General features: G+C 42.3%; 6 protein-coding genes, 2 non-coding genes and 1 pseudogene across 11 annotated transcripts; 2 read left to right on the top strand and 7 right to left on the bottom strand.

The window, feature by feature from the left end:
* Window positions 1-219354: 219354 nt before the first annotated feature.
* Window positions 219355-234861, bottom strand: C9H6orf118 (chromosome 9 C6orf118 homolog). The gene is given in 8 exon segments (XM_068551713.1): window positions 219355-219405; window positions 221369-221422; window positions 223639-223820; window positions 226950-227008; window positions 229873-229997; window positions 232362-232421; window positions 233283-233405; window positions 234208-234861. Coding segments are annotated over 8 exon segments (1083 nt in total). The 5' UTR covers window positions 234637-234861.
* A 26489-nt stretch (window positions 234862-261350) lies between these two features.
* Window positions 261351-848770, bottom strand: PDE10A (phosphodiesterase 10A). Its single transcript, XM_068550956.1, is given in 24 exon segments — window positions 261351-261468; window positions 263716-263804; window positions 266918-266998; window positions 270076-270187; window positions 294424-294596; window positions 303859-304014; window positions 307510-307660; window positions 309230-309313; window positions 311552-311694; window positions 323519-323705; window positions 325366-325458; window positions 327891-328033; window positions 334618-334669; window positions 336615-336673; window positions 337485-337535; window positions 338897-339052; window positions 341055-341195; window positions 351310-351359; window positions 351855-351975; window positions 371187-371215; window positions 433356-433484; window positions 603262-603396; window positions 848552-848626; window positions 848629-848770. Coding segments are annotated over 24 exon segments (2670 nt in total).
* Window positions 610905-611011, bottom strand: LOC137769748 (U6 spliceosomal RNA). Its single transcript, XR_011075064.1, has one exon. It is a non-coding gene; the product is annotated as a U6 spliceosomal RNA (small nuclear RNA).
* Window positions 848771-849185: 415 nt separating the features above from the next.
* On the top strand, window positions 849186-850547 carry LOC137769710 (collagen alpha-1(I) chain-like; annotated as a pseudogene).
* A 96493-nt stretch (window positions 850548-947040) lies between these two features.
* On the bottom strand, window positions 947041-955348 carry TBXT (T-box transcription factor T). 3 transcript variants are annotated; one of them, XM_068551267.1, is made up of 8 exons: window positions 955143-955348; window positions 954396-954660; window positions 953501-953635; window positions 952600-952661; window positions 952422-952483; window positions 950416-950592; window positions 949216-949345; window positions 947041-947314 (listed from the first exon to the last, which is right to left on the bottom strand). In XM_068551267.1, the coding sequence occupies exons 1-8, from the start codon at window positions 955346-955348 to the stop codon at window positions 947041-947043; spliced, it is 1311 nt and encodes a 436-aa protein (XP_068407368.1). The 3 variants fall into 3 exon arrangements, with proteins under 3 accessions (XP_068407368.1, XP_068407369.1, XP_068407370.1); XM_068551268.1 differs by having other exon boundaries at window positions 950416-950589; XM_068551269.1 differs by lacking the exon at window positions 950416-950592.
* Window positions 955349-980836: 25488 nt separating this feature from the next.
* Window positions 980837-980941, top strand: LOC137769751 (U6 spliceosomal RNA). Its single transcript, XR_011075067.1, has one exon. It is a non-coding gene; the product is annotated as a U6 spliceosomal RNA (small nuclear RNA).
* Window positions 980942-1077774: 96833 nt separating this feature from the next.
* PRR18 (proline rich 18) lies at window positions 1077775-1081495 on the bottom strand. The gene is made up of 2 exons (XM_068551086.1): window positions 1081235-1081495; window positions 1077775-1081137 (listed from the first exon to the last, which is right to left on the bottom strand). Exon 2 carries the CDS (start codon window positions 1081104-1081106, stop codon window positions 1080282-1080284), a length of 825 nt encoding a protein of 274 aa, XP_068407187.1. The 5' UTR covers window positions 1081107-1081137; window positions 1081235-1081495; the 3' UTR covers window positions 1077775-1080281.
* A 7670-nt stretch (window positions 1081496-1089165) lies between these two features.
* SFT2D1 (SFT2 domain containing 1) lies at window positions 1089166-1104153 on the bottom strand. Its single transcript, XM_068551377.1, has 8 exons — window positions 1104037-1104153; window positions 1096683-1096769; window positions 1096028-1096110; window positions 1094812-1094893; window positions 1093847-1093882; window positions 1092347-1092405; window positions 1090984-1091013; window positions 1089166-1089563 (listed from the first exon to the last, which is right to left on the bottom strand). The coding sequence occupies exons 1-8, from the start codon at window positions 1104097-1104099 to the stop codon at window positions 1089524-1089526; spliced, it is 480 nt and encodes a 159-aa protein (XP_068407478.1). The 5' UTR covers window positions 1104100-1104153; the 3' UTR covers window positions 1089166-1089523.
* Window positions 1104154-1126588: 22435 nt separating this feature from the next.
* Window positions 1126589-1138341, bottom strand: MPC1 (mitochondrial pyruvate carrier 1). 2 transcript variants are annotated; one of them, XM_068551202.1, is made up of 5 exons: window positions 1138178-1138341; window positions 1136901-1136904; window positions 1128204-1128300; window positions 1127444-1127576; window positions 1126589-1127130 (listed from the first exon to the last, which is right to left on the bottom strand). In XM_068551202.1, exons 1-5 carry the CDS (start codon window positions 1138246-1138248, stop codon window positions 1127106-1127108), a joined length of 330 nt encoding a protein of 109 aa, XP_068407303.1. In that variant the 5' UTR covers window positions 1138249-1138341; the 3' UTR covers window positions 1126589-1127105. The 2 variants fall into 2 exon arrangements, with proteins under 2 accessions (XP_068407303.1, XP_068407302.1); XM_068551201.1 differs by lacking the exons at window positions 1136901-1136904; window positions 1138178-1138341 and adding an exon at window positions 1130568-1130677.
* Window positions 1138342-1153433: the final 15092 nt, after the last annotated feature.

Genomic DNA, 1153433 nt, shown 5'->3' with positions numbered 1-1153433 from the left:
CAATTATACTCCAACAAAGATTTAAAAAAAAAAAAGTACTTCCCCCAAATATTTGGTTGGCAAGTTAAGAAGAAAAAGAGCTTCTCAGCTCTTAAATTTTTCTTTCTAGTAATGCTTCTATATAATATATATGTGTGTGTGTATATATATATATATATATACACATATATACATATATATATGTGTATATATATATATATGTATGTATGTATATATATATATATATATATGTATGTATATATATATATATATATATATATATATATATATATGTATATATATATCTCCCCAGTTTTCGGAAAAGCTAGTTTAAAATATAAGAAACATGTACACTTCAGTTGGAAAATATTTACACTAAATCAGTGAGCAAAATTTCACTGATCAGTTTGTGTTATATGTCCATGAAGTGGAGGAGGGAAGATAGCTGACCTCCACATCTCTTTAAACATCTCTTGCCTTTGCCACTGTGAAATTTTAATAACCACACCAAGGAGGAAACAAACAGGTCACTAATGTCCTCTGTGTGTGTGTTTGTTCCTTGGCAAAGGATTCCTTGGCAGACAAGTGAAGGTGGTGGTTTACTGTCCATTAAAATGTGCTACTAAGCAGAAAGAAAAAAGCTTCTGCCCAGCGCCTGCCCTGGTCCCTGGGCCCTGGCTCTCTGAATGGTGTAGGTGCGGGAAGCTAATGAACCTTTTATATTGACAGTCATAAAAAGGGCCAATGGCTCTCCGTGCAGTAATGGACTCTACAGTGAAACCTGCCTAACAAGCTTCATAAGGAACTATGAGAAAATCAATTGCCTCATTGAGGTTAGTCTCACATAGCTTTGCAGCAAAATAATCTAGTGGAGGTCAATCCACTGCTATTTCATGAAAATTAAAAAATGGCTTTTGAACCGTGTTTCCCTCAATTTTAAAAGAACAAATAGATTTTCCACTCACTCAGCCACAGTTGTCTTTATCACAAGTCAAAAACAACCAGAAAAAAAAAAAGACAACAAAAATGAATGAGGAACATAATCATTGTTTTGTTCCTAACAGTATAAAACAATAACAACATATATTTGCATGGAACTTTCAGGTTCAATGATTATTTTTTAACAGCCTTGTGAGGTAGGCATCACTATCTCTGCTTTACACATTAAGCTCCAAACCTAGATTTAAACTCATCTCTTTTACTTCCAACTGCAGGGAGTTGTGTGTGTGTTTTCTCCCTATTTTACTTCCCTGCATTTCAAGCAGATGGTCAGACAATATGCTTCTTTCTCAGGGAATATTTATGGCAAGAAGGAAAGACAATGTAGTTGGAAGCAAGGCTTTCTTCCTCCCTTCCTTCCTTGCATCCTTCCTTCCTTCTTTCCTTATTCTTTCTTTTCTTTCTGTAAAACCCAAGTCCCTTAAAGAGATGATTCTGTGTATCCCTGAGAGAAGAGCTCAGGGACTCCTTAGAAAGCAGGTAGAGGAGAAAAATAGAGATTTTCCTGAGACCGGGAGGATGGGATGTAAGAGAAACCTAGCAGTTTTTGGATGCCAATACTTTGGGTTTAAAGATACGGATGAACAGAGAAGCATTAGCAAAATGTGCCATAGAAGTAGAGGAAAAATAACAAACAAGACCTAAGAGGAGCGACTATTCAAAGTAGTGATGTTGAGGCTGAATAACCGTCCCTCAAAAGGTAGCTGTGTCCAAATCCCCAGAACCTGAGAATGTGACCCTCCATGGCAGACAAGACTCACAGACGTGAGTAAACTAAAGATCCTGAGATGGAGTCATGACCCTGGATTATCTGGCTATGCCCTAAATGTAATCACACATGTCCTTACAAGAAGGAAGCAGAGGAGGTCTGGGTATAGAGCAGTAGGTGTGATGATGAAAGCAAGAGGTTGGAGTTAGGTGGAGAAGGAGCCACACGCCAAGGAATGAAGCTGGAAAAGCCCCGAAGTCTCCAGAGAGAACACAGTACTTCTAGCACCTTGATTTTAGATTCTGCCCTCCAGAACTGTAAGAGAATAAGTCTGTGTATGTGTGTGTGTGTCTGTGTTTGAAGCCACTATGTTTGCCGTTATGTGTTACAGCAGCAATAGGATACTAGTACAAATGATAAATGAGAAAGTTTATCAAACCCCAATGAAAGAGAGATGAAAGTCCACAGATTACAGGAGGGCACAGAGAGCTGTATAGGAGATACAGATTTTAAAAATCCACATTAGACCTATGAGAATGAAATTTTAAAACATCAAAGACGAGAATGTCAAGGCTTTCAAGGTTTCAACAACTGAACACCTGAAAAGGAAGTCTTATTAGCCTTCTTGATAGAAATAGTAATTAAAGGAAGACAACTAAATGGTACTTTCAAAGAGATGAAGGAAACATATTGTGTGAAGCAAACTAGAATTTTATGTCCAGTTAAATATCATTTAGATGTTAGCATGAAATAAAAACACCCTCTCTAGAAACACTCAGAACAAAATACCCCAGGAAGAAATGGAAGATATTGTGGGATATTTGAGAATTAACCATGAATAAATAACTAAAGAAATTTGTAGCTTATAAATTAATAAAGTTGAAAACATTTCCATAACAGTTTGATGTAGATAACAGCAACGTGGTTGTGACAGTGATAGAGACACTGAGGAACAGAGATGAGAGAATGCTTGAGTTGAGTGCAGCATGTGCACTGAAACATGTGTGCTCTATGCAAGCATTACATAAAAATGCTGTCTAAATTACCAATATATGTATTTGTTATATAATTGTTATGGCATCTTGGATAGTTGGCCTCTTTCTCATTATAAAATGTATGTCTTTACCCCTGAAAATATTACTCATTCTGTAAACAATTTCACTGGAAATTAATATAGCTACTTTAGCTTTTCTATTGTTTAGTTTTGGGTTTTGGTTTTGGTTTATTTTTAACTTTTGTTTGGTTTGGTTTTTTTTGTTTGTGTGGTATTTTTCCAGCTGGTGTTCTTGTCTATCTGGTTTTGTGTCTGTAAACAATTTTGAAAGTCCTTGTCTCTTATTTCTTCTAATATTTGTTTATGCCTATTCTCTCTTCTGGGATTCCAATTATACATATATTAGGCCTCCTGAAAATTTTCAGTAGATTTAGAACTCTCTCCTCTGTTCTTTTATTCTTTTTTTCTCTGTATGTTTTAGTTTGGGTAATTTCTATTGACCTATGTATAAGATCGTTGTTTTTTATTTAGATTTGTAGAGTCTGCATTGAGACTGACAAAAGGATTCTTCATCTCTGTTGCTTTTTTTTTTCATTTATAACATTTCCATGTGATTATTTTTTACAGTTGCCAGTCACCTGAAATTATCTGTCCCTTCTTGTACACTGTCTACCTTTTCCATTAATGGCTGTAACATATTAATAATAGTTATCTTAAATTCCACATTTGGTTCTGATAATCCAAGGACTGCTTTGTCTCTTCAGAGTGAGTATTTTCTTGACTTCTGTCATACCTCATGATATTCTGTTGTGAGATGGATATGTTGTATAGGACAGCAGCTACGAAAGCATTTTTGTTTAGTTCTTGGACATGAGCACATCTTTCCTTACGCCAGGCTTTTAGAGTTGGGGGTGAGGGGTCTGTGCAAACATAGTAAAGGGCTGGTTGGATGGAAGTTTGCCCTCCACGTGGTTTGGGTCTCCCTGCTCAGCCAGGGTAAAAGGTGGGGCTAACACATATTCTCCCATCATCAGAATATATCTTCATTGGAGAAATGTCTATTTAGGTTTTCTGCCCATTTTGGGATTGGGTTGTTTGTTTTTTGGATATTGAGCTGCATGGGCTGCTAGTATATTTTGGAGATTAATCCTTTGTCAGTTGCTTTGTTTGCAAATATTTTCTCCCATTCTGAGGGTTGTCTTTTCGTCTTGTTTATGGTTTCCTTTGCTACGCAAAAGCTTTTAAGTTTCATTAGGTCCCATTGTTTATTTTTGTTTTTATTTCCATTTCTCTAGGAGGTGGGTCAAAAAGGATCTTGCTGTGATTTATGTCATAGAGTGTTCTGCCTATGTTTTCCTCTAAGAGTTTGATAGTGTCTGGCCTTACATTTAGGTCTTTAATCCATTTTGAGTTTATTTTTGTGTATGGTGTTAGGGAGTGTTCTAATTTCGTTCTTTTACATGTAGCTGTCCAGTTTTCCCAGCACCACTTATTGAAGAGGCTGTCTTTTCTCCGTTGTATATTCTTGCCTCTTTTATCAAAGATAAGATGACCATAGGTACATGGGTTTATCTCTGGGCTTTCTATCCTGTTCCATTGATCTACATTTCTGTTTTTGTGCCAGTACCATACTATGTTGATTACTGTAGCTCTGTAGTATAGTCTGAAGTCAGGGAGCCTGATTCCCCCAGCTCTGTTTTTCTTTCTCAAGATTGTTTTGGCTATTTGGGGTCTTTTGTGTTTCCATACAAATTGTGATTTTTTTGGTTCTAGTTCTGTGAAAACTGCCATTGGTAGTTTGATAGTGATTGCATTGAATCTGTAGATTGCTTTGGGTAGTGATAGTCATTTTCACAATGTTGATTCTTCCAATCCAAGAACATGGTATATCTCTCCATCTATTTGTATCATCTTTAATTTCTTTCATCAGTGTCTTATACTTTTCTGCATACAGGTCTTTTGTCTACATAGGTAGGTTTATTCCTTGGTATTTTATTCTTTTTGTTGCATTGGTAAATGGGAGTGTTTCCTTAATTTCTCTTTCAGATTTTTCATCATTAGTGTATAGGAATGCAAGAGATTTCTGTGCATTAATGTTGTATCCTGCTACTTTACCAAATTCATTGATTAGCGCTAGTAGTTTTCTGGTAGCATCTTTAGGACTCTCTATGTATAGAATCATGTCATCTGCAAACAGTGACAGTTTTACTTCTTTTCCAATTTATATTCCTTTTATGTCTTTTTAGTCTCTAATTGCTGTGGCCAAAACTTCCAAAACTATGTTGAATAATAGTGGTGAGAGTGGGCAACCTTGTCTTGTTCCTGAACTTAGTGGAAATGGTTTCAGTTTTTCACCATTGAGAATGATGTTGGCTGTGGGTTTGTCATATATGTCCTTTATTATGTTGAGGTAAGTTCCCTCTATGCCTACTTTCTGGAGGGTTTTTATCATAAATGGGTATTGAATTTTGTTGAAAGCTTTTTCTGAATCTATTGAGATTGTCATATGGTTTTTATCCTTCAATTTGTTAATATGGTTTATCACATTGATTGATTTGCATATATTGAAGAATCCTTGCATTCCTGGGATAAACCCCACTTGATCATTGTGTATGATCCTTTTAATGTGCTGTTGGATTCTGTTTGCTAGTATTTTGTTGAGGACTTTTGCATCTATGTTCATCAGTGATATTGGCAAGTAGTTTTCTTTCTCTGTGACATCTTCGTCTGGTTTTGGTATCAGGGTGATGGTGGTCTCGTAGAATGAATTTGGGAGTGTTCCTCCCTCTGCTATATTTTGGAAGACTTTGAGACGGATAGGTATTAGCTATCTCTAAATGTTTGGTAGAATCTGCCTGTGAAGCCATCTGGTCCTGGGCTTTTGTTTGTTGGAAGATTTTTAATCACAGTCTCAATTTCAGTGCTTGTGATTGCTCTGTTTATATTTTCTATTTCTTCCTGGTTGAGTCTTGGAAAGTTGTGCTTTTCAAAGAATTTGTCCACTTCTTCTAAGTTGTCCATTTTATTGACATATAGTTGCTTATAGTAATCTCTCATGATCCTTTGTATGTCTGCAGTGTCAGTTGTTACCTCTCCTTTTTCCTTTCTAATTCTGTTGATTTGAGTCTTTTCCCTTATTTTCCTCATGGGTCTGGCTAAAGGTTTATCAATTTTGTTTATCCTCTCAAAGAACCAGCTTTTAGTTTTATTGATCTTTTTGCTATTGTTTCCTTCATTCCTTTTTCATTTATTTCTGGTCTGATTTTTATTTCTTTCCTTCTGCTAACTTTGAGGTTTTTTGTTCTTTCTCTAATTGTTTTAGGTGTAAGTTTAGGTTGTTTATTTGAGATTTTTCTAGTTTCTTAAGGTAGGATTTTATTGCTATAAAATTCCCTCTTAGAACTGCTTTTGCTGCATCCCATAGGTTTTGGGTCATCATGTTTTCACTGTCATTTGTTTCTAGGTATTTTTTGATTTCCTCTTTGATTTCTTAAGTGATCTCTTGGTTATTTAGTAGTGTATTGTTTAGCGTCCATGTGTTTGTATTTTTTACAGTTTTTTTTTCTTTTTCCTGTAATTGATATCTAGTGTCTTAGTGTTGTGGTCGGAAAAGATACTTGATACAATTTCAATTTTCTTAAATTTTCCGAGGCTTGATTTGTAACACAGGATATGATCTATCTTGGAGAATGTTCCATGAGCAGTTGAGAAGAAAGTGTTTTCTGTTGTTTTTGGATGGAATGTCCTATAAATATCAATTAAGTCCATCTGGTCTAATGTGTCATTTAAAGCTTGTGTTTCCTTATTTATTTTCATTTCGGATGATCTGTGCATTGGTGAAAGTGGGGTTTTAAAGTCCCCTAGTATTACTGTGTTACTTTCTATTTCCCCGTTTATGACTGTTAGCATTTGCCTTACGTATTGAGGTGCTCCTATGTTGGGTGCATAAATATTTACAATTGTTATATCTTCTTCTTGGATTGATCCCTTGATCATTATGTAGTGTCTTTCTTTGTCTCTTGTAGTAGTCTTTATTTTAAAGTCTATTTTGTCTGATATGAGAATTGCTACTCCAGCTTTCTTTTGATTTCCATTTGCATGGAATATCTTTTTCCATCCTTCCATTTTCAGTCTGTATGTGTCCCTAGGTCGGAAGTGGCTCTCTTGTAGACAGCATATATTTGGGTCTTGTATTTGTATCCATTCAGCTAGTCTATATCTTTTGAAGCATTTAATCCATTTACATTTAAGGTAGTTATCAATATGTATGTTCCTATTACCATTTTCTTAATTGTTTTGGGTTTGTTATTGTAGGTCTTTTCCTTCTCTTGTGTTTCCCACCTAGAGAAGTTCCTTTAGCATTTCTTGTAAAGCTGGTTTGGTGCTGCTGAATTCTCTTAATTTTTGCTTATCTGTAAAGGTTTTAATTTCTCTGTCAAATCTGAATGAGATCCTTGCTGGATAGAGTAATCTTGGTTGTAGGTTTTTCCCTTTCATCACTTTAAATATGTCCTTCCACTCCCTTCTAGCTTGCAGAGTTTCTGCTGAAAGATCAGCTGTTAACCTTATGGGGATTCCCTTGTATGTTATTTGTTGCTTTTCCCTTGCTGTTTTTAATATTTTTTCTTGTATTTAATTTTTGATAGTTTGATTAATATGTGTCTTGGCATGTTTCTCCTTAGATTAATCCTGTATGGGACTCTCTGCACTTCCTGGACTTGATTGACTATTTCCTTTCCCATGTTAGGGTATTTTTCAACTTTAATCTCTTCAAATATTTTCCCAGACCCTTTCTTTTTCTCTTCTTCTTCTGGGACCCCTATAATTCGAATCTTGGTGCGTTTAATATTGTCCCAGAGCTCTCTGAGAGTGTCCTCAGTTCTTTTAATTCTTTTTTCTTTATTCTGCTCTGTGGCAGTTATTTCCACTATTTTATCTTCCAGGTCGCTTATCCATTCTTCTGCCTCAGTTATTCTGCTATTAATTCCTTCTAGAGAATTTTTGATTTCAGTTATTGTATTGTTTCTCTGATGTTTCTCTCAACACCAGACTGGGCTTATGGGTTTGGAGGAGTAAGATCACAAAGATAAAAGTCATGCTCACCATATCATATCAAGGGTACATGCTATCATCACTGTTAATGTTGACCTTGACCACCTGGCTGAGGTAGTATTTGTTAGGTTACTCCACTGTAAGGTTGCTCTTTTCCTCCTTTTCATACTGTCCTTTTTGGAAGGAAATCACTGCATAGCCTGCTTTAAGGAGTGAAGAGTTATGCTTACCTCCTGAGGGTGGATTCTCAAAGTCTAAATTCCAGGAACAATGGCACTTTTCAGTGAGATGATTACCACATTATCTGTCCTCTACAATCAGTGTCATTTTCTACTGCTAAGAGTAAAGTATCTCATTTCATCCAGTAAAATAAACCTGGTTTTCATGTTTTATTACCTTTTCAAGATGCAATATAAAATCTGTGGATGTTTTAAAGGAGAAGCAAGTATCTTGTGGTATAGAATTGTACTGCCATTGTGAGAGGCTTCGTGAGAGAAGGAACCCGTTATTATACTCCAACCCTAAGGAGGAAAATGTGGTCTGCTAATAATGATAAAGACAGGGGCAATTTCAATCTCCAAAAGCAAAAACACTGAAACTACCTCTTCTCTGTTTCCAGAGTTGTTTCATTGAGCTTTCTGATGTCAGTGACAGTTTATTTTCTGAAATGTAACAACCGTATATACAGTCAGGACAACTCAATATTAATCTGACCTGGGACTGGTCATGACCCACCAAATGGGACTCCTTACCTGTATATTTAGAATGTGGTCCAGATGTTTGGTAAAAGCTAAATCAAGTAAACTCAATTTATAGATCCTAGGGGCTCACTGTATTGGAGGAGAGGGGGAAATTAATCCAAATAAATGTTTTGAGACAAAAAAAAGAGGATGCATCACATAGCAAATTGGTCATAAAAGGGCAAACCTCAATGGATATAGCAACGTATTTTTAAAGTTATTCTGCATTTCCTAGACTGGTCAATTAATTCAAAGCGCACTTAAAAGATACAATATGCAGCATTTTATTCTTGAATTACTAGCTAGTTTCTTTATTTCTAAAATGCTATAAATTATAAAATGCATTGATTTTTTTACATTTCATTTATTTTCAAGAAAAAATTGTGAAATTTGAGAAAATACGAAAAATATTTTAGATTGTCACAATATTGTCACAATTTTTTTTATTCCTGCATATGTCCTAATAGGAGCATTGATTGTTTAATGATGAATACGTAACTTCTAGGGAATAGTCAATATTGTTATTATTAAATTGTTGTTTTAAAATTTACACCATTTCCTCATACACTTAGGCAAGTATACACAAATCATGATCGTGAATAAATGATACCCAAAATAAAATAAAATTATATTTTAATGATTAAAAATACTTTTTGAAATTTTTGATATAATTTTGATATGTTTTATAGCTTCTGAAATAATATTTTTACCTATTCTACATTTTTAAGTGAGTGTTAATGTAGTATATTTTATACTTAGTAAAATATTCCCCTTTAAAGTGTTACGGTTTAAAACGTACACAATTGACAAGTGTACACATTTGTGTGACACTATATTTAAGATAAAGAACTTCTCAATCACACTGAACATTCATGTACAAGCCTTGTGTGGATATAAGTTTTCATTTCTCCTGGGTAAATACTTAGAAGTAAAATTGAGAGATCAGTTAAATCTAATGTAATCATTAACATGGTTGGAATCTAACACACCGTTTTGCTATTTCTATTTCCCCATCTATTCTTTGTTACTTTTTCCTCGTTACTTAACTTCTTTTTGGTTAACAAATATTTTTATGATTTTCCTTTATCTCTACTGGCTGATATAGGGCTTAAAAGATACCTCTTAATTTATCATAATCTAACTTCAAATAATACTACACCACTTCACATATAGTCATAAGAACTTTATACCGTTTTACGTCCATATTTCCCCTCTCATGCTTTATGCTATTGCTTTAATCATTTTACTTCTATGCTTGTCATGAACTGTGCAATACATTGTTACTCTTTTTCTTTAAAAAATTTTCTTTTGAAGCAATTAAAAATGACACAAACTATATTTTATCTTTATCCTCATTTTCACTGTTTCCAGTGATTTTCATTTCTGTTTGGATCCAAATTTCCATCCACTATCATGATCCTCTACCTGAGGAATCTTCTTAATGTTTCTTGTAGTGCAAGTCTGCTTGTTTATCCACAGTTTCCCATTAGAAAACTTCTGTAAGTTTTCCTTGTTCTTCTGTGGGTGAAGTTCCTCAGTGCTTTGTCTTTTTATCTTTGGTTTCCTGGAGTTTTCCTACATTGTGGCTAGTTGTGGAGGGTTTTTTTTTTGGAGGGGATGGGGGATGTTTCTGAGCTTCTTTGATCTGTGGTTTAGTTTCTTCATTAACTTTTCACTATCTCTTCACTTCTCTTTTTCCTCTCTTTTCCTCTCCTTCTAAAATTCCAATTCCAATTATGTTAGACAATCTGATGTCCCACAGCCTTTGAATGCTCTATTTTTTCATATTATTTTTTTCCTATAATCCAGTGTGAAAATTTCTGTTACTAATTCAAATTCACTAATTCCTTTTTTGTGCCCAACCTGCTGATAAGTACATGGAATAAGTTCTTCTTCTCTGATACTGTTTATTTTTTAATTTATAGTATTTCTATTTAATTATTTTTTAGTCTCCAACTTTTCACTGAAATTCCCTATCTAGTCATACATGTTGAACTATATACTTCCACTCTGTCTTTTAACATAATAAGCAGAGTTATTTTAAAGTCCCTGTTGGATGGCTCCAACATTTTGGATTTCTCTAAATTTTGTTCTGTTGATTTCTTTAACTCACACTTTATTTTTTAACTTTGCTTTTATTGTGTTTCTCACTTTTTAATTGAATATAGGACATTGTATAGAATAAAATGGTAGAGACTGTGGCAAATTTTGTTTATACTCCCAAAGTGGCCCATCTCTTCTCCTCTAAGACCATTCGTGTGGAAGGTTGATTCAGCCTGGTTGGTTGAGCTGAGCTTGGTTCTGTGGTTACTTTCCTCACTGGCAGTGCACCCAGGCTTCAAGTTCCTGCAGCAGGGCTTGGTGTTGAGCTCAGGTGACAGAGGGATTTTCTCAGTGTTTCCGCTCCATCATCAGCTTTCAGAAGCCACTTCTGATCCGCCCTCTTTCTCAGAAAGCCCTGTGCACTCAGGGAGCAGGAACCAAGCATTCTTAGATGTCTTTTGCTTACACGCCTCCTCCAGAAGCAGTAGTCTTTGCATGTGCTGGAAGCTGGAGGGTCATCTCCCTTTACCATAGGCTTTGACTTCACATAGAGAAGGGTCTGAGGAGGTGGGTGATATTTCTTAGCTGCCCCCAGCAGCCACTGATCATCACTGGGATGCCCGTGCCATCCAGGGAGGAGTCTCCCCAGCCCCCTGCCCTGTCCTCCTCCAGAGCACCTGGTGGAAGCATGAGAAAGAGTGAAAGTGAGTTTAGACTCCTCTCACATCCCAGCTCCCAGTTATTCTAGGCTGTTGTTGGGCCAACACATGGCTTTTAAGACTTTGTTAAAACTTTTTAGCTGCTTTCTTCTTACCCTCTTTTACAAGGGCCACCCATTTCTCACACACTCCGCTAAAGGCAAAACAGTTTGTGTGCCCTTAATTTCCTTGGACAGTCTGAGCAGCCTTCATCATTCGGAACACTTGGCTGCTCTCTGATGGGTTCAAGGAAGGTTATCTTCTAGAGATTTTCTGACCCTTTCTCATTGTTAGGATTGAAGTGGCATTCCCTTGAAGCTTTTGACATACAGGGTGGAAACACAACCCCTCATCTGTTTTGTCCTCATTCTAGCTATTTTCAGTGATGAAACACAGAAGCCTTAGTCCCCATATGGATATTACTATTTTAAGGTTTCTTCTAATTTTAAGGTTCTTAAACCACAGACTCCTAGAGAAATGGTTGTTTTGAAACTTCAGAGGAGAGCTACAGGGAGTATTTATTTCATAGTAACTAGGGAGAAGAGTAGTCCTCTGATATATAAAATGATATTTAATCATGTCATTTCTAAGTCACAAAAATACCACACTACTTTGACTCAATTGCCATGGGAAAGTATCATCAAGTTGTAACCAGTTTAAAAAGATGCATTTAATATATAAAAATATGAACTATACTTATTTTTCACTTACTGTACTCACTATACACCCTTTGACAGTTTCCTCCTTTCTAGCCCCTGAAGAAATTCTGTCAGGTCTCTTAGTCTTTGAGGATCCCTCCTAGTTTTCATTAAGTTCACTAGCCAACAATCAGTCTATGCCTCCAAGTTCATTGATTGTTCAGTTTCTCTGCTTTCCCCAACTTGGGTCTACTTTGGGCTTGAAAGTCGTGTGTGGAGAATCCCTCCTTTTCCCTTTCCTCCTCCACCTTGTGGTTTTTTTGGGACCCCCTTCACGGCCAGGGTGAAGGAAAGAGGAGGTTAAAGCAGCGGTGCTGATAAATGTTCAACAGCCAGTTCTCCAAAGAATAAGAGAGATCTTGATCCGTAGTGCTTGCTGATGTCCTTGGTAGAAAGGCTCCTGTGATAGCTGATTTGATGCTACCAGCATACGCATCTCTGAGCACAAAGATGAGAAGAGATGCACACGGGCAGCTTTTCTGGGTGCCATCACTCTCCTGGGCTGGAGGGAAGGCAATGTGCTCCTTGTCTAGGGCAGATGTAGTCTGCTGCTGGTGCACTGAGCATGGAAGTAACCTGGTTTTCAAGCTTGTGTGGTTCACCTGAGGTTCCTTCCTTCTGCAGCTTCAGTGACGGCTCTTTCCTGCTGAAGACTCTCCTGTCCCAGGCTTCAATTTTTGCACCCTCTTGCCCCTCAGGTGGTACAAACAAGCAGGATTTTTCCATAGGGTCTATATATAAGCCCTGAAAAACATGTCTCTTTGGTGGAAGGACAGCTCTCTCACAGCGATACCCTCCTTATTCAACCTTCCCACTACAGCTGGCCAGTCGCAGTGTCTCATATTTAGTCTTTTCAGGCAAGAGTCAAATACCAGTCCTTAAATAAAAATAAAATAAACAGCCAGCAGTCTTCACATTGCCTTTCCATGTTGGTGGCTTCGTACACACCAAGACAGAAAGGGTCATAATTTAACGATTAAAGTCCTATCATTCTACGATATTTCAGTTTAAATGTATAGAGAATAAGAGATAACTGAAATATCTATAAATAAGAAAATATAAGCAGTTTGTGTAGAGATATAATCCAGAAAATAGTTTGAAAGCAATAGCTTTGGAATGCGAAGCCCACATACTGTGCTATCCCTTGCTAACAAAGTGGTTCTGCAGACATTAAATGAGCAATAATTGCCTTAAATTGTGAAGTTTTTATTTTTTACTTCAGTCAAAGACAGAGTGGTAAAATGTGGAGCTCAGTGGGGCGGCCTGAGAAATCTCAAGGTCTGCATATTAATGGAAACTCCGCCATAAATGGTTTTGCAGTGTTGCCCTAAGCAAGATGCTGTCTCTCATTTGTTTCATTTTTCTCATTTATAAAATGAAGATAATAGAAGAGAATTCATCACAGGATCACCTTAGATATTAAACAGGAAAATGAAAATTTGTTATTTCCTCCACATTCATTCTCTGTGTCTGGCTCTCATTTTTCTCTCTCCTTCATTTCTCTACTAAGCTGGTCTTCACCCAGTTTGTTTCTACACCGTTACTTTCCGTCGGTGTTTCAGTCCCATCGCCGCCTGCCTTTCCTTCCCAACCCCTATGGGACTCCCTGTCTCAGCACACAGCCCGGTATCCTCTCTGCCTTCATCCTGCACCTGTCAAGGCACTTGACACATGATGTTTTCCTGATGCTTCCTCCTTTGCTTCTGCATGATCTTCTCCTATTTCACTCCTCAGTGAAAAATCACTCATTTAGTGATTTCCCCTCTTCTGCCTTATTTACTGGATTTTTCTGTCTCACTTTCTTCATCTCTCAAATAAAAATAATAGTAGTATTTTATTCAGAGGATGTTGCTTGAAAACTCAGTGTATTGCTCTTTGGAGAGATCTGAGAACATGTCTTTTATAGAGCAGGAGCAATGTACCTGTTACTTATTAATGTATTTACCGTGATGAGTGAAAAAAAAGTTATGTAATAATAGATAACATTAATTGTTTGTTTATTATGTTCCAGGCACAGTTGCAGGGTCTTCAAAGAAAATGACTCAGAAACAATATAAGCTATATATTGTTATATATACAGGGTCAGAAAAATGCCCAGTTATCCCAATTTCATAGAAGAGTGAAGAGGTAAGTGACTCACCCAATGATGAGAAAGCTTGTGTTTGCACCTAAATTTGCCTGCCTTCAAATCCCGTGCTCTTTCACGAGCTCAGCTTTCACAGTGTAATGTCCATGGCTATGTCTTTTTTCTGCCTGTAAATATTTTACATTCCCTTCTGTGTTCACTGCCTCGTTGTGACATCATCAGATGCACAGTTACCATATCTAGAAATATCCATGAATTTTCAATCTCCCTCTACACTCCACATTCATTTAATCAGTGGCTCTTATTCATCTTATCTCTGTATTTTCCCTTTATTCCATCCTCTCCCCTCCAGATCTCTGCTGCTCTGCCACTCAGACCCTCATCATCTCCTGCACATTAAATGAGCAACTCTGTCCTTCCAACCCATCCTCCCAAACTACCATCAGAATATCTTTTATAAAATACAGGTCTGTTCATATAATTCTCCCTCATTCTGTATAAAAATCTGAAATTGTTCCCTACCATTTTCAGAATGAGCTCACAAACAGCCTAATATGTACAGATAATTCATAAACTGGTAAATGATAGACAGATAAGGTTATGGACTGAACATCGTGTCCCTTTAAAATTTGTATGTTAAAGCCCTATTCCCCAGCGGTAGTAATTGGAGGTGGTGATTTTAGGATATAATTAGGATTAGGTGAGGTCATGAGGGTGGTGCCCCCATGATGGATTCATGCCCTTTTAAGAAGAGGAAGAGAGACCAGAGTGCTCTCTCTCTCTCTCTCTTTTTCCATGTGAAGACAGTGAGAAGGGGGCTGTCTGCACACCAGGAAGAGAGCTCTTATCAGTTTCCAGAACTGTGAGAAATAAATTTCTGTTGGTTAAGCCACCCAGCCCATGATACTTTGTTATGGCGGCTCAAGCAGTCTAAGACAGAGAGGAAGAAAGAGAGAGAGAAAGAAAGAAAGAGACATTTCTTGATGACACATATGTACAAAAAAATAAGCAAATTCTTCCAAAACAAGCAAATTATCTTTTGCCACTATAAACTACCTTATGATCTTTCTTATCTTAAATTCCTCTTTAGCTTTCTTTCCCTTCCAAGAAAAATTCCAATTGCGTCTCAACATTTAACTTTAAACTGCCTTAACTTTTTCTGCAGGACTTTGTCCAGATCAGTAGCAGCAGTTATCATATTGCATGTTTTATTTATGGACCCTCATGCCATAGAGCAGTTCAGCCTTTTTCATCACTGGGACTCCGGTCCTTAGCATACCGACTGGTGTACAGTAGACAATAAATATGGGCTGAGTTCATTCCAAGTGTCCCTTGTGTGCTGGTTTTTGTATTAGGTGCCAAAGGAGGAAAAAACAGAGAAGAAAAGACATGTAAAGGAAGGGTCCTTGCTTTCACACAGCTTACCAGCTACCTAGCACTGTACAATTAATAAGTGCTCTTCAGATGCAAGACCATCGGAAAAGCAGCATTATGTGACTAATAGCACTGTTCATAATCAAAGAGGTCTATGTGCCCTCTTTTACAATGACCCGTTCTGTTCCATCCCAATTCCTAGAGATGATAGAGCACTGTATCAAAGGAAGGAAATGCTCCCTCACAGAGAAGTTCCTGTCAGCGAACTCTCTTGTCATTTTCTCCACATGTGCTTTTACAAAGCATTCAGTTTTAATACACAAGGATTGCTCCCTCTGAAGAAGTCTATAACACTACGCATGCACACGCTCACACATGCGTGTGCACGCACAGATCTGCACACACTCACACGTGTGTACACACACATTGATGCACCCTCTTACACTACACACTCACATGTGTGCATGCAGGCAACCACAAAAAGGTGCCCTCTCTCTCGCTCACACACACACACACACACACACATACACATTCACACCTGGGTACTGAATTCTTGTGGAAATGAATCTCCTGTCCCTGGACACACTGTGAACTTAGCATTAATTCGTCCTTCAACTGGAAGAAGGCAAGCCTCAGTTTATAAAGTAGATTGAAGAAATGTGTGGTAAATTTTCTTGATTTTCTAACATTTCTCTCTCAAAGAGGTGAAATATTTCCATTCCCATGCAAACTGTTATTTTCAGGAGAAATTTCTGTTTTCACACAGAGACACTGACTCATCTCCTTCAGGTGGGAGTTTATGTTTAGCAAGACGCTTTCCAGGGGCAGATGGGCTCCATGAAGCTGTTTCTCAGTAATATTATCGGCAAGAAAATGTTAGCATTAAAATGACCTGAATAGTAAACACTATGTGGTTAAGTGCTAGTTGTCCAAATATTTTAAAGCAGTCTCAGTAAGAACCACTAAGGAAGAGAACTTCCCTACGTGCAGGCCTAAATAAGATCTCCTTTATCCCTGTTACTGCCTGTCATGGAAGTGCTCAAAGGGCCTACGCATCGGAGGATACTCCGAACTACTGATGTACAGTTAAAAATTGTTAGAGCTGTGCTACACGACCTTCAGACTATTTATGAAGTTGGCAGTACCAGACCCAGAGGCCCACTGCTGGTCCATATAGAACTTTAGGCAAATTAGGGAAAGGCTCATTTTCCTCTGGATCAGGGCTTCTCACCTCAGCCCTTCGGACACTGCAGATCAGATATGTCTTCGTTGTAAGGGACGGTTTGCAGTGGGCTGTCCTATATGCATTGTAGGCTGTTATCAGCACCCCTGGCCTCTACCTACTAAATGCTAGTAGTAGCCCTCTCCAATTATAAAAACCACAAATTGTCTCCAGACACCACTGTTCTTAAATAAATTGATTTATTTATTTATTTTTCTCAGTGTAAGCAATTGAAACAAATACATTTTCAGAAAGAGACATAAGTGTTGTGACCACAGATAGGACTCTTGTATGAATCTAGACTAAACATCAACATCATTTCTTTTTTTTTTTTTTTTGCCTCACTCCCAGTACTTTTTCATAATGATTTTATAATTATTTTCTTATTTTCTCTTTACTGCAAACTGTATATCTATTTTTTTAGCCTCAAGGGACTAAATTGGTAAACATGATAGTAAAAAGCAGTGCTGTGTCTTTTTGCCTACAATCTTAGACCAAACCTAAATTTCTTACTCAAATGATATAAAAATGTAAAGTCTTAATATATAAAATAAGTCTTACCAACCAGATCCAATTCTTTTCAATAAAATACATATTTCTAACAATAAATTCTCGTGTACTTTCCAGAGTCAGAGGCCACCAGCTACTGCCTTTAAACATGATTTGTTTTTGCTAGGAATTGACCAACAAATGATTATTTCCAAATTCCCTCATTAGATCTCTAAAAAATTCTTACCTCTTCCATAATAAAGAGTCTCTAGCTGAAGCTCTGACAACAGTTCTATTTGTGGAAATCCATTCACACAAACGTGGTTAAGTAAATTACAGTACATTCACTAGATTTGAACCACTGAAAACAATGTTTATGAGTCAATGACATTGGAAGATGTAAAAGAAAACACACAATATTATTTAGTTATCTCTATCTCTCTACATCAGTGTCATCTCTACCTCTATTTATATTATTTATATTACATTTAAGGAAACCCTGGATATAAATGAAACCAAGCATCAGCCTTGGCACTCAAGAGCTCTCCTAACACACCTCTTCTTACTTCATTTCACTTTCCAACATCTCACTGGTCACTGGTTCACCATACTCTCTTTGTGGCCTTGAAGAGTGACAGTGGTCCAGCCGATGTTTTCATGATCCTTCTCCCCTCCCTTCTCATCCCCCAATCCCTCCCTGTCAAGTGCAATCTCAGAAGTACAGAGCTATTTATAGGTCACTGCTATGGAAATTTTAAAATGTAAAAGCAAAATCACAAAGAACATTTTTATATTTGCATGTCTCGTGACAACACAGAGTTTATATCATTAGCTATAATTTTCTATGCATATATGATTCAACCCCATATTTCAGAAACAAAATGTATAATATCAACAGTGAGGTAGACATTATTTAGAGATACTGGTGAAGTCTTGTTTTGCCATAGTATCTAACACTATTTAGACATACACAGAGAAGGTCAATAAGAGTCTGTGAGAGATTTCTTTTTAATTAATTTTGATTAAATATTCAGTGAAACCCAGTTATATTTCCCAGTACACAACTTTTTTTTTTTTTTTTAAAGAAATTCACGTTCTTTTATTTATTTATTTATTTATTTATTTATGGCTGTGCTGGGTCTTCGTTTCTGTGCAAGGGCTTTCTCCAGTTGCGGCAAGTGGGGACCACTCTTCATCGCGGTGCGCGGGCCTCTCACCATCGCGGCCTCTCTTGTTGCGGAGCACAGGCTCCAGACGCGCAGGCTCAGTAATTGTGGCGCACGGGTTTAGTTGCTCCGTGGCATGTGGGATCCTCCCAGACCAGGGCTCGAACCCGTGTCCCCTGCATTGGCAGGCAGACTCTCAACCACTGCGCCACCAGGGAAGACCCCAGTACACAACTTTTAATGACTCTGTCTAATGCTCATATGATTTCCTCTGTTAAATTGTTTCCCTGTAGCACTTTCTTTTCTCAGTATGTTAGAAAAAAGTTATAGAGAAGAAGCATTTATTGTATTTTAAATTTATGCTCACTGCTGAGTGGATACCCAAAGCGCATTTGATAAATGCCCTTTCATAAATCAAAAAATAAATCAGGGGACAAAGATTGCTCAACAGCCTATCAGACTCATGTGGACCTCATTGCTCCATGCCCCATAATCTGCACAGCTCTGACACTGTAAATTGGAACTTAAGAACCATCTAGTGCTTATTATACAGTATCTCCTTCATTAATTATTTATCCATGTCAGAGGACTTTTACTGGGAATATTTAAAGATGAGAGCCATGGAGGAATGTTGATATTTGCTTCGGTGGATTTGTGGATTTACAGCTGGTTGAATATCATGCATTAGTTTGTGGGATAGGAGGTCTTTGTGTTTTCTCAACTTTTATCAGTGATATAGAAGACAACAAATATGCGTGTTGTGCAGGCAACTTATAAAATGGTTATTAAACAAATCACAAGTTCAGTGATTTTAGAACCATTCATAATGGTTCTAAAGCAAAATGGCCTTGAAATCAGAAAGATCTCCCAACCCTAGCTCAGAAATTTAATAATCATGTGACTTGGTCATTTTACTTAATCTCTCCCTTCCAGAGCATATTCGCATAGAAAACTGAACTATCTCTTCTTACACAGAAGGGCTCCTGGATGGGGAAAACAAAGTTGTAAAGTTTCCGAGGTAGAGGTAGAACCACTCTGGGAAAACCCAAACAGCATTTCTATTCCCAATACACAAACATACCACTTTTGGATAATCTTGATCGTGAATATATAGAGATTGGAAAGGAAAAAGTAAAATGGTCTTTATTCACAGATAATGTGTATGTATAAGTACAATATCCAAAGGAATTTACAAAAAAACAAAAACAAAACTAGTAAGTGAATTTTTCAAGGTAACGAAATATGAGATCACATACAAATGTCAGTTTATACAAAAGTCAGTTGTAATTTTACGTGTAAGCAGTGAACAATTGGAAAATAAAATTTAAAAGCAATACTATCTGTAATAATACCAAACACTTAAAATGAATAAGAATAAATCCATCAAAAGATATTCAAGATCTCTTCGAAAAACTTACAGAATTTTGTTGAGCAAAATTAAAGAAATCCTAAATCAAGAGAGATATGTACTATGATTATAGGTTAGAGAAGTCAATATAGGGAATGATTTGCACTAACTGATCAGTGACAGGTACCAAGACAGTGTGGGATTTGAATGAGGATAGACAAATATATTATGAAACAGAATCAACAGTCCACAACTATACTAACATTTAAATGGAAAACTGATTTTCAATTAAAAAAATCAAACAATTAATAGGGAAAGAAAGGTTTCTTCAACAAAAGGCGGTGAAACAACTTTATGTCCAAATTGCGGGAGCATGCCTCAAATTCTAATTTACACTATTTTTTCTCTCAGTGTAAATAATCAAAATAAGTACATTTGCAGAAAGGGACAAAGTGTCGTGACCACAGGCAAGACTCTTGTGTGATTATAGACCACACATCAACAATTCCTATTTTTTTGCACCACTTACAGTATTTTTCACTATGGCTTCATAGACATTTTCTTATTCTATCTGTAAACTGTATATCCTTTCATTTTTAGTCTCAGGGACTAATTTGATAAACATATGTGGAGAGCAGTGATATGTCTTTTTTATGTACAATTAGGTTGTATTCTCTACAGTTGTACAACAAACTAAATTTTCTATTAAAAGGATGTAAAAATATGAAGCCTTAAAATACAAAGTAAATCTTATTTCATCAACCTGATTCACGTCTTTCAAGTAAAATATGTATTTCTAACAATGAATTCTCCCATACTTTTCAAAGTCAGAGACCACAGTCACTGCCTTTAAATGTGATTTTTTTTGGGGGTGGGGGGGGTTAGGAATTTACCAGTAAATAATAATTTTTGATATATGAGAAAAATTGAGCTTGATCATAGATTTAAGGGTAAAAGCTAAAACTATACACGTAAAAGCTAACTAAGTTTATCTCTGTTGAATATGAATTTACCCATATTACCCCTCTGAACATTTACAGAATGTGTTAACACTACAAATATATATACACTGAAGTGTTTTCCTATGTCTATTTTTAACTGCTTAAACTTAAGTATTATTAAAATTATTTAAAATTGCACTAAATACTACTCAGCAATTAAAAATGAATAAAACGTTGATACCTGCTACAACATAGATGAACCTCAATGTAAGTGAAAGAAGCCAGACACAAAGGACTATATATGTGAATGCGTTCTCTGTTCTTACATGACAAGTGACCATACACTTAGCAGCTGACACAGCACTCCTCCTCCACTTGTGGGCTAGGGGTCTGGACACAGCTAGCTGGATCTTCTGCTAAGAAGTCAAGGTGTCAGCCAGACTGAGCACTAATCTGGAGACTCTGGGGAAGAGTCTGGTTTCAAGCTCATTCAAGTTGCTGGCAGGACCCAGCTCCTTGCTGCTGTGACACAGAGCTCCTCATTTCCTTGCTGGCTGTCAGCTCCCAGGGGCTGCTGGCTGTCAGCTCCCAGAGGCTGCTGTCCTGTCCCCGCATGGGGCCTCCTCCATTTCCAAAGCCAGCAAAGGCTCATCAGATTCTCTTAGGGCTTCGAATCTCTTCTCTGTCTTTCCCTCTGCTCCAACAGAGAAAACTCTCTGTGTTTAAAGCACTAATATGATTAGGCCCCCATGAATAATCTCTCTTTTGTCATATAAAGTACCAGTGTCCATCATTATAGTACAAGGGAAAAGAGGTCATGAAGAGCGCTTTAAATTCTGCTTATCACAATATTGTATGATTCTATTTATATGAATGTCCAAAAACGCAAATCCACAGATATAGAAAGCAGATTAGTAGTTACACGGTGCTGGAAGTAGGAATGGGAATGACTGCAAAATGGCCTGAGAGATGGTCTTGGGGTGATGGAAATGTTCTAGAACTGGATTGTGGTGATGGATGCACTAAAAATAACTAAATACATTTAAAACGAGTAAATCTATGGTACATAAATTGCACACCAACAGAGTTCTTTAAAATACTTAATATATTAACTGTTAAGTGTAATATATACAAATATGTAAATAAGCATGTACATTATGCATATTGTTAGCTCAGCTAGTTAGGTAGGTAGTAGGTAGGTACCTTGGGATAAAGACTTCTTAGAAAACACAGAAAAAGAAATAGCCATAAAACAAAATTTGTAAATTGGACTTCAACAACATTAAAAAGAAAAAAGAGAATTAAAACACATCTGCTCAATAAAAGCCACTGGTAAATAATTAACAGGAAGGCCATCCGCTGTAAGAAAATAGTTTTATTCCATGTATCTGACAAATGACCTACATCTAGAATATTAAAAACTTCCATAACTCAACAATAAAAAGACATAAAAACTCAATTAAAAGTTGGCAAATGATCTGAACAAATACTTAACAAAAGAAGAAATATGAGTTGCCAGTAAGCAAATAAAAGGGTACACAGCATCATTAGTCATCAAAGAAATGCAAACCATGCCCACTGTATAAAAACTATGCCTAGAATAATGTCAAACCCACTAGAATGGCTAAAATTAAAAAAACAAAAAAAAACAAGAAAAAAACTACTGACAATAGTTAGTTGACACGGATGTATAGAAGCAGAAACTTTCGTACGTTGCTAGCAGGAATTGAAAACACCACTGCAATTTCGAAGTTAAACGTACACCTACTGACTTATCAGTAACATCATTCTCCGGTATCTACACAAGAAATTTTATTTATACCCTCAAAACTTTGTCCAATATCATTCATCATAATTTTATTCATAATAATTAAACCCCGGAAACAACCTAAATGTACAACAGAAAAATGGGAAGCATTCTGTGCTACATTAATGCAATGAAATGCAACAATGAAAATAAATGAATTACCACTATCCATCAAAAATAAATAAAGCTCATAAGTATACCCTTGAATCGAAGAAGCCAGACACAGAAAGAACCCATTTCTATGAAGTTTTAAAAGAGGCAAAAAATAATTTATGGTAACAGAACCCAGCATAGAGTTTATCTAGAGAGTGTTGCTTGGGCAGGGCACCATGAGAACTCCTGAGGTGTTGGCTACAAGACTGCATTCACCACGTGATCATTTATTTAGCTGTATTTTTATGATCTGTGCACTTTCCTTAGTGTATGTTAACCTGCCAAAAAAAACTTTGAGAAAAGTGTGAGTAAAAATGAATGAGAAGATAAAACCAAAAACTGGGAAAAATATTTGCAAAAGACACATTTGATAAAGGACTGTTGTCCAAAATGTACAAAAAAATTTTAAACTCATCAATAAAAAATACAACAACTGGATTGAAAAATGAGTGAAACACCTAAACGACACCTCACCATCAGGGAAATGCAAATTGAAACAATAATGAGATAATACAACACACCTATTAGAAGGGCCAAAATCTGGAACACTGACAACACCAAGAGTTGAAGATGATGTGGAGTGACAAAAACTATCATTCATTGATGGTAGGAGTGTGCAGCCGCTTCGGAAGATGGTCTATCAGTTCTTACAAAACCAAGCATACTTTCCCCATACGATCAACAATCATGCTCCTTGGTATTTACTCATGAACTGAAAACTTGTGTCCACCCAAAAACCTGCGCACAAATGCTTAGAACAACTTTATTCATAATTGCCCAAACCTGGAGCAACCAAAACATCTTTCAGTGTGTAAATGGATAAACAAATTATGGTTCATCCAGACACTGGAATATTCTTCAACACTAAGAAGAAATGAGACTCGGGGCAAGATGGCGGAAGAGTAAGACACGGAGATCACCTTCCTTCCCACAGATACAGTAGAAATACATCTACACGTGGAACTGCTCCTACAGAACACCCGCTGAACGCTGGCAGAAGACCTCAGACCTCCCAAAAGGCAAGAAACTCCCCACGTACTTGGGTAGGGCAAAAGAAAAAAGAAATCACAGAGACAAAGAATAGGGACGGGACGGGCACCAGTGGGAGGGAGCCGTGAAGGAGGAAAGGTTTCCACACTAGGAGCCCCTTCGCGGGCAGACACTGCGGGTGGCAGAGGGGGGAAGCTTCAGAGCCGCGGAGGAGAGCGCAGCCACAGGGGTGCGGAGGGCAGAGCAGAGAGATTCCCACACGGAGGCTCGGCGCCGAGCAGCACTCACCAGCCCGAGAGGCTTGTCTGCTCCCCCGCCGGGGCGGGCGGGGCTGGGAGCTGAGGCTCGGGCTGTGGTCGGATCGCAGGGAGAGGACTGCGGTTGGCGGCGTGAACACAGCCTGAAGGGGTTAGCGCACCACAGCTAGCCGGGAGGGAGTCCAGGAAAAGGTCTGCAGCTGCCGAAGAGGCAAGAGACTTCTTCTTACCTCTTTCTTTCCTGGCGCGCGAGGAGAGGGGATTCAGAGCGCCGCCTAAACGAGCTCCAGAGATGGGCGCGAGCCGCGGCTACCAGCGCGGATCCCAGAGACGGGCGTGAGACGCTAAGGCTGCTGCTGCCGCCACCAAGAAGCCTGTGCGAGCACAGGTCACTCTCCACACCGCCCCTCCCGGGAGCCAGTGCAACCCGCCACGGCCAGGCTCCCGTGATCCAGGGACAACTTCCCCAGGAGAACGCACGGCGCGCCTCGGGCTGGTGCAACGTCACGACGCCTCTGACGCCACAGGCTCGCCCCGCCTCCTCCGTACCCCTCCCTCCCCCCGGCCTGAGTGAGCCAGAGCCCCCGCAGCAGCTGCTCCTTTAACCCCGTCCTGTGTGAGCGAAGAACAGACGCCCTCAGGCGACCTACACGCAGAGGCTGGTCCAAATCCAAAGCTGAACCCTGGGAGCTGTGCGAACAGAGAAGAGAAGGGGAAATCTCTCGCAGCAGCCTCAGAAGCAGCGGATTAAATCTCCACAAACAACTTGATGTGCCTGCATCTGTTGAATGCCTGAATAGACAACGAATCATCCCAAATTCAGGAGGTGGACTTTGGGAGCAGGATATATTAATTTTTCCCCTGTTCCTTTTTTTGTGAGTGTATATTTATATGCTTCGGGGTGAGATTTTGTCTGTATAGCTTTGCTTTATAATAGCTTTATTTTACTTCACTATATTATATCCTCTTTCTTTCTTTCTCTCTATTTTTTATCCCTTTTACTCTGAGCCGTGTGGATGAAAGGCTCTTGGTGCTCCAGCCAGGCATCAGGGCCATGCCTCTGAGGTGGGAGAGCCAACTTCAGGACACTGGTCCACAAGAGACCTCCCAGCTCCACGTAATACCAAACGGCGAAAATCTCTCAGAGATCTCCATCTCAACATCAAGACCCAGCTTCACTCAATGACCAGCAAGCTACAATGCTGGACACCCTATGCCAAACAACTAACAAGACAGGAACACAGCCCCATCCATTATCAGAGAGGCTGCCTAAAATAATAATAAGGCCACAGACACCCCAAAATACACCACCAGACGTGGACGTGCCCACCAGAAAGGCAAGATCCAGCCTCATCCACCAGAACACAGGCACTAGTTCCCTCCACCAGGAAGCCTACACGACCCACTGAACCAACCTTAGCCACTGGGGACAGATACCAAAAACAACGGGAACTACGAACCTGCAGCCTGTGAAAAGGAGACCCCAAACACAGTAAGATAAGCAAAATGAGAAGATAGAAAAACACACAGCAGATGAAGGAGCAGGGTCAAAACACACCAGGCCTAACAAATGAAGAGGAAATAGGTAGTCTACCTGAAAAAGAATTCAGAATAATGATAGTAACGATGATCCAAAATCTTGGAAATAGACAAAATGCAAGAAACATTTAACAAGGACGTAGAAGAACTAAAGAGGAACCAAGCAACGATGAAAAACACAATAAATGAAATTAAAAATACTCTAGATGGGATCAATAGCAGAATAACTGAGGCAGAAGAACGGATAAGTGACCTGGAAGATAAAATGGTGGAAATAACTACTGCAGAGCAGGATAAAGAAAAAAGAATGAAAAGAACTGAGGACAGTCGCAGAGACCTCTGGGACAACATTAAACGCACCAACATTCGAATTATAGGGGCCCCAGAAGAAGAAGAGAAAAAGAAAGGGACTGAGAAAATATTTGAAGAGATTATAGTTGAAAACTTCCCTAATATGGGAAAGGAAATAGTTAATCAAGTCCTGGAAGCACAGAGGGTCCCATACAGGATAAATCCAAGGAGAAACACACCAAGACACATATTAATCAAACTGTCAAAAATTAAATATAAAGAAAACATATTAAAAGCAGCAAGGGAAAAACAACAAATAACACATAAGGGAATCCCCATAAGGTTAACAGCTGATCTTTCAGCAGAAACTCTGCAAGCCAGAAGGGAGTGGCAGGATATACTTAAAGTCATGAAAGAGAAAAACCTACAACCAAGACTAATCTACCCAGCAAGGATCTCATTCAGATGTGATGGAGAAATTAAAATCTTTACAGACAAGCAAAAGCTGAGAGAGTTCAGCACCACCAAACCAGCTTTACAACAAACGCTAAAGGAACTTCTCTAGGCAAGAAACACAAGAGAAGGAAAACACCTACAATAACGAACCCAAAACATTTAAGAAAATGGGAATAGGAACATATATATCGATAATTACCTTAAATGTAAATGGATTAAATGCTCCCACCAAGAGACACAGACTGGCTGAATGGATACAAAAACAAGACCCATATATATGCTCTCTACAAGAGACCCACTTCAGACCTAGAGAAACATACAGACTGAAAGTGAGGGGATGGAAAAAGATATTCCATGCAAATGGAAATCAAAAGAAAGCTGGAGTAGCAATTCTCATATCAGACAAAATAGACTTTAAAATAAAGACTATTACAAGAGACAAAGAAGGACACTATATAATGGTCAAGGGATCGATCCAAGAGAAAGGTATAACAATTGTAAATATTTATGCACCCAATATAGGAGCACCTCAATACAGAAGGCAAATACTAACAGCCATAAAAGGGGAAATCGACAGCAACACAATCATAGTAGGGGACTTTAACACCCCACTTTCACCAATGGACAGATCATCCAAAATGAAAATAAATAAGGAAACACAAGCTTTAAATGATACATTAAACAAGATGGACTTAATTGATATTTGTAGGACATTCCACCCAAAAACAACAGAATACACATTTTTCTCAAGTGCTCATGGAACATTCTCCAGGATAGATCATATCTTGGGTCACAAATCAAGCCTTGGTAAATTTAAGAAAATTGAAATCGTATCAAGTATCTTTTCCGACCACAACACTATGAGACTAGACATCAATTACAGGAAAAGATCGGTAAAAAATACAAACACATGGAGGCCACACAATACACTACTTAATAACGAAGTGATCACTGAAGAAATCAAAGGGGAAATCAAAAAATACCTAGAAACAAATGACAATGGAGACACGACGACCCAAAACCTATGGGATGCAGCAAAAGCAGTGCTAAAAGGGAAGTTTGTAGCAATACAAGCCTACCTCAAGAAACAGGAAACATCTCGAATAAACAACCTAACCTTGCACCTGCAGCAATTAGAGAAAGAAGAACAAAAAAAAACCCAAAGCTAGCAGAAGGAAAGAAATTATAAAGATCAGGTTGGAAATAAATGAAAAAGAAATGAAGGAGACAATAGCGAAGATCAATAAAACTAAAAGCTGGTTCTTTGAGAAGATAAACAAAATTGATAAACCATTAGCCAGACTCATCAAGAGAAAAAGGGAGAAGACTCAAATCAATAGAATTAGAAATGAAAAAGGAGAAGTAACCACTGACACTGCAGAAATACAAACGATCATGAGAGATTACTACAAGCAACTCTATGCCAATAAAATGGACAACCTGGAAGAAATGGACAGATTCTTAGAAATGCACAACCTGCCGAGACTGAACCAGGAAGAAATAGAAAATATGAACAGACCAATCACAAGCACTGAAATTGAAACTGTAATTAAAAATCTTCCAACAAACAAAAACCCAGGACCAGATGGCTTCACAGGCGAATTCTATCAAACATTTAGAGAAGAGTTAACACCTATCCTTCTCAAACTCTTCCAAAATATTGCAGAGGGAGGAACACTCCCAAACTCATTCTACGAGTCCACCATCACCCTGATACCAAAACCAGACAAAGATGTCACAAAGAAAGAAAACTACAGGCCAATATCACTGATGAACATAGATGGAAAAATCCTCAACAAAATACTAGCAAACAGAATCCAACACCACATTCAAAGGATCATACACCATGATCAAGTGGGGTTTATGCCAGGAATGCAAGGATTCTTCAATATACGCAAATCAATCAACATGATACATCATATTAACAAATTGAAGGAGAAAAACCATATGATCATCTCAATAGATGCAGAGAAAGCTTTCGACAAAATTCAACAGCCATTTATGATAAAAGCCCCCAGAAAGTAGGCATAGAGGGAACTTTCCTCAACATAATAAAGGCCATATATGACAAAATCACAGCCAACATTGTCCTCAATGGTGAAAAACTGAAAACATTTCCACTAAGATCAGGAACAAGACAAAGTTGCCCACTCTCACCACTATTATTCAACATAGTTTTGGAAGTGTTAGCCACAGCAATCAGAGAAGAAAAAGAAATAAAAGGAATCCAAATCGGAAAAGAAGAAGTAAAGCTGTCACTGTTTGCAGATGACATGATACTATACATAGAGAATCCTAAAGATGCCACCAGAAAACTCCTAGAGCTAATCAATGAATTTGGTAAAGTAGCAGGATACAAAATTAATGCACAGAAATGTCTGGCATTTCTATACACTAATGATGAAAAATATGAAAGTGAAATTAAGAAAACACTCCCATTTACCATTGCAACAAAAAGAATAAAATATCTAGGAATAAACCTACCTAAGGAGACAAAAGACCTGTATGCAGAAAATTATAAGACACTGATGAAAGAAATTAAAGATGATACAAATAGATGGAGAGATATACCATGTTCTTGGATTGGAAGAATCAACATTGTGAAATGACTCTACTACCCAAAGCAATCTACAGATTCAATGCAATCCCTATCAAACTACCACTGGCATTTTTCACAGAACTAGAACAAAAAATTTCACAATTTGTATGGAAACACAAAAGACCCCGAATAGCCAAAGCAATCTTGAGAACGAAAAATGGAGCTGGAGGAATCAGGTTCCCTGACTTCAGACTGTATTACAAAGCTACAGTAATCAAGACAGTTTGGTACTGGCACAAAAACAGAAATATAGATCAATGGAACAGGATAGAAAGCCCAGAGATAAACCCACGCACATATGGTCACCTTATCTTTGATAAAGGAGGCAAGCATATACAGTGGAGAAAAGACAGCCTCTTCAATAAGTGGTGCTGGGAAAATTGGACAGCTACATGTAAAAGTATGAAATTAGAACACTCCCTGACACCATACACAAAAATAAACTCAAAATGGATTAAAGACCTAAGTGTAAGGCCAGACACTATCAAACTCTTAGAGGAAAACATAGGCAGAACACTCTATGACATAAATCACAGCAAGATCCTTTTTGACCCAGCTCCTAGAGAAATGGAAATAAAAACACAAATAAACAAATGGGACCTAATGAAACTTAAAAGCTTTTGCACAGCAAAGGAAAACATAAACAAGACCAAAAGACAACCCTCAGAATGGGAGAAAATATTTGCAAATGAAGCAACTGACCAAGGATTAATCTCCAAGATTTACAAGCAGCTCATGCAGCTCAATAACAAAAAAACGAACAACCCAATCCAAAAATGGGCAGAAGACCTAAATAGACATTTCTCCAAAGAAGATATACAGATTACCAACAGACACATGAAAGAATGCTCAGCATCATTAATCACTAGAGAAATGCAAATCAAAACTACAATGAGATATCATCTCACACCGGTCAGAATGGCCATCATCAAAAAATCTAGAAACAATAAATCCTGGAGAGGGTGTGGAGAAAAGGGAACACTCTTGCACTGTTGGTGGGAATGTAAATTGATACAGCCACTATGGAGAACAGTATGGAGGTTCCTTAAGAAACTAAAAATAGAACTACCATACGACCCAGCAATCCCACTACTGGGCATATACCCTGAGAAAACCATAGTTCAAAAAGAGTCATGTACCAAAATGTTCACTGCAGCTCTATTTACAATAGCCAGGGCATAGAAGCAACCTAAGTGTCCATCATCAGATGAATGGATAAAGAAGATGTGGCACATATATACAATGGAATATTACTCAGCCATAAAAAGAAATGAAATGGAGGTATTTGTAGTGAGGTGGATGGAGTTAGAGTCTGTCATACAGAGTGAAGTAAGTCAGAAAGAGAAAAACAAATACAGTATGCTAACACATATATATGGAATCTAAGGGAAAATAAAGGTCATGAAGAACCTATTGGCAAGACGGGAATAAAGACACAGACCTACTAGAGAGTGGACTTGAGGATATGGGGAGGGGGAGGGGTAAGATGTGACAGGGTGAGAGAGTGGCATAGACATATATACACTACCAAATGTAAAATAGATAGCTAGTGGGAAGCAGCCGCATAGCACAGGGAGATCAGCTCGGTGCTTTGTGACCACCTAGAGGGGTGGGATGGGGAGGGTGGGAGGGAGGGAGATGCAAGAGGCAAGAGATATGGGAACATATGTATATGTATAACTGATTCACTTTGTTATAAAGCAGAAACTAACACACCATTGTAAAGCAATTATACTCCAATAAAGATGTTTAAAAAAAAAAAAAGAAGAAATGAGCCATGAAACCATGAAAAGATGTGGAGGAGACTTAAATGTATATGACTAAGTGAAAGAAGCTAGTCTGAAAAAGTTAGCTACTATATGATTCCAACTACATGATGTTCCGAAAAAGACAAAACTATGGAGAGAGTAAAAAGATCAGTGGTTGTCAGGGGCTAAGAGGGAGGCAATAAATAGGTAGAGCACAGAGGATTTTTAAGGCAGTGAAACTATTCTGTATGATACTATCATGGTAAATACATGTTGTTATACCTTTGTCCAAGCCCACAGAATGTACAAAACAAAGAATGCGCTCTAACGTAAAGCAGAGACTTTGGGTGCTAACTATGTGTGAATGCTGAGTCATCTTTTGTGACCAACATACCATTTGGGGATGGCAGGGGAGGTTGTGTGTTGCCTGGGGTGGGACAGGGAACTCCCTGTACTTTCCACTCAAGTTTGCTATGAACCTAAAATTTCTATAGAAAATAAAATCTTAAAAAAAAAAAAAAGAAGTGCAAGGAAGGGACTAAAGACATAACATGGGAAAGGCTGCCAATGACTGAAAATGTGACAATTTGAGTATTTTAAAAATGACTGTAAAACACTGAAACACAAAGAATATATAAAATCCATAAATGGAATGTTATTACTTAAAGGGGAGTAAGAGAGAAAAAGCTAGAGAGAAGAAAAAAGAAAAACAGTGGAGGAAGCACCAAAGGCACTGTTTGCCGTTGACAGAAACTAGGACATCATTCTAGTTTGGGTCTTGCACAAAAGAGACCCTGGAACAAGGATTTGTGTGTATGCAGTTTATTTGGAAAATAATCCTGGAAACACCAGCAAAAGAGTGGGGAGGTCAGATGGAGAAAGGAGGAAAGCTTGAGAAAATGTGTAGAGTGCTTGCTATTAGCTAACTGTCACAGTGCTGAACTGGGGCTTGATCCTCATGGAAGATTCTGGAAGCCAGTGTAGAACGAACATGTCAGAGATATCTCAGCTGGGAGAGAAGGATCTTGGGTCTTTTTTCACCTATTCCTGTCAGGTATTGGTTAAAGCAGAAAGGAGGAAGGGGGTTGGCAGCATTAATTCCCTCTGGTCTGCTATGGTTACAGGCAAAGTGAGGTCTGGTCACCAGAGAAAGTTGTCAGGCAAAGAGCTGCAGTTTCTGTTGGTAGGAGGTAAGAGGAGTTTGTGCTGAAATGCTAAACCTACGGGAATGGGGGCAGGGAATCACAGCGCTGCTATAGGCACCAACTTCTCACTCTGAAAGTTGCCAGATAAAGGAAACGAATTAAACATATTTCTGTCATTCTTGTATGAAATGTACTTCAACGTAATCAGAGAATTCTAGCTCATGAGAGATATTTTTAGAGAAAAATTCCAACTAATAACTATAGAAATGAGAGAATAAAGAAATAACCATTTTGTTGGATAACCAACAAGGACCTAATCTATAGCACAGGGAACTCTGCTCAATGTTATGTGGCAGCCTGGATGGGAGGGGAGTTTGGGAGAGAATGGATACATCTATATGTATGGCTGAGTCACTTTGCTGTGCTGTGCCGAAACTATCACAACATTGTTAATCAACTATACTCCAGTATAAAATAAAAAGTTAAAAAAATTAACCATTTTGCAACATTTAAATAAAATAATTAATTCAGGCAAAGATCATCACCTGATAAAAGAAGGCAAACTTTTCAACGGAAGGTTTAGGCTGCCACCACTGAACACAATGGTCCATCTTGGCATCAGTAGGAGTGGGACACCAGGCAGGCTGTGATGCTATCAAAGTACACAGCCCCACCCAAGAGGGGTTCTGTCCTCTGATAAGTTAACTTTTAATCTAACAAATCCCTTAGAGCTTGCTTTAAGTTTGCAGGCAATCCAGAAGATGGAGAATCAAGTTAAATGACTACATGAAGTTATCAATAAATCAAGAAACTGTTACTTTCTACAAGGTAATTGACCCAGTTACTTCAAGTCAATGGTGTGAAAACAAACATGATGGGGTGATTGTGTTGTATTTAAAAAGACCTAAGAGATTGAACAAACACATGTAAGGAATGAACTTTCTGAATTCTGCTTCAAATAAACCAGTTGTAAAATCCTATTTCAGAGATAATCAGAGAAACTCAAGTGTGAAATGAATACTAAATGTTACCAGGAATTATTGTTATTTTTGATAAGTGTGATAAAAGCATTATGGCTCAGTAAGAAAAGGTTCATATTTTTAAGATGTACGTACTAATCATATAGCAGCAAAATCACAAATAATCTGGAAATTTGCTTTAAAATATTTCAGTAATGCATGTGTGTGTGTGTGTGTGTGTGTATGTGTGTATGTGTGTATGTGTGAGAGAGACAGAGAGACACCAGGCATGGCTAAATCTGGGACGGGTCCTCTATAAGGGATGCAGCTTTAGAAGAGGAACCAAAAGACAAAGTAACGTTATAATTATACCAAGTTAGTGTTCATCTACAAGGTGTTCCTTGCATCATCAAGGCATATCTGGATGAAACATCCCCTAAATGCGCTGGACTCTATCCTGGGCCTTCGTCTTCAAACAAAGGAGGAATTCTGCAGACAAGCAGCTGGCTTCTCTCTTAAGGGCATCTGTAATACAGCTAAACCATAGGTTCAGTTTGTTGCTCTCAGACACTCAGTAAGTACTGGTTACTATTAGATATTCTTTTTTCTTTCTTTTTTTTTTTTTTTTGGATTATCCATTATCCATTTATTGGCTCCATTTCCTTGACTCCATTTCCTTGACTAACCACTCCCTTTTCTTTTCATTAGCCATAATTTTTTTTTTTTTTACACAGAGCCAAGGTACAACCTGATATAAGACCTCAGATTTAGAAAGAGGACCAACTCATAGAACTGGCACCTGTAAGTGTCTGGCCAGTGTTACCATTTGTCTATTTCCAATCACATGTAGTAATACTGGATAAGTACAAGCTTTTATGACTATCTATTACCCTGGGTAAGAAAGAGGCAGAAATGATTAGTTGCCCACCCCTGTTGCTTGAGCGGAAGTATCTCTTGGTCTCATCTCCCTGCATCTATACAATTGATTGGTTATATAAACAAGGATCACCTTCTGATCCAAAGAAATATGTATCCAACTACCTTTTTGTGTCATGTCCCTCATTTCCTGCCTAGTGGACCTGGCAGACTAGGGCCTTTACTCAGTTACTTCATTTTTGCCAGAGTAGCAGAAAAGAAGCCAAAGTACTGAATTCTTGGCTGACTTCCCATCTGTCTGACCAGGGATATTGCCCTGTCTCTGGATCTGTTACCCTCGAGCTCCTTTGATAAATGGTATTAAGCAATATGCATGTTAATTAATTTGAAAAGCAGTATGCCAGGACAGTTTTTATTTCAAAAATGATCAAAATAGATTATAAATTTTAAAAGAAAATTTATCTCAATTAAGTGATCAAGGTCAACACCAATAGTGATGGCATGCTACTACGTTGTGATGAGAACGAGGCTTTAGCTCTGGGGTCTTCCTCCTAAAGACACAAAACTCCAGTCTAATCATGAGAAAAACATGAGACAAAGCACAATCGGAGGACATTCTACAAAATATTTGACCAGTACTATTCAAAACTGTTAAGGTAATCGAAAACAGCATCATAAGAAACAGTCACAGTCAAGGGGATAAGTATAAGAGTGTATAAATTATATATGTTTAGCATTAATATTTTTAGTGTAAGTATTATAACCGAGCAGGACCCTGTGAGGCCTTCCCAGAATAGACCTCCACCCATGTCGTCCACCTGCCTTTTGTCTATAGAAAAACTTTAGTCGAAGAATAAATTTAATCAGAAAATGCAGAAAGAAAGGAAACCAATCAAGCAAGACAAAATAATAATGCTTTAGCCATTAAACGAAGTCAAGGACCTTTAATTCCTCCTCAAGGGCTATAAATAATATTCTGAGCCATGACCTTTGAGGTGTTTTGCAGGTACTGAAACCCGCACCAGGTGGAGGAAATTAACTATGTGCTGCCCACAAGCAGGTAGACCCCAGACTGGTTGGAACTAGAAGGTTGATGATGCCGACTCGCAATTACCTCACCTCCAACCAATCAGAAGAATGTTCACGAGCTGGTCACGCCCCGCTCCTTGAACACTGTAAGACTCCTCACTACCCCGCTCCAGGACAGCACACAGAATTTTGAGGGCATTAGCCTGCTGTGGCCCCCTTTGCCTGGCAAAGCAATAAAGCTATTTCTCTCTACTTCACCCAAAACTCTGTCTCCGAGATTTAATCCAGCCCTGGGGCACAGAGGCTGAATTTTAGTAACACTATTCCAAATACTAAATTGGATAACTTGGACTCAACAACTATTTGTTGTTTGTCTGAAATTCAAATTTACCTAGGTATCCTGTATTTTTATTTGCTAAATATAGCAACGCTAATAACAATGCCACTCAACAAGTCTCTGTAATCTAGACTCTGTTACCTCTCTGATTTATACAGAACTCCATGCCCAGTCAAATTGCAGCTGTGACCTGTTGATAAATTTAGTGTTCTCAGGTGATTAATTACCAGACATAGGCCTTGGTTCTAATTTTTTTGGACATGACACCTAAAGAACAAGCAACAAAATCAAAAATAAACAAGTGGGACAATATCAAACTAGAAAGCTTCTGCACAACAAAAGAATACATCAGTAAAGTGAAAAGACAACCTACAGCTTGGGAAAAAAATATTTTCAAACTATATATCTGATAAGAGGTTTATATCCAAAATATATTTGTAAAACCCCATACAACTCAATAGCAAACAAAACCACCAAATAACCTAATTAAACATGGGCAAAGGACCTGAACAGGTATTTCTTCAAAGATATAGGAAGGGCCAAAGGTACATAAACGATGCTCAACATCAATAGTCATTAGGGAAATGCAAAGTAAAGCCAAAATGAGATATCATCTCACACCTGTTAGAATGGCCATTATCAAAGAGATGAGAGATAATAAATGTTGGCTTGGATGTGGAGAAAAGGGAACCCTTCTACACTGTTGGTGGGATTGTATATTGGTACAGCCACTATGGAGATCAGTATTGAGAATGTTCAAAAAATCAAAACTAGAACTACCAAAAATTCCATTTCTGGGAAAATACCCAAAAGAAACAAAAACACTAACTTGAAAAGATATCTGCACCCCCAGGATTATTTACAATAGCCAAGACATGGAATCAATCTAAGTACCCATCAACAGATGAATGAAGAAGTTGTGGTACATAGGTACAATGGAATGTTATTCAGCCATAAAAAAATGAGGAATTCTTAGCATTGTGACAGATGGACGGACCTTGAAGGCATTAGGCGAAGTGAAAGAAGTCAGAGAAAGACAAATAGTGCATGATCTCATTTATATGTGGAATCTAAAACAAACAGAAAAAAATTAAGAAAACAAACTCATAGAAAAAGAGCTGAGACTTGTGGGTACCAGTGGCACAGGGTGGAGGGAGGGGAAATTAGAGAAAGGTGGTCAAAAGGTACAAAGTTCCAGTTATAAGATAAATAAGTACTAGGGATGTCATGTACAACATGATGACAATAGCTAACACTGCTCTGTGATCTTTAGCAAAGTTGTGAAGAGAGTAAATCCTATGAGTTCTCATCACAAGGAGAGTTTTTTTCCTTTTTTCTTTCTTTTCTTTTTATTGTATCTATATGAGAATATGGATATTAGCTGGGCCTACTGTGGTAATCATTTCATAATATATGTAAATCAAACCATCATGCTGTAAATGTTAAATTTATACTGTAATGTATGTCAATTATTTCTCAATGAAACTGGAAAAATACTATATACTTTAAGTCAAAATCTGAAAAAAAAGGAATAAAGATGTAAAGTATTGTAACAGTGAGTCAGAGGGAAATGGAATAAACTTATACAGCAAAAGGGGGTCTGAGGATAGGAATGTGAGTTGGGTGTGTTTGGACAGGATTACATATAATGCTATATGAATGGTTCCCCATCTTTACATTGAATTATAGTTTTTATTGTCCACATAAACTGGTGAAATAATTCAGCTGACAACGACCTTTCTCTAGAAACTTTTAACCAATCCAATATAGCTTCTATGTCATCTTAGAAAAAGAACATGATTGTTGGACTTCACGTTGCACTCTGCTTTTCTCTGTGGCAGAATTATGCTTAGACTGAAGGGGAAACTTTGTAGAAATGAACATGAAGACAAGATGAAATCAGAAAAGAACCATTTTTCTCTGCAACTGCCTGAGGCTACTCACTTACATCTTTAAAATATGCATCAGCTGTTAATGAAAATGTAGGGTCCTGGTGAAGAAAAATCAGAATTCAAGGGCACGAGAAGCTGTCGGTTCCATGGCCCAAGAGCCCTATAATATTAACCTCTATGCAAGTTTAAATTGTACTTCTGATATTGAGATTACAGAAAAATGTCTCACGGCATTAAGCATCAGAGAGAGGCTGAGAGTTTCTGCATTCGGAACACTTCTCAAATGGGTTGCTATATTAGAAACTGAAAAATTTAGTCTTGCAAAAAATATTAAGTGCCATATAATATTTAGGGTATTACAAATTTAGAAATAGGTATTGTATGTGACCAGATTTTCAATAAAATTTACCATAAAAAGTTTGAGAAATCAAATTGGATGAAAATAAACACAAAGAGATATTTGTGCATATTCTAACTGTGCTATATTGTACTGATCAAATAATGCGTGCTTACTAAAAAAGGATAAATTAAAATAACCTCTAGTAAGAACCTTTTTATGAGAGATTTCTATTTGTAGAACTCTAGAGACCTTGTCCTGGAGGGAAGGAGGAGGAGAAAACCTCTCCCTAAAAGTAAATTGAAAATGATGATATATATTCAATGAACAAAAGTTCCCACTGCCCATTTAAGATTTAGAAACACGAAATTTTATTTATCGAAAACCCTCCCATTCCCAGCACTCTTAAACTAAACTTTAAACTTTATAAACTTCTGATGAAGTCATATTCAAATATTCAAGAATAAGATTATGCATGCATATGATCTGGGTAAGTATTATATGGCTTTAAAATCAAAGTCAATTTTACTGAGTCAGAATAAACCAGAATATCACTAGAATATTACCTGTACTAGTATCTCTCTCTTTTTCTCAATCTCTTCCCCTTTCTTTCTCTCTCTCGCACACATCCACACTCACATATACATATTTGTATGCATGTGTGTATCTATTTCTATATCTATACATACACAACTGAGTGTACACACTCATGTATATCATATAACAATTAACATACAGGAACTTAAGCACTTGACTCAAAAGGTAACATTCTCAGTAGAACTGCAGCATACACTTGGAGTCATCCAACTTTGTTACTCAGAGTACCGAACTTACTATCTTTGTTTACAAATTTTTTACTGCTCCTCTGCTAAGTGAAGGCTCTACGCAGAGTGAAAACTACAAAATCTGGTCCCTGGCTACCCGAAGAGCAGTTTAGGAGTGTGTGTAAGACAAGCACCTGTTTAGAGCACAATGCAGTGCACGATGTAAATCCACAGAGTGGTTTTAGCCATGATGTTGAGGAGGAGGAGGAAGAGGGGGAAAAAGACTGAAAAGCACTGGTGGAAATTAAATATTAGGCTTCCAGTTTAAAATAATGGATGGAACACACATATTTGCCCCCCTCCCTCCTAAACTTTACAAATATTTCAGTGACAAAGTAAAAGAGGTGTGAACCCAAGCAACAAAGAAAACTAGAGCAGAAACAAAGAGAGTGGTTACTGGATTTGCACAAGGCGGTCAGCAGGTGAGGGGCTGGAGACCAGCAGCTGGCTGAGACTTCCAGAGACTTCCAGGATGTCTCAGAGAAAGCGCAAGGCACTGGAGTGAGGGAGCTGGGGGTGGGCTGAAGCCCAGAGGAGGGCAAAGGTGTCCACACAGAGGTGATGGACCCTGGCTCCTTCTCCTACACACACCAGCACCACCAACCTCCAATCCACGAGACTGAAAGTTTATTTCCTGTAAAAACTCGACCTGGGGGGAACATGGATTTGAGAAATGAGATACGGCAGAGACCTGGGATGAGATGAGAGGTTGAAAACAGGGAGATTAAATTCTGTAATTGGACTGTGGAGACTTAGAAACCTTTCCCTGACAAACTCCCAGAAGGCTAGCTGCCTGTTTCATGTCACCCACTGACAGGATACTGTAGGATCCTCTTTGGAGAAACTTAATAGCCACAGACAAATCCCTCCCACATACTGCGTGCTTTCCACACCCTGCCCACCCAGCAAGACAGCCGCTTTGCCACTTGATTACTCTAAATGGCTCTAAAAGCCATCCCCTCAACAAGGCTTGCCTGGCACAACGAGCTTTCAGTGGGCTTTTTAGGGATTTACTCTTGAATATGAACAGAGAAAGAAAGACACCAAAAACAAATAAAAAGCACCATAAATGGAATTTTTAAAGCACCACTGTGTTTCTTCATATCTTCAGAAAGGTAGGGGGATAACAATTATTAATTGATGCAACTATGCTGCATAGCAAATGTCAGTTCCTGGTGAATTTAAGGTTCTTTCTTCATCGCGAAAGAATTCGGAGACGAAGCAGAGAGGTTAGGAAAGCAAAGTGAGAGTTTATTTAAGCAAGGATACGCTCTCAGAGGGAGAACAGGCAGAACGGGTGAGGAGCTGCCGCCCTGGGTTTCTTGGGCAAGACCTTGGAAGTCTCACATTCCTTTGACATTACCCTGACCTGTTGAGGGAAAAGTTACTCTGATTTTAAAGGAGATGATGAGCTTTCAGAAGAATAGAGGCCAACAGGTATCACCTAAATGCCAGAAATAAGACAGGTCATTTGTCATAAGACACCAGGGCTGGTAAAACAACAGAAGGCTTCGATCAGAGATCCTCAACAGTGGAAAATTGCTCATGGTATCCCTAGTGATGAAATATATTGTCACCATTTAAAAACATATCTTGATCGAGATAATCAGAAAAAATCTAGGACTGCAGAGCCAACATCTGGCTTGAGTACGACAGGAAGAATCAAAGCCTCTTGCACGCTTCACAACCCAATGTCCCTTGAATTAAGAGGATATTAGCTTCCCTTAAGGAAAATCTTGCCAAACCACAAGTATACTCCGTAAATCTTCCTTCATGGCTTCCCATCTCCCAAGGTGAAATAACCTTGTAAAAAAGGGAAAGGGAAATAACTAAACGTTTCTGAAGATTATTAGATGCAGGCTCTAAGGTGGTGCTGGGAGTTTACCCAAGTTCCTGGTAATCCAAAATATCACTATATTTCATCTATCAGCCTGGGAGTTTAAGGAAGTCAGAAAACAATTGGGTTTGGCCCAAGTTCTTCTCCTAGTAGGCCCAGTGAGTACATAGACCCACTGTGATTAAATGACTATTCTTGAGGCAGAGCTGAAATAGATATACTTAGTAGCTGGAAGAATTCCCAGCTGGGATCCCTGACCTGTGAAATGAAGATTATTATGGTAAAAAGAGCAAGTAGAAGCCCCTGGGATTAACTCCACTGACCAAAATAGTAAAGCAAAAGCAATGGTACATCCCTGGGATATTTGTAGATAGGAGTGTCCCGTTGAAATACTTGAAAAGTGCAGGGTCATGCTTTCTATCACATAACTGTCTAATTCATCCATTAGATATTTGCAGAAAGTAACAAAATTCTGGAAAATCATTGTGGATTGTTGGCAACCAGGAAATAGCACTACTGTGCACCTCAGTAAGACAAAGGAGTGCCCAAGAGCACATTGCAGGGGATCCTGAAGTTGCAGGAAGAGGTAGCTCATCCTTCGATGGCACCCCTCTTACTCAGTGCCCATAATATGAGCTTAATAAATTTTAACCTGCTTTTTCTCAAAAGATTGGGATTTACTGTCTTTTTAGGAAATAAGTTTCTTCATATTTCACACACATGTTCCCATGTGGATATGTAACAACCGTTAGTATAGAAGACCACTGAATTCTACTAAAAATGCATATAGGTTCTTCAAGTCACATTCAGAGTCACACCAAACACCTATCCCAGCATAGATCTTTATGTTACATTGGAATTTTTAAATTACTGTAAAAGGACCAAAACTGGAACCCAAGAGCATAAAGGAAATAGAATGCAACAAAAAGAGAATTGAACACCTGGAAACAAAATTACCTGGCAGGTTCCTTATATTTCTCATCAAAAGACAGAACTAATGCTAGATGTTTTTGTGTATATTCTATATACGTCCCTTTATATTTCTATAGTCTTCTTAATTAATTGATTTGGGGTATTCTTCCACAAATTACACACAGGTAATTTTTTCCAACATAGGACATATTCCCAGCTGTGTTGAGTGGGGCATGCCTACCTTAGAAGAACCCCTAAACAGTAACATGGCATCCATGGCAGTACTAGCTGTCATGAAGCTTTCATAATCATATATCATGCATTCTATTCAGGGCATTTATTTATACTAGGAAGAAAGATTGACAAACAACTGAAGATGCCGTCAGGGAATGAACTTTGTTCTCATGCTATTTCATTAAGAGTAGTATGTTTCTGGGCCTCCCTGGTGGCACAGTGGTTGAGAATCTGCCTACTAATGCAGGGGACACGGGTTCGAGCCCTGGTCTGGGAAGATCCCACATGCCGCGGAGCAACTGGGCCCGTGAGCCACAACTACTGAGCCTGCGCGTCTGGAGCCTGTGCTCTGCAACAAGAGAGGCCGCGATAGTGAGAGGCCCGCGCACCGCGATGAAGAGTGGCCCGCGCTCGCTGCAACTAGAGAAAGCCCTCACACAGAAACGAAGACCCAACACAGCCAAAAATAAAATAAATTAATTAATTAATTAAAAAAATTTTTTTAAAAGGGCATTTATTTATACTAGGAAGAAAGATTGACAAATAACCTGAAACCAGTTCTTCAGAACTCAGTCTGAAACCAGTTCAGAAATCCAAAATTAATGGATTTCATGCCACTGTTCATGGTGTCTTAAATATTGCAGTTTTTATTTAAATAAAATACATTTTTCCTTAAAAAGTATTAGCTTAGAAACTGATATACCGTATCACTCTGGGAGCAAACAAAAATAACTGGCGATTGGTAACAGAGTTAAACCAGTAGACTGCTGCCTTAGGTGGATTAAGTGATGGTCTTACATTCTGTTATGATAGTGTCACCTCAGATAGAGATTACTGTTCTCCTGCTCCATTGCAAGGCACTAACTTTCACACAAGAAAAACAAATACCCCAAGGTCAGCAAAGGATTTCCCTTTTCTTGGTTCTTCTCTGCCAGGAATGTCATGTCATAATTAAGAAAGTATCACATTTTCAGACCATCTCAAAAACAATAAACTCAGCCTTGAAGAGTGAGTTGGAGCCAAAACGGGGCAAATAAAGTGATGTAGGTCATGTTAAATTAGCCCAAGAAACAAGAAAATAGAAGAGCTTGATGTTACAGCCAGGGCTTTCTAAGCCTCCAGTTAAGTGTTTTTCCCTGCCCTGAAAATTCTATTCACATCTTCTCCAGGCTTTCCTTATATGACACATCAAAGAAACAACGTTTCCTCTCACATATATGTTGTCTCCTGATGTGGGCTCTACCCAACAGATACCCAAAGGCAACATTTGGGATCAGAAATAAGCCACTGTATCAACCACGAAGCCTGAGCCAATGGCAAGTACAGGAATTGTGCCTTCATCTTGAAATGACTATTACTTTCCTAGACTAAATCACAGTTTTGTGAGGTAAATCCGTGTTTGCATTATCTTCTCAAGGGACACTTATTTCAAACAAAACAATTGTGTTTTTCCTGAAGAGATTTAAATTTGTGATAAAAATCCCAAATCTCTCCTTATATATTTAGGAGTTTCCCAAGTTATTAAAAATGACCAACACCAGCACAGAACCTCTACTCGACCCCTCCATGCCTCTCAGAATATCTGTACACTGACTGCGCTTTCTTTTTTGTACTAGCTCCTAAGGTGGTCCCTGAAGTCGTTGTGGACCTGCAGGCTTATACACCAACCAACCGAAGTGTTCAAGTCTGCCAGTTGGACCACCAAAGCCTGCTGGCATGTAGGCAGTTTTAAAATGGCTAAACATTCTTCCAGGGCTTAGAGGAGTTCAGACCACCAGTGCTCCATAAATTAAAGACTGATAACACTCATTCTAGTTGGGTCTTCTCCAGCACAGCATTTTGTTCTGCCCCATCTCCAGTTGGTTTGACTTGGTACATTTCCTAAAAACAAGGGCCAGGTGTCCAGCACTGCCAAGCCAGAAGTCATTTCCGTTTTGGATGCAAATTAGCAATTCTAATTTAATTCTACTTTGAATCTTTCAGAATCATTTGTAAAGATAACCTGATTTTCAGCAAAGCTAGAGGATTCTGACAATAGTTCCCTGCTTTTTGTAGAAAGTTAATATATGTTGTTTGATTTTTTTTTAAATTCATCAATTCTTTCTACTAATGATGGTTGGATGATCAATTTTAAATCTAACTGGAGAATATACTAATTTTATTAGGCTGAGTAAAATATTATCAAGATGATTCAAGTGAAGGAGTCAATCACTGCAAGGTACAATTTCCCAAGATCCAAATTATAACAAGCTAGACATACTCGTATCATAGACTTGATGTCAATAAAGCCTCTATATATGTGTTTAGTAATCACATGCACAGATTGATCTCCTAACATTGTCTTCTAAACTTCATGAAGGGAAGGATCAGGGTTTTTGTTAAATTACTTAGCTACTGTAGTCTTTAATTCAAAAGCAGAACCTCAATGTCTACTATCGCTACAAATTTTTGAATCTAAATGAACTAAAGTACTACCAAACCAGTGTATTGACCATTCTTGTTCCAAGACTTGGAATCAACAAACTCTCTAAATCTAATAGTTTCATCAATAGAGCTGTTCAATCATTCACTCACAGAAATAAGGATGCATATAGTTATAGTCTAGAGCAGCTTAAAAGATAATTAAATCAACACCATTTATCTTCCCGGGGATTGCCTGAAAAATATGAAAGAAATAAATAAAAGGTTGAAGACAAACTCCAAACTTATTTAGTGAAACATTCTTTTTGTAGGATTCCAATGCACACAAATGGAACACAATCCACAATGATTTTCCAACACTTGCCCTTCCTTTTTACCCTCACAATACTGCCCATAGTTCAGGGGAAGATAGAGTTAATTGAACACCTTGTCAATATATACACACATTTTACTTCTCAAACAAGGCCACCACACGGCATACGTCCCAGAGGTGCCATGCACCTTGAAGTCTCTTTGAAGGGCACCTCCACTTACTATTTTAATATAGGAAGTCAAAGAGAAGGAAATTATGCTAAAATCAACTTCTCTTAGTTCAATTGGTAGCATGGTAAAATTTACCTGAATGCTCTGAATATTAGGAAAACAAATGGGTATTCTAAGAATTTTTAATAAATTAAAACATTCCAGTTAATTTCAAGGTAAAACATCAATGGGCCTCTATTCACACTTACCAATGCCTTGTAGCCAAGATTATGTAACAAGAGAATTTTCAAAATCAAGACAGTAATTTTCAGCCTAGTGAAAAAATCACTATCAAATTAAAATCCACGATCCAGGCCTTTTAGTCTGAAAGTAAATATTTAGGGATAAAATAAGGGCTTATAGACAATTTATAATTCTCCTATTTGTTATCTTTTTATTGTAAGTAAACTGAATATAGATAACTTTAAAGCAATTACATAAAATTAACAACAATGATACAACTCTGTGCCCACACATTTGATAACCTAGATGGAATGGACCAATTACTTGAGATAAAACCTGCTAAAACTCACACAGAAAGAAACAGACTATTTGAATAAGCTTATATCTATTTTAAGAATTGAAACATTAAGCCCATGTGGGTTCACTGGTGAATTCTACCAAACATTCAAGGAAGAAACTATACCAATTCTCTGCAATCTCTTAGAGAAAATAGAGACAGATGGAATGCTTCCTCACTCGTTCTATGATGTTGGTATTATTTTATTATGAAAACCAGACAAAGACATTACTGGAAAAGAAAACTACAGATTAGTATCTCCCACGAACACAGAAGCAAAATCTTCCAAATATTAGAAAATCAAATCCAACAAGGTGGTTACCAAAAGGGAAAGGGGGGGATAAATTAGGAGCTTGGGATTAACACACTACTATATAAAAAGTACATAACAAACAAGGACCTACTATACAGCACAGGGAACTATACTCAATATTTTGTAATAACCTACAAGGGAAAGGAATCTGAAAAAGAAGATAGATAGTTAGATAGATAGATACCTGAAGAACTTTGTTGTACACCTGAAACTAACAACACTGAAAATCAACTATACTGCAATATAAAGAAAAGAAAAGAAAAATAAATAAACTCAAAAATAAATATACACCACAACAAAATGGGATTTATTCCAGGTATGCAAGGCTGGTTCAACATTTAAAAATCAATTAATGTAATCCACATCATCAATAAGCTAAAGAAGAACAGTCACATGATCATATTTATAGATGCAGAAAAAGTATTTGACAAAATCCAACATCCATCCATTAAAAAAAATTTTATCAAACTAGAAATAGAGGGGACCTTTCTCAGATGTATAAAGAACCTCTACCAAAAAAAGCTATAGCTAGCAACACACTTAATGGTGAGAAACTCGGAGCTTTCCCACTAAGATAGGCTACAGCACTAGGATATCCCCTCTCACCACTGCTTTACAACATCATACTGGAAGTCCTAGCTAAGCCAAGGAGACAAGAAAGGAATTAAACTGTATAGAGATTGAGAAGGAATAAATAAAATTGTTTTTGTTCAGAGATGATATGATAGCCCATATAAAATATCCAAAAGAATCAACCAAAAAAAAAAAAAAAAACTTCTAGAACAAATAAGCCATTATAACGAAGTTACAGGATACAAGGTTAAGGTACAAAAGCTTATGAAGAGATGCTCAAGTCATATGTCACTAGGGAATCGCAAGTTTAAAACAGCAATGAGATTCACACTTATTAGAATGAACAAAATCCAAAACGCTGACAGCACCAAATGCTGGTGAGAATGTGGAGCAACAGGAGCTTTCATTCCTTGTTAGTGGGAATGCAAAATAGTACAACTATTTTGGAAAACAGTCTTCCCATTTCTTTAAAAAAATTAAGCATATTCTTACCACATGATCCAGTAATCATGCTCTTGACATTTACCCAAATGGGTTGAAAACATATAGCCACCCAAAAACCTGCACATGGATGTTTATACCAGATTTATTCATAATTGCCAAAACGTGGAAGCAACCAAGATGTCTTTCAGGAGGTGAATGGATAAACTGTAGTACATCCAGACAATGGAATATTACTCAGCACTAAAAAGAAATGAGCTATAAAGCCATGCAAAGACATGGAAGAACCTTAAGTGCCTATTACTAAGTGAGAAAAGCCAATCTGAAAAGGATACATACTATAAGTGATTCCAACTATACGGCATTCTGGAAAACGCAAAACTATGGAGGTGACAAAAAGATAGTGGTTGTCAGGGGCTGGGGGAGAGGTAAAGGGATGAATAGGCAGAGAACAGAGGAGTTTTAGGGAAGTGAAACTACTCTGTATGATACCATAATGGTGGATACATGTCATTATACATTGGTCCAAACCCACAGAATGTACAATACCAAGAGTGAACCCTAATGTAAACTATGAACTTCGGAAGATAATGATGTGCGGTGTAGGTGTACGGACGGTAACAAATGAACCACTCTAGTGGGGGACGCTGACAGTGGAGGAGCTTGAGCATGCATGGGGGGCAGGGAGGTATGGGAATTCTCTATACCCTCCACCCAATTTTGCTGTGAACTCAAAACTGATCTAATAAGGTCTGTTTTTAAAAGCACACAAATCTGTGGAACTTGAAACTGAAGTTTAATCTAATCAAAAACTTATAAACAGAAAAGAAAAACAGATAAACCCACAAGTTAAATACAATCTTACTCCATTACATGACATGCTGGCAAAGGCAAACTATTGGGACAGAAAACAGATCAACAGTTGAAAATGGCTATGGGTGGAGGAAAGTTTGACTACAAGGGCACAGAAGAGAATTCTGTAGGGTGACTGAACTGTTCAAAATCTTTATCGCAGTGGTAGTTAGATACATACATGTCGGTCAAAGCTCACCGAACCCTGTACTAAAAGGGTGAATTTTACTGTATGTAAATTATATCTTAATTTTTAAAATTTGGAAAAATAAAGAAACATAATAAAGTGACAAAGAAATGTTCCTTGCAAGCTATATCTACAGCTATATCTTCTTACTTCCAGCAAGTCGATTAACTTTTCTTTTTTATGTGTAACAGGAAAACTTAGTTCTAAGGTGAGCACTCACACTTCGTAGCTAACTAACTGTGTCAAAATTGAAACTACCCTGGGGTCCAAATTTCTCCTGTTAAAAACAAAATGAGTACACTCAATAAACTAAGTGTATTTCGTTGATTCAATGCACACCTGTGCACCTACTAAGCATTTTAGTCTCTTCTTTGCTAAACATCTTCATAAACCAGTCTGCAAATAGAAATAAAAAGTAGTGTGAATAGATGTACACGCAGAGATGTGGTTAACCATCGAAATTTAGAAGTGGAAGATAGTGTATTGATCAAGCATTCTGAATCCTTACAATTATAAAGCACTCTGGGTCCAGAGGGGTTGATGCCCAGGACAGCATGTTGGTGACCACTGTGGACCACGACAGGATCCCCTCAGCTGCTCTCCTTGCTTCTGCCTTCTGTTCCAATCCAGCAACTACTGTAAGTCCCTTACATATGAACAGGTTCCGTTCCAAGAGCGTATTCGTAAGTCCAATTTGTTTGTAAGTCCAACAAAGTTAGCCTAGGTACGCAACTAACACAATGGGCTATATAGTACTGTACTGTAATAGGTTCATAATACTTTTCACAGAAATAATACATAAAAACAAACATGAAAAATGAAGAAAACATTTTTAATCTTACAGCACAGTACCTGGAAGAGTACAGTAGTGCAGTACAACAGCTGGCATGCAGGGACACTTTCACATCTTTGTAAGTTTGCAACCTGAAGGTTCATATGTAGGGGACGTACCATTGGGCTACAACAAGTGTGATTATGTTGTTCTTTTAATCCAAACTTCCCAATGCATTCCCATCTCACTCAGAGTAAAATCTGAAGTCCATACAACAGAAAAAAGTAGGCGTTACATGTTATTCCCTCTTCTTGCTTCCAGGATTTCTATTCCTATGACTCTTACCCCACTCATGCCACTCCAAGGACACAGGACTTACTAACACACCTCAACCAAAGTAACACTAGCTCCTCTCAATAATGTGCTTCCCCGGGCATCACTATTGCTCTCTGGTTCTGTCTTAGTTCCTCCAAGTCTTCTATCAAATGCTACGTTGAAAGTCAGGCCATCCTACCTAAAAATGCAACCCTGCACCCAATTATCAGTATCTACATACCATAGGTTTTAAATAATATTTGCTATGGTCAGTGTCCCCCACCAGAATAGAAGCTCTGTGAGGTCAGGTACAATAGATAAGAGAATTTCTCCCAGGGAGCAGAATTAGGATTTAACTGAAGCAATATCTCATTGCCAGTGGTAGGTTCTCCACAAGGCCTGCAGCATCAGTTCTTAAACACTATGGACCAATGAGTGCTATTTTTCCCCCATCATTCAATTCTTCTCTGCCCTGGAGGTTGTGTCACATCCTTGCTGTTACACGAGAGGCACATGACTTGTCTATTGGGTCACAGCTCTCTAGATGCTGAGAAACCACATTTGGGTCTCTGGACAGTAAGGAAATCATGTCTTTGCACTGCATGTACTAACTAGGTGGGACACTGGATTGTCTCCCTAGGGGATGTACAAGAATATCCTGCTTGCGAAGAAAAGAGGAAACAGATATCCAAAGCTACAGGATAGGTAAAGGAACACCAAAATTCACACACCTCTCCTTATAGCAGAGAGTTGTCATGGAAAGAAAGCACTGGTGGCAGCCAGGGTGACAGTTCCCAGCCTTTCCTTCACCTGGTAGGGGGTGGGCGGTGGCCAAGGACATAGTTTTTGCCCTAGAATGTGACCTGAAGTATAGTTGTCACTAACAAGTCAAGGCAGGAAAACCGTCAAGATGTGTGCTTCACCCTGTCTTTCCCCTCTGTTGAGGGCTAGGCCATAGGTGAGAAGGAGCTGTCAGACTAAATCATCGTGGTCTGACCAGGACCATCGACCTTGAACTTTTTGTGAGCAAGCCACAAACTCCTATTGTGTTAAACCACTGAAAGTTTGGGTTCTGTCAACTAAAAAAAAAAAACACTCACAACCTAAAAGTTGAGAATTATGTTTTATTTGGCAGACAAACTGAGGATTTGAAGCTCAGGACTCAGCCTTTCAGATCGCTCTGAGGGACGGCTGCGAAGAGGGAAGGGGGGGAGCCGGGATATGTAGGAGTTTTGCAACAAACATCAGGTAGTGGAAGCATCAAAAGGGTACCGTTAAGTAAAGAAAATCAGACATCTCAAGGTAAGGAATTTAGTGCTTTTCTGTGTATGGGAAGATGCAAGAGTCTGGGCTTCTTGAGATCATTCCTTTGACACGCACCTTAGCTCTCTAGGGCCGGCATCCTGTGCTCTCCCATCCCGTTCCCCTCAGGGTGCACCCTTGGGGGCGGCTGCGGGCAGATGGTTTGTCTCCACCCTGAGCTCCCGCAGGGCTCACCTTGGGCTGCCGCAGTGGCTGAGGGCTTGATGGCCTCCGCATCCTTTGTGGATACGCAGGCAGTCTTTCTCATTCACAGTTTGTTGGAGCTGCTCTTATTACTCTAACGCATGTTTTTAGGTGCTTTCCTGCTGATCATCCTCAATTCTTTTTAAAACTTGTTTTTACCCTCTCCCAGAGTTAGAAAGAAGGATAGAGACTAAGCTCCCAAATACTATCCCAATACACATGGGGCAGTGCACCCATACACACACACACATATACACACACACACAATTCCATTTGCCTGGAAAGGACTCTCAGGTGACTGTTAACAAAGAAAATCTGCTCTAAGTTGATTTTCTCTGCCTGCATAATGCATCTTGATCACAGATGACAATGATAATGATGATAATTAAAAAAAAAAAAAAACAACGGTAATGTCTGGCACCCTATTGAATGATAATACAGAATTATTAGTACTAAATAGAGCTTCTATAAAGTGCTCTGTGAAGAGACAAAAGAAAACCTGAAAACTTGAGAGTCATTGACGAGAAGTCTGGAAGAGAGGCAGGAATTGGATGGTGAAGACCCCCATTTGCCTAAATAAAAAGTTTGGATTTGACATTAAGTAAATATGCACTTAAGTGTTTAAGATTCTCTCTACTTCAAGGTCAACTGCTTGGAGAATTCTTCCCTGACCACCCAGCTGACTGGCAGCTCTCTATCCCTGAAGCATGCTTATTTCTCTCCATCACACCATCACTCCCCTGTCTACCTGTCTTCCTCACTAGAAAGTAAACTTGTTAAGTCAGGGGTTTTTGTTTTACCCGTTCACCACTCATTCACTGAGCAGATTATTCAGCCCAGGATGGGCGTGAAGCAAGTAACTGTTGAAAGAATACAATGTGGGTGTGACAGGTGTGTGTCTCCCTGCGCCTAGACTGGCCTGTGTCTAGAAGCATCATTCCAAATAGGAAATAATCCCGTCAACCTTGAAGCTGGAAATTTATACATAAACACTTAGTAGGGTCACTCTATGATTGCCCTGTTCCTCCAAGTTCACTGGTTTTCTCTACAAATAAAAACAATTACGTAGAGTAAGTGCCAGGTTGTCTTGCTAGAATAAGCAGATATTAACTAACCTTCACTCAAACCTGGAGGGTGTGGTAAATATCATTAGCATAAGGACACATCTTCAAACCTTTCCAGAGTTGTAAAGCTCATTACTGAACACACGAATTAACAAGTTTTTTTTAAATTCCATGTGCCTACCCTCATTAGGTTCACTTACCACCTTCCAAGCGGTTCCACCCAGATAACACAGATTTGCAGCAAAAATTCCTATTTTGGAACGAAAAAAAGTCCTTCTGTTTTCATAATGTCATTCAGACATGATATGAACATATTAACCTAAAAATTTGTATTATTTTCTGAATCTCTTTTCTAAGCCAAGGTGCATATTTAGTAAACAGTGAATTGCTTAAGAAATTAAAGGAGAACAAATCCCAGACATCGGTAAGAAACAAGGCCAAACAAAATAATAGGTCTTTTTCTCAAGAGTATTTTGTTGACTGTGTTAAACCTGTATCTCTTATTCCAGGTGAGATTTATAATATCTAGTTCTTATTAATGTAAATAAAGCCCTTCAAGGGACAACCTGAAATATGTGAGGCTCAGGAGTGTCTCTAGTGAAAGAAACTCCCGTAGACCTCTGCTACTAAAAACCTTGCAAGACTATGGAGAAGGCCACCCCACCAAGACCTCAGCAGCAGCAAATCCAACAGAGAATTTAATTGATTATTCTTTTAGTGGAGATTTCGCTCCCAGAAGCTCTTGTTTTTTGGTTCAGTACAGCAGTATTACCAGGTTATAACTCTGTTCTTTATCTGCTTCATCAGAGGTGATCAAGTTCAGGCAAAATGATTCATCTCCTGAGAGACTGATTTATAAACCAGAATGCCAATATTATCAGTTGATAATGTGAGCTGTAGCTGAAGAAATAGTGGATATCTTGTGTACAATCAACGGGAGTCTTTCCTAGAAGTCACGTCCTCTCCAAATTTATTTTCAGGCCACATTCTTTATTGTACTTAGGTTGTCTATTATAAGAGGCTCTTAGGTAATTTTCCCAGGAATTAATTTTAATTATCTGGCATATTTCTGTGCTATGAAGCAACTATTAGCAAGTTCAAAGACAGTGTTTATTAAGCATAGGGTTTACTAATCCCCATAAAGTTACTAGACCACTAGTTGAAACTGCAGGCTAATATGGACCAAAGAGTAAAAACAAATAAAAATCAGTTTATAGTTGATATAAGTTCACAAAAAATGCTGTGATCAATGGAAATGTTTATTCTTCCCCATGAAAAATTTTCCCTTTGTCTGATTCATGAATATAATTTTACAATAATGGTTTCTTTTTTAATAAATTATGTTCTTCATGAATTATGGATCACATTGTCTTTCAAACCCAGTACATGCAATTCTGCTAGCCATGTCCCATGTATTAAGAAATTACTCAAGAAAATGGTACACATTTATTTGAAAAGCTGAGAGTCATTAACTTCAGATGCCACTATCAATTAAAAGTGTAATGATGATAAGTATGGATTTCCTGATCTTAGCACTAAATTGTTCTACCTTGTGATAAGAAACCTGGTTTTGCTTAACACTGAGCATGTTAGTATTGATTTTTCTTCCTGAGTTATGTTTGCACTGAAGTCTAAAGTTGAATTTTTAATGCAGAACAAATTAAGATGTTGTAAGCACCAAGTAGATTTGATATGTCTGAAAACATAAAAAAAGATTATTTTAACATTGGTTCAGTGAACATCTGTAAATGATATATCTGAGTACTTTCTCCCTGCACCTCTCACAGAGAGGTGAGATTTTTCAAACTACGTGGAGATTTTTCAAAAGACAGAATGTTTGAGTTGTAATAGAATAAAAATACTGATAGTAATAAATATTTATTGCAATGGTTAATGTTAGTTATCATTATATGCCACTGATGTGTATTAAGTGTTTATATGTAATATTTTAGTTTGGTATAGACATTATTAGACAGTAGTAGATATCAGCGAGTGCATATTTTTATTGTTCCACTTCATACATGAGGAAACTGAGGATTAGGGGGTTACACAACTTGCTCAGTTCACAACATGGGTAAGAGGCAGAGTCAGAATTTGCTTTAATCCCTTTCATATTAACTGAAGACACACTGCTCTTTTCAGTTCCAATACCCTCTGACCCTTTTCAAAATGCACTGAAAGAAGGAAGTTAATAAAATTGGTTACACCAAGTGAGATATAAATTACTATGAAGGATGGGAGTAGACATCCAGTTTGGGATGATACAAAACCTTCACAGGCAAGATGGGGGAAGTGACTGACTTCTGAGTGACCAGGTTGATTTCTAGTCATTTAAGTGGACCAATTCCATGAGATGTCACAATCATGAAGTGGGGATATCCATAAATAATTATACATGTTACTTCAACTTCACTAGGAATAGTTGAGACAATTTTGCATTATATTCATATAGATCAATGGAAAACAAAGAATCCAGAAATAGACCCACACATCTACGGATAATGATTTTTCACAAAACTTAACACAAATTAAACTACAGACATAAGTGTAAAGGCTAAACTTATAAAACACATAGAAGAAAACATGAGGCAACCTACTCAATTTTGAATACATGAAGTTTTCTTAGCTATGATGCTGATAACAAAAACTATGCAACAAAAATTAATAAACTGGACTTAAATATAAAACCTCGGTTCCTCAAAGTAGTGATAAGAAAATAAAAATGAAAGTACAGAGAGAAAAGGTTCACAATACATCTATCAGAAAATATAATGTAATCCAGAATATATATATATACCTATGTACATAATCTTTATGACATAACAATAACAAAACAACAATCCAATGAAAATTGGCAAAATATTTGAAACCACATAAGAACATGTAAAAATGCTTAATAAGCATATGAAAAATTCTTGACATCTTTACTCATCCAGGAAATACAAATTAAACCCTCAATGATATAACACAACATACACACTAGAATGACTAAAATTAAGAAGACTGACAATACAAAGTGTTGATGAGGACGCAGGGCAATTGAACATTTACCTATTATGGATGGGGGTATAAAATGGTACAATCATCATAGAAAACAACTTAATAATATCAATACCCCTTACGATCCAATCATAACATTCCTAAGTATTTAACCAAGAGAAATAAAAATATATGTTCACACAAAAGCTTTTAAACAAATGTTCATAACAGATTTATTCACATATCCAAAACTTGAAAACAACCCAAAAACTCCATAATCAAGTGAATGAACAGACAATTTGTGGTATATCCATACATATGATACTTCTTAGCAATGAAAAGGAATAAACTATTTATATACTCAATATCATAAGAATAAAGTACACTGATACTATTTTCTCCCAGCAGATTGTCAAAAATTAAAAAGTATGACAAGACATTTTTCACTAAGGTTTTGGGGAAACAGGCATTTTCATATACTGCTGGTTGAAATGCAAACTTGTTCATGCAATATTTAGCAAACATAGTTAGGACTTATTTTTTGAGTTAGCAATTCTACGTCTAGTAATTTACCCTAAAGATATATCTAAACAATACAAATATGCATATGCACAAGGTTGTTCACTGCAACATTGTTTATGAACGCCAAATATTAGAGACAACAAAATCCCCATATACAGGCGTTTAAAAAAAAACTGATACATCCACACAAGGGCATACTATGCAGTTTTAAAGAAGGATGAGGAACATCTCTATGAACTGGTATGAAGTGATTTCCAGGATATACTGCTAATTGAAAGTAAAGTACAAATACCTATAGTTTGTGACCTTTTATTTTAGAAGGAAAACTAAGAAAATAAATGTATATCTACTCACTAGTGCACAAAGAAGCACAGGATGTATAAACGAAAAACAAATAGATGGTAGGGTCAGAAAAGTGTGGAAACATGAACCGTGCCATCTATCTGACTATACTATTGTGCATAACCTGTCTTTTGCAGTGATGTCCATGTAACATATATACCAAAAATATACAACAAAGTCAACAAGAATCCTAAAATAAAACAAACAGAAATAAACCTATATTTCAAGGGAGAGACATGACCACACTGAAAAGGGGAATAGGAGCTGACCTAAGAAAGTTTTAGTCACCTTATTTTTATTATATATCCTCAGGCTGAACAGGAAAATAAATTTAAACAAACATTAAACTCTATTTATTAGGAATGTCTTACCTTTTTCAGTGGGTTTGATTTAGCTATTCTAATACTACTTTCTCTGAATTTTAGTATAGAGCAAATAAGTAAATATACTGCAGACAGATGAAGCCAGAATTTTCAATGTGAGGTATAAAAGGATGAAGTGAGAATAAACCTTTTTTATTGAATTGGAATTGGAGTTATCAGTATGAACCCATAATTTGATAGATGGATGTAGATACAGATATACATATTGATATATATGTATCCAAATGGTATATTGATAGCTAAACAGGTACAAGTGTGTGTGTGTGTGTGTGTGTATGTATGTGTGTGTGTGTTTCCTGGCTCTGTCTATTAAAAGTAGCTAAAAGCAATAATATCCAGTAGCAATGAGCATATCTAGTGCTCAAATCTTGGTTTCCAAATACCATTCTCCACTAAAAGAAATCAGGGCTTCTTGGAGAAAATACTGATTCCAGATCCTGCACCAGGAAAGTACAAGATGAGACTAAAGCACATTGTTACACCGAAAATTAAGATAATGTTGAAAAAGTGATGGGGACATACCAAAGGAATCAAACCAGTTTTAAAGGGTTGTCACTGGCTAAAATGCATTTATTAAATCAAAAATGCATAATTCCTATTCCTTATGAAATGAATAAATTCATAGTTGAAAAGTAAAAGCTCTTCCTTATACTAGAACCCCAAAGAACACATGAAGAAGGAATGATCAAATTAGAAAAACACTGTTTGATAATCATCATAGCAATCATTTATTTAGATAAGAATCATTAATGGATACTAAAAATAGTGAATGAAAGATTTCAGGAGAAACAGGATATTGAACTAGTCTCAAAGAATCCCCCCATAAGACATTTATTTATCACAAAGATAAAGGAGTAACTTAATAGCAAGTAAACTTGGAAGACATAACTTTATAATAAAATGATCAAAATTAGCATCATTGCATCATTGGTAAAGGGACAAATCAGTAGCAATTACCTCCTAATATAATGTACTAAAAACATCAATCCATGTTGCTCCAGTTGCAAATGCACACCTTAAATCTGTTCATTAGAAATCATCCAGCAATCTCAAATTAAAAGATGTTGAACACGATAACCAGCTTGCGCTTGTCAAAATGTCAATGACTGATGAACTGTTCCAGATGAAAGAAGACCAAAAAGAAGTGAAAACTAAATGCAGTGAGTATTCCTGGGTTGCATCCTGTATCAAAACTTTTTATCTTCTGCTATAAAAGACATTATTATGATAATTGATTAAATTTGAATAAGGACTGGTGACTAGCAAACAGCATTATACAACTGATAATTGCACTGTAAATAGGTAAAAGAATTTCCTCAGTTTCAGGAAACACACACTGAATTATCTACCTGTATGGAAGAACACATCTGCAACTTTACTTTAAAAGGTTCAGGAAAAAAATGTATATAGTGTATAATTGTGTTAGTATATTAGTATATATTATATATAAAATAAATAAGGTATTAACATTTGAGGAGTCTAAGACTTATGGAAATTATACTATTCTTGCAAGTTCTCTGTGAGTCTGAAATTATTTCAAAATAAAAAGCTTTAAAAATTACTGTAATTAAGCACATCATAGTCAAACAAATGAAAACAAAAGATAAGAAGGTAATATTGAAAGAAGCCCAAAAAAGTAATATTAAAGACAGGAAAACAATGATATGAATAACAGCTAAAAAGAAGGGCTAGAGACAAATGTGAAAAGAAATTAAAAAGAAGAAATGTCATCTCCAAATCTATATCCAGTGATAATAATACATTAAAAAAATTAGAAGATAAAAAGGCATTTAAAAAATTAAAACTCAGGAAATTTATCACTAGCAGACATGCACCACAAGGAAAGGAAGTTCAGACTGAAAAGTTATCATAGGGAAACTTCAATCTATAGGAATAGATAAGGACCTTCAAAATATACATATGTATGGAAATGTAAAAGGAGATTTTTTAACTCTTACTTCTCTTTTCTTTACAATATATGTGATTAATGTGGGGTTAGTAATCCATGTAAAAGTAAATTAGCAGACTATGTATAACAAAACACTTCAATAAGAAGCTGAAATTATTACAGTGCATAAAAATATAAAATCCAACTAGATGCTATTTACAAGAAACACCCTTTAGAGATAGCTGGGAAGCAAAATGATAAAAAAAAGTTATACTATGCAAACAGGGGGCATAAAGAAACTGGAATGCTTCTATTAATATCAGACAAACTAGACTTGAAGGCAACACCTAGATAAGTATTAATTAAATAACTGGAACTATAGGCTAACCAAGTTGGCATATAAAACTGAATATCACACTAAGCATAGAACTTCAAAATACACAAAGAAAAACATGACAGACATTCAGGAAGATATACACAAACCCACAGTAATGGCTGGAGATTTTCATACCTCTCTCTCAGTAATAGAAAAAAGGACAAGATGAATTAATAAGGAAAAGGAATATCTGAACAGCATTAACTATCTTAAGTCACATTTAAAGATAAAATACTGTAATGTAGGGCAAACACGTGCATGCTACGTAACATATTACCACAAATTTAGTGGCTTAAAACAACACACTTTTATCATCTTGTGGCTTCTGTGGGTCAGGATCCTGTGCATGGTTTAGCTGGGTCCTTGGCTTCAGGGTCCCATCAGGCTGCAGTGCAGGTGTTGACAGGGCTGCAGTCTCATCAGAGGCTAGCCTGGGGAAGTACCAACCTCAAAACTCCCTCCAGTTATTGGCAAAATTCTTTCCATGACAGCTAAAAAATTCATGACAGCTTGCTTTACTAAATCCAGCAAGGGGAGAGATATACAGAGACCGAGAGAGACAGAGACAGAGACAGAGAGAGAATGACTCTAAGATGAGTCTGAAAGCAAGACAGAGTCTTATATAACATAATCACATAATCACAAGAGTAACAACCCTCTCCTTTGTCATATTCTATTGGTTAAAAGCAAGTCACAGGTCCCACCCAACCTCAAGGATAAGGAATTACATGAAAGCATAAATACCAGTAGGCAAAAGCTTGGAGGTAAGCTTAAGTCTTTCTGTAACAATCCCTAAACCAAACAACTGAAGCAATTTCTTTTTTCAAATTTGCATGAAAGGGTCACCAAGATAGAATATATATTTAGCTAGGAAAAAAGAGTCTCAATAAAATTCATATGATTGAAACCATACAGAGTATATTTTCTGATAACAGTGAAATTAAACTAGGGATCCATTAATGAAAATACCTAAAAAATTGCCAAACATTTGAAAATTTAGCACCATACTTCTAAATTATCTGTGGATCAACAAAGAAATCATGATGGAAATTAGAAAATGTTTTGAACTAAACAATAATAACAAATACAACATGTCATATTTGTGAAATGCCTCTAGAGCAATGTTTAGAGGGAAAGTCATAGCTCTAAATATTTGTATTAGAAAACAAATAAAGTCATGCCATTTGTGAAATGCCTCTAGAGCAATGTTTAGAGGGAAAGTCATAGCTCTAAATATTTGTATTAGAAAACAAACAGTTAGAATCAAGAATTCAAGTTTTCACTTTAATAAGCTAGAGAAAGATGCACACATTAAATCCAAAGTAAATAGTAGAAAAGAAGCTATAAAAATAAGATCAGAAAGAATGAAATGGAATATAGACAACTGGAAAATATAACAAATCACAGTGCTAGAGAGATTAGAAATAAAAAGTTTTTTTAAGCCCATAAACTACTAAAATCATAATGAAAAATGAGATATCATTACAAACCTTACAAGCATTAAAAGGTAAATGTGGGAACAAAATGAAAAGCTTTCTGCCAATAAATTTAATGACATAGTCAAACAGTCACGCTTTTTGAAAAATACAACTTTTAAAAAATTGACTGAAGATGAACAGAAAATCTTAATAGCCTTTTACATATTAAAAAATTGAACTCATTATTGAGAACTTTTCCACAATGAAAATTCTAGGCTTAGCTGGTTTCACCAGTAATTAATTCAAAGACTAAAAAATAAATACTGCCATCATTTCAGAAATTAGATGAGGGAAAAAAAACAGCAATTCATTTTTTATAACCAAAGCAAACCAGATAAAGGCATTATAAGAAACGAAAACTATGGACTAATATCCCTCATGAACTTTCACAAAAATAAGCTTAACAAGTATGAACAAATCAAATCCACAAATATATAAAAACGACAATACATCATGACAAAGTGTGTTTTATCTCATAAATGTAAGGCTGATTGAATAATTAAACATTAGTGTAATTCACCATATAAACAAAATAATATTAACTATATTATATTGTCAATTAACATGTATAAAAATGTTTGACAATATCCAACACTTATTTTGATAAAAGTTCTCTGCAAACAAAGGAATAAAAGGAAGCTTATGCAAATCAATAAAAATCACTTTAAAAAAATATAGGCAACATTATACATAATGGCAAAAGTACTGCTTTTTCCCTAAAATGGGGAACAAGGAAAGAATGTCTTCTCTCACCATCACTATTCAACCTGCTCTGGAGGTCCTAACCAATGAAGGAGAACAATAACAATAAAAATATATGTCCACAAAAAATGTATATATATATGAATGTCCATAGCAACTGTATTCATTATAGCAAAGTCTGGCTGCAATCCAAATATCCATCACCAGCAGAATGGATTCAACAACAGGGACTTAAAGCAGAGTAAACTACTGACACATATGAATGAATTTCAAAGTATTGTATAGATCAGAGAAGCTGGGCACTAAGAAGTACATGTTATAGGGTGCCATGTATATGAAGTTCTTGAACAGGAAAAGTTAACTATGGTGGTAAAAATCAGAACACTGATTGCCACCTGGGGAGGAACTGAAGGAAAATGGCCACAGATGACCTTTGTGGAATAATGGAAATATTCTCTACTTTGGTAAGGGTGTTAGTTACTCTAGTGAATATATTTATCAAAACTCATCTAACTTTACACTTAAAGTCTGTGCATTTCATTTTGTTGAAATTTTTCTCAAAATTTTTTAAGACTGTAGGCAAAAACTAAAATCTCAGTATGAGTTACGAGTATGGGTTCTGAGACAATTTTTTAAGTATTACAATATATAAGGCTTGGACAATGAGTAATTATTTTGAGGCTTAAAAGAAGGAAAACACAGAATCACAATGAGACCCCAACACTGTACACTTAAGAGGAATATATTAGCCTCTCACCAGATGATGACCCTGGTTGTCCAGCTGCCTGTGGTTTCTAGCAATGGACAGAGAAAGCCGTGCCCATTCAACACTGCCTGACCTCCAACAGAAATGTTCCATCTTGTGAAACACTCTCTGAAAAGATCTCATGCTACATGAATGCCTCTCCTTTCCAGACCATTCGCTCTCTGGTTGACCATCATGATAAGAGAGAACCTAGAAAGGGATAAAGGCATATTTTTATGGGTTCAACTGCCACCCAAAGGTACAGATGTATTAAAGTATTTATAGTGAGGATTTCCCCAAAACCTTCAGGTCCTGTCACAGCTGGATTCTGATGAGGTGGGGTCAGGGAGAGTAGAGATAAAATCAATGAGCTTTATCACTAAACTGAAGAGAAGCCGTAAGGAATCTGAGTGGAGGAAAATGGTGAGATTATTGGAGTCATGGTTGGTATTAAACCATCTTGAGCTGGTTTATTCCAATGTAACAAATACATCAGGGGAAATGAAATGCACCAATCTGATAAAACTTGGATAAGATGCAGATGGAAGCACAGTTTAAGGGCTTATTTTGGCAAGAAATTGGAATCTATGGGAACTGAGACTTTGTTTTGGCTTCATCAATGTACTTTTTAATTTCTGTCACTTGACCTTTTTTCTCTTAATTTCCCCAGTTGAAAAATGAAGTGATAAATTCTCTTTCAACCTTTTCAATAATATAGATAAACTGTGGGGATAAATTTAATCAATACAAAATTACCTGAGTTTAGTTCTTTGTAAGAAAAACACTAATTCACACATATATATATATATATATATATATATATATATATATAACCCTCAATTTGCTTTTTATTACATGAGAAATGAATCAACGAATGAAGGTTTATTTTCAGGGAAAAATATCAAGAGTTAGACAGAAATGTATTTATAATACACACTTAAAAACAGAGGAGACGCAATGAGAAGCCTGCACACCTCAACCAAGAGTTGCTGCAACTAGAGAAAGCCCTGCTTGCTGCAACTAGAGAAAGCCCGTGCACAGCGACGAGGACCAAACGCAGCCAAAATAAATAAATAAAAGAAAAATTAAAAAACAAAAAAAAACAGAGGAGAGAAAAAAGTCCTCTCATCTCAGGTATTTACTTGAAATAGTTATTTACTAAAAATAATTAAATGGAGTTTAATGTCAACAGTCATTATGTCAACTGAATGCTTTACTTTAGAATGAATTCATGCTATTCCATTAAGAGCATCTGAAAGTAGAAATAATGACAAAAATGTGTCCTTTCCTCTGATTTTTTCCTTCGTATCTCACTGGTCCTCATTACCTTCATGGATAGGTTGTTTTATCCCTGGTTCTTCCTTTTTTTTTCCTTCCCTGCCTCACAAACATATGAGAATATTTTCTGGTTCTGTTCTCAAGAAAGAAAGTAGATCTGAACTAGATAATGAAATAGGCTCACCAGTTTTCAAAGTGCTGAGTTCTTGGCATGATCCTGGACTCAGGAGTATGAAAATGTTAATATTCTGAGAATTTCTGGTAACAATTCTTAAAAGTACAGTTATCAAATGCAGAGCATTGATTGGAAATCAATGCAGTATATGTTTTCCAAATTGCATTTTATAAAATTATACAGATTATTATATTGGTAACCTCACTGTCTAATTCTCTAGTAGTGAATTCCTTCACACAAAGTTAGCTATGTTAAAAGCATCAATTCTACATATTCAGACACCTACCTGAGCTCCCCATGGTATAGCAGCATAGCATAATGAAAAGCATATTTGGTTCTCTTACACTTTTCCTAACTCATCAATAACATACAGTTCACTTCTTTTCTATTGTACAGGTAGCACTAATTTATGTGGGGAATTGAGTCCTTTCATAATCCCTAAGCCCCAGGCATCCATAGCACCGCTCATCAACTGCTGAATACTAAGTCATTAAACACTGCTCACTCTGAACTATCAAGACTCAGATGAAAAATAACCAGAATCCTACAAAATTGACAGTACAGAATTTGTCACAGATGAAAACTGTGTTAACTAGTGGGCTATAACCTTTGACACAGGTGAAGCGATTACTGAGTGGTCAAGAAAATGACGCAATGTGCAGAAGTAAGAGGAGGGTGGTAGAGAGGGGTCAGAAACAAAAGGAAAGTAGTGATTTTATCTTACAGCCTTTCTAAAGCGTGTTTTCTGAGCTGCGTAGTGTGTCCCTTGAATTATCTTAAGCAGAAGGGGCAGGGGCAGGAAAAGAATTCATGCAACTCCTTCCTATAACTGAAGACATAAAGAAGCAAAAGGACTTAAATCATTGATTTCATAATTCCCTGCCTTTGGTTTTCTTTCTGCTCATGTCTTGGCTGGGAAAATGGACCACAGCGATGAAAAATGGACAACAGTAAAGGAGAAGTAGAAACCACTCAAGTGGCTATTACAATATTCTAATAGCTCTGCATTTTGGTGATGATATCATTACACCAATACAGTATCTCATATGTTTATTATCATGTCAAAATTACATTGTCTTAGGTCAAGTATGTTGAGCAGGGCTAATGCTACTAATTAAAGTAACTATCAGTTGTCCCATAGGTATTACCTGCCTACATGATGTGATGCCAAGGGCCTTGGGGAGGTCCCACAGCCCCCAAATAGCCAACCCTCTAAGCTGGCTAATATCTAACAATCAGAATGGTAAATTAATTCCTTTACTTTATATGCTTGGCCCCTGTTAAAACACCCCAGAGCAGACCTATGCTATATTTTAGGCATCAGCTCTATTGTGTGAATAAAGGAGCTGAGGACAGTTTTTCCAGAGGCTGTTGGATTCTGCCAATATCTACCTGCCCCATCCTCCTTGGTAAAAGGACTACATTTCCCAGACTCTTTTACCAGCACTGCAACCTCTGAGATCTAAGCTGAAATTGCTCTTCACAGGTTCTGGAAGTAGGGAGACAGCACTTTGTGAATGGCTGGGAGGACAGACAGAAGTGGCTGGGTTCTCGGTGACACTACGGAGCCACGGTTCCAGCCTGGATAGTTTCTTGATATGCGGGAAAGAACGTTTTTAAATTTATCCTTTTTAGCTACTGTTATGGAGATTTTTATTATTTTCAAATGAACACAATGTCTAACTAAAGCAGCAGGAAATACAACTATGAGAAAGGCTTCCCAAAATTGAAATCAGGACAGATATTGTGACATAATTTGACAGGTGGATTGAGTATCTGACGTTAAGACTCAGAGGTAATCCAAACTGGATGATTCACACAGATAAGATGAGGGGGGTGGGCAGGGGAAGGCTGGGGACTGGGCGGCTGAGGGGCAGGAGAGGAGGAGCCATGGGTGCAGGGAAAGCAGCTCAGAACACAGAAGCTGAGGTTCCAAAGGCAAATGAACCCACTTCCCAAACAAGTTCTCTCTCTAAGAAAGTGCACGGTGACATCTGGGGCTTCCCCATTTTCCTAACACACACACACACAAGCGTCTCCACGTCTGGGAGCCTGAGGGTGTCAATGTAAATCACCCCTTCTCCTTGCCTGCATCGCAGAACCACTTGAGAAACAGAGTAGTGGGTCTGACTGAGGTCAGCACGTGGCCTGTGTTATCCATGAAGCTGGTGAGAATGTGGGTCGTGTGAGGGCAGGTGGGCTTCCTTGATCCTTGGCCAAGGGGTTGACCATGAGCCTCCACCCCCAGCTCCACACACGGCTGAGAGCAGGTGAAAATGACAGGCTTCATAGAGACAAGAGATCCCAGGAGAAAGACTGGGGCCCCAACCTGGGAGGAATGAGTGAGTGTGTGAGTGAGTGAGACAAGATTCAGGGACTTCTCCATGTGAAAGCGTGAGGCAAGGGGAGAGTGGACACACGCCCCATATACACACACACCCCATACACACATCACAGGCACATATACACACCCCCTCCACATACCCTACACACCCCACATACACACACTACAGGCACATACACACACCACATACACCACATAAACACACATACACACATGCACACACCCTACACACACCACATACACATGTCACAGGCACATATCCACCACAGGCACACACTCACACCGCATACACACACCACATACACACACACACACACCACATACACACACACACACACACACCACAGGCATGCGCCCAGGTGCACACAAACACTCAGGAATGCACGTGCTCTGTGGTGGGGTCTCTATCGGCACAGAGCACACTCATATAAAATGCTCAGATGCATCTCATTGGGCACAGCTCTAACTCCATGTCAGCGATGAAGTAACTGTTTTAATGATGACTGACTCAGTTCATTTTTCTACCACAGAATTTTTCCATGTCTATTTGGGCTAATATTGGACTTCATTCTGAATCTCAGGATCTGAAAGATTAACTTTATGTCCTAATAGGACTCCAGTTTCTCTAGAAAAAAAGTAAAAAGACATTCAAAAAAGAAGTATCCAAATATTTTTTTCAATCTTGATATAAAATTTCTGGATTTCAAGTACTATTAGTGCTAAAATGGACGTTTGCAGTGATCAGATCCAACCTTTTATTTTACGGGTGAACAATCTGCATCACTAAGTAGTGAAGTGGGTTTCTCAGCATCATGCCTGGTTAGTAGCAAAATGAGGATTTTAACTCAGGACTTAGGACTCTTGCAGGACTCATCCACTGCCTTCATGTTATTACGGATCCTGCTTTCTTCTCTGCATTATAACCAGTGCCACAAAGAACCCAAACTTGGAGCAGACTCAATGCATTTTGACCAAACCCAGTTACAGCTACTGAAGGCCTCCTTGTAGCTACATATGTCCTGAAGTCTTAGGAAATATGGGCAAAGAAATTTATCCCCAAAAGCCAGGTCACAGATCTAAAACTTCTAAAAATTAGCAGAGACTATCAATTGCCATGATGGTAAGAGATAGCAAGACACATTCTGCTAAATATGAATTGTCTTCAAAAGCAGATTGTTCTCACTCTCATTTAATGGATTTCTTTCTGCTGAATGATTTTGATCCTCTAAAGTCATTCTAACTCTACAGGTTATTTGAGGACTTGATTTTTATGCCCTTTCTTAGAACTTTATATTCTGTAATACCCATCATTTACTTAAGAGCTAGAAAATCGAGATGACATAACTTTCTCCCTCAAAGGAACAAAATGGTCAAATTACCACAAAAAAGTACAAGAATAAAAAAGACATCAACTTGCACTTGGTTGTCTATCAACTGAGAGGGACAATAAGAGGGCGCATTATCCATAGAGAATTTAAAAATGCAAAGGGTCTGCTTTTAATTGTCACCGTGCCTCTGTAACTCTAAACAATGTCAGTAATAACATATCCCTCTCCACCATGATGGACCACTCCCTCCATCCACCCACCTGCCTTGGTCCATCTCTGCCTATACTGTTGATTCTCAGGTTTGTACATAGAGAGTCAACATTAGGTGAATCTAATGGTAATTAGTCGTTGTAGAGTCCAAGGCTTGTGCACATGGCCTGAGCGGGGTAAACTATAGTCCCCTTCTAGTGATCGATAAACATGCTGTGGGCAAAACTGTCTCTGTCTTAGGTCCCATGGTACTGGAACTCTGTAAGTCAGGAGCTGTTAAGAAATGTCTCACAGTCGGACAAGAAGGTGCCTGGAGATGAAGCGACTGCACAGGTAAGTAGAGCCAAGACATGGAGACACAGACTCTTGATGACGTATCTGAAGCCAGAGATGTGACCATTTCTGATATTGAGCCAAAATCATTTATAAATTAATCTGAACTTTTGAATTCTGTCATCTGCCACTGAAAGTATCCTAACTAATAAACCATCAAGTATGTATATTCTGCATTTCTCATTATATTATAAAATGCCAAACTCCTTCATGCTGCTAGCCTTTGATTTCAGCTCAGTTTCACATGCCCTGTGAGGTCTCCTCAATGTCCTCCAATAGGCTTAACTGGCCATTTTCTGAGCTTCCATTGAACTGTGTCCATGTGCTTTATTCACAATATCACAATCTGGTTTCTATCATCAACTCCTGCTTAATCTTCTCTAGAAGAAAACAGAAATTGAGGGTTAAAATATCTGTAAAACACATTTACATCTAAGCAGATAGTCCGTAGTCATACAATTGCTTGGTTGTAAATACAGCAAATATTTAATGCTTATCTTACATCCGAGTAAAGTCTACTTTTCCTTGAAATTCTCTCCTCCCTCCACGATGCCTCTTATTCTTCTCAAACTAAAATATGATCCATCTTTCTCTCTCTAAAATGTCTCCGTTGCTCCCCAATGAGCCTCCAAGGATAGAATGAAAACCTCCTTTGTAGCTCAGGTCAAACTGTGTAATCACAGTTGTTTATGGATTGTTGTCCTGAATTTCACTTTCTTCACCACAACTAGAGTGTAAGCTAGCATGTATTTGCATAATTAGTTTACATAAAATATTTCAAATTAATACAAGCAATTATTTGAGACTCATCCACTTCGGGACATACCTTTGATCTGAATGAGACTTAAACATAGAGGTATGAGGAAGAGGACCAGTGAAGGAAGAAATGATATTCAATGAAATGGTAATACAATTGTTACACAAGCTCAGAAGGAAAAACAGAAAAAGAAAGAAAGACAGATTTTTATTTTCCTCGGAGTCAAAGGAAAACAGGAAATAAATAATTATTCTCACTTCATAGTGACTTCAGAAAAAGTAAAAGGATGAGGGGCGTACTGGAAGAGAATAAGGTGTATACCACAGTTTTTTTCAAGTCATCAACAGGAACTTCACAGGGTGATGTGAAGGAGAGACAAGAACAAAAGATGTTTCTCCTGCGTAATGTAACACCAGTGCTTACACATGGCAAAACAATCTGGAAAACTATCCTCAATCATCCTTTCAATCTCTAGGTCCATCTGAAAGGAAAGTGGCCCTACCCTTCTTCGAGGGCATCATTGCATTAGCACTGAGCTAGGGTTGTGCTCTAATTAATTTTGAGTGAAAAATCCATGCTTGAGACTCATAAAATGCAGGAAATGACTCGCTTTATATTAAGGAAAGACAGAGTAATAAACAGTCAGGCAGAGGGAGAGATAAAAGTCATAAAAGGGCAGCAGACAATGCCAAAGTGCATAATTGAAGAGAATCTCTCCCAGGGGAGGCATGTTCCAAGGAGAGGATGAGCTAGTGCCACACAGCCTTGTGGTTTAAATGCAAAGACTTATCAGACAATCAAATCAATGCGACAGTCCTGAAATGCTGTACAGTGCTTTGCTCCAGGACCTCCTTCAAGCAGGAAGAGCACGTTGGAATCATAACACTACAGTCTGACTTACATAGAACCAAAGCACAGAGGAGACTGGGCAGAGCAAGTCAGGAGCCTGCCTGTGCACTGGGTATGCCTGTGTGTTCTTCTGCACCTGCATGTGACCAAGAAGCTACGCCCATACATATATAGCATATTTTATATACATAGTGTATAGTATAAATATAAATGGGTGAGAATTTCATATCTTGGACTACTTCTGGTCATGTTTATGTAGCCTGGATATGGTCTGGAATAGCCTCCTTTCAGCAAGAGTTTAAGGTAACTCATTTGACAGCCTTTTTAAAAAAACAGTTGTTTAATTAATTCTGTGAACAAACTATTTGTTAAATCCTCCTAAGTGACAGGCACTGTGCTAGGTCCAAGACATACAATGATGAATAAAAGCAAATAAGGTCTCTGCTCTTATGTAGCCTCCTGCCTAGTGGGGAAACAGACAATTAACAAACAATCACAAAAGCAGATGAATAATTTCCACAGATACAAGTGCTAAAATAAAAAAGGTGCCATAACATGCATAGCAGAAGTATTTGACCTAATCGGGGAGCTCAACAAAGACCACCCTAAAGAAATTACCTTTGAAATAAAAAATCTGTAGGATGAGAAGAAACTACCTTCATGAAACTGGATAGGGGTGGGAGGAGAAAGGGCTGGGCCATGAGGAACCTGTGGTGAGGGATAGGGTGGGGTTTTCAAGGTCGTTGAAGAAGGTCACTGCAGCTCAACACAGAGCACAAAGCAGAGGGAAATGCAGGATGCGAACACAGAAGTGGGGAGGGGCCAGGCCAGCCAAGGCTTATGAAAAATTCTGGATGGTAGTCAATGAAAACTTCAAGCAGAAGCTAACTTAAACAGATTTGTCTTTTGAAAAGAATTCAGGTGCAATGCTGGGAACAAAGCCAGTGCCAGGAGAACAATTAGAGAATGCTGTAGTAATGCAGGTGAGAGACAAACATAGCTTGTACTAGTGAAGAGGTAAAGGAGGTGGAAAGAAGTAAACAGATTTGAATTTAGAACTTATTGTAGTAAGTTTCTTCCTCGTGTTTATTTTTTCCTTGCACGCTGGATCAATGGACAAAGTATCCAAACACTGAGGATCTGTAATGTGCTTTGGATGCTTAATCATCAGTAATAGGTTTTATGCTACTGTCTTTATTGGTGTGGATTCAGAGGCACTGACTATTCCGGCAATGACGAAATTCATATATTAATATCCTACCCCCAGGACTTCCCTGGCAGTCCAGTTGTTAAGACTCCACGTTCCCAACGCACGGGGCACGGGCCACGGGCCCCATTCCTGGTCTGATCGGGGAACTAAGATCCTGCATGCCGCATGGTGTGGCCAAAAAAAATTTTTTTAATAAATAAAATAAAAATAAAATCCTACCCCCTAGTGCTATGGTGTTATGAGGTGGAGACTTTGGGAGGTAATTAGGAGTAGAGGAGATCATGAGGGTGAAGGCCCCATCACGGGATTATATGAGTCAAGTGGGGGGGGGTTATAAGTCACTCAGAGTCACGAGAGAGCTTGCGTCCTTTCTCTGCTCTTTGCCATGTGAGGACACAGAGAAGTCAGCAGTCTACAACCTGGAAGAGACCTCTCACCAGAATCCAACCATGCTGGCACTCTGATCTTGGACTTCCAGCTCCAAACTATGAGAAATAAACTTCTGTTGTCTATAAGCCACACCTTACCTTTACAATAGGTACTTCTGATCAGTAACATTTGCTTTCTTACTGAACTCAGCACTTGGTAAGCTAATTGTTGTGAGCTAACCTACCCCACAGTGAATATTCCACTAACTATATCATTAAGAAGCCAAATTTAGTCCACCCTAACTGACATCAACTTTTTAAACCATATAAAAAATTACTGAGAAGGAATAAGAAAACTTCAAAACAAAGTGAAACAATACAACTTTAAAAAAATTTTTTCTCATCTTCTTAAAAAGGAGAAAATTAAATTAAATTAAATTTTAAAAAATGATTTTAGGGGCTTCCCTAGTGGCGCAGTGGTTGAGAATCTGCCTGCCAATGCAGGGGACACGGGTTCGAGCCCTGGTCTGGGAAGATCCCACAAGCCGCGGAGCAACTGGGCCCGTGAGCCACAACAACTGAGCCTGAGCGTCTGGAGCCTCTGCTCCGCAACAAGAGAGGCCACGATAGTGAGAGACCCACGCACCGCGATGAAGAGTGGCCCCCACTTGCCGCAACTGGAGAAAGCCCTCACACAGAAACGAACACCCAACACAGCCAAAAATAAAAATAATAAATAAATAAAAAATTTAAAAAAAAAATGATTTTAAGCAGTTTCTTCCAGGCAACACAAATAGACCCACAGACATTATCTCTTTAATTTCACAGGCCTCCACTGGAAAAGAGACACAGCCCCCCACCAGGGGAGACACACGTATGCAGAGTTCTTTCTAAAATGTGGTTTTTAAAAATGTTTATAAAAAAGCCATTATTGTTTCTTCAAGCAGTGTTATCTATTGACTATTTTTCTTTGCAAACAGAATTATTTTCTTCTTTACATTTCAGAAAGAACTAGCAGCAACCACTGTGCCCTGAGAATCTTCTATGTTATGTGTTTCACAACATTGTCTCATTTCATCTTTGCTACTGAGATTTAAACTAGGTAGTTTTTATTATCTCCATATGTTAGTCCACTCAGGCTGCTATAACAAAAATACCATAGACTGGGTGTCTCATTAACAACAGAAATACTTCTCACAGTTCTGTAGGCTGGAAGTCCAAGATCAAGGAGCTGGTAGATTCAGTGTCATGCAAGGACCCACTTCCTGGTTCCTAGAGTCTGTCTTCTCTCTGTGTCCTCACATTGGAGGGGAGAGGGAGGTCTCTGGGGTCTGTTTTATAAGGGCACTAATCCCATTCATTAGGGCTCCACTCTCATGAGCTAATCGCCTCCCAAAGGTCCCACCTCCCAATCTCATCACATTGGAAGGTAGGTTTCAACGTATGAATTTCTGAGTGACACAGTCAGCTGACAGCACTTCACTTCACAGATGCGAAAACTTAGACTAAGACAAAATCCAATATAATTTCTAGGTCACATAGCTAAAAAGCACCATCAAGATTATAACCCAGATCTGCCTGTCCCAAAAGCTCTCCTCATGCCACCACCATCCTTCCTCAACACTGATCAAGGGTTGATAAACACCCAAAAGTGTGTTCGTATAAATTTATGTCTTGGGTTTTTTTGGTTTATTTATTTATTTATGCTCAGTAGTCTTGTGATCACATCACCAGACTTCTTAGAAAATGATTTTTACTAATTTTATATTATTTAAACTATTTTTAGTACTGTTTTAATTTCCAGTGTATTCAGCATGTCTATTCCTGACATTCTTAAGACTCTTTTGCAGAACCTTAAAATATTTTCTACATAATGATAAATTCAACTATTGCCCCAGGTCTTCTCTTTCTCAAAGAAGATATTTAATGAAATACATTCAAAAATAAAGGCTTGCAGTGATGCAAGTAATCACAACATAATGGGAAGAAAATAATAATTAATTAATTCAACAAATATTTAACAAGTATCCATTCTGTCCAGGCAATGTGCTGGGGACTGCACATAAAACAGAAAGCAAGGCATGCTTTTTGGCCTTGGGGAACTTGCAATATAATAGGAGACACAGGCAAGAAAGAGAATTTATAATATGAAAAGCACTACCATAGGGGTAAGTACAGGTGCTCTGGAATTAACAACCGTTTTGGAGGTTCTGGACTAGCTTCTTAAAGGAAGTGATGTCTCAGCTAATAAATGAGTAGAACTGAACCGAATTAAGAGAACAGTGTGTGGTTAGATAGAGAGATAGATAGATAGATAGATATTCCATATATAGGCTTATATGGACAAGAAACAAGTATAGTCTGAACGCAGAGTATGAATATGGAAACTCAGCAAGAGTTTATAGAGTTATAGGAAATCATTTTTTAAGAAAGACAGTGGTATAACCTGATTTATATAGAACAGTCACTCTGTTTGCAGGGTGGAGAATAAATTGGAGATAATGAAATCCGAGGCTGGAGTTTTGGAGTTTGAGCTAAAGGCTGTCACTGAAAGAGGCGAAGTGCAGGTGCCGAGAGTTGATGCAGTGGCTTCTCTAATCCACGATCTGTGTGTCATCCAAGTGGGCAAACTCAGTAAACCCGTAACCAAACAGGTCCGGAAAATCAGTATGAGCGAGAAATAGAGATGTGAGAGAAATCAGCCCAGAAACAGTTACTTAGCATGATGATATGGAAGAGACTGACAAGGAACGTGTGTCTAGAGAAGAGAGAAGGGAGCCTAGAACAGAGAGAAAGTGATTGCTCTCAGGAAGACTTGTAAGGATGGGAAAGAGAAAACGGAAAACCAGGACAGTATACCATAAAAGTCAGGGTAGAGGGCATTTCAAGATGAGAGCAGGGAGGGATTACTGTCAAATTCTGCCAAAGGAAGGTAAGCATAAAAATTGACATTGGATGTGGTTTGAGTTGGAATAGGATGTGGAAGCCAGGATTTGCTGGAATGAGGAAACAGTAGGGAGTTTTGGAGAGCATAAAACACATATCGACAACTCTATAAAGGACTGACTAAAAGGGAAAGAAGTGGAGCAGCCAATAACTGAGATCCAGAGTTGAGAGTTTTTTAAATGATGGAAATATGTTAATGAATATGAATAACATGTTTATGTTAGTTCATCTCTGATAAGAGTTATTCAATATCTAGGAAGAGACTGGATAATACAGAGAGAAGAGTGGGGAACGCTGAGTGAGTGATGTGGGCACAGGTGGGTGGGCATTTAGATGCAGAGACAAATAGCAGGTGGGCTTTAGACAGGAGAAGGAATGCCTCTTCTATTGTAACATAAGGGAAGAAAAACATGGGGGAAGATAAAAGCAAATTTTCAATTTGATGGCAAGAAATTAAAGGATTTATAATATTAATAGGTTGCTGCATTTTCCCTGTGTAATGTGAGGCAAGTGGAGGAGCCTGAGGAGAGTATAACAATTTCAAAATATATTCTATGGAGAATAGGAGTAAAAGTTTACAAGGAAAAAAAAAATTACACTTGCTGCAGCCCTGTGCCCAGTTGAAAGTGGAGATCAGGTGATCAGATGCAACAAAAGCAGTATAGGGCAGGGCACTGGAGAAGAATGGCTTTAGTATCGGGCCTAAAGTCCCATTTGGCAAAGGAAATAAAGATGAATATAAGATGAACAGATCTGAAGAACTAATGAGGGGACAAGGGACTGGAGGTCCTGAAAATTTACATGAGCAACTTTACTGGGAAAGACTGTGTGAGAGATCTGAAAACACAAGTGGAAGTCAAATGCAAAAGACATGTGTGAGGGAGTCTAGAAACCCAGAAGTTAGAATTGACTATATTAGGTCATCGGTATGAACGTGGAGCCACTCAGATGGTAGGAGGACTCAGCTGGAAAAGTTTTTATTTTCCATTATCGTTTCTTACAGGATATTGAATACAGTTCCCTGTGCTATACAGTAGGTCCTTGTTATTTATTTTATATCTAGTGTGTGTATAGTATATATGTATATGTGTATATGTTAATCCCAAACTCCTAATTTTTCTCCTCCCCCCTCCCTGCTACCCCCTTTGGTAACCGTAAGTTTGTTTTCTATGTCTGTGAGTCTATTTCTGTTTTGTAAATAAGTTCATTTATATCATTTTTTTAGATTCCAAATATAAGTGATATCATATGATATTTGTCTTTCTCTGTCTGACTTACTTCACTTAATATGACAATCTCTAGGTCCATCCAGGTTGCTGCAAATGACATTATCTCATTCCTTTTATGGCTGAGTAGTATTCCATTGTATATATGTACACATCTTCTTTCTCCATTCCTGTGTCGATGGACATTTAGGTTTCTTCCAAGTCTTGGCTATGGTGAATAGTGCTGTTGTGAACATTAAGATATATTATCTTTTCAAATTAGGGTTTTCTCTGGATATATGCCCAGGAGTGGAATTGCTGGATCATATGGCAACTCTATTTTTAGCTTCTTGAGGAACCTCCATACTGTTCTCTCCAGTGGCTGCACCAATTTGCATTCTCACCAACAGTGTAGGAGAGTTTCCTTTTCTCCACACCCTCTCCAGCATTTGTTTATCTGTAGACTTTTTAATGACAGCCATTCTGACTGATGTGAGGTGGTACCTCATTGTAGCTTTGATTTGCATTTCTCTAATAATTAGTGATGTTGAGCATCTTTTCATGTGCCTATTGGCCATCTGTATGTCTCCTTTGGAGAAATGTCTATGTAGGTCTTTTGCCCATTTTCTGATGGATTGTTTACTTTTTTGTTACTGAGTTGTATGAGCTGTTTGTTTATTTTGGAAATTAAGCCCTTATCGCTCACATGGTTTGCAAATATTTTCTCCCAGTCCATAGGTTGTCTTTTCATTCTGTATATGGTTTCTTTTGCTGTGCGAAAGCTTATGAGTTTGATTAGGTTCCATTTGGGTTTTTTTTGCTTTTATTTCTATTGTCCTGGGAGACTGACCTAAGAAAACATTTCTACGATTTATGTCAGAGAATGTTTTGCCTCTGTTCTCTTCTAAGAGTTTTATGGTGTCATGCCCTATATTTACGTCTTTAAGCCATTTTGAGCTTATTTTTGTGTATGGTGTGAGAGAGTGTTCTAACTTCATTGATTTACATGCAGCTGTCCAGCTTCCCAACACCACTTGCTGAAGAGACTCTCTTTTCTCCATTGTATATTCTTGCCTCCTTTGTTGAAGATTAATTGACCATAGTTGTGTGGGGAAAAGAAGTTTTTAAGATTGCTTCCAAAACCTGCAATGAATAATGAGGTGGGGATTTCTGGAGATCTATGAGGAGGAAGGATAGAAAGTGTATGGCACATGATTTGGAAAAGTTGGGTTTTCTTAATGTGTGCTTTTGGTGGCAGTTTTTTTGATTTCTTTGTTTTCTTTTCTTTTCTTTTCATCTCATTGTTTGTCTAATGCAAGGTGGAAGAGTGGTAGTCTGGAAGTAGAAATTGAGCTGAAGAAAAATGTCAACCTCTCCTTCTGAACTTGACAGAGTTAAAAGTGAGGAATAATGAGCATCAGCTATCAAAGTGGCAGGGCCACCATGGAACAGCTGAGGTCAGTGGTTAAAGGAAACATCAAGTGAAGAAGTCAAGATACAGTTTGTTCAGCAGGTAGCCGGATTTGTTTGAGCATAAGTGATTATCTGGAAATGAGCTGGGCAATAGCACATTGAAGAAGGAGTAAGGACGAGAAAGTACAGGAGTGGAAATAAAGGAGATGGTAGAGGGCTGCCATAGTGACTGATGATAATACTGGTGTAAGCAAGGTGGCATTAGCAGACAGCAGGGTTTCCAATATTGTTCCAACAGCCTCTGAGTCCATTTGTGAGAGTGGGGAAAGGGATGTTCAAGACCCTAAGAGAAGTTAACTAAAGTCTGGATTGATTGGTCCTCTTCAAACGTCCTAGTACAAGTAAGCAAGCCTGAAATGAAGTATTTGGTTTTCAGGACTCGTACTTGTGGCTATGGCAGTACAGGGAGATGCACAGGTGGATACTTCTTTTGATTTCTTGCTTCCCAAAAGTCAAACATCCCTTCTGCTGTGGATAGGCTGTTAGTAATACCCCGTGCAAATACAAATTAAAACATCACAGAAGTATGTGAACAAAGAGAAATAAGAAAGTCACGATGGCCAAATGTGAAATAATCTGCTGCATGGTGAGCTAGCTATGAGCTGAACAGGACAGGAAAATAAAATAGTATCTTTTAAAAAGAGTGGTTGGTTCAGGGGCTTAGATTATTAGTTCAACAGTGGTAAAAACAAAGGACTGGGAGTGAGGAGGACAGAAAATGAATTCAAAAGCCCTTGAGAACTGACTGAGGATGGAGAACTAAAAAGTAATCATAGTGTTCCATTTTCTTGTTTTCATTTTCCAACCGCCACTGTTAGCATTCAATTGCCTTCTTTCCATCTGTCATTTATCTATTCTCTATTAATTCCTTTTAAAAACAAGAGATTTTTATCACAGATTTAAAAACTGGAAGATTTCAGAGATCATCTAACAGAACTTCACATTTTATAGATGAGAAAACTGACTTCAGGAAAAGTTACATAAACTACAGATGTCGCACAGCTAAGACGCAGTCAAAATTAAAACCCATGTGTGCTAACTTCCAAAGCAGTTCTTCTTCCAAATGCAGTATAAATACTCTGTCAACTAAAAATGTTGACATTTTTCAGCTGATCGTTCAAAAGTCCCATTTAACCATAACTTATAAAAATAAAATGTTAAGTCCATTTTCTGCAAAGAAACACTGTCAATTAGTCTTTCCAAAATCTTTGGTCACTAATCAAGTCTTGAGAAATCATTTTCTACACACGAGGTGCAGTGTGCATGTGCGTGTGTGTGCATGCGTGCTTGTGCTCACATGTTGGGGAGAAGTGGAAGAAGAAAATATGTTTGGAAAAGGAAACATGGGTTATAAATACAAAAAAAAATAAATAAATAAATAGAGGACAAAGTCCCTAACCTCATAGAACTTAAAATATTTTCAGGGAGATGTAACATGAAATGACAGAACAATTACAGAACAATTTATCAAAATTACGTAAAGCATAATGAATACATACGCTTGAAGATGATGAAAGGTCAAGAAGCGATTCTAAATAATATTGTTCCAAAAAGCAAAATAAAAATCATAGCTGGGAAACCATGCATCCAGCTAGTGGCAGTCACATATAAATTCCTCATAGAAAAACTTCAGTGAGATTCACTCAGTCCTACTCACTCTGGCATTACACATCATTCCCTTAGGCTTTGGGTTGAATCTGGACAGGAAAACAATATAGATCCTTTACTGTTTTCAAAGTCACGCAGTCTCTGTCCTTAGATTTCATGGTCTTAATGTTATTAATATTATTTTACCCATCATTCTCTGTGCACTGTGATTTGTCATGCTTCCAGGTAAAGTGTTTGTTTAGTGTGAGTTCCCCCATCTAAACTTTATTTCCTATTTATGTATGTCATTCCTCCTGGATTGTTCTAAAGTTTCATCCATTCTTATAAATTTTCTTTGACTTTTTACTGACGTCATGGGCTTTATGAAGCCATCGTGTTTCTGCTTCCTACATTTCCAAATCTGCCCTTACCCCTTTTATTTATGTTCATTAATTCCATTTTCCCCTCAGGCTTCTTTGTTACTCCTCTGCTACAACCTCATTTACCTGCGCTATTGTAATTTCACTCTTCTGACCTTATTTTGCCTCCCCCTTTCCCTCTCCCATAGTCAGACCTCAATTTTTAAGGAATAATGTTTTATATATGAGTATAACTCCCAAAAAGTCTAGAATACACTCTACTTGTATTTTTACTCTGGAAAGTTGAAATACGTATATTTCTTAACCATGTTTACTTGAGAAAAGATATCATTGTTGTTAGAGACATGTCCATGCCTAAAGCACTTCATTATAAGAAGTTCACTACTCAAGTGTTTCATTACATGTGTATGCATATTTCTGTATCTGTATCTGTATCTATATATCTTGGCTATTGTGAAACATATATATACACACACAATGATTTAATATATAACTAAATCGTAGAGTGTAGGACTTACTACCAACAGTGTGCAAAATCCCCAAGTTCATGTTTACGTACTTGCTTGCTCCCTAATGAATCATATCCTTTTATGCTCCCCAAACCTCATTCATCAGATAAACCATGAGAGCTGACATCCCACACAGTTAAGGTAAAACATTTATCCAGAGATGTTGTAGTGACCTTTGACTACCCTGCCCCGATGGTGTATGGTGTTTTTCTCTCCTCAGTGCTACCATTTATTTTCCCCCCTTGTGCACCGGGCTTATAGCACATATTACAGTATCAGCGTTGCCATGATCATTTCTGACCTTCCCTAATTCCTTCATCTACGCACTTTCCTTAGTTCTTCACTCCTTTTAATTCTATGCCTTCTGCATCAGGCTTTCTTTTCTTTTCTCTTTTCTTTTCTTTCTTTCTTTCTTTTTTTTTAACACATCCATCACCTCACATATTTGTTTTTGTTGATGTTGTTTTGGTGAGACATTTAAATTCTACTCCCTTAGCAAATTTCAATTATACAATGCAGTGTTATGACTATAGTTACCATGTTTTACATTTGATCATCAAACCTTATTCATTTTACGGCTAAAAGTTTGTAGCCTTTTACCAACCTCTCCCTATTTCTCCCACCCACCACCCAGACGCTGGCAACCACTTTTCTACTCTCTATTTCTGCACATTTGACTTTTTGTTCACGTGTTTATTTCCTAGATTCCACATATCAATGATACTGTGCAGTATGTGTCTTTCTGGTCTGGCTTATTTCACACAGAAAGATGCCCTCAGGGTCTAGCCATGTTGTAGCAAATGGCAGGATATTCTTGTTTCATATGGCAGAATAATATTCCATATTCCAATATGGCTGAATATATATATAACTTCTTCTTTATCCATTCATCCATTGACAGACATTTAGGGTGTTTCCATACCTTGGCTATTGTGAATAATGTAGCAATGAACATGGGAGTGCAGATATCTCTGCAATATCCTGTTTTCATTTCCTTTGGATATATGCCCAGAAGTGAAATTGCTGGATCATAGTTCTATCTTAAACTTTCTGAAGGACCTCCATACTGTTCTGCATGGTTGCTGCACCAATTTACAGTCCCACCAACAGGGCACAAGGGTTCCCTTTTCTCCATTCTTGCCAATAGAATGTCTATTCTTCTGTCTTGTCTTTTTTATCGTAGCCACTCTAACAGGTGTGAGGTGAGGTGATACCTCATTGTGGTTTTGATGTGCATTTTTCTGATGATTAGTGATGTTGAGCACCAAGCTTTCTTCATCCTCTGCTTTCCCTTTTGTTGCTTGTACCAATATCTTAATTTTCCTTCTAATCACTGGACATTATTACCTTAATATATTCCATAATTTCTCTTTTCTTCTCAGTTACTTCTTGCAGCTTTTGCAGAAACTGCCTCAGTCTTTCCTTTTTAAAAGAACTAGGCCTTTATACAACGACCTGTGAGGGGTCGCAACATTCCCATTCTATAGGAAATGATATCTTGGTTGTGTGGGTAACATAATTAACCAATACAATGTTGATCCTCACCAGAGTTCCTGAGAGTCCGTATGTCTTCACTGAAACCACACCGTTATACAGGAGAATTGCCTCTTAACTTTCTCAGCTTTCTCAGTTCACTTTGGAACATTTCCCAAAGTGTTAGAGTGAAAAGTGATGTGGGCTTTAGTGGAAAACATTCAGGTACAGTTCCCAAGTCCCCATGACCTTCACATCACTTCACTTCTGGAAGGCTCAGTGTTATAATCTGTAAAACAGTAAGTTTTGGCTGACTCAACCCTGTTCAGTGTGAACACTGAGAAGGACAGCATTAATTCCTTGAACACTAATTATCCAGCCTTTTCCAGATTAAATTCAGAATAGAATGGTCAGGTCAGGCAATCTCCTTAAACTTCAATTGAAGTTAATTATTCATTGATTAAACTCATTTACACCTAATTAAAGTTTTCCTGCAGTAGAAAATACAAGGTAACATGAGTTATATTTCTCTCCTTGGGGGGTGTATCTGATGTAGAAACAAATGAAAAAATTGTGACATTTGTGTTACAAGAATTCACATGTGACAACTGAATTGTCAACCTAAGGCATAATTCTTTCAGGTGACTTCCTAGGTGAATGTAGTTTTGACTATAGTTCCAAATTTGGGTAATTTTTGTAGCAGGAAGAATAAAGCCTTACTACAGACCAGCAATGTTTATGTATCAGCAATGGTTAAACAAAATCACAGAGACTGAATTTTATGTAGGTAACTATTACTGTTTTATGAAGCATAATCAATTGTGCTTCATCATAAATACTTATAACAAAAAACTAAAGACTTGAGGCTTAGAATGGAACTGCCATTTTATAATCGATTTTTATGAGATCCTCTCCCAAAGCCTCTGAAATGACAGAATTGTCTGCGAAGCAGTAAAGATTGGATGATTTGCCCTGGAAAAATAACATACGTTTATCCTAAAAAAAATTTTTCCTGTGCATTTCAGTTTTAACAGTCATCAGTTACAATATGCTGCTTGAAATATGTTGCTTTCTTTTATAGCGTGTTTTCTAAGATTGAACATATTTCACAGTTGCAGATTTTTGCTTTAGGGATATAATTTCTTTCCTAATGGCATATCTTTGAACGTCTTGTTCTTTTATGATGGCAAGATTGACAGTTTTGTTTCGTAAAACCATGCATCTTCAATTTAAACCACTGTCTGAAAATGTCAATTACCATGAGTAAGCCATTACAAGTAAATTTTGTACAAGGTCTGAGTTTATAAGGCTAAATTTTAAATCTCTTTCTAAATCCATAAAGTGCTTTACAACTTAGTTAGTATTTTCATTTATGATAATAGTAGTGACCTAAAATTTGATTTGAAGCCCTCAAGTCGCTGCAGTCTTCATGTTTGGTGTACACAAAATGTCCCCTACCCCTGGATCTATAATCACAGAAGTGGGTGTGTCCTAAACAGATACTTAATACTTTTGGAGGGGGACAAAAGATCATTTCTTCTAGTCATTTTTCGGAAAGGACTAGGGGGAGAGTAAGGTCTTCTCAAGATCATATGTTGCTGATTTGGTCACTTCCCATCATTTTCTAGAATTAAACTGCATTATACTTGTTTGTTTGTATGTTTGTCTTCCCACAACACTATGAGTAAAACATGTACTTTATTTTTCTTTGCACCCAGAAACTAACAAAAAAAATACGTGCTTAGAAATCTCTCAATAAATATTTGTGGAATATGTAAAATAAGAAACGGATGGATGGATGGAAGACTGCATGAAATCACTACAGTATGCTGCCTGATGCAATTGGCATGCTTGGTTGTCACAGATATTGGGCCATCCAAACCTATTCCCTTTTTGAAGGTATGTAATGGCCTAAAATAAATTTCTGATCTATGCAGCTATACGTGCTAATTTAAAGATTTTAAGAGATCTTAGAAATCTTTATTGAGCCATGCAAAACATTTTTTTCCTAATGAACTTTCATAAATCTTCAAAATATTTAAATCCCTTGTATAGGAGCACAAATTTCAATGCCAGAAGTTCATCAATGTCATGTTTATTTTAAATCTCTTTTTACCAGGAAACTCAGAAAACAGCACAATTTAGAACCCAGTCTAAGATGTTCCCTGGACAAGCCAAGCAGAAACAATGTATTCTTCTCGTTGGGAAAGATAATAAACTGATTTTGAAATAGCTGTAGCTTTATGTAGGCGGCATTAGGGATCATATTTCATTTTCAGACTTTTAAAAAAATAATAATAGTATTAAGTCTTACTGATCTGGTAAAGAAAAGAAAAAGGGTTTTCTTTACTAGGAAAGGATAAGATATATTAGGTTTTAAGGAAAAGACACAACTGGCTAATGGCACTATGTTGATATAAGGCAATCAGCACCCCATTTTGAAAGAAGTAAAGGCACAAAAATTGGCAGCTATTGCAGATATCTGAAGATATTTTTCTTTGCCAGCCCACATCTCCTATATCTTTTGTTAACTGGATTAAAGCCAGCTGCTGTACAACCAGAAACAGAACTTTTTCACACATGGGAGCATAGTGGTAGTAGTGAGGTTTACCCAGTATGCAGAGGAGTGCACGCAAACATTTAAGAAATGGCATTTTCTTGTTATTTAAATCAACTGAGAGTCACCTTTAACAATTTCCAAATTATGAAAATATAAGCCGATACGCTCTAACATGGGATCCCACTTTTTGACACCAGTGGGAGTTGCCAAGAGTTGCATCAAATTGTGTGCAGGGGGGCAGAGGCGCTGGGTACACCTCCCGTGGGTCCATAGGCTGCATCGGAGCAGAGGATGAGGGGCTCTCTCCTAAGCATCTCTGAAGGCATTTCTGGCTCTTGCAGGACATCCCAGTTATCCCTAAATACATGAACGTCTCCACTTTAGAAGCCATGAGAGTCTAGATTATATTTTCACTAATCCTGAAAACTTCTTCCAAGATTTCTTTTAAAATAAATTCTCTTATTTTTTAGCTTGTTTCCTGGTTTTGAGTAGAAATACTGTGTATATTCTCTATGAATTTCCCACACCCTCCGCTGCTATCCTAACCCTAGAATGTCCTCATTGTGATATTCTCTGCTGAGGAATCCTTGAAACAGGTGGACGTTTTTGAAATAGTTTTTTAAGGAGAGGATTTCACTGACATCACAGATGCCACGGAGCAATGGTCCCCAATCCCAGGGCTGCAGACCAGTAAGGGCTGCAGACCAGTAAGGTCCGCAGCCTGTTAGGAACCCAGCCCCACAGCAGGAGGTGAGTGGCGGGCAAGTGAGCAAAGCTTCATCTGCAGCTCCCCATAGCTGGCATTCCTGCATGAACCATCACCCCCCCTCCCCATCCGTGGAAAAATAGTCTTCTACGAAACTGGTCCCCTGGTCCCAAAAATGTTGGGGACCACTGCCGTGGAGGGAGCTGAGGCGAAACCACTAAGTGTTCCCCTGGCACAGGTCAGAGAGCCATTTGAACAGCAAGAAATCATCATCACTGAATTTATCTGCTTAGTCTCTCATTTCAGGTCATCTCATACCATAGAGGGAAAAAAAGAACCAAAGAGGAAAATGACCCCCTTTTGTCGTAAATGTGTCTTTTAAAAACGCAGTACAGTTTGCAGCAACTACTTCACGTCAGGAGACCCCGAAGCTATCTGAAATGTCATCGAGGAAATAATATCATAGGCTCAACTGTTACTGTTAATTAGATAAAATAATACTGTTGCTTTCTGATACAAACCAAAACTGGTGTAAATGATTATTGATTCTCACCTTATCCTCTCACAACTCAGGCTCCCACTCACCCTGCCTTGCTCCCTCAGTGCCCCTCACCCGAGTAGAGGAATCTCCATCCACCCAGGTGCTTATGGCAGAAGCCAGGCAGCCACTGCCAACTGTCTGCCTCGCATCATAACCAATAGAATTTCCCTCAAACCTGCCCCACTCTGTCAGCTTCCCATCATCCCCTTGCACAGCTCTGTTACACCTCCTACTCATCTCTCTTGGACACCTGCAATGGTCCCCAAACAGTTTCCTGCAGCCACTCCTGCACTCCTGATTCTCTTCCCCATTTGGCAGCCAGAGGGATCCTTTAAGGCAAATCTGACATCATTCCCAGACATCCTGTCATCTTGTCTGTATCAAAGTCCTGAACGTCCTGGTCCCTGACTACCTTCACCTTCATTTCATCCATGATGTTTTTAATCCCCTGACACAGTTGCCTTCCTTTCGTCCCCTAAATGTGCCAAGGTCCTCTGTAACCACTACCGTCTCTATCTAAAATATTCTCCATCACTTTTTCATTTGGCCAAGCCCTGCTCTTCATTCAAGTACTGGCATCAGTGGTGCTTCCTCACGAAGGCTTTCTTTAAACCTCCAGAACTAGAGAAGACCCTCCCCACCTCACACTATCAAAACACCTTGCACTAGGGAACCACATTCAATATCCTATGAGAAACCATAACGGAAAAGAATATAAAAAAGAATGTGTGTGTGTACATATATTTATGTATGATATAGAGCAGAAATTAGCATATTGTAAATCAATTATACTTCCATAAAAAAAAATTTTTTTTTAAAACACCTTGCACTTTTCTTCTCTTATGCCTGCCACCACTTACTTATTTGTAAAATGGTTAGCTACTACATGCAAGCAGAGCCCATGTCTCCCTTTTCCTTCTTTATTTCTCTAGTACCCTCACACATAATAAGCTCTGACCTTGAAACCCGAGCAGGACCCTGTGGGGCTCCTGGGAACAAAAGCCTTTCTGTGTCCCCCATTTCTTGATTACAGGAAATAGGCTTCATTCAGCCTCCATGACCTTCCCTGGGTTCCCAGAGCAGGTTCAAACAGTTGCCAATTAGGGAAGGGAGCAGATATGGAAACAAGGGAATAGAAACAATAGTGCAGCCTTGGGGCAGGGTCCTGGCTCCCCCTCAAGGGATACACATAACACCCCTTCCAGGTGGAGACACACAGTCTTGAGGACATTAGCCAGCTGTGGCCCCCCCTTGCCTGTAAAAGCAATAAAGCTATTCTTTTCTACTTCACCCAAAACTCTGTCTCCGAGACTTAATTCGGTTTCCGGGTGCAGAGGCCAGATTTGGCTTCAACATAAGGAATAAATTAATTAATTAATAAGAAAATAAGCACACTTCCTGAGACAAGAATTGAGGAATAAGCAGTTATGCCTAGTGTTCTGCTATTGTGACAATTAAAGGAAGACATAATTGAAATGCACAAATGTTGAATAGCCTGGAGAAACAAATAGCAGTGTGAGTTGTGAGGTTCTTATATGTTATAAACTTAAGTGCATTACTCAAAACTACAGTTTTTAAAGTTTAGTATAGAATATATAGATAGTAAAAGTAACCTATCATTTGCTCCTAAAATATATGTAAAGAAGTTGTCTAGGGTCTATTTTTCACATAGATGAAAACGTATAAAGTCATGTTAATTAAAATGAAGAACTAATAACTTTAGATCTTACCTTTTTTCTGTTTGGACTGCATTATAAACACACTGAGTGAGACAAAAATATTTCAAAGATTATTCCACTTCAAAGGAGCATTTTTACCATTTTGACTACATAGCTGAAACACTCATGTGTTATTTATGAGGGAAAAATGTATAAAGAATGCAGGATGATGTTGTAAACAATAACCCCCTTGTTTTAGGAATTCATGGTACTAATTCTATTTAAGAGGAAGTTCTGCTTTTGCTAGCACACATTCAGTAGTAGAAAGCCTCACAAAATGCAGTCCAGTATGACTCTTTACTTCAGTGGTTGTCATTTGGGTCAACCCAAGAGTCTACACAGCCTACTGGTCTGTCTGGAAGTGGGGCATGTGCCAGTCTTCTGAAGGCAGGGTCCGTGGCAGGAAGCAGTGGATGCACCTTGAACATCTTAACTTAACCTTAGTAATGAATCCACAATGATTGTCTCTCTTTAGGTACACCGCTCCTAGCCCTCCCCTTCACAAACGAGTTCTTCAAAAGAAAAGACTCTGCACTTGCTGTCTCCCCTTGTTTTCTGTGCCCATTCACACCTCAAGTCACTGCAGTCTGGGTCTTATCTCAGCCCCACCCACACCAATAACACAACTTTTAGTAACTAACCACGACCAATGACCTCCACTTGTCAGGCCCAGGAGACTGTGTAGTTCTCAACTTCTTGGTCTCTTTGAGGCATTTTTAAAAGATCACCCATTCTTCTCAAAATTATCTTTCTTTAAGTAGTGAGGCAGGAGATAGATGGGCTCCAGACTAGGCATTTACAACTGGCCTCCTGTTTACAATTCTTGGGGAGAGAAAAAGATGGGCTTCAGGCCGGACACTTACAACCAGCCTCCTGTTTGCATTTCCCGAGACAGGAGATAGGTGGGCTCCAGGCTAGATATTTACAACCAGCCTCCTGTTTGCACGTTGAAATAGAAACTACAACAGAAACAGTGTAAATAGCTGGACTTTTGTCTCCTGAGGACACTTTAAGATAACAGTCGTGGCAGGAACAGAGAGGAGCTAACCCTTGTTTGAGTAATAGATACACAGGTCATGTATCTCCCATCCTTGGGGCAAGGGAGACATTGTGTGGGTGCAGAAAGGCTCCTTAGGGGGCACCACCCCATAATATGTGATGCTAAGCCCCCCCCCCCCATAGGCCTCTGGGCTGGAATCCATCTTCCAGGTAAACAAAGACCTGGAAGAACTGCCCTGTAAATGACTTAACCTCCTCTTCACTGCACTCGCCCACACCCTTTCTCTCCAGGGGTGCATCTCTGCCCTGCTTCTGTCTTAACTAAACAAACTGCTTCTCTGTGTGCTCTCCCACTTGTTGCTGTGCTGTGTCTCTAATAATACACTTGTACCTGTTTTTACAGTTTTTGCCTCCTTGAGAAATGCATTTTTCAATGGGGGCAAGAGCCAGGGAAATATACCTTCTAGCCTCTAGCCCCTGGTGATCTAGTGGCTAGGATTCCCGGTTTTCATCCAGGCTACCCAGTTTCAATTCCTGGGCAGGGAATTAAGATCTTGCTTCATGTCACTGCTCACTGCTGCCTCTCGGAGATCAGTAGCATGGATTACTGATTATCTGCCCAATTCTCAGTATATTTTAAGGAACTCTCTTATGTTCCTCAAGATTCTATCCTTTGTTCACTTCTCTTTTCTCTCGGTACCCTTCCCAGACTTCCTTATTTATTTCTGATGTTTGAATACCACCTATTAACTGATTATTTCAGACAAAATAGTCCTCCTAGCTTACACCCTGTGCTTTTAGCTACATTAATAGTAGTATCTATTAGGTTTCAACATTTCCTCAACTGATGTCATCTTTCCCCTCCAAACTTCACTTTCGTTTCTGTTTCCTATGTCAGGTAACGACTCCATTGTGGAACAGTCTACCCCAGGCTCATTTCAGCTAGTTTTCCTAAACCAGGGGTTCTTAACAGAGATGACATTTAAATGAACCTCAGGGATGGAGTAAGGCCGTGTTGAGAGGGATGTATTGTAGATCATTGAAATCCTTCCCCAAATCTCTCAGCAAAAATGTGTGTTTGTGTGCTGATAACATTTTCCAAGTCAACATTTAATCTAATTCTCAAAAGCCCATGAACTCTAAAAAGGCAAGAATTATTATCTCAGACACTCACCTCTCCTTCAAACTCCATACCCAATAGATTACAAAGCCACTTTAAGATCTATTCAAGTTGTTCGTTCTATTGCTATTACCAATGTCCTATATTAAGTTCTTATAACTTTGCTTCACAAAAGGATTATTGATCTCCAATGTAACCCATCCTCCACATTACTAAAACACTCATCTTTCTAAATAACAAAACTAATAGTATTTCTTCCTACTCCAAACCCTCCAAAGGCCCTCCATCACTTTCAGAGAAATTTTGGCAGGTAAACTATGTCTTGGTGATTGCACTCTGCCTGACCCTTCCTCAGGGACCACTCCCCTCCCTCTCTTCGGTCTCCAGGTAACCCCTTTCTCAGGCTGTCTTCCACCTCCTGCCCATCCCCCATGCTTCCCACATCCCACCCATGCAAAACCTCTTGCCATTGCTTCTAATCAACCAACACGATAATATTCCAAACCTCAAGGAATGATCATATCTAAGTAATTTCACTGGGTTCAACTTCACTCCTTAGTCCCTGGCAAAATCCTCTTCATCCCCCAAAACTCACTTCTATAAAAACTGTCAGACCATCAGCCTCTAGAGAACTCACATTTTTGAATAACCTTTTCCTACATTTCTTATTTAGTTCCTGTCACACAGACTGGCTCATTTATATTTTCAACAAATAATTATTTACTGTGTTAGTTTCTCTACTACCCTTTGTTCCCTTACGTCTTTACATTCATATTTTATGGAGCATTTATTTTTCTGAAATATTTTGACCTGATAGAAACTGCATCCATTCATTCATTAAGAAATTGTTGAACCAGCATGAGCAATCTAACAAGCTAGAGCTAAGGAAATGACCATACAGGGGAGAGACACAGTTTGGCTCTCACATAGTTTGTAGTCTGGTAGAGCAATAGACTGTAGACCAATAATTACATCAATAATTATTCAATTATAATTGTCATCGGTAATAGGAAGAGAAACAACAAACCACTTTTACGGTCTATCATTTTTTGTCTTTAGTCAAGAAAGTCAGACATATTTTATTTTTGCCTTGTTCAGTTTTCCAGGTAAAGAATGTGTGCGTGTATAATATATATATGTATATATACATATTCCTCAGGATCAATAAACTGCTTGTAGCCTCATTTACTTATCTCCAAGATTTAAAAATATGCACTCTTCAGCTAACATCTTCCCCACACAGACATACACATCCCCTTCCTGACTATTGTTTCTCTCTTTACAACTTCCTCATACGTCTTCCCCTTCCATTATTTTCAACTTTCTGTTGACTTCTGTATTAATTCATTCACTGCATATATTTAACCTAATCTTTTTTTTAAGTGACAATGAGAGTAGGACCCTGAAAGACTCAGCTGCATGGTATCCCTCTCCTTTCTCGCTTGCCTGGGTATCTTACTCATTAGTGTGATCCACATTAGAGTGAGGTTTTCCAGAAATCAGAAATCAGGTTCTACTCATTGTGGTGTGAGTAGCACATGTCAGGTGCATCCCTCCAGCATATCCCCCCCAGTCCCTGGTTTACTCACGTTGATCTTGATGAGCTGACTGAACTTTTCCCGGCATCCTTATCAATGTGTGCTGTGCAACTCAACATTTTCGCTACCACTCTTAAAGTTATTGAATAATAATTCTCAATAATAAATCATTACATAAAACAAACGTTAAGTCAGTGGAATGCATTTGGGGCTGAAAACTTCATAAGCCACCCAGATATTACTGCTTTCCATGTATTTTACTTCATTCATGATGGATAAAGAAGTAGGAGGCTTCAGACTGCATCTTCCCAGTGGTTTTTCAGGCACCTCTGGTTTGTGGCTCCAAAACCTTGTTTTACTCCTGGAGATTGTTTTCTGTCTTTGCTTTTTGGCTGATTGCTTTTGTTTTAGTGTGAAGGTGTTGTATCATTTTTACTGGCAATGTTTTTCCTTTTTCCTGGTATAAATAATAATGATGCATCTTACAATAGTTGGAGTATCAGATACAATGAAATACTGTAAATGCCAGACTTTTAAAATTATTATTATCCTGCTACCCTGTATATGCCAGCATGCTCTCTTAAGAATAAGAATATTCTCCCATAGAAAATATTTGCAAACGAAGCAACTGACAGAGGATTAATCTCCAAAATATACAAGCAGCTCATGCAGCTCAATACCAAAAAAAACACAAACAACCCAATCCAAAAAAGGGCAGAAGACCTAAACAGACATTCCTCCAAAGAAGATATACAGATTGACAACAAACACATGAAAAGATGCTCAACATAACTAATCATTAGAGAAATGCAAATCAAAACTGCAATGAGGTATCACCTCACAAGTGTCAGAATGGTCATCATCAAAAAATCTACAAAAAATAAATGCTGGAGAGGGTGTGGAGAAAAGGGAACCCTCTTGCACTGTTGGTAAGAATGTAAATTGATACAGCCACTATGGAGAACAGTATGGAGGTGCCTTAAAAAACTAAAAATAAAACTAGCATACAACCCAGTAATCCCACTACTGGGCATATACCCTGAGAAAACCATAATTCAAAAAGAGACATGTACCACAATGTTCCTTAGAGCACTATTTACAATAGCCAGGGCATGGAAGCAACCTAAGTGTCCATCAACAGACGAATAGATAAAGAAGATGTGGCACATATATACAATGGAATATTACTCAACCATAAAAAGAAATGAAATTGAGTTATTTGTAGTGAGGTCGATGGACCTAGAGTCTATCATACAGAGTGAAGTAAGTCAGAAAGAGAAAAACAAATACCATATGCTAACACATATATATGGAATCTAAAAAAAAAAAAAGGTTCTGAAGAACCTAGGGCCAGGACAGGAATAAAGACACAGACGTAGAGAATGGACTTGAAGACAAGGGGAAGGGGAAGGGGAAGCTGGGACGAAGTGAGAGAATAACATTGACATATATACACTACCAAATGTAAAATAGATAGCTAGTGGAAAGCAGCTGTATAGCACAGGGAGATCAACTCGGTGCTTTGTGACCACCTAGAGGGGTGGGATAGGGACGGTGGGAGGCAGACGCAAGAGGGAGGGGATATGGAGATATACGTATGCATATAGCTGATTCACTTTGTTATACAGCAGAAACTAACACAACATTGTAAAGCAATTACTCCAATAAAGATGCTAAAAAAAAAAAAGAATATTCTCCCATGAAATTAGGGTATAAGGATCACATCTCAGAAAATTAAAAATACTTCTAGGGCATTCCCTGGTGGCTTAGTGGTTGGGATTCTGGGCTTTTACTGCTGTGGCCCAGGTTCAATCCCTGGTCCGGGAACTGAGATCCCGAGAGCTGCACAGTGCAGCCCCCCAAAAATAAATAAATAAATAAATACTTCCATAATGCTATCATATCCAATCCATACTTAAATGTCTCCAATTGTCCCAAGAATGTCTTGTATAATTGTTTTTCTTTCTTCACCAGATTCGACCAAGCTATATATATTGCATTTGGCTGTAAGTGATATTATCAACACCATGTACCAACTCAGCAGGAACAATATTTTTAAATAAAACTCTGTTTTAAGCATTGCTATTTATCTCACTTTCATCTTAGTTTTATCTTTTGCGCCTCTTTATTTTTTTTAATTTATTTTTTTATTTTTTTAAAAATTTATTTATTTATTTATTTTTGGCTGTGTTGGGTCTTCGTTTCTGTGCGAGGGCTTTCTCTAGTTGTGGCAAGCGGGGGCCCCTCTTCATCGCGGTGCGTGGGCCTCTCACTATCACGGCCTCTCGTTGTGGAGCACAGGCTCCAGACGCGCAGGCTCAGTAGTTGTGGCTCACGGGCCTAGTTGCTCCGTGGCATGTGGGATCTTCCCAGACCAGGGCTCGAACCTGTGTCCCTTGCATTGGCAGGCAGACTCTCAACCACTGCGCCACCAGGGAAGCCCGCCTCTTTATTTTTTAACAACTGTATTGAAGTATATTTTACATATCATAAAATTCACCCATTTCAAATGATTTTTATTAACTTTACTGAGTGATACAACCATCACCACTAAACAGTTTTAGAACATTTCCATCTCCCCAGTAAAATCTCTTATGGCCATTTCCAGCTAATTCCCATTCCCTTTTCCGACAGCAGGCAATCACTGGTCCACCCTCTGTCTCTATAAATTTGCCTTTTCAGGACAAATCATACAAATGGAATCCTACAATATGTGGTCACTCTGTCACTTAGTAGAATGCTTTTGAGGAGGGCTTTGTTTTAAAAATCTTACTTCAAGGCCTTTTGAATTCAACTGGCAACCTCACCATGTCTGTCACATTCTCAGAGAGGAGCCCAACGCCCCAGTTCCTATGCACCAGCGATTCCCATGTCAATTGTTTTGCATCAGGGAAGGCAAATAAGCATTTGGCTCTAAGTGATTTTCTCTCTGCCTTGACATCATTTTTCCTCTGCCAGATAGTGACTTTTTGACTGTTTTCTACAGCTTTCATTGTCATGATTTTGGAAGATTCTTTCTTCAGTGCACTATCCACTCCCTGCTTGAGAACACACTGTGTTCACTGGGATGCTTTATTTGGGAGAGACCAAAACACAACTTAAAGTGGGGTCTAAGTTTGCAGGGAGGCCCAGTACAGCTAGATTCCAGGCAACAAGCCATGTTACCTGAATTTGGTCAATAGATAGATAGATGATAGATAGACATGTATACATACAGATATAATTCACTGTAATTTTATTTCTGTCCCCATCTTTTCCTCTTCCGTGCTGGACCAGCTGTACTTTGGTTAACCTCATTCTGAGGCAGGCTCTCTCAACATGGAAATTGAGTTATCTCCCATAAATTTAGCAAATTTTTAGGAATAAAAAAGCCCTCTTGCCCACCAGAAAATACCTTTATCAAAGGTTCTGAGTTGGCCCAAAGCACATAAAGCACCCTTCCGTGAACTGATCACCCTGACTTTGGTTGGCCAAGGATGGGCCAGGTGCCCCTTCCTGGAGTTGGAGCAGGATTGGGCCCATCAAAGAATAAGGATCGAGAGTAGAGGAGATCAGTTCCCCAAAGGGAAATCATGAGCTGCTACCAGAAAAGGGAAACTTGGGTACCGGACAGGGGAAAACAGTAAATTTCTACCACAACTTCTCTATGTCAGAGAAGCAAACTTTCTGTTAAGGGCCAGAGAGTAAAAGGTTTTTGGGCCGTGAGACATCTGTCACAATGACTCAATTCTGCCACTACAGCGCAAAAGCCGTCATAGACAATGTGTAAACAGGTGAGCATGGCTGTGTTCCAAAACACCTTTATTTACAAAAATCGGCAGCAGGCCCAACTGGTCTGCAGGTTGCAGTTTGCTAACCCCTCTTCTACATCATCAGCAGGAACCACACCCAGGGACAATGGGCATGGCTGTCACTGTCTGCTACACAGACTGCCAAATGCTTTTTAGTAATATATCATTCATATGTTGTTTTCAAAGCCAATTCAAAGTTCTCCTGCAAACATTATCAGTAAACAGGATGCCCACTAATGAACTACTATAGAAAATAGTGATAAACCCCAAACTGAAAGGGCTATCAAACTGAGGAAAATTCCCTTTCAATGCAATTTTATGTTCACAATGATTTCAATAAAGATAGCAAAAATATGAAGATATTAAAAGAACCTAAAACTTTTCTTCATATGTGTGAACTTCCTTGTATCTATTTAAAATCTTGATCCTTGCTGGAATTTTTAAGCATTAATATCCCTTTTACCCAGGAAAACTACATTATTTCTGCACTACTAATTGAGAAAGCTAATAATTTTTAGAAAGTAAAGACAATTTCATACCCCCCACCTAAAATTTAAAAATATAATTTTATAAGTATTATTCATAAAACTTTCAAATCAAAATATAAAAGTGGATGAAAGTTATTAAAGTTTATAAAACTCTATAATTCAAAATACCTATTCTTACCTCCATAAATACAAAATTTTTCATAGTCTGTTACTTGCTTTTCACAGCCTTAATCCATTTGTAAATATAATCCTTTCTTTTTCTTGAATTTATGTACTGTCCCTATTTAATTATAATATTTCTATATTAATTTTGCCACCTCCTCCCATATGTTTGGATTTATTTTTATTGTATTTTTATCATCATTTGCCAAATGTGAATTATGAGTACCACTCCCAATCCACATTCTTCAGTTCACGCCCCTCCAATACCTGTGTATAATTTCATCAACATTTCTGATTTCTTTCTAGGACAGAAAACTTGATTCTTCTTAAAAATAAGGGACATTCCTTATTTGGGTGCCTTTAAAAAGTGCAAGTGGTGATTCAGGTAAGTGTGGTCGTGTTTTCATGGCAATAGAGACAAAATAAACGCCTTGATTTGCATACAGGGTACTGGGTTCTACCTGGTGCCTGAAGGTCCCAGTAAAGATGGCAACTTGTCCCCAAATCACACAAGTTATAGTTGGCAAAGTTCTGTTTGTCTAATTGCTCATCACACCACATCGAACTTGTTAGTTGTGCAAAGTTACGCAAAGTTGTGTGAAGTTTTTTGCAAGCCTTTTGCCCTCTATGATCTACCCTCCAGCAAACACCAACATTGCAGTTATTAGGGTTATGTGTGTTTGGGGTAACTTCCTGATCCCCTACAGTGAACACTCTTGCAGGGTTCCCCTAATGCTGTGGACAGCTTCCTGCATGCAAAGCAGAGGCACTGGCACCCAGGGCTGCTCTGGTCCTTAATGAAGAATCACTCCAGTTGGTGAACTTTTCTGGAACTCAGTTTACTCACTAAGTGGGAAGAGTAACACTTATCCAACATCATGGGATTGTTGAAAAGCTCAAGTAAAACACTTCCTTTAAAAGTACAAGGTAAATTCTAAAGCGTCAAACAAGCAAAATGTTAATTATTAAAGCAAGAAAGTGCAAGATGAGTCATAGCTTCATAGTCTCCATGATGCACTGCCCAGGCCTTGCAGATGATAAATTCTTGATTAGCAGTAGTTTGTTTTTTGTTTGAAGTTGTCCCTCGTGTAAAGCAGACAAGCCACAGTGTGCCACGTTTTGTGAGGTACAAAGAAGCACAAAGCACTGTCTTCAAAAATTTGAAACTGTCAATTGAATTGAAGAAATGGACTTATAAACTTAATATAAACAAATGTTTTAAAGTATGGTGAATGGATGATATAAGGTTTTTTTCCAAGGTGTGTTTTGTGGAACACGAGTCCCGTTTGTCGTTCCATGAAATCAGGTCTGTACTCAAATATAAAAGTCAACTGTACACACCGTGTGACCCCTACTTGAGGATTCCAAATGCAGATTAGGATATTAAAAGCTCTGAGAAATACTGTGGCAAAGAAACCCGATTAACCTCATTTAAATCAGCAACTCGCAAAGGTGTTTGACCACATAACCCTGTCTTAATGAAAAAAAAAAAAAAATAAAGATCAGAGGTCCAAAGAAATAGTGTTTTTCAGGCCATGTTCAGGAAATGCTGCTCTGGAGGCTCAAGGTAAAGAAAAGGTCCTGTGATGAGGCGCCTGGAGGGTTCCTGAGGTGGAGTGATGGTGGAAGATCAGAGAAGAGGAGAAAAGGGGCTTCCCAAGTTTGGGGTCAGGAGTAGGTAGAGTGTTGAAGCAGACTATGGACTCTGGGAAGGAGGAAGTAAGCCAAGCAGGTGCCCTCAGGTTAATCACATCCCATCCTCGTGTCTTCACTAGAGCAGATGCTCGATGTATGTTTGGTTCATTTAATTCACAGAATTAGGAAACTGGAATTCATAATCAGAGGGTAGTGAGTAGACACAGTAAGTACCGCAGAGAAGTAGAATGTGAGGCTGGGAAGGGAAGGGAAGATGCTGAGAGGCAGGAGAGTGAATGCACAATGGAGCGTCATGGGCGGCTACCCCACACCCGGTCTCACTTAACCCTGACAGTGTCCTATGGCAGGGGAGTGAATGATCTCACATAAGGCGCAAGACAGAGGTCAATAAGAGAGGGAAAAAGCCCTGAGCCACCAAGATTCAAAGGAACAGAAATTGTGAAGCAGGAAGTGGGAATGGAAAGGTAGTCCAATGTGGGCAAAAGAGCACAACCCAACGAGAAAGGGAAACAGAACTTCCTCCAAAGGAATTATCATCAACCTTTCCAAACTGATGCATCTTATTTTTGATAGCGCCATTAGAGTCCGGATTTCTGAGCTATTTTATCTTACTATTTCCTATAAAATTAACAAGAATTATACATTTAGGATAATTACCACACTTATTCTTTCTCTTTTTTAAAAGACGCACCCTACTTCCTATCTTCTGATCTTCTGATACCTTCCCGGGTCTCTATTTTTGTACTCTAAAAATACTCTTTAGTAGTTGAATATGTTTCTTAGTTAGTTCAGCTGCAGCACTGCATTCAATGCCATCTGGCACCACTAATTTTATTTTGTTTAAATTATCCAAGTGTGCCCTTACCTGAATTTCAACAGCAGCTATTTTTACAAAGTCTTCATTATTTTCTAATTTTCCAGAAAATGTTTCTTCTTTTTCCAGTATTTTAAAAGGAATGATTAATGATATTAAAAGAATTGCAGGTCTCTGAAATGTGCTACTTTGAGATGTCTCGTTTTAACAACAAACACCAGTAAGATTTGGTTGAAACACTAGATTTTCACTTGTTTGGTCTCTACTACATGCTTAATTAAAAACCTCTTCAAAGATTATTTTAAAAACCTTCATTTTCAAATCAGCAGGATACTGACTCAATCTGCTTTGAAAAGTATTTAATAAAACTGAGTCACAAACCATTATTTCAATAACTACTGGAGTACAGGTGAGATTTTAAGACTGGAAAGGGAAATAACAAATGACTTCATTGGTAAAGGAGTAGGTGCTTTCATGAAACATCTATACTTGTCAACATAACCTGATGCTCTCAGGCGCTGCCCACTCCCTGCTCTATCAGACTCCAGGCATTGGTCCTGCATAGAAGGATCAAGACAGCTCAGTCTCTACACCACCCCTGACTCAGAGAAATTTAAGGAGCTTAACAGTCCAGCATCAGCACCAAATCATGCTCACCTCTAAATCCTGCTCAGATCTGGTAGCACTTGAGCTACCTGAGCTTCTGCCTTTTTCCTTACACCTAAATGCTTATTCAGTACTCCAGCTTCCCAGTACATGTGGTCCTCTGGGACTAGGATTCTACCTTGCTTTGAGCATCTACACCCACAGCTCTCCTTGCATCTAGCTGGTATCCACCTGTCCGTGGCCCCTGCCCTGAGATAGAGCTCCAGTGTTTGAGGACAGACATTGCTAGGCCATCTGTCTACACACCTAAACTTCTACTTATCACTCAACTGAGATTCCTCACTGCCTCATGCTGCCTGCAGGTAGCACCTCCCCTTACCTCACATTAGACCACCACACTAGCTTTCTGGCTGAATTTTCCTTCATCACTTGTCAGATTCTTTGATTTACATGCCTTTGTTTGGGAATGGACCTCAATAGTCCCTTCAGATGGCCATAGTAGGGATCAAATTTCTCTTGCTATGAATCTTTCTCAGTCTAATTTATTTTAATAACAACCAGACCAGGTTCAATGTAACATCAGCTTTAAAAAAAATTTTAATGTCTGAATACAAATTCAACTGGCAAACAGCAGCAAATTACAGCAAGTAATTACTCAGATTGCAATTGTGTTTTTAAAATTAATATAATAAGCAATTGCGTGTGAAGAGAAGTTTCTACAAGACAGTAAAGAGGACATTCCAGGACAAAATAATTACAGACTCAAGGGCCCAGAGGCATAAAGCTCAGAGCAGATGTGGTGGATGGAGATGAATTTGGCCAAGCACAGAAACTTGGTCAAGGGCTTTTCTACCGTGATAGAGAGAATGCATTTTCTACTGAGAAATGTTCTCTATGAAAAACACTGAGGGAAGGAGTAAAAGAATCAGATTTGTACGTCATGGAGACCATTCTGTCAGTGGTGTGGAAGGGATGAGGCTGGAATCAGGGAGACCAATGGGAGCTCTGCTCTTACCAAAGAAAATGGACATGAGCATAGAAGTTAAGAATATGGCTTAGACCATAGCATAGAAATGAAAAATACTTCAGACAGATCATGGAGAATAGGGAGTGACTGACTATTTGGGGAAGAAATGAGACAGAAGAATGACTGTCCAGGTTTCTGAGTTGGGTAGGTTTGTGGAGAAGCCGATGAGCCCATGATACAAGAAGAAATACATTCATTCATTCATCCATTCTTTTGCCAAACACTTGGTAATTCCTATGGGTCTACATGACGAAAGCCACATTTGGAAAATGCAGGTAGAGATATGTCTCTGGAAATCAGGAGAGATGTATTGACTGGGAACTCATTGCCACAAAGGCAGAAGCTGAATGCTATGAAAATCAACAGGAAAAGCAAAAGAGAGTTCATAAAGTTGGAGGGGAAAAGAGCCAGAGAAGGCAAATTTTAAAAATTAAACCTTTGAGGACTTCCCTGGTGGCACAGTGGTTAAGAATCCGCCTGCCAATGCAGGGGACACGGGTTCGAGCACCGGTCTGGGAAGATCCCACATGCCGCAGAGCAACTAAGCCTGTGTGCCACAACTACTGAGCCTGCCTTCTAGAGCCTGCGAACCACAACTACTGAGCCCACGTGCCTAGAGCCCGTGCTCCGCAACAAGAGAAGCCACCGCAATGAGAAGCTCATGCACCACAACGAAGAGTAGCCCCCGTTCGCGGCAACTAGAGAAAGCCCGTGTGCAGCAACGAAGACCCAACGCAGCCAAAAATAAATAAATAAATTAAATTAAATTAAATAATTAAACCTTTTAAGAATGCCTTGTTTATATTCCTTGAAAAATTCCTCAAGGAATAAAACTTGAAGACATATTGGGACAACTGACAAAACTGCAATCTAGCCCATGAATTATATAGTAGTATTACATCAATATTAAGTATCCTGATTATAATAATTGTACTATGGTTATTTAAGAGAATGTCCTTTTCCTTAGGAGATACATTCTAAAGTAGTTAAAGGGGATACATTCTAAAGTAGTTAAAGGGGCATTAAGTTTGCCATTTACTCTCTAATGGTTCAGAAAAATAAGATAAAGATATAAATATATATATATAATATATTTAACATATAATTATAACTTTATTATTATATATATAATTTCTCTCTCCCTCTCTTGCTCCCTCTCTTTGAAGGAGAGAGAGTGGACACTGAAGCAAATGGGGCAAAATGTAAACAATTAGTAAATCAGGATAAAGGATAAAGAATATACAGGCTTTATTTACCTATTCTTACAACTTTTCTGTAGATTTTGAATTATTTTACAGTGCGAATTCATATCGAAATAAAATGTTTATATTAAAACTTGAGGAAAAGGGGTCATGTTGGAAAAATTAAAAGGAAAGGAGAAATTTTTGTGGAATAAAAATTTTAAGGACTATAATATGAATAAAGTTAAAAAAAATATTTTAATATAAGACTTATGGAGTCTGAATCACTGTTTAATGACCACTCCTCAGTCAAAAAGAAAACCTGTATAATCAAAAGGATAGAAATGGGTTATAAAAAATCTGGACAAAATCAGCAGGTGGAGGGGTTGCCTGGGAATCAAGGATTTCTGGCAACTCCACATCAAATGTCTGTGACAAGTGCCAGCTCTGATCAAGGTATGTCCACCATCAGTAAGAGTCTAGGAGCCCCTGTCTGAGAGCATAGGGATTAGTTTGCTCAGAGGGAGTCTCCATGGCCTCATAAGAGCATTTCTAGCCTTAACATTGTTGGCATATTATGTTTTGGCCATTCTTCCTTTCTAATATTCATGTAATTGTATATAAATATCTCCCCAAGGTAGGATTAAATACAGTAATTCCCCCATAGTTATCTTTTCATCTTTTCATTTTTCTTGGGTACAATGAAAGAATTGATTCTTATTGATTAGACTCATTAATTCTACATAAAAGGACATCTTGTTAGTTGCAAGGTAAGTGGAACCTATGATAAGGATAGATATGTGACCAGGAAGCCCAGGGCAGGAACAGCATTGTACCTCAGGGAGAGACTGGGAGCAGAAACTGGTGAGAGACAGGTACCCTGCATCTCTTACATCTCTTTCTTTTGTATTTTTGTCTCAATCTCCTCTCACACCAGACCAGCTTCCTCCTCATGCTGTACAATTAGGATATTGTTTACTCAGAGCCCCTGGGTTTAATGTAAAAGATAAATAGATTTTAATCACACCCTGAGTGTATCAAAAATATACAATTTTCCTGCCAATTGATTTTACACAAGGTGTCAAGACTATTCAACTGGGGAAGAATAGTCTTTTCTTTAAGTGATGTCAGAACAAATGAATTTCCACATTCGAAAGAATGAGGTTGGACACTTCATACCATATACAATAATTAACATAAAATGGATCGACAACCTAAATATTATAACTGAAACCATTAAATTCTTAGAGGAAAACATAGGAGTGAATCAGTAATGGATTCTTTGATATGACACCAAAAGCACGAGCAACAGAAGGAAAAATAGATAAGCTGAACTTCACTGGTCAAAAACTTTCATGTATCAAAGGACATTATCAATAAAACAAAAGACCACCTACAGAATGGGAAAAAATATTTGCAAATCTTCTACTTGATAAGGGTCTCATGTCCAGAATATATAAAGAACTCTTACAACTAAAGTACAAAAGGACAAACAACTCAATTTAAACATGAGCAAAGGACTTGAATAGACATCCCATCAAAGAAAAGATACAAATGGCTAACACACACATGAAAAGATGTTCAAAATCATTAGGCATTAAGGTAAGGTAAATCAAAAATACAAAGAAGTATCATTTCACACCCACGATAATGGCTATAATTTAGAAAATGGAAAATAACAAATGTTGGTGAGGATGTGGAGAAAGCAGAACCCTCATATATTGCTGCTGACAATGGAAAATGGTTCAGCAATGTGGAAAACAGTTTGGTGGTTCCTCAAAAGATTAAACATAGACTTACCGTATGACCTAGAAATTCTACTACTCCATGGGAAGTATCCCTCAAAATTGAAAACAGGTACTTAAACAAATCTATGTATATGCATGTTCATAGCAGCACTATTACCATGACCAAAAGATGGAAAAACCCAAATACCCATCAATGGATGAATAAATAAACAAATAGTGCTAAATATATACCATGAAATATTAGCCATAAAAAGGAAAGAAGTTTGATACAGGGTACAACGCGGATGAAATTTCAAAGTATTATTTTAAGGACAAGTAACACAGAATGTCACATATTGTATGAATAGGTTTATGTGAAATATCCAGAAGAGATAAATCCACAGACAGAATGCAGATGGAAGGTGAGCAGGGCTAGGGGAAGGGAGAAATGAGGAGCAACTGATCCATGGCTACAGGGTTTCCTTTTGAGGTGATGAAAATCAAGTCAGTTTTGGAACTAGATAGAGGTGGTGGTTGTATAACATTGTAAATGTACTAAGTGCCACTGAACCATTCACTTTAAAATGGTTAGTTTTAGGTTATGTCATTTCATGCCAAGAAAGAAAGAAAATAACATACAATTTTCCTCATTTCTACTACTGATCTGAGTCTCCATTTCCACTTGACAGTGAAAATATTAGATACACTCAACAGCCATTTCTGATTTAAAACTCAGTGTAGTTTGGCAAATAAGCTCTTCAAGATTTCAAGTTACTCTTCATCTAAACCATAATCCTTCAGCGAGCGACCCCCTTTCGCCTTCTTTGGAGTAATCCTCATGATACAATATGGAAGGCAGGGGGCTGGGAAGACAGTGGGGATAGGTTTGCTTCCCCCCCAGGGAATCTCCCGATATTGTGCGTTGTTGAAATCATGAGTTACATGTTCCCCCAGCTTGGACAATGTTTGGATATTCCTTTGGACGGTGGTGATGGGCCAGGTTTGCATTTTCATTACCCATCTCTGTGAGGTTCCAGAGAACGTGTACCTCCATTTTTATGCTGGGAGGAGCCCCTTACTTCACAGACCGTGAGGAACACCTGGCTATTGCATGTGCCACTCTCCAGCTGGGACAAAGGGTCACCAGCATAGCTGTGCCCCTCTCAACCTCGGAGGCACCATTCCGTTACCATATGTCTGCCCTCATCCCCAGCGGTGCAGGAGAGGTTTTCACATCGGCTGCTCTCAATAGTGGATTAACATCTAAGGAATTGGCTCATGCCATTGTGGGGTTGGCAAGTCCAACATCCACAGTGCAAGTTGGCAGTCTGGAGAATCGGGTAAGTGTTGGTGGTGCAGTCTTGAGTCTGAAGGCTGGAAATTCAGGCAGAATTTCTATGTTGCAGTCTGGAAACAGAATTCCTTCTTCTTTGGCAAACCTCAGTCTTTGCTCCTAAGGCCTTCATCTGACAGGATGAATCGTAATCACATTATGGAGGGTGATAATTGACTTACAGTTTACTTAAAGTCAACTGATTGTAAACATCAATCACACCTAAAAAAATACCTTCACAGCAACATCTAACTGGTGTTTGACCAAACAACTGGTCCCCATAGCCCAGCCAAGTTGACAAATGAAATTAACCATCACAGCCACATAGAGGGAGCCTGGATTCTGACACTATAAACCTGCCCAACCAGCAGCCCCAGGCAGTCTACCTCCAGACTTTTTATATGAAAGAAAATAAAGTTCTGCTCAATTTAATTCACTATTATCTTTTCCTGTTACTTTTTGCCAAACCTAATCCTGACTGATATGCCTCCTCTCTTATTCTCACTAAATTAATGGATGTTGTATCTTGTCTCCTTTTCTCTGGGAAATCTAAGGGACTTAGGTCGGTGGAGTGATTCCCAATTCTCCTTTCTTCTCCAAACTCTGTCCTCCAAAGCTGTTTTCTTTCCACAGCCTGGAGTTTATTTGCTACTCAGGGTGTAGAGGGAAAATCCTCTTCTCCTTTGTACACAGTCTCCACAACAACTCTCCACCCACACCCCCCCCCGTCTCCTGCTTTCAAGAATGTGCCATTTCTCCTTGGCTGATGTGAGAGCCAGTGGTTGTGGGGAAGGAGGACAAAACACTGCATTTGGTGGCTCTTAGGGGACCACGATTTAATGCTCTGGCAGAAAGAGTCAGAGGCAGGCCTGTGACCCCCTCAACCCTGGAAGCACCATGCCATCACCTTTCAGCCACACTCCTTTCAATTTCAGCCACACTCAGAGACAGAGCAACTGGTCCTGGGTCACAGTTCCAAATCCCCAGAGAGCAAAGTTATGATCCCAGATGGAGTTCTTGGCCACACCTGGTCCACGCAGCTGGGACAAGGGAGGAGAGTCATGTAGGGACCGCCCTCCGTCGTAGGGGATGCAATTCTAGATACCTATGCAACAGGCAGATGCCTTAGCAGTGCTTTATTACATTTCCTTTCTAAAGTTAGACACAGGTGTGCGTGTGAGAGGAAAGGTACAAACGTGTACATAACAATATCCAGACAAGTTCTTGAAAGTTTCTGAAGATGAAAAAATGACTTATTGAGAAGAGTTGAAAACGAAATTAGAAATGTGAGCTGCCGGGGGCTTCCCTGGTGGCGCAGTGGTTAAGAATCCTCCTGCCAATGCAGGGGACACAGGTTCGACTCCTGGTCTGGGAAGATCCCACATGCCGCGGAGCAACTAAGCCTCTGAGCCACAAGTATTCAGCTCACGCGCCACAACTACTGAGCCTGTGCTCTAGAGCCCACGAGCCACAACTACTAAAGCCCGCGCGCCTAGAGCCCGTGCTCCACAGCAAGAGAAGCCACCGCAATGAGAAGCCCGCGCATCACAACGAAGAGTACTCCCCGCTTGCCGCAACTAGAGAAAGCCCAAACGCAGCAACAAAGACCCAACGCAGCCAAAAATAAATTAAAAAAAAAAAAAGAAAGAAATGTGAACTGCAGTCTTGTACTCATGTAAAATCGTATACTATACAGGGATTTCTTGTGATCATTTTCACTAATCCTTGACCAGTCTTCCAAGAGAACAGAGATGTGAACGACTCTTCTTTCCTTGCTAGGATATTCACTCTATGCACTCTTTACACTGGCATGTCTGTTCCTTACTTAAGGGCTCTTATTACTTATTGCTCCAAACTGTTAACCTCACTTTATCTATGTACTCAAAGAACAGTTGTTAAAGACTCTGCTTCCCATCAAGATTTGGAGAGTTCTGGCTGCCTGCTTTGCTTAACAGAAATGATTGTGTGCGGATGTAGTTCTCTGCCTTGTGCCAGTGTTTTCTGCCAAACCAGCAGCTTTTCTCTGCCAGTATCAGTCTTCTGTACTCCACAGTGATGGGAGAAGCACTTTAAACCTCTTTTTTATAGAACGACTTACTTCCTATTGCAGAGGTAATAGAAGAAAATTGGCCTGGACACACCCATTTGAACTGTTACATCATCCTTTCAAATTTCATTGAACATAGAAAAGTTAATTTCAAACTGAACATAGAATAGTGGACTTCTGGGTTTTTCTAACAGTCTAACAGTTAGATTTTTAACCCTTGATTTATCAGAGGGTCTTCAATAGGCTTCATAGAGAGTCAACATCAAGGGCTCTCTCTAGTTGCAAAAACTTTATTAACACGATTTTTCTCCTAATTTAAAATTTAGTGGATTATCAATTATATATCACCTTTTCCTAATGAATGCAGACATGAGACCAACTAACATACATACAATGGAATACTATCCAGCCATAAAAAAAGAATGAAATTTTGCCATTTGCAGCAATGTGGACGGGTTTGAAAGGTATTATGCTAAGTGAAGTAAGTCAGACAGAGAAAGTCAAGTACCGTATGATATCACTTGTATGTGGAATCTGAAAAATACAGCACACTAGTGAATATAACAAAAAAGAAGCAGACTCACAGATATAGAGAACAAATTAGTGGTTGCCAGTGAGGGGGAGGGGCAATATAAAGGTGGGAGAGTGGGACATACAAACTATTAGCCTCAAGGATACATTGCATACCACAGGGAATGTAGCCAATATTTTGTAATAAGTGCAAATGGAGAGTAACCTTTAAAAACTGTATGAAAATTTAAACATTTTTTTAAAAAGGACCTTTCCAACCCAATTATTAGAATGAAAGAAAGAAGAAAAGAAAAAGAAATGCAACCAACTAGAGCCTGCATCCAAACTCCGCCCCAAGCCTCGGCCTCTGTAATGCCCTGGAGACTACACAGGACCCCTCATTAGCCAGTGCCACACTGGGTGTGTCTCATCACTCTTGGTTTGCTGCTGGTACAGCGGCTGAATCTGCCATTATGTATCAGTCGGGGCCAGGTAGGAGACAGAGGGTCTATCCAAGCAGGACAACTGAGAAAAGTTCCAGAATGGGACAATTTATAAAACTGTGTGGAGTTTTAAGAAATCAACAAGAGATGGTGAGGCATCCTGGGGCTGATGCAGCTGGACCTGAAGGGAGGAAGTGGCTACCAAAACCTGGAGAGAGCCAGTGCGGCTGTGCGACACAGCTCTCCAGACAGAAGCGATGCAGGCACCAGCGGGGGAGCCCAGAGTCTGAGCTCCAGTCTCCTCCTGGTGGGTCTCAACAGCCAGAGGGCCCAGCCAGGGCGCCACTGACTCAGCCCATGCAGGGCCGCCTCCTGAGGCTCAAGCAGGGTAGAGAAAGAGCAGCAGTGCCTGACAGGAGCAAACGGAAATTGTGCCAGGGCAGCCATTGTATGAAAGGCTCGGAGTCTTCCTGCCCTGCTCTGCCAAGCCGGAAGGTTCACTGGCTCACTTACAACCTTTCACAGTGGACCCTGGCTTCCATACCAAACGACCATGCTCAGGTGTCCTCCTCAGATGGAAGAACCAGTGGGGACAAAAGGTCCAGGTCAGCAGGGTCTCCTGATTCTCATTTCTCCTTTAAGAGTCACTGTGAGCTTCTAGAGACTGGTTCTTGCTCATGGCTTCATCCCCAACTCCTTTTATTGGTGTTTGGTGACTATTAAATGGCATAAAATGCTTCTTTTTTTAAAAATTTTATTTAATTTATTTTTTTATACTGCAGGTTCTTATTAGTTATCCATTTTATACATATTAGTGTATATACATCAATCCCAATCTCCCAATTCATCAGACCACCACCACCCAGCTGCCAATTTCCCCCCTTGGTGTCCATATGTTTGTCCTCTACATCTGTGTCTCTATTTCTGCCCTGCAAACTGGTTCATCTGTACCATTTTTCTAGGTTCCACATATACGCGTTAATATACGATATTTGTGTTTCTCTTTCTGACTTGCTTCACTCTGCATGACAGTCTCTAGATCCATCCACGTCTCTACAAATGACCCAATTTCGTTCCTTTTTATGGCTGAGTAATATTCCATTGTATATATGTACCACATCTTCTTTATCCATTCGTCTGTCGATGGGCATTTAGGTTGCTTCCATGGCCTGGCTATTGTAAACAGTGCTGCAGTGAACATTGTGCTACATGGCTCTTTTTGAATTATGGTTTTCTCTGAGTATATGCCCACTAGTGGGATTGCTGGGTGAAAATGCTTCTTGAGTTAATAAACAAGTGAGTGAATGAACACATGTTTTTTTCTCCTTAAAACAGGCTTTAGCTAGAGTAACTCTATGTCCTAGAACTTCTGGGGCATCTGTATTTCAAATATTCTTGCTCATTGTTCCCATGTAAGTACACTGACATTTGACAGACCCAGTGCCCTGATCTTCAGCTCTGAACTCAGGCGTCCCAGCTGCTGAGACCTAGTTTTAGTATGCTAAGTTTAAGCACCGAGGGCAAAAATGGCAATGGATAGCTTGCCGAGTTCATAGACTATAGTTATCAATATTCTTGCTCACTGGCACATGGTAACATGCCAGCGCTGAAACCAATTTTGTGCTTTCAAAAGAAAGTACAGCAATCAATTACCAAAGAAGGATTATTTTTGTATTGAAACCTCTTGCCTTCCAGAATAATTCAAAAATCATTACAGACCACCACATTCACAGAAGAACACCCTTCTGCCCTTTCCCAATAGATTTTGCCTTACAAAAAAAGAACTTGACAACCTGTTTATTGAAATGTAAGAAACGTCTTTGTTTTACTGTTACTTCATTTTGAATCCACGGTGCTCCTCTATTTTGATCTTTACAAACTAAGTTGTCAAATTTAGTCAGTCTAGAAGTTAAGGAGAAGCTAGGATCCTCACATGGCCTGTTATAAAACCACTTTTCTATTTTATTAGCCACATTAGCATTCTATTGCCCTTTAAATGTCACATGTTCAAGAGTACCACTGTATGCATCCTGGAAATATTTCTTCTCATTGTAATAAAACTTTAGGATACAATTTCCTAGAACATAGATAAGATGACAGAGAAACAACAAAATTAGAATCAAATGTGTTGCGTACTGTTAAACAGATAAGAAACTAGGTTATTTTTCAGTCAAAGCTTTGTCATTGTTCTAACACTGAGCCAGTCAAGAAAGTGTTTCATTTGTTCGTTGGTACATGCTATTGTTTTTTCTTTTATCATCTAAGCCATGATTAGAAAAATGAAATTTGTTCATTCTGAGATGTGCAGAAATATGAGGTGCTACCTCTTTCTAAATAGAGGAAGGAAAATCACATCATGAGGAACAGTATTATTTCAGAAGTGCTTGCAACCCGCTAACAATCTGAGTATCCATTGTAGTTACAGATAAGCTTGGGGCTATAACATTCCTCATATCTCAAAACCTATAGTGAAATAAAGCAATACAGTAGACTGATCAAAAAATGAGAATGGGGAGAGAGTAAAGAATAAATGAATTCTGATTTTTCTGATGTCTTAAGTCCATATTTAGATCTTGTAAAAATGGGGTGAAATGTGATTTTCACCAATATTTTCAATGACTGATCCCCAAGAAAACACATGCAAAAGGTTTCTTCCTTTATCTTACTCTTCCTATCATAATTCTTAGCATTTTCTAAAATTTTGAATTCTTCTTCTATTTTTCTGTTTTCATCTGTATCCAGGCCCTTTCAGCTCTCTTTCCAAAATACTTCTTTAACCAGTGTTCTTTCATTTTCCGTATCTTTAGCAATTTCCATGGTTTGTTATTCCTTTAATTTACCTTGAGCTTTTCAATTCCTTTTGCTGACTTCTGACTCTTCCTTATTTCACCTACTGAAGTGTGATCAAATTCAGCTCCCTGAGACATAAATCCAGGAATGTGTTTCTTTTGATAAAGGCTACTCTATTTCTCCCTAACGCCTATATTGACGATTCCCAAACTGTGGGAAGAAAAGCAACATTCATATAAATTTCCTAAATCACTGTGTAAAAGAAGCACAAAAATCACCATGTGGTCCACAGATCAAATGGCTCATTTCTTAGGGCAGAAAAAAAAAAAATGAACTAGCTTCAGCAATACGATAAATGTACTGGTTTAACTACACAGGAAAGAGTGTAACTAGTGAAGATTAAGAACCAGAGATTTCTGTGATTCTTTCTTTCACGGTTTACCTTCTCTGTACAGCAACTCCACCTTTTCCTTTTACAAGATTCCTTTCCCCAAAGGCTGGAACTGTTCCCTCTGGGACTCATGCTTTCAAAGAGTTGCACAGGAGAGGAAAATATTCTTCTCTCTAGTTACAGGGCGTCCAACTTGGGAAAGATTCTGATTGGCTGGCCTGGGGAGTGGAGTGCTCTGATTGGCAGCTCCCACTCAAGTCACCTGGTTGGAGTCGAGGTCCAAGTAGTCCCTGAAGCATACATTCCTCTAGGCAGAGGGAGTCCATGCTATTCCCGTGTCAAAACAAAGGGCATCTACTACAGGGAGTCTTGCAATTCTCTATGCTAAAATCAGTCATTATAGGGGGATATTCACTTCTCATCATAGAGCATCAGTTTGTTACTATCTCTCCTGCTGGAAAAAAGAAACATAAAATCTGGAAAATTGGAGAAAAAAACACTTCAAACAACTGTGAAGGGTAGCCAACACAGGCAAGAATTGAGAGGCTCTGATCCTCTACGAAGGGAAACACAACGAGGGGTGCTTCACATTCATCTTGGCGCTTCTAGTGACAACATTTGCCATTTTTGACGTAGAGGAATAGAATGCCAATAAGAAGGCTAACAGAGGTTGGTGTTCAGGCCAAGGTACAGGAGTCCTAATAAACACCAGAAGGGCCACCTTCTCAGAATAAGGGCAAAACTGAAATCGACCAGCAAATTTGAGATAAGCAAAGCTAAAAACAAACCTCATCAGAATTTAAGTGATTACTTACACTCCATATATGTTATCAAAAAGAAAGGAAGGAAGACAGCATAATCCAAAGGCTCTACTTTTTTTCATTTTAGCAGGTTTATTGAGATATAGTTTATATATCACAAAATGCACCCATTTAAATTATAGAGCTTAGTGGGTTTTCAGTACATTCACAAAGTTGCACAATCATCACCATGACTAATTTTAGAGCATTTTCATCACCTCAAAAACCTCTGTCCCCATTACCAGTAACTCTGCAATTCTTCTCCTCCCCCAGTCCCTGGAAACCACCAATTTATTTTCTCTCTCTTTGTATTTGCCTTTTCTAGACATTTCACATAAGTGGAATCATGAGATATGCTGTCTTTTGTGACTGGGTTTCTTTCACAACACCTACTAATGGAATTTCAGGGTCATATGGTAACTCTACGTGTATCCTTTTGAAAAGTTGCTTTCCAAAGTGCTACACTGTTTTACATTCCCACCAGCAATGTATGAGGGTTTGAATTTCTTTCCATCCTAGCCAACAGGTGTTATTGTTTAACTTTTTTTACTGTAGCCATCCTAGTGTGTATGAAGTGGTAACAATCACATCGTGATTTTAACTTGCATTCTCCCATTGACTAATGGTATAGTCTAATGATCTGTTCATTTCTTTATTAATAATTTGCATATCTCCTTTGAAGAAATATTTATTGAAATCATTTTTAATTGCTTTGCATATTGCTGAATTCATTAGTTCTAATAATTTTATTGTGGAATCCTTAGAATTTTCCATATACAAGATTATATAATCAGCAAATAGAGATAGTCATACATCTTCCTTTCCAAACTTGATGCCTCCTATTTCTTTTTCTTGCCTAATTGCACCAGATAGAACCTTCAATGCCATGTTGAATAGAAGTGATGATAGCAGGCATACTTGTCTTGTTCCTGATCGTAGGGGGAAAGCATTCAGTTTTTCTCAATTGAGTATATTAACTTTGGGACTTGCCCCGATGTCCTTTACCAGGTTAAGGAAGTTTTCTCTATTCCTAGTTCGTTGAGTGCTTTTATCATAAAAATAGATTAGGTTCTTGTCAAATGATTTTCTTGTATCTACTGAGATGTTCATGTGGTTTTGTCCATTGTTCTATTAATATGGTGTATTACATTGATTTTCAGATGTTGAAACAACCTTCTTCTTATCCAACGATAAGTCCCACTTGGTCATGATGTATAATCATTTTATATGCTGCTTGATTTTGTTTGCATTATATTGTTCAGGAATGTTGTATCTATATTTATAGGTGATATTGATCTGTTGTTTTCTTTTATTGTATTATCTGTCTGGATTTGACACCAGAATAATACTAGCCTCACAGAATGAGATGAGAAGTGTTCTCTCTTTGTTTACTTTTTTGGTAAAGTTTGTGAAAGTTTGGCATTAAGTCTTTAAATGTTTGGTGAAATCACCAATGAAGTCGTCTGGGCTTGGTTTTTTTGTTGTTGTTGTAGATTTTTACTTACTAACTCAATCTCTTTGTTTGTAATCAGTCTCTTTCAATTATCTCTTTCTTTTGACAAGTTTCAGTAATCTTTGTCTTTCTAAGAATCTATACATTTCACCTAAGTTACCTAATTTGTCAGCATGCTTTGTTCATACTATTTTCTCATAATCCTTTTTATTTCTGTGAGGTCAGTGGTGATGTCCCATCTTTTATTCGTGATTTTAATCATTTGAATTTTCTCTCTTATTTTCTTGATAAGTCTAGCTCAATGTTGTCAGTCTTACTAGAGAATAAATATTTTAAAAGAAGAAAATCATGTATACAGTCTTTTATGTATATACCTTTGTATATACCTATGTATGTGTATGTACCTTTACTGGTGTTCTTTATCACTTCATGTGGATTTGAGTTATTGTCTAGTGTCCTGTAATTTTAGCCTAAAGAACTCACTTTAGCATTTCTTATAGGGAAACCTTGCTAGTAATAAATTTTCTCAGTTTTTGTTTATCTGAAATTGTCTTAATTTCTTATTGTTTCACTGGATATAGAATTCTTGACTGACAATATTTTTTCTTTCAGCATGCTGAATGCCTCATCCCACTCCTCAAGAAGGTTATACAGACTTCATGAAATCCTAACAAAATCCCTAGAAAATTAACGATTTGGTAGAAATTCAGAAGACATTTCTAAAATTTGTACAGAAGGGAAGAGCCAAGATTATTTCAAGACAAGCTACTGGATGTTGAGAATTACATAAAGCCATGGTAATTAAAGGAGTGTGTTATTGACATAAGGATCCATAAATAGAAATAAAATAGTAAGAGTCTACCAACAGAACCTCCCATAAGTGGACACTTTGTTATGACAAAGTTTGTACCACAGAGCAGTGGAGAAAGAACTGTCTTTTCAAAAAAATTGTACTGGGTCAATTGGATACCAATATGGCAAAAAAGTAAAATGAAATCTACCTCATACCACAGTGAAAAAATTATACCTTATGGATTGGAGTTCTAAATGTGAAAGGTAAAACAACAGCACTCCCTGAAGTGTGTCATCCAATAGAACTTTCTGTGCTGATGGACATGCTTTACTATCTGCACTGTTCAACACGGTAGCCACTAGCCACTTTTGAGCACCTGAAATGTGACTCTTGTAACTGGATCACTTAATTTTTATTTTTACTTTATTTTACTTAATTTAAATTTAAATATGGAGTAGGCAGCTACTTCTTAATAGAACACAGAAAGTTCCCCATAATGAAAAAGACTGATAAGTGAGACTACATTTTAATTAAGAACTTATATTCGTCAAACAACATCATCCAGAGGGTAAAACGGTAAGCTGGAAAATTGGAGAAACTGTTGTAGCCCACATAGTAACAAGTCTCCAGAATCTGAAAACACCTCCCATAAATCAATGAGAAAATTACCCCCCCAAAATAGACATGATGGACAAATCACTTGAACAAGCACTTCCCAAAAGAGATATGCAAAGAAATCATACTTATGTCATGAGTCATTAAGGAATTTTGGTTAAAATCACAATGGGATTTTTCTATACACTCGCCGGAATAGCTAAAATTTAAAAGACTAACAGGACAAGAGGCAACAATTTGCAGCAACAGGAACATTCACACTCTGCAAGTGGTAAATTGGAACCCACTTTGGAAAACAGTTAAGGCATTATCTTCTAAATTTAAATGCATATGTACTGTAGAAAGAGCAACTCCACTCTAATGGGTATGCCCAACATAAATGCATGTAGATGTGCACCAAAAGTCTTGGAAAAGACATGTGGAATGTTCTTCAATTTGGGTTTATGTGGTATTTTCTCATGGTAAATAAATTGTGAGGTGTGGTAAGAAATTGTGGAATACAATGGAGTATTACAAAGCAATGAAAATGAACAAACTACCTGGACACACAACAACCAGACTGAAACCTATAAGTATCATAGTAAGGGAAAGAGATACAAAGAGATACAAAGAATACATGTACGTGACTCCTTTTGTGTCAGATTAAACAAAAAGGAGTATTAGTCCATCATGTTAGAAGTCAACGTCATGGTTGTCATGGTTACCCATGGGGAAGAAAAGAATGGGAGGTGGTGAGTACTATACAGCGTGAAGGGGTCTGAGTCACGTAAAATGTTCAGTTTCAAGCCCTGGATAATGGGCACCTAGGTTTGTTCCCATGTGGTCAGACATTCTGTATGTTTATGATTTGTCACTATTTTGGGGTTTGGTTATCTGGCAGTGAAAAATTGTAACATTATTACTTTAAGTTCATAGTCTTAGAAATTTATCCCATTAACTCTTTGTGTAATTTCTTCCCACAGGCCAGCAGTTCCAAGCCTGAGCATGGTTTTATGACATTGCTACTCTTGCCAGGTGTTTCAAGAACATGTTAGTGTATTTCAAAGATCCTCAAAATTAAATTAAATTAATTTCTTTGAAGTTCAAAAAATAAACAATATTATAGTTTGAAGAGACAATGAGAATATCACAAAAGTCCACAAAGAATTTGACTTCCATCTCCTAAAACAGTGGAATGACCTGCTTTAAATGAATGGAATTCTTGTTCTAGCAAATATTGATGGAGTCTAACTTTCCAAGGTGAATTTTATGGTGCTAACAACTTTTGGAAATGATTTCTGGGCTACAATATTGAATTAGTATTACTATCCTTTGGTGTGTCATTAGATGTTTAATGAATGTTTTTTTTACACAGATAACAATGGACATTGTTATCCTGGTAGACACATAAAAGAAACCATTATCTCACCACTTTTATATCCTTCTTTGCTTTAGTTCTCTTAAAATCCTTCCAGAAGAAAACTGTGTACACCTCTTTTCATTCTTTATGCCTCTCCAGGGCTTACATTAGTTGCTAATTGCAGTATCCTGTTTTATCTACTTTGGTCCACAGAGATCAAAGACTTTTTGTGACTTCCTTTCCATAATACCAGACATAAATTGCTATTTATTAGCAACATATATAATGAGACAGCATTGTCAAGGGGAAATTTCTCTTAGATGAGAAAATTTGCATAAAAATAGATGTTTACATTTTAATTCTAGGGGATATGGCTACTCTTATCTATGCCAGAGTTAAAATACAAAAACAGCAAAATAATAATGTGTTGGGAAAAGGCTAACCCGTAAGCTAATACACAATCTACCCTGGTCTAACCCTCAATAAACTACAACAGCATCAGATATTAGTAGTGAGTTAGATAAAAGTAACACTGTTCTAACGTCAACAGGTCAGAGTAGCCTTCTTGTAGAATCCAAAGACTTGAGGGTTTTCTGAATTATCATATTCTGGAAAACATTGCCTTAAATTTCATTTTGAGGCATTTTGAAATATACTCCAATGAAACTTGTGAAGACATATTTTCCACATGTGTTTATGCCTCACTCCCTCTCACTCTACAACTCCCCTTTCCATTGTAAAATGGAATACTTCCTGAAAAATTGAGGTCTCTCTGGTCTGTCAGGATAACTGACAAAAAAGCTGAAAAGGTATTTCCACTAAACAGTGTATGACAAGCTAGTCTAATGAAGTATAGCGATTTTCGTCATACATCAGTGACCCTGCAAAAGAATTAACCATTCCTCTTATAGAAACAAATTACATTCCGCTTGATATACTTTCTACTTTCTGAAATAGCAACAAAAACACAAATCACTCACTGGCAGAGTTGTTCCCACATTGCGCCATCTGGTACAATCCATTATTGCCATTTGAGAGCTGTTGCAACCAGCACTCGTTTGGTGATCTGTGTGTGTGCTTATGTGTATGTGCATGCATACACGTGTACTCATGTGGATGTGTGTGCATGTATGTACGCGTCTCTGATGTTATGTGCATGTGTGTGTGTGCTTAATTATATTTTAGAGGAAGAGGAGAAAATGAATCTTTCCTCTTTTAATCTGGAAAAAACAAACTATATACATACTTTTTTTTTTAATATTCTTAATACCTTGTTCTACCTTTGGAACCGAAGAGAAAGAAGAAATGTAGGCTATTTCTTGTAGCATTTTCTGATGGGCACACCAGAATCATTGTGATTTCTATAGCCCACTGATCCATGGCTGTTTGCTCACCACCTTCCATAGAAACTTTATATTTTTTGCCTTTCTTCTCCGTTACGTCTTTACTTCTGTGAATTTTCATACTTGGTAAAGTTATAAAAGGAAAGAAAAATTGCACCTGAAAATAGTTTACCTCTTTGTTGAATTTATTTAGTTATTATTTCAGCTATCTGTGCTTTAAATAGGAGTCTCCCACCCACGTGAAATGGCTTCTCCATCTGCTTGATCTTCTGTACATAAAAAGTGAATGCCCTGCCATAGATTTAATATCAGAACTTCAGTGTGGGGTCCATATGGCTCACGTGTTTCCTAGGTTGGGAAATAATGAAGCTGCTTTTGTTTTATTTTGTTTTTGTTGTTGCTGTTTTAGCATAATTGGATCCAAATAGAAACTAGGGGGCAAAAAAGGAAAGGCAAGTCAAAGGTAACTGTAAGTTCGTTTTATGTGATGACATTTTTAAGCCCTTTTTCCAAGCTGGCATTATTGTTGGTTTGTTTGTCTGTTTCATTAAAAGGAAAAAAATAGCTGAAATAATAAGAATAAGGTGGCATTGATATAAATCCTGGGCTCTTCAGCTGAAACTTCAGAAACAATCCCCAGGATTCTTTCTTTACTAAGGATTCTTAAAATTCCAATAGGTTGCCTATCAATACAAGTTATTTTATGAATTAATCTTTCTAGAATATGACACTTCTTAGCCATGCTAGATTTTCCAGGCTACCACCAAGGAAATAAAACAAGGGTAAAAACAGAGTAAGCACAGAAAACATGAAAAGAAGAAAACCTGCGTCACAATAAGGAATCCCCAAAAGCCAAAGGGTCTGTCTTCCAGCTGGGACTTAGTATTGTAACCTGAATTTTATCAGAAAGCTCAGCAAAAGTCAGGCTGCCAACAGAGAGATTCTGGAAGCAGAAGAAAACCAAATCTGCAGGGGAAGAAACCCAAACTCCAAAGTGAAATTGTAAACTACATCAAGACATTTAGCCTCTAGGTTTGCTCCTTTCTTTTGTGTGCGAGAAGGGTGAAACAAGCAGGACCACGCATTCTGTCCTTAAGTGAATGAAGTATTCCATTGCTGACTTCGGTGAGTGGCTGCTGTGAGCCTCTTGCCCTATGGCTGCAGGTGCCAGGCACTTGTAGGCAAGGCAGTTTGTTGTCATCTGGCAGATGATAGGGATGAAAAGAACATTTCTGAATTAAAAGCCAGACCAATGCGCCAACATTTGAGCAATTGTCACCAGCATCTGCTTCTGAGGTTCCAAGCCTCCTGCCTGTGACTAGATTTAAAGAGAGAGAGGGAAAGACAGAGATAGGGAGACAAAGAGAGACAGAGAGAGACCCAAGCATTTCACTGGCTTTCAGTCTGTAGGAAATTTAAAGCTTTGGATTGTTACCTTCTATAGAGTCAACTAGGGGGACTAGTTAATACTTCGCCTTCCAATGCAGGGGGTGCGGGTTTGATCCCTGATCAGGGAGCTAAGAGACTACATGCCTCGGGGCCAAAAAACCAAAAACATAAAAAAAAAAAAAGAAAAAAGAAGCAATATTGTAACAAATTCTATAAAGACTTTAAAAATGATCCACATCAAAAAAAAAAAAAGAAAGGTCAAGTGGGGAAGGCCTTTTTTGAAGTACAGACCTTGAGTAGATGTTAATTCAACCTGTAAATATTTATGAGCCCTTCACATACTGGCCATCAACCAGTGTGGAGATCACAACTCTTTATAATAATAGAGTTTTTTAGAGTATTCAGAAGGAATTTCTATTGTCACTTGTGCCATCTTTTTTCCTATGCCTATTAAATTTGTATGATAGCTATATCTAAATCTATTTAATATCTATATTGACAAATATAATATGAGAAATTCAGAAGTCAAAATTATTCAGAAAAAAAAATCCTGGGGAAAGTATCAAAATTAAGTGAGACAAAAAACATTACATGCAAAAAAAATATTTTAATGTATAACATTTAACAGGAATTAAACTAATAAGAAGAAGAAGCAGAAGAAGAACCTAACATTCTAATTTGTAGCTAATTCACATATTTATTGAGCATTTACTTTATGCAAGATCCTGTGAAAAATATTGTAGATATAAAAGATAAACAAAACATGCTCCCTGCCCTCAGAGAACCCCCTTTTTAATAGGGAAGATAAAGCAATTATATTAATAACCTTAACACGTGGGAGAATATAGTGAGAGAAAGGAGTATGGTGAGTATGTGGTGAGTGCAAGTGGGAAGCTGAGTTAGAAGCAGAGTCTGAAGAATATTTAAAATCAAGACTTGGAAGGCCATGGGCAGGCCTGATACAGGTTCAATACTGCCAAAAATAAAACCCAAGTGTATACAACTGCTGCCCTGAAGGAGTGTCCTGACAGCATAGATGGGTAAGGATCCTGTTTAGCAGAGTAACAGAAAACCTTACTGACCTAAACGTGCAAGGAATAGGTCTCCTTCATGGAACAATTTGAACATGATTTTTAATTTATTTTTAATTAACATTTTAATGAACATTTTTAAATGCAAAAAAAAATAGAAAAAATGATATAATGAACCCTTAATCACCCAGTTTCAAAAATGTCTAAATGTTTACCTTTATTCTCTCATTAATAAACCTTCAGCTTTTCTTTTCGGGTGGGAGCACATCCATACTATTTTAAAGCAAATCCCAGACAGCGTATCATTTCACCCACATATGCTCAGTACTTGTTTTCATATAAGAACGTTTTTATAAAAACAAAACCACCGTTCGTGCACTTAACAAAATTAAAAATTATTTATTGATATCTTTTAATACCCAGACTGAATATGATTTTCCCTAATCCACTCAAAAGTGTCTTTTTATTGTTGATTTATTTGAATTAGATTCTAGGAAAACCCATATCCTACACTTTGCTGATGTCTTTTAATCTATAACAAGTTCCCTTCCCCCTTTCTTTTTTGGACTATTTGAGGAGATTAGGTTATTTGTCCTGATGAATTTTCCACTGTTTGGACTGAATTGTGTTCCCCCAAAGTTCATATATTGAAGCTCTAATCCCTTATACCTCAGAAAGTCACTGTAGTTAGAGATAAAGCCTTTAAAGAGGTAGTTAAGTTGAAAGGAGGTCCTTGGGGGAAGCGGGGGTCCTAAACCAATCTGACTGGTGTCTTTATAAGAAGAGGAGATTGGGACACAGGTGCACAGAAGGAAGATCACATGAGGACACAGGAAGAAGACAGCCATCTACAACCTAGGAGAAAGGCCACGGAAGAAGCCAAGTTGGCTGATACTTCACCTTGATCTCGGACTTTCAGGCTCCAAAACGGTGAGGAAATAAAATTCTGTGGTTTAAGCTGCCCTGGGGTATTTGTGATGTAGCCCTGGCAAATTAATACACCCACATTCTGGATTTAACACATTTCTCTCTCTGTCCCATACTTTTGGTTACCTGGTTGTGGGTGATGCTGTGCTGGCCTGCCCTGGTCACCGCGACTGGTCCAGCAAACATCCCCCAGGAACTGTGGGTGAAGGATGCTGAAGGCTTATAGCTGTTCCCCTTCTCTGGACAACTACCTGCAACTGACAGAGCCACCTTGCCTGGGAAATTGCTCCCACCATCTCACACCTGATGGCCTAAAGCCAATGACTGAGCGACATGGGGACGTGAAAGCCTGGCTCACTAGCCTGAGGTGGGCAGAGGGAAGCAACTCCCTGGTGTGGATTATGCTCCCTTTGTGGGTCAGGCCAACACTAGGCTTGACCTGAGACCAGCTTGCTCAGCTCTTCCCCCTGCTCTTTCTTGCTTCACAAGCTACAGATTTTTCCCAAAGAGCATTCACTCAGTGCTGTAAATCACATGCCCTGAACACTGGATTGGGCACTGCTTTTAGAGAACTCAGTTTAAGTTGGTTGGTGACAGTCAGGTTCTCTAGAAACAGACTCTTGGGATGGGGTTCTGGAATCGGATCCCTGGCAGACCTGAAGGCAATGGAGTTTTTATGATTGGTGACGGGTGGAGTATTGCTAGAACCTAGCAAGTAGATGTGTGATTGCTAAGGCATCTACCTCTGATAAACGGGATCCAGATAAACATAGAAGGAAACACACTAGCTCTTGCAATACCTCTGTCATTTGAAAAACATGGGGAACTTGGTAATTTTAAGGTCTATAGACTTGGATGAACATGGCTAAGGGCTATAGGTTCCTTGAAGAGAGAAAATGGCAGCCACAGATCTATTAAGCACAATTTAGAGCATAATGTGAAGGTCAGTGAACTCCTTTGAAAACATTTGAATGAATTTTCATATTTTGCAGTCCAAAGGCAAATGGAGCTAAAGATCAAGCACAGAGCCTAATTCTAACAATGGAAAAACTTCACAGAAGACTCCTCTAGTCGTCTTTGATGATTTACTTGCTTTCTGAAACGACAAAATGTCCAAAATTTATACTGCCCCCCAGACCCAGAAGCAGCCATTTATTTAAGTGGTCCTTCTTCTTTTCAGTGTGGAATGGTATTTAAGTTCCTGAATCTGGAGGTAAGGGTGCTCTGAATATAGATGGAAGTGTCAAACCCAATAAAGTCATATTAAAATCTGTCATTTTTTAAATTTTATGCATGTCAATGTAGAATTAAATCTACAGATCATTTGAAGATTTGCACTTTCAGTATTTCAATTTTTCCAAAACACAATTTTCAGAGTCAAGTAGTTTAATATGATGTCAAATGACTTTCAGTAACTACATAAATTTTAAAACATAATTAAATTGGAAAACCCTAAGAAATCTATCCCTGATTAATTTATAAAATACTCAAAACTCTGTGTACCCATGGAAAATGAATTTCAAGAATGGAATAATAAAAGGTGTAAGAGAGCAGTGATATAAACTAAAGTAACAGTAAAAACAGAGACAATCCTACTTACAGTTGAAATGTGGTAAAATAAAGTTCTTAATTCAATCTTTCTTCACTAATCAAGTACAACTTCTAGTTTATTTGTTTAGAAATTTGTGCATAAAAACCATGGTGTTCAATACACTAAGATCTAACCTCCCTAGGGAAGAGGGAGATTAAACATGAATCGTTAAAATATCCAAGTTAACAGAAAGCTTAAAATCAACTATCACCATTAGTGTGATGTCCATGGTCCTGATTATATATGGGGGATAGAATGAGGGAAACACCGAGGACACAATATTATCCCCAATCCCCAACTTTCCACCATAACAAGTTAAAATCCCAATACATGAGGAAAAATTATGAGCACATATTAAAAATATGACAGAACATAAAATATGACATTATATATTAATAAACTCAGTTCTGTAAGTTGTGAGATGCATTTGCTCTATAAAAGCATAAAATTTGCAAATATCATCAAGATAGAAAACATCAATAAAGTAAATTGACAGTGTGAACCTATGGACTAATGTCTCACTCTCAGGTCAGATTGTGTTCCCAATGCCAATTCCTTATAAACCCACTCTCCAGTCAAAGCACATTCCGTATAACAAAGTATTTATAGTTTATCTCCCAATGGTCACCCAACCTTTGCTTCGATATTTGTGGAATGGTTTATTTTTCAGCTCATTTTGTGCTTTCTTCTATTTACCTTCTTCAGCGCAGCCCACAAAACCTCCCGGTCCTCACCACATTCCCGCCACCACCAACTTAATACTGTGGATTTAACAAAGTACCATTTTAAGGCATAGGAATTGTTTTCCTTAACAAAATGGATTTCTAGTCAAACACTCAAATTTTACTCAGGATTTAATTTGTCCCTTTTCATAAGAAAATAAATGTATTAAATTATTTTAATTGTTGGTAATAAATGGATCATTTCTTTGGTATAGCTCTACTCAGCACTATCTTTTTTCTTGTTTCTTTTAACTATAAGTTACATCACTCAATACACTCTTGGGCCGTGGGAAGTCTAATTCTTAGATGTCTTAACTAACGCTTAAATCTAAAAGACTGACAACAAAATCCTAGTCCTAGATTAAAGTCCAGTAACATAAAACATGAGGAAAGCCTGGAGAAACTAACTCCAGTTAAAGTTTTTGTAAATAAAAACCCTAAATATCTTAAAAGAAAAGTAATGACACTCAACATAAAGACACAACATAAATACATTTGGGTGAATTGTCTGTGTGTGTGTGCATGTGTGAGTGTGCATACACATGTAGCTATAAGACCAAAATACTCTAAATGTACAAAGATATGTATGCAACCGAATTTATGTTACAGACAATAACCAAATATTGTGTAGGAAAGACCTATTAAGAAATTTTGATTTATATGTCGTTTGTGGGTTTACTTCAAGGTGAATTTCCTTAAGATTTTATTTCCTAATAAGAGGCATTAGCACATTTAAACAGTAGTTGAGTTTTATACGTAATAAGAAATGTAGTATGTGTAAAATGTGTAAAGAAATATATTCTTTCTACTGATAGATGCGAATGAGAGGAGGATCAAGATGACACCCGTTGTTTAAGCAAACTATATACATTAGGAAATGGACAACTTTGAACCATCTACACGAAGTAGGTGAGAGTACAGTAACAGGAAAATTCACATAATTTTTGTTACTCTTGGTTCATCACTCTATTCTGAAATCTTGATGCTTTGTTTATCCTATCTTAAGCCTACTCATCAAAGATTTGACAAAGATCTGCTACATGCTTTACTGTACTAAGAGCTTCAAGGAAAATCCATATAAAAATTAGATCCCTTCTCTCAGGGAGATTTTTACAAATTACTATAGTATACAGCAAATGTAATGTGTGCGATAGTGGAAGTACATGAAAATTCTAAGAGTACAAAGGCAGAGAGAATTATATCCTAGGCATTCTGTAAGGGTTAATCCAGGCAGATTCGCTGTGACAAGGAAATTAAAAAAGGTTTCCTGGAGGATTTTACAAGTGAGCTAGATCTTCAAGCTCAGGTAGAAAGAAGAAATGGAACTTACAGATAAAGGCCAGAAAGAGCAAAACTTCAGGTCATGTTTTATCTACTCTCTATAATTTTTGCCGTGAAATATTCCATCTTCTGAAAGTGTTCAGAAACTAGGGTCTGTGAATGAGGGTTTTAATAAGGAATGAAACAGCAGATGCCAGATTGTAAAAGACAGTGAAAGAAATCCAGATAAGAGAATTATATTTTATCATGTAAGAAGACAGCATGGAAGATTTTAGAGCTGGGAATAATAAAATCAAGTCTGTTCAGAGGCAGGGAGCAGAGATTGGAGCCATGGAAGCTGTTTAGATACCATCACAGGAAAACAAAATTGCTAAAATAGTTTGAACACTTAACCTGGTACCAGGCACTAGGCTAAGCCCTTAGCATGAACCACCCTTTTAATCCTCAAAATAGTCCTATTATGTCAGTACTGCTATGACCTTCGACCTGGCTTTACAGCCGAGGAAGCAAGTTGAGATGATACTGAAACATAGAGAGAACAGGTAACCTGTCCATCCTGTAGCTAATAACACAGTTCACGGTTATGAACACAGTTCATGGAAGCAGTTCATGCTTCCGGGGGGAGCAAAATGAATCGGGCCCAAACACATCATTAACATTACGATCTATTCAAGGCTTTGGCCTTATTATAATATCTTGGATTCGTCTAACTTCCCTTAGAGTACAATTCCATTAGCAGTTTCACCAACCTCCAGTTAGCCCTCATTACAATAATAATTATCTCAACCCCTTGGGAGTATATTGTTCTCCCTGCAAACTTCCCAGTGGGAGGTGGTGTCCATCACCCCACTGTTGGTGTCACAGATCCTCACCCGTCAGTCTTTTCCCATGCCACCAGTCAAATCCATTTCCATCAATCTCTCTGAACATGAGCCTCCCACTCTCTATAAAAGTCTACAACAATCAACAATCGTCAATGTCTTCCACTTATCAATCAACAGTTATTTACTCAGTACAACTGAATGCTCAAAGCTATGTTTAAATGGTAAAAAAGAGAAAAATGGGTTAAGACCCAGGGCCCGAACTGCTAATAGTTTTGATCTAGCTAGAAAGATAAGATTGATATGCTTGTAAAACAAAAGCAAGATAAGAGGCAAATCAATTTCAGAATGTGTGCCTTCTTCCACATCTAAGTTTTAAAGTGCCCATCACTTTCTCTTCATTCATGAATGTGTAAACATTAATGGGATGGATGTGGTAGGCAAATGTATATTGTGTATCCCTGAATAAAAGATTGTCAATGGGTAAAATAAATTCCAGATAGTAGATTCTACCTAAACCCTAGGGCCAAAATTACTAGGTGTTGTGAAACTTTAAAGTGAGAATAGGGGACTCTAGATTTGAATTGTCTGGGTAAGAGATGAAACGTGGAATAATCTAAGAGCTGGAGAAACCAAGAGACAGGTGCTTCATGGTGTTTTCTGACAGCAAAGAAGGAATTAAGAGCTGTATGATGTATGTGTCCTCTGCAAAAACCATCATAATTTCCTGCCTGTTTTTAACTAGTTAATTTTAGCCTAAAATTTCATCTCTCCCTAAAGAATTACTGTTTTTTTCTAAAGTAAAAATGAAATTAAGGATGTGAAAAAAATCTAAAGATTATTTTTCTAAGCTTTTATGTGGGTTTAACTAGCTTCAAACCCACTGCAGAGGGCAGACACCAGATTTCCTCTGATTCACAAGGGGGTATCTCATCTCTTACATTTGGTAGAACTGAACAGTGACTCATGAGGATCACTCAGCAGGGAAGTAAGCCACTTGACTAAGGACAATCAAAAGACTGCCTTGCTGCTGAATAAGCAACTCTAAAATTGTGTAGTGTGGATAAAAGAAAATTCCTTTCCTATAACCAGCTTTATCATTAAGCATCTCTAATATCTCGAGAGTTATATACTGTCATAAGGACTTTTCAAAAAACCAAAATGAATACTTTTTTCAGAGCAAAATTTTATAATTAAGTTAGATGGAAAGTGTACCTCCTAGTCATCATTCTTAGTTGCACACAGCATAATTTACCTAGCTGATTTTAGGATGAGCTTTTACACGATACAGAGGTGGCCATGCAAGCTAACAACACAGAATAGAGAGTCCAGAAACAGGTCATACATGTACAGTCAATAAATATTTTACAATGTTGCCAAGGTAATTCAATGGGGTAAAAGAACTTTTCAACAACTGGTGTTGAAACATCTAGATACATAGATGCAAAAATAGAAAAAGGAAGGAAGGAGAGAAGGAAGGGAGGGAAGGAGAGAGGGAGGAAGGGAAAGGGGAAGATATAAACTTAAATTCTCACCTTATACTGCAAACAAAAGTAAATTTCAAACAGAGCATAGCACTAAATGTCAGAGCTAAATCTATAATATTCTGAGAAGTAAACAGATGAAAATAATTTATTACTGTGGGTTAAAAATACATTTCTAAAGCACAGGGAAATATATTCAATATCTTGCAATAACCTATAATGGAAAAGAATCTGAAAAAGAATACATACATATAACTGAATCACTTTGCTATACACCTGAAACTAACACAACATTGTAAATTAACTATACTTCAATTTAAAGAAATGGTTAAAACCATAAAAAAATTTTTTTAAGTTATAAACCTTTATAAGTTTACTTGGAAGTTCTCTTGTTTAATGAATACAGATTTATGATTACTATAAATCTTTGTCAATTTCTCCATATTTAATGTGTATATTTAATAAAACTTTAAATAAAAAAATTTTTAAAAGATTTCTAAGATAATACACAAATTCACAAACCACAAAACAAAAATTAAAAATTGAACTTCCTCAAAATTAAATTTTTTTCTCTTTCTGAGGCGGTTAAAAATTTATAAGTCAATCCACTTACTGGAGGCAAATATTTTTTAAAAGTATATCCAAATTTTAAAAATCCAGAATATATAGAGAACTCTTATCACTTAATGATGAGAAGACAAAAAACCCAGCTGAAAAAAATGGGGAGAGATTCAAACAGGCATTTTACCAAAGAAGAAATACCAATGACTAATAAGTTCAAGAAAAAATACTCCGCATCAAGAAAAAATACACCGAAAAAATAGTTATCAGGTAAATGCAGACTAAAACCACAATGAGATACCACTACACATGCACTAGAATGGTTAAAAAAAAAAACTGACTATACCACACATTGGCAAAGATACGGAAAAATCAGAAAGTTCATACACTGCCAGTGGGAACGCAAAATGGTATCACCACTTGGTAAACCAGTTGGCAGTTTCTTATAATATTAAACATGCATTTACCATACAACCCAGACGTTCCCCTGTAACCTACCCAAAACAAATTTTTAAAATTATTTGCACACTGACTTTATTCATAATATCAAAACAATGTAAACAATCCAAATGACCACCAATGGGTGAAAGGACAGAGAAAATGTGGCAAATCCATACAATGGAGTGTCATTCACAGGAAAACAACAAATTACTGAGACAGACAACAGCATGGATAAATCTCAAAGACATTACAATGAGATGCAGTCAGACAACAAAGAACAGCAAAGGCATGATGATAGGAAGGCTGTCATTGTTGCCGCGGACCAGGGGGTAAGGGCCATGGATGACTGCCAAGGTGTACAAGGAAAGGTTTTGGAGTGCTGGAAATGTTCCATACCATGTTTGTGATGGTGGTGGTTCACAACTGTAAATATTTATCTGAATTCATTGAATTGTAACTAAAAAGTGATGTATTTTATTATACATAAATTGGGCTTTACTAAAGCTTAGTTTAAAAAGCAAAACACAAAGACACACACACACACAAAGCCAATTTCATAATTTGACAGCAATTTACCTAGACATTCTTCCTGGAGATCTTTACCTGAAGCTCGAAAAGAAGTATATATTCAGACATAAATTAAATTATGTTTTTCTTAGCACTCTAAGAACAGTTATTGTGATTTGATCTACACGCTGAGTTTATTGAGTATCACACTACCCTGGACAGAGCCACTAGTTCCTTGGGTCTATTTAAATTTAAATTATTTAACATTAAAAAGTAAGAATTCCTCAGTTGCACTAACAACATGTCAAGTGTTCAATGGTCACTGCAGATAGTTCTATTGGACAGCACTATCTAAAATTACTCACAAGGAAAACACTATTTTTCAGATTTAAATGGAAAAAAGGTATTAATTCTTCATTCTTTCCAGACCTCTTTTGAATACAGTAGAAGTACTCAGAAGCAGCATGTGTGGAGGATAGGGGACGGAAACTTAGAGCTTTCAAGATTTTATTTTTTAGTGAGAGAAATGATTATTTCAGAAGGTTCTTGGTTAGAACACAAGGCAGATTATCATGGGAAATAAGTGTTTCTGTCATGCAATCAAACTAGAGCTTGCAAATGAAGGTCTGTGAAGTTGTGAGCTGATTAAATATTGAAGAAGACATGTGAAAGCTGATATAAAAGCAAGTTTTGAAGGAACCGCAAACATCAACATTTACTGTCCACATAAGCAAAAGATTAATTCCTCCCAACCATTTTTTTCTTTTTTTTAAATATATAACAAAGAGGTTTGGTATGCTCCCACCAGAAAGAATGTGTCTTGACTGATTCTCAATTTCATTAAGTTTACAGATAGGAATGTGAATAACATAAAAATAATATTTCGGGGGGGAGAAGAAGATGGCGGAAGAGTAAGACGCGGAGATCACCTTCCTTCCCACAGATACAGTAGAAATACATCTACACGTGGAACTGCTCCTACAGAACACCCGCTGAACGCTGGCAGAAGACCTCAGACCTCCCAAAAGGCAAGAATCTCCCCCACGTACTTGGGTAGGGCAAAAGAAAAAAGAAATAACAGAGACAAAGAATCGGGATGGGACCTGCCCCAGTGGGAGGGAGCCGTGAAGGAGGAAAGGTGTCCACACACTAGGAGCCCCTTCGTGGGCGGAGACGGCGGGTGGCGGAGGGGGGAGATTCAGAGTCACAGAGGAGAGCGCAGCCACAGGGGTGCGGAGGGCAAAGCGGAGAGATTCCCTCACGGAGGCTCGGCGCCAAGCAGCACTCACCAGCCCGAGTGGCTTGTCTGCTCCCCCGCCGGGGCGGGCGGGGCTGGGAGCTGAGGCTCGGGCTGTGGTCGGATCGCAGGGAGAGGACTGCGGTTGGCGGCGTGAACACAGCCTGAAGGGGTTAGCGCACCACAGCTAGCCGGGAGGGAGCCCGGGAAAAAGTCTGCAGCTGCCGAAGAGGAAAGAGACTTTTTCTTACCTCTTTGTTTCCTGGTGCACGAGGAGAGGGGATTCAGAGCGCCGCCTAAACGAGCTCCAGAGACGGGCGCGAGCCGCGGCCATCAGTGCGGACCCCAGAGACGGGCGTGAGATGCTACGGCTGCTGCTGCCACCACCAAGAAGCCTGTGTGCGAGCACAGGTCACTCTCAACACCGCCCCTCCCGGGAGCCGGTGCAGCACACCACGGCCAGGGTCCCATGATCCGGGGACAACTTCTCCGGGAGAACGCACGGCGCGCCTCGGGCTGGTGCAACGTCATGACGCCTCTGCCGCCGCAGGCTCGCCCCGCCTCCTCCGTACCCCTCCCTCCCCCCCGCCTGAGTGAGCCAGAGCCCCCGAAGCAGCTGCTCCTTTAACCCCGTCCTGTCTGGGCGGGAACAGACGCCCTCAGGTGACCTACACGCAGAGGCGGGTCCAAACCCAAAGCTGAACCCCGGGAGCTGTAAGAACAAAGAAGAGAAAGGGAAATCTCTCCCAGCAGCCTCAGAAGCAGCGGTTTAAAACTCCACAAACAACTTGATGTGCCTGCATCTGTTGAATACCTGAATAGACAACGAATCATCCCAAATTCAGGAGGTGGGCTTTGGGAGCAGGATATATTAATTTTTCCCCTTTTCCTTTTTTTGTGAGTGTATATGTATATGCCTCTGGGTGAGATTTTGTATAGCTTTGCTTTATAATAGCTTTATTTTACTTCACTATATTTTATCCTCTTTCTTTCTTTCTTTCTTTCTATTTTTTCTCCCTTTTACTCTGAGCCGTGTGGATGAAAGGCTCTTGGTGCTCCAGCCAGGCATCAGGGCTGTGCCTCTGAGGTGGGAGAGCCAACTTCAGGACACTGGTCCACAAGAGACCTCCCAGCTCCACGTAATACCAAACAGTGAAAATCTCTCAGAGATCTCCATCTCAACATCAAGACCCAGCTTCACTCAACGACCAGCAAGCTACAGTGCTGGACACCCTATCCCAAACAACTGGCAAGACAGGAACACAGCCCCATCCATTAGCAGAGAGGCTGCCTAAAATCATAATAAGGTCACAGACACCCCAAAACACACCACTGGAGGCGGTCCTGCCCACCAGAAAGACAAGATCCAGCCTCATCCACCAGAACACAGGCACCAGTCCCCTCCACCAGGAAGCCTACACAAGCCACTGAACCAACCTTAGCCACTGAGGGCAGACACCAAAAACAACGGGAACTACGAACCTGCAACCTGTGAAAAGGAGACCCTAAACACAGTAAGATAAGCAAAATGAGATGACAGAAAAACACACAGCAGATGAAGGAGCAGGGTCAAAACACACCAGACCTAACAAATGAAGAGGAAATAGGTAGTCTACCTGAAAAAGAATTCAGAATAATGATCGTAAGGATGATCCAAAATCTTGGAAATAGAATAGACAAGATGCAAGAAACATTTAACAAGGACGTAGAAGAACTAAAGAGGAACCAAGCAAAGATGAAAAACACAATAAATGAAATTAAAAATATCTAGATAGGATCAATAGCAGAATAACTGAGGCAGAAGAATGGATAAGTGACCTGGAAGATAAAATGGTGGCAATAACTACTGCAGAGCAGGATAAAGAAAAAAGAATGAAAAGAACTGAGGACAGTCTCAGAGTCCTCTGGGACAACATTAAACGCACCAACATTCGAATTATAGGGGTCCCAGAAGAAGAAGAGAAAAAGAAAGGGACTGAGAAAATATTTGAGGGGATTATAGTTGAAAACTTCCCTAATATGGGAAAGGAAATAGTTAATCAAGTCCTGGAAGCACAGAGGGTCCCATACAGGATAAATCCAAGGAGAAAAACGCCAAGACACATATTAATCAAACTGTCAGAAATTAAATATAAAGAAAATATATTAAAAGCAGCAAGGGAAAAACAACAAATAAAACACAAGGGAATCCCCATAAGGTTAACAGCTGATCTTTCAGCAGAAACTCTGCAAGCCAGAAGGGAGTGGCAGGATATACTTAAAGTGATGAAGGAGAAAAACCTACAACCAAGATTACTCTACCCAGCAAGGGTCTCATTCAGATTTGATGGAGAAATTAAAATCTTTACAGACAAGCAAAAGCTGAGAGAGTTCAGCACCACCAAACCAGCTTTACAACAAATGCTAAAGGAACTTCTCTAGGCAAGAAACACAAGAGAAGGAAAACACCTACAATAACAAACCCAAAACATTTAAGAAAATGGGAATAGGAACATACATATCAATAATTACCTTAAATGTAAATGGATTAAATGCTCCCACCAAAAGACACAGACTGGCTGAATGGATACAAAAACAAGACCCATATATATGCTGCCTACAAGAGACCCATTTCAGACCTAGAGACACATACAGACTGAAAGTGAGGGGATGGAAAAAGATATTCCATGCAAATGGAAATCAAAAGAAAGCTGGAGTAGCAATTCTCATATCACACAAAATGGACTTTAAAATAAAGACTATTACAAGAGACAAAGAAGGGCACTATATAATGATCAAGGGATCGATCCAAGAGGAAGATATAACAATAGTAAATATTTATGCACGCAACATAGGAGCACCTCAATACAGAAGGCAAATACTAACAGCCATAAAAGGGGAAATCGACAGCAACACAATCATAGTAGGGGACTTTAACACCCCACTTTCACCAATGGACAGATCATCCAAAATGAAAATAAATAAGGAAACACAAGCTTTAAATGATACATTAAACAAGATGGACTTAATTGATATTTCTAGGACATTCCACCCAAAAACAACAGAATACACATTTTTCTCAAGTGCTCATGGAACATTCTCCAGGATAGATCATATCTTGGGTCACAAATCAAGCCTTGGTAAATTTAAGAAAATTGAAATCGTATCAAGTATCTTTTCCGACCACAACGCTATGAGACTAGATATCAATTACAGGAAAAGATCAGTAAAAAATACAAACACATGGAGGCTACACAATACACTACTTAATAACGAAGTGATCACTGAAGAAATCAAAGGGGAAATCAAAAAATACCTAGAAACAAATGACAATGGAGACACGACGACCCAAAACCTATGGGATGCAGCAAAAGCAGTGCTAAGAGGGAAGTTTATAGCAATACAAGCCTACCTCAAGAAACAGGAAACATCTCGAATAAACAACCTAACCTTGCACCTGAAGCAATTAGAGAAAGAAGAACAAAAAAACCCCAAAGCTAGCAGAAGGAAAGAAATCATAAAGATCAGATCAGAAATAAATGAAAAAGAAATGAAGGAGACAATAGTGAAGATCAATAAAACTAAAAGCTGGTTCTTTGAGAAGATAAACAAAATTGATAAACCATTAGCCAGACTCATCAAGAGAAAAAGGGAGAAGACTCAAATCAATAGAATTAGAAATGAAAAAGGAGAAGTAACCACTGACAATGCAGAAATACAAACAATCATGAGAGATTACTACAAGCAACTCTATGCCAATAAAATGGACAACCTGGAAGAAATGGACAGATTCTTAGAAATGCACAACCTGCCGAGACTGAACCAGGAAGAAATAGAAAATATGAACAGACCAATCACAAGCACTGAAATTGAAACTGTGATTAAAAATCTTCCAACAAACAAAAGTCCAGGACCAGATGGCTTCACAGGCGAATTCTATCAAACATTTAGAGAAGAGCTAACATCTATCCTTCTCAAACGCTTCCAAAATATTGCAGAGGGAGGAACACTCCCCAACTCATTCTACGAGGCCACCATCACCCTGATACCAAAACCAGACAAAGATGTCACAAAGAAAGAAAACTACAGGCCAATATCACTGATGAACATAGATGCAAAAATCCTCAACAAAATACTAGCAAACAGAATCCAACAGCACATTAAAAGGATCATACACCATGATCAAGTGGGGTTTATTCCAGGAATGCAAGGATTCTTCAATATACACAAATCAATCAATGTGATACACCATATTAACTAATTGAAGGATAAAAACCATATGATCATCTCAATAGATGCAGAGAAAGCTTTTGACAAAATTCAACACCCATTTATGATAAAAGCCCTGCAGAAAGTAGGCATAGAGGGAACTTTCCTCAACATAATAAAGGCCATATATGACAAACCCACAGCCAACATTGTCCTCAATGGTGAAAAACTGAAACCATTTCCACTAAGATCAGGAACAAGACAAGGTTGCCCACTCTCACCACTGTTATTCAACATAGTTTTGGAAGTGTTAGCCACAGCAATCAGAGAAGAAAAAGAAATAAAAGGAATCCAAATCGGAAAAGAAGAAGTAAAGCTGTCACTGTTTGCAGATGACATGATACTATACATAGAGAATCCTAAAGATGCTACCAGAAAACTACTAGAGCTAATCAATGAATTTGGTAAAGTAGCAGGATACAAAATTAATGCACAGAAATCTCTTGCATTTCTATACACTAATGACGAAAAATGTAAAAGTGAAATTAAGAAAACACTCCCGTTTACCATTGCAACAAAACGAATAAATTATCTAGGAATAAACCTACCTAAGGAGACAAAAGACCTGTATGCAGAAAATTATAAGACACTGATGAAAGAAATTAAAGACGATACAAATAGATGGAGAGATATACCATGTTCTTGGATTGGAAGAGTCAACATTGTGAAAATGACTCTACTACCCAAAGCAATCTACAGATTCAATGCAATCCCTATCGAACTACCACTGGCATTTTTCACAGAACTAGAACAAAAAATTTCACAATTTGTATGGAGACACAAAAGACCCCGAATAGCCAAAGCAATCTTGAGAACGAAAAATGGAGCTGGAGGAATCAGGCTCCCTGACTTCAGACTATATTACAAAGCTACAGTAATCAAGACAGTTTGGTACTGGCACAAAAACAGAAATATAGATCAATGGAACAGGATAGAAAGCCCAGAGATAAACCCACGCACATATGGTCACCTTATCTTTGATAAAGGAGGCAAACATATACAGTGGAGAAAAGACAGCCTCTTCAATAAGTGGTGCTGGGAAAATTGGACAGATACATGTAAAAGTATGAAATTAGAACACTCCCTGACACCATACACAAAAATAAACTCAAAATGGATTAAAGACCTAAGTGTAAGGCCAGATACTATCAAACTCTTAGAGGAAAACATAGGCAGAACACTCTATGACATAAATCGCAGCAAGATTCTTTTTGACCCAGCTCCTAGAGAAATGGAAATAAAAACACAAATAAACAAATGGGACCTAATGAAACTTAAAAGCTTTTGCACAGCAAAGGAAACCATAAACAAGACCAAAAGACAACCCTCAGAATGGGAGAAAATATTTGCAAATGAAGCAACTGACAAAGGATTATCTCCAAGATTTACAAGCAGCTCATGCAGCTCAATAACAAAAAAAACGAACAACCCAATCCAAAAATGGGCAGAAGACCTAAAGAGACATTTCTCCAAAGAAGTTATACAGATTGCCAACAGACACATGAAAGAATGCTCAACATCATTAATCATTAGAGAAATGCAAATCAAAACTACAATGAGATATCATCTCACACCGGTCAGAATGGCCATCATCAAAAAATCTAGAAACAATAAATCCTGGAGAGGGTGTGGAGAAAAGGGAACACTCTTGCACTGTTGGTGGGAATGTAAATTGATACAGCCACTATGGAGAACAGTATGGAGGTTCCTTAAGAAACTACAAATAGAACTACCATACCACCCAGCAATCCCACTACTGGGCATATACCCTGAGAAATCCATAGTTCAAAAAGAGTCATGTACCACAATGTTCTTTGCAGCTCTATTTACAGTAGCCAGGACATGGAAGCAACCTAAGTGTCCATCATCGGATGAATGGATAAAGAAGATGTGGCACACATATACACAGTGGAATATTACTCAGCCATAAAAAGAAATGAAATGGAGGTATTTGTAGTGAGGTGGGTGGAGTTAGAGTCTGTCATACAGAGTGAAGTAAGTCAGAAAAAGAAAAACAAATACAGTATGCTAACACATATATATGGAATCTAAGGGGGAAAAAAAAGGCCATGAAGAACCTAGTGGCAAGACGGGAATAAAGACACAGACCTACTAGAGAGTGGACTTGAGGATATGGGGAGGGGGAGGGGTGAGATGTGACAGGGTGAGAGAGTGTCATGGACATATATACACTACCAAACGTAAAATAGCTAGCTAGTGGGAGGCAGCCGCATAGCACAGGGAGATTAGCTCGGTGCTTTGTGACCACCTAGAGGGGTGGGATGGGGAGGGTGGGAGGGAGGGAGATGCAAGAGGGAAGAGATATGGGAACATATGTATATGTATAACTGATTCACTTTGTTATAAAGCAGAAACTAACACCCCATTGTAAAGCAATTATACTTCAATAAAGATATTTAGAAAAATAAAAAAATAAATAATAATAATATTTCATAAGGACCTTCCATGGCTTAAACATAAAATCAGGCTTAGTTAATTGATATTTATCTCTGTTTTGGGGTCTTCTACTAGCTACTGCCATATATATCATAAGCAAACTTAATATGCAGTGATATTTTCATGTTAATGTCATTTTTTTAAAAGATCTGTTTTCCAAAGTTATGACCAAAACACTAGCCAAGCCCATATTTTCCATTTCTATATGTTAGAGCTTTTACTGAAAATTGTTAAACAGTTTTAATGCAGTTGCTTTGCTTCCAAGTGACACGGAAGATTATTATTGTGGAGAAATTCTGTGAAACAATAATATGTTATTGAGAAGAATTTAAATTAAATATTTTATGCATTTTCTTTCTCCTCAATTTGCACTTATGGAGTGGTCCTTATCATTAGGCTTCCCATCATTTATGAGATGAAGCTGCCCCTAGGAAGACTGGCATTTCTTAACAGGTATTTATCGAGCTGTGGGATGAGTTTTCCATGTTTACTGTTGATCACGCTCTAATGTGTTTATAGAAGAGAGAGTGACATTGAAATTGGACTGGTCCTATCTCTCCATGCCCGCTGAGACCTGGCAGGCAGGAGACTATGGTGTGTAGCTCTCATTCTTTTAAAGCAAAGACTGAAGATATCTGTAAGGAAATGTTTCTTAACGTCTGGGAAAAGACAGACTCCACCACCAATTTGCATATGTGAGACGGACCAAACCACCTTCTTAACACACCATTGAAGACCTTCTGACACCTGACTTCAGCATAACTTTCTTAATTCAGCTCCCACCATGGAACCTGCATTTCCCCAACATCCCCTTTTGTATCTCCCACTTCTCTGCCTCGATGCCATTCTTCATGCCATGCCATTCTTCATGCTTTGACACTTTCCTCCTCCAGGTCTGCTCTGCCCACTGACTTCCTTCAAGGAATATCTCTAATAGATTTATATCTAATGAATCTATTCAATAAATTATCATAAACTGCCATCAAGGTAGCACTCCCTAGTGAATCTATACTTAGTCACATACAATAGAGATTATCAACCAACTAATGCTTTTCAAAAGTGATTCATTAAACAAGTGTTCTATGCCATACACCAGGCTGCACTTGCATTCAGTTATTAGTAATGGCAACAAAAATAACAAACATCAAACAATGATTTTAAAATAAGGGATTTTTTTTCTCTTCCACAAATGGAATCCCTGTGCAGGATTGATTCAATGGTTCAACAACATGAAAGACTTAGACTCCATTTATCTTCCTGCTCTGCTATCCTTCCTGTGGGAGAGTTGTGTTCATAATAACAAGATTCTGTTCACCCCCAGACATGTCTTCCATGTTCCTGGTGAGAAGAATAAGGAGAGGGGTATACAACACCCAGAATAATAGAGTAAGGACCACTTATAATAGTAAGGACCACTTTATGAAAATGTGTTCCTCCACAACGTCAACAACAGCACTAGGAAAAATGGCAAATCAACTTTTTCAGAACTCTGGAAATTAAACAAAGGCTTGCAACAATCCAGTTTATTCAAGGAAAATGACAGAACTTCAGTAAAAACAGTGAGGTTTTTGGTGTTTTAGCTTGCCCTGTTGCCATCTTCCTCACCCCATCTTCATGGGGCCTTGAGAACCAACAGTCTCACGACTGCAGGAGATCTGAAGACCAGCAGCCTAGCCACCTCTGGATGGGAGAGAACTGGGTTGGAACTCCCAAAGCTCCATCCTCAGTGAATTGTCACTATCTGACCTGTCTGGAAGCTCCCCGGAAGCCCCCCACTTTCAGGACTTCTCTTTATTGAGCCTCACTCAAAAGTCACATGCTCTGAACTCTTTTCCTCCAGACATATTTTGAAAATAACCAGTGGTGACTGTTTAACTTCATAGCTGCCTGAGGAAGGGATAATATCTGGATAAAATAAGAGGCTCACAAAAAAATTAAAAAGGAAATCTGAGGGATGAAATATCCATAGAGGCTGTGAAAAACGCCAACATATTCCTGGAAATCTAGAAGTCAACATGCATATGCAAGGCTGTATGCATTCCCAGCAAAGACCTTAGAAGATCATAAACACTTACCTCGGTGAACCTTGAAACTTTGTGCAAGTATGAAGTGAAGACAGAGGCAGAGTTGTAAACTCTAGACCCATTGAAGACAGATCCCCAACACAAACACAGAGCTCATTAGCGAACACTGGAGTATTATGTCTAAGTATTTAAATAAATCTCTGTACAACCATTACCTGACCACTAAGATAAGCAGGTCAGAAGCTTCAGTGGCTGTACATGAGAAAGAATACAGACTTTACAGAATTAGTTCAAGAAAGTAATTAAAGAAAAAAAGTAAAGAAAAAAAAAGCAACAAACAGGAAAAGAAAATCAACAATAACTCTGAAAAATGCAGGTGGAGAATATGATTTCCAGAGTTGCCACATTGTGTTATTTAAAATTCCAGTTTTCAATAACAACAACAAAAAAATTACAAGACATTTAAAGAAGCTGTAAAGTATGGCCCCTGTGCAGGAAAAAATAAGTCAATAAAAACTCTCAGGTAGCCCACATGTTGGACTTACTAGACAAAGATGTTAAATGAACTATTATAAATATATTCAAAAATGAAAGAAGCCATGTCTAAAGAATTAGAGGAAATATGAAAACAAATAGAAAATATCAAAAAAGAGATACAAATTAGAAAAAGCTACCAAATCTAAATAGGAGTTGAAAAATGAAATAACTGAAAAGTTCACTGGAGGGGATTAACAGTAGATTTGAGTAGGCAGAAGAAATAGTCAGTACACTTTAAGATAAGTCAATGAATACAGTCCAATCCAAATCACAGAAATTAAAAATGAATTAAAAAGATGAACAGGGTCTCAGAGACTTATGGGACTTTGATGGTACCAACATACACATAATGAGAATCCCAGAAAGAGAAGAGAGAAAGAAAGGGGCAGATAGAATATTTTTTAGAAGTCTGAAAACTTCCCAAACTTGATTTTTAAAATATTAATCTACACTTCAAAATAAATTCTGTTGTTGATTTTTTAATTTAAAAATATTGTAAATTTGTAAATTACCACATTTTAAACATATAATTTTTAAAAATATTCACTCAAAATATTTGCCTATTTTTTACTATTAAATGAGTAGACAGAAATGTTGTACAAACTTAAGTTCTCTATGAAACTTTTGAATCTATATCTTGCTCAAAATCTTGCATCACAGGTTCAGAATATCAATTCTTTTTCTTTTTAAAATATGGAAGCCATTTTAAAATTGTATTTTTATAACTTTTATTTTATCAATAAAATAATTGTTTTCTTCCAAATTAAAAATTCAGGACAACTAAGTGAATTTGAAGCACACAGTACAGAAGAAAAGAAGGAACGCCTCTAGGGCTTTAAATAGATAATTACTTCTAATATTTCCTTCCAGCATTTTTGCCAGGAATGCTTGTTTAAATATATTTAGAATGATAGCATTGCTGTATGCACAGGTTATAGACAGAAAAGGAACAGAAGACAACTTGGAAACAAATAATATCTATTAATAAGTAGTTTATTTGTATTTCCTAACTTTAACATATGCAGTGTATAAGTCAATCAAAAGGAGGTTTAAAAAAAATAAAATTACTATTCAAATTCTTTTATAAATGGCCATTTTGTTGCCTTTCACAACATTGTTTGAATAGGAGTTAAGATTAGATTTTTTTAAATAAGTAATTTTCCAATCTCAGAGTTCAAATTAGAGAAATATTTTACCAAAATTGGTAAGTAGTGAAAGGTAAAAAAGAGTAATCATAGGAAGTGGACACAAAGTTGAGTGTTAGATTCTGTTTCCATGTACGAGGGGAAGAACATGGCTGAGAAAAGGGATCCTTGTGAGAAGAGTAGTCAGGTGTGTAACCAATGAGGAAAATCCAGCTTGGGTCCACCTGCAGTACCTGTCAGAATACACAGCTCAGCTAAATTCCAGAGTCTCTGGTGAAATCCAGGAAGGGAAGACTTGCAAGCCCTTTTGAGCCATGAATATGTTACTTTTAAAGTCATAGATTCAATGCATCTTGGTATGTTTCCAAGGTTTCTTTTTACCATAAAAATAACAAATTTACAGCGTATTTTCCTAGTTCTTGTACATCTGTAACTGTCTTTAATGCCTTTCTGCATAAAAAACAACTTCTTTGGTCATGTGCTTCTTGGGTAGCAGGCATTTATCTCATAAATGTTGATTACGGCACAGTTTTCTTCTGAAACTAGGTGCAGAGGAAAAGAAGGAAGCCAACTTAAGCTTTTGCACCTTTGAATGTAAAATATTCATACTTCTTCAATACTTCCAGAATCTTTCTAAGTTCTCATAACTAAAAAGAAAAACACCATAGAGGGAAGGCTGTGCATGTGTGGTGGAAGGGAGCATATGGGACCTCTCCGTACTTTCTGTTCAATTTTTTATGAACCTAAAACTGGTCTAAGAACTAAAGTCTATTTTTTTAAAAAAAGGAAAAGAAAAATACCTAGTGGACTTAGGAATGAATCTCTTCTCAAAGACATTGAGAAGAGATTACTCCAAAATACAGTTATCATTTTGTAAATGAATCCTTCATATTGACTTAAAGGTACTATTACATTTTTAAAAGTTTCACTGCAGTCCTTTCCTAACTCAAGCATCTCCATGTTTATTCACCCCTGTTCAATTTTATCCTCTTTCTTCTCTTCCAATGTATAGCAGCCCCTGTGTCTTAAGAGTTCATTCTATCTTACAACCTATTAAGAATGTTTAGCAGTTTTCTACATTTTTCTTCTTATTCATGTAATAAAACAATTGAAAGGAATGCTAAGTTCCCTCTATGACTCAAGATGTTATTCACTTGCCCCTTTGGTCTTCCATAGAACCCTTGTTTATTTGTGTTAAAGTAAGGCAGGCTCTCAACAGAACCATTCTTTACCAACAGGAGGGGTATGTGCGTTGCTTTTGACTCATTCCCCATCCACTTGGATGACAATCAAAATTCCTCGTAGGATATTCAGGTGCAGAATAAGTTGATGGACATAGTTTCTTTCCCTCTATCCTCATGTTCAGTAGACATTCATCCAGGTGGGTTCTGTTGGACCAGAGTGGGACCTCTCAATACTCCCAACCAATGAAACACAAAGCCCACCATGAATCCCAGCATGCACTGCTCCAGAGCTCTCCCCCTCACCCCACTCCTTGTGGCCCCTGACTTGTGACCAATGTTCTGCAGACAGTCCCCCCCTTCACCCCACCTACTTTTTACTTTTTGTTTTCTATGAGTTTGATATTTCAAAAGAGATGATAGAGAAGAAAACACAATAGGGAAGGGAGGAAGGGCACTCTAATTGTGCCAATAATCAACACATGAAAATAATGGAACCATCCTGTTTTCCTGATGCTATTAATCTAATCTCTCTGAGATCCATAATATGCAGTGGGCAAAGGCCAAGTAAAGACAGTTCATGAAAGAAATACAAATGCCTGATAAAAATATGGGGAAAAAAAAAATATGGGGAAAATTCCATCTTATTAGTAATTACAGAAATACAAGTTGAAACACTGATGCATTATATTCACCTCTAATCTTAGTAAATACTTAGTATAAAGAGTTATTTTGTGAATATGTATTATTGGTGAGAGTGCAAGACAGTGCAGACTTTTTTTTAAAGGTTGCACCCTTTAAATCAGTAATGTTACTTCCTAGCATTTATTATAAAGAAACTATAATAATAAATATCATTCACAGCACTATTTATAACAGAAAACCAAAGCACCAATAACAGGAAAATGATTGAAATGCAACTCTAAAGTGTAATTCTATTAGAAGATGTTTTTTAATTACTTAATAACATTTGAGAATACTCATTATGTCATGTTAAGTCAGAAAAAGATTCATGACCCTATTATGAACAATACATCATGTACAGAGTTATTCCAATTTTACCCTCCACATATACATTTGTATAAGCAAATTTTTTCACCATATAAGCATAAGTTTATAGATGTGTATTTACATGGAAGAAAACAACTAGAAATATAAAATGTATTAATAATTGTTTTATGTAACAATTTACAAATTTTTCCTTATTTGTTCTATTTCTAATAGACACTACTATGAAATCAATCTTCTTTTAAAATTAGAATAGAAACAAGTAACATCATGAAAATATTACTGAGAAAGAAACTAATGAATTAATGCCCTGATATAAAATTGGTATTTTGGGCTCACTTTTAATTGTGACTTAGACCTCAAAACATTATTGAGTGCATAGCACAGAATTAGACATAACCATATTACCCGTTAACATAAGGGCAGCCCGAATAATGATAGGAAAGGGGTACAACAATTGCTTTACTCCAACAGTGAATCATATTTAGAAACTGCCCTAAGCAAATGTACTCAATATGATATGAATAAATGTACAGAACACATTCTGGGACCATTTATAGTACTGAAAGAAGTACTTTATCAAGCAATCTCCAATGTATGGGTTAGAAATGATTAATGTTTCCCAACAGTTACTAAAATAAAAGATACATAGATGGTGAATAAATGATGATGATGATAGATCGATAGATAGATAGATAGTAGATAGATAGATAGATAGGATGTAGACATTTTTAAAATAGCACAAGAAAGAGAACAAAACACAGTTCAAGGTGGAAGCCTTATTTACTGACTTTATTTGTTCACTTATCACTATTATTCGCTCTCTTCTGTGAAGAGAACCAGGAATCAGAACTTCTGAAAATTCATTCTCTGCTAGTCTTCTATGGCCACATATCACAAAAGGCACTCCATAAAAACTCACACATTGGTGATTAGTAGAAATTCAACCACATATCTCTATAAATTCTCCTCATGTGGTAACATGAGTCAGATTAAGAAATCTTGATTTTCCCTCCAGGTTAAAGCCCAGACAAAATGTGACCTTAAGAGGCCTCTCTCATGCTTATTGTCTCCTGGGTCCCACTGGGTTGCAACTACCTGGCTTTATAACTCAGTTATTAGAAAAGAGGGATGAGAGAAGTATTTTCTCCCAGGATGGAGGAAATCCTGGATCACATTTCATCACTACCCCCATGGAAGAGGAATACAATAAAAGATGAAAATCTAAATGGTAAAGAAATCAAAAAGGGACATGGAAAAGATCTCTTCTAACTGCTTGGATTTTCCACTCAAAAGCTCTACCTACTTTACTTATGAAAGTACAAAAGTCCTAGTCATCGTAGGGTTAACTTTTCCACCATATTCCTTTACACGCCACTTCCTTATGGGAGAAGGAAGGTGGGAAATTTTGCAACCCCTAGAGGTTATGCTCCAGCTACAATCACCCACTGCTTGGACCCTTTCTTTAAAAATGAATAAAGTGACCATTCTTGTATATTTTGTTTTGTTCTAGGAACTATGCTTATTGATTTCTGTTTATTATTTTAACCAATCCTACCAAAGCCTGTACAAAATAAGCACTATGGTTGCTACTCCCGTTTTAAAGATGGGGAGGCTGAGACTCCCAGGGGGCCTCACAGGTGGAGAGAGGTAGAGCTGGAATTCTAGCCCAAATCTGTCTGAATCCAGAGCCTTCGTTCTTCACATCTCCACCACATAGCCTGGTGAACTGGTCAATTTAACTAAATCAACTTGTTTTGAAACCAGTGTGGACATAATTTTAATATGAGTATGCTTTATTTCACCCGATATTTCCAATGTTGTTTTAAGATCAAAGATGGTCTAGGTATGTGTAACTAGCAATCTGATCTATAATTTACTGCATAAACTCAACATTTAATCTCAACTCATTTCTAAATATACATACATACACATATGTAAAGTGCATAGTGTATTTTTCTGAAGATATAAGTGGTGACAAGGGAGATTTACAGACTTAAACACAAAACCTGACCCTCAGTCCTTAGAATTATCACTTTCCTTGTTTCTTTTTATTTTGTTTATGTATGTATGTATGTATTTATTTCTTTGTCACTGGATTGTGCTGTGTCTCATCCCACTCTAAGAGCTTCATTTTCAATTTCATCTTTTCTTTCTTCTGATAATTATTCCTTAAGTGAGAGTATTTTACAAGATTCAGTATCTGTGTCAGAGACTGCTAGCTGACCATCAATTCTATTTTCTTGTATTTTAAGCCACAGTCAGGCTACATTTCCCAGCTTCACATACAGCCAGTGAGAATGACCTATATATGTCCCAAGTCAGACCCATAAAAATATTCTCTGCATAATCCCCCATCTTCTTTACATGTGTGCTGGCTGAACATTGGGGGGCAATGCCAAGACGGCAACGCTTTGGCAGCCTGAGTCCCTGGATAAAATATAAGGAACAAAATCCCCTACATCTAGAAACTGTGAAGTTGACCCATATGCTCTGGTTAGATAAGCAGGAAATAAATAAAGCAGAGTCAGAGCATCATGTGTTGGGCTGCTTTGGGCTGCCCTTAGCAACATATGAAATAAGCTTGGGCAAAACATCGATGGTTTTCAAGCTGAAATTAAAGGAAATACAGAACTTCTGAAAATAAGGAAAAGCCAAGTGCTTCTGGCCCCAAATAGAAGAGAATTAGACTCATTAGAGCTTTGGGCAACAAAGGGTAATAAGACTCCTCAGTTGGACAGAGTGACCTGGAGCTGCGTTAAATACCAGGCTCCACCCCCCCAAGCCTGTTATTTAAGATGCTTATATGGTGAAAGAAGCATGGAAGGAGGAAGAAAAGATGAAAGGCACGTCCGGGAATGAACTTGGGTACGGTTCTCCCACACACGACCGACCAGAAACAGGCCAGAAGCATGATGGTGTCTAAGGGGAAGGTGTTGCCCAGGAAACCATGACTCTGGTATGAAAAAAATCCCACGATTGTTAGGTGAGCCTTGAAAAAGGCTTGAGGAGCTAAACGTTGCACAAGCCCGAAGCAAACTGCATGTTCAGTCATTAAGGAGAGGATGTTCCCCATAACCTGCCTTAGGTGTAGCCATGGAGAAGGGAAAAGAAAAACCCTTCCAAATGAGAATCCATTCTGTTTCAGTGTGTAAAAGTCATTTTGCAAAGTTAGCAGCTCAAAAAACAACATTTATAAGCTTGCACAATTTCCGTGGGTCAGGAATCTGCAGTCAGCTTCGCCAGGTGCTCTGTCTCAGGCCCCCTTGGGAGGCCGCGGGCAAGATGTTGGCTGGGCTGCAATCGTCGGAAGGCTTGACCGGGCTGGGGCATCTCTTCCAGTGTGGCCCGACATCTGACCCAGCAAGGCAGTGCAGGTGGCTGGCCGAGGCTGCGGTTCCTCACCCCAAGACCTCTGCACTGGGCTGCTTATGTGTCCTCAGACACAGCGGCCGGCTCCCCCCAGAGGGCGCTCCAAGAGAGAGCAAGGTGGAAGCCACACGTTGTCATGCCAGCAATATCCCATGGGTCAGGCAGCCCAGCCCTGTCCAATGCGAGAGAGGACAGCACAGGACCTTGTATTAGTTCCTGGGGCTGCTGTAGCAAAGTACCACCAATCAGGTGGCTTAAACTAGCCTTCTCTCACAGCTCTGGAGGCAAGAAGTCCAAAATCGAGGGGTCATCAGAGCTGCTTCTTTCTGGAAGGGAGACTGTCTTCCTTGCCTCTCTCTTAGCTTCTGGTGGGTGCTGCCAATCCTTGGCTGTCATTGGCTTATAGATATATCATCCAGTCTCTGCGTGCAGCTTCCCATGGGGTTCTACACTCTGTGTCTACAGATCTCCCTTTTCTTATAGGGACACCAGTCATGGATTTATAGACCCACCCAATCCAGTATGACCTCACCTTAGCCTGATTACATCTGCAAAAAACCTTATTTCTAGAAAAGATCACATTCTGAGGTTCCAGGGGGACAGGATTTTGCGGGAGACATTATTTGACCAAAACAGACATGACACCAGGAGCTGAGAATCATTCAGGGCCGTCTGGGAAGTTCACTGCCACAGCCGTCGACGTAGGGATTTAGTTGCTGCTATGGCTGTCATCATTGTTATAGCTGTTACCTACCTTAATATTCATTCTCTTTCCTTATCATTCCACAGATTCTCCTTTGGCAAGATGTTCTACTCTGACGGCTTCCACTAGCAATACTAAGCTGATGGAATACAAACCCCTGTCTGCAGCTTTGATCTATCTTACGAGCTCCAAAACCACATTTTCATTTTCCTGATGAACATCTTGATAGAAGATTCCCAAACCTTTGAAACAACATTTTCTAAACAGAATTTACCACATAATCCCCACAGACACATGGCAAACTACTCCTACTCAGATAGATCATCAATGCCTCTCTAACTCCACTCTGAACAATCATTAAATCCACTTCCTCGCATCCACCTTTATCTTATTGCGGCCACTGCCCAGGTTCCTAACTGGAATTGACAACCCTCCTCCTACCATCTTGCTTCTTCCAAATCTGTGCTCTTTACCGCTACCATCATCACCTTTGTTTCCGTAAATACAGAGCAGAGAATGCCGCTCCTTTGTTATAAAATAGTCAGTTGCTTTCTATTTCAAACTTTTCATTCTGGTTTTTAAAAGCCCCCTAAATTGATGAAGTTCTATTCCCCCTAATATAATCAGTCCTTTGTCTTTCTTCAAGTTGTTTCCTCTGCATGAATTGCCCTTCTGAATTCCAGGCATCTTTTAAATGACCTCTCCAGTTCTAGATTCTTTAAGAAGCTATTCCACAGATTTTTTTTAAAGTATTCATAGAAAAAACTGACCTCTCCCTTCCTTTACCCTGAGTATTATATTGTCTCTTACTTATTGTATATCTGCATTGGAATAAAATCGTTTACAGACACACCTGGCTCCCTGATTGGATGTTAAGATTCTAAAGAAAAAGGACAGATTCTTGGTCATCTTATTAACCTCTAGGGCCTGACAGAGGACACCTCCCCCATGGTAAGAATTTGATAAGCACTGACTGAATATGTGTTGAATAAATTATTACTGAGTTATTTTCGATCCTCAAGTTACACGTATTGAAAGCAAACATTCAATTACACACAGTTTTGCCTTCAAAATCCAGCTATGGCATATTTGTCTATCTCTTCCATCATAAGGAATCTGAATCATCACCACCTAAGTTTAAAATGTCAACAGTCAATTCCATGATGTTAGAGAGAGAAAAATAGAAAGGGATGGGGAGACAAAGGGGTACACTACTTATTGTCCTGTAATCAGAAGAAGATTTTGATTCCGAATTTTTTAATTGCTTCTGAAAAGAAGTTCAGAACAAATGAGCATGCATTTAATCTTCTTTGGTCTAGTTACTTTTCTTCCCCAAATAATAGTTGATGGAAGATATTCTGGCCAGGATGGGCACTGGAAGTATTTTCATTGGGTCTCTCGGAGATTTCCCCGCTTTCAGACAGTCCTCCCTGTATTTCACACTGTAAGACGTGGCCTTTAGTTCAGCCCACAAGGGCATTGTGGGCAACCCAGCTTGAATGTGTGTCAGACACTTGCCCAGAGTGGAATCGGACAGGTTTGATCCAGCTTCCCTGTTACATTTTTCCAGAAGAATACATTTTCGCCAGAGCCAGAAACCATCGGACTAGATTTGGACCGTGGGTTAGAAAGGTCCGTATTTGTAATCCACCTAATACCTTATGCTCTGAAATATTATATACACACTTTATATTTGCTGAAGCCGTAAGAAACATTATCAGTTCACTAATTCACCCTCTTTTTTGGAGTAGAGAGCTCATAAAGTACAAAGTGACTCTAAGCAACAAGGGAAAAGAAAGCTCCAGGCACTGGAGAAGGGCTTCCGACAGACACCGAGAGGCTCCTCTGGAGGTCTGTTCACACAGCTCTGGAGAAAGGCTCATGGTTTCCTCGTCCACACTTGACTTCTGGCCTCACCCTCCTGTGAGGGATTCTGGTCTTTACTCCTGGTTCATCTGACACCAGAGAAGCCCTGGGCAAGATGGGCAGCCCGGCAGGAAGGCCGGCTGTAGTCCCCCTCTAGCCACAGCACTGACCGCCCCTGCTCTCCACCAGGACATCCTGGTCCCTCGCCCCTTTCCTTCCTTTGATTTCTCACCCAAATCAGCTTCTCCAGACTCTGCTCCGCACATGGGATGTTTTGGTCCCACTTTAATATGAACCTCCATCATGGTGGGGATCACTGTCTATTTCTTCACTGATGAATCACCCCAAGACTTTGAGGGGTTTCTAGGCATAGCAGGTGCATAAATAAATACTTGCTTCATGAATGAATGACAGGTCAGGAGCCCCAAACACCAGGGTGTGACACAAATTCAGGGGAAGAGGTTCCCTTGCGGCCTTGCCTCGTATAACAAGAGGTGGCAGCAGCTCCTGTAGAAGGAGGTGGGAGTCCCCAGTGCCAGGTGCAGAAACCCCGCATCACTGGCCTTAGCAGGTCCTACGGCACAGGGAGGCCGGCCAGCAGACACCACTCTGACTGGCATCCTCTGTGTTGCTTCATGGCTACTGGTAGCCTCTGCAGTCCGTGGAAGGCATTCAGGACCAGAGAAAATATAGAAACTCTTATCTATGTGCTTCTCTAAAATAGAAAGGACCAAAGAGCCTATCTGTATGAAAAGCACTTAGTCGTTCTTTAAAGGAAGGCCAGCTCATTTTTATCAATAACGAGTCCAGAAGATTCACTGTGAATGAATGAAAACATGCTGTAATCTGCCAAGGTATAGCCTTTCCTCTTATGAAAGTTGTCACGTGATAGTGGCATTTTAGATACTGAAAACTCAGGGATCCATCTATAAGAGAAAAGCTCAAACAGCTTTCTGACGACTGTCTTCCGCCCCTCAGCATTTCAAGAGAGGCCTTTCTTTGCTCTGGGAGATTTTCATTCTCCCTCTTAAAAAAATGTGGAGAATATTTTTCTTCTTACAACAACAAAAGCATTGAGACCGATATCATAAGTAAAGAGAACACACCACAGAGTGGCATTTTAGTGCTCGGATGCCATCAGAAGGTACTTAGTGAAGTACATTTAGCCACATGACATCAGCATTAGAGCGACTGCCATGGTGAAATTACAACATACCGGACAGAAGTCCCAATGTCTCCAGTGTGTGCCATGAGATGGGAGGCCAAGCACTGGTAAGAGAGCACAAGGAGAAATTCTAAAGGGCTCGCCCTTGATACCTGGAATTCAAGCTATGATGGAGACCTGGGAGATAAGTGCTTAAGAATGTCAATGAACTTCTCAGCACTTCTGAAAAGTTATCTACTGAAGATCATCCAAGAAAAATCCGTATGTGCTGGATAAGCTCAGTGGTGAACTCATTCAGGATGCATAGAAATCAAGGCCTTTTCCAAGAACTGTGTGATTTCTCATCTTCAGATATGCCAGCATGTAAATCAACAGTGGAAAATATTTTCTGAAGAATCGCTGGATCACGTGCTCCTTGAGGGCATAACCTGCCACATATCCAGAGCAATCGCCATACCTAGTACGGCAGTTGGCTTATTTGATTGCTTATTTATTGAATTAAATAGATTTCAAGTTGATTTGGAAATTTGAAATCTAAACCACTGGGTTGTGAATTAAGTAGATGATTTTTTATAAACTATCTCTTTTAAATAAAATTTTGAAATATACTGGATTAGATTCCACTAGACCCTAACTGCTATCTAATCCCATTTCTCAGCTGATAGAAGAATATCTGTTACAGCCAGGGCCAGCCGCTTTTGGAGTAGAAGCTCCAGGAAAAAATACTCTGGACTCTGGGCTGTCAGTTGCCTGCCGGTTAGACAACAAAACTTCCTGCTAAATCAAAAAGCTGCATTTCAGATCTGGTCAAATATTCCAGTAGAGATGTATGATACATTTCTATAAAGCAGGGCTGAGGTGTTTCTTCTTATTTCACCCTCCTCCCCACCTCCTTTTTGCCTCCTAATTGCTGATGCTGACCTAAAAAAAAATGCAAGGTGTAAAAGCTTCACTTTTTCTTTTTCTTTATTATCCTAAATGTGAACCTTACACAGTGAACTTGGGATGTCAACCAAAGAAAATACAAATATAATTTGAGTTTGAAAATATGCCATAGCTGCCTAGCTACAGAAAAGCCTGAACAGCTGTAACTGTTAGTCAGCTGTGCCAGATCTGCCCACACTAGGCTGCAATTACATTCTTTGCTTTGGAATCTCTTGTACTCTTTTATGTAATCTTCTTTGCTAAAATACGAGGGGAACTATCAAGCGACAATATGAGAAAACTCGTGGAGCGGCAATTCAGTCAATCCATCAGTCCTTCCTGAGTGCGCGTCTCTCGTGAGGCACTGTGCTCTGTATGATGCGGGAATGTGCGGATGGTACTGCTTATCTCAAGAAAAAAATCATCTGTAAAGGAGACAGGAGAAAACACTTGAAAGCATTGTTTACAACACAGGACATGGAGAAAAGAAGAAAAATTCAGAGCAGGGAATAAAAACAATGTCCCCTGCACTGTCCCTGAGGTGTCTTACCCCACTGTGGGTCCAGCCAGGAGTTTAGTTTCAGATTGCCTCTGGCAGCCTCCAAATCCATCCCAAGGCCGGCTGTGCTTTCAGCTCCTTGGGGACCATTATCAGGCTTGATTACCCGTGGGGATAATTTCAAGTCTTGTGGTTGGCTGGGACTTGAAGGCAGGGTGGAAATTCCAGAAACCTCCCCATGATGAGGTGCCTACTTTCTTGGCCAATCTGGGGAACTCAGAGCAGGAGAATGCCAAGAATGTGAGCCCCCTGAGCCACCCTGCATTCTAGGGGAGTGTCCCCAGCTGCGTCTCTGAGCCTCTTCAAAAAGAAGCTGGGCGTGGGACAGAGAAAGACAAATATCATACGATACCACTTATATGTGGAATCTAATAAAAAATGATACGGTTGAACTTGTTTACAAAACAGAAACCGACTTACAGATCTCAAAATCAGACTTACGGTTACCAAGGGGGAAATGTGGGTGGGAAGTGATGAATTGGGAGATTGGGATGGACATATACACACGACTACATATAAAATGGATAACTAATAAGGACCTACTGTGTAGCACAGGGAACCCTACTCAATATTCTGTAATAACCTCTATGGGAAAAGAATCTGAAAAAGAATGGATATATGTATGTGTATGACTGATTCACGTTGCTGTACACCTGAAACTAACACAACATTATAAGTCAACTATACACCAATAAAAAGAGTTTTAAATATGAGTTGGGCTACAGATGGGAGCCCACAGCAAAAGTTACGCGTGATTTTAGAACAATGCTGGCACATCACAAGAACTCAATGATTGTGTGTCATTATCTTCATATAAGTGTTTGAAGTAGAATTATAGTCATATGTGAACTTTTTAAAAATGTTTGATACAAACTTTTCAGAGAGATTATACATAGTAAAATTCCAACCAACAATGAACGAGAATAAACTTCTCACACAACCTGGCCACCACTGAGTATTAACCATTGTTAAATGGCTTCCAACCTGATATTCGAAAATGCTGTTTTAATTTTTCATGTTTTGGAATACCAGTGGGGGTGACCTTTACTTTTATCAAATGTTTACTAGTCAAATGTAGTTCTTGTCGTGAGTTAATTGTGCCTGTCTTCTGGCAATTCTTTTCTTGAGTTGTCCGCTGAATCTTTCTAAAGCTGGGGAAGACAAATTAGAGTGATATGTAAGAAATGAACCAGGGAATGAAGAGACAGCCCCTTCTTCAGGAGCCTCTTCAGGAGGGAAAGCTGGATTAGATGGCAGTGAGAGAGGCTGAGACCGCTGCGAGTTACCATTTATTGAGACCCACTATGTACCAGGCACCATGCACCATTCATTTATTTTACAGATGGTAAACTGAGAACCTAAGTACAGTAATGCAAGTAAGGTAACTTAAGGTCACAGCTAATTGGTGAGGTCCCCCCATCTGCCTTCAGAGCGTGAACACACAGGCTCTGGGGCTAGATCATTAAATTTTGATTCCTGGGTCTACCACTTACTGGCTGTGTGTCCCTGAGCAAGGTACTTAACCACTCCGTGCTCCCAGTTCCCTCAACTGGGGATAATAATTGTCTCTACCTCATAAGACTATCATGAAGAGTGAATGAGGCATAATATACAAATGACAATGATCTGTTGATTTCTTCTCTCAGTTTATTAAAATCTCTGCTATGAGAGTAAATTTGTCAGTGAGTTTTATAATCTAACCCTTTTCTATTGATTTAAATATTTTGAGGCCATGGGGTTAGGTGAATAAGGGACATGATTTTTATATTTTCTGAGGAAATATTGCTTTTATTATTAAGAAATCTCCTTCTTTATTCTCCTTAATTCTTTTCCCCATAACTTTTTTTCTCATATAGCTAATCTAGCTTTCTTTAAGATAATAACTCCATGGTTTATCTTTTTCCCTTTCTACATTTTCGACCCTTCTATATCCTTGTATTTTAGGTACATAGATAACTCTTCTAAACAGCATGTACCTAGACTTTCTTTAATCCATTCTGAGAATATTTGTCTTTTAATAGATGGATTTAATCCATTTAAATTATTAAATTTATTCCTAAGTATGTTATCTTGTTTGTTGCTGTTATAAATGGGGTTTTCTCCTCCATTATACTCTAATTGGTTATTTTTTTTCTGTATATGGAGACTATTGATTTTTGTGTGCAAAGTTTATGTTCTACTACCCTGATAAATCCTTTTATGGTCTGAGTTAGTTTTGTAATTGTTTCTCTAGGGCTCTCCAAGCATGCTTTCATATCAGCTATTAATAGTGGTTTTACTCTTCTTCCAAGTCTTGTGTCCCAATTGTTCTCTCTTTCTTAATTGCATTGGCTTCCCACGACCTGCTAAATATTCTTGCTTTGTTCCTGACCACGTAGGGAATGCCTCTTTCCACCCCATTAATAGTCTGATGTTAAGACTGAGGTATTTATATCTTATGATGTTAAGAAAGTACCTATCCGTACTTATTTTCTTGAAAGTCTTTAATAGGACAGGTGTTGAATTTTGCCAAATTCAAAGCTTTTTAAACCACGTTTGGAGATAATTATATGATTTTTCCTCTTAGACTCATTAGTATGGGGAGTTATATTAATAGATTTCCTGGGCTTCCCTGGTGGGGCAGCGGTTAGGAATCTGCTTGTCAATGCAGGGGACACGGGTTTGAGCCCTGGTCCAGGAAGATCCCACATGCCAAGGAGCAGCTAGGCCCGTGTGCCACAACTACTGAGCCTGCGCCCTAGAGCCCGTGAGCCACAACTACTGAAGCCCATGTGCCTAGAGCCCATGCTCCACAAGAGAAGCCATCGCAACGAGAAGCCCGCACACTGCATTGAAGAGTAACCCCCGCTTGCCGCAACTAGAGAAGACCCGCGCACAGCAACAAAGACCCAACAAAGCCAAAAATAAAATTAAAAAAAAAAAAAAGATTTCCTAATACTAAATCAGATTTGCATTCATAGTATACATTTCACTTAGTCATGGTGTACTTACTTTTAATGTGGTTTTCAACCTGTTTACTAATATTGTAACTAGTATTTTTGCACTATATTCATAAGCAACATTGATTTATATTTTATTTTTGGCACATCTGTGTCAATGTTAATCTTGTTTCATAAAATGAATTTAGACGTTTTCATTCATTTTCTACAATTTTTTTTAACTTTGAGATTATCTGGTCATGTAATGATTTGGTGGACGTCCCCTGTGATAGCATCTGGGCCTGGTACTTTTTGTGGCCTTGATAACTTTCCTATTTCTTCTATAGGAATGAATAGAAGCTTTTTGTCTCTACTGGGATTAACTTGGATAAATTTTATTTTCCTAAGAAACTGCTCATTTCACTGAGATTTTCAAATATATTTCCATAGAGGTGTAAAAATGTTTTATGTTGTTTCAAATTCCTCTGTATCAATAAATATTTTGTATATATGTGCTTTCTCCCATTTTCCTTGATGAACTTGGTCAGTGGATTTTCTTCTTTTCTTTCTTTTTTTTTTTGATATCCTCAAAGAACCAACATTTTGAATTATTAGATTCATCCAATATTTTTCTGTTCCAAACCTCATTAATTTTTCTTTATTATTTTCTTATTGTGCTTTTGTGCTTTTGTTCTGTTTACCTTGTACTTTGAATAACTTTTTAAATTGTAAATACATTTATTTCACTCTTGCTTTCATTGCTAGAGCTATTTGAGGCTATATATTTTCCTCTAGTCACTGCTTTAAATGTATCCCATTGATTCTGATATGTAATATAAGTTCCTATTATTTTTTCCAGAAATTCTGAAATTTCAATTCATATTTCCCTTCTTCCCATAGTTGTTTAATAGAAAGCTTTAAATTTCCAAATAGAAGGAATTTGAGGAGTTTTTAATTCCTTTTCAAATTTCTAGGATTTTGGAGGGTTTTTTTTTTTTTTTTGATTAAAGAGTTTTGTTTGAAATATATTTACTACATAGAATTTACGAATGCTTTCTTGATGATCTGATATATGATCAAAATTACATACTTTTTGTACATGATCTATGTGCAGTTGTGAAGAAGGTATAGTCTCTATTTTCAGGATATATTATTATATATAGTGATACATAGATATAGATATAGATAGACAGATATAGGTATATATATATATATATATACGTAAGAGCTACTTTATTCCAGATGTTTTTAAGATCCTTTATATTCTTACTTACCTGTGCACTTGACCTGTCTTTCACCATGTGGTATGTTAAAATTTTCTACTATTAGTGTGTTTATGTGTATCTCCCCTTGCATCTCCTGTAGTTTCTGCTTTGTGCAGGTAGTGGCTGTTTGGGGCATAGATAATCATTTCTTGGTTATGAGTTTTTACTCTTAGCGTTATAAAGTAACCTCATCTGATGCTCTTTTGCCTGAATTCTCCTTCATCCCAAATCAGAATTGTAGCACCAATCTTCTTCTTGTTTCCATGCCTGGTATATGGTCCCTCATCCCTTTATTCTTAGCTTTTTGAATCAATGTGCCTTGGGTGTGTCTTTATTTACAGCATAGAGCGGGATTTTATTTTATGTGCCGCTGTGAAGATGGTTTTGCTTTTTTGGGGGGACACGGGGTGCATCACATGGCTTGCGGAACTTCCCTCATCAGGGATTGAACCCATGCCTCCTGCATTGGTTGTGTGGAGTCTTAACCACTGGACCAGACTGCCAGGGAAGTCCCGCTTTAGCTTTAATAGATGAGTCAAACCCGTGCACCTTTTATTGATATGACTGATATATTGGTCTCAGACCTGTCACATAATTTTTTGTTATAATACCTGTATGTATTATGTCATATTTATTGTTTCTTTATATGGGGAGTCACCTCTGTTATTATTTTTTAAATTCCTTTGGTATTTTTCAAAGGCTTAAACTTGTTCTAGTTGTTAAATGTGTGTTTATACCTTTTACAATGCAGAGTCCTCTTTTTGTTTTCTCACACAACCACCGCTATTAGGTCTGTGAGGCTTAAATTGTATTGTTTGACTCACACCAATTTTCTGTGATTTTCTATTTTCAATGATTTTACTCTAATTTCCCTTTGTCTCTTCCTCTAATTGCCATTATTTACGTGTTTCTTTCTACATTGTCAGAACATATTCTTGTTTTAATCTTAGCTCGTCAGTTAACAGGATTAAGTTATCAGCATCGATTCTTTGCTAAGGCTTCCCCACTTGATGACGGTCATCCTTTCGGTGATGTTTCATGCAGCCCATGTGTCCACGCTGTCCCCTGAGTTCCCGCCCCTTCAGTGCTGTTGTCCCAAAGCCTATACTTGGAGGACTACTTGGTCTCAAGTTTGCCTAATTCATTTAACCACATCAGTAACTTTTTTTTTTTTTTCAGGAGGTCCAATGAATACTTTTAATAGACTTTGTCTCAGGTTTAGTGATTTCAGTTCAATTTCCTGGGAAAACAATGGCCATTTTCAAGAAATAAACTTCAGTCTTTCCTCACTTTCCGAGAAAATTTACCTGGATTGTTATTTTAAATATTGGTTCTCTTCCTTTATTTTGTTTTACTTCTTCAGTAACTCCAATTGTAGCTACTTGGGACCATTTTTCCTGCATTCAATTACAAACTCTTTCCCTCTGAACCTTTCACTTTTATTACATTTTCATCTTCTTCATCGTTTTTCTGCCTTTCTTCAAAGTTTCTTAGTATATTTCAATTGATTCACTCTAAGCCACCCAATAATTTTTTTTTTTCACTTCTGATGTGTTTTTTGTCTTTTTCTTCATAGTTCTCCTGATTTCTATTCAGGTCATTTCCATTATCCCCCAACACTATAGATTCCCCAGTTTATTTTCCTGCGATGTTCATTTCTCCTGAAGAGTAGACTTTTCAATGGTCATTTTTGGCAGACATTCTGTCTTTTCTCTTTGATAGCTGTTTAGATATTTATTTTCATACTTGATGGCCCATAGTTTTCCTACAATGTGCCTATGAATAAACGTGTTTTTATTTGTCGTTATTGAGACATTGTGCTTTTTCATACTGAAGTTTCATGTCTTTTTTTTTTCAATTCCAGAAAACTTCCTTCCCTATTACTTTATTATGTCTTTCTGGAACCTTACTTGATATATGTTGGGACTTCAATTTCTTTCCCAGTGTCTATTTTCCTTTCTCGTTAGTAATAAAATCTTTTTTTTTTTTCACTTTAAAACCACAAAATTTATTTTGTCTCAAGAATCCACTGTATCCGTGATCAGTGGATGGGAAGACATCCCTAGTCTAGTTCCCCGCATAAAACTTCCATTTCCCTTTTCTACGGCCTGTTGCTCATCTCTGAACCCATCTATTAGTTATACTGGGATCGTGGCCATGTCAGTAAATACTGACCAGTGAGTGAGGAACTTGGAACACCATTTTATTTCTGTTATCAGTTATACTAATGTATTGTGAGAAGTTAATAATGCAGGCAGATTTAGGCATATTTAAATGAAACATGTTTCCAAAATAATCATTCTATAAAAGATCATCTCAATGATCAGTGTCAGTCATTCCATCAGCATTTCTTCAAATTGTACTACACATCACTTTCTATTTTACGTGTAAAAAACATCAGCGTAATGTTAATTAATGTTGTCATAACCTAGATATAAATATTATGCCAAGTCAGAGATTTAGGGAAACAGCTTTGTACTCAGAGACAGCAGATCAGGTCATATCCCAACTCTGCCTGCCCTTCACTGCGTGTGTGACCTTAACAAACTCAATTAAATTCTCTTAGTTTCTTCAGCTGTTAAATGGAGAGTTATCTTAGGAGAATAACTAATGAAAGTGCCTAGCACAGTTCCTGAAGCAGACTACAATTTAATCTGCGGTATGGCACCAGGCAAAATTAAACAATGGTTCTGTGTGATTCTTCACCTTTAGTTCATCAAGCTTTTAAAACCCCTATACTTTAGTGACAACACGAGGAAGTGAAAATATCAGGTAATGTTTGAACTCTGAGAGTTTTGACATCATCAGACCTAATAACCCAACACGGTCATTTTCCCAATGCAGAAAATGAGACAGTTAAAAAATTGTCAGAAAAAAAAAATCACAATAAGCCCAGGTCTCCTGACTTCCTTCCCAGTGTTTTTCCGTTACCCTACACTACCTCTGATCAGGCTGGCTCAGAACAATAACGCATCTTAAAGTCTCAATATTCTTAAGTGTTTCTTCCATGTTTGTTATATTTTAAATATCACATGACTTTCCTTCTCTAGTTATCCTGTTTTGCTTTGTGAAATTAACATAGAAAACATCTATAAAACTCAATTAATATAATTAAATATACATCGATAATACTTTACATATACATGCAGAATTAAAGAGTTTTATTCATATTAGCAAGAGGTGCTTATAAGTTAGCATCAAGAAAAGAAGGAAGCCAACAGATCTTTCCATTAACATTTAAGACTGAATAGCTTCATTCTTTTATTTTATTATATCAAGTTCAGTGTTGCTGCCGAACTTGAACTTGACTTTGAAACATCAGCCATATTGTGTTAATATCCCAGCTGTTGCAAGAGTCTCCAGGACAGACTGTGATGTAGATAAGAAGATGGTGTGGAAATGAAATGAGAGTGGCTTTATTCTTGTTTGGCAGAACATTTGAAGTTTTTATCATTATCCTTCTTATTTGAGAATCCCTTGTGCCATTCTTCTCTCATTCCAAAATGGACACGTTACAAATGGAAAATTAGTGGCAACAGATAAGGACTTGGTAATTATGTGACTGCTAGGTGGTAAGATTAGGAGCCTATAATTTAAAGGAAATCACTGACGAAGCTTTCTAATTCATAAAGAGCAGAAAGAGAGCACATTTGTGCTGACGACATCTTTTCCAGTCTTCATTTGCCTTTATCCAACAAAAAAACCCACTTTTTCTGTTGCAGATGTATCTTGACTGTTGAAATATGCAAGTGTACTTGGCTGAGAATTGGTCATTAGAATAAAACTAATAAACAGAGATATAATGATAACATTAGAAACAAAGTTATTGTGGAATCTTAGAGTTTTCTGACCAAGGAAGTAAAAAGCTGTTCATTGTAACCTTCATATGCACTGTACCCTATTCACCGTGTCGTAAGATCTTGTCTCTGACATCTGCTGTAAAATGCTCCTTTTATTCTCAATTCTGGAGGACGAAGAGCATTTAACTAAAGCCCTAAGGAACTGATTAAAAGAACCTGGCTCCCAGAGGCCAGAGCAGCAGATTGCAACACAGAATGCCAATGTATTATTTTATAATAATGAGAAAATAGACAATTTTCCAATGACCAGCATATCTATGCTCAGTCTCCAAGGAACCTCCTGTCCTAGAAACAAGCTTGGAAGACAAAATTGAGTGCCTTACTCAACAAGCACAAGTAATAGTAACAAACGTTTTGAAGATGATAAATACATTTAAATGTATACCTTTAAAGGACATTTTTAAGTATGCCTATCAAAACTTTGCTGTATACAAAAAGAAACTGGAAGAATACTGGTGTTAAAGTTCATGATAAGATAGACATCTGCCTTGTATTAAAATAGAAAATATCTAAAAATGAAATGAAAAGAGATTCTTTAGTAAACTTCATAGACTTCCAGTAAAAATTAGGATAAAACAGAAAATATGGTGTTTTTCTCTCTCTCATTTTTTTGGTCTTACTTCTGCAATACCTATGGCACCGAAGTCATGTAGGACAGCATAGTTTTGAAAATTTGACAGAGAACTGTAATGATATATTTTCCCTGAAATTTATGTATTCTTGGTATCTTACTGCAATATGACCATCAGAAGAGTCCCTGGGCTACCAGGAAGTAAAATTAAAGGTCACTTATATCATAAAATAGAAATGATGGCTCCAGAAAAACAACAAATGCCTAGAACACACCGTTATAATTTATTGACTAATTTACCCTTTCCTCACTGATTTCCTCTGATGTTGAGCTATATTTCTCAGTAGTTCATAAAGTACACCCCATGAAAGTGAGAAGGGACCAGGGGGATGGAGGGAAAGTAGCTGCACCTGGACATTTGGAACCCCTCTGTGACCGTGACCTTCAGCAGTTTCTCCTGTTTGCTGAATCCTTTGTCTTCACTTACGTGTCCTGTGTACCCTGTGGAGTCTGTGAGTCCTTTCAATTCCCCACCCTGGGTCATCAATGCAATGTCTCACCTGTATGGCAAGCAGCCCTCTTATTAATTTACAAAAATATCTTTATTTTCATGCACTTCTTCATTAGGAACTTCAGAAAAAGTGCCCTCTAGTTATAAAAGGAAAGGCATTACGATTTGGGTTGGAAATTTGCTAAACATGTAGATCTACTTATTAGTCCAAATTAACATCATTTCCAATTTCCTTTCATGCCCTTCAGATAGGGATGAACACATACACAACAGTTAAAGATAAAAGCAACACAGCAGGGCATGTATGCAAGTAAGAAAATGGAGAAGGAAAAACTTGGCTGTTATGAAATGGGTGATGTTAAGGGTGCCACTAGACAATTTTAAAAGCTAACATTTATTAAATATTTCCTATGGGCCAGGCACTGTTTGAATCACTTTGCATAAAGCAACTTGTTTAATCCTGACAACAACCTGTGAGGTATGGATAGACGTGGATAATAGATAGAAGACTGATAGATTGATGACGGATAGATAGATGACAGATAGATACAGAGATAGGAGAGAGACAGAGGATTGATAGATGTAGTGATAGATAGGCAATAGAGATACACAGATATGAGAGAGACAGACAGAGAGAGAAAGATGATAGACAGAGGATACATTAGATAGATAGACAGATAGATATCTGACGTTGAGGAAACTGACATTCAGAGAAGTTAAGTAATTCACTCGAGGTCAAACATTGAGGAGGGTCAAGCTTCAGACACCAGGAGCTGAAGTGAGACCCCAGAGCTGGAGTCCTTAACCACTACTCTACACTTCTAAGCAAATAAGCTAATAGTAGTCTAAGACACAACAAAGTCGGATATAGTTAACCCTGCATCTACAGTGTGTGTGCCCACGGTGCAGACATTTGCTTGCACTAGTTGGAGGAGGGATCGGGGTTTCTGGAGGGAAGTATTTAATGGGGTTACCTAGGCAGCGTCATAGTGCTTCAAAGCAAAGGCCCAGTTTCCAGTCCATATTCCCAATCAGGACAAGCACCGTGTCCACACCTTAGCCGCAGAGAACTCAGTGCGGAGAGGGGCCTTCGGACACACATGCCTACAGGAGCTATTCTTGGGGTGATATGCAGCTCTCCTTTCTAGCACATATTCCAATACACAGAGACCAGAAACAGTTACTAAGGCTGCATATCAGAGGGATTTTGAACATGTACCTAAGCAAAGGCTGAGGACATTTTGCAAGCCTGTGAGGGCCTGAAACACGCATCTCTTCAGCACATTGGGCAAAACCACGGGAAGGCAGAAAGCTCAGCAGAACCCGAAAGCGACTGAACTCGATGAGAAGAGACGATTGCCTGATGTTACGTAAGTATCACCCTCAAGGCAGGTAGAACCTGAAGAAAAGCAGGACCTCTCCACTTGTTATGGAGAGCCGTGGTTTTTAGGCAAATCTAACACCTGGAAAGAAACACCTCTGCCATTCTTAATCCAGAAAGCAGGTTGCATCATGTTTAATAAATGCTCTTCTTTCTTCAATGTTCTAAGAGAAAGTGGGGCTTCTCGCCTTTTTTACATGGTCTGGATGCGGCGGACTCCCTCTGAACAATTATAGTCCAACAATCAAAATCTTAGAGACCCCACAGGATAAATCCAAGGTTTTTGTAGACAGCTGCTCTGTTCAGGCCATACTGAATATCCTCAGCTAAAGCCTTTACTACTTGAGGATTTAAACAAGCACAGGCCACAGGCAAATGGTAAGCTGCTTTGTAATTCAGTAAAGTGATCCAAGTGTTCTCATCTCTGCTTCTGGAATCCAGATTTCTCAGGTTTAGAAGGGTCCTAATTAGTTGAAGTTAATCACATTTATGCAGATCTCCACCACTGTGTAAGCCTCTTACAGCCTCAGGATGGAATATAATCTTATGTAATCACTAATCTTATCCTACAATGGGCCTCCATCTCATTAGATGCAATTGCCCTATATTGGCGACATGACAGAACCTTGCACCATGCCCGGATGCCAGCTGGGGCTGGAATTATTTAAACAGGTGAAAAGGTGCTTTGGGAAAACAACAGAAAGAACAACTCCCATGATATTCACCCAGACTCATCCACACAAGTCAAAGTCAGTTTTCTGAGGAGCATGATTTAGACCCACTTGCTCCTTGACTCACTTGTAAATCTCTGTCCAAGTTTCTTTCTGTCCTCACCTGCTTGGACTTCCCACTTGCTTTGCCCACTGTCTCTACTGTCCGGGACTCAGCACCACCCAGTGTCTAGTTGTTACTAGGGTTCTGATCTCCCATAGCCTCTCTGCACAGGTGTTTGGTCCTAGCCTCCAGCTTAGAGGAATACCTCTAGTTCTACCAAGCTCCAGCATATTCAGTGGGCTATAAGGGCCATAGACAAAGAGACCAAAATTTACAAAAGTATGTTCTATTTCATTAGGAGTATTATAAGGCATTTTTGGCATCCACCATTTATGGCAAAGGAGAAGTGTATTAGAAGCTTTCTTACTTTCATTTAATGGGGCCAAATAGAAAAGAGTCTCATCCTCTAAATAAATTCAAAGATCAGATAGTCAGAGGACTAGAGGGATCTTCTCTTCAATCCTGTTCAGTCCATTCCCCGTCATGGGAGCTCTAAGATGGCCCCAGACCCCACATCTCCCATTGTGCTAGGGTTGGTCCATTCGACCAATAGAAATGGCAGAAGTAATGGTGAGTCACCTCTGGGATGACAGTGTAAAAGATGCTGTGCTTCCATCTTCCACTTCCTCTCTCTCCCTCTCTCTTTTGCTCTCAGATTGCTCACTCTACAGGAAGCCAGTCGCCACGTCCTGAGCAGCCCCACAAAGAGACCACATGGTAACAACCGAGGCCTCCTGCCAACAGCCATGCCGGTGATCTCCCAGCCCCATCAGGTCTTCAGATGACTGAAGCCCCAGCCAACAGACTGGCTGCAACCTCACAAGAAACTACGAGCCAGAAGCACCCAGCTAACCCATTCCCAGAACGCTAACCCATTCCCAGAATGCTGACCCTCAGAAATTGTGTGAGGTAGTGACCTAGACAGCATACAGGAGTGTCCCATTTGGGAAGGGGGGTGTTGGGTGGGGGGAGCCATCATTTTTTCACAAGTTCTGGAGCTGTTAAATTTGAAAAACAAACCCTACGAGGTAAATCCCCATGGTGTGATGGAAGAAAATACATTTTCTGCATATTATGACATTATCTAAATGTTTAAACACATGGAGTGGAGAAAGTAACAAGAGGTCTACACCTCTTATTCTGATCTTAGGTGTAGAACCCATTCGTACCTTATTCACTTTCACAGTCCTCGTAGCTCCTGACAGAGCTCCTTGTAATGGCAGGTGTGCAAGAAACGTGATGAATGGGTTAATGAGCCCATGCATTTTAGGGTGAGGGAACATTTTTCTTGTTGAAGTCCTGCCCTGTTATTCTCAAAATTATAATACTGACGATTTAATGCATGATTCAACAGGTAAATACAAAAGGTCTATGAAGGAAAAAATACTTTCCCTCTGAAAATGTCACGAAAAAGTCATCATCCCACTTGCTACCTGGAGAGGTAACTGTGCTACATTCTACCTCATCTCAGATGCAGCACCAACGTCTACCTGCTCTGACACTGAGATATATAAACATCCCCTTTCCCGCCAATTTGTAACCAAGGGCTAACACTGAATGTTTAAGGATCACAAGTTTTATTCAAATTCTGTCCCAAACCAATATCCTATTTCTTCCTCCATGAATGAAAACATGAAATGTGAATTGTAAGATGGTAACATGATCTGTTTCACTGTGGCCAATTTCAACCCATTTAACCTCCTTAAGAGAAAAAAAGAGTAACAAGAACATGTATTTCTGGGCACTATTGTTTTCTGTAATGACTACTAATTTGAACTCTAGAGCCTCCATCTTTAATTAGCAATGTCTAAATAATATGTTGGAACCTCAGCATGTATTACCTATTGTGAAACAACTAAATATTGTGCTACTTGTTGCACAAAGCAAGTGTTCCAGACTCAATCTCAGTCAGCATTTCACAGTCTTTTTTTCCCTAATGTTCTCTGTTTAAAAGTGGATAATCCCAGTTTCCTTCCAGAAATGCGTATTTGAATGATCTATGGGCTACTCCTTAATATTATGACGTTTCTTATCTTTGAGTCCCTTGCAGTTACATGTCACCAATCTTTGCTCTGTCTCTGAAACCCACTGAGTCAATGGCATGGGTATCACTTTTGATAAGTTGCTGGGGAAATGATTTACAAGAAGGTAATGCATTTGTTGCTTAAATTAGGAAACCATCAGATAATATATACTTCTGATATGACAGCTGAGAAATGAAAAAATAGTACATCCACAGAGAGAGTCGGAAATTGACAGGAAGAATACATCTCGTTACTATTTTCACAAGGTAAATGATCCTATACTTTTGGATCTATTATCAACTAGCTGTGTTATTTTGGAAAAATCACTTCACATTTCTAAAGACCATATTCCTCATTTTTGCAGTGAAGAGATTTGACTAGATAAACTGTCCAATCCATTTCCTCTCTAAATCATGTGTGATTCAAACAGTACCATGTGGAGGGGTCTGAAAGCTGACAACAAACAACTAATAATCTATCTCTTGTCCTTTTATGGACAAAAATAACCAGTGAACCCCTTTTCTTCTATCTTTGTAGTGCTCCCCACCTTGTACCCTGCCATTTCCATAAGATCTGCCTCATTGGTTTAGAAATAAGCTTGGCCCACTGCGACATTATTAATATCCTAACAGTTCTCTGTGGATTAGCACAGCACACTGACAAAGCGTATGTGGGGCTGCTCCAAGTCATCACATCAAAAATCCTATTTATGCAAATTTGCAAACTGCAGATTGACAAGATAGTTTGTCTAAAAGATTCCTTATTCATGTCTAGGAGCACCCAGCTGACAGGATGCGTTGTTGGAGTTCCACTGGGTGGCCCCAGGCTCCGAGCTGAGGGCAGCATTTGTTCCTTCATGAAGCACCAGGCACAGATGAGTAATGAGTGATCTGAAGAGAACCAAGTGGGGCCCCGTTCACAGCAACCAGGACCTGTCAACTAGCCACTAAAACCGTGGGTTGTGCGTCACTCCCAGCACCACTCAAAATGGACGAGTCTCCCGGCCCTGCTTCCTCTGGAGTCTTCAGATTCGGGGTGATTGTAAGAACACGATGCCACACTCCGCTGTATGCAACCTGCTACAGGTACCATATCCCCACTCAACTGAGAATATATTTTACATAAAAACGTGCATGTGAAGATGTTGGTGTTGGGAATGGTGTGATTGGTGACATACTAAGGATGAGACAGAAAATGTCATCCATCAGTTGGAAGGTTCAGGGAATCAGGGATTCTCAGACTGGGAAAAACCTCTCTTCCTGAGCTGCTGATCAAATCCAGATTCAAGTAGTGCACACAAGAATTTCTGGCCCAGAATCTTCGGGCCACCACACAGGATAAGCTCTCAAGAAAGTGTGATGAACGGCAGGTTGGGGAAGCAGAGCCTTAGAGAGTCAGAAGCATGAGTTCCCAAGATGTCACTTGACTTGCCAAGACCGTTCATCGAGAAGCAGAGGTAAAACTGCAATAAAGGTCTCCTGATTCCCAAACAAGTGGCTCTTCTGACTATTTTCCAGCCAACAAAGCAAACTCAAGGTCATGCAGACCATCTACTGTTTTCTAGATATTCTACAATACATTTCTAGATCTAGAAAATCCAGCAAAATACGGTACCAATGTCAAATTTGTGCACTTGTAGAATCACTTACTAACTTGCATTTTCTTTTTATGATGTCAGCTTACATTGATTATCTTTAAAATAAATAACTGTGAAAATTATTGCATTTCTAAGGGTTTCAGTAAGTAAACAAACATCTCTTCCCCGTGTGAGAGCTGAGCCAATTGAGAAATAGAAAATAAGCAAATAGGTGGAAATCCAACATACTATTTTTTGACTGATAAACGAATATTAAAGAATTTTCAGTCAGTGGGATTACTCGGAGTTATTCACAGATCCAGTCATAGGCAGTAGCGGGCTGGCATCATTTCCCATTATTTTTGATGGCTGTAGGGGTTCCCCTGTAATAGGTAATAACTCAGAGTAGAGGGAAGTCTGTATCCCAGCAGACACCTTACTCCCAAGGAGAGGGAGAAGCCGCTGTACTCTTCATGCCAAGGTTTGATTTGCACCAACTCACAAAGGGGATGAGAGGATGGAGAGAGGCCAGACGTGCTTCTATAATGAAGCATCTTCCACTTGGAGGGAAACATCATGAGTGGGGGACAAGCATCCCCCAGTAATAAAACTCAATATCTACTGTAAAGACATTACTGAGGACTTTGTATGTTGTGTTACATAGAGTGTAATTCTTTACCAGACTCTCTGAATTCTCACCTGACATTAGCCCCAGAGAAGTTCCAATTCTAAGTATAGAATACATACAAAGAGTCTTTGCCACATGCACTACCAGAATGCCTTAGGACTCGGTCAGAGAATACATGCAGCCTTAGTAACACATGTTTAACGTGATCCTTGTCTGCAGTTTGCTCACATCATCCTTCCCTCCCTCCTCCTCCTCCTTCCTCTTCATGCTGTCATTGAGTCACTTAATATTGTCACATATTATCCACCCTTGAAAGCCACTTGAAATGCCTTTAGTAACAAGGCAAGGTACAAAATAAATAAATATTGGATTTGCCTCAAAAAGCAGCTCTACCCTGACAAATGATTCATCAAAGGAGCATTTTCTACATACCATAAGATGAATTTCACCTTAGGAGTGCTGAATTTCTGTCAAAATCAAAACAAAACACTGAACTTTTCTTTCCTTATTGGACTCATCATTCCACAAAAGCAATCACTCTCTCTCTCTATTCCCAAGGTGCATAAGTTTTAAATATATTTCTCCAGCTCAGGTATCTATTGGGGTACCAAATACCTACAAGGCTTTTGCACCAGGGCATCTAAAAGACAGCACCTCCTCAACTGAAGTGACAGCCTTTCTTACAAGCATCTCCCTGTAAAATTCCCTTTTCAATGATCATGGAAGTACCCTGCCATGCACCATCCAAAAAATGTGGGCATCATTCCAGAATCTTCATGATCCCCACCTCTAAATGCCATAAATAAGCATAAGTAAATATGGTTTTATCAATATAACCTGGGACTATAGAATGCTTCCCCAGCCCCAAACCTCAACACCACATTACTAAAGGCCTATTTACCCTGTACATCATATCCAGCTATGAAGGAAAAATTACAAGACAGAAAATACAGTTGGAAGAGACAGAGAAAGTATCAGAACCAGGCATGGCAAAGATAAAGGAATTATCAGATAGGGAATTCCAAACAACTGTAATCAACATGCCAAGGACTCTAATGGAATATAAACACAGAGATGGAAACCCTAAGACAGAGCCCAAAAGAAATGCTAGAGATGAAAACACTGTCACAGAAATAAAAAATGCCTTTCATGGGCTTATTAGCAGACTGGACACAGCGGAGGAAAGAATCTCTATGCTAGATGATATATCAATAGAATCCTCGAAAACTGAAGAGTGAAGATAAAAAAGACTGAAAAAAATAAAACAGAATATCCAATGACTGCGGGATGACCACAAAATATGCAACATATGCATAATGGGAATAGCATGAGAAAAAAGAGAGAAAGGAACAGAAAAAAATATTTGAAACAATAGTGACTGAGAATTTCCCCAAAATTAATGTCAGATACCACACCACAGAGCCAGGAAGCTCAGAGAACACCAAGCAGAACAAATGTCCCAAAAAATTCTACCTAGGCGTATTACATTCAAAGTACAGAAAATCAAAGGTAAAGAAAAAAAAATCCTGAAAGAAGCAAGAGGGGAAAAAAACCAATTTACCTAAAGGGGAAAAAAGATAAGAATTATATCAACTTTTCACAGAAACCATGCAAGCTAGAAGAGAGTGGAGTGAAATATTTAAAGTGCTGAGAGAAAAAATCACCAGCCCAGAATTCTGTACCCTTCAAAATTATCCTTCAAAAGTGAAGGAGAGGGACTTCCCTGGTGGTGCAGTGGTTAAGAAACCACCTGCCTATGCAGGGGATAGGGGTTCAATACCTGCTCCAGGAAGATCCCACATGCCATGGAGCAACTAAGCCCACGTGCCACAACTACCAAGCCTCTGTACCTAAAGCCCATGCTCTGCAACAAGAGAAGCCACCACAATGAGAAGCCCACACACCACAATGAAAAGTAGCCCCCGCTCGCCACAACTAGAGAAAGCCCACGCGCAGCAACGAAGACCCAATGCAGCCAAAAATAAATAAATAAATAAATAAATAAATAAATAAATAAGTAAGTAAGTAAATAAATAAATAAATAAATACAATTTTTTAAAAAGTGAAGGAGAAATGAAGACTTTCTCAGACAAACAGACTGAAAGGATGTTAAAATAAGTTCTTTAAAGAGAGGGAATATAATACAGCTTAGAAACTCTGATCTACATAAAGAGAGGAAGAATATCAATGAAGGAGTAAATGGGGGTAAAATAAAATTTTTATTTTTCTTATTAATTGATCTAACCAATAACAATTTGTTCAAAATAATAACACTGTATTCAATTATGTGTGCTTATGTATATATCTTATGTATAATTGAAATGAATGAAAGCAATGATACAAGGGACAGAACAGAGAAATTACAATTATTTTGTTGTTATAAGATACTCACATTACCTGTAAGGCCATATAGTTTTATTTGGAGGTGAACTTGAATTAGTTGTAAATGTATTTTACCAACACTAGAGTAACCACTAAAAATAAATAAATAAATAAAAGTTTAACTGACATGCTAAGAAAGGAGAGAAAATGGAACCATATATAAAATGTTTATTAAAACCTCAAAAGGCATAAAAAGTGGAAAACAAAAATAGGAACAAATAACAAGACAACAAATAGAAAACAGTAACAAGTATGGTAGGTATTAATTCAACTATATCAGTAATCAATTTAACATCAAATATCTAAATGTACCAATTAAAAGATTATCTGAATGAATCAAAAAATAAAACCCAAATATATGTTGCCTATGAAAATAATATAATTAAATATTAGACATATATAGATTAAAAGTAAATGGTTGAAAAAAATTATACCATGATAACACTGATCCAAAGGAAGTAGGAGTAGCTATATTAATTTCAGACAGAGCAGACTTCAAAACAAGGAAAGTTATCAGGAGCAAGGAAGCACATTGCACAATGATAAAGGGATCAATTTTCCCAGAAGACATAACAATAAACACTTTTAAGAAAATAAACAGAGAAGCTGGGAGAAAATATTTCCAGAGCATGTATCCAATAAAGAACTTATAACCAAAATATTTTTGTCTTTCAATTCTATAATAAAAAAATTTTAAAACCCAGTTAAAAAGATAAGCTAAAGATTTGAACAGACACTTCACCAAAGAAGAGCTATATAAAGACAGCGGATAGCACATGAAAAGATGCTCAACATCATTAGCTATTATGTAAATCTAACTTAAAACTACAATTTAACACTACTATAAACTTGCAAGAATGACTCAAATTTTTAAAACAATACAGAGAGTTAGGATGTGGAGCAATAGGAAAATTGATCCACTCCTTCCAAGAATGCAATATGGTACAGTCACTTTGGAAAACAATGTCACTCTTGGGTATTTAACATGTGTCTGCACAAAGAATGTTCATAAGAGCTTTATTTGAATTAACCAAAAATCAAAACAACTCAAATGTCCATCAAGTGAATGTATAAACAAATTGTGGCACGTTGCTACCATGGAATACAATTTAGGAATAAAAAGGAATGAACTGTTAATACAAGGTATATCATGAATAAACCTGAAATTTATAGTGATGAGACATGAGACAAGAATGCAGACATAAAAGTGTACATACTGTATAACTCCATGTACTTAAAACTCTAGAAAAGAAAAACCTGTAGAGACAGAAAACAGATGAGTGGCTGCCTGGGGTCACTGCTGGGGAGTTGCCTGGGAAGAGGTACAGGGACTATTTTGTTGTGACAGAAATGCTCTACCTACTGATTGCATTGGTAGATACACAGGTGTATCAATTTGTCAACCTCATCAAAAGATGCACTGAAAATGGGTGCTTTTATTGTAAGAAAATTATACATTAATAATTTTAAAAACCATACATGAGGATGACTTCTGGTTTGGTAGCATAAGCAAGGACCCACTCTCTTGTGAAATGAGCATGATTGGTGAAACTTTTCTTTAAAAAAAGAAATTTTAAGTCTCTAGAAATTGTCCTAAGTGTATATAGCAAACAAATAAACATTCAGTCAAGAAAATCTGTGAAATCTAAATAAGAATAGAAACAGTCTGTAGTATTTGAGCCATGCTCCCCTCCTTCCCTCCTCCTTCCTTCACCCATAGTAACAGAAGCACCACATGTATGGGGACAGAAGAGGACACACAGCTTCCTCTCCCCCCAGCTCCCAGTGGATGGCTATGGTATCTCCCCAGGAGGGGAAAGCTACCAGTGTTTTTTCACCAAAGCCCCAGGTCCATGTTGTAGAGGCTTTTCTTCCAGACAATGGCAACAGAGGGATCTGAGACTCTTTCATCTACCCAATTCTCATTCATAAAGCAGAAGCTCGGCCTTAAGCACGGCAGATGGAGAATATCAGGGCCCCAGTTGCTCTCCCCCGAGCCCAGTGCCATGCTTGTGAAGCAGGGTGTTTCAGAGAAGTGTGGTACTGTGCTTGGCCCAGCTCCAGAGCAGTCGTACAGAGATTGTTGCCCAGAGGAAGAGGAAAGGCATAATTACAGATAGTGCCAAAGCTCTCCCCAATTGAACTAACTTTATTTGGAACAAAACATGGGGAAATTCAATCCTAAAGGTGTTCTTGAAAACAATGGAGATTGTGGTGGTAAGCAAACAAGATATGAAGGTACTGAGTCAAAATTATTATGTGCAGTAAGAACAGTTCAGGGTGAGGAGAGCTTTGTAGCTGGTGAAAGTTGCAGCTGCTTGAGTCAGCACACGTGATAGAAAATTCTTTTGGAGAGCTCCTAAAACATTTTCATAAGATAGGGAGCATTTGTCCTCATGATCAGGTCAATTTTCAGTTCAAGTAATTCTATTCTGTGGCCCTAATATTCTTGATGCCATTTCAATTTTAGCATTCACCCTTGGCATCTTCCGCTTGAGGAAAAATCTTGACAGCTGTGTCACACCACCGACATCAACTGGCTTTCACACGCCTTACTTTGACATGGCGACCTTTGTAACTGCAGCTGGCAAACAATGACAGTTTAGTCAAGACACATCGGCTGCTTTTTCTGCAAGTCATACACATGAGAAATATTCATAATTGCCCCATAAAGTTCATTTCTGTCTTATTCCTAAACCTAAACAATTTCCTGTGCCTTTATCTTTCAGTGTTACTGTATTAGTGTGCATTTAACGTTTACGTCATTATAGCAGATGAGACAATGGTGTGGAAAAAAATTAATGAATAGAGATTTCAGCTTGGCTTCAAGTATCCTTAAATCTTAACTCATACAGGCATTTCATTTTTCTAAACTGGACATTCTGCAGAGATAAATGAAGACTGATCGCATTACCCAGAAGCTGGTAATCTTGATGAAAGATCTCAGGGAATCACAGCTGTAAGCAAATGTGACCCTTTGACATCTTACATGTAGACAGGTTTTGGAAGAGAGGGGCGGCAGTGTGTTAGCACAGCTGCTTCTCCGATAGGAACACTGGCAGTGCTGCTGTGATTATCTTTTGTTTAAATTCTGCATCCCATTAGTTCGGATACGAAAGGCTGATCGCTTGATTCTAATATATTCACATTTCTCCCATCAGGAAAAGTCTCAGTCTGGTTCAGCAGTGCTAGAATCCAACACCACTCAGTCAAAATTATCTGAAACCTAAACCCTTATCATGTCTTGCTATATATTTTAAGAACACAGTCAAGTTTGTTATGTCAAGTGATATATGATCAACAAACAGTAAATGTAATAAAAACGAGGATATCGTTCAAAATAAAAGCTATTTGGCCACCTGTGTCTGGCAGGCTATTAAAGTAGAAAATAGATGCTTGGGTTGTTTTCCTGACACTGGATAAACATTCCAATGGGCAATGATAAATTGGAAGGTGAGAAAAAAGTGTCTTATCTCTTACATAGACACAAAAGGACTTGACAACTATTTTTACATTCTCTGTATGTGTCCAGATAAAGAGTGCATGACTAGTTTCCCTTGGAATCTTACACTGGGTGTTTTTGCCTCAGTCTGAATGAATATTTGTTCAGAGTCTAGATACCACAGATTAATATCATAGAAATAGATGAATACAGAAGATAGTAGAGTTGGCAAGAGTGGGGTCATTTTAGAAGAACCTGGGGGAGGATTGGGACAAAAAGAGAGCATATTCGGATGTTCCTATGCATTCTTATTTTAAATGGCCCAGACTGGTAAAATTTTTAACTATATCAGCATGGGAATTAACTCGAGCGCTCAATTCCTGTCAATACTGAAAACCTTTATCTGTCACCTGGTAGATGAGAATTCAATGTGAGATGAAACATGAAAGTTAAAGTAAGCAACGTATGGAACATTGAAGTTAACGATCATTTTACTCATTAGAGTGCAGATAATGAACAAAGCAGTGTAATTAAAATTATTTATCAAACTGAACACAGAAAGCAAAATACCTATTTACTGGGTGATAATATTTTCATCAGTTACCATTCTAAATATTTGTCCTCTCCTTTGTCTAGAAAACAGTAAAAAATAATATAAGTAGCGTAAGTTTCTTCATCTGTAAAATGAGAATAACGATACCACAGGTCATTGTCGTGAAGGCTAGACTAATGATCTTTATTCTGGGCACACACTTGGTGCCCTGTTAGAAACTTTCTTTGCCTAGCCTCCACCAGCAGACAGTCTTCTTCCCACATACTGGGAACTTCATCTTACTGGGAACATACTGGGAACTTCATCTTAGGACTCTGCCTAACCCTGCCATGTTCAGCCCATTCTGTCAAACTCTCCTAACACTGATTTGCTCAGTGATCAGATCTAAGCTACCTTTTAAGGAACTAAGTTATTAAACATGTTAAATTAGGCTTTTCCAGTCAGAGTTGCTGCTAAGGACGCTAGGTTTCAAGTATCCCCATGTTCGAAAGAGATACACCAGCCAGTACAAACAAGTCACGCACAAGACGATGAAAGCTCTTTGGAGCTCTCCCCCAGGCCAGGTACTTACAGGAGACTGATGAGTAAGGGAGAAGACTGACCCTGAGAATTTTCTTGGAAAGTGTTTTAAGAGTGCTGTGTGTCCTTCACCCCCATCCTGGAAAGGGTATATTTCCTCTAATTCAAGTCAGGTAAAAGGAAGCATTATATTCACCATATAAAGTTTGAGGCATAGAGACTGAGTAATTGACCTTTATCTAGAAAAATCCAAAAGCAAGAGTTTGGCTGTAGGTATCTGCGATAGATGAGTGAGAAGTGGTAGCTACATGGAGAGTGGCCTGCCAAGTGCTTTCCAAGGGCCAGAGTAGTCACCATGGAAAGCAGCCCATGAACTTCCATGAAAGAGTCCGTCCCAAAAATGGCTTGTCAGGGAGAAGTGACACCAATGGAAAGAAGCTCTGTGAGCTTTACCCCAAGACTGAAGTGCCTGCATTTTCACGGCAGAAACATGAGTACTATACCAGATTGCAATGACACCAGTCAAGCAAGACCTTCACATTCCTACAACTCCTCTCGCTGCTCAACCTGGAGGCGCCAGAAGAACCAGGGCTAAGAGAAGAAAAGGAGCAAAGAGGAAAAAGCAAACCACACCTTCTTCCTACATAAGCTTCTGGGTTAGGCCAGAAGACCTGTGGAAAAGAGAGTTTAAATTGAATGAGAAACCGAAGCTTCCATTTAGGTCTTTTCTGTGCATGAAACTTTATCAGTATCTGCAATTGACTGAGCGTTTGCCAGAGTCTTTGTTCTTAGGGAGAGGGCCATCTGACATGAGTCAGAAAAAGTTGCTTGTGGGGAGTTCCCTGGTGGCCTAGTGGTTAGGATTCCAGGCTTTCACTGCTACAGCCAGGGTTCAATCCCTGGTCGGGGTACTGAGATCCTGCAAGCTGTGCGGTGCAGCCAAAAAAGAAGTTCCTTCTTTATTCACTACTCAGAGCTCAGATCATTCAATAAACCTGTTATAATCATTAATGTTCAATGTTTCCTTAATATATTCTCCCTCCCTTTATGTTTGAATACTAAAAATGTATGCTTGGAAAAGTCCTTAAGAAACATTTTGTCCCCCAGCACAGTCTCCAAAAGAAGGTTGCTACTCTTGTGTTTCTGCCACACATTTGCCTTATGCATTCACTTACACATTTTTTTTCATTTAACAAATATTTATTAGTGTCTTACTGTGTATACATAAAGAGAGAAGAAATGGCATGGGCTCTTGGAATCATATTTTTCCTGGCTTGAGTCCAAGTTCCCCAACTGGTTCACTGAGAAAACTAACAGGCTACTTGTGGTACTTCAGTCTTCTTATTGGGAAACATGTAAATAATAATGTCATTAGCATTAAATAAGATAGCCCATGCAAAATTTTTAAATAGTTTCTTCCTGATCACAAAGACTCAGAAGCAACTATGACTAAAAAGAGCTAAGAGAAGAGTATTCCAGGCAGAAGGAACAGCAAGTGCAGAGCCATCCAGATGAGGGGACCGGTTTTTGTGGTTAGAGGAACAGAATGAAAGCTGGTGTTGCTCTATATCGAATTACCCAGAAAAACGTTAATGCTTTAAAACTGCAACTATTAATGTGGCTCACTTTTCCATGAGTCAGCAATTTGGGCAAGTTGAGATAGACTGTGTTTCTGGTCTCAGTGGGGCTCACTCAGGCTGGATCTGTGGTCCGCTGTTGGGTCTGTTGGGGGCTTCTTGATCTTGGACTGCCTCAAATGTGATAGCAAGTCTCTGTTCCACGTGGTCTCTCATCCTCCAGCAGTTCCTCAATGATAAGAAAACTAGGAGCATCTTTTGTACTAATGGGGTGACCCTGGGTGGGCTCCTAGATGGCGGCTGGTCACCAGAAAGCCCAAGCCAGAATTAGAAGCTTGGAATTTTCAGCTCCAACCCCACCTCCATCCTCCATAGAGGGAAAAGGGGCTGGAAATGAAGACAATAATTCACCATGCCTGCATGAGAAAGCCTCTGTAACACCCCAATAGCATGGGCTTGGGTGATCCTCCAGGCTGGCAAATACATCCACGCATTGGGAGGTGATGTACCCCAACTCCATGAGGACAGAAGTTCTTGTGCTCAGGGCCCTCCCAGACCTCACCCTATTTACTTCTTCATCTGGCAGTTCATTTGTATCCTTTATTATATCCTTTAATAAATGGGTAAATGTAAATAAGTGTTTCCCTGAGTGCTGTGAGCTGCTCTAGCAAATTAATCAAACCCAAGGAGGAGAATCATTGGAACCTCTGATCTATAGCCAATTGGTCAGAACCACAGGTGATAACCTAGGCTTGCAACAAGCATCTGAAGCGGGGTGGGGGAGGGTTGTGGAGGAGGGAAGGCAGTCTTGTGGGACTGAGCCCTTAACCTGGGGGATCTGATGCTCTGTCCAAGTCAGTAGTGTCAGAATTGAGTTAAATTATAGGACACAGAGCTGGTGTTGCAGAGAATTGCTTGGCGTGGGGAAAACCTCCATACATTTTGTAACCAGAAGTTTCAGAAGTGAAGTGTTTTCTGGAGACACACGGTAGGGAAGAACTGGGTTATTGTCTACCTGGGAAGGAAAAAACTGAGTTTTTTTTTTTTTTTTCCATTATACAGTTCAAGTCTAAAGGCAAGGAAAAAACAATGTTCCAGCTTGAAGACAGTCAGGCAGGAGGAATTCCGTCTTACTGGCTGGACAGTTAGTGCTTTGCTCTATTCAGGTATTCAGCTAATTGGATGAAGCTGCCCACATAAGGGACGGTGATTTGCTTTGCTCAGTCTACAGATTCAAATGTTAATCTCATCCAGAAAGGTCCTCACAGACACCACCGGAATAATGTTTGACAAAATATCCTAGCACTTCATGGCCCAGTCAAGTTTAACTCATAAGATTAGCCATCACAGGTGTCATGGGAGAAAAAGAGAAAACTGGAAAAGAACAAGCCCAGGAGCCTTGCCTTGTAGAATAATCTCTCTCTCTCGTACTTAGCCTTTCATACAGCTGGCTGAGAGCTCCACCATGTAGGATCCAGGGACAGGACAATGTCAGAGCAAAGTCACTGCTTAGGACCCATCCAACCTCCATTCCTGATTACTGCTCCATCCCAAATATTGAGGTCGTATTATAATTACACAAGCCTCTTCGCCTACACGTAACATCAGAAACAAATGCTTCTACTCAGGTAAATGTGCCAGTTCATAGCTATTACATGGATAACGATACAGGCATCTAAAAATACACCATCCAGAATAAATCAGAGAAGGCTATAGACTCCCCTTCGGGTCTACTCTACCTGAAGCTTTTACAATTATACCATCATAATCTGAGCATGCACTCTGTCTTTGAGGTCAACAAGGTTTCCCTTCTGTCCGCCTGTTTCTCTTGCTCTCGTCACACCTGTGAGAGTTCTTGGCTTTCTACCCTCTGGTTTCACTCCTGAGGCTCAGACTCAGCTTGCTTGACAATCCATTTGGAAATGGGCCCCCAAGTGATTCATGTCAGCAAACATTAAGCTTAACCCAAATTAAACGTCCCTCAGGTCATAAATATAAGGCTGAGAGTCAAAGGTGTTTCCTCCTACCCATCCAGGTCCCCTGGGACATATAACCACCAGGCCAACTTTGCCAGGCTTCCCACCAGGGAGAGGAACTTGGAGAATCAATAATATACTTATTTCCATCTGAAGATGGTGTTTGCCACTTAATCCATACTCCTTGCTCACTTTGTTTTGTACTCAACTAGATGGATTGATCCATCTGGATGGATCCATCCTAGATGGATTTAGGCTATAGAGTTTTTTTCTCCATATTAGATGCCCATATTAGTTGCAGAATGATAATCATGCTCACGTTAGCCCATGTTCCATGCCAAACGAGTTGACACCCTGAAAAGGAAACACAGTGAGAAAAATACATTAGTTTCACATGCACATTTTGCTGAGTTGTTCATAACAAAAACACTCATCCCCTGACTCCTCTCTCATTTCCCACGTCCAATCCACCCGACCCTACTTTGTATGTATTTTTTCTTTTTTAAAACTGTTTATTAATTTATTTATTTATTTATTTATTTATTTATTTATTTATTTATTTATTTATTTATTTATTTATTTATTTATTTATTTATTGGTGGCACCCTGAGGCATGAGGGATCTCAATTCCCTCACCAGGGATCGAACCTGCGCCCCCTGCAGTGGAAGCACAAAGTCTTAACCTCTTTACCACCAGGGAAGCCCCCATATGTGTCTTCTCTCATAGCACTCATCTTCTAACAAGTTACAAATTAATATTCAAATATGCCTTTGCTACTTTCTGTCTTCACATCAACACCACCTCCATTAGAATATAAACTCCAGAAGGACAATAATCTTTTTTTTGTTCACTGATGAATCTCAACCACCAGGAACTTTGCCTGGAACCCAGCTGGTGCTCAAGACAGTCTCTCGCTCTCAAGTGAATGAATTGGATTTCTCCCAAGAGGCAAACAGTTTTGTCAGAGAGGAACAAAACAGTCCAATCCAATCTCCTATATTCTCTTTTCTCTTAGAGAGAAGCAAATGGCCCATGAACTTCTCCTACATCCTTCCTTGCCTTGTTCTTTCTTCTGACTTCTTTTTTTTTTAACATCTTTATTGGAGTATAACTGCTTTACAATGGTGTGTTAGTTTCTGCTGTATAACAAAGTGAATCAGCTATACATACACATATACGTATATCCCCATATCTCCTCCCTCTTGCATCTCCCTCCCACCCTCCCTATACCTCCCCTCTAGGTGGACACAAAGCACCGAGCTGATCACCCTGTGCTATGCAGCTGTTTCCCACCATCTATCTATTTTACATTTGGTAGTGTATATATGTCCATGCCACTCTCTCACTTCATCCCAGCTTACCCTTCCCCTTCCCCGTGTCCTCAAGTCCATTCTCTACGTCTGTGTCTTTATTCCTGTCCTGCCCCTAGGTTCTTCAGAACCTTTTTTTTTTTTTTTTTTAGTTTCCATACATATGTGTTAGCATACAGTATTTGTTTTTCTCTTTCTGACTTACTTCACTCTGTATGACAGTCTCTAGGTCCATCTACCTCACTACAAATAACTCAATTTCATTTCTTTTTATGGCTGAGTAATACTCCATTGTATATATGTGCCACATCTTCTTTATCCATTCATCTGTCGATGGACACTTAGGTGGCTTCCATGTCCTGGCTATTGTAAATAGAGCTGCAATGAACATTGTGGTACATGACTCTTTTTGAGTTATGGTTTTCTCAGGGTATATGCCCAGTAGTGGGGTTACTGGGTCATATGGTAGTTCTATTTTTAGTTTTTTAAGGAACCTCCATACTGTTCTCCACAGTGGCTGTATCAAATTACATTCCCACCAACAGTGCAAGAGGATTCCCTTTTCTCCACACCCTCTCCAGCATTTATTGTTTGTAGATTTTTTGATGATGGCTATTCTGACCGCTGTGAGGTGATACCTCATTGTAGTTTTGATTTGCATTTCTCTAATGATTAGTGATGTTGAGCATCCTTTCATGTGTTTGTTGGCAATCTGTATATCTTCTTTGGATAAATGTCTATTTAGAGCTTCTGCCCATTTGTGGATTGGGTTGTTTGTTTTTTGGATATTGTGCTGCATGAGCTTCTTGTATATTTTGGAGATTAATCCTTTGTCAGTTACTTCATTTGCAAATATTTTCTCCCATTCTGAGGGTTGTCTTTTGGTCTTGTTTATGGTTTACTTTGCTGTGCAAAAGCTTTTAAGTTTCATTAGACCCCATTTGTTTATTATTGGTTTTATTTCTATTTCTCTAGGGTCAAAAAGGATCTTGCTGTGATTTATGTCATAGAGTGTTCTGCTTATGTTTTCCTCTAAGAGTTTTATAGTGTCTGGTGTTACAGTTAGATCTTTAATCCATTTTGAGTTTATTTTTGTGTATGGTGTCAGGGAGTGTTCTAATTTCATTCTTTTACATGTAGCTGTCCAGTTTTCCCAGCACCATTTATTGAAGAGGCTGTCTTTTCTCCATTGTATATTCTTGCCTCCTTTATCAAAGATAAGGTGACTATATGTATGTGGGTTTTTCTCTGGGCTTTCTATCCTGTTCCATTGATCTATATTTCTGTTTTTGTGCCAGTACCATACTCTCTTGATTACTGTAGCTTTGTAGCATAGTCTGAAGTCAGGGAGCCTGATTCCTCCAGCTCTGTTTTGCTTTCTCAAGATTGCTTTGGCTCTTTGGGGTCTTTTGTGTCTCCATACAAATTGTGAAATTTTTTGTTCTAGTTCTGTGAAAAATGCCAGTGGTAGTTTGATAGTGATTGCATTGCATCTGTAGATTGCTTTGGGTAGTAGAGTCATTTTCACAATGTTGATTCTTCCAATCCAAGAACATGGTATATCTCTCCTTCTGTTTGTATCATCTTTAATTTCTTTCATAGTTTCTTATAGTTTTCTGCATACAGGTCTTCTGTCTCCTTAGGTCGGTTTATTCCTAGGTATTTTATTCTTTTTGTTGCAGTGGTAAATGGGAGTGTTTCCTTAATTTCTCTTTCAGATTTTCATCATTAGTGTATAGGAACGCAAGAGATTTCTGTGCATTAATTTTGTATCCTGCTACTTTACCAAATTCATTGATTAGCTCTAGTAATTTTCTGGTAGCATCTTTATGACTCTCTACATATAGTATCATGTCATCTGCAAATAGTGACAGTTTTATTTCTTCTTTTCCGATTTGAATTCCTTTTATTTCTTTTTCTTCTCTGATTGCTGTGGCTAAAACTTCCAAAACAATGTTGAATAATAGTGGTGAGAGCAGGCAACCTTGTCTTCTTCTTGATCTTAGTGGAAATGGTTTCAGTTTTTCACCATTGAGAATGATGTTGGCTGTGGGTTTGTCATATATGGCCTTTATTATGTTGAGGTAAGTTCCTTCTACGCCTACTTTCTGGAGGGTTTTTATCATAAATGGGTGTTGAATTTTGTTGAAAGATTTTTCTGCATCTATTGAAATGATCATGTGGTTTTTCTCCTTCAATTTGTTAATATGGTTTATCACATTGATTGACTTGCATATATTGAAGAATCCTTGCATTCCTGGGATAAACCCCACTTGATCACGGTGTATGATCCTTTTAACGTGCTGTTGGATTCTGTCTCCTAGTATTTTGTTGAGGATTTTTGCATCTATGTTCATCAGGGATATTGGCCTGTAGTTTTCTTTTTTTGTGACATCTTTGTCTGGTTTTGGTATCAGGGTAATGGTGGCCTTGTAGAATGAGTTTGGGAGTGTTCCTCCCTCTGCTATATTTTGGAAGAGTTTGAGAAGGATAGGTGTTAGCTCTTCTCTAAATGTTTGATAGAATTCGTCTGTGAATCCATCTGGTCCTGGGCTTTGGTTTGTTGGAAGATTTTTAATCAGAGTTTCAATTTCAGTATTTGTGATTGGTCTGTTCATATTTTCTACTTCTTCCTGGTTCAGTCTCGGAAGGTCATGCTTTTCTAAGACTATGTCCATTTCTTACAGGTTTTCCATTTTATTGACATATAGTTGCTTGTAGTAATCTCTCATGATCTTTTGTATTTCTGCAGTGTCGGTTGTTACTTCTCCTTTTTCATTTCTAATTCTATTGATTTGAGTCTTCTCCCTTTTATTCTTCATGAGTCTGTCTAATGGTTTATCAATTTTGTTTATCTTCTCAAAGAACAAGTTTTAGTTTTATTGATCTTTGCTATCATTTCCTTCATTTCTTTTTCATTTATTTCTGATCTGACCTTTATGATTTCTTTCTTTTTGCTAACTTTGGGGGGGGGTTTGTTTGTTTTTCTTCTTCTTCTTTCTCTAATTGCTTTAGGTGTAAGGTTAGGTTGTTTATTTGAGATGTTTCTTGTTTCCTGAGGTAGGATTGTATTGCTATAAACTTCCCTCTTAGAACTGCTTTTGCTGCATCCCATAGGTTTAGGGTCATCATGTTTTCATTGTCATTTGTTTCTAGGTATTTTTTGATTTCCTCTTTGATTTCTTCAGTGATCTCTTGGTTATTTAGTAGTGTATTGTTTAGCCTCCATGTGTTTGTATTTTTTACAGATTTTTTTTCCTGTAATTGATATCTAGTCTCATAGCATTGTGGTCAGAAAAGATACTTGGTATGATTTCAATTTTCTTAAATTTACCAAGGCTTGATTTGTGACCCAAGATATGATCTATCCTGGAGAATGTTCCATGAGCACTTGAGACTTTCCTCTGATTTCTGATTTAATCTATGCTTCCAACTCTAATTTGATTAATTGGCTTTAACCCAACTCTTTCCCGGGAATCTGTTTGCTATTTTTTTATACCCGAGTGACAATCAATCATGTTGTATTTTTCAAGTAGGGTTTCTATACTTATCCTTCAATTTCTAACCTGTCCCAAATGTCTCCTTCTGTATTACCTTTTAATCCTCAATTTATGACACTGGCCTTTGATACCTTGTTCAAGTACATATTGTTTAGAAGACATTGTATAGCCTCCTGGGTACTAGAGTGGGAACAAGTGGTTTAGATCACTCTACCCCATTGAATCAGAGCCAAACCACAAAGCTGTTTGAATCAATTTCAGAATTTTTTTTCTCCAACAGTGGGTGACACTGAACTGATTTTAAGCACGTTTCACTAAATGCACATCATGACATGAGTGCAATATGATGAACTCATTTTGCAGCAGCATTGCTATGTCCACACAAACAAGCACCCCAGCCACCGTGTGTAGACCATGCTCTACCCTGCTGTCTGAAAACACTTGAAAACCTCTTCTGATCCAAAACTGGCAACAGTCTGGCTCCCAAACTGACTTCCCTCCATTGATTTTCTTGGGTAAGTAGTTTCCAACCCTACCTGAGAGATTAAAAGAAAAGGAGAAGAATTTCTCCTCATAAGATAAGGCACAAGGATTGCTGACACTTCATCTTCATCTGCTACATTGAGCCATATTTGTCATATCCACTGAAGTATATTACATATTATTTAGTATTTTTTAAATATTCTATTTTTTTTCATCACAGTGGAAGGAAATCTCGGAGCAAAGTATATAAAGATTAGGAAAGTCACTCTTATATGACTTATTCCATCTTGATGAAAGTTTAAACATTCAGTAAGTGTCTTTCATCATCCTCTTTTTCAAGTCTAGCAGTCAGTCATTATAGTGCTAAAGAACTCTAGGAAATTGAAAAGATATTAAACACGTTTTTTGTTGTCAAGGCCCATAATCCAGTTAAAAGAACAAAGCATGTTTTCATGAAAAAATTAGTTTTTTGTAAATAGTACAAGGTAATATACTATGACTCAGAGAAAAGGGAGAGATGAACTTAGGCTAAGCTGATTAGGAGTGGAGTAATTTGAGTAGGTGAGATGGGGTCTGCATCTTCAAAATTAGCTCTCATTAAATCAATGGCGTAGAGAAGCATGAGTATTCATAGAACAGCAGCAGAGGTAACAGGGCTCAGTGGACAAACGTCCACATGGCAGATGGCTGGTTGAGGTCACAGGGTTAATTACTTCATCCATCCCTTTGTTAATTCACTAGATCAATAAATTGTTTACTAAGTGTGTTTAATATACCAGAGACCCTGCTGAGTGGGTGCAGGGAACACAAGAGTGAACCAAACAGAAATAATCCCTGCCCTCATGGGACTTACATTTACTAGAAGAGACAGAAGCTAAACAAGTTCACTAATTAAGTATTACGTTAAGTGCCAGAAAAGAAAGAAGCAGGTTTCTATAAGATTGAGGAGAAGCACCACAAGAAGAGTTAGGGGGAGAACATTCCAGGAGAGGGAACAGCAAATGCGAAGCCTCTGCGGTGTGAAGAACTCAATGCGTTGTGACAGTAGAAGCAGACTGGAGTGACCGCGGGGGCACAAACAAGATGAAGCAACACAAAGTGAGGTCACAGTGCTTGTCACAACCCAGGCCTTCCATGGCAAATGGGTCCAGGGCAACACGGTAAGGAGCTTGGTCTTTATTCTAAGAGTAACTGGAACACTCTGGAATATTTTAAGCCATTAATTGGCATAATGAATTTATGTTTAAAAGAAATCACGCGTGCTGATGTGTGGAATAGAATGGAGGGGACGTAAGCAGAAATCAGGAAAACAGTTATGTGACTCCAGAGGTAGGATGCTGACTTCTGGCGGTGGTTTCCAGAGAAAAGGCCATGATTTTGGTATGAGAGGGGATCCTTGACAGTATTCCAGGGAAATGTTTACCCATTTTTATTCTTGTGGGAAATACCCATGTCCGCAGGCACAGAAGAGGAGCAGTGGGGAGGGAGGACATTGAGATAAAAGAGGGACAAAAGGGAAAATTAAAAGAATACAATCCTGAAGGACACAGAGATGCCAACTGGAAGGGTTAGCCTTGGAAATGAGATCCTTCTTACTCTAAGATGGTTGGAAAGGAAGACGGATATCTGGCTGTGGAGAGAAAGTATGAGTTTGTGGTACGTCCACAAGCAGAACGTCACAACTGCCGTGTTCCAGGACATCCACCCATTTTTTAACCAACACTCGACTGGCCCTGTGACTAAAACTGGTAGAATGCATCTCGGTACTTAGTAGAGCATAGGTTCTCCTGTCTCGATGCAGAAAGAATTCAGTAAGAGGCAGAGTGACAGGTAAGGAAAGAGTTTATTAGAATAGGAGGCGTGTGAGAAATACAAGCTGGTGGGCAAGAGAGTGCCACATTGAGAACTCAGTGGGCTACAGTTTTATATTCAAAGGGAAAGTGGGGAGGGGGAGAAGACCACCTTCTTCCTCATTCTTGAGTAAACGTGGAGCTTCCATCATCAGCCCCTCCTCCTCCTCCACATTGGGCGGGGGAGTTTTCTCGTCCCTACATGGTCAAACTGGGACTGTCATGGTGCCGTGGAAACGAGCAAAAAGTTGGTAACATATGCTAAAATATGGTAAATCTTCTCAAGTTTCAGGATAAAGTCACCTTTTCCTTATATTTTTGTTTTTAGTGTGCCCAGAAGAGCATGTCCTAGGAATCATTAGCTTACTGAGCTCACTGGGCAGGATGTGGGTCTCAGACCACCACTGTTTTATTGTTTGGGGGCATGTCTCATGCTTCTGTTGCATGGTTTTGTTGCTAAACAAGCCTGATTGGTTTTGTGGTTAAGCAAACCTGCTTTCTTGAGTGATCATCAAGTTACAGGGGTCTCCCCTACTGTTTCTTTTACTTAGGATCCGTTAGTGGGATAAACTATTTAATCGCCTACTTTGTCCCTTTACTCTGTCCCTACCATGACAAGGTAGAGAGACTCCCTGTGGCTCCGAAGAAGGTGTCCGGATAGGCTAAAGGTCAGTGGACCAGGACCAACAAGGGCTTGAAAAGGACAATGTAATCAGATGGTGACGATCGAACAAAGGAAGCATTTGTTAAGGAATCATGCTAGGATAACCCTCTAGAAGCACAGAGGAGAGCAGAGAGCCTGACAACCCCCTCCTTCCCAGTGTGGCCAGAAATATGGGAAGAATGCTCCTGAAGTGAGTGATCATGGCCTGGCCAGGTCTGGATCAGGAGCGGAGCCCGAACTAGCAAATTATAGACCTGGAATGAAGTCAGAGATTCTAACTCCAAATCCAGACTCTTTTCACAAGGAGAACGCTAGGGTAAAAGATTTGCCTGGAGCAGTAATTGTATGCATTGGGATTGAGTGAATTTGGAGATTTGCAATAAAGCAGCATTAATTTGAGAGGCCAAATGAGTAATAATGAAGAATTTAGCTACTGGAGTTTATGAAATTGACCAAGCCTAAATTCCATTTGGAAAATTGCCATAGTTGCCTCTGCAGGACTCTGACTTGGTTAGTATCAACAGTTGTTCACTCTGGCAAGAAAAATATAAGCCAAACAAAATATGGGGCTCCCGAAATCGGGCTGCCCAGTGCAGAACTGTTTATCTTGACCACACTTGGATTCTTCCGAGCTCTCTCTCCCACCAATTTTTCAGCCCTATTTCTTACATTTCTGCCCATAACTTTACTGTTCCCTAATAAAATGGCACTAACACATGTCTCTGGAAGGAAGCCAGATCCCCAAGTCCTCATGGCTGGACCACTGTTTTAGAAAATAGCACAGCTCTGACTTGATTACATTTCATTGCCCAGAAACTATAGCGATTTGGTAGGAAAGGGGTTTTACTACAGCTTTAGCTGATGATCGCTTTCAGTAAGGGGGAAATAAGTTGGCTCAATAAAGATTTTTGAGCAAAACAAAACAAAAAATCTCGCTAGGACAGTCCGGTGTCAACACTAAGGAAACAGCAGCTTAGGATGACAGTTCACCAATCGGGACATCACCTCACCGCCCTCAGGTAAGGTTTGATAGGGTCAGAGTACCATTTCAGGCTAGTTTATACTGTGTTTAAATCTTCTGCAGTCTCTTTGGAACTTAGTTATTCTTGTAATATTCCTATTTCACGTTCATTCAATCTAAAAATGTGGCTTTTCTGAAATGTTACAAGATAGGCACAAATCAGAATGCTACACAGCAGTGGCCGTGTGTGGTTCTATTAAGTTGAGTCAATTTAGTGCTGGATAAAGAGAAAGACTAAATTAGAATTTTGGATGGCAGAAATAGTCTCCCATCTGGCACTGTAATTACATCCTACCTTGACCTTGCTGTTCTAGCACTAGGGTTCCTGAGGGGCACACACAAGATTTAGGAGATATATATAATTTAGAATACCTTCTTTATCTTTCTGAAAAATAAGCCGTATAAAAATTATTTTAATATGCCTCTCTCTTTTAAAATGAAATAACTTCCAGCCGCCTAAGAAATGTGACCACTTTATGGTCGAAATAAACAGCCAAGATCTGTCTATTTTCACCCATGACATCAGACATTATTTCAACTAGGACACTGTTTCAGTACACTCTTCGGTGACCTGGTCCCTGGGCTTTTCTTTCAAAGGGTCAGTCTTGGTTGCTGCTGACACGCGGCATTTTCAAAGACTCAAAGTGGTCTTTATTACAACCCTTGACTTCACCTTCTATGCTAACGGGAAATTTTATACAGCTCTATAATCTCCCTGTTGCAGCCGTGCAGGAAGCTATGCTCTGTCTGGTTCGATACTGCCACCTACTGGCAAAATATATTCTGCCCCCCCTTCTCATTTTATTGATTTTTTTCTGGGCTAACACTTAGTGTTTCCTGGAATCCATGTGGAATTAGCTTTTAACTTTCTACCTAAAGCCACAGGCTGGACTTATAACCAAATAAAACCACCATCTGAATCTCTGCTAGTCAAAATCTGTAAGATCTTGCCAAATAGGGGTGAAATCACCCAGGCAAGGTGTAAGCCCATCTTTACTGTCAAATGCGAGCGTGTGTCACCATCCTGCGTTTTCTCAGGCCCTGCCTGCAGGGTGACCCAAAGCAGCCAATAGCCAGGGCCTTCTCTCTGCCCTCTGGTCTCTCCTCCCCATTGTCCTACTGTGTCTAAGTCTCTAAGTCCCTCCAAAGGGCTACTGCGCTCACAGGCGACCAAATAAATGGATTGCTTTTAAACAGAAAATGGCCCTGATTGTCACTAAATATAACTAGTGCCTTATATACATTTCACTGGAACCACCAGCTCGAATTAGCCTGTCAGAATTTCACTACGCCTGGTGCCAGTGTGCCAAGGGACACAATTAGCTCAAGAGAGTAAAGAAAGGGCTTGTCACAGCCTTTACAGCATCTTCTTCTCTGAGTTCCATCCCTTTGCGTGGTGCCTGATTTATTTCAAATTCTTTTCATGTCTGAAGTGCACGTGTGTGTGTGTGCACGCGTGCGCGTGTTAGCCTTCAAACTTCAAAACCATCGCACGGTAAAACCTTACTTGTTATAAGGGTCCAAATGCTTTTTTCCTCCTTTTACTTCCCTTCTGCAAATGAGAATTTATCAAAGGCTGAATCCTAGCCCTTTGTGAGAAAAACAAAGTATGCTGAAAAGAGGATGTAAAATTCACATTGAAACTGGAAAGATCAAAGTTTGAGGAATATTGACCCAGCATGACTAAATACCACCAAATCTGAAGGCTTCAGGGCTACCAAGAGTAGCTCTTTCCAGGCGGTGAGAAAACAGAAATAAGTCTGTATTTAATGTGGAATCAGAAGAAGGGTCCCTTTGGTGCCATGTCCTGCCTCCAGCAAAAGTCAGTATGATATTGGATCCTTTCGAGAAAAGGTTCAACACACACGCCTCCAAAACAAACGCTTGGAACAGACCCCGCCAACCGACGGGGGAAATGTTTCCCAAAAGATGCAAATCCACTCCTGCAGTGAGAGCCGGGATTGCTGCAGATTCTAATCCCAAGGATTGTGAGGAAAGCTCTTTAGATATTGGAGGAATGTGCCCCAAAGACACGTGTGTTGCAGAATCACGTGCCACGGTTCACCAGCCTTGGGGCCACGACAGGTGAGTGCACGAGTTCCAGAAAAACAGGCAATCCCACATAAGCCGCTCAGAGGCTGGCAAGAGGGGCGGTGGAGACCCAACCTGGGTCTCTTCCCCAGGAGTCAGCATAAAGGATGTACGTGTCTTCATGCTCAAAAAGCCAATTTTCTACCAGCAAATTATGAAAACGTCCTCTTTTGTCTTCAAACCCTTTTTCTCCCATGCCGTATCAGTCAGGTATCTCTAGAGAAACAGAACCAATGAGAGAGAGAGAGAGGGAGAGAGACTCATTTTAAGGAATTGGCTTGGGAGATTGTGGAGGCTGGCAGGTCCAGAATCTACAGGGCAGGAGGGCAGGCTTGACATGCAGGCAGAGCTGACGTTGGGATCCTGAGGCCAAATTCCTTCTTCTCCAGGAAACCTCTTCAGGCCTTCACTGATTGGATGAGGCCCACCCACATGATGCAGGGTAATGGGCTTTACCTAAACCAAACGCAGAGTGACTGCAAATGCTCATCGCATCTGCAGAGTAACCTCAGAGCACCCACTAGATGGTATGTGATGTCACAACCAGTAACACAGCCCAGCCAAGCTGACATAAAAGTCCCCACCACATCCACGCCCTCTCCGTCCAGGTACCCAAGAGGCTACACGCTGAATATAAATCTATGCCACTTTCATATCACTTAAGATTCTGAAATATTTAGAGCCCGGTTTAAAAGATAACTGGATCCATCCTGTCACTTTCTCTCCTCCACCTTTCAACCTTTCTGCTCCTTCTGCCTTGCTTGCCTAAAATCTGGCTTGGGGAGAGCTGGTCTCCTTCCGAGGGCTCAGCTGGCCTTCTAGTGAGGCCACAGGCTGGAGTGCCTGCCCCCTGGAAGCCGCTGGAAGGGCACAGTGTGGAGGGTCTCCCATGAGCTCTGCCTTGGTCAGGTACTCCCAGGTGTTCACGGCCTGTCTGTCGCAGGGCCTGGCTCTCCTCCACAGGTACGAACAGGCCAGCCAGGGGGGCAAGTTAACTACTAGTGTCTGAATGTAGAATCTGAATAGAAGTCAGCAAGTATAACAGGATCTGCTTGGTTATTCTGTTTTAATTCCCAAGAGAAAATAAATGTGTTCATTCCCCCTAGGTATCTCCCACCAGCACTGCAGACAGAGCCCCTGCGTGTCCGGGACCCCAGGCTCTGCGAAGGCAGGCGGCCCAGGTGGCAGCCTCGTGGGGCCCCGAGGCAGAGGTCAGGAGCCCCCTGTGCTTCAGGGATCGTGTCTTGCCCTCCACGCGATTTCAGCCCGACTCGGTGCGTAGACCACAGGCAGAGGCTCCACTGCGGACCCCTGGCCTCCCCGGGCTGCCACGACCCCCGCCCCCTGCAGGGGAGCACAGAGCGACAGAGGAGCCCACGGTGGCACAAGGATTCAGAGCCCAGGGCAGCCCCGGCCCTAGAGGGACAGGCAGTGCGGCCCACGCCGCTCACACCTGACAGGTGCCAGCAGCGGACCTCATCCCCGAGGCTTCTCGGAGCCCACGGGACACAGACCCAGACACGCGTCGCCATCAGACCTGCTCCAGGGGACTGGCCGCCGAGACAGGACGCCGCTCCCTCACCCCCAGCGGGACAGACTGCAGAGCGGTCACTCCCGTACCCGATATCCCTGCCTACACAGCAAGAGCTGCTTTTTATTTTTGAGATTAACTATTTTTTTAAATTGAAGTAGAGTTGATTTACAATGTTGTGTTAGTTTTAGGTGCACAGTAAAGTGAATCAGTTATATATATTATATATATATATGTAACTGAATCATATAATATTTGTCTTTCTCTGTCTGGCTTACTTAGTGTGATCATCTCCAGGTCCATCCAGGTTGCTGCGAATGGCATTATTTCATTCTCCTTTATGGCCAAGTAATATTCCATTATATATGTAAGGATTTACAGGGGGTGGCACCATGAGACCAGAACCTAAGAGACGTGGTTAGTGCTGGTCTGGAATCACACAGCAGGTTAGATGCTGTCATCCTCTGGCTCAAGAGACTGCAGTCGGCCTGCTGGCTGCTCTGGACACGGTGTGGCAGAGGAAAAACATTGCCCTGAGTGACCAACGCTGCTCAGAGCATTAATACAATGCATAATCACTGAGATTAACTATAAAGAAAATTAGTTGTGTGTACTGGATAAAGAAAATAGAAGAACCATGAAGGTCACGTGCACACACAGTGAGGAACAAAGAATTCGGAATTACTGACTTGGTTCTAAGAACAAAGTAATACACGCAGTCAACCAGGACATACAGTGTCTATGAACAATCGCTGGTCAGGAGAACAATGCATCACAAACAACAGGCAGGCAACAGAGCCATTGGAGCCTAAGACTGGACAGGCTGTGGATCTAACTTCGAGGAAGCAAATCACTCTGGATTAACAAAATCAGGCATCATGCCATAAAATTTCTAAAGTAATTGCTATTTTATTTGGGGGTGGTTAGAACATATTCTCTAGTAGATTACTTCTTTATCATTTTTATTTTATTTTATTTATTTATTTTTTTTAATTAATTAATTTATTTATTTTTGGCTGTGTTGGGTCTTCGTTTCTGCGCGAGGGCTTTCTCCAGTTGCGGCAAGTGGGGGCCACTCTTCATCGCGGTGCGCGGGCCTCTCACTATCACGGCCTCTCTTGTTGCGGAGCACAGGCTCCAGGCGCGCAGGCTCAGTAGTTGTGGCTCGCAGGCCCAGTTGCTCCCCGGCATGTGGGATCTTCCTAGACCAGGGCTCGAACCCGTGTCCCCTGCATTGGCAGGCAGACTCTCAACCACTGCGCCACCAGGGAAGCCCTGTTTTTATTTGTATTTCTAACAGCTTTGTTGATATGTATCTAATATAGAGTACACTGTGCATATTTAGAGGGTACAATTTAAGAATTTTGACAAGTTTATATCCTGTAATCAATGTTATGAAATAAAAACCATGTGCAAAGTTTCTTTCTGCCCCTTTGAAATCCTTCCCTCCTGCGCCTTTCATTTCACCTCCATCCCCAAGAACCAGTAACCCACTTTCAGTCATGATAGGTGAGTCTGCATCGCACAGAATCTTATATAAGTGAAGCCATGCAATATATCCTTTCTGCTTCTTTCATTCAGCATCGTGTTTTGGGATTCATCCATTTGTGGCCCATATCAATAGTGTATTCCTTTTTATTGTTGGATAATATTCCATCGTATGGATATATCTATCCATCCATCTATGAATAGACATTTAGGTTTTTTTTCAGTTTGAGGCTCTTGCAAATAAAGCTGCTACGAACATGTGTACAAATATTTGCAAGGACGTGTTCTTTCATTTCTCTGAATACCTAAGAGTAGGACGCTTGGGTTATGTGGGAGGTGTATGTTCAAGTTTTTGAGAAACTGCTGAATTCTTTTCCAAAGTGAATGTACCATTTTACAGTCACACCAGTGGTGTATGAGAGTTTCAGGTCCTCCACAACCTTGTCAACACTTGCATGGTCATTCATTTTAATGTAAGATAGTGTATAAGGTACGTCTCACAGTAGTTTTAATTTTCAGTTCCCTGAAATCTAGCAGTATTAATCATCTCTTCATGTGCATCTTTCCTATGGTTTCATTGACTTCTCTCATCGATTGATCTTATAGTCAACCACTAATAACTTTTTGGCTTTACTATCACAATTTGTCATTTATTTTGCATAGATGCTCAAGGTGTAGTTTTCTTCCAATCTCTGTTATTTACTGTGGAACACACAGCATAATATCAATTGTCAATCAGTTGCAAGACAACTCTTCCAGGTAAAAATGAACCAAAATAAAATTTTAGAGTTTTATATTCAAATTCATTTGAGAAATAAACTTTCCATATATTGCTTTATCAGAGAGAAAAATGTGCTTTCACTTAAGAAATATATTTTCTCATTAAAGTCAATCTGAATGCAATAAGCATTAGTTTTAAATCATTTGGAAGAAGGCTTGAACAACTCTTACACTGCACCTAAATTTATACCTAATTGTCTTGGGTATAATTTCTAAGTTCAAAGGTTTTTCATAAAGATTTTTAAAATACTTTTCTGCCAATATTTATGCTTTGTCTCACCATAGTTCCCACTTTTACAACATTTAAATGCTCCATTCTTACTATTCTTAGTCATTTCTAAGTTTTCCAAGGCTGATTTTATCAGTGTGAGAAGGATAAATAAGTTCCATTGGCTAAATAATTGAATACGTATCCCCCACGTAAACATGTGTTTGAATACGTGAGAGAAAGAGAAATAAAGGACAAGCTATATTTCCTTTCAAAAATATTATTGTAAACATGTAAGTCCAGTAAATGAGACTTTACACATTTGGTATCCTCTACTAGTAAAGTACATCAAAATAATAATAATAATAATAAAATATATATTTTCCCAGCCATATAAAAGGTCAAATAAACATTCATAATTGCAAAACATCCCAGTTACAACAATAATATAACAAGCAATAAATATTCACATTTCTGCAATATGCCTTTCGTACGCTCATCAATCAGCAGTTATTTCTCTTATCTGATGATACTGCTTAAATATATGAGTGTATTGTGACGTTCTTAAGATCCTTCATTGACTATAGCTAAATACTTTCATTGTAGTAATGTAAAGTTTTACGGCAAAGTAGAGAAATGAATTGTTCAAAAATGAAAAAAAAAAAAGAAGTCTTTACAGGAAAGCACTGAGGCAGTGAACACAAGGGAAAGAGTGAGGAGGAGAATCAGAGAAAGTGATGAAAAGTAAATAAGGCGTCAGAAAGCGAAGAGAGCGTTTAATTAGGTGGAGATGAAGAGTCTATGGGAGGATAAAAGAAGAAAAGTGTCCAACTATATTTTGAAAATTAGTCCAAAGATTTAAAAGTTAGGCTGAAGATTAAAGAGAACTTCTCTCAGCCAGGTCTTAAGTTAGAGGCCATCCCTGCCCACAGCCTGCCCAGCACCTGGACAGCGGGAGCCAACAGAAGACAGAGTCTGCACGGACATAGAGAGCAGACTGGTGGTTGCCAAGGGGGAGGGGGTGGGGAAGAGATGGATTGGGAGCTTGGGGTCAGCAGATGTAAACTATTATATGTAGAATGGATAAACAACAAGGTCCTACTGTAGAGCACAGGGAACTCTATTCAATATCCAGTGATAAACCATAATGGAAAAGAATATGCCAAAGAATATATATATATATATATATATATATATATATATATATATATATATATATATATATATATGTATAACTGAATCACTTTGCTGTACAGCAGAAATTACCACAACCTTGTAAATCAGCCGTACTTCGATAAAATTAAAAAAGAAGAAGAAGAAGAAGACAGGGTCTGTCTCTGTGCCCACCAAGGAATAATGTGCTCCTGTGGTCATCCTCCCTCCCTCCCCTGCCCCTCCTCCTCCTCCACGGTGGCAGCAGGTGTGAAAGAAAGTGCTCTGGGCACAGCAAGCCAGTGGCCGAAGCATTCCAAGACAGAGTTTCAGTAATAATGCAGCCTCTTGACCCGGCTACTGAAGACCTTGTAATAACAGTGTGTATTGAATCAAATTATTATTACATGCATCTCAAAACCTCTGACGTCACAAACAAGCAGAAGGGCCTGCTAAGTGGTGCATGGCCATGATAAGGTTTGCCTGTCTCTACACTGGCGCTTCCTGAGCATTTGAGGGGAATAGAAATGTAAGGGTAACGGAAGCTCTCTGTGCACGGCTCTGCAAATGCACCAGGTATGCCTGGGAGTCCCTGGTTGAAAGGATAGCCCTCTCTCTCAGCCTCGGAGGGACGTTTGCCATCCGAAATGCCAAATAATCATTGTTAGGACCATAACAATAAGCCAAACATAACTGAATTTAGATGGAGCATTTTAAAATGTTGTAAAGCAGGCTGCCCTGCCATCTTGTGGTTGATATTATACAAAGACAATCTCCTTTTCAAAACTGACCCACAAAACTTGATCTTTATTTCTTGAGAGGATGGTGTCTGTATTTCAAGATGGAATGTTCTGGAGAACTGAACTAAGAAGAGGGGGTGGCAGGGGTCTTCAGCTTAGCCCAACTTCAACCATCCCCATGCCGCTCTTGAACACTTACTTGGGACTCTCAATAAAAATTCATGAGAAATATGTTACTAATCAAATTTATTGATTCACTTATTTTGAGAGTACAGTTCAATGGATTTTGACAAATGCAAACAAAACTGTTGCTACCACCACCACAAATAAAATTTTCCATCACCCCCCAAATTTCCCTCATGCCTGTTTGCCACACTGCCCCACCCCCATACCAGCCCTAACCACGGATCTGCTTTCTTTTATGTTGTGCCAGGTTTAGAATTTTTGATAAATTGAATCATACAATATATTTGCTTTGCTTCCCGACTTCTTTCACTCACCATAATGATTTGGAGATTTACCCATGTTGTATGTACCATTAACGTATTTTTTTTTCTTGCTGAGTAGTATTCCATTGTATGGATATACTATATTTTGTTTATTCATTCATTACCTGGTGGATGTCTAGGTAGTTTCAGTTTGGGGTAATTATAAATAAGTCAGTCAACATTTGTACACAAGTCTTTTCATTTCTCTTGAAATGCCTTGGAGTATATTCACAAGGTCATATCGTGAGTGTATAATAACTTTATAAGAAGCTGCCTGAACTTGTTCACAAGGTGGTTATATCGTTTTATTTTCCAACCAGCAGTGTATGACCGTACCTATTGCACCACATCCATGCCGACAGTGGACACCTCACTTTAGCTGACGGAGCAAGTATGCTGGAATATCTTACTACGGTTTCAGGATGCGTTGTCCTGTTTACTAATGATAAGCGTCACACCTGTGAAATAAGATTCATATTTTATGGCAAGACAAGAAAAATTTAAACATAAAAATTCTTCTCTGTCCTTTGGCCCCCCCTCTCCCTCCACTGCACATCGTGTATCTGCATTATGCATCAACCAAACCTCCCCCATCAGCAGGAATACCTGCTCAGCCATAAAGAGCGGCATTCTCCCAACATCAACAAGACAGCTCCTTAAAGGTAACATTCCTTCTTGATCTCGTAAGGGGCCATGTGGCGCTTAGCTCTGGATTGCGTTAACTGTCAATAATACGTACATCAGTTGATGCACAGCCCTCTGTCTCAAAAAACTTATATAAACTGTGTCTTGACTTCTAATGGGTGAAACAGTTCTGAGCTTTCTGAGATGCTTTTCCCAGATTATAATCCTCAAATTTGGTTTGAATAAAATTTTCCAATTGTTTCTATGATCAACTGATTAATTTTTCATCAACACACTACAAATGTACAGTACACATGAGCAGGTACAGATGTACGGATAAGTACTTAACAAAGGTTCAAAGAGTCACATAAGCAGACTTCTGGAATTTGTTCTCTGCACAGCTCACAACTCTTCTGTCCACTGTCCTGCAAATTCCAGCCTCTTTGTCTCTCCAACTACCAACACTCGCTGGTGACCTCCCTCCTGCTCGAAGGCCCCCTCATTTGTTCTCTTCTCTCAGGGAACACAGTACTACATCGCCTGTTGCCCAATGTCCGTAAGCAGTTCTTTCATTATTTTACCCAGTTTCTAGATTTTTAGAGTAGGAAGGCAAATCTAATCCCAGATAATCCATCAAGTGATAAAAGTGAAAATTCCCAGGAAGTTATCTTTTGATATTCGGTGAAAACTGAATGTGTGTATTAGCTCCCTGTGGCTTCCATAACAAATTACCACAGACTTGGTAGTTTAAAATGACAGAAAGTTATGCTCTCACAGTTCTGGAAGCCAGCATCTGAAATCAAGGTATTGGTAGGGCTATATTCCCCACAGAGGCTTTAGGAGAAAATCCATTCTTTGTCTCTTCTAGGGGCTGTCGGCATTCCTTGACTGGTGCCTGCATCCCATGGGAAAGGTCTTAAAAACCACATTTCAGTCTAATCTCCTGATTTAAAACTCTGGAAAATGAGGTCCCCCAAAATGAAGGAGACATTTTCACTCAAGAAGCAGATGAAATATACAGATTCCCAGACCTCACCCTTAGAGACTCTGAGTTGGATTAGGAGCAGGGAATCCAAATTTTCCAAAATCTAAGAAGATTCTGATGCAGGTGGCCATTAGACCACAGAGAAAGAGCATTCAAAGGGCCCTCACCTGGCCAGGAAATCAGGTATATAAGAATGTCCACAAGCCAAAGGAAGAGGATACACCATCAGAGTGGACAGAGGATTAACCCTGCAGTTTCAGCATCAGTTCTTCTAGAGTCTGCTACTTTTTTTAGACTCAAAGAGCCACGGACCCTTGTAACATTATCACCTGTTTTTTTTTGCTGAGATGGATCCTTTTCTTCTCTAAATCTTGACCTCTAGCAAGCTGATCATAATAGAAAGCCACTGGCCATGTCTGAGGGTTTTTGAACTTATGAATTCACCAGGGAATGAGGCAGCACCAGATTCAAAGTTCTCTTGGACTCTCCTGGTGCAAAGTTCCATCTTTAGGCTACAGGTGTTCCCTAAAAGTGAACATGGTCCTACTTTCCCTACTGATGAAACTCTAAAGTTGCCCCTCAAACATATCCTGATCAGAGACTTCACAGCAAATATTTTCAGATTTTTCTAATGGCTTTAAAAAGAGGACACAAATGAAATGCACAATATACTTAATTTAGTAAATTGCCCTTGAAACTATTTCAGTAACCCATGGATCAATAGGAAATAGGGGGAAGAAAATTTAAGTGGTCTGTAATGATATTTTAAAAGGCTAGAGAATAATAAGTACATGAAAGTTTACATGACTGACATTTTTAGCTAAAGATCAGCTAGAAAATGATTTTTGTCTATGTGTTCTCAGAGCCAAAACCACCAGTCAATTCAATCAATCCAAATGAATTCAAAAGTCAAACTGGTTAGAAGAAAAACCCTAGTGACTCCTAAAGTTTCCATTTGAACAGGTAAAATATTATAAAAACACAAAGACATTTATAAGACTTAATACACAGTGCCATAAGAACTCTTTCTTTTATCCACTGAAGGAAATGAAAAATGTGTGTAAATCTAGCTTGGACCCTTGTCAGTTACATGAGAAATGTAAACCACTTGATGACATGGGCTAAGCTTTATTCATTACAGTGTGTAACATATAGAAGGGGCTGAATAAATATTTGAACAACTCCATAGGAATAGACTTATGTTTTTTCTGGAACAGAATAGAAAGCTTTTCATAAAAGTGTTTTATTATTATTACAAAATAAATAATGTAAAGAACCCATGAATTTTGAAATGAGCTGCTGAGTGAAATTTATTATTTCTTTCTGCTGAATTCTCTAACTCCTAACCTGACAAAATTAAATTATAGTAAATTTCCTTATTCCTTCATATGTCTACATACTACATTTCATTTACCCATGAGACTCAAGCCAATTTAGATAAAATAGCATTGCTTTTCAAAAGTAAGCAATTACTTCAGGGAAAACTTTGATAAAATATTTCATGTAGCTCGAAACGTTTCAATAACACCTCCAGATACTCGATTTTTTAGAAATCCTCTATTCTATTCCCTCCTGCATAGTTACTCCTATTACCCATTCATTCCACTGGTGGCACTCCAGTTGGCAATCACAAATGTATCCCATACACTCCTGAACAGAAAGTGAGATCTGAAATGAATATTTCACCCTTTCACTATAAAGGTTTCTTTATGTTTTCAAGTGTCTCCATAGAAAGTCTTGGGTAAAAATGATCAGTGTAAATGGAATGCAAAATGGAAAATACTTTTAACTATTTTAAATGACTTGGTTTGAGAGTAAAAATATCAAACTGGAAGTAGGGAGTAGGCAGCGTGGGGCAGGGAGTGGGTGGGATGGGTATGATAATGACCCAGTAACAGGCAAATAAGCCCCAAAACGCCACTGCAGCAGCAACTCCAAGCTACAGTTCTCAACAGTGATGATTTTCAGGAGCAGATCAGTGCAATCTATTACCTGGGACCCCTTGCCTGACTGCTTCCATGGGTAACATCTCCCTCCCTCTCAATTCCCAAGGGCTGTGACACAAAGCTGAGAAGTGGGTCTGGAGTCTTGATGTTCATTGAGGCTACATCCTGCAAGTACAACTAAGTTTCAACAAATTAGATCTCTAAGTAAATAGGATCCCAAAGCAGTGCTAGATAATCATTAGACTCTCACATGACTCAAAAGGCCTGTCAAGATTTTCTAACACCTGAGGATTATGTTTGTAAAAACGAATTACTCTATTGACAAAATATGTCCGAAGCTATTAGTAGAGATTTACAACTGGAAACACAACTGAAGGAAGGTGTTCTCCTTGTGCCTGGGAATCAGAAAGCTGGGAAGAACATTCCTCCTACTCCAGCCACGAGAAAAAGTTGGATAATTTCAAAAACATAATAATAGTATCCCAACAGAGAGCTAAGGTCACAGAGCAAATAACCTAAAATCTGCAGAAAGGCATAACCATCCAAGGAAAGAGGTGATGGACCCTGGCTCACTTGTAGCAGAGCACGGGAAGAAACAGTAGACACCAAGAATTGATCCAAAAATTGTAGAAATTCCTAAAGGCTTGTGTGGGCAAGCCTGAGAATACAGAACTTCTGGAAGCCAGAGACACAAGAGGAGGTCACACCCTCTCACTGGATCCTTACATACTTCTGCTGGTGCTCCCAGAAAGGCAGGGCAGAGAAAGCTATGGGCTCTGGTGCAGCCTGGGGGAGGCGGTGGTTTACTAGTGCAGAAAAGGCCCAAGATAAAAGGACTCCTCCCCCCTGAAAATTAAGCTTTAAGCCACTATTAGAACCCAGCCAACCCCAGTGCTCACATGATGACCCATTGCAGCTTGGGAAAGAGTAAAAGGAAAAAAAGCCTTCTGTCCTGGGGAAGGTGAAGGAAAACTCCTGGACCCAGGATCCTAAATCAGTTCAGTGAGGTCTTTTACCACTGGGGGAAGAAAAGAAAGACCTCCCAGAATCACTGAAAAAAAAAAAAAAAAATCATGACTCAGGTACGTAGAGCCGAAGACTGAGGCCACACTGGGAAAACAGAGAAATGCCCCCTCCCAGTGGCCCCCACCAGGCTAGCAAGCACCGAGGAACAAGTGACAGCAATCTACCACTGGGAGGGGGGTGAGAGCATTGGGTTGAATTGTGTCCCCCCAAACTATATGTCAGTCCAAGCACCTAGTACCTGTGAATGTGACCTCATTTGGAAAGGGAATCTTTGGATTTGTTATCAAGTTAAAATGAGATTATTGGATCAGGTTGGCTCTAATCCAATGACTGGTGTCTCTATAAAAGGAATTTGAACACAGACATGCAGAGTGGAAAAGACCTTGTGAGGCAGAGACATTCACAGACAGAAGATGGCCGTACGAAGACAGAGGTGTAACAGGGAAGAACAAATCTGGCTCCATATTGGATCTGTTTCTTTTACTTTAACCTTCGTATTCTATTGATTTTGCTACAAGTTAATCACTAAAGGGATGTTGCCTATAACTTAAATTACACATAACGACCCATCACCAGGAACCCTGCCTCCCATGCCTGAAGTTAAGCTAAAATACCTTTGTTTAGTGCAGGAAACATCCTGGCCAGGCCTACCTGTGCATGGCTGCAAGAAGGAAGAAATTAACCCATCCCCTCCAGAGTCTGGCCGGAACCAGGAAATATCTGTAACAACTTAATCACCTCTATTACTTTACCTCCTCACCTACCCCTCTTTGTTCTATATAAGAAACGAACACCCAAACCCAGGCAAGATGGTTCTTCAGGACACGAGTCCACCCTCTTCTCAGTCTGCTGGACTTCTGAATAAAGTCGCTATTCCTTGCCCCAGCAACTCGTCTCTCAATTTATTGGCCCGTCATGCGGTGAGCTGTATGAGCTTGAACTCGGTAACAGAGGCAGCGATTGGAGAGACGCTGCCACAAGCCAATGAACACCTGGGGCCACCAGAAGCTGCAAGAGGCAAGGAAGGCTCCTCCCCTGGAAGACTGCAAGGAACATGGCCCTGCTGGCACCTTGATTTCAGCCCTCTGGCCTCAAGAACTGTGAGAGAATACATTCCTGTTGCTGAAAGCCATCAAGTTTGTGGTAGTTTGTTACAGCAGGCCTGGGAAACTAATACCCAGCCCCCCAGGCATAGGAGCAGAGCAAAGATTAAGAGCTGAAGATGGAAGATGGAAGCTGAGAAAAGCCCTCAGGATACCAGCCACAGCCTTCAACACAAGGCAATGCCAGCGGAGTTTGAAGCTAGGGGTGCCGTGCGTGGAACCAGGGCAACAATAAAACCTATATCCAGCTCAGGTATTGACTGGACTGACTTCACGTGCCATACTCAAAGCGTTATAGATGAAACGGGGACCCATATACGAGAGCTCAGTCTCTACGAGTCTACAATAGTCAGCACTCAAAAATTATTAGACACGCACAAACTCTGACACATCATCTTCAAACTGCTAAAAGTCAAAAGTAAAAATAAATTCTTGAAGGCTACCAGAGATAAAAATATATGACACACAGAGTAACAATACAGGAGATTACAGAAGATCTCGTCAGAAAATATGCAACGTTAAATACGATAGAGGGATTTTTTGCCATATTACCCTTATTTCAATTACCTGTAATTGTCATTGTTGCTCCCAGATTATCTTCCAAGTATCTGTACATTTCTTAAACCATTGAATATTGAGAATTGAATTTATGCTCTTTCTCTCTTGACCCTTTCAAATGAGATGCGTTTGCCACTTCAACCCACAAGATTCAAGCAGCCGAAAGAAAAGACTATCTCGTTCTGCCTTATGTTCTCTATAGGCACTAAAACAGTGCTTCTCACACAGGAGGCATCAATCAATCAGTTTGCAAGTGAAATTGAAATTGTTCTTGTATTATATTTATTGTCTTGTATTTCATATCACACTTTTCCCTTCTTTATTCAATCTTTTCATAGCTATCTAATCCTATCCTATATGTGTTCATCTTCACTTGCAAAAAGAAGTAATCTAAAAAATTCTGCAATGAGTTTGCAAATATTATACAATTTTTTAATCAGTAAAAACTTTTGCTTTGATTGATAGCTTTACTAGGAAAAATCAGGTTCCACATTTCAGTATATTTTATTCAATTATGGTGTTTTGCAAGAAGAGTTTATAATTAAGTTATGCTAGGTTAAAAAAAAGTAGTAACAAGCCCTTTCGGAAAATCTTATGTGAAGCTTCTGTATTTTGGCAGAGTCTTGAGTCCATGTGTTAGAGGAACATTTGTTGATAAGTCAGAGTCTATATCTTTTCGGTTTGGTCAAGGTTAAGAAAGGACTTTAATTTAAATGGAAATGTTATGATAAATAAAGATCAAGCACCCTTTAACAACGAATTCAATCATTCATCAAATGTTTATTAATTTCTTACTGCATGCCAGGTACTCTTCAAGGCATTTAAGATACACTGGTGAACAAAACAAAACAAGACAAAAATACCCATGCCTTCAAGGAGCTTAAATTTTGGCAAAGGAGGATGAAAGATAAGTAAGTAAATAATATAGCATGTTGGAAGGTGATAAATACTCTGGGGGGAGAAAGTGAAGCAGGAACAAAGGAAGGTAGCAGAAGTGGGTCCCATTGTATGAGGCACATGGAAGAGTAAGGTAGAGAAAAATTGTGGAATTTGTTGGAGAAACACAACAGATCAAATGAATAATCCATAGTTAGAAATCTTCCTATGAAAATATGACTATTTCATCTATTTGATGTTTTCTAATGATTATCCACTGTACTCATAACGTATGCTTACCTTATGCGTCAACTATCATATTCAATATCTATCCACAACCAAATATTTGCACTTATGCAAAATTCTAGTATGCATGCATTTATTTATGAATATCTTCCCGACAGCGGCAAGGATTACAACTCTAGGATGTATGGCATTCCACTGTCTCCCCGTGGGGATAATTAGAAAAAGAGAAAACTGGGATTTGGGTACAGAAATGGGGCAAAAAGCAGATGGCAAAGCAGGAGTCAAGTTTCCTTACAATGAAGTCTTCTGAGAAGTAAAGGACATGAAGAGGATACAAGAGCAGGACTTAGAGCTTCTTAGAGCCTCCTGTTTTAAGAAGGGAGTTAAGAAATGTGTAGGTAAAATAAATCTTATTTTAAATATCTCTAAATATCTGTGTGTCTGGAGCCAACCAACCACTGCCCACCAATGGAGATGCCAAAACACACCCGAAGCAATGAACTAAGCCCAGGCCAGGGCCCCAGCTCTGAAGGGAAAACACTCAACTTGAGAGGAGGTGTGGACCGCCCTGCCTCCTGAGTGGTGATAAAAGACTTAAGAACATGTATATGTATAACAGAATCACTTTGCTGTACACCTGAAACTAAAACAACATTGTTAATCAACTAGACTCCAATATAAGATAAAAGGTTAAAAAAAATTTAAAAAAGAACGCCTACTCTGGAGCCAGGGCACGTCCCCTGCTTACAAACCCCACGATCTCGGTCAGTTGTTAGGCCCTGCAGGGCTTGCTTCAGCTTTCTCTTTATGAAGTGAGGATAATAAGAGGGTACCTACTCTTACGGGTGGAAGGAGGGTTAGATGAACTGATGAACACAAGACACGTAAAGCATCAGAAAAAGTGTCACAAAGTCGTTGTGCCCATCACCGTTTTAGGCTCGGAGGACAGAGTGGGCAAAACCAACTTCAATCTACAACTTCTGGAGCTGACATTCAAGCTGGGAGGAAGCAGGCAATAAACAGAATCAATAAGTAAATTAATTGGGATGTTACATAATATATATGTCTGGGGGAAGAATTAAGCAGGTATGAAGGATGGGAGACGGAGGGCTGTAATTTTGAGTACGGTAGTCATGGAAGGCCCCACCAGGGCACGCATGAGCAGAGACTCAGTCCACAGGGAGAGGCCAGAGTGTTCCGGTTGGAACCAACTGGGAGGAGGGGTCGCAGAACAATGGTGGGCGGAGCCATGAGAGCCAGACAGGCACCTAAGAACTTGGGAATTTACTCTTCAGGACTGGGTGCCCGGGAGCCTGTGAGCAGAGTTAAGTGCTTGCCTCACGTTTCAGAAACATCCCTCTGGGTGTTGAGCTGGGGCCACCAAGGAGAGAAGCAAGGGGACCAGTAGGAGGCGATCACTATAATCCCAGAAAAATATAACCCGGGCCAAGTGCAAGGTGGTGCCCAGGTGGTATTGGCAGGTGAGAGCAGTGTGACTCTGCATCTACTCTGAGGGTAAAACAAGCGGAGCTATTTTCAACAGGGCCCGTGACGTTCAGTGTCTGTCACTTGATGAGTTCTTGTCACAGCAGACGAGAAAAGGTGGTGGGACACAGACAGCTAGAAACGGAAATGTTTGTTATCCCTGTCTTTACAATATTTTGCCAACCCAGATGTTCGATCTCTGATTCTGCAGAGGTGGACGATCTGCATGTCTGCGCCCCATAACATTACAACATCTACAATATATAAGTAAAGTTCAGTCAAAGTTTAATTAGCATATTTACATAGATTACAAAGTATTCCTATTTTCTGAGAGTAGAGGGGCTTAGGAATGTGCACCAAGTCTGACGATAAAAGTTCTTCTTGGACTTGCAGGCTGAAAACATCAGCAGACGTGAGCTGAGTCTGTAAGGGTCAGCCCTGAATCCTTGTCAGCAATGCAACCATAACTAAAGCAAAATCTACCCAGAAACTGCAATATGTGATTTGTAGGACTGTGTCATTAGTCACAAAGTTTCATTTTGTTTCCATTTCAGGGCTTCATAGTTTCTGTGAAATGTACAGAAACGGGAGCGGCTTCAAAGTTAGCAATAGTATCAAAATTGCTAACTCTCCCTGCTGCCTGCATCAAAAATTCACTTAAACTGCAGTAAGTATGCTTTAGGTTAGACATGTGGAACAATGTTTCTGTAGAGAGGTAATCATATCTGCAAAAAAGAGTCATCTTTCTTGGAGAAATTTAAGAATTTCTGGAGGTGTCTGAGGGGGGGATAAAAATTCCAAAAGCAGAAGAATCCTCTTGCATAGTTTCAAGGCTGACCCCCCCAGGATACAGAAAGATAACTTTGCTTTGCTGACAGAGGGAGGAGGACATGACACCAAGAAGCCTCCATAGAGGGTGACCGAGGCAGTGCAGGACCTCCAGCCCGTGACAAGCAGGTGACAAGGCCAGGCCGCGCCACACACTTTTCTCTAGCGGTGCTCCTTTCCAAGGACGCTAATATATAAACCTGGATTCCAAACATATGTTAAAACATGTCTTTGCATATTAACATCTCCTCGTCCTTTTTTCAGGAATCATAACTGGTTTTAGTTTAAACAGCTCTACACAATGGAAGCGATTCCAGACAATTCCCGTATTTCATGAATATTTGTTTCCGCAGAGGGGGCCACATAGCACTCAATCAAGTTGTATGAATCAATGCTTGAATTTGTGAAATCATGAAGGTGCTCTGATCAGGCTCTTGGGTGCAAGGGACAGAAATCTATTCGAACTGCCAAAGGAGAGGTTTTATGAGGACCCTACAGGCCAGAACTCAGACACACAAGGCTGGCGTCGAAGCGTCTCTCAGTCCCCAGGGGCTACCCGGCATGTCTCACCTCAGCGTGTCTGCAGATACACACCGTGTCCTCTCTGTCCGGCTTCCCCTGGCCTTTCTCCCGTCCCTGTAGCATCACATACGGTCCCTGCCCTCCCAGAGTCCCTCACCCCGCCCTGGGTGTCACCTGCAGCTTGGCGGGAAGTTCCCACGCACCCCTGGGCCCCTCTCCTGAGATCTCTCTCTGGCCACAGAGGCCCGCTGGCTCCTTCAGGGGCACCAGGGTCATGATGCACCCCCAGAAGCAACCCTCAACCCACGCAAGATGGAAGTTGGCGATAACTACCCCAGCTTCCATCCTGCTGGGTGGGATCATTCAGGGCTGGGTCCAGGCTCCCTGAGCGCCCCAGCTGCCCACAGCAGACATGCAATATGCTTTCAGTTAGGCATTCCCTGGGCTCAGGTGTCCATCCTGTGACACTGAGGGCTGCTGCCCACTCAGGGGCGGGTGTGGGATTCCCTCTGAAGGAGATCACCGCAATTACTGATATTGCCAAAGCAAGTATCTGGGACTTGACCTTCACAATAGTTATCGTGAGTTATTATTATCACCTCCCGTTTTGAAAGAGGGAAACTGGAAGACATTAAGGCACTAACACAAGGGTAACCTTCCACCTGGCCTCCCTGGCCCTGCCAGGGCAGAGACGGAAAGGTCACCTGTATTAGCCTCTGGTCAGGGATAGGAAGGTCCCATCAAATACTTGGGGTGCCTCTTTGTAATATTCTGGGTAACATGCCAATGAGAGTTAACTTAGCTCCAAAAGCCATTGTTCTGCACAAGCCAAGGAAACTTGAAAGTATGTGATTTAGACTAGGGGAAATGAAAAGTCATGCCCTAAACCTTACAGGTGAAAAGGAAATACAGTAGCCAAATAGGCTTATTATTGTACAAATGTGAAGAGTAATGTTCTCAGAAAGAATAAGCTAATAGTTACATTTCTGAAACAACTAGATAATAACTGTTCAGCCATCTTACAAGAATGTAAACCAATTTATTTGTGTGTAAATTCCTTGAGATTTGAAAAATCAAATAGGTCAGTTTCACTTTACTACCTGAAGAGAAGTTCACCACTAGTTTCTCATTTCTGCCAAGGACTCTGAGTTCAGTATGTTTGGAAAGTGTAGGAAAATGTCTAGCAAGGCATTGTCTGGAGAGAGGGAAAACCTGAATTACTTTCAATGAACCGAGAGAATTTGAAATGGAAGATACAGTGAAGCAAATAATTACCTGGAAATAAATTTTAAATATACAATTGCTTATACGATGCTTGCATTTCAGAAAAGTCTAACATAAATTCTTAAAAGACCAGAGAATAAGAAATCTAGACAAAACTTAGGTTAAAAGATAATTTTCTTAACTAAAAATGAGGAGTGTGAGTTCACAAGTAAAAAGTCACATCCAATATTTACACCATTTTGAGCAGGGCTGGTCTAGGTTTGAGCCCCAGAACATAGTCCTGCACTAAGCATGCCTCCCCCACCCTTTGGCTCTGTAATAGGGAAGAACAAATCTGACTCCATATTAGATCTGTCTTTTACTTTAACCTTTGTATTCTATTGCTTTCGCTTTGCTTTAAGAATGTTGCCTATAGCCTGAAATATACAGGATAGCTCATTCTCAAGGCTCTGACCTTTAAGGATAACACAATTTTCACTCATACAGAGATAAAAAGTTGCAGAACAGAGAAGAACATTTGTCTTCTTGGAGGTTTACAGGAACACGTGACCTGACCTACATGAACAGCTGCAAGAACAAAGGATTCCTGCACAAGAAGTTTGCAACTACCAACCACTCCCCTCCCTCACCTGGTCTTTAAAGATGCTTTACTGAAACCAGTTGGAGAGTTAGGGGTTTGGGGGGGGATGAGCCCCCCGTTCTCCTTGCATGGTCCTGCAATAAACCTTTCTCTGCTCCAAACTCCACACTTCGGTTTGTTTGGCCTCACTGTGCGTCAGGCATAAGAACTTGCGTTCAGTAAAAGCTCTACCTGCGTTGTGGGTCAGAGCTTCGCTCCTGTGGTCAAGGTTAGCTTCCCTATTCACTCGTTCACACAGTCACCCAGCAGACATGCAGGGATTCCTCTCTGTCTTTGCTTCCTGTGGCTGCTGTCACAAAGTACCACAGACTGAGTGGCTTAAACAACAGAAACGTATGCTCTCACAGTTCTGGAGGCCAGAAGCCAAAATCAGGGTGTCGGCAGAGCCAGGTTCTGTCCCAGGCCGCTCTCCTAGCTCCTGGCGGTTTCTTGGCTTGTTCTCCCTGTGTGTGGGTCTGTGTCCAAAATTCCCCTTTGCATAAGGACACAGTCATACTGCATTAGGGCCCACCCTATGACCTCATCTAAACTTAATAACCTGCAAAGACCCTAGTTCCAAATAAGTTCACATTCTGAGGGACAGGGGATTAAGAACTCAACATCTTTTGGGAGAACACAGTTCAACCCATAACGTCACCAAAATGCATTACGTGCTATGAAGATACTGAAGGCAACAGGTATGCTTATGGCTCCTCTCCTCAAGGAGCAACCCCTCTTGTGGGGGGACACTGACCCATAAACAGAAAATCACTGCATCTGTGACAATGTGTACACAGGGGGGGCTTTGTGCCCCTAGGACGTTTTCCTAGACAAGGTGAACACCTGATTCTTAAAGACGGATCCTACTTACTGTAGCAGGAAGGATGGGCAGGCTGTTCTAGGCTGAGAAACCTTCCCTGTGACATCAAAGCAGAGATGGCGTGATGCTCTGCGGGGCCAGGAATGGGTGCTTGTGACGGAGAGCGTGAAACGGGATGAACAGGGGACCAACGCAAAGGACCAAGAGCAGTGTCAGGTGTCCTGGACCAACGCCTGATGCCAGCCCTTCAGCTGGATGCGAGGAGGTCAGAAGACAGTGGCTCTAAACACTTTGGAGAGGAAAGCGATGAAGTGAAGAAGGCCCCAAGCAGTACAGCCTGAGTCAATGTGGCTCAAATAAGAAAACACACTGAGAAGGCAGAGGTGGGTGGCCTTCGGGAGACTGTGGTCAGGTCAGTTCACCGTCCGCGTGCCCTCCTCCTCCCTGTGCCCTATGTGCCTCTGTGTGTCTATGCTGCTCTCTCGTTGTCCTTCTTCATCATTGCCAGAAAGTGGTCAGCAGCAACTGAGCAACTTGCCTCCCTGTTGACCTTCGGGGGCCAGAGGACACTGCTCCCAACCACACAGTAGCATCCTTGGCTTTCATCTGATTGGTCCACTGTGGGTCTTGTTCCCACCCCTAGACAGTAAGAGTCCCCTATACCAGGCTTCAGCCTGAGTTCCTGACCAAATACTGGGGAGGGATGAAGTCAAGAGCACCAGCTCAGCCATCAGAAGAACTAGGGGAACTTATACAAATTTCTAATACCCAAGTCTCACCAATCTCTCAATTTAAGTAGTCCAGGTTGAAGCTCAGGCACCTATTTTTTCTTAATTTCCCTCAGAGGAGTCTAACATTCATATAAAATTGAGACCCGTTGGCACGGTCGAATTTGGGATCCACTCTTGAATGTAGAAGGACGGTCTGGTCTGCCACATTACAAGGGCTATGGCGGAGGAGGGGTGGGTACTGTGGAAAAAAATTAAAAATCAAAAGTATAAAACAATTGCAAAACACGGATTCTTTTAGGAAGGCAGAGTGGGTAACAGATGCTGGGTAGGCAGCCCACACTACAGCAGAGTAAAATCAAGGGAAGTTTGTTCTCTTTCCTTGCTGTATGTTTGTTTGCAACATGGATAACTTGGCCATGTTTACAAGTTAAGGGAAAAGACCCAGGAAAGGAGCGATTACAGATAAAGGATAGAGAGTCTGATTGATGGGGCAAGGTTATTGAAGAGTCAGCAATGGGTATCTCCAGAGGCTTAGAGCGCACACAAATTAAATGCTCAGAGAAGCGCTGTTAACGCACCGTTGAGTCCCTTGTAAATAAGAGTAGATTCTGAGATCCAAAAAGAGCTGCTGCTTAGCAACTGGAAGTTATAAGTAAAGAGGCAGTGAGTCTTGGAGAGTGCTCGATGAGGACACTCTTAAAATCAATAGTTATTTCCTCCTTTCCTGGAAGGCAGTGCTCTTGCACTTTCTGTTTGCAGCTCAGAACAGTTTTGCATCCTTAGGACATTGGAAAACCCTTCAGAGTGCCCTGACTCTTACTATTCCAGGCAAGAAAGGTACAAGAATAAATCTACAACACACACTGATAGCAGAATTTAAAAACTCATCTTGGAATTAAAATGCTGTTAAGTGTTTCAAGAAGAAAACATGGGAGAAATGGCACATCCAGAGACCAAATTAAATAGTTCTTAAGGTCATAAATTTTGAATGAATTAGATCCAAGGGATTTTGTATATATTTGAACATAAAACATAATATCCATTTAAATATTATAACTAGAAGGCTGAGCTGAGAGCCAAAGCTAAGCGAATTCGGATGATGAAGTAATAATTTTAGATCAAGTCTCCATGATAACAATCAATGGAGACTGAAAAATCATAGTTTACTCTTGCAAAAATGTTCCTCTTTACAATTTATTTTTACATTTATGAAGGGACCTAGAGCAAATTAGAATATGGGACCAAATTCAAGTTAAGATGTTCAGCATTCTGAACAGAATGCTTTATTCAACATTATAAAGATGAAGACATATTATAAATCAGTTTTAAATGAGCTCACTAACTGCAAGTGCAAATTAATGAAGTTTATAAAAATAGTTCACAAAAAAAAGACTATGGTGTTTGATTAAAGTTATTGCTAGTTCACTCATTCTGCTAATTTGGTCAATGTTTTTAATTCAAGTTTTAAGACTGTTATTCAAAATATGCAAAGAACTTTTAAAACTAAACAATAAGAAGATAAACAATCCAAATAAAAAATGGGCAAAAGATCTTAATAGATACCTCATCAAAGAAGATATAGAGATGGGAAATAGCATATGAACAGATGCTCTACATCATTTGTCATCAGGGAAATGCAGATTAAAACAACAATGAGGTACCACTACACACCTGTGAGAATGGCCAAAATCCAGAACACTGACAACACCAAATGCTGATGAGGATGTGGAGCAACAGGAACTCTCATTTCTTGCTGGTGGGAATACACAATTGTGCAACAACTTTGGAAGGAGTCTTGCAGTTTCTGACAAAACTAAATATACTCTTCCCAAATGACCCAAATGTGCATATGACTGTTTGTAACAACTTGATTCATAATTTCCAAAAGTTGGAAGCAACCAAGATTTCCTTCACTAGGTGATGGATAAATAATCTGTGATACCTCCAGACAACGGAATATTATTCAGCATTAAAAAGACATGAGCTGAACTTCCCTGGTGGCGCAGTGGTTAAGAATCCGCCTACCACTGCAGGGGGCATGGGTTCGATCCCTGGTCTGGGAAGGTCCCACACGCTGCGAAGCAACTAAGCCCGTGCGCCACAACTACTGAGCCTGCACTCTAGAGCCCGTGAGCCATAACTACTGAGCCCACACGCCACAACTACTGAAGCCCGTGTGTCCTAGAGCCCGTGCTCTGCAACAAGATAAGCCACCGCAATGAGAAGCCTGTGCACTACAACAAAGAGCAACCCTTGCTCGCTGCAACTAGAGAAAGCCTGCGTGCAGCAAAGAAGACCCAACACAGCCAAAAAATAAATAAATACAAGTAAATAAAAAATTAAAATTAAAATTAAAAAAAATAAGAGCCAGAAGAAAAAAATGCACTACATAAAACATTTTCTACAAAGAAAGAAAGAAAGAAATGAGCTATCAAGCCATGAAAAGACATGGAGGAAATGTAAATGCATACAACTAAGTGAAACAAGCCAATCTGAAAAAGCTACATACTGTATGATTCCCGCTATATGACATTTTGGAAAAGGCAAAACTATGGCGCAGTAAAAAGATGAGTGGTTGCCAGGGGTTAGGAAATGAATGAATAGGCAGAGCACAGAGGATTTGGGGGACAGTGGGTGAAACTTCTCTGTATGATACTATAATGGTAGATGCATGTCATTATACCCGTGGAATGAACAACACCAAGAGTGAACCCCTAAGGTGATGATGTGTCAACATAGGTCCATCGATTATCCTAAGTACACCACTCTGTTGGGGGATGTTGATAATGGGGGAGGGTGTGCCCGTGGGGGGGGCAGGGGGGATACAGGAAATCTCTGTACCTTCCGCTCAATTGTGCTGTGAACCTAAAACTTCTCCAACAAATCAAGTCTATTAAAAAAGTGAATAACTATATTCATAAATATAGATAAAATATCCCTACCCTTGGGACTTTAAATCATTGGTTTTAATGCAAGAAATACCATGGAGACAGAGGAGTCTGGAGAATAATCTTGAGGACCGGTAAAGAGAGCATTGCTGGAGCCCTTGGATCCCAACCAGCCTCAAGTCCCCACCCACCCCTACCCCTGCCACCAGCCTGAGGCCAAACACACCCCTGGACTTACCTATAAAACAAGCCAATAAAAGATCCTTTTTTTATGATACTCATTTAGGTTGCTTGCTACCCCTTGAAAAAAGTTCTATACTTTCAAGTGTCGTAATTGATAATTCTCACCAACACAAATACTCATAAAATCGAAGTAAAGTAGCAATGGAACAAAGATCACTGGTGGACACACATTTACTTCTTGTATCAGCTTAGTGTTTGCTTCAGGTCTACCACTATGGTTGAGAGGCGAAAGGGCTTCAGCTGTGCATAAAAACATAAGCAGCACTGCTTTATCAAGTATAAAATGCCTACAAAACAGGTCCTTGCAATACTTAAAATATTTATACCTGCATTTATAATTAGAGTTTGCATTTGATGTCACTGGATCTGTAAGCCTTGCTCTAATGTAAATAGAAAATAAACTTAATTCCTTAGAAAATCCATTCTCACCCGTTTTTTTCCTCTAGCACACACAAGGTAGTTTTATGCACACAGACTATCTTATGGTGGGGTGGAGGGCGGGGAAGAGCAGATTTAATACTCTGACCTCAGCCCTACTCCCTCACTTTCCGTATCAAAAAACAAAGCCAATTGCGAGTGAGAGCGATGCGCTAATGGGGTAAGTTTTCACACGCCTGAGTACAACATGGTCATTCTCCAGCTTCGTACCTTATCGCTGGTGTACCACTCTTCTCAGACTTCTCCATCCACCCCGTGTCGGTGTTGGGACAACAGACCAGCTCGCGGAGCCAACATACCTCACCCCCTCACACTTCAGTCCCAGGAACTCCAGGACTTGGAAGGATCACCTCTCCCCGAGCAGCGTCAGGGCGCCCAGGGATTCTTGACAATGTTCTGAGTCAGTTCTCAACACAGCGACCCCTTCACCGCGCACCAGGGGAGATGAACGCAGGAGCTGAGCCAGCTGCTAAACGTCAGAGCCCACCTGCCCCAGCGCCACCCCTGCCTGATCTACACACCAGCCCTTGGAGAGCCCCCCGGGGCTGCTTGAACCACAGCTGCGCCCCCCCGCCCCCGCCAGAGTCTCTATTCCAACAGGTCTCAACAATTAGGTCTGAGAATTTGCACTCCTAACACGTTCCCAGAGGTGCTGAGCCGCTGGTCAAGGACCAGACTTGGAAAACGACGTCCAGCCATACAGCTTGCTAGCACGTCACAAGGCAATGAGGATTCCAAGCTGAGCATAAGAAAGGGAGATCTGGTTAGGAAACAGACAAGTCACGCTAATACTAACATTTACTGAGCATTTACTGTAGTCCAAGTCGTATGTTAGCGCTTAACCTTTATTTTTCAACTTAATCCCGAAATATGTGAAGGAAGGATTCTCACTGTTGCCATTTCACAGATGGAGAAACTGAGAGATGTGGAGCCACTGGTCCCGGCCACGTCGGGGAGCGTGGCAGCCACCACCGACTGCCCGCAGAGCTCGGCTGCTCTCTGGCACTCCCTACCCCCCACCATCCGGGCTGGAAATGCCAGATCCTTTCCTTGGAGATCACCCTGGGCTCAGTGTCCCTGCTCCTTTCACCATGGTCTCCCTACAAGATGCCCCACTTTTGGGGTCCAGTGATGTCTCCCTCCCCTCATCCCTTTGGCCAAGGTATGCAAACATTTCAAAAGTCCCAGCCCTGGGAGACTGCCCCAGCCTAGCAGGTCCCCGACCCCAGCACCTCTGTTAGTAAACTGTCCTCAGAATATCCTGTTCTGAATGGGCCTCCTTCCTGTAGCACCAGCCTCTCTTGCAGCTAGAGTTCGAGCACCTACCCGATTCCGTCCTGTGATTTCTGGTGGGAAGTCTGCCGATTGCTCCTCGGAAGGATTTTCCTCCTGATACAAAAGCGAGGGGTAACATGAAATGCCTCTCTTCTTTGGCCAATTTACCATGAGGGAAGAAATCTAAATATGAAACCAAAATACTAGGACAGCAGAACCATGGACAGAACCTGGGTACCGAGGACACTGGAGCCACTGGATCAGCTCTAAACTGCCCGCTTCTGGGCTTCCTGATATTTAAAATAATACATTCTTAGATTTACTTAAAAGGTATAAAAAAGTGCAGAGAGTTCCTAAGAACCTTCACCCAGATTCCCCTAATGTTAATACCTTATGTGACTACAGTGCATTTGTGAAAACTATGAAATTAACACTGGTCCACAACTGGTATCTAAACTACCAGCTTTGATTGGGTTTCACCAGTTTTTCCACTACTGTCTTTGTCCTATTCCGGGATCCAATCCAGAATTCCACATTGCCTTTTACTTTTTTTTTCCCCACGCTTTCTGTGCCCTCACTTAAAAAAAGATGTCTTTGCTGTCCAAGCTCATGAAAATATTCTCTTGTGTTCCCTCTGGTGGCTTATTGTTTAGCATTTATGCCAAGTGTAGACCCATCTCTAATTGATTTTCCTGGACGGTGTGAAGTAGAACTTGAGAAAGCACTTTCCCCTTACATATACTCAGCTATTCTAACACCATTGGTTGAAGATATTTTTCCTTCGCCATGGGATTGCTTTAGCATCCTTTTCAAAAACACTGACCATATATGAGCGAGTCTATTTCTGGTCTCTACTTTTTGTCATTTTACCAATACCATACTCTCTTGATCAACTTTATAGTAAGTTTTGATGTCAGGTAAAGTATGTCCTTGATTCTTGGTCCTTCACTTTTCCAAATAAATTTTTAAATTGTCTTTTCAATGTTTAGAAAAAAAATTATCCCCAAAATTTTTATACCCACCAAAGAGGAGCTGGAGAGAGGAACTCTAATAATTGATATGAGCTATCTTTCTACCAGATGGATAAGGGCTTCAGAGCCAAATTTAATTTGACTTAGAAATAAAGCAACTTGGCATTCCATGTGTGTGATGGAGCAAATTACACGTTCGTGCTCACCTGCCACGTTGTCGTGCCACGCAGACCCTCAGGCTCCATGGGCTCAGGCAGTGACCCTCTGTTTGGCTCATGTGTGTGCAGCCAACCACAGTCCCTGGCACACAGGGCAGGATGTCTGCTCACACACCCACAAAGTGCAAGCAAACTGTCCGTTAAGAAGCTCGACTCTGAAACAAAGATTTGCCCCTAAGAAGACTATCAGGTAAAGAAGTTCTGTTTCTTTTTGGTTTGTTTTTTTTTTTTAAATGAGGGCTTTTTTTTTTTTTTTAATTTATTTATTTATTTATTTATTTTATTTATTTATGGCTGTGTTGGGTCTTCGTTTCTGCGCGAGGGCTTTCTCTAGTTGCGGCGAGCGGGGGCCACTCTTCATCGCGGTGCACAGGCCTCTCACTATCGCGGCCTCTCTTGTTGCGGAGCACAGGCTCCAGACGCGCAGGCTCAGTAGTTGTGGCTCATGGGCCCAGTTGCTCCGCGGCATGTGGGATCTTCCCAGACGAGGGCTCGAACCCGTGTCCCCTGCATTAGCAGGCAGATTCCCAACCACTGCGCCACCAGGGAAGCCCCTCTTTTTGTTTTTAATAGGAGAGATTTAGACATTTTTACCCTGATATGAAGGAACTGATGGAAAAGGGCTATCTGACAATATACGGAAATAAGACACCGCTGAGTTGAGGGGCCAGGGAAGGAAAGAGCAGGATGAGGATGTGGGCAGAAAAGTCTCCCACATGGAACGAGCTTGGACTCCGGAGGCTACACAGGAGCACTTGGGAGCAGGGCCCCGGAGCCAGACAGCACGGCTTGGCCGCAAGGTTCTGTGAACTTGGGCGAGTCCTTCACCTCCTGTGCCTCGGTTTCCTCATCTGCGGGGCTGGGATCGTAACAGCCTCTTCCTCTGTTTAGAACAGCGAGCCTGGCACTGGGCTCTTAGTGTGATCATGACACTTGCTAAATTCGAGGAAGGTGGTAACGATGGATGCGAAAATGGATGATTTTGTCATCACAGAGCAGGACATAAAGATGGCTCTGATCAGATGGCTTCCGATCTTGGTTGTTTTCTTTTGTTTTTTTAAATTTTATTGGCGTATAGTTGATTTACAATGTTCTTTCAGTTTCAGGAGTACAGCAAAGTGATTCAGTTAGACATATATTTACATATATCCATTCTTTTTCAGATGATTTTCCCATATAGGTTATTACAAGATATTGAGTAGAGTTTCCTGTGCTCTACAGTAGGTCCTTGTTGGTTATCTATTTTATATATAGTAGTGTGTATATGTTAATCCCAAACTCCTGATATATCCACCCCCCCTACTTTTCCCCTTTGGTAACTGTAAGTCTGTTTTCAATATCTCTAAGTCTGCTTTTGTTTTGTAAATAAGTTCATTTGTATCATTTTTTAAAATTGTTTCCTGCCAAGTGGGAATGAAGGTCAGTAGCAGAAACTGAAGCTGCATGGAAGAAGTGGGGGCTCTGGAGGTGTCCTGTGGCTCAGGACAAAGGGAAGGGTCTCTGAGTCACTGGCCCAAGCCGAGGTCTGTTGTCCACGAAAGGCACAGTGTGGACCTCCACGGTGATACATCTGACCTGATTTCCACAAGCAGGTAAGGACGTGGATTCACCTAGATGGACCATCTTGGTGCCTGGGCCCCCAGCCACCTACAGCTGAGACTCAGTATTCTCATCTGTAAAATGGGAACAAAATGTGATTTTCCTGAAAGAAGGGCTCTCCAGATGCTTTCGAGAGGTTCTAATCAGCTCTGAGAACCATGAGAAGTTTGCACGTTGCCTCCTCCTCCTTCAGAATGCTGTTACCTATTTACAAGTTGGCCCCCAAAAATTTCAGATGGAGCTGGCTGTGCTCCAGCCAACCATGTGGGACAACCAGCCTGATCCCTTACAGTGAAAACATACACATCCACGCACTTCAGAACCCCACTCAAGCAGGCACACACCTTAAAAAATAATTTCAACTTTCTTGCTGTTTTAATTAAATAAAGTAGTACTAATAGTATACACTCTGTGTACAATTGACAGGTGAATAAATTCATGATTACTTAAAAACTGAAGTCTAATTGTCTCAATTGCTGTTATTCCAAACAGAAATCAATGCTTTGTACTTGCTGAATGCTACACAAGATCCATGTGCCAAGTCACACAGAATTCAGATGAAAAACCCATAAAACAAATGGGCACGACATAAATGGGTAGCCAATAAGCAATTAAAAATAGTTATTGAGTATCTACCACATGCGAAAAATATAGAGAAGGGGGGAAAAGAATAGCTAACATGCATATTTTAAGATGCTTGATCTTGTTAATAAGAAGACATTAAATGGCCAGATAAAATTTATTTTTAAAAGCTCAAGTAAGAATCTTAAATTAACTAAAAACTCATAATTCCCTCCCACTCCACTCTCTCCATTTCCCCAAAACCCATGCTTCCCACAGTCAGCTCCTGTCTGTTGCTCAGACAAAAAGCCTTAAAGTCGCCTTAGATTCCTTGCTCCCCCTCCAGCGTTAGATCCAAACCATCAGCAAATCCTGCCATTTCCCCTTCAAATCTGCTTTCCTCTACCGCCAGTTTCTAGCACATCTGACCACTTCTCGCCGCTCCCAAGTTTCCTGGCTGGCTCGGCAACACCTCCTGCCTGTATTCCTGGAAAACTCTCCTCGTGGGGTCCCTGTGTAGAAGGTTTCTGCCCTGGGGCCTGTATCAGCCATGGTTCTCCAGGGAAAGGTACCCGTAGGATATACATGTTAAAATGAATCTTTAAAGGAATTGGCTCATGCCGTGTGGAGGCTGGCAAGCCTGAAATCTATAGGACAGGCCAGCAGATTGGAAACAGGTGGGAGTAGATGCTGCCATCTTGAGGCAGAACTTTTTTACAGAGAATCCTCAGTTTTTGCCCTTAAGGCCTTCAACTGATTGGGTGAGGCCCACCGGCATTAGGGAAGGTGATCACCTTTACTTAAAGCCAACTGATGGTAGATGTTAACCCCACCTACCACATACCTTTATACCAACACCGTAGCAGTATTTGATTAAATCCCTGGGCACTGTGGCCCGGACAGATGGACCCATAAAACTCACCATCCAAGCCCCCTACGCAGGAGACAGACTGGTCTTCTCTCCTCTGCTCTCACCCCCAGTGACTGCCTGTCGCCCTCACAGTAGAAGCCCTGCCCTAACTCCGGGCATCTCTCCCTGCTCCTTCTCCCTTGCTTCCTCCTTTCTGCTGCGTTTCCCTCCTTGCTGAGCCTATTCTTGGGATGATAGCATGAGCAGTACTGGATGTACACCCCTGCTGTGTCTTGAAGTCCCACGTCCTTCTGTTTCCAGGGCCTTTGCACGTGCTCTCTTTCTGCCTGGAATGCTTCCACCACCCCCTTGTATGATTTCACCTCTCTTCTTTAGGGTGTCTGCTCCAATATAATGATAGGAGGGAGAACTTCCCTCACCGCTCTATGTGAAATGGCATCGTCCTGACCATCCTCCACACACCCTGTCTCCTTTCCTCTGCTTTACTTTCACTCATAGCACTAATTGCCATCTGACATATTCACCAATTTACTGGTGAGGAACGGGTCAGGAACTGGTCAAGAACTGGGGTTCCTGAGCCCAGGACTCCTGGGGCTTTGTATTTGGCATCTACAGCTGTGTCTCCATCATGTAGGATAACGCCCAGCACACAGTATGTCCTCAATAAATAATTGTGAGTAATGATTGAATTAGAAATAATAACTCCAATAGCTGCTAGTTACAAAGAGGTGAAATGGGTATTTTATGGTTGATAAGGGTTTAATTTTGGTACAACCAAATTGCAGTTTCATGATTTGGGCCAATTTTAACAAATCCAGAAAAAAATTAATGCATGTACCATTTTACATAGAAATCCTACTTTGAATAGTTTATCTTAAAAAACTACCGTCTCAAATAAAGGTTGTTCATGGCAGTTGCAAACGTCCATTTCATTGCAAAAAGATTTTGAGAACAAGCTAAGAGTCAGTAATCCATGAGAGAATAGTTAAATCAATTAAAATATAGCCACACCATAGAATACGATGTAGCCATTCAAAAAAAAAGCAGATTTTCATGTTCTTATTTAAAAAGATGACGCTAGTATAATGTCAAATAAGGACAAGTTTCAAAGCTATTATAAGTTGATCCAGTTTTGTTAAAATATGTATGCACTTATTAATTTATAGTTATAATTAATTTATCATTAATTATTAATATAAGTGCACAAGCCTATTATATGGATATATATATGCACCAAACACAAGTATACATAGAAAGACATCCAGAAGGCCATCCCTTGAGTCAATATTATGAGTATCTTTGGGAGATAGATCCCTGGGATGATAGCATGTGTAGTATTATCTCTACAATCAAGATAAAGGTTTAACACTACACAGACAAGATTAAAAGCCAAGATTCATGTCAATTCCAATATGCAAGTTAGACCCATGAGCAGACTGTGGTCTAGAATTTTGCCTTCCATGGAAATGTACATAGTGAATATGTTTTGCCTAGATGGTTTTACCACCTCACGTGGTGAAGGTACAAAAGTAATCCTCTGCAGATGTTTCTATTGCACAGAGCATAAAGCAGGCTGGAGATGTGCTTCCTAGCTCCCTTCGGCCATGCAAACTCACGCAAACTCACGTTGCATGAGGGCTGTGGTGTGCTGGCTGCAGGGGAAAGGAGAACTCAGTGGGAGACACAGCGCCTGGTAAAGTGCCTACCAGGAGGGAACCCTCTCAGAAACACATGTGAGACACCTTCTCCTGCTCCCAGAAACACGTGGGGAGTGTCACCGGCTGAGATGCCCTGTCTATAAGCAGAAGCAACACGCAGGAATTTGAAGCTTGCCTGTTAGGTGACCTGTAGGAGAGAGAGGACTGGGGAACGTGGCTTTCGTGTGTAGAAGAGAAAGCGTGACCCATGGTCTCTAGTCACGGATGCCAGCACGCCCTGCTCACGCTTGGGATACCCCGCATCCACTTCCTTGGACTCCAGTGGCCACTTTCATCACAGAAAGCAATTGATTCTCCTGTTCCTTCCTCACTTCAAACTTAATGCTTAAGACATCTGTGTTATGACTCCGACTTCTCTCTACTATGATTCTCATTCCCTTTCAAAGCCAAGTATTCCTGCAGCATCTCTGATGGACCCTCCTGGCACCACCAAGCCCCTGGAGACCTTGCACTTGCTTCCTGTAACCTAACAGATGGGACTTGGACAGTTAAAGGTTTATCTAAATAAATCTATGTCATAAATACACTACCGTGTGTAAAACAGATAGCTAGTGGGAACCTGCTGTATAGCACAGGGAGCTCAGCTCGGTGCTCTGTGATGGCCTAGAGGGGTGGGATGGGGGATGGAGGAGGTCCAAGAGGGAGGGGATGTGTGTATGTGCATGGCTGATTCACTTTGCTGTGCAGCAGAAACTAACACAACATTGTAAAGAAATTATACGCCAATAAAAAATAAAAATATAAATAAATCTATGTCACCCAATAGACTCTTTCTGAAATGCTGTGAGATTTGCAATACAACCCAGTCTTCAGGGAGTGATGTCACCATCATTGTTGAATATTATGTCCCTCATTCTTCCCCCGTGACTCCACAACAACAATTCATGGTCCATCCACAGACAAAGGTGTCTCTGTGGAAGCTGTGGTATCCAGCACCATATGTCAAGGGACCCAGGAACAGCCTCGCCCATGCATGCATCTGGTGATGGGCAGGCAGACCTTGGTCCCAGGTGTGCACCCCGTTGGGGCCCATGAACCAGCGCCAGCCCCTCTCAGCCATGGGAGCCCTTGAAAAACACTGTCTTAGACAATCACCTACAGTCAAGGGAGTCTTGTGAAGTCCAGGTTTCCAGAGGAGAAGGTCCTGCACAACTTTGGAGCAAAAAATGTAAGTTTGGATGCACTTGCGTGGGTAAGAGGAGAAGTTTGACTTTCCCACATCATCCTTCTCCCAGGGCAGCCCAGCTGAGGGCCAAGACAGCTCACGATCTTCCACGGGGGAAGGTGTGAGCCAGTGAGGGCCACTTCTCTCTCACTCCATCCCGAGTACCAGATCGTGGCTGCAGGACTGGGGGCAGGAAGAGGCTGGGAGAGCGGTACTGTTCCTGGTAACTTCATGGTAACAAAGGACTCGAACAGGCCATCAGGCCTTTCTGACTCCTCTCTCCCACGGATAATGCTCATGAATCCTTTGGGTCCATCTTTTTCTCTCCTTAGACCATTTACAAATACTTACACCAGAGCCCCATAACGGGGCTATTCCACTCGTCACTTTATAAAATACATTTAAATTGTGAAACATTTTAAATAAGCAATTATTTATAAAATAATCTATATTTTGATCTATAAAATGAGAATGATAACTGTAATCTACCACATGGGGTCACGTGAGAATTAAATGAACACACGTAAAGCGCATAGACTAGCGTCTAGTATACGGTGAGTGTTGAATACGTGTTAGGTGCTAGCATAATAGCTGTACAGCAACGTATAGAAAATAATATAACCAATACTTGTGAATTCACTATCAGTATTAAACATACATTAGGAATGTATCTAGGAATATCTGCTTCAAATTTTTCTTTTTTAAAAGAAATGAAACATTACAGATATACTAAACCATTAAAGCCAGCTATGCCTTCTCTTTTCTTCCCTACAGCTAATCAGCATCTTAGAATTAGTGAGCTTCATACCAATGTGTGTTTAATTATATGTTTGTTTAATTTTATTGTTTATTTGTTTAATTTTATACTTAATTAATGATACCATGACGTATGTATCCTCTTGAAACTTGCTTTTTTCACCTAACATTATATTTTTGATATTTAGCAATGTTAACATATGTAGCTCTATTTCTTTTAACTGCTTTATAGTGTTCCATTGAAAGATTTCATCACCAGGACCATTACTACCCTACTCAGGAACCATTAAGTTGCTTCCATTTTCCACTATCACAGTTATACAGTGACCATTGATAGATAGGTATTCAGATGATTGATAGATGGATAGATAGAGATAGATGATAGACAGATAGATAGATGATAGATAGATAGATAGATAGATAGATAGATAGATAGATGATAGATAGATAGATAGATAGATAGATAGATAGATAGATAGATAGATAGATAATAGACAGACCAAACGAGAGAGAGAGAGAGAGAGAGAAATCTCCTTGGGTACCTGTACATGAGTTTCTTCTTTAGGGTCAGACTTTTTTTTTTTTTGGCCAGCCACGCAGATAATGGGATCTTAGCGCCCTGACCAGGGATCGAACTCGGGCTCTCTGCAGTGAAAGTGTGGAGTACTAACCACTGGACCACCAGGGAATTCCCTAGGGTCAACCTTTACGGTAGATCAGGATAGACTAGGTTATGCTGCAGTAACAAGTTAATCCTAACACCTGTTGGCATGTATAATATATATAGCCGTAATAAAGCTTACATCTTACTGATGTTGCAACAGGGAAATATTTATGTCACAATCCACACGCTGAGTAACAGCATCTCTGGGCTCACTTCCTTCCTGCCATGGAGCCACTCCCAAACTCTCTAAGGGAGACAACTTCCCATCCAGTCCCTGCATCCAGCTCAAAGTCCATGGTCACTGGGGGATACCCTGTAGTCTCTCCATCTGCTGATAACCAGAATAATTGCAATAAATGTACAAATGTGTTTTCATACAGAAAAGGTGAGAATAGGGCTTCCCTGGTGGCGCAGTGGTTACGAATCTGCCTGCCAATGCAGGCGACACAGGTTCGAGCCCTGGTCACGGAAGATCCCACATGCCCCGGAGTAACTAAGCCCGTGTGCCACAACTACTGAGCCTGCGAGCCACAGCTACTGAAGCCCGCGCGCCTAGAGCCCGTGCCCCACAACAAGAGAAGCCACCACAATGAGAAGCCTGCGCACCGCAACAAAGAGTAGCCCCCACTCATCGCAACCAGAGAAAGCCCGAGTGCAGCAACAAAGACAAAATGCAGCCAAAAATAAATAAATAAAATACCTAATTTAAAAAAATAAAGGTGCGCATAGAACATACACATAGCGGCCCTTGCTCTGCAGTGTCTTGAAGGCCTGCAGAGAGACACTGTAAGGGTCCCTAGCAAGCATCAGGGTGAAGTGCTCGGTTTAAGAACTGATTCTGCATCTGAATGGGGCCCTCTTGTTCATTGTCCTTGTCACTGGCTTGGCCCTCCTTCGTTCCCCACTTGGACACGTTTGAAGTGGGCTTCCCGGAACATGCTTCCTTGGGGGATACACGTTTTCTCAGCTTCCTTCCTGCACTTCTTCATGGAAGTTCAGGGGTCCAAGGATGGTTCAAGGTTTTGAACAGCAATGGACTTCCTTGCCTTAGGTTTCCAATTTCCTTGGCAGTAAAACTCCCCTCAAAACTCATTAGATGTCCACTGCATTTGCTTCCAGTCACGTCCAGGTGCCCACTGTTTGCTTAGAGATGCTCTCAGATCTTTTTCTTTGCTTTCTCATTCCCACTGCCCAGCTCTAATCCTCAATTCAAGGACAGCTTCCTGGAGGCGATGGGGCTTTGGTGGAAAGGCCACACCTGTAATTTACTCTTCATTTCCACACGGTCAATCAAGTTACAGAGTTTTCATAATCTCATCTCTTACATCTCTGGACTCAAAGCAGTCATTTCTTTTCATAGTGAGAAGTCCAAATTGCTGATTCTTTTGTATTATTCCTTTTTATTTCTTTTTACAAATAAGTTGATCTTTCCGGTGCTTGCCTTTCTTGTAATATGTTATCACAACACTCCCACATTGGCCCAAACATGTTACCTGGTCTTCCTGCAAGGGGGGTTGGGACACATTAGGAACACAGATATCCGGTGACCAGCACAACTTGTGACCTAATTACATTCTAACCTGTTCGTATCAATTTACACTCACTTCAGCAGTTGGTAAGACTTAGCTTATCCGTGTCCTTGCGTGCACTTAGGTTTAGCAGACTTTCTTTTTTGTTGTTGTTATTCTGTTCAGAAATCTGTGCAGCAAACGGTAAACTCCCTAAGGATTGGGACTGTGTCTTCTTTCCCATACTTCCAGCAACTAGCATATTGTTTGAAATGTACCTGAATGTTGATGTAATGAATGTTGCTTGAATAAATGAATGAATAATAGGATGACAAGCAATGAATGTTGTTTGAATAAATGAATGAATAGTAGGATGATTTTTTTTAACGAAAAGTTAACCAGTCCCAAGGATATACATACCAAAGTGACTGCTACAAGACTTTGATCTTAACAAAGATTTATTATAGTTTATCTCATATCTCTTCAAAAACAGTGTTTTTGTGGCATTAGCCAGAATAATGGCCAATTGAAAGAAGGATTTTCCTGCCCCTCCACTCCTCCCCCACAAATCCATTTGGTCCCTAAAGCCAGAAGCCCTCATACCATGGAATAACACATCCCTTTGCCTCTGCATCCAGCTTTTCCGCCTCCAAAGTAGATCCTCCCTGACCCCGTTTCTTGAGTGAATAGCTCTCCCTTTCCTGACAAGCAAATAAATGCAGCTTTGTGTGTTGGTCTGTTTTTAGTTCTAGTGGTCTTTATGTCGCTCTTTGACATTGCAGAAATTCATTTCCCTATATCTTGACTGATGATGTGTCAAAATGACATGGAACTGAGCAAGCCACATCTGGGTTTGGATCCCAGTTCTATTATTTAAGTGAACTTTAAGGGAATCAACTCACCATTTTACATTTTCATTCTCTCCCCTGTGTAATGGGATACAAGGTGCCTACTCAATAAGATTCCAAAGAACATAAATAACCCATAGAAAGCAACTTGAACATAGAGAACTCAACAAACATTAGTAAAGTCTAATCTATTTTTATACATGGTAAAATGTTTCTGTTTCAGTTGCCACCCGTGTGTCTCTGAAAGCAGAGTGGATCATGTCCTAGGAAGAGCTGAACATCTTAAGGAGACCTGTGATGAACACACCTTCTGGTCCATAGAAAGTAAACCTTGCTTATCTCTTTCTCTCTCTCTAACCTCAAACCCTACTGTTCCAAGTTAGGGCTAAAACCCTCACGTTTATACCTACTACTGACATTTGATCTTCACTGCAGCCCTATATATGGTTGTCCAAAGTAACCGGACTTGCATTTACTCTGAGTGTTCAAGCCATGTTATAGGCAAAGTGTGGATACAAAGGTTGTCATGAAGATCACAATCAGCTAAGACATGTGCAGTGCAAAGCACCATGCTAGTTTTGTAACGGCGGTAGGGCACTGTATCATTTAATTATATGGATATTTATTCAACAACTACTACATTTTTTAAACGCTTATACATAAACTTGCATTGGCAAATAAGAAATAAGTTTAATCTGTATTGCAGCAGTGCTGAATTTCCTAGTCCTATCAAATAATTGAAAGTTTTTCTTCCTGGAGAAAGTTATTGAATGGAAGCAGAAAATACTCTAAGAACTACTATTTTTATGAATATGTATACAAAGTAAAACTAATCACATGAATACATGTACTTATTTCAATATCCTGAGTAGGATACATATACCACATTAATTTTATTGGAGATTAAAACTGACAAAATGAAATGTATCTTCGTTAATCTATACCTCTGCAAACATCCACACTATGTAGATGGTGGCTGTGAGTTTTCCTAGGTCATTCTTCCAGTCACTTAAGAGTTATCTGTCTGTTTTAATTTTACAAATTCTTTAATAAATTCCCAAAGGTTCCTTAAAATACAAAACAAATGAGTACAATGGGTTAGAAAAAAGTACATTAAGCATAAAAGAAAATTTCAAAATAAACATCTATTTAGGACACATTTACTTAAAAACTTAGAGTAAGACTTTGCAACCCTCCACTTTCTTTCACAGGATATTTGTAGTAGACTTTTGGCGTTGAATGTAGCAAAGTTTCTCTCTCTACATATGGGCACAGTCCCCTGCAACATTTTCCAGGCTAAGCAGGGTGTGGCAGCAGAGGTAGATTTACCTTGACGATAATGATGTTTAAACATCAGATCAGTTCATTCTCACTGCCAAGACTATGGAAGGAATCTTCCCTCTTTTGTATTTGTACTTCTATATTCTTTTCCTCTGAGGATAATACAAGGCCTCACAGAACCTGGATCTACCTGTGTGGCTCAGTCAACACCCATCCTAACACCTTTTCTCCTCTCTCTACCATGTAAACTGGCAAGTGGAATGGTTCTATTTTCTGACTCCTTTGCAGCTAAGGGTGGCCTTGGGATGTGGTGCTGGCCAGTGAGATACAGTGGAAGTCCCTGGGAAGGGCTTTCCTTCCTAAATACAACAGAATAAGCTCATAATGAGAAGCTCTTTGCCACCTGTCCTGCACTTTCCCTTTTCTTCCCACGTGGGACGTGGACCCAGTGCCTGAACACAGCCATGCTGAGGCCCTGAGGAGGAAAACCATCCTCAAGGAAAGCAGGGAAGGAAGAGAGAAGAACCCTGGTTCCTTGATGATTTCATTGAACCTACGCCACCAACAATTAAACGTCTTTTTACTTGTTGATACAATAAGCTCTTTCCATATTTAAATCATCAATGGTTTTCCCAGCCTTTCCAAATCCTGAGATTTAAAATATGATACCAACTCAAAAGAAAATTAACTCTATAAAATCTAAACGTATGTAACAGATAATACAAATCAGCATTTTATTTTTAAATTAAAATTTTCAGAATCATACATGTATAGGTTGTTTCAAAGATTTAGTATCACTAAAAGCCATATAATTTGAGAAAAGAAAGCCACTCAGAGCCACACACCTCCCCACCTTCCTGATCCCTGCCCATGAGGATTCACCCTCAACTCTTCAGCTTTTTCCAAAGAATTTATTTCTAGATTGCTGAATAATATATACAGTGGAGCTTGAAATCTTGGACTAAGCATTCTTAAGCACTGGAAAGGATGTGTGGCATGCATGTGTGAAGTTAACACTCAGGAATGCAAACACTTCAAAAGTACTGTCCAGTGTAGTCTAGTTGTAAATGGACGGTCTTGATAGTTTCAACATCAGATTATTATGACAGTTCCTTTACCAGGGCATCGATACTCACTGTTTCTCCCCCTCACTCAGCTTGCTCTTCCCCATGATCTGCTTCACGTGGTTTTCAATAAACTACCAAGAATCAGAAATCATTTGGTCATGTGTAATGCATGATACTGCTCATTGGTAATGGCAGTAATGTTGTCGATTACATCCAAATGCATTACCACTTGTAGAATCAGGCATAGCATACTACTTCATACTGTATATAATACATATGTAATCAAGGCAGCACTACCATCTATGAAACAACAAATTGTTACCGTACATTTTGGAGGGCTATCCTGGAAAGTCATTAAGGGAGCCAGTTCATTACATTACATTCCTTGTCACCAAATAAACTTATTACAATTAATTTTTATGTGCAGAAGGGTTAGAGGAATGGTCAATTCTGATTGACACATTCAACTATTAAAAAAAGAATGCTCTTCTTTTCATTAATACATTAGCTTACACCTATCCAGTTTTAAGCTAATGTCTGCATAGCGAGATACTCCTGGCATGAGAGAATGTTATCATTTAGAAAGATTATGCATATACTTTCATATTTGGTTTATGACATAGTACGAGAAGGCACTAGGGGAAATATTTTTATTGAAAAACATAGATTCACACAAACTTACTTGTATTTTCTTCTTTAAAATTTTATTTGCTGTTTCCAACTTTATAGTTTCAGTCTGAAGGAAAAATGGTTTGAAAAGAAAGATACTTGGTTAAGAATATTTGTTAAATATTTTTCCCCACTTATGGAACAAAAAGTATTATGTGAATGCTGTTATGCTAATTTCAAAAGTATTCAACAGCGCACCACTTAAAAACAATGAAAAAACAAAGCATGACTTGCAGGACATTTATTGAGACAGAAAGATCCTGGCCCTCTGGGTAAAAAACTAGAGAAGGTGGTAGCTGATGTTGCAAAAAACTGGAGAAGCTTAGGGAAGTTCCAGAGTAGAAGAGTTCCTCATTTTTCAGAGCTGATAATGGAATTTTTAAGATAGCCAGATACAATATAAAAATACAAACATCAGTAAGTCATATAATATCAGTGATAACTGATTATAAACTGTAATGTTAAGAAAAAAATTTTGAGTTGCCATTCACAATAGTAACAGATACTGAAAAGTCACAAGAACAAAAGTAACAAAAAATATTTAAGACCAATGCATTAAAATAAACAAATACAAAATGATCCTAGATAGAGTGCTCATATTGTAAAGCTGTCACTTCTTCCCAAATGAATTTCTAATTCATTAGAAACACAATAAAAATACCAAGAGTATTATTACTGAAACTGAAAAATTAGTTAATACTGTAAATGACAATATCCAAGATAATTGTGAACAAAATAATGATGAAGAGAGGATATCTGCTCTTCCAGATATCCACCATATTGAAAAGGATTCGTAATTGCATCATGAGGCTGGATAATGTATAATTAAGAAGTTGGGCTGACTTTAAATCCTAATTCTACTACTTGATGCTGTGAGCTTAATCAAGTTACTTAGTATACCGGTGTCTTGGTTTCCCTATCTGAAAAAGAGGGTTAATAACAGCATCTATCTCTTAGGGTTGTTGGGAATTAAATGAAATAGTATTTTTGTATTGTTTACAGAAATATCTGTGCATCATAAATCCGTGATATATTTAGTTATTTTGTCGTCTGGTTAGAAATAACATTTTGAATCCAGATCCAGATATCAGTTACTTAATAGGATAATAAATGCAATTCTATTGTACCCTCCAGTATTTGAATTAAGGAGCCAAATATAAATAATAAATATTTAAAGTATTATAAATTACTGATATGGAATCATTATAGGGAATCTTCTATTTCCTAGGTTCAATCCATTTAAAAGAGGTCTTAATTATGAAAGAAAAGTTTACATGATTTTGCATTATAACATGCTCATAATACATAAAGCTACAACTTGTTTTCACTGTTTAAAAATTCAACTATAAATTAGTGTTTCTTCTCAAGACAGTTTTAGTTTAAAAAGGAAAGGGCAGACTCTAAATGAAAACACAGAAGGAAATCTGAACAGATTATTTTAAAATAGAGAGAGAGAAATCAAAACAAGTTTAGACCACCACCACCTTCCTATACACTTTATAATTTGACTTAAAAAAAAATGGTAGTACTGGGAAAATATATGTAACTCTATAACCAGGAGAAAAAGAATATTCAAATATCACTTTTAAATTCTTTAAGTAGAAGTTGTATTGAGTCAGATTCTGCGCAAATAAAAATTAGATCATAACATTAAAAATTTGGGCATCATAGCATTTCAAAACATAGATCATAATTTATATTTTATTGTTTATCAAGGAAATGGTTAGCAACAATTGATAAAGTCTAATATAGTAGACCCTCAATGGCAGTAACTAATCCTATCTTCCAGCGTAATTGTACAACTTGTATGGAGTCTATGTGGCTCAATAGTAAATATAAGGACTTTGGGGCCCAAAAGAATTAAACTGAATCCCAGCTTTGCCACCTGTATTCTGTGTCAAGTTGAGCAGGTCACTTAGCCTCTCTGGGCTTCAGATTAAACTACATAGTATATATTAGACACTGAATGATGGGAGTAATTTTTATGATAACCATTTTCTATACAAAATTGTTAAGTTTTAAGAGATGTCAACTGACCTGAAAGAGATCCAATTTGACCCTTAACAGAGCTCTACAGAATTTTTATCACCTTCATTTTTGTTGTTTTAGCTGTATCTCTTAACTCTTCTAATCATTTGCTATAAATGTTTTGAATTGAAAATATGTTTGGACCAAATGTTATGTTATTTTTTTTCCCTATTGCAAAATCAAAATGCTTCACGTGTTTGTCAAGGTCTTCCAGCAAAAGAACAATGTAAACATTCAAATAAACAATTTGCATACCTCTAAGCTTTTAATCTTATTCTCGGTGATATGCAAAATTCCAGTATGAACCAAAGTTGTTTTAATTTCTCTTTCAAGAGCTTGAATTTCATCCCATTTATTAAGCACTTCACACCTCTTTTTTTCAACCTTCTCAATAAGAGTAAGGCGCTCCTCCTTCATTACATTTTTCTCAGGTGATTCTGGAATATTTTTTAAAAGCAAAGTATTCTATGTTTAATACCTTAGTCCTTATTAATAACATTATGTATTAAGAATATTATGTATGTTGTATATAGTTATAAACTATAATGTAACTCAAACTTCAAGCACATCAATAAAAATTATCTGATCCAAGTTAAGTGTATGTATTTCATCGCCTTGGTATCTATATATTTTTCTATATTGTGAATCTTTTCCTATTAAAAATGTAAACAGTAAAGGCATAGCAACGGAGATAAAAGGAAAAAATTATCTGATCCAAGAATGGGGGGATTCCTCCTTTAATTCATTTAATATAATTGATGAGTATTTATTGAGTGCCTAACACAGCGTGGGGAAGATGCCTGGATGGATGACTTTGCCAGAGACGTGTGACTAAGTTGAGACCAGGAGGAGGAACAGGAGTCAGACAAGCGGGAGGGTGTGGGCAGGAGGCAGAAGAGAAGAATTTGGCACATTCAGTAAAAGGAAAGTTACACAGTAGGATGCGGGCACTGAGGGACTGGTGAGAGACAGGAAGAAATGACACTAGAAAGGAACAGGGGACAGATCTGAAAAGGTCTTCTAACCTACGTGAAGAAATCAGTCAAAGCTGACTTGAAGGCTTTTAGGCTGGGAAGAAACACTATCAACCATGGTCACTCTGTCTATGGTATCAAAAGTGAGAAAGGCAAGACTCCAATCTGGACGGCCATTTAGGAAGCTACTGCAGTCATTCAAACTATCAGATCACGATAGAACCTGGGGCATAGAGAGAAGTGGAGAGGAACGATTTAGGAAATAGAACTGGTAGCTGCCATGATCTGGATGTAGAGGAGTAGATATCAAAATAACCCTTAGGTTTCAGCTTGGCCATAGCTAAGAACAGATGTGGTAGGAAGGGAATAATAAGCTCAGTGCAGCAGAGAGGTAAGAAAGAGCTGGGTTTGAACCCAACTTGGCCACGGCCACTTACTACAAGCCCTGCTGACATGGTTGCAGGGAGGAGAGTGAAGACACCTGCCAGTGGTGTTCTGACTTGAGCGCCACGCGTTTGGAGATGCCATTCATTAAAATTTCCAAGGACATGTAAATTCAGAGAGAGAGAGCGAAACCAATCTTGGACTTGTTGAGTTGACACTCACGTGCCATGTCCAGTAGGCAGTGGCATATACAGATCTTAAGCCTAAAAATGTATTTTAGCAGGGAAGAGATTTAGAATCAAAGACATGTGGAGTGAACCAAAAACATGCTGGGCTCCAATAAATATCAGTATTTAAGGAGTACAGAGAGGCGGTGGAGACAGAGAGTAACTCACTGCTAAGGCTGCTTTGTTTTCAAGCAGCACAGCTAGATTCTGATGAGTGGGGGGGGGGGTTAATTTTTTGAGAAAGAACGACTACTCCTTTTTGACAGGAAAAAAGGCAGAAAGAGTGATCATACCTATTTATACATAGGTGAGCAGGACCCAAGTCATTGCCGTCACTCAAACTTGCCAGATTTGGAAGAAGGGAAAAGTGGGAAGGTAAGTTTTGATACATGATGAGCTAACAGAGCAGAAACAGTCATTAAGCTTCTACACGAACTCTGAGAGATGCTACAAAATAAAGTCTTTGATCCCCACCTTGATCTAAACTGAGGGTTTCACCTGAAGCAATTAACTGTCAGCAAAGAAGTCAAAAGGAGTGTGACCCAACTGTTCCTCTTTTTTACCTAAAGAGGAAGACTGTGGTATCAAAATGGGGGCAATTCCACAGAAAATGTGTATGGTTGGAGAAGGCTTGCGAATGAGAAAACTTTAGAAAACGAATAAAGGAGGAAGAATAGAGAACACCAGATTTCTTCTCAAAACCGGTTAGACTTGTGAGAACAACCTCAAAGATGCTGAGAGGAGAAAAGTGATTCCAGGGTGAGTTAGTGTGGAACAAGCCTGGAGGAAAAATGACATTTGAGTGAATCATAAGTGTAAACAGTAAAGATTAATGAGCAGCATACTTAATTGAACTTATTTTGGTTATTTAATCAAACTCTAAGTTGCGTATCTGACTTTGAGATAATTTTTAATATTGTTACTCTGCATAAATGTTCACAAAATGTAATTAATTTCCCACGAACTGTGTGCTCCTGCCCACATGTAATAACGATACGAGCCGACAGGCAGAGCAACTCCGCTGTGCCAGGCCCTGTGGTCCTGCCACACACAGGTCATCACTCTGAACCCTCCTAACGACTAAGGGAAGCACTGTCACTGCCCCCAATGACCAGGCAGCAGCTGAGATGAAACCAGTTCAGATAACAGCCATGTGAGTGGGTCGCTGAGACGGGCGGGTTGAGGACCGTCTGCAAGAGAGGGCATCCCAGACCTGGGCAGAAACTCATTGTTGCCTGGAAAAGCTGCCTCCTCTGATGCAGGAATAAAGATGTAAAGGTTGTGAAAACCAGGCTGGGCTGTCTTCCTTGCTGTTACCCTGGAAACCACAGGCCACGACCCCGCTTCGTCTATTTCCATCTCACTTGGTTGCGCTGAAGTGTTCACTGTCACCAGCCCCCCCCACGCCCCCACAATCTATTATATATTTCAAGACACTTTCTCTAAAATCAACAGTGTTTAGTCCTTCAGCACTTCCTCGGGGGAGCTGACTCTCATATTTATACCATTTGGTCAATTTTCTTAGAATCTATTCCAAATATCTTGGTCAAAGCTTGACTTAATTCTTGCTACATAAGGTCCTGAATTCATTCAATGTTCCACTAAAACCCACAAAGATCCTGGAGGAAAATGAAATGCATACAAGTCGTCTCCTGTTACAGAGAAACTCAGTAACCAAAAGTGCCCAAAGCAGCAGAAACTGGGATAATGATCTTGGCCCTGACAGAAACTCTTAAAGAAATCAACTGCTTCCTTGTGTCTTTAAAGTATTTCATTTAAAGCATTTCAGATAAAATGAAAACTTACTGAATTTCTAAAGAACTTGATGGGGAGAAAAAGGAATAAAATGTAATAACCTCTCTGAAAAACCCTTTCAAACAACTAACAGAAGACGCCATGAACAGTGGACCAGGTGTGAAGATTCCTCACCCGAAGGTCACAGCAAAAGTCATGTCAGAAGATCAATCACACGGTCACTCACCTGATCTCTTCTTAGTGGATTGCAGCAACGTGCGTTCCAGCTCCAATTCACTTCTGAGCCTACGGTTTGGTGATAAAACATAGTGATGTGTTAGAACCCTGTTTGTACCTTTTTCCTTTTGTCTCTTTTATACTACAGTCCTAAAATTGAGAAATAAGAACAGATCTTCTTAGTTTCTAACAAAAAAAGGTGATTTGAAGATGTATGAGAGCCTGGATCAGTCAAGTTCAATAAACAAAAGAATACTTTCTTACCAAGGTTGCCTAAGCCACTGGTAAAGGAGCTGGTCTTACAGCATTTATTGATATTACTTTGTGACTTGAATTTTTAAGAAGCAAGGAGGCAAAGAAACTAGTATTTTACACTCTGAAGCCAATAATGAAATAATGAGGCCAATAATGGAAAAATCCTGCCGATATTGGAATACATGTTGCATTTTCCCTGTTAATTATGATTGCATCCCATAGATACAATTTACAAATTCCACTATATTTAAACTAAAAATAAAACACAAGAAATTTTAAAAGGAGGAAATAAAACCTTTGTTATCTCTTTGTATCTTCTTCCTCATTCAAAATAAACTACACTGACTATCTCTAATACATTTAGAGAGAAAAAGAATCAAATAAGTCTTGCATATACTGAGGGAAACCCTGTGATTTGGTTAAAAACATAAGCACCACAAATGACTTAACACTGGCTTGCCTACAAGGGGCTTGATGGTTTAAGATTTTCGTACACATTAATTCATTTTATGACAGACTAAAAGAAATAGAAAAGTATTATGACTCCAAGTTTAAGAAATTAAGGTTAAGTGGGTTAATAATAATGGTGAAAACCTTTTCAATATGTATTTCAGAGGGTTTAGTCTCCACAAACTTTTGATGTGTTGTGTTATATGAGACTTCCCTGGTGATGCAGTGTTTAAGAATCTGCCTGCCAATGCAGGGGACACAGGTTCGATCCCTGGTCCAGGAAGATCCCACATGCTGCAGAGCAACTAAGCTCATGCGCCACAACTACTGAGCCTGCGCTCTAGAGCCCATGCGACACAACTACTGAGCCCATGTGCTCTAGGGCCCACGTGTTGCAACTACTGAGCCTGCATGCCACAACTACTGAAACCCACGTGCCTAGACCCCATGCTCCACAACAAGAGAAACCACCGCAATGAGAAGCCCATGCACTGCAACAAAGAGTAGCCCCCGCTCACCACAAATAGAGAAAGCCTGCACACAGCAACGAAGACACAATGCAGCCAAAAATAAATTTAAAAAAAAAACTTTCAATGTGTTACAGTTCTAAATGTTACTTATGTTTCTATTTCACTGTTTTGTTTTTCTTCCTGGGGACTTCCATTACATATAAGTTGGATCTTCTTTGCCTGTCTTTTATTTCAACCACTTTTTCTCTGACTCGTTTTCTTTATTTATCACGTTTTAATTCTCTTGATTGTTTCTTGCTTTTTTCTAATGCCCCTTGTTACATTTTCATTCCAAACTATTCCTCCCTGGACATGTCCTAGTTTAGTCTTGATCTATAATATAATTTTGACTTTTTCACTATCTTTCCTCAGCTGTCAAATCTTGTTTCATGGCCTCCTCTTTTCCTGCTGTTGATTTCTGTGCTTAGGTTTTAAATTTATGACTTAAGGTTGTTTCTATACCCTGAAATGCTCTTTTGAGAATATTTGGTTTAGTTTGCAGGGCTGTGGCACAGTTTTCTTCTCCAGCTGTTTGTTGTTGTTGCCAGATGTTAGGGATTTTCATCAGCTAAATTATAAGGGTCCTTATTTTCTGTTTTCTTTTTAGAGTCAGCTGTGTGGACACAGACTCTGCATTTTTACGGTTAGGGCTCCTAGTTTGTGAGATTCTTAATTCAAGAAGACACTTTTCTGTCAGAGCAAATTATACTTTTGTTTTTGTTGTTTGGGTTTTATTTTGTTTTGTTTTGTTTCCTTTTTTTGTTTTTTTTTTTGAAGAGATGGAAAAACAGTAGTGGGAGGGGTTGTATGCCCTTTGATTTTCTTCTCTTAAGGGGTTCTAAATTTCTCTCCCTTGCTAATTTTTCTCTTCCAAGTATGCTGATCACTTCCTTTTCACCCTCTTCTCACCCATATCATCATCTCAGAATTGTTTCCTTGCTTCCACACTCACTTTTATGTCCCCTTCTTTTGAGTCAGTGCTCTGGTGGACCCCCCAGTAACCTGTGCAGTATTCTCACTTTGGGTGGTTCACTCCCTCTCACACAGTGCTTTTAAGACAATTTTAGGATTTCTACTAACTCCATTCTTCTCTCTGCCCCAGACTGACCTTGCTCTCACCAAATTTTGCTGAAAGAGAGTAGATAATGTTTCACTGGCACAGAATGTTTATTTTCTATTTTCAGGTATTTTGAATTTAGGGCACTTTCTGTCTTTTAGTTACACTGAAGGCAGAGTTTTGATTTTTGGTTTTTGTTTCTTGTTTTGTTTGCTTGAGCATATTTTGAGTGTGTCAGATTTACTTTCATCTTTTTTTTAATTCTTTAAAAAATTTATACCCTATCAGGTTGTGGTTTCACCCTGAAAGACTAATCACAGAGGTTAAAAGATTTTCTAAGTTAAAAAAATAACTAGGGCATTCTTAAAAGCTATCTTGACTTTGCAGCCTACTCAGCCAACAATAAATCCTGAGGGGACAACCGAAGATGACCTGAGATTCCTTCAGAAACCTCCCCAAACTCCCCTCATAGAAACACCAGATTTAGTAGAACATCCTCGTCACGTGTGTGACGGTTTGTGCAAGAGACCCGGCGAACAGCTTGGTGTTGATAAAGGCAGGGTGCCACACCCAACAAGGCAGGAAAAAGTGTAAAATATGCTTGTCACATGGTGTTAAGACATTGTAAAATAAGTGTAATCCCAGCATAGATCAACCCTCACTTGTCATTACGGTCCAGGGCTGCTTTGATGGCCATCACGAGTGCCCTCAGCTCCTCCCTGGCCTGGTCAAGGTCTGCGGTCCTCACCCTCCTCGTCTCCAGCCCCTGGATGTGAGTCAGCAAAGTCTGGGCAGAATGAGGCCGTAACAGGTGAGACAAACACAAAGCAAGGGTGAGGATTTTCCTTTTTCTGTTAATACAGTGTATTCACGATGTTCTGAGCCAAAATGCAAATTCTAGTCAAAATAGGTAAATAGGGAGGACAGAAGGGAGGGAGGAATATCAGAGGAGGGATAAATCGCCACGTGAAGATCTGGGTAAGGTATATATTTTTTAATTTTAAGTTTTTATTTTCCTAAGACATTTAGAGTGGTGTGGTTTCACTGTTGGTTTGTGTGGGGGAAGGAAAGTGCCGAATAAAGTGCTTCTAGCACATTATTATCAGCACCATAATTGTTTCTCCCTAATTAGTGAGAAACGATATTAACTCGATGGCTATATATGGATATAAAGTAAATGTGGTGAAACAAAGGTCTCTGCCTTCTTAAGTGATGGGCTGCCAAGTTTCCAGAAGCAGAAAGAAGGATCTAGTGCCCTGATGGCCTGGGGATTTTTTCATTCTGGTGTTTGATTGGGATATGGGCATATATGTTCCTTTATGACTTAACCTCAAAAAGTAAAGAACAAGGTAGACACCCAGCTGGAGCCATGGCTTATTCCTGCCAAACAAAAGCTTTTTTCTGAAGCACAAAAAGCTCAAGACGAAGAACACCATGCAAACATGTGATTTTCGATTAAGAGCTAAGTTAGAACGGACTTCCTTGTCAGGCTGTGATTTTTTTTTTCATAGACAAAGTAAGACATTCTTTTTCCCAATTTATAAGATAGGATTTTTAAACTTTATTGAAAATGTCAGAAGTCATCCTAGCTACACTGCTACATTCTCTTAGTTTTGTAAGTGATAACGTCATTCCTGTAGCCCATCTTCCTTACTAAGCATCCACAGGTGTGGCTTAAGCCTGGAGGGAACCGCTGGAAGTTGGCACAGTGAGAGGAGGTAGCCACAGTTTACGTGGGCTGCTCAGTCTCCCCTGAGGGTAACAACTGTACATGCTTTCCAGTAATTACTAACGTAGCACCCTCTATATTCCCAAACCACTTACATCTATAGCTACTCCAGGGTTTGGGACTCCAGAGAGTCCCATCTCTGCTTCCGTGCTGCGTCTGTGTCCAAACTTCCCTCTTCCTCTAAGAACATCAGTCATTGGATTAAGACCCACCTTAATGACCGCATCTGAGCTTGATTACATCTGCACAAACCTTATTTGCCAAGAGGTCACCCAGCTTCCAGGTGGACACTATTTCACCTCATTGGGAAAATGCAGAATGTGCAGTTTGGAAGGAGCTGGTGAGGCATCAAGAGACAAGGACCACACACGAACTATGGCAGCAAATGTTCAATAAAGAGCAGCTTAACAACAGTGTTGGAAACTGGAGATGTTTGTGGGACATTTTCTTACTTTTATTTTACTGTCATAACGAATTACCACAAACTTAGTGTCATAACACAAATTTATTATCTCTGTTCTGTAGGGCAGAAATCTGAGTGGCTTTTGGACTCTGCTCAGGGTCTCACTGGGCTGAAATCAAGGTGCAGGCTGCACTGCCTTCCTTTCTGGAGCTCCAGAGCACAAACTCCTTCCATGATCATTCAGGTCGTTGGCAGAATCCGGTTCCTCGAGGTTGTAGGACTGAAGTCCCATTCCCTTGCCTGCTGTCAGCAGGGTCCACTCTCAGCTCCTAGGGGCCTCTCTCTAGTCCCTGCGTCTGGACCCTCCACCTCACAGCTCCCAATGGTCCTGACTTCTTCTCAGGCTTAGAATCACAGAACTCTGACTTCCCCTTCTGCCACCTCTCCCTTCTGACTTCAGCCAGGGAAAGTTCTCTGCTTTTAAGGGCTCGTGTGATTAGATTGGGCCCACCCAGTTAATTCAAGATAATCTCCCTATTTTAAGGTCTGTAACCTGCCGACTCAGACACCTAAGTGTCAGCCTCCAGGGGGACACCGGCTGGATACACTGTAATCCGGAACTCACAGGAAAGATTGGGGTGATGCATACAAAGCCAGGAGCCATCAGTGTAAGGGATCTCATCTACCAGCAGAGAGTGAGGAGAGAGAGAGAGCCGATTCTGAGCGAAGCAGGCACGCGAGGACTGGGTTACAGAAGGACAGGCCTGCAGAGATCACGGAGAACTGGTGGCCAGAGATACTGCAAAAAACAAGAAACGTGCGTGCCTCCCCCGCCCACCCCTCACTGTTGCCTTTACCTGGAGTGTTCCCCATGAGTATAAAGCCCATTCCTATTAAAAGTGTCAGCTGTTCTACATTATGGAGGCACAAATGGGGTTTCTTTGATTCAGACAGTTTTCCAGTGCTCCGGAAATATGAAGAAATAGGTTCTACTTAAGACTTGCATGATTGATTGTTACCTTATACTGTTCTGTGGGCTGGGTCTTCAGAAGTAATAACATGTAGAGTTCATATTCGTCCTACAGAAAGAAAAAAAGAGAGAAAAAAAGAAAGAAGGAAGAAAGGAAGCAAGGGAGAAAGGAGAGAAGAAAGAAAGACCCATTGGAAATGTGTTATGAGTTACAGTACAATGTAATATTCTTTGCATATGTAAATAAAATGGAGGCTAAGGACGTCAGTTCAGATCATTTAAAAAAATGTAAGAATGCTCCTGCAATATATTAAATAGTATACACACTAAAATGTACAAAATCTCACCATCTTTAAAGCATATTTGAATATTAACTATTGATGACTCAGGATAAAATCACAAAATACCTTGACACACGTACAACATATGACCTCCTGCCACTAGGACGCTCCGTGGATTTGGGTCCTACTGACCTTCCAGGGATGGAGATGTTCTCCGAAGGGCAGACCACCACTCCCTGCTTTTAAGCCTTGCCTGTTCTGGGGACTTGGACAATAGCAGACTCCACAAGCAACCTAATTCCAACTCAGCTATGATATGATGGTCACTTTCACCATGAAATCACAACACACTTATAACTCCTTAAAGATTCATATAAAATTATATATGCATAACCATAGACGTTTCTGTGTCACATATGTGCAGTTTATAAGAGTTTATCTACAATTAGGAAGCTTTAGTATAAATATATGGGCTTCAGGAGTGAGCTAGCTGGGTGTTTACCTCACGTGGCCCATTTACGACTCACGTGGCTGTAGGCACATTCCTTCAAGTCTCCGTGAATGATTTTCCTCATGTGTAGAACGGACACCATGATACTCGGCAGAATTTCTGTGAGGCTTGAGCTCATGTGTGCAAAAAATCATGCATGGCTCTCAATTGTTATCTGGGAAAAGCATGTTTCTCTTACCTTAATTTCTTTCAAGATATCCCCAAATATCAAAGAACTATTGCAAATATCTTCAAAGACTTCTCCAAAGACCTGTAGTCTGTTGAACTCTTCAGGGTCACAGACACATATTTTCTGGAGCTTCTGGAGGAAAAAGAGAAGCAGCCCGTTTCAGGATGACTTCATTTTCCTTTCTGATTAGTTTCTCAGGTTGAGGAATCAGACACCCCATGGGGCTTTCTCTCAGGGGGCACAGGTCCCGCCCCCCAGCGTTGGGTCTCAGCAGAGCTGAGGGCCAAACCGCCTGGGGCTGGGAACCTATGTTTGCCTGATTTTTCTTTATTTATTCCCTTGCATCCTGTGAATCAGGAATTCACTCTCTGCCTCTACAGTGTCCTCAGGGTCCTTCTCTTTCTATCAGTCCTCTCAGCCAAAAATCTCATCGCTGTTTGGTTATTTCATATGTAGACTGTTCCCTGCAGCCTCACCCTTCCCATCACTAAGTACCACTCTCAGCCCTCGGTTGCTCGCGGTAACATGTCCCATGACGCCAAACTACCTTCTACAGACCGCTTGGCTCCAACTCGGATTTCACCTGCACCCTCAACTCTCTCCTCGCCCTCTCTTCACATTCTTCCGTAGCGAGTCAGGCAAACCTCTTCCTCAGGTGCGTCCGCTGTCCCAGGGGCACTTGCTTGACTGTAGCTACCCTGCAGCATCCGTTGCTATCCATTATGAAATCACCTCCAAGGCACCACTTTCCAAACTTAACCTTCTTTGATTTCACCCTAACTGTTACCATCTACATCACGTGGGATATTCCCAGCCCTTTTCCATCCTACCTGGGAAAGTAAGTGAGGCGTCAGAGAGCCAGCCTCCGCCCACAATCTTTAGACTCCCAGGACTGGCACGGGTACCGATAGTATCGCAGAACTGCCCCCCTTACCTGCTCCAACTTCTTTTCATGGCACATCGCTACCTTGCTCCCAGTGAAGTCACTCTTCCAGACATCTTGCTTTGCAAGAACTTGTTTCTGGAAACTCAAGAACTTCCTGTACTTGTCTGCTTTTGTTATGCCAGCCAAGTGTGAGCTGAGGTACTGGAACTCGTCCCTGCCTGGGGGGCACGTCGCACACTCACGGCTGGACTTCACTTCTTTGTACTTCAGAACCTTCATCTTGGGCCATCTTAGCTCTTCTCTCTTTGGCCGTTCAGGAGAACCTTCCTCTCTCAAACCCTTCTTTGGAATCAAATCCTCCTCCGAAGTGTGGGAACCATGTGTCAGAGGGTTCAAATACCTCAAGAGTGGTGGGTTCTCGGCATCGTTTGGGCCCACAGCTGTGTTGATGGTAAAATAAGCTAAAGCATCTTTCATCTTTTTAATCTTCTTATCAGATGGCTTTTCTACTCCAAAGACGTTTGCCTCCTTGGGCCTGTTGGCATTGGGCCAGTGGTACAGGATTGTCTCCAGAGGCCTGTACAGCTTGCTGGGGTTCAGGTGTCCGGAGGTGTACGTGTAGACATCATCTCTGTGGTCTTTCTGGAGTTTGTTCAGAAGTGTCCTTAGATTGCACGGAGTCTTAATACGTGGTGTCTCACAGTGTTTCCACCTTAGGTAAACTGGTCAGGAAAGGCAAGAAGAGTATTAAATACCACTCTGGCTCCACAGAGAGGCTGTAAGAGGGCTGTGTGCATTTGCTGCGCCAGCATATACCTCTCCCAGAGCAGGAGCCCACACATACAGAGAGGAGAGAGTACAGGCCAGCCTGGCTGCAGACGAGGGGTGAACCAGGGCACGTGACGGGCAATTCCCATCAGAAAGCCTAGGACCCGCAAAGCCAGGAAGAAGGAAAAGGGGATTCTGATCCAACAGGGAATTTCTTACTCTCTTAGCAAAGGCTCTAGAAGAAAAATCTGAAGGCGTGATCATAATTCTTAATGACGCTTAAAGACAGCCATGCTAGGGAATAAATAAAGGTGTTTTTCTATCTCCCTTAAAACTAAACATCTCAGGAGTCCCTGAGCAAAGCAAACCGGTCCATGGCTGATGAGGCGTTCACACATCCCCCGCCCCGTGTAGGAAGATAATGAGCCACAGAGTGAAACCCATGGCTGTGTTGACAGGGGCCCCAGCTCCCTCCGCAAAGGGTCCCGGAGGTAGGAGTCCGTTTGGGCACTGGGAAACGCCGGCCTTCTGAATCAGTTCCCTAACTGTGTGAGCTCAGAGATCTTACATAACCTCTCTGAAGCAGTCCCTTCTTCTGCACAATCAGGAGAACTGTCCTACTCTGAAGGGCCGACGGCCAACCAAATAGAACTGCTTTTGGCAAAAAAGCACATGGATGCAGTAGACACTCCGTAAAGGCCACCTATTTTTATCAAAGGACTGCAGTCCAGGGAACACCTTCTCAACGCTTCTGGTAGGACAGGAGTAGGCCCAGACTCCAACATGACACGGGGGAGGGGCTTTCTTCCTGGGCTGTCGCTGAGATGCTCATGGAGAGGCAGGCCTGATGCACGACCTTCCCAGCGAATCCTGGAGGAATCAGCCAGCAGACGTTGTATCACTGCCTTGTTACCCGAGCTGGGGGGGGGGCCCTGGGAACAAGGCAGTGAACCAGCCCCTTTGGGGCCCTCGAGGGCCTGGCCTGAGCTCTCAGAGGCCCAGGATTCACCTACATCCACACCTGCCACACCCCTCAATCCACACGACAGGCCCACCTGTAACTAGGCCCCTTTGGTGACAGGGAAGCCGAGGGGAGTTTTGTGATCAACTCAAGTCCCGGCACCTGACAAGTGGCAGCGTTGATTTCTGAATGCAGCATTTTTACCCTAACTGTTGGGTTCTTCCCTCATTCCACAAGGGCTCGAGCAAAGGGGGCCAGGACAGGGCTTTCTGGGGCCCACACCAAACCCCTTCCTCTGGCCAATCCACGTCTGAAAGCAGAACCATAAATCAGGACATGTCATTGTCTCCATTGCCACGTGAGAGAAGAAATGAGGGCACAGAGGGTATGAGGAGGGGTAACAGCGTCTCGTGCTGTGTGACGAACCCCCCTACATCCAGCAGCTTCACACCCCCAGACTAGCTCACTACCCCATGGTCGGCACTTCAGCCTGCAGGCTGAGCTCTCCACTCCAGGATCACATCACGGATATCAGGGTGTGGGCCCAGCTGGGTCCTTGGAGGCTTTGAGGGGAAATCTGATCCTGGGCTCAGTCCTGTTGTGACAGAAGCCAGTTTCTTGCAGGTGTTGGACGGAGGTCCCCACCTCCTAGTTGGCCTTTGGCGGGGGTGACTCTTGGCTCCTGGGGCCACCAACCTTCCTGGCCTTACGGGCCACCTTCGTCCCTGAGCCAGCAAGGGCACTCTGCATACTTCCCGTGCCCTCGACCTCTGACTCCTCCCCTGTGACTGACCTCATGTGATTAGGCCAGGCCCACCCAGCACTCTCCCTGCCGTGAGGTCACTGGTGCCATGGGACACGGTGCAACCACAGGGTGCTTGCCTCATGTTCAGTCCTGGGATATGTGCTGGGCACGTACAGCAGGGGGCAGGGAACTCGGGCCACCCCAGGGCTCTGCCCACCCCAAGCCAAGCCTGAGCTCTGGGCTTGGGCTCTTGCTCTCTGCCCAAGCCCAGAGCCCAGGCTCCCTTTGCACTGTCCCAGGGGGAAAGGAATCATCCTTTCCCTCCTGTGCAGTTGGATCCTGGAGCAAACACTTCTAGCAATGGGATCCTTGAGAATTTCCCTGCTGAGTAGTTTAGTACTTCAAAGAAACCAGTTAAGAAATGTTAAAAAAATCTTTTTCAGCCAGAATTCCTTTTTTCTTTTTTTTTTTAACCTTTTATTTTATATTGGAATATAGTTGATTAACAATGTTGTGATAGTTTCAGGTGTACAGCAAAGTGATTCAGTTATACATACACATGTATCTATTCTTTTTCAAATTCTTTTCCCATTTAGGTTACATAATATTGAGTTGAGTTCCCTGAGCTATACAGTAGGTCCTTGTTGGTTATACATTTTAAATATAGCAGTGCGTACATGTCAATCCAAGCCTGTTTCTGTTTTGTAAATAAGTTCATTTGTATCAAGGAAATGTTAAAATATTAATAGAACAAGTTTTCAAGACAGATAATCATAATTCATCAAACGCACCAACACGTAAAGAAAGCACTAAAAAAACATTGCATCAGTTGGGCTTCTCCAGAGAAAAAGAACCAGAAGGATGAATATATAGAGACAGAGATTTATTGTAAGGAATTGGCTCACACAGTTATGCAGTCTGGAGAGTCCAAAATCTGCAGGGTAGGTAGCAGGCTAGAGACAGAGTTCACGTCCAAATACCTTCTGCTGGAGGATTTTCTCTTGCTTGCGGGAGGTCAGTTTTTGGTCTATTAAGATCTTCAACTGATTAGATGAGGCCCACCCACACTATGGAGGGGAATTTGTTTTGTTCAAAGGCTCCTTACTTAAACGTTCATCTCATCCAAAAACACCCTCAACAGAAACATCCAGCATGTTTGACCAAATATCCAGCACTGTAGCCCACCTAGGTTGACACATAAAATTCACCATCACACACATTAGACCCACTCTTTTTGGAAAATGGGAGGAGGTGACTTAATTGTTGTGTTTTCCTTTGTTTATTCTATTTCCAAAAATGATTTAGAGCCACCAGCAAATCAATTAGTAAAATCACTTTCCTACTTAGAATTTGTTTTCCTTAGTTTGCAGGAAGACTTGTTTCACTAGACTTGGAGAATCTAGATTCCGTTTCTCTCTGCCAAGATCTTATGATAAGTACCAGGGGTCCCATCTCAGCAATGAATATTTTAATGATTTTTCTAATTGTAAACATTGTGATTTGCATATCCTGCCATCTCAAGCTGACATGCAGGAAGAAAAAGTTGAAAGGGTTCATGGAAAATGTGATTCTTTACAAAATGATCAGGGAATAAATTTGCTTTAAGTAAAAGCAAACCAACTTTTTGAATAGATACTGATAAGGCAGATATAGTAATAGGTTTTGGGGACTAGATTTGAATTAACAGATATTTCAACGATTGTTAGCGTTTGATATTTTTAAACACAGGGTGTTGTTTTTTAGTAATTCACCTTTTTCAGAATAGAAGCAACAGGTCTTTAACATCAAAATTATTAGAAATCACTGCCCTGTGTTATCTGAACTCTGGGAACCCTGGCATCACATGGAAATCTCGTTGGTCTCTTTCCAGAACATTCTACACCACCTGTGTTTTCTCTGCTCTGTCTCCCCCACTTCCATCCTGAAGTCAGCAAATATCCTGGAATGTGTTAGTAGCAAGAATTCAGAGAACAAGCCAGGCCAGGTGGGGTGCCAGGCTTCAGACAACCCGGTCCCTCCCTGTGTTCTGTGGTCCCCTACCAACTCCTAACAGAGCCTACATGGGGCATCTTTCCATCCATGTGGACCCTCTCCTTCTGGCTATTTTGCTCTGTCCCAACTTATCCACCTGGAGGATATTTAAAAACTCCTCTCAAGATTGTCATCTTTCTTTCCTGAACCCAGCAGATGGCATTGGGACTGTTCCCATACACTTCTGCTACGACTCTTAAATTTCCTCAAGGGAAAGGACTATGTTGTATTCACACTAGCACCTTTGGGAAAAGATCAGGGGTAATTGTTTAGTTTAATGAATAAATGTGGAAAAGAAGTAATGTTTTCAGAATTTTAAATAATAATTTAAAATTTTATTCTGTACCACACACTGTGCTCTCTCTCTTAGAGGATAAAGCAAATGTCCCACCAGGAATCTTAAAGTCCGATAAGGAAGAAGATATGAACACCTGTGATAAGGGAGAATACAGGTGCTGTGGGAGAAGCACACATTACAGTGTTGACTGAGAAAGGAAGAAGAGATCTTATGTCAGTTATCTTTCTTAGGTTGGTTGAGAGTGGAAGGCAGAGTAATGGTGCCTCAAAGATGTCCACCTCCTAAGCCATGCTCTTGACAAAAGGACTTTGCAGATTTAATTAAAGTTATAACCTTAAAATAAAGAGATTTTTTCTGAATTATCTGGGTCCAGTCTAATAAATCCTTAAAAGCAGAGAACTTTCCCTGGCTGAAGTCAGAAAAGAGAGGTGACAGAAGGGGAGGTCAGAGTTCTGTGATTCTAAGTCTGAGAAGGATTCAGGACCATTGGGAGCTGTGAAGTGGAGGGTCCAGATGCAGGAAGTAGAGGGAGGGCTCTAGGAGCTGGAAGTGGACCCAGCTGACAGCCGGCAAGGGAATGGGACTTCAGTCCTACAACCTCAAGGAACAGGATTCTGCCAACGACCTGATGATCCTGGAAGGAGTTTGTGCCCTGGAGCCTCCAGAAAGGAAGGCAGCCCAGCCTGCACCTTGATTTCAGCCAAGTGAGACCCTGAACAGAGGCCACCTGAGCTCACCCAGATTTCTGCCCTACAGAACGGAGATAATAAATTTGTGTTGCTTTAAGCTGTGGCAATCCGTTCTAGGAGCAGCAGAAAACTAATACATTGGGACAATGAGTGGAATGTAGGTTTAGTTGATCTGTGATAGGAAGGGTGGCACGGTGATGACAGGGTGGCGGGAGCTAGTGGCCAGCAGAAGGGGCGGCAAAAGCCCTAGACAGAAGTGGCATTTCAAGGACAGCAGGCATTGCAAGGAGAGGTGACGGGTGACCACCCAGAGCCCACCATCTCCCTCCCCCAGGGACCCCAAACGGAAGAAAGCAGTGACACCTCCCAACCTTATGGAGTAGAGCGACTTCAGTTTCTTTACTTGCCTATTAAAGAAAGGATGACCTCCAGGGCTGACCGACTGTAGAATTGCCACCGCTGCCCCATGCACTTCCCACGGCTGGAATGCGGGCATCTCAGCCTCGCTGGCACCGAACACCGACTCTGGCCTTCTACCCACTTTACTTGGTAGGGATTTGCCTGGCAACTAATTTTTCTTCCTACTTTTAATTTACAGATTATGTACTTATTAAGAAATACAAAAATAAGGTGAGATGCTTTTCTACGTGCAACCACCGAGTTGTACTTTTTACACGTGAAATGAAGTTACTTTATGAATGTAATTCTGTAGGGCAGTTCCTGAGAGGCAGGGACATTGACACGGATGTCCCGGCAAAGCGGGCTTGGATGTTCTGTCTCAGCCTCATGAGCTCTACTCTGGGTGCCCACCTCCTTCCCTCCCAGCCCTCACGGGAACAACACTGACACCCCCACGGGACACAAAGAAACAGGTGTTTTGTGCAAAACTGTCTGAACGGTCGGTACGACGGAGGCAACACACCTGAAGCAGACAGGAGCTTGACAAGAGCTAAAGTAGCACAATTAGAAATTCTTCTCACTCCTAGTGTTGAGAACAATTGCCCAGGGAGGGGACTGACACGATCATTTATATTCTTTATAAAGAAGAGGGTTTTTCTTAAACACAATTAGTATGTCGAGTCATTGCACGCAGAAGAAATAGTCAAAGAACTTAACAAAATCACGTTTTAAGCAGCGAACATTTCCAAGACTCTTTTGCACTCACACCTGCTGCTGTTCGCCTTTATTTGTTAAGTTGGGCAATTCCTGCAGTGCGTTGACTGGGCCATATCCCTGAGACCAATCCCAGTGTGCACGTGAGGGGAGCTCTCGGTCTGGTTGAAAGTCTCCATGAGGCATTTGAGGACATTCAGAAATATGGCCCACTTCTGAAGAACCTAGGGGCAGGACAGGAATAAAGACGCAGACGTAGAGAATGGACTTGAGGACACGGGGAGGAGGAAGGGTAAGCTGGGACAAAGTGAGAGAGTGGCATGGACATATGCACACTACCAAATGTAAACCAGATAGCTAGTGGGAAGCAGCCGCATAGCACAGGGAGATCAGCTGGGTGCTTTGTGACCACCTAGAGGGGTGGGATAGGGAGGGTGGGAGGGAGACGCAAGAGGAAGGGAATATGGGGATATATGTATATGTATAGCTGATTCACTTGGTTATAAAGCAGAAACTGGCGCACCATTGTAAAGCAATTATACTCCAATAAAGATGTTAAAAAAATTAAAAAATAAATAAATAAATAATTTTTAAAAAAGAAATATGGTCCAGCCACCCTTGAACTAGACTCATTACCTTGTTGAAGAAACAGTAATAGTAATAGCAAATGGAACGAGTACTTACATTTGGTATCCTAAGCGCTTTACATGCACTAGCTCATTTAGTCCTCACCACGGCCCCAGGAGATGGGTGCTCTTACCATCCCCTTTTGCATATGTGGACACTGAGACACAGGTGGTTAATCAGGTGTGCACGGCTCCTGGAAAGCTGCTTCCACAGCCCATGGTCTCACCTGCCCACTAACCAATGCACAGAGGCCAGTACAAATGCACTTGGAAGTAATAAAATCCCATTAAAATGTTTTATAATTCAGACTGCTTCAATCCAACAAGTTTTCTCTCCGTCCCAAATTCACCTGAATCATCAGCCTTTTCATGCATGCTGTGTGATGAGAAAGCAAGGGCTTCAGAGTCCGAAGACCCAGGGCGAAGTCTGCCCCCCATTTGTAAAATCACAATAACCCAGCCTCCAGAGAGATGAGACTAAATCAGAGATGGGGAAGCACTTTGTACGCAGCGGTGTGGAGCTCCTGTGGTTTGTGGTTGTTTAGCGAGACTGTGGAAGGGCCATGTGCTAAAAAAAAGCCTGAAATGTGGTTTTTTAAAAAAGAACACACGAACAGCGTCTAGAAATGTCCACCATCCTCCCTCCTCCCAGAAGACACTCACACACACACACACACACACACACATCCGACCTCTTTCTCTGTCTTTTATTATTGGGTTTTCTGAGAAGTTTCCAATCCCCAAATCCAATCCTAAACCCTGGTGATCCGGGAGCTGAGTTGCAGCCACAAGAAAGGTTTTGATTCTCCACACTGGGTTAGAGACGCTGGGTTCCTAGGCAATCAAACATCAAACACCAAACACAAAACGCTCAATGCCCACTTACACTCAGCCGCCGAATCCTCAGCCATCACCACCTCCCCACTGCAGCTGCTGAGGCTGGGAGTTGCCCTGGAGACAGACAAACATTCCAAGTCCCTCCCCCAGGGCTCCTCTGTTGCCGGGCAACCAGGGTACACAGCCCCCTGCCAAGGGATCTCTCCTCTGACCTCCTCATATGCCTCTGGCCTTCTTGAACAGGGTGTACTAGGTTTGCTTGCCTGTTTTCCTTTTTAAAATAAAACCCTTTTTGTGATTTGAAAAACATCAAAATGCCCTCGCACTCTTTAATTCATTTCCAAAGCCCAGGAAGCCAAAGGTAAGTGGCCTTTCGTTGGGCATCTTCTATGGAGATGTACAGATTGTACAGTGCATGACCCATCCAACTGTACCTAGAGTTCGAGTGCATAGTAGGTGCCAGTCTCTAAATGATCATTTAGTCATTTTAGTGTTATTATCCACGAAGTTCCTAGTAGGGAATTGAGATCATGTGAGGTAAAGCAACCTGCCGGAGATCAGTTAGCAGGAAACAAAAGCATGTAAATTCACGTTTGGCTGCAAAGTTGGTGCTTTTTCCTCAGGCTACCCCATATGTCAAGGGAGGAAACTCTAAAACCCTCTAAGATTCTTATCTTTGAAAACTGTATTCGATTTAAATTTCTTCCAGGCAGAGAGAATTCAGTGCGGTGGAATGCTGGCTCCTCTGCTCTCAGGAGAGGTCACTCTGAGCAGCCCTCACTACTCACCAGCTCCAGATGACAAAGGTGACAAATCTGACCTTCCAGAATTGTGAGGATGAAGTCAGTGCCTGTGAAAGATTCAGGGCACATCGTATTTTTCTTTTCTTTCCACTGATGCTGGCCGGACACTTTAAATGTGAGCCTTTCTGAAACCATGAAGTTGTCGTGACCCTGGCAGGCTCAGACGGCTCCCTAATCAGGTGTATTTGAATTTAACCTGGAAAAAGATAACGAAAGTGTTTACTGATCTTCTCTCTCCAGCGTTCACAGTACTTAGGCATCCGACCATAACGAGAAATGCTGGCAGGAAATGCCCACATTACACGAGGCTAGCTAAGCATTGACCCAGGAGAGGAAAGTTCCCGCCTTCAGTTAATTATAAATTAAGGGCAAACGTGTGGCAATCCAGGTTGCCATGTTACCAGCTACTGGAGATGAAACAGTGCTTAGTGGTTTAGTAAAATGGCGGATTATTTTTGTAGACAGAGCACTGCACCTTTTCCACCCTGTAGGGGCAGGCAGTCAGGTGGCAGAGGTGTTCCCCCTCCGCCCCACAGGCAGGCTGAAGCGACAGGGCTCCGAGGCCGTGGGTAGAGACAGCTGGTGGGGGGGGGGGGTCAGCCCCGGCTGGTGGGCGGTCTCCAGGTTCAGCCAGGGCTCATTCTTCGTGGACATGCACAGTCTTGGTTTAGATCAGAAAGAAAATGATCCATTTGTCCCCAAGACCTAAGTTTCTCCCAAGTCAAGTCTTATGGACACACATACAGTAAATTAACCTACCCCTTACACACTACAGTTCAGGGAGTCGTTGGTCAAATCAATAGCAAGCCTTAAAAGCCCACCTGCGGCTCTCCGATTGCTAAATATTTCAACGAAGTGTCTGAAGCAGAAATGTATTTAAGTAATACGTTATGGGCGCCACGAACGGATCTGCCAGAACCACAGGGGTCTTCCCGGAGGCCAGACGTCTGTGTAGGACTCAACAGTGGCTCACCTTGCAGTTATTTCTACCGGGATGGATGGTGCTATTTTGCGTTTCAGCTCTAGGTGGCGCTGGAGCACATCTTAAAACACGACGGAGCGCAGGTGCGACGCAGCCGTCCCAGCTCGTGTCCGCGCGTCCTCCAACCTACTCCGCGTCCAGAAAGAAAAAGAATATCGTCCGCTCTTGTCACTTTGCCAGGACTGCAGAGATGCACGATTTATTCCCTGAAGATGCAGAGTGGAGAAGAGACGGACAACCTAGGGGTCAGACGCGGTGATCTGAGCGTTGCGGAGACCAGAGGAAACGGCGCAGAGGAGGGGGTGGTCGGAGGACCCCAGGCTGAAGTGCCGGGGGCGGGAGGAGAGCCTCGGGGGGGTCAGAACAGCCAACGGCTTGGAAAGGCAAGTGGTCAAAAATAAACATTTTCCGTTACTAGAATTCATTGAGCAGAAATGGGCAAAGTTGAACCGACTTGTTAACCATCTTTGTGGCCTCTCAGCTCTGGGGGCGTGAAACAGGGATGCGTAGAGGGAATTTGAGGTTAGACGGAAATTACACGCCAGCCCGAGGGGGGAAGATGCGGAAACGTAGGGACGCTGAGAGCGGCCGGGTGCACAGGGCAGCGTCAAGAGGGAAATTCAGTTTGGTCCCCAAGATGGCAAGGAGTTGTTGCAAGAGTTTACACAGTAGACAGGTGCGCACAGGTTTCCGTTGGAGAAGGATAACCCTGGTGCTGTATTGGAGACGGTGACGGGGCAGTAGTAAGAGTCAAGACGGGCGTTTCCAGGTCCACACACTGAAAGGAGGGCTGGCTGCAAGTCCGCCCCCATCCCACCCCCTCCTGACGTGGTGGAAGGAAAGTCTCACCCATCAAAGGCCCACAGCGCGCGGTTTTGCGCTGCCTTGCCTGCTGGCCATTTTGGGGTCCGCACCCCACTTGTGGGTCTTCCCCTCTGCCCCTGCCCTTCCCTCCTTCTCCCTCCCTCCCTCCGCCTGATGGAACATTTCCATAGGGAAAACAAATGTGCTCTTGTTTTCTCCAATCTTAAAAATATATAAAAGCAAACCTTTGCTGTGACTCCACTTCTTTCTAAGGCAAAGGCGCCCTCGCATTTATTATTACTTTTTTTACCTCTTTATTGGAGTATAATTGCTTTACAACAGTGTGTTAGTTTCTGCTTTATAACAAAATGAATCAGCTATATGTATACATATATCCCCATATCCCATCCCTCTTGCGTCTCCCTCCCCCCCTCCCTATCCCACCCCTCTAGGTGGTCACAAAGCACCCAGCTGATCTCCCTGTGCTATGCGGCTGCTTCCCACTAGCTATCTATTTTACGTTTGGTAGTGTATATATGTCCATGCCACTCTCTCACTTCGTTCCAGCTTCCCCTTCCCCCTCCCCATCTCCTCAAGTCCATTCTCTACGTCTGAGTCTTTATTCCTGTCCTGCCCCTAGGTTCTTTAGAACCTTTTTTTTTAGATTGTGTATATATGTGGTAGCATGTGGTATTTTTATCTTTCTGACTTACTTCGCTCTGTATGACAGACTCTAGGTCCATCCACCTCACTACAGATAACTCAGTTGCGCTTCCTTTTATGACTATTGTTGACGGGACAGGTGGTAGTGAGAGAACACCGCAGGCAGGGCAGTGGGGTCCCTGCTGGGCTGGGACGATGCAGCCGGGCAGCCTCCCGGGTGACCCACACAGTCCTGTCTCCACGCAGCTCACACCTTCTCACGTGCAGCCTTGACTCTGCCCTGACGGTGCTTTTCTGCAGCATCACTTTATTTTTAAGTAGTATTTGAGGGCAAAGTCACTACAAGACCCCAAAAGGTTGGAAATGTGCTGTACGCCTTAAACGTACACAGTGCTAAATGCCCATTATATCCCAGTATAACTGAAGGAAAATTATTTTTAAAAGTGCCTGATGGTCAAAGGCTGGTCGAGTCTTCCTCACATCACATCACAGATCCCTGCCTCCCCCTCCCCCTTAGAAGGACCGCTGTGATCCTGGGCTCAGGGGACAGCGCAGGCCGTGCCCTCTGGCTAAGGTCAGCTGCCCAGCCGTCTTCCTTCCAACTGCAACCTCACTTCCTCTTGGCCGAGGAATCTGCCCCCGGAGGAGGTGACGCTTGGCCTGAGATCCCGGGTGCCACACCCAGAGCCAGAGGAAGAGGCTTCTGGCGTCGGGAGCGGAACGGGAGGTGAGGTTCCATCCAGGTAGAGGTGAAACCCAGGCTCCCAACCCAAGTCTCTGTCGGGCAGCAGAGGGAGGGTGGGAGCCAGAGCAGGCGCTGCAGATGGTGCTGCCCTGGGCTGTGATGGGCTTTGTTTGTTTGATGTTGTACGACTGGAGAGATGTGAGCATGGCTAAGGAAAGGGCCGTGGAGAAGGGAAGGTTGAGAACCTACTGACGGAGGGCATTCAATTCCACAATCCGGTGCACATCTGAAAGGTACAAGGACCCTCCCAAGGGACGCAGGCAGACTCGGGGGAAGACAGTCTCTGTCGCTACAGGAAACAAAGCATCCGGATGTTTCCCTACACGGCCTGTTTCTTACTCTTCCTTTGCATCACTGGTTTTTCATCGGGATAAAGAGTTGCTCACCTTTGAAAATAATCATGGCGGCCTGTGGGTTCCCCCAAACAAACCCAGAGACGGTGGTGATTGCACCGCTGGGAACCGGCTGCTTTTGCCCGCTTGACAAGCCTTAGGAATCTGGCAGAGTCCCCTGGGTTTTGAGAGCGAGTGAGAAGGCCTCCTGGGGAAGGCAGATCGGGTGCAGAAGAGGAGGGCTTTTCCTTCTGTTCGTCCAATGGGCATTTTCCCAGCAATGTGGCAGAGAAAAGTGGGGGAACACTGTTACTCTCATAAGAAATCAAGCCAGAGTTTACATCAATATAAGAAAAATATGTCTAAGTGATATTTTAGAGTTGAGATGGAGTCTGGCTCCAGGTGCAGCTCTGCAGCCAGGAGCCCAGGCTGTCACCAGCCCGCCTGGCAGGGCGCAGAGCTCCTGGCTCCTGGCCAAGTGATGGGGCCCTGGACCACCCCATGCCTGTTTGCCACCTTCTCCATCCTGCGCAAGACGCACCTGACGGATAGTCTGAGCCAGTGCTGAGAAGCGTTTACGCTCAGCATCTGGGGGAGTGGGAGTGTCTGCACCCATTCTATCCTTCCAGCAGCCCCCAAAGTTATTTCATCACAGACCTTTTTTTCTTCAAGGTTCCGCTCTGACTATGCAACATGCTTTGAGAAATGCTAAATGAACTTCCTTCGTAAAGCATCTTTTTCCTTAAACAGAGTGGCACCCACAGCTGTTTCTCTGGTTTTGGTGGTGGGATTGGGGGCCTTGCAGGGTAATTTACAGCCATAGAATCTGTGCTCTGTCCTCCAGGTTTCTCAGTTATTGGGGAGGTTTGTGATGCAGGCAGAGAGCTGACCTTGTATGGAGTGACTCTCCTTTCTTGTTCTCAGTGTGTGTTTTGGAAACCTCATTTCATTGGAGGAAGTGTGCTCAGGGGAGAAGAAAAGAAAAGCGCCTTTGTGGGGTGGGGATGGAGTGGGTAGTGGAACAGAAAGAGGAGGGTCCAAGGCCTCGAGAGGAGAAGTAGGTGGGGCTCCTCCAGTGGCACCTCGTCTCTCATAGCGTCCGAAGAGCAGGACATCAGAGTGGACCCCCAGATATCCAGGGTGGACCCCATCTCAGAAGGACCTTGCACCAATCCTGCTCTCCAGCTGCCCTGGACAAGGGCATGTCCTCAGGACCCAGTGTGGAGCCCAACAGAGAGGCCGCCCTGCACCCAGACCTGGGGGCTCCCACACGACTTTGAGGAGGTCACCCGTGATAAATGGGGTGATGTTCCCACCAGCTGGCGGGAAGGGGAATGATAAGTCAGATCTGAGTTTTGAAAATTATCACTTTTATACACCTATACTGTAGAGTAAAACTCATGCCCACTAAATGTGCCATGTATTATTCTTTCAAAAAAACAACAGTAGACTAAACAACCCCCCAGATTCAAATATTAACATTTTGACTTATTCACTTTATCTCTCTCGCCATCATTTTTGCTGACATTTTTGAGAATCGGTAGTAGACATCACAAGTCTTTAGCCCTAAATACTACAGCGCCCGCCTTCTCCTCCATAACCACAGGACACTATCACACTGAAGAAAAGTAAGTCTTTGCTTTCTGTCTGCTGATACCTAGCCCGATATTCAGGTTTTCCTTAACCATCCACAAAATATCATTCATAGCTGTATTTTCAAACAAGAATCTATACATTTAGTTGCTACCTCTTTCTTTAAACAGCTTTGATATATAATTTACATAGTGTACAATTCACCCATTTAATGTTTACAATTTGATGGTTTCTAGTATAGTCACAGAGTTGTGCTTTTTTCACCTAAAACAGTCACACTTTTCCATTTTTTTAATGACAGTGGCCCTTTGAGAAGACCAGACCAGTTGTCTCATACACTGCCTACTTTGAGGTGTGCCTGGTTATTTCTTTTGTGCTGCGGTTGTTTTGTGCTGCCTGTCTTATATCACCTACAAAGTGGAGGTGAGTCTAAGGCCCAAGTATATTTAAGTCAAAACATCTTGGTACGTAAGATTCCTTCTCGGGTGGTGAGCTGTACTTTCCACTATTAGTAATGTAAAATTTGATCACTGCATGGAGGGGGCGACCACAGTATCTTGTTATTGTGGTGATGGGTTTTCCCTTTGTGATCAGCAAGGATGCTGCAAGGTAATGCTTTGAGGTCATGAAGCTGCCCAGTTTCCAAGAATCTTTCGCATCTGTGGATACTCCTTGCCCAAATCAATTAGCTCTGAGGGGTTGCAAATGGTTATTTCCACTGTCATGTCATCCACACTGATGAGATGCAATTCTGTAAAAAGGGCTTTCCTTCATCAATTTGGAATCTCATCTCCTAAAGAGGGAAGTATTTTACTCTTACCTTTGATTGCCTCTTTTCAAGAAAGGAGTTGGTGTAGTGGTCACCTCCAAAACTGCCTATTGGAATTATTCCTTCTTTTTGTTTTGAGGAGCTTTCTGGACTTGTAGGTTTTTCTTTATCCAATGTAACGTAATCAATTACACATTCTTTTTCATAAGTTTTATTGAAATATAATTAACATACCATAAGATTCACTCTTTTGAAGTGTCTATTCAGTGGTTAGTGCTACATTCACATTTCAGTGGTTCACAGTATGTTCACAAAATCGTGCAGCCATCACCACTGTCTATTTTGAGGACAGTTTTCTTCGTCATCACAGAGAGGAACCCTCTACACACTAGCATCATGCCTCATCTTCATGCCCCCCAGCCCCTGGTAACCACTGATCTAGTTTTCTGTCTCTATGAATTCACCTCCTCTGAACATTTTATATAAATGAAGTCATACTGTGTGTGGTCTTTTATGACTGCCTTCTTTCACTTAACATAATGTTTTCAAGGTTTCACCCATGTTGTAGCAGGTGTCAGTGCTTCATTCCTTTTCATGACTCAATAATTTTCCATTGGGTGGATGGACCACCTTTGAGTATACACTCACCAGTTAACAGACATTGGGTTTGTTTCCACTTTTTGAATATTATGAGTAATGCTGCTGTGAACATTTGTGTACAAGGTATTGTATGAGTAAGTTTTTATTTTTCTTGAATATGTAACTAGGGGAGGCATAGCTGGGTTATATGGAAACTCTAAGTTGAACATGTTGAGGAATGGCCAAACTGTTTTCCAAAGTGGTCACACCATTTTACAATCCCACAAGCAACGTGTGATAGCTGTAGTTTCTCTGCATCTTTGCCAAAAACTTGGTATTGTCTGTCTTTTTTGTTTTAGCCATTGCAGTAGCAGTGACATGGTATGCTATTGTGCTTTTGGTTTGTATTTCCCGAATAACGAATGATGTAGAACAACTTTGCATGTGCTTATCGGCCATTTGTATATCTTCTATGGAGAAGCGTCTATTCAAATCCTTTGTCTATTTTGAAATTGGATTGTTGTTTTATTGTTGAAAGAGTTTTTATATATTTTGGACACAAGTCCCTTATCACATCTATGATTTGCAAATATTTTCTTCCATTTTAGGGGGTTGTCTTTTCACTTTTGTCACTTTTTGTCCTTTGAAGCACAAATATTTTTAATGTTATCGAAGTCTGGTTGATCTATTTGTTTTACCGCTGACAGTTTTGGTGTCATATCTAAGCAACTGTCAGCTACCCCAGGGTCACTTGATCAGGAATCTGCTAAAATGCCATCTCATTAGAGACATCCACCGCGGTCCCTCACCTCCTGCCCTGCTTTTCTCCATCACAGCTGTCCCCATTTGACACGTTATGTACCGGCTGGCTTGCTCGCTTCTCATCCGTCGTTCCACACTTGCATGGACACTCCTTGAAAGCAGTGTTTCTCTTGTTTTCCTTCATGGCTGGATGCTCAGTGCCTGGGGCAGAGCCAGACTCGCGGTCGGAATTCAGCACCGCCGGGGAAATGACAGCAAAGCTGGCCGAGCGCCCGAGTGGCAGCACCGCTGGCCAAAGCCTCCGGAGCAGGGGCACGGGAAGCTGGATTCTGCAGAGCGTGTTGGAGGGATGCAAAAGGGCCAAAGCAAAAGGCAGCACACACATAAAGGGCAGAGATCCAAGGAGGACTTTGTGAGCTGGAGAGCTATTTACAAATAGCAGTAAGCGCCCTGATAGAAGAAAGCACCGTCTTGCTGTGAGGGTCCGTGTTACGTGGCAATGCCTGAGCTGTGGGGACCAGATATTTGGCTGAACAGAAGTCTCGGTGCATCTGGGAGGCTGTTGCTGGATCAGATGAGCATTGGAATCAGTATAGCCTCAAGCGGATCGCCCTCCCTAGTGGGGGTGGCCCCATCCAAGCTGCTGGGGGCCGGAACAGACAGAAGGCAGGGGTGGTGGGGTTGTTCGCTCTGCCTGACCCTGAGCCCGGACGCTGGTCTTCTCCTGCCCCTGGAATGAGACTCACACCATCGCTGCTCCTGGCTCTGAGGTCGTAGGACTCAGACTAGAATGTAGAAGCTAAGCCACCAGCTCCCCTGGGTCCCCAGCTTGCAGGCGGCAGATGGTGGGGCTTGTCAGCCTCCGTAATTGCGTGAGCCAATCCCTCGTAATAAATGCCTGTGTGTGTGTGTGTGTGTGTGTGTGTGTGTGTGTGTGTGTGTGTGTGTGTTAGGGTCCTACGCAGAAACAGAGCCAGCGGGATATATATAGACACTCGTACGTACGTAGAGACACGTGTAGGCATATAGCCCATTGGCTCTGCTTATCTGGGGAGCCCTGACTCATACTCCTGGGTTGACTCAGTTGGACCGTGAATGTTAATAGGATATTGAATAAAAGTAGCACTTTTATTCTGAAAGAGAAGCAACGTTTACAAAGGGAATTTTAACACTTCCCTTAGTGAGGAAACGCCGCCTTGGTGATAGCGCCGCATTGTGATTCGTCAACACTGTGATGCACAGACGGACGTGTTCACTCTAGTAAGTTCCATGTCACTCTCAGGCCGGTGCTGGCAAAGTAGAAGTTAAATAAATCTCTAAACTATTGGAACGAAGAATTTGAAACCCAGAATAAGCTATATCAATACAGCAAAGACACATTTCACTGGCCCTGAATTCAGCGAAAAAAAAATTAACTATTTTTTTAGAACTGTATTTAACTTGCCTTGATTTCCTAATGTGTCCAAGGTGGAAACTGAATTCAGGCATGATCGGGTCAGTTGTACTAAACTTACTGTGTCCTCAAGTCCCTTGGGTTTTAAATCAGTCAAATTAAAAGCCTGTCTCCCTGCCCCATTCCACCTGATTCTGGGTGTGGCCGCAGGGAGACCGCGGTAGCGGGGCGGGTGCTGTCGTGCCGGCTCAGGAGCGGCTGTGCTGGGTTGTTACCTGGTGGGGGGCGAGGGGGCGGCTCTGGCGCTCTGTCCTGCCTGATCCTTGCCCATCTGTCCTCAGTGATGTCCCCTGAGCCAGTCTGTGCTCCTCCGGCTGGTTTCTCGGAGGCAGTGTCCCTCCCCCTTACCCCCCAACCACTCAGCACGTGCTGCCGTCACAGGCAGGAGGTCCGCGGGGCTGTGACCCCCAGAGCGGGGCTGTGACCCTCCCCCCAGAGCAAAGCTGTGACCCCCAGTGCGGGGCTGTGACCCTCCCCCCAGAGCAAAGCTGTGACCCCCAGAGTGGGGCTGTGGCCCTCCCCCCAGAGCGGGGCTGTGACCCCCAGAGCGGGGCTGTGACCCCCAGAGCAGGGCTTCAGCTGCAACCTGCACCCACTCTCCGAGCTCTAGGAGAAAAGTGGGCACCAGGATCCTGTTGACCAGATTCCACAGGACAGGTCTGGGGTGAATCCCCCCCGCACGGCTCTCACCTGGTGGAGACGGCATGCTGACACCTCGACAGCTTTCTTCTCCACGGTCCGTCCTCCCCGGGGCCGTGCGACCCTCAGTACCGGGGCAGAACGGTCTGGAGACAGCTCTTTGCAGCCGGATTGTCAGCTTATAAACACCCATAGAAGCGTTTCTCTTAAGACTTCATCTGAGTTTCCCCATGTGATTTTGCAACTCAGCAGCTGAGCGCGGTTTCTCCCCTTTGAGTCCCCGTTCAGGTCCTCACCGAGGAAGGGCAGGGAGGGAGGCTTGCTTATAAAGCACCAGGTGCTCTGGGGCCGGTCTTCACTGGCGCCTCCAAGGTTCCATGTGTCTACATTAGTCAAGAGGCGCCCTTTACCGGCAGGCAGTGAGGCCAGGCTCACCGAGGACGGCAGGGTGCTTGCGTGTGGGTCTCTGGACCTGGACTAAGCTAGCCTGCTTTCTCTTTCATCAGCTATTTAACTTCCTTGGGTTTCATTTTCCTCACCTTTAAATGGGGGCAATAGCATGCATAATTTTATAGAATTGTTGAACACTGAGTTGATACAAGTAGTACCTAGAGGGCCAGGCGCATAGTAAGTGCTCAATGTATGTTAACCTCTGTTACTTCCGTCCAGGCGTGGGGTGCAGCCCTGTCCCGAGCGAGCACAGTCAGGAGGGAGCAGATCACTGAGCGGAACAGAGATTCCTGAACAGACGAGGGAACCCTCGTGCCGCTAAGGATGCGCTCAGCAGAAGCCAGAGGGAGGTTGTTCCAAGAGAGAGTCCATTACGGGGCGTGTTCGTGAAAGGACATGTGGGAGGAGCCAAGAACAGGTGCGCCTCGGTATGACAGAGCCACAGAGATGGGAGGTGTAGGAGATGCACCCAGAGTGCCAGCTGATGAACCCCGACAGCTGGTTCTCTAGTAAGTACAGGCCCAGCAGAAGGCCACTGGCAAATTTCTACGGGGAGGATGTCGAGAATTGCACAGGCTCCTGAGCCAAGTTATACTGTTTTAAATGAGACTAGGTTAAGCACAAGGAGGCCAGAGAGCGACCAGATAGGTAATTGAAAGGTGGTCCGATAAAAGAGGAAGTAGAGGTATCGGTGTGGCTGCAAGTACAGAACTAGCGTCTCGGAAGAAAAATCATAAGGCTACAGATTTCAGGACAACTTTCGCAAAAGCTCTCTGGCAGCCGGAGCTGTCAGGCAATGGTCTGGTTTGCATTATGGGAACGTGTCCTCCACCCCTGGAGCGGTGTCCACTTGGAGGACCATCTACCAGAGGTGGCGAGTAAGTGACCTCGAGTTGCTGGTGGAAGGTCAAACCAGTGACCCTCAAGTCCGAACTCTGACAGTCATAGTTTCACACGGACAGAATTCAGTTACCAGGAAGGCTTAGGAAACAGGTGTTTTGATGCCTGGCCTCTTTAGTTACTGCCAAGTTAAGCAGGTAAATGTTATTTTCTTAACATATATTAATATAATAATGTATCTTAGTCATTCTGTGTGTTAAGATGTTTGACTTTTTTGTTGATGACTGAGCATTTACCATATTCTAAGAATATCATTCTGAGCAAGAATTCTCCCTAATTAATGACACGGACATCAACAAGGCCGACATTATCGAAATGTATACCGTTACCAAATAAACATTTGGAAGTTGGTGTTTCAAATAAATGCCTGGTTTTATCTTCTAGTCGCTTTCCTTTCTCCCCTCACCATCATTCGAGGAAAAATCTCAACCGGCTCCCTTTTACGTGACGGTGGGAGAGGGGCACGGGGAGGGCGGAGAGGGATGCAGGAACAGCTTATGGAGGCTTCTGTTGCATCAGGCTCCGTGTCCTCTTGCCAACCGCATCATTTGTGTATTATTTGGAAGATTTAAAAAACTGTCTTGTTAAATACATGAGATTCTCAGGTCAAAAAATATGTAGTTTCCCTTTTGTCTCTCCCAGAACTGGGCCTCTGAAAACAGTCATCACAGGAGGGGACAAGGGCACAGCAAGTCACAGCAAGGTGACAGAAGGCCTCGGGGAAGGAAGACTTGTGTCCTGCCCTTGACTCCCAGCCGCCCCTCCCTGCACTTCCCGGAACATCAGGCGCCCGACACACTTGCTGAATAAATGTTTGCTTAATAGTGTTGTGTTTTTAGGGTTCCTTTGGTGTGGAAATAGCTCTTGGTTATGGTAAGTCTGATGGAAAAGTCAAACCTGTGCAATAAAGATAAGGGCTCAAATTCAGATCAGCTTTACAGAGAACCAACCTGCAAGCTCAATGACCAAATAAGTTTCTGGAGATATTAGCTCATGAAATTTATTTTTAACACAGTAAACATTTGACACAGTTTCACAGGAAATGAATATTTAACAAAAATCCTGTCCACAACATGCACAGTGCTGTGTGCTCAGAGAGCCGTCCGTTAATAAGAGTTCGGTGTGCAGAATTCCATTTTAAGGTCTTTCTACGTTCGTCGAATTAACAAGGCCGTGGACACCCGTGTTTAACAATGCTACAAGTCTTTATTCCAGGAAACATTTATTTCATTGACTCCCAAATGTAGCTCTAATATGTTTTTGGTGAGAGAGGGTCTTGGGATGCGATTCAGCTTCAACTTTCTGGTCTTAAATATTTATCTTTTCCCTGCCCACCTGATGGCAAGCAGAGAGAGTCAAATAAACACCATTACTTTAAGCGGAGTTTTAAAGATGAAGCCATAAGGATACTGCTCACGGTTTAAAGATTATGTGAGTTTAGCTGAGAACATTTTTTTTTTCCTAGCAGAGAGAATCCCAGCACTTAGTGTAAACACGCACGCCCCGTGGAGTCCTTCCCACTCTTAAGCCATGTGGGCTTGGACTGGTCCTGGGAGCCCTGCCAGTGGGGAAGCTGTTTCAGGAAGCAGCCTTGGCACTGTGGCTCATGAGTTTTGTAACATGAAGCAGTCTTTCTAAAAGACCACACTTTTCCCAAAGAGTCTTTTCACTTTTAAAATTACACAGTGGAGTTAATACAAATCATCGTGTAAAATTTAACGTTTTATGTTGTCTCATCCTTTCTGCCAGGAAATGGCTGAAGCAAACATACCACATTGCTCCAATGTGAACTTGGTCTCTCCTCTGCAGACAAGGCCTGGAGAGTTTGCACATGAACTTTTATGAAGCTGCAAATATCTCTTACCTTCCCCACACGTGAGAACAAATGATAAACGTGAAAGGTGATATTTTAAAAACTCTTGTATTCAATTATTCACACCGAAGTTTAGCCATTAAAATTATGAACATCTCTACATATATTTCATGTATCATACATATATATATACTTTAAATGTATAATTACATATCAACAAAGGTTTCTTGCTGCTCTAAGCATGTAAGTAAAACAAAGATTTTGCAAAGTAACACCCATATATGCATATATACTGGCTGTTTGAATTTTGAATTTATTTACAACTTGCCTAGGTTATAATCAATGATTATTGTTATATTATACAAACATGACAGTAAAGGTTTCTTTTAAATACAAAGACTGCAAATGAATACATGAAAAAATTACACACATGTACAATATTTATAAGTTATAAATGCAAAGTTAAGACCTCTTTAAATTATTGCACTTGTGCATTTTACAAAGTTTTTATATGTCATACATATAAAATATTTTTAAAGTTATAACTTATTAACTGTAATGAAGTTGGATATTGTTAACTCAAAATTCCTTCTCCTTCCGAAAGTGAGCCCATTAAAACTTTGGATACAGATCCATCGACTGTACAAATCAGCTTACTCTGAGCATTGTATTTTTGACAGCTTGTAACCTGTATTCCACTCCAGCAGCTTCTGGTCAGCAAGGAGATTATCACCAGCAAACTCTTAGTTGCCTTGGCTAGGCAGGGATAGAGGATCTCCTTTGTTCATAAGGACTTGTTAAAAAAAAAAAAAGTCACCTCTTCTTTTCAGAAAGAGTCAAGATGCTGCATTTCTACAAATTTTGGTAACTGTTTCACAGTGTTCTGGGCACGCACACTTTTTCCAGTGGGTCACTGGGTGGGTTCTGGTGAATAGGCGGGGGTCGTGGTATAGAAACACCTTCTACAACTACATCTACTCTCAGTGTGCACACTAAGTGAATATAAAGGGCATACACCATACAACAGGTCATATGGAAAAGATTGTTCCCATATGTCGCTTGCACAGTATATTTGAGATACGGCACAAGACTGGGAACTAAAGAAAAAACAAAAGCTGCAATGCCCAGGATAGGATGATATTTTAGGTGGGCTAGGGTACTGGATAACACACTTGTAAAACTTATCCTGCAATAGGAATAAAACCTTTCCACTTAAGCTTCAGTGAATGTACGGTTCCTCAAAAATAGTAGCTGAAACTTGATGTGTGAAAACCGACTACCCTAACTGGCAAGCGTGATCTGGCTGGAAGTTTCGGCCTGGGTCCTGGGGTAACGCTCACCCGTGCCCAGCAGGGGTACACGCAGGTCTGCACCCTCTCAGGGCGGTCAGCTCTGCAGGACCTTCCACTGTCAGTCAGAGAAGGGAAAAGCTTAGAGTTCGGATGAAGGTGGTAATGCTTCTTTGGATTTCAAACGTGTTCCTTGTCTTTCACTTTGTCCCATCTTTTCAATTTAGAACCAGAACAGCATCAAAACTGTTTTGTTCCTTTTTTTCTATTCTTATCATCACATAAATGTATCTAGTGCTTCAGACAACCAAAATATCCAGTAAAAAAAAAAAAAAAAAAGACAAAAAACAAAAAGTGTAAGCACTGCATTGGGTATCACTAATTTAAACTTAAGTGTTTAAAGAAATTGGCAAAATGTGTATCAGGATAAATACTTAATGCAAAGGTAAAAATATACTAGCCATGCTCTACAGACAAGCCTGGGGAAACCATCACTGACAGCATACTAGGCTAATTTACATTTTACAGTGATTTTAAAATCAGATTAATACTTGCAATAGAAGGGATACACTAAGGTGACTAAATGAGTATGTTTTTAAAGAATTAAATCCCGAATAAAATCAGCAAAGTGTAGAAAGCAAATACATTTGAAATATACAAAGATAGAAGTGATTTTCAAAATCTAAATCATGCATATGTACCTGAAAAACCCAACAAAATCACATCATAATCAGTGTCACAGCTCTTGGAAGTTCTTCCGAAAAAGACTGAATCTGAACAGTTCATCGGTTATGGTCACAAGGGTGACTGTGAATGAAATAAAATAAGGGATAGAAATCTGATAAGGAGAGAATGATCCTAACTCATTCCACTTGATAAAATTAACCATGGATGTGTCCCTTGAAATGTTTTTAATTATAGTTAAGCAAGAAAGCAAAACAATGAATATATTAATGAAGAAGTAAAATTACAGAATTTAAAATAAAGGCACAGGCCAAGGCATGGTGAATCACTTAGTCCTATTAAAACTCAGACCTTACTCTGGGTTAAAAGACCAGCAACATAATACTCAAAACTAAATCTATTAAGCAATCCAGGAAGCTAAGGATTTATGCATCTATGTGTATCGTGTACAAACATAGCTACTGTGCTTGAATATACCAAGAAAGCAAAATTCACTGAGGTTGATTGCATAAAATAAAGAAAGCATAATATCTGAAAAGCATGCTGAAAAGAGGAAACCTACACTGAACAAATCTAGTTCTGAATTAGCTCTGTTTTTGCTGCTGTGAGAACAAGTCACCCCGAGCAGCACCGTGATTGTCTGCACAGATGCTTTTCCATTGAGAGAAGAGTCAGGATGGAGGACAACCACGTGTGACTAATTCAAAACCTGGTCTCTCTTCCAACATTGGTTTCTCACGTGCTTCTTAGAAATAACTAAAGCTGGGAAATGGATCACAATTCCTGCCCTAGCAAAAGGGTCATTTTTGAGAATTCCTTTCCACATTAATTGCATTTAAGATTTTCTATTTAATTAAACCACAACTAGTAATTAATCAGATACTTGCCTTTTTTAGAATTTTATTCCGCTGCCCGAGTTCAATAGTTCACGTTGTTAGCATGCATTTCCAAGAAAATTTCTAGTTAAAAAATATATTCGCTATCTCTGAATGGAATAATTGCATTTGATGATAAAACTGTATCTATTATAAATCAGCACAACCAATAAAAAACTTTGCAAATCAAATATTCTACATATACTCACAGCTGGTTACCAAATTTATACTGAACAGGGAAACTTTGACCCAATATAAAATACCACTTTAAGGAGAAACTCATCAAAACTTTTGGCGATAAAAACCATCTGCCCTTTAAAGAAAAAATCTGGGGAAAAGACGAAACAGAACTCAAAAGCGTGTCTGCTAAATAAATCTGCCGAGATACAAAATACTCCTAACTGTGTGTTTTCCAAAACAGATTGTTAACTAAATATCACTGCATCTGAGGCCCTTTCATTTTAGGTAAATCTATGATTCCTAAGTCAATCTTACACATGGTAAAAGTAATAGTAACAGTTTACATTAGAATACAGTCCTTTGTTCAAACTTTGTTTCTATTATGACTATTTCACAAGAAATCAACCAACCGATAACTCCATACACGTTTCTTTGGGAAACTACTGTTCAAAGTACAGGTCACATAATGCAATACACCTGGGTATGCCAAAATAAGATACTTTTCTCTAATAATCATGTCAGAACAGCAACCTTAAAAATGCAAAAATAGCCATAGCATTCCCTCCCCCATGACTGTTGTCTATTTCAAGAAGCAGAATTCATGCACTCTTTTAAAATCCTTTAAATTAAACAATAGTCTTCAATGATATTTCCTGCCCCCTTGCAATTCAGTCTCCAGGTTCAGTTAGATGACCTAAGTAACTTTTGTGAGTAAAGTTGAATCTCATGGGTCCAGTTTCATACACTTGGCTGTAGAAAGTTTGGATGTACGCAACTTTGTAGAATTCAGTTCTGTGAATACATTAACATGAGAGAGGACTCTTCCTGGTCAGCTCTATATCAAACCATATACATTTTCCAACACGAAAAATCACTTTTTGAAGAATGGGGCTGATTTTTACTTTTCAAAGATGTGTTTGCATCTCTCTCCCTTTCTCTCTCTCACACATATATGTGTGTGTATCTACATACATGTGTGTACCTACATGAATGTCTATGTGTGCACAGCTAAACACATCCGTGTGTGTATCTAGCCACAGTGGTATTCTCTCTCTTTTGTTATTTCATTTTACCTCATATTGTATAATTATAATTGCAAACGGAGCTCCATGTAAGGAAGATGGCAACTTTCAGAAGCCCATAAGGAAACTGAACACACAGGGTTAATTTTAAAATAAGAACTATGTTCATGTATAGCTAACTCTGCTGCAACACAAATAAACCATATTATAGAAACACCTGATTTCATCATTTTTGCAAAAACCAAGCTCATATGAACAACAATGTGTATAGTATTGGATGTGTAGAAGAATATTTTTAAAAATTTATTTTATTGAAAGTAATATTCCAGTTTCCTGCTTCGAGAATCGTGGATAAGCCATTTGTTACGGATCAGCCTAGCACTTCTGAGACTCTAATTCCTTCAGGTCAGGACTAGCACAGCTTCGGAGGTTACCAAGTCATTGTGCTAAAAATCTTTAAAGCATTAATATGCACCAGAAGTGACTGGTTTATAATCTTTGTAGGAGGGGGTCCAGACTATTACTTTTGTATATTTTTTCAAAACATTTACATTGTAGAGTAATATGAGCCTACCAGAACTGATACAGGAGAGACTCTGCAGACGCAGGTGTCTCTGTAGATATTTGATCTTGAGCAGAGCAAAGAGAACAGAGGTGGGCCCGGATGCAGCTGCCGAGGGCAGAGAGCTTACGAAAGACCATCCAGAGCACGAGCACGAGGGGAGGACAAACAGGAGATGGATGAGCGGCTCACAGTGAAGACTCCAGGAGGCTGAAATGTTATGGTTTAATTGATTTTAAGAGAAATGTATGGTCTTGTAATTAAATAATTTGTAGAACAAACCTTCCACTTTGAATGTGAGTTTAAGATTTTGCAACGACATCAAGTGAAAACATAAAAGAATCATTGTTAAAGATTCACATTTTACATCCGTAAGACTTGTCCGTTGGAAAAAAATTGTATGCCTTGCTTTTATTTTGTTCTTTATGTAAAGGGTTTAGGAAATTTGCCAAGACTACAATAAAGAAAAAAAGTAAAGAAAACAATACTCTCTGACATTTTTTGAATTGATACTTGGATTTCTGAGATTTATTATGACGTATACCTGCACCTCTTTTCAAGAGGATAGAAAATCTGCTTCCTTTAGTGTTAAATTTATTCATCTAAGCCCTTTAGTATAAGCTTAAAGAATACGCTTTAAGTCCACCTAACTTTTAATTCATGAGGCTCTGAAGAAGAATCGATTTTCCATCACTGATTGCAGAAGGGCGCTTCTTACTCTGTAACCTCGATGCCACGTGTCTGAGGCTGTCTGCTATGATTCACGCTAATTACAAGTAGGTCACACATGAACATCCACAAGAGTAACATGTAAAAGTTCCTATTTATAACCAACAACATCAAAGCAACACTGGTGTTAAAGCCAAAGTACAATATCATAGTAGTACCGTTTTAACCCTCACTGGAAAGATACAGGGAAAAGTACCCCCTTCCGAATAATTGTCCGTTTCCATTAAGGCCTCAGCTATGTTAGCCCATTAGAAAAGGCCAGTTCACAAGGAGTCACTGGGGCTGCGGATTTCTGGTCCTGGCTGATCACCGTCGGCGACGCCGTACAGAGGAGGCTGGCGGGGTGCCGTCTGCTGGATGTGTTTACTTGATGGTACCTTCTTGAAGAGGTCTGCATCCCAGTTGCCAGGTGTAGGTTCCCCCCACAAAAATAAAAGGAAGAAAAGTCAAAGAAGCAAGATGAACACCTTCAGGTGGGAGGGCTCAGGGGCGCCATCAGTCATCGATCTTCACAGGCAGCCTCTCCGAGGTCCCCTGGGCCGCCGGTGGGTTCGAGATCCACACGGCACTCTCCTCCCCTCGAATCACCTTCTCCCACTGGCTCAGGTTATTCCTGGAATAAGAGATGCAGCGACAGGGGCCGTTTCAGAAAGGACTTCTGGACTCTGTCCCAACAATCATCCGCACCGTCCTGTGGCATAACTCAGCCTGATGGCTTTTGGGTGTTGTTTTGACTCTGGTGACCTTGATTCTAACCAGTTTGCAGGCTCCCAGCCTGTCCCCCGACTCCTCAGAGGAGCCTCGGCCACCAAAGCCCCGTCCCACCAGCTCGTTTCTTAGCTGGGATTCACTGGAAAGGGGACTGAGCCAACGGGTGACCACCGAGGACACGCGGGATGGGAGGAAAGGGTGGAAGGGGGGCCGGAGCCGCAAGTTCATCCACCAACGACAGCTCCAGCCAGACCTTCCCATCCCATGGGGGGAAGCGTGTGTCCCCCCAGGGCATCTCCATCCCCTTCACCCCACATGCGACACCGGGGAGAAGCCTTATTTTGAACACCGTGTCATGTATTAGAAAGGCACCATAAGTTACACCTGCTACGAACTTTTGAAATTTCCTCGTTACGAGGTTGTATTTGTGCTCCGGTGGCCTCTAGTCTCAAACGCAGCCACACTCCCCCGCCTCCTAGTCTTCCCCTCTCAGTATCTGCAGGTCAAGGGTTCCAGCATCTTCCTCTCCTCCGAGGGTGTGAGGACTCCCGCTGCCTGACCGCCACCCTGCTGGCCCCGCTAACCTCGCAGAGGCCTCACCAACATTCCCCACCTTGCACCTTGCTTTCTCACACGCAAAGTCAAAATCAGAAGGGAACCTTAGCATTAGCAAACACAAAATTCATGCAGAGCACACCTGCTAAGATACCTTTGGACAAAAGAAACCCCTAAAAAATAACCTGGAAAATGTAACACTTTAGCTTTTGTCCTATGTCATCAGGTATCATTTTCCCAGAACCTGAAGAGATTTTTTGATATATTGGAAAAATAACACCCACTAGCTTTGTTGTGTTTCCTTGGATACAATGATACGTGATGAATTTTTCAAGTTTTAATCATATTGAAATGGCCTTTAAGGGATTATGGGGTTTAGCCAAGTCCACAGTAGCAAGAAGGCATCAAAACTGCTGAGACAGCTGAATAACAATCCCAGAGCTTCATAATAATAGCAAGTGTTCATCCTGCTGGTTCTAAATATTTAGTGCAAATATAGAGAATTTTTGGACAAAAAGAACTTCTGAGTAATGCCTGCATCGATTTTTTTTTTTTTTTTTTTTTTACAACATGTTGCTTGGATTTCGATTGATATTCTCTTTTCGCTTTGGTGGAACATTCATTTTTCCAACCTGACTCCATCAAGAATGAATCTTCACTCACACTCCAAACCATCCACATGGCTGAGCCCTTAGGGAATAAGATAATATTTTCAGAAACTAGCTACTGATTAAGGTCAGTGATGGTGCAACAAAATACACTGGGATGTTCTGTTCATCTCCACAGGAGCAGAGAAGAAAGAGAATCACTTAAATAGGAAAAAGCAGGATCTTTTAAAAACCTTCTTGCTTGTTAGTTGGTTTTCCTTAAAGAATGAGCTCATCAGATAAGTTTCCACCGCAGAGAATGGGAGCATGCTAAATCCTCAGATTTTGTTTACAAATATCTCGTCACATGTCTGTTCTCCTCCCCTCGACGGTGCACCCACTCCAGCCCCTCAGCGTGGTTCTGGCTGAGTGGTTAGAAAAATCGTGTCGAAACCAATTTCCCTGCAGAGAATCAACTCACACAGCTGTTGCTCAGCACCATTCGCCTTCCCCAAAGGAATTTCCTTTCAAAGTAAGATGAAAATCTTAAAAAATTTCCAACGGTCTTAGCTGAGTTTAGCCCTCCAAAAAGATGATGAGAGGACACAGAGAAATCTGAACTAGAACAGATCAACTGTTGATGGTTTGCATTTCTTTTGGGAAGAAACTGAAACTTAAAGAAGATACCATTCAAGATTCCATCTCGTCCAATAAAACGATAAACTGTGTGATTTAAACTGAGTCCCTTCCCAAACCAGCAGCCCAGAAAAGACATTATTGTCTTCTTAAAAACAGCATTGGGCAGGGACCTCTGAGTCACAAAAACGAACAAACAAAACTTCAAAACTTTATGAATAAATACTCTTGATGTATACTTGTTACATAGGCAAACACACAGCCCATTTATTGTAAACTGTAGTGAAGACACGTATACTTAGATGGAGATAAAATCCTATACATTCTTATTTTTTAAAAAATAGCATCACAGGTTGAACTACTGTACATACCTGCAGGCTTTCAGGAGAGGCTCTGTGGGCGGGAAGATCTGGGTGAGGGTGGTGTAGCAGGGAATGGCCACGGCATTGTAGAATCCAAGCTGCCTCAGTGCAAAAACCACGGACAAGAAACACAACTGCACATTAGCAATTCTAGTAGCACTATATTCCTCAAGTGAATTTTCTACTTCTCAAGCCTACCTAAAAAACTAAATGTTCTGGTTTTGCTAAGTAATCTTTGGCTCAAGGAACACTACTGCAGATTACAGTTAAAAATTCATTAAAATACATTCACAAAATAAAACATAAAAATTTAAAACATGAAAAGAGGGCTTCCCTGGTGGCGCAGTGGTTGAGAATCTGCCTGCTAATGCCGGGGACACGGGTTCGAGCCCTGGTCTGGGAAGACCCCACATGCCGCGGAGTAACTAGGCCCGTGAGCCACAACTACTGAGCCTGCGCGTCCGGAGCCTGTGCTCCGCAACAAGAGAGGCCGCGATAGTGAGAGGCCCGCGCACCGCGATGAAGAGTGGCCCTCGCTTGCCGCAACTAGAGAAAGCCCTCGCACAGAAACGAAGACCCAACACAGCCAAAAATAAATAAATTAATTAATTTTTTAAAAAACATAAAAAGAAGTTAATCTAAAACCCAAGTACAATATTCAATGGGATTCTATTTATAGATCAGTTATAATTCAGGTCCTATTTTTGTCTCTGGTCAAATTCAGTACTTTAAGTGTTAAGCATTTCAAAGTCAAATCTGCTACTTTTCTACATGGGTGACTCTTCGCCAACTTAATATTCAGGAATCACCCACTGTTGGGTGTCTTGTTTGTTACTCTTAGCTTTGGTACTTCATTTGGTTTACTGAAATTTTCTTCATCTCCTCCCTCCTTTTTTTGGACCTACGACAAATCTCACTGACTTTATCATAGCCCTCTGAGGTAACAGCTCTCTCAACATGTCGGAATTTAAAGTTTTTAATCTGTGATACTTTTAAAAATATATTAAAGAAGATCTTATTAGGAATTATTCTGGGCCACTGTGCACATAAGTGATGCTGGCCCCGACTGGCCTTTGAAGGCCACATGGAAAAGAGCTGCTGGATGATTAACCAGAGAAGACAGACTGTCTGGCTACAAATAACTGCCCTAATGGTTGACAACATGTATAAGATAAAACTGGCTCCTTAGATAAAGTGACCGGCAAACCATGGCTTAGCAGTTTCTTAACTGAATTTTGGTGAGACACACCAAGGAATATAGAAGAGTCAAATCTACTTGGTTCCTTTCTGCTTTCTCCTGTTGTAAAGTCTATCGTCATAGTCATCTTGCTAGAATAAATGCATTTCCCTTTTTCACTTTACAGTTCACGCACAGACTTTCTTATGTCAATATTTAGCAGATGCCATGGAGCAGAAGGTCTCGAGAGAGACTAATTACTGGGAAGTAGAGTCCTTTATTTTTATGGCAAAGAATAATTTCAGGGTAATCTCAAGTGAGAAGCAATATTTTTGGTAAAATACTAGCTGATCACAGAAATATTTTATTTAAAATTCTCTAAGACTATAAATGGATCTGGAATTTTGGCAGAAACATACTACTCTTTTATTTTTTTAAATTTATTTATTTTTATATTTATTTTAGGCTGCGTTGGGTCTTCGTTTCTGTGCGAGGGCTTTCTCTAGTTGCGGCAAGCGGGGGCCACTCTTCATCGCGGTGCGCGGGCCTCTTCACTATCGCGGCCTCTCTTGTTGCGGAGCACAAGCTCCAGACACGCAGGCTCAGTAGTTGTGGCACACAGGCTCAGTAGTTGTGGCTCACGGGCCTAGTTGCTCCGCGGCATGTGGGATCTTCCCGGACCAGGGCTCGAACCTGTGCCCCCTGCACCGGCAGGCAGATTCTCAACCACTGCGCCACCAGGGAAGCCCAGAAACATACTACTCTTAATGAAATAACATGAGAACAAAGTTCATTTCCTGACGGCATCTTCAGTTCTCTTATGTACCCTATTGGGATGACTGCTCAACTATTTACAAGGAAAAGCTAATATCATCAGCTCCTTATCTTACCAATATAATAAGATAAATTCCAAACGAATTAACAAATTAAATATAAAGTGATGAAATAAAAAAAATAACTGAAGAAAATATAGGCAAATGTTTATATAATCTCAGGCTGGGACAGAACTTTTACAATGTGACATGAAAAGCAGGCACAAGACATGAAAGGATAATCACTGTGATTACCTATACGGGAAAGTTCCACAAACAATGTTAAAATAAAACTAAACTGCAAAATCCACCTGCAACATGCTTGGTAGGCATGTCAGTACACAGTCAGCAGAGAAGGAAAGTGAGTCTCCTGCTAGAAGAACTGGTTAAGGATACGAACGAGTAAACTGCTCCCCAGAGGCAACAATGGTGAGAAAATCACGCCACCTCTTGTTGGGCTGTGCCCTCCAAGAGCTGTGGACAAACTTAAACCTTTGCATTAAGAGTTAATAACTTAACTTTAAATAAAGTAGGAAAGTTTGAGAACTTATCCAAAACCATCATCTTGTGAATTTTCTGAAATGTTTTCTAAACTGAATTTTATATTATATTTATTTGTCCATAACTAACATCCTTATTATGATGTTAGAAGATTGAGAGTTTAAAAAGACCATGATAAAAGGAATATATCACACCACACACGCACACATGCAAAACTAACAAGGCACAAGAGCTCTCGAAACATCAAAAATTAACATAAATTATGTAGTAAGACCTGAAAAGAGAAAAATTAGTGCCAGTTTGTGGTAAGACAAAACTCAAAATGTACTAAAATATATGCATTATTTGTTAGGAAAAGTGGACCTAATCAAAATCTATCATGTTATTCTCCAAAAAATATCTTTGTACATTTGATGACAAAATATTTTCTGCTTGTTAAAAATATCAACAATTCAAATTCATCCATCCCCTCTGTTTCAAGTAAGAAAAGAAAGCCTGCGATTGGCTGCAATTTCATCCGTAGAAGAGGTGATGATGGCAAGCCTAGCTGTGAACCCTTTAACTCCAGCTGGGGTTTCCCATTCATGGTCCTACTATTCTCCAAGTCCGTCTAAATGGAGATTTCGGGTGGTTCCAGGTCCTGTAAGACTGCATGTGCTTTTCATTCATATCCGCTGTTATGGCCGCTGTAAACGGTTGGACTTTGCAACACAATTCATACCTGGCCTTGTGGGACTTCGTCCTTCTTGTCTCTATCCATCATGGGAATAGGCTGAATTCCCAGCTTCTTCATTTCATCACCCTGGGAGAAACAGGAGAAAACGAGGCTCTCTCAATTGTATAAACTGTTATAAAACTTTGGTATTAACGAGTTGTTCCCTTTTTTCGTTAATTTGCTTCAAAATGAATAACGTTGTTGCTTAATGACCCAAACAAATGTCAGAATAATAAAAAATGCAATGTATTATTGCAGGTTTTTATCCTGATAGTCCTCTCCTGTACTGAATTACCAGAAACCTAGCCATCTCTTCTGGTTTCATTTTGTAGAAGTTAGCGAAAGTTAGTAATAAGAGGAGATAAATGTGTGAGGAGGAACACAAGAAGAAAATGTGAAATAACCTCAAGGGCTTTATCTCACTTCTTCAGATGATTTTTCACATGCAATGCACCAGGTGAAGCTAGGCTTTAAAGAGGAATATTGATACATCAATAATAAACAATAGTCTACTAAAACATGTCAGTAGAGATAAAGTATAACTGGCTAGACATCAGCATAATGGTTAAAAATTATAGATGTATATTAAAGATGTATGATATTGCAGGCTCTGGGCTAGGTAACTTGTAATATTATTTCACTTAATCTTCATGAAATACTGAGTTCGATATTATTATCCCCGTTTTATAGATTTTAAAAATTATCTTACTGTTTTTATTTATTTTTTAAGGTTAAAGATTGTTAAAATTTTTCCTGAATACCTCACACTCTTCCCTCACATTTCTTAATTATTTTATTATTTTATTTTAATTATGCTTGTTTTCAGAAATCCAAAGCACAGAACAACTAAAACGACCCTGAATTTGCTAAGATAAGGTCTAGAGACAAATTACTATAACCCTTGTTAAGAATGTTTGTGTACAGGACAAAGACACTTGCCTTGACTACGTAAAGGCACTTGAAGCACAGAGTTTGCTCTGGTGTTGTTGCTTTAAATATGAACAGCAGTAGTTCTCAAGCTTTTTTTCTTTTCTGTCCTAAGTGAATGAAAATAACTAGGCCCCTTGCTCAAGGATTTCACAAGTCCAATATATAAAAAGATTTTAAATAAGCAGTGATTTGAATATGTACCCGGATAAGGATTGATACTGACGAGGAAAACAACGGGACACCATGGACCGTGTGTGCAGGAGCACAGGGGTGTCTGGGGCTCCGGGGGGAGGCGCTGCAGGGGTGAGGGAAGGAGCCCCAGGCAGATGAAACTGCACAGCACGGTCAGGGACCCAGAGGACAGAGGGGCTGAGAGGTGGGAGAGCCTGGAGAGGCAGGGGGCTTGCTCCATCAAGCGCGCGATTTTCATCTTTATCATATCAGCGTGGAGAGACAGAAGATGGGAGGTGGGGTACTGACATAAACAGAATTAAAGTCGTCCTGAACCAGCAAGCGTGGCCACCGAAGCACAGAGATGAGTCAGAGAACTGGTCTGAGGGCTCAGTCTCAGTACTAAGGCAAGGATTTCATCTCAAGCAACATGACACCAGAGACTATATACTCTTAATCACGGTTACACTGATTCTAAAAGATAAAGGCAAGGAAGCCAGTTAGATGTTGCAGTAACCCAGGCGGGATCTGGTGAGGCTCTGAAGGGGTGGGTGGGACAGAGTGTGGGGCTGAGGTGGGCAGCGTGGACTGTATGAACGTCTAGGAGATCAACTGGGAAGACTTGGTGATTACACTTCTGTTTCCACCCCCGGCCTGTGAGCCCCCTGCAGACGTCATCTATGGGCATACTGGCAGCTAATTGCTCCCTGTGGACTGTTTAACCAATGGGCAACAGAAAGGGAAAAAATCTACACGTCTCCCACATTTCGATTCGTATTTTCGAATCCAAATATAGTTGTTATGGTATGAAGTATGTCATAGTTAACTAAATAAAATTATTTGCAAAACAATAAGCTAGCTTCAGACAAGTTTTCTTATGTGGTATTTATAGAATTAATTCTAGGTTACTCCTTTTAGACACACATGCAAATTAAGTTGACTGTGATAATAAAGTCAAACATTACAGCTCAGACATGTACATCTAAAAACCATCTTCCTGAGTCTGATAGTAACCAGATTTTGACACACACACAATAAAATAAAGAAAAAAAAAAACCATGCAAGAGGCTGCCTACACAATGTATGCATTGTGTATTTGAGAAATAACACCCTGAGTATATCCAACTCAAGGCCTGTGGTCCTCACCCAATAAAAATTCTTCAGCTTTACAATTATAAGACAGATCAACATTATAGACTATTTCTACTAATCGTTAGCTGAATGATTTACTGTTTTTTGCTTTTTACATCCATTCTTCTACATGGATGAGATTTATGGTTTGAACCATCGACTACCGAACTTTTTGTCCTCCAAATTTACTTTTATTTCTTCAGAACAAATGAGGTGCACAAACACTTTACAGTTTTTTTTTCCATAATCTTTGAATATGCAGGGATCTAAGTATTTGTGGATTCATTTGAATAAGAGAATTATATTCTACTTACTCATAGCAAATCAAGGAGTAAACACATGTTTCTGATAATTTGGATAATTCAGTCTAGAAAAGGTATTCATGAAAGTAATTCACATGGTTGTTTCACATGTCAGGAATTCATGGCTTAACATCTCACATATTCCACAGAAGTCATAATTTGCAGCTGAATTGACCATTTGGTATATTTACATAATCTCAGTTTCTACGGTACAATGTGATTAGTCTCTCGAATTTCTAGCTGCAGGCACATAAAGCCCGTGATATTGTGGGTCCCTCTTAGTACGTTTTCCAGTGGCTGCCATAAAAGAGATGGCCTAATGCGGTTTATTGGATGGATGACAAAAGATTGGCTATTAAATAAGGAAAACTGTTGCACTACTGTTCAGGGAATCAGTTCCTGAACTATTTCAGTGGAGATCAGAGAATTTACACACATATTCAAGTCAGATGTTACAGAATGACTGTTCTTACTTCATACCTGTATAAATGCTAAACAATAGTTTTTTTAAGTAACTAGCAACATGAGCAACTAAGATACTGTTACTAAATTATCCATATATTTAATTTCTTCCCAATTATTTCCCATTTCTTGATATTATCTATGTTCATATAAAAATCAAGGACATACCTCAGCCCAGAATTCTGCATATATATCGTTCGCCGTCAATTTTGTTACTGGCCACAGTTTTGTCACAGAACAAAGATCACAGGCAGTCATCATTAAACCAATGACACGGTCTCTAGAACACAATAATATAAAACTGGTCACTGCAGCATTTGCAAATTTATAAGAACAACTGGAAAGACTTCTGTATTTTCAGGAGTGAGAGAGGCCTAAAGGGGGCATCGCTTCATGATGGGGGAACGATAGTGTTACAGAGCAGATACAACTAACAGGCAAGAAAATAAAGGATTAAAGAACAGTGTAGCTTTAATTGTAAGAACATCAGTCACTTCTGTCCCTAGTTCCACGAAGAGTATATCCTGTGTTCCTGCTGCCTGATTGTTACTGTTGAAATAAAATATTATGTGGGCATGGCCCTGATGCCATCTAAATCCCCTGCTATATTTTACTGCCACAAACCAGATTTTGACTTTCATGGAATTTTGGAAATTTAGAGTGAGAAGAAACCTTGAAGAAAAAAGTCCCAATCCTTTTGTTTTATATAAGGAAACCCTGAGGTGCAAATGAAATGATTTCTTCAAGGTATAACTGGCTCAAGACAAGGCCAGAGTAGATGTAGATTTCCAGAATTCTCTCCCATCTCCCCACCTGCAGAGAAAGGTGATGTCTCCAAACACTTTACAAGCTCCAACTTCCCAACTGAAAGGAGTTTTCTTTTCAATTGCTTTGCACTCACAGCTATATGTTCTAGGTCTGATTTTTTTATTCTAAATATGGTTTGGTTTAATATTTCCTCTTGGAGAAAGATAAAAATTGCTTAGAAGAATTCAAACAGACATATCCCCTATAATTTTGATGCATCTGGTCTAGTGACATGCGGTTACCCTAAATGAAGTCTACACTTAATGGTGGCACTAAGTACTAGTTATTAAGAGCTTTTAATATTACTGACATTAACTTTTACAAAGCAAATTACATAATAATAAAAGGCAAATTATCGAGAAAGACACAAAACCACATAACAAGTGAGAAGATGTCATAAGTCCAGCTCCTACCTAAATTCTAATGTGTCTGAGGACTCCACGGCTGCTCAAGGCCACCTTATTTCCTGGAGGTGCACAGACAATCCCCATCTGTGGACACAGTACTCCCTGGGTCCTGAGCCTGCCCACCAGGCCCACAGCATAGTAAGAGCATCTGTCTGTCGCGTGGGCAGAGTCTCTGATTTAGTGGTGTTCCCTAAGGCAGGTTCCTTTGATGCCAATCACTCATAAGGTTCTTTCATTTCCCACCAGCCAATTCCATTTAGCCCATTAGCCTAATTAAATGGTATCTTCTACAACTTTACTTTTCGTTAAGGACACATGCCAAAAGGGTATCATGTCTCTAACAGGGAAGACTAGATAACTTTAAAAACGTCAATGAGACTTACGTGTACCCATCCTGTGACCCCAAAACAGATGCCATGTGAAGATGCAAATCCCTTAAAATGATCAGGAAACCCCATGGTTTCTTGATGAGGTAGTTTCCTAAGCACTTTGTGGTTTAAAAGAAGAATATTTATTTCTGGATTTGGGCTTCTAAAGCAACAAGTATATTATCTGTTTGCTCAACAGATAAATTCATTTAAACAGAAATAGAACATGAAAAAAAATGATTATTTTATTAACAAATAATTATTTCATGAGATAGAAATAATTCAATCTCATTCAATCTACATTCACACAAAAAAATCAGCATTTATTTCTTTTGGCTAAATATTGTAATAAGCTTTATCTCATAAAACATTTCTTATCTCATAAATCTATGAAAAAACGTTAATAGAACTGGGCACTGGAAAGCATGTGGAGCCAGTTTTCTCACTGGATATGATTCCATAGGTAGCATTGCTACTACTAGGGTTGAAAAGTTTACGACCTGGTTATCATTTAGATTTCACTATCAAAATTACTTAGACAAAACAATTTAAGAGTATTTTACTGTTAACCAAACCAGTAAAAAATAATACAGATAAGAAAATTTGTACTAAGTGCCTTTAATAGAACTGGAATTGTTTTATTTCTTTCTAGGAGTGGAATATAGACCTAACGGTATAGAGACCTAATTCGTAACGTATTCCAATAACCAACTGTGAAAGGGACGGAGTTTATGCCAACTGTGCTCTTGGTATGATCTTGCATAGCCTGCTCACTAAGAGCACCGCAGTAAGAGGCCAACACAACGCCTCTATCACAGATGGTTCTTACGGGGGTAATTTCTTGGGGGGGGGGTTGACTACATTCATTTATTCCAAAAAGTTTTGAATGCCTGTATGTATCAGGCACGGCGAAAATAATAAACAAAATACGCACTGCTCTTGTAGAACTAATGTTCCAACGGGGAGAAGTAGAAAATAAGGTAGAGATTTTCACTCAACAAGTCTATATAAAAAATATTTTAGGGGACTTCCCTGGTGGTGCAGGGAAGATAAGACTCCACGCTCCCAAGGCAGGGGGCCCGGGTTTGATCCCTGGTCAGGGAACTAGATCCCACACGCATGCCGCAACTAAGAGTTCACATGCCACAACTGAGGAGCCCACGTGCCGCAACTAAGGCCCAGTGCAAACAGACAAACAAATAAATAAATAAATATTTTAAGAGAGGCAAAAATATGAAGATGAGAGAGAGAGTCCAGTAGAGACGGCAGTGTGCGTACAAGTCCTGACATGGGAATAGGTGAGGTGTGCCGGAGGAACAGCGAGAGAGCCAGTCTGGCAGAAGCGCAGGAGCGAGGTGGTGCCAGGCCACTGCTAAGTCTCCAGACACGACAGGACCAAGTCTGACGGTGAGATGCTGGCAGCTGTGGGTAGAAGAGCGACATGACACACTTTTAAAGAGATCCCTCAGCTCTGCCCAGAGGAGGATGAACTGTAGCATTGTAGGGGGAGGGAGGTTGCTGAGAGGCCGTTTAGGAGAACGCACGGCAGTCCAGATGCGCGCGGACGGCAGCTTGAATTAAGGTGACAGTAGTGGAGACAAAGAAAGTAGGAGGGTTACAGTCGTTAGAGGCAGAGCCAAGTTGAAATACGTTAACATCCACAGGAGTTACGATAAGAGACATCTCTCTCCCTGTCTTTCCCTCCTCCCTTCTCCCCACCCCCCAGCATCATCCCAGACCGGGTAGAGCAGCTTAAAACACAGGACCTGTCGCAGGTGAGCAGAGGTTCCGACCTGAAAGCGAGCGCCCCTCGCCAGCGTGTACGTCTGCCTTCCCAGTGCCAGCCTATTTTAAAATTCTCTTCCCACATCCCACGATCATGGAATCACAGAACTTTACAAGAGGGAGAGAAAAGAAACCACACAGCCTGCAGGATTTCAGGTGAGTTACTGGTGGCCAAAAAGGAAGCCCCAGCTCTCCCCCCACTGCCCCCTCCCCTGCTCCCCTCATCCCATGCCACAGACTCTGTAAAGTTAGTTAGCCAAGGATACGATGTCCTATTGGAAGAGAAGGAGGACCACGCAGATGAAACATATAAGCAACTTTACAAAAGATTTCAGGTAGCACTGTGAAGATAAATAAAGAATGAATTCTCATATGATTATTATTACAATTTCTCACTTGTGTGAATAACTGGAATTCCAAAAGACTGAAAGGCTGGCTGGATTTCCACAGTGAGCTGGAAATGTAATACTCAGTACCTCTGATTCTCTACCCTCACTGTTTACTAGGCTCTGACCTCACTGCAACCTCCCACATACCAACTAAGTCTTTAAGTGGGAGAAAAATTAAGAAACATAGCCCAGTTGTAAAACACAGTAACTTTAATACCTACTTCAATACAAGGTTATATCAGCCAGGATCCTGACGTGAAACAGATGACACACCCAGGAGAATTGGAGGATTGACTGAAGGGACTATTCACATGGCCTGGAGGGAAACCAAGGAATAGTAAGGCACTGAGGGCCAGTGATAGTGGGCAGGTCCCCACCCTGGGCCTGGAGGGACGAAGGACAGCTAGCAAGGGCCTGAGGTCTTGCCCCCAGAAGCGCTATTAAACCGGGGACCCACAAGGAAGAAGCGAGGGAAACGAACACACCAACTCTTCTCTCCTCCTGCCCTCTGATCTCTTGTCAGCGCCACCCGTGGCTGAATCCAGATGGAAGTTGGAGGGAGGGCGAGGGAGCTGAGTGAATTGCCCCTGAGGGTCAAAGTGGAAGACGAGCTTAGTGGATCTGGGGGCCAAAAGCAGGCCGCCCAGCACATGGGAGTAGCCCAGAGTGGGCGCTAAAAAGCTGTTGTTCACACAGAAAAATACATTTGAAATTTGAACCATTTAAATGTTAAATTGCACAGAAATAGAAAAATGAATTTAAAGCCAACATTTCTACTAATCTAAGAAAATCTATGCCATTAGGCTTTGGGGACCCGGCACAAGATTGTCACCAAAACAACAGAAAAAAAAGAAAACAAATGCACGTCCTGCTTATCTTAGAGTGTGCATATAGAAAGAGCTGATCAAAGACCAGACTTCTATCAGGAGGCGTCTTAATTGTAACTGTTAGAGCAGGTCAGTAAAGTGGCGTCAAGTGGTTAAATAAAAAGCAAGCGCTTGGGGGTATACAAGTGGATGTTTTCCTTAGAAACTGTCATCTAGCCTTATTTTAATACCTTTGTTTTATTTTAAAATTAGGTCATACATAGCATGTGAAAAGAGACTAGGTTAAATCCGTTTTCCCTTAAATTATCATTTTAATGATATTTTTTTCTTGTTTTAAAACCTATCTTCAAGGAATTTTAAATCACTGTACTGAGTAACTTAAATCATGTCTATAAAAACTACTGTACTTCTCTCATAATATGACCTATTTTGGTTAATTTATTAAACATGAAACTGCACTAAGGATGCTGTAGATTCTGAGAATATTATTTGAACAGGTGCAGAACCAAAATCATAGATAAGATTTTAGAATCTTGCTGTTTCCAAAGACACAAATAATAACTCTTTAATATAAACATCAGCATGATATAGTGATGATCTCACTCAATAAGCTTTAAGTTCTCAATTCTTGTTTTTGTGGAACCCTGTGTTGCTTTTTGAAAAACACCATTAAGAAGAGAGAAAACGAAATTATATGTCAATGCAGAACCAGTCTTGAGCAAATGTGTCTCAGAGGGATTTGCTGTTATTAAAAACATATTCTAACTTAAAATTTCTTTGCCTAACAGAATCCTTGTGTTACTCCCAGAGTTGATGACTCTGACCTCCTAACACGGGCAACTCTGTATTACTTTAAATCAAGTGAAGACATCAGTGATTTCACGCTAGAAATTAGTTTCCCTACATTTCAAGTTCTTCGGCTGAAACATAAAACACACCTAGCAGAACGAGGCCCTCGTACATTTACTACTGCAGGTAAAGACAGATCACTGGTATCACGTTGACAAAATGCTACAGGAAACTGCATCACGGTCTAAGAATAAAGGAAACCACACGAACAAAGTACAGAGCAGTAGCCGTGTGAAAGTGTACATCTTTCCTAGCTCTGTTTCTGAATTGTTTAAAGAATTGGTCAAGCGTTTGACGTACCCTTTCTTTGATGTGCACCTAAATCTACATTAATTAAAGACTTCGGAAGAATGGTGGCAAAGGAATGTCTTTGAAGGGTACAAATATTCCCTGAGATTAAGAGAATAAACATTTTCATTCATATATTTCCGAAAGCTTTTAAGGATAAAATTCTGCACTTAGTTGATTTTTAAAATACATGTTTGAGGAAGGCAATTCCAACATGAAATACATGGAAATAAAAATTATAAAAGCTACTACTAACTCATATATTTGCCATTTTAACATTTAAAAGGATACTTTAACTTGATTTCATAACAAAAAACATTTGATCTTTTATAATGTTTGCTAAAGTGGTCCTTAGGCAAGACTATATGTTTTCCTCCACTAAGAAAGATGCTGTTATTCAAGAACAGTGCTCTGATTTCTATGGATGCTCTGTTCAGTTTTTGTCAAAAGGAGACAATAATCACTAGCTGTTTCAGTGAAAAACTAAGCTACCCTTTGCCTACCCTTGCTTTGAGTCCAGAGCTGGTTTCCATATGTGACATTCATTTTAGTTGTGGTTAACTGTGGTTTAACTGTGGTTAGGGAAAGAGTATTGAAGGACATTTTCAGTGAAGGAATAAATTAGTTTACAATTTCTTTTTCTCTTTTTGGTGCACTTTATTTCTCCTCCTCTCCATCTTTTATGTCACTAGCAAGTCCCCTTTTATAAATTAGATTTAAACTTATCTAATAATTCATTTCTGGGGCCCTAAAATCACTTGGCAGGCTCTGTTATTTAAAAAGTTTAAAGAATATACTCATTACTAAATGTGAGATATTTGTAAAAATAAAACTGTATGTATGTCTAATATAAAAGTGAGCCACTCATCTGATTTTGAAAGACACATGGCAATGACTTTCATACATATCTAGTCTCTGGTTGCTTCATTTTCAAAATAAAAAATAATAAAATTACCTAATATTTTTAAGCACAGTTGTGGCTACAATGTCAAGTTCATACAAGACATAATAGTCAATGTTAAGGGCATGTCAAGTTAAGGGGGAGAGGGATAAATTAGGAGTTTGGGGTTAACATATATACATTACTATATATAAAATAATCAACAAGGACTTACTGTATAGGACAGGGAGCTACACTCAATATAATACTCTGTAATAACCTATATGGGAAAAAAATCTGAAAAAGAATGGGTATGTGTATATGTATAACTGAATCACTTTGCTGTACACCTGAAACTAGCACAACATTGTAAATCAACTATACTCCAATATAAAATAAAAATTAAATTTAAAAAAGACATAATAGGGCTTCCCTGGTGGCACAGTGGTTGAGAATCTGCCTGCTAATGCAGGGACACGGGTTCGAGCCCTGGTCTGGGAAGATCCCACATGCCGCGGAGCAACTAGGCCCATGAGCCACAACTACCGAGCCTGCGCGTCTGGAGCCTGTGCTCCGCAAAAAGAGAGGCTGCGATAGTGAGAGGCCCGCGCACCGCAATGAAGAGTGGCCCCCGCTTGCCACAACTAGAGAAAGCCCTCGCACAGAAACGAAGACCTAACAAGCCAAAAATAAAAAAAATAAAAAAAATAAAAAAGACATAATAGTAAATGTCAAGGGCAGGTGGCAACGACCAGTGGTAAGGACAAAAGGTAGGGAAGAAGTGTCAGAATATTAGGACTCCCAGCAATGACGAAGAGATTACGTGACATTCAGCTCCAGACCGAGTGGAACAAAGACTGAGAGAGCCATAAAATGAGAGAATGAGGGCTTCCCTGGTGGCGCAGTGGTTGAGAGTCTGCCTGCCAATGCAGGGGACGCGGGTTCGGGCCCTGGTCTGGGAAGATCCCACATGCCGCGGAGCAGCTGGGCCCGTGAGCCACAACTACTGAGCCTGCGCGTCTGGAGCCTGTGCTCCCAACAAGAGAGGCCGCGACAGTGAGAGGCCCGCGCACCGCGGTGAGGAGTGGCCCCCGCTTGCCACAGCTAGAGAAAGCCCTCACACAGAAACGAAGACCCAACACAGCCAAAACTAGATAAGTGGATTTATAAAAAAAAAGAAAATTACTGGAGGTTGAGAATGGAGAGTCTATGCAAAAGAAGGAAGGGGGGGAGGGACAAATTAGCGGTATCGGATTAACGGGTACAAACTACTATGTGTGAAATAGACAAGCAACAATGATATACTGTATAGCACAGGGAATTATAGCCATTATCTTATAACAACCTATAATAAAGTATAACCTGCAAAAATGCTGAATGACTATACTGTACACCTAAAAAAAAAAAAAAAATGAGAGAATGATCTGGGTAAAATCCAGCTGATCCAAGAGTAAGAGACCAATAAGAGGCCAACACGCCAAGGATGATGGAGCAGAAAAACACAAAGAGCCTGGTGTCCTGAAAGCATCACTGGGCAGCTGAACTTAAGCCAGCAACTACCTATCTTCAGGATAAAAAATAAAACCCTATATTTTAAGACACTAGTCATTAGGATTTATCTTTTGTAAACTAAACGCTTTCCTAACTGATAAAACACTTAATGCACATGTGGCCGTCTGGCTTCATTCAGAATACACTATATCTTTTGATATAAAATGATTATCTGTCATGCTCTAGAGAATACTTGTGAAAAAAAAACCCAGAGAGTTGAGATATCTGACATGATACTGTCCTTTTTTAGAAAGGATTGGATGCCAGGAAGGGCAGATTTCCAGCTTCATAAGTACATGTAAAATACTGGCAAATTACCAGGACACAAAATGCCAACGAAGATATAATAAGAATATAAGATCACATTATGAAACCTACACTCTTTATTTGTTGTCGTTTTGGATTATTTGTTTGCTTGACAAATACTGAACCCTCCTACATGCTCAGCAGCGTCACAGTTACCCGTAACTCTGGGCCCAACAAGTGGACAAAAGCCTGGAATGCAATTACTTCCATCGCGTGGCATTCTGTCCTCTGATAGGCTCAACAGGACATTATACCGTTATAATTTATGTCTAAGACAAAAGAGTTTTGAGAGTGAAAGTGAGCACTAATATTAATTATACCAGGACAACAGGTATTAATTAAGAATGATCCAGACCAGCTAGGGAGTCTGGTCACCCTGATTTTAACACAAAAATATCACAAAATAAATAAAGATAATATCAATACTTTGAGAATTGTTATGAAAAATATTAATCTTAAATATTAATTTTTTACCAAATAATTGGTAGGGAAGAAAAAATAATCCATCTAAACATTTTTAGGCTTAACATGGGTATGCACATGTAACTAAATAAAATGCTCTTGTAAGTACTACGTTAATCTCTTTGCTTACGGTTTAGAAATACAGCGATTCTGAATTTAAATAAAGGCTGCGCTTCTCTAGATATTAGGTAACGTCATTCTTGGCCAAAGTCTGCCATTGATGTCCTCAGAAGAATGGTAGCATCTTTTGTGTTTTAGTATTAATTCCAGGTATAAAGGGAGAGGCCATGTCTGTCATTTATTAACTATCTATCGGAGCAATTACAATTACTATCCCTAACAATTATCTTCTAAGAAATATAATCATATATTTAACTACGAAAATTCAAATAGCAGATAAATAATTTATTAAAGGTATAAAACAAACTAAACTAAATTGGATATTTACATAAGAGGAGAAAAACATTAGTGCTTGGGCTGAAGTAAATGCTTGCACCAGAAACTGCTGCTGGAACAGAGTCCCAAAAGAGAACAAGAATTCACAATCAAAGAACGATACCACGCTGTCAAGCAAAGATAAACAGTAAAATAACAGAATAAACTTTATTCAAAAGTATATTCCCAGCTTATAGACTGCACATTAACTAATAGATAGAAAACAGCTTTGGAGAAGCATCCTTTTTAAACCACATGCAGAGGACCCCCGGCTACCGTGAATGCAGACCAGCCAGCCCTGGAGGCACCTGCCCCGTGAATGCGCCAGCAGAGTCAGGAAAGAGAGCCCTTGCCATGTTTCTTCCGAGCAGAAATTGCTAGGGCAAGAAATCAAGGAGCTAGATGTAAAAACTAGCCAGATTTGGAGATGATATCTGTCCCCTTGGTACAGTGCTCAATGGAGCTATTTCCGCAAACTGCAGCTCTCACTGGAGAAACAGCTGTTAAGTTATAGATGATGCCATGTACGGAACATTTGGAGCGAACCTGTGTCTATGACAGAGGTGGTGGAATATGTATCCTAGTCACAGGGGAAATGATGTCTGTGTTAACTCAAGTGTAGTAAAGGTTCTAGAGAATGGAAAGGAGAAGGTAAACATTTCCCACAGCGAGGGCAGCCCTGAGCCTTTGTAAAATCCCCCTGTGGCTGAACTCCATGCCTTCCATTTCCTAGGACAACGCAGAATGGCTCAAATTATGCAATTTCTTACATACATCACTATGGAATCCTCACGAGAAAATCTATGAAAGGCCAACAAAGCCGTGTCAAATGCATGAATATTGAATTCACTAATAATCCTAAAATAGACTAAAAGCTGGCTCAGTACCATGCAGAATTCTGTGAACTGCTTCTATGAGCTCATCAACACCTAATCACCTCACAGAAATGAGATTTGATCTCATTTGGTGAATTAAGGACCATTCTATTTAATTATTTTTAAAGATTTCACTTAAAGGCCTACTGATATAATTGACATACTCTACCTTGTTTAAGAACAAAACACTTGAAACAGAAGTATATCATATCTTATCACAGAATCATACTTCTAGATTGTATATTTTTGTTGCTCATACTTTAACTTAGGTGTAACTTACATGGAATTAAATGCATGAATTTGAAAGATACAGTTCAATGAGTGTGAAAATGTATACAGTCCAACCACCAGACCAGTGATGACAGGGAACGTTTTCATGACCCAGACGCTCCTTCTGTCCTTTCCCGTTCAGTATCCTGTATCCAACACCAACAACTGCCAGCCTGAATTCTACCGCAATCACTAACACTACTGATTTGTTTGGCCTATTCTAGAATTTGGCAAAAATGTTTTCATATAGTATGCACTGTTTTGTTCAACATAATGACTGTGTGATTTATTCATGATGTTGCATGAATCTGTAGTTTCTAATTTTTTTATTGCTTAGTAGTACAGTATTCCACTGAATAAGTGCCAGAAACTGTCTATCCATTCACTGTTGTTGGACCTTTGGGCTGCTTCTAGTTTAGATACATTATGAATAATGCTGCTGTGAATATTTGCGTCCAAGCCTTTGTGCGAAAGGCAGAAAAAAAGTGGAAGACAAAATTGGGAACAAAGAACAAGTGCGAAGAAGAGAAAACAGTAACAAGTATGGCAGATATTAATGCAACTATATCAAAAATCACTTTACATGTCAATGATCTAAATACACCAATTAAAAGAGGTTATCAGAGTGGATCAAAAAATAAGGCCTGAATATTTGTTGTTTATAAGAAACACACTTTAAATATAAACACACATACAGACTAAAAGTAAATGGGTGGAGAATGATACACCATGCTAACATTATTCACAAGAAAATGGGAGTAGCTAGATTAATTTCAGACGGAACAGACTTCAGAGCAAGGAAAGGTATCAGCAATAAAGAGGAACACTTCGTAAGAATAAAGGGATCAATTCTCCAGGGAGGTATAATTGTCCTCAACCTGTATTCCCCTAGCAACAAAGCATCAAAATATGTGAGGCAAAAACTGATCAAAGCGCAAGGAAAAGTATATCAGCTCCACTACTATAGCTGCAGACTTCAACACACCTCTATCAGAATTGGATAGGTCCAGCAGGCAGAAAATCAGGACATATCTGAATCCAATAATTTCATCAAACAATGATACAACTGACATCTGTAGATTGCTTCATCCAGCAACAGCAGAAGACACATTCTTTTCAAGCTCAAATGGAACATTCACCAAGATAGACCATGTTCCAGACCATAAAATACACTTTTTAGCAAACTTAAAAGGACAGAAATCATACAATGTATGCTCTTAGATAACAATGAAATTAACTAGATATCAATAACAGAAAAATAGCTGGAAAACCCTCAGATATTTAGAGATTAAAAAACACTTCTGAATAACACACAGGTCATAGAAGAAACCAAGAGAAATTTTAAAATATTTATCACTAAACATAAATGAGGACACAGCTTAACAAAATTTGCGGGATGCAGTGAAAGCAGTGTTTAGAAGGAAATTTACAGCGTTAAATGCATATAAGAGAAAAGAAGAAAGATGTAAAACTAAAAATCTAAGTTTCCACTTCAGGAAATTAGAAAAAGAAGAACACGTTAAATCCAAATATGCAGACGAAAAGAAATAGTAAGAATTAGAGCAGAAATCAATGAAATTGAAAACAGTAAATCAACAGAGAAAATAAACCAAACTAAAAGCTGGCTCTTTGAAAAGATCAATAAAAGCAATAAGCCTGTTGCCAGTCTAACTAAGGAAAAAAGAGAATATAAATTACTAATATCAGAAATGAAAAAGGGGACGTCACTACAGATCTCATGGACATTCAAAGGATAATTAAGGAGTACTATAAACAACTCTAAGCCCACAAATTTGGTAACCTAGATAATATGAATCAATTTCTTGAAGGATGCAATCTTCCAAAACTTACACAAGAAGAGATAGACAATTCAAACAGGTCTGTATCTATTTAAGAAATTTAGTCAATAACTAATAACCTTCCAAAACAGAAATCACCAGGTCCAGATGGGTTCAGACAGTATATCCTACCGAACAAACTGAGCTCACCCTGCTCCGATGGCTTGGGTGTTAGTCCACGGCAGCTGCGACTGAACACAGGATCAAATCGTGCAGGTTTTGATTCCGGGGAATGCTGCAGTGGACGTGCGCGCCCAACTGCTCTTCAGGATGGTCATTATGATGCTCTCAACTTCCCTCCTCCATGAAACCTCGCATTAGTCAGGGCTGGAGAATCTCACTCCACCCGTTTATCCCCAGAAGCAGAAAGTGGGATCCCTGGAGTTTCTCTTCCTGGCGGTGAACCCAGCCCTTCCCGCAGGACTGTTACAGCTGATCAGGGTTAGAACATCAGGGAGACCATGACCGGGCAGGGGGGAGGCGGGAGTCTCCTCACCCACTTACTCCCCACCCAGGAGGGGAGATGAGTGTCTGGGGTTGGAGGGATTGTGGGCCGGGGTGAGGAAGCAGTGGGGATGGGGCGCACAGTGAAGCCAAACAGACACACGGCGGGGGGCTCCCCCACCCCCGGGAAGCCCCATGAAGTCTCTAGGCCTGGCCAGGCTCTTGCCTTCCCAAACTCACGACTATTTGCTCCCAGGGTCAGCTGGGCTCTTTTGATTGCAGAAGACAAAAACTCACTTAAGCTTCTGTATTAGTTTGCTAGGGTTGCCGTAACAAAGTACCACAAACTGGGTGGCTTAAATGACAGGAATTTATTGTCTCACGGTTTTAGAGGCCAGAAGTCCAAATCAAGGTGTTGGCAGGGTTGGTTCCTTCTGAGGGCCATGAGGGAAGGATCTTTTCCAGGCTCCTCTTGTTGGCTGGCAGATGGCCATCTTCTCCCTGTGTCTTCACATGGTCTCCCCACTGACACATCTCTGTCCAAATTTCTTCCAAGGGTATCAGTCATGTTGGGTTAGGGCCCACCCACATGGCCTCATTTTACCTTAATCACCTCTATAAAGGCCCTATCTCCAAATACTGTCGCATTCTGGGAATCTGGACTTCAACATACGAATCCGTGGGGCGACACAATTCATCCCATAAGAGTTTTCTAGAACACAAGTTTATTTTAATGTGTTGTAGAGTCATTTAGTTGACGCATCCATCTCCCTGTTAGACTGGAAGGACCAGGACAGCAGGGTCAGGGGCTTCTGGCTCTTTGCTGCACACCCAGCACTCGCCCCAGGCTTGGCACTGAAAGGTACCGAATCTGTAGCTGTGGAATTCGATGTCTCCCTTGGTGTCTCTGCTCCCTTCTCCCACTCCTTACTGGCCGATCCCTCAAGAGCATCTGATACAACACACTCACATGTCAGACAGTACACTCCACATACTGTATTTCACTTGATAGCATCTGTACTAACATACTTAATCTCCTTTAAAGTAAGTCACATTTTTTCTTAAATAAATTTAAAAGGAAATTTTTTCATGTCATTTCTACTTTGACTATTTGTCTTACTATTGAGTTGTAAGAGTTATATAAGACTGCTATTAAACATAAATATTGAGAATATTTTCTCACATTCTGTGGCTTGTCTTTTCATTTCCTTAAAAGCTGTTTTGAAAATCATAAGTTTTTAATATGATGAAGACGATCTATCATTTGTTTCTTTGAAGGTTAGTGCTTTTCTGTTTTGCTTTTTCCAGCTTTATTGAGGCAAGACTGACCAAAAAAAGTTGTATATATTTATGTTGTACCCATGATTATTTGATATATGTATACATTGTTAAATGATTACCACAATTAAGTTAATTAACACATCCATTACCTTACACAGTTACCTTTTGTGTGTGTGTGTGTGTGTGTGTGTGTGTGTGGTGAGAACACCTAAGATCCACTCACTTAGCAAATTTCAAGTGTACAGTACAGTGTTACTAAGTGTAATCACCATGCTGTACCTTAGATCCCCAGAACTTATTAATCTCATAACTGAGAGTTTGTACCCTTTGACGGACATCTCTGAAGGTTAATGCTTTTTGTGTGCTAAGGAATCTTTGCCTATGCAAGGTCATGAAGACTTTCTCCTATGTTTTGTTCTAAAAATTTTATAATTTTAGCTTCTACATTTAAGTCTATCATCCAACTGAAACCTCAGTAATTAAAAAGCAATGTTGAAATGACTATCCTTTCCCTAGAATTATCTTGGCCCCTTGGCTGAAAATCAACAGGCTACATAGAATGGGTCTTTTGTAATCGGTCCCAATTTGTCTGCCCTAACACCAATACACCCAGTCTTGATTACTGTTATTTTATAGTAAGTCTTGAAATCAGATAGTATAAGTCCTCCAATTTGTCTTTGCTTTGCCAAAATTGCTTTGACTATTCTAGGTCTTTTGTATTTCTATATAAATTTGAGGTCGGTTTGTCACTTTCTACAAAAAGTAGCCTGTGGATATTTTGACTAGAATTGCAGTTTTGGAGGAATGTTTGTAGAGAATCGATAGCAATATTGAGTGTTGCAATTCATAATCATGATATATCTCTCCAGTCATTTAGTATTCTTTATTTCTCTCAGGAAATGTTATGTATTTTATCATTTGTTAAATTTATTTTTAAATGATTTTATATCATTTGTTAAATTTATTTTTTAAGAGACTTTATATCATTTGTTAAATTTATTTCTTAAATGACATTGCAAATGGAATTGCTTTAATTTGAATTTCCAATTAATATTCATATATAAACCAAATTAATTTTTAAATGTATCCTGTGAACTTGCTAAAGTCACTTATTAATTCTAGTAGATTTTTTTGGAGATTCCTGAGGAATTTTTTAGTAGATGGCATGTGATTTAAAAATAAAGACAGACTTACTTTTTCCTTTCTAATTTTGTTTATTTATTTACTTATTTTCAGTATAATGCACTGGCTATGATCATATGGTATTTCTTTGTTCCATTACTGTGAATTATATTATTTAGCAAATGTTAAACCACTTTTCTATTCCTGAGATAGAATCCATTTGTCATATTGTCTTTTGAATATGTGACTGAATTTGTTATACTTTGTTATGAATTTTGGATCTATGTCCATGAGGAATATAGATTTTTTTTCATGGAAAGGCATTTTCTTTTAAATATAGCAGTGCATACGTGTCAATCAATATAGATCTTTAATTTACTGTTTTTGTAATGTGTTCGTCAGCTTTTGGTATCAGTATTATTCAGGCTTCATAAAATAAAGTGGTAAGTAGTCGTCTTCATTTTCAGAAACATTTTGTGTAAGATTGATATTATTTCTTCCATAAATGTCTGATAGAATTCACAAGTGAAACCATGAGGTCCTGGAGAATTTTCTGTTTAAGAACAGAATTTCTTTAATGGGATATTCAGATTTTCTGTTTCATCTTGGTTCATGTACAGTAAGTTGTAATTTTCCAGGAATTATTCCATTTTTAACTGTTTCAAATTAGCATAAAATTATTTATAATAATCTCTTACTGCCTCTTTTTGCCCATATTCTGTAACAATATCCTCTCTGTTACTGTTAGTATTGGTGATCGGTATTTTCTCCTTTTTCCTTACTTAGTCTTGCTGGGGGTTTATACATTTTAATCATCTTTTCAAGGCACTGACTATTGGCATCACTGGTTTTCTCTGTTGTTTGCTGCACTGTTTTATTGTTCTGCTCCTCTCTTGATTATTCATTTCAAGTTAGGGTTTAATTTACTCTTGTCTTCCTAGCTGCTTAAGGTGTCATCTTAAAACACTGACTAACACAGGCATTTAAAAATAAATTTCTAGCTGAATCCTACAAATTATGATAGTTTGTTTTCCCTATCATTCAGTTTGAAAGATTCTCTTATTTCTTCTTTGATACATGAGTTATTTAGAGGTGTGTTGTTTAATTTCCACATACGTAGGGCTTTTCTACATAGGTTATTGTGATTTTTATTTCCATCACAATAAAAAATATTCTATGAATCCGATCTTTTGAAATTTATTGCGATTTATTTTAGGTACCAGCACACAGTCTATCTTATAAATATTCCATGTGCAGTTGAAAAGAATGTGTAGTCATTTTTTAGTGTTCAGTGTATATAAAATAGGTTATGTTGACAGTGTTGATTTTTCCTTTGCCTTAGATTTTTATGTACTTGCTCTATAAAGTACTTAAAGAAAAATGTAAAACTCTCTAACTATGGTTTTGTTTAGTTTCCTTTTCTGTTCTGTGAGATTTTCCTTCATGTGTTTTGCAGCTCTGTTAATTAGGTGCATGTGCACATTTTGCAGTGTTATTTCTCTCTATGAGTTGACCCTTCTGTCATGGTGAATTATCCCTCTTACTGGCTCACAGTATTCTGCCTTCAGAACGACTTTGTTTGATACTACTACAGCCACGCAGCTTTTTAAAGGTGTCTGCATGGTATATCTTCTCCCATCATTTTACTTTCAACCTATCTGAGTCTTCCTATTTAGAGTGTATATTTCTTACATAACATATAATTAAGTCTTGTTATTTTATCAAGTCTGATAATTTTTGGCTTTCAATTGAGGTATTAATCCATTTACGTTTAATTGCTACTTTGGTTGGGTTCAAGTCTACTGTCTTCATATTTGCTTTCCGTTTGCTGCATTGTGGACTAATAAAATGTACTTTTTAGTATTCATTTTTCCTCTTTTTTTAAAAAAAAACTATACTTTCATTTTTTTCATGGTTTCTATACATTACAATATACATACCTATAACACATACATAAATTTAATATTGTTCCACTTAGCACTTCACTCTCACCCTTCACAAACATAAGAACCTTACAACACTATAATTCTATGTACCCCTCATTCTTTGTGCTATTGTTTTCATATATTTCATCTCTACATATGATATAAACCTCACCTTAGTACAATTATTATTTTTGCTTTAATCACTCGTTTATCGTATAAAAAAATTAGAAGATATATATATGAAAATTCATACGTCATATTCTCTTTTGGATCCTTTTCTAAGGATCCAAAGTAGCATCCTTAGAAACAAAACAAAAAGTAAGCAAATACCCAAAGTATTTGGAAATTAGAAAATTCTTTTAAATTAACCTCTACATCAATGAGGAAATGGAAACAGAAATGAAAATTATCTAAAAACTCAGAAAAAGAAGAATGCTTCATCAAAAACTTGCAGGGGACAGTTCAATTAGTAGTCAGATAATAATACATATATATGTTTTGTTACACAATTTGAGAAATAAGAAAAGGAACAACTAAACTACGAAGAAGGCATAAAAATAAAAGTTAAAATTAATGAAAGCGCAAACACATAAGAAAGAAATGATAAATTTTTAAAAAGTAAGTTTGTAAAAAAGGAATAATTAAAATGAAAGGGCAAACTTGATTAAGAAACAAAGGGAGAAATAAAAATATAAAATATTGAAAATGAGATAGCTACAGATATAGTAAGATAAGTAAATTTTAAGTGAGAATAATTTGTGTAAATATTTTATATGAATTTGAAAGGCTAAAGGAAAAATGATTTTCTAGCAAAATAAGCTGACCAAGAGGTGAAATAAAATGGAAAAGCCAAAACAAAACAATTACCTCAAACCACAAAAGACATTAAAAAGTTTGTTAAAGATCTTCCATTAAAAAAATGTGCCAGACTGTAATGGTTTTACAAATAAATATTATTTAAGCTTCCCCAAATGGATATCTTTAGTTATTTAAACCCTTCTAGATCAGAGAGAAATTTAATTTCATAACTATCATAATCTTAATAGCAAATTATGATAGGATACAGAAAAACAACTACATGTCAATTAATGGATTCGACACAAACTTGCTAAAAAAAAAAAAAAGCAAAAATTGATTTCCTTAGCATATTAAAAAAGTAATTCCATGGGAGACTAGAGTACAAGGAATTCAGTGGTAGCACAAAATTAGCAAATTAAAAAAATCTATTAATAAAATAAGAAATCAATAACACAGAAATTAGGAAAATCATATTATCACTGAAATCTGAATATGAATTTGATATAATTCCTAATAAAAAGTAATATAAACAAGAAACGAAGAAAAAAACTCATACATGATGAAAATGATTTACCAAAAAATATCACATATCACATAAAAAATTAAAATCAAACACATACTGGATATACTTGCTTTTTCACCATAATCCAATATTGTTTTATAGGTTCTAATTATACAGTCAGATGAGAAAGCAAAATAGGTATCAATATCAGAAAAGTGGAATGAATGATATTTAACTGTAGATGATGTGAAAGTATGCCTAGAAAATCCAAGAGACTAATATTTTCAACTGACACAGAAAACATAATAAAATGGTTAGAAAACACATTTTTAGAATTCCAGTAATGACGGAATAAATTCTGAACAAAATTTAAAAACAACTCATTGAAGGCAATTGAGTACCTAAAAGCAGGCAGAAACTGGAAGGGGTTCAAAACCTTTGGGCATAATCCACATTTATTAGCTTTTCTGCTAAGATTATGGCTCAGTTGGGGTATGAGACATTTAGAGGCCCCCAAAAAGTCACAGTACGGTGGAGAGGTTAGCATCTGGGGCTGTCAGAGCACATGGAATTTGAGGAGAAAGATCCTGGAAAGGAGAGAGCCACAAAGGCGATAGTCCCCAAATATGCATTCATATTTCCCTCAAATCCTTGGCTGGACCCAAGGACCAAGGCCAAAACAGAAACAGAACCGCACAAAAAATGCTTAAGGCACATATCCATAAATTTAGGATAATCCGTGAGAAATTTAACTGGCCACTAGAATAAAAGTCAATTATCTTCAGAGAAGGATAACAGGATCCAGAAAGATAACAGAGAATACATATTATCCACAACGTAGTATATAAATTAAAAAATTACTAGACATCTAAGGAAAAAGGAAAATGTGTTCCATGACTCAGAAAAAAAAAAAAAAAAAAAGTCAACAAGAAAAGACCCATAGAGGACTCAGTTGGTGGAAATGAAGACAAGGATTGTTAAGTAACTGATAGATATACTAAAGAATCTCCAGGAAAATATATACTTGGATACAATGGGTGAAGAGACAGGAATCTTAAAAGAGGCATAGAAGCTATAAAAATGAACCCCAAATAAATCTCAGAACTGACAAATACAATATATAAAATAAATCACTGGATGGAATTGACAACAGATTGGAGAGAACATTAGAAAGGATCATTGAAATTAAAGGCAAATCATACCAAATTACCCAAACTGAGGCACAGGGAGGAAAAATGACTGAAAAAACAGTTCAGAGCCCTAATAACCTGTAAGACAGCATTAAGTGATCTATCATATGTGTAATTAGAGTTGCAGAAGAAAAATGACGGGTTGACAGAAAAAAATATTTGAAGAAAAGTGGTTAAAACTTTACTAGGTTTTACTGTAATCAGCAGCCCAGAGACCCAGAAACTTCAGAGGAACTCAAGAAGGACAAATACAAGGAGGACACTGAGGCACATTATAAACAAAGTGCTGAAAGACCAAGGATACAGAGAACATCTTAAGAGCAGCCAGAATAAAAAGACACGCTACATATAGGAGAATAACAATAAGAATGACTGCTGACCTCTCATCAGGGAAAAAAGAAAAAGATGGAGGCCAGAAGACAACTGAATAACATTTTAAAAATGCTGAAAGAAAGCCTGTCAACTTAAAATCCTAAATCCAGCAAAAATATCTTGGAAAAGTGAAGCCAAAATAAAGGCGATAAGCTAAGGCTGAAAGAATCTGCTGTCTGGACTGAGGTAAGATAATTACCAGACGGAAATCTGGATCTACACAAATGAATGCAAAGCATTGGAAATGGTATATATATGAGAAAATATGACAGATTATCTTTTTCTTTTTAAAAATTCTTTAATAATCAATTAACTATTTAATAAGTATTAGCAACCTGTGTGGTGTATACAACATATGTAGCAGTATAATATTTAACAACAGTAGCATAAAAGACAAAACTGGGCATAACTGGATTCTGTCTTTTTAAGGTTGTTACATTGTATAGAAATGGAGTGATATTAATTCAAGGTGGACTGAAAAATGCAGATTCATGTAAACTCAAGAGCAACCACTTGAAAACATACAAGCGTAACAATAAAAGCCAATAGAAGATATAGAACACAACAACAAAGGACACATTTCATTAACTCCAATGAAGACAGGAAAGGAAGGACAAAGAACAAAGGTTTAAAGAGAAAACAAACAAGATAATGAGACAAACATAAATATAATTACACTAAAAGCAAACGAACTGACAGTCCTAAAGGAAGCAGCGACTGGAAGTCTCAATTACTGCTGATTACAAGACACATTTAAAATATAAGGATGCAGATAGGGTAACAGTAAAGGATTGGACAAGAATATGACATGCCAATAAGTAAGCATAAGAAAGCTGGTGTGGCTATTAGACACAGAAAACTTTAAGGCAAGAAGTATTACCAGAATAAAAAGAGAATTTCATAGTGGCAAGAGGATAAATCATAGAGAAGACATAACAAATACACAAATGTATAAGCACCTAATAACAAAGTTTCTAAACACATGAAGCAAAATTGAGAAATATATAAAAATTCATAACTTTTTTTACACTGGAAATTGTATTTCCATTAGAAACTGGAAAAAATACATTCACAAGTGATAAAATTTATAACATGACCAGTATAATTTAACTAAAAAAGTGATAGGATCTGTGTAAATAAACTATATAAAATGTTATTCAAGACTAAAAAGTCATGCCAATGCTTTTGGATGAGAAGCCAATATACTCTCATTTACAAGTGAAGAAATAAATGCAATATAACTGCAATCAAAATCCCAATGTGGATATTTTTAATTGAAAACAAACACGATAAAATATTCTTTTTCTTTTTTAAGTATTCACTATGAAGGAAATGAAGGGTCATGATGTCTATAATCTACAAGGAAGTGGCACAGTCAAAAAATAAAGGCAAAAAATACGTTAAAGTGTTAATAATTCTTGAATGTGGGTATGAGTATACATTGTAGTATAATTTCTACTTTTCTTAAGTTTGAAATTTTTCTTATAAAAATATAAAAAATGCATTTACTAAGTAACAATTTCCATGAAATTTTCGGAAAGTAAATGAAAGATGAAGATTATTTTACCAGGCATGTATGATAAATTTCAACATAGTTATAATAATCAAAACAGTATGATCACAGTCAAGGATTAGATAATTAACAATTACATGGCTTAAGGAGTCCAAAGAAGTATTCGAGTTTATATGAAACTTCAATTCAATTCAGTGGAAGAAAATAGATTGTTAATTAAATGGTATTGATTCAACCCATCAGGAAGAAATAAAGTTATGTTCATAAAAAGTATAACTCCAGAAGCATTAATATGCAAAGAAAATTTTAACTACAATTTATATTACTTTGAGGATAGGGGAGGCCTTCATAAGCAAGACAGGAAACCAGAGTTGATAAAAACAAATGAAAGATTTGGCTTCATGAAATTAAATTTCTTTGTATTTAAAATAAAGTCTAAATAAAACTTTTGAAAAGCACCTAAGAAAATGTTTGTAACATATAACAGAGAAAATGTTAACATCCTTAACAAAAATTTGGAATGCAAACTGATCTATAAAAAAAGTAAAGAATTCAACAAAAATTACACAAAAGTTGTGAACAAACAGAAGTAGGAACAAAGTCAACAAACATGAAAAGATCTTTAATGCAGGGAGTTGTCAGAGAATGGCATACTTAAAGAGAAACAGTTTTCACCCTATGTGAGGAGAAGTGTGAATTTCTACAGTCCTTTTAGGGAATTCAACATGCATCTACATTTCTAGCACCATATGCGATGTGATATATATATTTAAAGGACAGTAGATGACTTTATAAGAGTTTATTGCAGAATTATTTATGGTGCAAAATTCTAGAAACATCTGATCAATAGGAGGAAGGTTTAATGAGCCTTTAGCTAGTCCTCCATACTACGTGATGTCACATAACTCTTAAAAATAGGCAAGCATCTAGTATACCGTCGGCCCTGCTCATCTGCGGGTCCTGCATCCGCAGATTCAACCGACCTCGGATCCTGTAGTGTGTTGCTTGAATCTGTACAGGCGGAACCTGCGGATACGACGGCCGAGGGCCGACAAAGGGATTTAGGCACTTGAACATCCACTGATTTTGTTATGCGGGTGGTGTCCTGGAACACATCCCCTGTGGATACCGAGGAAGGCCTGTAATCATGTTTTTGTTTAAAGACGTATGTTTGTGCATATAAACAGCTTAGAGTAAACAGAGGAGAATGCATGGTTCTGTTGGTTCTGCAGAACAGGACCCAGCGGACTCCCGGGTCTCTCGACCGCGCTGTGCGGATGGGAGAGTGACCCTATTCATCGTCCAGGGCCATTTTATACAAGGGACGTATTACCAGTATTCTGGTACCTGCAGGGGCTCCAGGAACGAACACCCACGGACGACTCTATTATTGTTTTCTTGTATATACCTGCACTCTTTGAATTCTTAAAACAAATATGCATCACCTTTAAAATTATTTAATCATCATAACTATGCAGTATACACCACTAACATGTATAAATGCATTAAGCACCAAGTATAATATTACTTGCAATTAGATTTTTAAATTTTCTATTTTATAAGAATATTATTATTGTAATCATTTTGCTAAAATCATATGCAAGAAACTTGTTACTACTTACATGACTCTTATTTGTAACTTAAAAACAACGTATACACATAGTTTTCAGCAAGCCAAAGGATACTTTAACCCAGCGCCTATTTCTCCAGTCTTATAATTGCCATAAGAAAGAGAACTGTGGACAAACACTCGTTTCTACAGACACATGAAGACTGTAAGTCACACGCATCCCTTGGGCTGCAGGCGGAAGAGGGTGTGTTGTCCTGCATGACACTGACCCTTCTGCCAACCTGGGAGGGTGCTGGCAATGTGTCCAGACTGCCCTCTGTAAAATTAAGATGTATATTTTTTTCCTCAAAGAAGGTTCCCCATAAACACTCTGATGATCATATTCTTGAAGAGGTCAACTTTATTTATTATGCTTCTGTCTATAGTCATTTGTAGACCTAATGTTTTGTGTTTGGGGTACCTGAGTGAACTGCTTCTAAGAACTGAAAGCAGATTTCTCTAGAAAGAAATGTTATGATCAGTACCTTAATGGATCACAGAGGAGGTACACAAAGCACCTGAGCAAAAAAGAATAGATTCAAGTTCAGCAAGACTAGAATGAACCAATAAACAAGTGTTCCCAAATCTAAAGATAAAGATGGCATCACTTAAGATGGACTTAGTCAGACACGGAAACAGCAAAAGGAAAGTCCTACAAAGAAAAGCTGGTGGTAACCACCTACACACCGGCAAGGCCAAGAGGGGTTTTAGCCAGTGGACTGAAATCTAATGGACAGATGGGTGGACAGGTGCACAATGAAAACACCTGACACATTTCTGAATCCAGCGGGCAAGTCACGCCTTCTCAGAAAAAAAGGAATCAAACTACCTTAGCCTGATGCATTAGAACATTTAAGGAATCTCATTCTCTCTGTTCCGACCCCACGTTCAAACCAACTTTGGATTGCCACTGGGCTTCCCAAACGATTGTGACCACGCTGAATGCCAATATTCTGATGCTCATAACTAGAGTGTATGTTTGCAGATCAATAAAATGGAATTCAGGTTTTATATATCAATCACATTGGCTAGGTTAATAAGATCTGGATTCTGATGAATCCATTTTCATTGGCTTTTGAGTCTGTAAGGTCAATGACCAAACGCTGGACTGTGGTAAATTCAAAGAGAGGTCTCTTGGAAAATGACTTCCCTTGAAAAGTACCCATTCCTATGTGATCAGCTGAAATTCTAATTCATATTTTAGTTACCTTCACAATACATTATCAGCAATCTTGTCAAATAACGAAATACCCAAAGTAAATATTAAAGCGTACATAAAACAAACAAACAAAAAACACATAAATTCTTTTTACATTTCTTTTTTCAAACATAAATTTATGCCACATTACATTTTTGTTTTTAAATATAAATTTATTCCAAATAACACTTCCTGGGTTACTAAACTTTCAAAAATTATTTTTACCTATGTGATTGATTATTAAGGTTTAGCGATCCGGTCTGGTACATCTCTTCCAACTGTTTCCTGTTTCCAAAGTATAATGCAAGGTCTGTGGCAATGATGGCTTTGCGGATGATCTCAAGCACCTGTTCATATTCACTGGAGCTCAGGGTGGAGAAGATATTGTGCCCCTCCAACTAGGGAAAAAATACAAATAAACACCACCAATAACAAGCACAAGCTCCAAACTAATGACATTTTCAGTCACTTGAAACAACAGTCAGTCAATGGCATTTGGTCAGGACGGGTTTTGGGGGAAGAAAAGGATAGTTTGAAATGACTAATGAAATTAACGTTTTGGTTTCTCTTCACAATACAACAATGAAGCTACCACTTAAATGAACTATTTAAACTACGTAACATTTCCCAACATAAAATCCCAGTGATTTAAATATACACCTAGTTTGGGGATACTTCTAGTAAGGAATTAAAAGACTGGAATATGTAAAATATTTAAGTAAAAGACTTTTCCTTTTAAACTAATTAAGAACTTCGGTAATTTTCACATTATACTGGAAATTAATGGGCTTAAAAAGTCATCTATATCTTTGTTCACTTCTGCAAGCCTAATGATTAATAAACTGTTTTCTCTGTATCATAGAAGAAAATGTCCCAGGACCTGAAAATAAAATTTAGGCATATTAAAAACTCTCCCTACAGGCAAGAATGATTTTACATAAAGCACAAATCCCTGAGGTGCAAAAACTGTAAGGCCATCCTGTCTTCTGTCCTCATGGGAGATGGACCCAGCAGATCATCACCCTAAACAAGACCAAACACTGGTCATTTGGATTCTGTTTTCTCACAATTATTCTTCTGTATATGAATCTTTTAAAAACTTTTTACAATAATTTCTTCCTCAGGATTTTAAGTTTTATTTGTAGTTGAGGTTAAAACGGGTCATTTTTGTTCAAACAAAAAAAGGTAGAGATTCAATTTGTGGGTTCATCAATTATTTTTTAATGATTGATTAGTCAACACAGTTGTACTATAAACTGATTTTTAACTGTTTCCGCTTGTCTTAAGCTACATATATTGACTGATAAATTACATGACAAACTTGAAATTATTAAAGTATATTTCTTTACAAAATCAGACATCTCACTAAGATACTGTCTGCTTCCTATTACTTTGAAATAAGGTTGTATGTGCCACATTTACTTTCGGTTATCAGAATCTTCCTGTATTATTTACTTTTAAGGTATTGTATTTATATTTAAATTATCCTATGATAAATGGAGTTAGTTCTAGTTGGTTCTTTTTCAGACAGTGATAATAGCAAGGACATATTTGTAGAATGCTCTAAGGTTATAAAGCACTTTCAAACACATGATTGCACTTTCAAATTATAAAATTTAAATAAATCTTTGATATCTAATTGAAATGAAGTATTTGCTGAAGCATTAACAACGTTTTTATTTGACTAAAGAAAAACTGCAGTACTTGTATAAACTGGTTATTTCAGTAATTTTTAGTAATGTAATCTCATTTTGAAGCAGCCTTCATAAATACAATAGGGCCAAAGAGGTGGACACGATAAGGACAGGACTTCAGCTCAACACAAGGAAGAACCATCTAAATGTTGAGAGTTACCAGGTGAACTATGCATGGGATGCTGTTTGTGGAGACGTGCAAAACACAGGCTAGTTAGTAACTGATGGGGACCAGGGGCGGGGATTTAATCACTGGGAAGGTAATTAACTTCCAAGCCCCTTTCAACCTCAACTCTAAACTTGTACAAAGTTACAAGAAAGAAATCTTGACTCTGACTTGTGCTAAGAAACCTGCTTTGCTATGATCATAACTCAAGTAAAGCAGCTGGCCTCTGCTTCAGCACTTAATGCCTTGTGACCTGGGCTCCCACCTCATAAACATGTTTCACATCGGATGTGTTTGGCTGGTACTCATGCACACATCTGCTCTTGGCAGGTCGTCTGAAGAGGAATTACGTGTGATATATATTTATATGATTTATTCTATCACCAACAAACTATTAAATTACAGCACATAAAATATTCTCACGTACTGTTGGATTTTACGTTTTAACCTCTCTAAAATAGGGACTTCTTAGCCTGGGTTCTATAAATTCTCTTGGGGACCACAGAGCAATGAACTCATTACAACTGTATATAGTATGTTGAGTGTGTCATCCATAAACACATGTTTTCATCAGATTCTCAAAAGTGTCCATGATCTAAGACAAAGTAAGACCCATTTAAAGGATCTGTATATTCTGCTATTTCAGATTCATTATTTCTTTTTTTTACTTTACTTTTCGATATTAAAGGGAAACTAGGTGGAAAAGTTCAGCAGTGAACCTTTATAATGAACAGATGGACTACTTCCTTCAACATTTTACAAGAGTAAAAGGAATAAATGATAAACAAACAATAAATGGCCCCTTCCTTTCAAGAGAATATAGTATATATTTATCAACACTTTGTTCCTACCAAAACAAAAGGGAGATACAGCAACCAAGAATAGCAGATAAACGGCTGAAAACGTTTTGAAAGCTCCAATTTCACATTAGTTAACAACCTAATAAAACCTCATAAAATAACAAGATGCTTTTATATACCAACTGGTACGTTTATTATAACTAATATTCCAGGTTACGTTGTTTAAAGTTTATACTAATTCAAGGCAGTTGATCCCATGTTGTATCAATCAAGCATAAAATAACAAGCATTTTATACCCAGAAATGTTTCTAAAGCCCCAAAATAGGGAAGGAGCATATAATTCTTACGTCTGTGAAAGGTTACGAGTGGGCTCTGTTTGTAAAGGCTCAGCTACTTAAGTAGCCGAGATTTGTGAGATATGTACGAGAGAATATAAACAACGCTAAAACGGTCCTGATGCTGAGAGACTTCTCGGGGACACACTTTAAGGTCTTTAAGGTGGATGGTCTTTAAGGGCCCGCCTAACTCTCAAACATGATGGGTCTGAGGATTCTCAGCATTCTGACTCACTGTTGGAGCACTGCTTTCTTGCCATAGCTGTATCTTTCCCACCACAAAATGAGGAATGTTATGTCTCATTGAGCAGATATTCAGTCTGTAGTGTTTCACTTTGGGTAAGGATATTAGTAGCTTAGTGCCTACTATATCCAAGGTCCTAAACACCGTAAGTTCATTTTTTTAAGGCGTTCACTGTTCAGTGGTACACAAAACATAGAGTGGCATGGTCCCCGCGAATGAGGTAAGTGAAGACCATGGGAGCACGTGGGACGCTCTTCTTGGTGCCGATGTGAATTCTGAAGGACCAGTCGGAGGAAAGGCAGGAGCAGCGTGGGACCCTGCGTGCTTGGTGGAAGCACAAACACTTCCGTACGGCTGAGGCAAACTTAATACAGAAATGGTAAGAACTAAAGTAAAAGTTCTTTCAAAAGGCCTGGATGCAGAACTGAAATATTATATGGAAAGTAATAAGGAGCCACTGAGGATTAAGGAGGTGGGTTTTAGAGCAGTCCCTCCGGCAACAGCGTGGGTTGAGGTGGGTCAGAACAGAGGCAGAAGGGCGGATGATCAATCCTTCCTCAGCACGCTTTTAAAATATTACCATTAATCATACGTAGTTCTCCCCAAAGCCCTACTGTGCTGAGCTCTACGAAAGAGATTCTCCTGGAAGGGCTTTGGAGCTGAGATTTCAGTATCTGCATGCCAGCCGGTCCAGACCTCACTCACCAGCAACCCTGCCCCTACTGGGTTGTGAATCACTATCACAGGGGCAACAGGCAGAGGCTGAATCATTCTGGGGCTTCAGGATGAAAAAAGTCAATGACACAACTAATCGCTTCAAGCATTCACAACCATGATGCCTTTAAAAGATACATAATACTTATTTTGACATTTAATTGTCCACTGCATCAAACCATATACTAGAAAACATGAGAGTACTGTAATTAAGAACACAAGTTTTGGAGTCAAACAACTCTGGTTTTTAATATCCTCTGCCCCCTACTAGCTGCGTGACAATGAACCAGTTACTTAACCTCTTTGATGCACATTACTCTTATTTGTAAAATGGAAATGAATAATAATACTTGTCTCATAGGATACCATAAAAATCAAATGTACTGATACGTGCAAAATTCTTAAGTTTCTGGTATATAGGAAGTACCTAATAAATGATGAAATGATTACCACGATGATGGTGGTGATGATGATAAAACCTACCAGTAGAACTTCTGCAGTCAGAGTTGAAACAGGGAGAGAGAGAAGGAGAAACAAGCAAACAAACCGATACGCCCAGAATTGAGTTGGACCGCCAGAGAACACTTCTATCTATTTAGAATACATCTGTAGAAAAGGATAGATTTAGGCTAACCTCTGTAATAAACTAATACATTTTAGTCTAGAAGTAGGGACAGTGCTGAGTGTAAGTACAACAATTTTGCTATAATTGCAACAGACAACAGTAAATTCTACCCACTGCAGATGGATTTGGCTGTGTCACAGAAATGCTACTGCTATAAAAAGTAATGAAAATGTCATGGGATCCCAAAATGTTGGGATAAAGATAACTTTTTAAAAATGTAAACATATTTCAGAAGCACTAGATGATTTAAGATGCATGGAATGATGAGAAATTTTTCTTAATAATGAGAATAACCATTCCTAATTGGTCCGTTTTCTACAATTTTGACTTCTGCGTACCTAACGTGGGGTATTCACAGAAGGCAAAAGACAGAAAAAGGGTAGCTTCAATATTCAAAGTAATCATTAACATCTTATTATGAAATATAATTTGACTATTAAAATGAACATTAATTACGAGTATTAAATAAAGGAATGTTCAATGAACATTAAAATGGATTTAATATTCTAACGCTAATGGTTCTATCACCGTTGCTAAATAAAAACACAGGGGTAAGTTTTAGGTCGGAACACAAAGCTTACCCACTATCTTGTCACACTGTCCACAGAGAACAGTCTACTTACCTGAAGTGATTCCACGTACGCTCCACCACTGAGCCACCTACACGCTTTGTCCTAAGGAGACATATCTACTCAGTGTCCCCTAAATAGAACCTGGCAGTTACCAGTGGCCAAACGTTGCACACATTGTTTTGCCTTCTCTGACTCTTAGGTCCACATGCTTATCTTCACGTGACCACCACCACCCATGTCCACAGACCCGGCAGCAGGCCTGCGGGATGGAGATGAACAAGGGGCGGCGACTGTCCTCACCGGGCTTACAATTCAGAGGAGAGGGAGGCTAAACTCACAAACAGAGAAGTTCAACACCACGTGAGAACTCTAGAATACGTGTATGTTTAAGGGACTCGGGGGCCATGTGGAAAAGGCACACAACTGTGCCCCAGTTATGTGGAGACGTCATAAAATACTTTCCCTGGAGGAGGTACTGCCTGAGCTGAGCCTTAAAGATAAGGAGAAGCTGGCCACCAAGATAGAAAACGCTAGACAATGCAGAGTTAAGAAATGGTCTGGAACTGCAAAAATACGGTAGATACAGTAGTCCTGGAACAGGCAGAGGCCATTCATAAAAGACTTGTACATCAATTAAGAAACAAAATTTATTCTTGAGGCCATGGGACCCACTGGTGACTTTTAAAAAGGAGAATAACATGTTCAGACATATATTTGGAAGATAAATTTGAGAACCACAAGTTTGGGGAAATGGTGATCAATATGGGGGAAAAGGCAGTCAAACAGACAGTGTCTAATGAAGGCGGAATTTGGGATGTCACTCGGGAAAGGTCCTTGATGGACATGTAGGAGACTGTATGCTCAGAGGGGCCAGTTCAGCATCTACCACAGGCGCCAGATGGGAACTCCCTCTCCCCTGAATGCTCCTCACGACCTGTACACAGCCCCGGGCCCCAGTCACCGGGAAAACAGTCCTGAGGCCCAACGCTGAGACAAGGAGCAGCTCAGCAAAAGTTAAGAATCTGAACCTATCTTTCCTCTAGATGCTTTCACACTTCTCCTTACTTCATTCCTGACTTAATCTCCTCCCACTGCCCACTCGGGGCGGGGGGTGGGGTGGGAACTGCCCACTGCATCTTTCTCACTGTGACGCAAGTGAAGGCAAGTGTGAACGAACATACACCCTTCCTGCCGTGCTGTACCGTGAATAGTCCTGTGCTAGCGTGTGAAGGACTGAGGTTAGCTTTTAAGTATACTTCCCCTTTCTGTTTGCTGAGGTTGCTGTGGTCACGCAGGGGGCCTCTTTGCCACACTTCCCCAGTCGCCCAGATTATCCCATAAATAATTGTGGCAACAACACTGAAAGTCAGCATTCGGGTTAACAAGACTGTGGTCTGTAGACACACACACAGAGCCACACACACACACAGCTTTGAGGAGGCCTCATGGGGAGCCATCTCTAACCATCATGGTGAATTTTTTAATCTCCTCTTTGGCCACGTTGCCAAAGGATGAATAGTTCTGGGACTGCGCTCCTCTGTGTGGCCAGAGCGCTGGAGACCGCCTGCGGAGATGAGGACAGCCGAAGGAGAAGCCTTTCACTACCGTGACCACCGGGCGGACAGACCTATCAGAGGGGTCTGTGTGATGTAACGACATATTGTTCTGTCTGATAATTCAGTGACTGGATGTTGCAATTAAATTTTACTCTCAGCCAAGGATATCACCTTAACTGGTCAAGTCTGGAGGTGTCCTGACAAAACTTCAAACTGGCAGGACTTGGTGACTGGAGCTGGGGGCAGGGTGAGGGGGAAGGGCTCTAACAGGGTCACTGACCCGTGGGGTGAGTGAGGAGCCGTCACGGGAGCCGTAAAATAACTCAGCACGATTTTGGCCACACTGAATGCCAAACGCAGTTCAAGCGTCTGGAAACAGAACCTCACCGTACCCCAGGCTGACACACAGGCGTGAGAGCCACAGCCTGTTAGGATGGCTGGGGCCCCAGGAGGCCGGCCAGGTGGAGCGGCAGGAAGACCAGCTTGAGGGCGGGGCTGTGGACACAGCAGGCACTTGTGCTTTTGTCACCTCTGTCCCCCGGGCCTGAAACGTGTGCTGGCAGCTGCGAGGCAGTGAATAAATATGTTCGCTATTGAAATGAATTTCAAAAGGCAGTTAGATGGATCTGAGAAGCAAAACTCAGAGGAGTTATCATGAGCATGTACCATCAGCAGATTCTAGAGATTTCCAGAAAATGAAGGAGCCCTCCGCCATTCTCCTGCACGTGAAGATGGGGCCATGAGTTTATGCCCCCTATGTTTCTCCCTGTCACAGCTCACACAGGAGGTGTTGGTCAAGCCAGGATACAGATTCAGATTTTAACTGGTGGGCTGGACCTGCGGCCATGACGGTTCTTCTAGCCGGCTTCCCACCCCAGCCGTCTGTTGAGAACCTCACCTCTCTAAAGACACAAGAACAAAGGTGCCCTTATGTTCCCCCCACCAGTGACTGAAATGCCTTCTCTACCACTCGGGATCTAACTACCCTCCAACGACTCTGTGGATGCCGACAGCGTGCTTGAACTTCATTCACTGCCTGAGTGCCAGTGGCGACGCTCTGATCACTCTAGGAACGCCGCATCATGTAACACGGAACCCCCCCCCGCCCCCGTGGCTGGGGGTTTCCTGAAAATGAGACAAACCGCTCTGAGCCACCTCCACTGTCAACGGCGGCAAACGGAGCAAGTCTTCCTGCCGGAAGTCTTCCTTGGCTGGGTCAGACCCTCTCCATCCCTTCTGCTTTGTATCACTGCTGTATCATACAGTTTATGTCTTATTCCATCCAGCAGCAATGTACTTTGCAATCCTGGCCTTTGTAAAAACGAATTCTCTTATATTTAAAATAGGTTTTCTGAGGGAACTTTATGAAGGCTATTAAAATTCATTTGCAGATTAAATTGCCAGAAATGCTGTCATAGTCATATGTATGAATTCATTTAGGACACAGGATGCACATGGGACCCAGGGAGTCCTAATGATTTCTAAATGAAGGCATCCTGATGTCATTTCTGGCATATACCCTTCTTCCTGGGCAAATAAGTAGCCTAAGGGGAAAGTAGATATAAACTGTCATAAAGTTTTATAAATGTCTATTTACAAAAAGCATGTTTTAATGCATGTGTGTGTTAATATAAATGTGTGTGTGTACATACACCTATTATATACAGACATATATAGGTACACACATATCTATATCATGCACACATATACAAACACACACACATCTTTTATCCTGCTTAAATTTCTAGGTATGTATGTATGTATCTATCTATCCAGCCAAACATACATAACATAGATCATTTAAAAAGTAAAGTATTGGTGCCAAGGGAACATCGGGAACGGTGACTACCTATTGCTTTGGATAGAACCATCGCAAGGTTCTATTGCAAGGGACAGAACCAGCCCGGGAGCAAGGGGGACATTCAGCCACCTGCCGGATATGACTCCGTATCTGACAGACCTCTCTACTCTACCCCGAAGGTCATCAGAAGAGCACCTGCACTTCAGTAAGCTCACCATTTGCCTTCTCAGTCCTGAGGAAAGGGGGCCTGACCACGTAAATGTTGCTGGGTTTTGAAAAGATCTGAGTGTGCGCTACTACCAATCACTGAGAGAGCTGCGACAATGAAGAGGCACTAGGAGAAGCTGCGGAGAGGAAGACAGCCCTGGGTGGTCAGGGGAGGCCTGGGCTACACAAGAGAGGAAAACTGCACCAAGTGGCAAACACCCTTCTGCTTCGCAAGACGCCCACAGCCAGGCGCTGCTGGGGTCCTGCCGGGGCTTGGCGTCACAACCTTGAAAATTCCAAATCCTTCCCGTAGACTCGTAATCAGGAGATCTAATGAGATTTCTCTTCCTATCTTGAGGTGCTGACAGTGAGAGTAAGAAACGGGGTCCACTATTCTTAAGTCAAACACGGATCATATTTTAAAAATTGTCTGTGAGAGGAGTCAAAGCATTACGAGGCGATAGTTACGCAGTTAAGACGCCTTTGCGAAAAAGCTTTGAAGGGAAGAAGGAGCGTACGTATCTCACAGGGAAGGGAGGCCTGTCAGCATCCGGATCAGTCACTAAGGACATCTTAAAAGCAAGAAAATTCCATTTCAAAACACACAAGAGAAAAAATAAAAGAACGTCAATGCACTTAAAATCCTGTTTGCCTAACGTTCAAGATTCGCTGTTCAACACGTTCTGGTTCAAGAACATGATGAGCCACGTAGATTAAATTAACAACGTGAAACAAACTTTGCCTTAGGGCATAACGTGCTTAAAAATCAAATGTGATTGCAAAATATATATAAACTTTTTTAAAAAGGTTTTACGATAAAAGGTAGCTGCTGTTTCTAAAGAAAGCCGGAAGAATATCCCTCTTTTACGTATAAACCGTGGGTCTCTCTGACAAGACGACACACACACGGGGCAGCGGGCAGGCGCGTGGCCCTGGGCGCCTCACCTGAAGGATGGAAACTGTCTGGGAGAAGTGGTGCTGTTCCATGGTCGACGTGGAATATAGCGCTGCGAGGGGGTGGTCGAATTTCTGCAGGTAGGTGTTACTGAAGCCCCTGTGGTCCAGGTCATGGCACAGGCACGCAATTAGCAGTCCCTTGCGCTTAAGGAGAAACCACAGTGCACAGATGTTCAAAACAAAGAAATGGGACACGAGGAAAGTTATGGTTAGTATTCTTATCACACTGACTTCTGTCACTGATGCAGCCAACATGCTCACGAACGCCTGAAATAACAGATAATCTAACTTCGTTTTTAACCAGTTTCTTTGTCTTTCTGCTTATGAACTTAACAGTCAAATTATTCTTGCGTTTTCCTGATCGACTCTGGTAAAAAGTGTAGGTGGTATCAAATTAAGGCAAATGTTCCAAAGAATCACAGATAAAGCAAGTCTGCAAAAGGAGAGGACAGTATCAGTTCTTCACTCAAAAATCTATTCAATATTAAATTCTAACGATGTTACTGCTATCATAAATGAGGAAGGCGGCAAGTAAATCATGAAGCATGTGAAAAACGGCAAATTGTATAGAAAAAGATAAAAGGAAGAGCAGGCTGAAGGGGACAGGTGAGAGGCGGGTGGCTGTGATGTACAGCAGTTCGGATGGGCCTCAGACAGGCAGAGGTGAGCGCAGAGGTGAGCGCAGAGGCACAGGTGAAGGGGAGGAGCAGGCGGCTCCCGGGGGCGGGGGCGGGGTCGGGGGCGGGGTCGGGGCTTCAGCCAGCGCACATCCTGGCAGGGGTGCCTGCCCGCGAGTCACAGGACCAGAGTCACAGGACCAGAGTCACATGACCAGGACTGACCACTGCGGGGGCTGCGGGGAGAGGAGGGCAGAGAGGAACGGCAGGGCAGGGCAGGGCAGGGCAGGGCAGGGCAGGGCAGGGGAGGGGAGGGTAAAGGTCTTGTATCATTTGTGATCCAGGGACCGATGGCGGGGGTTTTGGCAGCGCAGTGACATCGTCTAGCTGACGTTCTTTAAAGATCCCCGCGCTGGCCACTGTACTGAGAACAGACTTGAGGAGGGTGGGAGAGACCTGGGAGGGGCGGGGGGGGGCTTTCGTCGGGACTCAGGCAAAACACAACAGAAGCTTAGACCAGGACGCTAGCAACGCAGGCTTAGGAGACATGACTAAAGTCTGGAAGATTCTGCAGGCAGAGTCAACAGAGCTTTCTGGCAGGCCGGGCATGAGAAGAGAGGAGGGCAGGACGGCGAGCGGGGGAGGTCCAGGCCATCAGCCTTGGACGCTGGTGGACGGGGTCGTCACTGAGAAGGGAAAGTTGAAGGGGGAGCGGGCTGCAGGAGCGCTGGGGAGCCGAGGGTGCTGGGGGTCCTGGGAGCCGCGTGAGAACAGCGACGCAAAGAGGAAAGCTGAGCCCTGACCCTCGGACCCGCACGGCCCCTGGACCAGAGCATTTTCTGGGGTGTGATGGAGCTGGTTTCAGAGAAAGGGGGAGGGGAGGGATTGCAGGCGGCCAGCACAGCGACTCCACCAGGGGCCGGCGGCAGAGAAGAGCCTAGAAATCCAGAGGGAGCCGAGCGGAGAGGCAGAGGCAGAGGGTGCGGTGAGGTGGAGGTCACAGCCTGCGACCTGCACGGGCTGCAGAGCCTGCGGAGGACCCAGCGCGGAGGGAGCGAGTTAACGGGGGCGGGAGCGGAGGGGAGAACCGCGAGGGCAGGGACCTCTGAGACCAGGGCAGCTGGCAGGGCGGCGCCGGACAGGAGCCCGGGCAGCATCGGAGGAGGGCGCGGAGCCACCTGCCGCGGGGCCGGCGCCTGCAGAAAGCCCCCGCACATGCACTGCGCCTGCGCCCTGCTGCGGCCTTACTCTGGCCGGGCCGCGCTGGTTTCTCCTGCCACCTGATGGGCAGGGAGGTCGCCCCGGGCACCCGCCCCCCCTAAACTATGCGGTAGGCAGGGGACCAACCCTAAGTGTTCGGAGGTCTTAAGACACTGAACTCTGTATGTTCTGGGGGTCGTTTTGTTTGGGGGCTGTTCCCATATTTTATGCTGCAACGTCAGCCATAATGAATCTGGTAAGAAATGTCAAGGTTGTAAAATCTGGCACAATAGATAAAAGCTTTCTAATTCCTTTTAACCTATTTTATTTGCGTTGATGTTCAATGGTTTTGTCAAGCGTATGCCAGAATCAAGCATCTGAAAATAACTTACAAAGTAAAGAACTACCTTTGTTAACTTTTCCTTTAAAAACATCAAATGATCATTTCTAAAGCTCTACTAGAGATTACATATGCATCTTATAAAATATATTTTAAATGCTTATGTATGTTATTTTGGGATTATTTTTAGCCAAAAGACCTGAAGTTTCTGGAGAAACAGAATGATATAATTCTAGAAACTTAAATGAAAGTCAATATGTAGTAACAAAACTTATCTCACTTGTCTTAAAAAATTTCCATTTTTGAATATAAATTTTAATATAATCCAAAAGAATAATTCCTATAATTCTCAAGCTTACAGGCTAACCTTTGGCAGAAAAGATAATAAAATTGCTTTCTTAAAAAGAAGTGAATGGAGAAATACTGAAATTTTCAAAACTATGGGGTTCAATGAGATGGAAAATTGTTTAGAAAAATTTATATTAAAAAAGAAAAAATTTCATCGTGTGTGTGTGTGATAAATAATAAATTATCTATTAGGCTAAGCCCCATCTAAAGATTATTAATAAAAAAGGAACGTTCTGACTCTTTCTTTACAATAGCTTTTTTTTTTCTAAAACGCATCTTTCAAGTTTCCCACCCAAATTGTGAATTTGGTCTGACAGGATGGAAAGGACAGGACTGGACCTCAGGGTTCTAGTGTTGGTGGACGTGACCTTGGGAGAAGCACAATTTCTTTATCACAGAGATGGCAGCTCCCTTTCTTCACGTGTCCTGAAGCAGGAGGAGAGAAGGGTGGATTCGAGTTAGGGCTTTCATAGGGCTGCTGGGGCCTTGTGGAGAGAGGGCAGCGAGGCCATCAGGAAGGTCCCGCCTGGGAGGAGCACAGCTGGGGCCAAGGCGCCCCATCACCAAATGCGGGCCGGGCATTCAAGGAAGGGGCTCGACAGCGGTGCATGAATGGACTACGCATCCCCAAATCTTCTCTGAGTGTGTCACCAACTCCAAGTCCGTAAAGTCCGGTGCATCAGTGGAACATCGCCGAGCCCCTGTTCCCTTATGCTAGAGAAGGTCAAATAAGCATTTATGTTTTAATTGTGCTTAACGCTCTGGGTTCTCAGATGGGTAGGATATGTCTCCATTATCCAGGGCATAAGGGCAAAGAGAACAGTTCACTTTGTTTACATCCTTTCAGAAGAATTCAGCTTTAATAGGGAAGAAGGACTACAAAAATGAGTGTTTCCTTGAGGGATATTTTGATGAAGTTGGAATTTCTGTATCTACCTTCCTTATACAAAATAATAGGGAAAATGCTTGGGTACAACAATTTACAAAGTGTGCTTCTGTGAATTTACGGAACCAAAATTTGTCCCGGAATGACATAGGGTCGCCTAACTATATCATAGATGTACTCCAGACGTAGAGTACTTCAACCCACTCAGGTTATTTGAGGCAGGAGAAAGACAGCGTGCGCACACCCACCTCGAGTTCGGTGAAGAGCCCGTGGTTGTTCTGGAGTATGGCGTACATGCAGTGTGCCACCGTGACCGCGTGCTTCCAGTTGTGGTAAGGGACCCGGCGATAGTTCTTCTTCACAGACATGATAAAACGACACAACTTTTCAAGCTCAAAGCTGTGTGGAGAAGAAATCGTCATGACAGAAACTGGTAAAGAACCAGGACGTTCCAGGAGACAACCAGATGTGCACGTCTGTCCCGCGCGCACTTGCACGGGTGAACACTTCCGCGGGGACTGGATGTGAGGGCACGGCGGCGTCACTCACCACCTCCCCACTGCTTCTCCAGCCAGGTGACAGAGGAAGACTCTTTGGCGGCTTGTGCTCTGCCACGGTAACGGGCCCAGCGGGGAGCAAATCCCAGAATCAGCTTGCCGTTACCCATCATGAATGCCCGCCACCTCTTCCTTAGCTTTCGAGCAACTCCTGCATCCCACAGTGCTTAACAGACAACAGCGTATCATCACCCTGTTCAAGGGTATTTTTAGCTAAGTTTTTCCAGAAAGCACATTCAGATTCACAAACTGCAAACATGCATGCTATAAGAATTTCCCAGGTGAGTGATTATCCTTTCAAGAGGAATCCAAATTACCATGGGACACTCAAATTATTAAGCGGTGGTAGCAGATGGCTATATCCAAATCTCGACGCTGTCCATGAAAGAATATGACGTATTTTATCATACAATATGGTTATAAATTTTTATATGTATCATGTGTTTACACGTATTTAAAGCCCCACCAACTCTCTCAGTGGATTTAAGGCAGCTTAAGACAAAGGCATATCACTATGTAACAGGGCTCCCCGCAATACCAAAGAGATGAGAGTGCATAAAACCTCTAAATACATATAACCTTTATCTTTCTCCACTGAAAATTTTCAAATGTCCCTGAAGTGTGAGGTATGTGATTTTAAGAGTTTCAACTGGTCAAGCTCTCAATTGCTATCTAAGAAATAAGTGGCATTAGTTACCCTGTGTGCATCCTTTTGAGACCATAATTTATATAAGTCGCTGATGGAAATAAGAGAGAACACAGAATTCAATAGGAAACAAGCGACAATTTAGTTCTAGAGAAGCTAAGAGCCTCTATAAGCCACTTAATGACTAAATTAGTAAAAAAAAAAAAAAAAAAGAGAAAAAGAAAATCATTCCTTGCATTTTAAGTATGTGTTTAAGCTGTAAAAAAAAAAAAAACATCAGATACAAAGTCATGAAAGGCCTCTAGGACAGGCCACGAGGAGAGGAGAGAGATTTGCAAGGACAGGGCAACATAACTTCATTACTAACAAAGGACTAGATTTTGAATTAGGAGACCTGTTTCTTTCACACTTGTTTTAAACTGATGTATCAAAGTTAAAGGTGAAAGTCGATCTTAAATGTGTATGTACATTCCAAAACACACCGAAAAACAGTATGCAATTATGTTGAGATGTAACCCCTATCTCTTTTAGCTCCACCTATATTCTTCGGATCACCTGGTTAGACCTGGTCGTTAACCAAGGGGCAGCCTCTGAAGGAATCTAAAAAGGCTGCACATTTGTCCAATAACCTCAGCCTTTTTTAATTTAAGTATCTAGAAAAACAATTTCTATATGGCATAGTTAAGGTAATTATCAACCAAGAAAGTGGCGAGGCACTTAGACAGGGGAGGAGGGTTTTAAAGCAAGTGTGTAGGTCACACCTACCAGGCTGTCCCACAGGACCGGTGGACCATGTAGACGAAAATTCCAGGCCACATGTTTTCAAAGGGACCAATGTCAAAGTGGAACCTGAAAGAAACAGAAAGCACAGGTCATGAGTAAATGTAATTAATTAGGATAAACATAATAACAAGTAAAGGGAGTAATTTAACTTTTTGCCTATCAAGAGACTAAAAAAATACTGGGAGTTCGGCTCCCTCTTCCTGCCTTTCTAAGTCACATCTCTGTGGTATTCAAAGGTTTCCAGGAGGAAATTCCACACATTCCCTCAGGAACTTAGTCCAAGATTTAAGCCATTGCTTAATTCTTTATTAAGCAATCTGTAAAAAAGGAATGTTGTGTTTGTTATCAGAGCAATGACAAAGTCCAAAATAATTATATTATGTGCCCTACACATACACTACACAACTCATAGATACGGGGGAGGAGCTCATCTGAAATTTTCTGAGATGAAAATTAGTCTATTTCCTATTTTAATCCAGAGAAAAGTTTCATAAATATTAACATCCAAAGTTATTACCTATTTTTCATGTGCTAATTTGGTTACAAACATTTAACCCAAATAAGCAGAACGGGAAAGTATTAAAAGAGACCATTTTCCTCTCGTTACAGCACTTCTGACACCAAATGTGTGAGTTTTCCACACCAAGCAATTCTCCGGTTCTCCGCAGACGCCAGCTGATTTCCTGCAATTCAGTTCAATTCTGTCACTACCTGGAGTTGATGCGGACCCCAGAGGTTAGGGGCGCAGGCCCACAGGCTGCCCCCACTTGAAACGTCAATCACAAGCCCAGGCCACCCACACTTCTAATCCATCGGCTGTTCCCACAACCCGTCCTCAGGTCAGATGATGCACTAGGACAGCTCCAGAACTCAGGGAGACACTTCGTTTACTATTTCCGGTTTATTATGAGGGATACACGCAGGGAGAGCCAAGCGAAAGAGATGCACAGGGTAAGGTAGGGGGGAGGGTTGTGGAGCTCCCATGCCTCTCTGGGGGCACCCCCTTTATAGCACCTGATGCCTTCACCAACCTGGAAACTCACCGAACCCCTTGGTTAGGGTTTTTTGGAGGTTCCAGTACATGGGTACTGTTGACTAAATCACGGATCACTGGTGATTAGCTTGATCCCCAGTTCTCCCTGGAAAGGAGTCCAAGAGTAAGGCTGACTTCCAACCCTCTAATCATATGCTGGTTTCTCTGGCAACTGGCCCTCACCCTCCGAGAGCCACTCAGAAACTCAGGGTGGCTGAAAGAGGTTTAATATGAGTAACAAAAGATGCCTCTCTCACCCAGATCACTCAGGGAATTACAAGAGTAAAAGGAGCTCTGTGCCAAGAACTAGCTACAAAGACTATAGTCATATATTTCTTATTATATCACAACATATACTATATATATATATATACATATATATATATACACGCGCACACACACTATATAATACATATACTGTTAAAAGATAAACTGAGGCATATTAAAAATCTTAAGAGTTTATTTGAGCAAAAACCCATTTGAATAGGGCAGCACCAATTTAAAGCAGTTAGGAGTGCTTTGGTGACAGGAGCCATGGAAACACATCTAAAGAGAAGATGCAAAGAAAAGAAATTATTGGATTGGCTACAGCTTAAAGCCTAGTTAGCTGTTCAGAACTGGCTGTCCTTAGCATTTCCATCTCGTTACCTTGAGGCATTTACAGGTTTCGATTTACAGGTTTGTTTACTAGGCCACCAGGGCATTAAAGTCACATCAGTCTAACGGCCTCCTTGTTTAATTAATTTAAGAATACTATATTTCCAAGTATAAACAAATATCAGCTCTGGATCACTTCTGAAGATTTTTTTATCTAGTTATATAGTGTTGGCTTGTACTTCTAATGGGCAGGTCCTACCACCAGTAACAAATACATTAGCATAGGATTAGAAACAAAGTGTGAAAGTTGAACTATGTATTACTAAATTCTCAGATTTAATTTGTAAATTTAAAATTATATGGAAATGAAAACTTTCATCTATCTGATATTAAATGTCATTTTGAATATTAAATATTACATAGCATAAAGTGTGCAAAAGACTAAAGAGAAAAGCTAACATTTAGGTTAAATCATTTCAAAATGGTGTTCAGACTTCTTTTGTTTTAAAGATAAAGAGATCTGGCCTTTCCTTCCTTCCAGGGGGAAAATGGTAACACAAGAAGCCACACATGTAATATGATATTTATGATTCGAATTCTAGAACCCATTTCACTTTAAATTCAATCAAATTAAAAATCTGTTCCTGAAGAAACTGACAAGACAAAACTCTCACAATTCAATTTCTTTGCAAAGACGGGCGGGAAGGTTGAAATGCATGAGGCCTTGCCATTCCTCTGCAGTACAAATGCTATGATAGGACAGCTTCTCCATGGTGACCCGGTAAATGCACTCCGAATGACGTATTCTATGATACATCTGGAAAGCAAATCCAACAGAGAAAAAAATAAAGAATGTTTAAAGTAGTTTTGTCATTAAAGTTCAGAATTTGGTATAAAAAAAGCAGAACTATAATTGGATTCACTATTACTTTCCATTAACTACTATTGCTATATATATATTTCCATATACACTGAAGATATCCATGACGCATGTGACTTTGAAGATACAAATAATTTTTTTAAAAATTATATCTCCTTTTTAAAAGACTTATGAAATTCTGTAACAAATGTCTTTTTGCCGGACATTATCTCTGGGTAGAGAGATTACCTGGTACCTTATTCTCAGACTCCCAGCCTCCAGAATGTGAGAAATAAATGTCTGCTGTTTATAAGCTACCTGGTCCGTGTATTTTGTTATAGCAGCACAAATGGACCGAGACAGAGACTAAATGAGACAAGAGTTAAGATATTTTTTTCTCTGTCTCCTTTTAAAAATATTTAGCTTAATTCTTGGTGATCTCAAAGTCCTCTAGTCCGGGGAGTTTGAAAAATGTTCGACTGTAAAGTTCTTTACTGGTAAGATAAATTTAAAGATGCACGCATAATAAACGTATACTCCTTCAGCAATTATATGCACATGCACTGTGCTAATATATTGTTCATATTATGAAACAAACTAAACTAGAAATTTTAAAAGATAAAAATAAAAAGTACATATTTCTTAAATACTTAATTTTATTTACTTAGTAAACAAGACTCTTTTTGTTCATACTAAACAATGATATATTTTGAAATGAAGCACTGTAATTGTATGTTATCAACTGTCAAGTTTTTTTCTTTACTACTTTGTGGGATGGTGGCCTCAAGTTTAATACTTAGAAACAGTTGTACTATTGGAGAAGAATATGCCAAAAAGTGTGCGGATCCAGATGGAATAAAGGGAGTATTGACTGTTCTTAAATATCACACTTACAGTTTTGCTCCCTAATGACTAACATTTTTGACTGAAATTCAGATAAATTTCCACTCTCCCTGATGTTAATCAGTTAATCTTGCAAACTAATCAGTTGCATCTTTATATATTATCAATCAGGTTCAAAACCAATGACACTCAATGAAATTATTCATGGGGAAGATTTTAATAAATTAAAAGCTGTTTCATAAAATAAAATTTTTTAAAAATTCAACTTTTGAAGACAGAGAGGGAAAAGGAAATAAAAAACAGATGGAACAAACAAAACAAATAACAAGTTGATGGACTTATACCTAAACATAAAATGTGCCTGGTCTCAATATCCCCATTAAAAAGAAAAGGTTATCTGATTGAACAGAACAGCAAAACCCCAACTCATGCTGTTTACAGGAATCCTACTTTAAATATAAAGACTCAACTAGGGTAAAAGTAAAAGGCTGAAAAAGATATTTAACATTTAACACCAGTCTAGAGAAAGTGGGAATGGCTGTACTTGTATCAAACAAAGTAGATTTCAGAGCAAAGACTATTACCAGGGATAAAGAAGATCATTTCAAATGATAAAGGGGTCAGTTCATCAGGAGAACATCATACTCCTAAATGTATATGGTCGGTTGGTTTTCAACAAGGGTGCAGAGGCAAGTTAGTGGAGAAAGAAGAGTCTACACAACAAAGGGAGCTGGATCAACTGGGCACCGGTAGGCCAAATAAACAAATGTTGATCCTTACCTTGTACCGTATACAAAAGTTTACTCAAAATGTAAAACTATAAAACTTCCAGAAGACAACATAGGAGAAAATCTTTGTGGTCTTAGGTTAGGCAAATATTTCTTTGATACAATGCTGAAACCATGATCATAAAAAGAACAAATCATAAATTAGACTTCTTCAAAATAAGAACTGCTCTTAGAAAGAAACTGTTAGGAGAATGACAAGCCAAACACTGGGAGCAAATATTTGCAAATAAACAATCTGATAGATGAGTTGTATCTAGAATATATAAAAGAACTATTAAAACTCAAACATCAAATCTTTAACAGTGGTCATTTTTAAGTCTTTTGTCATTTACAGACAGTTCTGGGTGTACTCTGATGCTTTTGCAAATATGTTCCTATAAAAGGCTTTCATCTTCAAGAAATTCATGGAAAAATCTCTGACAAGTACAGGTTTCTGGTAACTAACTGTACTGCTGAACTGAATGAATAAGCATTTTCAGAACTCTAATGAAAAACAGATGAACTCATAAAAGTGCTAACAAAAGATCAAGATGAAAAAAAAAATCAATTACATGGGACTGAGTGAACTGATGAGGATGAGTATAATTTTTGTGACTTTCTGTCTGAATTAAAAAAAAAAAAAATCCCACAAGGACTCAGAGGCAAAGAATATACAAATCAATTTTCACTGCAAAGTAAAGGAGCTGTTACAGTGGAGGATTGCTGGACTGAATGTCAATATTATGACATAGTATGAGTGTGTTTCATGTTTGGTAATTGCAATTATTGTTGCTTTTGTTGTGGTCATCCATGTACAATGCTTGGTGTCAGTCTATTTATCTCTTGTAAAAATAAAATACAGTGTGTGTGTGTGAAAAAAAAAAAAAAAGAGGAAGCCTAGAAAATAGGGAGAAATTACACATTGTACAGAAGACTGCTTATTAGATGATATTAAGAATGTATTACCTTTTAGATACAATTATATGATTATGTTTAAAATAAACCTGTATCTTGAAGAGAAAAAAAATTAAAAATAAATAAATAAATAAATAAAACATCTAAAAGTGAAAAAAAAAAAAAAAAAAAAAACTCAATAAAATAAACCAGACAATCACACACAAAAAATAGGCAAACGATTTGAGAAGACACTTCACCAAAGAAGACATGGAGATGGCAAATGTGGAGAAACTGGAACACACACAATGATATTGGGAATGTACAACCACTTTGGAAAACGGTTGGGCAGTTTCTTAAACATCCCCTCACCGGATGACCCCACCATTCTAGGGATTTACTCAAGGGAAATTAAAGCGTATGCCCACGCAAAGACGTGTGCAGCTTTATTTGTAACAGCCAGAAATGAAATAGCTCAAATGTCCATCAACAGGTGACTAAATAAACAGCTCATACCCATTCAATGGAATACTCAGTAATAAAAAAGAATGAACTATGTACACACGCAATGTCATGGATGAATCTCAAAATAAGTGTGCTAAGTGAAAGAAGCCAGGTAAAAAGGAACACAGATTTTATGATTCCAATTATAAAAAATAGTTCTAGAAAATGCAAAGTAAGTTATAGAAAGTAGGTCAGTGGTTACTTGAAACTGGGGGATGAAGATGGGGAGGGTCCCATGGAAGGGATCACAAAGGGGCCACAGAAACTTGAGGGGGTGATGGGTACATCCGTCATCTTGATGTGATGCTTGCACTGGGCTGTGTGCATATACACCTGTCAAACTGTATGCTCTAAACGCACGCAGTTCACTGGATATTTATAAACCCCAGTAAAGATTTTTTAAAAAGTTTGCTCCCAGTCTTTGTAAAGGTATGTGATAATTTGAATACGTGACACATAAATTTCAGCAAAAAAAGTCACATGAGGGTGATGAAAACATCCGTTTTCAAAGTACTCTCTTTATGGCATGAGTTTATTTGGAAAAGCAATTATCTTCTTTTTCAGTGTTAATGTTACTTGCAATTTGAAAGTTCAGATTAAATGCTTATTTCTTTGAATATGTCTTCTAAGTAACAAGACATTGTCATTTGTCATCAGAAAAGATCAGCAATTTGGAGTTACCTTTTTGTGAAAGAAATATGTGTAAATAATCAGTGAATTTAATAACTATTCCAAGTGCTTTGCCTCATAGCAGCAAATCCTTGGTAGTACAATGGAAATGAATGTACACTGCAAAGCTGTCCTCCGGATACGGTTGAGGAAAAGCCAGGATGGGGCTTAAAAGTGCAGGCTGGACACCACTGTCACCTCCTCCTCCTTGTAGAAGGCCCACTCTGTCACAGGGGGACTCCACACCCTGGACAAGACACAACGACCTGACGCATGAACTGGATGAAAGCTCCATCCGTGTATGACCAATCAAGAAACTGTAGTTTCTTTAATATCATTTACCTAAAAGAAGTTCTCACAATTTCCTCCTACCCCTCAATGGACTGTCACTTGCCTTCCACTCGAGATGATACTGTAGGTTCTTGTAGGAGGGTGAACAGTCAACAGGATTTACTCAGTATTTACCGTGATTCGGTATTACCTGTTATTCAGTGTAATTGTATGGGGGGGGGGGTGCTAGTAAAAGTAGCTATTATACGTTAGGCAGCAAAATAATACTGCTATTACAGTCATTAATACTAGTGAGCACTAACTCTGTGGCAGGCAGCGTTCTAAGTGCTTTGCATGCACTGCTTCACGTAACTCTCACAAAAATCCTGTCATTTATCATTTTACAAGCTTATGACCTCCAATTAGAATAAGCTATATTTTTATTTATTTTTATTTATAAACTTATATTTATAGTTTCAATAAATTTATAATGTTTACAAATATATAAATTATTCAATTTAAATTTATTTATTTATGTTATTTTTATTCTATTTTGTAGTCAGTGTAGGGAAGTAACATGCATTTTAACTTTACGGCAAAAAATAGTTAGTTTTGGCAAATTTTACAGCTACTTTGGTCCCCGTTTTCTAAATGCCCTTCAATATGAACAGTAGAAAATAATATAATGTAATATTATTAGTAAATGATTTAACGTATCCATCCTACTGCAAATTATTAATGAAGGAGAAAACCACGCTGTCTAAGCTGATTTTGCATGAATTGCCTATGACAGCTGAGGAATTAATCTTGGGCTCACTGTCTAGCCGGAAGAGACTGCAAGCAGAGGTGGCTGCCATTTATTCTGATGATGTTTCAATCTTAGGCTCTAGGATATGGAAAAGTCACAAAAGATAGAAGAAAGAGGACCTGGAAACGGGAATATAACCTAGCATATTTCTACCACATGGTAAAAATACCACCACTTATAATTTTATAAAATGGCATCCCTAATTACTGGCATCCAAGAATACTTAGTGATGCTTCAGAATGTTTTTCTTGTGCCTATTTCTACAACAATCATCACTGCGAGTAGACACGGTGATGTCTGGAGGATGCCCTAATATTATTCACATCATGACAGGCCTGGAATCACTTAAAGGTAAAGCAACTAAGAACCAGACTCCGCATCACCTGCCTGGGTTGAATCTCCTCTCCGACGTTCACTAACGGTACACCTTTAAGTAAGTTACCTAATTCTCCGTGCCTCAGTCTCCCAGGTACAGACTGTGGACACTGCAGTACCCAAGCCAGAAAGAATACGCGGGTTCAGCGCAGTAACGCGCTTAAGGAACTGAGAACAAACTCGGGCAAAGGCCGTTAAGCTCTCAGTGCTGTTGGCAGCTACAATCTGCTCATCTTGGACGACACCGGCACAAGGATTCTTGAGTGGCAGGGGCGTCTGTGCTGTCTTGCAAGTGCCGACTATGCACATCGCCTCGCAAGTCTGCGCTCAGTACGTCATGTGGGAGCTTGAGAGAGTCCGTAGTGGGAGCCCGCACTCCACAGAAACTGGGAAACGCTACAAATAAGGCCTCTTCTTGGGTAGAGAGCAGGCTTTACCAGCATGCCACTGGGTATGGGCAATCCACAAGATAAAAGTAACTTAACTTCTGCCCTTATAAACTGTGTGCTCTTTTCCCCTTTCTACGCAATTCACGTTTCCAACCTAATTGACAAAATATTTGCTAGAGTACAAATTTTCAATATGATGTTTGCCAACAGCATTAAGTGATATCGTTAATAAAATTAATTTGGTCCCCTAAATAAACCTAAAATGAAAGACACACTACACAGGGGTGTGAGCAAGGAACCCTGGGCTATGTATTTAGCGGCATAAAACAGTGCTGCAGTGGGCGAGAGAAACACCAGACCCAGCAGAGGCTGTGCTTCGTGGTCTGGGACTTGAAGGCCTGTGTGGGACGAGGGACCTCGCTGTGGCTACTGAGACCAGTTACTGAACTGAGGACTCTGTGAAGGTCACGTAGGTCTCCCGCAGGGCAGGTAATTCCGGATCAATTTGAGTAAATAAGTAAAGATCAAGTAAATAAGTAAATGAATGCATGGATGAATAAATCCAAGAAAGAAGAGACCAACACAAGGGAACATCAACAGATTTACGCCCCCTAAGAACTGAGTTGATAAAAAAAGAATTGAGTGATTAAAGGTATACTGTTGAAAAAATACACCATGTGATGTGTGACTTCCTTTGCCTGCACGGTTATTCTAGTTTATGGACACCACAGCACCAAATGCAAAGCAATGATACTTTTTCCCTGACCAAATCCTAGGTAGTGTTTACAATGCTGTCGTTCTCAAAGACAAGTGAAGGACAGCATAGCCAGGGCTCCAGAGCCAGGCGTACACACATGCAGAGCCTGGCTCTGTCACACACTTGCTGTGAGACCTTCCGCAAATCACTTAAACGCTACGTGTCCAGTTTTCCTCCTGTCAAGTGGAGCTAATGATACTCACTCAGGATTGTTGTGGGACTAATGAAACGAGTTTTTATACGTAAAGTGTCCAGAATAGTGCCTGTCCCAGAGTCAGTGTTACATCGATTGAGAGGACTTCTTATATTATAGTCACCTTAATAGTCACCTTCTTGTAGAGAAAAGACACGCAGTACTTGGTGGTTGAATTCAGGAATGAATAAAGTTTGGACCATTTATTAAATCTGTTCCTAGCCAATTGGTTTCATTTTAATAATGATTTTTTCCACCTTCCTTTAATGTTAAATGTCTCTCGATTCAAAATGTACATAGCTAATCTGCTTTTAAAGGACTCCTTTTTTCTAGGCAAAGGACATAACAGGTATTTACTATCCTGTTAGCTTTTTTGCATCATATCAAATTGTTTCTTTAAAATCACAAGTATGAGTAAATTAATTGACTCTTTTAGTTTTAAAAATCTCTTTCACTCTTTTTAAAGGGTTACCATTCCATTGACAGTACTATCAATTATCTGTCAAAAATAAAATGGAGATGTCGCCAGTCAGAGACGTGCCCCTTTAATCCAATAAAACGTGTGTAACCTAAGAGATCTACAGATGAACTAAAGAAGAATAAAGACATATGCCTCCCGGACAGGCCTTTCACTCAAACAAGACCACTGAGCTGAACAATAAGAGATGCTCTTACCTTATCACATTCAGTATTAGAAGCCTTTTACATGTGGTAAAATGCTCCTGTTAAGGATATAATAATCTGTTCGGGAGCAGAAATATTTGAATTTCCCAGGACCAACCTGTTTAATCTGACTTAGTAGCCAATGATTACAAGGCACTTCACACTGCACAACGCTTCTTCATATTTGCGATCTAAACAAATATTCATGTATATTCTCTAGAAACAAGTAGAACATTGAGGTAAAGCAGGGAGCCATGGATATGATTAATTGCTTGGGAAAATGCTAATACAAGTTTTTGTTTTTAACTAATCTTCATAAGATGCTTGGGGAAAAAAATGTTCAAAACTGCGAAGCAGACTTGCTCAAAGAAACATCATGTAAGCGCCCGAGTGAGGACTGGAATCCAGGTCTTGGTCTTTACCCTAGAGGTCTATGATCTGACATCCTCAGCTGAAGAAAGCGCTGAGAAACTCTCTTGTAAAGAAACCAACTGCTGGCTTATTGAAACTGACATAAATTGGGCGTTGTCTGCTTTTTCTTTTTTCTTTAGAAGGATGCTTGCTTCAACAAAGCAAGTATTACTTTAAAGAAGGTATGTGAATTGGTCTTTTTTCTGAATTGGAACAGAAATAACCCCAGACTGGAAGGCCAGGGGAAGGGAAGCGGAGAAGAGGAGGTACCCTGAAGCTGCAGCGTCAGAGGCTGTTACTCTTTTTGAGTTGGAGAAACTGTCAAAAACTATATAATTTTTTAAAGCTTTCATGAGGAGAAGAAATATTGCAGTTAAAAAAAGGGGTAATTAACTCCACAGAGAGCTGAAGCTGCATTACTTGGATTTCAACATGCACCTTCAAGGCAACCAGCCCTGGGTCTGCTCAACCTGGGAGGGTTTTACATCCGGAGCCTGTCTGCGGGTGATGACTTACTACAACCGTGGCACATACACTACCGGTCATTGCTGGAGAGCAGGAATAGTTTTGGTGAGTTTCAAAGCGTTTATAAAAATTACAAGTTTGTTTCACTACAAACGAACTCCACTAACTTTACCCTAAATAATCAACGAAAAAATAGAATGCCTGTTAACTTATTCATGACTTTTCAGAAGGAGTGTTATTTTTCTTGTTTCAGTTTGGTATTCAGCTTGGTGTAATCACTTAATCGTGACTGAGTCCAGGTTTCATGATGCAACAATCAGTGTTCAGAAGAACTTTGAACCCACTGGGCTAGCTCACCTCACAGCACAGCTGAATCAACACCATAGTGCTGAAACTGACATTTATGTATTCTGGGAAGTACACAGTAATTCTTCAAGGGATACATGAAGACATGGATAGATTATAAGAGGACCAATTTCCACCGCCTTAACTTTCACACGTATATTTACCTAAAAATGACCTTTTCCCACATCCCATTTCAAATCACCCCTTTCTCAAATTGCACTAATACAAAAACCTCTTAAAGCAAAGAGATAATTTAAAATTTTAAATATTGGTGTTAATAAGGTCTAAAAGTGGTTTCTAAAGCTTTCATAAGACACTGAAGGTGGACCTAAATAAATTTTCAGCTGATAAATCATTAAAAATAATTTTTGATGACAGAATTGTCAGTACTCTTCGGCCTCTTAGCTCAGGTGGCGTTCAGATTAAGAGTAATTGCCATAATAAAACGCTTCCTGTTCCCATCTACCCAAAATGAACACAATTCTTATGGCTTCCCTAAAAATAAAAGTGACAAGTACAAACAAAACTGACGCTGAGTAGTAGGGGCCACATTTCTCAAGGTCAAAGAACAAAGTTCCAAAGATGGAAATGAAATGGCTGGAAGGAATTCTGTGGCGTTACAAGTAGGTATTGGTATGCAGAGAGAGAGAGAGAGAGAGAGAGAGAGCACAAAGGATATCGAGGCTTATGTGTAAACTCTCTTCTAAAATAGTGAAAAGAGGGGCAAGGACGTTTCAGTGGAGAAACTAGGCAGATGCCTCCGTAACAGAGTGGTAAAGGTCAACATCACCAGCAATGGGCCACGAGCCTTCCCACAGTGGGTGCCACGAGAACACAGCATCTGTGATAGTCCTGTCAAATGATAACCTTGATGCAGTCATGAGGAAATGCCAGACAAAACCCCAATAAGAAACACTCTGCAAAACACCAGCCCATACACTTCAAAAATGCCCAGCTCATGAAAGACAGAGTAAGGAAGGGTTCCAGATTAGAGATTAAAGGGGTCTGTAGATTAGACAACAGTACAGTACCTGTGAGGGGCTGAATTGTGTCCCCCCCAAATTCATATGCTGCAACCCTACTCCCCAGTACCTTAGATGTGACTGTGCTTGGAGATGGGGACTTTCAAGCAGTGATTAAGGTAAAATGTGGTCGCTAGGGTGGGCCCTAACCCAACATGACTTGTGTTCTTGTAAGAAGAGGAAAGTGGAACAGAGACTTGCCCAGAGAAAAGACCACGTGAAGACACAGGGAGGAGGAAGGCGTCCATAAGCCACGGAGAGAGGCCTCCGAAGACACCAAACCTGCCAGCACCCTCACCTTTAACTTCCAGTCACCTGAACTGTGGACAAATAATGTTCTGTCCTTTGACCCACCCAGTCTGTGGTATTTGTTATGGCGGTCCTAACAAACTAATACAGTACCGAGGTGAATTTCTTTATTTTTAATTATGCAGTAGAAAAAGAAGACGTCCTTGTTTGTAAAAAATACAAACTGAAGTATTTAGGGGTTATGAGACATACTGTCTGAAACATACTCTCAAATGTATCAGAGAAAAATGATACCTATGAATGAAAGAGAGGGAAGGAGAAAGAAAGAATATCAAAGCAAAAATGCTAATATATTCACATTTAATATATTAACATTTGGGGGAGCATGGGTAAAGGTATAAGGGAATCCTTTGTATTATTTTTGCGACTTTGCTTTCTGCCTGAGATTATTTCAAAATAAAAAGTGTAAAAAATTTATGGCAAGCCTAGTTTCATTCTAATGATAGGTAAAATTTAAGAATGGGTACATTAACTATTTTTGTTCTAAGCCACAGCCATCTCGTTAAGAAACAACAGTTTCCAATAATGTGTACTTTTCATTTTTGATAATTATCAAAATTTAATAACATGGTTGCTTTGATCACATATATAGTAATAATGACATAATACTATAGGTCAAAATTAATTTGTAATCCTTCTTATACATGTTTGTTTTAGACTATTATCCTAGGGTAATTAACAAAATAAAGCATAAAATATATTAGAATAAACTTTTGTGGCATAATAGAAGCACATGCTCAAAGAGAGAAAAGAATGATGCTAAATTTTTCAGTCGTAAGAGCTAGTCATTGTGTTTTTTAACTGGACTATAGTAAATGTCAAGTTGTTCTAATACACAGATTCCATCGAATACATTTTAAAATGATGAAAATCAATATTTAGAATATACTGGAAATTACATTCTCTGAAACTTTTAAACTAAACAAAACAAATGTAGGGAATTCCCTGGCGGTCCAGTGGTTAGGACTCCACGTATTCACTGCCAAGGGCCCGGGTTCAATCTCTGGTCAGGAAACTAACATCCCATAAGTTGAGTGGTGTAGCAAAAAAAAAAAAAAGTATACTGTCATTATTTTTATTTATGAGGAGATACATAGGTACAGAAAGTGTTTGAAGTAAGAAGTATCTGACAACTGCACTAGTTTATTTCGCATGGGCCGAGTAACAATAAATATCCCCATGAGAGGGCCCAGGTGGTGCAGAGAGGGGACGGGAGCTCTTACTAAACAGCACTAATCGCATTGTAAACGGTTATCCCTAGTCACCAGAGTATTATTTTTTTTTGCCATTTTTGTTTCTCTTTTAACTGTTTCCATTAGTGATATGCTTTCTCCTATGGAACTCCGTTCTATTTCCAAAAAGACAGTTTCTCTAAACTACTAAGGTGATAATTCCCATTTATGTTGATTTGGCTTTATAAAAGGTTACTAAAATTTTCCTTAACTTCAAAATTCCAGTGATGTCATTAGAGGATTACTAGAGTTTCTAGAATACTAAATGTTTAATTCATTTAAAATATAAAAACTTAAAAGACAGATGATACGTTCAACTGTTTTAAAGTGAGACTTCATAAAATAAACAGAGCCTCATCTTATTATTCAGTAAACAGGGTTGGGCTGTTGTGAGGATTAAATGAGTTAACATCTACAAGGCATCTGACAAAGGTGCTGAGTGGCTGCCTCACTTTTCCTCACAAAGGAAACTTTCCTGGCGGGTGTTAAGACATGAGTCATTACTCTCTTTTTGTGTACAAGAGTCTCAAGTGCGGTACAAGTGACAAACGCTAAGGGTTTGGATAACCCCCTCCTGCACATCAGTAGATTATCAGGAAATGTAAACCTTACATTCGAACATTTTACCCTTAGGTTAACTTCATTTTTCTTTTTAACAAATTCACACACTGAGATAAATGTAACAATTAGGAGATTTTTTTTCTTCCAAGGCATTTTAAGGTATTTCCTAAAACATGCACAACCAGGAATCGCTGTTTGGGGTTTCTAAAAGAAGTGGGAAAAAAAAAACCAAAAAAACTTTTATTTAAAAGGTTATAAAATTTAATATTGAGTAGTAAGAAAGGTGTTTAAAAAGTATTACTTACATTGGCACAGTGTAAGGCTAAAGCACAAAAGACAGCAAACATTTTGAAGTTGTTTTCGTCCGTCTTAGAGAAGGCACTGCCGCTGATTTTGTTCACCATCTGCACCACGCCGATCACGCTGCCCCGACTCACGATGGGCATGCACAGGATGTTCCGGGTCGTGTAGCCTGTGTACAGGTCCACCTCTCTGCGCGAGAGTCAAGGAGCAAGACGACAGAAGAAAGAACAGGCAGAAGAAAATAAACCACACGTTCTATCGTAAATCTCAACTCAGTTTTGCTTCTCCTACAATTGACTGTTATGGAACTGCTAGCGTCTAAATTCAAAGACAACGTGACATTTGCAAGTGTTTTATTAAAACCTTCTCAAAACTATTCTAACGAATTTGTTCCGTTTTCAAGAGAGTTTTTCACAACAGTCGTGTATATTTTGCAAATATTTTCTCACAATCTGTCGCTTGCCTTTTCAGGTTCTTAATAGTTGATCCATACATTTTTGTATAAAGGCTTTATATAAGGATACGTAAATATTTTCAATATTTAAGTACTTTAATAGCAAGTTTGTTCCTTTAAGAAAAAACCTGAGGGGCTTCCCTGGTGGTGCAGTGGTTGAGAATCTGCCTGCCAATGCAGGGGATGCGGGTTCGAGCCCTGGTCTGGGAAGATCCCACATGCCGCGGAGCAACTAGGCCCGTGAGCCACAACTACTGAGCCTGCGCGTCTGGAGCCTGTGCTCTGCAACAAGAGAGGCCGCGGCATTGAAAGGCCCGCGCATCGCGATGAAGAGTGGCCCCCGCTTGCCACAACTAGAGAAAGCCCTCGCACAGAGACGAAGACCCAACACAGCCAAAAATAAATAAATAAAAAATTTAAAAAAAAAAAGAAAAAACCTGAGATTTTCAGCATACTCTTCACGTATTGATAAAATCTATTACGAGGATACAGCTGTGTTTATATGCGAGTCATGAATATCTGACATTAATCAATCAGACGCCTGAAAAGCCTCCTGTTGCCTATGGTATTTAATTGTCTCTTGAAGGAAGCCCAGTGTCTGAATGCACTGAGCACTGCTGCCAAGACATGTGAGCCATTACTTTCTGTGGCCAGAGCGTCAACCTTGGGATTTCAATTTTGAGACATTTATTAAAATCGAATGATATAAACTGGTTTCTAGTTCTCCAAAGACACTCAAAACAAAATAAAAAATCTTTATAAGCAATCCTAATATCCACTTCAATAATATCCAATAAAGGCTGCAACTTATTGAGTTCCTACTTTGTGTCATATAAAGTTGCCAGACCTTTTATGAATATTTTAAAAATCCTAAAATCTTAATCTGAAAAAAGAACCCTACAAAATAGGTATTACTGTGCCCATTTTAAAGATGAGAAAACAACTGAGGCTCCAGATTAAGTAACTTACTCCAGGTCATTCTAGAGCCAATAAAGGACAGAACCAGGACTCAGAACAAGTACTTTTATCACTATGTGTTACAGCCTTTGAAGGTATTGTTTGATAAAGAATGTGCTCAGGACAAAATGATGACACTATAATGAAGAAAAGTAACTTTATACATTTAAACTCTTGCTTTTTAGTTATTTTTATAACATTTCAAACCCCTGCAGCTGGAGATGATGAATGGTTTAGACTCCATCATTTTATACTGATAAGTACCTGAAAACACTGACTACTGATAATAAGCTGGTTCAAAGACAGTATAACAGCACCAAGTGGGGAAAAAAAAAAAAAATTGAGTTGGGACACGAAGAACTAGGGCTCTACCTCAGCGGCTTCGGCCAAGCGGGACCGGAAAGGAGAAACCGACGGAGGACACAAACTCCTCCTTACCTGTTAAAGCGTGGGTCAGCATAGGCATCTGGAATGTTCAGGACTTCCCCTGTTCTTGCCACTTGACCAGCAATTCCTTTCTCAATTGAGAATCTGTACATATAAAAAAGAGGAACGTGGTAATTAAAATACAGATGTTGTAAAGTAATTTGAGACATTTCAGCACCACCAAATACTGAATAAAACAGATTGTTTTACTTTAAAGGCTTGTATTAATTTTACATTTACATACTCTAAATCATGTTATTATAAAATACATAAAGGTAAAGCATAAAAACACTGCATAGTAACCACTTGAGAACCTTGTTTTAAGATATAATTCACGATGTATTAAATTATACCGAATCACAAGCTGAAATTGAAAAATTAACTAGCATTCTCCTGCACTGACCAATAATAATCTTTTATACTTGCAAAATACCTTGTAATTTACAAGATGCTTCAACATAAATTGTCTTAATTAATTCTCACTGTGAACTGAGACCCATATGGGTTCAATAACTTGCCAACACTCTTAAAATATGAGTGGCACAATAAAAACAAGAATGCAGGTCAACGCCAGGGTACGTTCCAGCACACATATAACCAAAACCACAGGTTATCTGTGATCTTTGAGATACAGGACTTGCATTTTAAGGCATTTGCAATACAACTACCGTACCAAAATAACACAGTTTACAACCTGTAGTATTTTTACTCCTCTAATTTGTTAAATTTAAAAACAGCCAAAATACAGGCATTATCTCATTACACTTAAATATGTTTTGATATCTAATATCAGCATTTTTATACATAAATATATTCTAACACAACACTGTAAAGCAATTATACTCCAATAAAGATGTTAACAAAATATTCTTATATTTATAAATAGTTTTCTCATTACGATATTATAATCAAACATGGATTCATTCAAAACTTAGTTAAGATGATTACAATCACAATATCTACATATTTCAATAGCTCAAAAATTACTTTCATAATATTACGTTTTCAGCATTATAGAAAATAATCATTATTGAAATAAAGCTCCACCCTAAGGATTTCCCTAAGGAAAATTCAAAAGAGAATTGACACCAAAGAGAACTAACTTTCTTAAAACACCAAAAAGTGAACCCAACCTTGTGCTGCATAAAATGCAAGGTTGTTTTCGCCCCGCTTTTCTTGTGCTTTGAACAACATGACCACAACAAATTAGAGTGCCTTGAGCAGAGAATCAGAATCCACTTCATGGTTTATGCTTATTTTCTTGGTCTAGGAGTAGCTCGGTGTGGTTTGCTACCTCCGGTCAGTGGAAGCCGTAACTGAGGGGCCAGTCCTCACATAAATGGCTGGCATCGCTCGGTCAGCCGAGAGAGCTACAGCCAACCGTATCCCCCTCACTGTTTTTCCCACACTTGTAAATACAGGCTCCCAAGTTAACATCTTCAAAATGAGATCAATGCCAGCACTGTGAGGGAACACTCAAACCTTCAGCAAGAGAAATGACTTTACCTAAATGACTATATCCAGACTGATCTACTGAACTCTAAACAAACGAACAAGAAGGAAAACAACTTTTTAAAAAACCTAAATGGTGCCTGTAAGTCAGAGTTATGTTGAGTACGGAATATAGGTTCTATTACCCCGGGATGATAGAATGGGAAGCACCCAGTGGTGGGCAGTAGTGAGGTCCAGTGCAGACCACATCCTATGTTTCCTTGTATGACAGACGGCCCAAGTGAATAGCAATTCTTATTAATAAGGAACAGCATTTTACTAGCAAGTTGTAACTACCAAGGTACTTTAGAGTACTAGGCGGAAAAGTAGTTAAACAATATATATCAATATAAAGCAAAAGTAATGCAAATATCTAAAAAAATACAATATCTGCATGTTACGCTTGATTCTTCGCAGTTCTGTGACAGTACCCCTTGTAGGTGCCCAGACTGTCATAGGACTGAGCCACCGCACCTCTACCAGCCAAACGCCATTCTGTTCACCTAAGTGACAACAGCTGCCACTTAAAGAACGAAGAAGGCTGCAGGTTCAAGATGCAACAAAAGTGTGCTCTGTGATCGATTAAGCCAACTGTTGGGGATAGAATAATGTGCTGAGTTATCCAGTATACCTGGTCAATTTCCACTGTGGTCTGGACTCTGAGACAGCGCTATACGCTGGGAAGGGTGGGGTCCGGATTGTTTAAGCACACCTGCTCCTAGACACAGGAAACCTTGCAGACTCCAGGTGGGGTGCACCTTTACCTACCTGGCAGCACTAGTAAGTTTTTCCAACATGATTTCCAAAAGGACCGCCTCCGGAAGACGGCATTTCCAGGAGTGACGCTAAAGCTTCCTAGGCGCGGTTTCGCTGGCACTGCAAGGTCATTCCCAGAAGCACTACCTTCAGGAGGCGGGTCCTGGTGGGAATGATATCACAGTATGACAAGTGCTGTCAGCACACCTGTGAATAGGCACAGACAAGTGGGTCACCGAGCAGCTGCACAGCTGCCGTCACAGCAACCGACACGCTACTTCCAGCTGTACCTTATTTCTTTGGTCTTCTTGAAGACAGGTTTTCCTTCCTTTTCCTCTCCGATATCAAAAAGGTCTGAATACAACTCCTTGTTCTTATGGTCTACCTGGAAAAGGGCGCAACGATCGGCATTCACCAGGTTTTTTGCATATATCTAAAGGGAAACGGGAAAACAAGAGTAAGCCAATGAGAGATTCACAGAGTTTACAGGTGAACTTTATCAGAAATAAATATCAATTTCAGCTAGTCTATACTGTAACTGGGTAGGAAATTAGCATTATAATTAAATAAACATAGGCATATAAATACAAAAAATAATACTCTCTGTCACTGTCAAGGTGCTGACACCAGCAGGTGCTCTCCGTCCATGCTGTGGGGGCAGATGTTGGAATATTACAACACTCCTGGGTGGGCTGGAAAGCAGCTACTGGCCTTTCTCCCTGAGAGCCTGTCTGCCACCCTGGCTACTCTTCCAGAGCTTCTCAGGGCTCCCTGATGCCCTAGTCTGAGCCTCTGTCAGCTCTCAGGCCAGCATCCGTTCTGACTGGCTGGTGTTTACAACATACCAGTTGTAAAAAATATGAAATGTGTGTCCAATAAGACACACAGTGTTCATATTTACATCAGCTGCATTTTATTTGCTGCACTAATAATAATGTGTAACAATTAGTAAGTGTTTACTGTGTGCCAGATAGTTTTTATAGACTTATGTGCATTAATTCACTTAATCCTCACAATAACAATATTAATTCAGGGGAAACTTAACCCCCATTTTACACATTAGAAAAACTGAGGCACAGAGAGGTAACTTAACTTGTCCACTATCATGTGGCTAGTAAACGGATCTGGTATTTGAACTCATATTAGCTGTTTCCATGGCCTATGCTCTTATATCAAACAAGCCTTACCATTTCTGAATGGAAAATTGTGGATTCACATTGTCACGCATTTGTTCATCAATTCCCTTCAACAAGTACGTCTTTAATGCCTAACATTTCTCACTGTCCCCAGTGGGCTGGGATTACAGTTATGCCACAAAAAATTGTATTTACCCATATTCAGAATTCTGGCAGCTTCAAGATGACAGACATGAAATTACTGCTCAGAGAAAAAGAATTACTTCTCAGAGAAAAAGAGCCATCACACAGTCTATGCAAAAGGGACATAGGCCACCTTGTGGCCAGAGGAAAACATATAATCTCATGTAAAAATACCCTATAGATTAAATAAAAAGAAATCAGAGTGGGTTAGGTACCCTGGTTCATTCTCATATTGTATCTTTGTCTTTCCTGCAATTATAAGCTGTACTCATTCATTCAGCAAACACTGGCTGTGCCTTATACGCCGTGGACCAAGTACTGGGCATTATGAGTGTCAGAATTTCCAGGTGACCTGTCTCCGCCACAAGCCGACTGATGAGTTCCTCGGCAGTGGAAACTGCTTCCTTTTCCCCACAGTATCCCAAACGCCCAGAACCAGGCCTAGAGCAGAGGTCGGCTAAAGTCCACAGGCCATTTAAATCCACCCCATTGCCTGTGTTTGTAAATAAAGTTTCACTGGGACGGAGCCACGCGCATTCCTTTATGCGTGGTTCACAGTTGCTACAACAGCAGCGCTGAGTAGTTGCAACATAGTACGGCCCACGAAGCATAACACTTTACTACTGGCCCTTAAAAAGAATTTGCCAGCCCTTAGGTTAGAACATATAAGAACTCTCAGTAAATACTTGAGGAGGAGGAACAACGTGAAGGTGGGAAGGGAGCTATGGGTGGCACTGCTGGCAAACCCAGAAACATCGCCCGTCTATTCTGCACACTCACGAGATCTAGAATTATTAAGTCATAATAAATTATCTACAGTGACATCTGCATCCTTAGTGGTCATGCTGGCTGCTTGATACTTGGGCACATACTTATGTCAATAGTTATAAAAATCTGGATGAAATGGACAATTTTCTAGAAAAAGGAAATGAATTCAGAAGGAGTTGAAAAATCTGAATGGAATCAGAATCATAAAGACAATTGAAATACTGTAAAAGTAATTTATTCCCATAAAAGGCAGCAGGCCCAAATGATTTCAAATACGAATTACTTAAGAGTCTTCACAAATAAAGTCCCATCTAATTTAAATTGTTGTAAGTTCAGACAGAACAAAACTTCTTCAGTTATTTTTACAACCCCTGCAATGTCACTGATACTAAAAATTGACAAAGATACTATAAAAAAGAAAATCACAGACCAATTTACCTTGGAAACAGAAGAAAAATTATAAATACAAATATTAGCAAGTCAAACTTGGGAATAAATTTTTTAAAAGTTCAATATTTTAAAATTACACTCTATTCATAACTGTCCAGTATTGTAAAGTCTATTGTTATAGGTCATAAAGCAATAAAACAAAGGAGAAAAATCATATGATTGTCTTTATGGCTGTCAAAAAACATATGTAATGAAATCCAGTAATTATTCATGATAAAATTTTAGTGGAATGGGAATAGAAGAAAAAATATATATGTACATGTGTATATATCGGTATGCATACACATCCTGATAATATGTGAAAATATCAGTCTTCATAATACAAAATGATAAAATATCAGAATTAACCAATTAAGGTTAAGACATTAAAGTTATGAACAAGACAAAGACATGTTATCATAATTATTAACACACAATTAGGTAAAAAAAAGCATGAGTATACAAATTTGAAGAGACAAAAGTTTTCCTGTTAGGTGACAATGTTACTGAGTATGTTGAAAAGTCAAGAAAATAGACTGAAAACAATTACATGCAATAAGAAAGACTTCTGTTTTAAGATGAGTGACTCTAAACACGTTTACTTTCTCATTCTCCCCGAATATTAAACTTTCAGTTTGAAATGACATTCACATACTGGAAAAGAGTTAATAAAGAAATCCTAGGCATATTTTGGTAATATTTATGAACTCCAAGCCTCAGAAGGTCATTCTAAAAGCCATCCCCGCTCCTACACACATTCTCTCTCACACACGCACAGACACACACACACACACATGCACACACACACACACACGCGCACACAGGTTTACTTACAAGCGGAAGATAATTTTTGATAGCAACAGAGGATTTAAAATTCAGTGGAAATATATCTTCAAATTTCTGAGGAAAACTTATTTTAAACTTAAAATTCTTTACCAAGTCAAACTAGCATTCAGTCATAAGGAAAAATAAAGACATTTCTCAAGCACACAGATGAGCTTGAGCAAAAATAAACAAATAGATAAATTCAAGAAAGCATGGGAAGACTTGGGGTACAAGAAAAGGTGATGAGCAAAGAAACCACTAAAACTATAATGAAGCTGTAAAATTCATTAGGAAATGATATGTAAGGAGTTACAGGTGTAATATAGAAAAGCTAATTAAAAAAAGACTTACAATATCTGGTTGTGCCCCCAAAATATATAAGATTAAAATACAAAAAAGGGAGAAGTAAAATTATGCTGTGTTTTATCATGGACCACACATATGTGAGCTGGACAGACAGAAAAGGACATATTCCTGAAAACATAATTTGAGGCCCCAGGTCTGGCAATTGTAGAAGTCTGAAATGTCAAGGTTTTCAGTGGTAAGAGCCAAGAAATCCCTCCTTTTATTCTCTCAAACTAGTCTGAGTTAGGTAGTTGACGTCTTTTGGCTTACACCAAAGAGTCCAAATTAAAAAACAAGCTCAAGGCAAGTCTGATTTGAGAGAGAGAGAGGGAGGGTGGGAGAAAGTATTCATTAATTGAATTACAGATGAGGAAGGGAACTTAAGTACAGATCAGAAGAATATTTAAAGTGCCCTGAATAATCCACTAGGAAACTATTGGAAGTAATGACTTCATCAAGGTTGCAGGATACAGGATCAAAATATAAAAACCAATATTCATTTTACCAAGGCAATTCATTTTATTTTACCAAGGCAATTACCAAGGCAATTCATTTTATTTCTATATATTTTCAATGAAAAATGTGAAAATAAAATTAAGAACACAATTTCATTTCTAATAGCACTAAAAGATAAAATACCTAGGAATAACTTTACCAAAATAAGAGCAATACTTGTACTCTGAAAATTACAGAACAGTGTTGAAAAAAATTAAGAAGAGCTAAATAAATGGAAAACATCTCATGTTGATGTATTGGAAGTCTGAATATTATTAAGATGGCAATATTCCTCAAATTGATCTACAGAGTCAACAAAATCCCTACCAGAATCCCATCTGAATTATTTGTAGAAATTGACAAGCTGGTTTCTAAAATTTATATGGAATTGCAAGGGGCCCAAAACAGCCAAAAAAATAATTGAACATGGAGAACAAATTTGGAGGACTCACGCTTCCTGATTTCAAAACTTTTTATAAAGCAACAGTAATCAAGACATGGTGATACTGTCATTAAGCTAGACATATAGATCAACTGAATAGAACTGAGACCCTAAAAAGAAACCCATGTGTCTACGCTCACCTGATTCTAACAAGACCACATTTAAAGGGGAAATAATAGTCTTTTCAACAAATGGTACTGGTAAAACTGGATAGCTACATGCAAAAAAAATGAAGTTGGACCCATACCCCATAAACAAAAATTAACTAACATAAGTCAAAACCCTAAATGTAAAAGCTAAAGCTATAAAACTCTTAGAAGAAAATATTGGAGTAAATTTTCATAATATCTGATATGGCAATGGATCCTTAGATATGACACCACAAGCATGAGCAACAAAAGAAAACAAAAGATAAATTAGACCTCATCAAAATTAAAACCTTTTGTGCTTCAAAAGATACTATCAAGAAAGTGAAAAGATAATACACAGATGGGAGAAAATATCTGCCAATCATACGTCACATAAGGGAGTGGTATCTATAATACATGATGAAATCTTAGAACATAATATTAAAAATTTAAGTAAAATGCAGCCAATGAATCTGAATCTTTCATCACATGACAAGATGTTCAACATCATTAGTCACCAGGGAAATGCTAGTCAAAACCGCATTGAGATAGCACTTCACATCTACTATGATGGCAATAATCAAAAAGTAAGATAATAACCAGTGCTAGTGAGAACGTGGAGGAACTGGAACCCGTGTGCTGGTAGGAATGTAAAATGATACAAGTGCCATGGAAACAGTCTGGCTGTTCCTCAAAAAGTTAACCATAGAGTAACCGTATGACCTAGCAAATCCACTCTTACCTAAAACAACTGAAAACAGGTTATTAGAACTGAAAATTGTACCCAAATGTTCAAAAGAGCACTATTTGCATTAGCCAAAATGTGGTGATAAAGAGGTGGTAGCTAAAATGGTATGAAGTTTCCTTCTGAAGTAATGAAAATGTCCTAAAATTGACTGGTGACAGTTGCAAATGTCTGTGAATATACTAAAAACCACCGATTTAAACACTTTAAATGGATTAATTGTATCATACAGGAATTATATCTCAATAAAACTGTTTCTTAAAGTATAATATTAATAATACAAGAACCGGTCAATAGTGTTTCTTGTACTCCTTGTACAAGCTCTATGTTGATCCATATTATATCTACATATTTTCATATTCTTCTTAATACTTTTCATTGCTTTACAAATTCCTTAAATTGTGTCACAACCAAAGAGTTATTTTTTTTTTTACTGTGCAATCAATTATTCTCTTTTTTTGTCCAAATACAGCTGAACCTTGAACACGGCAGGGGTTGGGGCACCGACCCTCTACACAGTCAAAAACCCCTGTATCACATACATCACCCTCCACATACGCGGTTCCTCCGTATCCACGGTTTCACATCTGCAAATTCCACAACTGCAGATCGTGTAGTACTATAGTATTTAGTCCTGACAAAAGTCCACGCATAAGTGGACCCATTCAAACCCATGCAGTTCAAGGGTCAACTGTAAAATCATCAATGTAATTAATTACAGAAAGAATGTGTGAAAGTAATAACCCCTAATATTACCCTCAGTAAACTGCCTGTTTCTACAAGACACTGAGCATATCACACTCCATACCTGGCCTGCCATGGTATCAAAGAGAAATTGATCAGTGCACATCAGAAACCTGGAGAAGAAAAAACCCTTGTTGCACAGGATTACTATATTTTGAGAAAGACCAGGAAAATGGGAAGGAGAAAGAACATTTATCAAAATAGACAACAGGGCATGAACAGCACCAAGCAAGCCAGCCTGGCACCCACGGGGTACACTACACATGCACAGCACTTCGACTACTAGAAGCCACTTCCTCAGTGGAGTCTCTCCAGAGCACTAAAGCAGCAACGCTACATGTGGCGGAAAAAAATTCTATTTCATATGGCTTTCAGCCACAGTTGCCTGTGAGTCTTCTAGAAGAGAGAAATAATTAAGACTAAAACTAAGTAGAATGAACCTCAAGATCAGGAAGAATCCACTGGAAATTCCTAATATAACCTATATGCAAAAGGTATTCTGAAGAAATCATAAAAAGAAACTAAATATTTTTCCAAATTAGCTCTCCACTAAATAATCAAAAACTCTGAGGTATTTTTCAAAACACTGTTCAAAACCCCTCCAAAATTAACAGAAGTGACAAATAAATCAAGGCAACGCCTCCAGATCACTAAGCACCACCCTTTCATCATATTTAAAACAGCATGTATGTCTCGTACATTAAAATGTTCCACCACATATTAGGACATGAATCTGAGGATTAAATAAAATCATTTTCCAAACAGAAGGCAACCTACCATTATGTGTTCAAGTAGAGAATCTATTGCAACTATGTTATCAAAATACGTTCTGAAAAAAAGGAAGATAAAACCTTTAAGTAATGTTATTAGAACAAAGAACATGTTAAACTTTGAATACATTTTCCAATTTTGTCTACATTTAAATAAAAAACTTAAAGGTATATGTTGTTTGATTTTTGTCCTTTTGTGGAAACAACCAATAATATTATTTTAAAGAGAGAAATGAAAGTTTGTCATTGACTTTAGTATAAGGACTCTAATTCCGGAGGCTGCATTAAGTAATTATTTTATCAGTAAGTATTCAAGGTAGAGAGAAAGTTTGGAGCATTTAACTAAAACTATGAAGAAATAAAATTGGTTTCATCAAATTTAATATCTCATAAATAATTTTGATCTAAAATAAAAATATTTAAATTTGCTAAATCTCATTAATATGCTAAAAATGTAAATTATCACTGAAAAACTCAAAAGTTAAAATGTAGTTTAACTGTACTAAGAAAGCAAGGCAATTCATTTCAGAAGAGATATCAGAATACAAATAATGACAAGGACCTGACAACTTTACACAAGTAAAATATATATTCATCATTTTGAACTGCAAGTAAATATTTTGGAGGCATATGGTACAGACATTAAAATGTAGTCCAGAGAAACAGATGAATCAACAGGCATGTGTTATAGGGAATATATAAAGGAATATTCTTAACATAGACTCGATTGGCAAGGTACTGCTTTCAGTTTAGTTTTGTGAGAATTTAGTAATGTATTCAGGATTAAGATAACTTATAGCAATAAACAGTGCCTTTTTTTTTAGAAGAGAAATCATCTGGCTTGAAGCTACTAATATGCTTAGTTACACCATCCACTGAGGAATATCCTGCAAGGAACAGGGTGAAGCAAATGGGTTTCCCACTGGGGAACAGATTTCAGGTGTCACATGAGGGTTTTAATTGGACTTTGGGAGACCTGCAAAGTATTCAAATACGTTAGTACGAGAACGTGCACAGCTTCCCTTCCTAGGTGTTTCTGAAGTAGTAATACCATGTGTCCCAGAGATACTAATTCCCTCTCAAAGAAGATAGTTGGCCTAGGGTATCAAAAGAGCACTCCCTCAGTCCCACACCTCTCTAATTTTATATTCCGAAGCACAAAGCAGCAACTTCAGAATCATTAGCGCTGAGGATTACAAGACTTGGTGATGAGTTAGTTATGAAGTGTGCCAGGGTGACGTGTGAGCGAGAACACAGTCGGAGTTGTGTTGGAGGCCTTGGAGGCACAGGTACATCACACCTTGAGTTAACTTGTCAGAGGACGGGACCTTAAGTTACCATGTCCTGGGGCGCTTTAGATTTCAACAATTAAGCAGATGGGTCAGATAGATACGAGATCTTCCCTGTAGCAAGCAAACCCAATATGAACCTGAAATTTAATAAATATCTGTAATTGCTTCCACTGCCAGCCCAAGGGAGTTTTTCTAGGTCAAACTTCAGGGAAATGGAGCATTTTCTGGAGAATGATATCTGAGCTACTCTACATGGGATAATTAAAACGATAATATTGAGTCTGTTTTAATGTACTGACATTTGTTGAAAAGGCCAGAGAGGACTTTTTGGAAAATAATAAACTAGGACATTTCCTCTCCTTCTACTGCTGTCAGTTTTCTCCTATGAAAATAGAAATATCAATACTTAGGGCATCTCTCTATATAGTCTCTAACACCTTCTAGTGAGTCTGCTTAGAAAATATATACCAACTTGCAAATTAAGATCATCACATATACATCTGCGATCCTTCACTTGTAAAGTGAACGTGGATGAGAATGTAACTCTATGATCCAAAACAGGACCGACCATACTTACCAGACCACTTGCCTAATAAAGATTGGTCTTCTGTTACTGACTGCACTAGACAGTAATCTATCACTGTCAGAGCCTGCACTTAACCTAAACTGTTGATCAATAAGAGCTACCACATCCCTAGAAATGAACACTTACTTTGATACGTCGAGTAGAAAGTCATTCAATTCCGTCTGTTTGGCAAGACCTCTGCATACCTGCCATACAAAATAATGGCTATTAATTTTAAGGGAGTTCTGCTTATTTAAGAATAAAAATTCCAGAATACTATTTACCTTATTTATTTAAAAAGGCATAACACAATCACTACTTCAATGCTTTTAAAATTGTACTTGGTTGCATATCCTACCTACATTCAATACTGTCAGGTCCAGGAAGCCCTTGCTTCTCACACCATTATCCTAAAATATATATACATTTTCTCCCTATCAGACAGTTCCTCATCAACCTGAGTTTGCTGAAATGGACTTAAAGGAACAAAACGAGAAAAAGTGGAAGATACAAAATAGAATTCTATTGCTGCCATGTTCCTGAACTTAAAAGTCTAGTTATCGGGGAAACTCCATGCAGTTTGTGATCTTTTAAATTAGATCACATTTTCAAGAGAATCAGGTATCTTAAATAACAATTAATGTTTAAGATTAATGTTTTCATATACCACTTAGTTTAGTGGATGTTTTAATTTAGGAAATGGAGTCATAAAAATATCAGTGTTACTGCCAGGAGGAGGCCATTCCTGGGCTTTCAGTGGAAAACAAAAACCAGGATAGGGAACATAAATAATTTAACATTGTATGTAAATATATAAGAATAATTAATTGGAAAATATTGAAGGCAGGGAGTAAGTAAATATAAGCAAATAGATCAAACATTTTAGAAACAACAAAATACCTAATACCCAAAAACAAAGCCCTGGGTTACTCGTTAACCTCCATTCCGTTCCCCAGCGCTGCACTCCAAACACCCCTTCTCCTAGGAAGCCCCTGTGAAAACAGCCCAAAGACACACCTGAACCTGATGTATGGCTACTGAAGCCCAGGCAAGATTTGCTGTTGCAACCTAAAAAAAAAAAAAAAAAAAGAGTATGAAGCAAGTTTTTATCAGTCACACGCAGACATCCCAGCGAAGGACTCTAGCATAAATATATATGAACAATTTTGTAAGATCGTTGCATTTTTGAATATTTTGCCAAATGGGAATTGTCAAATATGTATAAAGTTTCTCTTTTATATTTCCCACTTCTTTATTACTGAGTTTAATGCTCTCTTGTTCCTCCTACTTTGGGTTACAAAGGAAGATAAATTGATTAAGAGAGCTGTCATCCAATGATTTTAACATAAAATAATTATTTTTCAGTTCCACCAAAATTCTATTAAAAAGGCCTCTAATGACCACTTTAAAATGAGGAAGTATTTCCCAGACTTCGCTGACAAGTGCTCAAACTTCCAGCTATTCTATTTCTTTGATTTTTCATCCATCTAACAAATATTTACTGGGTGCCTACTAGGTACCAGGCGCTGTTCTAGATGCTGGAGATACAGCATCAACGACAGACCAGCTCACAGCTGGTGCGGGCAGAGGGAAGGGCAAGAAAGAAAATAAAGCGAAGCGCACGTTATACTGGCTGGTGACGGGGCGATAGCGGAACAGAGGCACGACAGAGGGACGGGAGCCGCTCACGTCCGTGTGCGGTGTTCAGAGAAGGCCGATCAGAGAGGGTGACCTTAGAGCACATTCCCGAAGGAGGCAGCTGGGGCTGCGTACAGGACAAGCGCAGCGCAAGCAAGCGGAGGGAGAACAGAGGCGCAGGCTGTGCGTAGGGCAGGGCCCAGCATGGCTGCAGGGAGGGAAGGGGCTGGAGCAGTAGAAGACGGGTCATCTTGGTCAGTGCACACGGCGCAGGCCACGGAGGAACCTGGGCGAGCACCACGTCTGACAGATAGATCGTGTGCTGTTTGGTTTTACTAGGATTGGGCCGTTCCGGTGCAGGGAACAGTGAACGGAAGTTATTGTTTCCCAAATGGATTTGATGCTGGAACTTCTATTCAGGACATACTCTAGGAAGAGGACATTTTTAAGGGGTCAACTAGAATGTGAAAACTCTCCAAAGCCATCCTACTACTTCACTTGATTCACAATATGGTATTTTATTTTTATTGTTAAAATGGATCCTTACTAAAATAACTTACTATAAATTTCTATATCGCTACATTGAGTGAGTTTCCTCTCTAAATAGCTGCAAAACAAAAAAAATGTTTTAAAAAATCGTTAGTATTAGTATCAAAATATTATTAAGCAAATTACGGTTTTAAATATTCACTCATTAAATATTCATCATGTATTAACTGAACACTATTAATAAGCGCCTTCAGTGAACCAGGTACAACTAAAAGCCCTCACAGGGAGTGTCCAGGCCTCACCTCCTGATGACTCAGACAGAAGGCTTCTTTGCCCCAGTGCCGGTACAGCTCAAGGATGCCGATCAAATCACCGATCGCCGTGACAATTGGCAAACAAAGAACAGACTGGATACGCGTCCCTGATTCCAGTCCGGTACCTCTTGGAAATCGTTCATCCTAAAAAAATAGAAGGGTAAAAGATATAAATTCAGTGAAAGTAATGCAATCATCAAGTTATGATTCTATCAGAAAATTCCTGATACTCGTCATCAGTAATAAGCAGTCCTTTTCAAAGGAAAACCAAATGATCATGGCCACTATAAACATTGCTTAAGAAAATGCTTATCTTTAGCAACGTGGAACTTATACCCAAATATGGATTTAATGTTTCTTTATCATCGTACAGTAGAATTTAATTAGTGAATGAATATACATAACTTCATGCAATAATAAAAGTAATTATGATGGTTAACATTTATTTATTTCTCACCTGGTATGTGCCAGAACTAAGGGATTTACAGGTATAATGTCACAAGTGAAAATTACTCCAAATATAAATGCCATAGGAAGGAAATTACATGTATAAAATTTTTTCTCTTCTATTTTTAAGGTTAGAATAACACAAAAGCATATGTTAATGAAAGTCATTGTAAGTGAACCTCAAAGGCCCATATTAGATATTCAAATCATCCAATAATTACCAATTACCTATCATAAGAAATGAATCGGTTCTTTGACTTAATTTTCTAGCTTAGCAAAATCACTCAAAGGAACACAAGAAACTCAGATGAATTAATATCAAAACATCAATTCTATTTATTCAGTTTCTGTGGTCTACAGGAAGCTTTTCATGAATAGACTGGTATAAATCTATACTTTGTAATTTACAGATATTTTGAAAGCTTGCATATACATACAATAGAACATTTTCAAATGACAACTTACACAGTATCTACTTTTTACGTTTACTTCTTAGAAATGAAATATATTTGGCATATAACATTGTGGAAGTTTAAGGTATACAACATGTTGATACGTTTATATATTGTAATATGGTTGCCACTGTAGCATTGTTAATACCTCTATCAAGCCACATAATTATCTTTTCTTTTTTGTGGTGAGAATAATTAAGATCTAGTCTTTTAGCACGTTTGATGATTATAATACAATATTGTTGTCTATATACATTATACTGTGAAACATTTATTTTTAGCACTTTTTCTTTTCTTATTTTTGATAAAGTAACTAGTAACCTGATTTGTTCAAGGCTATACAGATAACTAGTGGCAAAAACAACATTAATATCTAGATTTTGTTACTCCAATTTAGTACTTTTTCAGAGCAAATTCATGACACCTATATACTTGTTTGCATGCTTGTCAGTTTCAAAGTCTGAGCTCATGCAGTGACATTTCATCACAGTGTGCACATGCACTGTGGGAGACTGCTCTGAGGGCTCTGTTTTGTCCTGTTCTCTGTACCCATGGCCTTGGTCAGACCCTCCTACTCTCAGTCTGGGCCTCCCATGGGATTTGCTTGGCTAACTTGAGGGCAGTGAATTTGATGTAAGCAGAGGCTTGTAAAGTCACTTGCATGTGTTCACTTCTTCTCTCTGACACCTGCCACCATCATAAGAACATGAGGCTAGCCTTACTGGAGGGGGTGGTGAGACACACACAGAGAACGAAGGCCACCTAAGACTGGCCAGCTCCTAAGTGACGGCCAGTTGATCTCAGACACATAAGCAAGCCCAGTCAAAGATAGCCCAGATCAGCAGAATGGCCCAATCCAGAGACAGTGAGTGGTGGCTCTATGACCCCACTAAAATCTGGGGTGGTTTGTCACACAGCAATAGCTGACTCATTCATATATATCCTGCTAGGATATGAAACATAAAACAGTAATCATCTAGTCTATATGACTATGAGTATACATTTTTATGCTTAACTATACGGGCAAATGTTGAAAGAACAACTACTCAAATCTACATCTTGGGGGTACGTGAGATATAATTCTTGGAGTACAAAGAATTAGTTTACATACAAATGCATTTATTGATCTGTATCTTGCTTTAAAGCTTTTATAAAATGGCTTAAATTATAACATCAAGAGTATATGTTATCTTTCTTAATTAAATACTTCAGGTTACGAATGTCACAAAGGGTAAAAAGCCACTTACCCCAAGGATGTCTTCTACTAGCAACGTTTTTCTGGACTTGGCCACATAGGCAGAGGTGGTGGTGCCCTGGGCGATGGGCCCAGCAGGGATGAGCCTGGGTTTTCCTTCCTTGATTCCAGGTGGGGTAAACACACAAAGGCTCTAGGAAGAAGAAAGGAATATGTTTTATAGACTTAGGAAAGTCTTTGGCACAGGACGAAAAGATTACTTAACAATCGCGAGAAATCTGTGAGCCAAGGAAAAGTAGAGACATAAGATGAGGAAAGGTGTTTTGCAATGACCAAACTGAGCATCTGAGGTGAAATTCTCTTTCATATGTTCTACGCACACAACACACAGGCTAGATACAATACTCACACAAATGTCTAGGTGCAGAAAATCTCTTAAAATAGCCTCCGATTTTTATCCACAGAAAATAATAAAATGAAAAAAAAAAGTAAGCTGTCCTTGGGCTCAAGAAACTATCACACAAGAAACAGATACACTGCACCCCACCGCCCTACAGACTTGCCACATGGCTCTGTAACTACAGGTCAACATGATTTGGTTATATTTTTTCATTTTCATTAAAAATCTTTCTCAGAACATTATTTCTATTTTTAATACTCAACCACTCCATTCCTGAAACTGACCTGCCCATAAAATTACAGATTCAGAATACTATTGGTAAGATCTTTGCTCTTCTCTGCACACACACACCAAAAAAAAAAAAAAGGACAAAGCTGGGTGTATCTTTACGTCTCAAAAGACTAGGTGGGAGGATAACATTTGAAACTATTTTAAAAGAAATGTTTTTTAAAATATGATCAGTTATTTTGACTAAACCAAATCATATTTAAAAATAAATTTCTACTAAATAAGAATTGCTCATCAAAACAAGTCATCTGGGCATGGGGAGAAATATTTTGACATAACTGTATTATGATTACCTACTCAATTTGAAAAATATTGAAGTTCTGGTAAATTCTCCCAACACTATACTTTTATCTTAAATTGGAGTGCTATGACTTACGGATGATGCCCTTTTGAAGCAGTGAGTACTAGGCAATCCTCTGAAGCTAAAGATGTTCCTATTAATGCTTGCTAGCACTAAGCTAGGTCTAGGTGAAGACAATGAGTTGGATGTGGTTATTACTTTTTAGATAACGTGGTTTTCAAGCTTTGTAATGTTGAAGAGCCCTTTCTTCAAGTAAAATCTTAACAATCACAAGAGAGTGAACCCTATAAACTTGAGCTACTTCCATCACTGGGAGCAGAGAGGAGGAAAACAGCTTTGGCTCACCGCATCTGCTTTAAGTAAGTCATCATTATCTAAAGATGACAAGTTAAGTTCAAAATATTTTTATTCCTTAATATATCTACATTATTTAGGATTGTGTTTAAGCAGTAATTTGTTATTATGCCTGTGAAAAATGTTTTTTGAATGCTTCTTTTAAAAAGGATTAAGCTTAAAATGTTTAAATACAAGTTACACACTTTAAAAAGATTTTTACAATTCAACTACACGTAAGATGATAAATGACAAATGCACTTTCTTTTTAAAGAGGCTAGAAATAAGTCACTGTTTTTATAGTTACTATAATGCACCAATATACATATGACATAAACGAAGTAAGACTTTCATTAGATTTACTATCTATGTGGCAATACAATTCAGTGTGTCACCCCTTCTTAAGACTGAGAGAAGAGTAGCGAAATGATCCAAGAACAGGAAGAGAGATGATTGCAAGAAAAAAATGTAAAGGACATGGTATATTTAGCCTGAATAAAAGTCAGAATTGACAATGATTTTTCCAAACTATGAGAAAGTTAATCGTAAGAAGGATGCTGAGTAATGTTTCTTTACTCAACCAGAGTCAGAACTGCAGGAAATGAACTTAAATTGACCTGAATCGTTTAGATAAGTCTTAAAGAACTTCCCATGACAGCAATAGAAAGTAAACTCTAAAGCAAGCTCCCAACAGAAGGTTTGGATTTTTTTAAAAATAGTTGTTGACTTTATTTGTTTGTTGTTTGAAGATATACAACAGATATCTCTTTTGGATGACTTTGCTATATGCCCTTTAAGCCTGGATTTAATAGTATCTTCATAATATCTTCATAATAATATCTTCATAATAATATCTTCATTTAGCTTCATAACTCAATATGACAAAATAGCTTACACATACACATTCCTAGGTTATTAGGTCATTTATTTAATATAAAACATTTATTGCCTCTGTGTAGGCTTTCTATATGATGCACAAGAAACAGACAAGCAAATACTGCACCTTGGGTATATGGAAAGCTATTTTACATACTAGATTTGCTGAAAATAAATGATTTAGAAATCTTTCAATTACTTGATTGAATGTGGAAAACTCCTTGTGGAAAATAATTATCAAAAAAATAAATAATTCTTTACAGTGGGAACTTTATACTTGTTTTACTAATTAGGTTATGATTTTTGTTCATACTTACCAAGTAGAAATGTTTACAAATGAGAGCTGAGGGCAAGTGCTAACAAAATTTTGAATAAGTTGTCATATGAAGGCCAAAAGCTCAGATAGGAAGGGAAAATGAGGACCAACCTAGACAGACACCTGTTTTTTGATGTTTTTACAGCTTCAATTTCTCTCCTCTGTGCACTTAGTAGTTTCCTACTCTTTTTGGGTGGCATTTTTTTTTTAACTCCATACGATTCACCTGTGCAACAGCTCCGTCCATGACCTCCATTTCTGATTAAAGATCAATCACTGGTTTGAATTGTGTGTTCTGCAATAGCATATTCTGTATGATCTTTGTAGTGGAACAGGCTGATAGGCAGCTATTACTGCAAACAGACAATGTCGATAACGAACCTCCAAATTAGAGGCTAAATTTTACATGTATTCAGGAATGGAGAAAAGTTTATTAAATATACCTTTATTTACTCCACAGAAATAATCGAACAGATAGTTGTGCATCGAATAGTCTTCTTTTTCCCACTGGCTGAACTGACACTTTCATCATATACTAAATCCCCAAGTACACTTGGGTCTGCTTCTGAACTCTCAATTCTGTACCACTTGGTTTATTTGCCTAGCACACTCTTTTAATTACCGTAAGTTTATAGTACATGTTGTGATCTGGCAAGGCGACTCTTGCTTGGGTTCTTCATGTTTCAAAATAATCATAATTTATAAGACATATTTTGCATTTTTCATTGGTGAAGGGCCTGCATTAATGCATTAACAACTGATGGGTGTAAATAAGTTCTAAAGAAACTTAAAAATGAAGTAAGGGCTTTATTTTTCAAAATCAATCATGATGAATTCTTAAAGACGTATTTAAAAAATTTTTTAATACAATGCTTAAAGGTTACTTTCCATTTAAAGTTATTACAAAATATTGGCTATATTTCCCGTATTGTACAATACACCCTCGGAAGCCTATCTTACACCCAATGGTTTGTACCTCCCACTCCTCCATGCCAATCATTATGAATTTTGACATAAGAACTTGACTGGGATGTTCAGATTAATAAGATGAAAAAGATTATACTCACTATTTATTTTCATAGGTGGATGAATGAAAACTTTCATCAAACATCACTACATAACATTTTAAACGTATTAAGACTATTCTGCATACATTTACAATCTATAACATCCAGTGTTGAAATGAGCCTCTAAAATTAATTTCTGCTTTAATGTTGTATGAATCTATGAAAACTTTTATTAACACAAACATTTTTTAGAGGTTAGAGATGAAAACTACACGAAAACTAAAAACAAGGAAAAGGTTCAAAGTTTCAAACCTCAACCACCTCTACCCTTTCCAGAGAAGAGCGTCACTGCACTCAGGGCGTGCACCTGCCCACTGATGCTCTACGCCTTCACTCCCACCTGACAGCTCTGCAGGTGGCTTGACTGTTGTTAGGCCCTTCCCCTCCCAACACCAGCAAGGAGACTGGCCAAAGAGTTAGAAATCAATCCAGAGGCGAGGCCATGCAGTAGTAGGGGATGAATTAGCTCTTTCAAAGAAACTCATTATGAACTATCCAATATTTTTGTGATAACAGTACATTTTCATAAATATTTCTAAAGTTAAATAATTTAAACTAGAGAAGATTGGTAACGGTAGTCATAATGTATAAGTTGGCTCAATGAAGGAATAAAAAGCATTCAAATTAGTTAAAAAATCAAATTTTGAGAAATAGATTGGGTGGGAAAAGAACCATAGAATAGCCTATCACACATTATTTCTTAAAAATCAGGATTTTTGGATGAATTGGGAAACTCTGATTCATTGACATCAACTAAAGAGAGAAGTCTACTTCACTTGGTAAACAGTTGCTCTCATCTTTCTTTCCATGAACGATTCAAAGATCACTTGATTCATGAAACTTCACTTTCATGTTAAGGTCTCAACTCACAACCAGTTAAATTTTGGAAACACTTTTTAAGAAGAAAAAACATTATTTAGGCTTACCATTAAGTTATTTTTCTTATAGACACTAGATGGCACTGGAGAGTAGATGAATGTAGATCCGGGCAGAGGGCATGAGCCAGGAACCCCAGGTACACTGGACCTTGAACCACATGCCTAACTTTGTTAGCATAATTCTTAGAAATAAACCTACTAAAGTCATTGTGCATTGAAAAAAGTCACACAGTTACTCTAAACTACTGTCTGTAAACTGGTTTCTAAGCTAATACACAAAGGCTATCTATGAACTTACTTTATGAATTACAAAGTGACGTATAATTAGAGATCACTAGGTTTCCAGCTTTCACAAACCCCAATTACAGGCAACACAAGAAAAACTATAGTAATGACATTATAAAACATGTTACATAGTAAGTGGAGTATGTGACTAGGTATGAAAGAGAAGACCTGTAGAAACATTAAACGGTGAATTAAGCAAAATCTTAATCATGGAAAAATCAGTTTTGCCCAACAAACATTTCAAGAGCGTCTTGTATATGTTATGTGTCAGACACTGGTATTGGTCAGAACACAAAAGCCTTCCTTTCCCAGCTCCAGATTTCTCACAAATTGCTTCTTCCTTTACTGTCCCTTCTTGTCTGTTAAGGGAGAGGCCTCCTAAGCCCTGCTCCACCACAGAGCTCATCGTCCAAGCTCTTTTCAGTGTCACCAACCCCAGCACCCCTGCCAGCCCCATCAAATGCAGGATCCCAGAGCACCTTGGCTCCTCTCTGTTCGCACGTAAGGTCCTGTGCTGTAATTAACTGCGGATTTCTTGATTTCTCCTACTGGTTGTACATTCTTTGAGGACGGGAATGATTTTTATTTATCCTTGTATGCTCAGCAATTTAGCACAGTTTTTGGTACATGGCAGGTGTCTGAAGTGGTTTGTTAAATAACACGCATGATGTAACATTTAACCAATGGAGGTTAAATTCAGACTTAGAAAGTTTAAGACTCTTGTCAAAGTCCCAAAGTGGTGAATTGGAACTCACATAATCCAACTCCAGAATCAAAATTCTTTGGAAAACTAAGCCGCTAACTGGGAAGCTTGCCTTCTCTTGCCAAGCTCTGAGACAGTGTAGACAGGAATTCTCTCTCCTGAAGGGCTGTCCCCAGTGGAGTGTAAGCACAGAAGTACAGAAAACGATTCTGGTTCATCAATGTGCCCCACAGCTAGCAACTGCCTGAACGAGGCTGGTGCTCAAAAAACAGTGTTCAGTAAATGTCCTACCAGCTTTTTAAAAAACATCATTTCAACACTGCTTTCCATTTCTTCCATTTACCGGTCTATTAGTTTTCTATCATCCTTTGCATTAAATGGAGCAATTTATATTGTCCTCAAACACTGTCCATTTTATCTAGATTTTCACATTTATTAATATAAGTATCCTCTCATAATTTGTCATTTTCACGCTATTGTTTTACTATCTTTTAAATTATCTTCAAAATGAGTGTGATAATCACATTTTATGCTTTATTTTTAGTGCTTTAATACCATTTAGGTTGTTTTCTATCATCTCCTAAACTTTCTATGTTTTCTTTAAATTTTTCTTCTCTGGTAATATGAATGTGGGTTTTAAATTCTACTAGTATAACTTTTGATGTGTTTAAATATTACTTAAATTATATTTCTCAATGCATCAATTTCAGAAATTAAATTTTTTCTACTGATTCTCACTTACGAAAAAAGAAATTAATACTTTTATACATATAAGGATGTCATAGTCCCTGCCATGTCTGTCTTAATCCTTGGTATTTATTGATATAGACTAAAAATTTTATCTCAGTCCATTTGGGTTGCATTATTATAATTTTGTCACTAAAGTATATATATTTTGTTTTGAAAGTGAGTTATTAAGAAACACTTTCTAACTATGATTCAAAATCCAGAGACAGCTTTTAAAAACATTGATAAATATCTATAATATGCTACCTTTCATGTACAAAGGAAGAAATATAAGAAAATATACATGTATCTGCTCATTGTTCAACAAAATGTTTTATTTTATTTAATATGGTTAGCTTACATTTTAGAAGTATGTCAACATCTGTTGCAAGCAATATGGCAGATTATAATTTGACACTCCTGAAAAAAACAATTTTAAAATTATTTAAAAGCTGGATAAAGTATATTTCACAAATATTTTATAACGCATTGCTGGGCTGACAAGAATGGAGGAATCCACAGAAATCTAAAAGGAAGTAGATAAAGGAACCCTGAGAGGTTAGCAAATCCCAAACTGTTTTTTTCTTGAGAGCATCAACTAAAGCCTAGATATAGAGTTGACGCTTGAACAACATGGGTTTGAACTGTGTAGATCCACTAATTTATTTCAATAAATGCCGTGGCAGTACTACACATCTGCGGCTGATTGAGTCTGCAGATGTGGACCCGTGGATACTGAGGGCCGACTGTAAAGTTATATGTGGATTTTCAACTGCATGGATGGGGCCAGGACCAGCAAAGGGCTATGGGCTCATCTTAGTTTGAAGGGTGAATATACTTACAGCTGCAAGGGGATTACAAGGAAACCAGATTATCTTGGATTTATTGCTGGAGGGAAAATAAAAATCTCCTCTGAAAAATAATAACTGCACATCATGTGGATTTGGGGCTTGAATCCATACCACTCAGTAGTCTGAAAAAAAATCTCAACTAGATAATTTAATTAAAATAGTCCTGAATTGATACTGCCTTAGGTGACTGACAAAAACAAGTACATATCCAATCTCTAGAAATATAACAGGAAAGGAACTTCAACAGCCTCAAGAATATCCATTTAAAAGGACCAAAGGAATATGGTTTATGGTTAATAAATAAAAGGCATAGGCATGTAAGTCACCATCGATGAAAGGCAGATGAAACAAAAGCCAAGAAACTAATTTCAGAAAGAATATGAAACAACACAAGAGAGGTATAGTTAGTATATTTCAAGAAATAAAAGATAAACTTGAAAATAGGTCCAGGGAACAAAAAAAAAAAAATGAAGGACTGAGACAAATCCAAAAACCACCAAAATGTAACTAATTATAGTCAATATATGGAGAGATAATATTTATCAACCTGAATCCTCCATCCAGCAAAAATATCTTTCAAGAAAGCAGGGAAAGAAAGATATATCCAGACACACAAAAATGAGAGAGTTTCACATCAGCAGATTCTCACTCAGGGAAGTTCTCTGAGACAGAAAAAAACTGATTCCAAATGTCAGACCTGAGATACAAGAAGAAATGAGAAGCAAAGGAACTGGTAATTATGCAGATACATCTAAAGAAACACCTCCATGAACTTCAGACTTCAGACAGTAGGTCTTCTTCCTAATCCAGAGAGATCACTGGGTTAAGGAAGCAACAAGGGCCCCAATACCTATGCGGAATGCATAAAAGGAAAAATACAGTGAACAGAACAGTCATTATCCCCTAAAATTATCCTCCCAGGGAGACAAGGTCTTTGCCTTCGTGAGGCTTATAGTCTAGTGAGAAAGCCAGATAAGCAAATAATCGAACAAATCACAGATAAATATGTAATTACAGGTTCAGCTAAATTCTATGCAGGAGAAGTATATGACATTAAGAAAGCATAGCAGAGTGGAATCTGACTTAGGAAGGTCAGAAAAAGCTACAGTTTTGCTATGTACCCTGCTGCTCCTAGGGTTATACTGTTAAACAGGATACACTTGGCCCCTGAGATGTGGGAGAGAAAGGAGTAATGACCCTAGAGAGAACCACATAGAGTATATTAACTGACCTGAGGGGTTTAGAATAAGGAGCCAACTAAAGCCTGAAAAGACATGGTATCCCCCCTCAATTAAGCTACAGAAGTGAACGATAAGTAAAAGTGAAAGAATTAGAATTGATACACAGAGAATTGCATTTTTGATTTTATAGATACAAAAGCGTTTTCTAAATCATCATCACGCAGAAGTATGCAAACAACGACGTGAGAAGTACAGCCAAGTGAGTAAGAGCATGGGGTTTGGGAATCTCAATCCAGGCTCCAAGAGTCAAGCACCATTGGAGGTGCCCACACTGCAGACCCAGGCCTCGAGGCGCCCGCCGCTTTTCGACCTCTGCAAACAAGGTCTCCCCGTCTCCCCATTCTCCTTCACGTGGAGAAGAAGAGGGCCAACCCACCGTGGCAGCCTCGGTTTAGGGTTCATATCATTTCTTTTCAGGTAAACAGCTAGAATGCTGAGTCCGCGATCCAGGTTTCAGTAGAGAATCTCATTGGTCCCCGTTTGGGTCCCAAACAGCTGTGGTTGAAGGTCAAGGGTCACATGAAACAAACACGGCTGCCATGGCCAACCCCTGTGGGTTGTCTGGAGATGTCGGGGAAGGAGTGATGAGATGTGAACTATCACAGTTACATGCTGATAAACATACCAGAAACCATAAAAACTATTGCAAATTATATAATAATATTCTGAAAGTAAGTCTTGATTTTCAAATAAAAATCTCAAATTTTAGAAACAAATTTTTGGAATGAAGAGGAAAGAGATCTATTTGTTATTTTAGTAGCTTAGCCATTCTAAAATACTACCAGTATGTAAAACAGAAAGTATTTACAAGTAGGAATAATATCTGAATAATTCAATTTATTAAACCCTCCTGTTAACTGTTTATGTGAAAGGCACAAGGAGAGATGCTAGGTGAATACAGAAATGAATAAGGAAAGGTCCTTGTCCTAAAGAGCTTTTAATCTTGTAACGTAGATTATCACAACGCAAGGGGAAACGAGGGCAGTGCAAATGAAGAGGATCAGTTACGAGCTAAGTCGTTCAGCCAATAAATACTTTTTGTGCAACTACTGTTGTGCTTTGCACTACTCGACTATTCGTGAATACTATTAAAAATCTCAGACTACTGTGTCTCTATTCCTATTAACGTTTTGTATAATATAAATATTATATAAATATTATAATATTATATAAATATATTATATATTTTGTGAGTTTTGATTACTCACAAAAACAAGTATCACATTGCAAAAATACATCCCAAATCTCAAATAACAATACCAAACGCACAAGAAATACACAGTAAAAGTTTGCAAAATAACGTTATAACGGAGTCTTATATATTTCAGCTATGAATATAGGTGTTACTGGTTCAGAACATTTTTCTAAAATGTTACATATGTGTTAATACCATAATAAAACTCAAATGCCAGTAATGGAATGTCTCGAAATACTTTTGCAAGTGCCTATGCAAGCTGCACTTGACAGTGGGCTGTGCTTGCAGTGAGTCAAACCAGAAACACAGGGTCTGCCTGGCCCACCAAAGACTGGACCAGGCACCCCTGGGCAGCCCCATGCCACCAAACAGTCTGAGCCATGGCCACCACAGCTCAGGAATCTATACCTAGCAACTCCATCCCTGCACTTTTAGAGTCATCTTAAAAAATACCTAAAAAATTCACATAAAACTTCTGTTCTCATTTTCTTCTACTGCAGATTGTGTGTGAAAAAAAGGGCATAGAGTGTCCCTGACATCCCAGCCCACAGTGATGAAATAACTTCTATACCAAACAGTAAGTCTAGAAATGCCATTCAGAAAATAGGATACCACAAACCAAAACCAAAACAATAAAAAATTATAAGATTTTATGCCTAAATGTCACCATGTTGGTAAAATTCCCAGCTGGTAATAACCACATATAGAAACAAAATACAAAATGAGCTTTAAGGTACTTAATTATGATACATCTATTAAGTTGTTTGTAATATAATAGTTTATCTTTTTTAAAAAGCTTATAACATTCTCTTATCTAGAGCACCTATATCTAAATTTAGATACTTACATTATTACACTCTCCAAGGAAATACAGTGCAAATCCATCAGCTTTTGTGGCTGCCAAAGTAATAAAAAAGGAAGAAACTAATCTCAATGGAAGAATATAACATGCATGAATTCTCTAAGGTGAGACCTCAAATATGAGTCTTTTGAATGGATTTGTTAGCAAAATTAACGGTCATGCAGTAAACTGAACAAAATAATTTATGGCTTTACTGAATCACATAATTAGAATATTTTCATTAGCTATTGCAATTTTTAAGATGTGACATCCTCAAATGCATACAGCAATGTACTATGTAATAATACATTTGTCAAAATGTGAATATCAGAACTATTAGAAAATATTTTTTAAATTTGAGACTTACATTTAATTTTTTAAGTATTTAAAAATAGACAAAGTGATATTCATAATACTGAATAACCAATAATATAAGCGTCAACCAGAAAGAACGATGTATATATGCTTACATATCATCAGTGAAGAGAACATAATTTAACTTGATCTTCGGTTTAATTTTTCTACTAGGAGGACTATAAAACGTTTCTTACCAATTTTAATGATGCTACTCAATTCATAGAGGAGTAGTTGGTTGTCTCCTCCTGTATCCAACCGTTGTTCTATATAGCTGTTCAGTTCGTATACGACTCCCTGCATATTTGTATCTTGATACTTTGAATAAAAAAAAAGACATAATTAAATATAATAAAATAAAAATTCCTTAGTTTGTAAAACATATTAATATTTATGGCTTTATGTTATATAATAGCTATTCATTATGCTTTTATAGAGCATGATTTAAATATTATGATCTATTATAAACACAGATTGAAAATTAAAATTGCTACAACTTACTTAGAATTATCTATAGACTCCATGCATGCCTATTTATATTAAGACATCGAATGTTACAAATTACAATTTTGTTTCTGAAGTTTTATATTGATATATGATGTATCAGGCAACTAGATCAGTAAAAACAGTTTGAAAGTTTGCTAACTGAATGAAACATCCTAATATGCTAGAAGAGCCCCCCCCCCCCATGCATCGCACCGAGTGAAACAAAGTTTATTACTCGCCACTCACTTGGGTGCACGTGGCGACCACTCTAGTCTGGCCTCAACTCTGCCACTAGAACGAGAGCAGGAGGCGCCACCGGAGCAGCGGCAGCCCCACAGCAAGCCCATGGCACGAGGCTGCACCGCGGGGCGGGGACAACAGCAGGTGGACAAAGGTCTGGGAAGAAGGTGGAAGCGAAACCGTGGCTGTGCCCGGCACTGTGTCTTCTTCAAAGGACTGAAAACAGTCTTCTAATGAGCTTCCCTGCTACAGAGCTTGCCTTCCTAAGCCTCTTCTCCAAACATCAACCATGGCGAACTTAATAAAATAAAATTCTGTGACTCTGTGGCTCAAAACAAAACATGCGCAGCCAATCCTGACAACCTACTACACGTAGGAACACTTCTAGAAACAAAAAATGCTAGACCATGAACAAAATAAAATTCCAGTCCTCAAGGAACGTACATTCCCGCTGGAAGGGAATAAGTAATCTACACGGTGTGAAGGAAGGCAGCGGTCACGATGCAGAAAGGAGAGCTGGGACGGCTGACAGTAAACGCCTTTGGAGGGAGAGGGCTACCTTTTAAATAGGATGGTCAGGGAAGGGAAGGTTCAGTGACATGAGATATAGGGACAGACTCCGATGAAACTTAGAACCCGTGAGGGCTGAAGTCTGCCCATCATCCACCACTTCTCTTGGCTTCTGACCTATTAACAGACTCAAGTTCCAGGCAGGCCCCAGAAAATGCAGTATCAAGGATGACTTGTCAAGAGATGACTATACACCAAAAGGAATGGATTAGATTTCACTAATGTATAGAAACCTCGGAAACAAAGGAGAATGGATCTCACAGGTGCTGGAATAGGCTAGGATAAAGATAATGGTGGACCAGGCAAATTTTTTATATGGGTGCACTAAGCAGAAGTACTGGCTTCTGTGTGCTAGTGCTTGCTTGGCTAAAACCTATGCCCCAACATGGCTGACATTAAATGAAGCTGAAAACCAGAACTTCCCTGGTATATATTCTAACCTTGGCAAGACTGGAATGCTAGAGTGGATTTGTCCTATACGACCCGTCTACCCAGCCCCTAGCTATATCCCACGGACACTCCCTTCATCAAGGCCATGAAAAGGACATCCCGAGGCTACACCCGCCTGGCCTGTGTGAAGAGGTCTGCGGTGTCGGCCTCGGATGACTAGGGGCACCACCGCCCTCCAACAGGGTCCCCTGCTTCACTGAGAAGATGGGATCTTGGCGTCGAGGGGACAAGAGGCAACACATAATCTCCAGAGATAAGGTGTTGTTAGCAAAATGAACAACACTGAAGCTGCTATCAGAATGACCTGGCCAGCAGAGCTCTTCGACACTGGATCAAGCACTCGATCAGTGTCCCTGGAACTGAAATAGATAGGGCGACCTACTATTTTTTCATTTGTCTGAAGAGAGAAGTTCTGGGTTAAGCGAACAAAAATCTGACTTAATTACCACAGCAGAAAGCCAGGTACCTCAATGAATTCTAGACTTGAGCCACTTCACAGAACTTCTTGAATAATGCCAGGGGAGACCAGGTCCCCTTGAGGAAGGATTTTGATTCACGGCCCAAAATTTACATTCCCCAAAGAGGTCTGCCGTCATTAAGCTGGGTAACTGTGCGCTGGGTGAAGGGGAAATTACCAGCGTGATAGTGAAAATGTGCATAAGAATCAAGAACACTTGAAATTCTGATGCCTACAAAACGTGACAGCATCGTATGGGGTCGCAAAAGCTTTTGTTGTTTCTTATCATCTGTAAAAAGATCCTATTTGAGCTATTCCAAGTTTTGAAGAACTCCAGAGAAAATATTCTACTCTAATATACCCTTTCTTCCTTACTGCTCATCAGAACCACTCATTCTATAACCGCCCCCCACCCCAAAGTCCTGGGAAAGAGCTTATCTGAGACTGAAGCCAAGAGATAGAGACTGAGTCATAATGACAGACTTTGAACCCCTAGACCCAGCCATGCAAAAGCCTTCGAGCCTAAAATTCTATCCCTAGGCATTTCTTTTTCATGAATCAATCTATTCTTCGAATACACCCTCTTTTTTGTGGGGAAGGGATACTTTAGCTAGTTTTAAGGTGGGTGTTTAGTCATTCAATAGAGGAGTCCCTATAAAAATGATATACAGACTGACCCTTTTCGCTGACAATGTAATTCTGAGAACAGGCCCTTTAAAATGACCAGAATGCAGTGCTGACATTAATGACCAGCTGTTCTCCATCTCTTCTGGACAGGAAATGGGTTGTCACACACAAGGGAGAACAAGAAGACATTTGGGGTTAGGGACAGTTTATCATGAGATTTCCTTTCAAGTCTCTGGGCTTCATTTTCTTCATTTGTGTAACACGAAGATTGAAATATATTGTCTTTAGAATACCTTTCAACAGTAACCTTCTGTGATGATCTATGACCTCAATTTTGTTGTTGTTTATATTAAGCTTCAAATTCTAATCCTGAACCTAATAGATGGGTTAGTACACCCTGTTTGCTTTGATTAGCAATGACAGTTGCATAAATCTCATAAGAGAAAAATGTTTAATTATGATTACTAAACTATACAAATGTAATATTACCTCTAAAATATGAAAGACCTACATTCATAGTTAGTGGATCATTCAAACCATAATATATTGAAAATTTTAAATTATATATAAATGTGAACACTAGGAATAATTATTATTTGGTTCTTAGCCTTATGGCCATTTTGCTGCTCATGAGCACTAACACGAGAGGGAAGGAAGAGGCAACAAGTGGAGATGAACGTCAAAAAACGCACTTCTCTTATGGAAACATGATGAAGAAAGTTTACTAAGGGATCAATTCCATTCAGTTGAATAAACTTTCAATTCTATGTCTTGACTAATAGAAAATTACAATAGTATATTAATGAAGTTGTTAAGAACTTGTATTTGCACAGCATTTTTAACTTCACAAAGTCCTTTCACGACTGGCTTTATTAAAAGAACCCATATAAAGTATATACTGAGTATCACTGAGACATTCCTCAATCAAGATGAGTTAGAACTCTAAGGTACAATGAGTTGGGCGGTATAAACCTTAGAATCAAACTGGACATGGCCAACCTCATTTTCTGTTCTACGCTGGTTTTCATGCAGTACTTGCTTTTCATTAGAGCAACCACTAAAAAAATGGATTTGCAGAGATATGACTTCATTGACAGGACTGTAGTGACCTAACATTAAAACTGGGAACTATGTCAGGTTACTATTGAAACTGTGAGCTCCAGCAAGCTCTGACAGACGGTGTTGTTTCCCATGAAACTGTAGTATGTCCTAAATCATCCCTGTGGGTTTGTTGTGGTGCCTAACGGCATTTGGAACACAATTTGGGAAGCAGGGGAACAGCCACTCTTTCACCCAGAGGGAAATAGTATTTTATGAGACACAGTGGTAATGAATGGAGAAGTATTAACCCTTGGTTCAGAAAGACAGCTGAGACCTGGTCTCACCAGAAGAGTAAATGTCCTCAGACTTGCTAAAGTGAATTAGGTGTTTAAACACAGATTGGAAGACCACTTCACTGCAAGAGTTTAGAGGCAGTTCAAGAATGAAATGGGAGAGAGAACAAGATGAAGTCTGTGATGCCTGCTGGACCCAAGAGCCCATGACTCCGTGAAGGGTCACTGACATATCTTGAAGCACTGTTAACAAACACACTAGAAAACAGAGTGAGATGGGTGTTAAGTTGGATAAATACTTAAAAGCATGCAAAATAAGCTCTTAGTTTCCAGTATAAAGCTCAATGTTTGAATAATATCTTCTCATCATCATTCTTTAGATTTTTCCTGTTTCTTTTTTAAATTCACCTTTTTTAAAAAAATAACTTTTTGTTTTGACATAATTTCAAACCTACAGAAAACTCTAAGACTAGTACAAGAAACTCCTGCATACCAACAATTATTTACATTTTGTCATATTTGCCTTATCCTCTTGGTAAATTCTTTCCCTCGCTTCCTCCCTCCCTCCTTCTTTTCCTTCCTTCCTTTCCTCCCTCCCTCCTTCCTTCTTCTTCTTCTTCTCCTTCTCCTTCTCCTCCTTCTTTTTCTCCTTCTCCTTCTTCTTTCTCTCTCTCGCTCCGTCTTTTCTATCTGTCTGTCTATACACACACACATATATACACACAACAGTAATGAATATTTTTTTCTGAATATTTGAGAACAAGTTGGTATGCTCCTTTTACCCAAACCTTCAGTATATACTCCGTAAGAAAAAGAATATTAAGAGAATACACTGAATTTGTACACTGAATGTGAGAGACATAGTTACAATGCAGTTATCATAATCAGAAAAATTAACATCGCTACAACAATATTAGCTAATTAAAAATTCACATTCACAGAGAATAAACATGTGGACACCAAGGGGGGAAATTGGGGGGGTGGTGGTGGGATGAACTGGGAGATTGGGATTGACATGTATACACTAATATGTATAAAATAGATGACCAATAAGAACCTGCTGTATAAAAAATAAATTAAATTAAAATTTAAAAAATTCACATTCAAATTTCATACCTTGTCCCAATAATGTCTTTATAATTATCCCCTGCTCAGTGGTCCAGGTTTGAACTCCAGATCATATATGGCATCTGGTTGTCGTGTCTTTTTGGTATACTTTAATGTGGAACAATTCCACAGCCTTTCTGTGTTCAAGCCTTTCTTGAACTTGATGTTTTTGAAGAATATGGGCCAATTTTGATTTGTCTGATATTTTCTCAAGATTAGATTCAGGTTCTGTGTTTTTGGCAACAATACAATGAGGTGATGAAGCTAGAATACTATCAACCATCCTACATTTGCTATTTGGCGTTCTACTGGGAAGAAGAGCTTTCTGTTTTCCCTCATTCATTCATTTACATGAGCCTGGACTCACAGATGCTTATTTTATTCAACATGTGTAATTAATATTAATTAATACTGTTATACATGCATTTTAATGCTCAAATTGTCCCAGATTTGACCAATGGGAAGCCCTTTAAGATATCTCTTATGCCCTTTTGAAAAATTTTCATGATGCTTTCAAGACTTTCTTACTTTCTCATCAAATATTTTGCTAGCGCTTGAAACAGCCATTTCTGTTTCTCAAAAGAAGTCCTAGATCCTTTTAGTGGCAAATGATATTTAAAATCTAAGAGCTGGAGCTATATGTGCCCACTGCTGTCACTGCTTCTAGGCTTCTCAACAACACAAATATAATGTATATATATGAGAGGGCCTTATGTAAATATATATATATACATATATACAAATATGTAATTCTTTACTTATTTATTTATAAATACATGTAGAGTAAAAGATTAAAAACTATGAGTTCTTACTGATACTTTCAATTTCAACCAAACACCACAGTGTACACATTCTAATATTCCCCATTTCTATATCTGTACTTCCTCACCCAACAATGAAATATCTTACTGCCAATGACTATAACATATTTACATATTTTCTCAAGCCTAGAACATAACGGAAGTAGTTTCAGAATTGTTAAGCCATGTCATTGAAAATAGCAAACCTACTAACTAGTTGTCAATATATTTTAGATTTTTAGGTAAATGTAAGAAATACTAAAATATACAAAAATGAAATGTACAATTCATTAAGTTTTGACAAACGGATACATTCTTGTAACATATACACTAATTAAGACACACAAAATCACCATACAGTAATTAGTTGCATTTCTATTCACAGACTATCTGAAAAAGAAATCAAAATAACAATCTCATTTACAATAGTATGAAAAAGAATAAAATAATTAAGAATAAATTTAACCAAGGTGGTAAAAGATCTGTATGCTAAAAATTATAAAACATTGATGAATGAAATACAAGAAAGCACAAATAAATGAAAAGATACCCCCATACTCATGAATTTGAAGAATTAATATTGTTAAAATGTCAGTGGTATCCAAAGTGATCTACAGATTCAATGCAATCCTTATCAAAATTCCAGTGGCATTTTTCCTAGAAATAGAACAAACAATCCTAAGATTGTATGGAACCACAAGAGGCCCTGAATAGCAAAAGCAATCTTGAGAAAGAAGAAAAAAGGTGGAAGCATCACACGTCCTGATTTCAAACTATATTATAAAGCTATAGTAATCAGAACAGTATAGTACTGACATAAAAACAGACACTTACCAAATGGAACAGAATAGAGAGCCCAGAAATAAATCCATGCATATAAGGTCAACTACTCTTTAACAAGGGCAACAAGAATACACAGCATTGAAAGGATAGTCACTTCAATAAATGTTGATGGGAAAACTGGATATTCACATACAAGAGAATGAAATTGGACCCTTATCGTATGCCATACACAAAAATCAACTAGAAATAAAGACTTAAATGTAAGACCTGAATACTGTATTGCATACCTGAAATATGCTAAGAGTAGATCTTCAGCATTCTCACCACACACAAGAAAAGAAAAAAGTAACTATGTGAGTGATGACTGTATTAATTAACTTGATTGTGGTAATCATGTTACAACATATATCAAATCATCACCCTGTATACTTTAGACATATACAATTATTATTTGTCAAAAAAAGAAAAAGAAAATAATTTTTTAAATAAATGTAATTTAAAAAATAAATAATAAACATCTCAGCAATAATAATAAAGGTATAGAACATTTCATCTTTCTATAAAGTCCCTCCCATGGTCCTTCTTAATTAACCATTTTCCCACTAGAGTGGTGCCTGTTTTAAGAATTTTATGTAAATGGAATCACACAACATGAACTGTTTTGAACCTTGCTTTATTTGTTCAACATAGTATTACTGATATTCATCCATGGTGGTGTGTGTTCCAGTAGCTTGTTCCTTTCTATTTCTGGTAGCATCTGTTGTATAAATATACCACCAATTGTTTATCTGTTCTACTATTGTTGGATATCTGGGATGTTTCTGTTTCCAGCTTTGGAATATTGGGAATAAAGCTGTTATGAACATTCTTGTAGAAGTCATTTTGTGAACACCGGTTTTCAATTATATTAAAATAAAGGCCATATATGACAAACCAACAGCTAACATCATACTCAGTGATGAAAAGATGAAAGCATTTCCTCTAAGATCAGGAACAAGACAAGGATGTCCACTCTCGCCACTTTTATTTAACATGTTTTTGGAAGTCCTAACCACAGCAGTCAGAGAAGAAAAAGAAATAAAAGGAATACAAATTGGAAAGGAAGAAGTAAAAATGTCACTGTTTGCAGATGACATGATACTATACGTAGAAAATCCTAAAGACACCATCAGAAAAGTACTAGAGCTCATCGATGAATTTGGTAAAGTTGCAGGATACAAAATTAACATACAGAAATCCGTTACATTTCTATACACTAACAATGAACTATCAGAAAGAGAAATTAAGGAAACAATCTCATTTATCACCACATCAAAAAGAATAAAATACCTAGGAATAAACCTATCTAAGAAGGCAAAAGACCTGTACTCGGAAAACTATAAGACACTGATGAAAGAAATTTAAGAAGACACAAACAGTTGGAAAGATAAACAGTGTTCTTGGATTGGAAAAATCAATAATGTTAAAATGACCATACGTCCCAAGGCAATCTACAGATTCAGTGCAATCCCTATCAAAATACCAATGGCATTTTTCACAGAACTAGAACAAATAGTTTAAAAATTTGTATGGAAACACAAAAGACCTCGAATAGCCAAAACAATCTTGAGAAAAAGAACAGGGCTGGAGGAGTAATGCTTCCCCACTTCAGACTACACTACAAAGCCACAGTAATCAAAACAGTATGATACTGGCACAAAAACAGACACATAGATCAATGAAACAGAATAGAGAGCCCAGAAATGAGCCCACACTTATATGGGTAATTAATCTATGACAAAGGAGGCCAGAATATACAATGGAGCTAAGACAGTCTCTTCAGTAAGTGGTGTTGGGAAAACTGGACAGCTACATGTAAAAGAATGAAATCAGAACATTCTCTGACACTATACACAAAAATAAGCTCAAAATGGATTAAAGACCTAAATGTAAGACCAGATACCAGAAAACTCCTAGAGGAAAACATAGGCAGAACACTCTGACATAAATCACAGCAATATTTTTTGGATCTCTTAGAGCAAAGGAAACAAAAGCAAAAATAAACAAATGGGACCTAATTAAACTTAAAAGCTTTTGCACAGCAAAGGATATCATTGACAAAACAAAAAGACAACTTACTGAATGGGAGAAGATATTTTCAAATGATATGATTGATATGGGGTTAACATCCAACATACATAAACAGCTCATGCAACTCAACATGAAAAAAAAAAACTGATTAAAAATTGGGCAGAAGAAGTGAATAGTCACTTTTCTAAAGAGGAAATGCAGATGGCCAAGAGGCACATGAAAAGATGCTCAACATCACTAATCATCAGGGAAATGCAAATCAAAACCACAGTGAGATATTACCTCACACTTGTCAGAATGGCTATCATCAAAAAACACAAATAACAAATGTTGGTGAAAAGCGAACTCTTGTGCACTGCTGGTGGGAATGTAAATTGGTGTAGCCACTGTGGAAAACAGTATGGAGGTTTCTCAAAAAACTAAAAATAAAACCACCTTATGACCCAGCAATGCCATTCCTGGGTATATATCCAAAAAACCCCAAAAACACTAATTCAAAAAGATACATGTACCCCAATGTTCATAGCAGCATTATTTACAATTGCCAAGATATGGAAGCAACCTAAGTGTCCATCAACAGAAGAATGGATAAAGAAGATGTGTTATATATATACAATGGAGTACTACTCAGCCATAAAAAAGAAGTAAATTTTGCCATTTGCAGCAACATGGATGGACTTGGAGAGCATTATGTTAAGTGAAATAAGAAATAGAAAGACAAATACTGTATGATATCATATGTGGAATCTAAAAGATACAACTAGTGAATAAAATGAAAAAGAAGCAGACTCACAGATATAGAGAACAAATTAATGGTCACCAGTGGGGAGAGGGAAATGGGGAAGGGCAATACAGGGGTAGAGGATTAAGAGGTACAAGCTATTATATTACATATAAAATAAGCTACAAGAATATGTTGTACAACATGGAGAATATAGCCAATATTTTATAACAACTATAAATGAAGTATCACCTTTAAAAATTGTTAATCACTAAACTGTATACCTGTAACTTATATAATATTGTATAGCAACTATACTTCAATAAAAAATAAATTTTTTAAAAAGTAATACTTAATTCTCAGAAAAAAATAGAAACAAAATTATACTAGGCAAATACATGACAGGGATATTCCTGGGTCAAAAAGTAAATGCATGTTTACCTTGACAGGAAAGTGGCAAACATTTTTCAATGTTATATATTAAAGATCAAGTTATCAAAATGATTTGAGTATTTTAGAGGAAAATAAATTACAAATATAGGTCATTTATTTCACACAAACACCACAGGCAGAAGAATTCTAACTATTCTAAGGATAAGCAATCGCAATGAACAGTTAAGGAAAACTGTGGCCTCAAGGGCATCGTGGGAGAAAAAGAGGACAGGGCTAGGAAAGAGGGTGCTACTGACCCTTTTGCAAATGCTTATTTTAAAAGTTTAAAAGTCCTCAACAGCAAGCAAGGGATTAATAGATATTCATCCTGAGCCTATCCTAACACTAAGGAGAAGCTGCCTCGCTTGTCCCGCCACATAACTGAGCGCAGAGGGAAGGCTACGCGTGGCGCTGGTTCAAAGTGCTGTGCAGGGGGAAGATGTGGTTTGTGAGCAGCAGACTTCACAGGTTCAGAGGAAGCGTCTTACGAAGAGCTACGAAGGATGGAGAAAACTGGAGGAAGGCAGAAGAGCAACAAGTAGGACATGAGGACAGAATGATCACAGCTTACACTCAGGAAAGATAGTGAATTCACGTTAAAAGTGGTGAAAGCAAGCAGGCTGAGAGTCTATAAATGAGTGAGGCATTCTTTTGAAAACACATTATCAGCTCAAGCCAAGGACAGAAATAATAAACACTAATATTCCTAAAGAACACTTAAGTTTTCAAAGGACTATTATTAACTAATTTAACTTAGGGCAAAAAGGTCCATGAGATGAAAGGGCTTTTCATAATAAAAATTTAATTTAGGAAGAATGACTCCAGGAGCTAAAATAGTTTCAAATCACTCAAGTAGTAAACATTTCTGATACGTTTAAGACTGCTAATAGAAAACAAATTAAGTTATCAGGAGAAGATGAACAAAGAGAAGGTTAGAGAAACAAAAGATGTATCTAAGGGCTTTACCCAGTAGGTATATTTCTGAATGTCGCAAGTAAATAAGTCTTTTTAAACAAATATTTATTCACCAACGTGTCAAGCACTATTATAAGTATCAGATAAGGCTCTAACACTCACGGAATTTAAATCCCAGTGAGGAGAAAGTGATAAACAAGAAAATATCAGCTTGTGATAACATCTATGGCAAAAATCAAACATTATTTATGACTTTGTTGCCACCTTTAATGTAATAAAATGCGATCTAGGAGAAACTGGATTTTATGCACAACTACTCTTTGGCTGGATCATTACTATTTTCGTTTTTCATTCAATAAGGAAATGTGCACAAAACAATGGCCTTTAATTAGCCTTTGGTTCTGTGGCCAAGACCAAACTCTACTAAGACCAAACAGCTTAATACAGTTTCTCCATTGTTAATACTTTTCAACATCTATATTCTAAAATAAAGTTGTGGTTGCCAAGAATGGTCTTAAAAAACAGGTAATAATTTAAAATCTTGTGAAAGAAGAACGTGTTCAGTTCCCATTTTTTAAAAGAATTATCATAGTGGTTTGATACTGTTTTTAATCACCACCATCATGATTAATAGGATCTGTATTCTTCTATACATCACTCATATCATTTTATTATCATTGATCAGGAACAAACTTTAATAGATGATTGGTATGTTTAATTTATTGTTAAGATTATGGGTTTCATCCTTAGTACAAGCAAACAAAAATCACTATCTTTGGCCACCGTTTTCCAGTATGTAAATAGAATGAAATATTTTCGTATAGCAGATTGATGCATTCAGTTACATAGGGAAATATTTTGCAACTAATTCTCTCAGGAAACCGAGGTGCTTAGAACTGATACTCCACACAGGTTTCTATGGCTATACTTAATAACTAGCGGCAAAGCCTGTGAAATGAAATTTAGCTAAAACGAACAATGCCATGCTTTATAAGAAATTTTCTTTTGGGTTTCCACAAAACTCAAGTTGGAGTGCCTGAAGCTATTTTGACCTGTGTGATATGGAAAACACAGACTCTGCTTGCAGGCTTCCAGCCAGTATTCCTCGGGAAAGTGGGTGATTTTCCATCAGGGTGAGAAATACTTGTTGGGCTCTTTGATATTTAAAATTCAAAATGCCAGAATTTCACTTTACCTGATAGGAACGTTACACATCTCTGCCCGCTCTGGCTTCTCCGTCCCACAGATATGCTGATAATCAATGGGACGGTGACCTGCCTGTCCTCTAGGGCCTTGTTTCTAAGTATCATATTCAACTGTCCAAACCCCACCTCTTAGCCAAAGCCTGATTAAAGTAAATTATATATAGGGAGATTTTAGAAGACATGCTTTCTGTCTGCTTCTCCACACATTCTAACTTCTATCCTTGTGCCACAGCACATGAGCCCCGTGATTATCAACTGGAGGCGGGGTATAGGTAACATGAAAAATTACTCCAGATAATTCTACCATGTGTCTACCTACTCTCGCTGTTTGTATATCACCTTCACTTACTGAACAGTGAACCACATTTTAACAGTATGTCTTTGAAACTTACTAAAGATGGATGTAAGATTATATAAACAGATTTGCGCTTTTATGAAATTTAGTAATGATAATAAAAACTTTGTCCTTAAGAATAATTGATTGGTATCCTTCCCTAAGAGATGCAAAAATAAATAAAGGATACCTTATTTAAATTGGAGTCAGTTAAGGGCAGAAGGGGGGAACTCTCATGCAGACCCCAAACAGGAAGAGACTACCTTGCATCTCCAACTGGGAGAAGGCTGCTTACTGCCTAACTACCCAGTAGAAGAAAAGAAAATCTTCACCCCGCCCAGGCACAGCCCCGCCAACAAGAGACTGTCACAACTCAGCCAATGAAAAGACACTACACTCTGAACTCCCAGTTTCCTCCAGTGGACTCCTTGCTTATTAAGAGCCCCACCAAACTGCCCCTTTTCCTCTGTAAAAGACCATTCCTCTTCTTTGTCTGGACTTGCTTATAGTCTTTGCTATAACATTCTTATCCCAAATTGCAATTCTTTGCCACTCCTGAAAAAAAACATACCTTGCTGGTAAAATAACTGTCTTTTATTTTTAAGGTCAACTTCACATAAGTGAAGCAACCTACTTTGGTTCAGTTTCACATAACTGGAAGTTAACAGCCTGCTTATTCATAGAAAAGTACTGACTATTCCAATTTTTATTTCTCCTCTTCTGTTTCTTCCTCTATTTTGTTTCTTTGGTTATATTTGTTTTCTGATAACCAATTAAAAATTCTTTTTAAGACTGATATGGTATAAAAAGAAATTGAAAGTGAGTAAATGGGAATTAGTTGCGAAGGAAAAGACTTGATGGGTACTGGGGAGGCTGCCGAAGGTGGGTGAGGCCCCTTGAGCACCCAAGGATTGTGCAGCAACCAACTTGCCCCACTGTCCCAAATCATCACGTTTTCTCTCTCTACTGGATTATTTCCATTAGTACATTTCTGTTGTCATTTATCCCATTTTAAAAAAGATAAACCAAACATTTTAAAAAGAAAATATCTCAGGGGTGGAGAGTGGAAAGTGGTCAAAAGATACAAACTTTCAGTTATAAAATAAATAAGCTCTGGGGATATAATGCACAGCATCGTGACCATAATTAATAAGACTGTATTGGATATTTGAAACTTGCTAAAGGGAGTAAATCTTACAGTTCTCACCACAAGGAAAAAGACATTTATAACTATGTGTGGTGATGGACGTTAACTAGACCTATTGTGATGATAATTTCACACTATGCACATATATTGAATCATTATGTTGTACACCTGAAACTAACGAAAGATTATGTGTCAATTATATCTCAAGAAAAATATCTCAACTCCCTATTTAGCTACCACCCTATTTCTCTTCTCTCTTTTAAGGCAAGACTCCGTAAAACAACTGTGTATATTTGCTGCCTACAATTTCTCTTCTTCCTCTCCATCTCCCTCCCTCTCCCTCTCCCTCCCTCCCTCTCTCTCTCTCTCTCAAACTCAACCTAATCTCTCCAGTGAAACAGCTCTTACTGAAGTCACCAATGACTCCACATTGCCAAATCCAGTTGTCAACTCTCAGGCTTCATGACCTTTGAAATACAGGCAGCATTTAACACACCAGTGATTATTCTCTCTGTCTTGACATAATTTCTCCTCCTTGCCAGGATGCATACACTCCTGGTCCTCCTCTTGCCCCTTGGACACCTCTTTTCAGTCTCTGTAGGTCTTCCCATCTCAGACTTCTAAATGTTCTGTGTCAGGGCTGGCCTTTGGCTTTTATCCTCTCTTCTCAAACCACACGCACTTCCTAGGTGATCTCGTCCAGCCTCACCACTTTACATACCACCCTACATGCTGATGATTCTTAACTCATCCATATTATTAAGCCTTCTCAGATTTACATCTCTAATTCAGATCATTTCCCTATACTCCAGACTCAAATATCCAGCCAACTACTTAACACCTCTATTTAGAAATCTACTCGGTATCTCAGACTTAGCACATCTGAGACTAAGCACCCAGTAGTGACCTCTGTTTCCCCCTCCTCCACACACACCTTGACCTGCCCCTCTGGCAAACACTCCCATCTAAGTAATAGCAACTCACCCTTCCATCTGCTCAGGCAAAACCTCGACGCAATCATTTCTCTTTTTTGTCTTTTTTTATACCAGACATCTGATTAATCGGCAGTTCTTGTTCACTCTACCTTCCAAAGATACGTAGAATTCAGTCTACCAAATCCAAACACTTCTCCCCACCTCCATCATCGTCAGCCGGGTCCAAGCCATCTTCATCTCTTACCAGGATTACTGCACTAGCCTTCTACCTGCCACCACCCTTGGCAATGAAAGTGCTGCTGAATTTATCAAGATTTCTGCACTTATGTTTGCACTAGTAAAACTGGTCAATACTTTTTCTATTTTGTATAATGCTCTAATTTTTGTTTCAGGAATAAAATTCTGTCTTGAGTGAGATAAGTAATTTTCTTAGCTTTGGAAATACATACTTCATATTATGTAGGAATTTTCTCCTTTTTTATGTTTGGTGGAATTATCCAGTAAAAGCTTTTGGGTATCATGCCATTTTAGGGGGTCTTTTACTAACTTTTCAGTTTTTTTCATTGGTTAACAATATATTTAGGTCTCTTAACTCTTTTTCAGTCAATTTTAATAATTTATAATTTCCTTAAAATTTCCCATTACATCTAATTTTTCAAATGCATTAGTATCTACTATTCCTTATTAAATTATTAATATTCGCCCTGTTGCCTGTACTTAGTTATCTTTCCTTTCGCATTCCTTAATATTTGTTATTTTCTTACTTCTTGAATAGATTGCCAAACACAGCCTATTTTATTGATCTATTTAAGAAAATATCTTTTTCACTATTAATCAAGCCTGTATTTTAAATTGTGGGCCATTAATTTCTTTTCATTAATTCCCTCTGCTTTTAAAAAGTTTATCTTTGGTGTTCTAAAAATGAATATAAGAATATAAATTTTCATCCTATTATGGCTGCATACCTTAGGTTTGGTAGATTTTGTCCCCATTTTACATTTGAGCCTTTTAAAAGTTATTTTTTTAAAAGGTCACCCAGATGAAGAGTGGCAAAGTAGAAATTCAAATCTAAGTGTGATTTACACTATACCAGAGAAGTTCTTTTGAATGTATCACACAAAGACATAGAGATGCAATTCACACAAAAAGAAACATAGTTAACATATGGCAATATGTTTATTTGCTTTAAATAAAAATATTAAAATAACGGCATGCCATTTACACAAGACGAGATATAATTGCTGATTAAATTGGGTTAAAATGAAACCTTAAATTGGAACAATAATTTGATAAACCAACTTAACAATGTATATTAATTGTCATAAAATATTTGTGTCCTTTGACCAAGTAGCCTCGAATCAGTGTTTTTCCTCAGGACATATTTCATCAGACTAAAACTGCTATATAAAAATTAGAATATAATGAAACATATCTACAGCATTTTGAGGGACAAAGACGGTACCCAAGAATTCTGGACCTGGCTAAATTTGTCATATTCTAGCACTCAGCACCCAAATACTCTTCTTATCTTGTTTTCTCTCTCTTTTCCTGTCAGAAGCTGGAACCACTTAACAACAACAACAACAATAATAGTAAAATAAACGATTAACTTTGCTGACTAGATGAAAACAAATGACACAGATAATGACAGACACCACATCCCTCTAGATCCCCTCCTGCCTCAACCTCTCTGACCAGGGCTCTTTCCTGCACTCGTTCAGTTCTGGCCCAGATGACCTCCTTCTGTAACGTGAACCTTCCTGCCTCTGGGCCCTTGCACTTGCCGTGCCATCTGCCTGAAGTGTTCTTCCCGCAGTTCTCAGCATGGTTCCCTCCTTCATCTCCCATAATATTTCCTCAATTACCCTGGTAAGCCATCCCTGGCTGCACACTCACACCCCTAGCACCACATCCTCTGTCCTGGCTTTGTCTCTACAGTAAGTCCACTCCTAATCCACCATCACTCTCTATCAGCTCATTCTGCTTTATTCTTCTATGTACTTATCATAATATTTATCACTGCCTGATATGTATAAATTTAAAAAAACTTTCAACTGTCTCCACCACCACCTTCCATACTATGATAACTGGAATACTGCTTTGCACTGTATCCCTAAAACCTAGAACAGTGCCTGGCATATAAGTGCCCAAGAAATATTTGTCTATGGAATGGCAGGGAAGGAGGAGGACATGGAGAGAGGGAGGGATGGAAGGAGAAAGAGAGGAAGAAAGAGGGGACGGAGAAAGGGCTCAGGACTTATAGATCTGACTTGACTTCATGGAAAAAATATCTTCCATTTCTGGATCAATAACCAGAAATGTCCTATAGTGTCTTGGAAAAGCTAATTCTCCCTAAACTCTATTACAGATACATAGTTTCCGAGGGCTACCTGGCCTACCTCGTCTTATCAGGGTCAAGCCACAATTGGTCTATAATGTCATGGCATTGCCTCCATCTTCTAAAAAATAGATTAATAATGCATACTTTGTCCAGAGAATGTCAACCCAGACCCTAAGGAGGCCCACGGGGAAAAAAATTATTTTAAGTGAGCGTGTCTCACTGGGAAAGACAGAACACAATCCCTCTAATTAAAGAGCTCTCATATGGAGTAGGGGGTATAGCCTTTTTTGAGGTGCTACAAAAAAGTCAGAACAATACTAGTAGACGGCAATTAAAGAGAGGTTGTTTGGTGCTAAGTGAGAAAGTATGTCACGATAATCAGAACTGCCTGGAGGGGTAAGAATCTGCATCACTAAAGAGCGTGCTTTTGACAATGGATGTGGCCCGTCACCATCTACCAAAAGTTTGCACTAGTATTTCTAAATCTTAATTTTAACTTAAGACATTGGTATACTATTTTATAATGCAAATTCTATGTATCAGAACTGACCAAGATCTGGGGTATATTCAGAAAAAAAACAACTTTTAAAGATCCTGGAAACTGATACTATTCTAGGTTATCAGTTCATGTATTTAGCATTTCTCACCTGGAATTACATTTTCTCCAAATTTGGCATAAAGTAAAAGAATTTTATAAAATAATAGCAAAGAAAAAATGACTATGTATAGTTTATCATCATTTCTAATGGGCTTAAAGATAGTGTGTGGTATTATCTGCATCTCTTCTCTCTTCACCCGGAAGAAGGCACTGGCATAGTAAGAAGTAGGTGGCAATCTGAATCCAAGATGTCTTGTGGCGATATTTTGCATAACTAAAATATATAGAAACGCATTCAATTAAAAAGTCTACTCCTTGTCTATATAGCCGTTCTCCCCAAATAGAACCTGGCTTATAATTGAAAGAGTGAGCTGCAATAACAAAATCATTTATGACAGACACTATGGTACAAAATCTTTAAATTGGGGGACCCTGGAGGCGAAGGGAGAGTTCCACCAAACAGGTGAATAGAGTTAATATATTGAAATAAGCAAGGTATCAGAAGGACAGCTCTGATCTTTGCTGTCAACAGAACAGGGTGTAAGGAAAACACATGGGTGGGTGGAAATCACCTCTTTGGGCATCTCTTTTCCCACTTCCCTCAAAAACAACAACAATGTCTAAAATCCTCTGAGGGCTATAAAGGTTAAATTGAGGTCAGGGATTCCCTATAAACTAAAGTTATTCTAAAACAAGAATACTGATGAGTAAGTTGTAGTTTTTTTCCCTACTGTCCTGGATTTATAAACACCTGGTACTATCTCAGAGACCTGAGATAGTAGCTTTGCCAATATCGACACCCCAGTATCTTATGACTGCCTAGGTCCACGTGTGAGAATCTTCTTTTATCCTCAAACATGGCTTTTCAGCCATTTCTGCTGCTCTCAGTAGCTGTAAAAATTCCAGGCTGATCTCTCTGCCCCCTGATATACCTTGAAGCACTCAGTCTTGGGAACTTTCCAGCTGCGAACCCTGTATATGTGAAGTTAATAGTGCATGTACCCAGGAAAACCCTGAGACTTATAGAAACCTTAAGAGTCTGTTAGGTTGCTAGGGACAGAGGGAATTCTGCCCAGTCTCCAGCAGTGGCCCTGGTCATTTTAAAGATTCCTTTCTACAGATAATCAAAAATAAACGAATATATCTATATATGTGATCCTGATAACAGTACTTCAGTTTATATCTTATGATAAAGAGTGATCTCTTACATAAGGTTGCATCAGATACAATTCTGATTACTTTCAACATTGAATCCACATTTTAAGATCTTTATCTGTAAACAGGATATATAGTTAAGATTCTTTCTCATATGTAATTACAGAATTATAATTTTGTAGCATTAAACATGGCATGCTAAAATGCTCTCGATACTCATACCCCATAAGCTTTTAATTTTGTTAAGTCTCATAACTTTAACGCTAAGTATTTCTCTTGAATGTGAGAACGGAGCATTTAGTATTTCTAAAAGTACTGAAGAATATCACGTCTTCAATTCACGAGTAGTCACCTTTTGTTCTCCCAGAAAGAAGGTGCATGAACTTGAAGGCAGTGTCAGCCCTGTAGCACACGTGCAAAGCCACTGAGCAGGGGACGGTGAGGAAGCGGCCTGAGCAGACCGTCGCCACATGGGAACTTGGTGTCAGTGCTGCTTTATCTTATGGTTTTTCAAGAGAAGCCAGAAATCCAATCTTAATATGCACTCTCTCAATATCTAAATGTTGGCAACAAATTCAGAAAACTCCATAAGCATGTGCAGGCCAAACGGAACGCATCTGTTAGCTGTATTCAGTTTGAGGCCTCCAATTTCACACCTCTCTCCTCACTGGCTTTACTCCATACTGATGAGTGATACTTTGGAGAGGGCACTCAGTTTTTGTAATTATTTTTCTAACACTGAAACACGCTAGAGCACTGAAAATATACAAAAGAATTTATTTCCTATATTGTGGTAACAAAAATGATATTCACATTACTTACCCTGCTGACTTCCTTAGGAGGTGATTCATCTGGGGGATGGAGAAGGAAGGGAGAAAAAATACAATTAGAAAGTCTGAGTAGTTTCTGAAATACAGAACATGTCATTCACGCTCAATAAACTAGAAGGCTATTTGCAATGCCTCCGCTTGTGAAATCTAGGAATTTGGTTTTAAAACTCCGTAAAATAAAAGTTAAACAGTAAGTTTAGAGCTAGATGTATGTGTTAATTTTGGAGGGAAATGAAATAACACAACAGTTTGCCAGTCATTTTCAAGATTACCTTTTTAGAGATTCTAAAATGGTAGTGCCTGCAAAACATGGCTACACTGTGGTTTATCAAATACACATACCTAGAAAAGGGTTTGTAATATTTGCAATATTCTAAATGACACAACCCACGTGAATATCTCAAATGGTCATTGACACTTGTGCTGTGAGGGTTATTTCCAGCATTTCTAATTTGCTGAAATAAGACATGGGCCTGCATGGCACCCCGGTTAAGGCATGAAACACACCTATTAATAGTGCTGCTTTGTACCATGGATCCCAGGAGTTAGCGGGGTGGTTTGTACCAGCATGTCAGCATTCTTTACTAGTAAAATCAGACTGATGGACTGACCTGGTCTAGTTGAGGCCCTCTGAAGGGCTCTCCCCACGAATCTGGCTACATGGCAAGACTATGCCTGTGTCCACCAGCAGGGTACAAGAAACAAACTGTCCAAGACTCCGCTTTAGGTCCACTGGTTAAGAGTATCCCATGCCTGGTAACTGGTTCTGACCCGGAGAAAAGGTGTTGATATGGCCCTTCCAGAGGAAGGGTGACTGGAGCTGGGCCTGTCCAGACCGCTCACTGGGAGGCAGCCTTTAATTCCATGCTGTTGCTATCTTGTGTCTTGCTTAGCAACCAAACCCTCTCTAACTACCACCACCAGCACACACTTAACACACCAAATTTCTAACGTATTCTACATTATCAAAAAGCACAGCCTAACCTATCTTAACACTGACAAAGTTCACAAGTCCAGACAGGGCTGTGATTCTTCTTTCTCCTTCAATATTTGTATTAACTAAACCACTGAGTCTTTTTGTTTCCTCTTTTTTCTGATCTTTCTCAGATTTACTGCTTACCATCCATTTCCACAAATAACATTAAGTCTAGTTCCAAATCACCTATCAACCAGTAACCTCTAAGCTGATCCCTGAATCCAATATCTGCCCTGGCAATCATGCCTACACACACACACACACACACACACACACACACACACACACTCACCCACCCAGTTTATCTTTCAAAAATATCCCATCTATCATGCCCCTTGGATGCTTCATAATTTAAAGTAAATTAGACTTCAAAACTTGCGGCATGTTGCCTTTACCTGGGAACCTTTTCAAAATTAGCAAGCTTGGGACTATCAGATAGTAAGCGTTCAATAAGCAGTTCCTATTTTTTTGTATTACTGCATTAATACATACTTGCTTATATATTTTTCTTCTAATTGTTCCATAATGGTTTGAGTATCGCATCTGATTTCCCTAAGAATGTAACCATGTTATAGGAAAAACATTTATTTTACCTTATACACTGAAGTCACATCATAGAAACATTTCATTTATTCTTTAACTCCTAACCTCTTATTCTTTTCTAAACCTCTCTGAAGATGGGACTCTTTGATTTAATCATCACAACAAATTTATTAACAGATTATAAAGTTGTTAGAGGCATATATGTTTTTAATATTTTTAAATTTTTATCTAAGAAATTCAATGAGCAGGGTTGAAAATTCAAGGTTGATTAAAACATGCAAAGGAAAGCAGCAGCTGTGTGAACAAGTTTACTGTGGGACTGAATGGAGTTTTCAAGCTGTGACCCTTTGGAACCTTCCACTCTCCAGTCATCAGTACGATCTGAAAGTTAGTTCAAAGGAAGAAGAGCTCGAATGTCCAGACATCTGTACACAAATGTCCCCTTTGCTTTCTCCTTTAGTTTTGCTTAGTGCTTCTCAAACTTGAGTGTGCATAAGATACTCTACTGATAAGTATTTATAAAAACCAACTTTTTTCTTGCTTTATGGACAAAGTATTTGAAAGAAAAATGCTACCTATAACTTATTTCTGGATTTTTCACCTTATGTACAGATTTAGAAATATATCATCTATCTCTTCCTCCAACTCAGAAGCCAAACAATTTTTGTTAAATGAATGTCAAGTCCATTACATTTAGGGAACGTGGTCTTTTAGCTGAGGAAATGAATGGGTCCAGTGAATTTGTTAGGCTAAGGGAAGCTTCCTTCCTACTTCCTATACTTGGAATTTTCATTTTGTTGAACTCTCTTGCCGAGGCAAGTTTCAGCATGTTGCAGACAATGCATTCACTTTCTCGTCCACAATGGAGAGGACACGAGGACCGCATAGCGGAGGTGGCACGGCCAGTGGCTCAGAGCGTGCACTGTGGCCAGAAGCCCACATGGCCAGTCACTTGCTGTCTTACTTTTCGGCAAGGTGTCTGACTTCTTTTGCCACCTCGTAAGCCTGAAGTGAGACAACATCCTATCAATATAATTTGATACTGAAAAACAATTTTTTCCACAAAACCATTTTCAATGGAAGGTTAAGAGACCACAACTTAGAATGACTCCTAAGAACCCACAACTCTGGAACGTCTCTGTACACTTCCAACACGTACTCCCAGCTAAACTGTCGGAGCGGCATTTCACATGGTCCAGGAATGAAGCTCACTTAAAAATGAAAGGACAGGCAATCAAGGAAAAGAAGGAAATTGCCACGGATGGCAGATTTTGAGTCCTTCATGAGCATCAGATTAGCAACAAAAATGTTAGCAACAGCAGACACTAACTTTTATGTGGCATTAGGGTTCTGTAAACATTTGTTTATTCAAGAAACGTGTACTATGGATCCATTATGTGCCAGGCATTTATCCCTGTTCTCAAGGAGCTGAAATTCTAGTGGGAAGAATAAGCAAGAAAAAATTTTAAATAATTTCAGAAAGGGAATATTGATGCTTGTTAAAGAGAAATTTATTTTTTTTTAAAAAAAGAAACCATCTTCAATGTAAACATCATTTAAATAATTTCTTAAAGCCTTAGGAAGAATAGCTCATGCAACAAAAAATCCCCTGGAGGATTTCTTAGTAAATACACTTTTCAGCAAGTACTTAATTTTGAATATTTTATAAATCCTTATAACTGCGCACATATTTGTACTTTGTTTTTTGTGGTCAATTTTGATATTTCTTATATGAAATGGGATTTCAGGAATGAATCCAAATTTATAAGTAGAACTTAAAGGAATTCACATTATGATGACTGATTTAAAGTTCTGTGTCTGCTTCTAATATTCATCTTTACTCTGGGGTTTAGATTTGAAGTAAGAGCTCCAGAAATACAGAGTAGACAATTCCACTAAAACTCATATTCTTTAGGATCAATAAGAAATTATTAAATTTTCTTACTATTTGAGCCATAAAAACTATAGGCAAAAGTGAATACCATTAAAGAAAAACAAAATGTGATAAAGAAAAATAACAAATAGAATAACAAAATAAGTGTAATAAATTATTATAGATCTAAAAAATAGCCATTTAAAACCAAGCATTAAAGAGTTTTGATTGATTCTTATGATACTTAAGTATTTTTATTCTTTGTTGATCTTTTAAAATCTTCCTACTAAAAGAGAATAATTTTTTTTACAATAAAGAAAACAGATTCAACATGATCCAAGACTGCAGCTGCTAAAAATGATGATGAATGTTTATGTTTATTTATTGACATGAAAAGTTGTCCATGATTTGGTTAAGTTAAAATATATGTATATGTATTTAATCTATAAGTGTTATGTAAACACATACACATTTTATAAATTATATACATAGACACACAAATTGGTTTCAATTACAAATTATTTTTTCTTCAGTATATCATGTTACAAGTCTGAAATGAAAACAATTATGGTTGTGTATAATTTATACATGCATAAATGTGTGTTAATATTGTTAAAAAGAAAACTTTTTAGATTGATTACCATTTCCTTGAAGTACAATATACAGTTATTTTGACTAAATCTTCCACGGTTAAGTTCTCGGCTTTCAGTGCTCATCCTGTAGTATAAGAAAAGAAGTCTAAGAAGTCACGCATTGATACTATGTATCCAGAGAGGAGAAACAGTGACCAGAAGATAGAGGACTTGGGGATCACTGCAAAGATGTCACTGCACCTCAGTCCTTCAAGATTATCCATCTCACTTTGCCTTGCAGTTTCTGCAGATAACGTAAATGGAGCACACTTGTCTTCTCCTTGTGGGAAATACGTATTTCCTGTGAAAATTAATAAACCAGCCATCTTTTATACACACTTCCATCTCTTAGGAGCTGGTGTGGCTCCATTCAGCCTCCTCCAGCCATTTCTGGCACAGCTATGGAGCTTGTCTAAAGACAGCTATGTGTCTTCTAACAATGCAATCTTACCGACTCAATCCACAAATATCTATCAAATGTCTAATATGTGCCAGATACAGAATAAATGTCTCAGTTGGCCCAATCATACCAAAGGGGAGGACTTAAATTCCACGGCTTTGAGAGGAAACAAAAAGGCAGCCTTTGGCCCTAGTTGGTGGCAGGAGCCACCTTGTAGCCATGAGAGGAGTCAACCCCAAACAATAAGCCAGCAAGGGCAACAGAGGAGAAGGGGAGGCGGGCACAGAGCATTGGGCAGAAGGGGACGGCGGCTGGGGGAGAGGAAAGAGAGAAAAGCTGGATCTCTGGAGACATTTCAAACCAATTCAATCAGCCAACCTTGAAGACTGCCTTACCTAAAGGCTTCTTAATATGTGAGACAGTTTATTTCCCTATTGATTAAGCCAATTTTACCAGATGAAACAGAAAGCCCTCAAAAGGAAATGAGGAAAGGAAATGAAGGAAATGTAATAAAATGTTAATAGGATATTACTTTTATATCATTAAATCAATACATCGTTATTTAAAATAAAATCTTCAGAAAGCTCTCCGATTCCTACCAAAAATAAACTAATCCCTTTGCTTGGGATTCAAATCCTCACAATTTGGTTCTATTTTTCCAACTGGAATCTGTAACAACAGGACTCAACTGGTCTTACTAGAGCCCCAAATATGCTTTGCTCACTCTTAACTCAAAATCTTCATACCTTCCAACAACAAGTATTTTTTGAGCACCTACTCAATAACTAAGTTCCTGGCACTATTCTCGGTGCCTACAATATATCTGAGAATAAAAAAAGACAGTAATCCCTGTCCTCATGAAGCTTTATTCTAAAGGCAGGAGACGGTCCATAAACATGATAGAAAACTACATTATACAGCAAGCTGGAAGTGGTAACAAAGCAGTCCAGGTTAAGAAGGACCAGAAAGCAGTGGGGGAGTGGCTGGGGGCAGGCTGCAGATTAAAGTGTGGTTAGAGAAGACCTCCTCCAGGGGGTGAGCCATAAAAGCAGCTACCTAAGGGAAAAGCATTCCAGGCAGAGGGACAGGCCTGAGCAAAGACACTGAGACATGAGCGTGTCTGCTGTTTCCTCAAAGTTGATTCCTCCCTCTTCCCACACATCGAAGTCTTTCAAGACTCAGCTCAATTTGTATTTTGTCTCTGAGGCCCTCTCAAGAGCACACAGGCCCACTATATGTCTTCCCTCAGAATTCTTACACGCTCCTTTCCTGTGAGGAGAGCAGAATGCTACATTAAAAAAGAAGATAGGCTTAGAGTCCAAAGAGATCTGTCTTCAACTCTCAGCTTCACTTACAAACCATACATGGGCTCCTTGACTTTCCAAACTCGGTAATCTCATATTTATAAAATGAGGTCACTTCGGAAGGTGCTAGGATCAAGTGAGATAACGTACATAAAGTTTTTGCACAGAGCGGGCTCTCAATAAATTGCAGTTTTCTTTCTCCGTATTCAACCTGGCATTGACTATATTCTGCTTTGTGTGGATAACTATATACATATGAATGACTTAACTTCTTCACTGGATACAAGTTCTTGGAGACAAGAGACCACATCTAATACTTCTTTTACATTACTGGGGCGGGGGGAGGCATTTCAAAAAATGATTCTTAAATGATTAAGATATAATGATTCTTTTGCACACAAACAGCAACATTGTGGTAAAACATTAGGAGATTGTTACCTTTGCCAACGGTTTAAAATCTCGTGGCCTAACTATTAAAGATAGTGCTCAAATCAGTTCACTTTTGTTATCTGTCTTACTTCAATTTTCTAACGCTAAAAACCAGGAATTTATGGAAGAATATGAGCCACGTAATCAAGACCTGAAGTACCAGATTAATTGATTTGTGCCAATAACCCCTCTATTTTGCAGTTACTGATGAGGAAACATGAAATAATCTACAAATCACTAAATAATTGGAAAGTATAAAGAACTATATACTTATTGTAGTCTTGGTCAAAAAGGCGGGGGGGAGGAAATAATAAGTTTACAAGCTATACCACAAAACAGGAAAAATTATTATTTTTTTTCCCTGAAGGACTGTAATGATTTTCAGTAACTTACAGAATCACATTTTCTAGCACACCCCCTCGTAGTCTGTTCTTTGCATTTATTTCTATATAAACAGAAGGAGACCATTCCTAGTGAGAGTTAGTCCATGAAGCTTTCCAATTCTATAAATAAAAAGGGATGGCTTAAAAAGGCATTGTGTGAATTGCAGGTGGTCTTCTATATATAATGTAATAACTTACAAAGTACCTTCCTTATACATATATATATATTTATATATATATATATATTTTTATATATATATATATATATATATAAGCAAAGTTATCATTAAACAATCACTTAATATGTTTCTCTCCATTTCTATATATTGCGTTATGGAACTTAGCTATCTCTAAATGTCCTGGAGCTGTGTGGGGTCTGTGTCTTTGAACTCTGGTTTGGTATCATGTTCGTGAGCAACTGTAACTCACTGTAAGCTTCACCATTAGCAACCTGAGCAACATCTCTCCCAGAGGCTAATGGCAGAGCTGATCTTAGTTTCTCAATTGATAACGTGTGAGCTGTTGAAATAGAGAAGCAATTCTATCATTCTGACAGAAGAAACCAAAGTAATTAAATGTAAACTCTGTTAACATTTGGAGAATTATTCACCTTTTAACATGGGAAGTTCTATATTCAATAATGTCTTCCAAAATTCATAGTTTCAAGTAACTAGAAACAGCTAATGAACTTAAAAATTTATTATAATAGATAGATGGATAAAAATTATAAATAAAAAATTATTGAGCCTTCCTTAAACTCTTACAATATTTTGTGCCTTTTAAAAAATATCTTTATAATGATGTTTCAATACTGAGGATGTGGGGATATGAGAAATCCAAAGCCTTCCTATCATATTTATAAAAATAATCAACAGAAAAGGGCTTAGCATTAAAGTCTACATGGTCTAGGAGTTTTCTGAGGACGGGATAAAATCCCAGAATGTATTGATCACCTCTAGATTTCCCAAATTCTCTGGCGCATACAAGATTCCATGAAATTTGGACATCACACACTGCTATGTCAACAGAGATCTTTTTTCCTTTTAACATCTTTATTGGAGTATAATTGCTTTACAATGGTGTGTTAGTTTCTGCTGTATAACAAAGTGAATCAGCTATACATATACATATATCCCCATATCTCCTCCTTCTTGTGTCTCCCTCCCGCCCTCCCTATCCCACCACTCTCGGTGGTCACAAAGCACCGAGCTGATCTCCCTGTGCTATGTGGCTGCTTCCCACTAGCTATCTATTTTACATTTGGTAGTGTATATATGTCCATGTCACTCTCTCACTTCGTCCCAGCTTACCCTTCCCCCTCCCTGTGTCCTCAAGCCCATTCTCTACGTATGCGTCTTTATTCCTGTCCTGCCCGTAGGTTCTTCAAAACCAGTTCGTTTGTTTTTTTTTTTTTGGTTCCATATATATGTGTTAGCATATGGTATTTGTTTTTCTCTTTCTGACTTACTTCATTCTGTATGACAGTCTCTAGGTCCATCCGCCTCACTACAAAGAACTCAATTTAGTTCCTTTTTATGGCTGAGTAATATTCCATTGTATATATGTGCCACATCTTCTTTATCCATTCATCCGATGATGGACACTTAGGTTGCTTCCATGTCCTGGCTATTGTAAATAGAGCTGCAATGAACATTGTGGTACATGATCCTTTTTGAATTATGGTTTTCTCAGGGTATATGCCCAGTAGTGGGATTACTGGGTCATATGGTATTTCTATTTTTAGTTTTTTAAGGAACCTCCATCCTGTTCTCCATAGTGGTTGTATCAATTTACATTCCCACCAATGGTGCAAGAGTGTTCCCTTTTCTCCACACCCTCTACAGCATTTATTGTTTGTAGATTTTTTGATGATGGCCATTCTGACTGGTGTGAGGTGACACCTCATTGTAGTTTTGATTTGCATTTCTCTAATGATTAGTGATGTTGAGCATCCTTTCATGTGTTTGTTGGCAATCTGTATATCTTCTTTGGAGAAATGTATATTTAGGTTTTTGGCCCATTTTTGGATTCGGTTGTTTGTTTTTTTGATATTGAGCTGCATGAGCTGCTTGTAAATTTTGGAGATTAATCCTTTGTCACTTGCTTCGTTTGCAAATATTTTCCCGCATTCGGAGAGTTGACTTTTCGTCTTGTTTATGGTTTCCTTTGCTGTGCAAAAGCTTTTAAGTTTCATTAGGTCCCATTTGTTTATTTTTGTTTTTATTTCCATTTCTCTAGGAGGTGGGTCAAAAAGGATCTTGCTGTGATGGATGCCATAGAGTGTTCTGCCTATGTTTTCCTCTAAGAGTTCTACAGTGTCTGGCCTTACATTTAAGTCTTTAATCCATTTCGAGTTTATTTTTGTGTATGGCGTTAGGGAGTATCCTAATTTCATTCTTTTACATGTAGCTGTCCAGTTTTCCCAGAACCACTTATTGAAGAGGCTGTCTTTTCTCCATCGCATATTCTTGCCTCCTTTATCAAAGATAAGGTGACCATATGTGCGTGGTTTATCTCTGAGTTTTCTATCCTGTTCCACTGATCTGTATTTCTGTTTTTGTGCCAGTACCATACTCTCTTGATTACTGTAGCTTTGTAGTATAGTCTGAAGACCGGGAGCCTGATTCCTCCAGCTCCATTTTTCTTTCTCAAGATTGCTTTGGCTATTTGGGGCCTTTTGTGTTTCCATACAGATAGTGAAATTTTTTGTTCTAGTTCTGTGAAAAATGCCATTGGTAGTTTGATAGGAATTGCATTGAATCTGTAGATTGCTTTGGGTAGTAGAGTCATTTTCACAATGTTGATTCTTCCAATCCAAGAACATGGTATATCTCTCCATCTGTTCGTATCATCTTTAATTTCTTTCATCAGTGTCTTATAGTTTTCTGCATACAGGTCTTTTGTCTCCTTAGGTAGGTTTATTCCTAGGTATTTTATTCTTTTTGTTGCAATGGTAAATGAGAGTGTTTCCTTAATTTCTCTTTCAGATTTTTCATCCTTAGTGTATAGGAATGCAAGAGATTTCTGTGCATTAACTTTGTATCCTGCTACTTTACCAAATTCATTTATTAGCTCTAGTAGTTTTTTGGTAGCATCTTTAGGATTCTCAATGTATAGTATCATGTCATCTTCAAACAGTGACAGTTTTACTTCTTCTTTTCTGATTTGGATTCCTTTTATTTCTTTGTCTTCTCTGATTGCTGTGGCTAACACTTCCAAAACTATGTTGAATAATAGTGGTGAGAGTGGGCAACCTTGTCTTGCTCCTGATCTTAGTGGAAATGGTTTCAGTTTTTCACCATTGAGAATAACGTGGGCTGCGGGTTTGTCATATACGGCCTTTATTATGTTGAGGTAAGTTCCCTCTATGCCTACTTTCTGGAGGGTTTTTATCATAAATGGGTGTTGAATTTTGTCAAAAGGTTTTTCTTCATCTATTGAGATGATCATATGGTTTTTGTCCTTCAATTTGTTAATATGGTTTATCACATTGATTGATTTGCGTATATTGAAGAATTCTTGCATTCCTGGGATAATCCCCACTATCATGATTTATGATCCTTTTAATGTGCTGTTGGATCTTGTTTGCTAGTATTTTGTTGAGGATTTTTGCATCTATGTTCATCACTGATATTGGCCTGTAGTTTTCTGTTTTCTGTGACATCTTTGTCTGGTTTTGGTATCAGGGTGATGGCGGCCTCATAGAATGAGTTTGGGAGTGCTCCTCCCTCTGCTATATTTTGGAAGAGTTTGAGAAGGAAAGGTGTTAGCTCTTCTCTAAATGTTTGATATAATTCGCCTGTGAAGCCACCTGGTCCAGGGCTTTTCTTTCATGGAAGATTTTTAATCACAGCTTCAATTTCATTGCTTGTGATTGGTCTGTTTACATTTTCTATTTCTTCCTGGTTCAGTCTCAGAAGGTTGTGCTTTTCTAAGAATTTGTCCATTTCTTCCAGGTTGTCGATTTTACTGGCATATAGTTGCTTGTAGTAATCTCTCATGATCCTTTGTATTTCTGCAGGGTCAGTTGTTACTTCTCCGTTTTCGTTTCTAATTCTATTGATTTGAGTCTTCTCCCTTTTTTTCTTGATGAATCTGGCTAATGGTTTATCAATTTTGTTTATCTTCTCAAAGAACCAGCTTTTAGTTTTATTGATCTTTGCTATCTTTTCCTTCATTTCTTTTTCGTTTATTTCTGATCTGATCTTTATGATTTCTTTCCTTCAGCTAACCCTGGGGTTTTTTTGTTCTTCTTTCTCTAATTGCTTTAGGTGTAAGGTTAGGTTGTTTATTTGAGATTTTTCTTGTTTCTCGAGGTAGGACTGTATTGCTATAAACTTCCCTCTTAGAACTGCTTTTGCTGCACCCCATAGGTTTTGGGCCATCGTGTTTTCATTGTCATTTGTTTCTAGGTATTTTTTGATTTCCTCTTTGATATCTTCAGTGATCTCTTGGTTATTTAGTAGTGAATTGTTTAGCCTCCATGTGTTTGTATTTCTTACAGGTTTTTCCCTGTAATTGATGTCTAGTCTCATAGCGTTGTGGTCGGAAAAGATACTTGATATGATTTCAATTTTCTTAAATTTACCAAGGTTTGATTTGTGACCCAAGTTACGATCTATCATGTTCCATGAGCACTTGAGAAGAAAGTGTATTCTATTGTTTTTGGATGGAATGTCCTATAAATATCAATTAAGTCCATCTTGTTTAACGTATCGTTTACAGCTTGTGTTTCCTTATTTATTTTCATTTTGGACGATCTGTTCATTGGTGAAAGTGGGGTGTTAAAGTCCCCTACTATGATTGTGTTACTGTCGATTTCCCCTTGTACGGCTGTTAGCATTTGCCTTATGTATTGAGGTGCTCCTATGTTGGTGCATAAATATTTACAATTGTTATATCTTCTTCTTAGATTGATTCCTTGATCATTATGTAGTGTCCTTCTTTGTCTCTTGTAATACTCTTTATTTTAAAGTCCATTTTGTCTGATATGAGAATTGCTACTCCAGCTTTCTTTTGATTTCCATTTGCATGGAATATCTTTTTCCATCCCCTCACTTTCAGTCTGTGTGTGTCCCTAGGTCTGAAGTGGGTCTCTTGTAGACAGCATATATACGGGTCTTGTTTTTGTATCCATTCAGCCAGTCTATGTCTTTTGGTTAGAGCATTTAATCCATTTACATTTAAGGTAGTTATCAATATGTGTGCTCCTATTACCATTTTCTTAATTGTTTTGGGTTTGTTATTGTAGGTTTTTTCCTTCTCTTGTGTTTCCTGCCTAGAGAAGTTCCTTTAGCATTTGTTGTAGAGCTCGTTTGGTGGTGCTGAATTCTCTTAGCTTTTGCTTGTCTGTAAAGGTTTTAATTTCTCCATTGAATTTGAATGAGATCCTTGCTGGGTAGAGTAATCTTGGTTGTAGGTTTTTCCCTTTCATCACTTTAAATATGTCCTGCCACTCCTTTCTGGCTTGTAGAGTTTCTACTGAAAGATCAGCTGTTAACCTTACGGGGATTCCCATGTATGTTATTTGTTGCTTTTCGCTTGCTGCGTTTAATATTTTTTCTTTGTATTTAATTTCTGATAGTTTGATTAATATGTGTCTTGGTGTGTTTCTCCTTGGATTTATCCTGTATGGGGCTCTCTGTGCTTCCTGGACTTGACTGACTATTTCCTTTCCCATATTAGGGAAGTTTTCATCTATAATCTCTTCAAATATTTTCTCAGTCCCTTTCTTTTTCTCTTCTTCTTCTGGGACCCCTGTAATTGGAATGTTGGTGAGTTTAATGTTGTCCCAGAGGTCTCTGAGACTGTCCTCAATTCTTTTCATTCTTTTTTCTTTATTCTTCTCTGTGGTACTTATTTCCACTATTTTATCTTCCAGGTCACTTATCCGTTCTTCTGCCTCAGTTATTCTGCTATTGATTCCTTCTAGAGAGTATCTAATTTCATTTATTGTGTTGTTCATCATTATTTGTTTGTTCTTTAGTTCTTCTGGGTCCTTGTTAAACATTTCTTATATTTTCTCCTTTCTATTTCCAAGATTTTGGATCATCTTTACTATCAGTACTCTGAATTCTTTTTCAGGTAGACTGCCTATTTCCTCTTCATTTGTTTGGTCTGGTGGGTTTTTACCTTGCTCCTTCATCTGCTGTGTGTTTCTCTGTCTTCTCATTTTGCTTAACTTACTGTGTTTGGGGTCTCCTTTTCGCAGGCTGCTGGTTCATAGTTCCCATTGTTTTTGGTGTCTGCCCCCAGTGGCTAAGGTTGGTTCAGTGCGTTGTGTAGGCTTCCTGGTGGAGGAGACTAGTGCCTGTGTTCTGGTGGATGAGGCTGGATCTTGTCTTTCTGGTGGGCAAGACCGCATCCAGTGGTGTGTTTTGGCGTGTCTGTGAACGTATTATGATTTTAGGCAGCCTCTCTGCTAACAGGTGGGGTTGTGTTCCTGTCTTGCTAGTTGTTTGGTATGGGGTGTCTAGCACTATAGCTTGCTGGTCGTTGGTTGGAGCTGTGTCTTAGCGTTGAGATGGAGATGTCTAGGAGAGCTTTCACCATTTGATATTATGTGGGGCCGGGAGGTCTCTGGTGGACCAATGTCCTGAACTCGGCTCTCCCACCTCAGAGGCTCAGGCCTGACACCCAGGCGGAGCACCGAAATCCTGTCAGCAACACAGCTGCTAGTGCTGGAGGGTCTCCTGTAGAGGCGGGGGGTGGCTGTGGCTCACCGCGGGGACAAGGACACTGGGAGCAAAAGCTCTGGGACGTACTCCTTGGCGCGAGCCCTCCCAGAGTTTGCCATTAGCCCCACTGAAGAGCCTTTAGCAGAGATCTTAATTGATATGAAAATAGGAGAAGATCCTGGGACTAAATAGATGATAAACATTAAGAACTCAGAAAAAGGTTTAAATTTTACTGACTCAGTCATATCATTTTGAACTGTAATAACATTAATAATGATAAATAAAATAAATTGGAAAATGTGATACAAAAGTCTTTAGTTCTGTGCAAATCTTTTACTTTACTTTTGATTGAAGATGTTCTTGTTACTATCGTCTGTTATAGCCTGATTACTGCTAACTTAATCTGTACATCGTGGAAGTTCTAATCTAAAACTGTTCAAAGGAAAAATTAAAGTAGGGGCTTTATTATTTTTCTCTGAAGTTACTTTATATTCACTCTATTTATTCTGCAGTATATTTCAAGTGTGCAGGAGATAAAGTTCAGAACACTGGCTCTCTTTTTTGTTTCTGTGACACTGAAAATGGTAAAACTTTTAAAGAGTCTCATTTTGCTAAAAAAAAAAGAAATCATCTGCAGAAAGCTGACGTTTGTGAGTGGTTCTCTTTCTGCTTCAGACCAGCTGACAGGCCAAGAAGGGAAACACCCTCAGGGACAGAGTCTGCTCATGCCAGTGGGAGCAAAGGGGTCTTAGCAGGGGAGTGGGCAGCTGAACCATGGGGGTGAGGATGGCCCTACACGAAGTACAGTTCTGTCCGAAAATTGCTTATTCTCTAGGAATATGTACATTTATATTGGACATACATTTTATTTATTATTCATACCAACCAAAGGAATAAAACAAAGAAACCAGGCAAATACTTCATGTTTTTGAGACACTAACAAAAAAATACTAGAACTGAACAAAGAATTTAATTGTCTACAATTTTTAGCATATTGACTCTTTCTTGTTACCACAACCCTACTTCTTCAACATTTCTGGTATCAGTTAAGAAGTAATGACTTGTCGATAATTTCGTATTAAGACTTTTTACTTAATTTAAAAGTAACAGCAGTTTATAGCAATGAATCACTGAACATTCATTTTCACTTTGTCTGAAGTTTGATATGGGTGACATTAGTTATAGTATTAAAATAATATTCCACTTTTGCTCATGAAGGATTAACTGAAACAGAAATGGCCTTCCAATCATCAACAACTAGAAAACCAGACAAAATGCATGAAACGAAGGTTTTTAGACAGTGGCCACCAGGCAGCGAAAAGACTGTGATCTCAGAGATAAAATATTTGAAAAAAAGTCAGTGCTCTTTCAGGATAAAAGCTCACTGCAAATTAGGAATTTAAGCAGATTTCTTTAACCTGATAAAGAGCATCTATGAAAAATCTACAGGTATCATCATACCTAATGGTGAAAGATTAAATGCTTCCTCCTTAAGATGGGGAGCAAGGCAAGAATATCTTCTCTCACCACTGCTATTAAGCATTATACTGAAGGTTCTAGCCAGAAAAATAAGACAAAAAAGTGTGTGTTATATAATTTATATTACATATAATATAAATATTATATATGGTATACAGATCTGAAAGGAAAAAAAAGTCTTTATTCACAGATGACATGATAACCTAGGTAGACAGTCCTAAGGAATCTGCAAAACAAAACAAAACACACACAAAAAAATACTACTAGAATAAATAAGTGAATTCAGTAAGGTCACGAGACGCAAGATCAGAGAAATTTAACTCCTAAATAGAGGAAGATACCCTGTTACATGATAAGGCAAATGAACCAGAGAAGCCAAGTCAATTTTGAAAAATGAGGAAGTTGTAGAAGCTACACTGCATTCTAAGGCTTCCCATAAAGCTGTATTAATCCCAACTGCATGGTAATTTTCTCCACATCCTCACCGGCATTTATCTCGTCTTTCTGATAACGGATGCCCTAACAGGTGTGAGCAGATATATTTCATTGTGGCTTCTATTTGTACTTCCATGATGATGAGTGATGTTGATGTTGTGCCCTTTCATACATACAATTGTGTCAATTATACCTCAATAAAGCTGGAAACCAAAATAAAATAGTGTGACGGAAACAACCTAATGACAGATATGTAGATAATGAACCAAAATAGAGAATCCAGAAATAAACATATGGATATATGCGATTTTTCAACAAAAGTTCCAAAGTTTTATTCACCAGAGAAAAAATAATCTTTTTTAACAAACGTTGCTGTAATAAATGGATATTCATATAGAAAAACAAAACAAAATAAAAAATCTTGACCCTTATCTCACACCACATAGGAAAATTAACTTGAAATGAATGAATTTGAAATGACATATACAAAAGAGTGAAAACTATAAAACATGAGAGGAAATCTTGAGTTAATTTATTTCTTGGATTAGGGAAAAAAATCATAAAAGAAAAAATGGATAAAACAGACTTTATCAGAATTAAACACATTGGCTCTTCAAGAGACACTACTGGGAAAAAAATAAAAAACAGCCACAGCCTGGGAGATACATAATATTATATATCTAATAAAGGACTTGTGTCCAGAGTATACAAAGTAATATTACAACTCAATATTAAGATGACAAATATCCCCAATTTTAAAATGGGCAAGGGCTTCCCTGGTGGTGCAGTGGTTGAGAATCTGCCTGCCAATGCAGGGGACACGGGTTCGAGCCCTGGTCTGGGAAGATCCCACATGCCGCGGGGCGGCTGGGCCCGTGAGCCACAATTACTGAGCCTGCGCGTCTGGAGCCTGTGCTCCGCTACAAGAGAGGCCGCCGTGATAGTGAGAGGCCCGCGCACCATGATAAGGAGTGGCCCCCGCTTGCCACAACCAGAGAAAGCCCTCGCACAGAAACGAAGACCCAACACAGCCATAAATAAAATTAAAAAATAATAATAATAAAAAAATAAAATAAAATAAAATAAAATGGGCAAAATATTTGAATAGATGCTTCACAAAAGACATAGAAATGGCAAATAAGCTCATTGGAAAAAAAAAATGCTCACCATCTTTAGTTGTTTGGGAAATGCAAACGATAACTACAACGAGATACCATCACATACCCATTAGGATGGTAAAGTTAAAAGGAAAGAATGTGAAGCAACTGGAAATTTATAAATTGCTAAAAGTGTCATGCATCCAAATAAAGGAATATTACTGAGCAGCAGAAATGAACAGAGCACTGATACACACCACAACAGACACGAGTCTGAAAAGCATTACGCCAAGTGAAAGAAACCAGATGCAAATACCGCATATTGTATGATTCCATTCATATGAAATTCCGTAAACAGGACAAAGGCAGCTGAGAGGTTGCCAGAGACTAGAGAGGGATGAGGTAGGGGAGCTCAGCTGCAAAGAGGCACATGGGACTTTCTGGGGTGACAGCAATGCTGATGTGGTGATGGTTACATGACACAATACATTCACGAAAACTCACTGACCTGCATACTTAAAAGTGGTCAGATTTATTGTATGTAATCGTGCCTTAATAAAGCTGATTGAACAGGAAAGTATGACTCGCCCTAGGCTTTGGCTCCTCGTGCAGCGCGCGCCAGGACCATTCAGGATACCGTCTTGTCTAGAACATTCTCCGGCCCTACACTTCAGCGCTGGCTGGGGGCGCTGGGGGCGGGGAGGGAATGTTAACGTGTCCTGCACCGTCCCCAGCCTCCAAGTTATTCCTCCATATTGACTGCGACCTCGCAACCTGACCCACATCACTCCTCTCCCTCAATCCCGCCTCAAAGCACCCTACAGGCGTTCAGCAGCCACCCTGGAGAACGAGGGCACAGGCAGCAAACCGAGGGACTCTCACAGGGAGGGACAAAGCTGCTCCAGCCATGGGTCGCTGGGAACTCAGGGTGGGTTTCGGGGGCTGACAGCTGCAGCAGCGAGGGGTCCACGTGGAGAGCCGGCAGGCAGGAGAAGCCCTGTCCCGCTTCACCGCGAAGTAACAGGCCCTGCAGCGTGTTAGCCGGACAAGCCTGAGCAGTGAGCTCAACAGAACCCAGGAGGACGGTGTTAAAGGGTCCAAGGCTGCTCACCATCACTGCCTTGTTTCCGAGTTTCCCTATGTGCCCAACTGTCAGAGAGAAGAGAGAAAATTTAGGAAGAAGCTGTCCCAAACTGGAACTCTCACACAGCCTCTTTGGAAAACAGTTTGGCACCTTCTTATAATGCTAGTGCTAGGTATTTATCTAAGACTAAGTATGGAGAATACCAAGTTCCAAAAGAGACCAAGTTAATGCAAAAAAGTAGGCTTTAAAGCAGAAGTAACTGAGACCTTCAGTTGCTGAGATTATATGTTTTCTATCAGTAGGAAATGTAATCCATGAGCCGCATAAAATCAGATAAAGAAAACAAAATTATACTTTCTTCTGCATATCCAAAGCAATCTTGCTGCTGTACTTCTACAAAGAAGGCTAAAATATTGTTATGAAATTCATTATTCTTCAGCATCCATTACTTATAATCAATTATAAAAGTGAATTAAGCATATATTTGCAGAAAAGACTGTTGAATTAAAAAATGCTGTGTCTGTAGTTCTCTGGAAATTGATAAAAGAACTGATAACAGAATAATTCCAGAATCCTATGCAGTAGAGATCAGTAGAACAAGTATAGCCCAGGGAGAAATAATTTTTTAGAATATTATTTTGGAAGTTCGAGAAGATAACCACTTAGCAGAGACAAGAGGTCACATTCCTAAATTAAAATGCATTAGAGGTAGAAACTATTAGGTATAAAATAAGCTACAAGGATATACTGTGCAACACGGGGAATATAGCCAATATTTTATAACAACTATAAATGGAGTATATAACCTTTAAAAATTGTGAATCACTATATTGAACACCTGCAACTGATACCATATTGTACAGCAACTATACTTCAATAAAAAAACCACAAAATAGAAAAATGCATTAGAGACCAACACTATGTCTTTTTTTTTTATAAATTTATTTATTATTTTATTTATTTTTATTTTTGGCTGCGTTGGGTCTTCGTTGCTGCGCGGGGGCTTTCTCTAGTTGCGGCGAGCAGGGGCTACTCTTTGATGCGGTGTGCGGCCTTCTTATCGCGGTGGCTTCTCCTGTTGTGAAGCGTGGGCTCTAGGCGCGTGGGTTTCAGGAGTTGTGGCACACGGGTTCAGTAGTTGTGGCTTGCGGGCCCTAGAGTGCAGGCTTAGTAGTTGTGGCGCACGGGCTTAGCCGCGGCATGCGGGATCTTCCCGGACCAGGGCTCGAACCCGTGTATCCTGCGTTGGCAGGCAGATTCTTAACCACTGCACCATTAGGGAAGCCCAACGACTTTCTATTAACACTATAAAAAATAACCAAACATAGCTATAGTATTAAATACCTAGAATTTGAAAACAAATTACAGCATTATTTGAGATAAAATGATTGAATATTCTTCATCTCTACTATGATTCCAATAAACTTGAGGTCTCTAAACACACTGGCTACGGTTCTGGAGCACAGGTGCAGCCATGACAGCAGATTCTAGCGGCTTCAAATCAACGTGCTTACTGACAGGCAGAGCCATCCACCTGTTATCAGAAGATCTACAGTGTTTGGTACTGAATATCACAATCTAAATTTTGGTGCTTGTATCACTAGTTTCCAAACTTTTTCTAACAGAGCAGGTTTTTATTTCCAAATAAAATCTTATATGGAATAACCCAATACATTAAATAGATTAAAAGAAATATAGTGGCAGATATACTTCCAACCTCCATTGAAACCTCCTTCCTGTTTTGCACAGGCTGGAAACTGAAAAAGCACATTGTCAGATTTCCTTGCATCTAATCAGATGTACTGCTGATGGGAGACTGAGTTCAGAATGGGGTGAAGTGGGAGCATGAAAGCAGGGACAGCGTAGATCCACAGCCACCAGATTCCTGCCTCTCTGGGCTTCCTGGAGCCAAGGGAGCAATTTTTCCTGTCCCAGCTGAGGAAGTGAAATTCTGGGGCCTGGCAGTCTTGGTCACTCCACCTAGAGTTGACGCCTCCTGCCCTTCCAATGCTTTTTAACTTGCCTAATACATTTCTTTCTCTTTAAGCTAAATTAGATTGGTTTCTATTATCTATAACCAAACCTTAATTGACATGTGTTTTATTAGTAAAAATTTATTGTCAGAGTTAAAAGTTATTATATATCACATTATAAGGTCAACAAATGAGAACAAAGAAGCTATTTGATTAACATAAAATTTTGAAACAGATGTTGATGAAGGACATCTGTAGTCTTTTTGTGTGTTTGTTTTTGCTCCAAATTTATTCTACTCTAATTTTTAAAACAACCACATTCAATTATTTAAGCACATAAAAACAATAAGCATTCATTCTATTCATGAGTCCCATGGTTTCTGAATTCTTACTGTAAACAAGACCAAATAAGTTCACGTACTTATTTCAACATTCCCTAGCACTGTTTATGACTGCATGCCGATAAAGGTAAAAACAGTGTTCAGCAAAATGCCTGGAGCAGCAGAAACTAACCATAGTACAGTGTCAAGGGCATCTACTTATTTCCCAGGGACTCACTACTGCATGTAAAAATGAAAGTTACCGAATTTTTTCAGAGTCTTGTGCACCTCATGTTTTGATGTTTGATGGGCGATATCATAACCCTGAAAAATCCCTTGACTGCAACAAATCTTTTTAATCTGGCCCTTGGGTAACTAGGAAATTAACAAGTATATGTTATTTCTCATGTTAAAAGTATTTTAGAATGATTCTGCCAATTTTCCCAGGAGACACTCATTTAAACGAATTTCACTCTTGTAGCAGGTTTATAGGGCTGCTGGCCTTACTGGTTGGTGCCCTGGAATCATTATTTCTTCTCATGGTAGTATTAAAATTATTATTTCCCATTCCTGGGGAAAATCTTAGTTCAATTGCTTTCGAACACTTATGGAGAAACATGTTAAAACCAGTTGAGAAAAAAAGGACATCTGTAGTCTTACATCAGCCTGAAGATCAGATTTATTTCTGAATTTTTTTTGGAGACCCATAACAGTTCACAGAAGTAACAAGATATAAAAGATATTGCTTTGGGGCGTTTGTTGTTTGCTTGTTTGCTTTATAGACTGCCTTACAAATTCAAAGGTCTCTTGATTAAAATGACTCAGAAGTTTAAAAGAGATATATTTACAAATTTTTCTTTCAATGTTGAATCACTAAATATATAACAAACACAAATACAAATTTCTTATAACAAGAAACACCCAAACACACAATAAGCCAACTCCTGTATATGTTCCTGTGATTAAATATGCACGGAACTATTTTTTTTAAAAAAAGCTGAGAGCACAGAGCCAAAACTTGACTAATACGACACATTTATAAGAAGTTCAAACAAATATACAGATAGGTTGCTATAAGTTTTATCTGAGTTCTTCTTAAAAATAAGTTGAACCAACAACACAAAGTTATTCTCCTGGTGGTCTCCAATAGACTAAAACTTGGTACATTTAAACATCCCTATTATTTTATTATAGTTTTAAATATTAAAATAAATTTGAATCAAACATTTCTGAAGCCTCTGAAGCACTTCTGTAGAAGTACATAATTCTAAGGAACACAGCATGAAAACCACTATTTATGTGATTCTCTTTCCTGTTATTTCCTTTTTGTTCTATGCCACAAGTAAAAAGAAAAAAGAAGATTCCTAATCATAGGTCTGAGAATGATCTATAAAAAGAAATATATTCAGATAAAATAAGCATAGGGGGTTCAGGTATGAGGCACTTGGCCTAGATAATCATGTTTTAAATCTAATTTCAGGTACACAAGATTTACATAATTCTGGGTACACAAGCTTCAACTCCCCAAATATTTCCCTTGGGTTGAAATTTTAGCATTTTGTCTCTTTCATTTCTTATTGCATACACTTAAATGTGTTTCTATTTTAGTTCTAAAATAATGTTCATTGGGATTTCCCATTATACAGAAGTCCCACGTGCCTAGGCATTTCCACCTTAGTCAACAAAGTGAGCTCTATCATCGGGTCCGTGAATACCCGATAAGGATTACAGCCTCTCATCTGTCCCTTACCCTGGCTTTTGTTTTCTTCATACCTCAAACATAATATAAAAAGTGCTAATTTATTATTTTATTGTCTGTCTTCCCTCTACTCACACTACAGTGAAAGTTTAATGAGGGCAAAAATACCTCTTACTGTAGAATTCTATATTTTCAGTGCCTAGAACTATTTCTGACGTGAAGTAGACAATTCAGTAAATATCTGTTAAATGAATGATTGGATATATAACTACTTGATCATATTTATCCATGAGTATACAGTAAATACATTTATTAGTGATGATTATGAATAAATATTTATTCAATGCCCACTATGTTCTCAGTCTGAAAATATCAAAAGATATAATATCTTCAGTGAATGAACAGATTTAATTCAATAATTTCATATCTACCACAGCACCAAAAGTATATATAAAATCAATACCTTGTATAATAGACCTGAAGCCACTATTATACTGAATATAAAATTTAAACAACTATCTGATATAGGTCAAAGAATTCATCCATATGTGACATCATGACCTCTTCTAATTTACCAGAAACTATTTTCATAAAATGTTGATAATAGTTTAAAATGAGTAAACAAATCAAATGAACATTTCAAAATATAAACCCACCTAACCATACATTTCAGAAGGTTCAAGGCTGTGGAAATGGGAACACAGATATTAATATAAAAATAACCTGGAGGTTTGAGGCCAAAATGGCAACTAATATTATGATAATTTTCTTCTTACCACCTTAGAAAGAAAATATGATGTTCACTAACGTTATACGAAGAAGAAAAAAATGACAAAAGGTTTTGATAGGTGGTTTTATTTTAACACTGTGAGATAGTAAAATACTAAACCCTGACATTTGTAGACAAGTATATCAAATACATATAAAACAACATCCCCCCAGGATCTTATGAGGAAACGAAAAGTTTTTTTTTCCTGTTAGGTTATTATTCTTTTTTATTCCATTGTTATCCTCCATGAGTGAATTAATGGCTAGCAGCACAATCATTTCTTTAAATCTTCTAGTTGTCTTCAATCATTAAATCCTTAGACAAAGGAGGAGAAACTAAATACACATCGGTAGACTAAACTATGCTTTTAACAAAACTATCTCATATTTCTAAATTTATTTGTGGTGACAGTTTAGACTGTTTCAGTCTACCTTATTTTACTTTAGAGTGATCTATTAGCACCTAAAACTTCTTAAAAGATAATGTGGGACTTGACCATCCCTGGCGGGAGGGTCACCCCATCTCCCAGATAATGGTAGATACTGAAAAATGGCTACTGAATGAATGCAGAAAAATAACTGTGTGGCCTGCAGTGGCTTGGAGGACAAAGGGGCAATGGGAGAAATAACAGACAATGGAAGCACAAACACAAACTCTTCTTAAAAAAGACCACCATCATAATGGCAAAGGCAGTGAGAAACCCATAGACAATCGTCAGCAAGGCCAGCCGCACCTTTTAAACACACTTAAGATAAGAAACCAGGAATTCTCACAGCATATTGTTCCTTCTCTCATATACCCCAGTTTTTCATGTGATCTCTAGAGAAACAAATGTCCTCCTCCCCAGAAATACCCTTTCTTTTATCATTTCTAACTTGCCTACCTAATACATGTTGGGTAAAATTTTTCAAAAATTGTTTCAATTATTTTTACTTTTATGATCCTTGTAAAAATAAATTATATCTCCTTATTGATCTGTCATTATAATGCTAAGAGATCCAGTAACCTGAATGTTCACAGCAAAAATGTCTAAATACATAAATTATTTCTGAAAATAAGAAATACAACAAAAGAAAAGATTATAAATTAAACAAAGTAAAAGAAAAAGTTAATGGGTAAAAAGGAGAAAAAAATGAAAAAAGAAAAAAAGAAAAAAAGACAACAAAAAAAGAAAAAAAAACAAAATAAAAAAGTCAATGGGTAAAATTAGGTTTCTGTAGTCCAATAGTTCAACAGCTATTTGGAATGGTTCAAACAACTTTTCCTAGGCATATATATTATTTTTATGTCTGTAAGATTGTGATGAGTACATTGCAAATATCTGAAGAAATCAAATCATAATATTACAATGCCTTCCAGTCATGTTCATAAATGTAAATTTTATTATTTCATTTTTATTATATAAATATGTCAAGGGCAGAGAAAGACTACAAAATGTGAATAAATGAAAACAATATTTAAATCACTTAATACCATACAAAAATCAGAATTAAACATCATTAAATTTTTAGGTGTCTCCTGTATTTTTTCTATGCCTAAATACACTGTAAATATAGTTCACATTTCATAAAATAGTGTCATTCTACATAGACTACATTTAAAATGCTTTTATAAACTATAATATATATTATTAACATTTTATATGTAAGTAACTATAGGTATAACCATCATGTTATGACTACGCTACATAGCTATGCTCCACAGCATATGCTACATTGTATATAACTAAGTAGAAGTCAATTGGCCAAATTATATTATTTGATTGAACTAATCATACACACAAACACACACACACACACTTGGAAAGGTTCCCAGTATCATATACAGTACTAAAGGAAACAGTCTCGCTTGCACCCCTGTGTGTATATGTGTATATTTTTCGTGCTAATAAATTTAAGTCCTAAATCTTTGGTTTCAAATGACATCATTGCTCTTTTTTTAAGTGTTTTAAAAGCAAAGCCTTTCCTCAGTAGGATGTTTGGTTTAAATCAACAGTATTTGAATACCTAGCTAGAAAGTTTCCTTTTAAAAATTCACAAAATGTAAAATTTTACGGCTGAACAGTACCTTGGAGAGCATGTAGCCCCATCTGATGAAACCAGAGCCTCCCTGCCTGCTGAAAGACTGCCCTGACCCCAGTGCCCATCCAGAGATGCCCATCGTGACCCTCCTCACTCCCCATTGCTCCATCTGTCTGCATGTTAAATCATCCCTTTCCTTGCTAAAACAAACTAAGTTCCATGACACAAGCAGCTGTCTCCACTCTGTTCAGGGCTGTACCTCCTGTGCCTAGTTTCCTGCCTGCACCTGGACTCGTTGTTCCTTAACTATCTGTGGAATGAAATCAATCAATACTAGAGTCTCTCCTATCACTGCCGGTCCAGACTCTCACCTGGGTCACCAGACGCCGTAGCTTCGTGTTCCAACTGCCAAAAAGAGGCCATCTCTTGGCAAGTGATTAGGATATTCCAGACACCTGCATTTATGTCTGGGTATGTGTGAACAAAGTGGAGAGGAGTGGGACAGTCTAATTGTAAAAATTCTAGATTCAGTCCAGTTCACAGACAGTATTCAGGAATCAAAAGAGGATCAGATCCAGGGAAACTCTGGAGTGGACTCACATTTCAAAGGGGAAAGACGGTGAGAGTTCCCAGTAAAAGGCAATGTCATTTCAAGGATTTGAACAAGCAAGGGATGCAGAGTAGTGACAAGCCCTGAAGAAACGGGGTTCTGGCAGGGCTGCAACCACAGGCGGTTTAGTCGGGAAGTACAAGGCTGGAGAGCCAAGGATCTAACGTCTTTGAAGGAGTCAAGGAAGCCAGCAGTTTGAATGAGGCAGGATATGACCACCTGTGCAAGAAGATAAACCGCTGAGGCTGCTGCCATCAGAGAGAGCCTCCGAATGGACCCAAACTTCTGCTCTCCCCATAGGACAAGCACAGGTGTTTAACCCCACACTGAATCTATTCACATGGACTGGGGGACAGGGTACAGACACACTGAGAGAACTAGGTGGATCTTCTGGAAAACCAAGGATGGAGCTGAGTGGGAGCCAGGCTGCCGGAGCTGGTAAGACTCTGACGCAGGCGTGGCACAGCTGACCTCACCTTTCCTCCCAACACGCCTAAAGTGGTCATGCTGTAAAGCTACATCTTAAAATGTAGATTTGTGAGAGAATTTAGCCCACATTTTCTCTAAGAAATGTTCGTAACAATACGGTCGGTGTGTTTAATTGTAGCCACTCTTAAGAAGTGTGCGTTGATATTGCTTTTTCATTAGCAGTTTTATTGAAGTCGAATTTACATACCATAAAATTCACCCAATGTAAGTACACAATTCAGTGACTCCAGTCGATTTAGAGAGGCGTGAAACCCTCTCAACAATCCAGGTTAGAACACTCCCTCCCCCAGAAAGTTCCCTTCTGCCCATTTACAGTTAATCTCTGCTCCCATCCATAGTCCAGCCGCATTCGTGATGTGCTTTCTGTCTTCACAGATTTGCCTTTTCTGGATATTTCATATAAATGGAATCACATAAAATGGAGCTAGTTGCATCTGGCTTCTTTCACTTAGCACGATATTTTGAGGTTCATCGATGTTAGAATATGCATCAGTACTTCATTTCTCTTTATCGTCAAATAGTATTCCGTTATATGGATATATCACATTTGTTTTTATCCATTTACCAGCTGATGGACATTTTAATTGTTTTCAGTTTGGAGCTACTCTGAACAATGCTCCTATGAGCAACTGTATATGTATCTTTTGTATGGACACACTTTCCTTTCTCTTGGATAGACACTTAGGAGTGGATTTGATGAGTAATGAGGTAAATTAAACCTTTTAAGAAACTGACCAACTGTTTTCAAAAGCGCTATTACCATTGTATTTTTCCAAAAGTGAATCGTACAGATTCCAGTTTATCCACGTGCTCGTCAATACTGGACATTGTCTGTCTGTTTTAATGTATTTAGTGAGCGTAAAACAGTATCTCATTGCATTTCCCTAATAATTAATGATGTTGAGCAGCCTTTATTGGTCATTTGCATATCTTCTCTGGGATAATGCATATTCAAATTTGTTGTCTATTTTTAAATTGGGTTATTTATTTTCTTATTGAGTTTAAGAATTCTTTATATATTCTAGATACAAGTCTTTAATGAAGTCTATGTTTCCAAAAATTTTTTTTTGTTTTACAGATCATGCTTTAGGTATTGTATAAAATAACTCTTTGCCTCACCCAACATCATGAATATCTTTTCCTAGAAATTTCAGAATTTTAGCTCTTACAATTACATACAATATCCATATTAAATTAATTGTAGTTTACAATATGAGGAAAGGGTATTTTTTTTATTTTGCATGTGGATACCCAATTGTTCTATAACAACTATCCTTTCTCCCAATGAATTGTTTTGCCACCTTTGTCGAAAATCATTTGACCATGTAGGGATTTTTTTCTGGACTCTGAATTCTGTTGCACTGATCTATATGCCTATCTTTATGGCAGTAACAAAGGGTCTGAAATATCATTTGTATAGTAAGTTTTGAAATCAAGTAATGTGACTCCTCAATACTAAACTACACTTTCAAAATGACTATGGCTCTTCTTAGGTCCTTTACATTTTATAATCAGCTGCTCAATTTGTACAAAAAAGACCTCCTGGATTTTGATAGGTATTACATTGAATTTATAGATCAATTTGGAGAGAATTGTCATCTTAACAATATTGAATCTTCCAACCTATGAACATAAAATCTGTCTCCATTTATTTAGATTTTTCTTTCATTTCTCTCAGCATGATTTATAGATTTTAGTATATGAATTCTGCATTTCTTTTGCTAAATTTATTCCTAAGCTTTTAATTTTTTGATTCTATTATGAATGAAATTATTTTCTTAATTTATCTACAATTGTTCCTTTCTAGTAGATAGAAATGGAATTGATTTTTGTATATTGACTTTTTTTTTGTATATTGGCCCTTGAATCCCGAGACCTTGCTCACTCATTCATTAGTTTTAGTAGTTTTCTATGGAATATTTAAAATTTTCTACATCCAGGACCATGTATCTGTGGAAAAAAGACAGACTTAGTTTTTCCACTTAAATCTGGATACTTTTTGTTTCTCATTGCTCAAGTTAACAGTTCCCTTCTCCTACTTCTCTGAGAGTTTTTATCATGAATAGATGTTGGATTCTGTCAAATGCTTTTTCTGTATTAAGATGAACATTTTTTTAACTTTAATAAATTTAAATAATTGATTTATTGATATTAAACCAACTGGTATTTGTACTGGGTCAAACTATACCATCTTTTTTATATCTTACTGGATTTGGTTTCCTAATTTTATTTAGAGATTATTGCATCTATGTTCAGGAGGGACTTGATTTATACTTTTCTTGTGTTGTTTTAGTCTGGTTTTCATATCAGGTTAATACATTACTCATAGAATGAGTTGGGAAGCTTTTCCCCCCTCCTCCGTTTTCTGAAAGAGTTTGTGAAGGATTGGTATTATTCCATTTAAAATATTTGATACAGTTCATCGGTACAGTGATCTGGAGACAAGCTTTTGGTTGTGGGAATATGTTTAATCACTGAAGACCTGTTCCGATTTTCTATTTGTTGTTGCATCAGTTTTGGTGATTTGATTTTCCCAGGAATCTGTTTCATTCAAGTCGTCTAATTTCTGACGTGAGGTTTTTCATCCTCCATCAGCTGTGATGGGTCTGTCCATCAGAAGGGGAGCAAATCCAAAATTCAAACCATTTTCAGGTCTGCTTGAGTTTTACGTCATTTGGGCCCTTTGCAAGGGTGACCAGCAGAAGCTGTGAAGAGACAAGGGGCTCCTCCAGGAACGTGTGCATGTCCTCAGCCAGCAGCATGTTGGCCTCAATCTTGACTTAAGTCTCAGGCTGGCGCAGCTCGGCTGTTTGCCAACCCTTCCCCACTCACTGGCCCCCAAAATTCCAGTAAGTGGGGGAGAGGGGATGGCCTCCAAGTTGAGTGAGCGCTTTCACCTGTGGCAGAGAAGTTGTCAGAACCTCTGCTCCAACCAAGGGGACAGGGAGTAATGGAAGACGCTCCAGGCCATAACATGACGAATACCCACAGTTCTTACCTGAAGGTCACAGTTTACAAATCATAAATGCCTCTCGAATTGTTGTATGCCTTTGATTGATATCCAGAGACTAAAATGTCTGGTTTTGTCCATGACTGTCCATTTTATAATTGCTTTTTGAGAAGAGAATTTGCTGCTTTCTTCACTCAGTCATAGCTGGAAGTCTAGCTTTGCATTCAAATTCATCATTTTCACTGAGTAGCAGCAATTATCAACATGTACTTCAGAGACCTCTGGCCTCCCAGAGAAAATTCAGAGGACTCACAGGTAAAAACTATCGCTATTTCCATAATCACACTAAAAATGTTATTCACCTTTTTCTCACAAGTGTGCATTGTATTTTTCAGAGGCTACATGTCCTCTCATGATTCATGGAATGCATCCTTTGTATCCTAATATTTTCTACAATGTTTTAAGGTCATAGCTTTAGGATATCAGTATTCAGAGGCTAATTCATGTTCTCAATACTTTCACAGTGCTTTTATTTGCTACCTTTGGTCACACCTGCTACAGTCTCTGCAACTTCATTAACATCCAATAAGCAGTAATTTGAATTCCTAAGTTTTCTTTGTATCTACATAGACACAGAAAAAGTACACTTCATCCAAAACTATTATTATTTAGAATTTAACATTTTAATTATTTTATCTTAAAAATAAAATTCATATATAGTATATTTTCTTATATTTAAGGATAGATCATTGGCTTTAAAAAGGGGCGCTTAGTAAACTCATTTTCTCAACCTACAGCTGCACTATTTGTCTAAAGATACTGAAGAAGATGAAACTGACCTATCAGAAGATTCTCTGACTCATGGAAGGGAGGAATCTACCCCAAAGAAACAGGGTGAAACCGTAAATAAGAAACAAAAATATGATAAAAGATCACTCTCTTGGCTTTAAAAATTTACCTTATCCTGTCTTATGCAACAGAACATTTTCAAATAGTACTGCGGTACCAGTTAAGTTGCAAGGTTATTTTGAGACCAATCATTCAGTGTATAAAGAAAAAAGAAATGAACATTTTAAATGTAGACATGATGCACTCTTTAAAAGCCCAAAATTGTTTGGAATAGCTTTTCAAACTAGAAATGTCAAAGCCACTGGCTTCAGGGTAAGTTACTGTTATTGTATTGACCAGAGAGGCACACACAAATGTACAGCTGACACTGCTGAATGCCTGCTGCAGGAAAAGTCAGCAAAAGAATCCACAGTGTTGTCATGTTTCCAGTGATAAGGTAACTCATTAAAGACTTAGTTGCAAACATAAAGATTGAATTAGTATCTTCGAAGCTGTAATTTTGGCTTACAATGAATGAACCTATAGATGTGGCTGGTGTCATTGTTTTCCTTACATTTGTCTAAAATCAGAATATAAGAATCATCAAAGGCCTTTTATATGAATATTGGATAACAAATACAAGTGGTGCTGAAATATTCAAAGAGCTGAGTGACTTTTTCAAGTATCACAGTTTATCCTGGAACAACCGTGTTGACATTTGTTCTGCTATAGCAGCCTGTGGCTAGCACAAATCATGGCAATGACCCCAAATTGTGCTAGTAGCCACTGTAATTTTTTTCTATGCCATACACTAGCAAAAAATATAAATATTTTGTGTAATATTAGGCAATAAGCACAAATGGTAACAAAATATGCTAAGTGTTGAATAACTTTTTTAAAGCTCTCCCACACTCGTAGAAAAAACAACGTCAGTTTAATTTAAGGATGTTCTTAATGAAGCAGGCCACTGCTGTGGAACTTACCCGTTTCACATCACTAGAAGGCAAGTGTCACAAATAGGCTCCCAAGTGAATGACCTCAGGACCAAGCATAACCTCCATACCCCTTTGTGTAACCCAGTCCTTCTCGCCACTGATACATCTTACATCACAGGATACGTCGGGTCACGTGGCACCAGAAGCAGAGTCATTTGCATCATGGCCTGGATCTGTTACAGGCAGACTGAGCTTGTTCTGGGTCCCAGTCAAAGCCCAGCCTTTTGTGCTATCCAGCATATAGGGCCAAGAGTGTTCTCAGGTATGGAATATGCTTCTTCCAGACCTGAACAGACTTCCAGGAGTAAGCTGTTTTGTAATGGGAGGTGCAAGATGCAGTAATTTCCATATTACTTTGCAGGCATTGACCCAGGATCACCGAACCCCTAAAAATGTTTGCTGATTTTAGGCGGACCTCGAATCACTGTAGGGTTTATCTCCAGTGGCGAGCTGGTAAGTGTTTAACAAATCACTCCTTGGGGAAAGCATGCTTTGATTTGTGGCATTTTCCAGTCTCTGTGGTATAAATATTCCCATCATGTGCTGAAACCAGCTTGCACGGGCTCGAAAGAACCAATTATTAAATTTTCAAGAATTTTGCAAGATGGTCGTTAAAATAGCCATTATTAAAAACTTAATTATATAAACTTAAACAGAATATATTTTAAAGGTAATAAATATTGAAAACTCATCATTCTCTAATTATTTTATGACATTTTACTGTTATCTATACCCTTGAGATTATTTATATCTACTGTATCTGTATGATAGAAATACTATATAATGTTGTGCTACCGCTTATCTCTTCTTAATTCCCTGTTTGGTGGCCTCACATTGGTAGCTTGACATGGACTACAATGGGAGGAATTCATTGCTCTGTAAGTAAATGTTTACCAGCTCTATCAAAGGAAAAGAAGCAAAACTCTGATTTGTATTGATAGCATTTGTTGATTGCTGTGGTGTGAATACTTCCACCATGGCTGATTTCAAGCTACCAACTTTGATATCATCTGGATCATAAAATTCCTGAAAATGTATCAACTGGCTGAGCCAACACAAGCCACTCCAACATACTGCTGGTTCTTTCATTTATATTTGTCATTAATTCTGTTGTCATGTAAAACTTTGATTTTTCAACACATTATGTAAAAGCTCAATAAGTTATTTCTGTAATTTGTATGGACCTAAAGCTACATGTATGAAACACTTCACAATTATTTTCTAAAAAATCTGTTTCACAGATTTACCTTGAAGAGGTTTGGGAAATGGTGGTACAGTTCATAAGGGTCCAAACATCAGAACTTTAATTGAGGGAAACAGCTCACTTAAACGAAAAGTAAGCACTACTTACTTATATATATAAAATCAGATTAGGTAGCAAAGTATTAAAGATCTAGTTTTGTTGTAAACTGTCTTTCAAAGCAATAAAAATTAGCACTATGGATAAAATTTTTAAATTTAGAATATACAATACAACTGATGCTACTTATTTTATTGTGTCAAAGGATTTTTAATGAATGAGGACTTGGGGTAAAAATTACATCTTAAAAACAAGGAAATACAAACTAATGGGAAAAATACATCATATTACAAGATTTGCATGAAGGGAGAGAGAGAATTCTGAAAATTAGTCTCCCGCTCTAGACAACAACTGCACTGGCACAGTCTGTTGGATGTAATTATTTTGAAAGTCTGGAGTCTATTGAAGGTTTGCAACTTCCAGCGAAAGCTTGGATAGTAAATTACAGTTAATTTTGGTCGATTTTGGCTCTTAGCACAGTACCAGCTACCTTCCCCCCTACTCCCATGGCAGGCAGCTGTGCAGTGTTCCTGTAGCAGTTTGCACACAGCTTGTGGGAGTCAGGGTGAGCAAAAAGGACCTTCTCCTCCAGATATCAAGGGCCTACAATCTGGTCATTGATTGTTGTTTCTGATTTCAGCGGTGCTGGCAAAACAGAGGGCATCCACTGTTGTTACACTTCCCCCAACTGTTGCAAGGCCCTCTCTTCTGGCTAAAGAGACTATCAGGGGACTTAAAAGGCCAGTTCTCTTTTTACCCATCCTCCATTTTTCTCTTTTTCCCCTCTGGGAGCGAAGCATTAAAGACATTAAAAACATTCAAAAACAACTGCACATACCATGCATGCTCAGGTAAAGACACAGGCTCAGAAAAGACCCAAGAACATTTTGAGCTTACACCTTAGGCTGATCCTCAGAACAGAGATAGCTTGCAGCAACTGAAAAACAAACTAACAAAAATCACAAATCCTGGAGAAGGGGGAGAATCTGGCTTCCAGAGTTACGTATTTCATTCAAATATACAATTTTAAACAAAAAAAAAAAAATTAGGCACACAAAGAAACAGTAAAATATGGCCCATTCAAAGGAAAAAACAGATCAACACAAACTCTCCCTAAAAAAGAACTAATGGCAGATCAACAGACAAAGACTTTAAAAGACTGTTTAAACATACTCAAAGTAAACAGAGCCTAAGGGACCTGTGGAACACCACTAAGCCAACAAACACATGCAGTGCGGGAGTCCTGGAAGAGGAAAACAAGGTGTAGAGAATATTTAAAGAAATCTCTGAAAACTTCCCAAAGTTAATGAAAGACATGAATATAAACACCCAAGAAGGTTAACAAATTCCAAGTAAGGCGTACTCAAAGAGACACATACAAGATGTATTATAATCAAACTTTTAAAAAACAAAGAAACTTGAAAGCAGCCAAAGGGAAGCAATTCTTCACACACAAGGGATCTTCAGTAAGATTATCCACAGATATCTCATCAGAAAATTTGGAGGCCAGAAGGCAGTGGGCCAACATATTTAAAGTTCTGAAAGAAAAAAATTATCAACCAAGAATCCTGTATCAGTAAAATTATACTTCAAAAATGAAAGAGAGATTAAGACATTCTCAGATACAAAAGGGAATTTATGACCATTAGCCCTGCTCTTCAAGAAAGGGAGTTCTGCAAGTTGAAATAAAAGACAGCATATAGTAACTCAAAGTCACATGAAAAAAATGAATATCTCAGTAAAAGTAAAACAGGCATGCAACTATAAAAGCTGGTATTATTTTAACAACTGTTTGAAACTTTACTTTTTGTTTTCTACATGATTTGAGGCTAAAATATTTTTTTAAAACTAGTTTACAAGTTAGTATTAGTGTAACTTTTGTTTGTAACTCCACATTTTGTTTTTTACATAATTTGAGAGACTAATGTATTTAAAATAATTATTAGCATATGTTTTGGGGTACACAATGTATAAAGAAGTAATTTTATGACAAGCAACTAAAAGGGGTGGAGGGCTTCCCTGGTGGTGCAGTGGTTGAGAGTCTGCCTGCCAGTGCAGCGGACACGGGTTTGAGCCCTGGTCTGGGAAGATCCCACATGCCACGGAGCGGCTGGGCCCGTGAGCCACAACTACTGAGCCTGCACGTCTGGGGCTTGTGCTCTGCAGCAAGAGAGGCCGCGGCGGCGAGAGGCCCGCGCACGGCGATGAGGAGTGGCCCCCACTCGCCGCACCTAGAGAAAGCCCTCGCACAGAAACGAAGACCCAACACAGCCAAATAAATAAATAAATAAATTTATTAAAAATAAATAAATAAAAATAAAAATAAAAAAAATAAAAGGGGTGGAGATAGAGCTTAATGGAGTAAAGTTTGTGTATGTTATTTAAGTTTAGCTGGTATAAATTCAAGTGTTATAACTCTAGAATGTTAAATGTAATCTGCATAGTAATAGCTACAAAGAAAATAGCTAAAGAATATACACAAAAGGAAATGAGAAGGGGATTTAAATGGGTCACAAAAAAAAAAACACAAAAGATGACAATAAAGCAGGAGATAAGGGAAAAATATATATGACATGTGGAAAAACAAATAGCAAAATAGAAGTAAGTTCCTCCTTATCAGTTATTATTTTACATGTAAATGATTTTAAATCTCTAATCAAAAGACAGAGATTTAAAGGATAGGTTAAAAAAAAACATGATACAAATACATGCTATATATAAGAAACTCACTTTAGATCCAAAGACACATAAATTGAAAGTAAAAGGTTAGAAAGATATATTCCATGCAAATAACCAAAAGAAAGCAGGGGTGCTTATACTAATATCAGATAAAATAGACTTTAAGTCAAAAAAGTTTATAAAAAACAAAGAAGAGCATTATATGTTAATAAAATGTTTAATACAGCAACAAGACATAACAACTACAAACATTTACACACCTAAGAAAAGGCCATGAAAACATATGAAGCAAAAACTAACAGAATCAAAGAGGGAAATAGGCAGTTCCACAATAATAGTTCAAAACTTTAATACCAGTATGCTAACACATATATATGGAATCTAAGGAAAAAAAAAAAAAAAAAAGGTCATGAAGAACCTAGTGGCAAGACGGGAATAAAGACACAGACCTATTAGAGAATGGACTTGAGGATATGGGGAGGGGGAGGGGTGAGATGTGACAGGGTGAGAGAGTGTCATGGACATATATACACTACCAAATGTAAAATAGATAGCTAGTGGGAAGCAGCCGCATAGCACAGGGAGATCAGCTCGGTGCTTTGTGACCACCTAGAGGGGTGGGATGGGGAGGGTGGGAGGGAGGGAGATGCAAGAGGGAAGAGATATGGGAACATATGTATATGTATAACTGATTCACTTTGTTATAAAGCAGAAGCTAACACACCATTGTAAGGCAATTATACTTCAATAAAGATGTTTAAAAAAAAAAAAAAACTTTAATACCCCACTCCCAATAGTGGACAAACCAATCAGACAGAAGATAAGCAAGGAAATAGGGGATTTGAATAACATAATAAACCAACTAAATGTAACAGATATATACAGAACACTCTACCCAACAATAACAGTATACACATTGTTCTCAAGTGCACATGGGACATTTCACAGGACAGACCATACGATGGCCCACAGATTAAGTCTCAATATACCAAAAAGATAGATACAAAGCAACTTCTCCAACCACAATGAGATGAAGTTAGAAATCAATAACAAAAGAGAAGCTGGATAGTTCACAAATTTATGGAAATTAAACAACACATCCTTAATCACCAATGGCTCATAAAAGACATCACAATAGAAATTAGAAAACACTTAAAGATGCATCAAAAAAAAAAACCCCGCAACATACCAAAACTTATGTATGGGACACAGTGAAAGTACTGCTAAGGAGAAAATTTATAACTATAAATGCTTATTTAAAAAATAAGGAATATCTCAGAACAACAACTTAACTTTAGAACTAAAGCAACTAGAAAAAGAATAAGCCCCAAGCCAGCAGAAGGCAGGATATAAAAAAAGATTAGAGCAGAGCTAAATGAAATAAAGAATAGAAAACAATATAGAAAATCAGTGAAATCAGAACTTGATTCTTTGAAAGGGTCAACAAAATTGACAAACCCTAGATAGATGGACTAAGGAAAAAAAAAAGAAGACTGTAATTACTAAAATAAAAAATAAAAGCAGGGATATTACTACTGATTCTACAGAAATAAAAAGGATTATAAGAGAGTACTATGAACAACTGCACACCAACGAACTGAATGAACTGGATGAAATGGAAAATTTCTAGAAACACAAAACACACCAAGACTAAATTGTGAAGAAAAAGAAAATCTGAAGAGACCTGTAACTAGTAGGAGATTGAATAATAATAATTAAAAAAAACCCCTGACCAAGAAAAGCCCTGGACCTGACGGCTTCACTAGTGAATTCTACCAAACATTTAAAGAAGAGCTAACACCAATCCTTTTCAAACTTTTCCAAAAAGCTGAAGAGGAGAAAGCATGTCCTAGCTTTCTGTTTGAGGCCAGCATTACCCTGATACCAAAGCCAGACAAAGAAGCTACAAGAAAAGAAAACTGCAGAACAATATCTCCTATGAATATTGATGCAAAAATCCTCAAAAAAATACCAGCAAACTCAATTTAGTATCATATTAAAAGGATTATACACTATGATCAAGTGAGATTTATTCCTGGAATGCAAGAATGGATCAACATACAAAAATCTATCAGTGTAATATGCCAAATTAATAGAAAGAAGGAAAAAAAACACACGATCATGTCAATTGAATCAAAAAAATGCATTTAACGAAATTCAACACCCTTTCATGATAAAAACACTCAACAAACTAGAACAGAAAGAAACTACCTCAACAAAATGAAACCCCATATATGAAAAACCCACAGCAAACATTATGCTCAATAATAAAAAAGAGACGCCTTTCCTTTAAGAATATCAACTTTCAACACTTTTATTCAACACAGTACAGGAAGTTCTAGCCAGCATAATTCGGCAAGAAAAAGAAATAAAAGGCATCCAAGTTGGAAAGAAGTAGTAAAAAGATCTCTGTTTGTACATGATCTCATATGCAAAGAACCCTAAAGATTACACACACACACACACACACACACACACTATTAGAATTAATAAATGCAAAGTAGTAGGATACAAAGTCAACACACAAAAATCAACTGAATTTCTATGCACTAACAATGAACAATCCAAAAATGAAACTAAGAAAACAATTCCATTTACACTAGCATCAAAAAGAATGAAATACTTAGGAAGTAATTTAACAAAGGAAGTGAAAGACTTGTACAATAAAAACTACACAACATTGATGAAATAAATGAAAGCAGACATAAATGGAAACACATTTCACTTTCATGGATTGGAAGACTTAAAATTGCTACAATGTCAATACTACCCAAAGCAATCTACAGATTCAATACAATCCATATCAAAATCCCAAAGATGACTGGTGAACAAATAGGAAAACCTATCCTAAAGTTCGTATGAAATTTCAAGGGACCCTGAAAATCCAAAACAATCTTCAAAAAGAACAAAGCTGGAGGATTCACACTTTCTGCTTTTAAAACTACAATAATTAAACCATTGTGATGCTGGCATAAAGACAGACATGTAGGTCAGTGGAATAAAATAGAGAACTCAGAAATAAACTTTTACATATATGGTCAAATAATTTGACAAGGGTGCTAAGACCATTCAATGATGCAAGGACAGCCTTTTCAACAAATGGTGCTGGGAAAACTGAATATCCACATGCAAAAAAATGAAGTTGGAGCCTTACATACCATCATATAGAAAAATTAACTCAATATGGATCAAAGACCTTAATGTAAGAGCTAAAACTATGAAACTCTTAAAAGAAAATAAGGGGCAAAATCTTCATGATATTAGATTTATCAGTGATTTCTTGGACACAACACCAAAGGCATAGACAACAGAAGAAAAAATTGAAATATTGCACTGCATAAAAATTTGTTCATCTAAAGACATTATCAACAGATTAAAAAGGCAACCTACAGAACTGAAGAAAATATTTTTGAATAACATATCTGATAAGGGATTAACATCCAGAATATACAAAGAACTCCTAAAACTCAAAAACAAATAAGCAACCAGATTTTAAAATGAGCAAAGGACTTGAATAGACACTTCTCCAAAGAAGATAGGAAACTGGCGAATGAACACATGAAAAGATGCTCAACATCACTAATTATTAGGGAAATGCAAATCAAAATTACAAGATACCACCTCACACCCATTAGGATGGTTATTATCAAAAAAATTTTAAAAAGTGTTAGTGAGGATGTGGAAACTGGCACCTTGTGCACTGCTGGTGAAAATGTAAAATGGTTCTGTTACTATGAAAAACTATATGGTAGTTCCTCAATTAAAAATAGAATTGCTATATGATACAGCAATTCCACTTCTGAGTATATTCCCAAAAGAATCGAAAGCAGGAGATTGAAGAGATATCTGTATAACCATGTTCATAGCAGCCTTATTCACAATAGCTAAACATGGAAGCAATCCAAGTGTTCATCAACATATGAACGCATAAGCAAAATGTAGTGTATACGTACAATGGAACATTTTTCAACTTTAATAAGGGAGGAAATTCTGATATATGTTAAAACATGGATGAACCTTCAGAAGATTATGCTAAATCAAATAAGCCAGTCACAAATAAAATACTGTATGATTCCACTTATATGAGATACTTAGTCAAAATGATAGAAAGTAGAATGGTGATTTCTGGGAGCAACAGGGAAGCGGGGAATGGGAGTTACTGTTTAATGGGTATAGAAAAGAGTTCTGGAGATGGATGGTGGTGATGGTAGCATAAAATTATGAATGCATTTAATATCAATGATCTGTATACTTAAAAATGGTTCAGATGGTAAATTTTATATGTATTTTACCACTATTTTAAAAATTGGAAAAAAAGATTACATGAGAGGCAGGTCATTTATTTGCACAAGACTTTTAAGAAGCATATTAAGAAGTATTTTATAGACTAGAATATTTTCATTAAAAGGCAGTAAGTATACAACACTTCCAGTTACATGATTGATACTAATTGTATAGTGATTGCATAGTGATTTTTTTTTATGTTTTATGAAAACAAATGTTAGAACTTATATGCTTTTAAGTACAATACTTGTCCCAAAAGTTCCTTCTCCCTTTACTTACACACTCTAGATTTGCTTCTAATATGTAAAATCTAAATATGCTAGTTAAGATGGGAATGCTAATAAATTTGAGCAAATAAAAAATGTCACAACGTACTGAATTGGCTTTTAATTAACAAAAAGCCCTAGCTATTGGTAAGACAAATACATCATATTTTATATGCTCAACAATATCAGAAAATAATATGCTAATATATTATAGAATTGAAGAAATTAAATGAATGTGTACATTATGAACAACTCTGCTGCATAAAGTACTTACACAGAGTATTTAGAATTCTTTTTTTAGACCATAATTTCTTAAAGGATTTTAGTCTTCCATGAAAAGCCAGCCATGGGAAATCTGGGAGATTCTTACATTGAAGTGGTTCTCAGTTTTTTAATCTTACATTCCTTTACACTCAAAAATTAATGAGGAGCCCAGAGAGCTTTTAATTTATGTCTTTTATAAGTACTGATATTTGCTGTAATAGAAATAAAAACTGAGGCATTTTAAATGTGTATTTATTACTTTTAAAATAATAATAATAATCCCATTACACATAACACGCATACAAATTTTTACAAAGAAACTACTATTTTCCAAAACAAAGAAAATTTTACTGGGAAGAGGGGTATATTTTTACATTTTTATAAATCCTTGTAAAGTCTGCCTAATTTAAAAGGCTAGATTCTTTTTTAAACGGCTCTTGAACCTAATTTTTTGTGGCATGTTATTATGGTTGAAGTAATCAAAGAAAATCTGAACTCATAAAGATACGTATGTAGTTAGAGAAGGGAGGAGTATTTCATAGACTTTTCAGATAACTGTACATATTCTGCTTTGAAATGAGACCACCACTTGGCATATAATAGTTTCTTACAGATGGGTTGAAATGTGAATTCTAAACCATTCTGACCTTCTTGCACTTGGTTTCTGTGGTAGATACTGCGATGTATCTTACCCAGAGGGTAATGAACTTACCCGCCCTGGGAATACTGTCAGTACAAAACCCATGCACCCATGTTAAAAAAAAAAAGAAAGGCCCTCACCCTCCAGATACCATGCCCTCTCTCTTCTCCTTCACAACAAGCCTTAAGACTTGTATATACACAGGGTGGGCCTTCAAGACGGCGGGGGAGTAAAACGTGGAGATCACCTTCCTCCCCACAGATACATCAAAAATACATCTACAGGGCTTCCCTGGTGGCACAGTGGTTGAGAATCCACCTGCCAATGCAGGGGACACGGGTTTGAGCCCTGGTCCGGGAAGATCCCACACGCCACGGAGCAACTAAGCCCGTGTGCCACAACTACTGAGCCTGCGCGTCTGGAGCCTGTGCTCCGCAACAAGAGAGGCCGCGACAGTGAGAGGCCCGCGCACCGCGATGAAGAGTGGCCCCCACTCGCCGCAACTAGAGAAAGCCCTCGCACAGAAACGAAGACCCAACACAGCCAAAAATAAATAAATAAATTAATTAATTACAAAAAAATACATCTACATGTGGAACAACTCCTATAGAACAGCTACTGAATGCTGGCAGAAGACCTCAGACTTCCCAAAGGGCAAGAAACTCCCCACATACCTGGGTAGGGCAAAAGAAAAGAGAAAAAACAGAGACAAAAGAATAGGGATGGGACCTGCACCTCTGGAAGAGAGCTGTGAAGGAGGAAAAGTTTCCGCATACTAGGAAACCCCTTCACTGGAGGAGATAGGGGGATGGGCGGGGGGGAAGCTTCGGAGCCGTGGAGGAGAGCGCAGCCACAGGGGTGCAGAGGGCAAAGTGGAGAGATTCCTGCCCAGAGGATTGGTGCCGACTAGCACTCACCAGCCTGAGAGCCTTGTCTGCTCACCCACCGGGGCGGGTGGGGGCTGGAAGCTGAGGCTCAGGCTTCGGAGGTCAGACCCCAGGGAGAGGACTGGGGTTGGCTGCATGAACACAGACTGTAGGGGGCTAGTGCACCACAGCTAGCTGGGAGGGAGTCTGGAAAAAAGTCTGAACCTGCCTAAGAGGCAAGAGACCATTGTTTTAGGGTGCACGAGGAGAGGGGATTCAGAGCACCGCCTAAATGAGCTCCAGAGACGGGCACGAGCTGCGGCTATCAGCGCGGACCCCAGAGACGGGCATGAAACGCTAATGCAGCTGTTGCAGCCACCAAGAATCCTGTATGCAAGCACAGATCACTATCCACACCTCCACAGGAACCTGTGCAGCCTGCCACTGCCAGGGTCCCGTAAATCACGGACAAGTTCCCCGGGAGAACACACGGCACACCTCAGCCTGTTGCAATGTCATGCTGGCCTCTGCCACTGCAGGCTCGCCCTGCATTCCAATTATGACTACTGTACCCCTCCCTCCCCCCGGCCTGAATGAGCTAAGCTCCCTAATCAGCTGCTGCTTTTACCCCATCCTGTCTTGGCGAAGAACAGATGTCCTCAGGCGACCTACACGCAGAGGCAGGCCCAAATCCAAAACTGAACCCTAGGAGCTGTGCGAACAAAGAAGAGAAAGGGAAATTTCTCCATTCAGCATCAGGAGCAGTGGATTAAATCCCCACAATCAATTTGAGGAACACTGCATCTGTGGAATACCTGAATAGATAACGAATCAATGCAAAATTGAGGCAGTGGATGTTGAGAGCAACTGTAGACTTGAGGTTTGCTGTCTGTGACTGACTTGTTTCTGATTTTTATGTATATCTTAGTATAGTTTTAGCACTTGTTATCATTGGTGGATTTCTTTATTGGTTTGCTTGCTCTCTTTTTTTATTATTTTTTTATTTTAATAATATTTTATATGAATTATTTAATTAATTTATTTATTTGTTTGTTTTTCTTTCTTTTTTCTCTCTTTTCTTCTGAGCCGTGTGGCTGACAGGGTCTCGGTGCTCTGGCCTGGTGTCAGGCCTGAGCCTCAGAGGTGGGAGGGCCAACTCCAGACACTGGACCACCAGAGACCTCCCAGCCCCATGTAATATCAATCGGCAACAGCTATCCCAGAGATCTCCATCTAAATGCCTCCTGTAGGAACTTCTCTAGGCAGGAAACACAAGAGAAGGAAAAGACTGACAACAACAAACCCAAAATAATTCAGAAGATGGTAATAGAAACATACATATCGATAACTCCTTAAATGTAAAAGGATTAAATGCTCCAACCAAAAGACATAGACTGGCTGAATGGTTACAAAAACAAGACCAGTATATATGCGGTCTGCAAGAGACCCACTTCAGACCTAGGGACACATACGGACTGAAAGTGAGGGGATGGAAAAAGATATTCCATGCAAATGGAAATCAAAAGAAAGCTGGAGTAGCAATTCTCATATCAGACAAAAAAGACTTTAAAATAAAGACTATTACAAGAGACAAAGAAGGACACTACATAATGATCAAGGGATCAATCCAAGAAGAAGATATAACAACTGAAAATATTTATGCACCCAACATAGGAGCACCTCAAGATATAAGGCAAATGCTAACAGCCATAAAGGGAAATCAACAGCAACACAATAATAGTAGGGGACTTTAACACCCGACTTTCACCAATGGACAGGTCTTCCAAAATGAAAATAAATAAGAAAACAAAAGCTGTAAACAATATGTTAAACAAGCTGGATTTAATTGATATTTATAGGACATTCCATCCAAAAACAACAGAATACACTTTCTTCTCAAGTGCTCACGGAACATTCTCCAGGATAAATCATATCTTGGGTCACAAATCAAGCCTAGGTAAATTTAAGAAAATTGAAATCGTATCAAGTATCTTTTCTGACCACAACACTATGAGACTAGATAGCAATTACAGGAAAAAATCTGTTAGAAATACAAACACATGGAGGCTAAATAACCAAGACATCACTGAAGAAATCAAAGGGGAAATCAAAAAATAGCTAGAAACACATGACAATGAAAACACGATGACACAAAAGCTATGGGATGCAGCAAAAGCAGTTCTAAGAAGGAAGATTATAGCAATGCAATCCTACTTCAAGAAACAAGAAACATCTCAAATAAACAACCTAACCTTAAACCTAAAGCAATTAGAGAAAGAAGAACAAAAAACCCCAAAGGTAGCAGAAGGCAAGAAATCATAAAGATCACATCAGAAATAAATGAAAAAGAAATGAAGGAAAAGATAGCAAAGATCAATAAAACTAAATCTGGTTCATTGACAAGATAAAACAAAATTGATAAACCACTAGCCAGACTCATCAAGAAAAAAAGGGAGAAGACTCAAATCAATAGAATTAGAAACGAAAACGGAGAAGGAACAACTGACAATGTAGAAATACAAAGCATCATGAGGGATTACTACAAGCAACTATATGCCAATAAAATGGACAACCTGGAAGAAATGGACAGATTCTTAGAAATGCACAACCTGCCGAGACTGAACCAGGAAGAAATAGAAAATATGAACAGACCAATCACAAGCACTGAAATTGAAACTGTGATGAAAAATCTTCCAACAAACAAAAGTCCAGGACCAGATGGCTTCACAGGCTAATTCTATCAAACATTTAGAGAAGAGCTAACACCTATCCTTCTCAAACTCTTCCAAAATATAGCAGAGGGAGGAATACTCCCAAACTCATTCTACGAGGCCACCATCACCCTGATACCAAAACCAGACAAAGATGTCACAAAAGAAGAAAATTACAGGCCAAGATCACTGATGAACATAGATGCAAAAATCCTCAACAAAATACTAGCAAACAGAATCCAACAGCACATTAAAAGGATCATACACCTTGATTAAGTGGGATTTATCCCAGGAATACAAGGATTCTTCAATATACACAAATCAATCAATTAGATACATCATATTAACAATCTGAAAGATAAAACCAAATGATAATCTCAATAGATGCAGAAAAAGCTTTCGACGAAATTCAGCACCCATTTATGATAAAAACTCTCCAGAAAGTAGGCATAGAGGGAACTTATCTCAACATAATAAAGGCCATATATGACAAACCCACAGCCAACAACATTCTCAATGGTGAAAAACTGAAACCATTTCCACTAAGATCATGAACAAGACAAGGTTGCCCACTCTCACCACTACTATTCAACATAGTTTTGGAAATTTTAGCCACAGCAATCAGAGAAGAAAAAGAAATAAAAGGAATTCAAATTGGAAAAGAAGAAGTAAAACTGTCACTGTTTGCAGATGACATGATACTATATAGAGAGAATCCTAAAGATGCTACCAGAAAACTACTAGAGCTAATCAATGAATTGGTAAAGTAGCAGGATACAAAGTTAATACACAGAAATCTCTTGCATTCCTATACACTAAGGATGACAAATCTGAAAGAGAAATTAAGGAAACACTCTCATTTACCATTGCAACAAAAAGAATAAAATACCTAGGAATAAACGTAAGGAGACAAAAGACCTGTATGCAGAAAACTATAAGACACTGATGAAAGAAATTAAAGATGATACGAACAGATGGAGAAATATACCATGTTCTTGGATTGGAAGAATCAACATTGTGAAAATGACTCTACTACCCAAAGCAATCTACAGATTCAATGCAATCCCTATCAAACTAGCAATGGCATTTTTCACAGAATTAGAACAAAAAATTTCACTATTTGTTTGGAAACACAAAAGACCACGAATAGCCTAAGCAATCTTGAGAAAGAAAAACGGAGCTGGAGGAATCAATCAGGCTCCCTGACTTCAGACTATGCTACAAAGCTATAGTAATCAAGACAGTATGGTACTGGCACAAAAACAGAAAACTAGATCAATGAAACAGGATAGAAAGCCCAGAGATAAACCCACGCACATATGGTCACCTTATCTTTGATAAAGGAGGCAAGAATATACAATGGAGAAAAGACAGCCTCTTCAATAAGTGATGCTCAGAAAATTGGACAGCTACATGTAAAAGAATGAAATTAGAACACTCCCCAACACCATACACAAAAATAAACTCAAAATGGATTAAAGACCTAAATGTAAAGCCAGACACTATAAAACTCTTAGAGGAAAACATAGGAAGAACACTCTTTGACACAAATCACAGCAAGATCCTTTTTGACCCACCTCCTGGAGAAATGGAAATAAAAACACAAATAAACAAATGGGACCTAATGAAACTTAAAAGCTTTTGCACAGCAAAGGAAACCATAAACAAGACAAAAAGACAACCCTCAGAATGGGAGAAAATATTTGCAAACGAAGCAACTGACAAAGGATTAATCTCCAAAATTTACAAGCAGCTCATGCAGCTCAATAACAAAAAAACAAACAACCCAACCCAAAAAATGGGCAGAAGATCTAAATAGACATTTCTCCAAAGGAGATATACAGATTGCCAACAACTACATGAAAGGATGCTCAACATCACTAATAAATAGAGAAATGCAAATCAAAACTACAATAAGGTATCACCTCACACCAGTCAGAATGGCCATCATCAAAAAAATCTACAAACAATAAATGTGGAGAGGGTGTGGAGAAAAGGGAACCCTCCTGCACTGTTGGTGGGAATGTAAATTGATACAGCCAATATGGAGAAAAGTATGGAAGTTCCTTAAAAAACTAAAAATAGAACTACTATACGACCCAGCATTCCCATTACTGGGCATATACGCTGAGAAAACCATAATTCAAAAAGAGCCATGTACCACAATGTTCACTGAAGCTGTATTTACAATAGCCAGGACATGGAAGCAACCTAAGTGTCCATCGACAGGTGAATGGATAAAGAAGATGTGGCACATATATACAACGGAATATTACTCAGCCATGAAAAGAAACGAAATTCAGTTATTTGTAGTGAGGTGGATGGACCTAGAGACTGTCATACAGAGTGAAGTAAGTCAGAAAGAGAAAAACAAATACCATATGCTAACACATATATATGGAATCTTAAAAAAAAAGAAATGGTTCTGATGAACCTAGGGGCAGGACAGGAATAAAGACGCAGATGTAGAGAATGGACCTGAGGACTCGGGGAGGGGGAATGGTAAGCTGGGACGAAGTGAGAGAGTAACATTGACATATATACACTACCAAATGTAAAATAGATAGCTAGTGGGAAGCAGCCGCATAGCACAGGGAGATCAGCTCGGTGCTTTGTGACCATCTAGAGGGTTGGAATAGGGAGGGTGGGAGGGAGATGCAAGAGGGAGGGGATATGGGGATATACATATGCATATAGCTGATTCACTTTGTTATACAGCTGAAACTGACACAACACTGCAAAGCAATTATACTCCAATAAAGATGTTAAAAAAAAAAAAGACTTGTATATACACTTCACCTCCAAGCCCTCTCCTCCCACTCTCTCTTAATCCCACCCCAATCAACTGTACCACTCCACCAAAACCATGCTTAGCCAAATCACTAATACTTCCACATTGCTAAAGTAAACGATCAGTTCTTCATCCTCATCTCACTTGATTCACCAGCAGCGTCTGACACGGCTGTTCACTCCATCCCACAGGTTTTCTGCCCTTGGCTCCCAGCACACTCTCTCAGTTATCTTCCTAGCTCACTGAACACTTCCCTTCTGTTTCTCTTGCTAGATCCTTTTCCCCAAACTCCTATGCTGAAATTCTCCAGGGCGCCTAGTCCTTGAACCTCTGTCTACACTTACTCACATAGTCTCGTGGCTCTAAATGCTGTCTGTATGCTCATGATTTCAAATTCATTTCTTCAGCCCTAAGCATACTCTGGATTTCAGACTCAAATATCCAACTGCCTATCTGACCCTATATTTTTATGTCTAATAAACACCTCAAACTTAATATGCCCATAACTGAACTCCCGATATCCACTGCCCCCCAAAAATTGTGCTCTACGCATATTCCTCTCATCTTCAAAATTCTCCCTATTTCTAAAATTAGGATTAAATAGATGCTTTCAAGTTAAAAATTCCTGTTAAAATAGGCCCAGCACATCTGCTGCTATAAAGTAATTATATGTCCATTAAGTTTGCTATGAAGGAATTACATGTTCACTAAGTCATGAAGTACTTGTGTGCATAAATTCAAACACGGTGAAATGGGAATCCTCAACATCAGTTTAAGCCACCCTTCTAAATTTATGGAAACTATTCTGTTTCCAGTTTTTTTAATTATCTGGTAGTAGATATCAGGTTCTTCTTGGGCAAAGCTAATTTAACCTATGTTAAATAAATATATCCCAGGATTTAAATCTTATTTGATAATTAAATGTAATAGAACCGCAACTGCATCTATCAAAAAGAGAGGAAAATATTATGAAATTAATTTCAGCACTTGACTTTAAAAGTGAATAGGTTGTACACAAATTTAATTTCATTAACAAATATGCATTTCCAAAATTTGGTTGCAGTAGAACATCTACCATAATTAGAATGAGGTGAACCTGCCTGTGTATTTTTTTTTTTTTTTGCTAAAAAAATAAGGAAAGAATAAATATATTTTAAATGACGATAAATTACAAAAGGTAATACTCTCCAACTTTTCATCCAACACTGTTGGGCTGGCAGACCAGACGGCCTAACCATACATCGAATCACTTGATTTAGTTAGAACTGCTTTGACTAGCATGTAGTAAATATATGAGTGAACAAATGAATGAGTGGATCACAAATACAATAATCACGTGACTGTATAAATTGATAGCTAACCTAAGCTACACCCCCTGCAGATGTTGCGACGAGTACTTATTGAATCCCACCGTGCTGGGGTGGAAGTCAGGAAGTAACAGCCTAGTATTTTTGTATGTGAAACTGAGTCTACCTGTGTGCTGTTACCAAGAAATAAGAGTATAATTACAGTGTGATTACAATAATATTGAAATTAAGTTAATTCTCGAACTTCTCCAGAAATAAGTTACAGAGTTAACAACCAAATGATGGTATCCCTATTAGGTTTTCTTTTTAAAATATACTCCCAACAGCATCACAGACGTATAAGTTCAGTCAAATTAACTTTTTACAACTCAATTTACTATCTCAGGAAGCATGAAAGCATAGTAAGAATCAGAAGGTAAATATAGGATCATTCTAATGTTACAAACAGTCCAGAGAAACAGCAGAATTACAGCAAACTGTCTGAATACTGCAATTTTAATTATATTTTCTGACCGTAATTACCTATAACCACCATACTGCTTCCCTATTCTAACCCTGATATTCAAAAATATAAAACTCCTAAACTGTCCAATTAATGATTGCTTTATTGAGTTACATTATTCCCAAAGATCTACACACATCAAAAACAGGCTGTCCCTCACCCGTTTTTATTGATCCAGATCAAAGAACCTTCTACTACCACATCACACATGAAACCTTACTTGCTGGCACTATTTCTGATGACAGTATAAAAGCACTTAGTAGTCTGACACCACTTTGCATGCTAAGAATGCAAGAACAAATTATAAGCAACTTTTACATTTCCAAAAGTAATTTTTCATTAACGAATGGAAAAGTGAGGTTAACATGAGACCTATGAGAGCTTCTGGGGCTTTAGAATAAATTGGTCACACGCTTCCCCTCTATCATGTATCCAAATTAAATCATTAAAGGAAAACAGCAATATTTAAAATAATCATAAATATCATATTTCACTTTGAATTACATATATAATTATTCCCTTTACCACGTTCGACAACTACAAGGACATAGTAGAATAAAATAACAGCTACTTTTAGACAGTGTGTCCTTGGGCACTTGTACAAGTGACTCATTTTCTGTGGTAAGCAATATATAAATTACTCTAAAGATTCCAGTTCAAAGTAATATAAAAAGCTGTATTTTTAATATAATGAGCTAAGAAAATAACCTTATATCACTATCTTACCATGAATCAAAACTAATTTCATTGTATACATTAGAGTGCTTGTGAATTATTCATTCACTTATTCAATCTTTTATTCATTAAGTGAGCATTTAATATTGCCCATTATGTCAAACACTGCATAAGAGATTAGAGGCTTAGCCAATCCTGGAAAGCTCTGCCACCAAATGATTCCTTCTTACAATTAGAAACCTAGTAAATAAAATAAATCTCTAAGAAATCGAAGCTAAGTAGGATAAGTATGAAACAGATGATACTTTTTACACATCTAAACACATCTTATGATGTCTTAAATGGATTCAGAAGACTCAAAGATCCTTATCCAAGAGATAAGATTAAAATCTTGTCAAAAAGACCAAAACATAAGTCAACACATAAAAATACTCCAATAAAAGCAACATGACCCAGCATTTCCCATGAAACTGCTCTTCTAGGGAGTTATTTAAAATTGGATTAATATTATTCACAATTCCTCAAAAGTGGAAATAACTAAAGTTAATACAGTATTATGTTAATTTTCTGGATTTGTGTAATGTTCGTAGATTTTTCAGCTTTTAAAAATTCTTAATTTAAGGTCATTTATTTTCCCAATCCAAAGAAATATTCACCTTTGGATGAACCTAGAGATTATCACAGTAAGTGAAGTAAGTCAGACAAAGAAAAATATCATATGAATATGTGGAATCTAATTTTTTTTTAAAAGGTTTTTTTTTTAAATTATTAGCACCTTTAATTATTATTTATTTTATTTTATTTTGGCTGTGTTGGGTCTTCGTTTCTGTGCGAGGGCTTCCTCCAGTTGCGGCAAGCGGGGGCCACTCTTCATCGCAGTGCGCGGGCCTCTCACTATCGTGGCCTCTCTTGTTGCGGAGCACAGGCTCCAGACGCGCAGGCTCAGTAGTTGTGGCTCACGGGGCTAGTTGCTCCGCGACATGTGGGATCTTCCCAGACCAGGGCTCGAACCCGTGTCCCCTGCGTTAGCAGGCAGACTCTCAACCACTGCACCACCAGGGAAGCCCCTGGAATCTAATTTTTTTTTAAATGATACAAATAAACTTATTTACAAAACAGAAACAGATTTACAGATGTCAGAAACAAACTAATGGTTACCAAAGGGGAAACATGGAATGGGGAGGGATAAATCAGGAGTTTGGGATTAACATATACACATTACTATATTTAAAGTAGATAACCAACAAGGACCTACTGTATAGCATAGGGAATTCTACTCAACATTCTGTGATAACCTATATGAGAAAAGAATCTAAATAAGAATGAATATATGTATATGCATAACTGAATCACTTTGATGTACACCTGAAACTAACACCACATTGTAAATCAACTATACTCCAATAAAATTAAAATTAAAAAAAGAAAAGAAATACTCGCTTTTATAGCAAATTTTCTTCAAGAGGGTCTCTCTCTCGAGCCTCACAAACCATGGACTTACTCCTATGCACAGTATCCCAGAGCCAGGAGAGCAAGCCAGGGTGCCATGGGAAGCAATTGGCCCATCTAAATCAACCTGGGGGTGTCCCCCAAAGACTTCCTAAATGATGTGATAGTTGATTGGATTTTTTTTTAATTTTTAAGTAAAAAATTTTTGATAAAATACACAACATAAAATTTACCATTTTAACCACTTCTAAGCATGCAGTTCAGTGGTGTTTACTATATTTACATTATTGTGCAATCAATCTCCAGAACTTTTTCATCTTGCAAAACTGAAACTCTGGACCCATTAAACACCGATTCCCCATTCCTCCCTCCCCAAGCCCCTGGCAACCACCGTTCTACTTTCTGTCTCTAAGAATTTGTCTACTGTGGGTGCCTCGTATTAGCAGAAACACACAGTATTTGTCCTTCTGTGATGGGATCATGTCCTCAAAGTTCATCCATGTTGTAGCATGGGTCAGAATTCCCTTCCTTTTTAAGGCTCAATGATATTCCACTGTATGGATAGACCACATTTTGCTTATCCAGTCATCCATCAATGGACACTAGGGCTGCTTCCACCATTGGCCATTGCAAATCATGTTATGATGCACATAGGTGTATAAATATATCTCCCAGGCCCTGCTTTCTTTTTTTTTTTTTAATATATTTATGTATTTATTTATGGCTGCATTGCTGCACGCAGGCTTTCTCTAGTCTCAGTGAGCGGGGGCTACTCTTCTTTGCTTTGCGTGGGCTTCTCACTGCTGTGGCTTCTCTAGTTGCGGAGCACGGGCTCTACGTGCGTGAACTTCAGTAGTTGTGACACGCAGGCTTCAGTAGTTGTGGCACGCAGGCTTCAGTAGTTGGGGCTCGCAGGCTCAGTAGTTGTGGCGCACGGGCTCAGTTGCTCCGTGGCAGGTGGGATCTTCCCAGACCGGGGATTGAACCCATGTCCCCTGCACTGGCAGGTGGATTCTTAACCACTGTGCCACCAGGGAAGCCCCAGGCCCTACTTTCAATACTTGTGTTCATATCCCAGCTCTGATGCTTTACAGATCTATTTCAGTTTCCTCATCTGTAAGTTGGGGATGGTGATAATATCCTTCTCATAATATTGTTGTGAGGATTAGCTGAATTAATATATGTAAAGCACTTAAAATGGTAGTTGGCAAGTAAGTACCACATTATTATTTGCCATTATCATTTGAAAAATTCATTTATTACACAATTTATAACTTTACTGAGATCTCTGCTTGTTTTTACTATTTGAGTAAGTTAATATATATATTTTTTTACCCATAGGAGCATCTCCTATACCTGCTTTTTCCTGTTAGAGTACTGTTATTGTTGTTTTTCCTTAATAGCATAAAAACTAGTTTTTAAAATTTTCTTTTTACAAAACAGTATGGGAATTTTCTGTAATCTTATGGGTTTCACTATATTCACTTATTCATTCTTTCTATAAATGTTTACTAGCCAGGCATTAATTTCATTTCATAAAGCTTTGATTGATTTATATTAGTAATCCCCAGTTTTACTGAAACTTTGCATGTCCATATTTAACTTAAGTGTATTCCTTCCTTCAATGAATATTTAGAGCAAGAATTCTGCATAACAGGATACTGCTCTAAGAAATGGATTTGCAATTCTTAAAACAAAAATAATTTAAATATATGCTACATGTTACATTTTTAAATGTGTATGGGGAATGCATAAGTCTTTTTATGTGAAAAAGTATCAGAAAAAATATTTTGCTTCTAAAGTCACTTCTAATTTCCTCCTTAGAATATCAAACACAAAAAAAGAACTGAAGTCACATATCTTAGAAATTGCCAATAAATTAACACATTTTAAGTTTCCATTCTTTGTATTATACTTTCATATAAAAAATTTATGAAGAAAGTTCTAATAGGACTTAGTCTAGAACTTAATTTTCTTAACCCCACAGTAAAAGAATGTATAGAAAACTGAATAGGCACCACAGTATAAGGACAATTACAAGCCAAACTGAAATCTGAGTGCCTCCATTGATGTCTAAAAAAAAATTTCAAGGCTGTGAGAAATATTATGAATAAGTCCATCTCAAATAAATCTCATACATATATAATTAGGAAAATAAATATGCTTGTTTATATATATTTTAGGTAAACTCTTTAAGTGAAAAACATCACATAAATTCCAAAATAAGGAGTTTCAACTCTGATTAATCTAAGGACCCTTGACTTTTAAAATCCTTAGTCTGAGATTAATTTCTAAAACATCCCTAGTGTTAATGGTTCATTTGTTGATTACAAGTTCTTCATGTTTATAAAATTATTCCAAGATAAATCATTCCTTTCATCATTTTTATCATTTCCTGTTCAATTGTTTTGGAAGTTTGAGGACCATTCTTGTTTTGTTGTGTCTCTTCTCAATGTTCTGTGCTTTATGAGTCATTCTTGATAACGTTTCGTGATTTATACAGATTAAAGAAATGAGCGCTTTCTCTCTTCCTGAATCTTGTTCACTCAATGTTCACTTTTCCCCAAATACAGTTAATGTTTCACCATTAGGTTTTAAATTGTGCTAAAACCAACATGAACATTTATTTACTCCACTTGAAAATATTAGTCATACAGGTTCTATAAAAAGTTCCCAGCAAAACTTTATTCCTTGATATTTCATAAACGTTAGAGATACACACTTTTGGCTTCCATTTCAAAATACTGAGCTACTGCATTAAGATATCTGCAAGTAAGTTATCAACTGATACTGACACAACAAACCATCGAACAAATGTGCTGATGAGCTCTGGGAAGATGACAACTGACCAGAGACGGAAACTTCACTGCATTGATTTTTTTTTTCATACCAAACAAGATATAGATTGTGAAAATCCATTCAAAATATGTCTTATCAGACCTCCTTCAAACCTTTCGATACCTTCATGTTACTCTCAAGATAAAATCCAAAGCCCTTAAATATGACCTGAACAGTCTGGTAGGATCGTTCTCTGCTCCCATCCGCATCCTCCTCTTCCACGATTCTCCAACAAAACCCCTTCCACCTTTGGAGTCCTCAAACTCGTTCTCCCTCTCCTCTAATAGAATTGCAAATTCGGGACTTCCCTGGTGGCACAGTGGTTAAGAATCCGCCTGTCAATGCAGGGGACACGGGTTCGAGCCCTGGTCCGGGAAGATTCCCACATGCCGCGGAGCAACTAAGCCCCTGTGCCGCAACTACTAAGCCTGTGCTCTAGAGACCGTGAGCCACAACTACTGAAGCCCACGTGCCACAACTACTGAAGTCCACGTGCCTAGAGCCCGTGCTCCGCAACAAGAGAAGCCACCGCAATGAGAAGCCCGCGCACTGCAACGAAGAGTAGCCCCCGCTCGCTGCAACTAGAGAAAGCCCGCGTGCAGCAACGAAGACCCAGTGCAGCCAAAAAAAAAAAAAAAAAAAAAAAGCAAATTCATCCTTCAGGCCTGAGCTTAAACACCAATCTTCCTTTTTAGCACCTTTTTAAAAGATTTTTTTTCTAGTTTTACCGAGATATAATTGACATACAGCACTATACAAGTTCAGGGTATACAACATAAAGATTTGACTTACATATATTGTGAAACGGTTACCACAGTAAGTTTAGTTTATATCCATCATCTTATATAGATACAAATTTAAAAAAAGAAAAAAAGAAAAAAAATTTTTTCCTTGTGATGAGAACTCTTACGGTCTACTCTCTTAACAGCTGGTGTATCACATACCCGGGTTAACTATAGTCATCATGTTTTACATTACATTCCTAGTATTAATTATCTTATAATTGGAAATGTGTGCCTTTTAACCACCTTCATCCAAATTTCCCCTCCCATCACCCCACCCCCGACCTCTAGTAACCACAAATCTGGTCTCCTTTTCAGTTTTTTTTTTTTTTTTTGATTCAACATTAAAAACAAGTGAGATCTTACAGCATTTGTCTTTCTCTGACTTAGCAAAATGCCCTCAAAGTCCATCCATGTTGTCACAAGTGGCAGGATTTCCCCTTTTTTTAAATAACTGAATAATATTCCATTGTATATATATACCACAACTTCTTTATTTGTTCATCAGTGGACACTTAGGTTGCTTCCATGTCTTGGCTATTGTAAATAACGCTGCAGGAAAACATTGGGGTGCAGGTATCTCTTTGACAGAGTGTTTTCATTTACTTCAGATATATTCCCAGGAGTGCAATTGCTGGATCCTATGATAATAGTATTTTTATTTTTTTAAGGAACTCCATACTGTTTTCCACAGTGACTGCACCAGTTTAGACTCCTACCAACAGTGCACTAGGATACCCTTTTCTCCACATCCTTGCCAGCATTTGTTAGCTCTTGGCCTTTTTTTTTTTTCAGCCGCACCATGTGGCATGCAGGATCTTAGTTCCCTGGCCAGGGATCGAACCCATGCCCCTGCAGTGGAAGCATGGAGTCTTAATCACTGGACCACCAGGGAAGTCCCAAAGCTCTTGTCTTTTTGATGATGGCCATTCTAACAGGTTCACGTGAAGTGGTTTTGATTTGCATTTCCCTAATGATTCCAGAAGTTGAACATCTTTTCATGTACCTGTTGGCTATTCCCATATCTCTTTTGGAAAAATGTCTATTCAGGTCCTTTGCCCATTTTTAAATTGGATTATTTTTTTTTCTTTTACTGTTGTTGCTATTGAATTGAATGAGTTCCTTACTTATTTTGATGTATTAATTTCTTATCATATTGTTTGCAAATTTTTTCCCCATTCTATAGGATGGCTTTTCATTTTATTCATTGTTTCTTTTGTTGTGCAGAAGCTTTTAGCTCGATATAGTCTCACTTGCTTAGTTTTGTTTTTGTTGCTTGTGTTTGGAGATGTCATATCTAAAACATCATTGCCAACACCAATGTCAAGGAGCTATTTTTCCTTTGTTTTTGTCTAGGAGTTTCATGGTTTCAGGTCTTACATTTAAGTCTTTGATCCGTTTTATGTTAATCTTCGTGAATGGTATAAGATAGGGATTTAAGTTTCATTCTTTTACATGTGAAAATTCAATCTTCCCAGCACCATTTACTGAAGACTGTCTTTTCTCCTTTTAGTATTCTTGGCTCCATGGTCAAATATTAGTTGACGTATGTTTGGGTGTATTTCTGGGCTCTTGATTCTATTCCATTGATCTATTTGTCTTTTTTCATATAGTGCCATACTGCTTTAAGTACTATACCTTGAAATCAGAAAGTGTGATACCTACCACTTTGTTCTTTCTCAGTATTCTTTGGCTATTTAGGGTCTTTTATGGTTTCATGTAAATTTTAGGATTTTTTTTTCTACTTCTATAAAAAATTGCCGCTGGAATCTTGACAGGGATTGCGTTAAATCTACAGATGGTTTTGGGTAGTATGGACATTTTAACAATATTAATTCTTCCAATCCATGAACGCAATATACCTTTCAATTTATTTGTGTCTTCTTCGATTTCTTTCATGAGTGTCTTGTAGTTTTCAGAGTAGAGGTATTTCACTTCCTTGGTGAAATTTATTCCTAAGAATTCTATTGTTTTTGATGCTATTGTAAATGAGATTGTTTTATTTCTTTTTCAAATAATACATTGTTAGTGTATAGAAACACTACTGATTTTTGTATTCTTCAATTTTCCTGAATTAGCTGATTAGATCTAACAACTTTTTGGCAGTGTCTTTAGTATTTTCTATATATAAAATCATGTAATCTGCAAAAAGAGACCCTTTTACATTCTCCTTTCCAATTCTGATGCTTTTTATGTCTTTTTCTTGCCTTATTGTTCTGTCCAGGACTTCCAGTACCATGTTGAATAGAAGTGGTGAGAGTGGGCAAGCTTGTCTTGTTCCTGACCTTCAGGAAAAAGGTTTCAACCTTAACAGTTTGTAAACTGATTTAGGATGAGGAGATTGAGTGAAAGTGGTCAAAAGGTACAAACTTCAAGTTATGTGATAAGTAAATACTGAGGATTCAACGTACAGCATGATGACTAGAGTTACCACGGCTGCATGGTATTTGAAAGCTGCTAAGAGAATAGATCCTAAAAGTTCTCATCACAAGGAAAAAACTTATATAACTGATTTAAATAACTATGGTCAAATTACGTAATATTTTTTGCCCCCTTTAGACAGCAAATTCCATTACAACTGAATTCATGTCTGACGCTTATTAGCAAATGCTAAACATATAGAAGATATTTGGTAAATTTGAGTAAAATAATTTGTAAACCCAAAATGATGACTCCGGGAAAAAACTGAGCTGTGTGCTTTGCTAGACCCCATTTCAGCCACCAACTTCCTACGTGATAATCTATGTCACTGAAGATAACATATGGGGGAGGGGGAGGAAAAGCCAATAATAAAGGGATTAGTAAATATAGAATAAATGTTTATTATCCCTTGCAACAGAAAAGTAGCCAAACAAGCAGAGAATAATTGGTTTAAACTGAATTAGAAGTACTGAAATTTGGGGCAAAACCCTCCATATAAGAAAAACTCTAAAAACTTTCTTTTAATATTTCTTCTAATTATTTCTTATTATAACAGCAACACATATAAGGATATAAACACACCTATAAATCCCCAAAATCCAAAAACAACCACAATGACATATATTTTACTAGCTCTTTGTCTATGCATTTATATGTGATTATTATCTTGCAAAAAGGTGATAATGTAAGTAGCTCTGCAACTCACCATACTTTAGCAAAGCTATCAATTAAACACCTACTTTGGATTTTTACATTGTTTCTGCTTTTCCTATTACAGTCAATGCAGAACATGAATAAATAGTTAAAATAAAATGAAAGTAGAAAGACAAAAATTTTAACAGCAACTTCTCCCATTCTTAAAATAAGAAAAAATAGTTTCAAGATGTAAAATCTATACCAAATGACTCCACAGCATATCAAAACTGCCGGCACTACAAAAGCAAACAAACAAACAAAAATCCAGAAACTTTTTTAAAAAGAAGAGTGACTGAACATATTCTCTTTAACCAAACTCCTATTTGAGCTGTTATAGCCAACTTGCTTTCGACCACCCTACTGCTTTCTGTCAGCTTGCTTCTACCCAGAATTTTGTGACAAATCCTCCCTCTTCAGCCTCTCCCAGAAGGAAATCACAGCAAGTCCTGCAGCCCTGCCTTTTCTCCTGTAGCTCCCCCCAGCTCCTCCACAGGCCCCCACCCCAGTGCCCAAGGCTGTGGTTCTCAAGTGTTAGCTTGCATCAGAATTACCGGCAGCCGGGGGCCAGGCCAGGGCCGGGGCTGGGGCCCACGCGGTGGGCGCTTGTTACAACACAGATTGCTGGTCCAACCACAGGACTTTCTGATTCAGGAGGTCTGGGCTAAGACCCAACCTATGGCATTCCTAACTAGTTCCCAAGTGATGTTGGCGGTGATCTGGGGAACCAGTTGCCTAAATCAAAAACCAATTCCTACAAAAAGCCTTCTCAATTTTCATACCTCTTAATGACCCCAATTCTCACAAGTGTTGTCTTGATAAACTATACCACACAATTTAACACTTGCTTATACACCCTCAGTTGCTGTACTTTCATAGTTTCATATCTTCTTTCCACACCACAAGATTATGAGTTCCTTAAGGGCAGTAAACACGAGAAATAGTGTTCCTGTGACTTACAAAGAGCCCAGGACAGGGCAGATGGACAGGCACACATGCTCAATATAAAACATAGGCTCTGTCTGACTATCCAAAAGCAAACAATGTGGATTTTAAAATCTCAAGCAAATCTAATTCTCCTAAAAATTTCTATTTGCTAGACCTTATGCTAGATGTTTTCAAATATACACAGTCAACAAATACTGAAATAAATCTTATTCTTAGCTTATGTGTTTATTATCTGTCTTCCTCTATCAGAAAGTGACCTTGAGGGAATCAAATTTATATTCCTTGTTGTCCAACTATACTCCCATAGTAGGTACTACACAGATCTTTGTCAACTGGCATGCTGAATAAGTAGCTAGAGAAATGAGTAGTACCTGGTCACATTCCAGCTACAACTCACCACTCAAATGAATGTTTCTAGAAATGATTATTCAACCTTTGGTCAAATAATCCAGATCAATGTTAAATCTTCAGGAAGCTTTTAAGGGGTAGATTAAAACAAAGACACACACACACACACACGCACACACACACATGCAGACACAGAAATGGTTATTTCACTTATCTTTCACAGGCTTTTTATTTTATTTTTAAAAATCTGCGTTACATGAAACAAAATTTTAAATGCCGAAAAAAATTATATTAAATAGATGCAATGATTTCTATTACACATCTTTTTCTATAATATGTGCAATTAACAAATACAATATTTATAAAAAGAAACACCAACAAAAACAAAGTATTTTCAAAACTCCGTTAGCTCATAACATTTTCATTAGTTAGAATGCCTTGCAAACAAAATTTTCATTTAGGAAATGTAGTAACAATGTTGAATGAAAAAATAATAGCTACCACCGATAGGAACTTTACAGATAATATAAAAACTGCTTCAGAGATCAATCTAGTCTATAACAAAGCTATTAAATTTCTTTGAATTAGTTTCATAATCACTAACAATATTTGTGATGATCTGACTTAATCTTTTGAAATTATCAAAATCCCAATCAACTTGATTGGATTGCTAAGGAGCCCAAACACTCTCAAAAAGAATATATTAAAGATACACCTTTAACAGTAATATGTACAATTAACAGAATTAACGAAATACATCAAGTAACTCTTTACAAATGAATTAATATCAACTTTATCCCCCTTCTGGTTACCAGATGGTGAATTCAGGTTTACTTATAATTTAGATTAAGGCATGCAACACTCAACACATTTTCTGTTTTCCATTATGAAAAAGAATATGAAAGTTCTATGTGAAAATGTAATTTCAACATTTGAGACAACGTAATTTCAAGGAAAAGAGAGAAAGTGCCCAAAATGAAGTTCCAAGTAAACTATTTCAATTATGTGCTTTTTCTTATTCATGGTATGTCCTAATAGTTAACACATCACTGACTAGTGTCTTAGTAACTGAAGTCTTCTCACATTGTGTGCTTTGGCAAATTCATGCTTTGTTAACTTAATATCCTGCTACATTATATACACTAGCATAGAAACAGTATGTTATATACCAAGTAGGGCAAGTGCTACTTAATCCACATTTTAGGTTGTATATAATAGGTTTGGGGGGCATTAAATTAAATCCCACTAATTCTAAGTATGAAATATCTAACGGTTTTATTTGAATGAAAATTAAATCCCATCTCTAGAATCATGGAGAGGTGAAAAAATGTAACTATACTCTTTGTGTAAAAAAAGAAACCATTCTTGTAAACATTAAAGGCAGCTGACAGCACTAACATTTTCATTGTTAATTACTTGACATTTACAGGTACACACGATAGACTGGGCAATGCTTTTTCCATGCCACTCACACAAGTTTAGTGCTAACCCTTGCCTTTAAACAGTCTGCAGGGGCCATGCTACAGAATTTCACTGAATATAAAGCAGATGTAATGAGACACATTCTTGTGATAAACGCTGGACCCTTAGTGACCCTTTAGCTTCCCTTGCACATTTCCAACATCTGCCAAACGAACATGAGCTTACTTAACCTTCATTAATTCAACCAGATGTAAAGGGTCAATATATGCGAGCTGTCTTGAAAATTACAACTGCTCTATGGTCACACGATATTAGTCCATTATAAATATTACCATAGTTTAAATAAAATGTCATGCGTTCTCTATTTTTTAAGCATTTTGCCTTCTGAGCACCAAGCAAACAGTAGGTGCTGAATAAAACGCTAAATGATTGAAGAAAAACTAGCTTTTTGGATAGCACAGTCATCATTAAGAAACACGTGCAAGCAGTATGAAAGCTGACCATTTTAAAGGCAAATATAACTTTGTAATTTAAATAACCACCCCTTTATTCATTTGTTTAAAAATTTGAATTTTCATATAGGATCTTTCTGTAAGCAGAATATGCCTTGACACGATTTTCTGTCCCCATAATATAGATCATTTCCATACAAGGCTGGTTTATTGGTGTTTAAAAAAATAAATAAAATAAATATTTATTGAGTGTTTATAGTGTACAAAGTGTTGTGCAAATTATTTATTCCAGCACAGTTTTCCTTACTTCATTTTCTTTTACTATATTGACACAAAATGAAATAACTTGGATAGGTTTTTCTCATTTTCAACAAAATATTCTCCAAGACCTTCTAGCTATCACACTTTCTGCTCCTGGGTCCACACATGGAAATAGAAACACTCCTTAAAAATCTCCTGACAAAAATTTTCTTCCTCAAGACATTTTCAATGAAGGGATAATAATGGGGGGGGGGTGAGGGAAAAGAAAGGAGATGGTTCAGAGAACCACTACTTTAATCCGTGACAATATAAATGAAATAAAGATATTTAACTGGCTTTCTACATCTCAAAGAAGACTGGGCAATGCTTTTTCCATGCTACTCACACAAGTTTAGTGCTAAACCTTGCCTTTAAACAGTCTGCAGGGGCCACGCTACAGAATCTCACTGGATATAAAGCAGATGTATGAGATACATTCTTGTGATAAATTCCTTGGAAGAGGAGGTAAAAAGCGTCTTACTGGACTGCAGCAGTAGAATTAAAGGTTCCTTTTAATGCCCTTCCACTGCAAACTGCTTGCATCCTTGTTTACTGCTGATGCATTCTGTGCTGTGGTTACTTCTATGCCTTTCCCCACCACTAGACGGTGAGCCCCGAGTGGACGATTCATTCACATTCTCGGTGGCATCAACAGTCTCTAGCCCGGCACAGGGTCACTGTCAAAATCATCTCCTTATAAGGACAAGTTTTTCTTCCAGCATAACTGAGTATTGTTTCAGTTACACATTGCTATTCTTAATAATCATTTAACTCTTGAGTATATGTATTAAGAGGTTTAAAGTATTATTTGGTTAACTAATATAGAAAACAGATTCGGGAGATGTGGAATGACATTCAAATATTTATAAAACTTTAAAAGTTAACTATCACTGTAACACTAAAACAGCATGCAATTCTTTTCATTTTCTAAGACCTACGCTCAATTTCATATCTCAGAGACATCATATATATTTTTAACTTTTCATTTTATATGGGAGTGTAGTTGATTAACAATGTTGGCAGCATATATGTTTGCATTATATTACTGTCCACCATTATACAGCAGGTTGCCTTAAGTACAACTCAGTTACACTTCTGAAAGTTTCAGACATCTCGAACTGTTTGGAAATGTGTAAGGTTTGTAATAGATGAAATATGCCATGTCAAGCTTTGTTCTTACTATTAATGCCATGATCCTTTTGAAAAGAATATGCCTGTCTCTGATTTAGGTATATTTCTTTCTCTCTCTCTCTCTCTCTCTCTCCCTTTTTCCCTCCCTCTCAATCCACACATACATGCATACACGTTCACACACACCCATGGACATTTTAAAAACAATTTTGTGTTTCAATACCAAAAACTCTTTTTTAAAAAATATCCACCTCTTTTTTATTATAAAAATTATGTAAGAAAATTATAGAAACTTTCATGTGTAGAGTGAGGAAAATCAGCTCCAGGCAGCACACTATTAGCATAGGTCTAACAGCATAATATTTTAGTAATGGTCATTTTTGAACTTTAAATGTAGCATTTTTTTACACAAGAAAAATTTCCAGAAAAATAGTATATATTTTGGTTTTTTTAATATAAAAGTTCTCCATAGAGTTAGAATCATATATAAATTTTAATTTCCACTATAAAAGCAACATTCATAGAAATGAGAAGTCATAATTGGCCAAATATAAATTCATTTAAATCCAAAATTAAAATTATACCAGAATAACCAAATCCAATATATTAACATAGATTCAATTTTGGGGGAAATTTATTTGACTTCACATTCCTTTTGAGTCCACCTTTCTTTTTTCCATAAATATAACCACATCTTAAGTTTATGAGTGTAAATAAAATGTCTAATGTAAGTCAAGACTTCTTTTCCTACTGTGCACATACAAAAATTGTTTGAATAATTCATTTTGCAAAATATAATATAAATCTATTTTTGAAATCTATAAAGAATATTTTTATAATCAATAATAATCATTAAATAAAATCAAGTCTAATATTGACGTCTGCATTTTTCAATGTGGTCATATTAAATAAATTTTCAATTCTTTGCCAGGCATTTTTTTAGTTAAAGATCATCCTTTTGTATTTGTTTCCCCTCCTTCTAACTTATTTTAAGCTATCTTTTTAAACAGAATAAAATTCTTACAGAATTAAACTACTAATATTTTACTTTCTAGAATGTATTAAATACCTTTTTCGTCACTGTAAAATAGAAAATAATCCACACTCAATCTGAATGAGATCTTACCTTCTGGTTTGTTGTTTTTCCTCTTCAGCCATTTTTCTACAGTCTCTGCACTAACACTTTCAGATACAAATTCATCTAATACCTGGGGGTGAAGAGAAAGATATGCCTTCACTTTTTCATCTGTCAAACCTGTAAAAGAATTGAAAAGAATAAAATTAACCAATACGACATCTTCATTTACATCAAAGATATAGAAAAATGACATTTATGCCGATTGATTTAACATAGAAATATTTTTAAAAGATGTATATACATACAATGGACTATTATTCATCCATAAGAAGGAATGAAGTCCTGTTACAACATGGAGGAACCTTAAGAATGATATGGTAAATAAAATAAGCTAGACACAAAGGGCAAACATTATATGATTCCACTTATATGAAATATCTAGAACAGGTAAATTCATAGAGACAAAGTAGACTAGGGGCGTCCAGGGGCCAAGGGAGAGGAGAATGAGGAATTATTTGCTTAATGGGTACAGAGTTTCTGTTTTGGATAAAGACAAAGTTTTAGAAGTAGACAGGGGTGATGGTTGCACACATTGTGAGTGTAATTAATGCCACTGGATTATATCCTTGATATGGTTAAAATGGCAAACTGTGTGTTATTTATATTTTACCACTATGAAAAAGTAGGGGAAAAAAAGTAGTTAGAACTTTAGCAATTTTAAACTATAGATATTACGTCATGTCATACAGCTGTTTTGCAACAGTAAATTTCAGTGTCTTATTTGAACCAATGTTGTATTCCAGTGCTGTTCAGTTAAGCCTTGCAAAGTGCTTCCACTTTTTTGTAAGTAATTATCATAGATTTAAGACTTGAGGTAAGTGAAACTCTAGCAACAGTATCAAATGGGAGAATAAAGCACTGGTACATTTTAGGTGCTAAAAAACATGCTTAATGAATAAGTTCTTATCTTTTACTGTTTACAACACAAATTCTCCTTTTCTCAGGGTCACTAAATCCAATGATAAAACTAATGTTCAGTTCAAAATACTCGACATTTTTTCATTGATATTCAACCTACGTAGTCAGTTTCACTGAAATAATTTTCATAGTCTAATAACTGTTGAATATACACAGAATTTTCAAGCAAAAAACTTTTACATATCTTCACTTAAAAAGATATAAAATTACATGTTTTCAAATTGATGCTTCATGTTGGTATGCCATTTCACTAAACAACTCAAAATCACAAATAGGCTATCAATAATTATTACTCAATGATTGTAATTATTTGTACTATTGTACACTCTCTGTGAATTATTCAATAAATTACCATCCTTAGGGATGGTTAGGTGAAAAAGACAATGGAAAATTGTACTTTTAGATGCAGAAAAGAGAAAAAGCAAGTATATCTTTATGACTTCAGGGAACAGGCTGCATGTTTCTAGCACAGACAAGGCACAGAATTTATACATATTAAATAATTCTGCTGGGGACTAAAGTCACAACTGTATGATTCTACAACAGACTGGTATTATTGAGAAGGCAACTGATTTATTTCAATGAATTCAGTATTTAAAAAATCAATTTAAACCATATAGATATATAGATCTCTCATATATATATATATATATATATAAAATATATATAATTATGTAGTTGTATTAGGTAAAAAAAAAAAAACAAAAAAACAAGATCCAGCCCATGTTCACCCTGCAAAAGAGCCTCAGTGATGTAAAATTCAATTAGAGAAATCCTACAAGGTGCTAAAGATAAGAGATTCATTCAAGTAAGAGAGAGAGCTTTCTTGACAGAGCAAGTTAGGGTCCCCAGATACAAAAGGCACAGAATATAGAAGTAAGCTGACAGCTGATTTGACCTCAAGAAGACAAAGTAATTTTCATACTTTCATTATGTCCGTCACAGTGGTACATATTCAACGTTTGATTCCTTCTTAAAACTTCCTTCTATCACTTTTGTGACACAATATGGTTCGTATCCTAACTTTCTATTTGCTCTTTACTTCTGCTTTCTCTACAATAATCTATGATGACGATAGCAAAATCTTATTATATTTTTAATCTCTAGTTTGGAAATTCTTCCATCACCTCAAGCTCCATCTTGCCTCAAAACTACACGCGTCATCTCCTTTCCACTTATTCCCAAAGTGATTTTAACTCTCAACTTTCTATTTGCCAAATTACATACCAGATAAAGGAACTGTATCTAAAATATACAAAGAATGCTTAAAACTCAACAAGAAAAAAACCCAATTAAAAATGAGTCAAAGAGCTGAACAGACACTTGGCAAAAGAAGATATAGATATGGCAAATAAGAATATGCAAAGATGATCATTTGTGAGTTGAAGTTAAACAAAAATGAGATTCCACTACATACCTATTTAAAATGGTTAAAATCCAAAAATCCGACTATCAATTTTAGCAAGGATGAGGAGCAACAAAAATTCTCATTCAGTGCTGGTAAGAATGCAAAATGGCAGTCACTTTGGAAGACTGGCAGTCTCTTATAAAGCTAAATATAATCTTACCATATGATCCAGCAGTCACACTACCAAGTATTTACCCAACTGATTTACCCACACAAAACCTGCATGTGAATGTTTACAGCAGCTTTACTCATAATCAACCAAAACTGGAAATACCTAAGATGTCCTGCAAAAGTGGTTACCGGGGGGGAAAGGGGGGAGGGATAAATTGAGAGATTGGGATTGACATATATACACACTACTATATATAAAATAGATAACTAATAAGAACCTGCTGTATAGCACAGGGAACTCTCTACTCAATACTCTGTAATGACCTATATGGGAAAAGAATCTAAAAAGGAGTGGATATATGTATATGTATAACTGATTCACTTTGATGTACAACAGAAACTAGCACAACATTGTAAATCAACTATACCCCAATAAAATTTTTTAAATAAATAAAATTTAAAAAAATAAAAAAAGTTTAAAAAAGGCAAGCTGGATACATCAGTTGTGCCATAACCATATAATTAAATATTATTTAGCAATGAGGAGAAATGAGCTAGCAAGCCATGAAAAGGCATGGATTAGTCTTAAATGCATATTGCCATGTATAAAAAGCTAGTCTGGGGGGAGGAGAGAAGATGGCGGAAGAGTAAGACGCGGAGAACACCTTCCTTCCCACAGATACAGTAGAAATACATCTACACGTGGAACTGCTCCTACAGAACACCCACTGAACGCTGGCAGAAGACCTCAGACCTCCAAAAAGGCAAGAAACTCCCCACGTACTTGGGTAGGGCAAAAGAAAAAAGAAATAACAGAGACGAAAGAATAGGGACGGCACCTGCACCAGTGGGAGGGAGCTGTGAAGGAGGAAAGATTTCCACGCACTAGGAAGCCCCTTTGCGGGCAGAAACTGTGGGTGGCAGAGGGGGGAAGCTTCGGAGCCACGGAGGAGAGCGCAGCCACAGGGGTGCGGAGGGCAAAGCGGAGAGGCTCCCGCACGGAGGAGCGGTGCCGACCAGCACTCACCAGCCCGAGAGGCTTGTCTGCTCCCCCGCCGGGGCACGCGGGGCTGGGAGCTGAGGCTCGGGCTTCGGTCGGATCGCAGGGAGAGGACAGGGATTGGCGGCGTGAACACAGCCTGAAGGGGTTAGCGCACCACGGCTAGTCGGGAGGGAGTCCGAGAAAAAGTCTGCAGCTGCCGAAGAGGCAAGAGACTTTTTCTTCCCTCTTTGTTTCCTGGTGCGCGAGGAGAGGGGATTCAGAGCGCCGCCTAAACGAACTTCAGAGACGGGCGCAAGCCGCAGCTAACAGCGCAGATCCCACAGCAACAGGGGCGCAGAGGAAAAAGCGGAGAGACTCCCGCACAGAGGCTCGGCGCCGAGCAGCGCTCACCAGCCCGAGAGGCTTGTCTGCTCCCCCGCCGGGGCAGGCGGGGCTGGGAGCTGAGGCTCGGCTTCGGTTGGATCGCAGGGAGAGGACTGCGGCTGGCGGCGTGAACACAGCCTGAAGGGGTTAGCGCACCACAGCTGGCTGGGAGGGAGACCGGGAAAAGGTCTGCAGCTGCCGAAGAGGCAAGAGACTTTTTCTTGCCTCTTTGTTTCGCTGCGCGCAAGGAGAGGGGATTCAGAGCGCCGCCTAAACGAACTCCAGAGAAGGGCGCGAGCCGCGGCGATCAGCGCGGACCCCAGAGACGGGCGTGAGACGCTGGGGCTGCTGCTGCCGCCTCCAAAAAGCCTGTGTGTGAGCACAGGTCACTCTCCACACCGCCCCTCCCGGGAGCCGGTGCAGCCCGCCACTGCCAGGGTCCCGTGATCCCCGGACAAATTCCCCGGGAGAACGCACTGCGCGCCTCAGGCTGGTGCAACGTCACGCCGGCCTCTGCTGCCGCAGGCTCGCCCCGCCTCCTCCGTACCCCTCCCTCCCCGCGGCCTGAGTGAGCCAGCGCCCCCGAAGCGGCTGCTCCTTTAACCCCGTTCTGTCTGGGCGGGGAATAGACGCCCTCAGGTGACCTACACGCAGAGGCGGGTCCAAATCCAAAGCTGAACCCCAGGAGCTGTGTGAACAGGGAAGAGAAGGGGAAATCTCTCCCAGCAGCCTCAGAAGCAGCGGATTAAAACTCCACAAACAACTTGATGTGCCTGCATCTGTTGAATACCTGAATAGACAACGAATCATCCCAAATTCAGGAGGTGGACTTTGGGAGCAGGATATATTAATTTTTCCCCTGTTCCTTTTTTTTTGTGAGTGTATATGTATATGCCTCTGGGTGAGACTTTGTCTGTATAGCTTTGCTTTACAATAGCTTTATTTTACTTCACTATATTATAGCCTCTTTCTTTCTTTCTTTCTTTCTATTTTTTCTCCCTTTTACTCTGAGCCGTGTGGACGAAAGGCTCTTGGTGCTCCAGCCAGGCATCAGGGCCGTGCCTCTGAGGTGGGAGAGCCAACTTCAGGACACTGGTCCACAAGAGACCTCCCAGCTCCACGTAATACCAAACGGTAAAAATCTCTCAGAGATCTCCATCTCAACATCAAGACCCAGCATCACTCAATGACCAGCAAGCTACAGTGCTGAACACCCTATGCCAAACAACTAGCAAGACAGGAACACAGCCCCATCCATTAGCAGAGAGGCTGCCTAAAATCATAATAAGGCCACAGACACCCCAAAATACACCACCAGACGTGGATGTGCCCACCAGAAAGACAAGATCCAGCCTCATCCACCAGAGCTCAGGCACTAGTTCCCTACACCAGGAAGCCTACACAACCCACTGAACCAACCTTAGCCACTGGGGACAGATACCAAAAACAACGGGAACTACAAACCTGCAGCCTGTGAAAAGGAGACTCCAAACACAGTAAGATAAGCAAAATGAGACGACAGAAAAACACACAGCAGATGAAGGAGCAGGGTCAAAACACTCCAGATTTAACAAATGAAGAGGAAATAGGTAGTCTACCTGAAAAAGAATTCAGAATAATGATAGTAAGGATGATCCAAAATCTTGGAAATAGAATAGACAAAATGCAAGAAACATTTAACAAGGTCGTAGAAGAACTAAAGGGGAACCAAGCAATGATGAAAAACACAATAAATGAAATTAAAAATACTCTAGATGGGATCAATAGCAGAATAACTGAGGCAGAAGAAAGGATAAGTGACCTGGAAGATAAAATGGTGGAAATAACTACTGCAGAGCAGGATAAAGAAAAAAGAATGAAAAGAACTGAGGACAGTCTCAGAGACCTCTGGGACAACATTAAACGCACCAACATTCGAATTATAGGGGTCCCAGAAGAAGAAGAGAAAAAGAAAGGGACTGAGGAAATATTTGAAGAGATTATAGTTGAAAACTTCCCTAATATGGGAAAGGAAATAGTTAATCAAGTCCTGGAAGCACAGAGAGTCCCATACAGGATAAACCCAAGGAGAAACACGCCAAGACACATATTAATCAAACTGTCAAAAATTAAATATAAGGAAAACATATTAAAGGCAGCAACGGAAAAAAAACAAATAACACACAAGGGAATCCCCATAAGGTTAACATCTGATCTTTCAGCAGAAACTCTGCAAGCCAGAAGGGAGTGGCAGGATATACTTAAAGTGATGAAGGAGAAAAACCTACAACCAAGATTACTCTACCCAGCAAGGATCTCATTCAGATTCGATGGAGAAATTAAAACCTTTACAGACAAGCAAAAGCTGAGAGAGTTCAGCACCACCAAACCAGCTTTACAACAAATGCTAAAGGAACTTCTCTAGGCAAGAAACACAAGAGAAGGAAAACACCTACAATAACAAACCCAAAACATTTAAGAAAATGGGAATAGGAACATACATATCGATAATTACCTTGAATGTAAATGGATTAAATGCTCCCACCAAAAGACACAGGCTGGCTGAATGGATACAAAAACAAGACCCATATATATGCTGTCTACAAGAGACCCACTTCAGACCTAGAGACACATACAGACTGAAAGTGAGGGGATGGAAAAAGATATTCCATGCAAATGGAAATCAAAAGAAAGCTGGAGTAGCAATTCTCATATCAGACAAAATAGACTTTAAAATAAAGACTATTACAAGAGACAAAGAAGGACACTATATAATGATCAAGGGATCGATCCAAGAGGAAGCTATAACAATTGTAAATATTTATGCACCCAACATAGGAGCACCTCAATACATAAGGCAAATACTAACAGCCATAAAAGGGGAAATCGACAGCAACACAATCATAGTAGGGGACTTTAACACCCCACTTTCACCAATGGACAGATCATCCAAAATGAAAATAAATAAGGAAACAAGCTTTAAATGATACATTAAACAAGATGGACTTAATTGATATTTATAGGACATTCTACCCCAAAAAAACAGAATACACATTTTTCTCAAGTGCTCATGGAACATTCTCCAGGATAGATCATATCTTGGGTCATAAATCAAGCCTTGGTAAATTTAAGAAAATTGAAATCGTATCAAGTATCTTTTCTGACCACAACGCTATGAGACTAGATATCAATTACAGGAAAAGATCTGTAAAAAATACAAACACATGGAGGCTACACAATACACTACTTAATAACGAAGTGATTACTGAAGAAATCAAAGGGGAAATCAAAAAATACCTAGAAACAAATGACAATGGAGATACGACGACCCAAAACCTATGGGACGCAGCAAAAGCAGTGCTAAGAGGGAAGTTTATAGCAATACAAGCCTACCTCAAGAAACAGGAAACATCTCGAATAAACAACCTAACCTTGCACCTGAAGCAATTAGAGAAAGAAGAACAAAAAAACCCCAAAGCCAGCAGAAGGAAAGAAATTATAAAGATCAGGTCAGAAATAAATGAAAAAGAAATGAAGGAAACAATAGCAAAAATCAATGAAACTAAAAGCTGGTTCTTTGAGAAGATAAACAAAATTGATAAACCATTAGCCAGACTCATCAAGAGAAAAAGGGAGAAGACTCAGATCAATAGAATTAGAAATGAAAAAGGAGAAGTAACCACTGACACTGCAGAAATACAAAAGATCATGAGAGATTACTACAAGCAACTCTATGCCAATAAAATGGACAACCTGGAAGAAATGGACAGATTCTTAGAAATGCACAAACTGCCGAGACTGAACCAGGAAGAAATAGAAAATATGAACAGACCAATCACAAGCAATGAAATTGAAACTGTGATTAAAAACCTTCCAACAAACAAAAGCCCAGGACCAGATGGCTTCACAGGTGAATTCTATCAAACATTTAGAGAAGAGCTAACACCTATCCTTCTCAAACTCTTCCAAAATATTGCAGAGGGAGGAACACTCCCCAACTCATTCTACGAGGCCACCATCACCCTGATACCAAAACCAGACAAAGATGTCACAAAGAAAGAAAACTACAGGCCAATATCACTGATGAACATAGATGCAAAAATCCTCAACAAAATACTAGCAAACAGAATCCAACAGCACATTAAAAGGATCATACACCATGATCAAGTGGGGTTTATCCCAGGAAGGCAAGGATTCTTCAACATACGCAAATCAATCAATGTGATACACCATATTAATAAATTGAAGGATAAAAACCTTATGATCATCTCAATAGATGCAGAGAAAGCTTTCGACAAAATTCAACACCCATTGATGATAAAAACCCTCCAGAAAGTAGGCATAGAGGGAACTTACCTCAACCTAATAAAGTGCATATATGACAAACCCACAGCCAACATTGTCCTCAATGGTGAAAAACTGAAACCATTTCCACTAAGATCAGGAACAAGACAAGGTTGCCCACTCTCACCACTATTATTCAACATAGTTTTGGAAGTGTTAGCCACAGCAATCAGAGAAGACAAAGAAATAAAAGGAATCCAAATCGGAAAAGAAGAAGTAAAGCTGTCACTATTTGCAGATGACATGATACTATACATAGAGAATCCTAAAGATGCTACCAGAAAACTCCTAGAGCTAATCAATGAATTTGGTAAAGTAGCAGGATACAAAATTAATGCACAGAAATCTCTTGCATTTCTATACACTAATGACGAAAAATCTGAAAGTGAAATTAAGAAAACACTCCCATTTACCATTGCAACAAAAAGAATAAAATATCTAGGAATAAACCTACCTAAGGAGACAAAAGACCTGTATGCAGAAAATTATAAGACACTGATGAAAGAAATTAAAGATGATACAAATAGATGGAGAGATATACCATGTTCCTGGATTGGAAGAATCAACATTGTGAAAATGACTCTACTACCCAAAGCAATCTACAGATTCAATGCAATCCCTATCAAACTACCACTGGCATTTTTCACAGAACTAGAACAAAAAATTTCACAATTTGTATGGAAACACAAAAGACCCCGAATAGCCAAAGCAATCTTGAGAACGAAAAATGGAGCTGGGGGAATCAGGCTTCCTGACTTCAGACTATATTACAAAGCTTCAGTAATCAAGACAGTTTGGTACTGGCACAAAAACAGAAATATAGATCAATGGAACAGGATAGAAAGCCCAGAGATAAACCCACACACATATGGTCACCTTATCTTTGATAAAGGAGGCAAGAATATACAGTGGAGAAAAGACAGCCTCTTCAATAAGTGGTGCTGGGAAAATTGGACAGGTACATGTAAAAGTATGAAATTAGAACACTCCCTTACACCATGCACAAAAATAAACTCAAAATGGATTAAAGACCTAAGTGTAAGGGCAGACACTATCAAACTCTTAGAAGAAAACATAGGCAGAACACTCTATGACATACATCACAGCAAGATTCTTTTTGACCCAGCTCCCAGAGAAATGGAAATAAGAACACAAATAAACAAATGGGACCTAATGAAACTTAAAAGCTTTTGCACAGCAAAGGAAACCATAAACAAGACCAAAAGACAACCATCAGAATGGGAGAAAATATTTGCAAATGAAGCAACTGACAAAGGATTAATCTCCAAGATTTACAAGCAGCTCATGCAGCTCAATAACAAAAAAACCAACAACCCAATCCAAAAATGGGCAGAAGACCTAAATAGACATTTCTCCAAAGAAGATATACAGATGGCCTACAGACACATGAAAGAATGCTCAACATCATTAATCATTAGAGAAATGCAAATCAAAACTACAATGAGATATCATCTCACACCGGTCAGAATGGCCATCATCAAAAAAATCTAGAAACAATAAATGCTGGAGAGGGTGTGGAGGAAAGGGAACACTCTTGCACTGTTGGTGGGAATGTAAATTGATACAGCCACTATGGAGAACAGTATGGAGGTTCCTGAAAAAACTACAAATAGAACTACCATACGACCCAGCAATCCCGCTACTGGGCATATACCCTGAGAAAACCATAGGTCAAAAAGAGTCATGTACCAAAATGTTCATAGCAGCTCTATTTACAATAGCCAGGACATGGAAGCAACCTAAATGTCCATCGACAAGATGAATGGATAAAGAAAATGTGGCACATATATACAATGGAATATTACTCAGCCATAAAAAGAAATGAAATGGAGGTATTTGTAATGAGGTGGATGGAGTTAGAGTCTGTCATACAGAGTGAAGTAAGTCAGAAAGAGAAAAACAAATACAGTATGCTAACACATATATACGGAATCTAAGGAAAAAAAAAAAAAAAAAAGGCCATGAAGAACCTAGTGGCAAGACGGGAATAAAGACACAGACCTACTAGAGAATGGACTTGAGGATATGGGGAGGTGGTGGGGTGAGATGTGACAGGGTAAGAGAGTGTCATGGACATATATACACTACCAAATGTAAAATAGATAACTAGTGGGAAGCAGCCGCATAGCACAGGGAGATCAGCTCGGTGCTTTGTGACCACCTAGAGGGGTGGGATGGGGAGGGTCGGAGGGAGGGAGATGCAAGAGGGAAGAGAAATGGGAACATATTGTATATGTATAACTGATTCACTTTGTTATAAAGCAGAAGCTAACACACTATTGTAAGGCAATTATACTTCAATAAAGATGTTTAAAAAAAAAAAAAAAAAAAGCTAGTCTGAAAAGGCTGCATGCTGTATAATTCTAATTATGCAACATTCTGGAAAAGGCAAAATTATAGAAAAAGATAGTAAAAAGATCACTGGTTGCCAGGTGTTACAGGCAAAGGGTGGAACCCTCATGAATGGCATTAGTGTGTTATAAAAGTGGATCCGAAGAGATCCCAAGCCCCTTTCCACCATGTGAGAACACAGAAACTCTGTGATTCAGAAGAGGGTCCTCACCCAACCAAGCTGCACCATGGCCTTGGACTTCCCAGCGTCCAGAACTGTGAAAAATACATTTCTGTTGTTTATAGGTCACCCAGTCTGTGGTATTTTGTTACAGCAGCCTGAATGGACTAAGACAACCCATGAGTTCATGCTGATATAAATAAATGACTGAACAAATAAATGAACAAACAGAGAAGAGTAGACAAATCTTCCATACAGAAGAATTCCAAATCATTTATGCAGATACTCTGCCCTCAAGAAGTAGGGAGCATAACTCCCCACTCCTTGACACTTATTTTGTATAAATTACTCAAAATATTTTTTAAAGATCAATTGAGTCATAAATGAGCTGTGATGTCTAAGTAAACTTCTAAAGAAATTAATCAAATCCTGGATTTAAGTATGTAGAAGAGAATGGGATGGAAAATAGACCATTTTGGTTGTAAACTCCTTTTAGAGTTCCAAATGTTATTACATAGCTTTATATCTCAAATGTCTCAAATGACCTAATTATAATTTTTCTCCCCAAGTTACCATTCACATTTCATGAAAATAACTACCGCCTTCAACATGAGAATGGCAGGGGGAGTCATTATGTCTTGGTGATTAAAAGTGATAAAAAGCAAAAGTTAGTTTCCTCATTTCACCTATTCACCTGGGCCTGAGCCTGGACAAAGCACCTAAACTCTCTCAGCCTGGCTTCTTATCTGTACGGGAATGGGATTTGAATAGGAATGAGAACAATAATACCTATCTCACAGTGTCATAATAATTCAATGAGCTAATCCATATACAGCATTTTTGCTGAGTACATTTACTAGCATTGATAGTACCAAAAAGTCATTTTTCACCTGTATGAAAGCCAATTCTTGGATTGTCCACAGAATCAAATCACAGGTTTGTAACTTCTCATTTCTTTAGCGTTAAAACTCCAAACTTTCTAAAATGTCCATTTTTGTTTTATCGTTTAAAGTATGCTCAACTTTCTTAGCCAACAAAATCACTTATTTCTAATATTTTATCCATTTTTACTTCCTATTAACATGCAATTTTGCAAAGGACCTTTGGGCCAACACAGGACCAACCCAGAATATAAGACACTGAAATAATTATCCACACTCCTGGAAAATGGCAGATGTACGGATGATGAAATCATTCTTCTTTTGTTTTTGTCTGACTTTGGTTTAATGTTTCCATAGCTTCCCATGGCCGGTACATTTTGTTTATGTCAATAAAAGACTTGGTTAGTGTTTCTTTGAAACAAACCCAATGAGAGTAATAGGATCAGACCACAGCTGTCATTAGCACACACTAGCATCCAGTGATTAAAAATTTGCCACCAATAATCCACACAATGAATCACACAGATAGATACTAATGTCTATTCCAAGGTGACATGAACATTTGAACCAATATATTTAAAAATACTTCATTTCCACTAATAAACTACATTCTCTCATCTATGCAATCTTCTGTCTGCATACAGATTATAAGATGCTATTATCACATATAAAGACAAATTGATAATCATTTTTAAAACCATCAAATATCCAAGTGTTTGAGTTTCTAATGCTCAATATATATTTTTAATTGGGGTATAGTTGCTTTACAATGTTGTGTTAGTTTCTGCTGCATAACGAAGTGAATCAGGTGTATGTATACATACATCCCCTCCCTCTTGTAGGTCCCTCTCACCCCTCCCCCCCATCCCACCCATCTAGGTCACCACAGAGCATCGAGCTGAGCTCCCTGTGCTATACAGCAGGTTCCCGCTAGCTATCTGTTTTATACATGGCAGTGCACATATGTCAATCCCAATCTCCCAGTTCATCCCACCCTCTCTCCCCCGCCCCATATCCACACATCCATTCTCTATGCCTGCCTCTCTATTCCTGCCCTGCAAATAGGTTCACCTGTACCATTTTTCTAGATATTTTTTGACCAGGTTGTTTGCATAAACCTCGACCCAGGGAGGTCTACATGCTGCAGTTATAGTTGTTCGGTATTTTCATAGGTCTCTTTATCCTATAGATTCCCCCTCCATCTTTTTTGTTTTCCCCACATATTTATTACTGAAGAAAACAGAACTTTGGTTCTATGGTTTTCTAGAGTTTGGATTTTTCTGACTGTATCCCTGTTGTGCTGTTCAGCATGTTCATCTTTCCTCTGCATTTCCGGAAAACTGAAATTAGATCTAGAGACCTCAACAGATTGAGGTTCAACATCGAGGTGAGTAGTCAATTTTTATAAGCGGCATTGTATTCTTCTGCCAAAAGGTTCACACCATCTGGCTGTCTCTGTTTGTGACATTAGCAGCATTGATGATCTATGAGCTATTGATTCATTATGCCTTGAAAATGGTGGTTTCCTAATTCTATAATGCCTTTTTCATGTACTAGCTGAAATAATACAAAGAGAAACTTCACCTCATCTAGTATTTGGTTAGTTCATTGAGATAAGACAGGATAAATGCTTAATTTGTTCCCCTTTATTTACCAGTTTTCACAATGACTTGGTTCAGTAGCATTCTCCTGTAGGTGAGGAACTAAAAATATTACTACTATGAACCCATAGATTTGAACAAATTTGATCTGTTTCTTCCATTGTAATTATTTTCCTTGCTGGTACTCAAACTGTCCCATCTTTTGGCCAGTGGAAGGAGCCTCTTCAAGCTGGTTCCCAAGTCACTGTGACAAGAATCTAGTAGTTCTTGACGGCTTCCTTACAATCTGCGAGGATAGGGTGTTTCAGGTTCAGCTTGTACGTTTTCTGCCCCAGATCTGGATGCAGACAATTTTCCTTAGGATCTCTGGTTCCTTTCGGTGGGCAGTGGTATTTCAGTTCCAGGAATGACGGACTAGATTACATAACTACTCATTTGTTTTATCATACGATACACATGTAACAGTATGAGTGCTTCAAACAGATAAGGTGTTTTTTTTTTTTTCTCCTTTAGTATATATCTCACTAGAAATGTACAAATTACTATATTTTAAAGTCACTTGGAATATTCTTCTCTCTGATTTTGTCACCAACTGGATACACATTTAGGTTCACTTCAGATATACCTGTAAATCTGTCTTTATAACAAATTATTATTCTAAAAGTGGGTATCTACATGCTGAAGAACTTTTTATTTCTGAAATCTTACCATCTTAATATTCATAAAAAATTAGAAAATCACTTTCAAATCAGAGGCTAAAGAACTATTGTTTTTCTCACTCAGAGGGATACTTTTAAATTAATTATAAGTACTAAAGGATCTATTGTTAGAAATAAGAAAAAGCACAATTTTTCAAGTATTAATTCTGCTATCTTAATTTGTGGAGAAAAATCCCAATACATGTCTGTATTCTTTTTTTAAAAAGCAGTCAAAAACATATGGCAGGAGCCCAGCACCCTCCCACCGCCCACCCCTGTTCCTGAGCTGTGGTTCCTGAGCCCCATTCCACAGTGCCCTTATGTTACCCTAACTCAGGTCTTCTCAATCTTAAAAGAATTCTTTCCTCTCAAATTAGGGGTCTTATCATCAAGTCTTCTCCTGCCCCATTATCTCACTGTAGCTAATCTCAGCTAGATTAGAAGAAACCGTATACTTTAAAATTCTAAGGTATACATTACTAATAGTGCTTTCTCTGATTCATCACAATAATTGCCTCAATTTTCTAATTTCCCTATGTTTACTCCAGGTGTGAAGAATAAGTAAATAATTTTCAGCTTCTTAAAGTCTTAATTCAACCGTAAGATAGCATTTGATTAAAAATAAACAACCAAAACCAAACCAAACCAAACCAAACCTCTCATGCTATTAAATATTGTACTATATTAGCTCAATTGTCAAAGAATAACCTGAACTGTGAGGGGGTTGAAATGCATGTCACGTGAGGAGTCAGGGAATGACTACAAATGTTTAGTTGGGAGAACACAAGATTCCTGGTGGACACTATTACTGCTTAATCTGAATGCCGTTAAGTAAAAAAGGTTAAGAAATTTGGATTGGTTTTTCTTTTCTGGTTTTTTTTTTTTTTTTTTTCCATGTATGAACCCAGGGGACAAAACTAGAATTAACATTTTAGGAAACCAAATTGTACTTCAATGTCAGGCAGAAATTTTTAGGAAATCAAAGCTTCTGTAACTGGATCTGGAGGTTCAGGAGAGGGGAATCCAGTGGACCCCCACCTCACTGTCTGAGGTGTCATCACCTTCTCAAACTACCCAGGAGAGAGGCGTATATAACAATTTACTGCAGAAATAATTCTCATTAGCTTCAAAAGACAATTCCAAAATACATGTCTTAAAGAGTAAATATTCTAAGTGTACAGTAATCATTTTAGTGCCTTAATAACAAAATCTGTCGAGTTAAAACAAGATATCTCACGTCATACTAAGCAGTGGCGGACCGTCATGGTGCTCAATGGCAACGCTTTGCGAAGTTGTCTGTGCGTGTGTGTGTGTGTGTCCACACAAGTTGCAGGTAATCGTTCTCCTGGGTTGCATGTGTATGCTTCTTCTAAGCATGACCTTCTGTATTTATCCAAAATCAAGTGCAGGTTAGCAGTGGAATAAGCTTAAAATCAGTTAAGTTTGCCTTTAGAATCCCCAACACTCAAACTTTGTACACCTTCTCCCTACTGGGTATTGATCTCGCTTCACCTCTGCTCCAACCACTTAATCTCCTTCCCTCACAAAAGGATAAACCAGCTAAGAGCCTTCGTTAATCACTGCTGGCCTCACTTCAACGCTCTCTCTGCATATGATTCTATGCTACAACGGTGACATGTATTAGTTCACTGAAGCCCCAGAGCATCATGTACCTGCCACATAGTAAATGATCAATAAATATTGGTTGAAAAATAAATCCTAATCCTCAAAGTATAAAAAAGGAAAATGAGCACAGAGAAGTAATTGAATTAGTTTTTTCTTCACCACAAAAGCAATAATTAAGGTTGGAACAAAGCTACAAGCCCAAGAGCTTACCTCTTAAAGGCAAATTGCCTCTTGTTTTTGACACTTTCCCCATCTGAGCTTATCATACTTTAATGGGATTGCTACTGATCAGTGCTACCTCCCAATCTGGAGTTATATTGCACATTTTACTTCAAATTATAAACTGAGAAATCTGACTGCCAAACCTCAGACTTTGATAAGAAGGCAGGAAGAAATCTTTGGAGCAGAAACCACCTGGAACCACAGGCTAGCCCTGAAAATAAGTCTAATTTGAGATCCTACTTTCCCCCATGCTTCCTCTGTTTCCTCAAATGCGCCAAGCCCTTGCCCATCCGTGGTCTCTGCTGACGTCTGCCCACTCTTCACCCGGCTAAGCGAGACATCTCACCAATTTCAAAGCAACTTCCTCAGAGGCAACTTCTCTGACCACACACTCTACAGTCACTGCCCTGTTCCGTGATTCTCTCATACTCCACATCACTCACCCCAAGCTGAAGTCCCTATTTATTTATTGTTCTCTTATTAAACGTCAGCCTCTCCTGGTAGACTGTAAGCTCCATGAGGACAGCTGATCTGTCTCATTCTCCACTGTCCACGGAGCACAGTTCCTGGGTCCGTGCAGAAGAGACTTGACGGCGGGCCTGAGACTGTTCTGAGAGGCTGCTTGCAAGGCTGGCACCCGGGAACGTGGCCCTGAGAGTGTTTCCAGTGGCCGCTGGGCCTAGCCGGCTTGTGCAAACAGTATGATTTATGCCAAACACCTGCTCTCCTTCTGGGGGTCTGCAATTCTGGACGGTGACGGGCAGAGGGTGCCTGTGTGACGAGCCCCCAGCAGGAACTCTGGGTACTGAGCCTCTGATGAGTTTCCCGAGTAGACAGCACGCCATACGTGTTGTCACAGTCGTTGCTGGAAGAATTATCCGAGTCCTGTGTGGCTCCCCTGGGAGAGGATTCTTGAAAGCTCGTGCCCGATCCCCCCCACGCCTTCACCCTGTGTACCGTTCCCCTTTGCTGATTTGGCACTTTTGCTGTAAGAAATCTTAACCATAAGCATGACTATGTGTTCTGGAGTCCTCCTAGCAAATCACCAAACTCAGAAGTAGTCTTGGCAATCTCCAACACAGGGCATCATCAATTAGTGAATTAATCCATGAGTCACCATTTTTCTTACGTGATTTCACAGATGTGCAGATGTGCTGCTGCAAACTGTGCCCAGCCCTGCAAGATCACAGATGCACCCAGGTCGGAAAGCAAGTGTCCAAGCAACGGACCCCGCCTCTCAGTAGACCACAGCTCCCACTCAAGTTCCCAATCCTCCCTGAGACCAGATGAGATTTGTTTCTTTCTTTTACACTACTTTCACGTTTCTTTTTCCATCCAAACGGTTTGAATGTCTATATTAAGTTTCCTGAAAAACAAGAATTTCTTTACTTCTTGAATATGCTTTTCTAATTCTGACATCCTTCAATCCACCTATAATGTAGCTCCAATTCTGGAAACAGATCCCTGTGTACACTGTAATATGAAATCTTTACGTCAAAGTTCTACCCCACAATGCACTGGTGTACATGAGTTTATAAACATAAGGATTTATATAGCAGTTCCTTCTTGCCATTTATCAAATAAAGGAAGGGATTAATGGGCTCTAAAGGTAATTTCCATTTTGGCTTCTTTATTTAGAAAGGCAAAGTCCTTTATATGCAATGAATAGAGGTTAAAATGTGAGAGCTGTAAATGGTTTTCAATATCATTAAAATAGCTCCAAAGTTATAATAAAAACGAATAGATGAGATGCTTTTTTGGATTTCTGTCAAACCCCATAGCCAGTGATATCATTCTTTTTTAACCAAGGAGGAAAAACAAGGAGCAAAGTAAAAGCAAATGCCATGTCATTTTTCACAGAAATAAAAGAAAACTCTAAAATTCATGGGACCCACTCCCAATGAGCCAAAGCAATCCTGAGAAAGAACAGCAAAGCTGGAGACACCACTATCCCTGATTTCAAACTTTATTACAAAGTTATACTAATCAAAACAGTATGGTACTGACATAAAAACAGATTCACGGACCAATGGAACAGAACTGACAGCCCAGATATAAACCTTCAAATATACAGTCAACTAATATTTGACAAGGGAGTCTAGAAGACTCAGTGGGGAAAAGACAGTCTCTTCAATAAACAGGGTTGGGAAAACTGGATGACCACACACAGAAGAATGAAAGTGGACCCCTAACTTACACCACCCACAAAAATTAACTCAAAATGCATTAAAGACTTAAACATAAGACCTGAAACCATAAAACATCTAGAAGAACACATAGGGAAAAGCTTCTTGACATTGATGTTGACAAAGTTGTTCTGGATATGATACCAAAAGCACAAGCAATAAAGGCAAAAATAAAATAGTGGGACTACATCCAACTGAAAAGCTTCTGCACAGCAGAAACAATCAGCAAAACAAAAAGGCAACCCACAGAATTGGAGAAAATATTTGCAAACTCTCTGATAAATGGTTAATATCCAAAATATATAAGAAACTCATACAACTCAATAGCAAAAACAAATCCAATTAAAAAATGAGCAAAGGACTGGAATAGACATTTTTCCAAGGGAAACATACAAATGGTCAGTAGATGAGTACATAAAAAGGTACTAAATATCACTAATCATCAGGGAAATGAAAATGAAAACTACAGTGAAGTATCACCTCACACCTGTTAGTATAGCTATCATCAAAATGACAAGAGATGAAAGGTGTTAGCGAAAAGGGAACACTTGTGCACTGTTGGTGGGAATGTAAATTGGTGCAGCCATTATGGAAAACAGTGTGAAGTTTCCTCAAAAAATTAAAAATAGAACTAACATATGATCCAGCAGTCCTACTTCTGGGTATATATCTGAAGGAAATAAATGCTATCTTGAAGAGAGCTATCTGTACCACCATCTTCTTTGCAGCACTATTCATAATAGCCAAGTCATGGAAACGACCTTAAGTGTCCATCAACAGATGAATGGATAAAGAAGATGTGATACATACACACACACACACACACACACACACACACACACACACACAGAGAGAGGAATATTATTCAGCCATAAAAAGGAAAGAAATCCTGCCTTTTGTGATAACATGGATGGACCTTGAAGGCATTATGCTAAGTTAAATAAGACAGAGAAAGACAAATACTCTATGATTTCATTTGTACATGGAATCTAAAAAAGCCAAACTCAAAGAGAGAGTATTGGTGGTTGCTAAGAGCTCACAGGTCGGGGATATGGGAGATATTGGTCAACGGGGTACAAACTTCCAACTATGAGTTAGTGAATAAATTCTGGGGATCTAATATACAGTGTTGTGACTGTAATTAACAATACTGTATTATATACTTAAAAGTTGTTGAGAGTAGATCTTAAAAGTTATCCCCCCCCCACACACACACACAAAGGAAATTATGTGAGGGGATGGAAGTGTTAACTAACCTTATCGTGGTAATCATTTCTCAATAAATACGTATCTGAAATCATCACATTGTATACCTTACAAATACATATAAGTCAATAATACCTCAATAAAGCTAAAAAAAGATTTAAATGCCTTGTAATCATTATTCTTGCCTTCTATCTATCTATCTATATAACCTAAATAATTCCTTCCTACCCAAGTACCTTCTTACTGAAAGAAGATTTGCCTATGCCCTAAAAAGGAGTCAATTAATGAACCTTAATTGAACATGCTGCTGGGATTTTGACCTACCTAATTGATTGCTCATTCCAAGTGAATTAACAGCCTGAAGGGTGCCTTGGCTGCAGAGAAGACATCGTTTTCATTGTTTGTAATTTGCATTTATCAGAAGGCAAATCCCACACTGCTGTATTTCTAAACCAAAATGAAATTATGTGTTTTCCCTTGGCTGAGGATATCGATGAAAGTTTCTTTAACTGAGAAAGCCAAATAAAAACTTATGCTGCTCAAAGTGATAAGACATAGAAGAAAACAATGATTTTGGAGTAGAACCACAAGGAAAGCTTACGACGCCAACCTTTACCCTTCTCCTGACTCAGAAAACAACACCAGCAAAGAGAAGCCTACAACAGAGGCAGCCGTTCAGGCTCACGCCTTGCAGCACAAAGGGTTGAAGACTCTCACCCTTTTAACTCAAGTTCACCTGTAAATGTACAGTAACCTGTGGGAGACAGCATCCCTTGGTCCTCCAGGTTCTGAGTCACCAGATGTACGCTCAAGCACAGGCTTATGTTCCTTAAGCAAGCCACTTAAACTGCTAAGCCTTGTTGGCCTCACAAACAAAAGATGAGGCCAATAATAGTACCTACTCCACAAGAACACAGTACATGCAAAGATCTGAACACATAATAAGTGATTAATGAATAATTATCCACCTTCATCAAAACAGTGGGCACCTTTATATCAAGAAATATTATGAGATTTAAGATTTTTGCAGATACCTAATCATGCTACTGTTTAAATGTAATTTGACTTGACAAAACCTTTATTTACCTATATTTAAAGACCATTTCATCTAGGTGTGTTTCAGAATAGTAACACATTTTATACATACCCATGAGTGCTTAAACTGAGAACTATCAAATCCATAAATTGTCTAGCTAACCACCGTATTAACCAGAATGTGTATTTGAACACTAAACTCAAAGGGACCAAGGCAGGTCTAATTCGAGAGCTTCCAGGAAGGCAGGACCACACAGGGATGGATGCCAAAGCCCGGGTTAAGCCAATTAGATACTGGAGAGAGCCAGAGGGGTATGGACGCCATGGGCAAGTCTATAAGCACAGCTCATGGCGTGCGGAGGGGGTAAAGTCAGCTGAAGACAAATCTGTAAGCGAACTCTGAGGGACCTCGAAAAGGAGTAGAAAGAGGAGTAGTCAGACACATAACCACGCTGCAAGGCTGGTAAAGTACATTAACTGAATACAGAGTTTGGCTGACATGATTAGTTCTAAACACTGAGATTCATTTATTCACTCACTAAGTGTTCATTGAGAGCCTATTATGAGCCAACATATCTATGTGGTTGATATACAATAAACAAACAATATCCTTACCCTTATAAAGTTTTAAAATTCTCTTTAATCCTGGGTAAGGCCAGCCAACACGAACTAGTGACAAATTAAAAAGACAATGAAGCAGTAGGATACATCAAAGGTGACTCCACCATTTCTAGCTTAGGTAACGGACAGTCATAGGAAATACAGGAGTTAGTGAAAGATGCATGGAAAAGAAAATGGTTTTGGTTTGAGATCTGCTGAAATGCAGTTGCCTATCAGATTACCTATATGGTGATTTCCAGTAAGCAGTAGGAAATATAAATCTGCAGCTCAGAAGAAGGAAGTAGAAGCTAAGAGGTGTACACTTTGGAAGTCATTCACATTGATGACAGATTTACAAATGAACTAGATTTCTCAGGAATACTGCACTGCATCATACATAGCAAAAGAAAATGCTCATTCCCATCCCTATACTATTTTTTAAATCATGGAGGGAAATTGTATTATACACTGTCTCATTAGAAAGATTAAGTCATTCTAGAAAAACATAAAACACGTATGTATAGGTTTTTGTCAGTTGGACTGCATAGTAAATACTTTGATCAATCCCTCTTCATTCAAATCATCAAGATTCAAAATCACAGACATATTCACTTACAGAAAACCCTTTTGTGACAGGCATAATTCTAAGATGCCCGTAAGATTTTCCTCTGGTGTACACACCCTGCATAATTTGCAGGACTGAAAATGATGGATTTTACTCTCATGATTAGGTTATGTTACATCATAGATTGGCCTTAAAACAGGAAGATTATCCAGTTGGGTCTGACCTAATCACACGAACCCTTGAAGAATAAATAATTTTCTCTGCTGGTGGCAGAAAGGGAACTTCAAGATTCAAGCACAAGAAAGATTCAGAGCTCCACTGCCGCCTTGAAGATGGAGGGCCATGCATCAAGGAATGCAGTCAAACTCTGGGGGCCCAGCAAGGAAAGAGGGGGCCTTGGTCCTACTGCCACAAGGAACTGCCTTCTGCCAATGACGAGATCGAGTTTAGGAAGCTGAACTTTCCCCAGAGCCTCCAGATGAGAACTCAGTAAGGTGAACACCTTAATTTTAGCCTTGTGATACCCTAAGCAAAAAAAAAAAAGTCACACAACACCAGACTGTTGGTCCACAGAACTGTGAGCTAATAAACGGGCATTGTTTTAAATCACTAAATTTGTGGCATTTGTTATGCAAAAATAGTAAATACTCTTTTGAAAGTTGGATTATTTTTAACATTAATCCACTTAAAAGTAAAAAGGAATATAATACACTTCCCAAACTATGTGACCCGTTTACAGTTTAACAAAAAGTATAACTGCCAACTGTTGTTAAAGTTGTAAAAATTTTTTGTTTAACGGAAGTTCAAACACGGAAAAGTAAATCTCTACTTTCCCAAGCTCACGTTAGCACTGAAAGACACTGACAGTTCTGAGGAATATGTACATGATTCTGAGGGAACACACCAACGGTGGTGGAACACTCCTGACAGGTTATAGTTTGTGAAAACTAGCATTCATTTAAGTAGCTACTGTAACACTCCCAGCAGACCGTAACAAGCACCCAATCCAGGATGCCCTGAAAAGCCCATGCAGAAGACCCTATCAGGTATTCAGTTACATGACAGCACAATTAGGAAAACACATTCCAAAAGCAACAGCATAAAGGAGATGTATTAGTCAGCTTGGGCTGTCATAACAAAATATCACAGACTGGGCAGCTTAAATACAGAAGTTTATTTTCTCACAGTTCTAGAGACTGCGGAGCCCAAGGTCAAGGTTCCATCAGGGTTTGGTTTCTGCAGAGGCCTCCCTTTTGGCCGCCCTCACATGGTAGAGAGAGAACACTAGTTCTCTGGTATCTCCTCTTATAGGGACACTAATCCCATGCGATTAGGGGCCCACTCTTATAACCTCATTTAACCTGAATTATGTCCTTACTGTAAATACAGTCCCAGTAAAGATTAGGGCTTCAACATATGAATTTTGGGGAAACATAATTCAGTCCACAGCAGCAGAGATTCCCAATCCAAGTATCTTAAATTAGTTCAATTTGTGGTATAATATTATTCAAAAAGGTTTCTTAAATTTTCTTGAATTTTAAAATAACCATGAATGCAAAAAGTGGGCAAATATCATAAATTTAAGTTTGAAAGGGGGTTAAATACCTGAGTGAGGATAAGTGGTTAAAAGGTGTTAATATCAAAGTCTCAATTAGCAGACACAGTGGGTGCATAAGGAATAGCCCACTGGAGGATAACCCTCTGAAAGGTTAAACAGTCAGCAACATCACTGAGAATAAATTTCTTTAAAAAGCATACGGTTCCACTGGTGAATTATCTAAAATATTTAAGAAGAAAATAATACCAATCCCACACAAAGCCAAGAGGGAAGATTTCCCAACTCCTGTTATGAGGCATTTTACCCTGATACCAAACATAAATATGCCTCATGAATGTAGAGCAAAGATCCTTAATAAAATATTAGCAAATTAGGGCTTCCCTGATGGCGCAGTGGTTAAGAATCCACCTGCCAATGCAGGAGACACGGGTTCGAGCCCTGGTCCAGGAAGATCCCACATGCCGCGGAGCAACTAAGCCCGTGTGCCACAACTACTGATCCTGCGCTCTAGAGACCACGAGCCACAATTACCGAGCCCGCGTGCCACAACTACTGAAGCCCGCACGCCTAGAGCCCGTGCTCCACTACAAGGGAAGCCACAGCAATGAGGAGCCCACGCACCGCAATGAAGAGTAGCCCCCGCTCACCGCAACTAGAGAAAGCCTGCGTGCAGCAACGAAGACCCAACGCAGCCAAAATAAATAATTAAAAAAATAAATAAATTTAAAAAGACATATATTAGCAAATTAAACCCAACAATATATATAAAGGAATATGCACCACAATCAAGAGGGTCTTATCCTAGGAATGTAAGGTTTGTATAACATCCAAAAATAAATTAACATAACATAGCAAGTTAATAATCATAACAATAAAGTTATGATACAAAAATCATACAATCACCTAAATCGATGCAGGTAAAGTTACATGACAAAATCCAACATCCACTGATGATATAGAAACAGAGGAGATTTCCTCAACCAGATAAAAGGCGTCTATAAAAAACCTATAGCAAAACCCATAGTTCATAGGTAAAAAACTGAATGCTTTCCTAAGACAAGGAACAAGGCAAAGATGTCTGCTCTCACCACTTCTATTCAACATTGTACTGAAGGCTCTAGTCAGTATACTAAAGCAAGAAAAAAAATGTAATAACTCAAGAAAAAAAGTAAAAGCATACAGACTAGAAGGGAAGAGGGAAAGCTGTCTTTATTCACAAACAACACACATAACCTTGTAGGTAGAAAATCCTAAAGTATCTACAAGAAACTACTAGAACAAATAAGCATATTTAGCAGGGTCACAGGATACAAATAAATATCTAAAAATCAATTATTTTTCTAAACACTAGTAGGAAATAATTGAAAAATGAACTAAAACAATAGCATCATAAAGAATAAAACATGTAGAAACAACTTTAACAAAATAAATTTAAGATCCATACATTGAAAACTAGAAACACAGCAAATACGAATTACAGAACACTTAAATAGAGAGATATACTATATACACTGATTACAAGACTCGGTATCATTAAGGTATTTATTCTCTCCAAACTGATCTACAGCTTTTTATAAGAAATTGCTATGGATTCAAAAGACCTAGAATAACCAGAACAATCTTGAAAATGAAAAAAAGAAAGAAAAGACATATACCTGAGCTTGACACTGACTATAAAGTTACAGTAGTATGTCTTAAAAACAAATTAATAATACACTCATGTTACAACATTCTACCTAAAATTGTTTAATCCACATATTTCCAAAATAAGACTTTTCCAAAACCTTCTTCTTAACAGTTTCCATCATCTCTGTAAATGAAAACTCCATTCTCTGACTTGCTCAGGCCAAAATCTCTCTAGTCAGCCTTAACTCCCCTCTCTGTCGCTAAGTCCAGTGGGCTCTAAATCTAGAATCCAACCACTCAATACCTTTACTCTTGCTGTCCAGGTTCTAGCCACAACCTCACTCACCTACGCATTTCAGTAGTTTCCTAAATCCTAAATGGTTTCCCTGCTACTACCCTTGCCTTCCTTCTTTCTATTCTGTACACAGCAACAAAGCAATGCTGTGAAAATTCTGATATAAGTCAGATCACATCACTTGGCTCAAATAGCTTCCCGTATCTTCAAAATAATAGTCCCTCCCCCAAATGACCCCCTTGATCCCTCACTTCTCTATTTTCCCTCTTGTTCACTTCACTCCAGGAACTTGGTCAGAGGTACCAAGAACGCTGCCTCAGGGCATTTGCATGTTGGTGTCCTTGCCTGGGAAGCTCTTTTTTTTTTTCTTTTTAAACATCTTTATTGGAGTATAATTGCTTTTAAATGGTGTGTTAGTTTCTGCTGTATAACAAAGTGAATCAGCTATACATATACATATACATATATCCCCATATCTCCTCCCTCTTGAGTCTCCCTCCCACCCTCCCTATCCCACCCCTCTAGGTGGTCACAAAGCACAGAGCTGATCTCCATAGCAGTGCTATGCAGCTGCTTCCCAATAGCTATCTATATTTTACATTTGATAGTGTATATATGTCCATGTCACTCTCTCACTTCATCCCAGCTTACCCTTCCCCCTCCCTGTGTCCTCAAGTCCATTCTCTACGTCTGCGTCTTTATTCCCGTCCTGCCCCTAGGTTCTTCAGAACCATTTTTATCTTTTTTTTTTTTTTTTTTTTTAGATTCTATATATATATGTGTTAGCATACGGTATTTGTCTTTCTCTTTCTGACTTACTTCACACTGTATGACAGACTCTAGGTCCATCCACCTGACTACAGATAACTCAACTTCATTTCTTTTTATGGCTGAGTAATATTCCATTGTATATATGTGCCACAGCTTCTTTATCCATTCATCTGTCGATGGACACTTAGGTGGCTTCCATGTCCTGGCTATAGTAAATACAGCTGCAATGAACATTGTGGTACATGATTCTCTTTGAATTATGGTTTTCTCAGGGTATATGCCCAGTAGTAGGATTGCTGGCTCATATGGTAGTTCTATTTTTAGTTTTTTAAGGAACTTCCATACTGTTCTCCATAGTGGCTGTATCAATGTACATTCCCACCAACAGTGAAAGAGGGTTCCCTTTTCTCCACACCCTCTCCAGCATTTATTGTTTGTAGATATTTTGATGATGGCCATTCTGACTGGTGTGAGGTGATACCTCACTGTAGTTTTGACTTGCATTTCTCTAATGATTAGTGATGTTGAGCATCCTTTCATGTATTTGTTGGCAATATGTATATCTTCTTTGGAGAAATGTCTATTTAGGTCTTCTGCCCATTCTTGGATTGGGTTGTTTGTTTTTTTGACATTGAGCTGCATGACCTGCTTATAAATTTGGAGATGAATCCTTTGTCTGTTGATTTGTTTGCAACTACTTTCTCCCATTCTAAGGGTTGTCTTTTCGTCTTGTTTATGGTTTCCTTTGCTGTGCAAAAGCTTTTAAGTTTCATTAGGTCCCATTTGTTTATTTTTGTTTTTATTTCCACTTCTCTAGGAGGTGGGTCAAAAAGGATCTTGCTGTGATGGATGCCATAGAGTGTTCTTCCTATGTTTTCCTCTAAGAGTTTTATAGTGTCTGGCCTTACATTTAGGTCTTTAATCCATTTTGAGTTTATTTTTGTGTATGGTGTTAGGGAGTGTTCTAATTTCATTCTTTTACATGTAGCTGTCCAGTTTTCCCAGCACCAGTTATTGAAGAGGCTGTCTTTTCTCCATTGTATATTCTTGCCTCCTTTATCAAAGATAAGGTGACCATATGTGCCTGGGTTAAACTCTGGGCTTTCTATCCTGTTCCATTGATCTATTTTTCTGTTTTTGTGCCAGTACCATACTGTCTTGATTACAGTAGCTTTGTAGTATAGTCTGAAGTCCGGGAGCCTGATTCCTCCAGCTCCATTTTGCTTTCTCAAGATTGCTTTGGCTATTCGGGGACTTTTGTGTTTCCATACAGACTGTGAAATTTTTTGTTCTAATTCTGTGAAAAATGCCATTGGTAGTTTGATAGGGATTGCACTGAATCTGTAGATTGCTTTGGGTAGTAGAGTCATTTTCACAATGTTGAGTCTTCCAATCCAAGAACATGGTATATCTCTCCATCTGTTTATACCATCCTTAATTTCTTTCATCAGTGTCTTATAGTTTTCTGCATACAGGTCTTTTGTCTCCTTAGGTAGGTTTATTCCTAGGTATTTTATTCTTCTTGTTGCAGTGGTAAATGGGATTGTTTCCTTAATTTCTCTTTCAGATTTTTCATCATTAGTGTATAGGAATGCAAGAGATTTCTGTGCATTAATTTTGTATCCTGCTACTTTACCAAATTCATTGATTAGCTCTAGTAGTTTTCTGGTAGCATCTTTAGGACTCTCTATGTACAGTATCATGTCGTCTGCAAACAGTGACAGCTTTACTTCTTCTTTCCCGATTTGGATTCCTTTTATTTCCTTTTCTTCTCTAATTGCTGTGGCTAAAACTTCCAAAACTATGTTGAATAATAGTGGTGAGAGTGGACAACCTTGTCTTGTTCCTGATCTTGGAGGAAATGGTTTCAGTTTTTCACCATTGAGAATGATGTTGGATGTGGGTTTGTCATACATGGCCTATATTATGTTGAGGTAGGTTCCCTCTATGCCTACTTTCTGGAGGGTTTTTATCATAAATGGGTGTTGAATTTTGTCAAAAGCTTTTTCTGCATCTACTGAGATGATCATATGGTTTTTCTCCTTCAATTTGTTAATATGGTTTATCACATTGACTGATTTGTGTATATTGAAGAATCCTTGCATTCCTGGGATAAACCCCACTTGATGACGGTATATGATCCTTTTAACGTGCTGTTGGATCCTGTTTGCTAGTATTTTGTTCTGTATTTTTGCATCTTTGTTCATCAGTGATATTGGCCTGTAGTTTTCTTTCTCTGTGACATCTTTGTCTGGTTTTGGTATCAGGGCAAGGGTGGCCTCGTAGAATGAGTTTGGGAGTGTTCCTCCCTCTGCTATATTTTGGAAGAGTTTGAGAAGGATAGGCTTTAGCTCTTCTCTAAATGTTTGATAGAATTTGCCTGTGAGGCCATCTGGTCCTGGGCTTTTGTTTGCTGGGAGATTTTTAATCACAGTCTCAATTTCAGTGCTTGCGATTGGTCTGTTTATATTTTGTTTCTTCCTGGTTCAGTCTCAGATGGTTGTGCTTTTCTAAGAATGTGTCCATTTCTTCCAGGTCGTCCATTTTATTGGCATATAGTTGCTTGTAGTCATCTCTCATGATCCTTTGTATTTCTGCAGGGTCAGTTGTTACTTCTCCTTTTTCATTTCCAATTCTTTTGATTTGAGTCTTCTCCCCTTTTTTCTTGATGAGTCTGGCTAATGGTTTACCAATTTTGTTTATTTTCTCAATGAACCACCTTTTAGTCTGATATGAGAATTGCTACTCCAGCTTTCTTTTTTTTTTTTTTTTTGATCAAAGCAACATCTTATTTTCAACTTTATTTCCAACTTAAAACTTCATTATAAAACTTGTCAAATAAACACGTCAAAAACAAAATTAAAAACAAATTGCAGCTGATATCCAGAAACTGCAGCACTGTGTTGGAAACAGCTCTTTTCTCATTACCAAGGAAAGAATTAAAGGTCCTTCTTCCTCCCCTAAAGCTTCATTGGTGAATCTAGTATAGAATAGGCTGGGAGGCCATTTTTTGATGCCAGGAGACAAGCATAAAAAAACTGCAGCTTTCTTTTGATTTCCATTTGCATGAAATATCTTTTTTCATCCCCTCACTTTCAGTCTGTATGTGTCCCTAGGTCTGAAGCGGGTCTCTGGCAGACAGCATATATAAGGGTCTAGTTTTCGTATCCATTCAGCCAGTCTATGTCTTTTGTTTGGAGCATTTAATCCATTTACATTTAAGGTAGTTATCGATATGTGTGTTCCTATTAACATTTTCTTAATTGTTTTGGGTTTGTGATTGTAGGTCTTTTCCTTCTCTTGTGTTTCCTGCCTAGAGAAGTTCCTTTAGCATTTGTTGTAGAGCTGGTTTGGTGGTGTTGAATTCTCTTAGCTTTTGCTTGTCTGTAAAGGTTTTAATTTCTCTGTCAAAACTGAATGGGATTCTTGCTGGGTAGAGTAATCTTTGTTGTAGGTTTTTCCCTTTCATCACTTTAAATACGTCCTGCCATTCCCTTCTGGCTTGCAGAGTTTCTCTTGAAAGATCAGCTGTTAACCTTATGGGGATTCCCATGTATGTTATTTGTTGTTTTCCTCTTGATGCTTTTAATATTTTTTATTTGTATTTAATTTTTCATAGTTTGATTAATATGTGTCTTGGTGTGTTTCTCTTTGGATTTATCCTGTATGGGACTCTCTGCGCTTCCTGGACTTGACTGACTATTTCCTTTCTCATATTAGGGAAGTTTTCAACTATAATCTCTTCAAATATTTTCTCAGTCCCTTTCTTTTTCTCTTCTTCTTCTGGGACCCCTATAACTTGAATGCTGGTGCCTTTAATGCTGTCCCAGAGGTCTCTGGGACTGTCCTCAATTCTTTTCATTCTTTTTTCTTTATTCTGCTCTGCGGTACCTATTTCCACTATTTTATCTTCCAGGTCACTTATCCGTTCTTCTGCCTCAGTTATTCTGCTTCTGATTCCTTCTAGAGAATATCTAATTTCATTTATTGTGTTGTTCATCATTATTTGTTTGTTCTTTAGTTCTTCTGGGTCCTTGTTAAACATTTCTTGTATTTTCTCCTTTCTCTTTACAAGATTTTGGATCATCTTTACTATCATTACTCTGAATTCTTTTTCAGGTAGACTGCCTATTTCCTCTTCATTTGTTTGGTCTGGTGGGTTTTTACCTTGCTCCTTCATCTGCAGTGTGTTTCTCTCTGTCTTCTCATTTTGCTTTCCTTACTGTGTTTGGGGGTCTCCTTTTCACAGTCTGCAGGTTCATAGTTCCCATTGTTTTTGGTGTCTGCCCCCAGTGGCTAAGGTTGGTTCAGTGTGTTGCGTAGGGCTCCTGGTGGAGGGGACTGGTGCCTGTGTTCTGGTGGATGAGGCTGGATCTTGTCTTTCTGGTGGGCAGGACCGTGTCCAGGGGTGTGTTTTGGGGTGCCTGTGACCTTATTATGATTTTAGGCAGTCTCTCTGCTAACGGGTGGGGTTGTGTTCCTGTCTTGCTAGTTGTTTGGTATGGGGTGTCCAGCACTATAGCTTGCTGGTCGTTGGTTGGAGCTGTGTCTTAGCGTTGAGATGGAGATGTCTAGGAGAGCTTTCACCATTTGATATTATGTGGGGCCGGGAGGTCTCTGGTGGACCAACGTCCTGAACTCGGCTCTCCCACCTCAGAGGCTCAGGCCTGACACCTGGCCGGAGCACCAAGACCTTGTCAGCCACACGGCCAGGTACGTGGGGAGTTTCTTGCCTTTTGGGAAGTCTGAGGTCTTCTGCCAGCGTTCAGTAGGTGTTCTGTAGGAGTTGTTCCACATGTAGATGTATTTCTGATGTATTTGTAGGGAGGAAGGTGATCTCCACGTCTTACTTCTCCACCGTCTTGAAGGTCTGTGATCCCTGGGAAGCTCTTAATCCAGTTTTCCCAAGGACCGCTCCCTCACCTCCTCCAGGCTTTAACCCACTCATGCTGTCATTTTCTCAGCGAGGGCTCCCTGGTATCTTTTCTGCAACTGCCAATGCTGCCATTCGAAACAAACACATAAAGAGTCTCTTCTCCACTTTATTTTTCCCTTTGGTATATATAGTCTATAGACCAATTTTCTTTTCTTCACTACTTTATTCCTAGCCTAGAATAGTGCCAGGCATATAATAAATACCCAACAAATTATCTGTTGAAAGAATGAATGTGTATGTATTTTGACAACTCCTCATTAAAAAAACCCAGTAAGCTGATTTTTATATAAATAAGTATACAGTTCAAAATAAGACTTGTTTAAAATCCCAAAGGACTCTGGAATTTGGGCAGAAGAGTCTGAAAGAAAACATCTGAAAAAGAAAATGATGACAAAAGCATACCATTTATTGCTGTAAAAGAGTGGCACTATGCTTTTTTCTGGCATACTAAATTAATGTGTTTCAGGTGTTTTAGAAGTAAATCTCTGAGAAGAAGAATTATGACACATACCTTTAACTATAAATTGAAATAACTGCAATTGCTGCAGATGATCAAATTTCATTTAACTTATGTATTTTATTCAAAAGAAAACTACATATTTTTGCATAATCTAAAGAACTATGGAGTTACAGAATTTTAGCATTATTTTTTAATAGTTACCAAATTATAACCATTATTTACCAAATTCTGTCAGAGAGATAAACAAAACATTTTTTTTTTTAAGTCAGTGCATTTTTATTTGAGAAATAAATTTGACCTCCAAACAACGAATATTTCTGGGGATAAAAATGAAATCTAAAAAAGTTGACAAGTTAGAGAAATGCATTTGGAGGAAAGAAATACTAAAAATACACCTTACACTACTGCACGATATGGTCTTTATGATATCTCTTAAAATAGAAAAAAGATTCATATCCTTCATGGAGGGAGAAACCATGAGCAAATTTTCTTCCAGGAAGTTAAAAGAAAAACAAAAACAAAAACAAAAACTCTGTAAGAAATAAAAGCTCTCAGTTTTTGTCTTCCAGAAGGACCATTTTTTAAAAATCTAAGAGGCATCATACAACAAAGGAGTTCACCCAAGACTACAGTTTTGAAGAGATTATTTCTTTATCCTCTGTCTCCAAATCCTGGCTTCGTTGCTCAACCAGACTTATTCCAAATAACAAAATTTTGAGCCCATCTACAAACACGTATGACACCATGCCCCTCTGTTCTGTAGGATGCTTATATAAATATTTTGATACTTTCCCTATTTTCAAGAACAGAGCAAGCAAAAATTGGTAGGTCCATTTAGGGCAATTAAGGTCAAAATGCCTCTGACTTGCAATGCTGAAAGAGCTTTTAATACCTTCGAATAGTAAGGTCTTGATTCCCCTAAAACTTCATGTTGACCACTGATAAATGAAATTAGGCCAGTAATCACCAACATGAACTCGTAAAAGATTAATCATATTAACTTCAATTCTATATTTAAATCCAGAAAATCCCTCCCTCAACATACGAAATTTTATGAAGTATTAAAATTAGTTTTCATGAATCATGTATGAAGTCATTTTTGTCACTTTTTAGTGCCACTGTGTATTGTTTCAAAATTCCATTGGAAATTTAAATGATTTAAATATTATAATGCAATTTAATAATATCAGATAAAACGATTTCCAAAATTAAAATCGATTTCCTAATGTCATTGCACTAAAAAATACAACAAAACAACGGTGACATGACCTCCCTCTTTGGATTGTCAGGAAAAGCAACTGTACTCTCTCAAAGCTGTTCCTTGGCTGTAGAAATGACTCAGTCAGCATGGCCATCATTATTTCACTAAACTCACTATAGCTGTTTATGATTTTAATAATCAAAACAATTATAATGTTTAAAATATTTCAAAAGCTAGAAACAAAATGTACATTTACATTCAAATGCAGGGTGTACTATCATGAAGAAATATAGTCAGTTATTAAATTTGTATCTATGAAGAAAAGGAATGAATTTGATCTTCTTAAATCAATGAAAAGTCTCAATTCTCCAACTATTTTACATTAAAGCACAGGCACTGGTATTAGCTCTTCTTCAACATAGCTTTCAGATAAATATTTTTTAAAGTGCAATTTAAGACAAAAGATGGAAAAAAGTCTAGAGAATATCAAAGATAATTCCTAACGATTAGAAACAACAGCTAAGATTTCTTCAAGATACGTGTGAAAAAGCTGCTGCTTTTTAAATTTAGCTTCTAGATTCCCGGATTGTTCTACTCCCTTCTCACCCCTGGCACAATCTGACTATGAGTTTCCTTGATATGCTGTTCTCTGCTGCCCTGCACGGCCTACGTGTGTAACCAGGGTCAGTGACCGGAGTCACTTGAGGACGGGAGTTGTCAGGGTCAAATCTTCGGATTCCCCCGTGCCTGGCCTGGCACATAGTAAAGTGTAAATCAGTGGTTCTCAGCAGGAGGCAACCTTGTCCCCAGGAGGACAATTAGCAATGTGTCTGGAGACGTTTTGTCACAGTGGTGGGGGGGGGAGGGTGAAGAAAGAGGAGTTGTACTGGCATCTAGTCGGTAGAGGCCAGAGATTCTGTTAAACAGCCTGCAGTGCCCAGGATAGCCCCATAACAAAGAACCACCCGCACAAAGTATCAATAGTGTTGAGGTTGAGAAATCCTGGTTTCAATAAGTGTCTCCTGAATTGATACTATAAGCTTTCCCACATGTGGAAGTTTAAGAAGAATGTAAGCAAAAGAAAGAAAGGAAGGGAGGGAAAAAAAATTAAGACGATGGAGAACACTGAGATTCTGAAAAGTACAGCCTGGATACCTGATGGAGATGTGCTAAGTGTAGCTGAAGATGTTGATATAACACTGATTTAAATGTCTTGGCATCTGGACTTCTGGACTTCTAGTAACCATCTGAAACAGAAGGACTTTGAAATTATGGCAATTAAAAATCACTTAGGGAACGTTATATGTTGAATTGTAGTCCCCAAAATTCACATATTCATATATTCAGATACCTCCCTGAGGTATCTGTGGCATTTTGCATTCCTGGACATATGTACATTTTTCTGGGGAAAGCGCAACATGCTTTCATCAGATTCTCAAGGAGTTCTGTGGTCCCATCATCTAAACTAGAATCTAATCCTTTTGCTTCAATAACGTCCTAAAGTTCATACACCATATTTGGTTGATCCACTGAGCTGAGATTTTTAGATTGACTTTTTTAACCAAGGAAACCATTTTCTGTGCAATGCAGTCACCAAACCAGAAAAAGTAAATTAAAGCACATTCTCACAGAAGACTGATTTGTTTTTTTAATTTTTTTAAACATTTGAACATTGTATTAGCTGAAAGTTCTTTGAAAGACGTCTATTTTCTTTCATTGTATGATAATGGTATGATGTTATCTCCATCTCTCTGCATCTGTAAACCACACACTGGGGAAAAAAGTAAATTTGAAATGCATGTTAAGGTACATTTCAGAAATCCAGGACTTTACTTTTAATTCATCAAAATACGGTGTCTCTCCTCATATAATTTGGACTTTATAAAGACAAGTGTATAAAATACTCCAATCAGGATCATTTCAGTACTTAAAAGCATGGTGTACGGAAATTAAATATCCCAAAACAAAATAAAAGGGAAGCCTACTAATAAGATATATGTGTATTTAGTAATGAAATCTAGACGCTAATTTCCTGTGGCACTGTAGATAAACAAACACAAGCAATGTGCTTTTATTTCCCAAGTATGTTAGGGAACAAGGGGCACCAAACAGTATCCATGTCAGCATGAACAAGGAGAAATGAGTACAGATGTCCACTTTCATCTCCTGCGCGGTAAACAGCTGCTCTGACCACTGCCAGGATTTGCTCCCCCTCGGCAAAACCCTCACATTCCCTGGAAGCATCAACTCACCCCCCGAGTGGGCGCCCCCCTCCAGATGAGAGGGGATGCCCAATAACCACAGCAAAGAGAAAATGAATGAGAGAAAACGTGCCCCTGCCACCCCAGCTCTAATTCAGAACGTACTGCCGACTAGAAAAAAGCTGCACCGAGTTGCAGTGTAAACGTAGATTATTAGGACCCCAAGCTGAACAACACTGAACCAAGTTTATTTAATCCCTAATGAAGTTTTAACAAATAGCAAAGAGGAGGGGCAGGGAAGAAACAAAATTAAAAGGGAGATAGATAAGGAGCAGGATAAAAATCTAAGAGTAGGAGAGAGTAATAAGCAAGCCAACTTACAGCCTCTGTGTAAATTATTTTAGTGTCAACTATATCCCATCCTAAAATTACAATTAAAACTTTTGTTGACTGTTCCAATGTGACAGGCATGGTACTCTGCACTTTATGCAATCATTACAGGCATAACTATTTCTACTTATTCCCATTCTATAGATGGGAAAACTGAGGCAGAGAGAGGTTCAGTCACATAGCTACTAGGTGGTTTACCCTGATCTCAGTGTTCACTTCTCAATCACTATGCTATAATACTGTAGATCCTTGTGTGTTGCCTAGGAAACTAAAAAACTATACTTTCTATAGGAAAGGTTTGGTACTTAACTGTATGCAGAACTCTCTTGGGAGGAAATTAAATAGGATCTCTGTACCAAAGAACCAATAATATATTCATGTACGAGTTCTTATCCTCCAGACGGTTTTGAAATTATAAAGTTTATTTATGATCACTACATTCATCAAACATTTCCTTTAAAATCTGAAGAGGCTAAAAAGTGCATAAGAACGTATTTTCTTATTACATATTTATTCATTCTGGTGTATTCATACGAGCTCTGTTAAACTGGTCTGCTTACCTACCCCTCCCCCTGCTCTTCAGGTACCCAAGCCCAGGCAGGCAGTTCCCACCTGAGGGCCTGTGAGCTTTCTGCTGTCTTTTCCTTCCACTCTCTTTCTCTAGATTTAACAACTTCCTTTCCAATTCTCAGGTCTCAGCTCAAGTGTGGCTTCTCAGAGCAGTCTGACCTGCCTACACACTGAGGCAGGTCCCACCACACTCCACAGTCATTCTCGATCCTCTAGCTGGTTTTACATCCTTTCTAGCCCTTGATGCTGCTGGAAACTGTCTGAATTATTTACGCGATTATCTTATCTGTTCTCCGTCAACCCCAACTGTAACATCCGCTTCAGGAGAACAGACATTTTGTGGGTTTGACTCACTTCTATATATAACACCTGGAACAGTATGTGGTGTGTAAAAAGAGAGGTGATCAAATGTTTGCTGAATGAATGGATTTTCCCATGTTTCAGCTAAAATACCTTACAAACTGATTATATGTCATTTCTTTTAACTAATAATAAGGAGCAGCCTTAAGGCTAAAGAATCCAACCCAACCTTTAACAGGCAAATTGGTTTTGTTTCACATTTAGAAACTGGAGAAGTCTGTGGTTCTCAAAATAGGATACAAGAATCTCCGGGGGGCAGAAGAAGGTGTTCTGGGTGGGGATACAAAAGGTAAAGATTAGGAATTCGGAGTGCCAACATCTATTTGGGGTTGGGAGTTGGGGAAGTAAGGAAGTAATCAAACTACAGACACAGAGCCCAAGCAGGTATGCTTTTACCTTTCCTCTGACATTAGGAGCGCTTGGGTAGAAACCTCGTAAGAAACCACAACAATTCAGACCACATTAAAGATATAAGAATAAAATAATGAAACTACTGTCCTCTATGTCTTGAGTAAATTATACCATTATGATGTAGTTCTCATTTCTCAGCTGTACCACTGTACAATAGACCAAGGTCTCTTCCCCAGTTGGGCCAGTTTATCTTCAATCTAACCCAAGATCGAGGAGATATTCTACATTTGCAAACCACCTTGCAAATGAATGCTATTATTTACAAATCAGTGCAAGTCCACTATCACAGGAAATATAATACTAAATATGCAGCTCATTGCCAATAAGTCAAAATACATCAGTTAAAATGTGATACTGATTTTTACAAAAAGTAATACGCCTTACTTTGGGGGATGGGGGAGAATAAAAGGGGGCTTGCCAGAAGGTGCTTTTCTTATTCCAACAAGTTCAAATGGGTATGCCAGTAGTGTATACTAATTTTATATCTAATATACTAATTTTATATGTGTATATATATAAATATACACGTAAATACATAAATGTCTTTAAAAGGTATATATGTGCATGTTTATCAGACAAAAATCATTTCAAACTTTTGGTTCTGCCACTAATAGGCAGAATGACTTAGCAAGTTAGGGAGGCTTTCTGACCTGTTTTCTGATCTATGAGTAATAATTACACATCCATCTCATGGCTCAGATGAGAATTAAAATTAACGTATGGAAAAGACATAAAACTTGGCTCAAAGAAACGGTAGTTATGATGATGAGACAGATGAAGGCATATGCACATATATACCTTCCCCTCCTCCTCTCCCCTCTCTTCTCCCTCCCCCTCAACCACATAGGCCAGCCTTCTCTCCAGAAATGCACAGCATTCAAAGGGAAGGGACTATTCTTTATGATTCTGCAGAAGAAATTTAAAAATCTCTTAGCCACAAAACCCTCGGTCTGAAATTTTTCTCCCCCAAAACGCTGGAACAAAAAATCCTCAACTCAAACCCCCATACTTCAGAACAAGTATTTACAGGGAAGACTGTTAAATAGTGGATTTTCGAGCAAAGGTTTCCTGAGAAGTCCAAGATTGTTCTCCAAAGCAGGGCTGTTGAGAGAAGCAAGAAACACAGGGCTGGTGTTTGTGCCTGACCACACAAAGAGTTGGCAGTTGAGTGAAGCAAGGCAGCCAAGGCTCTCTCGTCTTGCGTCTCATCCTTAAGCCCACATAAACGCAAGAGGGCGAACAAGGACGGACAAGACCCCTCGACACTCCTGACTAAACAACAATAAAATGTTTTGACTAGGAACATCTTCCTGAAAAACAGAGATCACTCAAATAAATTTATTTTAAAAATCTTTCCTCAAACTCATTCAGACTTAATCGTAGAAAACACCACCGGTGGCCACCTGCCCTGGCATATTCCACACCCATGTGGGCTAGACAGACCTACTATAGACAGATTTTTCTCCTTGCCTAGTCCAACAAATTAGTGAGTGTGATACTTCAATTTATAGAAAAAATATATACTTGGTCTTCATCCACAGTTCCTGGCTCATAGCTCCCAAAACCCTTGGAATTTCCTGAGTGATAAGAGCAATAGAATAATATTCAGTCTCTTGTCCTCAGTTCCTGAGAAGGCTTCAGGGAAGGTGGCCTTTGGGTCCCACCCAAGGGTGAGGGCTGGTTCCCAGCAGAACCAACCATGTGATAAGAGGGTTGGAACTTTCAGTCCCACCATCTGATTTCTGGGGAAGGGAGAAGCGCTGGAGGTTGAATCAACTGCCGTTGGCCAATGATTCAGTCATGTAATGAGGCCTCCATAAAAATCCAGAAGAGGTGGCTTTTGTGCCCTTTCTGAGAGCTTCATGATGGCGAACCGTACCACCGGCCGGGTCCCATGCCCTACAAGGACATAAGCTCCTTTGTTCAGGGCCTTGCCCTATACATCTCTTCATCTGGCCATTGACTTGTATGCTTTTATAATAAATCAGTAATCTAGTGAGTAAAATGGTCTTCCTGAGTTCGATGAGCCCTTCTAGCAAATTAATCAAACCAGAGGAGGGGGTTCCGGGAACCTCTGATTTATAGCCAGTCAGTCAGAAGTACAGGTTAACAACCTGGACATGTGACTGTCATTCTGAGTAGGAGAAGGTCCTCGAAACGTCCAGTTTGTACCCGGTAGGTCAAAGCAGAGGTAACCACCCGGGCTTGGGACTGGTGTCTGAAGTGGAGGGGAGGTCTTGTGGCACTAAGTCCTTTACCTGTGGAATCTGATTCTATTTCTGGGTAGATAAGTGTCAAAATTGAGCTGAATTCTCAGACACACTGCTGGTGTCGGAGAATTGCTTGTTGGTGTTGGGAAGCCTACACACACACACCAAGCTGGAACTGGATCCAGGAACTCTTTGCAATGAGCCATTGCCCCCCCAAGAAGCATTCGACCCTTCACCTTCACAGCATATTGCATACTTCCAATTTGTTAGGTCATCATTTCTAATTATTTACTTAATGAATGTAAGATTAAGTTCCATAAAGAGTCTCTCTCGTTTTCTGATATATACTCATCAGTAACTATTAAGTAACTGACAGACTAGGAGTGTATTTGACACCTAATATACCTTACTTTAATATAAACATTTTATCCCACACTTATCAAATAGAAACTCAATAGATAAATCAGAGCTTCTTCATGGGAGAGAAAAATTAACTATTCCTCTCCAACAACTTTAACTTAAAAAGGGAAGCAAAAGACTGGGTAGAGACAGCTACATTTAGGCTTATAACAAAAATTTTCCCAAAGTATGTCAAAAATTATAACATTATCATCATAGCATATTAAAACAAGAGGAGAGTTTACACCGTGGTATACATTGAGAAGACAGGAATTTCCTTCAAGAAATGAAATTTATAACAATATTCCAGGGGAAATATGCAAAGCATGTAATAAAGACATACAAGAATACAGATAAAAATCTTTAGTGACAAGAATCATTTTATTGAATCAATTCTATTTCCAAGTTTTAAAAAGCAAAATATATTTTAAAAATTCTGAGAATATTTTATTAGCATAATTCCACTTCTCAATAAGACGTAAAAGTATTACTGCTAAGAATCAACATGGAATATAAAACTGAAGTCTTAGAACTGGAAGGAATTTGGGAGATCACCAAATAAGGGGAAGGCCAAGCTACATGACCAAATAGGTGCACTAGAATAGTAAAAGCCGAATGTCCCACATCTTACTGTAATACTGGGTTGGCCAAAAAGTGCCTTCGGTTTTTAAGTAAAAATAAAAGACACATTTTTCATTTTCACCAAGAACTTTCTTGAACAACATCTTCACCCTTTTGTTCCACTACCTTCTGCCATTTTTCAGGCAACTTCATAATTCCATCTTCCCGATTTTTTTTATCTTTTTGAGCAAAGAACTGATCCAGGTGCCTTTTACAGTCTTCCAGGGAACTCAGTTTTTTCTGTTAAGAGAAGTTTGTAAAGACCTAAATAAATGGAAATCTGAAGGTGCAATATGTCTGGTGAATACAGCGGGTGAATCAGGACTTCCGAGACAAGCTGTTACAGTGTTTGCCTGGTCATCAAAGAAACACGCAGTCTTGAGTTATCCTGATGGAAGATTATGCATTTTCTGTTGACTAATTCTGGATGCTTTTCATCAAGTGCTGCTTTCAGTTGGTCTAATTGGGAGCAGTACTTGTTGGAATGAATTGTTTGTTTGGTTTTCTGTAAGGAGCTCATGATAGAGGACTCCCTTCCAATCCCACCATATACACAACACCACCTTCTCTGGATGAAGACTGGCCTTTGGTGTGGTTGGTGGTGGTTCATCTCGCTTGCCCCACGATCTCTTCCGTTCCACGTTATTGTACAGTATCCACTTTTCATCGCCCGTCACAAGGTGTTTTACAAACGGAATGTTTTCATTACGTTTAAGTAGAGAATCACATGTGGAAATACGGTCAAGGTTTGTTTCGCTTAACTGAGGTGGAACCCAGACATCAAAGCATCATAACCAAGCTGGTGCGAATGATTTCCAACGCTTGATTTGGGTATTTTGAGTATGTCGGCTACCTCCCGTGTGGTAGTTATCCCACAATCACCGTTAGTTGATTGCTCTCAGTTAATGTCTCGATTTGATCGCCGTCAACGTCAACTGGTCTACCCGACCGTGCAGCATCGTCCAGCGAGAAATTTCCAGCACGAAACTTCGCAAACCACTTCTGACATGTTTGATCAATCACAGCACCTTCTCCATACGCTGCACAAAGCTTTTTTTGCGTTTTGGTTGCATTTTTACCGTTCTTGGAATGATAAAGCATAATATGCCAAAAATGTTGCTTTTTTTTCTTCCACCTTCAATATTAAGATGGCTACACAAAAATTCACCAATTTTGGTAAGTCTTTTGTTAAATGCATGCTGATGTGACAGCTGTCACATACAATCTAACAAAACTGTTTCAAATGAAGTTAAAGACATTTAAGTGCTGCTAGAGCCGTCTTATGGAAAAAACCGAAAGAACCTTTTGGCCAACCCAATACCATCTCTCCCAAAGAATTCTAAGTCTCTGCTTTTTTTCATTAAAAAGAAAAAAAAAAAAAAAATCCCCCTGGCCCTTTTAAAATCTTTCAGTGGCTTTCAAATGGCATGCTGAATTCCAAACTGTTATTGGTGATAAAAGACGTTTCCTGTCTCTGACACTGTAACACGCTGCTAGGTTCTTACAAATTTTTAGTCCAAAAAATTGCAGAGGAGATATTTTTAACAGGGTCAAGGGTGTCTTTAAAAATAGTACATTTTCACATCCCTTGGCTAATATGAGTGCTTAGGGGAAAATAATTACGTGATGCTTATTGCAATATATTCAAGTCTAAGAGAATAAGCTCAAAACACTCAACGCAATTTTTAAAGACAACTTCTTAGAACAGCTTTAGGTTTCACGGCAAAATTGAGAGGAACGTACAAGGATTTCCTATATGTCACCTGCCCCCCACGTGCGTGTGACCTCCGCCACTACCAACATCCCCACCAGAGTGGTTCATTTGTTACAGTCTATAAACCTACACTGACACATCGGAATCACCCAGAGTCCACAGTTGACATTAGGCTTCACTCAGTGTACTTTCCGTGGGTTTGGACAAATGTGCAATGACATGTGTCCACCATTACTGTACCATACACAGTACTTCCACTGCCCTAACAATCCCCTCCCTGTGCTCAGCCTGTTCATCCCTCCCCCACCTCAACCCCTGGCAACCTCTGATTTTTTTTACTGTCTCCATAGTTTTGCCTTTTCCAGAACGTCATGTAGTTAAAAATCATACAGTATCTAACCTTTTCAGACGGGCTTCTTTTACTTAGTAAGATACTTTTTTTTTTTAATTAATTAATTTATTTATTTATTTATTTTTGGCTGTGTTGGGTCTTCATTTCTGTGCGAGGGCTTTCTCTAGTTGTGGCAAGCGGGGGCCACTCTTCATGGCGGTGCGCAGGGCTCTCACTGTCGCAGCCTCTCTTGTTGCGGAGCACAGGCTCCAGACGCGCAGGCTCAGTAGTTGTGGCTCATGGGCCTAGTTGCTCCACGGCATGTGGGATCTTCCCGGACCAGGGCTCGAACCCGTGTCCCCTGCATTAGCAGGCAGATTCTCAACCACTGCGCCACCAGGGAAGCCCTAGTAAGATACATTTAACGCTCCTCCATGTCTTATCATGGCTTGGTAGTTCATTTCTTCCCGGTAATGGATAATACTCCACTATGTGGATTTACCACAGTTTATTTATCCATTCACCTATCGAAGGACATCTTGGTTGCTTCCAGTATTGAAAATTATACATAAACCTGCTATAAACATACGTGTGTAAGTTTTGGGGTGGACATAAGTTTTCAACTCATTTGGGTAAAAGAACACAACTGCTGGGCTGTGTGGTAAGATGCTTCATTTTGTAAAAAATCACCAAACCATCTTCCAAAGTAGCTGTACCATTTTGCATTCCCAACAGCAGTGAATAAGAGTTCCCGTTGCTCCACATCCTCGCCAGCAGTTGGTATTGTTAGTGTCTTAGATTTTGGTTATTCTAATAGGTGGGTAGTGGTAACTCACTGTTGTTTTCATATGTATTTTCCTGATGACAAATGATTTGGAACATCTTTTCATACGTTTATTTGCCACCAATATATATATATATATATATATATATATATATATATATATATATATATGGCTCTTCTCTGGTGAGGTGTTTGTTAAGGTTGCTGGCCATCAGGTTATTTGTTTTCTTACTGTTGAGGTTTAAAAGCTTTTTGTATATTATGGATAATAGTGCTGCATCAGATGTGTGTTTTGCAAATATTTTCTACCAGTCTGTAGCTTGCCTTCTCATTATCCTGACATTGTCTTTCACAGAACAAAAATTTTTAGTTTTAATGAAGCCCACCTTCTCAATTTTTCTGTGATGGATTGTGCCTTTGAGGCTGTATCTAGAAAATTATCGCCCACACCCAAGGTCATCCAGGCTTTTTCTATGTTATCTTCTAGGAGTTTTATAGTTTTGCATTTTACATTTAGGTCTACTATTCAGTTTCAGTTACTTTTTGGTGAAAGGTTTATGGTCTGTGAATAGATTTCTTTTTCTGCTTGTGGATGTCCAATTGTTCAAGCACCCTCTATTGAAGAGACTATCTTTGCTCCACTGTATTGCCTTTGCTCCTTTGTCAAATATGAGTTGATTATATTTATGTGAGTCTATTTCTGGGCTCTGTATTTTTCCATGGATCCATTTGTCTATTTTTTTCACCAGTACCTCACTCTCTTGATTACGGTACTTTTGTAGTTAAGTCAAGGTGTCAGTTAATGACAATCCTCCAACTCTGTTCTTCTCCTTCAATTTTGTGTTGGCTATTCCAGGTCTTTTGCCACACCATGTAAACTTTAAAATCAGTTTGTCGATAACCACAAAGTAACTTGCTGAAATTTTGATTAGGACTGCATTGAACCTATAGATAAAGTTGGAAAGAAATGACATCTTGCCAATATTGAGTCTTCCTATGTATGAACATGGAATATCCTGTTTATTTAGTTCTCCTTTGGTTTCACTCAGTTTTGCAGTTTTCCTCAGATATATTTTGTGTACATCTTCTTAGGTTGATATCTAAGTATTCCATTTTTGGAGGTGCTAATGTAAATGGTATTGTGTTTTTAATTTCAAATTCCACTTGTTCATGGCTGGTACATAGGAAAGCAACTAACTTTTGCATAGTAACTTTATATCCTGAAGCCTTGCTAGAATCGCCTATTAGTTCCAGGAGTTTTTTTGTTGTTGATTCTTTCAGATTTTCTACACTGACAATCACAACATCTGTAAAAAAAGACTTTTATTTTTTTCCCTCCCAGTCTGGATACCTTGTTTTCCTTTTCTTGTCTTATTGCATTAACTAGATCTTTCAGTACAAGGTTGAAAAGGAGTGGTGATCAAACAGGAGGGAAGGGGGCAGGGCACAACCTTTGAAAGAATGACACAGCCAGAGAACATGACATAAACTGATTAGAACCAAATGGGTCCAAGATGGCAGACAAGTTGAGTTCCACTAAACCTTGAGCCCCAGTATACGCTCACTGTAACACATCAGCAAGCTAAATGACACGGCCACAGGCTCCATGACAGTTCCAAGGCCGACCATAAGCATCAAAAAGTGGGTGGTGGCCCAAGTCTTGGAAATCCCTGCCCCTTTCCAAAACAGCTAGAATACTCCTCCCACTCATTAGCCTGTGAAATTGCCCACCCCTATATAAACTGACAACCCCGTACCCTGGTGCCTTTCTCACCTTCTGAGATGGCCCACACTCTGCAGAGTGTGTTTCTCTCTAAACAAATCCACTTCTTACCTATCAATCACCTTGACTCTCACTGAATTCTTTCTGCGATGAGACATCAAGAACCTGAGCTTCATGAAGTCCTGAGACCAGGTGTGTGATCTCAGTTGGAAGACCGTGGGTTTTGGCCAGGTTCGAGTCCCGGCTGTGTGGGTTCAAGTCCCAATGTGGGTGTAGGCTGGGTTCAAGTCCCAACACATGGGTTCAAGTCCCAATCTGAGGTGAATGTTTTCAGCAAAGCAGGACATCCTTGCCTTGTACCTCATCTTAGTTGTAAAATATCAACCTTCTCATCATAAAGTATAATATTAGCTGTAAGTTTTTTATAGATAGAGTGACCTTGACAAAAATGGCAAAGTAGGGAGCTCAAATGACCTGACCCTCCATAGAGCAAAAACTGTCAGAATCAACTTTGTCAGAATTTTGGAAAACAGTCATCAGGTGTTTACAGCAACCAAAATACGTTAAATCCAGAAAAATGCAACTTAAAAACAGAAGAGCTTTGTGCATTTCTACTTGCCATTGTCCCATCCACTCCCTTGCTGGGCAGTGGTATTGAAGACAGCAGCCACATTCCCAGTGTTGGAACCTGGTCCCTAGCTCCAGAGGAAGCAGAGCAGATCATGATCTCAAAAAATAAATCGTACGGTCTGGAACTGCCTGTATTAGCAAGTAAAAGTGCAAAAGCACTTCAGTGTTAGCAAATTATAATAGTTAACATGTACATAGCACTTACAAGGTGCCAGGTTCTAAGTGCTCTTCCACACCTCAATCTTCCCAACACCTAAACCTCGTCCTCCCCTCTGTCCTCCCTCTCTCCCATCTTCCCCACTCTGTCCTCTTTCCCCTTCCTCTTCCCCCTCTTTCTCCTCCATTTCACACATCAGAAAACTGAGAGTCAGAATAAAAGATTTGTCCAAGGTCTAATTAGTAAAGGGCAAAGGCAGAATTAAAACCCAGCGGGTCTGTCTTGAAATAAAACAATAGTACAGTCTCCTTTTTTTTTTTTTTGCTGTTTTGTTTCTGTTTTTGCTTTTTTTCGCTCATGATTTCCAAATTTAGTGAGGGAGTCAGTCACAAACATCTATATGAAAAGTCTGTTGACAGGGAGACCAGAGGTGATATCTAAATTGGGCACTGAAGGACTAATGAGGGTTAGCCAAGGAGGAGAGGGAAGGCCTTCTGGCAAAGGGAACAGCATGGGTCAAAGTCCGGAAATGAGTGCATGTGTTTGGGGGTGGCTGTTGGGGGGTGGGGGGGGGTGGATACTGCAACTAACTCCATTCGGCTGAGAAGTACAATGCCAAGAGAAGATTCTAGAGATAAATGTGTAGAGCAAAGCCAGGGTCAGATAACAACAGGCCTGGTAAGCCATAAACTGTTTTGTCCTGAAGGCAAAGACAGCTACTAAAGGGCTTTCCTAAAGCATGGGAGTGACAGGATCCTAATCACACTTGTAAAAAACAATCCCAGGTTTAGTGAGTAAGCTCTGGCAAAACGAGCAAGTCAAAATTCCACCCTCATTCCCATATACTGCTGGCGGGAGGATAAATCGGCGTGATCACACTGGAAAAGCGTTGGGCAACATCTAGTGAAACTGAACATACGTGGGTCCTATGACCCAGCAATCCCACCTGACAGCACTGCATACTTCTGACCATCAAAGCCACACACAGTACTAGAACATTCAAGGAAGCACTCTTTCTGAGAGCCAAAACCTGGAAAGACCAAAACGTTCATCAACGGAATAGAGAAGAAAGTTGTATATTCACACAACGGAATACCATATAACAATAAGAACTTGTTACAACTGCGCGCAACAATATGGGTGAAGTGCAGAGACAGAATGCTGAACAAAAGCAGCAAAAGACAAAAGCGTAAATACTGCATGATGCCATTTATAAACTTTTTTTTTTAATTACCATCTGTAAGAAGTCGGAAAAGTGGTTTTTCTAAGGAGTAGTACCTGGAAGGGGGCACAGTAAGGGCTTTGGTATGATTATCCTCATTTTTCAGTCAAGGAAGCCAACATTCAGAGAGGTTAAATTACTGAGAACTAGTAAGTGGTAGAAATGAGATTCGAACCCGGGTTTACAAAACTATGAAAAATATACAGCCCGGGGTTAAAAGCTACTCAGAGAAACTGTCATGTTTTTAGCCAGTGTCTGTTCTCCTCGGGGTTCAGGTGCGCCGACTGCACCGCGAGCACTGCCTTTGCGTCTCCACACGAGCACCCGCGCCTCTCCTAAGTGAAGCCTCCCCCAGTCTCTCCCTACACCCTCAACAGATCAGGAAACTAGCTGGTTTGAAAGTTACTTTTAAAATACTTTTTAAAAAAATTATCATTTATTAAGGGCTTACTAATAAGTGCCTGGCATTTATCAGCCTTTTCTCAATAAGAATAGAGGGGGTTCAAGAGATAAATCATCTGGGGTCACAAGGTTAAAAAGTACCAAAACTAAGATCCAAATCCAAGTCTGGCTGAATCCAAATCCAAAGTTCTACCTACTACATCAGTTTCCATCTTTCACTTTACCTTGTTAATGATCGATTTATCTGTTTTGACCTCAAGATTCTAATCTCTTTGAAAGTCAAGACACTCTAACTTACTTACCTTTGTATCCTCTGCTCTAAGTAGAATGCCTACCACATAACAGGAGCTCATTAAAGGTTTTTAAAAGAATTAAGTAATTAATAGGTATAATTTCCTCTGAAGATAAAAAATAAAGGCTCTATTAGAATACACAGGTGCTTATTAGATCACTCAACAAACATTCACCAAGTGCCTCCTATACCCCCAGAAACTTGACATTTTCTGGGGTAAGAACTAGAAATACACTCTTCTGTCACGAAGTCTATAGGGCGGTGCTTGTCCAACACAGTAGCTATTAGCCACGTGTGGCTATTGAGCACTTGAAAAGCTGCTTCTCCAAAAGGGAGATGTGCTGTAAGTATAAAATATATATGGATTTCAAAGACAACAGTGTGAATGTAACAGTGTAAAATATTAAATAATTGGATGACTTATTGGGTTAAATTAGATGTATTATTAAAATTAATTTCAGCTGTTTACTTTTTTAAAGGGGTCACTAGGAAATTTTTTTAAATTAATTTTTGTTGGAGTATTGTTGCTTTACAATGTTGTGTTAGCCTCCACTGCAGAACAAAATGAATCAGCCATACACATAGAGATATCCCCTCCCTTTTGGACTTCCCTCCCATTTAGGCTACCACAGTGCACCGGGTGAGCTCCCTGTGCTATACAGTGCGTTCCCATCAGCTGTCCATTTTATACAGAGTATCAGTGGTGTATATGTGTCCATCCCAGTCTCCCACTTCCTCCCACCCCACCCCTTTCCCCTCGGTGTCCATACATTTTTGTTCTCTACGTCTGTGTCTCTATTTCTGCTTTGCAACTAAGATCACCTCTACCATTTTTCTAGATTCCACATATATATGCGTTATTATACGACATTTGCTTTTCTCTGTCTGACTTACTTCCCTCTGTCTGACACTCGCTAGGTCCATCCATGTCTCTACAAATGACCCGATTTCATTCCTTTTTATGGCTGAGTAATATTCCACTGCATACATGTACCAAATCTTTACCCATTCCTCTGCTGATAGACATTGAGGTTGCTTCCATGTCCTGGCTATTGTAAATGGTGCTGCGATGAACACTGGGGTGCATGTGTTTTAAGGGGCCACCAGGAAATTTTAACTTACATATGTGGTTTGCATTACATTTCTATTGGACAGCACTGCTCTGAGGACTTTTTTTTTTTTTTTTCCTGCTTATTCAAGATCTCTTTCCCTTAATTTAGGCTATTAAAATGCACAGCAGAAACTAACTGACAGCCCATTCAGTTGCCATCCTCTGTCCTGGGTTCCACATAGAGAAGTAAATTTATTGTGTTTTCTTCTCTTGCAAGAGTGTTCTTAGACTGTATTAGTATTCAAAAGACATGCTCCAACTTTGCCAACCTACTTAAAAATTGATTTTGACATTACTATTTTAAAGTGATTAACATGTAAAACAACGTTTTTGATTTCTATAAAGTGATGTACATCAACATAATTTCTTTAAACCTTTACAGGTCACCTAGTACATTGTCTCGTGATTCTAACAAAAGGCTTGAGGGAGCTAGGGCTATTATTCTCATCCCCTTTTATGATGCAAAACCTGAAACAAGGATAAGTGATCTGCCCAAGAATATACGACTGGACTGACTGACCATTAGCAGAGTGGAGACTCAAGCCAGGCTTTCAGACCCATCTCAGGGGTGTTTCAGAATAAGAGATTACTCTTTGTATTAGTTTTCTGTGGCTACTATAACAAATCGCCACAAACCGGCGACTTAAAGCAACAGAAATTCATTTTCTCACAGTTCTAGGGGGCAGGGCGTTCGGACCTCACCCTGGCCAAGGGGCCTTGACTCTCTGCTGCCGCAGCACCTATGCCCTGAGGCCTCCTGGACAGGCTCCCTCCTCCTCTTTGGCTGTGTGATCTCCCTCCCCGTCTCTCCTGTAAAGACACTTGTCATTGGATTCAGTGCCCATCCAAGTAATCCAGGATGAACTCATCTCAAGATCCTTAGTTTAGTTACACCTGCAAGACTCTTTTTCCAAATAAGGTAACATTCACAGGTTCTGTGTTTAGTATGGGGACATATGGGGGTTGGGGGGAGGGACCATTCAACCCACCACGCTCTCCTGCAGCCCCCCAGAGCCACTGCTCTGTACAGTAGCTTGGCTCTATGTTCCAGTTCACATGTCCTGGCTTTTGCTCCCAGGATCAGTAAAAATAAAACACCGATGATTGATTAGGAAAAAAGTAAGGATTTGGAGTCAGGCAGACATGGACTCCAAAAGTGGCTCTAACATTGGTTAACTGTGTGACTTTGGATAAATTATTTAATCTCTCTGGGCCTCAGTGTTATCTTCTGTTTGATAGAAGTAATAACACCTGCCTTATGCGGTTTTATGATCATTGCATTTTCTTAAAAAAAGTAAACCATCAGCACTGTGCAACATCACCTAGGCTCCCTTGCCCCACCTTCTTTTTCAGATTTATGCCTTCAGTCAAAACAATATCTGGGTTTACCTTACAGAGTGAAGGATCTTTAGAAAACCTAGCACGCACCTATCATGAACAACCTTAAGTAAATCCAGGGTGTAAAACATCTAAATTTCCTAAAAGGATGAGTTATTATGTGCTTCACAAAAGCTTCCTTTGCTTTACAAAAGAATTCAACGTCTACGTTTACCTTAAATACCAAATCAAATCTGCAAATCTCTGTTAAAGGCTGGCTCGTTCTGCATATGGTTTATGCTTAATAACTGTTTTGTGGAAAAGAACACATCTGCATAAAGGGAGGCAAATTTGCAGTCTCTTAGCAAAACCCTGTTTCCTACTATAGTGGTGCCCCATGAAAGAAAGAGTACAGTTAGACTTGCCAAGCTGGAAGCATAAACTTGAAACACAGGTGCTAAGTAGTTTTCTTCTAAGAGCTGAACTAAACTGCACTCATCTGTGGGCAATCTTTATTGCTGATGCTGACGAGTCCTTGGAGATACTATTGGTCTTTTTTTTTTTTAATTAATTTTTATTGGAGTACAGTTGATTTACAATGTTGTGTTAGTTTCTGCTGTACAGCAAAGAGAATCAGTTATACATACACATATATCCACTCTTTCTTAGATTCTTTTCCCATATAGGTCATTACAGAGTATTGAGTAGAGTTCCCTGTGCTATACAGTAGGTCCTTGTTGGTTATCTTTTTTTTTTTTAACATCTTTATTGGGAGTATAATTGCTTTACTATTGGTTTCATATTTTTTGGCCCACATTTCCTTAAAGAATTAATGTTAAATAGAGCAGAGAGAAGTGCCATCGGGAGAATATTCTCAGAGGCAGTTTGGTTCAAAAAATAAAATGGACAGTCACTAACTCAGAACTGCATTTTACATGCTGAAAAACAATGGAAAGTAATAAAATGTAGAAGGACAGATGGATAATCCAACGTGACTGATGTCCTTATGACAGCCCTTGCAAACCAATACATTCTCCTTTCCAACAATCTTACTTCTAAAACTGTTTTTAAAGGCAGAATGAATCTTTTTAATAAATGCACAAATACTGTGTCCAATAATAAACATGCAAAAAAAGACTATTAATCTGATCTGATATCTGAGCCATGCAAATGTATAACTACAGTCTTCCTAATGCTTAAATTTAGTTGCATTCACTAGAACAATCAAGATAAATGGGAGAGTTCTGACTAAGAACTAACACAATGCATATAATAATGTGATTTACTATACACTTTCAAAAAATACATATTTGAAATCACAGCAATTCATTATTTTACTTTATTAATTCATTATTTATTTTAATATCAAAAATTATATTTTAAGATAAATGTTTTCCAAGTCAAAACCAACATGCTCAAGTACTACTTAATTTTAAAACAGGAATAACTCAATTCCCTTTAATAAAGGTAATAAACTGGCATCCCATCCCCCAAAAGTCTTCAAAGTCTTTGTTGAAAAGACCTATGCTATATGAGATCTTCGGTACATCAGTTTTCTAAACTTTAACTTAGGACTCTCTCCACCATTAGCATGATCTTTGAAGACAGAAACTATAACTTATTTATCTTCTTATTCCCAGAGCCTGTAACTACTGTTGACTCTTGTTAGTAGCAGTAGTTATGTTCTATAAAGCCAAAGCAAAGACTAAATTAGTGAATACTGAGACACTGCCCTTGGAGAAATAAATAGAGGGTTTGGTTCCGATAAACTGCTGTCACGACATTTTCACCAACCGACCAATATATAGCCTTGTTTTATGTGTCTTTCTATTTAAAGATATCTTAAATATACAATAAGTGTACCTCATTTAGCGTATACTGTTGATTAGTTAACATTGAACTTACAGCCGACAGCACTGTAACTCATTCCTGAATGAAGCTTATCTGACACCTGTATTTTCTCCATAATAAGGCCCATCACAGCCTGCTTGTGCCTAAGAAGCCTAAACAGCACGTCAGTGCTCTACTTGGAAGTCGTTTTTAACAGTGAGGTCACCGATAAAAAGCACAAAAATGGGGAAGACGTGGCACTAAATATACCACGGAAAGGGCTTTTGTTTACAGGGTGAGAGCTGAAACAGTAAGGTAGAGTATGGCATTGTTTGACCTCAGCTGGGAACGTGTGTGTAGGACAACTCATAGTTTCCACTGCTCTATGTATACACATGCCCATGAGTAACATGAAAGCACTGTGAGTACTGATTTTGGAGTTACAAATAGATTTTAGTGAGTAGGCAAATCTGCAAATGCAGAATCCACAAATAAAGAGATTCAACTCATTTTCACCTAGTAGTCATCTGATAAATGTCTTAGAATTGAAGGAATAAATGAATGAAATCACTATCATAATGAGATGTTCCCTTTACTTCTAGTAATTTCATTATTTTGATCCCACCTAAAACATGCCCATATGACACTGAATCCACCAGGGCAGGAAAAGCTGTGCATGTCATGACCCAGGCTGTTTGTTAGCCGTCAAGCTAACAACCTGAGTCTGTGGGGACGAAGCCTTCTGCCTTGCCCACCTAGCAAGCAGGTTACCTTCTTTGTTCATTCTACTAGCTTTTTGCTGATAAATATGAATATACTGAAACAGCACATGCCATGAAATTATGTTGGGAAACCTAAGGAATCAAGTCCTGCCAATAGAATGGAACAAGAAATCACACACTATTTATAATTGGCACTGAGATATTAAAAATTTCCTATGTTTAAGAGTCAATATCGCTGCTGTGGATAATGTTATCTCTGAGGGAAAGTAAGGCCAGAACAAAGTTGAAGGAATCATGCTCCCTGACTTCAGACTACACTAAAAGCTACAGTAATCAAAACGGTATGGTACTGGCACGAATACAGACTTATAGATCAGTGTAATGGGATAGACAGCCCAGAAATAAACCCACACACCTATGGTCAATTAATCCACAACAAAGGAGGCAAGAATATACAATGGAGAAAAACAGCCTCTTCAATAAGTGGTGCTGGGAAAACTGGACAGCTGCATGTAAAATAAAGAAAGTAGAACATTCTCTAACACCATATCTAAAAGTTAACTCAAAAAGGGTTAAAAACCTAAATGTAAGACTGGATACTGTAAAACTCCTAGAGGAAAACATAGGCAGAACACCCTTTGACATAAATCATGGCAATATTTTTTTGGATTTGTCTCCTAGCGTAATGGAAATAAAAAGAAAAATAAACAAATGGGACCTAATGCAACATAAAAGCTTTTGCACAGCAAAGGAAACCATAAACAAAATGAAAAGACAACCTACAGACTAGGAGAAACTATTTGCAAATGATGCTACTGACAAGGGATTAATTTCCAAAATATACAAACGGCTCATACAGCTTAATATATATAAACAAACAACCCAATCAAAAAATGGGCAGAAGATCTAAACAGACATTTCTCCAAAGAAGACATGCAGATGGCCAACACGCACATGGAAAGATGCTTAATATTGCCAGTAATTAGAGAAATGCAAATCAAAAGTACAATGAGCTATCACCTCACACCAGTAAGAATGGCTATCATTAAAAAGTCTACAAATAATAAATGCTGGAGAGGATGTGGAGAAAAAGGAACCCTCCTGCACTGTTGGTGGGAATGTAAATTGAGACAGCCACTATGGAGAACAGTACGGAGGTTCCTTCAAAACTAAAAACAGAGCTACCATGTGATCCTGCAATCCCACTCCTGGGCATGTACCCTGAGAAAACTTTAATTAGAAAAGATATATGCACCCCAATGTTCATAGAAGCACTATTTACAACAGCTTAAGTGTCCATCAACAGATGAACAGATAAAGAAGATGTGGTATGTATGTGTGCGTGCGCACGCACACACACACAAACAGACACACACACACACAGACACACACACACACACACACACACACACACACAAAATGGAATATTACTCAGCCATAAAAAAAGAAAGAAAGAATGTCATTTGCAGCAACATGGATGGACCTAAACATTATCACACTAAGTGAAGTAAGTCACAATCTTTTATGGGAAAAGAATCTAAAAAAGAGTGGATACATGTATATGTATAACTGAAACACTCTGCTGTACACCTGAAACTAACACAACATTGTAAATTAACTATACTTCAATTTAAAAAATGATTAAAAAATAATTTAAGAAATTAAAAAGTAATAATAATAATTAATGACCCAGTTTCTCCCTGGTGACTAAGAAATGCCACAATTAGGAATATAAACATCTAAACTCTGCACACTAATTTAAACATGCTGCACAGAAGGAACAGAACTGTGTTCACTTATATTAGAGAAAAACTTAAATAGTGGGTTGGCCCAAAGTTCGTTCGGGTTTTTCTGTAACATCTTGCGGAAAAACCTGAATGAATTTTTTGGCCAACCCAATGCAAACATATCTGTTTTCTTGAAAGTTTCATAAATGTCACCTGTTATCTCTAAAGCTCCAGTTCCCTTCCTCAATACTTAATCACTTATAATGATAGTTAAGTTGGCAGCCAAAGAAAAGGTGCTTTATTTTTCTGGTCACTGTGGCACCATTTAATCTGTGTGTTAAAGAAAGACTGCCAGGGTCCTTCTCTGAGCTCTCCCACTTACTGACTTACTGAACAAGTTATTTAGCCTTTTTGTGCCTCAATTTCCTCATCTGTAAAATGGAGACAAAAATAGTATCTATACCTCATAGGATTGTTTTAAGGATTAAGTGAGGATATGAGACGAAAATGTTTTAAAATTGTGCTCAGAAATCGTTAGCTATTGCTAGCACATACATATAAAACATTAGTTTATGTATTAATTAGCAGAAGACACAATACTATGTCATCAGAAAAGTGGCCGCAGTAGAACATCACAGCTTCAAAATAAAACTTTAGGAATTCAGTGGCATTTATACATTCCCAAAACACTTTTTTTCAATTTCCTGAGTGACAAAAACATAGACATTAAACAGTCATTCTTCACAGCTTTTTCATTTTCAACATATTTTACCCTTCTCCATTATTCCAATTGGATGTACATGCTTACCACTGTAATCTACAGTTCTCATGCTAACTTTATTCAAAAGCGTGTAATCTGAAACAGAAAATCTAGACGATAATGAAAAATCTGAATTTCACTAACCTGAGCTGATCTCTGAATTAATAATTAATAATTTTGATATAAAATGTGCTAGGATGTTTAGGTTTGCAGACCATTCGTTCAATTTGCTGTAGGCACCTTGGGCTCCCTTTTTTAACAAGGCAGTCATAAAGTTACAGATTTGAAGCTCTCTTTATTCTCAAGGATTTCATAATGAGCCATTAATATAGTCAAGCAGACATTTTACCGGATGATATAAAGCTCAGACCTTATCACTGTAATGATAATTTGGCTCGAGAGTGTGGTCTGATATCTGGATGCTTTTAATCAGGAGAGAGAATATGTTTGGTGTACACACCAGTAGATTATCACCAGTTTTAACAGTTTAATCCCATGAAACTAATATTTCTCATATTTCAGTATAAACACCAATAAGTGTGTTGAGATGAATGACCTGTCAGATGTTAAGGGTTGCTGAACTGATCCTAGTCGATACTTCTTTTTTTTCCCCCTCCTCATAGATTTATTAAGATACTTGGGGTGATACCCAGGTATCGTCTAATTTGCCACACTTATTTTTTCACAAAAAAATACAAAAACAAATGCGACGTCTTGTAAGTGGTAACAAATATATCACAGAAATCATGCATAATGAGTTAAACATATTTTTGCTGACCAACATTTCTGCCAAACAACTCAGAAATAATACTAAATGGTTTAAACAGACAGGAATCTGGCCTACAGTCAAGCAAAGCAATAATATGTTAAAAAAAAAAAACTTCAGTAGAGCTGATTTTTCAGACAAAGAGCCTTTTCTCCCTCTGGCACAAAATGTGGGAAAGGAGCCAAGGCGCTACTTATCAGCTGTCTGACATCAGGGGAGGGCTGTGTGCGTCAGCCAGCCCAGCAGGGACCCCTGGCTCATGGCAGTGGACCATGTGCTGCTTATCTTATCAGTTTACAGTGTCTGGCACTTCCACCATTACTGTGCGAACCTGGGGGGAAGGAAGGTGTATAACTGTGAGGGTGTAGGTTACAGTTGTGAGTTAAGCAGGTTTTAGCCACTTATTAACAAAAAAAAAAAAATAGTCCAACGTGTTACGTTAGATATAATGAAAGTTTCTGCCCTCAAACTCAACCTTAAGAGAAAGAGAGGAGTTTTTTTAAAAAGGCTCTCTAGCTATATGACGACCACCTCTCCTCCTACTTACGCAAATGTATGTCAAAGTTACAGTTCCAGAAGAATGATTCTGTTATATTCCACTTAGAAGAGTTAAAGAAAAAGCAATTTGTTAGAAAATGTGCATGTAACTCTTACATTAGCTCCATTAAAACAGTCGTTTGGGGGTTGGGAATGAGATTTAAACTGTTTTCAAGTGTTCGCCAATGTTCGCAACTCTTAAACACAAGATCTGAAAGGCAGAGAGATACACTCAACCACCCTGGTGCAGCTCAGTCACGTCACTCAAACCAGGACTGAGAGTCTCCTGCAGAGATAAACTGCCTTATAAAAACTACCTAAAAATTAATTTTTTTAAAAACTGTAATTTACTTTAAAATCACTTTAAAACAAATTTTAAATATTTGGGAAAGATCATACTTGCTAAGTAAAAATTAATTCTGCCAATGTAATAAACACTTATATTTTGAATGTCCAAAACAAATTTTTATTTACTGTTCTCAACTCGGCTTATATGTTAAATGGTTCTCTATGAAAAAATGATAGTACCTTTATACCATGATTTATATCTCAAAATACTACACGTCACAAACTACGTTGTCATCCGGGTTATACAGCTAATAAAACTATAGACATAAAATTACAGTAAACCCACTGCTTATTATTCCTTCAAGCTTACCTGTTAAATTAGAATAAATATAATTAATTTGCACCCAAATACTCCTCTATATGGGTTGGAGGTCATAAATGATGGATTGAAAAATTGTTCTCGCTCCCCCATGACAAAATTCCCGTCTGACCACACCTTCTATTACAGACTGAATTGTAACCCTGCAAAATTCTACATTGAAGTTTAAACCCCCAGTGTGACAGTATTTGGAGATGGGGCCTTTGGGAAGTAATTAGGTTATGGGAGTGGGGCCCTCCTGACGGGATTAGTGTCCTTAAGAGATGCCAAGTCTCTCTTGCTGTGAGGATGCAGCAAGAAGAGGGCCATCTGCACGCCAGGAAAAGAGCTCTCACCAGGAACTGAACCAGCCAGCACCTTGATCTTGGACTTCTCAGCCTCCAGAACAGTGAGAAATCAATGTCTGTGGTTTAAGCCACACAGTCTATAGTAATCTGTTATAGCAGCCCTAGCAGACTGATCCACCTTTTCCTATCCTTATGTCTTGTTCTTTCATTCCTGTTGAGCCTGGTCTTTGCCCTCAACTGTACACTTTGGCTCCTGTTCACCTGGTTTCTCTGCCATTAGAATTAATTTTGTCTCACTGTAGAGTCTGGAAACCTTTGCCAATTACTGCAATGATGCCTTAGCTACCACCACAGAATCCCTTGCATATCCCCAACACTAGGCAAATTCACCATCCAATTCCTTTCACTGGTATTTCTAATTGTTTAGAGAAGAATGCACAGTCATGCCAATACTTTATATTTCCCCCGAGATGACTCCCTGTCTTGATCCCAAAGCAGCTGAACCAAGACGGCTACATTACTCTTAACATCCAGACACATAATTATCTCCCTGACATGTGACTTGACCTTTTTTTCTTCCTCCTGAGAGCATCCTTCACTTTTCCTCTTCAACATTTCTCTCTACCTTCTGTTCTTAACTCAGCTAGCTATCCCTCTCGGTTCTTCATTACTTCTTTGCCTTGCTCACTCAAGTATCTCCCTTCTACATCTCATGTCTTCAAACTCGCTTTATCCCCTTCTATCAGATTTCTAATATGCTTAGGCTTCCACTAACCCTGAAACAACAAAGACTTCCCACCACCACAAAGCAATCTTGAGAGAGAAAAACGGAGCTGAAGGAATCAGGCTCCCTGACTTCAGAATATACTACAAAGCTACAGTAATCAAGACAGTACGGTACTGGCATAAAAACAGAAATATAGATCAACAGAACAGGATAGAAATCCCAGAGATAAACCCACGCACCTATGGTCACCCAATCTATGAAAAAGGAGGCAAGAATATACAATGGAGAAAAGACAGCCTCTTCAATAAGTGGTGCTTAGAAAACTGGACAGCTACATGCAAAAGAATAAATTAGAACATTCCCTAACACCATACACAAAAATAAATTCAAAATGAATTAAAGTCCTGAATGTAAGGCCAGACACTATCAAATTCTTAGAGGAAAACATAGGCAGAACACTGTTTGACATAAATTGCAGCAAGATCTTTTTTGATACACCTCCTAGAGTAATGAGAATAAAAACACAAAAATAAACAAATGGGACCTAATGAAACTTAAAAGCTTTTGCATAGCAAAGGAAACCATAAACAAGACAATAAGACAACCCTCAGAATGGGAGAAAATATTTGCAAATGAAGCAACTGACAAAGGATTAATGTCTAAAATATACAAACAGTTCATGCAGCCCAATATCAGAAAAACAAACAACCCAACCAAAAAATAGGTGGAAGACCTAAATAGACATTTCTCCAAAGAAGACATACAGATGGCCAACAAACACATGAAAAAATGATCAATGTCACTAATTATTAGAGAAATTCAAATCAAAACTACAATGAGGTATCACCTCACACCCATCAGAATGGTCATCATTAAAAAATCTACAACCAATAAATGCTGGATAGGGTGTGGAGAAAAGGGAACCCTCTCGCACTGTTGGTGGGAATGTAAATTGATACAGCCACTATGGAGAACAGTATGGAGGTTCCTCAAAAAACTAAAAATAGAACTACTATATGACCCAGCAATCCCATTACAGGGCATATACCCTGAGAAAAACATAATTCAAAAAGACACATGCACCCCAGTGTTCACTGCAGCACTATTTACAATAGCCCGGACATGGAAGCAACCTAAGTGTCCATCAACAGCGGAATGGATAAAGAAGATGTGGTATATATGCATATATATACAATGGAATATTACTCAGCCATAAAAAGGAACAAAACTGGGTCATTTGTAGAGACATGGATGGACCTAGAGACTCATACAGCATGAAGTAAGTCAGAAAGAGAAAACCAAATATCGTAGATTAACGTATATATGTGGAATCTAGAAAAATGGTATAGGTGATCTTATTTGCAAAGCAGAAATAGAGACAGACACAGAGAACAAATGTATGGACACCAAGGGGGAAGGGGGATGGGAGGAACTGGGAGATTGGGATTGTATATCAATATATACACTATTGATACTATGTATAAAATAGATAACTAATGAGAACCTACTGTACAGCTCAGGGGACTTTACTCAGTGCTCTCTGGTGACCTAAATGGGAAGGATATCAAAAAAAGACGGGATATATGTATACATATAGCTGATTCACTTTGCTGTACAGTAGAAAGTAACATAACATTGTAAAGCAACTATACTCCAAGAAAAATTAATTAAAAATTGTATAAAAATAATTTGTTTAGAAAAAGAAAAAACTATAAAAGTATAAAACTATAAATAAATTAATTAAATACACTGGTTTAAAATTAAGAAAAATGTTTTATTTCCTTATCTTAGGTGTAAGTAAAACAGACAATCAAAAACTGTAAAAAGTGAACATTACCACCTTTTAACTTTAAAAATCGAGTATTTCTTACAGTGGTTTGTTATTGCATGGGTGTTCATTTTACTCTCATGTTCTAAACTGATTACATTTATCCCCAGACACACAAAAGTGCCGAGCACAGAAAATTTTTGTTACTGGATGGATGGAGAATGGATGGATGGATGGATGAATGGACCGATGGAAAGCCAAGTGGATGGATGAGAAAAACTGTGAATTTGGGGGAAAAAAAGTCTTAGACTATATGCTCAGGCTAACTAACTTATCTGCAATGTGGTATGACTTGAAAGTTCAATAACAAACTAGAAATTGAGGGAATAGGTTTTCAAAACGTCCACCCATATAGTATATTAAAAATTTTGAGTTTTATTTAAAATTTAAAAGTGTAAGTTTAATTTAAAGAAAATTTAAAGAGTGTTAAGTTAAAGAAAAACACTTCAAGAGGCAAAATATTAAGCTTAAATATGCATACTGTATTATTTCTTTTTTTTTAAGACAAAAATAAAAATGTATAAAGTTTCTTCTGAAAGTTAATTGAAGAATTTGGATTTTCAGTTGTATATATCTGAGGATGAGATAAATTTTTGGATTATTAGTGAATATGTTTCAGGGATGTTTATAAAGACTAGAAGAGGTTCAGATAGAAGAATAATGACTAAATAATCTTTAATAATTGGTTTTCATATAAAATAACACCAGCATTTATTTCAAGAAAATCTTGGATTGGGCTTTTTTTCCCACAAGTTTACTAATTAAGAGTCAGGTAATAGTGATTTACAGGAAAGTAGTCATAATAATGATAATGGCTGACATTTATTAAGTATTAACCATGGACTAAGCGCTGTATTGTTTTACACATATTAACTCATTTATTCTTCACAAAAATTCTTTCAGATGAGAATTGCTATTCCCTCCATTTTATAGACGAGGAAACAGAAGTGGAGGAAACGGAAGCAGAGGAAGGCTGAAGAGCTGGTCACAGAGCGAGTCAGTGGCAAAGCTGGGGTTAAAATCCAGGTGTCTGCCTCCAGAGTAACACTCTTAATTCCAAGGGCAGAAATACTTCTTGAATTAAACTGAACTATAAAGCAAACATATGTCAAACATATAGAGTTTTCTATGCTTTTAATATTTACCCAAACACTTTTTGAGTGCTTACGATGCACCAGTTGCAATACCGCAGCCTTCTTTTTTCTTCTTTTAATGCATACATTTCAGTGTTTGGACAGATGCTGAAAAATGACTTAAGTTAAAGAAATATCATTTTAAATAGTGTAGGCATTTAACTCCAAATTACAATCATGATGAAATTATAAATTTGTAGAGTTATTTCCCTTCAAGTAACAAATCGTTTAGACCAAAATAAGTAAGAAGATGAGACAGAGTTGTTTTTCCTGGATACTTTCCCATTGAATCTTATTAGTCATCTGGATTACAAAAGCAGTAAAGCAAAAAAAGAGGTATTTTCATTGGTAAGAGAAGTAAGAGCAGAGGGTGGAGTGAAAGGGGAAAGTTTTTAACTGTGCATAATTCACTGAAAATTAGATAGCATGGTCAAAAAGGGAATCACATTGCAACCTTCCTGTCTGTGAGTCCTAACAGCCAACAAAAAGGAGGCTTTTCTTTCATAGCCCAAAAAACAGCTGAATAGATTTCAAGCATTTTCCCTGACAAGTATTTCCAGTCAACCTTTGTTTGTTATTCTTTGAAGGCAGAACCTGGGATGAAGTTTAAGTTTTGCACTTGAAATACAACTGGAGCAGGGCCTTCCCTGGTGGTCCAAAGGTAAAGAATCCGCCTTCCAAAGCAGAGGACGTGGGTTTGATCCCTGGTCAGGGAACTAAGATCCCATATGCCGCGGGGCAACTAAGCCCGTGCACCACAACTACTGAACTCGCACACCTCAACAAGAGAGCCTGCATGCCGCAAACTACAGAGCCCACGTGCCCTGGAGCCCGCGCACCACAACTAGAGAGAGAAAACCTGCATGCCACAACTAGAGAGAAGCCCGCACACCACAACGAGGAGCCTGTGTGCCACAGTGAAAGATCCTGCATGCCGCAACAAAGATCCCACATGCCACAACTAAGACCCAACGCAGCCAAAAAAATAAAGAAAATAAATAAATAAAACATTAAAAAAAAAAAAAAAGAAATACAACTGGTGCAACTGTAGTTGGTGTCAATATAGAAGTTATTTGTTTATTGTTTTATTTTTCTTTGCTCTACTCTACCATAGTAAACCTGTCAGTTCTGGCTGCTGTCTCTCATTCAAAGGCCAGGTTTTCCAATAGCAAGAACCGCAGCAGTATGGAATGGGTTCCCAGAAATTTGAACCGTTATAAGTATTACTCACCTAGTCCTGCCCTGCTCCTCAATCCTGGTCAAAATGCAATGTCAAGTTCACCTCACACTTGGGACATGCAAACAAAGAGCTTAAATAGCTCTTCGAAAGATCAAAAATCGTTAAGTGGCAGCTGAATATATATTAGCATGACGTAAATTAACAATATAACCTACCTGAGATTGCCTTCAATGGATTTTATGCCATTTGCCAGAAGAAAGAAAAGAACTTAATCCACAAAGCTGACCCAGTCATTCAGCAATGTTTTTTATTTAAAAGACTGTATTATGTGTTCATAACAAAAATATCAAATATTTCAAAATATAAGTAGACAAAAATGCCATACTAGCATAATAAACACTCATTGCAGCATAATCAGTTTTAATTCAAATCGTTTCATATTCATATATATATAGTTTAAAATGTTCTTTTATGTATATGTGTGTATATATATATATATATATATATATATATATAGTTTAAAATGTTCTAATTAGCAAAAGTGATACTAAGAGGGAAATTTATAGCAATACAAGCCTATTTCAAGAAACAAGAAAAATCTCAAATAAACAATCTAACCTTACACCTAAAGGAACCAGAAAAAGAAGTGAAGCCCAAAGTCAGTAGAAGGAAGGAAATAATAAATATCAGAATGTAAATAAGTGAAATAGAGACTATAAAGACAACAGGGAAAACCAATAAAAAAAACTAAGAGCTGGGTTCTTTGAAAAGATAAAATTAACAAAGTTTTAGCTAGGCTCACTAAGTGAGACGGGGAGAGCTAACAACAGATACTACAGAAATACAAAGGATTATAAGAAAATATTATGAACCACCATACACCAACAAATTGCACAACCCAGAAGAAATGGGCAAATTCTTAGAATCATACAACCTCCCATGACTGAATTATGAAGACAGAGAAACTCTAAATAGACTAATCATTAGTACAGAGATTGAAACAGTAATCAAAAAGCTCCCCCAAAACAAAAGTCCACGACCAGATGGCTTCACAGGTGAATTCTACCAAACATTAAATCAAAGAAGATTTAATACTTGTCCTTCTCAAACTCTTCCAAAAAATTAAAGAGGAGGGAACGTTTCCTAACTCATTTTACAAGGCCAACATCACCCTGACACCAAAATCAGACAAGGACAATGCAAAAAAAGAAAATTAAAGATCAATATCTCTGATGAATATAGACGCAAAAATCCTCAACAAAATAGTAACCAATCAGATAGATCAATACTTTAAAGTGATCATACGCCAAGATCAGCAGGATTTATGCCAGGGATGCAAGGATGGTTCGACATCCACAAGCCAATCAACATGATACATCACATTAACGAAATGAAGGCTAAGAACTATACAATCATCTCAATAGATGCAGAAAACGCATTTGACAAGATTCAACACCCATTTATGATTTTTTTAAAAAAACTATCAATAAAGTGGGTATAGAAGGAATGTACAAAGGTCATATGTGATAGACCCGCAGCTAACATCATACTCAATGATGAAAAACTGAAAGCTGTTCCTCTAAAGTCAGGAACAAGACAAGGAGGCCCACTTGCCACTGTTATTAAGCACAGTATTAGAAGTCCTAACCAGAGCAATTAGGCAAGAAAAAGAAATAAAAGTTATCCAAATTAGAAGGGAAGAAGTAAAACTGTCACTATTTGCAGATGACATGTTTATATATAGACAACCCTAAAGACTCCACCAAAAAAACTATTAGAGGTAATAAATTAATGCAGTAAAGTTTCAAGGTACAAAATCAACATACAAAAATCTGTTGGATTTCTATATGCGAACAATGAGCTAGCAATTAAGAAAACAATCCCGTTTACAAACAAAATAAAAAGAATACCTAGGAATAAATTTAACCAAAGAGGTAAACGGTCTGTATACTGAAAACTATAAGACATTGTTGACAGAAATTGAAGAAGTCACAAATAAATGTATGGATCTGTCCTCAGAGATTGGAAGAATTAGCATTGTTAAAATGTCCATATTACCTAAAGCGATCTACAGATTCAATGCAGCTCTGATCAAAATCTCAAGGACATTTTTTATAGAAATAGAACAAAAAATTCTAAAATTTATATGGAACCACAAAGGACACTGAATAGTCAAAGCAATCCTGAGAAAAAAGTTTAACAAAGCTGGAGATATCACACTTCCTGACTTCAAACGATATTACAAATCAAAAGAGCATGGTACTAGCAGAAAAAGATACATAAATCAATGGAACAGAATTGAGAGTACAGAAATAAACCCACACATATGTGGACAATTACAAGTCAACAAAGGAGCAAAGTACCTATAATGGGTAAAGGATAGTTTGTTCAATAAATGGTGTTCAGAACAGTGGATAGCCACGTGCAAAAAAATGAAGCTAGACCACCATCTCACACTATACACAAAAGTCAACCCAAAATTGATTAAACACTTGAATGGAAAACCTGAAACCTTAAAACTCCTAGAAGAACACATAAGACATGCACTCTTTGACTTCAGTCTTAGCAATATCTTTCTAGATATGACTCCTCAGGCAAGGGAAACAAAAGCAAAAATAAACAAATGGGACTACATCGAACTAAAAAGCTTCTGTACAGCAAAGGAAACCATCAACAAAATGAAAAGACAACCAAGAATGGGAGAAGATAGTTGCAAATGATATATCTGATAAGGGATTCATATCCAAAATATATAAAGAACTCATACAGCTCAACAACAAAATAACAAACAATCCAATTTAAAATGGGCAGAGGAGCTGAAGAGACATTTTCCCAAAGAAGACATGCAGATGGCCAACAGGCACATGAAAAGATGTTCAACGTCACTAATTATTAAGGAAATGCAAATCAAAACCATAATGAGATAGCACTTCACAACTGTTAGAATGGCTATTATTAAAAAGGCAAGAAATATCAAGTGTTGGCAAGAATATGGTGAAAAGGGAACCCTTATATGCTGTTGGTGGGAATGTAAACTTGTATAGCCACTATGGAAACAGCATGGAGATTCCCCAAAAAATTAATAATAAAACTATCATATGATCCAGCAACCCTACTTTTTGGGTATTTATCCAAAGAATATCCAAACCAGAAAAAGAATATGAAGACACTCATTTAAAAAGATATACACACACCTATGTTCATCTCAGCATTATTTACAATAGCCAAGTATGGAAACAACCTAAGTGCCTATCAATGAATAAATGGATTAAAAAGTTATGATACATATATATAAATACACTAGAATACTAGTCTGCCATTAAAAAGATGAAACCTTGCCATTTGCAACAACATGGATGACCTTGAGGGTATTATGCTAAGTGAAATAAGTCAGATGGAGAAAGACAAATATTGTATGATTTCACTCATGTGGAATATAAAAAACAAACAAAATAAATGAACAAATCAAACAAAAACAAACACATACAGAGAATAGAGTAGTGGTTACCAGAGGGAAAGGGGCAGGGAGGAGGGTGAAACAGATAATGGGGGTCAACTGTATGTGATGGATGGAAACTAACCTTGTGGTGGTGAGCATGCTGTAGGGTATACGGAAGTATAAATATAATGTTGCACACATGAAATTTACATAATGTTATAAACCAACATTACCTCTATTTTTTTAATTAATTAATTTTTTAAAATATTCTAATTACGAGAGTTGATGGTATGGGGTATGAAACTTTAAAAGTCAAAATTCATATGTTGACTATCACATCAACAAAATCTACAGCTAATATTAAGACATTACATTAGTCACATTTCAATTTCTTCAAAGTCTTATTAGTAAACATTTATGTTTTAATAAATATATTTGTGTTATAATTTAAGAAATGGTAAAATGGTAAATGTACTCCTAAACTATCCAACTTGTAAAGACACTAATATTATGAATCATGTAGTCATTCTGAATAAGTTAGGGATGCAAAGAGTTATCAAGTCAAGATTCCAAAGATAACAAAAATTTTCCTCAGATTTCTTGTTCTATCATAGCCCACAAAAGATATTATTCTAAGTGAGCTAAATCATCAATATTAATACTTGTACCATAAGATGAGATTCTTATTGAGTCACACTAGCCTGTAATACATCGACTTTCTAATAATTGCTTTCTATGCTGATTACTTGATATAATAATTTTTTTAACTGCCTTTCCTAGTGAGGAAGAACCCTATGGTATTGGATTTGAACTGGAGCTAGGATTATAAACTTCTAGCTTTATCCACCGACAGGGCCTAGAATGAATAACAGCCAAGTTGCAGCGAGCACACTTGGTGCTCAGATATTGGCTACTAACTACCATTCCCCATTAAACAGGACTGGGGCTCCTTGGAGAAAGGGCTAATTCCAGGTCTGAGATAGGAAAGTATAAAATAATTATGGAAAATTTTGTGCTAGAAGGGCAAGTAAGTGTCTAAGGCTAATGGAGACATGTTAAATGGGCTGAGGAAAAGTTTTGAAAGAATTGATACTGCCCAAAGACGGGGCAGTTTAAGGATCAGAAATAATAAATACAGCAATGTATTGCAACATATTAAATATAAAAAGAAAAAGAATAAATGTTGGAACGTATTATCATAACACTGAATATAAAAGGAATCCATGAGTCCATAACGATACACAAAGCAAAGCAAAACAACAACAACAACAACAAAAAAGAGAGAGAGCAGGGGATTGGGGGGTGGTGGTGAGGGGAGCTCACCTAGCCTATAAGGATAATTCAAGGTTTAAATGTACAACAAATAGAATTTTTCAAAATCATCATTCTGTAAGCCCCAAAGTAATAATGCAAGCAAAGATAATCAATGAATGCTAAAACCACTGAATGAAAGGGTGTTAGAAACATGATATTCACACCATCTCAAAGTATCATTCCACAGATTACTCATTACAAAGGAGAAAAGATACCTTTATAGTAGAGACATCTGGCGGACGCCATCTGAACCTAGTGAGCAAATTTAGGATCACCAAAAATAGAACTGACATTATGGGATGCAATAAGAATTTGTGCTAAGCCAGAGAACCATATACTCTCCTGCATAATTTGAAAGAGAAGTAACACATACAGGGGTGGCAGGAGATAAAGCTGGTATGGTAAACAAGATCCAGATCACGAAATTAGGGTTATCTCCAATCCGCTGATAAAGAAACCGTAATTCAGAGAAGTTAGATAACTTTCTCGAAGTCAAGTATCTAGTGATTGCCAAAGCCGAAATTTAAACCAAGTGCAGCTGATTCTCAGACCCAGATTATTCTGAGTACAGGAGCCAGGCAACCTCAACCACCACTGGTTCTAAAGTCTACGTCCAGCCAATTGTAGACTGCTCCCTTAAATAGCGGCCCACTCCCTCAGGGCCAGCCCTGAAGCCTACCTGCCCCAGCCTCAGTCCTCCCTCTTCCTAACCTACTTGACTCTACGTTAGTCCTTATGAAATTCAAGCTAGAATACCCCACCACCACCAAAGCTGTGCCACAGCATGGTTACTGTAAAGATGGCTAGATGCCTTTCGCTGTATTATAGTGAAGAAAAATAGCTCAATTATTACAGGGATGGATGCCTGCAAAGTTAATAAAGATGAGCCCATAGAACCGCCAAAATTAAAAGATTATTATTATTTTATTGTTCTAGTCAATTTAAATTACTGAATAAAATTAACCATGAGACATATCCATGAAATGCTTGCCTGTGGTCCATTACAACGGCCTCAAATGAAAATCAATGCCCATTTTAATCAAGTTTTAACACCCAGACTTCTGTCATAACTTAGCCAAAAGCCTACTCAATAGCTCTACTTAACATGTCCGAAACCAAACACCTGATTTTCCCACCAACCTGATCCCCCATTCTTCCAAAACTTTGGCCAAGAAACTTGGCCAAAACTTTGACACCATCACTCATGCCTTTCCCTCCCACCCCACGTCCAAATCCACTGGGAAATCCTGTTAGCTGTACCTTTAAAATATATCCACAACCCGCGATTTTTCATCCAGTCGACTGCCTCTGCTGTGGCCCGGCCACCATCATCCTTTGCCTGGATTGGTCACTGGCTTCCTGACCTGCCTCCCTGGCTCCACCCTTCTTCTCCTTAGAGTCTGTTCCCAAACCAGCAACCAGGGTGATTTTAGTAAGTCAGATCACTCCTCTGCTTAAAACCCTTTAATGGCTCCCTATCTTATGCAGAGAACAGACAAAACCCTTAATGGGGGCCTGAGCACCCTCCACAATCTTTGCTTTTCTCCCCTACTCACACTGGCCTCCCTGCAAAGCCTTTAAATATGCCAGCCATGCTCTCAGATCAGGTTTTTGCCTTGCTGTTTGTTCCCTCTGCATGAAAACCTTGTCACCAGCGATCTGCCTGGCTCACCTGCTTGAAATCTTTGCTGAGATTTTACCTTCTTGGTGCAGCCTTCCCTGCTTATAGCAACTAAAATTATAACTACACACTATATCCCCCCTCACTGCTGTATTTTTCACTGTAGCACTTATCACCAACCTGACACCCTATATATTTCACTTGTTTATTTCTGTCTTCCCGCACACGCCCATCATGGAGGTATCCAGGAGCACAGAGGTTTTTTTTTTTAATCTATTCACTGCTGTATTCCCAATTCCTAAAACAGTAGGCTCCTAATATCTGTTGTGTAAATGAATATCAAATAGATAAATATATGACAAACCCATACATACAATCATGGATTAAGAAAATTATCCTTGAGAGCAACAGTCAGCTCTACCCACCACCAGTCCCTCCCATCAACCCTCTTAGATAGCCTCATTCACCAGAGGGCAGACAGCAGAAGCAAGAAGAACTACAATCCTGCAGCCTGTGGAACAAAAACCACATTCACAGAAAGACAGACAAGATGAAAAGGCAGAGGGCTATATACCAGATGAAGGAACAAGATAAAACCCCAGAAAAACAACTAAATGAAGTGGAGATAGGCAACCTTCCAGAAAAAGAATTCAGAATAATGATAGTGACGATGATCCAGGACCTCGGAAGAAGAATGGAGGCAAAGATCAAGAAGATGCAAGAAATGTTTAACAAAGACCTAGAAGAATTAAAGAACAAACAAACAGAGATGAACAATACAATAACTGAAATGAAAACTACACTAGAAGGAAACAATAGCAGAATAACTGAGGCAGAAGAATGGATAAGTGACCTGGAAGACAGAATGGTGGAATGCACTGCTGCAGAACAGAATAAAGAAAAAATGAAAAGAAATGAAGACAGCCTAAGAGACCTCTGGGACAACATTAAACGCAGTAACATTCGCATTATAGGGGTCCCAGAAGGAGAAGAGACAGAGAAAGGACCCGAGAAAATATTTGAAGAGATTATAGTCGAAAAATTCCCTAACATGGGAAAGGAAATAGCCACCCAAGTCGAGGAAGCGCAGCAAGTCCCATACAGGATAAACCCAAGGACAAACACGCCGAGACACATAGTAATCAAACTGGCAAAAATTAAAGACAAAGAAAAATTCTTGAAAGCAGCAAGGGAAAAATGACGAATAACATACAAGGGAACTCCCATAAGGTTAACAGCTGATTTCTCAGCAGAAGCTCTACAAGCCAGAAGGGAGTGGCATGATATACTTAAAGTGATGAAAGGGAAGAACCTATAACCAAGATTACTCTACCCAGCAAGGATCTCATTCAGATTCGATGGAGAAATCAAAAGCTTTACAGACAAGCAAAAGCTAAGAGAACTCAGCACCACCAAACCAGCTCTACAACAAATGCTAAAGGAACTTCTCTAAGTGGGAAACAGAAGAGAAGAAAAGGACCTACAAAAACAAACCCAAAACAATTAAGAAAATGGTCATAGGAACATACATATCGATAATTACTTTAAATGTGAATGGATTAAATGCTCCAACCAAAAGACACAGGCTTGCTGAATGGATACAAAAACAAGACCCATATATATGCTGTCTACAAGTGAACCACTTCAGACCAAGGGACACATACAGACTGAAAGTGAGGGGATGGAAAAAGATAGTCCATGCAAATGGAAATCAAAAGAAAGCTGGAGTAGCTATACTCATATCAGATAAAATAGACTTTAAAATAAAGAATGTTACAAGAGACAAGGAAGGACACTACATAATGATCAAGGGATCAATCCAAGAAGAAGATATAACAATTATAAATATACATGCATGCAACATAGGAGCACATCAATACATGAGGCAACTGCTAACAGCTATAACAGAGGAAATCGACAGTAACACAATAATAGTGGGGGACTTTAACACCTCACTTACATCAATGGACAGATCATCCAAAATGAAAATAAATAAGGAAACAGAAGCTTTAAATGACACAATAGACCAGATAGATTTAATTGATATTTATAGGACATTCCATCCCAAAACAGCAGATTACACGTTCTTCTCAAGTGTGCACGGAACATTCTCCAGGATAGATCACATCTTGGGTCACAAATCAAGCCTCAGTAAATTTAAGAAAATTGAAACCATATCAAGCATCTTTTCTGACCACAACGCTATGAGATTAGAAATCAATTACAGGGAAAAAAAGTAAAAAACACAAACACATGGAGGCTAAATAATACGTTACTAAATAACCAAGAGATCACCGAAGAAATCAAAGAGGAAATCAAAAAATACCTAGAGACAAATGACAATGAAAACACGACAATCCAAAACCTATGGGATGCAGCAGAAGCAGTTCTAAGAGGGAAGTTTATAGCTATACAAGCCTACTTCAAGAAACAAGAAAAATCTCAAGTAAACAATCTAACCTTGCACCTAAAGGAACTAGAGAAAGAAGAACAAACAAAACCCAAAGTTAGCAGAAGGAAAGAAATCATGAAGATCAGAGCAGAAATAAATGAAATAGAAACAAAGAAAACAATAGCAAAGATCAATAAAACTAAAAGCTGGTTCTTTGAGAAGATAATCAAAATTGAGAACCATTAGCCAGACTCATCAAGAAAAAGAGGGAGAGGACTCAAATCAATAAAATCAGAAATGAAAAAGGAGAAGTTACAACGGACACCGCAGAAATACAAAGCATCCTAAGAGACTACTACAAGCAACTCTATGCCAATAAAATGCACAACCTGGAAGAAATGGACAAATTCTTAGAAAGGTATAACCTTCCAAGACTGAACCAGGAAGAAACAGAAAATATGAACAGACCAATCACAAGTAATGAAATTGAAACTGTGATTAAAAATCTTCCAACAAACAAAAGTCCAGGACCAGAGGGCTTCACAGGCGAATTCTATCAAACATTTAGAGAAGAGCTAACACCCATCCTTCTCAAACTCTTCCAAAAAACTGCAGAGGAAGGAACACTCCCAAACTCATTCTATGAGGCCACCATCACCCTGATACCAAACCCAAACAAAGATACTACAAAAAAAGAAAACTAAAGACCAATATCACTGATGAATATAGATGCAAATATCCTCAACAAAATACTAGCAAACAGAATCGAACAACACATTAAAAGGATCATACACCACGATCAAGTGGGATTTATCCCAGGGATGCAAGGATTCTTCAATATAGGCAAATCAATCAATGTGATACACCATATTAATAAATTGAAGAATAAAAACCATATGATCATCTCAATAGATGCAGAAAAAGCTTATGACAAAATTCAACTCCCATTTCTGATAAAAACTCTCCAGAAAGTGGGCATAGAGGGAACCTACCTCAACATAATAAAGGCCATATACGACAAACCCAGAGCAAACATCATTCTCAATGGTGAAAAACTGAAAGCATTTCCTCTAAGATCAGGAACGGGACAAGGCTGCCCCCTCTCACCACTATTATTCAACATCGTTTTGGAAATTTTAGCCACGGCAATCGGAGAAGAAAAAGAAATAAAGGGAATTCAAATCAGAAAAGCAGAAGTAAAACTGTCACTGTTTGCAGATGACATGATGCTATACGTAGAGAATCCTAAAGATGCTACCAGAAGACTACTAGAGCTAATCAATGAATTTGGTAAAGTAGCAGGATACAAAATTAATGCACAGAAATCTCTTGCATTCCTATACACTAATGATGAAAAATCTGAAAGAGAAATTATGGAAACACTCCCATTTACCATTGCAACAAAAAGAATAAAATACCTAGGAATAAACCTACCTAGGGAGACAAAAGACCTGTATGCAGAAAACTATAAGACACTGATGAAAGAAATTAAAGATGATACCAACAGATGGAGAGATATACCATGTTCTTGGATTGGAAGAATCAACATTGTGAAAATGACTATACTACCCAAAGCAATCTACAGATTCATTGCAATCCCTATCAAATTACCAATGTTATTTTTTACAGAACTAGAACAAATCATCTTAAAATTTGTATGGAGACACAAAAGACCCCGAATAGCCAAAGCAGTCTTGAGGGGAAAAAATGGAGCTGGAGGAATCAGACTCCCTGACTTCAGACTATACTACAAAGCTACAGTAATCAAGACAATACGGTACTGGCACAAAAACAGAAACACAGATCAATGGAACAGGATAGAAAGGCCAGAGATAAACCCACCCACCTATGGTCAACTAATCTATGACAAAGGAGGCAAAGATATACAATGGAGAAAAGACAGTCTCTTCAATAAGTGGTGCTGGGAAAACTGGACAGCTACATGTAAAAGAATGAAATTAGAACACTCCCTAACACCATACACAAAAATAAACTCAAAGTGGATTAGAGACCTAAATGTAAGATCGGACACTATAAAACTCTTAGATGAAAACATAGGAAGAACACTCTTTGACATAAATCACAGCAAGATCTTTTTTGATCCACCTCCTACAGTAATGGAAATAAAAACAAAAATAAACAAATGGGACCGAATGAAACTTCAAAGCTTTTGCACAGCAAAGGAAACCATAAACAAGACGAAAAGACAACCCTCAGAATGGGAGAAAATATTTGCAAACGAATCAACGGACAAAGGATTAATCTCCAAAATATATAAATAGCTCACGCAGCTCGATATTAAAGAAACAAACAACCCAATCCAAAAATGGGCAGAAGACCTAAATAGACATTTCTCCAAAGAAGACATACAGATGGCCACGAAGCACATGAAAAGCTGCTCAACATCACTAATTATTAGAGAAATGCAAATCAAAACTACAATGAGGTATCACCTCACACCAGTTAGAATGGGCATCATCAGAAAATCTACAAACAACAAATGCTGGAGAGGGTGTGGAGAAAAGGGGAACCCTCTTGCACTGTTGGTGGGAATGTAAATTGATACAGCCACTATGGAGAACAGTATGGAGGTTCCTTAAAAAACTAAAAATAGAATTACCATATGATCCAGCCATCCCACTACTGGGCATGTACCCAGGGAAAACCATAATTCAAAAAGACACATGCACCCCAATGTTCATTGCAGCACTATTTACAATCGCCAGGTCATGGAAGGAACCTAAATGCCCATCGACAGACAAATGCATAAAGAAGTTGTGGTACGTATATACAATGGAATACTACTCAGCCATAAAAAGGAACGAAATTGAGTCATTTGTTGAGACGTGGATGGATCTAGAGACTGTCATACAGAGTGAAGTAAGTCAGAAAGAGAAAAACAAATATCGTATATTAACGCATGAATGTGGAACCTAGAAAAATGGTACAGATGAACCAGTTTGCAGGGCAGAAGTTGAGACACACATGTAGAGAACAAACATATGGACACCAAGCGGGGGAAACCGCGGTGGGGTGGGGTTGGTGGTGTGCTGAATTGGGCGATTGGAATTGACATGTATACCCTGATGTGTATAAAATTGATGACTAATAAGAACCTGCAGTATAAAAAAACAAACAAGCAAACAAAACAACTAATACTAAACTTTCTTTGGGTTATTCGTATGGAAATATGTTAATATAAATGTTTGACATTACATGAAATTGTTAAAAATCTTATATGTTCTGGTATGATGTTATAAGTCGTAATTCTAGTTATTACTTTAAAATGTGTATCTCAGAATTAATGGAAAAAAAGAAAAAAGAAAATTATCCTTGTGGGTTGTGTTTTTTTAAGCCACTTTCTTCTAATCAGGTTTTAATGTTGAACTAATCATGAAGTTATCTTAATTCTTAAAACAAACTGTATGTAGAAAAGTAAGCCAATGAGTTTTTGGTTGTATTTGTATTTTCCTACACAGAACTCAAGTTTTAGCCACAAAAATGTCTTCTCCCTTAGGTTATCTGTGTTGACTACAGAATAGTATATGATATTTAATGTGACTACTGTAATTAATAGGAAGAAGAAGTCCCTCAAGTCCAAATGTAGCGCATAAACAAAGACTTGGGAAATTTTTGTAGGACAGAAACAAATCCACTTTAGAAACAGAATGTCTGTATTACATGTTCCAGTTAATTCTTTTCCAGATCGCTTAGTAGCTGTGGACGGATCTTAGCAATGTCAAACTAAAGTAGACAAGGAAAAACATAAATGACATTAGGTTTACTTACAGTCTAGTTGTGTCCCTCATATGCCTTGAAATCCTATTTTTATATATAATGGAATGTAATTAGAAGCTAACAGAAAAAAGACTGCAAGGCTAGTATAAAGGAAAAGAAGAGAAAGGGCAACTAAGATCTGCTGTGTGCAACCCACATGGAAGAGTGAAATAGATGTCTTCTATGAACCAAACACTTATGACAACAAGAACTTCACCAGCATAAGTAACATTTTGGTCCCTGGCCTCCTGGCTTACTCAAGGCCATGAATCAGACCAACAAACCACTCATAGTCTAATTTAACAAGACTCTTTTCCCACTTATTTTTTGTTGAGGAAAACCTCCAAATCTGTCAGTTTGCTGGTTCGATCTTAAAATACCAACATACATTTTGGCAATTATTTCACTGCATCTGAGAATGGTAAAATTAGTTGTTGTAACAGTTTGAAAGTAAACTTCACTACTGATATTTAATTTCTGTTCTCCTTATTTCCAGATCTTGGAGAGAGCCCCAGAAGACTAACGATATGAAAGAGACCTTAAAAATGTAACTTTTCAGAGGTACATGCAAATGCAGTGGCAACTTATTGTCAAATTATCTTTTGAAACAGAAAAAATTAATGAAAAAATACTTTTTGGCAAAACTGCTTACAATCTTCCACACTTAAGTCGTTGGTACAAAAGCTGCTCCACATCACGAAAAAGGAAGTCCTTCCCTTCATTTATAATCAGGGTACAAGTGGTATGGTCCCTACTGTGTGATGTAGGGCAATGGACTTATCCTAAGGTTCACATCTGTAAAATGGTGATAATAATAGTACCAGTCTTATAAGAATTACTGTAAAGACTAATAAAAATAATGCAGGTAAAATTCTCAATATACCGTCTAGAACACGATAACTGCTCAATAAATGGTTCCTGAGGTTCTTCTATTTTCTACTAAGCTCATACAGTGGGTAGAATCGCAAATCAATTTTCAAAGAAAAAAAAAATCCTTATCCCTATCGTTTTTCAAATAAATTAGGAGAACTTAAAACTACTTACCCTGGCCTAGGAGCTAGAAACTTGCTTTTGCTCTCAGCTAGGGAGTGTGGCTTTGGACCTTAATTTATGTAAAATAAAGTGACCAGATCAGTGCATCACAACAACCTTTGCATCACCCCATCCCCTCTTGTCTCTGGAAGAGATCTCCAGCTGTCCCTTACGGAATGTTTTCCTTCCCATTTTCTACCCTACCCAAATGTAGCCTCTCCAACACTTCAAAAGAGGTGAGAAACGGCCCTCCCAGAAAGTACTTCCAGATTAACCCCGAACTCTAATCCAGACATTCTAATCTCTATTTCACTCTGGTAATCTTAGAAATGCCATATTACAGGACAATTATGGATGAATTGTAAAGAATACAAATCATCATAGTGAATTTTATGCCAACTCCTCCCTTCCTGCCGGCGTTTCTGGCGAGTAATAAATGCTCTGCTGAAAACAAAAGCATACTAAAACAAGCAAACAAAAAGAAGCAGTTGCAAAATGTCAGCCCTCATCTTCATAAGGCAAACAAATCTTTATGTGCAGCCTTTGCTCAGTTTAACTCACTCCCTTGCAGTGGGGTTGAATTTCTCTCTGTTCCACAAATGCACAGGGCATCTGCAGTTTTCCCTTTTTTTCGCCTCTACCTCTTTCCAAGCTTCTCTCTGATAAACTGTGTTAATATCAGTTTTTGGTTTTGTTTTCTCATCCGTCTCTCCTCCTGGCCTTTTAGAATAATGAAAAGTCAGAGGAACCCTTGAAGCCACTGCTTCTATCACTTAACCTACATTAATTAGGAAAATACTAGGTGTCCCCGTTACATTATGACACCATAAAACAGCTACTTAAGAGAACCCAGGGGTTTTTAAACAGGCTGGGCACACTGGTACACAGTAAGGGCTGAGTGAGCCTGCACGGCTCTACGGTCTGAACAAGCCTCCTCCTCACCATATAATCTTGCCATCCCACAGTTAGCCATTAGCCACGGGGGGCCGGGGGCAGGGGCAGGAGCGCTTCTCCGGCCAGCAGCACAGAGCTGCTAAGCTGGCCTCTCCGGCCTCTGGGGCAGCCTGACTCCTGGGGCTGGCATCAGGCTTGCGGGACGTCCTGGGAAGGGGGACTTGCACGAGCCCTCACGTTACTTCCTCTCCAGCTGGAGTGAAAGCTGATGCACCGGTGGGGTCTCCTACTGCCCCACTCTCTCAGGCCAAGGATTGGCCAACCGCCCTCCAACAGATTCCAACTGCCGTGGGCTGAGTACACGCTTCTTCCCTCCGGGGCCGCTGACATCACAGTGCAAGCCTGGAACCTTCACCTCACCACACCTCACTCCCCCCTCCCCAGCCAGAGGCTTGAGTCTCTCTCCACCAACACTTCCCCCCCCCAACCCCAGGGAGAATCCGGCACCTTACAATCAATCATCTTCACTTCTCAGGGGGTTCCAGGGAAGCCTCCCGGGTCTTTAAGCGCTCCAGCCTGGGGACGAACGGCCAAGAGGCCCTGAGCTTTTCCGAGGTGCTCACCGCTTGGTAGGGAGCACGAGGCCAGCCAGCGCACAGTTCTAAAGGCCGATTGGTAGGAAATGGCAGGGAATGAGTTCTCGGGAAAGTTGGCTTTGAGACAGGGTGGGACCTGGGACCTGGTCCCCTTTGCTGCAGTGCCTGCACCCGGACAAATGTCTCCTCCAGCAACAAAATACAAAAAAAAAAAAAAAAAAAACAAACAAACAAACTATAAGGGACTAAGAACAACTGCGTCCCTGCGCAGTCGGGGCAAATTATGGACCACAAGATACAGAGAGACCAAAAAGCCCAACTGCCACTTCTGAAGAGCTGGAAGCAGAAGCAGGGCACTGCACACCTGCCCTGCACTCAACACCACCAAAGGGGTGGGCGAAGCACCTAAGCCACCCCTCCTGCCAAGCCCTGGACACCCCCCCCCACCCCCAGCTCACTGCCCCCTACCCTCGGCAAGTGAGCAAGCAAGGGAACGTGTTGTTCGTTCTCACTGCCCCCTGCTGCAGCAGGGGCCCCAGTAGCGCCTTGCCTGGATTTCTTGTCTGGCCTCTGATTGATTTCTATTGATTAAGGAGGCCAAGAGCCCTGGTCGTTAACAGTTTTCAGATCAGGGTAAAACTTACTCTGATGGGAAAGTGGGTTGGTTGCCTTCTGAGGGTCTGTGCTTCTGTTCAAGGAACCAAACTGTGCGAGTGCGTGTGTGTGTGGACACACGGGCACAGGTAGACTGCTCTACTGTGCCCTTCCGTGGACAGTGTAGCAAGTCCCGCTTCCTGGGCTCCTGTCACGGAGCCCCCTCCCTCCCCTCTGCCTTGCACACCAGCTCAGCTGGTGCACCTCCCCTCGTATTAGCTTTTTCCTCACTGGGTTTTCTAGCTCTTGCTGGCAGATTTACATCCATATCTTCCCTCACCACACCTTTCACTCCCACAGGGTGTAACTCCATCAAGGTCTTGCGGCTATTTAAGCAAGGACACAGAAAGCATTTGCCCACAGACATTCCCACAGGGCCTATTAACTGCCTTTAACTTCTCTGCCAGGATTATAGCAAGCGCGATCACAAATTGGTACTTGCAAATATTGTTCCTACTCTATCCGCTCCAGTCTTGCCTCACAAATAAGGAATTAATTCTTAAAACATACCTGCTGCCCAAAGCAATATTAGCCGAATCTAGTGCTCAAAGATTTAGATTAAGTATGACTTCAGTATTTTTTCTCTACCTACTCAAATGCGATAATATGAGCATTGTTTTTTTCTTAATTTTTTATGGGCGTATAGTTGATTTACAATATTGTGTTACTTTCAGGTGTACAGCAAAGTGAATCAGTCATACATATACACATATCCACTCGTTTTTAGATTCTTTTCCCATGTAGGTCATTACAAGGTATTGAGTAGAGTTCCCTGTGCTATACAGTAGGCTCTTATTAGTTACCTATTTTATATATAGTAGTGTGTGTGTGTTAAGCCCAATCTCCCAATTTATCCCTCCCCCTAGCATTCTGCTTCGCAAGCAGTTCTTATCACACATAATTTATTACACACGATTTGCTAACATTTATTGAGTGCCTGCTACATACTATGTAATGTTTCATGTGACTAGAGGCATTACAACATGTCATGGTTACAATTTCTCTAGGAGGTAGAGATGAAGACACCAACACACAAAAGTTGATAGACTCCAATACTTAAATCCAGTTGCCCCATCCTTCAAATTCACTTCACAAGAGTAACTGCTCTCAAGACTTCCTAGTCTCTGGATGCCTCATCCCCTGACATTTTTACATTAAGAACTTGCTAACAGGGGCTTCCCTGGAGGCGCAGTGGTTAGGAATCCGCTTGCCAATGCAGGGGACACGGGTTCGAGCCCGGGTCCAGGATGATCCCACATGCCGCGGAGCAACTAAGCCCGTGCGCCACAGCTACTGAGCCTGAGTGCCACAACTACTGAGACCATGCGCCACAACTACTGAAGCCCGCGCGCCTAGAGCCCATGTTCCGCAATAGGAGAAGCCACCGCAGTGAAGAGTAGTCCCCGCTCACCGCAACTAGAGAAAGCCCGTGCGCAACGAAGACCCAATGCAGCCAAAAATAAATAAATAATAAATAAATAAATATTAAAAAGAAAAAGGAACTTGCTAACAGACAACTTCTTAGTCCTTCTAAAATTTTTCAGAGAGTAGTCAGGCAGGCTGTTTTCTGATATTTTCACTTATTTGCTCTTAGTTGAGTTAAGTAATAGGTAGGGTCTCTCACATCTGTCTAATTTATTGAGAGTTTATGATTATACTGTCTCTTCTCAAAGTCTTCAAATATAAAGGGTCCCATACCTACTACTACAGCACTTAACCCAACTCTATCCTGGTTGCAATAATGATTGTTATATGATAGATGTCAGAAACAAAGGAGAAAATTGTTTTTCTAATCACTATTTTTAAAACCGAAAACAGATCAGGATCTACCGAGCTAAACAGGTTGATAAAACAAGTTTGTCTCTGGGTCTGAGTTTTCACTTTTCATCCAGCCCTTTTGTTCCAGATCCACTGCCCTCTTCCTTCTTCACTACTCTCTAGGCCCCAGCATTCTCCATAGGCTTTTATGAGGACAGGGAAAAGTAATATCATAAATCCATAAAGTAACTCATGCTAAGGTGTGAGGCAATGGTAACAAACTGCAGGGACAGAAAACAAGTCCTCCTGACCCACCCCGGGTCTCCCTCCCCCTCCCCCCATCCTACAGACAACTCCCCCTCCCCCTCCCGCCACCCCAATCTATATCACACCCTTCCTCAACAAAACACTCCAGGATTTGGCTATGGCCCACGGGAGTCGGGCCTGGAGAATAAACCTACTGGTCTCTGTGGCTTAACTGTTTCAGTCTCTCTCAGAAGTTTCAATATTACTGGGAGAATTCCAGAAAAAGCAATGTACCACTGGAGTGCCCCTCCAGACATGCAACTTCAGCCATGGTGGAAACTGACCGGGAACAAATTTTGGGGTAGAGGATGATTTACCAAAAAGCTATGTTTCAAGGCCTAGCGCTTGGACAGGCCCCTCCAGGGTCCTGGGGAAGACCCTACTAATGAGGTTTTGTGACATCTGCAAAATTTCACATGATCACATATTTTTGTGAAATTTGCAAAAGTGAGACATTTGTGTTCTTCTTCATAAATAGGCACCCATATGGTATAAAGCTCAACCTCACAAAAATCCAGTGCTCCTAAATTATGTCCTATACAGGTGTAAGGCTCTAATTAAAAGATAGATAATATGAAGTCTAAACTAGTTTGTATTATATCTATTTATGTGGCATTGCAAGTCATTATTTCTCCAACATGAAAACAAAACGAGGTTAACTTTCAAAAGAAGGGAAATAAGTTAAAAACAAATTTTACGTTAGAAAGAAAAAATATTTATATAATATGGTAGTTACTAACGATATACCTCCTTTTCAGATCTCCCGTGAACCAGCTTTGGTAACCCATGAGCATCTTTTTAAAAGCTGTGTTGTCTGAAGAGTCTGCATGAGTAAGTCTAAGACAGGAACCTTGACTCTCCCACAGGATTCTGCTGTGCAATCACACTGAGGGAAAATTAATGCACCAAAAGGTTTATGGGATTATATTCCATGGCAACTCTTTAAAAACTCACTGACATTTACGATAATTTAGAATTGTGCTTTACTGACATAAGGGCCAAGGCAATTGTAACCCACGTGCTGTTAGCAGGAAACAGTTAAAACAGAATCAGAGGAAGTAACACTTAGGAGCAAAAATGACACTTCTAATACCCCATGTTGTGTCCACAGCAGGAAGGCTTTCGGGTAAGAGAGAGAGGTCTTCCTGCCAGCACACAGTCCTGAAGACATAGTGTCCTCTCCTAATGCATTCGGACGCTAAGCCCCTCCTACACTGTTCAGAGGAAAGGCCTTTGCAGAGGGTCCGGGAGGACAGTGTACCAGTGAGGATGGGGTCAGGTGGCAAGCACACCTCCAAGCAAGGAGAAGTCATTGGCACACTGAACTAGTACTAGTACACAGAACTAGTACTAAACTAACGTAGAGAGAGAAACAGGGCAAGTTCAATGCTGGATGTGGTGTTCCCGAAATAGCTTTCTTCAAAAATAAATAAATAAATAACAAAGAGTTGGTAATAACCTAAATGTTTATCCACTGTGGAATGAAAAAAATAAAAGGCGGTATAAGCAAACAATGGAATACTATCCCCCAATTAGCTAAAGCAGGTAATAAAACCACACAAATTATCATCCAAACTGAGAATACTTCTACTTGTTTAAGCCAAGTTTTACACAGTGTGCTCCTTCTAGGACACATGGAAAGTACAACAATCAAGACATGTACATAAAGAAAATATTATTGAGATTAGCAAAAAAGAAAAATATATGACAAACAGGGAGGGTTTTCCCTACCACAGAATTTAACAATTTGAGTCCCTCCTACCAGCCGTTTCTTCTTTTTTGTAAACTTTATCACAATTTTTAGATAGATACACGAGTATCCTTTACAGCATTACTTGTAAAAGCAAATATAAAGAAGTAAACAGAAACATTATAAATGGAATGAAATACAACTTATCCTTTCACACTAGTAAATAAAATAGATCCATCTCTATGTACTTAAGTGGAAAGCTGCTCATACCATGCTATCAAATGACAAAAGAAACCTGCAAAAGGTACTATTTTTGTTTAAGATGATCATTACACAGACATGTGGTTTTAAACAAATGGGGAAAAACTAATAGGGTCATCACGTATGGGGTGTAGAATTCCTCCTTCACTTTGAACATTTTTCACATTGTTTTATTTTTTAAAGTGAATAATCCCTATACAAAAAAGAAAATTTGATAGTTAAAAAACAGAACTCTTTCTGCACTCCCAATATTTATTACACACATCTAAGTCACCAAATCCGAAACTCGGGAGCTCTCCTGGGCTCCTCTCTTGCCCTCACTCCTGAAATTGTATAAAGGAATATGTCTCTCAACTTTCATTCCTTAGTGTTGCTTTATATCTAATCTGTCCATTCCATCCCCTCTGCCTTAATTTAAGACTTCATCATCTCTCCCTCTCCAGCAGTCTACTAATTGGCTTCCTTTCCTTCGTCTGTGACCCCCTCCAATCCATCTTTGACGTTGCTTCCACACTTCCTGAAACCACACTTTAAAAAAAAAGAAGCCACATCACAGATTTATCCCTCCCAATGGTTCCTTAAGGCCTGAGCCACAAAGCTGAAGCAACTCAGTCGGCCCAGGACACCTGCCAGAAGGTCATCTCTCGCCATTTCCTCCACTGTGCGCTGTATTTTTCTAATACTACATTTCTTGTAGTTCCCTAAATGTTTCATAACTTAGTCCACGCTATTCCACTTAGCCTGGAACGTGCTTCCCTCTCCCACCTCCTGTGAGTAACGTACACTTCTGTTCCAGAGCTCAAGCCCAGCGTCACCTCCTCCGTGAAACTCTCCGGCTCCTCTTCCCTCCGATGGATGGCTCCTTTTCCCTCGGATGGAGGGCCCCTTCCTCAAGTTCTCACTGAATCTTCTACTGAAACAACAAGATCAACTGGGAACTCCCAGGTATCGTAGGCTACCAAGTGCCAGGGACTTTAAATATTTGACCTATTCCATGCTAATGCTATTTTTGAGGTAGATGGGCTTCTGAATTTTATAGCTTATACAATTTTGAAACTTCCCCCATTTTAGGAATGACAGAATAGAAGTCAGGAAGTGGGGGTGGGTTTGAGGACTTGCCCAAGACCATACAGCAGGGGACAGGTTTTGATTCCAAACCTCTGAGTAGCCACTATGCTGCATTACTTTTTCTTTTTTTTTTTTTTTAGAAATTTCATGTTCTGTCTGAAACATTTATATTAACATATTTCCATACATATGCATTACTTTTAAGACTTCATGGTGGTACTTACAGGTCCCTCTCTCCCTGTACGACCCGAATCTTCTCATGGACAGAGACTATTTCTGATTCACATTTTCATCCTCAGACCTAGTGCAGAGCTGGGTCCACGACAGGAGCTCAGGGATATTTGCAGGATACTGCGGCCCAGGGGGTCAGGGAGAGCAGTCATTGGAAGCACAGGCTCCAGAGACACACGGCATGACCCTGAACAAATTATATTACATCTCCAAGCCTCAGTTTCCCTAAAAGTGCAACCGTGATAAAAAGAAATTCCTATAGGGCTACTGAGAAGATTCAATGAGATAACACAAATGAAGCACCTTGCACAGAGCCTGAGACACAGTAAATTCTCAAAAATGCCATCAGTAGTTACAATAACCTTGAGGAAAGGGAAGCTCATTATAGGGGGCATGCATCAGTCAATAAGAGCTAAATTTCACTGAAGTAACAAACTCTTCCAGAATCTTAGTAACTGAAAACACCAAGGATTTCTTTTCACTCACTCTACTTGCCCACTGAAGTTCTGGGGATTCACCCCTACTTTGTTCTCACTCAGCCACTCAAAATGAGAGTCTAGAACATCACTACCTACCCTGGCGGGGGAAGGCAACACGGTAAACTGTGCACTGGCTATCGAAGACGTCCACTGTTAAGTAACACACCTCGCTTCCTTCCACATTTTATTGGCCATGGCAAGTCACATGATTATAAGCTTGAAGGGGATGGGGAAATGCAATCTTACCTCATACCCAGGGGAAAAACCAGAAACACCACATCACCAGTGACTACAGTGGGAACAGAAGAGCATTTCTTGGAGCAGTAAGTGTACCAGGTACAGCAAGTGGGAGAAAGGCTCAGGGGAGGCACCAGGGGAAGAATGCACAAAGGTCGGCAGAGAGCAAACAGTAAGTCAGGTTGGAAGACAAGCATCTGCAGCGTGGTGTGGCTGGAACGCGGAGCGTGTGGAGACCCTGCAGGAGCTTGGGCTGAGGAAGGCGGGTTGAGTCAGATCGCAAAGGGCTTCTACGCTATGTCAGTGGTCACCCGAGTGGTGGGAGCCCAGGAGACCGGCGTGATAATATTTGCAATTGAATACGATCAACCTAGGGCTCTTCATCTCCCAAGAGGAAGTATATTTATTCTGCTGTTACCTTGTCATAATTATACTCATGTTTTATCTATTTTCTTGCTTCACAACTTGGAAACAGAAGAACAACTTTTTCAAAGTATTTTTCCCACTTAGATGGAGAAAGAAAGTTAAATTCGGAAACTCATGAACCATAGGACCTGAAAGACCTGAAGTGCACACGCATCTCCACAAGAAGCGGCTTCTCCTCCCTGGAAGAACGAGGCCAAGTTGGCACCGCCCGTCCCAGTGCCTGATGGAGTGTGGACCGCAAAGCTTTAATGTAATTATTCAAACGCCTACTCAGACTGGAGCTGGGCGGGCGCGGAAGGAAGGGAGTTTCAGGCATGTGGAACTCATCCCCAGTTGAGTTCCAGGGTCTCTGGTGTCAGCTGAGTTTACAGAGCACAGACCCCAACATGACCTCCGTGTTAGGAGATGATGCCAAAACGCTTGTCCCGGCAAAGAGTCATCCTCTGTTATTCTAGAAAAAGTTCTTCCAATTCAAGTGGTGCTTCTGCTGCCATCAATGATAACTTACAGGATTTTTAAATACAATTCCCAACTTGTGGGCAACGCGCCTACTGTGTGTGCTAACCTCATATACACTTGCCTTTTCTTTAGATACTTTATGAGCCAGGCCCTCGAAACTTTTCTACCTTTATTTGTGAGAGACAGATTGTAAGGCATCGACAAATCACTGCATGTGGAGTCAGAAATCCTTTTTTCTGGTTTAAGTCCCAGTCTTTAAATTCCTATTTGACCTTTAACAGGAGGCCCAAGTCACCTCACCTCAGCTTTCCCTTCATAAAATAAGGAAAACTATTAGTCTAACTTGAAGTTTTAGCTTAAGAGTCTTCCAGTGGAAGCAGCTGAGGGCCCGTACCCATGTTACAGTGAATCCTAATGCCGTTCCTAACCATTGGCTCTGCTTGTATCTCTCTCCTAAGGTGGTGTTCCTTTCCACTGGATAAAATTCCAGTATGTTTCTCAAAAGACCCTTTCAACTGCAAGAGACAAAATCCCAATTCATACTAGCTCAGCAAACAAACAAACAAGCAAGCAAAAAGCACGAAGCTATGAAGCTATCATCTGGGCCTGTGGAAAACTGTGTGTGAAAAAGAAATACATTACCATTCTATGGAGCCACTGAGATTTCCAGGGCACTTGTTACTGCGTTTTAACCTAGCCCATCCTGACTGAAGCACAAGCTTCCTTCACACGAGTGCAAGCAAATCCACCCCTGCTTACCAGCCTCAGCAGAATAAGAGAACCCCTCCTCCGGCGGCCCCTCCCAGTCCTGAGGAAGGGCTCTGATGAGCCTTGCCGTGGTCGAGTCCCTGCCCCGGATGACGGGACACTGTGAGGTCCAACCCTGAGACACACGCCTTCTAACCCAGCAGGCGTGCAGGGGCTGTGACCAAAAGCTGACAGATGAGCCACAATTACTACTGTCCATGGAACACTCTCTCTAAAATTTACCTAATCTCTGAGCAATTATCCGCAAGCCTATCTCTTTATTAGTGCAGCCATTACACATTTTCATTCCCTTGAAAGCAACATGCAGAAAATTCTCCATAAATATTAATATAATTTTCTCTAAGAAAGCCTGCCACAATGTTTGGATTAAACAAGTTGTGTTTGTTTTATGCAACCATAAGTAAAACAAAGATCATGTACTGTTTAGGTTATTTTGTCTCCTTCATTCAAAAATCAGCTCTCTTTCCCAGCCTATGAAGACTTGCCAAATTCCGTTTGAAAATTACACTGTCATCAGTAACTACTGCAGACAACTTCTGCTGGTCGCCAAGATGGGATACAATCTTCCCCCACTTCTTTCACGCACCCATGTATCCTCTTCTCCCTGGTACTGAAAACATACGCTGTCCACACGCAGAAGACAATGCATCTCATTTAGGGTTTCAAAACATCATATACTGAACAACATCATTCCGAAAAAATATCAACACAAGAATATCCTTGCTAAATTACCTATTATAAATCTAAAGGTAGACCAAATGAGATTTATATTGCTCAGAGAACAGAAAGTAATTTTCTGATGGGAAGCATTTGTTATTCTTGTATTCCTCTAAACTAGGGCAACCCTAGGGAAGGGTCTTTTCGTTCCTCTCCCCAGCCCAGCACGTGTGAGCAAACATCAGGTACACTGTCCTTATCTGCATACACTTTTGAAACAGTCTTCACATTAGAAAATGGCGTGAGAAACAAACCTATATGGTTTTCTCTAATGCCAAGAATGCAAACTGAAGTAGACTATGAGAAACGGTACTAAAATAGCCCAGAAAAATTCTTTTCCAGCAAGAGACTCTCACCTCACTACATTTCTTTCATGAATAACTATAAAAATATCTAGGCTTCCACACATCAAAAACCATTGTAATCAACAGGGCATAAATTCAAACAGAATGATGTGACACTATCAGCAAAACCCTTTATTACACCTGTAATCAGAAGCGATGTGTAAAGACGAAAATGCATTCAAACTTGACACACAAAACATTTTAAAACTCCAACAGAAAAGAATATTTTTATTTAGGAGATAGCTCCTCTTTTATATTTACTCGAGTTCTTTCATACGTTCATACCTTAAATTGAAAACCAAATGTCTCGCTTTGTTTCTGTTCCTTGCATCATGTGGTGTAATAGACGGTAATGTTATTTTCCCAATAGACGCTGCCTTTTGAAGAGTGATGTTATACCTTCTTTGTGTGTGTTTGGATATTTTTCTTAACATGTCTCACTCCATAACCCAGCAGACGATGAACCAAATACTTATTTGATTACAGTTAATAAATTGCCTATTCGTGGATACTGAGGAAGCCCACAGAACTGTAAAGCAGAGGTCGTGGAACTTATTAGTCACAACTAAGTGTGAAATTACCTGAGTCAATCTGTTGCAGAGCTCCTCTTCCAAAGGCAGCATAAAAGTTAAAGATACAGCAATATTCTCATTAACAACTTACTGCTCTCTCTTCAGCCTCAGACCCACGTGCTCGAACTGCTAACACCAGCCCGCGCTCGCCACTTGTCCAGTCAACATGTACCTGAGACTCAGCTGGCCCAAGCCAAGCCCTTCATCTCACTCGCCAAGCCGGCCCTCCTCCTGGGACCCCTTCCTCGCCACCCAGACCTGACACCAGGAGGTCCTCCGGGGGCCCCGCCATCCTCCTCCCCTCTCTGCCACAGGACACCACAGCTCCAAGCTGTGCTGACACCATCAGACATCTCTCAGATATTTCCATTATTTTCACTCCTTCCGTCAGTGACTGGGTCTTAAAACCTCTGCTGCCTACGCTCTGCTTTAACTCGTGCCCCTCCAAACCAGGGTCCAAAATTGCCAAAGTCGCCCTTGTCGGTGTTCATTCGACCTTATTCCCCACACTCCCTCCTTAGGAGTCTTCAGCCGGTCCTCGTGCCTTGAAGATAAAATCAGAACTGTGGTTGTGGCTCAGAAAGCCTCCCCAAATCCCATCGCAAACCGCCTCTTCCGCTTCCCCTCCTCCACCCATCTCCCTACTGTAAGCGCAGGGTCAGCGACCCCAGGACACTGGGACAGACCACGGGAGCCTGACCTGTGCCCCGGCCGTACACTGGCTCCCCCCAACCTACGAGCGCACCCCCTACCCCCACCCCCATCTGCCTAAGGCCCACGTATCTTTTAAGCCCACGTATCAGGATGTGCCTGGTTCCAGCGAAGCTCCCCAGTGAGCCCAGCCTGCCGTAGCTGTTCTCCCCTGGGCCTTTTTCGAAACGGGGACTACTTTTTATTTTGTTCACTGATGTATTTCCAGCACCTAGCAGAGTTCTTGGTGCACAAGAGGCATCCAGTAAACACCTGAATAACCGATTAAGTGAATTAAAACAGAGAAAATATGTTAAAATCGCTCTGCAGGTGCAGTGACTGATCAAACAGAAATAAGGACTGGATGAGGGGAACTGTTCACTGGAAGGAATGTGATGAAAGAAGAATCTAAGCAAAGTGGTGTAAACTCATCCCACCGAACTTACAAAAATGCATATAAAATAAATAAACTCCCTTCATTATGTTAAGATAAAACAAATTTGATAAGGCAGCGAATTAAAGTCATAATAATTACGTAAAACCTATCATTTTAAATGTCAGGCTTCCGAAAAAGCTTTTTATTCAGATACTCTCAACAAACTCTGGAATGTTTCTGATACCAAAGGGATAAAGATAAGTCTGGATTTCTTCCACGAGTGACAAACAGAAGCAAAAGGCAAAGATTATTAGGCCATGATGAAAGCAATGAGATATTATTGTTTTGTTGCTTTTTTAAAAGAAATATTTAAAACAAAACAATGATAAAGCATTAGGTGTGTGAGTCTGAGGTTCATTTAAATATGATAGGTATCAAAAGTTTTATCTTAAAACTCCTTTTTGCAAAGAAATACTTTATGCATAATAACACTTATTCATTCAGCTTTGATTCATTTTATTAAGTTACTACTCAGTTGACTTTAATAAAATTCAAATGTCTTTTCACATTTATGCTACTTTCTCTCAGCGCCTCATTCAGGACCTGCTTACACACCATTTCCCCGTTTATGGTCACTTTCATTTTCCGGTTCCTGTGATCTAACCCTGCGTCCTTGTTGTGTTTGCAGCATTGCAGAGGAATGCATGAATCACACCCTGAAGACCAAAACAGAGGGAAATAAAGCAAAATCTATTTTCATTGATTCACATTAGATATTTTAAAACCCTGATTTTTGCCCACAAACTTGAGTTTTCTTCCTTTCATTTTACACCTGACTTGCAGTTTGAAAATACTGGCTTTCTAGTAAGTTACTTAAATTAATTTCCTCTGTTATTCTTTCCAACTGAAGAGAAGACATTTTCCAGGTCAGATGTGTTTTAGTCCCCCGTTTGGCCTTACCCACATGACAGGAACGCAAGTTACCAGAACTCAAGGTAAGCAGTGGCTGCGATATTTTCTACTTTCCTCACCCAGAAACCTCTCAGGAACCAATTTATAAAATTATTCGGAAAATAAGCGCTCTCTTTAGCACAAAGCCTAGTTTGAAGGGGCAAACATCCCGAACCATATTTAGCAAGGCAACAGCATAAGGTCCCGGGGAGCAACCTTCAGCACATATCCCATGAGTTCATGAAGTAACTGCTCCTTGGCAGCCGTAGTAAACACTCTTTAAAGAATAATTCCAGTTTTTCCCCAAGTAGCTTTCAGTCTTTTAGGGAAACGTTTTCTTTAGGCAGACAGCCTAAAGGGGATAGATGTTTTGTGGCCTTTTCTAAAGTTTCTTTGTGATGTTATCATGATGTGTATGTGTATATGTATATATATGTAATGAGATACATAACAAGATATTATAACAAGATATTACCATATACAGGCAAAGCCAATATCATTATTACGTGCACTTGGCTTGGATGCCAAATTAATATCCTACCAGCAAAGTATTACACAGCCACTGAATTTCAAAAAGACTAGCTTCCTTCTAGCACAATGAATTATTTTGTTAATAGACAACTTATTACAATCAGTTTCTCCTGAATCCAACAAGTTAACGTGCACCACAGTTTCCAACACAAATAAAAGAGTTGATTTCTAAACGGCAAAGAGAAAGGCACACATATTGTATACCTCCAGCATCTTCACACACACACACACAAATTGAAAGCAATACAAATATGCAACAGACCATTTTTTCAATAAATTTTATTTAAAATAAATATTTTATTTTAATTATACTGGCAGACATCTCCTGAATCTTTGCAGAATTAGTCAATACTATTCCTGTGTTAGATGCCTAGAATCAAAACTAAGAGCACAACTTCAAGAAAATATATCTTGGTATGAGAGATACTCGTAAGGACATATGACTGACATTTTCTCAAGTGCAAGATGCTTTCTCAAGTGTGGTTATGTTTACATCCCTAAGCCCTGAAATGCCAGGAGAGCCTCTGGGAAAACAAGCAGAGCAAGCCTAAAAGGGTGAAGCCCATTTCTAAAGGTGGCAGGGTTCCTTCCCATCCTCCGACTCCAATATAGGCAAGTTGACCCCTTGCAAAGGCAAAATACCCAACGAAGCAGTGCCTAGAAATCAGGAAGGGGTCAGCTTTAGGGGTTACAATATCTACAGCAGTGCCACACCTTTCAACTCTGCATGAACAACTTAAAATGAGCTGCTACAGGTGATCAGCTACCAACTGTCAGTACTAAGGTAGGGCCAGGAGGTGGCCAGGTGTTTGCAGCAACGCGCTCCTCGGAAAGTCTGGCACTAGGGTAAGCAACCCTCTCGGCTTGCCTGGGACTGAGGGGGTTTCCCAGGACACAAGACATTTTGTGCTGAAACCGGGAAACTCCCAGGCCAACCAGGACCAGGCAGTAGATCCGCCTAACAGGCACAGTCGCAACTGCAGCATGAGATTTAGCCAAAATAAAGGTCAACCAAACACAAAATCAATCTCATGAGCAGAATAAACCCCACTGGCCTTCAGCTTTAAGGATCCACGCTTATTCACACAATTCTCAGTAGTGAAGCACAGTGGAATAATCACACAGCAATTAAGGCTGTTTTTTCTCCAAAATAAATTGCATGCATTAAAGATTAGAAAACTGACCAATGAAATACTCCGAGAAGAACATAGTGACCCTACTTTTTTGATAGCAAAAGTAATTGTGTATAGGTACAGATATATAATATGTATTGTTTAAATGTGTATTTGCTACTGTTTTACTTGGTAAAACTGGTGCATGAGAAAATCACTTTGACTAATATAATTGTCTAGTAATTGGGTTTTTTTTTTTTACTTTATGTTAGTATAACAGACCTTTAACTTGCAGATTGCACAAGCAAAAAAGAAACAGGAGCAAAACTCACTCTGATAGCAATTCTTGGATCTGAAACCTGGACACTACATCACACATGAAATCCACCCATTCTGCAAACATAGAAAAGGCATGTGAGGATTATCCAGAGGTGTCTGTGCTGGCCGTCTATGTCAGGCCTGGTCTCCTCACACCACAGCGGGCCCATCTCGACATCAAGCACACAACCGGTTGCAATTCGCATGCACGTGGTTCACATCCTTGAGGAGAAAGTGGTCTATGTGAAGAAAGAACCAAAGACACAGAGGGAGAAAACAGTCACTTGAACTAGAGAATCCAAGAATTACACGGTCCTTTTCCACACAGTCACAAAGAGGGGGTTCTGGTGCCCCCTCCAATTTTTTTCAGGCCTCCAGCAAGGGCAGTTTGTACTAATATACAAAAATGTCAGCTCTGCCCCTCACCGATCACCCGACGCCCCCTGGGCCAGACAGTGATGACCTGTACCGGCTTCCCCTCCTCCTGTCATAGCCACGTTCACATGAGAGCTCACAGCAAAAAGCACAAAACCCTCCCACATGACGCGGTTGCAGTATCTGTAATCCCTGGATGACGTGTAGGGCAGCAGTGAAGATTACACGAGACGATATATTTCATAAGCGCCCAGACACTCTGAGCTTGTCATAACTTACTCTTAGCTACCCTTGCGCTAACTTTCAAGGTCTCAACCAACAGTAAGCCAGAATTCTAATAATGTCTAAAATGAAGAATCTGTTTCAGAGAAGCTGAGAATACATTTTAATCTTTCCCTACTCATATCCCTTTACTCTCCTCCATTAATTGTATTATTTTCCTACCAATTCCTACCCTCCATCTAATAAAAAAAATCGACAGGCCACTCAATACGCTGGGCCATGATACTTTTTTTTATACCAAGGACCAATCTCTGTGCTCACAGAATAAAGACACCAAGGAAAGCAGGGTTTTTTGTTTTCTTTCATGTCTCCACTCCTGCCGCCACCCCATCCCAGCAGTGCCTAAACGTGGGGAGGTGACGAAGGGCAGTAGAAATGGAAGAGCGGCTGCGTCTCGTCAGTGTCCAAATGAAATGCCTTGTGACATGTCGAGGCTAGAGCAGCTGCCTACCAGCTTTGTGCTTCCTGATGCCACAGAGCATACCTGAGGGTCTGTAACCAGGTAGCTGTGGAAAACCTGACTGTTCCCTAGGCTAGCAGCAGCCCAGGACCTGGCGAAACGCTGAGCAGAGCTACTTAAGGCCAAAGGAAGAGAGCAAATGTCCAAGTAAAGGAACGGATAAGGTGTGAAGCGGGGTGGCCAAAGGCAAAGGATGAGGAAGGAAGGACGCTACCTCACATGGTGGCGAGTTTCATGGAAGAGCCCAGACCTCTCGGACTCAAGTTTTGGCTCCAGAGCAGACGCTATATCAGGACAAGAAGGGCAGAGAAAGGTACAACTGCTCACACTTTGATTCTTACCTCCAATTCTTATTCCATATATTGTCCTGAAACAATTTGAGAAAAAAAAAATTTGAAGACCCTGATCAAATGTAACTGTTGTGATGAAAACGACACGGTGAAGCAAACTGCATATTTTAAAGATATCATTCATAACATTTAGAGAACTAAAAAATTTAAAAACTGGAACGGACGTTCAGGGAAGCATCACATACCAAATTTAAGCTTAAAAATGACAACGCTTCTTACAGTATGACTTGCCTACGACGCTCACAATATAAAATTTGCATAGTCAAAACTGACTCTTTCTGGAACTGAAAAGGTCTTTTACCTCTCAGATCAGGATCTCTAACAGGTTGCATAAGATCTACATTGTCAGTAAAGGATTATAAGAGACTGATACAGAAGACAAAATCCCTGATACCAAGAGGTTTCTCCCCTCATTTTCTATCATACCTAAGGCTTCTAACACATAGATAATTGTCTTAAACTGTTTCCTTTCTTCCTGTGATGGTTCATTTTACATGTTAACTTGGCTAGGCCATGGTACCCAGGTGTTTGGTCAAACCAGACTCGATGTTGCTATGAAAGTATTTTTTAGATGTGATTAAATCTGTCCCCTATGAGTAAAGCAGACCACCCTCCATAACGTGGTGGGCCTCACCCAATCAGTCGGAGGCCTTAAGAGCAAAGACTGAGGTTTCTCCCAAGAAGAAGGAATTCTCCTCAAGACTGCAACACAGAAACCCACCCTGAGTTTCCAGCCTGCTGCCCTGAAGAATTCAGACTCAAGACTGCAACACCAACTCTTACCTGAACTTCCAGCCTGCCATACAGATTTCAGATTTGCAGCCTCCATAATTATGTGAGCCAGCTCCTTAAAATCAATCAATAAATCAATCTCTCTCTCTCCACATTCACACACACACACACACACACACACACACACACACAAACACACACACACAATTGGTTCTTTTTTGTTTGCTTGTTTCAGGCACCATTTATCTGATTTGGTGGGTGGATATTTTTGTTTGTTTTGTTTTGTTTTTTTGTTTTAGACTATTCAGAAGAATAAGAGCCTCTAAGATTGCTCATAGTTTTAAGTGGAATTTTCTATCACAAGTGAGAGGTCATGAATAGCGTTCGTTTTAGGTCAGCTGCGACTGGTTCTAATTGGGATTGGTTCTGTTTTCCTGGAAAACCATGACTAATACACTTTCTCTTCACCCTAAAATACCTAATAAAATCCTTATGGCAAAACATGCACATGTGCGTGCACGCGCACGCACACACGCACACACGCACACACACACACACACACAGCGGAGCTATCAGAAAACACCTTCAGTTGAAAAGTTCATGTGAGAAAGAAACCCGGTAAAAGGAAGAAATTTGGGGAAGTCCCTGGTGGTCCAGTGGTTAGGACTCTGCACTTTCACTGCCGAACAAGACGCAGGGCACGGCGGAAAAAAAAAAAAAAAATTTCTTTACAATCAACTTAGATGCCAAGGGACTCTATCACGTCCTATGCCTTTTAACCTATGAAACAAGAAGTGCAGGGAGACCAAGAGGGAGGGAAGAAAGCAGGGAAACGGGGAGAGGGAGAGAAAAGAAACCAGAGAAACCTAGACACCCTCAAAAAGGAGCTGCCAGAAATGTCATCAAGGGAAGCACGTTTGAAACAGAAACTTTTTTAATGGTACAAAAGTCTTAATATATTTTAAAGTTACTTAAAGGAAAAAGGAATGGTAGCTTGGGAAGACATCACAGAAGACAAATTCTCCAGATTTCAATGACTGCAATTTACTAATAAGGTTTCCTCTCAATCTTTTACTTGAAAGTGGTTTATTCTTGCCTTATACATAATTTTAGACCTTGCTTATGTGGATTATAAACCAGTGCCACGGTACATCAGCGTAACGAACACAAACAGCTGTAAATGATAAAAATCTTAAACCATCGGAATTTAAGAGACTAGTGTGAAGTGACAGTCTTCAAGCATAAAAAAATTAAGAGAACAGCGCCACTCTGGGATCAGCTTGCCTGGGTTTTGAAACTCTCTGTGCTCACAGGCCAAGTTACCTAATCCCTCTGACATTTATTTTCCTTATATATTCAGTGAGGATAATCACCACTACCTCACAGGGACGGACTGAGGTGCCAATAAAACAATCCAGGCAAAACGCTAAGCACAGTGCCTGACACAGAGTAAGGACGCACTGATTTCTCTTATTTCTATCAAGAAAAGGCTCAGTGATATCAGTTTGCTCTGATTTGGAAGTCAGAATAGCACACAGAAATTTTAAGCAGAATTTAAAACATTTCCATCCAAAATGGTAAGTTTTTCAAGTGTGGTGCTTCAAGGGGTGGTGAAATTCACTAATTCACTAAGCTGGTCTAAACCTCCAGAATGATCGATAACCAGGATTTCACTATTGCATGTTTCCCTCACAGTAAAAAGCACTGTAATGCTCTGAATAATCCAAGTGCTGGATTGAAAAAAAAAAAAATCTAGATAGTGAAAAGACCCCTTACTTAACTGAGGGCAGCGGACGTATGTGTTGAAAAAGCCCAGACTTTCATCACAGTTTTCAGAATCCCTGATACCCAGATTTTCACGGTGCTGGTTGTTTTTTTAATACAGAGATGAATGGCTTGACACTATTTCAGTATTTTTGATGTGCAGGTGGGCAGACGGTGTGGGAGGATGTGATGACTAAGCGTTGAAAAAAAACTTCTGAAGGGTTCCTAAGAGTTGGAGAAGTTAAGCTGTGCAGTGAGTGCGTGAGCAGGTAAGACGGAGCTGTAGGCTAAGAGGCAGCAAACTCAAAGGCAGGGCACCGAGTCTACCGGACTTGCAGCAAGCAGTTACAGAATGGATCCTACATTCTCCTTAGATGCCTCCAGAAAGGAGAATTCCAGAAGGCTGTGTGCCAGAGTGAGGTGTGATCCCAACAGCATACAGCTAAGGTTCCAAAGAAAACCGTTTCCCCTGACCTGGAGTCTTTAAATATCATCATACTGAATTCAGAAAGCCAGAAAACAAGTCACTTGAATGACATTTTCAAATCCAAACTTTTTATTTTCTTAATTAGATATAAATTCGTTTATAAACTTTCCAAGTAAAGCATGAATAATTTTTTTTTTTTATTGACGTATAGTGGATTTACACTGTTGGGTTAATTTCAGGTGTACAGCAAAGTGATTCAGTTATATTTATATATCTATTTTTTCAGATTCTTTTCCCTTACGCGTTATTACAAAATATTGAGTATAGTTCCCTGTGCTATATAGTAGGTTTTTGTTGGTTATTTTTTTATATATAGTAGTGTGTATATGTTAATATTAAAAACTACTTTCAAGTTGCCTAGTTTGAGTTACGAGATATTTTAAAATTAAAACTCACCAGAGAATTTTAACCAGCTCAGGATTAGCAACTGCTTTCAACTTAAAAACGAACAAGAATAAATTGTTATCATATTAAACCATTTTCACTGTACTGATTTCATTTTGGTTCCAATTAAACACCATTGTCAATATAAAGAACTCATCCACAATTAGGAAAAATCAAACGTGAAACCCTCATCAAACAACCCTTCAAGTTCCTTGAAATCTTCTTAACTTCAGTACAAAACCAGAGAATCCAAGCAGGGCTACTTCGACACTGATTTAAATGTATGTAAGGACTGTAGTTATGCGGAAAATGGACTGTAATTATTCCATGCAATTTAATGTATAGTGACATGAAGGAATTACACAGACTCGTTCTCTCTCTCTCTCTTTTACCCTCCCTCTCTCCCGCTCTCTCTTAAATAAACCATTAAGGGAGGCATGTTTGAATGGAATTGAAATTTCTCCAGGTAGACGTTTGCGGCCCTTTATGTGTCCGCATGAACATTTAGCAAAAGCTTCCCTCCACTTGTACGGCCCAGGAAGCAGGGCTGAGTGTGGAAGAAGAGAAGTAGGATCAATGGGGGTCAAGCTTTCCATGACAGACATCAGGATACGGAGAATTTTCCTTCACCGTTAAATGTCACAAAGTCAACTAGGTCCCTTGAAATATTAATATTATTTGGGGTTTTTTTAACAGCTATCTTGAGATATAATTCACATAACACACAATTAACCCATTTAAAGTGTTCAGTGGTTTTGGTACGTAACATTTTTTAAATTGTGGTAAAAAAATATGCGAACGTATTCTTTATCCATTCATCTGTCACTGGGCACTTGGGTAGCTTCTATGTCTTAAATAAAGGATAAAGAAGATGTGGTATATATACACAACGGAATATTACTCAGCCATAAAAAATGAAATAATGCCATTTGCAGCAACATGAATGGACCTAGAGATTATCACATTAAGTGAAGTAAGTCAGACAGAGAAAGACAACTATCATATGAGACATGGAAAACAAACTTATGGTTACCAGAGGGGATGACGGGGGGACGGGGTGGGGAAGATAAATTAGGATATACACACACTACTATTAAATAGACATACTACTATTAAATATGCAGCATAAAATTTGCCACTTTAACCTTTTTTAAGAGTACAATTCAATGGCAGTTATGACATTCACAATGTTACACAACCATCACCATTATCTAGTTCCAAAAATTTTTAACACCCCAAACAGAAACTCTGTAGCCATTAAGCAATAAATCCCCATTCTCTGCCCCGCCGAGTCCCTGGTAAACTCCATTTTACTTTCTGTCTTGATAAGTCTGCCTATGCTAGATAGTTCATGTAAGTGGAACCACACAATATTTATCCTTTTGTATCTGACATAATGTCTTCAAGATTTATCCATGTTGCAAAAAAAATAAAAAGTAAAATAAATAAATAGTTATCGATGTTGCAGCATGTGTCAGACTTTCCTTCCTTTTGAAGGCTGAATAATATTCCATTGTATGTATATACCACATTTCGTTTATCCATTCATCTGTCGATGGACGTTTGGGATGTTTCCATCCTTTGGCTGTTGTGAACAGTGCTGCAATGAACATTATCATACAAGTATTTGTTTGCGTCCCTGATTACAGTTCCTTTGGACATATACCTAAGAGCAGACTTGCTGGGTCATATGGTAATTCTATGTTTAGCTTTTCGAGGAACCACCAGACTGTTTTCCCTCATGGCTGCACCATTTTACATTCCCATCAGCAGTGCAGGAGGGTCCAAATGTCTCCACATGCTCACCAACAATAATTCTCCATTTTTAAATTATACCTATTGTACAATATTAGGTGTGAAATGGTATTTCATTGCATTTTTTAAACGTCTTTATTGGAGCATAATCGCTTTACAGTGTTGTGTTAGTTGCTGCTGTATAACAAAGTGAGTGAATCAGCCATATGCATACGTATATCTCCACATCTCCTCCCTCTTGCGTCTCCCTCCCACCCTCCTTATCCCACCCCTATTTGCATATCCCTAATGGCTAATGATGTTCAACATCTTTTCATATGCTTATTGGCCATCTGTATATCTTCTTTGGAGAAATATCTATTCAAGTCCTTTGGCCATCTTTTTTTTTTTTAATTTTATTTATTTTTGGCTGCGTTGGGTCTTCGTTGCTGAGCGCGGGCTTTCTCTAGTTGTGGCGAGCGGGGGCTACTCTTCGTTGTGGTGTGCGGGCTTCTCATCGCGGTGGCTTCTCTTGTTGCAGAGCACAAGCCCTAGGGCACGGGCTTCAGTAGTTGTGGCACGTGGGCTCAGTAATTGTGGTGCATGGGCTTAGTTCCTCTGCAGCATGTGGGATCCTCCCCATCAGGGATCGAACCTGTGTCCCCTGCATTGGCAGGTGGATTCTTAACCACTGTGCCACCAGGGAAGTCCCTTGACCATCTTTTAGCTGGGTTATCTTTTATCCTTCAGTTGTAGGAGTTCTTTATATATTCTGGCTATTAAACCTTTATCGAACATATGATTTCCAAATATTTTCTCTCACTCCATCAACTGTCTTTTCACTTTCTTGACAGTGTCCCCTGATACCCCAAAGTTCTGAATTTTCATGAAGTCCAATTTATCTATTTTTTATTGTGTTGCTTGTGCTTTTGGTGTCATATCTAGAATCCATTTCCCATATAGATTGTTTTTGAAGGAAGTTTTTCCTTTTCATTCTTTGTTCTGTTTCTTACTCTCCATTACACACTAGAACATTTGGATTCCGACCACCACAATTAACACTGGTAGGACACATTTCAGAGCATATTTGGAAATGAAGACTATTTCTACTGCAAATTATTAGAGAAATGTACACTTGACAACCCTGACGTTTTACCTACAGATGGGGAAAAGCTGAAGCAACCCCACAGAAAGTATGATGCTGACAGCCTAGCAAAAGACCTAAGTCTGAGACTCTGTACACACATTAAGTCTTCCGAGTAGAAAATGTGAAGAATGAAGGAAATCTTGGAGAGACAGAACCCAACGGACAGCTCCTCCAGAATCAGCTGGGTGGAGTTCCCACGGATCCAAGCCTAAAGCTCCATCTAGCTCTCCTGCAAACTGCCCCAGTGCAATGAATTTTGTCTAAACAATAAAATAAACATAAGTGTCAAAATAACTGGAATCACTGTTTTCCTGTGCAGTGTGTATGAGGCCACCTAACTATTCTCTTTGGATCGAGTAAAGGAGGGTTTAATTTCAACGTAACCATGTGACATGTCATAAATGTACACATCATCCTCAGCACCCACCTGGGGGCAGGGGTGGGGAAGAAAAAGTCAATCCCCTCAGGATTGTTTGAGTGAGACAATTTGGACAAAAGTAACCTGTCATCAATAATTTCCTTCCAAAAATGAATGCTGTGCTACCTGTATCACTACAGATTTATTAATTACAGTATGCCATTAATTATGTGTCTTAAATACCTTTCTCCATGTTTTTTATTACAAGATTAAACTTACTGTTACAAAACCGTGGATAAACAAAACATTCTACGTAGAAATAAGAACTGTTAGTAATTACCAAGAGTAAAGAGGGGAGAAAGGAACACCATCCCCCAAACCAGTATGTATAGCCTATGGAGGTTGCAAATGTCTTACAAATGTCATTCAGAAATTATATCTTACATAAAACCTACCCTTATACCCTTAGACTATAAACAGCCACCACCAAAAGACAGTACCTAATACTCAAGGGGATAGTGACATAACTAAAGATTTTTAAAAATAAAAAAGGATATTAAGAGGCTGAGATTACAGAGGCCTGGGGGGTGAATGCCATCCCTCGCTAAGCAGGAAGCCACAGAAGCTATGCTGCTTTAGAATCAAACGAAATGGAATTCCAGTTTGAGTTTAAAGCTCATAAGAAAGCTCAGATAGGAGACTGTGATGGCAACGTCAGATAACAGCTACACAGAAGGCCCTTGAGGACAGAGAACAGTGGGATCCCTCTCTCTCCTTAGAAATTTCTTACACTGTAATTTGAACGAACTTCTAACACTTCAGAGAACCATCATGAAATGCACTGTTTTGATAATGAGACTCCTAAAGAAAACTGAACTCTGCTCTGATTCTTATCAGCTCCAAGAAGCTGTGAGATAAGGGTTCATCACAATCGCCGTATCTTGTGCTTTCAAATTAAGAACAAAAAAAGATGGACTTCCTATGACTTGGATCCCAGTATCCCGGTAAATCTCAGGGGGAGAATTTCTGCCCAGATTCTACAGCCCTTGGGGATGAAGTGGCGTGGGGAAGGCTGTCCTTGCACATGTCAGACACACCGGAGCCTAAAAGGCTGGCTGCATGCAATAACTTTAGTCACAAAGATGGGAATGAGGGTTCCTTCAGGCACATAAACTCCAACTAGAAAGAGACCTGGAGGGCTTACAGGACACCAGCTCCAGGACATCTCGACTGACACGCTTCTATAACATCTGTTTTGCTCTTTAGTGCTACACACCCAGGAATCACTCAGATTTGCCAAGATGGGCTCCCAGCTCTAGCTTGAAGGCACAGGGCTTCCTTCCATCCGAGATCCGGGGGCTGCATGATTAAAACATCCCCATCACCTTGTGTGTTTTTCAGTCAATGAATGCGGAAGAGATTATTTCACAATTTCTGTAAAGAGGGTACCATGCTCACTTCGGAGAATAAAGGAAGTCATTGTATAGAAAAACACAGCTTTTTATCTTGGTCTGATGTTAACACTGCACACTGAAGTCAATGCCCGTGGTTTATGCACTTGTGAGACGCAGGGTTACTTCTCTACATCCAAACAAAGCACCAGGGAGAAATTAATAATAAGGCCCATAATAATGAATAATAAGGCACCCTCCATTAAGTTAATGTCCCTGAAATCGAGCTCAGAAGCTGCCTCTCCATGATGAGGGCACCACACACTCACAGGAGCAGAGACTCTTCAGGAACACGGGGGCCCGGTTTCCTTTGTGCAGAAGGGGATCAGAGGGATGGGCAAGAAAATTAAAGCTGCGGGGCTCCTCGCGGCGGGGGAAGGAGAGAGCCCACAAGGGCACGTACTGATGTCAGTGAGCACTGCAGCCAAAGGGCTGAGTGCAAAGGATTCTCCTCAATATCTTCAGGCGGGATGTCCTTTGTAAACATATTATACAATCTCTACTGATAAGTTAGCTTTTTCTCTATAGTTACAGACTCGCAGGCTGGAAAAAAAACGGAAAAACTCCCCTTGGAAGAGAGAAAGGATGGAATCCTTAAGAAAAGAAACCAACACGTAAACATTTTAAAACCCTGCATTCACGTCTCCAAAGGAAACAGGGGCCAGTAGTTTGGAGAAGTATTGAGAACAGGAATAGTACAGATCATTTTTATTTCTAAAACTTACTCTTTTCACCCAACAGATAAGTTATGGAAGCGATGTCTAAAAACTGAATCCTTAAAAATTGAATTCAAATGTACACGGACTTGAAGCACCCGTTACTTAAGGAAACAATTTTTTTTTCTCTAAAAAAAATACTGAGTGGTTTCCAAAGTAAAGAGTGCATCAGCTGGTGCTGGGCCCCCTGCCCTGAGCTTCCGATGCAGGAGGTGTGGGGTAGGGCCCATGCGCTTTGAGAACCCTGCGGGGTCAGCCTGGACAATCTGCATGTGTTTGGCTTGGGGTGTGGATGTGTTTGCAGCTCCCCAGGCAAAGTTCATTTGTGTTTGTGGAGTGTCATGAGTTGTCACATTGTAGTTGTTGGTTTTCCTGAGAGAGAACATGGCATGGTTGGTGGAACGAGCTTGGCTTTTCCAGGAAAGGGACCTACAGCTGAACCTGAATCCTGCCACTCACGTTATTAGCTGTGGGACCTTAAAAATGCTGGTTCCTCTTATGTAAAACAAAGATAATACACCCTACCGTCTCAAGACCGTACTAAATAATGAATAAATGAAGATTATTTACCTTGCCTTGTTCCAGAGTATGTATTGCAAGTATACATCAAGAGGAGTGAAAAAACAAGATAACAAACATTAAACAAAAATGAAAAAGAAAGCAAAAAATAGGGAAATAAAATAGCACAAATGTGGATAAGACAAAACACATCCCACAGAAAGTGACACACACACTACAGATAAGCCACAAATTTGCCTGCAAACTTTCAGCAGTCAAGGTGAAAATGCAAATTGCTCATTTACACAACTCGGCATCCACAGGATAAAAGCAGACCACTTGTTCTGGAAAAACAGAGCAGTATTCCTGGTACTAAAAGACTGAACACGCCCCCCAGCTGCTGGTCTTTCACAGCAAACTTTCTGCAGACACAACCTCATTATAACGTCCCCCCTACAGAGCCGTGTTCACACGGACGGGTCCAATGGGACACGGTCCAGGGTCCACGTGCAGCACAGGCCTCTGGCCTGTCCTAGCTCAAGCTTTTAGGCGGTAATCACTGACCTACGATGTTTCCCGAGAAGTGGCTGGACTACAGCTTCTCCAGGTTGTCCGTTCAACAAAGACTCATGCCACCTCATTAAGGGCTGAGGGGGCAGAGGGGATATTGTTACTGAAACTGAGCAGCCCCGCTGCACTCCTCACAGAGGCCACCTCACAGTTACCGGGAAGCAGCCGTGGGCCCCCCCTAGTCGGTGGCGGTATCACAGGGACAAACAGGCAAGGAAGACCCCAGAAGAAACGAGTGTTGTGGGCACGTGCCGAGCCCAGGGAACGGGTTTATAAAAGGCATCGGAACAGGCCGTATCCGCAAAGGGATCTTACTTATTATTATCATTTGTGAGGAGCAGGGGTTATTATTTATCATGTTACAAGACTGAACGTAGGCGCCAATTTAGTCCTGGCATAAGCATCCCATCACAGATCGGTACGAAGTCAAACGGTGCATGTGTGTGTGTGTGTTCGTGGTCTTTGGGAAGCCGGGGAGTTCAATAATATACAGCTTCTCTCTGAGTGTACAATCGTAGTCAGTCCATTAAATCAGTTAGTGGGTAAACAAGCTTGCAAAACTTCTTAGGTCTGTATTTATAGACAGTTAACTTAGGAAACCGCTGTCCGTGGCAAGTATCATACCAAATTCAGAATTATGCCATACAATGAAACAAGTGGATGCTTTACTTAGAGTACATTTATATCTATTTAAACTTACTTTAAAAGGGATTTGTGACAAGTCTAAACATTTTCCTACGTATGCATTTTGTAAAATTTTTTCAGAGATTTGGAAATACTTCTCAGAGCGAACAGTTTAAATTACGTTCAAATAAATGCATAGGTCTGTTCAAATAAAAAATGTTAAAGACCATAGTCTTTGCTGAGATACATAATTTGAGGCATTCAATAAAGAAGATAACTTTAATAACCATCTGAGGAGTAATTAGGAACAAAAAATAAAGAGACAGGAATATTATACTTTAATTTAATAAAAACCAAAGATTCTACTTTCTTAACAGAAAAATATTAAATGCTATATAATTACAGTAATCTGCCTGGCTGCAATGTTTCAAACAGAAACATTCACAGTAACTGCAAATATCACAAGCTAAGGCTTATCACTATTGTTAAGTGTCTCGATGTAATGCAAGCTGTTCCCATGCCCTCTAGGAAGTCCCTTAGCGTTTGCCCTTTATTTTTTCTACAAATTTCAAATGCATAATTCTATCTATAGGTAGACATTTACATTCATGTGGTAAATAAAAATCTCTTGTTCACCTGGGGCATGTGATGCACATTATCAAAAGAATCCCATATTTCTATCCGTGGGTTAGAATAAATCCTGGGAAACAAATCCCATATGCTTGCCCCCATACATTTTGTCATATTAGCAAACATACAAGCCAGTTCATTGGCTCCGTACAAAGAAAATTTTGACACAATACACAAACACACACACACACCTCAAAACAAAGTTCTAACAATTATTTTGAGGGTGAAAATATGGGAATATAATTTGATAAGTTACATTTATGTATCTATAGTCTTTCCATTGATATATAACTTTGAGGATTAAACATCCATCGTCGAACGTTGAAAACAATCATACTCCAGTAAAGATGTTAAAAAAAAAAAAAAAAAAAATCCATCATCTAAGAGGAGCACCCTAATCTGATTACAATTTACAGCTTTTTGGTAAATCTTCACAGGAAGAATGCAGGCAAAAGCAGCCCTGACAGGAAACCTCACATTCCAGACGTACCGTGGGCTCAAGTGAATCCCAGGAACAGCAGCTGTCTGTTCCCGTCTACTTCCCACAGTAAATGCAACACTCACTATTCAAACAGAGAAATTTGCTACACAAGCAATTATTCTACAAAAACTGGATAGGCTGTTAATGCACCCACATGAAAATAGATGTGAAAAATTAATTGGAGGTATAGAAATCAGCTTCCTTCTGATGCCACGCATTCGCTTGCTTTAATCAGGCATGATTCCATCTAGTGTACAAAAGCCCTGCTTCCCAAACCAGCCCCCGGCCCAGACACCCTTCACCCCGGAAGGAAGGCAGGGCGGGCTACCGGGAGGGTATGGCAATGTCAAAACCTCCACTCAGGCTGAGAGACTGTCACCAAGCCACTTGACACCTCAAAACCAATTTTATGATCTCAAAACAATAGCTTGCCTCTCTAGCAAGATGGCTATGATCACACTTGAGATAATTAACCTGAAAATCCTCAATAAAGGAAATAATAGCTGGTATGTATTCAGTGCATTGCCCTGACTCCTATTATTTAACTAGTTCAATCTAAGAACAAGGTACTTCTTTCCATTTGATATTATAGATGAGATAAGTGGGGCAAAAAAGAAGTTATACAACTAACTGCTCACCGACAGTAAGTGACAGGTCAGGGCTGAGGCACTTCCCCACCTGAACCAAAGTGCCGAGTACGAACGCCAAGGGCAGGAACACAGCTGACACAGAAAGAAACGGCAAAAGAGGGGCCACCTGCTTCCCCCAGGCTTCCATTGCTCCAGCCACTGCCCACATCTTCCACCCACCCCGTCCTGCCCGGGCTTCGAGGTGTGTTTATGACCAGATAAACCTATCTCTGACATGCACCGACTGTACTTGACCATGAAAGACTGGGTGCAATCTGTTCCGTCCCCAAAACTAAGCTTTATGGTGGATGGCAGTGACGTGCACACACAGGCTTTGGAAAATGACCCATATCTGCCATGAGGAAACAGATGCTATATCCAGTCAATATTCAGTAAATACTCTTTGGAGCACCTGCTATGTGTCAAGCAGCGTCATAGGATCACAAAGACAAAGGCCTCATTTTTAATGGTGTGTAACAGGCCCTGCCCCAGTACTACAAACTTCTTCTTATTTCTTCTTATCCAAACATGCGGAAAAGAAGAGCAAGGGCCAGGCGCCCCCAGATCTGAGTGTGCGGTTCCCGGGCACAGGCGGGAGATCCTCCCAGATTTGCAGCAAAGCCTTTCCAGAGTTCTCACTGAATTCCCTGGGCAATGATATTTACAATAAAGGCAGGGTGCCAGAGCAGAAGGCAAAATCTGGCTTGAATTTCCCTACAGCCAAAAAATAATTTCTAAAAATGTGCCTTGCCTACCTCTTGAAGTAAGAAAATGCTTTTTAGCAAGTATTCTCCATAATCCCACTTTCCCATAGGTCCTCATTTCCTCCATCCAGTACTCGCTGCTAGTAAATGCTGTCAATAACTTCTCTTCTAAAAATAGGTCAAGATTTCTTTATGCTGCGTGAAAAGGTCCAACTCAAAATGGATATCTAATCAGATTCGAAGATTATGCCTTTTGTGAAATGCCTCAGAGTAAAGCCTCCTACTTTTTTGCCGAAAGAAAGAAAGAAAGAAGAAAGAAAGAAAGGAAGGAAGGAAGGGAGGAAGAAATTATTTTAACCTTTTCCATTTGGAAATGATTCTAATATGCAGCACATCCACCCTTCCCTTTTATTTCCACTTTACAATTCAGATTAAGCACAGCAGGAGTCAAAACTAAATGCAAAGAAATGCAAAGAAATTTTAACAAAGAGGAAGGAAGGGAGGGGGGGAAGGAGGGAGGGTAGAAGGAAGGAAGGAAGGGCTCAGTTATTTTTATATCAAAGAAAATCTATCATTAAAAGAAAAATAATTTAATTTTCGTATACCAATTACTGCACTGTTGTGTTGCATTCTGAAACAATGCACATAATCCTATTCCTCTGCTCAGATCACCTCATCTGCACTGGCGTTTGGGATAGAACACTTACACTGTATATTCTATGCTGTTAACATAACCACACAGATAAATGCAAAGAGAATAAGATTTTTAAAGAGCATATACTATAAAATCTTAAGACTTGATCATTTAAATATTTACTAGTCATACTGGTAAAAGTTAAGTTCATCATCCCAAGGTTAAATCACCCACACTGTATAACAAGGTATGTATTTAGTTGCCCACCTAGCAATCTAAAATAGAGCCTGTGAACAACAATGGCAAATTAACTACTGTACTGAGGGGGAGCTGGTCTCTGAGGGCCTAGAGCACAAAACTGCCACTCAAACACCATATAACAATGAGAACTATTAACTATATATTCTCTGTCCCCCCCCCCCCCCGGTTTTGTAACAATACCCTAATGATGCATCACATTTGTGGTGAATTTTACAGTTTACAAAGCACTTTCACGTTCATTATTTCACCTTTATCCTGACCAAAAAGGGAGGAAGCAGGAGACGGAGGGGCGGATAGTAAGAGTGCCACCATTTTACAGACTGGGGAAAACACTCAGAAATGAAGTGGTGTGCCCAGCCATCCATAACCAGTAGATGGAGGAACCAGTGTTTAAACTATTCCATATTCAAATTCCGGTCATTTGATTTCAAGGCTTACATTCTTTACATTACACTCTGATACCTATATTTTATTGACTTGCTGCTATTATGACTTTTCATTCATTACCTTAGTTTGTACAACTGAAAACTGAGAAACTAATTTTATTTCTTATAGGAAGTCATACCTATTATAATTCTCAACTGCAACTAATAAAAGATAAACAATGAAGGGAGACAAAAAGTAATCTATGTAACATCAAATGAAGCAGAGTTCTTTAAATTGCAGGCATGTCACTCTTTTCCATTAGGATATAAGAAATGCAGACAATGTGAAATTTCTAGATGTTGAAAATGCTTTTAAACTGCTAAGACATTTCAAAGCATAAAAGTTCTGATGGCTTTTATATACCATTTTCTTTTAAATCTTTTAAAAGTCACATGCCTTTCTGTTTCTGTATTATTTTATATGTAATATTAAGATTTTACACCTTTTTCAAATCACCAACCATAATACATCATTTACTCAGTGAGCACATATTAGACAAGTACAACTATACTATTCTTGGTTTGTAAAGGTTTAAAAGTAAAAATTTCATGTTACTTATCAACAAATTGTACTGTGAAATTTAAACAAGCTTACGCACGTGATTCCAAAATGGTGAGAAAAGCAGTTAATTACTTTAGCACAAAGAAAATGTAAAGAACATGAAAACTAGTAAAAATTAAGGAGAACTTTCATGTAATAACCTATACATTACTATTAACTATTAGTAACTGCTGTGAGGCTCTCCCTCTTCCTCTCTTCCAAAACTTCTTGTTACAAAGGACTGAAACTACACCAGATTCTCATCTGGATGTCAGATGTACAAAATAAAGTTTTGATAAACTATGCAATGTTGTTTCTGTAAGATGCAAATTTAGATCAAACCTGGATTGTGTAAATAACGGTCTATACGTTTTTAATAAAAATTACTTATTAAAAATAATTTATAAGTTTGGCAGAGAACAACATAATTCACCCAATAAGTACAGTAACTTTATCCTGATTGTTACTTTGCCCAGCAGGCTATCGGGAAATACTGAAAATGCACACAAAGTCAGTGTCACTCATCCAAGGCCACTTCTCCAGTAACCATTCTCCACGCAGTCAGGAGTGACTTCACCAAGGAGTGGGTGCCCTCCATCCACGGGCAGGCCTGCAGATCCCATATTTAGGGCTAGTAACCTACACACAAATGTGGTGTCTGCTTTTCCTGACCAGAGGAGATGGAAAGCAAGCTGCCTAGGGACGGGAGGACAGGAGAGCCTCTGTGGCTGATGCCCATGGATCCACAGAGAAAAAAAAGGGGAAACAAAAACCTTAAAAGTTGCAAGAAAGATAAACAAAAATGCACAATTGTCTGAGATTATTAAAGCAGCCTATAGAACCATAAACCTTAAGAGTTCTTTCAGGCACTCCTATATTATAAAAGAACAATAATTGATGCTCATAAGGATAAAAGGGAAAATATTAGATTAACAATATACATCTAATAAGATAAGAAAGGCATCACACATTTTTGGAAGATTTCTGTGTAAAATAAATTATTAAAAGTAGATGCTTTAAAAGTTACACATGAGTAATCTGAAAAAGGTTCCCCTCCCAGAAAGGCTGGATCATGGAGGTAGAGGCAGTCCATTTCAGGGTGATAACGCACAAGGAGGTCACCATGTAAGCACATCCAGGTACAGAAGCCAGCATGGACCAAGGCTCACTGTGTCTACAGCACTGGGGCCCAGGTCTGCACCTCTGAGCCTCTCTTTGCTTACACTTTGTCCTCTTGGGACTATTTTAAGAACCAAAAGAGCAAACTTCCAGTTATAAAATAAGTAAGTCACCGGGACAAAACGTACAGCATAGGGAATATAGTCAATAATACTGTAATGACGCTGTATGGTGACAGATGGTCACTAGACTTACTGAGTTGATCATTTCATAATGTATAAAAATATCGAATCACTGTTATACACCTGAAACTAACATAATATTGTAAGTCAATTATACTTCAAAAAAATAACAAAAAAAACCATGTGAGATCATGAATATAAAACGATTTAACAAACTGAAAACGCTTCCAGGTCTGTAAAGCGCTGTTATCCCTGGAACTACCCAGGTCACTGGAGGCCTCCACAGGCGGCTGTGGCAGCTCTGGCCGCATCTGCCCTCTGGCCGTCAACCCCCATTTTAAGGGCGTGGCCTCCCGTGAATTTGGTTTCCTCATCCATCGGGGAGGATCTCGTGCACAAACGCGCATGAGATCCATCTGTTCACTCTGTGGGGACCGCAGCGTGTCGCCTTGACGGTGACGAGGCCGCCCCAAGACACCAGATCCAGACACGGGCACCTGGGCGACAAGCGCCCTCTCCCCAGGCCTCTGCACCCACTGCTCCTCCACCAGGGCACCTTCCCTCCCCTCCCCCCTCTCCAGAGCATCCACAGCGGCTCATCAGCCTCTTCCTTCTCTCTGTCTCTTCCTCAGGGGGTCAAAGGCGCAGCCTAGCTCAGCCCCTGGGCACACGGGTCCAGCATGCTGGTGTAGGTCTGCCTGGACTGCTGGACCACGGGCCACGGGGCTGCGGACGCTGCCAGCTTTGCTCACCTCTGTATCGACAACATGCGGTCCTCAAAAAACACTCACTGGATTGAAGTGCATCAACGTGGAATTTAAAATGAACATAGGCCACCACAGAGATATCCAGAGGGCGAGCTCTGCAAAGCAGGGAGGTGTGTGCAATCCCAAACAGTCATCCTGGTCACGACATAAGGGGTATGAGCTGATTGATAGTAGGAAGACAATTCTGGGGTCCTCTCTGGTCTTGAGGACATCTGTCAGCCAAACCTCAAGCATAATCCCCATCTGTCATCTTTACCCTTTTGGCTTCCCCTCCACCTTTTAGGGCTTTCAGGTACTCTTAGGTGGGGGACGCCAGGGCCCAGGTAATTCACCCACGTGCAGCACATCAGTTCAGGTCAAGAGCACCTTTCACATCTACTCACTCTTCTGCAGCGTATTTTACTTCCAGAAGAAATTGTACCCTCTCACACATTCTTAGGTTGACACATAAGAATTTTTATCACAGGTTTAAATAGATGTGAATGATATATGTTTCTTTTTTTTTTTTTTTTACAACAAATATGTCTTACGTGCACTTCTGTCAAAACCTTGGAGCTGAGGAATAGTTCATTCAGTCTATGGGGTCTGTCCACCACACAGCTTTACTGGAAAGCCGTGCCAACAAATAACTAAGTCAGGCCTAATTTCGGTCTGAAAGGATTATTTTATAATTTAGATACACATTCTAACTTGCATCTCACTTCTGTGTTAGAATTCGAAGATGGAGGATGGATGGAGCACGGATGGAGACACACAAGGAGCTCGGTAATGATCTGTTAATGTGAGAAGCAGAGTCTCCACGTCCCCAGGAGCTCTGCTCCCTTCGCTCTCCCCGGACCCTCCCTCAGAGCAGAGCCTTCTCAGATGGTGCCCCGGTTCAGGACCCACGTCTACACCCCGGGGCAACAAGCCACGGTGAGACTCTGGATAGGAAAGTGGGAAGCCTTTCTTCTTTTGTAAGTGGGAGAAGCGCAATTGTACAAGGGAAGCAAATTCATTTTTCAAGAGTCTATATGAACACTGAGGACATAGCAATTGATTTCTTTAAATCCTTTTCTTAAATTCTTAAAACCTTTGCCCAAGTCCCCTCTTGGAAGTGGGTACACCAGTTTGAAGACAGCTGATGAGGAATTCCCACCATTTCGAGAGAGCCCTGGGGTCCTCCTGTCATCCCCCCTGAGTGAGGGCATTTCCAGCATCCCTACAGGCTGCCTTTACCCCTGGGCATCACAGGTGTGAAGACAGGCCCAGTGGTTTCCCCTCAGGCTTCTCCTTTAATGTGGCCATTACATTATTCATTCATCACTATTACACATGCATTGTAATAATAATAACAGTTTATCACATGTAATGTATATATATTATTATACAAATGTATTTAGCATGCATTCAGTATGTAAACCTTGGAAAAATTTCCCTAACATATCTAAATAATAAGTCAGGCTGCATTATCCAAATCTTCCCTAGGATCCGTAATCAATATATTAAGAAAAAAAGAAAGACAGGCATGTATGTATGTATGAGACAACAGGGGTTTCTTGACAAATTGGCCATTCTGAGTACTAGGTCATTGGCCTCTGTGTAAATTAATCTAGTTATCCCCAAAAAAGGATATATCGATATCATCTCTCCAAGCCAGTTCAACTGTACAAAAAATTTAAAGCAGTCTGCCAAAAGAAATTACACATACATCATATGGGTCCCAGAGATAAGTGCATATTTATACATGTCTCCTGATTTCTGTCTTACTCTTTGTGAAGTGATTTAGGACTACAAGATGCTAGAAAAATAAAAATCAGTGATGCAAATTCTACAAGGAAAACCCAACAATTCCTGTTTCATGAAATTGCTGCCCTTTTGACTCCCCACAGAAGCTGAATTACTGGAGCAGGGCACCCTGTCTTAAACAAACTGGGCCACTAGAGCAAAGAGCCAGCCTGCCACACTGCTTTGGGATGGATGTCCACATTCCCAAACTACGACTATGACCTCAGACACTCTTTCTAGTGAAAGAGTGCTTAGTGCTTTCTAAACACCCAAAGGGAGAAATTTGTGTTCATCAAAAATAATATATTCTTCTAACATGAGGGGTCAGCAAACTACGGTCCACTGCCAGTTTCTGTAAATAAGCTCATTCACTTACGTGCTGCCTGTGCTTTCCTGCTACAACGGCAGAGCTGAGGAGTGGCAACAGAAACTGTGTCCCACAAAGTCTAAAACAGGCACCTAGCCCTTTACAGAAAAAGTTTGCCCCTGTTCTAAGACCATCATTTCATATAGATGTTTTCATAGAATATGCTAGCGTTAGTATTTATTTTAAAATAGTCTCTTTATTATTAGTCTTAGGCAATCACCATACTGATTGAATTAATCAATTACTTTATACAATCTTCTGATTCAGAAACGCGCAACAGTAAAGATATTTTTTTACTAACCTAAATTCCATCTGTGCCAAATTTATAACTAAAGCTACATTCTCTGTGCTTATAATTATTATCCCTATGGATAATAATTCCACATTATCTAGGAGAATCACTTTTAAAAGCTGAGGACTAGGAACAACAAAATGGGGGAAATTTGATTATTCAGAGAGCATGCGAAACTTCTGGTTTCTGGCCCAGCAGTGGGGGCCTGTTCCCAGCGAGGTGAGACTCCGCTGAGGCGGTCCACACCCTAAGAGGTGCACACCCTGAGCCTTACTGCTTTCAGGAGAGACACACGGCCCTCCAGCAAGCGCAGAAGAGGCTGGAAGTGCAGAGCCAGTGCTGCCAAGAACTGCCCTCCCCAGTGGGGGGGGGAGCAGGTGGGTAAATGCTGCTGGCCCCTACCCCCCCCCACCCAAGCCCTGCGGGAGGGAGGCCCGTCCGGCTGGAGGCCCCTCTCCTCCGGGAGGGAAGGCCAGCGAGTGGGGCCCTTACTGCCCACAGGGCCGAGTGAATAACTCGCCCTCTACTGGCTTCACTCCTTGCCCATGACCCACACTTCCACTCCCTTGCTCCCACCTGCTGGAATCACCTCCCAGATCAACTACCGGTCTTTTATCGTGGGCTCTGCTTCCAGGGAAAACCCAACTAAGAAACTAGAGCTCTTCGAAATCTTTCTTCAAGGGAAACGGAGTAATTAAGAGAACCACTGGAGTCAGAGGTGTGAGCGCAGGGTGATTTCACAGCAACGCAACCACGCTCGACTCTGGAAAACCTACAGGAGGGGCCAGCTGGGAGCCCCTCAACTTCTCACTGGCTTCAGCCAATCACTCGACTCCACCCGAAGCCGCTACCAAACCAACCACAAATGGTTTCACAGACTCTTCCACTTGAGGACAGTTAGCCTTATATAAGGTAAGAAAGGAGAATAAAAGAGGCAAAATCACCCAGCAATGGAAACCACTGGGTTTTCAGGTCAAATCCTGAACCCTGCGTCAGTCTTCTCAGAGAGAGGCCACACGGGCCCCCCAGGACCAGCCCTTCGGCAGGTGGGGGCCCTGCAGCCCCAGCCCTGGCGCTTCCTTACAGACCTTCCCACGAAGTCACAGACTCTTTTAAGAATCAGAGGCACTATTTTAAGGAATTCTGAAAACTGCTCTGCATTTTCTTGTCTCTTTTAATGCAAGAGAACTAAGCTGAGCCTCTCATACTTAACATACAATCAAAATGAAAACATTACAAATCTAAAATTGTTACAATTCAAGAAAATTCCAAAGTGTTACGGCTTAGATCTGCTCTTTCTTCTTTGGGGAAAAGTACTGAAGGGAAGCTAACACGTACTGAGCACCCATTTTACAGATAAGCAGAGCTTAGCTCAGAAATTAAGCAGAGCTGAGATCTGAACCCAACTTTTTTTCCAAAGTACAGGTTTCCAGTGCACCTTCCTGCTTCTTGGAAATCCTTCACTCATTCAATACACACTTAGGGAATGATGCCTACTGAAGACTCTGCTGGTCATCTGAGATATAAAGACAGCAAACCTCGAGCTCACAGTGTCAAGGAAAGACAGATGAACAGGTGAGCAATTTTGGCATCATGACAGAGCGATCACCCAGGTCTCTGTCCAAAGAGAAGGATGGGGAAGGAGCCTTCGCCATGGCTGCACCGCTGAATGCCCATCTGGAATTTCTTTTAATTTTTATGAACTATTCTCTGCGGTAAAGCAGAAGCCAATTCAGTATTTTTTTAAATATACATGTCTACTACATAGTATTAAAGAATTCCAAAAGATCGTAACAGATAAAAGTGTAATTCCTCAAATTATTTGTAAAGTTTTACATGAAAATGAGATAACTCGTTGGTAGTTTTGTTTCAGATAAATGTAAACCAGATGGAGAATGTTTTTTTAAAATGGTTTCAAGTGTAGCCTCAAAATTCACCCTTAAGGAGGTAATTGTTCATGGGCACATTCCCACCTTTCTCCAAGTTAGAGTCTATTAAATTACAGAAGAAAAATGTAACACATACATAGGACTAAGACCATTCACGTAGTTAACTAAGCATATAGACCAAAACTCTACCAAAGTCTGAAGTGAATAAAGAGCCAGTTGCAAAGTAAACAGTATACATACAAACCAAATCTAATCTATCCTGTCCTCTGGATAAAGGCCCAGACGTGGGAGCTGCGTCCTGGGCCGGCACACGCCTCACGTGAGGCCTGTCCCTGCGTCCAGGGCTGCTGCACTTTCCCACTCAACTGAAGCAGCAGGGAGGCCCCATAGAAACGTCCCTCTTTAGTCAGGCCAAGTGAGAGTGAACAGTTCAGGGACACGAGAAAATGGAGGTCAAAGATGTTGCAACTGCAGAGGCTCCACAAACGGGGGAAATGACTATATTAGCCGTTCAAAAAATAGATTCCCCTAAATGCAAGAATTCTAATGACAATCACTGCTTTTCAGTTCTTTCTCTTTCCAAAAATTCTTCCCTTTTATTTTCAACACACTTTCCTTTAACTCCTTGCCAAGAAACCGGAATTGCTCTAAGGCTCCAGCCATTTCCTGGTATCAGTGTTTCCAGAAGCTGTACTTCCTGCAACGACAAAGAAACACCTTTCCCAGCCAATCGGATGCTCGAGGCAGCCTTTCTCTTCGTTTCCCTTTGCCACTCGACCATCTCCCTGCCAGATGATGCCCTCGCAGGGCTGCCGTGCTTCCCTCCCAGCAAAGCCTGTCTCACGGGGTTCGCTCAGAGCCCAGGGGCGTGAGGACGGGCGACTGTGCTCTGGCACTAACTCTGTTCAAGGCGCCGTTGCCAACACTGCATACACGTCATCTCGTCTCATCTTCGCTCCAACGTGGGCTCGCCTAACTCCACGAGCACCGGGTTATGCTGTGTCCTCGGCATCTGCTTAACAAACAGCGACACAGACCCATTTCTTAACACCTCAGACTCTCTGCTTCTCCTTACCGAGAAGTCGCCAGTCCCAACGCGCTAGGAAATACTGACCAGGGCCAGCAGTGTATCAACAAAGAAAGAAAAAATGAACAAGAGTATGAACTGTTTGTATCTCTCTCCACACACACCCCCTCCCCAGGGCAGATCTCTGTCTCATAATGACATCTGCAAAAAGCCTGGGTCGTCCCACACCCTGGTACCTTGCCATAAGAGCAATATGGGGTACTTCTCACCAGACCATAACCCAGATACAAGAAGCCGTAATAATCTGGAATCTTGAAAATCTGGCCAGGATCCATTAAAAAATGTACCAACACAAAACAAAAAGAGTTCAAAAATCACTTAGAAGAAAAAAAAATGACAAATTTCCTAACGATGGCCCATTTGACAAAAAGAACAGAACACTTACAAGACACATAGGTGCCAAAGCTCTACAGCTATGGTAGGATCTTAGGAGAAATGCAATTAAACTAGAGCATTAACGTTAATAAAGAATAACCTTTAAGATAAAGGCATTCCCAGCGACCTGAAAATCCTCTGAAAGTATCTGCAGTCCTCAGCAGAGTGAAAGAACTAGGATTCCACCCCCCCACACACACACCTGATCCACATGCCTCACTCCAGGAAAAAAGAGCAATAATCCTCAGGGCTCTCCCTGAAAACCTGGCTACTATGGGAAAACCGTGCCTTCAAGAAAGAGGCTTAAGTATGTGCAAGCTGGCAATGTCTGCATCCCCAAGGCTAGGGTGTGTAGCATGGATTAACTGTGTCAAGACCCCAGAAGCATGAATATGTGGGTCAGAGAACTTGGTTAGGGTAGTGGAAGGCTGACATTTAAGGTTAGAAAAGGGTTTGCACAAACTCCAGTAACTAGGAAGGAAGTAGCAGCTAAAATAAAACCAATGGGTGGACTAGGAGGAAATAATACTAAGCGATAAGACAAAGAAAAATGTCAACATTATAAGCAGAACACAGGAAAATCAGCAGGGTTGATAACTAAGGAGGTTAGAAAGAAACCCACTTAGATACCGAGAGAAATGGTGAATATTAACTTTAAACCCAAAATAAAATCAGAGAATAGATCAAATGTGAGCATCTAAAGAATGTTTCCACCACAAAGGCACAGCCAGAAGGAGGGCAGTATCCTTGCTGGACAGCAAGGTCTCTGAGGTCAGGGGCAGGCTTTCATCGGGTCCAGCCAGACGGCTCCCACAGCGGCTCAGCACATGTCTGCTGAGGAATGAATGCATGAGTCCACACTGTCCCTGCTCAAAAGGAAAAAATCCAATCACTGTAACGAGAATAAATTATAATGAACTGCTGTGGCCCCTGCTGAGGGGTATTATTAAGTTGCAAGACAACTGGAGGCTACATTTCCACTCACTTAAGAAGCGCTAAAATGTAAAGCCCACGTTTTCACAGGGAAGACGTTCAGTTTCTTGCCAAAATGTAGTGATTTCTACCAGATGAAGCTGGCTGGGCAGCTCTCCAACAGTGTAAACAATAGTTCATATCTTAAATGTGAATCCATAGACTCTATCAGAGTCAGAAATTACATTAAAATAGAAGTGACTTTTTTTTTTCCATTTTCAAATCTGTGCATGGCGTAGAAAAGGAGTTGGTAAGTATGAGAGGTATTGATGCATGTGACTTTTTTCTTTAATATTCATGGTTTGACATTTTGAGATCTTGTGTAGGAGAAGTAAGTGGGAGGCTAGAGAAAGTCAGAAATCAAGTGAACAAACTTCAGGGGCTGAAAAATCAACTATGATCTCAATAGGAGGACAATAAAAAAAAAAGATAACGTGAACCACAAAGTAGGACGACTACAATTAGTTAAACGGCATTTCAGTAAAATCTTACTTATTTTTAAATTTAATTTTTGAATGGGTAATAAATTGTTATTCAAAAATCAAAAAATATAAAAGGTATACACTGAAGTCTCCCTACAACTCGTTCCCAGGCCCCCCATCTCCACCAGTCCTGCAGAGAAAGTGCTGTGGGCGCTTCCCTGAGTTTCTGCCCCGTTTCTTTATGCAACACAGACACACACAGGTATACACTTTTATTGTCCTTTCTAACACAGAAGTGTGTGTGTACATGTGTGCATTGCTTTACATTTTGCTTTCTTCACATAGCGACGTATCTGGAAGAGCTTTAGTACCTTTGTTTCACTGCTACAGATTTTATTTAGCCAGGCCCCTACAGGTAGGCCTTCAGGTGGTTTCTTCCAACGTTCTCTTCAACCAGTGCTGCAATATATTAATACCTTGTTAAGTCATCTTGCCCAAGTGTGAGTCTATCTGAATGATAAATTCCCAGAAGCGGAATTATTGATTCAATGGGTACATGCACCTTTAATACTGATCGATACTGCCAAATTGCCCTCTTCCGGGGCTGTACCAGTGGATGCTCCCACCAGGAATGCATGCCAGTACCTGCTTCCTCATAAAATTGCCAATAGCGTGTTATAAAATTTATTAATTTCTGCAAACCCGACAGGAGAAAACGGTACCTCAGTGTGACTTTAAATGGCATTTATCTTATCATGAATGAGGTTGAGCATCTTTGTGTTCATATCCTTCGACTAATTTTTAATTGGGTTGTTCTTTTTCTTAACCATTTCTAGGAGCTCTTCGTGTGTTAGGAAGGTTGGCCCTATGCTGTGATGTGGGCTATTAGTGTTTTTTTCTAGGGCTGACGTTTAAGAACAGTTTGGTGCTGCTGGAGCCCTAACTGTCCTGTAGGAAGCAGGATAGAGACAGCACAGGAAGGCAGAGGGCGTCACCGCACGGGAGATGCGCAGGAATATATTGTGATTTTTGCTTATGGTATTTAGGGCCATCAAACGGTGTTTTGGCTAATGTAGACTCACTTCTCCATCTCTTCTTTGATTACTCCCAGATTTTGAGTCACATTTAAAGGCTCTTCCTACTCCAAGGCTAGAAAGGAATTTCCTCATTTTTCTTCTTTCTATGGTACATTTTTTATTATTTTTTTAAACATCTTTATTGGAGTATAATTGCTTTACAATGGTGTGTTAGTTTCTGCTTTATAACAAAGTGAATCAGTTATACATATACGTATGTTCCCATATCTCTTCCCTCTTGCATCTCCCTCCCTCCCACCCTCCCTATCCCACCCCTCTAGGTGGTCACAAAGCACAGAGCTGATCTCCCTGTGCTATGCGGCTGCTTCCCACTAGCTATCTATTTTACGTTTGGTAGTGTATATATGTCCATGCCACTCTCTCACTTTGTCCCAGCTTACCCTTCCCCTCCCCGTATCCTCAAGTCCTTTCTCTAGTAGGTCTGCATCTTTATTCCCGTCTTGCCCCTAGGTTCTTCTGACCTTTTTTTTTTTTTCCCTTAGATTCCATATATATGTGTTAGCATACGGTATTTGTTTTTCTCTTTCTGACTTACTTCACTCTGTATGACAGACTCTAGGTCCATCCACCTCACTACAAATAACTCAATTTCGTTTCTTTTTATGGCTGGGTAATATTCCATTGTATATATGTGCCACATCTTCTTTATCCATTCATCTGTTGATGGACACTTAGGTTGCTTCCATGTCCTGGCTATTGTAAATAGAGCTGCAATGAACATTGTGGTACATGGCTCTTTTTGAACTATGGTTTTCTCAGGGTATATATGCCCAGTAGTGGGATTGCTGGGTCGTATGGTAGTTCTATTTTTAGTTTTTTAAGGAACCTCCATACTGTTCCCCATAGTGGCTGTATCAATTTACATTCCCACCAACAGTGCAAGAGGGTTCCCTTTTCTCCACACCCTCTCCAGCATTTGTTTGTAGATTTTTTGATGATGGCTATTCTGACTGGTGTGAGATGGTATCTCATTGTAGTTTTGATTTGCATTTCTCTAATGATTAATGATGTTGAGCATTCTTTCATGTGTTTGTTGGCAATCTGTATATCTTCTTTGGAGAAATGTCTATTTAGGTCTTCTGCCCATTTTTGGATTGGGTTGTTTGTTTTTTGGATATTGAGCTGCATGAGCTGCTTGTAAATTTTGGAGATTAATCCTTTGTCAGCTGCTTCATCTGCAAATATTTTCTCCCATTCTGAGGGTTGTCTTTTCATCTTGTTTATGGTTTCCTTTGCTGTGCAAAAGCTTTTAAGTTTCATTAGGTCCCATTTGTTTATTTTTGTTTTTACTTCCATTTCTCTAGGAGGTGGGTCAAAAAGGATCTTGCTGTGATTTACGTCATAGAGTGTTCTGCCTATGTTTTCCTCTAAGAGTTTGATAGTGTCTGGCCTTACATTTAGGTCTTTAATCCATTTTGAGTTTATTTTTGTGTACGGTGTTAGGGAGTGTTCTAATTTCATACTTTCACATGTACCTGTCCAGTTTTCCCAGCACCACTTATTGAAGAGGCTGTCTTTTCTCCACTGTATATTCTTGCCTCCTTTATCAAAGATAAGGTGACCATATGTGCGTGGGTTTATCTCTGGGCTTTCTATCCTGTTCCATTGATCTATATTTCTGTTTTTGTGCCAGCATCTATGGTATATTTTTAAATATATATTTAAACATATGATCCATATGGAATTTATCCTGGAGGTATAGTAAAAGGTATGCTCTAATTTTATTTTTTTTCCAGATGACTACCTAGTTGTCCCCAAATCATTTATTCAGTAGTCTATCTCTACTCCTCCTATATGAGGTGACACTTTTAAAATACACTAAATTCCTTTATGAGTCTGGCTCTGTTCTAAGGCCTTTCTATTCTGTTGTACTGGTCTGTCTGTTCACACGCCAGTACCACATTGTTTTAATCACTGCAGTTTTATAAAAAAAATAATTAGATGACATATTTAATCATGAGGCACAAAGAGTATTATCCTAAAAAGGCGTGATGACTGAGGACACAAGAATGTTTTTCAAAGTAAACTTCTGGTCCTGGGAGAAAAAGAAAATGTGAAAATGTATGTAATCCTAATAGCAAAGATAAATATATAATTACCAAATCTAGAAAACCATAGTAATCAAGCCCTTCTGGATATCATTTAAGATGTTTATTTTGGAAGCTGCTAAAACTCCAAAACAGAAGCACACAATTACGTCACGCACAGAGAAGTACAACTTGAATACCATACACCCATGATGCTTTGCTCCAGCAGTGACCTGCTCTTCATGCAAAATTGCTTCTTACAGAGTAGTTACCAACTTACAAGTCCAAATATGCTTATTCTTTTAAATAATTCATCACATCCAAACACATGGCATTGTTGCAGCACTTCATAAGCAACACTTTCTCTTTCCTCGTGTAGAAAATGTTTTTGTCAAAGTAAAAAGCTCTTTATCACCGCCTCAGGAACTAAAGCTGAGGCGTCCAAAATGCTGTACACACTTATGCCCCACTCCTCCTATCGTCTCCTGGTGCCGCCCCTGGAGCTCCCCATCCAGCAGCTCAGGCGGACAAATATGCTGTGCTCTCCGTAACTCAGAAGCCCTGGTCATTGGTGCCAAACAGTGTATTTGGATCACATGAAAAAGAAAAAAGAATCAAGTGGAATTTCAAGTTATGCTAGCAAGATTTATCAACCACATTACTTATTTTATTATTCCCTTCCTTTGCAAAAACTAACATCTTTAAAGGACCACTTTGATCGTTTTCTCCCGTTTAAACACCTTCACTTACTTATGCATTAGACTTGCTGTGCTTTGCACTGTGCTAGGCACTGAGGTTAAGAAAAAGAATAAAACATGCTGCCTGCCCTCACGGAGCACACGCAAGCGTGGGCGCCTACAAGCGCCAGGCATTAGGGAGACACAGACGGGGCCGGTGAGCAAGCTGGGGGGCAGGGCGGGATTCCAGGGGTCCCCGCAGCTGGCATCGGGGAGGAAGCCCTGTCGCAGGAGACGGCGTGACCTGGGCCAGAAGCTCAGGATGTCAAGCAAATGGCCCTGTGGACAGTGGGCAATGGATGCCATTAAAGAGTGTTCTTCACGCCTATGCACGCCTCCATCAGTTGTCCGAGACGGCCTTTTATCTTGTCCGCATCCCTCCTTGAAGGCAAGGATGGGTCTGGACATAGCCATTACTGGTGATTACGACCGCAACTGGTACACGGCAGACCCTCGATAAACATCTGCGTGCTACGTCATCTGGTAACACTGCGCACCTCGGCACCTCCCACGCCTTCCCCAGTGAGACATTCGAATGGCCTCCAGGGGAGGACCTGACAGTCTTTCCTTGCTCCATCCTACCAGCTCCACCTTTCCGTCTCTTCTGCGTGAAGCCCTCACCACCATCCAATCATCCCACTTCCCGTTTCCTGGATTCCGACTGTACGTTCCTACCCTCCTGCCTCTGTCCAGGGCCTTGCTCAGCTCCACATACCAAACACTCTTTCTCCCTCAAGACGCCTCTCAAATTTCATCCCACTGGGCCCTTTTCACCAAGATGTGTACGGAGAGCTTACAAATGTTCCGCGTACTCTTTAAACGCAGAAGTGTGTGTGCACAGGCTGTGCCGCTCGCTCTCACGCAAGCCTCTCTACACACCACGGATGGGCAAGTCTTCCTCAACTGTCCCTTCAATCATATAAGTTCCCTTCTAAAAAGTTCTCCGTCATTCCCATCCCTCAGCTAACCATCCAGTCACGAGTCCGTCCTCTCCAGCCGGGGCAGGACCTGCGACCGTGCTCTTGACTCCTGCGTGGCCCCGGGCAGCTCATCGTCCTCGGGGCTGGCCCTCCTACTCCGCTCACCCCCACATGCCCGCAAGGTTGTCCAGTCAGGGAAATGGGAAGAGAGGATCTTGTGAAGGTGCTGTTAATTCTTCCCGTTCCCTCTCTCCACCCAAACCCTTCTCAGCACCCACAACCGCTCTTCCCACCGTTCTCTCCGAGGACAAGGTCCCCTTGCTGTCCCAAGCCCTCTCGTGCCCACTACGTTCCATTGCTCCCAGCTTCTCTAAGGTTCTGCTCTGTTCTCTTTTTTCCTACTCTTCAAACTCCTTTTCCTCAACAAATAAACACTCTCCAGCCAGTCTTATGTGGGGAAAAGCCAGCTCTTCTCTCCCTGTAGACACGGGACGACGTCTCCCCTTTCCTTCTCTGAGGACTAAAGCGACTGAGTTAGTCCCCACCGACTCCTCAGCCCCTGAAGGTGGCTCTCCGCCTCCGCCACTCCACTCGGAAGCCCTGGACAGAGGTCGCTGGTGGCGCCCCGGCTGCCTCTGCCTCGAGGTTCTTCTTCCGAACTCCACAGCGCGTCCGTTCCGGCCCGTTTCACCTCCTCGCTCTCGCACCACCCCTTCTCAGGGCTTCCACGGCGCCTTCCCTTCTGTCAGCTCTGACTCCTGCCCTTTCCTCACTCCCACTGTTTATTTCAGGTTCCCATTCAGCGCCATGGCTTCAACGCCCACCTGGAGAGTCACACACCTAATCAGTTCCCTCCGCAGGGTTCCAGAGCCCTCCTGTCACTCAGCAGACTGGGGGAGCACCTACACCGCACCACACGCCCGCTCCTTAGCCGACTCCATCAAAGCCCTCCCGGTCACGCAAAGCATCTGCCCACTCTCGGCGGGGGGCACACGGCCCCAGGGTTTTAGACACCATGACTATAGTCTTTATTCTCCGGTCTTGGTCCATCAACCCTCTGATTTCCAGACTTACTTACCCACCTGCCTTCTTACCATCTCCAGTAAACTGCGCAGCAGGCATCTCAGACTCAACACAGCCCAACAGGACGCCTGGTCCCTAGCCGCCCCCTTGCCAGCTCCCCCCGCTGGGCACAGTTCCACCTTGCGGCCTGTGCTCCAGCTAAAGCCCTGGGCCCTATTCTTGGCCCTCAGTCCCCCTTATTCCAAGTAGCCGACCCGCCCGCTCGTCTGACGTGTTCTAACACCTCCCGAAGGTACGGGGTTCGACGGATTCCACTTCTGTCGCCATTGCCCTAGTCCAAGCCACCCGTGTCTCTTGTGCTGGCCACCGTGGTGGCCTTCGGGTCCTCTGTTTCCCCCGCAGACCCTAGATTCACTCACCAAACTGCAGCCAGAATGAACTTCTGAGATCACAACTGCTTAGAACCTTCCAGGACCTGCCCCTTGCACGGGGAGTAAGATGCAAATTTTCCAAAGCCCTAACCTGGCCCGTGTGCCTCGTGGTCTTCGTTCCACCGGCACGGTGTTCCCCTGGGCTCAGAGCCCCAGCATCGAGGCCCTCGCTCGTTCCGGGGGTCTCCCTCGGCCTGGGGCACTCTTTCTCTAACATCTGCAGTTTAACCTCCTCTACCCAGAGAGACCCTCACAGACCGCTCAAACCTGCCAACTCTTAACGGCACTTGATCTTCCTGACGGTTGACACTTTTGGTTTCTATGCCTGATTGCTCAGCGTCTCCACCATGGCACGTAGGCACCGACGACGCTCGGCCCACAGTAGGGGCTCAGTGCCAGCCCCTCTTTTCTCAGGACACCACACGCAGCCCAAGCCTCCCGTCAGGACCCGAGCGGCCCTCTGCCCTCACCTCACCAGGCCACCCGCTCTGTTAGCGATGGCTGCCATCCTCCCTGCCTCGGGCTGCCTTTCACGTGCTGGCTGCCTGGCTCAGGCCCGCCTCTTCTCACCGGGCGTGCCCGCCACAGACCCGAGCCCTCTGTCTGCATCGCCCACGAGCCCAGCTCCACCACGGAAGGTGGGCTTCCTGCCTTCCTACCTTACCTCTTCTGTAGGGTCCCTCAAAGGGTGACTGTGAGGCCCTCGGCGCTGGTCCAGAAGAATCCTCTCAGCCTCGCCAGCCTCCCTCCCCAGGCCTCGCCCCACCTGCCTCCTGACAGCAGCCTCCCATGTGCCTCTCCTGGCCAGAAAGGCTTTCCCCAGAACCCGGCCCCACCCAGCCCTGGCTGGAAGCACCCTCCACCGCAAGCCCCAGCCCAGCTCCTCTGGAACCTTTCTGGGGCCCCCGGAGGAGACGGGGCTCAGCTCTGGGTCCCAGAGTGTCCGCACGGCCTCCCCCGGGAACCTGCTTGTCAGCTGGCTTGTCTCTGTGCTCAGCCGTGCGCTCTGATCACAGTGGCTCTTTCTCACCCACGGTGGAATCCTGGCTCCTCAGGACAAGGGCCAAGGCCAAGGACGCTTTCGATGAGTGGCCTTCAACTTCTGAGTTCCTTGAAGGCAGACACCACGTTGTTGTTCGTTTCCGTTCATCTCTGAATTTTCAACACAAATATCTGAGCTCCTTCCATATATGTGTCCGCCACCTTTACAGGCTCAGGGATGTAACCAAGTAAGACAAGCCCCTGCCCTCAGGCTGGCACCAAGCTTGCCTTCTGCACAGGGAAGACAGGCAGTAAACAAGTAGGCCAGTAAATGAGCACGAGAATTCCAGAAAGTGGTAAATGCTACAAATAAAATCAGAGTGCTAGGCGTCCTCTGCTTCCTTTGTAAGATTTGAGCGATTCTATCGCTGTGGAGTTTTCCCTTAGACAGACTTAGATCAGCTGAAGGAGACTGATTTACATTTTAAAAGGAAATTAAAATATTTTGAATTAAAACTAAGAGTTCTCCTTTTAAGACAGAAATATTCCTTTCTCATGAAAATTATAGTTTCTTTCCTTCTCGGACCTCATGAGCTGTTTTTAAACAAACAAAAACTAACAATGTATTAACTGGTAAAATGTTCACCACACCAAGTTTAACCTGCTTTATAGTAAACGAAATCTCGTAACCATCTAGCACACTGCATTTTGTGTGTGTGTGTGTGTGTGTGTGTGTGTGTGTGTGTGTGTGTGTGATGAGGACTGTTAAGATCTACTCTCCTAGCCACTTTCAAATATGCAGTACAGTCTTAATAACTACAGTCACCATGCTACGTTACCATCACTTATTTTTCTATCGTACCGCATTCATTTTTCTTAATGGGGTAGAAAAAGTTTTAGATGCAGAAATTACCTTCAGTTAATATATCAGGTTGACACTGTAGAAGACACCATCTTCTACTGTCTCCACCATTGGTCATTTAAATTTTTAGGGATTATCTTTGTTCATGGAAGCTTTTTGAAATTAAAAGAGGAATTTCATGAAATTAAAATTAATGAATCTAAATAGTTCCACCCAGTTTAAACAGTTTGCCCTTTGGATTTAAGCCCTGATTACTCCAGCCAAAACAGACCTAGGCACCTCCACTACGCCTGGTCGTTTCATGACCTGCACCCTGGCCTGGCAGGAAGAGTTCCCAGCCTTCCTTTGCTGGTTATCTTGGTAGGTATCCTATCTATATTTCAGGTCCTTTGAGGGACTAGTTCTTATCATTTGCATCTCCCTAAAATGATTTGCACTGAATAGGTCCTCAATAATTACCTGTTAGTTGGCTATTAATTGAGTTATACCCAGTTTGGTTGCTGTGTTGTTGGCCTTGCACCCCTCTGCAGTCCCAGTCTCAACAGGTCCATAAAAACAGGTTCAACGTGAAGTCCAGTGTAGCTTCTATGTGGTAGACACATTTGCTCTTAAAAGGGATCATATTTATCTCAGTTTGCTCAAGTGTTGGCCACACAGTATCTTAAGTCTCAAGAAACAGAGCAAGAGTGGTCAGTGATGGATGCGGAGTATATTTAAAGTCTAGGATTCCTAGACACATACACATTTCCTGTTTGGAATATTTGAGAAATATACAAATTGTGTGAAGAAGTATTGAATATTTGCCACCTGCACTAACAAATCTTTCCCAGCTCATTTTTCTTGCTGTCTCTGATCTCTCATTGACCAACAGTTTTCTTTTCTACAGCACTCTGCATCATTCAGAGCAGCCAACTGGTGAAACATACAGTAGCAGAGCGGTGGGAGCATTCGTGAGAGGGAGAGAAAGACAATGACCTTCCTTTAACTTCTGGATGTCTTTAAGGCAGGGTTCCCGACTCGACTGGTAAAGTCCTTGCCCCCCAGGTATATTTCCTGCACTTCCCCCCACGGCACAAAGTGTACTCAAGGTAAGCTCTTTCCTCCGGAAGACTGAATGCAACTCCTACAGGCCTATCGAAGCACGACTTCTTGGCTTTCCTTTCCTTTGTGTATGTGCATGTGTGCACACACACACACACACACACACACACACAAACACCCCACTGCCAAGTGGACTTCTCAGTTCGCTCTGGGAGGATTTGGGCTCTCCCTGCACGGGGACTGCTTTCTATTCCAACCAGCATCAACTCTCCGAGCAGTAAAGTGCTCGAGCCCAGTGCCTGAGGACAAGCTCAGAGGTCAGCAATGAAAGGTGAAGTCAGCAACACCCTGATAGGGATGTAGAGTGACCACTGACCCTTCTAGCACTGGGCGTCAATGCTGCACCTGCTTTTAGGAGCTCTCTTCTCCTGGTGGGTGACATCCTCTTGGACCGCAGCCCGGCTAGGGCAGCGCCTGGCAAGTGGCAGTAGCTCTTAGTAAGTGTTTGCTCCGTGCGTTACTGAGCGAACCAGTGAATCTGTGTGAGCCAAAATGCAGAGCCAAAGTGGACAGGAATGGAACTAGGATATTATACTTTTAAAACACAATTTGCTTTTTGATGATGATAAAAAGCAGGCATTCCTACAAACAACAGTTGGACACAGCAGCCTTTACATGACAACTTGCTTGTTAGACCTAGAGGAGATCAAACTGAACGGAAAAAAAGGGAATAAACATGCACCAATCACGACACATCTGTATACACTTGGGGCGTTCTTCCATTCTTATAGAATTCCAAAGTTTTCTCAAAAAGACTCACTTTTATTGACAAATATCAAAAAAGTCCTCCAAGCTTCAGGTACTTCAGCCACTCACACAAATGTGGCTTGTCACGCAGCAACAGACAGAAACAGTCCCCCAACGTGAAGGATACAGTGTCAGAGCAGAAACTGGCAATGGTCCTTAAAGTCGCCATCTAGCCTTTTTCCACTTTTGCAGTGACGTGGGTATATATAATAATAGATTTTGCTTAAAAGAACCTTAGTATTTACTACCTTAGTAACGTCCCAAAGAAGATTCTGGTTCCTATTCAAACCCCAAGCTACCTCTCACTGACTTGGTTAGAGAAAAAGACACAGAAAAACCCAACAACTCCTGAGTCTATTGTCACTGGGCTTCTCCCTGTGGGAACTTCCCACAGGGGTGAGGGGGGGTGGGAAGTGGGGTCAGATGGCCCTCTTCTCCGGGTCCTCTCTCTTTCCAAAAGGAAAGCCTGCTAGGGATTCCCCTAGAACATCTCCATCCCACCTGAGCTGTTCATCTTCATTCTTCTCCCCAGTATCCCTCACAACCTGCCCCACCCGAGACAAACAGCAGTAACAACACACAAACAGAAACTTCAGTTTAGGAAAACCCCTGCACAGCTGGTCTCCCCAGCACAGCCTTCTTCCCAAAAGGTTCATATGCGAGATGTGGCAGCCTCTGACCCGCACCCTCACTCCTCCCACCCCACCAGCTGCCGACTGTAAAGAGTAGATGTTTATTTTTTACAGAAGGAAATCACTAGTGCAGGAGGAGGCGGGCAGACAGGAGCCCCAATTCTAGGCCCCAGACTAACCCAACACAAGTCAGAGCTGGTCGGGAGCTCCGTCCTCTCCCGCAACCTTCATTCAGTTCACGGCCACCAGGCTCTGTTTCAGCAAGTAAAAATGTCCATTCCTAACACATCCAAGGGCAGCTGGCGAGGCCACTCCTGCCCAGACCATGTCCTTCCTGAACCGCAACATTCTGAATTAATCAACACCCGCAGGTGGGGCCCGAGGGAAGCAGACTCCTGGGAGTTGCTGTACGGGTCAGACTACGGGAGGCTACGGGATGGAGGGGTCAGCTGCGAGCCCAGGGCCCACGCCCCGATGTCCTATCAGGTCCACCGGCAAATATGAGCAGAGACCGCCGCCAGCGGCTCCAGGCAGCCAGCAAGCAAGCGAGAGGCCGCTGGACCACGCGGCCCCCTCGGACTGAACCTCGCCAGGGAGGCGGGATCTCGGGGCGGGGCGGGGCTGGGCGGGGAGGGGGTGGGGGGTTGCCGGGCCGCACCGTACACGCTCGCACGCCCAGGGGCTGCACCCCAAAGGCGCCCTGCGGGCGGTGAGCCCAGACAAGTTCCGGCCGCGAGGAGGGGTTAGACCCCGGGTACCCAGGAGGCGCGGGCCGGCCGGGACTGCGGAGTGAGCGGCAGATGGGAGACGGAAGCCGCAACAGCAACCCTGGAAGAGTCTGCCCGGAGAAGGCGCCGCGGAAACGCGGTTCCCCGGCGAGAAGCAGACAAAGGCTCGGGTGCGCACGCGGTGGACGGTGGCGCCGGAGCCCCGCGCCCAGGGCCTCGAGGGGCCGCGCCCGCCCCGGCTGGCGCCGGAGTCGCCCGGTGTTCCGCGGGCGCGACCTCCCTCCCCGCCCCGCCCCGCCCCGCCCCAGGTCTCCGGTCCTCACCTCGCTCGCCCTCCATCCAAGACAACGGAGACCCCCTCTGTGCACCCGGCGCCTCTTCCCTTAACATCTCCCGCCTCCTGCCTTCTAGCAAATACCTGCCTTGACGATTCTGCTCAGTCCCGTCCCCCTCCCCCGTGACACGCCTTCTGCCACCCCTGCTCCCGCGCGCTCTCAGCCCCGATCCCGGGGCTGGGGAGGCGGAGTGGCCGTGATCCCGGGGCGGGGGGGCGGGGGGTCCGAACCGGCGGCACCTTTCTCCTCCACCCTAACGCCCCATTGTCCTTCCCCTGGCCAACCCGACCACCAGCTAACCCCCAGGATCTAGAGAAAGTGGACTCTCGGCGGAGGCGCACCCACTTCCACGCGGCTAGTCCACGCTCTGGAACAGGGTCACTGCGGGGTCCGGGGGTACAGCGGCCAGGCGCCGACACCCAGCCGGGGAACCGCGAGCGCCTTCACGCTTGGGAGCGCGGGGTCCCGGGGCCCTGGCCTGCCCTCCCCTAGCCTGGGGACGCAGCGGGCGGGACCCCACGCGGAAAGAAGCGCCTCGACTCCAGCCTAGTGGCCGCAGGCTAAAGAGACGAGCCTGGCGTCAGTGATCACAGAGTTGAGAGTATAAAGACGTGCAGGGCAAGTGTGGCCAGAAACAGCACCGGGACCCCGAGGCGGGCAGCAGGTCCTGTTTTAACGCTGGCCTCCCGCCGCTCTCCCGCTCACCCTTCCCCCGCACGCACGCGGAGCCTGGGAAACGCCGGTGTCCCGCCGCTGGCCGAGCCCCCCGCCCCTCCAGAGAAGCCCGCTGGCCGCCAAACTCCCTGGGCACACGCACCCTGCCGGCCGCCCACCGCGGGGAAGGTGGAGCCAGGCACTTACTGGGGCTCAGGAAACACTCCGTCAGCCTTCGGAAGCAGCTCGCATTATTAGAAGGTCCATCTTCCATGTCGGCACCGAAAAGCAGCGAGGACGCGGCGACGAGGGCGGCGCCGGCGCCTCGCGGCCACCGCGGAGTTCGGCCGCCGCCGCCGAGGCTGGGAACGGGGCCGGGGCCGGGGCAGCCCCCGCCGGCGCCCGGGAAGCCGTGGGAGCCCGCGCGGAGGACCGCCGGGCCGAGCGGGAGCCGGGGCGGCGGCGGCGGCGGCCGGGGCCCGGCGCGAGCTGGCAGCAGCAAGCCCTGGAGCGCAGGGGAGAGGAAGAGCCGCCGCCGCCCGCCGCCGCGGTGACTACTGCTGGGGGGGACGCTCAAGGGAGCTGCCTCTTGTCCTCCTCCTCCTCCTCCGCCAGCATCGCCGCCGCCGCCGCCGCCGCCGCCGCCGCGCCCTCCCTTCCTGGGAGACGCACGGGGAAGTGAAAGGCAGATGAGGAGGGGAGAGGAGAAGGAGGGGGCGGAGGGGGCGGCGGCCAGAAGTAAAAGGAAGATGGAGTGGAGGAGCGGACAGGGGAGGAGAAGGCGAGCGCGGAGGGAGCGCGGGCTGCGACCCAGCCGCCGCGCGCAGGCAGGGCGCCGGGGCCCCCCGCGGGGCTGGCGCGGCCTGCGGACGAGGGGGGAGGGCGCGGGGGCACGGCGAGCTCGGCCCGGCTGCCACCAGGCTCCTCGGGGGCCGGGCCCTGGACCGCCGCGCTCCCCCCGCCGGCTGCGCTGCCCCCGGGCTCCGGGCGGAGTTTGCCGGGGCCGGGCTCGTCCCCGGCCGCGGGCAGGGGGGCCTGGGGGCGGGGAACGAGCGGCTCCACGGGGTCGACCATGGCCCTCCTCCTCGGGCCGCCGGTGGGGGCCGGCCGCGGGCAGGAGGGGCGCGCGGCGGGCCGGGACTCGGCGGGCTCCGCCCCCTCAGAACCAGCCCTCCGGGGCCACTCGGCCCGACCGTCAATCTAGCCCTTCTCTCCCTCTCGGCCCGGTCTTCACGTCGTGTTCCGCGCTGGGTGTGGGAGGGCCTGGGGCGTGCTCCCGGCCGGGGCGAGGGGCTGCGGAGCAAGCGTGGCGTGGTGTGCGCGCGCTCCGCTGGCGGAGCCTCCGCGACTGCTCGAAAGCAGCGGAGAAGCGCCGCAGTGCCGCTGCCCGTGGAGGCGGCAGCGGCTGCAGAAGACGCCCACTGGCGGAGCCGGCGCTCCCCACGCCGCCACCGCCCGCGCCCCCGTAGCGCGCCCCGCAGCTTCTCGGCCTCACCGCGCCAGGCCCCGCACCCCGGCGGCCCTGTGTTAACAGGGCGCCCCAGGCCCGGGAGGGAGGACCGAGAAACGCTGCGTCTCTGCGAGGCGTTCTCACATCCTAGTGTTCCGCATTCGGTACCCGCCGCCCTGCAGCCGCTCCAGCTGTGCACTGCTGGGCGAGCCACGTCGGCCTGCTCCGTGCCCGAGCCCGGGAGCCCTACTGATGGCGGGCCAGCAGCTCCAGCTGAGCTGTGCTCAGAGCTCCCAGGAGAGTGCAAACTCAGACATTTGGTTGGAGTTCCCTTCAAGGCATACTGTTTCCAATAAGCTAAGGTTTAGAAACCTGGTTCGTCCCCAGTACTCCCTTTCCAGTACTCACTTTATAACGAACTTTGTGTGCACAACCCAGTTTGCCCCGGCCACGTTAGAGAATGGAAAGGGCAAACTATGGCTGCCCTTAGTTAAAAACTAGGAGACCATCACTCCAAAGCCTTGAGGACCGCGTCCTCACCTTTGGCTTTCTTGGACAACGGCCCGTCTCTCCTTCCCCAGCCCCAATCCATACGGTTGCTGCTGAAGAGAACTGTGCCGCCCAATGGGCGCTCAGAACCAGGAGCGGCCGCCAGGAGTTAGGAAAGTTGGAGCGCTGCGCGCACGGATGCGCTGGTGTCGGTGTCCGGCAGGCGCGCGCAGCGGGGCCACCGCAGCGCTCCGGGTCTGAGCCGGGGCGGCGGGCCTGCTGACCCACGGTGGGACGGGCTGTCCAGACTCCCTGGACTAGGTCACCTTCCCAAGACTGCAGCACGCGCGCCGATGCCCAGCTTCCGCGAAGGTCAAGGCGGTCACTTGAGCGCTAGGCGTGCGCGGCGGTGCAGCCGCTCCGGTGACGCAGGGCCCGGGGCCCCCACTGTGCGCTTGGCCTGGGGGGTCTTTTCTCGCCCTCAACTGTTTCTTCCCTCCGTCCAGTTCTCTGGTGTTTTTATTTTGAAACGTACTCCAGATTCTTCCCTAGTCTGCTTTTCCTCACTCCCATCCAGACACCCACAGTGGAAAAGGGCATACTGGTATTTGCACCAAACTGGGCCGGTGGGGCGCCTGGGAGGCTGTGCGGCTCCCCTCCCTCTCCAAAGTACCCGGGCGTTTCCGCGACTGCGGGGCGGACTCGGACCGTCGCTTGTTAACGCGCGCCGACCCTGGCACTCACTGGATCGGAATTCTTAACTTTGCGGAAGAAGCAGAAGATTCTGGTGGTTCTTACCTTACTGAGGGGGGATTTTGTCCGTTGCATTTGCATTTTTTTTTTTCCGGCGAAGAAAAAACGACAACGACCGAGCCGTGCTGCCTGGTCTGCTGCTGCAGCCTCCAGGCTGACGTTTCTGGGCCGCGCAGCTCTGACACCTGTTACTTTCCTGAGAGTCGGCAATTCGCGCGGGCTGAGCGCTCGGCCCCGAGGGGAGGGTGTCCTGGGCTGCCCGCAGGTTTGGGGAGGACGCGTTTCTCCTTGGAGTGTTTACTGTTCGTTCTTTTACAGGCAAAATGTTTCTACTTGTCGTTTAAGTTTCTTTAGTTGCCTTTCTGGAGTCATTGAAGTGACTTCCCTGTTACAAGAAAATTTGCCTTTAACTTGAATTAAGCCGTAGGAGCGCGGGGTGCAGGGCGCGGGATGGAAAACATCAAATATTTGTTCTCCGGGTCTTTGTTAAACCAGGACGCAAACTTTAGAATTTTCGGTAACCCTTTTCTGGAATCAACCTCTTTCTGTTTTTCTTCCTTCTTTTCTCCAAATGATTGCTGGAAGGCACACATTTCCTGGACAAATTAAAAACGAGAAAGCCTGACAACGGAAAAGAAACACGATGAGGAGTTTACTGATTATCGGTTACATCTATCTGTTAAGTGTTCTCCCTACTTAATGCTGGAGTCCACTTCTGTTAATATAAGTCTAACAGGCGCCCAGCCACAGTTCCTTTCTTCATGAAATATTGTGTAGTCCAGATGTAAATTACAAACACATAGACATAAAGGCGCTGTCACTCACCCCTGTGTTCAGGTGTGGCAACACCTGTAGAATGTGTTTCTTGCGGATTCTTTTCCTTCGCTTTGAGCTTCCTTAGTGATGATATATCAGGAGAAGGAGAAGACTGTCACTAAACATTTGTTACTCCAAGCCTTTTAGGAATAAACACGCTGGCTCACAGTTAAGTGCACTCTGCATTCTGATAGCCCCCATAAAATTAGCAATTTAGCTATATGTCAGAATGTTATCAGATTACAACACAGCTTAAGCACAACTGAAATTATTAGCTGTAACTCCAGCAAAAGAAGAGCAATGGCAGGTCACACCACGACTGTGCACCCTCTGCGAAATGAACAATCTTCCTCATTCTCGGTTGAAGAAATGCCAGCCCGCACTGCAAAGCATAAAAACTAAAAGAATACTAACAGGGCGACTAACACCAGGAAAGGTGCCAAAATTATGATGATCATTACTAGTAGTTCAGCATTTTAAAAGAATGTAAAGCATCTGTCTCTGCCCTTTACCAAGGAAAATGATCAAGGAAGAAACTGATATCGGTAATGAAACCTTATATTAGTGGACCTATGCAACCATAAGTATATTTAAATTCTCCAAGTATTCTTCCATATGCTGTTAGTTTTCAATTACCTTAATTCTACATTAATTTTAGTATTTTATGCATAATAATTCATATATAGAGGAAACAACATCTGCCTGATTATATCTAACTTGAAAGATATGTTCTTAAAAACATTTTAAAATATGGGTCAAGGAAGAGAATAAGAAATGTTAAAATGTTGGTTTTCTCATAAAATTATAAAATTTCTTTTATGATAATTGAACCACAAACCCCTTTTAATAGCCTAAGAGTTAGGTTTACAATAAATATGATTAATATTTTATGAACTCTTTGGTCAACATGTGGGCCTGCATCTTAATTGATTTTATTTTACAACTTTTAACATTAGTGCTTACAGCTGTAAATTTAACATTGCTAACTGATTTTTGAATAATCTGTTTTCTCTTTGAAAATGCTAGTAACCTTTATAAAGATATAAGACAAAGACTGATTAAACTCCTCTATTTATATAGATAAGGTCTATAAAAAGACACATTGTTTTTACTTTGATTTTAATTTTTGTGACTTATTTAAAATACAAAGTTATCGGAGCAAAATAATTCATAAGCAAGTGTCTTTTGCTCCCAAGCTCAATAGAAACATGTGGGTTTCACATGTCAGACTTTTCCATTTAATTGCTAGTAAATTATCAACATGTATCATATCACACAAACTCTCTGCATTCTATTAAGATAACTTATTCCTTGTCTGGCATGTTAAAAGTGGAGTTCAGCCGCCAGGCACTAATTCATGCCCTCCCCAGTGCACCAAATCCCTCACTACTAGTTCTAAGTTTTTCTTTCTCAAAAGCCTCCTTTAATTTTTCTCATCCGCAATCCATCACAGCTTTGCTGTCCAGACTCCTAGAACTAATGCATTTTATCTGCATATATGAATGTGTTGCACTAAACCTCTTAAGAAATTTAATGCACGTATAATCTGCACTGACAATTTTATTTTAAACAGCCTGATATTGGAAGTCATGCTTCTCTTACCACTCATAACCTTTAATAAAGGCCAGCACACAAGAGGCACTCAATGTTTGCTCCCCTACCTGTCACGTGTATGCCAACTGATTACAAATTTCTATTAGCATCGTTGTTAACAAATCTTGACTGAAGTGACAGATCCATTCTTACAGTACCGTTGTAGTCAGGCCTATTTTTTAAAAAGGGCATTATAATTTTAGTAAGAAAAATATTATTATAAAGTCAATACACTGAATGGGACTGCCTTGAAAATAGACCAGAGTTGATGAAAACAACTTCTTCAGCCCTAATATTCCTAAATCTGCAGTTTTGATTGAATTATTTTTATGAATTCAAACAAATTAACTAGAAAACAAGCTACAATTTTAGTACTGCTTTATGTTATAAAACAACTAACACTATATTATTTTTCATTAAAAAACACCAAAATAGTGTTTAATTTTCAATGAGGGAATGTTTTTGATAACAGGCCAATTGTTAAAACATTAATATTCCAAATAAATCTCCTTAGGTATCCATACCTTCTGAAAAGAGGGATAAGTGTGTCTCTTGATGAATAATAAGATCAAGTAGAAATTTTCATTAATCAAGAGCAAAACACTTAATTCCCTCATGAAAATAAGCTCTGCTTAATGGCTGTGAACATCTAGACCCTAGGAGACTGCAGTTAAAAGGCCTGCTTAAGTTATATAATCAATACAAAGTCCCTGTGAGCATTTACTTTCTCATATAACACTACTGTGTTATGACACAGAACTAAATTTTGAAGATGTTGCCATTTAAAAAAATATCGAGTCACTTTAGAAACCCACTGAGATTTGTAGAATGCTGAAGCAGTTTTCACTTCTCAAAAACACACAAAGTAGAATACAACAGTGAGTTCTGGTTAAATAATCAACACTATCACCAAACTTTCACAAGTCAGATATATCAATTTCCTTTGAGGCTGTCTTAAGAGTCACATAGAAGCTGAATGAGAGATTACATATATTTATATATAATTATATACAAAAAAGGCCTAAACGAAAGAAATATTTCTTTAAGAGAGCCAAGTCAATTTAAAGCACTTAAGTAGAACGTGACCATGGGGGCATCAGGGATAAAAAGGATAAGCTAGGGAATGGCTTAGATTCCCTGACCCCTACGACCACCTGACATACAACGAGCAGAGAGTTTCGTAAAAGGCTGTCAGAATTCCTACTAAGTCTGTCCCCCCATGATGAGTACCTTAGCGCCCACACAAATTATCATGTGATATTTGAACTGTGTACTGTTAAAGTCATTTGAAATAAGCAGGTCTTCATCTGTGGTTTGGGAATCCTTTCCTTGCAAACATTATTTTAATAGCCATATTCTTACAATGTGCCTTGCCATTTATACAAGGGGGGGTATGATGCAGTTATGGAAAAAGCAAAACTGTTGACTCTTACCGATTTGTCTCAAAAATTAGGATCAAAATGGCTCACTTAATCCAGAGAATGTGATTCCTTTCTGTTCACCTCAAAACAAAAAACAAAACAAGAAAAACCATGGCATGGCCTGGGGCACAAGTGTTCTGATCTGGACCAGTATTGGATGGGCATTTAAGGGCATGCGGCAGAGGCCACGTTCATTCACACGGGTGAGTTGTTCTGACGTCAGGCCTTGACTTACAAAGACAGGTTTTTCCCGGAGCTCCTCTTACAAAAGTGCCCAAAGGAAAAAGGAGATGGCGAGAGAGGTTCATGCAGCCGTCCAGCACCCTGGGCTGCTGACGTGCACTACACACGTTAGACACGCAGCGCCCAGACAGTTCTCAGGATTTGGGTTTTATGATACAGACGGTCCTTGCCCAGACTAAGTCATCCCTCCTTGTTGACACACACACCATCCGGCGTCTGGAAAAGCAACATGTTGTGAACTATCACTAGAACTTTGTGTATTAAATCTTTTGAAAGGACTCTCATCACAGAAAAAAAACAAACCGAAGCCAAAAGGTAAGCAGCCTTGGTTTTTCGGCCACACTTGTTGTCTGTGTGACTTGACCCAAAGCTGGGGGCCTGTGGTTGAGGAAAGGGGAAGCTGAGACAATGTATATTCCATAACCTCTGGACACATTCGTTTTGTTTGGTTGAGAATGGGGGGTGAGTAACTTTGTTTTATCTTCTGCACTAATTCATACTGCAGTCATCAACAAAAGCAATGTCCAGAAGTGGGCTTTCCTCCCCAGGGAGCTCATCTGCATCCACATTATGCTCCTGACCTGTAAGCAATGATGTGGTAGGATTTCCTTGTTTCAGACAGAGGATAGGAGAGTGCTAGCCAAGCACCTGGAGGTCCCCTGAGTTCAAATCTGCCCCTTCACTGATCCCAGGTCTCCAGTTAGATTTCTGCAACGGTGTGTGTGAAAATCCCCTTTCTCTTTCTCCCTCCAGGAGAGGGAGAAATTTCCACAGGAAGAGATTTCCACAGGAAATTTCCAGAAATCTCCACCCAGGAGTCTTGTGCTCCTGGCACGTTAATCCATACTCTGCCTACTGGTGTTCAAAATAGTCCTACGGGGGACTTCCCTGGCGGTCCAGTGGCTAAGACTTCGTGCTCCCAATGCGGGGGTCTGGGTTCGATCCCTGGTCAGGGAATTAGATCTCACATGCCACAACTAAAGACCCTGCATGCCACAACAAAGATTCTGCGTGCCGCAACTAGGACCTGGCTCGGCCATATAAATAAATAGTTTAAAAAATAGTCCTTTGTAAGGACGCTTGCCCTATTCAAATAACCCAACATCATTGCTATCAGCAACAAAACCCAACTATTTAGCGTATCAACCCTAGCTGAAAAAATATACTAAAAAGCCATGTATCCTCCTGACTGGAAATCTCCATAATAAATCTCCATTTTACTTTTCTTCAGTTTGCTGTGCCCTGAGAGCTTCCAGCTGAGCGACATGACTATGGCCAACAAGGCAAATGCCATCTTTACAGAAGAACACGCCAAGGTTAAGTGGCGTTAAATAATTTGTTAGCTTTGCTTCCCATGTTACACTGGTCCTTTTTTTAAAGGACCCAGCTGTCCCAAGCCCAGGTCTGTACACTTGTGGTTGAACAGGGCAGGAAGGGAACATCTGGAGGCTGCATTTGCTAAAGCTGCACCACCTGGCAGGGGCCAGGAAAAAAATCCTGCCACACACGGATGGTTAGGGTGGCTCATGGGGAATCAGACACAGAGAGCTTCAGAGGGGCAAGTAATGTGGCACGTTCTGTGTAGACTTTGTCCATCTTCTCCTTCCAAAGGGTGTGAGGGTGGACCTCTGGTCCTGACATGAGCATCGTGAGCCAAGGACGGTGTACAGACTGACATATACGGCGTGCAGACCTAATACACTTCTTAATATGAGTCACCAAAAAATGCATTTGAGTGAAATACAGAAAACAAAGCGTGGCTTTAATGCATTTATATCATAGTTACCATTTAGCTGCTGTTTTCCCATCCATAGTGTAAAGTCCTTACCACAGGTGCAGTGAGAAAGATAACGGAACATCATTAACCCAGATTCAACTCATTTGATAACAAACGTTTAGAAATGTTAACGCGCATTCTGAAAAATTCTACTTGGTTAAAAAAATGAAACTGAACAATTAAAACCAAGTTTAAAATGATTGTGACTTTTACCTGATAATCTTATATAATTGACAAATAAATCGTGATATAGTCACCTTAATTTAAATATGAGTGTTTCCTATGACTGCCTTATTCCTTGTTTCTGGAGTTACCTAAAAGCAGTGGCAACATTTCTGGGGAAGCTGCCCAGGTTACAGGTGGTAGAGAGGGCTTACAATCCCTGGGGTCTTCGCATACCCCAAACTGCCGACATTATACACGCTTTAGGTGAGGAACGAGAACGGAGATAAATGTATGCAAACAAACAGAGAAGTTTCACGCGGCAGGGCCCCTTTAGATGAATTACGGTAGGGTCCCACCATGAAGGAGACCTTGATCATATTATCTGATAGCTGCGTGGTGTCTCTGTTGACCATGTTCCCCTGCCTTCTTGCTAACTGCTGGAGTATTAACACATGGACACTGTATACCCATAGCCTACCTTTCACATTATGCTACAATAGTAAAGAGATGGATTTCATAGGTTTTCAATGTATCAATGTTAAATCACCCTTTTTGGCAAAAAGAAGTTCACTATTTTTAAAGAATAAAGAGTAGATGATCTTTGCTATAAATTCCCAAAGTCTATTTGTTTTCGTGAACATCATCCAATGATAGGCTACAGTGAAACCCTCTTCTGGCTTTTGTTTTGTTTTGTTTTGTTTTGTTTTGCTTTGTTTTTTAACTATGTTGATTAAATTTCCCTAACCCTCTTTTCCCAAGACTGGCAAACTTGGTAATTTATTTTTTTCGGGAGACAATGAGCATGATACCCCAGGAGTGATCACAGAGTATGGCTAACCCTGAAGAGCGTAGATTCAGCCCAGGTACCCCTGCCCACTTAACGCGAGAACTGATCATGCGCCATTCACACAGCACTTGTGAGTTAAGTCAGCCCAGGAGAGAAGAGATGGCTCATTCTGCCCCCTTCACGTGACTATTTTCTGTGTCTCTCCCTGAGTGTGTTCACCGTGACTGCCCTCAAAGACAGTTAATTTACCTCCCATAAGACTGTTAACTGCCATAACAGTCCTCAGAGGTGGCTTTTACGGGCTAGGATTTAGGTCCATTTGTAGATTTTGCACACGAATTATAAACCTGACGAAAAGCAGCTACAGAAAGCAAATTAGGCCTTTTGGATTTCCCCTTTAGGTATGTAATGTGTGCTTTATTCTCCAAGGCAGGATGTCCGCATTCAGTATTTCCAAATTTTTGTATATACTAAGGTGAGATCACTTTCAAGAGGGCTCAATTAAAATGCTCTTCTGATATAAAAGCAAGCTTAAGCATTAAATAGGCTGATTTTATAGCTGGGTTAGTATACATGCTATGAAAAAAAGTCTATCCATCTGTTTGCAGTCAAATCTTATTTCTTAAGTAACCATAAAATACAGGTGAAGTCTAATTTTGTGTTTTGAACTCTGATTTAAACAAATCCAATATAAATAAGTTTTCAGAAGAGAGATCAATACAAAGTGATAGATCTATGATTCAAAGTACCCCCTTTGAATCGTGCATTTAGAACCTGATTCTAATTATAAAAAAGAATATTTCCAAGCTGATCTCCCTGTGCTATGCGGCTGCTTCCCACTAGCTTTCGGTTTTACATTTGGTAGTGATCAGCTCGATGCTTTGTGTCCACCTAGAGGGGTGGGATAGGGAGGGTGGGAGGGAGGGAGACGCAAGAGGGAAGAGATATGGGGATATATGTATATGTATAGCTGATTCACTTTGTTATAAAGCAGAAACTAACACACCATTGTAAAGCAATTATACTCCAATAAAGATGTTAAATAAATTTTTTTAAAAAGAGTACTTCCACAAAGTTTATCAGAAACTCATTAACTGCATACAAGTATGCATTACTCACATGTATCTCCTGGGTCAATGGTCCTACAAAGCAATGGCTTTTAGCTTGACCAAAGCCTTTTATCATAACTCTAGCACTTCACTGTGGCTACTGGAGTTGCCAGTCTTTGTTGGGTATAAAAGAGCCCTTCCCCCCTTCCCTCTACAACAGATTAAAATAAGGTAACAGCAGTGGGCCCATACTGCTCACGGCAATTGAATCTGGAACCAAACACTTAACATGTCCCAGAACTGTCATTTCTAGGTGAATTCATCCAGAATACAGTTACTGAACACAGTATAACTCTGAAGAAAGTGTAATTAGTGAAAAAAATTTAATTTTCAAATCTTTCATTTGGTTTATAATAGTCACATCTTATTTTAAAACATTATAGGGTAGAAGAATTACCATCACAACTCCTGGGCACTGTGACATTGTTACTGTGGTAGTACAGGCTAGATGGGGGAATGGTTTGTGAAGTCTATTTGGTAGGGCAAATCTTAACTGGAAAGTAAAAGTGTAGATTCACAATCACAAAATACAAATAGAAAGTTTGTAATAACAGAAAAATCCAAAAGCTTGCCTCCAAAAAGCCCAAATCAATGGTGATACATGAGCTTTGAGTGGCAAAGAATTTAAAGAGGGTCTATAAATCATGGTCTATCTGTTGAATAAGCAGTCAGCAAGCACAGCACAACTCTGAAGAAAATATAACTTTATCAGTAGATAAAGGAGACTGAGGGAAGGGAAGAGGCCATGCACCATTACAGGTGAATGGAACGCAGATTCCCTGTTGTGTGCAAACTTCCCAAGTGCATTTAAGTGGAATTTGGTTTACAAAAGCCAGCATCACCATGTCAGGAATCTGTAACCCCACTGTGAGGCACACTATTCCAAAATAAGAAAAGCAGAGCAGTTAAATACTTTTAATTGTCTTCTTTCATGCCATAGCAGGTTTGGCTTTATTAGACCAATGTAGCTTCTTTGTCAGTTTTGGAAAGACAGGGGCTAAGGTCCTCAAAGAGCTGGCGTTCCCATACTATGGCGGCAAGAGGGCCCCTCAGAGATCCTGAGACGCCACCCACAACTCAGACCACCTCGGCCACTTCCAGTTTCAAAGACTCAGTTTCCGTATTTACTTGTACTTTCTCTTATATGTTATTAGTTTCAGCTGTTCTGAATTCTCTCTTTGCACTTTCATTTTTTGTCTGTTTTCCACTTTTTTATGATGTGTTCTCAGCTCCTTTTAGTCTTTCTTCTCTCATATTGAAGGCATTTCCTTCCATACATTGAGCTTTGGGGGATCCCACAGTCTTCAAAATAAAATATCCCCCCTTTCATATGTTTCTAGATTCCTAATTTCAGTTTTAACATCCTCTTTGATAGACGGATTATATAGAAGTATGCTTATCAATTTCCAAGTAGTGAAGAATATGTTCAGCCACATTACTATCATTTTTAAATTGTTTTGGCTATAGTGAAAGTATGTGGCCCGTAAAATCTCTAATTTTACATTTAAATTAAAGTGTTCTTTGTGTCCATGTATATACTCAACCTTTATAAAGGTCTGGTGGGGAAGGAGAATCTGAGCTTTGCAGACTCGTATCTTTGTTGAGGAGACAAACTGCCCAGGTTCAAAACTTGCTTATACCGCCTTCCAGGTGTGTGTCTCTGGACAAAATACAGAACTTCTCTGAGCTTCGTTTTCCATCCTCAAAGTGGGAACAATAATAGCATTCACCTCCTAATGTTGCTGTGAGAATTATGGAAGACTATGTGTGTGAAATGCCTCACATGGTGCCTGGCATGTCGTAAGCACTCAATAGACAGAAATACTACTAAGAAAAAAGAAGGAAAAAAAGAAATGGGTCTCTGAAGTCAGAGCAGCGTGGTTCTGAATCCTGGGTCTGCCACACCCTGGCAGCTCTTTCAGGTCATTTTAGATGTAACTGTGAGGATTCAGAGAGAAAGCACGTGGAGGCTGTTAGACGGATGCCTGACACAGAGCCAAGGCCCCACGCCTGCGACCTGCTACTTAGGGCCATAAAATGAGACAACTCAGACTGAACTGTGTTTTCAGCTAACGAGCTAGCCTAACTGATGATTCTTGAGGGCCTGACCAGGCCAAAGAAAACCACCGACCCTCTCACAAAAGAAAGGCAGAAGCCACCGGGACTCAAAGTGCCCAGAGATTGCTCTTCCAAACAAGACCCCGGAGCAGAGTGCAGCCAACAGCCTGTGAACATTGTAACACTAACTTTCAACACCAGCTTCCACGTACGGATTTTTCATGTGTTTTGGGGGCATCTCCCATCCCCAATTCTCGAAGCTCGGAGAAAGGTGGTTCCATTCCAAGTGCCTTTTCCTTACCCACTCAGACCTCAGCCTCCTCTCTGAGCTCCAGCATTCTCCATTCAGATGCCCACAGCACACAGCAACCCACTGCAACCAGGGCCTTTTCTTCTGGAAAAAGGGAGCAAAGTTTTCAAGCTGGAGTTTTTAGAATAAGCCATCTTGGTGAAAAGAAGAGAGGTGAAGACATCAAGATAATCTGATATTAGAAAATCAAGGGTTTTCTCTGCATCTCTGTCTGCTGTAAAAATATGGCTATATTTTTCATATGAATTTGCTATTCTGCAAATAGGCAATTTTTTATATGCTTCTGAAAGCCTGAGATTTAAGTATCCGCTTTGTTTGCTTTTGTTTTGGAAGACACTTCTTAAGCAAAAAGACCAAACCACAGAACTTCACATTTAGTCACTGGAAAGTGTAAATAAAATTAGACTGCATGCTGGCAAGTCATTACCAGTGCTTATCTATGCCTGGGTCTAAAGTAAGGATTTATTTTTATTTGATAAGAGTAAAGTACATCATTCTCTAAGTATTTTCTGTGTACTGAGAAGGGGAGAGAAGCCTTTAATATATTTAATTCAAATTTTTCTTGGATGATTTGCATTCTATATTTAGCTGAAATAAGATCATTTAAAATCAGATGTACAAATACTCTTGGCGTGCCCATGTGCATGGATGCCCCCAGAGGATATTCGCAAACTGGAAAGGACTCCCATCTCTTCCCAAGATTGCCTCAATCAGGCCAGTGAGGAAAACCCAGAAATGCCGAGTGAGGGATTTAGCGGCAGCTGACCACCAACTGTTGCGGCACACTAGGAAATCACTCGTGTTCAGTCGACAAAAGTTAACTGGGTGTCTTCTGCTACGTGCCAGGCCTTATTCCAGGCACTTGGGATACATGAGTGGACCAAACAGATACAAACCGCTGCCCTTATGAAGCCTGTACTCCAGAATGGAGAATACAAAGCCACAAATAACATGAATAAGTCGGCTGTATCATGTGGTAGATGTGGTGGGGTACAGCAAGGTGGGTCGAGGCGCTGGCAGGTTTTCAACCGTGCTCGGGCGGGGCTCACTAAGAAGCTGGTGTGTGAGCCAAGACCTGACGGAGGTGAGGGTGAGCCAAGGCCTGACGGAGGTGAGGGTGAGCCAAGGCCTGACGGAGGTGAGGGAGAGCCAAGGCCTGACGGAGGTGAGGGTGAGCCAAGGCCTGACGGAGGTGAGGGTGAGCCAAGGCCTGACGGAGGTGAGGGTGAGCCAAGGCCTGACGGAGGTGAGGGTGAGCCTGCGGCGTGTGGGAGGAAGAATGCCCCAGGGGACAGTCTGTGTGAAGAGGCCCCACAAGGACCCACGTGCGGCTTCTCAGAAAGGAGCCTGGAGCAGATCTGAGCGGGCAGGGGCGGCCGTGGCCAGGATGCAGAAAGGGAATGGCGACCAGCTCGTGCCAGCTGTTCAGGCCACTGACCTTGGTTTTCCTCCTTCATGAAATGGGGGAACTGGTGGACTCACATGATCTGACTTTTGTTTTTAAAAAAATCATCGACATTTCATGTATTTTTTTTTTCCTGAATTGCTCTGGAAGGATGGAGGTGCTAGGAGCCCGGCCAAGTGGCAATCCACACTTGTGCTTCCTTTCCTGTGCGTCAGGATGGGCCTGTAGCCTCAGGAGTGGGCGAAAGCAGAACTTCGAAGAGCGCTGAAGGTGACTGGGGGCCCCAAGGGCCATCTCCTCCCACAGGACGGGCACTAACTTATCCCCAAGAAATGGAACTGTTCTGATAACAACTTTCAGAGAAAAAGTACAAAATCTTCCTTAAATTATCGACGTCCTTCCTTCCTGCAGTGGTTCACTTTATACATCAATTCGCCTCGCCATAGTGCCCATGTTTGGTCTGCATGTTGCAGGGAAGGCACCTTTTAGATGAGATTAACATTTACACGGATAGACTTTGGCTCTCCTCACTGTCTGTCTGTCTGTCTCTGTCTCTCCCCTCGCCCCCATCCAACGCTTTTGGTTCTGTTTCTCCGGAGAACACTTCCCCATGATTCCTTCCCTGTTGTTAAGCCTGTATTCAGACCTTGGTCTTCCGTATTTCTGGAAAATGCATCTGTATTATCTCTTACGTAGCAATAACCTTTTGGGATTTCTTTTTTAAATTTAAACTGGAAGTGTGAAAGCGCAAATCCTCATAACCATTTTATTTGGATTCCAAAATAAAGTTAGTAAAAATTGTCTCCCTTTCCTATTCTGCTTGCCTCGCGGCAACAGTTTCTCATGCTACGTGTTCGGTGCCAAACCCCAGCCCCCAGCCCCCGCCAGCGTCCTTCGCTGCTTTAATCTCAAACCCTTTCGCTGTCAACGCACTAGATCACAACCCTCCTCCGCCCACACTCAGCTTCTCTGTCTCTCTTTCTCCCTTTGTACTAACAGGTTTTGCACATTAGCGCTTACCAAAAAAGAAAAAATTCTCTTTGAATGATAAATTAGCATCACATTCTTATTTACACGTGGCAGAAATTCTACCCTAGCAACAGCCACCAAATCAACTGTCATCCCCAAGGATCTGGTCTGTTTTCTCCTAGAAAGAGATTTAAAGCAGTCAGCCAGACTTTTCCAGATTCTTTTATGTTAAGGAGTACATTAGAAGATGAAAGAAGATGGGAGGTTGTCCAGGAAAAAATCCCATTGAAAGGATCAGTTTGGAACTTCTGAATTTTCCCAAGGGTATTTTGATAGTATTTTTTAAGTGTGTGGCATGTGGTCACTTCAGGTAACCGTGGCCTGGGGTGTTCAGAATAAGGGGCTGTCCTGTCAATCATCTCAGTTGAACTCTGGAACAACCTCACCAGGTCGGGAGACCAAAATGCATGCCAGGTGAAGGGAGAAGAGAAGAGGGGTGAGGTATTTTAGCTCTATTTAAAAGCCGATTTAGGCAGATAAATCTCAGTGTAAGCCCAAATAACCTGATCCTTACCTGAATGCTCTTTATGCTTCGGTAGCCTCAGGTACCAGCAAAAAACAAAACAAACAAACAAAAAAAAAAATAGGGCTTCAAAGTTGAAACAGGAAAGTTATGAAGAACCTTCTCTCAGCCTTCCTAACAATCCTGGGGAAGGGTACGGGATCAGAAAGGCCACTTGGAAAGGGAAAGTCTGGAATTTGATGCGGCTCTTACCTCTTCCAGCCCTTGAGGGGCTGCCACCTTCCCCTGACAAAAACCCTCTAGAGATGCTATCAACAAAGCAAAGCTGGGCTCCCAAAGCTGTCAAAGTGTGTGAAGGCCAAGGAAATACTTCACAGTCTCCTTAGGTTTAAGGCTATCCTATTTCACAGTTGGGAAATATATATACAATAAAGTTGGACCTATGAAATTGCTGATATTCAACTGGTTCTGACCTATAGGAATGGTATTTTACATGGTTTAGCCTCAAACATAGCTATGCCCTCTTTCAAAGACACGAGGCCACAAAATTTCATGTGTCCAGTTTAGGGATGCAGAGAGAAAAGTTTGGGAAGTGGCACTTCTGGAATAGTCTTAACCTTACGGTCACCATGGGTACTGTTGGGTACCCATGGTGAGTACTCTTGGTTATGATTGGGCACCCATTGTGGATACTGTTGAGCACTATTGAGTACCTATGGTGGGTACTAGTGGGTATTGTTGGGTGTTATTGGGTACTGGGATGGAAACAAAAATAATTATGGATATTGTTCTTTGGCTTATCTCTTAAGGAGTATAACATCTTACTGGGAGAAATGAAAAAACTCCACCATGAAATTTCTTCTCAGAAATAGGGGGTAATATGGTAAGTAAAGAGAGATTTAAGGCCTAATATATTTTTCAAATTCTAACGTTTAAGTCATTTGCTGCCAAAAAAGCAAAAATGATCAAAGTTCAGCTGTAGCAACCTCCACTGAGCAAACAAGGTGAAAAATTATACTTTCTCCATTTTACCAGAAGGAAGACTTCCAATTACAATTAATTTAAGGTGCCTTTCAATTGGAGATAGATAGATACTCCATGAGTACAATAAGAAAAAAAAAAAGAAAATGGAGTCTTGTTTATATAAATTGACCTTGAACTTGAGTCATAATCTGCAGACAATTTTTAGATAAAGCTAAAGGTACCTCGAAAATCTCTACCACTGTGTTACACCCCAAAACACTTCCTTTCAAAGATACTCATTACCTTCTGCCTAATACATCCGTTTCCTCCTATATATTTTAGGGTGGCCAACTTGAAGAAAATGCTTTTCAGTGCTAGTATCTTTACATTACTATGGAACCTGTAAATCTGAAGACTCAAATTACTTTGTAAACTGCCTATGAAAGCTTCTAGAGAGAATACATATGGGACTTTCCATATAAGTGTAGTACTGAACAGCTTCCGACTCTCCCTTTACTATAACAATGCCTGTATTTACAGAGCACTACAGTTTACCTCATCCAACATGCCCATATGACAGACACTGGAGTCTAGAAGATTAAATCAGTTTCCAAATGGAGAACAGTAACATTTGCTAAAGGAATAAAAAGCCAGCCCTAATATAATACTTAGGTCCATGTGGCTATAGGAAAAGAGACAATTTTTAAACATATTCCATATTCTCTTCCATTATAGACTATTACAAGATATTGAATATAGTTCCCTGTGCTATATAGTAGGTCCTTGTTGTTTATTTTATATATAATAGTTTGTATCTGCTAATCCCAAACTGAGACAATTTTTTAAACTTCAAAATTATATATTTTATGCATCAATAGTAACATCAATAATTGTTTTGGAAATGTGTGTGTATGTGTGTGTATGTGTGTGTGTTTTCCCTTATGGCAGAGATTGAGAATCATGTGGAGGATCTCTGCAAAACAGACTGCCCTGCCCCAGAGCTTCTGATTCAGATCTGGCATGGGGCTGAGGATATGCATTTCTAATAAGTCCCCCGGTGATACTGAGGAAGTTGGGCCAGCATACCACTACTACTTCCTTAAAACTATAAAGGAATCTATGGTGATTACATATACTTCTCTCCTTCTTCTAAAAAGAGCAAACTGTGGACAGGATATAGTCAACATCTATGAGTGTTTTGAAATACATTTGTTGTTTACTCAGAATCAACTCTGAGCTGCATCAGCTTAGAAAAGGTGTGACCTTTGCAGAGTCAACAGCAGCTGTAGACCAAATGGATGGGTTTTACAAAGGCACTGGCCGCCACTACGTGCTCTGCCCTAACAGAGCTACTGGAGGGGGGTGAGAAGCGTAGAGAAGTACAGTGACCGCCTAAACCAACTTGATGACCCGTCCATTTGTATTAATGATAAGGAGTTTAATTTTTCTGAAATCATTTATTGTCATCAAAGGAGTGTATAATCACTCACAGAACAGTGGGTGTCATTCTGGAAAATCTGTTTCCAATGGCCATGATGAAATCGTGCTAAGTTGTCCTTGATCTAGTATTTGACTGGCTGATTTTCCACCAATCTATTAAAATAGCCAAGTTTATGTAAACACCGTATTTACCATCACCTGGGAACATGAAGATCAACAGCTACAGTCCAGAATCTGGCTAATGTCAGCTTCTGGCGAGCTGCACCTGCACCTTCAGGTCTGGGCTGGGTGCCCTCTGATCTGGGTCTCTCCTCACCCCTCACCTACCTCCCGCTAGAATGTAAAAGTTGGGCAGGGACCAGGTCTGTGTGTATCACTGTATCTGACACTTAGCACAGCTCCTGGCACATAGCACATATTCACTAAAACATTTGCTGAATGAATGGATGACAGGAAGATGTATAGACAGTAACTCGGGATGAGGGGGGTAGTTTTCTGAAAGGGACTGATTCCCAGAGTAGTGATGCAGATCTCAGGTGACAGGTGGAAGGACGCAGCATGAACAAAACAGAATGTGATTCAGGACACACTGAAGACCTTCGGGTGGCGCATCACCAACACAGACTTCTAGGAAACAGCCCAGACAGCAGGCATCCCAAAGGAAAAGTCAGGTAAAGACTTAAACAACAACAAAAAGTGCACACACACACACACACACACACACACACACTCCCACGTTACCTACTAAGACCCCTATGAACTAGCTTTGCCTCTGGGGTCCTGACGTGTGATGTGTTCAGAGTCTCAAGCTGCAAACTCTTGGGTCTTTCGTGTTGGGCACAGTGCCTGGTGAACGATGACAGCAACATTCCCGGATGTGATTTCCCTGTGAGTCTGGCTCTCCTTGAATGTCTGCTCTTTCCCATCTTGGCCGCCATGCTTGCTACATGAGGCCTCTTCTCCCTTCGGGTGAGCCCCTCATTTTGTTGCTGTTCAGGGAAGAGCCGTGGCCACACTCTACTCCCAAAGTCTGGCTTATTGGCTCTATTTTAAACATTAGGGTGAGTACTGAATTCTTGCAGCGTCAGCATTTAGAATGACACATAAAGAGGGCAGAGTACAACAACGTCTAACACGAAGGTCTGTAATATCATATGCATGTGGTAGGAAGAACAACAGCCTTTTTTCCAGTCAAATCGTAAGTTGTATTTCTATCTGTCCTTTTGTTTCCAACACGTTTCTGTAAGTGCTTTTTGGAAAACCCTTAGAGATGCAGTGGACGCTTGCCATTCAGACCAGGGCACACATATGAGCATGGGCATCACCCACTCGTTTGCTGGTTCTCGTGGGCATTAGCATTCTCACGGGGCAGGACCTCCGCAGCCCAGCCGGACGTGAGCTCTTCCCTAAACGCGCTGCAGAGCCACCTTCTCCACTGAACGCTATTATGCGTGCTTCAGGAACGTTTTGGAAAATGTACAACAGTTTGATGTTAAGGAGAGTGACATAAATAACACTAGAACAAAAACAATAGTTCTTTAAATGACTTTCAAAATTCTCTCTATTCAAAGTTCTAGCAAAAACAAGTCAGAGCACGGCTGTTCCCCACCACCTGCCTTCCTTTCTGTCCACCCCGCAGTGCGCCTACACTCTACCCCGTCCTCCAGCCACTTTAAAGCACCTATCCCACCCTGCAAGCTCCCAGACGATGCCCATGGGCAGGCTTCTGCCCCGGTCAAGGCATGCTCTTTGTGAGGAAGCTGTATTTCCACATCACTTATGAAGATGTCTTAACTATGGAATCAAAGTTGCCAAACTGAGGGAACCTAAAGCGGTTCTTTAAGATAAAGATGAACATCACTACCTTGTATTTCACTCTCACAAGAAGAGAAGAACCGCAAAATCGAGAAGTTCATGAAATGAAAGTTTTCACTTAGTGAGACTACTTTAAATATCATCGACCAGTTTAACTTTCCCACTAGTTCCATTAGCAGGATGCGGTTTTCCATGATGTTCATTAGTTTGGTAGTGATACCGAGGGGCCGACGTTAAAATGATTCTGTCTCCAAGTATAAACTGCAGAGACGCACTAACATTTGCATAACGTATCAGGCTTTGTCTTTTCTAAGTCGTTTCTTTATACTTTATCTCACAATGCTTCCATGAAATATTGTTGCTGGCTCCACATTCAGATGGGCAGCCTTAGATACAGAGGTTGAGGTTCCCTGAGAGGTTTTTATTTATTTATTTATTTTATTTATTTATTTTTTAATTAATTAACTAATTAATTAATTTATTTATTTATGGCTGTGTTGGGTCTTCGTTTCTGTGCGAGGGCCCTCTCTAGTTGCGGCAAGTGGGGGGGCCACTCTTCATCGCGGTGCGCGGGCCTCTCACTATCGCGGCCTCTCTTGTTGCAGAGCACAGGCTCCAGACGCGCAGGCTCAGCAATCGTGGCTCACAGGCCTAGTTGCTCCGCGGCATGTGGGATCTTCCCAGACCAGGGCTCGAACCCGTGTCCCCTGCATTGGCAGGCAGATTCTCAACCACTGCGCCACCAGGGAAGCCCGAGGTTTTTATTTTTTAAGCAAATGCTATAGGCACTATTCACTCTTTGCCAGACATTAAGTGTTTCCCAAATAGTCACTCTTTTCATAATTCAACAGCCTCATGCAGTGAAGACGAGCAGGCTGAGGTGGACAGAGGGGAGGGGCTCACCTCAGTCACAGCCGGTAAGTGGCAGAGCGGAGATGTCAGCTGGGACTGACCGAGTCCACAGCTCCCGCCCTGAGCCACCAGCCCGGGCCAGCTAGTGGGCCCTACAAACGTAGACTGCTGGTGTGGTTTCACCTGAGACTCTGAAAACACACAGTAGGTACCATGTATGGATACACATCTTCTCACCAGAGTGGGACTTATGTCTAGCTTCTGCATCTCTCCCCTAGTGATGCGCTTGAAAAACCTAAACAGAATAGGTTTACATGCCTCTGAAGAAATGTCAAGGGAAAGAAAATGCAAACTGAGGATTTAATTTGAGCATAATTCCAATGGATCTCAAATCCACAGGTTTATCTCAGCCCCCTCTAATATGGACCAGTATTGAGTGGTTTAATGGCATAATTGACGAAGCCTCAGAATAGGTAGCTGGCAACTAGCGGGATTTCCCTCAACTAGAAATTAAGGCAGGAAGCCCAGCTAAGAGCAGCCTCTGTGGGCCGGCAGGGCATCATTTGAATGCTCTTAAGTAGTAATATTCTAATCAAATGACCACTGGTGCAGCCAAGCAGGGGAATGGAATATACACTGATCTAGAAAGATCTCCAGGACACATTAAATGAAGAAAACATGACGAAGGTCTGTGAATACGGAATCCTACCTTTTGTATAACAAGAGAGAAAAATAATATATAATCATATTTGCATGTATTGTTTAAAGAAACTCTGGAAAGCTATTGCAGAAATGAATAGAAGTGGAATGAATAGAAGTGGTTCTCTCCTCTCCTTCTCCCTCTCTCGCTCTCTCCTCTCCCCCTTCACACTGTGCATGTGCACACATGTGCACACGCATGGGTTTAGGAACAGATGGGAGTGGTGAAAGGGAGCAGGGTTAAGAGTGAGACTTCCCAAAATACCCCTTTTTATGGTTTTTATTTAAAATCATAAAATTAATTTTTTAAAAATCTGTCATGCGTTAAACAAAAGACCAGAAACAAAGACCAAAACAACATCCCCTACTGGCACTGTTTATGCAGGATATGTATGGGATGTACGCAGAAGTACAGAAAACTTATGCATGGGATTCATGTAGAATTAATCTAAGCATTAGAATCTCTCAGACCTGGGTTTAAGTGTGGACAAAACCCACACAGCCTGTGGGACAGTTCAGCTCGAGTGCCTTCAAGACGGACGGAGCAACAGGAACCCCAGTGCTGTTGCGAAGGTTAAACGAGGCCCTGTCTCTAGAGAGCCCGCCACTAGTGTGTCCCCGACAAATGGTGACTGTATCAGAGAACGCCGCTCTCTGGTGCAAGTTCGGGCTCCGCCAACATGTGGGTAAACGCAGGTCTTCGGCAGGCATCACGGGCAGCTGTGTCTTTCCCTAGTAAGTAATAGAGCTTATTTTGCTTTTTTTATTTTAAATTTTTTATTTATTTATTTATTTATTTATGGCTGTGTTGGGTCTTCGTTTCTGTGCGAGGGCCCTCTCTAGTTGCGGCAAGTGGGGGGGCCACTCTTCATCGCGGTGCGCGGGCCTCTCACTATCGCGGCCTCTCTTGCTGCGGAGCACAGGCTCCAGACGCGCAGGCTCAGCAATCGTGGCTCACGGGCCTAGTTGCTCCGCGGCATGTGGGATCTTCCCAGACCAGGGCTCGAACCCGTGTCCCCTGCATTGGCAGGCAGATTCTCAACCACTGCGCCACCAGGGAAGCCCCCTTATTTTGCTTTTTTTTGCCAACCAGGTACTTTATGCACCGCGCATGGTCTTATTTGCTGAGCACGTTAACTATGGAATGTTGAGTGCCTGCACTTGGGAGACCCTGTGGCTCTCTGTTGGTCTCACAGCAGAATTGCCAGAGTTCAGATGTGAATCCAGTTCTGTCTCAAGCCAAAGCTCACGCTTCTTCCTCCACAGGCCACCTCCTATTTCAATTCAGTGTCAAACAGTCTCAGCCCAAGACCCCCGGATGCTCTGCAGGGACCACTACGAATTTCCCAGCTGGTTTAAACCTCATCCTAAGGCTTTGTTAATGAAAACTGTTGCCTGCGTATCCACAAAGGATGCGGAGGCCATCGAGCCCTCAGCCACTGCCGCAGCCCAAGGTGAGCCCTGCGGGAGCTCAGGGTGGAGACAAACCATCTGCCCTCTGCCAAGCCCTCAGCCACGGCAGCCGCCCCCAAGGGTGCACCCTGAGGGGAAGGGGATGGGAGAGCACAGGACGCCGGCCCTAGAGAGCTAAGGTGCGTGTCAAAGGAATGATCTCAAGAAGCCCAGACTCTTGCATCTTCCCACACACAGAAAAGCGCTACATTCCTTACCTTGAGATGTCTGATTTTCTTCACTTAACAGTACTCTCTTGATGTTCTGACTCCCTGGTCTTTGTTGCAAAGCTCCTCTATATCCAGGCTCCCCCCAGAGCTCTTGGGAGCCGTCCCTCAGAGCTATCGGAGAGGCTGTCTTCCGGGCTTAAATCCTCAGTTTTGTTTGCCAAATAAAAGATGATTCTCAACTTTTAGGCTGTGCATTTTTTTTTCAGTCGACAGTTTCCAATCTTGTACCTGGTCTCATCCCAATAGAAAATGAACAGTCTCTGGCTTTGGGCTGCTCAGCCGCTGTTCTTCTGGCATGGTTCTCCACAAGTTCTCACATCAAATGTTTGTGCAGATCACCATCGCTCCAGCCCGCCTGGTTTCTGGTCTCCCTGGCTCTGCCCTCCTCAATTCATTTCCTTATAAAGCCAGCGTGAGCTCCAGAAACGGCGAATCTGATCTGGCCACCCCCTTGGTTCTTGGGGACGAGCCCAGACTTGCTGGCGTGCCCGTAGGGTCTTCACGGGGCTCTCTGGCCCCGTCCCCCACCACCTACAGAAGCTTGAAAGTACAGAACTGCCTCCAGCTCCCGGGGTGCTCTTTCTCAAGTCTCCTCCTTTCCTGCACGTGCATTCTTAGCTGCCAGCTCCTGCTCATGCCTCAGCCCGGCTGTCCTCAGGAGGCCTCCCGGAGCCTCCAAGCGCCCATCAGGAGGCCCAGCAGGGGCCGTCTCCCCACCCTGAACTGCCCAGCTCAACTCCCCAAGGAGCCCAAGCTCCCGGCTCTTCATCCTGCCACCCACTGGGCTCTAAACTCTGAGTTGGTCCTGTTTATTATCATTTTATCTTACACTTTTAAAATAAGCACTCATTAAGTGCTTACTGAATTAATGGATTTTGATTATATCCCTTACACTTTTTGACTGTACACTGAACGAACTGACAAGCAGGCAGCTTACATCATCCCTTTATTTAAGTCCTTACAATGAACCATCCCTTGAATAGGTGCCCTTTGCTCGGTAATTTTAAAAGATGTAATTGTTAAAAGTACCTAATTAGTGGCAGGACTAATCCTCAAATATAGCCCAGTACAGTCTAGAGCAGTATAGCGCTGTGTTCACCAGGCTCCACTCATGCAAAAGTGCAGGGAGGTGATGAGTTGGGACAGCGAGGGGGATTTCGACGCAGGAAGACGCAGGTTCATACCCAGCTCCAACCCCAGATCTGCCTGCCTTCACGGAGAGATGATCTTGAATCCCAGCCTCATAGAGTGTTGTGAGATTGTAAAGGCGCTGGATGCTGGGAGAGCACCTGCCAAGTTCTCCTTATATTCAGATCCACAGTTATGCTGAAAGCGGGTGGGACAAAGAGTTTATCCTGTATTTTAGGGCAGAGCTTTGTAGCAGACCATTGTGCTTTGAAGAGGAAAAGGCATTCCCACCTCTTGTGGGCATGTGTGAATGAGGACAGTATTATGACTGGGCCTTTGGCACGCCCTGTATCATGATAATTTCGCATTACAAAGACTACTGCTCCCTCGGGCAGTGATGGGCTCAGGCTTCTGGGTCGCTGGCCCGGGAATCCTGTCTGTCCCCAGGGGGCACACTTCACGACCACTATCAACAGGATCCCACTGCCCTCTCTCTTCTGCTTGTCCTTCCATCTGCCTTTTGGCTAAAACTTCCAGGAGTTAAGCGTATCTAGAGAAGTGTTTTTCTTTAAACCCTTAGTCCAGAAAGCATTTTCTTCGCAGTAACACATACAGCACACAAACAAATCCTGCAAATCTTAAACAGATTTTGCATTTGGGAGAAAATTCGTATTTAGAAATTACCAGAGCACTTCTGATCACATACTTTCAATCTTTCCTTTTCTAACAGAATAAAAAGTGTTGTCTAATACAACCAGAAGTAGTGGAGTACCACGTTTTATTTCTAGGTTCCAAATAAATCCATAGTGGCTGTGCTGCAGAGATATGCCTGCAGTATATTTATAGTTTGCAGGAAACTGGTTCCTCTCTTATCTTGTTAACGTCACAGAGAGGATGGAATAGGTCTAGATAACCATCAATAGCCTAAAAGATGTACCAGTTCTAGGTGTCACATTTTAATAAAAAAAAAATCATTACGTCCCCTAATTTGTTTTAAGTGTTGAATCTATGAATCGGGGATTTAGAAACACTGGCTTTAGTGAGCTGGGTTTCACTCTGGGTACCTACGCAACAGTTAGTTCAGATTCTCATTCTGGAGAATATTGTGTGAAATCATGAGTTAAGTGAAACATTTAAAATTACAGTGACGTTTTTAGAATATGAATAGCAGCCAAGTATAATACTCCACATCACCATCATGGTTTCTCTTTTTACTATTATTTAAAAACCTGTAAGTACTCTAAGTCACGTAGTATTGGTTTTAAGAACCTGATTTGTTTGAATAATTCTCACCAATCTGAAAGGACAGCCTTGTATTCCCCACATCTTGGCACCAACAAAATTGATCTCAGGAATTAATTTTTTTGTGGAGCCAATTAACTTCGGGCAAGAAGGCAAAATAATACATTCACAGGGCCTTGTTGAGCAATTTTCGGGTTTCAAATAATCCTTGCTGTTCCCATAATGCTCATAAAAGTTTTTTAAAGTTTTTTTTCCTGCTAGCTAATACAGTTATATGAAATCAACTTATTATTTTTCTGAAATGTATTCTGAATTTCATAAATCCAGTTTGAAGTAAATATTTTACTTTTAATGGATTCACGTTGAAACATCTCACAAAACCACACAACATCTGTGCACAACAATATTAGATAATGTGTACATAATTCAAGGCACTGTAAATGTAACATAAACCAGAAGGAAAGGTGGCTCATTATATAACAGGCTTCCTGCCTTTGTGGGCAGTGCACAGGTATATCTCATTGCAAGTTAATTAAATACAGAGACAAACTTACAAAATCAGGGAAGTAGGAAATTCTTTAATTTTTTGACATTACCCTCAGCCTTATAACTAATGAATTTTCAGGTCACTGTGCACCATGTTTCACTGTAGCAGCTACAAGGCAATGTGATGGAGCCCCCGCCCCGCCCTCCATCAGCATGTTGGGAATGAAGGGGTCAGAGTGGCAGTGGGAAGAAGTCAGGAGTGATCTGCCATCGCATGGAGTGGAGGTCAGATCTATAAACAAAACTGATGAGTCACGTAATGCTGGAGGGTGGGATTCACCGCCCTCCGACTCTACCCCCAAAGTGTCCTGTAACAGCAGCAGGTGGGGCAGCGAGCAGCAGGGGGGCCGGGAGACCAGGGCTCCGTAGGCGGGATGTTGCATGTGAGGAGCTTCTCACCCCTGAGGACTGTGCTTCCTCACTTACGAGAAAAGAGGAGAGTGCAGTCCATGGTCTGTAAGTGCCTGCTGAGCTAGACGCTTCTCTGAGTCAAAATATCACCCAGTAAGGTTTTGTTTGGTTGCTTTTTAACTATCTGGGACACAGAGTGGATGAGAAGGGAGCACTGACAGTAAAGACAAGAGACAAAATCAGAACAAAATCAGGCTCCAAAATGAAACAAAAACCTACTCGTGGAGAATGTTAACTCCCTAAAAACACAATTTTAACCAGTTGGCAGCTTTCCCCTGTATTTGCCATATACTTTCATTCAATTAATTATGGGACTTTTTTCTCCCTAAGAATAAATCTCTTATTTGAAAATGAAGTCCATGGAAAGTGATGTTTATTTTTCAGCCCCATTTCTGTAACACATTTTCCCCTGAAGTGGACAATGTTTCTATATAGAGATACAAATGAGGGTTTTTTCCCCTAAGAAAAACAGTGTGCATAATACTAAGGGTGTATCATCTAGAGACCAACTTTCAGCTTGGCAGTGTGAAGAGCTCTGTGGGCTCCTTCCCCAAAGAAACTGGGGAAAACTGTGAAAAAAAACCCCCAAAAACATATACTTAAAGCCTCTACAAATGATCCTAAGAGCATACAACAAATGGAGAAACATCTATTCAAGAAAATCTACAGACATTTGTTAAGAACTGAGAGGGTCTGTGATATTTGAACTGCGGTTGCATCTTCACTCCCTCCTTCCAGCTGAGGGAGGTGGAGACTCCATTGCAGACAGCTGCAGTCAAGATGGCAGGGCTCCCTCTTCCCCAGCTCCCAGGGCCCCAGGGGTGGAGGGGAGGTGACTTCAGTGTTTCCTCTCCTGCCCCAGCTCCCTGTGGCTAAGGCAAAGTCCCGGTGAGTGCAGTGGAGAGGTGAGGCTTCCTTCTGCAGCCCAGACCCCATTCATGGAATGGAGGCTCTCCCTCGGACATGGCACGCTCAGAATACTGGCCCTCAGTCACCCTTCCTCCAGCTGCGAGGTGGAGGTTCCAGGCCAGGAGAGGTGAGCTAAGAAGACCCCAGGCTGCTGTCTACCTCTCCTCCCCTACAAGCACTCAGCCCCTAGAGCAGAAGTGTCACACAGAGAGAAGTTAGCCCATGTCCCCACTCTCAGCCCCAGAGCCCTGGTTCAGAGATTTGGCCTGGGGGCAGAAGCAGGCTGTAAAACAGATAGCTCCTATCTCTTGGGAAGAGGAAGGAACTGATTTCACTTGCAATAGAGCCTGGAGAAGTTTAAGATTGAGGGCACTCTCAAGAACAATGGAGGTGTGGTGAAAGGCAACTGGGAGGAGATTTGTGGTTTTAAGGAAGAGACATTCTAGGCTGTAGGCTGGCTAGCCTGCTTTAGAGAACTGGGGAATAAGATCGCTGGTGGGAGCCCTCCTAGGGTTAGAATATCAAACATGACCTCAGAAACTTTTCCTTCAAAGGAGCCAGAATTTGATTTGATCAGTTTGTAAATCAATCTATCCCTAGGCATTGTTGAAAGCAACTAAGCAATCAGCCAGCAACGCAATTAGCGGAGTCAAACAACTGTTTAGTCAAGGAAAGCAGGAAGAGAGCCCCACCAGTACCATTGTCACCCAGGGTGACTGTGGGCACACCAGAAGCTGTGCCTCCAGTGGAGGAGCAATGTCAGAGGGTTATGCTGTGTGTGTGCATGTGTGCGTGTGTTGTGTGTGTGTGCGTGTGTGTGTGTGCTGAGGAGCAATGTCAGAGGGTTATGCTGCATGTGTGCATGTGTGCGTGTGTGTGCATGTGTGCGTGTGTGTGCGTGTGTGTGTGTGCACGTGCGTGTGTACTGAGGAGCAATGTCAGAGGGTTATGCTGTGTGTGTGTGCGCCTGTGTGTGTGTGCGTGTTGTGTGTGTTGAGGAGCAGTGTCAGAGGGTTATGCTGCGTGTGTGTGCGTGTGTGTGTGTGTTGAGGAGCAATGTCAGGGGGTTATGCTGCATGTGTGCGTGTGTGCATGTGTGTGTGTGTGTGTGTGAGAGAGAGAGAGAATAGGCTTCACTAAAATAATCCAGCAATAACTAAACAAATAAGCAAACAAATACAACAGCAAGCCCTGGGCAGAGGGAGGACCAGTAGCCAGAGTGGCTACAATATATTATCTGAAATGTCCAGTTTCCAACAAAAAATTATGAGACATGTAAAGAAACAGGAAGGTATGACCCACACACTGGGGAAGTGGGTGGGGGAGAAAGGGAAAGTAAAAAATAAACAGATAATAGAAACTGCCTGTGAGAGCAACCAGATGTCAGATTTAATAGGAGATATCAAAGTAGTCATTATAAATATGCTCACAGAACTAAAGAAAACCATGATTAAAGACGTAAAGGAAGGCATAATGACAATGTCACATCAAATACACAATGTCAGGAAAGAGAGAGAAATTTATGAAAAAGAACCAGGTAGAAATTGTGGAGTCAAAAAGTACAATAAAAAATCAACTAGAGGAGCTCAACAGTAGATATAAACTGGCAGAAGAAAGAATTAGCAAACTTGAAGATAGTTTGAATAGAGATTATGCAAGCTGAAGAACAGAGAGAAAAAAGAAAAGGAAAAATGAACAGAGCCTCATAGAAAAGTGGGGTACCATTAAGCATACCAACCCACATATAATGTAAGTACCAAAGGATGGAGAGAAAAGAGAAGAAAAAATATTCAAATAAATAATGGCCAAAATGTCTCCAATTTACCGAAAAACTATAACCAATAACCTACACACCTAGGAAGCTCGATGAACTTCAAATCTGATAAACTCAAAAAGACCCACAAATAGACACATCACAGTAAAAATACTGAATGTCAAAGTCAGGAGAAAACCTTGAAAAAAGCAAGAGAAAAATGAAGTGCATAAAAGGGAACCCCAAAAGGTTAAAAGCTGACTTCTCAGAAGGAACAATGGAGTCCAGAAGGCAGCCAAATAACACATTCAAAGTGCTCAAAGGGGGAAAAGCCTGTCAATAAAGAATTCTATACCCAGCAAAAATATACTTCAAAAATAAAGGGAAAATAAAGAATTTTCCCAAAGCAAAAACTGAGGTAATTTGTTGCTAGCAGACCTGCTTTATGAGAAACACTAAAGGAATTCTTCAGCCTAAAGACTATAATTCTAATCCACGTGAGTAAGGACGACCAGTAGAAATAATTATAAAAGACACTATAAATGCATACTTTTTCTGATTCTTAACTCACTAAAATAGCAACTATATAAAATAATTATATAAAATAATAGATATATATTTTTGGTCCTATAACATAAAAAATGTGACAGAACTATAATGTACTTGCCAATACAGCACAAAGGAAGTGGGTGGGGGCAAAGCTGTAATTGCTAAGGAAATGATAACAGATTGTAAATTAATAATTATAAGAATATATTGTTGGGCTTGTATTATAATAAATATAATATGTATAACAATAATACCATCAAAAGGGGGGAAAGGAATAGAGCTATATAGGAGTAACATGTCTCTATATCACTGGACTTAAGCTAGTATAAATTTGAAGCTGCTTCTAATAAGTTAAGATGTATATGGTAAGCCTTAGAGCAACCACTAAAAAGTAACTCAAAAATACAGTGACCAATTTACACACCCACTAGGATGGCTATTATCAAAAAACTAAAGTAAAAAACAACAACAACAAAAAGAAAATAACAAATGTTGACAAGGATGTGGAGAAACTAGAACCTTTGTTAATGGCTGATGGAAATGTAAAATGATACAGCTACTATGGAAAATGGCATGGCAACTTCTCAAAACTTTAAGCAGTTCTACCTCTGTGTTTATACCCAAAAGAAGTGAAAGCAGCGACTGAAACATACTTGTGCTCTCATATTCCTAGCAGTTATTATTCACAATAGCCAAAAGGTGGAAGCAACCAAGTGTTTCCTGGTGGATGAATGGATCAACAAATTGTGGTATATACATAAAATGGAATAATATTCAGATGACTAAAATGGTAACTTTTATGTTATGGATATTTTACCATAATAAAAAAATTAATTGTGACTACAGGGTAAAGAGAAAAAGAAAACATTCCAGTCTTACTCAGTTACCATTCCTGCTGAGAGTAGTGAGTATTGGTTCCTATCAACCTTCATAATAATAAGCACCTCAGAGAATTATTTTATTCCTCAGGCTTGGCTTTGTAGAATTAAACTCATGAAGTGAATCCTTCCTTTTCCTTAAACATCCCAACTTCCTATTATTTAAAAAAAAAAATCCAATATTTCCTTAGTACCTAACTAAATTTTAACCTTTTTTTTTTTTTTTTTTTCTGGCCACACCACACAGTTTGAGGGATCTTAGTTCACTGATCAGGGATCAAACCTGTGCCCCCTGCAGTGGAATGTGGAGTCCTAACCACTGGACTGCCAGGGAATTCCCCCTAACTGAATTTTAGGTGCTATGAATGCCTCACCTAAACACCAGGGAGATCATTCAGTAACAATTACTAGTTGCTTAAGGCACCTTTGGTTGAACAGTCACAGCAGGAGGCCCCTTGGCTCTAGCTAGCAATCTCTTGTCTCGACTGAAACACTTAGGTTAAGCCTTAAATTCTAGTCCTTTCCCCAGTGTTATAAAAAATGAAAACTGGGATAAATAACCCTAGTAAGGGCTACTACCTAAGGAGAAGGCAGGCAACCTGAACTGGGGCCATATGGAGGGAACACTACTTGTAACCGTAAATGTGAGAAGTGGCTTGATATAGTAGAAAGAGTGAGGGGTTTGAAATCAGAAAAAAAAAATAGAATGAAAAAAATTATTAATGAAATTAAAATGCTACTTCAGAAAATACTATGCAATGTCAAAGAAAGAAGTCAAGGAAAAATAGAGAAACAAAAGAGACATGAGATACATAGAAACAAAAGTAAAATGGCAGAATTAAATCCAACTATAATTAACACAACATTGTTAATCAACTATACTCCAATATAAAATAAAAATTTTTTTAAATCCAACTATATTAATAATAACATTAAATGTAAATGGCTCAAACAATCCAATTAAAAGGCAGAGACTGTCAGAATGCATTAAGAAAACTATTTGTTGTCTACTGAAGATACACTTTAAATTCAAAGATATGAATAGGTTTAAAGTAAAAGGATGAAAAAGATATATAAGGCAAAAAGCACCCACAGGAAAGCTAGAGTGACTAGACTAATATCCAAACAAAATAAGCTTTAAAACAAAAAAAAAGAATGTTACTAGAGATAAATAGGGATATTTCATAATGATAAAAAGGTTAATCCATCAGGAAGATATAATAATTACAAAGATATACGCACCTAATAACATAGCACCAAAATATATGGAGCAAAAACTGACGGAACTGAAGAGAGAAAAGGACAATTCAACAAAAATAATTAGAGACTTCAATACCCCAATTTCAATAATGGATATAATGAGACAGAATATCAACAAGGAAATATAAGACATGAATAACACCATAAACCAACTCAATCTACAGAACACTCCACCTAACAGCAGAACACATTCCTCTCAAGAGCACATAGAACATTCTCCAGGATAGACCATATGCTAGACCATAAAACAACAAATTTAAAAAGATAAAAATAATAGAAAGTATGTTCTCTGGCCACAATAGAGTAAAATTAAATATCAACAACATGGAGAAATTTGGAGAACTCACAAATAGATGAAAATTAAACAACACTCTTAAACAACCAAGGGGTCAAAGAAGAACTAAAAAGGACATCAGAAAATACTCTGAGATGAATGAAATGAAGACAACATATCAAAACTTATGGGATGCAGCTAAAGCAGTGCTTAGGTGGAAATGTGTAGCTGTAAACGCCTACAATCAATAAAGCAGAAAGACTGCGAATCAGTAACCTACCCTTCCAATCTTGAGACACTGGAAAGAGCAAACTAAACATAAAGCAAGCAGAAGGAAGGAAATTATAAAGATTAGAGTGGAAATTAATGAAACGAAGAACAGAAAAACAATAGAGAAAATCAACAAAGCTCAAATGTTTATAACAGCATTATTTACAATAGCCAAAAGGTAAAAATAACCCAAATGTCCATCAATTGATGAGTGGAGAGATAAAACGTGGTATATCCATCAAACAGAATATTATCTGTCCATAAAAAGGAGTGAAGCACTGACACATGCTACAACATGGATAAACCTTGAAAACATTATGCTGAGTGAAAGAAGACAGTTGCAAAAGACCATATATTATGTGATTCCTTTCCTTTGAAAGTCCAGAACAGGATGATCTATAGAGACAGACAGTAGATCTGCGGCTGCTTCTGGACGTGGGAGGGTGATGGGGCTAGGGTTAGGGAGTGAGAGTTAAAGGGCATGCGGTTTCCTTCTGAAGTAATGAAGATGTTCCAAAATTGACTGTGGTGACGGTCGCACATATCTATGAATATGCCCCAAACCATCTAACTGCACGCTTCAAATGGGCAAATTATACCTCAAGAAAGCTTTTTTATTTTTAAATATCACCTCTCTTAGTGTCTCCCAACATTAGCACATACACAGCACGTCCTTTTCCTTTACTTTTTGCAGGTAACATCATACAGATGTTAGAGAATTAGTGGGGGGGGGGGAATTAAAATGTCATTCATTACCCAATATATTGTGTAGATTGGGGACTGACGAGAATTAGAAAGTCAGACTTGAATTTAAATTAACTTTTGGTGCAGATTACATGGTTTATCCTAGGCAGTTTTATACCTACTTTATTTATAAAGATAATGCTCAGAGTTTACCATGATTGGAATGAAATCTCATCTTCTAAGTGCCAGTGGTAAGAGTATTTGCCAAGTATACCGTCACTGGAAGCATATCACCATCAGCTTATCTCTGATGTCAAAACAACACATACATTATGCAACTTACTAGGTTTCTTGTATCCTTAGGAGAACCTCTGAAGAAAAAGGTACAATTTAATGTTCACACGATTTTTTTCTCTTAGAGGATAAAGCTATCATGCAGATGGTTTTATAGGTAGTACCAATGAGAAAAAGTGAGACATTCGAAGGGTTTATCTATGCAGGTTCGTTGGCAGCACTGGCTGGGAAATTGTAGGCTATTCAGCTTATGTCTGATACCTGCATTCTGTCAGTATGATAATTAGGAGAACAAAGCCAGAGGTCCTATTTGTAATATCAGATTCTTTTGTGCCTCATAGGTAATAGTACCTCAGTTAAATGCCTTCCATATTTAGAATAAACAGATCAGTTACAAAGCACACCCTGGCTCTACTGATAGACAGAAGGAGAGATATCTTGTTCAAACAAAAGGCCCTGACTTCAGATACCTGGGCATGAATTCCTGGGAAAAAGGAAAGCTTACAGAAGGGCCACCTGTCCAGCACTGCTGAGGCAAACGACCCAACTTGGTCTCCAGTGACTCCATGCCTTCCACAGGTGCGTTTCCTTTGTCCTCTGGTTGTGTTCAGAACCGAAAAACCACAAACAGAATGGGCCACTGTTGCTGTCCTTTGTACTTTTTCAGGAGGGTTCTGACCACTTGGCAGCTCTGTGCCAATCCCAGCTTGGATTATGCCGCTTTCTTTGATTCCACAAAAATTGTTTTGCTGAATTTCTAACATGTTCCAACACAGCAGTAGGTGCTGGGGATACAGAAGTAAATAAGATGGTCTCTGCCATCAGGAAAGTCAGTCTGGAGAGGAGGCTGATGGAAGTATTTGCACAATACCAAGAGATGTAAGAAGAAGATATGCTGGTAGCTGGAGGGGAGGACGATCAGCTTTCCTGGAGAATGTGTGTGTTTGGAGTGGGGTGAGGGGAGACTTCATAGGCTTGAGATGAGTCCTGACGAATGACTGTTTGATAAACTGAGGGAGGAGAAATTGGACATGTGGAGGGACCCTCACGTGCTACAAAGGAGATGTGCAAGGGAACCCTCGGGCAGTCTGGGCCTGGGTGCTGCAGCCTCGGGTGTCAGAGGGGAGGTCAGGAGGTAGGCAGGGCCACTCCAGCTATGTTAGAGTATGTCTATCCTTCCTTCAAGAGGCAAACAATGTTTGAGCCCCTGATGGATGGAGCTACCTCAAAGTCAGGGTCAGGGTTGTGTGAGTTCAGAACATGCCCTGAGACAGAGAGTCTGCTTAAGGATAAACTCTGTGTGCAGTAAATTGCAAAGGAAAAACCACGCACAGCAGAGAACAGGTTCATTTTTTAAACCTAATTTTCTAAAAACACCCTGCCCTTTCTCTGTTTCCTTCTGACGGTGAACACTTTTAACTTATAATGAAACCAGACCACGTTCCCCGGTTGCTGACGTCAATGGGCTTTTTGCCTGAGTAAGGACCTCACAGCCGACCCTAAGGGCTTGATTCTAATCTCGGGCACAGCATCCCTCCACAACCTGGAGAGCAGCAATCACACACTGAAATGGGACAACGCTGCCATCTGGGGCACACACTCACATACAAGAAACGTTCAGTAACACTTCAGAAACCTATTTGAGTGTCAAGAAGTAGACCGTTAAGATCAACCAACTCCCCGCGGGAGAGTGACAGCACGTGGCACACTCACAGATGTGCTAAGCTGACAAGCGTTACACAATTCAAAGGAGCTAGAAGCAGAAGAGGACAAAGGCAGGCTCGGTTCTGCGCTGAGTAAGCCGAGCTGGCAGCCGGCCTTTGGCCCGCGAGGTCGCTGGACTTCCCACGTCATCTGAGGAGTGAGCGCGGCTCATTACAATACTGCGCTCTCACTATCTAATCTGCTGGAACCAAATGCACACAGGGGCTCTGATATTCTTATTACACAAGATGAAACCTCTCAGAACCAGGGCTTGCTCTGGGAAAGGTCACGTACTGAAAATGAGCGGACTGATGAGAGCCCACTGCAGCGATCTCTGGCAACCAGAATGCTCCTCAACTTGCTATGCAACCTGAAATACGTCTGAACAAAAACTAGATAGCGTCTCTGAGAGGTGAAGTGCACACATCTCACTAACTCAGGAACAACTCACTTTGGAGAAGGGAACACCGTGTTGTGTTGCAAAGGTCAGATCCTGGAGTTGTCTGTAAACTTGCAAATAATTATTTTGAATAAGACAAAACTGCAGTCACTCCCTACCTCTGTTCGAGTGGCCCAGACCCTGCAGTCACGTTGCCTTACACCCGGTGTGCGGTCCAAGCCTCTCGTAAGAAGTGACGTCTCCAAGGAGTTCTGTGGTTGGGACGCTGAGCTGATGCAGCTGTTGCTTTAGCCTCATCCAGGGATGGCAGGTGGGACAAAAACACGGGTGTCACTTTGCCAAGTTTTAGAGCCGTAAGAGGGTTTTGTGGGCAAAGCCATACAAAGAACACAAGGATAAGACACAACTGGGTTCCTTTTGTGCTCACTCCTGCTGTTAATTCACGTTCCCCCTCCGTGAGTTCCAAAGAAACACAAAGCAGAGCAGAGACTATCAGCTCAAGGCTTTCAAAAGTAAGTTCAAAAGTTGTTGTAGATGTGAAGTTAAAGGAACGTGGAGATTGATCTGACGCTCTCTTTTGAGAACAAAGATAAGAAACATTACGCATTTGAAAGCTCAGAAACTCTGTCCAATTTGCTGAATTACTCCAACGATCATGTACCTTGCTCTTCAGCTCTGTAAATCTTGGGCTTAGGCCAAAAGCAAGAAAATGTGACCTGACCTTCTCTGGGACCTCCCACCTCCCCGTCTCCATCCTGCCTCTTCGGCACCTCCTAACCATCACTCCTTCCCAACAGCAGGTGCCCCTCGCCTCTGACCCTCACCAATGGCTATGGGATGGTGCGGGGCTGAGAAGCCAACCAGGGACCAGCCAGCCTGTCTCTCCTGTTTTCACATCCCCTGAGATTCTCTAAGAAGGAGTGGAGGTAGCTAGTCCCTCGGCAGTAAGGATGTGACTTCGCAAGTCACAAAGTCAGATCACCAGGAAGAATGGGTGGAACAATTGGCTACCAGAGTAGTCAAGTCGTGGAAAACACAGCTTCTAGCATTTTCTTTCCCCACACATTTTTCAAGGCTGCTGCACACACACCCAAACATATTCACACATGTTCACCAAGGAGGGAGTAAACTCAGCTGCAGCAGTGTCACACACAATATGTTGTCCCTAACAGAGAAATTCTATATACGTTTGGGAACGGGCTCGAGTTCTCAGGCTCTGGGCCAGCAAACGCTGTGGGTGTTGAACAAAACCCACCGCCAGACGAACAGATGCGCACAATGCCAACAGCTTTGGAGGGACCTGCGGGCGCTCCTTCAAGGAAAGGGAGAGTAGCGTGGGGATCAGGAAAGAAAGGGAGGAGAGACCCAGGAGTACCCACTTAAATTATGAGTCAACCAGCACCACCACTGCCTGTCTGCCAGGGGCCGGGGTGTGGCTGAGATAACTTCAAGGAGAGCTGACAGCAGGAACGCTAGGGATGCTACAACTTCCCTGCAACCTTGGCTTTCTTTGCACAGTGTCCTTTCCAAGAAGAGTTCACACAGAGTTTACATACGTCATCCTATCTGTCACCACTAACACTCCTCAGAGGCACTTCTGTCCTTACCGTCACACCTGCAAATTCACCAATGTATTGACCATTAAGAGGGGGGAAAAAATCAATGGGATTTGATCAAGAGCAAAAAGCCCTGATGATTAGATTTTGTGAACAGGTTTCACTGAACAGAAAATATCCCTTTTTGTAGATCTGGAGAACAGTGAGAGATTAAAATAAACACACGAAGAGATGTAAAACCAAACAGATAAACCATCTTTCCTGTTATACATTTGATCATCTCATGCTTTTGGTCAAGGGGAAAAAAAAGCCGTAGTATAGAAAGATATAACAAATGAATTCCATCATCAATTGATAATAGCCCGTAACCAAATATACAATTATAGCATACATCCGTGACTTCCCCTCATTCTCCTCTTTTCTGTCTCTGCCCTTTACATCATCTCCTTTCAGCGGTCATCCCCTTTTCACTGCAGACTCTACTGTCCTCATGGGCAAAGCACAACAAACCTTGATGCTATAGCAGGTGGCTTCTCCTGCATCACCAGCGCCCAGAACTCCAGTTCTCAATGCTCCACGTACCTGTCAACCACCCAGATTCCCCGGAACGCCCACAGCTCCTAAGATAGTTCCATGAGGACGGGACTCAGGAATTCTTGTAAGGATTTGTAATATAAAACCTTTTAAAGTACAGAGATTGTTTGAGGCTATGTTCCCCATAGCACCTAGCATGGTGCCAAAGCCAGAATAGTCTTTAAAAAATACTTCTTGGGGTGGCAAGGAAGATGCCAGGAATTCAAGAATTTGTTCAAATAGTCTGTTGTTACAGAATCGTGTGGCATCAAATACAACTGACAATAAGTAGACCTTCAGGTGGAAAATTATTCATACACAGCTTTTGGTTACCGATTTTTGATATATAAGATGGCTATTATAATTTAGGTACTAGATAATTTTGATAGAAGGTGAAATACGGAGTCTGTTTTTTAAAAAGATGCCGTAACGTTAAAAATATTACAAGTGCCTATGGATTATTAAGACAATAACTAAAGCAATCATTTGCTAATGATCAACTCTTCATTTAAATATTGAAAATTTTATTTATTTGCATGTAAAATGTGAATTCTCCCCCCACAAAAAAGAGTTCTGATTGATTACAATAACGACACAGGCACTGCCAGAGAGAAGGAAGCGTGGACAGGGCCACGCTCCTCCAGGAACGTGGAGGTATTGGGAATGATCGTCTTCCCAGTGGGACAGCCATCCTCCTAGTACAGCACTCTAACAACACTGGCGATAGAAACGCATCTGAAAAATGTGGAGGGACGGCTGACATGGTGTAGTGGTGTCAGAAAAGCACATTTTAGTAGTGCTTAGCTTTGTAGAGAAGGGAAAAGATAAAGTCTGAGAGGCAAAAGCATCCCTGCCACCAGAAAAATGTTCTCAACTGGGCAGCAACAGTATTGCAATGATATTACTATGGTTTGGATGAAACATCCCTCAAGATGTTATTTCCCTTTGCCTTAATCCTAAGCAAATTGCTAATTAGTATTTTGGCTTCCTAGATATCTCAATATCAGGAAAGAGGTTTCCATGGATTACAAACAGGAACATTCTGGTTACCACAAAGAGATCATTGCCATTATAAGTCAATAAATTAGTGTTCTGGGCTTCCCGGGTGGCGCAGCGGTTAAGAATCCGCCTGCCAATGCAGGGGACACAGGTTCGGTCCCTGGTCCAGGAAGATCCCACATGCCGTGGAGCAACTAAGCCCGTGTGCCACAACTACCAGGCCTGTGCTCTAGAGCCCACGAGCCACAAATACTGAGCCCACGTGCTAGAACTACTGAAGCCCGCACGCCTTGAGCCCGTGCTCCACAACAAGAGAAGCCACCGCAACGAGAAGCCCACGCACCACAAAGAAGAGTAGTCCAGGCTCACCGCAACTAGAGAAAGCCCACATGCAGCAACAAAGACCCAGTGCAGCCAAAAATAAATAAATAAAATAAATTAGTGTTCTGATAAATACTTATGATAATAGTCAATTACCCAACAGAAATACTTATTTACGTAGGGTAACTGATAAAGTCGAGTTTCTGGTCCTTCTTAGCTACGGACAGAGCTTGAACCAGAGTCAGATTCCAGAGTCACTGTTCCTTCCCCCCATCCTGTTCTCTCACTCAATTCCAATAACTCTCTTTGGCCTCAGTGTTGAAGCTTCCTCATGAAAACTTCAAAGACTGTGATTAAATCAATTCGTTTTTCTAGGAGCTTCCTGGTAGCCAAGACAAAAAAGGGCATGAAACTTTGCAGATAATTAGTTCTCATTACCCAATAAAAGGATCCTTTGGAAACCAATATTAGGAGTTATTAAAATCCTATTTTCATTTACCATTTAGACTGTAGGGAGAAAAAGACTTACGAATAGCAGTTTATTACATGATTTCATTCAAGGAAAGCAGATTTTTCAAAAGATGAAACACTATTCTTAGCCTCAACCCCAGCACTATCCCTATCAAGTAAGTAGTTCAGAATTTGCTTAAGTCTTTGAAAAATGCTAATGCTGTATTCCTAACTAGGAATGTTAACGTATAAAAGTTGAGATCCAGAAGTTTATTTCAAGTCAGTTGTTTAAAACAGAAAATATTTCTCCATGAAAATAGTAGTCTTAAAATTATGGGAATTACTAGGGGGAAGCCCAGGAAATCCTATTTGACCCCAAATGTAGCTGAAATGGTACTAATAGCAATCATGATCAGATGCCATGTTTTGGTCCCTGGACCTTGAGCCAGGTTGCTCCAGGCTGCACAGGGGCTCCCCTAGCCCTGCCCTGATTCTGCTCCAAAACGGGGCTGGCATGGACCCCTGCTCTCTGCTCAGAACCAAGTCTCAGGGTGCCCAGACTCTAGTCAGGGCCCCTGCCCACCGAGATCCCAGAAAGAGCGCTGAGCCAGGACTCAGAGGTCCACCTTCCACATGCCCTTCCATCTTTTAGGAAACCAGCCTCTCTAAGCCTCAGAAGTCACACCTGAATGTGCTAAGAAGCCCAGCGTTCAAGGACACCGTGGGGTGGGGGGCAGAAAGCTCCTCTGTGAATTATTCAACAATCTCAGTTTCAAGGGAATCCTGTTCTGAGTTGCAAAAAATTGAATTACAAATAAAAAACTGAAATATAATTGTTGGAGCTGCCTTTACTATATTTTTACTGATTTTTTTGCATTCGATTTCCTTCTCTTACAATAAACTCCGGTTAGTAGCTGTCGATTTGGTGCTGACCTCTTCAGTTCTCATGAGCAACCTATGATTCCATGTCTCCTAATTCTTCAAATGCCTGGCCTTGCCTTCATCATGTTTCTCTTACATTTTATTCAGGATTGACAAATCCCTTCTCAGTTTGCTTTGCTCCCTTCTCCAACAAATAGTTCCTCTTCTTGTAGGCCAATCTTTCTTTAAGAATATTCTTCCCCTTAGGATTCGCAGCAGCCGATCCAACAGAATGTGACTGTGGAAACAGTCCACTTCTATGCTCTTCCCTAAGTAGCCACTCACCACACATGGCTACTGAGCACTTGACATGTGGTGGTTTGACTGAGAAACTGAGTTTTTAATTTCACTGAATTTTGACGAATTTAAATTACAGTAGCCACAGAGGGCAAGTGGCTACCCAAAAATGTAAAGACGCTGTATTTGGTTTCCCCACTGGCACTGAATTTGACACTGGAATTGAATTTGCACGTGTGTGTGTGTGTGTGTGTGTGTGTGTGTGTGTGTGTGTGTGTATCTGTCTATCTACAGCTTCCTGGCATTGTTTTTGCTTTAAGGTCTCTTGACTGGAGTGATAAGCAGCCTTCTTCCTACAATAAGGCTGAAAAGGTACTGCTTTTGCTTTGGAGACTTCCACAGATAGGAGAGAGTCTCCACCTGGCTGTAGGATGATCACATTTGCCACTGATAGGGTTCAATCAATCTGCCCTGCCCCATGTTTTAAAAAAATATATATATACAAACTAAACAAACCCTTTTGATCCCTACCTCCCCTGCCAGCTTATCGTCCTACTTCCTTGTTCTATAAAACAAAACCCATTGTAAGAGCTCCGCACACTTGCTGCCTCCCGCCCCCTCCCCCGGCCCTGCCCTGGGACCTCAGGCCTTCCTCCTGTCCCTGCCCGGAACAGCTCTCCCCAAGGTCCACCCAGAATCCACACTGCCAAGTCCACCATTAACGTCCTGGGGACTTTGTCTCCGTTGCTTGCTTTCTCCTTGAAATGTTTCCTCCTCTTGGCCTCTGGGCCACCCTATGCCTGGCCTCCCTCCTCCTCTCAGCCATTGTTGGGGGCATCTCCACTTCCCGTATTGCAGAGGCTGCAGGGCTCATTTCTCAGCTATTTATTGGCCTCTCTCTCTCTAGGAGACCTCAACTAGTGCAGTAAGTTCACATACCATACGTCTTCCCATGACTCCTGTTGGTCCCCTCAGCACCAGAATCAGACATCTCACTGTCTACTCAATCAAGAAGATGCCTGATCCGACTTACAAAAAAGAGAGATAAAGAGCAAGTATATTGGTCAAATAAATCCTCCAACATAGGAGAAAGAAGTGAAAGAGAAAAAAGCCATACAGGTGTTTTAGAAAACTCATGCAAGACTGCCTCTGTGTTCCTGGGAACTATTCTAACCTCGAGAATCCCCGTATCTTTCCCGATCACGGACAGTTTTCTTGGCCACTGTCCACAAAGCCCCTGCTCAGATGAGGCGGGATTATCAGGGAAGGTGGAGACAGTCTTAAGGGGGGGACGTCACAGCGGGGCTTTCCTTGTACCTGTTGCACTGCAAGAGTCCAGGCTGCCTTCTGCTGGGTCATTGCTCATCTGCTCCTGGGTGTCTGGCCTGCTTCTCAGTGTCAGCAAAGCGGGTCCTTTGCTCCCACTTTTAAGTGTGAAGGGGAGGCAGCTGGCTGGAGAGAACAACAGGGTATGGTGTTAATGTCAACTACTAGTGAAATGTACTGTCACAGTCAGGAGTGGGGCTCTCCCAGGAAGTCTCCAACCCCAGGAAGGTCATTTACACAGTGTGACCAGGGCTGCAACTGCCCCTCAATATGGGAGCGCGCACACGCACACACACACACACACACACACACAGCGCCAAACTGTGGATTCAGAGCTGTCATGGTCAGAAACTTACACTGGCTACAACATCCGGCTTCTGGTCAGGTACAGTGGACTCCGAGAGTTAGCTATTTGCAGGTGGCTTTAAGAGTCAGACTCGATTTGGCAGGTTTTCCTAAGGGGATGTCAGGTCAGCCTGCACTGTCTAGCACCTCCGACGGGACCCGAAATGTAGGGAACGTGAGTGTATGTGTGTCTTGGTGCGTCAGGAGATGAGACGAGGGCGAGAGGGAAGGTGGAGGGTGAGGAGCTAGACTCACATGCTTGCTCAGTACAATGCTGGCCTATGTTCAGCTTAGCTACAAACCTCTTTAAGAACCCAGGAATTGTGCTGTGCCTTCATCAGGCCTGGGTCTCAGACGCATTCCCGCGACACAGTGATGTTGGTGTTATATTACCTGTCATTCACCTTAACAGCCTTTAGTATAGACAGCGTGATGCTGAGTCGTTAGGCAGTTTTAATCTACATCCTTGGGGTAGGTAGTTAGCACCTGAGCCCCCTGATCAATGACGCACTTCAGAAGTGTTTAATATGTGAAAGAAGCATCGAAATCTCATACTCCGCAGGTGGCCGCTAGAGATTCTTCAACTGTCTTTATTGCTGGTCATACTGAAGGGTTTGTCATCAGAATAATGGGTATAATAATATATGGGTATATATATATAATATATATTATATATAATATATATAATATATATAATATATATAATATATATAATATAATATATAATATATAATATATTATATATAATATAATATATAATATATTATTATATATATTATATATAATATATATTATATATTATATAATATATATTATATATAATATATATATAAATTATATATATTATATATATAATATATATAATATATAATAATGGGTATATATATATGGCATTTCAGTGGTGAAATGAGGGGAATTCAAGAAGGATGAACTGGTTAGAAGATTTGGGCTTCTGCACGGTGATATGAAGAAGGTAAAAGACTCCAGCAATTCTTTCCAGTTCTGGGAGCTGCAAGTGGAGGGATCTAACATCTGGTGGGACTCAAAGGTTAGCTGAATGCTGCTGCTAGAACAGTACTGACCTTCCCTGAGTGAACATCTCATGAGAGGCCAGCAGCAGGATGCCCAGAATGACAGTGAACAGAGCACTCACCACCAGGAGTGGGGCTCTCCCGGGAAGCCTCCAATCACAGGTAAACGATTTGTCTTTGTGTGTCCCTGTGCCCATTCCCTGACAAAGGTTCGTCTCAGTTGCAGGATTTGGTCTGAGATTTACCTCATCCACAAGATACCTGGGGAGTGGGGAGATAGGAAAGGCACCCTGTACCCTTCACCCAGCTCTAACTACTGGGGCCCATGGGCATCTTCCATTAAGAACCTGGTTTCGAAAATACCGAAGTGGCTTGGGTCAGTTTGCAACTTCAGCTCTTCTGCTATTGAAAGTAACTTGTAACAGTAAATGTGATTTTTAATAATAAAGGTTTCATTTTTTCTTGAAAATAAATTAGAATGCATAGATTCATCTCTCTCATGTGCAATCTGAAAAGCTTTCTAGAGAGGAAGGGATGGGGACAGAGTTCCCATGATGCAGTGGGAATTGCCCAGGGCCTTGGATACTTCCAAAGGACAGAGCGGTGCCAGTGAACGCCATCGTGGGTCAACAAGGCCGGAGACCACTTTTCTAGAGCCTCGCCCTCAAGGGCCCAGGGCTGCAGTAAAACCAGAAGGAGCAAATGAAGAGCCCCCTCTGTGTCCAGATTCCGGGGAACCATACCTTCCTAGCACACCTCCTACGCCTGAAGCACCCAGATGCTGGTTCACACCAGCAGGGCTGATCTGGCCAGCTGAGGGGGAATGGCTGGGAGAATCTTCCCAGTTACTGAACACACGTGGAGAGTGTGGTGTACTTGTTCTCACTGGGAGAATGGCAGTGTGCTGGGGTGTTATAGAGACAGGGGGTTCGATTCAGAAGTGTGTGTGTCATGGGGCGATGTCGGGCTCAGCCTGGTCTCTTTCCACAGGGTCATGAGGTTTGCTGTCATTAAGGAAGATTCTTGGGGTGGCGACCACCGAACATCATGGGCAGAAGAGCTGGGCACTGTGTGTCGGGAAAAAAGGCAAGAACTGAGGAAAGGAGCAGAGGTGGCTGAAGACAAAGGTCATCAGAGCAAATAAGACCAGAACCATGCCAAACATCAGTCCTTTGACAAGTTTAATCCAGCCCTCTCCATGCCAGTAACAGCAGGGTCGGGCAGTGGGGTAGAACCAAGACTGCCAGGTACATCTGTGTGCATGCAACAATTAACTAGTGTTCATGGGTCTCTGTGTTGCTATTCTTACCTTTGATGTGTAAATAACTAACAAGAAAGCTGAGGTCACATGTCTGAAGTGAAAAATCATACAACAACCGATTACAAATAATTTCTAAGTCCTATGTACAGATTCTAGGATGCTTTATTGGTGAGAGGATGACTTTTGATATGTAATAAGTATTTCGGATTAAAATGTCCCATAACATATGAATTATTTTAAGACAGCTTAATGAAGGTATAATTGACACCTAAACTGCCCATATTTAAACAGAGCACTCGGATAAATTGTGATATACGTATGCACCCGTGAAACCATCGGCATAACATTTTGAGTAATTAGAGTTGTGTGGAAACAAAAACACAAAACGGAGCGAATGCTGGAGTTGGATGGCTAGTATTCTAGTCTCAGTTTCGATATTTCCCGTGCAGTATCGGACCAGTCACATGACATGCCTCATATCAAAGTCGAGCTATGGGCTTGATGGAGGGCCATGGATATTGCCTATTTCAGGCCACCCCCAATCTGCCAAGAGCGCTTGAGGCAGGAGTGCCAGGAACCACCAGGCCGGGCGGGGCTGGAGGTGGAGGCATCCACAGGTTTGCTTTTCCTGACCCCTCTAGCCTCCAGCCCTGTGTGGCAGATCACATATTCCTTTAAAATTTTAGGACATTCTAATGATAACTGTGTCTAAAAGACCAGAGCCAAAGTTTCTTTCTAAAATAAGAGGAATAGATAGGGATTGAAACTCAACCACGAAGACTGCAGAAGAAGGACAGACGTTAAAGGTCGGTAGGAGGGTCGCTCCCCCGGAAAAGCCGGGGCAGGTGGGGCAGGCGACACCTCGCTGCATTGACCAGGCCTCTCCCTGCGTGGAACTGAGATCCTGTCCAGCACTGCGTTACAGGCACAAACAGGCTGGTGTCACACCAGGAAAAACAGGAATTGAATCACAAAGGGGACCTTTGGGGGCCTTGAGAGAACTCCATTACTTCACACGTTAATGCAACAGGAGTCTGCTGTGACTGCTGGACTGAGCCCAGGATCCAAGGCTGCAGGGAGTCACTGTTCTGCATACAAAGTGATGGGCAAAGAAGAAGGTGCGTGTGTAAACACACAGGGTGCCGCTCTGGGGCTCCAGGGACTCCCCGGCCCAGCAAGTAGGCCAGCAGGACACCAGGGGCGACTGCTCTTCCCCGCACAGCTCAGACGAGCAGAGACCTGTGTGAACTGGGAGCTCCGGGGCCGGACCAGCAGGATGATCGGCCCTTGGCAGGAGCCCAGGCCCACACGTGCAGCAGAGGCTGGCAGCCCTGAGGATGGCGGGCATCAGGGAGAGAATGAGATGGAGTAAAACGGCACCTCGGCAAGCGCTGGGGCTGGGAGCTGGTGACACCCGTGTGCACTAACGAGCCGAAACAGGTACTGTGCCCTTATTCACACTCAAAACTGGTGAGGCTTGGGGACATACAGATTACAAACGTTTCTGACATAAGCAGCCACATTTTTATACAGATGAAAACCAGGATTTAAAGATTTTTAATAATAAAGTGAAAAGCATTAATCCTAGACAATAGGCTGCACACAGACTCGAAATTGAGCCAGCAGGAGCTGCACATGCACCAATAAACATCACCTAAATTTGAGCCAATCTCGAATTTAGACATTTTCTCCCCAGATAAACCATTCAGCAGATTCCAGGAATGCTGTGTTTTGGGGCCACCAAGAAGACCACGTTTTCCTGAAGGAGAAGGGACCTGTAGGGGAGTAACAGATACCAAGGGAAGGAAGGAAAGAAGGAGAGGGAGAGGAGAAAAGAGGGGACACACACACACACAGACACACATGCACAGGCACACACGTGCACACGTAGGCACACTCCCGTACACACACTACGCCTCTTTCAGAGTGTGAAGGGTTGGCGGTATAGAGGACCAATCAGATGGATCAAGGTCCAGGAAAGAAGACGAGATGAAGCTGCCTGACAGAAAACAGAGGACGATCAAATAGCTCTGACTGCGTTCCGACACGTGTGAGGCTCAAACCTCACTTCCCAGCATCCGTGTCCCCCGCTACGGATCCACTCAGGTTACCACGGCACACCGCTTTCTCCCAGCCTTATTCTGTTCCACCAGAGCAGTCGGGACTCCCTTCCTTCTATAAACCATTCCTGGGAGTCAGTGTAACATGAAATGCAGGCTCCTTGACCACAGAAGGCCTCCCGCTTAGGCCCTAGGCCACAGAGTAACTTCACCCACTGAGGACAAACCGTGGGAACAGCAGAGTTCTAAGAGAAAGACCACAGAAAGAGAACACTATGTGTTCTCTTGTCCAGACTGATGAAACCCCAGGCGCCCCGGTGCCAGCCCCTGCGCCCTGCACTCACCAAGGGTCAGGGAGTCCTTCTGACAGCGGGGCACCAAGGCCTGGGTTGTAAATTTCCACAACTGTAAAATTCACAAATTATTTACAATTGATTCGGTTTGTGAAATTCACAGGATGGCTGCTTTATAGCAGCTCCTTTGTTTTCTTTTATTTTCTGAATGAGCTCAGGCACACTGCAGGGCAAGGCAGAGAGAGAGGGTGCTTCAGGATAGAGCGCGAGCCGTGGGGACCGCCGAGGGGCAGTTCTCACGCGCAGGATCTGATACCGAGGGAGCACCTGACCTTCTAGGAGGATCGTGGAAGCAATGCTATCATTTGCTGTAAGCAGGTTTCAGAGCATTAGGCCTGAGAAAACCATCTCAGTGGTGCTCAGGACAGGGAGTGCAGGTGTGCTGGAGAACCATCTTGAGAAGCGTGAACACTTGGAGGTGTGGCGCAGAGGGCACAGGGCAGTGGCCGGCATGGAGAGCGTGTGGGAGGAGGAGATTCTCCTCAGGCTAATGGAGCTCGGAGCTCAGCTTTAATTAGGGAATAAGAAGCTGACGGTGACAGGGTCTCACGTGTATGGACAAGCGACCAGGGTTCAGAGCCTGGCCACTGTGTGAGGGAACTGGACGAAGGAGTAAGATGTGATGCCTCAGGGAAGGAGGGAAGACAGCTCTTTTCCTTGCATTTAGGAAAAAGGAGGCAATGGGTGAAGACAGAGAGAATTCTGTCATGAAGAAAAGTAAGAGAGAGGAAGCACTAAGATGGTTTTGGGGGCGTCCCTGGTGGCGCAGTGGTTAAGAATCCGCCTGCCAACGCAGGGGACACGGGTTCGAGCCCTGGTCCGGGAAGATCCCACATGCCACGGAGCAACTAAGCCCGTGCACTACAACTTCTGAGCCCGCGTGCTGCAACTACTGAAGCCCGCACGCTGCAACTACTGAAGCCCGCACGCCTAGAGCCCGTGCTCCACAACAAGAGAAGCCACCGCAATGAGAAGCCGGCACACCTGATTCCCACTAGTTATCTATTTTACATTTGGTAGTATACAGAAGTCCATGCCACTCTCTCACTTTGTCCCAGCTTACCCTTTCCCCTCCCCGTGTCCTCAAGTCCATTCTCTACGTCTGAAACTAACACACCATTGTAAAGCAATTATACACCAATAAAGATGTTTAAAAAATAATAATAAAGTTTAAAAAGAAGCCTGTGCACCACCATGAAGAGCAGCCCCCACTCACCGCAACTAGAGAAAGCCCGTGCGCAACAATGAAGACCCAACGCAGCCAAAAGAAAAAAAAAAAAAGATGGTTTTGAACATTTGAGTGAGATGAAATATCTGTGAACACAAATCTTTTCTTTTTAATGGCTATTCCTGATTTAAAATTTTTTTAAATCGTGGTACATATGCATAACATTTTGCCATAAAATTTTACCATTTCAACCTTTTTAAAGTGTTTGGTTCTGTGGCGTTAAGTACAGTCGCACTGTTGTGCAGACATTACCACAATCCATCTTCAAGTCTTTTCACTTCCCAAACTAAAACTCTGTGCCCCTTAAAAACTACTTCCCCATTCTTTCCAACCCGAGCCCTGGAAACCCCCATTCCACTTTCCATCTCTGTGAATCTGACTACTTCAGGAACTTTACATAAGTGGAATCATGCAGTATTTGTCTTTTTGCAACTTGTTTATTTCACTTAACATAATGCCCGGGTTTCATCCATGTTGCAGTTATGTGTCAGAATTCCCTACCTCCTTAAGGCTGAATGATATTCCACTATGTGGATGTACCACATTCTGTTATCCATTCTTCTCTGGATGGACACTTGGGCTGCTTCCACCTTTTGGCAACTGTGAATAATGCTACTGTGAATATGGATGTACAACTGTCTTTTTGAACTCCTGCTTTCATGTCTTTTGGGTATATTTCCAGAAGTGAAATTGCTGGATCATATGATAATTATATATTTAATTTTTTGAGGAATCACTATACTATTTTCCACAGCTGCTGCATCATTTTTACATTCCCATCAACAATGCACAAGGGTCCAATATTTCCATATCCTCACCAGCACTTGTTATTTTGTTTCCCTCCCCACCTTTTTTTTTTATAATAGCCATCCTAAGGGATGTGAAGTGGTATCTCATTGTGGTCTTGATTTGTATTTCTCTAATGCTTAGTGATGTTAAGCATCTTCTCATGTGCTTACTGGACATCTGTATATCTTCTCTGGAGAAATGTCTACTCAAGTCTTTTGCCCATTTTTTAATCAGGTTGTTTTTTGTTGTTGTTGTTGAGTTGTAGGAGTGCTTTTCACAATGTGGCTATCAACCCGTTATCAGATATATGATTTGCAAATATTTTGTCCCATTCTGTGGGCTGCCTTTTCACTCTGTTTATTGTGCCCAAAATTAAAAGTTTTAAATTTTGATGAAGTCCAACTTATCCCTTTCTTTTTGTCATTGTTGTCCATGCTTTTGGTGTCATGCCCAGGAAATCACTGTAAATCCAATGTCATAAAGCTTTTCTCCTGTATTTTTTCCTAAGAGTTTTATAGTTTTAGATCATATGTTTAGGTCTTTGGTCAATTTTGAGTTAATTTCTTTGAAAATGTAAAATATGGCACAAATTTACTTGTCATCCTTGCACACGGGCCATGCTAATCTTCTCTGTATAGTTCCAATTTTAGTATATGTCCTGCCAAACCAAGCACTGAAAGTAAATCCTTGGAGGAAATTCCTTAACACAAATGGATGAAAGTAAACCTGTCTGTGTTACACTTACAGTAATAAGTGTTCTCACTCTCTGTCTTGGGGATTCAGCGTATTTATCCCAGGTCCGCCAGATGCTTTAACTGCCACTGTTCAGGCCCATCTCTGCCTCCCGCATGCTCAGTGAAGCTCTTCCTTAAGGTTCTCACCCTGACTCTCACACATTCTATAATCACTCTCCATGTGTGGCCAGCATCTTTCCCACTCTCAATGCCAAGCCAGTGGGGACACAGCAAGATTTTTAGGTCCTGTTGTGAATTTTCCATAATTTTCAGATGGAAGCTGTGATAAGGACATATTTCAAAGAATTGAGACATTGATTTAAACAAGGGGGGGGTGGACTGAAAGCCTTACATTGAGAGTCTAGACCCTCAGGTACTTTCCCCCATCCCTAGAAGAAAGAGAGGATTTATTCTTGGGACAAACTAAACCAGAGAGACTCTAAACGCAGACATACTGACTGGATAGAGGACTCAGAACACTGTACATACAGGAGGGCAGAGCTGAAGCTCTAGACCGACAGGAACACAGTGAGAATCAGCGTTTCAGCATTTCAGACTGTAAGGTACCCACCACTGCCCCAACTGCCTCCCCCCATCCTGCTGCTGGAGTGTACGCTTCCAGGGGTATCCTCCTGCCCGCAACCCCTGCCCTGACAAGACACAGGAGAGCTTTTCCCTGAAGAAACCGAACGGTACCAAAGATAAGACCTACACGTTCTGACGTTTGTGAGGGTCTCCCTAGGCAGTCACTCTACAGCAAGCTCACCAGACCACAATCGCTGACTCTCCTCCCCACTTCGCTGGAGCTTCCTATTGGCTTTTAGTGCCTCACTCTTTAGTAGGAAAGGATGATGAAGGATAATACAATAGTCAAGGAAAGCTTCCAACACGGAAGACTGAGGTTAAAATAATAAACAGTTAAAAGAACCTTGGAAAGAGATCACACAGGGAGGAAAAATGTTCTTAACACTGTAATATTCTCAGAGAGAGAAGAAAATATATTACATTCATGGTAAAAAGAACGCTATAAAAGGAACGACTAGAGAAGAGAGTTTTTAGAAATTAAAAATAGAATATTAAAAACGGTACAAATCAGTGGAGAATTTCAGGGATAAAACTGAAGAACTCTCTCAGAAAGTAGAGCAAAAATACAAAAATAGCAAAAGAAGAGAAAAGATAAGAAAATATAAGGATTAATTCAACATAGAAACAACAACAACAGAAGAAATTATCAAAGAAATAATACAGGAAAATAACCAAGGGCTGAAGCATACAAGTCTCTGTACTGTATGGCACATCACATGCCTGGGACAATAAATTTAAAGAGACCAAGACACATCATTGTGAAATTTATTATCAGTGGAGATCCAGACCAGAGCCCAAGAGCTCCCAGAGAAGGAAAGGGGCCACAAACAAAGGAAAGGGAAGGAGAATGGTGTTCTCTTCCTCAAGAACATTACTGGACACTAGAAGACAGTGAAGTGAAGTGTCCAGAACTCAGATGAAAAAGGATTTTCAACCTGGAATTCTGTATCCATTGAAAATATCATGGAGGGAGGAAAAAAGGTATCTTTAGGCATACACAGTCTCAAAATGTTTATCTCCCAGGTACCCTTGGTCAGAAAGTCACTAGACGATGGGCTCTGAAAAGTGAGGGAGCAAACCAAGGAAAAGAGAAACACGAGACAGTGGGAGCTCCCAAGGGCTGTCCCAGGTTGACGATGATAGGGGCTCCCAGGGTAGCAGGCGTGCAACAGATGTAGCCCTTCCGGTGGGCCAGAGCTAAAGGTGGTGGGGGAGTGCTCCAAGGGAAAAGACCACCGTGCTAGTAGCGTGCTTTAAACATGTTTGGAATAAATTTGGAACTGTATTGTTAGCTGTGACAAATGTGTTAGAGCATCTGGAAGAAAAAAAAAATCCAAACTAAGATATAGCTAAAAAACAAAGCACCCATAAAACAAGGTTAATACTAATTGAAGGGAAAATAAAAGTTATGCAAGAGAAAAATGGAATCCAGGTACCCTATTTGGCTCAGGCATGAGGGATATTTACATGGACCAAATAATGCAAATGCCACCACTTTAGCCAATAATTGTGATCTCAACACACTGAGCTCATGAGGGTGCATGGAGGGAGTGAGTGCCAGCAGAGTTAGTCCTCAGTTCCAACACAGAAAATCAGTAGATGATGTGATGGGACTGGTTAGAGGTAGGGAGTTGTAATACAATTTTAGGATGAATAAATGCAAGTCCAGTCTCAAGAAATGGAAGACTGTCACAACCAATCTTCTGCTCTGGCCAGGCCACTTATGCAGTATCGTTCTCAGTTCCAAGGTCTAAGGAGGTCACTGGCTGTGTTTATGCAGAGTCTTGAAATTGGCAAAGAGCAATCACATGGAGAGTATGGGTATCTGTAACTACAGACCTTCCTTAACTTACGAAGGGGCCACGTCCTGATAAGCCCATCATCATTTGACAATACCATTAAGTCGAAAATATATTTAATACACCTAACCTACTGAACATCATGGCTTAGCCAGGCCTGCCTTAAATGTACTCAGAACACCTACATTAGCCTACAGTTGGACAAAATCACCTAACACAAAGCCTGTCTTATAATAAGTGTTGAATATCGCATGTAATTTATTGAATACTGTACTGAAAGTGAAAAACAGAATGGTTGTTAAGTGTACTGGTTGTTTACCCTCATGATCTCGGGGCTGACTGGCAGCTGCAGCTCACTGACACTGCCCAGCATCACGAGAGAGGATGATACCACGTGCCGCTAGCCTGGAAAAGATCAAAATTCAAAACTCGGAGTACTGTTTCTATTGAATGCGTATTGCTTTCACATGACTGTAAAGTTGAAAAATGGCAAGCCAAACCATCATAAATCGGGGACTGTCTGTAGTCTTAAAAATTTAGAACATCATACAGAACAGCAACAGATTAGACATTTTTAAAGGTAGAGGATTAAAAAAAGTTAAATGGAGAGAGAGACTGACTCATTATAAAGGACTTTCTAATTCAGATTGAGATATTCAAGAATAAAATGGGTTGCCTTGCAGTGCTGGGATTAGAACTGGGCCCCTGTTGGGCGGAACAGGAGGGCAAAGTTAGAACGGCTTTTTTGCCCTGGCTGAGACTAATTTCTAGCATGAAGGGTTTATGATTTAATGCATTTTATCGCTTCCTCTGAACCTTGAGCTAGAAAGCACACTTCAAAAATATTTGATTTAAGTGGTTGGTAAGAAATGATTTCATCCCCAATCCAATTCATTACTTCTTAACTTGAAAACACTGTATTGCTTTTTATTTGCTTCCAGGTAAATGATACTTTGGGGTGTGAATGAAAACCCAAGAGAATTTTCTAAGGATGGTAGATCTGAACTTCTCAACTGCTCTGGAGAGGCTTTTTTGTCACCCTTCATTCCTGTCCATACTCTAAATGCCACTTACACACTGACATCATAAGTGGTTCCAGACGCCATCAGTGGTCCACAGTGAATTAACAAGCCATAGAATCCAGATGCTTTTTCCGGTAAACAGCTTCTTTGCAGGAAAAATAAACAGAACAAGAAGGACATTCACTGACCTCCTCTACCACATTCATTCACACACTTCACACCCAGTAAGCATGAGAGCCCCATTTGTAGATTCACTGGTCCACAAATATCACCCATCTCATACATTTTTGCACTCCTTCTTTTAATTAATTCATTGTTTTAAATAACATAAAGCGAGTAGAGTCTATACAAAAAGATACTAATATATAAATTAAGAAAAGCTGAGACTCTAATAAAATTACTAAAGCCGTTAAAAATTTCCTCTGAGGACTATTGAGTACAATCTTGTCACATCAAGCTACAAATTGTTGGTGCTTAAATTACAGTTCTCGTGGCATTACACTCCTTCTAAACCTAGGGATTCCAAGGTGATTTCTTATATGGGCGTTAAACCACAAATTTATATATTTCATCAAATATATTTCCCCACAATTTTTTGAGTGGTAAGGAATTATTTACATGATTATGTCAGGTAATTCTACCAGATTAACCTCATCTTGAGATTGGATGAACTTTATGGAAATCTATGTCCAGTGCTGTGATATAAAGCAAATATGATGGGTTTCTTGCTACATTTACCCATTTACCATTATCTGTGAAAAATAGAAGGTGGCTCCCTTCGACCTAATCCTGCTCCACTGGTTTATAACTATGACACAAGTGTTAGAGGGTTCATTTTTACTCATATTCATGCCAGAACAATACCAGGTAAGGTAAGACACTTGCAAAGTCTGGTATATACAAAGTTCAGGGTCTTTACTTCTGCTGAGCATGCTGATAAATCAGTTCACATCATGTCACACCTTCGCAGGTAAAACAATATGGCCCATTGATCTTATGAATCCTTTCATGAAATTTGTTCCAAAATAAACAAATCTATATTTTCCACCCAGAAGCTTAATTTGCACAGCATTTTTGCTTGAATTCGACACAATAATTCCTCTCAATCCAATATAAACGAAACGTGAACACAGCCCCATCACCCTCTGCTTTAGACAATAACGTGAATGCTTAGCCCTCCGCCTCTTATCTGCGGTTACATACAATCCAGTCGGGGCAGGGGATAAATACACAGCTATGACTTCAAAGCAGACGTGGCCAGAGCCACCATCACACGGGCTGTGGCGGTTCAGCGGAGGTGAGTGTCCCCAGCAAGCGAGGCTGTGGAACTCTGACCTGGACGTCAATCACAATTCTTGAGATTCACTCTAGACAAACCCCAATTTCTCCTTTGTCCATCTCTCCCCTTGCTTTCTCTCTCCTTTGCTTTCTCAGGAGATGGGGGTGAGTGCTTACTATCTAGTATGTAAAGATCTGAGTCCTTTCATTTATAACGTGACATATCCGCAAAAAGAGTGAGCATTCATTGTCCTCTTCCACGTGAAATTCCGCTTGCTCACACTCAGCGGAGGGATTTGCTCACAAGGGCACAGGTGGAAACAGTGCAGCTGGAAGTCCAAGTCGTGTCCCTCACCCTCCAAAGCCCCCGGTGGGCTGTGCAGATTCTGAATCTCCCAGTGATCAAGATACAGCATATTTTGCTACAGTTGTTAACAATTCCATACGTTAAATTCTATATTTTAGAAACAGCAGGGAAATGAGTAAATGACTTCTAGCCTCTTCCAGAGAAGTAAGGTAGGATGTGAATTTTCACTATCTTATTTTGAGCTTTGTTTACAACACAAATGCTGTTTCTGATTAGCTGCCTCAAATTGATTACTTAAACATTTTTAAGCCAGTTTTGAAGGTGTATGAACAAACAAGGAATAAAATAAGGGTCTGATTATTTTTTTATTTTCCCTTGGAGGTCAGTCTGTGAATTTTATTCAGATAATAAAATTCCTCTGAGAGATGCTGAAAAAAAAGGAACTTAATTTCACTGAGAAATGCATGCCGTGAATTCTGTAAGCTATTCCAGAATCAGGACTATTCAGGTTTCTCCGTGTATGCTACAGGCTTAAAGTTTGTAGCATGTAGTTAGTTCATCAAAAATAAAAGTTTGAAGATTCGTCAGCAAACCACTACATATAAAATGACCTTTATTTGTGTGCATACACAGGGTCACACTAGGAAGACACTGGCAGACTTCCCCCTATACTCATTATGCAAAATTGGAGTTTTATTTAAACTCATAGCATTATGATGTTGCAATTGAAAAAGACACTAGAAGTCTCTAAGTCTAATATCCCAGAGGCTCAGATTTTTCATCTATAAAATGAGCTAATGAAATCTTTCCTGCTCTCCTCAGGGCCATTTTGAGACCAAGAGCGTCACAGATGTGAAAGTATGGCGAGAAAATTAGAAGAGCTATACAGATGCAAAATTAAATTATTATTCCTATTACCATCATTCTGATAGACAAATAGGTAAACAACTAGACTGTTAGAAAAAGACTAGCTAAAAATCAGGCTTGTAATCTTGTCTTTACAAACCTGATATAGTAGTGTTTCTTTCTGATATCTTCATGAGATCCATCTAGTCATTTAGCCTTTGAATATGCCAAGTGTAATTTCAAAGTTTCTTTTATCACGCCTACCAGGTCCTTATAATTCCTCTAAGCTATACTTACAAGGGAAATTAACGGAAGTTTGTTCAAATTTCCACATTTACTGGGAAATGGCTATAATCAAATGAGGTTTACTTGTATTACCAATAATTAGGCAGAAGGAAATGCAGAGTGAGAATAACAGGGCGCAGTCAAGCAGGTTAAACACTTGGCAGTCAGGAGACTGTTGATCATTCACGGAGACAACATCAGATTCCAGCGTCATCTTTCTCACCACAGCAGGTGCAGGTTTCCTCTTCAGGGACGGAAAAGACCAAGACGTTGTAGGTTGTTCATTTAAGATCATTTCCTGTGGTATCCACGAGACTCGTGCAGTCAGGTGTGGCGTGAGGAACTGGTTACAGTTTACCCTAAAGCGTGCGGCTGCTTCTCCACGCTCATTCTTCTTAACGTTGCCATTGCTTTTCAGTAGTTACTGGAAAAACCAACCATGTTTATTTATCCCTCCCTCTTAGTGTTTGACTGAAGGCATCCCCTGCCACCACCTTTCTGCCTCCACGCTCTTCTTCCGTTGCTTCCCATACAGACCCACTCTTTCTGCCACGACTGACCATCAACATGTGTCTGATGTGCCATCTGCAGCTCCATGCCATCGTCTGCAAAGTTCAATGCAGCAGTTTCTCTATCTGTCCGGTGAAGGGCCTGGCTGTGAGCGCGATGGTTTTGAAGGATCCTGTCTACCTGGTACAAGCTACAGAAGTTGAGTTACGTCAGCACAGTCTCTCCTCTTCAGAGGCTCACGCTCCCTGCTAAGAGAATACGGTCTTACGAACAACAGCTCTATTTCTACTTGATTTAATATAGACAAGTATATAATATATATATATTTTTTTTTAAGAGAATTTTTTTAAATTTATTTATTTTATTTATTTTTATTTTTGGCTGCGTTGGGTCTTTGTTGCTGCGCACAGGCTTTCTCTAGTTGAGGCGAGTGGGAGCTGCTCTTCCTTGCGGTGCAAGGGCTTCTCATTGCAGTGGCTTCTCTTGTTGCGGAGCACGGGCTCTAAGTGCGCGGGCTTCAGTAGTTGTGGCACGTGGGCTCGATAGTTGTGGCTTGCAGGCTCTAGAGCGCAGGCTCAGTAGTTGTGGCACACGGGCTTAGCTGCTCCACAGCATGTGGGATCTTCCCAGACCAGGGCTTGAACCCGTGTCCCCTGCACTGGCAGGCGGATTCTTGACCTCTGCGCCACCAGGGAAGTCCCAAGTATATACTATACTGTGTTTCAGTACACGTGCAAGGCAGGGGAAGGAAGAACCAAGGAGTCACATTGTTTACAGGATAAATTTCCAGGGTTTCAATGAACAAAGGCAACTCATCCCACGAGAATGTTCACGCCCTGCAACGTTCCAGCCCTTGGAGGGAAAGAGGGAGTAAGATAAAGGAAGTCCAGCAGTCCTCTATTCCCTGAAGCAATCAAATATATAAATTGAGAAATATTTTACAGAACTGGAAAACACTATAATGTTGGGAAAAATATAATGAGGAAACAAAAAATTTTTTTCCTGGGGAAAAGAATTATCCTCAACAGTTAGATGAAAATATTCAAAATTTTACATTGGTGATAAGCAAGATAAATGAGTACCCAGATAATATAAGTTAAGCATTGTCAGCAAAAACTTGAAGCGATGACCACGGAGCTAGGCATGGGGAGAGAGGTGGCAGGCGGAGGGTTGCAAAAGCCCAGTGGTTGCCAAGTTAGAAGGACGCTGGGCCAGTAATCTTTGCTGGTTTGCTTGTAAGAGCGGGGCTGGGGGCATCCGGTGGTTAGATCCCACACAGCCTGAGAATCAGCTTCCCTGGGCAAACCGGGCCCTCCCGACATCAGGGCACAGGCTAACACAGGACGTCCCCTGCTGAGCTGAACACACAGCACAGTATTTTATAAGCACAGTTGCCTATTAAAGGAAAACGAGCTGAAATTCCCCTTTGGGAAAAGTGCTCCACTTCATTCGTGACCAAACTGGAGATTACAGAGAAGCCCAAACGTGTTCCAAACCAACAAAACAGAAAGCACCCCAAGGACAGATGGGCAAGGCTAGTGAGAATACAATGCGATACACCACTGTGTCAGTAGATAGCCCGCGGGAAAGGGTTCTTCTGAGGGCACAGGAGGAGAGGGCGTGCTGAGGCATTTCTGCCCTTCCATCCACCCTGCCTCGGGGCCAGAGTCTGCGCTGTGGGTCCTGCGCTGGACAGGAAACGCTTCCCCAGCTGTGGTGACGACACACTGGACCCCACCATGCGTGAGCTGAGGGCTGACCTCAGACACAAGCACCGACCGCAGGAGACCAGTGACTAATACAGAGGAGAGTTCTTGAGAATTGACACTAGTTTCCTCCTCCGAACCACATACTAACGGCGCAGCCAAATTTTACTTACCTTTGTGTCATGATTCCTCCTCGGGAGCTCACATCAGAGGTCAGCACGCAGAGCTTGTCAGAGAGCCCAGACCACCCCCAGTGAATCGTGTGCAACCCATGCCTGCTGAAGACAAGGGGCCTTTCCAGGGGCCCAGGGATGTTTTAAAAAAGACAATTCTCGATGCCTATTCCTCTTCCTTCCTCTCCCTGAACCGAGTTCAGGGTCCAGGAAGGAATCGCTACAAGACAGCCGGCCCCAAACTGACAGATAGCCCTGGGAGTGTCTCCTGAGCGGGCCAGCTCACTGATTATTTTCCTAAGGCTGAAGCCACAGTGGTACACTCAAGAATTCAAAATGTTTATGGAAATTTGAAGGGAACAGATAGGAGGAAGAGGGCCAGGAGATCGAAAATTATAAAAGAAATGAATAAATCATTTGCTTTCTTGTCCAATCACTTGATCACTGCAAGGAAAAATCTTAGTCTGTTTGTTTATTTAATGAAACATAACCTGAATAATCCATGTTTCCAAAGAAAAATGAAGACATTTTATTTTGTCCAGCTGCTTTTCATCTTATGCTGCTGAAAAGACCAAAATTCAAAGCTGCTTTGTACGTTTGCAAAAATGAGATGAGGGGGGAGAAAAAACCAAAAGGGATTTACATTTTTTCCTTCTCAGACAACTAGGCCTTAGCCTTCAGCAGAAAACTAGGCAAAAATCCAACAGTTCAAGGAATCCCCACCGACCCCTAACACGTACATTTTTCAGGGGGTAAGACAGTGATGAGATAGGGCAGTTCCCAGGAGCACTGCTTGGGCAGGGTTTCTTCTGATGCCCAGCACCCAGAAATAAAGGTTATCCCCTCACGGAGCCTCCGAAAGCCCATCAGAGCAGCTGGCACTTTTTCGTGCTTGCCTCCCAACAGAGTCCACACCACCACTTTCACTTTATCCAGCTATTCTTCTAAGCACCTTTGGAACAGCTTCTGCGGCACAAGAAGAAACTCACGGATCTACACATGTGCCGGGAGAAGAGGGCACAAACGTAAGCCAGTTCATAGCTGGGTTCACCCCTCCCTTCAGAGGTGACGTGTGGGTGCGTGGCACTGACCCAGCACAAAGATTAGCTTTCCTGCTTCCACTTGGAGTTTGCCAGAAACAATACACATTTTGAGAAATGTGATGGTTTGAAGACAAAGAATCCATTCACAATTCCAACATACCAGTTTTCACCACGCAAAATAACTGCCCCCAAGATGGTAATATGTTAATGACTATGAGAACACTGGAAAAGTTGGAACGGTAAAAAAAAAAAGAGGGATGTTGCAATGATAACATATTTAGGCAAAAATGCATTTTAAGCCATCCAAAGTGAAGGTAAGATACATAAAATTGTAAAATACCCTGGAATAAAAACAGAGAACAGTGGCCTTGACCTGGGAGAGACTGTGTGCAACATCCAAAGGCAATGACATCCCCAAAGGAGACTCAGACCACTTCTTGGACCAAACAGATCAACATCTATTGGGCATGACCACTTCTTGGACCAAACAGATCAACATCTATTGGGCATGATTGGTCTCTGATTCCTTAGTTTTTGAGACTCTGCTTTCTTTAGTGCCTAATTTATATTATGTAAGAGTTATAAACATTTATCATAAAAGATGAAGACCTGTCATTTGGAATGAAGCTAATTAAAGAGAGATCAGGAAAAAATGGATGTATTTAAAGCTTTCCAGTGAAAATTTAATTTCAGTAAAACTGAATATCAACCTTCTTCAGGTGGAAAATACCCAAAATATAACAGATGTTTTTCATCCTGATTTTACCTTATAATTTATAGACATGAAGAGATAAAACATTATAATATTTGGATAAATTACTTAAAGCAGTCTTTTCAAATATGGAGAGTTGGAAATCTATTTTAAAAAAGGATTGTGTTAGGAGACACTTAAAGATAATAATAAAATAATAAATAATCACCACCTGCTCCTACCACTGGGGGGCAGTAACCCAATACTCACCTAATTGGGGTACTCAATGGCTAACCTTGGGGCCCAGCCACATGGGTCCAAAGTTCCTGGGGACCATTGTATTAACGGAATCAGAGTCTTAATAAACCTCTGATTTAAGTAGTTCAAAATCATATGCTCAGCAAGGTCTACAGTGGTGAGTACCTCAGAGGTGGGCCTTTTGAAGAAATTGTAAAGGGGAGAGCAAATATTGAAAGTGTTCTTATCTGTTCTCAGATAACCATACTGCAGTGGATTATTAGGCAGAAAAAAGTCTAAGGTTATTTTAAGGGCAAACCAGAGTAGCTTCAGGCTTCTAGATAACATCACAAGCTGGAGACGGTGGGGTAATTTCTGTTGTTTGTGATAGAATGATCTATACAGTCAAGCTGTGTTTTGAAGGCAACTGATAGACATATATATATATCTTATTATGTGTGTATATTTTCAATAAATATGACGCCTGTATACGTTTTTTGAAAAAATTATTAGAAGATGCACTCCAATTAAAAGATGACACCCCCCCCAAAAAAAAAACCCAAGCCCACTCAAAACTCAAGACTGGGTTAAAAAAAAAAAAAAGGTAGGGAATCCTGAGACCAAGCAAAGATAAAGCTGAATGGAAATCACTCCTTCTTAGCACTTCCACAGCCCTCCTCTATTTCTACCAGAGTGTTCCACTTAGTCTACAAGGCTAAACCCAAAAACCACATTTGCTCTGAAGTTCTTCTGTATTCTCAGGTCCCCTTGTCAAATACATCACTTCCTCTGACCCCAGAGTGTTTTCTGCATTATCCGAACTATAGCATGCATACAAAAATGTGAGCAAATAATTCAGAACTCATGTACCCAAGCCAGCGACACAATACCACCACACTCCAGAAGCTGTTGGGGTCCCCTCCTTATGTCCCCGCATCCCCAGAGGGAACCATCATCCTGTGGATCCTGGAGACGTGACAGAGAACGTGACAGGCAAAACTCAGCCCCTGGGAGAGACAGACAGTAAAGGAAGAGAGCCAAGCAGGCAGGATGTGATACGGTGGCAGGTGCTATGGAGGAGAGCCATGCCAGGAAGGGGCTTGCAGCGTTAGGGGAGGGGTCTGGACCCTCCTTCGCCAAGTGGGCATTTGAGCAGAGATGAAGGGATTGAAGGAGGGAGCCTTGTGAATATGTGGGGAAGAGGGTACAGGGCAGAAGTATCAGGTGTAAGGTCCTGAGGTCAGAGTTTGCCTGGGGTGTTGGAGGAATAGCAAAGACCAGCTTGGCTGGAGGAGAATTAGCAGAGAGAAGAATGACTCCAGGGTTTGCATTAGTAACTGGAAGAGTGGAAAAATGAACTGCTCCCATCGATAAGTATTAATTTTATAAAGAGAAAACCTAATAGTTACTTTAAAACAGTAACAGCCAACCAATAAAAATGTCATGTGGGATCAAAGTTTGAGTGTGTCTCAGGGATAATTCTCTAAGCTCTATGCAAGCTTTACTGATCCAGGAAACACTGCAGAGCACTAAAATGCCCACCCTCTAAAGCCAAGACTTCGGGCTGAACCCTAACTCGCCACTTTCAACAGTGTGGCAATGGGTGAGTTATTTAACCTTCCGGTGCCTCAGTTTCTTTATCTGCAAGATGGACACACTACACTGTGTTATTGTGAGGACTGTGTGAGTTCAGGCATTAAAACACTTAGCACTATGCCTAGTATGTAGTAAGTGCTCAAAAAGAGTTATCATCTTTATAAGAAATTAGATCTGCAGAAAACTCAGTATTTTGTTTTCACCTGGTATCAGGAGTCAAGGTAAGAAGTAGACAATAAAGGTATCCCTATACATTTGGTAAAACTGCTACTGAAGACATGCCCATGGTTTTCAGATCCCTTTATGTGAAACTCACAAAATTAACTTTTCTGGCAGGGAAATTAGTGTTCTTTTATTAGCAAGTTACAGCTGCACCAGCCCTACTGCAGGATGGACCACATAGTGAGTACTCTCTCATTTTGAATGAATTAACTCATCCTGTTCTCTTTTTGCTGTAGCTTTCAGGAAACATGAAGATAAGAGTTTACTCAGTTGAAGCAACAAGACCAGCTTTCTGACAGCAACAGCCTTAGCCCTTCTATTATTTCGTGCCCCCAACCCCTGCTTTACTCCATAGGTTTTTCACAGTTTTAAGCCAACTCCAAATGATATCCTGGCAGCCTTTCATCTTTTGACAACTGTCTTATAGGAGTCCATTGGTATTTTAGTTCTTAGGTCCCTGGTTCCCAATGACAGTTCTCTGGGATGCCAGTTGCCTGTCTGGATGACTGACTACCACCTGCTCCAAGTTCCATAGGTTCTTATTGCCAATGAAGGCTGCACTGTTCCAGAAATGGCACGCCCTCTGTGCCCTTCACCTTGTCACTCAGCACTACAGATGTGCTGTTTTCTTTCCTGCTACAATTATCCTAGTAAGCCCTGCTCTCGTCTTGCTGAAAACCTCCCCAGGCATGCCCCATAAAGACCTGAGATATAAAACATAAGCGAGCAAGAAGCTATCATATTAAACCTCTTCTCTGAAGAATATCCAGGATGGTGATTTATTTTCTTGTACATTGTTTTATGTTAATAACAGCTTCCTTGAGCTGGGAAAGTGGGGGAAGACTCTTCCTATGTTTCTGGTTGCACCTGTGTGAACTTATTCATGGGATAATCTGATATTTTGTTTTCAATGTTGTCACACTTGAGCTACCTGGTCCTCATTTTCCACTAAACAGACTTTTCTACTAACAAACTAGCTTCCACAGCGTGCAAAGGTGTTGTCAGGATAAATGGCAACGTCTATAAAGTGCTTGGAATTCTCTGAATAAAAAGCACAGTAGAAGAATAGAGCGTTAGCACATTATCATGCTCATAAGGTGTGGGTGGAATTGCAAAGAGAAATCATGTCAAAGATGTAAGGAAACTTAAAAGTCTGAGACTTTAAAAGGCTGGGATTATTAAAACACCCAGTTGTTTGACAGGAGAAAATTAAACTGTTCTCCTGTCTCAAAAGATAGAATGCCACTTTCTCATTACTTTCTGTACTTCACAATCTCTTCTTCCTGCACAGAGCTTTCGGTGAAGTCAAGAAAGCTCCGTATATGAAAAATTCTTGTACAGATGCACTGTAAACTGACAATCTGGTCAGGAGGGGAACGAAACGATGCCTTTTTGTCAATCACAGCACCTACAGTCATGGGTTACATGTAGGATCCAAAATGCAACACCCAAGTGCACAGGCAATTTTCACTTCTTGCTCATGGATACGGCATGAGGCTTGGGGTCCATGCAAGTTGGGGAAATGAAGCTGAGACATCAGCTTAGAAGTGGGACTCTTCAGAGGCTACGTCGCCATGGAAAAAGGAAACAAGAAAGATCTATTCACTGGAAGGGAGAGGCTGCAAGGAGCACATATCTCCCTGGTCTCTTGGTGAAAAGAAAGGTCTCTGAGGAGTAAAAACGTGGTAGCTGCATGGAGTCGGAATCTAAACTTATTCTGTGTCTGCATGTATGTGGGAACCCACCCAGTGGGGTAAAAAAAGCCTAAGGATGGTTCACAGGGGAGTGATACTCCTTGGCCACCTGCCAAAAGCACAATAAAATCCATCTGGAGGGACATGGCTACCACCTAAGCCACACATGCTTCCCACAGAAAAAGATGTCGAAACGGGAGGGAAAATACACACAGGAGAGGTTTTGCACATACAGCAAACCCAAAGACGAGCATTCCCCAAATTTCAGAAACTAGAACAAGAAAAAAATTATAGGTCTACTTGAAATTCTTAGACAGAAAAGGATTGAGAACTACAAAGAAAAATGCGTTATGAAGAAAGAGGCTGGCAGATTTGAAAAAGAACCAAACCGTAGCTTCTGGAAATAAAAATATAGTCACTGAAAACAAAAAAAAAGAAATAAGCAGCATATTGGATGAAGTCAATGAGAGAGAACTGGTGAACCAGAAGGTGAAACTGAGGGTTACCTAGAACACAGCTGGACTAAAGAGCTAGAGACATGAAAGGAGCCGTAAGAAACCAGCACATAGAAGGAAAACTTCCAGCACATTCCTAGTCGGAGCACCAGAAGGAGAAAATAAAGAAGGTGACAGAGAAGATGTTCTCAGAGATAACGGCAGAGAATTCCCAAGATTGTTGAAAGTCAAGAACCCTCAGACTGGAGAAGTACGACAGTTCTGGGCAGGATCCGTATTCACGTGCTTGATATTTAACTTAATTCTGTATTAGCAACGAATCTCCAGAGAAACAGAACCAATAATACATATAAAGAGATTTATTATATGGACTTGGCTCATGTAATTATAGTCCGTCCCAGTTTGAGTGTGAGGTCTGGAAGCTGCTGTAGAAGCAGGAGTTGCTGACGTTCCAGCTCCAAGGCCACCCGGCAGAATTCTCTCTTACTGAGGAAGGGTCAGTCTTTCGTTCAAGTCAGGGCTTCAGCCAACTGCGTGATAAGCCCCAGCCGTATTATGAAGGGCAATCTGATTTACTCCGTCTACCAAGTTAAAGGCTAATCCCATCCAAAAATACCCTGACAGAAACACTCACAATCATCTTTGACCAAATAGCTGGGCATCCCAAGGTCCAGTCAAGTTGACACATAAAATTAACCATCACGTATTTCTTATTAGTGAAATTACACAACACCGAAAGACAATGGAAAAAAATTAAAATAGCCAGAGAAGAAAGTTATTTGACTTGTGAAGGAATGAAATGGGGCTACAGGGACTTCTTCACAGATCAGAAAATATTTAAATAGTATCTTCAAAGTGCTGATGAAAAATAAACATTAACAGAGAATTTTTTACTCAATCTATTAGAGTATGGGCAAAAAAAAGACTACTCCAGGAATACAAGGACTAAGGGAGTTTGCAGCTTCGAGCTCAGAAGGTCTCTCAGGAGGTGGAAACTGCACTCAGAAGGAAGTGGTGGCCAGAGTGACAGCAGCAACCGTGTGAGCAAATCCGAGGGAGACGGCAGACACACGGGCGCGTCTGAGAAAGAGCACTGTGACCCAGCTTCATTATTGTCATCGGCATTATTATTATTATTGCTGGTGGTGATTAAAACAAAACCATTCTACGCTGATGTAGCATTCTACATTTCCTAGATGGGTAACAACTAAAAAATGCTACAAGTCCAGATGTTGACAGAGATCTAGATCATCCAAAACTGTTGATGGAAGTTTAATACTGACACAGTTAATTTCAAGCGGGATTTGACAGTAAATAGTAAAGTTGAGTATAGGCGTATCTTACTACCTAGCAACTTTACCCCATGGACAATAAATTTTTTTTAAAAAGGATGTCATTTTATAACATTAAAAGTAAGCACAGCAATACTATGTATTATATAGGAAATTTACTTACATACAGTAGAAGTTTTAAAATGTGCATGTGAACAAAAGTTGCTAAATTTAGGTGAGTGGATTCTTACGGAGAGGGTAGGAAGGAAATGGGATTGATTATGGGTACACGGGAAGATTTATTTATATCTTTCATGATTTACTTTTAAAAGAAACTCTGCAGAGCATGATTTCTAAATTTACAAGACCACAAACTATAGGCAAAAGGGTTTTCTCTAGAGATTTTACTTCCCTTTTTCTGATATTTCATTTGCAAAGATGACATATTGAGACCATAAAATGCATACCACAATTAAATGTTGGCAGCGAGGTGTGAAAGGGCAGAGGGATTTAAACTAAGCCACGTGTGTTCGGTACAGGTCAGGACAATCATCTCAGCAGGGAGCATCTACTGATGCCTAAGGACCCGTTACGCATTATCTTATTTAATTACCACACTGACCCTGTAAATATCATTTCCTTCAGTTTTAGCGAAGATAAAACAAAGGCTCAGAGAAATGACAAAACCTAACTTCAGACCAGCCTGCATGCCTTCAACATCTGTGCTGACTTCTACCTGCTACTGCGCCTCCCCTCGGTCTCCCCATCAGAACTGAAGGCGGTCCCCCTAATGACAGATGATATCAAGTGCCTCTCCGTTCCAGTCCTTTCCATCTCCGAAGTCTCTTAATCATTACGACAGCAATCACTCAGATAGGGCACTAGCATTTACCCGCCGTCACTGGTGAAGAATGAAGTGCAAAATTAAGCAATTTGCCCATGAGAGAGGCATCCCGAGCCAAACCCAGCCCATCGGACTCCAGAACACACCCTCCATGACCACATCCGTAGGGCCACATCAAGGGGCCCTCACACAGCAACAAGACCACTGCACCTTGCCTCTGGCTGCGGACTATGATTTTCAGACACACTTATGAGAAAATGAGATTGGTGTGTATCTAACAATGATGACCACAGCAGACCAGACTTAGATCTCTGGCCACTGGCCTGCAATCAGGTCCGCAAGACAGTGCCCTGGACGGGAACCCTTGTGCGATGACTGGCTCCTAGATATCCTGTTTCCAGCACTGTCTGTCCCTCTTCTCTGTGCTGTCCCACCTCCTGACACACATACCATGACCCACCATGGAAGTATAGGCTTACCTTCCTAGTTCACGGACAGAAAACTGAAACTCAGCCACTGCCTGCTTGGGTTAACCAAGAATAAACTAGATAATTTACCCTGTAACCAACACTTGCAAGGAGGTGTTCAATGAATGCCTGCCCTGATGTCCCCTTATCTTTTTATAGAGGAAAAAAAAGTTGCCAGTAAGCTGTTTCAGAGCCTAATGATGAACCTGTATCTTAGCTGTCCTTCATTATTACTGGAACGAGTGAGTCATTCGTTCTTTTAATAGTAACTGTGTACCTGTGATGTGCTAATTACTACCTAGGCACTAGGACTAAAGTCCATGATATTCTAGTGGACCTATTTCATAAATGTTCCTGGATATGTCACTTTTTAAAACTTTTTTCATTTTGCAGTAATTCTAGGCATACAGAAGAACTGCAGAAATAGCGCCCAGTGTTACCTATGCTGTCACCTGTAGCCTCTGCTGTTAACACCTCACGTCACCACGGCACCTTTATCAAAATTAAGAAGTTAGCATTGGCACGATCGTACTAACTAGACCACATTTCTCAAGTTCTACTTTGAGGACTACTTTGAAAGTGCCTCTCCTGCTCGTCTTTAATTTTCATACGAGGCTGTCCATACTTCTACCCTCTGCCTGCAGCGTCAAGGAAGGAGTTCTAGGAGAGATCTGAGTTATTTCAGTCGGTGTTCATGAGTCTCGAGTTCTTACTTCATAAACCGGATCAATGTGCTCCTGCAGGTAGTGTAGACATTGTCATACTGCAGACCCTCCAGTTTACTGTATTGTTTCAATACAATAAACAGCACAACATAGGCCACTTACTAAATCAGCATCCATCACAGAGCTAAGCAAGTGAAAAGCCAGGATCCTAAGGGAGATGTTCTGGCTCCCTATTTAATCTTCAACAAGAGCATTAGTAAGTGGTATTATCCTCATTTTATTGATGAGAAAATAGAGGTTCCATGTGATCAGGCCAACTTTATTTTTATTTTAATGAACATTCCATCTAGGACATGGACAAATTGAATAGGCGGTATCACCTATGTTTATCCACGCACAGGAAAATGGAATGCACAGGGAATATGCAACCAGAGAGTTGATTGTGACTTTTGGATGGCAATTTATCGCCTCCCAATATTGCCTTTAGGGTAAAATGGAGGGTTCAGGCTAATCTACTTGAAACGCATATTTTTAAAAAGTGGTTTTACAGTCCCTCTAGGAAAATAGCAGAAATAATGTAAGACCCTAGATTCTTTACACATTTCTGACATAATCCATGTTTATAAGTAGTGATGTCTACAGGAAAAAGAATTCCAAATTCATCCAATCCTTATGGAGCAAACACATTGGAACAGATGACGCAGGCAAGCTTGCATTTTCATGTCTACAATAATTAAAGATCTCATAGTAAAGACGGAGCCAATTTTTAAACATTTTTAAACCAGTTTTGCATATTGGTACATAGTTACCTTAATTTTAATTTTAGTCTTCCTAGTATTTCACTGAGTTACACCACCAACATTTGCTTAAGACTTTCCATAATATTCATTTTAAATTGTTTCGTAGTTTGTTTATATTATTTGTGACAGAAATAATACTGGTATTAATATCTTTTCGAGATGAGGTCTTACACATATTTATGAAATAAAAAAGCACTAAAACCTAAATTTTTTTAACAAGTTTGAAAGCAAAATTTATTATTTTCCCTTAAGTTTAAACTCAAAATTCATTGCGAGTCATTATCTTGCTTACACGTTCCACAGGAGAGATATCAGTGTGTTTCAATGTAAGGTGTCACCTCAGACCCTTGCGGTGTCATGACAGTAGATGCATCATATCATCTTTAAAAAAAAAAAAAATTAGCCTGAATTGTGAAACACATCCGGCCCAGGGTTTGGATAAGGGATTGTGGACCAGTATTGCCTTTTTAATAGTTCAAGTTATTTATTTTTGATAAGTTTCTAGTAGTGAGATTCCTGGCCTAAAGTGTACAAATGTTTTTACTTAAAAGTATTATTCTGATCTACAATATTATTGGTAATTTTTCAGGATACCTATTTCCTTGCAGACTCTCCCACATTCAATTTCATTTTTAGAATAGCTTTTGCTAGTTTTACAGGATTAAAATTGTAGCTCATTGGTATTTTAATTCCCTTTTATTTAATACAAGCTAACTTAATCATTTTTCCCAGTGAGTTCAATGAAAATAATCTCTTGACATCAGGCACTTAGAGTTGTGGGAAAGTTCATGTCACAGTTTCTTTACATAAAGTGTCTTTGAATTTTCTTTACACATTTACACACATTCTTTACTTTTAGCCACTTGTATAATGTGCTGTATATATTGACCCTTGAACTTCACATTTATTACAGATGTTTCTCCATGATTTTTTCTTCACTTTTAGTTGTACTTTAGTTGTATTGGTTTTCATGGTACAAAATTCAGGTCTTTGAGTTTTTAATTTGTAATCCCTTAAAGTGCTTCCATTAGTAGAAGATTAACAGTTTTGAAGAGTTAATGCATATCCTTTTAAAACTAATCAAAATAATATTTTTACAATCTTCTTGACTTAAAAATAAACTCCTGACCCAAATATGATTAGAAAACTTAGTTCATTCCCAGTAAACCATTACTTCACCATAAATGTGTTTAATGCATCACATAAAATTTAGTCAAGGGCTTCCCTGGTGGCGCAGTGGTTGAGAATCTGCCTGCCAATGCAGGGGACACGGGTTCGAGCCCTGGTCTGGGAAGATCCCACATGCCGCGGAGCAACTAGGCCCGTGAGCCACAACTACTGAGCCTGCGCATCTAGAGCCTGTGCTCCGCAACAAGAGACGCCGCGATAATGAGAGGCCCGCGCACCGCCATGAAGAGTGGCCCCCACTTGCCGCAACTAGAGAAAGCCCTCGCACAGAAACGAAGACCCAACACAGCCAAAAATAAATAAATAAATAAATAAAGGAATTCCTTTAAAAAAAAATAGTAAAATAAATATCCTTTCAAAAAAAAAAAAAATTTAGTCAAATAATGTTAAAACTCAGGCTTGGCTTATTGATTACAACCAACATTGACCTTACCTTTCTCTAATTCCTAATAAACACTTTTATAACTTTGAAGTTATTGTCTAATTACACGTAAACCTCTTTGTAATCGCTTCTGCACAGTCTAGCACAAGATCAGGGGCATGCACTCATACGCTTCTAACTCAGTGCCTGGTGCATGCCTCTTGGCTCCAAGGGGTGGGAAAGACATATTAGAACTGATCCTTGCACTCAAGTATTTTGCAATTTGTTTAGGAGGCCAGGAAACATTGAAAGTCAAGGCAGTAAGTCATAAGCACAAAAGGAGTGATCCAGACACTAAACATCTGGTTGAGAGAAGGACAAGAACAGGGTGAACGTACTAATTAGGTGACTTGCCTCAGATTTATTCTCTAAATGTTGTTTTATAAACACGCCTTTTAAAAAATACCCGGTAAAAGAGGTCAGGATAAATTAACAGAGAAGAAACTGAGACCTTAGGAAGTAAATTTAAGAACATTAAATAAAAGCCAGGGCCCACAATATCAAATTATTTGCTCTACTTTCTAAGAAAGTGGCTATAGGACCAGCATATGTTTGAGCTCCCAGGCAAATGAGGTCATGAGGAAAATGTACACCAAGCTCACAGCGTGCACATGATTGAAAAAAGACCATTTGCTAGAAGAAAATGGATAGGCCTGGACAGTTGTGTTCAAAACTCAAACTTACACTCAGTAACATCTCTAAAGCACACAGGATGACAAGCATCCTCCCAAAGCAAAGCAATCGTACAACTCAAGAGTGCAATCCATAAAAGAAACAAAGTTACATGGGGGTCAGAAAGCCAAGTTTCTGACCATTTAGCTTGATTTCAGGACAATATTTAGAATAGTTAATATGTTGAAAATAACTATGCATAAGAACTAAGGCATGATCATGACTGCTTGAAGTGGTTGTGAAAAATTAGATTTTCTACGGATTTTTTTTTTAATAAGCAGTGAATAAAATTTACTGAATACTTTCTTGCAGCCATTAAGATGATCACAGGGCTTTTCTCCTTCACTCGATGGGTGTGATAGATTACATCAACATTCGTCAGCTTAACAATGTTAAACTGTCCATGCAACTTGGTCATAATTTTTTAAAAATTCAGTCAGGTTCAATATGCTATTTTTTTTTAAGAATTATTGCTTATATATTCACAGGAGGGATTGGTTTACAATTTTTTTCCTATGTCCTTTTCTGGCATTTCATTTAATCTCAGAAACACCATACAGATGTCCACTAGCACTGTCAATACTCAATATAGTAATGGATAGAAGCAAAAGAAGTCATTTGAATTACTGGAAAGAAAGATATAAAATTGTCATATTTACAGATCATACTGCTAACTATATAGAGCCTAAGGAAACATAAAGACAAATTGTTAGGATGGACTCAAGTGTCTTGAATAAAAGACCAAATGCTTCCCTATAGCTAGTAACAACTATTTAGAAAATGTAATTTAAATAACATGCTGTTTTGATAGCAACTACAGCTACAGAGTAACTGTACTAAATCTAATAAAAGGTGTTAATTATCTTTAAGCTGAAAACTATGATCACATTATTCAAAAACATTTCTGAAAGACCTAAATATATGGAGTGAGAGCATAGTCATGCAACGGGAAAGCTCATTATTATAAAGACATCAGTTCTTCCCAAACTAATCTGAAAGTTCCATGCAATTCCAACCTGATTCTCAACTGGGCTTTTCTGATAAGATGTTCTGAAATTACTGCGGAAGAACAAACGGTCAAAAACAGCCAAGATCATTTTGAGGAAGGAAAAGTTGGGGCGCTTGCCATACCAGACATCAAGATTTATATTAATCTATGGTGAATCAGACAATAAGATAATTGTGCAGAAATGACAAACAGACCAAGGAATAAGAGACAGAACCTAGAAAGAGACTCATACATCAATGAAAATTAAAATATGACAAATGTACAATACATTTTAAAATAAACAGTGCTTGGACAACTGGTTTTTCATATTGAATAAAATCAGCTTCCTACCTTGTACCACATACAAAAAACAGTTCAGATGGGAAAAAGCCCTTAATATAAAAAGACAACTTCAAAACGCTTAGAAGAAAATTTGGGAGAGTACCTCTAGGTTCTATAAGAACAAATCATTAAAAAAATGGTTACAAAAGTGACAACTTTAAAATTAAAAACTACTGTTCATCAAAAGGAACAATAAATAATTAAAACAAAATAGACATAAACAGCAAGAAGATACTTATGAATATAAATATAAATAGGAAAGGACAAGTATCCAGCATATTAAAGAACCAGAAATCTGTTAGGGAAGACATCAAAAACCCAATGGAAAATGAGCAAAAGAAATGCCAGACACCCAGGGAAAATACTCTAGGCCCTCGTTCTTAAACATGGATCTTTTGGCTCCAAAAAGGCCCACTAGCATTTAATTGTCAATTCCACTTTTACTATTTATAGTGGTTAGGTACTTGGAACATAGAAGTGTTGCGATGGCTCTTGCCCTGAAAATGGATACACAAACCATTAGAAAATATTAAGTGCTAAGCTACCTAAGGCTTTAGAGAAAAAGGAGAGTGTAGTTTGGGTTCTGTACTCTTACTTTGTCATGTGGTTTCTAACTTCGTAGCATGAATGCATACTCTCTCCCTGCTGGAACTGCAAGGATTGTATTTTTTCCCCTTTCAAATATTTTCCTTCCAGTGTATTTCAGTCTCTGGTTCTGCTAATACCACTGCTGTTATTTCAAAGTCAAGGACATGACAGAAACATTTATGTTTTCTTGCTTGTGCCAAAGGAAGTAGTTAAATATGTGGGTTGTAGGAGCAAACTGTTCACAGTAACAACTACCGACAGTTCTACAAAGGCAAAGATGAGGGGCAGTTATCTGGAAAGAGGCAAACCTCACAGCAGAAAACAGATGTGCAGAAGTGCCACAGTGCACAGAGGTTCAAATGGAGATGACTTTTTTTTTTGGCAGTGCAGCACGCAGGATCTTAGTTCCCAGTGGAAGCACAGGGTCTTAACCACTGGACCGCCACGGAAGTCTGCACAGAGGTTCAAGAAGCCCAGTGTTGAAATCTGAGTGCCCACTTCACTTCTGGGAAGGGTGTGTGTGTGTGTGTGTGAGAGACTTGATCCACCTGTGAAGAGGCACTATGATTAGGAAACAGAATTACATTATCCTGAGGGACCCGCTGGAGAGGCAGCAGAGTGTAGCTCAATTCATAGACTTCAGGTTAGGACTTCTAATATATGCCATTACCACTGTGTGCTTTGGGCAAGTTACTTAGCCCCTCTCTGCCTCAGTTTCCTCACAGGTAAAGTAAGGATAATACTAGTACCAATCTTGTAAAGCTGCTATGAGAACTGAGTTAACGAACATTAGAGTTAATGCACATGAGAACTGAATCTGGCACATACCAAGTGCTCAGTTTAGACACAGCTATCATCATCACCATCACCAAACACCATCACTACCATCTTCACCATCACCACCATCACTACCATCTTCACCATCACCACCATCACTATCATCTTCACCATCACCACCATCACTACCATCTTCACCATCACCACCATCACTATCATCTTCACCATCACCACCATCACTACCATCTTCACCATCACCACCATCACTACCATCTTCACCATCACCACCATCACTACCATCTTCACCATCACCACCATCACTACCATCCATCTTCACCATCACCACCATCACTACCACCCTCATAATCAGCAACATCATCACTATCTTCATCACCATCATCATCACTGTAATCATGATCACCACCATCACCACCACCCTCATCATCATCATCACCATCATCTTTATCAACGGTATCACCATCATCATCATCCATGGACTATTTCTTCCAGTAAAGAAATTATTAAATTATTAAGTTATTAAAAAACAACAAATCCAAAATAGGCAACTAAGAGCTCCTAAAATATTGGTCAGACCTCAAATCTTTCCAGCTGGATGCACCTTTTTACCCACTTCCCTACTGGTACACTTATAAACTAATTCTGGCCACCTATCAAATTTAGTTTCTTTACACTTTTATCGGGGTATGAAAAACAGCTGTTCTTCAGATTTCTGCTTTTTAGTATTTATCTTTTCTGTTACTAAGTGAGCAGAGAGAAATGCCACCTATTGAATCCGAAATGTCTCACGCTTCCTACTCAAACCCTGACTTACTCTTTCCTTGGCATTTATTAGCCACTCACATTTCCTGAAGTTTCCTGGAATCTCATGGACCGTGTTTAGGGGGAGAACCTGAGACGTGGGGTTGCTGGCGTGCCGCTTCCTGGTCCTCACTGACTGACAGGTTTCTCCAGCTGCCATCTGAAGGGAGAGAAGACTTGACACGACGAAAGCCCAGGGTGGCCGGGGGATTGCATGGGGACCGTGCAGAGGAGGAAGGGGACGGAACCGGCTCTTGTTCAGTGGAGAGAAAGATGCTGACGTAGGGAGGTGGAGGATGAGAGCCGCAGGTCACAGACAGACGGATGAGCGGTGAGCACAGTGGAACGATTAGTGGGAATGATCTGAATTCAGTTCCCGAAATCAAGGTGGTCAAACACTGTCAAGTGAAAAGCAAGAAAAGACTGGAGTACCGAGGAACTTTCCTGGACTCCTAGGAGCCACAGTTGAGGGAGGAGGAGGCCGGCTGGAGGAGAGGGTGCAAGGAGCTCGGAGGGGCTGCGGGCGGCCTCGTGAGGCTCCGTGTCCGCCCCCAGGCCCGAGGTGGCCGCCGGCGGTTCCTTCTCTGTACACGGGGGCCCAGGTGGCCGATTCAGCCCTCGGCCCGGCCGTGACCGCGAGCGCTTGGGGCTCGGCCGACAGGCAGACAGAGCGGAGGGACGGGGGGCACCTCGCCTTCCGCTTCTGGTCGGGGCTGCCCGGCGTGGGCGAGGGCTTCCGGCTTCCTTCGGTTCCGTTTCAGACGCCGTCTTTCGGCTCCTGTCTCAGGCGCAGACGTTCGCTTTACTTCGCAAATGTGTCCCCGTACACAAACTCTCTGGAGCACGCAGACATCCTGCTCTGTCCAGCTGCTGCTGGGAACCGAACCGGGGCTCTGAGCTGACCCCCTTCAGGTGTCACATGGCTGGTGGCGCCTCCCCCCGGGGGACGGGCCGCTGCCCAGGGGGAGCCTGGTGGGCGCCGTCTCTGTCCACAGGGCACTGGGTGCTCGCCCACAGGAGGCCACTCTTCCCTGGCTCCCTGCCCGGGAAGGCGGTGTTGCTTTCAGGACCAGATACCATGAGGGGCCCTCCATCTGCTTAACACATTCCCAAGGTGGCTCCAGTGGTGCCCGCCTCCTGGGGGTCACACTTGTGTTGCCCCTCCCCTCGAGGGTGGGCTGGACCTGTGACTCGCTTCTGATGGCTGGAACACAGCAGAGGGATGGATGCCCACTGTGGGCTGAGTTCAGCCTGTCCTCCCCTCTCCTTGTGGCTCTGAACGAGCTTCCGCACTGGGAGCTGCCCTGGGGAGAGGGCAGCCTGGCAGTGCATGGTGGGATGAGGGGTGCAAGAGGCCCGGAGCCAGAGGGCCCCACTGAGCTACACCCCAACTCCTCCCCCACAGGAGCCCAGAGACAGGAAGTGTGTGCCCCTTAAACTACCAGGACTTGGGCTCTTTTGTTACACAGCAACGGATAACCAGTGTGACCGGCTCCATCGTTTGTACCCAAAAGAGTCATAATTAACACATCAACCCGGCAGGAGTACTTAAAATTCTCAAATACTCGTCCCTTCAGGTTAGAACACTGAAGGGCCTGTGAGCATATCATTTCTAATGTCAATATCTGTAAGGAAATGGCCTTTGAAGAGATGCTACTTAAAATATGAAGTACATTACCTAGAGTTATGTATCCTCTGATGCTATTTTTTTTTTTTTTTTTTTTGGCTGTGTTGGTCTTCGTTTCTGTGCGAGGGCTTTCTCTAGTTGCGGCAAGCGGGGGCCACTCTTCATCGCGGTGCGCGGGCCTCTCACTGTCCTGGCCTCTCTTGTTGCGGAGCGCAGGCTCAGTAGTTGCGGCTCACGGGCCCAGTTGCTCCACGGCATGTGGGATCTTCCTAGACCAGGGCTCGAAACCACGTCCCCTGCATTGGCAGGCAGATTCTCAACCACTGCGCCACCAGGGAAGCCCTTTTCTTTCATTCTTGCGGGAAAGTCAATACCAAAATTATATCACATTAGGAAATGCCTGTTCATTTCCTATATAATACATATGCACATTAAATGTATGTATCCATGTATAACTAAGAACTATTTTAAACATGTAACTCATATTTTACTAAAATAGGTCAGCATTATTACATTATATTGTTAGCATTTGAGAGAAATTTTCATAGCCTTTAAATTGATTATCAATGAAATGTTTTTGTGAGCAATGCACGAAACTAGATTACCTGAATTTTAGGTAACCAAAACAAATCAGAGTTGTCAGAAATGTATTCAGTAAGTCAGTGCTATCTTATATTGCATCTTTAACAAGTCAAATAATGTACTTTAGGCATCAATTCCCTGGGAGTCGGTAGGTTAAGTTGAAGGAACGCACTTCACCACAGTCTAGGGTAGGTAGATGGGCAGTGTCCACCTTTGGACTCTATTCAGGTAGTTTGGCCACTAACAAGGTGAGAGAGCCAAACTCCTGATGGGAGGGGCCCCTGACGGTGTCTCATCAGACAAATTCTAAAAGAGGAATTTTATTTCACATACAGAAGGCTCACATGAACAGCTTTCCTTTACCTAGGCCAAGTGTACAACTTTGTTTTCGTTTTAAATAACAGTGTCAGAACTCACAGGTTTTGTTTCTTAAAGGATAGTCATAATTTTAATCTTAGTGTTTAGTTTTTTTCCCCACCACAGATGCACATTTGCTTAAATTTAAACTAAATGAATTTCAGTAATTTATTATAAGCTTATTAAAGTTTTGGATAACTTCCTTTCAGTGACAGAATCTCATCTAATTCACAGTAGTAAAGAATTCCTCAGTGTTTACAATGCTGCGGTACTTTGAAATGCAGAAATGTTAATGGTTACACAGTTTTCTCCATGTTGAGATAAGTAAGCATAGTTACAATTAACTAGAAATAAGAAAACATAGACAATAATTCTTCTACAATCATTTGCTTCATTTTCATAATTTAGTAAAGTTCAAACACGTCCAACTAGTGAGATACATAATTAAGGTACATGCCAGGCTGCCAAAGGCACTAGAGCTTGCTCACTTGTAACGCAGTGCCAGGAACATAGCGCTTGATAAGTGACTGTGCAACTGAACCTCCAATGTTTTTGAAAAACAGATTGGAGACATCTCCCAAGAGAACAAACTAGAACAAATCATTTTCCTGGTATGGAGGAATGAAGACCTAGTACTCCGTATACTAATACTACTAATACTAAACAGTGTGCTATTGGAGACAAACACTGATTTAGAGTAGTTTTTGGAAAAAAAAATATTTAAATATTAACATAACAGTTCTTATAGGTATGGACAACCAAAACATACTTTATATACATATGTTGTGTGTGTGTTTTTATTATTATTTTTGGTGGCTAAGCACATGGGTTTTGGATTCAGAGAGCTGCAACTCCACACCACTTACAAAGTGGACTTGCACAAGTCACTTAACCTCCTAAAGCTTCAGTTTCTTCATCTGCAGAATGGCAGTAACAATGAGACCTTCTTCACTGTGTTGTTTTAAGAATTAGATAAAACATGGAAAGCACTTAGCTAGTCACCCTTTTGGGGTCAAAAATAGAAATATGTCACTCCCATCTGAACTCCTATCTTACATCAAATCGTTTAATCAATCTAGAATTAGGATTTCTGGGGCACAACAAACAAGCTTCTCTCAGATGGCCTGTATCTTGAATTTTATCTAGAAATATTACAAAAAGTCAATTTTTGTTTCAGTAATGAATGTTCATGTTTAAAATTGAACAAAAACCCCAAGTAGTAAAAGAGTTCATATAGACAGACATGCTTAGTTCTTTGAATATGTGAACAATATTTGAAGTTCCATAAAGACTAACCATGTCCAAACAAAACTATTGGGCAGTTTGTGACAAGTATTATAGGCAATTGAAATTCACAGCCATATTAGAAGGCTTGTTTCCTTAGAGCCATTAATGAGAACCAGTTTCAGGAGAGAAAAAAAGGTTTTGAAAGCGACGTAAATTATACATCCAAGCTGCGCTATGGCAGAAAGCCATGAGTGTCAGTGTCTTTGGTCTTTGAGAACAGTGGGCATCTGACAATCAGTGTTGGTATTTCTATTTCTAAGTCAGTGAGGGATGTGGGAGCTGTACTATGCGTTTCAATAAAACAGTATGTATCAATAGCCACTTAGTTAAAAAAAAATTCTCCTTATTTTTTCTTACAAATCATTTTCTAATATGTGTACCATGATGTACACTTGAAATATTTTACAATTTTGCTTATCAGTTGTATTACAATAAAGCTAAAAATTGAAAAAATAAAGACCCCACACACACACACACACACACACAAAAATCTCACTGAAAATACTTGTGTGGTTTTTGTCAGTTTTAATGTTAATCCATAAGTTAGGAGTGTTGGAAGAAAAAGTCCAAATCTATGTCTTGGAAATGTTCTGCGTCTATCTTAGATATTAAACAGCAAGCAAAAAGACACAGCCATCCCCTGACCCCTCCACCCTCCACTCTGGATGTGATTCCATTGAGGATAGGGCAAAGCAGAAATAAATTCCTAAAAATACTTTTCTTTTTCTATTGAACTTCTCTGAAGAGGCACTTGTGTCCTCCATTCACAGGAAACCAAATGGCATTGATGTGATATGGACCTGTGATTGGCAGGAGAGTCAAGAGTCAAGAATCCTGAATCCTTCCGTGCTTTCCTAAAAGCGGCCTGCATTCTCCTGGGAAACAGCACTCTTAAGGAAATCACTTAGTAGCAATTATTATTTCATGGTAACAGGGTCCTGACTCTCACCATGTTGCAAAATAATAATTACAAGTTATCAACTTCAAAGTGCTTAATTAAACTTACTTATAAGACTTCTAAAATAAACAGTTGCCCTGGGGAAGTAAGGCCTTGGAAATGATCACACAGCCAGGCATCTGAAGAAAAAGCTCTATGTGTTTAAACAAGTCTTTCTCAGCAGACTTCTCTCTATAAATGTCACTCTACCATCACTCAAAGACATTGCTATTAGAATCACTCTTTTCCTTAAAATACAGCACAAAAAGCAGGGTGTCTAGTCTTCATTATCAAATAAGCTTCAAAGCTGTTCTTCACCTAGTAATTTGGAAGAATGGCTGATAAACAGTGATTTAAACCAAGGAACGATAGGGTTTAACATTTCAAAAGACAGTAAAGGGAAAGAATTGGGGTGAGGGAGGTTTGTGGAAGAAGACACAGGAAAGAGGAAAGCACACCGCATTTGGAAGAGGCAGGACAGCAGACCTCTGTCGCATGCCAGGTGCAGCTCCCTGGGGTCACGGCAGAGTCCAGTGATCACCTCACCTGGTCACACGACTCACAGTGAGACTGCTCACTCAGTGTCTCTGAACAAGCCCAGTGCGGTAGCAGAAACGTGGGCGCTGAGGTGCCTGGAGCACGTCCACAACAACTGTCCTTCTGCCATTTACTCTCTGGACCCGAGCACATAAGGCTGATTCCCGTAGTATTCGAGTTCCTGTCCAGACACAGGATCGGTAAAGCCAGGACCTGCCCGTTTTGGGATCCAAATCATCACTCCGTGGCGCCTAGGACGTGGAGCTTTGCTTTTCTCTCAAGGAAAAAGAGAAAAAGCTTTGCTTTTCTCTCTTAGCCACACAAGATATAATTATTTTATAATTTACATCTCAGTTTCCCTTGAAAGTTCTATCACCTGGTCATCTGCAGTCTCTCTGCTGGATCCATCACAATTTTGCAGAGACCTTTTAAATCGCCCCTCAGTTTTGCTCAATATATGAGCATGGCTTTTTCTTTAAATGTAAGATGATCTACATGAGGTTAAGACATCAGGTCTCCAACAGATGCTTAAAAACAGCAGATTAGAAAAAGCAGTCTAGGTTATTAGAAATACAAAACGCTTAGTGTTTTGATGCAAATAATTAAAATATATTACAATCTTTTAAATGAGTATTTATTATATCTGCTATAATTAATATATAGTAGTTAAAGAAATATCCCTTTCAAGGGAAACTGAGATGTAAATTATAAAATAAATAGTTTAAAGTACATCCTATTGTGTGGCTAGAACTACCTTCTACAATAAGAAGTAACTGTATGCCTAGTAAATGATCCTCTCTCTAGTTATTTTTAATGGAAATCCACTGAATGGTCTTTTTAAGTAATGCCTTTTTAAAGGTTCATTACAACTTACTCTGTCAGTGGTCACCAGATCTTTAGATTTCAGAAACATAAAAAAAAAAAATGATGGTGAGAGTGGGGAAGAGAAAAGGGGGGTAATTTCTAATTTTGTAGACTTATTCTGTAATTATGTCTTACACTCATACAGCAGATCTTCACAAATTAAGTGAATTAGAACACAAATACATAATGATTACAAATCAAATAAGTATACCTCCACAAAAATTTTGCTACACTCTTTTTTCTTAGGTCACCATAAATACTGCTGCCTTTCCCCCACCTAACTCACTCCACTTCCACTGTCCTCTGGGCAACTGTCTCCACAATAATACTGAGAGCAATGTAAAGAGATGTGTGCTCATGAAAGCGGTGAGTAAGTAGCAGTCCTTGACAGGCTACTATGACAGGACCCAGGAGAAAGGGGTGTATTTCTGGCTGCTTTTGCACATCCCATGTGTGGTAGGACAGTCACCAATACTTACTTGAAATAAAACCTTTAGCCTACAAAGAGCCAGCTTTTTTTAATTTGGAAAGATTCATTCTTACATATGATTATATTATTTAGTTACACATTGCTTATAAGGCCTTAGCAAGAATTTTAAAGTTCAATTCGTCTTGTCCTCACAATTTGGCATGGAGACCATGGTTCAGTGCCCAGTTGAAAAACTCTGTATAAAGTTTAGAGAATGAACTGGAAACCTTAGCAGATAGTCTGAAGTCTTTTGCAGATTGAGGTCAATTCTCCATGCAATCATTTTGTTCTGCAAACTAGCTGAATTTTTAAATTTTATATGCCCTTACTTTTATTGTTTATTTGTCATGTGGCAAACACTTCCTGCAGGCAGTTTGTCCCGGCTGGGATTTTATATAACCCAGGAAATAGAGCCACCAGACCTGTACCTCTGCAATGATTCTGCTCCCCCTTCCTGAGAGAAGCAGGCACTTCAGAGATTTAAATATAAATGCAAAGACAGTGACAAATAAGTGGAAATAAATGTGTTTAATAGTTTGCCAGTGCACTCAGAATCATTCCATTTATTTAAAACTTTAGAGATGTGTGAAAATCCTATGTGGTTCAGAGCTCTTTTTATATAGCCGTTGAAAGATTATATAACATGCAATTTTGACTAAAAAAGATGTTAACTACTTGAGTCTTTCAAACTCTTCATTGTTTTATAATTAAATTTTCTGGCTCACAAATAACACACTCCACTTATAATTTATACTTTTAGCTAAAGTGAAAAGTGCTGCTTTCCTGTTTCTACATAAAAACATGGACTTGATTTTGCTATTATCATTCACTCTGACACTTGCTCTTATCGAGTTTTTCCCCCCACTCACGTTCCCTGAAAGACTGGGTCAGATGGCACTGAAAAAACTTACATATTATTAGACTAAGTGTTAAAAAGAGAAACCAAGAATTGCACACTTATTTTAAAATATTTTATTGAGATATAATACATACACCATAAAATTTATCCTTTAAAAGTGCACAGTTCGGGAATTCCCTGGTGGTCCAGTGGTTAGGACGCCACGCTTTCACTGCCAGGGGCCCGGGTTTGATCCCTGGTAGGGGAAATAAGATCCCACAAGCCAAGTGGCGTGGCAAAAAAAGAAATGCACAATCAATGGTTTGTAGAGTATTAACAAGCCTCCACAACCATCACCACCATCTAATTAAAGAACATTTCATAACCCCCAAGGGAAACTTCATCCCCATTAGAAGTCACCCCCATTCCTTCCATTCCCCAGCTCCTGGCAACCACTAGCCTTCTTTCCATCTCTGTGGATTTGCTTACTCTGGATATTTCATATACATGGAATCATACAATATGTGTTCCTCTGCGATTGTGTATTAGTACTTCATTCTTTTTATGGCTGAATAATATTTCATGGTAGAGATATGCCTTATTTTGTTTTTCTATCCATCAGTTGATGGACATTTGGGTTGTTTCCACTTTGGGACTATTATTATATTGCTCCTGTGAACATTCAAATACAAGTTTTTGTGTGACTATACACTTTCAATTATCTTGGGTATATACTTAGTAGTAGAATTGCTGGGTTGTATAATATCTCTATGTTTCACTTTTCAAGGAGCTGCCAAACTCTTTTCCACAGTGGCTGCACCATTTTAAGATTCCCGCCAGCAACGTACAGGGTTCTAATTCCCCCTGTCTTTGTCTATAGTTGATGTTTTTGTTTTTTATTTTAGTTATCGTAGTGGTTGTGAAGGGGTATCTCATTGTGATTTTGATTTGCATTTCCCTGTGACGAATGATGTTGAGCATATTTTCATGTGCTATCTGACCATTTGTATATCTTCTTTAGAGACATATCTATTCAAATCCTTTACCCATTTTAAAATTGGGTTATTTGTTGAGTTGCAAAAGTTCTTTATATACTCTAAACACTAGGTCCTTACCAGGTACAAGATTTGCAAACATGTTCACCCATCCTGTGGGTTGGTCTGTTCACTTTCTTGATAGTGTTCTCTGAAGCACAAAAGTTTTTCATTTTGATGAAGTACAATTTATTTTTTTCTTTTGTTGCTTGTGTTTTAAGTGTCGTATGTAAGAAACCATTGCCTATCTAAGATCATAACGATTAACATTTATGTTTTCTTCTAAGAGTTTTACAGTTTTAGCTTTTACATATAGGCCTTTGATCTCTTTTGAGTTAATTTTTGTATATAGTGTAAGGTAGTAATTTACTTTAAATGTCCTTCACTTTGCTCTTAAACTTTTCCATATCTACAGGGAAACAGAAAATTATCCAACATCATTAATAGCATTAGAACACCTATAGAAAGAATCCTATCCTGTAACATTTCTAAGCGCTTTGGAAGCTCAACATATCATAGAGAGAGAGAAGGAGTTGACCCTTGAACAACTCTGGTGATAGGGGTACTGACCCTCTACATAGTTGAAAGTCTGAGTATAACTTATCATCGGCCCTCTCAATATGTGGTTCCTCCGTATCCACAGCTCCGCATCCGTGGATTCAACCAACAGCAGATCACATAGTACCGTAGTGTTTACTACTGAAAACAATCCACACATAAGTGGAACCATCCAGTTCAAACTTGTGTCGTTCAAGGGTCAAATACATATATACATATATTTGATACATATAAATATTATGATAACCTAGGGTTAGAAATCCGAAGAATACTAGGAAGAAAAGGTAGGAAATCAAGATTGGCCTCTTAAATTATTTTTCCTTCGATGTCAGTTAAGGTCAGTTAATGTCCTAACTCCACCCAAAGCAGCGCTGTGTCTGAACTTGAATCAGATCTTGCTGTATTAAACCAGAGAAACACTGTGACCGTCATAAATCTTAGTATTCTCATACTTTCCTCCCTTTGTCTAAAAAGGCAAATAAAACACACCTAGCATGGAGCTCCACAAACTCAAACGTGTTACACGCTAAGTGAAAACAGGACACAGTAAACTGTGAAGTACTGATGTGCACTTTATATTCCGTTCTGTAAAGGATATACATGAAGGACTTCCCTGGTGGTGCAGTGGTTAAGAATCTGCCTGCCAACGCAGGGGACACGGGTTTGAGCCCTGGTCCAGGAAGATCCCACGTGCCGCGGAGCAATTAAGCCCATGCGCCACAATTACTGAGCCTGTGCTCTAGAGCCCGCGAGCCACAACTACTGAGCCCGTGTGCTGCAACTACTGAACCTGCACACCTAGAGCCCATGCTCTGCAACAAAAGAAGCCACCGCGATGAGAAGCCCGCGCCCCGCAACGAAGAGTAGCCCCTACTCGCGGCAACTAGAGAAAGCCCGCACGCAGCAACAAAAGACCCAATGCAGCCAAAAATAAAATTTTAAAAATTAAAAAAAAAAAAGAATATACATGAAACTGCATCTTTTCCTTCGTTACACAAATTATTACAGAAACTTTTCCATTTTTAACTCTGTTTATGACATATGTTTACTCTAGATTAGTGCTATCCAATAGAACTTTCTGAGATGCTGGAATAGTCTATATCTGTGCTGTCCCAGACAGTGGCCGTCTGTGGCTATTCAGTGCTTGAAGTGTGGCTAGGCTGGCTGAGGAATTAAATGTTTAATGTGATCTAATTTTAGTTAAGTTATATTTAAATAACCACAGGTAGTTGGTGCCGATGCCACACCTTTATCATCTGGTAGCTATAATCTGCTTAAAAAACAAATACATTTTAGAGTACATGAGACTGTCTACTGAAATTGTAACCTATTTCAGAAAAAGGAAAAAGTTGAGATCTAGCTCCTGCGGTAATCTGTATTGGTTAATTTAAATAGTGATGCATCCCTCGAGACTCACTTCCTCTCTCTCTCTGCCAAAGAAAAGAATATATGCAGACTTCTGGCTGAATATATCCTATACGCTGCCAAGCATGTAACTAAAATTAAGCAAAAGTTTAATTGCTAATAGTTTTTTTTTTTATACCCTGTGAAAATCTTGGAAAGCACATAATCACATTCAGATAGAAATGTAGAGCATTAGCAAGTTTGTCTGTGAGCAAAGAAACAGTACAGTGTCTGATATCCAGACAAAGAGTATAAAGCATTTTATAACATGGACCAGAGAAGAGAAAGGGGCCTCAGGGCTCTGTTCTAAAAACTATCTTGCTCACTTACCTAACACTTCAGTCTTCATGAGTTTGTGTGTATAATACAAACATAATAAATTATTTATGCAACATGCTATCTTGAGAATTGGAAGGAACTCAATAGACATAATTCCTTGTAGATAAAGAGATCATCCTTAATCTACTATGTGATTTTGATATTTTCTTATAATATAATTTCAGAAAATACTGACAGATATATTAACATCTAGAGAAAACAATTTCTTTACTCAAAAAGGAGTCCTGGCTATTGAACCATTATGTTATGTTGTGCACCTGAAACTAATATGTTATATGTCAAGTTTTTAAAAGAGTCCTCGTAAGATCCTAGTCTCCATCTCTATTCCTGAGTAACACACAGAGGAGTGAACATTGCAATAGAAATATTACCAAATGAAAACAAACAAACAAAGGCAACCTAATGCAGAAGCATTAAAAAAAAAAAAGGTAGGTCCTTTCTTCTCAGGACTAGAACAGAGTCCGGTGAGGGTCCACAGGCAGTGCTCAGGGACTTAAGAACTGCCAAATAATATGCTCTGAAATGTAGAAAGCAAACATGCAGAAAGGTGTTAAATGGGAAATGCCAGTCTCCCTGCCAACCCCCAATCTCCATATCCACTGCCTAGATAAAACAATATTTCCCCCTTTATCCTTCCAGAATGTTCTCTCTGCAGATAGTCATATATAATAGGCAGTCTTTTATCTCAAGAAGTTAGGCAAGTTTCACAAGCTTGAAGATGTGCTCTGAATTTCCACCCTAGAAACAATGGAGTCACTTTGGACTCCTACTTCCCCTCCTGTTCATACAACACACAGCCCATGCTCCCGGGAGTGGGCAAGAGGGGTGTCATCTCAGGCTTGGGTTTCATCACCTCTGCTCTAAAAATATTTATTAGCCTTCAAGCTGGACTCTACACCATCCTCCATGTCCCCGCACAGTGAGGGCTCTAAAACACAGGTGTGTCACTTCGTTCTCTAACCCTGTGATGTCATGACATCACCTACAGGAGGAAATGCAAAGTTCAGGAGTGGAGCACGGGGACCCCTGGCTGATCCTTCCCAGCTGCACCCATCGCTGCTGCTGTGTGCAGCCCATGCCTCTGCCTAGAATTTCCTCCCCGTTCACCCTGCTGTCGGTCCCCATTCCCTGCCAGGCACACCCTCATTCTTTGCCCAAAGACCATGCTCCTAACGTGACTCACGGCAGTTGGCAGAATTTGATTGATAGATTGAGTTTTCCAGGGCAGGGCTCCTGTTTTGTTAATATTTTTACCTGTCGTGCCCAGTACAATCTGTGGCTGAATGACAGGGCCCCAAATATTTGCAGCCTCTGTATTAAATGGTGAGGAGAGCCCGAGAGCCTATAGGGGGCCGCTATGGAATAAGAGAGTATAAAAATCCGTGGGAGCTGAACCAGCTTCATTCTGTTGTGTCTGCAGAGCCCCGGGGGCCCCGGAACCAGTTCTGGCAGGGCTGCATCTAATCACACAGGACACCGACTGCTAAACCACACTGCAAAGCCTCTCACAGCTGTTAGTGTTCACACAGCTCCATTTTCCTATTAGCCCCACAGGCTTGTGAGTGGCTCCAGTATAACCCGCACTTTTAATGCTTCCAGGCTCATCAGCATAACCCTGATTTCACACATCCAACAACCAGATTCTGATACGGGTGAAGTGACCTGAAAGAGATTTCTGTTCACTCCCATGAAATAAACAGGAAATAAGACTTATTCCCTCAAAGCTTATGTTCCTCAAGAATTCTGTAAATAAAACAAGTAATACATTTGTGACAATGGCAAATAATATAATTTCAAGATCCTGAGCTCACCTCTATCAAATCTCCAGTTAAACAAAAAAAAAAGAAAGGAAGGAAGGAAGGAAGAAAAAGAAAGAAAGAAAGAAAGAAAGAAAGAAAGAAAGAAAGAAAGAAAGAAAGAAAGAAAGAAAGAAAGAAAGAAAAGAAAGAAAGAAAGGAAAGAAAGAAAGAAAGGAAAAAAAGAAAGAAAGGAAGGAAGGAAGAAAAAAGAAAGAAAGAAAGGAAAGAAAGAAAGAAAGGAAAAAAAGAAAGAAAGGAAGGAAGGAAGAAAAAAGAAAGATAAAGAAAGAAGGGAAGAAAGAAAGAAAGGAAGGAAGGAAGGAATGAACGAAGGAAGGAAGGAAAGAAGAAAAGAAAGAAAGAGAGAGAAAGAAAGAAAAGAAAGTAAAGAAAGAAAGAAAGAGAAAGAAAGAAAGAAGGAAAGAAAGAAAGAAGGAAAGAAAGAAAGAAGGAAAGAAAGAAAGAAAGAAAGAAAGAAAGAAAGAAAGAAAGAAAGAAAGAAAGAAAGAAAGAAAGAAAGAGAAAGAAAGAGAGACAGAAAGAGAAAGAGAGAAAGAAAGAAAAGAAAGAAGCAAACAAAGCAAAAGGAAAAATTTTCAAGCCCTGCTTCTCTCTACCTCATTAGGCCCTAGGTTGTAAGCTGGTGGCAGTTCTGGGAAGTTCGTGGCCTGTGTGACCTTGCCTGCACTAGAACAGCACGAGGGGCCTAACGACAGCCACACTTGGTCAGTTCTAGCGGAACTGGACTGTGGGCTGCGTCCACCTGACTGGCCGAGAGACTGGGGCTGGAGCGCCCGCTGGGAACGCGCGGCTGGTGGGTTCTGACTGACGTCAGGGGAGGGCTGCTGGGTTCATTTTCAGAAGTCGCCTTGCTCCCCCACCAGAAGTTTCACATTCACGCCACCATATATATTCTGTTGTGTTTGAAAATACTTCTTTAAAAGATCCACCTTAAATATTCATATTTCTGGGAAACTGAAATGATGTTTAACTCTGATAATATCTTATTTAAACAAATACAAACTGCTTTTAGTCCCATTGGCAAGACAAAGAATAAAGCATTGTGTGATTTGAAAAAGTCTGACAAGGAAACCACCAACTTTTTTATAGGGATTATTTTTCATGTTCAAATAGGATGCACTTTGGTTATTATGCAGCATAATTAGACTAAATGCTCCTTTAATGTTCCTCAACATTTTCATATCCATCTTTCTCCTGTAGTAAAGCCCTAAGAAAGAGAAGGAAGAAACCCAACCCTTTAACCTTTAACTCCTCTTTCAAAACCCTGCTGCTTCCTAGTATCTATTTTAACATCGCATCGCATCACACCCAAAGTTCTCACCGCGGCATCCGGGACCCTCCTCTGCCGGCTCCCATTCAGTCTTCTGAAACGCTGGTCCTTGCCTGACGGGGACCCGCTTTGCGTGGCGACCAGCTGGACCTCGCAGGGCTGCCTTCCTTCACCGGGTCTCATCACCTCATCTATAAACATGGGAGGCTGGGTGACCTCTAGGGTCCCTTTCTAACTCTATGATCTAGTGATTATGACCACTTCTTATTGCAATATTAATTAGTACTTTACTCTCCAAATGAAACTAGTTGGGAAAACAAATCGGGGGTGTGGGGGTGGGAGGAGAGGGGCGCAAGGGCTCTGACCCCTTTTTTTTCCTATAATAACTGAGGAAAGATTGTGCTTGTTGATTTTGACGGGGAGCAAAGACTTGGACAGAGTGAGAAGTCTGAAGGACAGACTATTTCAGAAGCAGCAATGCTGGGACATTCGGAGGCATGCACTGCGACACGGACGCACAGCCCCCAGCCCTGCAAAGCACACACGTTCCCGGACTTGCCTGTGAACCAACCATCATCTTCACAGAAATCAGCAAAGCGAGTTCTTCATCCCTAGAAACCTGATTCTTTCAACAAACTCATTTTTATCATTTCCCTGGGCCAAATCACTTTTTAATAGGCAAAATGATCTGTGAAAGCACGCATCCCTCTGAATTTTCGGTTTTTATTACTTCAGGTTCAAGTTAATGAGCTTTTACTTATTTCTACTCAAATAGCACAAATTATTATTTTTAAAATATGCACATGCATAACTGGTCTCTTCCATCCTTGGCAGAAGAAATAATCTTTTTTTTTTCTTGAAAATATTTCTTTTTTATTTACTTGAGAAATGCATGTTGACATTACGAGTCCTCTTAGAAGTTTCCACATCGAAATAATGTTCAGCATAAAGTTTGCCTCGTGTTGCTAGGAGAGACAATATTTGAAAAGCTGTTCTTATATTTTGCAATGACAACTTGTTCCCTATTGCTTCATTACTTTTTTCATATTCTCAAATAGAAGTATTAGCTTAAAAAACAGAGAACACTTCTAATTTTCAAATATTTATTTTTTCTTCCTACAAAGAAAAGTTCAGATCTTCAACTTTAGTCATTTTGACCAGGACACAGCCAAGAACCAAAACTAAGAAAGAAAAGAGGCCCCTGACTCAAATTTAGGCACTAAATGAGTTCCCCACTGATAGAAGGCTAGTTTGGGTTTAATAGTTTATGGTCAAAATTTCCAAGTAATGGCCTATTAAATAGAAGCAGGAAAGAGAAGGAAGGAGAGGGTTTCCAGAATCTTAACTAAAGATGAGAGCAAAAAATGACTTTGTCAGTGTGACAATAAGTAAACGGACAGAAACACCATAAAATCTAGATATAAGAAAAAAATCACATGGGGCCATTAGCGCAACAGGGAAAAACAGCCCTCAACCCTGGAAAATCTTAACTCATATGATTCAGCAAGCATGCTCAACATGTTTCGGGGGTTTTATGTTTGTTTTTTGTTTTTATTTTTAAGGCTGAGATTGTTTAAGACATTATTTCAGAAAGACTACCATCAACAAATATCTGGCATTTCAATTGTCTGAGAAATTCACTTACATGTAACCAATCTCTTCAAGAACCCCCAATAAATGGAGACCTTTTAAATTTAAACACTCTCTCCCTCTGAAAGCCAGATAGAAAGAAAAAAGTAGAGTAAAAAGTCAATGTAAAGTGAAAGAACTTCAAGTGTGAAGGTAGATGGATGTGACATGGACGAGATTATCTTTAATTTTGTGCTTTCTTTTCATCTCAATTTCACTCTAAAAATAACTATTAAATAGCAAGGTTCTTAGGAATAGATTTGCAGCAAGAGAAATTAGAAATAGCTCCATTAAGAGAATGCTGAGGGGAGAAAGCAAATTGCAGGGACATATAGAAATAAATATGCATTTTTAGGTGTATTTTTAAAACACACGTAGAACGACTGACTGCATAATATATGTTCTTGAATATGTATGTAACAGTTTAATAGAATGGCCTGGAAAATAATACACCAAATTCCTAATAGTCATGGCTCTGGAGAGTCAGGAGAGGGCTGGGCCTCAGGATCAGAAAGAAATTCCGGGCTTCCCTGGTGGCACAGTGGTTAAGAAGGCGCCTGCCAATGCAGGGGACACGGGTTCGAGCCGTGGTCTGGGAAGATCCCACATGCCACGGAGCAACTAAGCCCGTGAGCCACAACTACTGAGCCCGCGTACCACAACTACTGAAGCCTGAGCACCTAGAGCCCGTGCCCCGCAACAAGAGAAGCCACCGCAATGAGAAGCCCGCACACCACAACGAAGAGTAGCCCCCGCTCGCTGCAACCAGAGACAAGCCCGCGCGCAGCAACGAAGACCCAACGCAGCCAAAAATAAAATAAATAAATTTTAGAAAAAGAAAGAAATTCCAATGTTTCTGATAATCTTTCCTTTACTTGAAAGAAAAAGATTGTTTCTTTTTTCTTTATTTGAAAGGAAAAGATCATTACTTGGAACTAATGTGACAAAACTATAACTCACAATTCTGGATGGCTGAAATACAGTTCTGTTTTATTACTTTCTTTAATTTTCTTTTTTTAGTTTTTTGTTGCTTTAATTGTTCTAAAAAAAATAAGCATGAAAGAACCCTCTTTGGGCATGACACAGAATGGCCATGATTTTGAGGACACTCAGGGGCTAGGAACTTTACTTTTGGCACCTTTCCGTATCATTATTTAGAACAGAAAAATTAAGACAAACCACAAGCAGCCTGTGAAATGGTGTTAGGCTGAGTGACATGCAAACTGATGTTGCTTATTGGTGGCCTTTGGAAACAATCCACATTCTACTAAACACAAATGTGAATCCTTCCAGCAGGCCAAGTGGAAAGTTTTTTCTAGTTTATCTCAGTAATATTATCAACAACACAGTCAATGGGGAAAACAAAAGCAAACCATTCAAAACCATTTCAGAATTGGCTTGTTGCTACAACAAGAATGGTAATCACTGCCGTGGAGCGGATGCCAGGTAGAACTCCAACCTCTGCACAACAGCTGACGTTTTCCTAACATGTAGAGTGGCCATAACAACCACTTTGGCGGCACAATACCATCCATCGTAACACTTCCTTAGCAACCATTTAACACCCTGACTTTTAAATCATCCATTATTTTGGCAACAGGAAGAATATTTGCTGTTTATGAACTTTTAAAAGATCATCAGCTGAAAACAAGCCTGCTTCCTGTGACTCACCACCTCCCCTATTCATGAAACGTACCCACTACTCTGAAGACGTGAAACCTAATTCCTTGAGGAAAAAATAACATACTGTTTGCACCTTTAATGGGAAAATAAAATCTTACTTTGGGGATATCAGAAAAAAGTCCTAATGTTGACTGCCCATATTTTATTACTCTGCTACTGATTAATAGAAAGAATGAAACTGATTGAAAACAAATCATTTTGTTGAAGCGATTTTAAGCATTTTGGCTTATCTTTTAAGGTTAGTTATTAAAGTATGCCTGTAAAGCTCGTAGTTAGCAAAAATACAAAATTAATTCATATTCAACTTTCAACTAGTATTAGATTTTAAGACTTATACTTAATTTTCAGCAAGAAAAAAATGGCCAATATTAGTATTACTTCCAGAAAGGGATGGTTTCATATTCTTACAAAATTCACTTAATAAATTTAATCAGCTTTCACACTGCCAATGTCTTCAAATAATTTTACCACATTGGTATATTTGAGAAGAAATCAGAGAGATTTGCCAATAGTACTGAGGTGCTTTTATTTATTAACTATGTTCAAAACATTCTACTTGATGAGAAGAAAATACTCAAACTGTTTCTCATCAAAGTTTTGTAGCTGTGAAATCCACACTAATTAAAATAAACTCATTTTTAGAATGATTCCTGTTAATTTTATAAACCAAGTAGCTTTTTCTTACTAATTATGCATATGTATCACACATTTAAATTTTTCTAAAGTATAAAATGGCTAAAAAGTAAGAAAATTTGAGAACATCCATACGAAGTCTCTCTGCTTCCCTCTTCTCCTGGTGAATTATAGTGATGTCCAAATAGATCCAACAAGTTCAGAAGTTGGTACAGTCAATGGCCATTTTTGCTCATTTCTATGAATTCAAACTACTGCAGTAAAATATACAAGGCAAATGAATGCTTATAAATATAAAAGAATTGCTTTCACTCTAACTCCTTACAAAACAGGGAATTTTTTATATACATATAATAATTATTAGCAGTAATTGACCTTAACAATGGCATTACTTACTTTAAATTAACTTTTGTGAACTCTCAAGTTCACAAAGCCTTTCCACACACTGTTCTTCACGGTTTGTGGCTGAACTGCCCTCCTCCCTCCTTCCCCTTCCCTCTCCTTCCCTCCCTCCTTCCTTTCCTTCCCACGAGGGCCTTGTATTCAGCTCTGAAAACATTTAGGAGGCCGTGTCCCTGATCCCGGAGAAACTCACAGGCAAGTCAGCAGAGTGGAGGGGGGTTAGCAAGGCAGGTATCATGCCATTTAGAGACAGGGAAACTGAGGTTCAGAGAGGGTGAACAACTACCTAAGGTTTGTTCAAATCAGCAGCAGCAGGACTTAAGTCTCCTGGATGTTTTTCCAGTAAGATTTTTCCCTCCACGTAAGGCTGCATATAACAAAATTAATCATATGTATGTGTGGATTTTTTCCCTCATTCTCGTCACTTTAAAAATAAGGAATGGTACTGAGTGAACTGATGAGGATGATTATAATTTTTGTGATTTTCTGTTTAAATTAAAAAAAAAAAATCCCACAAGGACTCAGAGGCAAAAAATATACAAATCAATTTTCACTGCAAAGTAAAGGAGCTGTTACAGTGGAGGATTACCGGACTGAATGTCAATATTATGACATAGTATGAGTGTGTTTCGCGTTTGGTAATTGCAATCATTGTTGCTTTTGTTGTGGTCATCCATTTACAATGCTTGGTGTCAGCTGATTTATCTGTTGTAAAAATAAAATACAACACCCATTTATGATAAAAACTCTCCAGAAAGTGGGCATAGAGGGAACCTACCTCAACATAATAAAGGCCATATATGACAAACCCACAGCAAACATCATTCTCAATGGTGAAAAACTGAAAGCATTTCCTCTAAGATCAGGAACGAGACAAGGATGTCCACTCTCACCACTATTATTCAACATAGTTCTGGAAGCCTTAGCCACGGCAATCAGAGAAGAAAAAGAAATAAAAAGGAATACAAATTGGAAAAGAAGAAGTAAAACTGTCACTGTTTGCGGATGACATGATATTATACATATAGAATCCTAAAACTGCCACCAGAAAACTGCTAGAGCTAATTAATGAATATGGTAAAGTTGCAGGATACAAAATTAATGCACAGAAATCTCTTGCATTCCTATACACTAATGATGAAAAATCTGAAAGAGAAATTATGGAAACACTCCCATTTACCATTGCAACAAAAAGAATAAAATACCTAGGAATAAACCTACCTAGGGAGACAAAAGACCTGTATGCAGAAAACTATAAGACACTGATGAAAGAAATTAAAGGTGATACCAACAGATGGAGAGATATACCATGTTCTTGGATTGGAAGAATCAACATTGTGAAAATGACTATACTACCCAAAGCAAGCTACAGATTCAATGCGATCCCTATCAAATTACCAATGGCATTTTTTACGGAACTAGAACAAATCATCTTAAAATTTGTATGGAGACACAAAAGACCCCGAATAGCCAAAGCAGTCTTGAGGGAAAAAAACGGAGCTGGAGGAATCAGACTCCCTGACTTCAGACTATACTACAAAGCTACAGTAACCAAGACAATATGGTACTGGCACAAAAACAGAAACATAGATCAATGGAACAAGATAGAAAGCCCAGAGATAAACCCACGCACCTATGGTCAACTAATCTATGACAAAGGAGGCAAAGATATACAATGGAGAAAAGACAGTCTCTTCAGTAAGTGGTGCTGGGAAAACTGGACAGCTACATGTAAAAGAATGAAATTAGAATACTCCCTAACACCATACACAAAAATAAACTCAAAATGGATTAGAGATCTAAATATAAGACTGGACACTATAAAACTCTTAGATGAAAACATAGGAAGAACACTCTTTGACATAAATCACAGCAAGATCTTTTTTGATCCACCTCCTACAGTAATGGAAATAAAAACAAAAATAAACAAATGGGACCTAATGAAACTTCAAAGCTTTTGCACAGCAAAGGAAACCATAAACAAGACGAAAAGACAACCCTCAGAATGGGAGAAAATATTTGCAAACGAATCAACGGACAAAGGATTAATCTCCAAAATATATAAACAGCTCATTCAGCTCAATATTAAAGAAACAAACACCCCAATCCAAAAATGGGCAGAAGACCTAAATAGACATTTCTCCAAAGAAGACATACAGACGGCCACGAAGCACATGAAAAGATGCTCAACATCACTAATTATTAGAGAAATGCAAATCAAAACTACAATGAGGTATCACCTCACACCAGTTAGAATGGGCATCATCAGAAAATCTACAAACAACAAATGCTGGAGAGGGTGTGGAGAAAAGGGAACCCTCTTGCACTGTTGGTGGGAATGTAAATTGATACAGCCACTATGGAGAACAATATGGAGGTTCCTTAAAAAACTAAAAATAGAATTACCATATGACCCAGCAATCCCACTACTGGGCACATACCCAGAGAAAACCGTAATTGAAAAAGACACATGCACCCGAATGTTCACTGCAGCACTATTTACAATAGCCAGGTCATGGAAGCAACCTAAATGCCCATCAACAGACGAATGGATAAAGAAGATGTGGTACATATATACAATGGAATATTACTCAGCCATAAAAAGGAACGAAATTGAGTCATTTGTTGAGACGTGGATGGATCTAGAGACTGTCATACAGAGTGAAGTAAGTCAGAAAGAGAAAAACAAATATCGTATATTAACGCATGTATGTGGAACCTAGAAAAATGGTACAGACGAGCCGGTTTGCAGGGCAGAGGTTGAGACACAGATGTAGAGAACGGACATATGGACACGAAGGGGGGAAAACTGCGGTGGGGTGGGGATGGTGGTGTGCTGAATTGGGCGATTGGGATTGACATGTATACACTGATGTGTATAAAATTGATGCCTAATAAGAACCTGCAGTATAAAAAAACAAACAATCAAAACAACTAATACTAAACTTTCATTGGGTTATTTGTATGGAAATATGTTAATATAAATGTTTCAGACATTACATGAAATTTCTAAAAATCTTATATGTTCTGGTATAATGTTATAAGTCATAATCCTAGTTATTACCTTAAAATGTATATCTCAGAAATAACTAATTTTCTTGTCAACTGCATTGTTATGAACTTTCATCAAATTTTTAACTGTGGTCATTTTTAAGTCTTTTGTCATTTACAGACAGTTCTGTGTGTACTCTGATGCTTTTGCAAATATGTTCCTATAAAAGGGTTTCATCTTTAAGAAATTCATGGAAAAGACTCTGACAAGTACAGGTTTCTGGTAACTGACTGTACTGCTGAACTGAATGAATAAGCATTTTCAGAACTCTAATGAAAAACTGATGAACTCATAAAAGTGCTAACAAAAGATCAAGATGAAAAAAAAAAAATTAATTACATGGGACTGAGTGAACTGATGAGGATGAGTATAATTTTTGTGACTTTCTGTCTGAATTAAAAAAAAAAAAAAAATCCCACAAGGACTCAGAGGCAAAGAATATACAAATCAATTTTCACTGCAAAGTAAAGGAGCTGTTACAGTGGAGGATTGCTGGACTGAATGTCAATATTATGACATAGTATGAGTGTGTTTCGTGTTTGGTAATTGCAATCATTGTTGCTTTTGTTGTGGTCATCCATGTACAATGCTTGGTGTCAGTCTATTTATCTCTTGTAAAAATAAAATACAGTGTGTGTGTGTGTGTGTGTGTGTGTGTGTGTGTGTGTGTGTGTGAAACAAATAAATAAATAAATAAAAACCCGTAAAACAAAACAATAAAATAAAATAAGATAAAATACAGTGTGTGTGTGTGAGAAAAAGAAAAAAGAGCTACTTCTTTTGCAAGCGCCTATATGCATACAAACAAATTTTTTCTCCTGTTAAAAATAAAAATAAAAACTAAAAATGAGGAGCAGTGGGTATGAAGTAGGGAGGTAAGGGAAAGAATCTGGATCCTGCTCCCCTGTTATCTTCAAAACACGCATCAATGTTAGAATCTGGTGTTCTCCAGTTTCCTGAAGAGCAGTGTTGGGTCCAGTGTTAGATGCAGCTGAACTTCGGCTTCCCTCCCTAGGACTGGCGTGTGCGAGTGGGATGGAGGCGGGCTGGCACTGTGGATGGGGCGGCCACCGGGTCGGAGAGTGGACTCAAGGCTGCGTTGGAGTAGCAGGAAAGCCGCTTTCCTAGAATGTAACTTATTTGAGGAGGCATAGAGGGAGAAGGGACAAGCATCATGGGGATTCAAGGGATGCAATGGACTGATTTTTCTCCTGAGTAATGAGTTGAGCGGTTTCTCTCTGCTCTTACCATAGTTTTCACATATGACCCTTTTCTAAGGAATGGTTGTGACCAGGGCACTGATCATTTAACCCAGTGGTCCCCAACCTTTTTTGGCACCAGGGACCCGCTTCGTGGAAAACAATTTTCCACGGATTGGGGGCGATGGTTCAGGCGGTGATGCGAGCCATGGGGGGCGGCAGATGAAGCTTCGCTCCCTCGCCCGCCGCTCACCTCCTGCCGGGCGGCCCGGTCCCTAACAGGGGTTGGGAACCCCTGATTTAACCCATGACAATACAGCCAGAGCCTCATCTTTGCGATCGACGGCAGTGTACCTCTAGGAAGGATAAACTATGATTCTGAGTCATTCTAAGCAAGAAGGTAAATCTGGTGAACTTTCTGTTAAATACAGGTATGTGCTCTCCTGTTACCATCCCTAGTCTAGGGAAAGTGCCAGATGTGCAAAACCACTCAGAAGATGGATAAGATGGAAAGGGTCTCTTCCCCCGGGGCATTTGCATTTATTATTATTTAATATTTAATGCACACAAAAGAATATCTGTATAAAGCACAGCGGTAAGTTATGAAGCATGAGAATAAACAGACCACTGTGAGTCAGTCATCAAACACAGAATGGGAACAAGGTTTCTCACTGCAGCGCTAGCCTACTTCTCCCTGCTCCATCTCCAACTTCTCCCCAGAGGGCCGCATTTTCTGAAATTTGGGTTCATCATTACCTCCTTTTAAAGAAAGCATTTTGGGACTCCCCTGGTGGTCCAGTAGGTAAGACCCCACACTCCCAATGCAGGGGGCCTGGGTTCGATCCCTAGTCGGGGAACTAGATCCCACATGCCACAACTAAGACCTGGCACAGCCAAAATAAGTAAATTTAAAAAAAAACAAAAAACATTTTTATCACATATGTATGTATTTCTTGAATGATCCGTTGTTTAGCTTTGCTTGGTTTGGGGTTTCAACAAACAATGTCACCATATTCACAATACGCCAGTTTTCACTTAGCATTCTGTTTCTAAGATTCATCCACTTTATAGAGTGTAGATGACATAGCCATTTTCACTTCTGTCTAATGTTCCACTTTGCGAATAAAACAATTTTTATTCCTCCATCCTCCTGTTGATGGACTTTCCGGCTGCCTCTAAGGCCACTGGGCACATCCCTGGGCCCCTAGCAGATCTGAATTCACTTCCAACTGTCATGATGCAGTATGGGTTCCTGTCTTGCAGGCGCCTTTCACCTCCTACCTTCCCACGTGGCCACAGCAAGCTGCTTCTCCCACTTTCCCCTCCTTCTCTGATTTGCTGAGAAAGGACCATTTGCCACCTTCCAATTCACTGCTGCCTATGCCCTGCACCAGTCCACACACAGTCACAGAGCATACATCATGCCCTGCTGGTCTGTTAAAGGATGAAGAGCTTAACAAGGCCGTTCCACACCACCCTCACTCCACATAACCTCTCATATAGCATTCTGATCTTTCCTTCTCACCACACCTCTTCCATTCTCTTCATCATCTGTGACGCTCCCCACAGTGTCCTGCCATGTTCCCACCGACCTCCAGGATGAGCTCAGGGCCCTCCTTGCACTTTTCCACTCCACCCTTTTTGCTGACATCTTTCTGGCCCTCAGCATCATTTCACTTACCCATTAATGAATCATCAAATGCTCTAACTCTGAATAAATGATTTTTAAGAACTCATGTGACCTTCATCTTGATCCTCCAATATCCTGCCTTGGAAGACCTTATAAGCACTTGAGGAAACATCAACCCCAGTATTCAGAACTCACCACATTCTCAATTCACCACAACCATCTCACCTGCTACTTCATATAGTCTCACACCTACAAAATCTGCTCTTGTATTCAGTCAACAAACATATATATATGTGAACTTGAGAGAGTTCACAAAAGTTAATTTAAAGTGAGTAATGCCATTGTTAAGGTTAATTACTGCTAATAATTATTATATGTACATTAAAAAATTCCCTGTTTTGTAAGGAGTTAGAGTGAAAGCAATTCTATTATATTTATAAACGTTCATTTGCCTTGTATATTTTACTGCAGTAGCTTGACTTCACAGAAATGAGCAAAAATGGCCAATGACTGTACCAACTTCTGAACTTGTTGGATCTATTGGGACGTCACTGTAATTCACCAGGAGAAGAGGGAAGCAGAGAGACTTCGTATGGATGTTCTCAAATTTTCCTAATTTTTAGCCTTTTTATACTTTGGAAAAATTTAAATGTGTGCTCTACATATGCATATATATATATATGGAGAGAGAGAGAGTGATGTTGACATTCAACTGAATAAGACATGATTCTTGCCCACAGGGGCTCACAGGTAAGTGGAGCATACAGGAACACAGACAGACAACTATAAACTGCTCTGGTGAGTTCAAAGACAGAGAAGCATTCTATTAAAGGGCACACCTGGGAAGGACACCTAACCTCTTCAGGGCTGGGGGGGGGAGGTGTTCAGTGACAACTTCCTGGAGGTGAGTGGGATCTGGCAGAGCAAAGAGGAAGAGTCTATTATATAGAGAAGGTAAAACATGAGTCAAGGAAATAAGGAAATAAGAGAAACATATCATGGTGAATGTGTGGAACTTCAAATTATTCCAGAACTTCTCTACCACCTCCTCTGAAACTGCTCCTTCCATAATCCTCTCCCTCTCATGTCAACACCTCTCTTCCTCTGGCTCATTCTTTTCAGTCTACAAGACTTTCTAGGTCTCCATTCTTCTAAATGATCCTCCCTCAACCCTGCCGTCAGGTCAGGGGAAAGTCCTCTACCCACCATTGGAGCTGTGATCCGAGAGTGGGGCAGACTACCACTGCCCTTTTCTCTTTCTATCCTCCCATTGGCCCAAGATATGGGAAGCAATATGCAGGATACAATCCAAAATTACTTGGCACTCAAAAACCAGGAAAATCTCAGTTTTTGCATGGGGAAAGATAATCAACCAATGCCAAAGCAAAGATAACACAGATGTTGCTATTCAAATACATCAAAGCAGCTATTACACAGAAAGGATTTGGAATTTTTAATTTATCTTGTATAAGAGAGTCCATGCTACTTGGAATAAGTTCCCTTTCTCAGGACAGATGCCTGTCTTGCCTCAAGTCTGAATGTTTTATTGCCTTTTACGTCCTCTCCTTATATTCAATTTTTCCCTTCTCAGATTATTCACATTTGTATCTCCAAGTGGTACAAGTTTGAATTCAATTGCAAAGTGCCTTGAGTTTGTCTAAGGAAACTGAGATTTGACAAATAATAAAAATACAAAAACAAAAAAACAATCTTATTCCAAGCATTCCAGTTTTAATGCTCTCAGATGACCAAACCAGCCTTCAGAGCGTTCTCTGTCCTACTTCTCACTTTACTTGTGGTGTGACCATGTTCATTATAATCTCAAAGGAGAAAAAAAAAGCCTTGTAAAAAAAGCAAAAACAACGACAAATAATAAAAATAATAATGTCTAGTAAATTTTTTTTGCCTCAACATTCAGGGTGAAAATGCAATAAAATAGTCTTTAATATTCAGAAAGGCCAGTCATTTTCTTTCAAAACGTAATTGAAGTTTCATGCTTAATGAATCCCAATATGGAAAATAATAGAGATGCTGAATCTAGTAAAGTGACAAAAATGAGTTTGTAACGATTATCTTCATACCAAACCAAAAGGGGTATATCATAAAAGAACAGTTAATACCCCCCTAATGTGATTAATTTGAAATGCTGCATTTTCCAGATAATACATTAGAGCCTGTGTTACAGAAAAAAAAAAAAAAAAAGAAAGCCTGTGAAAGTTATAAATGGAAAATGGTAAAGTAAAATAGCACAGTTCTGCAGATGCCCAACAAATGCCATCCGACACTGGGTTCTCAGGAGGATGGAGAGCAAATTGACAAGCCCAGGAAGGCAGATCCCTGGTGTTTAACAAAGTCCACGCCAGAGGAGAGCATCATCTATGAGAATTTATTCGGACCATCTCTGCGCTCTTCATAGTCACCAAATCCTCATAATAAATAACTACTGAGATTACGTGCACAGGGCACAGTACCGAGCTTCACCTTCCTGCACTGGTGTTGTCTGTTGGTCTGAATTTGCCAGAGGTCTCTGACTCTCAACTCTTCTGCTGTATTTAATATAATGTCTGACACTGACTGTGCTCTACTTAGCATTTGCTTGTCGTTTAACTTTCTGTATTTGTTTGGTGTCTGACCATGGGCAGGTTCAACTCTGGGCGATGCTTTGTTGTTCCTTATTTGGTGCATTCAGCCCCAAGACTGGGTATCAGTGCAGAAGGAACCAAAAAGAATTAAAAGAGATGCAAAGACAATAATATTATTATCCTTTCAGGGGTCTATGTAGTGGAGAAAATGAAGTACACACACACTAACCGTCACATTAAGGTGAGAGCTTATGGTCAGCAGAATAAGGACCCCTCCCAAATGAAGTCCATGTCCTAATTTCTGGAAACTGTGAATGTTACCTTATGTTGCAAAAGGGCCTCTGAAGATGTAATTAAGTTACAGATCTTGAGATGGGGACATCATCCTGGATTTATCAGGTGGGCGCAACGTAATCACAGGGGACCTTAAAAGTGGAAGGCAAAGATAGAAGGAGAGACAGTGGGAGACTTGACTATGGAAGAGGAGGTCAGGGTGATACTCCATGAGAAAAACTCGACCAGATGTTGCTGGCTTTGAAGATGGAGGAAGAGGCCTACTAACACCTTGATTTAGCCCAGTGGGACCTGAACTTGTAACAAGTGTTGAACTTGTTAATTCACAGAACTGTAAGATAATAAGTTCGCGTCGTCTTAGTCCACTACATTTTTGGTTGTTACATCAGCCATAGAAAATAATACATTGTCCCAAATTAAGAGCAAAAAAGTCCACAGAAGGGAGAAATATGCAAGAATATGGGAATAAAGGTAGTTGATCTGCTGTCTAAACTAAGTGTAATCTGAAAGTTCTAATTAAAGTATGTTCACCTTGAAGTCCTTAAATCAAAAGTTTCTTAGTAATTCAAAATTTAATCACGAAGTTAGCATATAGCTCAGTAAAAGGACTAAGTCATGTGAATCACTGACAAGTTAATTGTCCTCTGGGATTTTACTGTCATCCTCCCCATGAATTTGATTTATTGCTTCAGAGAAATCATATTACTAATTTAAGTCTGCCTCACAGACATTGCCATAGACACACCATCTTATCTCAAGTCACAGAAATTTATTTGGTCCCCCTAACTGAAAATCACTCTATAACCTAGTCAGAGGGTCCAGAGTGGGGACAAGGTGTGGGAAATCTGATTAAGTGTATTACAAACTGCCCAAAAACTAGATTGAGCCCAGTGGCAGCTCTGATGTGTACAAGCGTTGCACTCAAAGTTAAAGATCAATATGGTTTCACTGTGTTTCATTTGACCTTTCAGAGATGAGCATTGGACTCAATTACCCAACCCTCCCCTGTCATTTCCTGTGGAACTTGGAACTCTGCTAACTCAATCCATCATATTTCCCCTGGGCCCACATATAACGTAGTATCCACCATAACCTAATTCTGAAACTAAGACGCCTATGCAGAAGGACATCAAGAACCACATCTTGGGCTTCCCTGGTGGCACAGTGGTTAGGAATCCGCCTGCCAATGCAGGGGACAAGGGTTTGTGCCCCGGTCCGGGAAGATCCCACATGCCGCAGAGCAACTGGGCCCGTGAGCCACAACTACTGAGCCTGCGCGTCTGGAGCCTGTGCTCCGCAACAAGAGAGGCCGCGGTAGTGAGAGGCCCGCGCACCGCAGTGAAGAGTAGCCCCCGCTCGCCGCAACTAGAGAAAGCCCTCGCACAGAAACGAAGACCCAACACAGCCAAAAATAAATAAATAAATAAATAAAATTTAAAAAAAAAAAAAAGAACCACATCTTACTGTGTGCCCAGTGACATACTTACTGCTTCTACAGATGCCTCATGACCTAATTGATACCCTTGTGTGGAGCAGTAAATCATGTAGTCAAATTTCCAAAGTAAATTATGTGCAGTTTTAAAATGCTGCTGAATACAAAGAAAAGAACAAAATGATCTACATAAATATAGGTTTTAGCATGTTATTTTCATATTACTGCAGGTTTTTAACACCTACTTTGTAATACTCTCTGATGTTTCACACACACTTTCTTGCCTTATAAATTGATGAGTAAATGACTTACATACTCTATAAAATTATGTAGTCCTTGAAGGCAGTAACCATTTTATGTCTACCTGGCAATCTGAAATAATGTATTCAGTTAGCAAGGGCTTGGTGAGTATCTGCTTAACTGGAGATAAGAAAACTCTACAGGAGAGCATCTTATCATAACCGTCCAGCTGCACAGACCCAGGGGGCTGTTACAGAATATAATGTAAGTTACTATCACAGTCATAACTTTACTACGATTTTTAATGTGTGTCCTATCAGTCCTACTAGGGTATATTCTTTTTAAAGGTCAGGAACAGATAGTTTAGATTTTTATCCTCTACCATAGCATGTAATGTGGCACAGTTTTACTCATTCATACCATTTCTACAGAATGAATGAATAATATTAAGAAACAGCTATGTGTACAATAAAAAAGAGGTCACCTCTTCAGACTGAGGCTTTTTAGTAGTTTGATAATTCTGTTTTAAGCCTGGTTTCTAGAGGAGTGATGGGCATTGATCATAGAAGAGAAGAAGATTCTTTTCAAGAAGGAAGATTTCTTTCCCAGAAGCACAGAAGGAAAGCATCAGGCACGGCAAGACTATTGGTTTAGAGAAATCTCACACTCAGTACTAAAGTATCATAGAACCGGTGCTCTACAAACCTTTAACTGGCTGTTGATAGGTCAGTTTAAAGAGTCTGAAAAAACACCGTTTGAGAACCAGGAGTGATGGAAGAGTCCATCTAATTACACCCCATTCATTTTAGAGAAGAGGGAATTAGAACAGAAGAGTTAAGTGACTTGTCAAGTTCCAACTGCTAGTTAACTTGAAAGCCAGGAGCAACCCAGGTTGACGATATGAAATGAATGAACTGGTGTCAGGAGAAAGTGAGAGAAGGCAATGCAAGTACGAAAGTGTGTCTTTAGTTCATCTGACTAGTAATGCTCCTACTTCAGTGTGGTGTAAAACTAACTTTATTGGCCCTCAGGACTGTTTATCAAACAACCCACTCCCATGTCCACCTTGTCGATGTTTGCTCTCTCTTTTCTACTTTTCTACATTAACTTCCTGCTTGTGTGCTTACTCCACTGGTCTTTCTATTTGACAATTAAATCCTTTCTTTTCTTTTCAATTTTTAGCCCTTTCTACAAAGGTAAGGAAATTAAGAATTGATATAAATTGAATAAAATTAAAGAATTCAAACTTTCAGCTTCCAATATGGAATAATATAGAACAAAAAATGAAACGAAAGGTATTGTTTCTATTTTTAATAGGAGTTAAATGTAAAAAATAGCAAGTGATGCTAAATCTCTTATTTAAATGTGCACTTGAAAATCACCGTCCAAATAGCAACCTTCTAGTGAAGTTCCAATGTCCCCAGTAATTTTCTTTTTATTTTGTTTTTTTCTCACACAGACCAAGTTAGCTGGTCAGAGGGTGGGAAAATGATGGATATTGGGATAGACAAGGTAGACTGGGTTTGAGTGGCGATGGCTGTAAACAGGATTTAGGTGGAAACTGTACAGACAAGATGGGATGAAGACAAGTAAAGGTGACTATTGGGACAGAATTGCTTTAGTCCCATTTGGACAAGCTCAAACAAGGTCAGGTGGAGTTGGGGCTGGGACTTTTCAGTACCAGGGAGAATTCCTGGTGGATTCGTACCTGTGGGAAGACCTGAAGCAAATGCTGCCCTTTAACCTCTGAAAGTCTCACAGGTCTTCTATTATAATAAGCCCTAATGCCAAAAGAAGGAGGATGGATTACCATCCATTTAAAATCCAAGACTTAAAACTTAGTGGGAAAAAAAAAAAAAAAAACCTTATTGGGAGAATTCAACCTCCTTGTAAACTTCAAAGAGACTCTGCTTTGCTTTTTACAAGTTATGTGGCACTAAACACCTTGTGCAGTTGTCACAAGCCCAGTCTCCCCATCTGTTAAATGGTCATATGATACTTACCTTGTGAGAGCAGAGGGAGGCTGTTTACATTAAATGCACCCACGGGGGCTGTGATGTCACAAGTTCCCCACACCACTAACTTCTAACTGAGGATGACCAGTTCTACAGCTCCGCAGGCCTGCATTCCTCCCAGCTTTGCTGCAGTTCACGCCGCCATCCTGAGGGTCTCTGACTGTGACATGATAGTGTTTTCTTCCCAGTCCACACTCACAGTTTAGGAAAGATATCCTTTCTTCTCTCCCTTGCAGGGACATGGTGAGCAAATCTCTTCAACCACACTCCAGTGAAATATGTGTTTTCAGAGACTTCCTACTTTGGAGCTCATCTAACTCTCACTCTCCCACCTGCGCTGGGGTCTGCAGCCAGCTCTGCAGGGCACAGGTCTAATGCTCCCATCATGGGGTACAAACCCTCAATGATTTCCTGCTATTACAGGTGGAATATGAGCATCCTGGCCTGACACCAGAGCCCTCACCATCTAGCCCTGCCTGTCTGCTGAAGGTGGGCTCCTCTCCTGCCCTCCAACACCTCCGTAGGTGCCATAGAAGAGCCGCCTTCCTCCATGTGCCCAGACCTGGCATGCGGTGTTTCTCAGGCCTGGAACGCTGTCCCCTCCCCACGTGCCCTAATCCACTGAAGACAAATGTGACCACTTTTAGGAATCAGCGACCATTCAGAGCAGGGTTTCAACCTCTAATATGAATTCCTCAGTCAGACAGAAAGACGCCACTAAAGTTGCCCCTTGTGTTCTGCCTCTTGCTGGGATCAAGAGGAGAGAGGGCATCTCCTAGAAGGGTGCAGAGAGGAGCAAACGTGCATCGGCACTGCCCCCACCCCAGTGAAACACCCTTGTCCGGGTCACCCTTGTAGCCACTTCCAATAGCAAGTCATCAGCGCTCATCCTGCCCCACTCAGGAGCCCTTGGTAGCGGCATACTCTCTCCCTGAGATGTTTGTTTGCTTCCAGGATGCCACTCTCCCTGGCTCTTCTTAGAAACTGGCACCTTTCCCCCCAGTCTCCACTGCTGGATTCCTTTCATTGCCCCAAATTCCACAGGGTTCAGTCCTGGGGCCACTGCTCTTCTCTACTTGATTCTCCATCTCAGGGACCCCGCTGGCATTCGGCCTTAAATGCTGTCTCCGTGCTGACCACACCCAAGTTTACATCTCCAGCCCAGACTTCTCCTTGAACTGCAGGCTCAAGTGTCCAACCTCTCATGCCTCTTCCACTTTGATGAAACATTCATATGAGATTAACACCATCCAAAATGACCTCTTGACAATCCCAGGCAAACCTCCTCCTCTGCTCCATTTCAGTAGATGGAAACTCCGTCCTTCCAGTGGCTCAGGCCAGAACCTTCAAGTCAGCCTTGACTCTTCTCCCCACATTCACCCTTCTGATCTAGCAACAGATCTGATTGGCTCTGCCTGCAGAATGGATTAAGAATGCATCCTCTCTCACCTGAATCTTTATAATAACCTCCTTAGAGGTCTCCCAGCTTTTTCCTTGCCTTCCTATGTTCTATTATCTAAACAATATCTTTAATAATATTTTAAAAATACAGGTTTTATCATGTCACCCCTCTGCGCTAACCCTGCAATGGCTTTTCTCCAACACCCAGAATACAGTCCGAGCCTTGGTTCTGGTCGACAGGGCCCTGCACCGTCTGGCTCCCTGTGGCCCCCTCCACACTTCTCTTGCTCGCTCCACTCCAGCCACTCTGCCCTCCATGCTCGCCTCTGGGTACACACAGCACGTTCCCATCCCTGAGCTCTTGTACTTGCTGCTCCTTCTGCCTGAAGCACTTGCCCCCAGATGTCCACTGGGCTTATTTCCTCGTTGATTTGAGTGTCTCTTCAAATGGTGCTTTCCCTGACTACTCTCTGTACAGTAGCATAGTCCTTCCATGGTAATTTTGCTTCCTGTTACTTACTACCGCCAGATGCATGTTGTTAGTTTTTTGTTTACTGACTCCAATCCCTAACTAGAATGTTGGTTCCTTAAGCTCAGGGACCTTGCTTGTTCATAGGCACAGACAGAGAAGTAAAATCAATGAAAATGTGTTTCCTTTTAGACAATGGAGACCCACCTATATGCAAAGGCATCCATAGAGTAGGGGGCTTGATATGACCGAAAAAAGACACTGGTGTCAAAACAACATCCTTCCAGAACTGGAAGAGAAATACTCAGGCACTTAGGGGAAGGGATTGGCTTTGGACAGGAAGTGGGGTATCCCTTATTAATTAGGGCTTGGATTAAGGCTAAACCAAACAGACAGAGGCGGAACTAACTAAGAATCCAGGGAGACAAGAGCTGCGTAAGAGTGATGAGCCTAAGCACCAATACAATATTGATGAAGAAGAACAAAGAACAGTGACTAGCCAACTTCAAGACCCACTATACAGATCCAGTAATCAAGACGGTGTGGTATTGGCAAAAGAACAGACAAATATAGATCAATGGAGCAGAATAGAGAGCCCAGAAATAGACCCACACAAATAGAGTTGATTGATCTTTGACAAAGGAATAAAGGCAGTTCAACGGGAAAAGGACAGTCTTTTCAAAAATGGGGCTGGAATAAGTGGATTCCCACATGCAAAAATATGAATCTAGATGTTATCTTATACCCTTCACAAAAATTAACTCAAAACGGATCACAGACCTAAAGTTAAAATGCAAAACTAGAAAACTTCTAGAAGATGACATTGGAGAAAATCTAGGTGGCCTTTGGTTTGAGGATGATTTTTTAGATACAATACCAAAGACAAGATCCATGAAAGAAGTAACTAATAGGCTGAACTTCATTAAAATTAAAAACTGCTCTGTGAAAGACAATGTAAAGACAAGGAGAAGACAAGTCACAGACTGAGAAAAAATATTAACATACATATCTGATAAAGGACTTTTTCCAAAATATACAGAGAACACCTAAAATTCAACAATAAGAAAACAGACAACACAGTTTAAAAATAGGCAGAAGGACTGAACAGACAACTCACCAGACAAGGTGTACAGACTGAGTTGTGGGTGCTCCCAAAATGGCAGAGTAGGAAGACTCTGAGCTCATCTCCTCTCATGGCCACACCAAAATTACAGCTATTTACAGAAAACTATCCATGAAAAAAACAGAATCTCCCAGAAAAGATCTTCTACAACAGAAGATACAAAGAAGGAACCACAACAAGACAGGTAGGAGGGGTGGAGTCACAGTATAGTCAAGGCCCATAACCCCAGGTGGGTGACCCATAAAAGGGAGAATAATTATAATTGCAGAGGTTCTCCCCAAGGAGTGAGGGGTCTGAACCCCACATCAGGCTCCCCAGCCTGGGAGTACTGCCCTGGGAAGACAAGCCCCCAGAACATTTGTATTTGAAGGTCAGGGAGGCTTACTTTTGGGAGTCCCAGAGGGCTGGAGGAAACAGAGACTCCACTCCTAAAGGGTACACACAAAATCTCACATGCTCTGGAACCCAGGGCAGAATCAGTAATTTGAAAGAATCTTTGGTCAGACCTATCTGCTGACTTTGGAGAGTTTCCCAGAGAAGCAAGAGACAACTGCAGCTCACCCGGGGGACACAGACACTAGTGGCAGCCATTTGGGGAGCTCCTTCTACCACATGGACACTGGTGCTGGTGGGCACCATTGTGGAATCCTCCTTCCAGCTTATGAGCTTCAGGACCCAGCCCCGCCCTGGCCCAACAGCCTATAGGCACCATACTGAAATTCCTCAGGCCAAGCAACTAACTAGCAACTAACTAACTAACACAGCCCCACCCACCAGGAAATCAGAAAATACCTTGAGACAAATGAAAACAAAAACATAATAATCTAAAATCTATGGGACACAGCAAAAGCAGTTCTAAGAGCGAAATTTATAGCAATACAAGCTTACATCAGGAAACAAGAAAAACCTCAAATAAACAACCTAAACTTACACGTAAAGGAACTATAAAAATAAGAACAAACAAAACCCAAAGGCAGTTGAAGGAAAGAAATCATAAAGATCAGAGCAGAAATAAAATAAAGACTAAAAAAATGGAAAAATATCAATGAAACTAAGAGCTGGTTCTTTGGAAAGATAAACAAACTTGATAAACCTTTAGCCAGACTCATCAAGAAAAAAAGAGAGAGGGCCAAAATCCATAAAGTCAGAAATGAGAAAAAGAGAAGTGCAACAGATGCCACAGAAATGCAAAGGATCATAAGAGATTACTATGAACAACTTTATGCCAGTAAAACGGACAACCTAGAAGAAATGGACAAATCCCTAGAAATGTACAACCTCCCAAGACTGAACCAGTGAGAAATAAAAAAATATGAATAGTCATATTATCAGTGATAAAACTGAATAAGTAATAAAAAAGAACTCCCAACAAGCAAAAGTCCAGGACCAGATGGCTTCACAGGTGAATTCTACTGAACATTTAGAGAAGAGTTAACACCTGTCCTTTTCAAACTATTCCAAAATATTGCAGAGGAAGGAATGCTTCTGAACTCATTCTATGAGGCAAAACCAGATGAAGATATCACAAATAAAGAAAATTACAGGTCAATATCACTGATGAACATAGATGCAAAAATCCTCAACAAAATATTAGCAAACCAAATCTAACAATATATTAAAAGGATTACACACCATGATCAAGTGAGATTTATCCCAGGGATGCCAGGATAGTTCAGTAACTGCAAATCAACCAATGTGATACACCACAGTAACAAACTGCAGAATATAAAACATATGACCATCTCCAAAGATGCAAAAAAAAGCTTTTGACAAAATTCAACATCCATTTGTGATAAAAACTCTCCAGAAAGTGGGTATAGAGGGATACCTCAACATAACAAAGACCATATATGATAAGCCCACAAATATCATATTCAGTGGTGAAAAACTGAAAGCTTCTCCTCTAAGATCAGGAGCAAGATAACAATGTCCACTCTCACCACTTTTATTCATCATAATATTGTAAGTCCTAACCACAGCAACAAGACAAGAAAAAGAAATAAAAGGAGTTCAAATTGGAAAGAAAGAAATAAAACTGTCACTGTTTGCAGATGACATGATACTACATATAGAAAATCCTAAAGATGCCAGCAAAAGACTGCTAGAGCTCATGCATGAATTCGGTAACATTGCAGCATACAAAATTAATATACATAAATCTGTTGCATTTCTATACCCTAACAATGAACTATCAGAAAGACAAATTAAGGAAACAATCCCATTTACAATCACACTGAAAAGAATAACATAGCTAGGAATAAACCTACCTAAGGAGATAAAAGACCTGTACTCAGGAAACTATAAGCCACTAATGAAAGAAATTGAATATGACACAAACAGATGGAAAGATAAACTGTGTTCATGGATTAGAGAAATTAATATTGTTAAAATAACCATACTACCCAAGGCAGATTCAATTCAATCTTTATCAAAATACCAAAGGTATCCTTCACAGAACTAAAACAAATAATTCTAAAATTTATATGGAAATACAAAAGACCCTGAATAGCCAAAACAATCTTGAGAAAGAAAAACGGAGCTGAAAGAAACAGGCTCCCTGACTTCAGACTATACTACAAAGCTACAGTCATCAAAACAGTATGGTACTGACACAAAAACACATAGATCAATGGAACAGGATAGAGAGTCCAGAAATAAACCCACACACTAATGATCAATTAATCTACAGCAAAGGAGGCAAAAATATACAATGGAAAAAAGACAGTTTCTTCAATAAGTGGTGCTGGGAAAACTGAACAGCTACATGTAAAAGAATGAAATTAGAACATTTTCTCACACCATATACCAAAATAAACCTAAAATGGACTAACGACCTAAATATAAGACCAGATACTATAAAACTCCTAGAGGGAAACATAGGCAGAACACTCTTTGACATAAATGGAAGCAATACTTTTTTGATCCATCTCCTAAAGTAAAGGAAATAAAAGCAACAATCAATAAATGGGACCTAATTAAACTCAAAAACTTTTGCACAGAAAAGGGAACCATCAACAAAATGAAAATACAACCTACTGAATGGGAGACAATATTTGGAAATGACATGACTGATAAGGGGTTAATATCCAAAATATATAAATTGCTCATACAAGTCAATATCTAAAAAACATACAAGCTGATTGAAAAATGGGCAGAAAACTTGAATAGACATTTTTCCAAAGAAGACATACAGATGGTCAACAGGTCCAGGAAAAGATGCTCAACGTTGCTAATCACCAGAGAACTGCAAATCAAAACTACAATGAGATATCAGCTCACACCAGTCAGAATGGTTATTGTCAAAAAGACCAAAAATAATAAATGTTGGCGAGAATGTGGAGAAAAGGGAACCCTCATACACTGTTGGTGGGAATGTAAATTGGTACAGCCACTGTGGAAAACAGTATGGAGGTTCCTCAAAAAACTATTAAAAAAAACAAAACTATAAATAGAACTACCATATGATCCAGTAATTCCACTCCTGGGTGTATATTCAAAGAAAATGAGAACACCAGTTTGAAAGGATACATGTACCTCATGTTCATAGCAACATTATTTACAATAGTCAAGATATGGAAGCAATCTAAGTGTCTGCTAACAGATGAATGGATAAAGAAGATGTGGTATAGATATACAATGGACTACTACTCAGCCATAAAATGAATGAAAATTTGGTATTTGTAACAACATGGATGGACCTGGAGGTTATTATGACTAGTGAAATAAGTCAGAGAGAGAAAGACAAATACTCTATGTTATCACTTAAATGTGGAATCTAAAAAATAAAACAAACTACCGAATATAACAAAAAAGAAACAGAACTCACAGATATAGAGAACAAACTAGTGGTTACCAGTGGGGAGAGGGAAAAGGGGAGGGTAAAGTAAGAGAATTAAGAGGTACAAACTACTATGTATCAAATAAATAAGCTACAAGGATATATTATACAGCATAGTAAATACAGCCAATATTTTATAATAACTGTTAATGGAGTATAATCTATAAAATTTTTGAATTGCTATGTTATACACCTGAAACTAATATAATATGGTAAATCAAATATACCTCAATAAAAAATATATACAGATTGAAAATAAACATGTGAAACATGTTCAATATCATATGTCATTAGGGAAAAGCAAATTAAAACAATGAGATGATAATTGTGTCACTACACATCTATTAGAATAACCAAAATCCAGAACACTGACAATACCAAATGCTGGCAAGGATGTGGAGCAACAGGAACTCTCATTCATCACATTGGGAACGCAAAATGGTACAGCTATTTTGGTAGACAGTTTGACAGCTTCTTACAAAATTAAACATAATCTTACTATAAGATCTAGCAATCATACTCTTTGGTATTTACCCAAATGAGCTGAAAACTTAGGTTCACACAAAAACCTGTATATGGATATTTATAGCAGCTTTATTAATAATTGCCAAAATCGTGAACCAACCAAGATGTAAACTAGTACATGCAGACAATGGAATATTATTCAGCGCTAAAAAGAAATGAGCTATCAAACTATAAAACGACAGGGAGAAACTTTAAGTGCATATTACTGAGTGAAAGAAGCCAACCTATAAAGGCTACATACTGTATGATTCCAACTACAAGACATTCTGGAAAAGGCAAAACTGTGGAGACAATGCGAAGATCATGGTTGCCAGGGAGGAGGAAGGGGTGAGTAGGTGGGCCACAGAGGATTTTTAGGGCAGTAAAACCATGCTCTTTTATATCGTAATGGTAGGTACATGGCATTACCTACCATTTGCATTTGGCAAAACCCATAGAATGTACAACATCAAGAGTGACCCCCCTAACGTAAACTATAGACTTCAATTAGTAATAATGTATCAATATTGGCTCATCAATTGTAACTCATATGCCCCACTAAAGCAAGATGTTAGTAATAAGGGAAACCTTTGCAGGGAAGGAGTAGAAGAGAAGAAGAGGGGATATAAGGAATGCTCTGTTCTTTCTGCTCAACTTTTCTGTAAACCTATTAACTACCCTAAAAAATAAAATCTGTACAAAAAGTAGGGGCACCAACAGGAATAATCTATTTTAGGGCTGGGCCCACATGGCTGATAGTTCAAAAAATCAATGTCATCTTTTTACAATAATTTAATGACTAAGAACTATCACAATACTTACCTCTACCCATTCTCATTCTCTTTTTCTCTGTATCTTAATTGTAAGAAGGCACAGGCCTTATAAGAAAAGGAATCATTCACTATGAAGAAGATAAAATTCCATTTTACAGACTCAAAAATCCTGTCATCAGAAATAAAAATGTAATGCAAGGTCTTTTGACAAGAGGACAGTTTTTTCCCCTTGCTATTCCTCTCAGCTACAGCACACTATAGCATGGGGCTAAGATCAGCCATGGTGCCCTGGAGTTCACCCAGCACCAGGCACTGCTCTCCATCAGCTGAGTGGATCCCACCATCCTACCTGATGAGCTTTACCAATGAGAAGACTGAGACTCACAGCAGTTTAAGCAACTACAAATCATTAGTACCACGTGAAAGCTGCTCTCATCAGGCCTGCTGCTGGAGCTCCTCCTTGGGTGTCCCTGCCTACCCACCCCATCAGGGATACACACCCCATTACTCATGATTTTAAGGAAAGTGGGCAGTTACTTCTGAGCTAGCCAATGGCTCCACCAACTTGCAAACAGGGCTAAGGATAGGCATTTAGATACGTGGGCCAAAGGCTGGCATTTTGCATTTTAACTTCTGTTTATAGCTCTCCAATGTTAAAAGAGAATAAAAGACCTGTTTGAAAGATTTCTACATCAAAATACATCTAATGAAAAGGAAATATGCACAAAATAACAGTAATTTGAATTTATTAAGTGTTTATTATGGGCCAGGTACTGGAATTGACATCTTACTCATATCACCCCATTTTACCTTCAAAAACTCGTGTGTAAAATAGGTATAATTTTTGTTTTACAGATCCAAAAACAGAGCCTCACAAAAATTAAAACCTGCCCAATGACTCAAAGCTAGTAAGTGGCAGAGTCAGGATCCCAAACCTGAGCTGCCTCCACAACCCAGTGTCTCGTTTATGATAATGCAATTCCACTCTCCACACTCACACCCACAATTCACCCTCACCTTCACACACACACACGCGCACCCACACTTACAGTCACACTCGTGCACATTCACACTTGCTCACACACACACTCAAACACTCACAAGAATGAATTTCTCATTTAGCCAAAAGGCAACCTAATACTGAAACAATAAGATCCTCTGAGAATTGATCTCTGCCAGACATCATTGTACTTTAAAGGGCAAGTCTAAAGTGAAGTAATGATTTTATCATTGAATTGCATAAGTAATTGGGAGTCAGTGAAACTTTCTGGAATAAGGAACTTACAGTGCTAATGAAAACGGTCTACAAAATTATTAATGAATAAACATGAATTTGCCTATTGTTTTGAGCTGCACCACAATCCTATAATAGAAAAAATTAAAATTATATAGATACTCTATTATAAAAGAAAACCTTATGTGACACGGGCTTATTTTAGAGCTCTGTCAAAACAGAACTGTCATTTCGATGTCAAAAAGGGAGTTAATTTTTCTGCATCTCCATACCCCACTCTCCCAGCTATTGTTCCTGTCATCTCGAGGTGCCTGAACTGACTTTCCTGGAGGTGGTTCTGAAGAGCCTGACGCAAGGCACCCCCTCTGGAGGGTGGTTGCCAACGCCCTCATCTCTCCATTTGCTCCTCTCCACTTTTCTTTTGTTCTTCTTTCTGGAAATTCTCTAACACTTCTGTCCTTTGCACAGTCACTTGGCCATTAGGCTGTCTAAAGAAATGCATTTCCAGCAGTGATTTTACTGCTCATGACCCTCATCGGCTGCCTTACTGAGGTGCCCAGTATGGGCTGTGCTGGCCACTCAGGGGTCTTCATGGAACATCGCAGGGGGCGGGGGGCTTCCAGGGGTGAAAATGGACCAATGCAGTCAGCTGAGTTCAGCAGCTGAATTCATTCCTCTCCTGTGCGGGAAATGTCCTTACTTATAGTGACCTGGGTACACAAATGAGGTCAAAAACAATACTGTCTTGTCGTCCTCCACTCCCCACACTCATTCACATTGCCCTTTGGATCAGCCCTGCAGCTACACTATGTATGTCGTTTTTTGGGTTTTGGTGTTCCTTAACTTTTATATTCTCAACGTTCATCTGAAGCCTTTGCTCATAAAAAGTTGGTGAATTCAACACAGTCAAAAGTGAACTCTTAACCAGGAAGATTCTACAACTAGATTGCATTTAAACACGTCTCAACTCATCCAAAAATTGGAGAAGAGATTTTGTCAGTCTCGTTAGCCATTTGCTTACCCATCTGGGCCAATAGAGTTTTCCCCAGAATGGTAGAGCCAAGTAGTAGTATGTCCAGCAGTCCTGAGTATACAACCATATGGTTATGTGTGAGAATCAACCAGTAAGTTTCCAACATAGTAGTCAATAGGATCTCCCTTTCACATAAATTTCACAAAATAAAATTATTATTCTCTAATATCTAAAATCAAATCTCCCCAATTATTCCTTAATGTCTTCTATAACAACTTTTATTTTTTGTTATTCCAAACCAAGATCCAATCAAGGTTCATGCATTGCATTTTGGTTGTTATGAGTCCTGAGTGCCTTTAATCAATAAAGCCTCGTGCCCTGGTTCCCTACACTCCCCTCATTTTCACAACATTGAAGCTGTGAAGAAACCAGGCCAGTTCTTTTGTAGAATGTTCCACTTTCTGGATTTTACTGATTGTTTCCTCATAGTGTCATTTAACTGCTTCTTCTTTAACTTGTATTTCCTGTTTACTAGAAGTTAGATTTAAACAGGGTAACCATATAATTTATCATCCTAACTGGAATACCTATGAGAGTAAAAAGGGCCCTTATTAATAATTGTACCTGGATACCAGGCGGGAAGTAGTAAATAGGTGCAAATAGGTGAGCGGCGACCTTGGTCTGAAGGCTTGATCGAGTGAACTGTTCAGGCGAGGGCACCCCCTAGGTGATACTGCCCACTTCACACTGTCACGATGCTCTGTCTCATGACTTGGTTAAGTAGTGATCATGGGATCCCCCACTGTATGGGTTTGGTTTTACTATTTGCAATTAATAAGTAATTTGTGGACTGATTATTTTATGGGGTACCTAGAGAATATCTTGTTCTTCAGCAGCTTTCATCTAATTGTTTTGAACCCATTTTTGATCCTTATTAGATTTATTATTTCCTTGGGGGTTGCGAAATAGTTATTTTCTAAATCTATCATTTATCCTACATTTATAAGAGCTTGCATTTTTTCATAATAGAGAGCTTTTCCTCATTATCCAGGGTAAACTACAGTCCCTCCTATAAAGACAGGGTAAATTCTTTCCCTGTAATTTACAATGGTCAGAATGACGGCTTGGGGGTGACAGTCACATCCAAAGGGGGAGCAGTGTATATTCTCTCTTTAAGTATTACCATTGTTTGAAGATGTTTTATTTACTCAATATTTTACAATCATTTATAGTAATTATTCATTTTTATGGTAAGCAAATTTTAATATGATCATAAGTTCAGGAGTATTACAGTCTGAAAATTTAGCAAATGACTAAAGCATTGCAGTCAGTTTTAAAATGAAAATATGTATATTTGGAAGATATTCTTAATCTTTGACCTTGAAAGACAAACATAACATTTACACACCAAATGCTTTTTGTTTCGAGCAGAGCAGAGCAGTTTGCTCATTCGTTATGGTTTTCTGTGTATTTTGTTTTCTCTACTTTATGTGATACTATATAATCTAATTATTCTGAGAATACAGCAGACTAGGTAGGTGAGGGTGTCAGTAAATTCAGGTCGGATTCCATTATTGGGCAAAGCTTGAAGTGAGATGCTTATAGAGTTAGTATTTTTGTCTTTGGCGTCCATCCAGTTGAAGAAATAGTTCTTGAAGCCCTGCAGTGGGGCAGACATCCCGCGACTCTTTCATACATACTCAAAAATATATAATTTTAAAATGTCCGTGCTAAGCTGGAAATTTTAAAAGTGTCCGTGCTTAGGTAGCTTTAAAGTTTCAGATTTTATTAACATTCCATTTCTCAAAAATATAATCTTCGTGAACAATCGTAAACACACAGTAAAGTTCCTGATTGTGTTCTGCCTATTTGCTAATGAAAAGTGAATAAGGTAGATTTTGTGAAATCAGGTCCTTGTAACAGAAAAATCAGGATAAAAACGATAACAGAGAAATTATGGGGAAACAAGGTACAAAGTCAGCAGAGACTTTTGAATGTTTGATATTTGATCCAGTGGGTCCCAGAGTTAAGGCATTCCGTCCCATGTGTGTCAGAACTTGGCCATTTTGGCCGCTCCCTGACCTCACAAGAAGACAGATTCCACTCATGTGTTTGCAGAACCCACAGCACTGTCCAGAGTCTGCAAATAGCAGTCATCTCTTTAAGTGGTGGCTCAGAGCGGGCCTGTGGCTGGGAAAGGAGAGTCTGGATCCACCACCACATGTGAGGCTGCCTCATCATTCATGGGAAAAGTTGAAAATCTTCACATGGAAATACAATATTTTAATGACATTAATCATCAAAGTTATATTTAAACCAGTAGCATTTAAGAGGTGCTGAATTAATTTCAGTGAGGATATGATTATTAATGATAAAAATTAGTGACAACAGGCTCCATGGGAACATTAACCGGTCCAATTTAAATTTTGGCCAAAAAAAAAAAAGACCGCAAAACTGGAATTCCCTTGGCAGCCTGCAAAGCCTGCCTCCGATTTAGAGCTCTAATCTAGCTTCTGTAGTGAATGAGAATCTGTGAAAGAGAAGCTGCCGTGAACAGAAAATCAGAGAAAGAGGGTAGATCTGTGCTCTCACCAGTCACCCCACCTTCTGCCAGCTGCCAGGGCTTTTTGTTTGTATGTTTTGGTGGGTTTAAAATCTTACAAAACTAATGACTACCTGGGTAGGATTTCTAACCTACACAGAAGAGCAGAGGTTAGACATAACTGTTCCTTTTCAAAACTTTTTTTAACCATTTTAAAAAATTGAAGTATAGTTAGTTTACAGTGTTGTTAGTTTCAGGTATAAAGCAAAGTGATTCCGTTTTTTTGTTTTAGTTTTTGTTTTCTTTTGGCCTTGCCGTGTGGCATATGGGATCTTTGTTCCCTGACCAGCGATTGAACCCATGCCCCCTGCAGTGGAAGCACAGCAGTCCTAACCACTGGACCGCCAGGGAATTCCCGGACTCAGTTTTATATATTTATAAATATATATTATATATATATATTCTTTTTCAGATTCCTTACTATTATAGGTTATTACAAGATATTGAACGTAGTTCCCTGTCCTTGTCGTTTACCTATTTTATATACAATAGTGTGTATATGTTAATCCCGAACTCCTAATTCTCTCTCCCCCTTTTACTTTAAAACTTTTAAAATATATATATATATTTTTTTTAATTTTTATTTATTTATTTATGGCTGTGTTGGGTCTTTGTTTCTGTGCGAGGGCTTTCTCTAGTTGTGGCAAGCGGGGGCCACTCTTCATCGCGGTGCGCGGGGCCGCTCACTATCGCGGCCTCTCGTGTTGCGGAGCACGGGCTCCAGACGCGCAGGCTCAGCAATCGTGGCTCACGGGCCTAGTTGCTCCGCGGCATGTGGGATCTTCCCAGACCAGGGCTCGAACCCGTGTTCGGCAAATCTTCTGTCCTGCTTCTTGGTGACAGCTTACTTCGCCTCATTTTCCTCTTCGCACTGAAAAGGCAGATCACAGCTGTTCTCTCACTGCAGAGGAGCCTCCCTAGGAGCGGCCTGGAAAAACGCTTTCCGTTTTGCACCTCGGTCCACAGAGCAGTGTTGCGTCCTCTGTTAATTAGTTCATCCATTCAGTACGTGTGCGTTGAGCATCAGTGTGCACAGCTCACACCAGATTTTACTTTTCCCCTACGGTCTTCTTAACTAGATTTTTCCACTTAATCTTTAACGATCTTCAGAAATTGACGGTGATTTTCTTTTTAGACTTGCGTCAGTTGAGGTTAGCACTGGCCTAACCCTGAGGTCTCTCTCCCTCTTCCACGGATATTACTGTCCTTACTAAACAGGTCCTGACCTGGGAGCATCGGCACTGAACCCTCAAGTGTGGACCCTCCGAAGCGCCGGCGTTTGTTCCTGGTCTGCAGCCCATGCTGCCTTTCGTTAACCAGGTCGCCCTGTTGGTGGCGTGGCCTGCAGCTCCCCTGGGCCGTCTGTCGGGCTACTGCCGTTAGTTCTTGTGGGCACGTATTAAAGACAAAGGCGGAGGTCTTGGAATGTATGCTTTTCCAGGAGCAGATTTCAGCCGTTCCTTGTTTGAGAGTGAGATCCCCGGGGCTTTCTTTCTGAGCAGATGTACTCAGAATCCAGGATTAATAGCTCTGTAAAACTAGGCTAAGGAACATTTTTAAAAGCAAGTTACTCACGCGATTCCCCAGGCAGGATGGTATCATCCCGGGAGCCATGAACGAGAGCAGGAGAAAAGAAAGCTTAGATTGTCTTTTCTGCTACTTGTCAGGGGCTGAGAGCTGCATAAGCCAGGCTCCATCTTCTCATAATGGACTGCGTTATGTCACAGGATCCTAGAGACCGTCTGCTGGTAAAGGTGTAAGGAAACTGGGGAATTGCATCCTGTGGGTTGGAAACCCTGCCATGGGAGGTGGACACAGACAGGCAGGGGCCAAAAATCTGGGGGCACCTACAGGAAGCAGCCACACTGCCCGCAGGATTCTGGGGTGAAAGCCCCTCTGGCCACAAAGGAAACCCCGCACAGTGTGGCCAGCAGGGCCTCGGAGCCTCTGCCAGAATCCCGGCAGCGGGGAGTGACCTGTGTGCTGCAGCCCCACCTGCCACTTAAGGTGTGGGTTATGGTCTGGGTACCTGGCGGTAGCTTGATGTGCTTCAGGGAAGCACAGGGACTTGTCCCTGGTCAAACTGTCAATTAGTGATCAAGGTACAGCTGAAACGCATGTCCCGTCTGGTAGCCCCAGAGCAATGAGCGTAGTGGTTAGTAATGAGGACCCTCCACATCTGTAGATTGCAGCACCAAGTTAAATCCACTTGTACGGCAGCAGCGGCCTGAGAGGACACAGAGAGGGGAGTCACTACTGCTCTCACGGCAATGATGAGTCAACCGGCTACTGAGAGGTGAAATGGCTCTCGTGACGGACCTGGGATAAGTCTCCCTGTCCTGGATCCTGGTCTAGAACTACAGCCATCACACCAGATCAGGGGCTCACTGTAAAGGCAGGAGTTTTTAGCAGTCAGCTGGTCAGCTTAGATCTCTGCATCATCACTGCTTCCTGAACTGTTCTCTGGAATCCTTAAACCCGCTGTCTCTTTCTGCAGAGACCTCCCTCGTGCAGGGGGCTAGAGTGGAGCCTGGGCACATCAGCATCATCAAAGCGAACGGCATTTCAAAAGCATCCCCTCCCCTCTTTTTACATTCACCGTTTCACTTTGACTTGGCTGAGGAACTCTAAGGTGATATTTTGTTTGGATATAAAGAAATTGCTAAATTACTAAGACATATTAATTGCCCTGATTCAAAGATTCAAGCAGTCACAAGTTTAAACTCATTTTCAAGCCAAGTCAACACTATGTTTCTACTAGTTAATTCTTGATATATATTTTGTCATAGAGCTATGGGAAAAATGTTTCTAGGGTTGAATCTTTAAGCCTTTCATGTTCCCCCATTAAAGATCAAAATGGAAGCCTGTCTAAAAGACAGTTATTTCTGGTGTCGGCATTCTATCAATGGTCTTTTAGGGTCTTGAATAAGACGGCCTCTCCCACAGGTGACCCAACAGGCACTCAAGTGGGCGGTTACGGTACCAACAGTGGAAAAGGGCATGCAGAGAAGGGACGGATGAAGGTGATTCTCATGGTCACTGATAATTACGTTGAACAAAAAGATCTGTACTACCAGAGTCCAAAAGTTACGAACAGTGACAGACACCCCGGGACCATCACTGCCAGCACTCAGGTTGAGCCTCCCCTCCCCTGCCCTTGATTCTCGCATCGCCCTGCCATCTGCATCCTGCTGTGGGGTTCATTTTCTTCCCACACGACTTCCACTCCACACCCAGCAATTCGAAATGGTTCCCCTCTGCCTACTCCATCAGCTCTGACCCCCAAGCTGAGGAAGTACTAATGTAGCCATCATCGCTTTCAACACTTCACAACTGGGACCTGGCTCTAGGGTCATCTGGACTGAAATACCTATTAAGTATTTACCAGGCCCCTACAGTGATACTCAGATGATGAAGTGAAAAGCTTTCCTGCCAGGAGAGGCTGGCATGCAAACACATGAAGGACAATCTGAATTGGGAGCCTTGGGAAGGGCTCCCACAAAGGTGTGACCAGGGATCTATCCAGGTTGGTCGGGCCTGGAGCTTACAAAATCATGGGGCTCATCCTTAAGAAAAACATGACAGAATTATGACTTCAAAATTAGGTAACAAGCCTTAGAAGGGGCCTGCGTGGATGAGGCCTATGCCCTGAAGCTTAGCTTCAAAGACACCTGCTTTCAGGTGTGTTTCACGTGTGTGAGACTGCAAGGCAGGTGTCTTTACCCTCCACCATCATCCTTGTGCTTTGGCTCAAGAGTTTAATCCACACTGTGGAGACGCCTCGAAAATTTAAGACTAGAGCTACCATATGATCCAGGTACCCCACTTTTGGGTATTTATTCAAAGAATACAAAAAGACTAATCTGAAGAGATACGCGCACCCCCATGTTCATCGAGGTACTATTTACAACAGCCAAGGTAGGGAAACAACCTAAGTGCCCAACAACAGATGAATGGATAAAGAAGATGTGGTACATACACACAGTGGAATACTACTCAGAAAAGATGAAATCTTGCCACGTGTGACAACATGGATGGACCTTGAGGGTACTACGCTAAGTTATTTAAGTCAGATGGAGAAAGACAAATACCGTACACGCGTACGTGGAATATAAAAACTAATAAACAAACAGAAACAAAATAAATGAACAAACCAAAGCAAACCAACAGAGACACGCAGATACAGAGAACAGAGTAGTGGTTACCAGAGGGGCAGAAGTGGAGGGGAGGGTGAAACAGGTAAAGGGGATTAACTGTATGGTGATGGTGGAAACTGGCAGTGAGCACGCTGTTGTATACAGAAGTAGAAATATAATGCTATACACATGGAACTTACATAATGTTATAAATCAATGTTACCTCAATGAAATTTAAAAAGGGATTTGATCCAGCATGTGCTACCTGGAATCCCCTCTCCCTGTCCAAGTTCTGCCTACTTGACCTGACCCCGTTCATCCCAATTTCTCTGTAAAGCCATTCCTGATTTCACGGTTTTCAGTTAATTCTGTTCAGGGTATTGTCCAACTGCTTATGGTGATCCTCATTACGGCATCCCATAGAATTTTTCAGTTGTTTCAGGTTAGATTTATTTTGGAAAATAAATTATAAATCTCAAGAGGCCAGGGCTTGGTTTTATGGTGGAGATAACCATTGTGCCTGGCATAACGTTGAAGATATGACGGATGCTTACCACTTGCTTGAGTTACAGATGGAAGGAATGATTGAACTTGATAATTCCACCTTCTGAAACCAACATTTAGTGGCACCAAGGGGCATATTTCTTATAGTGCAGCCCGTCTTACCAGATGAGTCATCTCTGAATATAAACGGGTATCCTCCCAAAATTCATCATTCAGGCACTTAACATCTCTGAAATTACACCCTTGCTCTGTTCTCTTGTCATTACACATATTCTCGCTGGGTCATCTCAACTCCTCCCATGATTTCAACTTTTTCTTATGTGTAAGGGCCTTCAGACATACATTTCTGGCCCAGCTCCAAAGTCATATATCTAACTTCACCATCATGTCTCTGTGTCCCTACGGAACCTGTGCTAATCACATCCACAACTAAATATAGGAGGGCGGCTGTGGGAAAGAAAACAATTAAAAATATCTTTAAAACTATTTTCATGTCTATGTCCCTGTACTAGACAAGCAGCTTTATGAAGGTAGAAATGAGTCTTGTTCACCTTTAAATGCTCAGCATGCAACCTATGCTGGAACAAAGTAGGAATTTAATAAATCTTTGAATGAACAAATAATGTGCAAAATTATGAGAGAGTTCATGCGGTGAATCGCTAAAAATGGACATTGTATATAAAATGTTCACGGACGTCTTCATGGGCTGCATGTGCTGCACGGTCCATCCACAAGGTGCCTGTGGACGGGGTGTTTATCATCTCCCTGCCTCCACACGCTGCTCCACGCGGTGCAGGTGCAGTTATTAGCCTGAGGGGACTCCCCTTCCTACCCAGCCTAGGCAGGAGGAGGCAACTTGAACTTCCTCCCCTACACCCCCTACACTGGCCCAGGAACAAGCTGGGCCGTCTAAGCGCACCCCATCTGCCTCACGTGTGACACCCGTGGCCTCTACTTTTCTCTCCTTTTCTAAATGAAAGAACCATTGTTTTTGACACCAAGAATGCAACGGTAGACGATTTTGAAGAAGAACTTAAAAAATGAAATAGGAGGGACTTCCCTGGTGGTCCAGTGGTTAAGAATCCGCCTTCCAATGCAAGGGACGTGGGTTCGATTCCTGCTCGGGGAACTAGGATCCCACATGCCGCAGGGCAACTAAGCCCACGTGCCACAATTAGAGAGAAGCCCGTGCGCCGTAACGAAAGATCCCGCATGCTGCAACGAGAATCCCACAAGCCACATCTAGGACCCGACACAGCCAAATAAATAAATAAATGAAATGAAATAGGGAACAAACTTACGGTTACCAATGAGGAAAGGCGGGAGGCGGGAGGCGGGAGGCGGGAGGCGGGAGGCGGGGGGCGGGGGGCATAGGAGGGATAAATTACGAGTTCAGGGTTAACAAACACACCACTATATATAAGATAGATAACCAACAAGGACCTACAGTATAGCACAGGGAAATATACTCAATATTTTGTGATAACCTATAAGGGAAAAGAATTTGAAAAAGAATACATATATATGCATATATATATACACATATATATATAACTGAATCACTTTGCTGTACACCTGAAATTAACACATTGTAAGTCAACTGTACTTCAATTAAAAAAATGAAATACAGACAACAAACCTATGTTTAACCAACTGAAGTATTCTTCAACTGAATTTTACTTTATGAGTAAAAACATTGGTTTAAAAACCGAAATACTAAAAAATCAGGAAATAGGTGTGTTTAGAGGATGAGTTGATAGGGCAGATTGATAGCGAATATTAAATGGAAAATATTTTCTCAAAACAATGACTCATTCTATATTCAAACGTCCTCACACTGTAATATTTTCTTCTAAATCCATGTTAAAATGTTGACAGCTGCTACAGGAATGTGCTTCAAATTCATCCTGATATTATAATTTTCCCACTTTCAGTCATTCATTTGCTTTCAGTTATTTTGTTTTGGTTTGGTTTTTGGTCCCTGTGCTGACAAAGAAGACAGGAATGTTCACGTCGTTTTATCAAAGGCTGGGTGGTGGTGAGGGCTGACGCACCCTCCAGAAGAGGAATCAAATGACGGAGCCCAGCACAAGGAAGCGTGCCGGGGAAGATGGGGTCCTTGGCCATGCGGCCAAGGTCGGTTTCCTCTGAACGGCCAAGAAGCTACTGAGAACTTGGGGTGCGCAGCTGGGGGTGTGGGGCGGGGTGCCTAAGTGAGGGGCAGGAGGGTGAGGGAGGAGGGAGCCCTGAGCACTGCGGGGCGCTCGTGGGAGGGACGTCCGGTGAGATCCGAGCAGTCCCCGCGCAGCGGCGTTAGGGGGACGGCCCTGCGCGGAGGGTGCTGGACGAGGGCAGGGCGTGCAGCCAAGGGCTGGGGGCTCCGGCTGCAGAGACAGCTGAGGGCCAGGTGCGGAAACCCGTCTTGCCTTTTAAAGCGGGAGAGAGCTTCGAACCGCAGAGCAACTCCAGTGCGCCCAGGTCCCAGGGCGAGGAAGACCCATCTGTCCCGGAGGAGAAAGTTCCAAGGGGAAGCGCGTGGCGCAGCGACTGTGATGGCCTGGGCCACCTTCACCTGCTGCAGGGCCCCAGGGGCGAGACTCAGCCCGAGCCACCCTCCGCGCGGGCATTACCTCCGCCCGCGCTCCGGAGCTTTAGCAGACTCGCCTCTCCTCCCCCGGGGCACCAGAAGGAAGTGGAGAGGGTCGAGGTGCCAGGGACAAAAGGACAAATGAAAGTAAATGAATGTTTGCAAGCGGGAAGGCCCCCAGTGGGGGGTGAGAGAGGCACTCCCCCACCCCATGGAAGGTATCAGAGGGGGTAGGTCCTGTCCGCGGGTACCTGGGTCACCCCTTTCCTAAGGGTTCGCTCCCCATTTCCAAACCGGGTCCCTTCCTCCCCAGTCCTCACACCAACCACCTCCCCAGCCCTGAATCTCTTTTAACTCTATTTACAAGTACATTTAGCTATTTTTTAAGGTGACAGGAGGGAAGAGAAGGGGTCCTAGATGGTCTGAAACAGAAATCGCATCAGGGCCCTCACCTTCTGGCTGTCTCCTCTCAGGGCAAGTGACCAATATGTCTTTATATTATTCCTATTGAGTTAGGTGGTATTTGGCAAAGTTAATTTTGTCCTTTTTGGAATGTGCCACCTTTATCATCATTAAACGTTTAAAGAATTGACTGAAACTTGGGAGAGTCTGCAAAGCAACACACGGGAAGTAAGGAACTGGGACCCAGCTTTCTGTAGGGACCAGACAGCGGAGAGGTTGGGCTCACAGTCACCACTCTGGGTCAGAACGCTGGCCCCAGTTCCTGAGCTCTGCACAGAATGCTCCATGATTTAATCTCTCTTAGCCTAGCCCCTTATCCAAAGAAAAATAATAATCTTGTATAGCTTAGGCTTCTTGTAAGGGTCAAGTGGAAAAGCAGATCTCCAGTAATACGTATTATGATCAGCAGTGTTAACTCTTCCTCTGCTCCCTTCAACCCCAAGGCATTCTGTGGGGTCCTGGTTGACAGCCTGACAAAGATGTCCCTTAAACAGCAGGATATCTCAAACATCCACGTTCCTTGAGTTCTTCTGGAATCCACGCAACAACTGGCCCCACACATTTACCGTCGGGAAAATGAATGAAATTGTTTCCAACTTAAGGGGTGTCAGCCTACTTCCAGAATGCTGGGATGTGATGAAAAAGAAAACCCGCGATCCACCTCTTACAGCCCGGGCTGCTTTACGATCTTGCTATTTCCCCCCTGTCCGCTTGTCCTCTCTCCGGAGCAAAGCACCGACTGCTTTAGTCTGTCCAGCGTGGGAGCCCTGACCCCTCTTCAGTCATTTCAGTTGTTTTTGTTCATCTGATGGGGCCACTGCATTAACACATCCAAAGGTCTGTGAAAGGATAAGCCAGTCTGCCCGTTCCACTGTCAAGGTGTCTCCTGGGGTTGTCTGATCCCTTCCTAGGGTCACGGGGACAGAAAGGGGACAGCAATGTATAAGGAGAGGTATGTTTCATCTCCCCAGGGGCCTGCTCTTCCGGATGCCCACACGGAGGCTCTTCTGTTGCTCCGTGCCCACCCTTAATCTCGGAGGCCACCCTTCATTGTAGGCACATACTGGGAGATGAGCATGTGCTGATGTCAGCGCGTCCACCGTCAATCCAGCAGCCTAGTGACCCTTCTCATCCAGTGCCGCTGGATTTGGGAACCATGTTTAGTAAACTTGGAAATTCGAGCAGCATGTTTGTGTTCATTCTTTTGACCTGAAAATAAATTTTAGGATTTTTTTAGGTCTTCAAATCTCTTCAGTGGTCAGCAAATATTACTAAAATAAACATTTTTAGTTTTAGAATATAAACGTCAGTGTGGGCCTAGTTAATTAGTCAATTTCTGCCAGATTGCAGATGTTGCACATCATCTACAGATGGCCATCCTTCGCCACCCCCAGGGGTTACTTTTTGAAATGTTCCACGGCCAGCAAAACCCAGGCCACTCGACACAGAGGGTCATAAGAAATAATGGGTCAGAGATAAATAATAAAAATAGCGTCGAGGATATTTTTATGAAAAGCAAATCAGATTTCCAGAGGCACCTATTTCCAAATAAAACAGATTTTTCAATGACTAAAAACTGACCACAGTAAGTAACCTCTCTCCTGAAACATGGTTGAGGTGTTCTGATTGAGGCTGATTTTCCTCCCAAAATGGTTTATTAAGCAGACTGCATTTGATTCAGCCACTGTTGGATTGAAATTTAATGTCTTGAGCATTTTCATGATCCCCTGTTAAAGAGTTAAAGGCTTGTCAAAATGATTGTGTAACTGCTTGGCCTCTTAAAAAAGGATCAAATGAATAAGAACATCTTTTTCTGGGCTTGACTTCTATCTGTGTATTCCAGCGCCAGAGTTTAAACAGGCAATTCTCTAAACGACCTCACAGACATACCCATAAGTCTACTGGAGTCGGGAGCAGTAAATATTGTGTTCTTTTGTATAAGACGAGTTTCTAGTCTTGGGTGCATAACTATGGCAAAACCACAAATGATGACGGATTCCTACATAGGATCTGGGTGTCACTTTATGTTAATGGAGCTCCTGTGTCCAAGGGCGCCGCCCTCCTTGCCCACGCTGCACATGAATGTGGGTCTCAGCACCCAGTACCCGCTCGTCCCTACCTGTTTCACACTCTGCCACCCAGCCTGCTCCAGGTCTTCCTGAAACTTGGGGTCTTCATTACCCTATGGCTCATTTCCTATTTACAAACTTGTCTGCATCCTGAGATGTACTCTTCTAGGTGCTTCCCGACACAACCCAGACTCTGCTGTTTACGTAGTGGGGATTCTCCTCAGTGGGGCTCCCTGTCCCCAGGGCTTTCCTCTAGAAACTGGGAGCCGCAGCCTGCTAGGACCTCATGCACTGACGGCAAATGCACCTTCAGGACCAGAATCAACTGCTTTACGTATTGGGTTTTATTTAGTAAATGTAAAAGGCGTGTTGATTATAAAACAACAGAAATCCTTATAACTGAAGTGCTTAAACTGTCCCCTTACAATCTTATTTCTTTGCACTTAATAAGTACACCTGCATGGTCTACCATATACCACTGTGAGGCCCATTTTCCAATATATTTTGCAAGTTTCCAGTCTTTCCATCACAAAGAGTTCTTCAGAACCAGAGTATACTCTTGCAGCTTAAGTCGTACGCCTGTCCAAATGTAAGAGAAAACTTGAGATGAGGAATGGGAAAGACAGTCCTTCAGTCAGCTATTAATGTGTGTGTTTGATCCTCTCTCTCAAAAAGAAAAAAATTCCACATTATTCATAAGTTAAATATACAGATGTGGGACATGCATGCATATTGCCCTTTTTTGATACTAGTAGGATGTGTGTTGACAGTACAAGAAGTTGATTCATCTGTTGGGATCTTCACTTAGTAAACAGAGGCAATCACTTTCTGTCTCTCCCTGAGCCTCTCCCCATTTGTACAAAATTAGTGTTAAGTCCTGAGTTCCACACATCACTCCTTGTTTTACTCCCATCAGCTGCCTTCCTGCCCCGCGCACAGCACAGCAGGCCTGGATTACAACCTGTTCTCTTGGCAGGAAAGCAGTGACAACAGCAGATCGATCGGGCGAACAGTAGAAAGGGAAGTTTGCAGAGCAGACCTGGGGCCAAGACTTGAGGGAGACTGGGGACCACGACGGCATGAGGTCAAATGAGTGGTATGGTCATGGAAATGTTGACCATAAGTTGGAAAGAAGAAAAGGCAAGTTCAACGTCAACCTCTAGTTATTCAGAGCTTTTAGAAATTTGAAAAGATCATGCGTTAAGTTCGCAAAATCCTCTTAGAAATTCAGATTCAAGCTGAAGATACAAAAGCTATTGCACCGCTGGAGGATGGTTCGTCGCACAGGAGGTCTTCTCACTGGTCAGTGGGAGTCGGTGATGGTCACATTTTCAGTGTGGCTTGAGCTTGACTGTTTTTGGAGTTAGGTGTGCCTGGTGCCAGTTTCCATGTGTGTCTGTAAAACCACATTCACATTTTTTCCTGCCACTAACTCCAATGTGCCAGTATGTAGAGAACTGAGAATTTCTTCAGGACTAAGAGAGGAAGAAGGTCACAACATAAAGAAAAGGATTCATATTTTTGAAAGCCATTTGTGAAGCCCTTCAATGAAGGCAGAGGGAGCCTCTGTGCAGAGCCAAATTTCGATTGCCTCAGCTTCACTGCCTTTGTTTACTTTTTCATCTCTTGCTCTGTAGTTGTGTTGCCGAATCATTCCAGGTTCCCTTTCTAGCTCACTCTCAGGAAGCATTCATCTCTGTTACTTCTCATAGCTTACCTTGTTTCTTGTTCTTGCTGTTATGTACGAGTCTAGACAAATACAGGTACTCAAATTTCCTGGCAAAGATCCCTTTCATATTTACTTGCCGAGGGCAATCAAAACATGAAGCCATCAGTATGTCAATTGATTTATACTATGGCCTTTGCACGTGTCAACGTGGAAAGTATCCTTTAAATCCAGTTGAGTTGAAAGCACTCTTCTCCATTTAACATGATGGAGGCTGTGTATTAAAATGACAGGCTGTGATTTTCTTTCATGTGAAGTAAAAGGCATCATTGCTTGCTAATATTCTCTGACATAATACTGGCAATGTGGACATTAAATATAATTAGAGCATTCTACATCAAACATTTTGCCAACATTGGGCACAGTTAAGGAGGTAAATAACTCCTGTCAGCAAATCATCCTCAGTTTTAGCACACTACAGACTTTTGAAACAAATTATTTCACCCTAAGTATTATTTGCCACGGGACTAAAGTGTAAGTGTATACAGTTCATGTAGCAGAGAACCACATGCTCTGAACCAGGAGGCTCTAAAATGTGCCATTCCACTGAGAAAGCGAAGCTTTGCTCCTCCCGGAAGAGGCAATCTGAAATGCCAGGGACTCTATCCCCTGCAGCCCTGGGCTTACGGGGCAGCCCTAAATGCCTCAGCTGTGCCCTAGCCCCACCCCATCCAACCCACCCCCAACCTGCTGCTCTCCCACTTAGCCCCCTTTTGTAATTGCCTGTAGCTTTCAGGGTCAAGTTCAACTGCCCTCCTTTAGGAAGCAAGGCTCTTCCTTTGCTGGCCCTTGACCTTCTCCATCTCCTACTGACTTCACAGCCCATGCCCCTGAGCTCTGAGCTGCTGCCGGGCCCCCTGCAGGAGCATCTCCGTAGCAACACCCACCACCCCCACCCCCCAGACCACTTGCCTGCTCTCCCCTTAGCGATTCTCCCAAAGGCCCCTCACACTCACACTGCAGGAGGAATTCAGTCACTCAGTCTTCACAGACCAGCAAGCACTCTTGAGTTTTCCGACTGGCCCAACACCACATCTGGCTCCCAGCAAGCGTGTTGGGTGCTTAGTGGACAAACCTAACAAACAAACAATGATGCCTAGGGTCTACTTTTTAATATTTGTAGAAGACAAGGCTGAACCACTTGGTTTCTACAGGGCTCTATCAGCAGGTGAAATGCTGCATGCATGCTGGGATCAAGCCTGTAACGGGGTGCAGGCGGGGAGCAGGGGACTCCACAGAAAGAACTACTGATGCAACCTGTGAAATGAATTCCCCAAGTCAGCCGAAAACACAAAAATACCTCCCCGCAGAAAACAGATTTGATTTTCCCCCCTAGATGATAAATAAATTCATTGTCTGTGCAACATGATGGAATCTGCTGGCGGGACCTGGAAGAGGCTTGGCAGGCAGCCTTCCCTTGTCTCTCTGAAGACTCCTCTCTGGACCAAAGGCGCAGCCAGCAGCCTGCCTCGAGGATGAGGATTTCTACATCCACACTTTCTGGCCTCAGACTTGGCAGGGCAGGTGGTTCAGGAGAGGTGAACAGGAGTTACTCCCTCTTGACCTATCTGTTTTGAAAACATTAAATTCTGACAGACTAGCAGAGAGCACAGGCTTGCTCTGGAACCAGTGTCTGACTGTTCACTGACATTCCTTCTTTCAACTTTGTACAAGAAAAATGCCCAAAGTTTATTCAGATCTGATTAAGTATTCTGAGGTGTGATAACTCATTGACTATTTTATGAACATTACCTTTCTTTTACTGGGGGACGTGGGAATGAGGCTTCCCCCTTCCCTTATGGGCATCTTCTCCTGGTGGTCTTGATGGCTACATGTGCCCCAAAGTCTTGCGTTTGCCCTTTTATTCACTCCAGAGTTACTTCTTCGGAATGCTTAACTGTCATTGACCAACTATCATGTCCACGTGGATAATTCCTAAACTATACCATCCATCGCTGTGCATGGGCCTGAACATCTGCGTTCTGCCTCCATCTGCTGGAGGGCTGACCACCATCCTTTCAAAGTCAACCTCTTTAAAACAAAACTCTTTCCCTTCCTCAAAAAACTTGTTTGGCATAAGTACAGCCTGCTGCGTGCCCCTCACCTTTCTGGCTTCTTCTGCCCCGTAACTGTCCCCCCATGGCTTCTTTCCTCTGAAATGTCTCTCACGGCTCACCTCCTTCTCTCTGTCCGACCATAGCCAGGCTGTCTGGCCCAGTGCCTTTCCTAACACCATCTTGGAACTACTCCTAGATTAATCTTTTAAAGATATTTTCTTCATTTAACAGTTTTCTGGTTAAAAGGGAAAAAAAGCCAACACAGAATGGCCCAGAAGCTGTAGTCCAAGCTGCTTAGACTGGACTCAGAGGTCACTGACAATTGCACTCAAATTGTCTTTTCAACCCTTCCTTTCACTTCGTCACTAATCTCCACTGAGGCCAAGCTGGCCTGTCTAGAATCCCAGGAAGTACGTTTTCTGTCCCCAGGCCTTCACCTAAATAAACAAGTCATTCTAGAAGGGCTGCTTAATGAATTCTCCCAACCCGGTTCATTTCCTGGGCTCCATCTCTGTGGTCTCCCTCTCCTTGGCCGTTTCCGTCTCCCGTCTGGGTCCGGTGTACGCAGTAGGCCGGGGTCTGACTCCCCAGGGCATGAAGTGTCTCCTGCCTACTCACAGGCCGTCTGCTGACAACAGCAGGGAGTTGACGTTCACTGCACTTAGCTCTCTGCTCAGCTGCCGGGACCTTCGGGTCAGAGTGTGCGCTCAGCGGCAACATCCGTTCCGAATTGAAATGTGTTGACAAACTGCTCCCTTTACCACGTCCATGGAGTCGTTCATTTAATTTTGTCTTACGCTCATGGTCTTCGATCTTTTTTTTCTTTTTTTCTTTTTTTTGGCTGCGTCGGGTCTTAGTCGCAGCGCCCGGGATCTTCGTTGTGGCATGCGGGATCTTTTTTTGTTGTGGTGCACAGGCTCTTCTTGTGGCACGCGGGCTCCTTTCTAGTTGCGGCCCGCGGGTTTTGTCTTCTCTAGTTGTGGTGCGCGGGCTCCAGAGAGCGTGGGCTCTGTAGTTTGCGGCTGCGGGCTCTCTAGGTGAGGCAACTGGGCTCAATAGTTGTGGCGTGCAGGCTTAGCTGCCCCTCGGCATCTGGGATCTTAGTTCCCGACCAGGGATCACCTCCTCGCCTGCATTGGAAGGCAGATTCTTTCCCACTGGATCACCAGGGAACTCCCCGGTCTTTGATCTTAATGAGACAACGTTTTTATTGTAAACAACCTCAAGTTGTTTTGGGAGACAGGAAAGCTGCAAACACATTTTCTGTCATCTACTTACTTTCTATCCACTTAGATATTGTATTATGTATGCGGTACGTAGCAGACAAATATTTTTCAGATGATAATAATATATTATGCACACAAAGTATGCTATTTCTAATTTCCACGTTCAGTGTTTTAAAGAAAAAAATATTTTTAATAACTTCAGCAAAATTGATTAGTGGTCAAGCAAGAAACAATGAGGATCCTGAAGAAAACAAAAAAAGAAAGTGTCCTCCTACAGCTCTAGGTGAAATAAGAAAACTGGCTTTTTTTCACACCACCAGTACTGTTCATGGAGTGCAAGATTGTAGTTGACTGATCAGCCGAGCTATTTTTAATGTGAATAGGGGCTTTTTCAAAAGTTTCAAGTTGCTTTAATAAAGTTTAAGATAACAATATCATAATTAATGATTAGTGAAATATAAGTTGGAGATCAAAAGTTAAAAAGAGGAATGTTTGAAACTATATATTTTCTCCAAATATTACTACCTATTATGGTACAATGTATTGATTGATCACTTAGAGAGTCTTTATATTCATTTCCACTCTGTACATAACAACCTGCAAAGACAGCACGATGATTTTTGCCCTGCAAAGAAGAAACTGAATCTGATAGAGGTTAAATAAGTTTTTACTAAGATTAGTTCACAGATACGCTACAAGGATAAGCTTGCTCTAAGCTTATCCTATATAAATGTAATTTTAAATTGATGCCCACATGAAGTACTTAGGTATATCTGACAAAATATGTACAAGATCTATATGAGGAAAGCTACAAAACTGATGAATGAAATCAAAGAAAAAATAAATGGAGAGATTTTCGATGTTCATGAATAAGAAGACTCAATATTGTCAAGATGTCAATTTTTCCCAAATTGATCTACAGATTCCATACAATCCCAATAAAAATTCCAGCAAGTTATTTTATGGATACCAGCAAACTGACTCTATAATAGAGAGGCAAAAGACCCAACATAATACTGAAGAAGAACAAAGTTGGAGAACTGACACAACCTGACTTCAAGACATGATAAACCTACAGTAATTAAGACAGTGAGGTATTGGTGAAATAATAGACAAATTAATTAATGGAACAGAATTGAGAGCCCAGAAACAGACTCACATAACTACAGTCAACTGATCTTTGACAAAGAAGTAAAGGCAGCACAATGGAGCAAAAATATTCTTTTCAATAAATGGTGGTAGAACACCTGGAAATTCACATACAAAAAAAAAAAAAAAAAAAAGAAAACAAACTTAGAGACCTTACACCCTTCACAAAAATTAACTCAAAATGGGTGACAGACCTAAAGGTAAAATGCAAAACTGTAAAAATTCTAGAAGATAAACATAGGAGAAAACCTACGTGACCTACAGTTTGAGGATGACTTTTTAGATGCAACACCAAAGACACGATCCATGAGATAAATAACTGAAAGGCTGGATTTCATTAAAATTAAAAACTTCTGCTCTGTGAAAGACAATGTCAAGAGAATGAGAAGACAAGTCACGGAATGGGAGAAAATATTCACAAAACACATATCTGATAAAGGACTTTTCCCAAAATATACAAAGAGCACTTAAAACTCAGCAATAAGAAAACAAAGAACCCAATTTAAAAATAGACAAAAGAATTGAACAGACAACTCGCCAGGGAAGATATACAGATTGAAAATAAGCATATAAAAACTTGTTCAATATTACATGTCATTAGGAAAACGCAAATTAATGCAATGAGATGATAAGTATGTCACCACACATCTACTAGAATAAGCAAAATCAAGAACACCAAATGCCGGCGAGGACGTGGAGCAACAGGAACTCTCATTCACTGCTGGTGGGGAGGCAAAATGGTATAGCTACTTTGGAAAACAGTTTGACAGTTTCTTAGAAAACTAAACATAAGCTTACTATACACTGTGGCAATCACACTCCTTGGTATTCACCCAAATGAGTTGAAAATTTATGTTCACACAAAAACCTGCACTTTTATAGCAGCTTTATTCATAATTGACAAAATTTGGAAGCAACCAAGATGTCCTTCAGTAGGTAAATGGATAAATAAACTGTGATACATCCAGACAAAGGAATATTATTTAGCACTAAAAGGAAATAAGCTATCAAGCCAAGAAAGGACATGGAGGAACCTCAAATGCCTATTTGTAAGTGAAAGAAGCCAATCTGAAACAACCACATGCTCTCTGAGGTGGGTGGCTCTAGCAAATTGACCTGAATTGATACGAGGGTGCCAAGGGTGTTACGAAATATGTGGTATATTTATTGCCTTTTAAAAATCTAAAAAATTCTGAATTTGGAACTACATTGGACCCTGAGGGTTTTGGGTATGGGATTGTGGGCTTGCAGCAGTGGGAACCTGATCCAGTGTTGGAAAGGACACCACATGGGTGGTCAGGCTACCTGGGTTCTCACTGTACTGCTTGCTACCCACCCGGCTTCTCAGGCCACCCAGCAGCTTCAAACCTCCCTCCACTGACCATGTAATGGGATGAAATGACCCCAGCCTTGCCTCCCATGCAGGATTATTACGAATATCAAATGAAATAATAGATAAAAGCCTATAAAATGATTCATACAGTTTTGAAAAGATTTCATCCTAACGTTAAATTATTGGACCAATGGAGAAAAACAGGGAGTCATATTTACTTTTGATAAAGTATTTTACAACAGTTTCCTCCATGATTTCCATATTCTTTAAATTCTGATTCACTTAATATGCTTTTAAAATGCCTACTTCCTTATATACGTAGGAATACAATACAGTAGAAATCAAAATATAGAATTTCTAGAAAACTGTTCATATAGTCATATTCCTCAGCTTGGTGTTCTTTTGCTATAACCAAAAAACAAAAACAAAAAGACCCTAAGAAAAGCACCAAACCCATGTGGAAAATGATTATAGCTGGGCAAACAATAAGCCGGCCCATGACGAACAGAAAGTATACAAGGATCTTTAATTCCTTCTGCTGCACGTGCAAGGCTAGGTAGGCATCAGTTGTGCGCCTCTGCTGTGCCCAGTAAGTCTGGTATTACAGGGCAACTGACAAATCAAATATTGAGGTTCATTGCGCTATTTCTGCAGATGATCCTTGGCACCAGAAAGATGAAAGAATCATACAGCGAAAATGGACTCTCTGTGTGCATCTATGATTCTGAAAGGAGATTGAGAGTTTTAAAAAAATGCTTATGATTTTATCTCCAGTTGCCTGTTCAAACAAAAGAATAAACACAGTCAGGGTCAACGTTACACGCAGAAACAGGTAAAACAAGGGAATGAATCTTTCTTGTCATTGTACACGCCAGTGCCCAGCTCCTTCAACACTCAATGTGCTCCATAAATATCAGTGGCTGAGTGAATCCGTCACTTGACAACAGCAAAAGAATCCCTTCCCTGCCGTTCTGCCCCAAGTCATGGAGGGCAGGGTGTCTTTATTCTTAAGGGGGTAGGCATTTTAGCTGGGTTTTGAACTCTTGTTAGGAAAGTCTAGGCCTCACATTTGGCAGAGGTCAAGGAGAATAGTTTAGCAATCAATTAACTCATCAGTGACACTGCTGTTAGGGAAACTGCCCAGAGAGGAAAGAATACAAGATCAATCATGTCTGATGGGAGAGGGATCGGTGGGAGGAAGAAGTCAGGAGCTGAGTCACCCAGCTTGGGGCATGGATATCATGACAGTGTCGAACTTGAGTGAAGAGGCAGATGTGCATAGGGTTGGGGAGGGGTACCGGGAAGAGGGCAAAGCTCAAAAAAGGTGCTGAGGTCCTGGCTGTGTGATGTCATCCAGAGACTGGTCGTCTTTGAGGACTATATTTGGCTTTCCAACTTCAGGTTTTATTTCCTTTGCTCACAGAACGATAGAAATATTGTACTTTAAAAAGTGTATATATATATAGTTGTTCCTACTAGCCCATTCTGTTCCCTTTCACCGTGGACTTGGTGGGGGGGGGGGCGGGTAGCTCTGGTCCACAGGGTATGAAGGATGGTCCAGCTGGGGCATCAGACACCCCATCCGTTGCTCATTCAGCTGAGTTGCCTCATACACCACACTCCCCTCCCTGCCTCGCCCCTCCGGGTTCGGCCCTCCCAAAGCTGCCTGTTCCCAGAGGAGAGTCAGCCCCTGATAAAGAAACATGAGGAAGGCTTCAGTTTAATATTTATCGATCAGTCATTTACTACATCCTCCCTCTGCTAGTTCCCATAGGGGATTTTATTAAAGGAGCTGATACAGTCACTAAGCTTATGAAGCCTTCCAGCTGTTGAGAGAGAAGCAGCTCAGCAAGTAGTTAGGAGCATGTGCTCTGGAGTGAGCCTGCTTGGGCTTGATATGCATGACTTCCACTTACTGGCCATGGGAACTTGGGCTCTGCTTCAGTGTTTTCTCTGTACAATGGGGACAGTAGTAGGAATGTTATGAGGGTTAAATGAATTAATGTTTGTAAAGTTCTTAGAACACTGCCTGGTAAGTATTAGGTACTATGTAAGTGTTTATTAAATAGATACACATAAAACAGTCAAATAATTGCAAGCAGCACAAAATCTATTGATAAGGCTTTGACTAGAAGCCAACACCAAACTATGGTGCAGAGTGCCGTGGGTGTTCTGCAAGTAGAGAGAGAGAAAGAGAGGGAAGCACAGCCCCGGGGAAGAACTCACGGAGGAAATGGGACTGCAAGCTTTCTTCCTGGTGGAGATGCACTCGGCGTGGGGCATAGGAAGCAGAGTGCAGATAGGAGGAAGCCCCTAAGAAGGAATGATGGATATGGGGTATTACAGGGTGGTGAGGAGCTGGAGAGAAGCGATGCTGGAGCAGTTAAGATCGCTCTGGTTGCAAATGGTAGGAACACAGCATAAGCCAGTGTCACAGAAAAAAAAAAGACAAGAAACCTAGAGGGAAAACTCGATACCCAAGCTACAGGAAGGGCAAATACCTGGAAATCAGAACTCAAAAACTCTCAATGTGCTCTTCCCATCTCTTGCTTCTTCTTTGCTCTGCTCAGTGGCTGCATCCTGCTTCCCACAGCAGACCAGAGTGTTTCATATGGAAGAGAACAGGGCTACTGGCAGCTATAGAGTTCAGATCTCACTGCTCCAGCCACTGAAGAGGTTATTCACTGGCCCAGTGGGTCAGGGCCTCACCCCTGGACTGAGGCACGGGGAATGACAGGGTCATGTGTGGACTTCAGCCTGCTGCTTTGCAGTGAGGGAAAGGCAGTGGGATTGGGGGGGGGGGATGCTCCCCAGAAGAAGAGACAACTGGAGGGGGCAGCCAGTCCAGAGATACTGCCCCCCACCCACGGATGTGATAAGCTAGAGATATGCTTATGATATGCTGAATATTAAGGTCAGATTGAAGATGGTCTTGAATGTCAGGTCGAGCAGCAGACACGCAGTCTGATGTATGGGGGCCATAGGTGTAAAGTGAATCAAGCAAGCAAGAGCTACTGTTCTACAGAACCCTCCCCAGTCCCTGCCATCTCACAGGAACGGAGAGAGGAGAGAGAGATCAGAGCAAGAAACACTGGATTTGGAAATAGGATAACTGGGTTCAAGTTTTGACTTTGCCAGTGAGTTTAGAAGAAAACAGCTTAAACTCAGTTTTAATTTCCTGATCTGTAAAATAATATATGCTCTGCTGTTTATCTCACAGGGATTTGGTGGCAAATGAGACTGTACACATGAAATGAAAAAGCGCCATAGAATTCTAACATTTGCAAGATGAAGGGTAGAGCAAGCCTATCCAATCCTATTTGTTCCACTTCCTAGGATAATGCTTCCCTGCTGTTGATCATTCGCCAGGTACTGACATGAACACATCACACATAAACGGCATTCATTTCTCACACCTGCTCTCGGAGGTAGGCATTCTTAGCCCATTTTACAGACGGGAAACTCAGTTGCAAAAAGGCCATCACTGGCTAATAGAGGGATGAGACTCTGCCTTTTGTGGTCTCTTTCACTCTTTTGTAAGCTTTTGTCGGCTCACTCAGCTGTCACTTCTTCCCCATCCCCACCCTCATTCCATTGCCTCCTCCCATATACAACCACCTTTTCTCCCAGAGTCCTCTCTAAATAAGAACCAAAAGGGGGAAATGATGAAGAAGGAGAAAGAGCAAAAGAAACTTAAAATAACGTTACGCATTTGCTAGTCTAGGCTGCCTAGGTTTGTTTCCTTTGTGCTCCTTGGATGTAATGGCAATGAAAAACATATGCATGTCTTTGGGGAATTGTAAAGAAAGTCAGTTAAAGTCTTTAAGTTCAAGTATTTTTCAATCCCTGGGTAAGGGTGGCCAAACACAATACTAAAAGCAGGATGTAAGCTGACTTATGAAGAAAAAATGTATAAATTTGTTAACTATGGTTAGCCTTTAGTTTAGAGGTGTGAGGTGGTCCTATCAAATCAGTTTGCCTATGGGAAATGTAAAAATGAGATTCAAAGACTTTAAAGAAAGAATCATTATTTCATGAATGATTGTTTCAGGCTCAGAGCAGATTTCATATGAACCTGTTCTCTTAATAACGAGCAGCAAAATCTGAAGGGCTTCCAAAGATGTTTGCTAAATGTTCTCAATAATTTATTTGGATACTAACTAATGGTGAAAACGTCTTTCAAAGTGATAAACAGAAGACAAACTCCTGTTTTTACGTCAGTTCTGTTGGACAGTATTAACTTATGTTTAGCAGATGCTGAGTTTCAAATCAATCTAAACTCTTGAAACTTTTCATGATTTCTTTACTTCTAGGTTTTAAAATGTCAATTAAATATATATGAAATGTAAGGGGCTGAACAAGAAGCTTAATGTGTAGCTGAAAAATATATGCATTTCCCTATGTACATTTATGAAGCTTCCATCTAAGCTTGAGTTCTGCCTTCCCACTGGCTGTGTGATGTCCTGCAGGCATCTCGAACTCAACATTTCCAAAGCCAAGTTCATCTTCTTTCCTAAACCTGCTCCATCACCTGTACTCCTTTTCACCCTGCGTGCACCCCATCAGCACACCTTGCTGCGATTTTTCGACTCCTCCTCTCACTGCCCACATTTTGTCAGTTGCCGATCTCAGTTTTTCTATCCTAAGCACTTCTTGCTTCTTTAAAAATGCCACTTCTGCTGTGAAATTCAGCTCCTCATCAGTGGCACCATCCGTGTTTCTCTTGCCTCTCGTTTCCATCGCCTGCATCCACCCTCAACACTGCCACAAGCAGAGCTCCTCTCAGAGACATTCCTACCTCTTGTGCACATCCCCATCTGACTGTAGGTTGCAGTTATTCTCCTTAGTTCTCCAAAGAGTGGTCATCCACTCATCCTCCAGGCCTCATCCAGTGCCTTGATCCCCATCCCAGTTTGTCCTGAACCCCATCAGGCAGATCCAGCTGCTCCTCTTCTGGTTTTCATAGTATTTGGCCCAAACCTTTACTGACACTCTTACTATATTGCATTTCAGTGGCTTTGCAATATAGGCTTTTTGCCCTGGCTGAGGGCTCATCCAGGTAAGCCTCTCAAAGTGCCCTTCCCACATCCCCAGTACCCGACACACATTCTGCCACACAGGTGGAGTTCAAGAAAGGTTTCTTTTAATATACTGTGTTCTTGGATTGGAATAATCATTATTGTTAAATAACCATACTACCAAAGGTAATCCACAGATTCAATGCAATCCCCATCAAATTACCAATGGCATTTTTCACAGAATGAGAACAAATAATTTTAAAATTTGTATGGAAACACGAAAGACCCTGAACAGCCAAAACAATCTTGAGAAAGAAGAATGGAGCTGAAGGAATCACGCTCCCTGGCTCCAGACTATACTACAAAGCTACAGTAATCAAAACAGTATGGTACTGGCATAAAAACAGACACAAAGATCAATGTAACAGGATAGAGAGCCCAGAAATAAATCCACCCACTTACAGTGAATCAATCTACAACAAAGGAGGCAAGAATATACAATGGAGAAAGGCCAGTCTCTTCAATAAGTAGTGCTGGGAAAACTGGACAGCTACATGTAAAAGAATGAAATTAGAACATTCTCTAAACACCACACACAAAACTAAACTCAAAATGGATTAAAGACCTAAATGTAAGACTGGATACTATAAAACTCCTAGAGGAAAATGTAGGCAGAACACTCTGATATAAATCACAGCAATACATTTTTGCATCTGTCTCCCAGAGTAATTGAAATAAAAGCAAAAATAAACAAATGGGACCTAATTAAACTCCAAAGCTTTTGCACAGCAAAGGAAACCATGAACAAAACGAGAAGACAACCTATGGAATGGGAGAAAATATTTGCAAACAATACTACCAACAAGGGATTAATTTCCAAAATATACAAAAAAGCTCATACAGCTTAATATAAAAAAAAAGCAACCTAATCAAAAAATAGGCAAAAGACCTAGATAGACATTTCTCCAAAGAAGACATACAGATGCCAAGAGGCACATGAAAAGATGCTCAACATCTCTAATTTTTAGAGAAATGCAAATCAAAACCACAATGAGATATCACCTCACATCAGTCAGAATGGCCATCATCAAAAAGTCTACAAACAGTAAACACTGGAGGCAGTGTGGAGAAAAGGGAACCCTCCTACACTGCTGGTGGGTATGTAAATTAGGTACAGCCACTATGGAGAACAGCAAGGAGGTTCCTTAAAGAACTAAAAATAGAGTTACCATATGATCCAGCAATCCCACTCCTGGGCATATATCCAGAAAAAGATGAAAACGGTAATTCAAAAAGATACATGCACCCCAATGTTCATTGCAGCACTATTTACAATAGCAAAAACATGGAAGCAACCTAAGTGTCCATCGACAGAGGAATGAATAAAGAAGACGCGGTATATATATATCCAATGCAATATTACTCAGCCATAAAAAAGAATGAAATAATGCCATTTGCAGCAACATTGATGGACTTAGAGATGATCACACTAAGTGAAGTAAGTCAGACAGAGAAAAACAAGTGTCATATGACATCACTTATATGTGGAATCTAACAAAATGATAAAAATGAATTTATTTACAAAACAGAAATTGACTCACAGACATAGAAAACAAACTTATGGTTATACCAAAGAAGAAAGGATGGGGAGAGGGATAAATTAGGAGTTTGGGATTAAGAGATACATACTACTATATATAAAATAGACAAACAACAAGGACCTACTGTATAGCACAGGGAACTATATTCAATATCTTGTAATAACCTGTAATGGAAAAGAACCTGAAAAAGAATATATATATATATATATATATATATATATATATATATATATATATATGAATCACTTTGCTGTACACCTGAAATGAACACATTGTAAATCAACTATACCTCAATTTAAAAAAAAAAAGAAAGAAAAGTTTCTTTAAGTGAATAGATAGACAGATGATAGGCTGGAATAATTTCAGAGATGTTTACTAGGCTGTCTCAGTGTTATTCACCCTATTTGGTTAATACTTTATTCAGTAACCCAAGGCACTATTTTAAAAAATCTTTTTTGTAACTCCCCAAACACAAGTTAATAATATAAAATTCAGGAGGGAATTTTTTAAATAAAGTATCTTTTGAATCTTACAAATTATATTTGGCAAAATATATGTCTATTATTACAAATATAACCATTAAAAATGGTGTAGAAGAATGTTTGCTATATTAAATAAAAAACAGATTATAAGGGCATGTATGATTTGTATTCATTATTGTTTTATATATATATATACCACAAAAATCTATAGCAAAAGGTTCTAACAGGATTATTATCACTGATGTAGGATTAAGAATTTTTATTTTAATTTTTACTTATTTTTACTTCAAAAATCTCCTACAGTGCATATTAATTATTATAGGAAATCTTTTGTAAGCTTTTGCCACAAATCACCAGGATCACTTCAAAAGTTCATCATAAATAATCATTTGTTTCCTCTCCTCTCTCCCCATACTTTCTGAGGTCTATATTTCTCTAACAAGTGAGTGTTACCAGCTCTATAATTAAATGTGAACCTTGATCTCTAGTTTATTTAAATAAGTATAAAAAACAGTCCTGTGGCTCAGAGCATCCTGAAGGGAAGACACCACCCAACATGGGCCCCATCAGAACCACAGGGCTCCCAGGACACTTCCCTCCTGCAGGCTGAAATTCATGGAATGTTGCATTTGCTCAAGAGCTTACTTCAGTAAAAGCAAAATGTAAATTACTATTTAACATAAAGGAAGCAAAATGACATATTAATGAACCTCAGTTCTTTCACTAATCAGTCACAGTTTCAGATGAACTCTCCCTGAAAACATACTTTCATAACTACACTGCATATTGTCCAAAGCAATCTCTTTACTAGTCATAACATACTGCATATTCATTGCAGTAACATTCAATGGCTTTAAAATTGGGGAAAATACTATGATTTGGTGAGTGGAGAAAATAAATTTGACAGGCTATTCCATAATTTGGAATCAATACACATTAGAATATTATTCCATTAGACGTAAATCAAATTAATGGCACTGTCAACATTTTAACTTCGATGATGGCTAAAAGCTATTTATTAAGTGCTAATCAACTCAACCAATTAAAACCAAATATTAATCACATATGGCATGACAAATCTATTCATGCTTTTGATAACTGAAAAGTAGCTAAGACTACATAATGCCTGAAGATAGCATTATGCTCAAAACTTATAGCTCGAGAAAATATCGTATAAGTGGATTTCATATAGAACAGAATCTTAGAACCAGCTTTTTAAAGGGGAAAGAATACTTTAGTATTGAAGAGAAAATTAATTTATAACTATGCATATTAGAAACCTACACCCAGAAAATAAATCTCAGTCTTACAGTAATTCCTAAATCTTTCGCTCAACTTCCAGGAGGCTTATTAAATTATTAGTTTCTGCAACAAAGCCAGCTGCCCCAAGATGACTGTAAACATACTCATACGAAACACAAGTATTTGACCACATTTCACAAAACTACAGTGAGATAATTTGAAACGGAACTTCTTGTTCCACTGATTCTATTGAACTTTAATTAGTAACCAAGGTGGTACCAGGGATGGTGCCCTGTAATATTCTTCCTCTGGATTAGTGCTTCTTTTCTATTTGTCCAACCCTCACCCCCAAATGTAAGCCCCCTCAGGAAGGGGGTCTTACTTGACAGCATAGCAGGAACAACTTGCAAAGTGCAAGGCACAGAGTAGACGATCAATAAATTGTTGAATAAATAAATGTAGCATTGAAAAGTATTTTTTTTTTTTTTTTAGAGATCCAATGTCTCATTCCGCCTTCACCAACTGGTGAATATGTAAACCACCCAGAATGACTTTTTGTTCATCGGCTTTCCCATCACTCCACCACAGAGCAGGATTTTTTCCTTTTAATGAGTTTGCAGTAAGTCTGTTCTAGCAGAGAAGCAGATGTATACCTGGAATGAAGGCAAGCACGCCTTTTCCATCGCAGAAACCAAAAACAAAATGAAAAGCCCAAGGAAGGCTAATGTCATGCTTCCCAATTTGTTCTCAAAAAAATAAATCAGGAGCTCAGTTTTACACATTCTAAGTGCAGTATTTATAGCATGGCACAAACCACTTATAAGCTCAGTGGAAAGACCTAGAAGAGAGCCTGGCAGATAGTAAGTGCTCAATAAATACTTGGTGAAAGAGTGAGTGGTTAGTGTGGATTTAGACAGCTTGATCTATGATCTGTCTTCCAAACTCACAAAAAACTTCCCAATCCTCTCTCTTCCTCAAACATGTAAATTACTAGTGGACAGAGAAAATGAAACAAGTCGGGAGTCAGCTGTGATGGGGCAGGTGGTCGCTCATAGTTAATGCTATTCAGCAAATAAAAGATTGAGTGGCTGCTCCCTGCTCGATCCATTCCCAGAATTGAAAGGAAGGACACAGAGCAGAAGCAACTAATTTCAGACGCATAAGCTTTAGATTCTAACAGCAGATCCTGAGCCGGATTCTTGACCCAAGCTAACGGTGCTTCAGTGATGTTGAAGTAGCCTCTCAGAGCTCCGCCCTCACATTCAATTTCCCTACCTGCTTCTCCTCAACAAGCCCTTTCCTTCCCTGTGCCCCTTTCAGAACAAAAGTGAAAAATCATTATCTTGACAGCCTGGAGAAAAAATGGAAACCACTTTGATGATGAAGCATTTAACATTTTAATTACTGATAATTATGATACTGCAGAAGAACCTAGGAGATGGCATTATTTAAATGTAGAAGACAAGTTTAAGTTATGCTAATGTGTTCCAGCTTGTCTTATTATTCTTTCTTTTTTTTTTTTTGACAGAATAGAAAGATCGGAGTCAGCTACCTGACTTGAGTGAGCTACTGGACTGTCTCTTCACCTTGCGGTTAGAAGTGATGACATTCTAGCCCTGAAGGATGGGAGGTAGGGTCAGGAAATCACTGTTCACGCAGAGAGATGACCTCAGAAAGGTCAACTTTAAGCCTGAGCAAGTCCGACGGTGTTCTGAGTTTGAAGCGTCTGAACTTGGCGAAAACTTTCCCTTTTAATCTCACATCCTCAAACTTAAATATATATGCTTAAATGACATGTACACGTTCCAATATGCCCTGATTCACTGATGGCGATCCTTTTTACTGCTGCCTAAAAGTTTTTTGCTGTTTAAGAGTCCTGTGGGTTTTGAATTTAGAAATGCCTGGGTTAAATCTATGTTTCTGCTGTTTAAGTGCCTTGCGATCCTTAGAAAGTTATTTAATCTCCTGGTGACTCAAGTGCTTCCTTATAGGATTGCTGGGAGGCTACTTGAGAAGACAGAGAGAGCCTGGCACACAGCGGGTATTTGGAAATCATAGCCCTCCTCTCCTATGACTAGTTATTTTCAGTAAAATTTAATTTTTGATAGCTATTTAATTTTCAAAAAGTCTGAGTCTTTCCCCAGGGGGGTGACAGATGAAACCAAAAGAAAAAAATTGCTTGCAAAAAATATCAATCTCAAAATAACAGATAGCATGACCAAATTATTAATGAGCTTTTGATGGGGGTAATATGGATTTGAGAAGCTTTTGCTTTGGGCAAAATTACATAATTGTTATGTAATTCATATGGACAACCATTGAAAATGAACTTTCCTCACAATCTATGTTTATCTCATCACAATCTTCTTGTCCGGATCTTCCAAGGGCTTATTCATCTTATTTACCAAATACCTAGGATCCGGACTTCATGCAAGTCACTTTACCTCAATCCTCACATCAGAACAAAGATAACGTACTGTTATTTGTATTTGCAGATAATAACCTGGTTCAAAGACCTTTTTTAACACGTCGGCATCACAAAGTATTTGATGCCTTCTTGATGTTTCTTGGAAGGAGTTTTTCAGCAGTTTTGTGTCTTGATTTTTTTTTCAGGACAATCTATTATCTTTTATTTCTTGCAAAAAAATTGATTTCCATTTCATTCTCACCCACTGAATTTTTTGAACAGTTGCATTCATTTGTCTTAAACTATTTATCTTAAATCTACTGAATCACAGAGTTGTTTACTGCGTTATTTAGACATTTCTTTAAGTTCACCCCTTGATGGATGCTCTCAGAACAATGACATATCTGGGTTCATCTGTCAGGCTCATGGAAATGAGAGAGCCTTGAACGAGGAGGGAAAACCACGGAGACCTGGGCAGATCACGTTTTTATGCGACAGCTTCACTCTTTACAAAGGAAAAGTAATACCATTCCAGCTCTCAGCTGTTCACGTCACTGCCAGCAGGTGCAGGTCGATGCCTGGAGACGGTGTCTATGTGCTGAGTAACATGCACGCTCCTGTGACAAACTAAAACCACTTTAAAAACACGGCTCCAGTCTGAGCAACTCTCATCGCGTCCTCCCAGCCTGGGCCAGGCCCACCTCCTCCAGCCCAGACCGCTGCAGGGCCTCCTCCCTGCTCTCCCCGCCTCACCGGTAGCCAGGCCTCCCGACCCCGCGACACTCGGACACAATGGCCTCCTTGCCTCCGGCTCAGAGCCTTTGTGTTTGCTGTTCCTTCTGCCCCGACACTCTGCCTCCAGGCGGTGCCAGGACTGTGCAGATCTCTGTTCCAGGGTCCCCTACCGAAAACACTCCTCACAGACAACCCCAGCACACACACACCCCCCCATCCCTCCCCGGCCCTTCACTCCTGGTTTCTGTCAACACCGATTAGCACTGACAGTACATCACGTAGTTACTTGTTCTGAGTTCTACTGCTTGTGCCCCTCGCTGTGAGCTCTGGAGAGCAGGGGCCTTGTCTCCCGTGTTTATCGCCGCACCCCTAAAACCCCACGTGTTCACAGAGCAGGGCTCAGGGCCTGTGTGCGGGCAGCTGGGACAGCCAATCAGATGCGGAAGCTTCTCCTTCAGTTTCTGCTGTCTTAGGAAGGCAGCTGGGCCAGATGGAGAAACGTTCCTCTTGACCGTACTGAGTGAAACAGTATCGGAGAGGACGCTCCAGCAGCCTTCGTATCCACGCCTGCTCTCGTCAATTCACAGAGCTCCGGATTCGCGCCCACCCACACCGGAGGCCAGGCCCGTTTGGGGGCGACTCAGGGCAGCTCCGGTTGCCCGCCATCGCCCCAGGGCCGCACAGCAGATAGCTGGTCCGTGTCCTGATGCCCGTCTGCCCCAGTGGCGTGGCTACTGGGCGTAGGAGGAAGAAGGCACCCAGCACAGGCCCTGTGCGCCAGCAGGTGTCAGATGCCTACTTGTTCGCCTGAAACCAGGGTCAGCCTGGAGTCGCTAGCCCGAGGTGGCTCCACCAGGTGGTGGGAGACGTGCGACCCCACCCCAGGTAGAACTGCCGGCATAGCGTGTGAACCGACCTCCCGGTCACTGCCGTGGCGGGCATGGATGGCCAGCACAGAGACGGGTCCCTGGCGACCTAGGAGCTCTTTCCCCTGTCTCAGGTGAAGTGGTTCTTAGCAACACAAGAAGGACGAGTGATTTGAGGGCATGGGCCACCGCCCATCATGCCATGGGCCTCAAGCTGTGTGGTCCCCAAACCCCAACTGAGGTCAACTGAGAACAGTCCAGCCGCACTGCGGCTCCCTGACACTTGAGGAAGGAAAACCTGAAGCCGGGGACTCTGGAGCCCATCCCTTACGTGCAGTCTAAAGAAGACTCCAGCTGGGTTCCTCAGGCCATCTGGGCGGCCACAGAGTCAGGAGAGACAAACGCAAACTGCCGGAAAGCCGGCCGAGGCCCACAGGGAAAACAGCAAGACCAGGGATCTGCCCTGGTCGACCTGCCGCTGGTTAGCTGGCCTCCAGCTAGTATCTTTGGCCCGTGGCCCCCGTGCCTGGGAGGCCCCCTTGACGGTGTCTGCTCTCTCAGGACCCCGCAGGAGTCTGAGGCTGCCCCTGAGTCTGGGGTTGGGGGGCAGGCCCTCCACCCACCGCACGGAAGAATCGCCTTCCAATCACCCGAGTTAAACCTCAAACCCCGAGAGACGGCAGCCCTGGCCACTCCAACCCTCTTTTTATCACTCCTCACCGTCTTCACGATTTTCTCATGAGGACCAGGCCTTAAAAATTGGTATCAAGAAACTCCCTTTTTTCCTCAGAAATTCTAAAATATTACAGCCATAATTTTGATCAAAATGCAGTTTTAAAAGAAAAAGAATTCTCAGTCTTCTTAGAAATGAACCCCACACACCTAAGTTCCAAGTCCCTATTATCACAGAAGAATGGTTTTCCTTTGTGTCAGCCTTTGAAGTTTCCTGTCTCGCTCCCAGTGTTGTTCCCGAAATTGGATTTTATTCACAGAGCTGATGAAAGGTCCTGGCCTTCTGTTTTCCTCCAAAACAAAACACGCTGCTGTAGACCCTCAGGTACCGAGCCCAGAACTGCCCGCAGGCGCAGGACGGACGGTGTTCCTCGGTCCAGCGCACCGGCCTGCGGGGTGAGCGCGGGCGCGAGGTCAGGGGCGCACCTGATGCTCAACCCCGAGAAGCCAGCCCTGCACGTGCTGAGTGGGCTCCGCAGGTTGCCAAAGTCGCGAGTAAGCCCTGTCGGGGAGGCGGGGGTCGGGGGCACCGAGGGGGCGCGCAGGGGGAAGTGACTGGGAGAGGAACGGCAGGCAGCGCGGACAGAGGGGACACAGAGCGGGGATGGATGGGGGGAGTCTGGGCGTCGGAGGAGCCGGGAGGGGACCGGCTCTTGCTCACAGCCCTGGGGCCGCCCGTCCGGCCTGGGGCGGCGCCACCTGCCTCCGGGTCGTCTGCCTGCCCAGGAGGTGGCCCGACGGCCGGGGCCAGAGCCGGACAGAGCCCGAGGCGGCCCGGCCCGGGAGGGCGCAGGGGCTGCGTGCGTCCAGACCAGACCGGCGCGTCCCACAGGCGCAGGGCAGCCTGGGCGCGCACGTCCCACCGCGGCCAAGGTCACCGCGTCCCCGCGCCAGGCCGCCCCGGCCAGGACAAACGCAGGAATGACGGCAATGGCCGCGCCCACGTCTCAGCCCCGCACTCGTCAGGCAGTCAAAACACACAGAGCGGCGGCGGGGGCTTTGCTAGTGACCTCGGACCTGCACCCCACGCTCCACGCGAACGGTGAACATTTCTCTCCAACCCACGGAAACGCTCGGCCGCGCTTCCCCTGCCACCTCCCCCAAGACGCAAGGACCACTAAAGCCAACAACCCACAGAAACATTTAAATTTAGGAACGGATTTTCCGTCACTAAGTGGATCCAAGTTACAATAGTATTTCAGTGGTTGCTAAAAACTGAGATGATATTATTAAACACACATTACTTATTTTGATACATGGCTTTAAGTCTATTTTTCTTTCTAATGCATTTTAAAGGTTAATCAGAAAAAATGATTGCCCATTAACTCCCAAAAGTAAGGAATCTGGTCCAGACTAACACAGGAAGATACAGATCTGATTTCAATGCCATAAAACTCCCCCAGTGACTCAGAGCCTGCTGGAACCACCCGTCTGCAGAAGAGAAAAGATCAAAATCAGGCTTAAGAAGTGGAACCCTAACAAGAAAGAAACAGTTCTATCTAGAGAAAATGGTTTGTTCTAAGGCATACTCCTTCCTTAGAAACGTAATTAGAAGCAGCATCATTATTTAATTTATTGAATACCTACTATTATGGGCTGGACTCTGCAGTAGGTATGGAATATAAAGAGGTAAACTCCTTGCGGGGAAGAATTTCAAAGCCTAGGTCATGAAAATCATTCCATACCAACCTGAGAGCAAGTTAGGTCTGAAAAATAAGTATGCTATCTGGGGACTATTAAGGAAGGTTTTAAAAAATGTGAAACAGGTAAATAAATAAATACATATCTGACATTTATTAAGTATGTGCACACATAATTGCATATATAATTACAATTATATATAATGTTAATACTCCCATTTTATAAAGAGATTGAAGTTCTGAGGTAAAATGCACAAGGTTGAACGGCCAGAAATACTGCAGTTTGAGAATCTGAATGCAGTTTTGTCTGTTCCTTAGAGCTGCATCTTTTAACCAGACTTGTCAAAGCTGGAACTAACCCTTCAGCAGCAATAACCAATGTCCCAAGGGAAGGAGGCTGGTGGGGGGGGGGAGGCGGGGGGGGGGGGGGGGGCGGTGTTGGAGGGCAGGGAGTGCCCACAGCCTTAACGCTGGGTCAGTTTCCTATTCAGGGCTGGGTAAGGAGTCCAGCTCCCTCCCACAAGCGTCTCCTTACTTAGTAATACCTGACATTTCTCTAACAAAGAAAAATGCTTTCACTCTTAAGGAGACAAAGGCTTATTTAAGGCAACGCATCAATGTTAATGAGTTCAAGTTAGCCAATCTAGGAGGTATTGTAAAAACTGCAGATACTGGAGACCCTGCCTCTGATGGATTTTAACTGGGTTAGTGCTGGTCAGGGCGGGGGCCAGGGATGAGGAGGGAAGGAAGATGAAGTGGGGAGGTCCCCACCTGAAGAGAAAAGGCAAGAAGGAGAAACAGGACAGGAAAAGCGTCCTGTCGTTCCCAGGATGCTGAGGCACGCCCACCGTCCTCGTGGCTGGGACAGGCCCGTGGAAGCTCTGCGGTGCCGTCAAGAGCCCGCTCACAGGGCACACCCACTCACAGGCCCCCTGATATCACTGCTCTCCCAGTCAAGCCCCCTCGAGGGGCTGGTGGTTTGGTCAGACAGGCAGTCCCACTGTAAAAGCAAGAAGTATGCTCCAGCATGCAAAGTTAGGAACTCATATGCTGTATTTAGTCTCTAAGTGAAATGACATCCTCAAGTTGGCGTTAATTGGTTCCAACCTTGGCTGCCAGTCTTGTCCTTCCTGCTTGAAACACTCACAGGCTCCCTTCTGTGATGATTTCCTAAGACGAAGTCCTACTGTCCCAGGCAGGGGCGTGTTTTCACTGTTGGAAACACGGAGTGTGAAATTTGATACCTGCCATCAGCTGCAGAACTCACAAAGCAGCCCAGCTTGCTTACTCTGTGACAGCATAATATTCATTTTTTTCCCCCAGTTAGAACTGTGATCAAAATCAAGCTAAACGATGAGTTTCATCTGACGGAGAGATGAAGAGAGATGGAGAGATCCTACTGTAAGGCTTCGGAACATTTTTTTTTCCCAAATGCTGCCTTAGTTGGCAGACCTGATCCCTTTTTATGTTGCTATCTACCATGTAGGAGGTGTTTCCTTGTTCTCCAGCAAAAGAAAGGTCACCCTCATTTGGCATTTGTGGGTGCGCCAACCTCTCAGCCAGAGTGAGCAGAAACCCTCACTCTTCATTCCAGGGCTCAGGGCAACAGCGTCAAAAAAAAGAGAAAAGCCATCCTGGCTCCATTAACAGGTAACTACACTCTTGGAAGACATTCTGCAGAGGTGAAGGGAAACACAGACATTTAAATGTAGGGTCTGCTTCCCTGGCAGACCTGATAGTAAGCTGAAACTCCAGACCCCACCCCTGCAAATATTCTGGAAATCTTACTTAACAGCTAAGTTGATGAGACATGGAGATTCAGTATCTTGCATATAGCTGGAAAACTGGTGAGCGTTTTGTGGGTCAGAAATGCTCTTTCAAACTGGAGGTGTAGAAGTAAAATTTACTGACAAGTTATAATGAAAACAGAATCATCACTTTGTTGCCTCGGTTGTACTGTTTACGGTAGGAAATGCCTTGGGAACTCCTCTGCGAAGCCTCCTCCGGCTCTAACTTGGTCTCCAGACAGAATCTCACCCTGCCACCCACCCCTCTCCCTGGAAGGGGAGCCATGCTACCTAAACACTGGAGAAACAAGCAAAAATAGGAACAGCCCTCCACAGTAAATAATGAGTAATGCTCTCATCTAGAATACATTCCAAAGCCAGCTTTCTGGTCCTTTCCAAAAATAATTCAGGTGGACGTCAGCACGGATCCCTCCACACACCACGTTACGAAGCCACGGTAAGCCGAGTAACCATCACGTGTGGCTTCTCCACATGCTCAGGAGTGGAAGGGGGCCTCCCTCTGTGCAGCCCATGAATTGTCCATGTGACACTGGAACTCAGTGTCTTAGGGAGTTGGACCAGCTTCCTGGTTGCCTCTAACGACCCATCCTTCTGTGCGGACGATAAAACAGAGACGTCCAGCCCCTCTGTGAAGCATGGTCTGAGCAGCTGAGACCATTAAAGCAAATCAAGAGCTGATCAAACTTCAGTTCTCCGTTCCTTGTGCCAATAATATGCCTATTCCTACAGGGTCAAACTGATATAAATGGATGATTCTCACGAAATTCAGACGCTAATTTTAAAGTGTTCATTCTTAGCAGGTTGAACCTGTCAGATCTTTAACATCCACTTTTCTATTCAAACCTAAATAACCAACTCTAAACTTCGAGAAGGAGTCATAGAAAAGCACCTTTCCTTTTCTCTGAGAATGTCCAGTCACTGATCCTAACTGGCAACCAGGTGACATTTTATCTACATAAATAGCCTACATAACTTTTTAAAAACAGATTCATATCTCTCAAGCGAGAAGTCAGTCCCTTCTGGTAAGAAACAATTGCCCAGGATAGGAATTCTAACTTAAATTTACCTTTACTATTTTATAAGTTTCTGTGTATTTAAAAATTGCAGGAATCTTTTTTTTTTTACTAAAAATCTTTTCTTTTTTACTGGTTTCTAGGATACTTATTGGCACTTTGTACTCTGGGCTTCTTTTGTACCTCGCAAATTTCTCTATCTCTTCCACTTGTCAAGATACCACATCGTTTTGTTCTGTTTTTTTTGTTTGTTTGTTTAAAGAAAAAAGCTAGGAAACAATTAAAAAACACACAAAGACATCTAATGCCAGGCCAACGGGACATCAGAAGACGCATCATAGAACCATGCTTGTTTTGTTTTATGATGGAAAACCATGGAACTTTAAGAAAGTGAAGGTGTTTTCAAGGACCTTCAACTTCCACACTAGGAAAGTGTACGATTTTCTTTTAAAAGAGATATACATGTATTTCTTAAGCCACATGGGAAATCCTTGGTTCCTGTCACAGATAATCACACGTTCCTTCCCTTGGACAGAGAGGAGGGGGTGGGAGCCAGGAGGAGGGGCTGCAGGAAGGGCGGGAGCTGCTCCACTGCTACTTCCGACTGGGACCTGAGGCGCTTTCACTTGTTGAGGTTTGCCCAAGACAAGCAGAGCTGCCCAACGCCGGGGACCCCTCGGCTAGAGGGCAGGCAGCACCCTGCCCCACGTGTCGACTTGGTCACCTGGCATGTGGGGGGCAGAGGTGCCGAAGGAACAGCTGCCCTGGCTGCTGACCTGAGCCGGCCCGAGTCCTAGAAGCGTTCTTCATCTCCTTTCATCACACAGGTATCAACTGGCAATGGACAAAAAGGCCAGCCCTGTGAAGGTTCTGATTTCCATTCCAGGTAAGAGCCGGTGAAGGTCAGGTGTCAGATCCCAAGGAGCCAAGCTAACAGTTCATTATCCCAGGAAAGATGCAGACACAGGCGGGGCCCCCAACTGGGAGCTGAGGGCTCACAGATGGGTGCGCACTTAGCCCAAGGGCTTAAACTGGACGTAAGATGCTGAGGTTGTCCTGCCAAGATCAGGCTGTTTAGTGCAACCTAAGGGGCAGACGACCTGTAGAGACACACGTCCTGCAAGCACCGGGGCCCAGTCTGGAGAGGGACCAGAGCGGGCAGTTTCGCCCCGGAGTGGCTGGAGAGAGAGCAGGAAACACACCACTGGGTGCAGAGCACCGTAGGCAGTGGGCCCACTTTCCAGGGGCTCCGGGGGCCCGTGTGAGCCCCCGTGTGACTCCACAGAGCACCTGACCCGCGGGGCCGCAGCAGCAACCTGGGCCAGGCACGCAGGTGAAACCCAGGCCCTGTCGCCGGTGGGGTGGGAACTCCTGCCCAGACACGGGGAGAAGCTCAACAAACGCGCAGCTCTCGGTTCACCGCCAGGGCAGAGGCCAGACCTCCTAACCAAGGGTCACGGCTCCTCCTTTGCGCAGCTCCCAGCGGCCCCAGGCGCTGCAGCTCTGGAAGCCCCACTGCCCTGGTGGTCGAGTGCCTGAGCGGGTCGGGTGCCTCGTCATCCTTCCAGGCTGCGGCTGCGGTCAGAGCCCCCTCTGGCCAGTTCAGGGAACAAACACCGAGAACGGTGGAGAGGGAGCCTCTCGGTGGGCAGGGACCTCGCCGTCGCACATCCCGAGTCCAGCTCTGCTACTTTCCACAAACCACGCCGCCATGGGCAGGTGGCTCCCCGCTCAGCCTCAGAACGGCTCCTGAGAGCACAGCACCGCTTACTCCCTGCATGCCGCCTGGACTGACCCCGGCCCTGCCCTGGAGGCTGCAGGGGAGAGAAATCCAGCTGCTGCCCCCCCAGGACTTGTGTGCAGAGAGGGTGGGCGTGGCGAGGTCCACGGAGTGTGGAGAGGAGCCCTGCCAGCCAGGCTCCCTCCCGGCAGGGAAGCGTCACCGGGAGTGGGGTCTGACCCTGACCAGTGCAAACTCCAACCCAGTGCCCAGAGGCAGGAAGCACTAATACTTCGGTCCCTTTTGAACCCACGTGCAAGGTCAGGGCTATGACAGTGGATCCAGGGCTCAAAGCACACAAATCAAGAGGGCAGACGGGTGCCGGACAAGGCTGTGCCAGAACCACAGGTATGGGCTGCAGACAGAATGCCAGGGGGCAGGGCTGGGTGGGCAGGAAATGGAGTGAGCCCCGAGGTCGGGGAGGAATGTCCTCAGCCTCAAAGATTCTAGCATGTGTCAGCAGTTAAGCAGGTTGTTTCAATGTAATGGGCTGGTAGATGACTCCACCACCATCCCGAGACCTCAAGCTATATTTTAGCAATCATGAGGCTGAAACTATTTTTTGACTCTCATTTTTCTCTGCGCTTCCTCTCCCGGATGCCCCAGGATATCCCTTTATAAGAACAGAACCTTGCAGATGTGCCTAGTCTAGGATGCCCGGGTCCCACTCCACTGGTCACCATCCGGCAATTTCCCTTTGTATCCTGATCTCCTTTCTCTCTAAGACATTGTGCCTCAAAGGCACATCCGCTCCTGCAGCAAAGGCAAGGACGGGGTAGCTGGGATTCCACTGAGATCACCTTTCTTCTTCCCCTGCTGGTCTAAGTGCTTGGACACCACAGAGCCTTGGAGAAGCCTTACTAGGTAAGGAATCTGGGGCTGGCCTCCCACCAGGCTTCCAGTGAGGGCTTCTTTGCTCTTTCCAGTGCGAGAGGTCTCTGCAAGACTGCAGCCACCTGGGTGCATCAGCCCATGCACCTGGAGCAGAGAGCACCTGGGGAGACAGCCATCTGCGCAGGAGGAGAGTGGCAGCAGGCAGGTGTATACAGGAGGGGGAGGGGGAAGAGAAGGAGGAGGGGAGTGTCCGCAGGTAAGAGCAGGAATGAACAGGAAGAAGGAAGGGTAGACCAGGTAGAGAGAGATTTTCCTAAGGTAACTTCCCAAGGACAAAAACTCCTTGATGACTCCAAAGAATGAAAACCTTCAATAGCTCCCCCGAAAGAAAATAAATAAATAAATAAAACCCAACTCTTTGGCCCGTTTGACATACTCATTTGAACTGAATATGAAATTGCCATTTTTGTAGGTCAAAAAATAGTCAAATATTAGTGATTCCATGCGGTTCAGCCTAAGGCAGTGCCATCCCCATGGTCTGGACAAGTGACTCTCTCACCCCCAAATTTTTCTCTCCTGAAACGTGATTTTGTCCCTGTCAGGGAAAGCATCAGGTCTGTGACATCGCTCAAACCATTTGCCCAGTCTAAATGTCTTCCCCTCTTTGCTGCCTGCCCAGGCCTTCCTATTCTGAGCCGGGGGTCATACTGCAGTGGATTAACCAGGATCCCACTACACCATACCCCCACTCTAGGTCTCACTAGTTTCCGAGGAACTTTAGAGCACTGTCTTCCAAATGTCAAGAATCTCACACCCACTGTATTCATTTCATAAAGTTCTGACCAGTCGTGAGGTTGGTTTATCGCCTCTCCAGGGTCTTTCATAGCTGCTGGAAATACACGATCAGCCCTTTGATCTCTATGACTGCGGACAGATGCTCACGCTACGCTGTCGCGCTTCTGCAACGGTGTCTTTCTGCTGCTGGTTATTCTTTGTATCAGTTTAAAGTGGATCCCGTGCAGACAGCACCCTTCGGACTAGGTTATTTTCCAGATGGGTCATTGAGAGAATCATGCCACAGGATGGTGACTGTCTACCATCATCCATATCCCAGGCCTAAGAGGAGAAGCCGGGTTTTCAGAGTTGCTGTATCCTTAGGAACCCACTGCCTCCTGGGAGCATCTAGAGATTGGGGCTTGGGAAGGCCGGAGAGGAGCATGGAAACTCATCCTCCCAGAGCTTCAGAGTAATGAAAACTCCAAACAAGGAAACTGAAGGCCTGGAGAAATGAAATACTAGACGGACGGACGAGATTTTAATGCTTACTAAGAATATAACCAACACATTTCACACTGCAATTCTGAGACGCTGTTATCTGTAGAGTCATGCACGGCCACAGAGTTAAAGTGGTGGTCTATTTTCTTACTTGGTAATCTCTTCCCTTTTTATTATTTTCCCTACTTGCTACTATGTGGGTTCCATGTTTCATCTTTTGCCCAAGTTTTTCCTTTGAAAATGTAAGTAAACATTTGCTGCCAGAGGTTATTTTAGAAAACAGATCCACCAGTTACCTCACCGGTCGTGAATAATGTTTAACTCAAGGAGTCCTGAGGCTCCCCTGAGAAATCTGCTGATTTAGGCATGGCTTACACCTCTTCATTTTTAAAAGCTGAGCAGAGCTAGTAGCTCAGAGTGGAAGCTGAGGATAGTGTGCCTTCCTCTGCCCGAGGACTGCAGGAGTGAGTGGATGACCTCAACCTCCTGTAATCGAGGGGTTCAAGTAACACCATAAAACCATTCTGTTCCCTTCCCATGATTTATAACCTCGCTGAAACCCTTTGGGGGAATAACTTTAAAACCATACCTTCCCATTCATCATTTTCTATAGATACTAAAAAGCCCACATTAATGGAATGCCTATTGGATGAAGCGAAGCGAAGCCATGAAATGATGGATATAAACAAGGGTTTTCTAAGATTTTTTTTGACCTTTGGTATTCTTTATGTAAGATAATTTTTGACATAGTACTTTTCCACTTTTTTATTGAGATATAATTCACACACCAAAAAATTCACCACTTTAAAGTGTACAATTTCGTGGTTTTAGGATATTCACGAGATTGTGCAACTATCACCACTGATTGCAGCACGTTTCCATTAGCCCCAAAGAGACCCCGAGCCCAGCTGCCGTCACTCCCCAGTTCCTCCTCCCCCAGCCCTGGGCAGTTGGTTTTAATCCAGTAAGTGTTTCTCAGGAATCTGTGGCTGCTTTGGGTGACATGTGGCACCAAGAGTGTGCACTCGGTGGCTTGAGAAGAGCTGAGTCCTGATTCCAGCGATGTTTCTGCCACCTGTGTGAGGTCAGGCAAGTCTCCTGACTCTGTCCTCTGTCTCCTCATCTGCACGTCAGGGATCATAATGCTAGTCAAGTAGGCCACAATGCCAGCTGTGCCAAAGGCCCCGGCGCACAGTAGATACTCACAACATGCCCCTGTCCCGTGAGATAGGACCCCCGCGGGGCTGTACATGCTGGTGGGGGGCTGCTTCCTGGGGGGCGGCTGGATTAGGGGGAGGAACATGACAGCGTCCTGGGCTCTGGACTTGGTTTGATGATGGGCACCGGACTCTGCCTAGTGGCTCTGAGGGCTGGAGCTTCTGCAGCCATTTGGGCAGCAAAGCCCAGGACAGGTCTGCTCAGAAGAACTGAGGTAGCTGTGGAGAAGTGTTGCTTGAGCTCTGTCATCAGGGGTTGGTCAGCTAAGACTCTGGCCCCAACACCAGCCCCTGTGCAGTGTCATCTCCCCAGGAACCATGGGAGTTGGTCTATTTTCTCGCTTTGTCATACTCCATAGACCCTCCCTCTTCCTTACTTTCCTTCTTACTCAGGTTGGATCCATGACAGGGACCTTCAACTCCACCCCTTCCCATTTCTGCACATCATCTGGAAAAACCTCTACTCAAAAAAAAAGCCCAGGGGGCTTCCCTGGTGGCGCAGTGCTTGAGAATCTGCCTGCCAATGCAGGGGACACGGGTTCGAGCCCTGGTCTGGGAAGATCCCACATGCCGCGGAGCAACTGGGCCCGTGAGCCACAACTACTGAGCCTGCGCGTCTGGAGCCTGTGCTCTGCAACGAGAGAGGCCGCGATAACGAGAGGCCTGCGCACCGCGATGAAGAGTGGCCCCCGCTCGCCGCAGCTAGAGAAAGCCCTCGCACAGAAACGAAGACCCAACACGGCCATAAATAAATAAACAAATAAATAAAAATTTTTAAAAAAATCAATTGACCATAATTTAAAAAAAAAAAAAAAAGCCCAATATCTTCTTGCTCTGGATCAGCATGGGGGGCTGCTTGGGGCTGATTTAAAGACACACAATGGGACCCTGGTGTCAGCCTTTACTTACGATCACGACTTAAAACAGGCCCACAAACCACCTGGCATTTAACTGCAGTTTCTGGCCTGCTGGTTCACTGTCTGCAAATCCAACTTTCTCCATCCTTCTCACATCGTCCCTCTCGGTCTACTAGGTCATGCCACCTTGCATGTCTATCCCCATCTTCTTTCCTCCCTTCTATTAAATCAGAGGATAGAGCGTTTGCCCTATTTCAGGCTAGCCCCTGTGGCCTGGCCCTCCTGCTTCTCACCTGCGCCGAACCCGACCGCAGCAGCTGCCCTGCCTCTGAGCGACAGGCGGCGCCTTCTGCAGTGGCTCTGCCTGCCCAGAGCTCTCGATCCTCTCAGGCTCTTTCGCACACGCCAGCGGGAGCCTCCTGGAACCCGGCTGTCCCTCCAGCCTGCCCCCTAGTCCCTCTTCCCCGTCACCCTGAGTCCACAGAGCTGTGTCCCAGCCGCCGGCCGCTCCCCCACTTTGCATGCACGATCTGACCCACAGCCGTCTGGCTCTGCCCCCTCCCTCCACGGACTCAGCTCTTGTTCCTAAATGTAAGGGACATGTCAAGTCCTCCTCTCACCGGGCCTCTCAGGTGACCCCCCCCGCGGCCTCGTGAACACCCCCAGGTTGCCTGCTCCCCATCCTCTTCCCAGGGTCGCTGGGTCACCACTGTGCTCAGTCCCAGCCCCTCCCAGCCTCATTCCAGCGGAGTCCAGACCCCTCCTCTGAAGGCCATCCCTCACCCCATGTGCACCTGGTGTCTCCCCAGGACGTCTCAAAGGCGCCTCGGGTTCAAGGAGACCAAGCCCAGCGCCCACAGTGCACCCTCCAACATCCCCTCTCCCGCGGGCCACCGTCCACTTGGACAAGCTGGACCTTCTCTGTGTCACCCGGCCCCCCACGCTGACTTCTGTTGGTTCCACCCCCTAAATGTCTCAGGTCCTTCTGACCTCCGGCAGCAGCCTTGTCCAATCACTGTCACCTCTTTTCCAGACATCTCCAGGGCCACTTATTCCCTCCAAGCTGCTCTCTGAGCTGCAGCTGGAAGGGAGACCTGACCCTGTCACGGCCACCCGGGCTGAAAATGATGTCCAGGGCTCCCCTTGGCTTTTCTGCTCAGGTTTAATGTCCTAAGTGAGGCCTAAATGCACAGCACGAGGCCTGAGGTCTCGTCCCACCGTCCCCCACCTGTGCCCCGGCCGGCCCAGCCCCATCAGCTGCCGCATGAGCCAGCCCACCGCCACCGCCAGGGCTCACTCGGTGCCCCTCCTCAGGGAAGCCTTCCCTGACCTCGCTTCAGCCCCCTCTGCACACTCACTGGTGAGATGCTTATTCGCACCCCTCCCCCTGCCCCGCAGCAAGCTCCTGCATGGGTGGGACATGGCACAGGAGTGCTCCATAATGGTCTGTCCAAGGAATGAGTAAATGAATATAAGTGATTTAACACTGCCCTATCATGAGTGACAGAAAAATGCTCATGAAAGATATTTCCAAATGACTTATGCTTTGCAACATTCAGTGAGTGGAGCGAAGCTCAAAATTCGATCTGAATAAAGGGATACACTGTATTTATTTATAGAGAATCAGCGTCTCCCTGACTCCACTAAATAAATGCTGTGTAAATCCATCAGAGATACCAAACTACTAGCTGCCCAGATTGGGGTTGGAGCATTAGCATATAACAAAGACCTCCGTCCAGCATTGGGTAGAACAGTGCTAGACCCAGGCCAAGCGTTCCAGGCGGTGAAATTCCAAGGCAGGAGGAGAATGGGGGAGGGGAGATGCTGAGGACCAGCTCTGGGCCGGCAGACTTGGTTCCAGACCAAATGGCGCCAGTGCGTGAATCTGGGCCTTTCACACAAGCGCTCTGGCCTCTGCTCTCTTCTCTGTGAACTGCAGAGCGGATTCAATGCTCTTCAAAGGAGGAGGAGATGAATTTGGAGGAGAGAAGAAGGCCAGGCTCTGCGGAGGAGGTGCAGCTTGAGAGGAAGTCAAAGGGTTTAGTTCAGCAGGGATGAGAGAGGAGAGACTTCTGTGAGAGGAGACCGGCAGACGACAGGGACGAGCTTTATGGAGTCACGAAGAGCCGTGAACTTATTCTTTCTCTCGGTGAATCAACAAACACCTGCGAAGCATTTACTTAGTGCCTGGGACTGTGTGAGGCTCAGGGGACAGAAAAGTGACAAAACCTATTTGTTGCCTTCGAGGACCTAACACCTCTGTGTCCCATTAGTCACTGACAAGCGATCGTTAAGATCGTAACTTAGTCGGTGTAAGGATCTGGGCGAGCCCAGACTGCTATGGGCAGCTGAGGCTTGGAGTCCTGGGAAGTTTAAAACAAGGGTTTGCATTTGGGAAGGAGCCACGTGGCTGCAGCGTGGGGGGCAGGGCAGCAGAGGCCGGGAGGTTGTGCACTCCCCACCCCATCCCTAGGGCCAGCATCCCACCACCGTGCAGATGTCAGCCCTGGGGAGGGGATAAGACTGCAGGCAAAGTATCCTGCAGGGAACAGTTGTAATAATCCAAGTGAACCAGATCACGGGGAGGAGAATGGAGAGAGGGGATGGAACTGAGAAGCATTTAGGAGGTAAAACAACACAATGAGATAACACTTCACACCCATTAGGAGGGCCATTATTTTTTTTTAAAAAGAAAAGAAAAACGTGTTGGTGAGGACGTGGAGAAATTGGAACCTCTGTGCATTGCTGGTGGGAATGTAAAATGGTGCAGCCACAGTGGAAAATAGTATGGTGGTTCCTTAAGAAATTAAACATAAAATTACCACATGAACCAGTAATCTCACTTCTGGTTATGTACCCCAAAGCAGTGAAAGCAGGGAATGCAAAGTCACTGCAGGGCTGAATATTTAGTTGACAAAACACTTGAGATTTAACATTGATATTTTGCTCAAGTCAAGGTTAAAGAAAGAGCCCCCGGCATTCAAAATTCAGTTATTAAGTTGAGTAAGAGACTGTGAATTTGTTCTTAAAATGATGGTTCTCCTCTTTTTTTCAACTTCATATTGTGGGACTATTCATTCCTTCATTTGAAGAACGTTCATTAAGTTTGTGCTAGTAGCTCAGCATTATACTGTGCAGAAAGAAGATGTACATTCTTGTCCACAATTAGCTTCCAAACTCATGGCTTGATGTCTAGCCATAAGGCTGCTCTATCCCCTCCCCTCCTGCAGAGCAGATGTAGAGAAGCCAGGCACAATGAGGGAAGGGTGTCTCAGCAGGAAGTAACAGCACATGCAAAGGCTCAAAACCCAGCCAGAACATGATGAACTTGAAGAAGCAGTGGTCGACCAGTACCCCAGGCTTCCCCATGTGGTCCTCGGGAGACCTTAAGAAATGCCATCAAATTCTTACTGCCATACTCCCTTAATTCCCAGGAAAAGTCCAAGATCTCCAGCACAGCTCACCTCTTCCACCTTCTCCTGCCACCTATTCTATGAATCACAAATCAGTCACAAAGCAAAGCTCACCTGTTCCCCTTTATATCTGTGCCATTGACCTTGCCATTTCTTGGGCCTGAAGGAATTCCTTCAGCATCTCCCTCCTCTCCTGCATGGTAAATGGTCACTTGTCCTTCAAGATCCATGTAAGATCTCACCTCCTCCAGGAAGCCCACCTTGACCCCTCCCAACCCAGCATTCTGTCTCTCACTCCTGTTATGGACCTTGTAACCACAGGCTCTGATCTTCTCCCAGTCGACCTCCTTCCTGTGTGTTTGAGCCCCTGGGGAACACAACCTGTATCTTTCCCACTGTGGCACACCTGCTACTCAGAGCCCAGCACATGGGGGGGTGGTTAACCCTTTTCAAATACCTTTTGTTGCTTTGCTTTTTTGTTATCCAGAACCCAGTATTATGTAAACTCAGTCAATTGGATGTTTCTTCTGGGACTTTGGATGACTGATGCGGAAAAGCCAAGGGTCTAGGATTTACTGCACACCATCCAAGGTGCCCATGGTCCAGACTGGTCCTGCCTCTGTCCATTACCTGGGCCTGGTTCCTTAGATGCCTCATGATACTCCGAGCAAGGGGATGTCCTTCCAATAAGTTCCTTCCCTGATTCTGAGCTGGTTTGTATTGTTTGCAAACGAGAACCCTGACTGGTATGCAGATTGAATGAAAATATGTAACATCCGTGGCTGTCCGCAGGTTTCCCACCTGCTAACTCCTTCCTAGTTGACAGGACTAATTTGGCGAAAAAAAGCCCTTCTAAAAAGTCTAGAAACTCTTCTTCCACATGCCAGACTCTACCACTGACTTAACTAATGTGGCCCTGAATGAGTCATTTTGCCACCTACCTCCCCCACAAGGGTGTCGTTAGGATTAATGAGTTAATATTCAAAAGTACTTTATGCTTTAAACAGTGCCTTTCAGCAGAGGATCTCAAAGAATTATAATCACCATAGCTGTGCAATAAATTATAAAGAGGTTTTTTAAGAACTATCATATTTATCTCAAACTTTTAATGAGAAATTGACTACAATTGCAAATTTTCCCTTCAAGAAGTGGTCAAGACTTTGAGTATAAGAAACTGAAAAGAAAAAAAAAAAAGAGAAACTTACATAAAAATGTAAATTAGATTTCTTTTATTCCAACCCTGTTCTCAATAGGTTGACTAACAACACAAGATCTCTATGACTCCGGGGTACTGCCAGTCTCCAATTCATAGGGTTGAACGATTCTGCAAAGTTGAGAAGGTCCTCCCTGCTAAGTCCACAGTGTAGATCCATATGGGCTCTCAGCCTCTGCTTCTCCAAGCTTCTCCCTTTTCCTCTTCATCCTCCTCTCCACCCTCCTCTCCATTCTCTGCATCTTCACCTTCATCCTTCTCTCCGTTCTCTCCATCTTCACCTTCATCCTCCTCTCCATCCTCCTCTCCATTCTCTCCATCCTCCTCTCCATCCTCCTCTCCATTCTCTCCATCCTCCTCTCCATTCCCTCCATCCTCCTCTCCATTCTCTCCATCCTCCTCTCCATTCTCTTCTTCCTCACCTTCATCCTTCTCGCCATCCTCCTCTCCATTCTTTCCTTTCTCACCTTCATCCTCCTCTCTCTCCTTATCTCCACCCCCATCTCCATCCTCATCTCCCAGCAACCTCTCACGGATGCCTCCAGTCAGACTGGGCATCCTTGGTTGCGTTGTCTGTAGCCTAAGAACCACCTTTCAGCAACAAAGGAGCATTGAAAGGCATGGGTTTTTTATCTTACTTGGCAGGAATTTCCTTTGGCACCATTCTAGAGCTGATCCTTCTTTCCCTGAAATACTATTTGCTTACCCTTCCCTCAACAATGACTTGTAGTCATTAACATATCACAAAAGCAGATGTCCACAGAAGTACAGCAGTTGAGCACGACTGAGCCAGCTGAAGGTGCTGGCTCACTTCATTAATTACACATTCTCACAAGTTACTGAAACTGCAGGAGAGGGATGTGGGAAGACACAAAGGAGGGTCTGTGAGTCTTAGGGGTGCCCATTTGTGTTTCTAGTATATTCTAATGCAGAGTACTCTAAATGACTTTGATTGCCCATTCCTATCAGCAAAAGAAGTTTAATACACTCCTATTTCTGGTCTACTTTTTAACAAATTATACACAGAGGAAAGGATCAATACACTAACATATCATGTGCATTATAAAGTATACACTAAAATACAAAATTCAACAAGAGCACCCTATTTTAGAGACCATCTTTCTAGAACTTAATTTGGATAATCTCTGTCTATACTCTTCCTTACCAGGGGATTCAAAATTCAGTTATATTTGACTGTATTTAAAACCACCAGGTTTTATTTGCATTTGTAGACTTAGCATCTCAGCTCGGTATTTTGCAAACAGTAGGTGTTCATCAATTAATTTACGGATTTCGAATAGCCGTTTCTCTCATTTACTTTTGGATCTCAATTTCCTTTTAGCTTGTCACCATTGCAAGACCCAGTCTCACTTTGTTTTCTGGCTCTCTAGTGAAAACCTCTACATTGACTAAGTGCAGAGCAGGGAACAAGGCAGACCCTCCAAAGAGCCCCTGGTGCTCACCCCTCCTCACGCACTGCCCCAGAGAGCTCGGACAATGCTGGCCAGCGCTGGTTATTGTTACTGCTGACTTCTGAGAGTCTTTGGTGGACCTCAGCCCAGCCTGAGTGTGTGGACATCTCTTTGCTGCTTCCGAGCAGAATGTACTAGAGTATTCACTGCAGAAGGTGACCCCAGCTACCTGCCCTTTGAACCACACGACAGTGCGGTGAGGAGGCCTACCCCTCCTCTCTGGGCACCCGGTGATCTGACCTGTCCCTGTGGGTGCTGGGCACCTGCTGGGGTCCTCCTCCCTCTGGTGCGGAGGGAGAACGGCCCAGAGGGAGAGAGACATCTGCAGAGTGCCTTGCATGGGACGGAGCGGTAAACAGTAAACAGCTGTGAGTAAATGAGTGACTCAGCTCCCACAGGCTGGTAACGAGCCGCTTCATCTTAGTGTTTCAGTGGCCACAGCAGAGCAGGGCTTCAGTTCATGTCTGTCGAAGGAAGAGGTAACTACATCCTTGCTTACTTTAATGTGAAAGTAACTGGAATGGAAAACAAAAAATATTTTAATTATGAGTATGATATAAGTTATGCCCAGAGTCCTGCATCTTTGCTGTGACTTTTGCTCAACCTCAATTGCTACACGATTCTGTTGCAGCTTCACAGTATTTCTCACTTTCGTGTAGTTACATTAGAAAAAGTGATAGGACAGGGGGAAAGAAAGAACAAATATATGAACAATTTGCAAAAGATTTTATAGATGTGCTTTAAAAAGTAAGATGTTACCAAAAAAACCCAAACGAACTTTTTGGCCACCGCAGTATAACAATGGCCCTATTCCTCTTGAAATGATACGCACTTGATAACTTAATCTAACCAAAATCTTAATGTGCTTGCCTTTGACATATTAAAAACTTGAAAGATAATATTACACACTTTAAAAAATGTTAAGATTGTCACAATCAATCAACCAGACAAAGCCGGGTAATTCAGAGGCAGAGATGACAACGTTGATCTCTCTATTTTCACCCAGCCTGGTGATGTAACTGCATGACTTCCATTAAATGAGCCACTTAGTGCCACAAATGTACCCATTAGAATCCCTCCACAGTTCTGTAATTACTATTATGAGGAGCTTGGTGGTTAAATCTTTGCATATGCTAAAGAAACGTAGGCATTCATATTTAAATCCAACTCCCTTGCCTGCAGCTCAAGAAACATCCACCTACTTTAACTCTCCAAGTGAGTTAAAATGAATAACAGAGTGAATGCAAGTTTACTTTGGAAATTCATCAAGGCCTTCTCCTGGTAGACGATATGGGACAGTTGATGCTTTTGATTTTAACTTTACTGAGGGTAACTCAACTGTATCCATCATGTACTGTGCACCAAGAACAACACAAAGCACCCCGCAGGATCATTTCTTTTTATCCTCATCACTCTCTCACACAGCACAGAGAGGTGAAGTAAGCAGGGTCGCACAGCAAGCTAGCGGTGGAAGAGGCAAGATTCAGCCGCCGAGGTCGGACATGATATCACGCAGTTAGAATGTCCACCTTCTCTCGTTCTCACTGTGACATTTATTGGCCCCTGGCTAACCTCCCACAGTTCATTCCACTTCTCTGAAGCTGGGCTGCTTCCCCAATGAAGCTGGGTCACGTCTGCTTGTCTACCTGAAAGGTTGCTGTGAAGATGGGTGAGATCTTTGAAAGCAGAGACGTGTTCGTCTTCCCTCGACAAACATGAACTGAAGCCCTGCTCTGCTGTGGCCATTGAAACACTAAGATGAAGCAGCTGGTTATCAGTCTGTGAGAGCTGAGTCACTCATTTACTCACAGCTGTTTACTGTTTATTGCTCCGTCCGATACAAGGCACTCTGCAGTGCCTTTAACATGTGGATATATGGCGTGGGATAAGGCGTGGCGCATGTACACACACACACACACACACACAAGTCCCCACTGCACCTGACCCGTGTGGGAGACAAGATGGGTCAGGGCCCACCCCGTAGAAGCACCCCTTTGAGTTCGGGTGAAAAGACAGGCTCCTGCGCAGACTTTAAAAAAACCCCGGTGCTAAATGAGGCAGGCGGACAGGATAAGCTACAGGAATTTGTGGCACGAAGAGACCACTGTGGGCACGAGAGGGGCCCCGGGAAGATGCAGAGGATCCGGGGCAGGATGGAAGCCCAGCCCAGGGCACCATCGACCGAGGTGTAAGAGCCAGGACTGGCATCCAGAGAAGGCAAAGCGACGCACGGAGAGGAGGAGAGGACTTCTCTTCAGGAATGGGGATGTCAGTGTGGCGGGCATGGGGAGTGCGGGGGGGGGGGGGGGGGCGGAATAAACTCCTGAGCTTTATCCCTGCAGGGCAGGGTGGTCACCGACAGTCTTAGGAGGAGAGTGGACGGTCAAACCGGTGCTTAAAGAGACCTGTCCTGGCAGCACTGAGCTAAATCCATAGACACCAAAGAGAGAGATAGGAGAGATGGGGGCCTGCCCCACCCTCGGAGGGCAGAGGATGTGGGTCAGAGGCAGCTCTGAACACCACAAGGGGAGGTCCCCAGGCCTCCAGGGCGAGCTGCCTAGAAGGTCCTGAAACGGGAGCGTCCGGTCAGAAGCAGAGGGGAAGCTTGCGGGGGTCACAGCACAGGAGGGGACAAGAGCAGAGCTTCGTTTTAGTGTGACTTTGATTTTCACCAACTAGGTCATTCCTGCGGAAAAAAGTCATATGTACTGGGGCCTGGAACGTGGGAGGGGCCGAGTTTGAGCTGTGGAGTTGAAGGTCATTCATACCAAGGTCAAAGGGCCTCAGAACACAGACAGCACAGTGAGCAGAATAGAGGATGGAGGAAAGCTGGCCCGTCCTGGGTCCAGACTGAGGTTCTGTGAGCAGCTCTCGGTGCAGCCTCTCCTGTGAAAGCCCGTCGCGAAGACTCTCGGAGAAGCGTGTTGCATAATATGCAAATTGCTCACCAGTGAGATTTAACAGGGAGCAACTAAGGTGCTCCAAGTCACTCCGTTATCCATTTTCTAAAATGAACCTGTGATATCTAACACCCTCAAATTGAACCTGAGCTTGGAAATGTCTTATGAGTTATCATAAGGCTAGAATTGGAAGTTCTTTACATAAAAGTTAACTTAAAAGTTCAATATGTTTAAAAACCATAAGGCAGGATAGAGATAGCTTTTAAAGCCTATTTATTTGACCTAATAAATTTCATTCTATCTTCCAGGAATATCCCCAATTCTTGTTTTTCCTCTTTAATCATAATTTAAGGAGGTTGAAAGAATTATATTAAAGCAATAAAATTATAATAGGACCAGCGTCATTGGGTAGAGTAGGGAGCCTGAAATGACAGTATGAAAACTGCCTAGGATCTTGTTAAAATGAGGACTCGTGGGTCCCACTCCCCAGGGGATGCGCCTGGATTGTGGCCAACACACTTCTTTTTCAAAACAAAAAAAAACACAAGAGGTGATTCTCATCATTTCACCCTGGATGCACTTTTTGGACAGCCTGCTGTATTTTCTTACCTTTACATTTATGGAAGTATTAGCTGTTATGTTTTTTTATATCAGAACAGCTTATTAAGAGTTAATGAAACATGAACAGACAATATCATTCTGAACCTAACAACTTCTGCCGATTTAAAGCATTCTTGTAATTTACTTGGTGGGCTGTACTGAGAGTCACCGTGTGATGCTGTAAACAAACCTTCTGAGATAAAGCATGTGACGAGAAATGGTTTAAATATCACAGGGTCTCATTCAATGGTTCCACTGAACTTGAGATACAAAAGCTGGAGGTACAAACTTAAATACCTGATGTGATGTAGACTTAGCAACAATTTTTTTATATTTGAAATTTATCACAGAAGGCAGTCCAGTCTAAACTGACAGAAAAGAAAAAATAGCATTTTATATGTTTTTCTACCATTTATACCAAAATGACAAAGGTCAAGGTTATGATGGCTATATTAATGGAATTCTAAAAGAGGGCACCTTATGGGAGGGACCTTGGCAAACCACAGTCTCATGGAAAAAAAAAAAGATAAAATTTGAGTGACTATGAGAAAGGATTGAGAAGAAATAAAGTTGAGATACTGAAAAACAAGGGCGATGAAATGTGGGAAGTCGGTGTTTAACACCAGGCATCAGAACCATTCCACCACACCCAAGTGGTTGATCATACCCATAATGAAAGCAGAGAAACGTATCAGAAACGACGTATCTCTTACCGGGCTCATGCACATCATTGCTGGGGCAAAACATTTAACCCACTTATTTGGAAAAATAGTGCTAGAGCTGATCAGAACGGTCAGAATCCAATAAATAGGTTCAGACAGCTATGGTCAGTTCAACAAGGGGTGTGTTTCTCTCTTAAACTTACAGGCTGCTGGTGGTCATTATTTATGTGCTGTTAAACCTCATAAGGGAAATTTTAAAGCTCTCTGGAATCAACCGAACATACGAAACAAGATTAAATTGTACCGTTTGACATACAACTTCCGAAGGTGCATAAATCTGCCAACATCTGCTAAATATGTAAGTGATTTATTATATTCTCTTTGGTGCGTTTGATAAGAAGACAGTAAATCTGACCAAACACTAGGTATGAGAACGCCAGACTTTCATTAATTAGTTAAACAGGAATATCTCAATGCAAAAAAAAAAAAAAAAATTCCCTACTATGGCTGTCGGTAGAATGCAGTGATTCTAGCAGTGAGTAAAGAAACACAAAGAGGTGTCTGAATTGGGAAACTAAATCTGGGGGAGGGTAGATCCTTTAGGGCAATTTCCAGAATTTCCAGAACACATGCTAGCTCGTAGTCAATCTTTGTCAGCTTTCGGCATCTAACAGAGAATGGGCACTTTGTGCCTTTTTGGCCATGAGCCGTTGGTGCCCCGAGCAGATGGGACTTACAGTAAATGCTGTCATCGCTGCAGAAGCTCAGGGAGAGCCGTGCCCTGCGGAACTAGGGTCCAGAGCCACGCCCCACGGTTTGTAGATTAGGAAGCGCGGCCAAATTTTGACAGGAGCCCAGAATTATCATTCCACCCGCCTCCGTCAGAAGCACTGAGGACTGATGCAGTTACAAATCCTCCCGAGTGGCAAATCACTGTTCACAAACACGTAAACCCAGACGGCTCTGGCAAATTACTGTTCACAAACACGCAAACCCAGACGGCTCTGACAACCCACCTCCTGGCGTCAGGGCAGATGCGAAGCAGCCCAGGGGACAAGGTGGACGTCGGGTCAGTAACTGCGTCGTTCCTTCAGGCGCCAGGGGCTCCTCCTTCCTGGTGCCCCCTCCCCCGCGCCTCTCACCACCACTGTCAATCCGCGGGCTGAGTCTAGTTTCAGTTCAAACCCTAGGGACAGACAGTTCTCTGAGGAACTCCAAAAAAGAGAGCTGTTTCTCCTTTAAGCAGTTTGTGGAAGGAGGAAACATGAGCAATCGAGATGGACAATTTGGAAACCAAATAAAAGCAAAACTGGATGAGAAGTGAATGCCACAAGCCCTGCGGGAGCAAAGCAAAACTATGCATTCCTTCCTTTCTCCCTGTCCCTGGGAAGAAAATCCTGCAGCCTGAACACTCTGTCCTGTTAAAAACTAGTACTCAGGCTTCGTGAGAGGGCCTGCAGCTCCTCCAGCTAATACTGCAGTACGTGGTGTTGCTCCTTCTGAATGATTTTCCCAACCAGGTACGGGCTGGAAACACCATGGCCTCTGGAATAGGTGCATCCAATGGCAGTACTCCTTGTTTCGACAGCATCTTCCCAAATAAGTAATTATTTTCTTATTCTACCATATAAATCTAATCACTGCAGGTAAAGCCAGATATGCTAACATTCAACTTCCTGCCCTTTAGGATTTACACACACACAACGGCAACGCGCGAGCAAGGAACTCGAGAAACGCTGCACCCCACTGCTGGAGCCCTCAGCACGTGCATGATAGCTGGGGTCACCGTATGAGAGCACAGCTGTTCTTCACGCTGACACAGTCGGTGTAATTAAGCCGACGCAAGTGGCTATAAATTATCAGAGGTCGATGGCTTCTGATTTATTAGCTACATTTTAATCATCATTAAGAATGTTTCTCTGGCATTGTTACAATACACAATACAAGCAACACTTAGGACAGCAGAAAAGTATGGCAAAGTCCCTGCCTTATATAAAAACTATCTGATGGAAGATCATGAACAAGTTAGTAAGGCATATGAAAAATAAGTAGGAAGATAAATTTGTGACCAAACAGTAATCTTAAAAGGGGCAGTAATCTTAAAAGTTTGAGAACACTCAAATGCAAATTAGCCGACTTCTTCAGAAACACAGACCTGCCTTGACATCACTTCTGATAGAGAGAATCTTGCTTTGAAGCAAGCTGACTCCCATATAGTAAGCCCGTGGGTTTTTGGTTGTCTATTTTGGGCGGGGGGCCGGGGGGGGGGGGCAGTTGGCAGCAGTTAAGGGACAAAAGATGATTTTTTTCATTTATCGAGAGAACAAAGTTAACTTAAACCTGAAGCACTGAGGTGTGAATTGTCATATTTCTTTGAACCTAAACAAACTTGCCTGAATCTCAATCTTCATTTCATTTCCCTGGGTCTTCTGGTGACAAATTATATTCAATCCGAATTTGTTTTTCAGGGGTGTAGGTCAAGTTTGTTGAAGTCTTGTGGACCTTTCAGAAGAGATGCAGTACCAATTAGTGAAGCATTTCTCTTTATTTTTGTTTATTCCACCAGTCAACAACACATTGCCTCTTGAGTGTCATCCAGAACTGCTGATTAAATGTCCGTATGGCATTTTATTCCTTTTCTCTCAAGTTGAAGTTTGGGACATAAATGCACCACAGAGAGAAAGCAACCTGCAGGACAGCTCACTCCTGCCCAGACTGAATCGTCTGACGCGTATTTACTGCGCACCTCCTACCTGCCGGAACGGTTCGCGCTTTGGGACTATGACAGCCAACAACTTGGGCCACATGCCTGTTCCTGAGCAGCTTCAGGAACACCAGCTTACGTGGGATAACTGGGAGGGTGTCCCCTGGGGGGTTAGGACATCAGGCCTGTCTGTGGGCCGAGGAGGAGAACGTTGAATTGGGTCATGGGGGAAGGTCTTCTAGAGAAGGTGACCTCTGAACAGCGACCCTAAGGACTCGGGGTGGGGTTGCCGAGAAGCAGGCGGCGTGCCCAGGGACGGCAAGCAGGCTGGGCGCTGGAGGGGGCAGGAGGCGAGCCCAGAGGGATGCAGGGGGAGTGGGACCCACCTCGAGGACCTCTGTAGGACCTTGGCTTTTCCTCTGAGGACGCGGGGAGCAGGTCGGCGGCCACCCCGAGGGTAACAGTTCCTTCACAGAGACCTGTTCTTTCCCTGTTCTTGAACTCGTGCTCCTCCTGGCCCAGCATTTTCCAATTTTGACACAAACATGCCCCATCCATCCCCGCCCGACCCAACCCCAGGTCTTTCACATTCCACTGTGGGAGAAGCCACCTCACATGACTTTGGAGCCAGAGAACCAAGAGGAAGGGGGGCTGTGAGAGTTAGGGGCCCCCAACCTCTGGATGAGTCAAGCTAGCTGCAGCCAGAGCTCCCGATTTTTCAGTCAGGAAGTCTAGATACTTACATAAAACCTCTTGGCTTGGAACTACTGACAACTAATTAAAATACAGTTGACCCTTGAACAAGCCGTGTTTGAACTTCTCCAGTCCACTTATACACGGGTTTTTTCAGCGTAAATGCTGCAGTCCTACATGGGCCCGGTTGTTGCATCCGCGGATGCAGAACCGCGCATACGGTGGCGGGGGCCACGTAAGTTATGCCTGGATTTTCAGTTGCGAAGAAGGTGGGCGCCCCTAACCCCTCCCTGTTCAAGAGTCACCTGGGTTTTAAAAGTGCTCAGCCCCGAGTGATTGGGCCAGATGTGCCCAGGTGTGGCGGTGGTCTGATGGGAACATCACTCCCCACTACTTCAGCGGCGGGACTTTTCTCCGACGAGGAAAGAAAACCAGCGGCAGCGTCCACCTGCGTCCGCCGGGTTCTCCCAGCTCCCACGCAGCTACGCCCTCTGTTCAGACCTGCCGAACGCACTTCTAGGTGAAGGTCGTGGACGGTCCAGCGCATCGTGTGAGGGCGGGAGCCGTGGACGAAGGGGTGAGACGCCTCTGCCGCGTGCTGTGTGGAGACCTCGGAAGTGATTCCTTCCTCGTTTTTGGTCCGGTTAAGTCTCTCCGACTGCTCCTTGCACATCCACACCAATGGCCAAGCACACGGAATTAGGCAACAACTCGGGTCAGAAGACTCCTTCAGGCCTTGTGGTGCGGTGAACTGTGTTCCCACATCCATACACTTAAGTTCTAAGTCCCAGCTCCTAGAATGTGGCCTTATTTGGAAAAGGGGTCATTGCAGGTGTAATTAGTTAAGATGAGGTCTAACTCGAGGTGAGTGGACCCTAATCCAATGTCACTTCTGTCCTTATAAAAAAGGGAAATTTGGACACAGCGCACACACACACAAAGAATGCCATGTGAAGATGAAGGCAAAGATGGTGGTGATGTTTCTAGGAGCCAACAACACCCAGTATTACCAGCAGCCACCAGAGGCTGGGAGAGCACCTGGGAAAGGTTCTCACAGCCCCAGAAGGAACCACCTGGGCTGGCACCTGGCTCTCGAACTTCCAGCCTCCAGACTGTGACAGAATGAATCCGTGCTGTTTAAGCCCCGTCAGTAGTATTTTGTCATGACCCCAGCAAAGTACTGCAGGCCTTGGTTCCCTGTTTGTGGTTGACCCCTGTGGCCCCTACCTGCTCAGCTTCCTAGCTAGGCTTGTTCTTCTCCTGGCCCCTGTGGGGTTTGGGGGTCTGGATCTCCATCGTTTGTTTCAGTTCTGACTCGGGATTCCCATCCACTCCCTTTGGTGCCAACACCCAGTAGCAAACTCACATCACCTCTCGAGCCCCGGCTTTCCTGCGTGTTCAGGTAGAGCGGGCCATCCTCTCCTTCCGCTCCACCCCCTTACTGTGGTCCACGCCAGCTGTGCTCAGGCTTTCCGGTCTTGGGACCTCTTTCATATATACTTCAATCCAAGCAGCATCTCAGCAGACGGAATGCAGAGGCATTTTTGAAGATCCACTGTCTTCTATTAAGCCAGCCATTAAAGAGATTTGCAAAATCTAAACCAATGCCGCTCTAATTTTTTTCTGTTTTTGAAAACAGTTGTTTTTCATGGCAATGTGTTGTTGTTTATACTACATATAATGGGTTTATTACTGTTCTTTTAAATAAGTTCATATATGGTTTTCACAGCGTTAATTTCGACTATGGTTATACATTAGTATCAACAGATAAAATTCACACAAAAGTTCTCTGGAGTCCTCAGTAAGCATCAAAGTTTAACAAAACTAATTATTTTTTCTGCTTCTTCAAGGGCATTCTTAAGTGAAGCTTTCGGTTTTCTATTCTTTACAATGAGCGCAGAGTGGTGAAGACCCTGATTCATGCCAGGGCACCAGCAGCTCCATCCACCTATCAGTGCAAATGCCAACCTACTAAAAGATCAAATAATGTCTTAGCATTGCCAGGAGAAGACTTTGACCTCCCAAGCCCCCTGAAAGTGTGTTGGGACCCCCGGGGTTGGAGGGGTCCATGGGTCACATCTGCAGAGCAGAATATGCCTCCTAGACCCCAGGAATTAGTCAGTTTCTTATCGTTAATAGCTGAGAAGTCTGTTATACGCCTCACATACTGTAAAACCATAGTAAAATCAATTAACTTTAGTGGTATTCTTCCTGTAAATACGATGTGTTCTCAAAATAAAACTGACTCATAGTGGAATCAGTTCTACTCTTCGTTGGGTTTGGTGGAGCCTGGAAACACCGGCGCTTGGGGGGTGGGTGCCCTCTGCTGGTCAGCCTGGGAAATGACTGACCTAGCAGTTCTCTAATGGTCCAGCTCCTTCTGTCAAGTATCCCCTTAAGCAGCAGGTTCAAGGTATTCAAGTTTTATCAACTACATAATTTACTTTTAATAATTTACTTTTCAATAATTAAAATGTTTTTTAGATCAAGATTATGATGTCAGAATTCAACATGATTAAAAATATTTGGTGACATCCAGGTACCTCATTAGGTAACCTTAAGCATAAACCAAAAGTCGTCTACTTGTTTATCTTCGTGAGCCATTGTGATTTGGATTAAGCAAATATTTTGATTAGTCAGTCCTACTGCTCTTGGGAGCTGTGTGTGTGTGTGTGTCTGTGTGTGTGTAAAGGGAGAGAAAGAAAGTGAACAGGTAGATTCAAGTAAGAGAAAACAGACTATGGAAAGAAAACTTTCAATTTACACATGAGACAATTTTCTACCTATATCTTTACCCTAATCATTACCATTATCACACATTCAAGGGGGGTTATGATCATGCCTTGCGAGTATGAAAACTCTTCTAAGCGTTATTCAGGTTTGGGATAAATTTACATTGACAATCCGTCACAAAACAGAGAAAAGCAACTGAACTATTCCGTATTTAGCAAGAATCAGCTTGGTTCCGTCAGATGTATGGTTTTGAATGTCCCCCAGTGGTTCTGCCCACTTGAGAAAGGCACGCTGGCCATTCCTGATCAGTTACCCACCATATACTCTTATAAACAGACGTATGTCATGCGTTAACTGAGCACTTGCGATGTGCTGGACACTGTGCCAGGCTCTGGGAAAGGTCAAAGGTTAATAAGGTGCATTTCCAGCCCTGCTGGAACTTTACAGTCCAGTAATGCCCAGCAGTGCCAGCATTAGGTGGGCCGTTGTAGACCCTCTGAGTGGGCTGCTCTGGGTGCTGAGGGTCGGGGGGCTCATCAGTCAGGAGGTAGAATTTGAGTTGGTTTCATGGAATTGTTTTGATTCTATCAGGCACAAATGGGAGGCTGGTGTATTCCAGTTTGACAATCACATGAGCAAAAGCCTTAAATCAGAGATGTTCTGATTGTATCCTGGAAACAAGAATAATAAAGCCTCACGTTTAAAATACATCTATAACCCCACTTGAGGAATAGTGGTTTCCTATTGATAAAAGTAATGATGATACCACAACATTTCCCCAGAGCATCCACAGGCAGCCCAGCGATGGGTGGCGCCAGCCGCAGACCAGTTCTCACCATGACCCTTTTTCTCGTCCCCGACTTCTACTGAAATGGAAAGTCAGGCCTCACTGGTAGTGTTCTGGTAGTGGCAGCAGTGCTGGAAAGTGCTCTAGGATGGTTGCAGACGGCGAGCTTGGACCAGGACCACGCCTCCTCTTGTGCTAAAGGAGCAGATCATGACTGAGAACTGGAAGTTGGGTGATTCAGCTCGGAAACTGGCCAAGTGATTCCTCATCTGACTTTGCAGAGTGTACCTGAAGCTTATTACACCATGTGGATATGGTTTAAAAAGATACTCACTTTGCCCTCTGTTTTGATGAGGAAGGAAATCACCTCCTCTCTGTGGCCGGCCTTCTTAAAAAGCTCTGATGCCTGGGCCCCAACGTGAAAAGTCATGTTGTTTCATCCTTAGCAGGTTTAAGCCACTCAAGATACTGAATATATTACTGAGATAAACCACTTGTAATCACAGAAATGCACATTCCCTGTGTCATGAAAACAATATTTAAACCTTCCCATGTAAAATGCTCCTAGGATCTGCCTCCCACTGATGGTCTGCACACATCAGTGTGGGGAGCCTGGCCTCCCTTCCTCACGGACAGTGCTGAAGAGGTGCCCTCTCCGAGCTATTACCTGACCGTGTCTGACATCTGTGCTGTTCCCTGTGCAGGCTGGCCAGGCAGGGAATCACCTGGATGAGCTCCAGCTATTCTCCCTGCCCCCCAACCCTGCTCTGTGCGAAGCGGGCGGGGGGATGCAGGTGCAGCTGCTGATTCTGTGGCAATTACCCTCTGCACCAGAGCTGGGCCTTGGTCATACACTTTTTCCACGTTACAGCATAGCTCGCGGCTCATGAATTAACTTCAAAACCTTTTTTCCTGAGACGCAGGCATGCAACTACAAAAGAACAGGGGTGGTGGCGCACACTGCCCTTAAGTGTGAGCTGGTTTATTCTCTGCACATCAGTGACTTCACCAGACGCCCCATGACGGCACCTCCTTTTCCACTTTCCCTGCCCTTGAGGTTGTGCGACACCCACAGTGCCGTCTGACAAAGATTTCTTCCAGTAGCTCGTTTTGCTTCTCCTCTGAATATAGCTCTGTCATTACGGTGGCGGCTGCTGTTACTAACTCGTCTGCAGTACTGCCACCTGTAGCCCCTGCCTAGTATGACTCTGACACCTCCGTAGTTCTAGCAACTTCTTTTCCTCTAGTGTAAAAATGATCATTTCACAAAGCATCGTTCTCTGAGTGTTCATTTGCTTTATCTGAAGAGGCACCATGTTTGGATGAAAATGACATAAAGGGTTTGATGGTGTCACAGAGCTGATAAAACTTCATGATAGAAATATATTAAGGACTAGGAATTAATGAGTCATAAAGAAAGCCCAAGTTCGAAAATTTACTATTATATTTGCTCTCCAAACATGTCTGTTTTTACCTACTTGTCCAAAACCATCCTATGCGCAGATTCCGTTCATTTTCACATTGGATAGATATTTCACATAGATATTTCTTAAGACTGCTTACATTGTGGCAAGATATCAAGTTTGCGCCATAATTCATTTTTTGTGAATTAGCAATGTATACAGAAAGAGCAATGTCAATGACATAATAAGTGATAGAACATAACAAAGAAATGATGTAAAAAACTTCCCTTTGTCAACCATGTTTTATCAAACCAATGAATGTAATTCTTGTTGCACTCCTGTAACTTTAGGAATGCAACAATAATTCAGAATGTAACTGGATTCCTGTGAATAAGATAATCAGCCTTACATTTCAAATTGTAAAACGTCTGTGACCCCAGAAGCTTTACTACCTGTGTTCTGAAACCACCGAGCCACTTGGAAGAAGGCCAGAGACCGCAAATGACTCACAGCCCACACTCAGGAAACACTAATTTGGAAACACGCTCTCAGGACAAGCTGGGGCCCGAGGCGAGTCTAGGTCTCGAGGCTGAGGAAGCAGAAGCCGTGAATAAGGAGAGAGACTGTGTGGGGGACAGACGTGCAGACGGATGTGCAGAGGTCCGAATGCCCTCAGAGCTGTGAGGTCCTTCCCAGGCCTGAGAACTGCAGCATTTCGCTCTGCGTGCCGTGGAGTCAGGGTCACCCGGGCAACCGGTGAGTGGGTGGCAGGGACGCAGGGAGGGAGGCTGGGCTGAGAACCTGCCACCTGCCTAGAGGTCCAGCTGAAGTCGTGCGGAGGACTGTCTCGGTTTGGGCTCAGATGACAGGAGTGCCCGACCCGGGGACTTGGTGCTGCTCGTTTACCTGGAAAGTGAGCCCAGGGAGCAGGAGGGAGGGGCAGGACGTGCGGGAAAGGGAAGGAGGAGAAGCCATGAAGAGGGGGCATCGCGGAAGTCACTGCGGGAAGCCCCTGCGAAGCACCACTGGGCGCCCCTCTGCTGGCCCCTTGCCCTCGGGTGCAGGTTCCTCTGGGGGCTTGTGCGTGCCGGCAGGGGGCAGCCCGTCTGCGGGACGCGGACTTGCAGGCAAGCGCACGGCGACGCGGCGTCAGGCGTGCATCTCAGGGTGCGGCGCCTGTCGTGTGCGACCCGCGCGCCAGGCTTCCTGCAGCCACTTCAGGAGCTGCGGGTCCCTCCATCAAACACCTTCTGCAGGTGTCTCGTGGGAGGCCGCGTGCACCGGGGGAAACGAAGGTAAGGGGACAGGCCCACTGGCCGCCAGGGCTCCGCCACCAGTGGGCGGGGCAGGTCGAGTATAAAACAACGAGCTACAAGAAAGAGGGGCCAAGGAGACACTGTGGGTGGCTGGGAGCCCCCCGCCTCACTGGAGGATCAGGAGAGCTTTCGGGAGGTGGTAGCGTTTGATCTGGGCCTTGAAGGGGAGGTAAGATTGTGGTGAGAAAGAGGGTAGGAAGGCAGGTGCCTTCAAGGCCCTGAGACCCCCCCAGCATTCAATGGAAGTCAGGCCAACAGAGAGACTGAGGTGGGCTTAGACCAGCAGGGCCGCGGGGGGTCCCGGCTGCTGAAGGGGCCTGGGGAGCCCACAGCACGCCCGGGACTCATCCGGAGCCCGAGCTGGGCCTGGGTGGACAGCCAGCCGGGGCCCTCGGTCCCACCCTGGGGTGGAGGCTTCCTCTGCCGCCAAGGGTCTTGCTGACCCTCCAGAGCTGCTCCAACCACAGCGAAGCTAAGGCTTGAAACTTCGGCGGCTTGTGCTACATTAGCAATTTTCAAAATATTCACCATTTTAAAGATAAAATTAAATTAATACATTTGTAACCTTGGATGAATAAATAATACCTTTGAGTACCTAGCGGGATAATCATATGTCTGAGTCTAATTGTATACAATGCACTTTTATGTTCCTAATTACCCAGGTGCCTCCAGACCTGTACACGACTGAGAGGCATGGTGCCCAGGTCAACCTCACCCCTAAATTCCAAGCTGACATCATATGAGCTTCCTACTGCTGCTGTAACAGATTACTGGTAGCTTAAAACAACACACATTTATTATCTTCACAATTCTGGAGGTGAGAAATTCAAACTGTGTAGTAGGGGGGCTAAAATCAAGGTGTTGCCGGCCTGCATTCCCTCTGGAGTCTCTAGGGGAGAACCTGTTTCCAGGCCTTTTCCACCTTCTGGAGGCGCCCTCATTCCTTGGCTCATGGCCCCTTCCTCCATCTTCGAAGCACATGACTCCAACCTCTGTCTCTGTCATCACATTGCCTTCTCCGACTCTGGCCCTCCTGCCTCCCTCTTACAAGGTCCCTTGTGACTACACTGGACCCACGTGGATAATCCAGGACCACGTCTGCAACGTCCCTGTTGCCGTGTAAAGTACCACACCCACAGGTTCAGGGGATTAGGACGAGGATGTCTTTGGGAGGCCATTACTCTGCCTACCACAACACGTTTTTAAACTAGGAAAAAACAAGTCTCACAATTTATTCAAGATTTCTGAATATGTTACATCTGCGTTCCTTGTCCTTACCCTGGAAGCACCTCAGTATTTTAGGAATGTCATCCTGAGCGATGGGGACGACCAACTGGGTAATAGGAAGTGGCTGCTGCTCCTGAACCGGCCTTGCTTATTTGCTGACCCCACCGATAGCAGCTTCCCCCAAAAAACCCCTCGGCAATAGCTTGCTTTCGGATGATTTGACTCTTCCTTTGAACGTGGCTTGATGACCACGGATGACTCCTGAAGTCCGGTGATCACAGCAGGAAAATCTCACCAAAGACAGACATTAGGCTATGGATTCCTGCTGTACATGTCTGAATGGGGGCATCTCTGGCTTGGTTTCTACTCTCATTCTAAAACATTTAGCAGATTTATTGTGCAGTAAACAGGGAAACGGTAACTGATGGAATCTTCCCGGTATCAACCAGGTTCCCTCTGTGCAAGAGAAGGTGCAGCAGAACCTTTTCTATGGAAAGAGTTCTGAAGCCTGGCTCTACCACTTACTAAGTGTGTGCTTTCAGGCAAATTATTTGGTTTCTCTGAGCTTTAGTTGCCCTGCTTCCATGAAATAGGAATGATAACCCTGCCTTCCTCAGAAGGTTGCTCTGTGAAGACCAAACGCGATCCTGCATGAAGATTTAGCTCAGTGCCTGGCAAACGGAAAACTCTCGGAGAATGTGAAATATCATTTTTTTATTGTTAAGTTGATTTACAATGTTGTGTGAAATATTATTATAGTTAACTTTATTAATCTTAGTGTGAAAAGACAGGGTGGATAGAATTTTCAATCCTTTATTGAAAGGATTCTTAAATGCAAAAGTGATTTTTTTTAAAGAATCACATTAGGATATTTGGAGGTGAGGAGGGGACTGCAGGGGCAACTGATGGCGAAGTAGCCTCTGGGCCTGGTCACTAATCTGCAAGAGTGACCGCACCAGTAGGGCGTGGTGCACCAAGGCCTGGAGGAGGCCGGCTGGGAGAACATGTGACCGCAGCCGCCGTGCTCAGAGGGACTGGGGAGTGAGGGAAGGCTGGGGCCCCCTCAGTGAACAGGTCCTAGAATTCACAGTGAGGGCAAAAGCAGGTCAGGCAGAAACGCATCGTTTCTGAAAGGAGACTAAACAACGTGGCTTGTCAACCAGTCCTAGATTTTGAGAGCCACACGTAGGTCAGAATGGTTATTCATTTTGAAAGCAGAAAGTGCCTTGAGGAAGAAACAAAAGTAATCATTTAAAAATTATTTTCCTTGAACTGAAAACATCAGGCGTGCTTGGTACAGAATCCAGGCCACCCTCATTCTAAATGCTGGTACTTCAACTCTAAATGTCAAATCGGCAGGATTAGATTCTATACACCAAATTGACGTTCAGTGTGCACTGGTCAGAGATTGCGTGGATGGGGATTTTTAGAATTCTCTCCTTTCTTACAACTGTGCCCCCCTTGGCCCTCTTCCTGGCCTGGGACTGCAGCCGAACCTCACAGCAAAGCAAACTCAAACTGAATTCTGAAAGGCCGGCAGAGAGATCGCAGCTCTGAGTTTAGTCTCCGAACTCTTCTCCCTGGGATGTTATGATCATTCGCAGCCTTTCTGCTCCATGACGCACAGAGGTTTGGCAGCCGCTCTTAGAACTGGGAGGCTGTTGGTTCTTAACCATTGAGGATCCCAAATAAGTAGCATCTCGTGCAGAGGTGGCTGTAACTTTGAGGAGAGAAAAAATCTAATAGGAAATATTTGGGAACGACAGCTTCATTTACTTTGCTATCCCAATTTCTGTGTTTTTCAGTTTTCAGATAGGATTAGTCAGAATGAAAAGACATTCCAAAGAATCTTTCTCCCATTTTTGTTCGTTTTCTCAAGTGCCTAAGAGTTGGCCCGTTTGAAGTTTAAGTGCTTAATTCATTACATTAGGTTTTCTTTTAATAAACAGAGATGAACTAGTCTTCAAATGAGAATGACATGCTCGCTTACTTTAAACATACCAGCATCTGAAATAAGTAATGTTTAGATATTCCTTTCCTTCCTCATTTGACAATATCTACGATGAGCTAGTGGGTTCATCACAGGTTGTTTTTGCCTTTTTATTGAACATACATATTTATTCCTAGGCAGACCCCCTCCCTGCCCCTCTGTGTGCTGGTCTCCTGACCCTGGGGGAGGCGCTGTGTTTAGTTTGCCCAGAAGCCCCAGTGCATCTCCTAGTGCTCAGCATGTATCAGACACATAATAAATGTTTGTGGTATTAATTACCTCAAGAGTTCCTCAACACCTTTCAAATATATGAGAGTCATTTAAAATTCTGATTGTGGCTGCCAAACCCAAAGGGCCATCTCACGTTATCCATAAAAGCTTCTTCAAAGAGCCACTTTATGCAAGTATGTTGTTGTAGAAAGAGTCCTGGGCTAGTTATCAGGAATATCCTGTTCCAATTCCCGCCCTGCCCTTTATAGCTATTTGACCGTAAACCAGTCACTTAATTTCTCCGAAGTCCAAACCCTGCTCTTAAAAGCCAATAAAGGAAGCAGTCAGAGCAGTTATAAAACATTTGGTAGGCTTAAATATCTCTGGGTTAAAACAAAAGAAAACAGCAAAAGAAAACAGATCAGAAATCAACCCCCTGCCAAATCACAGGGAATTATCTTGGTTCTAGTGATGACAGAAGAAAAGAACAAAATGTATATTCTGAGGAAGGACTGAAAATTAGGGTTTGTGCCAGTTTCTAGGATTTGAGTGTTTTCCTGAGTAAACTTCTAATGTTAATGGCTTCAGCCTGTGTTGATCAATGGGTATTTACGATTTTAATTCTTTGGAGGCTAGTAAGGTGAAGTACTTAAATCACCCCCATGAGTACTTAAATCAGCCCTGTGAAGTACTTAGATCACCCCTAATGGCTATCAAATATCCCTGCATGAAGCTGAGCAATAATATAAACTACTGGACACCTACTGTATACCAGGCATTAAGTCTACCACCCAATAGAACTGGTCGTGACAGATGACAGAGAAATGTAACCAATGTGGTATTCTCAGTTATTACAGGCGTTAAACAAGCTGGTTGCTTGTACTGTAGTCCAATTGTTGTAACCCTGCCATTGACCCAGGGAGAAAAGACAGAGGGTAACTACCTCTTCTCCTAACGTTACCCTCATAATACTGAGATCCGTACACGAGGATGTCAGACACCAATCATTTTGGAAGAATTAGAGAAGATACTGATTTATTTACTAAATGAAGTGTGAGGTCTGGACCCATGGCAGCCGATCCCAACCTACACCAACTGTGGGTCCCCTAAGCATTTCTTAATGATTGTATCACTCATCTTTTTGTATTACTCTTAAAAACTGTGCACAGTTCTTTGTTTCAAATACTTTTACTTCCTGTTCCTCTCTAGGAAACTGATTACCAGTTTGATAATAACCAATGTCCCTACTGACCCTGACCAGTGTCCTTTCTTGGGCTAAATTACTTATCTACTTTTGAGCTCTGGGGAGGTGAGGAAGCAAACAGGGTTATAAGTTGCCTTTGGGAATTTGGGGTCTGCTACTGGGAGGAAGTTTGAACGTCCCAGTGGGGACGAAGTGCGTCATACTGACCCACAGATACACCGCTGAGAATCTGATGGAATTTTTTTAGTGGATTGGAGATATGTTTTAAGTTTTCCCTCTACTTCTTAATTTCAATTGCTAATACTGTGGACTGTGCAGACTTTTGCAAAATAATATTAGGAGAACACATAAATACACATACTTTTAAACATTCAGCACCATAATTTACATAAAGTACATTGATTTTAAAATTATTCTGTAGTCAGCAAATGACCGTAGATAACATTAATTTGAACCTAGTAATAACATCTTCCTTATCTTGCACAAAAGAAGAAATGAATTCACAGAACAAATTCACGCCATAGTTAAGAGTGTCTCAGGAATTGAACTTCAGATATGAGAACCAAGGTAAGGCACCCTGCTCACTTTTTCTAATGCAAAATAAATTCTTTCACTATGTGGGTAAGTTTGCTAGCAAGGAAAAGACTGTGCATTTTCCCCAGAAGCAAGTAGGTTCATTAGCTATAGCTCCCAACTTTGAATCTCATTCTCCACATTTGTAACTCAGGGTTGGGATGAAGACAAAATGAGAAAATGCAACACTATGTGAGCTGTAAAATCTGAAGTCTTATATGTGAGGTATGATTATTGCTGCAATTTTTATCAATCTTTTAGTAATCCTCCCCACTGTCCCCTGCCCAGTGGGCAGCTCTGGCTGTTTTTATTTTCTGACCAGCTTGCTGTTGCAATGATACCATTTATGCTTTATTTTCTCACAAAATGCTGTTTGCTGGGGCTCAGAGAACAAAGCTTCAGCCTCAGTCCCTTGGGGAAGGCTGGTAATAACAGGAACCTATATTTGTATTATGTTTTCCATTTATGGAAGCAGAATTTTCATCATAATACTTAACAGTCAAAACACGCACACACTTTGAATTCTTAAATGATCATTTTTAAAAAGAAAAATCCAGTAGTGAAGAATACTGGATTATTTTTAGGTATTTACCCTTTCGCTTCATCGTATGTGTTTCAGTGGATTGATGAGCAAAATAAAAAGAGGAAAGCCCACCTTATTTTCATCATCCAAATTAAGGGGGACAGTTATTTTTGCATCTAAGTTTTAAAACACATCCTTCACATCTCCTCTAAACATACATCTATCAAGATGATCTCTGGATAGCAAGAATATTCATTAGTTGCATCCCAAATTGGTGGGGTTTTTTCTAAGTTAAGGAAAGTTCTTTGAAAACCTAAAGTAAACGCTAGCTGTTAAAACAAATGTGTTTTTAAAATGAGATCAGCAGATGTTTGCTCTCTCTTGAGGGGAGGGATGAATTTAAGAAAACTACTGCCTTTCAAGCTCTGAATTTATAATATGAAGCGATAAATTATCACCATTTTGCAGATGTTCAACAGAACAGAGACAGAGGTTACCTGACCCTCCCTGAAGAGCAAGTGACGGTGGGAGCCAGAAACCAAGCTGACCCAAGCCCCCTCGCTGCTGTCAGGGCTTCTTCTCAGTCCCAGAAGTACTCCAGGAATATTGTTCTTGTTTGGGGATGTGTTGAGAACTCACCACTTAAGGAGTTCAAAGAATTGGTGGTTGAAGAGATTTTAAGCAAAGGAGATCACTTTGATGTCATCTTTCCTGAGCATGCAATTCAAACTGAGGCCTTAATCTGAAGGCAGAAACCCCCCGCAGGCATCCCTGGAGGACACTCCCCCTCCCCCAAGGGCCTCTGCTTCCCCCTCAGGCAGGCCGGAGGCCAAGGAGCAACCTTGCCCAATAACGGTGGAAAACTCTCCATTTTCCAGCCTACGAAGGATTTGACCTCATTTGCTTCCTCCACTGGGAGTTTCCCTCAGCAAACACAATTTCTCCTTTGGTGCTGAGACCCAGACCCGGGGCAGAGGTCTGGCTCCTGCCCTGTCTCGACTGAATGCCTGGGGTCTGGGTTCCAGCTCTGTGAGCAGTGGTGCTGATGGTCCTTGGTCCCCTTGGCTGTGTGGTCTGAGGACAGCCTTTGTCCCACTGGAGGCCACTACTGAACCTGCGTGGGGTTTAAATGCATTCCTCTTATCCTAGTGACGTCTCCCACATCACCTGAAGTACCCCCGCTTGTCGTGAAGGGAAACGCAGTCCCTCCCATCTCGGTGACTCTCCCGCCCACCTGAGCCAATCGCTGTGGTCAAGGAAATGCAGGGCACTGGTGGGCTTTAGATAAGGGGGGAGGGGCTCACTCCTGGAGCCCAGGTGAGAGCAGTGTCAGCCCCCGCTGCACGGGCAGGAAAGGCGGGTCCTATCTAGGAGGGAGGCGGGGATCACGCAGAAGAGGCAGGCAGCGCAGGTCCCTGGCCCTTACTATATGCTCAGTGAGGCTTGCGGCACCGATACCCTGCAAAACCCCACGGTGACACATCAATCCAGGTCCAAACCCTTCCAGCACATAAATGAGAGGGGTCTCCTTGCTGCAAAGTTAATGAAAGCAGGACTTCTCAATAGGTTTTCCAGTTACTAGTTTTGAAAACAGAAAAAGATGTTTTATTTGCTTTCATTCATTAGACATAAATGAAAATAGACTATTACAAATGTACATGTTTCAGGTATAATAAGACTGATAAACCTAAGGGAATAATAGCACGAGCAGAAGAATGCACTAAGTCACTTCATAAGGGCGTCATCTAGCCTGCTTTGTGGCTGCCCTCTGTCGAGACTTTGCAAGGGCAGGAGTGCACGGCACTCAACAGAGCTCCTAATGAGTGCCAGGCAGTCAGTCACTGCTGATATTCGAGCCCTCTGAAATCTTGGCCCAGGTGAATTTTCCGTATTTTCTACTCTCTGAGACCTTCACCCGACTTTGATATTTTGTTGGAAACACCTTGATTTCCTCCTTCGACTATGTCCCTCATTCCTCCCTAGAAGGCTCCCCTTTCTCCAGCCTGCAACCAGGATCAAATCCCACTCCCTCCAGGCAGCCTTCTCTAGGGGCTGCAGCCCTGGGTTCTCGTCACCCCACGCCTCTGCGTTCTCTTCCAGGTGTGTGTCGTACCTGGGAGATGCGTTCACACCTGCCACCACCTGCCCGTGCCTCACTGGGGGCCTCAAATCCAGCATTTCCCAAACTGATCTTACTCTATTCAGTCCCCTCAAGACATCTGCTGAATTGTTGTTTCTCTGGGTTGTTGATGTCACCCAATCAGCTACGTGAGGAGCTTGAGTTTCTCTCCACCTGACACCGACCCTCTCATCTCCCTATGTTCACGTGACCAGGTAATGTCAGTTCTGCTACCTCAGCACCACTCAGGGCACTCCTATCTACATCCCCACAGCATCCCTTTACGTTCAAAATATTTGCAGCTTTTACTGATTTTTATTCCAGTTTAAAAAGCAAAGCACACATGTTAAAGAACACTAAAAACATACCAAAATATAGTTTAAAAGTAAAATGATGAATCTATGTCACAACTGCTAGATAATCCCCATTAACGGGTTTACTTGGACCATGCTGTACAGATGGTGGTGTGGGCTGAGTTTTTTTCTTCCACACAACATTCTTTTATGAACATTTTTCTATGTTACTGAGATTCCTTTATTTGGCAATTTATGGTCACATAATATTCTATCATACTTTATTTCCCAGTTTTTGGACGTTTAATTTTTTGCTATTATAAAATACTACGGCATGAACAAATTTAGACTTAAATATTTGTCCACATTTCTATTTTTTGGCTAGATTCCCAGAAATAGAATTAGTGGATTGAAATGAATAAATATCCTTAAGGCTCTCGATACTTGCCAAGGAAGGTGAAAGTTTTATCCCCACCAGCAGCATGAGAAAGTTCACATCTCAGTCTGAATCACTAATTTGCTGGGTGGGAAAGCTGGTTCTTTCACGTTTCAGTCCTTGACTGATGATGTTGAACCGTTATTGGTTGTTTTAGTCAATATTTCATCTCCTGGCTCTGGTCCTATCCTTTGTCCATTCCAGCGGGGGGTGGAGGGGGGTGGTGGGGGGTGGAGAGATCATAGTTTAAGAGCTCTTCCACATAAACCCTTTGTTCTGTTTATAGTGAACACATTTCCCCAGTTGGTTCTTCGCCTTTTAATTTTGTTGAGGATTTTCTGTTGTATAATACAATAGCATGTAATTCTGTCAAAGTCTTTCGCAACTTCTGATGACAAACCTTAAGGGCAAGAGGAAGTCTCTGAAGTCTTTGAAGCAGGTGCCCAAGATTAGGTTTTCTTCTGCAAAGGGTCACTCCGGCTGCTGTGCAGGGGATGGTTTGCAGAAGTGAAGGTGTAGCTTGGGGTCCACAGTGAGAGGCCACTTAGTGACAACAGAGTGGGCACCCAGCCCTCTGCCCGCCCACAGCCCACCCCCCGGTGGTCACGCTTCCCTTCAGACACGCAGCATCCTCGCTTCATGACCCTCTGTAGCCTCACACAACCACACGTCCTGTCCGCTCACGTCCTGACCTCTTGGTTGGGGTCCTTAGGTCACCTCTTCATTCACACTTCAAGTGTATCTTCAGTAACTGCATTCACAAAGGTTCCCTTTATTTCTGGACTCTGGAAGTACCTTGCCCTAAACTCCTGCATATTTATAGCGTGTTGGTATCCGTATTTTGTTTTTAAAGCAGGTTTTTTTTTTTGGCTGCGTTGGGTCTTCATAGCTGCATGCAGGCTTTCTCTAGCTGTGGTGAGCAGGGGCTACTCTTCGTTGTGGTGCACGGGCTTCTCATCACGGTGGCTTCTCTTGCTGCGGAGCGCGGGCTCTAGGCGTGTGGACTTCAGTAGTTGTGGCTCGCAGGCTCAGTAGTTGTGGCCCGCAGGCTCTAGAGCGCAGGCTCAGTAGTTGTGGCACACAGGGTTAGTTGCTCCGCGGCATGGGGGATCTTCCCGGACCAGGGCTCAAACCTGTGTCCCCTGCATTGGCAGGCGGATTCTTACCCACTGCGCCACCAGGGAAGTCCCTGTATTTTGTTTTAAGAGCTACTGTAGTATATATGTGTTCATTTTGTTTATTGATGGTGGTGAGGTGATTTATGACTAACTCCCATACGATGAAGTAATTGTGAAATATAAATATTTAAAAATTTAAATATTTAAAAATTTAAAAGTCAGCGGCAGAGGAACTATAAATAAGAAAATGCCAAGACAAGAAGAGGAAGGAAATAAATGTGCTAAATTGTGTCACATCAGGCAGCTGATGTATTTCACCTCAGATTAAGCTCTGAGCTTCGTGCCAATGTTAACAGGTAGATGGAGGCGTTTATCTGGTTTATATTGTCCAAGGGGACTCGGTGCCCCTTCCTCCCAGGGACCTAAAGCCTGTTTTCTAGTGATTTGCCCCAAAAGTAAATTTTCACTTGGGCTTCATGGAGCCATTAGGCTTCCTGAGCAATAAAGCGTGTGCTCCACTGCTGTGAGCAGACTCAGGGTGAGCTTCTGAGCGCTGTCCTTTGATGAAAGCTGAATCATCAAAAACCAAAAGACAACAGATGCAGCAAAGACCCTGGACCCCCGGAGTAAGACTCCTCAAAGTGAGGCCTGCAGCTCCTCTGCAGGGGACACAAGCGGCTCCCAAACTCAGTCTGTTATGGGCCCATGGCACGCAATTCATGGGGTTTCAATTTGCATGCTGCTAAAAGCATTTTAGCGATTATTAAGGGGTTATGAAAATGTGGGATTTGTGAATTAAAGTTGTGTGTGCGACTGAGTTTGCTGAGGTTGATTCGGGATTCCTGGAGCCGGCGCTCTGTGCACACGGGAAGCAGCACTTGCTGGTTTTCTGGCGGGACGCTTTGTCATCAGCGCATGCCTTGCTGTTGTCCTGAGTTCAGCAGGCTTTTTTGCTCACCATACTCCTGGCTTCCTCATTATAAACTGCTGTGGCTTAAACTTCATCATCACCCTTTGGTTTGTTAGGGGCGGTGGAGCGGCCATCCGTGTTTATCTGGTAATGCACGGGGGCATCCACAGATCCCTAACCTGTAAGCCAGTCCTCAGTTTGGACTGCAGATCCAGTAAGAACCAGCCTTAACAAGTCTGCTAAAGCCTTCCTCTCTCCACCTTGAATGGGCACATCCAGGGGTCCTTCCCCGGTTTATGCTGTCTGTGAATTTGAGCTGTTTAAACACTTCAAACTTACAAGGGAAGTGGAGGGAAATCGAGGGACCGTTTTTAAATGCTCTAAGCCAGGGGTCCCCGACCCCCACGCCGAGGACGAGCATCGGTCCATGGCCTTTTAGGAACCGCGCCACACGGCAGGAGGTGAGCGGCAGTTGGGCGGGCGAGCGAGCAAAGCTTCACCTGCTGCTTCCCATCGCTCGTATTACCGCCTGAACTATGCACCCCAACCCTGCCCGTGGAAAAACTGTCTTCCATGAAACCCGTCCCTGGTGCCGAAAAGGCTGGGGACTGCTGCAGTGCAGGCAATTTTTTACTAATGTGAAATCATGTGTCTAAGCTCATAAAAAAAACATGTTTATTTGGTAACTCTCTCTCTCTATTCTGTTATCACAAATGCCTCCTTTCACAAGAACTCGAGAATCGGAGCAGTAACCACCAGGCCTTTTGCTTTCACCGCAGTGGCTGCCACCAGGAGACCTGGCCCCACAGACCTAGGGGCATCACGGCAAACTTCAGGAGCCTCCTGGGAAAGCGAAGGTGTGACCTCCACTAAGAAGGGCAGGAATCACAGGTGGAAGGAAGGCCGCTGCCAGCAACTGAGCTTCCCTTTCAGTCCTTTTATACGTGAATTCTTCTCTCACCTGTCTATGGAATATCCACCCAGAGAGAATGCACTCGGAGTTCCTATTGCTGGAAGCTCTGGAACCTCTACCATCAAAGTCTAGGCCAAATCCAGTCCTGGAGATGGACGGTGGTGATGGCTGCACAATGATGTGAGTGTTGTTAATGGTAAATTTTTATTATGTATAATTTACCAAAATGTTTAAAGGCCCCCAAGTCTAGCATCCTGAGCACGAGAAGGCTGCATTGTGCCTTACTAATTTCAAAGCCACAGCACCTACAATTACACAACAGTATTCACAGACATTTTAAAAATATTGAGCAAGATGCTTAAGACAAAGATGCCTTCCATTCTATTTTCTTTCTCCATCCCTGCTTCCAGAAAACAGTACAAATAGGTGTGTGTGTATACAGGAGAAATGCAGCACGAAAAAGCAGCATCTGTGGAAGTTGTGGGGCTGCCGGCCCCGCCCACCTTACAGACCTGCCATGCGCTTGTCTTTTCAGGCACAAAGCAGGCGGCACCTCAGACCCCACTCCAGTGACACAGACTGACCCTCTCCGACTTGGCAAGAGGTCCAGAGAACGGACTGTCCTAATCTGGTTTTGTTGCCCTGGGAAACACGATCATTCTTTACACACACACACACACGTGCAAAGCTGCTGAAACCACACTGCACAGGCAAGAATGGGGCTGCAAATAAGCAATTTCCTCTCAGGGTTCCTTGTCGTCAGTGGCCCTTTGATCACTTCCCTTCCCCTAGGGTCCCCTCCGCAGCCTCCATGGGATGCAGCTTTCACGGTGGGGACCAGTTACTAGAAATGGACTCACCTTTCCCTGCACTTGGCATGCACTCGGGGAGACAAGACTGGAACGAAAGGCTGTGCAATAGTGAAGAGCCTCACAAGAGGTATTCTTCTCCTCCCTGCCCCCTTAGGAGAGTCCGGGGATTGTGGGAGGAACGGAAACCTTAATGAAATGTTGGCTGGCTGGGCAGGTGGCTGAAAGGTCATGTTTGCTGTAAGGAGTGTTGGTCCTTCTGGGGTTCAAGTCCTGGTCAAAACTCCGGCCAAGATGCACAGTAGCTCACTGGGATGGAGCCCCATAGTCAGCTCCAGTATTTCAGATACCGAGGGTAAGTGGGTAAGTTTCTGCTGAACCCTGGAAGGCTTGGAATTAAATAACAGGGTGATGAAGCTCATCCATCCTTCATCCTAATCCTTTTGTTCACTTTAGGAACCATCTCTGCCTATCTTTGTCAGATTATTTGATAACTTAGAGACTGAGAGATGAACCTTGGGTCTATTTGGGTTGAGCAATTTATTTTTAATTATGAATGTGATTTTTAGGTGGAAGGTCTAAAAAGTGTTCAAGCGTTAACAGGACTTGGGATTCACAAATCCCTGAGTCATATTTGTTGATTCACTGGAGTTGTTTCAAGTCCCACACAGCTCACAGCATCCATGCCTGCAGGGGGCACATCACCCCTGGCAGCAAAAGTCCTGGGCCATCCTCCTCCCACGAGGAAAAGGAAGGAAATGCTCCTACGGAAACTTCTAGAAATCATTCCTAATTCTGGAGCTTTTCTTTTTTAGAAAAACTGCTTTACTGAGGTGTAACTGATATGCCAAGAACTACACATTTTTAATAGGTACAATTTGGACAAATGCAAACACCTGTGATACCATCCTTACAATCAAGGTAACAGAACCAGTACCTCCCAGAGTTTCCTTGTGTCTCTGTTGTTGTTGTTGTTGTTGTTGTTGTATGTGTGTGTGTGTGTGTGGGTGTGTGTGGTAGGAACACATTAGATCTACCCCCTTAACACATTCTGAAGTGTACAGCACAGTACTTTAACTATAGGCACTTTGTTGCACAGCAGATCTCTAGAAATTTTCCATCTGGCGTAACTGAAATTTATACCCACTGGACCATAACTCGCCACATCCCCTCCCCCAGCCACTGGCACCCACCATTCTACTCTCTGCTTCCATGAGTTTGACTGTTTTAGATACTTTATGTAAGTGGAATCATGCAGTATTTGTCTTTAGTCACTTATTTCACTTTGTGCTTATTCACTTAACGTAACGTCCTCCAGGTCCATACGTGTTGCTGCAAATGGCAGAATTCCCTTCTTGTTTAGGGCTGAATAATATCCCACTGTATGTATATACCACACTTTATCCATTCATCTGTCAATGGACACTTGTGTTCTTTCCTTCACTGTTGTGGATGAGGCTGCAGTGAACATAGGAGTGCAGATACCTCTTTGAGATACTGATTTTAATTCTTTTGGATAAATACCCAGAAGTGGGACTGTTGGATCATATAGTGGAACTATTTTCAGTTTTCCAGGAGGTAACACTTTCTTTCTCCATCTGTTGATACTTATGGGCTTCGTGGATCATAACAGAGATAATCGTGCTGTGAGGTATTTCCCAACTGGACTGGGCTGGGTAGTGTCCCCTCAAAATTCACGTCCACCCGGAACCTGTGAATGGGACCTTATTTGGAAATAGAGACTTTGCATATATAATTAAACTGAGGTCATATTGGATTAGAGTGAGTCCTAAATCCCACATAACTGGTGTCCTTACAGGAAGGCCACGTAAAGACAGAGGCAGAGATTGGAGTGATGCAGCTGCAAGCTAAAGGCCTGCCAGCAACCCCAGAAGGTAGAAGGACGAGAAAAGACCCTCCCCTTCAGAGGGAGCATGGCCCTGCCCACACTTTGATTTCAGACTTCCAGCCTCCAGAACTTGGGGAGAACAGGTTTCTGTTGTTTTACGCCACCCAATGAGTGGTCCTTGGTTATGGCAGGTGTAGGAAACATAGACCAATATTTTCCCCACACTATGGAGGCTGTAAGTATCAAACCAGGTGAGAATCAGGAGGCCTTAGGGGCTGAGGGGAGCAGCTGCATGGACACTGCAGCAGGAGGCCACTTGGCCACATGCTGGACCCTCAGTGTGTGTTTCTGAAACGTCAAGCAAACCTCCCAGACGCCTCTCAGAGGCAGAGCAGACCCAGTGCAACGTCAGAGCTGCTGTTTTCAGCTGTCCCTGAGAAGGCAGGGGACGCAGCCCCGCCCAGTGTATGCGCGGGTCTCAGCCTGTTGGCATCGTCGTCTCCTAGACAGCTTTTGGCACACACTGTGGGTTCCTGTGAGGCCTGACCACAGGAAGGAACAGATCTTTACTAGAAACAGCTGGATCAAGAGTCATCTTTGGAGAAATCCCTCAGGCAAAGAGGATACTAGTATTTCTACTGTTATCTATGGTGTTTTGAGTTATGTGCTGAATACGTGGCACATAGCATATTGTTTAATCCTAACAATAAACTTATGAGGTAGAAATGTGTCCCCCATTTACAGATGAGAAAATTTAGAGTCAGACAAGTTAAGTAATTCAGGCTTAAGTAACCCAGGCCCAGGCTTAGAGGTTGTAGGAGGTGAAGCCAGAGTTTGAATAAATGTCTATCCGTTTTTCTTTAAGTCATGTGACACTCTGCATGGTTTCCTTCTCCCTTCCCTGGGGAAAAGGATGGGAAGAAATCATGTTTGAAAATATTCACTGCACTGCTTATCCTTGGTTTACATTAACTGATGTGATCTGATACCATAACTAGTTTTACTTGCAAACTTATGGATTATGTGTATATGAGGTGAAGACAGTTTGGTTCACAAGGGTTCCAACATGCAAGACTGGGTGGGGAGGAGGGGCCGGTGGGGTTGCTTTACACCAAGGAGGGGAGAGGGCTGGACTGACCTCCTGAGGGGCCATGTGGATGGAGCTGTGGTTGCCCTTCCAGCAGGTGGAAGGTGATCTATTTGGAGATGCACATGTGTGACTGGATTTCTACAGAAAGTGGCAGGTGAGAGCCCGGTGTGCATGTGGCTGCAGCATTACCAGCCCCGTTTGTGCAAAGACCCAAGAATGGGGGTTGGGAGCGATCATTGCGGGGAGGGTGAAGGAAACGTGAGGGTAGGTCAGGAACTTCACTTGGGTTCTGAACTCAATAAGCAGAGAAATCTAAGTAATACCTGAATTATATATAATGAATCCTACATAGAAGGGAAGAATTATTTAAAACCCCAAAAACCTCAGGCAAAGAAACTCCATGTGTTCCATGTAAATGTGCCTCAGTTATACAGGAAATCTGTCATGATCAGTAATTTCCCAAACCAAGTTCAATGTTCAAATCTGAGGCTGCTTCCAGCTTGGTGTCCAGGGTGAGGTCTTCTCTGGGCCCTTCGCAGGTCAGCTTGGGCACCATATTGATTCATTCAGACTCATGCCCATGTGAACAGGCAGTAAGGACAAAACCCAGGTCACGTCCTTTGCTGTAGATACTTGGTTTTTTTTTTTTTTCAATTGTCCTTTTGAAAATAACAATAGTGCTGAATCTTTGGAATTCTTTACCTTTCCTAGTGATATTATTTGAGGAAACAAAGTAAAATGCTGACATACTCTGTGTGCCTTCTCCACTCAAACAGCTGGACAATGTTATCATCGTTTGAGTGGCTTTCCCAGAGCCAATCCTTAACAAAATTGCGAATTAATATTACTACTCGTGCGTATCCTCCATACCTGTCTTTATAAGCCCCCTCCTCCACCACCACCCTCTCCACACAGATGTCTGAGCCCATGTTTTGCTTCACAATGCAGTGGAAGGCTTTCAAACATAATAATCCACACCGAGGAATAAGTGTGGAACAAGTAACTCGAGGTGTGCTCCCCAGAAGGGTGTTTGCGTTTTATTTTCATTTTAAAGAATAAAATCATTTCTATTTTTAAAATATTTTTAGTATTTGCCTCTGAAAAACACAGTGAAAAAGGCAAGACTTAGAAGTAAAGAGTAAAGAAACTTTAATGGTGGGCAGGTCATATAACCTGTCATCGCAGGTTATATAAGGCGGGAAGCAGGGACCCTGTGTGCAGATAAAGTCAGCCCTGGCTGGTCCCGTCCTCAAGGAGGCAGGTTCCTGGTTCAGTCAGGAACATGCTAGAAACTGAGAAAAAGTAGTAGTAGTGACATTTAATAAGCAGTTACGGTACCAGGCACTTTTCTGAGCACTTCAAATAGACTGTCACAACACTGCAGTCAAGCGGGTATGATCATTAGTCCCATTTTACACTCAGACAGAAGGGAGGTAACATCCAAAGGGTCTTATTCTAGTGACTGATGACTGTGGGGTCAGCCCCTAAGCACCATACGCCATACGGCATCCTTGGGCCACTAAACCCCTGGCACTCCTCCTTTGGAGGTAGGTGTAGAATCAATACAATGTATTTTCTTCACAGTTCCGGCTCAACAATGAACTGAATTAGATCTTTGAAAGTGCTGCTCTGGCCTATATTTCCCCTGTTCAATTCACTGTGTGGTTTCTCTTGCCTGATTAGACCCAGACTGATACAGAATTGGTACCAGAAGTGGGGTTTGAGTCTATGTGGACATATGCCCCTGCTCCTGGCAGGATGTATCTGTTTTTTAGAGTTCAAAATGAGAAGGTGTTGGGGTCCCTGCTGGATGCAGAGAACTGTCTTCTCAGCTCGTCCTGGACACCTCCATTTTCAATGAGATTCCTAACGTTTTCCTGACCACGCATATTTCTGCCCATTGAGTCCTCTGACATTTCTGAAAGTCTGGGTTCCTCTACTCCTACTCCAAGCTTCTCTGCCCCAGCTGGGCCAAGGCCTGTGGATGGGTAGCAATGCCATCTTTCTCTGGTATTAAGTGTTTCAGTTTCCAATCATAAAATCCTACCACGTGAAGACTTTGCATCGGGAGCAGGCTCAGCTAGCAGGTGGGTAGGTTCAGCAAAGTACTACAAGTCATTTATCGAACTTTCCGGGCCAAGCACTTTTTGCCAGGAACTTTTTCCTTCTAATTCTTAAATCCACGTGCATCTCAAGGGAAATTTAATCCGTGTGTTTCTCATCCATTCACACTTAACTCATCATTTTGTCATTTCATAAGAGCTTTTGAGGTTCAAGAAGCCTTCTGTGTAGTTTCATAAGCCTTTCCTTTTGTTCTTTAAACCATGTAAGCCACATTTTTTTAAACAAAAAAGAAAAGGAGCAAACAACCAGAGTTTTATAAGACTCAAAATCGGCTGTACATTAAGAAAATGCCAAGATGCCTGGATGGCTTCTAGGCTTCTCCAGGGCACTGTACCTTCTTTACTTCTCAACCAGAATGTTGAGCAATGCTCTGGCTACTGGGAATGGAAAAATCGCAACTAATTTCAAAAAAATCAACACTTCCAAACCAGAAATGTTTAAATAAATAACATCTAAACCCCATCCGGCAAGACAGTAAAACACTCTCTAAATACAAACAAACCACACCTTTTAGAAATAGCTTCCTAGCTGAGGACAGTGCAACAAGCAATTTCCAGGTTTGGGGAAATGCATTCGACTAAATATACATCGTGGGGGAAATAACGATCATACTAGTCCAAACAGCCGTAAGTGATTTATTCTTTTTTCTCTCCCTGACTATTCAACTGCCCCTGACTCCATCACACATCTTCACAATTTTCCTCACTGTTGCAAAAATACAAGTCATGTGGAAAAATGCTGCCCAGTGATATTATCTGTACCACATGCAAAATACAGCTCCCGGGCAGAAGGGCTGCCGCGTGGCTTGCGGTGGATCTGAAGCAGGGCTGCGCCCCCAGCACCCGCTCTCACACTCACCTCTTGGCTCCATCTCATCCCCTGATTCCTGAGACCCCTCAGGTAGGAACCAGCTCTTCGGCCAAAACACCACTGATCTTGGAGACACGATTCCAGCACTGAATAAACTGGCATATGTGGCCAACTTCTGCTCCTGCTATCGCTGACCGTGTCAGAGAAGGAACCCTGATTCCAAGGGTCCCCTGAGAGATCTCTCACGGAGCGTCTCCGGTTTTATTATGCGTATGTGCGGACGTGTCTGACTCGTCCGCTAGACTACGGCTGTGCTGAGGGGCATCCGTGCCCCTCACCCCGACCCGGTGCCCCCACCATATCCAGCATATAACGGCACAACATTAGCCTTGGTTGAACGAGCCCGTGACATCAATCATGAATGCCAGGTGAACTGCAGAACCAAGCATCCAGGTAGCTACTAGTAGGTCGAAGTGAAGAGCATTCAGGCCTGGGACAGGCACATGTCAAGTGCTCCTGCCTAGCAAGTCCCACTGCTGAGTCCACCCGCGAGTCCATTTAGGTTTGGGGAGCAGCGGCGAGCAACGCAGGGCCAGGCGGCTTGGGAGGGGCGGCTGGGAGCCTCCACCTCCCTCACCCAGAGGTCAACTGGCCAAGAGGAAGGAAAGGTGGGTGGGATCCAGAGCCGCGGGGCTGTGGTTTGGAACGTTCCGTGTTGCCATCGACCCTCTGGGGGCCCTGGTGGAACGTGGGGCAGGTGGGAGTGCAGTGCTCGGTGCGTTCAGCACGTGGCAAGGGTTAATCTAGGTGGGAAGTTAAATAGCAGACCTGGCGCTTCATCCCCGATCCACACTCAGGATGTGTGACGCGGATTGAACGGTCCAGGCCCCAAAGAGAGGCCGCGCCCACTGAGTTGCCGGACCCGCTCCAATCCCGGGTCTCCCTGACTGGACTTCTTAGTCCCGAGGGGAGACTGCAAGATAAACCAGCAGTACAGACCGCAGAGACAAAGGCAACCAGAACCCAGAGCATCTGTGTGCCTGAACGAATCCCTCCTTCCCCCCAAACACAGTGGTCCCTACAGGTGAGAGGAGGCGAGGGGAGCAGTGTGCAAACACGACCTGCAGACCTGGCGTCGGCGCTGAGGCTGCTGGAGATTGTGGAGGCGCCCACGCAAAGCCAGTGCTTTCCCCAGAACAGGCAACTGTGCTGCACGTCACCAGGGCATCCGTCTTCTGGGGGAGGGGGGGCGGGGGGAGAAGGCCTTGGGGGTGTGCATTTAAAAATTGTGTTTCTTCCCCAAAGTTTCAAAAAACTTTGATTGAAAAAAGCCTCTTTCGTCAAATTTTTGACTCCCAAATTTGACTCCCACTTAGTCACCACTCGGGGGACCACAGGAATGAGGTCTGGGGTCTGGGGACCATTCAGTCACAACCCGTTTGAGAGACCCCGCAGTCTAAGTGGTCTGCTCAGCACAGAGTTGGCGGGCGGCAGAGTGAGAGCCCAGAGCCAGGCATCCTTCATTTTCCACCTTTCACATGATGTCTCTGAAATTTTCAACTATACTATTTTTTGAAAATACACCACACACCTAACTCAATCAATTTGAGTCACATGGGTTTGTCTGAATCGCAAAAAGAAACCTGAAGTTGACATAAACTACTTAATGTTACTGGAATGGATTTTATGTAAAATGCCCTTTCACACAGTTGAGAGGAACAGAGGAATTAACCCGCATCACGCGTAACTGGTCTCCTTCTGATCACAACCACATTAACGGATCAGATTAATTGAACAAGACAACGTGCCAGGCTTTGTTTAAGAAAATTACTGCAAACGTGTTCAGCGGTGGGGTCTCTGGGGATAACTGGAAAGAACACAGCAAAGAACACAGGGGAAGGATACACACACAGAGGGAGGGAAGACGGTGCCAGATACGGCGTCGCAATTACAAGGTTTATACATGCTGTTGTGTGGGGTATAATCACACAGCTCTGCGGGGACTACCCAGCAGGGGCTGTAAGCTGCACGTCTATGCAGCGGCTCACCACTAGATGGAAGTGTATACCAAATAAAGAAGCCACGCCAGCCCGAGAACTGGAAGTTTTAGGTGTGTATGTTGTGATTTTCCAGACTTACTAAGATTCCAAACTGCATGTTAATATCTCTTTTAAAAATCCATAGGTGAACGTAGGTGAACATAAGGTGGGAGCTGCAGCAAAGAAAGGTAAAGATCACAGCCTGGTTATTAAGAACCGGGGCCCACAAATAACAGGTGCAAACCTGTGTGTGTGGTGGTTTTGACGGTGGGCTTCAGGGGAGGGTGGCCTCTCGGAATCGCCTGGAAGCCCCTTGGAGGGACCGGAGACTAGCTTCGAATTGTGGAGGTAGGATCCGTGGGTCGCATGGGGTGGTTGGTGACAGTCACCGTTTTACAAGCCTCCTTGGGTCGTTCCAATTCGCCCTTCTCTCACGTCGTGTGCCTGCAGCCCAGGGAAATGCCAGGTGAGTGGCTGTGTTCTGCTGAGCTCTTAGACCTGGCGTGTGCTGTATATGCAGATATACCGATGCGTGTGTGTGCTGAGAGGGAGGACAGAAGGACTAAACAAACTAACCTATCATGTCCTCTGGTCTGATATCTGTTTCTACGTCTACGTCTACATCTATACAGATACGTTCCAAGACCCCAGTGGATCCTTGAAACCCAAGGTAGTACCGGACCCCATATATACGATGTCTTTTCCTGTACATACACACCTATTTAATTTATAAATTAGGCACAGTAAGAGATTAATAACAACTAATAATAAAATAGAACAACTATTACAATATGCTGTAATGAAAGTTATGTGAATGTGGTCTCTCTCTCAGAGTATCTTGTTATACAAACTTAATGCCTTTTTCACCTTAACTAAGCACTTATCATGGACTGTGGCCATAACTTTTGCAGTTTGAGGTGTGACAGCAAAACTGGTACAGATTTCTTTTTCCTTCTTCACAATTTCACAGATAGAAGATTCATTTTTACCATAGATCTTAGCAACCTCCTCATATGATTTTTTGTCTTTCCTTATAAAGTCAAGAACTTTTACCTTTACGCTTAAAGGAAGCACTTTACTTCCAAATTGCCAGCATCACTCCTCTGGCACTTTGGGGCCATTATTAAGTAAACAGGGTCACCTGAACACCAGCACTGTGATATCTCAACAGTCCACCTGATGACTGAGGGCTGCTGAGTGACGAACAGGCGGGACGCGCCAGACGAAGGGATGAGTCTCGTCCCGAGCGAGATGGAGAGAAAACGTTTCATCAGGCTCCTCAGAACAGACGATTCAAAACTTATGAATCGTTTATTTCTGGAATTTTCCATTTAATATGTCTGCATCAAGGTTGACCGTGGGTAACTGAAACCTCAAAAAGTGAAACCACGGATAAGGGGGCACAAATGTATCTGTATCTATATAGAGGAATGATAGAAATTACTAAGTTTAACTACGAGAGTTTACGTATTTCATGTAACTTTGTGTGTTTATTCATCTCCTCAAATATTTATTGGAAGCCTATGATGAGCTATATACACTGTGCCGAGGAAACTGTAAAGACAATAAAATCGCATTCATCTCTGTCAGTAATTATAGTGTAGACAGCCTGAAAACGCTCTTGTCACAAACTAAAAGTGTTAGATACAATGTTTTCAAAATCCTTGTATGTGCATAGCTGAGTTCACGAGTGAAATCCTAGGTGGGAGTGTGGACCGCAGCTGCCCCTGGAGCCCCGGAGCTGGAGCAGCCCTAACGGTGTTTGCTACTGCTGAGGGTTTAGTGACCACCCAGGAAGTCCGGAGACAGGCCTTGGGCTCACCCACGTGAAGTGAGTGGAGGTACGAGGCCCCCACATAAACCCAGAGCCCAGAAGATGCTCAGTGAGGCTGAACAAGAAGAAAATCAGACCCGCAAATGAACACAAATGGGAACACTTCATAGTGGCCTCGGTTCCTTGAGGGGAAAATACGCATCCAGTGAAACTCTGTAATCACGGGCTGGCCTGGTTTGGGGTTCAAATTTATGCTATGAGCACAAGCTGGACAAGAAAATTGTTTTACAAATATTGTGTATTAATGCATGTATGTGGAATCTAGAAAAATGGTACAGATGAACCTAGTTTCAGAGCAAGAAGAGAGACGTAGACATAGAGCATGGACGTGTGGACACAGCGCGGTAAGGGGAGGGTGGGATGAATTGGGAAATTAGGTTTGACATAAATACACTACCACGTGTAAAATAGATAGCGAGGGGGAACCTGTGGCATAGCACAGGGAACTCAGCTCGGTGCTCCGTGATGACCTAGATGGGTGAGATGGGGGGGGGGGTGGGAGGGAGACACAAGAGCGAGGGGATATATGTATACATATAACTGATTCACTTCGTTGTACAGCAGAAACTAACACAACATTGTAAAGCAACTATACTCCAATAAAAAAGAAAATTGGTTTAAAGCATTGCCAGACTGGTAGCACCAACTATCAGCTGAAGACCATTACAAGGCAACTTAAAAGTTATGGAGGGGGACCTGAGTGTCAGACACACAGGAAAGAGGGCTGTGTGAGGACGGAGGCAGAGAGTGGAGGGATGCAGCCACAAGCCCAGGAACACCCGGCGCCACCAGGAGCTGGAAGAGGCAGGAAGGATCATCCCCTGCAGCCTCGGAGGGAGTGTGGCCCTATGACACCTTGATTTTGGACTTTTGGCCTCCAGGGCTGTGAGTGCATAAACGTCTGATTTGTAAGTTACCAAGTTGTGGTGCTTTGTTACAGATGCCCCAGGACACCCATACATCAAGAAAGAGTTAGCAGTTCCTGACTTTCAACCCCGCCCAACCTCCAAGCCAGTCAGAAGAAGACTAGAGTCTGTAGCTCCCACGTGGGCATGACCACAGTTAATCTCACAGGAATGGGAGGCTGTTGTGTCTCCTTCATGGCTGTTATCAATCCTCTCTCTAACCACATCACAATTTCCTCTCTTAGAAGTAGTGTCAGGATAAAGGCCCCTCTGGCTCACCTTTTATGGCACCAAACACAACACAAGTGAATGAATGATTAGGAAAGCCCATGACTGTACCAATGAGAAGAATAGTAATACTTATGAAATCAAAATTTGTAGAACTATCTTATTTGCCCAAATTAAACACAGGAGAACCTGTAAAGAAGTACATTGGCGATTCAAATGGTGACGAGTTGTGATTGTTAATGTCCCTGGTGGGGCAACTCAAGACGCTACAAGACTGCCGAATCCTGCCAAAAGGCAGTTTCAAAACCTAAATATCCATGGCGGGATCTGACTGCAAGAAACCAGAAGGTTTTAACTGAGGAATGTGGTTTTCTGCCCCCATCATAGCCCTTTTGAGATGACTGTATGAGAACTCTGTGAATGCCTTTATGACAAGCTTCCACTGGAATTTTAAAAAATCAGTATGATGTGTTGCTGATGATTATAATATAATTCGGTGATACAAATTAGATGAGCCTCTGATGTCTCTGAAATGCAGTGTGTTAATGGTACATACAGGTTAAAAGATACAGATATGGAACACCAGGATTTACATGAAATTATCACAAGACTTCGATGCAGTCCTGGACCAATTCAAAAGAGCAAGTTTCATATGAAGCTGTCTCCTTCTCTTTGAAGGTGCCTTGATCTCTGCACAGTCACCTATGAATTATATTACAGATAAGGTAATTAAAAGCACTGCAGTATGGAAAAAAAGAGTTGTGGAGGATAGAAAGAAAGCTCTAACATACATTTAATTGGAGTTCCCGAAGGAGAGGAACACTATTTAAAGACAAACTAGTTGAGTACTTGAAAGGCATCAATCCTCAGGTTTAGGAAATATAAAAAACCTCAGGTAGAATATATGAATAATTACATCATCCACACTTATAAACATGGCAGAGATCAAGCAATAAAGCAAAAGTCCTCCCATCACGGACAACTCTTTACCACAGTTTCAGAGCCCTGACCGTACGTTTTATGTATCTTCCATGAATTCAGGGTCAATGCTGCCTGTGTGATACCCAAGAAAACCCAACAAGACAGGTGAAATAGTAAGGAAAGAGATTTTGTGGGGAAGGGTTCCACAAGCCATGGTAACATCTAGTAGCTCTTGTCCCTTTGGGATTGACATCACCCCTGCAGAGAACGCATGATCCATGATGCATGTCACTGGGCAACACTGCTTACTGAGAAGTAAGGGTTACAGGGACCAGAGAGAAGTCCCAGATAATTAACTGTTTGCACAAATTGCTATTTATCCAAAAGCACACTCTTGGTAGTTGTCTCCTAATGTGTTCGGTCGTGTGCAGCACATCCCTGAGCAGGGACATTCCCATTTCTTGGTAAAATGTCAATACACTGGTCGCCACAGAAGAAAAACGAAAGGTTCTGGATACCCTGGTTTGCCTCTTCCGTGGGCACTGGGGGGCCACCAAGCCTGGAGGCAGAGCCCTGGTTCACGAGGTACCTTTTGAGCTGCTAACCCATCAAGGCGCACACTAGGTGACCCGGATAAAACCGGCACTTCCCTGGGCTTCTCCTGTTCTCAGTGCAGGAGAGGATCTCAGAAATTCTCTTCCTTTCCCCACCCAGCGTCCTCCAATCAGAACACTATCTGGTATCGAGAAACTCTAAGGACCACCTAGACCAATGGCCCAGGAACCTTTCCTCACAGGGAACCCAAGAGGCTTATGATTTCTTTCACTCATTTAATCCTTCTCTCCCTCCCCACAAGCACTCCCAAGCACTGGCTCTGTGCTGGGTGCTGAGGATCCAAGAACACCCTAAGAGATGGGCCCCTACAAGCATTTCCTGAGCACTTGCTCTGTGCTGATGAGGCAGGAGATAGATGGGCCCTTGGGCTGGACAGCTGGTATTTGTCAAGTGGACTAAAATTGAAGCTTCGTTCTCACTCAGACACTCCAAAGACAAAGCTAGTGGCAGAAGCTGAGCTGTGCTGAAGTAGAGAGATAAGATGACCACTCCTGAGGTCAAGGAAAACTTCCCCATCTGCACATGTGCAGGAAGGCTCCTTGGGGGTCAAAAAGGGAGGGGGCGCCACCCCATAATCAGTGTGCACATGCACCCCAAACACCTCTGCAGTGGGACCCATCTTAGCAAACAGTTGCACACGCATCTTGGGGAGGGTCCTAGGACCAATCAGGTGTGAAAAATGAAACAAGAGAATTGGCCAAAGGTAAACAAAGCCCGGAAGGACTGTCCTACATAAGTGATTTCAACCACCTCTTTACTGTGCTCCTCCCATTAGAGAGGACGCCCACACCCTTTCTCTCTGGGTGTGTATTTCTGCCTAGCTTCTGACTTAAATCGATAAACTGCTTCTCTGTGTGCTCTCCCATACATTGTGCTGTGTCTCTAATAATAAACTTTGTACCTGTTTTTACAGTTTTTGCCTCCTTGAAACATTCTTCCTTTCAAACGGAGCGAGAGCCAGGGAAACTTTGCCTCTCGCCTCTAGCCCCTGGTGGTCTAGCAGCTAGGATTCCTGGTTTTCATCCAGGCTACCCAGGTCCAATTCCTGGGCAGGGAACTGAGATCTTTCTTCAGGACCGCTCACTGCTGTCTCTCTGAGATCACTGGCTGCTGGGGATCCATGGATACCCTAAGAGATGGTGGCCAGCACAACGCAGGGTGATGACTCCTTCAGACAGCAAGTTCAAACCACGGTCTCCCAGTGACCTTAGCTAAATGTAATTTAAGGAATCATTTACAAGGAAACAAGAGGGGCTCTGTGTTATTCTGCAAATAAAAAAATCATCTCATGGACTTTTAACCCAGCAGAGTACAGAGACTGCTGTTTCTTGTTTTCCAGTGGATGGCAGCAAACCCTGGAAACATGACCCCTTAGGAGAGTTAAGACAGGAAGGTGGCCTGGCTGTTTGTCGATGACACTTTTTAGGCAGGAGAACTGTAGATAGATAGATGGGGGAGGGAGCGAGAGATGACCAATAACAGATCAATGGCCTCGGGATGATGGCTTCAGCTATTTAAGTCATGTTTTAAATCCTCAATTTTTGACTGTACTATGTTTAGACCTCATGAGAAGTTAATGAGTTTTGTCAGGAACCACTTTTCTTCACTCTCCTTATACAAAAACATTAAAACCAACATTAATGACGTGTCATGCACGTTCACTGACTATACCAAATACAACAGGCAGTGGAGGCGGCTGTGTGTGTGTGGCTTCAACGGGAACCCTCTACCTTCTGCTCAGTTTTGCTGTGAACCTGAAACCGCTCTCAAAAACAAGCTTATTAATTGCTTTAAGAACAAGCACAATTACAGGTTACTCCTTTTCCTCTATATATACTGCCATGGTCTCCAGGGTGTCCCTGGGTGTAGAGGGAACCTTCCTGCTATGCCCTGAGAAGCAGCTAGAAAGGCAGAGGATGAGATAGCACCCCTCCCCCCACAGTTAAAAGGATACCTGGGATGTGAGTCATGACGTAATGACATTAGATCCCTGTTATTTTAGAAATAACTCCATCTAAAGCTTAAGAGCTGGGCTTCCCTGGTGGTGCAGTGATTAAGAATCCACCTGCCAATGCAGGGGATACGGGTTCGAGCCCTGGTCCAGGAAGATCCCACATGCTGTGGAGCAACTAAGCCCGTGTGCCACAACTACTGAGCCTGTGCTCTAGAGCCTGCGAGCCACAACTACTGAGCCCGCGTGCCGCAACTACTGAAGCCCGCGCACCTAGAGCCCGTGCTCCACAACAAGAGGAAGCCACCGCAATGAGAAGCCCGCACACCGCAACAAAGAGTAGCCCCCACTCGCTGCAACTAGAGAAAGCCCGCACACAGCAACGAAGACCTAACACAGCCAAAAAGAAATAAATAAAATAAATTTATTAAAAAAAAAAAAAGCTGAAGAGCTGTCCTAATTTTCAAATTGAGAAAGAAACAAGGGAACTAATTTGTACATTTCTGAAGGGATCTGCATCTGGTACCAGCAGGCAGGTCTAAACAACGTTTCAGTTTTATTCACCATCCCCTGGCCCAGACTATCTTAACCCCTTTTGAATTTTAGAAGAAAACAGGAAACTCTCCTCCCCTCCACCACCATTTTCTTTCTAATAGATTGTTTTTTTATAGTAGCAAACCTTGAACATGTTGTAAGACTAGCGGCTGACAGCCATGGATAGTATTTTCAGCCCCTTTTAATGTTCTGAAAATGTGTCATCCATTGTGTTCCCTAAAGGGTTTTGATTTTCTGTCTCATTTTAAGAATGTTTGGAAGGACTCTTGCAAACAATATGAGAGTAGCATTACATTACGGCAGTTCAACATTTAAAGTAGTTTTCTTTTTTTTATGTTCTGTCTTTGTACCTCTTTTGAGATGTACTGGCTCATGTCAATAAGTTCACATCAGAGCTTCAGGTGTGGATGGATCTGGGGCTCAAAGGCATCAAAGGATGCAGGTGCTTGTTGTCACCCAGCTCTGTGTCCCCCTGATGGTGTCAGGAGGTGAGGCCTTTGAGAGGTGATTAGGTCGTGAGGGGGGATCCAAAGACCTGCTGCATAAAACCTCACCAGGGCTGCTTTCCCCACACCTTACGAGGTAAAAAGGGCCCCAGCAAACAGCACAGACTGCCCACGTGAGCCCTTGGCAGCCCTGGTTGAGAAGATGCTGGCACAGCTGGCGATCAGCCTTGCCAGCTCCTCCGCAAGGCCCAGCGCTCGTTCCTGTCTGTAAGGTTTAGAGTTTGTGTCCCTGTCTCCAGCCTCCTCTGTCCCCTACAGGCAGCTGTATCTGCAGCCCTGCCCGGCACCTCTAGCTGCTCACAGAGCACCCTCTTGTGAGTGTCCAGCCTCACCCCTCCCAGAAATAATCCAGGGAAATTGCACTGCGTCTCCATCATGTCCAAACTGAAGACCTGTCCCCACTGCGGGGCAATGATTCTGTCCAAGGGAAGGCTGACCGTGAACTTGGGAAGAATCTCCAGACACACAACACAGGGCTCTTGCTTGTGAGTTATACTCTCTTTTTTACCTGCACTGAATCATCTGTAACAACCATGTGTTGTTCTATAATGGTCACATTTTATACCAGTCTCCCCACTTAGGTAGAAGACGCTTATAGAGTAGAGGAGACACACATGTTAAAAGGGTTGACGTTTACATTTCTTTAACTTCATTTTGAAATAACCACTCACTTGCAAAGGGTTGCAGAAAGAATATAAAGTCCTTCCACCTCCCCAAATGTTACACAGCTGCAGTACAATAATCAAGATCAGGAAATCAACACTGATACAACTACCTTAACTCCTGAGTCACTATTCAAAATTTGCCAATTCTCCCACTAACGTCCTTTTTCTGGCTCAGGATCACATATCACCTTTACTTGTCAAACCTTCATAGAAGTCGACGTTTTTGACCACTAAGTGCTGGCCCTGCTCCTAAGTCAGACTCTTTCCACACATCTCATTTCATCTTCACAATCTTGTTAGTCTGGCTTCCGTTATGGTCAACACTTAACTGATGGCCAGAATGAGGCTCAGAGAAGTTAATGATCTTGACAGAGGTCACACAGCAATCAAGTGCGGTGCTAGTGTTTGAACCAGATCCATCCTTCTCAGGAGCCTGAACTCCTCACTTTATGTGTCCATACAGCTGGGTAGCCAGATCACGGATAACGGCCCCATCCCGCCTTCCTTCATGTCTTTCTCTTGTCCCAGGAAGCCACATGTTAATATACTCCAGAGCATGCAGCACCGTGACAAATGTACAGTAGGAGTTCAGTAAAGGATCTCCACGTGCAGTTGAACATTCCAGGTATTTTTTTTTTTAACTTAAATAGGGTTTGGAATTGCAGCAACCTGAATACCATGCTCTAGCTTCTAGCTTCAAAAATTGTGCTATGTGGACTCTGAATTGGTTTCTCAGCATATAGTCACTTGGTGCTTGGTTGACTCATTGATTGCTTTCGGTTCAAAGTTGACAATAAAAATTCTTTGTTGGTGGCTTGAGTTTTCTCGGTGGAGCCCAACTGATGTATGCATGGCCCTGGTCAACCTTGCCTGCCACTCTTTTGTCTTCTTGACTTGTACTTCAGGGACTAATTATACGTTTGCAGCACCTCCTGGACGACAGAAGTTTCAAAGAATTCTCTGAGAATAAAATATGGCTTGACTAAGAGTTGGTTCAATACGACAGCTGATTTAGGAACTATGTACCGAAAGAGTATTTGCCAGTGGAGGTCCGTCTCTGGAGGAATATCATATGTCTCTCTCTCTGTGACATGTTTAACCTGTTCTGTTGCAATTTGGGCGAGGCCAGAAAAGACATGTTTATCAAATCTGCAGATGACAGACTTACGAGATGTGGCTCACATGATAAATGACAGACTCGAACTACAAAGGCCCCAACAGGCTAGAGCACTTGACTGAAACCACAAGATGAAATTAAACAGAGATAACATGTCAAGGCCTGCATCTAGGATCCAAAAATCAATTGCACAAGTACTGGATAGGGAAAACCTAGATTTATAGCTGTTCATGTGGAAAAGACATGGGAAGAGTCTCAAAAGACCATAAACTCTACAAGGAGCCAAGTGCAGATCGGTCTACTGTGAAAGGGACCACCATCGGTACCACATCCATAGAGGAAGAATAAACAGAACAAAATAAGTAATGGTTCCACTGTGCTCGGGCTGGCCACACAACATCGGGAGGATTATGTTCAATTTGGAGGGCCACATTTTAGGATGGAAACACTAGAAAACATTTATACATGGCTGTTCCAGACTTTGAAGTGTCCTAAAACCGACATCATAAGAAGGAAAAACCCTTCAACTGGTCCTCATCAGCCAGATGAGTGGCCCTAAGCCTGGTTAAGTATCAAAAACACCCAGGGAGCTTTAAAAGTGTCATATCTAGGGGGATTCTGACGCAGAATCTAGACATCTGCATGTTAAAAAGATTTCCAGCTGTTTCTGATGAATAGCTAGGACTTAGAGTCACTGACCTAAGGAATAAAGTCTGAATTCCTTAGCTTGGATTTCAGAGGAGTATCGGTGCGACACCACCCTCCTACCTAACTTCCACTCACCACTTGTTGTGGGTTGAATTGTGTCCTCCTAAAAGACATGTTGGAGTCCTATCCTACCCCTCAGTTCCCGTGGATGAATGCGACTTCATTTGGAAATAGGGTCTTTGCAGATGCAATCAAGTTAAAATGAGGTCATACTCCACTAGGGCGGGCCCAATCCAACATGACTGGTGTCCTTAGAAGAGGAGAAAACAGAGACACACAAGCACAGCGGGAAGGTGGCCGTGTGAAGACAGAGGCAGGGATCAGAGTGATGCTGCCAGGAGCCCAGGGACGCCTGGAACCACTGGAAGCCGCAAGAGGTGAGGAAGGATCCTCCCTGAGAGCCTTCAGAGGGAGCAGGGCTCTGCCCACACCTGAATCTTAGACTTCTGGCCTCCAGGGCTGTGAGACAATAAAATTCTGTTGTTTAAGCTGCCCGGTTTGTGACACTTCATTACAGTGGCAGGGAACTAAGACACCCCTCTGCATGGGGTCCTCACCCCACGAAAGCGAGCTCCTCCTGGCCCCTGCACAGGTCCTGCCAGTCCCTCCTGGCTGTGCCCACACGGTCTCTCAGCCGCCCCAGCCCCACGCGTCTGAGTCCTGCTGACCTTCCACACTCCTGCTCCCACGTGCTTCCTCCATGAAGCCACACGGACACCACCGCCCAGACCCCCCAAAAGCAGCACCTCATCAGATCGGAGCCCTTGCATTTGGGGTCTCTGCTGCAGCACACTCGCCGTGTCCCAGCTGATACAGGACACACCCGGTTGTCCCTATAGAGCTGTGAGATGCAGAGGACGGACTCCATGACCATCGTCTCAGTAACCAAAGCACCCGGTACCATGCTTTACACATAACACACATGTAGCAAATATTCATTAAAAGCCTGGAAACATATGAGAATGCGTACAGAGGAGACGACGAAAAAGACACATAATAGCTACCCTGAGATGTTTAACCATCAGTTGGGCAAGAATGTGGGCATTTTTTGATTTTTTGTGGTTCCAGAACTGAAAGGAACTCAGAAGCAAAATGAACCTCCTCACAACTCCGAGTGTCCAAGAATTAAACAAATTGCCTAGAGAAAGGATGAGCCCTCTGGGTTTGGAAGCATAAGGCAGAAAGAGTTGATGTTTGGTCAGGGCTTCTGGCAGTTGAATTTATAAGCCAAAGTTCTGAGGAGAGTTCCAGAGGATAATATACATTTGGGAGATATTTGTGTGTGGATCAGATTTAAAAACTTGAGCCTGGGTGAAACCACCTGGAGAGACAGGTATGTGTAGAGAAGAGGAGAGAGAAAAGATCCACGAGAGGACAGGGCTGGGAGGGGGCCTTGCAGCATTTGGTGGTGGGAAAGGCGAGGAGTAGGTGAAGGAGAAGGAGACCCAGGAGGCGAGCGTGGCTGGCTGTGTCTGCCACACCCAGCACTCCATCACTTCTTAGGTCTCCTCTCTGAAGTCATCTGATCCAGAGGGCTCCCTGGCCCACACTGCTACTCCCCCCCCCCCAGTGGTGGGCACCCCTGGGCCGTCACTGCCCTGCTGTTCTGTGCAGGCAGCCTGCAGGCACGTAGCACGGTCACGTAGCACGGTGACCCACAGATCTGTGCCATGAGTGCAAGCATGCTGGCTAACTTAGGGGACAGCACTCAGCTGCCAGAATTTAGGTATTTTATTGCTGAAAAATACTTCTGTTAGCAACTTGAAAAAAAACCTCTGAGGTCATGATCCTCTCCCACATTTTGACTAGAGATGACATTTAATGGTGATCAGATCCAATACGCTAGTATCAGCTTAATTTTCACTTGTTCATTAATTCATTCTACAAAGATTGAGACCTGCTGTGAACCAGCCGATGTAGTATGTGCTGGGGATAAACAGGGTGAAACAGAAGCAGGCCCTGCACCTGCCCTTGGCCAGCTTCCAGTCCAGTGCATAGAGAGAGATTTTATAAAAACAGAAAAATACATTTGTTGTTACAAGTTTCGACACGTGCCATGCAGAAAAGGCACAGGGCACTCTGAGGGATATAATTAACGTGGAGTCCATTCTGAAGAGGCCCCACTTCAACAGAGACCTACAGGAGGACACCAGTGCATGTTTGCCAGGCTGTGCGGCTCATTCCGAGGTCTTCAGGTCAATCCACTGGCTGAGTCCAGGAGCTTGCTACAAAATCAACTGCAGCCACCTTCTTGGTGTAAAAATAGAATCTCCCTCTGCTTGCGGAGTCGGGTTGCTCAGCAACCTGGTTTTTTCCTGTTTGTTTTTTCCTATTTCTTTTTGAATCTCCCTGTACACTAATTTTTCATTGGCCCCTTGGGTAATTAATCTGGACGGGCTGATTGGTCAGAACAAGCTGATGAGTCATGCTGGCGAGAGCGAAGGGGACTGTGATGCCTCGAGGGAGGGAAGCAGGCCTCCTACAGGCCTTGCTGCAGATGCCCACCACCTGGGCCAAACCCGGGGGGCCTGCCGCCCCAGCCTCAGGCTGGAGGGAGCCACAGGGAGGCTTTCAGAGACACATGGGGGTCTTTCCAGGTAGCACTCAAGAGTAAAGACATCCAACCACGGGGCATGAAGTCACCTCTCTCTCCTGCACACACACCTAATAGGAAAGGATGAGGGACTGAAGCTGAAGACCTTTCTTACAAGCCCAGTGAGTACTGATTAGTAACAGAAAAAAGAGTACAGGACAAATCAGTGATAAAGTTTAATCCTCCTTCCAAACTCCATTCTCAAGGCCGAATTCAATCACTGATCTGCAAAGCAAAACTGCAAACTTCACATTTCTTCAGCACTTTTCATACACACAGTTGGTTACCAGATAGCACAGCAAATATTACATGGAATAAATATTCGATATTCCCTGGACTAACCAGAATATTGGCAACACAGTCTGGTTAAAGTTCTGAGCAAGCTAATGATTAAACCCAGGCACAGGCCCTCTCTTACTTGGCAGAGAGGTCGTGTTTCAGATCACTGTCATTGGGCGTGGCTGACAACACAGTGGGAAGCCCAGAGTGGGAGTGCGAGATCTAGAGGGTTAAAGCCCCAGTGTGGTCCACACCTGCACACATACTGAACTGTCAATCTAATTCTTGATGGACAGGTTTTGGTGATTCCACAAGGGAAACATTCACCCAGTTGGAAGCACCTTCTCCATAGGGATGAGGCCCTGTTATCATTTTCTGTCACATCTCCAGCACCTAGCCAGGTGCCCAGCATGACACTGATGTTCCCTAAATACTAGTTGGATGAACTGATGCATGCACGAACGAACTGACCTCCACACCAAGCAGCAAAGGACGGGCTTTCTTTCCTGTTATTCCTGACTCCAAACCAGGTATCTCTTCAAATTCACTTTGCAGAGCAATTCATCTAAAATATAACAAATGACCATATCCTCCTCTGTTGTAAGACATCCAGTGGCTCCCATGCACACAGAGTAGAAGCCCAAGGTCCTCAGCAGAACTACGGGCCTGCACAGCCTACTTCCACCCCCCTCACCCCTCCCCACACCACACCCTTTGCTGTCCACCCTCCACCAATGCAGAATGGCCCTGCACACTGATTTGTGCATCTGTGTCCTGATTTGGGCTCTCTTCTCTGCTTGGAACGGCCTCCTGACTCTCTCAGCTGTTCCTTTAAGACTCAACCCAGAAACCCCCTCTGCCAGGGGTCCTCCCCTTTCTGCGCTGTGGTGCCCTGCTTGGGCTTTCCTACTCAGCCTTAGAAATCATCAGAGGGCATTAAGATAATCAACTTTTCTTCCTACCTCTCTGCCATATGGTGTGACTCCCCAGAGGGGACGTGTTTCTCTTGTTTCTTGGTTCCCAAGGCCAAGCACAGTCCTGTCACATAAAATTGTGCAAAGGTATTAGCTGATCTGATGTTCATTGCTGAAGTGTGAGTATTTACAGATACTTGTACATTCTGTAGTCAAAGTTGCTTTCCAAACAGTCTCAGTCTGTTATTAACAATCGGTCATCCTTCTTCTTACGTCATTTGTGTGAGCTGTAGAAAACAGTGGTCAATATTTATTTCCAAATTGAATAAAACAAAGATGTCTTTTTTTTTCAGTAAGTGCATTGGCCACATATGCAGATTACACTTCTGTCTCATAAGCTCATGGTCTTTCCAGAATCTTTGTTCAGGGAAACCCACCCCATCTCATCAGAGATCCACAAAATGTACATCATGATTTGAATCTGGGCTTCAGTGGCTGAACGTATGTGATGCTGAAATATGTAAGAAGTAAAACAGCTTCTGGGAAATGAATATTTTCCTTTGATTTGTGTTTCTGCCTTCAAAGTCTCAAACTATCAGTTGACTAATTGATTTTTATCCAAACTGATTGGTGGGTTTTGGCATCATATGCATAGATAGCTCACCTTGAAGTACGTTCTTTTTCTTGTAGTTTGCTTGATATCATGTGAACGCGTGATGCTCCCTCACAGAACTTGCTCTCTGCAGTGGTCTGTGTTCCCTGTCAGAGACAGTCATCTGTGGCGGAGTTGGCTACATGACCACTGGAATTTGTGTCCTCCATCCACAGAAGAGAATTCTAGAAAGTGGCTTCCCACCAGGGGTACTTCCCAGTCTTACTCTGCATCCAGAGGTGGCCTCACGGGTGGCCCTTGCCAATGGAATGTGAGTGGAAGCACCAAGTGTCCTTTCTGGACCAAAACGTACAAACAGATGTGCTTTCTCCACACTTTTTCTCCTTCCACAGTCTGAGTGCAGATATATGGGTTCCTGGGGGTGGCAGGCTGGGATGAAAGGGGCCTAGGTCCCTGAATCTCTGAGTGGCGGAAATCTGCCTGGATCAGGAACACACTGTCAATGTGAACCAGAAATAAAATTCTATTGTATCTGAGCCTTTTTTTGGTGGCCTGTTTCTTACAGCAACAAGCGTCAAGGTCACTAGTACCCTATCGAATTCAGCAAGGCAGAAACATAGGTCATTTTGACACTTTCCTCATGTCCTATATTTAATTCATTACCAAGTCCTGTTGCTTTACTTCCTAAGTAAAATTGAGGTAGGGTGAAGGAGAGTCATAGGATGTTGATGAACTAGATGAGGTCTAGTTTTTATAGAATTTTATAGTAAGTAGTAAAGAGTTTGAATATTCATTCTTGTGCATTGGGATCCCATTGGAGAATATTAATCAATTGAGTTTTATATGGTTTCCGTTTCCCAAAATTGACTGCTCTGACTACACTGTGGTAGGACAAGAAAAAAGGACAGAAACCAGAAGGAAGGCTCCTTCAGACAGAAGCTGGACGAGGCTTTTAGTAGTGGAGATGGGGAGAAGTGGGTGGATTTAGGATTGATTCTGGCAGTAAAGACATTAGGATTTCTTTAAGGTTTGAATGTCATAGGTAAAGGAAGGAGAGAGATCAAAGATGGCTACTAGTTTTGGTTGGAGGTTCCTGCCATTTATTGAGATGTATAAGCCTGGAAGAGAAAAAAAGCAATTGGAGTACAAAGCAAGAATTCTCCTTTGGACATGTTAAGTGTGAGATTTCAATTAGACATCCACGTGGAGAGGCCCAGAAAACTCTGCATGTTATAATCTGATACTCACTGAAAAGATGAAAGGTGCAGGTAAAATTTTGGAAATTACTTTCACAAAGATAATATTTAAAACCGTCGTTTTGGATGAGATCACTTAGGGAGAAAGTGTAGATACAGATAAAGGCTGGGTACTCCAACACTTGGCAAAGAGAGAAGACTGAGAACAAGAGCTAGAAAATAGGAGGTGAGATGTCACAGGAGCCAAGAGCAGAGCACACTTCAAAGAAGAGGAAGTGGTCAACGATGTTGAAATGCTGTTGAGGAGTCAAGAAGAGGACAGAGATGTGAGCCCTGGACTTGGAAGATGCAGTCAGTAGGGAGCTTCATAAGGACAGCCTCCTCGGAGTCCAGAGATGAAAGCTGATGCAACAGGCTAGGAGATAATCCAGGCTGAGGAAGTGGGGACGGAAACGTCTGCTTCCAAGGGGAGCAGAGAAGGAGGAAGTAAGTAGCTGGAGGTGATTATGGGATTCAGGAGGGTTGTTTTATTAAAGATGAAAGATACAAGAGCATGTTCTATGCTGAAGGGAATGATCAAGTCCAGGGAATCACTGGTGGTAAAGAGGAGAGGAATTGCAAGACAAAGTCTTGAGAAGAGAGAGGGGGTGGGGTCCTGAACACCAGAGGAGGGGCAAGGGGATCTCACCTGTCTTAACAGAAGGGAACAAAGGGACCTCTACGGGTGTGGATGTGCGCAAGTCAGGAAAAAGATAAGTACGTCTCTGTGATGGATTCTATTTTTGCAGTAAACTATGAAGGGAGGTCACTGGCCAAGAGTAAGGAAAACTAAGAAGTAACTCATAATTGAAATTAATACCTAATGATGTAAGATATAATGACTTGCTTTAATTTTTCAAAATATAATCCCACTCAATATTTTTACCTATTTATGACATCATTTTGGTCCCTGATTTTGGAGAATCTCTCTAAGGGGACTTTCTCAGGTTCCAAGTTTCCCTGGATGGCAAGGACCTCCTATACTCTAGATTATTAAACAAACAAATGTAAATGTAAGTAAAAGAGGTGTTATTTTTTTACTTTACCTTTTCTCTAAACGAGAGTGTTTAAATTTCCATTAATTTCACTTATCTTTTTCACTTAGTACTTCATTTGTGCATAACCATGGAATCTCACCCCAGAAGAATTTAACCCCCCGAGTCATGTACTATCTTTTTCCCCTTTTCCATCAGCACGAAATCTGTCCCATTCAAAGACTTCCACGCAATGAGGATTACCATAGAATAATTTATGTCACTAATTAATTAACAGGTTTGGGGTTTTGTATGCTATTTTAGCTCTTCTTTCACATATGTGGCTAAATTCTTTCATCCTCTTTAGATACAAATGTTTCACATCTTTCATTATTTTATTCACCACCCTTATGAGCTTTTGTGTAATAGAATGTGTCTACTTACTGTATAAAAGGAAATGCCACCACCACCCAATTTCCAAACTACCATGATGTTGATGTTTGTGAGGAATGTTATGCCTTTTACCCAAAGCTGAATGTTTTCGCTACAAAATTCTTTTACTTTTCGAGAGTAATAATAATTTCATAATAAAACCTTACTAATTTCAACCAATAGAGGAGAATCATTTGAAATGTTGAAAAGACTAAATTTTAGAATATTTGTAAAGAAATGGTATTACTTTGTACTCATGTCTATAAAATCTATGCAGAGAGGCTGTTTTAAGTACTAGACAGAATTAAATTGTTATTCCCAAGCAACTCAGTCCTTAACAGTTATATGTGTTAATCTCTCTTTAAGAAACGTAAGAATTTTGCCAATACATATTAATTTTATTAACACATTTTATCAATTGTCAATGTCATGGCTATACGTGTAAGAAGTCTGAAACATAAACGTGTATATCATATCCCGAGTTTGCTATTTTTCCGTACCACCCCCTCCCTCCCTCAGTAAGTCTGACAGTGCCGTGAGGTGGTCAGTGGTGACAGAGACACCTTCCTTGTGCTGCCCTGAAGAGGCCTGTTCTGGACCCCTCAGCCTCCTCTCCCACCCCTCCCCCTTCTGTAGTGAGCTGTCCCAGGCCCCACTGGACTGCTGCCGACATACTGTATGTGGGTGAAACATTTCAGTAGATTATGTGACGGTGGGTAATCCAGTTGAGTTGTATGAACCAGGACCAGGAGGACTCAGACACTTGGCCAAGCTCAGGCCGCACGCACCCAGAACAATCCCCACTGTCTGCAACCCTTAGACCCAGGCACATACCGCGCTGGCAATGACTTCCAAATGAGATTCTTACCCAAGTCCCAGAGGATAATGAAGAGATGGGTTCTAGCTGCGCAAACATTTCATAAGAAAGGAGTTGTGATCTCAGAATAAATCCAGTCACACATTTTTTTAATTCATCAACCAATAAATGAATCATTTTGGGGACATCTAAAGTACAAATACTTTCATCTCAGTCTTTTTGAGATCTCTTAAAATATTTCTGGAATTTATTTAATCTTGGGGAGGGGTTGGTCAGGGGGTTCAAAAAGAGCCCATCACACATTTCCCATCAGACAACAAGGTCCTGAAAGGCAGCAACACTGTCTTGCAGCCCCTGCAAACATGCTCCGTGATTGGTAAAGAAGAGTATTTACGCTCCACAAATATTAGATTTCCTCCCTCAGGACCAGGATGCTCCAGGAACCACTCGGGTAGCCCCATCCTCTCAGTTTACAGTGAAGAAACTATGGCTGGAAGAGGTGAAGTGATTTGACCAAGTCACACAGTAGCTCAGAGTGCAAGTAAACACATTTACTTTATTTACCAAAGAAGGGTCTGGAAACTAGTGCTGGTAAAGTCCTGATGCACCAGAGGTACTTTATGATTCCTCAGCCAACCATCCAAACATTTGTTCTACTAAACTTCCACCACACAGCTTTGAAGTTCTGGCTTATGGATTGTCAGTGAGACTCGGTTCCTTACCTCCGCTTCTTTCCTTCTTCTTCGTCCCATTTCTGAACCAGTAAGACAGGTTTGCTATTAAGACTGGAGAGTAAGCATGGACATGGGCCCAGGATGGAGGCTCCAGCCCAGGAAAACAGTGGTGCTACCAGCGAGGCGCAGACGTCCTCATCCATGGCTGAGGCTCATCTTCTGGCGGAGGTGAAGGAAAAGCCTGGTGAAGGGTTCTAAATCAAGAGGCTAGTGAACTAACAGGCTGTGCCTGGAAATCTCTGACTCCAGAATGAAGCTCGCTCAGAGGCAGAGGGAAAACCAGTCGGCTGGTTAGAGGAAAGTCTTCAGTTCTGCCACTTAAACTAACAAACTAACACAAGTACCTGTCAGCCTTGGGGCAGCACGAGGAACCCTCAGAAGACTAGGGTCAACTTTCCCACAAGTTTTGTTCTAACAAGAGGAGGAAGTCTCTTATTTCAGCAAATACCTGGGAGAGGAGGAACAAGAACCAGGTGAGAAGTAAGATGAGGTTTTCAGGCCCAGGCAATCTTCATGAAAATTAATGGGAGAAGACAAGGCGGACGGACTGAAGCTGCTGACGGGAGGTTCTGTCTCCTGTGGGAGCTATTCTGCCGCCGGACTTGAAAAACTGGGTAAAGCCATGGTGTCTGGTTTGGTTTGGTCTTTCTCAGGTGGAGCATTTAACAGGCACCTGCAGGGCTCTCCCTGGACCCCAGAGAGCACAGACTAACAAATCACTGTTAGCGAGAGCTTCACAGCTCAGGTTAAGAAATGGGAGGGGAAAAGGTAGATTCTCCATTTGCAGCAGAGGAGGAAACCAGGAGGCACTGTTTTCTGAGCAGAAGTCAAAGACAGCAGCCACATGGCAGACTTAAAATGTCTTGGGCCATTTTGAAGAAATACAGGGAAAAGAGCAATGATCATAAGGAAAGCAGAGCACTTAATTTTGCTTGGGAGTTGCTTATTACAAATGTGGATTCCATTGCCAGCTGGGGTCCAGGAACCCTTGCAAACAGGCAAAGGGAATTAGGAAGTTTTAATGCACAGCCTGCACACGATAAACAGATGAGAAATTCCAGTGAAACTTGGAGGTGCTGCCAATGCACGTTACACACTTGTTAGCTGACAGTGGGGTTTAAGATGCCATTTTTCACGGTGAAAGGCAGTCTGCCTAAAGGTAGACAGAAGATGTTATCCGAGAACCGGGAAACTCCAGTGTCACAATCTACTGACGGGAGATGGCTTTGAATTGAGCAGGGATTTTCCAAGGTAGAGTCTTGATAAACTGTATGCTTTTAACAGCAGCTCGGAGAAACTGAACCAGAATGCTGCTTTTCTCTCTTCTGATTCCCCCTCTACCACCTTCCTCTACATACCACAGGCCATCTGCTGTAATCTGTAACTGGTGACAACAGAGCAGGTGTAAACTGTAGGAGAGTTACCAGGTCCTGCAAACTCCGCATTTCCTTAGGACAATAGCTGTTTGGATTGTAAGCTGACCAAATAGATGCATTTGGGATTTGGGGTCGTGGTTCCCATGGGGAAATGAGGGGCTGGAGAAAGCTGGCTTCTCTATCTTGATACAAAGCTTTATCTCGATAATTCATTGGAGTGTCGAGAAAATGGAACACAAAAGTCTCGGAGTTGTGTTGGAATTTGGAAGCAGCAGAAGGATCCACATCTGTTCCAGGGAAAACGAATTTTGTTGCAGGTTCTGAAAAAGAGCCTGACTTTACCAGAAGACACTCTCACTAAGGCCCTCTGGTCAGGACCAGCCAGAAAGAGAAAAAGAGGACAGGAGGAAAGATGCTTTTCAGTTATTGTAGGATTTTAATTACTCCGTGAACAGGTCTTGAGTTGACGACGGGAGGCAGTTGGATGAGAAATTTTACAAAGTTATCATAAATTTTTACGATTGCTCACCTTGTCTGCTGCTGTCTGCTGGGCAAGGATACCATCCCTTTGGGCAAATAGGAAATAAAACAGAAAATGGCTTCAAGATAAAATTAACTGAAGCGGTGGCTCGATGCTTTACAGAGGTGTCGGGAGCAGCACTGAAAAGGCATCTATAACTGGCCACCTCCTTGGTTCCAGGTGGAAGCTGGTGCAGGCTGAGCCGAGAAGCCCACCAATTGCTCCTCTGGGCCTGCACGAGTCTCCCGAGGCGGGGCCTTGGTCCCGAAGGATGGAATCCACCCGGGAGCTTGTGGTGGAACTCTCCTGCCATTCCAAGACCTCACCTGAGAAGGCCAGCCAAGCCCACCCCTGGCCACAGGCTGGCCAACAAGCCCCCCAAGGTTAATGGGAAGAGGCCAAAGGAAGACGCCGATGCTTTGCCCCCCACCAGCATTCTCCAAGACGGAGGTCCCACCAGCTCGATGAAGTGCAAGTGGGTGCAGGTGGTGGTGATCCGGGCAGAGGGGACCCTCCAGCGGGCACAGCCCCGAGTGCCTCCTCTCAGAGGCCTCCCTGTGTCTCCTCTCTCTCCTCTGCTGCTGGACCTTGGGATGAAACTCCCATCCGGGGGGCCCCACCATCCACCTGGGGTTCCGCCCCGCCCCGGGGGAGTCAGGAAGGCGCGGCTGCCCCAGCTCCTCTCACGCCAGGGCTTTTGGGGGAGTCGGTCCCCCTGTGGCTGCTCTTGGCATCCCAGGGCTGAGACCCTGGGGACCCCGCGCGGGGAGACTCCCGGTTGGAGCGAGTCACAGCCTCTCGAATCCGCGCTCCGTAGCGTCGACCAGTCACCTCGGGGTGGAGGGTCAGATGCATTCAGGTCAGCGACAGGAGTAAAGCAGAGCCCAGCGCACAGGGAGCTGGAAGTCGGCGACTGTCACCCAGCACGGTAAATGTAAGCATCGCTCTGCTCCCGTCCTCCCCCGAATAACTTTTTTAAAATTGGACTCTAGTTAATCTGCCATGCTGCGTTAGTTTCAGGTGTACCGCCAAGGGACTCCGTGATACACATACATATTCTTCTTCAGATTCTCCCCCGTTACAGGTCCCTACAGCACACTGAGCTCCCCGTGCCACACAGCAGGTCCTTGCTGTTGACCTATTTTATGTACAGCAGTGCCGACCCCCTTCTTCAAGCCAACGCTGGGTCGCTCCGAACGACCCCCAGGTAGTCCCCCCTCGTTCCTGAAGGGTTTCCTCCTTCAAACACGACCCCTGTCCGGATCCCTGCGCTGCGACGACGGCCCTCTCAGCGCTGGCTCCTCAGTCCGTGTCTCCTCCTCCCGCCGCCCTGCGGCCCTCGCTACCATCCCCCCCCCGGCCCCCCGCCGTCCACACCGCCTCACCGCCGGTTCCCCCGCCCCGATTCCCGCCGGCGCCAGCCCCTGCCCGCGCGGCTCTCCCGACACCAGGGTCGCCTCTGTCCACCTCGGGCTGCATTCCTCTCCTCAGCCGCCCAACCGTCACTGGCGAAGCCCATTAACACGTCCCGGGAAATAAAACCAGAATCTGGATAATAAAATAGAATCTAACCTTTTTTTTTTTTTCCTTTGTGCTTAGTCTTCTGTCACTTGCTCACAAGTCACCGCACACTGTGAGAGGCCTCTCGCCGGGCCCTTCAGACGTGACCTGCTCCCGGGAAGCCGCGCCTCAGCTCCGGAGCGTGCGCAGAGGCGGCCGACGCCGCGACTCAAGATGGCGGCGGGCAGGGCGCAGAGAGGCTGCGCACTGGATCTGGGGGCGAGCGGCGGCCCCGCCCCTCGAGAGCCCCGCCCCTCCCCTCCCAGCTGACTGGGTCCCTATAAAGGGGCCCTGCCCCGGGCTTGTCGGGGAGGGTGTGCTCTAGAGCTGGCGCATCTCTGGTGTTTGATCAAAGGCTAAAGCTCTCCTTTCCTTCTGAACCGAACTCCGTCTCCCATTGGCGCAAGCGACACCAGGCAGGAGGACCCCGGTTGGGGCCCGACAGGAAAGTGTCAGGTAACGCGACACTTCCACCCGGGCCCTGTGACTGACCATGGCTGGCAGCCGCCCGTGTCCAGCTCCCCGGGCCCATCCCTGGCTCTGATCTCAGTGGTCACGGCTTCTGTGTGGTGCTGCTGGACGGGTCTCACTGTGGGTCACCAGCCCCGGGGGGAGGGGGGCTCCCGCCACCCACAGTCCCCCCACACTTCTGCCCTCCTCCAGACCTTCTCCATCCCGTCCTCTCCCCCCTCCAACCCGCGTGGCCTCCCCCCCTGGTCGCCGGGCTTCCTGGGCCTCGGGGCCTCGGCCTCTCAGGCGTCCTCTCTTCCCTCTAGTCCCTCCCACGTCCCCACACTGCCAGGTCCACCATGGACACCCGGTGCCCATCCTACCAGGGTCCAGCAGCAGTGGGCACAGCTCAGCACACGCGGTTGAAGGGCTTTGCTCACTCGAAGTCCAGGACAGGTGCTCTCCTGTTATCCCTCCTCCCCTGCGTTCACCCCTGTCCCAATCCCTTCCTGCTGCCGCCCTATCATCAGAGCTCGTAAACTCAGGGCCCTGACCCTGCAACCACTTCTCTTTCCTGTCTTGACCCCTCCCTGTCCCGTGGCTTCAAATAGCATCGGTGCCGGTGACTCCATATTTAATTTTCCACCTGAGCCTCAACCCTGAACCCCAGACCCAGACATCCCACTGCAAGCCCAGCTGTGCTCAAACCTGCACCCCTGACGCACTTCCTCCAGGCTTCCCATGTTGTCAATGGGAGATCCTTTCTCCTCGTTGCCCAGGACTTCAATCCCGGAGTCCTCCTGACCTGCACCCTCTCACCACCACACGAGCCCCCTGCAATCCTGGTGCCTGATGGCTTCACGGTGTGCCCAGCGCCCCAGAGCCCCCTCCCACCACGGCCGTTGCTGCTCTGAGGGAGGCACCACCTCCACAGTCAGGAGCCTCACAGCAGCCTTCCAGGCGCCCCCAGCTCATCGCTGATGACTCTCCCCTCGCTGGCTGCTCCCCTCTGCAGCATTCCTCGGCTAGGGGTCCACACAGCTTGCTCCCGCCAGACCCAATTTTGAACACTTGCTCCCCCGTACTCCCCCAAACACATGCACTTAATAGCTCCTTTCCCTGCTTTATTTTTTTCTTGGTACTGATGATCACTGTTTTAAAAATGTACTTGTCTTGTTTATTTTCTCTTTTCTCCACTAGAATGTAAGCCTCAGGCAGGGATTTTACTCTAGTTTTCTCTTTACTGTGTCCCCAGTGTCTTGAATAGTGTCTGGCATGGGCTAGATGCTCCACAAACACATGTTGAGTGAAAGATGTGATGTGATGTGAAGTGATGCAGTGTGATGTGATGTGGAGTGAAGTGATATGATGTGATAGGAGGTGATGTGATGTGATAGGATGTGATGTGATATGAAGTGATGTGATGTGACATGATAGGACAATCCCATCTTGGATTGAGACCCAATCCAAGGTGACCAAGAGTGGGCATTACTCAAGGATGTGCTGAACCTTTAATGAGTGGGGTGTTGGTGACAAGGTAATCTACTTGGGCAGAAGACTCAGGAAGTCAGAGACAGTGCCCGGGAGCTGAAGGGGTGACATGTTTACATTCAGACTCTCCCGGACGAACAGATGGGAATACTTTGATTGCTCATCAGATAGTCAGATGGCATCTAAATAAATTGCTGACAAATTTGCTAAGTACAGTGCTTTCTATTTGGAAGATTCACAAAGCAACTGACGTATGTAGTGTCTACCAGCTTAAAACAATACTGCCAGAATAAAAACTGTATTTGAAAATTTCTTTTAATAACATCTTGGGTTTTTTAAAAAGTCTAATTTGGTTCTTCAAAAGAGATGAAGCTTTAAGTTCCTAGTAAAATGAATTTACTTCCTCAATTTCTTTATTCCCATATACTAGAAGATCCTATAACTACACGGCAGTTAAAAATTGCAAAAAATAATTTCCAAATTTTGCAAATAAAACCTAACATGCATTTACAGTGTGACACTTTGCAAAGCCAAAGAAAAAGAATGTAGATTTTGGGATAAGGACACTTGGATTTGAATTGCTGATAAGACATCCTAGGTATTCAGAGCCTTGGTTTCATCATCTGAAAAATGGGAATCCTGATGTGCACCTTGCAGGGCTACTGTAAGGACTAGAACCGGTATACTTACAGTGACTATCAGAGAGCCCTGCATGCAGCACATGCTCCAGAGTGGTGCTAACAGCCAATTACTAAAAAACAAAACAGAACAGCCTATCTAATCTTGATGCTATTAAAGGATTTTTAAGAATTGTGATGCTATTACAACTCAAAAATTCTCATAACTCTAGAAACCCAAAACATCAACAAAAGCCATCAACAAATCCTTCTTTTTTATTCAAATGAGTCAACTTACTCATGGAAAACATAAAAGGTACATGTTGCATTATTCCCTGAGCACTTTCACAAAGAACAGGGCTTCTAAAATGGCATGCAAGGACCTTGTTACAGAACTCCATCTGAGTTTCTCAAAATTACATAATTTAAGTTTTATTTTCCCCAAAAAGGACTTTGGAGTCATAGACTTTCCCTAAACAAATGATCTTGTTCTACAGATGAGGACTTGAAGACCAGCTCCCATCTGGTTGTACAGGCAAGACCTGGCATAGTCTCCGGACTAAGTCATGACTCTGTCATCGGCACTGTGACCGGGGCAGCCAGTAAAGAGATGAATAAACAGTGGAAAGGAGAGTCCAGGCCTATAACATCCCTTCAAATGAGGCCTCGCCCACCACTGGTGCCCTGGCACCAGCGTTCCTGTATTGCAAACGTTCTCCATATGTGGCTCACCCACCAGGAGCAGAGAACTGCATGGGACATGGGACCCTGGCTCACCCTCCAAATCTGCACAGCCTAGAAGGGATGGCAGGTCACACACCTGGAGAAAGCATCACACCAACGTGCATGGTCAGTGCCACGTGAGGAGGGTAAAAACCAGTGTTTGAAGAGCCCGGAGGGGAGCGGGGATCATTTCCAGGTGCTTAGAGGAAGCTCTCAAGGGACAGGAAGTGAGCAGTATCTTCTCTCTGGGAGAGGTCTGCCCTTGCTTCCACATGGTTCACCACTGGATCTTCCAGCGGGTGTGAAGACTTTGTTCACACACCGTCCGGTCCTCATCAGTCACGGATTCCATATCTGCGAGAGAATTCACCTACTCGCTAAAATTAATCTGTTGCCCCAAGTCAGCACTTGTGGTGCTTTTGCTCATTAGTGGACACATGCAGAGAGGAGAGAAATTGAGTCTCCTGATTGATGCATGCTTTCCCAGCTGAGGTTGAACAAGGCCACACTCTGCCTTCTTGTTTCAGCTCGTACTGTAAATAAGTACCCCTTCTGGAGTCTGTTTAGTGCCACGTTTTCCACATTTTTGTGTTTTGTGTGTGTGTGTGTGCGATTTCACTGTTTACAGTGGCTCCCAAGTCCAATGCTGAAGTGCTGTGTAGTGATTTATGGGGAAAATACATTTGTTAGATAAACTGTTCAGGCATGGGCTACAGTGCATTTGGCTATGAGTTCAATGTCAACGGAACAACAGTGTATATTAAATAAGGTGTCTTTAAACAGAAACACACATGAAATAAGGTTTTGTATTTATAAGTGAACATAAATGTGTGACCAGAGGCTGGCAGGAACCTAACCCTGTATTTCCCCTGGGAGCAGTGGTTCAGTGTTCACTGTTTCCATGTTTGTGGTGACTACAGAAGAGAACTACCATGACAAGGAGAACTGACTATATGTACGTACATATACAGGCACTCATACAGAGATATGCACATATGCATGTACATGTGACTGCATAAACATGCATGGGAAGATATGGCATGTAGCTCGGGTCATGGTTTCATGAAAGGAGACTGTCATGATTCAATAAACTATATTGTGAAACCTGGAAATCTCAGGAGATGGGAAGTGAAATCTAAAAGAAATGCATCAGGAGTCTGTGCATAAATCACTCATCGGTGGCCCAAATCCAGGATAAGACATGAGTGAGAAGTGCCATGTTTGTGTTTCTCTTAGCTTTGCAGGGAGATTTTATATCTTCCTTATAACAACTCTGACTTCATCAAGCCTGTGAGAGTTCCAGCACACAAGAGCTTCTTTTAATGCAGCTAGATGATAATACTTTTCTCAAATTTTCAATATTCTAAATATTTTAACTGTCACAAATTATTTGTCTCCAAATAGTTTATATTAACAAACTTTAAATGTTAATGTTTTAAACAAAACACCCCCCCCGATACATGCATCTCTATTGACGTGAGCATAGAAAAAAAAGGAGGCTTTTCCAACTGTCAACATTTTAAAGCAGTGTTATCAGTTTTGAGGTTCCCATAGCAACATGTTCCATTGCCTAGGTGACAGTGATCTTATGATGTCACCAGTGAGCTAAACTAACTTGGAAAACAAACAGACATTTCCTCCTGAGTGTCCCCACATCTCGAAGTTGCCTCCAAGCCTTAGACGGTCAACGCACCAAGTGCAGCTTCGTGAAGAGTTATGAGGACATTTCATAAACATGATTCCAGGATTTGACCTGTTAAAGCATCTTTCATCTTCAAGGGGTTTACAACACTAAACAAGTTGCCCTTCATGTTATCCCATGGAGATTTCTCCCAGCTGCAGAACAGATGTCAGAACGAAGGCACAGCATCTTGGGGGAATATGCTGCAGCTGCACAAAGGCATAAGGGAGAGGGTGAAATGGGAGATGTCCAGTGATACTGTCACCAACTCAGGCAGTAGGAGCCACTCTGGAAAAAGTTGATGAGATGCATGAACCACCCGAGGCCAGTTTCTCTTTTCTCAAACCAAGTGATAGCCAAAATGGAGGAAGATACGCCCATCTTGGTTTCACTCTATTAATAGTTCCATGAGTATGTAATCTCATACAGGAAGTTATCCTACACGCACATGTGTGGAAGAGATACTTATACAAGTGGGGAGTATTTTAAAGTGCATTTAGGACCAGAAACCTAGACTTGGAAAAGGATTCCATGTTCTTTTCCAATTCATCTCACAACTGGTTTGTTTGAATGACAGATGTGGCCAGGATGCTTCTAGAGAAAAAGTGAAATTTAGAGAACGGAATGTCAGTCCTGATTTCAAGGCACAGAAACACTGTCCTGTTGCATATTTTTCTTCCAAAATAATCAAATATAATTTAAGCACTTTATAATTCACCCGAAGAGGGCTTTTAACAAACAGCATGGAGCTCTAAGTTGAAAATGTACAATTGCAGAGTACGTCCAAAGCCAACTTTCTTTTGCAAAAGGAAAATGTGTGCTCTAACTGCTCATGTTCAACCAGAAGTGTGAGAACCAGGCTTAGAGGATGAGGCCCAGCCTCTCAGGCCAGCCAAACATTAGGTTGGACAAGTGTAAGGCTGAGGTTGAGAGAGAAGACGGGGTCTCTTCCCTCAAATTGTAATGATTAGAAAAAAAAAACAAACAACAGTGAATTTTAAGAAAATTATAAAATAGAATGAGAAATAATTTGAGAATAAGACAAGAAAATATAATGAAATCCTAAAACCTGATATAGACCATATATTCCATGTGAAGGTTAGAATGAAGAGTTACAAATCACAGCAGGCTAAAGAAGGAGGGTAGGCCTTCCCACCCCTGCTGGAGCTTGTCACACTTCAGGCCATGTTTTCTCTACAGCAAAGAAGCATCAAGACTACAGAACCGAGGAAGGTATAAGACACTTCCCCTGCCTACTATAGAGCACTGCTACCTCTTTGGCAATTCCTGTTTCCAGTGACCTAGCCAGCCCTCAAAGGCTCCTGCACAGTGAGGCCCCAGGGCATTGCACATAAAATCAGATAGCACAACACTGCATCATTGGACCCCATGGTCCAATGTGCTCTACTTTTGCTTTCCTAAAAGCCAAGATTATTGCTACAAGCCTAGGTCATGGCCACGCACATACTTCAAAGCTTCTCCAGCTTGTTTCTTCAATACATCACTCAGTCTGCTCAAACACCCGGGCTCAAAGATCGGAGCACCTTTGACATGTTGATGACCATTGTTTTTAGTTCCTATTTTTTTTATTGTACTTCTGAAACAATCCAAAGTCTGAGACAATCCTGGAATTAAAATGTATGAGTCCACAAGAAAAAGACATTTTGGTGTGAAGGTAATGCTTAGTCCAGCCGTGCCGTTAGGTCTGAACACTAAGTCTTTAAGATGTAAACTATAACAATCGATGCGTAATGACTTTTGCACAATGTGGCATTGCTATGGGAACATTAATTTGGGAATGTATAATGATTCTGCTTTAAATATTCTTTAAAAATATATTGTCAGCAATTGTGGGAATTAATGCCAGTTTCTAATTTGCAATCTGTTGATCTAAACATGTTTCTGCAAAATCTGCCAGTAACAAAAACGTAAAATATCTCTCAAGCATCATGAGGCTCCATGACCTAATTCCAAGTTTGATTTCCACATGTTTTTTTTGCTATAACTGGGTCAGTAAGTACTCAGATTCAAAACTGGAATTTAAGGCCAAGACTTCTTGTTGGCTTCATCTTACAGGACAGCAGAGCAGCCAAAGCTAATGACAAAGAGAAAAGAAAACAAGACACCAGTGCTTTCCTTCTGCTGCCTCTTTCTCCTGCTTTGTGCCAGATCTGTATGTGCACTAAACTCATCTATATTGAGAGTGATGTTGTGTGGCTCTGGGTTAAAGGATTGTAGAAACAAGAAAACAAGACAAAAAATGGATTCCTTTTGGTCTTCAGCAATTACTAACAATTCTGTCTCTTCTGAGTGGTTGTCAGATAAATTAAATATTAACTTGCTCTGTGGGATGTGGACCAACCGTACTGTCATTATAATAAATTAAAACAATGTCCTCTATTAACTGACACCACCACCTCTGTCTTTACCATATGGGGATCTTCAAAGAGTCATCTCTCTTGTCCAAGTTTGGTGTTGATAAGATATTCTCAGTTACAGGCAGCAGAATATTCCATGAAAAATAGTTTAAATGGTTGGAATTTAGTATTTCACATAAGTCTCAGGGTTGGGTGGTTCCGAGGTTGGCTAACTCAGCAGCTCAAAGTCAAAGCTTTGTTGGAATCTGTTTGGATTTCCTTCCACTGCAGCAAGATGGCGGCAGTAACTCCCATCCCTGCACTCATCCCAGGGAAGAAGAGGGTCATGGCTCCCACCCCAAACTTCATTTTATTCTAGGAAAAAACTATTTTCCCAGCAACCATCTCCTGCCACAGAGGCTAGGACTGGGTTACGTGGCCCATGCTAAACTACCACTAACAGGGGGAACTGAATTACCATGATTGTCTTAAGTCAATTACGATTCAGCCCTGGACTAGGAGGCGGCCACAATCCCAGGACACTCGGGAGGTAAAAACAGGGACAAAGTGAGATTCTGCCAGCAACAAAGAAGTAGGGAGAGAGAATGGCTGCAAAGAGTGTCTGCTACACATCCTGGCACAGTCTCCGTACCTGGGAGATGCTGAAATCTAATGCTTAGTTCTAAGGCAGAATTGGAGCAAATTTAGGAATAAGATTTTGGCCTCCACTATTATAAATCTATGTGTACATTTAATTTCCACCTGAAGGGGAAATTACATGGTCTGAAGTCTGTGATCTGTATCTTAGTATGCTGTGTCTTCCAGCTTGTGTTTTCTCACTGAGGCACCCAACCATCTGCTTCCGAGTGAGGGACCCGGCTCCCTATCCCTCTGGGGGTTGTGCCTCATTTTCACCGTCCCCCAATAAATGCTCAGTAAATACAGAAAGCCCACTGAAATTAATTCACTTCATGCTCCAAAAAGGAAAATAACTTGGTAATCCAACAATCCCAGGGTGGTGTAAGAAAATATAGACTGAATAAAGTAAATTTGAATTCCGCATATTAGAAGCTGTAGGGATTTTTAACCACGATGGTCTCATCGTATACAGAACTCTTTGGAAGGTGGGATCAAACATGTATGTAGTTTTTCTTCAGTAAACTTTTTTAAATGAGAGATTTAAGTTCACAAAAAAACTTGAGCAGGAAGTACAGAGATCCCACACATGCCCTGCCCCGCCCATGGGTTGTATACTCTCAAGTTACCAATAGTGTTGGAAAACATGGATAATTAAAATGCAATATGCATTTCCAAGTTTAAAACAAGTGAATAGAATGCTTTGGCTTATTTTCATTCAGAAATATACCTCAGACCACAGTCAATCTCTACTGAATTGAGATTTAATGTCACTGATACTTAAATAATTATAAACCCCATTATCTGACTCCAGAAGGAAGGCCAGAAATTCTTCTTTCCAAACAATAACTATTTTACTTGCCAACAGTTCATCTGAGATTTACAACTTTTTTTCATAGAATTGCTTGAATGACAAACTGATTTTTGCACTTAAACTACCTGCATTTGAAAATGGATTTAAATATTCCATTTGAATATATTACCTACAATAAAACATAAAGCATGTTAGTTTACATTTTTTAAACCTAGTTGGCTACGCTCTTGTTTCCTAGAAGCCCTCCTGAGCAAGACCACGTCTCCTCCCAGGCTTTCCCAAGCGAAGCCTCCCACAGGGGTGGCAGTGCGGGCACCTGGGAAGTAATAATACAAGTGACACAGACTCAAATTCTCTCCAGGGATGTGTTTGCAACCTCGTGATAAGTTACAGAGAGCTGTTTTCGATGACAGATGACGGAAAATCTGCTCCTACCCAACAGCAGAAGCATGAATGTAAATCACGTTCTTCTGGGAAGTGCTTTGTACCCACAGACATGGCAAATTGTCAAGGTTTAAAAACCTGACTCTATTCTTGAATAAACATGGGAAGATAAGGGAGTTCCTTCCCTAGAAGCCCATCTTAATGTTGAAAACTTTCTCTTCCTTATGCTCTGTCAGGAAGCACAGAGGACTGACGCCTGCCTTCTCTGATTGACCAAGCTCTTTAGAGAGGAAATCAGAGCCAGAGTTTTGTCCCTGTGCCCGTTCCCATTCCAACAGTGACGTCTGTCCACCCAGCATGTGAACACGCACCATCCCTCGGGCAGGGCAGCCGTGCAGCCGCGCTGGGTGCTATACGCGGGCGTGGGGAGTGCGGGCATCTCGGGGGCACGTGCTCCGATAGGGGTGCAGCTGCTCAGAACCCCGCCCCCCCAGGCACCCCTTGGCATTTCCTGTTAACAGATGGTGCTTGATCCTTCCACGGACCAAGTGTCTTCTGCCAACATGGTCTTCCTGCTCTCTGGTCAGAGGGCGGCCAGCTTCCTCTGCAAGGGCCAAAGAGCAAGTTTAGGCTTCCAGGGACACAGAGAGTCTCTCACACTCAGTGTCTCCTCCTCCTTCTTGCTGTTGTTCCGGTTCTTCTTATCTCCTCCTCCTCCTCTTATTCCTCCTCCTCCCCCACCCCTTCCTCCTCTTTCTCTTTCTCCTCCTATTTACAACCCTTTGAGAATGTAGAAGCCATTCTTAGTTTGGGGGCTCGACAGAAACAGGCCACCGGCTGGATTGGCTGACCTCCGACTGCAGTTTGCCAGCCCAGGCCACCCATCCAAAGCTATCTTTACGATACTATTTTTAGAACTATAATCACTCAGTAGCTCTTCAATCTGACCTTTCCAACATTCCTTGCACTTTATTGTGCAGATGAAAGCAAATCTAATGCTCCAATCAAAGTCTGACCAAGGCAGAAATCTAGCTATTGATAACGTTCAGAAGGCTCATGGTAAAAAGGATACTTCCCTGGACCCATTCTCTGCATGCCTTGGAGTCTCTGAGTCTCTATAGGTCTGGCTTCTAACATCACGCATCATTAGATACGCTTTAATCACCCTAGAAGACGGCAGGAATCTAGACACACTGCTGCTTGCACTCTGCCTGTTCGGTGAACAGTTCTTCAGGGGTGCAGCCACGCTCACAGGTCACATGTTGTCTGCGGCGGCTTTCATGCTACAACGGCAGAGTTGAGTAGTTGCAATGGAGACCATATGGCCCACAAAACCTAAAATATTTACTGCTGACCTTTTACAGAGAAAGTTTCCAGATCTAGACTAAAGCAGCATCAAGCACATTCAAATATCTACTTTCTGCTTCGCAGCAAATGCTTTGTTACCTACCTGCCCCCGTGCATTTTTGCACCTATTCCTTCCTTCAAAATTCTTACTGACAACCTTCTATGCGCACGGCACTCTGTTGATCTGGAGGGGGATTGTACAAGGACTCTGATCTTTAAGAACGAGGCCACTGGTCTTCTAACCCTAGTGTAATTATACTGATTGACTATCAAATGCTTATCTTCTAAGTTTAGGCTCTCTCTCTCTCTCTCTCTCTCTCTCTCTCACACACACACACACACACACGCACACACACTCTCCTATACCTGCTTACTATAAATCCCAGGACAAAAATCAAAGTCAGCAATGGGCATGATCAGCCTTTGTTATATTTTGAAACTGATTAAAAAATTGTTTTTGGTGTTTCCACCCTTTCTTTCTGTGCCCATAACCCCTGGGTATTCCCTCACCTCCCTTTTTCTATCATTATCTAAAAGGTTATTATTTGTGTTTGTTAACTTACTTGTTTCACATGGCATAACCCACTAGAATGTTCCATTCCATGGGTCAGGGGTTTTATCGTACACTACCGCATCCCCATCATTTGCGGAGTGCCTGGACCAGTCAGTGCTCAACCAATATTAGTAAAATAAATTCATTTTCAAGACACCATAGCATCTTCTCCAACCTCTAAGTGATCCAAGTCTGCTTGGAGGAAGAACCCATATATATATGCTCACAGAATAACCCGAAGGCTCATTTTGTCACCACCCTTGGCCTTGAGCGAAGGCCTGTACCTTCTGACGTGGGCTGTCAGGCACTGGAAACCAGCTCCCGCGGGCAGGGGGCAAGTGTGGGCCTGCTGGTGCTAGGGGGTGCTGCCTGGGCAGCCATCTCTCCACGAGAACGGAGCTCGCATTCTCTGGCTCCTGGGTCCCCAGGTAGGCTTCCCCAGCTCCTGCTTGCACACCTCGCTACCATTCTGGAACATCACCAACAGCTGAGAGGGAAGAGCCAAGGTAAACAGGTCTCAGCTGCCAACGGGCTGTGCATGAAAACAGACTTAAAGCTGGAGGCATGTTGCTCTTTAAATGGTCCATTTAGAGAGTAGAGAGAGAGCTACCAGCTCCTGGTGGTGGTTCATTTACTAAGCACATAGGGACAGACCAGGGAACAAATATGACATGATCCCTGCCCTCAGGGAACTTACATTCTAGAAGCTGAGGGTGAGGTCAGATGATAGGAATAACACAGTACATTTAAAACTCACCGGGTGTGTTAGAAGGTGACAGTGCCGTGGATGCAAGAGCGGGTGAGGAAGATGAGGAGGCTGCGGCCCAGCTGAAATGTGAACAGTGCGGTTGGCCTGAGTCTCATAAAGAAAGGGAACGTTTGAGCACAGGTCTGAAGGGGGCGAGGGAATGATACTTGGGATTCCTGGGGAAAGAATGCTCCAGGCAGAAGGAATACCCAGCGCAATGGCCCTAAGACAAGAGAAGGCTCGGTGTGTCCAAAGGCCAGCTTGCAGACCAGTTGGCCGTAGCAGAGTGAGCCGGGGGTGAGTTCAGAGAGGCGGGGCCAGGCCAGGCCAAGGCCGGCCTTGCTGGTCTTTCCGAGGACTTGAGCTTTTACTTTGAGTGCAATGGGGAGGATTGGCAAGCTTGGAGCTGAGGCCTGAGACAGACCTAGGTTGGCACAGGCTTGAGATTAAACAGTAGAGAAGCAAGGTGGAAGCAGAGAGACAGGCTTAGGGGCAGCAGGTCAGGTACCAGAAGGCAGTGGGGGGGCAGGGAGCAACAGTGGGTGGGGAGAAGGAGCAGCATTCCAGATGTTTCTGAAGGCTGAGTCCACAGGATTTTCTGGGGGATCAGGTATGGGATGTGAGACAAAGAAAGGAATCCAAGATGATGTCAAGGGTTTCGGCCTGAGCAAGAGAAAGCACGGAATTGCTGAGGTGAGAGAGGCAGAAGGGTAAGGGAGTTTGGGGAGTGGGATCGGGCCTCGGATTTAGGTCTGAGGTCTCTGCTGGGCATCCAGGTGGAGACATCGAGCAGGCAGACGGTCTGGACATTGGGACGGAGAAGTCTGGACTAGAGACATGATTCTGGCCATTGTTGGCAGCAGATATAACTGAATGCCAGGAGTCTGGGTAAGATCCCCATGCCCCCGGACCATCTATTCTCTTCTTATGCAAACTCCTTTGATGACTTGTCTGTGCCCGAGTCTCTCCCCATCGCTTCCCGCTCGGGCTCCGCTCCAATCAGACGCTCACCCCACCTCCTCATGGACCGGCTCTGCCAAAGGCAGCACCGACCCCGTGTTGCTGGACCTGGTGGTTAATTCCCGGTCCTCAGCCTCCCTGGTCCACCAGCACGTGTGACAGCTGACCAGCCCTCGCTCCTCCTTCCTGTCGCAGGACACTTTCTTCACTTGGTCCCAGGACACCACACTCCGCTGGGTTTTCTGCAAACTCAGTGGTCTCCTCAGGCTCCTTGCTGGTTCCTCCTCTGCCCCAGGAGTTGTGTGCATGATGTGCTCGTGTGATTGTATGTTGTGTGTGTGTTATGTGTGTGGTGTGATTGTGTGTTGGGTGTGTGTATAGTGTGGGTGTGTGTTGTGTGTGTATTGTGTGTGGTGTGTGTGTTATGTGTGTGGTGTGATTGTGTGTTGGGTGTGTGTAGAGTGCAGGTGTGTGTTGTGTGTGTAGTGTGCTTGTGTGTGTGTTGTGTGTTGGGTGTGTGTGTGGCTGTGTGTTGTGTGTGGTGTGTGTAGTTGTGTGGTGCATGTGTGTGTGTTTTCTCCAGCCACCTTCAGCTGTTCGGGTGGAGACGGAGAGATGGACTTCAACACGCTCAAGGTCCTGCTAAAGTGAGGCAGGAGGGGGGCAGGGGGGGTCAAGGGTGTGAGTGAGGGAGTGACACAGCGAGGGACACAGGGATCTGAGCTGGTGAGCAGCGGAGAAAACTCAGAGGCGGGTGAGGAGCCGTGTGGGGTTAGCACAAGCGACAGTGGTGCCAGGAACTGGGCTGTTGGAGTTGGGGCAGCTAGAAAGAGGGAGCCAGGGTGAGAAAAGTTGTTGTTAAAAGAATTTCTTTCAAAATGGTGGAGAACTTTGCTTAATTGTGCTAAGCGTTTGATGCCATGAATTTGGAACAACTATATTATTTTCCATTTGTCCATTTACATGTATAATTAAACCTTGGAGTGTTTTTGCCCCCAATTTGTCTGAGATGAGAGTCACATCATCTACACAGAAAAATATCAGCGATATTTACTTTCTGCCCTTGGAATATATAAACCCATGAAGATACAGATAATGAAACCATCATTTCTCAATTTTCTATGACATCACCGTTGTGACAGTGAAAGGAAGTGCTATGTTCTAATCCTACTCTTGTGAGGGCAAAAGCCTGATTGCCAACCAGAAAAAACATACAGATGGAAGATGAAATCAGTGTTATCACAGAAACAGACTTTCTACTGTTAGGAAAGTTCCATCCTGATTCCAAGGCAGCGGGAACAATGTGATCAAGCCTCCTGATGGCTGATGAGTGGTCAGACCTTCCCCTGTCACCAGCCCCTCTTAAACCACGTGGTGCAAACACAGGTGAGGGGCACAGTACATGAGTCCTGCCAGGGCTACTCAGCTGAGTTTGTGTGTCTTAAAATTAAAAAGTAAAACAATAAAGGAAGGGTGTCTTCAATATTTGATAGTTAGATATCCAGATTGGGAGTGACCCATTTTTCTCTCTTTTTTTTAAACTAGGACAACATACGTGCTCTCCAACTGATCAAGCAATGACACCAATTTTCAAGAATAGCCAAACCCCCTCGGGTGGCCTTGTGAAAGAGCACGGGAGGGATTATGAGAATGTGAGGGTTAAGCTGAACCGACTCTGACCCCTCCCGTGAGCCCCACATTGATTCAGAGTCAGGAAGATACGTGTGCCGACGCGGCATTGCCAAGGGGTAGGTAGATGGGCCCACAGAAGTGTTCTCCATCTTGGAAACATTGGGTCCAGACTTGTGAATGGGTAGCAAAATGTTGCGTCACTGGTTCTGTGCCAAGAGTGGAGGCCATCGCCTGGAGGACATCAGAACCAACCTCCCTCCCCCACGAGTCACGCCACACAGGCCCAGACGTGAAACCAGGATCCCAGAGGCCTGTAGTCCAAACACTGGGACCGGACTTTATGTATAAGCCCTCATGTCTACACAGGTAAAGCAGACAATTCACAGGGAGCAAAATGTGAAAATACCCTAACCCACTGAAACAGGGAAAATCTCCCCAGGAAGGAGAAAAGAAACCAGGATGTTACCTCAAGGCTTGGGGAGGTGGTGGCAGACATGAATTACACGAGCAAAAACTGCTTCTACCCTAATTATGAAACCACAAACAAGCTGCTTCTTTTTATATTGCTGGGAAAGAAGCATTGCACAAAAGTGTAATGTGTGCAGATAATGGAGTTTATAATCCCATGAAAAGATCGTCAACCTCATTAACGATGAGGGAAATGCAAATTAAAACCACCACGAGCTATCATTACACACCTATCAGATGGGTAAGGTTTTAGAAACTAGTGATAACACCAAATGCTGGCACGGATGCAGAGAAACTAGGTCATTGTTACATCGCTGGTGGGCATGCAAAACGGTACAGCCACTCTAGAAAATAGTTCGGCAGTTTCTTTCAAAGCTAAACATTCATTTACCATATGAGCCAGCAATGTTACTCCTGAATATTTATCCCAACAAAACAAAGACTTACTGTCATACAAAAAACCTGTGCTCAGATGTCCAACGAAAATACTGGAAAGAACTCAGATGTCCTCCAGTGGGTGAGACAAACTGTGGTCCATCCCTGCCACGAACACTGCTCAGCAACAAACACACGTGGATGAGTCTCCAGATATTGTGCTGAGTGAAAAGAGCTGGTTTCAGAAGACTGTGTAGGATAAGATTCCATTTACGTAACGCTCTCGAAATGACAAAACTATAGAGACAGAGAACAGATTAGCAGTTGTCAGAGGATGATGAGCGAGAAAGGGAGGGAGCTGTCACTATAAAAGGGGGAGATCCTTGTGATGGAGCTGCTATGCACACTGACTATGATGCTGGTCAAACAATTCTACTCATAGGATAAAATCGCATGGAACTAAATTTGCAAAGAGTGAAAGTAAAACCTGTGAAAGCTGAGTAAGATGGATTGTTTATATAATGTTGATTTCCTGCTGTCATACTGTTCCACAGTTACACAAATTGCTACCATTGGAAAGACTGGATAAGGGGTATAGGGGACCTCTCTGTATTATTTTTCACAAATGCATGAAAATCCACATTTATCTCGAAATAAAAGGTTTGAAAAATCTGATTTCTTGGCCAGTGCGCAGAGACAATCCCGGGACATTAGTTTCCCAGATGCATTCTGCCCGATGTTTCCACCTGAAGCGCCCCCTGGCAGAGTGAGGTGAGTGAAGGATCAGCGGCACTTGCTGATGTGTGGTCCTTGATTTCACATGCAGGTGAGGCTGGAGGGCAAGGCAAGACCAGAGGTTTTTAGGTAAACTCTTTTTTTTTTTTTTAACATCTTTATTGGAGTATAATTGCTTTACAATGGTGTGTTAGTTTCTGACCAGAGGTTTTGACAGAGCCAGTTATGCTTAGAAGTCATGTAGCTCTTGCTTGGCACTAAATCCATCCCTTCTAATCTAGCAAAAGACACCCTTTAACCACATTCACCTAGAATTAAATGAGCTTGTGTCCTTTAGTATTGAGAAAGCACTGCTATTTTGATTTCTTTCATAGTGTTTGTATCAATGTCTAAATTCTTCTCCAATGCAAATGTTCCAGTTTAAATGGAAAAGTCAAAAACATTCAGTTGACATTTAAAAATCCCAGTTTCCAGTTAATTGAGCAATCCTGATTGTGAGATTAGACACACCTGTGTCCACACTCTCCCTGCAGGTCCCTGCACTGGACAACAGGAGAGACGAAACAAGCCAGGCTTCCAGCCCTGGATCATTAGAGCACAGTGTCCCACCCCAGGAGGATCAGACGTTACACGTCAGCCCACCTAGCGCCAAACATCCAGGACCCTCAGACAGACTCGGCTCTCCTTATCCTCAGATGACTTCACGGGTCACTGCAAACTCTTTAAACCTCAGAGCTACTGCAAATCATTGTTTTTCCAATAAGGATATTCTACTTCACATCAAAAAGGATTTAATTTTCTAATAGAAATAGGTTGCACTTCTACAGATTTTGCAGTTGCACACCAAGGCCTGCTCAGGGCAGGAGAAAGGTTGCTGGATTTTCCTCCAGCTACCATAGCTATAGAACAAACTTATTGGAAGGATACTAAGATCCTTCAAAAAGTTTAGGCCAGCTCTTAAACTACCAGGAATTCAGCCAAAGAAAGTAATTAAGGATGCAGTTAAAGATTGGACTCTAACAATTATTGTTACAAATGGCCTATAAGAGCCAACAACAGAAGATTGGTTAAATTATTTACATGTATATATTAAAATGATAACATAGAAGTATGTTAGTGATATGGAAAGATAATTATAATACAGTAAGTTTTTTAAAGGCAGTTTATAAATAGTAACCACAATAAAACATTATTTTTGGAAAAAATATAAATATATAAATGACTATACACAGAAAGTTTGAAGAACGTACACAGTTATTCTATGTGTTGGTCTGTGGGTGGAATTCAAGAGGCCTTGCATTTTCTCTTAGATGTCTGTATTTTCTCACTTTTCTTTCATTCATATTATTAAGGAGAACAATATAAATTAATTATATTTTAAGTATAAAATTATATTTTAAAATATAAATTAATTATATATATAAATATATATATACACAAATTATATGTAATATTTAAAAGGTACATTATATAGTTAATATTTATATATAATATTAATACATAATTATATATATTGTATACAGTATATATCGAAAGTAAGTATATTAAGGCTCAGACTTAGGTAGAAAAGGGGAAGAGCACTGGACATTTGTGGGCATTCTCACAGACATGCGTTCAAGGGTCTTCATTTGAGTCAGAAGTGAGATCTCAAAGTACTCTGCAGGAGAATCATTTTTATTTGCCCTATGAGCAGATTTATTGAAGGATGAGACTAAAATAAGGTTCAAGGAACCCAACAGAGCCCAAGAGAAGAGTGGGCTTGTATGTGGTTGCCACAGAACCTTCTGGAAGCCTCTGCAGAATTAGCGAGCAGTCAGGCCAGCAAGTGCTCGGACACCCTCCATCTAACTGCAGCGCACAGGGCCGTGGACTGCTCAACCCCTCACTCTTGACCTAGAGGGGCCCTGAAGCCTTGCTAGAACTAAAGGAGAGAAGTGTTTTAAGAGTGACAATGATGGAGCCAAGGGGGGAATCTCTTGCTGGGCACTCACTCTGCAGGGAAAGGAGGCGAGCTGTCTTCATCTTTGAAAGCTAGTGGTGCCAGCACCCAGGGTTGGCCTCGAGGTCCCGGTGTCGCTGGCTCCCCTACATTCGCTGTAACAGACATTGGTCGGGCATCTTCTTCTAAGTGTTAGGGACTATGGTAGATGCTGTGACTTAAAAGAGGAATGCGTACGTGTGTATATGTTAACCCCAACATCCTAATTTATCCCACCCCCCTTTCCCCTTTGGGAACCATAACTTTGTTTTCTAACCAACAATGACCTACTATACAGCACAGAGAACTAGAGTCAATGTTTTGTAATAACCTATAAGGGAAAAGAATTTGAAAAAAAAAAATATATATATATGCACATATAACTGAATCACTGTGCTGTACACCTGAAACTAATGTGACATTGTAAATCAACTACACTTCAATTTTGTTTTTTAAAAAAAAAAGAGGAATAAGCAATTACTCAGACGCTGAACACCGAATGCCCAAAAGTGGCACTGGAGGATGGAAAAGTGAGAGCTTTGGACCTTGTGACTGAAAAGCTTCCCTGCTGTCTGCTGCGACGACAGAAGAGGAATTAAACAGTGGGAAGAGGGCACGGGAAGCCACAGAGCTCTACGTGCTGACAAACTGCTCCCATGAGAGTTGTGTCCTTCCGCAAGGGACTGCCTCTTTGAGCTCCTGATTTCTTGCCTACCAGGGAAATAATCCCTCCCTCCTTTGGGCTGTGGGGAGGACGGCCTTAAACCCTGTGCATTAAGTCCATGCACACAATAGTTGCTCACCAAGAAATTAATTCCAGCCACAGCCTTGCTGTTTGTAGGCATCCAATAACTGACTATTAGTAAAGTGATTGGTGTAGGAAACAAAATGAAAGAAAATGAGACGTTTGTAAAGCTTCCTTATCTGTAGATTAGATTGCATGGTGGCCGGGAAGTGTGTGGAAACCAGGAAGGATGAAGGATGGGGCAAATGCCTCCTCCCACCTCACATTTGCTTGTTTCTGGGAAGGGCAGAGTTGGTATTGATCCAGGGAATACTATTGTTCTTGCCCTGGTATTCGGGATAAGTTCCACATTTTTTGTGGAATTATGCCGACATTCCTGTGAGGTGCCATCAGAAGCATTCCAATAGGAGTGACCTTGACACACCCTCAATGTAGCAGCCCTCCTGTAAGCAGGGAGGTGAGTGCATGCCTTGAGTTTGCTATTAGAAAATCATGATGGATAAACAAGGTCCTACTGTACAGCACAGGGAACTGTATTCAATATCCTGAGATAAACCATAATGGAAAAAAAACATGAGAAAAGAATATTTATATATATATATATATATAACTGAATCACTTTGCTGTACAGCAGAAATTAACACATTGTAAATAAACTATACTTCAATAAAAAATAAAATAAAATAGAAAATTTTTTAAAGAAAATCATGAAAAAATATTGAAAGGAGCAGAACCTTATGGTACTTCTCCCCCCATGTCCTCTGCCTGCCTTTTGTCTGTAGAAAAACTTTAGTCAAAGAATAAGTTTAATCAGAGAAGTGAGAAAATACAGAAGCAAAGTAAAGCAGTCAAAGAGCACAAAATAATAATAGTTGAGTCATTAAGCAAAGTCAAGGACCTTGAGCTCCTCCTCAAGGGCTATAGATAATATTCTGAGCCACATCCTGTGGGCTGTCTTGTAGATACTGAAACCCCCGTCAGGTGGAAGAAGTTAACTACATGATGAGCGACTGTAGCCACGACAAAAACTGCCACAATTCTGAGAACCGGCCTCAAAGAAATGGGAACAAACCAACCCTGGAACTGAAGACTAACTTAAAACAATCAAGATGAGCACGAGCAATTTCAAAATGACTGTCAGAGCTGCCTGTGCCGTTTCTGCACGTAGCCCCCTCCCTCCTCCTAGACACCCCTGAAACTCCCCTTTTAAAGCTCTTGCCCACTGATGGCCAGTGGGGAGTCAGCCTTTGGGCACAAGTCCACCCTCTGCCCCAGTTGCCAGCCTCTGGAATAAAGCAAGCTTTCCTTTCCACCAATCTTGCCTCTCAAGTATTGGTTTTCGAGTGGCCAGCAGCTGGACCTGACTTTCAGTAACAAAACCATAAGTAGGATAAAACAACAACAACAGCAATAATAAAAATATCTTACTTTTGGATAAAAACTTCAGTTTGAGCAACATTTTTATACAAATTATCCCATTTATCACGTTTCATATAACCCCATGTGCTATATAACAGGCAGTATACCTCCACTACATTAAAGGGGAAAACATGTAACCAAGTGACTTCCCCAACGTAAAGCATGCAAGAAGGTGGCAAATTCAGGGCTCAGAAAGAGTCCTATCTGTCAGGCACTGCTTCCATGAAGCTACAGACATGGATAAGATGTCGCTCCTTCCCTGAAGAAGTACACCATCTGGTGGTGGATGCAGAGGTGTAAACCAACACGTGAAAAGGGCCCCAGAGATATGGAGGTGGTCGCTCCAGAAAGGAGAAGCCCACCACCAGCAAGAGAGGACAAGGAAGACTTGGCCAGTGAGGCCACGTTTGGGTTGCTTCCTTGAGGAATGAGAAGATTATAGGTAGAGCAGGGAAGAGGGGAAGGATGGGAGGAAGTGGTTCCAAAGGAAGAAGAAGTGTGGGCAAAGGTCCAGAGACACCAAAGCCCTGAAGGTATGCATGCGTGTGAAGGATGTAGAAGATTTCTGGGAAACAGGCGGGGCTCGGCGACAAAGGGCATCGCGTGCACCCAGAGGAGATTTGACTTTATCTTACAGCCAATGGGCAGCCGCTGTTGGTTTTAACCAGGAGAAAGACAGGATCAAATTTGAATTTGGAACTATTTTGACAGTAGAGAGGAGATGAACTTCTTTTTTTTTTAATATTTACTTATTTTCCTTATTTTTTTGGCTGTGTCGGGTCTTAGTTGTGGCACAGGGGATCTTTCATTATGGCACGCAGTCTCTTCATTGCAGCGCTCGGGCTTCCCTGTAGTTGTGGTGTGCGGGTTTTCTCTCTCTAGTTGTGACACATGGGCTCCAGGACACGTGGGCTCTGTAGTTGTGGCGCGTGGGCTCTGTAGTTGTGGCACGCGGGCTCTGTAGTTGTGGCACGCAGGCTTAGTTGCTCCTCAGCATGTAGGATCTTAGTTTCCCAACCAGGGGTCAAACCCGTGTCCCCTGCATTGGAAGGCAGATTCTTTACCACTGGACCACCAGGGAAGTCCCAAGAGGAGATGGACTTTTAAGGGAGGAGATTTTTGGCAAGAAAGCCCAGGCAGGATATGATTCTGGTCTAAACAAAGGCAAGGACCATGGAACTTGAGGAGAAGGGATATATTTTTTTTAATTTTTAGGAAGATTTTTAAATTTTTACTGTAGGGGATATTTTTGAGAGATCTTTCTAGGGCGGAAAAATAGAGGGTCTGGTAATTATTTGGATATAGGTAGTGAGTGAGAGAAAGAAATCCGGAAAGATTCGAGGTTTTCAGCTCATAAATGTTGGAGGATGGTAATAATTTTAATATAAGAAGGAAAAAGAAAAGCAGATGGGCCAAGGAGTGAGGAGGAGGAATTGGGAAGAGAAGGTATTACATTTGGTTTTGAGCAATTCTTTACAACTTATGAAAGAAATATTTATTGGAATTTATTTATCTATTGGAAGAGTTTACTTATTGGAAGAGTACATGTTAAGACGTTGTTACAGGTTCTACAGTGCTTGGCACATAGTAGGATTCGATAAATATTTGTTGAATGAACGGAGAGTCAACAGTAATTATTCAATGAAAGAATGGTGAATAGTCATTTTGACAAACAGATAAAAACCAGCTGAGAATGAGCTGCTGTCAGTTACACAAAGCTTGTTGTCAAGAGCAGCAATTCACAATTTAAAAATAAAATTACCCAAGTTGTCTAAACAAGATAGAACTAATAATTTACTTACTCTAAGCCAAACTGGCCTTTTCATAAGTGCTAATAATAATAGTCTTGCCAATTTCAGAGATTCTTACCTGTCAAGTCTTAAATTCAGGACACTGTAAACCAGCTTCTGCTGTTTGAAGTCAGATAATAAATGTTTAAAAATCCAGACATATGCACAGATCCTATGCCATAGATGGATCATAAGTCATTCTTTCCCTCTTAGTCTCTCTCCATAAAGACTTTAGAAGTCAAAAACTGGTCTATAAATATCAAAAGTCTAAATATACTGCATTCTCGCCTCCCCAGTAAGTCAAGAAGATTTGCAAACTGAGTCAAGAGCTTTGGCACCCTTGAAGCACAACCAGGAACACGTCGGTAACTCAAGGTAAAACACCCAGATGAAACCAGCTCAAAATCAGAACAACCTGATGACATGACCAGAACAGCTGTGTCATCAAAAGCTAACACGGTTTCATAAAACTATAGTATAGAATTTATTGGCAGTTATGGGCATCCCTGAATAAATTGTAGAAATATGGTTAAGTCTTCAACTCCAATAGAGAGGACATCAACTCATATCTCTTGCTGTTTTCATTAAAATAGCTATTCTGTATATAAGTTACCTATTTTATTGAAATGCTGTATATTTTTGAATGAAACCATGCCAGAAAGATGACTTTAGGCTAAAATGTTACTAAGCTTGGAAGAGTTTGAGGTGAGGACACCCTGGGCCCTAGTGCTCATTGGATGATGGAGCCCTCCTCCCTGGGCTACTATTTCAGGTCCCCAGCGAACCTGCCCGGGGCTTTCTTCAGGGGGGGAGCCCTGATGTTTTCCAAACCACTTGTCTCTGAATCCCTTGAAAGCATGTACTCAAGAAATAGATATAAAGTCCGGAAGTAATCAGGGTATAACAATAACAGGTTAACTGATCTGCATGTGTGTGGAAGGGCAAATTGGATAAAATGGGAGAGAAAATTCTGTTTAGAGATTGGAAATGAAATTTTATTTGGAGAAGTAAAATCTTCAGCACATTGGATGTATACACAAGAATATTTATTGCAGCATTGTATACAGCCTCAGATAACTGGAAGCAAAGTAAATGACCATTGATAGGAAAATGAATAGAATATAGTACATCTACAGAATATTATGCAGCCAGTATGAAGAATTAATTAGAGTATATCAGTTGACTTAGTGATATTTCTAGGAAGTACTGTCACTTGAGCCAAGGTATAAAAAACATGTATAACCTAAAAGCTGTGTGTACTGTATACAAATATCCCTTTCTCTCCAAATCCTCTTCTTCTTGAGTTCAGATAACAAGTTCAGATAATGAGATTTCATATAGTGAAGGTTACCTGTATATGTATATGTGTATATATTTACATCTATAAATCAACAAACAGCGTTATGAGATCCCACATTTTTGCATTTATAAAAATATCTGTGTAAATACATATAATAAATTTCTATATTCAATTTTTAAAAAGAAGAAATGAAACAGATGAATTGTTTACATTTTATCATTTGTCTTCTTCTGGTATTTTCATTCCTGTAAAATAAATTCTATCTACACTTTGTGTAGATAATGTTTGAAATATTACATGTATTGTCTTGTCCTCATAATTATCTTCAGAGGGAGACTAGGTGAGAAGAATGGTCCTTCTTGAGGTTAAGTCACTTGCTTAAGCTTACGTAACTCAGGACCGGATGGTAGCCCAAGTCTGCCTAGCTCCAAAACCCTCTTTACTCCTCACGGGAGCCATAAGACCTCCATGGAGAATCAGACAGAATCAGCTCCAACAATGGAAGCATCCTTTGCCACTGAACATGTTGATTACTCCAAGTACCAACCACCTCCAGTTCTTGGGCCCTGGGACTGAGGCCCCGGGAGTGAGGAGATCATAGGATCCTCAGCTCTCAACAATCCCACATCTGCGCAGTGGAGGCAACTGGTAAACCTCACAGCGATGACAACCCACCTTTAAGCTGGAGACACCTGAAGCTGAGCACGTGGGCGCCAGTTGTTTTTTCATTCAAGAGGATTTACCAGGTGCCTCCTTCACATTCAGAATAAAGGCTCTTTCAGCCATACATTGTGGCATCTTTAGCACATTTCCAGTCTGTAGCACCCAGACTCAAGCTTTTATTAGACTGAGTCTTTGCAGACAGGGTTGGCCTGAAACAATGTGGAAAAAGGAAGACTGTATTAAAACACATGCAGTGGAAACTAATCCAGGGAGCACACAGATGTACTGGCAGCTACTTGCCTACAACCAGGCCAAGGATAAAGCATAATCAGGGAAAAGTGACCAAATCCATTTCATATTGGAAGGTGGAATCAACTGGAAAGAGCAGCCCTGCCTCTTATACATTTGCTCTTGGAAAGTTCATGTGAGGCTCTGGTGCAGTTTTCCATCGTGATGAATCTGCAGGACTGGTGCTCCCACTGTCACTTACAGCACTGATACATCTGGGTGTACGGTTCCAGCATTCACTTCGTCACTTTCTGCAGACATGGCCCACAGAGCAGTCCTTTCCAGGCTCTGATCCTCTTTCTTGAGGACCCTTCTCTGGCCTGTGCCTCCCTGTGGGTTCTCCCTAGAGCTCCGAGCCATTCCACCCTCAGCCCATAGCTTCCATTTTTTAAAAGGTCTTGAATGAAGTGAAATGTGATTAGTTACTGGGAATGAGCTAACGATGTGCACAATTCAATAACCTTTGTCATTGATGAAATAAAGGAATAAAGCTAATTTTCTCCAAATTTTGATGCAATAATAGCTCATTTTTTTCTATGAAAAACACAGAACTTAAATTGCTTCATCTTCACAGTGTCTTTTCAAGAAACATCATCCACCATCAACTTGAGGACTGCCTGCAGGCAGTAGAGGCAATCCCCGACTGGGATTTGCACCCAAATCTGAAACTCAGTAGCCGTGTGATTTCCGGCAAGTTACCTAAACTCTTCCTGCCTCAGTTTCCTCATCTAAAAGAGGGATAGTAATATTACCGACTTCATAGGGTTGTTGTAAAGACTGAGTGAGAAAATGATCACTCAGAATGATGATTGGTAAATGAGAGCTATTAATAATTCATTAACAGTAAACCTGTAATAAGGAAAGTGTGACAAGTCTGCCAGAAACCAACAGACGTCTCCCCATTTCTACAGCCATAAAGGTACTGTCTTGCAAGAGGTACAGAGATACCCCTTCATCAACTGTCTACCCAAACCAAACTTGTTCCAGTCCTTTGAAAACGCTCCAGGCTTTGCTGCCCTTCCACACAGAGTCTGTCTTCCACCTGCAATTTCCCCTCTTCTCGAGGCCAGACTCAAATTCCGCACCATATGTGATGACTTCTTGGAGACGCCAGGCAGAGGGGTTCTCTTCCAACTCACATGGTCTTTGGTCTCTTCTGCATCCATGTAGCATTCATCTTGCCATGCTGTTTGCACAATGATTTATGAGTTAGATTTTACTGCTCAGCCTCGATGGCAAGCACCCTAAAAACACGTACATTTTGTTTTTCCTCATAAAATCTTGTTCGATAAATGTATGCTGCTGCGTCATTTATTAAATATCCCATTCGGGCTTGCCAACAAGCAAGCGTAGTAAACCATGTATGCACTGGGAGTTGGCAGGAGAGTTTAAAATGCCAATTTATGATAAAAAAGATAAAGTCTCACTGGAGCTTATTATCATTCCCTGTTTTGTTTCCACCTTGAAAATAATTACAAAAGATGCTAAAAATTTGTGACACATTTTCTTTAGTGTCTCTTTGCATCTGCAGGGGATGGTAGAGTAGACGTGTTCTGGAAGTTACTATTTTCCTCTCTGTCTGCAGTGGGACCCCACATATCTGTGCTGGCTACCCTACTCCAGTTCTGGGGCACCTGCTTTGCCTTGTCTACTTTCTAGTTTCAGTTTGTTTCGTGAATCCTACTTGATTTCCGCCTGGGGAAAAGTACATTAATTCTGACCATTTATTAGGCACTTAGTACATACCAACTACTCCATTCAGTGTTCTACAACCAGCAGTGTGCTGGTAAGGATTTAACAGGTGCACGGGGCGGGGCGGGGGTGGGGTGGGGCAGCCCTGACTTGAAGGATTTGCCAATTTCCAGGGTGTAAATGCAGCCAGTTCTGCTCGGATGCTTGCTCTGACGCTTGAGGATTTGCCCCAGCATGATTGATATATTAGGGAACAACTTGAGCGTAACGTGAATTTCAGTTTGCTCACGTGTGTTTCATCCTTGAGAACCCAGGTGACAGAAGCAGGAGCGCACAAATGGCACACGCGCTCGGGTCACCAGGACGACAAGCCACACCCACTGCAGCTGGTGGTATCCTTTCTGTCTGGTTTCAGAAGACCCTCCTGCCAGCACTTCTGTATAACATCATCTGCACTCCTTCCCTCTCGGAGCTCTGGGCCCTCCCTGTCCTCAATTTCCCCTGTACTCTCCCTTATTTTGTATTTTTCCCTCTGTTTCCTGTTCTTTTGCTCTTGGGGTCTTTTTTCTCTCTCCCCCTCTCTTTTTCTCTTCCCCTTGCAGACAGGGTGCTGGGCATGGCGAGCCCCCAGCAATGTAAGCACTCACTTCCACAAGCAAGCTTCAGACTTTATCAAGGTGACCTTTCCGAAGTGACACATTTATCACAGTATCCACACATTTCTTAACCAGTTAACATGGACAAACTGTGCTGCCATTTTTATTGAGTTACTATCTTTCTATTATGTGTCACTAAAAATTGTTGAGTGTTGTGGCCCTAACTGCGTTTTACTCGAAGTCCCGTGGTTTTTAATGCACAATTTTGCCAACAGGTTGAATTTGAGGAATGCAGACATCACGTGATAGCAGAAGTAACTGCCCACTCCCTTTGGAAGAGCTGGTTGTGTGTGTATATCTGTCCCCAACCCTGCATTAGTGACGTCACAGTGGTAACTGAAACCCACCAGTGGGAGTGTACTTGGGGAGTGGGACTCAAGAATTTACGTCTCTATCATTCCCAGGCGACACTGATGCTGTTGGTGCAGACTTCGAGGACCACTGCCTGAGGGTCAGACCCCCCTGTGCCTCTCCTTTGCGGGAGCCGGAAGCCACCCCACCCCTGCCTTCCTCCTACCCTCACAGGGTGAGAGGAATTGAGGAAGGCCCAGTGGAAGCCCCATTTGTGGTGTCTATACTGACGGATTCACTGCCTGGGAAGAGTGGGCTGCACTCCTCTGCTTCCAGAGTAAGGAGCAGTGACCCTCCCCTTCTCCCTGGCCTTGGCGAGCTGGCCTTGGAGTCATCTCTGTTTGGATTTACATCCACGCTCCACAGGCCACCAGCTTATGAGCTGCGGGACCTTGTGCAGATCAATGAACTTTCCCAGCTTCAAGTTTTTTCATCTGTAGAGTGGGGATAATAATACCTTGCTTGAAGTATTGTTGTGAAAATAAATTGGTATCTGATCCCCTAGTTACAAGGCTGGGTAGGAAAACAGAAGTCCTTTAACACATTTTCCCGAAGGAATTGAATACCTAAGGAATTGAGTCCTCACTCAAGCCTGCCCCACTCCACAGGAACGTGTATCCCAGACCATCGCATCAATACCTTTGTTTGTCAGTCTTTGCTACTTTTGCTAATGGATACGTTAAGACAGAATTCAATGCCAATGGATTGCAAAACGAAACTGCAATTCTTTCAAGAGCTGGAAGATTTCAGGAAGCCTGTGAGTCACGTGAGAGATGTGCCCTAATCATATGCTCCATGGACACGGTGGAAGCTGACGGTCAGACCAGATGGGGGAAGAGAGAATCAACAAGGACGACGATAGGGTAGGCGCCTCAAACAACATGATTTGAATATCAAAGTATGATGAACAGTCCTTAAGAAAATTGATAAAAAACTATTTTTACCAAACTGACCCTATATGAATGCTGAGAAAGTCGGATGTCATAAAATTTTTATTTTTTGTAGTTATCTGTTGAGTTCCAACATCATTCTGGCTGTTTTTGTTGTCGATGGGAAGTAAAAATGACTCAGGGGAAAAAAATGGGAAAATAAAAATATAAAATGTTATATAATTATAGAATAATAATAAGGGCTAAAATATGAGGAAGAACAAGAATGTTGATGTAAGAGATTTCTTTAAAACATATTATTTTGCATGAATCTAGTCCAGTCTCTTGTTTTCCCTTTATCGTTAAGCTGGACTTCCTTATTGTTATATTATCTCCCTTAAAAAGTGAACTTAGACTGACTTAGAAAATATGGCCAATTTCCAGAATTTAATACATGCTCTATGATCTGAGTAGGAGAACCCAGAGAATGCTTCAATAGTTATCCTTACATACACAAAAGTACAATCTTTGCTAACTGTTTTAACAGGCTTCTGTGGTTTGATATTAAGTTTTTAATCCGACATAATTCACTCACAGTAACATGGTTTGTAGTCTTTTTTGCCATTTTCAGTTTGCACACCGAGCGCTTCTGCAGTCTTTATCTTACGCTTTCTGTCGAGAGGATGAGAGATGAGCTTGCTTTCCTGCAATTTTGTCTTAAGGTGGGAGCATTGTCTACCTGTTTTGCATTTGTTAGTGCCCTAGAAAGGACATCCTGGCAAAAGCTGTGGTTCTTCAAAGCCTTCCCATGGGTGGTTCCTTCTGCTAGAACCTTCTTCTTTTGCACGCAGAGAGAGCTCTTTCTGCAAGTGGGCATTCACGAAGACTCCCAATACCTAGGAAGAGCAGATCCATCTGGAACGCAAAAAGGGGCCTTTTGAGTCAGGAAGACAGCAGCCAGCCTGGCAGTGGTCATGAGAACAAATTTAAACTGCACCAGTCTTCAGCTGAACCAGGGAAGTCCAAAGCACTGAAAAATGGGAAATCCGTATTAAAGGATGATTCACAGCCTGATCTAGTTAAATACTCAGACGTGAAGCAGACCACACAGTAAACGAAACCAATGGCAAAAAGTCAACGAAATAATGTAAAACTGGAGTACAAGTTGGGAGATCTGGTCTCTTATCCAGATTTGATCAAGTATTTGTGTCCTTTTTGGAACGTTACTGATTTCTTTGTACATTATTTGCTCATATAAGTTCAAATGATGTAAAATGTGGGTTATCTTTGGCTCGAACATGTCATGTCATTGTATATGCCTTCAAGCTCTAAAGGTCAGTTTATGGGAGGGACCAAAGCCCTACAGGCCTTTCTCGAGACCGACATAAGCAACACTCACTGTTTCGTGGTGTCCCATAAGCTGGTGAAGGATCTGAAAAACCACTTCTGAACTGACACAGAATCACACTAGACTCACCAGCTCTGTAAAGTAACAAATTAGATCACAAGCAACAGAACGAGTGTCAATATGCTGACTCTGTTTCTGAATTTATTTTATGTCTTCTAGTAGGGTATTACCTTTATACTCTTTTTCCCTTTTAGGCTTTGCAGAACTTCAATTTAGGATGAATAGCTAGATCAAACTTGGTCCTGTCCAAACTGAGATCCCCTCCTCGGGACACTCTCTGAGCTATTGGCTGTCACTCTGGTTCACATCTTCAGTATCTCACCGCTGAAGTGCCTCTGCTTGCTTGGTTCCCACCAGCAGTTGGCTGCCCTTCCAATTGATTCCATGAGCGATGCTAGATTACTCTTCCTGGAACCTCACCCACATGTGCATGATGTGAAATTCCAACCCCTGACTCTCAGGTTCAAGGTCCTCTTCAATGGCTCCGATCCTCCTTTTTAGTTTGGTCTCCTCCCAACACCACTTCTTCCATTTACAGAGGTCTGATCACCCCCTTCAGCTGTGCCCTCCACCTGCTGTTTCTTCTGGTTTAACTTCCAATTCTCCACAACTCTGAGTCTTTCAGATCCAGGTCAAGTCATTGCCTTCTCCATGCAATGGAGATCTTGCTTTCCTTTAATAAAGGATGGTTGATCCATTTACTCATTCAACAAACTTTTATCACCTGTGCCAGGCACTGTTCTAGCTAGAGAGTCAAAACTCCTCAATTGGCATTTTATCACACACTTGCTCTAATAATTTATAATAAAGAGTTAACCTTCATCAACAATGTACTGCTCCCAGCAGTGTGTTAAGTACTTCCCGACGTGTATTATTTCCTTTTCCCAGTAACCTTCTGAAGTGGGAACTGGTATCCTCCATTTCTTAGACGAAGCAGTGAGGCACAGAGAAATGGAATGATTTTCCCAGCCGGCATTCAAAGTTGGCTTTCCGGCTCCGGAACCCCCACTCTCAGCCACTATCCCGCTTGGTCTCTCCCCACGTGGCCATCACTGCCCCTGACGTGGGCTTCCTGGCACCATTTTTAGTGTTTCGCTTGTGCATATCCTGTCTCCCCAACTTTAATAAATTGCGTGTCTCTCAGTGAGCGTAACAGCACAGCATCTAGGGCAGCCGGGTTCACCCGATCGTGATGAGATTTTGCCGGAATTCCATGTTGGAATCATGGTAATAAGTGTATGACATGAACTGCTTATGTGTTATAGGATGTGGGGAAAACCCTGGGAAATCATACAGCGCCTCAGTTTCACCTACACTTCCCACCTCCCCTGAAACTTGCCACCTCTATCGGGCTTGTCCTTCAATCTTACTATTACAATAAAACCTGTGACATTTTTGCCTTAGATTTCCATTCTGTCTTCTTAAAGAAATAGGGAAAAGTCACCAGAAGCCTAAGAGCTTTGGGAGCGGCAGGAAACCACACCCCTCTAACCCCGCCCCAGCAGGACAGCCTGGTGTGGACTTGGGTCTGCGGCTGCCTTTAATTATCTCACCCGTGTCCCCCAAGGCCTCGAGGCCCGAAAACGCGGCTCCACTCACTTTGCTAAGGAAAACTTTTCTGTGTGTTTCCTTGGCCACTTTTTATTTTTATAAGAGCAGAAAGTGGCCACAGCACATTCCTAACCCAGAGTTGTGGGCTTCCCAACACCTCTCCTAACTGTGAAACAGCTGAGAAGCCTCTCTCCTGGCCGCCTCAATATTACATTTCAAATCCAGCATTAGGGAAAATTATGAACCGAAACAGAGAGACCTGAAAAATGAAAACTCTGTTTTTTTGAAGTTGCTGCTGAGCTACCATTTTGGCGTTCACTGAAACTTTCTAACTGAACTTTATATGCTAGGCTTGGCTGCATGGCTTGCTCTGCGACTTTGAGCCTTTTTTCTCTCTGTTCTCACAGAAGTGTTTTTAAACCACTTACTTAATAGCCCTCCCAACTTATCCCTTACAACATTCAATGATGAAATATTAATTTCTAAAATACTTCTTCAAGAGGTAGGAAAAGGAAATTTGTTTCTTTGTTAGTAGTTTATTATTTTTTTAAATTAATACACTTTTTTTGGAGCAGTTTTAGGTTTATAGAAAATTGAGCAGGAAGTACAGAGAGTTCCCATACATCCCCTCCTGCCCTGGACTTGGGTTCCCTATTATTAACACTTTGCATTGATGTGGCACATGTGTTACAGTTGATGAACCAATATTAATACATTATTATTAACTTAGGTCCATTGGGGGTCCCTCTTGGCGTTGTACGTTCTATGGGTTTTATCAAATGCGTATGTCACATATCCACCATCACTGTATCATATATAGTAAAACCAGGTACAGAGTGGTTTTACTGACCTCAAAATCCTATGTTCCCTCTGTCCATCCCTCCCTCCCTCTTAACCCCTGGCAACCACTGATCTTTGTGCTGCCTCCATAGTTTTGCCTTTTCCACAGTGTCATACGGTTGATGCCATACAGTATGTAGTCTTTTCAGGTTGGCTTCTTTCACTTAGTCATATGCATTTAAGGTTCCTCCATGTCTTTTCCTGACTTGATGGCTCATTTATTTTTAGTGCTGAATAATATTCTACTGTCTGGATGCACCACAGTTTATTTATCCGTCACCTACCAAAGGACATCCTGGTTGCTTCCATTAGTGTTTTTGGCTGTTGTAAATAAAACCACTAAAAACATCCATGTGCAGGTTTTTGTATGGAGAGAAGGAAATTTTTGAGTGAAAAATAAAAGTATTACAGCAGATGCCACGTCCGACGTTATTACTATGGTGATTACTGATGTTATTAAGATTGTGTTAGCAAACCTGGAGCCAAAAGCAGTGGTACTTTGACAGCTGAAGCATATTTTATAGAATGTCCACATCCACAGGGACGCTTGATTTGCTTCTAGATATTCAGGGCTTAACATCTACCTGTTAGGAAGCCTTTGGCTCCCAAGGAAGGAGAAAAGCCACTGTGCATCAGGTAGGAGCACACTCTGAAGCAAGAGAAAACCCAGCCCTCAGAGCCTGCACAACGGGGCTGTGTTTCTCTGAGATAAGAGGAGGGGAGGGCGGCAGCCGCCGGTGTGGTCCTCAGACCCTGGTCTCCCCATCCTCCCTCCCACCGTCAGTGTTGACACCACCTCTGCCACCTTCATCCCTGTCAGCTCATGGTTGCCGGGTGGGTGTGGCAGCATTCAAGCCGGGCAGACAGGAAGGGGCAGTGCCAGCATGGCCTTTACAAGGAAGCACCCGGTGTCCCTGCAGCTTCTACGTGGGTTTCTTTGGTTTGTATCTCACTGGCCAGGCAGTGTCCCATGGCCACTTTTGGACCCAACGGAGGCTCCGAGGCAAGCATTTAGTTCTTCACAGATCTGTGGTGGAGGAAATCAAGGGGAAGGACAATGGGACTGGTTGTCAGATTGGCTAACCCCACAGGTGAATAAATAGCCAACAACAGCAGCAAACAAACTCGACACAGCTCCAGCTGGGCTCCGTCTAAGCACCTTACAGCCCCCAAGGATCTCCTCGCTGCTCGTGGGGAGGCCTGGTTGGAAAGAGACGCCCAGACGGGCTGCCGTGCTCCACGACATCTCCTGGCGGCTACCAGAGTCCCGTTTTCCATCACTGCTCAGCAATACGCGCACTGAACGTGCCTGGACAAACCAGCCTCCTGTTTGACTAGTCACTTGGCGTGTACAAGACCCAAGCTTCCCACCTTCTGATGTTGAAGATCAGGCTCTGAATGTAGGGGTGGAAGCACAGAGAGCATAGAAGAGGCAAGAAGTTCACTTTCATGGCATTTCTCATTTATTTGCCACTTCCATTGCTTTGACTTAGGCCTCGCTATCCCTCACTTAGATCTTTGCAATGACTTCAGAATTGTGTCCCTCTGCCAGTCCTCCCACATTCAATTCCTCTCTCCCAGGGTTTCGAGCTGAGCTTTCCTGAAACGCAAAACAGATCGGTCCCTCACCTGCTCACACACCTTTGCTGCCTCCCCACCGCCTGCCAGGTGCAGCCCTGATGCCCTGGCCTGACGTCCAGCATCTTTACAATCTGTCTCCATCTCTCCATCCCCAGTCTGGCTACGCGCCCTGCCCCTGAGCCTCCACTCATGCTGTTCCTTCTGCCTGTACTGTGTTCTTCTCATCAAAATCCAGGATTTCAATGCACAAGGCATAGAAAACCAAACACTAATCCACATTAGAAAACTCTACTGTAAGACACATATTAAAGCATTTTAAATGTGAGTACAAGAGTCATTTCTCAGTATAGACGTGTTTTTAAAATATGGACAAGGAAAAAGAACTACAGAAGACCAGAGAATTTAAAGATGCTGTATCCTAAAAAAACGTCAATAACCTGGTAGAGTAATAACGTGTAGTGCAAACAAGGTACTACAACAAATAAAAATGGAAAAGCAGCCAATTCCTGCAGCTATATGTTGACAGGTTACATAACAGTATACACTTTCATTGATATGAAAAATTTTAAAGCTACATAGAGAAGTGCAGATTGTTTATAGTCCTTTGTTACAATTTCTGAGCATATTCCTTAAACTTTTGGGCCTCAACTGTCACATTTATAAAACGGGCATATTCATAAACTGAACAGAAGATAGGGAGAGAGACTAAAAAAATTGTTGGAGGTCTTTCCAGCTTTCACATGTCCAATACTATTACGTATTTAAAAGCAAAATAAAATAATGTCTCAAAAATTATTAAATTATTTCATAATAGTAGCCTCTTATTTTCAGCAGTCTCTCCTTAACTTGTGCACGCACAGGACTAATACAGGCAAATAATACAGGCAGATCTCGTCTGGAGGGAGCAATACTGCATTAGCATGAGAAATACCTAAATTGCTATTATTTCTCCACATTTATTTTTTATTTTTATTTTTTTTTAATTATTAGCACCTTTAATTATTATTTATTTATTTTTTGGCTGTGTTGGGTCTTCGTTTCTGTGCGAGGGCTTTCTCTAGTTGCGGCGAGCGGGGGCCACTCTTCATCGCGGTGCGCGGGCCTCTCACTATCGCGGCCTCTCTTGTTGCAGAGAACAGGCTCCAGACGCGCAGGCTCAGTAGTTGTGGCTCACGGGCCCAGTCGCTCCGCGGCATGTGGGATCTTCCCAGACCAGGGCTCGAACCCGTGTCCCCTGCATTGGCAGGCAGATTCTCAACCACTGTGCCACCAGGGAAGACCTCCACATTTATTTTTAAGAGTTCAAGAGAAGGACTCAGTACCCCTGGCAACTTCTCTCCATTTCACTTAGTCCTTTTCTAAAACCTCTGTTTGGGTGACTTGATTCTATGGTTTCCTGTGATTTAATTCTTTCAAGTGGTTCTACCCAGCTCCAAATTTTACTGATGTCTCTACAAACCTAACAAGAATGATGAAAGTCGTACAAGAAAAGCAATTTTTGTGGAATTTCAGCATGTTCAGAACTGCAAATCCTATGATACTCACTTGCAGGATCCTTTTTGTTTCTGTGAGTGAAGAAACTAACCCTTCCTCCACATGTGAGGAATATTTTAAAACTTTCTATTTAAACTGTGGCCTAGTTCACCAGATTCTACGTCTTCTTGTGGTTCTCACTTGATTTTCAAAACATAACTGTTCGTACAAGAAAGCAGTGAGTTATAGGATTTTCTCTTTACATCGTTCTCTGTCCACTGAGCACGTGAGAAGTCATGTCTGCTGTGGTTCAGAATTCAACCGTGTCATAGAATCAAAGGGTGAGTGGGATCTTAAGATTCTGCCGCAGACATAGGGTGGTGCGTTTTCAAATATATCTTTTCCTAAAGAGGGATTAACTGCCTACGTCATGATTCAACCTCCGCCCTGTCGGAGCATTTGATGGAGTGATGGGAGGCCCGGAGGCTGATGACAAGTCACCATCAGCCATGCAGCTGGACCAGGAGCAAGTCCAACAGCTGCCCAGCCCTGCCTTCCAGGAGGGGAGCATTTGCCAAAACAGCTCAAGGTGCAGGCACCGTGCAGCGGGCAGGATGCACTCGGGAGGCTGTCAGATGTTGGGGGTGGGGGCATTATCTCTAACACCTTTCCCTGAAAAACTGCTTAAGGACTCATTCAAGGAACATCCATCCCTACTGATAATCGAAACTAACATTTTCCAGGTGCCCCCTCTGGCCGTCACTGCGCTAAGCTCTTCACACGAATGACTTTCAGGCAGTTGGACTCCAGAGCCCAGTGGGGTCTAAGCCCACACCACTTCGCTCTAGGACTCCCTATTAGTTAAGGGTTTCCAGTGCCCAGGGCGCTGTGCTTGGGCTTTGGGAGGATAAAATGAGGAACGTGCGCAAGATACAGCCCCCCAGCCAAGAGCTTAAAAGCTTTTGAAGGAGGTAAACATGTTCAGAGACAGATAATAACACAAAAGCAGCAACCGTCTTTTAAACAGATTTGTTCTCTCTTGGTTTGAAATAGTTTTGTTTGAAGGAGTCCAGGCCCACATCACCCTGGAGACACTGCAGTGCTCAGGGCCAGGCAGGGGACCGGAGTCCAAATCTGGCACCACAGGCCTGACTCAGCTCACATTAGCCTAGCGCCAGCTTTGGGGCAGCTCAGTAGAAAAGCATTGAAACTTGTATTTCTGATCCTTCCCAGATCAGAACTCACATGGAGAGTTTCTCACTTGCAAGAGAAGCAAAAAGGAGGATTCGCTGGTTTAATGAACAGAGACCCGGCACCTCCAGGATCGTAGGCTGCATGTGCATCTTCAAACCAGGATCTCCCAGCATCTCATCCCTCGGCCTCACATCACCAAAGACAGCAGGACCTGCCCAGAGCGGGAGGGCTGGACATTCATGTGCACACAAGCGAAGGACAAAGTGGCCCAGAGTGAACGGGAAAAGCCAAAAGAAACTTTTGTTCTACGGAAAGAAGTATTGACCAATAATTATCCCTTTGGCCTATGATTGGAAAATGTTTCAGCTCCCTGCACATATTAATAGAGCTTTGTTTCCTGATCCTTCTCTCGTCACTCTTTCTGGGGAAATGAGAGGTGATCGCATTCATGGGATGGCTGAAAGGAAAAGGTAGAAACGCAGTGTTCAGCCACAGGCACTCTTGGACCAGGCTCAGAGAGTTAGACCAGCGGCCAGGTCGGGCCACATGCGGAGTGGTGACGTGTCACAGTTACTTCTGAAGACATCACAGAGCTTCAGGCTCAACACCTCGCCGCAGGCTGTTCTTGGCAGGCATCGCCCGTAGAGAACAGAGTGAAAATTTGCAATATGCTCAGTGGAGTGGGAAGCCAAGGTGAGGACATTCCTAAAAAATGTTCCTCCAACCAATGGTTTCCATATTGCCGAGCAAGAAACCGTCTTCTCTCGAGCTGGGAGGAGTGCGGATGGGAGGATGGGAGAGGGGCCATTTCAAAGTTCTTGGCTTTTCCCTCTGTCTCTAATAATTTTGTGAAGAAAAAACAGTGTTTTGCCATAAAAATATAATGAGCCATTTATCCACTGCCCTCCCTATGAAAAATATTACATACCATTCTAAAAAGAAACACGATAATTTATGTCTAGTTTTTGCATTCACATTGAGAGACTTGCTATCTTTGGATGATTTGTGGCAATCAGCCTAGAAAATTGATTCCCTGGGTAATATTTCATCCAGATCCTCTATTTTTTAGAGAAAAGAACACGAAGAGGGTAATGAAAGCTGTGAGAGAAGAGGACTCCCTGGAAGTAATTCGTGCTGCTCTGGGGGCCCCTTCTCCCCAACTCACTTCCTCCCCAGCTGTCGGCCTCCTGGCAGACAGGCCAGGCCCAGGGATGGACAACCAAGGGGACAACCAGAAGCAGTGACCCAAAAAGTTTGGCAGCCAAGGTTCCCTACAAGGCAGCACAGCCCCTGAAATCAGTAAGGGCACATGTTCGTGAGGTCACTCCTGCTACCTCACCCCACCCCCCAGCGGTCAGCCTGCATGTACAGAAGCAATGAACAGTCTAGCAAGAAAGCACAGCCCTTGAGATGAGAGAGCGGCAACAAGCCCAACACACAGGGTTAAAACCGGGCTGCTCTGTAAGAATGAATGCTTAGAGGGCAAGGACTGAACCTCCCAAGCCACGAAAGGGGGTGATCAAACAAGAACAGGTGAAAGAAACAAGAATTCACGAAGACTATGGGAAAGGAAAATAGAATTCTTCAAATGAAAAAAGTTAATAAGGGCTGAATAGCATACAAAGTCCAAAATAATGTGGTGAGAATTATTGCAAAGTAGCTCTCCCAGAGCACTGTGCAATGTGTTCAAAAAACACACCATAAAGAAATGGAAATTATAAATACACGTGAGGGATGCAGAGGACCAGCAGGAGTTCTAGGAGGAGAAAACAGAGAATGGAAGAGACACAGCGTGTAAACAAATAGCAAGACATCGTGTAGAGCTGAGAAAGAAAAGCCCTCGAATTCGAAGGTCATTTTCCACTGAATTCCATCCCGGATAAAATGTTAAGCCCACACCGAGACATGCCGTCACTCAATTTCAGAACATTAAGGACCAAGAGAAGCTAGTTGTCATGAAAGGAGAGGTGGGGAATAGCTGGAAGTCCAGTGAAGCTGTTCAGATCAAGGTGACAATCCAGCAGATTTCTACACAAGGGGGAGTGAGTCAGCTGATGAGGTGAAAATGAAGATCTGAGCGAAAAGGAGCAACCAGTGGCCCCTGGATGCTGGGAAGGCAGAGGTGTGTGCAGAGGACAGGTGGAGCCCAGGCAGGGAGGGAAGGAGGAGGACACAGTGACAATGGAATACGAGACAGAAGCTCATGTCTGATGCCCCAGGAGAGGAAGGCTCAGCGTGAAGACGGGCAGGCAGGCCACGAGGCATGAGTCTTTGGAATTTGCCCCCTTGCTTTCAATGTGTCTGTGGGGTAGAAGGAGGAAGACAGAAGAGGCACTGCCAGCGGGTGGCATCGGAAGACCTGGGCTGGGCCAGAGCCAGGGCCAGCCGGGGGCCAGTGTCTGGGGACGGGGGGGTCCAGGCTAGGGGCGGCAGGGATCCGGGTGGATGCATTTGCTGAGAGCCACCAAAGTTTATTCATTTAAAAGTTATCACTGGGAATTCCCTGGCAGTCCTGTGGTTAGGACTCCAAGCTTTCACTGCTGAGGGCCCGGGTTCGATCCCTGACGGGGGAACTAAGATCCTACAAGCCTTGCAGCTCAGCCAAAAAAAAAAAAAGTGCTCATTCAAACGTTGACACCCACGGAACGTGAGTGCCCAGAGAGAGCGCTAAGCTGGGCATGAAGGCGGCCCCGCCCTGGGTCCTCAGCCCCAGGTCACAAGCCGGGTGACTGCAGGCCGGCCTGCCGCCTTCCTTCTTTGTAAGATGGGCCCAGGTTGACAAGGGGCGAGGCCCACCTTGCAGAGGCAGGTGAAGGCTGTGCACACCCCAACGGGCTACACGAATATGAGAGGGCACCTCATCACAACGAACGAACGGGGCAAGGCGGGCAGGACCTGGCTGGCTTCCCACGGTATCAGAGCCTTACCTGCGGGCTGGGCGGAGGCCAGGGCCCGGTCAACAGCCCTCCACTCCCCCGGGTCTGGTTGGAGAGGCCCCTGGGCCAGCCTGGGAACCGCTAGACGGCGGTCTGCCCAGCAGAGCCCTCACTCCAGCGGGCTTCCCGGGCTCTGCCCAAGCTCCTCGGCCTGGATGGCAAGGCTTGGGCTCAGGTCCCACCAGACCCAAGGTTTCAGTAGGTCCTCAAGCAAGACGTGCCCTCCTGCAGAGCACAGAGCCCCACGAAGTCCTTTCCAGAAACCCCCCTGCGCCTTCTCTATCTGTGGTGAAAAGGTGGTTTGTGGGCAGCGAAGGAAGGACGTTGGCCCAAGACGTCAGCCAACATTCATGCCTGGACCCTTGGACATCACCGTGCTGTCACTTTATGTCATCTGACTGCCGCTACCAAGCCCTACCCGAGGCATTTCACACGTGTGATGGCAAATCCTTACAAGGACCCCGTGCTCCAGGATCGTTCCCACAACAGCCCTGGAGATACGGAAACATGAGGAAACCGAGGCTCAGAACTTATGCTGCCCGAGGTTTCACAGTGGATGGGATGCACCGGAGATTTGAACCCAGTTCCTTCGCCCCCAGCCTGTCCACTGGGCAAGACCACCGGTGCCAATGGCAACCATCACAAGGAAAACTGATCAGGAGTTGGGGAAGACCTTTAACCTGCGATGAAAGATGTCAGGAGCCACACCACCAGCCAGCTTGGCGTCTGCTCGGACAGGGGCCACCCACAGGCGACAGGCTCCTGGGCATCGGGCTGCATTCCCGATTGGTTCCACATCCTCAGGCGGGAACGTGGACGCCCACCCCTGACTCATTCTTCATTGCTTGGCTACGTTCAGCTTTGCTGCGCCACAATTCAGGTGGGAAGGAACAGTCCAACAAAATCATGAAGAAAGATGTTTTCCATTGGGCCCTAAAAGACGATGCGATGAGGTCCAAGTTGTTCCAGACTCTGGTCACCTGCTACGGGATGTCAGCCGCAAGCGGTTTGTAAAGTGTCTGGAAGACAGCGGTCAGAGTGTGGGCTCCCAGATGGGCGGCGGGTGCTGTCACATCTAGTCCTACACTAGCCAGGAAAGGCAAAAGATCAACTGTCTTCTTTATCATCAGTATGAATTCAGGGTCATGAGACTAGCAAGGTGCCCCAGTCACTGACTATCAGCACCACGATCACCCTCCCTGGGGGAACAAAATCCATCTGCTTGTGGACAAGCCTTTGCACATGCACCAGAGGCACATTTGTGACCAGCAAATTAGCTGTCCACTGAGCCCCATAGCGTTGCTGGTTCTGTACATTGAACCTGATTATTTCGTGAGTTAAAATATAAAATAAGCACATGTGGCCCCATGCACACACATACACACACACACACAACCAAGCTGTGATTGCTATTCTAGCCACCCGATCTTAGAAATACAGAGAAGTGCCAGGAATGGAAATTTTTCAGTTGCTGGCAAGAATGCAACCAACCTTTCCACCCTTTAAATGAACGTTCTGAAGTAATTAATCAAGATTTGTGTGGTTTCCTCCTCCCCCTCCCTCTCTCTCTTACACACACACACACACACACGAACTCACACACATGCTGATATACACACTTACACAAGGAAAGAGGGAAAGTATTCTTAATAGTAGTCCAGGGCAGCTCAAAATCTCTGGCTGTAAAGTAAATCTGCCTCCGTTCCTAAGACCTTACATTTGAAAAGTGCTTCACAGTTTTCCAGATACTTCCCCAGACATCCTCTCCTTGGTACACACGCAGGCCTACTGTGTATGGTCATCTTCATTTTCACGGAAGACGAGTCGGTGCTTTAAAAAATAGCAAGAGCCAAACGGTTCCGGGTTCAAAGCCCAGCTCTATGTCCTCCTTGCTGTGTGACCTCTCACAAGTGATCTAACATCTCTGGGTCACAGTTTCCTCGTCTAAAATGGGAGGATAAAGCCAGCCCCAGGGACTGTGGTGAACGTTTTATTGAAAGCATCCAGCATGAAAATGGACTAGTGGTTTTACCGAGAAAGAAAGCGGCCCAGGGAGCACCGATGACAGAGCCAGAGCCCTGGGTGACAAGCGCAGAGATGCCCCTCGGCCTCGCTGGAAGGCGCCTCCATCCTGCTCTCCTGCTTCCAGGCTTCCCTCTCGGTCTAGATGTCCCTTCCTCATTTTCCAAACGTGGTGACTCCCCTGCACTTCCTCACCCAGTCCAGACATCACCTCGCCCACCGGGGCCACAGTAAAGCCCCTCTGCCCTCTGCACTCTCTCAGCAAGGGCCATGCGGGCACCTCACAGGCCGCACTCTGAGGGCAGGTGCTGTGCATTTAACTCTGGATTCGAACCCCTGGGTCACAGCAGGTCACCAAAGGAAGGCAGAGCAGGGACAGCCAAGGTGTCGGCCACACCGTAGTTACTTGGGTTCCCAGCAGGTGAAAACCCAAGCAATCCAAGGCAGTCACCTCTTTGAAATCTACAGGCAAAGCTATCTCATTATTTTCTCTCTGTTATTGCCAAGAAATTCTTCCTTTTATCTATAAACCCTCCCTATAAATGTAACCCACTTCCGCATCATCAGACCTGCAGCAACAGGGAGCAATATGTCCAAGTTTACCCACAGTAACTCCTGCGTCCTGTCCTCCTGAAGCCGCCGGCTGCACTTCGAATCAGGGTCCCTCCGACCTGGGAGTGGCCCAGACAGCACACAACTCCTTGTTTCAGAGAGAAAAGAGGTAAAATCCAGGAGGGCAAGGAACACACAACTGAGCTACTTCTTTCTTTTCTCGTGGGACCAAAATTCTCTATCCTCTAATCACTGGTTTTTCTATTCTTTTTGTATCGTTACCAGTTTACCACTTTCCTTTTTTAAAGGTAGAGAGAAGATGTGGACATAATACCTCTGAAATATTCGTAATTTTTAAAAACACCCAACCAATTTCAGTTGAGTGAGTGACGCTAATGGAACTTACCACGAGACTAGGTGATTCCTCTCTCGTCAGCATCAGAAATGTACAGAGCACTGGCGACACGCCAGCTACGGCACAAGGCCCACGGGATATAAAACTTTATAAGGCCCAGTGCCTATTACCAAGCAGTGCCCAAACTTGAAGGGGACAGCCATGGAAACAAGTAATTACTAGGTAGATGTGTAAACGCAGTAACAGCTGAAGTACTTCTTAAACAAACACTTTGTTCTGGGCACACAAGTCAGCTCAGGCAATCATTAGAAGAGTGTGTCAGGTAGAGTGATGATGGTGAAAAGGTTGCAGGACCTCTGCTCAAGAAAATCAAGGAGCACTTCACAAGGAGAAGAAGCCACCGTGGTCACTAAGGAGAGAAGTTCACCAGGCAGATGAGGAGATGGAAAGCGCAGAGGAGGGTGGTGCCAGGGCCCAGAGGTGGGAAGCACGTGTGGGTCCAAGAGGGTGGAGTGGCGGGGGTGCAAATGAAGGACCCCTTTGCCAAACTTGACCCTGAAGACCACCCGCTAGTGTTTAGCAGGGCATCTTGTGGACGTGTTCTGTTTTAGAAAGCTCTCTAGCAGAAGTGCGGAGATGGTATGGGAAGCACGTGAACCTGAGCTGGGAAACCAGCCTTCCGAGTGACACGGTGAGGGACCGAGCTGGGGCCCGGGGAACAGGGAAGATGTCAGCACCCAGAGGAGAGAGATGATACGGGGGCAGGACTCACACAACTGTCAAGGAAAGGGACGGCCCAGGTTTTTGGCGGGTGACACGGTGAAGGGTGTGGCCGTGCCCTCGTGGAGAGCTCGGTAGGAGAAGCTGATCTGAGCACACACAAGATAAACCGGACTTCGCCTGAGTCTGGAGTGTAAACCCAGGTATGGACGCAGCATGGCATTGAACTTGGGACTCTGGGGCCCGAGGAGCTCTGGAGGCATAACCCACAGCCCTGTCCGAAAAGGACAGCAGGGTTTTGTGGTCTAGACCCTAACCTTTCCCCGGGGTGTGACCACTGGGGTGCTGCGCTCCCGCCCAGGACTTCGCTAGCAAGCCCTCACCTGCCTCTTTCTCTGTCACTTAACACACGGCTGCACGTCGCGCTGCTCAGAAAATAGAACCTGGTGCTGACTGGGGTTTGCGCTCCTGACTCCCAGGTGTGCGTCTCCATAGAGAAGTGTCTGGGCCAGGGCCAGTCTGAGTTTGGCCTTGGACTCCAATCTGGAGCCCCGGGCTGACTCTGTGATGTGGTCCACAGCCCAGCGTGCAGCTGGGGCTCCGTCGGAAGGTGGTGGTCAGTGTCGGGGCCGAGCCCCTGGCTAAGCCGCTCAGGACGGGCCGAGGAATAGGGTGCTGCCGTGGCCGCTGAGTCCCTGGGGCTTGGCCTTAACTACACCAAGTGTTCAGGAAACCATGTTATCTGTTACGACTCACCAACCCTGCTTCGGGCCATCGGATATGTGAGTTTAGGGAGACAGAGGTCCTCCGAAAACATGGTTGAACACCGACATCACGTCTTAGTCCACCAGACCAGAGAACCACAAAGATGGGTCTTTATCTTCCAAGAGATCTAAGACATTTGAACTTCAACGACACCTCACTTCTCAGAACCAAATGAGCGCCGGGCAGGGAAGAGGTAGGGGATGGGGAAGTACACCATCTGCAGGAAGAGCAGAACAGTTACCTCTTCCGTGTACTTCAGCGTGGAGGCTTGAGAGACCAGCATCGCTGTGGGTTATTTTCACTCAGCTGTGGACCCTGGTTTCCTGTGTGTTCCACAGAGACGGCATTCAGACGGAGGCGGGAGACCCGTGGGAGTCAACATCACCCGCCCCCGCCCCGGCCATCCTCTCCTTTGCATTTTGTGCCCTCGCTGTGTTTCCCGTTGCCGTCTGCATACTTCCCTGTGTCTGGGACACCACGGGGCCTTGGGCCCCCGGGGGCTGGCGCAGTGCTCCCCCCACCACACACAGGCCAACACACTGAAGATGCTCAAACATAACTGGTATTGGAATCCCACTCACTTTTTCTGCCGTCACACGGAAGAAAGTCCCCTGCTTTGCCACATGGACTCAGAAACAATTCTCTACAATTCACCAGACATTTATTAAGTCTTTGGTACGATTTTGCAAGGCATTGTAGCCAGGGGAAGATGGGAGGATAAAAAACAGTCATGTCCCTGGCCTCACGGTGCAGGAATTAGGTAAAGTGTGTTCCAGGTGCTACATAATAATGTATCTATTTGTTTCATTAGAGTTACTCATGTTCTCCTGATTTTATGCCAAAAGGGATTTCACACAGCTTACAAATATACACCCAACCAACAGAGCAAAAGAAAATAAAATAAATAGATGAGAAAGACTAAATGGCGGAGAATGAGGAGGAAGGAGAAGAGGAGAAAGGCATGAGGCCCGTGCACGAAAGAGTCGCCGTAAAAGCCTCTATAGTCTTCAGAGGAGATACCGAAATGGGCCCCATGGTTTCCAGAACTGAACGAGCAGAGGGACCCAGTCAGGACCATAAAGTGCTCACTATTCACCGAGGGCCCGGCTGACACTCACAGATGCTCTGGACTTCGACTTTCCCTCCGACGGCTGTGTCACAAGCTGCGGGATTTGAGAGAAAAGGAATCTTGACTCAAACAAAGGAAAAGAAATTATTTTGCTGCCATAAGTTTTGAACTCCATCACTACTAATCTTCTTTCCTAAACGATTGAAAAAAAGTTTAAAACAAATATGAGGAAAAAGGTCATTTAAATTAAGAAATGACATCTGTACGTGAGACGGAGGGCAGAAGAAAGAAATGTCTGGGGCATTTTCCTGGATGTAATATGTCTATCTTTTTTTTTTAATTAATTAATTTAATTTATTTATTTTTGGCTGTGTTGGGTCTTCGTTGCTGTGCGTGGGCTTCCTCTAGTTGCGGCGAGCAGGGGTTACTCTTCGTTGTGCTGCGTGGGCTTCTCATTGCGGTGGCTTCTCTTGCTGCAGAGCATGGGCTGTAGGCGCACGGGCTCAGTAGTTGTGGCGTGCAGGCTTCAGGAGTTGTGGCTCGCAGGCTCTGGAGCACAGGCTCAGTAGTTGTGGAGCACGGGCTTAGTTGCTCCGCGGCATGTGGGATCTTCCCGGACCAGGGCTCGAACCCGTGTCCCCTGCATTGGCAAGCGAGTTCTTTACCACTGCGCCACCAGGGAAGTCCCCTACATGTCTATCTTTAATTCTCGGAATGGATTGCAACTTTGCCTGAGAGACAGCCCAGCGATTGCTCAGGAATTATCTTCCCAGGCTCTAATCGTTTTTTTATGCGTTTGTACAGAGATCGTGTGATTCCCCTGCTTCATTAAATGTGTGAGTAGGTGGGTAGCTGTTTTCCCCGCAAACTCTGTCTCCTCCTAGGTTTCACAACAGCGTTCCTCAAAATTATACTCTTGCTAACCTTTCTCAAACACGGAATGTAGATGTCAATATTAAATATACATACAGGAATGCTGGTGCAGGTGGTTAGCAGTTACAGCATCCAACAGAGAAATCCAAGATTAGGAGACAATGCAGGTAAAAGATGTTGATAGTCATTCAAAAATTATAGGAAAGTGACACAAAAGGTTGAAATCAAGGGAGTTGATCTGCGGCAATGTCCTTGTCCCAGTGGAAACGATGGAGGAGGGACAGTGGGTGTCAGCTCTGAGGAAGGTATCGGAGAAGCAGGCAAGCGAAGATGACTCGCCAAGAAGCTCGATATTAGTGAGGGGTACAGGGTGCACCTGCATAAAGTCAGGTTTCAATACAACAAATGCACAGCCATGGTTGTATTTTGTACGGCATCCGGATCCAAACCTATTGGGCTGTGCGGGGTGGGGTCATCCACACTGGTGAAGCATAAGCAGAAAGCCTTATCAACATGCCAAACCGCTCAGTAAGGCCCATCACGGTGACCCACTGTCACAGTGGGAGTCCCGGACCCAAATGCATTTCTAGAAAATGGGCCAAAGACATAAGACACTGATTATGTTTTAGTCAAGGAGGAGCAGAATCGGGCATGCACCTCTAAGATGTTAACCATGGTGAGTTGTCATGACTGAGAGAGACAGAGAGAGAGAGAGAAGGGAGGAGAAGGAAATATACTCAGTTCCATGGCATTCTTTGTCACCTATCCTGACCAAATGACATGGGAAACCTCAGTTGTATCTAATCGGGAGCTTCCTTGTGAATGAGGAGTTTAAAATGTTCTGAAAATAATTAATAGATCAAAAGTGAAAAATCATACGATTATATCTATAGGAGCTAGAAAGTAGTTTGATAAAAAAATTCTGTATTCAATGTCCACTCTTTTAAAAAGAAAGCTACTAAAAAGAAAGCTATTGATGAAAGACGGGGGATTTCCCTAGTGGGCCAGTGGTTAAGAATCCACCTTCCAATGCAGGGGACACGGGTTTGATCCCCGGTCGGGAACCCGCGCACCACAACAAAAGATCCCGCGTGCAACAAGTAAGACCCGACACAGCCATAAATAAATAAATATCTTAAAATAAAAATAAAAAATAAAAGACCAGAGGCAAGGCTGGAGACGCAGCGCATCTGACCTCATTGGGAGTTTTAAGATCAATGGGAAACTGTCTAAATGGTTTTTTGTTTGTTTTTTAAAATTTTTATTGAAATATAGTTGAATAACAATGTTGTGTTAGTTTCAGGTGTACATCAAAATGATTCATATATATATATTCTTCTTTAGATTCTTTTCCCTTATAGGTTATTACAAGATATTGAGTATAGTTCCCTGTGCTATACAGTAGGACCTTGTTGTTTATCTATTTTATATATATTAGAATGTATATGTTAATCCCAAACTCCTAATTTATCCCTCCCCCTTCCCCTTTGGTAACCATAAGTTTGTTTTCTACATCTGTGAGTCTATTTCTGCTTTGTAAATAAGTTCATTTGTATCATTTTTTTTTACATTCCACATACAAGTGATGTCATATGACATTTTTCTTTCTCTGTCTGACTTATTTCACTTAGTATAATGTCCAGGTCCATCCATATTGCTGCAAATAGCATTATTTCATTCTTTTTTATGGCTGAGCAATATTCCATTGTATATATGTACCACATCTTCTTTATTCATCTGTCAATGTGTCTAAAGGTTTGATACAGGGGTGTGATGTGATCAGGTTTGCATTTAAGAAAGATCACCCTGATGGATTTACCTGTCTCTACCCAAGAGCCAGTAAGTACTATGATAAGTGGGGAAATGAAAGAAGCGTTCCCATAGCGTCTTTATCATTGTTCATGTTAATGACTTCCTGGAAGTGTTAAGCTGTACAATCAGATGAGAAGGAGGTATACAGTTTGGAAAGGGGAAGTAAAATTACCATTTCTTGTAACTGACCACCTGAGGTACTTGGAAAACTAATCTGAAGGACGAATATAAAGGACATAAGAGTCAGTAAGGTAGATGAGTACAAAGACAGCATTCAAATGTCCTTCGCCCCTCCTCCTCTTTCTCTTCTGCTTCCTCTACACTTTCCTTTCCTGAACAATTCAGTCCCAAAGCTATGAGACGGGGGCGACAAGACAAGCAGCCTCGCCAAGGCCAAGGGTGGGGGGAAGTTGTGGTGCCAAGATCTGGGAGTCAGGGCTGGATGGATGAGGAGAGCGCCACACAGGGGAGGGGCAGCCGCAGTTATGGGGCACTGGCTACACAAGGAGAAGTTGACCAAATAACACACAGGTGCAGATATAGCCAGGTTCCTTCCCTTTATCAGAGAAGAAAGATGCAAATATGGAAAAGGAACAAACTTAGAATGAACCTTGTGACACTGGATTGGAATGAAGATGTTGGCATGAACTCCATATTTTGAATATAGACAGGTATAGAAAAAATACAGATGTAAGTGCGTTTATATATGTGTGCATCCCTTGGTCTCTCTGCGTAGACAGATATAGAGATCAAGACTGAGGTAGAGATAAATATGTCAAAAGATACAGAAGCCACCTTGAAGGGGCTCCCACCAGCCAAATCTGGGACTACTTGAGCTTCAAAATGAACAGTGGTAGTAATGTATTGTAACCCACTGAATAAAATAGGAAAGCAAGAGTCCAAACTCATGTAAATCCACAAATTGTACCTGTTTTCTTAGGTCAGTCTCCCAAGGGAATAGAAATAAAAGCAAAAATAAACAAATGGGACCTAATCAAACTTACAAGCTTTTGTGCAGCAAAGGAAACCATCAACAAAACGAAAAGACAACCTACGGACTGTGAGAAAATATTTGCAAATGATGCGACCGACAAGGGCTTAATTTCCAAAATATACAAACAGCTCATACAACTTATTAGTAAAAAAACAAACTTATGTAAATCAGCAAATTAATAACTGAAAGTTTGAAAAGGAAAAGAACATTTACATGGATCAAAGTACCTTCCCACAAATTCCTTACTAACTCACAAGGGGGGAAAATGTAACTTACAATGGAGAAAATTGGAGGACACTCCTGTAATCAGTTGATTGAGTGGTCAAAGTGGACATCTTCACTAATGGGACAAATTCAATTCGTGGGCCACCTGTTAAGGTGCATAAGAAGAGCACAGCATCATTTCTATGACATTCTTCCCCCCCCCCAAGAGAGTTGCTACGAAATAACTTGCTCATAATTTTCAAAACCACAAAGGTCATGAAAGTCCATGAAAGACTGAGAAATTGCTCCAGACTGAAGGAGACCAAAGTGACAAATGCCATGTGTGGCTCTGGACCCGATCCTTTCATTATTAAGGACGTTATTAGAACAACTGACAAAACATGAAGAAGTGGAAGATTAGAAGGTAGAGATGTATCAGTGTTCATGTAAGAGAATGTCCTAGTTTGTAGAACTTGCCCAGGTAATGGTTCAGGGAATAAAAGATCTTCCTATTGGGCTTGAAACTTTTCTGTAAGTTTAAGATTATTTCAAAATTAAAAAATCAGTTTATAAAAATATCCATAGCATTCACCATACATAAGGAACTACTCCAAAATATTTAGTGCAAGAAATGATTACATTTATAAGGGCAATTCAGAAAAAAGGATAAACATACCTAAGAATGAACTTAGAGGAACTGGCAATATCTATATGAAGAAAACTTTGAAGCAGTATTAAGTAACACAAAAAAGACATTTTTCATTATATGGCTTTTGTATCTTTTGAATTTTTACCAATGCATTCGTTTTTATTCAAGAATAAGTGAATGAAATTTACAGCAAAGACAATGCATTGAGGAAAACACTATCAGAACATGCATTGGACCCCTTATTGAATCTACTGAAAGTTGTTAAAAAAGAAATCTCTTTTAAATAAATAAAGAAATTGCACAGGAATAGACTCTGGTTGTAAGATCCAATGTGCTTAAACACGAGGAATGGTTCCTCACTACCCAGTGAGCACATCAAGGCCATCCATGATTCAACTCACCCAGGGCTGGGAGAAATGGACCATGCCCTCTCAGAAACCTCTGTAACCCTTCGAATGACTTCCATGAAGTCGCTCACTTAATGGCTCCTGTAACACAGGCTTGTCTTCCATAAAGATTGAAAATTCCTTAGGGCTGAGAAAATAAACTCTGGTCCATCACTCATTGCAATTCTCTGCTGCTTTGCACATAGTAAACATGTGATTGTGTGATTGTGAAGTTTTCCTTTTCTTTTCTCTCTCCCTTGACCCCAACTCAGACCCAAATTGTAAATGGTGTTTCACCAATTAAGAACCAAGTTATACATATATTTTACTGATGATGGGAGGAAGGGGAGTAAAACTATAGTCAGTTATTGTCTCTAATTTTTACAAAGAGAAATGGAAAATTTAAATCATCAGACCTGGGGGGGGGTGAAGCAATACTAACAGCCACAGCTGTTCCAGATGTTTCCAGAGATAATTTGGCATGAATTTTTGCAAATTGGCATGTAGGCAGACACAAAGCTTTTATTTATTTATCTCATTATTTTACCTCTTTACCTATCAAATCTAGAGTAGTAAGATTTCACACTGAAAGGAGAAAACTAAAGAACTATATGTACCCATCACGTTGACTCTGATTTAACTTTAAACATTTTAAAGTATAAACTAACACGTGAGACTTGACAAAGTAGCCATCAAGGCATAAATAACAGAGGCTAAGTCCACCCCCTGTGAGGGGGTGAGGAGAAAAGGTACATTCTATCACACAAGCCTAGAAGAACCTAACTTAAAAAAGCACACACAGATAATTACTCCCCAAGCACATCAAGATGGCGAATTAGGCATGAAAAGTTTTCAAGAACGGAAAAATGATTTTAGAAAGGAGAGCGTGCCTTTCATTCTATCGTGGAAGGTGGAGCACATTCTGTTCTACTCACTAGGTGGAGTCACTGGGAAACAAGGATTCGAGTTACTGGTGGGGATTGTCACCCCGTAAAGCAAAGACCCGGAGGGGTTAGCATTGTTTCCTCCAAGCTGGCCCCAGGCTCCCTGCACTGCCTTCTGATCTGCCCTGACAGGAGCACCCAAATATGGACCTTCTCCCCTGTCCTCCTGTTCTCCTTCCCTCTCACCTTCCGCCTCTTCGTGGGGACCCACTTCTCAGGTGTGTTCCTGGTTCTCAGTCATTAACATAAAATCATTTGTTGAACAGCTACTCCGTGCTCATTGCTGGAAGAATAGCTGGAATGAAGACTTGATCATGACTTGACAATGTCTCCAGTCTAGCTGGGGAGGCAAGGCTCACACAGGAGTGTGAGCTGACAGCAAAGCACAGAGACGACTGCAGCCACCAGAGCAGGGATGTGATAAACCTCCTGGGACCGAGGCCCCGTAGGTGCCACTATGATAATGGGTTTCACTTCCAGTTAACACAGGCAGTTCAGAGCCCTCTTCAGATGGTCCTGAACCCAAAGAAATTTGCATGAATTCATTTAAATTATTTATTTATTATTTTTCACTAAGGGGCCATAAAAATTCTGGTGTTGTGGGCTATCCGTTGTCATGAAGATATCTATAAAATGTGGTCTAGACCAGGGTTTTGTTACTTTTTCAACTCACAATATGAAATTTATTTTTACAATAGGACCAAATGAGCACACACACAAGTCACTAAATAATAATCGCCACTTGCGGGACTCACCCTCACGCTCTCCACCCCTTGCCTTTCCCCTTATCCCCTTCCCTCCCCCCCTCCCTTTTCCTCCCCTCTCTTCCCCCATCCTTTCCCCTCTGAGCTCCTCCCATCCTCTCCCCCCTTCCCCCCATTCCATTCAGTTTTTAGAAATACAGTTTGGGTTTACTAAAAATAGATTTCATGACTCACAAATAGGTTGCTACCCACAATCCAAAAAACACTGGTTGAGACCATTCCAAAATGTTACGGAATTGAGGGCTCTGAGGATCCCCGCGTATGTTTTGTGAGTGAAAGATACAAGAGAGGTTTGTTGAGGTTAGTTGAAGTTGACTAAATAGGGCATTATGTTAACAAAATCTTGAAGTCTCTTTTTTTTTTTTTTTTTCTGGCTGTATTGGGTCTTCGTTGCTGCGCGCGGGCTTTCTCTAGTTGCGGCGAGCAGGGACTATTCATTGCGGTGTGCGGGCTTCTCATTGCAGTGGCTTCTCTTGTTGTGGAGCACGGGCTCTAGAGCACAGGCTCAGTAGTTGTGGCGCACGGGCTTAGTTGCTCTGCGGCATGTGGGATCTTCCTGGACCAGAGCTCGAACCCGTGTCCCCTGCATTGGCAGGCGGATTCTTAACCACTGAGCCACCAGGGAAGCCCTGAAGTCTTCTTAAAAAACAAACATACTGAAGAAACATCCAACAGTCCTTGGCAGTCTAAAGATGTATGTGGTACGGTAAGGTGCCCCTGGAAGATAAAGATGGACTAACAACATCATTAGCTTGTCAAGACCACCATCCAAGGATGGGTGAAGACAGGACCCTTACAGAAATATCCAAAGAAATGTGGAATGACTGGGCATTACTAGTCTTAATTTATAAATAGAGGAACAGTTCTCCAGGTAAGTTTCTTATTTTTTTCTTTATCACAATTCAGCTTCTTGGATATCTGGGCAATTTCCTTCTTCAATAACATGACAGAATTTCTCAGCAAAACTTAAGCATTTTTGCTTATGAATTAGCCACCCTGTAAACCAGTCATTGAAGTTTTACCCTTATACTTTCTACTGTCTGAAAAATACCACTTGAATCAGTCTACTACATTATTGAATAATGCTACAAAAGTTTGTAGTAATTTTATATCTTCTTTGGAGAAATGTCTATTTAGGTCTTCTGCCCATTTTTGGATTGGGTTGTTTGCTTTTCTGATATTGAGCTGCATGAGCTGCGTGTATACTTTGGAGATTAATTCTTTGTCAGTTGCTTCATTTGCAAATATTTTCTCCCATTCTGAGGGTTGTCTTTTCGTCTTGTTTATGGTTTCCTTTGCTGTGCAAAAGCTTTTAAGTTTCATTAGGTCCCATTTGTTTATTTTTGTTTTTATTTCCATATCTCTAGGAGGTGGGTCAAAAAGGATCTTGCTGTGACTGATGTCATAGAGTGTTCTGCCTATGTTTTCCTCTAAGAGTTCTACAGTGTCTGGCCTTACATTTAGGTCTTTAATCCATTTTGAGGTTTTTTTTGTGTATGGTGTTAGGGAGTGTTCTAATTTCATTCTTTTACATGTAGCTGTCCAGTTTTCCCAGCACCACTTATTGAAGAGGCTGTCTTTTCTCCACTGTATATTCTTGCCTCCTTTATCAAAGATAAGGTGACTATATGTGCATGTCTGTCATACAGAGTGAAGTAAGTTGGAAAGAGAAAAACAAATACCATATGCTAACACATATATGTGGAATCTAAAAAAAATGGTTCTGAAGAACCTAGGGGCAGGATAGGAATAAAGATGCAGACGTAGAGAATGGACTTGAGGACACGGGGAGGGGGAAGGGTAAGCTGGGACAAAGTGAGAGAGTGGCCTGGACATATATACACTACCAAATGTAAAATAGATAGCTAGTGGGAAGCAGCCGCATAGCACAGGGAGATCAGCTCGGTGCTTTGTGACCACCTAGAGGGGTGGGATAGGGAGGGTGGGAGGGAGACACAAGAGGGAGGGGATATGGGGATATATGTACACGTATAGCTGATTCACTTTGTTATACAGCAGAAACTAACACACCATTGTAAAGCAATTATACTCCAATAAAGATGTTAAAAAAAAGTTTGTAGTAATTTTAAAATTGCTTTCCCACACCATATATAGACTATCACTAGTAATTAATGCAGAGCTTCTTATCAAGGCAAATATGTGTGGTTTTCTCTCTTCATCTCTTTCCTCTACTTTTACGCATGGAGTAATAACTTTTATTGGAATAACTACACGAATGCATATGAAACAGCCCCTTTTCTCTAGAATCTTCCAGGCCAATGAGGATCCCAGAACTATGGAAATAACCCTCTTGCCACACAGAATGTGGTGAGCGCCTAAGGCCACCCAGAGCCCCAGACCCAGGAGGAAGGACACCCCACTCTTCTGGTGGAGATGGCCACGGCTTCATGGAGAGGGTAGACGTTCCAAGGGGCCTCCAAGGATGCAGAAGGGTTCTACGAAGAGAGACTGAGTGGTGAGCAGAGTCCTGGGAAGAGGAAACTTCATAAGCGCTCCTAGAAAGTAAGTATCAGTTTAGCTGAATGGGAGGGTCCTGTAAGGGGAGGGGTGGGAGAAGCACACAGGATGTTAAGGCTTTCACTTTGCGTGGCTACCTTTAGTTGACCACACATTGGCACATCCATTATCTCAGTGCCATCTCTTCAGGACTACAGTGTGACAGACCCTCACGCCCAAGGAGAGCGTTAGTACTTTACAAGAGAATGAAAGGAGAGCTGGCGACTTCCCTGTAGGAGAAGCGTCGGTGATAGGCTGCCTGCACTTGTTGGAGGGGTAGGGTTGCTGTGTCTGACGCACATACTTTCTTCTAGAAGTGGACTCTGCCCCGTCTGTCAGAACGAGAAATTCTGTCTTTGGGGTACTTGGGCCAGGCCAGCAGGGTCAAGGTTTTCTTTTCCTCTCTGCTCTGGGGTCCTAAGGTCTGACCTGGAGCTGCCATTCACCTTGTTACCTTGGGGATGGGCTTGCAGGCAAAGGAGCCCTGTCCAAGGCTGGAGGCCCCACTGCTCCATCTTTGACTGTCCCCCAGGGACTCCCTGAAAACCGGCTTCCACTGAGATCTGTTCTCTTTGGATTTTGCCACTTGTAATTGACAGGGACCTCGGCACAGATGGGCTGAAGCAGGAGAGCTGGGGGCACAGAGTCCATCTAGGGGGCTCTTCTAAAAGTCCCCCTTAGCCCTTTTCTACACTACCTTCTGGGCATCCTAAGTCTACAGAAAAGTTCTACTAAAAAGGGAATTCCATTGTTCATTCATACATTTATTCAACAAATATTTACAGAGCACTTAATATTTGCCGGGCTTTACTCTAACTGGAAAAATGGCCAAAGAGGTTTCTGTCTTTATGGAGAACACATTCTCACAGGGAGAGGCAGACTATAAACAAGTAAGCACAATAAGAAAATCTCAGGTAGCATTTTTGTCCTACGAGTGAAACATCACATCCCCACAGTGACCCAAGGTTCCAGGACCCTGTGTGGCCAGCAGAGAGCACAGGTCAAGCGCTTACTCAGAAGATGTTTGACAAAAGAAAACAGAATGGGATAGAAATATATCGTAGTGGGGACACTGAGTAATCCTTGCTGGTTTTCTTTCTTCAGATGAAAGTCTAACTCATGTTCAATGACTTAGCACAGAAATGGAGCTGTTCCCAACATCACTCTCACGGATTTCATGAAATCCTGTCACTGCAACATTTCAGTTCCACTTTGCGATTCTTTTGCACTTGAGACCATCAAATAACAATGACCTCAAGTCTGACAATCAGAGAGACTGAACAGCAAAAACTAAAGGAAATGGGCAGGAAAAGAGCTTAATATTAAGCAGAGAGAGGGATGGATTAAATTAACATGCTATCAGTTGATAATGGATTTTTCTTGTAGGTTACAACAAATTATTTTTCCCTATATACTTTGGACATTCATAATGAAGTTAAAGGAAACTCCTCCTGCTCTACAAGTTATTGTTATTTATATGTGTTAGTTATCATTTTAATCACTTACAATAGGCAGCTGGTTTTTATCCAATCCCAGTGATTTTAAACTGGGTCATCGAAATCCACTGGGTCTAAGTGAAACCAGGGTTTTAACAATGCCTTGCAATCTTTTGCTGGATGTCAAGCCAGAGGTGATGCTGTATTAAGAACAGGAGACTAAGCTGTAACAACAACCAAAATGTTCCAATTAACTTCAAGTTAGAGGGAACATGTGGCCAAATACAGCTCAAAGTCAGGGCTCGAGATTGAGAGATTTGCCCTGAATAGCGTATTATAGCCTGGAGATACTCAAAGCCCTACCAACAGCCCTAAAAATATTCTAGGACTTAAGACCCCATGGGCTCACCTGTGTCTGGCTGCTACTTCCACACACTCAGGTCTGCTCCATGTCAACCCAGACATGAGACTCAGGCCCTGCACTGGTTTCCATTTACAAATGAGGTGTTGAAGAAGTTGGTAGGCTTATCAAAGAATTCAGGACACACAGAGGAGCGCAGCCGGCACCACCTACCAAATTAACCTGCAGTCACCATCAGTCACTCCTGGGTTCTGATTCCCTGTCAACCGCACCACTAGTAGGGGTCCTCCTCTGAGTTGGCCCCCACAGCCTCCTCTTTTCTGTTCTCTCTCACATTCTCGTTTTCTTTACACTCAGGGACTCTCCCTTTTGCTGGAGCAACCAAAGCCCTTGCCCCTGAGGCCCCAGGGTCTCACCTTCTACTGTTGGTGTGCACCAAAGCATTTTTCCAAACCAAGATCGTTCCCTTCCTGAGAGATATTCTGGAGCTAAATGTTAGGATGATTGCAAGTCCTCCTCCAGCTACAGCACCTGTTATGTAAACATGGGTTTTATTATTGCAGGTCAGGGGGTGGCATAAAGTCACATCTGTCCCTTTTTCCTTCTCCTTCACAGTTAGCCCAGGGAAGCCCCAGATAAGACAGGCAAGTGACTGTCTTGATGCAGAAAAATGGAAAGAGGCAAAAATCAACATCATGACAGCGCTCAAGGACAGCCTGGGAAAGAAAACTGAGCCTCCTGATTATACTTTCCTTCTTGAAATGAAGTTATGGACCTTCCTAGGCAGAGATTCCTAAGTTGGGTAAGATTTCCCCAAACAGAAGTAAAAGGATCTTCCTTATGAGCAACTTCACCTCAAGACTCTATACCTGGTGGGTATTTCATCTTCCTTCTCAATACCTCCTCCTTCAGAGCCAGCAAAGCAAGCACAATATATTTCTTAAATGAATAAGAATCAGGGCTTCCCTGGTGGCACAGTGGTTAAGAATCTGCCTGCCTATGCAAGGGACACGGGTTCGAGCCCTGGTCCAGGAAGATCCCACATGCCGCGGAGCAACTAAGCCCGTGCGCCACAACTCCTGAGCCTGCCTGCTGCAACTACTGAGCCCGCGTGCCTGGAGACAATGCTCTGCAACAAGAGAAGCCACTGCCATGAGAAGCCCGCACACCACAACAAAGAGTAGCCCCCGCTTGCCGCAACTAGAGAAAGCCTGTGCACAGCAATGAAGACCCAACGCAACCAAAGATAAATAAATAAATATTTTAAAATATATTAAAAAATGAATAAGAATCAAAGTCAACATCCATGGTAGAGAAGAATAACAAATATTTGTGAATCAAAATTATGTATAGACTTTTACTTTTAAGAACAAGATCTAGTTCATTTATCAAGATCCTACATCTGGATTGCAAATGTTGCCAAGTTAAAGGGCTTGGAATGCATCAGGGATTTTTCTCATGAATATAAGGTTTATAATATTCAGACATGTTTATAGAAAACCATACATCTTCATTGATGGGCTCCAATGACTGATAAAGCACATTCCACAAATGATTACAAAAACGAGTGTGTAGGATATATATTTAAAACAAATGAGTTTTATGTCCACCAAAAGGCATGTACACAAGTTGTTTCATATCAGTTTTATTTGTAATGACCCCTAAACTGAAATAACCCAAATACCCATCAGTAGTACAAAGGACAAGTAAATTGTAGACTATTAATACAATATTACTTAGCACTCAAAAAGAACAAACAACTGTAACAACGTAGGTGAATCCCACAGACATAATGTTGAAGAAAAGAACCCAGACACAAGGCTATGTGCTGTCTGATTCCATATATGTGATCCCCAAAGCAAGGAAAACCAATTAATGGCAATAGAGTTCAGAATAGTGAGTAGGGGTTTTATTGGGACAGAGCACAAGGAGCTTTCTAGAATGCAGGAAATGTCCTGTATCTTCATCTGGGTATGGATATATGTTAACATTAATTAAGCTGTTCACCTAAGAAAGTGAACTTTCTGAAAATGTTAGAGTTCATTTTATATATATATATATAGGTATGTAAGCAAAATCCAAGTTTATAGAGTTACAAATTGACTTGTACTGCAGATTTGAGTGTTCAACATTTTATACTTTCAGAAAGAGCTTTTTGCCATGGCATAAGTAGTGAATTATCAGAATATGTTTTTACCTCTCTTTACAATATAGAAAGAACTCTGGCAGACACAACCTTAACCAAGTGATCAAGCTTAACATCACTAATGACAGGACCAGCTGACATCATGTGTCCTCTGATGTGACCCAATGTCACCTGGATAGTATCCTTGTCCAAAATGTTTAACCTGAATCTGATCATTCGGGAACATCAGATGAATCCAAACAGGGAATTTCTAAAAGATTATTGACCTGGACCCTTCAAAAATGTCAACATCAGGGAGCATTTCTAGATTAAAGGAAATGTGAAAACTAAATGCCACGTGTGGTTCCTGATTGGATCCTAGATTGAGGGAAAAAAACGGGCTATTATTGGGGAAATTTGAACATGTGCTCCCACTAGATAATATTATATCAACATTAAGTGTTCTTGGTGTGGTTGTTGGATTGCGGTCATTTAGGAGAATGTCTTGCTCTTAGAAAATAAATCTGAATTCTCTAGATCATCATAATGTCTACAAATAACTCTCAAGTGGTTCAGCCAAAAATAATAATCATTGTGAGAGAAAGAAGAAGAGGAGGAGGGGAAGGAAGAGGAGAAAACATAGCCAAACGTTTGTCCCAGTCACTTGGGAATGAGATGGACCCACCTCAACCCAAAATTTGGTTCGAATGTCGAGACTGGTGATCCCACACATGCACCAAGAGGGTGTGGAAAAGTTTATTGCTCTCATAACGAGGCTCTGCTAGGGGAGCAGTGCAGACTCCCAAGCATGTCTGAAAATGGCTTGAGAGCCAATAGGTGCAGGTTTCACTGTGGTTACAGGTGGTTCTGGGAGATTCTCATGTAGGAGTCAGGGCTCTTGTGGACTGAGTTCCCACAGGCACCAATGGAAGGACCACGTGGGCTGTCGCATCAGCCTGCCCAGGTTTGGAGCAGACAGGAAGCTGGGTGGTGGGATCTGAAAGCTGTCAGCAGCCAACCATCAGAAATGGAGTCAGATTCTGTATCACATTGTCACATTGGTGATTTAGGTGAAGAGGACCTCAGCACGCACTGTACACATCCTGCAGCTTTTCTGTAGATGGAAAACTTTTCAAAATAAAAAGTGGGAGAAGGGAAGATGAGCCTACTGTCCTCTCACATGAGTACCAGGCACTAATACCTTAAAATCAATTTAGTCCTAAGGAAAACTATTTTTGTAAATACGTGATGCTATGTTTTAATCATCTGTGCATGCTTAATCTCAAAGCCAGTGTTCTTTCACAAATGAAAGATTTTTACATCTCAATATAAATATTCCTTCTTATCTCTATCCAGTTACAAGTAGAGTTATCATGGTCACTATTAAATGGAATATTCAATACTTTAAGATGTCTTAGTTACAGAAACATTGGTCATTTCACTCAAGAAGAAATTATTGAGTGCGGAATATGTACCAGGCATTGTATTAGGGGCAGGCATTAAACAGTGACCAAGACAGGAATTATCAGTTCTAGATGAAGCTCAATGTCTTAACATACCAGTTAAGACATTCCCCTCTGCCCTTTGTGAGTTTATATTCCGTCAATATTTAAGAATCTAAGTATATAAAATGTATAAAAGTCATGAAACCCAGACATATCATTACAGTTACGTGAGAATTTAAGAGTAATACTTATACCAATCATAATTTTCATGGGCTCCCCAGAAGGTGTATTCGTATCCTATTTTATAATAATGCATATTTTAAATAACATAATTCTTTCTCTGTTATTACATAAATTTATAGCAAAATCACAAACCTGTGCCTATTTATAGTAACTGACATGGACAGAACACAGTATCGTATCCACATCTGCTCTAAGCAGAGAGTTGGAGAAGAAAAACTGTCCCATAAATCCTAAAGTGCATGGTGCTACGGTTGCCCTACATCTAGTACTGCTCAGACTTCAAATATTCTATCCCACTGATTTGAGGAGCTTGCTTATATTTGCTAATCACTCCATTTTTAGGTCCCCAAAGTGTAGTGTCCATAGTGATAGTAGATCACTGCAAAAGAAAATTGGGGCAGGTGTGGGCAAATAGGCCTTTGGTGGAGTTTCAATTGTTGTCACCTTTTTGATTCAACTTCTGTATCTGGAAATTCACCAACAGATAGATTTGTACACGTGCTCAAAAAAATACTGCATGGTTGCTTATTACAGCATTATGTATAAAAACATTAATTCCATAAGAATTACCAGTTATGTTACATTGTGCCATGGAATACTATACAGACAATAAAAATCAAGCAGATCTATATATGCTGGTAAATTTCCAATACATAAGTAAGTGAATAAAGAAAGGTACAGGAGAAAAGTATGTGGAGGATGTTTGTGTCTGTGTAAGAAGGGGATATCACGTATGCACTCCTGCACAGTCGACCCTTGAGCAACTGCACAAGTTCACTGCTACACAGGTTTTTTTTCAATAAATACATATAGTGCTACACGATCCACAGTTGGGTGAATCTGCATATGCAGAACCAAAGATGGGGAGGGCTGACCATGGGACTTGAGCATCCTTGGGTTTTTGTATATCCACAGTGGGTCCTGGAACCAATCCCTTGAGGATTCTGAGGGACGACTGTATACACACACAACATTTGTGGTTGGTGTCATAAGAACCTTGTAACGTTGGTGACCTTTGGGAAAGGTGAATGGGGTTGGAGGGGGACATACTTTGCATCTTTTCTGTAAGTCCTGCTCTGATATTTACACTTTTTACCATGTGCATGTGTGTATATGTGCGTGTGTGTATAATATATGTGTGTGTGTGTATATATATATATAATATGATGATGTTGATCATTGTGATTGCCACATTGTATTCATCAAGGAAGAGAACAGAAAGTTAAAGAGCTTTCAACAAGAATCTCATATCACAGTTGAGCAGTTCTTATATTAACAATGCTCCTCCAACCAACAAAGTGAAGATAACTTCAGCTTACCTAAGAAGCCAAGATTCCATTTGCACGGTTAAGTCCAGTCATGGAAGCACTTGAAGGAAACATCTCCACAGAGCTCTCACCTCTGTTTATTTGCAATCCTGTCTCTGCACTGGTGGGAAGGGGGAAGGTGGGTGTTTGTCGGGGGCAGGGAAGGGGCTAGCAAATCAGAGTATAAACAAAACTGCTTTCAACATAAAGAGTTGCTTCTAAACCATAGATCAGAAGGTACCCTCAGTTAACACCCCACCACGCTCAGAGTGTCTGGTAGTTCTGGAAAGAATGGAGAGAAAGCATTGCCCCGGCCACCAGCCTGTCCAAATTGTGCAGATGTTAAGTGACTTCCCCAGCCTTTCACATCAGCAAGAACTGCTGTTTATCTACTTCCTTTGCGAGTTACCATTTAGTTTGGAGCCGGTTATGGTTTACCTGCTTCTTCACACAATCCTATTCAAAGTCTTAAAAATTTCACCATCCAGATCTTCTGATTCAACCTTCTGATGTTACAGATGAGGAAACTGGCAACAGGCGTGTCTTTTTAGACTAATGGGACTTCCTTTCTGGTCCATGTGTGAGGACTCACCCCTGAATGCTACTCTGTATTCTGGTCCTTCTTTTCCCCCAAACTCTCCTCTCCCCGCCAACCATCTTTGGTGCCCTGGAGAGCAAAATGGCCTTTCTGGTGGGGGCCAGAGAAACTAAGGTGAGAACTGAAAAATCTCTGAACTGTAATGCTCTTCGCCATCAAGCTTCTGTGGAATGTGCGCTTGTGAGATTTTCTTTAGGGGTCAAGATTTTCTTCCAGGGGTCAAGCCCACTCTTTCATATTAATGATTATAAATAACCCTTTGAGAGATCTTTTATAATAATTAAAAATCTGATCAACTATTCTAAAACAATTAATCTGTTAGGAAAAAATCATTTCAACTGGTTTTAGGGGGTCATGTAGACCTAGGGCAGTTAACAATCTAGATGTTCAGCTTTAACTGGTTTTAGAGGTACAGAGTTGCTAATACTTCCCCTGCCCCTGTTTCCAGATGCCCCCAAAGCCAATGGCCTGTGAATAATACAGGGAAGCCACAAAACCCAGAAGCCAGTGTGATGTCAAAGAGGAACACGATTTTAAGAAACCAATGTTTACTTCAGTCATTAACTCGTCAGATGAAGCAATAGCTACCCATAGACAGTTTCCCTGTGGCTCAAGAAATCTGAGGAGTGTAAAACATGAGTAGGTCAAGGGTCCTGTTCAAACCTCCCCTAAACTCCTTCACTGCAGAGGCCCCTTTTGGGTGACTTCACACCCCAGAGTGACAGGAAACCAGAAAAACTGGGCTGGATAGGATCTTAACCAAGCTCATCAAAGATAGAAACTACTTATTTTTAAAACACTCATGAGATTAACTGAATGTAATAATAAACATTTGACATCATTTTATATCCAAAAATCATCTTGAAAGAAATGAGAATTAAAACCAGAAGACAAAACAATACAGAACAGTTAGGGTGTGGGTGAGAAGGGGGAGAACAGTAATGGGTTTCCGAGAGCCTACTAAGAGCCCACAGGGGCTGAGAGAACAGGTTTCTAACTAGAGGGTAAGTGTTGGAAAATAGGCTTTAATGTTATATTTCAGTGTAGAGGAGCTAATGCAACATCATGTGATTAGACCAAAGTATCTAAGTAAATAACAATTCCTTGAAAAGGGACCCATATGAAGGCAATGTGAAGAGAATGAAAAAATAGAAGTATCTTCTTATGGGATAAGATCAATAATTATAATTATTCAGTGTTTCCATCAGAGCCTCTTCCCACATGGTCTTCGACATACGTACCCATCACCTTCACAGCCAGATGAATGCTGTAACATACTCTCACGTCTAAGTTCAAAGCCATGAAAGACAGTAGATGCAAAGCCAAGCAAAAATTGTGGCCGGCATTGTCCATTTGCACACCAGATCTCTCTAAGTTGTAAAGACAAAATCTTTCTATGTTTAACATTTTATGCAAATATCTCCCATCAGCAGAGTCTGAACCCACGTTGGACACAGAGCCAACTGGGGCCCACAAGAGGACCACACCCTGATTCTGATCGTGATTTTACACATACGCACACACGTCAGATAACTTCAACGGACTTCCAAATAAACGTTCAGCCAAACTAGGACAGGGCACTTCACTTTCCCCTTGCCCTAGCTGAACAAATAAGTCAGGGAGAAAAAGGAAACCATCCACGTGTGTTCACAACAACCCGTTCACCATCCTACCTTCATCTCATAAGGAATCTCCTGAAGAGAAACGATTAACAAAACAGGAGCCGTTACAGGAAAGAGCCACCTAGGGCCTGAGTGGATACCTAGCCTCGTGAATGGGGCGCAGATTGGTGGTAGGTGAGGGCATGCATAGGAGCAATGGTTTCTGTTCTTCACTCCACTCTCTCCAGGCAGCCTGCATGCTTGTTGGCTGTTTAAAACTTTAGACCAAGCCAACCTGCTGACAGACGGTCTTAAAATCAATGACTCCCAATGAAACTTAATTTCCAATTGCCTTGATCTAATAGATGCTATAATGTGCTTTCAGTGGTTGAAATGAACAAACACATCGGCCTTCCAAGTTGCTGGAACTCAAAAGAAACCCCTTCTGCTACACAAGGTCAGCGAGACTGACGTAAATGCTTTTCTCTTCAGCGTGCGCATATTGTCAAGTTTGGCTGAGAGACTCAAAGGAAAGACACAGCCTTGAGTTGGAGAGATGATAAGATCCAGGTCCTTAAGCATGTGTAAGTGTCCTTGTATATTTTGTTGCAGGTGCATAACCACCCGTCACTCAAACACTGGTTTACACCTGGCCTCCCCATCTTCCATGGTCAAAGTACCCACAGCCATACAGCCTCCCATATATGTAGAGATGTGTTTCCATCACGTTTGGTGAGTGCCATGACTACCATTTCCCAAGGAAATGCATTCACAATCCTATGATACTTGAGTATTCACACACTTAATGGTTTCTACAGTTACATATTCATAGGCAATTATCTAGTAGCATTTTTATTTGCCAAATGCAAAGGATACAGTAAAATCAGTAGACATTTTTAAGCTCTAACAAAACCAATCTGTACAATAAGTCACTTCAAAATTATGATAATCTCTGAATAACATAGATACAGGTACTTACTATTGCCTGTTATGACTTACAAAATATTCTCGGCCGGGTCCTATCACACTAGGGAATGTGGGAATTTTGTTACTACTGTTAGTACAGGACCTCCAGAACATAGCTTTTTAAATTCTAACACCACACATTTCCACCAAAAGGACGATAAATGTTTGTTAAAATACAATTCTTATTGCTTTTTGTAAATGGCAGCCATGCATCCACTAATTATTAGAAAATGGCATAAAATGTATCCAGGTTGTTATTTACCATGCTAATCATGTCAGTTCCCATAGACTTCACTAGTTGCTTAACCAAAAGAACATAGTATGCACCTTTGAGAGTAAACTCGGGTCAAAACTGAATGCTGAGTATAGAGCCGATGAATTTGTCAGACACCCATGGTGATACCGAATTATTCTCCCCAAAGATGGAAAAATACCAAAATACCATTCAGATAGAATCATTGCCATATTTGAATTTCTTACCAAATGCCTTTTTTTTTCAGTAAAATTAATTGAAGAGCTATACTAACTTTTGCTCTAAGATCACAACTGAGCAAAGAAAGTCAGAACATGGGCAGATGCTGAAATACAACCTCTTCTGTGGTGAGCGGTCGACATTGCTCTCACCTGCTTCTATTAAACCCCACTGCCCAGGGAGAGCCAAAAGCAAACCCTGTGCTTTAAAACGCACACAAGCCATGCAAAGGGTTGCAAGGGGACACAGAGATTCATGTTTTATGAGCAGGAAGGACTTTGGTGACTTTGTATTTCTTATGACGTCAAAGGAGAAAAGCCATGGACTCCATTTTGGAGGTACACACCCAGTCCCCCGGTGTTCCGACCTGCCCCTGCCACCGACCAGGCCACAGGGCTCCCCTCTGAAAAGAAGAGCAACCCCAAAACACAGCTCCTCTCCCTGCCTGGGTTCAGACCATTCCCCCACAGGCCCTTTCACCTCCCCTTCCACAGCTTAACCGATAACAAAACATTTGCATCTGGTTCATATTTCCTTTGTGTTTAAACTACAGTCCAGAAAAAAACTTGACTGGTTCATTTGGGCCTACTTGGAACCCAACTCAGAATACTGTAAGTGAAATAAAAGGTGTCTGGCTGGGTTTCTTTTATGTGGCAATCAGATATCCAAGTATTACTTTTGCTTCCATAGGAAATTTCCCATCTTCACTTTTTCGTTGGTATGATTCTAGGCAAAGGAGTCCCCAGACGCTTGTAGCACAGCATCTCCCCTTGAGATCACCGTCCACCATTAGATCTGCCTCAAACCTCACCTCCAACTTCGGGAGGATGCAGAGGGCTGCCTGAGCAGAAGAGGATTCAACATGACGCAACCCTGAGCATCCCTGGACTGGAGAAGCCTGGGAGAAGCAGCAGCCCTCCTGATGCCCCCTTGCCAGCAACACACATGAGGGGGACAGCACCAGCACCCCACCCTCCGGACTCAGGCGTCCTGCACAGACGTCAGTACAGGCCACAAAACCATAGGACAGCTCGACACCCCCACGTATGTGACAGCAAGGCAGTCAGAGGACGGGAAACGGCCAGCAATCCCCAATCCATACCCAGCCTCTTCCAGCCTCCTCTCCCACCCCACCCCACCCCACCCTCCCCTTCTCCCCACAGAGTTTCAAGTTCACCCAAATTTGGGTCTTCAATGTCAGCCTAATCAGCACATTCCCACTCCCCCACCCCCCAATTTCCTGGAGGCACATGTAAAATCCCATTTGTGGGGAAAAAAGTCTACTCAAGTTGCCTTGACATAGGGAGCTGCCGAGGGCTGGCTGGAGCATTCCTGCAGAGCATGTCAACTCCCAGACCTTCCCTGCAGGCTCCTTTCCTTTCCTCCACCCCTCCTCTCCCTACCTTCCTCCTCGCTGCCGCCCTCAAAGCAGGCAGTGGGTTCCTCCTCTGGGAGCCCGGACTCTCCTCCACCTCCTCCACCCTCCAGGGCTTTGCGTTTCTTCGACATCTCTGCTGGGGCTGGGGCTTTGGGGTGTTCTTTCCGCACCCCCAGCCTCCCCCCTCGGAGAGGAGAGTGAAGGTGGGGTTAGGTGGAGGGGAGAGAGACGGGCGAAAGGGGTGGGGAGGAGAGGCCAGGGAGGGAGATGGATAGAGAGGAATTGCTGCTGAAGGAGGGAAGGCACTTTGGGGAAGCAGGAGCCAGGCGGGCAGGCGGCGCAGAGAGCCTACAATCAGCTCAGCAGCAGCCCTCCGTCTAGGGGGCTCTCTGCTCTCTCTCTCTCCCTCTCTCTCCCTCTCCCTCTCTCCCTCTCTCCTTCCTCCTTCCTCTTTTTCCTTCCACTAGAAGGGTAAGCAAGCCCAGAGGGAAAAAGAGCCCACAAAACCAGGGAGGAGAGGCTCTTTGGGCACTCAGCTGATTTCTTTCTAATTTAGGAGGGGGATAGGGTGGGTGCTGTGTATCAGGACTTCTGGCCCTATCTATAAAGGACTGATGTCCTGGGAAGGGATGTGTTGGGAGGGGGGAGGGTGTTCGTGGTGTTTGGGAGGGAATATTTTCAATGGATTGCAAGGAAAACTGGGTAGAATGAAGAAAACAAAATGCTGCAGGATGCAATATAGTGATGCCTTCAGGTGCTAGGGGCACAGGACCCCCTCCTCCTCTGTGACATCCTTTGAGCTTTTGCAAAAGGGGCTGGGGGAGGTGGAGGGAGGCCCAAGGAGAGAGGCAACAGAGGCCAGAGGCAGAAAGGGGAGGGGGAGGGGTCTCATCCCCATTCAGAACTGAGGAAGGAGGCCCAGAAAGGAGGCAGGAGGGTGGGGGCCTCCTCCCTAGGCCCCTTTGGGTCTAGCCTTGCAGAGGCGGCCGTTTGCAGCTGGAGGGCAGCCTTGCAGGGAACTTGGAGCTGGGAAACTCGGTCCAAGAAGCAGTAGCCGGAGGCAATCGCTCAGGCGCTGGACTTGGCTGCCCTCCCTCTCACCTCCTCTGCCACCCCTGAGTCTTCTGGTTTTATCCACTCAGGTCTCTTTTTTTCTCACCTCCACTCATCACCCCTCTTCCAAAACAGTCATGTCCCCAAACAACACACACACACACACACACTCACTTTCTTATTGCCAAAAATGATGGAGGGAAACGATGGTAACTTTTTTTAAAGGTAGGAAAAGGGTTGGATTTGAGTTTTTCTGGACTCTCAAGGGTTAAACAATAGGTAAAAGGAACAGTCCACTTACCACCAAAGTATGCGAAGCGCCTATCTGCTTTCCGCTTCAAGTTCACACACTGAAAAAAGAGAGAAAAAGCAAAGCAAAAAGGAAAAAGCGGGCGGGCCCGGAGCCCCGTGGGTCCAGGGCTCCATTGAGAACTGCGCACAACAAGTTGCCCGCGAGCCCAGGTGGCCCAAGTTCACGACCTCTCCGAGAACACTCGCTTCTGCTGCACTGGGCAGGCATATTCCAGAGGCGTGGGGCAGGCTGCCGTTCGCGCTGCTGTCCCCTGAAAAGGAGCCGACAACTCTGAGCGGCGCGTGGCATTCCTCTTCCCCCCGTGTCCATCTGGGGGTCTCCGGGAAAGCCGCGCTGAGCGCTCTAGGCGCCAAGGAAGACCGGTCCATTTCAGCTCATCGTCCCGCGGCCGCAACTTTGGACCCACACACCTACAGAGCACCTAAGTGCGAGTGTGCGTGTGTGTTTGAGTGTGTGCGCGTGAGTGTGCCAGCCTGTGTGCCCGCGCGCACCGGGCTTTGGGGCGCATGTGCTCTCGGGGACGACTCTCCCTGGCTGCCTGGAACTTGGAGAGTTTTCCTTTAAGCCGGAGCTGCTGCTCGGACACCCCCCCTCCCCCCCCCCCCGCGTCCAACAGGAGGCGATGACGTCTGTAGCCTCGTTGCCAGACAGTCCCCAGGCTGCCGCTGCCGTTCATTGACAGGAGCGGGCGCTCCGACGTCAGCAGCCGGACCTTTGGCAAAGCTGCTCGGGCGGAGACGGCTGCCACCCCCGCACCTGCCAGCCCGCCCGGGGGTGGGGGGGGGGAGGGGGAGTCATGAAATCAAAGTCGCTGGGGAGGGGCGCGGCGAGGCTCCGGGGCTCGAGGAGGAGGGGACTCCGCTCTGCCCTCTTTATCCTGGAGCTCCAGAGTTTATAAATAGCGCTGTCTCCAGCCAGACTCGACCCCTCCGCCGCAGCCGCCGCGGTGCCCCCGCCCCTGCCCCTGTCACTTCGCGCCGGACTCGCTCGGCCGGGAGGGAGGCGCGGAGGGGGCGGGGAAGCAGGGAGTGGAAACAGACGTTGCTTCTCTTCCCTCTTCCCATTCATAGATTCGGCTTGAGTCTTGGGGCCGCCGCTCGGCTCCAGGAGTGAATGGGGCCGCAGTGAATGGATGGACGCCCGCGCGCGGGGACCACTGGGTGGGCAGGGTGTCGCCCACGCGGGAACATGCCCCCTCGCCTAGGGGCGGGTGGGAGGACCCCAAAAGACCATCCTTAAGAGACCCAGGGCCTGCCCTCTCTTGCTCCTCCAACCCCGGGGTTCTTTTCTGCCTCCGCTGGAACGCGAAACGCAGAATCGAGCTGCGCTCGGCCCCAGCACCATGGAGAGCCGGGACGCGGACGCAGCCTGGGCCACTGCGCGGCGGCCGGGACCGTAGCCACAGGGAGGGGAGCGGCCACGTGGCGCAGGGCAGTGGCTGGGGCCGAGGGGGTCACCTCCCTGTGCGCACCCTTGGCTGCACAAGCCGGCGCGCTCTCCGCTCCCGAACCCCAGGTCTCGGCGTGGGGTTACGGAGGACCGCAGGGCGGGTGCCCCAGCGGGTGCCCCACCCGAGCCCCGCTCGCAGGGGTCGTGGGTGCGCGTCTCCCGCGTGCTACTGCCGGGAGCTGAGGGATGGCGAGGCCCGCGCCGGCCCGGAGCGGGTCGCGGCGCCCCCGTTTGGGCGCTGCCCCGGCTTCTCGCCCAGGATCCCGCAGGATGGAGTTCTGAGGCGCCCTGCTCCCCGCTGGAGCTTGATGGACGCGCGCGAAAGCTTCCATGGGACCCAGAGCACAGTGTGGCCGAGGGGATCCTGAGCGCCTTTGCTACGCCAGGACCCGCGCGCGCGGTCTGGGTGACAGCAGAAGCCCAGGAGTGTGGAGACCGACCCGCAGATCCCTTCAGAGCCCGGTTTGGCCCAGCCTGTTTGAGAAGCTGCCGCTCAGGGGGCCTTCTCCCTGTGCGCCTGCCCCCTCCCCCGTAAAGGCCACCCCTCCACCTGGGCCCTGGCCCCAGCCCCTCTCGCTACTAGAGGAAACGCCTTCCCAATTCCCTTCGCATCCACTCCTAAGTGCTCTGCTGGGTCCGTCCCACCACAAGCATACTGTCCTTTCTCCCATGGGGGAAAAACAAGTCTTGACCACATCTTCTCTGCTGTTCCCACCCGCTTTCTCTCCCCTTTACAACAAACAGCTCCCAGAAGTTGCCCTAGACTCTTGTCTCTGGTTTCTCTCCTCTCATTGGCTCTTGAACCTAGGCCTACAAGACCATCTTAGATGTTCTAGCTCAGCGACTCAGCAAAAGCCCGCTCTCCCCCAGGTCAGCGGTCACCCCCAGCTGCTCAGTGCAAAGGTCAGTTCTTAGCCCTCCCCTCGCCTGACTTCCCCTGACTTCTCTGTGGGGCAGAATCCACGGTTCCCTCCTCCAGTGGACACACCCTTCACTTGGCTTTCAAGACAGCACACTCCCTGGTTTCCATCCTACCTTTCTGGCCATTCCCTCTGGGTCACCTTTGATGAATCTGCATCCCCCCAACTTCTTGATGTTGGAGTGACCCACGGCCCCCTTATCTTCTCTCACCGCCTGCCCCCTTGGTGGTCTCACTCGGCCTCCTGGTTTTAAGTCCTGTCTCAGCGCTGAAGACTTTGCATTTATATATTCAGCTCAGACCTCTCCCCTAAATGTTAGACTCATGTCTCACTAGCACCTCCACCTGGGTGTTTAGAAAGCATCGGAAACTTAGGAGGACTAACTGGGTCCTTGATTTTACCCTCACCCCAAACTTGCTCTGCCCACAGTTTTTCCCACCTCTGTAAACAGACATTTCATCCCCACTCCCTGGTCCCCAGCCCCACTGGCCGTTTATAGAACCCATTCAGAATTCTGCGTCCACAGATCCTCTCCAGACCCTTCTTCTGCTAAAGATGCACGGGACTAGCTCTCTTCCTCCTTCTCACATTTACTCTGGGGCCTCCTCGGAGAAGCCTCCAGAGGGCACCTCACTTAAAACTTCAACTCACCTCCTGTCCCCCATCCTTGCTTTACTTTCCTCTTGGTGTTCCTTCTGGTTTACTTATTTGCCTTGTTTATTCTATCTCCCCACTAAAATGCTAGCTTCACGAGGACAGGGATTTTTGCTTTGGCTTATAATTGCATTAAAAACTAGACTTAGCCTCACGAAGTTCCTCACCTCACCACACATTCAGGAGATGCTGGATTTGTTTGGTGACAAATAGAAGAAGGTGAGCTTAGAGACTGTCCGGGGGCATTTCTCCACTACAATGGTCCCCAAATAAACTCTCCATCTGAGAGTGTGGGAGCCCTGCCCGAGGCCACTGTTAGGCCTCTGGGTGACTCTATTCTCTCCCCACTCACTTTCTTATTCCATTGCTTCTTTCTCTTTTTTTTCTCCCTGTTGGCCTTTTCTTTCCTGCCCAAGCCTTAAGCCTGCCGTGGGCCACAAGGAGGTAAAGGGGAGCCGAGCTGCTCTGGGTCCTCAGAGACCACAAACCTTCCCTTCAGCCCTGTTTTAGTGTTCACACCCCTTCTCATCCAGCAAGTAAATATCCTGAAACTGTACAATGTCCACTCTATGTGCCAAACATCATATTCATTCAGCAGCCACTGAGCTCTAGGGGCCAAAGCTTGAAGGCCCAGATCTTCCCCCAGGCTCTCTGATGAGGGAGGGGAAGGGGCACAGAAGGGGCCCCTGGCTGTGTGCTGTGCAGGAGGTGGCCTTGCAGGCTGGCAGGAGCCCCACCCAGGAGGCCGGCCGGGGCCAGAGGCAGGAGAGAGCGAGGGTTTGGAAGGCCCAGTGCTCCAGGGTCAGGCCACGCTAAGGAGCTGGAGGTGTATTCTGAAAGCCTGGATGGGTTTTCAGAAAGGAATGAAATAAAGTCCTATGTGTGTCAGGAAGACAACTGGGGAGCGGTGGAGAGGGGGTGAGACCAGAGACAGGGCGAGCAGCTGAGAGGCTGTTTCACGGATACGGAGTTGAAGGAGGGGGCAGAGCTGGCAGTGTGTGTGAGAGGATGTAGGAGGTGAGGAAGACGGAAGTAGTTCTAGAATGCACGCATGGTGGCCCATCTTCTGAAGTAGGATCTGAAAATTAAGCCAAACTGTGCTGAGGATTCCAGGGAGATTGACGTCAAGGAGCAGACAGGTTGGCTCCACTGGATGCTACAAATAAGTTCTGTTTAAGATCTGTCACCCACCTTGCACATCTGGAAACTCCACGTTACCTGCCAGCCTGAGCAGATGGGGGTTGGAGGGGCTCAGGTGAAGACTCACGGGAGACTGGTGTATAAGCCAGGCCACCTCGTTCATCCCAGGGAGGTGAGTCTGTGAGGCCTGGGCTTCCCTCTTCCTTTCTCCTGGCCACCCCTTCCCACGAACACATCGGATTACAGGACACTATATGGGCTTCAAGACCACTTCGTCTAAGCTGTGGAAAGGGGTAATGAACCGGTGGTGCCGGCCAGCGAAAGTCACATGGGCTCTTAGGGGGACTCCCTCAGAGACTGCAGTCAGGACGTCCCGACTGTGACCTGGCTTCCTCGGGGCGCCCTCCACATTTCTGCTTCCAAAATGACTGTTCTCCTCCGGAGACCTTGAGGAGAGCCATCAGAATAAAAGGCTCTGAGGGAGCCTGGGGCTTCCCCTGACACCTGTGACGCTCAGCTTGCGAGTGGAGCTGCGTCCCACGGAGACTTTCCATCCCCCCGGTTCTTGGAAGAGCATTTCCAGGTTCTTCTCATTCCGAGAAGAAGTGAGATCTTTGGATAATGGAGTGTTAATTCTCACCTCCTCCAAGAACGGTCTGGGGAAAACAAGCAAAATCAGAGTAGGCTTCCTGACAAAGTGGCCTGCTTGGCGAGCACGGGTGGGATCTCTGGTCCAACCAGCTGAGCACAAGCATTTCTGTGCCTGGAAGAATTTCTAAGTTGTGGGAAATGATTTTCAAATGGATATTGCAGATGTAGAAAGTCTGAAAGTAGCTTATTTAACACTGTGAATGGGTTAAATAGAGTCTAATCACTGATTTGCAGAGCTGGAAGGAACATTCAATTAACTAATGAGACGAATCCCCTAGCCCCGAAATGCTGTGCTATAAATGAGGAAAATGAGGGTAAATAATGTAACACAGCCAGATAGTAGTGGAGCTCTGAGTAGGCTCTTTTTTTAAAGGAAGGACAATATAGCTGTGGATTGTGTTCAGATTTTTAAACCGAGCATTTAAATGCAGAAACTTTAGTTACGTCATATCTGTTCCATAAGTAGCGTGGCTTAATTATCCTAAATATTTCATCCATTTAAATTTCATCATTCATGTTTTTTAGACTTTTACTTGGAAATAACTTCAAATTTACAGAAAACTTGCAAGAATAAAAATGGTACAAGGCACCTCCATGCACCTATTACTCAGACTCTCCTCTTGTGAACTCTTACCCCCATGTTCCGTGTCACTTGCATGCTCTCTACTTTTCTAATCAGTTAAGAGTGACTTGTACCTCTTGGTCCTTTACCACCCAAATACTTCAGTGTGTATTTCCTAAAAATAAGAATATTTTCTTATATAAACACAGCACTGTAGTCAACTTCAGTCAATGAACATTACTGATAGAGTACTTTTATCTCAACTCCATCCATATTCCAGTTTTTTCCATTGATCCAATGTCTTTTAGACACGTCCTCCCCTCCAGAGCAGAATGCCGTCTAGGGGCAAGGATTTCATTTAATTGCTCTGTTCTCAGATCCTCTCAATCTGAACCCTTTCCTGAACCGTTCTTTGTCTTTTATGACACAGACATTTTGGAAGACTATAGATATCCCCTCCCCCCATTTCTGAATAAACCATTTCTCAGTGTGGGTTAGTTAGATGTTCCATCGGGACTGGATTCAGGTTATGCGTTCTCAGCCGGAACGCTACAGAGAGGAGGCTGTGTCTTTCTCAGAAAAGCATGTCGGAGGCTCTGACGTCCACCCGGTTCTCACTGGGGGTCTGAATCCTGATGGGGTTCTTGTTTGATGTCTCCACTGTGTAATCATTCTTTTTGTTTCACTTGCAACTAATAAGCAGTCTGTGCAGAGACACGTGAAGATCTGGCTAATATTCTGCCCCAAATCGGCTTCAACTGAGGGTTCCAACTTGGTCCACTCCTGCTTCTTTAGCGTTGGAACTCAGCACACCCTCTACTTTCACTCATCAGCCATGGGGTGGGAAAGAACCCTCCCTCTTCCCTCATTCACTACTTTATGTATCTACTTATTAGTGATGTTGCGAGTATTAAAATGTTCAGGACTCACAAATTCCTAGGTCTAATGATTTATAATTCATCTTTGCATGCAATTATTTTGCCATATTTGGTCCATAAAAGGACCAGTGAGAGTCCTGTAAGCTGGCTCCTGCCCACACAAAATGCCCTATCATTTTCTGAGCTTTTCCCTGCTTTTGGCACAGTAAAATGTTACAGACCCATCTTGTACCTTCCTTGCCCCAGCCTGGAATCAGCCATTCCTCCAAGGAACGCTGGTCCTTGTAGTGGTATTAGAGACCAAGATCTGGGTACCAAGGTTGCTCACTGCTGGTGGGGTGTCCTTTCTTCTTGGCCCTTGCAGCAGACAGATCTAGGCAATTAGTGAGCGCACACACACACACACACACACACAAATATATGCACATGCACACATACATAGACAAACATATGTGTGCACATATACATGTATTTACATATTTCAGGAGTCTTTCTTGCCTTCTCAGGGCATCTGTGTATGTCCCTTTATCACAGTGAGGGCCCTCCTGCCCCCACGCTAACCACATCAACGTGTTTTGTTATTTGCTCAATGCCATAATGTGTCTGAAAGTTTCATAATTGCTTTGCCCTCACCCCTGCAACAAAAACAACTAAAGGAGGTCAAGATTCGTTTTCCATTCTCCCCCCAGCACCTCTCACTACATGGTACAAAATCCAGATGATCTAGAAATTACACTTTGTTCGGAAGTTGTCAGTTTGTTCTGTCTTCTGTATTTACTTTCCGTTTCCTTTCCTTTGAAGGATGACAGGATTCCTTTGTTGCATTGCCCTTTCACGTTCAGGGGTTTCCCCTTTCTGTTCTTATCGATTTAATTTTATTCTCTGAGCATGTATTTTTGAATATGCTTCCGAAAGTCAAAACTCTACTTTAAATGCACAGAGAGAAGGCCCCTCCATCTAAATTCTTTCCATTCCATCTCCCACCACCACCCCCAGGCCTGGCTAGAAACCAATTTCACTGTTTTCTGGTTTATCTAAACTCTGTTTCCTTTTGTAAAGGTGGCAGATATGTTTGTTTTCTCATTTTCTCCACAAAACTTACACTCTATATGCTCTTTTGCAATTTCCTGTTGGTGATTAGTAACATCTCCTGGAAATCACTCCCTATTGTTTTTCAGTATCTTCCTCAGTTTTTAACAGCAGCTCTACTGTGCGCATGTCCTATGCTTGGACAATTAGGCAATCTCCAATACTTTACAATTACAAATAAGTGCAATAAATTACTTTCTGTTTTTACATTTTCATACTACGGAAGGTATAACTTCAGGGTAAATTCCTTGAAGTGGAATTGCTGGGCTGCAAAGTAAATTTAAACATAGTCTTGTCAGGGGCTTCCCTGGTGGTGCAGTGGTTAAGAATCCGCCTGCCAACGCAGGGGACACGGGTTTGAGCCATGGTCCGGGAAGATCCCACGTGCTGCAAAGCAGCTAAGCCCGTGCACCACAACTACTGAGCCTGCGCTGTAGAGCCCGCGAGCCACAACTACTGAGCCTGCGCGCCTAGAGCCCGTGCTCCGCAACAAGAGAAACCACGGCAATGAGAAGCCCGCGCGCAGCAACGAAGACCCAATGCAGCCAAAAAATAAAATAAATAAATTTTTTAAAAAAAGAAGTCCCTCATCTGGCAGGAGGAAAGTAAAGAGAAGCTGGAAAGGAGAGAGTACTCAGAATTAGGCTTATCCTAAGGCAACAGGCGGGCATCAAGTGTCTTCAGTAAGGTGACAGGCTCAGATGAGCTTTCTTTTCTCCAAGGTCCAGCTGTTTCCCCTCCCTCTTAACCATCCAAGATGATCTCTGCAAAGTTCTTAGAGAGCAAACGAAATGCATTATAGTCTCCCTGCCTTGCACCAAAAGCTAGAAGATGAATTTTTTTAAAAAATAATTTAATTATGGCTGTACTCAGAGGCAGAGACTGTCAGCATCCTCCGAGAGGCAAAGCCAACAGGGGAGATGGGAAACACAGGGCAGGACCGACCGTGGGGGACGGTCCAGAAGTGCCGGCCCAGAGCAGCAGTGGGGGACCAACTGGGAAGCAGAGGGCGTAGCTGAGACCACCCGCAAACCCCACCCCCCCCTGCTGCCCCAGGAACAGAAGTACAGCCCAACACGGGGTGACATATTTCCCGGTCCTCGCCTGCCCTTCGATGTGGCCGCCGCGCTGAGTTCTGTTGAGTAGCTGTAGCAGAAGCCGAGGTGCCGCCCATCCAAGCAGAAGCCCAGGAGGGACCCGGTGGGCGTGTCTGCTCTGGGCTTTCCTTTCCTTGTGGCCCGAATATCTGTGCAACCTTGGAGGCCACGAGCTGCCAGCCTCAGGACCGTGACCCGTGTCTTAGCCTCGGGTGGCTTCATGGTCAGGTCACCCGTTACAGCAGCAGAGCGCTTCTCCTGACCACTAAGTGCCGGAGGGCAGCAGGCCTGCACCATCCTGGCCCCCACGCAGCACCCATGGCAGGAACCGAACAGCCAGCCTCGTCCGTATCCAGGCACGACTGCGCTCAGGGCAGAAAGGGCAGCGCAATGCTCAGGGTGGTGAGCGGGGCTCAGATCGAAGGACCAGCTGGGTGACTCCCAGCCGGGGAGCATGTCCCATCCACCCACTGCTGGCTACACAATTTGCTGGGCCCCATGCAGAATGAAAATTCAGGGATTCTTGTTCAAAAACATTCAGAATTTTAAGAAGGTGACAGGCCAGTAATAAACAAGCCTGAGCCCCACCGATGCAAGACCCCCGGTGACTTGAGACACAAGTCACCGGTGGTGCCCTGCATCCACCTTCCCTCTCCACGGAGTCCGTGCCTAGGGACCTGTGTTGCCCAACCCCCCAGCAAGCTGCACACAGGGTGGGTGACTGTCCCCTGGGGTCTCAGCTGCAAAGATGAGCTCCCAGTCAACACCCGCCACTCATTCCAGGGTGCCACGATTGTGCCAGGAGGACTCCCAGGGCTCTAAAACAGAAACAAAGCCACTGAAAAAACAAGCACACAGGAGAACTTCACTTAATTTCTCTCCGGGGTATTGAGTTGTGAGCCAACTGCTTGGTGCCGCTGAGTTCACCTAGAGCAATATTCCTTCATATAGAATCAGGAACCGTCACAGGAGCCTTGGTGTGTCGGGCAGAATCACGGCCCCAAAGACATCCATAGCCTAGACCCCAGAGCCTGTGACTGTGGTCCCTGACATGGCAAAGAGGACTCTGCAGTGTGATTGGGGCGTGGACCTTGAGATGGGGAGAATAGCAAATCACCCAGGTGGTCCCAGCTCAATTTAATCACCTTTCCCGGCCGTGGGCAGAAGGAGGTGGAGCAAAGGGAGCGTTGCTGCCGGTGAAGACAGTGGAAGGGGCCAGGAGCAGAGGAATGCGGGAAAGGCAAGGACCGGATTCTGCCCTGGAAGCTCCAGAAAGAACGCAGCCCTGCCCACACCTTGCTTTTAGCCCAGTGAGACTGGGTTGGATTTCTGACCTCCAGAACCGGAAGATGATCAATTCATGTTGCTTTAAGCCACCAAATTTGAGTTCATCTTACAGTAGCTGTATGATACTAATACACTTAGGTTAGCAGTGACCGAAAAAGTTGAAATTATTTTTCTTTCCCCGGATCCATTCTGTTAATGTGTGTCTGTAGTAGCCTTGGGGGGCAGGGCACTATCAAAGGGAAGATCCAGAGGGTGTAAGGATTTAGTCCACTCTGGAACATTCTCAGATCGATATAAAAGGCCTAGAAAGCCCTTAGTGACTTTTAGTATCTTATCTCATGTGGGTTCTAAGGCAACAGCAGGTACATTTAAAGCTGGTGTCTGCAACTCGGGTGCCCTGCCTGAGGGGTGCCGTCCTTAGAATCGGCATTTTGAGGAGGAAACCCGGGGAAAGTAGCATCTCTAGAAGACGCTCATGTTTGCTTGTTTGTTTATTATGGTGAAATATATACATAACATAGCAGTCTGTAAGTGCACAGTTGAGTGACATTGGTCACTTCCACATTGTTGTGCAACCATCACCATTATCCCAACTTTTTCATCCTCCCAAGCAGCAGCTCTGTCCTCATTGAACAATAAGTCCCCATCCCCCCCTCCCAGCCCCTGGCACCCACCCTTCTACTTTCTGTCTCCATGAATCTGCCTCCTCTTGGGACCTCATATAAGTGGACTTACACAGTATTTGTCCTTTTATGACTGGCTTATTTCACTTACCATATTGTCCTCAAGTTCATCCATGCTGTAGCATGTGTTGGAAATTCGTTCCTTTTTATGGCTGAATGATATTCCACTGCACGGATAGGCCACATTTTGTTTTTCAATTCATCAACAGATGAACATTTAAGTTGTTTCCACCCTTTGGCTGTTGTGTTTAACACTGCTTTGAATATTGGTGTACAAGTATCAGACTTTCGTGTGCTCAATTCTAAGGTATACTTAGGATTTGCTGGGGATGAGAGGGAAATTCTAACAAGAGAGCTTCTCAAAATCTCTCTCCACCAGCGAGGCTGCTGCCTGCTACAGTTGAGTTGGAAAGTTCCATGCCACGAGGACATCACGAGCAATATATCTACCACACCAAGTGGATATGAGAGTAGAGATGTCAGAATTTAAGGCTGAGGCTAAATTGTAGCTGTCAAGGTCAGTCCTCTATGATGGATTTTCCAGCACACTGTGAGAAGGGTAAATCTGGCCAGCTATTCTGTTCTGGAGAGTGTATGGAAACCCATTGATTTGGAAATTTAGATGTTTCCCTTCAGTCAGAACTTTGCTCCTTGTAATAGAGAAGCAGCGTTTACCTTCAGGCCACAACGGCTGCATCTGACCCTCCCCCGACCAACACCCCTCTGCTGGGCTGTCCCCACGCGGCCCCGGCACAGGAGGCTCAGCCCCAGAGCTTTGCACGAGAAACACGCCCGGATGGTGGCAGGGCCCTGGATCCGACAGGCACACTCAGAGCACAGCATCACTCTTCTTTTTTCTTATCCTGAAGAATTTTTTTAACATAAAAATAACCCTGACTCATAGCACAGGGAGATCAGCTCCGTGCTTTGTGTCCACCTAGAGGGGTGGGATAGGGAGGGTGGGAGGGAGACGCAGGAGGGAGGGGATATGGAGATATATGTATATGTATAGCTGATTCACTTTGTTATAAAGCAGAAATTAACACACCATTGTAAAGCAATTATACTCCAATAAAGATGTTAAAAAACAAAAATAACCCCGACTCCAGTAGGTTTCAGGCCATGCCCAATGGGCTTGCCGGAGAGGGGCTGGAGGCGATGTCTGGGGGAGTGCGGGTCTGCAGGGGCTTCCGGCGGCAGGAACCCCCGGGCTTAGGCATCCTGTTGGATCTCATGGGAAATGCGGTGCCTCCCTCTCTCCAGCCTTAGCTCCCTTCCCCTGGGGGCTGCGACCTGCGGCCTCCAGGCCCGTACCCCTCCCTCTCCATCCAGCACTCTCCCAGGCAAGGCGGGACGGCGCTGGGGAGGCTCGGGGGTCGGCAGGGTGGCCCAGGGGTGGCTAGGGGGGCTGCAGAGCAGGTGCGGGTATGGGGCGGTTGGCAGATCTCGGGGTGGTGCGGCAGAGGCGGGCGCGGGGTCACAGAGGGGAAGGGCCCGCGGGAGACGCAGGTCCACAGAGCGGGAGGCGCAGCAGAAAGGACGGGGGCGAGCTGCAGAGGACGCGGGGGCGACGGAGGGGGAGCGGCGGCGCACGGGGGCGCGCCAGGGGGGGTCGGCAGAGGACCCGGGGCAGCCGGGCCGCGGCGCCCAGGAAGCCGGCCCTCGCGCGCCCCTCGCGGGCCCCCTGCGCCCCCATCCCCGCGTCCCCCGCTCGTGGCTGCTGCCGTCAAAGCTGCCTGCGTCAATGCTGCTTGGTGACACACACAGCTTTTTTTCTCCAGCTCCTTTTTCTCAATGAGAGAAGCCTAATGGGATTTTTATTATCAGACTCATAAATCAAACCGCTGGGGCCATCACGCCTTGCACGTGCTTAGCACCCCTCCTCCGCCCCCCGCGCAAAGGGGGGCGGAGCTGCCTTTCCTCCTCTATAGAAAAAGCTTTAAATATTTCATCCGTGCGCGGTGAGGACCGCAGCTCTGCACCCAGCACGGCTGGGGTGCCGGGGACCGCGGTGGAGCGGGCCCTCGCCATCAGTGGAAGCGTCTTTGCAGGGCTGTGGGTCCTGCGTGTACCACACACACAAGAACAGAGTAAAAATAGGATTTGCAGGCAACTGGGGGGCTCAGACCCACCGACCACTAGTCCAAGCTGCTGCTAAACGTCGTGTCGGTGGGAGCTGTTGGTGCAGAGTCGGTAGCTTCTCCTGCCCGGCTTCTTTTGTGTGGGTGTGTTATTGACACAAAACAGAACACCAGCTATGAATGCAAATCAAGGAGCAAAGACGTCAGCAGCAGAAGCAGTCAGGAGCGGCAGGAATGCTGCATGCTAATGCCCGGTGCGCGCAGATTTCTAATAAGATAAATAGGCACTGGTGTATCTAATCAAGGCCTGGAGGCACACAAGACAATTGGGGAGCCCCTGTGAGCGCTGGAAGGTGGGAGGCCAGGTTAATCCCCAGGGGGATAGTCCCAGGAGCCCCTTTGGTATTTCCATTGTAGGTTCGACCGACCACAGGCAGAAGCCCAGCAACTTCACTGGCAGGCCCAGGGACCAAGCTAGTGGGATAGGGACCCTCAGGGGGGATAACCCGGCTGGCTTTCAGACGTGGGCCAGATGCAGAACTGAGCTCCACGTCTGGAAGCCACCCTTAGCAAGAGCTCCATGTATTCAGGCCTGTCATCCACAAAGAACCCAAGAGGCTCTGCAAGCAGGTGATCTGGGCACTCCTTAACCAGGTCTCCAGGAGCTTCCCTGATAGAACCGCTCTGTCTCCTGGGTCTTCCCTGGGCCACATCTACCCTCTCAGAACGAAGAGCAAACTGCCTTCAACTAAAAGTGAGCATTCAGAGCACAGCGGCCTTGGAATAAAATAGCTATAAAGAGTGTGGCCTAATTTGTTGTAAATTTCATAATAATTTTAACTCTCTTTCCCCCAACCTGTGGCCTCCATTCCTCCAAATTCCTTCAATGGCCATAAATACCAACCAGGAGCAGAGTCGTTGTGTCTGTTCTTTCCAATTCCAGACCTTTCGCATCTTAAAACTGCAGCGGTCCCAGCCGGAGACCCCGGCTGCACACTGCAACGAGGGAGAGGCTTGTCTGCTTGCCTCTGGTCACCGCTGTGCCCAGGTGGATGGCTTCAGCCAGGCCTTCTCTTTCTCCCTGCATTTTTACAGCAGGACAAGCTCTCTGCATGTGTGTGAACTTCCTTCATAGGAGTCAATAAGTCAACTATTGCCAGCTAAGGGAGGCAGGTTTTGAAAGAGGGATCACAGCAACTCCTTGATTCCCCACAGTCTTTCACTGCAGCGAGCGGAGAGGGAAACAAAAACACTGAGGAGAGAGCCATCTACAGAGGACTCAGGAGCAGCTGAAAGAGGGACACCAGGAAAAGAAAAAGGAGTACTTACAGCTTCGTTCGCGTTATTCGGATGTAACCCACAGATGCCCAGGATGACATCTTTTACGCCGAATGTGGTACCCAGAAATTTGGGGTGCACAACAGAAAAAGAAATTGGCATGAAGACATTGTAGCCTTAGGACACTGTTTCAAATATAACCTCCATCATTTCAGTGTTTAAGCCCATATTCTGATGTGAATAATATCTATGCACTGCAAAAGTAGGTTAGGTGCAATAAATATAAAACCTATCTTAACTTGTGGATGGATGGACTTCAGTAGAGGATACCAATTGGCAGCTTTCATATTGCACAAAATAAGTTAAATTTGGTCCTATTGCAAAACGATTTCGATACACAATTCGAGCAGCAGACATAACGAATGCCGCCAGAAAATTATTCGCTTACTTTTTGCATCCAAAGGAGAGAAATGATACATTCTGCAAATATGTGAAGATACAGACGTAAATGGATGCCAGAGAGGAGAAAGGGGAGTAGGATCTGTTTTGAGGGGAGGAAACGCGCCTGGTCAGGGCGGAGGAGCGGGTCCTGCCACTGACATTCACCAAGGACCGGATGGGGTGGGAGGCGCCTGCTAGCGGCTGGCTCCGCCCATGCGGTTCCCGAGAGCGTCCCGTGCGCAGCTCAGATCCCAGCCCCGGAGACTCGGACACGCCCTGCTCTAAGGGGCCGGGCAGAAGCGGCCACCGGGTGGAGAGACCCACCGAATGGGCGCCGAGCTGCAAGGCCTCCTCACGCTGTAGCAGAGACTGAGAAATGGAGGGCGAGTGGGCAGGGCGCCTTGGTGCGGTTTGCGCCACGGCATCCGGGGGACGCACAGTAAACAGACATCGTTTGCAGCACTGCCCTTAGGGGAGGGAAAGCCAAGAGGAGGACTGCGCTCTGTACGTTCTACAGCGAGATGTTAAATGCGCCATCTCCCATCCTGCCTTTTCTGGAGGGCTGTGCAGTGTGCGCGTGTGTGTGCGCGCACGCGTTTGTAAGCACATCCTTTGCGCGTACACACTCACAAAAGCAAACAGTAGTCCTGTATAGAAAACATGTACTGCCTATAATTTATTTTTCAATGCATACGTATCCTTTAGATATTTCAGTACACACTCTACATCTTCATTTTTATCACACTCCTCCGTGTGTGGAGGGAGGGAACACAGGAACAAGAGATGTAATTTGTGCGTTAGGAAGTGGGCTGTAGCTCCGCTGACGTCCGCACCTCGTGCTTTGTTCCGCTGCCATCAAAGTGACTGCAGGTCCCAGCCACTGCAGTAATACACATGCGCCGCTGGCTACGAAATCCTCCACGTTACCGTGGCTTTAGCTCCGTACTCTTGGTATATTTTAATTTTATTAGTTGAAAGGAGGAGGAAAGTAAAAAGGAAATATTAAAGGACTTTAGGATTGTGTTTTAAACATGCTTTTTCCTGTGTGAAAGATTGACACGGTAAGATTAGAGAGAGATTTCACGCCTGAAAATGTTCTTGCTAAATGGCGTGTCAAATTGAGTTCTGTGGAATTGTATCAGTATTTCTTCCCGAGAAGAAATAAATCTCTTAATGAATGGTACTGCTTCTCTTTTCTTTGTATATCAGTGTTTAAAACTATGCAGAAAAAACATTTTTAATGTGTTGTCAATCCTTACGTGTTATTCTTCTCAATTATTTTTGAGGGTCTTCACCACTTAAGATTAAGTGTGATTACATTTGCTTTCTAATGTATTTCATTGTGTAAAGGTAATGGGAGATATGAATTAAGCACAAATGGTCACAAATGAACCATAATTAATATCTGCATAGTTCTTACAGGTTGTAAGGTAACAGCAGTGGGAACGCTGTCTATGCGGGCGCACGGGGGACTTTCTAGAAGGATCACAGCGACTACTATGAGAACTGGTCATTGGGCCTGGGTACGCACGGATTAATTACAGGGTTAATGCTCTTGAATAAGTAGGGGCAGCAGATGCTTCCTGGAACCTTGAGGAAGTTTCCAGAGGTGGAGACAGGAAGGTGGGGAAATCACTCTGCAGAAGGAAAGCCAAGGTGTTTGGTGTCTATCTTGGGAACCATTAACAGATGACAGTGAATGAGCATTGATCAGCTTCCCAGGGCTGCTGTAAGAGAGGGCCACAGTTGGGAGGAAACAAATGTGTTGTCTCACAGTTCTGGAGGCTGGAAGTCCGAGATCAAGGTGTGGGCAGGGCCGTGTTCCCTCTGAGCCCGGGCAGATCCTTGCCGGCCCCTTCCAGCTTCTAATCCCTGTCTCTGTGGTCACATGGCCCGCGCTCTGTGCGTCCCCTGCTATTCTTATAAGGACACCAGTCATATTGGATTGGGCCTCACCCAAGTGACTTCATCTTAACTTGACTACAGCTGCAAAGACACTATTTCCATATAAAGTCACAGTCACAAGTACGGGGGTTAGGACTTCAGCATAACTTTTCAGAGGACATAATTCAACACACAACTGATGTTTTGGGGGTTGCGCCATTCGGATGGCAACTAACTCAGTCCATGAGGAACTAGCCCTGAGTTTCTCAAAAGACGAAACTAAGAGAAACAGAGGGAATAAGTCGGGAGTTCTCACACTGTCTGGGTTACAGTGCTTCAAGCCTGATGGCGTTAGCAGCCTCAATGAAAACCAGGTCAGCACTAGCGGCTACAGGGGTACCTGATCCTGGGGCAGGTACTGATGGGGCGACGAAGGGGCAGACCCGCCGGCCGTGAGGCTGGCTTCTCAGACACCGGGGAGGACTTGGGCACAGCAGAGCCCACGCCAGGGGAAGAGAGGAAGAGAGGGGACCTGTGGGTCTTTGGGTCCTAGTGACTCTGGATGCAGGCTCAGCACCACCAGCTTAACCCGTCTCCGCCCTTTCCCCTCCAGTCCTTCTCCAGTTGGTGAGGTCTGGGGAAGCAGGAATGACCGTCCGTGTGCTGAGCACAAATTAACCAGATGAGTGGCTGGATCTTTTATTTCATCCTGATGTGTGCCATGTCGTGTAAAGACTCATGCGTGACTACGTTGTGTGTTAGTCTATAGGAATAACTCACAGGTGAAGTCCAGCCAGGCCAGTGATTTCCAGCTGTCTTCCACAGAATCCTAGAGCTGGGAAGAGGTACCCTAAGGAACACTGCAGGGATAAATTTACTTCTCTAATTTAGATAATAATGTTAAACTGTAAATTTTAAAATTAAGTTTAAGAATTAAAGTGATCCTAAAAATAAAAGTTATAAGAGAAAATAAAAGCTTATTTTTAGATTTTTATAAACTTTTTGGTTACAGTCAATAGATTAACCTTATCACATATAGTAAGTGCTCCAAGTGCCAGATTAAAAAAGAATTTAGGGCTTCCCTGGTGGCGCAGTGGTTGGGGGTCTGCCTGCCAATGCAGGGGACACGGGTTCGAGCCCTGGTCTGGGAGGATCCCACATGCTGCGGAGCAACTCGGCCCGTGAGCCATAATTACTGAGCCTGCGCGTCTGGAGCCTGTGCTCCGCAACAAGAGAGGCCGCGATGGTGAGAGGCCCGCGCACCGCGATGAAGAGTGGTCCCCACTTGCCGCAACTGGAGAGAGCCCTCGCACAGAAACGAAGACTCAACACAGTCATAAAATAAATAAATAAATAAATAAATAAAAGAACGTGAATTTCTTAAAAAAAAAAAAAAAAAAAGAATTTATCTGAGATATCAGCGGATGCACAGGGCAAAAACGACATTTCAGTTCAATTCCAGGTTAGCTAATTATCAACAAACAAACAAAACAACCTTCCAAAGAACAAAATACAGTAGACGGTTGATTTTTTTAAATGTACGGCTAAAATCATACTTATTCGTGAGAAACTTGAAGCTCTCCTACTAAGATTAGAAATAAGGAAAGGATGTCCCCTCTCATCATTGTTTCAACATTGTCTTGGAATTGACTTTTGTCCATTTGTTTTCTTCCAGTTTTGTTGAGACATAATTGACACACATCACTGTAAAAGTTTAAGGCGTATGACATAATGACTCGACTTACATATATTGTGAACTGATTACCAAAGTAAGTTTAGTTAATATCCATCATCTCTTATAAATAGAAAAAAAGGAGGAAAAATGCTTTTTTCATTGTGATGAGAACTCTTAGGACCTACTCTCTTAACAATTCTCCTGTGTAACATGCAGCAATGTTATCTACAGTCATCATGTTATATTAATACATTACATCCCAGTACATATTTATCTGTTAAATAGAGACTTTTGTCCATTTATCTGAAATTTTAGAGAGGAGAAGTCCAACTACTGCAGGCCGATCAGGGCTTGCCTGGAAGTGGAGGACTGGTTTATTGCAGAGAGAACTTTTGGGGGTAATGGAAATATTCTATAACTAGATTATGGTGGCAGTTACACTGTTGTATACCTTTATCAAAACTAATTAAACTGCACACTTATATGGGGTGTGTTTCAGTGTGTGCAAATTATACTTTAACAAAGTTAAAGTCCACTTAATAAACCAATTCCTAAAAAAGAAGAAATGTGAAGCTCAAGACACCAAGCCAAGCTCTAAAAATCTTGCCAAGTGACAAGTGGTTCCCCCGTGGCCGTAATGGTCCTTCCCCCAGCCAGGGAGTGCTGGCGGGGATGGTGGGAGCTCTGCAGAAACCATCCCAAACTCAGATTACATTAAAATTCCTGTTTAATGGAAGATAAGGTAGGTGCTGGTCGGTGGGCAGCGTGCTCAAATCAACAGAAAAAGCCAGAAACCAGACACAGAGAACCCTGGTCCTCATCCCCAGCCTTATCCTGGTTCTCCGCCTTACACTGGGCTCCAGAGGTCAGGAGACAAGTAGGAGGCACTGAACAGCCCAGAGCCCACCTCCACGTGGGGCCTCTTTCTGGCCGTGCCTCCGCTGGGCCTCCAAGTCCTGGAATCTGAGCCCAGAGGCAGTGGGAGGAGGGCGGTCCACGGGTGCGTGCGGGGAGAGCTGAGTCAGCCCACCGCCCCTCCAGGGAAAGCTGCCCGCGGCTCCTCTTTTCAGAGTCATTTTTTATGTTTCTTTTATACCTTTTCTACCTTCGGGCATCCTTCGTTGCAGGGGCCCCAAGCCACTACAGAGCAAACATATGAAAAATTCACATCCAACATTAAATATATATGGGTTTAGCTACATTGCAGGAAACCAGCTGGTATAATGTTATATTCTGTGGACATTTAGTTAAACATTTACTTCAAATTTTCTGTGTTTTTCCCACCACAAATTGCAGACAACTTTTTTCCCTCTGTAGTTCTTAAAAATTTCAAAAACTCTAGTACAGTAGGGCCTCTGTGCCCACCACGCCTAACATATAAAATGGTCTTTCCCTTCACATACCTGCTTCTGGCGGTCTGTTTAGACTATTTTTTTCTTTAAAGTTTCCTTTTCCATCAAGGAGAGCTCACCCAGAGAACTGGGTGCGTGGGCAGGGCAGGTGAGCTTGTCGCCTGCCCCTCCAGGATGGATCAGGCCAGTCATGTCGGGCACCCATCCTGTTCATGTGTGGAGTCGGCCCGACAGGTCTGGGCTGGCCCGGAGCTTCTGCCTCTCTCACCAGCTCCGGCTGATGCCCCTTGTCTTCCGCTGGGTTCCTGTCTAAGTAGTGATTGAGTTCCCAGAGCAGCTGTCAGGAGGAGGAAAGCAGGAGAGGGCCGGGAAGAGTGAGTCCAAGGTGTGCCCTCAGGGGGAGGCCAGCTTCTACCGGACCCCAGCGGGCTCTGGAGCAAGCATGTCACTGCCCTCGGCAGGGGGTGAGCTCCCCAAGCTTGCAGGGCAGTTCTCCCGAGGGGGCAGCTTCCGGCCACTCTCAGTGTACTTTCACAGCGGCAGAGCCCCGGAGAGCGGGCTGGGATGCCCCCAGCTCCTGCGCCCCTGGCTGCCGGCCTCGGGACCACGCTGCACGCAGAGCTCTGGTTCCCAGCGCGTCAGCCACGGGGATCTTCCCACCACCACGGATTTCCAGGATCCACCCCCCAGACAGAGGTCATTTCCAGAAACTTCCCAGGGACTCCAGTTGCGGCCAAGATGGGGACGCACTGAATTTTAACTGAAGTGTCATTGGCTCTGTCGCGCAGTAACAAGCATCTGCGGACGCTTCCTCGCATCCTCTGTGCTCAAGGATCTCAGGGCGTTTTCCCCCCTCACCTACGCACCCACCCACCCAGCACTGGTGCTCAGGGCGGCTCACACTGGAAACCACAGCCGCAGAGCCTGGCCTGCGACCTCAGCGGGCAGGAGACACGCTTTCCTTCCGTCACAAACTTTGCAAAGCGGGGCTCTTTGCCACAGCGGTCACGCAGAGTTTTTAGTGAAATAGCTGTTCTGGTTTTTCCGTCATCCCCAGCCTATTGGCAGATGACATCCTGGTGGTGGGGGAAATGGGCCACATTTATCCAAGTGACAATGTTCTCAGAATCTCCCCTGTTCCCACACCTCCTATGGCTGGTAAGGACTAAGGACCAAGGCCGTCTCTCTGGGGAGACTCCTCAATCTCTCCTGCAAGTAAAGTCCTGGCAGCCTTTGGGCCGGTTCCTCAGACGGAGGCAGCTACTCAAGCCAACAATGAGAAAGTCCGAGGACTTCCCTGATGGCGCAGTGGTTAAGAATCCGCCTGCCAATGCAGAGGACATGGGTTCGAGTCCTGGTCTGGGAAGATCCCACGTGCCGCGGAGCAACTACGCCCATGTGCCACAACTACTGAGCCCGTGAGCCACAACTACTGAAGCCCATGCACCTAGAGCCCAAACTCTGCAACAAGAGGAGCCACCGCAGTGAGAAGCCCACGCACCGCAAGGAAGAGTAGCCCCCGCTCGCTGCAACCAGAGAAAGTCCGTGCGCAGCAACGAAGCCAAAATAAATAAATAAAAAGAAAAGTAAAAAGAAAAGAAAGCCCATTCGATTGGATTCCTTGCTCTGGTTCGGGAAGTGACATGATTAGGTCCCCTCCTCTTTCTCCCTCTCATGCTTTTCACCAGAAAGAACAATTCATCTAACACATCCAGTGTTAATTGTCGGTGCTTTGGGGTAAGAAGATCGTGTGTGTGATGGGCATGTGTGTCCTTTTCACTTTACACAGTTCTGCACCCGTCAGATTGCCTACAGGGCAGACAGTGAGCACGTGACAGAGATGGTCTCTAAACACAAAGGCTAAGTTGAGAAAGAGTGGGTGTTAGGCATTTATTGATGTCTGTATGGAGGTGTATATGAGTCAAGTTTCATGAATGACCTGGTTCTAAATTTTTCCACGTGTGAGGGGAAAAATAATAGATCTTGTAAACATTTTCTTCTATATTTAGCCTGTTCCATTAGCTACAAAAATCATAGTAGATGAAAACCTGAGAGCCTCTAATGAACAGTTAGGACATTTTAGTTTACAGTTATCACCTAAAATGAAGTCTTGTGTGATAGGAATTATTTGTGTATCAAACTACTGAATATATTGTAGGCTACATGTGGTTTCTCCAGACACTCTCAGAGAAAGACCAAGAAAAGCAAAGAGGGTATTGGTCTCATGTATTTTCCAAATTATAGTAAAATGCTAGGGCTGTATTCAATGCTGATTATTTCATATATAGTAACTCAAAATGCAGGTCTGTTTTTTACAGATAATACAAGCATGTCTGAGTAACAAGATGAAACGTGAAGATTCACCTCTTATATTAATCTCATTGATGTCGACATCAAGTTGTATATTTAAGGTTAGAAAAATCTAGAATTTATACTTCAGCTGTCTTTACTCATCTGATATCTGATGATTACTAACACTGTACCCCGCTTTGGTGAAGATAATAAGCCCAGTGACTGTTGCTCTCAGATAGCAACAAATTATCTTCTGTTGACACGCCTGAGATTGGCAGGGGAGTGCAAGGGTAAGAGCGCTGGGCTGACGTGAGTGGCCTGGAGTTTCATCTCACCTCTATCACTCACAGTTGGGTGTCCCATGTAATCACATCGTTGTTGAAGTTTAGGTCCAGGCCAACTGTGAGTCCACTTTCTAAAATCCCATGGCATTCTTGTCTTGAGAATGTAGCTTACTGAAGGCTAATTCAAAATAAATTTCAACTCAAAAGGACAGAGTTTTATAGAAGCAAGTAACTGTAACTAATCTAGAAATAAAACATAACATCCAACCCATATGGATGCTTTCCTTAACCATTCAGACCATAAGACGGATGCCTACAAGATTTAAACGATCCAGCGTTTACACAGAGAAAATGGCCCTGAGGCTAGAATAATGAAAAAAATTTAATGCCTGAGATCCCTTAAATTTTTTAAGAGCTGGATGTTGGTAGACAGTTCTCCGTGGGTCTTTTGTGTCTCTGAATGTCTTGCACGGGAGGCACTGACTGCATTTGTTTTGGACAGCTTTTCAAGGATGTTTGTATGTGAACAGCCTTGGGAAACAAAGCTAGAATCTTCGTCCCCGGCAAAGAGACGGCGTGCTTAGCATCCAGTGTAAAAAAGATAATGTCCCCTTCCTGGCGAACGGCACACTTGCCCATTACATACCCTTTACATTTCCCAAGCCAGGGTTCTTCTCCTCGACTGCAAGCAACCGCAAATTAAAACGTCCTCTTTGGGTTGCCTAATGGGAGCTGGGGTTTGGGGGTCGGAGCTACTGGCTGTAGCTAAAGCTGAGAATGAGAAACCACCTTCATGTTGACCAACACCCGTGGTCTTTGCAGGCTGACGTGTTAGCTTGTAAGTAGGGAAAAACTCAGAACCCACATTTCTCAACTGAAGGTTGAATTTTCAAAGCATACCTCGAAGAATCACTAAAATTGACAGTGATAATGATTAATAGGTTTCTTCTTCCTGGTAAGTTTTCAAACATCCGTGCCTTTCTGAGATTGATGTTGCTGCTAAAGGAGACTCACTTGACTTGGAGTGGAGTGCAAAATACAAGCAAACAACAACCCTACCCCCAGTGGTATTGTCAGTAACAGTGGAGATCTTAGCAGCAAACACATTGGGACAAGCAATGGTCACCTAGCCTGCGGTTGTAGTCCTGACAGGGACAAGCAACAGAGCAGCAGACTAGCCAGGAAATTAGCAGAGTGACCCCGGAAATGAGGCAGTTCCATGGGGGAGCCTGGAGAGAGCCCAAGCTATCTAGCAGCTGACCGTGACCCTACACAGACACACAGAGGAGACGCAAAGGGGCCCACTGAAGGTTAGAGCCAGGACAGACCTGAATGTGCTTTCCACATCACACACCCATCTACTGGCAGATAGTGGAAGCCCTGCTGGCTCGGCTGTCGGAGGTCAGTGGTCATCGGCTGACCACTGAGCTCCACGTTGATGACCCCTGGGGCACCACACTTAAAAATGAAAACAAGAATAAAAAACTCAGCCAAGACACCATGGGGGAAACTGATTCCACAGATTTAGTTTAGACAAGTTACAAAAAGAAACACCAGCAACAGCACCTTCAAGAAGGAAAAATCAGAATCCATAGTTGGTGTTCAACCATTGTCATTATACTTTAGTTTGTCAAATTTCCTTTCATAATTTAAACTTCCCCTTTAGTATTTTGAACATATTTATTTAGAGTGCTGCTTTGAAGGCCTGTCTGCTAAGTTCAACATCTGACCACACTCGATTCCATCAGTTGGCAACAGGTCCCCAGTTCTGGGTCAGCTCTGATTCTCTCTCGTGTGGATCTGTAGATCAGGCTTACCCTGCCTGAAGCCACCTTGGTGCAGGACTCACTCCAAGAAGCAACAACCACACAGCCATAATGATGAAAAGCGTGTTAAAGTTTTCTAACATCTCTCAAACAGTGACAAAGAAGAGCCTGTAAAAAGGCAAATTGAGGCACGTTAAAGTTTTAAGGGTTTACTTGAGCAAACATCAATCCACATGGGCAGCACCAAATGGAAAGGGGTTAGGAGCCTCTACTGACAGGAGCCGGGGGGAGGTTTTTGTAGAGAAGTTGCAGAAGCAAAGCAAGGAAACCATTGATTGGCTACAGCCCAAGTGGTTGCCTTATCTGGGAAAGCCCATTGGCTGCTTGTGACCCATTGTTCTCCAGTTCAAGTGCATGGAACTTACTCTGGTTTACTAGGCTAGGAGGCCTGTGGGCCGCCTGTCTACCGGCCTCCTTGTCTAGTGACAAGGTCTCATTCATGATGTGTGGGAAAACTTCTTAAGACACACTTTCCAAATTCTCCATCAATATCTAAAACTATCTGTCTTCCTTCTCTTCGAGCAACCAAAGCACTTTTGTCAAACTTAGATCTTTAAGATCATTCCAAAAGTATTGAAATTTTGCAAGATTCCCAAAGGACAAAACCTTACAACACTTCAGAAAATAATAACGATAACAACTAAAATAATAACAATAATACCTTGCAATAGGAACTTGCTTTTCTCCAAGTAAAGTGTCACACAATTTTGAATCTTACTTCAAGTTTGTTAATATCATTATTCTGAATGTTCCACAGGAAATCAGACAACCGAAAGCCCAGAAGGTATATATTTTCTAAATTATACCAAATTAGAGATCTAAACTTCAGGAAGTTTTCAGTGCATATGCCAGATTTATCCCAGGGGAAAATGAAACAAGAAATTCCTGGCAATTAGAAAACATGTGTGAAATTGCTGGGGTAGGCAAATTGTTTTCCAAATGCACACTCTCATGAGCAAGATATAAGTGTCCATTGAACTGATCATCTGATTAATTCTGTCAATCACGTGGATATAAAAAGGTCTCTTACTATGACCTTGATTTGCATTTCCCTGGTTACTAGTGACACGGAGCAGCTCTTCCCATAACGATTAGCCTTTGTGGGTCTGCTTCTGTATTTTTGCCCATTTACCTGTGGATTTTTGCATTTTTTTATTGATTAGTATGAGTTGTTAAATACTCTTTATATCAATTCTCTGTTGGTTACACTTTACAAATATACTCTCCCAGTTTTTAGCTCACTTTCACTTTCTTTAAGGTCTCATTTGGTAAACAAAAGTCCTGTTTTAACATCATAGAATGAAGATAGTCTCTTATTTTTTCTTTTTAGAGTTTGTGTCAGTCAACCAGGTGGAGTCAGTATAAAGGAGTGCCTGTCAGGTAGCTCAAGAGAGGGCATGTTAAGTGGGGAACTCCTTACAAAGATGTTGAAAGAGTTGAAAAGATAATTAGGAGCATAAGACAGCCCAGAGATCAACCGCATCAAAAGTTCGCAAACATCCCTCGGCCTCGAGGAACAAAAAAGAAGAACTTGGAAGGAGGAAGGAACTGATCTGAGGAAAAGCAGGCAAATGACAGGGACAGTTTTAAAGTTTTGCTTTTGACGTTTAAGTTCTTAATCCATCTGGATTAGGTTTTTGTTTATGGTGTGAGGTATGGATCAAATATTATTTTTTTCCAGATCAATAACTCATTTTCACAGTTAAATCCTCTGAAAGATAACATGTAGATACAGACCCTTCTTGACTTTTAATCAAATGATTCATTAAATATGAAACAATGGTTTATTAAAAATAAATTTAGAATTAATAAATGTATCTCAAAATGCTTTACATTTTTGGTTGAAAACAGAATTTTAAGAATTTAAACTTTTTGAAATTTAGCAACTCTTGACTTCCAAAATCTCTTGGTTTTCCTACTAGACATAGAAAAAAATATTCAGAGCAGGAAATCATCAATATTTTTGAAAACAAAGGAAGTCGTATTTTATATTCCTATTCTCCTTCACAGAATTGTGCAAATATACACATTCAATTTTGTAAGAAGAGATGAGAAAGAAACAAACATACTACATCCACTGGGTAAGTTTTGCTCAAAGGAAGGTCTGTTCAGTCTGAGTTTCTTGGCTTCATGACATTGTCCCTTCTGGGGATGTTTCAGGGTCTTTGGAGAACTTAGAATCTTAAGGATTTGCTCTGATTGACACAGCTTCCTTCTGTTTCTTTAGATTAGTGGGTTCTTTTAAATTCAGTGTTTAGACCAGTTTTTAAGAACCAGCTATTGCAGAATAAGGCCCGAGAGAAACAGGGCGCAGTGGCCGTGAGGTGTGGACCGTGGGTGCCGGCTACGGGGGTCTGCTTGGCAGGTGGGGTCCTGGCTTCACTGCTGGATCCAGTACCTGTGGACATTCTGGTTTCAGTATTTCAAAGTCCTTTTTCTAGAGAATTGTCTTGAGTTCCCTAAGGTTGTTATATGAGTCAATCAAATACACCAGCAGAGCTATCGCTGTGTATATTTCTGTCCTTGACTGAAGTAGACATTACACCCATTCGTCCCTCTTTTTCAGGCCTTTATAGTCTGAGAGAAAGGAACATATTCACTAACAATTAGATCAGAAAGTAGTACTAGAAAGTTGAAAAGCACCACAGTATCCTCAAGAGATAAAAACATCTCACGCTTACATTTGAAAGTCATATGGAATTGCCTGTACAACGTAAGAACTTTATGTCAAAGACTCCCTGTGGCACAGGCTTCAGAAATTGCCTCTGAATGTGGGAGAACACCTAGCTATTTACCTAGTTTATTGCAGATCTACTAGGTGCTTGATACTTGGCCACATGCATTCGGTTCCTAGGGTTGCCCCTTATCCAGGAGTAGAAAATGTCTCTTCTCCCTTCCCTGGCTGTCACAGATCTTCGCTTGTGTCCTGAAGGTGACAGCGTTTTCTGCTTCTCTTCCTGCGACTTGAGACTTTTGTTTTTAAGAAAAAAGGATCCGGGAAGTAGGCAGAGCTGTGTGCCTCTCCCTCAGCACCTGCTTCTCTCCCCCTGCCTGCCTGGCAGAAGGGGAGGCCCTGCCAAAGGGCTGCCCAATGAGCACAGGCACCTTTGCGCCTGGAGACCCCCAGCTGTTCCACGCTGCCCACTGGCCACACTTGGCCTTTAGCACTTTGGTGACATCTAGGTGATTTCTCCTCCCCCTTGTCTCGAAACCATCCTTCTCCCCTGCTCTCCTAAAGCAAAGCCATTCATGTGCCCATCGTTCCTTGGAAGTGTTTGTCTGTGGAATTCAGGTGATATGGTTGCCTTGCAAACTCAGCGTGATGAACAGTTATGATTTGTAGATTATCTAGTTTACTCTTATTAATAAGATGAGATTGATCTTAGCAACTTTCTATATCCTGCACGGAAGGTACCTCTAGAGTAGACATCTAAGAGTGGAATATCTGGGCTACATGCTGTATATGGCGTGAGCTGTGTTTACTCACAACCCTCTGACCCCAAATGTATAGGGTTTTTTTTTTTTATACCAAGAGATTCTCTCTGCACACTAACTGGGTGTCCTACAATTCACATCAATTCTGACACTAACCACCTGGAGTTACTGCAGAGCTCCTAAGTTAATGGCTCAGTCCCACAAGACTGGTCCCCACCCCCTGACCATCAGGCCGTAAATCAGGAGGCTCCCATGGTTCCGGCCTCAGGTTCGGTTATTTACTGGAATGGCTCACAGAACTCAGGAAGACGGTTACTTACTACCATTGGTTTGTTATAAGGGATACAGAGGAATGGCCAGATGAAGAGCTACATAGGACAAGGTGCAGAAGGGTCCCATCACAGGAGCTTTTGTGGAGATGCATGCACCACACTCCCAGCACAAGAATATGTTCAGAATCTCTCCAAACCCCGTTGTTTAGGGTTTTTTTCAGTGGAGGTTTCACTATGTAGGTGTGGTTGATTAAATCACTGCCCACTGGTGATTAACTCAATCTCCAGCCGCTCTCCCCTCCCTGGAGGTGAGGGGGGTGTGGGTCTGAAGCTTCCAGCCCTCTAACTGTGGTCTTTCTGGCAACCAGCTCCATCCTGAAGCTACCTAAGGGCCGAGACACAGCTCACTGGCACACATGAGGCACTCAGCACTCGGGGAATCCAAAGCCTTATTGGAGCTGTGTGCCAGGGACCAAAAGATCAAATATATTTATTTTGTATTATAGCACACATAGCTGTCATAGATAAAAGCAAACTCATGATTTGGATGTTCGCATATATTCTGTCCCCAGGAATAATATCCTTACCAAAAACTAATCCATCTTATTTTCCTCCTTCCTTCACTCCCACGTTTAGGGGTGCTTGGTTTCTGGTGCACGCGGAGGACACGTTCCCCATTGAGTCTACGGAGCTGACTCTTCAGCCAGGGGAGCTTAGCATCGAAGGCAGAGAGCATCCTGGAAAACCTGCTGACAGTAAACGTCTAGCAGAGGACTTTTTGGTGAAAGGTGCAGAGAATTTTTTTTTCTGAGCGCCGTGTAAGTGTGGTCCTGGAATTTCCACCTATGGTGAAACGGCCGAAGTGGAGGTAGTCCCTTTCAAATTGTTTCTGATCAGACTACTTCAGGAAGACTGATGACTGTACAGGTCGTCTTCCTAAAGCAACTAAACACGTGAGGGACCCTTGTGTTGTCTTAGAAGTATCAATAAGTGGAAATTAAGCAATGGTTCGAGGTGCCATGATCTTTGTCTAATGCGTGATGGACAACGGGGTAGCAATTTTCCACCCACTTAGGTCAGTGGCGTTCCTCAGAGGGCAAACCAGGGACCAGCCAGGGAGTCAAAGCTCTGTCACTTGTTTTGGTGCATTGAGAAAAAAAAGACCAGGGAAGCTAATTTGATAAATGAGGAGACTGGTTTAGGACACTGCATTAGCAACAAGGCTAACGCCAGCTACTGAAAAGAGGACACAGAGTAAACCCCAAACCCATGCACGTTTTGCACAGGATGCTTCCTCTGGTGCAACCGGCCCCACCTGAGGGGAAGGAGATGTGAATGAGAGGCAGCAGAAATCAGAACCAGGAGGTGATGGGGCTCAAGCGGAGGAGGAGAGGAGAGCGGCCTCGGCTGTTACTTGGGGACTGGTCGGGGGGTTTGCTTCTTATCTTTGGGCTTTGTGTTCACCACCTGTAAAGTGAAGCAGCTGGGCCAGATCATATTTAAAGTTCTTTCCTCCTTTAAGATTGTATTTCTTCCTCGTCTTAGATAAAGTAAAACCACGTGGCTTTGTCCTGGGGATCAGGTCTCAGATGCTGGGCAGAGTCCTGGCTGGTGACACCTGGAGTGATATTAGCTATATTTCTGTTGGAATTCAGTTAAATGCTGAAGTGTAAACTGGAAACTACCTTTGAAGATCTTATTTTTCTCAGGAGAGTAAATAACCTATAACATACTTCCTCCTCAGTTTCCCAAAAGCAAAGGGCTTTAAATAAAACTATCTTTTAAAGATTTACTGTAAAATGGCAAGGCATTTTGTGTGTGTGTGTCCATTGAATTTTGTTTAGAGAGGAAAGAAACGTTTCCTTCAGCCTTAGCCAGAGAACTAGGAATGAGTAATTTGAGGTTAGGACAAAAATGTCAATCTTTATTATCATAACTGTACATTGTTATTTTTAACATTAGTAACAATGATAATCATATGCAACCTAGAATAACTTTCATTTGAGAACTTTTGAGCAACTATCTGTTTATGATCTTATTTTTCTTTGCTAAATCTCTAGGAGGAAGTGGGCTGCATTACTGCATTCTCCAGCTGTGCAAAGTAAGGAAGCAGCACCCTGTGCTCATGTGTACGCCAGGCTCCTCCAGAGGTGATTCTGGGCCCAGAGCTTTGTTTCCCAGACCAGATGTCATCAGCTAATGAGGCTGCTGCCCGGGGTGGACGTCACCAGAATCCATTCAGGTGCTACAGACCTCTCCCAGATGTGTCACGGGTCACCATTCCCACCAGTTCTTTGTCTTTCTTTCCTTTTCTTCTTTTTCTTCTTTCTTCTTTGCTTTGCTTCCCATTGACTTGTCTGCATGCTCAGCGACTAGCACGGGGCGTCACACATAGAAGACATCTGTAAATATTTACTGAATGACTGTATTGATTGCGTAAATGGACACATGGAAAATGGAATGTTTACTGTGGCTCTGAAGGTAAACAGCCTCAGCCATGCCATTTTGTCCCATTTGTATAATTAAAAGTGAGACAGTACATGCAGGGCTATCCTCTTTGCTCACTTGGTGTCTGGGAGGGATTTCTAGGCAGAGCAGCCTGTGGATGACACAGAAGCGAACACGTATTGAGCATTTATCCGACACCAGGTTACAGAGCTCCTGGCATGATCGTGTAGTGCAATCCTCACAAGTCTCATGTGGTCAGGGTTCCTGGCAGTTACTCATAAAAATCAAGCGCCTAACGTACAGAAAGGGAATATTTTGGATGCATATTATGTATTTTATGAAATCTATGAGAAGATTGGGAAAAAAGGCTCAATGAGCAGAAACCAGTCGAGGTTAGGGGATGGGGCAAATGTCACCTCCAAGAAGTAGGTCCGCTTAAGACCCCCTTCTGCTGTCCATCCTGACACACCTTCCATCTTTGTGACCCTCCCTCGGGATTCAGAAGCTTGGGTGAGAGCATCAGATTGGTGGGCTTAGGTTATGTGCTCTTGTGTTTGCTGCCAGGGTTGTGGGCTTTTCTAGGGAGAGGCGGTTTGCCTCCACCAAGACTCATAATATAAGCCATTACTATCCAAAAGGATGTGTGTTCATATCCTGGGCAGGGAAAAAAAGCCAGTTAGAGGTAGGTATTACTATTATTCCCATCTTACAGAAGAGGAAACCTAGGCTCAGAGAGGTTATATAACTCATCCAAAGCCACACGGCTGCTAAGTTGTATTGCAACGCTAAGTGATGAACAGAGGCACAAGGGAATGAGTATGTCCTGCCTTTTCATTAATCAGCTAAATTATTCAACAAAATACAGGTTGAGCAATTACTGTGTGCCAGGGAGTGTTCTTGGTGACGAAAATACCATGGTGAGCTATTTTCTGCTGTGGTGGTCCCTATCCTCTTGGTCTTTACAAGCTAGTGTGGATATAGACATTAAACATGTCACCATGAAGTGAAATAAACAATGGCCAATGTGTTGAGATTACGAAGAAAAAATACCATAGGAGAACTTAAAGTGAATGTGGGCTTATTTAAGTTGTCTAAGACAGAAGGTTTTATCTGAGTAGGGGTTAGTGGCAGGAAGAATGGGGGAAACAGTGTCACGGGGATTTCAGGATCCACAAACCCCTGGGATTGGAAAGAGCTTGTTGTAACCAACAGGACACACGCTCCTCTGTCTCCTCAAAGATGATCTTAACTAGAGTCCGTCAAGCTCATCATTTTTATGAGGCCAGAGTAAACATGTATAATCATTAAATGCACGAGAAGACTTGAATGATCGGTTATTGATTATTTTATGTCATGATGCATTCCTGAATTTTGAATTCTTTATTTAAAATTTAAAATCACTCAAAATAAGTAACAAAAGCTCTTCTGTGGGACTTCCCTGGTGGCGCAGTGGTTGAGAATCTGCCTGCTAATGCAGGGGACACGGGTTCAAGCCCTGGTCTGGGAAGATCCCACATGCCGCGGAGCAACTGGGCCCGTGAGCCACAACTACTGAGCCTGCGCGTCTGGAGCCTGTGCTCCGCAACAAGAGAGGCCGCGACAGTGAGAGGCCCGCGCACCGCGATGAAGAGTGGCCCCCGCTCGCCGCAACTGGAGAAAGCCCTCGGACAGAAACGAAGACCCAACACAGCCAAAAATAAATTAATTAATTAATTAATTAATTTTTTTAAAAAAAGCTCTTCTATGGTAAAAAACAAAAATCAAACAACAACAAAGAAACAAGCCTGCAATGTGCCAAGGGAAGGCCTCTCTGGCCTCAGGGACATCCGTTACCCCGAGAAGGTGTCCTCGGTCCTCGGTGGTACAGTTTCTTGATGCCAGTGTGGAGGCCAGAAATGTAGAGAGGGAGACAAACCTCCAGGAGGTGGGAATTCCACTCTTCCATCAAGGACACCTCACCAAACCCTGTGCCGATTTCTGCAGCCCAGTCCAAACATACTAACGCTCTGGGCAGGAGCAGCCCTCGGGAAAGGTCAGGTGCAGCCTGACTGTGTGCGGCCAGTGGTCTTGGTTATGCTGCGGTGACAAACAGCTCCTGTTTCTAAGAGGCTTGGAACAGTAATATGTATTTCCTGCTCATGCTTCATGTTCAGTGTGTGTAGGTGGCAGGTCTTTACTCACTGTGGTCACTTAGGAACTAGCTCAGCGGGGACCGAACTTAGCACATGCTTGCACCGTAGCCGGGCGAGGAAAAGGGCCGTGGAGGATCTGCAGTGACTCATCAGGCTTCTTCCTTGAAGTGACACATGGCTCTTGTCAAAGCAAGTGTCATGGTAACTGCTAACTTCAAAGTGCGTGGGAAAGTGCCTGGGAGCGGAAGAGAACTGAGATCTTCACGGGTAAACCTAATGAAAACCACGGGGACAAACGAAAGGACCCATGGAGCCCTGGACTTTGTAGGGTCTCATGAGTATCACCAAGGTTTGCAGCCAAACCTTTATTCTTTTATCCTTTAAATCTGCATATCAGCCAGGATCCATTCGAGACAACAGAAGCTACTGTAGGTATTTCAAGCCTAGAGGAATTTAGTTCTACAGCGCTGGAAATGCTGAGAGAGGAAAAGGGAGGAGAGGGAAGGAAGATCAAAAGTGAAGTGATTGATCCCAGGGTCAGGGAGCTAATGGCCCTGAGCTGGGGTCCCCAAGCCTGCACCACAGCTGCATCATTGGCTCTGAATCTGCCACTAAAATGCCACCTCACGAGGGCTGCAACTGTCACCAACAAGCTTGCCTTGGTGGAACTTGACTGAGGTCTGCAGATCGGGTAGAAGGCGTGTGTCACTTTTTTTATTTACGAGATGGAAACAGACCCACAGACGTAGAAAACAAACTTATGGTTCCCAAAGGGGAAGGGGGGGGGATAAATTAGGAGTTTGGAATTAGCAGATACAACTACTATATGTAAAATATTGATAGATAAACAATAAGGACTTTCTGTCTAGCACAGGGAACTCTACTCAATATCTTGTAATAACCTATAATGGAAAAGAATATGAAAAAGAATATATGTAGGTATGTATAACTGAATCACTTTGCTGCACACCAGAAACTAACACAACATTATAAATCAACTATACTTTAATTTTTAAAAATGGCTGTATTGTGGGTATGTGGGAAAATACCCTTATATTTAGGAAATACACACTAAAGTATTAGGGGGTGACAGGGCATCAGTTTGGCAAATTACTCTCAATAGATGCAGGTAAAAAACCATCCTGTGTATTTTCTGAATTGCAACTTTTTTGTAAGTTTGAGATTAATTTTTTTTCAATTTAAAAGCTGAGCATAGGAGCACGAGTGGCTCGTCTGAGCAACAAATACACTCTTTCCCTCCCCACGTGAAGCCACAACCTCTCTCTTCCCGAAGATCTGTCAATTCCCAGGCCAGCTCGGCTCCTCTTTCCTTGCCTGCTGCTTTCTTGGTACCAGGACCCTGAAACACCTGGGTGACAGCCACAGCTTGAATTTTAATAGGACTCTCATTGTGTCCCCAGATGGGAATTCAGAAATGTCTGCCCTCTGGGAACCAGGGCTTGTAGAACGTTGCAAACACGTTCCACTGAGAGATTGGGATCGCTCACTGGATCAAGATGGTGGCAGGACCACTCTCCTTCCTGCCCTGTCCCCAGCCCCATAGAGCATAGCTGCTGGGGACATAGCACCACTTAGAGGTCACTGATTAGGGTAGAGACTTTCAGTAGCACTGGTGCTCCTCTTACGAGGGCATTCCTTATTTTTTAAATCAACTCCATTGGGGTGTAATTTACACACAATGAAATTCAACAGTTTCAAGTGTAGAATTCATGGATTTTTATCATGATTAGAATTTTTTACTACCTCAAAAAGTTCCCATACCCCTATGCCAACTCCCCCAAACCACCAGTGTGGTCTCCGATACCACAGTTCAGCTTTTTCCAGGACTTCATAGAGATGACTCAAACAGTATGTGGCCTTTCATGGTTGGTTTCCTTGGCTTAATTTCATGATTTTGGGATTCAGCCATGTTCGGGTGGAGTGATTTGCTCCTTTATGCTGCCTGATAGAATTCTATTACATACGTATACCACAATTTGTTTGTAATTATCCTGAAATCAGTAGTGTAAGTCCTCCAACTTTGTCATAATTTTTAAAAACTGTCTTGGATTTTTCAGGTCCTTTGCATTTGCAAATAAAGTTTAGCGTCAGCTTGTTGATTTCTACCAAAATGCCTGCTGGGTTTTGATTGGGATTGCATTGAAAACATAGGTCAGTTTTGGGAAAGGAAGCGTCGTAGCGATATTGATTCCTCTGTTCCGTGAATACGGAATCTCTCTACACTTGTTTGGTCTTTAATTTTTTTCAACTTTTTTTTTTTTTTTTTAGTTTACAGTATAGAGGTTTTGGACACATTTTGTTAAATTTATCCCTAAGTATTTCACCTTTTGATGCTCATGTAAATGCTCACACTTAAATTTTAATTTCCAATCAGTCATTGCTAGCATACAGAAATATAGTTAATTTCTGTGTATTGCTCATGTAACCTGCAACCTTGCTAAAATAATTAGTTCTAGTAGTTTTTTCATAGTTTCGTGGGGATTTTTCTGTGTAGACAATCATGTAGTCTGAAGAAAGCCAGTTTTAATTTTTCCTTTCCAATCTATATTCTTCCCTTTTTCTTTTCCTTGCCTGTGTAGGACCTCAACAATCATGTTGAATAGAAGTGGCTAGAGTGAGTCTTCTTGCCTTGTTTCAGATCTTAGGGGGAAAGCATTCAGTTTTTCACCATCACGTACAATGTTGGCTACTGTAGGTTTTTTATCGCTGTGCTTTATCATGTGATAAAATTAATGTATATGCCTAGTTTTCCAAGAATTTTATTTACTAAAAATGAATATTAAATTTTGTAAATGTCTTTTTTGAATTTATTAAGATGATCATATGGTGGGTTTTTTAGTCCTTTGATACTGTGAATTATATTAATTAGTTTTCAAACGTTAAATCAACCTTACTTTCATGAAATCATACCCACCCATTTATGATGTATTATATTTTTTAACAGGCAGCATTCATTTTGTTAAGGTCTCTGATCGTGAGGTATATTGATCTGCTTTCGGTGTCAGGGTCATATTGGCCTCCTAAGTGGAGTTAGGAAGTGTCTCAACTCCTACCATGTTCGGGAAGAATTTGTGTACAACTGGTACTATTTCTTCCTTAAGTATATGATAGAATTCACCAGTGAAGCTACCTGAGCCTGGAGGGTTTTCTTGTTTGGGGTGTTTCTGTGGGAATATTTTTAACTAGAATTTAATTACTTTATAGTTATAGAGCTATTCAGGTTATCAATTTCTTCTTGAGTGACTTTGGTAGTTCCTGTCTGTAAGAAATCTATTTCATGTAAGTTGACATATTAGTTCCTATGAAATAAAGTAGTTCCCTTATTATCCCCTCAATGCCTGTAGGCTCTGTAGTGATGACCTTCTCTCATATCTGATTTTGGTAAACTTTGTCTTCTTTATTTTATTCTAATCAGTCTGATTATACTGTAGTTTAGTAATTTTATCAACCTTTTCAAATAACACAGTTCTGGCTTCACTGGTTTTCTTTACTGGTTTTCTATTTCACTGATCTATTCTCTTTAACATTTTCTTCATTCTTCTTGCTTAGGTTTAACTTGTCTTCTTTCCTAATTTCTTAGAGTTGAAGCTTAAGATTGATTTGAGACCTTTCTTCTTTGCTAATATAAGCATTTAATGCCAAAAAATTACTCTGTAAGCATAGCTTTATGTGGATGCCACAAATGTTGGCATGTTGTACTTTCATTTTTATACAATTTAAAGTATTTTCAAATTTTCTTTGTGATTTCTTCTTTTATCCATGGTTATTTAGAATGTATTGTTCTGTCTCCAAATATTTGGATATTTTCAGTATAATTTGTTATTAATTTCTGGTATTTTGCTGTTGTGAAAGGAGAATATGTTTTTACGCTCTCAGTTCTCTTAAATCTATTTAAACTTGCCTTATGGCCCAGAATATAGTCTTTTTTTTTTTTAAACTTTGGGTTTATTTATTTATTTATTTATGGCTGTGTTGGGTCTTCGTTTCTGTGCGAGGGCTTTCTCTAGTTGCGGCAAATGGGGGCCACTCTTCATCGCGGTGCGCGGGCCTCTCATTATCCCGGCCTCTCTTGTTGCGGAGCACAGGCTCCAGACGCGCAGGCTCAGTAATTGTGTCTCACGGGCCCAGTTGCTCCACGGCATGTGGGATCTTCCCAGACCAGGGCTCGAACCCGTGTCCCCTGCATTGGCAGGCAGATTCTCCACCACTGTGCCACCAGGGAAGCCCTATAGTCTTTTTTGATAAATGTTTTATTTGTACTTGAAAAACTGCTGTTGTTGGATTGAGTCTACTACAAAAGCCAATGCTCTCAAGCTGGATGGTCGTTGTAAGCTGAATAATGGCCCCCAAAGAAATCCAAGTCCTGCAACCTGTGAATGTTACCTTATAAGGTGATAGGAACTTTGCATATGGGAGTAAGTTAAGGATCTTATCCTGGATTATCTTGATGGGTCTAAAATGTAATCACAAGAACCCTGTGAAGGGGAGGCAGAGGTTGATTTGAAGGTGATACACTGCTGGTCTTGCCAATGTAGGAAGAGGTCATGAGTCAAGTAATGCAAAGAATGTGGCTTTAGAAGATGGAAGGAGCAAGGAAATCAATTCCCTCTGGAGACTCATTTGTCTCCTTTCCCCAGGGCTCTCATTCCTGGGCTGCCTACTGTCCAATATCTGTAAACCTTGTTTTACAGTTTATCTGGTTTTATAGTTGTTTTAGTTGAGAAGGTAAATCCAGTTCCTATTACTCCATCTGAGCTAGAACTGGAAGTTCCCAGGACTTCCTGTGTTTACATAGTGAATGGGTGTCCTCCGGACATTGCACAAAACATGATCAGCTTGTGGGTGCTCTGGACTTCAGCTGGATAGCCACTCGTGACCATTTTTCTGAGATCCCTCCCTCCATCATCTACCATGGCAGTTCTGGCACTCCTGCTTCACTTAATAGAAAAATCCATCACTTTTCAAAAATTCCAGGTCCGTCTAGCTGTATGTTTCCACTATCCTCTGGGGTCCTTGCCAGGGTGTTACACCTTATGTCACTGCAAAGCGCTCCAGGTACAGAAGGCAATTAGCAGGGAGACACTAAAAGAAAAGGAAAAAGTTAGGTGAGCCAGTCTGATCTCTTTTTGAACACACTGATAACTAGACCTCATGACAAATGGCATTTTCTAGAGGAGTCATTAACTATTGAATGTTTTTAGCTGAATGTAAACCTGTGGTAAACAAACCTAAAATCTGTGGGTTTATGGCACATAGTTCCCTGGAAAATGTCACATAGGCAATACAATCCTCTGGGCATAAAATGGGGATGTTTCATAGCCTATGACGTGCCCCGCTGTGTGAGGTGACCTACACTTTACCTGGAGACCTCAGCTACTGCCCTGGGTCAGCATCTTGTATGTCCTGTGGAAAGGAAAGCCCCAGAGAGCCTCCTTGGTGGTTCCAGACCTCTCCCTGCTCTGCCTAGGCCCCAGGACCTTGCCAGCAGAGACCTTCTAGATCCTAGTGCCCTACCCCATCCACCCACACCCACTCTGTGCTCCTGGCGAGCCCTGCGTATCCTCAGTTGGACTTCACTAGGCTTTGACCCTTGATATCCATCTAGTTCGCAGAATAGAAGATGGAGCTCTTCTTTCCCAGGGCCTCGGCCGATCCTGTGGGGAGCCCTGGCATGAGGTGGATCCTTCCTGCTTACCCAACTGAAGTCAAGAGCTCAGACTCTGTGCCCCCATCAACCAGGCCCTGGCCACGTGCTCCTCCTTAAGCAAGGTGGTCCCTGTGGTCACAGGTACCACCCAGTGAGGAAGGCAGCTCTGAGCTGAGGGCAGCTGAAGCTCCCAGCACCCCCAGGTATGTCATGGGGCATCAGAGCACCCACAACAGCATTCAATCTGAAATTTTAAAATTCTAGTTGAGAATCACTGAATTGTAATTGGTCATGTCCTGAGATGGAAAAATACTGACCTAGCTCCTGCTTCAGTTGGCATCTGGCACCATGCTTGATGCATAGCAGGTGACAGAATCACACTGCAATCCCAGCTCTGCTGATGGAAACGCCTTCTCTCCAGGAGCTGAGGCAGAAAACGTTTAGTTAGTCTTGACTCATCTTTTCCTCTCGCTTCCCACACCCATCCCTCCACCTCTTCCGGTTTGCTCCCCCTCCAAAATGCAGTGTATCCAGAATCTGAACTCTTCTTCCCCTTTCACTGCCGCTGCCCTGGTGTGAGCCCAGACTTCCGCCAAAGTGATGCTTCAAAAATGTAAATGAAATAATATCACTCCTCGGCTCAAAACTCCCTGTGGAGCTCCATTCCATTGAGTCAAGGGCTGAGACTTTACAATGGCGAAGCCCCTTATGTCCCCTGACCCCTCCGTGGACACATCTCCCAGAGCTACTGCGTGTGGTCCGACCTAGGGACCTTTACCTGGAACACCTTCCCCAGATACCTGTGTGGCTCACTCTGTCACCCTCTCCAAACTGCTGCCCAAATAACTGTCCAGCAGTGAGGCCCACACTCTATCATTCTGTTAGGAATCACAGCCCTCACCAACACCTCTTCCAAACCCCCCGACTCGGCTCTGTTGTTTGTAGTATTTCCATCTTACAGCATACGAAGCAGTTCACCTATTTATGTTATTCTTTTCCGTTATTCTTTTCCTCCACTAGGGCTCTCCATCCCATGAGGGGCAGGAGTTCTGCTTGCTGCTCACGGATGTACCCTGGGTGCCTTCAACACAGGCGGTGCTCAGTAATTATTTGTTCACTCCGTCAGCGGCTGACATGGAGACCCGGGCTCACTGAGCTTGACTAGCTTTCTCTCCAAATGCTACCCACATTTTTAAAAACATTCTCATGCACGTAATGGAAGGTCACATAGTTGAGCCCTAAAACAAGAACTTCCAAACTGATTTGTTTTCAAAAGGTTTTAACTCCTAGGCCTTATTCCTAAATTCAAATCTGATTGGAAATTAAGAATTGTTTGATTTATGTAACTGACAAAAATGAATTCAGGAGAACATCCTTTCTCCTAGGAATTGCATCTCCAGGGCTTCTGCTAAAAACAGTCTGTGATTTTAAGAGTCTGTTCACACTCCTCGGCCGTATCCAAATATTTTAACGCCAACCCCGCGGCCTGCACAGTTGGGCGGCCCAGCTGGTCGAGGTGTCTGGGGGAGGCTCACGGCTGCTGACGTCATTGGCAGAGCCCAGCCTGGAAGAAGCTCCCACTCCACCTCCTCCCATGCGCTTCTCTTTCTGCCCAGTCCTATCAGCTAACTTTTGCTTCTCAGTGTTCAAATTCATCTCCTACAATTTCCTCAACAAGGAAATCTGTGACCTTTCTAGACTCTTCAGTCTTACTCTCAACCTGTGAATAAGTCAGTGAAAAAGATAGGAATGAAGTGTGAATGGTAACAATTCACGACACTTTTAGTTAGCCATATATTTCTCAAGGTAGTAATGTTAATTTTTAAAGAATATTGGAACCCATTCTTTTAAGGTTTTACGTTTTCTATCCGAAAGGAGGACGAAGAGTTTTGCAGAGAAGAGCTGTTAAGCAGTGCAAAGCAGAGGATTATGACAACTGATGCATCAGTTCTCGTCACTTGCTTGCTAAGGTCTATGAATTTATCTTTTCTCACTTAGTGTGTGAAGACCAATAGTTGCCTTGGTTAGGCTTATTGAACCAATAGTTTCCTTGGTTAGGCTTATTGAACAGTATACCTCTTTGTCGCTATAGTGTGCAAATAAATCAAATAGAAAAATCACACAGCAAAATGCATGATAGTTTAGTGTATAATTGAGTGGGGGGGAAACCCCAAACTAACACAGTTCATGATATAAATAGGAAATGTTTTCTTAAAGAATCTCATTTATTCTAGCATTTGCTTTAATCTGACATTTCTCCCGCTATGTTGGCTATCTAGTTTAATTAGAGGACATGAGTGCCTAAGATCCAAAAACAGAAACAGGAACAGGAAGAGTGAAGGAGTCCAGTGGAAAGCTACATGGCTGACCGGCGAGCCCAGGGTCCCTGGACCCTCAGCGTCCCTGCTGCAGAGCAGGGAACATGGGACCATCCTCCCTGGGAATTCTCTCGCCCATATTCTCAGGGACAATTCGACAGCGTGCATTCTCTCCCTCCATGTTCCTCACGCCTCCCACTCACCCTATTCTGGGAAACTTCCAGGCATGTCCTGATCAGTTTTTAAGACGGACGGTACAATTGCTAGATTCCCTGGTTTCCTCTGTCTCCGTCTCATCCCTGTTTAATTATGAGCTCACCCTTAGTCTCACCTCTTCTAAGATTTCAGCCCATTTTGTTCTCAACTTCTGAGGACTGTCACCCCAAACCTTTATTTCTTTAAAATCTGTGACTTTAATCAGCCCTTCTTTTTCCTCCTGTTGTTCCTTTAAATAAAGTAGCAACCTCAATCCTCTCACAATTGTCCATTCCCACCTAGAGCATTAATTTGAACAATGTTTATCAGGCTGAACAGGTTAGGAATAGTAAACCAGCTTCCCTGTTACTCACTTCAAACCTGCCTGAATGTATTGATACCTCCTGTTTCTAGTTCCTTCTACTCATTCTTGGGCTCTTTGAATCTGACTTTCATTGAAATCTTTTTGAAGAAGCAGCTCTACGGCATCTAGCAGCTCTACTCATCCACATCTAGTCTGTACATCTTTATATGGCTTTTCCAGAAAGTGTCAGGGAAAGCTAATACACTGAGTCACATTTCTCATTAATTTCCATTACAATTTCAGACATACTCTCCTACAGAAAGAAAATTACTTTCAGGTATAATAAAAATCACATTAACAATCATGAAATTCACCTTTCAGTACATTTGGTATTTTTGAATGCATTGTCCTTGTTCATTAATGGAAACCATCTCTATAAAGGTTGGACGACTGTAGAGATTGGTGGATACATAGCAAGTTCGGTGCACTGGTTAATGGAATAGTGCCATATGGAAGGAGGTTTCCAGTGGAATGCCACAAAGCTTTTAATATGGTCTACAGCCTTAGAAACCAGTCTTGGAATAAAATGATCTGCGTGTAGCATTTATTCAATATGGAAAGCTCTCATGGGTAGTAAAATGTGTAGGTTGGCTTCAAAACCAAATAAAACAAAAAGTAGAAACCTTGGCAGTCTGACATATTGGTCTAAATCCCAAAAAATGAAACTTAATAAGTACCATATCAAATCTTGCATTTGAATTCTGCACCAGGATAGCACAACTTAACAGCAGTTTATAATTAAGAAATTTGGGGATTAAGAAACTCTAGAATTCCAGGGGCAACTTTGGCATAATCCACTGACCAAAAACCCAAGTTTGACTGTGCTCTTGGGCTACATTAAAAGTATTTCGAGAAGGAAAGGAGATGTTAGTCCTGCCGTGGCTGTTCCGCCCATATCTGCAGTGGGGTCTGCGGGCACCCTTCTCAGGGGATGTTGGCAAACTTGCATAAACCCCATTATGAGCAGCCTGAATCCTGGGGTGAGGGCAGGGAGTAACAAAATAGTTGTTGATTGGGCAAGGCTCAAGTAACTGGTAGCGTTCAGCTTAGAAAGAAATCATAGCTGTCCTCAAATTTTTTAAGATTTCAATGCAGTAAAAAGAGTAGACTTTGATCTGTAGTTTGCAGCACACGGGCTCTCTCGTTGAGGCGCACAAGCTCAGTAGTTGTGGCGCACGGGCTTAGTTGCCCTGCGGCATGTGGGATCTTAGTTGCCTGACCAGGGATCCAACCCATGTCCCCTGCATTGGAAGGCGGATTCTTTACTACTGGCCTACCAGGGAAGTCCCATATTTTTTAGGATCTTAACACTGTAGTATATCTTAATATCTGGTGAGGCAGGTCTCCCTTATTTGTAATTTTTTTTTAAATGTAAGTGTCTTATTTATTTATTATTTTTTTAATAGTAATCTTTTATTTATTTAGTTATTTTTTTTTTTTATATTTTTATTTTTGGCTGTGTTGGGTCTTCGTTTCTGTGCGAGGGCTTTCTCCAGTTGCAGCAAGCGGGGGCCACTCTTCATCGCAGTGCGCGGGCCTCTTCACTATCGTGGCCTCTCTTGTTGCGGAGCACAGGCTCCAGACGCGCAGGTTCAGTAGTTGTGGCTCACGGGCCTAGTTGCTCCGCGGCATGTGGGATCTTCCCAGAACCAGGGCTCGAACCCGTGTCCCCTGCATTAGCAGGCAGATTCTCAACCACTGCGCCACCAGGGAAGCCCTATTTGTAATTTTTTTTCAGATTTTACTTACCTTTATGGACCTTTATTCTTTCATACAAATTTCACAGTAAGGGTTTTGCATCCCTTGAAAAAATTTGACTGGAATTTTTTGGTGGAATTGTCTTGGATTCGTACTTTAACTTGGGGAAAACTAGCATCTTTATAACATTGATATGTCTTTTCCAAGAGTGTGGATTGTCTCCCCATTTCTCCATTTCATGTTATGTCATTCATTAACATTTAATATTTTTTCTATAAAGTTTCTATGCATTAATGATTAATTCCTATATACTCTAGAGTTCTAACTACTATTTGGAATAGTATTTTTATTATATTTTTCAGTTAGTATTGTCATTGCAGAGAGATGCTACGATTTCACAAGTCTTGTAACTGAAAATGTTGGTGAATTCTTTTCCTAGTTTTAATAGTTGGATTTGGGGGGGATAAATGATTACATCATCTTCAAATAACAACAGTTTTATCTCTTCCAATCCTTATTTCTTTTTCTTTCCTTATAACATTGGTCAGGAGCTTAAGTACAAATGTTAAATAATAGGAGTAGTGATGGACATCTTTGCCTTGCTCACAATTTTAGAGGAAATATTAAAATGACCTTCATAAGTATAAAGTATGCTGTAACTTTCAAGGCATATAACTTTAACAAGTTGAAGAAGTTTCCTTCTATTTCTAGTTTGTTAACAGTTTTCACTACAAATGTGTGTCAAATTTGTAAAGAACGTTTTCTACATCAACTCAGATAATCATGTGTTTTACACTTGAGTCTTAGTTAGTGTGGTGAGTTCCATTGACATGTTCCCTGATGGTGAACCATCTTGCATTCGTGAAAATGTCATTTAATTATTGTGTCTTTTTTAATATGCTGTTGGATTTTCTTAGCTGTATCTTATTTAAGATATTTACAACTGTGTTCAAAATAAACTATACTTATAATTTTCTTCTCTTGAATTGTCCTCTTCTAGCTATAGAATGAAAAGTGCAATTTTTGGTCAGTTTAAATTTGGCAGGAAATAACATTATAAAGTAGGAATTAATTGTTCATTGAAGGTTTATAGAACTTATCAATAAAGCCATCTGGGATTTAGCGTTTTGGTGAGGAGGCACATTTTTTTAAGTGTTATATGTATGTGTGTGAATTGGGTGCCAGTTGAAAGTATGATTAAAACAATTTCAGAGGCCCTGGTCAAGGGAGTCAGTGGAGCACTTATCTCTCGTATAATCTGTCTGTAGGGTTCTATCCCTCTCCCCCCACACACCACCCTCTTCTTTATATTCCTCTATGAGTCACACTGCCTGGTGCAGAGCTTGAACTGAACTGATCAAATTTAGGCAGCTGTCATCGATTGCCTCTTTTCTGGCCAAAAGCCCTAGTGAAATCTACCTGCCTTCTCTCATTCTAAGCAAATTGCCATTTAGAGACTCACCAGTGTCTCATGATTACCTGTACCTTTTGAATCACTAGTAAAGCTTAATAATGAGTGCAATTACTTTTTTTAAAAATGTATTTATTTTATTTATTTATTTTTGGCTGCATTGGGTCTTCATTGCTGCGCGTGGGCTTTCTCTAGTTGCAGTGAGCGGGGGCTACTCTTCGTTGCGGTGCGCGGGCTTCTCATTGCGGTGGCTTCTCTTGTTGCGGACCACGGGCTCTAGGCGTGTGGGCTTCAGTAGTTGTGGCATGTGGGCTCAGTAGTTGTGGCTCGCGGGCTCTAGAGCGCAGGCTCAGTAGTTGCGGCGCATGGGCTTTGTTGCTCCGCATCATGTGGGATCTTCCCAGACCAGGGATCGAACCCATGTCCCCTACGTTGGCAGGCGGATTCTTAACCACTGCACCACCAGGGAAGTCCATGAATGCAATTTCTGATTCTTGAGAATTTGACTTGATATTCTGACTGAATTTCCCAGTTTATTATTATAGAATTGTGCAGAGTGTATGTATGTTTATAATGTTCTTGATCTCTTCTTTACGTATGATTGTATAGCAACCCTCAATCGTAACATCATGCATTTGCATCTTTTCTCTTATTTTCTTGGTGGTCCTTATCTTTAGAACTCCACCTGCCACCGTCACAAACACAGTGCCACAGACATAATGCCACCTTTACCCATAAATACTCCAGTGTGCATTTCTTAAAAACAAGTGCTTGCTCTGTCTAATCAAAGTGCAATGATTAAAAGCAGGAGCCAAACCTGATACAGACTAACATCTAATCTACAGACCTTTTTCAAATTTTTCCAAGTGTCCCACTAATGCTGCTGATGGAGAAACAAACAAGGAGACAAAGTCCTGGTTTGGGCTCCAATCCCGGATCACGTGCCACATCTGGTTGTCTCGTCTATTTAGCCTCCTTTAATCTGGAACATCTCCTTGATTTTCTTTGTCTTTCATGGACTTGATTTTTTAAAGAATGTGTGGCCTGTACAATTTTTCAACAAGATGCTTGACTTGAAGGAGAATTTATTCAGTATCAGTTTTGTTAGAATAATTTAGTCCTATTGAAAGACAGAGAATGCCCTACAATTGACAGGAATATATTAAAAAATTAAAAGCAAAATCTATCAGGGAATGTATAAAGGGTTTTTATTTGTGTTTATCATTAAACACTGAGATGAAAATAACTTACTGACATAAAAACATTAAAAATTTGAATAAGCATGTCACTATTGAAGAAAAGAGCGTATTTTCTGAGAACCAATTTTTCCCCTCACCTCATTTATAGTAGCTGTTGATCAAAACATACAGTTGACAATTTAAGGGATAAAAAGAGAGCTTTATGCTTGAGCACATACACACCAATTATTTTATGTAGAGTCAAATCATGGGGTAGGTGTTGGAGACAATCAAAGACTAAGAAAAACTGTCACAGTGAGAATATAGTACAACCAACTTGTGGTGTCCCAGTAGGCCATATACTATGGTCCAGGCTTTCCCAGCTCTGGATAAAATAACAAGGTTTCTGTTTGTCTGGGCTTCGGGGGCTTCTTGTTAGTTAGTTTATTTACCTTTGTCTGGTGTGAAACACAGGGCATCCTCTATTTTTCTTTGCTTGGCTGGTCTGATCCAACTGGAATTTGCTCTTAGTTGACTCTCCTTCAGGCTTTCATTGGTTCGCTTCGTGCACGTGGCTCTTTATAGTCAATTGCACCATCTGACCATCTCGCCCACCACCTTCAGGTCAGTACAATCATTGCTTTCCAGCTGCCTTCTGTCTTTAGGGTTAGACTCAGCCCCACTGATCAGGAATTTCTCCAGGGGCAACTTCACCAAAGCAACACCCCACGTGTAGCAGCACCCACAGAATCCACTCCAGGGGGACAGAAAACTGGGCAGTGGCTCCTGTACACAGCCAGCCCCTCAAGAGACCATCAAGTAACTGCTCAGAGGGCTGGGCTCTGTGCCCCCTGAGGCAGAAGCAGTGGGCTGGGGTGATGGTCAGGCACTGGGGGGCGCTCCCGCCGCCCCCGCCCCCCCATCCCCCCACCCCATCCAGCTGAAGCACAGTCAGCAAGCAAACCGACTTTCTGGACAAAGGCAGACTTCTCACCAGAATTTTGCCAATAGTACACGTTTTCTTCCCTTGTTGCATTGCGTATAAGTTATTGTCTCAGGGAGAACACTCAGATCTTGGTCTAACTGCCTTAATGGATATAGTTTTTAAATTCCATTTTAGTCCCTCAAGAAAGGGAAACAAAACCATCAATTACAAGGTTCATAAGTCCCCGGAAAAGAATTTGACCAAAAATCTTCCAGTCAGAGGTCTTTTGAGTTTTCTGCTTTTTCCCTGTCTTGGTCTAGAAATTGAGAGATATCTACTGTCATCCAGGTGGCATTTTAAACCCCGAACACGTTTCAGCACACACTGGTGCAGTTTCCTTTCCCTCAGGTGAGAATTGGCTTGTCAAGCTGGTATCTGACGGGCGGCTCTAACAGATGCAAGGTCACCAGGTCCTGGAACTTCGCTCTAGGGGCACGTCTCTGTGACCCCTTGACTGAAGGGCCTGAGTGGCCAGGGCTGCAGGTGGCGATGCCCACAGACCCACGGGCTGCCCCTCCTCGATTTGCACCTTTCTTTGTTAAGCAAGAACCATTGGTACCAGCACCTGAAGCTGAGGAAATGTCCACTCAACTCTCTAAATTAAAAATGAACTCAAGGAGTCACTTCTGCTGATGGAATCAACCGATCGTCAGAGAAGGGAGTGTCTGGAGCCCATTTTGTCACATCTCAAAGGGCAGTGGTCAACGTCGGGTTAAACCCATGTCCCCAACTGCCCACGCAGTCCTCTTTCTACCAAATAATAAAACTCCTCTGCAATTTTCCCACATTATTCATGATAAAATAGTGGCTGTCTACATGGCTGTTTAATATACTCTTCAAGAGCTATAGAAAACTCACAATTTTCAGCATCTAGACACAAACTAAACATTCCAAAAATTACTACTATTCAAAAAATAAGCCATTTCTTTGGGGTTTCCCCCCTTTTTATAGAAAGTTATCTCAGACCATATATTCTAAAGCAATTTCTAATAAGCATCCATATGGCACTACGAAGTAAGTATGGTGAAACTGAGGATATTGCTTAAAATCATGAATGCATAAATATGTGAATGCTAAAGATTTCAACCATCAAACATTTTTTTCCACAGATTTCTCCTGAACGAAACTTCTGTAGTTAAAATAACCAGAATCATATGTACCTCCGAATTTTGTAAATATTTCCGATTTCATGGATTTCTTTTCCTCCTATATTTGAAAACCAGTTCTTTATGGGAACACAAGAAAATGCTAAATGTGGGAGGTGTGAATGGTCTCAGCTCACAGCCTGTAGCCTGGCTATGATATATTTCAGTATCATGTAGAAATAACTAGTTTAAAAATATCACGCATTCTACAATTCCGGCATTACACATGAGAAGGGATAAAGAACCAACTGTTGAAGCTCTCAGGAAACTCATGGTTATCAAATTATTACTGCACTGAAAGCCTGCACACAGCCGAAAGCAACTTATTGAACCAGAAATCTAAGCACATTTTACCAAAAGTTACATTATAATAGTCATTACTTCCTATTATAATGGATACACTTTTAATTTGGCTCAAAGTTTTAGGGGTACAAAGCAAATAGCACTGAGCCATAACTGGCTTCTTCAGGCTTCCGTTTGATGTGTGTCGATACAGATGTGGACATAGGAATTTCTCTGGTACTGTCTTGGTGGGGCTGCTGTGGGCTGCTGGTGGGGATAGAAGGGGAGGGTTAAGAGCTGCCATCACTGAAAAAAGAACCCCTGCACTCCTCAGTTATGTGAGAAGTAGATCATGTCTGAACTACACCCAGCAAAAACTATGATCACTTCATCAATCATTCAACAATATTGGGGGGGGGGGGGGTTTTGTTGTGTTTTTTTTTTTGGCCACACTGCATGGCATGCGGGATCCTAGTTCCTTGACCAGGGATCGAACCTGTGCCCCCTGCGTTAGAAGCGTGGAGTCCTAACCACTGGTCCACCAGGGAATTCCCAACAATATTTGTGATGCAGGATTTCCCTGGTTGTCCAGTGGTTAGGACTCCACGCTTTCATTGCTGAGGGCCCGGGTTTGATCCCTGGTCAGGGAACTAAGATCCCGAGCAACGCCCCCAACCGCCAAGAAAAAACATGTATATATATATATATGTATTTGTGATGAAATAACACTCTGGTCAGACCTTCGGGCTGGGAGGTGAGGGATGAAATACACGTTACATAGGAAAATGAGTACCTAACTCTTCCTGAAAGAGTTGTGAAAGCTTCACAAAGCTTATCTACCATTGTTGAACTAAAACTTGGAAAGTAATTCAAAATTTTCTAGGCAGCTAAGTAAGAGGAGATTATGCCTGGCAGAAGAGAGACAATGAAAATGTATCATAAAGCACTTACCATGCCCAAGAAACCATACCAGAAGTCATGAGAATAAAAAGATAAAGAACAATATCTATATAATTGGAAATAAATAATAGGAATTTGGGGACATGAGACAATAGGAGAGAAAACAAAATAAATGTGGAAGCAGGGTCAGTACACAAAAAAGGTATCATAAGTTGCTGAACACTTGAAAATTTGGTTCCATACTTCCAATCAACCAATGAAAAGAGGAAAATACAATCAATTGCCTAACTGACAGCACAAACAAAATTTTAAAAAATTAGTTGTTCCAGAGAAACACAAGTTAACTGAGCCCTGACATGTGATGATTTTTTGTGATGTACTGAACAGTGTCCTTGACAACATCTGTACATTAAGAAAAGCTTGAAAGGAAAACAGCTCTCCCTAATGTAGACTTAAGGCACAACAGCCAAGGCATAGCTGGGTAAAAGACATTCTATTGGGGGTGCAAATAATGCAACCCAAGCCCACAGCTCTCTGAAGTTCTGGCAGGGGAAATTGATGGACTGCATACCCTCTAGTCAATATACATGATGGGTGCCATCCCTGGACCATTCAAGGGCCATTTCCCCCTCATAGGGAGGAGTTCTGAAGCAGTATCTAAAGACGCATTCAAAGTTTTCCTCAGAAAGCAGTTGTGGGTTGATTACAACACAGAGAATGGCCAAGGCGATTTTAGCTAATTGAGACCATCCCACAAAGTCTAGGCTGGGTTGGAGAACTGGTTGTAATGAAGATTTGGTTCAAGGCTTCTATGCAGTTTGTCTTACTACCAGAACAGCAAACAAGCACTGCAAAGGTTACAGAGTAGCCAGGGGTACTACCACGTGGCCTGAGGGCTCCTGACCCTCATCAGTTGCTCACTGAGATGTAACCGAAGGCTGACACCATGCAAAGAAGGACGGCTACCCTGCTGGAGAGACCACACACCGCGAGAAAGAGGCTGGGCCAGCTGCCAGCCGAAACCGCCGTTCCAGCAGAAGCACCAGCCATGTGAGTGGAGTCATCCTGCAGCCACATGAATGACACCAAGTAGGACGAGCAGGAGAACTGCTGAGCTGAGCTCAGTCCAGATTGAAGAGTCCTACGCAGACCATCGCTTACTGGTTTCAGCCACTGAGTTTTGGGCTAGTTTGCCAAATGGCATTAGATTACTAAAAGAGCTCCCCACTTGGAAAAAATTTAAAGCACATATATCCAAATACCCACGAAGACTACCTCCTCCCCAAATCCAAAAAAGCAATAAGCCATCTACTGTTAAGTTTTGTTACTTCCTGATTGACTCAATAAATCAAAGGGCTGTGTAGGCTGTTGCCTGGACACTAGTGAGATGCTGAAGGACGACACAGTTATTTGTGGCTCCAGAGCCAGGAAGTCCTTTCAGTAAAGAACTGGGTAAAACAACCCTCACAAAAGACACGTATCCGCCCAAAATTACGGACTTGATTTTGAAATAGTTGCTCTAAAGCCCTTGCACTTAGTGGGTTTAGTGAAGAGCCTCTAAATACATAGAAGAGCTAGAGATGTGGATGGAAGAGAGCGTAGGAAGAGAAACTCCATCCAGATGGAGAAAAGATCGGCAACAAGGCGAACAGGAGGACGGGGTGAGGGAGCTGCAGACGGGCGGGAACCTGGCTGGAGGTCCTCAGCATCTGTTTCCCAGGGCCACCCCAAAAAAGTGCCACCATCCGGGTGACTTAGAACAACAGTTACCTGTTCTTTCATGGTTCTGGAGGCTGCAAGTCCAAAATCAAGATGTCGGCATGACCCTGTTCTCTCTGAAGGCTCTAAAGGAAGATCCTTCCAGCTTCTTCCAGTGGGTGCCAGCAATCCTGGGCATTCCATGACCCATGGGGTCATAACTCCAATCTCTGCATCCGTTGTCACGTGTTGTCCCTGTGTGTTTCTGTGTCTTCACGTGGTCTTCCCTTCTCTGTGTATCTATGTGCAAATATACCTCTTCATATAAGGACATCATTGGATTAGGGCTCATCCTATTTCAACATGACCTCACCTTAGCTTGACTAATTACATCTGTGAAGACCCTATTTCAGATAAGTTCACATTCTGAGATTCTAGGCATTCATAATTCAGGACACTTTTCAACCCAGTACAACCTTCAATTCTAATTGAGATACTTGGATTCTTAGAGCACGCAGTTGCCCCATCAGAGCAGAAATTAAATGAATTATTGCAAAAGGGATGACCATGTCAAGACCTTCTATGAATGGAGAAATGGTCATTGTCCTTTTGTAATCATAGATAGTTATGTATTACTTCTTAACTCTTGTATATATGTTTTCTCCCTAACTAGAGTGTTGTAGAGGGATTGTGACCTACACTTTTTTTCATCCATGTACTGTGCAATAATCCAGCATGAAAAACTATTGGAAAGAAAGAGTGAAAGGAAACCAGGAATAGAACAATATATATTGAATCTCCACCCTGTGTCAGGCATTATTCATAAATTATCTCATTAATCGTCAGTAGACCCCCTCCAGATGAGGAAACTGATAAGTAGACAAGTTTTGAGACCTCCCCAAGGTCACACACAATAAAGTTTGACTATTTTACTTGCCTTTATGGAACCCACACGTGCACCTCAACAGCATCTAATAAGTATTGACAATGAAAGAGGTCTTCTGGGAGGGGTCAGTGTTGCCATGACCTCTCTTCATGGGCTTCAAGAAAGACTGTTAAAGACTGGATTTCCTTTCAAATTATTGTACTCATTGCTAGACTGTGCTTCTTTGAATGCAAGTGGACCACGTGGCTGTCAGAATTAAAAAGTTATGTATATAAAACATATAAACATTAAAGCTACGCAAGAAAATACTGTTTGGTGGAAACTAAAGATTATTTTTTTTCTTCCTTATGCTTTTCTGAATCTTTTCATGAACATCTTTGCTTCTATAATAGAAATGAATATGCAAAAAGAAAAAAGAAATGAATATGCATTAAACATTTTTTAAAAATAATTTTGACTTTGGCATTCAGGTCAGGACTTGGCACTTGGCTTAGCATCTACTAGTTAAATGATGTTGTGTCACTTCAGTACCATCTTTGCCCATATCTGTAAATACCGATGAAAATAGTATCCACCTCCCAAGATTGTTCAAACTAAAATCAGATTGTAAAAGTTCAAGTGCCTGGCACAGTGCAAAGACAAAATGTGTGGGAAACACACATGCATTTGCTATTTTGTCTTCTCTCCACAAGAAGCAAGTCAGCTCTAAGCGGACGTGACCAAGTCCACACCCACAGCACAGCGCTGTTCACAGACATCAACTTTATTCACAAGCCTGTCTCTCCAATAGAGCATTAACCCCATTAAAATAAAATAAAAGGGAGCCCAGGTTTAAAACCCTCCCAAGCAGACAAAACCAAGTAATCCAGGTAAGCAAAGCTAAATCTAACTTGTTTCATGAACATAAGCAAAACTGAACTTAGGTTATTTCTTATGAGTGTCTCTGATACTCATAAAAGAAACTTAGGTTATCTTCTTAAATGGTATAAGATAATCACTTTTAACTAATCCCCTGCCCATTGTAGTAACCAGTCACTGTAAAGGGTAAACAACTTCCACCTTTTCTCTTTATAAGCCACCCTGTATTGTCACGCCTCTGAGTATCCCATCAGTTTGGGGTTTGAAAGCTCCCAGTTCCCAGCAAACTGTTCTTACATGAACAATAAACTCTTATTAATTACTATTTTGCTGTCTGGTGGTTTTAATGTTTACCGTTTCTGGATATTTGACATCTTTAAGGGTAAACTGGATATTTGTCCTTAGGCCGATCTCCCCTAGAACAGCTCCTGGCATGTGGTAAGATGCAAAATATTTTAAATGCATAAATGAATTAATATTACTCATCAATGTGGTTTTATAATTTTTTAAAAGAGCATGTAAATTTTTTTTAAATGGGTGTTTTTTATTACTGTTTTATAATCTGGAATCCTAACAACACATTTAAAACGCAACCCTCCAAATTATGGCAGGGCCGGTTTCGCAGGGACTGACACCTGTTACCTAAAAGGATCAAAATGTTTAAATAGAAAAACACACCAAGAAAAGAGTAGGGAAAAATATGTAAAGACATGAAAAGGAGAAAAATTAATTTTGAGTCCTGAAATGCACAGAAGTCATATTTGAACGTAATTCCCTTGGGAAACATCGGACCCCATTGTCATGAGTGGAGTTCTTGGTGTGGATTGTTGGTTTTTAAACAGCCCATGAGTGAACGCGCATGCTTGCTGTTGGCTGAAACTTTTACAAACATATTTAGAGTGATGGGCAGTGCAGATTTTAAGGCACCGACTAGAAGGTGAAGCCCTGACAAATACACCAGACAAGTTCCTAATGTGTGGAGTTCTTTACCAAGTAGCTGTATCTCCTGCTGGCAATTACATTTTAATTGTGAATAAGTTAGTCTCCAAAATAATAAAGATTAATCTAAGGATTTTAAATTCTGGTAGCTTTAACATGGCAAAGATCCCTTCTGTTTGCATCAATACAAAAGTGCTTGAGTTGCTGTTTCTACTAAAGATTTACCCTCAGACTTTCAACATCAATAAAAAATTTTATTTTGAATTGTACCATATTCTCTTTAATGAAAAGGAAAATTAGATTTAAAACTGCTGAGTAGCAATAGAGTAACACACCCATCTGACTTCTTTTTTAAGTAAGGGGTAGTTTTTATCTATATCAAGCACTTAAAAATCTAAGTGTTAATAAGCATATAAAGTATTCTGCCCTTACATTTTTTGAGCTACTGGGGAGAGCGATAGATCTTTCAAAATCATAAACTTTTTTTTTTTTTAATCTATTTATTTATTTATTTTTTGGCTGTGTTGGGTCTTCGTTTCTGTGCGGGGGCTTTCTCTAGTTGTGGCGAGCGGGGGCCACTCTTCATTGCGGTGCGCGGGCCTCTCACTGTCGTGGCCTCTCTTGTTGCGGAGCACAGGCTCCAGACACGCAGGCTCAGTAGTTGTGGCTCACGGGCCCAGCTGCTCCACGGCATGTGGGATCATCCCAGACCAGGGCTTGAACCTGTGTCCCCTGCATTGGCAGGCAGATTCTCAACCACTGCACCACCAGGGAAGCCCATACACTTTTTTTATTGGAGTATAATTGCTTTACAATGTTGTGTTAGTTTCTGCTGTACAACGAAGTGAATCAGCTATATGTATACATATATCCCCTCCCTCTTGGACATCCCTCCCACCCCCCCATCCCACTCATCTAGGTCACCACAGAGCGCTGAGCTGAGCTCCCTGCGCTATATAGCAGGTTCCCACTAGCTACCTGTTTTACAATGACAGTGTATATATGTCAATCCCAATCTCCCAATTCATCCCCCCACCACCGCTGTGTCCACGTCTGTTCTCTATGTCTACATCTCTATTCCCGCCCTGAAAATAGGTTCATCCATACCATTTTTCTAGATTCCACATGTATATGTTAATACACAATATTTGTTTTTCTCTTTCTGACTTAACTTCACTCTGTATGACAGACTCTAGGTCCATCTACCTCTCTACAAATGACCCAATTTCGTTCCTTTTTATGACTGAGTAATATTCCATTGTATATATGTACCACATCTGCTTTATCCATTCATCTGTCGCTGGACATTTAGGTTGTTTCCATGAACTGGCTATTGTAAATAGTGCTCCAATGAACCTTGGGATACATGTGTCTTTTTGAATTATCAAAACGATACACTTTTAAAACAACGAGTACTTATCCAGGCTTACTGCTTACTGATTAGACAGGCAAACTTGCAGAATTACTTTAAAATGAGAGATCAATTTCTGCATTTTTAGGGGATATACACACACAACAAGTATTATTATAAATGTTAGTTCTGGAAAGAGGTAAAAATATAAGTGATGCCATGTTTGTTACGGAACTTCTATTACCCAAAGTCTCCTCTTACATGCTCTCGTAAAATTAAGAACCTCAAATGATATGTCTTTGCCAATCTTCTATCTTTCCCTTTTTCTCTCTTCTGCATCTGATTTTCTTAACAGAAGATGAAACCCTTAAATATCTTTAAGCATATTGCGGCTAGCAGCCTCCTCTGGCCAATTTTGTTGACTGTTGAAACAGCTTAGGAAAAAAAAAATCTGAGTTTTGGAATCAATATTACAAAATCGAATGCCTCTCCAAAGCTTTGAAAGCTTGCCCATAGCTATGACGGTTGGTAAAGTGCTGACTCACCCGTTTTGTGTAGAAGCAAGAGGCCATATGTTTTAAGAGACACAGCTATTAGGTTTTTCCATAAACGTGGGTAGAACCTCCACTTGGAAAAATAAACAACCCAACTTCCCTCAAATCAGTCATGGCACATGGCTGGTCATCTTACAAGCCTCCAAATCCCCTTTCAGGGCCAGCGCAGAGGTGGACATCTGCTATGGTTTGAATCACTTGATCACCTTTTCTTTCCAGGGGAGCTGAGGCAGAGGAAAGCCATTTCTGTCCCCAGCATGGGTGGGAAGGGGGAACCTGCTCTGGGGCCCAGCTCTTGGGAAGTGTGGGCACCAGCAGCCACTAGACAGGGAACGTGCGAGGCAGGGGCTGTGACAGTGGCCACATTTCAGGTCATCAGTGGCCAGCTTTGCAGCTTCCAGACTGTTCTGTGCTCTCAGGGAAAGAAGCACAAATCAACTTATTCTGGGCTCCAGGTGGGTCGGAGCTACAGAGAGTCAGAGAAAAGACAGCGAGGTGATGGTGAGGCCCGGAATAAAAAGCAAAGGCCTTTGGCACCTCCAACTCTTGGGCTTGTAGGTCAGCCTTATATAGTGTCCGTCCATCACTCTCATACTTGAATGCATGGTGAGGGTTGGTTTAAATCTATGTCGACCTTACAATCTAATAAAACAGCTTCCGTGTTTTCTTAATTAAAAAAAAAAAACTACTTTGATTCTAGGAATAAGGTCTTGTTCTTGGGAAGAAATACATTTTCTAAGTGCTTCAGTTTCTTAGTTCACAAAATGGGTGACCAGATACCACCACATTATGGAGTGTTGTGAGAGAGAGAAAAAAAACATTAAATTTAATGTGCATGCAAATCACCTGAGTATCTTGTTAAAATGCAGGATCTGATTTGGCATATCTGGGCTGAGAACAGAGATTCTGAATTTCTCACCGGCTCCCGGGAGATGCGGATTCTGTTCATCTGGGGCCCACCCGGTGAACAGCAGGGTGATGGGGCAGCAAGGGCCATTCCCCGATGGGAAGAAAGAACGGTGAACACATTTTAAAGTGAAACATGCAAATGCCAAAATGACTATCAAGAGTCAAACTGCATCAGATTCTTTTATTAGAAATAAGATGGGATGGCAAGGAGGACCCGTGGAAGTTTTTCAGTCTACCATCCAGCTCATGCCTCTGGCTGACATTCAATTAGTTAGGGCCGAGAAAAGGAACGTTATTCATATTCCCGGATTTCCCAAAACAGTCCTAATTTCAAAGCTTTACCTCATTGTTCCTTTTAGCACACGTTTCAGTGGGACAGTAAATCCTCGTCTTTGATTCAGAAAATACGGCCCCGGTAGTCTGACCCGTGTCACTGCCGCGTCACATCCAGCCCTGGTTGGCGAGGCACTGGGGGCTGCACGTGGTCCCTCCAGGGACCAGTGTCTTCCGTCTGGTGGCTCACGGCTCCTCCCTCCCCTGGAACCCCAGGGGCCCTGGGTCCTCTGCCTTCAGGTGACAGATGGGCAAGTGCGGGAGCCTGGCATTGTGGGGACCAGGCTGGAGTGGGGATGTCACCCCACCCATCGGGGAGAACTCAGGCACGTGGCTCCTTAACTCAGCGACCCTGGTCCAGCCGTGTGACCAGGAGGAAAGGAAACACAGAGTGTTATCTCCGAGGTGCCACCTAATTGACTTTTAACCATCCTATCGGTCTGAATGAAGACAAATTTACTGGGCTTGGAGGAGTGAATCCTAACCGCGTAGCAGAGTTGAGATCTGAAGAGCTCTGGGATGTGCCCGCACCACCCCTCCGACCCGGGGAGGTGGATATTTGAGGAACCGTGGCCAAGTTCATCCCTGCAGGGGGGCACCCCCAAAACTCAGAGAAGGTTCAGCAGGGGAGAAGGGCCTGGTGCTTATTAAACAGCCTTCACAATAGTCTAGGGGGAGGAGATACGATCCCCAGTTTATAGTTAAACACATGAAGAATCAAGAAGGATCTGGAAGTTTCTTGCCAAGAGGGGGAGCCAGGATTCCAAAGGTCTATTCTACCCCAGGGCCAAACATACAGGGCATTGCTCCACAGGACATGGAAGTAGTTGTTAAACAAGCCTAACTGGACTGCCCCAGGGGCATGTGTGTGTGTGCATGTGTGTGTGTGCACGTGTGTCCAGGAAGGACAGAAGAGGCTGGTCATAGTTAATGTAAGTTAGACTCAGCGTACTCAGATCACCAAGGTTTCTGCCCAATTATTTTTCAAACTCTGAACACAGAAAACCTAGCCACATGGAAACATTTGTTGACAACACCAAAATGTGTTTTTCATAGTTTAGTGCAAATGCGTCCTACGGATGCCAACTTAGATGACACAATTTTCAGTTTAAATTTGAGTGAAAAATGACTGTCTGTGACCTCACCTAGACCTCAGGCCAGCCCCCCAACTGAGATGAGAGGCCTTCATTTCTTACTTAAGTTTTAAATTGAAGCTGATTCTAATCATGTTTTCAGCCCATGTGGTTGTGTGTGAAATAAAAGCCCTGCTATAAAAAATTACATGGGCAATAAATAAATATTAAAAAAAAGAAATTACATGGGCAGGCTAACAATGATTTTAGTTCTTTGAGTTTGAAAGAACTGAGCCAATGGCAGGAGAGACACGTTCCCACCTTGGAAATTTAATTCATAACATGAGCAAAGTCAACTGCCTTTTGGAAAATCTCAGGTAACATCCAAAGATTTTAGTAAACGGTTTGATCCAGATGGACATACAATAGACAGGACTTGGCAGCCAAAAGCCTACACTTGGAGCTTTGTTCCTCTGTCACCCACAGGAGTGCCAGCCTAGGGGACCCCTCCTCACCATCTCCAAACACTGAGAGGGAACACAGAATAAGACTTAGTGTGAATTTGCCAATTTTTAGTTGACAATGATCTGGAATCCTCCTTTTTCATTTGAATGTCTTATCATGACAAACACAGACTCAGAAAAAATGTGATGGGCCAAGAGAGGGGTAGAGATGGAAAAGATAAATTATAGAGTCAGCTTTCCAAGGTCCAGTTTCCCAAGTAGCTCTTTAGCTTCCCAGGGAAACGGGGATGGGAAGGAAGGAAGGGAGGGAGGAAGGGAGGAAAGAAGGAATGGAGGAAAGGAAAGGAGGGAAAGAGGGAGGGAGGGATGGAGGGACGGAGGGAGGGAGGAAGGAATCTTGAGTCCAGATTTGTTTTCCAAAGGCCGCCCCAAAAATCACACACACACAAGGCTAATCATGGATTCACTTATAAAGTACCTTAGAATTAAATCAGAGTAGCTGTGGGCTTGGAGAAGTATTACAAGGGGAATTTTCAACGCATTCACTTTGATCTTTCGTCATATTTTGAAGTTATTCCAGTTGAATAAATGGATTCCATTTATTATTTATTTATTTGTTTGTTTGTTTGTTTGTTTATTCCAGTTGAATATTCCACACATTCTGATCTCAAATAATGAAAACTACTTTCAGTCTGCCAAAGGTTCGCGTTCAGGGTCTTCTGGTTCCCCTCAGGATCCCCCCAGTATATGCAGACCTCCTTCGTTCCACAGTCCGGAGGACAGTGTGACCCAGGTGAGGTCTGGGTGGGACCTCCTTACCTGGTCTGCCCCTTTCCCGATGGCCTCGCACGATGGCAGTGGTGTCCCCACCCAGCGCGTCTGCCTGCGGCTGGTGGGGAGCAGGGCCCAGGCGCAGGCAGAGAAGGTTTCTCATCTGAGAAGGTTCAAGGGAAGCTCCGTGGCTGACTGTTCATAAGTAAACTGGTCACTGCAGGAACCACGAGGGGAAAGACCAAGACCAGGCTGAGTAAACCAGCTCTGAGTCCCGCTACTGCATAACTTGGGGTAAATTCACTAATCTCTTTGTTTGTTTTCTTCACCTGAAAGTGGGATTATCAGGGGCCGATCAGCATGGCTTTGAGACTTATGATGCTGGCTGTCAACAGGCACCCAGCACATCGCATCCGTGGCCTGGGCCCTGGCACAGGCACATCCCAGGGACGCCCCACATTAGCAGTTTCTCTGTTTCCACCGGACGATTCCCATCAGGCCACAGTCATTCTCCAGGACAGCAAATTCTAAACACTGTGGCTTCATTTGACACCCCATTTCTGTTTTCCTCATGCACAACCTTTCCATGGATTTGTCTACACACTCTGTCTACACTCTGTCTGCACACTCTGGGCCATGTACCCTTGTTCTCCCTTGGGTCTAGCTTCCATCCCCAACATGCCCGGACCTGGTTCTCACAGCCTTCACCATACCTTCCATCTTGTTATGTTTTTGTCCTGATCTTACCTGGAGAAGCATCTTCCCAGCTGACACCACGTCCTGGAAACCCCTCCTCCCTTGACCTCTTCCCTCTGGTTCTCCCCTGGGTCTCCCCACCTTCACAGCAACTCCATCGCTCTCTCCTTGGTGGGTTTCTGCACTCCTTCCTGAGCCCTAAATGTTGCCTGATTCTAAGCCTTCTTCTCGTCTGTCCCAGAAATTCAATTACCATTTTCATGCTGGAGAATCTAAAAGTTCATCTCTAGCCCACACTTTCTTCTAAGCTTTAAACTTGATTATCCCATAGGAATCCCAGGCATCTCAAACTCAGGTGTCTGAAAGAAAACTCTTTTGATTTCTCCCCTAAAATATGCACCCAACACCCAGTCCCCCACTCAGTCAATAGGGCCTCTGTTCATCCAGTTACTCAAGACAGAAGCCGAGGTGCTCCAGCTCAGTTCCCCGCCCCTTTCTCTTCGTGTTCACACCCAATTCCCAGCAAACCCAGGCACACCAACTCCCAGAATGAATGTCAGTCCACCTCTCATCCCTCTCCAGGCCCTACAGCCTGGGCTCTCATCTCTCACAGGGAGGGCTGCCCGCCCCTAACACATCCTCTGCATTCACTGTGCTCCCCTCCCCCACCAGCCCATCTCTTTTTCCTAAATTGCTGATCATGGCCGTTAAGACCCTGCCTATTGGATAAGCCCTGACCCATCTCTCCACCCTCATCTTGCCTTGCTCTCTCTCTCACTCACTCACGTGGCATTTCATCACTTCCTACAATACGCCAAATTGTATTTTTCCTCAAGGGCCCTTTGCACTGTGTTTCCTCTCTCTGGAATCCTTGTAACTAAACTATTTGTGTGACAAGTCATTCTCATGCTTTATGTCTTAACGAAATAGCACACCACGTGAAGTTATTCCATGACCCCCGCCCACACGTACCATTATGAGAACCATGTCTGTTTGCTCTAGAGCACATGCCATGAGCGTTGGGTCAGACTGTCCAATTCAACCTTCCGTCCCAGCACCCAGCACAACACATTCATGCACAGCAAGCACTTAATAATTTGAAGAGTGAGTGAAAATCATTATCTTTAATAATAAAACTCATGCTGCATACTTCAGGAGTAGGCAAATCAAATTAAACCATGTTATTGGAAAATACTTTGTAAAACAATTTAAGTAGGTATATTAGGTCTTTACCTTCTATGCCTATATACTGGTAAAATTTTAATATATAAGATGCATAATCCCATAATAATAAAAGCCATTGAAATTTTTTACGAGAATACACATGCGGATTTTAAAAAATTCTCTTCAGCAAATTAATTTTAAAAACCCATGCCATTTATGTGGAAGAATTCTTTTATTCACCCCAAATTATATTTAGCAGCCTACTCTGTGGCAAGCCGTGTTTTATCAGTTAGGATGTTTCTGGCTACAAGTAACAAACAAAACTACAACCAAAATAATAATAACAACAACATGACTCAAGCTGACTTAAAATATAAGGAATTTATAATCTCATATGACAAGAACACCAGAGGTTAATTGTACACCAGGATTAGCCCACAATCTCTTAGGGATGTCGTCTAAGACCCAAGGTCCCAGATGGAAAGATCTTTCCACTCTGCTGTCCTTTGACAAAGACCCTCTCCTCAACCAGTTGCGGTCAGTCTCCTCTGAGCTCTCATTTTGACCAGCCTTGACCATGGCCTGCCTGCCCTTGGCCTGCTGAATCCAATTTTATCAAAGACTCCTGCTAAGTCAGTTTATTGAGAATCCCCACCCTGATGTCTAGTCAAGCTCCTCTTAGAAAATTCCCATCCACGGAGCCCCTCACTCTGCTCTTAGGCTATCAGTCCCCAGTTGTCTTTGTTGCATTCGGAGTTGAGCTCAGTTCTGTACTAAAGTCAGGAGCTCAAATAAAATCTGTCTTGCTCTTTTTAACAAGTGTCCGGTGCAAAATTTTTCTATTACACCTTGCTATTGGCTTTCTTCTTAGCTTGGTCACAAAATGACTAAAGCAGTTCCGTGGGTCAGATCTGGCCACGGCAACCCTGGAAAGCAAAGGAGCATGTGTCTTTCTTGAGAACAAAGATACCTTTCCCAAAGCAATCGAGCAGACTCCCATCTCGTTGGGGCGACAGCCCTTCCCTAAAGAGCACGAGACTGCCACCACCGGTTCATGCTCAGTATCTGGGGGGAGAATGGCTGTTGGGGATTCAACCACAAAGACCATTACAACTCTGCTAGGGATGCAACAGAGAGGAAGACAGCTGACCTCCCCGCCCCCAGAGAGCAGGTCATGTAGGAAATCACCTGGACGCAACGGCAGCCTCCAGGCACACTACTGGGTAAGCTATACTGGAGGTCACAGGCAGAATAAAATGCTCAAGTCACACAGGTTACTAACATCAGTTACAAACACAGGGCAAGAAGTAAATGGAAAGAGATGGGGTAAGTTAGCATTAGTTAGGATAAGGTGCAAGCAGGTGGGTCACACCACCTGAAACCTGGGTACGTGGTGTCTCTCTCTCTCCTGTTTATCTATCTGTCTGTCTGTCTGTCTCTCTCTCCCCCCCATCCCGTTTATCTATCATCTATATATCTATACGTCTCTCTCCCTCCGTCCTGTTTATCTATCTATCTATCTGTCTATCTATCATCTGTATTTCTATACATCTCTCTCTCTCTCCCCCTTCCCCCCACTCTGCTGCATCAGACTTTCCCACTGATGATGCCATTATAAGGACCAGAGATGAATTTTGAGCAAGGAAGCCCCCACTAAGAAGGTGCCTCAGGCCAATAACACACAGTTGTTCTATTAGGTAAGTTCGGGGGCAAGTACGCCTGGCTGTGCTTTACCAATTAGCCTAAGGAAGAACTATGGGTTTTATTTGTGCTTCTTAGGAAGAGGGCACATGGGGTCACTGATACATGGGCTCATTAATATTAAGTGCTCATGTATATTTAGTGTTTCTTGAATACTTAGTGACGTAGGCATTCAGCATCATGCATATTCTGCATATAATGGTTCAGGATATTATGAATATTTGAGACCTTTGTATGTTTGATGTATTATGAATATTCAGTACCCAGGCTACTCATGAATATTAGCTGCCTATTTGTTATTTAACACTCTCATGCTGCTAACTACTTATCTATATTTGGCATAACCTATGAACTCTGCTCATGTGTACAAACTTTTTACTTAACTAGCTCCTTTTCCATTCTTAAAATATCTTAAAAGTTTTTACCTATGGTTCACAAACTTATTCATCTTTTATAGTAGAATTGAATACCCTCAGAAGTAAATGCACATTACAGAGCACAGAGTCTAGCGATTCTAACAAACAAAAATGAAGAGAATCGAGTAGTGACAGATTGTTTTCAGTCCAGAGGAGTAAATAAGTAGGTTCCAATAGAGAATGGCAGGGCGATCTTTGCTGGGAGTGTAGTCAGGGGTGGCTATGGAAGGCCTGAAGGATGACTAAGGCAAGCCATGCAATGAGATGGGGTCCCACCCCTCGCCATGCCCTGCTGCAGGAACGGAGCGGTTCTAGAACCTGACAGAGTCCGGAGTGCTGGGCTCAGTGAGGGGAACAGAGATACTAGGAGCTGCAGGCAGACAGGAGGGCAGGAGCCTAATATTGCCCTGGAGGCCACTGGGAGCTTTAAGCTGGGGCATCTCATAGTGTGGTTGATTTATACCTTTAAAAATTCATTCCGGCTGATGTTTGGAGCCTGGATTGGTGAGCAAAGCAAGAATGGAAACAGGTAAACTTATCAGGAAGCTGTTGTGACAATCCAGCTCCAGACGATGGTGGTGTGGACAGGAAGGTAGATTAGAGATGGAGAAAAGTAAGTGGTTTAAGAGATATTGTGAAGATCAAGTCAGCAGGGCCAGCTGGCGAAGAGGATGAGGCAGAGGGGAAGGGAGGGGTCCAGGGTGACATTCTGGTCTGAGGAACTGGGTGATGGCAGTGCCGTTTACTGAGGCGGGGAGTACACAGTTTGGGAGGAAGACGGGAGAGTTCCATGTGGAGAGGTCACGTTCGAGTGGTCAAGAAGAGACATGAATAAGAGAATGGAATAATCAGACCTGCATTTCAAAAGATGGAGACATGATCTGAGCCTTCTCGTGTGTAGATGGAATGAACGAGGTCACCCGAGGAAGGCACAGATGCAGAACGGACAGTGGCTAGAAAGGCCCGTCTCCCACGGAGGTGAGTACTTGCTGACCCCGTGGCCCAGCTTGCACGTGGCCCAGGCCTAGGAATCCCTCCTGGAGAAACAAAAACCTTATCAAAAACCTAAAACTTATACATGAATAATTATAGCAATACTATTCATAATCACCAAAAACTGGAAGCAACGCAAACGGCCTTCAGTGGGTGAATGGGTGAACACACCGTGGTCCGTCCACACCAAGGACACCACTCAGTGGTAAAAATGAATGAGCTGTTGATACAGAGAATGGCACGGGCCTGCCTCAAGTGTGTTCTGCTGAGAACAGAAGGAGCCGTGTCACACACACCCCACCCTTCCATTTATATGACTCTCTCGGGAAAAGGCAAAAACCCTAGGGTCAGAGAACAAGTCAGGGATTGCCAGCGATTAGGGGCAGCAGGAGAGAATCCATGGGTGTGAGAATTGCTCTGTATCCTGTTTGTGTCGTGGTTACAAACATCATTATGTGTGAAAACCTATAGGACTGTACCAAAAAAAAACAGGTGAATTTTACCGTATGCAAAATTTTTAATAAAATAAAAGTTTAAAAAAAAGACCAAAGAGTTCCAAACCTGGGAGGCTTTATGTGACTCCTGTTATCAGCTAACTCCAAGTGGTGCCACAGATGGTGCGGTGCATCACTGGGACCTTGGACTCGGAGCTTACCTCCCCGCGCTGGAAATCACTGAATGTCTCTCAGGAGAGATTAAGAGGATAAACAGAAAACACATGTTCACTCCCCAGAAGGCAAGTTTTCTATAAATCAGAAACCAAACTAATCTAAGTGCAGTAAGTCAGACACAGAAAGACAAATACCATATGATATCACTTATATGTGGAATCTAAAATACGACACAAATGAACTTATTTGCAAAACAGAAACAGACTCACAGACTTGGAAAACAAACTTATGGTTACCAAAGGGGAAAAGGGGGGCAGTGATAAATTAGGAGGTTGGGATTAACATATACACACTACTATATATAAGATAGATAATCAACAAGGACCGAATGTATAGCACAGGGATCTACACTCAATACTCTGTAATAACCTATATGGAAAAAGAATCTGAAAAATAATAGATACATGTATATATATAACTGAATCACTTTGCTGTACACCTGAAACTAACACAGCATTGTGAATCAACTGTACTCCAATATAACATAAAAATTTTTAAAAAAAGAAACAAAACTAATGACAGCTATAGGACTGCTCTTAACCAGTAACCCATGAGTGGGAGGGAAATACCCCATTTTATTCTGACCAAGTGTGCTGCAGAGGTAGCGCTGGAACCTGGATGCGATCCTGTTAAGAAACCCTGGCTAAGAGCTTCCTCCTAAAGCAAAGGGAATCTCACACGTGAAGGCACGTCCCACAGGCTAACAGAGTACAAGCCAGCAAACCCCGTCCGTCTTCACCCACTTTCTCTTAATACCGAATTACCCGTGCAACGCCTTTCTACAAAACAAATCATTTTACTGCAATGGAAAGATCCAACTTACCAATTCTATGTTGCAGTGAAAGGCAGGGATAGTGCGGGCTTTCATGTTCTACGTGGGGCCCCAGGGCTGCTGTGCGCTCCAGTGAGGGAAGCCGGCCAGCCTGCAGGATTCCTACCAGCACCGTCCTCATCCTGCTGGGATGCCCTCGCCCAAGTCTCCTCTTTTTCTCCCAGGATTCCTCTCAGTGAAATTCTTTATCTGCAGTACCTTAGAGAGAGAAGGGACAAGAAAAGTGAGTTCCCAGAAATAAGAAGATCCCAGGGCACCAGATTTTTAACCTTCCGGAGGGTGAGAAGGTATCTTGAGAAATGCAGCCCTTGTATGTGGCAAAGGGTCAGTGAATTCACGTCCTCATTGTGGGACTGGCTCCCTGCCCGTGGACCACGACACGGCCGTGGAGAGAGTGACACCCATCTGTGACACCGACCTGGCGTGTCGTACCACGAAGAAGGCTGCCCAGCGAGGAGCCGCAATTGATATCAACACGTCCATGCCTACATTTCCAAAGAAGACATGCGGACGGCCGGCAAGTACATGAGAAGGTGTGTAACCCCACTAATCACCAGGGAAGTGCAAATCAGAACCACAGTGAGGTATCATCTCACACCTGTTAAAACGGCCATCAACGAAAAGAGGAGATAACAAGTGCCGGTGATAACGAGTGCTGGAAAAGGGAACGCTCTTGTGCACGAATGGTGGGAATGTACACTGGTGCAGCCACTATGGAAAACAGTACGGAGGGCCCTCAAAAAATGAAAAATAGGATTATCATATGATCCAGCAGTTCCACTTCTGGGTATAAATCTGAAAGAAGTGAAATCAGGATCTCAAAGATACATCTGTAATCCCATGTTTATTGCAGCATTATTCACAATAGGCAAGACACAGAAGCAATCTAAATGTCTTTCAGTGGATGACTGGATAAAGAAAATGCAATATATTTACACACACACACACACACACACACAAACACACTGGAATAAAAAAAAAAAAAACGAAGTTCTGCCATTTCCAACAACATGGATGAATCCAGAGGACATTATGCTCAGTGAAATAAGCCAGACAGGGAAAGGCAAATACTGGGGGGTATCAGTTATATGTGGAAACTAAAAAAATAAAATTTCATAGTGGGGCTTCCCTGGTGGCGCAGCGGTTGAGAATCTGCCTGCCAACGCAGGGGACACGGGTTCGAGCCCTGGTTTGGGAAGATCCCACATGCTGCGGAGCAACTAGGCCCGTGAGCCGGCCACAACTACTGAGCCTGCGCGTCTGGAGCCTGTGCTCCGCAACGAGAGGCCGCGATAATGACAGGCCCACGCACCGTGATGAAGAGTGGCCCCCACTTGCCGCAGCTAGAGAAAGCCCTCGCACAGATACGAAGATCCAACACAGCCATAAATAAATAAATAAATAATTTTTTAAAAAATTTCATAGAAACAGAATAGAATGGTGGTTAGCAGGGGCTGAGGGAGGGGAAATTGGGTGATGTAGCTCAAAGGATATAATTGTTCAGTTACAAGAAGAATAAGTTCTGAGGATCCAATGTACAGCCTAGTGACTATGGTTAATAATTCTGTATTACAGATTTGACAGTGGCTGGGAGTAGATCTTAAGCATTCACACACACACACACACACACATGCACACACACAGTTGACTATGTGAGGTGATGGATGTGTGAATTGTCTTGATCTGGGTACTCATTCTACATTGTGTATGTATATCAAATCATCATATTGTACACTACATATATAAAATTGTGTCTGTCAATTTTCTTCAATAAAGTTTAAAAAAATAGCATGTCTGTTCTTGTACAGAGACAGATCTGGAAAGAAAGTTTACTGAAATCTTAGTGGCTACAAGTTTTTAAATGATTTTTAATTTATTCTTTTTAATTTTCTGTTTCATTTGAATTTTCTTCATATAGATGTGCTATCTATATAATTGGCAATATAGTTGTTTACATTGCGTTAAAAAGACAGTACGATTTTTATAAAGCACTCTCCAAATGTGTGGAGGAAGGGCAAGTTCTATGGGAAACTGGAGGGAAGGTTGGCAATTTTCGGGAAATTCAAAAACCTAGATGAATTCTGGTTTTTACTCCTCTTCCTTCAAGATCGCAAATCGTAATCTGCAAAAGACCAGTGGGGAATAACCCAGGGAAATCAGCCCTAAAAATGAGACTCAGAGCTTCTAAAAGGATCAGCTGTGCTCATCCAACAGATTTTAGTTCACTTACTGGTTCCCTGAGTACTTGGTCTCCTGGATGAGGTCACACCTCACTCTGAAGCCATCACTGACCTGGGCATTCTTCTCTATGTCACTTGTCACCGTTAAAGCGTGACATTGTGTTGATTGATTATGTGACCAATATGGTCTGCCCCACTGGACTTCAGGCTTCATGAAGACATACACCATTTTATCTGCTCATGTTTCTACCCTTGTCATGTAGCAAGGCCACTGACATACATTATGGGCTCAAAAAATATGTTTGAAAAAGTGCATAAAAGCACTGTAGCATAACATTGTTTAATAACTATAGCACTTACCAAGTTGTGAAACACATCTTAAGTTACCTACTCATCTTAAGATTGCATTTTATACTCTTTGCTTTGGTTGCATATTTTAAAGCAATAAACTACTCACTATTTATTTTCTTGACAGATACCTAGTTATTGCCATCCCTCTAAGACAACACTGGAGGAAACAGCAGAACCTTAAGAGAATGTTTCACTGTGAGAAAAGGTAAAACAGGTAAAGCCCTGGATTTGGAAGCTTGAGACCCTGTGTTTCCCCAGCACTTTGCATGTTGCTTGTGTGTGGACCAAGTCAGTGTGGCTCCAGCTGGTAAACTGTTAACAAGCAGCAGGATCTTTTCAAGGTCATTCAGAAAGATATAATAGGGCTTCCCTGATGGCGCAGTGGTTAAGAATCCGCCTGCCAATGCAGGGGACACGGGTTCGAGCCCTGGTCCAGGAAGATCCCACATGCCACGGAGCAACTAAGCCTGTGTGCCACAACTCCTGAGCCTGAGCTCTAGACCCCGCAAGCCACAACTACTGAGCCCACGTGCCACAACTACTGAAGCCCACACGCCTAGAGCCCATGCTCCGCAGCAAGAGAAGCCACGACAATGAGAAGCCCGCGCACCACAACGAAGAGTAGCCCCCGCTCACCACAACTAAAGAAAGCTCGTGTGCAGCAACGAAGACCCAACACAGCCAAAAATAAATAAATAAATAAATTTATTTTTTTAAAAAAGATATAACAGAAAATCCACGAGAGGGAGTTGGAAACCCAGAAACGGCCCCATTTCAGGGCTCCAGCATCTGAGATAACGTGTGCACTGTGCAGAGTCACAGAGGCTTCTAGAAACAAGAGTCAATGAGACAGAGGTATTCCCCTGCTCTGAGTGCCAGGAAGGAGGAGAGAGGCCAGGGGTGAAGTTTTGTTAGCTCTCAAACACAGTGGTCAAGTCTCAGGGAGGAACCTTTGAGGAAAGGATGTTACATTGCCCCGAGACTAAAAGAAAACAAAACAAAAATTCTTTAAATGAGTAGAAGGTGAGCTCCAGGTCAGCAGTAAAACTTCTTTCAACTGAGGGCAGCTTGCCCGGCTTCCTTAACCTGTGAGCTGGCACCACACACGCTAAAAAGGAGGAATTTCATTATCTTTCCTTTTTGAATACGTGACAATAAACTTGTTGCACAGATTTTCCAAATTGTTCAAATGTCCCCAAAGTTTAAGTAATCATATTCTTACAGTGAAACTTAGTTATTAAAAACACTGGGCTATATATTAATATAAGACATAATAAATAATATAAAATAAAGCATATTTATCCCACCACAATAATCACAACTACTCTGAATATTCAAGATTTTTTAACCCTTAGAACAACTGTGAGGCAGACAGCTAGGGAGGCCCCATATCCTATAGTGTTTGGAGGAAGGGGCACCAGATCAGCTTTGCGACCTTGGGAAATCATTTTACCGGATGCCCAGTGTTAAGAATGCCGTGAGCTGACACATGGGGAGCACTCACTTGGCATAGGCCTGGGTCTCAGTAAACATTCAATAAATCATAGCAATCATTTGAATATTACTTGATGGGAACCCAAGATTGCTCTAGTTACATGACTTGCCCAAGATCCCAACAATTTTAAGCGGTTGAGCTAGGGTTCAAATCCAGGTTTGGTTCTGTTTTCAATCCCTAGTCCTTCCTCTTCCCGTGTTTCCTGGTCGCCTCTCTCACACTGTCTTGCCGTGGTGACCTCACAGACAGCACCGACCTTTGCCAAGAATACCCCATAACACCGACAGGTCTCTTCCTTGATAAACTGAGTATTTCCATGATCACTTATCTTCAGTGGTTCCCTGTTCATCTTCTCTGCTGGTAAATCCCTTCTGCTCACAAAATCCTTAAACAAACAAACCAAGAGACAAAAACCCCTTTCTCCTTCCTGCCTTTCCTTCAGCTCCAGGTCTAACATGTCCCTGCAGGGCACCCGTCTATAAAATGTTGTCTGCTATTTAACCCCCGTGTCAACTCCTCTCTTTGGCCCCTTGCAATCTGGCTACTAGTACATATATGTAAGCCCCTCCCTTTGGCTTCCTGACCCCGTTTTGGACCTTCTTGCGTTTCTCCACCTTTGTCATCTTGTCTGACTTCTTTTCTTGACTCCTCTTTCTAGTTACTCCTGACTTTTTCATTTTCTCTTAAAAATCAGATAATTTCAGGATGATAAGACATCTCAAAAGTTACCTGGTTGAAATGCCATCCACTGTTTGACCTCTCCCACCCCCCATATCCCTCTCTAAATGCCCACATGCAGGGCAGTGCACCTCTGCCTAGCGAACACCGTGGAAAGATCTATCATTTATCCCATCAAAACCGGCTTCTGACAGCCGTTTTCACTTCTGCACTTGAGATCACCAAGGGCAAACCCCATCCCTGCCCTTCACACAATCACTCCAGATATGGAAGGCTCTCACCTTGCCCTGACTCTGCCCCAAAACTCTGAGATTTCTTCTCTCTAGATAACAGCCCAAGTTTCTTCAACTGCAACTCAAGATATGATTTCTTATTCTCCACTCTCCTGTCACTGAGCCTGTCCCAATTTACGTAGATTTAAACTCTGAATTTTGCTTGCCTGAGAGGATCTGTGTAGCACACAGAGGGACGCTCCCCACGAAGATGCAAGTGGCATCTAAAGTGGGGGGGTGTCGATACTGGAATGGGGCCCCAAATGGATGGCTGGAGGGATGGATGGATGGGCAGATGGGAACAGACAGATGGATAGAAGATGGATGGATGGATAGATGATAGGTAGGTAGATAGATAGATAGACAGACAGACAGGTAAACTGGATTCGTACATCAGAAGGAAAGTCAGACCACAGCTAGGCAAAATAAAAGCTGTTTATTTCGGTGTTGAAGGACGACAAGAGCAGTAAGTGTGAGTGTGAGCCTAGATGGTCAGGTGTGTGTGTGTTGCTTGTCCCCGAACAGTCGTGCATCAGTGTGTGATCGGCAGGTCCTGACCATACAGTGATAGCCAAGTCTCGCCTACAGCTCTGCTTCTCCACCAGCGCTACTTGCCGTCCAGAAGGCGGATTTCTATTGTTCTCAGACATCTACTGCTCTCTGAAATGATCCTGTTTGACTTACTGTTTTTCGTCTGCACCCCAGTCCCACACGTGGGGAGTAAACTGTCTTGTTCTCAATAGTAGCGCTCGTACCTAACACATAGCAACAACTCCGTAAATATTTGTCGGCACAATAAGCGACGTAGTAAGTGGATGAGTGTGTGGTCAACACAACAGAAGAGGGTGCGCTAACACACAGGCATTTTATGACACTGGGCCCTGGGAAGCACTGCCAATGTTGTTCCGCCACCGTGTGGCCTTTTAGGCTATTGCAGCGGAAGACTTACAGCGGAACTGCATTTTCACAGCTGTTTTCCAGATGAGGATAATTCTTGTTGTGCTGGCCCATGGGCTGGTGGAACTAGGTCAGAAGCTAATCAGATCTCCTATGCTCACCTGCTTCTCTCTTACCTCCCTTTCTGTCTGTGTCTGTGCACATCCCTTAGTGTCAATGTTTGCTGAGGTCCATGTGCGGCCTCTGCCTTTCTCCTTGGGAAGTGTGTGTTGGCCCATTACACCTGCATGCTAATGGCAGCTAATTCCATATCTCACCCACTGACCTCAGACTCCCCAAGCTCAGACTCCTCATTTAAGCATTCACAGATATAAGCTTCTTTCTTTTGTTGTCATGCAGTTCAAAATGGTTTCTAATTTCCCCTTGATTTTGTCTTTGGCCCATGAATTATTTAGAACTCTATTTAGATATTGGGGGGGGGGGTGTGTTCTAGATATTTTATTGTTAGTGATTTATTACTGAATTCCATTGTGTTCAGAAATACATTTTGCAAGATTTTGATCCTTTTCAATTTATTGAGACTTGCTTTATGTGCCAACATATTGCCTATCTTAGTGAATGTATTATGTGCACTGGTAAAGAATTTGTATTCTGCACTTATTCAATACAGTATTCTATAGATATCAATTAGATAAAGGTGGTAGATAGTATTGTTCAATCATCTGTGTCTTTACTAATTTTTTGTCAGTTTGTTCTACCAGTTGCAGAAAGAGGCATAATAACTCTTAGCCATAATTGCAGAATTGTCTATATGTCCCAATTCTGTCCATTTTTGCTTTATGTATCTGATGCTCTGTTGTTAAGCATATATACATATTTAATTGCTAAGTCTTCCTGACGAATGGTTACTTTTTATTATTATGATAATAAAATGTCTCTGGTAATACTCTGATATTACAATAACCACTCAAGCTTTCTTATATTGTACTTATTCTTGCTCATGGTGTATGCTTTTTGTTCCATTTCTTTCAAACTATCTTTGTCTTTATATTTAACATATGTCTCTTGTCGCCAGCATATAGTTTGGTCTGACAATCTCTGGCTTTTAATTACCATGTTTAGACCATCAACATTTAATGTAAGTGTTGAAATAGTGGGGTCCTTGTCTTCCATTTTATTATTATTTTCTTGTTTTGTTCCTCTGATCCTCCTTTCTTTTGGATAATCTGATTTTTTTCTATTTTATTTTAATTTATCTATGGGCTTTTCAGCTATATCCCTTTTTGTTTATAGTGGCTGCTCTATGGATTAAAATATACATACCTAATTTTTCACATTTGACGTAGAGTTATATTGTCCCACAGACTTACAGACCTATTGGACCCTCTATACCTCCATCCTGCAAAGCTATCATTCAGATTTGAAGGAGAGATAAAGAGTTACAGAAGCAAAAGCTAAAAGAGTTCAGCACCACTAAACTGCTTTTACAAGAAATGTTCATGCAGCTCAATATTAAAAAAAAACCCAATCCAAAAATGGGCAGAAGACGTAAATAGACATTTCTCCAAAGAAGATGTACAGATTGCCAACAAACACATGAAAGGATGCTCAACATCACTAATCATTAGAGAAATGCAAATCAAAACTACAATGAGGTATCACCTCACACCAGTCAGAATGGCCATCATCAAAAAACCTACAAACCATAAATGCTGGAGAGGGTGTGGAGAAAAGGGAACCCTCTTGCACCGTTGGTGGGAACGTAAATTGATACAGCCACTATGGAGAACAGTATGGAGGTTCCTTTAAAAACTAAAAACAGAACTACCATACGACCCAGCAATCCCACTACTGGACATATACCCTGAGAAAACCATAATTCAAAAAGAGTCATGTACCACAGTGTTCATTGCAGCTCTATTTACAATAGCCAGGACATGGAAGCAACCTAAGTGTCCATCGACAGATGAATGGATAAAGAAGATGAGGTACATATATACAATGGAATATTACTCAGCCATAAAAAGAAATGAAATTGAGTTATTTGTAGTGAGGTGGATGGACCTAGATTCTGCCATACAAAGTGAAGTAAGTCAGAAAGAGAAAAACAAATACCATATGCTAACACATATATATGGAATCTAAAAAAGAAAAAAAGGTTCTGAAGAACCTAGAGGCAGGACAAGAATAAAGATGCAGACATAGAGAATGGACTTGAGGACACAGGGAGGGGGAAGGGTAAGCTGGGACGAAGTGAGAGAGCGGCACGGACATATATACACTACAAAATGTAAAATAGATAGCTAGTGGGAAGCAGCTGCATAGCACAGGGAGATCAACTCGGTACTTGCTCACCTAGAGGGGTGGGATAGGGAGGGTGGGATAGGGAGGGTGGGAGGGAGACGCAAGAGGGAGGGGATATGGGGATATATGTATACGTATAGCTGATTCACTTTGTCATACAGCAGAAACTCACACAACATTGTTAAGCAATTATACTCCAATAAAGATGTTAAAAAAGAAAAAAAAAGATATAGAGTGGCTGAATGGATTTAAAGACAAAATCCATCTGTATGCTGCCTAAAAGAGATGCACTTCGGATCTAAAAGCACAAACAGACTGAACGTGAGGGGATGGAAAAAGGTATTCCATGCAAATGGAAATCAGAAGAAAGCTGGGGTAACAATACTTATATCAGACAAAATTGACTTTAAAATAAAGACTGTTACAAGAGACAAGAAAGACATTACATAATGATCAAGGGATCAATCCAAGAAGAAGATATAACAATTGTAAACATATGCACTCAACATAGGAGCACCTAAATACATAAAGCAAATACTAACAGACATTAGAGAGAAATTCACAGTAACACCATAATAGTAGGGGACTTTAACACCTCACTTACATCAATGGACAAATCATCCAGACAGCAAATCCATGAGGAAACACTAGACACATTAGACCAGATGGAGTTAATAGAAACATATGGAGCATTCCATCCAAAAGCAGCAGAATACACATTCTTTTCAAGTGCACAGGGAACATTCTCCAGGATAGATCACATGCTAGGCCACAAAACAAGCCTCAGTACATTTAAGAAAATTGAAATAATATCAAGCATTTTTCTGACCACAACCATATGAGAATAGAAGTTAACTACAAGAAAAAAACCCACAAACACATGGAAGCTAAACAATATGCTACTAAACAACAAATGGGTCACTGAAGAAATCTAAGAGGAAATCAAAAAATACTTGGGGGCAAATGAAAATGGAAACACAATGATCCAAAATCTATGGGACACAGCAAAAGCAGTTCTGAAAGGAAAGTTTATAGCGATACAAGTCTGCCACAGGAAACAAGAACAATCTTAAATAAACAATGTAACCTTACACCTAAAAAAAAAAAAACTAGAAAAAGAAGAACAAACTAAGCCTAAAATAAAAAGTATCAGAGCAGAAATAAATGAAATAAAGAGTAGAAAACCAGTAGAAAAGATCAACAAAGCTAAGAACTCTTTTTTAAAAAGATAAACAAAATTGATAAACCTTTAGCCAGACTCATCAAGAAAAAAAGAGGTCTCAAATAAATAAAATCAGAAATGAAAGAGGAGAAGTTACAACCAACACAACTGAAATCCAAAAGATCATAAAAGATTACCATGAAAAATTATATGTCAATAAAATGGACAACCTAGAAGAAATGGATAAATTCTTAGAAATATACAATCTCACAAGACTGAATCAGGAAGAATAGAAAATATGAACAGACAAATTACCAGTAACAAAATTGAATCAGTAATTTTAAAAATTACTAACAAACAAAAGTCCAGGAGCAGATGGCTTCAAACGTGAATTATACCAAATATTTAAATAAGAGTTAGTATATCCTTCATGAACTATTCCAAAAAGTTGCAAAGGAACACTTCCAAACTCATTCTTTGAGACCAGCATCATCTTGATACCAAAACCAGAAAAAGACAGTACAAAAAATATTACAGGCCAATATCACTGATGAGCATAGGTACAAAATTCCACAACAAAATATTAGCAAACTGAATCCAACTATACATTAAAAGGATCATACACCGTGATCAAATGGGATTTATCCCAAGGATGGTTCAATATCCACAAATCCATCAACATGATACACCACAGTAACAAATTGAAGAATAAAAATTATATGATCATCCCAGTAGATGCAGAAAAAGATTTTGACAAAACTCAACATTTATTTACGATAAAACTCTCAACAATGTAGGTATATAGGGCGCATACCTCAATAAAGACCATATATAACAAACACACAGCTAACATCATACTCAATGGTAAAAAGCTGAGATCAGGAATTCCTCTAAGATCAGGAATAATACAAAGATGTCCACTCTTACTACTTTTATTTAACATAGTATTGGAATCCCTAACCACAGCAATCAGAGAAGAAAAAGAAATAAAAGAAATCTAAATTGGAAAGGAAGAAATAAAACTGTCACTGTTTGCAGATGACATGATTCTATATAGAGAAAATCCTAAAGATGTCACCAGAAAACTATTAGAACTAATAAATGAATCAGCAAAGTTGCAGGATACAAAATTAATACACAGAAATCTGTTGCATTTCTATGCACTCACAATGAACTATAAGAAAGAGAAATTAAGAATACAATCCCATTTGGAATTCCCTGGTGGTCCAGTAGTTGGGACTCTGCATTTTCACTGCTGAGGGCCTGGGTTCAATCCCTGGTCAGGGAACTAAAGATCCCACAAGCCGCACAGCACAGCCAAAAAGAAAAAAAGAAAACAAAAGAAAAGAAAACATTCCCATTTACAGTTTCATCAAAAACAATAAAATACCTAAGAATAAATCTAACCAAGGAGGTAAAAAACTTGTACTCAGAAAACTATAAGACACTGATGAATGAAATTCAAGATGATACAAACAAACGGGAAGGTATACCATGCTCATGAGTTGAAAGAATTAATATTGCTCAAATTACCATACTACCCAGGGCAATCCACAGATTCAATGCAATCACTATCAAAACACCAATGACATTTTTCTCAGAACTAAAACATATAATTTTAAAATTTGTATGGAAACACAGAAGACCCTGAATAGCCAAAACAATCTTGAGAGAGACAGAGTTGGAGGAATCACGCTCCCTGACTTCAGACTATACTACAAAGGTACAATAATCAAAACAGTATGGTACTGGCACAAAAACACACACACAGATCCATGGAAAAGAATATAGAGCCCAGAAATAAACCCACACTTATATGGTCAATTAATTTATGACAAAGGAGATAAGAATATACAATGGGGAAAAGACAGTTTCTTCAATACGGTGCTGGGAAACTGGACAGCTACATGCAAAAGAATCAAACTGGACTACTTTCTCACACCATATACTAAAATAAAGTCAAAATGGATTAAAGACTTAAATGTAAGACCATTAAAGACTTACATGAAACCATAAAACTTCTAAAGGAAAACATAAGCAATATACTCTGTCACATTGGTCTTAGTAATATATTTTGCACTTGCCTCCTCAGGCAAGAGAAACAAAAGCAAAAATAAACAAATGTGACTAAAACTAAAAATCTTTTGCACAGTGAAGGAAAGTAGCAACAAAACAAGACAACCTACTGAATGGGAGAAGATATTTGCAAATGATATATCTAATAATGGTTAATTTCCAAAATATACAAAGAATTCTTACAACTGCACATCAAAAAAAAAAAAAAATTAAAAATGGGTGGAGGACCTAAATAGACATTGTTCCAAAAAAGACATACAGATGGCCAACAGACACATGAAAAGATACTCAACATCAATAATCATCAGGGGAACGCAAATCAAAACCACAATGAGATACCACCTCACACCTGTCAGAATGATTATCAACAAAAAGACAACAAATAACAAACTGTCATATGTTCTAGCAAATACCACATGATCTCGCTTATATGTGGAACTCAAAAACCAAAGCAAGCAAACAAAGTGAAAACAGATGACTAGAAATAGAAGACAAACAGTGGGTTGCTGGGAGGGGTGGTGGTGTTGGGCAAAATAGGTAAAGGGGATTAAGATGTTCAAAGCTCCAGCTTTAAAATAAATAAGCCAGGGCTTCCCTGGTGGCGCAGTGGTTAATTATCAGCCTGCCAATGTAGGGAACACAGGTTCGAGCCCTGGTCCGGGAAGATCCCACATGCCGCGGAGCAACTAAGTCCGTGCGCCATAACTACTGAGCCCGCGCACCTAGAGCCCATGCTCTGCAACAAGAGAAGCCACCGCAATGAGAAGCCCGCGCACCGCAACAAAGAGCAGCCCCCGCTCACCGCAACTAGAGAAAACCTGCGCACAGCAACCCAACACAGCCAAAATAAATAAAAATTAAAAAAATAATAATAATAAACTAAAATAAGCCACGGGAATGTAATATACAGCATAAGGAAGATGGTCAATAATATTGTAATAACTTGGTTGGGGACAGATGGTTACTAGACTTGGTAATCATTTCTTAATGTATCAAATGTCAAAGCAATTTGTAGTACACTTATAACATAATATCAACTATATTTCAATTAAGTAAACATTAAATATAGTGTGACCGTATGGCCCAGCAATTCTACTCCTAGGAATATACTCAAGAGAAATGAAAACACATGTCTACACAAAACATATATAAATGTTTATAGTAGCATTATTCATAATAGCCAAAAAGCAGAAACAACCCAAATGCCCATCAGAGAATGAATGGATAAACAAAATGTGGTCTGTCTATACAGTGGAATATTATTCATCCCTAAAAAGAATGAAATACTGATACATGCTGTAACATAGATGAATCTTGAAAATATGATGCTAAGTGAAAGAAGCCATGACAAAAGACCACATATTATGTGATTCCATTTACATGAAATGTCCAGAACTGGCAAATCCATAGAGACAGAAAACAGATCAGTGGTTTCCAGGAGATGGGGAGGAAGGAAAGTGGAGTGCTGCTGATGGGTATGGGGTGATGAAAATATCTTAACATTAGCCATGCTAGTTGCACAATCTTGAATATACTAAAACCACTAAGTTGTATTTTAAAAGGGTGAATTTACTGGTATATGAATTTTATCTCAATAAAGCTGCTATTTAAAAATGAAGTAGCATTGTCATCTATCAATGGCAATGTCTAAAAGTTTGGTAACATGTGGTGTTCAGAAGGGTGTGCATGAGTAGTTAGTCTGTAATGCTGATGGCGGTCATGTAAATTGGTACAACTTTGGTGAGCAATTTTGTAGTTTCTATCAATCACTCTTTAATATGCATATATCCTTTGACCCAGAATTTCCAATTCTAGGAAAATGTTCTATTAGTAAATTCATATTTGTACACAACAGATTTGGTAGTTCTATGTATGTTAACGCAGAATGATCTATAAGATATGCTTTTGGACTGATGAAATTTGAAAATATCTGTGGTTTAGTTAATAGTATTGTACCAATGTTAATTTCCTGATTTTGACAGTTACGTAATGGTTAAATAAGTTTTCAATTATCAGGGTAAACTAGGTGAAGTTTATGGGAGCTCTCTGTACCATTTTTGCAACATTTTTATAAGTCTAAAATTATTGTACAATAAAAATTTTACCTTATACAGTTTTAGAATAAATATGTCTGCTGTCAAAATATAGGTGTTTGTTTGGAAATGAACACAATTCAGAACAGTTCCCTGCAGTCAGGATTGTGGAGAATACAATCAGAAAGATGTTTAGAGAGGTGACTTTATTTTGCATGATAGATATTAAGGTGCTAATTGCATTATTCTTTGAAATTTTTGTATATATTTTTATAACAAATTATTAAAAGCAAAGTGCACAAAAATTGGTATAGACAATCTTACTTACAAAGCCGAAATAGAGATACAGACGCAGAGAACAAACGTATGGATACCAAGGGGGAAAGGGGTGGGGTGGGATGAATTGGGAGATCGGGATTGACATATATACACATTGATACTATGTATAAAATAGACAACTAATGAGAACCTGCTGTATAGCACAGGGAACTCTACTCAGTGTTCTGTGGTGACCTAAATGGGAAGAAAATCCAAAAAAGAAGGGATATATGTATACGTATAGCTGATTCACTTTGCTGTACAGTAGAAACTAACACAACATTGTAAAGCAACTGTACTCCAATAAAAATTAAAAAAAGAAAAAGAAAGTGCACAGAAAAAAGACAATACAAAAATGGTTGCAATCAACGTCATGAGTCCACGAATGTCCTGGGAACTTCCCACAGGATCCAGGATTCAAGCTTCTGGTTTGAAAAACTTGACAGGGTCAGCAAATACGTTTGCTTTGCGGTGCTACTTTTTTCTCCACTGCAGGTTGCCTCCAAGGAAAAGAGTGTTTCTGTGGGATGCCCTGTGTCCCTGCGATGGAAGAAAGGGGAATCAGATGGAGAAGGAGGGAAAATCCTTCAAAAACCATGATTTCCGTGCCTAGAGCTGTCTTGTGTTCACAGAGAGATGCCATCTGCCCATTCAGGAGGGTGCAGTGAGACTCTCTGCCCGGGCTCAGCAGGCTCCTGTGAACTATTTTTGTCAGTATTGATAACTCATAGCTTCAACAGAGAACAGTAGTCAGTCCCTAGCAACCATGCACCATTTTTCCCCAGACATTTCCTACTTCTCTAGATTCCTATGGAGACCATTGTTTTCTTCTTGCTTTAATCTTTGTGTGACACAAGCAAAATCTTCACAGCTTTTCTGCTTTCTTATCAGCAGGAGTGGATGTGGATTGAGCCAAAACAAGAGGAAAGAAACAGTCGTGAACCCAAATCCCTCAAACCGCCAGACTGCTTTCGTACTTCTTTCAACCCTGAGGGACAACGAGGAGGCGTCATCTCAGCTTCCTCTTGGCTTTTACTAACTGCTTCTTGGCCTCCGGGGCGGGATGGACCCTGGACCAGATACACAAGGTTCATATGGCTTCCTGATTCTGGATGCTGCTATTGAACATCCAATAAAACACTGCAGAGAGCCAAGGTGAATAGCCACGGCAGATTTGCAGACAGATAAGAATAAACAGGAGGAAAATTGAGCTGTTTTTCTAGCAATTCTTCTTTTAAAGCTGGTTCTTAGGATTTGCTTCCACATTTTAGTCCTCATCGTACTGGGCAGGGCTTACGTCCCCGCTGACGTTCTCTCCCCTCATCTGGCAGTTCTTCAGTGCTGTTTTAGTCCTTCCATGTCACCATCCTGTGGTCTTTGCCAGCTCCTTGCCCTTTCTGATCTGTAAATGACAGTCCCTCCTTGGGGAATTCCCTGGCGGTTCAGGGGTTAGGACTCGGCGTTCTCACTGGTGTGGCCAGGGTTCAATCCCTGTTCAGGGAACTAAGATCCTGCAAGCTGCACGGTTTGGTCAACAACAACAAAAAGAAGTCCCTCCGATTTCCATGCAGAACCCTCTTCTATGCCTCACCTCAAAGTCTGCTAAGAAACCTCATCCATTCTTTGACTTCATGATCCACCCATGCACAGCAACTCCCAGATTTTTATACCCAGCTCAGACTTCCTAAAATGGTATTTGACGAATCCATGTGAAAATCTCACAGCTGCATCAAATGGTATGTCTACACTCGTCTGTTTCCCACCTGACGTGCTCTCCCCCAGTGTCCACTAGCTCCGCTACTCCTGCCATCATGTCCCTTCTCCCTCGTAACTGACCTGGGTGTCACTCTTGAAAGTGAGGGTAGTCATCAGTTAGATCCATTAAACTGTAATTGGTTTAATAAATAATGAACCTGCCTTCACTGATCGAGCTCTCTTTGTTTTCACAAAAACTTGCATGTCCTCCAAGAGGCATGTAGGCTAAACATTAAGATGTTTGCTTGAGTTATTTTTCTGGAACTTGGAGTCAGCTGTGTCCAGTTCCAGTTCAAGCTGGTTAAGACTGGTTGGGACCCATCGACCCTCCAACTGGGCGTGTGCGAGTGTCCGACAGGTGACCATTTGATGTCAGAGAGCCAGAAAATCCACCCTCAGAGCTGGCTAACGCTGCCATTTTCTGAGCACGCATCCCGTGAAGAAGTCTGTAGCGCGGTTGCATCTGGGCAAATCTCAAATATTCCTCCTGAAGGCAAAGGGCTCCGGATATTTATGGGAAAAAGAAAAAGGGTGGTCTGAGGCCTGGGGAGCTAGGGGGAAAGTGATTTGAGATTTGTTCTCCCATCGTCTCGTGTGGTTGCCTCGAGTTTCAACCCTTTTTCCGCAGCAAACCTCTGCATCTCAGTGTTGGTTTTGCGGCATGTGGGGCAAACTGACCACGCTTACCCCCCTGCCCCTGGTCCCTCAGCTGCATCGAATCTTGTTCACTCTTCCAGGGAACTCTCCCTCTTGGGGCTGGAGTGCAAGTGCCTTGGGGCAGCAGGGGAGGCAACATCCCTTCTGACACCCGCTGCGTTTCCACCAGCATCACTTTCTGGAGGACAGGGCGTGGTGACAGTGGTGACAGTACTCAGTCCCGGGGCCAGAGGAGTGACAGGTGATGACTGCCCGGGGCCAGGGCAGGGGGCACGCTGGGCTGAGACTTCCCTCCACGGCGCTTCCTTGGAGGTGAGGGAATATGGGAGCAGGGGAGCCAGGATTCCTGCAGCAGGTGGGAGGCTTGGGAGTGTCACCCACCGAGCACAGCCCTGTCCCTGCTGCCGCGAGGCTGCACCTGGGAAACGCTGGGAAAGAGTGATGCATCGTTTTTCCAGTTACTGGGATCAACTTTCTGCCCCCTCCCCCAGGTAAAAAGTGTTCCCAGAGTATGACAGCTGTGTGAAAATCAGCAAGTTCCTGAAACAGCCGACGTCCCCTCCCATCACCCCAAGGTCTCGTAGGCCTGGAGGAGGGCAAACAACTTAGAAACCACACATAGCAGTTTGTTTGTGCACGTCTCCATGAAGCCAACCTGCTTCTCAGACACATAAGCTCCTTGTCCCGTCGATCTGAGCAGCGCTGCAGTGAGAGCGCGCGGGATACACTGGCAAGGTGTCACCCCCGAATTCCAAGGGGCACCGTGGGGCACGTACAGAAGCTGAGTCACAGCTCGGAGGACGGTGTACGTGACAGATGCCAAGTCTGCAGTGGAGGGGACGGGCCGTCTGGAGGCGTGGGGACAATGGGCGTGCCGGGAGCGGGGGAGTGTTCAGCCCGCTAAGAAGGGTCCTTTGTGGGCAGTGAGCCTCCGTCAGCCTCGGGCCGGGCCAGGCTGGCCACACAGGATCAAGGATCAAGGGCACGGGGCCAGGCTCCCAGGACTGCTGCTGAGGAAGTGCTTCCCCTTCCAGACTCAGGCAAGGGGGCCATCAGGACTGCATGTGTTCATCATTAATTACGTAGTATTAATTATGAATTGTACTGTGCAAATTCCGTCCTATCTCTGAAATGTATTTTGCTCATAAATTGTAATAAAGATTAAAAATGCAATGATTAAGTTTTTCCTGACTGGGTTTTCCTGACAGGTGAACTTTTAAAATAGCAAGAAACATTTTATTCTTTGTGTTATTCTTTGTGCACTTGTATACACTATTCACAGTTACAGGACATTTATTGCTATTTTCCTTTTAATTTCACCCTTGCCAAAATAAAGCTTTTGGTTGGGAAAAAGTAAAATAAAATAAAAATTAAAATATATGTGTGTGTGGATATGTATATATGTTTATGAATATGTATATGTGTATTAATATGTACATTATGTATAAGTATATGTACATTATATAAATATATATGTGTGCATGTGAGTCTATATGAATATGTACCTATGTGTATGGATATGGATATGTGTGTATGCCTAAAAGAATATGTATATATGTATATGAATATGTATGTGGTATGTAAAGTGACCATCACATGATCACCTCCTTGACCCCTGCCCCAGTTAGGCCAAGCCTCCTGCCTGCACCCACAGCACCCCAGGTCCCAGAGCCCCCTTCCTGCCTGAGAGCAGTGCCCTGCGGAGGCTTTGCCCTCCTGCATCCTGGGAGGGGGCCACACCAGCCTCTGCAGGACAAAGGTGTGGCCAGTAACCCCAGGACCGTCCAGCTTGAGCTGACTCCTCCAAGAGATTGTCACACCAAGTCACTCTGTCACCCAGATCGTCCTCACCCAGACCCTCTCCTCTGCTCTGTGCACTCCCAAACCCTTCCACCGCACATCTGAAAGCTCTTTTTGTTTCAAATTTGTACAGCTTTACTGGTATATAAGTAACATATAATAAGCTGTACGTGTTCAATTTGTGCAGTTTGATGAGTTTTGACATGTGTGTGCTCCTGTGAGGTCATCACCACGATCAAGGTCATGAGCATGTCCATTACACCCAAACATTTCTCGTACCTCTTTGTGACCCATCTTTCCCTACCAACTTCCACCCTGCAGCAACCACAGATGTGTTCTCTGTAACTGTATTTTATATAATTTTATGTAAATGGAATAATATACTATGTCCTTTTTGTTGTCTGTCTTCTTTTATGCAACTAATTATATTTAGATTCTTCAGTGTTATTTCATGTATAAATAGTTTATTCTTTGCTATTACTAAGTAGTATTCCATTGTGTGGATACACCCAAAATATGCTTATCCATTCACCTGTTGATGGACATTTGGGCTGTTTTCAGTTGCTAGGTAGTACAAATAAAGCTTCTGTAAGCATTGTACACCAGTATTTCTGTGGAACAAAATTTCCATTTCTCTTGGACAAATATCTAGGAGTGGAAAAGCTGAACCACATATAGATATGTCTTTAATTTTTAAAGAAACTACCAAACATTTTCCAGAGTAGATGTACATGTTTACATTGCTACCACCAGGGTGTGAGAGTTCCCAAATCTTTGTCAATACCTATTACAATCAGTCTTTTAAATTTTAGCCACAATAGCAGGCGTGTGGTGGTTTCTCATTGTAGTTGCAATTTGCATTTCCATAATAATTATATAGAGTGTATTTTCATTTTAATTTTTTATCTATATATCTTATTTTGTGAAGTGTCTGTCCAAATCTTCTGTCCATTTTAAATGAGTTGTTTGTTTTCATATAATTTAGCAGTAAGAGGTCTGTATATGTACAAGTCCTTTGCTGGATATATATTTTCTCCCAGGCTGTGACTTGCTTTTTCATTTTCATAACAATGTATTGGTATTTTAAACAGCAAACATTTTCACTTTGAGGAAGTCAAACTTATTGATTTTTTTGTCTTTTATAATTTGTGGCATTGGGGTTTAAATTTCTTTAAATTTTTGCCAAACTCAAGGTCACTTGAGGTCACAAGCTTATCTACTCTGTTTTCTTCCAGAAGTTTTATGGTTTTATCTGTTGCATTTGGGCCTGGGGCCTATTTCAAGTTGATGCTTTAAATGGTGAGAAGTAGGTGTTTACACTTTTGTTTTTGTTTTTATATGGCTACCAATTACCCTAGGACCATTTGTTGAGGAGATTATCTTTGAGTTGCCGTTGCACCTTTGTCAATTGATTATAGATATGTGGATCTATTTTTGTAGTTTTTATTTAATTTATCTTTTTTATCTTTATGCCAGTAACACACAGCTTTGATTAATGTAGTTTTATGATATGTCTTGAAATCATTTAGGATTTTGTCCTTTTTCAATGTTACTTTGACTATATTAGGTCATTTTCATTTCCATTTAAAATTTACAATTAGCTTTTCGACACCTAACAAAAAAGGCCTGCTGGGATTTAATTGAAATTGCCTTGAATCTATAGATCAGTTTAAGGAGAACCAGCATCTTAATAATATTGTCTTCTAATCTAATCCGTTAACATAGTGTATCTCTCCATTTACCTAGATCTTCTTTTATTTTTCTCAGCAATGTTTTGCAGCAAGATACTACAGATAAGATAAATGTCCATAATTAGGTAATTTGTAATGCATCCATGTTATATCAGGTAAGAGACAAGTTTTACTAGATAAAATAGAAAACTCAAATTACAGTAGGTTGAAAAGATTGAAGTTTAATTTTCTCTAACGTATAAATCTCGAAGGAGGCAATTCAAGGCTTGTACTGAAGGTCCATGATGTCTTAGAGGCCCAGGTCCTTCTAGATTTCTTCTCTATCATTGTTGTCACAAGGCTCCCACCTAAGGTCAAAGAGACTGCTGGAACTACAGTCAGTGTGTCTGTAATACACACACAAATTCAGATGGGGTTGGCAGCAGAAGGAAAACTCCTTAAGACACAGTAGTGAGGTTTAGGACACAATTCAGAAGCAAGCGGAATAGAGTGGGAATGAATAATGATTCAAAGAAGTAAAGGTAAAAGTGATGAGTGCAAATGACATGCATATAATGCATGACAAATGTATAACAGATACCGCCAAAACAGGGAACCAAAAGAACAGGACAAGTGTCAAGCTATAAATTATACAGAAATACGCAACAAGTTAGAAGAAATTTTTTAAATATATTCTTTAGGTTGAAAAGTCCACAGCAGCCACTGAAAAACAGACACCGAACATTTCACAAGTTACCGAAAAGCAAGGTAAAGAAGAAACCTTTAAACATCCAGACAAAAAAGACTAAGTCACCTGTCAGAGAAAAATATCAGACTGGCTCCAGAATAATTCCTAAAAACGTTCCATCCATCTGTGGAAAAATATCTACAGGTTTGCTAAGAAAGAATGTGACCGATAAATTTTCTACCAAGCCAAATTGTCACTTAAATATAAAAGGATAGAACAGGAAGTATAAATGGATAGTAATAAAAGTAACTGCTAGAACAAAATACAAATGTCCAGCTTACTAGAAGTACACACGTAAAACAAAACAACCACAAAAACAAACACAGATCAATTTAGTGGAAAACATGTTTTAAATAAGCAATAAAAATAGCAAATGTAACGTAAAAATCATGACAAAATACTAAAAGCATCCTCCGTAACCATCAATGCAATTGAACTAATCTCATTTGTAAAATACAGACTCTCAAATCGAATCAAAAGGCAAAACCTAACATATGCAATACTGAAAAAAATTTAAAATAAAAAATAAAACCACCGAAAACGAAGTACAACTGAGTGAGAAGCTGGTAATGGTCTCGCCTGAGAAATGGGACCACCGTGAGACAATGACTTTTTCTTTTCCACAGATGACACTGTATATAAAAGGGTCTCAATTCAGTGTTTGCAAGAACCGGGAAGATACAGTTAATTAGTTAAAAAAGCAGAACAGAGTAACAGGCATTGATGGGACCTACCTGGGAAAGGCATTTAAATTCAAATTATTTTTAAAACTAGGTGACCAAACGAAATGTTTCTGCAGGTCAGACACACAGGGTAAGAGTCTCTGATCCTGATAGTTTTATTCAAAGGAAAAAAAAGTCTTTACCTAGGAGGTAAAGTAAGGAAGTCAAATTACTGTTGGAGTGATGGGGGGCGGGAGAGAGTTCCGAAGGGGCCAGTCTGTGCGGGGCTTGTGGGAGAGCCAGCAGGACCGAGAAGAGCAGGTCAGGTGTTAGCAGTGGTGGGCTGTGCGGAGGGCAGTGAGCAGAGAAGCTCAGCATGTAGTCACTGAAGTCCAATTCATGTCTATCCCATGGCACCGTGAGCTTCATATTATTACTTCTTTATCTGCCCCTGTGCTTTGTACTTGAAAGAGAGACCACCTAGAGTCACAGAAAATCACCAGCTTTGGAGCTGGATGAGCGTGGATTCAATCCCAACCAATTACTACCCACATTCACAACAGCTATGCTATTTGGCTTCGGCCAAGTACAGTAAGATATGTGAAATATTGAGGGCAATACTACATATCGCAACGTTTATCCTTAGGACCAAAAGTCAGGCAAAGGCCAGGTCTCAGCCCCGGGTGCTGGCGGGCATCCTCTCTCCACGCCCCAGGCCCCAGCTCATCTCCCTCCCACTGCGTCTCTGCCCCCACTGTCCTTGGATTCAGAACTGTAAGACTTTCCTTCAACCTAGTAAAGCATCCAGAACAAGGGCCCACTATTAACTTGTGCACAGTTACCTTTGCAAGTCACTCAACCAGCCTTAGGAGCCCTGCAATCAGACCTGTTTACCCTCCTGAATAACCACGCGTTCAAGAACACACATGGGTTCTGTCTGCCTCATCTGGAGGGAATGTTCTCACAGTCAGGACTGCAATAAGCAGAGTCGTATATCACCCTCCTCCCCTTGACATTTTTGATCCACTGCCACCCCGCCCACACCCAGAAGGACAACTCTACACCGCCAGCCACATCTAATTAAAAGTTATGGGACCTAAAAGGTGTTTTGGAAACAAATGAGAAATCCATCTTAAAGAATTCTAACTCAAAGATGTAACTAATGAGAACCTGCTGTATAAAAAATATAAATAAAATAAAATTTAAAAAATTAAAAAAAAAAAAGAATTCTAACTCAACATGTTCTCTTCCTAAAAATTCCATCAGAAACTTTTTCGTGAGTCGTCACCATGACATGAAAAAAATATCCACACCAGTGCCAGATTCGCCTTGGGAGAACCCTATGCCCACCCAACTTTCAGTGAGCTGTACAGAAAGCAACAATTAGGCACCCTGGCCACCTCGTCATCCACGGACGGTAACCCAGCCACCACTCTGGGATGTGCACTCACTCTGCTGTGCTGATCACCTCGCCCGAGAACACATGGACACCAGGGGTAAAAAATCCCTGTGGCTTTACCTACACGAAGCTAGCAAACCATCTCAGTAAATATGGCTCCATCACATCTTCAGGGTTTTTTAAATCTTTTCTGTGACGTTCAGTGTTATCCACTGGAAACTGTTTTCAAATGCATTATCCATGGCATTAATTTACCACGATAAAGAAAAGAACTAAACAGTTTTCACAATAATACTTTAAACTTAGAAATTTTGAGCAGTTGAGCCAAGTGTCATCCCGTTTGAAGCATACACTGTCATACTTTAAAGAGTTATGTAGAATGACTTTTAAAATGACTAATCCAACTATCTAAGTTTAGTTTAGTTACATTAGGTGAGAGGGACCACGTCCCATGGTAACTATCTTGTCCCTGCAAGCATCCTGGGCAAGAAGTAGTGGAAAGGTCACGGGCTTTAGAGACAGACACAGACCTGGGTTTCACTTTCAGCGACCCATTAAGTAAGTAAGCTTGGCCAAGCGTCTGAAAACTCCAAGATGCAGTAAGATTATAAAAGTAGTTATGTAACCCCTACCCCATCAAAGTTGTTGTGGTGACATATAGCTATTTCAGGGCATTTCACTGTCCAGCATAAGGCTGACATGCTGATTTCCCTTTGTCCTCCTCTGGTTTTCTGTAGTTCACATCTGAATTTGGGAATGTGCTGTATTCTGAGGTCCCAGGCCTCTGCCGTATAAACTGCATGTAGGAACGGTGATTGCCCCAATGGGTTAGTGTGGAGAGAACATAAGAACACATTATTAGGTATAATTCCTGGCACAGAGTAAGTGAGTCTGCAGAGTGAGTGAGTCTGTGAGCTATGGTGACCACGCTTTTTCAAGGTTCTGTCTGACTTTTTGAAAGGTCAATATCTGTAATAGAAACAGAAAATGAAACTGTGGAAGAGATGCTATGAAAGGAACAGAAGGTGAGAAGTTAGTAAGGGAAGAACAGAGGGAAAAACTATCCATGTTATGGAAAGCAACTAATTCTGACCAAGGTAGAAGACATGAGGGGACTAACTATTCAAAAATAGAATTTATCTTACTATACTCAGTGTTCTTCTCCATAATGGTGTTCATGCAGAAATGAAACAAGATACATGAAACTATTCATTAAGACTAAGGCCATGGGCTTCCCTGGTGGTGCAGTGGTTGAGAATCCGCCTGCCAATGCAGGGGACACGGGTTCGAGCCCTGGTCTGGAAAGATCCCACATGCCGCGGAGCAACTAGGCCCCTGAGCCACAACTACTGAGCCTGCGTGTCTGGAGCCTGTGCTCCGCAACAAGAGAGGCCGCGATAGTGAGAGGCCCGCGCACCGCGATGAAGAGTGGCCCCCGCTCGCCACAACTAGAGAAAGCCCTCGCACAGAAACGAAGACCCAACACAGCCATAAATAAATTAATTAATTAATTAAAAAAGATTAAGGCCATTATGCTAATCTATTTCTTGCAAAACTTACACAGATATAGTGGACACATTTTCAAAACCAAAAATTGAAGCCCAGAATTAAGTAGCACAACAAAATAGTTTATTTCTGGTAGTACAGTAAACTAAAAATTGCAAACAAATAATTCATATTTCATGAGGGCTTACAATGTTTCTAATACAAGATTTTTTAAAATGCAATCCTTTCTTGCTTTTGCATACTCTCAACATAGTATAGCATTCTTTTGAAAACAACAAAACTAGGTTATTTCTAATTCTAAAGTAATTTGTGTGCTCTTTCTTTAATCTCATCTCAATATATCGAATAACAATGTAAAACCATCTCAGAAACATTCTTAGTTCACAAAACACTGTTCTTTGGGTATGTTCTTCAGGGTATTCATTTTCCCTAATATGAAAATATGTGTTAAAAACAAGTCACATGAATGCCAATTGTTTTTATGAGACACTTTATTTAAAAAGTCAGATATAAGTCATGGTTCAACCATAGCTAGTTATCTGTGTCAAAAACGAGCCCTTTAGACACTCTGAAGATGTGCCACTTTCTTCAAAAACATGTACCATTTAACTGGAATGCGCACCACCTCCTGGTTTTCAGCCCACCTTCCAGCAATTGCTCAAACCCAAGGAATTTTCCTCAACGCTGTCTGAACTATGTGTTTTTCCTGATGAGAAAATTCTCCTACATAGGTGAGGAATGGCATTCATTTACACACTAGGCCTCTAAGAGCAGAGCACACACACAAAACTTGGATGGAGACGCAGCCTGCAGTGGGAGATCGGAGCCACGCACCCCCTGTCCCCGTGTGCGCTGGCCTCAGGGCAGCCCCAATTCCTACCAGAGAGACGTCGTAGCTCTGTGTCGGGGGAGTGCTTTCTTGTCTCTGTAAAATGAATCAACAAAAATGATTTTAACAAAATCTTGGTCTTTGACAGGAAAATAGCTTGTCCAAATATTGCCGTAGAAATGGTATGTCCACGTTCTGCGGGAAATTGCCTAAAAGAACATGATATAGTCAGAAATACTCTGGAAGCCCTATCTGGGCTGGAGGAGATGATTTGAAGAGCAAGGTCATGAAAGAAATCTGTTCTACACTTCATGTAATTTTTCAAACCATTTTTGGTCTGTCTTCTAGTATATTATTAAGCAACATTACTAAGCAGAAAATAAGGCAGAATTCTTGCTTCTAGAAAATTAGGGATAAATTCAAAGCAATGAAAAAGGATGAGGATGAAGCCACAATATGTAGTACCATCTGAGAAGGAGCTGGACAAAAGGTTATATAGATGGTGGTATCATTCGCGAAGGACCCGAAAGATACTCCCTTGGCCACCACCATCACTTGTCAACATTTCAACATCCATGTCATATTGGAAGCTCCATTTCCTAGAGAAGCTTCAGTAATCTGCACATTTTCTTAGCTTACTCAGCCCTCTTTTACCTTGTTTGTTGTTACCACAGAGATTATAAAAGCTGTCTGTAGAGCTTTTTTCAGCCTCCTGCACTGGAGGCCTGGAAATGTAGCAGCCCCCCGACAAGGCGAAAACATAAGCGTTAAATTCAACGTGGCAAAGACTGTGGAGCAGAGAAAAGAATCTGGGCTCCCGTTAGCAACGTGAAGCCTTATCGTAAATCCTGGGCTACCCCTCGCCAGTTTCTCACTATGTGATGCAAAAAGAAGGTCCAACTTCACCCAGGACTGTTTGGGGCCATGTGGTTTTTGCAAAACTCATACCCCTCTTGGGTATAAATAAATTCTAATCAGAGCCTCAGATCCCATATACATTAAATCAAGTAAAAATATTCGTTGAGCCGTGTGGACTTAGAATTTTGGTGGGCTGCAGGGAAGAATCAAGAGTGAAAGGCATGTAGGTATGCCCCCTACATGCAACCTGCTTTCAGTGGATTTTGGAGCAATACTGCTGCAGGGCCCAGTGCTGAGGCACTAAGTTGTACCTAACTGCATGCACACATACCTGCACCTGTTTAGCCAAGGATCTGGTAGAAGCTGATTTCTATGACGGCTGAAGAGCCCGGTGTGATGGGCTTGACCCAGGAACAAGGTGTTAACTGTCATTTTGTGTGCTGTAGTGAATGTCTCTTTCCATCCCAATGTCTGTACCTTAGGCAGAAGACAGTTGTAAGGGTTCTTCGAATTAGAAAAAAAAGAAAACATTTCACTAAAAATTCTATTAATCCCTAAGGGACAAACAAAAAATTTTTGGAGCTCCTCTTACAGAGTGAAATACAAAAGTGAGAGGGGCAAGCTTTCCCCAAATATGCCAGTCATCTTTTACCTTTGGCACTGCAAGGGTTCCAAGGCAAACCTGGTGGCCCCCAGGCAAGGACAGCTTCAGTGAAAGCCTTCGGTGTTCAGCCAGAGATGTAATACTTGACAAACGGCAGCACACCCAGATTTTTAAAACTACAGGAGTCTCCAGGTGAGGCAGGTACTGTATATAATAGTGCAGGATGTGTCTGTCTGAGTGCACCAGGGAGAGAAGAGTTGTGGCCGAAAGCGCGCTGGCACCCCATGCTGCCCACCCAACATGGCTGCATCAGTCCAGAGCAGGTCTTCACTCTGATATGACAAGGATTCCATATGGGCTAAAGCCATCTCTGGAGACACCGTTCAGTGGAGAAAGAACACTGTCCCAAGGACTTGCAAAATTACGAGAGGGAAATTTTGAGGAATCCAGAACACTACTTCAGTGCCTGAGAATGAGAGTCAATAGTAGCTGGGTTATTACTCTGATGAAGCCCTAGAAACTCAGATTACGTGGTTAACGTAACCCATGAAAGTCAGACTGCAATACAAATTACTATACATTTAATTACATGCTAAATTATATGTTTCAAAAAGAAGTGCTCAAGAACTTCAGACTTAAATTATGATCATTAGGAATTTAAAAATCAAGAAGTTAAATTGGAAGTGAGGACATCCACAGACAGGTTATATTGGAAGGAATAAGTGTGTCATAGAGACAGAAGAGTGACACCACATCATAAGCACAGTACATTTTTTCACCTGTCTCCATTAGAGACATGCATGGTCACACACACACATGCACACACACACACACACACACACGTACACACACACATCTGGGGAACAAGGGAAATTCCTGCTAGTGTAAAGCACGGTCTTACACTTTCCTTTCAATAGCTGGCCAGGAAAAAATCTCATTTTATGTAAAGATGAGCAATGAAAAAGTAACCAGCTCAATACCTAGACATTTAAATCTCAAAAAAAAAAAAAATCAGAGGAAAGAAAAAGGAAAGCATTTGATAGGTGAATAACACATTAACACATCAGAGGAGTTTTTGCTTCTGTTTTGAATAAAAAACAAGTTGCCTGAGACCATTGATTTTAACTTAATGAGAAAAAGGAGATAAGCTACAAAATCACAAAATTTGTTCAGATTTCTGAGGACACAAAGATATGCAAATGAACTAGAGGTCTAGAAAGTGACAAGCCATTCACAGAAGGGAAGACACCCAAGAATGCTCGCACCCATGACAGAACGGCAAGACTAGGATGAATCTACCATGGATGAGGGTAAGAAGAAATAGCCAAATTTTTTACATCTGCATGTGAGCTGGATGGGCTAGGTAGAATCCTGAGTAGCCGGAGTCTTGAATCAATTCTGCTCCCAACTGCCAGCCATTCTCCATAGGCCTCCACTGAGCACTTGACTGGGTGCTGAGAGCAAAAGCTGATCAGGGAATGAGAGCTGGGAGTGAGCCCAGTCAGGTGTGCTGGGTCTCACCCAGGGACAGGCAATCACTTTCAGAAGGCCAGAGGTGCACAAGACAGCTGCAAGCATCCCTTCCTAGGTGTCCTGAGACTTTCAAGGTTGCAGGGCAACAGCTCAGATGTGAAAGAGCTGAGATAGCCCCTGGAACCACGCCAGTGTTCAAATCCCAGGCTCTGCTGACCCATCCATCAAAATATGTAAGCCAGTAGTGAACTGAATCAAAGTGAAACAGCAACAAAACCCACACCGCACGGAATTACAGATCAGACTGGCTTATCCCCTCACTTCAGCCTGACCAAATAAGATCTTGTCTCTGTCTGGAGGTAAATATTATTTACTTTAGTCTCTACTATTCTTTTCTACAAAAATATCCAGCAGAAAATGGAAAATTACAAGACACATGAAAAAGTAAGGAAAAGAGACCCATGTTTTTAAAAAAAGGAAGTTGTCAATAAACTCAGAAGTTTTAAAGAGTTTTTAAGAGTCAGAGACTTTAAAATGGCTGTGTTAAAAATGCTAAGGTATCCAGTGGAAAAAGATAGCATGTATAAGAGACAGCTAAACTCAGCAGACACATGAACACATGAACTCAGCAGACACACGAACACTAAAAATTAAAACCAGTTTCTAGAATGCTAGATGTTAGAAACAAAACAATTAATAATAAAGAATTCATTAGATAAGTTTAATAGTAGATTGGATGCTGCAAAGGAAAGAATCAGTGAATCGAAGACAGGTCAATGAAAAGAATCCTAACTGAATAAAAGGAAAAAAAAGTAGAGGAAAATCAGGCAGGAGCAAACAATATTTGTGGGACAACATCAAACATGCAAATAATTGGAGTCCCAGAGGAAGAGGAGAGAGATAATGCAACAGAGGAAACCTATCAAGGGACAATAGCTAAGAACTTCCCAAAATTGGTGAAAAACACTAACTCGTAGATACAAAATCCTCAGCAAACCCTAAGCAGGATTAATGCAAAGAAAAATAAACCTAGGAACATCATAGTAAAACGGCTGAAAACAAAAGATAAATAACATATCTTAAAAGCATCAGAGAAAAAAGTAGTGTAAAGTGATATAGGTATAGCACAATATATAATAGTGATGTGAATGACGTCCAGCTTCTCACCAGAAAGAATGGAGGCCAGAAGACAAGGGAATGACCAAAAAACACCCACAGTATATAAACAAACAAACAAACTGGAATTCTATACTTGGTAAAAATATTATTCAAAATTGAAAGTGAAATAAAGATAGTCACTGACCAAAACTGAAAGGATTCCTCTCCAGCAAACCCATCCTATGAGAAATGCTAATAGAAATTTCCCAGACGGAACTCCAGATCTGAAGGAAAAGGCGAAGATTACCAGAAAGGGTAAATATTACATCATACATTGATGGTTTAAACCAAAAATAATAAGCATTTGTGAGAGATATATATATATTATAAAGTGATAAAGAAGAATAAAGTTGGAGAGCTTACACTCCTTAAGTTCAAGAATTATTATAAAGCAAGGCAGTGAGGGGCTTCCCTGGTGGCGCAGTGGTTAAGAATCCACCTGCCAATGCAGAGGACATGGGTTCAAGCCCTGGTCCGGGAAGATCCCACATGCCACGGAGCAACTAACCCCTTACCCACAACTACTGAGCCTGTGCTCTAGAGCTCGTGCGCCGTAACTACTGAGCCCACATGCCACAACTACTGAAGCCCGTGAGCCTAGAGCCTGTGCTCTACAACAAACGAAGCCCACGCACCACAACGAAGAGTAGCCCCCGCTTGCTGCAACTAGAGAAAACCCATGCACAGCAACAAAGACCCAATGCAGCCAAAAATTAATTAATTAATTAATTAAAAAGCAAGACAGTGAAACACTGGCATAAAGATAGGAAAACAGATCAATGGAACAGAATAGAAAGTCAAGCATGGACCCATACCTGTATGGCCAATTAATTGTCAACCAATGTAGAAAGGAACATTTTTTTTAACAACCGTAAGTGGAACAACTAGACATCTCCATGGAAAAAAAATGAAAAGTAACCCCCTACCTGATTCCATACTTAGAAAAAAAAAATGTATGGTACAGAGCAAACCTAAGTATAAAACTAAGAACCACAAAAATTCTAGAAAACTTAGAGAATATCTTCACAATTTTGGGTTAAGTAACAAACTCCCTCACCACCTCTGATACCCATCCCCAAGCCTGGCACATAAGGTGTATTCAACACAAACTTGTGAAGGGAGGGAGGGAGGGCCGGGGGGGAGGGGCTTGGCAACAGCAGCGCGTGGAGGTTTGGGGTGACCCACTAACTCGCTGTGGATGTTCTGCAGGCCCATGAGCAGCTCTTGCTCTTTCACGGTCCAGTCACAGCTCAGCATCTCGGTCGCTGCGCCCTATCCCCAGCTCCCACCTCAGCATCCAGCCTCAGGTCCTTGTAAGGCAGGGTAAGCCATGTCTCCGCTGCACACCGTCATCAAGGTATCAGATGCCTCTTGGGATTCTAACAGCTCACCAGACCTTTCTCCTAGTACCATGGCAGGAACCTCTGTGCATCCTGCGCGACCCTCCATGGTCCCACGTGATTAGACCAGGGGAGCGCGCCTGACTTGCTTTGCTGGGCCAAGCACATGGGGAGCAAGTAGGGGCTCCACACTCAGATTTCCCGGGAGCATCTCTTATCCCTCCACTCGCTGGCTGTATGACCTTGGACAAGGTATTATACTTCTCTGTACCTCCACCTGCTTTTCTGTAAAAAGAGGAGAGGTTTCTTAGGAGGTCAAAGTGACACAAGCAATGTACTTAGAACAGTGATAGGCACATAATAAGCACCCAAAAGGATAGCTGTTATCCTCTCCCAGGAATTTAAAACTGGGAGCCAGATCGGAGAGCTTTCTCTGGGCTGGCTGGAACTAAGTGATGTGTGTTTGGGTGCGGGAAGCGAGCATTCTCTACCATGTGGATTCTTAGTGGGATCTATTGGGGAGGGAAGTTTGGGAACCTTTATGAGGCCTTAGAATTGAACAATTGTCTTTTCGTTTGATGTCCGGAGGTTTTTACACCTAAGTCAATGAAGATCCTGGTGAGTCAGCCGTAAACCCTTCTTCCAAGTGGAAAAAGGGCAGTAGTGAAAGGTTGGGAAGCGGGACCCTCCACCTCAAGGCCCTTCTCAAGCAGACCAGCTTTAGGAAAGAGGAAACATGGGATTGAGGATCTGGGAAAATGTGTCCATTCAAACTTTCACCAGAGAAAGACGCTCTGCAGAGAAAACAGGTGTGGATGCTCCTTTGCAGCCCTTACACCAGGACGTCTTACAGGCCCCCTTCCCCTGCGTTCACCTATGGGACATTGCACCTTCTCACATGGAAGCGTCCAGCTGTAGGTTTTGTTTTGCTTTACTTGTATTTTTGGTTTTCTAAGGGATTTTGCTATTCCCATTAATAAATGTCTTTGTAATTACAGTGCTTTCTTGTTTTTATTTTTATTTTTTTAATAAATTTATTTATTTTATTTATTTTTGGCTGCATTGGGTCTTTGTTGCTGTGTGCAGGCTTTCTCTAGTTGCAGCGAGCGGGGACTACTCTTCGTTGTGGTGCACGGGCTTCTCATTGCGGTGGCTTCTCTTGTTGCGGAGCACGGGCTCTAGGCACACAGGCTTCAGTAGTTGTGGTGTGCGGGCTTCAGTAGTTGTGGCACGCCGGCTCAGTTGTGGCTCGCGGACTCTAGAGCGCAGGCTCAGTAGTTGTGGCGCACGGGCTTAGTTGCTCCACGGCATGTGGTATCTTCCCCGAGCAGGGATCGAACCCGTGTCCCCTGCGTTGGCAGGCGGATTCTTAACCACTGCGCCACAAGGGAAGCCCCCTTTCTTGTTTTTAAAGCCAAGTTTTATTTTAAGAAGAATAATGTTTGCTAACACACATCTTCTGTCCGTCCGTGGTAGACAGTAATTACAGGTTAAAATGCAGGGAAGGATAAAAGGGGGGTAAGCTGTTCTCTGTTTGTGGCCATCTTCTGCTGTCTCTACTGTCACCCAGGCTCAGACGCAGTGCCCCTCCCAACAATGTGAAATCCTCTTCAGATGCTGTCATTCCAATAACTTCTACTTCTCCTTTCCCTGGTGGCCTCTTTCCCTCCTCTTGTGTGACACAATCTTTTTCCTTTGTATGCTGTCGATGAAAATTCCTGGTGTCTTATAGGTTAAGTTTCTTCTTCTTGATAGATTTCACAGCATTTTTCAACTGGCCGATAGGACAAACTGAGGCCCTGATGTGTGCTCAGGATAAAACAGATCCATTTTAACACCATCCAGTTTTTTCTTTCTCCACCTTGACAGATAAGGAACTTGAACTTCTGGAGAGGTAACTAACTTTCCTGGGGTCCCACAGCAAGGGAGGCAAATGGACACTCATATCCAGGCCTTTTGTACCAAGTTGCAGGCTCCTTGTGCTATGCGGTTGCCACTGCCCCACTGCATAGCTGAAAAGATGCTATTTGGTATATTAAAATATGAACTCCTTGAATTCGAACTCTGGGTCACCTTTAGAAACTCAACCATGTCAAAGCCCTAAGTAGACGGTCCCTGGGGTCAGGACTGTGTGACTCCGTCGCCCCGCAGCCCCCAGCGTGGGGCAGGGCCACGTCCCCCGGCGGTGCCCCTGGGAGCAACTCCTCAATAAGCCGCAGCGTCCGAGTCTCAGTGGACCCAGGCCCCTCTTCGTCTACAGGTCAGTCATTGCTCATTAGCGCTCTGTAAGGCCTGGGAAGGGACGGGCGCTGGGGAAGGTCCTCGGAATATAGTCCCAGCCTTCAGAGAGCAGTCAGGGTGATGCAGGAGACAGACAAGCTTCCTGGGAAACACCTGCACTACGGGATCCCGGGATTGCAGCGTGTACCATCTACCCCTCACCTCCTTCCCTAAGGCCCCTCACCCTTCTCCAGTAGACCTCACGCCTGGGGCCAAACCACTGAGGCCAGTTTACTTCCCAGTCCTACTTGGGCAGTGGTTTTTTTTAAAATATTCTTCCAATACTTTTATATCAAGAAATCTTCTGATCTGGGGTATTTCTACATGAGTTGCAATAAAACCTAGTAGGAATAAAACCCAGAAAAACTTTAAGTGGCAAATAGTTTACAAGAAGCACGTCCCACTTGGAAAGCAGGCACAGACACACTAAAAATACAGCCCTTTACACTTACATTCTAAGTTTACACTCTTTTAGAAAGCAGAGGTTCAGAATATCAAGCTCGAACCAGTAGGATTAAAGTAAGAATTCTGCCACTAGATGGAGAAATTGCCCCAGTCTAGCACAAGCGTGGTTCTGGCTCACTGCTGGGAAGTCTTAGCTGCAGGAAAGATATTTACAAGTGCCATATTGTTTAAATGACTGTGGCAACTACACCTTACATTTATAAACTGTAACATTTTGTCAATTCATTTTATGTATTTTTGCTTGAACGGGGTAGACATCCCATATTAATCTTTATGGCATCTGTATGTTCTACATTCTGCCATTAGCATATTCATGATTCAGTGCTGACTATTTAACTCTCTTGAAAATCTTTTAACATTGTTTGCATTTTGTGGCAATTAGCATTGAGTAAATAAATATATGCAAATTTCACTTCCAGTCCTGCAACTGATTAGGTAAAATACTAAAGTCTGGAACAGATTGAAAAGCTTCTCCAGGACAGTCTTAACCACCAGCTATAAGGAACAGCAAAGTCTCATTCCAAAAGAGGAGAAGTTTGAATAATAACTAGACCAACCAAATTTTGCACATTGCCTTTATTTTGCAGAAAATGCTTTCTGCTGATTGTCTTTGGCTACATTGTCAGAAGAAAAATATAAACAGTTGTAGGTTTAACAGTACAAGAGATTAGCTACCTATGCGTAAAATAAACACATTCTAGTGGGCAGAGCTGGACATTTCCATTTTAACTACAATCTGCTGTCCTCAACTATGATTTAATTCTGTCTTTCACAGCTCAGCTCCAACTGTGACCCCTGCCACAAAGGGAACCTGAAGGCTACTTGAAAGCAACAAGGAAGAGAATTAAAAGTGTGCTTTTTATCTCACTAGAGTAGGACCAGTGGAGTTTACATATTGATGTGCCAGAGTCACCTACGTGCTGTACGAGAAACAAAGTTTCTGCATGCTAGCAAGTCATTTTTACTGTGAATCACGACGAGTTAGGCCAACTGCATTGCTTCCACACTTGAATTCACCTGCAGCACACGAGGACCCAGGACGGCACAGCCACCACCGAGGAAGAACAAAGGTGGTGTCAGTGGGGCTCTCCATAAATAACAGAACTAACAGAACGTGTATTCTCCTCTTATTTAAAGTGAGGTTAATAGGCCTTATTCCCTTCCCCCGCCCCATGAGCCTACCAATCAAATCAAGACTTGCTGCCACGAGAAAGTCATTGCATCTTTAAGACACAGGCTCCGGCTCACATGGACGGAGGTGACACGGGCGTCCACGAGGCTAGGAGGCGGGCTTGGGCCGAGGCATCGTACTGGCTGTCGGCAATATCTGTGGCCGTGGAGGCCCCATCGTACAGTGGGGATCCCGAGGAGGAGGGAGCCGAGACTGGGTGGGCGAGAGAGGCAGAGTGGGCAGAAGAGCCTCGAAAGAACTGGGCTCCCAGCCCGTTGGACATCCCTGCCGTCTGGGCACCCGGGGTGATGGTGCCATTGCTCACGGACCACAGGCTGGGATACTGACTGAAATGGAAAAACGGAGAAACAGACGAGTCAGAGACCTGGGAAGGGGCTCCAGATCAGCTGCAGGAGGGGAAAACAAACCCCCCAAATCCCACTCCTGATAAGTGGGTCATATGGCAGCTTTCTTTCAAACGGGCCACTTCCTCTGCGTTATTAAACCACAGTCTGACGTGCATCGAAGTTATTGTCTCATGCATTAACAATGAACAAAATCATTAGGACAAAATCAATAGCTAAAAAGGCTGCTGACGTAGACACAGCTCCTGGCAGAGCAAAATACTCCAGCTTTGCACTCATGTTCAGAATCCAAAATTCTCAGATATACTGAATCAGATGTTTCAGAGGATGTGCTTAAGCATCTGTTAACTAGCATGTCCCCCCCCCACCCCCGCTGCAGTGATTCCTTCGAGGGAGACGACAGGCTTCTCAAACACCGAGTGGCGGGGGGTGAGCGTCCAGGGGCTGCCGGATGGGCACCGCATCTCAGCACGCGTTAGTTAGCCTGACCCACGGCAGAAAGAAGTGCACCAGCAGTGAGACCCGGAAGCAAACTCCAATTAATTAGCTTTATCACTTTAGCCTTGTTCTGTGACCACCTCTGAGGCCCTGTTTCCCCACCTCTGAAAGAAGGAATTGGAAATGGGTATTAAACCCCCCAGTCTGGGAACACAGGCTTGAATAGCATTACACTAGGCTACAATTTTGTTTCAGGAAAATGTCTCTCTCTTATAGTAGAATCCTTTTATAAATGAATAATGAGACCGTACGCTGTCGTGGGCTATACAGTTTACCAAGCCATGCCCTGCACTTCAGATGCACTTGAACGTGCAAACAGGCCTGAGTTAAGTGAGGTAGGTTACCATCCCCATTTTACAGATGCAAAGAAACAAGGCTCCAAGATGCACTGACATCCTCTAACATCCTCGGCGGGGGGGGGCCCCTTTGTAACCTACAGATCATCCAATTTACAGCAGTTTTCTAGGTGTCTTCAGAGCCCTGGAAAAGCTTGCTGATTATGTATTGCTTGCTTTATTTTTAACAGTAGACAATTAGATTCTTATTTTAAAAGAATTGTTTCCTAAAAATAAAGAATTAAGATCTTAGGCAAATAGCGACATTTTGTACACAGAAACTGCGTTGCTTTTGGGGTCAAGATGCCTTGTCTACAGACTCAGTCTGCTGTAAGCCAACTTGTCCAATCATTTAATATCTTTGAGCCCATTTCCTCATTAGAAAATGTGGACTGACCTCTAGCTTTGTTATTTTAGTTCTCTATTATAATAATCCTATGAAGAAATGCAATACATTTACCGACCGGCTTGATTTCTTTAAGCCAATCTCCCTCTATATAATTTTCAAGTTAAGAAAATAGTCATCATTCTTTACAAGTTACCCAGCATATATGTTAAGAACATTGATTCTATATCCACAGAAATCCAACAAAGTTATTTCCTTAATTTAAATCTGCCTGTCAAAAAAGGTTCTGGAAACATTTCTGCAAAATTCACCTACTGACCCCAATAACCCTATAAAGACAGGCTGAGGCTGGGGTTATTTAGTGCCCTTTTCTTGAAGAAACAAGGCTCAAGAGACTTGTCCATCACAAGAACTAGTAAATAGCCAAGCCAGGATAGGGTCCCTGGTTCCCTTCCATTACAGCCCAGCTCCCATCCAGCCTGAGGGAGCAACTGGTCTTCCCAGAGAACAGGCTGAAGCAGGAACTCACAGCAGTCATGTAACTTGGGGTCCCTGGACACACCTGGCTAAATGGTCAAGTTATAAACAAAAACCCAACACCCATAAGTGAAGGGCAGAATAGAGGCCAGTGAGAGAGATGGCATGAAGTCATAGGCACTCAGAGTTCCCAGGACAGTTTGCGTCATTCCCCAGACATACGTTACCTAGAGCCCGTAGGAGGACCAGTATTCGGACTCATGGGGAGCATGCTGGTGTGGGCAGGCATTCCAAGGCTGGACCAATTGTCGTGGGATGGGAGCATGGACAAACATGCAGATGAATTGTCAGAATAGGCTACGGGACGTAAGAAAGTGTCATTACTGATGGGATCTTCCAAGAGTGACAAAATGCATTGAAATACTACCAATAGCTGGAGCTACCCAACACTGAAAACAAAATGTGTGCGATATTAAGTAGAGAAAACAGTCCACTAGCCTGCTAAATTGGTCATCGAAGTCTAATACTTATTGTCAAATGTATATATTTGAATATATTCCAGTACCCAGGCTTTTTCTTCATCATTAGATCAATAGCTGCCCTGTAGAAATGGAATCCTACAATCACATGATCGAGGATTAATTATCTTTAAAAATACAATCAATGTAATTTTAACCTGCCTTTTCCCCAAAGGATTATTTCTTAAGAATTAAAAGGGCTTTAGAAACCAGGCAAAATTTTAAATATGATCTCCTAGCCTCTGGTTGGACAACTATTTCCTTCCCAAATAAGCTCCTTTCATTTCAAATCAGCTTTAATTGCTTCATTGTTTTATGGTGTTCATTAGCTTTTTCCCCTCCTTTTGGAGCCAGACAAAATGAAGTCTGGGCATCCATGGTGTTAAAGAGAATTAGGTCCAGGGATCTTCATGGTCTGGCCCGCTGATCACAAGACTCAAGCCTGCACCAAGGTCGCCTGGGGGCTTGTTAAACCACCAAGGGCTGGGCCCACCCCTAGAGCTTCTGATTCTGTAAGTCTGGGGGCTTTTCAGATGATACTGGGGCTGCTGACCCGGGTACCATACTTGGAGAAACACACGTGTGTCAGTCAAGCTAGTAGCTCGAGTGCCTGGCTGGCCCGACATCATCACTTTCGAAGGGTTCATAAAATACCCAAACCTGGGCGCTTAGACATGGGCCCATAGCCCTGGAGTAAGGATGCTCGAGCAATAACGGTCACATTCAGCCCTAAAGGCGCCCTGGACTGGACATCTCTGTGGTCGAGCCAGCAGTAACGTGGACATGAAAAGAAGGTCCCTCTTGAGCCGATAAAGGGCCTGCTCTCTGGAGCCCTGCAGACTGCCTTGCCCCTTCCAGAGGTCTTCTGGCCACCCCCAAAGCCCGGGCCTACTTCCGCTCAGGACTTACTTGGAGAATTGTTCCGATGCGCGTAAGGGCTGGGGTAGGGGGCTGGGCGGTGGTTCCTCAGGGCCGGGTACCTTTCACAGCCGTGCGTGGAGGGAAGAGAGAGGGGGCCTCCAAACTGAGGGTGAGGGGTGGCAGGTGGACACAGGGTGCTGGTTCCAGGAATCAACCACCCCCCTGCTGTGAGAGAAGAATGCTGAGTACCTGACTTTTGCATCACTTCCATTATGTAAAGGGCAGGAGGGGAATCCCCCAGAGGTCCAGCGGTTAGGGCTCCGCACTCACTGCTGAGGACCCAGGTTCACCCTGGTCAGGGAACTAAGATCCCACAAGCTGAGCGGCATGGCCCCCCAAAAACCCCAAAACACACAAACAAACAAAAACTACTAAAAGGCAGGAGGGCAGAGGCCAGGAAGTGGTGGATCTTTTGCTCAGGATTCGTGAACACCGAGGACCCAGCGGAGTCTTCAGGTGCCACAGGCTGGCCGAGGTTTCGAAACCCACAGAACAGCCGAAACCCTGGGAGACTGACCCCGACCTCAGCCAGCCCTGAGGCCTCCTCAACGCCCCGGGAATCCTCCCGGCCTCTTACGGGATGTTCCGTTCCCCCAGGCAGGTTAGCTTTCAGGGCCTAACTGCTGAGCTTGAATATAATGTAAAAAGAGACAGAATTCAGATTCAGAGCCAGGCGCATTCAGGACACACAGGGCGAGCCCTGCAGCGGAGCCCCTCCGTGCCCCTCCTCCCACCCCACACTGTCACACGGAGGGGCTCCTGGCCTGGCTGGAGGGGCACCCATGTTCTGCTCACCTTTCCTCTGCTTTAGGCCCACACTCTCCCCGCCTTACACATCAATCAGAAAATGGTTCCAACATTGCCCTGCCCTCCTTTAAAACTCCAGTTTCTTCTCCATTTCCTTTTTAACTTTAAAAAAAAAATCAGAAAAACAACCACTAGAGGACAACTACTCTGGCTCCAATTCCCAAACTACAAACAACTCTTCAGACAACATCCAAATGAGGGGAAGGTCCAGATGTGGCCGCAAAGTTTGGGCTCCATCACTTGCCAGAGCAGTTGTTCATATTCTGCTCTATGACGTGGCAGCCCATGAGCCACTTAGGAGAGCTGTTTGTTAAATTAGTCCATAAGATGACAAGAAGGAGGGAAGGAAGAAGGAAGAAAGGGAGGAAGGAAGGAAGGAAGGAAGGAAGGAAGGAAGGAAGGAAGGAAGGAAGGAAGGAAGGAAGGGAGGGAGGGAGACAGGGAGGGAGGGAGGAAGAAAGAAAAAGAAAAAGAAAAAGAAAGAAATACACACAGTTTGAGGAGGCGGCTGTGCCGGTTCCTCCAGACCCCTGAAGTGAGCAGCCAACACTGACTTTCCTCTCTCAGGGTCCCCTCCCTGCGTGGAGAGGAGGGCTAGACACAGCCCTTCCTCCTAACAGACTCTGCTGCAGACGTGTATCACTTCTCTGGCTCATGGAACTCCTAAAGGAAGCTAGACTTAAAGCAGACCTTCCCATCCTACGCTCCACTGTTTCCAGCATGAGCTGATGGGCCCTTCCCAGAACCGAAGCAGGCTAAGGGGAAAACCACATGTGATCATAAGCATCGTTCCAAACATGGTCCTTCAGTTTTCAGTCATTAACAAAAAGAGAAACCATCTCATAGTGGATATAAGAGCCGGGCTCTCCTCTTGCCCAACACAGCAGGGTGTAAACACCCATCAAGGTGTCAGCCATCCATCCAGGCCATGGTTGGAGCTGCCTTGAAGCACAGCAAAAGAACCCCAGTAAATTCTCCCCAGGCTTCTCTGTCAGGAGCCCTGTGGGCTGGGGGGGCATCCGCAAGCCCCAGATGGAGCAGGGGCTGAGGGCCAGGTGCCCTGCACAGCAAATGGCACCGTGCTCCCCAAGCGCACCCGGAAGCCCTGTCTGCTCCGTCCCCAGCTCCCAGCTCCCAGCAGTCTAGCCCCGACAAGGCGCATCTGGCCAGAGCGCAACAAACCGTACATGGGGAGTGCCCAGATTGCTGGCTGTCTCCAGGTTCTTCCATCATGTCCTTGTGATCGCTTCTGCCAAAGAAGTGCAGCGAATTGTCAAGGAGGACATTCAGAACATAGTATTTGCAGCAATAGTTCATCTTTCTGCACACTTCTTTGCTCAAAGGGTATAGTTAGAATTCTCTCACCTTTCCTTTGCATCAAGGAAAGCTTTTGCAAATGGATTGTATTTAATTTTAAGAGCTGTGATCTGAAAAACAAGAAGTTGCATTTACTAGTATGTTGCTCATTCGCCAGAGGATTTAATTTGGCACCAAGAAATCAGGAACCACCAGCACTCCCCTTTAAATATTCAAATATAATCAGATTTATTTCCAGGTACATTTTTCTATTTGGATCTGAAGTAGCCGAGTAAGCGTCATGTTTTATAAAGAAGAGCACAATTATGAAAAGCTTTTAAGTGCTGATTTTCCGAGTGGAATTCACAATGAGTTTAACCTACTGCTGACAATATTCTGTGTGCATCAACCAAACAAACAGGGCTCAAAACATAACCCGGGTCTGCTTAGGAATAGTGACTGCTAGCTCTAGTTGGCAGTCAACACTGACAACTTGACCAGCTAATCACAAACCGTCTGTACTTTGGGGTCAGACTTAGATATGGATTTACAGGCAGTAAACTGTATTCTGTATCTAGTTGACTCTTCACACCACAGATTTGGAGGGATGCCCCCAACCCTATTAGGAAGATTCCCAGAGTAAGGAGAGGCCCCCCCTTTCTCTGAAGTCCCGTTCTTAAATTCTTACAGTCCTTTAACCTAAATGTTTTATTCATCTTTTCATTTTGAGCCTTTAGTGGATGCTTCGAGTTTTGGATGCTTTTATGGAAAACTAAAGGGGAAAGTGCTTGAATGAGCACTTATTTTAAAACTTTTCTCCCGCTGTCCCAATTTTATAGTTACGGTAAATTACTTGAAAAGGCATTAATTATCAGTCTAAAAGTACAATAATCACACAGGCTCTTGGCATTCGCGGGAATCTCCCGCATCCAGAATCATCCAGACCGATGGCTGCCCGCGCCCCTCTCACCTCTTCATTCTGATAAGCGGTCACCGCTATGAACTGGGTCTCCGGGAAGCAGTGGCTGGTGATCATACGCTGCGGACCCCCAACTCTCACGATGTGGATTCGAGGCTCATACTTATGTAAGGAGTTCAACATGATCTGAGACACATAAACACGGGAACGGTGATCATCAAAGTCCTACCGTTAAGACAACAAAACATCCCTATGTCCTGCTGAGGAGGAGACAAATACATCCAAGATGCAGAAAATCCTGCAGCTCACAGGAAAATGTCTTTACTGTTGAGGTTGGTGGGTTTCCCATTAGGTGCTGCTCTCACGACTAGTTTGGAAGAGGAATGTGAGATGCTGCACACCATTAAAGGCAATGAATGCCCATCACGAAATGCTTTGACCCGGTCGAGTAAAGTTCTAAGGCTTCCAGGGCAGCTGCAGACAGCTTTAAATGCCTGAGCGAGATCGCAGCTTACGGGAACACCGGGTCTCCCAGTAACAATCCCCAGGTAAAGACGTTCTGTAGAAAAGGACAGATTTACAAGTTTGTTCAGACTCCACGCAGTAAATATGTGGACATATTCAGCTCTAAAGCGACCGCTGACTACCAAGACTGATATTTTCTCCACCCCTAGGAAAGTTGAGGGCTAGGACGCAGAAGTTCCCCAAAACTTGAGCTCTGCCTGAGTGCTCAAAGGGGAGGCTTTGCGCCCTCTCCCCGCTCTCCAGGCCTTGGTGTTACCGTCGTCAGTTTACTATAAACAACACTGCAGGCTGAACTGAGGAAGGCAGATGTCACCTCCGTGCACGCAGCGCCCTTCCAAGGCTCCCCGGGGACAAGGTGCAGATTCTCGGGGCCCCTCCTCGCGTCGTCCCCCGCCCCCTCCCCGCACCCCATCACACCTACCTGGCCCCCTCCATTGAGCTTGTTGGTGAGCTTGACTTTGCTGAAGGAGACCGGCGCCTTCATCCAGTGCGCCCCGAAGTTGGGCGAGTCGGGATGGATGTAGACGCAGCTGGGCGCCTGCGGCTCAGGCTTGCCCCCTGGCACCCACTCCCCGTTCACGTACTTCCAGCGGTGGTTGTCGGCCGCCACAAAGTCCAGCAGGAAGGAGTACATGGCGTTGGGGTCCAGGCCAGACACGTTCACTTTCAGCACCGGGAACATCCTCCTGGAAAGGAAGGAGCGCAGCTGGAGGACCCCGGCTCTGACCCGTTAGAACGAAGAAGGCAGGGGCATCTGCATTTGGAGCAAAGAGGAGCCCCCTTGGGACCTTACAAAGGGGACGCCCGAGCTCCCCCCTTCCCCGGACTCTCCTAGATCCACAGGCGCCCTCCTCACTACCCCCCGGCCCCCAAAGGCGGGGCGGGAGAGGAGCTGGCGGAGGGTTGCAGCAGCCGGGTCCAGCCCGCGGGGCAAGCGTGGGCGAGGCGCGGCTCGGGGGAGTCCCCCGGGAGTCCCTCCTGCCCAGAAGAGTGAGGATAACGCGAAGAAGTCCCAGAGGGACAATTAGGGGCCACAAGGGTCTGTTCCCCAGTCTGAGCGGAAACGAGCAAAAAGACCGGGAGAAAGTGTTGGAAGGTAAGGAACTCTCCAGCCCGGCTGCCCGGCCCGCCCGAGCGCGTGGCACACGCCGGCTTGGTGCGCGCCTACCTGCCGTTCTTGGTCACGATCATCTCGTTGGTGAGCTCCTTGAAGCGCAGCCACAGCTCGCTCTCCTCCAGGCCCACGCGCAGCTCGCGTTCCGTGGGGTCGCCCTTCTCGCTGCCCGCCTGCAACTCGCTCTCCACGGCGCTCAGCAGGTGGTCCACGCGGTACTGCAGGCTCTTCCCCGCGCCCTCGGCGCCGGGGGAGCTCATCCTCCCGCCCGCCCCCTCCCCACCGCCCCCCGAAGCCCCGACTTGCTACCCGAGAGCCACCTTCGCCCCAGTAGGCGGCCGCTCTGCCAGGAAGAGGGGCCGCTCGGGCCCAGACCTGCGACGGCGCCCGGGTGCCAGCACAGACCTGGGAGGAGGGCGAGATCCGGGGGGGAGGGGCGGGGGAAAGGGGTGGGGGGAAGGTTATTCCACTTGAACTCCCGCAAGGAGCTACTGGAGGAGGTCTCCGGGGAGAGAAAATCGCCCCTCGGCATAAATAGAGCCTCGAGAGCCGCCGAGGCGGGCGCGGCGGATTGGGCCGCGCGCCCTTTGAAGTGCCAGGGCCGCTGCCCATTGGCCGCGAGCGGCCATATCAGACTGAGCCGGGCGCGCCGCGGAGGCGGGGGGCCAACAATGGGCTCCCGCGCCTGCTTTCTGTAAATCCGGAGCCAGGCCCCGCGAGCCCCGGCGCAGCGCCTACACCTCCGCCCTCCTCCAAATGTTTGCACCTCCATCAAAGCGGCCGGGCTGGCCCCGAAGGCCGGGAGGGGATGCGGGACGGACGGGGTGGGGATGGACGGGCAGGGCTCCCGAGCTCGCCCCGGCACGCACCTCGCCGAGGAGTTGCCCGGCTGCCCGCGAGGCCCCCCAGCTCTCGCGCGCGGGGCCCTCCTCTCTCTCTCGAAGCGCACCCGGGACCCCGCAGGTGTGCCAGCCTGGAGTCGCACCGCGGCTCTCACCTGCGCCCGAGCCGGCGTCCGTCCCTCGCCAGCGACCATCGCGCACAGCCCCGCTTAAGGGCGCGCCCTGTGCCTAGCCCGGGTCGGGCTGGTCTCCGCTCCTCCGAAGGCCCAGCCCGCCGCCGAGCCCGGTCCCGTCCCGACACGTCCCTCGGCCCGCGGCGCTTCAGGTGACTCCGCTAACACCCGCGACCATGGATCAGCCCACCCGGCGTCCCCTGTTCTCCGCAGCCCTCGCCTGTCTGGAAAGGGAGGGCCCACGCTCGGAGCGTCTGCCCGCGGGCCCATCCAGCGCCCCGAGAGGGAGATAGGCCGAAATCAACCAACGACCCCTTTGGGGATGTTTTCTCGCTCCCCCCTTATCCAAGCAGGACTTTGAGGACGAGGTCTGTGCGTGCACTGAGTGTAACCCGAGAGCTGGCTCCACTTCTGTGGGGTTTGGTCTCTGCTTTCGCGGAAGGTGGGAGTGGGAGGGGGCGGGCCGGGCTTTCCCGGCGAGCCGGGCTCCAGGTGCGTCTCCCCACCCGGCCGGCCGCAGCGCCCGGCCGTGCGGGGCTCGAGTGGTTTATTACCTTTCGGGGAGAACCTCCGCGAGGAGAGCGAAGGAAAGGTGACAATGAGCAGGAAATAGTTCAATAGGGCCTCTTCAGACAATAACATTCCTCCTAAAACGGGACCCCAGGAAGGGGGACGGCAGCAGATGCTCGGCGTCGGGACGCGGTCTGCGCGCCTCGGAATCGCTCGCTAAAGAGGGCGCGTGGTCCCAGCCTCGGTGCCCCGCGTCTGCTCGGCGCTCACCCCACCTCACGCCCTCTGGGAAAAGCCACGCATCGGCGGGGCACCCATTGCGAACAACCCTGCGCCTTCGCAAGGGGTCTGGCTCTGCGGGGCGGTCGTGGAATCTGCGCCCCGCGCTAACCCTGCCCTGCCCCGCGCGGGGCCGGGCTCGCTCCGGGGTCGAGGACGCCGGGGGACCGCGGGAGGGACCGCGCGCCTGCAGCCCCCTGGGGAGGGGTGAGCGCGCTCCCCGGCTGGCTGCCTTTCCGCCCCTCTCCAGATGGGGCCTGCGGAGTCGCGAGGCCCGGCGCACCCCGTCACTGTCGCATTTCTCAGTTTCTTTTGTTGTCTAGGATGCAAGGAAATGCCCAGGGAGCTGACCCGAGGGGGAAAGTTTCCTTCTGGAAAGAGGCACCAAAAGGACCTCATTTGCTCCCGGGACCCAGACCCTGCTGAGTCGCCTTCCACCCGGCCCTTCGGGCCATAGGCTTTGGGGGGCTTTCCGGAGAAATTTAAAATGTCTAAAGGTCATCTGTGCGGTTGAGACCTCCCGAGCCTGCGCACTTAGAATAAAGGGGGGTGGGTGTGAGGTGGAGGGGTAAGAAGCGTGGGTACCAGGCAGGGGGGGATCTCTAAAACCCCCGGCCGGGAGCCAAGCTTAGGACACTCCTTGACACCTAAGGCGGGAGCTCTCTTGGCGCTGATGCTTCGGGGTCGACTTTCCCAAAGTCTGGAAGCGCGGGTGAGGAGGACCCGCGGGTTTACCAGGTCGCTCCAGTAACTGTGGTTCCGATTTCAATTCGGCTTCACAAGCGGGAGGGGCCACGGACAAATAAGAATAAAGCCCCGGCAGAAAAGAATGTTAGCTCTCAAACGTGAGCAGCGACATTTCTTCCCTCCAGAAGGAAGGTCCAGGCTTCCAGAGCGGCGCGCGGAAAGCTCAGCGCGCAGCTGGGCGAGACGCCGGGGCTTAGGGGCTGCGCCGTAGCTGCGGAGGTCTCCCGACTGTCACCGCCTCGTATTTTTCCTTTCTTCTCTGTGCCTGATTTTCTGGATCTTTGTTCCTTGGTTCTCAGGATAAGCGTCTCCACTCTCCGGGTCCTTTCAATGAAGGCTGCCGTGCATGACAGTTTACAGCCAGAAACTTCCTCCCGCCCAGCTATAAAGAATTCCCAGTTAATAACAAGGTGCTTCCTTGGGGGGAGGAGGGGCCAGGGCTCCCCAGATGTTTCTTTCCCAAGGTCTTTCTCCCGTTGGGAAATCTAGCCAGCCGGCCCAGAAAAATAAGTGAAGGCCTTACGGCTGGGCCTTAGGGTCCACCAATAACTTAGGAAACACTTTACAAAAAAGCACATACACACACACACACCGCTCATATCCCAGAGACGCGGTTTTCCCCAGACCCACCTCCCTCTCAAGCAACAAAACCATTTGTCTTGTGGGAGCGGGTATCAATGGTGCCATAACAGGCTCAAGGGCAGTCAGGGCAGGGACAGCGTTGTGGGACCCCCGCCATGCCCTCCAGTTTCCTTCTTTTATTTTTTCTTCTTCCTTAAAAAATAAATTGATTTTTGATTCTATAATTTGTGCTCACTGTCGACTATATTATACACATGATGGATGTACATATCTGTATATACACCATGTGTGTGTGCTCGTGTGTGTGTGCACGCACGTATGAAAATGCAAACCTCAAGCGTTAATCACTGCATATGTGGGTGTGTTTTCCTCAACTTTTTTTTTTCATTCTGTTCTTCTGGTGAGCCCTTCTTCCACACTGGTTAAGCAGACTTAACAAAAGCATTTGCATCCTAAATTTAAGACAATATATAAAAGGGCGCTTGATAGCAAATCTTTTCTGTCACTCGTGGTTTTTCTGTCTATGCCACTGAAAGAAACCCAATGAATTTTGTTATGGTTTTTAAAGTTGCACAATATAATTCTTTAGACTCCTTAGCATTGAAAGTCTTCAGAGGCCATTGGGTTGTCTGGGGCATCTCTGGTTTGTGGAGGAGAGCAAAGACTTGTTTCTCAAAGTCTTTCTCAGTCGTGTCTCAGCCCTGGACCTGGCTGACCCATCACTGCAGCCCCAGGAAGAGGGCAGTCGGGCTATCATTTTGAGCTTCCAGACCTCTCTCCGGAAGTGCAGGGGAGGGTGTGGCCTTGGCAGGTGTGGAGTTGGATTATTAGCCCAAGGAAGTGCTTGAAGACCAAATCCATCCTGGCTATACTTTCTCAGCCACAAAGCTTTGTCACAGATGACAGTGTACGGTTTCCTGATGGGCGTTCACACACTAAAAACAAACAAACAAGCCTGGTGAGGCTGAACGCCTGGGATTGTGACTTTTCTCCGTAAAACTCCAGCGCAGTTGCCTCCGTCCTGGAATCCCAGGCAGCAGAGGAGAAATCTGTAGGTGGCTGGATTGTGGTCCCTTCTGTGGCGGGTAGCTTGTTCTCCTGGGTTCTTGAGTTTCTCAGGCCTTGTAGTTCATAGTTTGTCTTCAGGGTGGAATGTCTTTTTCCCGGTTTTTCCAGGAAGGCCGGGAGAGCCCTTTCAACCATCTCTTCAGCTCTGGTCTGTGTTGTGGTAACAATTTCGGTCCTTCTGTTTCCACCTTATCTGTGCTTCCAAATCAGATTTCTTGCCTGTTCTCAGCTTCTCCACTGTTTCATCCCTTAGCCTTTTCTGCATGTATTAAGTGGCTTGTGAAATGTTTTTCCCACACCACTCTGTCAGTTTGCTTTTCTCTGTCACTTTTGGGTTTTACTGCCTCCAGTGAAGAGTTTCTTTTTCTGCTGTCGCCTCGGTTTTCTGACAGTCCCTCGCCCCTGCCTTGCATCACAATCTCCTCGCTCCTTGAGGCTCTGTTTCTTAGAAGCCATGGTTTTGTGTCTCACTGAAAAGGCGAACCAGTTTTCTGAATTCATCTTTTGGCTCCTGCCATTTATTATTTCCAGAGGCTGCTTCTCCTCTGAGTTTTAGGAATAACCCCATTGCCCCTCACCCTTAACACTTGGCTCCCTGCTATTTTCTTTCCCCACCTACACCTCCTCCCTTGGGGCGGTGTCCCCAGCCTGCTGGCTGCTCCAAGGACCCCTCACAACCACACTGTGAGGCAGGCGAGGTGCAGGGTCTGTCTTACTCACTCCAACCAGCACTTGACTCCTGCTGTTGAGTGCCTGCATTGGCAAAATTGGGATGCCGCCAGCATATGTGCATTTAAGGAGAAGCAGGAGCTCAAGATCCCCCTGGAGACCTGCTAGGGAGCATTTTAACAATGATGTGGGCGAAACATTAGCCCTTAACATTCACGAAAATGCAAGAGCCACAGAATCCAGAGCGGCCTTTCTTGAGTCACTACTCATTGACTTGAATCGCCCATCGTCCTGAAGACAGTAAAGCAAGGGTCCCCTGTGGAGTTGTGTACAAAATGAGACCCAAGAATGAAAAGAAATTAGCTCTTCCAAGGGAAGCGATGAGGGTGAAGCAGTGGGAGCATCATTTCGGGTATAAAGTTACTCAAGAAATCATGCCCGGGAGCTCTACCCAATCATTTAATCGGTGACCTTATAAAATGGCATGTCTCCTTTCTCTATACCTTAGTTTAGAAAATCCTACTTTGGCACTGAATTAAATCTGAAGTCCCAAACCAATTCTCTTATAGGAAAGAACGCTGGAAACAAACGGATTTGGGAGTGACTGCTATACACTTGCTTATGCTGGACCAGCTCTGAGGTTCCCAGTGTTAACTATTCAGCAGGAAAGGCCGACATTACGTCCCAAATGAGGCCAGGTTGTGATTGCTGCTGTGAGAGGGGTTGGTACAGCAGGCTCTGAGCCCAAGAGATTCAGGAGCCTGACCCTTCCTAGAGGAAGCAGCAGGGAGAGGGCAGGGTTCCAGGCCCAGGAGTGGGAGGGAGACTGCTCTTTCTATGGAAAAAACAGTATGCAGTGTGGCCAGATGTTGAATTGGAGCGCAGGCAGAGACCTGAGGGCGGCTGCATGCAGTGGGGTTTTAGTGCCTTGATTCTGGAGCAAAGCTGAGGACGACTTAGAGAGACTGGACTTTTACTGACAGTGGAGACTCCACAGACCCAATCACCTATTTAATAAGAACAAAGGGGAGCTTCCCTGGTGGCGCAGTGGTTGAGAATCCGCCTGCCAATGCAGGGGACACGGGTTCGAGCCCTGGTCTGGGAGGATCCCACATGCCGCGGAGCAACTAAGCCCGTGAGCCACAACTACTGAGCCTGCGCGTCTGGAGCCTGTGCTCCGCAACAAGAGAGGCCACGACAGTGAGAGGCCCGCGCACCGCGATGAAGAGTGGCCCCCGCTTGCCGCAACTAGAGAAAGCCCTCGCACGGAAACGAAGACCCAACAGAGCCAAAAATAAATAAATAAATTTATAAAAATTAAAATGGAGATTTCTTTAAAAAAAAAAAATAACAAAGGGGACGTTAAGACAGGAGGGCCAAGTCTGGCGGGAAAGCTTACGGTGAGGGGTGAGGCCGGTGTGCTAGGTGCCCGCGTGGTTTGGGAAGAGGACGCTGCCGGAGGGCAGAGGTCAGCAGGCAGGTATGGGGGTGGGGCACTGGGCAGGCTTTTGAGACGGTGGGATTCTGGGATCTTCATGGACTAGATAGGAAGAACTCTAGAAAGGTCTGCACTGTATCCTAGAAACTGTGAGGGCACTTTTAGAGACTTCTTGTAGAAATTCCCATATATACCACAGACAAAGACGAAAACAAGGGAGAATGAGAGATATTGTAAGGATGTTTGGGGAAGGCCTATATGGGGGAGGGGGAAAGAGGGGAAGACAGACGGAGCCCGGAGCAGAAATCTGCATTTGGAGGGCAGGCGGCTGCAGCTGGGGTGAGAACAGAGAGCTGGAGGGTGACATGGGGAGCGCCCCGAGGGAGAGCCGGGCGCTGGGACGACAAGAAGGAGGGGCTAAAATGCATCCTCCCTCCATATCAAGCACCAGACTGATAGTAAAAAACGGGACAAAGGGGAGGGCTTGGCATGTCTGTGAGAAAAGAGCCCCAGTCAATGGTTCCCACCACGGGGACTTTGCCAGCTGAAAAGAAGCCGCTGAGGAGGAAAACCCATTTGGAAATTAGGATTCGCACGTTCTACAGCCTCAACTCACACAGCTTCCCGGGTCCAGCGTGTCCCAGCCCGAGAACACAGGCAGGAGGAAGTAACATTCACCGCGGTCTATTATATGCGAGGAGTCCTGCATATGTTATCAGCCAGACATCAGCTTTGCAAGGTGGTGAGAGCTCCTCTTTTATATTCAGGAAACTAAGGCTCCAGAGAGAGGGAAAAATGGAGAGCAGCTGGATGTCTGATTTGTCTTACTTTAAACTCATCTTGTTTCTACCAAACTAGGTTAAATATATGGAAAGTGGAAACAAATGGGTTTATCTCTCTCCTACCCACCACATTCAAAAAACTATTTATAAATGGAATGTGGCGTGTGTGTGTGTGTGTGTGTGTGTGTGTGTGTTGTTTGGCGAGGGGAACTGGTTGGCTTAAATACTTTGAAAAATCTGAAAAAAAGTTTCGTAATACGAAGGATGACAATATAGTAGGAACTGGAGGAGGAAAAAATCTCATCCTCAAACAACTCGCAATCCAGTCGGAGATGCTGATCAGAGAGAAAAGCAAAGGCCAAATAGTGCTTAAGCCTGAATACATCATCCTAATTGTGCTTCCAAAGCACCCTATGTAAGTCAGGATTATTATCCTCCTTCTTTTAAAAATGTTCATAATAAAATAAAATGTAGATCAGAGAGGTAAAGAAGTCTCCCCAGGGTCACAGAGTTCATGTGGAGCTGTAACTCCAAGTTATACTAGTGGACTTCAGTAATTCCAGAACAGAAGTAAGTAGGAAGACTCAAATTGTGTTCTTGGCCTTTGCCTGATTCATTTTTTATCAACTTGTATAACTTTCAAAGATCATCATTAACCTCAGAGGCTGGCTTTTAAAAAAAGACCATTCTACTATTGTAGCTACTTCCTTTGGGTGCTAGAGGAATTGGTGAGGTGAAAGGCACTGAGAGAGGGACTTCCCCGGCGGTCCAGTGGTTAAGACTTCATGTCTCGAATGCAGGGGGCCGGGGTTCGATCCCTGGTCTGGGAACTAAGATCCCACATGACGTGCAGCCAAATAAATAAATAAATAAAGGCACTGAAAGAAAAACCTGGAACGTTGTGAGAACTTGTACAGTGTTATCTGCTGAGGTTTGAATACAGGCTATAAATTTATACACCTTGTGATGCCCGTGAGTAAGAGTTCCCATAGATGAGCTGTAAGCCTAGAAAGGGAATTTCTGGGTAGGGTCCACCTTCGGTATTTATAGAATTTGCTGAATTGTTTTCCAAAAGATGTTGCACCAGTTTTATATGCCACCCGCAGCGAGTAAGGTTCTTCTTTCTTTGCATCCTGGCCAACACTTGATATTGTCAAATTTTACAATTTTTCCAATCTGAAGGGGTATAAAAAAGAATGTCATGGTTTCAAATGGCATTTCCCAGATTACTAAGGATTTTTGAGCATCCTATTGAATCTTTTTCTTTTCTTTTAATTGAACTATAGGTGATTTACAATGTTGGGTTAGTTTCTGGTATACAGCAAAGTGATTCAGTTATACATATATATAACTTTTTCATATTCTTTTCCATTAAGGTTTATTATAGGATATTGAAGATAGTTCCCTGTGCTATCGAATAGGTCCTTGTTGTTTATCTATTTTATATATAGTAGTTTGTATCTGCTAATCCCAAACTCCTAATTTATCCCTCCCCCACCCCCTTTCCCCTTTGGTAACCATAAGTTTGTTTTCTTTGTCTGTGAGTCTGTTTCTGTTTTGTAAATAAGTTCATTTGTGTCATATTTTAGATAGCATATAAGTGATATCATATGGAATTTGTCCATTGAATCTCTTTTTAAAATTCAATTACGGGAGGTTTTTTTGTAATGCTAATACTAATCATTTGTCGATTTTATAAATAGTAAAACATTCTCTCCCTTAATGACTAGTCTTTCGTGTCCTTGATGATATCCTTTTGCCAACAGGAATTCTCAATTTTAATATGGTCAAAGGTATCACACTTTTCCTTTCCAGTCTATGGTTTTTGTGCCTTTGTTTGAGAGAGCCATTCCAGATCCCAAGATAGTCTCTCATATTTGCAAAGTTGTATAGCTCTGCCTTTTTACATTGAGAACTTTAAACCACTCAGAACTGACTTCTGTGCATAAGATGAGAGAGATCCCCTTTCAATGTGGAAAATCAATTGCCTTAGCACCGCCTATTAAATCATCCATTGTTTCACTAAAGATCGGCAATAAGTCTGCCTTAGTTTCTGTTCTGCATCTGATTCTGGGCCCTCGGATTCTGGGCTCCCTATTCTAATTCATTGATGGATCGTTTTATCTATGCTAGTGCCAATGAAGCACTATTTTAATTGTTCTATGGCTTTAAGTTAGGGCCTGACATGTAGGATAAGCCCCAGCCCTTACTATTTTCTGTTTCCAGTGTGTCTTGTCTGTTACAACTGGCTGCTCTTCTACATAAACGTAAGAATTAGCTTGTCAAATTCCATGAAAAATTATTGAAATTGCATTAAATCTAAAGATCAGATTGGGGAGAACTGACACCTTTGAAATATATAGTATTTCTCTCCATGAGCATGACACTCCTTTTATTTAGGTCTTTTTAAATGTCTCTCAGTAATGTTTTATAATTTTTTTCATAAAGGGTTTACACATTTTTTTCCCCAAATTTAACCTTAGATAATTAATTTTTACTGCTATTGTAAATGGAATATTTTTAAATTATTTTATAAAATCACACATTTTAAATAATATTTATGTAAACACTTTATCTCATTACAAAATCTCATTTAACACCTCATTATAACACAAACACTTAGTAATCCCCACCCAGATCAAGAAAGAGCCCATTCCCAGCACCCCAGAGGGTTCGCTTCCCAATCACAAGCCCCAACCTCCCCTTTAAAGTTAAACATTTTCTGGAAAATTATAATAATTACTTTCTTGCTTTTCTCTGTTGGTATTTTTCTATTAAAAAATACAGTTTTATATCTTTTATGAATTTTATGGCTTTTTTTTTTCTTTCTTATTATACTGGTCAAACTTCCAGTCCAAGCTTGAAGAGAAATAGGAATAAATAGGCATCTTTCTATCGTTCCCAAATTCAAAAAGAACACTTTCAACATTTCACCATTAAGTACATTATTTATTTACAATTTTTTTAAAAATATACTAACAGATTAAGGAATTTCCCTCTTATTTATAATTTGCTATCATTTTCATTATGAGTAGAAATTACTGAAATAAACAATATATTACTGGGCTCAATTTGGTAATATTTTGTTTAAAATTTTTGCAACTACATTCTTGAGTGAGATTAGCCTGTTTTTTTCCTTCTAGGTTATGCAGGTATCACAAAAAGAAATGGAGGATGCGCCCTCTTTTTCCATTTTCTGGAGAGTTTACTTATAAAAGATGACATTATTTTTCCCCTAAATATTTGGATGAAATTCACTAGTGAAACCATATGGGCCTAGAATTTTCTTATTTTCTTTGTGGGAGGGTTTTCAAATTATGGATTCAGGGCTTCCCTGGTGGCGCAGTGGTTGAGAATCTGCCTGCCAGTGCAGGGGACACGGGTTCGAGCCCTGGTCTGGGAAGATCCCACATGCCGCGGAGCAACTGGACCCATGAGCCACAACTATTGAGCCTGCGCGTCTGGAGCCTGTGCTCCGCAACAAGAGAGGCCGCGATAGTGAGAGGCCCTCGAACCGCGATGAAGAGTGGTCCCCGCTTGCCACAACTAGAGAAAGACCTTGCACAGAAACGAAGACCCAACACAGCCAAAAATAATAAATAAATAAATAATTTTTTTAAAAAAATTATGGATTCAATTTATTTAATAATTGTAGGACTATCTGGATTTTTCTATTTCTTCTTACTAAAATAATTTGTCCACTGTTGCTATTGAGATGTCGTCTGTATTTCTAATCGTTATTTCTTTGTGAGTGATCTGTCCTTTCTCTCTGGCTTCTTTAAAGAACTTCGCTTTACATTTGGTGTTTTTTGTTGTTGTTTTTTTATCTATTGCTCTTGTGGTTCTTTGGAATCCTTAAATCTGAGGATTGGTGTCTTTCGTCAATTCTGGAATTTTAGAATTTTTTCTTCAGATATTGCTACTTCCCCATCCTCTTGATTACTTCCACCGGAACTGTGATGAAACGTATGTTGGACTTTCTTACTCTGGCCTGTATGTCCCTTAACCTCTCTGTTATATGTTCTACCACCACTTTGTTTCTCTGTGCTGTATTTTGGATAATTTCTGTTGATCTACATAATTCACTAATTCTATCTTCATATATAAGTCTAATCTACTCTTTAACCCACTTGTTAAATATTTTTATTTATTATTTTTTCCACTCTAAAAATTCTATTTCTTCCTTTTTCAAACAAATTTGATTCATTTTCATAGTCTCCTACTCTTTACTCATACTTTAAAATTTGTTTGTAAAATTTATTTAACCATATCAATCATACTTATTATACTTTCCACATCTGATAACTTCCACTATCTTGATTTTTTTGTGACTCTAATTCTGCTGATTCTTATTTCTACTGGTTCTTATTCATGGTTCTGGGTTTCTCCATGAAAATGTCACATTTATAATAAATATATTATTATTTACTTGATGGTGCCATCATTGCTTTTCATAACTTTGAATTAAAGAAAAAGAAATCTGCCATTTAATTATTTCTTTGGGAGTTTCAACATTTCTTCATCCTTTTCATCTAGGTAGGATACTACAGTCTCATTCTCAATCTGCATACTTAGTCCAATATTGACTTGCTGTCTTAGCCTCCTAGAATCAAAAAAGGGAAAAAACTACACGTATAAACTCTGAAGGCAAAGTGCCTTGGAGATGGGCCACCCCCACTGTAATTCTTGGCTATTTGCTCTTATTCACCAAGGAATTGGGAAACAATTCATGCCCCTTCACTTTCCTCTTGCCAGTATCCTGGGTTTTCCATCTCTTCAGGCTGCTGTCCCATCTAATTCAGCATCCCTGAAATCTCAGTGACCTTCACCCCCACTCCGCCAAGGGCAGGAGCTCACACTCTTGCCTTCAGGCATTGCCCAGAGCTGCATGGACTCAAATCTTAAGCTCAGTGTCTTGCTCCAACCACAGTCTCCCATCCTCTGGCATCTCCTGCTTTTAATCCCTCTCTAACTTGTTCTTTGATCTCCTGGGGAACTACATCCTCTAAGTCTCTGGGCAGAGAAAAGACAGGAGCCAACCACAACATAGTGTATCTGAATTGCTTGTTCCAGGGTCAAGGGTACTGTGGTCCTGGGTACTGTGGTCATCCCCAGAGAAGCAGGCTCACCCCTCGTGTGTTCTGGGAGGTTAATCTTAAAGGAAAGAGACAGAGCCTTCTCTTAAAGATTGTATTTACTAACAATGAATCTTCTGAAAAAGAAATCAATCCCATTTACAATAGCATCACAAACAATTAAGTACTTAGGAATAAATTTAACCAAGAAGATGAAAGATATCTACTCTGAAAACTATAAGACGTTAATGAAAGAAAACTTAGAAGACACAAATAAATGCAAAGGTATCCCATGTTCATGGACTGAAAGAATTAATATTGTTAAAATGTTAATATTACCAAAGGTCATCTATAGATTCAACACAATCCCTATCAAGATTCCAATGGCATTTTTTGCAGAAGTAGAAAAAAAACTCCTAAAATTTATACGGAAACACAAAAGACCCAAAATAGCCAAAGAAATTCTGAGAAAGAAGAACAAAGGGGCATAAAACTTGCTGGTTTCAAGCTATACTGTAAAGCTATAGTGATGAAAACAGTATGGTACTGACATTAAAAACAGATGAACAGACCAATGGAACAGAACCAAGAATCCAGAAATAAACCCAAGCATATACGGACAACTAGTATTTGACAACAAAGCCAAGAATACTCAACAGAAAAACAGTCTCTTCAATAAATAGTGCTGGGAAAAATTGGATATTCACATTTAAAGAATAAAACTTGATATCTCTCTTACATCACTCACAAAAATCAAATTGAAATGGAGTAAAGACTTACATGTAAGATCTGAAACCATGAAACTCCTAGAAAAAAATGTAGAAAAAAATCTTAACATGGATGCACCTCGAAGGCATGATGCTAAGTGAAGTAAGTCCGACAGAGAGACAGATACTGTGTGATCTCACTTATATGTGGAATCAGAGGCAAGACTTCGGGAATGGGAGAATTAGAAGAAATTGATCAAAAGTTACAAACTCCGAGTTATAAGATAAATAAGTACTAGGAATGTAATGTATAACATGATGACTATAGCTAACACTGCTGTGTGTGATATATAAGAAAGTTGTAGTGATACTAAGGAAAATTGTTAAGAGAGTAGATCTTAAACATTCTCGTAACAAGAGAATTTTTTTCTTTTCTTTTTATTGTATTTATAACAGATGATGAATGTTAACTAAACCTATTGTGGTAAACATTTCACAATATATGTAAATCAAACCATCATTCTGTACACCTTAAACCTATACAGTGATGCATGTCAATTATTTCTCAATAAAACTGGAAAAGAAATTGTATTTAAGTCATTTTTTCTATAGATAAACTCTTTAAATGGTGGCAGTACCAATATTAACAATGGTTACTATACCAATGTATAATTTTTTCTGCAGAAAAAAGGTTTTATCCACTTCATTGGATAAAACTTCATGACATTTAACTTTTTTTGGATCACAGACCTCCTTAAAAACTTAATTTAAAACACACACACACTATGTACCCTGTCTCCAAGAAAATCATATGTACATAATCATATACAACATATTTTAAGGGGTTTACACCCCAAAGTTTCTGAATTTTATGTTAAGCACCCTGGTCTACTCTAAGTTTGACAATAGATTCACCAATTCAGTGGTTCTCTCAAGACTGTTTTACCTGTAAATTTTCTCATTGTGTATCTATCCACCCTTACCAATATTCCTACTTTCTTTCCTGATCATGTAAATTCACAAGGCTCTTATATCTCAAATTGGAAATTTTGACCACTGGGGAAATTATGGAAACGTTCTCCAAAATTTTGGGGAAAAAGCATATAAAATTTGGATTAGCATTTCATACTCAACAATCCTGCTTGGGAAGATGATTTGAGTACCACAGGTATCGGCTAAATAAATAACAGAGCATCTGTTTCTAGCAAGACAAATTAATCAATCTTCACCAAAATCAATTATCAGAGAAATAAAAACAGTTACTAATAAGGGTGTGTATGTGTCTGTGTGCCTGTGTGTCTGTGTGTGAAGGAAAAAAAATCATCTCTACCGCAACTTGCATGAAAATCCAAACAAACTAATGACTGATGAATCCAAATCTGCTGTTTATGTGTTGACTTGAAGTTAATATCTGTAAAACCCCTATAAACGGATAGAATTTGAAGGCTTCCCCAGGAGACAGAGCCTAGACGACAATTGGTATCAGATGACCCTGTCCCGTCTTCAGTGATGGGTCTGCACCTGCGTGCCCAGAAGCAAGGCATCCGTGACGTTTTTGGAGGGCAGAGGCAGGCTCGGTCTGCACTGGAGGGGAACTTCCGACTCCTCACCAGCAGCGGGCCGGCTTTCTCAGGCGCCCCCAGAATCCTGGCTTTCCCGACCTCTCTGCAAGGCCTTGGCCTCTGACTGATGGGGGCTCTTTACAGTGCAAGGTGCCTTAATTAAAACATGAACTCTGTTCATTTCACTCCGTCTGATAAGGACCCCCAAAAGACAAGCGGAGTTGACCAGAGAGCAAAGTAGTAAGAGACTGAATCCCAGGGTCTTGTCTTGAAGGCTTTTGCGTGCCTGCCACGTCAAACGGGACTAACGTCGATCTGAACTCACAGATGTAATCGGCCACCATCAGCGACCAGGCTGCAATTGGGCTTCTTCTAGTCGGAGGCTGGCTCACCCACGGGGCCCCAGCGGGCAGCCCAAGCCTCCCCTCCCGGTTATTTATGAGGTTGTTGGGAAAGGTTGTACCTGGCATGGAGGACGTGCTCCATGGTTCACTAGAAACACCACCACCACCACCTGAATGGATGCAGCCCATCTTGTACAAAGTACTGGACAGTCAAAGAGCTTGTACTGTGAGCTGGGCATTATGTAAGCACCGTAACTACATTGCTGAGTTCATCCTCACAGCAACCCTGGAGTAGGTATCCTTGTACCCACCGCACGAAACCAGGACACCAAGGCCGGGCCTCACTAAGTTCACACGGGTAGAAAGGGTCAGGCAGGAGCTGAACCAGGCGTGTCCTGCCGGCCTGCGGCGCCATCCTGCCTCCGAACGAGAAGGGGGGGTGTGGGCATTACACAGATTTTATAGATGGAAAACTGAGCCAGAAGGAGCTCATTTACTCATTCAGTTAGGAAAAATTAATTGATTTCCTCTGTGGGCCAGTTACTGTTCCAGGAGCAGGAGACCCTGCAGGGACCAAGACAGCCCTTGCCACCTCGCTGGGTTGCCAACATGGGGTGGGGTGGGGGAGGGAGAAAGGAAGGGAGTAGGAGGACAAGCCAGCATCCCTCACTCCACGGTGATGAGAGGAGGAAAACACCAGATGGGAAGGGTGAGGGCCGTGGGAGGGCAGTGCGTGTGCCCTGCTGCCCTGCGGCATCCCAGAAGGATTCCTGGAGGAAGTGATATTTGGGTTGAGATCGAAAGGAGGAGCCACACAGGGCCGTCCCTGGCGGTCCAGTGGTTAGGACTCCAAGCTTTCACTGCTGTGGGCCCGGGCTTGATCGCTGGGGGGGAACTAAGATCCTGCATGCCGTGTGGCACAGCCAAAATTAAAAATAAAAATAAAATAACTTAAAGGAGGAGACACATTAAACCAGAATCTCTCAATTCCCTTCCCCTCTCTCTACCAAATTCTTCTCAAACTCAGCAGGGTTTTTTGGTTCTTTTTTTTGTTTTTTTCAAATATTTCTCATTTCTGGTGTTTTTCTAGACTACTCACGTGCCACCCAGGGCCGCTTGGTGTCTTCTTGTTTTCTGATTGGAATCTTTTTTCCCACTGGCTGGGCTGTGGGAAGCCCAGGAAGCTGAGGGGAGGCCGTGCTTTGGGCTGGTGACCAGCCGGATGGGAACCCTCTGGCCACCTCCCTGGGGACCGGACCTCACGCTGCCTGTGTGCCCTGGGGAACACGGGATCCAGCTTTCAGAAGCAAACATGATTTCTGTGGTTATTGTTTTCACTACATTCAAAATGTGAGAAGTAATTTTTAAAACAGAATTTGGTAAAGTTGGACTAACAACGATCACTAAAATGTGTATTTATTTATTCATATTTCAAATTTTCATTATATACTATTTGATATTTTAGAAGATAGTACCTTATTGCTAAGAAATACAATTCAAGTCAGGGTTCATCTCGTCTGTGATCGCCTACTGAGGGGCAGATTTGCTGGGCCGTGCAAGTCCATGGAGAAAAGTGGTAGGAAAATCAGACCACAGAAAGGCGGGCACTGCTTTGGTTTCATTTTGTTTGTAAATTAAACTCAAGATTAGATTTTTATGTCTCTAAGACCAAAACTAATGTCTCTGTCCTCTGGTCACCACATCAAGACCCAGAATGAAAACACAGTTCGGTACACATGGATGTGCTTTCATCCTTAGTTGTAAATGGTGGCCGCTGCTTCCAGGCAGCCCTCCTGGATGTGTCAGGACTTTCACCGCACAGTCTGCTGACACGCAGCTGGGAGCGTACTGTGCTGTGGCCGCCCCTTCCCACGCCCCCGACCCCAGATCTAAGACAAAGCCTCACTGTGCAGCTTCCAGACCAAGACAACGCTGACCACACCGCCAGCTCTGCCCTCTGGGTCCACATCTGCAAACTGGCCGCTCCTCTCCAGCAGTCTGCTCAGGGTAGCACCAAACAGAGAAAAGCAAACACAGAAGCAAGCTGTCAGGCTCGGCACGCCTAGAACACACAGTGCTGTTATTAGGATGCCTCAATATTTTTCCTCGCTGGAAGCCGCTGGCTCATACTCATCCTGAAAGAAGCAACAGCACACGACGGGGGGAAGAAAGCATTTCCCGACCCCATGCAGTGTGCAGTCACGTGTGGGCGAGTTATATGGATTCTGTGTGAAGCATATTGAATCCACCCATTATTAGAGCCCAAGAAACTGCATTTTCCTTTTATTCCTCTAGAACATCAGTAGTAACACCTGGCACAAACTGGGCCTAAACCCGGGAAGTCTGGGGCTGAAGGAGAGCGCATGGTTGGAGGGGTGCCTCCCGGAAGGGGCTGAGCATTCAGTACCCCCGCCCGTCCCCCCGCCCGGGCGGGCTGCTCACTGCTGTGGACACAAGAGCACTCACGAGCCCCTGAGCCTGCTTTCTGGTCTGCGACACCAGTGACTCAGAGAGGGACAAAGGGACACACGTGCAGGAGAGGCTTGCCCGGTGCCTGTAACACCATCAGCCTCACTAGCTGCCACCTCCCTCTCAGTGCTAATAACAGATGCAATATTTGTCACCAGGCTGTGCCTTCCCTCCCTTGCCTGCATCCTGGGCGGCCTGGGAAGATGCGGACAGAGGCCAGGAGGCCGCGGTCTCACGCGGAAGTCCCTTCGGGAGGCCGGGACCCAAGGGTTACCCTTGGGGCCACAGTTTCGGACCCCACAGGGACGGTGACAAGGACATGTCCCTCCGCAGTGGCAGCTGTAGGCCCCATGCGCGCTCACCTGGTGCTCACAGCGGCTCTAGAGAACACGGTGTAATGGTTGTCGTCACCGGTTGATTTGTGAGGACACAGACTCTAGAGCTGGTGAGGGAAGTGCCCAGTGTCACAGCTCCCAATGGCGGTCCTAGGCTAGGCCCCGGGGCTTCATTCTCCCTTTCTGCGTTGCTTCTCCTGGTGAGGCCGGAACAGCGGAAGCAAAGTACAGGGCGACCGCCTGCCCCGCGGGCGAGCTCTGGCGGGGTGGGTGCACAGCAAGGCTTGGGGGCGCCAGCAGCGGGGGGCAAGTGGGGCTCCCTCGGCACGGGTGCCCCTCACACTGGGATGAGACAGATGCCTGAACACCCTGCCTGCCGTCTGTCTCTGTACACACGATACAGCAAACACCAAGGCAGAAACAAACACAGCCTTTTATCCCTCCTGGGGAACAGCTGTTTGACAAATTGCTTTCCTTGGGAAAGTACTCAGGCTTATGGGAGGACACACAATAATTAGAAGACGCGGTACCTGCCTTTGAGGCTCTTACAGAGCTCAAACAGCTAAAGAATGTAGGTGGAAGAAGGGCAATTTCAGCCCCAGCTTAGGAGGAGCTAATGAGTGAAGAGAATGCATCCTGGAAGGCTTCCTGGAAGGGGTGATGGATTTGTGGGCAAGAAGAGGAGATAAAGGCAATGGGTCAACCCAGTCTCAGAGGAGGGACTTCGCCTGTCATCCAAAGGCAAGTGGAGCAGTAAAGGAAGCTAGCAAATGTTTTAGCTAGAAAAGTCGACAAAACGTGCTTTGGTTTGCACAGATGCCCTCTGAAGGCCCACTGTGATGCCGGGAGCAGTTTCTCCTAGTTGCTGAGCCGGGTCTTGGGTGGAGGAGGGGTGAAGCATCTTCCTGCATCCCTGAACATGCAGAGCAGAGCCGGGCAGCTTCGGAATCGCTGCTGTGTTGGTTCCCCCCAGCTGGAGCCAAGGCCAGGGGTCCTGGGCCCCTCCCTTGGGCTGGGGCCTCAGGCTCACACGACCTCTGGTGTTTTACAGGCACCTTTGCTGGATGTTCAGTGGGGATATGGTCAAGCCTCTCATCCTTGCAGCCCAGGAGCTGCAGGCCCCGAAGTGCTGCCAGGAGCTTCCTGCAGGGTGGTGGCCTTTGCTGCAGTATCTGGGTGCAGAAGTAAGCAATCCTGCTAACCTTGGCTCTGAGTTTGGCTGCAAACTCATCAACTTTGCAAAGACCTTTTTTTCCCCAGATGGGTTGTCCTTAGTCATCTGCGCTTCTAAGAATCTGAAATCTTCACATTTCCATGTACACAATATGGGGAAATGTGAGCAAAATAAAGGAACAATGAGGCATATGAAGGTTTTTGAAAACTTGGTCTTGCATCTTTTTAAATTTGAAATTTTGCAGTTTTTATTCGTTAGAAAAGTGAACAGGGTGTCTCCTAAGTGCACAGATTAAATATTACAAAGTGCTCCCAGGAACTGGGGCCTTGGCTTCTAGGAGAGTGTTGGTGTCACCTTGGTACCCACCATGGAGCTCCCCGCTTCCCTCCTTGTGTGCAGGAAATGGATCAGGGGACTGAAGAGGAGACCTTGACCATCCATGATTCAGTCATGTCTTGCTGTGTCTCTGTAATTATTGGAGTTGGTTTAATCCAAACAAAGAGAATATTCTGAAGACATTCAGCCAAATTCTGATGGACAGGACAGCCGGCCAAGGGAGGCTCTGATCTCCCTGGGCTGAGCTCTCACTTGCGGGAGGGGCAGGAGCTGCGTTTGCATTTCCGAGGCCAGACCACACTTTTCCCATAGATTGCCATTTCCCCAACTATTTGCCCTGATTAAAGGAGGGTAGAAAATTACTTACGCCCCTAAATTGCAACAACAAAGGCTGGGTTTCTCTTTTCAATCAAAACAGCACGGCTGCCTGATTCAAATGCTAATAGCGGGGGCCTGAATTGGCCACTAAAAGAGGGAGACACTTTTCTCTGCAAATGACCAGAAAGTCACTCCATTGCCCAAGAATCTGCAGGATCCTTCCAGCTGGACGTCTGTGAAATTGCTTCATGGGAAACCTCCCGGAGGTGGTCTCGGGCTGCAGCCTGCTTAGGGTGCAGCTTCTGGGGAAGGGAAGAGGACCTTCAGTTTGAGCAAAGCTCTGACCCAAGGAACGGGGTCTCTGTGGAAACGCCCCTTCTCCCTGTTGCACATCCAGGAAGAGGTGAACACCTCTGGTGCAGCTCTGGAATTCTTTGTTGGAAAAGGCGGCAGTTTGAGCGTTGGCTGCCATCATCCTAATTCATCCTGATTCTGAGGTGGCCTTGCTCCCACTGGCTTTAAGGAGAAAAGCAAGTGTCTCCTCAGCTGCCTACAGCCGCATCCCCCCAGGCCCTCCCACCAGGCATCCCAGTGCTCTGCTTGCTTGCAGGGGTAGCTGGAGACAGCCGGGCTTCGGGCCGATGACCCCAGATCCACTCCTGCAGCTCGCTCGGGGCGTGACCAGGCTCTGCCCTGTGTGCCCCTTGCACGCTGCGTCCTCAGGTGTGCGGTCTTAGGGCAGAGGGGGGACCAGCGCCTACCTCCCCACTCAGGTGAGGAAGTGTGCACACACACGCATGGGGACCCGGGGCAGACTGCCGGCAGCCCCACGCTAGCCCGGCGCCTGACCAGGTCGGCTAGCACTCCAGCCCGAGTGCCCTTCCACGTCACAGCCCCTCCTGCGACACCAGACGCCGCGCCACGTGTGGGCGCCTGCGCTGTGGGACTCGGGGCCCCGGCAGGGCAGGCGAGGCATCGGGGGCGATGACACGGAGGTTTTGAAAACTTCTCTCCTCAGTCTCTTCGCCTCGCTGCCATTATCACAGTTTGTGTCTTTTCAGTGTTTGCTTTTGTGTTCACCTTACCCACCAATCACGCAGTCGTGCACATGTAGACTTTGCACCCACCCCGTGCCCAGCTAGGGCGCCTTGTTCGCCGAGGGCTACACCCTCGAGCCCCTGGTGCATTGGCTGGACTCAGCTCTATTCTGCTGGAATCTTGCGTGTTAGGTGGGAGCAACGCTGATTTTAGATCCGTATGAGTTAAGAGGTTTTAACAATTTGCAGTCCCAAGGGAACTGTTACATGATCCTCCAAGATAGCCATCCCTTTCTCTCCTCTCTACCCTCCCCCGCTACAGCCCCGGCGACCTCAAAGGACAGGGGTTATTTTTGTTTACTTTTCAGATTTACACCATGCTGGTTACTTTCTTATGGATTATTTATGACGCTTCTTTTACTGGGAAACAGTTCTGAAACCATATTGTGGAGTGACAGTTCTTTCATATACCTGTGAAAACACCATGAATATGACTGTGCAAAAGGTATTCAGAATAGGCATTCATGCATGTGTTAGAAAGGGACTTACCTCCTGGAGAACTCCATGTTAGCAAGGGAAGTAGAATACATCTGATGTAAGTGACCAAGATATCTTTTACTTCGAGAATCCTTCTCATCTGATTTACAGATAGTCTTGTTCTGAAAGAAATGTTGTATTTTTATTTTTTATGTTCATGTCTTACCTCCAAGGCTAGACTTTAAGACTGTCAAAATGGGCACTTATCCCTCTTTATATTTCTGATGCACAGATTCATGTATTACACACAGTGTGCACTGCATTGTTGTGACAGGGAAGGACCTTTGTCTTCTATTACAAGTTAATCACTAAAGGGATGTTGCCAGTAAGCTTAAATTATACACAATGGCCCATCTTTGGGAACCCTGCCTTGCAGGTCATGAGCATTAAGCTAAAATACCTTGTTTAGCTCACAGGAAACATTATGACCAGGCCCTTCTGTGAATGATTGCAGGAAGGAAGAAATTAACACATTCCCTCCTGAGGTGGGCCAGAACCAGGAAATGTTTGACTTTACTCCCTCCCCTCTTAGTATAAAAGAAGCCTGAATTCTAACTCAGGCAAGATGGTTCTTTGGGACACGAGTCCACCACCTTCTCTGTCTGCTGGCTTCCTGAATAAAGTAGCTATACCTTGTCCCAACAACTCGTCTCTCGATTTATTGGCCTGTTGTGCAGAGCGGTGCAGCTTGGACTCGGTAACATTGTTTCTTATGATGAGTAAACCCAGCAGTTATTCTCCGTACTTCACATTTCTAATGCTTTTGGATGCATGTCAAAATATTCTTGGTATGCCATGAATACTTAGACTTCTCTGCCTTGGCCTTCCAGTATAAATTAGTTGACAAGATAACACTGATGCCACTGGACAGCAAAAACGTCTGACAGACAGCTAGATCCCCAGGCTAAGATTGGTACAAACAAAAAGATATTATTTAGTATAGCGTCATTAAGGGTGGTATCAAGTGCAGTATTTGAGACAATATTTTAAAAATCCAAAAATAGTGATGTAAATTACATCACTGTAAGTGTAGAAGATGAGGAGAAATTTTAAAAAAAACAAAAACATAGGAATAGCTGGAAAGCTAAAGTAATCCCATGTGATAGAATTTCAGGTTAGAGAAAATTCCAAACAGATGAAAATAAACCAAGAAACAAGTAGGACCAGGAAGGCAGAAGAACGGAAGGACTAAGAAATCAATGGCAGAGTGTTGCATTTTCAAACCCTAAGACCTTGGTGAGGAAACTTTATGGATAACTCGGAACTCATTCTCATTCAGTGCTCCAAGGAAGGAACTCTGTGATCATGAAACATCCTTTAATTTCATGTCTGCCGGATCGAATCAGCACCAGTGGTCACAGCCAGGTGCGTTGATTCAGGATTTCTCAAGTTTGTCTAATCATCACAGGAATTCACTGAGAAGCTTGAAAACAATACAGATTCCTGGGTCCCAACACAGACCAACTAAATCAGAGTCTTCAGGCAAAGGCCTAGAACTGCACGTTCTACCAGGGGCCCCCAGTGACCACTGTGATCCAGCACATTTGGGGGACACTCGTTCAGCCGAGGATGACTCAGGAAGAGAAACCGGAAATAAGGAAAGAGATGGGTCCGTCTTTCAGACAGCCCCAGAGCATGTGCATACGACCTACCATTACAGTCTTTGCTTAAAGAATGAGATTTAAAGCTAGACTATACTAGCGATAGAACAAGATTTGTCTTACACATGAAAGGCATTAGTAAGTGTCTGTGTGCGTTTCCAGTTTACTTGTCCCACTGGGGTGGTGGTATCTGGTCCCTAGATTTCTAGACATGTATATTCATGGCATTTTACAGTCTGAATGAGTCTCTAAGAAGATCATCTTCTCAAACTCCCTCATTTGACAGACAAGAGATGCGGCTGTGTGCTTATACGTTTGCACATCTGTGCATATAAAAGTACGTATTATAGGTGTGGGTCTTTGACCCTTTTCTGAGTTTGGGGGAATTCTGGAGCCTACACCCTTAACCTATAGCCTGTAAATGAATTAAACAGAGTCCAATGCTAGCTTTCATAATCCATGACAGTAAGCCTTTGGAAGAAAGTTTGTTCATTAAATTCCACAAGTTTCAAGAATTCACATGCACCCTAAGAAGCTCAAATATGGCTCAGGTTATCCTAACGTGACCTTGACATGCTTTTGGGAAACTGAGCCAATATATCTGGCTTTCAGGCTGAGGCTCCAGATCCGTAAAGATAGCCCCCTAGGAACACCTATAGGATGGGAACTTTGCTCAGCCCTCAGCCAGGCTTTGTGGGTATTCTCATGATAAAGAAAAGCATTTGTCTGTGACCTTTCTTTTCTTCTTCTCCACTACCACCTCAGGCCTTCTCTCAGGCTGAACCAGATGAATCCACATGGGGCCCAGTGTGGAAGGAGGCGGACGGCGGTGGTGGCGGGGGGGAGTGTGGAGGGGTCCAGCAGAGAGTGAAGGACACACACGCACACAACTCACCTTCTCTGGGCCTCGGGGTCACTTGTCTGCAGTTTCTCGCTGTTCACACTTTTCCCTACACTCCGTAAGCTGAGAAAGAAGGCCCTTAGAGGGAAATGTGAGATATCTTTTTACAAATATCCTTCAATGCCACAGTTTATTAACACTGTCAGCCGAGCTGTGTCCCTCCAATTTCCACCACAATTTACAAAGTGGGAAACTTGCCTTACTGTTTTGTACCAGGCCAAGGGGCAAGGTCCCCTGTGATTTAAGGCTAAGATTCCAAATGCAGCCCAGTGTGGCCAAGACCCAAATTTCAGTAATAACTTCTCATCCCCAGTTTTAAGATGTGTGCATCTTCTCTCTGGTTTGATGGTGCCGGAACCTATCTTTCTGAATTATGATGGCACTGCGTCTTATGCAGAATGACAGCGGCTGTGTTTGGTCTCTTGTTCTCTGGTTAAGTATGAATGCAATGTATCAGATCTATAACAGTACTGACGGTTTCCTGCTTATTTGTTTTGGTTCCTCTCATTGCTGGTTCTACAAGCATTCTGAGCACCAGGTACAGGCGCTTCACGGCCACCTGCCTGGTGTCGGTGTGGAGTCACTGCCAGGCCCAGCGGGTGGCCAGGACTCTCGCTTGGTGGCCTCACTGCTGGCTGCCCACCCAACACCTGTCACCCATTTTCTTCCTCACTAAGAGTACCCTGGTATTGCTCTGGGGTACAAGGTACCCAGATGAAGAAAACTTCATAGTACACGAGATGCTCAGTGAAACTCTGGTTAGTTTTGGTCCTCTTGTGCTAACCCACTGTACCTGGGACTCAGGATCAGGTCAGCCTGTCCGGTCTTGCTCAGTCCCTTCCTTCTCAAACTGGCCCAAAGTCCTGGAGCCAAATGCATGCTCTGTCTAACCTTGGGATCAGTGTATTTGCCAGAAAGTATCTAGTCTCTCCCACCCCAGCAGGCCTATCTTTCCAGTCCTCCAAGCAAAACAAATGTAAAGGTTTTCAAATATTTTATTTCCTTGTTTTAGTCTAGAATTTTTTGTATCTCAGCATTTATAAACATTCTCAAATATGTCTAGATATTGCAATCTAGATCTTAGGTCACTTAACGTGCTTTCCCTTTATGACCTGTATTCATTTTCTCAACTCATTTTGAAATTTTGCCTGCACTGAAGGGGTCAAATCAGTCACCTCCATTCCCAGAAACTTGCTCTTGTTTACAAGTGTTTCATGGGCTTACCCACTTTAATCAGAGTACCATCCAATCCGTTGCCGTACCTTTATAAGAGCTTAGTTGGGTTTCTTCCAATCTTCAGCCGCAAGGAGCTTATTTGCCTATGGTTTCTGTCTCAAATGATTCCTAATTCATAACAAGCTTGTCAACTGGCTTATGAAGAGGATGCTTTCCCACAGGTTCTGCACATCTTAAACAATATCACTGGACCGTCCAAGGGAATCAAAAATGCCAAATTCTGTTGAACTGTTTTCTGTACTTGGAAACACATACTGACTATTGATTATACTTGCAGTTAGCACTGTAGTTTTGTTTTCATTCTATCTTTACTAGTAATGCTAATATACTGAAGAAAAATAGAACTAAGGCTATTTTTATCTTGGAATCTATGATATCCCCAGGTAAAGTTGAGAGGGAATTATCTTTTTAACTCTAAGGTTTTTCTAACTGTTTATTTTGAAAAAATTTCAAGCTTATACAAGGGTACAAGAATCGTACAATGAACTCCCATAAGTCCTTCAGCTAGATGTATCAATTGTAAACATACTTCATATTGTGAAACATAAAATGCATGTTTTATGCCTCCCTTTCTCTCTCTTTACATATGTTTTTATATGTATATATGTGTGTACATATACATATAATTATACTATTATTATTATTAGTTCACCATTTAAGAGAAAGTTACAGACATAATGACCATTTACTCCTAAATATTTCATCATATATTTCCCAATAAAAATGTCATTCTCTTATATAACCTCAGTAAAATGACCAAATTTAAGAACTGAATATTGCTATAATGCTATTATCTAATTTACATCCTAAATTTCACCAATTGCTCCAATACACTGGTAAAGTTATAATGTTTTAAGGACATGTAGAAATTTAGTCAACATAGACAAGCAGATGTTAACTTGCTTTTGAAAATGAATCTATTCAATATATTATAAAGATAAAAAAATCTATGTGAGAAACAGATTCTATGGTGAGAAACAGACTCAATCAACAAGAATTATTTAAGTATTCAAAAAACTATTGGAAGGATCACTTTGGCAATACATATACTAAAACTGAAACAATGCAGAGAAGATTAGCATGGCCCCTGCACCAGATGATACACAAATTCTTGAGATGTTCAATATTTTTTCTCAGAAAGGAAAAGAAATGGTTGAGTGTTATGGACTGAATTATGTTCCCCCCAAGTCCTTATGATGAAGCCTTAACCCTCAATGTAATATATTTGGAGATAGAGCCTTTAAAATAGTAAGTAAGGTTACATAAGGGTGGGGCCCTAACCCTATAGGACCAGTGCTCTTTTGGGAGGAGGAAGAGACACCAGGGGTGCTCTCACACAAAGGAAGGACCATGTGAGGACCCAGGGAGAGGGAAGCCCTTTGTAAGCCAGGAAGAGATCTCTCACCAGGAACCCAACCATGCTGGCACTTTGATCTTGGACATCCAGCCTCCAGAACTGTGAGAGATAAACTTCTGTGGTTTAAGCCACCCCATCTGTGGAATTTTGCTATGGAAGCTCTAGCAGTTTAATTCACTGGGTAAAAATAGAGGTAAAAATAATAGACTATCCTTCTCATGAGATTCTTAAATTAGATTTGATGGTTGAAGCAAACATTATAACACAACACTATCCGATGTAGTGCTCCATGTGTATAGAGGAAATGCTTAAGACAATTTTATTTAAAAAGTAGAAAAGGGTTAAAGGTACCCAAATGAGAGTAAATATTCAATACTTCACTCAAAGTGGTAAGATGTTGATATAAGGAGGCTATGATGAGTTACTTATATGTGTTGTAATATCTAGAACAACCACTAAGGAAACTATATAGAATGATATGATCAAAAACATTATAAATAAATAAAAATGCTATTCTAAAATATGCTGAGGTAATCCACAAGAAAGCAAGAAAAGAGAAACAGAGGAATGAGAAACAGAAGAAACAAAACAAAAATTGCAATGCCAGACATAAGCCCTAAGTTTCAATAATTGCTCTAAATGTAAAGGGTCTAAATACACCAATTAGACAACAGAGGGTGGCAGAATGGATAGAAACACACAACCCAAATATACACTGTCTTCACAAAATTCACTTCAAATTTAAGTACAAAAGTAGTTTGAAAGTAAAAGGATGAAAAAAGATATATAATGCAAAATCAAAAAAGGAATGGCTATATTATATCAGATTAAGTAGACTTCAGAGCAAAGGAAATCACTAGGGACAAAGAGAAACATTGCACAATGAGTAAAGAATCAATTCAGCAAAAACATATAGCAATCTTAAACATGTATGCACCAAACAACAGAACTTCAAAAACATGAAGAAAACACTGAAAGAACTTAAAGAAGAAAAAGAGAAATCCACATTTATAGTTAGGGACTTCATGACCCCTCTGTTAGCAATTGATAGAACCTCTAAACAGAAAACCAGCAAGAATACAGAAGAACTGAACAATGTCATAAAACAACATCACCCAAGAACAGCAGAATGCACATTCCTTTTAAGCACCCATGGAACATTCACCAAGACAGACCATATCCTGGATAATTTTTTTTAATTTAGCAAATTAAAAAAAAAACTGAAATCATACAGAGTTTGTTCTCTGATCATAATGGAGTCATAGTAGAAATCAATGACAGATGGAGTCATGCTAGAAATTGATGACAGAAAGACAAAAGGAAAATCTTCAAACATGGAGAGTAGCCAACACTCCTAAATAATCCATGGGTCCAAGAGGAAGTCTAAAAGGAAATTTTAAAATAAATTGAACTGAATGAAAATGAAAGCACAACATATCAAAATTTGTGAGATGCAGCTAAGAGGGAAATTTATAGCACTAAATGCATACATAGAAAGGAAAAATCTCAAAACGATTTTCTAAGTTCTTACCTCAGAAAACTAGAAAAAGAAAAGCAAAAGAAACCTGAAGCAAGCAGAAGGAAGGCAATAATAAAGATAATAGTGTAACTCAATAAAATTGAAAATAGGAAAACAATAGAAAAAATCAATGAAACAAAAGGTAGCTCTTTGAGAAATCTCAATAAAATCTATAAACCTCTAGCAATACTGACAAAAATAAAAAGATATAAATCACCACATCAGGAATGAAACAGGAAATATCATCACAGATCCTTCAGCCATCAAAGTGATAGTAAGGGAATACTGTAAAATTTATACTCATAAATCTGACAACGTAGAAGAAATGGATCATTTCTCAAAACCCACAAAGTACCAAAACTCAGCCAAGATGAGAAAGATAAACTTAGAAGTCTTAAAACCATTAAAGAAATTGAATTTACAAATCCCCAGACCCAGGTAGTTTCACGAGATAATTTTATCTAACATTTAAGTGAGAATTAACACAAAATTTTATACAATCTCTTCCAGAAAATAGATGAGGAAGGAATGTTTGCCAACTCATTTTATGAGGTTAATATTACCCTGACAGCAAAAGCAGAGAAAGATAGCCTCCCTCCAAAAACACGTACAGAGCAATCTCTCTCATGAACATAGACTCAAAAATTCTCGACAAAATATTAGCAAATCCAATCTAGCAATGTATTAAAAAAATTAATATACCATGAAAAAGTAGAATTTCCAGATATGCAAAGCTGGTTCAACGTTCAAAAATCAGTCAACATAAACCACCATATCAATAGGCTAAGAAATCAATTGATACAGACAAAGGATTTGAACAAATTCTATACCCAGTGATATAAAATCTCTCAGCAAACTGGGAAGAGAGAGGAACTTCCTCAGCCTCATACAGAGTATCTACAAAAAGCCCACAGCCAATATCACAATTAAAGGTTAAAGACTGAATTATTTTCCTTTAAGACTGGATGTGAGGCAAGGATGCCTGTGCTCACCCCTCTTGTTCAACATGACACTGAATGTTCTAGCGCAATAAGAAGGTAAAATAAAAATATATAAAGCCATATACATTTGTGGGGAAGAAATAAAGCTGTCTGTATTGTAGATGATACATGGTTGTCTATGTAGAACACCTCGAGCAATCTACCAAAAAACTTCCCAGAACTAATAAATGAGCTTAGTAAGATTACAGGACACAAGGTAAACACACAAAATTAATTGCATCTATATATCCTAAAAATGGATAAGTGAAAACAGAAGTCAAATATAGAAATCAACAAAATGTTGATATAAGAAACCAAAGAAGACGTAAATAGTTGGAGAGACTTGTCATGCTCATGTATTAGAAGTCAATTCTCCACAAACTGATCCATAGGTTTAATGGAATCTCTATCAAAAGTCCAGCAAAATTTCTGTAAACTTACACAAGTTTATTCTAAGATTTATACGGAAAGGGAGAGACCCTAGAACAGTCCCCAAAAAAATGAAAAAGAAGAAGAAAGTGGGAGGAATCACTCTTCCCAATATTAGGGTTTACTCTATAGCTACAATTATCAAGACTATGATTGATATGATATTGGTATGATATTGGTAAGGGTTAGACACACAGATGAATGAAACAGACTGGAGAATGAAATTATCAAACTGACAGAGGTGCAGAAGCAATTCAATACAGGAGGAATAGCCTTTTCCACAAATAGTGCTGGAGCAAACTAATAACTGTAGGCAAAAAATAAAATAAACCTTTCCCAAGAAAATAATAACAAATCAAATCTAACAGTGTATTTAAAAAGTATACACCCATGACCATGTGTGATTTATCCCAAGTAAGCAAGGTTGGTTCAACATTCAAAAATCAATTAATACATCACATCAATAGATGAAATAGATGCCAAAAAATCATTTGAAAAGAATCCAATAGCCATCATAATAAAAAGTCTCAGCAAACTGAGAATAGAAGGGAACTTCCTCATCGATAAAGAACATCAAAAAACCTACAGCTAACTTCATGCTTAATGGTGAGAAACTCGATACTTTTCCCCTAAGAACGGGAACAAGGCAAGTATTTCCCCTCTCACCACTCCTAGCCAACACTGTATTGGAAGTTCTAGCTAATGCATTAAGGAAAGAAAAGGTATATAGGTTGAGAAGGAAGAAATAAATGTCTTTGTTCACGCATAACCTGACTGTCTATGTAAAAAAATCCCAAGAATTGACCCCCAAAAATGCCTCGAATTAGGTGATTATACCATGGCTATAGGATACAAGGTTAATATACAAAAGTCAGCTTTCTGATATTCTAGCAGTGAACAAATGGAATTTAAAGTTAAAAACACAGTACATTAGCACTGAAAAAAGTACTTAGGGATAAATCTAACAAAATATGTACAAGATCTATATGAGGGAAACTACAAAACTGAGAAATCGAAGATTTAAATAAGTGGAGAGATATTTCACATTCATGGATAGGAAGACTCAATACTGTTAACACATCAGTTCTTCCCAACTTGATCTATAGATTCAATACAAAATCCCAATCAAAACCCTACCAAGTTATTTTGTGATTATCAACAAACTGATTCTGAAGTTTATATGAAAAGGCAAAGGACCCAGAGTAGCCAACACAATAGTGAAGGAGAAAAGGAAAGTCAGAGGGCTGACCCTACTCGACTTCCAGATTTACTGTAAAGCTACAAAAGTTAAGACAATGGGGTATTGGTGAATGAACAGACAAATGGATCAACGAACTAGAGTAAAGAGCCAGGACACAGACCCACTCAAATACAGGCAACTGATCGTTGACAAAGGAGCAAAGGCTGTTCAACAGATAAAGAACAGTCTCTTCAAGAAATCATGCTGGAACAACTGAACATCCTTGTGGGGAGAAAAATGTAGATTCAGACCTCAAACCTTTCACAAAAATTCAACTCAAAGTGGATCATAGGGGCTTCCCTGGTGGCACAGTGGTTGAGAATCTGCCTGCCAATGCAGGGCACACGGGTTCGAGCCCTGGTCTGGGAAGATCCCACATGCCGCGGAGCAACTGGGCCCGTGCACCACAACTACTGAGCCTGCGCGTCTGGAGCCTGTGCTCCACAGTAAGAGAGGCCGCGATAGTGAGAGGCCCGCACACCGCGATGAAGAGTGGCCCCCGCTCGCCGCAACTAGAGAAAGCCCTTGCACAGAAACGAAGACCCAACACAGCCAAAAACAAATAAATTAATTAATTAATTAATTTAAAAAAAAAAAAAAAAGGATCATAGGCCTAAAAGTGAAAGGCAAAACTACAAAACTTCTAGAAGAGAACGTAGGAGGAAATCTAGGTGACCTTGCTTTGGCAATGAGTTTTTGAGATACTACACTAAAAGCAGCACAATCCATGAAAGAAAAAATTGATAAGCTGGACTTCATTAAAATTAAAAACTTCTGCTCTGTCAAAGACACTGTTACGAGACTGAACAGACAAGTCAGAGGCTGGGAAGACATACTTGCAAAAACATATCTGAGCGTTTGCATTGCAAATATACGAAGAACACTTGAAACTCAACAATAAGAAAACAACACAATTAAAAACCGGGCCAAAGATCTTAAAAGACAACTCACCAAGGAAGATACACAGGTGGCAGATAAGCATATGAAAAGATGTTCCACATCATATGTCATCAGGGAAATGCAAAGCAAAACAACAATGAGATACCACTACACGCCTGTGAGGATGGCCAGTGTCTGGAACACTGACAATTCCACATGTTGCCCAGGATCCATTCACTGCTGATGGGAGTGCAGAATGGTACAGCCGCTTTGGAAGACAGTTTCAGCGTCTTATGAACCTGAACATACTCTTACCATATGATTTAGCAGCCATACTCCTTGGTATTCACTCAAAAGATTTGAAAACGTATGTCCACACAAAGACCTGCACACAGATGTTTATAGCAGCCAAAACTTGGAAGCAACCAAGATGCCCTTCAGTAGGTGAATGGATAAATAAAGTGCGGTCCATCCAGACAATGGAATATGATTCAGCAGTAAAAAGAAATGAGCTATCAAGCCTTGAAAAGACATGAAGGAACCTTAAATGCATATTACTAAGTGAAAGAAGCCAATCTGAAAAGGCTACATACTGTATGATTTCAACTATAAGACAGGAGGAAAAAGGAAAAACAATGGAGACTGTAAAATGATTATTAGTTGCCAGGGGCTGAGGAGTGGCAGGGATGAACAGGCAGAGCACAGGGGATTTTTAGGGCAGTGAGAATACTCTGTATGATACTCAAGTGGTAGATACAGGACATTACGCATTTGTCAAAACTCATAGACTATACATCACCAAGAGTGAACCCTGATGCAAACTATGGACTGCAGTTAAAAATAATAAAACGTGATAATTTTATCTTTGCTTTGAAGGATCTTGGTTAGACTTTTCTTTTTAACTCTAAAAGGTAGCAATCTAGCAGTCATTTGTTATCACAGAAAAGGTCAGCAAATTTCGAACACTTTCCTTGTGTAGGAGAAAGGTATATAATTCATCAAACATTGAAATCCCCCAAGTGCTCCGTTCAGAAGGAACCAGTAACTTCTGTGAGGTACAAGAGTGCCATGGCCAGGGCCCATGTCATGACACATGCCATTATAACAATCCTGACATATTTTATGTTTTATTTTTATAATCAGATTAATGATATCCTACATATCTTCGCCCATTTCTGGATTCCACTCATTCTGCGTGAGCTTACCTAGGAATGATGCAATGAATTGATTTCACGTATGATGCTGTATCTATAACCTTGCCCCAGACTCATTCTCTGTAATTCCTGTCAAAGCTGTCACTACATCAGCAATTGCATTTTCACTGATTTTCCATAATTTTTAAATTATTTACTCTTAAGAATATACCTTTATTGTATACACCCATGGGTGATAGTCAAAGTGTTTAAAAACGGCATTGCCCAGATACCTAAGAGTTCGACCAGAAGCTGGCTGTCCCTGGGGTTCAGCTGCTGGACTGTGGCCTGAATGGGGGACGTGGGAAATATTTCCTGGGAGCAGAGGCGGTTCACCAACCTGCAGAGAAGTATTTCGACGTGGTGTCACCTCCAATAGCCCACCAATACATTCAGACTGACCGTCCATGCTCTGGGTGGCCTCAGGGTACTTCACTGACCGGTATGAATTCTTCTTGGTAAAGAATTCCTCAAATCCCACTTTTGTCCCCAGAACTGTATAAACTCCAGGTCCCGCAATTCCTGGCCCGGCCCTGGCGCTGTGTGACCCACTGACACACGGGGCAGTGAGCTTGGGGTCAGCCTATATATGAAATGGGTTACATTTAATTCCTTTTTTATTTTTAGAAAAAAATTATGGATACACGTTTTCTCCCTCCCCTGAATGGGAAATTTTGAGCAGCCTATTCTGGAGGACACTTGACTCCCAGGCTTATGTTTCTGGATTATGCTTCCGTTTGCCGGGAGTTCTTACCTAAAAGGCAACCACGTTGGCTGGTGACCAGGCCTCCCCAGGCCACCGCAGGGGACACAAGTCCACAGACCCTGCACGTGAAGTCACGGACAGTGATTTATTCTGCTCGTTCAGCGTGTAACGAACCTGTCATATCCTGGGAAGATGCAAAAGGAATACAAGTGTTCTGTGCTGTCGGGGTTTGCAAGCAGCTAGGGGGAGGAGACAGGGTGAGGAGAATGCCAGGTGGACCCTGGCAAAGGGAGATTTGTGTTCTCAGCGGGCAGCTGGACTGTTGGGGGAAAGGGAAGGTGGGAAACAGTGGAGAGGGTGCGGCTTCGAGTGGTCTTTGACGAGAACGCTTTGAACAGGTGAGGGAGAAAAAAGAAGAGTTAAGTGGTGGGAAAACCCTTAAAGCCTGGAATGTAAATGCCAAAGTCAGAAGGAGGAGGGCGAGACAAAGTTCGGGCCAGTGAGACAAGAAGGTGGTCGCCGACACCCCTCCAGGGATCCGACTTAGCCCAGCAGGCAGCTGGGCGGCACTGGGAGTGGTGGCCCGCCGGTGGAATCTTCCAGGTGGGAGGATGGGTGTGCGGCCTGGGGAAGGCCTGGGGAGGATTGGAGGCGGGGTGTGGTGCCAGCAGCGCCCCTGGGGAGGGCCCGAGTCAGGGCTGAGAGCGTCCCAGCAGCACAGTGAGACGTGCCCCATCCCTGCCCCGGCCCTTTACGGAAAGGTTTGCAGACCCTGCAAAAGAGAAACTAAAAGTTCCAGATCTTAGACTAACTGTCGACTCAAATTAACCAGTGATTCACTTCGACTTTTCTTCCTTAAAGTATGTTTTTCCTTCGAAAGGATACAGCTGAAATAGACACGACCGAGGGCCTGGGCCCTTTCGAGCTGGTTTCCTTAATCAGGCCGAGTAGATGAATGGGGTGGCAGCAGGCGGGGTGAAGGTAGCCATGGGGGTGGGATGCAATCCGGTCCGGGCGGGGCTTCCTGTTGTTCTAGCATTAACATACCTACCCGGGATCAAAGGGAGCCTGGCTTCCCCGCGCTCTCCACGGGGGAGAAAAAAGTCTAATATAATTAAAAATAAGCTGCAATTTGGTATTGTCTGCAACTGTGAGGCTTTGTTACTGAGGATGAAGGTTTATAGAGAGCAGTTGACTCTGCTAATTTAGGATACTCCTGCGACTTTTCTGTAGAAAATGTACTGTCTTTGTATCTGCTAAGACATTTTCTCAGCTTCGCTTATATCGAATGATCTAGAAATCATTTTGAAGGGAGATGCCATTTCATTTCCCTCCACATCAGAGGCAGTTGGCCCAAAGCTGAATATTTCATTTAATAGGTAACATGATCCTGTTTGATTGACTAAAAGGACAGGAAAAAGGAAATATACATGTAAAAGTGCATCTTACATGTCAGACTCTGTTAGAGGCTTTATTACATTTCTCGTCCACTCTGATGAATATTCCATCAACGACTTATTGAGCGTTTGCTGAGACCTGTGCCAGCCATGGTGGGCCCACTGGCGAGTAACAGGATTCCTGTCCCCAGGGAGCCCAGAGGTCCTCAGGGGACACAGATGTTATTAACCAAACAGAAATACACCCGCAGCTGCAGCTGGGTGAGCAAAATGGGGACCCCACCCGAGAACCTAGAATAGCAGGGGGACGATGGGCAGGAGGAAGGGCTCCTCCAGGAATGAGGCCCGCCTGCGAAGGATGAGCGTGTTTTAAGGAGGCCGATGGAGGAGGAGGGAGCAGGAGGGAGAAGTGTGTACAAGGCTCCCTGTGAAGAGTTGTTCTGTCCACCTCGGGACCCAAAGGCCAGTGAGATGGGAGCTGAAGGCATGGGACCATCAAGATCAGGGTTTTCGTCTTTATCTTAAGAGCACTAGGACACCACAGAAATATTTTGAAGAGGAGGCTGACATGATCCGGGGTGTGTTTTGAAGCCACTATCCTAATGAAAATCCACATAGCAAGGACAAGAGTGGATGCAGAAGCCATTGGTCTGGGTGCAGATGACAATGGCCAGGCCCAGCGTGGGATGCGGAGGTGGAGAGAAGTCTTGGACCTCAGCGACATTGAAGTCTGGGGTATAAAACACAAGTCTGCGGGTGGATTAGGTGTTGGGGGGGGGGAAGAGAGTGAGGGGAGGGGCAGCCCCCAGGGTTCTGGCTCCATAACAGTCCCTTGGTGTTACCACTCTGAACTCTCAGGAGGACCCAGCAGTTCACCCTGTGGGCACAGGACCAGACGGGGGGTGAGGGAAGTAACATCCAGTGCTCCCAGACCCTGGGGCACTGGGTTCCCCCGCAGCTTCCCAGCGCCATGCTACACCCGCTTCATGAGCGCCCCAAAATTCCCTGAAACCCCACTGAACCCACCAACCAGGTTAGCCCACAGTGCTCTTTGAAATATACTAACAGGCACCAGGGCCACCTGAGCCAAGTGGCAGGACCTCCGTGTGTGACCACGTGGCTCTATCCACCGTCAAGGTGATAGTTATCAGGGGTCATCTGTATTTGTTTCCTACTGAAGCCAAGTGTAGTTATAATCAGAGTTTTATAATTTAGTGAACTATTTACATAATCTGGAAAAATATGACTGTGAGAGGGAATTATTTCTCAACAAAAAGAACCACCGTGTTGACTGCTTTGGGAAGACATGATAACAGTAAAAGACCCCCAACGAACTGGGTCAAGCGAGAAAACTATGTAAGAGTCTGAAAAGGATTCTGCAGTCAGGTTGGATGCCAGGGGTGTTTAAGTAATCACATAACCAGAAATCTAAAACGTAGACAATGCATTGAAGTTGTTGGTGATGTGAGAAAACTCACAGGAAACTCATCAGCAGACCCAACCTCAAAGGAAAAGCCTTGGCCCCATCAAAAGTTGTTGAATGAACTATGCATATTTAGCTTTAAACATATTTACATTGAATGAGCCAAGAATAAACCAACTTTTAATATTAACTCACTACCAATCAATCCAGATGGCTCTATCGATTATTATATTCAGACCATGACTTTCTAGGTCCCCTCTAATTAATCAACCCAACTTGAAGAGTGTTATTTAAAACATGAGTTCCACATCCATAAAAGTAACCAGGGAGGATTCATTCTATGGGATACTGTAAGGTGCTCTCACAAGAATCAGTCAGACAGAACAGAAAGTATAGACAAAGCCCAAATGTCTTTGAAAGTGTCGTCTGTGGTAAAGATAGCATTCCAAAGAAGTTGGGAAAGAATGGATTATTAAACAAATGGTTTTAAGACAAAGGGCTAAATATTTTGGAAATATAATGTCAGGTCAAATAAACGTAGAATATGAAATTATAAAACTACTACAAAATATGAATCATAGGGCTTCCCTGGTGGCGCAGTGGTTGAGAATCCGCCTACCAACGCAGGGGACACGGGTTTGAGCCCTGGTCCGGGAAGATCCCACATGCCGCGCAGAGCAACTTAAGCCCATGTGCCACAAGTCAGTAGTCTAGAGCCTGTGCTCCGCAACAAGAGAAGCCACCGCAATGAGAAGCCCTCGCACCACATGAAGAGTAGCCTCTGATCGCAACTAGAGAAAGCCCACACACATCAACAAAGACTCAACGCAGCGAAAAAATAAAATAAATAAAAATTTAAAAACATTTTTTAAAATGTGAATCATGGTTTTCACGCGTGGCTGCAAGGTGGAATTCCCTGGGCAGCTGGGTGGGTCCCAGGCATCTGTATTTCTCCAAGCTCAGAGGAATCCCCCCTGCAGCCAACGTGCAGAACCACAATATAGGTCAGTATTTATATAACATTTGCTTTGGGAAGATATACAGCATAAAGGAAAAAAATGAAACTTTTAAATTACCTAAGAATTAAAACTATCTGTTGCTTCCATAAATTTAAAATATAGAAGCATTAAAAGGGAATTGACAAACTTGAAATTTTTGCAACTCTACGGCAGGCACAAGGTTAATATTCCAAGGAAGAGATCATAGAAATCAAAAAGAAATCAGACCATCAATACACGCATATGTGTGCACCACCCCAACTGATGATGATGAAAATGACCTATGAACATGTATCAGTGCAATAATGCAAGTGTGTTCTATCTCACTGGTAATAAAAGAAATGCAAAACTAACCATTTTTTATTTGCAATATCGAAACGCCTCAGTGTTGGCCAAAGTGTGAAGATTGATGCTCTTCTATTGTCAAACAAGACAGTTTAGGCAGCAGTTCTTGTAGATACATCATGCGCCTTAGCTCAGCAACACCATTTCTGAACCTGCATCTCATGGTGCTCTTATGTAATAATTTGTGCACAAAGCTTTTGTCCCCCACTGAGGCTTAGCTTCCCTTGGGAAGCATCCCCTGCACGATGCCTTGCACCCTCCGTACAGCCGTCCGAGTTGCTTCTCCATTTGGGAATTGTTCATTGGCTGGTCTTCTTTTGCAGGCAGTAGGCACCTAGGACACTAGCATGACGCTTTTTGTCTTTACGTCCCCAGCCTAGGGCACAATTCCTGGATCACAGCAAGTGCTCATCACATGTTTAAGGAATCAATGACTCTGCAGAACTGTTGTGATAAATAACATAACAGTGATTCAACAAACTTTCAACAAGGGGAAGGTAAGAAGGTTGTGATTGGAGCCCAGCTGCCTGGACTGCCCTGTGTGCTGTTTCTCGGATTGTACGGTGTCACACACTTACCAGCCAGCGCTGTCCCACAGAACTTTCCCTCCCCACTCTGCCTGGTACAATAGCCACTGGTCACTCAGGGCTGTTGAGCACTTGAGATGTGGCTGGTCAACTGTGGGACTAAATTTTTAATGTTACTTAATTGTACTAAATTTAAACTGTCACCCGTGACTAGTGGCTACGGTATCAGACAGAAGATGTCAAGACCACTTGCCTTAATTTTTCGGAGTCCCAGGGTGTTAAGGGATTGGTTTGAAGTCTAACAACTACGTAGTAAGAGACTGAGCTCTTCAGTGATGGAATTGTGAGGACCCATGGATGGGTCTCTAAGTTAATTTCCACCCTACAAAGAGGGATGCAAGTATTTATGTTCCTTTTAATAGTTTTGAAGAAAAAGTAAGAGAACTGTGAGGGTTTTTTGGTTCTCTCTAAACATTATGCTGGCCTGGAAACAGCCTTTTACAATGACCCGAATTCTTATTTTAGAACTGAACATCAAAGAGTCTAAATTTGGTCCATTTTGCCTACATTTCATTAAACAGAAAGTTAAGAGCATTGTTAAAATGAATGAAGTGACATCCGGAAACCACAAAGCTACCAAATATAAGGTATGTTATGTAATTTGAAAGGAATCTTTTATGCTTTTCTCATGTGCATGGTTCAAACTGGAGACTCAAACCCCACAATCCAGCAAGGTCTTCCCAAGATCAGTGCTATGGGATTCACACACACACACACACACACACACCCTCCGGGACATTCCATGTTAAACTGTATAAAAGTGACAGAACAACGAAAATCCCAGACTGCTTTCTTAAACAAAGAGAGAAAAATACTGAAAGCAAAGTAGAAAGGAAAAGCATTAAAGGGAAATTAAAATTGAGATGTGAAAAAAGAGGAAAACATAGCGCCATCGTTTCAATTCACTCTCTTAGCGTTTTTCCTTTAAAGGACAAAAGCCTGAAGGCCCAATGCAGAGTAAACACGTGGGAAAGATGAGGGGGCTCAGGGATGGCTTGTACCCTTTAACCTTAAACTTGAATCCAGAGAGCTCTCTGTATACGTGTGGGTGTGTGTTTTCAGCGCACCATCCTTTAATATACACCTCAGCCAAAATGCCTCACTTCTCATTTGCTCCTTACAGACGTTGTCTCCGAAATGAAGGCCACTCAGCTCTGGAATTAAAAGACTGAGAACCACGAAGCCCCTAAGTGTTGGGAGGAAGTGGATCTTTCCTTGTAAAGTTAGCCGATAGTTGCTCTCAACATACCTGGGACACCAATTTAAAAAGGAAAAAGGAAGTGGTCAAAGTCATGCTTTTTTGTAAACTTCAAAGGTTATCTCTCCCTCCCCCTCTTTACATTTTACTGTCTGGTGAGCTGACTTGTCTGCAGCTGTTGGCAGAGACTGTGTTCCGTGGCGTCAAACCTGCCTCCTCACGGCCCATAAAATTGCAGCAGGGAACCAGGACCGGCAGGTGTGGGAGGCCGAGGCCAGGATGCCCCCTTAATGATTCCCCTGACACCCCATGCTGAGCTGCGGGAGAGGAGCTGGGGAAGACAGAGCTTCCCTGCCTGGGAGCCATGCCAGCTCAGCTCAGTTCCCCAGCAAGGCTGTTAGCTCCTAAAACGATTCCCAAAATTTCCATGCTCCATGTGCTGGGGCATGGGGGGAGCCAAAGTCTCATGACCCCCTCAGACCCTTAAGCCTGCGTGACTTCCCAGAAGAAAGCTTCAGCGCGACTCACATCCACCAAAACTCAGGCCACAGAAGGAGGGAAGTGGACGGAAGCCAAATTAACTCTGACATTTATAACCCAAGTTTAAAAAACGTCTTAAACAGCATCAAGTACCATAACAAAATGCTTCTAAAATCTACAAGACCAGGTTCTTTTACTTCCTTAAATTGGGAGAGATGAATAAACATCATATGTGTTTTCAAAGATGGCAGATCTCTGCTGGTATTTAATAGTAAGAATGTAAAAAAAAGAATGTATATATATGTATAACTGAATCACTTTGCTGTACAGCAGAAATTAACACATTGTAAGTCAACTAGACTTAAAAAAATGTTTTTAAATAGTAAGAATGTAATACATTTTGCCCTCTTCCTTTTCTTTTAGCGATAGAAGAAATTAATAATTATACACTACGTGTTAGTCAATTGTAATCAAACTTTGCATTAGTCAATTATAGTCAAACTTTGCAAACCCCTAGCTCATTATGCCTTATGGCTTAGTGCCAATATTTTTTTTAAGAAAGGGGGAAAAAGAGAAAATAAATTTATTTAAAGCAATCTTAAATTGTTCATATAGTGTTTATTTGACAGATTGAGAAATACATACTTTTTTAAAGAAATGGAGAAGTGGTTGCAGCATTTTTGCAAAAAAAAAAAAGGAGAATGGAAAGAAGAAGGACCATCTTGGAGAGAGTCTAGAAGTCCAGAGCAAGGGGTCTGCAGCATTTATTAAGCCCCCACTGTGTGCTGAGTAGTGAGTACTTTGCCACTTTGAGGGGAGGAATGAAGGAAAAAAGGAGCATGAAAGAACTAAGAGAAAGAAAGAGTCCTGGTTTTGCCCTCAGAGACACTACTTTTTAATCAGAGGTACCCAACAAATAAACACAAAATGGACTTAAACACACTTTAAAAATCAGCAGCCAAGAATTTATCTTATACCTTTAAATTATTTTCACTCTCTAATATTGTGTTTGCACTACACGTAACTATTGCTCATAGAGGTAATAAATAGTTTTGATAAATTGTATCTGTTGGGTTCCATACCTTAAATTTTACAGAAAGCTGGTAGGGTTGGGATGGGGCGACCCAAGAAAATATTTCTATTAAGGCTGATTGTAAAAAAAACCCATCTCTCAGAATTGAAGTCACCCTTTCAATACTGTAGGATTAGATGAAAATAAGAAATGCTATTATATGGCAAGTATTTTCTGAAAACCTACCATGTATCAGGCATTGGATTAGGATCTTAGCATATAAGGATAAACGTAATAGAGCCTGTGGTTTAGACAGAAGAATGCAATATCATAAAGAAGGTGGCTTTGGTACTTATAGATTCCAAAAGATGCATGACATATTTCAATTCATTCTTCTACAATTTAAGCCCAGAAAGGAGAATCGCCAAGTTAACATACTAGATCAGAGGTCTGCCAACTATAGCCTGTGGGCCAAGTTTGTGGTTTTTAGATTGTTAAAGGGTTTTTGAAAGAAAGAAAAGAGAGAAAGAAAGAAAGAAAGAGAGAGAGAGAAAGGAAGGAAGAAAGAAAGAAAGAAAAAAAGAGAGAAAGAGAGAAAGAAAGAAAGAAAGAAAGGTACCACAGAGATGAATGTGGCCTGCAAAATCTAAGATGACTGCCATCTGTCCTTTCCAGAAAATGTTGGCCTCGATGAGAAGAACATCAAGAAGAAAAGCCATGCTTCTCCAGCTTATCATCTTCCTGTTCTTAGAGTTCTCAGGGTTTCAGATATTTGAGTGCTAATATAGGTTATTTTTAAATTTATCTGAATTCCTGGTTTACCATTGATTACGTCACATTTTTCTTAATGAAGGCATCAGTACATTAAACATTTTAACAGTATTCAAATGCTGTTGATTTCTGAAGGGTCTTTCTGGCCACTCCACCATGCTACCTCTTATAACCCAGACATTTTACCTGCTTAAAATAAATACATATATTGAATAATCTGCATTTTTAAGAACCGTGATATCTAATTGCAGTTAAACCACAAAGATTGTTTCATCTGGGGACAAAACTACTTTTCAGATATAATTGAAGACAAGTCTTTATTTAATCACTAAATTATGCCTGTGCTCCCTAATAAAATACATGGTTTAAGCAAAATCTCAGACATTGTTGATTTCTACCAGGAGTAAACAGTGAGGCCATTTAGATTTCCACGGATAAATTTACATGCTGTCCTTTTCATCACTCTTTTTCGGTTGGTAAACTACTCATGTGGTAAAGTTGGAATTTTTAGAATTTCTACTTTATGCATTTTCTATTACTTTTAAGCATACTTTAATATTTATATACTTGGGAGTGAAGAGGAATTTATACATTTTGCGATATTAAGGCAAAACAAATCAGCCTGGATTTCTTTATGCATATGTAGAGCATCTACATAGAAAGCAAATCAAATTAGAAAAAAGTTTATTTGGGACTTTCCTCATTTTATTGATGACACTTTTGCTCAATATAAACATAACAAAACGTGTTTTCCTGGAAGTAGGCAGAATAAAAGTTTGATCCTTGATCTAAATGGAGGGTATGGTTAGTTCCTAAAGCCAATGACTCCATTTGGCTTATGCTTGTTTGAGGTAATTAATGCCATTTGTACTACCCAGGGCTGCAGCCACATTTCACAGCCGGCCGGACCCAACAGGGACAGGCACTGAGTTATAGATGACAACTTACCTGCGGGGCGAGCAGGGTCTGATTAAGTACACATTGCCTGCCACAATTAGGCAACTGCATGTAAAATTCCCAACTGAAGCTGTAAACTAAGGACAAAAAAAGTTGTTTTCAAATCTGCATAAAGGCAAGCCATCCTGTCAGCTACAGCTACACACTTTCCCAGAGTTTATTGTTCAATCCCTTTGCATAGAATATAATGAGACACATTTTTTTTGCGGCCCAGAGGATTCTGCCAACTTGAAAGTTCGGGGGAGAAATGCTACAAAATAGACACAAGTCATTATTTAAAGGTTATTGGAGTAAATCTGAGGACAAAAGAGGTTTGCCGACTTTCTTAAATGTTCTAAAGAAATTTGAGGAAAAGAAATATTGAGGAGCATGAATGTGACTCTTCTTATTTAGCAAAACCGCTTAAGCGAGCAGGATGCCGTCTGTATTTGAGGGACAAGCAGCTAACTCCCCTCAGCAGGAAACCAGGCGCCCCTTCAGGCAAGGAGAGCCTGGTGTAGGAAAGCATATGGAAACACTGAAAGCCTGCCTCACATCTGATTGCCAGCACCCATCTATTGCCCATCAGCTAAACCTTCCCATCCCAGCTCTACCTGTAAAAGAATAAAATTGTGCATTGGATCGATGTGATATGGGACCATTTCTTACATTTATGAAACAGTTAGAGAAAGTGGCTGTAGCATCACCTGAATACTGAGTTTATTCTGACGACAAACTTATAAGCAGAGGTACAGTACAGTGTAATGCTCTCTTTCCACTATTTTCAATTCTTTACTTCACACTCCTATCAGGGCTATTATTTTTTTAATTGAACTCGGTTGGAGAAATTAAAAAAAAGAAGCAAACACAGTCAATGGGTGGTAAGCTTGTGAGCGGAACTTTGTATGATTTAATTTGTTTAATTGAACTCTTTAATAACCAAACGGGGTAGGAGTTACTGCTCCCATTTTACAGATATGAAAACTGAGATGCAGCAGACAGAAGGGACTTACCCAGGGTCTGCAACAGGCAACTGGAAGAACCAGGCTCAAAGCCCACATCTGGCTGACTCAGAAGAATTCAACAATATTGCACTTTGCAGTTTAAAAACTTTTCCAACAAAGCTAAAAAAGTGAAGTACTCAGGCATAATTAAGAAAATCCTATACGTAGGCAGTAAGTAAGCTTTAAAAGAAGATTTTTCCTACCTCTCTTGGCATCCTGATTGAGTAGAATGAGAATTTTGAACCTTCTCAGCGGTAGGGATTGTGTCTCAAAAGTTGCTGACCTTGCCCTGAAATGAAGCCACGAATCTACAGGTCCCAATGAAAGGCCCCACGATGTCATCGACACTGGTGACAACTTGTAAGATGTTGCCACACATGTTATCATAGATCATCCTCGTAACCCAGTATGGTGGGTTAGGGCTCATTCATTCATTCACACATTCATTCACTCATTCCTCATACTTTAATATTTATTTTGTCCTACTAATTCTGTGCCTGCAACTGTGCTAGAACGTAGATACATAAAGATAAAAAAAAAAAAAGATCTAGTTCAGGCCTAAAAACATTCACAGTCTCGTACACAGATTAAATAAGAAAACAAGATGAGTGAAAACACTCCAAATTGAATCCACATAACCTAATAATAATTAGTATTCCCAAAGGAAAATGAAACACTTTAAAAACGGACGCCAGCAGTGGTGAGATGATTATCACCACTTATTTTTTCTTCATTATATATCGCCCTTATTCCTTCCATTCTAAAAGCCCACATTTAGGTCTCACAGAGGGTCTAATATTGCTTATGAAAGAGTATAAAGGCTGATCATTTCTCTCAAGCCATGGCGTGTTCTTCATGGCAAAGGAAGAAGAGATTTCCTAAAATGGAATTTTGGACCAGAAGAAAAGTTTTTAGAAAAGGAAGGTGACTCTCACAGACCGTCTTGGAGCGCTAAGCACCATCACAAACACTCGTCCGAGGTGCCGTGCTGAGTGCTACCCTGGGGATGAGAGGCTGAGGATAAAACCCCGCGGACTCAGCAGACGGGCTGTGCATTCACACGGCCAGCCATGAGGACTCCCACCGCAGCTGCGTCCTGGTGGAGGGGTCCTGGCTGCCAGGCTGAGTCGGCACCAGTGCTGCTCGTGGGCCAGCCCTGGGCAGGAGCTGAAGCAGAAGAAGCGGCCCCCCCACCCCATCCAGGCGTCTACGGCCTCCCACGAGGGCTAAACTGGAGAGGAAAGCGCACGTCATCAGCGGGATCCGTGGGGGAGGGTTTGCGGCGAGGCGCGAGCTTGGCCAAGGTTAAAGTCTGGACAGGTGAAGAAGGACAGCATGGGGGACGGGTGGAAGGGACGGAGGGGCCGCGTGGCCCATGTCGGGAAGCCCGGTGACCACGTCCACAGCTAAATGTCTTCATGTGTCCAGGCTCATGGTTCAGAGACGGCGTGTCATGAAAGAAAATGAAAAGTATTGCCAAGGAAAATAACAGTTTTTAGAAAATTCCCAAATCTTTTCATTTATTCATCAAGTATTTCTTGAATGCCAGGCACTTTTCTAAGACACTGGGGATTACAGAAAACACTATGTAACAGAGTGAGAAAGATGCTCGAGGGTAGACGGCAGAGAAAAACACTAAAGAAAATCAATAAATGAAACGTGTATTATGTTGGATGGTGGTTAAGTGCTGAGAAGGGAAACCAAGACAGGCGAAGGTGATTTAAATACGGGCAGGGCATGGAGGCAGTGGGGAAACATCACATGGTTTCCTTGGTGCGGCCTTTTGAGTAAAGACCAGAAGGAAGTGAGGGAGTATCGTGGGGAAGTCTGCGGGAAGTCATTCCTGGAAAAGGGAACTTCAGTGCAAAGGCCCTGGGGTAAGAGGACGTGTGCTGTGCTGAGAGTACAGGAGGCCCCGTGTGGCCAGGAAGAAAGAGCCAGGAGCAGACAGCCAACAGGGTGACATGAAGTAGAGGCAGCTTCCTGCTGCAGCTCAGAATCATCTTTAGACTTATTTCTGCTCACCTTGCACAATGAAGAAATCGATGAAGCAGGAACTACAGAAGGAGGAACCCTCCAGGAAGCAGCCCACGTAGGGAGGTGGGTTTCTCTCAGGAACAAACCCTGAAACAATGCGTTTTCTCAGATGTCCTGTAAATGACGGGCGGGGACACCTGGTCTAGCCCCTCTGCCCTGACTCATCCCTGATGAGTCAACAACGCAGAAAACTGCGCTTGAGGCCGATGGGAGCGCACTCTAACTTGGGGCTCTGGGGTTGAATGTGGGGTCTAAAGGGGCCTCCATCCTCGCCCTCGCCATCAGCGGGAGTGCCCGCTCTCAGGGGGGCCCTAACACCAGCAAGAAAAGCCGAGTCTGGTTAACAAAAATGAAGATTTTTTTAGGAACGGACAGACCGCAAGTGCATTTGGCAAAATGGCATCGACTTGAAACCGGAAGTGAAATAAACGGCAGTGTTTACAAGCCAAGGCAAATGTTCAAAGGGAGACTCAGACACAAAGGACAGATGGCGGTGAGAAAGCCAGTGCGTTCTGCCGACACCCACAAAATGCAGATTTTTTAAGTGCCCTGAAGGCTGTTTATGGCCTGAGCACCCAGGACTCAGCCCCTCGGACTCAGGCACCGGGAAGCGGCTCACAGCGTCCACACCTCGTCCTGGAAGGGACAGCGTGCAGCCTCTTCTTAGGGAACTTTATTTTTCACGCCAACACCACCTCTATCTTGTAAAAGCCAGTCAGAGTCTCTCCACCTTTTATTTTACAACGTGAAAAGGGAGGAAACTATTCGCAGCGGGTGATATGCCTGCTGAAATTGCAAGAAAACGGGGGGAAAAAAACCCTAGCACACCCTCTTCTGTCTATTCTAGGGGGTTGTCCAAACCCTGGGGGACCCTGGAACTCCAAAATTCTTTACAAGTCCAATTATGGGAGCTGCAGAAAGGACTCTGTATTTTTACCTCTTAGGAACATCTGCAAAAATCATTCTAAAGTGTTCCTTCCACATTTAATGAAGAACCAGTTTAGGGTGAGTATTAAAGTACAGATGAAGAATGCTGATAAAATGAAGGACAAAAGACAAAGACAGCAGTAATCCACAACCAGCTTCATCTTCACAGAGAGAAGGCCGTCACGTGGACAGCGTAATTATCAAGCCCACAAACTCAGAGATTCTGCAGTGAACGTCTTGGGGAGGAAGACCACTTTTCACCATACTCAGTCCTGGTTTGGTTATCAAGTTGCCAAATAACCTTAAGATTTCCAGGCCGCACTGAGGAGTCTTCCGTCACTTACCCGGGGAAGGGGCTTCTGAGATGCCTCCCGTGTTGATGCTGGGGGAGACATCAGGGTCTGTAAAGAACAATAAATTCTCAATTCCAACAACCGGTGAGCTCTGAAGAAGAGACACCTCATTGCACAAAAGCATTTCACAAAAATAAAACACTTCTTACTTGGAGATATTATCATGTTTTTCAATATTTCTGGAGTTAAAAACATATTCTTGGGCTTCCCTGGTGGCGCAGTGGTTGAGAATCTGCCTGCCAATGCAGGGGACACGGGTTCGAGCCCTGGTCTGGGAAGATTCCGCATGCTGCGGAGCGGCTGGGCCTGTGAGCCACAATTGCTGAGCCTGCGCGTCTGGAGCCTGTGCTTTGCAACAAGAGAGGCCGCGATAGTGGGAGGCCTGCGCACCGCGATGAAGAGTGGCCCCCGCTTGCCGCAACTAGAGAAAGCCCTCGCACAGAAACGAAGACCCAACACAGCCAAAAATAAATAAATAAATAAATAAATAAATAAATAAATAAATAAATAAAAAGAAGATAGAACTTGTGGAAGATATTACCTCCTTAAAAAAAAAAAACATATTCTTGCATGTCTATTTGGTATTTGATAGTTGACATAACTTTTCCCCCTCTCAAATAAATGTAGTCTTTATATCTGTCTAGATTCTCCACATGTAACGAATGCCTGCACATAATAAGATGCCCCAAATGTACTATTATTTCGTATCATTTTTAGAGGAAAATTATCTCTGGTTCTTGAAGTTCTTTTATGTGAATATTAGTGATGAACAATATTTGTCAAACTTAGAACTAAGTATCCAAAAGCCGTATTATTTTACTGCTTCTCAGAATATCTCGATATGCTTTCGGCACAGCCCTCTGGTCAAAATAAGGATGGACAGACAGACTGTCAAGGAAAATAACTTATCATTAGAAAAGTTGAACTAATATATTTTGCAATTTCAGATTCATTAAAACTGGGTCAAATCAAATTAGACTATATTTAATATAATGGTAATCATTTTGTCTTTTCATTTTTGAAGTTAGAGAAGTTTTATTATTCCTGATAAATCAACAACGAATATTTTTTCCATTTACATTTAAGGAAAATGCAGATTTCAACATTATCCACTAAGAGTGAGAGTGTGCTCTGACTGAGTGGATTGACAAAACTTCACTGCTAAACTATAAAGGCTTCAAAATCGTGAAAGATAGGTAAAAATGAAAATTTAAAAGAAGTGAAAAATAAAAAGAAGTAAAGAATGGCCAGATAAGGCTCTTCTAAAAGAATCTCTCGCATGTTTCTGACATCCTGGTGTTTTAGAAACATAAAGAATTCCTTATGACTATCATCCTAGACACACTATTACTATCACTTGTTTTTACTTCCATCCTGTCTGAAAACATCAGCAGATATCTTTCCTGTAGTGTAAAAACTAAGGGTCCTCCCAAATTTAAGGGCCCTATTGTTGAACAAAATGCCACGGACTAAGCTTTGAGAATTAGAACCTGGTGTTTGCCATTTATCATACTCTGTAAATAGACTCAACTCAGGTTCTTAGCTGAGTGGCTTATCTACCACTCACCCCAAAACAAAGGCAATGAAAGGGAAGAACTCAGCTCTGGAGATCCGCTGAAGAGCTAAAACTACTTTATTGCTATATGATTTTAACATTTTTTTTTAATTTTTATTTATTTATTTATGGCTGTGTTGGGTCTTCGTTTCTGTGCGAGGGCTTTCTCTAGTTGTGGCGAGTGGGGACCACTCTTCATCGCAGTGCGCGGGCCTCTCACTATCGCGGCCTCTCTTGTTGTGGGGCACAGGCTCCAGACGCGCAGGCTCAGTAGTTGTGGCTCACGGGCCTAGTTGCTCCGCGACATGTGGGATCTTCCCAGACCAGGGCTCGAACCCGTGTCCCCTGCATTGGCAGGCAGACTCTCAACCGCTGCGCCACCAGGGAAGCCCGATTTTAACATATTTTAATCTTAAAACTGGCACGTTTTTGTTTACCAACCAGAAAAAGGAGAAAAAAAGATTCACTTGATAAGAATTCACAAATGAACAAGATACCAGGGAAGGCGAGAGTCATCGCTCTAAGGTTGAGCACTAGTTTAACAGGAAGAGAAGCTTCTCTGATAAATCCTGGGATGCAACAGGCCCAGTCTGGTCCCACACGGTGCTGCCTTCCAGCACCCACGGGCCTGAGTGTTGTGCCATTGTTCGCTGTGGACGACGGCACAGGTGACGCCCCGCTGTCCCGTGCAGGCTGAGTTCTGGGCGCTGCGGTAGCCAGGGTACATGGGACCCCCCTTCAGTCATGCTGGGCTCTCAGCTCAGTTACACGTTTTCTTCAAAACCTCAACACAGCCAGAGTCAGGATGATATTTTCTGTCTCACATATGTCACAACAACCAGAAGTCAAGGGCCTTGTCTTTTTTTTTGGCTGAGCGGCATGTGGGATCTTAGTTCCCTGACTGGGGATAGAACCTGTGCCCCCTGCAGGGGAAGCGGGGAGTCCGAACCACTGGACCACCAGGGAAGTCCCACGGGGTACTGTCTTATACAGAATCCTTCAGGGCATGCTTATAAAATACAATCTGTTCTCAATGTCACCTGAGAATATCTCTAGGGTTTCCTTAGAGACCAGAGTAGGCTGCAGAGCCAGTTCACAGATGCTGAACTCGCAGGTGAGCGGAAGTGAGAGAGGTATCTATGACGCTGTCGACTGGATGCGCCAGCTACTTCAGATGCCCTCTCTGCAGAGAAAGGAGGAAAGAAAAGAAAAAAACAGGAACAGAAACTCCTGTTCAGCACCTCAGTCGTCCACACCAAGTGACACTACCGGCCCGGCCACCTTCTCCATCTGGTTTTATGTTTTCTGCGCTTTTGTTTTGCTGCTGTAATTTTTAAGTATTTGAGTTTGGAAAGATTAGCTCTGGGGGGGGGAGAGGGTTTCCACAGTGTGAAGGGGAACCAAGAAAATTTTAAATACAGTGTATTTTCCAGTTTCCTGTCTTTACACCAAAATGAAGTATTGACACTCACAAGAAAAAAAAAAGAAATACAATCTGGCAATTAGATAAAAACATACGTCTGGGTTTACTCGAATGTGCACTTTTTTTCTACTCATTCAACAAACATTTGTTGAGTTCTTCCTACGTGCCCGGCACCGCTCTGGGCATTGAGGACAGAAGGCAACAAATGGATAGAATGCCTGCCCACAAGGAACCTGCATCCAGGTGAAGAGAGACAGACAGCAGACAAGAAGCAAATAAACAAGTCAGCTTGCAGACAAGGCAGGACCTCGGCTTTTACGACACGTGAAGCCATGGGAGGGTTTCAGCCGGGAGTTCACAGGAGCAGGCTTGCATCCCTGGGAGCTGGTCTTCGAAGGCAGCCCCAACTTCTCCATCTTTGCACAGACATGTGGCTGCTTCCATCAGGAGGTGGGATGGATTTCCCTCCTCTGCACCTGGGCAGCCCTGTGACTTCCTGATTCACAGAACATGACAGAGTGAAATTCTGAGACTTCCAAATCCAGGCCTGAAGAGCACAGCCAGTTTCAGCTGCCTCTTTCTTAGAAGACAGGCACATTTAGGAAACATGGATGCCCTGCCAGAGAGAGAGAGAAAGGGGGTGGGCAGAGAAAGACAAGGGAGAAAGACAGAGGGAGAGCGAGGCAGAGACAGAAACAGAGAGAAAGAGAAAAACAGAGAGAGAGAGAGAGAGAGAAAGGCACAAAAAGAGAGACAGAGACAGAGAGAAAGAAGTCTAAAGCCATCTCAGGTGTAATAGAGTCAACCCACCTCCCAGCTAGATGTAGCCACGTGATTGAGCCTCGGGGAGACCAATGAAAGAACCCTCCACTTGAGCCCCAAACAGCCCTTAGAAATAATCCAGTGTTGTTTGAAGCCACTGGGCTTGGGGGCATTTTGTCGCACAGCAGAGATAGCTGAAACACTGACAGCATTGCTCTGGATCTTGTGTTACGTTCTTTACTTTCCCCTCTCCTTCCCTCCCCTTGCTCTCTCTCCAGCTAATTCTCCTCTCCTCTCCCAGGACAGCGTTTACCCAGAGCCTGGCCGGTGCCAGTTCTACGTCTCTTTTGCTGTGGAGACAAGACGACGGATCTCAGTTAACTGAGCAGAGGAAGAGCTGAAAGCCCACCGGGTACCCTAAAAGCGCCGTGGAATCCTGGGTAGAACGTGTGAGGGCTCTGCTGACATCGGCAGCTGTTATTAGTAATAACAGGGTTTAAGACTAAAGTCGAAGGCTTGCGGAGGATTCAGGGTGTGTGCAATTCATGTGATCTGGAAGCACATGCAAACTCCTCTGGGAACCGGTTTTGGTCACTGCCCTGTGCTGGGAGGGCCCGGGACCTGTATTCTAGGGCGTGCCGCGCCGGGATTCCCACACGCACTTGTTCACATCCCAGGGAGGTCTCCTCGTCCTCTCCCCACTCCTCCCGGCAGGAGAGGCACCTCGCGGGCTCACCCCTGCAGCCCCCAGGGCTCAGACTCATGCTAATGAATCAGGGTCGGCGTTAGCGCAGGGGGCAACAGCTTAACCAGCGATGAATTTCTCACAGATACGCTCCGCTGGTCGCCAGGTGCCTGGACAGGCCAAGTCCACTGCCACCGGTACGGAAACACCTCAGAGCCCGGCCACCTGACGGCTGATTGGCGTGCAGGTGTCCTACAGCAAAGGCATGGGGCGGGGGCAGCAGCGGGGGGAGGACAGGGAGTGCCCCCCACCCCTGGCGCTGGCTGGCAAAATGGCAAAGGCCCACCTTCAGAGGCAAGCCCTGGTGCGCATTGCCTAAAGGCCGGCAGGTGCCCACTGGCAAATCCAGAAGTGGACCTGTTCCTACAATCAAATGGGACAATTAAACCCCTGAGCAGAGTGCTGGCCGCGGGCCCTGGTTCTCACACTCGAGCCTGCATCAGAATCACCAGGGGGGCTTGTTAAAGCAGACTGCTGGCCCCAGCCCAGAGTTCCCGATTCAGTAAGTGCGCTCTGCGCCTGAGAATCTGCATTTCTAAGAAGTCCGCTGGGGTTGTTCTGGTCAGGACCGCTCTTGGAAACTACGGATGCCGTGTAGGAATGGGGTCGGGTGTGCTGCTCTCTGATGATGGCGCAGGATCTATCCCAACACACATAAAAAGGAGCAAATTTGCTAATACTCCCACATCTGTGCACACAAGTACATTACGTCATTCCCGGCCAAGCCAGTCCCCCCACGTGGTCAAGGGCTAGGTGTCAGAATGCAGACACTGAGCCGCTGGCGGAGGGGCCCAACTTACACCAGAATGACAGGCGACCTCATCCTAGGCCTTGCGAGCTGCCCCCGAACAGCAGAAAGTACAATTGTCGTGTCTATGAAAAGCAGGACTGCTTGGTGTCTGGGTTTCTGGGAGGTGACACAGACTCTCAAAGGAAACCTATGGCCACATGGGCCAAGCTGTTCACCATCCACGTGACCTGGTTTCAGCATCTCAAGGGCATCCTTTTCGGGATTTCTGTGAGGCTTACTGGTTAAGCATCGCCCGGCCCCTCATACCGGCGACAGTGGTCACACGTCCGCTTGGGTCCCTTCGCCCACAGGAACCACAACCCAGTGCAGTGTGGTTTTAGAAAGAAAACATGAAACTACGCAGGCAAAGATGGTACAACTGCCCACGCTGCAGGCCACAGATACGAGCATGAATCACGCGGGCTGGCCACGTCCCGCTCTTATTTTCTGTTTCTTTAATTTCCTCCCTGTCATTCTTCTAAAGCCTGGCTTGTTCACACTCATTTATCCTCTCTGTTGACAAACTGTTAGAGCGACCACCTTAAACTCATTTTGAATTTAATTTCAAGTGGCACTTCTCCTTTTCATGTTAAAAGGGGTCTTGCCTCATTTCAGCTTTGTTTTTTTCTCGCCTTTCTGTGAACAGTCTCCTGCTTAGGTCAGCGCTGGAGCAACAATATTGAGTCGGAGATATATTTGCCTGGGTGCGGGCAAACCAAACAGGAGCTCGAGGCAGGCAGAGACCCACGGGCCAGATGAAAGGCCGGGAGGCTTTCTCACAGCTCAGTGCGAGCTGCACCCACCAGGCTCCAAATTCACCTGAAGGGTCCTTGTGCAGAAGGGCTCCCGGGGAAAATACTTACATGTTGCCAAAAGCAGCGATCAGAAATGGACTTTCGGGCTTGAGAGTCACTTTCTGTCATTTTTTTAAATTGGGAAATGTATAAAGAAGCCTTCTTATTTTCAGCATACAAATAAATGTTGTGTTCTACGGTTTATAGTTTCGTTTTGTTTCTAATGGAGGTTTTATTTTTTGGAGCGGATTTAGGTTCACAACATGATTGAGGGGAAGGTACAGATTTGGTACAGCCTCGCTGTTTATCAACATCATTCACCAGGGACCTATATTTGTTACCAAGGATGAACCTACTTCAACACAAAGTCTGTAGTTTACATTAGGGTTCACTCTTGGTGGTTTATGGGTTTGAACAAATGTATAATGACATACATTCAACATTATAATATCACACGGAGTATTTTCACTGCCTTAAAAATCCTCTGTGCTCTGCCTATTCATCTCTCCCGACCCCTAACCCCTGGCAACCACTGATCTTTTCACTGACTCCCTAGTCTTGCCTTTTCCACAGTGTCATACAGTTGGAATGATACAGTATGCACACTTACAGATTGGCTTCTTTCGCTTAGTAATATGTATTTAAGTTTCCTCTATGTCTTTTCATGGCTTGACAGCTCTATTTTTTTGGTGTTGAATAATATTCCGTTGTCTGGAGGTACCACGGTTTGTTTATCCATCACCTACTGATGGACATGCTTCCAAGTTTTGGCAGTTATGAATAAAGCCGCTATAAACATCCATGTGCAGATTCTTGCGTGGACATAGTTTTCAACTCCTTTGGGTAAATAACAAGGACTGCGATTGCTGGGTCGTATGGTAAGAGTAGGTATGGTTTTTGTAAGAACCCACCAAACTGTCTTCCAAAGTAGCTGTACAATTTGCATTCCCACCAGGGATGAATGAGAGTTCCTGTTGCTCTGCATCCTCACCAGCATCTGGTGTTGTCAGTGTTCCAGATTTTGGCTATTCTAATAGGTGTGTAGCGACATCTCATTATTGTTTTAACTTGCAATTCCTTGACGACATATGACATGGGGCATCTCTTCACATGATAATTTACCACCTGTATATCTTCTTTGGTGAGGAGTCTATTACAGTCTTTAGCCCATGATTAAAATGCAGTTGTTTGTTTTCTTATTGTTGAGCTTTAAGAGTTCTTTGGATGTTTTTGTATAACACTCCTTTATTAGATGTTGTCTTTTGCGAATATATTTTCCTAGTCTTGTGGCTTGTCTTCTCGTTCTCTTGACATCGTCTTTCACAGAGCAGAAGTTTTAAATTTTGGTGAAGCCAAGCTTATTAATTAGTTATTTCCTGGATTGTGCCTTTGATGTTGTATCTAAAAAGTCATCACCATACCAAGGTCACCTAGGTTTTCTCCTATGTTATCTCCTAGGAGTTTTACAGTTTTGCATTTTACATTTAGGTCTATGATCCATTTTAAGTTAATTTTTGTGGAAAGTGTAATGTCTATGTCCAAGTTCACTTTGTTGCATGTTGCAATTGTTCTAGCACCAACATTGAAAAGGCTATCTTTGCTTATTTGTATTGCCTTTATCGCTTTGCTGAAGAGCAGTTAGCTAGATTTATGTGTCTATATCTGGGCTCTCTATTCCATTCCATTCATCTATTTGTCTATCCTTCCACCAATACCACACCGTCTTGACTACTGTAGCTTCATAGGGTAGTGTCAAACCTCCAACTGTTTTCTTCTACTTCAATATTGTATTGACTATTCCGGTCTTTTACTTTCTATATAAACTTTAGAACCAGTTTGTTGATATCAACAAAATAACTTGCTGGGGTTTTGATTGGGATTGCACTAGATCTATAGATCAAGTTGGGGAGAATTGATATCTTGACAATACTGAGTCTTACTACCCGTGAACATGAAATATCTCTCCATTTGTTGTTCTTTGATTTTGTTCATGAGAACTTTGTACTTTTCCTCATATAGATCTTGTCCCTATTGTGTTAGAGTTATACCTAAGTATTTCATTTTGGGTGGTGCAAATGTAAATGCTACAGTGTTTTTAATTTCAAATACCACATGTTCATTGCTGGTATATAGTAAGGCAACTGACTTGTATATTAACCTTGTATCCTGCAATTTTGCTATAATTGCTGATTAGTTCCAGGTGTTTTTTTGTTTGTTTGTTTGTTTGTTTTTTTGCTCATTCTTTCAAATTTTCTAAATAGACAGTCATGTCATCTGTGAACAAAGACAGAATTATGTCTTCCTTATCAATCTGTATACCTTTTATTTCCTTTTTCTTGTCTAATTGCATAAACAAACTTCTAGTATGATGTTGAAATGCAGTTGTGGGAGAGGACATCCTTGCCTTGTACCTGATCTCAGAGGGAAAGTTTTGAGTTTTCACCACTAACTATGATCTTAGCTGTAGATTTTTGTAGATAGTCTTTATTAAGTTCAGGAAATTCCCTTCTATTTCTAGTTTACTCAGAGTTTTTATCATGAATGGGCACTGGATTTTGTCAAATGCTTTTTCTGCATCTACTGACATGATCGTGTGATTTTTCTTTTTAGTCTGTTGATCTAATGAATTACATGCATTGATTTTCAAATGTTGAATCAGCCTTGCCTGCTTGGGATAAATCCCACTTGGTCAAAGTGTACAATTCTTTTTATACTTTTTTGGATTTGATTTGCTAATATGTTGAGAATTTTTGCATCTATGTCATGAGAGATATTGGTCTGTAGCTGTCTTTTCTTGTAATGTACTTTATATCATTTTATTAATGAACATTAATAATGAAGTCAGTGGACTAATGTTCACTGGTCATAGGCTCCATCTCTGTGCATTTGTTGTACATCATCGGGTAATTTCATGTTCTACCCTAGAGAGGTGGTACAAGAGTGTGGCTACATCTATGGGCTTTGGAGACAGGCTAGATTTGGAGACAGGGTCCATGCTGTGCTAACTGGTTACCCTGGGCAAGTGAGTTATCAATTGTCCTAAGTTTCCATTTCCTCATCTGCAAACTGTGTTTACTAAAAAATTGTAGGTATACCATTTCACAGGATTTGTGCAGGTCTAATTGGGATAATCCATGCACCATGCTTGAAATATCACATTAATAAATATGTAGTGTTATTACTGTAGTCATTTTCCTAGACCATATCTTATTGCTTTAACATAAGATAAGAACTGACAAGCCTCTTAGATAGACTTATCCACCAGAGGGCAGACAGCAGAAGCAAGAAGAACTACAATTTTGCAGCCTGTGGAACAAAAACTACATTCACAGAAAGATAGATAAAATGAAAAGGCAGAGGACTATGTACCAGATGAAGGAACAAGATAAAACCCCAGAAAAACAACTAAATGAAGTGGAGATAGGCAACCTTCCAGAAAAAGAATTCAGAAAAATGATAGTGAAGATGATCCAAGACCTCAGAAAAAGAATGGAGGCAAAGATCGAGAAGATGCAAGAAACGTTTAACAAAGACCTAGCAGAATTAAAGAACAAACACCTAGTGGAAGTAAAGAACAAACACCTAGTGGAAGTAAAGAACAAACAAACAGAGATGAACAATACAATAACTGAAATGAAAAATATACTGGAAGGAATCAGTAGCAGAATAACTGAAGCAGAAGAACAGATAAGTGACCTGGAAGACAGAATGGTGGAATTCACTGCCACGGAACAGAATAAAGAAAAAAGAATGAAAAGAAATGAAGACAGCCTAAGAGACCTCTAGGACAACATTAAACACAACAACATTCACATTATAGAGGTCCCAGAAGGAGAAGAGAGAGAGAAAGGAACTGAGAAAATATTTGAAGAGATTATAGTCAAAAACTTCCCTAACATGGGAAAGGAAATAGTCACCCAAGTCCAGGAAACACAGAGAGTCCCAGGCAGGATAAACCCAAGGAGAAACATGTCGAGACACATAGTAATCAAATTGACAAAAATTTAAGACAAAGAAAAATTATTAAAAGCAACAAGGGAGGGCTTCCCTGGTGGTGCAGTGGTTGAGAATCCACCTGCCAATGCAGGGGACACGGGTTCGAGCACTGGTCTGGGAAGATCCCACATGCCGCGGAGCAACTGGGCCCGTGAGCCACAACTACTGAGCCCGTGCGTCTGGAGCCTATGCTCCACAACAAGAGAGGCCGCGATAGTGAGAGGCCCGCACACTGTGATGAAGAGTGGCCCCCGCCTGCCGCAACTAGAGAAAGCCCTAGCACAGAAACGAAGACCCAACACAGCCAAAAATAAATAAATTAATTAATTAATTTTTAAAAAAAAGCAACAAGGGAAAAACGACAAATAACATACAAGGGAACTCCCATGAGGTTAACAGCTGATTTCTCAGCAGAAACTCTACAAGCCAGAAGGGAGTGGCATGATATACTTAAAGTGATGAAAGGGAAGAACCTACAACCAAGATTACTCTACCCAGCAAGGATCTCATTCAGATTCAACAGAGAAATCAAAAGCTTTACAGACAAGCAAAAGCTAAGAGAATTCAGCACCTCCAAACCAGCTCTACAACAAATGCTAAAGGAACGTCTCTAACTGGGAAACACAAGAGAAGAAAATGACCTACAAAAACAAACCCAAAACAATTAAGAAAATGGTCATAGGAGCGTACATATCGATAATTACCTTAAATGTGAAAGGATTAAATGCTCCAACAAAAAGACACAGGCTCGCTGAATGGATACAAAAAACAAGACCCATATATATGCTGTCTACAAAAGAATCACTTCAGACCTAGGGACACATACAGATTGAAAGTGAGGGGATGGAAAAAGATATTCCATGCAAATAGAAATCAAAAGAAAGCTGAAGTAGCAACACTCATATCGGATAAAATACGCTTTAAAATAAAGAATGTTACAAGAGACAAGGAAGGACACTACATAATGATCAAGGGATCAATCCAAGAAGAAGATATAGCAATTATAAATATATATGCACCCAACATAGGAGCACCTCAATACATAAGGCAAATGCTAACAGCTATAAAAGAGGAAATCAATGGTAACACAATAATAGTGGGGGACTTTAACACCTCACTTACACCAATGGACAGATCATCCAGACAGAAAATTAATAAGGATACACAAGATTTAAATGACTCAATAGACTAGATAGGTTTAATTGATATTCATAAGACATTCCATCCCAAAACAGCAAACTACACTTTCATCTCAAGTACACATGGACCATTCTCCAAGATAGATCACATCTGGGGTCACAAATCAAGCCTCGGTAAATTTAAGAAAATTGAAATCATATCAAGCGTCTTTTCCGACCACAACGCTATGAGACTAGGTATCAATTACAGGAAAAAATCTGTAAAAAATACGAACACATGGAGGCTAAACAATACATTACTAAATAACCAAGCGTTCACTGAGGAAATCAGAAAATACCTAGAGACAAATGACAACGAAAACACGATGATCCAAAACCTATGGATGCAGCAAAAGCAGTTCTAAGAGGGAAGTTTAGAGCAATACGATCCTACCTCAAGAAACAAGAAAAACTTCAAAATAAAAAATCTAACCTTACACCTAAAGGAACTAGAGAAAGAAGAACAAACAAAACCCAAAGTTAGTAGAAGGAAAGAAATCATAAACATCAGAGCAGAAATAAATGAAATAGAAGCAAAGAAAACAATAGCAAAGATCAATAAAACTAAAAGCTGGTTCTTTGAGAAGATAAACAAAACTGATAAAGCTTTAGCCAGCCTCATCAAGAAAAAGAGGGAGAGGAACCAAATCAATAAAATTCAAAATGAAAAAGGAGAAATTACAATGGATATCGCAGAAATACAAAGCATCATAAGAGACTACTACAAGCGGTAATTGCAGTCATTGTTGCTTTCGTTGTGATCATCCATTTACAATGCTTGGTGTCAGTTTACTTATCTCTTGTAAAAATAAAATACAGTGTGTGTGTGTAAAAAAAAAAATTTATGATCTAGCAGTATAGAAAGGCATTTATATAAAGCTATTACAAAAATAAAATATAATGACTGTATAAGAGGTACCAAAAAAAAAAAAAAAAAAGATGAGCCTTAATATCAAAAGTATACCGTGTGTAACTAGAATGACAAAGTTTTCTTGGATTATTGGTTTCTCTTATTAAGAAATTGTAAAAAGGTTTTTCTTTATCTTTCAAGTAATCTGTTTGCAGAACCAAATTTTGTGTCTTATCAGGATGATTTTCTGTAATTCACAGTTGTCTTTATCAGATCTTTGATTACTTAAGATTAAACAAGCTAAGGGTTTGTAAACACCTCTATAATCTTCTATATCTGCCTTTAAGATTTTTTGTCACTTTGGTTAAGTAGATAATTAGGTATTATTTTATAATCATCTGTAATCCTGTTTAATCAATGGCTCAAACCTTTTGACATTTTTGACAAACTTCTCTAAATCAAATTCTAAATTAAGTCTTTTTTACTCAAAAAAAAAATCATTGAGAAATTCAGAGACAGGAAGTGTGTATAGTTTGTGTAGTGGAAAAAAAAAAAGAGAGAGACTTCTACAAGCAACTCTATGCCAATAAAATGGACAACCTGGAAGAAATGGACAAATTCTTAGAAAGGTATAGCCTTCCAAGACTGAACCAGGAAGAAATAGAAAATATGAACAGACCAATCACAAGTAATGAAATTGAAACTGTGATTTAAAATCTTCCAACAAACAAAAGTCCAGGGCCAGATGGCTTCACAGGTGAATTCTGTCAAACATTTAGAGATGTACTAACACCCATCCTTCTCAAACTCTTCCAAAAAATTGCAGAGGAAGGAACACTCCCAAACTCATTCTATGAGGCCACCATTACCCCGATACCAAAACCAGACAAAGACACTACAAAAAAAGAAAATTACAGACCAATATCATTGATGAATATAGATGCAAAAATCCTCAACAAAATACTAGCAAACAGAATCCAACAACACATTAAAAGGATCATACACCATGATCAAGTGGGATTTATCTCAGTCATGCAAGGATTCTTCAATATACGCAAATCGATCAATGTGATACACCATATTCACAAATTGAGGAATAAAAACCATATGATCATCTCAATAGATGCAGAAAAAGCTTTTGACAAAATTCAACACCCATTTATGATAAAAACTCTCCAGAAAGTAAGCATAGATGGAACCTACCTCAACATAATAAAGGCCATATATGACAAACCCACAGCAAACATCATTCTCAATGGTGAAAAACTGAAAGCCTTTCTTCTAAGGTCAGGAACAAGACAAGGATGTCCACTCTTGCCACTATTATTCAACATAGTTTTGGAAGTCTTAGCCACAGCAATCAGAGAAGAAAAAGAAATAAAAGGAATACAAATTGGAAAAGAAGAAGTAAAACTGTCACTGTTTGCAGATGACATGACACTATACATAGAGAATCCTAAAGATGCCACCAGAAAACGACTACAGCTAATCAGTGAATTTGGTAAAGTTGCAGGATACAAAATTAATGCACAGAAATCTCTTGCATTCCTATACACTAACAACAAAAGATCAGAATGAGAAATTAAGGAAACAATCCCATTCACCATTGCAACAAAAAGAATAAAATACCTAGGAATAAACCTACCTAAGGAGGTAAAAGACCTGTACTCAGAAAACTATAAGACACTGATGAAAGAAATCAAAGATGACACAAACAGATGGAGAGATATACCATGTTCTTGGATTAGAAGAATCAATATTGTGAAAATGACTATACTACCCAAAGCAATCTATAGGTTCAATGCAATCCTTATCAAATTGTCGATGGCATTTTTTACAGAATTAGAACAAGAAATCTTAAAATTTGTATAGAGACACAAAAGACCCTGAATAGCCAAAGTAATCTTGAGGGGAGAAAAGGGATCTGGAGGAATCAGACTCGCTGACTTCAGACTATACTACAAAGCTACAGTAATCAAGACAGTGTGGTACTGGCACAAAAACAGAAATATAGATAAATGGAACAGGATAGAAAGCCCAGAGATAAACCCATGTACCTATGGTCAACTAATCTATGACAAAGGAGGCAAGGATATACAATGGAGAAAAGACAGTCTCTTCAATAAGTGGTGCTTGGAAAACTGGACAGCTACATGTAAAAAAATGAAATTAGAACACTCCCTAACACCATATACAAAAATAAACTCAAAATGGATAAAAGACCTAAGTGTAAGACCAGACACTATAAAACTCTTAGAGGACAACATAGGAAGAACACTCTTTGACATAAATCACAGCAAGATCTTTTTTGAGCCACGTCCTAGAATTATGGAAATAAAAACAAAAATAAACAAATGGGGACTAATGAAACTTAAAAGCTTTTGCACAGCAAAGGAAACTATAAACAAGATGAAAAGACAACCCTCAGAACGGGAGAAAATATTTGCAAACGAATCAACAGACAAAGTATTAATCTCCAAAATATATAAACAGCCCATGCAGCTCAATATTAAAAAAAAAAAACCCAATCCAAAAATGGGCAGAAGACCTAAATAGACATTTCTCCAAAGAAGACATACAGATGGCCAAGAGGCACATGAAAAGATGCTCAACATCACTAATTATTAGAGAAATGCAAACCAAAACTACAATGAGGTATCACCTCACACCAGTTAGAATGGGCATCATCAGAAAATCTACAAACAACAAATGCTGGAGAGGGTGTGGAGAAAAGGGAACCCTCTTGCCCTGTTGGTGGGAATGTAAATTGATACAGCCACTATGGAGAACAGTATGGAGGTTCCTTAGAAAACTAAAACTAGAGTTACCATATGACCCAGCAATCCCACTACTGGGCATATACCCTGAGAAAACCATAATTCAAAAAGACACATACACCCCAATGTTCACTGCAGCACTATTTACAATAGCCAGGTCATGGAAGCAACCTAAATGCCCATTGACAGACGAATGGATAAAGAAGATGTGGTACATATATACAGTGGAATATTACTCAGCCATAAAAAGGAACGGAATTGGGTCATTTGTAGAGACGTGGATGCATCTAGAGACTGTCATACAGGGTGAAGTAAGTCAGAAAGAGAAAAACAAATATCGTATATTAACACATATATGTGGAATCTAGAAAAATGGTACAGATGAACTGGTTTGCAAGGCAGAAATAGAGACACAGACGTAGAGAACAAACGTATGGACACCAAGGGGGGAAGGGGGGGTGGTGGTGGGATGAATTGGGAGATTGAGATTGACATATATACACTAATATGTATAAAACAGATAACTAATGAGTACCTGCTGTATAAAAAAAAAAATAATTAAATTTTAAAAATTAATTAATTAAAAAACATAAGAACCATTTCTCTCCTTATTATACTATTCTATGTAGGATACTTTTTATTTTTAGTTCATTCTCTAAAGCCTTTTCCCATAGCACTGTAAATATCACAGATTGAAGCCTGTAAGTCTTATTTAAATTCAGCTATTTTTTATATATATATATGTAAAGTATTACCATCTCCTAAAAAGCTATAAAATGGAAAACTCTAATTGTAGGATCACACATTAACAAGCACTTACATGTATATCATGGTTTCTGGTTTATGAACTAGTGTATATATGCAGTCTTCTGTACAGGGGTTTTCTGTTTAGTGTGCTTGTTTTCCACATTGTGTGTTTTTATTTTTCTAGTTGTTTTTTCTCTGTATTTAGATGATTATACACTTTGAATTGGAAGAAACATCCACTGAGGTGGATTCACCTAGCATCCACTTAGGTGAAACTCCATCTCAAACCTGAAATCCCAGGGTGGGCAGGGTGAAGGGGGTTAGTTAGGGAGAAAAGGGGATGGTAGTGTCCGCTTTAGGCTTCCACACTTCCAAGTTACCAAAGGTCAGCCTGGACCAAGGATACACCTTTAGTCATTAAAAAAATTCCTCTTATATTGAACTGGAATTTACTTCTTTGTAATTACTTCCCACTGGTCCTAGTCTGATCTCTGAAGCTACTTAAGATTAATATGAAATACATATGAAATGTGCTCATTGGAATATGAAATAAATATGAAATCTGCGTGAGAACCCCAAGTGTTATGAGGCCACTTATGCTTCCTTAAACACGTCTTCCCAGGCTCAGGTCACCTGTTTGAGTCTTTCCTGTGTGGAAGTTTCTAGAGCCTTACCATCCAGCCCAGTTTTTTTGTTTCTGGGGGGATTTTTTAAAGGGCATTTTCATCCTTGTCTTGAAACTTCCATGAAATCTTTTTTTTTTTTTTTTTTTTTTTATTTATTTATTTATTCATAGCTGTGTTGGGTCTTCGTTTCTGTGCAAGGGCTTTCTCCAGTTGCGGCGAGCGGGGGCCACTCTTCATCGCAGTGCGCGGGCCTTTCACTGTCGCGGCCTCTCCCGTTGCGGAGCACAGGCTCCAGACGCGCAGGCTCAGTAGCTGTGGCTCACGGGCCTAGTTGCTCCACGGCATGTGGGATTTTCCCGGACCGGAGCTCGCACCCGTGTCCCCTGCATTGGCAGGCGGATTCCTAACCACTGTGCCACCAGGGAAGCCCCATGAAATCTTATAAGTTGTCTACCAAAACCTTTCCCACTGTTGCCAGCATAAATACTTCTATACACATGCATGTACATGTGGACAAAGAAACTGCATTCATTTCTTCTTTGAATGCAGAGCGGTGACCAGAAACCATTAACATCAAAAACACTTCTAATTTCTTCATTTCTGCAGAGACAATAAAGCCTTACTTTCAGGTGGACCGTGACTTTTTTTTCAAAAGCTCCACATTTCTAACATTATTTGAGAAAACCACCCTTCCTAGTCTAATATGTAAGGTTTATCTTGATTGAAAAGTGTTAAATGGAAGTTCTGAGTCTGCAGTCATGAGAGCATCTTGTCTTCTTTTCAGAGAATGCAGGGCAGAAGACGAATGTTGGCTGCAAATTAAACTTTCAGCCGTCTCTATCCATCTGACAGAGCGGCCCCCAAATCCTGCCCTGTCTAGCAATGGAGAAGGCTGTGCTCCTGACACCCGGGTGCGAAGGCCCGGCCCACCGGCCTCCTCTAGAAGGGCCCAGAGACCGGTGTGCTGGCCCACCAGCGCACCGCAGGGACAAGAGACAAACCGAAACACCTGCCCTCCACCAATGGCTTTGGGTACCACATGCACCCACACAATTTTCTGGTGAAGAAAAGGTTCAGGACACAGCATAACAAGTTGTTCAGGAAAAGAATTTGATAAAAACCATACACGACAAAGAAAAATCTATTTTAAACAGCATACACTTTTCACTTTTGTCTTTAAACGAATTTGTGCCAGGCACTTGCCCCTAAGGTTCTTCTCACGGTAGCCTCATGAAATAGGCAGGACCATCACCACTTCCTAGATGCACTCAGGGGTCTGAGGACCTGCTCAGAATGCCTGTAAAGGAGCAACACAAGGAGTCAGACCCAGACTGTCTTACTCCAAGACTGAGCTGTCCCGCTATCCTTGCTGCTATGTCTGAGTATGCAAATAGAAATCCAGCACTATGAACCAACTCAAAAAATTTATCTCATTGTGAAACCCAACCGGTGAAGTGCAGGTATGAAAATACAGTTCATGATATTTCACATTCTATCCTAGATCCTCCTGTCTTTTAATTTCTAAATCGGGCCGTGTTTGCTGAAGATGTTATCTGAGCTCTGGAATAACAGTGAAAATGCCACTCGGGAGGGAATGGCGATGCGTAGAACAGCAAAGGCAGAAGGATGGAAAACACACATCCTATCAGAAGAAACCCATTCTCAGGTCCGGTAATAGTGGAGCTGGGAACTTAAAGAGACCACACTACCTAAACTCACCAGAGACACATGGGACGAGCCCTCTCCTTTCTAGAAAAGCAAATCCTTTAAGACTGTACTAAAACCTACTATCTATAGGAAACCTCCTTAGTTTGTTTTCACCCTGATTTTATATAATAAAGGATAAGAATAATTTATTTTCTTTATCTCTAAACGCGTTTGTATTTGGTGATTTCATCATTCTCCTTGAGTCACGTTCAGTGTATGTTTTTTCTCCCAGACACACTATAGTCTCTTTGGAGTCAGAGATGATGACTTTCTTCTTTTACATCAATCAAATGAAACTATTTGGATGACGCAAAACATTATTCTGCATACAATAAGAATTTTAAAATGCTTATTACACTAACCACTTCTCTGAAATGAATATGTTAATTCTAAGTAATTAAAAAGCTTGGAACATAGTAGACATGCAAAAAAATATTCCCAAATGAAAATTAAAATATAGTATTAGAAAACACATTTTTCATCAATAAGAGAAATCTCACCTCTTTCGTCTGATCAGCATTGACCAATAGCCTAGTTCCTCTTCTCCTAGGAGCAGACACTGGAAAGAGAACATTTCATTATCAAGGCCCTATTTGCTCATGTAGTAGTGTATTGTAGCATTTCATATGATAAATTTTCATTACCTTATAAACAGAAAAGAATATGAATTCACATTGACATATACTGCTTAATATTTAAGGCCAAGTTTAACATTTGAACAATAAGTTCTTCCTTTTGGCACAAAACTGGAAATTTACTGTCCTTTCAACTATTCAAGATTTACTCTGGTACTTCAGTATTTAATATTATTATTTATAAACATAACTGCTGGTAGATTTTTAAATTTATCATTGTATAAAAATCAAAAAATATATCAATATGTTTTAATTCTTAAAATTCTGAGAGAAACAAAACGTATCTTGGTAGAGACAAAAAAAAAAACACATTTTATATACACCATTTAAATATTCCAACACTAAGGACCTACTGTATAGCGCAAGGAACTATACTCAATATTTTGTAATAACCTAGAGGGGAAAGAATCTAAAAAATAATAGATATATACATATATGTATAACTGAATCACTTTGCTGCACACCTGAAACTAACAGGACATTGTAAGTCAAGTATACTTCAATAAATTTTTTTTTAACTCCAAAATTTAGTGAACAACGTTTGTAGACACCTATTTAGATCAAAGTCCTGTACTTTCTAGAAAATAGTACAATTTTTCTTTTGTGAGCATCTATGAACAGGCTGCCAACGTGGTGCTCATGGCGGACACCTAAGCCTCATCTCACAACTGTGACATCTTTGATTGCCAATGATGACTGAGATTCCCAGCGGTAATGAGGACCCCTTCATCACACTGGTCTGTTACACGACACAGAACAACTTGCATCTTTCACCTTTACACATACACGGCCTCAGTAGTGAGGAAGGTGTATTTGTTTGATCTTCTATCTCTAATTTAAAACCCTTGTTCAGATAGCCCGGCTTTCTGTGTCCATTCAAAAAGGTACACCCTGAGTTACCAGGATTAAGTCCTGCTTACAGAGAGAAATGCGCAGCTCAGCGTGAACATGCATAAGCCTGCATTCAACAGTGACCAGCTCCAGGCTGGGTCCCGCATTCCTTGCTTCCTGGCCGGGATCAAACCGCTGGCTCCTTTCCATAACTGTCTACTCAGAGGAGCTTCCCCAGAAGCCGGCATGCCATCCCCTCCCTTCAGGAGGGCTGCAAGCTCAACACACCACTCCAAAATTTGCACTTGATTTTTCCATTCTAAAAAAAAAAGTCACTCTGACTAACAGTGCTGAAATCTTCTCTGGAAATTTCAGGTTAAATGGATTAAATGCACAAATTACTTAAGAAATATGCAAGTTTGAGCAAAATTTCTTTAGACATTTTTATGGAAACAGCACACAACCATATATGGGGTAACGTGAAAGATAATATTGCCTGGAAAACCTGGAACGTAGTGTCAACTTAAAAAATATTCACAACCTAAAACTTGAGTTATGTTTTATTCAGCGGGAATTTTTAGGACTTCAAGCCCAGGAGGAAGCATCTCAAGTAACCCTGAGAGAGCTACATCCTTTGTTTACCGATATGGCAAGAAATATTCCATTTATCAGTAGGTTAGAGAAGAGAGACTAGAATATTCATGCAGGACATTAACGTGAATGCATAGTTAATAAAAGGTGATGCTCACCTCAAAATACTTTGCCTCAGCATTTTGTCCATAGAAAAACTATCAGTGACTATCAGCCTGTCGTGTTCCCCATGTATCTACATTGCCTAGACCAGTCCTGGCACGGTGAGCATTCAATAAATATTTACGCAAGAATCCAGAGGGTTTCATCATAGAATACCGCAGACCTAAGGGAAGGTGGCACTCAACCACCAAACTCTATGAGGTTCTCATGAAGGTCATTTGAACCAACCAATTTACCCAAACGAGCCACAAGCCACCCAGAGGTGTTGGTGTAAGTTTCACTTACTTCCAAATGATTGCAATCTCATACTTGCTGAAAAATTATGCTTCCATTAGCATAAGTGATGCTGTGTAATGTTAGTAGCGTTATATGACTCAATAAAGAAAAGTTAGCTTACATAATTCCTTGCAGCCCTTTTGAAAATCTCATGTTCTCAAACTTCAAACAGGTTTTGGGAACCCTGGTTTCTCATCACTCAGGCAATTTGTATTTGTGCATAGTTCTGAGCAAGAAGTAAGTGCTCCACTTTTAGTGAAATGGATTTCTTCTCTTTGGTGGGAGAAGCAGCCCAAGTAATGTACTGAGGGAAAAAAATGTGTAGTTTTGTTCTCCCTCTGAACTGTAGTTTTTGATGATTATTGCTACCACTGATGTCAGTACACTAAAGGAAAACATCGAACACATAAGCACTATATTACAGTGCTTATTTAAGAAATTATATTAAAAATCAATATAGTTTTAAAAATATAGTTTTAAAGTATTTTAAAAATGGCTCTCCTGTAATATTAACCTAATTGGAAGGCAGATTATAGCACTATGTCCCACAATTAACTGCTAAAAAGTGAAAAAAAATTATTCAAATTCAGAAGAAAAAACGGATAAATACAAACTTTTAAATTTTATATTCTGGAGTTTTTGTTTGGTTTCTGTTCCACAAGTTTCCTCCTGAATCAGCTTCCAAAAATTCTCATTGTCGCTCATGTTCTTCAAGATTCCACATTTGGTCAGTTCATTTTGCAACCCTACAATCTTATTTTCAAAAAGAACAGTATATATGTGTACTGATACATATATATAGCAAAGTGACATTTTTAATGGCAAATTATGTAAGTGGGTAATTAGAAATTTAAAATCCCATTTCTAAGCACCAAAGGATAACATCTGGATAACTTGCAGCTATCTAGTTAGGAAAGGGTTATTTTCAACAGTAACTGACACCAAAAAAATAACATCTTTGAAAGTCTCTGTCCCTTAATTCTAGGGGTTATTTATATTTAAAAACTAAAGGAAACAATTTGAGGGGTAGTAAACTGTTTTCCTTTCTTTCCTGTTCTTTTTTTAATCCTAGGTAGTGGTAACTAGGAGTTAATATAAGGGGAATTCTTTGGAGAGGATGACAGGGGAGAGGAGGGCTTTAGGAAAGGAAGGGAGAAAGGGGTGGGTAGGCTTGAGGACAATGAGAGGAAGTAGATAAAGGTATCTTCCCCTTAAAATTCAATTTCTAGTTTTATCTCCCTTTGACATGGAGACGCTAGAATTACCATACACTGTAAACCAATTGTCCCATAGGAATATGCTGCTTGTGATAAATGACGTATTTGCCAAGTTCATAGAAAACAGGCACCAGGAGTCTCACCTCTTTTAAATATCATTTCATCTCTTAGAAACTGAGGGACACATCAAACTGATAAGGCCTGTTTTAGGAGGTATAACTAGATTTATGAAACAGCTTCTTTAAAATAGTACCTCCCCAGAAGAACCCTCTAATTTGCCCAAGGATTTATAACTTGAGGGTGGAATTTTCCATTCAAGTCAAGACTACAGTCAGGAAGTACAGGGCTCTAAAAAGATTGGGGGGGGGGTGTTTTGGATGTTGCCAGTGTAGCTTACATCAGCACCGATCAGACAATTTTTTCAGTCTAATGTCTAGAGCAATTCCTCATTTATTAATACATGAGGTTGTTTTATGCGGACACCATGGACTCCCTCAGATACTCAGGGCAGTGGCCCCTCCAGGTAGGTCCCTCCCTCCCTCACAGGGAAGAGCTTTCTCATTCACCGGGGCTGTTCTCAGGACTCTGCTCAGAATGAAGTGGCGGTCTGGAATGAGGTTCATCACCAGTCCGCGCTTTGGCACGGACAGCCCCCCAAGAGCGTAAAGGGTTTGGGGGCCGTGGTGTTCGGGTCTCTCCTACTGTCCAGCTCCCAGCATTTCACGTGACCCCGAGGGGCTGATGAGGGCCGGCCTTGCTCGCACCTAACCCTGGGCAGAGGGGCTCCAAGAGCGAAGTCTTGCCCCAGGAGGGTTGAGGGGGCCCGGGACCCCCAATTCCTGAGTCACTCTGACGATGAAGCGCATTTGAGGCCGGACACACAATACTGCGGAGCGAGAATGCCTGTCCCGGGGTTCTCAGCCGTGCGCCCAGCCCCGGCCCGTGTCCTACCAGGTAGGCCCCGGAGCGCGGGGTACCCGCGGGGCGCCCGGCTGTGCGCGCGGAGGCTGTGCGCTGGGGCGCCCGTCCAGCTCCGGCAGCGCGCTGTAGAGAAGGAAAGAGAAGTCGCGGTCAGTCTGCGGTGCAGTAGCTGGGAAACAAAGGCGAAAACAAATGACAAGTAAACATCCAGCCACAGGAAGCCATTAAGCAGAGTGGGCGCTAATGAGCGCGCAGCGGGGACCCGCCGCCCGCCGCGCGCCCCGCCCGTCGAGGAAGCGGCCGCGGCCCCCAGTCCTCCCGGAGCCCCGCTGGCGGCCGTAAACCTGCCGCGCTCTTCTGTCCCCTTCAAGTCGAGCCATTAGAAGCCTCAATTACTGTCGTCCCCAATAAGAGGACCCCGGGGGGACAAAGAAAAGAAAACTGGGATGCCTTGATCTCGCACGTTCGCACGCCTTGCCGGGCTGCGAGTGGAAAGCTCAGCGGAGGGGGCGGGGAGGGGGGACCGGGCTCCACCAGCTCCCAGGTTAAAGGGACTCGGAGATGTGAGTACCAGCGCACGTTCCAGAGAGTCTTTTGAAACAGTTTCTCGTAAAAATCAGTCCTTTCGAATAACCAAATGTTCCTTTGTGCGCCCTTAAATTTTAAACCATTCTTTAAAACTTTTTTTCAAGTAGCAGGGGTTTGTCAAGCAAGGGTTGACGGCCTCACTTGAACTCCGCCGTCTGAACTATTTGAGATGCCTTAGAGCTCGCTTTGATTTGCGGAGCGATGGTTCTTTCCCCGGACTCGGGCGGATGCGCCGGGGCAGGTGGCGCGGCGCCCGCGGTCCCGGTGCGTCCTGCGCGGGGCCCAGCCTCGGCCTCGGCGATGGGCCAGGTCTTTGCTGCAGCGACACCCCGCGGTCAGCCCGGGCGTCCCAGTCAAACCCCTGCCGCGTCCGCCTCGGCCCCGGGGGTACTGGGGCCCTGGGAACCCACAGGGTCTTCCCTCCCCGGGTGCAGCACCAGACCACACACGGAGATGGGCTTAGAAACCTAGAGAGCTATGCAAAGGAGCTTCCAACAGAACCTGCCTTTTAAGCCTGTTTACCTTAAATATTTTTTTAAGAAAGTGAGAAAGTGCTTATGGTAAATTTCAGAAAAATCTGCCTTAGATGCTCGGGCAAGCAAGGATTCACTAGGCACCACCTAAGACTTGAGAATTATTTCTTTATGGTTTCTTTATATGTGATAAGTTCCCTTTGTAGGAAGAAGAAAAGATATTTAATCATAAATCTATAGATACATATGAAGATATGAACATTGGTAAAGGAGAGATAACCACAAATCACTTTAACTAAATAATCCTAAAAGGAATTGCAGTGCAGCGTGGTTATTTCCCCACTAAGGCGATTTTACTGTCTTCTGGGGTTTTGTGCCTTTATGTTTTTGTCGGTTTCTCTTTCTCAATGAAAACTCACTGTTTACCAGCCACTACATAAATCTTCAAACGTGAAATTCTCTTTTGAATCGGTCTTAACATCTTATCCCCTTATTAACTAATTAGTTGCATTAAATCTTTGATACTTTTTTTTTTTTTTACTAAAAAAAAAAAAAAATCAGTTCACCCATTTCTCCCACCTTCCAACTCCCCACCAATCTGTTCGCTGTATCTATGGGCTTGATTGGGGCGGAGGGGGTGTTTTATTTTTTAGACTCCACATATAAGAGAGATCATATAGTATCTTTCTACATTTAATTTATTTCACTTAGTATAATGCCCTCGAGGTCCATCCATGCTGTCACAAATGGTAAATTTTCATTCTTTTTGATAGCTAAATAATACTCCATTGTATATGTGTACTACATCTACTTTATCCATTCATCCATCAACGAACACTTAGGTTGTTTCCATGTCTTGGCTATTGTAAATAATGCTGCATGAACATGGGGGTGCAGATATCTTTCTGAGTTTTTGTTTTCTTTGGATAAATACACGGAAGTGGAATTGAAGGATCATATGATAGTTTTATTATTAATTTTTTTGAGGAAGCTTCGTACTGTTTTCCATAGTGACTGCACCAATATGCATTCCCACCATGAGTGCACAAGGGTTCCCTTTTCTCCACATCCTTACCAACATTTGTTATTTCTTGTCTTTTTTATAATAACCATTCTAACAGGTGTAAAGGGATATCTCATTGTGGTTTTGATGTACATTGCCCTCATGATTAATAATGCTGAGCATTCTTTCCTGTACCTGTTGCCATGTGTATGTCTTCTTTGGAAAAATGTCTATTCAGATCTTCTGCTCATTTTTTAATTGGATTGTTTGGGGCTTTTACTATTGAATTGTATGAGTTCTTTATATATTTTGGATATTAGTCCCTTATCAGGTATATGATTTGCAAATATTCTCTCCTTTGCTAGTTTTTTTTTTTTTTTTTTTTTTTTTTGGCTGCACCACGTGTCTCGCAAGATCTCAGTTCCCCGACCAGAGACTGAAGCCGGACCATGGCAGTGAAAGCCCAGAATCCTAACCACTAGGCCACCAGGGAACTCCTGCCTTGCTAGTATTTTGTTGAGGATTTTCGTATGTATGCTGACCTGTAATTTTCTTTTCTGTGGCATCCTTGTCTGGCTTTGGTATCAAAATAACGCTGGCTTTGGTATCAAAATAACGCTGGCTTCATAAAATGAATTTGGAAAAGTTGCTGAAATAATAAAGGAAAGTGTTTGCATTTCCACTACTCATGTGTTCAACACAATTATGAAAATTTAAAACTATTTAAAGATCCTTTTTTTAAAAAAGGTATTGGTAAAAGTTAATAGATGAATAAAACTGAGGGAAAAGAATCTTCTACCTCTCTAACATTTAAAATTTTAAAAAATAAACAGCATAATGTATGTAAAGGACATAAGTTTTGGGGGTACATCTAACTTGGGCTCAAATCCAAGCTCTGCCCTTATGGGCAAGTTACTTAACATCTCCTACCCTCAGTTTTTTCAGCTTTAAACTAGACTTAGTAATAACATCTTTCTCCCAGGATTGTTTTGAGGATAAGATCATGTCTGGAAAGTGCCTGGAACTATCTGGTAAACAGTAGGAGATCAAAGCACAATAAGTAATCCTTTTACACCCCACGAGTCTAAGTTTGATCTAGTAAACTAGCAACTAAAACTGGAGGGCTAAAAGATACAGAAAAATTACTACTATGTGCAAAATTGTCTTAAAATCTTAACATTTATCTATTTCATAAATTAACTGGGCTATAAATATTCTAAAGATATACTCAGATTAATAAAAATAATGATGCAAACTAATGATCATATAGCCACTGAAATTTTTACCATTTATTGGCATCACACCCTTTACTTGTGTTAAAGGAATAAGTTGCATGCACTAATTATCTGTTCTGTGTAACAAATTACCACAGCTGTAACAACTTAAAACAATACACATTTATGATCTCACAGTTTCTGTGAGTCAGAAGTCCAGGGATGGATTAGTGGGGTCTTCTGCTTAGAGTCCCACAAGGTGTTGGCCAGGCTGTGTTCTCATCTGGAGGTCTGACTGGGGAAGCATGCATATCACTGCTCATGAGGATGTTGACAGTACTCAGTTTCCTTTAGTTATACGACTTATGGTCACTAGCATCTTCAGAATCAACAAAGGGAGAGAAAGTGAGTTTACTAGCAAGATGGAGTCTTGTAGATTGTACCATGGTCACCAGAGTGATATCCATCACCTTTGCCATGAGCTGTTGATTAGAAGCAAGTCACAGGTCCTGTTCTGTGACTCAAGGGAGGCCTTAAGTACCAGGAGGCAAGAATCAGGGGGCCACCTCAGAGTCTGTCTGCCACCATCCACCCTCTGGCCTTTATTATTCATGTCCCTCTCATATGCAAAACACATTCAGCCCCTCCCAGGGTTCCCAAGATTCTTATCTCTTATAGCATCAACTCAGAGTCCCAAATCTCCTCATTTAAAGCAGGTCAAAGGTCAGAGAAGCCTCCTGGGAATAATCTTTAAGTTCAATTTCTGCCCATCTATGGACCTGTGAAACTGAAAAGTCATGTCCTCAACTCACCCAACGTACAACCGTGGGACAAGCAACAGATAAGGACTATCGACAGTTCAGTTCGAAAGAGGAGAAAAAGGAAGGTAAAGGGGAGTCTCTGCTCTATAGCAGTTCTGAAGCCAGATGGGTGAGCTTGGAAGTTCCTTGATTAAGCTTCAAGGCCTGAGGATAATTCTCATGGCTTCACCATCTGGGCTCTCAGTTCCACCTTCTGAGTCTTTCCTTTGTTTTGAAATGAAAGGTAGCACATGTGTGCAGCTGAGTAGTCTTCTCAGCCTGCTTCCTGACAGTGGAATTTGGGGGGTTTGTACTCTCCCCATTCCTTTCTGCCCAAGCTGCCAGTGTTTTTGCAGAAGTAGTTTTCTCAGAAACGTTGTGCGTCTCCCATGGACTTCAATGGGACTCACGCCATGAAACTAAGACCTCACTCATAGATCTTTTTGAGATGACCCCTCTCTGTCTGGATCCTGCTGGGATGACCCTGGGTCGATGCCCTGAAGCTCCTTAGAGGCCCCAGGATTGGTTGATAGGCTCTGAGGCTCCCCCTTAATCCCTTGAAAAGGTCCTGGTGTGACTGGACTCCCTGACCTTGGTGTCTTTCTGAGGCCTCATCAAAACGTTGTACAGTCACGTCCTTGGCTTTTCCTCCCAAACATAATGTCTTAATTTTAACATGTTTTGCCGTCTGGAGAGGTTGACACCTTGATTTCAGACTTCTGGACGCCAGAACGGCGAGGGACTAAACTTTTGTATCAACTGCCCAGTGTGTGGCCATGTGTTCTGCAGCCCTAGGGGACTAATATGCTGAACTAAAGAACAGATGCAGCTGCTTTTTAAACCAGCGAGCAATGTACCTGGAGTAACATCAGCTGGTGGTCCTGTGAGGTCATCTTCACTTCCACGCAAAGATCATCTGCATATGTCTACTTTACACCTCACCTGCCAGCGTGCCTCTGTCCCCTCCTGGGCTGAATTCCTGAGAAAGCTCCTGAGTTTTGGAATGTGACCTCTCTCACCAGACTGCCTGAGCCCAACTCCCAGCTCTGCGCTTTCTAGCTGGGTTTCCGGGACATACCTGACCTCTGCATGCTCCACTTTTCTCATCTGCAGAAGGGGAAGGGGAATAGCAGAACCCACCCCATACAGTTGTGAAGACAACTGAACTGTACGTGCAAAGCGTTGCAAGAGCACCTCCCTGGAGAGGGCAGTGGGGGGCTTGCTGTCGTGCACGTGTGTCATAACCTCTTGTGCTGAGGATGCAAACATTTGTGGAATGAGCGATGATTTAATATTATGTCCTAAACATTCAATTAGTTTTGGTATTTTTTTTTAAAGGTATCATTATATGTGTTTGTGTGTCTTTACCATAAGCCACGTCAGATTCCTTCAGGCAATAGTATAAATTAAAAGCAACAATTCATCAGGCCCTTTTCTACTCCAGAAATCTAAGAAATAAAACTTCAGCCATTCAGAGGCTTAAAGGATTGAGATAAGCTGGATTGTCAGGGTGCCCAGATAACAGGATTTTGAATAAAGTTTAAAACATTACATTCATTTTTCATTTGTCCTTTTCAAAAATGCATCAGCTCCTTCCCTGGCTTTTTCTTTTTCGCTGTGTATTATTATAGTGAATTTTACAAAAAATAAACATATAAGCCTAAATCATCAACCCTTCACATGTTCTGTGTCTATTATGTTTCTAAAAAGTAATCAAAGTGATTTCCACTTTTGAGCACCTTCCAAGTCCCCTGCAGTCTGCTGGATTCTGCTTTCATTACCTAATTCGACAACTGTGTATTGAACATATTATAAGCCAAACCCTGTTCTGTGCTCTGGATCTATTTAACTCAATATGAACCCACAGCAACCTTGCAAGATGGACATTTTGTTTCAGAGGTGGGAAAACTGACCTAGAACCAGGTCTCTGGGTGACCCCAACTCAGGCTGGTCTGGCTGGGTTGCCCCATGCGTCCTCTTGTGATGACCATCGACATCTGTAGTTTACAGAGTGGAGCTGGTGTGTACAGTTTGGTGTTCTGATTTTTTACTTATATTGTGTGCACATTTCCAAGGAATGTAGGTTTTACATAATTATTATGGTAACACTATTACATCCCATTAGCTACCTGGATTCGGCTAATTTCCATTCAATAAATATTTTTTGATTGCTTATGTGCTGGCTCCTGTTAAATGCTGGGGACACAAAAGTAATCAATATAGGGTCCCTACCCTCAAACTTTTATCTAGCCAGGAGACAAACATGAGAAAAACTAAGTGTAATGCAATGTGATACGTGTGTTTACCAATGATTAGACATGGAGTTATTGCTCTCTCGGCTGTTATCAATGCCGCTATTACAAATATTTTCTGTCTACCCCAGATGATCATTTCACAGGTGGGACTGCTGCATCAGAGGGTGGGGACAATTGCCCAGCACAATCTGATGACCAGACTGCTCCCCAGAATGAGGAATCTGCTTACTTGGTCCCCCATGGCCTGCCCAGGTTGGGGACTTTTATTCTGGCTACTTTGATAGTAAAATGGGTATAACTCAAGTGACTCTAATTTAAGTTTACGAGTTGAGTTGAATGTTTTTATGTAGAAGTCCATTATTTCTATTCCCTCACGTCCAGGCTCTAGGCCTGGTTCTGCCAGGTGCCCTCTGTCCCTCACTACGGGGTCATGAAGCTTCATATAATCGGTAAACACACGTTGTTGCTGTCGATGTGGAACTGTTAATATCCTTTGAATATCTGATTAGCCAAGTGTGTTATATGTTTATCAGTATCAATCCATATACATCTTGGATGTAAACTTTTATCGTGTTTTCACATTTATTATTTTTAGATTTCAGTGTCTTTCTTATTATATGAAGTTTCTTTTCATTGTGTATAAAGGTTTTTATAATGTTATTGGGTTAAATCTAACAGTTGTGTCTCTGACTCTATTATTTATATCCAATAGGCAAAAATTAACTTCTCCATCATTGAGATGAACAAATCGATCCACTAAAAGAAAAAAAAAAAGGGGGGGGGGCTATTCACTGTTCGCCTGGCTTGAAATTGGGGTGTGTGAAGAGTAAACCTAAGGTAAGGCATTTATTCTGTAGCCCTTCCCTCCTCCTCTGGTTTATTATTCCAGTTTGTTACAGATTCGGCCTATGTAACTTTGGATTTCTTTCTGCGTTGATTCCTGCGGCCTGTTGAACAATTCCATATGGATAATTAGTACTGTATGATAGCCATTTCCCTCTCGTTACTTCACTGGGGAGTACAGGGTTCACCTTGTAACCCGGTCCAGAGAGTGGAGAAGGCGGGGAGCGGGAACCACGCAAGGACACGCAGACGCTCGGGCCCCGGACCCGCTCCACTTTCTCCGAAGCCACGAGCCTCTCCCCGTGGCGGCCCCGAAGCCCCGCCCCCTGTGTGTGTGTGCTGCCACCCCGCTTCCTCCAGCCCCCCTCTGGTGGCTGGTTGGCCACGGCCGGCCGGGTCCCCAGAGGCCTATTTTCCTGCTTTGGGGACAGAGGTGCCGCTGGTCGTCCACCCAGCTGCCCCGTCTGGCCCTGTCTGGGGCCGCTGCCCTCTCTGTGCTGCCCATTGTGTCCCTCCCCAAGTCTCGTCCCCACTGGGATGAGGGGGAGGGCAGGGTTGCCCCCATGTGTGCTCACAGCTCTGCCATCTCCAACTAAGGGGCAGCAGCTCTGGTCCTAAGTTCCGAGAAGAGAAGGTGGAAGGTGGAAGGTATTTTAATGACTTAAACATCCGATTGTTCTTTCCTGCTGTCTATCAGTGAGCGGCTCAATCCTTCAAGTCTAGGGCTCGTCTGGAGGTGCCCCTGCGGTCCTGTGGGCCCCAGAGTCTCAGGTCCCTGCATCCTCATCATGTCAAAGGCCTGTGAGGGGCGGGTGAGGGCCCAGGCCGGGCCTGCCCAGGGCTTTGCTAGATTTCAAACACGGAGAAACATTTCTCACAACTCAGCCACGTGCCTAGGTCCACAAATAACTTCTGTACGTTACTGTGCTGACAATCTCAGGAGCTACGCAAACCATCCTGGTTGCCTTTTTCTCTCTCGGTTTTTTTGCCCTGAGACTATCATTCTTACTGTTTTATTGCATCCTCTTACCATGTTAATTCTCTACTTCTAATCTGTTATGGGCTTGGAAAACAGATACATATCTGTTAGAAGTGGATAGAAATCAGAGTTTTTAAAAGCCTATGAGTATCATGACCATATTTATAAACAACAACAACAAAATCAGATACTTGGTTGGCCAACTGCACAGACAATAAAAAGTCTCGATAAAGTCCTGATGAATATTTATCCTGCCTACCAGGAAAATGCATGAGTTTACATGAATGCCTTTATACAAAAGGCCATTTGAAAGGCTGGAAGGTCAACTAAAATAGCTTTTAGGAGCTTAAAATCTAGAGCCTCCTGCCTGGGTTCAAATCCCAGCTCTGCCACTTACAAGCTACATCACTTTAACAAGTTACTTCACTTCATGGTACCTCGATTTTCCTCATCTGTAAAATGGAGTTGAAAATAACAGTGTCTAGCTGACACGGTTTTTGTAAGAGCCAAGTTAGTTGATACATAAAAGCACTTAGAGGTGGTCTGGCCTGTAGAAGTGCTTGCTGTTAACTATATTTTTATCAGTTTTATCAATATCAATTTATATAGTACGTGGACTCTGACATCTGTATGTTTATTTAAGGTCGTTTAGCTTATTTCCTATAATCAGTAAAGTTCGGAAGGGCTCAGGGTGCTGGATAGTTAATCCTGTGTGGGAGAGAGATCACAGATGCTTCAGGGATGGATTAACGATGTGATAGAGAGGGTTGATCTTGTTCTGTCTTTGCAGTATGATTTGAAAAGTTACACACATGTATTCACACACATACATATACATATGCACACATCTCAGGCATTCATTTGTACAAAATAATAAAGGCAGATTTAATGTCATCATGACTAGCAAAAAGCACTCTACTGAGAGTAATGAAAATAATAATGCTACTGTATTGAAATGGATTGTCTCGATTTAATTCTGATTACTTTCTTTTTGGGTTACAATGTAGTTTTTTATGGCATAGTCTTCACTGAGTTCAAGGCACAAATTGTACAGGAAATTGTAGATTTCCCAAATTGTACAGGAAATTGTAGATTCCCTGACACAAAGCAACGTTTCGATTAAAAAAAAAAATCAATTTTTTCAGTGTTTTGTAAGCAAAGCCCATAAAACAAACATTTGTTGTGCACCTAATGTATACAAAGTAGCAAAAGAAATAGAATTTTCTATTATTTTGAAAACCATTCAATTATTTCTGGTACCAGAAATAATTTAATTATAATCCCTTTTTCCATTACTGATACATATATTTCTATTGATTATCTATTTGATATAAATGTCTTCAAGTACAATTATTAATAGAACAATGCCCACCTGAAAAATGTTTGCTGAAAATAATGAATGATATGCTATTTCTAACCCATCAAAATCTGCCAAATGCTAGCACTTTCACATAAGTCTCAGTTCCTACTAAATTATTCACATTTATTATATTAATATGCTTTAAGTTATCAATTTCATCTTGGGAATTACTGACTCTCTGAGAGGACAAGCTTATATCAGTTTCTTCTTTTCTGGGAGTGGAGGTTGGGAAACCTCTTCTATGGACTGGGTTAGGGTGGGGCTGGTATCTTTCATTCGGGCTTCAAAGCACTGGCCGTGGGAATTCCCTCGTGGTCCAGTATTTAGGGCTCCATGATTCCACTGCAGTGGGCATGGGTTCGATCCCTGGTTGGGGAACTAAGATCCCGCAAGCTGCAAGCAGCGTGGCCAAAAAACATTTTTTTTTAATTAAAAAAAAAAAGCACTGGCCGTGTGTATGGAATGACTGTCCAGCTCACTGAAAGGAACCCTGACACCACAGTCCTTGGAGAATCGACGGGCTGATGCCTGTCGCCAACTCTTCCCAAAATATCTTGCTCTGCATTTGTCCAGCTCTCTCCTCTAGAAACTTAATCCTCCTAACAACAAATGCCATCACCGCTACGCTATGCTTGAGACAAATAAGTGGCATACGTGCTCACAGCTACTTGAAAAGAAAAAAAATGGGCACTGAATTTTCCCAGCAAAGATGGTGGCGCCCAGGAAACCCCTTTGTGGGCCCCTCTTGAAACACATGGTAAGAGAATCTACATGTGAGGGGCTGGAGGAGGGTGGGGAGGCCGTGGGTAGTTAGGTGTGGCCCTAGTTCCCACTAATTCTATTTCAACAGTCTATTAATTTATTAATAGACTGTTGAAATAATTAATTAATATCTATTAATTTGGTTAAATGTGGAAGTCTAGATCTTTCCAATGAAGGAAAAAATCAAAACCATCGAAAAGTAAAAACAAATTCAAATTTAGCCATTTAGCAAATGTAGCACAATAAAACTCCAAATCACATGTCCTTAAAAGGTGTCATTACGTCCTAATGAAATTAGGCAGAAGAACTTCAAAATGGAAATGCCGAAAGAAGAAATCAATAAAGTATCCTATGGCGGAAATTACCCATTTTTAATGTTTAACTAATTCAAACCAACATACATTCATTAAAAGCTTAGAATATATCCATGGCGTAAGTGTAATTAAGTAGATAATGAAATAAACACATGGCTTGCTGCTGTTGTCCGTGTGCCATGTACTAACTCCCCAGTGAGTCTGTGAGCCCCTGGCGGGGAGACCAGATGGTCCCGAGCAAGTCACTCCAGGCTCTGGGTTTTAGTTCTTCTCACTGGAAAATACAAGTCCTTCCCTGAACTGATTGAAAAAGTCCTCCTCTTTCCTCCTTCCTTACAAAGCCCTATGAACCAACCCATTACTTTCCCCTGCTCATCTTTACGTTCATTCCTCCAGCATCAGTAAGGTGCTATGTATGCGGTGATGGTGAAAACGACTGTGGACTTCACTGTCCTACGAAGTATACCTTTTTGTATTTCAGCCCAAGATATTTAGCTTATCCACAGAAAATAAAACAAAAACCGTTGTTTTGCCTTTTGCCAAATGACACCACATCCCTCTCAAATAGGTTTGTACTGTAGACATGACTCATTGTACCAAAGACGTATAGTCTGGAAATTCGAGGTACGTTGTAAATCATATCTTAAGTACACAAACAAGGCAACAACGGGGAGTCATTTTCCAAGTTGGAAACTCACTCTAGTTATGTTTCTTGGTGTAAAAATCTGTCCAACCCCTCAAAAGTCAATTACAAAAATGTGTTTTAAAGCAGAGCTTTTGTGCCTGAGGAAATTCCATGAAAATCAGGTAAGGACAATGTGACCAAAGGAAAGTCGTGCTACAAGAAGGTTTAGTATAGGAAGAGAATCTCAGAAAGTGGAGCCAAGGAGCCCAGACATCATCTGATCCAGCCCTCCAGGCCTGCCCCCCACTCACATCCCGCTTTACAGAGCAGGAAACCGGGGCTGAAAGCCTAGAACTTGGGATACTGCAATTCAGATCCCCTCTCCAGAGTCCCGTTAACACAGAGCTTAGAGTCCAAAGGATGGTTTTACAGGTGAGTGCAGGCACTTTTCATGGGGTTGAGCCTTAATGAAATTGATGCAAAGCAGCGCAGCTTCACTTCTCCCAAATCCTGGTGAATTGCAGATATTGATACAGTAAACGTGCATCGCATTCACTTCCAACCAGTAAGAAAATGATTCCTTCAGTGATTAAAACTTGTTAAACAGTGTAACAAAAAAGGAATTATTTCTGAAGCATCTGGATCAGACAGAGGGCTGAGCGTGGAAAGAACTTTGGGAGGGACCCCCCTCCGCACTCTCCTACTGGGAAAATAAAGTGCTGCACCCAATGATTTCTAAGCTCCATCTAACTCTGCAATTGTACGAATTTTAAGAGTTTCACATCCTCGGTCATGAGAAAGATGACATAACTAAACAAGTCCGCTAACGTCTTTAAGATCTTCAATAAATCAGTCTCAGAGACAGGAAGATTTTGTCCAAAAAAAACCCCTATTTTAACTTCTTGGAAGCATCGAAAATTTACCGACAATATTTGCTGAACATTATTAAACACTTTAAACCTTTGCGTTAAAAGTTGATGTTTTTTCCTATTTTTACTCTCCGGAACCATTTTTAATCTACTTTAACCATGGCGTATTATTTTGAGTAGGAAATCTATTCTTTAATGTCCATAAATATTTGGTTAGAGATCTTTTTATAACTTCCTCATAGGAACATGGTTCAAAGTATACCGCATTTCAGTAATTGTTTGCTCCGCCCCAAAATAAAAGCATTAGTTAGGTGTTCGTATAAATTCCACACAAAATGCAAGTCCTTTGTAGTCACTAAATTTCCTCAGAATATTTTCTAAAGGGTCTCACCTACGGCTTTAAAAAGGAGGGCAGGAAAAACGCCAGTTGCCAACTCCCGCTCTCATTAGGGCTCCCTCTCAGAAATTGGTTAAGGAGCCGGGAATAAGGGGTAATTTTCCTTTAAAATGGAGAGGAGTTTCTTTTGGAAAGGAAATTCCCTGAGGAAGTTGTTTTAGAACAAATAACTGTTCAGGAGGAAGCCAGCAAAAGGTGGGAAGAGGTTCCCTTTGATTTTCCTGTCTGTGTATTTGGGCTCAGACCAGACAACATTTTATGCACATATTAATAGAATGCAAATGAGCCTCCCGAAAGGACAGTGGTATTTGACACGAAGTATTGTCAACAGAAAGGGTTTGGGTGTATTTTTTTAATCCCATCAAGGTGCCTGTCGGGGGGCGGTATTGGGGGCGCCTGGGAACGAATTCCGGGTTTGCCTTCCAGTTGGGTGGCGAGTAAAGAGCTTTGCAGTATGACCTCCACATCAAGGAGGTTTCTGAAGGTGTGAGCATTCCTTCAGAGTCCCCAGGTGCTGGTGTTTATTTAGCCCCACTCCGCTCGCTGAGAGCAGGGCTCTGAACCAGGGACCTCACCAGAATCGCCTGGAGCTTCCGCCCACCCTTTGCCGTCCCCGCCTCGCCCCCAGGCTCTGATTCTGCGGGTCAGGGCGGGCGTTTCCCACTGACGCCCATACCGCTGGTCCAAGGACCAAACTCGGAGACCCAAGGCTCTCAGCACCCATGAGATTCTCAGACCCTCCGAAGCTCGCATTGTTCCTAAAAAGGGGGAAGAAAACTGGAGTTTGCACTACACACGGGATGAGGAAATTATGCTCATTGGTGCCAGTAGGAAGCCTAGCCAGCTCCACGGGGTGAGGCCTGTGGGTCAGGTCGTGTGTGAGAGGCGAAGGAAACCCACGCTTTCAGGTCGTGCACTTGTGTCTTTTTTTTTTTTTTTTTTGCAGTTGTCTTTGTACAGAATTGCTCCCTGGTAGGGATATAAAAGCCATTTAACTACAGGTTACACTGTGCTATAAGCTATAGACACAGGAGAAACACTAACTGCATTTTATTCATGCAGCTGTTCGCTCCTTCACAAACATTTCTTAAATGCCTCCTCTGTGGCAGGCACTGTTCCCGGCTTTTGGGAAACACTGGCGAACAAGACAGATCAAACAGATAAACCCTTTCCTCCCCCGTGGAGTTTAGGTGGGGCAACCAGTGAGAAACATACTAAGTCAGTTACGTGGCCTGGGAAGGCGGCCGCTGCTACGGGCAGAAGGAGGAGCAGAGGAACGGGGGCGTGGGGAGGGCAGCCGAGCAGGCCTAGCAAGGGGAACAAAGATGAGAAGGAGGTGAGGGGGAAGGAGCCAGCTGTCTGGGCAAAGTTCCCCCCCTGGGATCCACCTGTGGACCCAGGAGGTAGCAAGGACATTAGAAAGGCGAGCGGCCCGAACCCGACTGATTGTGGCTACCGGACGGAGATGGGACCGCAGTGGCACAAGGTGAAACAGGGCCGGTAATGAGGTGCCACCATCGTCTGGGGAACGTGGCCTGGACCGGGGCCGTGGGTAGGTGACCCCAGGGACAGGTTCCGCCTACGGGGAAGAGCCGTGAGGTTTGGGTACAGAGAGAGAGAATGGGTTGCCGGGTGGATCTGAGGTTCTGTGTGATTTCCCAGCAAACACACACATGCCCGAGGAGGCCATCCACGCTCCACTCAAGAGAGCGCTGGTTTCTGAGCGCGGCCTGACAAAGCTGCAGAGACAGTGGCTTAGAACAACAGACATGGCCTCTCTCGTGGTCCTGGAGGCCAGAAGTCTGAAACCAAGGCCCTAGAGGAGGATGCTTCCGGCCCCTCCAGCTTTCGGTGGTGCAGACAGTCTTCGGCAGGGACTCTGGGCCCTGGAGGCACTTCCCCTCTCTGCCTCTGTCCTCACAGGCCTTCCCCTGCCTGTGTGCAGATTTCCCCTGTTATTAGGACGCCAATCACATTGGATTTGGGCCCCCTCCAGGACGACCTCATCCTAACTAATCACACCTTCCCTGACCCTATGTCTGGGTTACTGGGTGTAAGACTACAGCGCCTTTTTTTGAGGGGACCCAATACAACCTATGACAGAGAACTCATTCATGACACACTTGTTTCTTTGTGGGCCCTTCTTCTCCCTCCACCGTTTACCAAGGCCTGTCAACTGCCCTGGGTGGGGTCCAGATCCCAAGAGCCACCTGCCCAGCACAGTTAATAAATGTGGATTTTGTGGCCTGGGACGCACACTGAATTCTCTTGAGACGTGATGTCTCCCCACAACCTCACAAAGGTGCACGGCCAGGGACTTCCCCTGGCGGCCCAGTGGTTAGGACTTGGTACTTTCACTGCCGAAGACCCAGGGTAGATCCCTGGTCAGGGAACTAAGATCCCAGAAGCCTCGAGGCGCAGCTGTCTGGGCAAAGTTCAGAACAAAACTGTCATCACATCTTAGGAGACAGGCGCGTTCCAGGCACACTCCAGCCCTCAGTGTGCTGCATTCAAAGGAAACACAGCACAGATAAATACACCTGAGGACACCCAAACAGCAAGAGGCAAAAACATGCGGAAGCATCAGACTGGATTCTGAAACTTGGGAATAAACTGTGGGCTCGTTAATGGTCTGCACCACTCTCTGCGGAAACCCTGCAGTGGTGCCTCGTCTGACCCGGAACAAAGCCAGAGTCCCTTCTGGGCCCTGGAAGCACGTGATCCGCACCCCGTCCCCTGACCATGGCGTCTCTACCCTCCAAACGCTTTGGTGTCCTCACTGTTCCCTGAACACCACACATACCCCAGGGCCTTTGCACCCGCCGCTCCTCTCCTGGGGTGGTCGGACCCAGAGACCCACAGGGCCAGCCCCTCCCCAGCACCCCAAATATCCTGTAACCTGCCCTGTATTTTTTCACAGCATGTGTCCTCTCCCATCATACTGTCTGATTTTTTTTTTTAATTGATTAATTTATTTATTTATGGCTGTGTTGGGTCTTCGTTTCTGTGCGAGGGCTTTCCCTAGTTGCGGCAAGCGGGGGCCACTCTCCATCGCGGTGCGCGGGCCTCTCACCATCGTGGCCTCCCTTGTTGCGGAGCACAGGCTCCAGACGCGCAGGCTCAGTAGTTGTGGCTCACGGGCCCAGTCGCTCCGCGGCATGTGGGATCTTCCCGGACCAGGGCTCGAACCCGTGTCCCCTGCATTGGCAGGCAGATTCTCAACCACTGCGCCACCAGGGAAGCCCCTGATTTATTTTTTATCTTTGCTTTAAATTTTTCCATGATTTGTCCCTCATCTGCACCAAGTAAACTCCACGAAGGCTCAAAGGGCGTTCGGCACGTCCTCTAGAGAAGGCCCCCATGTGCTCGGAACTTGGGGGCTTGGGGGCTGGTGAAGAGCAAGAGGCCCGAGGCCGGCAAACTTCACAAGCGGTTCTGTGTGCGTGGTGCTGCTGGAAGCAGACGAAAGCTCCCTGAACCGGAGGGATGGCGGGTAGGCCCAGGCCTCCCGCCGTCGGGTGCACAGTCCGCTGAGAACCTTGAGTTAGGGAGGAATAGATATTAGAGCCTGAACATGTTTGAGATGTTCAGGCAGCCTGTCTGGGGAGCCATGAGAAGGAAACTCAGACAGAGAAGGGATTCAGAGACAGACACGGGAAGGAGCTGCTCCTGGCCAGACTCGACTCAAAATGGGCACGGGATGCCAGGCCTGGACAGAGAGGGAGTGCGCAGGGTGGGCGGCAGCCGTTGAGACCTCATTTTGCCAAGGGCAGCGAGGAATAATAACAGGCCTGGAGCAAACCCTGGCTCTGCCGCCGGCCAGTCGCGCCCGTGGTCAGTTCTCTAACCTCTCCCAGCCAAGTTCTCATCTGGTAAATGGGTCTAAATAAAACCCAACTGGAAGGGCTCACATGTTAACAAAAGAGATGAAATGTAACCAGGCACGTGCTAAGAATGGAAAGCCTGAAAGTCACTTCCCAAAACACGTTAAAGGCCGCAAACAAATCCAGCCTGAAAGCACGATAGGAAACAGAATACCTTTCTCTTTTGATTCTCAAGGTCCTGTTGAAATTCAAGGTCAGGTGTTTTCATCTGCACCCATTGCTTCTTCATTTTCTCATGGAGCACCTCCACACACAGAGCGTTTCTTAGTCTGTGCTTGTCCCTGTGGCACTCAAGGTCGTGCTAGAAGAAATATCCTGTTACGGGGCTTCCCTGGTGGCGCAGCGGTTGAGAGTCTGCCTGCCAATGCAGGGGACACGGGTTCGAGCCCTGGTCCGGGAGGATCCCACGTGCCGCGGAGCGACTGGGCCCGTGAGCCACAACTACTGAGCCTGCGCGTCTGGAGCCCGTGCCCCGCGACGAGAGAGGCCGCGACAGTGAGAGGCCCGCGCACCGCGATGGAGAGTGGCCCCCGCTCGCCGCAACTGGAGAAGGCCCTCGCGCGGAAACGAAGACCCAACGCAGCCAGAAATAAATAAATAAATAAATTAATTTTTGAAAAAAAGAAATATCCTGTTACGGAATTAGGAATTAATCGTTAAAACAATGCCCACAGCACGGGGGACTTACTAGGGATAGGGTATTCTATATCCTGATTAGGATGCAGGCCCATAGAGATATACAGTTGCCAAAAGTCATACATTGGTACACTTAAGATGGGTGAATTTTTGTTGTGTGTAAATTACACCTCAATAAGGTTGATTAATTATATGATTTTTTAAAAAAGTAAAATAAAATTTGTCTCTACCCTCTTATTTTACATCATAGATGATTCTTCTGGTAAGAAAAGTTCTACATAAACAAGCTTTAAGTATAAAGAAATAAGGTTAATACCCTTAAGCTGGCATGAACATCAGTCTTATTATTTTGTAATCAAATAGTCAAAAAAAGAAAGAATATAATATAGGACACAATCTATTTCCATGGGTAATTTACAGTCGTCTCTGAGAATCACATTTATCCCTTTGACTTAACCTTAAAAAACGACACGTTTGGGCCCAGGAAGAAGATAGAAAGAAAGCAGGAGGGTGCCAAGACCTCCCTGATCGCTCCCTACCCTCACTCAGGGAAAAATAGGAGGAAGGACTTGAAGAAACGTTCACTCTCCAAAATCGAGACACACTTTTTCCTGGCGGTCGGTGGGCTGTCATCCAGCACGCTCGGGAACACTCCTACGCAGAAAAGCGGTACTCTGTCTCAGATCAAGACATTTTTATCTCTTTCAGAGTTGGGGAGTAGCAATGTTATTTATTTTATCTATTTAATTTTATTTTATTTTTTGGCTGTGTTGGGTCTTGTTGCTGCGTGCGGGCTTTCTCTAGTTGTGGCGAGCGGGGGCTACTCTTCGTTGCGGTGCGGGGGCTTCTCATTGCGGTGGCTTCTCTTGTTGCAGAGCACAGGCTCCAGGCGCGCGGGCTTCAGTAGTTGTGGCACACGGGCTCAGTAGTTGTGGTGCACAGGCTTAGTTGCTCTGAGGCATGTGGGATCTTCCCGGACCAGGGCTTGAACCCGTGTCCCCTGCATTGGCAGGCAGATTCTTAACCACTGCGCCACCCAGGGAAGCCCAGCAATGTTATTTAAATCAAAGTTGCAACTGCACTTTAACTTCTTGTTGCTTTTGTCCTTTTTAATCCTTTCACTTTTGAGGAAGTTCGCCTCAGTGAGTCTCTTCCTCTTTGAAGAGTTAGGATGTTGGATACCCAGTGCCATGAACCACAGTGAGAACGCTCATTGCCTGGGCACCAGCAAACGGAAATGTGCTGAGTCCATGCAGTTGACTCACATAACCGACTGTCAAATCCACAGCTCTTAGCGATGGGAACGCCACACAGGTTCCGTGGTAGGATCGGCCTCAAAATTTAGCACTACACACGTATAGGTCTAGGATAACATGACATACCACCAATCACTTCTTCAGGTACTAGTGGCTTCACTTTTGACTTTCAAATCTCTGAAGCATTGGAATTTATCCTGAGTACAGTATGGGATAATATGGATGTAATTTACATTTTTCCAAAGGCTATCCATGTGTCTCAACATCATTTAGTAAAAGCCCATCTTTTCTCCCACTAAGATCTAAGATGATGTATTTATCACCCTAAATTTCCATATGCACAGGGGTCAACTGCTTGATTTTCCGTTCTGTTCCAATGATGTGTTAATACTACCTTGCTCTATTTATAGAGACTTTATAGTGTATTTTAATGTCTGGAAGGGCTAGCCCTGTCCCCCAAACTAAATTCTTCTTTTTCAAGGTTTTCCTGTTTATTCTTACTTGTTTATTTTTCATGTAGACTTTATAATCAATTTATCTACCTTCAGGGGAAAGAATTGTTCGTTTTTATTTGGAATTACATAATATTTTGAAAATTGGGAGAACTGACAACTTTATATTGCTGAGTCTTCCTATACAAGAATATTGTATGTCTTCCAATTTGTTCAGATCTAATTGTATTTCAGGAGTGTTTTAAAGCATTTCATATGTAAATATATATCTTACATAATTTATATATATTTTATACATTTGTACATATATAATTTGTTTTCTAATTAAACTTTCCATTTTGAGATATTTGTAGAGTCACATGATGCAAGATCTGTGTACCCTTTACTCAATTTCACCCAATGATAGCGTTTTTCAAAACTATGGTTCACTATCACAACCAGGATACAGACATCGATATACTCAAGATACAGAAGGTTTCCATTCCCACAATGATCACTCGTGTTTCCCTTTTGTAGCCTCCTCTATGTCCCTCCCTGCCACCACTCCCGCCATAACCTCTGGCCACCACAAATCTGTTCTCCATTTCTATAATTTTGTCATTTGAAGAAAGTTATAGAAATGGAATCATAGAGGTATGTAACATTTGGGGGCTTGTTTTTCACACTCGGCATAGCTCTCTGGAGATTCACCCAAATTACTGAGTGTCTTCATAGTTCATTCCATTTTATTGCTGAATAATATTCCAGTATGGTTGTTTAACTATTCACCCATTGAAGGACCTACACAGTTCAAAGCCATGATGTCCACAGGTCAACTCTAGACACAAAAATCTGTAACAAAATATTCGCAAATAAAATTTAGCAATACATTTTTTAAAATGCACCACAACCAACTAAGTTTTATTTCAGGTATATAAGACTGCTTGGTATTCTAAAATCAATCTATTTAATCCACTATGTTAACATGTTAGTTCTTTTAAATAGCATTTATAAGATAGTTTCAAAATAATAATTTTAATATTATGACTAAGAACAAAATGACTATATGATGTTTAAGATTTCTTTGTAACTCCCTCTGTACTTTGACTGTATTCCTCTAAGCATGCACAAAAATGTAAATCATAAAAATCCTATGCTTTACGGACCCATGAAATGATTTCTTTCCCTATGTGTTTACGTTATCAATTTGATACATTTACAATTAGCCTCACCAGTTATGGCTTTCAGTTTTAGGGTTTGCTTTCTTTAGTTAATTACATGACACATTTACATGATTCAAAAATCAAGGAGGATTCGAGGATTAATGATTGAAGTCTCACTTTCATCCCATCGTTGTTCTCCCTGAATTGTCCCCATAGGTAACCGTGGAACCACGAGCTTCTGGTTTATCTGTTTCTTTTTGGGTATATATATACATATCTATAGCCTTATTTCCCACCTACAGTGCACAAGATGTAGATTCTATTTAGTCTGTTCTGACTCTTGCTTTTTTTCACCTGATACGAGACCTTGGAGGTCTTAATGTTTCAGTACACAGAGACCTTCCTCTTTCTTGTGTAGCTTCAAATCCAGCCCTTTATTTATGGATATTTTGGTTGTTTCCAGCCTTGTACTATCACAAATAACTCTGCAATTAATAACTTTGTCTTTGTGCAGGTATACCTGATAGATTACCAGAAGTGGGCTTGCCAGGTTGAAGGGTAAATGCAGCTGTTACTTTGTTTGTATTGCTTTTAAAAATGAAATAGTGTTTTTAATCTGAAAGCAATCTTTGCTGATCTCACCTCTGTTAGATGAAATAATGTCTCAAGCAGGATTAGGCCTTTAGTTTTTTTCCCCTGTATTAAAAAGTAAATTTGTTTTATATGATACTATTTACTCTGAAGCCTCAAAATGATTCCCCTATCCTATACCTTTGAGTCTGTTCTGTGTCTGGTCATTTGTTTTCACTGTCTTCTTATTCTTCAAGTGTGTCTGTGTGTGTGTGTGTGTCTGTGTGTGTATGCTCATGTGTGTGTGTGTCTCTGTGTGGGTCTGTGTGTATGCTCTTGTATGCTCACATATGTCTTTGTGTGTATATGCCCCTGTTCGTGTGCATTTGTAAGTTCATTAATTTCAGGCATGGAAGGTGGTGCTTTGGGGTGGCAGGGCCTATGCTTTTTTCAGTATTGATACTTTGCGTGTTTAACTTTTTTCGAAATTTGTGGGTCTCCCGTTCGTATCTTTTAATCTACTAACAAAATAAGGGGAAAATTTATTGATTTTGCTTAATCTAGCCAACTGGAGGTAAAGACACGGCAAAGGAGCTAGCAGCTTTACCGGGTTTCGTTTCTGCGGCCCCGAGTGAGGACGGAGGTGGAGGTCCTCACGAATCCCGCGCTGTGTGACAGGATGGCCTTTGTGCCCCCAGGACCCTCACTAGACTGGCTCACACACTGTCATCATCACCACCTTCACGGACCTTCGCTTCCTCGTGCAGCCGTGTGCCGAGCGCAGGCACAGGTCCAAGTGTTTTATACAAATTAACCCGTTAAACCCTCAGGGCAACCCAAGATGCATAACAGGCGTGGGTATTAGCCTCACTTCCAGTCGTGCAAACCTCAGCACCCAGGGGTTAAGCAACGCTGCCCAAGCCACACAGGGCAGAATGTGACCTGAGGAATCAAGCAGAGAAATCTTAAAGACCACGAATTCAATTTGTTAACACGAAGACAGTTACCACCTGCTCCAACAAGCTTCCAACCTCTGCCGTCCAGTCACCGCCCCCAGCCTCACCCGGGCCCCGCTCTGGCCTTTGCTGACTCACTCTGTGCAACGTTCTGGAATATCTTCCAGTGTTCCCAAACTACCCACCCACGTGGGCTGCAAACCCTGGCGCGCCCTCGTAAAGAACACAGAAAGCTCCGGGATGACCTCAGGCTCGCTCCATCCAATCCCGGGACCTGCCTGCCACGCTGCAAGTCCTGCTAGAGCTCCGGTGGTTACGGGGGGAGGGACTAGGGTCTCCCCCCTCCAGGGTCCTGGCCTCAAAGAGCCAGGGTGGACACAGCCTCTCTTCTCTGGATGCGAGTTTCTCCACTTGAAATTGAGAGGACCCGCGAGCGGTTGTACAGCCTGAAATCCCGCCTGCGGACACAGCTGGCTTTCCCAGCAGCGCACCTGCTCGCATCGGCTCCACCTCGACGTCCCGCCCGTCTCGCGTCGCTTCCCCTTTCCTCCTCCAGAGGGCGCCATGGACCAAGGAGCCGCCGCTCCCTCTGCTACTTGGTGCAAATCTCCACGCAGCAGGGAAAGAATTTAAAATACGCGACGTCTTTGGATTTTCCACATTATTGGTTGACTTCAACTCATGGTCTCTTTTGTGACTGTGGATGACCAAGAGCTGTGTGAATTTCTCACATGCATTCATGTAAAGTGACCTTTTTCTGAAAGGTTTGTTAGAAGGTGCAAATTTATACTCTCAAAGAAAGTTTTAATTTTGCCAGAACGATCGGCTTTTAGTATAAAGGCACAGGGATATTTTCCGCCACTAATCATGGCCGTGTTGTCACATATCGACTGAGGACATTAAATAGACAAATATTAAAGACCATTACACAAGTTGTGTCAACTTGTGACACAAATGGTTACTACCTGCTCCGGCAGGACCTGTTGTATTTTCTTTGTCTTCAGCAGCATGAAAATGTCTTGCTGAGATTCTTTCCCTTCTCTGTTTTAGATCTTTCAAGATTCGTGACGTATTAAGTCACACATTTTTAAAAAATGTATCAAATTTTGGATCAGGATAATTTCTATTCTAAGACATGGCTCACGTTGTGTTTTTCCCCACACTTAACAAGTGTGGTCCCTACAATGTTGGGAGAACGTTGGGATGTTCAGTCTGTGCAAACTCACAGCCAGAAGGATGAGCAGGCCGATGACAGAGGCAGCCGCCAGCGCCAGTGGGAGGCCGTCCTGCCCCAAGGCCCAGGGACCTATCGAGCAGAAGAGGGCTCCGCAAACCACCCCCTTCCGGGCTCCTTTGGGGCACAGAATGGGCTCAGAACAGGAATGATGATTTTTACAAAAGAGGAGGGCTGTGGACAGGGAGAGAAGCGGAGACCCAGGCGTAGGGGACGCTGCGGAGGGAATGTCTTCCCACGCACAGCAGCGCGCAGTCCAGACCCGCTCTGCCCGCAGAAGCCGTCACCAGGGCTGGGCCCGGGGAGCTCGGCCACCGCGGAGCCTTTGTTCTAATTCTTGGCTTTTTTCCTTCCTGGAATTCGGAGCCTGGCAACAGCATGGAGTCCTTAGCAGGTGGCTTAGCAAAGGCACCGGGAAACAGTCAGGAGGTCCAGGAGAGCTACAGGAAACACTTTCTTCGTGACTCTGTCCTTATTGCTCCTGTTTTTCTCCCGCTGGCGCCTATATTAACCTCTTCTGGAGGTTAGCAGAGTACTGTTTTTTTAATTGAGAAATATAATTCACATATCATAAAACTCACCCTTTTAAATTCCCAAGGCTGTGCGACGGTCACCAGGATCAATTTTAGACCGTTTTCATTGCCCCAAAAAGAAGCCCCTCCCCATTAGCAGTCACTCCTGTTCCCCCTCCCCTCTCGCCCCTGGCAACCACTAATGCTCTCCTGTCTCCAAAGATGTTAGGGGCTGAACTGTGCCCTCCTCCTTCCTGCCAGATTCATATGTTGGGGTCCTAACCTCAGGACCTCAGAATGTGACTGTATTTGGAGATGGGCCTTTAAAGAGGGGATCATTGAAACGAGGCCCTTAGAGTGGGCGCTGATCCAATCTGACTGCTGCCCTTATAAGAAGAAGAGATTCGGACACAGAGAGACCCAAGGGTGCAGGTGCACAGAGAAAAGTCCATGTGAGGACACAGCGGGCAGACGGCCGTCTGCAAGCCAAGGAGAGAAGCCTCAGGAGAAACCAAACCTGCTGACACCTTGATCTTGGAGTGCCAGCCTCCAGACCTGTGAGAAAATAAATGTCTAAGCCCCCCAGTCTGGTCTTTTTTTAGAGCGTCCCCAGCAGACTAATACAATAGCCTTTCCTATTCTGGATGTTTCATACGAATAGAATCATTTCATACAAATAGAATCAGATATACTTTTTCACTTAGCAAAAGGTGAAACTTTTCTAAGGTTCATCCGTGTTGTAGCAGATATGTAAGAACTTAATTCCTTTTTATGGCTAACTAGTACTCCATTGTATGGCTAGACCACATTTTGATTATCCATTTATCACTAGATGGACATTTGGGTTGTTTTCACTGTTTGACTACTACGAATAATGCTGTTATGAAAATCATGTACGAGTTTTTGCGTGAACATATATTTTCAATTATCTTGGGTATATACTTAGAAGTGGAATTTCTGGGTCACACGGTGATTCGATGTGTAACTTTTTAAGGAACTGTCAACTGCTTTCCAAAGCGGCTGCATCGTTTTACATTCCCGCCGGTAACGTACAAGGGCTCCGATTTCTCCACACCTTCACCAAAGCTTGTTACTGTCTGTCTCTTTTATTAGGGCCGCTCTAGTTAGTGAGACAGCGGGTTGTGGTTACGGTGTTGTTTTGGGTCGAGAACGGTGAACATAACATAGTTTCCTTCTCTGTGCCTCCCTTTCCAATGTTTGTACTTTTCACAAACATCAGAAACATAATCAATGGTCGTGAGGCCCATTATCGAATCTTATGTAACGGTTTTGTAGTTCATCCAGGTTGGCAGTGTTGACCTTGTCTAAGTGTGCGTGTGCGCACGTGTGTGTGTGCGCGTGGGGTGTGTGTGTGTGTGCACACACAGACACGTACATGTGTGTCCTCCTCCCATGGGAAGAGATCATCTCTTGCTCAGAGTGACTTTGCTGGTTCCCTGGACCATCCTCCCCACACAAGGCTGCAAACTCAGCTGGTGCTTGACAAACACTGGGAGCTTCCAGGATGGGCCCTTCCAGAGAGGTTCTGAGAACCCACTCCCACCGTGCTGGTCCCCAGGCTGCCCCTCTCGCTGCCCTTCCAGGACACAGCTCTGTCGCCCCTTTACTCCCTGAGGCTTGCTGCCATGGAAGTTCCTCTGCCCCTGTGACCTGCGCCCCTGCACCTCCCCAGCTCAGGCTCAGGCCGCGGAGCCCGGCCGCCCACTGCCCTTGCTGCGGCGTCTGCTCCGTGGGCCCCTCCAGCCCCCTTCTCAGCATGCGCCTTTCTGGGCCTTCCCCACCCCTTGTCCTCATCTGCATCCCTGCTTCGTTTTCCTCCATACTGCTTATTACATCTTGGCAAACTATTTTCATATATATAATTTACTTGTGCGAGATTTTATGTAGTTTCATAAATGTTTTACTTTTCTGGCTTCCTGGCTGTCTCCCTCTGCCAGAATCAATGCCCACCAGACCTGGGATTTGCGTTTTGTTCACCTGTTGCATCTCTACCACCGGAACACAGCCTGGCACACAGAAGGGGCACCATGGTGTTCCTTGAGCCGAACGTGTGTTACACTGCTCAGAGGAAGAAAGAAAACCCAACAAGCTGATGAAAAGCCTGGTCACTCTCGTGATAATCCTAATCCCGTCAGAGGAGAAAATGAGAGGCTGTAGCTTCAAGTTCAAGCAACCCAGCGACGCTGAGCATCTTAAAGGAAAGTGTTTAAAATTTGATAATGAAATACCATAATATAATTGAAATACTTTCGTGTCAAACTTGAATCTGTGCTTTTAAAGCAATTATTTAAAGTCCTTGAGATCTCCATAAACTTCTTCCTGACAAGTGTTGGGCTTCGCCCTGGTAACAGAAATGGGAGGGCTTCAGAGGAAGAAAAGCTTGAGATACGACAGGTGGGAAATGTCACACATGATTAAAGGACAAATATACTCAGACCTTCTGTTTCACGAGCACCAATGCTCCAAATGAAGTCACAGAGGTTTTACAAAAAGAATCATCATCACATTAAACCCAAACGTTTCTTTCCTAGTGTTGCAGCAGAACACGGTGGTCTGGTCAAAACAGGACTAAAGCCAGCACGACCAAGGCGTTCTGGAATCTACTTTGTAACTTCGTAACTCTCACAGAACCCACTGCTGATGACAGCATTAACCTCTGAAAATCTGAGGTCCGGGTATACATTACACTAAAAACAAGCTACAGTTCATAAAGGAAAGGTGGCAACAGTAATTTGACTGCAACTCTGACGAGTTGACTTGCCTTCACTAAAAATTCCAATGTTGACGTCTTAACCCCCAGAGCCCAGAAGGTGACCTCACTTGGAATAGGGTGGCTGGAGATGTAAGTAGGTAGGATGAGGTCGTACTGGGGCAGGAGGGGCCCTGATCACATGTGACTGGTGTCCTTATAAACAGCAGAAACTTGGCCACAGACACACACACGCAGGAGAACGCCTCCGCGGGAACCAGCCCTGCCCACGCCTGGATCTCCAGAATTATGAGACGATAAAGTTCTGCTGTTTAAGACACCCAATTTGTGTCACCTTGTTACAGCAAACTAATATAATACCCAAATCTGAAATTCAGGTATTTTTATCTATTTGGCTGGAGGAAACTATTTTTAAAATCATAGAGTATTCTGTGTCAAATTTTGACCTGAGGGTTGGTGCTTTGAATGCCACTCATTTAAGGAAGGAGAAACCTAAACTGTTAAATTCTGAGAAAAAAAATTAGTCCTGAGATCCCAAATCAAGGAAACTGCAATTCCATTTGTGTGGCCACACTGTCACCTTGGAGACAGGAGACCTGAAAGGCCAGAGACACATGGAGGCTGCTTCTGGGAAAGCCACCCCTGCTTCACGGCATGTCCTCGAGACACCGGCCGGCTCTTCCTCTAGAGGGGCGGCCACAGGCTCAGAACAAAAGGATCCCCGTCCTGCCTCCGTCCAGCGCAGAAGTGCAGCCCTGGCCGTGGCTCAGAGGGACCGTGATGAGGGGGACAGGGGTGTCCTCTAACAGCCCAACCAAGGGCGTCAGGAATGTCTCTGAGATGTTAGTTTATCACGGATTCGTCTCCTGTTAAATTAATAAAAGCTTCTTCAGGCTTCTGTTTGTTTTGTTTGTCGTTTGTTTGTAGCCTGCTAGTCTTGAGATAAGTTGTGGAAGTTTGCCACTTGCTGGGTAAAGCAGTTCCCAAAATCCATTTTTTTTTTTTAAAAGAGCTCCTGACTTATTTATTTATTTATTTTATTTTATTTTATTTTTTTGGCTGTGTTGGGTCTTCGTTTCCGTGCAAGGGCTTTCTCTAGTTGTGGCGAGCGGGGGCCACTCTTCATCGCGGTGCGCGGGCCTCTCACTGTCGCGGCCTCTCTTGTTGCGGGGCACGGGCTCCAGACGCGCAGGCTCAGTAGTTGTGGCTCACGGGCCCAGCTGCTCCGCGGCATGTGGGATCTTCCCAGACCAGGGCTCGAACCCGTGTCCCCCGCATTGGCAGGCAGATTCTCAACCACTGCGCCACCAGGGAAGCCCCCCAATCCATTTTTATCTTCAACTTGCCTTTCCTTTGAGGATCCCCTTGGTTCTAGAGGCTGCACCTGTCTTCTCTCCCCGCATTTCAGTCGTTAAGAGAGTCCAGTGCACAGAGAGTAGTGAACTGTGACCCAGCCGCCCTCAGGATGTGGTCCAGTGTCACCAGAATCCCCAAGACCCTTCCGAGTAGTCCAGGAGAGCAAACCAATGTTCTCCATAGTCAGAACATTTTCTTTCTTTCACTCTCATCCCGTCGTGAGTGTGCATTGGAGTTTTCCAGGGGCTTTATGACATATGATTTTCTAACAGATCAAATGAAGAAGCAGGTAGGAGAATCTGTCTGTCTTCTATTAAGCCAGACATTTAAAGAAATTTGCAGAAATAGAAAACAACGCCATTTTTCTTTGGTTTGGAAAATATAGGGGTTTTTTTTCTTAAAAAAATTTATGTTGACGTGCAATGGCTTTATTACTGTCTCAAAATAAATTAACGAATTGACTGAAAAAAAGAGAGAGTCCAACGCTGGTGACATCCCCCAGAAGCACGTGGACGGCTGGTGTCCCTGGGCCCCGCTTCGCACCATCGTTGGTCACCGAGGCAGAGAGAGAGGCCAGCGGTTCAGTGGGAGCCGTGCAGGCGGGCTCGTCATCTGCGGGCCTCCTGGCCTGCCCGTCCCACGCGGCGATCCGGGTGACGTCCACGTCCCCCTGGACAAGGCCCGCCCTGTCCCCCTCCACCTTACCCCCTCCCCCTCCTCCGCTGTCACCTGGAGCGCCTCCATCAGAAGCACCGCCCTGGCCCACGCCGTGTACACACCCTGCTTTGCCTCCGTCCTCGGCCCTTCGGCCCTTTGCCCTCCACGCTCACCCGCGCCAGGGCCCCTGTCCGCACCTTCGGTGGCCAGTCTGAACCCCTGAGCCAGCCCGCCGCCGTCCCCTTGCTCACATCTGCATGCGGACCCCATCCCGGGGCGACCCCGCCGACCCCCTTCCCCGCGGCCAGCCTGCAGCGCAGCAGGGGCCCCGCGCCGCGGCAGTTCCTGATCCCACCGGCCACGCTGCTGCCCAGCGAGGTCTCCAGCTCCCGAGTCCATTTCCTGCGGCCTCTCTCCTCCCTGCACTGCTGGCTGCGCACCGCCCCCCCACCCCCCGCTGGATGATACGCCCTCAGTTTCTACGTCACAGGGAGAAGCCGGGGCCCCCAGGAGAGCCTTCCACTCGCCGGTCCCAGCGCTGCGCCCGCATGGACCCGGCCCCTCCTGCAGCCTCCTCTTCCTCCCGTTACTCCTCCCCCATCTTCCCACCTCCCCGAGGCCTCGCTCTGTCTGATCCCGCCTGAAGCCTCTCTCTGTCTGCGTTTCTCTTCATCATGATTTAAACATGCTCAAACCTCTTCCATGCTAAAAAAAAAAAAAAAAAAAAAAAAAGAAAGGAAGAAAAGAAAGAAACCCAGCACACACCGTGCTGTGACCCCGGCAGCCGGGGCTCCCCTGCAGAGTGGAAGCTGAGAGCGTGGCCCCCGGCAGCTCCTTCCAGCCCCACGTCTCTTGTCCATTTGTCCGCTCTCTGCAGTCTCGTCTTCCTTCCCCCAGTGCACGGACACGGCTCTTGCAAGGATACTGGTGATCTCCATGTAGTTAAATCTGTGGATGCTTCTTGGTCCGTATCTTACATCTGATGCTGTTATCCAAACACCCAACTCTCACCCAGTGACTTCTGTCTCACTCCATCCTCTCACCGGCCTCTCCCCCCAACCAGGACCCCCCCCCCCCAGAGCCCTCCCCCGTCCTGTTGCTGTCTCTGGAATTCTCCAGACACCCCGCCCTCCAGGCACTGTCTCACCTTCTCTCTCTTCAATATGTAACAGTCACTGGGTGGAAATACTTGGATGTCTCAGACACATCTGGAAAGCAACACGGCCCAAACTGACTCACAGGTACACACCCTCCCCGGCATGCTCCCGCCGGGCGCACAGCCCCTGGTGATGTGGCATCGGAGCCGGGAGCCTGGTGCCCGTGCTCGGCCCCTCCCTCCTTGTCACCTCAACCAGTTCAGCTCTGTCACTTCTGCGTCTGGACCCTCTGAGACCCATTATCCCCTCTGCATCCCCACGACACCACCTCAGTTCAGGCCTTGCTCACCTGGGAAAATGCCACCACCTGGACTTCTGATCCTTGGTCTCCGAACCAGTGCCCACTCCTGGCCTCAGAGCAGTGTCCCCAGGACGATGGCCCCATCACATCAGCGCCCCATTTAAAACATATCCCGTGGCCTCCTGCTCCCAAACGCTTCAGTGTGACCTAATCTGGTCCCTAATCATTTAGCAGGTCCCATCCCGCCCTGCCATGCGCAGCCCTCTCTTATCTCTGTGTTTGCAACCTGCCCTTCTCTGTGCCTGGGAGGGAAGCTCACCGAGCTTCTCCTGCTCCTCCTCCTCTTCCTCAGGGAAGCCTTCGTTGTCCTCTCCGTCCTGGCGGACTGGCCTCCCTGACGTGCTCAAGGCTCTGGGGTCCCTGGCTCTGTGTGCACCGCACGCGTGGAGCTATGCAGTGTCACACCCGCCCCCAAAGCGTGCAGTCGTCCTCTTGCGCTAAACGCAAGGTCGTTGTGAGCAACCTGACACCCTGTCTCGTGCCGGAGGAGAATCTCCTTCTGGATCACACAGCTTCAGGGATGTTGCCGAGTTTCCCCTCTTTGAGGATGTGTGTGTGTGCGCGCGCGTGCACGTGTGCCCTGGCCAAGGTGTGGTCAGACCCTTCCCTGGTTTTGTTTACATTCTGTGACGGCAGCTCTGTTCCCTGCAGAAGCCCAAGAAAGGGAGCCATTCCCAACTGGCTTCAGGATGCAGCCTTATCCCTCCATCTTTAACCCTTTATCACCCTCCCTGCCCTCCACCCCCATTTCCCAACCTGCCACCTGACCCCAGGGAGAGAACATATCCTCTGTCTGTGTTTCTGGTGGCTTTGTTTCCACCAGGTGCCTGTCAGTCCCTTCCCTGCAGGCAAGGTTCTCACCCCAACCCATGAATGTAGCCGTAGCCTAGGATGTACAGGACAGGCGCCATCCCTGAAACGAGAACCAAACGCAGACAGCAGATGGGATGCCCCTCCCGCTGGCGACCATCCACTTGCCCCTCGAGTCCAGATTCCTTGGATTCTGGAAACTTCATTTCACTGCCAGGAAACCAGTTTTCAACTTTTCAGTATTTCTATTTCGTCCCCTACCAACTAAAACATTCAGATTTTCATACCAACTGTATTTCGTAGAAGAAAATATCCTTAATTGAAGGCATGGCTATTAAAAGCATTATAATTATTATGCTATTTTCTGTGTGACAGAGTGTTAAATACTCCTTTTTCTGTAATTAATTTTTTTGAAAAAAGTTTATCTGAGTATGTAATTTGTAAATTTTAAGGTGTTGGAGCTAAATTCCTGAGGTAATATGGTTATCTTTAACAATAGTGATTACATAACATGCATGAATATGTTTGTGACTCTTAAACGCTGTAACCTAAGAGGATTTCAGCTCTCACATCCATCCTTTTCTTCTTTTCGGCATCAGATACTGATTCTGAGTGAATGGGATGCCACTGACTCAAAATTTCATGAAGGTTTCCGTGGTAGCACAAGTCCAGAGCCCCAAGACCCAGTCCCCTGTCTGGTGAGAGTTTGACAAACTGAACTGTTGCTTTGAAAGAGAGTTTATGCAACTATAAATGCCAACATCCCGCTTTCCAAAACATTTGCAAAGCCAGTTCCCTGCACGGGGACACTGCCTGGGGACACGGTGCTACAGCCAGAGGGAACCGTGCGGCCAAGGTCACTTCGCTTCATGAAGGACAAGGACTCCACCACAAACTGCAGACCCCGTTTCTGCCCCACAAGCTGTTCTTGAAACTTGGGGAGGGAAGTGGCAGCTGTCTGTGTGCAAGAGAGCTGGGGGGACTTTGAGTCCTGTGTGGAGAGGGGATCAGAGCGACTCGTGGGGATGCATCACTTGCTTCTAAGCAATTAGCACTTAGGTACCTTGGCCTCTGCTCCTAAGGGATTGTTATGAGCTCGCCTTTCACGACAGGTCTGCAGATACTACATTAAAAGCTGATGACTCATCCTGGGATTGCTCCTTAGCTCTGTCTCAGGCAGGGAGTATGTCATCTTCCTGATGGTGGCCAGCACAGCCCGGTGGCAGGGGAGCAAGCCTGGTGGATGGACCGGGAGCCAGTCACCTCCCCTGTCCCCTCCCACAAGAAGTGAGGTCATTGCCGACTGCAGCTGTTCCCACACTTCCCCTAGGGAAGCCTTGTTTCCCCAAAGAAAGATGGCATTATTATCGACTGTGTTTGTCACATCCAAACTCAGCATTCCCTTGCTAAACTCCAGGACCTTTTATATTTTCACTTTAGAGGGAATCTTTGTAAATGGTGCTCTCCGTTTCCCTGTATTTCATCAGAATTCCCGCCTGTGCTGGGTCTCTGGACAGCTCAGACCTCATCGCTGTGAAGGTGATGAGGGTGAAAAAGGAACAGACAGAAAGGTGAATGGCTTGGATGTTTAACTGGACTATAATATAAATGACTAAAGAGAAATATTGCTGACATTTCAAAACAGACAATCATACTCAGCCTCAAGGATGAATGGGAAGGAAAGAGATTAAGTGGGGAAAGAAAGAAAAGAAAGAAAGAAAGAAAGAAAGAAAGAAAGAAAGAAAGAAAGAAAGAAAGAAAGAAAGGAAGAAAGAAGGAAAGGAAGGAAGGAAGAAAGAAAAAGAAAGAAAAGGAAAGAGAGAGAGGGAGAGAGGAAGGGAGGAAGGGAGGAAGGAAAGGAAAGAAGGAAAGAAAGAGGGAGGAAGGAAGAAAGGGAAAGAAAAAAAAGACAGGGTAGAAAAAAAATAGAGGAAAGCACAGAACCAGCTTTTGCAATTTGAAATAAATATTACACTCCAGGGAGAATTCTCATAATTTTGTGCTTCTTTGCAGAGTTTTATTTTTTCAGTAAGTAATTATACTAATGGCTCTGGGCCCCTCCTGATTTACCATGTCCTCAATTACCTACAACCTAGAAGCTTGTACCACTAAATTCTAAAAAGAAAGCAGAAGAATTTAAATTGAATGAACTCGATTTTGAAAACAAAAATAAAGAGAAATTGAAATGCATTTCTAGACAAAAATGTTTTGACAATGTACATAAACTTTCTAAACTGGAGGAAATCTCCCCGGAAAACTTTCTAAACTTTGAGGTGAACTGCTTTGGGAGACTTGGAAATCCTAAAAATATTAACTCTTATCCCTGAAAACAAAATGTTTATCAAGAAAAGCAGAAGAAAGAAAGAAATGACGTTCTGGTGCCTTTGCGGACCAGTTAGGGCCCTCCAGTAAAGGCTGACGTATTTCAACCTTAACTTTACTAAAACTTCAGGGTTAGAAAGCAAATTTCTCGGGCTTCCCTGGTGGCGCAGTGGTTGAGAGTCTGCCTGCCAGTGCAGGGGACACGGGTTCGAGCCCTGGTCTGGGAAGATCCCACATGCCGCGGAGCAGCTGGGCCCGTGAGCCACAACTACTGAGCCTGCGCGTCTGGAGCCTGTGCTCCGCAACAAGAGAGGCCCCGACAGTGAGAGGCCCGCGCACCGCGATGAAGAGTGGCCCCCACTCGCCGCAACTAGAGAAAGCCCTCACACAGAAACGAAGACCCAACACAGCCAAAAATAAATAAATAAATAAATAAATTTAAAAAAAGAAAGCAAATTTCTCATTTGCAATTGGACGCTCCTTGCCCCCCTGAGAGGGGAAGCAGTGGATGTCGCGGAAGCCCCCCGCCTGGCTGCCCAGGCCCTGCCGCCTCAGCCGGGACCACAGGCCATGAGTCTGTGCCTCAGTTTCCTCCTGCCTGAAAGACGAAAGAAAGCAAGCGAGCCTCTGACCCCCTGGAAGTCTGTGAACAAACAGGCGTGACTTCAGAATCGTGGGCTGTTCGCCTCCCTTAGCTGATCTTCCCTCCTGCTCGGCCCCGAAGCTGAGGACAGGACAGCCAAACAGGACGCGGAGAGAAGGGAAGTCTGAGCCCACCCCGCCCAGTGCAGGCACATCAACTCGGGCAGTTTTCCAGACCTCAAGTCTGCAACCCCTCGCGCCACGTAACCAAGTTAGGGGATCTGGCCAGCATTTTGCAATGTAATAGAAGAGAAAATAAGGTAACATATTCTATATACCGTAAATGTAACAGAGCAGAAGAGACTGCATTTCACATAGTAAGGGTGAGGGTGGTATCATTCCATTTGGGTTGTTTCAGACACACACAGTCCCAGTGTAGAGCACATTTCCTCTGCAGGTCACAGTGAAGGTGTGAGGGGGGCCAGGAGAGGCTCCCGCGACCCTCTAACCACAAGAGGACGCTCTTACCCACCAAGCAGGCAGAAATCAGGTGGTGCGTGTGCAGACTTGGCCTTTCCCTGGGTTGCCATGGCAAACTGCTCCCGCACTCTCCACATTTGCAGGATCCTGTCTTTCTCCCCGATGGGCCTGTGAGAACCCACTGTCCGGGGGCTCCATGCATCCCCAGCCCCTGACGCCCACAGACCCGGGGGAGGAGGGAGCCCGATGGGAAGCCCCCGGGCCGAAGCCAGCACAGGAGACCCGCCCTGGGGCCCAGCGATTTGCTCTCATCAGCAGGCAAAGCTTTACTCTCGTGTTTTTCCTGTTACATGAGAAATGCGTTTACAGGACTCGGAGGGGGTGGAGTGGAAAGAACAGAAAGACAGTCCCTGTTTCCTTGGTGACAGCCTGAACCTCCGGCGCAGGATTGGACAGCAGCCTCGGGGCCGGGGCTCCCCAACCTCGCTGGTGAGGAAACAAGATGAAAGGGGAGGGCGCTGAGTGCCATTTCTCCCGCTCCAGAGACAGAAAGGCCACAAAAGCAGCCCCTGGGGACCCTGGCACTGTAAAGTGGTCTCATCGAGAAGTAGATTCAGTATTTCTATTCAGAGCCTGCTTCATCTTCACTATCTAGTATCTGCATTTTCATCTCTCAGTCATTGAGGAAAGAAGACACCTTCATAAGGACAAAAATACCGGAGACAAAGGAAATTGTTTAAGAAAACCACATCCAACGACTGTATCTGTGTAAGCCTAGTATTTTCTAAATCTAATTTCTCCTCATCAAATATTTGATGCCTTTTCAGTGAGGTCAGGGACTCTTTAAGATTAGAATGAGGCTAATCATCGGAAAACAACCAATTTTTTAAATGGGCAAAAGATGTGAATAGACACTCCATCGGAGAAGATCAAGGGCTGGCAAAGAAAGATGGTGCTCAAATCAAAACCAAGGTGAGATGCTACCACAGGCTTAAGAGAACAGCTAAACTTCAAAACGCGGCCACACCAAGTGTGGGCCAGGGCGTGGAATTCTGCCTCTGGCTGGTGAGGATGTGAAACGTGCAGCCACTTTGGAAACCAGCTTCAGTTTCTTAAAACGTTAAACGTACATTTACCATTTGAAGCCCTTTTCTACTTCTAGGTATTTACCCGGGAGAAAGTGTATGTGCCTATGTGTACATGCGTGTTTATAGCAACCTTACATGTCACAGCCAACAACTGGAAATGACCCAGTGTCCATCAAGAGGCACGTGGACAGCAGAGCTTGTAGGCCACACAACGGAATGGAAAGCTACCCAGCAGTGAAAAGGGGTAAGTTATTGATACACCTGGCACCCTGCAACAAGACTGAGTTTCCCAGGGCCAAGAAAAAAAAACAGACAATAAAAAGAAAGAGTGCATATAGGAAGATACTGCTTGGATAGAATTCTAGAAAATGCACACTAATCTATTGTGACAAAAAGCCAATCAGTGGAGGATAAGGGGCAGGACTTCCAAAGGGACACAAGGAGATTTAGGGGGTGGTGACACATCTACTGTTTTGAACATGGTGATGGTTTCGCAGGTGCACACATATGTCAAAACTGACCGAAGTATATGGGTTTATGTAAGTGCAGTGGATTGTATGTCAATGACACAGCAAAAAGCTATAAACCAAAAACCCTCCTTTGCCTCTCAGGCCCCTCTTACCCCTGTCAACCGTCTTATTCCCTCTAAAGATGACATTCACCTCCTTCACCATCTCACCTCTTATTTACTGCCACTGTGATCTGATTTCTACCCTCGCAGCTTTACCGAAACCACTTTCGCAAAGGCTACTAGTTATCCGCGGAGTGTGAGACCCACTGGCCCTCCTCCCACCAGCTCGTTGGGGCACCCGCCCCCTTGACCCTCTCCTGTTTTCTCCCTCAGCTGCTGGTCACTTGGTTCCCCTCCTGTCTCCGTGGCCTCTCACCTCCGTCTATCTCGTGGGTCCTCCCACTTGCCCACGTGCAGTTAGAGAGTCAGGGCTCTGTTCTGCCCTCTTGGCCCTCCTGCAGTGACCACCAGGATGCTGATGGGGCCACACCCCGACTCCACATTCACATCCATCGGGAGGTCCCGTCAGCCCCCAAAGCCCCACGCGTCCACATCTGAGCTCCTTCTCGTCTCCTGAGGGTCCCCCGCACACCAACATTCCCTGTCTCGGGCAACATCACACTCTCAACCAAATCAGAAAACTGGGGGTGCTCGGACACACCTCCCCCTACCCATAATCAACCAGCACCTCGTGAGAAATCCCCCCACAAAGAGCGTTCAGATTCAGGCCCTCCGCTCCAGGTCCACCGCTGCCCTTTGTCTCGGCCCTCACCCTCTCTAAGCGGCCTGCCTAAATTCCTCCGCCTGCCAGAGCAATCTTTCTAGAAGGGAAATCTAGTCACCCTCTCCCACCCCCTCTTACAAAGCTTCCTTTCCCAGCTCTTCCCACCTCTGTGGCACTCAAACTCTAACGTGTGTAAAATCATCTGGGAAGATTGTTGAAAAGACAGGGTCTAACCTCACATCCCAGAGTTCCTGCTCCAGGAGCTCTGACGCGGGCACGGGAACCTACACTTTAACAAAAGTCTCGAGTGGGGTGGGGAGGGCGCAGGCGGGAGGAGCGGGGCGTGCTCGTGGTGTCTGGTGAACAGAGGCCGGGTGGTGCTCGACATCTCCCAGCACAAAGGGCAGCCCACCCGCCCACCAGCGCCGAGAACTCTCCAGCCTACGCCATCAGCGTCTGGACTCAGAGTTACGCTGAATTAATACTCTTCTTCTGTGCCCTATCTCTTTCAAACAACTCGCTGGACCGTTTTGCTGGTGATGTAATTGTGTTTAAGGGAAGGAACTTTTTTAAAACAACAGTCCATCTTTTTTTGGTACTAACCTTTAAACTAGCCAACATTTTCCACCTGATTCTTGTTAACCTTTCTGTAGAACAGAACAAAGTCTGCAATCTGGTTACTCTTTTGAAAAAACTAAAATAAAATAAAGCATCAGCGACGTGGAGGTTGGGGCCTCCTGGCCTGGAGGAGGGGGCTCCGTCCCCTCCTCCGCAGGACACATGAGGCCCCCTGACTCCCCTGAGCGCTGCCCCCGGGGAAGACCCTCCACAAGACCCATGGCTGGTCGCTGCCCCCACTCACCGTGCTCGTCAAAGCCCCCGCCACCTTCTTTCCAAATCCCCGGTCCTGGCAGCTTCAGCCGGGCGTGGGACCTGCACCTGCCCAAACAAGAGCTTTGGCTTGGAATGTGATTCCCGAGAGGGTGACGCAGAGGGCGTGGTGGCCAGGATTCAGTGGGGCGCCCGCGGCCCAGCGGAGCAGGGGCAGTGGTGGCGCTAGATGACTCTCCCTGTCTGTGACTTTGCCCACACCCGGTCTCCTTCTGTCCCGCTCGCTTTCTAGACCACTGGTCGGCTCTGTGATCTGCTTACCGCCCCTCCAATCAATTCTCTTTTTTATAAAGTTACTCAGAATTAGTTTCTACTGTTTGTAGCCAAGAGTCTCACTGGTACAGCCCTTGTTACTCAGTGTGTCTGGCACTAAAAAGAACTCAATAAATATTTGTTCCATAAATGTCATTACTAAGAAGGAAAGTGAAAAGAATGCACGGTAACATAAAACCAGGGAAATCTGGACGTTCCAGTCTACCAGCAAGGCGGCATTCACCCTTTCAGCGGACGTCATAGCATCGTGGATGGGGCGTGACGGTTGTTGCCCGCAAAAACAGCTGGCTTCTGTACTACCACGCTGGCTTTTCAGAGCAAACGGAAGATGAATTAGATTATAGCCTCATCCCAAAGCTAAGGAAGTATTTTCCAAAACAGAGTCAGAAAAAAAGAAAATGACCCTGCAAAGGGATGGATGATGCGGTGGACACACGCACCTCTGGGGTTAAATCCAACAAGCCCACACTTGTTGTGCACATGAAATAAGCAGAAAGAGTGACTGGGCACTGTGTAAAACTAATCATTTAACTGAAAACAACAAAGAAGAATATTAAATAGAGTGGGGCTTAATGATAGAGATACAGTGAAGCCTGAAGCAAAGGTCCAATAAAGAGTGTGCCGTGCAAGTCTCCTAATCTGGATAAATTCTCTCCTTCAGTTTGTCAGGAGCTGAGTTCAGTCTCCTAATCATAAAAAAAAAGTCACATCTAGAAGATTCTAAACATTATGCACATGTGCAAACACACAAAGAGGCAAAAGGTCTTTCTTCAGAACAATGATGCTCAAACGTGGTCCATGGGAGATAAGTACAGAAACTGACAGTAAGGAATGAGAAACTGTTTAGAAACTTGAATGTAGATATTTTACATCTGTTAAATTAATAAGAGAAAATGTTGCCTTGCATTTTGTAGGTCTTTTAAAATTTCATTGAAATTGAGAATAGAAAAAACCTGATTCTTCACCCCAGACAACTTGAGAAGCAAAGAAACCATATAAAATAATGGGTTGATCGATGGAAGTAATAGTTTGTAGAAAATCGGTCAAATCAGTATTTCACTTCTAATAGAACAGTCTTCAGGGGAAAAAGCATCGAATGAAAGTACTAAGATGGGGCAAAGCTTGATGTGGTAGAGTGAACTCTTTGTTTGATATTCTGTTACTCTTCCCCCGGGTGTTTCCCTACCAGGAAAATGAAGAACCTTCCAGAAGGCTGAGCCAAAAGCCAGAGAACACGGCCTGGGACCTACTTCCAGGAAGAGAAGCAGCAGGGCCTAATCGAGGAACATTCCATCCCTCTGCCCCTGGCAGCACTGCCCCTGGGATTTCAGAATCCTCAGTCCTGGACGTGGAGCCTAGGGGCCCGGGGAGGGTCTCCCTTGGGGAAGGAGCAGTGTATTTTGCACGTGGAAGAGAAGAGAAGCAATTCCTTGTGACAAGGAGGGAAGAGGATGGTGGATGGTCTTATGTGTTTCACATTTGCTGTCTGTCCCTCCTGGGCCTGCACCTCGGGGGAACGGCCCCCAACACTGATGTCGGGCACTGGGCCTTGGCCAGCGTGTGCCCCGCGGGACCGACACCAAGTTGCACCACAGTTCTTTCCTCTGCCCTAAGCATCGTCCCTGCCAGGCTTCTCCGCCAGCCCCAGGCCCCTCGAAGGGAGACCCTGAGGAGGGGGCGGCCTGGCCTGCGGCTGATGTCACTCAGACGCCACCACCGAGCTGTAGGGATCAACACTCCAGAACGACCACACTCCGTGGACACTCTCACCACAGGAACAAAGCTCTAATACTCCTGGTTGTTTGCAAACGTATCCACGCTGAACTTGGATAAATCCAGGGTAGCATGGTGTGATCCATCTCAGCTAATGTGTGCTGCGGCGGGGAGGGAAACGGAGGCTTTTGTCTGCAGGGAGGCGGCAGCAGCTGTCGGGGGAGAAGGGGGTCATGCCCGCGGTCACACCGTGCGGGCAGGACGCACAGAGTGTCTCCTGCGGGGACTCAGGCTTGAACATCGGTGAAGCCCAGCCTGGCAAGTCACAGGACAGAGCCCAAGACCCAGCGTCAGGCGCACAGAAAGGAAAACCTAAGCTGCCTGTTCTGAGGTTGCTGGTGGTAAAAGTGGACAGAATGAGCCGACGTAGAACTGGGTCGTGAACTGTGAGGGAGGGTCCACGGGCAGCCACTCCTGTGTCCCGGGAGCCACTGCAGTGCCTTTGATTCCTAAGTGGCAGCGAGCTTGACTTTCGAACCTGATGGCGCCTAAGGGGGGCTTCAACATGGCCGGGGAGGGGCAGGGTCTCTCTCCACCACAGCCCCCACCGTGACTCCTATGTCGGGACCCACAGAGCGCCAACGACCATCTCCAGATGAATCCTCCTAGTCTCCAGCTATCTGACCTCAAGCCTTTGTCTTAGGTAGGGGACCAAGAACCGGGAAACAGTTCAGCCGTCGTCTTGGAAAGTGTCCTCCTCCAGGGTAGGATATGGACCATCTCAAGGGACCTCGGTCAAGATGTTTCCATTTGCCTGACACACAGGCCAAGCTGCAGGTTTCTCAGGAGCTCCAGCCATGTGACCAGAGACCGCCCAGATCCTGTGGGTCTCCACCTACTTACGTGCAGACATTTCAGGTCAGAGGAAGAGGCCCAGCTTAGGCACGGAGGGGTGATTTGAGTCCCATACCCTCAGGAGCACCCCTGACCTCCGTGAGGCCCGGGAACACAGGGGGAATGCGGGCAGGAGCCTGGGACCATCTGGTCTCTTCACAGATTACACGTCCACAGTGAGAAAGACTCCGGTCTCTAGAGCCCACATCTTCTGAGAAGGGCCACATCCACAGCTCCAAAAACATCAGATACAATTCAAAGATGCTCTGCTGATTCTTACACCACCCCTTCCAGGCCCACCTCCACTCACACGCCTTCTGCTAACGCCCTGGGACTCAGCACCAGCTGGGAGGGTTATCGCCAAAGCTGTGCAGAACTTGGGATTTCTGTTTTACCAGGATATTCAGGGGGCCTTGGAATTAAGCTCAGCGTTTTACAAACACACAAAATATTACCTATCGCTGGGAACAAGTTGTAATTGTGCTAAAACCAACATCAACATTTTATCTCATTAAGACTAGCCGCTTGGGAAGCAGAGACCATCCGATGTGTCGTTGAGTGCCGGGTCTCTCCACAAACACCGCGTCCCTCTCCGTGGCCAGATCTCCATGACTCCCGCCTTGCCCTGGATTTCCACACACTTTCTCCCATCCCAAATCTGACCTTATTAGAGGCCCGTCATGCAGACAGTCCCAAACAAATGAAGGGGGAAAGACGGGGGGGGCACCGTTCCATTTCTATAACTGGGATATACTTACTTCCTCTGTTGCCAGTTATCCGATATATGACCGGTTCATGAGAATGACATGGCAGGGGCCACTGGGAAAGAGGGAAATGCGATTTCTTGGTAAAGGTGAGGGCCAGCCGCCACCACCCAGAAGGGGCTCCACCACCTGCTGTGAAGACGGAGGGCAAAGTCGGATCGGTTTTCCTGAGGACACTCGCCAAGGTGTGACCCACCAGAGCAGTGTCACAGCCACTCCAAGGACCCCCAGTTCCACCGTCCTCCCCGCAGACCGTGTTGGGACGACGTCCAACGGGAGGATGAAGAAAGAGCCAGCGGCTGCTACTCTAAGGTCACGGTTTACTCCTGGCCAGTCTCCCCGGGGGCAGTGGTCGGGCTGGTCAGAAGTTCAAGGCTGACATTTTCTTTGACTGCTGGCTCCTCTTCGGTACCCACAGGAAAACATTCAATAATAACGTGTGCTCCTATGATGACGAAGAAGATGATCTGGTCCATGAGGGAAGCACCTTCGAACGGAGGGAAACTCAGGGGCTTCTCAGGAGCTCTTCCAGCAGTCGGGGTGCACGTGAGGGGTCCCTCAAGGCTCTGTCGTCTGTCCCGATCACAGAGAAGGTCTGTGGGCAAGGGGCTCCTGCAGTGATGAAAGGGCCCTGCAAGGCGGGAGGCCTGGGGCCAGTGTCCAGGGTCTGCCGTTAACTGTGACTTTGGCCACTCAACTCCAAGCTCAGGTAACTAAGACGTGGGAAGACAGGGGTCCTCCCCCGGGACTCTGACCCCGACTCCAACGTGTAAGAACACTCTGGTCTCTTAGGGACTTCTCGGCCTCCCTTTAAATTCAGTTACCTAATTTGTAACTGGGATTGGAAGAACCCCTTGCCTGCCGGAGGCAGGGAGTCCCAGTTAATATCTTGGGACCTTGTGGCTTCAGACTCTAAGGGGCTAGTCCTGTCCATACCCCTAACCAGCTGGAGGCGACTGGGCTCTGTTTGGTTCAGTAAAATGTGTGGCTTTGCTCCCCATTGCCTTGGACAGGTTTCAACATTACTGAAAGCCAGAACGCTGCTTCCTCAGGTTTTTGTATCGGGAACTGAAATTTCCCTGCATCTCCTTCTATTCCCCTCCCACCCCCGTTACACCGTGAACATGGCACTCTCCTGGGACCTGCGTTTCCAAGGTTTCTCCTCTACAAATGATGGTGAGGAAGGAAATAAAACACGCCTGGATTTTAAGTTGCTGGTGTGTGTGATGTATTTAGATAACTACATGCGGCAAGGCGGTTAGTGTGGGAAGTAAAGTTTTAGACAGAGATTCCCACCTCTGGCTGCCCATTACAATCACCTGGGCAGTTTCAGCCTGATGTCCAGGCCATCCTGGGATTCTGAATCACTGGGCGTTGTCTCTTGTTTTGTTCTGTTTCTAATTACCCAGGGGCAGCCAGAGTTAAACACAGATCACCCGCCCATGACACAGACAGCCATTAACTCAGCTGGGAAGGAAAAAGATAGTTTAATGGCACTGCCACTTAAAAGTCATTTTAATGACTGAAAAAAAAACCAAAACCCTCCCTGTTATTGCCAGGAGTATTTAAGAATATAATGCATTTCTTTTTTTTTTTTTTTCTTGAATCTTTTTTCATGAAAATTAGAGAAGTATAACAATCTAATCTCCGTTGCTCGATTTATTTTTGCAAAACAAAAACAAATCCAAAAGCCACCAAACAAAGTGATGTTTGTTTTTCCACGGTGCTATTTTAAATAAAGAGGGCTGACAGGCCTGCTGCAGCATTTTCATGCGTGGTGTTAATCTCCTAATTCCCTAGAGAAACAGGCCAGCAGTCTTTCCCGGGCCAACACAGAGGGTGCCCAGGTGGCCTCACCCGGGAGGGGTCGAGGCGCCCATGCCCATGTCCTTCCCATCTCCTCTCCTCCGCTCCGTTTCACCCTCCTCACGCCTCGCTCCAGCCCTGATCTTGACGACGCCCCACCCCCACCCCCGCCCCCGCCAACCCCAGACGCCCTCCTGGTGCCCCGCGCACCCACCCCCGCTCTGCGCGCTCTGGGGCGCAGCTCCAGCCGGCCGGGCCCGGTGCGCGCGGCCCCAGTCCCGGCACGTCCTGGCCCGGGACTCACTGCGGGCCGCGCGTCTCCATAGCCGGCTGTCACAACACACCAGCAGCGCTTGGCGACACCTTGGTGCTCCCAGGCGCTGCTCCAGCATCCTTTGTTCTCATCTACCGTTCTATCAACAGCTGCCTGTTCATGTGGGAATTTACTGCTGGTTTGTCCTCGCTGTATAACTTTCTTGCGCTTTTTAGATTCCTTCCCCCAAGAAAGCTCCTTGAGCTTTTGGACCTTTAGTCTTGCCTCGAAATTAGTAAGCACTGGGGAACACCCCCAGGTGTTTGCATTTTCAAAAGCTGCATGCATTTGTGATACTGAGAATTATACTAAATATATAGTGTGATAATACCTCATCAGGCTAAATAAGTATGGGAATAGAAGTCACTTTCTGTTTATTATTCAACCAATCACATCATTCCATCCTTTCAGGTGCTTTCATGAATCCTGGCAGCAGGAGGGTGAGGAGTGTGGCTTGGGCAGATTTAGGAGCGGGGAAGGTCTGAGTGGACCCACATTCATGCAGGGGCGAAGGTTCTGGTGGCAGGAAACACATCTGAAGTTCCTCCCTTTTGCACTTAAATTTGTTTACTCCAGCTGGGAAGAGTGAGCAGTTACCCTCAGATGGAGGCTTCCTGTTACCCCACACAGACCTTGTCCACGGGACTCTACGGGGCAGAGCGCTGATCTAACAACTCAAAGAAAAATGGAGCCATTTGGAAGGGGATTTCTTTATCGATTATAAAGCTACAAGCCCCCTTCCCTCCATCCTTAAAGCCTGTGAGACTGGATGTGTAGCAGCAGTTAGGAGCAGACTGGCCAAGGCTGAGTCTTCGCTCCCACGCTTACTGCTGTGTGACAGTGGGCAAGCCGAGCAGCCTCTCTGGGCCTCAGTCTTCACGTCTGCAAAACAGCGCCTACCTCACAAGGATGTCAAGATAATTAAATGAGTTCATGTACATACCGTGTGTGGTGTTAAAGAAAAAATTATCCTGGCGCTTGTGAAAACGGTAAGGAAGATGTTATTCGGGGCTATTGCACTAGGGTCAAGACTATCCCGATAGGTAGAAACACTGGGCTCAACTCCAAATACAGCGAAGGCGGCCGGGGATTCAGAGCCGAGGTTCAGTGATGCACGCCCAGCTCTCAGACCAGCGCCGGCGCATGTTTGGATCGGGTGAGTGAATGCCCGTGGTCACCGCATGAGACAATGCACACAGGTGCCCAGTGCAGAGCAGGTGCTCTGCGTCCCTGAGTTACAGTGGCCAGTGGCATCCACCCTGCCCTTCTGTGGGCAGACATCCTCACTTCCCCACCCCCACTGGGTGAGGACAAACCACAGCCGTCTTCTCCCCAAAATCTGCATCCTGCAGGGAGTGACACAGAGTCAGCCAAGGCGGGCTCCCCATTAGTGCCTGCGCCCCGGATCCCCGAGCCTGCTCTGGTCCCGCCCTCTCCAAAGCCTGATTCCTCAGCTTTTCCTCCCATTCTTTCTATTTTTTTTTACATTGAAGTATAATTGACTTGCAGTCCTACAATATTGTATTCGCTGCAGGTGTACAACATAGTGATTTTATATTTTTATGCATTACAAAATGATCACCACGATAAGTCTAGTTACCATCTGTCACCATACAAAGTTGCTCCAATATTACTGACTATATTCCCTATGCCGTACGGTGCATCCCCCCATCGTTTATTTCAAAGCTGGAAGTTTGTACCCGTCAGTCTCCATCACAGATGTCTCTCACCCCTCCCCACTCCGTTCTTTTCAGATCCCATAACCTTCTCAGAACTCTCGTTTTGTTCATGTTGAAGCAAAGTTAGCTTCTGTTTTTAGGAACCAAAGAACCCTAAAAGTAGATTTTTGCTTTCTCCATATCCCTATTTAAATGCTCTTATGGATGGTGAAAACCAAAGTTAAAAAATTGTTTGTTTTTATTTAATAACTGGACTGAGTGTGTAGTTCCTGCCCAAATAACCCTTGACCGGTCACTTCCAAGAGCTGGAGAGCCACAGAGCAACCCCACATTCTGCAGACTGTGGAAGCCGCTCAGGGGCAAGCAGAGCTGCAGATTATGCCTAGTGGGATCCGCGAAATAGGAATTCTAGTGTTAATTCTAGCAGGATCCAATACCAAAGAAATAAAGTCAAAATTCTCCTGTCCTTCCCAGGGCCCGGAGCCCTCACTCACATCATGACCCTGTTAGCAGAAAGGACATCACTTCGTCTGCCCATCTCTGATTGGGACAGGGGCTCCCAGCGAACTGATTTTTGAGTTACCAGCTTTCTTGCTGCCGTGTTGAGAAATCGTCAGATCACCATCTCCTTTGGCTACTTAATACTTTAGGTAAGGATGGATGTGAAAGATAACTGAAGAGTGAACGTGGCGAGTTTTCAAGTACTAACTGGAGTGCTAACGTCTATCGGTGATGGGTAGTCCCACCCTACCTAAAACTCTAACAGATGAGAGGGACGGTCGGAACTAGTGGGTAGAAAACTGGGTGAACAGAGCAACACCATTTTCATTCCTGATTCTCTGGAAGCGTTTGCTCAGTGGTCCTACCTGCCTGTAGATTTCTCCACGTGCTGAGAAAGGAGAATCCAAGTCCCCTTTTATGGGGGTTGTACGAACGATTTCTGATTAGTGAATTGAGCCAGATGGATTGCTCATTTAATCAAAAGGCATTCACTCACTCATTCACTATTCACTCATTCAAGAGGCATTTTTACACACTGACAACATTCAAGCAAGTGTCACAGGACCGGTATTGGTTGTAGCGATGAATCACAGCTTCTCAGCTCCTGCCCTCGGCGGGGATGTGTCTAAGAGGGGAGAAGAGAACGGTGCAAAAATAGCTCCAGCTCAAGGCAGAATACGGCCCATGTCAGGGGAGAGCAGCGCAGAAAGGGAGGTAACTCTGCTGGGGGTGCGGGGACGGCTCCAGCTTGGAGGTGGCGCTGAGATGTCAAGTGTGACAGTGACGTCTGCTTTCATTAGCACGAGTGCAGCGGGAGAGCCGCTGGGGGTGACCCTGACCTGAAGGGGGCCCCAGGCGTTGAACTGCCCGCTCTAGGACAGCCCTGAGGGGCAGAGCCAGGCGCCTGCGTGGAGCAGCTCCCAGCCCCTGCCCCTACGTTAGCATCTGTCCTTTAAAATCTCCTCGGACCCTCACACTTAAGGTGGGAGTTAAATGTGAGTACGGTATGAATAAAGGCATTTATAGGAGTTGAGAAGGCCAGTCAGGGCCTTCAGATCTTAATTCAGGGGAAAAACGTGGTTCTTCCTGACTTCCAAAGCAACAGGAAGATTAGGGAAGGGTTAATCCAAACTCTTTCATCCTTAGAATTAAACCCAATTTAAATTTGAACCACAGCAGTGTTCAAATTTGAACTGATATTTAATTCCAAGCACATAATGCATGAAATACTTTTGCTTAAATCTTATTTCTTTCCCTGCTTGAAGAAAATAAGAAAAGGGACGACAAGAGAGAATTAATCTTTTTGACCAAGATCAACGCGATCACGGGGAGCCTTCCCTTCTTCTTTGCTCCCAACTGATCTTTTATTTTTTTGTTTTTAATATTGCATAGCTATGCGGGGAAATCTAGTATTTCTGTTCACTGTAAATTATAAACTGTGTACTTGAGCGTAAGCTTTTATTAGATACTAAGTTTTTTGAGAAAGGAAAAGCCAAATGAAGAGGGTTCTGCAGTCCAGTTAGTTGATATACAAATAAAACCAACTTCTTGAGAAGTCGGGACCGTGGAGACCTTGGGAGAGGTTTTCCTGTTTACGATCGTTTCCATGGTGGCTTTAATCCACAAGCTCAGGTATGTACTCTGCCCTGGGCTCATTCTTTATTGTGGTTTTGTTATTTTAAGATATTATTATTTGACCAAGACACAGAGAGAATTCTGAATAAAGGCGATCATTTCCTCCCTTTGTGTTTACTGTGCACTGAAGCGTCCCTTATTTATTTGCAATGAGCTGGAAGAGGCTACTATGGAGGAGTACTTCGGGGCCTTCTGGATCCTTCCAGCCGGCAGAGGAGACAAGAGGAGGAAGAAAAATGAAAGATGCCTGACCTGGGCAGTGGCCCTCGATTTCTCCCAACCGGAAGTAAAGTCGACATAGGGGAAGAATCTCAGTGAAGCAGAACGTCCCTGCAAAGCCCGGTGTTGGTGGGTGTGGTGATGGTGCAACTGCATTCCCCTCCATCTCCTCCGACAGGTGCGGATGAGGCCCCCAGGGAAGTACGGCCAGGGCAGCTGTTCAAACAGCCCGCTGTCCTGGCAGTTTGCATCCCAGTGGCTGAGATCTTGACAACCACCAGCACGTTTGCCTAGGGTTTTGGTGACTCATGGCTGGGTCCCGGGGCCCCTTTGAGTCACACCTGTAACCATCAAAGTCTTTTGATGGGCAAATGGGGGAGTCTTTTTTTCTAATATCAGATGAATATTTTTAATAAGCTTTTTTTAAAAAAGAAAAACACATAATTTCATCTGTCTTCAGTTTTTTTAATTTTGCAAAATGCGCAGTGTAGTATCCCCAGCGGCAGAGATAACAGCAAACCTGAGGTCGAGTGGAGAAAGCTGGAAGGAACACAGTCTGGGTTCATCCTGGGGACACGGACTCCTAACTTTTTCTCTAAGAATCTGGTATCTTTGGTCACGATCAGCATGTGTAATTTTATAATTTTTAAAAATCTGATAAAGCAAGCTGTGACTGAATCACCCTCCCGTGCGATGCCTGCTGTTCAGTTGACGTGGGGGAATTGCTGTCTCCATCACGTATCTGGGATTGCAGGCGGTACGTGGGACAGCTTCTGGGTCCTTCCAGCACCACCCGGAAATGAACATGAGCCAGGCCAGAATAACCCACTAGAGCACACCACTCACAGCTCAGCGGTGCCAGGAGTAAATCTGCGTGACCTGTTCAAGGTCCCCCAAAGACCCCTGGGTGTGCCCCTGGTAGCACCAGCACATCACGGTGGCACGGGCCCTGGGTGGGCATCCACGGTACTGAGCCCGGGGCTCCTGATCTCTTGAACGAGCAACGATACCGACCAGAGTCAGCAGTCAGGTTCTGGAAACAGTGGGCTCTGCGGCCCCAGCTGAGCGAACAAGCCCTTCCTTCTCTGCGGTTCCGTGGGGGATGTTCATGGTTCTTCAGAGCTAACGGACAGTCGGGACTCTGAGGCACAGCCAGCCTCACTGTGCTGTTGTGTAGAAGGAGAGAGCCGCCCGGGACATACCAGTCACCCCGGCCAGTGGGCTAGCATCTGAACACATGTGCTGTTCGTGCTCCAAGGCGGGCAGCCCGCCAGCAGGCGTGCACGGAGCTTCTGTTCACGCCCCTCCCGTGAATGGGGCCCCCAAACATGCCTTACGCTCAAATATATGTTTGAACAATGATGTCATGGTACTGATTTGGGTGTGTTTCCTTAAAAACGGAACTGAGGGTGCTTCCCGTAGAGAGGAATCAGAACTGTCTTAAGCTTTGGAGGGTTTGCTCGGACCCTGAGGACGAGCACAAGGGAGGTTTTGGAGGGGGCCTGGCCTGTGCACTGCCCAGGAGGGTGGGCCATTACAAAGCCCGCCCCCGGTGGGCCCACCCCCTCCCTGCTCACCGGCTTTCTCCTGCCGCTGCTGCAGGGCTGGCAGACACGACAGCGACAGTGGACCCCGCTGCCCGGATCCTGCATCCCATCTCTCCCGGTCCTCCCGCTCCGCCCACCCTCCACCTCCTCAGGTGCATCATGTTACCCACCCCCACGCCCCCACCCCGCCACCGCCCCGGGAGAAAAAATCCCACCGCTTGTCCTGGAGCAAACGGGCCACCTCCTGTTGGCCTTGCACGCACAGCTGTATGTAGACTTATCTGCGTTTTAGGGCGGAGCTAGAATCTTCACGCCACTGACAGTAAGCGCGTGCACGTTTAGCTCAGTGCCGGGGCGGGGCGGGGCAGCGTACACCAGGCCGACTCCGGCCATTTCCCAGCTCATTTACTTTCCTAACGAGGATCTACTGGTGATTCTAGAACAAAGGTCAGTGCAGCTAGAAGACCACAAATGGCGAAGCATCACTCACTCGTGTAATCACAATTCCGTTTTTGTCCGGACGTCTGTTCGTCTTCCCTTTCTACCCACGAGGGGTCCCTTCTCTTTGTGCTGCATATTTAACATTTGAGGGCATTTTTTCTAAAATTTGGTCAAATATTCTGTTGTTAGTGGAAGAGCGGGTGTAATTTCTGCCAGGAGCTACTCGGCTCTGAGAACAGACAGGCGTCCTTGAAAAGGTACCCCTGACTTTCAGACGCCTTCTGTGGAGACGGAAAGTGAGGAACGCGGGTGAAACAATCTCCTTAACGTGGCTTTGACCGTGGGGCGGTGGGCGCCTGCCGGCCAGTCTGCCCAGGACAGCTGTGCTTTATAACAAGGATGAAATCATCTGATTGTCTGTCGTTGGCCCTCCCATCACCCGTGGTGTTTCTCTGCAGGCCCCGAGACAGCACAGCAGTGGGTACTGGCTGTGCTTGGTCATGAGTGAGCCCTTTGTTGGAAGGCCTGTCCCCACCACTCAGAGATTGTTCCAGACCTCTCTGGCTGGGCCTTCTCTGCTGGTGCGGCGCTGCGGTCAGCGGGGTCATGTTCAGGGGTCTGTGCCCAATGAAGGCGAGCACCACGTCACCACGTGCCAGGCCCGGTCCCCCGGCCGGAGCTCCCATCGCCCTGGTCCAGAGGGGGGAGCCGGGAAGGCAGTGACCGAAGAGGTCACTGAGAACGTGGGGACCAGGGATGGGCCAGGCACTGGGCTTGGTGCTGCCAGCCCACCGGCATCACCGTGTGACACCTGGACACAGAGACCCTCAGGGTCACTGAGTCTCCCTCAGGGTCTGCTTTCTCTTTCACCCAGAAAGTTGGTTTCTTCTAAGAGCGCCTTTTCAGCAAGTCCCTGGGAGAAGGTTTTCATGTTTTTGGCCTGGAGCCCACGTCACCCCATCCCAACCCCTCCACTGTGTGACACACCCGAGGGTCTCAGGTGACTGTAACACCTCACAAGCATCATAACTGGGAGGGTGTGGCCCCCCCGACTCGTGAAACTACAGAGTGAAACTAACTCGTGAAGCTACAGAGTCCAGGTCAGGAGGCGTCCTGGGCAGACTTCCCTGGATGCTTCCCTGCGGGCGTGGGACACAGCAGCCGGGGGGCGGGGCGGGCACACCCCCCTCTGCCGCCCCAGCACCCGTGGGGCACTGGCCACAGTTTGGTTGCTGCCACTCATACCTGAGTGCTTGGGACACATCACAGGTGCCCCTTTTGTCTAGAAAATTGGCCAAAGAGTTTCATCCAAATTGGTGATAAATGTAAGAGCGCTGAAATGAAGGCTAGTGCTGTTACTGATGCAATAAAAAGGCAAAACAGGGCTGCAGGCAGGCAGATCCACAGCACCAGGGACCAGGGCAGAGACTAAACCCAGTGGCTCGACAGAGCACAGCCTGCTGTGGGGGAAGAGTGAGCCCAGGCGGCCCCGGGGAAGAGAGGGGGAATGCCCAGGGCACAGGAGAGGCCCCACGCTGTGAATGACGTGGCCCGCAAACCAGGCTCTCCCTGCAAAAGGGAAGTTATTTTTTCCAGCGTATTTGTGACTGTATGTTGGAGGCTTTCTGTTTAATCTTTTGCTTAAGGAAACAAGCAAAATCCTCCTTGCATCCAAATGAATCACAATGCAAAATAAACATTTATGCCTCAGACATGCAAATATCAGCTGTTTTTACTGTTTGGCAAACTAGACATTGACCTTGGAAAGGAACGTTTTCTAAAATAAACACCCAACACTAATAAACACTAAGAGAACACCTTGGCTAGCGCCTGCTCTGACCAGCACTGTGGGCGGTGGGTGGGAAGGCAGGACTCCTTCTGTCTCCCGGTTTGACTGCCCTTTTAAAATCTGTGGGATTGCAGTTAAATCCCTCCTCTTATTTCTGATCTTGGCAATTTGTGCTTTTTTTTTTTTTCCTCTTGATCAGTCACACTAGACGCTTTTTTTTTTTTTTTTTGTGGTCACGCTGCACGGCATGCAGGATCTTAGTTCCCGGACCAGGGTTCGAACCCGTGCCCCCTGTTGTGGAAGCTCGGAGTCTAAACCACTGAACTGCCAGGGACGTCCCTCATTTATATATATTTATTTATTTACTTACTTACTTACTTACTTACTTATTTATTTATGGCTGTGTTGGGTCTTCGTTTCTGTGCAAGGGCTTTCTCTAGTTGCGGCAAGCGGGGGTCACTCTTCATCGCGGTGCGCGGGCCTCTCACTGTCGCGGCTTCTCTTGTTGCGGAGCACAGGCTCCAGACGCGCAGGCTCAGTAATTGTGGCTCACGGGCCTAGTTGCTCCGCGGCATGTGGGATCTTCCCAGACCCGGGCTCGAACCCGTGTCCCCTGCATTGGCAGGCAGATTCTCAACCACTGTGCCACCAGGGAAGCCCCAGTCCCTCATTTTGACTAATCTTTAAAAAGAACCAACTTAGGGCTTTGTAAGTTTTCTCTATTGTTAGTGTCCTACTTTGTTGATTTCTGGTGTGATCTTTGTCTATAAAAGGTTTTAAATCTATGCTCCATGGAAAATTCAAGATTCCCAAAACCCACCGAGGGAGGTTCCTGGGAGGGGCATCGTGTGAGGGTCCTCCCGACGCTCGCCCACGTGCCCTCCACACTCACTAGACCCTCTGTGTGAAGGTTAAGAAGTTGAATCCGGAGACCTGGGTATGAGGTCAGCTCTACGACTGGGTGGTGGTACAGGTGCTGGTGTGAGCTGCTTTCCCCTCTAGGACTCATTTTCTACATCTGCAGATAGAGAGAAGGCTGCTGTGTCCTTGCAGCCGGCGCTGCACCCCGAGCCTCCTACTTGCGGAGGCCCCACGTGGGGCACGTGGGGCACGTGGGGCACGTGGGGAGGCCCCTCCGGGAATCCCGCAGAGGCCGCAAGCCCCGGCCGGCTCTGTCTACTCCCGTGCGTCTCCACCAGGCAGAGCGCGCTGCGGCCATTTCAGGCAGAGGGAATCTAACACCGCACGTGGGTTTCAGAACGCGGAAGGGCTGCGGCAGTGGTGGCGCCACGCAGTCGGCCTGAGTCGCCCACGGTGGTCCCTGCAGGCCACGCGGCTGCCGGGTCCCCTTCTGCTGGAGCAAGAGCCCACGAGAGCTGCCGTCTGAGGCTGCTGGGCCCCGAGCTGCCCCGAAGCTGGTCCTGCTGTCTGAGCCGGCCCCGCCTGAGGTCTGCTGAATTAGGACATCTAGATGGGGTCTGGATGGTCTGTCTTCAAATGCTTCCCCAGGGTTTCAGACGTAGGTCTCCACCCCCCGCAGAGATGACAGGCAGCAGGAACTGATGATACACATGGTGGAAGCGAGTGGTTCTCAAAGCGGGCTCCAGGGGCTTCTGAGGGTCCCCAGATTCTTCTAGGGTCTTGGCTTATATTTCTAATACAAGAAGTATTGATAGAAATATAATCTACATAGATTTAAGCTCTTTGGCCTCCTTCAATAACTTTTAAGCATAATATGTTTAAAAGTTTTGGTCTTGAGACCAAAAAGCTTGGGAACTGATTTGCAGACAATTTTCTGGTGCTTTAGGCTAGTTGTTGCTAAATAGTTAAGCAGATCTAAAACTACTTCCTAAAGATTCTCTATTATTTTTTCCTGCAGGTTTCCATATAATCCACCTCCATCAGGTGGGATGGCCCAACATGAGAGAGGATGCAACTGAATTATCCCATTGGCTTTCATTAAGAACTAAGAGTAATATGAAGAACATTTATGCATCTTCTGGAAACTGCACTTAAGGATTCGGTCTACCATATTGTATGTAATACAAATATATACATAACACAGAAATAGTTTTCTCTAAGAAAAGGTTTGTCTCTTGTAATGTGTTAGTGTGTCTTGTTATTAGATATGGAAATTAACAGCTCACTACTTTAAATTTTGCCTTTGCTACCAGGAAGCTCAGAGCTAAATTTTGTGTTCAGCTTGAAATAAGTCTGAAATAAGGAGGGGAACCACAAGACAGGTTTTTATTTTAAACTCCTCAGGGAAATAAATCTTTAGCCCTCGCCACACATGTGCATTAAATGGTTAGAGAGAAAAATCTCAGAATACTGTAGCCAGGGAGGGTTTTGATTTTGCACACATAAGTGCCAAAGAATCATGTTTTTGGCGAGTAAAGATTCTTTGAAGTAGTAATTACAGCTGACCTTGAGCTGGGGACGTACCGTGTGGTCCCAAATGCTTCACACACAGCTCAGCATAATCCTTCCCAGGGTCCACCGTGTCCTCTTATCCCCATAACACTTAAGAGATGGAGACACAGAAATGTAATGAGAGATGGCTGACAAAGAACAGCAGGCTGGAAGGCTCCTTGGGCCACCTTTAACCTCCAAATGAACATTCTCCTGGACCACACTGGGGAGGCGCTCAGTCTCTAAGCTGAGCACAGGGCCACCATGCCAGGCCACGGGAACAGCAGCCCTCTTCCCCGGTCAGCATCTGGACAAAGGCAATGCTGGTCTGAACCAGGCCACTCTGGGCACCTCACTGGTGACAAGGCATTTGTGTGCACGTCTATTAACACGCAAGTGTTTTTACTGCTCATTTCACAGTTGGCGGAAATTTCCATGCTAACATCAAAGGTGCAAAATTACAATTTCAGAGTCAGTTTAATATAACCAGACCCCACAGATCACCACCTTCCTTCCACAGAATTGTATCGTTTCTCGTGAAACCACAAAACTGAAGTTTCTGATTTCCGGCATCTGCTATTTCCGGAAAAGACGCATCTGCTTTCCAGCAAGACGCTCTGCAACATATTCTTAGGAGTCTATTTGAGTATAGCTTTCATGGGGGGTGGGGGGGTCGGTGACACAACAGGAGGTTAAGTACTGTTGCCAACCTTATTACAATACTCTTTGACTAGCATTAGAATTATTAAAATCCTGGTCACTGCTGGCAGTAATTAAGGCCGATGACCCTTTGCCAACCCCTGGAAATTCCAGAGCCCCAGGTGGGGCAGCACCACGGAGAGACCATCTCAGATGAACTTTATTTATTTATTTATTTATTTGGCCTCGCTGCGCAGCTTGTGGGATCTTAGTTCCCTGACCAGGGATCGAACCTTCGCCCTCGGCAGTGAAAGCGCCAAGTCCTAACCACTGGACCGCCAGGGAATTCCCTCAGAAGACCTCTAAATACCTCGGAGATCTCTTCCTGACCACTGTTTAATATCCTCCTAAAAAGAAATACAGTCATCAAATTTCTCCTTTATTTAAGCATTAAGAAGCTGCAGCGCAGTGACTTAGAAAACATCCTCAAAACATCAGTTACAACATGAACAGACATCACGTGTCAGGTGTAGAACCTTTCTCACTTTTTACTGAGGGTCGTCAACCAGCGTAATCTAAATGTTCCACACATCTGCTTTTAAAGTGAAGAACAAGGCACACAGCTCTACCCGACGTCGCAAGGGAGAAAAATGTGCGTGGTGTCTTACCGCGGCCGGTTAAGAGCGAGATGGGGCTAGGAGCCCAGAGAAGGGGGTAGGATGAGGAGAGGGAAACAAAGGATAACACAGGGGCACAGAGACCACGCATGACCAGCAGCAGGACCCAGACACACACGGGCAGACGCAGAAAGACGCTCTGCAAACATCGATTCCTTTAGGAAAGTCTTTAAAATGTTATGGTCACGATGGGCAGGACCCTGGGCCTCTTAATCACCGGTATTTGCACTAAGTGCAAATGAGACCAAGTTACGACTCTGCCCACCTTGATCTCACAGTTCACTCTCAACCTGCTGGTTGATGTCCAGAACGAGCTTTCGTTTCTCCCCCAGGACCCAGCTCTGCAGACGCCACCGGGGGCGCCCGGAGCATTCACGAGACACGTGTCTTAATTTCACCTCCAAACGATTGCTGACTTTGCCTCTCTGGTAGTAATACACTCATTTAAAATAAAAGACAGTCTAGCTCTGTGCATTCAAACAGGAGGCAAGCTATTCAGTGGATGGGGTATTTGGTTTTGCATCTCATCTGGCGGCTGATCTAGCTCCCACAAAATTAGATGCTCTGTGTCTACCTAGATTTGTGCCTGGCATGAGAGAGCGAGATTAGAGCAGAGATCTCCACAAGAAAAATACAAACTGGCTTTTAAAAATGTAAAGCTTCAATGTAAATATAATCGACTTGACACATTAAAGTCTGAGATAAACATTAAGCTAGTTATTAACTTTTACAAAATAAGTCCAAAATTGAGGTAATACATTACACTCTTCTCTAACCAGCTTTATCTGATTATAACATTTCCCCCCCTTCTCAACCTTCGAGCGAAATAGATGCATGGAAAAAAAAATCTAGAAATCAGCCTGGAGTTAGTGGGGAAGGGTATGACTCCTGAAAGGCAGCGGAGTCTTACCCTTTGTTCAAATAATTTCCTTTTCTCAAATCACTGTATACAACTGTACAAAGCCACCATGTCACTGATTTTCACACAGCGATTAAAAATACTGAAAACACACACATCTGCTCTGCACTCCCCACTTTCTCCCTAAACAAGTGGCTCTCTGGCCCGGCACATCTTGTCCTGCGTCTGGGTCCAGCTCTGCACTTTGCCCCCTTCCTCTGGCTACCCTTCCTTTCTGTAGCACAAAAGACATTTGTGAGCAGCCCTTCAAGTACAGAGGATGCATTTTCCAGAAGCCGAGCCTCGCTCTGGCTCACACCTTACCCCAGACGCTGAAAACAATTCCCGCAGCTGTGCTTCAGAAAGTCTTGTGCGCGCGCGCGCGTGAGGTTTGTGAGTGGAGAGAGCATTGCGGGCAAGAGCATGTATGTGAACCAGTGTGAGGACGTGTGAGCATGTGTGCACGTAGGAGCATGAGTGTGAGGTGTGTAAGTGTGCGTGAGAGCACGAGTGAGTGTGAGAGCTGAGTGCGTGTGTGTGAGGGTAAGCATGTGTGAGTGTGCGTGTGTAAGTGTGTACGTGGGCTCGAAAGCCCCCACGAGTCGGTGTTGTGACCGCAGAGCACTGTGCCCGGCACAGCGCCCACTCTCCAGGCGGACCTTCCTGGCGGTCACTAGCCTCCCCCTTCCCGTTGGGAAGTTCGGTTCACTTGAGCCCCCAGACCTTCCAGTCTCCGGGACGTGTTTCTGCTCAGGAGAAACAAAATCCTACGTGCAGCACCGTGTCCAGCTCTGCACCAGACGGCCACCCTCCTGGTTCGCCCCGCACCCACACGTGGCTGTCACCCACTGCTGGGACCAGGGCACCTGGCGTCGCGCACCCGCAGAGCGACACCCACAGACAGGGGCCCGCGCCCCGCGGAGGGTCTCCGGGACCTACGCGAACCTTAGGAGTGGGAGCTGACAGGCACCTTCACCCCCGCTCACCCCCCGCCCCACCCCACGAGCCCCGAGGACACCTGGGGCGTGGAAGAGGCCCGCAGGTGCAGAAGGCAGGCCCGCAGGCCCCGGCGTGCGGCAGGTGGGCCGCGGGGTCGGCGAGGCGGGCCGTGTCCCGCGGGGGCCCCTCGGCTCCCGGGAGGGGCGCGGGGGCGTCAGCGAGGCCGAGTGTCCCCGGGGCGCGGTCACAGCGAGCTCAGGTGCGGCAGCGCGTCCAGGGGCCCCGCCCGGTCGCGCGCGGCGGCCGCCGACTCCACGCCGCGCAGCCACTCGGTGCACTTGCGCACCAGGCCCTCGTCGGCGGCCGCGGCCTCCTCCTCGTACTCCACGTCGTCGTACTTGTGCCGCTCGTTGAGCAGCGACACCTTGAGCAGCGGCCGCAGGTCCGCGGGCCGCGGGCTGGGGTCGGGGCCCTGCAGGCCGCCGGGCAGCAGCGGGGCGCCGGGCAGGGGCGGGCGGCGGCCGAGGCCTGCGGCCCGGGCCCGGGGGCAGGGGGCGAGCGGGCGCCCGGCGTCGGCCGAGGGCGCGGGCGCCGCCCGACGGGGCCGCGCCAGCAGCTGCTTCTCCAGGTGGCGCCGCTGGATGACCAGCACGGCCTCGGGCGTGAGGCTCAGGGAGAAGCGCAGGGCGGCGTCGGGCCCGGCCCCGGAGGTGGCGGCCCCCGCGGGGCCGTCGCCGGAGCCGGCCGGCCGGGGCGCGCACGGGGCCGGAGCGCGCGGGCGGCCGGGCGCGGCCGGCGGCGGGGCGCGCGGGGAGGCCGGGCCGGGGGCGCGGCGGGCCGGCGGCCTCTTCAGGGTGGCGGAGGGCCAGGAGCTGGACAGCAGCACCGGGGGTCGCTCGGGGGGCCGCCTCTTCTTCTCCGCGGCCGCGGCGGGCGGCAAGGGCCCCGGCGGGGCGCAGGCGGGCACGGCCGCCTTGCGGGGGGCGGCCGGCTTCCGGGGCGGCGGGCGCGCGGCGGGGACCCCCGGCGCCGGAGTGGGCGGCGGCGGCGGCAGGGGCGGGAACGGCATGGTGCTGCCCGGCCGGCGGGTCGTCAGCGCCCTGGAAGGAGAGGGACGGCTTTAGTCTCGGTGCGCGGGGCCCGGCGCCCTCCCTGTGGGTGGCCGGGGTCGGGCCCTCGTCCTCGCTCCGCACCCACCTCGGTCCGGCCGCAGCATCTCCGGCTTCCTCACGTCCCGGCGCCCACACCTAGGGCTTCACGCCACGGCACCCCTCCCTCCTTCCTTCCCTCCTTCCTTCCTCCCTCCCTTCCGGGGCCGGGGGCGCTGCCCCGACTCGGGTCTCCTCGCCCGGCACAGCGGGCACTGCACCGGCCGCCCGGGCCACGCCGAGCCAGACGCGCCGGCGGGAGGAGGAGCCGAGCGCGGTGGCCGAGGACGCGGCGGGGCGAGGAGCCGCTGCGCCCGGCTGGTGTCACGAGCGACTGGACCGGGCGAGGCTCCCCAGCTGGCCTTCCACCGCCAGGGGCTAGTTTTAATCCACCAGAGGCGGGGAGAACCAGGCGTGTCCTAAGCCCTAGGCGGAGTCCTTGCACGTTGGAGAGAAAATCCTGAGCAGCCTCTCGGTGCCTTTAAGATGGTGGGCAAGGCGGCGGCGGCGGCGGGTGGTACCTCTGGCCGGGCCGGCCTCGCAGTCCGGTGTCGGAGGAGAAAGCTGGCTGGAGCTCAGAGGTGGGGAAAAGACATTTCAGGGAATCGTCTTGCTTTTGTTTTTATAGGATGATGCCACTGCTGAAAGACAGTCATTTTAAAATTAAAAACCTAGTTTTCGGCAAAATAGGCCAGTTTCAGTTAAATCATGATATAGGAAATACCAGACATTAAGTTCTTTTCAGGAGTGATTCCTGTGAGCAAAGGAGAGTATTTACTGCTGCAACAGTGAGTGGTTCAGAATGAATGAGACAGCTTCACTGTCAGCTTGGATTCTAGTGGTAGAGACACGAAAACACTCCTACGATATTCAGACGTTTGTTGAATACATGAGTAATTCAGTGAATAATTACAGAGCAATACGTCATAAAGTCAAAGTTTCATACAAGCAGTCCCTGCATTACTTATGGAGAACTGTCAGTTGTTTAGATCTGCAAAAAACATTTTCCATACGATATGCTTTTCTGGGCTAACCCAGAACGTAAGTAGGTTGTGTGGGGTGTGGCCCCAGCTTAGGTAAGAGCATTCAAATGTGGGTAAACTCGTATGTGACCAAGGGCCCCAGCGGCCCCGCCCAGCTCTCTGCACGCTCCTGTTGTGGCACCGGCACCTCCCTGCGGTCGGTGGCCACGAGGGCACTGGCCACTTTCCCCCCTGCCTCCTCTCACGTGTCCCCACTGGGTCAGGCACAGCAAGAAGGAAACTTGATAGGTGGCCAGAAACATTTCTCATGACGGCTGGGGGCGGGGGTAGGTTTAGGCCCCATCATCTCCACCAGAACCCTCAAAACTACCCCCTCCCCCGCCCCGTTTACCTCCTCTCCATAAAATATGCAAACACAGCTTCCAGACACGGCTCCCTGCTGTCCTTCCACTCACGGACCTTCTCCCCTTCCCCACCAGGGCCTCGAGGCAACCTGTCTCCTCCCATAGCCCTGGGAGAATACGTTTGAGACCGTTTAGGTCATAAAGATGTCTGTGTCGTAGGTCCCGAAATCACATATGCATTTTATTCCAGGTATTTCTGGGTGGGTGTGGACTAGGTATGTTAGCCGTGGCAGCAGGTGGACACTCCTGCCAGGAGCGCGGAGGGCAGGAGATGAGGTGAAGCCAGTGAAGGCGGGGGGACTGAAGGCGGGAGGACGAGGAGGGGGCTATGGTACCACTTCTGCGGGCACAGCCCAGCGGGAGCTGGATGCCCAGCGATTTGAGTAGGGACCCCAGCAGTTCCAAAGCTGTAACTGTATCCGCGACTGGGTTTCTCTCCTTCCGATTTCCTAATTCTTAGGATGCTTCAGAAGTAATGACAGTTGAAGGGTGAGGGTCGGAGGTGAGTGTGGATTGGCATCTCGTAACAGCTAAGGGATGTGACTGACGTGCTACGTGGCAGGCACTCTCCTGACCCCTACCCCTCTGACTATCTCCAATCTACTAGAAAATGGGGGCTTAGGTGCGGAAACACCTCCCAACAACACACGGCTCCAACGGGATGGAGACGAGCCTCAGTCCCAGCAGTGGGGTTCCAGAGCCGCGTCTGAGCCATCACACTAAAGAAGAGAAGGACAGTCTTTGGGCAGGGGCGATGGGGGTAAGTAGCCTCCACCACCCACACCAGCAGAGACTGGGCACTTTCCCCCAAGAGAAAGTGAGAGTCCTCAGTTTGCCCAGCACATCCGACCAGACTGGTCACTGGGATTCTCCCAGTCCCCCCATATCTTGTCCCAGCCCAGAAGCTTGGGGACTTGGGAGGCTACAATCTGCCAGACCTCTGAGGCAGGAGAGTAAATGCTGAGTGCCCGCCCCCCATCACCCACCCAAGTTGGAAGGGCATTCCTCTGCCCCCTCCCCGCTGAAGGCCCCATCGTCCCCCCCCACCCGTGGGGGAAGAGGAGTTCCTGTGCCTCGTGGCGGGTGGTCTGCTGTCCCAGGAACCACAGGGGAGTTAGCATTTCTGAAGGGACTCCGGCCCGCAGACTCTGCTAAAGCACCCAAATGACAGCATCCCTGGTCCCTGCCAGCGACCTCTTCTACCTGAAACCTCCAGCCCCTCGAAAATTAGAGACTAGAAGCCCCAGCAAGGGCCTGGGAGGGAGCCTGGGAAGACAGCACGGGTCTCGGCACTGTCACGGGTCTCGGCACTGTCACGGGCAGCTGGCTGTTAAAGAATCTATTTACACATTCTGTTTGGTTGAGTTGCTAGCCGGTGACAGTTACCAGTAAGGCAAGTCACACCAGGAGAAGATTGCCAAACTTACGTTCAGATGGAAAAGGGATTAGTCAAGAAATATAGTCCAATTTAATTTGTAATCTACATAGGATTTTGCATAACAAGCCCAGAACACAACATTGGGGATAAACTGTTTATATATTAAATAGTAAAACTTAGCACTAGAATACTGTGAAAAGCTTATCAGTTTCACAAACATGTTTCTGGGATCACCACAGTACAAAAGTTGATCTCCAAAATACACGATGATTACATTTCACCTCGAGGATATGAAATTTACTATTTCAAATAAGCTGGTTAATTTGAAAGGAAAAATCAAATGTATGTATTTGAACTGTCCACATTTTTTTACTTATATGATATTTAATTTTCAGATTACATTTATTCTATTTTCAAATTTCAAATAAACTATGACAATACTTTTCCACCGTTTGGAAATTAATGATAATTTTTTCTCCTACTATTGTAGCAGAGTCAGTGTGTGGACAAAGACTTTTCACTGTAACAACCCTTTAAAATATTTCCAGGATGAGTAAACTAAATGCAGAAAATATTTCAATCATTAAAATAAAATACCAAGAAGAGTATATCCAGGCCCAAGTAAAATTATAGAGGGTTACTGGTCCACAGGTTTGAAACTGAACTGAAAATTATGGAGGCTGTGGTACGACGACCCCGCTCTGCAAATAAGGGCTGTAGACATGCTCCCACTTCACACCTGGACCCCACAGATACATCCAAAACGGACATGTGCTGTTTATCACACAGACATGTTGTGATCAACTGGTCATCACCACGGAGTTACCAAGTGATTAAATTACAGCCAGTGATCGCACCATAATACCAGGAAATGAGCCATCATTTCAAGAAATGTTTCATTTTCCTCATTAACTTTTTAGGTTCTTGGTTCTACTAAGGCATATACTTCAATGTTCAGAAAAATTTCAAAAAGGAAAATAAATCAATCTTATTTTTCCAGTTACACCCTCTTCCCATTTCTATATTTTGATTCAAAGCATTTTACTTAGTAGAGCGAGAAGTAAATGTTCTAGATCCAACATCTAGAACTAAAACTAAATCTGAATTTTAAAACATGGAAAGCTCATTCTAGTTTTAAAAATCCTATTTTATTACTGAGACATAGAGAATTTGGCCAATAACTGGAAAACACCTCCATTTCTCCTTGTGACACTGGTCTGTTACTGTGAAAGCCTTCGCGACTAGAAAACATTTAGGAAATTGTTCAGATATTATTTGCTTTAGTCTTTCTTTTTTTCCCATCATTAAGATAATAATCCGCTTTATCTAGATTACTGCATTGAAACCTCTTGAGAGTCTTATGAGAGAAGACTCAGGAACACCTGCATTTTACAGATGAAGAAACCAAGGTTTACCCAAGTAGCCCCACAGCATGGCGGGGGCGAGACCTGTCCAGGGAGTGAGAGCCCAAAGCACGCTCGCCACTCAGCGCCAGTGGGTCTCAAGACCCCTTTACACTCTCAGGACCCAAAGAGCTTCTGTTCTGTGGCCTCTATCTACTGATGTTAACCTTGTTAAGAATTTAAACCGAGGGGCTTCCCTGGTGGCGCAGTGGTTGAGAATCCGCCTGCCAATGCAGGGAACACGGGTTCGAGCCCTGGTCTGGGAAGATCCCACATGCCGCGGAGCGGCTAAGCCCGTGTGCCACAACTACTGAAGCCCGCGCGCCTAGACTGCAACGAAGAGTAGTACCCGCTCGCCACAAGTGGAGAAAGCCCACGCGCAGCAACAAAGACCCAACGCAGCCAAAAATAACTTAATTAATAATAATAATAAACAGTTGGCTTAAGGATTTTAAAAAAAAAAGAATTTAAACCGAGACTCAAAACAAAATATTTACTAATACATTTAATGAAAATAATATTTTCTAAAACAAGTCAGAGATGAGTGGCAGGCTCTGTGCTCCATCCCTGTGCGATCACACACCCACAGCCTCGTGACTCCGCTGTGCACTCACGGTAGAGTGAACAGCGCAGTGTCCTGGGGTAATTACCAACGTGGACCCTGAAAGGGTCTCCGGGACGCCCAGGCATGTCGCTGGCCTGGGCCACACTGAGAACTGCTACTCTGCCTGCCAGGCGGCACAAGGAACCCCCCTCCGATGTCGCCAACCATCATCATGTCCTCCTCTTTGAAAGCAAAACTTAATACTTGGTTCCTTCTTGTAACAACCTGGAAAAAAGAGAAGCAAGTAAAAACATGAGATCATACAGGAAGAAAAGTCACAAGCTGTACTATTAAAAATGATACGCCTTCAGTTTATATTACCCCTTTTTCTTGCAAAGCTCAGGTTTTTAGATGTATGAAATGTACTTAAGAGTCTTCCCATAGGGCAGGGAGAAGCAGGAGCTGTAAGTCTTATTTATCCTGTGCTCGGAACGTGTGTGCTGATGAACGCTTTCTTAGAAACCCCGGGCCAGCGGATGCTTCCGGGAAACTAACCTGGAGAAGTGGAGTTAGGTGGCTGCAGTCCTGGTGGAGTGAAAGAAATCGGGGTGGAGGACAGAAAAGCAGCGGTCCGAGCGGCCCTGTGGAGGCACCGCTGCTGTCACCTGGGCAGGTGTGCCTCGCCGGGGCCTCGCCGCCCACATTACCCGCAGGTGAGTGTGCTTTCTCAGGGCGGAACCCTTCTGTGTGACTGCACCCCTGCTCGCCTCCACGCATCCCATGACACGTTAAATACAAGCCCTAGACAGTCTCCACGAGAGGCAGGTGGCGTAATGTGCTTCCTCACCCCACAAAAGCATCTCGTTGTTAAGTTGTTCCTTAAATAATTCACTTGAAAGAAAAGTGCCTAAATTAAGGATGGCGAGAAGGCTACTGAGGACGGCGCTCTTTAACGCAGACAGTCCCACGTGGGCCGCGACTCCCGTGCGTGTCCCGTACCCCCAATCCAGCACTGCAGGTGCAACGACAGCCTTAAAGTGGCTTTGTAGCAGACCGTGATTTTAAATGACCTTGCAGATGTTTTCACGGCTAGTTCATAAGTCAAGAGATGGCTTAATTACCATTGGAAGAGAAGAACAGAGCAAAGTCCCCGTCTTCCTGGGTCACACGAGTCTCGGGATAGAGAAGATGAAGGATCTGCAAACAGGAGGAGCAGCCGTTTCTTCGCGCTGCCCCACCCCGACTCCGGTGCGGGTCTTTCTCCCAGACGCCGCACGGGCCCTCTGTGGACACTGCCACACGGGCCCGTCATCTCCCGGCCCAGTTCCTGACTGGACGCCAGCCACTGACGCCCCGAAGCCCTGTCATCGCTGCCATTTCCAGCAGGACACCCTTGGCACCGCCTCCCGCGGAAGCTCCTACACAGCGATCCTGACGCCCTCGGGCCTGTGGGGCTGGGCACCCCCTCCCGCAGTCCTGAGGGTCACTCTGGGGCCCCTCGGGTACAATGCGCTGTGTCCCAAAGGCTCGCAGAGATGAGTGTAAAGCAGCCTTTCCAATAGATGCCCGCAGGCTTTGCTAATGGTCCGTCTACGGAACGCCGCTGCCAGGCACTGCTCACTCCTTTATTCCTCCCAGCCGTCCTGCCAGGCGAACACCGGTAGAACCCCGTTTTTAGACATTTTCTTGAGATGAGGAAGTGGAAGCTGACAGAGGTAAGCACCTTGCCCAAGCTCGAATAGCCAGACGTGGGAGGGCCACCCCATGCCCGAGACACGCTGTCCTCCAAACGGTGGCCAAGCTGCGGGCAGTCTTGGTGAAGGTCCCGGAGCCGGCCGGCCGCGGGGCCAGCGGGGACCCGGAGGTGAGGGCCGCTCTGGGGACGATCCTGCTGTGGATTTGCACCTCCGACCACGACAGGCCCCCTCCCAAGGGGACCCCCCCCTGCTGAAGGGCTGCCGGAAGTAGTCTGACAAGGAATTCTGCGAGTAACGAGACTGGTCCGCACTTTCACGCAAGGCAGGGCCCAGCGCGGGCGCGGGCAGGCCTCGGACGCCGTCCCTTCCTGCTGGGGTCTCACGTGCACCGTGTCCCACTCACGTCAACAGGCTCTGAAGCCCACCGCGCTGTCCCTCCACCCCCTGTAGGGGGACACGGAGCAGCTACGTGGCGGACGCCAGGAGCATCTGCGCTGCTGCCCCCTGGCTGGACAGAGGGTCCCCGTGAAGCCGGAGAGCTCCGAGGGGCCGCAGCCTGTCTCAGGGCTCTGTCCCCCCCGTCCCGCACCATCTCAGCGGACTCGGTGACCCTCCCCCCGTCCCGAGGCCACGCCCCACCTCCACGGAGCACGTCTTCACCCGAAGCTGCTCTGTACCCTGTCCCGGGATCCCCTGCACCCACACAGCACGGGCTTCCAGTCGGCTCTGCGGACACGTGGCTCTAAAGCATGACTCCAACCGTGGGCTCGAATGGAGACGAGGACCCGTCCAGGACGGGGTGTGCCTGCCCTCTGCTCAGCAGCCCAGCCCTCGTGCTGGTCCCCAGCGGACCCCTCACCGACTCAGCAAGTCCTCCTCCCGCACCCTCCTGGGAGCCCGTCCTCCCCGTGCCCTCCTCACCGAGGCCGAGCAGGCCGCCTTCCCTCTGCCCAGGGAGGTGTGGTGCCGGCACCTGGCCACGGGCCCTTTCCCTGCAGACGCGCTGCGGCAGCGATGGGCCGGGGGCGCCGGCAGGAGAGCTGAGGGGAGGAGGGGGAGCTGGCCTCGCCCACAGGCTGCAGCCCGGCCACGCAGGCTCTCCCTCCTCGGCGGCCCGGCTCCTTCCTCCCCGACCCCGACCTGGCCGGTCAGCTCCCCTCGCTCCTCTGCTCCGGCCCCCGCCTGCCCTCCTCCTCGGGCGGGCCATCCTGGCCGGCTCTGTGTCCGGCTCGCACCCTGACAGCACACTGATAAACAAATGCTTCCGTTGTTGCTCGGCCCTCTCATCCTTCACAGATTTGTGCTCAGCCCCGTTATTAGGACAGAGACTGTATCTTACTCGTTCTTCTGCAGAAAGATTGCGTAAGTGCCCAAACTAAATTTTATTCAACTGAATCAATGTACCACCCACTTAAAACATAAATTTGATCAAGAAAATGTTTTTCCCAAGTGTGGGTTTATTTCAAAATTATAAAGATTTATATATTATTTTTATTACATTTAATTAGCAATTTTTAGCTTATAAAAATTTTCACATTTAAAGTTTTTATTTTAAAAAGATATCTTTAAAATGCAGACGTTTTAAAACCACCAAAAAAGCTGAATATATCTTGCAGCATAGGTTTACCCTTAAATATACACATCTCAGATGCTGTTTAGAAAAGATTAAAAAACTGGCTAAAAATCATTTACAATTGTCAATGATTAAAATCTCCGTATCTCTGGAAGAGCATCTTAATGACACTAAATGAATTTAACGTCACAAGCATTTAACAGTTTAATTAGCATGTAGTTTTTATCAGTATACAAAATGGTCTTAAATGGTCAGTGCAGTTGTTTTTTTGGAGTGATTACTGTATGAGGAAAAGTATACTTCACCAAAAACAGAACATCATCTTTCAAATGGTCTTTTCAAAGAGTTTCTGATTTTTAACTCAGGAAAGAAGAACAGCATTTAATTACCGCATCCCTGGTGAAAAAACAAAAGAGGAAAAACAATATAATAATCTGCCTCCAGAGTGAACTTGCAAAAAGATTCCTGCCGAGAGACAAACACACGATCACCTTTTCCCATCAGAACTCAGCGGAACCCCCAGTACCTTTCCGTAATTAAAACTTTGTTGAATATCACTTGAAATCAAGAACTGAGACATGGAAATAATTTGTTAGTGGCTAAAATGGTATTTATTTATTTAGAAATCTTAAACAACACATATGCTAATTTTATTATGAAGAAATAAATGTAAATGCCAAAAACAACAAAAGTATTTTTAAAAAGAAACAATGAACTGGATTTTAAAAAGCAGAATGTTTGTAACTGTGCCCCTAAGAATTCCAACAAAATTCATGTGAAAAACCTCATTCGCCTTTCACATTTCTCTACACAACAGTTAGTCTGAACTGTTGTTATATTTATACGGACTGTTAAAGGCGAGCACCAACAGACTGGAGATGTTAGGGCAAGGCCCGACACTTCTGGGGAGGGCGGTCACTGTGCAGACGCCCTGCCCTGGCTGTGAGCTCCAGCCCTACAGCAGTGGACATCATTTCAGGGCACCTTTTCCCCTCGCTGAGAAACAGCAAAAGCTCTCCCAGCTAAGGTCCTGAGGACTGGCAAGTTATAACCTCTGTGCCTCCTGTTCTAAGCCTGCTCTCCTTTAGTTGACCCTGCTTTGCTTTTTCTCCTTTTAAGTGTTCATCAAAAAGAATCATCCATTTGAAACTGAATAAAAATAGAATTTCTATCAATTTCCTTCACTGTTCCTAACAGGCATACAATTCTGTTTTTCATACGCAACCTATGTTTCCAAATTTCACAAAGAAACAAAGCTGAGCCTCAACAGAATATTCTTCCAAATCGGTCAGATTTAAGACTGCAATTAAGTATTTGTTTTTCCCTCCACAATTAAATTAGTACATTTCTCTGAAAAAATACAAGAAAACGGCAATTACCTCGACATACAGAATAATTATGTTTCTACTGGCTTAAAACAAACATGTCTATATCAGACTCATTTTTTCATTAACTTCCTTTTTTTTTTAAAGTAGAATGTATTTTTGCTGAAGTCTCCATATCCTATTTACTGAATACTTGCAGTCGTGGAAGGATCTAGAATCTCTTGCCAAAATTCCCTAACTGCAAATGTTCAGGTGGTAAATCAGAAGTACATTCCCAGCCTACCTGTTACATCTGTTCAACATGTTTTTTACTTGATATGGCAAGCTTCTATTCCACTCATTTACAAAATAATTTCCTTTTGGGAAAAAAGTCAAAGTCAACCAAAAACAGCCTTTTAAATCATATTTTAATATGAAAATTACTAAAATTCACATATCTGTGTAAAGAGAATTAGAGGAGCAGAAACAAGACAGAATTGAAACAAGCTCACCTTGCATACGGGATGTATGACAGACTATACCTGCAAGAAAAATTCAAGAACGTTGAAACTAAATGATGTTTTCCTTTTTGCCAAATGACCATATTCTAACACCATAAAAAATGAAGCAGTAGACTATTGCACAGTGATTCTCAAGGTATGACCCCTGAGGCATGCAGCACCACCAGGGAACTTGTTAAAAATGCAGATTCCTGGGCCGCCCCCCCCCACCACCTCCTGAATGAGAAACTGGGTCTCAGTAAGCAATGTGCTTTTAACAAACTGATTCTGATGCCTGCTGAAGTTTGAGCCTGTTGTAATAAAAAATTACCCCTTTCAAGTTATTTTTTAAAAATAAAAACTATAAAATAACAGAATAAACTGCACTCTCCTTCAGGGAAAAAGCAATCATTAAGTACAGATTAGCAATAAAAAGCAACATATTAATAGAAAATAACAAAGCTTTAAATGTTTCCACATTTCACTGAAAAAGAGTAAAACAACATCATAAGGTTCTTTTGTAACTGCATTTAACATCTGTTGATATTCCATCAGTGGAAAGGTAGAAACAGCACCAAAACAAAGACTGATCTCAGATTGGGTGATATCAAAAAGGAGAAAATTGAAACAGCAAAGTCAGGAAGGGGTTTACTGACGATTGCAAGGAAGCAAACAGACTGAGCTCTAAAGAAAAAGGAAAAACACCCGTAGAAATATCTTGTACGTGAAAAACACCTTTCTGGTCTGACGCGGGAGCGTGCAAGGAGGGCACATTCAATTCAATCACGTGTTCGCTGGGCCCTCAGCCCAGGACCTAAACGTGGCTTGGGGAGGGGAGCGATCAGGAAGGACGGCGTGACTGAACACTCGGAGGGAGGGGAGGACGCCTCAGGGAGAGGGAAGGGCAGAGCAGCCTCGCTGAGGAGTCGGCTCCAGAGCCGGCGAGCCGGCGTAACAGGGCCGGAGCCGGCTCCAGAATGAATTCACTTGGCAGGTGCTCGGCAATACCAGGCAAAGTGAGTGCTTCCCCGCCATGCCCCCGGGCTCATCCTGTGACTCGGCCTGGACTTTAGGGTTCGTGTGGCACCACCTGCATTTCCTAGCATTTCTCTTTCACACATAGAGAAGAAGTGAATGCAGCCCTGTGTGCCTGGGCAAGCACAGCCCCTAACTCTCCTCAGCTCTCCCACATTTAGGCCCCCCAGGACACACCGCAGACCTCAGGCACCTGACCTCTCAGGAGGCCCTTCCCCTCCAAGGCGCAGGCTCACCTGACCCGGTAAAATGCCAATGACCTTCCTAGGCTTACAGGCTCAGAACAAAATGCGTGGCACTGCTTAGGAAATTTTAACTTTCTAATTAGTGTAAGACTTACCAGGTCATTGACAAGAACTGCAATATGCAGAATAATAAGGCCAGCCCCTTCTTATGCCACTGACAACAGCAAAGACAAAGAAATAATGAGTTAAACATTTTTTTAAAAAATATTTTTCACAAGCAAGTTCAGTTCCTCCCCTTCAAAAATATAAACAATAGCTCCACTTATTTCATTAGATTCTAGTATGACAAATTTAAGATTCAGTAGATCTGAGAATTACATATCCATAAATTGTATCTTCTTTCTAGAATTCTCTGATTCCATTTATTCAAACGCTGCTAAGTATATGGCATTAAACATTAATGAAATAACTGTGCATAGGCCGAAAATATTAAATATCTTTCACGTTAGGTCCTTTAAGTCAAGTTTAACCTTTCTAAAATCCCCACTTGGTTATTAGATCTGTATCCTATGTGGAATTTACATATCTTTCTCATTCGCACTTGTTCATTTTCTTGAGTTATTTTTTGAACTAAAACTGTATTTTATTGTGATCTTCTGGAATAATGTAAAATAAAGTTTACACGGTTGTTTTAAAATGATCTATTTTTAGAATTTCTTGTCCACCTTTACTTTAAATTTTTATTTATTTACTTTTTCCTTATTTTTAATCTATTGCTTATAAACAGACTGCTGGACCTTTCCAAACCAGAAATCAACTTTCCATAGGGATATGCAAAGATTGTTTACGAAAATTCTTTTAAGTTATCACTGGGAAATGAGGTATTAAGTGCATTCTTGCATAACTAAAGTCCGGTCCTTAAATCATCAAAATTAAAATCAGAACATTTTTGATGAACATTTCTGAAGTGTGTCATACACCACCCTATCTTCTTTAAAATGTGTAGTGTTCTCGGGAGCTCAAGAACCGCCTCAAACCCCTTTGGAAGCAGATAAGGAACAATAAGTAAATGTAATGAAGAATCAGGAGCATCGACGAGTAAACGGAATTGTAGTAAAGTAACTTCTCTGAAGGCTAATGAAGAGCCGTTCACCTCACCCCTAAGTGGTGCAAGAATAATTTAAGTCCTTTTGTCCCTCTGTTAATTTGTTTGGGTTTGTTTTAAGTGGTGCAAGAATAATTTAAGTCCTTTTGTCCCTCTGTGTTACTTTGTCTGGGTTTGTTTTCTGGCCCTTTCACCTCACTGTGTGGACACCCTGATGCTCACGATGCACTCCCCACCCTAGAGCCACAGCACAGCGAGGCTATCAGCACAGCAGACAGAGCACGCAGACCCTCAGCGAGGGCCTCTCACGGCCCCGGGCCTGAGAGAGGGGCCAGTCTGACCTGGAAGCAAGCACGAGCTCACTTCTGTCTGTTTTAGGTGGCAGAATCCATTGCAAGCCTAGCCACTAACTAGGTTTTAGGGACACCTAGTCTTTGGTGGGTTTTAAGAAACCAGACTTTGAGCTCCCTGGAGATGATGGTGCGAAGACACTCTACGTGGTGAGGGGCCACACAGTGAGTAGGAAACAGGTATGGTTGAGGTAGCTTACCCAAAGAGCAGCACACAGGGTAAGTATGAAACACAGCTACAGGAAAGGAAAGAAAAATTGTCAATTTGAGCCTTTTCCAAAGCTTAACAAAAATGCATACACTATTCTGCATTCATTTGCATGATAACACACTAGAGAACAAAATTAATGAGACCGTTTATTCTAGCTGTCCTTATATATTCCCTGAGTATTATTTTAAAGTCTGTGACTGCTGCAGTATTCCTTGGCAAACTGAAAGCACATAATAAATCACCTGTTGACTAAGCCAACAGAGAGACTGTTTCAAGAATGAATGAGAGTGACAGCAGCTGTTATGGATTTATGAATGCTTGCGCTAATGTTTACTAATTCAAGCCGCCACCACAGGACTCAGTACAACCGCTCCTGTACAGTAAGTTCTGTTTTACTTAGCTTTACATAGGAACCTGTTATAATGACTTCACACAGAAAGACTGCACTGTCATTCCACACGCATGTCCCCCAGAGGATGCAGGGGAGGGACGAGGAGAGGCAGGGAAAGCAGTGGGGACAGGCGTGGAGACGGAGGCCTAGGTATCTGTGCAACAGTCCAACAGGGGAGCGACAAAGGCCAGGTGACAGGCCACCAAAATTAAGCCAACTCTTCCTGAGAAGCCTCATATGGACCCAGAAGTGACCCGTCTTCCAGGCCCACCCTCCAGAAAGTACACACAGGGGTCCGTGGGGCCTGAAAATGAAATACACGCAGCTCTCATTTTCACGTGCAATACACAGAGCTACACTGTTAGAATACACAAAAGAAAACAGGATTCACCCAGCCAATCATTTTAGGTAATGCTACATAATCCAAACTCTTTAAACACACAGCCTGAAGAATGTGACTGTCATATTCAACAAGAGAATTATAACATTAGTACCTCACAAAGTAATGCAAAAAGAAAAAAAAACTCGAAAAAAGTTTTTTAAAAGTATCATTATTTACTTACAAGCATAACAATCGTTGCAAGCAATCTCGTTGTTTCGAACATTTTCTTCAGTTGTTTCACGGGTCCCATTAAAAAGCACGTACTATTTGAAACAAATAAAAGAAATGAGAGAGGAAGCTATTAACTTGTCCAGCTATATAAAAATAAGTACTTGTAAGAAAAGAAATCCTATGTTAGTTTAATTAGAAAATCCCACTAAGTCTGCTGCATTTTTCCTTAACATTAGAAGGAAACGTTAATCTTTCTGTGACACAGGAACGCCCCTCACAAATCACTCCCAGCGCAGGTGAGCGCGACCGCTGAGGCCGGCCCAGGCGGACAAGGCAGTCTGCTCGCCGCTGGTGCCAACTCAGCCTCTGCTTCCTCACCTCCACGCACGTTACCCGGCAGAACAGGGAAAACAGCCCCACAAGCACTGTGGGCGTAAAGCTTCTAAGGGCAACAGCGTGCAACCGCGCCCTCAGGCCTCTTCCAGGCTGCGGTCTGAGGAGGGGCATCGGGGCGAGCCCGGGAGGGCTGACCGAGCTTGGCCGCGGCTCACGCCCCTGCACTGGGCAGCTCCTCTGATGCAGAACATCCCTGAAGAGGCAGGAGCTCACCTCTGAAGGCTGAGAGCTCGCAAATGTGACATGTACGCTAACAGACATCAACTCCCCCAGAGATGCACCCGAGGCCCCCGGGAGGACTCCCCGAACGCCCAGCGCACAGCCCTCGGAGCCACTGCCCCTGTGTGGCCCTGTCCGACTCCTGGGCCCGGCACTGCCACCCCCGATCTGCTTCCGCCGCTGGTCGGCTGGGCCTGTGACGGTCCCCTTGCCGAGGCAGCTACAAGCCCGGACTCCGCAGGACTGTCGGGTGGGAACCAGGCCTGGTCACCTCACTAGGCACCTCCCCGGGGAGTGACCCCCGCCCGTGCTACTACACCCTGCTGTAAGATGGGGTGATAACAGTGCCCACCTCACAAATGGGGTGACAGACACAGAACACTTAGGACAGTGCCTGGCACACAGCAAGTACCTCCAAAGGCTGGCTATTCTCACCATGAACACTCTATTATGGCAGCTGGCACACAGCAGGAGTCTAAGTATCTATTGAATGAATGTGAATTTTGAATTCACAGTATGTATAGATCTACAGAAATATATCCTATTAGAAAAGAAAATTTTGATAATGATAGCAAATGAAGTATTTTGAGAAGCCAAACTTCTGTACATACCTGGCTAAGGCAGCAATATTTCCAAGGGTATAAAACACTGCAAAAAGCTTTATGCCACCAGGAAGCCACAGCAATCCAGTTCCCTGAGTTAAGATATTATAGTTATTTAAATATAATTTTACCATTGTAATAGATTAAAATATAAATGTGCTACTATAATAGTAATAATAGAATATATATAACATTATAAAGTTTATGTATAAATGTGTTAATATATAGTCTCTAATTATATAGTTTTTTAAAAAGTAGTTAATTTTCAATGTTATTTGCTAATTTGAATCTTCTGCCTGTTTGCATATAAGTATATGTAAATGAGCCATTACATAACTTTCTTTATACATCTGAGTAAATCTCACTCTACTTAAGTATTCTTTTTATAAATGGCAAGTCAAAAATCTAAATCACATCTAAATCACTGACTGCAACTCTCCTAATACACACTGATCTTTCTTAAATGAAATTATTTTAAGAATCCATAAACCCCCCAAAATATTAATCTCTGCATCTTTTTATTGATCTCTACCCCTTTATTTCCAGGGACTAAATAGGTCCCATCAGAACAGTCCGGATAAAGTGGACTGCTTGTTGGGACTAAATGGAATGATCAGTCTCACACAAAACACAAATTACGAAGCAACGTGTAGCCTTAACGCACAAGAATGGAGAAGAAGACGCCGCTGACGAAGCTTATGGCAAACCACTTCAGCCTGGTGTTGAAACTGAGGGACGAGGCGTCCAGGACCTGAGGAAAGAAGGGGAATTAGAACGTGTTTTTAAATCACCACTCGCCAATCTGATGCTTGGTACTACATTAAAGCAAAGCTTCACGTTAACACAGACAATGAATCTGTTTTACTTCACACATTGTAGTGTTAAGAATAGTCCATGGCTGTGAAGGGGAATATCAACAGGTCTGGGAATGAGACGGTCCTGAGGAGTCACTGTTAACTTTGCCAGGTGAGATAACAGCATTGTGTTATACGGTTCTAGAAAGCTCTCACCTGTTAGGGACAGGAGAAGCACGGATGTGGATGAAATGACATAAGCTATGAGATACCTTATAAAATACTCAGTGATTGAAAAGTAGGGGAAAGATGAAACAAGACGGGCAAAATGTGGACAGGTGCTGAGGTGGACTCATGGACACACACCTTCTCTCAACATCTCTATGTCCGAGGGCGTCTGGGCAAAGTCCCTACACGCAGAGCCTGGCACGGGGACTGTCCTGCCGGAACCTCTCTCGGGGGGGGAGCCCTCAGGCAAGGGAGGGAAGCTGGACAGAGAAGGGGAGGGACCGAGTGAGGCCCTGCTCGCAGCTGGAGCTCAGTGAACACCATACCTCACTGTCGGTCCCGCCTGAGGCCAGGCCGCCCTTCTGGAAGCCCCCTCCCAGCAGCTGGTCGCTGGCTGCGGGCGGAGGGCGGAGGGCGGAGGGCAGGCTGCTGCAGGAGCTCCAGCATGAGCACAAGGGGACGGCTGTGAGCTGCAGGGCGGCGGGCACGTCCGCCCAGGGACTGGGGCCTGGGGAGCCCCGCAGCGTCTACCAGGGGGCCCATCTGACCACCTCAGCTACGAGTCACGGAAGCCCCGGCGTCCTCACAACCGTTATTAGAAACGCACTTCGGACCGCGCGCGAATTGACTGCAGGGGGACGACATTCCCGCGTGTCACGCGGACTCCAGCCAGATTACACGGGGCCGCGCTCCACACACGCCGCACGATAACGCGGCACACAACGTGGCCCGCGGTAACGACTGAGCACACATTTCCTTCCACTGAAGTACAGCGTAACTGAAGTACTGATAATATTATTGTATTATTTAAATATTACATTAGTTTCAGCTGTACAGCACGGTGATTCGGTATTTTTATAAATTATATCCCCTTTAAGGTTACTACAGAATAACGGGGATACTTCCCTGTGCTGTACAATACATCTCAGCTGCTTACTATTTTATACGTACCAGTTTGTATCTCTTAATGTACTCCTCCTATATTGACCCTTCCCGCTTCTCTCCCCACTGGTAACCACTAGTTTGTTCTCTATACCTGTGAGTCTGCTTTTGTTTTGTTATACACATTTGTTTTATTTTTTAGATTCCACATATAAGCGATAACATACAGTATTTGTCTTTCTGTCTCATTAAGCTTAATACTCTCTAGGTCCATCTACATTGTTGCAAATTTAAGTACACATTTACATTACTAAGTACACCATTCAAACTCATTTTCCCGACAAGGCTGAAAAAGTATCAACAACAGATGTTTCAAGAAACTAGAAATATACAATAAGGATTTATATTCCAAAATTATTATTAACCTGTATTATCATATACGTAAAAGACCACATACTTATAATGTATTTTCAAGAATAATGAAGCAAAAATACAAATATTATATGCAAAAGCTCAAAATTCCTTACCTCAATAGATTGATCTGTGAATCCTTATGTAGCATGAAAAGGAGATAAAAACAACTAAAGATTCTGTCAATGTAACATCCATCACTTTTGAACACATTTTAAATATTTTTTAAAATCTGCTTTAATCCACAGACATTCTTGCTTCCAGCAATGTCGTCTGTTTATACTAAAACTGATCACTGTATTTTAAACAAAGAATGAACCTGCCTATAAAAACATCTAAATTTCATTTTTATCTGATCAGGTAGAATACACATAGAACAGAATAAACCCTGAAGACTGCATATCGCCCAGGAAATGATCTACTGGTTTGTAAAGAAGTAGAAACGGTATCCTAAGTAAGCAGGGTTTCTAAGTGGTCAGTGCGAATACATGATGATGTGAGGACTTAATGAGAGCGGAAGAAGCATCTGCTTTTACTTCCTTTTACAAGTTTCAATCACCCCATTGTTCTTAAGTTCAACTCAGTATTAAGCAGAGTCATTTGTATAATAGTAGATATTTTTCCTCTTATTACCATCAGCCAAGTGATCTTTAAATCAAAACATATAACAAATTCTTTCCATTTGTAAATTTGGAATATTTGATCCACAAGCAAATGACCTGTCGCAAGCCCTTCAGATTGTCCAGGATACAGAAACAAATCACAGATTCCCTAACTCCCAATTGGGAAAATGATACAGTGCCCACCGTGCAAGAAAACCAGGCACTGCCCTGTCCATGAGGGAGACAGAGGGAGCCCTGACCCTGCAGACCCACGTTAGCATGAGCTTGTAGGTGTGACGTGCTTGTCCAACGGGATCAGGAAGGAGCCCACCAAAACCAGCAACTGTTTTGATCTTGTAATTTTAGTCTTAGCAAAGAAATACACATTGAAATTGCCACCAGTTATTCTACTTATTTGTTATCAAAGGAAGAGGAAGCAAAGAATAAACCTCGTGAGAGCAGGAGCGACTCTCCCATTCTCCGGTGCCCTCTTCCTGATGCAATAAATCAACCTCACCTGGAACTAGAACGTAGTTAATTAAAAAAAAAAGAAAAAGTTGGAAACAATGGAGGAAAACGTCTTCGCCGCAGCACCAACATTACAGGTGAATGAATGAACCCATGGCACAGACACGAGCTGCCTTCCTAGGGGATGGAGAAGCCGGGAGGAGAAGGACACCATCACCAGGGAACAGCGTGGGCACCTGGGCCTGGCTCCCGGGCCACCACCACTCAAATAAAGGGAACCACCGCACACGATGAATTCCTAAACTGCTCCTCCACAGACAGTGGTGGGCAATGAGATACAGACGCGCAGACAGCGAGCACAGAAGCAGGCGCCCCCGGCCCTCTCCAGTGCGGTCCTGACCCCACCTCCTCAGGGGTCCCCCTCCCCTTACTCAGAGGCTCGTCATCGCCGTCACCTACTGCTCTCCCAGGCACCCTCTCTCGCTCAGGAGCCCCGGCCACAGGTCCTGCCCCAGACCCTAGCAGAGTCTTGGGTGCTTCCTACGTCCACGTGGACAGCCCAGCCTTTCTGTTCCTCACTCTCTCCTCTCCGACGGCCTCTGCTCTCCCCTCCGCTCAGAGACCCAGGGGCTCGCACTCCCCGAAATCACTCCGTCTCCACGTCCAGGCCACTGCTCTCCAGCTGCGACAGCCTCCCCAGGGCACTGATTCAAGGGCTCCTGCCTCGACGCCTCGCAGCCTCTCGGGCCCCTTTATGCCCTCCTTTACTTCAGTACAAAAGCAGAAGCTCCCTTTCTGCTCCATCCACCAGCAAAACCCTGGCATGACTCAAGCCCTCCTTCCTCTTCCTCTGGGTGGAGTCACAGGGCAGGACATGGCATCCTAAGCAGGTCATGGCCACCTTCAAGGGGCCCTGGGCACTGCCTGCCAGGCACCCCAAGTGCGCTGCTGTGTAAGTCGACCTGCCTCCTCACTGTCCACCCCTGACCCTGCCAATCCGCCTCCATTCCGACCCTCCACTTCCTGCCCTGGCACCTCCCCAGTCAGCAGACACACTTCCTCTATTTCCACAGAAAATGGAAGCCCCGCGGGGATGCCCGGCACTGCTTGCTGTCGCCAAACACCAAGCTCACCTCGGGAACACTCACCCTCCCTTCCTGGCCCCGGACCACCGCACAGGGGCAAAGGCCAACGTGTCCGCCCTGCTTTAGAGGCCAAGTGCTCTGACGTCCCAGGGAACTGACACGGCTGGCTTTTCTCCCCATGTACAACGTGAACCGCGTTCTTGCGGAGACCCCCTTCCATCAACCTGTGAACACGCGTAAGCCTCTTCCACCTCAAACAGACAAAAAGCCTGACTTCACCCTCCAGCCTCGGCTCAGTCGTTCACTGATTCACTCAACAAACAGCTCCTGGGTGCTCCTGGGTGCTAAATGCCGGTGAGGGCCTGGCTCTTGGTTAAAAGGCGCGGGGGGAGCTGCCCGGCCCACAGCCCCTGAGAGGAGCTGCAGGCAAGGACAGCGGCTGGTCCGGCCCTTTCACCTCCCTGCACCCCCAGCCCCGAGGCTCTCTGTCTGAGGCCCTTAGGAGAGTTCCCTGTCGAACAGGGGACACGCCCCTCCTGACTCATCCCCCTCAGCCCCCCCACTCGCCCTCCTCCCCCGACCTCAGAGTCCATAAAACTGCCTGACCCCAGGCCTTCGCTGCCCCATCAGACCCCAGATCACCAGCCGTGCCTGGGGGGGAAATGGAACCCAAGGGAGCCGGTGCATCCCTGGTTTTAGCCCCGGGCTGGTTACATCCCAGGAAGCGATTTGCAGCTGAATTAGCCCCTTCATTTGTGGCTCTGCTTGAGTTGCTGAGCTAGTCTCTGCCAGGACCTGGCCCTCTCCAGGTTCCCTCAGTCTCCTGAGCTCCTGGAAAGCTCCAGAGGTCAAACCCTGGGCCTTCTCCCTCTTCTACTTACCCACAATCCCTTGGTTATCTCAAATACTTCCTCCCATGAACTCTAGAATCTGCACCAGATGCTAGCTGGCATCTCACTCAACATCCAGACGACGCCCCAACGTGTGCCTTCCACGTCCCAGGCAAGGGCGGCTCCATCTCTCCAGCGGCGCAGGTCAAACCCAGAGGCAGCCGGGCTCCTCCAGCAGCACTCTCACGCCCAACCCGTCAGCTCTACACTCGAACCATTTACAGAACCTGGCCGCTCTCACCTTAAAGCCCCGTCACTCCCCTCTCCCTGGCCCAGGTCTCTTCCCAGGACCACTACCCTGGTCCTCTGACCGGGCTCCAGCTCCCACTCTTGCCCCTCCCGTCTGTTCTCCACGGACCAGCCAGGGTGACCCTTTCGAAGCCAAGGCAGTCACATCCCCGCGCTGCTCAAAACCCAACGGCTCCTCGGCACGCTCAGAGTAAAGGCTGCAGTCCTTACTGTGTCCTGCAAGACCCCGCACGATCCGATCTGGAGCCCACCGCCTACCTTTCCGCTTCCCTAGCCCTTGGCTCCAGACACCATGGCCTCTTACGGGCCTTGAACATGCCGAGCGCTGTTCTCAGGATCTGTATTTGCATGCGTTGGGAGATATGTACTTGTACGAATTACCCAGATATCCCAGCGCTCTTCAGATCTACGCTGTAAGGTCACCCTTACAGACACATCTTCCCTGACCATCCAACACAAGGTGGTCCCGACCTCATCCGCCTGCTTTACCTTCTTCCATGGCAGTTACCACTGGCTGACATATTTTTATATTTACTTGTTTATTAACTGTTTTCCCCAATTAAAATATAAGTTCCATGTAGGGGAGGCCTTTGTTTTGGTCACTGTTATAACGCCAGCATCTTGAACAGAGCCAAACATATGCAGGCACCAAAATATTTGTTGAATGAATAAGTGATCACCTCCTCTGAACTCACTGCACTTGTCCATTCCAGGCAATCACTCCAATCTTTGGTCAATGACTTCTCTACATAATCTTTCTCCCCTCTGGAGAGTGGGCACAAGAGAAGTGGCACCATCACCTTCATGCCCCCAAAGTTTAGAGCAGCTCAGTCTAACAGGACTTTCTGCAACGGAATGCCCCAAGCATGCACTGTCCTATGCATCAGCCACTAACTTACTTGCCCATCCAGCATCTAAAACGTGGCTGGTGTGGCCGAGAAAGGAATTTTAAATTTTATTTAACTTAAATTTAAATAGCCGCATGTCGCTAGGGCTACTGTTTGTAATAGCACAGACCTAGAGCATAAAGTGAAGCACAAAACAGTGGTTTAATAAATGAGCTGGGGGCTTCCCTGGCGGCGCAGTGGTTAAGAATCCGCCTGCCAATGCAGGGGACACGGGTTCAATCCCTGGTCCGGGAAGATCCCACATGCCACGGAGCAACTAAGCCCGTGCGCCACAACTACTGAGCCCGCGAGCCACAACTACTGAGCCAGCACACCACAACTACTGAGCCCACGTGCCACAACTACTGAAGCCCGCGCGCCTAGAGCCCATGCTCCGCAACAAGAGAAGCCACTGCAATGAGAAGCCTGTGCACTGCAACAAAGAGTAGCCCCGCTCACCACAACTAGAGAAAGCCTGCGCACAGCAACGAAGACCCCATGCAGCCAAAAATAAAATAAAATAAATTTATTTAAAAATTAAAATAAAATAAAATACATACATAAATGAGCTGGGTAAGCCATTGCTGCCTAATGGACGTTTCTCATATTACCATTTACGGGTTCTTGCATCACCATTACGATTTGCCAAACTGGTTAGAGATCCCTTAGAGCAGGTGCCTGGTTTTCAGTCTCTGAACCCTCACAGACTAGTCCAGAATCCTGTTCACAAGAGGTGCTGATTATGACAAGGAAGGAAGTTAGGATAGGAGAAGGGACAAATAAAAGATCCTTACGTAATACCGTTTCATTTTAAATGTTCCACTTCTGTGACAGGCAGGCAAGAATTTGCCTGCCTGCAAATAACAAAGATACTTATAAAGCAGTTCCTGCTGCACTATTTTTATCCCTCCTTTTAAAGGAAGTAACCCTTATCAAGTCTCGTGGGTAAAGTATGGAGACAAGGATTGTTTTTTTAAAAAACCGCTTATGAGGGCTCAACAAACAACTTTTAACTCAGTATTATTTCACTTCTCAATGACCTGTGTTTTTTTCTTTTCTCCCTCCAGTCTCCCTCCTTCCAAAAGACATACACACACTCACAACACCTAATTCCAGGGTCTAACGGATGCAACGAAGCTTTAAGATTTCAGCTTATGCAGCTGGCAGGACGAGTACCCGCACACCTACTGCGCTGCCAGCCCGAGTTCAGAGTCCACACCAGGCGCAGAAAACCAAGCGGCGGCTGGGGGAGAGCAGCGTGGGGCAGATGGGTTATTTGGCAGAGGAAGACAGGCAGCGAAGTACGTTCCTGAGAGTCGCAAGGCCAAATGGGGCTGGGGGGAGGGGGGCGGGTCTCAAAGTGAGCTTCTGTAGACTCCATGGAAACCCGGAAAGCGCCCCAAGTTCTTCCCGGGAGGCCCGTGGCGCCCTCCCGCATCACCTCGGCAGGTAGAAGCGGCCCGTTGCCCACGCTCCGCGGCCCCACCCCAGCACACGTTCACCCCGGAGGCCGGCTCCCTACCTGCGCGGTGAGGCCCTGCTCCTCGTCGTCCTGGCCGCTCAGGACTCGCCGCAGCTTCTCCATGGCCCTGCTCCCGGGCCGCAACGGCCCTTCTCGCCCGCCGAGAAACCCGGAACCGGAAACTCTAGGGGCCGACCGGAAGTCCGGGTATCCCGCTTCCGGCGCGTCGGCGCGGCCCTTGCGGCCTCCGTGGCAGCGTGCGCATGCGCGCCGGGTTCCGCCGCCGGCTTGTGTGGGCCCTGTGGCCGCGGGCGGCGGAGCGAGGGGGCTGTCGTCCGCGCTGGGCTGGCTTCCCGCCGGCCCGCGGGACGGAAGCTGTCAGGGAAGGACGCGGAGAGCCGCGATCACCCGCGCTCGGGTTTAGTAGTCGCTGCCTCCCACCTCCGGGAGTCGGGACCCAGAGGTGCGCACAGCCGTTGCTTGTTGGATGAATAGACCCACGAACGCGGATCCTCACGAGTGTCCTCGAAGCCGCGTGCCTCGGGCCCACGTCCAGGCCGGCGGACCCGGGCTCCAGTGCCGGGACTAGAAGTCTAGCTCTGCAGACTCAGGTCCAGTACTGCGGCCCCGAGGCCCCGTGCCCTAGACCCGCTTCCAGGCCCGACAGAAGAAGGCTGGGGGCCCCTGTGCCAATACAGGCAGGGATTCCGTTCTAAACTGCCGCTCTCCGAGCATCTCCGCTCGAACGGAGTCCGGGGACAAGGGGCAGGCTTTGGGCGCTGGTGGTGTAACAGGGAAGAGCTAAATCCGACTCCCTGTTCCGTCTGTTTCTTTGACTTCAGCCTTTGCTTTTCGTCGCTTTTGTTGGTGTAATCATATACATATAAAATGGCCTGCCCCAGGGAACCCTGCCCCTCTGCCTGTTAAACTAAAGCGCCTCTCTTCGTTTCCCAGGGAGACAGTCTGACCCTGCACACCTGTGGATGGCTGCCAAAAAGAAAAAAAAAAAAGACATTAACACATCCCCTCACCCAGGCTGGCAGTTCCAGGGGATATTTGCAAAACGTATGGCCTTTTTACTTTACTTCCTCGTCTCTAACCCCTTTCTGTGCTATAAAAGAAACTGGCGTCCAAACCCCGATAAGGTGGTTTATCGGAGACACTAGTCTGCCATCTTCTCGGTCTGCCGGTAGTGATTTCTTTTCTCTCTTACTCTCTACCTTGCTAAGGAGAGATGAGAAACTAGGGCTTCCTGTGCAGTGTGAATTCCAGAGAATCCTGGAGTTTTCCATGAATACACTCCTGCTTTCCAGTGTGGTGTGATCGTGATGAAATGCCTACTGTTTTGTTTTATTACATCACCTACTCCGTTCCTTCCCTAAAATGTGACAATTAAAAGGTGGAGCCCCAAAGGCTTTTATTGTCCATCCTTACTGCCTTCAGTAGAATTTTACCTAATCTCAATGAGATAGAAAACATTATGGTAAGACCCCTAGAAAAACAGATGATACACTTGCTCTGATAAAACAGTCCAAAGTTCAGCATGTTTTAGGTGGAAAATACTTATATTTGGCCTATTTATACTGAAGTGTGAGATCCTATTCTTTTGTCCTTAACTTAAAAAGATCAGAAAATAGAGCGGAAAAAATGCTATGAAATAATAAACCTCTATGCTTCTGTAATAAAAGAGTACATCTATACATTCTCTAAATTTTTTCCTTTTGAAGTATAGTAACTTTAGTTTTCCGTATGCAAAAAGATGAAGTAAACTGATTACTAATGGGGAGAAAGCTTTCCAAGGATATGTGAAGTTGAACCATGGAATTTGCCAGTGTCTAATTGTGTTTAACCCAAAAAGGGCAATTTCATAATTTTCAACCTGTACCTGGGTGTAAGAAATTTTACTTAGAAAATAATATTGAAGATTTAAGAATGTGATTTGGGCCTTTTCACTTCTCATGCCCTATGAGCCAAGCTTAGTTTCCTAAAAAATACCACATAAAATTTATTGAACGCATAACCCAATGGAGATAATTGAATAAGAGTCTAGGCTCCATAGTCAGACTGCCTGGGTTAGAATCCTGGCTCCCCCGTTTTGTAGCTGTGAGGTTTGGGGCAAGTCAACCTAAACTCCTGTTTCACTTTCTGATATGTGAAAATCAAGGTGATAATAGTTCCTATCTTGCAGGGTTGTTATGAGGATTCAATAAAATAATACATCAATCGACCCTCATTATTCAGGGGTTCTATATTACAAATTCACCTACTTGCCAAAATTTATTTGTAACCCCGAGATCAATACTTGCAAGCACTTTCGCGGTCACTCGGGACATGTGCAGAACAGTGAAAAGTTAGTCACCCAGCACTCACCGTCACGGCTGGGGCGGAGCAAGGCAGTGACGGGCCTTGGTTTCAGCTCATACTGCAAACAAGCACCATTTTTGCGGTCTGCTTCCTGCTACATTTTTTCACATACTTGTGCCTTTTCTTGGTGATCTCACTGTTTAAAATAGCCCCCAAGCCTAGTGCTGAAGTGCTGTCTAGTGTCCTAAGCACAAGAAGGCTTATGGAAAAAAAATACGTGTTAGAGAAGCTTCGTTCAGGCTGTTATAGGCTGATGTCTATGAGTTCCACATTAATGAATAATGCATACTGAATACGAAGTTTTTAAACAGAATCCCTTCAGACAAGGTTATGGGTTGATCAGTTGAGGAATGCGCAGTCAGAGGCTCGCAGGACCCTGACCTGTGTCTGCAGCAGTGGGGCCTCAGTCTTCGTAAACCAGTGTTTGCAGCGACTTTATCAGACATAACCTGCAGATGACAAGGATCGACTATAGGTATAAGCGCAGGGCCTGCCATGTGCCAAGTGTTGAACGAATGCTGGGTTTTGTGATTCCAACCGTTCCTGTTGTTTCATCGTGTCTAACGTCTGCTCTGGGTCCCTGTCTCCCTTCCCATCTGTGGAAGGAAAATCTAAACGGGGTCATTATTGCTCAGAGAGCTCTGTGACCTGGAACCAGGAAGCCACGGAGGAAGGTGACGTGCATGCCTCAGCCTGGATGGAATCTGACCTTTTGACCTGATGAAGTTGTCCAGAGCACCTGCCAGAAACGCAAGATACTTATCGGACCCTTACCCTAAAATAACCTGAGACAGTCTATCTACTTATTGGACCCCTGCCCTAAGACAACTGACGATTCCTTAAGGACAAATCTTTTCTCACTTGCGACTGTCAATCACGGTTCTTGCCAGAAAACCTTTAACAGCCTCCTGGCTTGTTTTCTTTTTTTCCTGGCTTTGTGTCTTCAGAAGCCCCTGATCCTTTCTCTTCCTTGGAACACTCCTTTGGGGTTGCCCTGAATCTGTCTCCCAAATTGCAATTCTTAGGACCCCAAATAAACTCTTCCTATTTGCAGCCTCCTGCTTTTTTTTTTGGCTGACACATCCTAGTGAACAGTCTGTAAGGAAGCCCGAAGTAAGCCTGTACTTCGTGCCCAAAATCCTAGAACAAAAGCCGGGAGCTTCCTACTTCCTTCCTCTTCCTGCTTCTCAGCCACAGAGCTTTCCAGAGGCAATGGCCTGTCCAAACACGAGGCAGCCGGACAAGCCGGAGGCGGTTCCAAGTGGTGAGAGGCAAAGCTTGAGAACATCTTTCCTGGGCCCCGAGATGAGAGTCCCCGCTTCCTTCCAGGCCTGCCAGAGGGGGTCTCCGCACCTGCCATCGGTCCCTCCTCCCTCCACCCACCCTCCCTCTGTCCCTTCACCAGCCCGCAGGGGAGCCCGTGAAGGAAGCAACAACAAGTTCCAGCAGAGCCCCCAGTCAGGGAAGCTGAGGTTCCCCTTGGGAGACGTGTGGTCCTTTCCAGAGGCAAGCCCAGGGCCAGCCCCCCCCCCCCGCCCCAGAGGCCACTCCATCCCACGTGAAGACCTCTGCCCCCAAGGGAGCCCACGCACAAACCAGCACCCCTTCACCAGCTGACCGTGGTGAAAGAGGCTGGGGTCCCAGAGGGGCGTTAGGAGAGAGGTAACACCTGATGAAAGTCTGCGGCAACCCTTCCCCATGGAAACATTTTAAGCATTTTGAAACAAAGACAATACAAAACATCTCAAGTTTCTTATTCCCGTTTCTTAAGTTTCATACAGTACTTTGTAGAAAAATGTATCAGACACTCTCCAGTGACAATTCAGGTAGGAAATTACCCTCGAATCTGAGCCCCTGAGCGGCTAGAAGGACCTTAGAAAGAGTGCAGCAGCCATGAGTTGGGATAGAGCTGGTGACAGTTCATCACTGGCCCTTTACTCTGTCTCATAAACTTGCCTTAATCCCTTCTCTGGACGTGATAGCAAAGCTTGGCACAAAAGGTAACACAATAGCTTTTCTTCCTTGAGGACTGAGGCCTCAGAATGCTTTGGGAGTGAACCAAGTCAGTTGCCCGTTAAGGCCGTGAGGCTGCCCCAGGCAGAGGGTGGGGACCAGCTGTCATTGTGCAGGGGTGGGGATGGAGAGACCATCATTCCTTTCTGCCTCCCGACCACATCCCTGGAAACAAAGCGGAGCGCCCTGACAAGCGCTGCCATAAGGGCGACACTCAAGAGTGTCCCACTGGAACAGGAGGTGGGGGCCATCGCCACGCTGCCTCCCGGGTCAGCAGGGACCCTGAGATGATCGCCAGACCGCCCCCCACCCAGGGGAAGGCAGATGGGTGGGCAAACAAACAGCATGTGGCTTGACAACGCCGCTGTCCCAGGACACACACGGCACAGAAGTGGCCGACGTCAGCTCCAGCTAATCCAGTCTGGCCCCGCGGCCAGCCGTTCTCCACACCGTGGTGTGGAGGTCATTTTAAATCTGTTCATCTCACTCCTCTGCTGAAAAACCTCCAAGGACTCCACTCCACCCTCAGAGTAAAGGGCGCTATCATGACAGTAAAGGACAGGGTAGATTAGAGTAGCGCACAGAGCTGGTCCTGACCCAGCCCCGGCTCTTCCCTCCAGCCTCACACATCACCACATCTTTCTTTCCACAGCACATACAGGGGCACACGTACGTGCATGCCTGCACGCACACCGTGTGAACACACGTGGAGACCCACATGTTTAGCCAGGCCTCCGTGCTCAGAGTCTGCAGCAACCACAGGCCTGTTGTCGTTGCTTGAAATCTTGCTCCCCGTGTCCCCCAGTGCCCACCCCCAACTCCTCCAAACTTCCTTTCCTGGCCAATGCCCACTTGACCTCTGGGTTTCCTCCTCAGGGGAGCCCTCCCGGACCTTTTACGACGTGGCCAGGGGCCCGAGCCCAGAGCCCTCCTCGTGCTCTGTCCATCCCTAAGCAGGGTCACCAGTCTCTCCCCGACTTTGCCTGGCCGAGGTCAGTCATCCCACTAGACTGCCTCATGTCCAGACCCCACCCCGTGGTAGAAGCTCAGAGGATGTTTATAGAATGAATACGTGAGTAACAATAAGGAGAGCATATTTAAGGAATCTGACACATAATTTGCCTCCATACGACATCTAAAGTTAATTGTAGGGGAGAAAGTAAATCTAGGTGTCAATAAATGAACAATTATGTGTTGAGCACGTCCTGTGTGTAGCTGAAGGGAGCTTCAGCGGGCTGGTGAGGTCTAGAAAGATACAGCTGAGTATTCAAACGGCCAAGATAAGCCAGGCATTTCTTCCACCGCGGGCGCTCCCGGGGCCTCACTCCACTACTGAGCAGGAGAAGGTCCGAACCTTTGCCATGTGTGAGCGAAGTGGTGTGCGGTGTGCCTTGACCCTCAGGCTCCCTTCTCACACACTGAGCCGCGTGAACCACTGGGTGCTAAGTGAAGGGGTGTGTCCCCCAAAGATCTGCTCTTCTGGAAAATATCCTGCCTCTTAATTTTGCTCAAATGTGTTATTCCAGAGAAAGACACAAAGGTGATTCTTTTTATGATTATCTGTTGGGCATTGTGTCTTTCCAGGGGAGAAGGTTTTTTTTTGTTTTTTTTCTTAAGATTTGTTGATGTGAACCATTTTTAAAGTCTTTATTTAATTTGTTACAATATTACTTCTTCTTTTTTTTTTTTTTTTTTTAATGTTTTGGCTTTTTTGGGCCCAAGGCATGTGGGATCTTAGCTCCCCCACCGGACCTCCAGGGAATTCCCCTTGGGAGAAGTTTTTACAACTCAAACCCCTTGAGGAGAGAAAATGCCGCCCCCAAATCCTGTTTCCTGAGAGAGAGCAGAGAGCCTGGTAGGTAAGAACAGAACGCTCTTTCTCTGTCTTTCTGTCAACAGGTGGTGTTGTCAGCCATAAAATCCCTGCTTAGGTCACAGCTCTGCTGTAAATGGAGCTTCCAGTCACCCTATTAATGTCCATCTGAGGTCTTCAGGAAACTCCTTTACTAGTCCCTCAAAGCAAGGGACCCTCTCACGACTTTGAATGAATGAACCAGCTATAAACGAGTTTTGGATGTTGCTTGCTTAAAAGCAAAGGTAAATCCAGCATTTTGATAATTTATTTCTCCTGCTCCATTTGCTATATCCCTACTGGTTGATGGAAACATGACTGCAGTATTACATGAATGGTTAAAATATGTTCCCATGGTAACTGGGACCAGGATGCAATCTATAGAAAAAGAGTGTGTATCAGTGCAACTAAATTACAATCCAACTAAAAGTAACACAATCTGCCTTTTAAGGGATTAGTAGATTAACGTGCATTTGTTGTGTACTTGGTATTTTGTTCAGAGAAGAAAAAGATACTATCTCACCCTTGAAGAAGTTACAAATTAATTTTTGAAATGAGATTTAATCAGAAATGAACAAAAGCAAGACAGCACAGGGTGAATTTTAACTTTGGACATTCGTGGTCCCTGAAGGCAGCACCTGGGACCGTTTTGGAAGCGTAGAGCCTCAGGCCCTGGAGTGAGGGCTTCCCGCTACCGGGCCCCTCGGGCGATGAATATGCATAGCGAAGTGTGCAAGCACTGGCCTCCACTGGGGAAACAGGGAGATCCCGAGGAAGCTTTATTCAGGAGGCGGATTTGGAGGGATACTTGTATAAAAACAAGGATTTGCTGCCGAATTCCAGAGACCTTACTTTCCAAATCTCTATTGATTCCGTTCTGCTTTCTCCATCTCAGCTCTCTCTGCAGAGCCCAAGCCTCGACCCCCCTCGGCGGGCATCCCTTCTCCTGCTCTGATGCGGCTCCCATCCCACTGACCAGTGACACGCAGGTGACAGCCCCTCGGCTTTCACACCTGCGTGGGGCTCCCTTACAGACAGGTCAGGTCCTTACCACCTGCCCTGACTGGGTTCCCACGGAGACAGAGTGGCAAGTGTCTGTGTGCAGGACACAGGGCCAGCCCCGGCAGGGGAGTGACAGGAGCAGGTGTGCACCCAGACGATGGCACATAGTCTAGGCAGAGGCTTCGAGCCCAACCCGGGAGGCAGCCCATCGTGAGGGGAAAGGTCCAGGCCTCCACTTCTGCATCCACCTGTCACTGGATAGGAGCTGCCTCTGGGGACGGGCATGACCTGGTGTGAGGCGGCCATTCCCCAAGAGGGACTCAGGCAACACTCGAGTGGCTTCACCGAGGTTGCGTGTGAGAGGGGCGGTCCGCCTGGGAACCAAGGAGAGGTGAGCACAGCCGTGGTGCCAACTGCAAGGTCAGTGCCAGGAGCTAAGCCACGGTCAGCAGCAGCCATGGCCAGCTGGCCAGTGTGAATGGGGTGGGGAGATGCAGGTAAAGCTGCCGTGGCCAGAAAGGTTTATTGGCCACAGGGGGACTCATGTGGGGAGAGAGAGCGCTGAGTTAGACCCTTACCCCTGAGTCCTTGAAGCTGGTTTGGCCGAAGAGGAAGTCAGTTTACAGACAGCTCGGGCACCGCTTATACCAACGTTGGGTCTCTGTTTGAATCCTGTCACTTCATATGACCCGTTCGCTTCGTGTTTGTCTCTGTCTCCTTTTTCTTCTCTGTAAATTGGGAATCATAATAGTACCGACATGATAGGGATGTTGTAAGGATTCGATGAGACTATGCAAGTAGAGATCTGGGACTGTGCCTGCTACATACTGCATGCTTGCTCAGTGATGATGGATATTAGCGTCATTTATTTGGATAAACCAATAATTATATTCCAGCTTGGTCTCTTAGTTGCTGTGATCTTGTGCAGGTTTTCTGTTGCTGTTTTTTTTACTGCATGTCTCTGCTTAGAAATAACATTATTTCATGCTCTTTTCGTTGATTGCATCTTTTGGAAATTCTATTCCCTGGATGAGAAAATGAATTGCAAATTTGTGTTAAGATAATCAAAGATTAAAAGGAAAGATCTGTTTTGTACTGCTACAAAGAATATTAACGTCCAAGATGCATGAGCTGGGGTCTCACTTAGCACCCAGCACTCTCTTTCTTGGTACTCCATTACACGGGCTGACTGAATTGCAAACTATCTTTACGCCAAAATAATGCATATTTCAACTTCAGAAAATGTATTAGACGTCTGTCACGATTGTCAAGTCTGTCTTTGTTTTCCTATCATCAGAACAGTGAATGTATTTTACAGAAATTTAGGCAGGGACTTTTCATATGTTGTATAAACAGCTCTTGCAAGTGCAGGAAATATAACTGATGCTGATAAAAGTGCCTAAAAAGTTAAACGGCAAACTGTCCATTCTAGGTGCTTATATGAGTTTCTGTTGATGTAAATGGGATGATTTGTGACAATTATTATAAAAGCCAGGGTAATCCAAGAGTTGTGTGCACTAGTTTTCTAACTAGCCTTTCAGTGATCCTTCTAGAACCTTTGCCATGGGAGCACACCTGCATACCTGGATTAAATGTCCACCGGGGTTCTGCAGCTTTACCCAGCGGTTGGTGTATTGCAATAAGTAGAGGGTCATTTTTCCATAAGGTATAAGGTGTTTGAGCAGGTACAATGTGATTTCCTCAGCCCTTTGCATGGTTTTCCTAGGATCAGAGTTTGGACTTGTGATTGTGGTATCCCTGCCCATGACATTGTACACTCTTCCCAGTGAATTGGGGGAACATCTCCCCTCAGGGTAAGCTTGTTGAACTCAGGTACCACATCTATGTCATTCTGGTTTTTTTTTTTTTTCTTTATGTATTCCCAGAGTCTGGCAGAGTCATGTAACATAGTAAATGTTCCATAAATATTTTTTGCATGAATGAACGAACAGAAAGTTATAACTCCAACAGTTCACTAGAAATTATCTCATCTTTCCTCCTTTTTAAATAAATAAGGCAAGCATCCTCATTCAGTAACATTCTTGCAGTCTTACAGCTGGTTAAGAGCTGAGCAAATGTCACCCACATCAACAGACCGCTGGTAACGAGACTGGCTCATTTTGCTCGGCCTGAGTGGGAGAGAGGTCATGAGGACGGTCCCCAGGCATCCTTCCTGACACGCAGGGTCTTCTTCACTCACCACTTGCGTTTCCTGTCCAGAGACACTTATGGAGGCAGAAGGCGGTTAAGGGGTAGATTTGTTTTTGCATCAATTTCATTGTTAATCACTCTTGCAGAAGGGTTGGTTACAAACAAACAAAAAAATAAAAGTTGTACAATCTAAAGCCCTTTTTTCAGACAGTCTTGGCCCTGCCTGAACTGGCCCAGACGCTAAATCTGAGAAACGCGTGAGCTTTTTGTCCTAGGTTTTCATGTATATGTTAGGAGATGAGAGGGAGATTCTAATAAGTAGGATGTATGTGTTTTTAAAGGTGTTGTTACATTCCTTACAACACACATTAGCTGAACAGAGATCACAACTCCATGACCTCAGGGTCTGAATCTTGTGAGGCCACAAGGGGGCGTAATTTGGCCACAAAAGAGTCTCAAGCCTGGAGGGAGCCGAGGAGGGCAAAGCCGCTTTGGGATCTACCTGCCTCCGGGAGGAGAAGCCGGTGTCTTGGTTTCCACCTTCTCCCTCAGGTGCTCCTTGCTCCCCAGAGTCGGGGGCAGAGTCTCCTCCAGCCCAGCCGAGTGACTGTGGCCCTGGGACGTCGCAAGTTAAAACAGGAAGAGCAGCGTCCTCCCTGCAGACAGGTGGAGGGCGTAGGCGGTCTTAATGATCTGTGTATTTTATTGAAAACCCCAAATATTTAATTGGCTGCTAAAACGGACAACGACATGCAAATTCCTCCCTCCTTCCCTCCCTCTCTCCCCGCCCCCCCCCCCCCCCCGCCCGCCCTTCTCTTTCTTTCTTTCTAAGTCATATTTAGGAGCCTCCATCCCCTTTATCTCTTTTGGCCTTGACCTTGCACTTCTGCCTGGGGACCAGCCCACGAGTGCCAGTGTAAACAGGAGAAAGCGCAGAGGGTTAGGCCTGCACCTGGGAAGGCAGCTCTGTGCCCCAGGCTTTCTGGAAGGACCTCCTCTCGTACTGGTTGTATTGCTTCCACAGGATGAAAATTATTTTCTCTGACTGTTGTGTGTTATCTGAGTTCCAGTTAGGAAAACTCCAGCTGGACGGCAGATGCCTGTACTCTTCTTATGGAACCTGAGCTGAGATCAGGTAAAATAAGACAAACGTCTTCGCTGCTGCGACTACCGGCAATTAACGCATCAGAACTTGCCTTAGGTGAACGTTCCACGATTACTGGGGACTGAGGTTGACCATGTCGCTTAGTGGTTGGGTGGTGGGTTCTGGTCTTAAAGACCTGGGTTCAAACCCTGAGCCCCTTGCTGTGTGACTGATCTCAGACAAGCTATCTAACCTCTTTGTGTCCAGTCTCTATCCGTGGAAGCAGGAACATAGTGGTATGTAAAGTACCCAGAGCATCTTAAGTGCTTCCTATACACTTGTTATTATAATGCCATAATTTTTATAGTAGCTCATCTTTGTCCTTCAGGAGTCTCCTTTCAGAATAACTTTAGACTTGAAAAAATATTGCAAACATAGTAGAGTTTGCTCATACCCTTCCCCTAATTCTGCCTAATGTTGACATCTTACATCACCAGAACGCAGGGACAAAACCAGGAAATTAACGTGGATGCAATACCATTAACTAAGCTGTAGACTCTATTCGTGTTTCTCCAACTGTCCCCCTAACGTGCTTCTTTGTGTCTGGGACCCAGTCCCAGTGGGTTCAGCAGCCATGGCTCCTCAGCCCCTAGCGGGTCTGCAGGCTTCCTTCCTCTTTCACAACCTGAGCACTTTGGGAGATTCCTGGCAAGTGATTCTGTAGAAAGTCCTTTGCTTTGGGCTAATCTGATATTTCCTCACAATTACACTGAGCTTACGCATTTTGGGGCAAGAATACCGCAGAATTCTCAGTGCATCCTGTCAGGAAAGACGTGTGTTGATATGTCTTATTACAGACACAGTCGGCCCTCCGTATCCATGGGTTCCGAATTTGGTGGATTCAACCAACTGAGGTTGAATGAAAACGTTAAAAATAAATTTTTCCAGAAAGTTCCAAGAAGCAAACCTTAAGTTGCAGGTGCCAGCAAATATTTACATAGTATTTACATTGTACTTACAACTACATGGCATTGACATTTTTAGGCATTGTAAGTTATCTAGAGATGATTTAAAGTATAGGAGGATGTGCATGGGTTATATGCAAATACTAGGCCATTGTATACAAGGGACTTGATCACCTGTGGATTCTGGTGTCCGAGGGGGGTCCTGGAACCGATCACCCTCGGATAATGAGGGACGACTGTTTTGTTAACTTTACTCCGGTGGCGTCAGCCGCGTGTCCTCGCTGTAGAGTCCCTGTTTTCCCATGTGTAATTGGTGCACACCTTGGAGGAGATACGTTGAGACTGCAACTGCGATTTCTCATCATGCTCACACCCACCACGTTTAGCACCGATAGATGCTTCTGGCCTAGGCCCATTACTACTGTGGTGTCCGCCTAAGGGAACTTTTCTCTTTCCATCATTTACATTTACCTTTGTAATTCTACTATAAGGAAGAACTGTCCCTTCTCTGCTGTATGCATGTATGTATGTATGTGTGTGTGTGTTCATTCATTCATTCATCCATTCAGTCATTCGTTCTTCATTGATATGACTATGGACTTATGGGTATTGATTTTATTCTATGGATTAGTAACTACTATCATTATTTTATTGCCAAAATTGTCCCAGATTTGGCCACTGGGGCTCTTCAAGCAGGCTCCTGTGTTCTTTCAACATGCCCTCATGATTTTTTCAACACTTCCTTAACTTCTGGCACCATAAAAATGTTCCAAGCTCATCGTGTGTTTTCCTAACCCCACGCTGGAGTCGACCATTTTCCAAGGAGTACTGTTTCCTTTATTGGAAACGCATACTTAGAAACGAGCATCTGAGCTCTAGGTGTGCTCACTGCCCCTGGGGGTCCTTGCCTCTCAGCCACCCAAGCAGACAGAACTGGGTCAATATATAGACACCATGAGTTTATTCTTACACCTCCCATTCATCCTGTCCTCCCCTTTGCCTGACTCATAACGTCTTTTTCTGACAGTGAGAAACCTGGCTTTCATCATCCGTGGCGTATTTACGTACTTGCTCAATCCTAGGTTTTCTTTTGGTCATTTTGAGTATTCTGCCAGTTAAAAAAGTTAAACATTATATTTTTGTTCTTACTGTGGCTACCCTCTCTTTAAAACCTATAATTATGCATATTTACCTGTAGCAGTAAACTTAGAAATATCTTATTGTACCCTTATAATTCAGGATTTTTTGCCCACGATCATGTCCCTTGGTCTCCCTCTTCCCTCAGACCCATGGTGCTGATATTTTAGTTCTAGACTGTTATGGACAGTCTGTTTCCCACTTGGGTCCTATAGGGGACTTTACCTAAGCATTTGATTATCCTTAATTCCATACCTCTTATAGCAATCTCCTGAATTTGTCTCTTTTCTTGTCTGAATCCTTCCTTCAAGAGCATTTCCACTGTGTGATAACATTTTTGAGGCTTTATATGAGTGAGAATATTTATATCCTCACATCTGAGTGGCAATTTGGATAAAAAAGATCTGACATTCAAAGTTCTTTACTTTTACTACTTTAAAACCATTTACACCAGTATCCCCTTGTACCATTTTCCTACCAGTCTGTGTCTTACTCCTTTATAGGTTAGGGTGAAGATAAAATTTATCGTTCAACCAGGACACATTTGAGAGTGAAGAGGGCACTACCAGTAACTAAGCTTGGGCGGTAGGTGTAAGCCAGGAAGACCCTGCGTAAACTGAGACATACGCTCTGCTTACCTACAGGTGGTTTAGTCACCCCACTTACAGATGATTCATTCTTTCTCTCCGGAAGCTTTTAGAATTTTCTCCTTTCATTTGATATTCTTGGGTTTTGCTGTAACACTTTTAGGTGTGGTTTTCTCTTTTTTTAAAAATATTTATTTATTTATTTATTTATTTGGCTGCTTTGGGTCTTAGTTGCAGCAGGCGGGATCCTCTGCTGTGCCATGTGATCAGTAGTTGCGACCCATGTGCTCAGGAGTTGTGGCACGGGGGCTTAGTTGCCCCGAGGCATGCAGGATCTTAGTTCCCCGACCAGGGATCAAACCGGTGTCCCCTACATTGGAAGGCAGATTCTTAACCACTGAACCACCAGGGAAGTCCCTAGGTGTGGATTTTCTGTTGTCCCCTACTTGGTCTTCTATGAATTCTTTCCATTTGAGCCATATCTTCCTCCCTCCCTCCCTTCCTTCCTTCCTTCTTTCCCTCCTTCCTTCCTTCCTTCCCTTCCTCCATCTATGTCCCAGTGACTCCTGCTGTAAGTTCTTTCACTCCCAGACTCTTTATTGTAGTCAAATGCAGAGAGTCACTTATCCTGCCAACAGGAGCTCTTTCAGTCTATGTGAGATGTATATTTATTATTGCAAATTTTTAAAAAGGATTTTGTTTTGCACCTCTGTCTCCAGTACATTTTAATTTTTGAGTGCTTTCACCGCCTTAGGCACTCTGGGCCTGCGGAGTCAGGAGCCCCATCCCCTGGCCTTCCCTAAGAAGACATTACACTGGACTAATCGTAAAGGATATTTCCAGATGCCCATGGCTCTACTGAGGTCTCATCAGGAATTGTGGACATGAAGCCTAAGACGCCACGTTCCTTGTCTCAGGATGGTTAGAGCCCCTGATTGCAAACAGTGGAATCTACTTGGACCAGTTTAAGCAGAAAAGGGATTTACTAAATGCTTTGAGGTCCATCACGGAATCGTGCAGAATGGAAATGAGTTTTAAGACTATGTTTCTAGGACCAACACCTGGACCATGCGATGGGACTGGACAAGTGAGAAAGCCGCCTCCACCTGATCAAAGCCTGGGCATCTGCTGCCGGAACTGACGCCCCTTCTCAGTGATGGAAGCTGCACGTGGACCCGCAAAGTGGACGTTGTGTGGAGAGCCTGCTTCCTGGGATGCTCGCTTCCAAACGCAGCGTCACCCAGGAGGCCTGTGTGGCACAGAGGAAGCCCTCCAAGCCTCCCGGCTGCCAGGGAGGCTGTTAGGAAACAGGAAATTTGGAACTTCCTAAAATACACAAAGGCTACTTTAATCACTATGGGCTATGATTATGAGAAATGTTCACCAGGAGCCCCCAAGGAGCCTACAGTCCAACGGAGGAGAGAGACAAGCGAACTTTCCAGAACTGCCCCAGGAGGACCAAGCTAGACCCAAGATGTTATATCCAACCTAAGACAGCAAATGCCAACGTGGGAAAATGTTCACATTTCTCCAAGGGCTTGTCTAATTCTCCTCTCTGCATGAAAATGAAGCCTTTTAAATAAAATTTGCGGAATTCTCCCTCATATGTTCAAGAATTTTTCAGACTATTTTAAACACATTGTAAGCTTGCCTGTTCAACGGAGACTTTACCTCATTGGTCAGGAGAGCTTTCAGAGCAGCTGTCTACAAAAAGCAACTGCTAAGATTCATTCCCCTCTTCAAGGGACTTAGGTGCCCAAACTGTGTTTAAAGACTTACTCTTTGCTCTAAGTAGCAACTTCTGAAAACTGCAATAAAAAAAATTATGAGGTTATATAATTCTTAATTAGAAAGGCTTTTAGAAGAAAATGGAATGTGGTTGGATTTAAACGGAGCAAAACTTGAAAGACTGGATCCATCCATTATAGACTGTTATTATCATCTATATAATAACGCAGATTATTTTATCTGTAGCGCTAGTTTAAAAATGCAGAGGAGGGACTTCGACAGGCCCAGAGCAGGTGACTGGAGCCTGTTTGAACGTGTTTCACCCCATGCTCTTGTTTCACTCTTGGCCAGAAGCAAAGATACTGCAGCGAAAGTCACGGCTGCACACATTAGACTTCCAGCTGGCTCGCTTGGACCTTTACCCTGACTTTTGGCAAAAATTGTGTCAAAGGTGGTGCTGCTCTTACAAACTAAGCACATGTGGTCACGCTGAACTCTGTTTTATTTGTATTTTAAAGAACATAACTATAGTCACTATAAGGTTTGAGGTGGGTGAACTACTTAGAGGGTATTTGACTGTGCTAGAAAATATATTAAAAAAGCAAACCCTGCATTTTGACTTCTGAGTGAAGAGAGGATTTCAGACAAAAATTTAAAAAATAAAGAGAGTTTGTTTTTACATGTGTTGCCTTTGCTTACCCTGTGGAATCTTGGGACCATGTGTCTCCTCAAAATCTCCCTACAAGAAAATTAAACACTGACTGCATGCGGTTAAGAAAATATTAACTGAGAATTATTTGAATGTACATAATGTAAGCCTTGGTGTGAAAATACAGAGCGTGGTATGCAGAAAATTTGGATATTATTATTTTTATTTAAAGAGAAAAGTGATAACTCAAAAAGGGCACAAGATAAAACTTGCACATCAGGACAAGATTAAAACATTAAACTATGTAGGTTGTAACAGAACTAGAAATTAAGTAGGAAAAGGTACAGTTGATTTGTTCAGCCAGAACCCATGAGTGTAGACAGACTTCACGGTCTACACTGGAGAATTGAAGCGATCATAAAGATTGAATTTCCCGGACAGTCATTTAACTGTTAGCCTGGCCTCCAATTTCCTGTACTAGGAACATGAGCCAAGAGCTGCCACCTTCTAAGAACTAGCAGCTGCTAGAATGCAAAAGCCTTCACGTTGAAAATAAATACGAACAACTGTGTTGAACTCTACATGGGGTAAGTGCTTATGTAGCAGAGACAAAAGATTATTTTAAGTGAATTTAGAACTATTACTTGGAACCTACATACTTGGGACGTTCATTCCAAGAACAAAGAATAAGGGAAATTTCGGGCTTGTATTCAGTAGTTTCATTGTTTACAGTAATAATGGTGTGACTGAGAAACCATTTTTCTTTATATTGTTGGGTAAAGCAAGTAAGTAATGAAATGTTTGTGTTAGAAATAACGCAATTCGGTATAAAAGATTCAATTACGAAAGTGAAAGAAATTAAGTAGAAGTACTATAGTAGAATTGACAGGGAAATATCAATACGAATGCATGATTTCTTTTTAAAGTCCTTTTGAGTACTGTGTGCTGAACTGGCCAAGAAGCCCTGTACCTCTAGCAGCGAGTGGGTACCGAGAGCCCGTGTGTAGGGCGCAAACTCCACTCCCCATACGTGGAGCCCGCACTCCCCATACGCGGAGAAATGTCTTCGTGGTGGGGAAGCGAACGTTCAGAGTGGGCAGGAGGCATCTCGTGCCAGGAAACGTGGAGGCTTAGTGGGATCAAAGCCCAAGAGACCTGGAAGGGGGCTCCCAGTGGCCAAAGTTATGACAATTGAGCCAAAAATGATAATAAACATTGTTGATAAAAACACTTTCAATCTATGAAAATTCATGAGTCTGTTATGCTCAAAAGGGAAAACGCCAGAAAAAATAATTCAAAATAATGTGTTACAACTGAAACAGCTATTGAACCAATTATACTTTAAAAATTGGGCAGAAAAGGAAAGAAGTGAGTATTTATCCTGCCTTTTCAGTAGGGCCCGTGTCCAGGTGTAAGGGTATAGTTTAGTTGATGGAGTAAAGCCCTAGTTTATAGAAGGCCCTCTGATAACTAGACATAGAACACCACTGTCTAGCGGCCCTCGTGAATGCTTAGGTGAGAATTACTAGTTGGGGCTGAAATATTGTCTCGTTGGCCTCAGCTGGACCTTCAGAGCAACTGAGAGGAATCAGAGCCGGGCTCCATCAGGAATATAGACCAACAGCCTGTTTTGTGCCCACCGCCCGAGGTGCCTGTCAGCAAGCAGATCTTGGCTTTGAGATCAGCTTTTGTAGTAAAGCTCTCAGGGAGTGCAGCTCATTCTCATGCAGCTTTTCTGTGGAGCTGGGAGCTCCATCACAATCCTGGGAGCCCCGTGGCCACCCCGTGGGCCGGCACCTCCCCCCAGGCCATCGTCTGACCCCCTCCCACCCCCCATGGCTCCAAGGCCACGGCCCTGCCTGGGGCTACCGCCCCCCAGTCACCAAGCTTTGCTCTTGTTGGCTCTCTCCTGGGCCTGAAAAACCAAATTATTTTGAGACAATGAAATTGATCTCAGAGAGGCAGCAGTGGCTGGTGGCTTGAAGCACAATCTTAGTTCCCTGCCCAGGAATTGAACCTGGGTAGCCTGGATGGAAACCAGGAATCCTAGCTGCTAGACCAGCAAGCCAGCAGACAAGCAATTTTTCCCTGGCTCTTTCCCCCACTGAAAAATGCATTTCTCCCATAATTCAAAAAGACACATGCACCCCCATGTTCATTGCAGCACTATTCACTACAGCCAGGACATGGAAGCAACCTAAGTGTCCATCGTCAGACGAATGGATAAAGAAGATATGGTACATATATACAATGGAATATTACTCAGCCATTAAAAGGAACTGGGTCATTTGTAGAGACGTGGATGGACCTAGAGAGTGTCATGAAGTAAGTCAGAAAGAGAAAAATAAATATTGTATATTAACGCATATATGTGGAATCTAGAAAAATGGTATAGATGATCTTATTCATAAAGCAGAAGTAGAGACACAGATGTAGAGAACAAACGTATGGATACCAAGGGGGAAGGAGGGGTGGGAGGAATTGGGAGATTGGGATTGACACATATATATTATTGATACTGTGTATAAAATAGATAACTGAGGAGAACATGCTGTATAGCACAGGAACTCTACTTAATGCACTGTGGTGACCGAAATGGGAAGGAAATCCAAAAAAAGGGGGTATATGTATATGTAGAGCTGATTCATTTTGCTGTACAGTAGAAACTAACACAACATTGTAAAGCAACTGTACTCCAATAAAAATTAATTAAAAAAAATAAACAATGCTGACTGGAAAAATAAAGAAAAATGCATTTCTCAAGGAGGCAAAAACTGCAAAAACGGGCACAAGTTTATCATTAGAGACACAGCACAACAACAAGTGGGAGAGCACACAGAGAAGCAGTTTGTTTAGTTAAGACAGAAGCAGGGCAGAGATGCACCCCTGGAGAGAAAGGGTGTGGGCGTCCCCCCTAAGGAGCGCAGTAAAGAGGTGGTTAAGTCATTTACAGGACAGTCCTTCCAGGTCTTTGTTTGCCTTTGGCCAATTATCTGGTTTCTTTCTCCACACGTGACCTCCCCTAGGACCCTTCCCACCGTGCGTGTGCAACTTTTTTCCAAGATGGATTCCAGCCCAGAGGCCTACGGGGGGCCTTGGCGTCACATATTATGGGGTGGTGCCCCCTCCTTTTTGACCCCCAAGGAGCCTTTCTGCACCCGCGCAATGTCTCCCTTGCCCCAAGGATGGGAGATACGTGACCTGTGGATCTATTACTCAAACAAGGGTTAGCTCCTCTCTGTTCCTGCCACGACTGTTATCTTAAAGTGTCCTCAGGAGGCAAAATCCAGCTATTTACCCGGTTCCTGTTATTTCCATCTCAAAGTACAAACAGAGGGCTGGTTGTAAATATCTAGCCTGGAGCCCACTTGCCTCCCGCCTCAGGAAATGTAACCAGGAGGCTGGTTGTAAATGCCCAGCCTGGAGCCCATCTATCTCCAGCCTCAAAATGACTGGGAAGAACTCTGATGTAATGTCGGGTGTCAGGACCTCAGATGTTGTAACAACTCTTGCTGCTTTCCCGCTACTGTCTGCAAACCTTCCGTACACATGCACCTGAGAAAACGACTACGAAATCCTGGATGAAAACGTAAAAAGACAAAAGGAGTCATTGAGCCCGACTGGAGGTTCCGAGTGGTCCCCGTGGAGTGTGGTAGGAGCTCTGCAGGGAGGCGTGTGGCAACTGTCACCACCAACACTTATCGCCCCTCTGCTCCCGGGGAGGTGCACGTCCCAGCCCAGGACTCACGCTGTGGGTGGGAAAGATGGGGCAGTGCAGGACGTACTTCACGATGGTCACCTCTGTCCCGTGACTTGTCAGAGAAAGGAATGCTCTGTGGCTGAAGCCCTCGTGGCACTTTGGCCCTGACAGTGCCCCTTTTCATGGAGGTGTCGTAGTGCATTCGTGGCTTCAAATTCTCTCTGTATTTTATTATTTGAAATGAAAAATATTTTGAGATCTTGAGTATTTTTAGAGACAACGTTATATGTGGTAATTTAAAAATCTGGAAATGTATTTTTACCGACCCAAATTTGGGTCCACTTGCCCACACGGTAAAGCCAATCCACTGACCCCGGGCTGTGGGGAAGGAAAGTGCAGCGTTTACTGCATGCGCCAAGCAAGGAGTCCAGACAGCTTGTGCTCAAAACACCCGAACTCCCTGATGCGTTTCAGGAAAGCATTTTCAAAGGCCAGCTGAGGGAGCAGGGGGTCCCAGGGTGTGTGATCAGCTCGTGCAGAGTTCTCTGATTGGTTGATGGTGAGGTCACAGGGTGGGGTCATAGGAGTTCACATGATCAATCCTTAGGTGCCAGTAGGGCTGGGGGCTACATGCCCATGGTCATCAAGTAGTTCATTTCTTCCATTTGGTGGCGGCTTTAGCATCTGTAAAACAACTCAGGAAAGGTGCATCAGATACTATGATCTGGGTACTTCAGAACAGAGCTGACGCAGAGGACCTGGGGGAGGGGCCTGTCCCAGGAAGGCCCCATCGGGTCCTGCTCGGTTACAGGATCATTGGGCTTTTAGAGTAATTACATTTTGCATCAACCCAGTCCTTGTGTTTTCATGTTTTAGTTGTGCAGCTGTTGTTACTGTAAATGTGAACTCCTGTTCATCGTTAACGTGTTTACGTATTTACACTGCTGGCAGTGTTCTCTACTAATACACCCCCAATGCTCAGGTGTGATGCCCTGAGGACACCCTGAAGGGAGCAGGCACTGCTCTCACAGTGTAGACCAAAGAGCTACCACATTTTTTCTTTCACCTTCATTGGAGTATAGTTGATGCACAGTGTTGACCACCACATTCTGTGACGACACACTTCAGATGTCTCCACAAGACAGAGCTCTTTATAAGTTCCCAGGAAGAGCACCGAGCTTGCCCAGGCCCTGGCGTCAGTGCTCCCAGGAGGGCTCCTGTCCAGTCCCCATGACAACGAAGTTTTCATACTGCTTGGTCAGTCTGCTTGACGAGGCTTTCACTTATAAATGGAACGCCCACTTGTTTTAAGTGTCCTTTTTGCTAATGAGACACTGGTCATTTTAAAGCAACCAAGAACCTTTACAAAATCTTGTTCCAGAATACAGCTTTTCCTGTTGGTGTCGATGCTGTAGGAAATTAGGGGTCAGATTCCAGCCGTGGAATACTGCACACCCTGCCCCACCTTTTCTCATTGTTCACTTGGAATCCTTGCCTTTGCCCTTGCCAGTACTGGGACACTGTGCTCAGAGAAAGAGGACAGCTGGGGGCTTCCCGAGACCCCATCAGGGAGCTGCCAGGGTACAAGATCCGTGTCCTCTGTCTGGGCCCCTCAGGACCCTCTCTGATGTGGGCCGTCCACCTTGCGGCTCCCGCGGGACCCCTTCCCCGCACACCTGCCCGTGCACACGCCCTGCTCATCCGTGTTCATTCAGAGCATTAGTGACCTTGCTGGCCTCTGCCCGGATTTCCTCACCAGGTGTGAGAGCAGCTCAGGGAAGCAGACTGCCGACTGACGTTATCAGGGCCTCTCCTGCTCCCATCTCTGCAGCCTCTCTCCCGGGCCCCGGGGCGGCATCCCGTTTCCAGCCCGGCTGACACCCGCCGGCTACCCCTGCTCCTCACTTAGCACTAGAGACAGGTAGGTAGGACGAGCTTCCCAAGGTGAAAAGGGAAGCGGAAGATCCAAAACCACAAAAACTAACAGTGGTGACTCCGGACAGACGGGACGGGAAGAAAGGCACGAGCCTGCGGCGGCTCCTTTATATGCATCTGTATAGTTTGAATTTCTTACAAGTTGTGTTACTTGTATGACAGATTAAGCAGGACGCACGGTTTTAACTGAATTAAACCCATCTCGGCTCTTGTCGCCAGCTCCTTTTAACCACCCTCAACTCCAGGGAGCTGTGGAGGCATGAGCCTGAGGGAGGGAGGACGGCCTGCTCCCAGCTCTCCGCCCCCAGCCCCGGGTGGAGAGGCAGCCGCGCGTCAGGAGGCCCCACCAGGCACACTCCCGTGTCCCCCGTGTGGAAGCAGCACCGGTCCAGCTTCACAGGGCTGCGTGTGGCTCAAAGCACATTTCCGGAAGCCTTTGAAGGAACAGAAAAGTGACAGCAACGGTTCAGAGGGAACAGGCTGGCTGAGGTGGTGCTGGGGGTGCAGACCCTGCCGACGCCAGCTCTACACCTGCTGCCGTCATCCATGATTGCCGGAAGACAGGAAATCGTGCTCACGTCCACGGTGAAGGTTGAAAACCTCCAACTAACTGCGCGACGTGACCTGAGGCGCGAGGACTGTGCCCTCAGGACGCTCTCGGTCCTCTGGTCCCACTCCTCGGAGCAGCTCCACCCCTGCCCTGCTGGGGTGGCTCCCTGCCCAGAGGTCAGCCTTGCCTCCCCTCCCAGCGCCCAGCGCGGCTGGCCACCAGGCCGTCGACACGTGCTGTGGGCCTGCAAGCCCCACGGCTTCCCTGGAAACAGCACAGATGTTAGCTGACCTGCCTCAGAGGGAAACTCAAGCCCAGGACACTTCCGGGCAGCCTGCAGTCAGCTAGTTGGGGGCAGTTTTTTTTTTTTTTTTTTTTGATTGATTGATTGATTGATTGCTACGTTGGGTCTTTGTTTCTGTGCGCGGGCTTTCTCTAGTTGCAGCAAGCGGGGACCACTCTTCATCGCAGTGCGCGGGCCTCTCACTGTCACGGCCTCTCTTGTTGCGGAGCACAGGCTCCAGACGCGCAGGCTCAGTAGTTGTGGCTCACGGGCCTAGTTGCTCCGTGGCATGTGGGATCTTCCCAGACCAGGGCTCGAACCCGTGTCCCCTGCATTAGCAGGCAGATTGTCAACCACTGCGCCACCAGGGAAGCCCCAGGGGCAGCTTTTAGGTGCAGTGCTTGGGTGCCTTTTCTAATGTTTGCCCATTGAAAGAGCGCATCATGAAGAGCTGGGAATGTGGATGCTTTCCCGAAACTGGCCCCCAGCTTGTCACTTCCCCAGCCATCTTAATCATTTTCAAGGAGTTCCACTTTTCACCTGTAATTGACCTTTCAGGGATATAGTTCTTCAGTTTCTTAACAAACATAACAAGGTAATTAATCATGCTCATTTGACAAATATTTAAATCATTTATTGCCATTAATTTACAGCATTTCAATATACACACTGCATGGAAATACAAATACCTTTTCAAACACTGGCAATGTGATTTTAGGTATGTGGCCAGCTGTCAGCTGTCTCATTCATGGTCATTAAACGAAAGGTCACGATTTCTGAGTACTTAAATGCTGATGGTTACAAATTTTGTTCTCTTCAGTTTTTCATTAAGTAAATTCTAACAGATAATATACATATTACTGCAGATAAAACCATCATTGGGAAGTATTAAATTGATTGCATATTTGAGCTACTCTTTCTGAAGAGAAGTAAAATATTCAGTACTTGTAAGGCAGCAGAGAGTAGGTTTAGGAACTCCCTGCTATTTCTAGAAAAATAGTCCGGTTAGTAACGATAGCATTCCGCGTATTTTTCTTAGCAAGACTGTTCATTATGATGGAACCTGTGACTGAGCAGCCGCGGCTGGCAGTGCCATCCCTTCAAAACGCTGGCTCTTCATTTTCCATTGTTATGCTGAGGCCTTTTTAGACATCCTGGGAAGAAGCACAAAGGCAAATTCAAAGAGAAACAAAACTTCACCGCCAGCCTCGAAGGCCCTGGAGGGCTTTAAGAAGACACCTTTACGTTAACATGTATTTCAAGTCACGATGTCATAAGAACAGTAATACCCTATTTCACGCTAATTTTCATGTTTAATAAGTGAATTCTCATTGCACTGTCTCAACGGCGCGGTCCCTGTTTTAAATTCTCAGCGTATTTCTGCTCTGCAGCGAGTCTCCCCAGCCACACACAGTCACGCCCCGCCCCAGCTCCTCAGAACACAAAGGGTCAGTGGGGTCTACTTACTCGTGCCGGAGCAGCCGTCCGCCCTGGATGAGCTGGGCTACTTCGTTTGTGGCGTGGCAGGCGAACAGAAGCCAGTTCCGAGGCTGCACCTTGTAGGCGAATCTCATGAACGTCAGGGAGTAACAGCAGAGGGCTGCCGGGGACACGCAAGACAGTGACTTAGGGCCTCCCGCTGAGGGCTGACAGGGCTCAGCTGCCTCGAAAACAGAACCTCTTCTGCTAAGACCTTTACAGATGATGCAAATTATTGCTTAAATGCTTCCCTGAATGGGAAACTCATCAGATGGTTTGCTCCACTGTTAGGTATTCTGTTACTTATTACTTAAACAGGTAAAGAACATAATGTCAGTGAGCTGACATCAGTTCTAACCTCCTTTTCTGTCCCCTCGAGTGGTTTATAGTCCCTTATCTGACAGAACTGCTATTTAATCCCCTCAACAAGTTTTATGTTCAAATATCAGGATTTCAAGTAAACTTAAAGATCCTTTTTCCAAATAAAGTTCAAGAGGACACGCTCTTTAACTAGGGGCACTAAATCTGAAAGGCAAACAGGACCTTAATAAATACTTCCAACTACAGTAACCCTTTTTCTCCCTGACCACGAGGAGTAACACCCATCAATGACGTCAGGCGCTTTACATTACTTTCTAATAGTGACTTTAGTGTCTGGTGCTACAAACTTGAAATGTAAGCAGGAGCTGTATTATGCTATAATTTTATATATAAAGATCCTCCCAATTTTTCAAATCTGCATCCTTACCAAATGTCATCCGCCCACTGATAATCTCCGGAGACTTCTTCATGTCATTGATGGCGGCAATGGGAAGACCCCAGTTGGCTACTGGGCCCCAAAAGTGCTGTTAAAAAATGAGGAGAGAAAGAAGAGGAAAAGTCAAGACGGAGCGGTGAAGAGCTACAACTTCTCTTAAACAGTAACGTGAAATGTGCGGTTAACTGGGGAAGGTTACCATGCAGGCATTCAGTTGTGCAAGTATGTGCCTAAGAATCAGCTGTTCTCACAAGGTGAGAGCCCCAAAGCAGAAGGGATCAGGCACTCTACCAAGGTCCCTACCAACTTCCAGATCACAACTAAGTAATCTCAGACTGTCCCGTTTTGAGAATTTTCAAATGAGATTAACTTCTTACACAAGTCACTCGTGCTACAACCTAAACCTGTTACAACCATTCTCTGTAATGTAACGTTTAAATCTATCAAACTTTTTTCAAATTTTCATTAAGATATTTGTCAACATCTCTTAAAATGCAGACCCTAAGTTGGATACTTTTTCTGAAGAGAGTAACTTAATTAGGGAAGAAATTGCTTTTCAGCTCATATGAGCTATATGAAGATCAGAGAACCTAAAAATCTACACTCAGAGCCCCAGATAATGAGAAGTTAAACTGAAAATTAATTTTGAAGGAATAGGAACAGTCTATATTTAAAAAGTGGATCAGGAGTTTCTCATGTGCGACCACGGCCGCCCCAGGCACCAAAATTAAGTTGTCCACGTTGAACAGCAGCAACATCCAATTTAATTTAACTTCTGAGGTTGAAGTGAGTCCAGGGGCTTTTCCCATTAAATGAAAAATTGTTTTATTTATGTACAATTTGCAAGTAATGCTTTAAAATATGAAGGAGGGAATTCCCTGGAGGTCCAATGGTTAGGACTTGGCACTTTCACGGCCATGGCCCGGGTTCCACCCCTGGCTGGGGAACTAAGATCCCGAAAGCCGTGCAGCACGGCCAAAAATAAAGTGAAAAACAAAAAATAAAATAAAATTTGAAGGAAACCACACAATGTTGGGTAAAGACCCTTTTCAGTTATCAGAACATTAAGCAGTGCTTTATTTCTGCCTATCAGAGCATTTAAGATAAACTCAGGCTGCAAAATACCTTTCTAGACCTGCACTTCTAATACTGACCAAGAGTCATTAAAATCCAAAAACTTTGTAAGAATGAGAAACAAGGAAATGCAAGAAAAATAAATGAGAATTACCTTTGTCATGATCTAAGAATATTCTGAAACGTTTACATAACGTGTTTAACGTAAGCATGAGGCCTCTGCCTTAAATAGCTATAAAACTGTCAGAGCTGTTCTACTGCCAGCATGGTGAGTACTGCAGAATCTCACATCTGAGTTATGGACGCTGTAACTCAGGCACAGTTGGTATAAAGAATCTTTGAGGTTCTGGGGTGGCTATTTAGTCCTCCTGCTTTCAGACTGGATTTTGTCTCAGCTACTCATTGCTGAAACTTTCATGTTTCTTGTACCTGGATGAAGCCTGGCCATTTTCCTCCTTCCTCATCCTCCAGACCTCTGGCGATGGAGTATCTAGCCCTCCTCACCTACCTGCTTGTTTCCATTCCTGTCCTTTCCTTTGTGTCCCTTCACTTTCAACTCTCTATTACTCCAGGGATGTTCGTCTCCTCCTTTTTTTGACCACGTCAGTCTATCCCCATCGCTTGGCTGTTTAATCACTTTCCACTGCTCTGCTCTACTCTGCACGGTGGCCCCCAGGTCCACGCATTACGCACACACTCAGGGCTGCCCTGAGGGGCTCAGCCATGCCGGGCGTCTGCGCTCACAGCTGCGGCCAAGTAGTAAGAGGCCGCGGCATAAATCTGAAACCTGAGGCAGCCCGGGGGACTTCTGGTCACAAGACAGTATTCAAAGTTTTACCGTGGTGAGCGTAGGGCTATATGAAGCAGAGTTCTGCAAGTTAAGGGCTGTATATACACTTGTGATTATAAGCATTGCGATATACTTAAGAGATATTTCGTAAAAAGAACATAAAAGGTAAAGATAATTTCAACACTAGTTACTAAAATATCTAACCACAGAAAGTTAATAATACATCTTTTCTATCGAGTACAAGATTCTAGTTCTCACTTCCCTTTTCTGGAATACATGTGTGGTCTGTGCTCTGTCAGATATTCATCAGTCAAGGCACTGGTCCTGCAGAGGAGTTAGTGCCCAGAGTGGAACCGGAGGACCGAGGGGTCACCGGAGGCGCCCTTGGCCCGGGACCCACAAGGACGTGGCACGATGGCTATCTCCTATCCATACTCTGTTACTGCAGAAAGTCTGCAGAAGCCTGATATGAAGAAGCGACAGGTTCTTACCGTGCTGTTTAGTGAGGCGTCACCGAGGTTCAGACAGGAGAGACATGCGGGGAAAACAAAAAGATCAGATGCTTTGAAAGGTTTCCGTTACGTCCGCCTCATACGTGCGTTCAAGTTCAGTGACAGAACGACAACACTAGCAGCACACACTCTTTTTTTGTCTTGAGAAGATCCAGTGATATTTCTAACAATGACTTTGGCCTAATGAGAGTAAACCTTAATTTTATGAAACGCAACCTTCATCCTTAGAGTGGGGCTATCCAACAGGAATATGATGCAAGTCACGAACGGGAGTCACATGAAATTTAAAACTTTCTAGAAGTCATGTTAACAAAAGTGAAAACCAACAGGAGTTAATTTTATTATTTATTCCAACATTTCTAAATATTTTAATTTGAACATGTAATCAATAGGAACCTACAGATAAGGTGTTCTACATTCTTTTTCGGCACTGAGTCTCCGAGATCCGGCGGGTGCCAATGCTGCCCCACGCCTCAGCTTGGACTGGCCACCCTCCACGAGCTCCCCTGCCACCTGGGGCTTGGGGCTCTCAGACTGGACAGCACGGGCTCACAGGGGGCACTTCTTTGAAAACAGCAAGTTGGAGGGAAGCACAATGCTGCAGAATTCTACCAGCAACGGACTTTCCATTTTTACCTACTAACAGGCTCTCACCAGAATGTCAGCTCCCCAGAATAGGCGTGTAATTCCATATTCTGTTCACAGCTGAATCTCTGGCCCAAGTGGTGCCCAGAATTCACAAGGCACTCAAAAAATGTTTGCTGAACGAATGAAGAGGAAAATCTTCTAATGTTAAGTGAATTGTTTTCCTGAATGTTAAAATTAATACCATTCAGAAATACGTCGAACTACTTTTACTTCTGAGATGGCAATTCTTCTTTTCAGGATATAGCTTAATTGTTCTGATAAGGCAAACTCTTAAAAGTGTAGCTCCTGAAAGAATTACTGAAATAAAACGATAAAATCCTCTATACACACTGTCACGTCCAAACAACTCCCCTAGTTGTTTTGATGCAGGGGTCGAGGAGGCTCTAATTTCCAGCACGAGAGTATTTGCTGACGATGCTAATAATATACTTCAAATAGGTTCTACCATGAAATACGAACAGCCTAGAGAGAGTCCGTCCTTCAATGTTAAGTGCATTGTTTTAATAGATTGTGTTTCAACTGTGGTAACAAATTACGTTGCCAAGACTGTATTTCCCAGCAAGTCCAGGCGGAGCACAGAGTCTGGACGGCCGAGAGGGTGATTCCCTTATCAGGTCAGAGGGCAGGATCCAGTCGTTTATGGACTATTCACCTGTGGTGTCACTCTCCTTTGTTCAGGATCTGAACACAGGCCTTTTATTTATCTATAAATTACCAACGGCACATTTTTTTCCTACAAAAATATTTTAAAAGATGTAGTTCTTAAAATCTAAATTGTCAACTCGGAGATAATTTAGTTTTCAATTCAGGACTCTTTCCTTGAGTTGTACAATAGTTCAAATTCTACCCTATTTTACAAAAGGCAGATTATAAAGGAATGTGAAGGAGGAATTAACTTCTGCCGTCATACCCTGCTCAATCCAAAAGTCCTATGTGAAAGTGACCACAATAATAATGTTGATCACATCACTTTAATAGTGGTTTAATGACTATAAGCCAATCTGAGAATAAATTTATTCTAAACATCCCTGGGAAATACAAAACGCCACAACTCAACATTCCTTAATTCTATGTCAGAACTGTCCAAAACATGCATCAACTACTCAGTCAAAAAATCTGAACAGCATATTTGTGCAGAGCCAAACTAGAAAAGAAAAGCTTCCTAGTATGTATTAGTTTCTGTTCCAAAGAAAGATAAACTTATAAGCTACACAAACTGCAGTTGGGGGACAATAATGTTAAAACTGTGTGGAGGGGCTTCCCTGGTGGCGCGGTGGTTGAGAATCTGCCTGCTAATACGGGGGACACGGGTTCGAGCCCTGGTCTGGGAGGATCCCACATGCCGCGGAGCAACTGGGCCCGTGAGCCACAACTACTGAGCCTGCGTGTTTGGAGCCTGTGCTCCGCAACAAGAGGGGCCGCGATAGTGAGAGGCCCGCGCACCGCGATGAAGAGTGGCCCCCGCTCGCCGCAACTAGAGAAAGCCCTCGCACAGAAACGAAGACCCAGCACAGCCAGAAATAAATAAATAAATAAATAAATAAATAAATAAACTGTGCGGAAAATACCCTTGACTTTCTCTTTATTTGGTATGTTGCCTGTATTTTATTTCAGTGAAGGTTAAAACAAGCTCAAAATGCGTAAGGGTTTTTCTCGGTTCACTTACGACCTTGAATTCCTGTGGAGGAAACACCGGTCTCCCACGTTAGGAACGACGATGGAGGTGGCAAAGGAGGATGAGTTCACCCCGCATAAACTTCATCCTCTTTTTCTCCTGAATTTGGAATCTGTTTGCTTGGCTCCAGGTTCCTTCTAAGCTCATTTTTATTTTCTTAATGTCTTCTCGGCTTTGCCAATCTGTTTCTTCCTTTCCTAAAACTACTGACAGTAACTGTTAGCTTTCTCCGAAAGTGCTGTGAGTAATTCAGGTAATTTATAACTTGCTTCCACAGTACTAAAAGGATCTAAGCGACAGCCTAGCAGAGTCTGTTTATAGCACCACTGAGAGCGGGGTAAGACTTGGAGATATTCTAACTTCAATTCTCTTACAGGCTGAAAATGCTCACCACCATTTCATTTATGCTCACCAACTTTTACCCGATTTTCTATTTCTAGTTCAAGTTAAAATGAGAGAGAGTTTTAACGATCAGAATGTGTGATATTCAACTGTATTTAGATGGTCAAAACTAAACTGGACGGCAGAAAAGAGATTGCTGTGGCCAGTTCTGCTTCAACACTTTCAGCCTCAGTAACCTTCTGAAGGTCATTTACATGGCAGGGAAGTAAGGCCAGGGGCGGGTATGCAAGCAGCATGGCAGAGAAGGGAGGCAGACACAGGAAAAGTAGGTGCAAAGAAAGTACCTGAAACCTTCTTTTCAAAACCATTTTTGTGCATAACTATTTCCCTTTAAATCTTAACCGACATTCCTGTTTTAGCTTCACAGGATTGGCGTCCAGAGGGTCTCAACTTTTCCGCTCGGTTTGGATCTCAGTTTTTCCATATGGCAAGTGAAGTGTTGGACTATCTGATGTCTGAGGTCCATTCCAGCTCTAATATCCTATAACTTGTGAAAGACTCCCTGTTTTCCACTGCAACTTCTCACTTGGGTAGTAAATATAAACTCTTAAAGCTCTCCTGGAAACTTAGAAGTTAAAATAACTTAGAATAGATAACCTTATTAACTGGAGAATATTCACTGCAAACAGCCGGCTCACTTGGGATTTACAAGAGCGTGCTGACTGATTAACTGACTCTCAAATACTCGTGATCTAGGTTCTACTTAAGAAAACATTCTTTGCACATATATCCAAATACATATGTGCACGTATACATCCGTTCACTTCTCTGAGGGAGGGGAGTAAATCTCTAGGCTAAATACACACAGACCTTGACTGATTCAGTCACTAGAACATACATCTTACCTCAAAACTTAGCTGCTCATTCTAATTTATTTTTCTTAACCAAAATTCAGGAGGGAGAAGAAGAGAAGAAGAGCAAAAAAGAGAGAGCTGTCTGCTTTTACTCCACCAATAACGTATGTGGGGAAATAGTTTATTTAAAAAAAACAAAACAAAACGATAACAGAGATCCAGGAAGTTCTTGATTCAAGATTTTCATTAAAATAGGTAAGAAGAAATCAGTGAAAGGAAAGATGGAAGGCATCAAAAGGAGAGTACCAGGAACCCAGGGATTAAACGTGGAATATTGGTAACAATAAAAATAGAACATTTACTTTTGTAATATACACAGCACTACGCTGTGTCGTCAAACAGCTACCAAAGCACAGAACACTAAGCAATTTGTCCAAGACTACACAGCTGGAAAGCAAAAAGGCTGGGATTCAAACCCATCACTCAAAACTCATCACCTAGGTGTAATAATACTGCCGTCACATCCAACAAAAACCGTCAATAATTACTTAATATTTTAATACTAAGACCCAATTTAAATGCCCCAGTTGTCCCAGTAATGCCTTTTATAGCTGTTTTTTTCCCATATCAGATCCAATCAAAGTCCACACACTGCCTTTGGTTAGAGCCTGTTCTTTTAACTCCTGTTCCTCGATGAAAAAAAAAAAAATCAACATTTTAAAATACACTTGGAACTTCACTTTAGTAAGAAAGACATTTCAGTCTTATCCATAAAATGTAATTGACAGGAGGTTATAATCTATGTAAAGTATGACTTTAAATTTTTGCTAAAAATTTCAACTATGTTGTTAATAAAATGACTTTTAAAATTCTAGAGCAGTTTTAGTTTGGAAAACCTCTACACCCCTTCGGCAGGCTGTAAAAAGAACGCTAGAGAGCTTGAGTTGTTCAGGAGTGCAAATGATTGATGAGGTGAGAAGGCACAGGGCCCCGTTTCTCATTGGAAGAGAATACGAAATTGTCTTCTTATGGCTTTATTTATTTGCAAAAGCAAAGCAGGGGCTGTGAGCAAGAAGATTAGAAGAACAAACAGGGGAAACGTTCCTCTAATAAATGCTGGGAAGAAGCGATTCTCTTTCTGGAGAAAAAGCTAATAAAAGAGCTTCTGCTGAGCGTTTTGATATCAGCCCAATCACTCAACCACTGCTCTGCAGGCTGGCATGAAATCCCACTGCTGCCAAGAGCAGCAGGGAAAACAAGGCCAGTTGGACATCTCACTACATCTGTTCAGTCCACAGAAGTATTTCCAAGTCAAAGTCACAGAGCTTTACGCCTCATGAAACTGAGCGGGACCCTACAGGGCCTTCCTGAGTACAAAAGCCCCTCTGTGTCCCCAGTTTCTTGTTGTAGAAAAAGGCTTTAGCCTTCCAGGCCTTCCCCAAGTTCCCAAGGGCGGACTCAGGCAGTTGCTAATGCGGGAAGTGAGGGAGCGCAGGAAGAAGGGAAAGCAGTTAAGCAAGAGAAGTAATGACAGCTTAAACAATAGTTCAGCGATAAAAGACAGAGTCCTAGTTCCTCCTGAAGGGAGATACATATCAATCTAACACATATCTTTGAGTTGTTCTGCAGGAACTAAGGCTCCCACCCAGGCGGAGGATGGTCACTACATTCCCACCACAAGAAGTAGCCTTCAGACTAGCTGGAACCAGAAGGTTGACATTAAGATTCCCAAAACATCACCCTGTTACCTCACCACCTACCGGTCAGAAGAAAGTCCACAAGCTGATCACGCACCCTGCAACCCTCACTCCGAATGTGTCTTTAAAAGCCCCTCCCTGAAAGCCATCTGGGAGTTTGCGTCTCTTGAGCAGGAGCTGCCCCTTCTCCTTGGTTGGCAGGCGCCCTGCAGTAAACGCTGTACTTCCCTTCCCCACAACCAGTGTCAGGAGACTGGCTTTGCTGTGTGTCGGGTGCACAGAGTCAAGTTCTGTTCAGTAACACTCACACTTAAGATTTTAACTTTTCCCGCAACAGTACACTTTTTTAAATGTTTCTGCTACAAAAATAGCAAGATATAATAGAAATATGTAGTGATTTGGGGTTTCCAAGTATTTTCACGTCCCTCATCCGGTTTAATTTTCTCAACAACCCAACCAGATAGGCACTGTCATTAAACCCATTTCACAGACAGGGCAACAAAAGTCCACTGGGATTGACTGCTGGGGATCCCTTGGCTAGAAGTCATTCTTCGGAATCCTAGCTGGGTGTCCTAGCAGGCAGCACTTTCCTGGACACTGCAATTCTCTTTTTTTCCTCATTTAGTCAGAGCTGAATACAATTAAAGCAATACTAGAGAAGGCATGTAAACATTAAAGCTACATGAACTTAATCTTTGAAAAAAGGTTAGACCATATATCAAAGTATTCAATTGAAATACCTGGCTCACAGACACCTGTCTAGTAAAAAAAACCATAAATTTAGAAAAGCAGGGCTAACTCTCTTCCTTGAAAATACATATATTTTACAAATTCTTCCTGTGTAATAAAACATTAGGTAATCATCAGCATATTTCTAATATGGATAAGACTTTATTCTTAATTATATCATACAGTTTTATCCTTAGCTGTACTTAACTATTAGGAAGGCTCATACAAAGGAGAAACATGAGTAAAAACCTAAGGTAATATGTGAAGTCATAGAGAAACTTAACTGCAGGGACTAAGAACACAGCCTCCCATGACTACTTTCCTCAGATTTCCCCAGCACATTAATCTCATAAATACTCTGCTCCACGGTACTAAACATCTATCCTAATTAATTATGGTCCTCTGCAAGTACACAAAGTTCATTTTTGGAAAGTCAAGAGTGAAGCTTCTGTTTCCAAATTTACCACGTGGCAGACAATTATTTTTCTTACCCTACTGCCCTTTAAAATTACAAGCAAACAGTATTTGCAATAAAATTCAGAATTTAAAAAAATTAATCCTGCTTTTTTTTTTTTAACTGGTAAAATGAAGCTGCTTTCATACTGTACCCTATGGATAGTTATTTCTCCTCAGCTGTCATCACTTTACCTCTTTACTACACTAACCTGTTAAAAAATACTGCAGCCCTACACTTACCTGGGTTTAAAAAATCACACAAAGAAAAACTAAAGTGTATACACCTAAATAAACTATATAAAACGGTTTTAAAGTTATATTAAATACATGAAATAAAAAGCAGGCATCTCAAGATTACAGGCGAAAATAAAATACATAAAGTGGGACTTCCCTGGAGATCCAGTGGTTAAGACTAGCGCTTCCAATGCAGGGGGCGAGTGGTCCCTGGGTGTGGGCGGGGTGTGTGTGGGGGGGGGCGGATTAGGATCCCGCCTGCCGAGCGGCGAAGCCAAAAAATAAAATATACGAAGTGTCTTTAGGCTTTTCATCCCGCCAATGCCCTTTCTTTCTAATTGGAAATGAAGACTTAATGGAAAGCAGAATATTAAAAAGTATGCCCTTGGTAGGCAGAATATTCGTATGTTAGATTTGATCCCGTCCCACGCTTGACGCCCTGAAGCTGCGAAATCCGAAGGGCGAGGTCGACCCGGCGGGCTCAGTGCCCTTGTCGCGGAAAAGGAGCACCTGCGGCTCACCTTCCACCGAGCGATGCCAGGACGCGCCCTCCCAGCCCGCGCCCGGGGCAGGTCCGCCGCACACCTGGGCACACACCTGCCGAGCAGGTGCAGCGAGCCGGAGCCCCGGCCCCACTCGCCGGACCGGGCCCGCTCTCGGCGCCCGCCCGCGCCGGGGTGGGTCCCCCCGCCGGGGCTCCGGCCCGCCCCGCTGCCCCCCTGTCCGGAGTCCCCTGCGCCACTACCCCGGGACCCCGCCCGGCTGCCTGGACTCCCGCCCCGCGGCCGGGAGCCCCAACCCCTCTGTCCGCAACCCCCCGCCCCGCCGCCCCGTAATCCCCGCCCCGCTGCGCGGAGCCCACCCCGCTGCCCGCACCCTCGCGGCCCCTCATCCCGGCGGCGTCGGCTCCGCACCCCGAGGCCCTCGGCGGGTCCGGCCCCGGGGACTCGTCACCTCATGAGGTAGTCCCGGAAGTCCTTGCTCCGGACATAGTCCGCCGCCTTCCGCACCAGCGCGCCCGCCATGGCCGTGCCGGACACCAGGCCACCCGCGATGCCCTCGGCGCCGCTTCTCGGAGCCCAATGACACCCGGCGGAGCGGACAGCGCGGACACCGCACCCGCCCGCCGGCGTGCCTCACGACAGCTCGGCCCCACCTTACGGTCGCGGCCCGCCGCCTGGCTCTGGGCCAATGGGAGGGCGCAGGGCGGGAGGCGGCGGCACGGATTGGCTCACGCTCATCGCACACCTCCTCCCCGCCCCTCGGCAGCGCGTGGGGGCGAGGCCTGCTGCCGTAAAACGGCCGGGGCCCGGCGGCGATTGGCTGGCGGTTGCTAGGCACCCGCGCTGGCGCGCTCCGGGCGGGTAGATGACTGTCCGAGGGCGCGCGGGAGTGTCCCAGCCGCCCGCATCTCGTGGGCCTTTGCAACGTCCGCGAGCCCCCGCTGCCGCCCGGGCCCGCAGGCTCCGGACCGGAGGTGGGCGCCGGGAGGAGCGCAGCAGGGGCGTGCGGGCTGCGTCCCCAGTTGCCGCTACACGTGCCGGAGAGCAGGTCCTCTAGCTCGGGACCAGCGCGGGAACCGCAGCGCCACGTGTGGGGCGCACCGCGTGGAGAGGGAGACGTGGGAGGTTCCGGCTGTTCAGGGCTTTGTTTTGTTTTTGTTTACTGTAAATGTTTTACACTGGCCAAAACTGTAGACGGCTGAGTCATCTAAAATGCCCCGGATGAGAGCATGGGGGCAGAGACCCTCGGGCATCTCTAGCAAGGACTTCAATTGGAATGTAAACACCATTATTTTTAATATGGAAGGATTGGAAATGAGTTACATATCCACCAAAGGGACAGAGTCAAATAAATCGTGGTGCATCCATTCCATCATCGAATACTATACGGTAGTTTAAAAGAATAAAGGAACTATGTGTGCTGATATGGAAAGATCTTTAAAATTTATAGGGAAAAAAATCAAGGTGCAGAATCCTGTGTGAAGTATGCCAGTCATTCGTACATAGGGACAAAGAAAGTATAAATTTGTCTCCAAAGATAGAAGAGAAATGTTAGTGGCTACCTCTAAGGAGGGCTAAGGGGGTGAGGGATGGAGGGAAACTTCACTGTATACTCTTGTTCCTTTTGAAGCTTGTACAATGAACATATGCTATCTATTCAAAATAAAAAGCATTAAACAAGAAATGAAATGCCTTTGAGAGTTAAAATAGCATTCGTTTCCTTGAATCAGGTTTATTTCCTGTTAGGATGTCTACGGGTCACACCTAACCTTGATCTTCTGTGAAAGTATATCTTAATACGCAATGTTGCAATACCATAATAACACCAGGAAGGCCCTTAGATTCCACTGGTGCTTTATGGTGGAGATAGGAATGTACGACCTAGAAGGACCAAAGCTATCTTTATTATTCATAATATTATTAATACCTCCCATTTGTTGACCAAGAGGCACTTTATTTATTTATTTTTGGCTGTGTTGGGTCTTCGTTGCTGCGCACGGGCTTTCTCTAGTTGCGGCGAGCGGGGGCTACTCTTCGTTGCGGTGCGCAGGCTTCTCATTGCGGTGGCTTCTCGTTGCGGAGCACAGGCTCTAGGCACGCGGGCTGCAGTAGTTGTGGCACGCGGGCTCAGTAGTTGTGGCGCATAGGCTTAGTTGCTCTGCGGCATGTGGGATCTTCCCAGACCAGGGCTCGAACGCTTGTCCCCTGCATTGGCAGGCGGATTCTTAACCACTGCGCCACCAGGGAAGTCCCAAGAGGCACTTTTCAAATGTAATTTCTCCTCCTCACATCAACCCAGAAGGTGGGTGTAAGGAAACTGAATGGCTTTTTAAATAAAACCAAACTGTGTCTGCCCCCTGCCATGTGAGAAGGGGCTCCTGGATCTCAGTGGTTCAGTCTTATCCCCTAATACTTTTCTTTCCCTCATCAGCAGTGGTTTTGAAACTTAAGCTGTCAGAAGACTCAGCCCCCAACCTCAAAGCCTCAGGAGGTCCAGAGTGGAGCCCTGAGCCTCACTGTCAAGTGACAGCACTTGGAGAAAGGCTGCTGAGGTCACCTGCCCCAATTACTGCTGTCCTCTCTTGGCCGGCCTCGAAGACTCAGCTTTCCCATTTGGGCCTCAGCTGGGCTTTTGAGCTTTCCATTGGTTTCCCATTGTGTGGAGGAATGTCAACTGGAGTATTTAAGTATAGGAATATACTGGATAAAGGAATATATAAATGTCCTACTGAGTAGCTAACCTGGGGTCTGAACCCCGTTCTCTTACTCTGAGAGCCATACTTTCTCCACTATTTCAAATGTTGGGACAAAGAGGACTTTCATGTTAATAGTATCTTTGCTACTTTAAATATGGAACAGGCGCTACGGTCTAATGTATAAGAAAGCATAACAGTAGATAAGAAACCCAGCTACATTATTTCCTAAAGCTTCAGAAAGGCCCAACCCTCCGTGGTCCCTGCACGGACAGAGTATGGGAGGTGAAGATGCAAACATCACTGGCTGCTTTGAATCCCAGGTTTGCGAAAGTGACTGCAAAGGCCTAGCAGTGAGTGGGAACTCGCATGCCCATCCAAGTCCAGGAAAGGCAGTCACCGCCGAGGCTGCACTCAGAGCTTCCCTGCTGACAGGAGCAGACTGTGAGCTTGGACAGATTGCTGAAGTCCGAGGTTGGAGGGAGGCTGGCCCCGGGTTCAGAGCACCCGCGTGGCCAGGTCTGTTTGTACAGACCGTGTTTACATACACTGTGTGTGCAATGGCAGTGCTTGTGCTGTAGAAGGGCGGGGGTGTCCTCTGGCTGGGTGTCCCCTGGAGAGCTTCACGGCACGCAGGTCTGTGATGCTTCGTACAGTAGAAGAGCTTCCATATGGTATAAACAAGCTGCATTTTCTCACCTAAGTATCAAAATAGAAAAAAAAAAAAAAACAGTAGGTCTAATCATGAGCTGACACACTGAATTCCACAGGTCACAGATCATATAATCTGTTACGATGAAAAGAGGAAACATCTGAGGAAGCACTTAGTGGATGATAAAAGTGTCATAAATGTAAAGAGGTATTGTTTTTGTCCTTCTGCCCGGTTTTCTTTTGTCCCAACACCTGCCTTTCTTGGGTTCCGGTTAGGCAGGCACGGGTCAGTTTGGTTAGCTTAGAGTAAACCAAGGAACTCCAGGACTTCGACGAGAGCCATGACACTTAAATTCAAAAGCCAAAGTACCTTTTCGAATCTGAAGGCATAACATCTTAGCCAAGTTAGCTCTTCCTGTCTGGCCTGAAATTAATCCGCTGCGCTGCCCACAGGGCTTGGAGAATTAGATTCCTCCCAGGTTACTGTTCTAGTACTGAGGTCAGGGAAATCACAAACTTTCACAGGCCAGGAATCTTCACTCTGCCTAGCGATTCAGTAATTTACTAGTGAATACATGGCGAAGGAATACCGAAAATAGAAACATCACCATTTTGCCCTTCCTGTGGAAATGTGTGACTCAGGCAATCGTCAATGGACAGAACCCATCCACTGCATCAATGGACAGAAACCATCCACTGAAAGGTGAGAGGAGCTGAATCATCCCAAGGTGCCCGCGTGTCACCCACAGTCGCTGGCTGCTGGTCACGGGGAAACAGGCTTCACACACTGTGGATACGGGCAGCTTTCCCCAACTCCTGTGTCCTCTGGAGTTTTAGGGGGGAAATGGTGAGGGCAGTTTTCTAGGTCAAATGTATTCGAAAGCTTATTTGAATCAGACAAGGTTATTTTTTTCTGCAGCGCTTCCGAGAGAGCCTTTACTAAGCTCCCGTGAATGAGAGCATAAAAGAAGCTTATTCTACGTAGCATTTCCCAAACTTCCTTAACCATGAAGCCCTTTCGGAAGGAGCATCTCATGGGCTGCCCATCCGTCGGGTCCAGCGTCCAGGTTCCTGCCTTCCAGCCCTCCGAGCCAGGGCGCAGTGAGGAACTCAGGCCTTGCAATCAGGCGGATGCTCCCACTTTTTAGCTGGCAAGTTATTCAAACCCCCCAAGCCTCAGTTTTTTAATCTATAAAGTGGAACCAACAAGTATCACATCATACACGTTGCTGAGTTTTTGTGAGAATTAAAAGGAACGATGTCTGTACGAAGCCTGACACTGTCAACAGTAGATTTCCACTTTGCTGCATCCCCTTAGGACATAAATGTCCAGTTCTCCTTCCCTGCGTCCCCCTTGGGAAGGGCCTGGGCTCCCGCCTGCCCTCCTGTCTTTTGCTACTGGGTTGTTTGTTTTTATTTATTTTTTTATTAGGGAGAGGTTGTACCTTGCACCACCCTTTAATCCTCTGAGCATTATCTACTCTCCTGAAGGACAAAGGTGGAGAGAGGTTATCTGTGTAGATTTCTGTCCTTGGAGGAAGGTCGGAGGGTTCAGAGCTCGCGGGGCCCTCATCTCTGCTTCTCCTGCACCATCATTTGGTTCTGTGTATGCGGAAAACCAGGTTGGGGGAAAGCCAGGTCCACCCAAAGGGTAGCTCCCAGCTCGGACCCAGGCTTAGCTGGTGGTAGGAGCCTGCAGGCGGAGCTGGCCCTGAGCCGTGTGAGGTGGCTCTGGGGTAGTGGTTACAGGGGCCTGGGAGGTCCTCTCTCATTTCCAGCTAACACTGGCCTGATATTCTACCTCTGTGAGGACGCTCTTGAAGACAGTCAGTGTTGTATTGACAGAACAGGAAGCCGTCCTTGGAGGGGCTCCCCCTGGCTAAACACAGACAGGCTGAGTATTGAAAAGAATGACTACAGACAATGGAAACATGCATGTGATTTTGTGAGTTCATGATTGTCGAGGAAAAACAAAAAGATAGATACACCACAGAATGGGAGATTTTTGTAAATCATATATCCGATAAGCGACTTGTATCTAAAATGTTTAAAGAACTTTTAGAACTCAATAATACAAAGACAAAGAACCCCATTAAATAATAAGCAAAGGATCAGAATAGACATTTCTCTGAAGAAGATGGACAAATGGTCAATAAACGCATGAAAAGATGTTCAACATCATTAGCAACCAGGGAAATGATAATCAAAACTATAGTGAGATACCACTTCACACTCTCCAGTATAGCTACAATCAAACAAATGGAAAATGGTAAGGATGTAGAGAAATAGGAACCCTTGTGCACAGCTGGTGGGAAAGGAAAATGGTGCATCTGCTTTGAAAAACAGTCTAGCAGTTCTTCGAATGATTAAACACAGAGTTACCATGTGACCCAGCAATTCCACTCCTAGGTATACACCCAAGAGAAGTGAAGACATACATCCTCATAAAGACGTATACGAATGCTCATAGCAGCCCTGTAAATAATAGCAAAAAAGTGAAAACGACTCAGATGTTGAATCAGCTGTGAGTAGGTAAATATGGCATATCCATAAGATGGAATATTGTTCAGCAATGAAAGGAAATGAAGTTCTGACAGGTGCTACAACATGGACGGAGCTTGCAAACACTGCTAAAGTACAAGAAGCCACACACAAAGGACCACATATCCTGTGATTCCACTTACGTGAAGAGCAGGCAAATCTGTAGAGACAGTAAGTTGCCCGGTGGCTGCCTCCGGCTGGGAGGGTTGGGGAAACAGAGATGCTGATGGGTCTACGCTCTCCTCTTGGGGTGATGAAAATGGTCCAACACTGGTTGTAGTGATGGTTGCACACCTGTGACTATGCTAGAAACCATTGACTCGTACACTTCTAAGGGATGAATTGTAGGATATGTGAATTATACCCCAATAAAGTTATTTTTTAAAACTTAACAGAAAAATAAATCTTTAAAAAGATGCGTAGAAAAGCAAACAACAAAAATCCTGAAACCCCTTTGTCATAATCAGTACACCAACTCTTGGTAATTAAAGGGGAAGAAGCATTTATCTGCATGAACTATTTCAGACAGCCCTAGTCATGAAGGAAAGCTCTTCTTTTCAGAATGAGTCCAGCTAATAAATATGAAGGAATGGCAGAATTAAAAGAACATCAGTCTGTAATCCCTAGTGAAATATTGATTCAGACAAAGATCATCAAGGGCGCTAACCCTATTCAGTAAAGGACCGGGAACTGGGGCTCGCAGGGCAGCAGTGTTATCCCAGGGGTTAGTTGCTGGTCTGAAAGGGGAAAATGCGAATTTGCAAGGAGGGATGCAGCTGGAACTACTCAGCATCACAGGCGACTCTAAGTGCTTCCCGGCAGCACCTGGCCTACAGTACCACCCCCCACCACCGCGCATCTTGAACCTGAATCCGATTAGGCCTGTGGGTCCATCTTCAAGTTCCCAGGAAATGAAAGTGCTAGAAGAACTAGTCAAGGGAAACTAGTGAGGGAGTGACCCAGCTTCTCCAGTAAGTGGAACATTTTAATAGGACAACAGGACCACGGAAGCCCTCTCTTCCCTGAGGGCTGAGGAGGGAGGACGTTCCGGATCAGCAGTGCCCCGTAGAAGTGTCACGGGAACCACAACCCAAGCTCTGAGTATTTTAGTAGCCACATTAAAAACGTAAAAAGAAACAGATAAAGCTAATTTCGGTAATGCATCTATTTAGCCCAATATATCCAAAATATTATTTCAATATATAGTCAATAACAGATATCACTGAAATATTTTTTTCTTCTTTCGTACTGTCTTCAACAACTGGTGTGTATTTTACACTTATAATTCATCTTAATTCAGATGCTAAATTTTCATTGGCAATACTTGATCTGTATTTAAATTTTGTAACATTTACAGTTGAAAAAAGTGTATTTACACACCCAAGTTGTTCCAAACATACGGAAAAAATTTCCAAAACTGAATCGAGTACCAAAAAAGAAAAAAGAAATCATTTTCCTTTAACATTTGCATTTGCATTGACAATTCAAAATTACATCAGTTCAAATTAAATTCACCTACTCTTGTTTCAACTCAGTCGTGTTAACCTTAACGTCAAAGGTTAGTTACTGCCCGACTTCCCTGGTGGCGCAGTGGTTAAGAATCCGCCTGCCTAACGCAGGGGACACGGGTTTGAGCCCTGGTCCGGGAAGATCCCACATGCCATGAAGCAACTAAGCCCACGCGCCACAGCTACTGAGCCTGTGCTCTAGGAGCCCGTGAGCCACAACTACTGAACCTGTGTGCTGCAACTACTGAAGCCTGCGCCTAGAGCCTGTGCTCCGCAATAAGAGAAGCCACCGCGATGAGAAGCCCGTGCGCCACAACTAGAGAAAGCCTGCGTGCAGCAGCGAAGACCCAACGCAGCCAAAAATAAAATATAAATGAATAAATTAAAAAAAAAAAAAAAAAAAGGTTAGTTATTGCCTAAATGGAAAAGCATCTCTTTAGTTTGAGGGTAGTTTTTGCAGTTAATTTACATAATGCTGTTTATTACTATTAAAATGTTCTGCCTATGTATTCATGTTAGGAAAGCTTTGTAAAATCATTGTTATTGATTCGTAGTCCAAAAATTTCAATTGCAAATAAATTCTCATACCTGTGTAGCTAGGACACAAATGTGAAAAAATTCACTTTTTAAAAAAAAAAATGTTTTTTTATTTATCTGGTCGTGCCGGGTCTTCGTTGCGGCATGCGAACTCTTAGTTGCAGCACGCATGTGGGAGCGAACCCGGGCCCCCTGCGTTGGGAGCGCGGAGTCCTAACCGCTGCGCCACCGCCACCGGGGAAGTCCCCCCTAAATTCACATGTTTAAGTGAAGTTGTTAAGCTTCAGGTTTAGCTCATTCATATGCACCACCTGAGAGTAAGGCTTTATCGTCTCTGCAGAAATGAAGAAATTAGGAGTGTTTTTGATGTTAATGGTTTCTGGTCACCCCTCTGCCTTCAAAGAAGAAATGAATGCGGTTTCTTTGTCCACATGTACATGCGTGTGTATAGAAGTATTTATGCTGGCAACAGTGGGAAAGGTTTTGGTAGACAACTTATAAGATTTCATGGGGCTTCCCTGGTGGCACAGTGGTTAGGAATCCGCCTGCCAAGGCAGGGGACACGGGTTCGAGCCCTGGTCCGGGAAGATCCCACATGCTGTGGAGCAACTAAGCACGTGGGCCACAACTACCGAGCCCACGTGCCACAACTACCGAGCCCACGTGCCACAACTACCGAGCCCACGTGCCACAACTACCGAGCCCACGTGCCACAACAACTACCGAAGCCCGTGGGCCTAGAGCCCGTGCTCCGCAACAAGAGAAGCCACCGCCGTGAGAAGCCCGCGCACCGCGACGAAGGGTAGCCCCCGCTCGCCGCAGCTAGAGAAAGCCCGCGCGCAGCAACGAAGACCCAACGCAGCTGAAATAAATAAAAATAAATAATCCCCCAAAACTCCTGATTTCAACTAACATAGTTGGAGCACCATCCATCGTGCTAGAAATTACACCCGTTGTTTCACCTGTAGCTGACACTCTAAAAGATCCCCAAATGCCCACCTTGGGCTCTATTTTCCAGGCCACGAATTGGCAACATTTCTTCCTACCTTCGCAAGTCTGCTATTGGCCTGGTACGTGGCTTCAGCCTTGGACCAGCCCATGCCACCTTCCGTCATTTCATACCTCGTTCCACATTCGAGTTGTGTAGGTGCGTTTTAGATCCGTTTATTATCATTACCGTTTAAAAACCTAAATGATGTTTCGAGCAGTTGAAAAATGGGTGTATTCTGAATGCATAATACTGGCAGCTTGCCACCAATGTTTCATGAATATGAATTTTCTTTATCATAACGTGCAGTGCCCACTCTGCTGTATCAGTTGCTAGTTTCTTCAAGACACATTACAGATCATTTCCTCTGATGGCCCATCCTGGTTTCTTCTCGTTTCGCCAGCAGAACACCCCACAAGCTCTGACAGCTTTCCACAGCGCTGCCTCATAGCCTGAAGCCAGTGGGCTGGGAGCCTGGATTCTAAAGGCTCCAGCTAGGCCTCAGTTAACACATCTTCTAAATGGGAAAAAGGACAGAGATTAAAGTAGCTAGTGGCATTGTGGCGTAGTTGAAGTGCATACCCCATCAGGATAATGCGGTTACACAGATTAGTCACAAAGACTGAAACACAGGATAAGATCAATCAATTTCTTCAGAAATCTTTCACCCACAAAATGGGTTAAAGTTTGACTGGGTTAAGTCTATTGACTTGACCTCAAAGACACTCCCACATGGGCCATGCCCTGTGGTCTGGATTGCAGTTCTGAGTGGCGAATCTAAAAGCTAATATTTGGTCTGTCCTCATCTGTTGTCCTCGGCCTAGTCTACGGCTTCAAAAGAGAAGATGCAGCTTTACAGGATTGTATGCTGATCAAGCAAACTCTAGTGTCCCTGGGTCATTTAACTGTAGGAGACATTGCCTGCAACAGCAATAAAAGTTACTCTGGACGTCTCCACTGAGAGAGAGAGGGAACCTGTGTGGCACCTCCCGTGGCCCCCACGTGTCACGCAGCTCCCCTCCTTGGGGGAGAACCAGGACGGCCCCAAATTCACTTCACTTCACTTTCCCTTCACCGAAGCCCCTGAGACAGGACAGGTCCTCACGCAGCTCAGAATAGCCCAGGGTTTGAGCCTGTGGCTTCCAGGTGCCAGAGGGAACGTGCTTTTCCATTTTCACACACGGCTGGTCCCGGCTGTGGAAATGAAGTCTTCAGTGACTTTGGGTGGGGTGGGGAGCGGGAGGAAGGGGGAGGTTTTCTCTATCTAGTGACCCCAGATCTTACATGGCTCCCCCCATCTCCGCGCTGCTCCCCACGCTGGTCCGCCTCCAGTCTCCATCCGTCCCATGGGTGCTGCCTGAGGGCCCGGGAGATGCCAGGTGGCGCACCTGAGGTTCAGGGAGACACAGACAGGTGGGGACTCTGCTCACATTCCAGCAGGAGAAGCAGAGAGACAGACAGACAGACAGACACGGAGACAGAGAGAACAAATTAATGCACTTCTGCCAAGTGCCGGGGGGTGGGGAAGGCAGGGCGATGAGATAGAGCAGGCCGTGGCCAGGGCAGGCTAGGCGGGCCCGCTGCTGCTTTGGGTGGGATCATCGCAGAAAGCCTCTCTGAGAAGCTGAGGCCTGAATCCCGAGCAGGAGCCGCTAGGGAAGGGTGTCCGGGCAGAGGAGACGGACGGACGGCAGAAAGGACCAGAACTCCTTTCGCTAGAGAAACAGCTGGGAGTCAGGGTGAGAGACGGGAAGGGTGGCCCAGCACAGGTGTGTCGTGTCAGCTGGTGTCTCCGCCCCTGGCACCTTCCCCATGGCCTCCGGGGAGGCCTCCCTGACTGGCTGAGCCCAGCTCCTAGACAGCCCTGTGCGATCAGCCGGCCCCCATCAGGCTTCTTCACCCAGCAGCCGTGGGCTCGCCGAGCGCCCGTCACCGTGGACCCACCCCCAGTGTCGTTTCTGCCCAAGGGGCTCAGAGCAAAGGGGGCGCAGGGAGCTGAATGCTGCACCCCCTCCAACCCATATGGTGAACCCTAACCCCGTGTGATGGCATGTGGAGGGGGGCCTTGGGGAGGGGCTTAGGGTTAGACGGGATCATGGGGAGGGGCTCTTACAAGATGAAGGGACCAGAGCCTTCTCTGAACCAGGAAGCAGGTCCCCACCAGACACCGCGTGGGCGGGCGCCCCGACCTTAGACCCCCGGCCCCCTGAACTGCCTGCTGCTTCAGCCCCCAGCCTGAGGAATTCTGCCTGAAGGCTGATGCCCCCGGGATTCAGGGTCCTGCCCAGCTTCCTTAAGGCCTGTGCCGGTGTCAGGGTAGGACGGCGCCGGGGCCGCCCGCGGAGAGGTCGCCGCGCGGGGACTGGGGTGGGTGTGGTCCCGGCGCAGGTGGTGGGCACTGAGACACTGCAGTTGTGGGGCTTTTCTCTGTCGGGCCCCAGGGGCCGGAGAAGGAGGGGCGCAGGTGCTGGTGGGACCCAGCGGGCCATGAGCACCCCGTGTCTTGGCTTTGCCTGTGCCTTTGGGCGCTGCAGGTGGGGGGCGAGGGGGAGTGTTTCCCTGGGGACACAAATGCGGCTCTATCAAACCGGTCTGCCAGATGCCACCAGGCTGCGTCGCAGGCCAAGAGCTGTCAGCGCGTGGTGACCTCTCCTGAAGAGCCGGCGGTGGACAAGGGCTCCTGCTGCGGTGGGGAGGGAGGGGGCTCCCACACACAGCTCGCCCAGCGGGGAATATTGATGGGAGACCGGGGACCCCACAGTGAGAGCTGCCAGAGGCAGAGAACGCCAGACACAGGCCCAGACGAAAAGGAAGACAAGAGTCCCAGCCAGCTCGGATGCCAGTGAGGGGAGAGGACCAGGGAGTTGGGCGCAGGAGGTGGCCAGGGAGCCACCAGGGCTCTGCCAGCAGCCTTGGGATGAGGGGGTAGAGTGCGCTGTCTCTGGCCGTGCATCTTCCCGGCCTGCTCTCCAGAAAGTTCTGCAAGGTACTTACTCCTCTGTAATAATTCCCTTTCTGCTTAAACTTGCTAAAGTGGATTCTCTTGTTTGTAACTAAGACTCCTGACCAATGTACTAGAACAGTGCCATCCAGTGGAACTTCCTGCCTTCATGGAAATGTTCTAGAATCTGGGCTGTCCAACCCGGGAGCCCTGGCCTCCTGCGGCCGTGGGGCACTTGAAATGTGGCCGGTGTGGCCACAGAACCGAATTTTGACTTTTATTTAATTTTAAGCGATTTAAATTTAAATAGACAACCGTGACGGGGGCGCACCCTATTGGACGGCACGGAATTATAAAGTTAAGGTGGGGTGCGCCTCGAGATTAGCTGAGAACACACCGGCCAAGGTCATGGGGGTCAAATACCAGATAAATAGGCTGGACTTTCTCCAGAAGAACCAGAGCTGCTGAAGCTCTTCCTTGAACACAGTAAAGGGATACGGGCACCACTGTCTGTTGATAGAATTTTAAGCCTCAGCATGTACAATGGGCTTGGTGGGCAGTGCTGCAGCGGGGAGCCAATTCAGGAGGTCACTGCGGCTGCCCAGGTGAGCAGAGAGAAGCGGGGATAACGGGAATGAAAGGAAGCCCCGGCTCAGGAGGCGAACCCGCAGGATCTGAAGGTTGATGACGTGGGAGCGGCTGGGGGAGAGGCTCTGGACCAAAGGATGGGTCCATCTCTGGATGGATCCTTTGGAAATGGTGTGAGTCAAAGTGTTTCCACTGAGTTCGGGGATCAGGAGGGAGCAGCAAGTTTTGGGAGGCCGAGGTGAAGACGTAGGTTCAGGATTGATGAACCAGGATGAAATGCTTGTCAAACGTCCGCGTGGCGATGAGCAGCCTGCAGTGGCCAGCAGCTCGGGTGTCCAGCCAGGGTAGGACTTGGTTGCTTTTGGAACTTAGAGCCATGCATGGTATTCTGCGTCTCCAACAGGGCCGATCCATGGAATCACAGGGATGCTTTAAAAACACAGGTATGCTCCAAACCTATTGTCTGAGCATCTCTCCTTGGTGGTTACCAGAGTCACTGATTCACAGCCATTTTCACCATCAAAGACCTTTTTTGAAATTGTTTTTCCTATGGACCTGTTTTAAGAAAGACTGTCTAATAAAGATATATTTGTTAAGTAACTTTTCTGCTCCTCTATAGGAGTATTTTAAAAGAGAAATTTTAAAATTTCCCCTATGTGTGAGATAACTAAAGTTAATGTAAAACCAACCAAAGCTCAGAGGAGCCTGACGTGTTGCCATGTAGGTTTCTGGTGTTTAAATTTATGCTTCTCACACAGCTTTTGGCAACGTTGACATAGATCTCAGACGCCCAGTTCTGCCGAGAGCTCAGGTTGGCAGTCCCTGACCGGCTATAAGGAGCCAGGGGCGGGATCGGGGACAGCTGCCATCCCCCCACCGTCCCAGGGAAGCTGCGATCTGGGAGCGGTGCCGGGGAGGGAGGGGACACTTTCAACACCCGCAGGGCCCACACTGCGCTCTCGTGGCACATTGTGACAATTGCAAACTCACGGAAAGCCCCTGCTCTGTGCCCGAGGCTGTAGTGAAGCTTTGGGAGGAGGAAATGAACTCATGTGACCCTCCCTGCCCTGCAGTGCCTTCCTCCCACCGCCGTGTGCTGACCCACCGGTGACGCCTTCTCCGACCCTGTTTGAATTTGCCCACCGCTGCCCCCCTTGTCCTCTGTTTCTCCCACAGTGCTCAGTACCCTTTGAGAGCCACATCCTCTGTGTGATTTGTTTCTTCTGTTTCCCCTCACTAGGAAAAAGGCTGATGGAGGGCAGAGAGCTTTGTCTGCTTCCCTGGTGCCTGGCGAAGAGCTGGTGTCAGGAAATGTTTGTGTGAATGAACCAGTAGCTCGAAAGCCGTCCGACGGAGAACCTCCCCGACTGTGGCTCAGGGCGCTGCCCTTCCTGGACAGCACCGGACACCCCCTGCGGTGGGCCCTCCCCTTTCAGCGCCTCCATCAGCCATCAGGAGCCTGAGACCCCCCGCCCAGGGCTCACTGCCTTCTCCCATTTCCGCAGCAGGTCCTGGAAGGTTTTGTTGGAGGAAATGGAAGTCTGGAGTCACTAGAACTTTCCGGGGATGTGGGAGCCTGAGTCTCAGCCTGTGAACTGTGGTCTGGGAGGCGCACTGACCTCTGGCTTCCTTTTGTCTAAAATGTCAGGGACAGTCGCTTGTCCAGTTCCTGTGAGGCCAACGTTTATTATTTTATCGTTAATCTTCTCAAGGGCTTAGACCTTAAACTTTCACTGCTGTTCATATCAAAGTCTTTCAGATCGAGTTCTATGTGAGTCTGGATTACTTTGGATGTTTTCCAGGTTTCACTGGGGATATTTTGTAACTGGGCGAGAGTTTACGTTGTTAGCAAAACCTTAGGCTCTAAAAATGTGTTTTAAGGTTATGTGAAGAGCTTAACTCTGATCTTAATTTCTCTTAAGAAAGTCTTTTCTTTAGTCTGAACACTTACCTTTTCAACTGTTATTTAGGACTAAAAACAAACCTGATTGATCCAGTTTCCAAGTCCATAAAGAAGCAGAGTTTGAAAGTCTGTGGGTTTTGACGTGTCTCCATGTGATCAAAGTTTCCAATTTCACGATCTATCCCTCAGCCCAAAGCAGAACCCAGGAGAGCTGAGATCAGGGGCCAAACTGGCTTCCTATTCCCTCAGGAAAGAAAACCCCGTGTGATAAAATGTGGGGAAAACACCGAAATAAACAGAACTTGCTGCCAACAATGATGTTTCGGAGCTAAAACCACAGCTATGATTTGGAAATCGTGGCTTTCTTGCCCAAGCTCAGGTGTGATAAAAACAGCATACTGAAGATTGTTTCTCTGCCAAACATTTATTTGATGTTTCTCCTCTCATCATGGTAAAGTGACAAACACATGCCCAAATTGGACATATGTCGTAAATGAGTGTTCTTGATTTTAGATCCTGAATTATAGCCATTATCGGGGAATCAATTAAATAAAATTCAAAAGTCATGGGCTCAACATTGAAAGGTTGGTAATATCTGTTGCTGAGAAGAACCAGCAAACCTTAAGGATTAGTGTACATTTTGAATTCCCTTCCCTGAATAAAATGGCAGGTCCCCTCGGTCTGCTCTGCTTTTCCCTCAGAGCGCACGGCACCTTGGCACCTACTGTTTATGTATCGTTACCGGCTTACTTTCTCTCCCCTGCCGGAAGCTTCGCGTCACCAGAGGAGGGACCTGCTCTGTGGCTGCTGAACCTCTTAGGACAGCGACGGGCGCGTGCCCCAAGCACAGGAAATGTGTTTTGACTGAGCAAATCTCTGCTATGAGGGATCATCTGCTCAGTCTGAGTTTCTACATGTCAGTGACGAAATGACTGTCACTGTGTGAAAGCCCTGACAAGCTGAAACAGCTGGGGCGGTTGTCCTCCCGTCAGTGGAGGTGCCCTCGACCCTTGTACGGCCAAGGAATCTGAGCCCTGGGACGGGGACGTGTCCACACTACACTGGCAGCAGAGCCCGACCCCATGCCCAGGCTCTGACTCGGGATCCTGAGTCACGAGCTGCCTTGCGATCCGCCCTCGTACACGAGATTTACTCATTTTACCTAGGAGGTCACAGACCGGATAAAACACCAGGGATTTGGTGGGCGGCATAGTTGGGTGACCCGGGGGCTGCCTTGGAAACCAGGAGCCCAGGCCCGAGGCTCCCTTACCCGCCTCATGTTTCCAGCATCTTGGGAAGCAAATACGGCTAATGGTCTGGGTTGGCATTACTTAGGACAAGTGGCAAGCTGGATTTG

The sequence above is a fragment of the Eschrichtius robustus genome, chromosome 9 (genome assembly GCF_028021215.1).
Source record: "Eschrichtius robustus isolate mEscRob2 chromosome 9, mEscRob2.pri, whole genome shotgun sequence".
NCBI classification, from domain to species: Eukaryota; Metazoa; Chordata; class Mammalia; order Artiodactyla; family Eschrichtiidae; genus Eschrichtius; species Eschrichtius robustus.
Note: the sequence above shows the minus strand (reverse complement) of the source record. Positions and strands in the feature narration are given on the sequence as shown.

Bases quoted from the DNA above. Each gene is read 5' to 3' on its own strand.
- TBXT (XM_068551267.1), bottom strand. From the start codon at position 955,348: ATGAGCTCCCCCGGCGCCGAGGGCGCGGGGAAGAGCCTGCAGTACCGC. The intron at 953,636-954,395 runs GTAGGTGTGATG...TATGTGTCTCAG, and splicing joins AGCTCAATGGAGGGGGCCAG to ATCATGTTGAACTCCTTACA. The intron at 949,346-950,415 runs GTAAGTCCTGAG...TACGTCCCGTAG, and splicing joins GCATCGGAACAATTCTCCAA to CCTATTCTGACAATTCATCT.
- PRR18 (XM_068551086.1), bottom strand. From the start codon at position 1,081,106: ATGCCGTTCCCGCCCCTGCCGCCGCCGCCGCCCACTCCGGCGCCGGGG.
- SFT2D1 (XM_068551377.1), bottom strand. From the start codon at position 1,104,099: ATGGAGAAGCTGCGGCGAGTCCTGAGCGGCCAGGACGACGAGGAGCAG. The intron at 1,094,894-1,096,027 runs GTATGTACAGAA...TGTTTCAAATAG, and splicing joins AATATTGCTGCCTTAGCCAG to TACGTGCTTTTTAATGGGAC. The intron at 1,089,564-1,090,983 runs GTGAGCTTGTTT...TTTTTTCACCAG, and splicing joins TCATACATCCCGTATGCAAG to GGATGCGGTAATTAAATGCT.
- MPC1 (XM_068551202.1), bottom strand. From the start codon at position 1,138,248: ATGGCGGGCGCGCTGGTGCGGAAGGCGGCGGACTATGTCCGGAGCAAG. The intron at 1,127,577-1,128,203 runs GTAAGGATGCAG...TGTCCCCGGCAG, and splicing joins CAGTGGGCGGATGACATTTG to CCCTCTGCTGTTACTCCCTG. The intron at 1,127,131-1,127,443 runs GTAAGTAGACCC...GCTTCTTCCCAG, and splicing joins GGACGGCTGCTCCGGCACGA to GATGTCTAAAAAGGCCTCAG.